This window comes from Tamandua tetradactyla, chromosome 6 (assembly GCF_023851605.1).
Source record: "Tamandua tetradactyla isolate mTamTet1 chromosome 6, mTamTet1.pri, whole genome shotgun sequence".
Classification (NCBI taxonomy): Eukaryota; Metazoa; Chordata; class Mammalia; order Pilosa; family Myrmecophagidae; genus Tamandua; species Tamandua tetradactyla.
Window position 1 is genome coordinate 169,243,656 of NC_135332.1, and position 1,153,433 is coordinate 170,397,088.

Here is a 1,153,433-nt window from a genome sequence, read left to right on the forward strand (position 1 = left end):
AAAATATTAAACATAGAGTTACCCTGTGACCCAGCAGTTCCACTCCTAGGTATAAAGCCAAGGGAGATGAAAACATACATCCACGCAAAAACTTATGCACAAATATTCATAGCTGTTTACTCAACTTAGCAGCTTATTCATCATAGCCCATAAATGCCCATCAGCTGATGAGCGGATAAACAAAATGTGGTAGATCCAAACAATGGAATATTATGCAACAATTAAGAGGAATGAAGTCCTGATCATACTACTACACAGATGAGCCTTGAAAACATACTAATGGAAAGAAGTTAGGCACAAAAGGTTACGTTTTGCATGATTCCATTTATGTGAAATGTCCGCAACAGGAAAACCCAGTGAAACAGAAAGCAGGTGTAGGGTGTGGAGAGGGAGTGACCACTAATGGGTAGGGGTTTCTTTCAGGAGTGATGAAGATATTCTGGAATTAGATAGGGGTGAGGGTTGCATGACTCTGAATATACAAAAACCCAGTGAATGGTACATTTTGAAAGGGTGAATTTTATGGTATGCAATTTATATCATGATAAAGGTGTTATTAATAATAGCCTAATGATATCATTATGTTGTTTTTAATAAATAAAATGCATGATTAATGTTAGAAAAAAGAAAAGAGAACGCTTGCCTGTTGTTAAGAAGTTTATGTCCGGTTCTCTAATAACAGTGACACGGCTCAACTTATTCTGAGAAGAGGGTCCAGGTGGTCACCCAGAGTGGAACAGAGATACAAGCAAATAAAAGGGACCCCGAAATATCATCCCAAGGATTTCAGGACCACAGTGAACTTTTCATCACTCCTGTCAATCCTGAACAGCCATACACGGAAGGCCTGGATTTAGGAATTGAATGACTAAATGATCACTATGAGTGAGCCTGGTCTGAAATTAAGCTTCTACAACAAAGGCTGCTATTTATGGGACATTCGGTCCTCATAACCACCTTATGAGATGGGTTCTATCATTCACTTCAGTTGAGATGGAGAAACTGAGGCTAGGAGAAGACAAGCCATTTGCTCAAGGTCACAAAACGGGTAAGTAGTATTTCTGGGGTTCAAACCCAGCCCATTTGACCATAGGCCATGCCTTTAATCTTGGTGCCATGTTCTCTGCTTGGCCGTGAAACAGCTGATAATGATGTTTGCGGTAGGGTGGGGCACACATGGGCTTTTACACTCTAGTTTGTGGTCCGTAGTCCCACGTGGCTGGGATCTGAGTAGGTCTCCATCAGCTGGGGCAAGGATCAAGATCAGAACCCAGGAGTCCAGGCCCTAGTCCAGCCCTGGCACTGCCTGCATGTCCCCCACCCCTGCTCCCCGGTCTTGGTTTCCTCAGTTGTAAACTCAGGAGCTCTTAAATCTCTGGTAGCTCTGACCTGGGGCTCCATCTACCTCTTAGATAAGGGTTTCCGTAACAGCCAGCAAAGCCCTTCTCTCTCCTAATTCTCAGTGCATTTGTCATTACTTGTTCAGTGCACGACTTCTCAGTCTCATTGGCTTTGCAGTTCTAACCACCACAACAGCTACCACCATAATAAAACTCACCGCCAGGCAGGCTCTCTTTCGCGTGAGTTACATGCATCATGTCACATAAGCCTCACCCTGACTGCATAAGTTAGAGGCAATTAGTCTCCCTGTTTTGCAGATGGGGAAACCGAGGTATGGCAGGGCTAAGAATAATTTGTCCGAGATCACGCAACTGGTGTGAGGAACCAGGCTACTACAAAAGACAACTCAACTCTAGAATCTTGACCTCTCACTGCTATAACTTACCCTCTCCAACATCAATTGTATGTGGGCGGAGGCCATAGCTGCCTGGTCATCACTGAATTTCCAGCACCGAGCTCAATGACTGCACATAGTACACGCCAGCAGGTCTTTGTTGAATGAATGAATAAATGAATGGATGAATGGCTTCTATCACATCTGTAGGTCCTAATGCAGCATCCCATACACATTGAAAGTTAATATTATTCAATTTCTATTGTTGAGTTTATTCCATTTTCTCCCTAGGCTATGGTTACTGTTAACAACCAAAGAGAAAGGCTTTACTGTGCGTAGTCATTGTGTACCCTGCCTCCATCAGGCTTTTGTTTGAATTTACCTGATGTCTAATCACATCTTTTGCTAAGTTTGAATGCCCTGTTGGGTGAAAATAAGCAGTTGTTTCACCAGGTGCTAGAAAAAAGAGGAGCCATTTGCTTCTTTCCCACCCAGATTGATAACTGCAATCTGTTCCTCTTTCCCTTTGGTTGGGTTGTTTTTTATTGATTTCCCCTATAAATGGTCCTGCCGTTAATGCTTCCAAATAGCCATCACCTGTGGGTCTCCTTCACTTACCCTTTCTCTAGAGTTTGGTCCCCTCTTCTCCTTGACACCATTTACAGGAAGCACTGCTCAGTTTACAGCCTCACCATCAGCCACTCTTTGGAGCCCAGTTTGCACACACTGAATGCCGGGGGATCTCATTGGCAGCTTTTTTTGGGTTGTTCATTTCCCCTGCACGACACTAATAACTTTTCTCAGACCTCCTCTGGGATGTGGACTATTTTGCATTTGTAAGCCACCTTTATGGAAAGGGCCTCCAGGTCTGGAGGTGTCCTGGGACCATGTCTTGAATTGTAGGTGACTGACTGTGTCTCCAGAAAATGAAAATGTATGGCCGGTTTAAGTGTGACATTGTGAACTGAATGTCCTATGTCACTGGAAGTTCTTGCAGGATTCCAGGGCGGCTGGTTGCAAGAGACAATGTGCAAAAAAATGGATTTTTACAGATTATAAGGTTTGTTCTGCTAGCGCTTTAAAGTTGGGTGGGGAATTAAAAAAAAAAAAGGGAAGTACAATTGTGTGGGGACAGGCTAAGAAAAGAGGAAAGGAAAGTGTTAAGTTTGAAAGCCTGGAAGATTTTGCTCTACCACAGCAGTGCAGAGGCTCCATCTCAATCCCAGCTTAGCCTCCTGCCCTGCCTCACTCCTGGTTGTCAGGATAGCAGGCAGACAGAAGTTTCCGGAACTATAACTTGAGTCCCTACTCGGTATCAGGCACCCTTACATTACCTAATTCATACAACATCACTGTGAGATAGTTATTTTTGACTGATTTTATGGCTGAGGAAACAGGTGCTGGGGGGATATTATGTGACTTGGCCAATACCACCTTGCGAGGTAAACTTGAGTCCGTCCTCAAATCCAGAGTTGACTGATGCCAAAGTCAGGCTGTTCCCTCTATGCCACGTTTGCTGACAATAAAAGGCAAACAAATCAGGGACCATGACAATAAATCCTGTTGTATTTCCTGAGTCCATTCGATACTGCTCTTTTGGTGATTTGGTGTCTAGTAAGGAAAATCCCTTTCAAACAACAAGGAACAGTGCACTCTTTTGTAGGAAACTGAATTCTCCTGGATGGATCATCTTGATGGAGGACACAGGGTAGCTGATGGGGTCACTATAAAAGGGGAGTCTCCTGTGAGGAGGAGAACAGGGGGCAGAAGGAACTGACCAGAGAATTGAGTCATCCTGGGTGCCCAGCCATGGCAAAGTCTGAGGAGCGTCCTGGCGTCTGTTTGTCTCCACGACTCCTTTCCACCCCAGAAGAATTAATTTCCTTAATTTCTCCTATGCTTTGGATATTCATTTCACCAATCAAGTGTTTGTTGAGTGTTTCCCATGTGCTGGTATAAAATTAAAATTTAGGTTCCTCTGTATATAACAGCACAACACAGGCTTGAATAAGACACAGTGTGTTTCTCTCTCAGGTGAAAGCCTACATGTTGGCCATGCCGACAGGAATGGTGCTTCCTTGGGGTCATCACAGAGTCGGCGTCCTAAACTTCTGTTCCTCCCTCCTTGTGGCTTTTTTCCTCAAAGTTGCCTCACAGTCCAAGATGGCTGCTGGAACACTTTGTAGATCAGAAGAAGGAGTAAAAGCAGAAGGACCAAAAGGAGTCCTTCCCAAGAGAATCGGCCCCTTTTAAATAGCCTTTCCACAGCTCCAAATAACATTTTGCATGCATCTCCCCGGTTAGAATTTAGGGTTAGGGTTAGGGTGAGAAGCTAGAAAAGAGAGAGAAGGGAATTCCAAGTAGAGAGGGGAGCATATTCAAAGACTGGAGGTGTGACGTGTCCATCCTTATGCCCCCTTCCATGTGCGCCATGCTTGCCTAGGGATTTTTTGCATGTCTCTTTTCTTTTCCCCCTTTCAGTTAGATTTTTAATGTGTATTTGCTATACTGTTGACTAAGGACTTAAAATCCCAGTCCGTCTACTTCCTATTTTGCACAAGCTGGATGAGTCACTTAACTTTTCTAAGCCTCCATCTTCTTCATCTATAAAACAGAGATTGCAGCTCTGACATCACAAGCTTTTCCAGGGTTTCTCAATCTCAGCAGTAATGACATTGAGCCTGGATAATTCTTTGTTATGGGGGGGGCTGGGGGGCTGTCCCGTGCATTCTAGGATGCTTAGCAACATCCCTGGACTTTACCAATGGATGCCAATAGCAGGCGCATAATTGTGACAATCAAAAATGTTTCCAGATATTGCCAAATATATCCTGGGAGGCAAAAATCGCCCCTGCTTGAGAACTAACGAGCTAGTGGTAAGAATGCACCGAGATAATGTATGTATTATACATGTAAATGTTTAATAACTATCGCCACTATTGTCATTTATGCTCAGAAAATGTTAGCAGAAAGAACAAATACACCTGTGGAAGAAGAACAAGACTCTCACAGAGATTGCTTCCGGTTTCAGGCTGCCAAAACCAGGGAAGGAATTCTTAGCCATGATGCACAAAATGTTCTATTAAATTCACCTGTTGCAAATCCATAGGACGATGGAATGTCAGCAGAGAGGCGTTCTCAGATGAGCTGTGGTAGACATCTGTCGTCTTGTTTCCCATGTCTACGTTGTCCTGAGTATTAGGTACCCCCCCACGCCCATTTTCAGCCAAGGGCTTTGCATGACGCTGAGCTCTGCGTGGGTTCCCGCAGTGAATCATGGGCATAAGGGGAAGTTGGTTCTCCTGACCGTGCTTAGGGTGGCTCAGGCCAGAGCCCAACAGAAAACCCCAGAGCTTTGTTTGGGCAATTACGAAGATGAGTTTCCCTTCCCTGCTGAACTTGAGCATAAGAATTCCTGAGATCTAGACTGCAACTGGGAAGGGAGGTCCTGTTTGAGAACAAGGCCCATGAGTGGAGGGCAGAGTTAAGCAGAGAAATGCAAATATATGAATTCTGGTGGTCTTATCTGAGTCCCTGTGTCAAGCTGTGCTGAAATACAATTTATTCCCAAACTGTCCATGTTCGTGAGCCAATAAATTCCATTTAGTTTGGGCTAGTTTTTCTGTCTTTTGAAACCTGAAAAGCTCCTCCCCGCCAACTGACACTTGATCCCAAGTATATCAAAAGTAAAACACGTCACACATTTTTCAAAACAGATTTTGGATAACTTAGGATACTTTGGTGACAAATGGTAGAAAACCCAACTCCAAATTGCTAAGGCAATAAAGGGAATTCATTGGCTCATTCTTGAAAACATCCAGAAGCAGTATAGGCTTTGGGCCTGGGCTCTAGCTCCATTTCTCCGCAGGTCTTTTGGCTCAGTCCCCCTTGTTGTGTTGGCTTTGCCTTAGGCTGGCTTCCCTGTTACCAAAAAGGTGGCAGTCGTGCTGAGACTCACCTGTATGTGTCACCAGGAACAGGAGAGGAAGAGGAATCTGTTCATCTCAAAGCCATCCAACAGAAGTTCTGGGCTCCACTGGCCAGACCAACTTAGATCATGTGTTCATTCTTAAACCAAGGCCAGGTGAAGAGATCGCCCTGATTTGTTTCCAGTAGCCAGAGCCCACAGCTGGACCTGAGAGTTGGATGAGGGCCATCAAGGTCTCAGAGATTCTACATGGTGGAAAGGGGACAATCTAGGGAGACACTCACGTTGCCCACTTTAGAACAAGAAAATATCATCAACTAAAATGTCACCCTCCAAATTCTTCCATTCAGTATTAGCATTCCTTCTGGGCTCCTTCAGGACTTGTTTATAGATTGGAAATTATCACTGCTCTTAAAGTTGCTTGTCTAACATCTATTTTCATTACTAGAAAATTTGGGCAGAGACTGTAGTCGATATCTTTTCTTTTCTGCAGTAAAGCCTAGTATTTAGTGGGTGGCTCACTCTCTATATATTTAATCTAGTTAAATGTGTTCCCCTACAAAGGAAGGGCAAAAGAATTTTGAGCCCAATTTACTACAGGTATTTAAATAGAGACTCTGACTTGTACTGCCATGACTGAGGGTTCACTCTTTCCTCCAATCTCATTGGCAGTGTGATCCTGGACAAGTTACCTCACCTCTCTGACCCTCAGTTTCTCCTCTGTAGAATGGGGATAAAAATGTATAACCCACCTTATACTGTTGTTCATAAAAATTCATAAAATAATGTGTGTAAAGATGCTTAGCACAGGCCTGACTCTGGGGAAATGTCCAGGAATGTTAGCTATTGATGTGGCAGCTCTTTTTATCGTTGTCTGCGTGTGTTTGAGCAAAATGGGCAAATGTGCCACAACTGCCATTTCTTCGTTTGTGAAATGAGGACAAGAATTCCTACTTCTCAAGGTTGTTGTGAAGAGCAAATGAGAAACCATTTGGCACGCAGCAGGTGTTGACTAAATGTTAGTCCCAACGCACCTCCACCCACTGCCGTGCCAACGTGGAAGAAGAGGAAGGGTGCCCATGAAAGAGGAATTTGAGAACGTAAAGATTTGTTTTCCAAAGAATTCAAAATCTAGGGCAAAGAAACCCTGCCTAGGCCCAGAGTCGAGATCTGATAGGCGTTGGCCAGGCAATTCCGCCACTGGGGTTTCTCTTTCAACCCCTAATCGACCACACTGGGCTTTCAGACGAATCTGCAAACAGCAAGGTTGAAACTTCAGTTGGAACAGGAGAGGACAACGTACGTGGGAGGCCGCACAACGCTCTGCCTTAGATCTGTGAACCACGATGCTGGCCGAAGCAAGGAAACTGGTTGCGTTTTTGTAAGTCATTGGCATTTTCCTTTTTGGACGCTTCCAGTTCCCCTAATGGATTTGTTTTCCTCAGGCCACTATGTGAGATGTCAGTGCACGTCTGAAAGCTGCTGGTCTAAAAAAGTTCCACAGCCTGAAGTACCCCTTAGTTTAAGCATTAGTGAGTGTGTTCAGAGAATGGAGGCCTAGATTCTGCCTTACAAGGTCCTCAATTTGAGGCCAAAAAATGCATTTTCTTCATTTGTGAATCTCACTCCCCTAGCACAGTGTCTGACCCAAGCTGGGGCTTGGTAGATGTTTGAGGAGTGAGGGACAGAAGAAGGAATCATTAACTAAGCCAGTTAATGTGCACATGGCAAATCCTGACCGCTGATGGTCATAGCCTGTTGATGGCAGGCGGGCTAGAAGCTTACGTGGACATTTACTGACTCACACTTGCAGCAGGACCAAGGGAGCACCGGTTAGGGCCAGCTGGGTGCTGTCAGTTCAGGCCTGATTGAGCATATTCCCGCGCGCTTGTATCTGCTGAGGGTGAGGGCCAGCCAGTCCAGCCTGGAGACCAGAGCACAAAGCCACTGCTGCCAAGTGCTTTTGTAAGATGGTGACATTCAGATTAGGGATCATGACGTTACTGCCTGGCCTCTCTGATACCTCAACACTCAGTAGGAATTCTGTCTGCTCTAGCGCGGTAGAGCTCAGGCTCAGGGAAGGTTGAATCTGGAAGGGACCAATGTTTATCCCAGAAACACCTGGGATACTGGCTCAATCTCAGGGAATGGAGGCCTCTATGCGATCCCAAAAGTTGTTCTCCTGAGGGCAGAGTTCTCTGAATAAAGAGCAAAGGGGACTATTCAAGTAATTCTTTCACACACTAGAATTTGGTTTCCAGTTTCCAGTTCCAGTTTTTCAGGATGCCAAAAAAAAAGATTGATATCCACTGCTGTTATCCAACTCACTCATTTTACCCTTGAGGAAAATGAAACCCAGAGAAGTAAAATGACTTCTCCAAGTTCACACAATTAGTTTGCAATAGAAGATGGATATACTGTAAAATTATTAGAGCTGTAATCTGTTTACACAACCTGAAGTGTTTTCATCTCTCTTCTTCCATTTGGTTTTTGCATCCGCTCTCCACATGAAGAAATAAATGAGGAAATAGAGTTATTTGTCTTATGTTAGGAGGAAGTGCAGTTTTTAATTTATATTTCTGTATCAACAGCCAGAACATGACTTCCTCAAGGAAGGCACAGCTAGCTCATACATTGCCTTTGTGCAAATTAGTAAAATACAGACATTAGTTTGGTTGCTGGAAACACCAACTAGATGAAGTGATGCAGGAAGAGAAGCAGGTCTGAGAGAAGGTGGAAGGCAGAAGTGAGAACATGTGCTTAGTTTCAGACTAGCTTATTTACTTGCTCACTTTCTTCTGGGAGGATGTGGGTGCGGGCCTGTCCCAGGTGATCTGAGTATAGCTTGGTCTTCAGCCCCAATTCTCACTTTTGGCCAAATGGCCTTGGGCAGTTCCCAACCTGTGCAACTGCCCATGCCAGCCCTGCTCTCAAGGGCAAAGAACTTGGCTTGTGCATTGGCTTGTATTCCCCTGCGCGTAGCCCAGAGCTGGGTTCTTAAGTGTTGTTGAAAGGTATTTGAAATGAATTGCTCATGGCTACCTGGTTTATCAGTGGCAGGACTGGAGCCTCTCGCTCTTGGCACCGCCCCAGGCTGCCTGGTACTGGAGACTGTAAACTGGAATGCTGTCCATGTTCCACTCTTGGGGAATTTAGTTAATTCATTTAGTTCTCCAGAAAGGAATCACTTAGAGATGTCTCTGGAGAACCAAGCTCTAGAATCTACCAACCCAAGTTTGCTGGGGCAGCCCCTCCTGGCCTGTGACTAAGGGAGTGGCACTTTGGCATAGTAATAAACACACAAATCTCAGCCTTTTCCTTACACTACCCTTTTGAATTTCCATGTGTAATTAGATGCATTCGGCTTCTTTGTTATTACAGAGAGGGGGCCTGTTTCCCCCGGAACTGTCTATGAGGAGAACCTTTCCACAGCCCAGGGATGAAACATCCTCAGTGTCAGCCATAAGTAATAGCAGTAGCCAACTCCTACAGGCCCCTGGCTCGGCCTTCACTAGGTCAGTTCATTTCATTCCCACAGTTAGCCCTGTGAAGTAGGCTTTACTATCCCATTTTACAGGTGAGGAAACTGAGGTCACATAGTTAGGGAACAAAGTCAGATCTCAAACTCACACCCAGGGTGTCTGACGGTCCTACCTGGGTTGTGCTTCCTTTCAACCTTGCTTGGTGAAGCCCCACACGCTAGGTGCTGGCCCACAAAGATCTGGGAGATATAGCCTGGTCTTTTCATTAGGCTAGTTTGCTTTGCTACATTTATTGAGTGCTTACTGTGTGCATGATACCGTGACAAGCAGTTTTCATGGATTTACATGCATTTTCTGCTTTAATCCTCATAGGAAATCTTTGAGAAAATACTATCCCCCCCACCCCCCATTTTCTGTAGAGGTCAAGTCACTCACTTGAGGATGTGATGGGATTCCTGATTCAGGTCCACATAACTCTGAAGCTCAATCTCAATGAAAAGGCTCGTGTTTCTCAAAGAGTGCTCCAGGGACCACCCTCATTAGAATCTGGAGGTACCTGTAAAAAATGCAGATTCCTGGGCTGCCTGCTAAGCCTACTGAATTAGAATCTCTGGGAAGAGGGCTGGGAAATTTACATTTCTACCAAGTACCCCAGGTGGTGTTTATGTGCATGTACATTTAAAAATCATTTCCATATCTAGGTGCTGGCAACATGTTTGAAATTTTATGGAAGTTATATGCTTATGACAATGGACTTTTCTCTAGATCTGTTATATTTTAATAAAAAGTCTAATTTAAAAATCTCCTCCCATGTAAGCCACAGTCTCTAGTCTGAAAACCTTGCTACCTTTGCTAGTCTGACTCGCACATCATCACATTGTTAAATTTCCGACTTTAATTGGCGTGGGACCCGGCGGTGCACTGGGCCTGAGAAATCAGGCTATGAGAATGTCCCGGAATCACCTTCTTTGTCTGACACTATCACGCAAAGGTTACTGGCAGTTCTCATTTTCTTTACTCTAGATAATTCCTCCAAAATAGATCACCCAAGTGCCTCACTCTGAAAACTTCCATCATGCTCGTTCAACCCCGATAACCCAAATCAGTACGAAATAGTCTCTCCGGGGCCCCCTGATGGCTCATCATCGAAGTTTCCACCATGTCCTGGGGAGGTCTCAGGGACTTCTCCTTTTGGACTTAGTTCTGTTCATGGGTCACTCTTTGACTAACTTGGTCAGCTGTTCTTTTCCCCTTTATACTCGGTGAGGTTATTTCTCCTCACCTGGACTTCCTTTTCTTCTTCTGGTATCTCAGTAGAACCCCAACAAGAACTATCTCCTACCCAGCCTCCATGGATTGATTCATATAGTTTTATTCTTTTATTTACTTACTTATTTACAAATATTTATTAAGCACCAACATGCATCAGGAACTCTGAGAGAGACAAGAATTTAGAAAATAATAGGATATGAGCTCTTTCCATGTGAAGCTTTGGAACTGTGTTTCCAAAGTCACTTTTGGCAAATACTTCTTGAGAGCTACTTATTTTGAAAATAATGTGATCATTGAGGATGATACTACCGATAAGAGGAGGAACTACTGTTTTTTTTTTCTCTATGGCAGGCCCTCCAAAATCATTTTAGATGCCTTATTTCATTCCCTCAACAACCATGAGGTGGGTACTGTTATACTATCTCCATTTTACAGATGAGAAAATATAGGCCCAGAGAAGTTGAGTAATTTTCCCAAGGTCACACAGCTCATAAGGGCTTAATCCTAGAGAAGTTTTGCTGCAGACACAGGCCTTGTTAATTACTATATTTCCTTTAGGTCTTCAAAACCATCAAATGAGAAGTATCAGAAGTGCAAGGAGAATGGATTAAAGAGAGAAGAAGAAACAGAAATGAGAAACAAGGGCCTGGTAAGAAGAGGAGAAATAACCTCACCGAGTATAAAGGGGAAAAGAACAGCTGACCAAGTTAGTCAAAGAGTGACCCATGAACAGAACTTAGTTTACCCTGGTTGGCCCTGGACTAAAGGAATCTGATAGGTACATTGGCCATAGTGATCCCAGCTGTTCTGGAGCTTTCCTCTCTAAAGGACAGTGTTTTCACAGAATCTTAGAACCACAAAATCTCAGGTTTGGGGAGGATCTTGAGGTCGTCCAATTCAAACTCCATAAGATGCTGAATCCCTTCACAACCTGTCACTAATATCTCCAGGAACGGGGACCTCAGTACCTTCTGAGATAGCGTATGCCATTAATGGACATCTTGTTTTTGCCTCCCTTGCATCCTTATCTCCTTCTTTTGGTTTCCTTTGAGGAACTGACTACTCCCATTTCATGTAGGGGTCTGTCAGTCACTAAGGGAGTGGGCACCTGACCCCAAGTTAGGTAGGTCCATTAACCTCCAAGGAATGTGAGTCTGTTGCTAACACAAGAGTAGAATACTGATGGAGCCAAGTCATAGCAAAGAGAGATTGGCCAGGCGGTCCAAGCAGCTTGGGACTCTGGGTTTGCTCAGACTTCCCTTGAACTTTAAAAGTGACTATATCCTTCCACTAAGCTTCCGCCACCCCCCAACTTTTTAGCTTGTTTTGCTTATTAGCCAAAGTTGGATTTTCATGCTTGCAAGGAAAATATCTTCACTGATAAAATATCATTGCGTTTTCTTTCTTTTCTGACACATTTAGAGATGTGTTTCTTCATCACAAATGTAATTGATGCATCAAGTTTGAAAATATTTTCAAAGTGTCCAGAAGTGTAATTTCAGTGGTACATCCCCCAAACCCACTCCCTGGGGGTGACTACTACTGGTTGCTTGTATTCTCTTGGAAACTTCCATTTCATTTATTAGCAGCCCTCATTGTTAGATGGAGTTGAAATCTCTTAACCTGTGGTTTCTCTTAATATATACAAGTTCTGGCTTTTGGGAACCCCAGAACAGATTTGACCTCTTTGCTGACAGCCTTTTGGGGAGTTAGCCATTCTCTTACCACATGCCTAAGTTCTCTTCTAGAACCTGATACCCCTAGTTTCTTTAGCCAGCACCTAAGGGCTCCATAGCGGGCCATCCTGGCCCTTTTCCCCTGAGTACAGTTTAGTTGCTGTATCTTCTTGGAGTGGGGCACCTAGTATTTAGCATGGTATGCCCACAGTGGTCTGAACAGAGAAGGACTCCTGGGTGGGGGTGGGGGAGTGACTGGCCTATCTCCCTCTTCTCTTAAATGCCACCTGTGGTCCCGTAACTTGAATCAGCAGGCTCATTACACCACTGACCTGGCTGTCAACTAAACAGTCAATCTACTAAGACCTTACTGTCTGCTAAGTATCTATATATTAAGTATATATGAGCTATGGCTGAATCACATCTCCTGCATTCTGAATTTCTACAATTTGTTTTTGAACTCAAGTACTAGAATCAATACATATCCATATTAAATTCTCTCTAAATAGTGTCTAGATGTATATTAAAATTTTAGACCTTTACTCAATTAAGTATTACCGATAAGGTCCCTGGGCCCAAAAGCTTCTCTGCTGAAAGCACAGTCTTAACTCCGTGTAAGCTGAACCACTGCATACTGAAATTTGACACCAACATCAATAGGGCTATCAAAATTCTTAGTTTTTTCATACCCCGTGGCTCATCAATTCTTCTCCTAGAATGTTCTTTGAAACATTGTTTAAAATAGCCCCGAACTGCAAAGAACCTAAAAACCCTACAAATAGGGACTTGAGGTATAGCCATAGGATGGACTAGTAAATGATTAGTAAAGACCATGCTGGAAAGAAATAATTAATGATGCAAGAAACCACTGATAACTAAATAGGCTAGGTGAAAAAAGAAGATAAAAAATATTGGGGTCAAAAAAAATATTGGGGGCAATGGAATTCCACTTTTCTATGTATGTAATTGCATAGAACAAAGATAAGAATGTGAACAAAAATCTTAACAGGTTGACTCTAGGAATAGTGATTCCAATAGATTTTTTTTTTTTTTGCATGGGCAGGCGCCAGGAATCGAACCCGGGTCTCTGGCATGGCAGGCAAGAACTCTGCCTCTAAGCCACCGTGGGCCGCCCCCAATTGATTTTTATACTGTATTTTTCGTCTTACCCGTATCTACATAATTTTCTGTAATAAACGTTACTTTATAAAAGTTATTTTTTAAACTTTTTTAATTGTATAATATAACATATATACAAAGCAAAGAAAGAAAAAGGCAATAGTTTTCGAAGCACTCTTCAACAAGTAGTTACAGGACAGATCCCAGAGTTTGTCATGGGCTACCATACCATCATTTCAGATTTTTCCTTCTAGCTGCTCCAGAACATAGGAGCCTAGAAGGAATAAATATTTTTTTTACCATCACAATTGACTTCTTTTTTTCTTTTTTGTGGAAAATAACATATATACCAAAAAGCAATAAATTTCAAAGCACAGCACAACAATTAGTTATAGAGCAGATTTCAGAGTTTCGTATGGATTACAATTCCATGGTTTTAGGTTTTTACTTCTAGCTGCTCTAATATACTGAAAAACTAAAAGAAGTATCAATATAATATATAATTCAGCAATTATATTCGTTTGTTAAACCCAACCTTCTCTGTATAACGCCACCATCATCCTTGATCTTTCTATCCTACTCTTTAGGGGTATTTGGGCTATGACCATTCTGACTTTTTCATGTTGGAAGGGGCTGTCAATAATAAGAGATAGGGCAATGAAACTAGCTGATGTTCTGGAGAGGCTGGCCCCTCTAGGTTTCAGGACTTATCTGGACCAGGGACCCATTTGGAGGTTGTAGGTTTCTGGAAAGTTACCTAGTACATGGAACCTTTGTAGAATCTTATATGTTGCCGTAGGTGTTCTTTAGGATTGGCTGGAATGGTTTTGGTTGGGGTTTGGCAAGTTGATAGGTAGCCATGTTAATTGAAGCTTGCATAAGAGTGACCTCCAGAGTAGCCTCTCAACTCTATTCGAACTCTCTCAGCCATTGATACCTTATTTTATAACAACTTATTTTTAAAAGTTGAGTAGACACACAGCATTGTCATAACAGGATGATCCAGAGTACAATACTGAAATAAAAAGAAGTAAGTTGAAAAACACTCTGCTATCTGAAAGTTCTCACTTGGCCATACCTGAGTCAAACTAATTTGTATTATCAGTTAAATCACAAAATACTACAAACCATGGATGCTTCAGAAATACCAGAAGTGGTAGCTGCTAGCTGCACACATACCAAGGGTTGTGTGCTTCAGCAATATCACACTCAGAAGCCTTGAGGGCCAGAGAAGTTACAAAGCTGAGTGGCAGGTAGGGGAGAACAACTGTGGTGAGCTAACAACTCCAGGCAACGGAGGCCATGTGAGGAGGCAGGCCCTGTCTTGTCAGATCTTCTCATTTTTCAAATGAAGCCAAAAACATAGTTATTGTTTTTTTAATGTGAATTTTTCTACCTTTTAAATATTGAGAATCAATTAGAAATTTAAAATATGGGGTAGGCCAGGCACCATATTGTGGGCCATATTGGATTCTCAGTTGGCCGGTCTGTGACCTTGAGCCACGGTATTTGAGCATTGGCTGACAGGAAGAATTGAAAAGGGACAAGAGAGATAGGCAGACAGAAATGAGATGCTGTTGAAGTGGAGAGCAGGAAGCAGCATCTGGATTGACAGTGGAGCTAGGCTAGGTTTTTGGTATATATGTTATTTTCCACAAAAAAGAAAAAAAGAAGTCAATTGTGATGGTAAAAAAAATATTTATTCCTTCTAGGCTCCTATGTTCTGGAGCAGCTAGAAGGAAAAGCCTAGGTGAAGGAAAGCCAGCAAGAAGGAGATTGCAAGGAACCCTGAGTTACAGAGTTCTCTGCAGTAGGAGACCAGGAAGAGCTTTAGATTTCCCTTCTTGACACCTCTGACAACATAATTATTTTATTATATATATATATACGTATGTATGTGTGTATGTATATGTGTATGATTATATGTATACACACACACACATATATATATATTCAAGTTGCAATCATTACATAAACTTTAAAGCAATATAAAAGGAACTTTATGGAAAATGCCTCTTAGCAACCATTTTCATTTTTTTGTATATCCTAACATTATTGTGTCTACAATTGTCAATCTACATATAATGCTGTAGAAAGGCCGAGGTCTGTTGTCAGTAGGCATGGCTCTGTCATATTCAGGCTGTGTGACCTTGAGAAGGCATTTAACCTTTGTGGGTCTCAGTTCGCATTTCTCATTTGTAAAATGAGAGGATCTTGAAGATTCTATCAGGCGTGAGTATAGAAGTATCTCTTTAAGCCCAAGGCTTTTTTACTCTCTGGGCTGCAGATAAGCTTGGGCTGTTGCCCAAGGGAGTCTTTCTAGCTTGGTTAAGGGCCCAGAGACAGCAGTAAATGTTCTGGACAGGATAATGGCTGCAAAGTGCTCTGAGAAAGCGAACATAAGATAAAGGTATTTTCCCTCAAGCCTGGTTTTCTTTAGATGGAATTTAAACACATGACTTGTCAGACCTTCTAAAGAAACATCTCTCAAATATTGTCTCTTGGATTCCACCACCCTGGCCTCAGCCTTTTTTTCTGTTCTCTTTGCCTTGAGTCACTCTTCTCTCCACAGTTGTCTTCCTAAAAAGCATCAATCACGTGACCATCCCACTGCCCTAATGAAAACACGCTGGGCTGCCTGGCGCTGCGGGATGAGGACAAACCTTCTGGGCCTGGTGCCCAAGGACTTCACGGTGCAGCCTCCACCTCAGGCTCTTCTATTTCCTTGGCCTCCTAATTCCCATAGATCCTGAGCTGCAGCCAAAGTGAACTTCTCACCTTTGTGCAGGCAGCTCACACCCCTTCACGACGCCACACGTTTTCAGATGCTGCTCTGTCTACGTGGATTGTCTGTTCTCATCTTGGCAACACCTTACTTACCTCTGTAGGTACTGGGGATTCAGCAGAATGTGTAACAGAGAATGCTGGTGTATGGTGGTAAGACGGTGCTCAGTAAATGTTTTGATGGACGTATGAATGTCTAGATAGACGAGTCATTGAATAAGTGAAAGAATTGCTGAATGAAGAAATGGACCAAGAAATGGATGATTGGAAGGAAAAACGGAAGAGTGGAAGGACAAATGAAGAAGTGAATGGATCAATAAATGGAACAAATGGAATCTAGATAGTTAATCCATAGGCTTTCAACAAAGCCAGATTCAATGGCCAGGGAGAAAAACAGAAATGGAAGATGAGCCACGAGATAGAGCCAGGGGTTTGTAGTTGCTGCCCCCTTCTCCTTCCCCATAGCTGCCAGCAGAATGCCGAGTGCTGTCCTCTCTTCCTCTGGGTCCCAATCTCTACTTCCCTTTTACCCTAGGTACCCTTCCCCTTGGCAGTCGTGAGGAGAAGCTGCCTTCTTGCTTTGACACATCCTGCTCCCCTTCCACCATCTTCTCAGGGCAGGCTGCTCACTCTGTATAATTATAGAGGGGCATGTGAGGGCCCTTTCACGCTGAGACTTTGGGGGAGGAGGATGGAGGAGGATGCTGGAGAGATGAAATCTGGGGTCTCCCGGTGATAAAAAGGGAAAGGGCAATTGATTTTCTTTCCTGTTATTTTGAGAGTCTTGCAGCAGTCCCAAGGGAGCCACAGAAGCTTGTGGTGTCAGCCTGCTGGGGTTTTTTTCAAGGCTAGCAGTCATTACCGCAGGAGGCCCAAGGCTCCAAGCATTCCCACACCTCCCTACATTTGCATCTCTCCCGACCTGCGATCACAACACTAATAAAAACTGCCATTTATTGAGTTCTTAGCATTTCCTATATATTAACTTATTTAATCTTTACTACAACCAATGCGGTACATAGTCTTATCCTTATTATATAGATGTAGAAATTGTGGCTCAGAACGTTTAAGTAGATGATCCAGGATCACACAGCTTAATAATGAAGCTTTGGGGATTCAAACACAGTTTTGTTTGACTCCAAAGTCCATATTCATAAGTTGTATATTATGCAGCAATAACAAAGGAGTTATTGAGGTGAATTTAAATGGGAGCAGTTCAATGTGCGGACAGGGTAGGGGAAACTGAGGTCTAGGGAAGCCCTGAGGCTACCTAGAGAAGGGACAGTTATCACCCTTAGGCCTGAAGGGGTTAAAAAAGAAAGTCTGCTTCCTGACCTGAAGAGAAGCAGCAGTAATTGTGGCCTTTGGTGGAGGAATCCCGACAATTCCAACCCAAGATCTGGTAGGATGACGAATATTCCAGCCTCTCTCTCCTCTCTGCTCTTGCTGACGTTGACCATTGTCCAAACCCAATCTTAATCTGAGGACCCAGAAACTTCCCACAGCACTGAGCAGAGTGGAGAGGGGTGGAAAGTACTTCTGAAGGGGGAAACAGGTCCTACCTAGCAAAATTGGTGAGCTCAAATTTCATTTTCTTTGGGACATCTTCTTGGGTCTTCCCCAAGTCAGAATAAAATATTTTAAACTCCTGCAATAGAAGTGCCCTGTACCTCTCTATTCATTACACATTTCCTTCTGTTTCCTCTTTCAGGGGGTTGTTTTTCTGTTTGTTTGTTTGTTTGCTTTAACATGGGCAGGCACCAGGAATTGAACCCGGGTCCTCTGGCATGGCAGGCGAGCATTCTTGCCTGCTGAACCACCATGGCCCACCCAGGTGGGTGTTTTGATGTGTGTATGTGTGTCTGTCCCCTCACTGCTGTCCTTTAGGAGCATGCTCACTGCCCTGTCCACCTTAAGGCTACTTTCTTCGCCCCATGCATAGCAGACAGCTGGGTGCTTTGGACTTTAAGAACTACTGATTGAATTTGCTGAGTGCTAGTATGAAGGGAATTTTCTCGGGACATGGGAGATTTGTTCAACTGATATTATTTGTTCTGTGCATATAGGTTTGCATTGCATATGTCCTGCTTTGTAAGTTTTTCTAGCATGGTAAGCCAGAGCTAATAGTTTTTAGTACTTAACTGGAGAGCTCATAGGATGTCAGATAGCGGAGGTAGATTGTCATTCTCATCAAGTGAACATCTAAGTAGTTCCCAATATTTTCTTTGTTGTTATAAGGGCAATTAAATGCTAAATAAATAGAGTTAAAATATTAATAGCCGAAAAAATTAGCATAAGATGTTTCAAAAATAAAATCTAGGCCAGAATTTTGGGAATAAAATTCCATCATCATACACTAGATAAGGGGTAGGCAAACTGTTTCCACAAAGGGCCAGATAGTAAATAAAAAAGCAAATAGGCTTTGTGGACCATACAGTCTCTGTCCTAACTACTCAACTTTGTTTTTGTAACTCAAAAGCAGCCATAGCCAATACATAAATGAATGGGTATGGCCGTGTCCCAATAAAACTTTATTTGGTGGTGGCGGGTGGATTTACTGGTGGCCACAGTTTACCAACCCCTGTTTTTCAATCTTTTATCTCTATATTCAAATTAGATCATTTTATTGCTTTATATTAAAATTAATGGACTCTTGCTTCTTTCATTCCTTTCTGCAACTAAGCCCATCTGTGATTTTTAAATTTCAGATATTGTATGTTTTCAGTTTTAGAATTTCCGTGTGGGTTTTTTTTTTTTTTTTTTTTTTTTTTGCAGTTTGTGTTTCTCTTCTGGGATTCCCTCTTTTCATTAATTACAAGTATATTTACTTACATCCTTCCTCATAACTATAATAGCTTCGTTAAAACCCTTGTCTGCCAATTCCAACATTTGAGTCATCCCCATTTATTTTCTTTTCTCTTTGGACAGGGTCACATTTTGCTGTTTCTTTTTATGTCAGTTAATTTTGGATTGTCTACTAGACATTGTAAACGATACGTTGTAGAAACTCTCGATTCTGTTGTGTTATTCCAAAGAGTTTTAATTTTTTAAAACAGTCAGTTAGCTGGACTGAACTCGAACAACAAATTGTCTTCCCTGTGGCTGGCAGCAGCTCAAATTTCAATTCAGTTCTTTTAGTCTTAGTTGGATTACTTGGAATCTGGGTGGCTCAGGGATAAGGCAGAGATTCAGGCTATTTATAGAATTTGGAACTTTCCTCTCTGGCACTCTCCCATTGGGAACCACTCCTCTCCTTACAGCAGATGTGGTCACCCTGAACTCTTAACTTCTGGTTATTCAATCCAGAAAGCCAGCAGATTACCCACTGGAGCTTTAGTTCTAGGCACAGACTAGGGTTTGCCCTCCAGTAAAATGTCATAAAAAATATGATATTCACTGTGTGATGTTTTCTTCTTCCTAGTTTTATTTCTCTTCCAGCATCTGCCTTTGTTCACTTTCCAGTATCTGCAGATAGAGTATGTGTGCGTGTGATTTATTTTGCCCAAAGATTTTAGCTATCATCTAAAGGAGGATGAACAATAGGAGTTTACTTTGGCATACTGGAAGCAGCACTACCTCCTCTTTTACCATTATGAAATGTCCTTCTCTACCTTTATCTGTTATAAACCCAACTACCTTGTGTTATAATTATTGCTTTAAATAATCTTATGGTTTAAAAAAAAATTGTATACATCCTTTTATATTTACCACATAGCTACCATTTCCCGTGCTTTTCATTTCTTTCTGCAGATCTGAGTTACTCTCTAGTGTCATTTCCTTTCGCCTTGAAGGACTTTCTTTAGAATTTCTCAGTTCTTGTTTATCTGGGAATGTCTTTATTTTGCCTTCACTTTTGGAAGGATAGTTTTGGTGTATAGAATGCTTGGTTGACATTTTGTTTTCTTTCAGCACTTTGAATATGTCATTCCATTGCCTCCTATGTTTCTGATAAGAAACCATCAGCCATTCAAATGTTGTTCCCTTGCATATGATGTGTCATTTTTCTCTGGCTAATTTTCTTTTTATCTTTGTCTTTCAATAGTTTGACTATGATGTGTCTAGTTGTAGCTGTCTTTATATTTATTCAACTTGGAGTTTGATGCATTTGAATCTATAGCTATTGGTTCTCATCAAATTTGAGAAGTTTTTGGCCACTATTTCTTAAAATACTTTTTGTCTTTATTCTGATTACATGGATGTTCCTGCAATTGATTTTGTCTATAGGTGTCTGAGTGTCCGTTCACTATTTGTTTTTCAAGTTTTTTTCTTTCCATTCTTTCCATGGAATAAATATTATTGATATACATCCAAGTTCACTGATTCTTACTTTTACTATTTTAAATCTTCTTTTGAGCCCATCTAGTAAATTTTTATTTGAGTTATTGTGCTTTACAAGTCTAGAATTTTTATTTGGGTCTTTTTATAGTTTCTACTTCTACACTGAGATTCTCTCTTTGCTGACCTACTCTTGGCATATATTCCTTTAATTTTGTGAATAGCATTTGCTTTACTTCTTTGAACATATTTATAATACTTTCTTTGAAGTTTTGACTGCTAGTTCCAACATCTAGTCTCACTTAGAGTCTACTTTTATATATTTTTCCCCACAAATATCAAATATCTAGTGAGTTTTGGTTGCAAACTAGACATTTTAGTCTCTCTCTCTGTCTCTCTGTCTCTCTCTCATGTATATGTATATGTGCATGTATACATACATATATGTATAAACTACCTGGACTGAAATGGCAAAATTTGTTTTTATTTTTTATTTTTTTTTTCAAATCCTGGCTCTATAGGAGTTACACTGTGTCTGCAGAGCTTAGAGGTCAGCAGTAATTTGGGCAGAGCTTATGCTTAAACACTCAAGCCCAGAGGCTTCTGCCCTCTATCGCTCTTCCTAGGTATATGGAAGAATGCATTCAAGATTGCAGCCAAGTCTCAAGTCTCCTTTGGCTTTCACTTTTTTGCCATGCTCGCATGTCTGCACCAGGTGCAGGTAGTTTCCTCATCAGCCAGGGAAATGTGGAGAGATTATCTTTGACACTCTGTAACTCTCTCATTTCCAGAATCACTTCACTAAATCTATTCTGTTGTTTGTCTTGAACCAGGACTGTAAAGCTAGATTTTCCCTCTCCATTCCCAACTGAATCTATCACTTTTCATGGGATTTTGTCCCCACTCCCACCCCAATCAAAGAAGGCCCTTCTCCTATGAAAGTTATCGCCTCATTGCAGTCAACTCTGTGGTGATAAAGCTGTCCTAGCCCCAGCTGAGTTGGTGGTTTACTGGACAGGAGCGACCACAGGAAAGAAGGCCACAGACTCTTGCCATCCATACCTGTAGCTCTGGTGGCATTTCAGGAAAAACATTACTCAATTTTCCTGCCTTTGGTCAACTTACAGTGTGCTGAAATAGTTGTTTGAGTGGCAATTTTGCCCAGGTTTATACATGCTTATTTTTGTGAAGGAGGCTTGCATCCTCTTTATTTTGCTATCATTGGAAATCCTTTCTCTCTTTATTTTTATTAATGCTTTTGTACCTAATGTCTACTTCAAACAATGCCAGATTTCTTTTGGTTAGCCTTTATATGATATAACTTTTCTAATCCATTTCCTTTCAACCTTTGTGACTTATTTATCTCTTGTTAACAGCATAAAGTTAGATTTTGGTTTTCTTTATCCAGTCTGATAGCCTTTGGGTTTTAATTGGAATATATCATCAATTTTCACTTGGTATAGTTACTGATGGTATAACTTTACCATCCTATTATTTGCTTTCTATTTGTTCTATCTGATTTTAGTTTATTTTTCTCTCCATTATTATTTTCCTTTTTATTAGTTAATTTTTCCTCTCTATTAGTTTGCTAGTTATACATTCCTTTATTATTCTTTCAGTAGTTTCCCTGGAGTTTTCAGTATACATCATTGGTTTATTATTGTTAATATATAGTGTACTTTTTTAAGAACACTTTTACTACTTCCCAGAAAATTCAAGGACTTTAGAGCACTTGGAATCCACTTCTTCTTCCTGACTTTTTTGCACTTGATACATTACTCTGTTTATGTGTGTGTGTGTGTGTAAAATCCAGATAGGTATATGTAATAACATTAAATTTATTATCTCTGGATTGTGGAAGTTGGAAGTAATGTCTGTATTATCTATATTATTTATGTGTTTTTCAACAATAAGCATGTGTTTTATCTAAATTTTTATAAGAAGACAAAAGGAAAAGGATTTGCCATGCAGACCCATTAAGTCAGAGCACTTCTTCCTTGCTTCATATAGACAGATTCCTGTCACACTCACCAACAAGGGTGAATCAGAATGCAGGCTGGGCTGTGAATGAGTGGGAAACCCCTCAGGCTTGTGAGGGATACACAGCCACAGTTCAGGCAGAATGAGGAGATGAGAGAGCCAAGCTGAGACTTGCTTGTTAGCTTTTCTGTCCTAAGAACTCATTGCCATGGGTCACTCCACCAGGATGCTTAGCAATATCTGGTTGCGGACATGCTTGGGCCCACAGCACATCACAACAGGATATTGTGCAATGATTGGGTAAATCCAGAGCTTTCCTACCTCAGAGCCAGTGGATGCTGCCAGCAAGGCTAGGCCCACATGAAAGGGGAACTGGACCAAAATCTGCAGTGGCCTCTTCTTCTCCCATGCCACCTTTTCAGCTCTGACTTCAGTCCAAGCCATGGGGCAGGCAAAGTTTTATGCGTCATACCCTCCCTGCCTACCTCTGGCTTCCTGAGTTCAGGCCTATTAAAAACCAGTTGTCCTTAGTCTCTTTATGCAAAGTTCTATCGTCTCTTAAGTGATAAGGGGTTGATTAAGTGAAAATATTGCCATGTATTTCTCTAAAACTTTGTAGATATTTCCATTTAGATTATCTCATTTGAGTACCACAACAAGAGAATATAGAAACCACAACAGAAAATGATCTGAATTTCTTACAACCAAGTCTATACCAGGACCGTGTCTGTATCAATTCTCTCCATTTCCCTCCTGTGACTATAGAGGAAGGATCCCTTTTCCTTTAAGAGGCATATTTGGTCTTATTAGCTAGTGGTTTCTTCCTCAACTACCTTCTCAAGGATTGCTACATTAATATTTCATTATCCTCTCCTCTATCTCCTACCTTTCTTTCTGCTGGATCCTTTATCTCAACATTCAGATACACTATAATATCTCCAATGTTTAAAAGACAAGCCCTAACATCCAATCAAAAGGCTGAGGTTGTTATATTGGATTAAAAAAACAACAAGATCCAACTAGATGCTGTTGATGGGAACACACTTTAAATTCAAAGATACAGAGAGACTGAAGGTAAAATGATAGAAACAGATACCATGCAAGCAACAACTATGAAAGTGCTAGGGTGGCTCTATTAATATCAAATATAATAAACTTTAAAACAGAAAATCATTAGTGATATAGAGGGACATTTCATAATGATAAAAGGATTGGCACTCAATAAATATTTTTTGAGTAAATGAATAAGGATGGCATGGCAGAGTTTTTCATACTCCTTTTACAGATGAGAAAATGGAGGCTCAGAGAAGTATGACTGCTGAAAGTTCAAATGGAAAACTGATGAGCCAAGTTTTGGACTTGAGTTTTCTTTCTTTGATTCTATTGCTTTTTCCTCTTTACCAGGCTATCTCCCTAGCAACAAGAACAACGACAACGACAATCATTACTATATGCCATGTGTTATGTGCTTTTCATATACTAACTCATTTGATTTCATAATCCCCACACATTTATGGGAAGTGCACCAATATTTCCATTTGATGTATGAGAAAACTGAGCCAAGGAGCTGTTGAGAAACTTGCCCAGTATCACCCTACTAATAAGAAGTGGAGTCTAGATTTGAACCCAGAGATGTTGGTTCTGGATTCTGCAGTCTTAACCCACTATGTGATACAGCCTCAATAAATGAATCCTGCTAATACGTGAGCTAAATAATATGTACCAATCTCCTAGAAAGTAATGTCCAATTCAACTCTAAACCGTAAGGGCTATGGGAGTCTTCCCAGGGCAAGTATCATTTAGGCTAAGGAAGGTCAAGGCATGAAAGCATTGAGAACTAGAGGGACAGGAGGTACCATGCATAAAGGCCTTAAAGCACAGGGAACAGAAGGCTTTTGACAGCTGCAAGTTATAAAATCTCCACTCAAACTCACAGGAACAATAAAGAAATGTATGATCTAATTTTACACGAGGTCCAAAGATGGGTGGCTCCAGAGTTGATTGATTAAGTGAGCCAGAGTCTTTGGCTCATTGTTCGGCAAATTTCAATATGTCGCCTGGTTCCCCTAATTGTCATAAAGTGGCTGCCTGCAGTGACTGGGGCAACAGACTCCTCTCTTCCCAACAGACAATGATAATTACCAGGGACTGCTGTCTGCTGGGGGCTTTAGATAATTCAGATTCCCTTAGGAGCTTGGAGTGAAGTGTTTACATCAATAGCTAGAGGTGTGATTGGGAAGGGGAGAATGGATATTAGGTAGACAACCAATGGGTAGTTTCAGACAACCATGATGTCCGCTATATCATTACAGAGTTTGGAATTGTTCCTCAAGTCAATGGAAAGCTACTGAAAGATCGGAGGCAGACATCTGCTTATTGATGGGGTAGTGGAAGGAAAACTGTCTTCCTGATTTGTTTCATTTGTAGGGACAGACCCACCCTTCTTTCCTTCCTCCCTCCCTCCATCCCTTCTTTCCTTCCTTCCTTCTAAATAAATGGTTAAGTTGTGTGGACTATGCTCTTTCATTAAGGATGCAAGGACTAATTTCCATTTTCATTTTAATCAGTACCTGGAAATTGACACAATTGAGTAAGATTTCATTTCTTTCCAATTTGGGAAAGCAATATTAATCTGACAAATCTTGTGATTACTGTTTACACTTTTATCACATAAAAGAAGCAGTCAATTTGAAGCCATTTTTCATCTATTATTCTAGTATTTTGGATATGCTTTAAGTGCATGCTCATAGTAGATAATCAACAAATGAATGAAGTCAATGAAATTGTGCCATGGTCTTGCCATCCTGACTATGAGACATATATGTTCTATGAAATTCAAGATGATGGCATCTGGTCTTCTCATGAAGTCCAGACAACTCATATTAATTAGAACATTTTCATTCCTTGTTCATAAAATATTTCTCTTTTTTTATTAATAAAACCAATCAACATACAATATTCTTCTTTTTAAAAACCTTAAATAAGCAATTTTTTTAAAGTACTACATTTAAAGAACAGTCTTGGGGATTAAAAATATATGAGCTAGTGAGAGACATATATTTCAATTTTTCCTTAATAACTTTAGCTCTTGCAATACTTAATTTTTGCCTTCTTTTATCCCTAAGTGTTTTAGTTTCCTGGCTGCTAAAACAAATACCTTATAGTGGGTTGACTTAATGACAGGAATTTATTGGCTCAAGTTTTCAGAAGCTAGAAGGCTTCCTTCCTCCCAGGGTTGGTACCTTCTGGCTGGTTGACAATCTTTGGGGTTTCTTGGCTTTTCCACCACATGGCAATACACATGGCACAGTCTTATTTCTCTTCTGGATTCCATGGACTTCCAGTTTCTGACTGTACTCTATGGCTTCCTTTTCGGTGTCCAATCTCTTTTGCTTTTGAGGACTTCAACCACACTGGATTAAGGCCCACCCTCATTCTGTTTGTACACACCTTAACTAATAACATCTTCAAAGTCTCTATTTGGTTCACACCCACAGGACCAGAGGCTGGTACCTGAACATGCCTTTTATGGGGGACGTGATTCAATCCCCAACCCTGTCAGGGTAAGATAATGAATATTGACTGGATGCTTACGACCAGTGCTGCTCACTTGCTAGGCATGATATTGTTTACTTTTCCCTAGGCTCTAAGAGGCAGATTCTATTAATATTGCCCTTCATAGACACAGGAACTAAGGCTTTCCCACAAAATAAATGGCTTTCCCAAAGTCTGACAGCCACAGAATAGAAGATCCAGTGTGGGAACCCTAACCCACACTAAATCATTTTTCTTTACTGCCTCTGTTTATTTCAGCATACATTTCTTTCATTTACATATTAATTTTTGATCAAAAGTAAATTCCAATGATTGGCCTTTAATTTTATCCAATTCAACACATAATACATTGACTACCTACGATGTGAAAGGCATGGTGCCGGTGGAGAGGGCCTATGAAAGTGCAAGACCTAGAGTCCTTCCTGCAAAGATTTTATAACCTGTAAATGGGCTGGGGATGGTATTAAAATTACACGCATCAAGTCAAAATAATCTAAGGTGGGAACTGACATTTCTTGAACATTCTATCTGTCAGGATGATGGATATTTCATTTAATTATTTAATTTTCTGATCTTTCAGAGAAGGAATCAGAGGCTTGGATTCTTTAATAATTTGCCCAAAGCACACGTGTAGGAAATGGGAGAACCCAACAAACTGGGGTTTGAACCTTGGGGCCACAGCCTGCTCAGGAACACATCAAAGCGCAGAGAAATGCAATGACCTTTGAATCTCAGGGATGAGCGAAGCCTGCTTGGAATTGTTATTAAAGGAAGGGATGCCTGACCCAGTGTCCAAGGAGGGAGGGCATTGCAGCGTCAGGAATAACGACATGGGCAAAGGAAGGAGACAGAGAGACAATCTCTCTGTGTGTGTTTGAAGAATGGAAGATATAACGTGTGCAGAAGATGCAAGAAACTTACTTGTGAAGCTGCACCTCGATGACCCTGAGGAGGACTTTCCCTGGTCACGTGAGAAGACAGGGCAGGCCCGGGGCAGGTCGGTGATGGAGTCAAGCCTACACTTTGAGAAGGTAAAGTTCAAGAGCTTCAGGCTGGCTCGTAGCTGACGTCACTCCTGCTGTTCTGGTCCCAGAGCTGCTTTTCCTCTCCCAAGCAGTGAGGGGAAGAAACCTCCCAGGATGACGACAAACCTGGTGAATGTGCATCTCTCACTCCCCTCTGTTGAGTTTCTCCTGCCTTACTCCTTCCCTTTAATTCCATGAGGAAACGTCCTTCTCAGGAAATATATAATGAATATATTAAAAATATTTAGATACAGTAGTAATAAAGAAATGCTATATGAGTCAGTGCCAAACTAGTAAAAATTTTAAAAACCAATAGTCCTTAGTATCAGCGAGGATGTGGTGAGACAGACACTAATATATCCTTGGAGGAGTGTAAATTGATGGGCACTGTCCGAGAATTGCACCTGTAGGAATCCATTCAAAAGAAAGAACCTAAGATTAAGACAAAGCCTTACATCTGCAGGGCTTCAACTCAAGTATTTAGAACAATTTAAAATTCGAAACAATTCAGATGTCCAACCTCACAGGAATGGTTAAATTAAATTTGGCATAGTCACATGACATAATATTAAATGAAATTACAAAGTTTAACCCTCGAAATTAATTTCTATTATATATATATGTGATATTTGAAAACTTGAATCTCTCTTTTCAAAGTGAGCACTGCAAGTAAAGCTGAATCTTCTGGCTTTTCTGCCCTAATCTCATTCTTCTCCTCTCATCCACCCAGAGAGTAACACTCTTTGAGTATGAATGAAATCCAGAGCTTTATGAAAATACTTTCCACACACATTATTATTTGGGGCTGGACTCAGACTATATGTAATATTCTGCAACTTGCTTTCTTCACTTATAATGCATTTTAAAATTATTTTGGAAGATAAGTATGGCAAATAAAAAGCAAGAGATAGTAATGTATAAATAGTACGAACTCGAATATGTGAAAGCAAACATACTTTAAAAGAGTCTAAAAGAAAATATGCCAAAATTGGTAATTGATTATCCTGGGTGTGTGTGCGCGTGTGTGTGTGTGTTTGTGTGTGTAGATTTAGAGAGATTACCCTTTTATTCTTTATAGTTTTCTGTTCCCCCCCCCCCAGAATTAGCACATATTACATTTATAGTCAGAAGAAATATGTAAAAATGTGTAAAATGGATCAAAAATGTCCGTTACGTGTATAAAGTCTTCCCCTCTCCTCCACGCCTGGAGAGTATTTTTCCACTTTACCCCAAAGAGAAGAGACCCGCCCTCCTCCCCCATTTCCCTCCATGCATCTCACAGGCGGGGACAGAAACCTCAAGCCTCTCACCCAGAACCACTTTAGCATTTTTGCCACAAAAATTTCAAATGGCCATTTCCCCACGGAGCAAATCAGACAGCCTCTTAAGTAGTTTCAGGAGACAGTTGCTGGTCCCAAGTCCAGGCAGCCAGGGCTTATCGCAAGAGGAAGGTCTGCTCGTGACCACACGTCCCCACCGTGCTTTCTGACGTGGCCCCTGAGAGTTCACTCTTACAGATTTCAGCAGCATCTAGACATGAGCCTGTCTGTATCCCCAGAGTCCTTACAACGTGCAGCCCACCGGAGGCACTCCATGAGTATTTGTGCAACAATGAGCAGAAAAAGACAACTAGAAGGACTGGGAGAGGAGAACGGGAGAAAGACCTGCATGTCTTCACATCCCCAAGAGCTTCCTAGGAACAGGTAAATCCTAAGTCCCACATGCCAGTGGCAAGATGGACAAAAGCAAATCCTGCAGAGGGAAATTGTTTGCAAGGGGATTGGAACAGCACACTGTTTTTTTAGCTGTTTTTCTTCTCTTTAAAAATAATGTAAAAATAACTTTAATTTTTTTCATATTATTAGGGAGTTTATGTTTGTTTTTAAAGAAAGATACAGATAACTGAAAAGACGAAAATTTAAATACCTATAAGCACTCAGATCTTGGTTTCTAAATGTCATTTTCCACTAAAAGGATCCAGAAGAGTCTGGAACATTTTTTTGTGAAAGAAAGTAAGAAAAAAAGGAAGGGGGGGGGAGGAATGAAGGGGACAGGAGAGAAGGAAGGAAAATAAAGGAAGGAAGAGAAAAGAGGGAATGAGGGAAGCAAGGAAGGAAGGAAGGAAAGAAGGAAGAAAGGAAGGGAAAGCTGAAAAAAAAAAAGAGCTGGTAACATGTCAAAATGGCACAGAAGTCAGCTCGAATGATTTCTTACTTTCAAACTTAGAACTTTGTTTTTGTTTGGGTGCATGGTCTAGGAATCGAACCCCAGTCTCCTGCATGGAAGGCGAGCATTCTACCACTGAACCATCTGTGCACTCCGAATTTAGAACTTTTGAGCATCAAAATAAATATTGACAGATTGCATGGCATGTGAATAAAACTGCTTTAAAAAAAATATGGACAGGATGGTGCAACAGTGGCGCAGTGGCAGAATTCTTGCCTGCCATGCTGGATACCCAGGTTTGATTCCTCAAGCCTGTCCATGCCCCCCCCACCCCCCAACAAAAAAAATGGGCAGTAATGGATTGTAACTCATTGAATAAACCAACGAGCTCATTATGATTGACAGATAGCAGATGCTTTATTACAATTAATAAATATAGCAGGGATGATTACATTAAAATAACGATTTTGTAGCTATATTGTAAAAATGGATCCAAGCAAAATTCATCAATAGTTTCTAAATGGGAAAAGAGGGGGATTCTGCTGAGGAGCAGGAAATTTATATGGTCTCAAAGTAGCTTCCCATGAATTATTAGTTACATTAAGAGACATAGCACTACACTACAGAAAAAGCAGAAACATATGAACTAAGTAACAAAAATTGACCTGAGCAAGAAGAGGCAAAGATAACATCACTTACAGAATATTCCGGTGAAAATTGTACAAGCTGAATCCAACTACCACGAAACATCAGGCAACGTAAGTTGAGAGACAGTCTATACAAGAGCAGGCCTGTAATCTTAAAAACTGTCAATGGCATGAAAGACAAAGAGGCTGAGGAACTGTCCCAGATTAAAGAAGACTAAAAAGATGTGACAGCTAAATGCAATGCACTGTGCTGAACTGGAGTCTGGACAAGGAAAAAATAAGTTGCTATTAAGGATGAATGAAATAATGGGTGAAATTGGAATATGGACTCTAGCTTAGGTTCAATATTGAATCCGTATTGTATTTCGGGACTTTTCTAATGGTTCTGTGGTTACATGAGGGACTATCCTTGTACTTAAGAAATTCGTATTGAAATTTTAAAGGGTAAAAGGGCCTGACACATGTAACCTACTCTCAAATGGCTCAGAAAAAGTAATTTCATACGCACAAATATAATAGAGAATAATAACAAAGGAAGTAAAGTCTTAAAAATTTGTGGATCTGGGTACATGATATACAAGGTTCTTTGTACTTTTCTTGCAAATTTTCTTTAAATTAGAAATTTTTTCAAAACAATAAGTTTTAAAAAGGACAAAACCCCGCCCCCCAAAAAACAAATGGCATTGGAAATACCTATTTTTAAAATTTATTTAAAACTCAGCTGTAAAAAAGGAACATCTTAATTTTAATCTCTGATGGTTGTTTATAAACTCCATGGGGTTTATCAATCCTGAATTCTTTTTCAAACAAAAATTTAATCAGATTGAAGCTAAATTTTGGTAAGCAAATATCAAATGGCTTTTCCCTATACACACATATATACTATATAATTTATAGTTAATCCAACTACTACCAGTATGTATCATTATTTAGTATTTTTCCATTCCATAAAAGTGACTTCAAATATTTAACCAATAGCCACAAAATATAGGCTGCTTCCACTTTCTCCCTCTGTTAACAATGCTTCTTGTTAACATGCCTGTAGATAAATCTAAATCTCTGAGCACAAGCATGGATGTCCTTAGGATAAATTCCTAGAACTGGGATTGCTGAGTCAAAAGACAAGCATATTTTGAAGGCTTTTGACACATCACAGAGTTTCAAATTTTCCCCTCAAAGTTTATGCCAAAGTACAGTATCGCCAATTTTATAGGAGAGCCCCTATTTTCTTTCCCCTTGCCCCTGAACACATTGATTTTTTATCTTTGCCAACGCAACAGTTGAAAAGTGGTCCCTCTTTGTGCCTTTAATTTACATTTCTTTGAATACTAGTAATGGTGAACTTTTTTCATCTCCTTCTTGATCCGTTGTGGTTTTCCTTTGTCCAATTATGGCTAATAAATATTTAATCAAATCTAAGGACATATTAGTCATAAGACATACCCCATTCTTGTACGTACCATTAAAGAAAGAAAAATGCATACCAATTTCTGAGATGTTGCAACTGCGCATTGAAAGAAGGTAATTTTTGTTTCGTTCTGTTTTTGTCTTTAATGTCTAGGAGAGCTGTGGCCTTAGGGTTCAAGCTCAGGCCAGGAAGTGACAGTGCCTGGGAACCTGAGTGACTGGGCAAGTAGTTTAACCTCCCAGGATGATTCGCCAAGTCTTTTGAGAATTTTCGGAACCCGGGTCATTATTAAGATGAAGATAATTGCACCCTTCCTGACCAATTTGTTTTTCACTTTTGCTAATGTTGACTGAACGCTCCCTGTCATTCACTGGCGATTATACAGGAGTATCTGCAGTTTAAGGGGAGACAAAGAAACAAATGACTATTCTGTCTGAGGACGTCAGGTAAGCTACAGAAAGAGAGAAGAAAAACGTGATGCTGTGGGATTCATTCATTTGGTGAATATTTATCTTTTGCTATGTGCACAGACTATGCTAGGTGCTGGGGATGAGTGGGTGATCTTGAGATGTGTGTGGAGAGGGGCATGCCAGGCACAGGGGACTGTGGGAACAGAGAGGCAAAGGGATGGGAGCTTAAGTGGTGTGCTTGGGAAGCGAGTGGTCTATAGGATTTGGAGAGCTGCAGAAAATAAGGCAAAGGTGGGGGCATGACCAACCACATTTGGTTGATGGGGAAGCTGAGGCTCAGAGAGGGTATTCAATGTTCTAGAATCCCAAAGCTAATGACTGTCGCATTGAGGTTTGGATTAAATTGTTTGCCTATCTGGCTGTCCACTAACTCTCCCCCATGAGCTCCTTAAGAGAAAGAGGCACCTTCTTTCATCCAAAATGCCTGTTACAATGCGGTCACATTATGAATGCTCAGTAAATGTCGAATGCATAAATGAGCGAACTACACCATGAGTGATGGATAACAGGTCTTTCCTGCAGCCCATGGCCTCCTAAACCTGTTTACATCATTTTTGAACAGAACTAGCTGTCCTCTGGAAGCTGTACTGCCTGTGTCCCCGAGGCCTTGCCTTGCCCAGCTTGTGCAAGAAACTGGTTTCCCTGGTCCAACCACTTGAAATCAGAGCCCCTGAAAAGACAACTTAAGTTGGAAGGACAGGCAGAGCCTCCTAGGACCTCAGGGTAAGCTTAGGCAGGTCTGTTCCTCGGAACCACCCCCTTGTGCCTGAGGCAGCTGCACTTTCCCTGGAGTAGTGACTCAAGGCAGCCTGTCTGGCCATGTAGGCAAATTTTGCTTCCAAGATAATATGCTTAATGAGAAGGGTGAGTAAGGGCTTTATGGATTGTAAAAGGCTATGCAGACTGAGGATCTTATCATTTAGTGCTGCTACTAACCTGGTGAAAAGAGCTCTAATAGGGACCTTGGTAATTTTGTCATCTAGCTCCATTTTACAGATGTGGGCCATGAAGCCCAGAGAGGGGAAGTGACTTGGTCAAAGTCACCCAGGGGACAAGGTGACGCAGGAGAAGTAGCACGCTGGTTAAGAACTCGGGCACCAGGGTAGCCAAGCTGGGTGTAAGCTCAGTTTCACCAGTCATTACCTGGGGCGAGCTAGGGCAAATGACCTAACTTCTCTAAGTATCAGATTTTTAATCTGTAACATAGTGATTGTGACAATTATTTTAAAGTTTGTTGTGGAAATTGAATAACAAAATGAATGGCTGAAAGGAGCTTCATTTGTACCTGGATTGTAGAAGGTGATGAATAAATGTCAGCTATTGTTGTTTATTACTACTATTTATTGGCAGAATTGGGACTAGAATATAAGACTTCCTGAATCCCATTCTCTCTCCAGGAGATCATTGGTCATCTACGCTTACCACGGCTTCATCCCCTCATCACATATTGAATGACACCTTGTTTGTGATAAGTGAAGTCAGGTGATAAGCAGGACATGCAAAAATGAACCAGACATAGTCTCTGCTGTCAGGTGACTATATCCCTATGGGATAAGAGGCAAACTACCTTAGAAGGTGGAATTAGTTCTGGAAGTCATTTAAAGATCTTGGGACTATTTAGAACCCTGGGGAGAGCCAGGCCCTTCTAGGATCTCCTGAGGTCACCCCAAGAACAAAGCTCAACATTCACATACACGGACACACACCAGCTCTGGTGGCAGGAAGCCTCAGCCCAGTCTGTCTCATCCCTTGACACAGGCTGGGGGACTAGAATGGCCCTGTTTGGGGACTCGAGGGAACCCAGCCCCACCCCCTTCCTGGGTCTCACCTGCACATTGCCACCAGCTCTTTTTCCAAACAGAACTGTGTTTTACTTTGTAGAGAGCAGACATCCATGCACGAGTCAGATGGGACAACACCTTATCTCTGCCCTTGTGAGAAGCAAGGCAATGTTTGTGCAAGGACTGGAGATAAGGCTTTAAACAAGGGGTCTGGGGCAGGTGTCCAGCAGCTGCCAACATCAAGGTTGGGACGCTTCAAAGGCAGGGAGGCCTCTGAAAGTGAACATGCAGTGAGTTTCCAAAAGCAGTAAAGAAAAATGACTCAAAACCAAGGTGGGATGGAGGGAAAGACTTTGTACTGAGCCGGGCTGTGACCCAAGCATTTTCACAGGTTCCATCTACTTAGTCTTCACAACTATTATATTTTTTCAGACAGTGACACCAAACTCAGAAAGCACGAGAAACTTGCCCCTTGCATCAACCCCCTCCCAAATAATTGCCGGTGGAACCAAGACTTATATCAACTCCTATAAATTAACATATGTGGGAAAAGAGCAAGGGGTGTCTGGGCTCATCCTTATGACGCAACTAACTGGAATAATAAATGAGGAGCAAGCTTTCCTGGGAATCCTATTTCTCCTTTAAAGCCCAGTTTAAATAGGGCCTCTACCTGCTAGAACACTCAACCACGATGGCCTTCTTCCTATTCTGAAATTATTTTATCCAAGTTTTTTTTTGTTTGTGTTTTAATGTTATTTTTACTATACCATGGCCCTTACATCTTTTTTTTTTTAATTTTTTTTTAAATACCGAAAAATACCTAACAAACACAAACATTCCTATTTTGATCATTCCATTCTACATATATAACCAGTAATTCACAATATCATCACATAGTTGCATATTCATCATCACGATCATTTCTTGGAACATTTACATCTATTCAGAAAAAGAAATAAAAGGAAAACAGAAAAAAAAATTATACATACCATACCCCCCACCCCTACCTTTCATTGATACTAGCATTTCAAACTAAATTTATTTTAACATTTATTCCCCCTATTATTTATTTTTATTCCATATGTTCTGCTCGTCTGTTGACAAGGTAGATAAAAGGAGAGCATACACAAGGTTTTCACAATCGCACACATTGTGAAAGCTATATCATTATACAATCATCTTAAAGAAACATGGCTACTGGAACACAGCTCTACATTTTCAGGCAGTTCCCTCCAGCCTCTCCATTACATCTTGAATAACAAGATGATATCTAGTTGATGCATAAGAATAACCTCCAGGATAACTTCTCAACTCTGTTTGGAATCTCTCAGCCATTGTCACTTTGTCTCATTTCACTCTTCCGCCTTTTGGTCAAGAAGGTTTTCTCAATCCCTTGATACTGAGTCTCAGCCCATTCTAGGGTTTTTCTCAATCCCTTGATGCTGAATCTAAGCTCATTCTAGGATTTCTGTCCCACGTTGCCAGGAAGGTCCACAGCCCTGGGAGTCATGTCCACGGAGACAAGGGGAAGGTGGTGAATTTGCCTGTTGTGTTGGATGGAGAGAGAGGCCACATCTGAGCAACAAAAGAGGTTCTCTTGGGGGTGACTCTTAGGCCTAATTTTAAGTAGGCTTGTCCTATCCTTTGTGGGGTTAAGTTTTATATGAACAAACCCCAAGACTGGGGACTCAGCGTATAGCTTTGGTTGTCCACACTGCTTGCGAGAATATCAAGAATTCAACTTGGGGAAGTTGAATTTTCCCTCTTTCTCACCATTCTGCGAAGGGAACTTTGCAAATACGTTTTTATTCACTGCTCAAATGGCCCTTACATCTTGACCTAACTGCAGGCTTTGTTGGCATTATGCTCACAAACAGGACAGGAGATTCTCAGAAATGGATGGGTTTATAAAGGAAAGTGGAAGTACTGTGGTAGGAAGAGCATGAGGTCTCGATTCAGGAAAAACTGGCTTTGAATCCTATATTCTGTATGACACTGTGCCTGTTATTTAACTTCTCTGGGCCTCTGTTTCCTTGTCTTAAATGGAGATATTCTCCTCCTTATAGGCTCATTGGGTGTAGAGATAAAATGCTCAAACCTGTGAAAGTGCTTGGGTCCCAGCCTGGCTCAATACAAACTCTTTCCCTCCATCCCTCCTTGGTTTGGAGTCATTTTTCTTTACCACTTTTGGAAACTCACTCCATGTTCTTTTTCAGAGATCTCCAATTCTTATAAGAACTTACTTTCCCTGTGCTTTATGTTTCCATGCACAGGGACACCAATGTGTGCAGTACTCCTGGTTTTTTTTCTCCTCTCCTTGGGGGAGCAAATTGCCTGCTTGGTAAATTTGGAATAGGAAATGAGCATACGTACCTCTGTCCTCTACCGCCGTTTCCCTTTGGGATCCAGCTGCCACCAGAAGCATACATTCTCCCTGCTTCTCCATGGTCTGCATTTTTCTGGAAGGCCTATGGGGTCCGGGGGTTGCTTTCCCACCACCGTCTGGGACCACCTGCTAAGTCAGCCCGAGTCCAGGGAGCAGTAGAAGAAAGCTCACTGTTGCCATAAACCCAAGCCGGGCTCTCCAATGCCAGTGCTATCTCTGTGCTCTCCACCTGCCTGACTCCTCTGGCTTTCATTTTAAATGGTTCAGAGCTGGGTGGAAATGCTTCTGTTCTCCTGCTGGCTCCTGCCATGTCCATAATATGATGCCTGGAATTGTGTCAGCTATCTTGCAAACATGAGTAGGGAGGAAAGGCAACCTCTAAGGATCAAGTCAATATTCTGAAGATGATAGAATCAAAGATGGAAAGAACCTGTCTGGGCCTTGGGACACTGAAATAGCCAACTCTTTAAATGCGTTCCTGCATTTCCAAATATGTGCAGTAATACACTTCTCTGGTTTAAGCTCTTTTTAATTGGGTATTCTTTTCTTGATGTCAAAGCACGCCAAGACATGCAGTAACTCTGCACAAGCATGTTTTTTGACTGAATGGATGGTGGTGTACAAGTGTAGACATACTGAGTGTGGGTTGCCCATTGGGTGTGCAAATACAGATGCCCAAAACACAGTAGGGATGTTAGTTGATGTTCAGGAGAGCATTATGATAAGGGTTAAAATTCTCATTGAATTTGATAATTATGCAGCTATTAATGGCCTTTGACAAGATAGCCTCAAGGAAGCAACAGAGGCAGAAGCCAGATGACAGCAGGTTCAGGAGCAAATGGGGAGCAAGGGGGCACAGACAGTAAATCTGAACTAAGATCCAAAACAACTGAGTGATTCCAAAGGTGAGAGCTGGAATGGTAGCTAGAGGGTTCACACAGGGTTCTTTCAAAGAAAAGAATAATAGAAGAGACTTGAGCATGTCAGTGGGCTGAGGGAGGAAATTCAAAAGAGAAGAGGAGGCTGAAGGCTTTAGAGGAAGAGAGGGGATTGATGGAACAGGATCTTGGAGCAGATGGGAGGGGTGTGATCCAGAGCACAGGCCGAGAGCTGGGCAGGAAGGAGGAGGCGAGGATGGGGGTGGATAATGATGCCTTTGGAGGGGATGGCAGGAAGCTGAGAGAATTCGCACCTGGTAGTCTCAATTTTCTTGTTGAAGTGGGAGGTAAAGTTGGCCAACAATGAGCCAGTGGAGGTTGAACCAATAGGGAAATAGCAGGGGCTTTGGAGGCAGGCAGACCTGGACTTGAAGGTTGGATCTGCTGCTCCCACTTCATGGCTCTGAGCCTTGGGTTCTTCATCTGAATTATGAAGGCTCAGAATAGACACTGAGGAGAAGGGGAGAGGAACTGGACAATGGATGAAGAAAAGGCTTGCTGTGTAGCACTGAGAAGACTGAACTGAGAGCCCTCCTTGAGTCCACAACATGGACAGCAAGCCACAGCACCTGCAGACCCAGGCGCCAGGGGAGCAGCTGTTGGCCTTGTAGGCCAGAAGATAAGGAGGCCCTGAATGCCAGGCACAGGAAGTTGGAGTTTACTGTGTAAAGTGATGTGGAGGAATGAAGGCTCTTACCACAGTGGCAAAACCTCCACTCTAACATGAACGGGGATGGAAGGGCAGTTGCAGAAGCTCAGTTTGTCTACCCCTTGTGTCTCCGGGTATGTCCTTTTTTGCATCCCTGCATCCCTGGTGGGGTCTGTTAGAGGCAGGGGCAACCTTCCTGGAAGAACTCTTTCAGGGCCTGGTTGAGGGCAATGACAGTGGTGACCTGGAGACCCAGAAAAGAGACTGCAACAGCCTGATCCTGGGCAGGTTACCTCTCTCCTCTGGGCCTCGGTTTGCTCATTTGTGCAATGGGGAGCTCCTTCCAGGTCCTCGTGATTCTGATGATGAAGATTCTGAAAAACACTCTGGCACTGAATGTCACTCTCTCTTTTGTGCCCTCCTACACTCTGGCACCTCCGCTGCCTCCAGTGGCAATGTGACATTTACCTGTCCTCTGCCTAGTTTCCTCCAGGCCCCCAGTTGGTATAATAAAAGCTTTATTGCACCTCCTAAGTTCCATGTTTAGGTTTACTGCAGTCCTGCTGGAGACACGGCTTCAGGCTGGGGAGCGGCTCCCCTGCTGGGAGTGAGAGCAGCGTGCAGGGCCGGCTGGCCTACCAGGAGCCCCAGACCTGCTTTTGTGTCAAGCCATTGCCTTGATTCCAGCATGAAGGATAACGTCGAGCTGGAGGAGAAAAGAATGAGGATACTAGAGCTTGGAAGACTCCGGCATTACTGTCTACTTTGGTCCCCACGACAGCTCTGCAAGGCAGACCTGGCAGGTCCGGACAGAGATGTGCCCGCGGCGGGTGGGGCAGACAAGAGCAGGATGCAGAAGGCACACGGTGTGGTCTGGAGGCCTGGCCCGGCCCTGGCTGACGGTGGGTCTCAGGCAGGTTTCTTAGCCTCGCCCTGCCTTGTTCTCATCAGTGAGATGAGGATGAGGATGATAGCAATAGCCGACACCTCACTGGGTCATTGTAAGTATTGTAAGGATCAGTACATGTGAAGTACATTCTAGCAACTAGAAAAGTGACCCGTGTGACAATTTTCTAGGCTTGCCCAGTGAGTATCCCCGTGGTCCCACTGGCTGGGATCCCCCCCCTTTCCAGCACGGCTTTCCTTACCCATGGGGGTGCGGCGGCCTGCCCAGCAGCCCTGCGGAACTAGCTGATAGAACCAGGGCAGCTGAATAACCCAATCTGGGCCAACCACATCCTGGCTCCTGGGAACTTGACATTTTCTGGAACATGGTAATTCTAGTCAGTCTGCAGAGGTCCCTAAATCAAGAACACGTAAACTTAGGAACTATGAGACGGAAATGGGCACACACAAGCAGAGAGAGGAAAGCAAAGCAAGCCTAGAGAGAAACATAAATAGGACATCATGTGGTGAGAGAGGCAGAGCAGAGAGGCAGGGTAAGCAGGGGACATGGTACCTCTTTCCCGCCCATCCAGTTCCTACGAGGCTCTAGGGTGGCAGGTGAGGGTATAGTTGCGACAACTAGCTGAATTTAGCTTGAATCTTATCCTTTCTCTTTATTAGCTGCATAACCTTGGGCAGGTAACTTTAGCCCTCCGTGCCTCCTTTCCTTGTGTGCACAAGAGTGCAAAGTCCTGCCCCGCGGTGACTGCCCCAATTGCTCCATGATGCCCCTGGGTGGGTGTGGCCTGGAGTTACATGAGTTATGGTTGCAAGAGGGACTCTAGTTTTTACTAGCCTTTGGGTATAGGGTAGTTATTTATTTCCCCTAAACTTCCCTTGTCTCATCTGTAAAATGATAATAGAGCTGCAGTGGAGTGCTGGTAAATGTTTATCAACCAGCTCTGGAGGTGGGAGCCCCTAATTTGTTGCATTTGCTAATTTCCATGTACAAACACTTTCACCAGGGCTGATTTCAAGGTAGCTATGTGACATCACTGAATGCAGAATTGGAAAGAGATGTGCACCCTTGCACAGTATTCCTGTCATACAGCTACAGTAGGCATAAATAACCCCAGAGCCTACAGAGCCCTGATAACAGTTAAGTGTAGTAAAATAATTAGGGAGTGAAGAGTTTTGGGTTTGTATTACCTTGCTTTTTATATAACATATCGAATTGTAAGTTTATCTAAGTTGATTTTTAATAATGGTTGTGGTTCATAACTGTCTTGCAAAATCATAGAAAATTTAACAATTGGCTCTTGCAAGCTAAAGCCCATGCTCAGCTTTGCAGACACCCCAGCCCGTGTGAAGCACGCAATAAATGGTAGCCTGTGTGATCCTTGTCATTTATCATTTTTTTCTTTTACACAATTTGTGTTCATAAGAAAACTCAGGGGAAAACCACATTTTAAAAATACACTCTATGAATTTCAGGTCACTTTGTTAAATTGAGGAACCGAGGCTTGAGGTTTGTATATGTAATCTGATCTACTCCTGGAATCACTGTGCTTGGCATAAGCTCAGAACGAAACTTGGAAAAGAACTGAAAACTGGGGACTTAAAAAGTTTTTAAAAACCCAGGGTTTTTGCAGCATTGCATATAATAGAGAAAAGAGGAATGCACAATGCAATACTGAGCTGCAACTGGGGCATATTCAGGAATGCAGATTGTAGAGACAGAGTGCTGCGCAAAATAAATAAGAGACAGAATAAGATCTGGAGGACAGTAATATTCTATTCATTAAATACACGCACATACCCAAAAGAACCCAATGTATTTTACCATATGTGCATTTTTGTATCTGTCGGGGCCCAAACAGGGAAAAGTTAGGCGTACTTAACGTTGCATGATTTAAGAAAAGATTAATACAAGGACTATTTGCAAAGGTGTGACAGGGTTGGAAAAAGCAGCCAGTGCAGGTGAGGCGGCCTGGAGCCAGGAACAGCATTGGGTCCTCACGGTGCGCTAGACCCCACAGGGCCGGGTCAGGAGGGGGCGCTGCCTGGACGGGGCCCACACCGGCGCTGCGGGAAGGCAGCCAACACCGGCCCCTGCAGAAGACCTGGCAGCGAGGGGGTAAGGCGGATAAATACCTGACCTCGCTGGCCTGATGGTGTCCCATTGGCCTCCCATTGGCCGCACACAACCAGAGGCCACGCGACAGGTGGATCCGTGGGTGCAGAGCCCACAGTCAGCTGCGGGGACCCGAGCTGGGTTGTAAGAAACAGGGAGTGGATTCGCAAGTGCACATGGAAGACGCCCAGCACAATATTTCAGTAAATTTATTTATTTATTTATTTTTGCACGACAGGCACTGGGAATCGAACCCGGGTCTCCACATGGCAAGCGAGAACTCTGCCACTGAGTCACCGTGGCCCACCCATTCCAGTAAATCGATCCCGTAAATCAGTTACACTGGGATGGAGGCTCACAGGGAAGGGCAAAGGGAGTGGCCCGCGGGTGGGAAGGAGCCTGCTGAAATAAGCAGCTCTTTGCACAGAGACAGGGATAATCGTAGTCACCAGCCGAAGAGTGTGATGAACTCAACCCTCAGCCCCCGAGGTCTAAAACGGAAAACACAAATCTGATATTTGCTGGAAAAGTAGCAGCCACTATACAGAAGTCTTTGGAAACCCACTCCCTGTATGAAGGGGCTGGCTGCAGGAAGAGGACTGGGCAGGACTGGCCAGAGGGAAACAAAGGCAGAAACCTGTGTGTAGGCAACAGAATGGGTCCCAAGGGGATTTTTAACGGTCTGTATTTATTAAGAAAGAGGTAGAGAAGTCACATAGGCAACTAAGAAGTGGTACTTTTCTTGTAAAAAATACATTTTTGTACATGCAAAAGAAATATATTTCCGTGCATGCAAAGACCATAAGTAGTTTTTCTTTATTTGCATTCTTATATTTTCTAATTTTTATAAAGTAAGTCTGATCTATTTATGTTAATAAGAGAGGATTTTTAAGTAATAAAGGTAATATCTTTGCAAGGCATTAATGACTGAAAGGAATTGGGACTGAGGATATTTCTTTGAACCAAAGGTTCTAAAAACTTTTAAAAACCTTCAATTTGTATAGTTTTTTATGCCTTCCAATTTCACCGACTTTTCTGAGGAAGCCTCTAGGTAGATACTTTGTTTCCCATTTCAGATAAAAGATACTGAAACTTCCCACCTTAAGTAATTTTTCCAAAGGATGGAGGGTAATAAAGCAGAAGCTTGTGTATGGACCAGGCCTCAGGCCTCCCTCCCCATCTCCTCCTCCCCTCTCCCCCCTCCCCTCCCCTCGCCACCTCCTGGTCTCCTCTCCTCCTCCCCTCCCCCCCACCTCCTCCTTTCCTCTCCCCCTTCCCTCCCCCTCCCCACCTCCTCCTCTCCTCTCCCCCTCCCCTCCCTCTCCCCACCTCCTCCTCACCACTCTCCTTTCCCTCCCCCTCCCCACCTCCTCCTCTCCTCTCCCCCTCCCTTCCACCTCCCCACCTCCTACCTTCTCTGCCTCCAGGTTCTCCGCATGAGTTTCCCACTCTGCAGGAACCAAGTGACGGAGCCTTCTTCAGTGGTCCAGATGACCTGGACCTGGCTGAAAAAAAAAGAGGATTGTTAAAAGGGTGGATTTATAACTATCGCTTAGGAACATTCTGGACCTCCTGCCAAGAGGTTGGGTGGGGATGAAAAAGTAATCCTTGGAATTTGGAAATACTGGCTAACAATGCAGAATTTTCCTTGACAGAGGAAATTTTATAGTTAGGAATTTATCCTGATGAAACAATCATGAACATTTTAAAACTTCTTTAGTATAAAACTGGAGTGCAAAAATCTTGAGTGTGTGGTTCAGTGAATCTTTGCAGTGACACCCCCTTATAACCAGCACCTAGAGCGACAGGTGGAACCCCACCTTTCCACAGAAGCCCCCCACTCTTCTCCCCTTCCCCAGCCCTCTCTTCCAGCCCCATGGGTATGTTTTGCTTGTTTTTGAACTTTGTACATATGGGGCAATATGGAATGTGCTTTTCTGTGCCTGGTTTCTTTCATGCCACATTATATATGTGAGCTGCATCTAGGTCATGTGTAGTAATAGTTGTTCGGTTGAAATTGCTGCATAGTATTCCGCTATATAACCCTTCCAGCACTTACCAACATTCTACTGCTGACGGATATTTGGGTTGTTTCTGTCCTGGTGTTTTTTTTTGCTATTGTGAACAGGACCACCGCGGATATTTTTGTACATGTCTTTTGGTGGAAATAGGCACATAATTTGCGAGTACCCTGAGGGTGGTGAGGCTATGCTCAGCTGTGACAGATCCTGCCAGAGAGTTTCTCAAAGTATTGGCTCAATTGACATTTTGCCAGCAGCATCCGAACGTCCCACTTGCTCTCTAGCAACACCAGCACTTTTTATTTTAACCCTTTCGATGGGTGTGGATATTTTCTATAAACATTTTTTATAGTATTTATATTTTCTGTATAAAATGTGGATATTTTCTTATTAGTGTGCAACGTGGCACTATTTAAAAGAGCAAATAAAACAAAAGCTGGAAATGCTTTCATGACATGAAAAGAGGCTTTTGATGTAGTAAGTTAAGCTTTAAGTTAAATTGAAGTTATAAAACTCCATGAACCTGTTTTTTTGTTTGTTTGTTTAAAAAAAGAGAAAGAAATCTATCCATCTCCGTCTTTCTCAATTTCTCTCTCTATATGCTTTCAGCATGTTCTGTTCCCTTTAGCTGAAACACATCTCTGACAACTTGTCATAGATGCTCCCTCCCATCCTTCAGGACTCACCTTAATCACCAAGGGCCCTCCCTGGCCACCCAACATAAAGTAAGTATCCCTAATATTATCGCTCTTATAACACACTTCTTTTCCTTCACGTACCTAATACATTTCTAAATATATGTATTTTTGTGTTGTTTGCCTTTCCTATAAATGCCAACACCCTGGGTGTAGAAATGAGTGACTGGGTGGATACATGCTGATGGTTTAGGGAGAGGAAATGATTTTCTTTTACTGGCATCAAAGAGCTCCAGCACCTGCTCTGTCCAGATATGCACAGAACTCAAATTCTATGGGGGATGAGAGAGACAAATAACATAATCTTAGATGGTAATAAATCCTTTAAAGAAGTAAAATAAAGAGCAACTGGGGAGGCCATGTCGAAGAGATGATATTTATGTTGAAACCTGAAAAGCTGATAAGGATCCTGCCCTGCAAAGATATAGGGGATCATTTCAAGTAGAGGCAGGAGCAAGTACTAAGGCTCTGGGGCTGCTTGGCTGAAGGGTAGTGAGGAAGCCAGGTGAGGGATGGAGATGATAAAGTCAGAGGAAGATATGAATGAGATCATGGAGAGACCGATAAGCTTAGCTAAGGAGTTTGGATTTCATTTTAAGAGAAATGGGAGCCAGTGGAGGGTTTTAAGTAGGGGAGTGACGTGATCTGATTTACATATTTTAAAAGATCCATCTGACTGCTCCATGGGTTGTTAGGAAGCAAAGATAACATGGGCTAGGAGGCGATTGCATTGGTCTCAGAGACACACTGGCCTGGACCAGGGTGATAGGAAGAGTGAGCAGCCATAATTTAGAGGTTGAACTGCTAGGAGTTGCTGATAGTTAGATGTGATTTAAGAGGCAAGAGGGGAATCATAGGAATTATGACCTGAATTACTAAGTGAAGTCACTTGGTGCCACTAACCGAGTTGGGGAAGAGTGGAGGAAAAGATATAAGAGAGAAAATGAAGTTTCTTTTTAACCTTGCTAACTTTGAGATGATCATTGGACATCCAAGTGGAGTTGTCAACAGGCTAGATGAATGCACGAGCCTGAGCTCATGGGGGAGGGATCAGGGCTGGAGATAATTACTTGGGAGTTATTGGCTTATGGATAGCATTTAAAGATATGGAACCCAAGAGAACCTAAGGGGGAGCCCACCACCCAGCTCAGGGTCCCACGACATTTACAAATTGATCAAACGAAAAGCAAAGGCTCCAGCAAGGGAAACTGAGAAGGAGTTGAGCTGTCTGTGGAGGGAAAACTCAGAGTATTTGGAAATTCGGTGTTATGAAAGCCCCAAAGAAGAAAGTGCTAGGGGAAGAGGGGAGGATAGTCAAGTATGCCAATCAGCTGCTGTCGAGAATTTGAGTTCAATGGGAAGGAAGAAATGGCCCTTGAATTTGACAACCTGAGGTTGTTGGTATCTTGGTAAGAAGAGTTTTAGGGGTTGGGGATGGGAAGGAAAGACTAAGGAGAGTGGGACTTGTTGGGAGTGTACAGGAGACTCGGAGGTCAGGAGGAAGTGAATAACCTCTTCCGTGGCCATGTTTTATAGTGCATAACACATGATGTGGATAACACAAGGAGCTTGCAATGCCTCCCTCATCTTTGAATCTTCAGCACTTAGTACAGGATACCAGACTTGGTAGATACTCTCTAAGTTGCTGAATTAATTTTTCTTAAATAAAAACCCTTGGTCTACCTCCCAGACCCATGCATCTGTGGTCTTGGGCACATCACTTAAAATCTTAATGTTTCTCTCATCTGTTCTATGAAAAAACTACAAAATGGGGAGAATAATACCAGCCTCGCAGGGGTATTGTGAAGATGGCATAAAATACCAACTGTGAAAATAGAGTACTGCAGAACTGTAGCATGCCATACAAATGTGAGTTAGGGTTGATGGGAGCAGATGACAGAGGATTCAGACTCTAGCTCTCCGAGGCACCTGGCACATTGTCCCGTGAAATTTTACTTGCAAAATCAATTCAAATTGGCTTCAATACAGACACTTCCTCATGAACTGAAAGTCAGCCAAAAGACACAAAACAAAGAGCCGCAGTAATTGTCAGTATCTCAAACAACAAGGCCGTGTTGACAGAGATGCTGGTTTTAGGATCTCGAACGAGGTCTTTATTCTTCGATTGGGAAGCTCTACCAGGCAGAATTTTAATAACATTTCCCAGGGAAATGAAATGGAAGGGGTTTGCCAGCATCCCTGAGAAGCAAGAATGCACAAATGGACTAAAAGGCCGAGTTTGTTCGTCTGATTCCGCCACCCAGCCCCCCGCCACCCTCCCCACCCTCTGCCACCACCCCCCACCCACCACCGCCACCACCCCCATCCACCCCTGCCACCCGCCCTTGCTGTGAGGAGGCTGCACGGCCTGGGGGGGCTGCCCTGGCTCCCGATGGTTGTGGGGGACAAGCCCCTTCCTCATTTCGCTCTGAGCGGGCACCACCTCCTGTTCATCATCGCCCTGCTCACAGTGCGTCAGTGCACCGCACCCAGCCCCCACACCCGCCCCTGGGTAGGTGCTTTCCAGACCTGGGCTCTTCACCACGCCTTCTGTGATCATTCCCTTTTTACAAAAAAAAAAAAAAAAAAAAAAAGGGAAATGGAGGCCCAGAAAGGCAGTCTTGCCTGTATTGCCTCATCTAGGAAGTGCCAGAGTAGTGACTATAGGAATTTAAACTCAGGCTTTGGTGTTCCAAAGCCTGAGTGTGTAATCAGTGTCCATATCTCCTCTCAGGGGAGGTTGTTGGGGCCCCTTGAGGTGGCAATGAGCGTGTGTGCAGGCTGCCTTCAGCTGAGGCAGCTGATGTAAAGATGACCACGAACCTGAGCTCGCAGCTGCTCTCCTCACAGGGATGGCAGTTCTAAGCCCTCTCTCTCTAAACACACACACACACACACACACACACACTAACTCATCATCTAAGACCCCTATGAAGAGTTGACTTCCATGGTTCAACCTCAACTAGGCTTCGTCTTGAACTTGAATGTCCTACCCTCTCCACCAACACCCAACAGTCCTATTTCCCAAAGAAAGGCCCCAAATGGGGGCTCTGTGACCATCCAGTATAGAGCTTTTGATTGGGCAGAGTAGCCCCATCAAGCCGTAGCATCATTTGCAGAACCCTCTTGGGGCCATTTGCTAAGAGGAGGTGTGTGGACGAAGCTGGTACTTTGTACTTTATGGCCCTCTCTCCAGCACAGAATCACGGGACCACCACATTCACTGGAGCCAAACAAACCTGTGTTCAAGTCCTGCTCCTGCCACGCACCAACTGCATGGCCTTGGGTGCTGGTGATAATAATCGTCATCACTGGGCACTTACTGGGTACCAGGCTGTATTCTAAGTGATTTAAATAAATGTACTTTATGATTGTCAACTCTCAGAAGTGGATTTTATCATCATTATCCCCATTTTACAGATGAGGCAATCAAGGCACAGATTGGTTACAGCCAACCAGGCAGTGGAGGAGGCAGCACCTGGGCCCCGGCTGCCTGGGCCTGGAGCTGGAACCTGGGCGCTCAGTCCTGGCCAACTGGCCCCTCCCTCCCGCCTCTTTGGGCCTGGGCTTTCGCATCTATCATAATGAGATGTTCTCTGTAGGGGGAGAGCTGCAGGGCCAGCTCGGAACCTCCTTTGTGAGGAGTGCTCACCCTGCTTCAACTTGCTCACATTTAGCGGAAGTCATCCTTTAAAATGGAAGCTGACAGCACCTGTGTGCCCCAGAGCACAACACGCTTGTGTACATTAGTGTGTCTTCAGGATTGTATTCTTCCTTCACCAAGAGGGGTGTGGAGGAGAGCCCAGGCTAAGAGGGGAAAGGGGCGACAGAGCGAGGGCCGGACGGCGGGGGCTGGCAGGAGGCAAAGGCCTCTTCTCTTCCTCGGGTTCTGCCCGGGCAGCTGGCGGGGCACCTGGGCAGTGTCCAGTGTTGCAGCGTGTCACCTCCTGTTTGTCCGGCTTACCCATGAGATGACAGGACTGATGTCCGTGGTCGCAGCCACCCCTGGGCCTCTCATTTCCCAGGGTGGGGGAGAGAGCAAGCCGATGCACCCACACAGCCCCAGATTGGTGACCTCCCTGTCTGGATGAGTCTGCCGCCCCTCCACATGCAGCCCCTTCAGCACCAGGAAAAAGTTTCCGCAGGAGCAGGCAGAGTCACAAAGACAGGGAGGCTTGGCCTGCAGAGGAGGGGCGAAGCTGCCTGAGGAGGGTGTGGGGCCCGCAGCGGGAGCCGGTTTTGAGCCGGGCACGGGATGCCTGCGGCCTTCTCAGTGGCCTGCTCAGCGGCCTGGTCAGCGGGCGCCACTCGGGCAGGCACGCTCTGTGAGAGCCTTGTGCTGTCTTGTGAATTCTCAAAGCAAGAATTTTTAAGGTAAGTACTATTCATCCCATATAAAATTTGTGAAAACTGGAAGTATAAAGGGGTGTGGCTGCTGTGGAAAACTGTTTAGCAGCTCCTCAAATGGCTAACCATAGAATTACTAGATGACCAGGCAATATCCATCTTCATGCACACTGAAAAGAATTGAAGGCAGGGGTGCAGACGGATACTTGTAAGGCAATGTTCATGGCAGCCTTATTCACAATAGTCACAAGGTGGAAACAACCCAAGTGCCCTTCAGCAGATGGCTGGATAAACAAAATATGACCTATTTACACAATGGAATATTATTCAGCCATAAAAAAGAATTAAATTCTGATACAGGCTATAATGTGGATAAACCTCAAAAACATGATGCTGAATTAAATAAGCCAGACAAAAAAAGGACAAATTATGTATGACTCTATTTATATGAAGTATTTAGAATAGGCAAATTCACGGAGACAGAAAGAAGATGACAGATTACTGGGGGTGGGGGGAAGTGGGGGGGGGGGTTGGGGAGCTATTGCTTTATGGGGACAGGGTTTCTGTTTGGGGTAACAAAATGTTTGGGGAACGGGTGGTGGTGATGGTGGCACAACATTGTGAATGTAATTAATGCCAGTGAATCGTAGACTGAATAATGGTTAAAATTTAATGTATTTGACCTTAATAAAATGTTTTAAAAGCTCAGGTTCAGAGAAGGGCTTGCTTAGGGTCCCCCGTTAGTAAGCAGCTCAGCCAGGGATCTACACACAGGCCAGTCGGACTCTGAGCCCAGGTCAGGGTCAGGGTTAGGGGTGAAGGTTCCCGCGGGGCTGAGGCCTTTGTCCTTTGTCGTTGACTTTGGGTGCGGCTCCTCCCAGCCCCCAGTGCCCACGAGCCTGCGGCCCCCCTGCCTCTCCCCTCTGGACGGTGGGGTGTCTCATCTCCCTTCTCTCCCCTACGCGAGGACAGTCAGCGCTTTGTCCGGGAGCCAAGCGTCGCCTACAAGGGTCAGGACAGATTTCACTTCCTAAGTCAGGAAGTGGCCTGGCTCTGTGGAAACCATCTACGCCAGGGAGACGAATTTCACTGCCCTCCCTAGCTGCAGCGGGCGGGGGATGGGGGGCGGGCAGGGCCTATCAGCCCAGGATGCAGGCCCAGCTCCAAATGGGCTTTGTCTGCGACCGGGCCCCAGGCCAGAGTGACATTCTTTGGTGCAAGCAGCCAGGACACGGCTGAGTGGGGCACCTGTGAGGCAGGGAGGGAGGAGAGGGGAGAGGCCTTCTTTCTTGGAGAGAAGAGAGAATCTGGAGGGTGGAACCTGCTTCCTGGGGGCCCCTGGGGCACTGCAGGCTCTAGAAGAGGTGTCAAAGCCCAGACTCCCACACTGTCCAGAGAGTTGAACTGTTAATTTTTCTGTTGTGTCTGGTTAAAAATCCCAAGACGAAAGAAATCCACTCATTCTTTGGCCGGGTTCTTATAAAAAATCCTAAGATCCCAGACCTTCCAATGGGAAGAGACCTTAGAAACTTCCTATTGTAAACCTCTCAGTGTGCAAGTCCCCATTTTTAGCAGATGTTGTTGGTGTCCAGCCCCCCTCCCCTAACCCTTCTACCCGGGCAGATGCACCCATCCCCCAGAGAGCTGCTAACGCTCACAGCTGCCCCTTTCTCTGGAGAATTGTCCTCAACCCTCGAGGGCCAACGACCTTGGGAGGCTCTGCACACCCATCCAGTCACCTGTAGCCCACAGGTGCCTCCGGTAATTCATAGTCGGGAGGGCCCCCCAGGGATCAGGCTGAAGCTATACTCTGAGTCCACACCTTACTGGGCTCCTTCCCCTGCCAGCGCTGCTTCTCTCTCCCCCTTTCTCCAGAAAGCCCTTCCTTGATGAATCCCTTGCACAAGAACTCCTATATCAAGTTCTACTTCTAGAAGACCTGACTGCAGACGCCCTTCTTTCACAAACCCATTTCAATTGCTTAAGCATTTACCATGTTCCAGGTAGGTTTGTATGTGAGCCACATAGGCATGGCCTTGCCCTCGGTGAGCTTATAGTCCTGTGGGAAGAGACAAACATTAAATGGTCATAAAAGAATGCAATTATGATGATAATTAGTGTTATGCATCAAAAGTACGGACCTAGGAATAAGGAAACCAGATGCTTCCAGCAATTTACCCATTGTCTCTCAGCTCCACATCCATCCTTCTATACCCTGCCCTGTGATTCTGGAGCTGGGGCTCTGCAAACTATATTTCCCAGAGGCTCTGCAAATTATCTTTTTGTTAGCTTCGCTGGCAGGAGGCACTGAAAATACACCGGAAGGCAGAAGGTGGGGAGAAGGAACTCCCTTCCTGTTTTCTCCTGTGTTTGTCAACTTCATCGCAGCTGGGTGGTGCCCCCTCCTCAGATGACTGAGCACCAGCTGTGCAGAGCCCCACCCTCTCTTAGAGCAGATGCTCCAGCCTCCAGCACTAGCCTCATAGTGCTTCTTCAGATGCTCCAAGCTCACAGGGTTTGGTAACCTGACATCTTCCCTTTGCTTCCTAGTCCTTAGGGTGGCAACTGCTTTTGGTTATTATTACTCCTGGATTACCTCAGTGTCTCTTTTATTTTTGTTAGTCCCTTGGTGTCCTAATAACAGTCCCTCTGTATTAAATTTCTTCTGGTAGAACTACATACAGTGGTTTCTGCATTCCTGCCCAAACCTTGCCAGATACACAGAATATTCACCGGGTCCATGAGGGCGTCTCTGAAAAAAGGCATTTTGAGCTCGCGCCTGAAAGATCGGTAGGAGTTAAGTGGGGAAAGGGTGTTTGGAAGAAAGAGAAAATAGAGTAAACAGAAAATGCAAAGTTGCTGAAGCAGAAAACAGACCGAGAAGGCCTATGCGGCAAGAGGGCCGTGGGGTTCCGGAGCAGAGAAGGGAGGCGGGTGAGGGTCACAGCACAGGGGGCCCTGGAAAGGTGGGAAGCCCCTGGAGAATGCTAAGCTTGAGAACGACGTGAATACCTGTATTCGGTAAGGGTAGAGGTGATCACCTTCCCGTTTCTAATAAATTGTTCCAGTGTTGAGCAGCTCCTGCCTTCTGAGGCGAGGCAAGGCAGTCCGTTCCATGGCCGGAATTCTCTTTCCAAAGCAGTGGCCACAGTTAGCTGGTGTGAAAGGTTTGTGTGACCCAGAAAAAGGTATCCCCTCAGGGTAGCTATGACCCTCTGCTTGGCTTGGCTAAAGGAAAGTACCTTCGTATGAAGAATAAAGTACTACTCCTTCCAGCTAAATCAATCCAGATGTCTGTGCAAAAATGCACACTCCTGGATGGCAATCTTGAGGACGGGCCAGTCCTTAAGGGCACAGCTTTTGGAGACAGACCTGAATTCCAATGTCATCTTTACTTCCCATCTTGGGTAAGTGGCCTACTCCTCTGAACCCCTGCTGCCTCATCTGAAACTTGGGAACAGCGCCGTGTGTCTCGAGGGTATTGTGAGGGTCTGAGGCGATCATGTATCCCTCTTCCACATGAGGCTGTTGCTGCCATTTGACGTTTGCTTCTTTCACACCTTTTCTTTGGTATGGTTTATTCTAGGGGCTCTTGTTTGCTGCCTGGGCTAACCTGAGCTGTCTTCCCCATCCTGACCCCCAAGTTACAAAGTCAACCTTTCTCTTGGCTTAGGTCCTCTTTTTGACTCACCGACAACCAAACCAACTAGCTCTCTGGGGTTGTTATTTCCCCTCCACTGACTTCGCATGTTGATATTTATTATTCTGCTCCATGATTGTTTTCCTGAAGTGGTAACTGCCTCAGATGAAGCTCAGTGTGTTTGTCAGGCTTGGAGGAGCACATGTTTCTAAGAATTGGCTTGAACAAGGGCATGGGAAGCAAATTTCCAGGTTGTGTCATCTGTCATCCTGCAATTCACCAGAGCTGCTTCCCTTCTCCACCTCCTCTGGACACAAACAGAGAACAACGGGTGGAGACTTGGACAGTGAGCAGGATTCGCCAGTGCCCAGCTGGACTGGGGAATGGGACTTGGCTGCCAACCATTTTTTCAACCTGGATCCTCTGATATTCAGTTCATTACCCTTTGGCCACTACCCATTTAGGTCATCCTTTTGTTCATCCACTTATTCATTCAACATTTAACCATTTGGGGCCAGTCCTGTGCTAGATACTATACATGGATGGTCTCTTGTGCTCCCAACACCACCACGGGGTAAATGATATTAGTCTCTCTGCTTTTATGAGTAATTAGGGGTATAGATTTTTTAAGTAGCTTGTCTTTTGTCATGCAAGTAGAGTCTGGATTCAAAACCATGTCTTTGACTCCCAAAACCTTTGACCTCTGTAGGATTAGTAGCTCTCAACTATTTGTGTCTTTTTACCACCAGCAACTCTTGTGGTGTTTTGGGGTAGGTAGGAAGGATTGAATGTGAGGTAGAGAGTTGTGTGTGAAAAGGAAGTTCCAATGATAATTATTATCCTTGTGTTGTGATTCCAGCAAGTGGGACACTGGCTGATGAGCCCATTCTCAAGGGCAGAGACTTTGACCTTCACCTCTGGTGTCCCTGCACCTGGCCCTGGGTAGGTGTCAGTGACAATTATGAAGTCATTGTTCTCGGCTACAAAGCTACCCTCCTGTGCTCTGCTCTTGGGTCCTAGAGCTAGGATTCTGCAAACTACATTTCTTCTTATCCATCCGCTCCCTGCTACATTCTGTCAAAAAGGGGCATGAGAGAGTCTGTAATGCAAGAAGGAGAGGAGAAGGGACTGTCCCCTTCCTGCTCACTTCTTCCTGTCATAGTTGCTGCACCCATGGCCCTTTACTGAGGTAGTAACAGGAAGTTCCAGGCACCAGCCTCTTTCATCCCTCCACAAGCCAGCCTCATCCTGACTCCTCAGAGGACTTCCACGTGGGGCTGAGCATGCTGTCCACAGCTTCAGTGGGGCTGTTCACTCAGGAGAAGGTGGGAAGCTTCGGTGGCAGTCTGTTATCTGCCTTACAAAACCACAGAGGCAGGAAGGGTGTGGCTTCGTCAGTCACCCACCCAACAAAATGTGTGTTTTGAGAGCCTGGACTGGGGCTTAGCGCAGCTCACTGTCTCTGCCCTTAAAGACTCTTAGGTCTCATTTGTTAGGGGGAACCAGGCAAAAGAGTGTCACCAACACAGGGTGGCACAGAAGAGCAGACAGATGGGCACATGAGAAAAGGCACTCGCTCAACTTGGAGTTGGAAGATCAGGGTCCCAGACCTGGCCCTGCCACCAGCTGGTCCTGTCTGTTTGGGTTCAAGTCTATCAGCTTCCTGGACTCCCATTATTTGGGCTTCAGGTCCCTGGTCCAAGGTTTGTTGTCTTTTTCCCTTGGCATGAGTTTCAGAATGAACTCCACATAAGTAAGCTTCTCAGTTTTACTTCACAATTTTTTTCTGGGTGGCCCTGTTGGGTCTGGCTCAGGCCTCTTCGCTGACTCTGGTCCTACATAAAGGGTACCTGAAAAATGGGGAACTAAAACCCATCACTCTTAGTGGTGCCCCTGAGATTAAAATGTATCCTGATGGTTTGGTGGTGTGTCCAGGCCCATACTGGGGTGGACAAGCAGAGGTCACCTTGCCTTCAGGGTCTTGTGTCTAGAAAGAACAAGGATTTGTGTGTAAATCGTTCATTAGGGAGTGCTCCCAGGAGAAACAAGTAAGGAAGTGGCAGGAACAGGACAGGGAAGAACCAAGCAAGGTGCAATTTCAGGTAAAGTCTCTGCCTTGGCCTGATTGCACAGGAGCTTGGGACCATTAATTATACTTTTGAGTTTGTCCCAACTTAGGTCAGAGGAACTGTACCTTTGTATCCTCACCCCTGTGAGTATCAGAGGGCAAAGCTGTGAGGGTCAGTGGGGTAATCAGTTAGCAGCAAAGTCCACAGAAGCTGGGGCTGGCCACAGAGAGCTGGGCAAAGGGATTCCGGACTTTCTGTGTGGACACCGATAGTGTCAACCACAGTTTCAACTCTATTAACCTCTTTATTCCAAGAAGTGATCACCAAAAAGTCTTCAAAAAGTAGGAGAGGAAAGAATTTTATTCGCTAATGTTTCCTTGGTCAAATCCAAATCGTTGGCATCCATCTTCTTTCTGAATTCCAAATTTTGACTGGTCCAGATGGCTTCCTCTTCCATTTCAATATCGGCCTAAACAAAACCTGGTTAGCTGGATCTGCCGCACAAACAGACCAACACAAAAACATAGCATGCTGCCCCGAGCCAAATAAAAATGATTTTTGCATAATCTGTTTTTTTTCTGTATATTGACACATCTGCTTCCCTCCAAACATTAATAATCAAGAGTTGATTACATGACAGTCCCATCAATGAGTCTTTGTTGTATATTCTGAAAGGTAAGTCTCATTTCCTTCTTGAAAAGATAGCCTCTCTCCATTTACAGTCAACGGCTGATGTCAGATGTTCTTGGTTTGGATAATAAGGAAGGCAAAGCAATATCAGCATGGGCAAAATTTAAGGGAAAGGTTTTAAAATGCTGTATAGCTAGCCCACACGGATTTAACTTTCAAATATTGGAGTACACTCTACAACTTATACATTAAGCATAAATAAAATAAGCTCACACACACACATACACACACAAAGTCCCAACTTTTATACCAGTGGTTTTGAACAGGGGGACAATTTTGCAACCCCCCCACCTCAGGGGACATTTGGTAATGTCTGAGAATGTTTTTAGTTGTCATTTCTGGGGGTCGGGGATGTGATTGGCATCTAGTGGGTAGAGGGCAGAGATGCTGCTAAAACATCCTGATGCCACGACAAAGAATTAATCATCCCCAAATGTTACCCTGTTACAGACTAAATGTGTTTTGTAAGTGAAGTCTGGTGGAACCACGAAACATCTTTGGGGGCTTGGAGCCTCCTGTCTCCTGCCACCTCCCCACCTCCCTGGAATGGGTCCTCAGCTGCCCTCTTCCACCTTTGTCCAGTGATCGCTATTGCCCTTTGCCCCTGGCAAGGCCTGAGAGTGGGCATGAGGAGGGTGGACTAGGGTACATGCACCCCACACACCAAGTCATGAACTCAGGCCCCAGATGCCTGTGAGGGTCTGCGCTAGGCCCGGAGGCATCCCTGGGCTGAAGGAGTGCCGCAGCAAATGGCAAATAGAAAACACCATGACAGGTTGAGAGAGAAACCATGGACAAAAGGAGCAAGTTTTTTCCTACTTTTTGAATAGGAGGGCCCACATTTTCATTTTGCACTGGGCCCCACCAGTGATGAAATTGGGCCTGTCTAGAATAGATAGCTTCTGCTCATCACAGCTCTTTCTTTCTTAGCAAATCTTCCTTAGAAGAATGTCAAGGCTCCCCTTTATTCTGGAGTTATGAAGTCTTCTCGCAGCTATATCCAATCAGCAGTGTCCAGACAAAACTTTTTTTGGGAGGCAGCTTCAAACCTAGACCACTGAAATTCTTCTAACATACCATTGTACTACTAAATACCAAAAGTATTAAGGAAAAATGAAAAGGTTATGTCCACAGCAGTGACTTGGATTCTCTTCCATATAGTTTCATCAAATAGGCAACACATCTTAAGTTTATTGGGCTTCTTGTTCTCCGTCTTTTATTTCCTTTGGCATCTCTAGACCAGGCCACAGGCGCCTTGGAGAGAACGTTCGGGCAAGGAGCTTGGTGGAATGCCTCAGGCTAGCAGAGCAGGGACTTTCCTGAGGTTATAGGAACAACTGTATTTTCAGCCTATCTGCTAGAGATGTTTCTATATGGCAGAATGTCATTTCAGAGTCCCTTTCATTATAGCATTCCTCCCAGGAAAGAGGTTGTGGGGAAAAAACTAGAGTGTCTACCTGCCTGCAATCGTTGGAGGTTACCAGTGCTTATCCCAAAACCCAGACAATTGGGTGGCTTACGTGGTTTTGATCACTTCTCCTGAACAGGCAATAGTATTATTCCATTTTATAGATGAAATTCCTGAGGCTTGTTCTTAGTCATACCCTCGGAAAACAGCAGAGTTACAACTTGAACTCAGCCCTGACTACTCCAGAACTCTAACTCTGGGCTCCCTCTGATTCTTATTTGAGTGGCCTCTAGAACTCGTCCGTTCAGTACATGCCACTGAATAAGAAGACCCAAAGGATCATCTTGTAACTTCTGTCTCAGCCAAGAGGGATGAAGAGGGGCTGAAATCCACTCTGTGTACTGTCCCCCAAGTTCTGGTCTGCCTTCTCCCCCCAGAAGAATGGACAGTGTAATCCGATTCATCAGCTCACAGGGGGTGACTTTTTCGAATTCACACGAAGGCATGGGATAGGCCAGTAGCTGCCCTGGGTACATGGGGGTTGATTGGTTTGCTTTGCCTGCTTTTGACTTCCTACTGGTTATTGGCAACGTTGGATGCCAGTAGGACACACCTACCAAGAGGGCACACCCTTGACCCAGACAAAGCTGACCCCATTGCAGGATTTCTCAAGTGTGGCCTGAGAATCAACCAGGTCAGAAGGATCCAGGCGGTGGTTAAAATGTAGACTCCGCCCGGATGGCCATGCTCCGCTTTCCGGGGGTAGGGGCTAGAAATCCGCATTTTAACAAGAACCCCAGAGGATCCTGGTGCCCTCTAAAATTGTGGAGAGGTTCCTCAGTGTTTCCTGCTGACCAGTCAGACTTGTTCTGGCTCTGAACCTGTCACTGTCCAACTCCTAGCCGCTCTTGGCTCCTCCGTGCTCCTCCAGCCCTCCAGACGTGGTGCTTGTGTTCTGTCTCGCCAGTGCCTGAAGCCCGGTTTCCCCTCTGGCACTCTTCCCTCAGCTGGCACCTTTGCCACTCTGTTACCTCAGGAAGGACACTGCGTTCAGATGAGTCACAGATTCTGGCACCCATCAGGCCTTCGCGGACTGCTCTGCACCCTCACTACTGCCTGTCAGCCCCTTTGGGTCCTGCTACCACCTCTGGAAATTCATTTCCCAATCTTCTCTGTCCTGACCAAAGTTCTGGCTCAGGGAGACTGAGGCCAACAACACCCACCTCTGTGACCCCCTCAGAGCCTGCCTTAGTTCTAAGCCCAAAAGCCCAGAGACTGAGCCCAGGCGGAGACGCCAACGCAGTGTGGTGTCTGCCCCCTTCTCGGTACGTTTCCTTTGCTGTTTGGCCCACTTCTGCCCACAGCCAGCAGGAAAGGCAACACGTAATGCTTTGGGTTTTTGGTTTACAGATTTTAGGAACTATAGGGAAAACCTCAATTCTCATATGTGAGTCATTCAGAATAAATGAAGATGAAGCCAGCAGTGAAAGTTTGCATATTCTTATTTTAGTGTTAAAAATGTCATTTGGTAGCATCCACAGAAACCTCAGGGTTGGCTCTTCCCCAGGAGAAATGATTCAATTATGATGATAAAAAGTCACCATGATAATAACTAACATGGTATTTTATAGGTTATATATATTGTCTTTCATCTGATCCTTATATAATACTAATGGCTAACAGTCACTGTGTAAAGTCCTGCTCTAAGACTTTTATGTGTATTGATTCCTTATAGGCACAGGGAGGTTAAGTAATTTGCCCAAAGTCAGGTTAAGTAATTTACCTGAAGTCGCACCACCTGTGAGCAGCTTAGCTAGGCTCTACCCGCAGACAGTCTAGATTCAAAGCCTATATATATAACCATAAAGCTTTAAGTGATTCCCATCAACCCTGGATGGTCAGTTTTCATATCCCTATTTTACAAATGTGGGCCCTGAAGCTGAAAGAGGGGAAGTGACTTATCTGGGTGAGCCAAGGGTTAGGCAGCTCACTTGAGTTTCAGTGGCCATGTGCTTAACGCCCATGGGGACGCTCCTAAGGGACTGAGCAATTTGAGGCCTTACCGAAAAGGAAAGGTCCTGGTTCAAATTTAAGAAGCACTACAAAAGGATAAACACAAAGACGTATCACATTTCAGGAAGTCAGGGTAAAAGTATTATGAAACCAAAGACAGAGGGAAAATCTTAAAAGCAGCCAGAGGAGAAGGGCCATATTACTTTCAAAGAAGCAACAATAAAACTGACGACAAATGTCTTTTCAGAAACCGTAGGTGCCATAATGCAATAAAATGACATCATTAAAGAAGTGAAAGAAGAAAATCACTCCCTTTCTGGAATTCTATATCCAGCAAAAGTATACTTCAGAAATTGAAAATTAAACAAATACTTTCTGAAATTCCAAATTAATCACCAGGATATCCACTAATACATATATATATCAAAGGAAGTTCTTTAGGCCAAAAAAGAAACAAGGCAATGCAAGACTAAACAAAAAGCAGCAGAAAAGTAAGTAGGAAAATCTAAATGAAAACGAGGCTATTCAGAGAAATAATAATGATGCTTTACAGGACTTAAAGTATATGTAGAATAAAACAAATGAGAACAATCCTACAAAAGTAAGGAAACTTATAGATGGAGTTAAAGGTTTCTACGTTTCTTGCATTGTCTAGGCAGTGGAAAGGTACAGATTCAGAGTAGACTGTAATAAGTCAGGGATGTATCTTTAATCTCTAGGGGCATCACTGAAAGAATAATTTTTTAAAATCATAATTAACTATTTAATAGAGGAAAAATGGAATAGTAAAAATTCTTGATTAATAAAAAAGAAGGCAAGAAAGGAAGGAAAGTAGAACAACAGAGATACGTAGAAATCAAATAATAATATGGTAGATTAAATTTCAAATGCATCAAAAATCATCTTAAACATAAATGGACTAAATACTCCAATTCAAAGATAAATAGTATCAGATTGGAATACAAACACACACACATGCAACTATATGCTGCTTCCAAAAACATACATTAAATATAATGGCACATAAATTTTGAAAGTGAAAGGATAGAAAAATACATATACCAAACAATATTTACCAAAAGAAAGCTTGAAGTAGACTTTAAGGCAAGAAGCCATATTAGGGATTATGAAGGAAGATGTAACAATTCTAAATTTGTTTGTACATAATAACATAGCCTCAAAATATGCAAAGCAAAAACTGACAGAATCAATGAGAGAAGCAGTCTCAATGGGAAATTTTTAAATCCCTCTTAGTAAGTGGTTATGAAAAGGAGAGATAAAAACATCAAAATTCATATGGGAGATTTGAACATTATTAACAAACAACTATATTTGCATTGCACCCAATCACCCAACAGGTACAGAATATAATTTTCTCAAGTGCAGAAGGGATATTTATCAAAAATATCCATAGAGTAAGTTTCAATAAATATCAAAAGAATGCAACAATCCAAATTTCATGGAATGACCAAAATTGAATAATAACGAAAAGATAGTAAGAAAGCCCAAGTGTTGGAAAATTAAGCAGAACGCCACTTGACAATTCATGGCTTAAGGTGAAATTTCAAAAGAACTTGGAAAATAATTTAAACCAAATGAAAATGAAAATACAATATGAAAACACGTGGGATGTACTAAAGCTGAAAGAAGTTGAAAAATTAGTAACATCAGCGTCCATCTCAAGAGTTAGAAAATAAATAGAAAATGTAATGAACAGAAGTTAGAAGGTAGGAACTAATAAAGAATAGAATTAATAAAATAGAAAACATAAGTAGAATAGTTAAAATTTAAAAAAAACAAAATTAGTTCTATGAAAAGAATGATTAATAAAATTGATTGAACTCTAAGCAAGACCAAGCAAGAAAGATATATAGAGAAGACAAATTACAATATTAGAATAAAAAAGAAGAGCACTGGAACAGACATAAATGTTTGAAAGTTAATGAGAGACTTCCATTTCTGCTCATGAAGAAACAACTCAGTGGGACTAGTCCTTTCTCCATAAAAACCTGCAAAATTGGACAAATTATATAAAACGTTGGCCAACATGTAGTTCAGGACTATACTCCCTGAGAACAAGGAACAGACAAGGAGAACCCTACAGTCATCCTAGCTTTTTCCTTGGGTGAAATTATTGGCCCACAGTGCAGGAAATGTAAACCCAGGGTGAGCCTGGTGATTGCAGCAAGTTGAAGAGATAGAGATACAAGACAGGGAAGGCTGTGGCAGCAACAATCTATGGACTAGAGAACTAGAAATGAATGTGCTATGCAGAGAAAGAACTTCAGAAACCAGCAAAGGGGACCCCTGGAATATTGACAATAATAAAGTGTATGAATATATGTTATATAGTGAAACTCCATGAGGCTGGGCAAAGAATAAATCCTGAAGGGCTATACATTGAACAAATTCTAGAACTTATCCAGAATGGGAGACATTTGAATTCTGACCAGCTAGAGTAGAGAGACCTCCCCAAATACCAGACATTGTGTAGACACACCAGAAGGTTACACCTTAACAGTAGGGCTAAACCAACCTTAGAGTAAAGGATATGTAGACCTGCCCCCAACCATATGCTAGCCACTAACCACATGTGACTACCTAGCTTAATCTGGGTCTCCGAAATGGCAGACGAGAATTCTGACATTGAGCCACCGCTGCACCGCCCTTAACTTTTCCATGGGCAGGCACCAGGAATCGAACCCAGGTCTCCGGCATAGCAGGCGAGGACTCTGCCACTGTGCCACTGTCACCCACCCTGCCACCATTGCCCGCCTGGCCCTTAACTTTTAATTTAAATGAAGAAACATTAAAAATTCAATTAGTCAATCATTACTCACATTTCAAATGTTCAATAGCCACATGTGTATTGGACAGCACTAATATTGAACATTTCCAACATCACAGAAAGTTTTATTGGATAGAACTCCTCTATACCTTCCCCATAAAGTTTTGGAAACAAACTTTGAATGGATTAAGATGAAATGCAAGTAACGTGAATGCTTGCCAAAAGAAATGTCTACATTCTTTAAAGGAAGATAAAATCCAAATATATACAAGAACATAAGTGATCGACATCCAATAAAACCCACTAGGTATGCAAAGAAGCAGCAAAATGCATCTCATAATCAGGAGAAAAGTCAGTCAAAATAAGCAGACCTAGAAATGACAGGAGATCAATGAAACCAGAAGATGAGGATTTTAGGACATATAAATATTCTCAAGAATTTAAAGGAAAACAAACATGATGCAGAAAAAAAGTGAAAGTAACCAAAAAAAAAATGAAATGGAATTAGAGAAAAAAAACAATACTTTCGAGAATGAAAAGCACATTGGCTGGTGTTAAGACCTATTGTGGTTGGGATCTTTTGATTAGGTAGTTTCCATGGAGATGCAACCCATCCATTTGTGGGTGAGGCCTTTTGATTAGATGGAGCTGTGACTGCACCCATTCAAGGTGGGTCTTAATTAGTTTATTGTAGTCCTTAAAAGAACTCACGGTGAGAGAGACAAAGCCGATAGAGAAAGCAGACGCCTAGACACAGACATACAGAAAATTGGAGATGCTTGGAAAGCTGGCATACAAAGTCACTGGAATCAGAAAGCATGCAACCCAGGAGCAAAGGACCAGGAGATGCCAGCCACGTGACTTCCCAGCTGACAGAGAAACCCCAGACGTGATCGGCCTTTTTTGAATGAAGGTATCCTCTTGTTGGTGCCTTAATTTGGATATTTCATGGCCTTAGAATTGTAACTTGTAATTTAATAAACTCCCTTTATAAAAGCCAATCCATTTTTGCTATATTGCATTCTGGCAGCTTTAGCAAACCAAAACAGAGTCTCAATGGCCTGTGGAATAATATCAAGTAATCTAGGACAAGGTTAATTGGAAACTCAGCAGGAGAGTAGAGGAGGAAGGAACAGAAAATATTTATGAAAGATTAACAGGTACAAAGTTCTCTACTTAATGAAAAGCATAAACTCAAAAATCTAAGAACTTAAACTCCAAATAAGGATGGGCATAAAGAAAATGACAGTACATCATAATCAAATTGCTGAAAAGCAGTGATAAAAGGAAGATGAAAAAGCAGTAAAAGACATATTACACACAGGGGAGCAAATGTAAGAATATTCCCAGACTTCTTTCAGAAACAATGCAAGCCAAAAGACAATAGAACTGCATATTTAAATTGATAATTAGTTTTAAATGAACAATGTTTTCTTTTTTAAAAAAAAACAATGCAAAAATCCTTATATACAGCTAAAATATCTTTTAAAAATGAAGGTGACATTATCAGACATAGTTTTGAAATCCAGCAAAATAGCTGAAATTTTAAAAACTGACAATACAAAGTATAAGTGAAAATGTGGAACAACTGGGACATATATTGCCAGTGAGCATATATGACCACTTTGGAAACTGATGATATCTATTAAAACTAAATTTCATACAATCCAGCAAGTCTACTCAATAGAAACACATACATATTCACCAAAAACAAGTATAAGAATGTTCATAGCAGCACTGTTAGTAATAGTTAACAGCTGGAAACCACCCATATTCCATCATCACTAGACTGGATAAACATATTATGGTACACTTATACAGTGGAATATTATACTGTAATAAATATGTGCAAACTACTACCCAAGCAACAATGTGGATGGATCTCACAAAAATAATATTAAATGAAAGAAGCCAGATAAAAGAGGATATATTGTATGATTCCACTGTCAATAAAGTTTAAAATCAGGCAAAACTTATCAAGTTGGAATGAAGTCATAATATAAGTGATTTTTTCAGAGGTGATGTGTGGCAGGGGCCAGGGGAGAGGCTTCTGGAGTGCCAGTAATACTCTATTCTAGTCCTTGATCTGTGTAGTGGTTTCTTGGGTATGCAAATTCTATAAAAATGTATCAAGCTGTACACCTAAGATTTAGGCAATTTGCTATATTCATGTTAAATGTCAATAAAATGTTTCCTTTCAAAAAAAATAGGAGCGAATCACTGTTTCAGGGAGGGGAGCTAGCAAAAGCATGGAGGAGTAAATAATATGGTATATGGTAAACTTACAAGTAGTTTGATATATCTGCAGCAGTAAATGAAGTAGGTTACAGCAGGGCTGAGGGTGCAAAAGCTGCAGCAACCAGATCATGGAGTCCCTTGAGTGCCCTGCTAAACAGCTGGGACTGTTTTCCCATGGTAATTACACAAAACAAAAGGATTCTAAGCGAAGGGTTACATAGTAAGATTTGAAATAAAAAAATATATATATATTTAATTTATATATGTTCTTGTGTCAACTAGTGAAGGGGATAAAAATAAATGCAAGGAGACTACTTAGGATGCTCTTGCACAAATCCAGATGAGAAATTGGTTGAATCAGGGCAGTGGTTGTGGGGATATAAAGAGAATGTGATTTGAGAAATATTTAGGAGACGATATTAGCAAGACATTACTGGATGTGAGAGGTGACGAAAGGCAGGACTGAGGATGAGTCCTAAATTTGTAACGCCAATGACAGTACGGTTGGTGGTTTCTACAAAACGAGGCAGAGAAACTTCGGGCGGAGTTCAGGGACAGGGCAGAAGACAAATTCAGTTTTAGATCATTTAGACAGGTTTCCCAGATAAGCTGCACTCAAGTCAAGGGGGATTCTTTGGGAGTTATTTTAGGGCCCCCTGTTTCCTGGAATTGAGGACCAATTTAAATGCCAGGCCTCTGATGTTCTCTACAATTACTGTTGGCTTTCTTTTTTTTTTTTTGCCTCCTCTGGTTATAGTGTGCATTCAAGACACAAAGCCAGGGTTGTCAGCGGCAGATCCAGCAGCACCGCTGCCCTGGGCACTGAAAGACTTCCTCTCTCTTTCCTCTTCTGCTCTGGACAAAGGCTGTCTTATGCACCATCTATTTCAGTTATTTTTATGAACACCGTGGAATATTTTCAAGCTATCCCTTTTAAGCATTATCTCTTGGCAGTTAAGAAAATAGATCTATTGCAAGCACTGGAGTTTCTAAAAAAGAGGTTTAAAAATAGCTCAGGGCAGTAGACAGCTGCAGCTATTGGGAAATTGAGCCCTTTGCTTGCACTTTTGCTGGTTTCCATTTCAACCTTGCAGCTGGAAAGCCATAGCTTTTCCTCTGCCAGCGAGCAGATGCAAATGGAGGAAGGCACCGGCCAGGACCATGTCTTGACTTGGGGTCACACTTGACAGTCTGAGAGCTGAGAGGCACCTGGGTGAGCAGGACAGGGTAGCGGAGAGTGGGCATATCCACACCCTGGGGCTGAAAAAGCCTATGCAGTGTTACAGTATAACTTTCTATTTGCAAATGGTTTTATCATACCAATTGTAGGAAGCAAATTGGATGAATTCTCTTCACAGTAGGAATAGGCAGATAGCACAGCAACTGATAACAATGCATTAAATGTGTTCCCTGATTCAGCGCCTGTGGTGATGCTGCAGGGCAGCTGTCATTGCCATTCCCATCTCACAGGTATGAAAACTGAGGAAGAGAATTGTTGGGCGGCCCAGGTCACAGCACCAGGGAGTGGGGAAGCTAGGGTTACCCTACACAGTCAGACCCCAAGAGTCCCTACTTTTAGCCACTGCACTATAAAGCCTTTAAACTGGGAGTGCATGGGATTTTAATGTTTATCAAAAGACTTCATAGGTGTTTAAAAGCAGGAAAACTCAGGAGGAGACATGAAGAGCTCTCTATTCTAAGTATACCTGTACCAGGATCTCACTTACTATATGTTTGCTGAGTAAATGAATGACTACATTTTACATAAATGAATGAAGGTCCCTAGCCTTTTTGAGCCTCTATTTCTTCCTCTGTAAAATGGGTATAATGATTCCTTTTGGCAGCCTTCACAAAGTTGCTCTGATCAAATGAGATAATGGACTCTTTGAAGTAAATACTCTGGAAAATCCATCAACTATTAATCTGACCAGTGGTGATTGTGCACCTACTATGTGCCAGGCACTGTCCTAGGTATTCAAGGTGCATCAGTAAACTAAGTAAATGAAGATTCCTGCTTATATTCTATCAGGGGAGGTGGAAAATAAGCAATGAACCTAATAAGTAGGTAAAAATGACCAGGTAAATTATAATATGGTATAACAATGATGATAAGTGCTATGGATAAAAGGAAAAGTTGAGTAGAATAAAGCGTATTAGAAGTAAGGATAGGCTACAGTTAAAACTCAGGCATTCAGACTAGGCCTCACGCAAAAGGTAGCATTTTATAGGTATTTTATTGAAGAAGGGACTTCTGCAGACTTTTTGGTGACGTATGACAAGCACTGAGGCAGAAGTACCAGGTGTGCCCTAGGCCAGTGGGGCTGGCACCCAAGGAGCAAGGGAGCAAAGGGGCCAGGGGAGAGTGGTGGGAGAAGGGGTCAGGGGATTGATGGTGGGCAGATGCTTTAGGGCCTGTAAGCCACTGTACAGACTTAGACTTACACTCTGAAAGAAGTGGGACCATTGAGGGCTTTGGTGCACAGGAATTTACATAACCTGGGATGTTTTAAAGGGACCACACCGGCTGCTGTGTTGAGAATGGATGAGGGTGGAATGGTAGAAGCAGGGACACGAGACTAGTTAGCCTGCTATTTCCGACCCAGAAGTGGGATTGGAAGTGCTGTCCTCTGTATACATTCGGAAGAAATAGCCTACGGAATCCAATGAACTAGGATGAAAAGTGGGCGAGTGTTCATCCCTGAATTCAGGTGAAGAAAGAGAATCAAGGAGGGAGTTTTCAAGTGTATCAAATGCAACTGAAGGTCAAGTTAGATGAAGCTGTAAGTGACCATGAGATTTAGCTTTGTGGAGGTCACCGGTGACCTTGGCAGGAGGAGTTTGGATGGAGTGTGGGGCTGAAATCTGATTGGAGTGGGCTGAAGGAAGAATAGGAGGAGAGAAATTGGAGACAGAGAAAAGTTTTACTGCAAAGGGAACAAAAGAGGAGAGGGGTGTAGCTGGAGAAGAAAGCAAGGTCTTGAAAAGGTGTTTGTCTTTTTCTTAAGATGGAAGAAATAGCATGCTTTTATTTGATGGGACTGATCCAGTAGAGGGAGAGAAATTGAAAATAGGGAAGAGAGGGGGAAGAATTGCTGGAGCAGTTCTCTTGGGTAGGTGAGGTGAGATTGGATCTTGTGTAAAATGGAAGGGCTAGCTTTAGATAGGGCTGTGAATAGTTCATTTTTGGGGGGCCAGGTAGGAAGGCAGTTTGTGGATGCAGATGCTGGTAGGTCAGGAGACGTGGTGTGGGAATTTATGGAAGTTCTCTGATTGCTTTAATGTTCTCAGAAAAGTAAGAAGCAAGGACATCAGCTGAGAGTGACAAGTTCCCATAGCAAGCTTAGGTACCAATTTTGAGAACTGCACCCTGTACTAAGCAGCTTTACCTTCAGGATCTGTAACCCTCACAACTAGTCAGCAAAATGGCTATTCGCTAATCCCTATTTTACAGAGGATGAGGATGGAGACTCAGAGAAGTCAAGAAACTTGCCCAAAGTCACATAGCAAACCAGTCAGCAGAGGAGCTTGTGTTCTATCCTGGTGCGTTTGACTCTGGAGCCCATACCTTTTCTGAATTACAGCATAGCATGTGCTTGTTTCTGTGACATCTGTCTAGTCATGAAACCACAGCATTTGATTTCTAACTCCCCTCCTCAAAGCCTGGGTCTTCTATTTTAACTAAAGACCTGGGCAGGATTAGGTTGTGGGTGTGAGAAGATAATGAAAGGGGAATAAAGAAAAGGGAACAACTCTATTTCCTTAAAATGAAATAATATTAAGGTGAATGCACACACCTTAATAGACGCACAGCTTTCCATTTCTACTCCTGCTATTTAGAACCCGGTCAGAAATGACAGGGTGTTAAACATTGTTGGTCAAACTGCTCCCTCGTTATAATTATGCTTTGAACCTGTGGAGCGGCATCTCTTTCTAGGTCTGCTTTTTCCCATTTCTGAGATCCTCTGGCTGCTATTTTGTTTGCTTGCCCCTTTGCACAAAACATACATAATCATAATAACAAAGGATTTTATGACAATAATAGTGAAAGATTTTGTAACAATTACAAACCTCCAGGCTGCTAGTGAATTTCCCAAGGATGGTGCACCTGAGCTTGTCCTGCACTTCTCTACATTGCCTGGCTTAGAAGATAATCTAATTGGTTCTATGTAAAATTGAAGGTTTTTAATAATGCTATGTCTGGGGTTTATAGTCATGGGCAAGAAAGGTAAATCAGTGACAAAATTACCAAGTCAGGAAAGCTTATCTGCATTTGTCTTCAAGGTCACTTTCATTTGTCTTTATTATCCTCTTCAGATTCTCTCACCTTCCCCAGGTCCTGTGTTAGGATCCCTATATTGCTCCTTTCAAAAGCGTGGGGATTCCTCTCTACAGAAAGGGAAACTTCGCTGATGGAGTGAGCGCCTATGTGCCTGGCATTTCACACACTTTATTCAAAATCCTGGCAACAAGCATGCAAAGTAAGTATTTGAAAGGATCAGACCTCTTTTTGCTAATAATGACAGACATTCAACCTAAGCTGACATAAGTAAAAACCCAGAACATTTTAATCTCACATAACTGAAAAGTTCAGAGCCAAAGGAGACCCAGCATTCAAATAATATCTGTAGGATTTTGTTTCTCTTCATCTTTCAGACCTGCTTCCCTCCTTGGCTCCATTCTCAGACAGATTTTCCCACATCATGTGAAGATGCCTGCCAGGGCTCCAGGCTTACTTACATCCTTGCCTCTCAGCAAAATCGGAAGTAAGTGGGCTTCTCTTTCAAGCTGGTCCATCTCAGTGACTCATTATTTGTGATCCCCAATTATTAGTATCTGCTTGGCCACACCCACTCCATGCCTTTCCCTGTGAAACCAGGACCAGCCCTTTATAAACCTCAGTACTAAGAATGGAGGAAGGGGAGTCCCCCTAGGAAAGTTGGGATTTATTACAGAAGAAGGGAAAATGGATGTGGACAGACAAAAATAGCAGGTGTTCATTAGTTTCTTATCTGTAAGAATGATGAAGAAAGAGGCTCAGAAAGGTCATTTGATTTGCCCAAGGTCACAGGAGTGGTGGAACTAAGTTTTGAATTCAAAGACCATATCTTTTTTTAAACTTGAATTTTGAAATAATGTTACATTCAAGGGAAGTTGCAAAAAAATGTACAGGGAATCCCTACACACCCTTGCCCACTTTGCCTCAGTGGTCACATATCTGTGGCACAATATCAAAACCAGGTCATTGACATTGAACCACGGAGTTTAGTCAAAATTCACTAGTTTTACGTGCATGTGTGTATGTGTGTAGTTCTCTGCAATTTTGTCACGTGTAGATTCATGTAATCTCCACGTCAATCAACATACAAGTGTTCTATCATGACAAGACTCCCTTCTATGACCCCTTTTTATTCATACTCACCCCTCCTCCTTCTTCCATAACTCCTGGCAATCATTCATCTGTTCTTTATCTCTATAACTTTGTTATTTCAAGGATATTATATAAACAGAACCATACAATTGTTAACCTTTTGAATTTGGCTTTTTTCGTTGAGCATAAAATTCCCTTGAGAACCATTCAAGTTGTTGAGTGTATCAACAGGTCACTCCTTTTATTGTTATGTGGTATTCCATGACATGAAGGAATCATACTTTGTTCAATCATTTCATCCATTAAGGAAATTTTAGTTGTTTCCAGTTTTTGGCTATTACACATAGAGCTGATATGAATATCATGTGCAGTGTTTTGTGTGAACATAGCTTTCATTTCAGGATAAATGCCCAAGCTGCAACTGCTGGGTTGTATGGTAGTATATGCTTTCTTTTATAAGAAACTGCCAAGCTATTTTCCAGAGTACCTATACCATTTTACGGTCTCACTAGTGATGTATGAACTATCCCATTTCTTTGCATCCTCATCAGCACTTGGTGTTATCACTACTTTTTTTTTTTTATTTTAGCAATCCTAATACTTGTGTAGTGGCATCTTGTGATTTTAATTTGCATTTCCCTAATGACCAATGATGTTGAACATATTTTTATGTGTTTATTTGCCATCTGTATATTCCCTTCAGCAAAATGTTTGTTCATGTCTTTTGCTCATTTTCTAACTAGATTTGTGTGTGTGTTTAGTATTTTTAATGTTGGGGATTGAAAGTTCTTTATATATTCTAGTCACATATGCTTTCTTGAATATGCACTTTGCAAGTATTTTCTCCCAGTTTTTAACTTTCTCCCAGTTGTTTCGTCCCCCTAACTGGATCGTTCACAGAGCAAAAATATTTCATTCTATGGGCGTCCAATTTATCAATTTTTATTTGTATGAATGTGCTTTTGATATTGTTGGGGATTGATTCATGACCCCACACAAAGCTTGTTTAGGTCCCAAGCTCTGGTCCTTTGAAGATGTTATTAGTTAAGGTGAGCCCAAAATGAATGAGGTGGGCCTTTACCCAATATGTTGAAGTCCTTGTAAGCAAAAGAAATTGGACATGAAAGGGAAGCCACAGGCATGGGGAACAGCCTGGAAGCCAACGGAACCTGGAAGAGAATGGAGAAGACACCACCATGTGCATTGTCATGTGACAAAAAGCCAAGGAATCCCAAAGATTGTCAGCCAGCCCAAAGATAAGAACTGTGGGTGGAAGGAAGCCCTCTAGCCTCTGAAACTGAAACAATTAGTTCCTGTTTTCCAGCCAACCCATTTTATGGTGTTTGTTTTAGCAACTTTGAAATGAAAATAAATGTCTAAACTCTATATCTAGCCTCACAGTCCTAAAGATTTTCTCCTATTTTTTTCCCTAAAAGTGTTAATTTTATGTTTACATTGAAATCTGTGATTCTGTGATCCATTTTTTTTTCTAAATGTGAGGTTTTTTATTTTTGTTTTGTTGATGAAAGTAGGATAAGACAGGGTTTAAATCTTAGTGTAGCCCTCTCTTTGGTTATGATGGAAAATCTTTCTTTTCCAATCTTTCAGGCTTGGATTAAGTGAGATTAATAAAATCATGCTTGGTAAATTGTAAAGGGTAATGCCAGAGGGGGAGATTATTGTAATGAACACAATGGAGTGAAATGGTCAATTTTCCAGCTGTGAAGACAGACAGATTGAAGTTTAAATGTCAGTTATGGCAATTAATAGTGGTATCATTTCGAAACATAAATTAACCCTTCAGAGTCTCCTTTTTCTTAATTATGGAATAGAGACTATAATTCTATCTCATATAGGTAACTGTGGGGTTAAATGAGTGAATAAAATATGGTCAAGAAGGGATTATGGTTCTGTATTAGTTTCAAATAATGCTGGATTGGAAAATTTTTTTAAAAGTCAAAATATACAGAAAAATCATAATTATGGCAAATGGGCCAAAATGACTAAGGATGCATAGAAGTTTGTTAAATTATTCTCATATTGCATAAAATGTTATGTGAAAAAATCATGATGAGAATATTCAATTTTGGCTAAAATTTGGCCTTAGCTAAACATAAATAATGCACAAAAGTAAGAAATGGCCTAATGGTATGAAAGGTATGGTAGTAAGACTCAGATAAAGACTTCTAAGATCAATGTTCCATAGCATCATAAAACATAATACATAGCCAAAGTAATGAGAAGAATGTCAAAAGAATTCTTTAGATGCAGTCTGTCAAAAAAGAATTGTGGGTTATAATTTGATACATAGTGGGTGGGCCACAGTGGCTCAGCAGGCAAGAATGCTTGCCTGCCATGCCAGAGGACCTGGGTTCGATTACCGGTGCCTGCCCATGTAAAAAAAATAAAATAAAATAAAAGCAGAGGATTATAATTTGATACATAGAAAGCCCACATAACTTTAAGAGGTTTATATGAATAAATGAGCCACCAGCGTGAACTGAAAGAGGCTGAGATTACTATGTTCCTAATAGGCCTCCATGCCCCAACTCCTTATAGAAAACAAGCTGAAAAATTTACTAAGGGGACTCTGGGATAAATCTGTACATATCAACAAAAACAACAAAAATTACTAAGCTGTAAACAAGGGCCATTTCTGATTAATTATAAGGGCAAATCAGAGGGTAGAGTCAAGAGCCCAGAAGACATAGTAAGGAACTAAAGAGAATAATGAACTAGGAAACCACTCCCAGGAAGCAGAACCAGGCCCTAATTAGAGAAAATTACTTGTCTCTATAGGTTATCTGGTAACAGTTACTTGCAGTTGTGAATCTTCCCTTTAAATGGGATTACCCTTTAGTAGTTACGTTGGGTCATGGAAGGAAAATTTTGCCTTTCTGGGTTACAGGTGTTGACTAAAGAGAGCACAAGGAAACATACCCAAGAAGCCTCAAACACATCCAGACCTGATTTAGGCAATATCCTGGAATCTGAATCTGATAGCACGGTAGTTTTGAACAGTGGCTCTTTCTAGTAGCTTTGAAAGAAAATAAAGGGAAAAGTCAAATAGTTCTGTGAGGAGATTTTCCTTGGCTTTTCTTTGGTAGTGCTGTGGAAACAGATTTGGGGTCTATTTATGTCTTGCTGTGGTAAAACCTCAGTGTGGGGATCCCTCTGGGAATGTCTTTCCATTTAGGATATGAATGAGGGTCTGCCAGGTTATGTTTCTAAGGGTTATTTCAACCATTTTTAGAGGGCTGCATTTCTAGGACATATCACCTGCTTCCCTGATGCTTGAAATAATGAATTCAGTACAATAATTTGTGTTTTCCCAACATTAAGCCTTGTTCATACTTATTCCTTCTCTTAGAACCCTCAATTCAAAAATACACCCTATCCCAGAAGCTGCAGAAATAAATACCCTTCTTTCATGGAAAATTTCTTGATTCTTTCTCCCTGACTAATTTAATAATAACATAGAATTATCATGATAATAGCTATAATTTATTGAGCAGTTACCATGCACTACTGATACTTTACCTGAATTATATGAGTCATTTTTTCCAACAGTCATATAAGGGTTTTCCTAGTATTTGATCCATATAGATGAGTTAGGAAGCTATAGGATTCAACAAATGAGGAAACTGAGATTCAAAGAGGTTAACTGAAATCCAAAAGCCAAATGGCACCTTGTCTTATATTCCTTGGGCTTCCATAACAAAATTACCACAAACTGGGTGGCTTAGAACAACAGAAAATTATTGGCCTACACTTCTGGAGCCTAAATATGAAATCAAGGCTTCAGCAGAGCCATGCTTCCTCTTAAGTCCATGGAGAAGAATATGTTCCATGCCTTTCTGTGAACTTCTGGTGGTGGCATGCTGGCAATCCATGGCTTTATCTACTTAAGTTGTCACATGGTGCTCTTCCCTCTGTCTCTCTGTCTGGGTCCAAATTTCTATGATCATTTTAAGTTAATTTTTTTTGCAAAGTGTGAGGCTTAGGTTGTGGTTCTTCTTTTTTTTTTAATGTCTACAGATGTCCTATTGCTCCAAAACCAGTTGTTCAAAAAGATATCTATATTCTATCAAATTTCTTTTGCACATTTGTCAAAAATCAGTTGAGCATATTTGTGAGTCTATTTTCGGGTTTTCTATTTTGTTTCCATTCATCTTTGTGTCTATTTCTTCACCAATACCACATAGTCTTGATTACTGCAGCTAGTGAGGCTTAACATAGGGGACATTGATTCCTCTTACTTCATTCTTCTTCAAATTATTTGATCTATTTTAAGTCCTTTGCCTTTCCATATAAATTTTGGGACATGCTTGTCTATGTCTAAAAAAATACTTTTTGGGATTTTGATCAACTTGAGGAAAATTGACATCTTTACTCTGTCAAGTCTTCCAATCTATGAACATGGTATGCCTTCCATTTATTTAGGCCTTCTTTGATTTCTTTCCTCATTATTTTATAATTTTATGCATAAATATCCTGTACATGTTTTGTTATACTTATACCTATGATGCAATTTTTTTAAAGCAATTGTAAATGGTAATGCATTTTTTTAAACATGGGTAATGTGTTTTTAATTTGTTTCCACATAGTCATTATTAGTATACAGAAATGTAATTGATTTTTGTATTTTGATCTTGTATATTATGACCTTGATGAACTCACCTTTAGTTCTAGGAGTTTCTTTTAAAGATCCTTTTAGATTTTCTGCATAGAAAATCATGCCATCTGATTTAATAGGGACAGTTAAATTTCTTTCTTTCTAGTTGGTATGCTTTTTGAATTAAATTAAATTTATTTATACTTGGCATTTTTTTATTGTGAAATATAACATATATACAAAGAAACAATGAATTTCCAAGTACATTTTAACAAATAGTTATAGAGTAGATTTTAAAGTTTGGTAGGGTTACAGTTCCAAGATTTTTTGTTTTATCGTCTAGCTTGTCCAAGACACTGGAGATCAAGAGAAATATCAATATAATGATTCAGTGTCTAATTGAAGCATGCATTAAGAGTGAACACCAGTGTAGCCTCTTTACTCTATTTGAACTCTCTCAGCCACTGATACCTTATTTGTTACACTTTTTCCCCCTTTTTGGTCAGGATGGCATTGTTGATTCCACAGTACCAGAGCCAGGCTCATCCCTGGGGGTCATCTACCATGCCATAGGAAGACTTTCATCCCTGGATATCATATCCCACATAGGGGGAAGGGCAATGGTTTCACTTGCAGAATTGAGCTCAGAGAATTATTCACATTTGAGCAACAAAAGAGGTTGCTCACCTACAGAGGTGACTCTTAGTTGTACATATAGGCTACACACATAAGCTTCACAAGAGCAAGACTCAAGCTCAAGGTAAAGGTAAAATCAGAGACTTATAATACAGAATATAGGGGATGTGGAGATACACAGAAGCTTGGGATGGGTGAAGAGTTTGCTAACAAGGTTGAACTTAAGCATAAGGGAATAGACAGAAGTGAAGGTGGTTCATTAGTGGGTCTATAACTAATATTACCATATTGAAGGTGAACATGATTGAAATGGGTTGTGTAGACTCATGTGTCCCACCAATTACACTACAAATATAAATAAGTTCTTGCATGAACTATTGCAAAAGTATGGATCTTGTACACAAAGAGTACAAGTTATTGCATGCTCTGGGCTATGTTAACAGGAAAACATCAACAGTACCACAGGAATACCTGGGTACATGATGGGGGAAGAGAAAAGAGTTAGGGGAAGTTTGGATTTTCTATTTGGTGAGGGTGTGTTTATTGGCTATCCTTCTCTTGGGGACAATGAAATTATATAAAATTGGGAGCGTTGATGGATGGTTGACTTTGGACATTATATATGAGTTCCAGTAGACAGAGGTGGCTAAAAGATGCACTGACTGAGAAGTAGACTGTCAAAAGATGGTGTAAACATATGATCGAACACAGTGCTGCTACAAAAAGGAACGAAGTTGTGAGGCATCCAGTTGGATGCTTTTATTTGTTTTTCTTGCTTTATTGTGCTGGCTTGAACTTCCTGTACTATATTGAATAAGAGTGGTAAGACTAGACATCAGTGCCTTATTCTGAATCTCAGGGGAAAAGTCTTCAGTCTTTCACCATAAAATACGTTATGTGCAAGACTTTTGTAAATGCTCTTTACCAAGTTGAGAAAGTTCCCTTCTATTCCTAGTTTGCTGAGAGGTTTTTTGTGTGTGTGCGTGTGTGAATGGGTGTTAAAGTTTGTCAAATGCTTTTTCTGTATCAATTGACATTATCATATGATTTTTCTTCTTTAGCTTCTTGATATGATGGATTGCTTGAACAAGTCTTCATATACCTGGAATTAATCCCACTTGGTTGTGGTAGCTAATTCTTTTTAGAAATTGCTGGATTTTATTTGTTAATAGTTTGTTGATGATTTTGCATTTAAGTTCATGAGAAATAATGGCTAGTAGTTTTCTTTTTCCTTTCTTTTTTTTTTCTGTGTTCATCTAATTTTGTATCAGAGTCCAAAAATTAGTTGAGAATAGTTGTCTCTTCTTCTATTTATGGAAGGGATTGTGTAAAATAGGTGTTACTTATTTAAATGCTCAGTAGAATTCTTCAATGAGACCATCCATGCCTGGAGATTTATTTTTCAGGGGCTTTTAAATTATGAATTTCTTTTGTGGTTTTAGGACTACTTAGATTATTTATCTTGGTTGAGTTTTAGTAGTTTGTGGTTTTTGAGGAATTGGACCATTTCTTTTAATTCTCTGAATTCATAAGGGTAAAATTGTTCATAATGTTACCTTATTATCCTTTTAATGGTTGCAGAATCTGTAGTGATGTATCCCCTATTTAATCCTGATATTGGTTATGTATGTCTTCTCTCCTTTTAGCCTCATTAGCCAAACTTATTTTTTTTTATTAAAGATAAATATATACCCCTAAGGACAGCTTTTAGATGAGTCAATTCATTTCAATCATTTATCCAATGCCTCATCTGAGCAAGCACTGAGCTAAGAACTTAGGGGAGGTAAAAACTGGGCAAAACATGTCCCTGGCCATAGAAGGAGAAGTTTGTTTCTAGTAATAACAATAACCACCATGTAATTGATCTCTTATACCAGGTGCTATGCTAAGCCTCTTCATGTATTATCTCATTAAAAATCTGCACAGTAATGATATCTAGCATGTTTTGAGCAATTTCTATATGCTAGGAATTCTTCTGAACATTTTACATGAACTAACTTATTTCATCTTTACTACACCATGTGGCAAATACTATTACCATCTCTATCTTACAGATGAAAAAACTGAGGTCTGGTTTTCCAAGAATATATCTTTGGAAATTCCTAAAGCTGTGATGTGAAGCCAAGTTACTCCATACTCAGAGCTTGTCCCTTTAACCTCTGCTTTATTCTGGTAGTGGGATTATCTCACCAAGCTCCCTGGGTGAGGGTTGTCCCCTCAACCCCATTTCAGACAGGTGAAATGTTCTGGTTCCCAAGCCAGGAGAACGATTCCCTTTCCCTCAGCCAGACTGTGCCCTGCACTTAGGGTTGAGGGCTCTGCAAAAAGAGGGTTGACCTGAGCTAAGGGGACATTCCCAACTGCACTAGTTTGTTAATAGTTTGCTGAAAAGCGATTTTATTCTGAATTTAGTTAATTAATCCTGGATGAAATCATATTTTATAAAATGGGAATCATACTTTGTTTTCACAGGGTTGATGCAATGATTCTAAGTGGAAACACAGTTAAAAATGTATGGCTGCTATAGACTCTCAAAAAAGGTCCAGAAGAAAAACTTCTGGACCTTAAGGTGACCATTTCAACTTAAAGTGAGACCTTCCCTAGACATATTTTTATTTCTAGAGTTCTTCAGCAGAAACATTGACCCATGTCTGAGACTTACATACAAAGAAGTTCATTGCAGTTGTGGCTACAGTAGGAAAAGATGATAGACAGCCTAAATGTCCAAAGATAGAAAAATGGTTAAATATACATTGTGGTACATCCATACCACAATAATATGGTGGACCTATTGACAAAACAGCCAAGGTTCTAGATGGACCAGCATGGAAAGAACACCAAGATACAAGATTAAGTGAACAGAGGCTGTGTCAAAATGGTTAGTATAATTTGATTTATAAATTGGGATGATTTATAAGTTGCGTTTTCAAATATATACCTTGTGCCAATTTGAATCTGGTGGACCCTAGAAAAGCCATGTCCTTTAATCCTTATTCAATATTGCTGGCTGGGAACATTTTGATTATTCGCATGGAGATGTGAACCACCGAATTGTGGGTGGTAACTTTTGATCAGATAGCTTCCATGGAGTTGCAAATCCATCCATTAATCTTTTAAAAGAGGAAACATTTTGGAGAGAGTTCCTTCTTGTAAAGCCACAAGGAAGCCAGCAGATGCCACCATGTTCGCCATGCACCCTTCCAGCTGAGAGAGAAATGTTGAACTTCATCAACCTTCTTGAACCAAGATATCTTTCCTTGGATACCTTAGATTAGACATTTCTATAGACTTGTTTTAATTTGGACATTTTCTTGGTCTTAGAACTGTAAACTAGCAATTTATTAAATTCACCTTTTTAAAAGCCATTCTGTTTCTGGTATGCTGCATTCCGGCAGCTAGCAAACTAGAACATATATATTGAAAATATAGGTATACATTTAAAAACTGATCATATTGTAAATGTATTCCTTACTGCATAGAAAAAGAGCCTGGAAGAATTTGACACCCAGTTGTAACAGTGAGTACACCTGGGGAAGGGAATGGGATGGGAAGAGGACAAGGAGGTGCTAGAAAGAACTTTTAAAAATTTTATAAATATATTTAGTCTTTTAAAAATGTTTTATAATGATGATATATTTGTTTTCTATTGTATACCTAAATAAGGCTAGAACAGTGTGAAAAAATCAGTAACAATACCTAATGGTAAAATTGCAGGCACCAGTAAATAGGTTGTGTTGATTTCACTGGCACCCAGGATCCCTGAGTATTGTGCGCTCTTACTCTAGCTGTATGATTTTTGATGAGTCACTTTCTCTCACTGGGCCTGTTTCCTCTTGGAATGAAGATATTGTACCAGAGTGCCTCTAATTAAGCATTTTGATTATGCACTTTTAAGCAGCAAACCACACTTTGCAAATTTATTTTGCAAATGCCCAATATGAAACGAATGAAAGAGTGTCAACAGCCCAACCAGTTGTGCCCTGGATCCATTTCATGAAAGTACTAATGTTTTCTAACTCGAGTTGAAGGCACTGAACCTAAATTCAACAGAGAGCTGTCTTGCCTCTCAGCTGAATGGAAAATAACTAGGTGAGTTTAAGTGGCCCATAAAAGCTCATGTGTGACAGTTGCTCTTATAAAGTATTTCTCTGAGCATTAGGCCTGGATGCTGGCAGCTGTGTAGTGGCTCAGGGACTGTTTGGACTCCAAGGAAATCATTGCTATTTCTAGAGATTTTTGTGAGAGGGACACCAGCTTTTTGGAACAACCTCCGATAGGTGGTTTTCAGAGAAGGGTAGTTTTGGGTTACTGTGCCTTAATCCCTTAGCCCCAGCCTAAGTCCCAGGCCAATGTATTTACAGCCTTGAGGTTGCAGTGGAAGACAAAGCCACTTGGACAAGGGTAGGCACAAGAGACGAGGTCAGGTGTGACACATAGTGAAACATGAGGAAGGCTCATTGGTGTCCTCTCTCCGCTCTAAAAGGTGCCTCTGGACTTCCATGGAATTGGCTCCAGCCTTCTTTGGCTATAATGAGCAAGATAATTTTGCCTCCTTAGGAGCAGGGCTAGATGACCTGCCATTCTTTGTGTCATCAGAGCCCAGATGACTATAATGTCCATGTCCTGAGTTATAACAAACAGCACAACACCAAGAATAAAACCCAGGCCCTGTGCTCACGGAGTTCCATTTGCATGTGTCCCAGATTGGCAAGATTCACACTCAGAGGAGGTGGAGACAGAGAGAGAGGAGAGCCCAGGAAGGGGAAGATGGATGTGCAGGGACATTAGTTTGGATACCTTTCTGCCCCATGTATTCTCCATGGACAGATGCAGAAGTTTGGCAGTGAGCATTTCACTACTCCAGGCTTTACCCTACCGTTTGTGGGTGAAGAGCTCGGGGCCTGGATGAATGGCCAGCCATAGCCCAAGTCTCCACTTCTAGAAAGGCATACCAGCCTACAGGGCAAGAGTCAGTATGGTCTCACCCCTATTCTTTACTGCTTTGTTGGCCTCTTTGAGGGCAGGACCCAGCTCTGATATGTTTCCTGTTTTACTTCTAACACTTAAGACAGTTCCTGACTTATAAAATGGGCTGAATAAGAATAATAAATCTAGAATGTATTAAAATAAATCTAGCATCTATACTCCAGGAACTGAGTCAAGAACATTTCATATAACCTAATGAGGTAGGTACTAGCATTAACCCCATTTCACAGATGAAGAAACTAGTCTCAGCTGGCAAGAGGCAGAGGTCTGTCTGTCTTCATTGTACCCCACTTTCAAGGCTTTGGTATCTCCCACTGGCAGCTCTCCTTCTACTTCCTCTCTGAGACAGCCTCTTGGCTATCTTTGATCTTGACATTCTAATCATCCAGCGCCCAACTCTCATTGTTGGGGATCCTACACTTGTTGAGGAAGTTCCAGGTCATGCCAGGCACTTTCCCCATTGACATGGACCCTCTGGCAACATGAGAGAAGAGGTAAAAAAAAAAAAGGCATATCTTCTTCAAACCAAAGTATAACTGCAGAAAGAATAATATAAAAATGACTATTTATTGATTGCTTAGTATCTGTTAAGCACTAAGTTAATATTTTACATACATAATCTGTTTATTATGCACAGCAACCTTATGAGATAGATATTACCAGAGAAAGATGAAAACAAAACAAAACAAAATGAGGTTGACAGAGAACCCTGTCCAAAGTCACTGACTTAAGACACACATGCTTAATGAACTTTGTCTGGCATACAACAGTTAAGAAATGTTGGGAATTTATTTGGCTATGTTGCCTCCTTTTCCATGGAGCCATAGGGCTTAAATAGCATCCTTTCCTTCTCCCTTCCCCCACATTACAGTTGACTGTGACCCTGCCTAAGCCTTATTATTTCATAGCCTGGGGCCAGGAATGATGTGCATGAAGCTGGTGAGTTATAAGGGTAGTCAGGGCAGCAGCCACAGGCAGTGTGACCTGGGGACAGAGCTGGACAAGGCCACGGAAGAGACTGCCTATCCCCAAGGGTCGGCCCTGTACAATTTTCCCTGAGCTGTGGGACCTCCACACCCTCTGTAGCCTTTTGTGGGGATTGAAATAAGTCCAAGGTTTATTCTGGAGGTTGCTCTTGACAGTTTCTATAGAAAACACCATTGTTTCCATTGTTCCAGAAAATGGGCTGCAGCAGCCTTTCCCAGGAGCTAGGTCCTTGGGCAGAGACTGGGTGGAGGCTGAGGAGTGGTGGCAGCAGGGCTGGGACCAGTGGGCTCAAGCCAGGGCTTCCCAGCTGCCTCCCGGGCTCTCCTATCAGCCACCCGCTGTCCTAACACTGAATGGCTGTAGCTTTACCGTGGGTCTTTCTGATTGTAAAAGTAATCAATGATTACTTAAAAAATTAATATACAGAGTGTATAAAGTAAAAAACAACAGTTTCTCCAGCCATTTTGGTATGTGGATTTCCATAATTCTTCTATATACATATCAACATTATATGCATTTACATTAAATGACTAGGATCGGATTGAATGTATTGTTTTCATCTGCTTTTACCTCTTAATGATATGGGAGTATAGTGTTCTGTGCTTACAGAAGGGCCTCTTTCATTCTTTTTAATGGCTGCACAGGGTTTGATTGTTTCATTGTGTGGATAAGGCATTATTTATTTAGCTAAACTGCTACAGATAGACTTTTATATTATTTCCTAATTTTCACTCTTACAAACAATGCTGAAATGAAAATTCTTATACATCAATCTTTGTCTTCTTGACCAATTATTTCTTTAGGATAAAATTTTTAATGCAATTTTATTAAGGTATATTCACACACCATATAATCATCCAGTGTTCAATCAACAATTCACATATAGTTGTGCATTCATCACCACAATTTTTGAATATTTTCATTACTCCAAAAAAATACATAGAAGAATAAAAATAAGAATGAAAAAGAACACCCAAAACATCCCATACTCCTTATCCCACTCTATTATTTATTTTTGTCCTTATTATTTTACTCATCTGCCCATGCATTGGACAAAGTGTGAGTCAGCCATAGATTTTCACAATCACATGGTAACACTGTAAAAGCTATACAGTTATGCAGTCATCTTCAAGAATTAGGATAATTCTTATGAGAAATGAGAAGACATGATTTCAGGCAACAAGGAAGATAAGGGGTAAAGTCAAGACCACACTTGAAACTATTGGAGGAGAAGATATGAGCTGTTGAGATGGTCTTGTTTTTCTACTTCAATCTTTGTAACAACTGCAAAGTAATTCCATTTATGGATGCCCCATAATATATTTACCTATTTCTTGCTTGAAGAAAATGTGCAATTTTTTAGTATAAACAATGCCACCATGGAACTCTTTGTGCACTGAATTTTGAGTGTTTGAGAATATTTCCATGGGGCAAAGTCTTGGTGGTGGAAATGTTTGGTGATGGAAGAGTGCATGCATTTTAGATCTTGATAGCTTTTGCTGAATTACCCTCCCCAAAGGATCATCTTTGCTATTTGGTTGTCTAAACTGAAGTTCAAGGAAGTTGTGTCACTTGCTGCCTGCATATTGGCATACTGACCAGAATTTGAGCCTAGGTGGACCTATCTTCAAATCTCTATTCTTGCCATTACTCTGTGCTTTGAATTCCAGAAACTCTTCCCACTGTAACTCTCTGATAGCTATTATTTTTTTGTTCCCCCACCCCATAGCAATTAGCAAAAGAAATCTCACAATGAAAGGGGCTTAAGTGTCAGCTCAGGAGACAACAAAGATAAGGGTAGTGGGAGGTTAGAGTTCCACTCCAGGGTCAACACTGAGAGGGGAACAGGACAACTCCACAAGATCAGAGCCTGTGGTGACAGCTTAAATATGATGAGGACAGCAGGCTGAGTCTCTGCAGTGGGAGGAAGGCAGCCCGGCCTAAGAGGGAGTCCTGGAGGTACCCTGGGAGAAGATCTGGGAGGTTCTCAGACAGCCTGCACCTTAACCCAGCAAATTCTTTGATAAGGTGTTGTCAGCTCTGAATTCCTCCTGTCAATGCTAGATTACCTTCAGTCCTGATGACATCTCTGCTCAAAGGGGTGGTGCTGAGGAAACATGAACACTGGTGCCAAAAGCATTTTTCTTGGGTCTCATGGGATTCAGTTACAGAAGTTGGCTTCTCTCCTTTTCGGTTCTGCTCATCTCTCCAGCTTCCACATGTCATCCCCATAGAGACGGGAAGTGACAATTCATGAAGTTGGGAGCTTTCCACACTGAAATTCATGAACATGCTGGGGTTGGATGTGGGTTAGAGGGCAGACCCTGGAGCCAGACAGCTGAGGCTCAAATCTTGGACCTTTCTCTTTGGGACCATAGCAAGTGACTCAACATCTCATCAGTTGTAAAATGAGAATGCTAATATTACCCACATCATAATGTTGCTATGAAGTTTAAGTGGAATAATTATTGTTTTCCTTTTTTCAGACTCTCCAGGATGCTGAAGTGAGGGCTCTGGATAGAGGTAAGTGAGAATAAAAATAGCATTTAAGGAATGCTGCCCATGAGCCAGACAGTGTCCTAAGTCATTAGATATAATGCATTCATTATTTATTCTGGCATAACAAATTTCCTCTAAATTTAGCAACTTAAAATCACTGATATCTCTTATCCCGTGCAGTTTTTTTTTTAGATCACGTATCCAGGAGCAGGTTAGTTGGGTAGTCCTAGCTTGGGGTCTCTCATGAATTGCAGTCAAGATGTCAGCTGGGGCTGAAGTCACCTTGAAGCTCAACTGGGGCTGGGGGTCCATTTCCAAGATGGCACACACACATGGCTGGCATGTTTGCATTGGTCATTGCCAGGAGGCCTCAGATCCTTGCATGTAGAACCTCCCCATTGTGCTGCTTGAGTGTCTTACAGCATGGCAGCTGGTGGCCACTAGAGTGAGTGCTCCAAGAGAGCAAGATTTCCTACCTAATTGTAGAAGTCACACTCCATTTTGCACTGGTCAGATGACAGCAGGAATTTTGTATCTGGAGTCTAAGTTTTTAGAGGCACAAAGACTGGTTGGAGCATGCCCAGGGGAGCATGCCGAAAGGGCCAGGATGGTGGTGGAACAGAGGGGGTCGTGGGAGCTTTTTTATCTTTATAAAGAGTTCTTTTATGGTATAGTGGTACAGAGGAGTTGAACAGACTCAAGATCAAATCCTGGTCACTTCCTTGGTGTGGCCCCAGAAAACTCCCCTAATTTCTCTGGGTCACTGATAATAACAACTGGTACATAGTAAATGCTTAATAAATATGGACCCCCTTCCTCTCTACCCTCAGCACCAATGAGCATGTAAAAGGCAGATTTTCACTCGGTCTGAAAACAGAATGCAGGTACTGAGCACTTTCTCCTTGGAGGAATTCAAGCACAGGATGACCCCCTGGACTGTCCACCCTCACTGAGCCCTTCTGGATGAATAAATGAGAAAAATGCATGTAGTGTGCTTGATGCACATTTTCTCATTTATTCCTTTCAACAATTTTATGAAAGTGGTGTATTACATCCATTTTATAGATGGGGAAACTGAGGCTAGTAGAGGTTAAATAGCTTACCATTGTAAGTGGCAGCAGCAGAATTTGAAGTCAGCTTTGTGTGACTCCAAAGCCTATGCTTTTAAACATTATAATCTGCTGAAAGGCTGTGAGGATAGGATGGGGCAGTGGGAGGATGAGGGTGGGAGTGGTAAGTATTGGAAGGTGCTGGCGTGGCTGTCCTCTAAGACTTTTTCTAATTCAGAGCATCAAGATCCTTTGCTTTCATTCCTCACTCAGGCTGTGTGCCCCCGCCCAGTTGTCCAGACCCCCATGGAATGTCTGGCACACTGCTCCAACTTCCCCGCTTTGCATGCCTGGAAAGAGGGAGACGGGTGAAGGGGCCTGAATGTCTTCCAAACGAACGCCACGGCAGGCCCTCCCAGCAGGGTCCCAGCAGGAGCCAGCATTGTGCAAATAGGAGAAGCAGGCCTCAGAATCCTTTCTTTTCCCTAGAATTTCCACCCAGGACAAAGGGAGCCATTATCCCTGTGGCTGCCATGGCGGCTGCCCAGGCCTGCAGCCTAGGTGTCACATGCTGTCCCTATCTGTCAGCCTGCTTTCTCCTTTGTCTGCAGGAATACAGAGACTTGGCCCCTGCTCCCTGCTCTGACACCTCCCCAGCCCCTCTGGCCTTGGTTACTGGCCACTGTTTTTCTTAAAAGAACTTGGATCATCGAGAGACTTCAGTAGACCCGAGTCAGCTGTGTGGGTGATGGATGGGCTTGGCTTTGGCAGGCTGCTGCCTCTGGCTCCCTGCTCCAGCTCTGTGTCCATACTGGACCCCAGCCCTGTTGGTGGGGGCCTGGATCCCTGCATAATTTTTACAAGGCTCTTTTAGGACTTTCTATTGCCTACAAAATACATTCTAAACTCTTTGGCCTGGTCTGTTAGGCATTCACCACCCAGTCCCTGCTTCATCTCCTCCTTCATCTCTTGTCATCCCTGCTCTATATTTCTGTGTTCCAGCAAAGTGGAACCAGCTTCCAGAAGCTTCCCGTCACCTAGCACTTAGGTTTCCACCTTGATGCATTCATTCATTCTTGCTCTTCACTCAGAATTCTCTTCCCACCTTTCTTCACTAGCTGAGTCTTCTTCAGTCTTCAAATGAAGTTCAGGTGTCACTTCCAAGAAGGCCTCAGTGCTCCATTAGCAGCTGGGTTGACCCTCTCACTTCAGTTGTTACACACCAGAGATGGTGTGGTGTGCTGGTTATGAGAGGGGCTTCTGAGTCAGATGGCCTGGGTTCAAGTCCCAACTCTGTCCTTGACCAGCCACATGACCTTGAACAATTCTCTTTAATCTCCTCAGGCTTCATTGTGCTTGCCCATGAAATGCGGATTGTTGGATTGTTGTCAGGATAATGTGAGATTGTGCATAAAGTCAGTAACATACCACTCCTGGCATGTAGTGGGCACTTGAGCTGGTTATTACTATTCATTCACCAAACTATTTGTTACTTGTTCTCTATGTGTTAAATTCTAAACAAATCTGGGAAACACAAAGTAGAACAAAATAGATAAGCTCTTTTTTTTTAACTGTGAAAAAAATTTCCAAGTACATTTTAACAAGTAGTTATAGAACAGATATCAAAATTTGGTATGGGCTACAGTTACGTGATTTTTCATTTTTTCTTCTAGCTGCTCCAAGACACTGGAGACCAAGAGAAATATCAATATATTGATTCAGCCGTCATATTCATTTGTTAAATCCTATCTTCTCTATTATACTTTTCCTTCTCTTTTTTTGTGGAAAACAACATATATACAAAAAACCAATAAATTTCAAAGCACATTGCAATAATTACAATTCCACAATTTTAGGTTTTCATTGCTAGCTGCTCTAAGATATTGGAGATTAAAAGAAATACAAATAATGATTCAGCACTCATACTCATTTGTTAAATCCTACCTTCTCTATATAACTCCACCATCATCTTTGATCTTTCTCCCACTCTTTAGGGGTATTTAGGCTATGCCCATTCTAACTTTTTCACGTTGGAAGGGGCTGTTGATAATATGAGATGGGGGATAGACCGATTTGGTGTTCTGGAAAGGCTGGCCCCTCTGCATTTCAGGACTTACAAAATAGGTACGTTCTTACTGCTTAGGGAAACATGCAAACAGAAACCTGAGCCCTCACAGTCCCTGGAATACAGGCTGTGAGAGGATGGGTCTGTATGAAGGTACTACAGATTCGAACTTGGAAAGGGAATGGCCCAGATGAGATTCTTGTGTTCCCGGTGTTTGGGAGAGACCCCTGTATTCCATAAAGGGTTTTGTCGAGGGGTAGAACCTTCTGTAGGTTCTTCGCCTCTGCTCCTGGCTGCAGAGAGCTCAGGGATGGGTGGGGTGCAGTCCTTCCAGTTGGAATGTAGTCTTCCTTTTGCTTCAGCACAATTTTGCCTCTCTCCTAGATTATCCTTATCAACACACAAGTGTGTGGTAAAATTTCCTATCTTGAAAAACAAGAACAACATCTTCCTTGAGCCCACACCTTTCTCTGACTACTGCCCCATTCCTTGACTTTGTTTTCTTGCAAATTTCTTCCAAGAATTGGCTTTATTTCCAGACTTTACTTTCTCCCTTCCCAGATTCTCCCTGGTCTACTCCAAAATTACTTTGATCCCACTACTGTGCATAATGAATATATTATCAAGACCCCCAATTATGTCTTCCCTGTCCAAACCATTGGAGAATTTTCATTCTCATTTTATCCGAATTTGGATTATGATTTGAGCAACTGATCACTTTTTTAATGTATTAGTTTTATATTATTGTTATAACAAATTATTGCCAACACTGTCCAGATAACACAGCTATTTTCTCACAGTTCTATACATGAGAAGTCCAACACAGACAAGGCTGTGTTCCTTCCTGGAAGCCCTAAGATAGAATTCATTTCCTTGCCTTTTTCCAGCTTCTAGAGGCTGGAAACCATAGTCCTTGGTTTCTGGCCCCCTTTCTCCATCTTTGAAGCCAACAATTTTGCATTTCTCTGACCATTTTTCCAGAATCACATCTCCCTTTAAAGTTGTCTGGTTTAAAGGGCCCATGTGAGATGAGATTAGGTCCTCCTGCACAATCCAGGATTATCTCCCCATTTCAAGGTCCTTGATCACATCTGCAAAGTCCCTTTTGCCATACAAGGTAATACATTTTCACAGCTTTGGGGGGTTAGGATGTGTATTATTTTGGAGGGTGGAAATACTTCTACGCACTACTCTGATTCTTAATTAGGTTCTGAAACTTCAGTCTTTCCTGGATTTTCTCTTATTGAACTGACCTCAGCCTTCTTTACTGGATCTGCCTTCTCATGCTAATTTTTAATTGCTAGAAGAACTGGGAGCTCAGTCCCACACCCCATCAGGCCTTTGCCCTATACCTATGCTTAAATTCTTACCTCCCTGAGTTCCAAACTCAAAGACTATCAAAACACCTACTTGACATCAGCTCTTACTTGACTAATAAGCACCTTACACTTAACATCCAAAACTGAATTCTTGATTTCATCCAAGTGTTTTTTTCTTCTTTATTTTTCTAACCCCAGGAAAAGGTACCAACATTTAGTTCAGGTCAAAAATCTTTAGACAGTACATTTTTTTTACACTCCACATTCTTATTAGCACCAAGTCTTGTTGACTACACCTTCAAAATAAGTCTCGAGAACACTCAGTTGTCATCACTGCTGCCACCACCTCCCTGATCCAAGCCACCATCTTATCCCACTTAGACTTCTGCAAGAACTTCTGAAATCCTTGCTTCCACCTCTTTCTCACTCCCCTAATTCTCTATACAATATCCAGAGTGAAACTTTAAAAATGGAATCAGAACTCTAAAGAACACCTAGGGCTGTATATGGGGGTCTGTAAAAGTTTCACATGCTTTCCAGAAGCCTGCAATCTCCAGATGGGTTCCTAGGTCAAATAAGTTCTGAAACCCAGAGGGGCCAGCCTCTCCAAGAACATCAACTAGTTTCATATGCCTATCCCATCTTATTGACACTCCTTTCCAATGTGAGAAAATTAGAAAGGGCAGAGCCCAAATACTTCTAAAGATTGGGAGAAAGATCGAAGTAGAAGGAATTATAACAGAGAAATTAGGATTTAACAAATAAGTATGACTGTTGGATCATTACATCAATATTTCTTTCAGTCTCCAGGGTCTTGCAGTAGCTAGGAGGAGAAACCTAAAATTGTGGAACAATAACCCACACCAAACTCTGAAATCTGTTCTATAACTGCTTGGTACAATGTATTTTGAAATTTATTGCTTTTTTATAATGTTTTATTTCACAATAAAAAACGTTTTTCAAAAAAACAAATGGAATTAGAGCATCCCTTTCCCTTGCTCAAGTCTTCTAATGGCAAAACTTTCCATCCGTTTGAATAAAATGCAGTATCTTGGGTGGTGCAATGGTGACTCAGTGGCAGAATTCTCACCTGCCATACTGGAGACCCAGGTTCATTTCGGGGAGCTTGGCCATGTCAAAAATAAATAAGTAAATAAAAAAATGCAGCATCTTTGACATGTCCTACAAGACCCTATTGTATTTGACTCTTAACATCAATCCAACCTCTCCTCATACCAACAACTACCCCTCCTTTCCTGAACTACAACCATCTACAGGCCGCCTTACTGCCCCTCAAACCTCCCACTGCATTTCCCATGCAAGGTCTTCACACCAGATGTTCCTCTGCGTGGAAGGTATCCATGTGGCTGCTCTTTTCCCCAGGTATCCACACGGATGGCTTCTCATTGTATTTAGGCATCTGCTCAAATGTCACCTCCTTTAAGAGACTTTGCCTGCATTATTTTCTTCATGTCATATATCTTTGTTTATTATTGCTCTCTCCACTGGAATATAATCTCCATGAGTGCAGGACGCCATTGTCCTATGCATAGCTACAGCACCTAAGACAGTGCCTGGCATATAGTAGGCACTCAATATATATCTGTTATCTGAATGCATGAATGAGTGAAAGGAAGAGGCTCTGCTTGGAGAGGAGTAAGCTGCCTATTGGGGAGGAGAGATCTTCCCCAGTAGGAAAAACCTGCAGGAGTCAGAAGATATGAGGAGAGCCTCTGAGGGCACCAAGGCACAGAGGCCCTGTGGGTGCTCTTGGGGGAGGGCCAGAGGAAGCAACTGAGCTGGCAGCGCCTGTGGGGACACCAAGGGAAGCAGAAAGTCAGTGGCTAGGCTGGCATCCAGCTAGACTCCGGGTCTCCTTCCCCTGCTTCTACCCCACTGTTCTGGCCTTGGCAGAGCCAGCAGATGGGCTCTCAGCAGGGACCTGGAACTCAGAGATGCAGAACTCTGTTCATACAGGACAACTCCCCAGCCTTCAGCTTCCAAGCCTTGTAAGAGGCTCCCAGGTCTGTGAAATTGTGGATCGTAAAACTGGAAGGAAGCTCACAAGGTGAAGAGTGACCCTGCAGTAGGGCTGCAGATGAGGCACAACCATCAGGAAGCTCAAATAGTCACAGTAACAGAAGATATTACTAATACTACACATAGTGAAATAAGAGCAGCCATCCTGTCTTATCCTACTTAGTCCTTACAACAGCTTTGTGAGAAGGTGGCCTATTTACCTTTATTTTAAAATTGTGAACTGAAAGTCAGAGAAGATAAGGAGTTTGTCCAGAGTCACACAGTCAAGAAATATTGGAACTAGGACTCAGTAGCCCCTCTTCCTTCTGTTCCGACTCTGTCTAGCACATTATTCCCTACTGGGTAACACGCATAGGGCCCACTTGTACTTCCCCCTTAGGCTGCTTTGTCCCCCATGCATCGTGTTACACTATATGTCTTGTCCTTTCTGTGTTGTTGATTCTGAGCCATTTTGGACTCATATTTTATCCTGCTATTTTGGTAATGAATACACATCCTTAATTCTTTTGACGAATGTCCACGGAGCCCATGCTCTGTGCCAGGTGCTGGGAGGGCATTTATGAATAGTGGCACTTCTGATGCCTCCCGAGGAGCATCTCCTCTGGGCTGGGCTTTGTTTTAAGCGCTTTGCTCCTATGAACTCGGTCAAGTCTCACGACAACCCTTTGGGGTAGGAACTTTGGTTATTCCCAGTTTTTAAGTAAGGAGACTGAGATGCAACCAGCTTAGTGAGCGGCAGAGCTGGGATGGAAACCAAGTGCATCTAACTGCATAATGTTAACTCTCCATCATTGGTCCATATGGAGCACTCAGGTGGAGGGAGAGGAACGGGCCCAGTGTCGCGGGAGCCCCGAGGATAGCTAACACATTTGGTTTGGGTTCTCACATGAGTGGACAAGGCAGAATGTAAGAGATTCCTCCTGGTAGAGAGAGAAGGTCAGGGTATTCCAGACAGGGAGACAAAAGCCTAGACAAAAGTTCAGCAGCCTTAAAGAATTTAGTGGGGTCATCCATATGGTAGTTCCTAAGCCCCCCGGGGGCAAGGACAGAGTCTTGTTCACCTTTGAGTCTACCTACTTTCCAATAAATATTTGTTGGATTAAATGGATTAAGAGATTTCATCTCATTTGGTTCCCACCTTTTGGGTGAGAAAGGAAGATATGCACACCTGCTGACTATCTACTAAGTGCCACTCCCTGTCACGTGTGTATGCCAAGTGACCCAGAGGGCAACTCCACATAGTGTGAGCCGTTCCCATTTTTCAGATAAGAAGACTGAGGCTCAATCAGGAAGCGAGGGGCAGAGGCAGCATTGTGCCTCCCACCCAAGTCTGTCTAACTCCAAAGCGAATTTGCTCTCCCCTTACCACAGCGGGGCCGTGGAGCTCTCACTGCCTCTTAAAGCCATAACTGCGGAGCCAGTGAGGTGGGGTTTGTGACATCACTTCCTCTTGCCCTGCGCACTTCCTCTTTTCCCTCCCCCATGTCCACTGTGGCATCTCCCCTGTCTAGAACAGTATCTTAAACTCAGACATTCCCAGATCCTGCTCCCTGATGCAGCATGCCCTCAGCCCCCCAACCCTGATGCACCCAGGCCCCACTCCTTTGGGAAATGATAGTTTCTTTCTTTCCAGGCTCAAGTAGGTGATAGGACTTTCAAGGGTTTACTTTATTTGTGTGAACTAAAAATTCACCTCTTTATTCCTTTACTCCAGAAGCACTCCATGTTCATTGTTGAAAAAAGCCTGAGGATTTAGAAAAGTTACAAGACAATGGTGTGACTGGACAAATTCATCAGCTCTGAGCCTCAGTTTCCAAAACATGTCAAAAGAGAAAAAATGTGCATCCTTAGCTCACAAAGAGTTTATATGTACACGTCTATTCATTACAGCATTGTCTATGCACTTGAAAAATTAGAAACAACCTGCATGTCTATCAATAGAGGGTGGTTAAATAAATTATGGTACATACATATGAGGTCCACTAAAAATTATGATGTCAATCTATAGTCATCGACTTAGAAACTTCTTGACTTATCATTGAATGATAAAAGCAACATTACAGTGAATATGATGAGTAGTTTCTGCTTACATCTCTGGTCTACTCTATACCCTTCTCCCCTGCGCTCTGAGCCTTGGGAGATTGGCCTCTATGGGCTATTTCAGTGGGATCCCACCTCCTCTAACTCTGGTTGGGTTTGGCCAGTGGAAATCACAGGTAAATGGGGGGGGGGGGGAGAATCAGGTCAGAGTGTTTGTCCCTTTGGCTCCTCTGCTATTTTGTAAGGGCTGGCTGAGTCTCTCTGCTGAAGGAAGGCTACAGGTCCCGACAGATGACCATCGCCACACAACTTGAGTTTGCAGTCATGGCTTTCTCCCCTTGCCCTTCAGTTTTAGCGGTGAAAAGGCTTTGCCCTGTCCCTAGTCCTGCACTACTCCTTGCTAGTTTCCCAAACCTCTCCCCACACCCTTGTAAATAGTCCTTTTATTAATGCTCCTCAATTACCCAGTTAGAGCCCAATGAATATGATAGCTAATCACATTTATGCAAAATTATTTCCACCTAGCTATCCTAAGAGACATCTGGAATAATGTTCATGGAAACATTGTTGTCTCAGTGCAATGGGATTTAGGTGGGAGTCTTTTCTTCTTTATACTTTTCTGAATCTTTAAAATTTTTACTTTTCTATAATGAGGAGGCATTTTCTTTGATTCCAGGAAAACAACACCACCAACAACATACAAAACAGTTGTCCTAAAGGTCAGATGAGACCAGGATATGAAAAGTGCTCAGACTTAATTTAAGGTCTTGATGAGGATATCTGGGATGTTTGCACTGAAACATGCTGCCTGATTTCCTCAAGATAGTGACTGCTTTCCCCCCAGTGTAAAGGAGTCAGATCAGCACTCCCTGGCTTTTCTGTTCCAGAGTACCTCAGCCAACGCACTCAAGTTCAGACCAGCTCTTCTCCCATTCCCTGCCCTATCCTGCCCTCCAGCTCAGCGCCCACCCCCTCTCTGTTAAGGACAGAGTGAGCCAGAGGAAACCCAGGGTGAAGAACTTGCAGGAAACTGCCCCTCTCCTCTCTGGGGTTAGCATGTCTGCGCTAAAAGGAAAAGAAGGGACTTCCAAAGGAAAGCTTCCTTGTTCATAGAATTTAGCAATGAATTCATCATTGTTTAGGGGCTACGTGATTCTTAGTCGTGGTAATGGTGCTAAAAGAGATATCATAGCTCTTTGGGGGTGGGGTTGAGGAGGGGTCCAGGATAGGCATGAAGCCCTGTTCTTCTAACACAAGGAAAAAATATCCTTGTTTTCAAGCAGCTAGGAGTGGATTCTGGGCTATTTATAATCTGCTACGGATTTAAGGCATTTCTGCAGCTGGGCCAAGGAGATGATTGGCACAGTTTTAGAGCCAGGTCTGCAAAGCATACCCCTCTTCTCTGGCAGCCCACTCCACTCTAGTTACCCCAATTCCCCTCGCTGCCTCCCAGCCTGGCCTCCCTTGCTTGGCCTCAGCTTCCAAAAAAGTAAAGGGTACATTTAAAGCAGAAAGGCCAAAATCTCGGTTTAGAGATTCTGAGGCAAGGATCGTGACCTGCCAGCAGGATGGATTTGCCTAGAGCAGCGCTGTGGAATGTCCACAGAATTTGGCACAAAGAGCCTTTCAGAGCTCTGGGGAAGGGGCACATGCCACAGACTCCATTTCCTTCTCCCAGAAGTTGCTCTAGATAGAAAAATGGGGCCCCAGGGAGGGCAAATTCCAAAGTCCTCTCATTGTGCATCTTGGCAGGAGAACAACATAGAGGCAAAACTTTTGGAATTAGGCTCAAAAAACCTGGATTCTAGTCTTGCCTCTACTGTGTCTTGCTCATGATCCAGGACCAGTCCCTCTTGTGTCTGGGCCTTGGTTTTCTCACCTGTAAAAGAGGGTCAGGCTCATTGGTTTGCACACTTTAAAAACTCACGAGGAAAAAAAAATTCTCAAGAGCCCTTTTAAAAAAGCAATTTTGCATAGAAGCAGAATATACCAAACAGATACATAAACAGGGTAACTGGTCGAAGTAGAATGGGAGAAGGTTGAGACCTTGAAGCCCACTACTTATTCTCCTCAGCCTGATCTGTGAGGATCACGGAGTCCCCTAAGAATTTGACCATTGCTGGGCTCAATGGTCTCTGACACTCTAAGCCTTGCAGTTCATTCATTCATTCATTCAACAAATATTTACTGAGATTCTACCATACATCAGGCTGGATGTGGGGTTGGGAATAAAGAGATGAATGAGAAAGTTGTTGTCTTGCTTAATAGAGTTTACAATCAAATAGGGAGACAAACATTAATGAAATAAACACAACAGACAGATAGATAAATGGATAAATACATAGATGGATACATAAATATAGATACATACACAGATATATTCAAATTGTGATAAATGCTATGAGGGAAAAGAACAGTGCTTTTAAAGACAACAGAGAACACTTACTTTAGGTCACTTGGTCATGGAGGCCAGTCAAGTGATGGCATTTAAGCCAAGGACTGGAGGATGGAGAGGAGCCAGAATGGAGGGGAAAGGTCTACCAGCAGCAGGGTCAGCTTGCACGAAGACTCATCACAGGAAAGAGCTTGGAACATTTGTGGGAGGCAGGAGTGCGGTGAGCAGGGTGAAAGGTTTGGGCTGAGAATGGTGGATCAGTCAAGGACCTAAGGTACAGGGCCTGGGAAGACATGACACCAAGTTTGGACTGTATCTGAAGTGCATTGGGAAGCTATTGGAGCTTTTTGAGGAGAAAAGTGACAAGTTCTCTCCATAGCTCCATGGAATTGCCAGACTTGGCTGGCTAATCTGAGAAATAAATTTGTGCAAACCTCAAACACTTCTTTGGATCTAAGCAGAGATATAAATAAATACCAGATAAAATGGCATGGCGGGGAAATACCTCAGTTTGTTCTGCACATCGTGATTTAATTTTTAAATCAGAACTACTAGGAATACAATGCCAGAGATCAAAGGAGTAAATCTTCCATGTTTACTTCCATGTGATTATTTCAGCTTCCCCAGCAGGAAAGAGGAGGGAGATATTTTTAGAAAGAGGGCCTCTCAGTGCCCCCTTGAAACCACACTGGAGACACTGCCCAGCTCAAATGTACAGTTATGCTTGCCTATCAGCTTTCATCATGGTAGTGGCATGGATCAAGGTATTACACGTTGCCAAGAATGTCTGACCTGAAATTGTTCTTGGGTATGTCCTGGAGCTGCCTCCTCCTTCGCTTGACCCCAATGCTGCTGGCCTCCTGGTCCTGTGAAATCTTCTGGAAACAGGAAGGAGTTTGAGCTGTGTTTGGCAGCACAAGTTTGCCATGCACCCTTGAACAAATTGCCTAACCTCTTCATGCTTTACCTCAGTATATCCAACTAACATTAATTACCATCCCTCCTTTCTGCCACCAAACCCTACCAGAAGAAATCATCTGAAGTTATAGACACTTAGAATTCATTAGCAGATTGTGCATTGAAATGGGAAACACTTGTTTGACCATTTTCTCTCCTTTCTTGAAGAGAAAGTTTTGTTTCTAGAAGATTTCACAGTCTCTATCCATCACATGGGAAAAATCACTGCCATCTTGCCTGCTTCACTGGATGGTTGTGAAGAACAAATGAGGCTGTGTGTGTGAAAATGCATCATAAGCTCTTTAAAAAAAGAAGAACTAAAGGACAAGAAATGATTGATCCAGGTGCCACTGGCACATTTCATAGATAGCTGAGCTTTTTTGTGTGTCTTCCCTTTGTACTTTGCATTTATCCCCATCTCACTGTGTTTATCCCCCATCCCAGTGCTTGTCAGCTTCCCGGGGGGGGGGGGGGGTAACTTTTGCAGGTCTCTCTCCCTCACAACCTTGTGGAATTTCAAGGCAGGACTCTGTCTTACCTCTGTCCCCAGTTCACCACCTAGCACAACAACTGGCATCCAGAAGTGGCTTAATCAATTTTTTGCTGTCCTCAACTTAGCTTGGCAGACTTGCAGCAACCCTTATTTGGGAGACTTGTAGATAACTTCAGCCAGAAGGCCTACTTCTGTGGACAGAAGGCTAGAGGTTTAGTCCTGCTTTTTAGAGTGAGGTCCTCTCTTGGGTGCAGTTTCACTCAGTGGGTGTATAATTTTCCAACCCTGGTCAAACACAAACTCTCCTGATTAGCCAGCATCACTCCCTGGGGAAGGAAGGGAAAGGAAGGGCAGGGAAGGGAGGTGTGATCTGGGGAAGGCGGAAGGAACCCTCCTCAGACCTCCCAGGAAGAGGTGACTTCAGGACACGGGCTGCTTAGTTGTTTTCCATGGCTTTCATTACTTGGTTTGAGCTCCCATGGAGTAAATATTTCTCAGGCATATTTTTGGTATCTAATTCTGGAGTGCTTAAGCTCAAAGGAATGTAATAAAATACCTGCCCTGTGGAACTAACTGCTCAGAAGGCTGCCTAGGCTGTTTGTCCACACCCTTGAGGGGATGACCCTGTGAGGTCATAAGGTTAAGTGACTTGCCCAAGTTCTCATGAGGAGAAAGTGTCTGAAGCCAAGACAGCACCTCACAGTTCCTGGCCTGGATGCTTCCTACAACCATCCACCCCCATCCCATCCCACACACACACATCCCCCCAATTGCCCAGAGTGGGATCATTCTTACCTGCCCACCCTGCAGATAAGAACTGAGGTAAATTGAGGAACAAGGGCAGTTTTTATGGGGCAAGCAGGCAGTTTTCATGTTAAACTACCAAGTTTAATCACCCAAGAGTCTCTACCTTTCCTAAGGGTTGGAACAACGAAAGATTTAGACTGAACTTGCCCTCCCAACTCTAGACCAGAAAAATCAGTTATTCGTCATTCTTCCTCCCTTTTGACTCATCATAACTCCTCAGCATGTCCTTCTGAAGGGAGTGTTGGTAATTACACAGAAGAGGAAGAAAATATGATGAGATAGCACGAGGAGCTTACTTACTCACCAAATGTAAGAACAAACTTACTTAGACTCTCTCAATGATTAATAAGGGACTTTCTCTTCAAGAAAGGAGAGAAAATGGTCAAACGAGTGTTTCCCATTTCAGTGCACAATCTGCTAATGAATTCTAAGTGTCTATAACTTCAGATGATTTCTTCTGGTAGGGTTTGGTGGCAGAAAGGAGGGATGGTAATTAATGTTAGTTGGATATACTGAGGTAAAGCATGAAGAGGTTAGGCAATTTGTGCAAGGGTGCATGGCAAATTGTGCTGCCAAACCCAGCTCAGACTCCTTCCTGTTTCCAGAAGATTTCACAGGACCAGGAGGCCAGCAGCATTGGGGTCAAGCGAAGGAGGAGGCAGCTCCAGGAGACAGACTCCCTGGGTTTCCATAGCAGACACACAGCGGGTTCTAAGGGTACCATTCTCGGGGGGCAGGAAGGAGGCTGGAGATCGAGTTCCACCATGTGGGCTTGATCCCATCAGTCACGCCAACATAATAAAACCCCAAGAAAAGCTCTAGACACAGCAGCTAGGCATGCTTCCATGATTGGTAATATATGTAACATACATCGAAGTGCCCAGAGTGGGCTGTGATTTGACTTCACAAGGAGGGGGTTCAAAAGCCTGGGAGACCCTCCCAGACACAGTCCTGTGTGTCTCCTCTCTTAGCTTCTTCTGATTTATATCTGATTTTTGCTAGAATAAACCTGAAATCACAATCCTCAGTTGTGTGAGTCATTCTAGCAAATTATGGAAACTGAGGGGATGGGGAAACTCCCAAATTTGTAGCCGATTCATCAAAAGTACAGGTGGCCTGGGTCCCTGCTGCTGGAGTCTGAAGGACAGCTTGTGGAGGAGGGTCCCTAACTGGTGGGGTCTGTATGTAGTTGATAGTGGAAATTATTGCAGTCAGTCCTTTGCAATTGGCAAATTGTAATGATTGTTATCACTATAATAAATGGTAGCAAGTATGAAGGAGAATGTACCCAGGAGCCCAGATCCTCTGATATGAGGGCTTCAGGCTCTGGTTCTTGCCAGCCTGGTTGTGAGCTGTACCTAGGTTCCTTTGGCTTCTTATCTCACTGCCTTCCAGGCCAGGACTGCGGCCTGGACCTGGCACCTCCCCTCTGTAGAGCCCAAGACCAAGGACACAGCAGGCTCTTGTATGACAGTGAGATGGGGAGAAAAGAGCACTGTCTGGTCCCCACACAGTGAGGTCACTAAACAGGCTCCTTCCCCTCTTTGCCAGGTCTCAATTTCCTTATCCATACGTCAAGGACTTTACATGCAGCAATTGCCAAATTTAGTGTGGTTTGGAGACTTCTAAGCTGCGTCCTCAGTGCCGTGTTGTGAAAGGTTTGTGTATGCAGTGAGACTGGCCGGGTTCAAAATCCAGGATTACTGCCAACATGCTGTGTTACCTTGAGCCAAGGGCTCATTATTTCTCTGGTCATGGGTTTACCCGTTCTTAAATATGGAGGAAAATAGCAGAACTGGTATTATGGGAGGTTTAAGTGAGAGAATGTGCTTGGCAAAATTAAGTGCTCAATAATGTTAGCTGTTTGTCTTCTTATGATTATCAGGATGAATACTTGTTAACTTCTTGTCTTCTAGAGGAAACACCAAAAGTAGTGAGAGGAGGTACAGTGGAGCCAAATGTCATTCACCATCTGTGAATCTCAGGCTTCCCCTCTGACAACAGAAATGATAATGCTGACCTCGAAAGGTGTTTTGTGGGGGGATTAAAAGAGATGCTCAACTAGTGTCACTTTCCAGAAACCTACAACCTCCAGATGGATCTCTGGACCAGATAAGTCCTGAAACCTAGAGGGCCCAGCCTCTCCAGAACATCAGCTAGTTCCAGCTCCTTACCCCATATTATCAACAGCCCCTTTCAACATGAATAAATTAGAATGGCCATAGCCCAAGCACCCCTAAAGAGAGAGATGGAAAGCTCAAAGGTGACGGCAGAGGTATCAGAGAAGGTAGAGTTTAACAAGTAAATATGATCACTGGATATCTTTTTTAGTCTCCAGTATCTTAGAGCAGCTAGAAGTTAAAATCTAAAATTGTGGAATTTTATTTCACATAACATATTCTACAACTAATTGTGGTGCTGTACTTTGAAATTTATTGCTTTTTTGTACACATGCTATTTTTCACATAAAAGAAAGAAAAAAAGTCAGTTGTGGTGATAAAAAAAAGTATTTAAGCCTTCTAGCCTCCTATATCTGGAGCAGCTAGAAGGAAAAATCTTAGAGGATTATATGGTAGCCCATGACAAACTCTGGGTTCTGTCCTGTAACCTCTTGTTGAAGAGTGCTTTGAAAACTATTGCTTTTTTATTTCTTTGCTCTGTTCATATGTTATACTATACAATAAAAAAGTTAAAAAAGAAAAAAAGATGCTCAAGGCAATGTGACTAGCACAGGCACATAGTGGGGACTTCATAAATGAATATTCGTGGTGGTGTTAGTCCTATTTCAAAGGTTTAAAAATGTGTTTCTTCTCTTGCTCCATCTACTGTCGACTAGAGTATAAAATTGATGAGATTCTTAAGACAGGCAATTTGTCAGTAGTGGTCAAAACTATAAATCTGTCTATCCTTTGACTCAGCAACTCCATTTCTAACTACAGATATAAAATTGGGAAATATGTATTCCAGGGTTATCCATGGTTGTAACTATCCATCAGTTTAGGACAGATTAAATAAAATATGGCACTACAGAATGGAAACTATGCAGCTGTGAAAAAATAGAGGAAGCTGCTCAATTTATGAAATGAAAAGATCTCCAAAATATACTGTTACTTGGAAAAACAAGACACAGGACATGGTTGATTACACTCAAAATGTTTACAACTTGTATAAAAAGGAGTGGGGGCATATAATCATATAAGCATGCAATGCTTGGATATGCATTTTTGTAAGTCTCTAGAAGGACACACCACAGGAACTATTGAGAGATAGTCAAGGGAGGGAGACTTTTCACTTTATCTTTTTTGTAATTATTTTTCAAATCTTGAGAATGTATTATCTATTCAAAAATTAAAGAAAATTTTACAAAGGAAGGAAGGTAGGAAGGGATAGGGAAGGTGGGGAGGGAGGGAAGGCAGGAGGGAAGGAGGAAGGAAAGAGGGAGAAAGTGAGACAGGGCCAGCAGATAGGAATGGTCAGATGTGGGTGGAGATCAGGCCTGTCCCAGGTGAGGGGCTGCGGGAGAGACACGGAGCTCCATTGTGTACTGGAACTGGCTGAGCTTGAGTGCTGCTGATAAGGTGATGCTGACTTGCCTGATAGAACCTGACACTAGAAGTCTGGCAGCCCTACCTGGCAGACTGTCTTCTGACAGGTTGTGACAGTGAGAGGCAGCCCTGCCCTTATTTTCATCAGCCGCACCTACGCACAGCCCCCTCGTTGGGTACCTCTCCACTCTAAGAAGGACACAGGTTTAGCCTGTAGTCACTCCCTTTCTCAAAGGAACATAACATAAAAGCAGGAACCTATTGCATATTTTATCTGTCACTGTCTTATTTCTTAGATTAATTCACATGGCAAATGAAAGAGCCAAAGGTATAAAGACTTCTGGAGACTAGAAAGTCTTAAGTGCATGGAAAGCAGAGGTGATGACACTCATTCCCTATGCTAGCAACCTTCTACCTTGATGATAGAGAATTATCATCTTCATGCAAGTTCTAATAATTTCTTGTCATTGATGGCATGAATTAAGAGATGAATGCACAGTTCTATATAGAGATGTGTATTCCCAATTATTTTCTCAGGGTTTCACTTCATCCAATCTTTGCCTAGGCAAATATTACTATAATAATATTATTGATACATGCGTTATATCAGTCTGTATAAAATTTAAAAATATATCCTTGAGTAACCATAATAATAAATGCAATAGCAATTTGCAGTTTTTCACATCCACTCTCTCATTAGATTTTCAGGCTATAATAAGTACACTGGGCATTTATTCAACAAACACTGGCTGAGCACTTTTTCTATCCAAGATACTGTGTTAGGTCCTGGAGTTTCAGAGACAAAACAGCATGAACTTGGTATACAAGGAGCCAATAAATTAGACCAATTCACAAATGGATAATGCAATGGTAGAGATAGATACAAGGAAATGTGGGAGTGCAGAGAGGGGCATCCAACCTAGTCGAGCAGTGGGGAGAAGATAGAAAAGGCTTCCCATGGAACATCTGTCCTGAGTGGAGCCTTGAGGAATGAATACTACGTGGCCAGGCAATATCAGGGAGCAGGTTCTCCTGAGACAGTACAAGAGACTCTTCATCCTTTGGAGGAATGGGGTAGGGAAAGAGTAAGGAGGTGGTGGGGGAGAAATATGAAAATGTAAGGATGTCTTTAAAGGGAGGTCCAAAGTTGAGGAAGAACGCTGAGGGAGGGAGGTCCTATTTCTAGATGCAGAAGCCAGTACTCTTTTTTTTTTTTTTATTGTTAATTAACGGAAAAAAAGAAATTAACCCAACATTTAGAAATCATATCATTCTACATATGCAATCAGTAATTCTTAACATCATCACATAGATGCATGATCATCATTTCTTAGTACATTTGCATCGGTTTAGAAGAACTAGCAACACAACCGAAAAAGATATAGAATGTTAATATAGAGAAAAAATATATAAGTAATAATAGTAAAAAACAAAACAAAAAAACAAAACAAAACAAAAACCTATAGCTCAGATGCAGCTTCATTCAGTGTTTTAACATGATTACTTTACAATTAGGTATTATTGTGCTGTCCATTTTTTAGTTTTTGTTTCTAGTCCTGTTGCACAGCCTGTATCCCTTCAGCTCCAATTACCCATTATCTTACCCTGTTTCTAACTCCTGCTGGGCTCTGTTACCAATGACATATTCCAAGTTTATTCTCGATTGTCGATACACATCATTGGGACCATACAGTATTTGTCTTTTAGTTTTTGGCTAGACTCACTCAGCATAATGTTCTCTAGGTCCATCCATGTTATTACATGCTTCATAATTTTATCCTGTCTTAAAGCTGCATAATATTCCATCGTATGTATATACCACAGTTTGTTTAGCCACTCGTCTGTTGATGGACATTTTGGCTGTTTCCATCTCTTTGCAATTGTAAATAACGCTGCTATAAACATTGGTGTGCAAATGTCCGTTTGAGTTTTTGCCCTTAATTCCTTTGAGTAGATTCCCAGCAATGGTATTGCTGGGTCGTATGGCAATTCTATATTCAGCTTTTTGAGGAACTGCCAAACTGCCTTCCACAGTGGTTGCACCATTTGACATTCCCACCAACAGTGGATAAGTGTGCCTCTTTCTCCGCATCCTCTCCAGCACTTGTCATTTTCTGTTTTGTTGATAATGGCCATTCTGGTGGGTGTGAGATGATATCTCATTGTGGTTTTGATTTGCATTTCTCTAATGGCCAGGGACGTTGAGCATCTCTTCATGTGCCTCTTGGCCATTTGTATTTCCTCTTCTGAGAGGTGTCTGTTCAAGTCTTTTTCCCATTTTGTAATTGGGTTGGCTGTCTTTTTGTTGTTGAGTTGGACAATCTCTTTATAAATTCTGGATACTAGACCTTTATCTGATATGTCATTTCCAAATATTGTCTCCCATTGTGTAGGCTGTCTTTCTACTTTCTTGATGAAGTTCTTTGATGCACAAAAGTGTTTAATTTTGAGGAGTTCCCATTTATTTATTTCCTTCTTCAGTGCTCTTGCTTTAGGTTTAAGGTCCATAAAACCGCCTCCAATTGTAAGATTCATAAGATATTTCCCTACATTTTCCTCTAACTATTTTATGGTCTTAGACCTAATGTTTAGATCTTTGATCCATTTTGAGTGAACTTTTGTATAGGGTGTGAGATATGGGTCTTCTTTCATTCTTTTGCATATGGATATCCAGTTCTCTAGGCAGCATTTATTGAAGAGACTGTTCTGTCCCAGGTGAGTTGGCTTGACTGCCTTATCAAAGATCAAATGTCCATAGATGAGAGGGTCTATATCTGAGCACTCTATTCGATTCCATTGGTCAATATATCTATCTTTATGCCAATACCATGCTGTTTTGACCACTGTGGCTTCATAATATGCCTTAAAGTCAGGCAGCGCAAGACCTCCAGCTTCGTTTTTTTTCCTCAAGATGTTTTTAGCAATTCGGGGCACCCTGCCCTTCCAGATATATTTGCTTATTGGTTTTTCTATTTCTGAAAAATAAGTTGTTGGGATTTTGATTGGTATTGCATTGAATCTGTAAATCAATTTAGGTAGGATTGACATCTTAACTATATTTAGTCTTCCAATCCATGAACACGGTATGCCCTTCCATCTATTTAGGTCTTCTGTGATTTCTTTTAGCAGTTTTTTGTAGTTTTCTTTATATATGTTTTTTGTCTCTTTAGTTAAATTTATTCCTAGGTATTTCATTCTTTTAGTTGCAATTGTAAATGGGATTCGTTTCTTGATTTCCCCCTCAGCTTGTTCATTACTAATGTATAGAAATGCTACAGATTTTTGAATGTTGATCTTGTAACCTGCTACTTTGCTGTACTCATTTATTAGCTCTAGTAGTTTTGTTGTGGATTTTTCCGGGTTTTCGACGTATAGTATCATATCGTCTTTGATCATGTGATTTTTCTGCTTTGATTTGTTGATATGGTGTATTACATTAATTGATTTTTTTATGTTGAACCATCCTTGCATACCTGGGATGAATCCTACTTGGTCATGATGTATAATTCTTTTAATGTGTTGTTGGATTCGATTTGCTAGAATTTTGTTGAGGATTTTTGCATCTATATCCATTAGAGAGATTGGTCTGTAGTTTTCTTTTTTTGTAATATCTTTGCCTGGTTTTGGTATGAGGGTGATGTTGGCTTCACAGAATGAATTAGGTAGCTTTCCCTCCACTTCGATTTTTTTAAAGAGTTTGAGGAGAGTTGGTACTAATTCTTTCTGGAATGTTTGATAGAATTCACATGTGAAGCCATCTGGTCCTGGACTTTTCTTTTTAGGAAGCTTTTGAATGACTGATTCAATTTCTTTCCTTGTGATTGGTTTGTTGAGGTCATCTATTTCTTCTTGAGTCAAAGGTGGTTGTTCATGTCTTTCCAGGAACCCGTCCATTTCATCTAAATTGTTGTATTTATTAGCGTAAAGTTGTTCATAGTATCCTGTTATTACCTCCTTTATTTCTGTGAGGTCAGTGGTTATGTCTCCTCTTCCATTTCTAATCTTATTTATTTGCATCCTCTCTCTTCTTCTTTTTGTCAATCTTGCTAAGGGTCCATCAATCTTATTGATTTTCTCATAGCACCAACTTCTGGTCTTATTGATTTTCTCTATTGTTTCATGTTTTCAATTTCATTTATTTCTGCTCTAATCTTTGTTATTTCTTTCCTTTTGCTTGCTTTGGGGTTAGTTTGCTGTTCTTTCTCCAGTTCTTCCAAGTGGACAGTTAATTCCTGCATTTTTGCCTTTTCTTCTTTTCTGATATAGGCGTTTAGGGCAATAAATTTCCCTCTTAGCACTGCCTTTGCTGCGTCCCATAAGTTTTGATATGTTGTGTTTTCGTTTTCATTTGCCTCGAGGTATTTACTAATTTCTCTTGCAATTTCTTCTTTGACCCACTCGTTGTTTAAGAGTGTGTTGTTGAGCCTCCATGTATTTGTGAATTTTCTGGCACTCCGCCTATTATTGATTTCCAACTTCATTCCTTTATGATCCGAGAAAGTGTTGTGTATGATTTCAATCTTTTTAAATTTGTTAAGACTTGCTTTGTGACCCAGCATATGGTCTATCTTTGAGAATGATCCATGAGCACTTGAGAAAAAGGTGTATCCTGCTGTTGTGGGATGTAATGTCCTATAAATGTCTGTTAAGTCTAGCTCATTTATAGTAATATTCAGATTCTCTATTTCTTTATTGATCCTCTGTCTAGATGTTCTGTCCATTGATGAGAGTGGTGAATTGAAGTCTCCAACTATTATGGTATATGAGTCTATTTCCCTTTTCAGTGTTTGCAGTGTATTCCTCACGTATTTTGGGGCATTCTGGTTCGGTGCATAAACATTTATGATTGTTATGTCTTCTTGTTTAATTGTTCCTTTTATTAGTATATAGTGTCCTTCTTTGTCTCTTTTAACTGTTTTACATTTGAAGTCTAACTTGTTGGATATTAGTATAGCCACTCCTGCTCTTTTCTGGTTGTTATTTGCATGAAATATCTTTTCCCAACCTTTCATTTTCAACCTATGTTTATCTTTGGGTCTAAGATGTGTTTCCTGTAGACAGCATATAGAAGGATCCTGTTTTTTAATCCATTCTGCCAATCTGTGTCTTTTGATTGGGGAATTCAGTCCATTAACATTTAGTGTTATTACTGTTTGGATAATATTTTCCTCTAACATTTTGCCTTTTGTATTATATATATCCTATCTGATTTTCCTTCTTTCTACACTCTTCTCCATACCTCTCTCTTCTGTCTTTTCATATCTGACTCTAGTGCTCCCTTCAGTATTTCTTGCAGAGCTGGTCTCTTGGTCACAAATTCTCTCAGTGACTTCTTGTCTGAGAATGTTTTAATTTCTCCCTCATTTTTGAAGGACAATTTTGCTGGATATAGGAGCCTTGGTTGGCAGTTTTTCTCTTTTAGTAATTTAAATATATCATCCCACTGTCTTCTAGCTTCCATGGTTTCTGCTGAGAAATCTACACATAGTCTTATTGGGTTTCCCTTGTATGTGACAGATTGTTTTTCTCTTGCTGCTTTCAAGATCCTCTCTTTCTCTTTGACCTCTGACATTCTAACTAGTAAGTGTCTTGGAGAATGCCTATTTAGATCTATTCTCTTTGGGGTGCGCTGCACTTTTTGGATCTGTAATTTTAGGTCTTTCATAAGAGTTGGGAAATTTTCAGTGATAATTTCTTCCATTAGTTTTTCTCTTCGTTTTCCCTTCTCTTCTCCTTCTGGGACACCCACAACACGTATATTTGTGCGGTTCATATTGTCCTTGAGTTCCCTGATACCCTGTTCAAATTTTTCCATTCTTTTCCCTATAGTTTCTGTTTCTTTTTGGAATTCAGATGTTCCATCCTCCAAATCACTAAATCTATCTTCTGTCTCTTTAAATCTATCATTGTAGGTATCCATTGTTTTTTCCATCTTTTCTACTTTATCCTTCACTTCCATAAGTTCTGTGATTTGTTTTTTCAGTTTTTCTATTTCTTCTTTTTGTTCAGCCCATGTCTTCTTCATGTCCTCCCTCAATTTATCAATTTCGCTTTTGAAGAGGTTTTCCATTTCTGTTCATATATTCAGCATTAGTTGTCTCAGCTCCTGTATCTCATTTGAACTATTGGTTTGTTCCTTTGACTGGGCCATATTCTCAATCTTCTCAGCATGAACCATTATCTTCTGCTGGCGTCTGGGCATTTAGTCAGATTTCCCTTGGTGTCGGACCCAACAGGTTGTAAGATTTTTCTGTGAAATCTCTGGGTTCTGTTTTTCTTATCCTGCCCAGTAGGTGGCACTTGTGGCACACGTTTGTCTCACGTGTTTGGAAGGGATCCCCCTGGTCACCGTTCTCCGCAGCCTGGGGATTTCCGATCCAATTCTCTCAGTTGGTCCGGCGTCAGCTGCCGCGGCTTCAGGCGACCCTGTGGCTCCTATTATTAATGCCCCTATTGGTGTTTGGTTGGATCCAGTCCCTACCACTGTCGGAAATTCCCTCCTCTCCCTGGAGGGGTGCCGGTCGCCAGCCACCGCGGCCTGGGGAACTCGCCACCGGACCAGGAAGCCACCCACGGGGGAGGGGCACCAGTTGCCGGCCACCCCGGCTTGGGTAGCCCTCTGATCCGAGACTCGTAGCCGGTCCAGGAAGCCGCCCGCAAAAGAGGGGCGCCGGCTGCCGCGGCTTGGGAAACTTGCCTCTCTGAGACTCTCAGCCGGCCCAGGAAGGAGGGAGGGCGGTGCTCCAGCTGCCAGCTGCCGCTGCTCAGGGAATTGCATGCCGCTCTGGGATCTCACCGCAGCAGAGTCTCGCAGTCAGTCTAGCCAGTCCAGACTGGGGTACGCTGTGTGTCCATTCCCTGCCGTGGCCCCGGGAGTTGTTCTGCACTGTTTCTGTTCACCTAGTAGTTGCTCTGGAGGAGGAACTAAGACGCGCGTATCTTACTAAGCCGCCATCTTGGCCCCGCCTCCAGAAGCCAGTACTCTTGATCACCCTTCAATTCCTAGGTCAAATTCCCTTCTCTTGCCCTTCCCTTTTGAGTTGGCAGTTGGCCAGTTGGGAACCCAGATGAGCCTGGTGCAAACAGCGGTCTGGTATGGCCTGGTAATATAGGCCTTTAATCCTGAGTCCATGTGGACCCAAGTAGAGGATACACTGCATCAGGTCTCTACAGGGGACACCGGATTTCCCAGCTTCCTTGTCCATTGAGCCACAGCCAAATGATAGGAGAAGTGAATGCACCTGAGGTGTCTATCCATAACTCCGTGTTCGCATTGCTCAGGAACTTGTTAATGTGAGACCTATTATTTTTCGCAGGGCCTCAATTGGGCTGGCACACAGCCCCGGGTAGCTGTCTGTTTGGTTTCCTCACCCCAGCCACACCAGGGCTGATCCCTCACACATTTGGCTCAGCGCTATCCACAAGTCTAAACAGGGCCCTGAAAAACCACCTCTAACTTTGCAACCCCTTGTCCCACGGTCTGGGAGGCAGGCTGTGTCTGGGCTTGCTCGAGTCTGAGAACCGCAAAATCAGCTCAACCGCTCAGCCCAAACCCTGCTTGGAGTCTCAAATATTGGGCTCCAGCTGGGAATGTGGCCCCAGGAATTTGTAGTGGGGAGCCTTGGGGTGAGACCTGGCAGTAGGAGAAGAGGAGAGAAGGAGCACTTGTCTCTGTTCCCTGGGAGAGTATGGAGCATTTCCTAGTAGGAGAGGGAGGTCAGCAAAAAGAAGGCGCACAGGATAGGGGCATAAGAGCCTATGGGATGGGGCGGGCCACGGTGGTGCAGCAGGCAGAGTTCTCACCTGCCACGCCAGAGACCCAGGTTCAATTCCCAGTGCCTGCCCATGTAAATAAATAAATAAATAAATAAAAGAGCCTATGGGATGTCCTTGGTTGGGATCCCTGGAGCTAAGGATTTGCATGCAGGGGATTCATTAAGGAAGAGCTCCCAGGAGACCCCTGTAAGGGAGTGGGAGCAGGGGGATAGGGGAGGGGAAGAACCAAACAAGAGAGAGGGTGACCTTCAACTGTAAAAAGTCCCCTACATTGTTTGGAGGGATGGAGTCATTTCCTGTAAAGCCCCAGCCTCAGCCTGATCCCACTGGGGAATTTTGGAGTGAAAATTATGCCTTCAGAATTTGTCCCAACTCAAGGTGCTCAGAGTTTGTCCCAACTCTAAGAGTGATGGGTTTTCGTGATCCCAAACCAGTTGAGCAGGAGCTAAGGGCCGACTTGGGGATGTAAAATTCCAAACTCTCCCAAGTTCTCCCAGCTCTCTGTGGGCAAATCAGTCCCAATTGCCCAAGGGCAAGCCTCCAAACAGGGCCTCATTAGCAGCAAAAGCAGACAGAAGCTTGGGGAAGCATGCACAGAAATGGGAAAAGAAATCCGAGTGATCTGGGACAGGTACATCAGGTCCCAGCTCATTTCATTTCTGCCCGTGTGACACAGCAAATTATTTAACTTTACTAACAGTTTTCTCACTTGTAAGGTGGACAGGCTCATGTCCCTTTTACAGGTTAAATGAGATCATTTAATGAAGTTTTTAGTATAGGGCCTGGCATGTTAGGAATTATTTTTGATGTCTGAACATGCCCTTCTGAGTGGGTTTAACTTTGGGAATGCTGTTGCTGGTGATGTTTAGCGCTAACACCTCTGCTTCTACTCCATTTCTCCCTCCGTGCTGGGAGTTTCCTTCTTCCCCTTCTCAGACAGGCAACCTGGCTCGCCCCTCCGCAACACTGGGGCAGGTCTCAGGACCTTGCGCTCCAAGCCCCCTCTTCCACCAGCCAAGCTGCTTGGGCTTACTCCTTGGAAGCACTGCAGAGTGTTTCAGAGCCCAGGCACTGGGTGAGATGATCCACATTCAATTCTTTGGCCTAACACTTGCAGAATGTGTGGCCTTAGTGCTTAGTCTCTCTGTACCTCAGTTTCCTCATCCGCCTAGTGGGGATAGTGATCACTCTATTTGTTAGAGTTGTTGAGAGGTCTTCATGAACTAACATGAGTGAAGGGCTCAGTGAGTGTTGGCTAGGATCATCATCAATATAAAAAGTCCTCACAGGTCAGGACTGCTGTGTTCTGAAGTTTTATGCTTTTTGGATCAGTCCCTGTTATTTCTACCCTTTGTCTCTGTGTTGGGCTCTGCCTTTGACCTCCTTTGGTTTCCCGGAGCTCCAAGGTCAATTCCTTGGTACATTTGTAGTACCTTCTGATTTTCTATGCAGCACACCATCTGGTTTGATCTAGGTCTCCTTTTTACAAATGAGGAAACTGAGGCCCAGCGAGATTAAGCAACTTCCCTAAATTTGCCCACTTCCAAGTGATAGAGTCTGGATTACCACCTAAACACCAAGTTCAGTGCTCCTGGGAACCCCTGGCCTGTGACAAAGGCGGCGTTTACCACTCCCTGCCTGCCTCCATCTCCTTTGTATCTACAGTGGCACCCATGGACCTCTGTGGGTCTCACCCCACATAGTTTATTTCTCATCCCTACTATACCATAAGCCTCTGGATGGTAGGGGCAGTGTCTTATTCATCTCTCTATTCCAAGCTCCTGTCACAGGATCTGGAATATGGTAGATAAAAAATATGAGTTTGGTGAATGAATGAGTGAATGGTCTATCATGGACATATAACCAGGAATGGGAATTGCTGGGCATTAGTTTAACAAGCTAACGCCAGACTATTTCTAAGTGGTTGTACCAATTCCCGCTCCTGCCAGCAGTGCATAAGAGACACTGTTGGTTCCATCCTCTCTAGCACCTGGTACTGTCAGACAGTACATTACAGATGACAAGGTATTTATGTTCAATTCATATTCCTCTTGTCCCTCTTAGTGATGGTGTGGGGTGACCACAGTTTTTACCACCGATTTCCCGAGTAGTATAAGATATGAATCTGACTACATCAACCCTTTCAGTGGCCTCCTCTGTCTTTGACCTGGGCTCTACTTGTCATTCCAGCTTCATTTCTCTCTTTTTTTAAAAATGGTTTTTAAAACTAATTTATTTTGGAACCCATAGATTCCGAACAAGATGTCTGAGCCCTTGTAGAGCTGCTCAGGCGCACAGTCCTCAATTGGAATGCCACTGTCAACAGATCCACATCAAGCAGGTCCACCGAACCCAGCTTACAAGAATCTGCAAGCATTCCTAGAAGGAGTTCCACAAGGAGCTCTGGCCCAGGCATTGTGTCACTAGCCATATCCAAAACAGAGACCAGGCTGGAGGAGACCCCAACAGAGGATTGCGCCCTCCACCTATTGAACCTGAAGAAACGGAAGAGACCAGACAACCCTGATGACAAGAGTGAAGCAACCGATGACATATTTTCAGGTATAAGGGAGGTTCGAGATAAACTTTCTGAGAAGATTAACTCTGTCCTAAGTGCTGTTGAAAAGCTATCAAAATTTGTGGGTGCAAAGTTTAACCATTTAGATGCAAAGATAGATAAGCTGCAAACTGACATCTCTTTCATGCTTTCCAGATCCGTCCAAGGTCTGCCTCTCACTAGAAGATCTATCCAAGCCTGTTGCCTGATGAATGCAGCCCACCTCCAGCTGTTGCTGGCCCTTCCACTCCTCTTGCTTATGCTACATCTGAGTCATCAAAACCAAGGGATGACTGGTAGCTGCAATACCTCCACAACTGCAATCAAGTGCCTTACACGCGGTACCCCTCAGCATCTTACACTAAATTGTACTGTCCCCTGTGATGATCAAGATCAACATTATGAAGTCACATATAATGTAACTATTCAGCACCCCCTACATGTGAAGTATGATGCACAATTAGAGTGACATTATGTTAATATCACAAGACATTAACTGCTGCAAGACAACTTTTGGGTTTGGGGGCATATACAATGACTCAAGATCCAGCAAAAGGATCCTACCTTGACAAGGATGTATTTTTGTCAAAGAAATTCAAGAAGACCCACACTGATGTAATTATTGGTATTGTCACTATAATATCACAACAGAAAAGTGGCTATGTATGACAGAGAATATATCAATAAGTGCCTTACTTAAAGGACACCTGTACTGTTCATTTGAGAACTGCTCAACATTGATGTGAATAAAGCAACACAATACACGTCTATGCACAGCAAAATCCACATCAATAATTATGCCATCTGCCCAATATTATTTGTAAAAAGATGCACAGTACAATAATTAATCATGCAAGTATCATGTTACATGACTTATATAAAGAGTTTGACCACGTCAATGGAAGTATTGTTGGATGCTACATCAGGGACTTGTCTTTGCACCCACCACCACCACAAAAGATCCACAACACATCAATGAATTAATTCATAATAATTTATATCAGGCATATATTGCTTGTCAAATAATGCACATTATTCTTCCAGCACTCACCACTCCTGGAACACACAATACTGTTGTAGCGGTGGCCGAAGAACAAGTCAATCACTGGCATCATAGTTAGTTCCACTGCTATGATAATGGCTCTGTATAAAGATACCATGTAGGTTCTTGGAAATGGCAAATGATAAGGCATACTTTCCAGTGGTCTACAACGACACCAATGCTATCTTAATCCATGGACAAACAGACTATATAACAATGCACCAAAAATAGGGATAGACCAATATATCACACTTCAATTATACAACATGAAAACAATCATAGGAATGACAGGCTCAGGAATTTGTCTTCATATCATAGCACCCCAGCTTGTATCCCTTTTATTATGCTCAATTTGAGTTACCTGATATGCATACAGATTTTAAAGCAAGCTCCCTTCCCATTGATCCTGTATACTATACTATCAAATGATGAGCTGACTTCTCTGGGGCACTGTATGCATTCTCAGACCAATCTGTCCACCTAAATAATGTGCCTTGGAAAATAGGTGTTTTAGTTGTTAAAGCTGCTGGAAATGCAATATTCCAGAAATGGGTTGGATTTTATAAAGGGAATTCATTAAGTTATGAGTTTACAGTTCTAAGGCCCTAAAAATGTCCAAACTAAGGCATCCAGAACACACAGGTGGTTCAGTGGTAGAATGCTCTCTTTCCATGAGGGAGACCCAGTGTCCTAGTTTGCTAGCTGCCAGAATGCAATATGCCAGAATGGAATGGCTCTTAAAAAGGGGAGTTTAATAAGTTAACTAATTTATAGTTCTAAAGCCAAGAAAATGTCCCAATTAAAACAAGTTTATAGAAATGTCCAATCTAAGGCATCCAGAGAAAGATACCTTGGTTCGAGAAGGCCAGTGAAGTTCAGGGTTTCTCTCTGAAGTGGAAAGGCACATGGCGAACACAGTCAGAGTTTCTCTCTCTGGAAAGGCACAATGCAAATATGGTCAGGGTTTCTCTCTTGGCTGGAAGGGCACATGGTGAACACAGCGCCATCCACTAGCTTTCTATTCTGGCTTCCTGTTGCATGAATCTCCCCAGGAGGCATTTTCCTTCTTCATTTCCAACGGTCGCTGGCTGGCGGGCTCTCTGCTTTTTGTGGCTATGTTGTTCTGCTCTGCTCTCCCTGAATCTGTTTCTCTTAAATGTTTCCCCTTTTATAGGATTCCAGTAAATTAATCAAGACCCACCTGGAATGGGTGAAGACATGTCTTCACTAATCCAGCTTAACAACCATCTTGATTGAGTAACATCTCCAGGGAGATGATCTAATTAAAGTTTCAAATATACAGTACTGAATAGGGATTAGAAGAAAGGCAGCTGCCTTTACAAAATAGGATTGGGATTAAAACATGGCTTTTCGAGGGTACATATATCCTTTCAAAGCCACACACCCAGGTTCAATTCCCAGACCATGCACCCCTCCAAAAAAAAAATGTCCAAACTAAGGCATCCAGAGAAAGATACCTCGACTCAAGAGAGGGCTGATGGCTTTCTTGAGTGAAGATTACCTCTTGTTGGTGCCTTAATTTGGACACCTTCTATTCCTTAGAACTGTAAACTTGTAGAACTTATTAAATTCCCTTTTTTGAAAGCGAAAAACAAACAAAAGAGGGCTGATCACGTTCATGTTTGGGGTTTCTCTGTCAGCTGGAAAGGCATAAGGCGACCTCTGCTAGCTTTCTCTCCCAGCTTCTTGTTTCAAAGAGCTTCTAGGGGTGGGGGTGGGGGGCAATTTTTCCCTGTATTTCCAAAGGTTTCTGTGTGGGCTCTGAGGCTTTTTCCAAAATGCTTCCTTTTTAAAGGACTTCAGTAAGTGACCCACCTTGAATGGGGGGAGACACAATTGGGTGGGTCACATCTCCATGGAGACAACTTAATAAAAAAGATCCCACCCAACAATGGTGAATCCGGATTAAAGAACATGGCTCTAACATGGCTCTTCTGGGATACACAACAGTTTCAAATCAGCACAATTGGTTTGCCCTCATTTTCCTCCGTTAACCTTCTTGGATGAATGCGTGACCTGACTTAATGGGCAGCATGACTAGGTGGCATCTTGTATCTTGTAACTCTGTGTATCCTGCTTGCCAAATCAATATTCAGATGCACAGAATATGGTATCTTAAAAAATATTTTTTTATTAGAGAAGTTGTACATTTACAGAATAATCCCATATCCCCGCCTCATATACACACTTTTCCCTACTATTAATTCTTTGCATTCGTGTGGTTCCTTAGCCACAATTGATGAGACAATATTATTATAGTTATATTATTAACTACAGTCCATAGATTACATTAAGTTTCACTGTACTGCACAGTCCTATGTTTTTTTTTTTTTGTAATTTTTACTCTGGTGACAAATATATGACCTAAAGTTTTCCCTTTTAACAACATCCAACTATATAATTCAGTGGTTTTAATACATTCACAATGTTGTGATACTATCACCACCACTATTACCAAAACTTTTCCATTGTACCAACCAGAAACTCTAACCAATTAATCCAATTATCTCTTGACAACACCTCTACCCTTTGCACCTGTCTCCAGTTAGTGGAAATATTATCTACCATTTTTTGAGTGTATATCAAGTACTGGACATTGTGCTGGGCATTTTACATGGATTGTCATATTTAATCCTCTCAACTGCCCTATTTCCAACTACCCTACCCTATCCCTCAGGTGAGGAAATGGAGTCTTGGAGGGTTTAGGTGAGTTCTCAAGGCACACAGCTAGTAAGTGATAGGGACAGGTTTTAAACATAGGCAGTTTAATTCTGGAGTCCATACTTAACTAAAACATATATTCCACTAAATAACTGCATTTTACAAGTCCCTGTATTCTTTCCCCTCTTTGCAGCTGTGCTTTATCTGCTCTGGATAACTGTTTATTCCATGTCTCACCCCGACTGCTTTGTTTTGCTTGGTAAACTTCTTCTCATTCTTTGGGACTCAAGTCAGGTGTCACCTACTCCAGGAAGCCAAGGAAAATCAGGAGCTCTGGCAGCCATCTTGCTACCCCCAAAGGAAATAATTCTGAAGATGAAGTCTAAACTGGCAGGATGAGAAAATTCCAGAGAAATGGAACTGCAGCTCTAATGCCATCATGAGCCTCTGAATCAAAGCCTTGCCAGAAGCGTCCTGCCCCCATTACATTCTCCTTACTGCTTCAGCCATTTTGAGTTGACGTTTCTGTCATAGGAAATGGAAAGCTCAGCACATGATACAGATGCTGTAAATTAGAGCATGTTCATGGAAGGATGAGGGTGAATTGGGAAGAACCAGGTTAAAAGAAAACACTTGGGGGTGGTGGAGGTGACTATCCAAGGTACCTTCATCATAGAAAGAGCTGTCTTGTGGAAAAGGGAGCAACCTATTGTGTGTGGCCCCATTGCCTGCTGGAGAGCATTGTCTGTGGAGAATTAAAAAACAGTGATAAAACTGACAAGAAGTCCATTGGCTTTATTAGCACCACATCTGGGAATTCTAAACATCTTCATTGATAATATACGCCCTTCTGATGGGTCAGACAGCTCCCACTACGCTTCTATTGCCAATGAGGAGAAACAGTAGGAAGCTAAGTTTTCAACTTTGGTAAAGAAAGATCTTTCCAGTAGGCAATAATGGAATGTACTGTCTTAGGAGTTGATTAATTATCCGTCACTGGCGAGATACAAATAGAAGCTGGAAAGTCAGTCTTCTGGGATATTAAGTAGATTATTAAATTCAAAGACCTCTATAGCACCAGCCAACTCCAGGAGTCTATACAAGAAATGACAAGTGAATGATTGAGAGAAGCTCTGTTCAAGTTAAAAGTAGGTCTTTGAGGTAAAGGAAGGGATTTGGGGTCTTCCCCATTAGGATGTGAGTATCACTAAGACAGAAGGAGTCAGGGTCAACTGCTTGAGTGCTAATGCCCACATGGGTATTGGAAATCAAGCCACACTGACAACCTGGAAAGTGAGAATGAAATCTGTGCTTACTAGTGGTCTGAACATGTCAAGGGTTTTGGAGCCAGGGCATGAGCTCAACAAAGTAAGGGCCCAGGATCCAGAGAGTCATGTAGGAGAAAACCCAAATATTAGGAAAGGAACCCCAAAGTATACATGATCCCTTCACAGCAACCTCGGGCAGATTATTTAACCTCTCTTCAGAGCCCCTACCTCAATGGGCTGTATAAGATTACATGAGTTAATAAAGTACTACACAAATGTTTGCCATTATTATATATTTTTAAGGGGCAAATTCTAATGTGCTGACATTGTTACGAACCATCTTTCCCAGAATGAATTTATTTCTCATCCAGCTCCTTAACGGCTACTGAATGGTTTTGCTGAGATTAAAAGTTTTAATTTTTTTCCCAATATAATACTTCAGTGTTCACAATTAGAGTATGTTTAACATTATATATTGTTTATTTGTTCATTCATTTGTTTGTTTATTCATTCAAATACTAACTTGGTGCCTACATAATTCTAGAAACTATACACAGCCCTAGAAATAAATCAGCCAGTAAAAATAAACCAGATTCCTGCTCTCATGAAGCTATGGTCTGACTGGGTCAGGGTGCTAGTAGGGAGAGGGCATAGGACAGTTAATAAAAATCACATGAATGCAGGTAAAAATCACAGCTAGCAAGAGCGATCAAGGAAGATAAGCACCCCTGTGAGATTATGAAATTAGGGAACACTGGTCTGGGAGTGGAGATGTCCCTGAGCACGTAATGCTTGAGCTGGGATCTAAAAGTGCATTAACCAGGGAGTTAGGAAAATTCCCAGCAAAAAGAACAGTGCTTTTGAATGGACTAACATCCATTAACAAACATTTACAAAGTGATGACCTTGTGTCAGGCATTCTGCTAAGAATGTTATGTTTATTATTTCACTTAAACATCATGTCAACTGTTTGAGGTGGAAATTATCAGTCCATTTTATAGACAAGGAAATTGAGACTTAGAAGGATCCAGTAATTGATGCATGGGCACACATTTTATAAGTAAAATTCCAACACAACCCTGTCTACCACCAGTACCTGTGTCTTAGTCTTGAGAGTAGAACTGCCATATTTATCATTGTATCTAGAGCCTGGAACAGTTCTGGCATGGTCAACATTCAATAAAGGCTGTTGAACTGAACTGAATAAAATTGTGTTGAGTGAGAAGAAAGGCCCCCATGAATGATGAGAATGGGGATAGACTGGGTGTGGGTAGAGGGAGGAGCGGGTAGGGTTTCAGGAAGATGAACCTTCATAGCAAAACCTGCAAGTGGAAATAGACAAGGACCGAGTAGGGAGACTGCTTAAAGGTCACTTTTTCCTTTGATAGGTAGTGAGCTCTTCATCATTAAAGGCATTCAAGCAAGATTGAATGGCTACTTTGGCCCAAACGTGGTAGGTCTAAATTATCTTTCAGACATTGTCTAACCTAGGACTGATCTAATACAAAGAGTTTTCACAAACACATGAGAAAACTTCACTAATTCCCAAAGTCTCTTGCCTGTGTGGGAGACTAGGTAGAATGGTGGAGTGAGTGAGCTGGCAGTCACTGAAAGAACTCAGACAGCATGACAGACATGAAGGAAGATGGAGCCACCACCTGGCTACCAGATAACTTTCAAACCACAGCCTTAGACAATAGAGATGAATATGCATCCCAGCACCATACAGAGCAAATAGCGTTCAATGGGCGGTAGTGTTTCTTATGTTAGGTACCCAAATAAAAGAAAAAATTGCCATATCACTACTTTTATTTTATAAAACAAGGCATTTGTTAAAACTGATATCCAAGAGGTTGAGGAATAAATTATTTTCCTTCCCTGCCAAGAGATTGTCCTTGGGCATCTGCAGGGGTTGATTTTGGCAAGAATTGCGATTTCATTCCATCTTCCTCACGCAGGTTAAGAGAATGTTGCCAGAGGTCCAGGTCCCAGGCCTTCTCTGAATTGCAGAATTGGAGTTGTGTGGTTTCTGGAAATGGATGCTTGAGCCCCGATTTCCCTTTTCTGTATTAAGAGGATTATCGACCTACTTAGGGTTTCAAAAGGTAAAAATGAATCTTCAGGTTATATTTGCAAATTCCAGCTCTTCAAAGTACAGAACCATAATTCCTTGTACACTTGGGCAATATATGATTCTATCCCCACAATATTGCATGAGGAGTGTACCCTTATTATCTTCACTTCACATGTGAGTAAACTGGAGGCTAATTTTGCCCTAGGTTATGAGGTAGAAAGTGATAAAGGCTATGGTCTCCTTCCTCTCAAATGGAAACATACTATGGCAATTAAACCCAGCTTTACACGTCATTAAGAAGTGGATGCAAATTCTAGCTCTACCACTTTCAAGTTGTGTGGCTGTGAGCATTTAATCTCTCTAAGGTTCTCCCTCTTTAAAAAGTCTCTTTCTTGGTTCCTGGATGCTGTGGTCTCCATGATCTCCCTCCCAGGCATCTGATTGCTCCTTCTTTTCTTTTGGGTTGACTTGTCTTCTTGCCTCATGCATTAGAAGTTGCCAAACAATTCATTCTCCTTCTTCTTGTCCTCTTTTCCTTGTCAGTCTTGGTCACTGTGTCATGGGAAAAGTGAATGAAGATTTCCATATTGGCTCTTAAATCTTCTACTTGGAAATATGACATATCATTTGTACTCACATTTCATTGACATAGCAAATCACAGGGCTATATCTAACTTCATGATAGGATGTGTCCTTGAAGGAAAAAAATCAATGATGAGGAACATATCAGAGACTTTGAAAATGTCTTGTGGAGCTGCTATATTCACTTCAGAATCCTCAATTATTGCTTCTGTCCAGAAGACTTATAAATCTGTATTTCTCATTCATCATAAATCTTACAGCTGGTCATGTTGCCCTCTTTTCTTTGGCTGCTAGGATGTCAGAGCCAAATCTTCTGTTCAGCCCTAGCAATTTTATAGGACCTTCTGGTGTGAAGATTGTGCATTAACCTTATAGCTTAAATTTAACATTACTTCCCTTATTTTTTTTCATTTAATTTCTCTATCTACTTTTTTTATCCTGTAGTGCATCTTTGTGAGGACTACTCAAATCATTTTCTTAATGAGTGAGAGTGTAGATAAATGCAAGAATATAAATTTACCATACATTGATACTATATTTTCAGTTCTTTTCTCTCTTTAAGTGGTAATTCACCACTGGAATGTCCTACAATCACCTCAGATGCAGTTGAACTTATCATCTTATCCTGTACCCTCCCCTTGAATCTGAGCTGGGTTGTGACTTGCCTTTGTTAATATAATTCAGCAACAGTGACAGTGTGCTAGTTCTGAGCCTGGGCTGCAAGAGGCTTCACAGTATTTTATTCTCTTTCTTGGAACTCTGCCCAGTTGCCATGTGAACAACCTGCTGGAGAATGAGAGATCATGTGGAGTAGAGATAAGTCATGCCAGCTGAAGGCAAGGTAGACCAGCTGGCCCCTAGCTGAGCCAGCAGCTGACTGCAAGCATGTGCATGTATAAGCTGAGAATTAGGTTTAGACCTCCTGAGTTTAGACCAGGTTATCAACCCACAGAATTGTGAAATAAATAAATATCAGTTATTTTAGGGCACTGATTTTAGGGTGGTTTGTTACACAGCAAAGCTAACAGATATATCAAGCTTCCATCTCCTGAGTGGGTTACCTTTGAATCTTTTCCCTGTCCTTTTGATGTTGGCTCTTGAATTTTTTCCTTCTTTATATTTCCACTTTTGTCCCACTCTCCCCCAGTTCTGGCTTCTATTTCTGCAAAAATCTTCTATCTAGACTCCCCACCTCAGGTCTCATTCTCCAATTCATCATATGCATTATTGCTAAATTAATCATTTTATAGAGAAATCCAATCCATCATTTCTCCATTAACATCTTTGATGACTCCCTGTTACCTACCTAATTAAGTACAACTGGCCAAGCCAGCAGCCTATGCTGTTAACAACCTACTAACTTAGCTCCCAAACATCTAAACATGCATCTTAACATCCAGTCAAATGAGTCACTCTGTTGTCCAGATATACCATGTATTTTCCCAATGCAATGTCTTCAATCATGCTATTTATTCTGTCTGAAATGCCCTCCACCAACTCTCTACCTGTAGGGACCCTTCCCATTCTTTAAAACTCATCTCAAATATTTTTTCTTTATGATGCCTAGCCTCATCAACCAACCAAATGAGAGTATCCTTTTCTTCCAATCTCACCACTTAATTTGTCTTGTACTATACATTTTTCATATAGTCCTCTTGACTTTCTAACATTTAGGGAGCTCCTGGGGGACAAGGGTCACGTCTTACTTGGCTTTTTATCTGTAGCACCCAATTCTACCTGCCATGATTTGGGATTGCCTTCATTCTGAAGTTCTTCATACATCAATTTTAATACCTATAAAGCAGGAGCATATGCAGGCCTGGTCTTCTTTACTTCCTCCATCATATCTTCAGGGAGTGTTTATTTTAACCCTCTCTCACAGCATAGCTTCAAAATTCTCACTCTTCACAATCTCCACTACCTTGGTTCAGACCCCATCATCTCTCATGTCAACTATTATAAAAATCCCCATCTATCCTAAAATGTGTATGTTTCAATGGCTTCTCAAGGGCAGAAAATATAGTCCAAGTTTTTTTCAATGACATAAGAGGAATTATATGCTCTAGCTCCTGCCCATCTTTCTTATTTTGATGCCTCTCAAATTCTGTGCTTTCTTCTGGGCATGAATTCCTTCCCAATTGTAACCTAGGAAAATATAACAGGTCACACAGCAGACATCCATTGTTTTTGTCTGCCCGTACTTTATCGCTTCTCTGGCTAACATATCCTACCCTTCTGACAATAGAGATGGCACATGTCCTAGCCTGATAAAGTATTTCACCTCCTTCCCCAGGATGAAGTGGTATAATCAGAGTCTTTCCTGAGATGTTCAAAGTTGAGCTGAATGAGAGGAGTTCCTTTCTTTTCTTATTCTGAAGATAGAAATTGAAAGCTTAAAGCTGCCCCTTTCCACTATGTGAAAGAAGTTGTCAGAAAGAAAAAATCCAACACAGGGAGAGAAGCAGAAACAAGATACTCAAAGCCTGGTCTCCACACAGCCCTGGGCTTCCTGGTTCTTGCTTCTGTGTTAATGTCAGTCTTGTTTGTTCAATTCTTCTTTCTATTCCAGGAACCTTTCCAGGATCCTTTGTTAAATGAAAGCATTTGGTTACTTTCTCTCTTTCCAACTAGATTGTAAACTCTATGAGTACAAGAGCTATGTGAATTTTGTTCGCTATTATTTCTCCAGCATCTTAACTAATATTTATTTATTAACGGAGAGCCAGGTCTATAGGGTAAAGGAGGGAGGAATTAAGACCTCCCGATGGGCTCCCAACAGCCCACATAGATTGATAACAAAATTCAGTAGTAAAAAAAGGGTCCATCTCAGCTTCCTCTGGACTCTATGAGGATAAGTGATCATCTAAGAATAAGATTTTCATTTCTTTAATGGATGTGTCAGTTTGAAGCTGTTATGTACCCCAGAAAAGCCATGTCCTTTAATTCTCATTAAAGGATACTGCTGGGTAGAATCTTTGTTAGTGTTTCTATGGAGATGTGACCTATCCAGTTGTGGGTGGTAACTTTTTATTTATTTATTTTTAACTTTTTAATTGTATAATATAACATATATACAAAGCAAAGAAAGAAAAAAGCAATAGTTTTCAAAGCACTCTTCAATAAATTGTTACGGGACAGATTCCAGAGTTTGTCATGGGCTACCATACTATCATCTCAGATTTTCCGTTCGAGCTACTCTAGGATGCTAGAAGGAATAAATATTTTTTTTTTATCATAATCAACTTTTTTTTTCTTTCTTGTGAAAAATATGTACAAAAAAGCAATATATTTCAAAGCACAGCACAGCAATTAGTTATAGAACAGATTTCAGAGTTTGGTATGGGTTACAATGTCACAGTTTTAAGTTTTAACTTATAGCTGCTCTAAGATACTGAAGACTAAAAGAAATATTAATTTAATGATTCAGCAATTACATTCATTTGTTAAACCCTACCTTCTCTGTATAACTCCATCATCACCTGTAATCTTTCTATCCCATTCTTTAGGGGTATTTGGGCTATGCCTATTTCTAACTTTTTCATGTTGGAAGGGGCTGTCAATAATATGGGGTAGGGAGACGGGACTAGCTGATGATCTGGAGAGCCTGGCCTTGCTAGGTTTCAGGACTTGTCTGGTCCAGGGACCCAGCTGGAGATTGTAGGTTTCTGGAAAGTTACCCTAGTGCATGGAACCTTTGTAGAATCTTATATGTTGCCATAGGTGTTCTTTAGGATTGGCTGGAATGGTTTTGGTTGGGGGTTGGCAAGTTATGATAAGTGGCAATGTCTAACTGAAGCTTGCATAAGAGTGACCTCCAGAGTAGCTTCTCAACTCTATTTGAACTCTCTCTAGAGTTCAAATCAACTAATGAACTGATACTTCATTAGTTACACTTCTTCTCCCCCTTTTGGTCAGGATGGCATTGTTGATCCCATGGTGCTCGGACTTGACTCATCCCTGGGTGTCAACTCCCATGCCGAGATGGTAACTTTTGATTAGAGGGTTTCCATGTGTCTCCACGCATTTAAGGTAGGGTTGCTTACTGGAGCCCTTTAAGAGGGAACCATTTTGGAAAAAGCTTCAGAGCCACCAGAACTACCAAAATGAACAGAATGGACAGAGCCCCAGGAAGCCATTGAAGAAGCCTGGAGAGAAAGCTAGCAGATGTTGCCATGTACCTTTCCAGTTAAGAGAGAAACCTTGAACATCATTGGCCTTCTTGAACCAAGGAATCTTTCCCTGGATGCCTTAATTTGGACATTTTTATAGGCTTGCCTTAATTTGGAATTTTTCACAGGCTTAGAAAGTAAACTTGTAAATTATTAAATTCCCCTTTATAAAAGCCATTCCATTTCTTTTTTATCACATTCTGGCAGTTTACTAACTAAAACAATGGACTAGAATGCAATACTTCCATATAAATGGGAAAAACATTATTTTGCAAATATCATTTTTGAGGGGAAGGATCTCATAATATTTATAAGACCTGAGTTTAGACTCTCAGAATCCTTCTTCCCCTTCTTGGGAAGAACTTAAGGAAGAACTAAAAGAGAATTGAAAACATATGCTCACATCAGACTTGTACACAAATGTTCATAACAGCATTATTTGTAATAGTCCCAAACTGGAAACAATGCAAATCTCCAACTGTGGAAAATAGAATGTTCCATATCCAAGCATGGAATATTATTTAACCTTACAAAGGAATAAAGTACCAATACATGCTACAACATGGATCAACCTTGAAAACCACCTACCACCATGTAATTATGTGAAGTGAAAGAAGCCAGACACAAAAGGCCACATCATTGATGATTTAACTTATATGAAATCTCCAAAATAGGTAAATTCCATTGAGAAACAAAGCAGATTAATGATTGCCAGGAGCTGGGGGTAGAAGGCAATAGGAGTGACTGCCAATGAGTATAGAGTTTCTCATTGGAGTGATGACAATGTTCTGGAATGAGATAGTGGTGATGATTGCACAACCTTGAGGATATACTAAAAACACTGAAATGCACACTTTAAAAGGGTGAATTATGTGCCCCACTGATTAACACTAGAAATATGAATTAGTTCACGCAAGGATTACTTCAAAGATATGATTCTTATATAAAGAATGTTTAAGTCTAGGGTACAGGGGGAAAACTGCTATTGCATGCTATGAGCTATGTCCAAAAGGAAACCATCAGCACTACCACAGTAACAGCAGATGTAAATAATAGGAAGAGGGACAAGAGTTAAGAGGAGGTTTAGATTCCCATCTGGTGAGGGTGTGTTTATTGGTTTTCTTTCTCTTGAGAACAATAAAATTACCTAAAATTGAGAATGTTGAGGACTGTGGACTTTGGTTCATCTACATGATGTCTGATGAATGCAGGTGGATGAAGGATGCACAGATGGAGAAGTAGATTGGTGAACGATGGTATATACTTATGAACAAAGGTTGTGCTGCTATAAAAAGGAACAAAGTCATGAGGCATGCAACAATGTGAATGAACATATGGGATATTTGGTGAGACAAAGTAAGCCAGAAACAAAAGAACAAGAACGGTATGGTTACCTTTAGAAAATGCTTATTAGAAAACAGGAGCCTAGGTCATAAGCTTTTAGAGCAGACACATTAAGTCCGGAGTGGTGATTACTATTTCTGGATTTTGAGAGGCTGTTTTATATATATATAACCTGATATTTAGAGATAAGAACAAAGCCGAACAGGCTGGGGTTAAAGTAATTCAGAACATAGGGGTAAGGAAGACAGTGTCTGTATTTTAGAACCTCACATAGTCTTTAAGACCAATGGAAGAAAGTTTGTTTGGTCTGGAACTGAAATTTTCTGTAGTGCATAATCTAATTCAATCTATCTATATAACTCATTTTGAAAAAGCTGAAACACAGAGAGCACAGAATGAGAAAGAGGTCCTTTAATCCTGTAGAGATTATTGTAATGTCTGGATATATTCTAGAGTATATTAAGCAAATAATCAAAAAGTATTGGCAAAGTCCCCTAAGGGATAGGAGAAAAATATGGAAGTATTGAACCTTACCATCAGGGAATCCCCTGATACTGTGTCAAACTTTAGGGAAACTGAAATCAATAGGCTATGTCCTTGATCAGGAGGCTTACTCTTGTGAAGCTTATGTAGGTAGTGGGGAAGTTTAGACTACCTGTAGCATGCCTAAGAGTACTTCTGGAGCCTCTTTTGTTGCTCAGATGTGGCCTCAGTCTCTCTAAGCCCAGCTCTGCAAGTGAAATCATTGCCCTCTCCACTACATGGGACATGACATCCAGGGATGAAAGTCTCCCTGGCAACATGGGAGATGACTTTCAAGGATGAATCCAGACCTGGCACCTGATGGATCAGCAATTCCATCCTGATCAAAAGGGGGGAAGGAAGTATAATTAATAAAGTGTCAGTGGCAGAGAGAGTTCCAATAGAGTTGAGAGGCTACTCTGGAGGTTGCTCTTATGCAAGCTTCAGGTAGATCTTGCTACCTATCATAACCTGCCAACCCCCAACCAGAACCATTCCAGCCAGTCCTAAAGAACACGCAGGGCAATATATAAGATTCCACAATGGTTCCATGCACTACAGTAACTTTTCAGAAACCTACAACTTTCAGATGGGTCCCTGCTCCAGATACATCCTGAAACCTAGCCCAGCCTCTCCAGAACATCAGATAGTTTCATCTCCCTGTGCCATATTAGTGACAGATCCTTCCAATATGAAAAAATTAGAATTGCCATAGCCTAAACGCCTGTAAAGAGAGGGATGGAAAGATCAAAGGCAATGGTGGAGTTATACAGAGAAGATAGGATTTAACAAATGAACATGAATGCTGAATCATTAAATTGTTATCACCTTTATTCTCCAGTATTAGAGCAGCTAGAAGTAAAAACCTAAAATTCTGTCAAACTCTGAAAACATGTTCTACAACTAATTGTGGTGCTGTGCTTTGAAATTTATTGCTTTTCTGTATATATGTTATTGTTCACAAAAAAAGGAAAAAAAAAGTCGATTGTGATGATACAAAAAAGTATTTAAGTCCTCTAACCTCTTATATTCTGGAGAAGCTAGAAGGAAAAATATAGAGAGCATCGTATGGTGGCCCATGACAAACTCTTTGATATGTCTTGTAACAACTCATTGTAGAGTACTTTGAAAACTATTGCCTTTTTATTCCTTTGCTTTGTATATATGTTATACCATACAATTAAAAAGAATTTTTTAAAAAAGGGCAAATTAAATGGTATGTCATTTGTGTCTTAAATTTAATTATGTTCTTAAGAGCAAAAAGGAGGACTCTTTGTATCTTTTTATCTTTCGTATCCTATACAGACTCTCACATGAGTTTTTATTGTGATCAGAGTTTGATTCTAGAGTTTTGACTATTGGTCAAGCCTTTCTAATGCAGCCTTGCCAACGTGAGGATGTGTTAGGCCTAAAGAAATGATTTGGAGGTGAGAGCTGATACAGTAGTCTCTAAATAAGAATAATTAGAGACCTCCATTGGGAGGAGTGAAAAGGAAGCTTGGAGTCCTCCTCACCCTTCCTGGCAACACTCCCAGTCTCAGCCCCACTATCTGTATTGGGATCATCAGGACTCACCCACCCCATCTCTGATAAGCTCTATAAGAAGACCCCAGGTCATCACCCAGATTCTGTACATTCCTTGATCTGATCCCATCTCCTGTCTTCCCACTTACCAGTACATCTTCCAGAACCCATTGATCACTATTAGCAAAATCCTTTGTACACTAACAGCAAAACTTTCTGTTCCCTTCACCCTCTTGCATTAACCAAGTTATGCCCCCTCCACCAGGGCCACCAACTTTGAAGATCATGTGAAAAGATGATACCACCCACCACCTCTCCTGGTTGCCATCATCATCAGACCCCTGAGTGACTTCCTACTATTTCTTGAAGACTCGGGTTTCTGGACACTGTCATCCTCTCCATCACTACTACTGACCTAATCCTTGGGGCTTCAGTGTTCAGCAAGATAATCCTCCCATCCCTGGCCTCTAAGTTCCTTGATCTCTCCTCCTCCAAGGTTCTTATATTTCAGCTAGCCACTGCCATGGTTATACCCTCAACCTTATCATTGCCAGCATCTTCAGCCCCATCTGTAATCTTAATATCCATCCCTCCCCCTGATCACAACCTCCTATCTTTCCAACTAATGCCTTCTGGTATCTAATGGCAATAATTCTTCAGCTCCATCAAGATCTTCAGTTCATTGAGCTCACCAGCTTTCAGCAATAGGGACCAGTTAAATAAATCATGGTGTGTCCATGAAAGTACAACACCGTCAAGTACTGATTCTGGAATCAGGCAACCTAGGCTCTTGCCCTACTCCTGCCACCTACTGGCTCTGTGACCTTGGGCAAATTATTTAACCTTATCAAGCTTCAGCTTCCTGTAAAACAGTGATGAAATCTCTTAGGTCTGTTTGAGGATTGGATGAACTACTGAATGTGACTGACGTGGTGCCAGACTAACATGGAACTCTCAACAAAGAAGTGTGGCTATTATGGGAAGTGAACATTATAATTTTTGGTCAGCCAAGAAACTACTTTTATTCTTACAGTAATAACATCTCAGTTTTTCTTGAGACACAGGTCTTTCCTAGTGCAGGAAAGGGCTGATTCCTGACCCAGGCTGGCCAGTCAGAGCAATCAACCCACTGACAATAGTGACTTGACCAAGCTAAGCCAATAGGAGACTTATTTGCAGGAATAGTTGTCACAGAGAGGTCCTCTGCTGGAGTGGGGGTTGTAGGTCCTAAGCATGCAGCAAATGGACACCCCCCCGCCCCCTGACCTGAGCACAGCCAATGCAGAGGAACACAGAGGGGAAAGATGGAGGGAGGCTGAGTTCTGAGGAGGTCGTTTGAGTCTTTGGGTTCAGCCATGCTTAAAGTCAACTTCTGGTCTTTTCAGAAACAAGGGCCAACAATTCCCTCAACAATGCTTAAGCCAGGGAATTCACTATTCCTCAGAGTTCAGAGAATTACCGTATTATATACTGAAATACTAGTCTGCCATTGCAAATGGTGCTATAAAGCAACACTGGAATACATAGAGAGAGGCTTATTGTATATTTTTATTTGAGAAAAGCAACTTAGAGAATAATATATTTAATGAGAGTCCTAGTTTATAAAAAATATACAGATATACAGAAAGAAATCTGGAAGACATCTATGACATATGTAAACAAACAATATATATGTTAATTATATTTGCTTAGGTATACACATCTATATTAGATTTTTAAGAGTAAAGGGGCTGTAGGTGATTTGTATTGGGGGGGGCTATATTTTCTAATTTCTTTTCAATGTACATAGATCGTTTACTTTTTTAAACAAAGTTTCCAAAATGAGAAAAAGCAGCTTTCCTTGACATACTATGATCAGAGCATTAAATTCGACCTATCCTGGTGGCCCCGTAAGTGATGACGCAGAGGGCCCGGGGCTGGGCGAGCCTGTTCTCCACTGTTCCACCGTGGGTTTGTGGCTCCAGGTGAGCCAGGCCTTACAACCTGGCACCAGTCGGAATGACGGCATTGCAGCTTACAAGCTTAAATACTCTTAGGACAGTTGAGAGTTTAGAATTAATCGAGTCTACCCTCGTGGGAGAGGGGTAAGCCATGTGTACAGAGCTTTCAAAAAGGATTAATCATGACCTTGGGAATTGTGTGTGGTGGTTGGAGGAGCTACGGGAATATTTACATGTGGTATTATTATCCAGCAGGAAATGGCTGCCTCTTCTTTGCAAAGTTATGTAATCATTTTCATAGCAGAGAAAGGTGGTTTTGCCCACATTTGTGAGAGAAGCCGTGGATCCAGATATAAGTGACTCATTGAGAGGTACACAGCAAGAACTGAGTTGTGATTTAGGGTTCTTGACTCAGTGCCCTGTCCCGGTGCCAATCTTTTTCTATTAGGGCTGCTTCGGACATGTGTAGGCTGTCTCAAACACAGCCAGGCCTCCCTGCCTCCCCTCCTATGGGAGTACTTTAAACATTCATGTCAAAAAGAGTTTTTCCAGATTTTTCCTTTTAGAAATACTCCAAGTTCTTTCCTGCAGTTTATTCCTATCTGTGTCCTCACTCAGGGAACCAGATTCACAGTATGCCTGCTACTGTCTCTGGCTCCAAATTGGGGTTACTGCTTGGAAAAGTCACTATATTGTGTAGTGGGGTGCTTAGCCTTTGGGAGGTTGTCTTAATGTCTTCTCCAGGTGTTTAACCCTCTCCATGTTAGGTGTCCTTCTCAATCCAGCCTCAATGCCCTACTGCCACTCATCCCCCTCTGTGCATGCCGTGCACCAACCAGCTGGACCAGGCACTGCTCATTTGCCACACGTGCCCCCTAACTTTGCAGCTGGAATGCCTTCCTGCACCCTTCTCTTCCTAGTCATGCATCATTTTCTCAATCATTTACAGAGTGCTCACTCCAGGTCAGATTGCTGTTCTAAGGCTTTACAAATCTTAACTCATTTAATCCTCACTGAGACCTTAATGAGCTAGATATCATTACCCCATTTTATAGAAAGTGAGACATGACACTTGCTGAAGAGCCCCAAGTTAGTAGGTCCTGGAAGCAGGGTTTTATACCAGGCAGCTAGCTATAGAGTCCACTCTCCTTTGCTCCTTTCCTCTGCTCCCTTTAGCCTCCTGCCCTGTGAAGTTACCCCAGGACATTTTATAGGCATCATCCTCTTAATGCCCTGTGCTCCCAGGGTGCTTTGCTGGCCTCTCTAGGATCCCTTTGTCTCTGGGTGGGATTTTCATCAGCTGTGGTCTCTCACCAGTGGAAAGCTCCATACGGACTGGGATTTTGGTTGTTCATCTTTGCATCCTCAGCATTTGTGCTTCTGGATCCTTGCCTGATGCTTTCAATTCTGGAGATGTGAAATACGTAGAGGTTAAAATCAACTGAATCTAATGAATTAGAAGTTCTCATAATGAATGACTCTGAAGACGCTTCCGGATAAGGTATAACTTAAGCACTTAGAAAATACAGGCAATTCTCATCTGTCCATGAGCTGATTATCCTCTTTAGGATTTCTCAGGCTCCTGCCTCTCTTTCCATTTCTCCTGAACTTTTGGTCACAGCTTGACAGAATCACTGTAAGTGAACCAAGCAATGAAAAGCAGCCCCATCTCTTACTAGTTCTGTGACTTTGGGAAACCCAGTTGAGCTCCCTGAATCTTGGATTCCTCAGCCATAAAATGGGATCAGACTCACACTTAGGGACCTCGCTGAGTTGTGGTGAAAACTAAATGAGAGACTGTGTGCAAAGCAGCAGTTCCAGGACCTGGCATCACTTCTTTCTTACTAGAATGCTGATCACCCTCAAATCTTCAGGACAGAGTTGTACTGAACAACAAGGGTAGACAAGTTGGGGCCACATCACAGACAATCTTATAAATGTCTTGGTGGGATGCCTAAACCTGCTTCTGCAGATCTTAGCAGCCACAGAAGTTTCTTTGAGAAAATAAGTGTCCTACCTGTGAGAGAAAAGTAGGTGGAGTTGTGTTTCTAACCTGTTTTCTCCATTTGTTCAAACAGGAGCCGTGCTGTAACAATGGCACTGAAGACTACAGAAGCACTTTGGGGGAAGAAAATGAAGCTGCACAATCACTGGAAGACATTTCAAAACATTTTATTGTCCCCATAAGATTGGATTCAGTTTCACAGCCTGCGTTTGATGGCCCCACAGGAGCCCAGAAGCAGAGGCCAGAACTCAGTGTAAGAAATGAGTTTTTGAGATCGAGTTCATGGGGAAGAAAAGCTTTTAAATTGCTTCATTTGCCACTGGGTTTGTGCTTCCTTATTAATAAAAAACTCACTTAAAGAAACCAAAAAAGAGATCAGGCTTCAATTAGAGATAAAAATGAAGCCAATTGGGTCGGGACTAAGGTAAATTAGAATACAGGGATAAGGATGATATTGTATTTTAGAACTTCACCTACTATATGAGACCAAAAGAAGGGAGGTTTGTTTTGTTCAAAACCTAAATTTTCTATAATGTATAATCTAACTCAACCTGTCCTGTTAGAGCATTTAAACAACCGAAACAAATGGAGCCTAGAATGGAATTGAGGGCTTATAATTCTGTACAGCTCAATGTAGTTCCCAGAGTATGTTGGGCAGATAATTAAAAAGTATTGACAAAGTCCCTTGAGGGACTGGAGAAAAAATATGGAAATATTAAACTTTAGCACCAGGGAGAAATCCTAATACTGTCTGAAATATTAGGGACTTCCAAGTCAGTAGGCCAGGACCTTGATCTTGAGTCTTGCTCTTATGAAACCTATTTTTATAGCAGAGAAGTCTTTCTGTAGCCAGTAAAGGCTCAACTTTATCAGCCTTCTTGAACCAAGGTATCTTTCCCCGGATGCCTTTGATTGGACATTTCTATAGACTTGTTTTTAATTGTGACATTTCCTCGGCCTTAGAACTATAAACTAGCAACTTATTAAATTCCCCTTTTTAAAAGCGTTCTGTTTCTGATATATTGCATTCCAGCAGCTAGCAAACTAGAACAAATGCTAAAATAAATAAATAAATAAATAAACAAAACTGAGTCACTGTCCAGGTTTCCCTTGAGACAAAATCAGGTAGTATTTTACCTGCCCAACAACATTTCCTTCTCTTGTGGTAACAGCACCTTAAATTTTTATTTTGAAGAGCCCCTGTACCATGAGATTCTAAGCCTGTGAATTTTTAGAAGGGTCTGATTTTATACTCCGGCTTCTGGAGAAGAGGGGGCTACACATAAGGTAGCTTTAGTCAATCAGAACACTCCACCACCTTCCCTTCCCTGTCTCCACTGTGACTGGCTGAGGAGTGCATGCAGCCCCTAGCAGTACAGAAAGCCAGCTCCCGTGCTCTGCCAGGGCTTTTGGGAAAAAAGACACGGGTCTCATCTGGGATTGCTAACTAGGTGCAAGGCAAAACAGAAGCTGCTCACGACCATCTCAAGTACTTTACTGGAAGACCCTGCCACCCACTAAATAAAGGAAGCACACACAGAGCAACTCGGAGATGAGAAGTGGAATAAGACACTGTTTAAGCCCTGACCCAGGGCTTAAACCCAGACATATCTGACCTAGATTTCCCAGAAACCAAACCAGCTCTGGAGCAAACACATTCTCAGTCTCTCTCTCTCTCTCTCTCTCTCTCTCTCTCTCTCTCTCTCTCTCTCGCTTAGGCCATTTTGAGATGTTTTCTGTTACTTGCAACTAAAAGGATCCTAATTCATAAAATCATTTCTCACAAAAAAGGAGTGGGGGCAGGTGGAGGAGGGAGGCCTGGGCACCAGGTCAGCCCAGGAGGGCTGCCTGCTGGGGGAGGTCAGCTGTTACAGCCACAGGCAGAATCTGGTTCATGTCAGCCCCTCATTCCAGCCCACTTAGACGGGTTTGAACGTGGACTGAGTCTTCTCCTAGCAGGAAGGCTTGGCGTGTCTGATTGCTTTTCTTATAGTATGGTGATGGGTTTAACAGGTTACCTTGCCCTGCCATATTTTTAAAAATAGAGAAATGAATTTTTAACTCGGAATAGAAATTACTAATAGTGAAATTCAGGCCACACTGAACCAGATAGTTTGGGGAATGAGGTCCCTTTCCCAATGCTCCTTCTTCAATTTCTACCATTTGGGGGCCCACCCTTTTCATTTTTCTTCAGGACACAAGTTACAAAGTGGTGTCCCCGGAACCCTATCAGTAGAGATGTGTTCTGTTTGGCTTGCAGAGTACTGCCATTAAAAAAATTGGGACCAAATGTTTAAAAATCAAAAGATTTTATCTATATTTCCAGATTATCTTTTTTTTTTTTTTAAATGGGAAGGCCTGTCCCCACTGGGCCCACTTTCCTACACAGCAACACTAGGCTCAAGCTGAGGAGCAGCTGCCCCTTTACACAGCTGTGAGTGCCCCAGGCTGCCACAGTCCCCACCCAGCTGTGTCAATCATTGAGGTCACTGACTGACACCTATAATGATTTGATTACCTGGAAATGTCTCAAATTTCCCCAGACGCTCTGATTTGACTGAGCACCTGCTTGTGGATTTATGTCACTATTGTTGATAAAAATAACTCCCTGGAATTATGAAATCACAAGTTCAACCCCCCTGGGGGTTAATCCTGTAACACACAGGCTAAGAATCCTCTTTGGGTTGGCAGCAAAGTGTAAGGGTTTTAAGGGGAAGAAGAACAGGGCAATGGTGCCCTTACCCTCTTCTGGTTGGTTTAACATTACAGCAAAAGAGTATAAATCCTGGCGGCAGAGTGCCTTGGTTTGACACCCAGCAAACCACCGTCTATATGCTACCGATCAAGTTAATAATTTTGCTTTGCCTCAGTTTCCCTATTTGTAAAAACATCATATTATACTCGTCTGTAAAATGTAAAAATCCGCATCTCATAGGGTTGTTGTGAGGATTAGATTAGTTAACAGAATGGTGCTTTGCACACAAAACACTGAATAAATGTTAAATTAGCCATATATATGATATATGTATATATTTATAAATAATCATATATACATTTATAAGGCCATATTTAAAGAAATATTTCATCATGCAAATTTCTATGTTGCACAGATGTGTAAAGTACTTTCCTACAAAGCAAATCCTTTTACCAGCTTCCATTATAAAAAATAATTGTGTGTGTTCTTAGGGGATAAACAATTTGGTAGAAAACTTCTACTTAGAAAGCAATTAGATGATGACAAATCTCATTAGGTCTTGACACTGTTATTCTCTATACCTGTAGGTTTTTCTCTTACTAATTACAACCCCATGGTCGCACACATGCTTCTGATGAGAGTGTAAATTGCTAACAGTTTTTTAAAAAAATACAATGTTCTTCTCTAAAATGTCTACTTTAACCAATAGTTCTTGAGCACCACACTGCTGGGAGTCATTGTGGAGTGAGATCAAAGCGCACCTCTCTTTGTAAAGCCAGAGAGTTTGAGAAGTTGAGGGTAGATTTATAGAAATTTTCTTTATTATACAGAATTGATATGCTCCAGCAAACGTGAGTACAAAATTTCTGTAAAGCAAATCTCTTATTCATAGCTTCCAATAAAGATAAGATAGGTGGTCTTTTTTTGGGAGGGAAGATTTTTGCTTGAAAAGGAATTAGACAACTCTTAGTCCCCTGATATTTTGATATTTTCAAGTAGGGAGGCAAGAGAGCATGGTGTTGATGCCCTTAGGCTCAGAAATCAGATGTTTTGGGTTTAAAACCAGTTCCACCGTTTTCTGGTGGTGTGACCTTGGGCAGATGACCTAACTTCACTAAGCTTCAGTATCCTCATCTATTTGCTATATCAAGATATTTTATATTTGCTATATCAAAATAGCAGTGATCATCGTACCCACCTCCAAGAATTATTGTGAACATTAAGTGATATAACATGGGAAAGAACCTTGTCTATGACCTAGCACTTAGTATTAGCTGTTATCCACATAAAGCCTGTGTCATTTTCCTTTGAAGTATTTTTATGGTGCCAGAATCTTCCCTCTCGTATCAGTCATGCATTACCTTTCCCATTTTCTTTTTCTTTTAAATTTTTTATTAATCAAAAAAAGAAAAGAAATTAACACAACATTTAGAAATCATTCCATTCTACACATGCACTCAGTAATTCTTAGTATCATCACATAGATGTATGATCATCATTTCTTAGTACATTTGCATCGATTTAGGAAAAGAACCAGCAAAACAGCAGAAAAAGATATAGAATGTTAATATAGAGAAGAGAATTAAAATAATAATACTAATAAATATATATATATATAAAGGAAAAAGAAAAAAACAAAAACAAAAGATACAAACAAACAAACAAACAAAAAACTATATTTCAGGTGCAGCTTCATTCAGTGTTCCAACATAGTTACATTACACTTAGGTATTATTGTGCTGTCCATTTTTGAGTTTTTGTATCTAGTCCTGTTGCACAGTCTGTATCCCTTCAGCTCCAATTACCCATTATCTTACCCTGTTTCTAACTCCTGCTGGTCTCTGTTACCAATGATATATTCCAAGCTGATTCTCGAATGTCGGTTCACATCAGTGGGACCATACAGTATTTGTCCTTTAGTTTTGGGCTAGACTCACTCAGCATAATGTTCTCTAGGTCCATCCATGTTATTACATGCTTCATAAGTTTAGTCTGTCTTAAAGCTGCATAATATTCCATCGTAGGTATACGCCACAGTTTGTTTAGCCACTCGTCTGTTCATGGACATTTTGGCTGTTTCCATCTCTTTGCAATTGTAGATAATGCTGCTGTAAAAACTGGTGTGCAAATGTCCGTCTGTGTCTTTGCCCTTAAGTCCTTTGAGTAGATACCTAGCAGTGGTATTGCTGGGTCGTAATCCATTCTGCCAGTCTATGTCTTTTGATTGGGAAATTCAGTCCATTAACTTTTAGTGTTATTACTGTTTGGATAATATTTTCCTCTACCATTTTGCCTTTTGTATTATACATATCATATCTGATTTTCCTTCTTTCTACACTCTTCTCCATACCTCTCTCTTCTGTCTTTTCGTATCTGACTCTAGTGCTCCCTTCAGTATTTCTTGCAGAGCTGGTCTCTTGGTCACAAATTCTCTCAGTGACATTTTGTCTATAAATGTTTTAATTTCTCCTTCATTTTTGAAGGACAATTTTGCTGGATATAGAAGTCTTGGTTGGCAGTTTTTCTCTTTTAGTAATTTAAATATATCATCCCACTGTCTTCTAGCTTCCATGGTTTCTGCTGAGAAATCTACACATAGTCTTATTGGGTTTCCCTTGCATGTGACAGATTGTTTTTCTCTTGCTGCTTTCAAGATCCTCTCTTTCTCTTTGACCTCTGACATTCTAACTAGTAAGTGTCTTGGAGAACACCTATTTGGGTCTATTCTCTTTGGGGTGCGCTGCACTTCTTGGATCTGTAATTTTAGGTCTTTCATAAGAGTTGGGAAATTTTCAGTGATAATTTCTTCCATTAGTTTTTCTCCTCCTTTTCCCTTCTCTTTTCCTTCTGGGACACCCACATACACGTATATTTGTGCGCTTCATATTGTCATTCAGTTCCCTGATCCCCTGCTCAAGTTTTTCCATTCTTTTCCCTATAGTTTCTGTTTCTTTTTGGAATTCAGATGTTCCATCCTCCAGTTCACTAATTGTAGCTTCTGTCTCTTTAGATCTACCATTGAAGGTATCCATTGTTTTTTCCATTTTTTCTTCTTTGTCCTTCACTCCCATAAGTTCTGTGATTTGTTTTTTCAGTTTTTCTATTTCTTCTTTTTGTTCAGCCCATGTCTTCTTCATGTCCTCCCTCAATTTATTGATTTGGTTTTTGAAGAGTTTTTCCATTTCTGTTCGTATATTCAGCATTAATTGTCTCAGCTCCTGTATCTCATTTGAACTATTGGTTTGTTCCTTTGACTGGGCCATATCTTCAATTTTCCGAGCGTCATCCATTATTTTCTGCTGGTGTCTGGGCATTTGATCAGATTTCCCTGGGTGTGGGACCCGGCTGGTTGAAAGGTTTTTCTGTGAAATCTCTGGGCTCTGTTTTTCTTTTCCTGCCCAGTAGGTGGAGCTCGTGGCGCTCGTCTGTCTGCGGGTCCCACCAGTAAAAGATGCTGTGGCTCCTTTAACTTGCCAATCTGAATCTCGCAGTCGGCCCGGGAAACCGTGTGTGGAGGGGGGGGGTCGCCGGCCACCGCGGCTTGGGGGAGTGCCGGTCCAAATTGCCCAGCTGGCCCGAGACGCCAAGCGTGGCGGGAGGGCCCCGTTATCCAACATTCCCAGTCAGAACGGGGAGCCACGTGCATGGAGGGGACCCCAGTCGCCAGCCGCCCCGGCCGGGAAAATGCGCGCCCCTCGGGTATCTCACTGCAGCGGATTCTCCCTGCCCGTTCAGCCATTCCAGAATGGGGTACGCGGTCTTTTTGGTCTCTGTCGTGGCTCCGGGAGCTGTTTCGTATTGTTTCTGTTTCGTTAGTTGCTGTTCTGGAGGAGGAACTAAGACCCGCGCGTCTTACTAAGCCGCCATATTCTCCGGAAGTCCCCTTTCCCATTTTCTTGGATGACAGAAATTTCTCCCATGCCTGGAGACTTTTGGAGACAAGTCCCTGTACTTTGTTTCCCTTTTTCTTTGTTCCTTATGCACTAATAATGGTATGTTGTATTACTATGTGATGACATTTAAAGTTTCTCTTTAATTATGATGTTTGGGGTCTTTTTAAAGCTGAAATTTCAGAATCCTCTTTTTGAAAATTTTGAAAACACTTCTTTTCTTAAAAAACCCAAATGTGTGAAGTTGTTATGTATTGCAGGTTGGGAACCATGGGAAGCAGACCCTGACGTGGGGATTTACATGCGGGGTGCTCTTGGGATCAATATATGTGGGAGAAGCAAAGAAGCAGAATTGTTCAAAGGGAGAAATTGGGCTGTGATACAGTTGCAACAAAGGCCTCTCACCTCACCCAGGGAAGCTCTGGCACTGGGATGGCACTGAAGAGTTCTTGTAAATTGGAACCAAAGGGCTGGGCCTTTATAGCCCTGTGTTAACCAGCCATTGGATGTGGGGTCCCCTAGAGTGGATATGACCCTGGATGAGGCAACAGTAATTGTAGCTGACAGTAACTGTAGCATTAGTAGTAGGGAGTGGGGGGGCCTAGATGAGCTGTCAGTTACCAATACTGCCAGCAGCTAGGGAAATCAGTGTTGTAGTCCTGAAGGCGAGGGTCTGGTACACCTCAGTGTCCACTGCAATCTACCCCTTGGATCCACCTGCTTTATATAAAGAAGAGGGTTAAGGGGATGAACTACAGCTCCTGCCACTGCAGCTGGTCCCAAAGCTGCAACTAATACTCATGATCTCCTTCCTCTACTCTCCATCCTAGATTCTCCTGGACCCATAACCTCAGCTGAGTTGTTTGAGCCCTTAAATATCCTGCCTTTCTCAGGCTGTGGCTGAGGCATTTGTCCATTTACAATCAAAACAAGAGAAACTTCATGGATGTGGTGGGCCCTTGAACTTTTACAGGATTTAACCACATTTCGGGCACATGTATCTTACCAAGATTGCCTACATATTTGCCACTTCTTGTTTATTTCATTGAATTAACCTAATATCATTAATACAGCAGGCCAGCTGCCACCTTCAGATGAGAACCACCACTGATCTTCTCAGAAATGCTAACAACCCTTGCACCAGAGTGTCTTCTCAGCCTTCCTGCCCAGCAGGAAGATTTCAGGCTTTAAAAGCATAGCCAGCTCTTGAGCACCCAGACAGAAATGAATGTCCCTGAGAAGGATGTATGTGATTCATCATTTTGCAATGAGATGAAAATAAAAGGTATGGTTGATGCTTTTAACTGAAAGTTCAGATCTTTCATTCGGGGTCTAAGAAATATGATTGACAATAAAAATAAGAGAAAGAAACAGAAGTTGGAAGGGTAATGGATCTCAGCAGTAGCAACAGCTACAATTAGGATCAGTGGTATGGATGGCAATTGGTAGATATTTTCAAAGGGGAGAAGTTAGAAATTTAACAAAAGCAAAAAAAAAAAAAAAAAAAGCCAGAATCTTATCACCACATCTTCCCATCCTCATCCCCCTAAAATGAGAAGATCATTTAAAAGCAATCTACATTTGGGAAGGAGAGGGAAACTATTTGAAGGGTCACAGTTGGCAACAAACACCCAACTAAACAACAAGCCAGTATAAGATCTTTTAGGGTAGCTATTTGGAAAATGTTGAGGTTCCATGTCAACAAGATTTCTATTGGCTAGAATTCAGTACTATACTATCATATGAAAACCTAATAACTAGACAAGAAACAAACTAAAAAACACCTCTAAATGGCAATTATTTTTCATTAACATTGTTACTTATGTACTAAGTGAAGTATATGTCTAACTACTACTCTTAATGATGCTATGAAAAAAAAGGAAGCAGCATCCTGGCCATTTCTAGGACATTTGTGTTTCTTGATAACAAAATTTTGATTTGATGTGATATTTTTTAATAAATGCCCATGGAGTAGATTAAATTCTTTTAAAAAGTATATCCATTCTAACGCACCCACTCCTCTGAGATTTTGATCCCTCTTCCACATCTGCCATGGTGGTTGTAGCATTTCTATTGATTTCTCCAAGCTTTCAAGGGCCATCCTAGCAGCATGGTGGCACCATTTTTTGGTAGTTCTTGTCAGGATATTAAGTCCTCTATTATGAGAGGGTATTCCCATGTTGATAAAATACACCTATCTAACTTGATGTTCTGTCTCCCTGACCTAGCACCCTCAGGATCAAGTCCCATAGGCTCTTACTTCTGTTGGCCCACAGCCAGTTTATTTGGTAGGTAATTCCATTTCTTCCTTAGCAGACCCACAATTTCCCTATCGGGGTTATGTTGTAACTTAATGTTTGTAGTTATGCTATAGACCAGGAGTGGGAGTAGGTGCAGATCCTGAGAAGGACAAGACATCCTAGTCATCTTGAGGGGAGTGGGATTGACACTAATCTTTTGACAGGGAGGGGTGGGTTACTTCTACAGGTCCAAAGCATTCAGGGTCATCTGGGGATTTCGGATTTTTGAATGAATCGATGTGTATATCCCCATCCTCTGTCACATCAGAGCTTGGCCTTGCCATAGCAGACCTGCCCTATGTGGAAGTTTCATCTTTGTGGGAGCTTGGCTACCTTTACATTTAACCTGAGCCTTATTCCCAGTTTTATGCTGTCTCCTGACTACAGGAGATGAGTTACTTATATGCTGGCCAAGAAGCCCTCTAGTTTTTACACTTAGCCTTTAATTGCTGATAAGCCACCTTCAGCCTTTTATCGTTTTCTTTTCCAAAGCATCCATTTTCTCTATCAATGGCCATCCAATTCTATTGTGTCTATACTACTATTTCTGCAGACATCTCAGCCAGACATATTGCCTCTACTTGGTATGCCATCCTAATTCACCACTTGGGACTGTTTTAACAATTGCATTGTTGCACACATATCAGAAGCTGTCATTGTTTCTCCTTCTTCCCATGCTGTGTTCTCAGGGCCTGTTTCCCAAGGCCATTCCTCAGCCTGTCACAGGTTGGTTTCCTTGGGAAGCAGACTCCGAGATACAGACTGACATGTAGGAAACTCACTGGGAAGGGCTCTCAGGGGAAAGAAGAAAGCAGGATGCATCACAGGAAGAGGTTGGTCTGTGTTGCAGTCACAACAAAGGCTTCAGCTGATGTCACAAGCATCTCTCAAGCTGGGCCTTGACCAGTCACTGGATCTAAGCTGCCTTACCCTCTTTCTGGAGGAGAGTGAAGCGTGCTCAACACATCCAGCATCTCTGGGAGCAAGGGTTCATTCTTGATGGGCACCACAGCATTCAGCTTATTGAATGTACTGTGGATGAGGGATGGTACTGAGGATGGTGATATTGAGAAAATCACTGAAATTTAGAACTGGAAGGGGACTTCAGTTCAGCTCACTTGAACATTAATGTTCATTTGACCCCTGGATGTAAAACAGAAAAATATAGATCTCAGCTCCGGAGTATTTCTGGTTTAGTGGGAAAGACTGGCCATAAAAAGATAATGTCAATACAATGCAGAGAATGCTGGCTTACACCTCTCATTTTATAGAAAAAGAAACTGAGTCTCAAAGATGCGACAGGGCAAAGATTGCAAAGTGAGCTGATGGCAGGGACAAACTGGGTCTCGAGTCTCAGAATTTCCAGGTGAGGGATTTCACCTCTGCCCTACATTGTCCCTATTAATTTGCTTTGAAGGTGTTTATAATCAGCTATATTTGCAAAGAGAGCAGAATAATTAAAACCAGAATCGGGATTATTCCTCATTGCAATTGAGGAAAATTCAGTTATGGGCTTAGATTTTCTATTTGGGTTCTCATTATTGATTCAACTGCTATTCTTCATTAGATCTATTTGAAGTTATTTTCTATCGTTTTACTTAAAGTTGAGTAACTCTGTTGGGCTGGTGGATTAAGGGGTTCAATCTGTTGAGTTTCAAAGTTTGTTTCATTCTGCATACTCACAAGGGGGGGAATATAATTCTTGCTAGAACGGGCACTGGAATCACACCTCTCGTTAGAACTGATCAGCAATGTTTCTGCTTTCCCCTTTGTTCTGTGAGCATTACCAGAAGGAGTTTTCCCCAGGAATCTTGGCTGCCTCCTTGGAGCAATGAGATCACTGAACAGTGGGAGTGTGATAGAGTTAGACGCTGTGGGCAATGACAGCTTCACTTCAGAGAATTTTCTTGATTGAAGAAATAAGGTCAGAAAAACACCCCCAAGTAAACACTCTTTCATACATGTGCTGGCAGCATCTCAGAACAGTGCTGGGTGGTCAGATGGAGTTTAGGAAAGCTTCACCTTGCAAAACAGAGGGCTGATGCAATTACAGGGACTCTCCTACCACACCAACCTGCTGTGGAGATATGCGTTGGGGTGAATCATCTGTATGGCTACAAGAGTCAAAGGAAGCCAAATTCACCTAGTAAATGCTCAGTCCTCACCTGCATTTTGTCAGCTCAGACAGAGTCTGTGTCCCCTTTTTTGCATGCTAGAGCTTTCCAGAAGCCAACATTTCTACTTCTAAAAAGGTGTGAAGCAGATGGAACTTAAGGTCTTTGCTTCACACCCAGAAAACTTGATCTCTAATCATAATCAATCAACAGGCATCAAATCCCACAAGAGATTCTCCCTTTCTTCAAATTGTTGAGCTTTTCAGCCCTATTCTTTCTTCGCCCCCACAAACTCTTCTCCTTCTTCACAGGTCTCAACAACATCTTAATAGAATATTATGAAACTAAGAGAGAATGCTTCCCCATTAGGCTTCTATTTTTCACTTATAGTTTCCTACAATCCAAAATTCACCTATTATATGTTACTATAACTTATATTCCTTATTTATATAATATATATGCAAATTTGTTCACCCAGTGCCTGCACTCAGAGGAACTTTCCCATTAAGTCTCACCCAAAATGTCATTTCCTCCTCCATGAAGATACCCCCAACTTCCCTGGATCCAGATATTCTTTCCTCCATACACTTCTTGCACCTGTACACACCTTCGTTGGAATATATGATAACCCATATATTGCTTGGATTATTTCCCTATTTTTTTTTGTCTTCTCCACTGATCTAAACACTTCATATTTGCAATTGCATCATATTCATAAGAATAGCCTTAGTTTCAAGTCCAGTCCCTGGCATTTTAATGGCTCTCACTCAATTACTTGTTGTTGAATGAATGAAAACAGAACAATGCCTGCATCATAGCAACTGTTAAGAACAGGCATTTGAGTGAATGAAGAAGGAATAAACTAGTAAATGAGCACAATCTGGGATACAAAGTAAATCAGTTCCACCCAAACCTTTGCAGGGCTTGGGCAAGAGTACAAATGAAGGCCCCCCATATCATAGTCTAAATAATTAAAGTTACAAAACAAGCTAACAAACAAACTGTTAAATAAAATGTCCTCTCTTCCTACCCTGACAGATATATCTTCAAAACACAAAATTGAAAGATACATGACTGACAGTGGGTAAAATACCAAAAGTGCCTGAATCTAATTAATATTGAAAATGACTGGGTATTTTGTTAATGGGCTGATGATGTTTGGATAAATAGTAAAATAAATACATATACATAAGCCATAAATTATTATATCTCTATTCCATAACATTTATTTGTCTTGCCTTCATTTCAGCAAAAGCACTATTTTTTTGTTATTAGGAAGTTTTTCATAAAATTGTGTTCTGTGGACAATAATACCAGATTGGATAATCACCCTTGAATCATGAAGTTTTTAGATTGTTTTATTCAAAAAATTAATTTCAACTTGGAGAAGCACAAGTATATATAACTCATACATTCAAAAATATTTAGAGCAGCAGTTTGTTATAATTCATGGCTTATAGTGGCAAAAATAGAAATAGATGGGCCCATCACTATGGGAATAGTTGAACAGATTTTGGCATAGCTGTACCATATCATACAGCCACTAAAAGGAATGAATTGGCGCTAGATCAGTTGACTTGGAGAGATTTCCATGAGGTTTTCCTGAGAAAAACAATATGAAAAGAGGTATGCATAATCCATCTCATAAAGTAAACAATGGCAAAAACCTACACATGTATTTTTATATAGTTATATATGATTTATTTGAAAATAGAGAGATATATGGAAGGACTCCATCAGTTGTTAACCAGGATTTCCTGTGGTGGGGCTGGTGTAGGGAGGTGGATATAGGTCAGGTGTAGAAGGGATGCAGATAGGAAAGAAAGAAAAAGAATTTGGTTTAAAACAATACTACATAATTAATTTGGTCTCAACTCTTCACTATTCTATATGTGTTTGTATGGGAAATAGGAAATTAGGACATTTTTCATCCATATGCATTGATATGTAGGTATATCAATAGATATGTTGTGCAAAATATTATGGTATTATATTTCCTTTATAGCAAATAAGCAAGCTTTCAGATGTGTTTACATAGATGAGCAAAGGGAGAAAGGTGGAAAACCACATACCAAGCTGTCAACATTGGTTTCCTCCAGGGAATGGAATAAGAAATGGAGAAAGAGAGAGCTGGTTTTTCTTTATACATCTCTGTTTTACTTGCTACAAAAAGCATGCATACTTAAGATGTTGGTTTTATAATTTGAGAAACAAAAAATGTATTTTTTTAAATGGGAGTCCTTTGGATACCTGGGCTTCCATTCTGACACTACCACTTACTATCTCTCTGTCCTTTGCAAGCTCCTTAATTTCTCTAATCCTCAGTTTTCTCCTCTGTAAAATGGGCAGTAATAGTACCTGACTCACAAAGTAAAGGGGAAGTTAAATTAGATGAGTCCAAGCAAAGAACTTAGCACCATCTCTAACAAATAGGAAGAACTTCATTAAGTGCTAGTTATTATGATCATTGTTACCGTCATTACTCCTCCTCCTACCACTAACATAGGGGATGGAGGCTGAAGCCCAAGAAAGAAGCACTGAAGTGTGAGTTGCTAAAAAGCACAGCTATGAGACATCTGTGACCACACTGATGGGGGGAAGGAATCTGTTAAAAACACCAAGGTGGTTAGATAAAACTGCATTGAAAACTAAAACAAGCAAAAAATACATTTTGTATTTTTTAAGCCATGAAACTATTTTGTATAATTATAAAACTAAATTTAAAATATTCATTTTATATAATTTTATATAACTGCATTTAAAAAATAATCCCCCCACATCAAAAGTAAGAAGAAACAAATGACACTGTGAATATAATGGGGTGAATAATCACTCAGAAAGTGACTATTTCTTTAAAGCTGAATTATTTGATTCTATATCATTGGTGGGATATACCATAAGAACAAAAAGAACTGCAAAAAATGTTTTTAACTGCTCTCAGTCACCATTTTGTGGTGGTAGCATTGGGATTAATATTCTGAGACTGTTCTCTGTGTGTTGTAAGACAGAATGAGGATGGTAGTGTCACTGAGAAATGAGATTTCTGGCATGATTGAAAGGAGATGGAGTTGTAGGATCAACGAAGTTAAATACAAACCCTTTAGTCCTAAACTTGAATTCACGATATATATATATATATATATTTAAATACTTGTTTCCTGGATCTGACCTGAGGTGGGGAAAGGGAAGATAATGGCCAATCCAGTAGCAATGAACACCTTTACCACTAAAATTGTGCAAGTCTCATTAAAAAATCCTGGGACTCCTTGGAGAAATGGCTGTTTCCATATCTGGGTCTGCAAACATATAAGATGGACCTGAAACATTTTATCATATGAAAGCAAGAACTATGAAAGATGACTTTTCAGTCCCAGCAAAAGATCAGAGGACAATTGAAGAAGCTCCCACTGACCAAAGATGGTATCAAGTAAGTATAATAAACTCAATGTATTTAAACACATAATACGTTTAAATCAATGAGTTGATAATGATATTAACAAAAAGCAACTTCCATTGACCATTTACAGAGGATTTAAGAGAACCATTTTGATATTTTGAAAGTTTGAAAATAAAGGGAAAGAATCCAGCAAACTCCCTAATTTCCAATATTATCTGTACCTCAGAGTAACCACATTGTAGGTAAGGGAACTTTTTTTTTATAGAAGGTATTCTAGTTTTGAAAGGAAGAAGTGGTGTAAAAATTAGAATATCACCACTTTTTTTAACAGTTGTATTGACATGTTAAAAATCAATTGACTGAAACATGAGGGTTTATTTCCTGTCTCTCAGTTACATTTCACTAATGTTTACGTCTATCCTTATGCCATTACCACACTGGCTTAATTATTGTTGCTTTGTAGTAAGTTTTGAAATTAGGAAGTGTAAGTCCTCCAATTTTGTTCTTGTTTTTCAAAACTGTTTTTGCTGTCTCGGTCTTTTGAATTTTTGTATGAATTGTAGGAATGGCTTGAACATTTCTGCAGAGAAGCTAACTGAGATTTTTAGAGGGATTGCATTGAATCTCTGGACCATTTGGGCAGTATTGTCACCTTAATAATAATAACTCCTCTGATCCATGAACAAGAGATGTCTTTTCATTTATTTAGTTCTTCTATAATTTCTTTCAACAAAGTTTTGTTGCTTTCAGAGTGTAAATTAGCATTACATTTGTTAAATTCTTAAGTATTTATTTCTTTTCAGGATCCTGTCAATGGAGATGTTTTCTTAATTTCATTTTTCATTGGCTCATTCCTACTTAATAGAAGTTTAATTTTTGTATTTTGATTGGTATACTGCAAACTTGCCAAACTATTTATTAGTTCTAGTAGTTCTTAGTGTACTCCTTAGGATTCCCTATGTACAAAACCATATCATCTGCAAATATAGTTTCACTACTTCCTTTGCAATTTTAAAGTTTTTTATTTCTTTTCTTGGCTACATTCCCTGGTGAGCACCTCCAGTACAATATTAAATAGAAGAGGTAAGAGTGGACATTCCTTTCTTGTACCTCCTCCAGGAGGAAAGCATTTGCTCTTTCACCATTAAATATGATGATAGCTAAGTATTTTTCATAGGTACACTTTACCAGGTTGAGAAGTTCCCTTCTATTCCTAATTTGTTGAGTGATTTTACCATAAAGGGATATTGTATTTTGTTAAGTGCTTTTTTTCAGTGTCTTTTGAGATGATTGTACAGTTTTTGTCCTTTGTTATATTTGTATGATGTATTACCTTGATTGATTTTTGGACATCAAACCAACCTTGCATTCCTGGGATAAATTCCACTTGGCCATGGTGTTTAATCCTTTTTATATATTACTGAATTCAATTTGCTTGTATTTTGTTGAGGATTATGTATCTATATACATACATAAACATTCATCTGTAGTTACCTTTTCTTGTGAGGTCTTTGTCTGGTTCTGGTATCAGGATAATTCTGATTTCACAGAATGAATTGGGAAGTATTCTCTCCTGGGTTATTTTTATTTTCACTTGGAAAAAATCAAATCTTTAAATATTTGTTGGAATTCACCAGTGAAGCTATCTGGTCGAGAACTTTACTTGTGAGGGTGGGGAGGGGGATAGGTAGGGGCAGTGGAGAAGTATTTTTTAATTACTAATTAAATCTATTTATTTGTTACAGGTCTATCAAATTTTCTGTTTATTCTTGAGTCAGTTTTGATAGTTTTGTCTTTCTAAGGCATTTGTTCATTTTATCTAAGTTACATAATTTGATGGCATACCGTTGTTCATAGTATTCTCTTTAAATTCATATTCCTTAAGCTCAATAGTAATGTCCTCTCATTTATTCTTGATTTTAATAAAATATCACCATTTTGCAACTCCTAATGTATTAATGTCTCTAGGCAATAATTATTAATGAGTAATAGGGCATAGCCTATGGGTGATCACCAGTGGCTGATAAATTATAAAAAGAGAGATAACCAACCACATGCCTCCGGATAGAAATACAAAATTCCACCTATTAAGCAGTTTTAAAGACAAAATGTGAATCTGATCAAGCCTTTAGACCTAACTACCAATTTACAGGAAATACCAGGGACAAAGAAACATGTTAAACAACATTCGAGGATCAATCAAATATCAAGAATGTGGGAAATTCCACATGACAGATAACCCAATTTCTTCAACAAAAATTTGCAAGAGGGACAAAAAAAAATGTAGGGGAAACTATAAATTAAAAGGGGTTTAAGAGACAATCTACTAATTGCAAATTTTGGAACTTATTTAGATCCAAATTAGGGAAAAACCTATCAAAGAAAAAGTATATGAAAATCACAAAATGTGAATTGCTGATATTAAGAAATTACATTAAGTTTCTATTGGATAATGGTTTTGTGCACCTTTTTGAGTCCTTATCTTTTGGAGATACATACTTAAATATTTAGAAATATAGCTATATATCAGTATTTGTTTCAAAATAATTGAGGGGATAAGGGAAAATGGAGGGGGAGTAGAGTGAAATAAGATTAATCATGTATTGATAATTGTTGAAGCTAGTTAGTGAATACATTAGATTCATTACATTTTATTTTTTATATAAAATGTATATATTTATACAAACATATGTATCCATAAAAACATTATTTGTAATGGCCCCAAATCAGAAATAACCCAAATGTCTACCAACAATAGAATAGGTAAATAAAGTATGGCATATTCATACAATTGAATATGACATAGCAATGAAAATGAACAAACTATACCTGCATGAACGCATACTCATGAATCTCAAATACAATTTGAGTGTAAGAAACCAGACACACACAAAAATGCATACCATATTTTTCCCTTTATATATAATTCAAAAAACAGGCCCAAATGAACCTCAGCTGTTAGAGATCAGGATAGGGGTTGCCTATGGGGAGGGAGATGGAGATAGTGATGGGGAAGGCACATGAGGGGCTTATGGAGTATCACCAATACTCTAGCTCTTGACTGGAGAGAGAGATCAAAGATTTAGTCACCTTTTCACATTTCACTGAGCTCTTTTACAGTCTTCATTTGTACTCTTTTCTTTATACATGTTATACCTCAATTTAAAAAGTAAAAATTAAAAAGTAAAGGAAAAATAGGCTCTGAAATGAGGGCCTAACGGTCTTTCCTTTTGTAGTATCTCATAGTGTCTTTGAAAATGAAAACTCGAAGGGCCAAGGTCAGGTACCCCACAGGGAGGGTGTGGTGGCTAAGATTGAATATGTGGGAGAATAGCAGTTGGGTGTGTGTGCTAGAAGCAAGAACCTAGTCAACAGAAGGAAATGCCTATTCAAACTAGAGTTGAAGGGACAGCCCGAGGTCAAAGGTTGGTCATAAAGGCAAGGTCGGACCACCAGTAGAGTATGTGGCAGGTTCTGACTAGGCTCCCTGTTGAGGAGACAGAGTGGGATGGACGGGTGTAGGGCAATGAGCAGTGTAGGGGCCTACTGCACAGCTACAGGACTGGACCACGGGCTTCTGCCTAAGGCAGCCAAGGACAGTCTGGAGAAGCAGATATGCTAGCACATTCTCAAAGAGGATCAGGGCTGAAAATGGGGTTCAAAGCCAAAGATTAGAAGATATGGCCTGGATTGAGAGGGAGGTCAGTAGAGTTTAGGAATATTTGGAGGGATGTGGCCAGTGGAGATGCAGTTCACAGAGAAGTGGGGGTGGGGGACAGGGGGTAGGGGCCTGCTTTCTTTAAATATAAGGTCAGAGTGGCAGGGCCATAGGACTTTAACATGGATAAGATTTACTGTAGTGGGGCCTGTGCCCAGTGGTCAAGTCTTAAAGGCAAAGGACTCTGAACTTTACCAATACTTGTAAGGAGGCTCAGGTTCAGAGTCAGAGTTACCTGGATTCAAATCCTTGCTTTCTGACTTAATGGCTAGGGGACTTGAAGCAAATCATTTCATCTTCCGGGGCTTAGTTTCCTCATCTGTAAAATGAGCATAATAATACCTTCTTCACAGGGTTGATGTGAGGAATAAATGAAAAGAAATGCACTCATGGTGCCTGACATAGACTCGCTGCCATAAGTGGTAGCTACAGCCTAGAATAATGACTCTGAGAGCACTAGTGGGTAGACACTGTGAAATCTATTTTGGAAACTCTTGTAATTTGGAATTTTTTTTCTAGATTCTTGGCTGTACACAGCATAGGTGAAATTGCTGGAAGAAGCAACCTCAGCTTAGTGAGGTTGGACTCTGCTCTGTTAGTTGTGTCTCTGTTAGTGATTTTGCAGGTTCTCAGGGATTGCTCCCACGATGCCATTCCTTGAGGATAGGCCTCTTTGTAAAGGGATAGTCCCTGTCTTCCTGCCAGGGAGGGAGTTGCTGACATGTAATGACCCAGACTCTAGGCTTGTCATCCTTTGTGTCCTCCTTTGGCCTTAGTCCTGATGAAAATTCTCTGGAGCCCCAGCGAGGCAAAATCAATGTGCTCTTTCAGGTTTCCTTTCTCCCTTCTGGACTTTCCTGCAGAATCCCCCAGCCAGCACCACAGAACCTGCTGAAGAGATAAGGCAGGACTCTGCCCTGCCAAATAATTCCTTGTTTTGCCTGCTGCTTCCTGCCTTCCCAAAGGCTTCACTATCCTACCTTCTGGCTTGATTCTCTGAACTCCCTCTTGCTCTATCTACAGGCTCCTTCTGGTTGAGCTTCCAAAGACAAAGCAGGAACTTACACTCAGCTACATCTCTTCTCTCCCATGCCTAGTCTTCTTGCATATGTGACAGCTTTCTTAGTTTGGATAACAATCATTCAGCCCTTTATCTAATTCATTTCACCAGGTCATTTGGCAGGCGTTGTCCCCAGAAAATTCAGATCAAGTCTGAGTACAACACAAACACAGTTCTTAATATTCATGGCATAGACCTACAGTGACCACGATTTTGAAATTAGGACTGTTTTGTATATATTTTCTTTCTGGCTGTGTGATGTGGTAAATAATGATTGAAATCTGAGAGTTCACGTATATTTTCCCACCCTCTGTGCATTGGAGGACTCTGGCTTATCCTGTTCCACCCTCCAAGAAGGATCCTGTCTTGCTAGACCAGTTCTTGGGCTTTTGAGATGCATAATTATAAGAAAATGGAGAAGGAAGATAGCCAGATGAACATGGGAGGGAGGACTAGGGGAGTTTTACAGAAGAACCTGCAGTGTGTGCAGATAGCAGATGGCAGGGGGGAAAGGATTCATAGTGTTTGATGAATGCAAGTTATTTTGACATTAACCTTATTTGTATGAACTAAATGTCTTTAACCAGAACTCTCCTTCAGAACTGGACCATGTGGGTTGTGACTTTATAAATGAAAGAGTTGCAATGGCAAGTGGCTCACTCAGTTTTCTCAGAAAAGGGGGCATTTTGAGGATTCAGAATGGCTGAGCTGGAATGGGTGCACAAGTAGAACAGAAACAGCTCCAGAAGACCATGGGCTATGTGGTCTCTCTCATCTGGCATCTCTACTCCTCCGCTGTTCCTTTCCCTCTCACCATTGAATGGCTTCCTCTCCTTACACATGGGGTCTGCTCCCTCACACCCTCCCCTTTCACTTGGCTCATATCACCTTCCTGCTCTTACTACTGAATTGATACTTCACAATTCCCGAAGAAGGAATCTAACTGGCCTAGCTCATCCTGTTTCACGAGGCTGCATTATGGTTACCCAGGTATGGGCTGGCTGCCCTTTGGTCTGGTGCGCAATTCTAATCCAGTCAGGTTGGGTCACAAGTGGCAGGCTCGGTTGGAACAAGAAGTGGCTCTCCCTTGAGCAGGGCTGTGGCAGAACAGTTTCACCTTGTAGGAGTGTTAAGTGTCAGCAAAATGAGATCTTCTGGTTGTGTCCTGGCATCGTGGTCTTGGCTCAGTCTTGTTTGCTGACCTTGAACAAAGTCTTTGAACTATTCTGTACCTCAGCCTTCTCACCAAGATACTTCCGCTCTCTCCTAGTTCAGAGTTATTGGAAGGACTTAATAAAATCATATGTAAAAAGACTTGGAATATTTCTAGGTGCTTCACAAATATAACTGTACTAGTATGCATCCTTAATACAGAGAGAGACAATTTCATTTTAATTTTTTAAAATTAGGATGTCTTTCAGTTGATGACTTATAAATGATGTGACTATTTAATGCTGTAGCATTTTCCTGTTTCCCCAAATGTTTACAATCAGTGGCAGGTCTTACAGCAGATAAAATCTGTACTGATTTTCCATTGCTGCATAACACTTATAATAACTTAGCAGTTTAAAGCAATGCCCATTTATTTTATCTCACAGTTTCTATAGGCCAGAAGTCCGGACATGACCTTCTGGGTTCTCTGCTCAGGGCCTCACAAAGCTGAGATTAAGGTGTTGGCTAGGCTGCTATCTCATCTGAATGCCAGGCTCCTCTTCAGTTCCTTGCAATTGTAGGACTGAGGTCTTGAGCTCCCAGAGACCACCCACAGTTCCCTGCCACATGATTTGCTTCTTTAAGGCCAAACAGGAGAGTATGTCTGCTGCTTCCAATCTCTCTGACTCCTTCCATCTCACATCTCTCCATCTCTGACTTCTAATCCCTCATTCAAAGGGCTTGCCTGATTAGATCCAGGCCACCCAGGATAACTTCAGTCAATTGCAAAACACCTTCACCTTTTCTATATAAGGTAACCTAATCACAGGAGTGAAATTCCATCCTATTCTGCCCACCCTCAAGGGGAAAGGATTATACAGAGTGTGCACCAGGGGGCTGGAATCCCTGGGGCCATTGTAGATTTCTGGCCACCATGGTATCTAAAAATCAAGAACATGTGGCAATATTCTGACGAAAAGGCAGGTGATTCTCAATTTCCCTGTGTGCTCAAACTGACTATCCACCTGCCCTAATAAAATTCGGTGATTTCACTCTCCTTGTAACCAACTTTCTTCCACTTCTCTCAGGTCATCAGGTGGTCCAGGAGAGATGAATAAACTTTTGCTTGCTCATTAAATCTGTAAGGAGAGAGCTGCTGCCTGGTGTTTTCTACAGACAAGGACTGGGACATTGCATTGGGTGTTTCCTAGGACAATCAAGCCCTAATGCTCTAAAGCACTGTGTGCACAGAGAACTGGTATGAGTCATGCAACAGGCTCAGGGATATTGGGAGAATGGTCATTTCCATGTTTTCTGGTTCAAATGAGGAACCCTGGCTGAGATCAGGCAGTCTGATAGTTACTGATACCTTCTGTGATGGTGGCAAGGGGAAGGATAGCATGGGTGCCATACATATGCCATCCCTCGTTCCTACCTTTCAGGCTTCAACACATTCCCACCTAAGCCAACCCCTTTCCTTGAATATTTCCCAAGTAGGTAATTCCAAGACCTCCACTGTTGTACACACAGAACGTGTAGAGAGGGCACTTCTAAGAGATGATGAGCCAACAAGTTTCTCTCCTTGCACTCATTTTCTAACTCCTCTATGCTCTCTTTACTTTTCTCCCTTCCTCCTAGTATTAGTAAAATAAGTTAAACAAACAAAAAATACCCCCAAGAGCTAAAACTGAAGGCACCCCAGTTATCTCTGGACAAATTGTGATTGTCCACTGAAAGTCTTGCTTTGTCTTTAGTAATGAGAATGTTTGGACAACTTCAATCAGATCAAATCAACAGAAATCATCCTTCCCCCTTCTTTAGCCTAAAATCTGATAATGATAGCAGTCAAACTTACTCACTCTGGCCTTTCTTGGAAATATCTGTTCGCATGTGTTTGTTTCTGTCTACATGTCTACTACACATCTACTAGACTGTGAGTTTCTTGAGTGAAAGGGACCATATCTAGTTCCCCATTTAATTCCTATTCTCTGATATACATGGCCTGATACATATATTAGTGATTGAACAAATTAATAAGTTTGTTTAAACTTCTTAAATGTACTCTGAACCAATTAATTTATTTTTCTTTCTTTTTTTCTTTTTTTATTGAAGTCCAAAGATGCCACCTCTCAACTCTCTTCTACCTTATAAGACAGTTTGGTTTGATAGCAAGGGGGGAAAAAACCAACACACACCAAAAATGTGGGAAGAAGGTAAGTGAATTAAACCAGGATCTGAAAGGAAACAGATAATACTAGTGATTGTTCTTGTCAACTTGCAACAGGGGGGATATAAATATATGGCAGAGAAGAGGAAATTCAAAACAGACACAGGGAAGCAGGTTCCAGGCTTTGAAGAATAGCATGTTCAGAGCTGGCTGACTCAGAGGCCTTTAGACTGTGACCTAGGCAAATCGTGATTTGCTTTGTTGCTATTGTTTGGATGAGATGAAATTTCGTTAACCCTGGAGCCCTACCCCTTCCTGACTGTTTCATTGGAGCATAAATTATTTTTCAAAGGGTGAGGTTTGAGTGAAGCATGAGCAGTTAACCCTTGACTGTGAGCCCAAGCTGACCGAGGGGGATGTTGTCTTTCTTCTCGGTGACACCCCCCACCCCAATATTACCCTTATGGCTAAACTTTTAATTTTCAAGGCATTCACGGAAAACAAAACCTCCAATTATAGCTTTTCACTAGACATACCATGGGCTATTTAAATTTATCTTTTTTTTTTTTTAAACATAGTTGCTTTCATCTAAAAAAAGTGAACACACAGATGGCTATTTTGAGTTCAAGGAAATGACTTCCCTTGTCCATGGTAACTTGTAACCAAAGGAACTCAAAGTCCTTTACTGATCATGTGAACTGGAGGGTTGCTACCCTAGATGACAAGACATGGTCTGCAAAATGTGCCTCCAAATGCTCCAGGGATTCTGAGGCCAACACTTGGCATGGGAATCTATGGGCCTGAGGGTGGTGTCCGGCTGAACTCTGGAGCTGAGAGATAGAGTGTACAACAGGAAACCCAGAGTCAAAATCAAGGGCTTAGCTACCGTGGAGCTAGCAAGCTTGGCAAAATGCGGGGAGAACATACAGAGGAATTCTCAGGCCACCTGCTCCCTTGAACCTTGATTCTCAGTGGTCCTTATGGGCTGCCCTGACCTACCTGCTCTGTATAACTCTGGAAAATGCAATTGACTCCTGCTCCAAAAGAAGTCAGGATGGTCAATTCAGTCTTGCTTACCTTGCTTGCAGTGTGCACTAATGGCTATTTCATAAAACAAGGTTCTTGCCCAGTGTTACACTTCCTTTATAGGAGTGAGGTTTGTGTATTTTAGAAATACTTAGTTTCCAAGTCTCTGACATATCTGAAGGGTGATGGGAAAAGGGTTTCAGGAAAGCTTCCTCAACTGGCTTCTGGTGCTCAAAAACGGCTTTTCTAAAATGGAGCCCACATAGAAACAAAAATGCTTTCATTTCAGGGGGCAGGGAAGGAATAAATGAGCGAATAAGTGGGAAAATTATGACAAGTGATAAAATTCATTCCCTGTCTAAAGGCATTCACATTCAGGTTTGTTTTTAAATCATTGATTAACTTGGCAAACAAAACACAGCTGTGGGCCATCTCCCCTACCCCTTCCCAAGAGTTTGCAACACCCTTCCAAAGTGATTACCTGTGCTCCACCCTGTGGCCTTAATCCTGGATTCACCTCCTTCCCCCTCCAGTTCCACCCATTTGGTGACTGCAGACAATTATCTTTCTCTCTCTGAACCTCAGTCTCTTCCTTAATAAAATGGAGATAATGCCCACCTCATTCATGTGGTGTGTGAAGATCAGGAGAGATTCTATATTGAGAGCAAGTCCCTCTGTACCTGGCACCTATTCCAGAGAACCCACAAGACACCATCACTGATCATGCCCCATCACCAGTCAAGACCCCATGAAAAGCAGTTCCAGGCAATGGGCCATTCATGTCTAAACCCTGGGGCCTCAAATTGCATGCCTACCTTGCTCCCTACTTCCTAGTCCATTCTTGGGCATCTCCCTCTCCTGAGCCCCAGCTTTCTCTCCCTTGCTGGCCTGGTAGTTGACTCTAGGACTTGATTCCCTCTCTGGAAAAAGGTTTGCATTTATCCTCCAGATCTCTCTAGAGCTGTCTGACCTGTCCCTTCAGGAGGTACCTGGAAGTAGTTGTTGCTACAAGTCTAGGCTCAGGAGGGCCCAAGCCACAGCACCTGTGGTTAGGGAAGCAGGTTATGAAATTGATGATTGATGGATGATGTGGGACAAGGGGTTTCAGCCATGGCTCCTTCTTGTAGATGACCAAATTCTCTGTGGCCCAGAATCTTCACAAACACTGTTTCCTTGTACTCCTTTAATCCCCACGACTAAATCCTATGCATCCTATTATTCTCAGCTTAAAAGTCCCTTCCTCAGAGAAGCCTACCTTAACTGACAATTATAAATTAAGCCCCCCTCATTTTATTCTGTCAGGAAAAAGTCTATGTACGTTTCTTTCATTGTATTTATCACCACTTGTATTCATATATTTGGCTGCTGGTTTGTTCAATGTTTTGCTCCCCTTCTATTTATTAGGGTATATGTAAGAGAGAAACTTCAAGCAACAAGACAGAAGTTTATTTCTCCTACATATGTAAAACTTGGGGTTGGTATGATATCTCTGCAGCACAGAGTCACTTGTCTTGCCATCCCTGGGATGTGGCCTCATCTATATGGCCCAAGCTGGCTCAGTGCCAGGTTCTCACTCCTGCTAGTGGGAATGATGGAAGGGAAAGGGGAAAGTCACACCCTTCTCCTTTAAGCACAAGAGCCAGAAGTTGCGCAGGTCACTTCTACTCATATCCCATTAGTCACAAACTCATCATGTGACCATATGCAGCTACAGTGTAGACTGGGAAATGTGGTCTTTATACTGGGCTTCTCATCTAAAACCAGGAATTCTATTGCTAAAGCAAAGAGAAAAGTGGATATTGGGAAGACAATTATTCTACCTATTGTCCTCTTACACCATAAGAAACATGACTCCAGGCACCAAAATTTCTTTTTGACAAGACCTTGTACACAATGCCAAGTGTAGTGCCTGGTCTAGGTGAGAAGTGGTGGTGGCTTGCATTGGATGGTAAAGTGGATATTTAGAGGAGGACCTTGGGATACAATTTAGAGGTAGGACCAACACGACTTGCCCATAGAGATAAGCATGGGTGACTATGGGAGAACAGAGGAACAGCTTCTCACCCAGACAAATGTGATGTGATCTATTTTTGTATTATTTACATTTTAAAGCCTTTATTCCATAACTACCCAACTAAATTCTAAACTACTCAAGCTGGAAATTGAGGTAGAATATAGATATGGATTCAAAATTCCTGCCATTTAACTAGCTGTAGAAGCTTGAGCCTTAGTCTTCTTATCTGTAAGTGGAGGTTAAAAACCACATTTGGGGGTTGCAACAGGATGAAATGGGCATATGCAAGTAAATGCTTACTTAGCACGGTGGTACTCAATAAAGAGCAGCTGTCATACTGCTGTGTAGCCGGCATCCACTCTAGGACCTAGCGCAGGGACATCAGTTACTATTTGTTGGTGCATAGTAGGTAAATTGGACATCATCCATGCTCTGATAAATCCATGCAACATTTCCCAAAGAAATGTTCTTTGGGAACTTCTCTACATGGTCCCTCCAGGTTGGGGCCCCTCATCCTGAGCCCCATGGACCCCTTTGACACCTCCCATTCACGGTATCCTGAAGATGATTCCAGTCTGGAGGAAAGAGGGGGAGGCTTTAAACTATCTTATTTTGAAATTTCGAAACCAAGGGTCTCCACGACGCCAGGCCTTTGGCAAGACACTTAAAACCTTTTTCTCTAATTCTTCTGTACTATCCCTTCACTGAGGTACAAATGCAGTACAAATGCAGTTCTTCCCAAAGAAGAACTAGTGCCTGCTAGATATCTCCACCAGCCTTTAGGTTCAGAATGGCGCCTTCCTCACATGTTGCTTTTCCCAGGAAATAGCAACTTCCGGGATTGGACAGGCTGAGTTCAGTGGAGATGACTGGTGGCTGATTTTCAGAGGTCTGGCACCCACACCCAGTTCAAATGTCACCTCTTCTGTGAAGCCTTCCCTGACCCTCTCCCTCCCACTCACTTCCTGCCCAGGAAGGCCTGGAAGAGTGAGTCACTTCCTCTGTGCTCTTGCTGTTCCCCCCTTCCTATTTCTGGTCAAGCATTTATCCTACCAGTAACAGGGGAGATCTTGAGCTGGTTTTGTTTGGTCTCACCCAAGTATAAGCCTATTTGGCTTTTCCTTCTACCCCTTAACCACCCAGGACCTTGGGCCAATAAAAGGAGGTTGATTATATAGGACTAGATTAGAACATGATTAAGTAAAGTCTTGAAGGTTCTTACAGGCATCACTTTTGCTGATTACTTGAGGGCAGAATGTTGTTTCCTGACAAAGAGATAAGATGCCAAGGAGAGGACAACCCATGTGGCTCCCCAGCAAGGGAATATGTGTAGAAATAGCACAGGCTACAGATGCTAATCAAGTTTCCAGGTGATCCCTGGTTCTGTTGTTGGACCACATTTGCTGGAATGGAGGCTGGCTGGGTGTACAAGTACTGCCTCTGCACTTCTCTACATGGTCCCTCCAGGTTGGGGCCCCTCATCCTGAGCCCCATGGACCCCTTTGACACCTCCCATTCATGGTATCCTGAAGATGATTCCAGTCTGGAGGCAAGAGGGGAGGCTTTAAACTATCTTATTTTGAAATTTCGAAACCAAGGGTCTCCACGATGCCAGGCCTTTGGCAAGACACTTAAAACCTTTTTCTCTAATTCTTCTGTACTATCACTTCACTGAGGTAGAAATGCAGCACCATCCAGTTATCTGAATGAGAAAGGGGTTGCCAGGCAGCAAGAAGCATGGAGGCAAACTACAGTTCTGATTTCAAAGATCTTCTATCACACTGTACCATCTTGCAATCATTTGTTTGTGTTCATCTCCCTCATTAGCCCAAGAGTTCCTTGTGGGCCAGAACTATGCCATATTTTTTCTACATTTGAGGCTTGCACTAGGGCATAGTTTTGGCAACTTTTTATTAAACGAATGGTAAGTGTTTGTTAGATGTTTATTAAATAATTCTTTGTAGCAAAGATGTATAATGTAACTATAATGTATACTTACATTATAAGTGTACGTTAAATGAATTTAGTATTCATTTAACGAATTCATTTAAATGAATTTAGTATTCATTTAACGTACATTTATAAGCCCCTTACAGATTGGTCTCCACTATTTTATTTAATCTTCAAAACACTGCTGGTAAAGAAGGACAGGCATTATCATTTCTTACTTTGTGGAGACCAGAGAATTAGGAGACTTGCCTATGGTCCTCTTGCTGGCTAAAACAGGGCTGGGACTGAGACCAAGGTGAGCTTGTTTCAAGCCCATGCTCTTCCCATTAGGAGGGAGAGCAGGAAAGAGAAAGGGAGAGAGTGGGTGCCATTATCACAACTCTAGGACCCTGTCCATTCAGTGAGCCCCTTTTTAGGGGTCATATTGAAGCCTGGGATGCAAGAATAGTTCAAAAAAGGACAGTAATCCTGGATAATGCCTCACTTGGTCATAGCAGCTTAATCACTTTAGTCTAAAACAGTTGTTCTTCAATTTAGTTTTAGGACCCTTTCACATTCTTAAAACTTACTGATAACCCCAGAGAGTACTGGTGTATATAGTTTATATGTATTGATATGTATTTACCATATTAGAAGTTACAACTGAAGAATTTTTATTGCTTATTCATTTATTTTAAAATAAAAATTTAGTGGAATTGTTTTCTATTTTTTACAGTGTTAACACCTGGTTTAATAGAAGATAGCTGGAGTCTCCTATCTGCTTTTCCAATCAGTCTGTTATAATGTGTTCTTTCAGTTGAATTATATGCAGAAAGGTCAAACTCACACAGATAGGTAGTTGGAAAAGTGATGAAGTTGAAAGTGAGGTAGTCAGAAAAATAAAGAATATTTTAATAGCCTCTTTTGACCGCACATTTCCCAAAGAAGAACTGGTACCTGCTGGATCTCTACCAGACATCAGGTTCAGACTGGTACCTCCTTTACATGTTCTTCTTTCATACTACACAAAACTTGTCAAGTGGAAGTTTCCTAAAGCTTAGTTGCAGTATGGAATCTGAAACCAAGACAGTAAAATGTTCATGCTCTGTTACATTAAAGCCCATTGATCTATCTTGCACTTTGAATGGATCTTTATCCTACGTTGACATGTAACATCATGCATTGGTTATTTGAAAATTGCTTTACAAAGTTTTGGAGCTTTTCCAAATATTGGCACACTTCTTAATACAATATCAACAAATCTTATTTGTTAATATCACCACTAAAATCATCACAGTAGTCTCAAAGTACTGGAAAGCTGTCAAGTTCATGATGACAAACACAAGTTTTTTCCAAAGCTCTAATGTTCATTTGAAAGTTTACAGTTTATTATTAGCAACAAATACTGCTGGTTGTTTTCCTTGCTGAGACAGGATCACTTTGTTCACTTCTTAAGGAAATGGCTGCCAAAGACCCAAGTAAGAATAACCACAGTTTGACACTCATGGTCTCAAGTAAAAAAACTGACTTCCTTGGGAGGGGGGGAAGGATCATTCATTTTGCAATTCAAATAATTACAGAAGCACTTTTCCTCATGACAGCCATTGTACATCAGTATCCAGCAGAAATGCTTTATATGTACTAACTGTTTCATCACACAGAATATTGAAGATATACGCTCAAGAGATGAGATTGAATAACGTCAACAGTTTTTACTGTTTTACACAAGGACATTCTTAAGTGGAATTGGGGGTAAAGAATACAATGACTACTAGGAAGGTCTTTAGTGCTACTGCCTTGATTATGCTAAGGTATAAGAAGCTTTACCTATCTTTGCTTTTACACCATTAGTTCAAATGTTAGCACAGTGAAAAGGTGAATGAGATCTTAACATTATTATAAAGTAGCTTTGACCTCTTGGATCGCATAAAAGGGCTTGGGGGGTCCCTGGGGATCCATGGACCATCCTTTGAGAACCATTGGCCTGAAGCAAGAACTAATGGTAGGAATTCAGAGTTAGCTGATAGAGGAGAATAACTACTACTCTTGGTATCATGAGATCTGAATTTAGTCCAAGACCTCCAAGCCTCAGTGATCTCTTCTATAAAATGGGCTAATAATATAATATCTTCTTTATAGGGTTGTTATAAGAAATAAGTCATAGAGAACGTGCATTGTTGTGGATTCACAACTGTTGTAGGAAAATAAAAGGAACTAAACAATTCTTTCAGGACCTGTGAGCATTCTGCGGGAGGGAAAAGTTTAAGCCTCAGGTCATATTGCCAAGATGACCATCTGCTCTGTTCATGTAACCCAAGACTAAAAGAGAAGGAGTCCTGCTTCAAAGCATTCCCATTAGTGAGTAGACAGTGCCTTGGCACCTCTGCTTTCCCTAATTCCATCACTACCCATCTTTGACCCTCAAGTGAGCCAATGAGCCCTCAGTTCTGTCCAGCAGCCCAACATTTATTTAATTTACTATTCCATTTTTGAGAATATCCACAGGGAAAATATATAGGCTCTAGGGCAAGGTAAAGAGTTCTTAGTCTTGACAACAAAAGCATGGTCCAAAAGAGGAAAAAGTAAAACTGGATCTCATCAAAATCCAAAACTTTTGTTCTGCTAAAGATCCTGTTAAGGGGATGAAAAGACAAGTTACAGACAGGGAGAAAATATTTGCAAACCACCTGTCTAACAAAGGACTTGCATCTAGAATACATAAAGAACTCTTAAATTCCATAGTAAAAAAAAAAAAAAATCCAATTACAAAATGGGCAAAATACATGAACAAATATTTTGCCAAAGAGAATATCTGATGGCAAATACACATATTAAAAGATGTTCATCATTAGCCATTAGGGAAAATACAAATTAAAGCCAGAGATATCCTGGGTGTGATATTGTACAAAAATGGCAAGATGTTGCCATTGGTAGAAACTAGGTAAAGGAATACAGGATCTCTATTAATTTCCTACAACTGTATGTGCATCTACAATTATTTGAAATAAGAAGTATAATTTAAAAATTTGAATAAAGCAGACAATATCACATTCCTATTCCCAATCTCCAAAAGTTTCCTATCACCCTTACAATAAATCCAAACAACAGATCATGTTATACAAGTCTGTCAGGGTTGGTCCCTGCCTCTAATTTCATCTCCAACTCCTTACTCACTCCTTTTTAGCAGTGTGATTCCTTGGTCATCCAAGCTTGTTCCTACCATAGGGCTTTTATATATGAAGTTTCTTCTGCCAGGGACCTCTTTCCCCAGATCTTTCATGATTTACCCTCATCATTCAGGTCTTGGTCAAATATGTCCTTTAAAAGGCCTTTCTTGAACACCTTATCCAAAATGGCACCGAAGCTCTCACCCCTGTCACTGTCTCTCACTTTACCCTAATAGTATAAATCATATGTATTTGCTTGTTTGTATAAACTAGATATAGGCTGATGTGTATAGTCATGTTCACACCGCATCTGTGCACTCAAGGCACATAGTAGGTGCTCAATAAATCTTGTTGAATAAATGAATGAACACAAAAATGTCAGGTTGTCTTAGGTAAATTTTTGCTTTGTCACACATTACTCTGAACTGAGTCCTCCTTACATTCCTAACAAAGCAAAGTTGCCTAGGTGTGATGGAAATAATTCCAGAAATTGGAAGATGTAGGTTTGAGTCACACTCCTGAAACTATACTGGTTTTGTGAGTTTGGCCAAGTCACACCACCTTTCTGAATCTACTTCCTCATATAAGGATTATCCTAAGGACCTGGGGAATAATAAAATATCAATGTGGTGGCTTGGAGTTATATATCCCAGAAAAGCATGTTCTTAATCTTAATCCATTCCTGTGAGTATGAACTCATTATAAATAGGACTTTCGATGAGGTTATTTCAGTGAAGGTGTGGCCCAACTGAATCAGAATGGGTCTTAATCCTATTACTGGAGGCCTTTTCATAGAAAAGGTCACAGAGAGAGAAGCCACGGGAAGTAGCCAGAAACTGAAGTCAACAGAGCTTGAAAGAGGAAGGAAAAGATGTTGTCATGTACATTGCCATATGACAGAAAAGCCAAGGAAACTCAAAGATTGCCAGCCAACCTGAAGATACTGGCTATGAGAGGAAGTAAGTCCTCTGGGAGGAAGTAAGTCTTCTGGGAGGAAGCAAGACTTCTAGCCTCTGAAACCATGAACAAATAAATTTCTGCAGTTAAGCCAACACATCGTATGGGATTTGTTTTAGCAGCTAGAAATCTAAAACAATCAATATCTCTCCCCCAAACCTGCTCCTCCTCCTGATTCCCAGCTTAGCACAGGGTGCAACCATACATCCATGCACCCACGCCAGGAATCTGGATGAATCAGCCTCAGCACCCTCCTTCTTCACTGCCCCCACAACAACCAGTTGCCAAGTCTTAACTAGTCTATTCATAAATCTCGCCCACATATCTTTTTCATCTCTCTCCCTAACTTTCCTTCCCCACTCATCTCTTGCCTAAGCTATTGCAATATCCTCCCTAGTTGATCTTTCCCATTCATCTTCGATACCACTGATGGAATAATCTTTCTACTATGCACATCTGATTATATCAGTACCTTGCTTATAACCTTAAATGGTTCCCCATTTCTCTTTCTGGAGAAAGAGCAAATTCCTGACCTTGGCACTGATCTGGCCCCTGCCTCTCTTTTAGTCTTATTGCTTATCCCTCCCCAAAATATCTTGTAAGCTCCATTTATATCATGAAACAAACCATTTTCAGCCACACCTCTCTGACTTTGCATATATTGTTTCATCTGTCTGGATGCCAATGCCCCTCTACTCTCCCTGACACTTAGGAAATTTTCAGGATTTAGCATATCTTCTCCTGATGGACATTCCTGACTTGCCTGTCTGATTTGGGTGAGACAATAAGAATGCTCAACCTGAAGATCTTCGTACAAGCTGTAAGGAGTAGTTAAGAGCTACCTTCCCCTGCTCTTTCTCTAGCACTAATTTAAGAGGTTTAATTGTAATCTGGAGATTATCTGGTTTTGGCCCTGACTAAAGACAAAGGAGTGGACAAGATAACCTCTGAAATCACCCATTTTCAGAGGTCTTCCAGCACAGTGTGTTAATTCAGTGAAGAATGAACCATGGACTCAAAGAGACAAGGGCTTGAGTCCAGCTTTACTACCTAGTGGCTCAACAACCTTGAATATTAACTGCAAAGAGGGAAATAATGAAAACTCCACAAAGTTTTCATGAGGATTCAATGCAATCATGCAGGAAAAAGCACTCAGAATGATGCCGGGCACATAGCAAATATCCAGTAAGTATTAGCATATCTCCATCTAGTGGTCTTGGTACAAGAAAGGAAGTCAAAACCAAGGCAGGGCAAGAGGCAGCCAGGGATGAGGGTGGTTGGGGAGAAACAGTCATCAAGGAGAGCTTGGCCAGAACTGAATGTAGCTCTTTCAATGCAGAGCAAATGAAGTGGATGTAGAAAGGCAGAGAAGGAAGTGAGCAGGTGGGAGCTTGTGGGGAATGGACACTGCATTTATAAACAACTAGGGCAGGCAACCAAGGCTAAGGAATCTGGGGAGGTATTCCCAGCCTGTGGAAGAGTGGGTATGCACCCTGGTATTTTTTGGAGTAAGTGAAAGTGGGGACCCAGCTGCCCCACCAGTCTACGTCATTTCATATCTAAAGGCCATTTCACTGCCTTTATTCCACCAACACATTGCAAGTACCTATTTGGTGCCCGATACAGGCCACACTGAAATGTGAGGGCTACAAGGGAAATTCAAAATGTCAGCCTAATACACAGCAAAGAACACTGGCTTTGTAGTCAGAGAAGCTGAGGTGAAACACTCGGTGAGCCAACCACAAACTGTGTCATTTCTTGTTCTCCTTTTCTGGTCTTCAACTTTCTCTTCTGTAAAATGGAGATAAAATACCTACTTTTAAGGATTTTAGGGTATTAATTAATTGATAAAAAGGTAAAAAGTGTTTAGCACATAATTGGCAATTTAAATAGAAATTCTTTCTCTTTTATCTGACTTATTTTATTTTTAGCACTTATGACCTAAGACTTCATATACTTTACCTGTTTCTTCTCTTTATGTCTCCTCTACTAAGACATAAGCCTCATGTGAGCAGGGATATTGTTTAGTGTCTTGTTTACCAGCATAACCAGTACCCAGCAGTACCCAGTAGGTGTTTAATAAATTGTATTCATTTAAGCTCTTCAACTAGAGTGTAAACTCCATGACAGTAGGTTTGTATTAGTTAACTGTTACTGCATAACAAATCATCCCAAAACTTAGTGGTTAAAACAATAATAATCATAGCTTTGTGGATCAGAATTTGGGAGTTGCTCAGTTGGACAATTCTGGCTCGAGATCTCTGATGAGATTGCACCTTAGTTGTCAGCTGGGACCACAAACTTGACAGGGCCTGAAAGATCCACAGACAAGTAAGGTGGCTGACAGTTGCTGCAGGGTGACTCCTCTCTGCATGGGCCTTTCATGTACCCTCATATCTGTCTTCCTGATATGGAGGCTGGGTTCCCCTAGAGCTAGCAATCCAAGAGATGATGAAAGAGGCTGACAATGTCTATGTTATCTAGTGTTATGCTACATGGCACTAGGGTACACACCATCATTTCTGCCATATTCTACTGGTCATACAGGCCTATTCCAATCCAGATGAGAGCAAACCATACAAAGGCATGAATACCAGGAAGTGAGGATCATTGGGAGCCATATTGGAGGTTGGCCAACTCAAGGATAGTTTATGAATGTCACATCAGTGACTGTCATAAGGCTGTCATTCAGGAAGTATTTGGTGAATCTAGAGAATGAATGCTTATAGTGCAATGCATTATTGCTAGGCCTAGCAAGGAACACAGGCCCTGCTTTCAAGGAGGCATTTATTTATAATGCTGTGTCCTGTAGCAGAAGATGGTCCAAAAATTTTCAGAGAGGGATATTCAGCCCTCTGGGGGAAGTCAGGGAAAAGTCCCTGCAGGGGGTGATACATGGGCAGAGGTCTAAAGGATCAATTGAATTAAGTCAGGTGAGGAGTGGAAAGAAGGAAGTTCCAAGGAAGAGCAAGCAGCATTTGCAAAGTCCAAAAAGAGACAGAAAAGGAGACATGAGCAAAAAGACAGTGAAAAAGACAGAGAGATAGGGAGATATCAGTCAGAGTTATTTCCCTTTTACAGACAATAGACTTTCATTTATGCCTTTGCCTATAGTAATAGTAGTAATAATATTGAGGATGAGGAAGAGGGAAGAATTGAAAATGAATGCCAAGATGACACATTGTTGAGTTTATTATCTCATGATTATTTTTAATCAACCTTTGTAGAACAATAACCAGATACTAGTTTCTCACTAAGTGTTGGAAATATAAAGATTAATAACATATATGGCCTTTGTTCATAAAACCTAAAGGGTATAAGGCAAAAGCCTGTGCACAAATGACCATGACATGAATCAGGGCAATAGAAATTCCTGGAGAGAGAGAGACATGTGCCAAGGACTCAAAGGGCCCAAGGTGGGCCTTATCACAGTCATTGGGAAGAAGAACCGGTTATACATTCAGAGTCTAAGAAAGTCTAGGAGACCAACTTGATCCATACTCAACAAAGTTACAGTTTTTTGTATATACTATTTCAGAATTTCTTTTCAACACTTCCTGCTTGCCTTCATCACCCAACCTGAGGTGCAGAGCTGGTGGCTCACCTGGACCTCACTCAGGGGAGAGGCGGCCTGGGGTGCATGTGAGGAAGATTGTATTAGTTACCTATTGCTGCATAAAAAATCACCCCAAAACCCAGAGGTTTAAAACAGCAATAATCATGGCTTCTGTGGACCAGGCATTTGGGTATGGCACTTCTAGCTATGTAGGGAGCTATGAGGGCATTCCAGAAGCCTCTCAGCCTGCTGGTCTCCCTCAGCAGTGTCAGGCATAAGGTCTTATTTGAGCCACTGCCTGGAGAAGCACAGAAAGAAAAGCACAGAGACCAGCAGGGCTCTCCAAGCCCCAGCCCTAGGTAACTGGGCCTTAAATGATTACTACGTATTAGTTTTCTGCCTTGGGGCTTACCTGGTATCTTTATTTCTAAAGAAATAAAAGTACCTTTTGCCTCTTCTGTCCTGGTATCAACTGCTGAGTTTGTGGAGTGGAAGAGCAGCAGGTTACTGCTCCATTTTTAAATGAAGGGCATGGAGCCCAGGAGGCAGCAGCAGACTTCTCCAAGAGCTAACAAAGGGGAAAGACAGGGTTTCTATTCACCAAGACAGGGTGTGAAAAGGCCTCCAGAGATGGCCAGGGACAGGGGTCCCAAAGAGGAGCCTGAGAAGGGCTTGGGCAGATCAAATCCCACCTCACAAGGCAGAGCAGTGCTGCCCTGGCTGCCAAGTTCTACTCTGGTTCTTTCCACTGCTTCCTGAACTGGCTCTAGACTCCTTTGGGAATTTGAGGAATTTGGGACCCAAAAGAAAGTGGACAGCTTTACCCACCTTTCCCAAAGCCACTCTTCAGGCACCAAAGCCTCCTTGCTCCCTTGCTGGCATGCTCCTGTCTGCTCAGCCCCAGCTGCCACCATGACACTTTTTATGCTGACAGACATCAGCTCACACCTGATCCTTTTTGTCTACACCCCTGAGACAGTGAGAAACAGCCTTCCCGGGTTGGTGTTCATAAGGCCACAAATGCATCAGAGGCATCAGACCTGGTCCCTGCCTGTCACCCCTGATGACAGACAAGGTCATAATGTGTTGCCCTGCCTACAGCAAGGCCGTAAGGGAGGAAGAAGTCAGTTCCCCAAGGGGTGAGGGTAGGAGGCAATCAGGAAAGGCTTCATAGAAAGGGCACCCACTAAGCTGGATCTTGGGAAATGCATCTGCCAGATAGACTGGATGCAGAAGGCATTCTGGGGAGAATGGAGGCAGAGCAGCAGGATGCAGGCTTTGAGGCACTGGGGGTGCTCCGTAGGCTTGAGCCTCAGGGGTCAGGGTGGAGCATGGTGAGAGAAGAATAGCCTGCAGCACAAAGGACCCTTCCTATCAGGCTGAAAATGTGCATCTTGTCCTGCAATTCAAGATTTGGAGTCATTGAGGGGTTCTAAACTAGAAAGTAATATTGGATCAGGCTTCCCCACTCAATGGCAATGTGACACCACACAAGATACTTAGTCTCCCTATGCCTCAGTCTCTATATCTAGGAAATAGGGATAATGAAAATATCTTCCACATAGAGTTTTTAGGGAACTTTTAAAAGACAGTGCACACATGAAGAGCTCAGCCCAATGACTAATGATGGTAAATGTTCCGCAACTCATAGCCATAGGAAAAATAATGAACTATTATTATTGCCACATTTCAGAAAGATCACTTCCAGTTTCTAAGTGGATGTTAAAGTAGAAAGGAACAGGAACAGACCAGGGAGAACTCATCAGAGGTTATGGTAGGTGTGAAGTGGAGATTCTTGGTCTCGGCTAACATGGAGGCCCTGGGAAGGAACCCAGAGGACAGAAACTGGAGATACTGAGGAGACAGAACCTTCTGGAATGAGTGACTATTGGGAAGTCAGGGGTGGCGAGGGAGAGGGAGGAGTATGGCTTTGCTTGCTAGTCACCAAGATAGACAATACAATTTGGGAAACCCAAAAGGTGAATGATAAAGTAGTTATTGACAAGTTGAGTTGGAGAATATTGACTATTCAGGAAGAAGCAGGGAGGTATACATGTCTGGAGAAAGTGAGGTCATCTGGGGAAAGCTGGGAACCAAAGCTATTGGAGGAGACAAGATAGCTTGGGGACTCTGTACCCACAGAGAGGGGAAGGACAATCTTCCCCAAATACTTGAGGGGTTGTCCGAGGTTCCCCCCTTACTCACAACCAGAGCATGTAATTAAGAGATGTTTGAAGTTCTTATCTGTACGGGCCATTAAGAATGCTGGTTATTTGGTAAATTAAACTTCACTTTCCATGCTGTAGGAGCATTTCTATTTAAAGAGTTGAAAATAAAAGTAAATAAAAAATAATGTGAACTGGCCTCTAAATGTAGATCTTGGGTACAGGGCCTTTAACATGTGAAATCTAAAACAGTGCATAATCCCATCCAATGGGCTTTTAAACCTCTTCCCCCTGCAGATATGTCAGGGTCATGGGAAGAGTGCTGCTTCCACTTTGTTGAACCAAAGCTGACCTGTCTTTCCAGACCCAGCACAAATGCCACTTTCTCCTCTACCTACCCTTCCCTACCTACAGCATCTAACATGGAAATAATTCCACAAAATGTTGCATAACAAAAGCAATGAGATGTGATTTTTAGTAAAATGAATCAGTGGCTCTCACTCTGCCTGCACATTAAAATTACCTGGGGACTGTTTCAAAAATCCTCCTTGCCCGGGGTCCTTCCTGGAGATACCAGAATCCCTGAGGTGTTACTCTAAGGCTGGGGTTGAGAACCACCCGGCTGATTAAGGAACCAGGTGTCCTCACCTGCGTAGCCAGGTCATTGGAATGGGAGCTGGGAGGAAATGACGTCACCAGAGCCCTGAATGAAGTGCAGCCCCCAGCCACACGCCCCACCCCCACCCCAGGCCCAAGCCCCATGGAGAAGGCCTTTCTCTGACCTCAGATCCTGGGAACTTCAGCCACCTCTGGCTCAGTTCCCAGGCCCGAGTGAGCTGGCTAGTGTTAGCACTGCTCCTTGTTATCTTCCACTAGGAAAATCTCTCAGGATACAGTTACTGCTAGTTATAGAGTTTTTACTTCAGTAAGCCTCTTTTTTGGATGAGTCTCTGACAATCACCTTGTCACTATTGACATTTTGGATTGGATAATTCTTTGTGGTTGGGGCTGTGCAAACTAAAAGTGTCTCTGGACATCGCCAAGTGCCCCTACCAGGCAAAACTATCACTGATTGAGAATTGCTACTTTAGAGGAAGAACTCTTGAGGATGGATTCCTATCTACTTTGCTTTTAATTCTCTTCCGGTGCTTTCTTTACATAGCACCAGGGATGGGGTAGGCATTCCTTCGGTGAGTGCAAGACGGGCCAGCTCATGGATTCATGGATGTGGGCAACAGCCTTGTGAGCTGTTAATGTATGATTTTCCCCTCTATTTCTGGCTTGGGATTTGTACCCATGGCATGTAAGAACTCCAAATTAATAATAGCTCATATTTATTAGTGCCTACTATGTACCAGACACTGTTCTTTTGACTTTTGGTGTATTGTCTCTTAATCTTTGCAAGAGTCCTATTAGTTGAACCAGTGTAATCGCTAAGTTACAGATGAGGAATTGGAGATAGACTAGTTAGGTGACTTGCTCAAGATCTCACAGTTTCTAAGAGGTGGATGCAGAGTAATAAAAATAGCAAACACACATCAAACTCTGTGTCAGGCTCCACTTCACATTCCTTATACATATTACCTTGTTTAATCCTCACAACAATCTAATGAGGTAGGTACTACCAATACTGCCATTTCAAATATTAACAAATGAAGGAACAGAGATTAAATGATCTTTCAGTCTCCCAGCTCAGCGTTAGCAGACCTGGAATTGAACCTGGGAAGCCTGGCTGCATCTAAACATTAAGTACATCTGAACACAAAGACATGATTGTGGGACTCCAGGCCTCAAGCTCTCAACCCCTCTCTCCTCTCATAGTTGGATGGGGATATTGGATACTGGATATTCACAAATGACTGAGTAATAAAGCGTGATTTTAGTGGAAACCAGAGGATGATTAGGATCAAAATGATCACGTATTGAAAAGAATAATCAGGTAAAGCTGTGAGTTGCTGGCCTACGCCCCTGAGATAGTGAGAAACAGCCTACCCAGGCAGGTGGCATGAATTCATTACTGAGTTTTGACCAAGTCACCCACCCACACAGTTATTAGCTTCTTCATCTCTAAAATAGGGATTGATAAGTGAGGATAATAATTTCTTCTAATAGATCTACTACAGACATTAACCCACTGGAGCATGCCAAGGTGAGCGGGTAGAGCAGGAAGGAGGTGAGCAACCATGTCCTAAGAGAAACAATGGAAGGAATGGAGAATGTCCAGCTTGGAGAAGGAAAGCATGAGGGGGACAGAGAGGCCCTCCACAACCTGTGGATCTGGGGTCAACCCCTCCAGGAGTCAGTATTTCCTTGTGCCTTAGGTCTTGACACTTTGTTCACATTTTGTTGAGCCATGTCTCATAGTAGGCTCCCAGTTACAATGAGTGGTCTTTGTTTAGACCCTGATTTAAATTCATAACAACTTTTAAAAAAAGATAATCAGAGAAATCTAATTGTGGGCTGGATACTGGATGATATTAACAAGCTTTTATTTTTAATAGGCCTGATACTGACATTATAGTTACATAAGAAAATGCTTCCCTCACCCCTGCCTACTTCTTTTTTTTAAGATGTATTTAAGGGTGAAATGACTTATTACCTCAGATTTGCTTTAAAATACTTCAGAAACAAATAGATTAGGATAGATGAAGCAAAGCATGGCAAAATGTTGATGGTTGCTGAAACTGGGTGTTGACTACCATAGTTCATTATATCTCTACTTTTGTGTTTGAAACTTTTATAATAAAAAGCTAACAAATGTATTCATATGTAATTTCTACCCAAAGATATCTTAACAATGAAGGAAAACTGAGGTTGCATGGCTAAATTGGCCTCTGAGGCTTCGTAAAGACTCATTTAATAGGATTTAGTAGTTAATACAAGGGCAGGCAGGGGTCCCTGTCTAGTCACACCACCCACTTTCTACACTTGCTTAGGCCTCACATGAATTGTCTTTATCAACACATCCCTCACAAGTCAGGTAATGATCTCTAAAGGAACTTTCTTTTGGCCCAAACTGCCTCACCCCAGTCATGTCTTTAAGAAGAACTTTCTCATTCTTAGTGTTAATGAAGGATTAAGCATTTATCCCTGGAGAGGAGAACTTCATCCCATTGCAAATTAAGGGCAGCCCCCAATCACAGGACAGAAGTCTGCCAGAGGATTTGAAACCTATGAACCATGGAAATGATCTCCTGTTATCAGACTTTCTTCTCCATTGAAGGCAGACTCAGTAGCAAGCACCAAACTTTGCACATGGTAGTCACTCTGGTACTTCAATGAATAGAAAAATTTTTACTTTTAGGTGCACAACAGTGTTTATAGTGTACTAACTCTTGTACAAAAAAGGGAGCAATATATATACATAAGCCCATATATATTCATATTTGCTTATGTTTTCCAAAAGAAACAATGGAAGGAAAAGCCCAAAACTAATTAAAATAGTTATAGAGGAAGGGAGCGAACAGAGCAGGAGGGTGGAACTGAAATTTTTTAGGCAGTATCTGGCTACAATATCATGTTTTACATGAATAAAAAACAAAATTAAAAATAAAAAGAATCTACCCAGTTACATATTTCGACTTTGGAAAGATGTAAAAGTTTTATATCTGTTAAAAAAAAATTTTTAACAAGTCAAAAAGCAATCTCTAAAAAAGACCCTGAAAATCACTGAAACAAATAAATGTCACTGTATATCAAATTGCTGGCCTAATCACACAGAGAAAAAGACTTTAAAACTCTGTGTTTTGACAGTATGTCCCTAAAACTGATTCTTGACCCTGTGGCAACTTTGCTCCCTGGGGGACATTTAGCAATGACTGGACACATTTTTGGTTGTCACAACTGAGAGGTAGCTACTAGCAGTTCATGGGTAGAGTCAGGACTGCTGCCACACATCCTACAATGACCAGGTCAGCACCCCTCAAAAGAAAATAGTTGTCTGGCTCAATCTATAATGTCAAGGTTGGGAGATCTGGCTCTAAAGGAATATATTATAAAGGCAAAAACAAATGTTATGTTTTCAAGATCAGGATACCAATAATGATGTTATTGTTGCTATTTGAAACATTTATAAAGTATATTGTAAGATAAAGTCAATAGGTGATTATGTTAAAGTCATTTAGGATTTAAGATTTTGAGCATACAAGAAAGAGACATAAATGTAAAATCAGAGAAACTAAGGTTAAAAGCCTATAATTTTAAATTTTCCTATGATTGGTACCTTAATACTCCTAGCCCTTTCCCTCCCTCCATGGGACAGTTCATCCCCCAGGCCACTCCAAGAAGGTTTTTTGGGCTTCTCACAGCCTGGTTGGTCTCAGGAGACAGATGAACTTCTTACATGATGACTGGCTTCCAAGGGGGGAGTAAACAAAGCCACTAGGCCAGTTAAGAGCTATGCTTGAAAGTGACACAGCTTAGCATCCACTCTACTCTATTGGTCAAAGCAGTCCCAGGGCCCGCCCAGATTCGAGGGCTGTGGAAACAGACTCCACCTCTTGATGGAGTCTTGATGAGGAAGGGCAAGGTGATATCACAGAAGAGTGTGAGGGAAGGGAGAAACTATGGGGAACAACTCTGGAAAATACAATCAAGCACAGTGGGTTGGCTGCAAATAGGGATTCTGACTTAAGGAACAGCAGGGAATGGTCAAATCCCAGCCCACTTTCCACCTGAAATTAGCTTATCAACCTTTCAGATTAATCAAGGGTCTTCCAGAAGTAATTTTCAGACACACCTTTATCTCCCCTGAGGGCAGAGTAGTGTGGCCAACTTTGACCTGGGCAGGGCACCTGAAAGAGGAAGACCACAGCTACCTCTGCCTCTGAGGAGACTGAGCTTGGGCATCCCAGCCCTCAGGAGAACCTGGTTTTCATCCTGACATGAGTCCCAATGAGGAGTGCTATCTGATGGCAGCTGCTGAGGGAGAAATGGCCAGATCAGGAGGCTATCTCTCAGAACCACTCAGTGACCGCCTTGTTAGGCTACATTCTGCCTTCTGGCCCACATCTGCCTCTCAGTTACACTCCCAGTAGCAGTGGGAAGATGAGACAAAAAACTGGAAAGTTTTAGCAAGATGGGTACTCGAGGAACTCAGGGAGAGCTGGGGCCCAGGAAGAATGGTGGGATGGAGGGGCCTAATTCCAAAGAACACATGTTGCTGAGGTGCTTCATCACCCTGATAGTGTCTCAGATCTGCTGTGACAAGCAGCTTTGTTGACAAAGTACTCACATTTTGTAAATTCTATGGATGAACATGTGGGTGAAGGGTAGGGGGAGTTGGAGAAAGTGGGATCATTGAGGGAGTAGAGAGATGCGGACAAGGAGGTATGGGATATTGGCAGGGGCACTCTGGAGTGCAGGAGCCTGCCTTCTTGGTTGAGATTTTCCTAGCAGTTTGATATTAACAGGTTCTGTGCAGCACTCTTAGAGGTGATAAGGTGAGAGGAGGCTGGTTGATGGTCTACTCCCTGTTTATGCAGTTGGCTAGCTGGGCTAGTGTGGAGGGTAGGGCCCTCTGCTTCCTCCCACCTCCAGGGTTTAAACCTGGCAGTTTCTTCACAAGTCCAGCACCTGTATTTCTTTTCAGAGCTCTCTACTACCCCAGATTAGTGTAAGGATTCTTTTAGAGAGGAGGGCAAAGAGAGAAGTCAGGGGTGGAGTAGAGCAAGAGATGAACTTCATTATAAGTTGTGGCCAGGGGCAGGACCAGGACCAGGGCCAGGGCAGGAGGACAATGGCCTTCATCATTGGGGTCAGTTTTGAAGAGGAAATGAAGCTTCTTTCTCTGCATGGTTTCCACCCTGGCTTGCTCTGGTGGTCTCAAGTAGCAGTGATCTCTTGGAAAGAGCAGTTGGAGAGATGATCTGGGTTCTACACTTAATAAAACATGTAAAAGTGAGAGTTACTTGGTAGTTCCACTGCATCCTCTCTCAAGCCTCTCAGGTCTGAAGGGCACTGTTTCCCCTGTTGCTAACCAGACGTCATGGGTAACTTTCATCTTACATATTGTCCAGCATACCTTCCTCTTTTGTCTGGTAGCACCACCCTCAATTTCTTTTGAGAAACTTTCTTCCACATTCCTTGTGGTTCTAGTCAGGTCCTCAAGCAAAATGCTCTATACTACAGTGGAAAACTTACTTGGGCTAGCCAAAGAATGCCATTCCCTACGCATAGATCAGGGTGAACAGGTGATGCCAAATGGACCAATTAAGAACTTCAAATAAGACTTTATGTACAGATGCTAGTGAAGAACATATCTGTCCTCTAAAATGAGGCCCTGAAAGACTCTGTAAGTCTAGGGATATTTGGGGGGACTGGCTGAGAGAATAAATCTAGAGCACAGCACAGCTGAAAGATGAAGAGAGAAAGAGAGAGAGGTAACAACTTTTTGAGTACATACAGGAGGCTCTAAAGAGACAGCTTTGGTAAGAGGAAAGACTTTTGTCCCCAAGCATTTCTCAGGTAACTCTTTCAAGAGTTCTCTGTCAGATAGCAGATGGCAGTGAAGATTCAGTTAAGGATGTTGTCTTCCAACCCAAGTCTATTTTTTCAGACGGCCTCAAGACAATTGTGCTTAAATTGAGACATGGGGCTAGGCAGAGCTTGGAGGGTAGTAAATATGTTTTTAGGCTAAAACCAATGCTAGAAGAGACCTTGGCTGTAGTTATTTGCACAAGAAATGAACTGGAAGCAAGTATTTAATGCTTACTCAGATTTCTTAGGGAAATTTATTCCAAGGAAACTACAAGCCTGACCTGTCAAAGTCCTTGACCTAGAAGGAAGTTGTAAGTTCTGAACCCACTCCTGCAGGAAAGGTCTACAAAAGCTCCACAGTCCCGAAGAAGGACATACCCCAGAATGCTTACTTCAGATGGGCCAGGCAGAACTTCCCAGAGGGAAACACCAAAGGCCCCAGACTATGTTGGCCCAGGGAAATTTTCCTGGAGAGCAGAACCAGGGCTGCCAGATGGGCTGACCAAGTGAATCTCCTGCTGACAAGTGTCTTTTCAGATCCTCCCCAGAGGGTTGTGACCATTGCTATAGATTGGTGTGTTTACTCTTTCTTAATGGAAATTTTTATTGCAATTTTCCTGTTCACAGTACACCATTGAGTATTTGGTGTGGAAGGGTTGTGGGGAGATCACTTAATTTTTCATCTCAAGTTGTTCTACCACCAGGAGCTCCACTTGGACCTGATGGCTTATCATTCAGAAGCTCTTGGATTTTTGAGCTGAACTAAGGATGTGGGGGTGGGTCTTCCTTGGGGAGGGGACCGATGTGTCTGTGAGAAGAGGAGTGCCCATAAATATTTGGTGGCTCCCATTGTGAGCCATGGCCGGCACCATTACAGGGCACACAGCGTTAGTCTTCCCTTCTTTCATACAAATAGGATACCTGACTTATCTGGGCACCTGGCCAGCTCATTTCCAACCTCCCTTGCAGCCAGGTGTGGCCATGCAGCTAGTTCCCAATTGGAAAAGCAGAAGCAATATATAAGCAACTTCTGGGTCGCACACTTAACAGGAAGGGGTGAGGCCTTGTCCTCCCATTCTCTTCCCCCCTCCCTGCTGCTGGTGTTCAGATGTGGCTGTGGACCATCCTAGGCCTTGCGGTCAAGGGTAATCCTAGGAATGGCAAGTTGTGTGTCAAAACCCACAAAACCTACAAACTTGGCTGGAAGTCATAGTCTTTTTCTTTTGAGTGTTTTATTAATGCAGCAACTCTGGGAAATAGACAAATCATATCTCATAAAAATACTATAATACTGGGAAGGCAAAGAAATAGTAACCTTGGGAAACTATAAAATTGAGTAAAAATTAGAATGAAGAGAAATAAATAAATTTAATTAGCACTTTTAGGATTTGTTTTGTGCAAATATTTAGAGCTTTTCAGGAGGACTATATATATTGGTGTAAAGAGAGAGAATGAGGCAAGGATACAAAATGTAATCAGAAGTCAGAGGCCCTAAAGAGCTGGGACAGCTGGAGCATACCCATAGCATGGCTTGTGCCCCCCAGAATGCCTCAACTAAGTGTACCCCTCTGGAAATACTGTCCTCAGGTAGGGGACTCATTCCTACTACACCACAGAATGTTTTTGCTATGGGATTGCATCATCATTTTAGGGAGAATTGACGCTGACAACCCATGCATGCAATTGAAAGTACGCTCACAGACCACCTCCTAGTTTTTGAGCCACAAAGAATCAGCAAGACCTCTCCCCATATAGAAGGAGAATAAAAGAGTATGTTCCCTGAAATCCATGAACAGTATCTCCCCTCTGCCTTTCCAGTGTCTCAGAAAGCCATTTCCCTATAGTATAATAATTTCTGAAATCAAATTGCCAGCCTGTGCATACATTGTCTGCTTCTTAAGATCTCTGGAAGCTCATAAAAGAATCTTATTAGATGTGAAGTTTTAATTATTTGTTTATGTAAGAGATTGAAAATTTATGATCAATGTTTAAATGCTCTTGGAAATTTTGTTTGTTAATTTCTTATGCTTTGGCTGATTATTTGTAAATAGTTGATAAATATTTAGAAATGTTGAATTTAAGTATTGAAACATGTTTATTTTTACAGATTAGTAAACAAGAACACTGTTCATTAAATATAAGCTAACAGTGAGTTTTTCTACCTGTATTAGTCACTCAGATACTTACACTTAGCAAAAAGTGATATAGAAGGTATCTTAATTATTAACTTCTATAGGTCTCAGTTTCCTTATCTATAAAGAGAAGGGCTTGGATTTAATCATTGCTAAATTTTCAGCCATCTCTAAGATTTTGAATGTCACTGAAATTCAGAAATTCTTTTACTCATGTTTACAGAAAATTTTAGCACCTTATAACAATCAGCTGCACAGATAAAGGAAGTCGGATGGTCCATAACAACTTAGTCTTCCTGCATGCCTTTCATTCTTCTATAATATCACAGCTGCCTCTGTGTAAATAAACTGTCAGCATTACATCAAGGCACATGTCTGATTGATAGGTCTGCCAGGCACACTTACACACAATCAAAACTCAGCCATCTCGTAGATAATTAGCAGCTTCAGTACATCTCAGCTGCTGTCAAACTTTCTTATTGTGTGCACCAGCTTCACATAGCAATGGGGAAAAAAAACAACTGCCCACTTCTTATGGCATTTTCCACCAAATTTCATACAAAGGCCTAATATTTGAATAGTGCTTCACTTTTTGAGGAGCCATTTTCCATCTTCAGTCATCCTCATTTAATAGATAAGTCAAAATTCGGAGAGGCCAAATGACTCCTCCAATCATACTGTGGCAGAGCAAGATTCAGACCTATGTTTATGTTTGCCTGACTCTAGGTTTTTCCGTAAAAATAACCCCAACTTATAGCAACATCCAAGTACCACAGGAGGTTGTAGTGAATGCTGCTGGCCCCAGTTGTTAAATTTTTAATGTAGCTCTCCATACTACACTAATCCCAATACCTTCTCTTCACTATATAAACTCTGGCAGAGGTTGTTTGGAAGGGTAGAACAGAAAACATTATGTGGATTCGATAAAAAGAAACAAGAGGAGCTTCCAAATTTTGATGCCTGTCTGCCTGCTGTCTGTGCCGAGTGCCTGTACATGGTCAAGCATCTTGTTTCCTCTCAACTGTCAACTGCCCAATGTCAACTGTCAACAACAGTCCAAGAATGCCTAGCTGATGGCAGGCCTGGTCATGTGACTTGCTTTGGCCAATGAAATATGAGCAGAGGTAATTTACTAGAAGAAACTTTAAAGAGCTATTACATACTTCTACTCCCTCTTTTCCCTCTGTCATGAAATCAGCCTATCCTAGATTGAAGTCGTTCCTGTTGGTTTGGTCCTGTAATGCAGAAGATTTAGGGCACAGATGAATCCAACCTATGAAGGTCAAGTACTATGAGAGAGAAATAAACCTTTGTTGTTGTAAGCCACTGAGATGTGGGTGATCATTCGTTATTGCTACATAATTTAGGCTAAGCCAATTGACTTAAGAACTTGTGCTATTATATTGGAAATATTTGTCATATTCACAGGATGGTAGATTCGTTATGAGCATGTTCTGTTCTTTAACTATCTTTCAATCCTGTAACCTGACAGAGTGCTTGGCAGATAAGGAGTAACAAATAGATGGATGTAAGAAAGGATGAATGGCCAGCAGGATCTTAAAATGAAGTCCTTATGAGTGAGCAAGGCAGGTTCAGCAACAGCCCTTGGCTCAAGTATTCACCAAAAAGACACTGTGATATTTCTTTGTCCTTTCACTGTTTTCTGTGTGATTCCATGCTGGCAGACTATCATAGGAGTTCAAAGTGCAATGTCAAGTCAGAAAGACCTTGATCCAATTTTGATTACACTACTCACAGGCTGTGAGACCTTGGGACAAGTTGCCAAATTTCTCATTGGATGAATAATACCTACCTACCCATTGCAAGACTTAAATGAGAGGAAGAACCCTTTATATGCTGTAATGTAGGAACTGCTTAATGAAGGCTAGTTGTTGCTGTTACTGCAAATATTATCATCGTCATTATCCTCTCTTCAGCTCTTGAGATCTGCATTTGACCTCTTATTCCTGTGATCCATTCTGACTCTTTCCCCAGCTTACCAACCTCATCCTTGGTCCTCTCTCCAATTCAATTCTTAATTCTCAGAAGTTTCCCTTGACTATGGCACCACCTAAAACTTAGAGCAAAGGATATTTCCCAACTAGTCCCAGTCCCAGCGCACGAACCTCTGCAGCAGCAGCATGGGTTCCTAGTCCCTTCTTCCCTGCTGAGAGGACATAGATCCGAATATCTTCAAATTATAAATTCATCTATACTCCTGAGCAATAACCTTTCAAACTCCATTCTTGGTCCATGGTGAAGCCAGGTTATGATATACTGGCCATGATCCAGCATCTGCCCTGTTGATTACCACCTTGAAGAGTAACAGTTGCCATGACAGAGTTTGCCAAAGCCCAAGTCACCTGATCTTAGTTTGAGGCACTTTGACCAGATGGAAGGACTAGAATCAAGGACCTCAGAAAACACAGACTCTGTTTCTGACTTTGCCTCTAGCCCACTAAGAGCTGGGCCTTTGTCTTATTTTGTAATCAGCACCCTAACCAGAATGAGGTGAGGAACTCATTCTGAGTATAAAGAATGTATAAAGTTGCTTTAGGCTTTCAGGTTCTTCTTTGGAACCACAGAACAGATGGGAAGATCATAGAGTTAAGGGTCTAGAAGTGACTACAAGAAGAGAGCTCTTACTTCAAGAAAGCAAATATCTAAGGGCATGGAGATGTCAAAATTTGAATAAGGTGAGCCTCGGGATGTACTTTGACTAAAGAAGACATCAGCATCAACTCCAGAAGTCCTACTCAGTACTGTCAAACTTTCTGAGTTTTCAGGGGAAGCCAGAAATATACATTTTAAGTTTTGTGAAATCCCCAGATTTTTAAATGTTGGCAATCAATTCAAATTTTCAAAGACACTATGAAAGCCAAACAAAATGTCAGCAGCCCAAATGTCGCCATAAGTTACCAGCTTACGTCTGGTCTGAACCTACATTGGAAAAGATCTGTCATCTTTTTGGGGACTCCAGGGCTGGAAGCTCCAGTGGATATAATTATAGAAGAATAACAATGCCCGCAGACAGCAAATCTATGATGAGCTTCCTGCCTAACAGTGGGATTGGCACAGAGGGTAGCTAATTGAGTGCCCTATGAGCAATCTCTTGAGAAGGAGTTTTAGATGCAGGATATTTATTAAGGAGTGCCAGTTCTGGGAACCAATACCTGGGGAAGGGAATGGAAGGAAACAGCATCAGGTAGAGGGAAAGATTGAGTTGCTATAGAGGCCCAATGGCAGCCTCATTGATGCTATAAGGAATTTTGGAGCTAGCATGGCCCTTCAGAATTGTCCCGTGTTTAGCCAAGATGAGCAGGCCTTCTCTCTCTAAAACAACTTGGCAGGTAAACTCACTGCCCTCCCCTCTTTGTGGGACATGACTCCCAGAGGTAACTCTCCCTGGCAACATAGGACAGAACTCTCGAGATGAGCCCGGACCCAGCATCATGAAATTGAGAAAGCTTTCTTGACCAAAAGGGGGGAAGAGAGAAATGAGACAAAATAAAGGTTCAGTGGCTAAGGGATTTCAAACAGAATCAAGAGGTTATTCTTATGCATTATATAGATATCCCTTTATAGTTTATGGTATATTGGAGTGACTGGAGGGAAGTAACTGAAACTTCCAGTAGCCTTGATTCTTCAAGATAATTGTATAACTATATAGATTTTACAATGTGACTGTGTTATTGTGAAAACCTTGTGTCTGGTGCTCCTTTTATCCAGGGTATGGACAGACAATTAAAAAATATATGGATAAAAAATAAATAACAGGGTGGAAAGGGATAAAATAAATTGGACAGATTGAAATACTTGTGGTCAATGAGAGGGAGAGGTAAGAAGTATGGGAGTATGAGCTTTTTCTTTTTCTTTCTTTTTCTGGAGTGAAGCAAATGTTCTAAAAATGATTATGATGATGAATGCACAACTATGTGATGATATTGTGAGCCACTGAGTTTACACCATGTATGAACTGTATGTGAAGATTTGTCAGTAAAAATATTTAAAAAAGAAGATGAGCACCTCCATGCCTCCTGATGTCTAGTGCAGAGAGCTTAATTTCTTGAGCCCCTCTGCCCCTCTTCAAGCACCTGGTCATACCTTCAGCCCATCAGCAGAGCAGCCTGTTTGCTCTGACACTGACCTCAAGAAACTGGCTGGATCCTGGCCTAGGAACTGAGATATGCAATTTGGAAGTGTCTATTGTTTGAGTCTCCTTCTGTGGCTCCTCCTTCAGCTCTGACAACAGACAAGTGCATTTGTCCAGAATCTGCAGTGCAAAGCCTTATCTAAAGCTGGCGGGACATGTCAGATGTCACCTGCTATATCATAAAAGTCCCCCAGTGTCATCGGGAACCTTTCATCCCTGGCACCTGCCTTCTCAATCACAGCCCTAACAGCTCTGTCTGCTGCTTTCCAATCAAGCAGAAGCAGCTGTCCACTCCTACCCTCTTCCTTCCTACCCCAAATGTTCAACTCTCAGCATCCATTTCTCCTTTGGATCTTTGTTCCAAGGCACAACCGGCACCTTGGACTCAACTACCCCTGACCTCTGATGTGTGCTGATGACAGAATACACACAAAATTGTGTTCGCCAAGGTTTGGAACCATGACCTAATAACTTGCATTAAGACCCTCAGACTTTGCCTCATGTGAGGGAGCTCTTCCTGGGTGATGCCCTCACAGGCTGTCCCCTTCTAGAACCTGTCTTTCTCTAGCTCTGTTGGGACTCCCTCTTACAGGTCATATATCTTCCACAGATATTCTCCTCTGACTAGTAGTGGGGTGGGGAGATCCTGTCTTACCAGTGAACGTTGTCCTATCTGAGAAGCTGCGAGGGCCTTTGTCACAGGTGGAGTGGGGGGAGGGTTGAGGCTGGAGCTTGGGACAATGAAGAGTGAGAGAGAGCAAAAGCCATGGCAGATGGCCGAACAAGTCCATTCTCATAAAGCTTGTTTGACTTAAATTTCCAGTGACTTCATTGGAAACTTTAATCCTTGGCAGTATTCTTTTCTGAGGAAAGACAAATGCAAACACAAAAGACAGTTCTAAGAAAGGGAACTGAATTTGAATGTTTTCAATTGATTTCATTCTTAGAAACCTGGGGAAGTCCCAATATGTACACTAAGTGCAACTGGGAATCTGGGGACAGAAAGAAGAAAACCTAATTCTCAATAAGGCTTACCGTGTGCCAGACCCTGTCTACCACATATTAACTCCTTTAACCCTCATAAAGCCCTTGTTAAACAACTCCCTGAGACAGGTTCCATTTTGATCACCTACAATGCAGACAAGGAAATGGAGGTACATGGGTGTTTAATTGCTTGCCCAAGCAATTACAAAGCAGCAGAGCTGGGATGCAAACCAGGCAGTCTGGCCCTCTAACCTGTGCTCTTGGCCACGATGCTATATGGAAAGTAACACTGAGTACCTAGGGGTTTTCTATACATTATTATTTCCATATTTTACAGATGAGAATAGTGGGATTCAACAAAATCAAGTGACTTGCCAAAGATCACATGCCCAGTAAGCAAGGATTTGAACACAGATGGAATCCCACTTCTTAAGGGGAACAAGCCACAGAAGAATTTACTTTCACAAGGAGAAAAAGAAGCAGTGGCTGTTTTCAGCACCTTTGTCCTATTACAGGCTCCTGGTGAATAAACTCTGTACAGTGAAAAGTAGAATAAACTCTGGACAGTGAGGTAAGCCCTGTACCACTCCTAACAGAGTCTGCCTTTGGCAGCCCTGCCATCCTCACACCATGACCTATTTTTGCTCACCCATTTAGTTCAGTGGCCTATTTCTTTACTGAAGAATTGTTTCATAGCCTTCACCAAGTAACCATCACATGCTGAGCACAGGATTTGTGGACTCAGAGGCATATGTACAAAATACGGCCCTTCAAAATGTCCAGCGTGATATTTGTAATCCAGATGGAAAGATCAGGAAAAAAATTAAGAGCAGAGTCTTAGATCAGATCTCCCTTGAATTCAGGTTGTTTCCTTTTTACAACTGCTCTAAATTCTCCTCCATGTCCCGGGGCCTGGTATGCTCTACCAATTTTCCAGCTGGTCTCTGCATTCAGAAATTCCTACATTCTATTAGAATAAAATCATTCTCAAACCTGCTTGTTATCAGTGCATCTCAAAACTTAAGTAACTCAAGTTAGTACCCTAATGCCTATAAAATCCACTGTCCATGTGGGGTCCTATTGCCCAAATCAAGGAAAGAGTGAATTAAATGTTCGGAAATGATGTAGAGGTATTAATTAGGCAACATAATTAGGTACTGTTGAAAGAGCTGCACTACAAAATGCGATGTGATAAAGGGGCTGCTTACACAACTAAATGGGCGTAATTAGATGTAAAACCTGTTCTTCCCTCTCCCTTCCTGTCGAACAGGCCTTACTGTTCCTCAAGCCCAAACCTGCTTTTTATTTTTTCCCCCCCAGGGGACTTGGTTGTTTCTCTTCTCCTTGGCCAACTGCCTTCTCCTATTCTATACTTGAAGTTCCTCATCCTTGTTTCTCTACCTTCCTTGCTGCCCCATTCTCCAAAGCAAGTCCAGGAGATAAAAGGGTTTTACATAACAGAATTACAAAGCAGCAAACATAAGGAATTTTAAAAGCTTACAGACTTCTTACCGACAGGGCCCTTTGTCTTTCACTCCTGACTCACTCTCAAATGTTGACTGGAAGCCCCATAGGGTCCCCTAATACCAATTTATAGGGTGCTCACTTCATGCCTAGCTGTGTTCTGAGGGATACAATTAGAAGAAAATTTTATCTTTGCTTTGGATGTGGTTATAATTTGGAAAAAGAGAAAGTAAACATAACACAATTAGGAAAATGGATTAGTTTTACACAGCCTCTACATCATTTGCTAATTGTTTTATGTATATTGGTCTTATCTTCCCAATTAGATGCCAAATTTAAAGTCTTTGTTCTATTTCTTTTTAGTCTAGGTGCCACCAGTTTCTGCAAGGCATTAGTATAGTTACTTTCTAAGCCTCTGTAAATGAGGAAAGACCCAATTTATAAACCTGTCTTGATGAGTAAATGAGCTACTGCATAGGAATCACATAAATAGTGCCTGGTACATAGGAGGCCCTCAGTAAGGGCTGCATCTCCCATACTGCTAGACACAGAAGGATGGAAAGGTGTAACAGTAGTGGTGTAGCATTAACAACAGGATTGGAGAGAGATAAAGGAGGAATGAGGGTATGCACTTTCCATAGGAGCTTTGAAGAAGTTTTATAAGGAAGTGAGCTGTTGGTGAAGAATCAGCAGGAACAAAGGTAAGAAGAGGCAGTTGCAGTGGATCAAGTGGAAGGTGGGGTCAGGCTGGGATAGAGGCTAGGTAGAAGATGCTGTGCAGAAAGAGTCAACAGGTTATTGATTCAGTTGATCTATGGGTTAAAGAATTTGGGGGCAAGTGCCATTGTTTTAGTGGAAAAATATCAACCACTTTACTGCACATTCACTAATTTACCTTCCAACAGATAGCATTTGCCACAAACCAGTATTCCATTTTGGTTACCTAGTTACATCCAATTCCATTAAATTCAGCAGACATCTTATTGAGTGTTTTCTACATGTAACAGGCACAGTTAATTCACAGATGCAAAAAGGAACAGCCTGGAAAGGAGATGATCAAACTCTCAAAGACCTTACATTTCAGTGGTCCATACAGATGACTTGAAATGGTGTGAGAAGTCTATGGTAGAGGTGTGTAGGTGGTGAGAGAGAGGTGTGAGCACTAATCTGCCTTATCCCTTTACCACACTGGCCCTATGCTAATTTCTCAGAAGTACAATTCTGGGCCCCAAATAGAAAAATCTTTTTTAATGAACAAAAACAATAATGAGTAAAAACAATATTAAAAACCCATAGTTATAATGGGTTCAACTTAGATGCCCATCTCTTCAGGGCTTTCTAGATTAAAATGATAACCAAAATCAAAGTTGAGCTTGTGGGCTTAACTTTTTCATGAAAATCACCCTACATATATTGTCAGTACAGGAGAGGAGACAAGTCATCCTTGATGCCATCTGGGACTTAAAATACATATTACTAGATTCTGCCTTAATCATATAAGCCATGTGCAATTTCTCAATGTAGTTTCACCCCAGATAGCCTTGTCTTGGGCTTGCTTCCTTCACAACTATCTCACCCTTTCACAACTGTGGGATCAACTCTAAAGGAAAAGACTCCATTAAGTTGTACTAAGGAAGTTTGTATGTGAGTAAGTGTGGGTACAAGGATGTGACTCAAGTGCCTCTTAGCAAACTGCTTACCCAGTGCTAGGCAATACAGGAAAATTAAAACAGTTGCTCCATAGCCTTGCTAAGATTCAAGGAGAAGTGTAATCTACTTTCCTCCTCCACATTTTTTAATAACACGAAATAGGTATTTTATTTAAAAGGGTACAGGATATCATAGTAGTATCAGAAGGCAAAGTAATCCACAGATGAATGGATATGGCTGTAAACCTTTGTGCCCTTTATATAAGAAATTCTAATGTATAATATTCATAACACTCACTCAAGAAGCAAGGGAAGTTTCCATTTCTGGAATGGCAGGATGAGTAGCTTCATGGATCCACTCCTCCAGAGAAATAAGCATTATTGATTAAAATTATTTTTGTAAAAGCACTACAGCCTCTGGAAATTGTCCTAAGGACATAGACCAAATGGAAAAAACATTTATTAAAAAAAAAAAACTTACTAAAAGTTGGTAAGAACAGTGAGAGCCTATGCAACAGAGGCACAATCTGCTCCTTTCCTTGTTCATTCAGCCCAGTGAGATGAAAACTCCACTTCAGTTGGGTGCAGCTAAAAATACAGGGCTCGCTCTATCCAGTTGAAAGTTTCAGTGTCTTCTCAAAAGAAGCAGACCACCAGCACTTTTTCCCCTGCTACCTGTTGCAGAGGCTGGGAGCTCCTTGCTTCTACCACCCCCCACTCATAGAGGAGATTCTGTCTTAGGTGCAGCATGCTGAGAATACAGGGGTCACAATCACCCTTGTCTCAGCTTGTTTGTAGGGCAAAGGTTCCACACCAGGAGAGGCAAGCCAAGAATAACAAAGGTTGTCAAGTCCTAAAGGAGGGCTATCAGTCAGAGACAAGTATACCATTTTCCCTTACACTAATCCTAGAGCTGTGGCTCAGAGATTTTGCCCAAGAGTGGAGATAGGTTGTCAAAAAGAAAGCTTTAACGTTTTCCCTAAGGAGCTGACTTTATTTGAAACTGAGTATGAAACAGTTTAAGTCTAAGAGTATTCTCAAAATCAAGGGAAGTTCTATTGGAAAGCAATTAAGAGGAGGCTCTAGCTTCATGAGACATACAAGTCAAACCATACGTCAATTAAACTATACCAGAGAGAACCAGGCAAAGAGATAGCTAGGAAGAGCCCACCTAGGGTCAGAACTGACCTCAGTAACGACCCCTGCAAAGGAGTCTAAGTTTAACTGGATGAGATTATAGAGCAATTCATACCCCAGGGCATTGTCAAAAACAACAGAGTTATCAGCCTACAATGATTGGAATCCAACAGCTGCTCATGATCAGGGAAACAAAGAGAGCCCTGGTAAAAGTACTACCATTCCAGGGTAACTGTGCGTGCCAAGACTGTGCCATCTGAGGAACAACATCAGAGGGATCACATGCAGGAGAACTGCACTTCACTAAAATAGTCTGGCCAGTCATTAAACAAATAAGCAAACAATATTAACAAATACCAAATGGGAGGGAGATATGAGAATCCAAAGATGCTACAATATATTATCTAAAATATCCAGTTATCAATAAAAACTTATAAGATATATAAAGAAACAGGAAAGTATGACCCATACACAGGAAAGAAAAGGTAACAGAAATTGTCTGTGAGAGGGACCAGATGTTGGATTTACACAAAGACTTCAAAGTAGTCATTAAAATATGGTCAAAGAACTAAAGGAAACCATTCTTATATAAGTAAAAGAAGATGGCAATGTCACATTATATAGAGTATCAATAAAGAAATAGAAATGATAAAAAGTAACCAAATAGAAATTCTGCAGATGAAAAGTACAATTGAAATTAAAAATCACTTAGTGAACTGGCAGATTTCAATTAGCAAACTCGAAGATAGATCAAGAGATGGATGAAATCTGAATGAAAGGGAAAAAAAGAATGAAGAAAAATTAGCTCAGCCACAGAGAAATGTGGCACACATTAAGCATGCTAACATACAAGTAATGAGGGTGCCAAAAGGGGAGAGAGAGAGAAAGAGCAGAAGAAATTCAAAGAAATAATAGCCAAAACTTTCCAAATTTTATGAAAAACTTTAATGTATACATCCAAGAAGCTCAACAAACTCCAAGCAGGATATATAGAAAGAGATCCACCTATATCATAATGCTGAAAGTAAAAAAGAGAAAATCTTAAAAGCAGCAAGAGAAAAACAATTTGTTACTGGTTTGGTTTGCTAAAGCTGCCATAATGCAATATACCAGAACTGGAATGGTTTTTTAAAAGGGAATTTATTAGGCTGCAAGTGTACAGTTCTGAGGCTATAAAAATGTCCACTGCTCTGTTTACCCAGGGTATGGACAGATGAATTAGAAAATAAAAAAAGGATAATGAATAAATAATGGGGGAGATAGAGGGGAAAAATTGGGTCAATGAGAGGGAGGGGTAAGGGGTACAGGATGTATGAGTTCTTTTTTTTTCTTTTTATTTCTCTTTCTGGAGTGATGCAAATGTTCAAAAGATGGTCCTGGTGAAGAAAACACAACTATGTGACAATATTGTGAGCCATTGATTGTACAATATGATTGGAATATAAATGTGTGGAGATTTCTCAATAAAATATTTTTTTAAATGTCCAAACTAAGGCATCCATAGAAAGATACCTTGATTCAAGAAAGGCCAATAGGTCTGGAACACTCTGTCAGCTGGGAAGACATGTCACTGGTATTTGCTGGGGTCTTTGGCTTCTGGACATCTCTGTCTAGAATGGCAATATCTGCTTGGGTTTTCTATCAGCTTCTTCAAAAGTCTTCCCCAGTGAAGGGGGCTTTCTTTCTACATCTACAAAGGTCTCTGATTTCGTGGGCTCTGAAGCTTTCTCTAAAGTGGTTCCCTCTTAAAGGGCTCCAGTATGTGACCTAACCTTGAATGGGTGGAGACACAGCTCCCTGGAAATCACCTAATAAAAGGGCCCACCCATGATTGGGTGGGTCACATCTCCTTGGAAATAATCAAAACATCCCACCCAAAGAAAGATCAAAGGTGATGGTGGAGTTATACAGAGAAAAGGTAGGGTTTAACAAATGAGTATGATTGCTGAAACATTATATTGATATATTTTTTATTTTCCAGTATCCTAGAACTGCTAGAAGTAAAAACTTAAAATTGTAGAATTGTAATCCATACCGAACTCTGAAATCTGTTCTACAACTAAGTGGTGTGGTGTACTTTGAAATTCGTTGCTTTTTTGTATGTATGTTATTTTTCACAAACAAAAGTCTATTGTGACGATAAATACACAGCTATAAGATGGGGGGGAAAACAAGCCTGAAAAAACAAACAAGCACACAAAAATTCAACAAATGGTGCTGCAGTAATGGGATACTCACATGAAAAAATAATGAAATGTGACCCCGCCATACAGCATACAAAAAAAAAAATTAGTAGTCACAGTAGTTAAAACAGGGTGGTACTGGAATAAGGATAGACTTTTAGGCCAATGGAAAAGAATTGAGAGTCCAGAGATAAACACATATCTATAGCCAGTTGGTTTTTCATAAGGGTCCCATTCAATGGGGAAATAACAGTGTCTTCAACAAATGGTGTTGGGACAACTGGAAATTATGTCAAAGAATGACATACCTCTCACTACAGACAAAAATTAATTCAAAATGGATCAACGACCTAAATATAGGTAAAATTCTTACAAGAAAACATAGGGAAATATCTTCAGGGCCTTGTTGTAGAAAATGGATTTTTATATTTTACACAAAAACAAAAACAACAAAAGAAAAATAAAGTGGGACTTCATCAAATGAAAAATTTTGGACATCAAAGGATATTATCAAGAAAGTAAAGAGACAACCTACAGAATGAAAGAAAATATTAGGAAACCATATATTAGATAAGGATTTAATATCCAGACTATATAAAAAATACAACTCAATAACAAAAACACAACAACCCAATTAAAAAATAGGCCAAGGATTAGAATAGAAATTTCTCCAAAGAAGATTTTCTAATGGCCAATAAGTATATGAAATGATGTTCAATAGCATTAGCCATTAGAGAAATGCAAAATAAACTGCAGTAAGATACTACTTCACACCTACTAGATTGGCTATTATTAAAAAAACAACAACTGAAAACAGCAAGTGTTGGTAAGGATGTGGAGAAATAAGGAAACAATGTGTCCCTATTTGGAGAAATCACAGCCACTAAGAAAAACAGCTTGGCCATACTTAAGATGATTAAACGTGGACATAGTGTATGATCTAGAAATTCTACTTCTAGGTACATACCCCAAAGAACTGAAAGCAGGGACTCGACAGACTTTTTTTTTTTTTTTTTTTATTAACGGAAAAAAAAAAAGAAATTAACACAACATTTAGAAATCATACCATTCTATATATGCACTCAGTAATTCTTAACATCATCACATAGATGCATGATCATCATTTCTTAGTACATTTGCATCGGTTTAGAGGAACAAGCAACACAACAGAAAAAGATATAAAATGTTAATATAGAGAAAAGAAATAAAAGTAGTAATAATAGTAAAAAAAACTAACAAACAAACAAACAAAAAAAAAAAAACAAAAAAAACCCTATAGCTCAGATGCAGCTTCATTCAGTGTTTTAACATGATTAATTTACAATTAGGTATTATTGTGCTGTCCATTTTTGAGTTTTTGTATCTAGTCCTGTTGCACAGTCTGTATCCCTTCAGCTTCAATTACCCATTGTCTTACCCTGTTTCTAACTCCTGCTGGACTCTGTTACCAATGACATATTTCAAGTTTATTCTCGAATGTCCGTTCACATCAGTGGGACCATACAGTATTTGTCCTTTAGTTTTCGGCTAGACTCACTCAGCATAATATTCTCTCGACAGACTTTTGTACACCAATGTTCATCGCAGCATTATTTATAATAGCCAAAAGGTAAAAACAACCCAAGTGTCCCTTCAAAAAAATGAATGGATAAACAAAATGTGGTATGTCCATACAATGGGATATTATTCAGCTGTAAGAAGTGATGGAACATGCAACAATACATATGAATCTTGAAGACATCAGATTGCGTGAAATAAAACAGACAGAAAAAGAAAAATATTGTATGATTTGTCTTATATGACATATTTAGAATGAGAACATTCATAGAAACAGAAAGCAAAAAAACAGTAGTTACCATGGGTGGGAGGAGAGGGGAATGGGGAGTTATTGCTAAATGAGTATGAATTTTTGTTTGGTATTATGAAAATATTTTGAAAAATAGATAGTGTTGAAAGTTACACAGATTGCCAATATACTTAATGTCAAAGAATCGTCCACTTAGAATGGTTAAAATGATTTTTATGGAATGTATAATTAAAAATAAATTAGTTTTAGGTTAAGTGGGACCGTGAGGTGCATGTGAGGGGACGAACACGAGCTGCTGGGCCCGGGGGCAGCCGGTTCTGTATAACCAAGAGTGGAGGGAGGGTCCCAGAGGGAACCAGCCTCCAGGGTCAGGGAGCCATGACCTTTTGAGGTGCCAGGCGGAGATGTGCCGGACAAGGACGCCCGTCACCCCACGCCCCTTATTTCTTAATTTGCAGATGAGACAATTTAGGCTCAGAGAGGTTAAAACACTGGTCCGTGGTCACACCGCAAGTCGGTAGGGAGGCGGGAATTACAAGCCGCGTCGGCCGTTTTCTTCCCAGGGATCCAGAATCCAGAAACGATACAGAACAGCTCCCGGAGCCACGACAGACACCAAGAAGACAGCGTACCCCATTCTGGAACGGCTGACTGGGTGGGAGAACCTGCTCCGGTGAGATTGCTGAGGGGCGCAGGCTTCCCCGGGCCGGGGCGGTAGGCGGCCGGAGTCCATCCCTCCCTCCTTCCCGGGCCGGCTGGGAGAATTGGACAGGCGGTCCCCTCAAGCCACGGCGGCTGGCACCACCCCTCACACGCGGCCCCCCAACCAGCTGGGAGAATTGGATCGGAGATCCCCAAGCTGTGGAGAACGCGAACAGGGTCCCTTTCAAACACGTGGCTTCCCAGTCCGGCTGGGAACGGTGGATAGGCACTCCCCCAAGCCGCGGTGGCTGGCGACACCCCCGCCACCCTTGGCGCACCGGGCCGGCTGGGAAATTTGGACAGGCGCTCCCCCAAGCCGCGGAGGCCGGCGCCCCCCCACCACGCTTGGCGCCCCGGGCCGGCGGGGAGATTCGGATTGGCACTCCCCCAAGCCGCTTCAGCTGACGACCCTCCCCCACAGCGTGAGTTTTCCAAAGTTAAAGGAGCCACAGCATCTTTTACTGGTGGGACCCGCAGACAGATGAGCGCCACTAGAGCCACCTACTGGGCAGGATAAGAAAAACAGAGCCCAGAGATTTCACAGAAAAATCTTTCAACCTGCTGGGTCTCACACCCAGGGAAATCTGATTAAATGCCCAGACGCCAGCAGAAGATAATGGATCACGCTTAGAAAATTGAAGATAGTCAATTTGTTCCTCCAGTCAAAGGAACAAACCAATAGTTCAAATGAGATACAGGAGCTGAGAAAACTAACGCTGAATATACGAACAGAAATGGAAAACCTCTTCAAAAACCAAATTGATAAATTGAGGGAGGACATGAAGAAGACATGGGCTGAACAAAAAAAAGAAATAGAAAAACTGAAAAAACAAATCACAGAACTTATGGGAGTGAAGGACAAAGTAGAAAAGCTGGAAAAAACAATGGATACCAACAATGGTAAATTTAAAGAGACAGAAGCTAGAATTAGTGAATTGGAGGATGGGACATCTGAATTCCAAAAAAAAACAAACTATAGGGAAAAGAATGGAAAAATTTGAACAGGGGATCAGGGAACTGAATGACAATATGAAGCGCACAAATATACGTGTTGTGGGTGTCCCAGAAGGAGAAGAGAAGGGAAAACGAAGAGAAAAACTAATGGAAGAAATTATCACTGAAAATTTCCCAACTCTTATGAAAGACCTAAAATCACATCCAAGAAGTGCAGCGCACCCCAAAGAGAATAGACCCAAATAGGTGTTCTCCAAGACACTTACTAGTTAGAATGTCAGAGGTCAAAGAGAAAGAGAGGATCTTGAAAGCAGCAAGAGAAAAACAATCCATCACATACAAGGGAAACCCAATAAGACTATGTGTAGATTTCTCAGCAGAAACCATGGAAGCTAGAAGACAGTGGGATGATATATTTAAATTACTAAAAGAGAAAAACTGCCAACCAAGACTTCTATATCCAGCAAAATTGTCCTTCAAAAATGAGGGAGAAATTAAAACATTCTCAGACAAAAAGTCACTGAGAGAATTTGTGACCAAGAGACCAGCTCTGCAAGAAATACTAAAGGGAGCACTAGAGTCAGATACAAAAAGACAGAAGAGAGAGGTATGGAGAAGAGTGTAGAAAGAAGGAAAATCAGATAGGATATATATAATACAAAAGGCAAAATGGTAGAGGAAAATATTATCCAAACAGTAATAACACTAAATGTTAATGGACTGAATTCCCCAATCAAAACACATGGACTGGCAGAATGGATTAAAAAACAGGATCCTTCTATATGCTGTCTACGGGAAACACATCTTAGACCCAAAGATAAACATAGGTTGAAAGTGAAAGGTTGGGAAGAGATATTTCATGAAAATAACAACCAGAAAAGAGCAGGAGTGGCTATACTAATATCCAACAAATTAGACTGCAAATGTAAAACAGTTAAAAGAGACAAAGAAGGACACTATCTACTAATAAAAGGAACAATTAAACAAAAGACATAACAATCATAAATATTTATGCACTGAACCAGAATGCCCCAAAATACGTGAGGAATACACTGCAAACACTGAAAAGGGAAATAGCCACATATACCATAATAGTTGGAGACTTTAATTCACCACTCTCATCAATGGACAGAACATCTAGACAGAGGATCAATAAAGAAATAGAGAATCTGAATATTACTATAAATGAGCTAGACTTAACAGACATTTATAGGACATTACATCCCACAACAGCAGGATACACCTTTTTCTCAAGTGCTCATGGATCATTCTCAAAGATAGACCATATGCTGGGTCACAAAGCAAGTCTTAACAAATTTAAAAAGATTGAAATCATACACAACACTTTCTCGGATCATAAAGGAATGAAGTTGGAAATCAATAATAGGCGGAGTGCCAGAAAATTCACAAATACATGGAGGCTCAACAACACACTCTTAAACAACGAGTGGGTCAAAGAAGAAATTGCAAGAGAAATTAGTAAATACCTCGAGGCAAATGAAAACGAAAACACAACATATCAAAACTTATGGGACGCAGCAAAGGCAGTGCTAAGAGGGAAATTTATTGCCCTAAACGCCTATATCAGAAAAGAAGAAAAGGCAAAAATGCAGGAATTAACTGTCCACTTGGAAGAACTGGAGAAAGAACAGCAAACTATTCCCAAAGCAAGCAAAAGGAAAGAAATAACAAAGATTAGAGCAGAAATAAATGAAATTGAAAACATGAAAACAATAGAGAAAATCAATAAGACCAGAAGTTGGTTCTATGAGAAAATCAATAAGATTGATGGGCCCTTAGCAAGATTGACAAAAAGAAGAAGAGAGAGGATGCAAATAAATAAGATTAGAAATGGAAGAGGAGACATAACCACTGACCTCACAGAAATAAAGGAGGTAATAATAGGATACTATGAACAACTTTACGCTAATAAATACAACAATTTAGATGAAATGGACGGGTTCCTGGAAAGACATGAACAACCACCTTTGACTCAAGAAGAAATAGATGACCTCAACAAACCAATCACAAGGAAAGAAATTGAATCAGTCATTCAAAAGCTTCCTAAAAAGAAAAGTCCAGGACCAGATGGCTTCACATGTGAATTCTATCAAACATTCCAGAAAGAATTAGTACCAACTCTCCTCAAACTCTTTAAAAAAATCGAAGTGGAGGGAAAGCTACCTAATTCATTCTGTGAAGCCAACATCACCCTCATACCAAAACCAGGCAAAGATATTACAAAAAAAGAAAACTACAGACCAATCTCTCTAATGGATATAGATGCAAAAATCCTCAACAAAATTCTAGCAAATCGAATCCAACAACACATTAAAAGAATTATACATCATGACCAAGTAGGATTCATCCCAGGTATGCAAGGATGGTTCAACATAAGAAAATCAATTAATGTAATACACCATATCAACAAATCAAAGCAGAAAAATCACATGATCATCTCAATTGATGCAGAGAAGGCATTTGACAAGATTCAACATCCTTTCCTGTTGAAAACACTTCAAAAGATAGGAATACAAGGGAACTTCCTTAAAATGATAGAGGGAATATATGAAAAACCCACAGCTAATATCATCCTCAATGGGGAAAAATTGAAAACTTTCCCCCTAAGATCAGGAACAAGACAAGAATGTCCATTATCACCACTATTATTCAGCATCGTGTTGGAGGTTCTAGCCAGAGCAATTAGACAAGAAAAAGAAATACAAGGCATCAAAATTGGGAAGGAAGAAGTAAAACTATCACTGTTTGCAGACGATATGATACTATACGTCAAAAACCCGGAAAAATCCACAACAAAAGTACTAGAGCTAATAAATGAGTACAGCAAAGTAGCAGGTTACAAGATCAACATTCAAAAATCTGTAGCATTTCTATACACTAGCAATGAACAAGCTGAGGGGGAAATCAAGAAACGAATCCCATTTACAATTGCAACTAAAAGAATAAAATACCTAGGAATAAATTTAACTAAAGAGACAAAAAACCTATACAAAGAAAACTACAAAAAACTGTTAAAAGAAATCACAGAAGACCTAAATAGATGGAAGGGCATACCGTGTTCATGGATTGGAAGACTAAATATAGTTAAGATGTCAATCCTACCTAAATTGATTTAGAGATTCAATGCAATACCAATCAAAATCCCAACAACTTATTTTTCAGAAATAGAAAAACCAATAAGCAAATTTATCTGGAAGGGCAGGGTGCCCCGAATTGCTGAAAGTATCTTGAGGAAAGAAAACGAAGCTGGAGGTCTCACGCTGCCGGACTTTAAGGCATATTATGAAGCCACAGTGGTCAAAACAGCATGGTATTGGCATAAAGATAGATATATCGACCAATGGAATCAAATAGAGTGCTCAGATATAGACCCTATCATCTATGGACATTTTATCTTTGATAAGGCAGTCAAGCCAAGTCACCTGGGACAGAACAGTCTCTTCAATAAATGCTGCCTAGAGAACTGGATATCCATATGCAAAAGAATGAAAGAGGACCCGTATCTCACACCCTATACAAAAGTTAACTCAAAATGGATCAAAGATCTAAACATTAGGTCTAAGACCATAAAACCGTTAGAGGAAAATGTAGGGAGATATCTTATGAAACTTACAATTGGAGGCAGTTTTATGGACCTTAAACCTAAAGCAAGAGCACTGAAGAAAGAAATAAATAAATGGGAGCTCCTCAAAATTAAACACTTTTGTGCATCAAAGAACTTCATCAAGAAAGTAGAAAGACAGCCTACACAATGGGAAACAATATTTGGAAACGACATATCAGATAAAGGTCTAGTATCCAGAATTTATAAAGAGATTGTCCAACTCAACAACAAAAAGACAGCCAACCCAATTACAAAATGGGAAAAAGACTTGAACAGACACCTCTCAGAAGAGGAAATACAAATGGCCAAAAGGCACATGAAGAGATGCTCAATGTCCCTGGCCATTAGAGAAATGCAAATCAAAACCACAATGAGATATCATCTCACACCCACCAGAATGGCCATTATCAACAAAACAGAAAATGACAAGTGCTGGAGAGGATGCGGAGAAAGAGGCACACTTATCCACTGTTGGTGGGAATGTCAAATGGTGCAACCACTGTGGAAGGCAGTTTGGCGGTTCCTCAATAAACTGAATATAGAATTGCCATAGGACCCAGCAATACCATTGCTGGGTATCTACTCAAAGCACCTAAGGGCAAAGACACAAACGGACATTTGCACACCAATGTTTATAGCAGCGTTATTTACAATTGCAAAGAGATGGAAACAGCCAAAATGTCCATCAACAGACGAGTGGCTAAACAAACTGTGGTATATACATACGATGGAATATTATGCAGCTTTAAGACAGGATAAACTTATGAAGCGTGTGATAACATGGATGGACCTAGAGAACATTATGCTGAGTGAGACTAGCCAAAAACTAAAGGACAAATACTGTATGGTCCCACTGATGTGAACGGACATTCGAGAATAAACTTGGAATATGTCATTGGTAACAGAGACCATCAGGAGTTAGAAACAGGGTAAGATAATGGGTAATTGGAGCTGAAGGGATACAGACTGTGCAACAGGACTGGATACAAAAACTCAAAAATGGACAGCACAATAAACCTAATTGTAAAGTAATCATGTTAAAACACTGAATGAAGCTGCATCTGAGCTATAGGATTTTTTGTTTGTTTGTTTGTGTCTTTTTTTTCTTTTTCCTTTTCTTTTTTTTTTACTATTATTATTATTTTTATTTTTTTCTCTATATTAACATTCTATATCTTTTTCTGTTGTTTTGCTAGTTCTTTTCCTAAATTGATGCAAATGTACTAAGAAATGATGATCATGCATCTATGTGATGATGTTAAGAATTACTGATTGCATATGTAGAATGGAATGATTTCTAAATGTTGCGTTAATTTCTTTTTTTCTTTAATTAATAAAAAAATAAATTAGTTTTAAAAAGTTAAGTAGACACATAGAAGATACTAAAAAAAGACCAAATTAAACTTCTGGAGATGAAAACTATAACACATGGGATGAAAAATATTCTGTATGGGATTAAGAGCAGATCAGATTTGGGAGAAGAAATTATTAGTGAACTGGAAGATGTAGCGATAGAAACTATTCAAAATGAAACACAAAAAGAAAAAAGAATTTTAGAAAAAGGAAACAGAACATTAGTAAGCTTTGGAAGAACTTCAAGCAACCTAATAGATATATAATTGCAGTCCATGATGGAGGGAGAAAGATAGGCACCAAAAAAATACTTGAAGACCATGATCAAAAGTTTCCTAAATTGGATGAAAACTAGAAACCTAGCTCCAAGAAGCTCAATAGTTCCAAATACAAGTAATATGAAGAAAACTACACCAAGTCACTTCATATTCAAAATCAGCAATAAAAGAAAATCTTCAAAGCAGCCAGAGAAAAAAAGGCCTACGCACAGAAGAGCAAAGATAAGGGCAACAGTGGATTTCTCATTAGAAACTGTGTAAAAGAGAAGACAGAGGAGTAATATACTTAAAGTACCAGAAGAAGAAAACCATCAACCAAGAATTAAATTCTGATTCAACTTTGCTAGACTAATCTTCTTCTGAGGTAGAAAAATGACAGGCTCCTGGCTCAGTGAAAAAAGCTTTGGGGTTCTAATTTTCTTACTCAGATTTTTTTCCAAAAAGTTTTCCTATTATCAGTCCATTTGGGAGCCACTGTCAACAGAAGCACTGAGTGTTTTCAATTCCTGAGCCTTCAGTCTTTCCAAGGGTCTTGAGCACTAATCTGCTTGTTTCTTGTTAGCCTCCATTACCCCCTCAATTCACACTTCTGAGGACAGGGCCCTCGTATTGGGGTTGTCCATTGTGGTGATGTCCTCATTGCAGAGAACCAGAGAGATGACCACATAAGGACTTGACACCCACCATTGCTGACTGAAGATGGGGGAAGAGGGCCACAAATCAAGGAATTGAGAGACCTCTACAAGCTGGAGAAGGCAAGGAAATGGATCCTTCCTTAGAGCCCCCAGAAAGGAATGCAGCCCTGATGACACCCTAATTTTAGACAGGTGTCAGACTTGTGTCAGACTTCTGACCTATAGAGCTGTCATATAATACATTTGTGTTGTATAACTTGCTAAGTGTGCTAATTTGTTACAGCAGCAATAGAAGACTAATATGATCTCTTTGAATAAAATAGGAAATAGTAAGTCCATACAAATAGAAATAAAGAAATGAATAAATTGAAAACTTAAAAAGGAATGAGACATTTGTTTCACAGTAATTGCCACAAAACTCAAGATCAAAACCGTTATTAATTACCAAGGGTTAAAGAGTAATTTGACAGTAGAAAGCCTAGCTGATACCACATTTAATTAGAATGAATATCAACAGTAGGGCAAATCTAAAAGTGTGCTTCATCTGATAAGAGCAATAAGAACACACCATTTCTGGGATATTTCTGCCAAAGAGGCATTACCTGAATCAAATAATGGGGAAATATCATATGAAACCCAAAATGAGGGCCATTCTATGTAGTAACTGGCTTGTACTCTACAAAAGTGTCAAAGTCATGAAATTCAAGGAAAGAATGAGTAAATTTTCCAGCCTGAAGGAGATTAAAGATGCTTAGTGTGTTAGTTTGTAAAAGCTGGCAGAATAACACCAGAAACAGAGTGACTTTCAAAAAGGGAAATTTATTAAAGCAAAAGTTTACAGTTCTATGGCCATAAAAATGTCCAAATTAAGAAAAGGCTATAAAAATATCCAAAGTAAGGCATCTAAGGAAAGATACCTGGGTTCAAGGGGGCCGATGACTGTCGGAGTTTCTCTCTCAGCTGGAAAGGCATACGGCAAAGTCTGCTAGCTTTCTCTCCAGGCTTCTTCAACAGCTTCGCTGGGGCTGTCCATTCTGTTGGCTCTGTCGGTTCTGGTGGCTCTAAAGCTTTTTCCATAATGTTCTCCCTTAAAGGGCTCCAGTATGCCACCCCAACTTGAATAGGTGGAAACACATATCCACAGAAACCATATAATTAGATGTTACCACCCACAACTGGGTGGGTTATATCTCCAGTGAAAAGAGTAAAAAAGATTACACCCAGCAATATTGAATGAGGATTAAAGGGAGTGGCTTTTCTGGAGTACATAATAGCTTCAAATCAGCACACTTGGCAACTCAGCTCTGCAGGTGAACTCACTCTCCTCTTCACCTTTCTGGACAGGAATCTTGGGAATAAGACTGGACCTGGCATCATGGGATTGAGAAAGACTTCTTGACCAAGAGGGGGAAGAGAAATGAAACAAAATAAAGTTTTAGTGGTTGAGAGATTTCAAATAGAGTCGAGAGGTTATTCTTATGTATTTTTTATAGATATCCCTTTTTGGTTTTTAGTATGACCGTGCGATTGTGAAAACCTTGTGACTGACCCTCTCTTTACCCAGTGTATGGACAGATGAGTAAGAAAGTGAAGACAAAAAATAAATGAATAATGGAGGGGGGGTAAGGGTGTGGGATGTTTTCGGTGTTCTTTTTTATTGTTATTTTTATTCTTTTTTGAAGTAACGAAATATTCAAAAATTGATTGTGCTGGTGAATGCACAACTATATGATGATGTTGTTGAACCAATGATTGTATACTTTGCATAATTATATGTGAATATATCTCAATAAAATTGCATTTAAAAAAAAGATGCTCGGCAGCTAAATGTAATAACGTGCTATTCTGAACTGCATCTTTTGGCCATAGAGGGCATTGTTGGGAGCCACTTGCAAAAATTGAATGAGGTCTGATGATTATATATTAGTAATTATCAATGTTAATTTCCTGATTTCAATGGTTATAATTTAGTTTGTCAAGAAAAATTATCAGAAAGTCAGACTCTCCCAGGATGAAAGTTTATTTATTTATAGACATTTTTCTTAGTCTGGCATCAAACTTTTTCCCAACTTTTTCTATTCTCTCATTAAAGGATCCCTCAAATCCTATCTTAAATATTCAGCCAAAAAGAGAACAAAAAGAAAGGCCATGTTTTAAAGTCATGATTTCTCTATTTCCTAAATCTTTACCTTCTTCCTGTGATTTCCCTATTCTAGCTGTGTAGACATTTTGTACATGCCTAGGCAAAGATAGAGTTTTAAAAAATTACAAATCAATCTTTTTCTTGAACACAAATTAGATGTAATATTAAAGCTCAGAGCAATCACTTTTTAAAACAATAATACCCATGATCAAGTAGGGTTAATCTCAAGACTATAAGGATAATTTAACATTAGGGCTAATATTAATAAATGACATCGCTAGATCAAAGGAGAAAAATGTGGTTATTTTCATAGCTATTGAAGAGGCACTTTATAAAATTCAACTTACATCCTGTTATTAAAAAAAAACTTAGTGAACTAAGTTTTGAGGGATACTTTCTTAGTATGATAAAGAAGATTTATATTAAATGAACACTGATTGAGACATAGCATAAGCAAGGCACTGTGTTAAGTTTTAGGGATTAAAACAAATAAGGCAAATGTCTACTCATAAGAACTTAAAATATGAAATACTGGTCACAGAATACTAGCATTCTCCTTTTTGGCAGTAATTGTACAACTGAGAAGTAATCCTAAGGAAATATTTCAAATAAAAAATTCACACAAAATTCTGCTTTGCAGCACCATTTTCATTAGCAAAACCTTTAACCCTAATGTCCAATAATAGTGGGATATTTACAGAAATATTTTTATATTAACTCAATGAAATAGTATACATTCATTAATAAGTTTTATTGAGTACCCAGACCTAACATATAGACCAAATTAGTTTAAAGGCAATGTAGTAATATTGAACACAGTCCATGAAGAAAAATTCGTTGTAGAAAGTATAATGCAGGGCTTCTTAACTTAAGCATTCCTGACAATTTTAGACCAGATATTCTTTGTTCTGGGGTTTTCCCGTGTGCATTTTAGGGTGTTCAGCAGTGTGCTCATTTGAAAGTGTTGTATACCCCAGAAAAGCCATGTCCTTTAACCCTGATTCAATATTGTAGGGTGGAGACTGACCCACTCAATTATGGGTGTGACCTTTTGATTAGCTGGAGATGTGACTCTGCCTATTCCAGGTTTGTTTGGATTGGCTTACTGGAGTCCTTGAAAAGGGGAAACATTTTGGAGAAACCTCAGATGCAGACACAGACATAGACACAGACAGATTCAGACACAGACATTTGGAAATGCAGAAGCCACAGGAGGTACAGTTGCTTGAGAGCTGACAGAGATGCAGACATTTGGAGATGCTTGGAGTGCCAACAGAGATAGCAGACATCTAGACAGGGATGTTTGGAGATGCAGAGCCCAGCAGACATCACCCTGTGCCTTCCCATAAAATGCTAAGCAAGCCAGAACCCAGAGCTGTGTCGTAGAAGAGCTAAGTAAAGGCCGACAGATGTTTAGTGAGGAAATCACTGGCATCAGAAGCTGGAACAAAGACCAGCAGATGCCAGCCACATGCCTTCCCATGTGGCAGATATCGAACTCCCTTGAGTCAAGGTATCTTTCTCTGGATGCCTTAATTTAGGCATTTTTATGGCCTTTGAACTGTAAACTTGTAACTTAATAAATGTCCTTTTTAAAAGTCATTCCATTTCTGGTACATTGCATTCTGGCAGCTTTAACAAACCAAACAGACAGCATCCCTGGTGCTCTACCCACTAGATGCTGTAACAACTAAAACTGTCTCCAATCATTGCCAAATGTCCCCTGGGGGACAAATTTGCTCTTTGTTGAGGATCACTGGTATATCTCTAGATAAGTTTGACTATATAAAAATCTGCATACAAATGAATAAAATTGGAGGGAACAATGAGAAAATAATACTTGCTCTGGTTGATAGAATTATGGCTGTAATTTTTCTTGGATTTTCAAATTATTTTAGCAGTAAATGCAGCCTGATTTTAAAATGTGCTCTCTAAATAGTCAGATGAAGGAACAGCTTTCAGGCCAGGCATAGCAGCAATGATCTCCGGCAGTTGTCAACTGCCCCTGGCGGGCTTACACATGACCTTAATTTCCTTCATGCCATTCCCGGTTTCTAAAGTGGCCTTGGCTAGCACGTCTCCCTAAATGTTTGTGTCAAACACCGACTTTTTATAGCAGTTCCCAGATGACCTTCTTGGTAATTTCTGATGCACCTTTGATATCAGCAAAGGTTCACCTCGACCCCCAGGGCCTGGGCCTTTCCATAGAAGCCCCTTTCAAGATGTCACCAGCATTGTAAACTCATCAAAATCAAACACTCACCACACTGGTTTCCAGGTCTCAGTCTCAAATGGCTTTGACCTTGGTCTGGGCTTTCTGAATGGGTTAACTCAGAGTGAATGTTCTGGGTAAATCCCTTTTACTCTAAAGATGTGATTTTGGAAAACTGTCTACGAATATCTTGGAACAACTTGGACTTGCTTTTGTGTTGATTTCACAGCTTCAGTAATGGAAGATGATAAAGATTGGCAATGTGACTGAGAAAGGACAATTCTTTCCTAGCCCATTCTGTTATGAGCATTTTTTAGCCACGCAGCAAAAATGTATTCTGACAGATGCCTTTGGGTTCCTTGGTGCCTTTGTAAACACAGCTACATAGAGTCTATTATAGAATGTTGCTTTACTGCACTGGTGATAGAGAGTGAGTTAGACAGGGCAGGACAGAAACTGACACAGCCTATCACCCAGTGGCACTGTAGTTGTAGGATGCCCGTGAGCTTTTTTGGGGGAGGGGGAGGGAGGGATGCAGAGGGGAGGGAAGAAGTGAAAAACTTGCTTCAGAGTGCCAAGAATGCAAGTGTTCCCATAGTGTCAGCTGCTCTTGTGACACAGACCAGGAGGGAGGGTAGACTTACACACTGGAATTATGAGTGAGATCATAGGATCGAAGGTATTATTCTTAGTAGAAAGAATTCTATCAAAGAGATTGGCTGGTTGACAGGGGAAAATAAACACGGCCAATCCAGGCTTCAGTTTTCTTCTCATATCTATTCAGCCTGTTTTGTAGGGCATTTGTGAGACTCAAATGAAAAAAAAAATAAATAAATACAGTGTCTGGCATTATTTGAAGAACTTTACATACATGAACTTATAACAGTGGTAAAACATTAAATTATAAAATATTCTACAAAGGTAATGTGATATTATAAGAAACATATTACTTATCATTGCTATCCTGCACTTCCAATCAGCCACTATACACGGAAGCAAGGGCTTGTCATAACAGAGCAGTCATCACTAAGATATTAATGGTGGCCAAGAAACAAGATCTAGCCAACCAGATGGGGCACTCTACCCCCACTCTAGGAAGCCTCATGGCCCGTCCTGGCAGAGACATGCAGACAGAGAGTTGACACCCAACCTGCCTGATGCCAAGCTGCAGACTCTCAGGAGCCTTGGTGGTCCTCTCTGACTATTCCCATTAGCCTTTTACTCTATCCTGCAAAAGTCATGTTCCCTTTCTCTGCTAGACTTTTTTTTTCTCTGTTGGACTTTTGAGTACACCTTCCAAGCACTAATCATATATTTCCTGAGTGTCGGGGTCCAATCTGGACAGACATGGTGGCACCAAACAAAGAACTGGCTCTTTGTTACTACACTTGACCCAACCAAGTATGTTTATTGAATGGTGTGGTTCAGGACTGAAAACTCACTGTCAGAAAAGGAGATGATGATGATGTATGTCTCCTGTCAAAGGAAAGAGAGGTCTTCCCCTGAACAGATGTAGGTATCTCTCCTCTGCCCTATGATCACGGTAACTATTCACCCCAGGATTCCAGAAACAGTCCTGGTTTCCAGTTTTTGTCTCAGCATAATTATTAATAACCCCCTTTTCACTCTCCAAAGTGTTCTAGTGTGGATGAAGAATCATATAACCCACCAGTGAGTGCTGCACCCAGGTGCAGTTCAAGGCACACTGCAGTGGGGGATGGAAAACCAGGCTCTAGATCTCATACCACTCCACCACTGGCTCCAGAAGCATGGGCAACTCATTTACCCTCTTGGAACCTCAGTTTTCCAGTCGTGCAAAATGAATGTGGTCCCTACTCTGTTTCCTTCATAGACTTGGGGTGAGGAATAAATGGCATATTGGAGTGAAAGCACTGATTCAGCTTTGCGCGACTTAACAGATGGAAATTATTTTTTATGATGGAAATATAAATCAGGAGACAATCATTTCATCATACTATTCAATAACTTGCTAAGAGGTTACTCTTTTATGCAAGTGAAGAGTGTTCATTTTACAAGAGAGACTGTCATATGTAACAGTTTGTTCTTCATGTGAACTTGACATTATTAAGACTATTGCACTGAAAAGTACCGTACCCTGCGCAGATTTCCCCCTTCGCTTTCCCACCTTAATAAAGAGTCGCCATGTAATTCAAGATATAGGATCATGGTTGGCTTTTCAGGATATTCCACAGACAAAGAAGTTGATGGTTTTAATCCTTTATAAAGATGCATGTTCTCAGTCAGTTGGCCTGATGTTTCCTAGGACATTTATTCTTTTGTGGCAAAAGTCCCAGAGCTGATTTCCAGAACTCAATGATTTGAATGTGCAGGATTTTCTGATAGAACTATTCTCTAATGGAGACTCCTGCCTTTACCTTTTAACCCATATGCTCTTCCAACCAGAGATAATGGCCAAGAAGGAGGTATGACTTCCTTCAGTGGCATGGCATACTCCTTCTGGAAGCCCCAGTAAGAAACAGTGCCTATTAGGTTCCACCATTGAGAAAGAGTCACCATTCTTGGAAGCCACCCCCAACTTTGCTTGCCAGAAACAAGCTAGCACCTAGGGCACCAGCTCTATTTTATCTATATACTTTCTTAGCAATCAGTGGCACAGTGCCATTATAGATGTTACCTGTGTCACTATAAATTTTGTACAGGAATTCAAAGAAAAGAAAATGTGGAGTGCAGAACAATAAGCAGTAAGTCAGAGATGCCCTTTAGATCTTTCAGACTGCTATTTTATGAAGCCAGTTCCTAGGATTTCCTCTGCAAGTAGAAGAAATTCAGGGAATGACTACAAAATTTTTAAGACAGCCTCTCCTCCTTAGGACATAGAAAAGAGATAAAGAGAAAAGAAAAGTAACTTACCCACTCATTCATTCAATAAGTATTTTTAGAGCTGCCAGGTAACTGTTGTAGATGTTGGGAATACAGCAATAATTAAATAGGCAAAGAAATACTTCATGGAATCTACATACTAACCAAAAAGAAAGAAAATAAATAAAAAGAAATAAATGTATAAGACAAAGTCAGGAAACCATAATTGAATGGGATGCAATTTTTACACAGAGGGGCCACGGAAGGAAATAGCAGTATTATCTTATTTAAATCTCTTTACCATCAGCCAAAGAGCTTCTCTGTCTCCAATCCACTCACTTTATCTTCTTTCTGAAACTCCCTTAGGAAGAACCCTTTGACTGATTCCCAAATCAGGTCTTTGATAGGCTAAAGAACTTTAGAGAAACCTTTCTCAAGACAACAGCCTGATAAAGAATGAACAGTCAAAAGCTAAATGTTATCCCAGTCCAGCTCTTAGCAGTCCTTCAGGATATCTCCCAAACAGATGGACGGTTCGGGTGAAATGGGACAAAAAGTAAAATGCACAAGCACATGGATAATTTTTAACATTTTAAAACTTTGCACATGACTTAGCCCCTACTGACCGCCAAGCATTATGCTATATATTTGTCAGAACAAAGGTCAATCAGATATGGTGCCTTCCCTCAAAGAGAAGTCTAACAGAACTCAATAGGCTCATCTATACATGGAGAGTTTGGACCAGATTGGTGTTTCTTAAGGGAAAGCTATTTGGGGCAGGACACTTTTCTGGGGTGCAGGATCTGCTATCCTGTCCTTTGCAAGGGAATTGAACCTGGGTCTCCCGCATAGAAGGTGGGCATTCTAACCACTGAACTACCTGTGCAACCCCTGTAATTTGATTTTAATATCATCAAGAGGCAATTAAAATAAAATGATATCTCTATAGGGCTTCACTCTTCCTCAATACTGCCCCTCCCCAACACACACACACACACACACACACACACACACACACACACACACACACACACACAACCATACACACACATACATATCACTTGATCGACCTGGAAGCAGATATACACATAAGAAATGTTGGTGGACTATCTTAGGAAAATGACAGTGGGGCTGCTGAATAGCAGATGTATTTGAGAGTTATTTTGGAGGCAGGATCGACAGAACATGGTGACTAGTTGGTTACAGGATAAGGGAAATGGTATGGTCAAAGATGTTGGCCAAAGATATGGAGTTCCTTGAAGTAGAAAATACAGTAGAAGGGGCAGGTTCTTGAGTTCAGGTAGGATCTATAGGGTTGCCACTGGGCAAGAAACCACTTTGGTGAGGGCCCTTGCTCCTTCTACCTCCTAGAAGTTTGAGATTATTCTCAACTTCTTTGAGTCAATCTCCTCAAAGTACAAAAAATCAGAATACTAATACCTGCTTCATGCAAGATTATTCTGAGGATGAGGGAAGAGAACATATGTGATAGTGTCTGGGCCATGGAAGGCACTAACCAAATACTATTGTTCCTCACCTTCTTTCCTCCTTCCAACTCCAGGTTTATGTTTCCACTGCTACTTTCAACCTGACCCTGAGAATGTCAGCACCTACAAGGATTGATTCAAAGGATAAAATGAGATAATACCTGGTTGGTGTTCACTAAATGGAGGTCAAATTGAAATTGGAGAGCACGTGCAGAGGCGGAGGTTGGGGTTTCTATCAGAAAAAGAGATTGGAAAGAGATGCCCTAGAGAAATTTTCCTGGGCATCCCCGTGTTTCACAATTTTGACAATTTTGACTGGTAACCACCTTGTTTTCCACCATTTTGTGCATCTAGAAATCAATCAAGTGCCCTTAGACTGAGAGCATGCTTCATAATCTGTACTCTAGACTTCAAATTTTCAACAGAAGTCCTCCTCACCCAGGTTCTTGAATAATTTCAGACAACTTGTATAGGTTTCTACAGCTTTTTGGCCCCAAGAACTAGAACTGGCCCCAAGAACTGAAATTCCAAATAGACAGGAATGAGGTCTGCCTAATCATTTATCTTCTGGAGCAATATTGGCTTGCAGTAGGGGAAGTGCCAGGATGAGAACATTTGAAAACAACTAACTTTAGAGAAAATCGTGGCTAAAGAGAAGTGATTGTTAATGTGCTGGAGAGGGATATTTGGTTTCTGGGTCAATAATCTCTCCCTCCCTCTCTAATAGTAATTCCAAATCACTGATGTTAGTGAGTGTCTCTGCTCCTAATCATCTATTACAACCAGATTTGCTCTTGTTAAACTTAATTAGTAAAAATATCACTTTATGTTTGCATCAAAATTCTCTGGGATTATTCTGGGTTGGTTGGCTCTGTGCTTTTCTTTCAGTTTGCTGTAATTCCCATCAAACAGCTGCCTCTGGAGCCACCTGCTGACACAATTTAGAATTTTGCACATTTAATATGATTAAAGAAAATACCATCATAAGCTGACATGGGAGAGGCACAATTTTGACTCCCCTCTAATGGGTTTGACTTTCCAAATCACCTGGGACATTTCTTCCCCTTCCAAACCCCTACAGCCATCCACCTACTCAACCACCTTCAAAAAAGATGTTTCAATCTCTTTTGGTATGTAGTTCAAATCAGACAATCCCCTGCATTGAAACCCAACTATGTTGGTTTTCCAGTCTCTGGTGCGCTATACTGCCTCCCTAACTTATGTCTCTACTCTATTTCACTCCACCCTGGGGAGGTGCTGAGTCATGTGCCAAATAATGCAGAGGCAGTGTAGAGGAAGGGATCTGCTGAAAACACAGAAGGCCCACCTGGAAAATAATCAGAATGATCCTCATAACTGGATGTTAGTGTACCCAAGTTATACAGGCACAGGGAGATTAGGTTTCTTACTCAAGTGTTACACATCTTGTACAGGAGGTATTTTCCTTTCCTAGGCTGCCTAAGCAAATACCAATGTAATGTTTCAGCTCAAACAATGGAAATGCATTTGCTAACAGTTTTGAGGTTGAAGTCCAAATCAAGGTGATCAAGGTGATGCTTTTCCTGTGGTGTTCTGAGGCTGCCAGTGATCCTGTGGTTCTTAGCTTGTCCCATTACAAGGCACATGGTGGGGTCTCCTGGTCTCTCCCCGCCCCCCTTTTTCTTCAGCTTCTTTCCTGCTGTGGCTCTCTCTTCTCTCTCTTACTCTCTCTCTCTCTCTCTCTCTCTCTCTCTCTCTCTCTCTCTCTCTCTGTCTCTCTCTCTCTCTCTCTCTCCCTCCCTCTTTCTCGCTCTGAATTTCACTTGCTTATAAAGGATTCCAGTTACAGGATTAAGACCTATAGTGATTGAGGTGGGCCACACCTTCTTAACTGAAGTAACCTCATCAAAAGGTCCTACTTACAATGGGTTCACACCCACAGAAATGGGTCAGATTTAAGAACATTTTTTTATGGTGTAGATACAGCTTCAAACCACCATAGGAGGCAAATAATGTCCTCTGATTACTCCAGCACACCATCCCTTACCACATGGCAAACTACCTGCCAATTGTCACTCCATCGTTTTAACCACTTCTTTTTCCTGGGAAAGACCAAACCTACTGTTAACTGGCAATGTAGTGTGAGCCATTGTGATTATAAAATTAGATCAATACCAAACCCAAGTTTCAGGGACAGACAGGCTCCTGGGCTTATGGAAAGGAGGAAAGATTATTTGCCCTGGTGGTGATGGTCATGGTAGAGAAGCAGCAGAACTGGGGAACTTAAAAAAAACAACATTTTTCATTGTGAAATACAACTTATGCAGAAAAATGATAAATTTCAAAGCATAGCTTAACAAGTAGTTATACAGCAAATTTCAAAGTAAGGTATGGTTACAGTTCCACAATCTCAGGTATTTCCTTCTAGCTGTTCTAATACACTAGAGACTAAAAAATATCTATATAATCATGTGTTAAATCTTAACTTCTCTATTACAATTCCTCTGTCTCATTTGATCCTTATCTCAATCTTCAGGGATATTTTGGCAATGACCATACTAATTTCTTCAGGTTGAGAAGGGGCATTAACATTATGGGGTATGGGGATGCAACTAGTTGAATGTTGTTGGAGAGACTGGCCTCTCTGGGTTTCAGTGCTTATCTGGCAAAGGAACAATCTGTAGGTTTTAAGTTTCTGAAAAATAAACTTAGTGAGTGAAACCTTTCTACAGTCTCAGATAGAGACCTGGGTATTCTTTAGTGTTTTCAGGAATACTGTTGGTTGAGACTTGGCATACCTTGGCAATTTACAATGTCTAGCGGAAGCTTGAATAAGAGTAACTTCCAGACAGTTGATTCTATTTGAAATCTGTTAGCCACTAAACCTTATTTTGTTGCATTTCTTTTCCCCCTTTTGGTCAAGAGGGTATTGTCAATCCTACAGTGCCAGGGAGAGGCTCATCCCTGGGAGTAATGTCCCATGTTGCCGGGGAGATTTACACCCCCTGGAAGTCATGTTCCACTTAGGAGAAGGGTAATGAGTTTATTTGCAAAGTTGGACTTAGAGAGAGGCCACATCTGAACAATAAAAGAAGCTCTTTGGAAGTAACTCTTAGCATAATTATAGGTAGGCTTAGCTTCCCCATTAAATAAGTTTCATAAGAGCAAACCTCAAGATAAGGGTTTAGCTTATTAACTTGGGAGTCCCTAATACTTGAAGAGAGTATTAGGAATTTCCCAGGTAGAGAAGTTTCATAGTTTTATATTTTCTCTCCAGTCTCTCAAGGGACTTTGGAAGAAATATTTTCATTATCTTTCCAATATATTCTGGAATGCATACGGGTATTACATTAAACTATACAGAATTATAAGATCTCATTTCTTATTCTAGGCTCCATGTTTTTAGGTTGTTTAAATGAACTGGCCAGACAGGTTAAGTTAGATTATGTACTTCAGAAAATTTAAATTTTGGACAAAATAAACATCTCTTTTTTGGCCTCACACAGAAGGTGAAATTTTAAAATAAAGACAATATCATCCTTTACCTTGGCCTGTATTCTGATTTACCTTAGTCCCAACCCGATCAACTTCATCCCTATCTCTAATTGAAGCCTTATCTCTTTTTGAACTTTTTTTTAACAGTTGCTAAATGGGACAATGCTGACTTTCAGAGCTTCAGAACTCTGAGTCTTAGGTATCACATAGTGGCCCAAAGTTCCAGGGAAATATCAGGTTATACACATATATCACAGCATCTCAGAATTTAGAAATAATACTTGCGATTTGGTCCTGATTTATGTGTGCCACATATCCTCTGCGGGCCCAGACCCACCACGCTGTGGAGGTGGGAGGGGTAGGTCTCTTGATATCTCTACAAGGGTTTCTTTGCATTTTGGCAGTCCAGCATTTTGGGGTTTTGCATACGTGTGCCAGTACCTGTCTAATGGGCAGCAAGTGTCCCTTGCCCCCAGCCCCACGGCTGACTCAGTTCCTCCACTGCAGCCCAGCAGTGAGAGGCGCATGCAACAGTTCTGCATGGGATGGAGCAGACAGTGGTGCTACAGCCACAGACCCTGGCCCACCTGATCCGTATCCTATATCCTTCGCCAGCAATGAGGTCAGTGTGGAAGAGGTGCAGGCCGTCATGGAAGCTACCAGAGCGACCCCGCCGAGTGGGCAGTGGATGCCAGGTTGGACCAATACAGGTATACTCGAAATCTTATGGATCAAAGAAATAGAAAATCTAATCTGATGATCGTATTGGGGTGAAGCACATGGCAGTGGTATTCATAATCACACTGCCTCCCACTGCTTTATGAAGATGTGGCAGGGAGATGTAAAGGAGACACTGTTTGCCTGGTCTGATTAAAAATTCAATGAGATATCAAGACATCTGAGAGAATCTTGAGGGAAAACCAGTGTGGCTACACCAATGATTCTACTGACTTTCATCGGGTAGAGAATATCAGCCACAAGGGAACCTGCTGTGAGCCTTCACTTGTACAGTTCACGCTTTGATACATGCCACGCCTCTGATCAAAGAACAGACATAAAAACCAGGCCCCCATGATACTCCACAGCAAATATGGATCAGGACTCCATTTACAAATTCAGGTTCACTAGAGAACAATTAAGGAGCACCAAACCTTCTGAAGCTTTATTTTAAGGTCAGCTGAATGTTTTGTTATGGAGAGTACGGCCTCTCACCATTTGTTGCCCAATAATACATTTAAATAAGCCAATACTTAGATCTACTCTAAGGCAGATGCTAATTGTAAGGCATTAAGTGAGAAAATAGTGACCTGAGCTACTGCGGATGAAAAATCTCATTAAAGAAAAAAGTCTTTGTGATTTTAAAGGTCATATCAAGTGCTTTTTTGGTTCTGTCCTCTAATACCTTTGGAACCATACCGGGAATGTCTAAAGTTTTTAGAATATCTTTGATATCGGAACTATAATTAGCAATAAGTAAAAACAAGAAACTACAGACATCAAAGGCCTGCCTTACTACATGGAGGACTCACTGTACATGTCTTTAATATACTTTGTATGTTCTCAGTGTTTGAAGGGATTTTTTTAGATCTGTGGATTTTATTTTTTACTATCTTATTTTACAAATTCCTTTTCTATGAATAATAGGTTATTGAAGATTGAGAAACTTAAGGCACTTTGCCATTAGATAATGAAATGCAGGGCAGGAGATTTAGAAAGTACATGCACCCAAACCTATAACAGTCTTTGACTGTGGCTACCAAAATTGCCAAATAGTTTTAATAAAACTGAATTTGAACAACAATAACAAAATAAATAATACTTAAAACTCAGGAATAAATGGGACTGCTATAAGAGTGTAAGCATCTAGGCCCTAATTTTCTTATAAGTATTCTCTAAATGAGACCATACAATATTTGTCCTTTTGTTTCTGGCTTGCTTAACATAATATTCTGAAGGCTCATTCTTCTTGTTGCACGCCTCATGGTTTCATTCCTTTCTGTATGAATTGGGAAACTTTTAATCCTTGGGGCAAGGAGGAGGATGCAGAGAAAGAGTGTTGGAACCTTAGGCAGCAGGGCTCCCAAATGGACAACTGTCGACTTTGCTGAAAGCCTCACCGGGTTAGCGACACTGGAAAGACATTGTCCCCAAGGAGAGGGAGGTAGGCCCATTACAGAGAAGTATTGCCTTGGGAGAGGGGCTGCTGACCTCAGCTGTGGTCTTGGGAGAGGGCCAGGGAATCGATACACCAGTCTGTCCTTCCTCTAGACACCTGCTCCCCCTTCTCTAGCCAGTGCCTCTCATTGGCCTAACCAAAATGGAGGGCAAAGGAATCTGGGTAAAGGAGTCTGTACAGATCAGCCTTCTGGGGCACAGAAAAGGTCAGAGATTAGATTTGGGAGGCACAAATGGAAAATAATCAGCATAAAGGTTTATGGCTGTTTTCAAATTCTTGAAGGGGTGCCTGCCAGTAAAATTTTAAGAAGTACTGCCCTTAATCCCAGCCAGAGAGCCTACCTCTTCCATTTCTAGCCATTTAAGTCCAAATTAAATCCATATCCTCCTTATCTTATAATGGTACTTTGAACAAATTTGTTTTTATTAGAACAAGAGAATATTTATTTTTCACTGATGACCAAGACATTCTAATGAAAACCTGTCTCCCTTAATTGCAGAAGGGGCCTGTTTTTCCTGCTGAATAATACCTGGTCTAGAAGCAAAAGACCTGAAATCCCACAGGTGAAATGTTTTTCACAATAGGATTGTCATTCTTTCTAGCAAGCTAAGACATTGGTAAACATTTCTTCCATTCGACTTTAAATGTTTAAAATTTTATTTTTTAAATAGATAATGACATTCACATGCAGACTTGCCTCTATCATCCTTGGGGTCCAGGGCAAGAGTATAAAGGGAGACTCCAGAAGTGTCCCATGGAATGAGGAGCCTTATGCTCATGTGTGTGGGTGCCCCAGCCTCATGTCCAAGCTCTGTTCACATCCCATTACTATCCCCCACTCCTGGGAGCAGTTGTCTCCCTAGTCACCTGTTGGGCTTAAGATTGCACTCACCAGAGGTGTGTGGTCACCTATGTGAGGAGATGATTCCAAGAAAGAGACTCACATAGGTTCTAGAAACTCAAGGTCATTTGGGTAGGGAATTCTGAGACTCCTGATGCCCAGAGCACGGCCTAGAAGAGAAGGGACATATACTCCAGGTAGGCATATTCCCTTCGCCCCATGTAAACCTTGCTTTCTGGGGAGGAGTACTGTATTGCCAATGTTGGGTCCACTGAAGGTCAGTAGCCAAAGTAGGGCTCCCCTATATACATGGTTGAAATAAAAAGAGATATGCAATGAAAAAAATTTCTCCTGCCTACCTACCATCTCTCTGTCTCCTATTCACACCCTGTAAGTACTGCTACTCATTCCTTATGGATCCTTCTAGAGTTTTTTATGTTTCATAAACAAGGAGTATAGATTCATAATTTTCCCTTTTTTTCTACAAAAGAAAATGATCAATTCAAAGTGATCAATGTATTCCTCCTTTCCCTTAATATGTCTTGATACCAAGACTACTCAATAGGGAAATAATAGTCTCCAACAAATGGTGCTGGGTTAACTGGATATCCATATACAGAAGAATGAAATTGGATCTATCTTGCATGATATAAAAATTAACTCAAAATAGATCAACAACCTAACTATAAGAGTTAAAACCATAAAACTCTTATAAAAATCTTCACGACTGTTTTTTTTAGCTATGGATTCATAGATGCAATGCTAAAAGCATAAGTGACAAAAGAAAAAATTGATAAATTGGACTTCACCAAAATTAAAAACTTTTAAACTTCAAAGGACACCATCAAGAGAGTGGGAGAAAATATTTGCAAATAATATATCCAATAAAGGTTTAGTATTCAGAATATATAAAGAGCACTTAAACTCAACAACAATAAGGCAAACCCAATAAAAAAAATGGATGTGACTTGAATAGACATTTCTCCAAAGAAGATATACCGATGACCAGCAAGCACACAAAAAATGTTCAACATCTCTAGTTACTAGAGAAATACAAACCAAAACCATAATGAGACACCACTTTACACCCACTAGGATGACTATAATAATATTTTTAAATGAAAAACAAAAAATTGGGGCAAGGATATGGAGAAATCAGAACACTCATATATTGCTGGTAGGAAGGTAAGATGGTTTGGCCACTGTGGAAAACTGTTTAGTGGTTCCTCAAAACATTAAACATAAAATTACCATATGACCTGGCAATTCCAATCTTAGGTATATACCCCAAAGAATTGAAAATAAGTACTCAAACAAATACATATATACATACATTCATAACAGCAGTATTCACAATAGTCAAAAGGTTGAAACAGCCTAAATGTCCATCTATAGATAACTGGGCAAACAAATTATGGTATATATATATTAAGCTGTAAAAATGAATGAAGCTCTGATACTTGTTATGGTGTGAATGAACCTAAAAAAGTTATGCTAAATGAAAGAAGCCAGACACAAAAGTCACACACACACATACACGCACAGAAACATTTGTATGAAATATCCAGAATAGGTAAATCTGTAGAGGCAGAATGCAGATTGGTGGTTGCAGAGAGATGGAGTCTAAGGGGTGGTGAAGGACTGGAGAGCAATTGCTTAATGGGTATGGGGTTTCCTTTGGGGGTGATCAAACTGTTTTGGAACTAGAAACTGTTTTGACAACATTGTGAATGTACTAAATACTACTGAATTGTTCGCTTTAAAATGGTTATTTTTATGTTACCTTATAAAAATAAAACAATATGTCTTGAGATCTTTCCACTTGTGTACTTGAAATCTACCTTCAACTCCTCATCTTCTCTGCCACTACTTTAGTTCTTAATCTCATCATTTCTTCCCGGACTATTGTAAAACTCTCTTGTTTGGTTTTTCTCCTTACCAATCCATCATTCATTGTTAAAAATACCAATTGAATTGAATTCCTATTGCCTGTATATTTAACTTCAATTCCTTAGCTTGGCCTAAGTGACCCATTAATTTCTGGCCTCTTCCAGTCTGCTCACCCACTGTTCCTTCAGGCTTTTTCCTTCCTCTCCCACCAACATGTATCCTATTTCCCATAAATTCTGACCTTTCAACCATTCCCCAAACAAGTGGCTTTTTCAGAGCTCTATCCTTATGCAGATAGTGTTCCCTCTGCCTGATTGTCTTTTCATACCATAGGACCAGAAAACTCCTATTGATTCTTCAAAAGCCAATTGACAATCTATTCTACAAAGCCGTCTCTTGCTCCCATAGACAGAGAGTTAGTAAAAAAAAACGTATTTTGCTTTTATTTCTGTTGCAGCATTTACCATATTGTTTAGTAATTTTCTATTCATATTACAGTCTTTCCCAACAGCAACAGTCTGTTCATCTCTTTCCAATGTCTAGCACAGTAGGAGTTGAGGGCACCATGATCACAGATAGAAATCTTGTTGTTTTGGAGAAGTGACATGTATCAACTGGTTCCTCTTGTATATCCAACCGTCAATCTCTCTCTTTTTACTGATTTTGTTTCAGAATAATGTGCTCAGCTCCAGAGGATGAATCATGATTATCCCAGGCAAAAGTGGCAATCCTATTCCCACTTGGTAGGAATTGATCTAGTCAGTGGGAATGTGATCCAGTTCTGGCCAATGAGATTGAAGAGAAGGTCTTCTTGATATGTTTCTCCTTGATAAGACAGAGACAATGTGTTAGTTTGGAGGCTGTAGGTACCCCAGAAAAGGCCATGTTCTTTTAATCCATTCCTGTGGCTGCAGACTTGTTGTAGGTAGGACCTTTCGGTTAGGTTATTTCAGTTGAGATGTGATCCACCCCATTCAAGGTGGGCCTTAATCCTTTTACTGGAGTCCTTTATGAGAGGACAAAAGAGAGTAAAAGCCTAGAGAACTCAGAGAGAAACAGCCCCCCAAGGAGCTGAGAGTCAAGGATACATCCCAGAAGCTGAGAGATCCACTAAAGCCAGAAGCTGAAAGCAATGAAACCCGGGAGAAAAGGACTAGCAGACGCCAGCCATGTGCCTTTCCATGTGACAGAGGTATCCCAGATGCTGGCAGCCTTTCTTAAGAGAACGTTTCCTCCTGTTGATGCCTTAATTTGGACAGTTCCATGGCCTTAGAATTGTAACTTGTAAGCTAATAAATCCCCTTTGTTAAAAGCCATTCCATTTCTGGCATACTGCATTTTGGCAGCTTTAGCAAACTGAAATAGACAAGTGAAAATAAAGCTCTTTCTGCCCTTTTTTTCCTTCCTTCTTAATTTGGGTACTGTGGTGTTAGCATGTGATGGGAGGAGTTGCTGCAGCTTTTTCATAGACATGAAGTGATAAGCCTGAAGGGCTGAGGATGGTTAGAGAGGAAGGAAGCATATAATCTAGTCCCTTGGAGACATCACTGAACTATTTAATCAACTGTGGGACTGCCTGCCTTAGACTTTTCTTAAGTGAATAATAAAGTCCTTATGGTTGAAACCACTGTAAGTCAGATAGTCTGTTATCTGAGGCTAAAAACATTCCTAGAGGACCCACATCAACACAGTTCCAATTGTTATTCTGACTAACACTGATGCCTGGAAAGGGCATGGGGTAGGAAAAGACGGAAGCTCACTCTCCTAGCGTCCCACTCAATCAGGCAGGGATCAGGGCAATCTATATGACCTTCCAGTCAGGTTGGTCCTCCTAGGGAGTCAAAAGCAAGAAACAGTAAATATTTGATGAATAAATGAATGAACTAGCAAATAAAACAAAGGAATTGAAAGGAGAAACAAAAGAGATTGATGAATTTTTTATGCTCACTATAGGATATGCCCCCAAATCCTAGGAGTTCATTTATCCATTCAATATTCGGTGCATCTTACTATGGGCCATGTGCTTGGAATGTAAGAATGAGACAGGATTCCTGTGCTCAGAGAACTCATCTGCTAACCTGGGTGACAGATAATCTATATAGCCTACTACACTGTAATACAACACGGTGAACAAATTTATTCATTTATTCATTCTTGAATTCAGTCAGAGATGTTTATTGAATGCCATCCTCAAGAGACTTAAAAATGTAAAGGAAGACCATTCTTTTTTTGCACCCCACATTGCTGCAGTCCCATAAAATAAGAATAACTTCTTTCTTGGAAATATTAGAAGGAGTTCCCATCCTTTCCCTTTCCTTATTTATGGAACCATGAAGAAGAACTTATGTGGTGGGTGAGATGGGGCAGAAAATGTTGAACAGGCGTCATGGGACAATGCCAGTAAGAGTCTTTGGTGCCCCATTGTTTAACAGAAAAAGGTCATCAAGGCATGCCCTTAAAATGTGTAAAAGGCCTTTATCTGTTTGAAGGCATCTGTGAGACACTGAAATCTTCCTGAAGTCTTTACAAAGGATTTGACAGTCAAAGTCTTGGCTTATTTTTAGGCCAGGCATCAGGAAATATTTTCTGAAAGGGCCAGAGAGTAAATATTTTAGACTTTTTAAGTCAGGAGTCATATGGTCTCTGTGACAACTATTCAACTCTGCTGTTGTAATGTGAAAATAGCCATAGACTATACATACTATATAAGTATGGCCATGTTTCAAGAAAACTTTACTTACAAAAAACTGGCTGAGCCAGATTTGGCCTGTGGGCTGTAGTTTGCTGACCATACTTTAGACCATGTTTTCCTAGCAGTGCCCTATAATTGATCTTTTTGCAGAAACAACTTCTTAATTTTAGTAGTATTTGCCATCTGGAGAGGTTAGGATGAGAAAAAACATTGTTTTCAAACACAGCAGGTTCTAGTTCTTTATATTAAAGAGTTGGTTCTTTAGCTTATCCTTCTTAACACTGTACCTTGAAATCTCCTTAGCTGAAAGGGGTTGGCAAACTACAGCTAGTGGCCTGGCTGCCTGTGTTTGAAATTAAAGTTTAATTGGAACCCAGCCTTGCCTATATTTGTGATGTATTGTGTATGGCTGCAAAAGCAGAGCTGAACAGTGGTAATAGAGACTGTATGTCCAGCAAACCTAGAACTATTACTATCTGGCCCTTCATAGAAAACATTTGCCACAACTGGAGGTAGACTGTGTGTTCATTAGGTGTGTTTTTTATTTTTATATTAGCACAGGTGACAGGTTGTCAAATTCCTGTCACTAAATACAAGGATCCCTTTCCTTCATCTCCCAATAACATTTGCCTCACTTTCCTTTAAGGCCTAACTAAAAATCTCTTCAAGACCCTTAGGCTTTCACTAACACTTTCCACAAGGACCCTCCTTTTACTTCCTGCCACCTGTTCCCACAGGCAATAGCACATGTTTTAGGATTTTGTTAAGACAACACTAGACTTCAATGTACCAAATATATACTAACTAATTGTCTCTAGCTGCATAACAAATCCACTCAAAACTCAGTAGCTTAGAACAACAACCATCATTTTATTACGACCTCTCACAGTTCTAAGAGTGGACTGGGTTTGCTAAGACAGTAGCTGGGGATGGATTCCTCACTCACATATCTGATGGTTGATGCTGGCTTTGGCTGGGGGTTCAGCTGGGGCTATTGGCCTGAACAGCTACACATGTGCTTTCTTATAGCCTGGTACTGGGTTTCAAGAGGAAGCATCCCAAGAGAACAAGGAAGAAGTGCATGACATGTTTATTTTCCTATCCTCAGAAGTCACATAGTATCACCTCCTCCTTACTCTCTTGTTTGAGGTTGTTGCAAAAGAGGTTTTAAGGAAGGGAGATGTAGAACCCATCACTGGATGGAAAGTGAATCAACATCACATTGCAAGAGTGACTTGTAGTATGGGATAAATTGGGGTGACCATGTTTGGAAAATTCTTTGTGTTACAATCCCTGACATTCATCTACAAGAAATGTCATATTTCTCTATTTTTCCACATCAAATAAGTCTGTCTTGGCACCCCATTGACAAGGAATGGTGGAAAATTCAATTTCATGCCTGTTTTTGTCCTTCTATGGAGCTAAACAAGGACTCCAAGGCTTTACATTAACCAGAAATCTTGGATAAGTGCTTCTTCTGTCCAATGGCTGGTGTATTTAGTTTGCTTATTGTTCTAGTTTGCTAGTGGCTAGAATGCAATTTACCAGAAACAGAATGGCTTTTAAAAAGGGGAATTAAGGGGTATGGTATATATAATCTTTTTTTTTTTCTGTTATCGTTTTATTTCTTTTTCTGTTGTCTTTTTATTTCTTTTTCTAAATTGATGCAAATGTTCTAAGAAATGATGAATAGGCAACTATGTGATGATATTAAGAATTACTGATTATATATGTAGAATGGAATGATATGTTAATATTTTTGTTTGAAAAAAGGGGGGGGGGAATTAATAAGTTGCTAGTTTACAGTTCTAAGGCCGAGAAAATGTTCCAATTAAAGCAAGTCTACAGAAATGTCCAATCAAACGCATCCAGGGAAAGATAGCTTGGTTCAAGAAGGCTAATGAAATTCAGAGTTTCTCTCTCAAGTGAGAAGACACATGGTGAACACAGTCATGGTTTCTCTCTCAGCTGGAAGGGCACATGGCGAGCACGGCATCATCTGCTAGCTTTCTCTCCTGGCTTCCTGTTTCATGAAGCTCCCTGGGAGGTGTTTTCCTTCTTCATCTCCAAAGAGCTGGCTAGCGAACTCTCTGCTTCGTGGTGCTGCAGCATCCTCTGCTCTCTCTGAATCTCCTTCATTCTCCAAAGAGTTTCCTTTTTTATAGGACTCCAGAAACTTAACGAGACCCACCCAAATGGGTGGAGACACGTCATCACCTAATCCAGTTTAACAACCACTCTTCATTAAATCACATCTCCAGGGAAATGATCTGATTACAGTTTCAAACATACAGTACTGAATAGGGATTATTCTGCCATTATGAAATGGGATTTAGATTAAATCATGGCTTTTCTAGGGTCCATACATCCTTTCAAGCCAGCACACTCATATCTAACATCATGGCCATAGTGAATATGAAGGCAAACAGTACTCTTCATTCAGTCCCAAGCTCAGGAGGTGGTGCTTGTCCCAGCCCCATTATATATACCACTCATCCGTCCTCCCATTGGGAGTTCTGAATGTAAGCCAGCCAATGATCTCTGCCACTCAAGGTAACTCCCTCCATAAACTTCTCCATGTGTCCCTATTCCCAAATCCAGTTCTGTACCTTCCTTAATGACTGAGTCTTTCATATATTTCATATCAGTTCAGTTATGGAAAATGGAAACTACTCAAGCTGGCTAAAGAGTAAATGATTGACTACAAGTATTAAATTGCTTTGGGGATAATTAGGAGAGAGGAAGAAACAGATCCCGGGTTGAGCTTCCAGAATGCCTCTCAAACTTGCAACTATAGCTACTGTCACTACATTTTCAAAGAAATTTGGGAAATGTAGTTTTCAGCTCTCACAACTCTCCTTTTCAGGTAGATATAATCAAAGGTGGCTGGAACTTATGTTGAGCAAATCATTTCACAATATCTATAACAGCTTTTAAAAAAAAGGCTGCAATGTTCAATGTACATGTAGTAGCAAAAGTTTGGAGGCAACAAAAGAGTCTCTGGATGGGGAACTGATAAAATAAATAATGGTATATTCATAAAATGGAATATTGCACTACTGTTAAACAGAATGAGGGAGCTCTATGATTAATATCTGGAATAGAAAACTCCCCAATATTGTTAAATGAAAAAAGTGAAGTTTAAAATACTTTTTTGAGGTGATACTATACTCTTCTTGTTTTCTCCCAACGTTGAGGGACATGCTGGTGAACTCAAAAGAGTAGTGAATAGTTTACTATTCACTGTAAACTGTGTACAAAATCTGTATACTTTTCTATCTCTATCTCTCTATCTATTTATCTTATATATATATACACACACACACACACACACATATATATATATGCACGTGTCTGTGCATATTGGAAACTAGCTAGGTATTTGCTCAAATATGCATAAAACATCTATGGAAGATGCACAAGAAACAGACATTACAGATTGCTGGTAAAGAGAAGAACTGGATGGTTGTGGACAGGAATGGAAGGGGACATTTCATTGTGTTTTTTGTTTGTTTGTTTGTTTGTTTAGGAAGTAGACTAACAGACAAGTTTAGTGCCCAGGGTGTTTATTAGGGAGCACCTTGGGATTCATACCTGTGGAATAGAGGGAAAGGAATCAGGGTTAGACAGAGGGGATGTTGATCTGTGCTGGGGGTCTGACAACAGCTTCCTCCACCAATCCCACAGAGAATTCAGGAGCTGACATGGTCTATAAGAGTTGTCCTGCTTTGAGCCAAAATGGCCAGGTCTTTAAATTTCTGCTTTGATCAGTCATGGGCTACCCTGAGAAGGGTGTGAGCTTGGGGGAGGTTGTTTTCTACAACTGCAACCATCACTATGAAGGCAGGCAGTGGAAAGTTCTTTGCTCACAGCACCCCCAGCAGCTGGGCCTCAAATCCTTCCTTGAAGAGGGTTCTAGGTGGTGCATCTCTGTGTCCATCATGCATGGTCTACATCATGTGGCCCTTTGCTACTTCTCAGATCTTATCTCCAACCTTTCCTTTCTCCCTTGTTCTTCTCCTTACTGTTTGAACATGTCAAATACATTCTTATCTCAAGGTCTTCTCCCTTACTGTTCTTCTGTGTTAATTGCTCCTTCCTTAGATAATTGTTTGACTCACTCCTTCTCTTCCTTCAGATTGCTACTGAAATATCTCCTTACCTGAGAGGACTTTCCTGATGACCTTAACCAAAATGGCACACCTTCTGCAGCATCTTATCACACCTGTTTCTCTTACTTGCTTTACTTCTTTTTCTAACACTCATGACCTCTTAAAACGTATTTTTTTGTTTGTTCATTGATGGTTCCCCCATGCTATTTTGTTCACTGTCTTCTGGGTGCCTAAGATAATTGTGACAGGTACATAGTAGGTTCTCAACAAACACTGGTTAAATGAATGAAAGAAGGAGCCACTGTGCTAATTCTAAGATAGAATGTTGAGCAAAAACCAAGATGGGTCCTGCCCTCAAGGAGCTTGCTATGCAGATGGGGAGACAGAATAACCCATTAATCACACAAACAAATACAAAGTTGCAGTCATGAGATGGGCTATAACCTAGAGGACTATGGGGCTAAAGAGCTCCTACTAAGGATTTGACCCTATCCTGAAGGTCATGGAAAGCTTTTGTTCCATGTGTGATGTGTGAGTTGGAATCTGAAGGATAAATAGGCTTTTACTAGGTAAAGCAAGTTGACAGAATCAGATGTATTTTTGAAAGGATCACTCTGGCTTCAGGGATGGAAATGGATGAGAGAGGGTAAGGATGGCCATCTGTAGGAACATGAGGAGGCTATGGCAATATTTCAGGCGAGAGGTGATGGCTGCCAGAGTTAGGGGTGGCGCTGCTGGTTGGGAGAAGTGTTTGGATTTGAGAATTGTTTACAGACTACACAATAGATGAGACTTAGTTATGAATTGAATGTGGAAGGTAAGGGAAAGGGACTTGCCAAGGGAGACTTCTGGGTTTTTGCATAATTGAGAAACTGGAAGAACAGGCTTGTTTTATTTTATTTTTGTGTTTGTGCATGCATGTATGTGTTTGGGGAGGGCATGTTAGAAGGAAAATTATTTTTATTTTTGACATACTGGATTTGAAGTGCTATGGAGACTCCCGATATGTCAAATCATGGTTGGTTATAAAAGTCAATAACTCATGTGATGATATTGTGAGTTGCTGAGTGTATGTGTTGGGAATGTTTGTGTTTCTTTCTTGTAATTTTTTTTGATTAATAAAAAATTTTTTAAAAAAACAAAAAAAAGTCAATAACTCAAAGCTGTGGAATAGGTTGGTGATATAAATGTGAGTCATCTCTTTAGGTGATATTTGAAAAACGTGGAGTGTATGAGATTGCCTAGGCAGAGAACATTTTGTGATAAGAGGTAAGGGTTTTAAATGGCCTTGAGGAATGTCAACATTTAGTGACGGCTGGGCTTGGAAAAGAGACTAAAGGATTGTCTAGAGATACTGAAAGAAAATGAGGACAGTAAGGTTTCACCTCTGTTTGAAAAGACAGGCTGAAAAAAATGGAGCTGAGAACTGAAAACATGCCAATTGCAGTAACACCATGGATGTCATTGGTGACCTTAGTGATTTTTGTTGTTATTGCAAGAGGAATGGGTTAAAAAGTGAGTGGAAACTGATGAAATGGAAACAATGTAAACACTATACCTGAGAAAAAAAAGTAGAGAGTATTTTGAGGTGGGAGAGTAGAGAGAAAGATAAGTTGATAGTATAAAGCTTCCAGGAAGAGGGGAACAAGAAAGTGAGGACAAGCGAAGGGATTGTTTTAAATGGGGAGGACAAATACTCTGTTGTAATAGGAGGGGTGCAGACCTAAGTAAATCTGTACATTTGGTATGGGGAGGTGAAGGAACTGGCTTCTATTTCCTCTGTAAAGAAAGAGGAGGGATTAACTGCCTCTTCAAGTTTCATGTTTACATGAAACAAATTGTTTCATGTGTGGATGGAAGCCATAGCTCTCCAATTATTTCACAGATAAGTAAATACATATCCATGTTCATAGCGGTGGGAACAGAAACAATAGGTGCTTAATGAATACTTTATTGATTTTGAGTTTAATAATGATGATAAAGATGTCAGTTTACAGCACAAGGTCCATTCAGGTGCCTATCATAAGAGCACCTGACAAATGTGAGAGGGCCTGATAACTGTTGAGCTCTAAACACAAGTCTTGGGATGCTGGCTAAGTCAGCGTATCACAGACAACCCAGGTACGGGAATCCCATCAGACGTGCCTCTTGCCTGGGTTCTTAAGGGTTAAGATCAACGAGAGTGGCCATCGCTGCTTCCAAGAGAGGCTCTGGCAAAGCCCGCCGGGAAGGTAGGGTAACTTCCTGTTTCTGTCCTTCAGGTTTGAGAGTTTAGGACTTTGGGTTGCTGGGGTCAAAAGGAGTGGGAGTTTCTTCCTTCGGGACTGCTGGGCCAGCTGGGGGCGCAGGGTGCCCTGTGTGTAGCCCCCAGAACAGTGAGTTCTTCGTGGGGAGAGGGAGCCGAGGGCTGCGGGCCGGAGGAGCGGGGACGGCACCGCCCAGGTTGCAGTGTGCGTTTCGAAGAGGCATCCGGCAGCAGCGCGGGGCGGAGGCCCAGCATCTCCCGCGGGACTGGCCTCCCGCGCCGGCGGAGTTCCTTAAAAATCTTGTCTTCTGGACATAATGTGGTCTCCTGGAACTTCACCCCACAGTGCACAGCACCCTCTGTCCCTGACAGCGATTCTTAAAGCTGAGCTTCGATCCAAACACTGCCCCATCCCATCACGTGTTTACTCTTAGTGAAAACAGCCTGTCTCTGTGAAATGACATCTTTAAAGACAGCCTTTTAGTACAATTTATGACCTTAAATTTGCTGCTGTTTTGCTGAGCCAGTGTTTCTTAGCGCTCCTCGGCTGCCAAAATTATTAGTTTCCTAGATAGACAGCCAGGAAAATGGTAGCATTTTTCTGTAACCCAGACTGTTGCTTCCTTTATATATATATATATATATATATATATACTAAAACACTGTGGTGGTACTTGTAATTTTGTTTCACCTGTCCCGATAACTAACCCCCAAACCACTTTACTGGCTGTGCACCCTGGGGGAAACTTTCTTAATACCCTTTTTTGCTCATCTATAAAATGCTGATGATTGTTCATACACCTGAAAAAGCTGTTGTGAGAATCAAATGAGAAATAATATGTAAATTATGTAGCTCCCTATCTGAAATATCATAGTCAAGTAATAGGATGAAAGTTTTAAGTGCACCAGTTCTGTTTGTTTTTCATATAGTGCCGTTGTTATCTTTTATGCTGTTTCCCCCAAATGCTGCTATTCTTTATATCCTAAAATGAGTGCCAAGTCTTTCCATAAATGCCTTTCAGTGGTTGATCACGTTTTCTGATCCATTAAAGTAGGACAGTGATTGTAGTTGGCTTTAGAAGATAAAAGTAGACCAAAATGGATGTTGCAATTATGATACTTTTAGGGAGTAAGAAGTAAGGAAGAAAGAGGTCCCTCTATAACCTCTCTTATATTTAATGGTTATTGGTGATAATTATTCTATCCTGCTTTGTCCCATTTTATATTTTGAAACTTTATCCTTAGACTTTTTTTTTTGGCATGGGCAGACACGGGGAATTGAAGCCGGGTCTCTGGCATGGCAGGCGAGAAGTCTCCCACTGAGCCACCGTGGCCCACCCTATCCTTAGACTTTTGATGTAAAAAATTAATTTTTATTGTATTTCCTTAGAAAAAGTAAATTGAGTTAACCTTTAATTCTAAACACTGGGATTTGAGATAAGATTTTCTAAAGGTGTTCCTAAAGACCATGTTTCTTATTTTCAGTATGCGGCCCAGAATATTCTATGCCATAAATTATTAATGTTATAAAAACTGGGAAGGGAAGAGGAGTAAACTTTAGTAAATGCTTCCATACATGATTTGCTTCTTTTCACAGGATTTCCGGTCCCTACCTGGCTGTGATCATTGTGATGGAGCATAAGAAAAAACTGTTAGTCCCAGAATCTAATGACTTCAAGGAGAGGAAGAGCTTGAAAAGCCCTTTTATAGGTGAAGTATCAGGCAGATGATCTGAATCTGTAGGCAGTTCTGCATAAGATGCGTAAACTATGGGGTGTTATAGAAAGAACAGGACATTAAATGAGACAGACCTTAATTTGATTCCCTACTCTGTCACTTACAAGCTTTATTAACTCTTTCAGCCCAAGTTTTCTCATCTTTAAGAAAAAAAAGGTGATAATATCTGTCTAACGTATTTTTTAGGATTAATATTATACCATATGTGTTCTTAATACATAATGGCTGTCACTGTCCCATCCTGGATGGCATCCAACTCAGTTTTACACGTACTCCCTTTTTTAGTCTTCTAGAATAAAGTTTAATGCATTTATTTTTAGATTGATATCTCCCCTGGTAGTTGCTGACAGCTGTCCAAATACTTTCATTAATGTTGATAATAAGTACAAAAAAATTCACCATAAAAATATTTTAAGTGGTAAGCACATAGAATACAAGTAAAACTAGCATAGAAAACTTTAATGTATAAAATAATTTATTTGTTTAAATTTGCTGTTCTTTTCCAAGTAGCTCAGAATTTTCTTTCCCCTGGCAGAGATTAGGGAATATGTTTAGAATATTTGTTTGTTCTTTCAGGAGATGAGAGTAAGAATAATTTGGAAGCTGTCCAACACAGTAACGCTAAGGCAAATAAACTTAAAGACAGAGGCTCAAAATGGTCTAAAAGAGATGGCCCACAAAATTCTAAGCATAAGGATACAAAAGAAACGCCACTGGCATGGTGCAAAGGAGTTAAGATTTGGTGTCATGATTCCTATGAAAAAAATGGCAAATTAAAGAATCAGTGGGGAAATTCTACAGGAAAAGAAGAGGAAAGCCCCAATCACTGGGAATGGAACCTAGGAGAACATGCCAATGCTTCCATTCAGCATCATGCATCCTCTGCAGACAAATCTTACAAGTGTTCTGAATGTTGGAAAAGCTTCAGTAATAGTTCTCATTTGCGTACGCACCAGAGGACTCACTCAGGAGAAAAGCCTTATAAATGCTCTGAGTGTGGGAAATGCTTTGGTAACAGCTCTCATCTGATTCAGCATCTGAGAACACACACAGGAGAGAAGCCCTACCAGTGTGGGGAATGTGGGAAACGCTTCAGTAATACCTCCCATCTTATTATCCATGAGAGAACTCATACAGGAGAGAAACCTTATAAATGTCCCGAGTGTGGGAAGTGTTTCAGTAGCAGCTCTCACCTTATTCAGCATCACAGATCGCATACAGGTGAAAAGCCATATGAATGTCCTATATGTGGGAAATGCTTTAGCCACAGCTATGTCCTAATAGAACATCAAAGAACTCACACGGGAGAAAAACCTTATAAGTGCCCTGACTGTGGGAAGAGTTTTAGTCAGAGTTCCAGCCTGATTCGTCATCAGCGAACACACACAGGTGAGAAGCCCTACAAATGTCTAGAATGTTCAAAAAGCTTTGGTTGTAATTCTACTCTAATAAAGCATCAGAGAACACATACAGGAGAAAAGCCCTATCAGTGCCCAGAATGTGGGAAGAATTTCAGTCGAAGTTCAAACCTTATTACACACCAGAAAACACACACAGGAGAGAAATCCTATGAAAATTCTGGATGTGAAGAGAGTTTGGATCAAAATTGCAGCAGGCTAGAAGAATGCAGAATCCAGCCAGGAGAAAAACCGTATAAATGTTGTGAATGTGGAAAGAGTTTTGGTCTTAGCTCTCATCTCATTAGACATCAGAGAACACACACAGGAGAAAAACCTTTCAGGTGTTCTGAATGTTGGAAAACTTTTAGTCAGAGTTCCACCCTGGTGATTCACCAAAGGACACATACAGGAGAGAAACCTTATAAATGTCCTGATTGCGGTGAATGCTTCAGTCAAAGCTTTAACCTTATCAGGCACCGGAGGACCCATATGGGAGAAAAGCCTTACAAATGTAGTGACTGTGAGAAGTGCTTCAGTAGAAGTGCCTACCTCAGTCAGCATCGAAAAACTCACTTAGAAAGGTCTTGTGAATCTCCTGATGTTGAGGGTTTTTCCCATGAATGGACTTGGAAAAACTGTTCAGGGGTAATAGCCCTCACCCCTTCATTTTCAATTCCAAATTAATTTTATTCCTGAGTCTCAAAGCCTGTTTTTGTTTGTTTGTTTTCTTAATTGGGACATTACAATTAAGGTATTCTATGATCATCGTGCTACAGAGTTTCTTTGGTATATATACCAAAATGTCTGGAAAAGAGCCCACCAGTTTAGAGGATAGGAAGACCCAGATCACCAGGTCAATGATCTGCCTAGTGGGAGATCACCCAGGATAGAGAAAAAAAGAAGACTGTTTTGAAGGTAAGACAGGAATAGGTTTAAAAGAAAATCTTAAGAATAATCCTGGGAATAAGCAAAGGACACCTTGCATTTCCGCTGAACTATCTTATTTTATCTCTTCCTTATTCCCAAGAGGTAACCTAGAGAAAGATTCCTTTTGAACCATGTAGATTCCTGCTGTTTTTGTTGGAAGAAAAGATTAATTTTATTTTTCCAAATGCATTTTTATTCACTGAAAATTAACTTTTGTAGCATCTACAACTGTACCATCCAATACAGTAGCCACTAGTCATATGTAACTATTTAAATTCATAGTAATCAAATAAAATTTAAAATTCAGTTCCTTAGTTGCACTAGTCCCTTACCAAGTGCTCCATAGCCACAAGTGTGGCTTTTGAATTGGATATCATCACAGAAAGTTCTTTCTTTCAAGATCGTTATTCTCAACAGACTCATAAATATTTCCTAAAAGACAGTAGTAAATATGCTCTGGGGTTTCTGCAATATAGAGTAGACATGGAATAAAGTTTCAAAGGCACAACTAATAGACCTTAACCTTTCTTATTTGGGGAATGATGCTGTGAAAGTATTAAATATTTCATTTCCTTCCCCCTGCTATTACAAAAGGTGAATGTACAGGAAGGTCAAGAATCCGGAGATGCCAAAGATTCCATCTAATTTTTGGATTCAAAATACATTTTATGAAGACTATGATAGAAATGCATGTTAGGAATGTGGAGGTAGAAAGGGCCAATTGCACCTGCTGCAAAAGACTGCATACAGCTGGTGGGTAACTTGAATTTCATGGGGTTTATATCTTCTTTCATGACTATGGTGCACCTGACACTGGGGAGAAAATTGTGTCTTTTTATATTATGTGATTAAAAGTACAGCAAAAGCTAACAAATAAAGGCATTTAAGAAGTATTTGGGGTGATTTTCTTCTTTGTAAAGGGGGAAAACATGACAAGACATTGTTGTCTTTTATATGATCCCAGCTTTAGCATCTTTATACCATTGTATGTTTTATACTATTGCCCAAATTAGCTTACGCTGTAATATCCGAGGACAAATTCTTACAGTATTCTTTACCACAGGCACCTAAGAGTTTAATTAATGTTTGATAATTAAATTTGGAGTTTTGCTATGAGACTTAAGTTCAGTTGCAAGGCAGCAGTTGTGGGGGTGATGCAAAAAGATAGATAGGGTGATCTCTAGCAAGTCCCCTAACCACTCTGAACTTCAGTTTTCTCATCTTTAAAATAGAGATAATACCTACCTTGCAGGGTTGCTCTGTAAGGATTAAATACATGTTTGCAAAGCTTCTAGCACAGTACTTAAAATATGATAGGGTTCCAATATATGGTAGTTGATTATTATTATTAATTGAAGCAAAGTGAGAAAGTATGTGAAAAGAAATAAAAACAAAATAGAGTTACTTTGGCTAAGAAATTTAAAAGGGAGGCCAAAGGCCTTTCAGAACATTAGTCTTATATAAATCTTAACCAGATATCATAAATTGCCAAAGTATGCAAAGCCACAAGAACAAGCATTTCTCAAAACCCTAAGGACAATTTGAAAACCACATATAAGATAAAGGCTTCAATTCCTGTGTACATAAAGAAATTATACAGCTCAACAACAAAAGAACAAAGAACCCAATTATAAAATGGGCAGAGGATATGAATAGACACTTTTCTGAAGAGCAAATACAGATGGTTAAAAAACATGAAGAGAAGCTCATTTTTAGTTATTAATTATATAACAAGAATGGAATGATCATATGGTAAGAATGTTTGTGTTTGTGTGTGGTTATGTATCATTAAAAAAAAAAAACCAAAAAAAGCCTCCAAATACAACCATAACAACAACAAAAAAAGAGATGCTCATTTTCATTAGCTATAAGGGAAATGCAAATTAAGGCAACAATGAGATATCACCTCACACCTCTAAGAATGGCTGCTCTTAAACAAAGAGAAAACTACAAATGTTGGCGAGGATGTGGAGAAATTGGAACACTTACTGTTGGTGGGAATATATAATAGTGCAGCTGCTGTGGAAGACAGTTTGCAATTCCTCAGAAACTAAATACTGAGTTGCCCTATGACTCAGCAATACCAGTACTTGGTGTATGCCCAGAAGAGCTGAGGGCAGTGACACAATCAACATTTGCACGCCAATGTTGATAGCACTATTCACAATTGTCAAAAGATGGAAACAGTCCAAAAAGTGCCCATCAACAGGCAAGTGGATAAACAAAATGTGGTATATAGATATGATGGAATATTATGCAGCAGTAAGATGAAGTAAGGTCCCAAAGCATATGACAATGTGGATGAACCTTGAGGATATAATGCTGAATGAAATAAGACAGACGCTAAAGGACAGATACTGTATCATTTTGCTATTATGACTCTGGCAAAGGTAATTTCAGAGGTTACACTGTAGAATATAGCAGACCTAGAGGTACACAAAAGCAAGAGATGGAGGAAGGGGTACCCATAAATGTTGAATCTAAATGAAAGTAAACAGAAGTGATGGTAACTAATTAGTGGGTTTATAAATAACATTGCCATACTGAAGGTGAATATGATTGAAAGGGGATGTATAGTGCCTTGTATCCCACTGATTAAATCTACAATTATAAATAAGTTCTCACATGGACTATTTTAATGGTTCGATAATAGACAAAGAGTTAATAGTAGAGGGATATAGGGGGAAAACTAAAACTGCATGCTATGGCCAATAGTTAACAGGAAGACATCAATGGTTCTTTAGCACTACCAGGGGCAACTAATGGGGGGGGACAATAAGAGGTAGTTTTGATGTGACAGTTGGTGATTGTTCTAGTTTGCTAGCTGCCAGAATGCAATATACCAGAAACAGAATGACTTTTAAAAAGGGGAATTTAATCATTTAGTAGTTTACAGTTGTAAGGCCAAGAAAATGTCCCAATAAAAACAAGTCTATAGAAATGTTCAATTTAAGGCATCTGGGGAAAGATACATTGGTTCAAGAAGACCGAAGAAGTTCAACGTTTCTCTCTCAGCTGGAAGGGCACATGGCGAGCATAGCGGCATCTGCTGGCTTTCTCGTGGCTCTACCAAAAAGGGACTCTCTCCAAAATGTTTCCTCTTTTAAAGGATTCCAGCAAGCTACTCCACCTTCAGTGAGTGGAGACACACCCCCATGGAAATCATCTAATCAAAGGTTACCACCTGCAATTGGGTGGGTCACATCTTCAAGGAAACAATCAAAATGCTCCCACCCAGCAATACTGAATGAGGATCAAAGGGCATGGCTTATCTGGGGCCCACCACAGATTCAGACCAGCACAGTGATGTTATGTTTTTTGGTTCTTTGTCATTATGGACCAATGAAAATGGCCTAAAATTAAGAGTGCTGCTGATTATACAACCAAGTGAGGATACTCTAAGACATGGTTTATTTATTTGGGACATTATCCACAATGCCTAATAGGTAGAGGGAGCCAAAGGATACAATGACTGAGAAACACAATAAAGAACAGTGAAAGTCTCCCTGACAACATAGGGTATGACTCCCAGGATGAGGCTGGCCCTGGCACTGTGGGATTGACAACACCTTCTGCACCAAAAGGGGAAAAAGATGTGTAATAAAATAAGGCATCAGTGGTTAAAACAGATCAAATAGAATCAAGAGGCTATTCTAGAGGCTATTTTTATGCAGGCTTCAGTTAGATAGGGCTAACTGCCATGGTTTGCAAACCCCCAACCAACATCACTCTCTTTGACTCTTAAGAACACCTAGGCCTTGAACTGAGACTCTATAAAGTTTTCATCCATTAGATTTGCCTTCCTTGAGTATATAATTCTCAGGGTTCCTAGATCAGATAAATCCTGAAACTCAGAGGAATCAGCTTCTCCAAGACAATCAATTAATTTAATCCCCCTATCCTTTAGTGTGGACACACCTTGTCAACATGAAAAAGAATGGGCACTGCCTAAAGATCCCTGTAGACTGGGAGAAGGATGAAAGGAGAAGGAGGAGGTATAACAGAGAAAATGGAATTTAATAAGAGTGTGACTGCTCAATCACTATATTAATATTCCTTTGAGCCTCCAGTGTTTTGTAGTAGTAAGAAGGAAAAATCTGAGATGATGGAATGGTAGCCCATGACAAATTCTAGGATCTCTTCTGTAACTACTTGTTGAAGTGTTCTTTGAAAATTATTGCTTTTTTTCTTTGCTTTGTATATAACGTTATATTTTACAATTTAAAAAATGTATAAAAAGAAAAAAAAAAACCGTAAGGGGCAGGCCACGGTAGCTCAGCAGGCAGACTTCTTGCCTGCCATACTGGAGACCCGGGTTCAATTCCTGGTGCCTGCCCATGCGAAAACAAACAAACAAACAACCCACCCCCCCGCCCCCCAAAAAAAACAACCCTAAGGACATCTGGATATCATAAAGCACAAGATAAAGAAATCAGTAAACTATCTAACCTGAAGTATATTTGGAGCACCCCGAATAGCCACCAAGCACATCCAACATAAGTAATCTTCATTTTCTTTAAAATCCTTTCCTGGAAGTGCCAAGACAAGACATGATTTGGGTTGCTACCTAAAAGTATGCTCCCAAAATTACAATCCTAAGATCCCACATAAACATCTTCGTTGCTTTGCAACTCAGTTTGTTATTTCTCAGATGACATTACATGGTGTCAGAAATAGGATCCAAAGGGACCACTGATGTGACTCGAGGTGCCGTAGGATTCGAGCACGGTACCTGCAAGAGCTCCTTGTGCTCTGTTGTCTCCTTGACAATTCCAGGTTCCTGTTGGTGAGTCCTCTCAGCTCCAAACCTCCCTCTTTTGGGTTGAGGTTCTGACCTTTCTTTGGGTGTCTTCTGCTAAAGGGCATTTGAACTTTTCTTCTTTTGTGGTAGCAGCCCATTATAAAAAAACAAAAAACAAAAAACAAAACAAAACCCTTTTTGACATATAAGAAACCTTTGGTGAGTACTTTTAAAACTCCCACTTTCATATTGAGCTCTTTTCAGTGGAGGGATGACTCCCTAACAATCTTTTTGACTTGTGTTCTGTGAGCAATCAAATAATTATTTTGATGGGCATGGGTTGGGCACTTAAATTTGTTGGTAGAGTGCCCACCACCTTTTGATGAGAAGCCTCGTCTTCCAAGACCAGGACTCCCCTCGAAGGAAAAAGTGGTCACAGAGGAGCTAGATTGGGCACTTAAATTTGTTGGTAGAGTGCCCACCACCTTTTGATGAGAAGCCTCGTCTTCCAAGACCAGGACTCCCCTCGAAGGAAAAAGTGGTCACAGAGGAGCTAGATTCACACAAGGTTGTCTGCCACCCTGAAGACAATTTCCATGCAACTAGAGGCCCCTGGTCATGGGTTGGACGGCTAGAGTATATCCATGTAAACAAGTATCCTGTGAAAAGCACATTGTGAAACATCCCTGTCCAAAACCCAGATAATTCCTCTCAGGTTTAGGATTTAGGATTGTTCATCAACAGAACAACTTTAAAAGAATGGGTTCCAATTCATCTGAGAATTCTAATGCTGTACTGTCATCTAGTACATCAGCTGATTTCATGTTCAAAGATTTTGCTCCTGCCTCATGTAGAATCTTATCCCATTGGACCTGGCACACTAGAGAAAAATCTTGAATTATAATGGTTACAATGGGGATCCCTTGTTATGCCTAATTGGTATATTTGTATGCTCAACTAGAAAGTAGAGCCTATAAAACTAAGCAACACGAATGGGATGCTTATTTTAATTGGTATTTGGAAGCTTCCAAACATATAACTAATTCTAAAATTGCCTGTCTTCCACAAACACATACTAAATTAACAAAGACTAACAAAGACACATCTAAGTGCATTACCAACCTTGAAAAATTATCCAGAGCTCCTGACTCTGACTGTTCTAACCCTCCTTTAAATACTTCCTGTCCTCCTCCTCTATATCCTAGCTTAACCGAATCACTCTTATCTGTAACCCCCTCATCTTGCTCCCTTCAAAACTAAGCCAAATGAATGAGGATCAGAGATTTCATGTTACATATACATCCTGGACAAAGCCAAACTGAGGGCAATTATTAAAGATTTCACAAATACTACCAAAAAAAAACCCCAGCAGGTTTTACAAAAGAATTCAATCTTATCATTCAGACTCATGAGCCTGGATACTTAGAACTTTACCAATTAATTCACATCTCTGCTGGTGAAGGTCATGCCAAAATCCAGACAGACATAACTAATTGGAAAGATCCCTTAAATGACTTTTCAAAACAAAGAGCTACTGACAAAACCGAAGTGTTTCAGCTAGCTAAGGAACTTCATAAGGTCACACCTGAAGTTTTTCCCTAAATTATTAATTACAGAAAAATATTCATCAATGTACCTAGAAACCCAATGAGCCCATATATATTATATCAGTATCAAAAAAAACCTTTAAACAACTTTTAGGTCTTGACAATATTAACTATGAAATCCCTTCATATTTAATACTACTTTTGTTAAGATGTCTAGCTGAAGCATGCATAAGTGTGACCTCCATTGTAGCCTCTTGACTCTATATGAGCTCTCTCAGCCACTGATACCTTATTTGTTACACTTCTTTCCCCCTTTTTGGTCAGGATGGCATTGTTGATGCCATGGTGCCAGGGCCAGGCTCATCTCTAGGAGTCATCTCCCATGCCACCAGGGAGACTTGCATCTCTGAATGTCATGTCCCATGTAGCAGGGGGAGGACAGTAATTTCACTTGCAGAGTTGGACTTAAGAGAGGGAAAGGCCATATATATGAGCAACATAAGAGGTCCTCTGGAGGTGACTCTTAGGCATACCTATAGGTAGGCCAAGTTTCTCTGCTATATACATGGGCTTCACAAGAGCAAGCCTCAAGATCAAGGGTGTCCTTGATTTGGGTGTCCCTAACGTTTGACATAGTATCTGGAGTTTTCCCGGTGGTAAAGTTTAAAAGTTCCATAGTTTTTCTCCCATTCCTAAAGGGACTTAACCAATATTTTTGACCATCTGCTTAATATACTCTAGGATGTATCCAGGCATTACATTAAAGGCCCTCATTCTTATTTTGGGCGCCCTGTGTTTGGGATTGTTTAAATGATCTATCCAGATCATTTATGTGCTACAGAAAACGTGGGTTCTAAACATAATAAAACTTTCTTTCTTTGGTCTCAAAGAGTAGGTGAAATTCTAAAATACATTCAATGTCTTCCTTACCCCTGTATTCTGAATTACCTCAATCCTGACCTGATTAGCTTCATTCTTATCTCCAAATACTGGGTTACACATATACAAAAGAGCCCCTCAAAATCCAGAAATAACAATTACCACTCTTAGGCATACCTATAGGTAGGCTAAGTTTCTCTGCTATATACATGGGCTTCACAAGAGCAAGCCTCAAGATCAAGGGTGTCCTTGATTTGGGTATCCCTAATGTTTGACATAGTATCTGGAGTTACAATGGGGATCCCTGGTTATGCCTAATTGGTATATTTGTATGCTCAACTAGAAAGTAGAGCCTCTAAAACTAAGCAACACGAATGGGATGCTTATTTTAATTGGTATTTGGAAGCTTCCAAACATATAGATAATTCTAAAATTGCCTGTCTTCCACAAACACATACTAAATTGTGTGTGTTTACAAAGACTGTGTGTGTTAACTCTGGACTAAATGTGACTGCTATAAGAGCTTACAGTCTAGGCCCCAGTTTTCTTATAAATATTTTCTAAATGAGATCATACAATATTTGCTCTTTTGTTTCTGGCTTATTTTGACTTACCAAATGTCCCACAGGTTCATTCACATCATGGCATGCCTCACAACTCCATTCCTTTTTGTAGCAGCACCGTGTTTAATCATAGGTTTACACCATTGTTCACCAATCTACTTCTCAGTTAGTGCATCTTTCAGCCACCTCCATCTACTGGGCCTCATGTATAATGTACATAGTCAACAGTCCATCGATACTCTCAGTTTTCGATAATGTCATTGTTCCCAAGAGAAAGATAGCCAATAAACACACCCTCACCAAACAGAAAATCCAAACCTCCCCCTAATTCTTGTCCCTCTCCCCACTGTGTACCCATGGTATTGCTGTGGTACTGTTGATGTTTTCCTGTTAAACACAGCCCATAGAATGCAATATCATTTCCCCCCATTCCCTGAAATATACCCTCTTCGTACACGATTTATACCTTTGCAGTAGCTCATGCAAGAACTTATTTATATTTGTAGTGTTAATTGGTGGGCACATGAGTCTATGTAACCCCTTTCAATCATGTTCACCTTCAATATGGTCATATTACTTACAGATCCACTAGTAAACTGTCTTCATTACATTCTGTCTCTTCCATTACAATTAAATTCAGTCTCGTTAGCAAACTGTTCACCCATCTCAAGATTCTGTGAATCTCTAGGCCCCCTATATTCTGTATTATTAAGCCTCTGGTTTTACCTTTACCATGTTCATAAAAGTGGAATCATACAGTATCTGTCCTTTTGTGTCTGGCTTATTTCACTCAGCATTATGTCTTCAGGGCTCATCCATCTTGTCATGTGGTTCACAATGTTATTTTGTCTTACTGCTGCATACTGTTCCATTGTGTGTATATATATATATATATACACACAATGTGGTATATATATATACCACATTTTGTTAATACACTCGACTGTTGATGGGCACTTGGATTGTTTCCATCTTTTAGCAATTGCGAATAGTGCTGCTATGAACATTGGTGTGCAAATCTCTGTTTGTGTCACTGCTTTCAGCTCTTCTGGGTATATGCTGAGTAGTGGTATTGCTGGGTCATAGAGCAACTCAATATTTAGTTTTCTGAGGAACCGTCAGACTGTCTTCCATGGCAACTGTACCATTATACATTCCCACCAGCAGTGTATAAGTGTCCCAATTTCTCCACATCCTCTCCAACATTTGTAGTTTCCTGTTTGTTTAATAGCAGCCATTCTTATAGGTACTATCTTGCAGTTTTTTTCTGCATTTCCCTTCTAGCTAGGGAGAATGAGGGTCTCTTCACGTGCTTTTTAGCCATCTGTATTTACTGCTCAGTAAAATGTCTACTCACATCTTTAGCCCACTCTATAATTGGGTTGCTTTTTCTTTTGTTGTTGAGTTGTATGATTTCTTTATGTATACAGGATACCAAACCCTGTGTGATCTCCAAATGTTTTCTTCCATTGAATTGGCTGCCTCTTCACCTTTTTGACAGTCTTTTGAGATGCAAAAGCATTTGATTTTGAGGAGTTCACATTTATCTATCTTTTCTTTTGTTCCTTGTGCTTTGAGTATAAAGTTTAGGAAGCTACCTCCTATTACTAGGTGTTGAAGATGTTTCTCTACATTTTCTTTTAGAAGCTTTATGGTACTGGTTCTTATGTTTAGGTGCTTAATTCAATTTGAGTTAATTTTTGTATAGGGTGTAAGGTAAGGGTCCTCTTTCATTCTTCTGGTTTTGATATCCAGTTCACTCATGCCCATTTATTGAAAAGGTTATTTTGTCCCAGTTCAGTGAATTTGTGGGCCTTGTTGAAGATCAGTTTACCATAGATTTGGTGGTCCATTTCTGCATTCTTGATTGGATTCCATTGGTGAATACTTCTATCTGTGCCAGTACTATTCTGTTTTGACCATGTGGCTTTATAAGTTTTAAAATTGGGGAGTGTTAATCATCCCACTTCATTCTTCTGTTTTTAGGATGCTTTTAGCTATTTAGGGTCTTTTTCCCTTCCAGATGAACTGATAACTATCTTTTCCAAGTCTGCAAAGTAGGTTGGTGGAATTTTGATTGGTACTGCATTGAATATGTAGATCAATTTGGGTAGAATTGACGTTTTAACTACTTTAATCTTCCTATCCATGAGCATGGAATTCTTTCCACCGATTTAGATCTTTGATTTCTTTTAACAATGTTATGTAGTTCTCTGTGTACATCCTTTACCTCCCTAGTTAAGTTCATTCCTAGATACTTGATTCTTTTAGTTGCCATTTTGAATGGAATTTTTTCCTTAATTGACTCTTCAGTTAGGTCATTGCTTGTATATAGAAACATAACTGATTTTTGCACATTAATTTTATAACCCACCACCTTGCTGAATTTGTTTATTAGCTCAAATAATTTTGTTATAGATTTCTCAGGATTTTCCAAGTATCACCTGCAATTAATAATAGTTTTACTTCTTCCTTTCCAATTTGGATGTTTTTTATTTCTTTTTCCTGCCTGCTTGCTCTAGTTAGAACTTCTAGTAAAATGTTGAAAATAGTGGTATCAGAGGGCATCTTTGTCTCATTCCTAATCTTAGGGGGAAAGCTTGCAGCCTTTCATCATTGACTATAATGCTGGTTATGGATTTTTCATATATGCCTTTTATCATGCTGAGAATGTTACCTTTGATTCCTACCTTTTGAAGTGTTTTTGTCAGAAAAAGATGAACGCTTTTTCAGCATCAATTGAGATGACCATATGATTCTTCCCTTTCGACTTGTTAATGTGCTGTGTTACATTAACTGATTTTCTTGTGTTGAACCATCCTTGCATTCCTGGTATAAGCCCCACTTGGTTGTGGTGTATAATCCTTTTATTGTGCTGTTGGATTTGATTTGCTAATATTTTGTTGAGAATTTTTGTATCTGTGTTAATTAGGGAGATCGGTCTGTAGTTTTCCTTTCTTGTAGTATCTTTACCCGGTTTGGTATTAAAGTGATGTTGGCTTCATAAAATGAGTTAGGGTGTGTTCCTTTTTCCTCAGTTTTTTGGAAAAGTTTGAGCAGGATTGGTGTTAGTCTTTTTGGAATGTTGATAAAATTCCCTTGTGAAGCCATCAGGCCCTGGGCTTTTCTTTATTGGAAGATTTTTGATGACCATTTGAATCTCTTTACTTGTGATTGGTTTGTTGAGATCTTCTATATCTTCTTGAGTGAGTGTAGCTTCTTTGTGTGTTTCCAGGAATTTGTCCATTTCATCTAATTTGTCTAGTTTGTTGGCATATAGTTGTTCATAGTATCCTCTTATGATTTTTTTTTCAGGGTCTGTGGTAATGACTCCCCTCTCATTTCTGATTTTGTTTATTTACATCCTCTTTTTTTCTTTGTCAACCTTGCTAGTGGGTCATTGATTTTATTGATATTCTCGAAGAACAAACTTTTGGTTTTTATTTATCCTTTCTATTCTTTTGTTCTACCATTCATTTAACTGTACTTTAATCTTTGTTATTTATCTTCTTCTATTTGCTTTGGGGTAAGTTTGCTGTTCTTTCTCAAGTTCCTCCAGGTGAGCAGTTAAGTCTCAATTTTTGCTCTTTCTTCTTTTTTAATAGAGGCATTTAGGGCAATACATTTCCCTCTTAGCCCAGCCTTTGCTGCATCCTATGAGTTCTGATATGTTGTATTCTCATTTTCACTCATCTCCAGGTAGCTACTGATTTCTCTAGCAATTTCTTCTTTGACCCACTCATTGTTTAAGAGTGTGTCATTTAATCTCCATATATTTGTGAAAGTTCTTGTTCTTTGGTGGTTATTGATTTCCAGCTTCATTCCATTGTGATCAGTGATGTTTGAATAACTTCAGTGTTTTTAAATTTATAAAGACCTGTTTTGTGCTCCAGCATATGATCTATCCTGGACAATGTTCCATGAACACTAAAGAAGAATGTATGTACTGGTATTTTGGGATGTAATGACCTATATATGTCTGTTAGGCCTAATTCATTTATCAAATTGTTCTCTGTTTCCTTATTGATTCTCTGTCTGGTTGTTCTGTCTATAGAGGAGAGTGGTGTATCGAAGCCTCCTCCTATTATTGTTGAAACATCTATTGCTCCCTTCAGTTTTGGCCAATGTTGTGTGTCTCATGTATTGATTGGGAGCTGCTTGATTGGGAGCACAGACATTTGTGATTGTTATTTCTTCTTGGTTAATTGTCCCTTTCATTAATATATAGTGTCCTTCTTTGTCTCTTATGATATCTCTATATTTAAAGTCTATTTTTTCTGATGATAGTATAGCTACTCCTGCTTTCTTTTGGTTATATCTTACGTGGAACATCTTTTTGCATCCTTTCACTTTTACTCTATTTGTATCCTTGTGTCTTAGATGAGTCTCTTGTAAACCGCATATAGCTGGATTATATTTCTTAATCCATTCTGCCAATCTGTTTCTTTTAATTGGTAAGTTTAGTCTGTTAACATTCAAAGTTATTACTATAAAGGCATTTGTTGACTCCACCATCTTATCCTTTGGATTTTATTTGTCAGATCTATACGTTCTTTTCCTTCTTTCTCTTTTTATCCGTTAGGTTACTGTTACTGGTCTGAATTCTTCTGCTTTTTCAACCAGGGCCTCCCTATGTGGTGTAGAAAACCCTCCCAGATAACCTACACCCTGAAATCACTTTCCTAGTTTTTTTTTTTTGTCCTTCTGTAGTGCTCTCTGGGGCAAGGGTAAACTCGATCCATCCTATTTTGCCATCTTCCCAGAAGTCTCATTTTTACACAATTCTTGATGTCAATAGGAATAGAGATTTTCATACTTTTAGACCTGTTAAAATAGGCTCCGTTAGTAAAACAATTTGGCAAAACTTTTTGTCTCTGGATTGAAAATTAGGAAAACATAAGAGATTTGTCACTTATAATGGAGAACGACATCATAAAATTTAATCATATTTGATGCCTTTGTCTCAATTTATTAAATCAGTGTTCTAGTTTGCTAGCAGCTGGAATGCAATATACCAGATACTGAATGGTTTTTAAAAATGGGAATTTCATAGGTTTCAAGTTTACAGTTCTAAGACTGTGGAAATATCCAAATTAAAGCAAGTCTATAGAAATGTCCAAATTAAGGCACCAACTTCACTCAAGAAAGGTTGGTGAAGTTCAGGGTTTCTCTTTCAATTGAAAAGGGACATGGCAACATGGAGATGTCTGCCAGCTGTCTCTCCAGGGCTCTTGCTTCATGAAACTCCCTTAGGAGTGTTTTCCTTCTTCATTTCCAAAGGTCTCTGGCTGCATGGACTCTTATCATTCTAAAGCTTTCTCCAAAAGCTTCCTTTTTAAAAGGATGCCACTAAACTAATCAAGATCCATTGGGAATGGTGGAGTCACATTTCCTTCTAGTGAAAGGTTAATACTCACAATTGGGTGGGTCACATCTCCGTGGAGATAACCTAATCAAGTTTCCAACCTAAAGCACTGAATAGGGATTAAAAGAAATTGCTCCCACAAGATTGGATCAGAATTAAAACATGGTCTTTCTAGGGCACATAATCCTTTCAAACCAGCACAATCAGCAAATAGGTTCTTTGTTTAGCTCCATGAGAATATTTGTATTCTTTTTTTCCTTTTTTGCTAGCACAAAGAATTCAGCACCTGAATAAATAGAACATTCTTATTTATGAGTGATTTGTTTCATAGTTTCTTTTTAATTAAAGAGAGACTTCTATTTTCATATTTTTCCAAGTTGTCCAGTTGAGTCTACCAAATGAGCCTTTTCCTTAGTGCTACAGAAGTTTCCTACTGATGATTAGAGGTAGTGTAGTACTGTTCTATGATTATTGCCCTTTATACATTAATCTGACATATTCCTCTCAGCTACTCTCTCCTTTTAAAATTATGGTAGTGCCCTGTGCTGGTTTGAAAGGATGTATGTCCCCTAGAAAAGCCATGTTTTAATCTAAATCCCATTTCATAGAGGCAGAATAATCCCTATTCAATACTGTATGTTTGAAACTGTAATCAGATCATTTCTCTGGAATTGTGATTTAATCAACAGTGGTTGTTAAGCTGGACTAGGTGATGACATGTCTCCACCCATTTGGGTGAGTCTTGATAAGTTTCTGGAGTCCTATAAAAGAGGAAACATTTTGGAGAATGAAGGAGATTCAGAGAGAGCAGAGGATGCTGCAGCACCACGAAGCAGAGAGTTCGCTAGCCAGCTCTTTGGAGATGAAGAAGGAAAACGCCTCCCAGGGAGCTTCATGAAACAGGAAGCCAGGAGAGAAAGCTAGCAGATGACGCCGTGCTCGCCATGTGCCCTTCCAGCTGAGAGAGAAACCATGACTGTGTTCACCATGTGCCTTCTCACTTGAGAGAGAGACCCTGAACTTCATTGGCCTTCTTGAACCAAGCTATCTTTCCCTGGATGCCTTTGATTGGACATTTCTGTAGACTTGCTTTAATTGGAACATTTTCTCGGCCTTAGAGCTGTCAACTAGCAACTTATTAAATTCCCCTTTTTAAAAGCCATTCAGTTTCTGGTATATATCATTCTGGCAGCTAGCAAACTAGAACAATGCCCCAACTGGTATTCTTTATTCTGTATTTGAGTTTATATAGTTCATTTCAAGTAGTGCAACCATTCATTCATTCAACAGAAATTTACCTGGTGCCCCACATGTGCAAGGCATTCTTTAGCAAAGGTCAGGTAACAACCGGAGGGGCTGATGGATAAGTAATGGGAAAACATGCAGCCATTCAGATGACTACTTTATCCTTACCTACTTTGGAACAATTCTTATTCTGTTGATGCCCCCAACTTCATACTTAATAATTTGATAACCTGATAATTTAGAGCTAACCATAGATTAGTGGGTGAGGTTTGTGCTATGAAAATGCACACTTTACAATGTCTAATGTAGTGCTTTGCACATAGTGTGCTCAATAATTACTGAGTGGCTGTGATATGTGTATGTTTTATGCTAATGTACAAAAGTATACCCTTTCAGTATATTCTCCCCTACTAGAATATCAGCTCCTTGAGTGCAGGGAATAGATTTCATTTTTGCAACCCTAATGCCCAGCACAGAGCCTGACATATGAAATGTTCATTGATTTTGGGTGAATTAACGAATGAATGAATGAAGTCTACTGAATTAGGCTACACAGTTTCAGCATCTCCTCAGGCCTTTAAAACTATTACTTGATCCAGCTCTTAGAGGCTGGGCTGCCTTGAAAGTGAAAATAGCTGCCCTGGGACTCTAGGTGTATCCTTACACAGCCCTAGAAAACCCTTAAAATGTCTTGGTTATTCATAATCATATGGAGTAAGACCCTAGGCTTTGGTCTCAAACTAAGACAGGTTCAAAAATTGGTTTCAAATGCAGGTTTCAGTTACTTACTAGCTTTATTTTCTGTACTTCCCTAGTAAAGTTTTGGTAAACATTGAATGATTGAGGTACCTGGTATAACATACATATTAAAGAAGTATTGATTTCCTTCCCTATCCAGCTGCATTCAGTCATAATTTTGCTAAAGATAGGGTTTAGGCACAGAAATAATCATTTCTTGGATTGGTTATTACTGGATTTCTAAACTAGAGATATTAGTAACAAGTATGTATTTGATTTATTAAATCAGTGAGATAATGTATGTAATGTGCTTAGCATTGTTGATGTCTAATATTCACTTAGTGTTAACTATTATTATCATCCTAAAGTGGCTCTAGTGGGTCTCTGGACCATCTTTGAAGATAACCTTGGAGATGTGGTGTCCTCTGGGGCTACTGAAATGGCACAGTCCTTTTGTTACTGATCACCCCCATGAACATGAAGAGGCACAAATAGGAGTGTGTAGCAAATTGTTTGGGAGGCTAATAATAATAATCATTATGCTAATATAGCAGATATTTAGCAACTGCTGATTTTTACCATTTAAAAATTACCCTATTTTTCACACCTCTATCTCTTTCACTTCTCTCAGGCCATAATATCTTCTTCTGCTGTACCCATTCATTCATATTCTAACCCAACTTAAGCTTTTTCCCTCAATTCTTTCATTTTGTCTCCTTTCCTTCCTACCTCCCCTCCTCCCAGTGAAGTTGGAATCAAGCCAACTGAAGACAATTCAAATGATGGGGCTCAGTTATGAAGAAGCATTTGGGAACAGAATGCCTGGCAATCATGTCTGCTTTCAAGGAGATAGCTAATGGGTGATAGGATGTCAGGTTGCAGATGTAACATTGCTCGACTCTGGTAAAATCAATAGATATTCTAGGTTGTGACAGATTTGAGGGATAGGGTAAAAGTTTGGGTTAATTTGGGGCCAATTACAGTTCTAAGTCATGGATAAATGGTCAGGATTAAAATGTGTATTAGTTAATTAGATGGGCAAAACACAGGTGAAAGGATTTGCCCCCTAGATATTATATTAGCTTGTTAATTGCTGCAGAATGCAATATACCAGAAATTGAATGGATTTTAAAAAGGGAATTTGCTAAGTTACAAGTTTACAGTTCTAAGGCCATAAAAATGTTCAAACGAAGGCATCCAAAGAAAGATAGCTTGATTCAAGAAAGGCTGATGTCTGTTACATGGGAAGGCACATGGCTGGTGTCTGCTGGTCCTTGTTCCTGGTTCCATTGCTTCTAGCTTCTGATGCCAGTGATTTCCTCTCCAACCATCTGTGGGTCTTCACTTAGCTCCTCTGGAACACAACTCTGGGTACTGGCCTGCTTAGCATCTAACGGGAAGGCACGTGGTGACACCTGCTCCGTGTCTAGGTGTCTACTCTCTTTTGTCGGCACTCCAAGCATGTCTGAATGTCTGCATCTCTGTCGGCTCTCAAGCAACTCTTCTCACAGTGTCTGCACTTTCTTCAAAATGTTTCTCCTTTTTGAAGGACTCCAGTAAACTAATCAACACCCACCTTAAATGGGCGGAGTCACATCTCCACCTAATCAAAAGGTCACATCCACACTTGGTATGTCAATCTCCATGGAAACAATCTAATTAAAGGTTTCTACCCCACAATATTGAGTCAAGATTAAAGGACATGGCTTTTCTGGGGTACACAACACTTTCAAACCAGCACAGATATCTTACTTTCTGGTAATTAAAGTAATACCTGCTAACTGCAAACTATACAGAGAAGTGTAGAGCAGGAAATGCATAAAAGTATGAAGACCAAAATAAAAATGACCCATAGTCACTCTCTTTGGAGATCACTCACCATAAAAGTTCAGAGGTCTTTCCCAAGAACTTGTTTTCTAAGCACATATATGAAAATTAAAAAAAATTGTATCACATGGTATTTATATAGTATCATGCTTTGATTTTCTTTCTTTAGCTTACATCATGTGTCATTTTACTTATTTTAAGATCATTTTAATCACGACATTTTTAACAGCTTTATATTAAACTGAATGGATGTGCTTTGACAATTTAATTGTTCTAATATTGGACCTTTAGATTGTTACTAGTGGTTTGCTATTAAGAGTAACACTGGGGTATCTACTCAAAGGACTTAAGGGCAAAGACACAAACGGACATTTGCACACCAATGTTTATAGCAGCGTTATTTACAATTGCAAAGAGATGGAAACAGCCAAAATATCCATCAACAGAAGAATGGCTAAACAAACTGTGGTATATACGTATGATGGAATATTATGCAGCTTTAAGACAAGATAAACTTATGAAACATGTAATAACATGGATGGACCTAGAGAACATTATGCTGAGTGAGTCCAGCCAAAAACTAAAGGATAAATACTGTATGGTCCCACTGATGTGAACGGACGTTCGAGAATAAACTTGAAATATGTCATTGGTAACAGAGTCCAGCAGGAGTTAGAAACAGGGTAAGACAATGGGTAATTGAAGCTGAAGGGATACAGACTGTGCAACAGGACTAGATACAAAAACTCAAAAATGGACAGCACAATAATACCTAATTGTAAATTAATCATGTTAAAACACTGAATGAAGCTGCATCTGAGCTATAGGGTTTTTTTTGTTTTTTTTTTTTGTTTGTTTGTTTGTTAGTTTTTTTTACTATTATTACTACTTTTATTTCTTTTCTCTATATTAACATTTTATATCTTTTTCTGTTGTGTTGCTAGTTCCTCTAAACCGATGCAAATGTACTAAGAAACGATGATCATGCATCTATGTGATGATGTTAAGAATTACTGAGTGCATATGTAGAATGGTATGATTTCTAAATGTTGTGTTAATTTCTTTTTTTTTCTTTCCGTTAATAAAAAAAAAAAAAAAAGAGTAACACTGTGGGGTGCACGGGTAGTTGAGTGGTAGAATGCTAGCTTTTTATGTGGGAGACCCAGGTTTGATTCCTGGACCATATACCCACCCCACCCCCCCAAAAAAGTAGCATTGTAAACAGTGTTTTGTGGGGGTTGGGGGAGAGTGTTTGTGGTTGTGATGATTTGTTTGAATTTTACTTTTTTTTTTTTTAACAAATCTTAATTTACATCTCTATTTCCTTAAAATTAGTTATTGAGTCAAAGAACATAAATGTTTTTAAAGGCATATTGCTTAATTGTTTTCCAAAAATGTTTACCAGTTATTAAGGCCAATCTATTAAAATGAAAACCTTTCATGGCTGTGTGTTTGGATAATCTTTTTCATTTTTTTTTTATCCTTTTCTTGGCTTTGGATCACTTTGGACTGAATAATTTTTTTTCCATACAAACACGGGCAACTGACTTTTTTTTGCTATATAGCTATACAATCATTATCAAAGTTCAGGGCTACTGGATTATAGCTCAGTAATTTCTGGTATTTCCTTCTAGCTATTCTAATACACTAGAAACTAAAAAGAAATATCTATAAGAGTCAGTAGTCATAATCATCTGTTAAATCCAAATTTACACATCCTCCCTCTCATTTAGTCATTCTCTCAATTTTCAGGGATATCTGGGTAATGACCATTTTAACTTCTTCATGCTGGGAAGGGATGTTGACCTTTTTGGGTAGAGCTATGAAACTGGTTGATGTTCTTACAGAGATTGGTACCTCTGGGTTTCAGGGCTTATCTAGTATAGGAACAATCTGCAGGCCTTAAATCTCTGAAAAAATAAACTTATTAGGTAAAACATTTATAAAGACTTAGAGCCCAGTGTATTCTTTGGGATTTTCAAGAATACTGTTGGGGCTTGGGAATCTGGCTGAATACCTGGCTGAAGCCTGCATAAGAGTAACCTCCAGAATTACCTCTCCATTCTATTTGAAATATCTTAGCCATTGAAACATAATTTCTTTTCCCCCTTTCCGTCAAAAAGGCTTTGTCAGTGCCATGATGCCAGGGCCAGGCTCATTCCTGGAAGTCATGTCTCATGAAGCCAGGGAAACTTACATCCCTAGGAGTCATGTCCCATGTAGGGGGTGGGGTAGTGTTTTTATTTTCAGAATTGGCTTAGAGAGATTTATCTGAGCAACAAAGGGGTTCTCTGGGGGTAGTTCTGAGGCATGGCTATAAGTAGGCTTAACTTCACCATTAGAGAGAGAGGTTCCGTTAGGGCAAGACTCAAGAGCAAGGGCTAAGCCTATTAAATTGGGCATCAAGTCTCTAATGCTTGAGAGAATATCAGGGATTCCTCAGGTGGGGCCATTCCATATCCCCCACCCCCCCCACCCCCCCACCCCCGTCTCTCAAGGGGACTTAGCAAATACCTTTTAATTGGGGTATAACTCAACTTATACAAAATAACAAGATCCCTAGGGTCTGTGTAATTAGGTTGTTTAGATAAAATGACCTGACAAAATAGTGTGCTACAGAAAATTTAGATTTTGGACAAAATAAACATCTCTTTCTTTGGTTTCACACAGAAGTTAAAGTTCTGAAATACAGACAATATCATCTTTGCCTTGTATTCTGCTTTACCTTAGTCTTAGCAAGATCCACTTCACTCATATCAGTAATTGAAGTCTGATCTCTTTTTGAACTTAACAGTTGCTATATGGCGTAATGCTGACTTTCAGAGCTACAAAACTCTAACTCTGAGCCTCAGGTACCACACCTAAATTTCCACTCTACCAGGTTATACACAAAAAGCAAAACATCTCAGATTTTAGAAATAATAATTAAAACTCAGGAATAGTGTGACTGCTATAAGAGCTTACATTCTAGGTTGTAAGCATTACACTGAGCATTCTGTACTCCCTTATCATTGATTTGGGCTGAATAATTTTAAGAACTACTTAGATTTTCCTTTAGCTATCTAGATATAATTTAGTGAGTTGACAGCAGCTCTTATGAACTAGGAAATAAGATAAAGCCCAAAGCCTGGTAGTGTACTAAGAGGAAGAATGGTTGAGGAAAGTCTAGCTAGATTGATTAAATACATGTATACTTTGCTTTTCATTGGCTTTTGGACTAAATTGCCACTTTATCCAAAAATAAAGCCTGAATCTAGAAGGCTAAGTTAAATTCAGGTTCGGCAAATGGATGAGCATTTTTAGTTCTTACCATTGATATTGAGGAAATAGCACAATGGAGGCTTATGAAAAGATGCCAAGTTAGCCTACTCAGAAAAACAGAACTGTTCCTTCCTCATCTCATTGCCATCAATAATTAAGTAAAGAACATTTATTTTTGGCTGCATGCATTAGTGCTTTATTAATGAAATAAAAAACTAACCCACTGTGGGAAAGGGGAAAATCAATGTATGGTGTAGTCAGTGGCCCCAACAGTTCGACATCAGACCTGGTTACTCCTACTAATTCTTCTAACCTCAGTTTTAATGTAACTTCCTCCGGTAGGCCTTCCTTGACCCTGAGCTTAGTTTATATCACTTTCTCCCTCCAGAATAACACGTACTTGCTCTTTTTTTTTTTAGTTTTTATTGACAGAACATACCAACATACAAACATGAACATTCTTAACATATGAACATTCCATGCTTGGTAGCTTGGTATATAATCAATGGCTCACAATATCATCACATAATTGTATATTCATCATTATAATTTCTTATAACATTTGCATCACTCTAGAAAAAGAAATAAAAAGAAAAAAATGCATACATACCATAACCCTTACCCCTCTCTCTCATTGATCACTAGTATTTCCATACTTGCTCTTTTTTGATTTGCATTTAAATTATGATTTGACATCATAATTGCTTATTTACTGGTTGCCTTCTCCATAAACTCTAAACTCCAGTCTGATAGGGACTGTATCTGCTTTGTTCACTGCCTTATTTCCAGTTCAAGCACCATGCCTGACATAGAATAGACATGATATACATATTCCCCATCCAATTAAGGCCTTATGAGCAATAGTCAAAGAGGAAAAAAGAAAGTCATAACAAAGTTACAAATGAATATAATTGGTGCCATCGTGAACAACTAGAATTTACAAAAGATAACATTAAGTGCTGAGGGTATGCTGAACAATTAAGTGACTGGGGTTAAAAGGCTTTTTGGATGAAGTTAATGTTTTGAGAATTTTCACCTAATGTATAATAAATAAAAATATTAGTGAAGACTGGTACAATAAATAGGATAAAGAGAAGAAAGGAAAGTTTATATTCAATATATTTGAAAAATGCTTTCCATATGTCAAATGCTGAGTGTCCAGTTATGATTAAGCTGTGGTCCCTGTCTTAAGGAGTTGAATCTTCCAGATAGGGTAGACGTAAAAAGATAATTATAGTACCAATTGGTGACTCTAATGACAAAGAGATGGAGTTAAGGAAACTTTAAAAGAAAGGTGATGATTAATCTGATTCTTAAAGAAAGTGGTCAAGCTTGGAGTTTTGATGCTTTGAGAATGGTACTTAATGTATAAGTCAATGCCTGGCATGTCAAACTTTATCAAAGAATCATAAGAGGCATTTAAGTAATGGAATGAAAAGATCAAATATGCTTTTTGTGTGTTTTAAGGTAAAGAAAAAACAAAAAATATCTTCTAGTTAAACAGTCCTAGCTTCCTGAGCCAGATTTCCTGGGTTTGGATTCTGGCTCTGCTCCTCTCTAATCCTGTGACTGCTGCTCTTTGCCTCAGTTTCTTTATACAATGGGGCTAAATAATACCACATACCTCAGTTTTGTTATGAGGACAACATAAGTGAATATGAAAAGCAATTAGAATACTGCCTACCCCATGTGTTAACTCGTCATGATTTAAAGTATTTCTCATGGCCCTACTCTGTAGTTTTTATTACTTTCTGTCAGTAAGTGCTGATTTAGTGTCAAGTTCACTGTCTTTGTTTCAGGCTTTCATGATGGAATTTTGTTTTTGAATATATGAGCCCTGCCAAGATTCAAACATACCTAAGCAATGCTATATCACATTTAATTCAGTTCAGAAAATATAAGGACTCAGAATGTGCCCCATGCTAGGTTGTACAAATGCCCTGTCCTTTTCTCCAAATTTGGGAGTGGATCTTGAACTGTCCAAACGGTTAACTGAGGACCTGACATTGTAAGAATAACTCAGTGTTATTCTTATAAACACATGAAGAAATTTAGAAATGGACAATTTAAGAAAATTTCTTTTATGACCCTCTCATGTGGAAGATAAGCAAGTACAATCATCCTGATCATGCTTACATTCTCATCTGTAAGTCAGCTGCTCAAGTATTTTATCATTTTAGCAACAGGGGAACTCAGAGATACCAATATGTAGTTCACTAAATTATCTTCAGGAAAATGATTTCCCACAGTTTCAACTGATTTTTATTTACCTTGAGTCTTTTAAAATTTGATTTATATTTCAAATAGCCAAATTTGTTGATATCAGTGAGGAATATTATGGTGGCAAGTCAGATTCTCGGTTTCATAACAGAGGAAAGTTAAATCAGTTATTCATAATTAAGAATACTGGGAAACTCAAGATCAGGAGACCAGAGGTTTAACTTTTGGTTTCATCGCTTAAAACTGCAATTTGATCAAGCTATTTATTTAACCCCTTTTAGTTTACTTTTTCTCATTTTTAATATCAAGCTTCTTCTGAGGTTCAAAATGATGGACTGTGAAAGTGTTGTTGACAATTATTTTCTTTAACAGGTAAAACAAAATTATTTGGGGTGAAAATTGACAAGGCAGGTGCCATACTTGCTTAAATTCTGCAGTGTCCTGGTACAGAACTAGAAAGGACTTTAGACTTCATGAAGAAATCGTACCCCCCCAACCCCTCAGGTAGAATGACTTATGACTTATCCAAGGTCACCAAGTGACCAGTGGTTAGTGGCAGTCAGACTCTAGGTCTATAATCTGATTCTGATCACCTGTTCTTCCCACCACACCACTGTCTTTCATCAATCAAATCACTGTCATTCATTTAATCAATTTTTATGGAGGATAAATCTAAGTCCAAAGCTTTGTGCTAGGTGCCATGGGTGATTGTGATTTATCAGACACACAGCGTTCCCTCAAGGAACCCAAATTAGCAGAATGCTAAGACTCAACCACAAATAGAGTCAGAGAAGGGGTCACGAAAAGTATGAATAAACTATTATGAGAGATGGCGAGGCTCAAGGAAGACTTGGTGGAGGAGGGGACAATTCAGCCACGCTTTAAGACAGAGAGGATTTGAACAGAAGAGTCAAAGGGGTTTAAAGTGGACGAAGCCCAGGGGCCTTGCCTGCAGGCAGAGGGGCCTGCCAGTTTCTATGGTGCCCCGCCCGCCCCTCTCTCAGGGCACTTATGACACAGCCCTATTTATTTACTTCGCTGCACCCGCCACCCCCGCCCCTTCCTGCTCTCCTTGAGAAAATAGAAGCTACGCTCACCAGTGCATCTTTGGTCTGGGAACAGCCCCGGACGCGCAGTTGCTTAACTACCTTGAGTGAAGGAAGGTAACACCTGGCCTACCCAATATTTCCTTCTTCTGGGAAACGCCTACTTTTACAGGCTCCAGCTTGAACTTCACGTTCTTCACGCACGCACGGTTCCTTCCACCGATCTCCCTACAGTACAGCAAGGCTGTGCCTGACTCATTTCTGTGACCCCGGGCCTGGCACGTAGTAAGCGTTCAATAAGTGCTCGCAAATGACTGGAAACATGGAGACTTTGGGCGGACATGCCGGCACGGTTTTCCTCAGAACTAATTCCATCTCTCCTCGAGCAGGGCCCCAGCGCCAGCAGGGCCCCCGCGCCAGCAGGCCCTCAGCCCCAGCAGGCCCTCAGCCCACGCCCCCCAGGGCCGGCAGGCCGGCGCCCCATCCCCACGCCCCCAGCCCACACCACGCAACATCGCCCTAGCGCCTTACCGGGCGTCGCCGCGTGGGCTCCGTCGCCTGCGATTGGGTAAACGCGGCATAGCGCCATCTCGGCCTACCGCGCCACGCGAACTCCCATTGGCCGGCGGCGGCGGCGCTCGCATCGCTCCGGGCGGGGCGGGTCCGCCCCCCGAAGCCTCGCCCCCTGGTCCTCGCCAGGCTGGATCCTACTCCTGCTGCCGAAGCGCGTGGGATTCAGCGGCGGGCGGAGGGTGGACGCGCGCCGGTTACTCTGGTAACCGCGGAAGCTCGGCGCGGAGGGTTGACGCCGCCGCGGGCGAGGGATGCTAGTGAGGAGGACCCCGGGAGCTAACGCCTCCGCCCTGTGAGGGAAGGTCTCCAGGCGTCGCCGTTCACCTGCGGATTGGAAGGTTCGGGGGCTGGGGAATCGGGAGCCGCTGCTGAGGAGAAGGGCTCGAGAGTTTAGCCGGGCTTTCCTGTCCTGAAGCCGAAACCGTGAACCTGAGGCCATCTTTTGTTTGAGAAGGAAGCCCAGGACTTTTCCCCTTGAGGGTGGGCCGTGCAGTTTCGCCGTCCCGTTTGCCCCTCGTCCGCGGCGGCAGCAGCGCTCGCGCCTTCTGGATGGTGCCGGGCCGGAGGCGAGGGCACATTTTATATTTCGCGTCGCGGAGATACTTCTTTGAATTTTCCCCCTTTTCCTTCTGAAAGAGAACCTGCTGCTATCGATAGAGAAAAATTTTACAGCACAACGAGCGAACCTCAGAATAAAAAACCATCACCAGCAACCACCCCGAGGAAAGCCATCCAGAAAGGAAAAATATGGGTTTCCTGAAAGAGGAAAGGGTCTACTTGGGAGCCGTTGGAACAGGCGTGTTTTAAATTAACAGGTTTGAAGACCTGTACCAACCAGCCCCTTCCCCCCTCCTTCCTGGGTATTTTTATACTAACTTTCTGTGATTTTAAAAATTGGGCTGATTTGAATTGTAACCGTGTGACATTGTTTGCAAGAGTTTCCCAGCTCTCCACCCTCCTTTTGGGAGCACATTTGGGGGAGAACGTGTTATGCTCAAAAACCCTACAAGGGAAAAAACAAAAAACGAAGCTCAGCGTTGACCAGTAGCCCCCAACGAAGCCTTGGAACCATGTGGACTTTCCTTGGCATTGCCACTTTTACCTATTTTTATAAGAAATGCGGGGACTTTATCACTTTGGCCAACAAGGAGCTCCTGTTGTGCGTGCTCGTGTTCCTTTCGCTGGGCCTGGTGCTCTCCTACCGCTGTCGCTACCGAAACGGGGGCCTCCTGGGGCGGGGACACAGCGGGTCCCAGTTCGCGGTGTTCTCGGATATTCTGTCGGCCTTGCCTCTCGTGGGATTCTTCTGGGCCAAGTCACCACCTGGATCAGAAAATAAAGAGCAGCTTGCGTCGAGGAGGGTAGGTTGAAATCAGAGTGAGCAAATGAATGAGTCCTTTATTTTTAAATCAGCATTGGGGGCCCTGAAAATGTTATCTTCTTCTAAAGGGAAAAAGGTGGCAACTTTGAGATTCTGGTAAAAATTCTTACGTATTTTTTTTTTGAAAGCTCTTGACGGTTCCATGTCTACTTCCTTGACCTTAGGAAAGATTGAAAAATTACTGTTGGTTGAGCCTCAGCTGGAGGTTGGATATTGATTTGATTTTGAAAAGTGAAAGGAGATGTTAGAATTTCTCTTTGAAGGACAGAAACACTTTCTGTGATTTGAAAAAAATAGTCACTTTATTTAAATATTTTAGGTAAGGATTGTATTTATACCTGGGAAGAAAGTAATCTGCCACAGGTAAGTCCACTGCTTATAGGAAGTGACAGCTGGCTGGGAAAACTGATAGAACAGTTTGAAAAGCAGGCAAGGTAAAAATGCCCAGCATTTTAAAGCCATAGGTAAAAAGCCCAGTGGGGTACCCCACAATAGTGTTCCTAAGTCAAAGGCTTGGTCTTCAAATACATGTGCATAGTTATGATCCTTGCAAAGAGCAGAGGAGAATGGTAGGAGGTGAGGATAGAGTCTTGGAAGCCAGATCATTTAGTTTGAATGTTTTCCCAAGAACACTGGAGGACTTTAAGCATGGGGATAACAATATTTGTTTTTATTTTATTTATTTTTTTGAAAAGACTTTCCTGTTGTGTGGAGAATGAATTGTAGGGATTCAAGAATGGAGACGAGATCAGGCAAAGAGTACAGCACTAGGCCAGGCTGGGGGTGATGGTGGCTTGGAGTTAGGGCAAGTGGCTTATAAAGTAATTTGCCTTTTGAGGGTTCTGGATCTACATTATTTTACTATATCCACACTGCAAATTAGCATGGCTTAGAGAAGAGAGGGACTTGGTTTAGAATTGTCACCCCTCCACTTCTGGCTGTGAGACTTTAGCAAATTGCTGTATTTCTCTAAGAATTAGTTACCTCATAGAAGGGGACATTACCAATCTTATAGGTGGTTAGGGAATTAAATGATTTAATGTTTGCGAAATGCCAGGTCCATAACAGTTAATAAAGAGTAAGTTTTTAACAGTTTAAAGTAGTGTACATCTGTTAGTAGCCTTTTGATCGGTGCACGATGAGTTCAGCAGCATGGTGGATGTGAAGGGGAGGAATGGCATGAGGCTGAGAGGAAATCCTTAATTCTCAGTTTCAAAACTTTTGTATTGTTGTCTGAGGAAACGCCCTTGGGGTCATTGGGCACTAGTCCAGCTGGGGAATGCTCTAGTATGGTATGTAGAGAAATTTTTACGTAGGAAAATTAGTTTACCAGCCATCAGTAAAAATCACAAAGATATTCTATTTCATGAGTGTCTCAGTTTTCTGCCTATTTCCTAACCAGGGAGTTCTTCAATTGTTACCTATTGAGTACTAAGTTCTAATTAGTGCTTCTTCTACTAACCAGGCTCGGAAAGACTTGTCTTCCTCCAGAGCGCCCCTTCCAAAATTGTGTTTATGTGTGAAAATTTAAGAAGAAAAATTTAATTAAAAATGACCAAGATGACAAAAGGGGCTAGCTGTGCTCCTAGAACAATAAATATAGCCAGTTTTGGTCATTAAGAAATAATTTGGGAAAAATAGACTTTACTGTCTTCTCCCCTTGGTAAAAGACAAAAACATATTTGTATAAGAGAAATTGTATAATAAATGGAATGGACAAAGCCCCAGTGTATTAAGGAGGTAAAAGAAGCCTGGATGAATATTAGAATCACAGAGCATTAAAGTTCTTAAGGATCTTAGGATTCATTTCCTTCCTTTATTTCTGAGTTGTTTTTTTTAATTATTAAAACCCTATCAAATGGCATTTAATCTTATCTTTTTTTTTCTCAGCACTTGTATCTTTCTGCTTATTTTTTAAACAGTTTTATCCACACATCAGGCAATCCATCCTAAGTAAACAATCAGTGGCTCCAAGTAAAAATCACAGTTACGCATTCACTACCACAATCTATATGAGAACATTTGAGAAACAAAAACAAACAAAACAAAAAACAAACAAAAAGGAGAAACAACAACAGTAACACCCTCCCATTTATCCCCCTCTTATTGACATTAAGCTTTGGTATACTGCCTTTGTTATATTAACAAAAGCATATTACAGTGTTATTGTTAACTGTAGACCCTAATTTGCATTGGTTGTATGTTTTCCCATATATCATTCCTTTTTTTTTTTGAAACACAACAACAAACACCGTTATCATACAATCGTTCCATTCTTGGTATATAATCAGTAACTCACAATATCATTACATAGTTGTATATTCATCACCATGATCCCCTCTCAGAACATTTGCATCAATCCAGAAAAAGAAATAAAAAGAGAAAAAAAAAATTCGTGCATACCATACCCCCATCCCTCCGCCTCACCAATCACCAGCATTTCAGTCTACTGAATTTATTTTAACATTTGTTCCGCCTATTATTTATTTATTTTTAATCCATACGTTTTACTCATCTGTTGATAAGGTAGATAAAAGGAGCATCAGACACAAGATTTTCACAATGACACAGTCACATTGTGAAAGCTATATCATTATACAATCATCTTCAAGAAACATGGCTACTGGAACACAGCTCTACATTTTCAGGCACTTCCCTCCAGCCTCTCCATTACACCTTAAGTAGAAGCTTGATATCTATATAATGCATAAGAATAACCTCCAGGACAACCTCTTGACTCTTTGGAATCTCTCAGCCATTGACACTTTATTTTGTCTCATTTTGCTCTTCCCCCTTTTGGTTGAGAAGGTTTTCTCAATCCTTCTGAGGATGCTGAGTCCCAGCTCATTCTAGGATTTCTGTCCCATATTGCCAGAAAGGTCCACACCCCTGGGAGTCATGTCCCACAGAGAGGGCGAGGGCAGCGAGTTTGCTTGTATTGGCTGAGAGAGAGGCCACATCTGAGCAACAAAAGAGGTTCTCTGGGGGTGACTCTTAGGCCTAATTTTAAGTAGGCTTAGCCTATCCTTTGCAGGGTTAAGTTTCGAATGAACAAACCCCAAGATTGAGGCCTTAGCCTATTACTTTGGTTGTCCCCACTGCTTGTGAGACTATCAGGAATTCTCCACTTGGGGAAGTTGAATTTTCCCCCTTTCTTGCCATTCCTCCGAGGGGACTTTGCAAATACATTTAGTCTTATCTTAATCATTAAGGCCAGAGAACTCACAATATGGTTTTTTATAATTCTGTATCTGAAATGTATTCAAATTTCTGAATTCATCTACCAATCTTATTACAAGATTGAATTGTTCATTTAAAAAATGACAGGCACTGTTATTCCTGATGTTATAAATTTCTTAGAACAGGTCTTTCTTTTGTATCCTCTTATTACCAAATTTAAAGTTTTTGCTGTCAGCCCAGTGAGAATGTTTAATATTTGTCTTCTTAAATTTGGGCACCAACTGACTATGCTCTCTTGGAGTATCAGGATAGGAAAAAAATGAAGAGATAAATTAAGTACATACTTATATATTAAAGTCTAAAATTATAAACAAGTCAAAACCCAAGGGGCAGTATGAGTTTTGTTCTTTTGGAATTTTGCTGAATTGAGTAATCTCAGTTAATAGATCAGTAGCCAGGGTTTGATCATCTTTTTGTTATGTAAAAGTGATTTTAGGTTAAGATAGATTTTTTTTTTGCATGAGCAGGCACCGTTAAAAAATTTTGAAGTGAAAATCGAGAAGGAGAAAATGAAGGTGAATAGTAGAACCTATCTAAAAGGTGCTAAGTAGTTTGCAATATGAAGGCAAATCAGAAGTTGTATGTAATTTGCATCTGGTTAGATGCTCAGTATATAGTTAAAGAATTGAGTAATTAATGATAGAATTTACCCTATTTAAGTCTTTGAAGCCTCTTCTAAACATTTATTATATTTGGCCTGGTGTGAATTTCTAAACGTGTCTGTATGACAGATTTTTCTAAATAGGTTTGGAGAAAGGGAGTATATAATTAATTTTATTGGGATATTATAATTTTTTAATTTAGCCAGTATTTTTATATCATTGAGTTTTATATATGATCTGAATTTAAAAGCTGAAAGTTCATTTGGTTTAGCAAGGTTTTAAGTTCTAGCTTTTTCCCAAGAATCAAAAGTCTATTGAATCTGTAATAGTAGTAGTATGATTTAAGGGTGACAAATGTGGAAACATGATTCTTTTTTTTTTTTTTTAAATAGTGCAAAAAAGGAACCAATATTTCAGAAACAACCTTAACAGGAGCAGCTGCCACTGCATCAGTATCTTCTCAAAATGATCCTGAAGTTATCATTGTGGGATCTGGCGTACTTGGCTCTGCTTTGGCTGCAGTGCTTTCCAGAGATGGAAGAAAGGTGACAGTAATTGAGAGAGATTTAAAAGAACCTGACAGGATAGTTGGAGAATTTCTGCAGCCAGGTGGCTATCATGTTCTTAAAGACCTTGGTCTTGAAGGTAGGTTCATATTGATTTTTCAGGAGAGTTTGTGGTATAAGCAAACACTTCATTTAGGCTATCCCAGGACTAGTAAAAAAGCATTCCATTTTATTTTCATTTATAAATGTTAAATTACTCATTTACCAAAATTTGCATGAAAATGTGAGTGAAGGGGAAGATAAGCATTTAGTAGTATGTTGTATAAGGAGATACAGACTTCATGAGAGAGATAATGAAGTGGCTGAAAGATACTAAGAGCCAAAATAAAGGACCTGGAAATCTTCTAGAATGAGAACATGAATTTTAGTGAAGGGAGAAGGAAGCTCTCATTTATAGAGTGCCTGTTATATCTCTGTTACACTGTTATTGCCTCTAACTGTTCATTTAAGGATCATTCATTCATTCAAGCATTGTTTTTTTTTAAGCACCAGCTATTCATTCAGAAAATATGTATTCATTGCCTACTTTTATGAGGTATCGACGATATAGTGGTAAACAGGACAGATCACCTTTCTGCTCTTGAGTTGCAGGGTGAAAAATATGCCCAAGTTATAAGGTGAGAAAGAAGCTTCATCTCTGTCCTTTTCTAAGTACCACCTTGCATGAGGTTCACTTGAGGCAGATGTGACAACATCCAGGGACAGGATTTTGTTAGCCTCAAGGCCGAACATCAGGTAACACAAAATGCTCCTGAACTAATGGCTGGACACAGAATCATGGATTTAGCTTTAGGGGACATCTCCAAAGTTGTGTCTACAGGCCTTAGTTGTTTCTTACATGGAGTCCAGGCATAAGAGGACCCCCTAAAGTATTTTAACCAGCCCACATATCTTAGAGACCTTTAATTTCACCAATAAGAACCCAGTTTTAATATTCATTGTGCTATTAATTTCCCCTCAGGTGTGCTGAGATAAGAATAACGTGAGCACTTGGGATAGTCACTTTCAGGGTATGGATTTTTTTGTTACAAGGCTGACTGCCCTGCCCTGGGGTATGGACTTTTATTTAGGGAACTGGTTACCCTATGGTTCATTCAAGCTTATTATCCTAAACTCTTAAAATTAATATTCTAATTTAAGTACTATAACTTACTATACATCTCAATTATCTTGTGGGAAAAGACTCCCTCCCCCACCTTTTTTATTTTCTTTAGGATTATCTTGGCTTCCCTTAGTCTACTGATTTGCAATATATATATATAAATCAGTATTTTAAGTTCTTTGAAAAAAAATTCAGGATTTTGATGGAATTGTATTGACTCAGTAGCTCAGTTTGGAAAAAATTGACATCATTATGATTGGGATTTCCTGTCAGTGAATGTCATATACTTGCCATTCAGTTGATCATTAATGTATTTAAGTAAAGTTTCATAAATCTTATGTGTGCTTTTTTTAATATATGCTTAGACTCTCGTTTAAACTTTTAGATTTTTATAAATGATATCTATTTTGTTTTGCACAGTTCACTCAGCTTGAGGTTCAACTCTATTCCAGTTCATGGCACTAACTTATGTTGGCATTTCTTATAGGTGATTCCACCTATAGCTTATGGTAGATGGCTTACTTCCAGGCCATGTCTCAGGGCAGTTAGTTGAGTTTTCTGGTCTCTGTTTCACTGACAAGAAATTTATATATGGTACTAAGTTCCAGCATCCCTACACATGGGGCCTCCTTCACCCTGTTTATGAGTGGTCCTTAAAATTCCAACCCTTTTAAGCTTATGTTTCTGATACCCATTTGCTATTATTGCCTTTAATTCTTGCTCACTGGTTTGAGTTTAATGTTGCCCTTCATTTATAGTATGCAAACTGTTGCCCTTGGATTTTTTTTCTTTTAGCTTTTGCACTTGCCTATACCTTAGAAAACTTGCACTTTTTTTTTTAATGTGAAAGAGGGCTCTTCTTATCAGTTTATCTGCTGTGTTGACCAGTAGTCTAACATCACAAATATTATGGAGCTTTATGATTATTGGATAGTGATAGTTGTATGTTATGTCACTGATTTCAAAGTTATTACTATGTAGTATCCATGAAACAAGAACTTTATTTAGAGTATGCTTTTCTTGCCTGCTTAAAAAAGTAAGTTTCCAAACTCTGTCACATTTGATTTTATCAGTAAAGTTGATAAAGGGACATATGGTTCAAGACATTTTAAATTAGGCCTTGTTTATATACTTGTCTTTAAATAGTCTATCCAAAGAAAAATTTTGCTAAGTATAGTAATAACTATACTTTTTAGATTTTTCTGGTGTGCCCTTAATGGGCCAGCTTTAGAATTTAAAGTACTCCTGTAATACAGTTATGGATAATGAAAACAAACTGCCTTATAAATATGGAAATACTAGGTGAGTTCCAGACATTTAGATATGCTGACATCCAAATTGAATTCTACACTGCTATTTTGGGTCTTTTAGGATATCTGTCTACTTGTCTGTGACTAATTATAGATCATATCAGAAATCTAATTTATTCTGATCATAGGACAGATGTGTCCCTGACTAGATTTTTTTTAAACTTTTTTCATTGTGAAATATAACAAATATACAGTGAAAATAAAGAAAAAGCAATAATTTTCAAAGTACACTTGAACAAGTAGTTACAGAACAAATTTCAGAATTTGTTGTAGGTTATTATTTCAGATTTTCCTTCTAGCTGCTTCAGAACACTGGTGGCTAAAAGAAATATCAATATACTGATTCACCATCATCCTCATTTGTTAAATCCTATTTTCTCTGTTATAGCCCCTCCTTCTTTGATCCTTCTCCTAATATATAGGGATATTTGAGCAATGCTCATTCTGATTTTTTATGTTGAGAAGGAGTATTGACAATAAAGGATAGGGGGTATAGTTAGTTGATAATCTTGGAAAGGCTAGTTCTTCTGGGTTTCAAGATTTATCTGGCCTAGGAACCCTCTGGAAGTTACAGGTTGTAGAAAAGTAAACTAAGTGCATGAAACTTTTTATAGTTTCAGAGCCATAGGTATTCTTAAGAGTTAATGGGGAAAAAAAAAAAAGAGTTAACAGGAGTGATGTTGGTTAGGGTTTGGCAAACGATGGCAAGTAGCAATAAATAGTTGAAGCTAGAATAAGAGTATCCTCCAGAATAGCCTCTTGACTCTATTTGATCTCTCTTGGCCATTGATGCCCTATTTTATCTTTTCCCCCTTTTGGTCTGGAAGGTGTTGATTCCAAGGTACCAGGGCTAGACTCATCCTATGGAGTCATGTCCCATGTTGTCAGGGAGACTTTCACTCCTGAATGTCTTGTCCCATGTAGCCGGGAGGGTAATGATTTTCCTTACAGAGTTGGGCTTAGAGAGAGCAAAAGGCCAGATCTGAGCAACAAAGAGGTTTCCTGGCAGCAGTTCTTAGGCCTCATTATAGGTATTCTTACCTTTTCCTCTACAGAAATAAGTTCCATAAGAACGAACCTCAAGATCAAGGTCTTGTCTTATTTTCTTGGGAGTCCCCAGTGTTTGAGAAGGCACCCATGGTTTCCCACATGGGAAAGTTTAATAGTTCCATATTGTTTTCTTTGATCCTTTAAGGGACTCTACCAATACTTTTTAGTTATCAGTCCAACATAGTCTAGGATATATCTGGGTATTATATTAAGTTATACAGAATTACAAAGCCTTGCTCCCATTCTGAGCTCCATGAGTTTGGGTTGTTTAAATGAGTTATCCAGACAGGTTGATTTGGATAATGTGTTACAGAAAATTAGATTCTAGACACATAAACCTCTGTGCTTTGGTCTCATATAGTAGATGAAGGTCTAGAGTACATATACTATTGCTTTTTACCCTGTGTTCTGATTTACTTTAAATCTAGTCAGATTGGCTTCATTTTTATCTCTAATTGGAGCCTGATCTCCTTTTCAGCTACTTAAACTGTTATTTTATGTAGCAGTGCTGACTTTCAGAGTTACAGAACTCTAGCTCTAAAGTTTAGGTGTCACAGCCACTCAAAGTTCCAGGGAAATTCCAGCTTTTATACACATATAGTTCAGTGTCTCAAAATCTAGAAATACACTTAAAATTTGAGACTAATTATGGCTGCTATAGGAGCTTATGATTTAGGCTCCACATTTTATTAAAAGTATTTTCTGAAAGAGACCATAGCACATTTTTTCTTTCGTTTCTGGCTTATTTTGCACAACATATTTTCCTCATGGGTCATTTAGTTCTTTGCATGCCTCATGATGCCATTCCTTTTCGTAGCTGCACGACATTCCATCATATATTTTATATATATATATATATATATATATATATATATTATGATTTTAACTGTAAGAATTTTAAAACCATATCAGAAAACTATTTTGATCCTAGCACAAAGGTGGCAAAATGGTTTATTAGAGTTTTTCTTTCATAAGAAATGAAATTATTTAAATATACTTCATCTTGATAGATTGTATTTCAATGTATTTAAACCTATTTGTATATTTAAATCTATTTTAATATACATCCTATAGTCTCCTTTTTTACTTGATGTCATAAACATATTTCCTATACTGTTGACCATTCTTTATCTTCATAATTTTAGGCTTATGCATAGAATTTTCTCAGTTGATAGTTTATAATACACTTTACCTTTTACCCTTAGATGAATATTTAGGTTATTTTCAATTATTCTTTGATATAGATAACACTATGAGTGAACCAATTTCTTGCATATAACTTTAAAAATAAGAAATTATGTAGTAGGATACATTTCTTAGATGAAATTCCAAGACTAAAATTTTTACATTAAAGGATGCTGACCTCTTTGTTCTTGCTAATTGTTGCTATGAATACTTTCTAAATGTTGTTACAATACCATGAGTAATACATAAATTTATTTATCAGTATCAATTTGGGTAGATTTAGTATATTTCAATTTTTATTTTATTGATTATTTTTAAATTAAGTTTTGCATATTTTCCTACATTCAATATTTCTATATTGCTTTATGTGAATTATCCATACACTTTAGCCCATTATTATTGGTTTTAATATTTTTCCTATGGATTTGATGAGTAACTTTTATATCATAAATACCAGTGTTTTGTTCTAATTGAAATAAATATTTCTCTAAGATTGTTTCTCCATTTTCGTTTCAGAAATTAGTTTTGCATCTCTTAATTTTCAGTTGGCACTTGTAAAATGCTGTCCTTTGTACTGCAATTTTGAATATTTTTCTATTGCAACATCTTTTACTTTGTAATTCAAACTTAGGTTGTTTTTACAACAGATCTGATCAGTTTAATAGTTAGTATGCTTCCTTGTGTTCCTACTATTTGAACTACAAAAAAAATATTCTGCATTCTATGCTGAGTCACAGTTATAGTATGATATTACCAGTATTTGGGAAATAATCGTTACTTTTTTCTTTGGCTTGGGAAACTTACCTTTTCTTATATTCAGCCTTTACATATAAACTGGATCTTTTTTTGGAGTTTTTATTTTATCTGTTTTATTCCTTTTTCTGTTTTTGTGCCAATACTACATATCCATACTTCACAAAAAGTGATTAAAAGAACTGAATTTATATTATGTCTTCATAGACAGAACAGTTTCCTTTAGAAGAGGATTGTGCTTATTTCATTTCACATTGCATTTTCTTGCTTATCTTTCTGAGGTAAAGTGGAATTTCAAATCTGAAATAATTTTAAGTGTGGTTATCTTTAAGTGATATTACAGATTTGCTAAGACTGCCAATATCCTCCAGAAGAATTGAGATATTGAGATTTCTGAAACAGTTATATTAATGGTCCTGTCTCGAAATAGTATTACAACTTTATGAAGACTCATTTTTGATGTTTCAGCATCCTCTTGCTTAGTGCCTAGTATACTCTGGGCATATAAACAAAATTGATTTTTTTGAACTGAATTGTTTTGCAGATACAGTGGAAGGCTTTGATGCCCAGGTTGTAAATGGCTATATAATTCATGATCAAGAAAACAAACCAGAGGTTCAAATTCCTTTCCCTCTGGCAGAAAACAATCAAGTGCAGAGTGGAAGAGCTTTCCATCATGGAAAATTCATCATGAGTCTCCGGAAAGCAGCTATGGCAGAGCCCAAGTAAGGTTACTGTTTCAAATATATATTGTTAAGGAATTAACATTTAAATTTAGTCCTTGCACAAATACTATTTTATAGATTTTCCTTACATGTTTTTGACATGGACTAGAACATAGCTATTATATTAAGATCACCATAAATTAGAACAGTGTTTGATCTGAGTATCAGAGAATTTTACTTTGAATGACATAGAAAGTAATTTTACTTTGACTAAATGAATTGATTTTTATGTGTTAGAATTTGGAGAATTCAGTTTTACCTATGGAGTAAGTCCATGTATACTGTTTTAGTTTGCAAGCTGCTGGAATGTGATATACCAGAAACAGAATAGCTTTTAAAAAAGGGAATTTATTAAGTTGCAGGTTTACTGGTTTAAGGCCATGAAAATGTCCAAATTATGAAAGGGCTATGAAAATGTTCAAATTAAGGCACCACAAGAGGTTACCTTCACTCAAGAATGGCCGATGAACTTCAGGGTTTCTTTCTCAGCAGGAAGGGCACACAGCTAAGTCTGCTAGCTTTCTCTTCCAGCTTCTTGCTTCATGAAGCTCCCCTGGGGGCTTTTTCCTTCTTCATCTCCAAAAATCTTTGCCTACTTGGGCTCTAAAGCTTTTTCCAAAATGGTTCCCTCTTAAAGGGCTTCAGTAAACAACCCCACTTTGAATGGGGTGGAGACACATATCCATGGAAACCATCTACTCAAAAGTTAACACCCACAGTTGGGTCACATCTCCATGGGAACTATCAAAGAACTCCCACCCAGAATATGATTGAAAGTGGTTGTATAGACCTATGTGTCCCACTGATTAACTCTAGAAATATAAATAAGTTCTTGCAAGAAGTACTTAAAAAAAATTAAAAATTAAAAAATGAAAAGCTCCCGCTCAGCAATATTGAATGAGGATTAAAGGACATGGCTTTTCTCGGGTACACAAGAGATTCAAACCAGCACATTTACCCACTGGACATCTGGGTTTGTTGTTATGATGCCCTCTGTTAAGTCAGGACAGGGATTACAAGAGAAAATCCCTGTTCCATTTTTTTCTAAGAACCTAGTTTGATAGTGTTCTAGTTTGCTAGCTGCTGGAATGCAGTATACCAGAAATGGAATGACTTTTAAAAAGGGGAATTTAATAAGTTGCAAGTTAACAGTTTTTAGGCCATGGAAATGTCCCATTTAAAAGCCAGTCTATAGAAATGTCCAATCTAAGGCATCTAGGGAATGATACCTTGATTCAAGAAGGCTGATGAAAGTTCAGGGTTTCTCTCTTAAGTGGAAAGGCACATGGTGAACACAGTCAGGGTTTCTCTCTCTTCTGGAAAGGCACATGGTGAACATGGTCAGGGTTTCTTTCTCATCTGGAAAGACACATGGTGAACATGGCATCATCTGCTAGCTTCCTTTCCAGCTCCCTGGGAGGTGTTTTCCTTCTTTATCTCCATAAATCACTGGCTGGTGGACTCTGCTTCGTGGTTCTGCGGCATTCTGAAGCTTTCTCCAAAATACCTCTTTTATAGGATTCTAGTAAACTAATCAAGACCCATGTAGAATTGGTGGAGACATGTCTCCATCTAATCAAGTTTAATACCCACACTTGATGGAGTCACATCTCAGTGGAGATAACCTAATCAAGTTTCCAACCTGTAGTACTGAATAGGGATTAGAAGAAACCATTGCTCTCTCATAAAAAAATGTTTAATTATGTTTAATGTTTAGGATTAAAACATTATTTTTTTAATGTACATAAATCCTTTCTAGCACAGATAGGATTATCTTGTCTTAATTATTAACTTATATTTGCCTCTAGCCTTTAAATGCTATAATTGAGGTTTTAAACATGAAATCACAAGTAACATTAAAACATGAGTTTTAAACATAGAATTGGCAGTCTTATGTGTTGACTAGGCAAGTGACAATAATAAGTGGACTTATTTTTAGGACTGAAAGGACTTTTGATGTCTGTGGGAATAAAACATATTAAGTGTAGAAAATTTGAAAAATACCTAGAAATATAAAAATTATCCATGATTGATTCTTTTTTCTAGATATAACTACAGTTAATAATTTGGTGAATAAACCCCAATTCTTTTTTTCCCCTCTATGTATGAATGTAGGAGGGGGGTATGTGAAGTTTCTCTGAACGTGTATTATTTGAGATAAAAATCTGGTGTTTATTTTTTTAAAATACTTTTTAAAATCATTATATGCACTTGTTGATATATTATAAAATAAAAACCACACATAATTCTAAAATCTGTTAGTGAAGTTTTCTTTTTTGTGATTCCAGGTCTTTTTCTATGCACATGTGCATGGAAACACACAACTATATGAATATGTAGTATTTTTTGAAACATGATTTTTATAGATTTATGGCATTCCCTGTATGGATGACATGCAATTTATTTATCGATTTAGAATTTATTTGTTGGACATTTACATCATTTCCATTTTTGACTATTAATAAAATGATGTTTTGCTGAACATCCTCATATGCCAAAGTTGATACAGTCCCTTCATGTAGATTGTTGGGTAGAAGTTGGATAGCATCTACCCAGTAGGGTTGTTGTGAGAATTACATGAGTTAAAATAAGTGAAGAACTGTGTGTATTGTTAGGCACCTAAAAAGCAGGCATTAAATAGTACTATTAGTTGTCATCAGCAGAATTTTACTAGTTGCTCCATGTGTTGATTGAAAGATACTGCTTTCTTTCCTCTAACTCTTGCCAATACTGAGTTTGATTTTGTTTTTAAATTTGATAATTTGCTAGGTATAAGTAGTAGTTTGGGTTCTAATACTCATTTTTATCATTAGTGAAGTTTTCTTTTTCCAAATATTTTATGAACATTTGTATGTTTTCTTTTGTAAATGGCTTTTGTCCAGTTTTTAAATAATTAATTTTAATTACAATTATGCTGGAGTAGAATATAACAAGGATAATTTGATTTTAATTTAAAACCATATAAGTGGTTTTATTTGTTAATTTTGGTAAGCAGTATTTGTAAAATTCTGTGATACGGGGTAAGCTAGATATAAGGAATAAGGAATTTATCATACTTAAATTGCATAAGTGTACTACTACAGAAATTTATTCCTGTTTATTTTTCTTTTAGTACAAAGTTTATTGAAGGTATTGTGCTACAGTTACTAGAGGAAGATGATGCTGTGCTGGGAGTTCAGTATAAGGATAAAGAAACTGGAGACATCAAGGTGAGATTTATCAAATGTTGTGAAGAGATTTTTTTCTTCTCTTTATTGACTCTTTTTAAAAAAATTAGAATCACCAATTGATTATGTAGCAGATGGAATGATGAATTTTGGAGGGCAACACATGGTTCTTTAGAACACCTCAAAATGCTATTCAAATAACTTAAGCAAACACCAGTATATTGACAGTATTAAAAACTGAAATAAGATACGTACACTAGCAGAGAATTAGAAGAGGAAAAAAAGGAAGAATTCGGGATAAAAGAAATTAGGATAAAATAATAGTTGTTTAAATAAAAAAGACAAAAAGGTAGGAGAATCTTTGGGGATATAGCAGAAATAATAGCTTCCAGTGTGTGCTTATGTTGGCCTCACAGAAGAAAACAGTTTAGAGGCTAAACTGTTGATTCTTTCAGAATGCTCCTTAGAGTCACCACCTCTTAAAAATTGTACTCCAGAGAAGGAGATGTCTAGGGTTCTCTGCTCAGAGTGTAATAACATAAATACATGTATCCATGTATATAAAAATTCTTCTAAGCTCCAGCAACTGACTGTCTATATCAAGTTCAAAAGATTCTAGAATAAAATTATTTTTGTTGGGTCCTTAGAAATTGCAGTGATATTCAGTCTTCTATGGTCCGGTTTGGATGATAGACCAGTGAAGGAAAGTGATCCTGAGGGACTCAGAGGAAGTGTATTTCTGAAGATTGGTTATTAATTAAGCTCACATAACTGCTTCAAATACCTTCCAAATGATATTTGATAATATATGTACATCTTTTCATGCACATTTTAAAAGAATAGTCCTTTGCCATTATTTCTAACCATTTAGCTGAATATTCTTTATCTCTGTTATAGGAACTCCATGCTCCATTGACTGTTGTTGCAGACGGGCTTTTCTCCAAGTTCAGGAAAAACCTAGCCTCCAATAAAATTTCTGTTTCATCTCATTTTATTGGCTTTCTTATGAAGGTATGGTAGGAGTGTAATTATAGGAAAATAAAAGCAACTTGAATTTTTAAAGTTATTAAAATATTTTCTTTTTTTCCAGAATGCACCACAGTTTAAAGCAAATCATGCTGAACTTATTTTAGCTAATCCGAATCCAATTCTCATCTACCAAATTTCTTCCAATGAGACTCGAGTACTTGTTGACATTCGAGGAGAAATGCCAAGGAATTTAAGAGAATACATGACTGAAAAAATTTATCCCCAATTACCTGGTAAGAAATAGGGTTTCACTCCCATTGTAATCTAGAGTCTGAAAGTTCATTCTCACAGAAAGTTCTCCATCTCCAGAACTCAATAAAGCTGTGTCTAAAATGTAACAGAAATAAAGGGTGGCAGATGAAAAATGCATCAGTCAATCACATACACTGGAGCTGAACTATTTAAACTAGGACAAAAAAGTTAAAAATATTTTCAATATAGTTTCATCATATTAAAAAAGTATAGTTTTCAGAATAATTATTAACATAGGCATTTGTAATATTTAAGGTCTCTATAGCAATGTAAGGTCTCTGAATTATTTAAAAAACTTAAACTTATCGATTTTTGTGTTTGGATTTCATATTAATGATAGCTACATTTATTGAATGTCTACAATATAAGAAGTGTTTTACAAATATAATTTCATTTAAAATCTACATAACCGACTTCCGGAGAAGATGGCGGCTTAGTAAGACGCACGGATCTTAGTTTCTTCTCCAGGACAGCTACTAGGGGAGTAGAAATGACACAGAACAGCTTCCAAAGCCACAACAGAGATAAAAAAGACAGCGTACCCCATCCTGGAACGGCTGGCTGGCTGAGAGAAGCTGCTCGGGTGAGATCGCCGAGGCGCGCGGGCTTCACCGGGCGGGGCGGCAAGCGGCCGGAGTCACTCCCTTCCCCCTTCCCGGGCCGGCTGGGAGAATTGGAGAGGCGGTCCCCTGAAACCGCAGCGGCTGGCGCCCACACCACACGCAGCCCCCCGGACCAACTGAGAGAATTGGATCGGAAATCCCCAGGCCGCGGAGAACGGTGATGGGTGGGGGAGGCCCCTCCCAAACCCGTGACTCCCCGGGAACGTGCACTCTCCCGGGCGGGCCGCTGCTGCTGGCGTCCTCCCGCCACACTTGGTGCCCCGGGTCGACTAGGAAATTCAGACAGGCGCTTTCCCGGGCTGCGGCGGCCAGCAACCCTCCCCGCGTTCGGACCCCGGGCCGGCTCAAGCCGCTTCGGCTAGCGAACCTCCCGGAAGGCGAGAGTTTTCCAAAGTTAAAGGTCCCACAGCACCTTTTACTGGTGGGACCCGCAGACAAACGTGTGCCACGAGCAAGAAAAACAGAACCCAGAGATTTCACAGAAAAATCTTCCAAACTTTTGGATCCAATACCCAGGGAAATCTGTCTAAATGCGCAGACGCCAACAGAAGATAACGGATCACGCTCAAATAATTGAAAATATGGCCCAGTCAAAGGAACAAACCAATAGTTCAAATGAGATACAGGAGCTGAGACAACTAATGCTGAATATACGAACAGAAATGGAAAACCTCTTCAAAAACGAAATCGATAAATTGAGGGAGGACATGAAGAAGACATGGGCTGAACATAAAGAAGAAATAAAATCTACATAACCACCCTACCAAGTAGATAGACATTATCATTATTCCCAATTTTACAGACGAGAGGACTGACATTCAGAGAAATTCTTTAGCTTTTCCAAGGATAAACTATTAATTAGTGGCAGAGGCAAGCTTGACCCCACGTCTCTCTGGCTCATACATACCTGCTGCAACATGCCTGGCTCAGAAAATGTGTATTCTAAGGGATCTCTTGAGATCATTTAAGATTTGAGTTGACTACAGTAAGGCTTCATGAGATTTCAGACATGTTTGTAAAAACGCTCATAAAAATTTATGTTTTCGGTAAGATATTGGGTAATTGGAGCTGAAGGGATACAGATTGTGTAACGGGACTGAATATAAAAACTCAGAAATGGACAGCACAATATTACCTAACTGTAATACAATTATATTAAAACACTGAATGAAGCTGCATATGAGAATGATAGAAGGAGGAGGGCTGGGGCATAAATGAAATCACAAAGAAAGATAGACGATAAAAATTGAGATGGTATAATGGTGAGAACGGGGGAAAACTCTATTTCCCCAAGTTGAATTCTTGATATTCTCACAAGCAGTGGGGACAACCAAAGCTATAGGCTGAGCTCCCAGTCTTGGGGTTTGTTCATATGAAACTTAACCCCATAGGGAATAGGTCAAGCCTACTTAAAATTAGGCCTAAGAGTCACCCCCAAGAGAAACCTTTTTGTTGCTCAGATGTGGCCTCTCTCTCTAGCCAACACAGCAAGCAATGTCACCACCTTCCCCCTCTCTACGTGGGACATGACTCTCAGGGGTGTGGATCTTCCTGGTTAACGTGGGACAGAAATCCCAGAATGAGCTGCGATTCAGCATCAAGGGATTGAGAAAAACTCTAGAATGAGCTGAGATCCAGCATCAAGGGATTGAGAAAACCTTCTCCACCAAAGGGGGGAAGAGTGAAATGAGACAAAGTGTCAATGGCTGACAGATTCCAAACAGAGTTGAGAAGTTATCCTGGAGGTTATTCTTAACGCATGAAGTAGTTATCACCTTGTTAACCAAGATGTAATGGAGAGGCTGGAGGGAAGTGCCTGAAAATGTAGAGCTGTGTTCCAGTAGCCATGTTTCTTGATGATGATTGTATAATGAATGATACAGCCTTCACAATGTGACTGTGTGATTGTGAAAACCTTGTGTCTGATGCTCCTTTTATCTACGTTGTCAACAGATGAGAGGAACATATGGAATAAAAATAAATAATAGGGGGAACAAATGTTAAAATAGATTTAGTTTGAAATGCTAGTGATCAGTAAAAGGGAGGGGTAAGGGGTATGGTATGTAAAATTTTTTTTTTCTGTTTTTGTTTTATTTTTCTGTTGTCTTTTTATTTCTTTTCCTGAATTGATGCAAATGTTCTGGGAAATGATCATGATGATGAATGTGCAACTATGTGATGATATTGTGAATTGCTGAGTGTGTATGTATTGGGAATGTTTTCACAGTAGCCATGTGAAATGTTTTCACAAATCCAAAGTTTTCATGCTTGGTAGTAGTTTCTTCTGATAATGGTAAGTTATAAAAAAGAAATATAAGAAAATTTAGTCAAGAATTTTGATAAAATTGAAGGGAAACCCTGCTTTCCCTTATGACATGGTTATAATAATAGGAATCTATAATAATAGGAATTAAAAAAAATGAATGCATTTTGTTTAAACATTCTTGTTTCTTTTCAAGTTAGTTTGTAAACTGAGTGAAACCACTTTGTTTAGCAATAAATTATTAAACAGCAATGAAGTGAAATGAAGGTATACAGGGTCCAACTTAGATTTTTAATGACAGTTTCAATATAAGTATATTGAAATATTTTAATAAATTTTCACTCAATTAAGCCACTTTTGAAGTTTTCAGGTGGAAAACTAGAAGTTATGCATATTTAGGAAAAGGATTGTTAATTACCTGCTGTTTTTAGCATTTTTTTTCTTTATCCTGTAGATTTGGTGGTTTTTCCAATCCAGTATTAATTGGAGCAGACTGCCCTAAAATCATGGAGGGAAATCATTTGTACGTGTATATTAGTATTATCTAGGTCACAGATTCTACTCCTTAGATGAGTGGAAATGTTTGACACTGGCATTCTGCTGCTGCATTCCCATCACTGGATACTATCTGAAAAGAAAGTTCATTTTTTGTACAGAACTTTAACACTGGGAAGTATCTCACAGATAAACTAATCCAACATCTTCATTTTAAAGGTGGAGAATCTGAAGATCAGATAGGTATTGTCCATACTAGTGTACATACTATCCTGCTGTTTGTGAATAGTTAGTAAATTTCCTCTCATAACATGGTGACAATAAATTAAATATTTAAATATGAAAGCTGTCAGAGTTAACTTTTGGAAAAAGAAGGTGGTAGTTTACTCCTTGGCTTATCCCATCTGAATTTGTCTCAGTCTGCCTGTTTCTTGGTTCATTCAGCTGTATGTCTGTCTGCATTAATTTACCCTTAGTCATTAGCATGAATAATTAGGTGTTAATAAAATAATTAGTTACTGATTTATCACAAAATATATATGTAATAACAGATATATGTAGGTATTTGTTTATACTTGATGGGAAAATATGTGACAATTTGAAATTGGAATGTTTTAACTGTTTATTTGGGGAATGGGATTTATTGCAGATCACCTGAAAGAGCCATTCCTAGATGCTATTCAGAATTCTCGTTTGAGGTCGATGCCAGCAAGCTTCCTACCTCCTTCACCAGTAAACAAACGAGGTATCATTTTATTGGACTGATTTTTTTAAGTAGCCAAGATTCCAAATTACATATACTGGTTAAATTTATACCTGCTATTATCTATTAGACTAATTTCTAATAGTCCATTGAAAAGTTTTAAACAAGGAGAGTGGGCATAATTAGATTCGTATTTTAGAAATATTAATCTGACATTGGGGAGGAGGGTTTGGAGGAAAGTTAAGTTGTACGTACATTAGGGAGGCCATTTTATTATTCCATGTGAATAATGGTAAAACCTTCAACTAGGGTTGTGGCTGTAAAAATGGAAGGTATGGAATGGATTTGGGTAACGTTTAGGCATGAAACTCATTGATTAGTTGGATATTGTAGTCAGGAGTGAGGCCTCTTAAATTGATTCCAAGTTTCAGGTCACATGAATGGTATTGGATAGTTTACCAGTCATTTGCTGACATTGCAAATCAAGTAAAAGAATAAGTTTACAGAAGTGTAGAGAGAGATGATGAGTTCGCTTTTGACAAACTGTGAAATGCAGGTCAGCTATTTGATTGGATGTGTGTAGTTCCTTTGAATATGAGTAGAGCTCTTAAGAGAGGTCACAATGGCAACAGTGGATACAGTCTGGTTTCTGACTATAAAGAGATCGCAGGCTGCTCTAGAAACACATGTAAAAACCATCACCTAAATAAATAAAACTATAATGCAAAGCAGAATGAAGCAAATGCCAGATCATTTGCTGTGTGAACAGTCTATTAGGTGGAATTGGAAATGTTCTATGGAGAATAAAAGTAGGACACAGTTTGTGGCTTTTTAAATGAAGGTAATACATGTAGAAGGTAAGTTATTATAAAGAAATATGAATTGATTATAAATATTTTTTATAATTATACATGTATGTGACATTACAGAAAAATAGGCATAATTTTACCTTCTTAACACTATGATTATGGTTGGTTGATTTCTCTCACAGGTAAAATTAAATAAAAGCTCTGTTTATTAATTATTCTAAGTCAGAGGTCACTAAGCAAACTAAACTGATAAAGGATTGTGAATCTTAGAGTAAGGCAGCTCAGTCAGGAGATGTGCCTTGGGCCAAAATGTGCTTCTGTAGTTTTGATTCAAGGGGGCTAATTTTCAGATAAGAATCAACTGAGATTTATTCCCCTAAAAACATCTAAACATTTTGAGAATATCTGCCTGTTGCCTTCTTACTTGAACTTCAACACGGCCGAGTACAATCTTCCTAGGGCTACTTCCTGTCCTTTAGAACTATATGTTGGTAGCAGATGTTGCTGTGAAATGTCAAACATCTTGATTTTTTTCCCCTTGTAGAATACTTGCTTCTTATGCTGGGATGTCTGTAGATTCTTTTCTTTTTCCCTACTGTATGTTAAAAGACACCTTGTTAGAGTTGAAAGGTTATCCTGGAGGTTATTCTTAAGCATTAAGTAGGTATCACCTTGTTATTCAAGATGTAATGGAGAGACTGGAGGGAACTGCCTGAAAATGTAGAGCTTTATTCCAGTAGCCATGTTTCTTGCTGATGATTGAATAATGATATAGCTTTCACAATGTGACTGTGTGATCGTGAAAATCTTGTGCCTGATGCTCCTTTTATCTATCTTGTCAACAGATGAGTAGAACATATGGAATAAAAATAAATAATAGGGGGAACAAATGTTAAAAAAGAAAGACACCTTGTTAAATGTATTGACATTGTTTGGCTTAGCATTAGATTTACATGTGAGTTTCATGAGGGCAGGGATCATACTCTTGTTTTCACATATTAGGTGCCCAATAAATATTTTTTAAAAACATTTTTTATTGTGAAATATAACATGCAGAGAAATGATAGATTTCAAAGTACATTTTAACAAGTTAGTTTGTTCAGAACAAACTTCAAAAGTATGGTATGGGTTACAGTTTCAAAATTTCAGTTATTTCCTTCCAGCTCCTCTAATACACTAGAGACTAAAAAAGAAATATCAGTATATTGATTCAGTAATCATACTCATTTGCTAAATCCTATCTCCTCTGTTAAAACTCCCCCCTCTCATTTGATCATTTTCCAAGTCTTGAGGGATATTTGGGTAATGACCATTCTAATTTCTTCATGTTGAGAAGGGTTGTTGACATTATGGGGTAGGAGGATACAATTGGTTGATGTTCTTGGAGAGATTGGGACCTCTGGGTTTCAGGGCTTATCTAGCATAGGAACAATCTGGAGGTTTTAGGTTTCTGAAAAATAAACTGAGTGAAACTATTATAGAATATTAGATAGAGCCCTGGGTGTTCTTTAGGGTTTTCAGGAATACCAATAATCCGGGCTTGGGATACTGTGGCAATCTGCACTATCTGGCTGAAGCTTGCATAAGAGTAACCTCCAGAAAAGCCTTTTGACTATTTGAAATCTCTCAGCCAGCCACTGAAACTTTATTATGTTGCATTTCTTTCCCCCTTTTTGGTCAAGAAGGCATCAGTCCCCCAATGCCAGGGCCAAGCTCATCCCTGGGAGTCATGTTTCATGTTGCCAGGGAGACTTAACACCCCTGGAACTTATATCCCACATAGGGGGAGGGTAATAAGTTCATTTGTAGAGTTGGAGTTAGAGGCCATGTCTGAGCAACAAAAGAGATTCTCTGAAAGTGACTTGTAGGCATAATTATAGGTAGGCTTAGCTTCCATGTTATGAATTTCATGATAGCAAGCCTCAAGATTGAGAATTGAGGCCTACTAACTTAAGAATCCTTCATGGTTGAGAGTATCAGGAATCCCCAGGTGGGGAAGTTAAATTGATCCATTTCTTTTTTCTCCATTCCTCAAGGGACTTTGCAATACTCATACTGCCCAACATATTCATCATCCAATAAATATTTGTTGATTAGATCAACTCTAGAATTTTTGCCTCTGCAAATTTTAAGTCATGATTTTCCCCCATATATTTTCACATTCTTTTTATCTGCTAGCACATGTCAATAATTTTTTAACTTTTATAAATTAACAGAGTAGTACATTTTTAAAATTTTTTATTTCCAAGATGCTTCTGGACATCATTTTAATTTTTTCTCCTCATAGGTGTTCTTCTTTTGGGAGATGCATATAATATGAGGCATCCTCTTACTGGTGGAGGGATGACTGTTGTTTTTAAAGATATAAAACTATGGAGAAAACTGCTAAGGGACATCCCTGACCTTTATGATGATGTAGCTGTTTTTCAGGTAAGATAATAAATTACACTTAACAAAAATATCTCAAAATATAATTCTTTCTGTTGGTGGGGACAAGAGGAAGAGAGGATGTAGTGGCGAAAGAATGGAGCTTTGATGAGAAGCTCTGTACCTGAGAGCTTGCGGCATAGTAATGGTTCATAGGCAGTCCTGTTCAGATTTAAAGAACTTGACTTCACAACCTGTGAGTCTTAGAGTTTCTAAATTTCTGTACTTGAATATTCTTTAACACTGGATTGCATAGGTCACTTTGCTCATGCTGATTGTAAACTTAGCTTCAAAGTCACTTAACCCGTTGTTCTAAGATGATATATTTATTTATTTTCTGTAAATGATGACATATCATTTACCTGTAAAAAGGCCCCAGCATAAATTATCATTTTGAAGGGATTATAAACATCAATTTGTCTTTTTTATTGTTCTCTTACCATATTATAAGCAATCTTTTGTCTTTTTAGGCCAAAAAGTCATTTTATTGGACAAGAAAAAAGTCTCATTCCTTTGTTGTGAATATCCTTGCTCAGGCTCTTTATGAATTATTTTCTGCAACAGATGGTAAGTGTACAAATTTTTAATGAACGTTACTGAATTTCAGATTTTTAGCACAGGAAGAAAGTATAATTACAAGTTAATGTAATTAAGCCAGATATAGTACCTGAGTTTGCTGACTCCTAAGTTGGTAGTCCTTTTTAACTATTCTTGAACAAGACATTTAGCTTCTAATCATGTTTGGAAAGGCTGTTGTCTTTCCTTAGATGACATTAATAGTAATACTTCAGTATTATATCCACTATTTTTAATTTCACTGATCCAACCCAGATCATGTATATCCCTAAATGCACCAGATTGTGATGGAGGATCTTTCCAGCCATGTATCAGGGGGCCACACAATTTTCCTTTTAATTTCAGTCTCTCTTTCAAAGTAGTATTTTATAAAATGAATGTGATCTTCCAATTAATTGTAGAGTTTCTAATATGTGAAAATGCACAAGTGGCAGTATGTATCCTCCCTACTCATTTGAAATATTCCTTTTGTTTTTGTTTCCATAGTGTAGAGACATAATGTTCAAACTAATAAGAACATGACTTAGCAGAAACAGTGTTAGAAGGAAAAGGCAACTGTGTCACCTTCCCACCACAGTGGTATACAGATCAGTTCATGGTAGGCTAATGCAGGTAGACTTAGGTTTCCAAGAATAAATAAATATAACTCAAATCCCTTTACTTCAGTATATGTGCAACAAAGCTATTTCTCTGACCCTGCCTCGGCCATAGGGATTAGTGATTTGTTGATCTGATTAGAAAGGATGATAATACACATGCTTTCTGGAGCTAAACCATCACTATTGCTGAAAGAAAAACACCTCTGTGATTTGCCGAACAATTTTGGCATGGAAGTTAAAATGGCTAGTTGGGCAAGTAAGAAAGTATAAACTAAGCTCTGAGTTTTTCAAAGCTCTTCAAGAGTTTTTACATTATGAATTTGAATCTGCCCACAAAACATTTTCAAAAAGTTACATAAGATTGGAGGTGGAAGGAATTCATTGGAATATAAGTTTACCTATTATATCTTTTTCATCTGTTATAAAGAAAATCTAGGCATGTCTGAAAAGAACATTGATTATAAACTATTAAAACAGTTATTGATTGATTATACCATGTTGTAAGGATGTAATGAGTTACTTTGCCAAGTATTTATAAACTGTACAGATATCAGACATGGTTATTGCTAATTAACTATTTGCAGCTTTTCTTACTTGATAATTTATTGCTCATTGGAGATACAGGTTGGACATCTTCGAGAATGGGAATATGGTTTCTGAATTGGGTTTTCATAACAGAAGTATTTTGCCTCATTTAATGAATTTACACATAATCAAGGAAATAGCTTTTAAACAATTCTAAGCTCCAGTACCTAAATGTTCGGTATTAATGATTTACTAACAGAAGAAAGTTTATTCATACTTAATATCCATAATGTTGATAATGGAATTTAACTTAAAAGATTCTGGGTTTCTGAAATTTCAGGATTATATTTTGTTAAATAACTTACAAGGTTCAATACTTGTCATATCTTCATTAATTCTTGGACATATAATTATTGCCCTTTCATGATGACTATATGACTATTTTGATTGAGAGAACTTTTAAATTTTATTTTAGATTCCCTGTATCAACTAAGAAAAGCCTGTTTTCTTTACTTCAGACTTGGTGGAGAATGTGTTACTGGTCCAGTTGGGCTTCTTTCTGTGTAAGTTGTTTTGAATGCTCAGAGGAAACAAATATTTCATATTTTCTTAGGGCTTGCTCATTTATAAATTATTGCAAATCTTTCTTCCATATACATTTTGTCATTTTAGTATCCATTAGCATTCTAATTAGAAGGTAGCCCAGAGAAATGAAATAAAGGCAACATTTATTTCTGTATTTTACTTCTGGGAAACAATACTGATTAGGAGGTAGAAAAGGCTAAAAAAAAAAAAGTTTGATTAAAATAGAAGCTTCATTTTTGCCTGTGGATTTTTTCACATGATCTTTGATCTCTGGGAGCCATGAATAATTGAGTAACATGTTATTTAAAATTAATTTGATTTAAGTACAAGGGCTCAAGAAACGCAGTAATAGGTTTGATAGTGCAGGTAATTTGTGGAATATTCTTCTAAGTAGTCTGCAAATTGAAGTTTCTTGTCTTTTATAATTCATTTATTATCTGAATATGGATACTATTACCTTTTGAAAAGTCTGTACTCCCAGTAGGCCAGACTATCCAGGTGCTTCAAACTGGCACCTCAAAATTAGTCAAAGAAAATAATTTAAAACATAAGACTTATGTAAACTAGAGTAAGAGGAGATGCTGTTTTTTCAGAGTAGTTCTCTAGGGAGTTTCTTGTCAAAAAAAAAAAAAAAAAAAAAAAAGTTCTGTTTCTGCTTTAAATCAGCAGGCAGACCCAAGCTTGGAAAGTCCTCCAAAATGCAGAATGGGGTCTTAGCTTTATAGATACATCATTGGTATCTTTTTTAGGAATAAATGTTAATTTTTGGGGTCTTACTATATATATATTTTTTCATTACAGGTTGTCTCCTAACCCTCTAATTTTAATTGGACACTTCTTTGCTGTTGCACTCTATGCCATGTATTTTTGCTTTAAATCGGAACCTTGGATTACAAAACCTCGAGCCTTTTTCAGTAGTGGTGCTGTTCTGTACAAAGCGTGTTCTGTAATAATTCCTCTTATTTACTCAGAAATGAAGTACCTGGTTCATTAAGCTTAAAGGAAAACCATTTGTGAATGAATATTTGGAACTCACCAAGTTCTAAGAGACTTTTGGCAAGGGGATGTATATAGCATATATTATACTGCTTCTAAAGTGTAAACTCTTGGATCAAGATTAGGATTAATTTGTTTTAAAGTGTTTGTATATAGACATGTAAATATGTGCTTTAATTTGCAATTTAAAATGAAGGGTAAAATAAGTTAGGTCTTTAAAAGGAATTACTGTTACCATAAATTAGTGCTAATACAGAGTAAATGCAGTTTTTCTTTTGAATTCAGTATTTGGGATGAGTCATTGTGGGACATGAAAATAAAATGAAGAATGAACTCTCATGTCCTTCCTTGTTTCTTGTGACCTTCTTTATACAGCTTTGTAATAACTGAAAAGAAACGCAGAGTGCCTTAGAGAGTCCAGTGGGGAACCTGCTCTGTTAAATAACTTCAAATTTGGGGAAGTTCCCTTAATGTCTCTGGACCTTATTTTCTTCATGTGTCCAGTAAGGCAATTTGGATAAGACTCTTTTTTTTTGAGTTCTCTGAAAACATCCTATTCACATAGGAAAAGCAATCAAGGGATTTAACAGTTTCACTATATAACATTTTAGTAAGTCAGCTAGGATTTAAAGAAATCGGTGAATGATCAAGTCCTTCTGACTTAAAGCTTAAGATCAATTAGAATTTACTGAGTTTATCTGCAGTAGTTTTGAAGAGATTATTGACTTCAGAAAAGTATCATGAGGCTACAGTAAATCTGCAAATATCACTAAAGCAAATTGTTGCCCCTAAAAGCATTAAAATAAACCTGAAAAATTAAGTAACTGTTTCAGATTCTAATAATTAGGGCCAAAATGACTTATAGTTTTCTTTTTCAAGCTTCAAATTCTTTTCCCAGTTGAGAAAACTTTGCCACTGGCCAAATTACAGCAGAATCAGTTTCATACGGTGCTTTCTCTTATTTTAGCAGAGTGTATGGTGGTGGACTCTTTTTTTTTTTTTTCCATGAGATTACCTACTAAATAAATCCCAAGCTTTTATTTCCTGACATTTTATTAGAGGAAGCCTGTGGGGACTTTAGAAAGGTATCTTCACATTTGGCTTTTAGATTACATAAAGTGAACCACTTCCTTGCTATTCTCATTCAGTAAGGTCTAGGGTAAAGCCTGGAGTTCTGTTAGCAGCTATATTTCACTTTAAAACTCCCCCAACAAATAAACTTGAAATTCAAAGTAACACATTTGATGTAGTTTCAATTTTGGAGCTATAATATTAACTGAACATTCTACATAGGAAAATAAACTACTGTCTGTAGTGGAAGCCACTTTCAGAGTGTGCATCCCTGAAATCATGGAATTCATTGGTAAAATAGGATTCTATACCCTGAATTAACTTAAAAATTTTCAGGAAAAAGGGGAAAGTATTGGTAACATTGTCTTTATACTTTGGAACTTTTTGAATGCATAAATTATATTGTTTCACTGAACATATTCTTGTTGAGATTTTAACTTTCAAACAGGATTTCCATAGTGCTACATGCTTAATAAAGACTTGTACAGTGATGGATTTTAGAGATGTTTTTGGATTGGTGTTGATAATACGGTTTGTCATGTTTATCTATAGATTTTAGAGTATTACTTATTATTATTTTAGACACCTTTAAAGTAGTTCATAGTATTGCCTCATCAAGACAGCCTTTAGCATTAGTAACATGGACTTATCTCCAAATCTTGTTATGCCTCAAATGCTCTAAACCAAAACTGACTCAGCCCTTTGCCCATGCTTTTATGTTTTTTTAATCAATAACTTAAATCAATGTGTATGACAAATGATGAGAAATTATTCCTCTTGTTTACTTAGGAAAAACAGATGCAAATTCAGTATCTGTTGAACTAAGGTACTGCGAAATCCTTTTAAGTCCTCTAGAATTTTTAAAAATCTTGTTATGGGCTTGAGGGGGGACTGTGGGAAGATGATGGAGTAGGAAGCTTCAGGACTCAGTCCCTCCACCAGAACAACTATTAAACAACCATTTTGAAACTCCAGAGTCTACTGCAGCATCCAGGAACGAATGGGAGGAAGAGGCTGGTAAACGACTGTAAATACCGGTGAATTACTCTCTCTCTCTCTGCAGTATTTATCACCCATTCCCCAGCCTTGCAGCAGGCAGCAGTGAGATTTTCACCCCTGGTGCAGCAGCTTGCTGGTGCCAGGATGGGATATAAAGACCTACTTTCCCTACCACAATATCCAGGGGTATGCAGGTGGATAGTCCACCACTGTTCTTGATCAATAAATTGAGACCGCTGGGGGCCCAGCTCTAAGGGCGGTCATAATTCCAAACTTGCCCCCAGCAAAAGCCACAGAGGAGTCCTAAAGACAGTACCTTTCCTCAAAACTAGGGAAAATAGTTAAAGGCCTGCATTTTTGGGCGAGGGCTGAAAATGCAGCTTCGAAGAGCCATAGGAGCTTTTGATACCCTTGCTGGTTCCTTCTACACCCCCTCCCCAAGGCTGTATGGAGCTTTCTTTGTGGCCTAGCCTCCTTCTGCTGGGAAAGACTGACCTGGGAAAATCCTCTGGCTTGCCCCTCTCCCAGAATTTGCCCTCCAGGCAACAGCAGCTTAGAACAGTAAAAGCAGTATAAGAAACAAAAAATTAGGTTGGGCAGCTTGGAGCAAAGGCTTACCTGCTTTAAGTCCTGAGGAGGAGCACCTGGAAGGAGATTGACCTCCTGGGAAGTAGAGGGGCATTCAAATTCCTATAAACAGCAGAACTACGGCCATTAGCAAGCACAAGCACAGGACAAGACAGGCCCAGAAAAGACGTGGAGGACCCTGCACCTTGCATTCACCTTGGGCTGACCTTGGTAGAAGGGCTGAACTCTGAAGAGTTAAAGGGAAATTTTGAAGGGGTTAAAAGGGATAATTTTAGGTTATATACATGTTACTAGAATAAAAATTCTAAAAAAATCTACAGGACTATACAACAAACTGAACCCTAAAGTAAACCATGGACTATAGTTCACAGTACAATTAGAAAAATGTTCTTTGGTCAGTTGCAACAAATGTACCACACTAACGTAAGGTGTTAATAGACTGGTATGTGAGAACTGTTTTTTTATGCATGATTTTTTTCTGTAATCTTATAACATCTCTAAAAAGGGGGTGAAATCTTGGTATGTAAAGTTGTAAGTAATCTGAGAATGATACCTCATGAGGAATAGTTTTAAAATATTTCAGGGACATCACAGAGGGGCATCAAATATGTAAGCCTCTATTCTCACACTAAAATGGGTATGGACTGTTAACTTTTTGGTCTCAGTACTTAGAAAAAGTTCTGGGTACATCTAGACATTAAGTTTTCCTTGAATGAGAGAAACAAGGGAATGGATTCTTTTGCCATGAAAATCAAAGGCAGAAGAAAATCAAAGACAACTCTTTGCGGTTTTGTTGCTGGTTCTCTCTGGTTTGGCAGCTTCTGCCTTCTGGATATATGGAGAAAAGTCTATATTCTATCCCTTTCCTCTTGTGGGGCTTTCCCATAAAACTATGCCCCTGACAGGCCCTAGAAGGGTTCACACAAGCTGTTGAGTGCCTTCAGAGGTCATGGAGACAAGATTCCTGCATGATGGCTTTTAAAATCCTTTCCATTATGATGTCACTATTTTAAAAGTTCTCCCCAAACTGATAACATGACCAAAACCTACAAAGTATTTTCTCAAAGTCTATAGTTTTTTTTTATCCCCCTTTCAGCATCTTAGGATTTGAGGCATTCTGACAAAAATAACTTATAATAAAATAAAAAACTGAAGGAACCCAAAAAATCATTGAGCCCTGGTTTTATGGATCAAGTCAGTAAACTTGTGACAATGTTTAACTACTGGCAGAACCAGGATTCAAATCTTGTCTCCTGACTACTCATCAATGCTGCTTCTCCTTGCAACTTGCTAAATGATTTGTCAAGCACTTTTCTGCCTCTGTTTTGCTTTGTTTTGTTTAACCTGCCCCCTCTCCTCTCCAGAGGAGGTCACAGTTAGCTGTAGGGTCAGGACCAAAACATCTTTCTTGTTTTTATCCAAGTTGTCACAGTAGGATGGCCACTCCTTTTCAGGGTAATTTTCACACAGATATGACTTAGGATTTCAAGGGAGTTAAAAGATTATGGCTAAACTGTTTATAAGAGGCAAAAAAAAGCTTATGGTTGTTGGTAGTTGGGCATAGGGTATAGATCCTGACTGCAGGGAAAGGAAGGTAGGGGCTGGAAAGGGCAGCTGAAGTTACGGAATCCTACAGAAGGGATGCTGGGAGCACCCCAGGGTATATGGGATTAGAAGTGCCTCAGTCACCAAGAAACTTCCATGGTATGTAGTCCCCAGGTTGGGTGGTCACTCCATGTGCTACTAGCATGTGCTAGACCCATCCTGTCATGTTGGGTCTGTCATACCTAACAGAACTGATTCTTACTCTCCAAATAAGATTTTGTTTTTTTTTAACAGGATAAATACACAGTGTTTTAATTATAAGCAGGACAACTTTGGGTACCAGTAGTACTATTTTACTGAAAATTTGGAGTTGCACAAATCGTTCTTTAGAACATAAAACTAAATGGATTTATACATAACAGTTACATTCAGCATTTATCAGAGGCAGTACAAAAATGTGTTCTGCATCTACATGATATAAATTGCAATATAATACCATGATTTAAATAATATTAATTATATTAACTAGTGCTGTGAGATACATTTTACTCAGAATGTCGATGTTTCCCACCTAAGAAATGCAGTTATATGAGCAGTGGAGTCTCTTTTCACTTTCAAATTCATTTTAGTGATGGTAGGAAGATTTAAAGACAATCCTTTCACTGAAGAAATAAAAGAAAAAAACTACATGACTGTTCTGAATTCATCAAAAATGAAATTAGGCACATGTGCTTCAGCGACCTAAAAAGTTAAACAGAAGAGGTAAATTATTCAGTGTTACAATGAAGAACAAATTCACATTTTTTTATATCAATCTCCCCTGTTTATGAAAACAAAAAATTAAAGAAATTAAGATATCCTTTGGAAGAAGGGGATGAATCTCACGGAAGTGCTGGACTCATGGGTGGGCCACTTGTAGGAACAGTGGCCTTCTGTAACTGACTGGTATCCTCTGTACTGGGGTGTTGAGGACTGACTCAGGCCCCCCACAAGGATATATTCAAGTCCCAAAGCCTGGTCCTGTGGCTATGAACTTATCTGTAAATGGGGTCTAGAAGACCCTATTAGGATGAAGCCAAACTAAATCAGAAGAATATCAAGAAGAAAATATCAACCTTAATCCAATATGACTGGAGTCCTCATAAGCAGAGGAAATTTGGACATAGGAGTTGGAGTGAGGAGGAGACAGATGGCCATGTGACAGAGGCAGACATTGCATCATGTCGGCAAGTGACCACCAGAACGCTACCGACTTCGGAGGAAGTACGGCCTATAGACACCTAGATTGTGAACTTCTAGCCTCCAAGACTGAGAATGAATTCCTGCTGTTTAAGCAAACCAGTCACTGGTATTTGTTAAAGCAGCCCTGGCAAACCAGGACATGATACATCTTCTGGTACTACCAACATCAGAGGGGATGCTGTGCAGTTCTCCCTGCCTCCACATGTGAGTGCATTCTTGGCTTTTACAGGCACTTCGATCTGCTAGGCATGTTCATGTCTCTGGGAAGTACCAAGATGTAATAATCTCAGGTCAGGTTACTACCTGATGATCAACCAAGCAAAGATAGGATGACTGGCAAGTGACTGGGGGGATAATGGGAAACCAAGCCCAGAGAATGAAAACGAAGGTCTTCCAAGGTATAATTTTTAACTGTTTTTAGGGGAAGCCCTGAGAAAGGGGTGGAATGAGGTCAATGGGTACAATATAGAACTAGGTGATCTCCATATGCTGAAGATAAAAGAAGTTTCTCTTTTCTGAATATAATAGAATCATATGCTAATTAGAAGAAATTTAGCAAATAAAGAAGAGTATAGAAAAGAAATAAACCCTAATCCCAATCCCTTTCAGAAAAATCAAACTGATAACTATTTTTGTGTTTTGACTTCTTCCAATTTATACACACACTTGAAATTAGAGTCACTTAATCTTGTGTCCACCTCTGCTAAACCTCATAACATTCTTGCACAGATATCTTGAATTTTTGCATATATTTCCCATCAGGTAAATTCTTAGCAGTGGAATTGCTGGGATCAGGGTAAATATACTTAAATATATTTATTTAAGTATAAATAATTATTTAAATACTTAAATATATGCCTACTTAAATAGATAAATTCCAAACTGTCCTACCCAAACACTTTGCCAATCTCCACTCTCATTTACAGCACTGAGAAGTCCTATTTCCTTCTATCTGTCTAAGTACTGGGGACCCCACATTTTAACTTTTCACCAATTTGATGGGTAGAAATAGTAATTTTACTGTTGTTTTTACTTTTGTTTCTTGAGTATGAGTAAGGTTGAGTATACTTCCAGATGTTTATTGTCAATTTGTATTTATTTTCCTGAAAGCTGCCTATTAATCCTCAACCCATTTTTTTCCCCATTAGATTTGTCATCTTTTCCTTTTGGATTTGTAAGAGCAAACTATAAACCAAGGAAGTTGGTCCTTTGTTAATTTTTCTCCAATTTGTCATTTTTTTCTTTTTAACTAAGAGACATTTGACAGAGAATTATTTAGTTATATGCAGCATTCATAAAGGCCATATATCAGTCTTTTCTTTTATGGTATCTTTCTTTGGTGTTATACTTTGGAAATTCTGAGAACTGCTAAACATTTGTCTAATATGTCTAACTTATTCGTTTTATTTTTCTCACTCTGTCATTTATTTTGATACATGGAAGATATAAAGGGAAAATTTGTTATCTTTAAACCACATGGTGAACTAATTGTCTCAACACTTCTGAGTGATTAATATTCCTGTTCTTCCTTAATCTGAGGTGCTACCTTTCCCTTAAATACAGCTGTTGGTTTCTACAGGCTTGTTTCTAGGCTTCACATGCTAATGCACTGATCTTTCTGTTGAGTTTCATACTGGTACCATACTACTTTGATTTTTGCAGCTTTACAATGTCTTAATATCTTCTTTTAAAAAAAGATACAATTATATACCATTAAGTCCTATGATTAAAAAAAATTGGCTAGGATTTTTATTGTAACAGTAGTTAACCAATAAACTAATTATAAAGAACTGACATCTTTATAATATTTGAGTCTCCTTATCCAGAAACATGGACTTCAAATTTTCTATTTCAAAGTTTTATCATTAAAAAAAAATTCTTTTAAAGGTTATTCCTAATTATATTATTTCTTCATTATTTCTGTGAAAGGAATCTTCTTTCACATTATATTCTTGAATTGGTTAATATATTCATTTTTTGTACATTTATTCTGTAACCTGTTTTCTTAATGCTTTTTTAAGTTTCCACATGATTCTACTGCATACGCAAAGAAAACAAATACATCTTCAATAAAAAATATAAGTTTTGTCTTTTCAATATATATTTTGAGTTTTATTTCTTGTTTGTTTTCCACTTCTACAACAAAAATAGCTGTGGAAGTTAGTACTGTCATATCACAGTTCTAGCCTGACTAATGAGGATGCCACTAGCATTTCAATATTAATATGATGTTAATAATTAATTTTTAAAAGCTCACCTTTGGCTTTTATTATAAAAAAAGCATCTTCAATTTTTAACCTACTAATTTTTAAAAATCAGAAATGACTTTTCAATTTCTATTGAAAGCCTTCTATATTTTACTGTCAAGCCTTTTGCTTTGAGCCAAAACGTACCAGCGTGGCTTTAGTAGTAAGAAAGGAAAAGGAAAGAATTTCTTAGAAAGTAAAAAGTAGTCTTTCATTTTTGGCAATAATAGTCATATATAACTTCAGCCTTGGCATTAACTTAACCAAACTTGCTGTGGAAACAAAGCACACAGAAATTATGGTTATTTTTTACCTTGGCCACTTAAGGAATTTCCTCCAGCTTGCTTCCTTACTCAACTCCTGAGTGAGGGGCCAGCAAGAGGTGGGTGTGGAAAGAAGAGGAGGGAAGTTTTGTTAAACTCTGCTCTAGCAAAGCACTTACAATAATGGAGAAAGGAGAAACATTTTAGAGCTGTGAGGAGGAGCCATGGCGAGGGGCTCAGAAGTGTCCACTATGAATGAGCTACTGGACTTCACCCTTTATGAGTACAGGGTTACTCTTATTACTATCCTTTCTACAAAAAGCTCATCACTATGGTTCTTTCCTGTCTGTTACTTACCCTCCTGGGCAGCTTTGTGTACCGAACATAATCCTCCAGGAACAGAAGGGCACCTACAACATCTGCAGGCATTTCCGGTATCTTCTGGCTGTAACAGAGAACAGTCCCAATCACTTAACTACTTTGCACATAGTAGGCCCTTGTTCAAAATACTGAAGGACTAAGTAGATGACAGATTACTAAATGATGTCAAAGAAGAAACAAATATAGGGAACATCCTCCTGATTCATATCGAGTCTTTGTCCTGCTTGCATATCTCCAGGAACTTAACCTATAGGATAAAACTGGAACTCTCTCGTCTAGTTTGCATGGCCCTTCACCTTAAGACCTCTGCTGTCTATCTAGACTCACCATCTGCAGCTCTCCTGTAGCACTTTGTGGTATAACAAGTCAATGCCTGGCAGGTCTCTGAACAAGCCATTCTCTCGCATCCCTCCAGTCCTTTGCAGCTACAGTGCATGCTTATTTGAAAGTAAACGACATCTTTCAAGTCCCAGTTTGGGTACTTTCTCTTCTGTTAAGTCCTCTTTGACTCCCCTTGGCAGATATTTTTTCTCCTATGCTCTCATTATATTCAGTATATTCCTCTAGGCTCTTAATTTTTCAGTTGTTTGTGTACCTGTTTGCCATCTAGAGTACAAACTCCCTGAGGGCCTGTCATCTTTGTACCTCCAGCAGCAGAGATTGTGCCTGGCACATTATTTTGGGTGTTTCTGAGGTTATCAAATAAGTATGGCATCTAATAATTTTCCACGTTGGATTCTACTCATGTGTTCATTTAACAATAATATTGCCAAGCAATGTTCTAGGAGCTGGGAATATAGCAAAGTACAAGGTAGTTTCCTTGTGGAGTTTACATTCCTTCTCATTTATATCAAAACGTGTCTTTAGGTATTAAAACTATTTCCAATGTATGGACAAATTACCGTTTTCTAATTAGAAAATAATTTCATGGTACTAGGTTATCGATCTATTTTGCTTTTAAAAGGAAGGTTTAAGAGTGACTACCTGGGAACGTTCCCACAGCTCTCAATCATTCTCTATTCGACCAGGGCTATATTCTGCTTGGGGCAAGGGAAAGGAAAGATACCCATGCATCTCAGATTCCTTATGTTATTTCGTGTCCCCTCAGAGATGCTAAGCTACAGCTTGACTCCTGTATCCTGATGACTACATTTGTAGTTGCCTGTAACATGCTGGACAGAAGCAATCCTTAATCCTGCATAGTTATTAATGAAAAAGAAACAGAGGGAGAAGAACCTGCCATCTCTTGGAGGATGGAGAACTAAGGTTGGGGATGGCCAGGTGTGAAGGTTCCTCCCTAACTGCCCCTAGAGTGGGCAGAGCTCAGGACTCATACCCTGTATCTTATCCGCACTCCTTCCTTAACTACAGCTGGGGTTAAAAATATTTTTAACTCTAATTTCTTTTGGCTTATGAAAAGATTCAAAGGGAAAAGACTAAAACATATACTGAGGGCCTACTCTAAGACAATGTGCTCTTTGCATTAAAAGCATGATTTCATAATGCTCTAAAGTAGGTATTGTTCTCATTTTATGTAAGAAGAAATCAAGCTCAGAGATATTAGCTTCCTTGGAAAAGGCCACATGGTTAGTAAGAGGTAAAGCTAGACCTTGAAACTATGTCTGCAGGTCTTAAAGTTGAGGCTCTCACCATTGTGCCTCTGGCAGAGCCCAGGTTATCATCGATTTCTGCTACTGCCCAGCAAGATAATCAGCTAATGCTACAGGAAGAAGGCTCCCCAAAAGTCTACATTTGGTTCAGGAGCTAACAGCTTTATATCAATATCTACTCCAAAAAACAAAGGGCTATTATTTGGGGATGGGAAAAAAAAGTCAATGGATCAAACAACAAAAACTCGTATATTTTTTCTAGAACTTATAGCCAGACTTATTCAAAGAACAGAATTTTTTAACAATTGAGAAAACAAATGAGAGCTCAGAAGGATGCGATGTCTCAAAAATGAAATTCTCACAATCACGGAATAAGACCAATTGGAAAGGAAAGCAGCAGACACCTAAAAAGCCCAGTGTATCTGACCTAGGTCCAAGGAGAGGAGGCCAAGGCATCCAGTCCAGATGGAGGGAACCATGGACGGCTCAGAAGAAACAGTAGAACTGCATGGAGGTTTTAGACTAAAATATGATCAGGAGAGGTTTCGCCAAAAGGAAAATAAAAGGAGCGTGTCTAAGATAACTTTGTTGTTTTTGAAAATGACAACAGTGCAGAGGGTAGGCCGCCTGCATCTGGTGGAATATTAAATGTTAAGAGGAAACACAGGTGGTCCTCAAGTTGGATTCTGCTCTCCTGCCTCTTTTTTTTTTTTAATTAAGGATGCACAAACTTTAAACTAGAAAGATCAGGGTGACTATACATAGGTCTGTCTCATTCGATATTTTAACCAGCAATTTAACTGAAGACATAGAGCAGATTTGTCCAAATAAGCTGGAGGGGTAGCTAATACTTATTATGATACTAATAGAATTCATGTATCTTTCACATTTCAAAATAAACAAGATCGACTTTTCCCCAATACCTTTCCCACACTAGGGTATGATTTTTCTGAATTATTATCAAGGTGACAATCATATTAAAAAAGGTTTTGTAAAGTAAGAAAGAGGAAAAAAATCCCACCCATTATGCCACTGCCATCTTAACACAACATTGCTGTTTGCATTTAGTATATGTCCACCCACAGTCTTTCATCCAAAGCCTTTTTAAAGCTTAACTGTAATAATGTTATAAATAAAATCGTCTTTTTGTCCAGATAAGTACTATGCTAGTGATGCTACAGTTTTCATTAAAATTTAATACCGATGTAATTTTTTTAGCCTTTTTTACCTCAGATAAAATAAATCGATCAAACATATGTTGGGAAGAATTGGCCTGTGAAAAGGTCTCAGCATTTAAACAGAATGTAAAATCAAAATGAGCCACTGGTACATAATGGATATGAAGGACCTACTACTGCAATTTTAGCTGCTCTGAGGAAAACACAAGGTCCAGAAAATGGGAGTGCCAGAATCCTTCCACTCTGAGGGGAAGGCAATGTATGGAATCTCAACACAAGTTGGGGGGAGTCACATTTGAAGATGGCCAATAACAATCTGGAATGCACAAAAGAGGAGCCCTGACCTGGTGAATGAACAGCCTCTAAATCACAGCATGCGAGGAATATGGGGAAGGGGCTTCTCGAAAGAAAGACCTGAGGTAACAGCTGGTCTCAAATGTGTGAAGTGAAATTGTGCAAAAGGAGACTGCATCTATTATCTAACTTCCAAGAGTGGGGAAACGGCCAGTAAGTGAAATGTTCAGAGGGACGGCTTTCTGTTCCATCCAACCAGGAGCTTTCTAACAATGACAACTCTCTACCAATGCATGGCACTGCCTTGAGAGGTAACTGGTGCCTCCTTGAAGGGAACATTTCAGCAAAGACCCTGTCAGGGATTCTGGTCCCTGTGCTTGGTGGGAGGCTAATTAAGTGGCCTCTGAAGTCACTTTCAATTTTAGGAGACAGAAGTGCTTTGTGAGGACTTGGGAAAACTGGCAAAGTGATAATCTTCCATGTTTTGAATGTGTGACATGACAAGGAAATTATTTAGCCAAGCTAACCTTCAGGAGGGCGGAGGAGAAGGATCAGGACCCAGCAACTAATGCAAGTAACTTATATTTCTCTCCCTAAAATACTCCATTTGGAGTTATCTGAAGGAATGAAAAGAATTAGCAGGAATAAAATGTTTACAAGTTTTGTATCAAATAGCAGCTTCTGTGTTATTTCTGTTTTCTTATGTATCAGGAACTCAGACTTTGCCCCGCATTTGACACTGGCAAGTTCTCTAAGTTCCACTGAAGTGCGTGGAGCCACCTCTGGGCAGTGGCCCAGCCGGGGGGCATGGTGTCAGTAAGGGCTGAGAGCTGGGCCCCAAAGAACAGAGGAACAAGACTGCGCCTTCTTCCCCATGGTGTTCACTAATCATGGGCACAGCTACAGGTTCATTCTTGGAAAATCACTGCAAGGAGCTTCCCCATCAGGGTCACTTAGGATAGGCACTCTAAGTGCCCTAAACAAGGAGCTGTGCCCTGGCTTGCTTTAGAGACTGGGTAACCAGCCATTTCCCATCTCAACTAGGGAGATAATAAGAGGGATTTGGCATGCAAGGTTTAACTCACAATTTGTAACAATAAGTTCCATTATTTATTCCTGGTTGGTCTTTGGTACCTTGTACACTGCTCCACTGTGGAGCGGATAAACTGGCCAATCAGTGCCAGGAACTGTTCGGTGTACCGGGAATGAAACTGCTTCAGCAGAGTGAGCAGTCCCAGGACAAGAGGTGGCCAATCGACAGGGTCGGCAGGTTTTCGGCAGACCATGCCTATAAGGGAACAAAATACAATGAGTGAAGTGCTTGCCTTTGGCAACATTCATTCAGTAGTAACTCGTGAATGCTAAAATTTGTGGTGTCCACATTATCACCGGCAGATGATTATTTGGAGGGAATGACAATTCTGGATTACATTTGAATTAGCCACAGGATTGGTGGCGCCTCTAGTGGCTTGAAGGATCCAAAACAAGTAAATGGTTAGCAGTTTTTCTAGTCACCATTGCTATTTTCTTTGGATTTTAAAACTAACACATTATTATAAAAATTTTAGAGATAAAAACAAATGTAAATGAGAACATAAAGAGCACCCATCACCTTCTGTGAATGGCAGTATAGCAAATGAGATTTCTTATACTATTCTCTTTAATAAAAAACAACTAAAATACTGCATAAAATATTTCAAAAGTATCACAAAGCACCGTGCAGAGCAGTTATGCAACGAAAGAATATGTAGAAGTCAAAAATGTAGAAGAAGGAAAATTGTAAAGTGAGTGCCAAAGTTAGCTTTTCACCAGGGGTTTCTGCCAAACCTGGAGGAGACCTTGAACTTCTGCCAAGATGGCTTCAAGGGGATAGGAGACAGAAGGTCTTTCCCAGGTGGGGAACTGGACAGGGGAGTCCCACATAAAAGCAAAACCAACCACAAAGGTCTATAATGTCAGTGAAGTATCAAGAAGAAATAAACCTTAGAAAGGAACAGCAAGGAAAGATGTCTGTCTTGACCACGGTGTTGGGTAGGAGGAAAAATATCCCTGAGAACATGTAAACACCATTTAAGCTTCACACAGAAATATAATATGGATTCAAATGAACTGTGTAATCAGAAAAAACACAAGTGGAAAACTTAGTTAAAAATCGTCTTGGTTGGAAATGTTCTAAAAACAATCATGGTGATGAACATACAACTATGTGATGATATTGTGAGCCACTGATTCTACACCATGTATGGACTGTATGTGTGTGAAGATGTCTCAATAAAAATATTAATTGGGCGGGCCGCGGTGGCTCAGCGGGCAAGAGTGCTTGCCTGCCGTGCCGGAGGACCCCGGTTCGATTCCCGGCCCCAGCCCATGTAAAAAAACAAACAAAAAAAAACAAACAAAATATAATAAAACAAGAAAATGTTTAAAAATGTTTCCCTTTCTTCCTCCCTTCCTTCCTTCCATCCTTCCTTCCTTCTCTGTCTTTCCTTCCTTTCCTCCCTAAAAAAAAAAAAAAAAAAAAAAAAAAAATATATTAATTAAAAAAAATAAGGCGATCTTCCTGGCAGCATGGGACAGAAATCCCAGAATGAGCTGAGATTCACCATCAAGGGATTGAGAAAAAACTCTAGAATGAGCTGAGACCCAGCATCAAGGGATTGAGAAAACCTTCTCCACCAAAAGGGGGAACAGTGAAATGAGACAAAGTGTCAATGGCTGAGAGATTCCAAATAGAGTCGAGAGGTTTTCCTGGAGGTTATTCTTATGCATTAAGTAGATATCACCTTGTTATCCAAGATGTAATGGAGAGGCTGGAGGGAACTGCCTGAAAATGTAGAGCTGTGTTCCAGTAGCCATGTTTCTTGATGATGATTGTATAATGATATAGCTTTCACAATGTGACTGTGTGATTATGAAAACCTCGTGTCTGATGCTCCTTTTATCTACCTTGTCAACAGATGAGAGGAACATATGGAATAAAAATAAATAACAGGGGGAACAAATGCTAAAATAGATTTAGTTTGAAATGCTCGTGATCAATGAAAGGGATCAGCAGTAAGAGGTATGGCCTGTAAAATTTTTTTTTTCTGTTTGTTATATTTTTGTTGTCTTTTTATTTCTTTTTCTGAATTGATGCTAATGTTCTGGGAAATGATCATGATGATGAATATGCAACTATGTGAAGATATTGTGAATTGCTGAGTGTATGTGTTGGGAATGTTTGTGTTTCTTGTAGTTTTTTTTAATTAATAAAAAATTAAAAAATTAAAAAAATTAAAAAAAAAGAATTAAAAAAAAAATAGGGCGGGCCATGGTGGCTCAGCAGGCAGATCTCTCGCCTGCCATGCGAGAGACCCAGGTTTGATTCCTGGTGCCTGCCCATGCAAAAAAAAAGGTCCTGGTTTGATAGCACTCCATAAGAGAAACAATTTCAACCCAGGTCTCAATAATTTTTACAAATAAAGTTTTTCGGAAAACGAGCAGCTCATAGCTAAAAATCATGAGGTACGAGGAAAGCAAGAACCCATGGAAAAAAGCAGCTGAGTAAGACCCAAAACAAACAAGCAGTTATGAAAGAGAAAGAAATAATAACTCTGAAAATGAAAATTATATTAATAAAAATCAAAAGTTAAATGGATAGAATAAATAGCTGATTCATCACAACTTAAAATTACTGAACCGGATGTTAAAAATTATTCAGATTGTAGCCTAAAGAGACAAGATGAAAAAAGAAGATATGCTACATAGTAAATACAGTAAGAACATTTAACATAAGTGTAACTGGAGTTCCAGAAGGAGTCTTTAGAGAATGGGGAAGCGGTACTACTCAAAAAAATAATGGCTGATAATCCTTCAGAATTGTTGAAAGATAACAATCCTCCACTTTAGGGATCACAAGTAGGATAAATAAAAGAAATCCATATCTAAGAACATCATTGTAAATTTATGGAACTCAAAGATGAAGGCTCCTGAAAAGCTGCCAGAGAAAACAGATAATTTAAAAAGGAAAAACAATTAGACCAATGGCTAACTTCTCAACAGCAGCAATGGAGGGCTAAGGCTTTCAAAGTGTTGAGAAAAAGTAACAGAATTCTATATCCAGCAAAAAAGTCTCCCCAGAATAAGGATGAATGAAACATATTTTCAGACAAAAGATGTGAAAGACATCTACATTGAAAACTACAAAAATCTACCAAGAAAAAGTAAAGACAACCTTAACACTTGAAGAGATACACTATACTTATGGATGGCAAGACTCAGTGTTGTTAAGATGTCAGTGTCCCCATACTGATCTAGAGAATCAAGGCCGTCTCAAACAAAATCTCTGCAAGTTATTTTGAAGAAATTGATATGCTGATTCTAAAATGTATATTAAAATGCAAAAGACTGGGATACAAGTGTAGTTCAGTGGTAGAATTCTCACCCACCATGTGGGAGACCCAGGTTTGATTTCTGGCCAGTGCACTTCCTCCCTCCCACCCCCTCTACCCCAAATTCAAAAAATGGTGCTTAGTAACAGGATACTCACATGGAAAAAGAATGAAATGTGACCCCTATCACACAAAAGGCAAAATATATATATATTTTTTGCTAAGAAACAAAATTGAGGGATGTATTGCCCAAATTAAAGACTTACTATGAGTAACAGTAATCAGAACATATGGGCATAAGGCAGACAAATGGATAAATGGAATAGAACAGAAAATCCAAAAACAGTCCCATCTTTATATGGTCAATTGAATTTCCACAACTATAACAGAATATTTCAATGATGCTGAAACATCTGGATATCCTCATAGGATTAAAAATGAACCTCAATCCCTTCCTTAAATCATATGCAAAAAATAATTTGAGATGGACCATAGACCATAAACCTCAATGCAAAAGCTAAAGCTAAAAAACAGAATATCCTTGTGACCTTGGGATAGGCAGAGATTTTTTAGACCGAGCACGGAAAGCACTAATTACAAAGAAAAAAATAAATAAACTGGATCATCAAACACTTCTGCTCATTAAAGTTATCAGTAAGAAAATGAACAGGCAAGCCTGTTCTGTCTGTGAGTTAATATCCACAATGTAAATATCTGAAAAAGGACTTGTGTCCAGAATACATAAAGAACTCCTACAACTTCAATGATGATAAAGCAAACAATCCAATTTAAAAATGGACAAAAGACTTGGACACTTCACCAAGAAAGACAGAAGGAATGGCCAATAAGCACATGAACGTGTAAACTCAGCATCATTAGTCATTGGGGAAAGGCAAAAAAAAAAAACTACAATGAGATACTATTACACATCCATCAGAATAGTTAAAATAAAAAAGACTGGTGGTTCAGTGGTAGAATGCTCACCTTTCATGCGGGAGACCCGGGTTTGATTCCCAAACCATGCACGTACCTCCCCCCCAAAAAATGTCACCAAATAGTGGTAAGATATGGAGCAATTGGAACTCCCATACACTGCTGATGTGAGTATAAAATGGCACAACCACTTTGGAAAAAAGACTGGCAGTTTCTGATAACACTTACACTGTGTTAGGTTCTTACTAGGTATTTCAAAAATCTAATTTAAACCTCATACAGATTGATGACCTGAGAGGTTAAGGAACTTGGTCAAAGTCACATAGGTAATAAGAGGTGATGTCAGAATTTAAACATGCATTTGTCCCCACCTTCCTAGAGCAAGTATTTATTGAGTGGCCACCATGTTCACCATTCTGTGATGGTGACAGGTATTGTCATAGAGGAAACGTGCAGACGTTTTTTTGAATGCGATTATTAAAAACATGAAAGAGACTCTACATCCTTACCCTCAAAAAGCTTATGAAATAGGTAGGGAAATACTTCAAAGAAGATATACATTTTGGAATATGGTTAAAAGAAATAATTTGGTTAAATTTGTAAAAGTGTTCTTTTAAGGCTTTAAAATAAAATCAATTCTAGAGTGGATTTAAAAATTTTTACTTAGCTGAATGCCAAGTTTGAAGACAAAGAAAGTACTTTGGAATCTATTAGCAAAGTAATTTTTAAAGTGTCCCAAGTAAACTGATCAATGTCAGAAAAATCTATATTTTGGGGCAGTGCAAATTTATATTGAGCATTTTGGGATCCACTGTTTATTACTGAATATTTTGGCATGCAATCAATCATACTTAGCTTGAAGAATTAAATACCCAGGAATTAGTTTTATCTCTTTAAATATATTGTTACTCTTCATACCACAGATCCAGATACGCAGAGGCATATAACTGAAAGAACAGAATGTTAAAATTTCTTTCACACCACGATCAGCTTCCTAAACATTACAGAGAAAAGTAAAGTTTCTGCATATTCCACAAGTTGGATTATTAACCCTTGGAAATTAAAGGTGGATTATGCTTGGTTGTTATTATACCTGCTATCTACATTTCATGAAGGGGCACCGCATTTCAGAGGTACAAAGACATATTTTATACACATGCACTGATCCAGGAAAAGATCTCCTATGTGACATAGCTTTCTATACAAAGAGCTGTTTGGTTACATATTATTCTATTGTTACTTATTACAAAGAATAAATATCATACAGTACCTAGGTTTTTGTTGTACTGAAGTTTTGGCAACTGGGCGATCAAAAATAGAAAGTTGACAATTGGGAAATAGGGTAAGCGCTTTGTTGTTATGTATATCTAGGAAGAGACAGGTAAGAAAAATTGATGATTTCTTCACATTGCAGAAAACCACAGAACACGTTTTCAAATGTAAAGCTTCCATTTTATTTCAATTTGTTCTTCAGGCAACTTAAGACTAGTTGGTTACATTAATTTGTACTTTCAGATTTTATTTAACACTAGTGACCCCCAAACTGAAATACATATATAACAATTAGCCAATGTGCCTAGAGGTTAGCAGCTGTTTTTTCCCTGAATTTCCTTCATGTCATTCACAAAGGGGGAAAGAAGTAAAGGCTGATGAGCAAGAATGGGAGGGGAAAAAGAAAGAGTAATTAAGGCAAAGCCGGAGGGAAGGGCAAAGGGAGGGAGGGAGGTTAAGAGAAAGGGAGGAGGGAGAGCTAGAATGAGAGAAGGAAAAGGACACACGTAGCAGGGAGTGGTACTATGTAAGTAGAAAGCAAGCACTCTCCTTTCCATTTGCTTTCCCCTACGCAATGTCACAGTGCAGTCTCCCTTTCAGTCAATAAGACAGGGTGCACACAGCCATTTCCATCATCCCAGCTGGCCCCTGACTCTGTGGGAGCAGGGGAGCATTCTACTTAGGGGCACAGGCTCTGGGTCAGAAGCTGGCTCTATCACTTTCTAGCGTGGAGCCTTAGGTAAGTGATTAACCTATGTGAGTCTTGGGTTCCCACATAATGGCTTATTTCACAGGGCTGTTGTGAGATTGTTGGCCTGTAGCAGGTGCTCAAATAAGCTAGCTGTTATTCAGGTTTACAATCTCTTAATCAAAACCCACAGGGATCACATGTATTTCAGAATTTGAACTGCTACAGATTTTAGAATGATAATATAGGGTCTAGGATAACGCCCTATAATCAAAGTTGCCAATATTTCTGCAGCAACACATGGATTTTGAAGACCAGAAGTGTGGAGAAGAGTTTGTAAATCCATATTATGATTATGATTAGTGTCACCCATGAAAGAAGTACCTTAGTACAATCAATCCTGATCAAGACTACCACTTAGTGACAGTTCTAATTTCAAACCCAACAGAAACCTGAAACTATTTCTCTTCCACTGATATGAACTTTTCACTTTTTAACAGGCTTTGACAAACATTTCACTTGATTCCCTGACAGCTCCAAGTCAGATGGGACAGATCTGATCATCCTCATATTACACATGGGAAATGGAGCTCAAAAAGGGCAGGGACTTGGTAGAATGAAAGCTCTGGGACCCAAACCCAAATTTTGCCAAGATTTTTGCTCAGATATCAGTTTCCTCTGGCTCCACACTGTCCCCCAGTACGTCATTATATAAGTCAATGACTAACCTTGTTCAGTGGGTTGTGAATGCCAGCTGCCTCCAGATAGGCTGTGATTTCATACAAGAGTGTGTTATCTTCCTTGGGATAAGGAAGTGAAGGGTCCTGATAGTGGGCTTCGATATCTGCTAGAATAGCCCTAGATGAAGACAAGTAAAAAAGAGCGATAAACATTAGGGAGGAACTGAATTTAGACAAGAGTGAATCCTGGCTAGTGATGTCCTTTCCTGGGGCCTCAGTCCCTTATCTGGAAAATGAGGGCCTGCTCCTTCTAATCATCAATTTCCAAGACTGAGATTGGGGATGAGTGGGAAATTTGACCTAGAATTAACTACTTTATCATTTAAAGTTAACCCAAATCAAATGCTATCACCAAATTTTTACGAACTGAAAAAATTTTTCAGTGCCCTAATTTGTCAAAAGCATTGACTCAGTGACCTAGAAGTACAGATTATTTATCTTTAAATATAAGACTCAAGATGAGATTAAGCTGCTGGTGAGGTGTAGGATGTGACTGCCTTCCAGAAAGTGCATGCATCAGCACTCCTGGCAACTTACACACTTATTATTATTTTTTCAGTCAAGTATAGTTTATTTGAAAAAGTCACATTTTCAAACTCTGGCAAATGTTGGTTAAAAAATGAGAAACACAGGCCAGTGCACTGGTGGCTCAGTGGTAGAATTCTCGCTTGCTGTGTTGTAGACCCGGGTTCAATTCCCAGAGCCTACACATTCCAAAAAAATAAGAAACAAACATTTTAAGTTGAGAAAGTTGTCCTAAAAATTGAGTGTTTTATATATAAATTTTATATGAATACATTAAAGTATAAATATACAGTGGCCAATTTGAGATAAAATGTGCATTATCAAAACTGATTCAAGAACTAAAAAGTTGACTTCTTTCAATAACCATATTTTAACAATGAAATAGATACAAAAAAAATGAAAGGCAAATAAGCAAATAATAGCACATTCACTATAACTGTTTAATGAGCAAATTTAGAGCTACACAGAATAATCTGATACAAAAGTGATGAGACAAAAATTTGAAGGCATTTTAACTTTTAGGGCATGTAGACCTTACTGTAAGCAATATATTTGAACAACGGATGGTGGGTGTTATATGTTTAAATTAAATTTATATGACCATTTTGCTTTTTCCGGGTAGTCTAAAATGGCAACTTTATATCCTTGAATTTAGAGCTAGTTCTGCTATCAAGCAGTACCTAGTATACAGTTTTCATGAGAAATCTTCCTGGAAGCCCACACATAGAGAAACATATTGATTTCTTAGGTTTAATAGGTAGTAAAAGAAGCAATGTTATTTATTTATGAAACTCCTGGAGGGATTCTGAAGCCTAGGCCTAAACAAGATTCAATGCTGTTAACGAAGGTAAACAGAGAATCCTCATATGTTTAGAAAATAACTGATCATGCAGCCAAAAGGAAAACATGCCCTGAGGGTGAGGGAAAGTGGTGGGAGCCAGACTGGAAGAGTTTATTGAAGAAACTGTATACTTTAACTTGACTTTCTAGGAACATCAAAAATATTGACACTAGTTAATTACTTGCTAAAAGTTTCTTTCTCCTTAAGAATAAGGACAAAGATTAAAATTAGCTTTGAAGTTTTATAACATAATTGCTTTATAACAAAATGCCTGTTCTTTTTTTCATGCACTTTTTAGGAAAAAAATGCTAAGGAAATAAGTATATTTTTTTATCCTGATGAATATTAAGTCCCTATTGAATATTATAACTGTAATCAAATTTTTCTGTCATGAACTTTTTTTCCCTAGGTGTTGTCTTTTTTCTTTTTTTATATATTTTTATATATAATATATTATATAATAAAAATAAAAATATATTATATAATATAAATATATAAATATATATATTTATATATAATATATATATATTTTTTATATTTTTATTGAGAAATCTTCACACACATACATTCTACACATGGTGTACAATCAATGGTTCACAATATTATCACATAGTTGCATATTCACCATGATCATTTTTTAGAACATTTGCATCACTCCAGAAAAAGAAATAAAAAGCTCATATAGCCCATACCCCTCCTCTCTCCCTCATTGACCACTAGCATTTCCCCCTATTATTTATTTATTTATTTAATCCTTATTTTTTCACTCATCTGTCCATACCTTGGATAAAAGGAGCATCAGACACAAGGATTTCACAATCCCAGAGTCACACTGTCTTCAACAATTAAGGCTACTGGAACACAGCTCAGTAGTTTCAGGTACTTCCCTCCACCCACTCCAGTACACCGTAAACTCAAAAGGGATATCTATACCTGCATATGAATAACCTCTAGGATAACTTCTCAACTCCGTTTGAAATCTCTCAGCCACTGACATTTTATTTTGTCTCATTTCTCTTTTCTCCCTTTTGGTTAAGAGGCTTTCTCAATCCCTTAATGCCAGGTCCCCGCTCATCCCTGGGATTTCTGACCACGTTGGCAACTTACACACTTTTGAGTGCCTTCTGGATAATTATTGACAGGGAATTCTTGGAGAAAGCCAGTTGGGGATTTTAACAATATATCTGTGAAGTACCTAGCACAACACTCATTATGTGATCAATATATGTTGGATGACTAAATGAATCCATCAAAAATAAATAAATAAATAAAATGTGGTCACAAGATATACTGAGGAATGAGGCATTTAAAGATGAATTTGATTATCCACAGGAAGGAAGACTAGTAACTTTGAGTCTACATTTTTCCCCAAAAGGGACTTATAAGAATATATACTGAAGAAACTGGGTGCTAGTTGATAATGAACAATCCTGGCCCACAGTTGGCTGTTTTAAACACTGCTTACTTATTGAGATTCTCCAGAGCAGCTGCCAGGTGTTTGGAGTCAAACCGACAAGAATAATTTAATTCATTGGCAATCTGTTGTCTTAGAATCTGCATCTGCCCAACCTGTGAATAAGCAAGAGAAAGAATAGCTAGTAAACATAAGTATTTAAAGTGACAGTAAGGAGGCAAACATTAAGATGACAATTTTTGCAATAAAAGGGTCTACACAAAAAATTTCTACACAAAAAATTAAGCTTTTCCTGGACCTGCTCCATTAGTCACTGAGACCTGCATCATCCCACATGGAGCTCAAGAGATCTTTCCAGGAGTGTCTGGATAGCCTCCTGTATGCAAATCTCAAATCACCCCCAAAGTCTAATATTTTACAAAGTGGTCCATTCATGTTCATTCACCCATCTATTAAAGTGATCTTTTTGAAGATATTTTTTACAATCTTTTGGAATAAACTCTCGAGGCTTAGCAGCTGGTATGAGAAGCTCTACTTCTTTGTGTATGGGCATTTTCATGTCCTAAGTGTCATTTCACTCTAGGATTCTAAAATTTGGTTAATATAAATCTGTCCACATCACTCAAGATTATAGATTATGTAATAATCCGGTCTGCATAAGAATTATGTAAGAACCCCAATCTCATACCATATACAAAAATTCACTCAGAATGGATCAAAGACCTAAATAGAAGAACTAAAACTATATATAAAGCTTCTAGATGCAAACACAGGGAAATATCTTTAGGACCTTCTGTTAAGTGGTGGTTTCTTAGACTTTACACCCAAATCATAAGCAACAAAAGAAAAAAAAATAGATAAATGGGACTACATCAAAATTAAAAAATTTGTGCATCAAAAGTAAAAAGACAGATTGAGAAAAACCCCAGAATGAGCTGAGACTTAGCATCAAGGAATTGAGAAAACCTTCTCGACCAAAAGGGGGATAGAGTGAAATGAGACAAAGTGTCAATGGCTGAGAGATTCCAAACAGAGTTGAGAGGTTATCCTGGAGGTTATTCTTTCGCATTAAGTAGTTATCACCTTGTTAACCAAGATGTAATGGAGAGGCTGGAGGGAACTGCCTGAAAATGTAGAGCTGTGTTCCAGTAGCCATGTTTCTTGATGATGATTGTATAATGATATAGCTTTCACAATGTGACTGTGTGATTGTGAAAACCTTGTGTCTGATGCTCCTTTTATCTACCTTGTCAACAGATGAGTAGAACATATGGAATAAAAATAAATAATAGGGGGAACAAATGTTAAAATAAATTTAGTCTGAAATGCTAGTGATCAATGAAAGGGAGGGGAAAGGGGTAGGTATGGTATCCTACAACTATTGTTGTAGGATATTGTTGTATAAGCTATTTTTAGTCAGCTTCAGATAGTAGTTGGCTCTCTCAAACTTGTCAGCATCATAAAGTCATCTGCACCATTAATTACCAAAACTTTTCCATCACCCCAAACAGAAACTACATACCAATTAAATATTAACACACCATTTCGCTCCCCCACTTGGCCCCTGGTAACCTGTATCTTAGTTTCTGACTCCGTGACTTTGCTTATTCTAATTATTTCATATCAGTAAGACTATACAGTATCTGTCCTTTTGTGTCTGGCTTATCTCACTCCACATGATGTCTTTGAGGTGGTGGGGATGGAGGCACAACTTTGAGTAATTAACATCAATGAACTGTATATTCAAAAAGGGGAAAAAGATAAATTTTAGGCTGTATATAAGTTACCACACCTTCACACAAACCCACAAAACTATACAACACAATGTAAACTATGCATTAAAGTTAATAGCACAATTACAATAATATTATTTCATGAATTATGGCAAAGGAGCCATACTAACAGAAAATGTTAATAATAGGGAAAACCATGTATGTGATGGAGGGTTTACAGAAACTTTTTACTTCCTGCAAGATGAACCTATAGCTGCTCTAATAAAAAATAAAATAACAGTTATAAGAAAATAATAATTTGCAAAATTATAATGTGTTGATTATTATACTCATAAGCTGTTACCCTCTCGCCCATGGCATACCTTCATTATAGCTTCAAGATAAGCTGTCCAAATCTTCTGTGTTTTCGCAATGGCGGAAAAATAAATTTTATTCGAATTTGCTGAAATGTTAAAATATAATTTCCTATTTAGTAAATTCATAAAGGCTACAGTTATCTCTATTTCAGGATAGTTTCAAAACACTTACCTACAATACTTTTTAGGGGGCTGACAGCATTCATCAGGGTTTTTAAAGTATCTTGAACAGTTCTGTCTCTCAAGATAATTTTCTGAAACATACTGAGGAAATTCTAAAAACAAGAAGGAATGAACAAAGAACCAAACATCATGAATAAAATAAATAAATAAAAAAGCTACAGAAGGCAGAGATTGCTAAGTTGCATAGGCCTACAGACAGGAGGACAGAGAAAAGCAGCAACTTGAGGCTCCTCTTTGCAACATCCTCTGTAAGGATCATTGGCTTCAATAGTAAAAATCTTACCTTCCCAAGATGAAACTCACAAAAGCAGTTTACCCAGAAAGAAAAGCAGTTTATTACACCGGCCAAAGAAATTCTAGTTCACTCTCAGTTCTTATCTACCTAATAGGAATCATGCATGTTTGGGTGTCAGTATGGGAAAGCATGCAAGAAGAATTAAATGAGTTTGAACTGCCCAGCAAGAGCCACCCTTATCTCTTCCTGGGGAAAGAGGAAACATGCATGAAAGTCAAAGGCTTACCTGTAACTCTTTGACAATCATAAAGCACAGAAGCCTGTCTAACCCATTCAGACCAAAAGTCCCCAAGGTGGTCTGGATTTCTGAGAAGAGGCGGCTGCTGGTCACTTCTTGATGAGTTTTCATATCATACCAAGTGTTCAGTTGATCAATATGACATGTCATTCTAGAAGAAAGCCAAAATAAACAAACAAACAAAAAAACCCACCAAAGCAGTTCAGAATTCCTCCTGAACAGATATGGGACATAATAGGACTTGGGGCTTTTAATAGAAAAATAACAGCTGCATGCTCTGTGAAAGCTTTTCTATCTACCTACCCGTTATATCTTTACAGTGACTACCCAGTTACAGCCAGTGAGTTTACAATCCAATTAAACTACTACTTTCTACTCCATGCTATGTATAAGTTTGAGCGATTTATTTTCACTGAGCTGGGCTGTTATTTTGGAGTCATGTTGACAGGACAAGTTAAGGTTCAGCTGTCAGGCCGGAAGGCTTTAGAATCCACTCTCTCCCCACACACTCTTTAATTAAATTTCTAGTGACTGAGGACAGAGCCTTGGGGTCATTTCCATTATCATAAGAGACGTAGAATCCTTTTGCCCTGACATTTGAGACCATGACAACAAAGCCATGTTCTCTTCCTCTCAGTTCCTTAAACTATTCTTGTAGATCCCACCTTTTAGACTTGGTAGTGCAATGATGACAATGATAATAACGAGAATGTGCTGGACACTTATTATGTGCCAGGTACTGGGTGAAGATCTTTCTTTGTGTTATCTCATTCTAGCCTCAAAACAGCTCTGTGATGTATCAGCCATTTCATCCTCATGTTCAAGTTGAGATAACTGAGGCAGCCACTGTGAAGCTATCCCAAGGGGGAGGAGCCTCAGAATCACTGGTAGAGGTAGGTAAAAACATAGCTGCCCAGATCCCATTCCTAAGAGTCTGACTCAGTAGGTCTTGGGTGGAATGCAGATTCTGAATTTTCAACAAGCTCCTCAGATGATATACTCCAAACTATAATAACAAGCAAAACCCACCACAAAACTTTACTGGCTTGAGAGGGAGCTAAAAGAGCTCCAGAAGCTATGGAGGTTAAATTTGGAAGTAAATGGGAAGAACAAAACAAGATTTTCATACAGCTTCTAATTTCAGGCTTCAAAGTATCCTTTCTCTGTCACTCACTACTGGTCCTTTGAATGTGTTATTGAGAGACCTCCAATTCTGATGGCAAAATCAATATATGATACGGAAATACTAATCATGCTTAAACCTTTCTGCAAGATTCAATATGGCACTGGATGAATAGTTTTCCAAAAAGACTTCAATGAAAGGAAGAGCTACTGAACTTTTAGGATTGTCACTCTTTTTGGCCCATGAGTCATGAAGGCAAAAATTCTTACTTTTGTTGGCTTTGGGGAAGAAGTTTAGATATAGTTTATAAGTTGAATAAGATTTGAGACAAAATAAAGCTGGATTAGAAGGTGGTAAGAAGAAGTCAAATCATAAGCACATTTAATTTATATAAATTCAACCATGCATATATAGCTGGAGTGGAAGGAAATCATTTTTCTCCAGATAATTCCACCACCATTCCACTCAGTAAGCATATATCTAGAAGTAAATATGAAATAGAACACATGAACTTGATTCTTCCTTTGGCTGATTTAGTACCAATCTTTGCTACATCTGAGGTTCAGCTGGAAGAATAACTGGCTCTGTGGGACTGACTAAGAGGAAGCAGAATGTCCGTCACTAACATGGTGCCCATTTAAAACAGTCTCAAGAGCAGTTTTAATTATATGAGATTTTCCCCAGTTCCTGTGGAATTTAGAATCTGTGCAACCTGTATATAAACAGTGATTCATTGTATGTCAAAGCCATGCTGTCTGCCCTTGAAGCCCATAGCATTTAAGAGTCAGAGGGCTCAGTGTATATTCTGTGCCTATCATTTATTAACTGTGATATCTTGGGTAAGGAGTATAGCTTTCCTGTGCCTGAATTACTTCAACTTTCAGATGAGACTAACAGTACCTACAACCTAAGACTGTTGGAATGAGTAAATTAATGTAAATGTATAATGTGCTAAAGTCAATGCATAAGGTAAGTGTTCAAGATAGGTTCTGAGTATTCAAAAGTGCTTGCTGTTGGGCTAAGAAACAAAAAGGTAATCCTAAGAGATCAGGACCTGAGCTGACAAGGGCAAGATTCAGTCACTGCTATGGGGAAGTGTGCAATAGTCACACAGGTACAGTGACCACTCTGCATTTAGCAATTTTTAATATACTGGGGAGTCCACAGGGCCAAGTGAGTAGAATGTTAGTTGGAAGGCAAGAGCAGCATAGACTGAACAGGGCTAAGCAGATCTTCAACTTGCTTCAATTTATATGTCTTTGGACTGGGGTTTCCTCAGTCACACTGGGGGAAAAATGCAGTCTTAGAAAACATGATTTTGGGTAACACTGGAAGGGATTCAACTGTGGCAGGGACAAGGGCATCACATGAGCATCTGTAACATGTGTTAGAGAGGTGATCAAGGTCCAGAGGGATTCAGATGCACCTACTTTGGGTCTGTGATGCGCAGGATTTCTCTGCAGAGCCGACCAATAAACGTTACAGACTCGTCCACAGGGGTGAACTTTGGTATTGGAATATGAGTGGACTGGTACATACTTTGCCAGTCTTGAATCTAGAAAACAAAACCATAAAAATTTAGTATATCCTTGATGAGATAACCTATTTATCCTTCTTCACATAAATTAACAAAGATCAAATTGCATGAAGAATGATAATAAAGGGTCTTGTTTGCAAAGGAGAACCTTTTACATTTGCATAATAAGCCTCCCAGATAACATTTATAAAGAACGAAATATTTGTGAAAAAGGGAAGTAACTGAAGAGAAGTGAGAAGAAGAGACAAGGGTATTTCCTATTTTTTGTCTTATGAGTTGACCTGTGTGAGTATAATATGAAAATCTAAAATATCACAAGGCAGGAAGAGACTTCATCTTTCTAAAATATCACCTGTATCATGTCAGTTCCTACTTTAAAACTTGCAGGGTGGTTCCCTGTTAACCGGCAACTAGAAGCAAACTTTTTAGCCTTGGCACTTAAGAATTTGGCACTAATCCGGCCTCTACGATTTTCATTTTTGTGACTATTTTCTATTCTGGTCAGCAGTGCTTGCCAGTCCCTGAAAAATGTTCGTATTTTCCCAGCATACTTCTGGCATGCCATTTCTTCATCTTCACCCACAACTGAAACTCTTGAAGGCCCAGTTTGGGTGCTACCTCCTTATAAAGCTTTGTCCAATTAAGCCCACCCAAAGAAGTATTGTGATTTCTGAATCTTGATCACTTGGATTGTAAGTGACAATAAACGGCTTCATTTTGTAGCCAATTGATTACATCTGCTTTCTCCAAAGGGCAGTAAGCTCCCAAAGGTCAGGTGCCTGGTCAATCTTTCTATATTAGCCATAGCTCCTGAAGGTACTTAGAAGGTACTGGTGACTATCTACCACTGACTGATCTTAAGTAACTATTTAACTATATTTTCTTGGTATTTCTGAGGTTTGGGGGTTATAGTCGAAACGTAAGAAACAACTAATATAGTTAAGAATTTCAATTATTTAGATACCTTTGTTCTTAAGAAGTTATTACACTCTTGCTCCACATTGTAATTTATAATACGAGATACTTCTTCCTGCCAAATCTTCAGACCATAAATGTTGACATAGTCCTGTATGTATTCAAAAGAGCGATGGAATCCGTCCATGGTAGCCCCCAACTCTTTCAGCCTGGGCATCAGTTCACTTGGCTGTGCAAAAGGGGAAAAGTAGTTAAGTTAAATACCTACATTAGACTGTAAATGATACACCAAATAAGAGACCACAGTCATAGTTTAAGACAGCTTTGGAAATACTTTTTCTACTTTACATAGGATGAGTGACAACTGATGTCAGATATTCAGGAAAAATAAATTTCAATCATTTGGGAAGAAAGTCTCATACAGAGGAGTTGAAAACTTGATGTGAATTATTTTGTGTCATTTCATGAACAGATCTAATCTTAAATACTTAAAAGATCTAAAATTGAATCTGCTGAGTTGAAAGGTACCTTACACATAAATTTCAGGCCTATTTTTTTCTCTAGAAAAAAATCATCATACTTCCTAACAGAGAAAGCAAAGTAAAAAATTACTGCTTTTAAAGCTTCTATCTGCTTAGTGTTAAACTTTTTTAACTGTAAGGAGTAACTCTAAATCAAAAATATCGGTTCAAACCTTAAGCTAGTAGGTCAACAGAGGAAGGAAAGAAGAACTGGCTTCAGAAAGGATTTTCTTATAATGTAAAAAGATTATGATACAGAAATAAAAAGCACTTCAGTTCTTCAGTTGTTTGTACTGAAAGTCACATACATTGATTATAGAAGAGGAGGAAAGGTTTTTGCTCACGATAGGCTAAAATTTTGTTCTAGTCCATTTTGCAAGTTGAGTAGAAAGAAAGGAGAGACCCATTTTGGCATCTGGCACCTTGGCTCGAGGGTTGAAGATCAATCCCCTATGAAGTGCAAAAGCAACACGTTTAACCAATTCCTTCCTTATCCCATCTTCCAGCAACTGCTTCGGATCCACCTAAGTACAGATCAAAAGGTAATAAATGTTAGGAAAAGAACAGTCCAAATCTTGAAGGAAATATGGTTTCCAGAGTTCGTACTGGAGTACTTTCCTACCTCATTTCTAAATTATTAAGATTTCTTTTTCCTTTCCTGTTCCTCTTTACTCTTATCCAGCCTGGGCAGAATTATTAAACCTCTCATCTCTTTAGGATTGGTCAGTCTTGGTAAAACTCATGATGATAACATTTCAATGGAATGTTTCAAAGACGGTGGGTATGGTATGTTTTAAATTGCCTCAAATTTTATCAACAAGTGCTTTTTCTAATTGTCAGGAAGAGGAAGTGGAATAAAAAGTCTGAATTTGAATTCAGATATATGTCTTTCCTTCAAATTTTACCTCAGGGCATCTATATCCATATGAGAAAATTAAAGTTTTGTGTGGACCACTCTGTATATTAAACAATTGTCTTTCCTTGCAGCATTGTTGGAATGTTCTTTTTAATTAGGAAAATACAATAGGAAAGTAAATCTATTTCTTAATTGTATAAGCCTATTTTACTGATGGTTTTTACTATAATGAGAATGGTTTTATTATTCCTACAAGTCAGTCTCTCATCAGATTTAGAAAATATCAGACAGTTTCACCACACTCTGAATTCCCTGATACTTGTTTCTTTCACTTTTAATGTGTAAAGAACCATTAGTTTTAAAAGACACAAAGAAGACAACTGATGGGTTTTATCTGTTTTTAATTATATTTAAACTTTAAGGCAGAAAACTACAGCAAGAGTAGCAGAAAATACAAAAGAGAAACATGCTGAACTATTTCATGACCATGCAATCAGCAAAATTCTGATTGTGAAGAAAACCAAGGTCAGATGCCCTGTGCTCTTCAACAGATAATTTATAAGGAAAGAAAGGAATACAGGAGAAACCTATGGATTAAAAAAGACTTTAAAGACATATAGTTTTTTAAGTGGGCAAGTCTACACTACAGGGTCTAGAGATTCACACTTGAATGACAAAGGTATAAAGAGAATGAGATTTAAGTTAAGGCAAATGAGGGCCCCCCAGGGCAGGGGGGCTAAATTGTTTTTCTTGACCTGAAGGGTAGTTAGCATAGCATTTACCTTATATAATTTTTCTGTAGCTTTCAGTTTCTATGCTCTATTTTATGACAGAAAGGTAGAATGTAAATTATGAATAAATATAGCCAGTGAGAACCAAACCAAAGAAATAATATGAAGCTTTAAATGAAATTTCTCTTGAGAACACATTAAATGAAAAGAATTAAATGCTTTCATGAATCTGAAGGTCTCACATGGCTCTTCCAATTCTTCCTGGATTTTAACTAAATCTATGGAAGTGTTCACTGCTAAAAGAGAATGCCCTCTTTACACAGCCCCTCCCTCACCCTTCTACTTTCCTACTCTGGGGTTAACAACAGTTAACAGTTTTCATGTGTATCCTCCAGACCTTTCTCCCTTCATTCATATACATAAGTATTTGTCCTTAAATAGATGTTTAGTTTCAAAAATCTAAATCGAGTAATAAAATTTATACACTGTTCTGTAATGTGCTTTATTAGTTTTGTCTTGGAAATCTACCAGTGGCAGATTCCTTTTGAATGGCTGCAGGGCAATCCACAGCATGAATGTGCTATGATATATTTAGCCATTCCCCTCCCAACAGATGCTTAGGTTAGTTCTATTTTTCTTGACTATCTGTTTCAATGAACATGCTTATACGCATATCTTTGTGCATATCTCTCGTTTTAAGTGAGATCAACCAAAGCGAATCTATAACTTTGATAAGTGTTTGAAATATATCCTTTATATTTTGAAGTTAAAGGTTAGGGTGGGCTCTAACAGGATTCCTTACAAAAATCCCCGAGTTGCTAAGACTGGCACTGACAAGTCTACTGGATTAAATGGAATTGGTATATTTCCCCTATTCATATTATCTGAAAGATCATGGCAAATGATTTATATTTTTCTTAAGCAGGCTTTCCTTTGATAATTATTGCTAATGATTAGGTTTTATTACATCCTTCCTATATTGGGCACTTTGCAAGTGAGACTCTTAACACAGTCCTAAGAGTAATCATCATTTTGGAATCAGTCCAATATGAAAACCTGCACATGGACCCTCTGCATGTCAACTGAATTAATGGGCACAGGGCTGAAGCATGTTTAGTGGAATCTATTTATATTCCCGGGGCTACAAGGGTATTTTTTTTAGTGCATTTCCAGAAAACTCAAACCAAAATTCGCCTCCTATTTGGATTCATTCCTTATATTTTCTTAACATAAGTGTTAATTTGGCAATTCAACAGTTATAAATATAAAAATAAATCAGAAATGGTCAGATTCCTCCTATGTCAGACAAGTGGAATCATAAATCAAAGCACCATGAGCTACGTGAATGGACACATCGTTGCAATCACAGAATTACAAATTAAAACAACAATGAGATGCTACTTGCTACTCCTTGGGATGGCAAAATATGTGGATAGACTCACAGGATACAGTCATTGCAGAAGGAATCTGGCATAATGAGACAAATCAAGTATGTATATGCCCTAAGACCCAATGACCCACTCCTGGGTACACAGCTTTAAGAGACACGTGTACACTGTTGAGAGTGAGGATATGTGTGGAGATGTTCAACCTGACTTGGAAGCAACATCTTAGAACAATGGTTAAGTAAAAGGAGGAATGCTATGCAGCAGTAAGAAATAACCAACTATCTGACCACAGCAACAGAGAGTTCAAAAACGATGACCAGTGAGAAAAGTTGGATAAAAGAAGGAGTTAGAGAACAATATGACTTAGATAAATTAAAAACAAATACACACCATGCTAAAAATAAGGACATTTGCATATTTAGGAAATCCATTAAACATATCAGAGTGGATGCTATATGGGATGGGAATGGGAGTGGGAATCTAGGAGAAGAGGAACAAAAAAATAAAAAAAGAGATAGCGCATGCTCAGTGATGACAACGGTCTGTGAGCAGAGGAGCATGACTATCTCAGTTCTCCACAGGCGGGGAACAGTACAGATGTACTAAAAAGGAAGAAAGAGGGGAACTGGACCATTTTATTTGCTTTGCTATAACAGAAATTCAATAAAATGGAGTTTTCTTAGATTTATATAATTTTTGGGTAAAACAGTTACTAGTACAGCACATTTTCTCCAGAAATACAGGATAAAAAAATTCTATGGCTGTACCATGAGATTGCCTGTAAGTATTATGAAAAATAAAGATGATAATGCTCTCTCCTTCTCTGTCAATAAATTATTAAAGTTAAAATCAAAATGTGAAACCAAGGGCACAAGATGGTCACATCACTCCCTGTTCTAGGGAAACCACACAGACTAGCATGGAAACCAGTACCTTGATAATGCCAACCAACGTCGTTTTCATCATGAAGATGCCCTCAGTAAAAATGGAAATAGCATGAGTAAGCTTGGCAACCTTTAACAAAGAAAAAGAGGTATGATGAAGCACTTCAGATGAAAGACCCATCATGTCCTGGCGCAGTCACCGACCACAGAGATGAGCACGCAGCTTCAGGAAACCTGAGCACACGATGCCCAGGCAGCAAGGAGTCCTGCGCCGCCGCTGGACATTCCAGGTACTGGAGCCAGAAGGCACTAATCAGTCCTTTTTCCTTGGTCAAATTATTTCCCCTTCTTAGGGCTTCCATTTTTCTCATCCATAAAAAGAAAGAACAGGATTCAATGATGGTCTCTCCCAGCTAGAAAAGGACAGTCAAGACTTGGAGATGGTAATTTCCCTTTCACTGCCCTCCACATTCTTTCTGAGAAATGCCAGAAATCATTGATAGAGAACATACATGCTGTATTTTTAAGTCAGAATAAATATGGATACTGAGCTTGGTAATCTAATTTCTAATGTATTTTTTGGAGTTCTGCCTGAGAATGTGAAGCTGACAATGGATATCACATTTTCAATTTTCACTCGCTTTTACTTTTCATATCTTCAGTTTTAAGTTTAGGGAGAAAAAAAAAGCAGAGGTGTTTGGAGAATAACCAATGATTAATACAATATAGATTACTTTGGATCACTTGTATGGCATAAAAATCAAGAACTTGGACGTGAAAAATCTAGATAATCTAGCTTAAAGAGAAGAAGGGCTGCTTTACAAAGTGTTATGGGTTGAATCATGTCCCCCAGCAGCCCCATGGACATGAACTCATTTGTAAACAGGATCTTTGAAGATTTTATTAACATGAGGCCAAACTGAATCAGAGTGGGCCTTAATCCAAAATGACTGCAGTTCTTAAACACACAGGAACTTTGGCCATAAGAGAAGTCAGGAGGAGACAGTGGCCATGTGATGAGGCAGAGACTGCATTACAGATGGCCAACTAGTCACCAGTGGAATGCTTCAGACTTCAGAGGACACCTGAGTTTGGACTTCTGACCTCCAAGATTGTGAGACAGTAAATTCCTGCTGTTTAAGCCGATCAGTCTTTAGTGTTTGCCATAGCAGCCCTGGCAAACTAGACACTAAGTCTGTTCAAGAGGAAAGTGATGAGTGAGCTCCACTTCCACTGAGAACATTCAGACAAACAAGGCCTGTTCATAATAAAATGGCAAACTGTGTTTATCGCTAAGAATGTGAAAAAATGAATCAGAATTGGTCTGGCAGTCCTAGGGATATGGCAGATGATGTGGAAGATAGTTCTTCTGTAACTGTGATATTTCATGGTTTTTAGTTTTAAATACCATAAGGCAAAAGTCAAAGAAACAGGGCACCTCGTATCGCGGGCCAAGTTGGGCATAGTCCCTCAGCTTGTCTTTGTCCAGTCGGGTAGGCACTTCAATGATATCATGAGTCTGAAGCTTTATGATCTTTAAAAGAGACGTAAACATACTTTCTGGAATGATCTGCAAGACCTGTAGTGAAAGGGAAAGGAAGAAAAATATTGACCATCATTTTTATTTTTGTTAGCCATAAATGACAGTAAGAAGGGTGCCAGTGTTTACAAACAGCAATATGTCTATAGGAAGGGATGCAGAGAAATGTAAAAGAGCCATTGAATAGCTGCTAACATGCACAGGGCTGTGTTCCTTCAAATGCTGATCACTCACAGAATATAAAGCCAAGCTTTTCAAAGCTGTTGCAGAGAGATGTACCAGTCTGCATTACAGAGTTTAAAAAGACTGAGGTTCAGAGATGTGACATAAAATCATCTTAGATCACTTAGTAAGAGACACAGCTAGATCTCGAATCCAGGTCTGTCTGACACTATTATTTTAAACCAGCTGTTAGTCAATAAAAGCAAATATTGCCTGGATACATTTCTTACCTTTCTTACATAGGACACCAATTCGCCAGAATAATACTGAGACACACTGAGAAGGTCAGGGCTATTTGCTTGATTAATTCGAAGAAGGGGTAGATCAAGGGCAGAGGCAAGCTGAAAGAAAAGTAAAGTATTTGTTTTTCTGTTTAAAAAAGTCCTAAAAATCTCTCCAGCAACAATTTCATTCAACAAAACCCTCAAGGCTCTACCTGACAGGGAGCAACAGTCAGCAAAGTGCATCAATATCACTAACAGTTTCTGACAACTTCACATGAGAGGACAGTGACATAATTTTAAAAAAAAGTTAACTTTTATGGCAATGAGTCTCAAGGCGTGATCCCTGGAGTAGCATCAGCATCACCTGGGAAGCTGTTAGGAATGCAAACTATTGGGCCTCCCCCAGACTGACTGAATCAGAATCTCTGGGGGGTGGGGGGAGACGAGCAATCTACACCTTAACAAGCCCTCCAGGTATTCACACTCAAGTTTGAGAACCACTGTCCTATACTGTGTTTCTACTCTAAGGAAACCAGAAATTCTTCTTGGTGGACTACTGTCCTTAATCCAATGCCACTGAGTGAAAGACATGCCATTATTTATGTACCACTAGGGAAGGAAAAGAAAATGAAATTTTAAAACTCATCTCTACATTATACATGAAGCCTAATGGATGGAGGTGGCTGAACAATACATATACTGAGAAGCAGAATAGCAAACTGTGGTGTATCCATACGATGGAATACCGTGCAGCACAGAGAGGAACGAAGTTGTGATGCATGCAACAAGGTGAGTGAAACTTGGGGACATTATGTGGTACAAAATAAATCAGAAACAAATGAACAAATATTGTATGGTCTTTTTCAGAAAATACCTATAAGAGAATTGGGGCCTGGATTATAAGCTCTAATAGCAGTCACTATTAGTCCAGAGCTATAAATTTATTTCTAAATTTTGAGATATCAGGTTTTATGTATAGCCTGGTATCACCCTGGAACTCTGGGTACCTGTGTGACACCGAAGACTCAGAGATGGAGTTATGAAGCTCTGAAAGTCAGCACTGCTACATACAAAAACTGTTAGAGACACCAAAACAGAGTTCAGGCTTCAATTAGAGATAAGAATGAAACTAACTTGGTTGGGAATAAGGTAAATCAGAATACAGGGGTAAGGGTGACATTATCAGTATTTTAGAACTTCATTTATTGTATGAAACCAATAGAAGAGAGGTTTATTTTGTCCAAAACCTAAATTTTCTGTAGCATGTAATCTAACTCAACCTGTCTGAATAATTCATTTTAAAACCCAAACACATGGAGCCCAGAATGGGAATGAGGGCTTGTAATTCTGTATAGCTTAAGGCAATACATGGATACATTCCAGAGCCTGTTGGGTAGATAATTAAAAAGCATTAGCAAAATCCCCTGAGGGAAGGAAGAAAAAATATGGAACTACTAAGCTTTACCTGATACCATCTCAAGTATTAGGGACTATCAAGTCAATATGCCAAGCCCTTGATCTTGAGGCTTGCTCTTGTGATGCTTATTTCTGTATTGGTGAACCTAAGCCTGCCTATCATTATGCCTAAGAGTTACTTCCAGAAAACCTCTTTTGTGCTTAGATATGACCTCTCTCTCTCTAAGCCCAACTCTGCAAGGAGGATGACAACCAGGGGTGAAAGTCTCCCTAGCAATGTGGGACATGACTCCCTGGGATGAGCCGGCACCACGGGGTTGACAATGCTTTCCTGATTAGAAGGGGGAAAAGAAATATAACAAAATAAGGGGGCTAAAAGAGTCCAAGTAGAGTTGAAAGGCTATTCTGGAGGCTATTCTCATACAAACTCCAGATAGATATTGCTACTTACCATGGCTTGCCAAACCCCAACCAAAACTATTCCTACTAATCCTAAAGAACACTTAGGGCTCTATCTGAGATTCTATAAAAGTTTCATGTACTAAGATTACTTTCCAGAAACCTACAACTCTAGATGTGTTCCTAGGCCAGATAAGTCTAGAAACCTAGAGGGGCCAGCCTCTCCAAAGACATCAGCTACGTCCATCCCCCATCCCTTGTCACTGACACCCCTTTCCAACATGAAAGGTTAGAAGTGACAGAGCCCAAATACCCCTAAAAATTGAGAGAAAGATAAAGGAGAAGGAGGAGTTATAACAGAGAAGATAGGATTTAACAAATGAATATGATTGCTGAATCATTATATTGATATTTTCTTTTAGTCTCCAGTGTCTTAGAGTAGCTAGAGGGAAAAACCTAAAATTTGGAATAGTAACCCATAACAAAATCTGATATCTGTTCTACAACTATTTGTCACAGTGTACTTTGAAATTTATTGCTTTCTGTTTATATGTTATATTTCACAATGAAATATTTTTTAACTTTTTTTATTAATTAAAAAAATTAAACAAAACATTAAGATATCATTCCATTCTACATATACAATCAGTAATTCTTAATATCATCACATAGTTGCATATTCATCATTTCTTAGAACATTTGCATCGATTTAGAAAAAGAAATAAAAAGACAACAGAAAAAGAAATAAAACGATAACAGAGAAAAAAAAAGATTATACATACCATACCCCTTACCCCTCGCTTTCATTTACCACTAGCATTTCAAACTAAATTTATTTTAACATTTCACAATGAAATATTTTTAAAAACTCAGTTCTAATTACAAAGTTGTTAAAATACAGAAAAAAGTACATCTTGGAATCGATATATATGGGAATTTCTTCATAAGACAATGAGTAAATTATTTGTTCACTTATCATAATCTGAAATTATCTTAAAGCAAAGGCCATGTCTGTTTTGCTCACTAATGTTCCCTAACCTCTGAAGTAGACCTGAGATTGTGGTAGGGTCAAAAAAATCCATAAGAATGTTTTGAATGAACAAGAAAAGAACTTAGTTCACATCTAGGGAATAAAGGACATTGACTCCATTTTTGATGGAGTGCAATGATAAAACTTTTTAAAACAGCTTTTCTTCATATAAAACCACTTTTTTTTTGTAAGAAATTCCAACTTTAATAATTCAAACTTCAAATCTCTCTGGCATCTTTTGAAACTATTCTCTCATGAAACAATTGCTAATGATTTTCAGTCCACGAGAAATACTTAAAAATATTATCTAACTTTCTAAAGGAGAAACTCTCCCCTGGTATTTGAGAATGTGAACTCACTGTTCTTTGCTCACCTTTAGGAATGTGGCTCTGAGTTTAGTCACCATGGATGGGTTTACCCTTATGCTCTCTTGCATGATGGATGTGAAACTGTCAAAAGAGACAAACGGTGAGATGCTGGTGCTGGTGTACTTCATCAAGGGTAAAGGGCAGGCTGTCTTGACTCGATGTAGAAATAACTAAGTAGATGCCGCAATGCCCATGTTACCTGTCAATTAATTGCCAAGCAAACGAAAGGTCCCCAACGATCTGCATTGTGATCAGGACCTCCTCTTTAACATTAATGGTTCGGATCATTTGATGGAGAAACTTGCGAGTATCAGCAAGAAACTGACATACTTGCAGATTTGATTCCAACTGGTGAAATTCTTGAACCTGTGTTGCATAAATGCATTTAATTTAAAAATTCTGAAGGCCTCTTTGGTGCTCATATTTCCTTGAAAACACTTCAAGTTAAGCATACTACCCAGTATCAATTTCTTGACAAAATTTGTATCTCAAATTTCAATTTAAAAAATATATTAAGACAAGTCATAAAACAATGCACACGTTTCTAAGGTTAGAAAATGTCCACTACTATTATCTTGTACATGTATGACATAATAAGTGAGTATGCCCATTTTAACCTCAATAAACATATATTAGAAAATCCTCTTAATTCTGAAGATAGGCAGGATTTCTGAAAAACAAAACAAGTCATCTCATAACCAAAGTGCTGGCACTTGTGTATCATCAAGTTATTTTGACATATTCTTTAAAACAAAAATGATGATTCCATAGTGTCCTGAAATTTTAATGTACATAATTTAAGAAGCCTGGGCTATATGCCAAAATAAATGACTGAAAAGATAAAAAGCATCCAAGTTTTAAAGTTCTGTATAGCTATACCATGGACTAGAAAATCCAAAAAACAACCAAAATTGAAATAGTACAAATGTGCAATTGTTCTGGAATGTCTAGGCAAACTCTGGTAAGCCAACAATGGAGTATTATTTGTATACTAGTAATAGTGACCATCCTAAAAACCTTGCAGAAATAAGAAAAAAGCCTATTTTCAAAATGGAAAATGCACTAATTATTCCTCTGAAAAAATGTACAGTTGACCCCAACTGGATAGGGTGACAGATTAAGAGTTCAAGTGATGTTTTAAGTAATAGAGTTTATGATTATCTGATTGATGCTTTTGTTTATATTCCATTCTAATCCTAGTTAAAAATAAAGTTTAAAATTTAAGAGTGGTGAGGTAAATCATTTTGGGGTAAAGAAAAACTTTTTTCAGAAAAGAAAACGTATCACTTATGAGCAAATGATCTTTGCACAACCATTTTCATTTTTGAATATATATTTTGAATATATATTTTGATACTGCTTTCTAGTCTTTTCTCCCCAAGGCACACACTTTTACAAACCTAAAAACAGTATATACATATAATATTGTTTCCTGCTTTTTCATCTTCATCACAATTTTCCCAGTATTTTTATACTGTTTTTGTAACTATTTTTCCAAGACTATATTATTTCTTCAGGTTGAAATGTCATAATTTTTGCTACCATTCTCTTCATGCTGGTTCTTTGATTATCTTCCCAATTTTAGAAGACTGTTTATAACATTACAAAAAGCACAGTAATGTGTATTGTTTTTCACCTCTGATGAAATATTTTCTTAGATACAGTGACAGGAATAATTGTTCATGGCTCAATAGTATGATTCATGATCCCAAAACTATCATTTAAAAAGCTTTCCTTACCTCCTCCAAAGCTTGTATTAGTTGCACAGTTTTTCTCCCTGCAGCAGTAGAGTCATCATAATTTAAAGAGAGTATTTGTTTCGAGATCTCTCTGAACCAAGCTTGAAGATTTTCTGTTAATATAGAAAAAGGAAAGTACTGAAATTCCAAAAATCCTATAGTTGAAGCTTTCAATTTAATTGAATAATCTTTTATAAATCCAGTTTTTACTCTTGGAGCTTTTTCTTTGTGTCTAACACTGCTCTCAGGAATTTTCCAAAAAAATGACAACGACAATGACGATGGCAAAAAGGCCTAAAACACGTGACCTAGTAGAAAAGATGCAACTTTCTACAAAAATAACTTCATCTACGATATTTGGAAGAAAATGATTAGAGGTCCAAGTATGTGTTATAAGCCATATGTACAAGGCGGTAGTGGTGTGAGAGGAGTCAGGGAGGAATTGAAGGACATGACAACGAGCTACCGGGAAGAGTTTCCTGGAGAAGTGAGGATAGGTAGAGACATGGACAGGCAGAGAGACACAGAAGGGTGCTCTGTCTAGATGAAGAGACAAGCATGGGCGGAGGCCGCAGGGCAGAAATGACCATGGCATGTCTTGGAGGGCAGAGAGGGGATCAACATGTCAGAAGAGTGAGACATGAGCTATGAGCAATGGGAAAAGTCAGAGCAGGTGAGATGGTGCCACCTGCATTCCACAAACCAGCTGACATTTCACAGAGCAGGATGGGGGAGGGGCACATCATGCTCTGAGTAGCTTCAATGTGTCGGGCAAAGGTCTAAGCTTTGTCTCATTTAACTGTCATAACAATGTACTGAGGATACTCTGGAGTTATCCATTTCAGAGAGAGGGATGCTGATGCTCAGAGATATTAAGAATTCTATACAGGTGACACAGTTGCCAAACAATAGAGGATTTTCACAATTGTCTGTCCAGGTTCAAAGTCTGGGCTTTTGTCATGTCACCAATTTGATTCCTTGAAGTTTGTTTGCTTTATTTTATCAATGGGATGATTTCACTTTATTAAAGGACCTAATGACTTACAAGTTATTTCAAGAATTAGTATGAGGGTCACTAGTTATAATTCTCAAGTTTTAAAAAAATTAAAAAATTTTTTTTGGAAGGACTGAGAGACAGCAATGTAGTGGTAAAAGGAGCACGAGACTTGGAGTCTGAGGTGCTGATGAGAATTTGGGCTCTTGACCTTTGTTATCTTCAGTGAAATGATTACATTTTAAGCTTCAGTTTCCTTATACGTAAAATAGGGATAAAGACGTTTATCTCACTGGGTTGTGAGGGTTAAATAAGAAATATTTGTGAAAGTACTTCCTAACTGAAATATGCTACATAGACGGAAAAAGTATGACGGTAATTTTAAATAACCTCAGAAATACTGCTGGTATTCATACGGGCCTAAAAGAGACTAGAAACAGCAACTAACGAGCTGGATTCTAGACAACTAATCTGTTCAGACTCTTACAGGCTGACGATCTTTTGTTTTTGTTTTTTAGTCACCATATTTAGTCGCCAAATTTGTGACCTGCAAATTTGTTTCCAATTTATTTCACATCACTATAAGCTCAATGACTTTCTAACAGGAACAATAATTTGGAATGACTTGGATATATATTATAGATCAACCACTCAGCATCAAATAAATCAACAGGATGATTAAAATGTACAAAAAGCCAAATACAGTGATAAGCTCATATTGATTAAAAAAGGTACAGTTCTCTTCAATAAAAAGCTATATGATTAAACAATTCTAATATATAATTAATTTCACTGGAAATGATTCTGATAGTTAAACATTAAGCATTAAAAATATGGCTTAATTTGTCTTATAATTCAGAATCGTTTTTCAGAGGGGAATTTGAAAGTTTCCTGTTTATACAAAAATTTAAAGAGATACCACAATTTTCCCACAGATAAACTTTCCTAAAAGAGGCACGATCAAAATCCTAATAGTCAAACTTGAGCTGTTTGAAGTTAAAAACAGTCTGCAGGTCCCGGATTTTGCCACTAGATGGCAGGCGCACTGCTGAACTGTGAACAAGAACCGAACAAATTCTTAGAAGAAAAGAATCTTAGGTTATCAACTATGTTAGTAGTTATTAATATTCTCGGATGTTGTAACCTTCTGAGGAGATCATGAAAGATATAAACTTTTTTCCCCTAGCCCTCAAATGCATACAAGGTGACACATAGCATTGTGCATTTATTTTACTGGGGGGGAAGATGAGTTATGACTCTATACAGCCCGTCTGTGAACAATTTTTGTGTAAGAAGCCCTGGTTTAGCCTAACTCCATATTTTAAGGATAAGAAAAGTGAATACAGAAAGGAAAAGAACATTGCCCAAAGGAGCGTAAAGCCAGAGGCAGCAAAAACTAAACTTCAGATCTGTATTAGCAATGCTATGGGAGGAAAATGACAGCACAAAATGAGGAAAACATTTTTTATCTGTCAGTTTCTAAGGTTTCAAATAATCTGTATATATATTTCAAACACATCAATATTTCCTCTTCAGCAATTACCATTTTTCTCCACTCTGGTTAGAGGTTTCACTCCCGAAAAGACATCAGCAAGCTCAGTCATCCTCTCGGAGCCCTCCTTCTTATAATGCTCCCACTTGGCCTGCTTTTCTGAAAGCATTTGCTTGAACATCTGTTGAAGAGACAGAAAAGACATATTCATTATGAGAAAATCCAGATTAGAAAGTTTACTGAGAAAGCCTGAGTGAAACTCAATCTATTATAAAAAATATATACATACCTAAAGAGTAACATTTACCCTGAAGCCATCACTTTATATAACAGATTTATAAAAGTAACAACTTTATACAAACTGGGAGCAGTGGGGCAAAGCTAGACAAGCTCTAAAACAGTAGTTCTCAGACCAACTGAACATAAACAGCACCTGGAGGGCTTTACAATTTTTAGATTCCTGAGCCCTACCCCTGAAAATTCTGATTTTGAAGGTAGATCTTAGGTGGGTCCCAGAATCAGTATTTTTTAGTGTGCAGTTACAGTTGGTCTCTTCTAGTTAACAATTTCTGTGATTCTAATTTAATCTGTCAAGGAAGGTTTGAGTTTTACCTGGTCTGATGACTGGGGAATGAACTAAATCGCTTACAAGGTTCTTTTGTTGTTCTATTATACAGTAATTCTATTTATTAATTTATGCTTCATAAAATTTAAATCTTACAAACACTTGGACAGAACTGAAAATGGTAATAACTCAAAGAACTTTTCTCTTTTCGTGAAACAACTTGGAAAAAACATTTAATTCTCACTAAAGGGACTTGTCATCTCAGACAAAGGCACAGGGCTTATTTCACTGGGCTCTTAAGAGGTAAATATGCGTGAATACTGATTTTCCTCATAAAGAATTCTTCATTCATTAGGATCATAATCTATATTAAAGAGATGAACAATGGGAAAAGGAACTCTATCTGCAGATGAGAGACTCAAGGCTGGGAGGAATTTTGTGGGCAGTGGAGGCAGAATCTTAGTCATCTGGCAGGAAGATTAAAAACAGCTAGAAAAAAAGATAAATAAGATGATAAGGAACAGTGAGAATTATTTAGAGAATCTACTCTATCTTTCTGAGTGGCTGGGTTCCATCAGTGCTATCTGACAACTCAGCAACGAAAAAAAATCATTCTTAGGCCTTCATTACAGACCACGCTGCTTCAAGCCCTTTAGATACTCATTTACATGAACTCAGAGGCTTCAAATCTTATTATAGGTTTAGGGAGGAGGGCAGTCCTTGAATTTAGAGACACACCTCCATTTCAAGATCAGAAGAAACAAAAGCCCAATTACTGTGCTCATAGGAGAATCAGTATGTGATTCTAGAGAAGGCATGGGGTGAGAGTAGGAGAAAAGAAAAGTTAAAGAGCCAAGCTGAAATGTCAGAAATTCAAATATATCATTTCCTTGCTCAATGTGTATTTATTAGGTTTTTTTTTCTTTCCTGCCAGATCTTTCTCTTCTTACAGACCTTTACCAATGTACTGATATTTCTTTAGGCTGTTTCTATTTCCTTTCCACTTAAACAGATAGGATGAAACTACTCATTTTATTTCAACAGGCTGAAGAACAGATTTATGATTAGAAACATAGGCCTCATCAGTCAGCTAGCTCAGCTGTGGATGTTGATTCAACATTGAGCTGTAGAACTCTTGGGTCCCTGACACCCTGGTTTATGATCCCAACTGGTGATGGACAAGTCTTCCTTGTGGGGGGGGGTCCCACTTGCCTCTGAAAGACTAGTTTCTCTTGACCTAACTGATGTGATTCCTGGTTCCTCTTCTTGGATCTTTCCTGAATTCCTGTCTTGGTTTAATTTCCCCCACTTTACTTGGAGCTCCTTGATGCTAGGGACATATCTTGCTCATCTTTGAATTCCTAGACCTAACTAGGAGTAGAGCAGTTATTTAAGAATTATTTGCTTACCCAGTGTCAGTAAGAAGTAAACACTTGTTAAATGTCTAATACTGCCTTTTCTCTACAAGAACTATCTCAGATAGCTAGAGTTTGGAGCTTGAATCACAGAGATGCAGCCAACTAAATCCTACTCTTTCTTACATTTTAATCATAAAAAAAACTTGATGATTACTAACTCACTACTTTTACCTCTTTGAGTATGAACTCGAATTGTGCAGTGTCCAACAACAACTGGAAGAGGATCTTGGGGTTGTATTTAGAGTCAGTTAGGATCTGGTCTTTGATCTGACGAAGGCGTTTGTTGTTTGGGTCACAGGCTAGAAGTAGGAAGAAAATAGTTATCAATTCAAGAAACATGTAGAAAACAGCTATGAATATAAGATAAATACTTAAATACTGTTTCTTTCATTTCAAGCATTTTAAAAGTAATAAGCAAATGTATAACAAAAGGCAAAATAAATTATGGTGCACACTTGCTATGATTGAACTGTTAAATATGACAAGATAGATCTAACATGGAATGTCATCTCTGATATAATGTTGAGTGAAAAAAGAAAGCTACAGAACACTGTTCCCAAAATTTTTAAGAATTATGGAGAAAATATGTAACTATATTTTATATACATATTAAACATATGTATATATGCATATGTGTGTGTGATTGCATATACACTTAAAAAGTCAAGAAAACACTACAGACTGATAATAGATGTGAGGCTAAGAGTGAGCGTGGTGAGGAAAGGAAAGGACAGGGTTGGGGGGCTTTAACTCTGTAATGTCTTTACTATTTGAGTTTTGCATCAGCATGTATTATCTTAAAACCTAACAACCTAAATTTTACTAGCCTCCTTGAATGTATGTAAGGCTGACTGTGAGGTATTTTAAAGAAGCAAAAAGATCATCAAGATGACAATGAATAGATAAATTTAAAGTCATACATGCTATCCTCTTTCAAGATGGCCAGCAAGAGTCTCATTTGCCAATTCTGAAAACTATAACTAGCCCCTATTTCCGACATATTTAGGAAAAACGATGCCAAATTACAAATGTAGCATTTGAATACCTAAATTATACAAGCACGAGATCACTACAACTTCTCCTCATGGGGGGGTGGCTTGGGTCTCTGCCCTCTCCAGGGACAGATCATTTCACATAGAGCTGCTGTCAGAATTCCATCCATCACTCAAAACAGAGGCACTGGGGGCTACACAAATTGTGTGGGATGTGAAGATTCGTATTCATTTAACTCTTTTCTCAAAATAAGTTCTTCTTCTCAGCAGCACCCTATTCCCTGAAGTGATATATTTTTTTTTATTAATTAAAAAAAGAATTAACAAAACAATTAGAAATCATTCCAATCTACATGTACCATCAGTAATTCTTAATAACATCACATAGTTGCATATTCATCATTTCTTAGTACATTTGCATCGATTTAGAAAAAAATAAAAAGACAACAGAATAAGAATTAAAACAATAATAGAAAGAAAAAGAAAAACAAACAAACAAACAAACAAACAAACAAAAAACCTATACCTCACATGCAGCTTCATTCAGTGTTTTAACATAATTGCATTACAATTGGGTAGTATTGTGCTGTCCATTTCTGAGTTTTTATATCCAGTCCCGTTGTACAGTCTGTATCCCTTCAGCTCCAATTATCCCTTCTCTTTTTTTTTTTTTTTTTAATTAACGGAAAAAAAGAAATTAACCCAACATTTAGAGATCATACCATTCTACATATGCAATCCTTAATTCTTAACATCATCACATAGATGCATCATCATCATTTCTTTGTACATATGCATTGGTTTAGAAGAACTAGCAACATAACCGAAAAAGATACAGAATGTTAATATAGAGAAAAAAATAAAAGTAATAATAGTAAAATCAAAACAAAACAAAACAAAAACCTATAGCTCAGATGCAGCTTCATTCAGGGTTTTAACATGATTACTTTACAATTAGGTATTATTGTGCTGTCCATTTTTGAGTTTTTGTATCTAGTCCTGTTACACCGTCTGTATCCCTTCAACTCCAATTGGCCATTTTCTTACCCTGTTTCTACCTCCTGCTGGACTCTGTTATCAAGGACATATTCCAAATTTATTCTCGAATGTCTGTTCACATCAGTGGGACCATACAGTATTTGTCCTTTAGTTTTTGACTAGACTCGCTCAGCATAATGTTCTCTAGGTCCATCCATGTTATTACATGCTTCATAAGTTTATCCTGTCTTAAAGCTGCATAGTATTCCATCGTATGTATATACCACAGTTTGTTTAGCCACTCTTCTGTTGATGGAGATTTCGGCTGTTTCCATCTCTTTGCAATTGTAAATAACGTTGCTATAAACATTGGTGTGCAAATGTCCGTTTGTGTCTTTGCCCTTAAGTCCTTTGAGTATATTCCTAGCAATGGTATTGCTGGGTCGTATGGCAATTCTATATTCAGCTTTTTGAGGAACCGCCAAACTGCCTTCCACAGTGGTTGCACCCTTTGACATTCCCACCAACAGTGGACAAGTGTGCCTCTTTCTCCGCATCCTCTCCAGCACTTGTCATTTTCTGTTTTGTTGATAATAGCCATTCTGGTGGGTGTGAGATGATATCTCATTGTGGTTTTGATTTGCATTTCTCTAATGGCCAGGGACATTGAGCATCTCTTCATGTGCCTTTTGGCCATTTGTATTTCCTCTTCTGATAGGAAATACAGATTCTGTATTTCTGTTCAAGTCTTTTTCCCATTTTGTAATTGGGTTGGCTGTCTTTTTGTTGTTGAGATGAACAATCTCTTTATAAATTCTGGATACTAGACCTTTCTCTGATATATCATTTCCAAATATTGTCTCCCATTGTGAAGGCTGTCTTTCTACTTTCTTGATGAAGTTCTTTGATGCACAAAAGTGTTTAATTTTGAGGAGTTCCCATTTATTTATTTCCTTCTTCAGTGCTCTTGCTTTAGGTTTAAGGCCCATAAAACCGCCTCCAGTTGTAAGATCCATAAGATATCTCCCAACATTTTCCTCTAACTGTTTTATGGTCTTAGACCTAATGTTTAGATCTTTGATCCATTTTGAGTTAACTTTTGTATAGGGTGTGAGAGATGGGTCTTCTTTCATTCTTTTGCATATGTATATCCAGTTCTCTAGGCACCATTTATTGAAGAGACTGCTCTGTCCCAGGTGAGTTGGCTTGACTGCCTTATCAAAGATCAAATGTCCATAGATGAGAGGGTCTATATCTGAGCACTCTATTCGATTCCATTGGTCGATATATCTATCTTTATGCCAATACCATGCTGTTTTGACCACTGTGGCTTCATAATATGCCTTAAAGTCAGGCAGCGCGAGACCTCCAGCTTCGTTTTTTTTCCTCAAGATGTTTTTAGCAATTCGGGGCACCCTGCCCTTCCAGATAAATTTGCTTATTGGTTTTTCTATTTCTGAAAAATAAGTTGTTGGGATTTTGATTGGTATTGCATTGAATCTGTAAATCAATTTAGGTAGGATTGACATCTTAACTATATTTAGTCTTCCAATCCATGAATACGGTATGCCCTTCCATCTATTTAGGTCTTCAGTGATTTCTTTTAGCAGTTTTTTGTAGTTTTCTTTGTATAGGTTTTTTGTCTCTTTAGTTAAATTTATTCCTAGGTATTTTATTCTTTTAGTTGCAATTGTAAATGGGATTCGTTTCTTGATTTCCCCCTCTGCTTGTTCATTGCAAGTGTATAGAAATGCTACAGATTTTTGAATGTTGATCTTGTAACCTGCTACTTTGCTGTACTCATTTATTAGCTCTAGTAGTTTTGTTGTGGATTTTTCCGGGTTTTCGACGTATAGTATCATATCGTCTGGAAACAGTGATAGTTTTACTTCTTCCTTTCCAATTTTGATGCCTTGTATTTCTTTTTTTTGTCTAATTGCTCTGGCTAGAACCTCCAACACGATGTTGAATAATAGTGGTGATAATGGACATCCTTGTCTTGTTCCTGATCTTAGGGGGAAGTTTTCAATGTTTCCCCATTGAGGATGATATTAGCTGTGGGTTTTTCATATATTCCCTCGATCATTTTAAGGAAGTTCCCTTGTATTCCGTCTTTTGAAGTGTTTTCAACAGGAAAGGATGTTGAATCTTGTCGAATGCCTTCTCTGCATCAATTGAGATGATCATGTGATTTTTCTGCTTTGATTTGTTGATATGGTGTATTACATTAATTGATTTTCTTATGTTGAACCATCCTTGCATACCTGGGATGAATCCTACTTGGTCATGATGTATAATTCTTTTAATGTGTTGTTGGATACGATTTGCTAGAATTTTATTGAGGATTTTTGCATCTGTATTCATTAGAGAGATTGGTCTGTAGTTTTCTTTTTTTGTAATATCTTTGTCTGGTTTTGGTATGAGGGTGATGTTGGCTTCATAGAATGAATTAGGCAGTTTTCCCTCCACTTCGATTTTTTTGAAGAGTTTGAGGAGAATTGGTACTAATTCTTTCTGGAACGTTTGGTAGAATTCACATGTGAAGCCATCTGGTCCTGGACTTTTCTTTTTAGGAAGCTTTTGAATGACTAATTCAATTTCTTTACTTGTGATTGGTTTGTTGAGGTCATCTATGTCTTCTTGAGTCAAAGTTGGTTGTTCATGTCTTTCCAGGAACCCGTCCATTTCCTCTAAATTGTTGTATTTATTAGCGTAAAGTTGTTCATAGTATCCTGTTATTACCTCCTTTATTTCTGTGAGGTCAGTAGTTATGTTTCCTCTTCCATTTCTGATCTTATTTATTTGCATCCTCTCTCTTCTTCTTTTTGTCAATATTGATAGGGGCCCATCAATCTTATTTTCTCATAGAACCAACTTCTGGTCTTATTGATTTTCTCTACTGTTTTCATGTTTTCAATTTCATTTATTTCTGCTCTGATCTTTGTTATTTCTTTCCTTTTGCTTGCTTTGGGATTAGTTTGCTGTTCTTTCTCCAGTTCTTCCAAGTGGACAGTTAATTCCTGCATTTTTGCCTTTTCTTCTTTTTTGATATAGGGATTTAGGGCAATAAATTTCCCTCTTAGCACTGCCTTTGCTGCATCCCATAAGTTTTGATATGTTGTGTTTTCATTTTCATTTGCCTTGAGGTATTTACTAATTTCTCTTGCAATTTCTTCTTTGACCCACTCGTTGTTTAAGAGTGTGTTATTGAGCCTCGCGTATTTGTGAATTTTCTGGCATTCCGCCTATTATTGATTTCCAACTTCATTCCTTTATGATCCGAGAAAGTGTTGTGTATGATTTCAATCTTTTAAATTTGTTAAGACTTGCTTTGTGACCCAGCATATGGTCTATCTTTGAGAATGATCCATGAGCACTTGAGAAAAAGGTGTATCCTGCTGTTGTGGGATGTAATGTCCTATAAATGTCTGTTAAGTCTAGCTCCTTTATAGTAATATTCAGATTCTCTATTTCTTTATTGATCCTCTGTCTAGATGGTCTGTCCATTGATGAGAGTGGGGAATTGAAGTCTCCAGCTATTATGGTATTTGTGTCTATTTCCCTTTTCAGTGTTTGCAGTGTATTCCTCACGTATTTTGGGGCATTCTGGTTCGGTGCGTAAATATTTATGATTGTTATGTCTTCTTGTTTAATTGTTCCTTTTATTTGTATATAGTGTCCTTCTTTGTCTCTTTTAACTGTTTTACATTTGAAGTCTAACTTGTTGGATATTAGTATAGCCACTCCTGCTATTTTCTGGTTGTTATTTGCATGAAATATCTTTTCCCAACCTTTCACTTTCAACCTATGTTTATCTTTGGGTCTAAGATGTGTTTCCTGTAGACAGCATATAGAAGGATCCTGTTTTTTAATCCATTCTGCCAATCTATGTCTTTTGATTGGGGAATTCAGTCCATTAACATTTAGTGTTATTACTGTTTGGAGAATATTTTCCTCTGCCATTTTGCCTTTTGTATTATATATATCATATCTGACTTTCCTTCTTTCTACACTCTTCTCCATACCTCTCTCTTCTGTCTTTTCGGTTCTGACTCTAGTGCTCCCTTTAGTATTTCTTGCAGAGCTGGTCTCTTGGTCCCAAATTCTCTCAGTGACTTTTTGTCTGAGAATGTTTTAATTTCTCCCTCATTTTTGAAGGACAATTTTGCTGGATATAGGAGTCTTGGTTGGCAGTTTTTCTCTTTTAGTAATTTAAATATATCATCCCACTGTCTTCTAGCCTCCATGGTTTCTGCTGAGAAATCTACACATAGTCTTATTGGGTTTCCCTTGTATGTGATGGATTGTTTTTCTCTTGCTGCTTTCAAGATCCTCTCTTTCTCTTTGACCTCTGACATTCTAACTAGTAAGTGTCTTGGAGAACGCCTATTTGGGTCTAATCTCTTTGGGGTGCGCTGCACTTCTTGGATCTGTAATTTTAGGTCTTTCATAAGAGTTGGGAAATTTTCAGTGACAATTTCTTCCATTAGTTTTTCTCCTCCTTTTCCCTTCTCTTCTCCTTCTGGGAAACCCACAACACGTATATTTGTGCGGTTCATATTGTCCTTGAGTTCCCTGATACCCTGTTCAAATTTTTCCATTCTTTTCCTGATAGTTTCTGTTTCTTTTTGGAATTCAGATGTTCCATCCTCCAAATCACTAATTCTATCTTCTGTCTCTTTGAATCTATCATTGTAGGTATCCATTGTTTTTTCTATCTTTTCTACTTTGTCCTTCACTTCCATAAGTTCTGTGATTTGCTTTTTCAGTTTTTCTATTTCTTCTTTATGTTCAGCCCATGTCTTCTTCATGCCCTCCCTCAATTTATCGATTTCATTTTTGAAGAGGTTTTCCATATCTGTTCATATATTCAGCATTAGTTGTCTCAGCTCCTGTATCTCATTTGAACTATTGGTTTGTTCCTTTGACTGGGCCATATTTTCAATTATTTGAGCGTGATCCGTTATCTTCTGTTGGTGTCTGCGCATTTAGACAGATTTCCCTGGGTATTGGATCCAAAAGTTTGGAAGATTTTTCTGTGAAACCTCTGGGTTCTGTTTCTCTTATCCTGCCCAGCAGGTGGTGCTCGTGGCACACGTCTGTCTGCGGGTCCCACCAGCAAAAGGTGCTGTGGGACCCTAAACTTTGGAAAACTCCCGCCGTCCGGGGGGTTCGCAGCCGAAGCGGCTTGAGCCAGCCCGGGGTCCGAACGCAGGGAGGGTTGCTGGTCGCCGCAGCCCGGGAAAGAGCCCGTCCGAATTTCCTAGTCGGCCCTGGGCGACAAGCGTGGCGGGAGGGCACCAGCGGCAGTGGCCCGCCCGAGAGAGTGCACGTTCCCCGGGAGTCACGGGTTTGGAAGGGGCCTCCCCCACCCGTCACCGTTCTCCGCAGCCTGGGGATTTCCGATCCAATTCTCTCAGTTGGTCCGGGGGGCTGTGCGTGGTGTGGGCACCAGCCGCCGCGGTTTCAGGGGACCGCCTCTCCAATTCTACCAGCCGGCCCGGGAAGGGGGAAGGGAGTAACTCTGGCCGCTTGCCGCCCCGCCCGGTGAGGCCCGCGCGCCTTGGCGATCTCACCCGAGCTGCTTCTCTCAGCCAGCCAGCCGTTCCAGGATGGGGTACGCTGTCTTTTCTATCTCTGTTGTGGCTTTGGGCGCTTTCTGTATCGTTTCTACTCCCCTAGTAGCTGTCCTGGAGAAGAAACTAAGATCCGCGCGTCTTACTAAGCCGCCATCTTCCAGGAAGTCCCCCTGAAGTGATATTAATTTCTCTCCCCATTATCACAAGCTGCTTCTAAGAAAGGAGTTGATTGTTCATTCCCTAAAAAAAAATGTTTATTTAGTGCTCGTGTGGCAGGGAATATGCTAAACAAGAAATTTATAATAGGAATAAGACCCAATCCTGCCTTCAAAGAGCTTATTTTCCAATATTATGAGAGAGTCAAGTAAGTAGAAAAACACAATAAATTGGGGCATGTACCATGACATACAAAAGTACAGAGTTCTATGAAAGCACAGAAGAGAAGAACTTAACCCAGATCAAGAGCCAAGGAAGGCTTGCCCTCAGTTTCATTTTAAGGGGAAAAAATCATGTGTGCTGATGGGTAAAACACATATTTTAACACATTCTCTGCCTTGGGTATGTGCATTTTAACAAGGGATGATGGCCTGCTTTCAAATACTGCTTCAAAATGTTATTATGAAATATTTCTTACATAAAAGAAAGCAGCAAACATGTTTGTACACACCATGCAGCTGGAATGACATTTTAAATGTGGACTTGCGGGAGGCAGGCAGTCAGGGAGGGAAAGCCCTTTGGCACTGCTCCCCCGAAATCATCCCTCTCAGCACCATCTATGTTGTGAGATGGCCTTGCTTGAGGGAGCAGGAGGGAGTGTGTGGATAACAACACATAATTTTCTTCCTTTAAGGACAACAGGTGAACGTTCAAACGGCCTATGTACCAGGTGCTGATGGGGAGCCAGGACAAAGGAGGCCCTTGCCTTGGGCAGCTGGCAGGCAATGGAAGGGGATCGGCAGTTACACGAGGTGTACAGTTCCATGCAGACAGGTGAGACTGAAAGTGATGTGGGAGTTGGAATATCAAGCATCTTGCTGCTCACACCAGAGTCTGGCTGTTTCCAAGGCTATGCCAGAACGTGCAAACTTTTTAAGCAGGACAGTGACATGACCAGATTTGTGTTTAGAAAAGAAAATTCTGGATGCAATAAAAAGGATGGACCAGAGCAGGATGTCTCTGATGAAGGCAGAGGAATCCGTAATGAAATCAAGCTTAGAGTCCACACTCCTTGGGTGGAGAGGTCTAAACAAGGGTTATGATGATGGAATTCGGGGTCTCCCAATAGACACTGGGGACCTGTGACATGTAAGCGGTGGGGGACAGTGGAAAAGATAAGCCAAAGAGGTGTCTGAAGCATGGTGTTAGCAGACAAAACCACCAACAATCAGTAGCATGATACTTCCTCCTTCCCAAGGGGAAGATTCTGAATTCCACAAATTGTTTTCCGTAATTGCCTTCTTTTCGACAAGAACTCCCCCCTTTTCAATGTTATTCTGATAGAAAGAAACAATGACCCAATTGTATCTAACTGTGGCTTTAACATTTTTAAAATATCTACTCATATTCCATTCCTAGCAATCCTGTTGTATGACCTGGACAAGTCATCAGCCAAGCTGTTTTCTCTTTAAATTTACAGTGTAGATTGGACATGATATACTCAAGGTCCTGTTCAGCTCTGTAACTGTCACTCTGAGGTACATTCTAAGTGTCATCCTTGCCATTACAAATACTGTAGAACTATCTATCCAGAGAAAGGAGCAGGTCTCAGAACTAGAGGCCTCCCAAGTTTAGCCAGTAGAAACCTGTGTGGGGAGAGGGGTGGGAACAGAAGCTGAAGGTGTAAACATTGACCTTTTGGGACCTAACTTTCTGCTTTCACAAGCCTTTGAAAACCTTTGCCATCTTTTTAAGCTGCTGGGCCATATCATGATTCTACCCTTCCAAGGCAGAACATAGCAGATGCTTTTGCAATGTTCCCTCTTCTAAGCCTTGATTTCCTTTAGGCTCTTCTCCAGGGTTTAAGTCACTTCATGCCATCATTTCTAGGGCCAGACTGCACCCAAGGCCTCATGGACTACTGGAATACAAAATATAATTACTGATCTAGGTATTCTGAATTCCTTTTGGGTGCCTTGCTTTGTCTTTGTTTTTATCCCCTATTCATACATTTTTTTTTGACCTAAAACAAATCTTTAATTGTTAAGAAAATCAGCAGTTTAAAATCTACTCACAACAAAACGAAACATAAAATTAAGAAAAACCAACCACAAGCCCTGATGATTTTACAGGTAAGTTCTACTAAATAATCAAAGAACAGGTAATGCCAGAATCATGATGGTTCTTTCATTTGGGGATGACAGGTCAAAGGGAATGCATACTTTTAATATTAATATCTGTTGCCACATTGCTTTCTCTAAAGGTTGTAGGTAAATCACACTGCCACTCCCTAGGTATGAGCAGGCCCATTTGCTGGCCTTCTCATCAGCACTTGGAGATATTCAAACAGAGTTGAGCACTGAGCATCAGACTGCCTGGGTTTGAATCTCAGCTTTCCATTTGCTAGCTGTGTTCATGCCATCTTATTTCCTTAATTTTTAAAAAACCTACTGAGTATTATTGTGAATATTAAAGAGATAATCCATATAAAGCACTTAGTATATACTAATCGCTTAATAAATATGATCTACTACCATTGTTATCAGTACTACATGTATTACATTTAGTCAACCTGATGGATGAAAGATTGTATCTCAATATTTGAACTGGTATGATTCTTATTGCCAGGGAGTTTTTTTTTTTTTTTTTTTTCAATTAACGGAAAAAAAGAAATTAACCCAACATTTAGAAATCATACCATTCTACATATGCAATCAGTAATTCTTAACATCATCACATAGATGCATGATCATCGTTTCTTAGTACATTTGCATCCGTTTAGAAGAACTAGCAACACAACCGAAAAAAGATACAGAATGTTAATATAGAGAAAAAAATAAAAGTAATAGTAGTAAAAACAAAACAATACAAAACAAAACAAAACAAAAACCTATAGCTCGGATGCAGCTTCATTCAGTGTTTTAACATGATTACTTTACAATTAGGTATTATTGTGCTGTCCATTTTTGAGTTTTTGTATCTAGTCCTGTTGCACAGTCTGTATCCCTTCAGCTCCAATTACCCATTATCTTACCCTGTTTCTAACTCCTGCTGGACTCTGTTACCAATGACATATTCCAAGTTTATTCTCGAATGTCGATTCACATCATTGGGACCATACAGTATTTGTCTTTTAGTTTTTGGCTAGACTCACTCAGCATAATGTTCTCTAGGTCCATCCATGTTATTACATGCTTCCTAAGTTTATCCTGTCTTAAAGCTGCATAATATTCCATCGTATGTATATACCACAGTTTGTTTAGCCACTCGTCTGTTGATGGACATTTTGGCTGTTTCCATCTCTTTGCAATTGTAAATAACGCTGCTATAAACATTGGTATACAAATGTCCGTTTGAGTTTTTGCCCTTAATTCCTTTGAGTAGATTCCCAGCAATGGTATTGCTGGGTCGTATGGCAATTCTATATTCAGCTTTTGGAGGAATCGCCAAACTGCCTTCCACAGTGGTTGCACCATTTGACATTCCCACCAACAGTGGATAAGTGTGCCTCTTTCTCCGCATCCTCTCCAGCACTTGTCATTTTCTGTTTTGTTGATAATGGCCATTCTGGTGGGTGTGGGATGATATCTCATTGTGGTTTTGATTTGCATTTCTCTAATGGTCAGGGACATTGAGCATCTCTTCATGTGCCTTTTGGCCATTTGTATTTCCTCTTCTGAGAGGTGTCTGTTCAAGTCTTTTTCCCATTTTGTAATTGGGTTGGCTGTCTTTTTGTTGTTGAGATGAACAATCTCTTTACGAATTCTGGATACTAGACCTTTATCTGATATGTCATTTCCAAATATTGTCTCCCATTGTGTAGGCTGTCTTTCTACTTTCTTGATGAAGTTCTTTGATGCACAAAAGTGTTTAATTTTGAGGAGTTCCCATTTATTTATTTCCTTCTTCAGTGCTCTTGCTTTAGGTTTAAGGTCCATAAAACTGCCTCCAACTGTAAGATTCATAAGATATCTCCCAACATTTTCCTCTAACTGTTTTATGGTCTTAGACCTAATGTTTAGATCTTTGATCCATTTTGAGTTAACTTTTGTATAGGGTGTGAGATATGGGTCTTCTTTCATTCTTTTGCATATGGATATCCAGTTCTCTAGGCACCATTTATTGAAGAGACTGTTCTGTCCCAGGTGAGTTGACTTGACTGCCTTATCAAAGATCAAATGTCCATAGATGAGAGGGTCTATATCTGAGCACTCTATTCGATTCCATTGGTCGATATATCTATCTTTATGCCAATACCATGCTGTTTTGACCACTGTGGCTTCATAATATGCCTAAAAGTCAGGGCGAGACCTCCAGCTTCGTTTTTTTTCCTCAAGATGTTTTTAGCAATTCGGGGCACCCTGCCCTTCCAGATAAATTTGCTTATTGGTTTTTCTATTTCTGAAAAATAAGTTGTTGGGATTTTGATTGGTATTGCATTGAATCTGTAAATCAATTTAGGTAGGATTGACATCTTAACTATATTTAGTCTTCCAATCCATGAATACGGTATGCCCTTCCATCTATTTAGGTCTTCTGTGATTTCTTTTAACAGTTTTTTGTAGTTTTCTTTATATATGTTTTTTGTCTCTTTAGTTAAATTTATTCCTAGGTATTTCATTCTTTTAGTTGCAATTGTAATTGGGATTTGTTACTTGATTTCCCCCTCAGCTTGTTCATTACTAGTGTATAGAAATGCAACAGATTTTTGAATGTTGATCTTGTAACCTGCTACTTTGCTGTACTCATTTATTAGCTCTAGTAGTTTTGTTGTGGATTTTTCCGGGTTTTCGACGTATAGTATCATATCGTCTGGAAACAGTGATAGTTTTACTTCTTCCTTTCCAATTTTGATGCCTTGTATTTCTTTATCTTGTCTAATTGCTCTGGCTAGAACCTCCAACACAATGTTGAATAATAGTGGTGATAGTGGACATCCTTGTCTTGTTCCTGATCTTAGGGGGAAAGTTTTCAATGTTTCCCCATTGAGGATGATATTAGCTGTGGGTTTTTCATATATTCCCTCAATCATTTTAAGGAAGTTCCCTTGTATTCCGTCTTTTGAAGTGTTTTCAACAGGAAAGGATGTTGAATCTTGTCGAATGCCTTCTCTGCATCAATTGAGATGATCATGTGATTTTTCTGCTTTGATTTGTTGATATGGTGTATTACATTAATTGATTTTCTTATGTTGAACCATCCTTGCATACCTGGGATGAATCCTACTTGGTCATGATGTATAATTCTTTTAATGTGTTGTTGGATACGATTTGCTAGAATTTTATTGAGGATTTTTGCATCTATATTCATTAGAGAGATTGGCCTGTAGTTTTCTTTTTTTGTAATATTTTTGCCTGGTTTTGGTATGAGGGTGATGTTGGCTTCATAGAATGAATTAGGTAGTTTTCCCTCCACTTCGACTTTTTTGAAGAGTTAGAGGAGAGTTGGTACTAATTCTTTCTGGAATGTTTGGTAAAATTCACATGTGAAGCCATCTGGTCCTGGACCTTTCTTTTTAGGAAGCTTTTGAATGACTAATTCAATTTCTTTACTTGTGATTGGTTTGTTGAGGTCATCTATGTCTTCTTGAGTCAAAGTTGGTTGTTCATGTCTTTCCAGGAACCCGTCCATTTCCTCTAAATTGTTTTGTTTATTAGCTTAAAGTTGTTCATAGTATCCTGTTATTACGTCCTTTATTTCTGTGAGGTCAGTAGTTATGTCTCCTCTTCCATTTCTGATCTTATTTATTTGCATCCTCTCTCTTCTTCTTTTTGTCAATCTTGCTAAGGGCCCATCAATCTTATTGATTTTCTCATAGAACCAACTTCTGGTCTTATTGATTTTCTCTGTTGTTTTCATGTTTTCAATTTCATTTATTTCTGCTCTAATCTTTGTTATTTCTTTCCTTTTGCTTGCTTTGGGATTAGTTTGCTGTTCTTTTCCAGTTCTTCCAATTGGACAGTTAATTCCTGAAATTTTGCCTTTTCTTCTTTTCTGATATAGGCGTTTAGGGCAATAAATTTCCCTCTTAGCGCTGCCTTTGCTGCGTCCCATAGGTTTTGATATGTTGTGTTTTCATTTTCATTTGCCTCGAGGTATGTACTAATTTCTCTTGCAATTTCTTCTTTGACCACACTCATTGTTTAAGAGTGTGTTGTTGAGCCTCCACGTATTTGTGAATTTTCTGCCACTCCGCCTATTATTGATTTCCAACTTCATTCCTTTATGATCCGAGAAAGTGTTGTGTATGATTTCAATCTTTTTAAATTTGTTAAGACTTGCTTTGTGACCCAGCATATGGTCTATCTTTGAGAATGATCCATGAGCACTTGAGAAAAAGGTGTATCCTGCTGTTGTGGGATGTAATGTCCTATAAATGTCTGTTAAGTCTAGCTCCTTTATAGTAATATTCAGATTCTCTATTTCTTTATTGATCCTCTGTCTAGATGTTCTGTCCATTGATGAGAGTGGTGTATTGAAGTCTCCAACTATTATGGTATATGTGTCTATTTCCCTTTTCAGTGTTTGCAGTGTATTCCTCACGTATTTTGGGGCATTCTGGTTCGGTGCATAAATATTTATGATTGTTATTTCTTCTTGTTTAATTGTTCCTTTTATTAGTAGATAGTGTCCTTCTTTGTCTCTTTTAACTGTTTTACATTTGAAGTCTAATTTGTTGGATATTAGTATAGCTACTCCTGCTCTTTTCTGGTTGTTATTTGCATGAAATATCTTTTCCCAACCTTTCGCTTTCAACCTATGTTTATCTTTGGGTCTAAGATGTGTTTCCTGTAGACAGCATATAGAAGGATCCTGTTTTTTAATCCATTCTGCCAGTTTATGTCTTTTGATTGGGGAATTCAGTCCATTAACATTTAGTGTTATTACTGTTTGGAGAATATTTTCCTCTACCATGTTGTCTTTTGCATTATATATATCCTATCTGATTTTCCTTCTTTCTACACTCTTCTCCATACCTCTCTCTTCTGTCTTTTCGTATCTCACTCTAGTGCTCCCTTTAGTATTTCTTGCAGAGCTGGTCTCTTGGTGACAAATTCTCTCAGTGACTTTTTGTCTGAGAATGTTTTAATTTCTCCCTCATTTTTGAAGGACAATTTTGCTGGATATAGGAGTCTTGGTTGGCAGTTTTTCTCTTTTAGTAATTTAAATATATCATCCCACTGTCTTCTAGCTTCCATGGTTTCTGCTGAGAAATCTACACATAGTCTTTTTGGGTTTCCCTTGTATGTGATGGATTGTTTTTCTCTTGCTGCTTTCAAGATCCTCTCTTTCTCTTTGACCTCTGACATTCTAACTAGTAAGTGTCTTGGAGAACGCCTATTTGGGTCTAATGTCTTTGGGGTGCGCTGCACTTCTTGGATCTGTAATTTTAGGTCTTTCATAAGAGTTGGGAAATTTTCAGTGAAAATTTCTTCCATTAGTTTTTCTCCTCCTTTTCCCTTCTCTTCTCCTTCTGGGACACCCACAACACGTATATTTGTGCGGTTCATATTGTCCTTGAGTTCCCTGATACTCTGTTCAAATTTTTCCATTCTTTTCCCGATAGTTTCTTTTTCTTTCTGGAATTCAGATGTTCCATCCTCCAAATCACTAATTCTATCTTCTGTCTCTTTAAATCTATCATTGTAGGTATCCATTGTTTTTTCCATCTTTTCTACTTCATCCTTCACTTCCATAAGTTCTGTGATTTGTTTTTTCAGTTTTTCTATTTCTTCTTTATGTTCAGCCCATGTCTTCTTCATGTCCTCCCTCAATTTATCGATTTCATTTTTGAAGAGGTTTTCCATTTCTGTTCGTATATTCAGCATTAGTTGTCTCAGCTCCTGTATCTCATTTGAACTATTGGTTTGTTCCTTTGACTGGGCCATATTCTCAATCTTCTGAGCGTGGACCGTTATCTTCTGCTGGCATCTGGGCATTTAGTCAGATTTCCCTGGGTGTCGGACCCAACAAGGTTGTAAGATTTTTCTGTGAAATCTCTGGGTTCTGTTTTTCTTATCCTGCCCAGTAGGTGGTGCTCGTGGCACACGTTTGTGTCACGTGTTTGGAAGGGATCCCCCCTGGTCACCGTTCTCCGCGGCCTGGGGGATTTCCGATCCAATTCTCTCAGTTGGTCCGGGGGGCTGTGCGTGGTGGGGGCATCAGCCGCCGCGGCTTGAGGGGACCCTGTGGCTCCTTTATTAATTCCCCTATTGGTGTTTGGTTGGGCCCAGTCCCTGCCACTGTTGGAAATTCCCTCCTCTCCCTGGAGGGGTGTCGGTCGCTGGCCGCAGCGGCCCGGGAAATTCGCCATTGGACCAGGAAGCCGCCCGCGGGGGCGGGGCACCGGTCGCCGGCCACCGCGGCTTGGGTAGCCCTCTGATCCGAGACTCGTAGCCGGTCCAGGAAGTCGCCCGCAAAAGAGGGGCGCCGGCCGCCGCGGCTTGGGTAGCCCTCTGATCCGAGACTCGTAGCCGGTCCAGGAAGCCGCCTGCAAAAGAGGTGCGCCGGCCGCCGCGGCTTGGGAAACTTGCCTCTCCGAGACTCTCAGCTGGCCCGGGAAGGAGGGAGGGAGGAGCTCCGGCTGCCACAGCTGTCGTGGCTCGGGGAATCGCACGCCGCTTGGGGATCTCACCGCAGCAGAGTCTTGCAGTCAGACTAGCCAGTCCAGACTGGGGTACGCTGTGTGTCCATTCCCTGCTGTGGCCCCAGGAGCTGTTCTGCACTGTTTCTGTTCACCTAGTAGTTGCTCTGGAGGAGGAACTAAGACGCACGTACCTTACTAAGCCGCCATCTTGGCCCCTCTCTCTTCATACACTTTTGAGAGAGCGGCTTTGATGGGTTGGTTTATTACCAATATGGAACAATATTCTGGCACCCATCAGGTGGTAGCCTCCTTATGCCCTGTCTCTTTGTAGTTGCCTCTAGTTTAAGCACTACTCCCTGCCATTCAGTCATGGACAGGTGTGCAGAGAAGAGTTAACAGAGCTGGCCTGAGATGGGTTTTTTTAAAGAGGCCTATTTGCAAGGTTGGTCCTTGGCAAGTGTCTGGGAACTCACCAGGCAAACAACTCCCTATACCAATATGAAAATTCCCCATAGCGTGGCTCCCTGTGCCTAAACTGTCTGTACAAATAATGTGGTTTATGCTGAATACTTGCTTTCCTTTTAGGAGTTTAGAATTTGGGGACATGCCAGGCAGAGGCTGCCCACTGGACCAACACTGAGTAAAAACTCTGGGTGCTGGGTCTGTTAACGGGTTTTCCTGGTTGGCAACATTTCACATGTGTTGTCATAACTCACTGCTGGGGGGAATTAAGCTCATCCTGTGAGCCTCTACTGGGAGAGGACCCTTGGAGGTTTATGCCTGGTTTCCTCTGGACTTAGCCCCATGTGCCTCTTCCCTTTACTGATTTTCTTCTGTATCCTTTCGCTGTGATAAATCATGACTACAACTATATGCTGCATCTTGTAAGTCCTCTTAGTGGAATCACAGTGCCTGGGGATGGTCTTGGGGACCCTGACACAACTGGGAAGCAGGGTTATGTGCCAAAAACATGGCACCTGCAAACAGGAAGAACCAGACCTGTGGCCATTCTGTTCCTTGTAAAGTCCCATGGGTAGGTGTGGCAAGCACTCAGGACTTTCTGAACTATCTACTACCTAGGCAGAGAGAGCTTAAGACAAATTGTCTAAGGGCACAAAGTTAGGCAGTGATTGACCCAGGAAAGAATACCAGATGTCCTGATTCCTAGTTCAGCCTATCAACTGTCAAGGTAAACTATTTTAAAGAAAATAAGCAATATGCTAAAAGAATAGAATAAAAAATATTGATTTTGTTGTGACTGCTTTATAGGGCCAATTATTTATCTCAGAAAGGCTAGAAAAGAAGGATAAGGCAAGGATACTCACAAGCAAAAGCTATCTAGACTAGACTGTAAATATGGCCAACATAAAAAATTTAACACAAGAGCAGAAATTACCATTAATTGGCCACAAAGTTCACAGCTGCACAATGTACAAGGTTCTAGGTAGTTGTACCTCTATTGAACACGCACACCCCTGCTTTCTTAGCTCCAGTCCTAGGAGCCAGCCCCATCTATCAATAATCAGGGGATGGCTGCACATACAGAATGACTGTAGTTTATGAGCACATCTGGGCTTTGGTTACAGTGAAGCATGTGGAAGACCATGTTATAGGCCGATTTCTATGAGGCTTTACCAAGAGGAGATTTGTGAGAACCCAGAGAAAGGTCCAGTTTTCATTGGCAACCATAGAGTTCTGACTTTTCATGCATTTTCCAGAACTATTTGGGAAGAAATACAGTAGAACTGGTGACTTTGTTTCCCAAAGAGGAGAAATTTTTTAAGGTTTACATTTGCCTAACTAAAAACAGAAACAAATAAAACAAACAAAACACTTTTAAGGCATTCTACTTGCCTTTATATTAATTATAAATCAACCAGAAACATTCTAATATTAATTTGCTTTCATTTTTTGATAGGGAATTTAATATTCTCTATTGAGTTGATGGAAAAATATTCTCTATTCTTCAATGTATCTTAACAATTAGCTCCAAGGTCCAAGCAAGGTTTGGTTCCAGAGTTCCTAAGGCCTGACTATCTCTCTAAGATCCTACCATCAACACTTCCGACCAGAAAACAGAGAGAACAGATCCTAGAACCATGGTCACTGTGATCAGTCTTCATAACCAGCCAGCCTTGCCTATCCACAGTTGCCTCAGAATGTTTCTTCAACAGCTGCAAGAGCACTTCCAGAAGTATCCTAAGCCTAGGTAAAATGCCCCCAGTGGGTTAACAGTACCCGACAAACTTCCCTCCTGCACACCATCACCAAATCACCACAAATGCTAAATAAGCAGTATTTTTCTATCAATGACTCATAACCAGATAGGCAAATCATTTGTTCCTGGCAAATTATGACCTTGTACAATCAGGCCAGACAATTGCGAGGCACAAAAATGGAAAACAGATGTGGATGAAGATAGAAGCAGAGACCTGTGGTAGGCTGAAGTAGTCCCTGGCACGGGTGCAAATCCAGGAGCCTCCTGGCTAGAAGAACACAGGCACGGCTGTCAGGCCCAGTTGTACAGAAGATGAATAGGAGGCTGAGTCACTGGAAAACCACTGTCAGTTTTATGATAGGGTAAAGCGAGGGCTTGAATTGTTTATATGCTTGTGGATTTAAGACTTTTGGTAAAGATTATAAACTGAGTCAATGTAGTAACATTCTCAGATTAGGACTGGAGTTTATGCAGCAGATAAACTCAACTAATTAAAAACAGATCAATTAGATGATTAAAAACATCAACCATGGTATTCATGCTGTGGTTAAGTTGTAAATTAGAGATGGAGCTAGGCCATCAAGAAAAATGTGGACAAAAACTGGAAAGCAGCACTTGTGAGAAAATGTTTGAGAAGCTGGAGATGTCCAGGCTGAAGCGAGAAGGCTGAGGAGTTTTTTAATTCTACGCATTTCAAAGACATGAAGGACGAGGAAGTACAACTGCTGTGTTCACTGCTGGCCACTCACAGGAAGTGGAAACAGATGGCAGCTAGAGGGGCTAGATGAAGGCAGATGGAAGAACACCTTGGCTGGGAGAGTTGTGAAACAAGGGGCTGCCATATCACCAAGGGAGGCTGCAGAATCACTTGTGTAGGCCGTTTTCTTAGAGAGAAAGGCTTATCTGAAAGAACAAGGAAATGTGGAAAGCAGTGCTTGTCTGTTTCTTGAGGTAGGTCCTCAAGAAAATTCTGTTGAATAAAAAACAAAAAGCAGAGGGTTTTAAAGGGCTGTTATATTACAGAATTCTGAAGGAGTATGATGCTCTGAATGAGTGAATTAATTAATTAATTAATATTGAGCAAGGATTTACAAAGTATAAGGAACCATGCCAGCTCTGAACAAGCTTAGAGGCGTGACGTACTAATGTATTCATTTTTCTACTATTAAACCCAGGGTTTTAGACTCATGCACATTGGACCTTTGGAGGCATTTTCCACAATCTGTAAACTGACAGTCAAACTTTGCGTGGATAGAGAGTCTCTTAGGGTACCAGAACCCAGAAAAGGTTATGATCTAATTTACCTTAAAGAAACACTCTGGTCCAGTCATATTCATCAACTCAGTGGGCCCATATGTTTTATGTACCTCCCAATCATACCTTTTCTTTTCATCATTTCTCGAGTCTAAAAAGTCTTCAGCTTATCATTTCAAAAGCGTATCCATCTTTCAAGGGCCTGGTCAGCCACTGTCTCCTGTGTGAAGCCTTCTCTGACCAGCTCTGCCCCTATACCCCAAGTGATGGTTCTTTTCCTCTTCTGGACTCAGATCACACCAACTGTCTGTCTAACATATTTGGTTCTTATTTACTGGTTTGGACCATGTATTCATTTCCTGTTGCTGTTATAATAAATAATCACAAATTTAGGGGCTTAAAACAACACAAGACTTAGGGAGCCAGGATGGAGGCTTAGTGAGGTGTGGAATTTAGTTTGTCCTCCAGAGCAGCTAGTAAATAGCCAGGAACAGTACAGAACAACTGCTGGGGCCACATCAGTGACTGGTCACACAGCGTACCCCAGTCTGGACCAGCTGGACCAGTTGTAAGACCCTGGAGAACCGTGAGTTCCCCAAGCCACAGCAGCCAGTTGCCCCTCCCCCACAGGCTGCTTCCCAAAGGGGAAAGGGAAGAGAGTTTACCAGCAGCAGGGGCTGAGTACAACCAAATGCCAATTGTGGAATTAATTAACAAATTCTGACTACTAAAAATTCTGCAGCTGAAAAGCAGAGGTTGCTGGGTTTTGTCCTGGTGCAGAGGGGACGGGGCTGACAGAAAAAGAAAAAAGAAAAAAAAACAGGTTTTTTTTGGATCTGAAAAGGTCTGGGCCCTGCAGGAAAGGAGGGGACACATAAGACCTGGAGATACACAGAGCAACGTACCAACTTAAGCTCTTGATTGGCAAACCCAATGGGGTTCTGCTCTGAAAAGGAATTTTCTTTTTCTCTTTCATGGCTGTGTTTCTATGGATAGATTATCCTTTGGATACAGCTGCAAGGCTTCTCGGGCTCCACTACCCCAGGCAGATACAGGCTTGTTTGAGAGCTTCCCTGCAGCCTGTGCCTTCCCCAGGAGAGGGGTGGGGCCCAGCTAAGGTGGAATCCCTCTCTCAAGGAATTCAGACCCCAGGGTCTGGAAAAGGGAAGTGACTAAAGCCAGCCTACAACCTCTCCTCTTTCTCCACCACACCCCCGGCAGGGAGAGTCTGCTGAAGTTAAAGGTATTGCATCACTTTATGCTGGTGGGACCCACAGGCAGAAAAGCACCACAAACCGGGCAGGATAGGAAAAACGCAGAGTCCAGAGACTTCATAGGAAAACTTTCTAATCTACTGGTTCTCATCTCAGGGAAAACTGATGCAGATGACTCTTTCTTCCTGAGAGATCACCAGTTTGGTCTGGGAAAATCTGACCGGGGTCTATAATACCTAAGTAGACCCTCCAAGGGGTGGGGGACATACAGGTAGGGCAAGAAACAAAAAAACAAGAACTGAAAAATTGTGATCTATTAAACAAAACCTAAGCTAGAGGACTAAAATAAGCTGAACTGAATGTCAAAGAACAGATAGACAACAAAGTCATCCAGCAAGAAAATCCTAGGGGGGAAAACCAATCTCCAGAATAAACTAATTAAGGTAATTAAATGCCTAGATGCCAGCAAAAAATAACAAATCATACTACAAAAATTGAAGAAATGGCCCAAAGGAACAAACCAGCAATTCAAATGAGATACAGGAGTTGAAACAATTAATTCAGAATGTTCAAACAGACATGGAAAACCTCATCAAAAATCAAATCAGTGAATTGAAGGAGGATATAAAGAAGGCAAGGGATGAACAAAAAGAAGAACTCAAAAGTCTGAAAAAAAAAATCACAGAACATATGGAAATGAAAGGCACAGTAGAAGAGATGAAAAAAGCAATAGAAACCTACAATGTCAGATTTCAAGAGGCAGAAGATAGGATTAGTGAACTGGAGGACGGGATATCTGAAATCCGACAAGCAAAAGAAAATATAGGGAAAAGAATGGAAAAATATGAGTAGGGACACAGGGAATTGAATGATACCATGAAGTGCATGAATATACGTGTTGTGGGTGTCCCAGAAGGAGAACAGAAGACAAAAGGAGGAGAAAAACTAATGGAGGAAATTATCACTGAAAATTTCCCAACTCTTATGAAAGACTTAAAATTACAGATCCAAGAAGTGCAGCGTAACCCAAAGAGAACAGATCCAAATAGATGTACTCCAAGACATTTACTAATCAGAATGTCAGATGTCAAAGAGAAAGAGAGAATTTTGAAAGCAACAAGAGAAAAACAATCCATCACATACAAGGGAAGCCCAATAAGACTATCCATAGATTTCTCAGCAGAAACCATGAAGGCAAGAAGACAGTGGGATGATATATTTAACATACTAAAAGAGAAAAACTGCCAACCAAGAATTCTATATCCAGCAAAACTTCCTCCAAAAATGAGGGGGAAATTAAAACATTTGCAGACCAAAATTCACTGAGAGAATTTATGACCAAGAGACCAGCTCTGCAAAAAACACTAAAGGGTACACCAGAGGCAGATAAGAAAAGACAGGAGAGACAGGTGTGGAGAAGAGTATAGAAATGAAGACTATCAGTAAAGGTAAAAAGAAGAAAAATTAGATATGACATATAAAATCCAAAAGGCAAAATGGGAGAAGAAAGCACTGCCCATACAGTAATAACACTAAATGTTAATGGATTAAACTCCCCAAACAAAGGACATAGACTGGCAAAATGGATTAAAAAACAGGACCCATCTATATGCTGTCTACAGGAAACACATCTTACACCCAAGGATAAACATAGGTTGAAAGTGAAAGGAGGGAAAAAGATATTTCATGCAAATAACAATCAGAAAAAAGCAGGAGTAGCTATACTAATATCCAACAAATTAGACTTCAAATGTAAAACAGTTAAAAGAGATAAAGAAGGACACTAGGTATTAATAAAAGGTACAATTCAACAAGAAGGCATAACAATCATAATATTTATGCACAGAGCCAGAATGATCCAAAATACATGAGGCAAACACTGAAAACACTGAAAAGAGAAATAGACACATCTACCATAATAGTTGGAGACCTCAGTTCCCCACTCTCATCAATGGACAGAACATTTAGACAGAGGATCAATAAAGAAACAGAGAATTTGGATAATACCAATAAATGAGCTAGACTTAACAGACATATACAGAACATTACACCCCACAACAGCAGGATACACTTTCTTCTCAAGTGCTCATGGATCATTCTCAAGGATAGACCATATGCGGGTCACAAAGTAAATCTCAATAAATTTATAAAGATTGAAATCATACAAAACACTTTCTCAGATCATAAAGGAATGAAGCTGGAAATCAGTAATAGGCATAGTGCCAGAAAATTCACAAATATATGGAGGCTAAACAACACACTCTTAAACAACCAGTGCGCCAAGGAAGAAACTACAAGAGAAATCAGTAAATATCTCAAGGCAAATGAAAATGAAAACACAACATATCAACATTTATGGGATGCAGCAAAGGCAGTGCTAAGAGGGAAATTTATTGCCCTAAATGCCTATATCAAAAAAGAAGAAAGACCAAAAATCAAGGAATTAACTGTCACCTGGAAGAACTAAAGAACAGCAAATTAACCCCAAAGCAAGCAAAAGGAAAGAAATAATGAAGATTAGAGCAGAAATAAATGAAATTGAGAACATGAAAACAATCGAGAAAATCCACAAAACCAGGAGTTGGTTCTATGAGAAAATCAATAAGATTGATGGATCCTCAGTGAGGTTGACAAAAAGAAGAGAGAGGATACAAATAAATAAAATCAGAAATGGAAGCGGAGACATAATCACTGACCCCACAGAAATAAAGGAAGTAATGATAGGATACTATGAACAACTTTATGCCAATAAACTCGACAATGTAGATGAAATGGACAACTTCCTAGAAAGGCATGAACAACCAACATTGACTGGAGAAGAAATAGACAACTTCAATAAACCAATCACAAGTAAAGAAACTGAATCAGTCATTAAGAAGATCCCCAAAAAGAAAAGTCCAGGACCAGATGGCTTCACATGTGAATTCTAACAAACAGTCAAGAAAAAATTAGTACCAATCCTGCTCAAACTCTTCAAAAAAAATTGAAGAGGAGCGAAAGCTACCTAACTCATTCTACGAAGCCAACATCAGCCTCATACCAAAGCCAGATAAAGATATTACAAGAAAAGAAAACTATAGACCAATCTCTCTAATGAATATAGATGTAAAAATCCTCAACAAAATTCTTGCAAATCGAATCCAGCAGCATATTAAAAAAATTATACACCATGACCAAGTAAGATTCATCCCAGGTATGCAAGGATGGTTCAACGTAAGAAAATCAATTAATATAATACACCATACCAACAAATCAAAGAAGAAAACCCACATGATCATCTCAATTGATACAGAAAAGGCATTTGACAAAATTCAACATCCTTTCCTGTTGAAAACACTTCAAAGGATAGGAATAGAAGGAACTTCCTGAACATAAAAAAGGGAATATATGAAAAACCCATAGCTAACATCCTCAAGGGGGAAAAACTGAAAACTTTCCCCCTAAGATCAGAAAGAAGACAAGGATGCCCATTATCACCATTCCAACATTGTACTGGAAGTTCTAGCTGGAGCAATTAGAAAAGAAAAAGAAATACAAGGCATCAAATCGGAAAGAAGTAAAACTCTCACTGTTTGCAGATGATGTGATACTATTATGTCAAAAATCCTGAAAAATCCACAGCAAAACTACTAGAGCTAACAAATGAGTGCAGCAAAGTGGCAGGTTACAAGATGAACACTCAAAAATCTGTAGTGTTTCTATCCACTAGTAATGAACAATCTGAGGGAGAAATCAAGAAAAAAAATCCCATTTACAATTGCAACCAAAAGAATAAAATATTTAGGAATAAACAACTAAAGATACAAAAGACCTACACAAAGAAAACTATAAGAAATTGTCAAAAGAAATCACAGAAGATCTAAATAAATGGAAGGGCATACCGTGTTCATGGATTAGAAGACTAAATATAATTAAGATGTCAATTCTACCTAAATTGATTTACAGATTCAATGCAATACCAATTAAAATCCCAAAAACTTACTTTTCAGAAATAGAAAAATCAATAACCAAATTTATCTGGAGGGGCAGGGTGCCCCGAATAGCTAAAAATGTTCTGAGAAAGAAAAATGAAGTTGAAGGCCTTATGCTACCTGACTTCAAGGCACATTGCAAAGCTACAGTGGTCAAAACAGCATGGTACTGGCATAAAGAAAGATATACTGACCAATGGAATTGAATAGAGCGTTCAGATATAGACTCTCTCATCTACGGACAATTGATCTTTGTCAAGTCAACTCACCTGGGACAGAACAGTCTAACAATAAACGGTGTCTAGAGAACTGGATATCCACATGCAAAAGAATGAAAGAGGATCCATATTTCACACCCTATATAAAAATTAACTCAAAATGGATCAAAGACCTAAACATTAGATCTAAGACCATAAAACTTTTGAAAGAAAATGCAGGAAAATATCTTATCAATCTTATAATAGGAGGCAGTTTCCTAGACTTTACACCCAAAGCACGAGCATTGAAGAAAGATATAAATAAATGGGAACAATATAAATCAAAATTAAACACTTTTGTGCATCAAAGATCTTTGTCAAGAAAGTAAAAAGACAGCCTATACAACAGGAGGCAATATTTGGAAATGATGTATCAGATAAAGATTTAGTATTCAGAATATATAAAGAAATTGCTCAACTCAACAACAAAAAGACAGACAACTCAATTACAAAATGGGCAAAAGATATGAATAGACACTTCTCAGAAGAGGAAATACAAATGGCCAAAAGGCATATGAAAAGATACTCTACTTCCCTGGCTACTAGGGAAATGCAAATCAAAACCACAATGGAATATCATCTCACACGTACCAGAATGGCCATTATCAATAAAACAGAAAACGACAAGTGCTGGAGAGGACATGGAGAAAGAGGCAGTTATCCACTATTGGTGGGAATATTAGATGGTACAACATCTGTGGAAGACAGTGTGGCAGTTCCTCAGGAAGCTGAGTATAGAATTGTCATATGATCCAGCAATACCATTGCTAGGTATCTACTCAGAGGACATGAGGGCAAGAACACAAATGGACATTTGCACACCAATGCTTATAGCAGCATTATTTACAATTGCAAAGAGATGGAAACAGCCAAATGTCCATCAACAAATGAGTGGCTAAGCAAGCTGTGGAATATACACACAATGGAATATTATGCAGCTGTAAGACAGAATAAAGTCATTAAGCATGTAACAACATGGATGGACTTTAAGGACATTATGCTGAGTGAGATTAGCCAGAAACAAAAGGACAAATACTGTATAGTTTCACTGATATGAACTGACATTAGTGAATGAACTTGGAGAATTTCAGTTGGTAACAGAGACCATCAAGAGATAGAAATATGGTAAGATATTGGGTAATTGGAGCTGAAGGGATATAGATTGTGCAACAGGACTGATTGTAAAAATTCAGAAATGGATAGATAGCACAATACTAACAAACTATAATATAATAATGTTAGAACACTGAATGAAGCTGAATATGAGGATGATAGAGGGAGGAGGCCTGGGGGCACAAATAAAATCAGAAACAAAGATAGACAATAAAGACTGAGATGGTATAATCTAGGAATGCGTACGGTGTATAATGATAGTGACTAAATATGCAAATTAAAAAATGTTTCTGCATGAGGAAGAACAAAGGAATGTCAATAACGCAGGGTGTTGAAAATAGACAGTAATCAATATTTTAAAACTTCAACCTATAGGTGAGACAAGCAAAAAATCTTTATTTGGTACAAAATTTATATTTTGACTATTGCATTTCCTAATATAACTTATGTGGACAGTTTAATTGAACACCATAGTACTTGGAACCTTGCATAGGGCATGAGATTTTGTAGGTTTGTCCAGAGTGATACCCAGATAAATCCCAGAGTGATTTGAACAGTGAATAGGGAAGTATTTGCAGAGTCTCCTAGGGGGAATGGTGAGAAAAGGGGAAAATTCAACTTCCCCAAGTGGAGAATTCTTGATATTCTCACAGGCAGTGGGGAAAGCCAAAGCAATAGGCTGAGTCTACAATCTTGCGGTTTGTTCATATGAAACTTAATCCCGCAAATGACAGGCTAAACCTACTTAAAATTAGGCCTAAAAGTCACCCACAAGAGAACCTCCTCTGTTGCTCAGATGTGGCCTCTCTCTCTCGGCCAAAACAGCAAGGAAACTCACTGCCCTCCCCCTCTCTATGTGTGACATGACTCCCAGGGGTGGGAACCTTCCTGGCAACGTGGGACAGAAATCCTAGAATGAGCTGGAACTCAGAATCAAGGGATTGAGAAAATCTTCTCGACCAAAAGGGGGAAAAGTGAAATGAGACAAAATAAAGTATCAGTGGCTGAGAGATTCCAAACAGAGTTAAGAGGTTATCCTGGAGGTTATTCTTATGCATTAAACAGATATCACCTTATTAGTCAAGATGTAATGGAGAGGCTGGAGGGAACTGTCTGAAAATATGGAGCTGTGCTCTGGTGGCCATGTTTCTTGAAGATAATTGTATGATGATATGGCTGTCGCAGTGTGACTGTGTGGTTGTGAGAACCTTGTGTCTGATGCTCCTTTTGTCTAGCTTATTGATAGGCAAGTAAAGCATATGGATTAAAAATAAATAAATAATAGGGGGAACAAATGTTAAAATAAATTTAGTAGATTGAAACGCTGGTGATCGGTGAAGGGGAGGGGGAAGGGGTATGGTATGTATGAATTTTTTCCTGTCTTCTTTTTATTGCTTTTTCTGAATTGATGCAGATGTTCTAAGAAATGATCATGATGACAAATGTACAACTATGTGATGATAGTGTGAGTTATTGGTTATATAACAAGAACGGAATGATCATATGATAATATCTGCATTTATATGTAGTTATCATAAATAAAAATGAATAAATTAAAAAAAGAAAGGGAGGGGTAAGGGGTATGGTATGTATGAATTTTTTTTCTGTTGTCTTTTCATTTCTTTTTCTGAATTGATGCATATGTTCTAAGAAATGATCATGATGAATATGCAACTATGTGATGATATTGTGAATTACTGATTATATGTAGAATGGAATGATCATATGTTAATGTTTGTGTTTCTTTGTTGTCATATTTAAAAAAAATTTTAATTAATAAAAAAATTAAAAAACAAAACAAAAATTCATGATTCTATAACTCTGGGGTTCAGAAGTCCAAAATGGGCCTCACTGAGTCAAAATCAAGATGTTGGCAAGGTCAAGTTTCTTCTGGAGGCTCTAGGGGAGAATCGGATTTATCTTTTAGAGCTTCTGCATTCCTTGGATCATGTCCCCCCTTGCATCTTCAAAGGCAGCAACAGCTGGTCAAGTCTTTTTCATGCCATCTTTCTGCTGCTGATACTTCTGGCTCCTTCTTCTCCATTTAAGGACCATTAGATTTCCCACCCAGATAATCCAGGATAATCTCTCATTCTAAAGGTCAGTTGATTAGCAACCTTAATTTCACATGCAACTTTACCTCCCCTAATCCCACAGGTCCTGGGGATTAGGATGAGGAGGTCTTTAGAAGGACCATTACTCTGCCCACCACACACCTGCAGTAAGACTTTTTCTTATGTATATATCTGACATCCCCTCTTGGACCAGTGACAAGCTCCTTGAGCATGAGAGCTAAACCTCCTCATATTTCTCAGCACTGAACAGAATCTGACTTGTCCAAGTTGACACAAAAATGACTGACCTAAAAAAGCAACTTGATTTTCATGGGCCTTCTCCTTATTAAACTGGTTTGCATCATGAAGGAGATGTTAATTCTGAAAGCCTTTGTACTGAGTGATATAAAAGGCCACCGCTTTTGTACGTTACCGGAGTCTGCCGTATGAAGCATTAGCCATCGAATGGCAACGTTGCAGTCTCTCAGGCAGTTCAGAAGCCTTGGGATGTTGTCCAGAACCATCTCCTCCCTTAAACAACCTTCCTTCAGAAACTGCTGCACTTGAGCATGAACTCGTTCACTAACAGTAGCATATCTGCTCGCCTTTGAAAATGAAAAACTTGAATTACAATCAAAGAATTATTCATCTGGAGAATGAATCACAACAAATAACATTTCTATATGAGGTAAAATGACATCTGGACTATAGTTTATAAGGCTCAATGGGAACTGGTTTATCACACATTTTCGAGCAGAATACTTAGAATTAAGAGACTAAATCCTAGTTTGGGTTCGGATGAAACACTGGTATGACTTTGGGCTTAACCTCTGTGAACTGGTCTCTTCAAGTATACAATGGAGAACTGGATTATGTCATCCCTTAGATCCCTTCCATCCTCAGTCTGGATGAAAAGGAAACATAAAGACAGAAGCTAAATTGTCTGTTCTTCCTATTACTACTGATGAGAGGGAGCAGAATAGAGCAGAAATATTTAAAAGATAAGGCTTCAACAGATACATGAAAGCTTACCAAAAATATAGACCTCAGTATATCAAAACTGAATTTTCAAACCAGCTTTTTGAGAATGTGATCCTTCGGCTTTATTAAAGCAATAGTTAAATGTTAACATCATTAACCTAGTCAAATTAGCTTAAAACTATCCCAAAGTATTTCATCAGAAGACTGAAGAAACTTTTGAAAATGTCATAAGACATAAATGCAAATTTGGAAAGGCATTTTAGTAATGAAAAATTAATGCTCTGATGCCAGTAAGTGCTAAAGTACTGCTTTCTCTAATATATTTCTAGGAGATATGCCAAAATTGTAATTATTTTCTAAATTATTTATGGAACTCAACTTACAATAAAAAAGTGCTGAAGTTTTTGGAGACACTATTGTTCTACCCACATTGGAAACCGAAAACCTAGATAGTGAGGCTGGAGAACACAATGCTTTAGATGTAGCAAGTATAGCTCCAACAAAAAGACTTCATTTCTACTTCTCTGTTTACTCAGGCATTTACTTCTGCTTTCTGTTCTTACCAAGAAGATGAATGTCTTCAGTCTTGTTACTTACTGAACATACCAGAGACAATGAAATTTTTTTTATTTAATTAAAAAAAATTTTTTAAACATAACAACATACAAAAACAAGCATTCTTACCATATGATCATTCCATTCTTGGTACATAATAACTCACAATATCATCACATAGTTGCATATTCATCAACATGATCATTTCTTAGAACATTTACATCAATTCAGAAAAAGAAAAAAACCTCATACATACCATACTCCTTACCCCTCCCTCTCATTGATCGCTAGTATTTCCATCTACCCAATGTATTTTAGCCTTTGTTTCCCCTATTTTTTTCTATACTCCTTAACACTCCCTTTCATTAATCACTAGCATTTCAATCTACTAAATTTATTTTAACATTTGTTCCCCCTATTCTTTATTCATTTTTAATCCCTATGTTTTACTCATTTGTCCATACCACAGATAAAAGGAGCATCAGACACAAGGTTTTCACAATCACACAGAGAGACAATGAATCTAAATGATGGTGATGGGACATTGTCTACATTCGGATCCCATCCTTAGCATTCAGCCCACTGATGAAAACATGAATTCCACCTACTGGTGAAACCAACTCTATCCATAAGGACCTGGTCTTTGCGCAGGGTAAATCAGTCGAAGAGGGCTGCAGGTCTCACTGATTCAGCTCAGAAAACTGAATCTTCCTTGAGACTCATCTCCCATTTAAATATACCATGTAATCAACAAATCTATATGTATCTATCGTATTCTAATGCGCAAAATTCGCCTCTCATTAATATCACTGAACTAAAATATCCATGTGGACCTCTTGCAAATTCCAAGGGAAATCTACTTAGCCCATTTCCTAACTCACAGATAAAACTTGTAGTTATTAGAGACCCTCCCTGATAAACTAGAACCTACCTGTTCTCTGACATTTGAAAGGTCCAGGGTATTGTTTAAAGCAGTTTTTGCAGCTTTGTAAGGCTCCCAAGCATCCGCTAGATTAACTGTGATCCCCATGTAAATACTAATCACCTGAAAGAGGAGACATTCATTCAGTATTTCGTAAGTACCCACTCCAAGGAAAAGGGCTGGGAGAATACAAAGCTTATAGCAGACACTGCCCATGGCTTCAAGTTGAAAGTCTCCTGCAATGAAAAACAAGATTTCCCCAGTATAGAGTATGGTATCTTCTTTATTGGCACACTGGAACAAAAGGATGAGAATGTTGCTATTCATGGGAAAATAACCAAAGCAAGGATTTCCTTTCAAATTGTGTATATCCAAGATCCTAGATATCAGAGTCCTAGAGGAAGAAAATAAAAGAGGAAAAAGAAGCGGAGTTTTTGACTACAGCAAAAGTTCTCAGAAGTTCTTCTCTCAGCTTTTACTCTCCTAAAAGTTACTAAGAACCATAAAGAGCTTTTTCTTTTTTCTAAATATGGATTATATCCATTGATCTTCATTATATTACATATTAAACCTAAGATTTTAAAGACTATTTATTAATTTATTAAAAAATAATAATGAACCCATTACATGCCAACATATCTTTTAATTTTAAAAAAAATCTAAACTTTTCCTACAAAAATTGTGAGATTTTTATATTTTTATATTTTATATTTTTTCAAATTTCATCTGTGATATCTGGCTTTATAGAAGACAGCTAGATTTTCCTATCTACTTCTGTATTCAGTCTGTTGTGATATCACTTGTCAGGCAGCCTCTGCAAAAGCATGGTATACTTGAGAGAAAATGAGTAAAAAAGGCAAAGAAGTATTAGTATTACTGTGAAAAAGAGTTTTGACCTCACTGACCCCCGGAAAAGGTCTTGATAGCCCGCAGAGCTCCCTAGTCCATACTTTTGAGTGTGAACTCTTTCATGGCCCTGGGCTGAAGGAAACAAAGTGTCACTTTTGCAGTTCTCTACCTACCCACTTCAGATTGTATTAGATTGGGATTATTCTTGAAGAGTACTTTGAAAACTATTACTTTTTCTTTCTTTGCTTTGCATATGTTATATCGTACAATAAAAAAAGTTTTTAAAAAATTGGGATTACTCATCACTTGAACGTTTAAAACTTGCCTATCACAAAATACGAAAACTCTTCCTGGATGCAAAACCTATGAGTCTATTTATTGTGAGAAACCTTTCAGTGACTCTTCTTTGTTGCACATGTGAGGACTCAAACTGAAGGGAAATCTTTTAGGAAGGGTATTATTGCTCGGAGGACGCCTGTCTCAGCTTTTCTCTGGGTAGCCACAAAATAATCTATTCCAGGAACGATATGAGTGTGGGATTATCCTTTATCTGTGTCTCATGCTGAGGTTGGACCACTAACCAATTTTCAGTCTTTTTGTTTCAATGTAAACATTTATGACTATTAACAGTCCCCTCAAATAAATCGTAGATTATATAATTTTGAATGCAATCTTTTAAAATATCAGTACACTGCATGCTCAAAAATTTATTTCTGAATAGCTCCTGAGTGGGTTAGTGTGTCATAATCAGACATCTACCATATCATACTTTTTTCTAATTTAACATCATTTTTGTCAGAGTACATGGTTTTTATGATATCAATTCTTTTTTATCTTTCCTTTCTAGTATAGCAAATACTTCTAGTTTCTTCCCCAATGCTCATTCTCTTCTACCTATTTACTAAAATAAAATAAAATATTTTATTCAAGTTGTCAATTAACAACATTGAAAATATTCTATCTACTAGACTTTAAGAGGCTTTGTCCCATTGTATAGGCCATAAGAAATAGGTAGCAGTCATTGGGGGAACACCATCTGGCTTGTCTCACCTATGTTCCATTCTTGAAGGATGTGATGATTAATGGCCATGTTATAGTATCTAGTTGTTTGGTCAAGCCTGCTTGTTACTCTAAGGGTATTCCGTAGATGGCATTTGCATCTATTATCAGCTGATTGTCTATAGTCAACAAAAAGACTGTCCTCAGTAATGGGGATGTGGTGCCTTGGAACTGTAAACCCCAGAAGAACATGTTCTTAAAGTTGGTCCATTCCTGTGGGTGTGGGCCCACTGAACACAGGACCTTCTGATGAGGTTGCTTCAGTTAAGGTGTGGTCCAGCTGAATCAGGATGGGTCTGTATCCTAGTACTAAAGGCCCTTTAGGGAAGATCAGAGAGAGAAAGCTGGAGGGAGCAGCCAGAAACTGAAAGTTAACAGAAAGCAAAAGAGAAGAAAAAGCTAGGAGAGACTACCATGTGTATTGCTATGTGACAGAAAAGCCAAAAACCAAGGACTACTGGCAGCCAGCCCTGATTGCCACAGTCTCCTGACAGAAATCATTTATCTGATGATTCCTTGATTTTGGATGCAAGAAGCTGACAACAAGAAATTCAGAAGTGAAGGAGAGACTAGCAGACACCACCATGCGCATTGTGACGTGGCAGAGGAGCCAAGGACCGCCGGGACACAGCCTTCAGGAAGAAAGCACTGCCTTGATGATACCTGGATTTGGACATTTTCACAGCTTCAAACTGTAAGCTAATAAATTCCCACTGTTTAAGTAAAAAATGAAAAAACAAACAAACAATACAACAAAAACTTTTGTCTATTAAATCCTGTGGTCCTGGAGGTTTTTTTTTTGGTGGTGGTGGGAGTAGATTTGTAACAAGATTTGATTAACAATTGTATTTCATTAACGGTTTTTCTTTTATTCATGTTTCTTTTTTCTTTTTGAGTCGAATTTGGTTAATTAATACTTTTAAGAAAAGCAATCATTTCTTCTGCGTTTTCAAATATACAGATGTAAAGATGTTCACAGGTTTTCTTCTAACTTTAAAATTTAATTATATTTTAGGTCCTTCTTTTTCAATGCTAACACATTTAACTTTTGCCTTCTCTCTTTGACCAGTTTCAGTAAATATCTATTTAATATCTTTTTTCTAAAAAATTAGTTTTTGGTTTTGGTTGTACTGATCTCTCTTACTACCTTTATATTTAATTCAATATATTTCTGCTCTGATATTTGTTACTGACTTCATTTCACTCTACTTTTTCTAATTTTTTGAGCTTAATGATTAACTAACTCATTTGTTTTAAACCTTTGCTTTTTATAGAAATATATTTAATGTTATACATTTATGTTTAAGAACAGTTTTGGCCATTTTCCACAAGCTTCGCTGTGTAGCATTTTGACAATGTACAGTTCTAAATATTTTTTCATTCACATTGTGACTTCCTTAACACAAAAGCTATTTAGGAATGCTTTTTTGTTGCTGTTAGTTTCAAAACGTTTAAAAACATCCTTTAAATGTTATTTCTAATTTAATTGCACTGTAATAAGAGAATGTAGTCTGTAGGCTTTCATTTATTTATTTATTTTTACTTTGTTGACTTCCTTTGTGAGCCTATATATAGTCAATTCTCATATGTATTCTTTTCAAATACATGTGGAACATCTATTCTGTGTTTTTGGCAGTCCCGGATTATATAGATAGAGAGAGGTATAATACAATTTCCTACCACAATTATGGTTTTGTCAAATTTTCTCTATGATTGTATGAGCTTTTGCTTTATGAATTTTGAGTATTTCATGAAACACATATAACTTCATGACTGTTACTTTTATTACTATATATTACCTTTCTTATATATATTATCCCTATTTGTTTTTCTTTGAAATTCTCTATTGTGTAATATTTCTGTTTTCTCACAGCTTTTTATAGGCTGGTATTTGCCTGGCATATCTTTTCTTTCATTTCTATGTTCAGTCTGCTAGGATATTTGTTAAGGCATGCATCTCAAAAGCAGTATATAACTGCATTCTGACCTTTTTTAATACTAAAAATGCTTCTGATTATAGCATTATGGTCAAAATTTCTTTACTAAGCTTAGGCACATAAAGCCACACCATCAGTTTTTTCTCTTGGTTGTTCAACTCCTCCACTCATGAGTATGATTCATTAGTGGATAAGAACCATAATCTCTTACTCATAGGCTGTTCTCATATTGCTAGTAAAATTCCTCATCAAGGCCCCTCTTCACAGATAACTGATGTGTGATTCAATAGTGGGTAAGAAGTGGGACAAAATTTGCTATCTGAGAATATGAGCCCAAATGCATGCACTTTGTTCAACCCTCCATGTGGAAGAAAACATTTCGTATATATTAAGTGTGTTCTCCACTTTGGGAATTAATATTTTTCAATGGAAAAACAATTTTCAAATTGTAAGAATATCCCATAGCAACTTAAAACTTAAGAGCACCATCACAGTTTGCGTACAGATAAAACTTGCAATAAAAGCGTAATTCTCATTCACAAAAGGACAAATCAGACAAATTTTGATGAAGAGAAAGAAAAAAATACTTATGTAACTTAGTTGCAATCTCAGTAACTATAATAAGATACATTTTAATAGATGGTTTTAACTTGAGAGTATCATTTAAGAAGAAAGACACACAGGTTCTTCCGGAAATTTTACAGATATTACTTCATGTTATGATTTACAATATTCTCAACACAAAGTAATTTTATCTAGATGATTTTAAGTTTCATTAAAATCATTAAAATTCTGAGTAAACTGAAAATCATTACTTCAACTTATTACAGAGAAAAGACTAATCGTAACACTTGCCCAATTATCTGGAAAGTATTTATCCACTATTTCTCTCATTTTTGCTTGATGGGTGTGAAGAATGGAAGGTTCAAAGAGGAGGATCACGTACAGCATGGCAGCTTGATTTGCCAGGGCTGTGCTGCGATGCTCTGGCAAAGGATAGGCTGAGACCTGCAGTACAGAAAAGGATTAGAGATCGGTAACATTTGAACATATACCTGCTCCAAACAATCCAGCTCTAGGGTACATCAGTCCCTCAAAAGCCCACCTTCTTCCAGTGAGGAACCTGGACACTGGAAGGAATTCTCAGATCATGGCATCAGTAAGTAAACTATGGACTTTCTTCTTACCCTTAACCACTCAATATTCTTTTTCTTCCAGCCCAGACTCTACTGTAATTCTAACAGTCTTTTCTTTAATGAAAGAAAAAAAGCCCAAACCCTGTATCTCCCACTATTTTTCCTATTTCTGTGTCTTTTTCCATCACAAACTCTTATGACTGACAGACTCCACTCACTCATTCTATTTTCTTATTTCTCATTTATTCTTCAACTCACTGAAATTTGACCTCTACTATCTCTCCACAGGAATTTTTAAGGTCACATATGATTTCACAATCACCCAATTCAATGGCCTCTACTTAGCTCTCTTTGTTTAAATTCTTTGAGGAATGAAATCGTTTCCTCTGGTTTTCCAGACACTGTTCTCTCTTATCAATCTGCTTTGCTAGATTCTCTGCTTCCACATGCCCTTTTCCCAGGGCTCCATCCCTCCACCTTTGGTTGTACATAGCACATGTCACTTTAAGCTACCATAAGCAGAAAGGAGGAAATTATTACAAGGATAGGCATAGCAATGTTGCAGGGAATCTGCAGGCAGGAATGTGGTCAGGTTTTAGGAAGGGTCTGGAGTTGTGAGCCAGAAAATCTTTTATCGTTTATTCTCCTGATTTGTTGGCCCAACTTTTCTTGCTTTCTCCAGACTATTCTTAGCATACATGATAGAAGAAGCCTACTCTAAAACTCCAAGTTCTACATATTGTGGGTAAACCCACATAAGAAACTCACAGACCCAATTCCTAAAGACCTGGAGAAGAGAATCTGATCCATATCTAGGGACAAGGGACTTCTCCTGACCCAGTCAGACATGATGAGAGATGGGGCAGAAGAAGGATAAGGAATGGGGTGGGCATGCAGCAGAACCACAGCTCAATCCCTGTGTTAACAAAGGTTAAGAGGCAAGGAGAAACTTGAAATACACTGCCTTAGCATATGGACCAAACAGACCATATATGACACAGAATGCTGAACTGAAAAGCTGTGAGATAGGGAGGCAATGAGGAAACAGCATGGGCTTTGAAGCCATGCAGCCTTGGATTCAAATTATACTTCTGCTACCTTCGTCATGTGACCTTGTGAATATTATTTAAACTTATTTTTCTCAACAGCAATATGGAGATGATAATACCATCTACTGTTATGAGGAATAAAGAGAGAAGACGGTATATGAAAATCCCCCTGTGATGCATATTCATATGGAGGTCTAAACAAATGGCAACAATTATGGTGACTTGGTATCTCCAGCAGATCCCAAATTTGAGTTTTAAAAAAAAAAAACAAAAAACTCTTTTATTTGTACTTAATACATGCACACACACAAAACTAATGGGCTGCCAAAAGAACTGCACAGAGCAGGTGTATGCTATGATAAATGATACCCATAGTTCATAGTTAAAACAGGTCCAACTCTACTCTTTTATAGAAAGAAAAAACATATAATATGTATAACAGTGAAACCTACTGTAAACAATGGACTACAGTTAATAGTACAAGTATAAAAATGTTCTTTCATGAATTATAACAAATACACCACACTAATACAAGGTATTAATAACAGAGTTATGTATGGGGAAAAAATATACCTAATGTAAACTATGGACTACAGTTAACAGCAAATTTTAATATACTTCTACCAATTGTATATGACACTAATGCAAAGTGTCAATAATAAGGGAATATATGGGAATGTTATATTTTTTTACATGAATTTTCTGTAAACCTACAACTTCTCTAATTAGAAAAAATTTAAAAAACTGATAAGGAAAAAAGGGACAGTGCATGTATTTTTCTTCCTATTTAATTATTCATACAGTAATACTTTAAAACAATCTTCTCAAATTGTCTGTTCTAATGGCTTCGAAATTTATAATTTATTCTTTTATTCCCTTTTAATGGTCATTATATATTTATTCCACAATTCTTTATCCCTCTAAGAAAAATGTGCCTTGAAAATTCCTATGCATGTATACTAAATATTTAAATAGCTTTACTGAGGTACAAATGGCACAGAATTGTGCATATTTAAAGTGTATAATCTGATAAGTTCTGACGTGTATATCGATGAAACCATTAACATGATCAAGACAGTGAACACAGGCATTGCCACCAAAAGTTTTCCCCTGCTCCTTGGTAAAGCTTTTCTCCATACTCCCTCTTCTCCTCACATAATTATTAATCTGCCTTCTGTCACTACAGAATTCTCAAATTTTCTAGTTTAAAATAAATATAATCAGGGTGGTGTGATGGTGGCTCAGCAGCAAATTCTCGCCTGCTATGCCAGAGACCTGGGTTCGGTTCCCGGTGCCTGCCTACATATAAAAAATAAATAAAATAAAATAAATGTAATCATAAACAAACAAAACAAAAACACATAGTATGTAAAATTGTGCAACCTTCAGAATCGTGAAGTTAAATGGTAATATTCTTTGGAACCCTTGGAAGTAAGTGAATGATAGGTGTGCTAAAGAGAAAGTGAGGCAACTTTTAAATGCTTTAGGATCTTTACAGCCCTGCTCACACTCTCTTCTGTCTGGACTGTCCTTACATCCCTCTTTGTCATCAGTTACAATCCTGCTGCCCCTATCATATGCTCCAATAGCACAACACTGTGCTTTCTCTAACATTACACCCATCTTGCATTACTATAATTGCTATCTGTCTTCTTTCCTTAGTACAAGTATGGGTAGGGACCATGGCCTGCCCTGTCCACTGATGTATTTGTGGTACCTAGCACACAGACAAGTACTTAACACACACTCAATAACTATTTACTAAATGAATGACTAAAGGAGTACATCTTCTTTGCAAATGTAGCTTAAATCCCATCTCCTCCTTAAAATCTCTGATTCCATCAAATTTAATATCACTTTCTTCTACTTTCCTACTCATAACTCAAAAGGACTTATACAGTTTCTAGCTGCTATCACTCTTCTGAGGAAAAAAAGAAGGGAAGGAGTAATTGAGGAGAAGAGTAAAATCAGTCTTTCAAACTAGTAAGCTCTTAATAGGTTTAATTCCTACCTGGTTATAAATATCATCAGATCTTAGTCGACCAATGACCATACTAATGAAGGATTCACTGATAGGCACTCTCTGGAAATAGCTCTCTGGATAATTGGGAGGTCTTTTTGCTCCTGGTTGGCTGGAATAACCTGTACTTCGAAGCAGCTTGCAAATATCATCCATATTTGAATCCGCAGAAGATCGAGCAGCACTGAGTCACATTCACAGTGGGAAATAAAGGACCAAATAAACTATACATATTATCAATGCAAAAATCCAACATAGCAGAAAAATTCTGTTATACCTTGACTTTACATAGTTTAAGTTATGACCAAGGGTCAATTTATATCCTTAAGATACAAAATATATTTTGTATTTTAAATACACAGCAAACTTATAAGGAGGGTATTAGTGCTACATAAAATCTATAATCCCATTTCCAAAATCCTTGGGTATGGATTTGTTTGCGAATATAGCAATTTCCAAACAGAAGAAAGTAATATGGTATATAGATCATGTATGATATAATACTCCAGCAGGGACCTATATAGATCATGTATGATATAATGGTCCCCAGCAGGGACCAAGTTTATATCCATAATCAACACATGCTGATAATTACGTAGCAAAACACACGAATAGTCACACAGTGAGATAAATAAAGACAATGTATAGCTTCATGTCTGTTCTGATAGGTTTTGACACCAAATGATTTCAATTTAGATTAGGTTTTCCTGTCAAAAGAGAGTTACTATGTGTGTGTATGTGTGTGTTTTCAGAGCTCTATGGATTTTAGAATTGCAGATAAAGAATATGAAACTGAACCAATATTCCACAAATTAAAAAGTAATTAAAAAATTGTGTCACTTTAAAGTAGGATATATATATACTAACTGGCTTTTCTTGGCAAGATGCTCCTCGTACAGAGGTCTAATAAAAATATTTGTACTGGGTGGGCAATAGTGGCTTGGTGGCAGAGTTCTGTCTGCCATGCTGGACACCTGGGTTTGATTCCTGGTGCTTGCCCATTTAAAATAAAAAAAAGAAAAACATCTGTCCTTTTCAGAGTGGTCTGAAATAGAAATCCCTGAAAAAAAAAAGGTACTAGATTCAAAGAATCTTAGACTTGAAGATAATCTCCTATTTGATGCAAGAATCCTCTTTACCAAAATTCCGATTTGCAAGTGTTCAGTCACTTCAATAACAGATGCTCACATACTAATGAATTAGCTGTTGCACTCAAAAGGTCAAAGCCCAACTTTCAAAGCTGGTCTTAATAAACAAATGTGTTTTTACTGCTTCTTTACATTATTTCGTTGTTGCTGCTTTTCCAGATACTTTCAGAAATATAGGCCAGGCTAACCAAATCTCATTTTAAGAACCATGGATGTAAAACAGCTTGTGGTCAAACTGAGGTGAATGAATTATATACACTGGTAGCCACTCCCCTCAAATATGATAAAGCTGAAAGGGAACAGGCTTCATTGCAATCAAAACTAATTTACTGCTGAGGCAACAGCACCACATTTTATGAAAATATCATGGTTCCAAACAATCCCCTCTCTGTTGAGAATCTGTCCCTCTCACTGTAATTTATTTTATTCTAATCCACGAATTTGAAAATGTTAATTCTAGTCCTCACACTTTAGTCCAGGTTCCTAACTGGTTCCTACTTACAGACTGTTTCTTCCCTGAATCATGACTATTTCTGACTTTGACCCTGTGTCAAGATTTTGATTCATTCATTTAACAAACTGAAAAGCTATGGACTAAGTACTGGAATTAAGTAGTTGGTAACGATGGCTCCTATTTTTAAAAACTTCCTCTCGAATAGTCACAGTTCTGTTCAGACACACAGAGCACATGATTGTGGAAGTATGCTTTTGCTTTGTTTTTGTTTCTAAATATATATGAGAAATGACTTTCAACCTGACCCTGACAGATAGCTTTCAAAGTCATCAACCTGAAAATGACAACAGAAAACTCATTAATTTCCTTATGTCCTGTCATGAAGTAATATTAGAAAACTTAAAAAAACAGTAAGAACTTTTGTTAGACTTGCAAAATTCTTTTAAAAATCTATCCTCAAAGTTAAGAAAATTCAAATTCCTTTTTATAAAAAAAATGAGAAATCATGAAGGAAAGGATACTCTATGTATCTATAACAATCAATAAAATGTAGATTATTATTATACATAATCTAGAAAATTGTTATATTCCTACAGTGTATTCAGAGGAAATAAAAATCTTATGTTTGTACATCCTAAATTATATTGCTGCTGTTCACAATAAAAGCCTCAAGGAAACATTTCCTGCATTTAACCAAAAATAGTACTTTGGGAGTGTGCAGTCCTAGCCCAGCAATACCTGTATCGATAGTAAGAAACCAGCATTCTTTCTCTGACTTCTCCTTCTATCTTCTGGTCGATGACCAGTAGCATAACTCCATACAAGTACAGTGCTTCACACTATGAAGAGAAAAAGACAATGGCTAAATGCACACACACACACAAAAACATTCTTATGAAGTTGAGGATGGTTGAAAAATAAAAAAGAAATCATTTTGCTCATATTCCTCTTAAAAACTTTATATTACATGGAAAATGCAGAGTTCCCCAAAGGGTTCTCACCTGCTCTGCAGAATAGGCTTTGAAAAGCTTATGCAAAACACACTGTAATTCACAGTGACCATTTTTCAATTGTTCTAATTCTGTTATTTTTGCTTAGGATATCAAAACGGAATCCTAACATTATGAGTATCTCTTCATCCATGAAGTCACTTATTTATTTAACAAACATTTCTTAAGTGGGTCACTAAGTATGAGGTACTAGGTTAGATGTAAGGGATGCAAAACAGAAAAAAGATAGGATTTTTACACTGAGGAGGCTTATGACATCTTCATGAAAGAAGATAGGTTTTTACACTGAGGATGCTCTATGTAATCTTTTATCCACTCATAATTTTCTTTAAAGTCTACTACATTCTAAACTAAGAAGTGGACCTGCCTGTTAGAAGAGAATTAGCAGCTTATTTTGCTTCTCTTTACATTCTCCTTAAAGAATGGTACTCTGATGTATCTGTGACTTAAAGAAAGGAAGGAAAGTGGTGCCAAGGTTGATTTCCCCAAATTTCTATTTTAAATGATCACTCTTACTTACTAGAAGCTGTTTTCCATCTTCATTGAGAAGCACAGTTTCTAAGGTTTGCTGAATATAAATCCCTTCATTGAGATCATCTAGATATCTAGAAATGAAACCCAGAGCAAGTCATTCACTGATAATGGAAATGTTAACATCTTTGAAATAGAATAAAGATTTAAAAAATATAAAGCAGGACACCAGGTGTTCTGGCCTTTAACTAGTTCATGGACCTTGAGAATTCAGCAATTCAGGGTCGATACTTATGCCTACTCCAAGTAAATGGGATTTTCCCTAGTTCTGATTTATGAATTACAAATATCTTAAGAATAATCACATAAGAATAACTAGTTTAAAGGTTAAACTTCATTATTAGTAAATGCATTACCAGTCATTAGTAATGGATTCCTAAGAACTGTAGAAGGGAGAAGTTAACTGCAAAAGCAAGGGCCATTTTTTTTTCACTTCCCATACATCACAAACTAGAATATGATCATCAACTACAGGACTGAAAGCCACATGGCTTAATATAAATCAAGATTATTATGATATCTCAGAGGAGAAAATTATAATAAAATTGTGAAATATTAAAAATGACTTGTACCAAAGGAAGGAAAAGACAATTATGTATAAGTTAGTAAATTTTACATAACTTGCACTGATGTACATGCTCAAGTTTGTTTCTTCCCCCTTTCCACTATTGCTATCCAAATAAGCTATGACTAAATTAATTGATACCTGTTTAAGTCTACAATATATTTATGCACACTTTGAAATGCTAAATAAAATCTGGTCACAATTTCTATGTTGTTTTCACGAAATTCTTCATCTAAATCCTGTAGCTCTGGCTTAGCTTCCAGTTTGCTTTCCCATAACTCTGGACCCTAAGAAGAAAAACACATTAATGTGAAATCAATGAAAGAATACTTGTTGGCAACAATTTCTCAACAGTTATTTTAAAATTCATTCCTATGTCTTAAAAGGGATATCAAAAATTTAAAGCAGAGCAACAGAAAGTAATGAAGATAAGAGAAGATTAGATTTAAAATCCTTTTGAAAGAAATGGATTTGAATTGCAACCAAGATTAACATGCATTTAAGTGTGGGGTACTTCAATGTGAAACTCAATATACCAAAGTCATCTTTTTAAATTTGATTATATTGTGTTAAGGCTTTCACATAACACCTGTATCTTATTTTCAAATTAGTAGCTGATATGAAATTTCATTCAAATGCTTTCTTCTAACTCTCCATAATTACTTAACCCTGCCAGAGCCTCATGGATCCTACTTTAGTAGGAAAGGTAGTAGTAAAAATTGCTAAAGAGAAAGACTACCTTAAAATAGCTGAAATCAAATATGATATCTCCATATTTCTGTTGATCAGCTCGGTCTTTTAACCTAAACACAGCAGGAATGAACTCAGAGAGTCGCAAAAGTTCAGCAATGATGGCATTGCCACAGGAAACAATTCTCAGGATTGCTTGGCCACACAGGTTGTTCTCAGCAAGAAAATCCAACATAGTGATGATGAATAACTACTCCACGTCTGGCCAGTGGGAATGTTTAGATGCCTTCAGAGATGGAGACTGTAGGTCGTTAGGGGAAACCAGGCCTGCTGATATATTGACTGCTCCATTAAAAAATCTGTATCTAAAAAATGAAAAGAAAAGTACAAAAATCACCATATTTATGGAAGTGTGTGTATACACAAATGAAACACAATATATTTCTCTCAAACTCAAGAAAAAATAGTAACAAATAATAAAAATGAAAAGGAGGGGTAGAAGGGAATATTTATACTCCACTCGTCCTGATTTCTTTGCTAGATTAACACTGGTGGCCTCTTTCTCTACCAGCGTTAATGTACTTACTTCTCTCATGAGAAAAGACTAGATATAGCTGGTCTCTGAGCTTAGGAGATAGAACCTTTGGGGCATGTGTGAGTCTAACATTCCTAAACTGTACAGCTATCACCTTCTGTCTGATGAATTAGCAAATAATTGCAAACACTACAAAGAGAGCTGGGAGACATATCCTTGGGCACTATTTATGGCATTTGTCCAATCATTTCCCAGAAATAGCACTGCAGAGTATTGAGTACTGAATCGTGTCCCCTATAAAATGCACGCTCAGGTCCCAACCCCTGGTCTTGGGGTGTGAACCCTTTGTAAGCAGGATCTGTGAAGACGTTATTAGTTAACATGTGTGTAAACTGAATGAGGCAGTTAATCCAATATGGCTGAAGTCATTATAAAGACTTATAAGCAAAGGAATTTGGACATAGAAAGAGAAGCCATGGGGAGGAGCTGTAAGTCAATGGAATCCAGAAGAGAAAGGAGAAGACAACATCACATGCATTGCCATGTGATGGAAGAGCCACGGAACCCCAAAGATTGCCAGATAGCCAGAAGGTACAGACTCTGGGAGGAAGTAATCCTTCTAGACTCTGAAACTGTGAGCCAATAAATTCTTGTTGTTAAGCCAGCCTATTGTATGGTATTGTCATGGTCAGGTTCACGTGTCAACTTGGCCAAGTTGTGGTACCTATCTGTTTGGTTGGGCAAGTACTGGCCTATCTGTTGCAATGAGGACATTTCATGGAATTAGATCATGATCACATCAGCTGCATCCACAGCTGATTCCATCTGTAATCAGCCAAAGGGGAGTGTCCTCTGCAATGAATGATGCTTAATCTAATCACCGGAAGCCTTTTAAGGAGGATTCAAAAGAGACAGAATCTATTCCTGCTTTGGCTGGTGAGCCTCTCCTGTGGAGTTCATCCAGACCCTCCATCCGAGTCATCAGCTTCACAGCCAGCCCTGAAGATTTTGGACTCTGCGTTCCCACGGTCATGTGAGATACTTTCATAAATTTTATATTTGCAAGTGTTCCCTGTTGATTCTGTTTCTCTAGAGAACCCTAACTAATGTAGGTATTATTTTAGAAGCTGGGAAACAAAACAGTTTTTGGTACCGAAAAGTGGGGTGTTGCTATTATAAATAATTAAAAATGTGGAAACGGCTTTGGAATTGGGTAATGGTTAGAGGCTGTAGGTAAAGGAAATATTGTCTTAGAGAATACATATTCATCATGAACAGAACGTTGGTTTAAAGGTGGATGTTAAAGGTATTTCTGAAGAGGTCTTAAAAGGAAATGATGAATGTGCTACTGGAGATTAGAAGAAAGGTGATATAGTGTTACAAAGTGGCAGAGAACCAGGCAAAATTGTATTCTGATGTCAGACTGAAAGTAGAACTTATAAGTGAAAACATGAACATTTAGCTGAGGAGATTTCCAAGCTAAATGTGGAAGATACAACTGGGCTTCTACTTACAGTTTATAATAAAAAGCGAGAGGAAAGGGATAAGCTAAGAACTGAACTCTGAAGCCCAACGAAACAATAAATTGATGGTTTGGAAAACACTGAGGCTGTCCAGATAGTGTCTTCTAAACGAGGGCCAGAAGTGGCACTATCAGAAACCTCCATGAGTTTCCAGAAAGTAAGCCTTCAGGGCCCTTGTAAAAGTTTAAATGAACAACCCTTTGCTAATGAAGGTATGGTTGAACACAGATTCAGTAAGCCATTTTAATGGAAGTCAAGACTGGAAATGGCAGTTATCCTTGAATTATCTTTGGAAAGTTCTATTTTGCCTGATGGTTTGAAGCCCATATAGCTGCATATTAAGCCAACAAATTTTTTTGCAAAATCTGTATGAGGAGAACGATTGCCAGCTGGACTGAAAGGGAACGAGAAGGCACAAATTGAAAGAAGAATGACTTCCAGGATTGAACAATGGAAGCAAAGGTCTGGAACAAACAGATCTCCTTGAAACAACAAGCAGGCCCACCCATTCATGAGCAAAAAGGGTGAACCCACCTCTGCCCTTGGAGGAGGCACACCATCTGCCCCCAGTCTTGGAGAAGGCATGCTTGGAGCTTCAACATTCAGGGAGAGTGCTCCCACCCCAATACTTAGAGCTGGTGGAGCCTGTGCTGCAGAGTTTGCAGAAAGCCTGACTGCCATCCAATGTTCAGAGTACCAATTACGAAGAATGACTAGTGAAGACAAAGACTGACCCTGATAGAAACTGTTGGCCAAAAATATTTGAGTGAGAACAGAATAAGGGATAAATTACTTCTGAGATTAGATTACAAAAAGACTATGGCTTCTGGCTTGCTTGCCCTGGGGTAAGCATGTTGCCATGTTGTGACTGAGCCCTGTAGGGTGGTACAGGTGACTAGAAGCTGAGCCTGTCAGCAACCAAGAGTGAGAGAGCTTGGAAGTGGATCTCTTTAGCCCTAGTTGAGCCTCTCCTCAGAGACTGACAGCAACCTTAGGAGAGACCCTGAGCCAGGCAGCTAGCTAAGCACATCCTAGATGTCTGACCATAGAAATTGGCAGACAAGAAATGTTTGCCATAAGCCACTATATCTTGGTATTACATGTTATGCAGCAATATATAACTATCAGGAGAAGGGCATTCCAAGCAGACATTACAAGTAAGTACAAAGCCCCAGGACAGGAATGTGCTAAATGTGCTTAAGGAAGAGAAAGGTGTTGATATGGCTGGAGCCCAGTAAGCAAGGACAGAAGCAGAGATCAGGGGAGGTGTATGGGGTTGGAATGAGAGCAAGGAGCAATGAGAAGCCACAACAGTTGTCTAGAGTTTCCTCTTGTGAGGGCATCCTATAATACATATAAAGATATAAACTATTAACAAATCCTTTTAGTTTTCTCTGTACTTGCCTGTTAAACCACATTGATCTCTAACAGGCTGAAGTTCAGATCACTTTGAAAATGAACACTTAATTTTCTGCAAAAATAAGGTCTTGCTTGGGAAATGAGAGAAGAAGTGGGGAAGAAATAAAGGACAATAAGTGAAATAGCTATATACTGAGGCTCTCTGAAGACCACCAAACTAACACTGCTGTCTCAACAGGATTAAACTCTAGACTCTCCAGAGCAGGGCAAGCTATGGTTAACAGGTCCAACTGCTCTAAATTTTGAATACTAAGATAGAGCAGAAAATGGTGCCCTGGATAAAACCACTTAAAGCACAGCAACATTACCTGCCTTCTTTCCTACTCCTTCCCAACAAAAACAGATAAACACACGAGGCATCTTCAAGCACAACTTCAGGAAAGATTAGGCATGGAATAATGACATAAAACAATTAATCTCTTATTTAATCCTTATGCCTTTGCCCCAAAATTGCACTGTAGACAACTTCCAAAAGGAATTAGAAAGAGAATAGGAAAAAAATTAAACATGACTGGCAATAGCGAAAAAAATGTTATGGATTTTAAATACCTAGGATAATTTCTTTCTCTAATGTTTAATTTAAAAAGTAAGTTTTAATTTAAAACTAAGTTTTAAGTTGAATTTTTTAATGTAAAAGCAAGATACACCTTACATTTCAGGCACTTGTAGTGAAATGAACCCACTGACAGCAATCCATTTCAACTCAGGAAGAGCACTTGCATCTTTCTATTTCCTTCTCTCTTGCTAAATTTTTAAGGATGTAACAAGTGAAAACCAACATTAACTGAAAGAAGTAAACTCCTTAGTTACTTTATTATGTACTAAACCTCCTAACCTGGATTGATTACCTGGTTAATTTGCAAGAATATTAGGTTAAGATATTTGGTAAATAGTCCTATTTTGGCTGAAAACTGGACTTGAAGAACAAAACCTGAGTCATCAATAAAGTTGCCTCATCACCTTGCAGTGATTTCAGAGGTAGGAGGCTTTACAGAAAGTGTAAGACTTCGTTAATCTTTTTTAAAAAAAATCACTACAGGGATGTGCAAATAAATATTGTAGAAAAAGCTATCCTGAACTGTCCTTTGAGAGATTCTCACGGTGCTAGGGACAAAGAAAACTCATAGATCAGTTTTCTCAATTAGATCATAACACTATTAGCATAAAAGAGAACCAAAAATTCCTCTTGTTTTCCTCTTTCCTTTTACAAGTCACCCCCCCCCCCCAAAAAGGGGGTGTAACTTTATTTTAGGAAACTGGCATGGAGCAATGATTATCAGTTTGGAAAGTAACCCTAGAAAGACAGCATGCTTTCAAAAGTGAAGTTTGTCATCATCACAGCTATAATCTAATGAATACAGAGTCAAATTTCTGAAGGAAATTAAGTTGTCCTGGGAAAAACCACTGCTTAACCTATTCAGAGGACAAAGGAAGATAGGTCTATTTTTGTCATTTCATAAAACCTCAGCTTCAAAAGGAGGAAGCACAGATCCATTATCAGGAACACAATAAAATGGTTGTTGACCAGATAAAAGCAAATAGCGCATTATCTCTTCCAGAAAAGTTGTGAAGTGAGCCTGATCATTCTAGTCCAATTCACGAATCCTGGGAAAGACAGGTGAAAGAAAACTGGGAAAGGTGTCCCTGTGGCCAGAGGCAGTGAAACTTCTTCCTCCTTTCTACTTGCCCATCACCAAAGCTGGAGAACACAACGCGCTTGGAATCAGGAGATCTATTTCCATTACTGGGTCTGTCACTTTTTATTTTTACTATGTTCCATAGGAGAATCAGGACTCGCGGAATTTTTTTTTCCCCCAAATGCAAAGGGGCTTTGGTACCACCATGTCACAGGGGAGGAAATTAAGGTGCAGAGAGGAACAAAGACTTGCCCAAACTGAGTCCACAGCAGAACTAGAATTCAAACCCCGTCTATCACACTGTAAAAGCCTACCCCAACCACCGTTTCTCGACAGTAAATACAGGAATAACGATGTGCACAGCAGCGCTCCCAGAAAGTCGGGAAGATCTGATGCGGGCCAAGCAGGTGAACATCGCTTCCTCAAGCGCCAAAAGGGTGTGCAAAATTGTTTCCATCTAAGTGTAGAAGTAGAGCCTGGAATACCCAGTCCCAGGAAGCCACTAAATCCTCGGACCCAGCGCCCTCACTCCAGACAGACCCCACCGGATGCCGCAGATCTCCCTTTGACCTGCGAGGCCCAATTCGGGGGCAAAGGCAGGAAAAGGGGAAACATGCAGGGAGGAGGCGCCGGCACCGGGCCCGACTTACCTGTCACCGGGGCCACGCCAGTAGCGCACGAGCGGGGTAAGTGGTCGGACGAGGAGCCGGCACCCCTGTCCCCTGCCTATCTGTCCCGCGGGTCCCCCTCAATCCCCAAACCCGTCTGTAAGCCGTTGGGCCCAGGCTTCCGCCCCATGACCGTCACATGACCAAAAGGACGGAGAGCCGGGAGGAATGTCATGTGATCCCTTGTTGGCGACTGTTGATGACGTAGAAACCCGCGCTCGCCGTTTCAACGACAGTAGAAGGGAGTTAGCAGGGCATTGGGGTCCAGGAGTGGAAAGTTAGGGTGCAGCCAGACGAAGACCGATCTGGCAGGCAGGTAAGACGTGGGGGGTTGCGATGGAGAGGGTGGCGGGAGTTGTCGCCTTCTGTAGTGCGCGCGCTTCGAGCTGGGGGTCTGGCGACCGTGGATGTGGTGCTGGTTCTTTTCACGTCACAGCGTCGGGGGCGGGGGGGGGGGGGAGGTCAGTTTACCTTCTTGTCCGAGAAGTCATCTCTCTATCCTTCAGCCCTATGTGTTTGGAGAAAAGATCGCGAACTTTTTATTCAAACAGATTTTGTTTGAACTGTGTTTGAAAGTAGGACCTTGGGCAAGTCGTTTAAATAAATAAACTCTCCGGGCCTCAGTGTCCTTTTCTCTTATGTGAATTGTGAGGACTAGCGATGATGAGAGTGAAGTCCTCCGCATCAGTTTATGACAAACTGTAAGCGACCAAGAAATGGTGATGGTTGTTGTTGTTGCCATTATTTGATGTATTGCTCGCCTATTTTGTGTGAGGGCCTATTTTATGTGCTCTAGAATGTGTTAGGGTTCTAGTATAAGGAGTTCCCAGGGCGAAGAAGTGGCAGACGTGAGCAAATAGTTGCGATAAGTTTTATAATAGATGAGTGTGTGATAATATAGTGCTAGCTTCGGGGAGGAAACAAGCAGTTGCTTTGTATGGATAAGAGAAGGATGCATCCTTGCATCTTGATAAAGGATACGATCTTTAACTGAATTTTTACGAAGCTCCCATGTATTTAGAGGTCAACAGAATGTCTACGAAGTGTTTATTCTGTGCCTAGCAGTGTGTTGTATGGAAAAATAAGGGGAAGAAGCAATAGAGAAGTATTTTTATGTTTGCATTGGCTTATAATTGGCACTGTCTACAGAGCATCTTACAGGCTTGTTAGGGGACGCAAAATAACATGCTAGGGAAGAGCACAGGAAATGCATATCCTTGATCTAAGTTTTCTTGGAGACCGTACTACAGGGAATAAGGAGGGAAGGCTACAAAAGGAGGTTGGTTTAAACCAGGATTTCTCAGTGTTGACTCAAAGATACTAAGGACTCTGTTTCCCATAGTCAGAATGACACTGCCAATCCATGGGGCTTGTTGGCAAAAGAGATAGTCAAAATATCACCACTGGATTCTTCTAATGCTTCGTTTGTGTGAAGCCAGGCTGTGAGGGATGTTTTTGACACCTTTATGGAGTTTTGTGGAAACAGAAGGTGTAGAAATCTTGGCTGGTTGTATACATTAATGAGGGAAAGGGATGAGCTTCAAATGAGAAGCTTACGTGCTATATGACAGATATAAATGTTTCTATGAGTGCTTTGAAGAAAACTTTTATTTCCTGTAGCCACAAACATGAACTCTCCAAAAATTAGACTCAGAATCTTATTCTTAGAGAAGCAACTTTACAATTTAAACGGAAATCCCAATCTTGCATGCTGTCTGTCATTAAAATGAGGGCATTGATTGGAAAGGGGTGGGACCCTGAAAAATGGAATGGCAACATATGGATTGATTTTGATGTCAGTAGACAGGTTGAAACCCCAGATTGTGCTGATCTTTTCTACATAACCCTATAATAGTCTGCCTTGAGGACTTAGCTGCCCCACCTCCAGCCTTCCCTGAGGAGTTGGCCACTCAGCCTCCACCTGGAGGTATTAACCCTAGAGTGATTAATCATGTTTCACCAGATGAAACTGCAAATGAATGCCCTGAAGCAATTGTCTTGGAAGATATTTCTAATTCTTTTCAATGACCCCCACCCCCAACGCCGTCATTTCTTCCAAACCTAAATCTAAAGTCCCAACAGGCCCCAAAGGGTGAGGTACAAAGTGTCACCCATAAGGAAGTACGTTATACTCCAAAAGAACTCTGTGAGTTTCCCAATTTATATAAACAGAACCAGAGGAATATGTGTGGCAATGGATTTTAAGGGTGTGGGATAATGGTAGGAGGAATATAAAACTGGATCAGGCTGAATTTATTGAAATGAGCCCACTAAGCATTCAGTGTTACAGTTCTAGGGGTTAGAAAAGGCATTAACAGTTTGTCTGGATGGTTGACTGAAACATGGATCAAAAGGTGGCCAATATTACCTGAAGTTGAAATGCCAGAACTGCCCTGGTATAATGTAGATGAGGGAATCCAACGGCTTAGAGAGATTGGAATATTAGAGTAGATTTATCATGGAAAGCCTGCTTATACAACCCCAGGAATGTCCAGAGGTTGCACCTTTTATCAAAACTGTGAGAAATAAATTTATGAGACTAGCTCCATCATCCCTGAAGAGCTCTGTAGTTGTCCTTCTCTATAGGTCAGATATTACTGTGGAAAATGCTGTCACTGAGCTGGAATCCTTAAACACAGTGGGGATGATCGGATCCCAAGTTGGCAGAAGCCAGATGGCAGCACTTAATCGTCAAAGACAAGGTGGACCTGGCTATCATAATGGACAGCAGACTCAAAGCAGGAGTCAAAATAATCTGATTTGCAGACTTGTGGCGTTGGCTAGTAGATCATGGGGTACCTAGAAGTACAATAGATGTCAGTCTACTAAATTCGTGTTTGAGCTATATAAGCAAAAGAGTTCTAGGTCAAGTGAACAAAAGCCCACCTTAAATCACAAAAACAGAGAGTCATGGCCCCTTAATTGAGACAGTTTACGACCCAGAGCCCCTTGAATGAAGGGGAAGCCAGGTCCCTTTGGGGGAGGAGAGGACCCTGTTACATTGCCACAAATTTATACTGTTAATCTTCCTCCAAGCCTTCCCCAAGGAGACCAATGGTCTTTTGCCAGGGTAACTGTACATTGGGGAAAAGGAAATGATCAGATATTTTGGGGATTATTAGACACTGGTTCAGGAGTGACATTAATTCCAGGGGGCCCAAAACATCACTCTGGTCCACCAGTCAGAGTAGGGGCTTATGGAGATCAGGTAATCGATGGAGTTTCAGCTCAGGTTTGTCTCACAGTGCATCCACTGGCTCCCCCGGACTCATTCTGTAGTTATTTCCCCAGTTCCAGAAAGCATAATTGGTATAGACATACTGAGCACCTGGCAGAATCCCCGCATTGGCTCTCTAACTTTTGGAGTGAGGGCTATTATGGTAGGAAAGGCCAAGTGGAAGCCACTAGAACTGCTCCTATCTAGCAAAATAGTAAATCGAAAGTGATACCGGATTCCTGGAGGGATTGCAGAGATTACTGCCACTCTTAAGGACTTGAAGATTGCAGGGGTGGTGACTCTCACCACATCCCCATTCAACTCTCCTATTTGGCCTGTGCAGAAAACAGATGGGTCTTGGAGAATGACAGTGGATCATCGTAAGCTCAACCAGGTGGTAACTCTAATTGCAGCTGCTGTTCCGGATGTGGTGTGATTGCTTGAGCAAATCAATACATCCCCTTGTACCTGGTATGCAGCTATTGATCTGACAAATGCTTTTTTCTCAATAGCTGTTAGTAAGGACCACCAGAAACAGTTTACTAACTGTTCTAACTCAGGGGTATGTCAACTCTCCAGCCCTGTGTCATAATCTTGTCTGCAGAGACCTTGATCATTTCTCCCTCCCATAAGACATCACACTGATTCATTACATTGATAATATGTTGATTGGACCTAGTGACCAAGAAATAGCAACTACTCTAGACTTATTGGTAAGATATTTGCATGTCAGAGAATGGGAGATAAATCCAACAAAAATACAGGGGCCTTCCACCTCAGTCAAATTTCTAGGTGTCCAGTGGTGTGGGGCGTGTCGAGATATCCCTTCTAAGGTGAAGGATAAGTTGCTGCATCTGGCCTCTCCTACAACCAAAAAAGAGGGACAATGCCTAGTTGGTCTCTTTGGATTTTGGCGACAACATATTCCTCATTTGGGTTTGCTACTCCAGCCTATTTATTGAGTGATCAGAAAAGCAGATAATTTTGAGTGGGGACCTGAACAGGAGGAGGTTCTACGACAGGTCCAGACTGCTATACAAGGTGCTCTGCTATTTGGACCGTACCATCCAGCACATCCAGTGGTGCAGGAAGTATCAGTGGCAAATAGCAGTGCTGTCTGGAGCCTTTGGCATACCCCTTTGAAGAATCACAATGTAGACCCTTAGGATTTTGGAGCAAAGCCTTATCATCTGCTGTAGATGACTCTTTTTGAGAAACAGCATTTGGCCTGCTACTGGGCCTTAGTAGAGACTGAAGGCTTAACGGTGGGCCACCAAGTTGCCATGAGACCTGAGTTGCCTATCATGAGTTGGGTGTTGTCTGACCCACCAAGCCATAAAGTTGGGCATGCACAGCAGAACTCCACCATAAAATGGAAATGGTGTATATGAGATAGGGCCAGAGCAGGTCCTGAAGACTCAAGTAAGCTACATGAGGAAGTAGACCAAATGTCCATGGTCTTCATTCCTGCCCTGTTACCTTCTCTTTCCCAGACCAGAATTATGGCCTGTTGGGGAGTTCCTTACAGTGAATTGACTGAGGAAGAGAAAACTTGGGCCTGGTTTACAGATGGTTCTGCACAATATGCAGGTACCAACCAAAAGTGGACAGCTACAGCACTACAGCCCCTTTCCAGGATGTCCCTAAAGGACAGTGGTGAGGGGAAATCCTCCCAGTGGACAGAACTTTGAGCAGTGCACCTGGTTGTTCATTTTGCTCGGAAGGAGAACTGGCCATAAGTGTGTTTGTACACTGACTCTTGGACTGTTGCTAATGATTTGGCTAGATGGTCAGGGATTTGGAAGGAGCATGATTGGAAAATTTGTGACAAAGAGGTCTGGGGAAGAGGTATGTGGATAGACCTTTATGAGTGGGCTAAAAACAAAGATCTTTGTGTCCTATGTGAATGTGCACCAGAGGATGACTTCAGCAGGGGAATATTTTAATAATCAAGTGGATAAGATGACTCATTCTGTGGTTACCAGTCAGCCTCTTTCCCCAGCAACTCCCGTCATTGCCCAATGGGTTCGTGACCAAAGTGGTCATGGTGATTATGTATTGGCTCAACGACAGGGACCTCCACTCGCCAAGGCTGACCTGGTTACAGCCACTGTTGAGTGCCCAGTCTGCCAACAGCAGAGATCCACACTCAGCTCCCGATATGGGACCATTCCCCGAGTTGATCAGCCAGCTGCATAGTGGCAAGTTGGTTACATTGGACCACTTCCATCATGGAAGGGGCAGTTATTTGTTCTAACTGGAACAGACACATACTCTGGACATGGGTTTGCTTTCCCTGCATGCAATGCTTCTGCCAAAGCTACCAACCGTGGACTTACAGAATGCCTTATTCATCGTCGTGGTACTCTACATAGCATTGCTTTTGATCATGGAATCCACTTCACAGCAAATGAAGTGTGGGAATGGGCACATGCTCATGGAATTCTCTGGTCTCACCGTGTTCCCCATCATCCAGAGGCAGCTGGATTGATAGAATGTTGAAGTAGCCTTTTGAAAACTCACTTACAGTGCCAACTACGTGACAGTACTTTGCAAGGATGGGGTGATGTTCTCCAGGAGGCTGTGAATGCACTGAATCAGCATCCACCATACAGTGTTTCTCTCTCCCATAGCCAGGATCCATGGGTCCAGGAACCAAGGGATGGAAATGGAAGTGGCACCACTCACTATTACCCCTAGTGATCCACTAGGAAAATTTTTGCTTCCTGTCCCTGTGACCTTGAGCTCTGCTATTCTATAGGTTTTAGTTCCAGAAAGGGGAGTGCTTCCACCAGGAGAAACAACAGTGATTTCATTTCATTGGAAGACTGAAATCTTCCAGTCTGCTACCTGGTTACTTTGGGCTACTCATGCCCCCAGATCAACAAGCGAAGAAGGGGATTACTTTACTGGCTGGGGTGATTGACTCTGACTATCAGAGGGAGATCCCCTAGGGCATCTTTTTCTTTCTTTCTTTTTTTTTTTTTTTGGCAGGGGCAGAAACTGGGAATCAAACCCGGGTCTCCGGCATGTCACGTGAAATCTCTGTCTGCTGAGTCATGATGTCCCACCCCCTAAGGCATCTTTTAATACTACCATGCCATGTGATTAAAATCAGTGGGAAAAAAAGAAAGAAAAATCAATGGAAAACTACAGCCACTCAATTCAGGCATGACTACTGATGGCTTTCAAACTTCAGGAATGAAGGTTTATGTCACCCTACCAGGCAAAGAATCATGGCCAGCTGAAGTGCTTGCTGAGAGTTAAGCAAATGGGTCATGGAAGAAGGTAATGATAAATATGAACTACGATTACATGATTGGTTACAGAAACAAGTACTGTAATGCTATTTTGTTCATGTTATAATATTTAAGTTGTAAGATATCAAGTTTAATAGTGACTATTACCCAAGGACTTGCATCCTATTCTGGGGAGATTTAATGCATTTCTGGTTATATGTGGGGCAGTTGAGTGTTGTTAGGCGAGAAAAAAATGTGTGTGTTATTGTTTTCTCTTTAGAGAGTAAGTATGGCTTAAGACGATGTGTAAAGCTGCCAAGTTGACAAGGGGTGGACTCTCATGGTCAGGTTCATGTGTCAGCCAGACCAAGTGGTGCCTGGTCATCTGGTTGGGCAAGTGCTGGCCTGTCTGTTTCTATGAGGACATTTCATGGACTTAAATCATGATAACGCTGGCTACATCTACAGCTGATTGCATTTGTAATCAGCTAAGGGGAGTATCTCCTGCAATGAGTGATGTTTAATCTAATCAATGACGGCTTTTAAGGAGAATTGGGAAGAGACAGTCACTCTTCCTGCTTCAACCAGCAAGCTTCTCCTCTAGAGTTCGTCCAGACCCTTCATTGGACTTGCCAGTTTCACAGAGTGCCCTATTCCTATAGTTGCTCAGCCAGCCTCTCCTGAAAGTTCGTTGAAGACCTTCATTGGGGTTACCAGTTTGTGGCCTGGCCTACAGACCTTAGATTCTACATTCCCATGGTTACGTGAGACACTTTTATAAATTCTATATCTATGGATATCTCCTGCTAATTCTGTTTCTCTAGAGAACCCTAGCTAATACACCTTCCTATCCATGAGCAGGAAATGTCTTTCCACCTATTTAGATTTTCTTTGATTTCTTTTAGCAGGGTTTCTAGTTTTCTGTGTACAAGTCCTTTAGGTCTCTAGTTAAGTTCATTCCTAAGTACTTGACTCTTTTAGTTGCTGTTTTGAATGGAATTTTTTCCTTAACTGACCCCTCAGATCATTGCTTGTGTATAGAAACATTACTGATTTTTGCACATTAATTTTATATCCTGCCACCTTGCTTTATTTATTAGCTCAAGTAATTTTGCTGTAGATTTCTCAGGATCTTCCAAGTGTAGTAGTGTGTCACCTGCAAATAATGAAAGTTTTACTTCTTCCTTTCCAATATGATTGCCTTTTATTTCTTTATCATGCTTGATTGCTCTAGCTAGAACTTCTTACACAGCGCTGCATAATTGAGGTAACAGTAGCATCCATGTCTCATTCCTGATCTTAGGGGAAAAGGTTTCAGTCTCTCACCATTGAGTACAATGCTGGTATTTCATATATTCCCTTTATCATATTGAGGTACTTACCTTTGATTCCTATTGTTTGGAGTATTTTTATCAGAAAAGGATGTTGAATTTTGTTGAATATTTTTTCAGCATCAATAGAGATTATCATGTGATTTTTTTTCCCTTTCAGTTTGTTAATGTGCTGTATTACATTAGTTGATTTTCTTCTGTTGAACCATCCTTGCATTCCTGGTATAAATCCCACTTGATCATGGTGTATAATTCTTTTAATGTGTTGTTGAATTCGATGTACTAATATTTTGTTGAGAGAATTTTTGTCCAAATTAAAATAAGTGTATAGAAATGTCCAATCTAAGGCATCCAGAGAAAAGTACCTTGGTTCAAGAAGGCCAGTGAAGTTCAGGGTTTGTCCCTCAGCTGGAAGGGCACATGGCAAACATGGCGGTGTCTCCTAGCTTTCTGTCAAGGCCTCTTGCTTCAGGAAGCTCTCTGGTAAGCATTTTCCTTCTTCACCTTCAAAGGTCGCTGGCTGGTGGACTCTTTGGTTCTCTCATTCTTCTGTTGTGGTTCTGCGGCTCTCTCCTCATTCTCAAAAATTACTCTCTCCAAATGTCTCCTCTTTTATACTGATTAGTCTACTGGAATCAGACTAAACCCATGTAGAATGGGGGAAGAACCATCTAATCAAGTTTAATACCCATAATTGATTGATTCACATCTTTGTGGAGATGACCTAATCCAGTTTCCAACCTATTGTGCTGAAAAAGGATTAGAAGAAACCATTGCTCCCCCAAGATTGATTAGGATTAAAACATGGCTTTTCTAGGGTACATAAATCTTTTCAAACCAGCACAGACATGTTGATTACTTTCAATTTTTGGCAGTCATGAACAAATCTCCTGTAAACATTCATGTACAGGTTTTTGTGTGGATGTAAGTTTTCAGCTCATTTAGGTAAATATTTAAGAATACAATTCCTGGATAATATGGTACCTACGTTTAGTTTGTAGGAAACTTCCGTTTAGTCTTCCAAAGTGGCTGTACCATTTTGCATTTCCATCACCAATGAATGGCTGTTCCTGTTGGTCCACATTCTGAACAGCATCTGGTGTTATCAATTTTTGGGTTTTAGTCATTTTAATTAGGGTGTAGTAGTATCTTGTTGTTTTAATATGCTATTCCCTAATCACATAGAATGTTGATCATCTTTTCATATGTTTAATTGCCATTTGTATATCTTCTTTGGTGAGTTGTCTGTTCAGATCTTTTGTCCATTTTATAATTGGGTTGTTTGTTTTCTTATTGTTGAGTTTTAAGATTTCTTTATATATTTGGATACAGGTTATTTGTCAGATAGGTGTTTTATGAATATATTCTCCTAATCTATAGCTTGTCTTCTCATTTTCTGAACAGTGTCTTTTGAGAACAGAACATTTTAATTTTAATGATGTCCATTCGGCTTATCAATATTATTTGTTTCATGGAGCATGCTTTGGGTGTTGTATTTAAAAAGCCATTGCCAGACCCAAGGTTACCTAGGTTTCCTCCAGTTTGATGTTGTAGAAGTTGTATAGTCTTGCATTTTATTTGAGGCCTGTGATCCATTTTGAAGTATTTTTTTGTGAAAGGCATACAGTCTGTATCTAGATTCATTTTTTTTTTTGCATGTGGATGTTCAGTTGTTTCAGCACCATTTATTAAAAGACTGTTCTTTTGCCATTGAATATTTGTGTGGGCCTATTTGTGGGCTGTCTGTTCTGTTTTATTGATCTATTTGTTTATTCTTCTGCCAGTACCATACTGTTTTGATCACTGCAGTTTTATAGTAAGCCTTGAGTTTGGGTAGTGTCAGTCCTCTGACTTTATTCTTCTTCAGTATTATCTCTACTGTTCTGAGTTTTCTGCATCTGCATATAAACTTTAGAATCAATTTGTTTATATCCACAAAATAACTTGTTGAACTCTTGATTGGGATTGTATTGAATCTATAAGTCAAATTGGAAAGAATTGACATCTTCTTAGTAATATTAAGTCTCCTATCCGTAAACATGGAGTGTCTTTCCATTTATTTAGCTCTTCTTTGATTTCTTACGTCAGAGCTTTGCAGTTTTCCTCAAATGGATGTACATATTTTCTTATGTTTATACCTAAGTATTTCATAGTTTTGGTGTCTAATGTAAATGGCATGTTTTTATTTTCAAATTGCAAGTTTTCATTAGTGGCATACAGGATTGACTTTTGTGTCCTGCAGCCTTGCCATAATTGCATACTAGTTCCAAGAAGTTTTTTTGTTGTTGTTGACTCTTTGCGATTTTCTATATAGGCAGTCATATTATTTGCAAACAGAATAGTTTTGTTTCTTTCCAATCATATATCTTTTATTTCTTCTTCTTTTTTTTATTTCATTGCATTAGCTAGGACTTTCAGTATGATGTTTTCTAGTAGTGTTGAGAGGGGGTATCTCTGTCTTGTACCTGATCTTAGGGAAAAAACATCTAGTTTCTCTTTAAGTATGATGTTAGCTATAAGTTTTTCTGTAATGTTCTTTATCAAGTTGAAGAAGTTCCCCTCTAATCCTAATTGATGGAAATTTTCATCATGAATGGATGCTGAATTTTGTCAAATACTTTTCCTGTATATTGATATGATCATATGATATTTCTTCTTTATCCTGATGATGCGGTGGATTGCAATAATTGATTTAAAATTTTTTTTTAATAATTGAGTTTTTTCTTTAATAATTGACTTTTAAATGTTGAATCAGCCTTACATACATGGATAATATGCCATTTGGTCATGGTGTATAGTTCTTTTTATACACTTTTGGATTTGATTTTCTGATATTTTGCTGATGATTTTTGCATCCATGTTTGTGAGGGATGTTGGTCTGTAATTTTCCTTTTAACTAGTACCTTTGTCTGGTTTTGATATCAGCTCTACTTGTGTTTTCTGAGAGATTATAGAAAATTGATATCATTTTTTCTTTTAATGTTTGTTAGAATTCACTAGGGAAACTATTTGGATTTGGTGCTTTCTGTTTGGAAATTGATAAATTGTTAATTCAATTTCTTTATAGATATGGGTCTGTTCACATGATCTATTTCTCCTTATGTAATTCTTTTTTTTAAACTTTTTTTATTAATTAAAAAAATTAACAAACAAAACATTAAGAGATCATTCCATTCTACATATACAATCGGTAATTCTTAATATCATCACATAGTTGCATATTCATCATTTCTTAGAACATTTGCATCAATTTAGAAAAAGAAATAAAAAGACAACAGAAAAAGAAATAAAATGATAACAGAGAAAAAAAAGATTATACATATCATACCCCTTACCCCTCGCTTTCATTTACCACTAGCATTTCAAACTAAATTTATTTTAACATTTGTTCCCCCTATTATTTATTTTTATTCCATATGTTCTACTCTTCTGCTGATATAGTAGCTAAAAGGAGCATCAGACACCAGGTTTTCACATTCGCAGAGTCTCATTGTGAAAGCTATATCATTGTTCAATCATCATCAAGAAACATGGCTACTGGAACACAGCTCTACATTTTCAGGCAGTTCCCTCCAGCCTCTCCACTACATCTTCAACAACAAGGTGGTATCTACTTAATGCATAAGAATAACCTCCAGGATAACCTCTCACCTCTGTTTGGAATTTCTCAGCCATTGACACTTAGTCTTATTTCACTCTTCCCCCTTTGGTCGAGAAGGTTCTCTCAATCCCTTGATGTTAATTCTCAGCTCATTCTAGGGTTTTTTTCTCAGTCCCTTGATGCTGAGTCTCAGCTCATTCCAGGATCTCTGTCCCACGTTGCCAGGAAGATCCACACCCCTGGGAGTCATGTCCCATGCAGAGAGGGGAAGGGTGGTGAGACTGCTCGTTGTGTTGGCTAGAGAGAGAGGCCACCTGAGCAACAAAAGAGGCTCTCTTGGGGGTGACTCTTAGGCCTAAATTTTAAGTAGACTTGACCTATCCTTTGTGGGGTTAAGTTTCATGTGAACAAACCCCAAGCCTGGGGGCTCAGCCTATAGCTTTGGTTGTCCACACTGCTTGTGAGAATATCAAGAATTCAACTTGGGGAAGTTGAATTTCTCCCCACTCTCACCATTCCCCGAAGGGGGCTTGCAAATACTTTTCCAGTCACTGATCAAATCACTCTGGGATTCATCGGGGCATCACTCTGGACAAACCAACAAAATCTCATATGCTACCTGAGATTCCAACTACTTATGACATTCAATCAAACTATCTACATGAGTTATATTAGGAAATGCTCTAGTCAAAATATAAATTTTGTAACAAATAAACATTTTTTGCTTTAGTCTCACACATAGGTGATATTTTAAAGTATTAATTATCATCTATTTTCAACACCCTGCAATAATGACATTCCTTTGTTCTTCCTCAGGCAAAAACATTTCTTAAATTTGTACATTGTATATTTCACTATTATTATACACTCTAGGCATTCCTAGATTATACCCTCTTGATCTTTACCATCTATCTTTCTTTCTGATTTCATTTATGTCCCCAGTCCTCCTCCCTCTATCATTCTCACATGCAGGTTCATTCAGTGTTTTAACATAATTACATTACTGTTAGGTAGTATTGTGCTGTCCATATCTGAGATTTTATATTCAGTCCTGTTGCACAATTTGTGTATCCCTTCAGCTCCGATCACCCGATATCTCACCCTATTTCTATCTCCTGATGGTCTCTGTTACCAAGGAAATATTCTAAGTTTATTCACTAACGTCAGTTCATGTCAGTGAGACCATACAGTATTTGTCCTTTTGTTTCTGGCTAATCACACTCAGCATAATGTCCTTAAGATCCATTCATGTTGTTACATACTTCATAACTTTATTCTGTCTTACAGCTGCATAATATTCCCTCTTATGTAAATGTCACAGTTTGTTTAGTCAACTGTCTGTTGATGGACATTTTGGCTGTTTCTATCACTTGGTAATTGTTAATAATGCTGTGATAAACATGTAAATGTCCATTTGTGTCCTTGGCCTCGTGACCTTTGAGTAGAGACAGTATATACATGGGTCCTGTTTTTTAAAACCATTCTGCCAGACTTTTGATTGGAGAGTTTAATCCATTAACATTCAGTGTTATTACTGTATGGGTAGTACTTTCTTCTACTGTTTTGCCTTCTGGATTTTATATATCATATCTAATTTTCCTTCCTTTTACCTTTACTCATAGTCTTCCTTTCTACACTCTTCTCCACACCTCTCTCTTTTGTCTTCGTATCTGTCTCTAGTGTTCCCTTTAGTATTTCTTGCAGAGCTGGTCTCTTGGTCAGAAATTCTCTCAGTGATTTTTTGTCTGAAAATGTTTTAATTTCTCCCTCATTTTTGAAGGACAGTTTTGCTGGATATAGAATTCTTGGTTGGCAGTTTTTCTCTTTTAATAATTTAAATATATTATCCCACTGTCTTCTCGCCTCCGTGGTTTCTGCTGAGAGATCTGTGCATAGTCTTATTGGGCTTCCCTTGTATGTGATGGATTGCTTTTCTCTTGCTGCTTTCAAGATCCTCTCTTTCTCTTTGACCTTGGACATTCTGATTATTAAATGTCTTGGAGTATGTCTATTTGGATCTGTTCTCTTTGGGGTATGCTGCACTTCTTGGATCTGTAATTTTAAGTCTTTCATAAGAGTTGGGAAATTTTCAGTGATAATTTCCTCCATTAGTTTTTCTCCTCCTTTTCCATTCTCTTCTCCTTCTGGGACACCCACCACACGTATATTCATGTGCTTCATATTGTCTTTCAATTCCCTGAGTCCCTGCTCATATTTTCCCATTTTTTTCCTATAGTTTCTGTTTCTTATTGGATTTCAGATGTTCTGTCCTCCAGTTCATTAATCCTATGTTCTGCCTCTCGAAATCTACCATTGTAGGTTTCCATTGTTTTTTTCATCTCTTCTACTGTGTCTTTCATTCCCATAAGTTCTGTGATTTGTTTTTTCAGACTTTCAGTTTCTTCTTTTTGTTCCTTCCTTGCCTTTTTTATATCCTCCCTCAATTCATTGATTTGGTTTTTGATGAGGTTTTCCATGTCTGTTCGTATATTCTGAATTAGTTGTTTCAGCTCCTGTATGTCATTTGAATTGTTGGTTTGTTCCTTTGACTGGGCCATATCTTCAATTTTCCTGGTGTGATTTGTTATTTTTTGCTGGCGTCTAGACATTTAATTATCTTAATTAGTTTATTCTGGAGATTGCTTTCACTTCTTTTATGTAGGGTTTTCTTGCTGGCTGAATTTGTTGTCTATCTGTTCTTTGACATTCTGTTCAGCTTTATCTGAACCTTTAGCTTAGGTTTTGTTTAACAGAGGAGAATTTTTCAGTTCTTGTTTTCTTGTTTCTTGCCCTGCTTGTGTGGTACCTTTCCCCCACACACACTTAGGAGGGTCTGCTTAGATATTATAGACCCCAGCCAGATTTTCCCAGACCAAACTGGCCTCCTATCAGGAGGAAAGAGTCACCTGTGTCAGTTTTCCCTGAGCATGAGACCCAGCAGGTTGAAAGACTTTCCTGTGAAGTTTCTGGACTCTGTTTTTCTTATCCTGCCTAGTATGTGGTGCTTGTCTGACTGCAGGTCCCACCAGCATAAGATGATGCGGTACCTTTAACTTTGGCTGGGCATTTGTTGGAGACAGAGGAGAGGTTGTAGGCTGGTTTTAATGGCTTCAAATTACCAAGCACTGGTGTCTGAATTCCTTGATGGAGGGATTCCACCTGGGTGGGCCTTCACCCCTCCCCTGGGGAAGGCACAGGCTCCAGATAAGCCCCCCAAAGAGCTCACTTCTGCCTATGCCTGGGGCAGTTGCAGCCTGAAAAGTCCTGCCGCTGTATCCAGAGGCAGTCAAGCCTTTGTAGATACACAGCCACAAAAACCTGTTTCCTTCTTTTTTTTCCCCCCTTTTTCTGTCAGTCCTGCTCCCTTGGTGCTGGGGCAAAAATGAGCAACCTCCGCTTTGATCAGGTTCACCTAAGCTGGGGGCCTATTTTTAGTAGTCAGAATTTGTTAATTAGTTCCACAATTGGCGTTTGATTGTGCCCAGTCACTGCTGCTGGTAAAGTCCTTTCCTTTCCCCTCTGGGAAGCGGCCTGTGGGGGGGGGGGCGCTGGCCGCCTCAGCTTTGGGAACTCACGGTTTTGGGGGGTGCTCGCAGCCGGTCTAGCTGGTCCAGACTGGGGTACGCTGTGTGTCTGGTCACTGACGTGGCCCCAGGAGCTGTTCTGTAACTGTTTCTGGTTATTTAGCAGTTGTTCTGGAGGACGAATTAAAACGTGCACGTTGTTAAGCCGCCATCTTGACCCGGAAGTCTCCTTATGTAATTCTTGATAGATTGTGTCTTCCAAGGAATTGATCCATTTCATCTAAGTTATCAGGTTCATAATTCGTCCTTTATTATCCTTCTGATGTCCATGGAATCAGTTGGAATGGCACTAGTTCAATTTCTGATATTAATAATTTCTGTCTTCTGGAGAGAGCAGCTTAGAAAGGGTGGGAGCCTAGGTATTTACTAATGGGATTGGGACTTCAGTGACATTTGGTTGGAATACAGAGAAAGATATCTTAAGTTTTGCCTTACTAGGCTGCCCATTTCCTGGTCCTTTGGGTGAAAGAAAGCAAGCTTTCCTTGGTAGCTTTGTTTTTGTCTGTATCTGTTGTCATTTCCTGGTTGCTGGCTACTCTGGCCATCTGTTCGGAATGTATGAGGTATTAAAAAAAAACCCAAGAAGCTCATCATAGTGTTGTTCCTCCGGTGTTGTGATCCCTAGCTGGTCCGATCTGTTTTCTTTCCACTTCTCAAAGTTTTCTTTTTTTTATTAAAAAACATTTTTTATTGTAAAGTGTAACATATATTCAAAGCAAAGAAAGAAAAGGGCAGTACTTTTCAAAGCGAACTTCCAACAAGCAGTTGCAGAACAGATCCCAGAGTTTGTCCTGGGCTACTATTCCATAATCTCAGATTTTTCCTTCTAGCTGCTCCAACACACTGGAGGCTAGAAGGAATTTTAACTTAGAGATTCAGCAGTCATACTTCTTTGCTAACTCTTATTCTCTTTGTTTTACCTCCCCCATCTCCCCTGATCCCTCTCCTATAGGGATCCCTGGACAATGCCCATTCTGACTTTTTCATGTTGAGAAGGAGTGTCATACTAAAGGATAGAAAGCAAACTTATTACATGAAACCTTTATAGAGTCTTAATTTGAGCCTTGTGTGTTCTCAAGAGTCAACAGGAGTGATGCTGGGTGGGGTTTAACAAACTATGGCAATCAGCACTATCTCATTGAAGTTTGCATAAGAGTTGCCTCCAGAATAGCCTCTTGACTCCACTTGATCTCTTTTGGCCACTGATGTCTTATTTTATTCGACGTCTTTTAATGCCTCTTTTCCTGCCCTTGGTCTGGAAGACATTGTTGATCCCACGGTGCCAGGACCAGACTTATCCCCACGCATGACATTCAGAGAGACTGTCACCCCTGAATGTCATGTCCCATGCAGGGGGAGATGGCAGTGGCTTTCCTTGCAGAATTGGGCCTAGAGAAAGAGGCCACATCTGGGCAACAAAGAGGCTACCTAGAAGGAACTCCCAGACCTCACCATGGCCTGCTTAGCTTTTCCCCCTCAAAAGCAAGTTTCATAAGGGCAACCCTCAAAATCCAGGGCTTGGCCCATTTATCTGGGAGTCCCCAGTGGTTGGAAGGGTACTTGGGACATCCCAGATGGGAAAGTTCAATAGTTTTCTTTTTTCCCCTTTAGATCGTCAAGGTTTACCACCAACACCTCCCAGTTATCAGCCCACCAAAGTCTGAAATGTGTCCTGGCATTACACCAAGCTACACAGAACTGCAAGTCCTCATTCTCACTCTGGACCCTAGGAGTCTGGGTTGTTCAAATGTTAAGATTTTTGACATAATAAACCTTTCTGCCTTTGGTCCCATACAGTAGGTGAAGGTCTAGAGTACATACTCTATCATCTTTTATGCTGTATTCTGATCTACCTTAGATCCAGCCAGATTGGCTTTGTTTTTAACTGTAATTGAGGCCTGATCTCCCCTTTGGTTATTTTAACTGTTATTATATATATAGCTCTGCTAGCCTTCAGAGCTGCAGCATTCCATCTCTGGGTCCCAGGTGTCATAGAGTTACTCAGAGTCCCAGGGAACTACTAGCTGGTGCACATACAGCTCAGTGTCTCAGCATCCAGAAATACATATACAACTTCAGACTAAGTGTGGCTGCTATCAGGGCTTTAAGGGCTTACAATCTAGGCTCCAATTTTCTTATAAATATTGTCTGAAAGAGACTACTCTAGTTTGCTAGCTGCCAGAATGCAATATACCAGAAATGCAATGGCTTTTAAAGGGGAAATTTAATGAGTTGGTAGTTTACAGTTCTAAGGCTGAGAAAATGTCCCAATTAAATCAAGTCTATAGAAATATCCAATCTAAGGCATCCAGGGAAAGATACCTTGGTTCAAGAAGGCTGATGAAGTTCACGGTTTCTCTTTCAAGTGGAAGGGCATATGGCAAACACAGAGTTTCTCTGTCATCTGGAAAGGCACATGGTGAACATGGTCTGGTTTCCTCTCTCATCTGGAAGGGCACATGGCGAACACAGCATCATCTACTAGCTTCTTCTCCTGGCTTCCTGTTCCATGAAGTTCCCTGGGAGGCATTTTCCTTCTTCATCTCCAAATGTTGCTGGCTGGTGGAATCTGCTTCTTGTGGCTGTTTTGTTCTGCTCTGCTCTCTCTGAATTGTTTTCATTCTCTAAAATATTCTTTCTTTTATAGGACTCCAGAAACTTATCAAGACCCACCCAAATGTGTGGAGACATGTCATCACCTAATCCAGTTTAACAACCACTCTTGACTAAATCACATCACCAGGGAGATGATCTGATTACAGTTTCAAACATGCAATATTGAATAAGGATTATTCTGCCTTTATGAAATGGGATTTTGATTAAAAAATGGCTTTTCTAGGGGACATACATCCTTTCAAACCAGCACAGAGACCTTAGAATATTTGTTCTTTTGTTTCTGGGCTGTTTTGCACAACACATTGTCCCCAAGGTTTATTCAATTCATGGCATGCCTCTTGACAGCCTTCCTTTTTGTAGCCACACCATGTTCCATCATATAAATCTATCACAGTTCGCCAGTCATTGTATCCTTTGGCTCCCTCTATCTATTGGACATTGTGGATAATGTCCAAAATAAACAAACCATGTCTTATAGTGTCCTCATTTGGTGTACAGTCAGCAGTGCTTTCAATTTTAGATAATTTTCATTGGTTTTTACCAGACTCATAATAGCAGAATCATGCAGTATCTGTCCATTTGTGTCTGATTTATTTCACCCAGCATCATCCTCAAGGTCCATCCACATTGTCATATGCTTCAGGACCTCATTTTGTCTTACTGCTGCATAATATTCCATCATATGTATATACCACATTTTGTGTATCCATTCATCTGTTGATGGACATTTGGATTGTTTTCAGCTTTTGGCAATTGTGAATAGTGCCACTATGAACATCAGTGTACAAATGTCTGTTCATATCACTGCCCTCAGCTCTTCTGGGTATAAACCGAGTATTGGTATTTCTGGGTCATAGGGCCACTCAATATCTAGTTTTCTGAGGAATCACCAAACTCTTCCACAGCAGCTATGCTATGTTACATTCCCACCAACAGTGAATAAGTGTTCCAATTTCTCCACATCTATGCAACATTTGCAGTTGTTTCTTTGTTTAATAGCAGCCATTCTTATAGGTGTGAGGTGATGTCTCCTTGTCATCTTAATTTGCTTTTCCCTTATGGCTAGTGAAAATAAGCATCCCTTCATGCGCTTTTTTAGCCACCTGTATTTGCTCTTCAGAAAGGTGTATGTTCATATCCTCTGCCCATTTTATAATTGGGTTGTTTGCTCTTTTGTTGAGTTGTATAATTTCTTTATGAATACATAAATGTGGAACACTTAATGAATTTGCATGTCTTCCTTGCACAGGGGCCATACTAATCTACATTATTCCAGTTTGAGGATATGTGTTGCCAGAGTGAACACTACTTCAGTAACACTGCAGAGTACAGTCTCACAAAATCAGTCACAGGTGTGATCTGTTCTGGGGCATAATTCCCTTCCAGCTTGGACCTGTGAAACAGAACAAGTTATCTGCTTCCAGTATACAGGGGAGGAACAGTCATAGGATAAATGTTAAAGCAAACAAGGATCACTGATTGTGCAGTTTTGAGGCTGTTGTGTACCCCAGAAAAGCCATGTTCTTTTTCCTAGTCCAGTCTTGTGGGGGCAGACTTATTGTTTGGGCATGATCTTTTTTATTAAGTTGTTTCTGTGGAGATGTGACCCACCAAATAGTGGGTAGCACCTTTGATTAGGTGGTTTGGATGGAAATGTATCTCCACCCATTCAAGCTGGTTCTTAATCTGCTTACTGGAGTCCTTTAAGAGCTAACTGTTTTGTAAAAAGCTCAGAGCTGACACAGACAAAGACTTTTGGAGCCGCAGAAAGAAAAAAACACCCCCTTTGGAAACTATTTATAACAGCTAGAGTTTGAAACAGCTAGAGTCGCTAGAGGAAAGTACCTGAAAGTACCTGAAACTGTTGAACTGTGTTCCAGTAGCCTTGATTCTTAAAGATGATAGTATAACTGTATAGCTTTTACAATGAGACTGTGTGATCATGAAAACCTTGTGTCTGTTGCACCTTTTATCCAGGATATGAACAGATGAGTAAAAAATAAGGTTAAATAAATAATAGGAGGGGATGAGGGGTAAAAAAAAAATTGGGTGGATTGAAATACTTGTGATCAGTGAGAAGAAGGGGTAAGGGATAGAGATGTATGAGTTTTTTTCTTTTTCTTTTTATTTTTTTTTCTAGAGTGATGCTAAAAATGATCATGGTGATGAATACAGAACTAAATGTTGATATTGTGAACCATTGATTGTGTACTATGGATGGACTGTATGTGTGTGAAGATTTCTTAATAAAAATATTTTTTTAAAAATCAGACAAATTTGAGAAAACTGAAATTTAATTTCTCCTTACAATAACACTGTGAAGATAGATATGATTATCTCCTTTTTACACAAGAGCATACTGAAAATAGAGAATTTAAATGGTTTAACCAAGGCTATACAGTTTTCAGTGGCATGGATAGGATTGAATTTCCAGGCATCTGTGGTGAGTATCCATTCTCTCAAGCATTACTCTGTATCGCCACTCACTATTATAATGATGAAGTTGATGCATTTGCTCTCATTTTTAAAGTTTAATGTGCTGATATGTATATTTCACACGTTATATCATTTAGTACTCACAGTAATCCTTGATGTAAGCACTGGACCATTCCCATTTTACAGAAGGGAAAGGTGAAGCATTGAGGGGTTAAATAATTTGCCTAAAGTCATCCACCTGCTAAGTGTCAAAATTAGGCTTTGAACTTAAGTAGTCTGGTTCCAGAAGTTGCATATTTTACTATATTGTTTCCATATTTTACTCCATAATTTATGAAATGTTTATTTTAATGTAAACATATTTCATATTATCTTTCAAGTAAAATCGACATTTCAGGAAGATATGCCATGCTTAGACTATGATTTCCCCCCTCTGTTATTTACCTCCTGCTTCACAGCTTGATAATCTTGCCTCTACATCTGTGCTGTACAGTATGGTACTCATTTAGACACGTGCGGCCATTTAACTTTAAATTAATTGGAGGGTCAGTTAAAACACAGATTGCTGGGCTTCACCCCCAGAATTTCTGAGTTAGTAGGTCTGAGACAGGACCTGAGAATCTGCATTTCTAACTAATTTCTAGATAATGCTGATGCTGTTAATCCAGGAATAACACTTTGAAAACCACTGTTCTGCATCAGTTGGCCCTTGCTAGTTCCTAATGATCCAGACAGGCTTTTATCTTTGGGTTTTGGCATTTGCTCTCTAGGTGGACAAGGATATGAGTTAACAAGATAGACAATAAAAGGAAGGAAGGGTTAGTCTAAACTTCCTGTTGGCTTATATAATAAGATACATTTTGAGCAAGCTCTCAGAAACTTTCTACAATACAATGCAAATGTGCTTTTTCAGATCAGAGCATTTAACTTTCCCCAAAACAAAATATATATGTATATATCCCATGAAACTTTCAGTACTCAATATTCCAGAATAAATACAACCCATTTCTGCCATAGTCCCTACGTGATTGGGAGTGGTTGAAGAGAATAAATCAAAGTGTTGAGATCTGAACATGCCAACATTTCAGAAAGGTGTGCTGTTTAAGGTACTGGGGATACACATACAGCATTTCATTTATTCTTTTTGTTTTTGTTTTTAATGTTTTCTATTGTGAACTATAACATATATTTAAAAGCAATAAATTTCTAAGTACACTGTAACAACTAGTTACAGAGCACAATTCAGAGTTTGGTATGGGTTACTGTTTCACAATTTTAGGTTTTTACTTCTAGCTGCTTCAAGACGCTGGAGACTAAAAGAAATATCAGTATGATTCAGCAGTCATATTTATTTGATAAATCCAACTTCACCATCATAATTCTACCTTCTCTGTTGATCCTTCTTCCAGTCTTTAGGGGTATTTGAGCTATGCCCATTCTAACTTTTTCATGTTGGAAATGTCTGTCGTTAATATTGGATATGGGAATGGAACTAGTTGATATTCTTGGAGAGGCTGGTTCCTCTGGGTTTTAGGACTTATCTAGCCTAGGAACCCCTTTGGAGGTTGTAGGTTTTTGGAAAGTAATCTTAGTGTGTGAAACTTTTGTAGAATCGCAAATAGAGCCTTAGGTGTTCTTTAGGATTGACAGCAATGGTTTTTGGTTGGGAATTGGCAAACCTTGGTAATTAGCAATATCTAGCAGAAGCTTGCGTAAGAGTAGTCTCCAGAATAGCCTCTTGACTCTATCTGAACTCTCTTAGCCACTGATACCTTATTTTGTACATTTCTTTTCACCCTTTTGGTCAGGAAGCATTGTCAGTCCCACAGTGCCAGGGCCAGGCTCATCCCTGGGATTCATATCCCAGGCTACCAGGGAGACTTTCATCCCTGGACATCATGTCACGGGAGAGTATTGCTTTTCCTTGCAGAATTGGGGTTAGAGAGAGAGGCCGCATGTGGACAACAAAAGAGGTTTTCTGGAAGTAACTCTTAGGCATAACTATAAGAAGGGTTAGCTTCTCTGCTACAGAAATAAGCTTCACAAGAGCAAGCCTCAAGATCAAGGGCTTGGCCTGTTGACTTGGGAGTCCCTCATGTTTGAGGCAGTATCAGGGGTTTCCCTGGTATAAAACTTAATAGTTGCATATTTTTCTTCCAGCCCTCAAGGGACTTTGCCAATACTTTTTTTTTCCCCAATGCTTTTTAATTATCTGTCCAACATACTCTGGGATTTACTCATTTTTTTCTTTTAACAAACCTTTATGGAATGATGACTGTGCACCAGGCGTTGTTGTAAGGTGCTCTGAATATAGCAGTGAGCAAAACAGAAAAAGTTTTTGCCTTTAAGTAGCTTAGCAACAGAGACAATATAAAAATAATAAATGAAAGAATGTAATACCTGCTATGAAGAAAGATATAGCAGAGGAGGGAATGTAGTGAATGCCTGGTTGCCTGGAGCTGGGAATGTTGGGGAGGGCTTGCTACTTTGTAGAGGGTGGTGAGGGCAGGCATATGGAGAGAGAATATAATGGAGTGGTTTGGCCATGTAGGTATCTAGGGATCAGTTATCTTGGCAGAAGGTAGACAGGTGTAAGCCCTGAGGCATGGCTTCTATTTGGTTTGGATATAGATGGAGAACAGAAAGAGGCCCAAATCTGTACCTTGGAGCACTCCAACATATGGAGCTCATGTAAATAGAGAAGAAACAGTGAAAAGAAATGGCCAGTGTGGTAGGAAGAAAAACAAGGAAGGTATCTACCAGAAGTATTCAGAGGAGGAAGAGATTAACATTGTCAAATGCTTTTTGCTGATAAGTCAAGAAAGGTAAGAGCTGAGTATTGGTTACTGGATTTAGCAGCAGTGAGTGAGTGACCTTGACAAAAGCAACTGCATTGAAGTGAATGGGGTGAAAGCCTGATAGGACTGGGCCTAAGAGAGAGTGGGAAGAGGGCATTTGGAGACACGTATAGATAAGTCTTTTAAGAATTGTGTGCCAAAAGTGTGAGCAGAGAAAGGGATGGAAAGTGAGGCTATTTTTCTTTAAAATGGGAGAGCTAACAGTATATATGTTTGTTGAAGGGAGTGATTCAATAGGGAGGAAAAATTTAATAATGCAGGAAAGAAGGGAGAGTTGCTGGATGAATGCCCTGGAGTAGGGAAGGAGGGATATGATCTAGTGGGTATGTGGTTAGGGTTGGGGTTGGCTCCTTACCTAAAAGTTTGCAGTTTGTGCTGGTTTGAAAGGATTATGTGCCCTAGAAAAACCCATGCTTTAATCTTGATCAATCTTATGGAAGAAGCCTTTTCTTTTAATCCCTATTCATCACTATAGGTTGGAAGCTTGATTAGATTGTCTCTGCAGAGCTGTGACTCACCCAGTTGTGGGTATTAACCTTTGATTAGAGGGAGATGTGACTCCACCAGCTCCAGGTGGGGCTTTATTAGTTTACTGAAATCCTTTAAAAGAGGAAGAATTTTGGAAAAATCTTCAGGGCCACAAGAGAGCCATGAGAACCACAAGAGCCCACACAGTTAAGAGACCTTTGAAAATGAAGGAAGACGCCCCTGTGGGAGCATCATGAAACAAGAAGCCTGGAGAGAAAGCTAGCAGATGTCACCATGTTTACCATGTACCTTTCTAGTTGAGAGAGAAACCCTGAACTTCATCGGCCTTCTTGAACCAAGGTATCTTTCCCTGGATGCCTTAGATTGGACATTTCTGTAGGCTTGCTTTAATTTGGACATTATCTCGAGCTTAGAACTGCAAACTAGCAACTTAATAAACTCCCCTTTTAAAAAAAACCATTCCGTTTCTGGCATATTGCATTCCAGCAGGTAGCAAACTAGAACAAGTAGGGAAGGAGGGATAAGATCTAGTGGGTATGTGGAAGGGTTGGCCTTATCTAGGAGCTCGCACAGTTTATTCATTTTAACAAGAAGGAAGTCAGAGAATACGGGAACTGATAGGAGTACATGAGCAGTGGGGCTTGGAAAAGGTCTTTGGCTGAGAGAGGGGGTAGAAGAAGCAGCAGTGTTGGAAGTTTGAAGATTAAAGAATAAAAGAACCTAACATAGGATAATTCAAGTAGTTGTCTAGAGAGTTGTACACACTTGACAACCACTTATGTGCTTTATTCTGCAAGACTTTTCCTCCGCCTAAATGTCCTTCCCCTTCAACCCTCTATCTAAACTGTAAAACTCCTTCCCTCGTTATCCTTTAAGGTGAATTCTATGTTGCCTCTTTGATCTTGTACCTGCATTTCACAGTAACTCCCATATTGCTTTAATAATTTATTTATATGATGTCTCCTTTACTCAATAGCAAGCCCCCAGAGAACAGAGACTGGGTATCCCTGTTGCTTTGGGTAATGCCTGGTACATAGTAAGTTTTTCAACAAATTAGAATGAGTGAATAAAATAGCTCTTTAAACTAATCAAAATACTGTTTTAAAATCAAATTCTTGAGTTCAGATAGAGTCAAGAGGCTACTCTGGAGGTCGCTCTTACGCAAGCTTCCTTTAGACATTGCTGCTTATCATAGCTTGCCAAACCCCAACCAAAGCCATTCCTGCGAATCATAAAGAACACCTAGGGTGTGATATAAGATTCTACAAAGTAGTTCCAATGCACAAGGGTAACTTTCCAGGAACCTACAACCTCCAGATGGGTCCCTGAACCAGATAAGTCCTGAAATGCAGAGGGATCAGCCTTTCTGGAACATCAGTTAGTTCCATTCCCTTATCCCATATTATCGACAGCCTCTTCTAACATGAAAAAGTTAGAATGGCCATAGCTCATAGAGTGGGAGAAAGAGCAAAAGTGATAGTGGGGTTAAATGGAGAAAGTAGGGTTTAACAAATGCATATGAGTGCTGAATCGTTATATTGATATTTCTTTTAGTCTCCATTATCTTAGAGCAGCTACAAGTAAAACCCTAAAATTGTGGAATTGTAACCCATACTAAACTCTGAAATGTGTTCTACAACTAATTGTTGTGATATGCCTTGAAATCTACTGCTTTTTTTGTATATATGTTATTTTTCAGGAAAAAAAAGTCTATTGTGATTATAAAAAAAAATATATATATATATATATATATATATATATATATATTCCTTTTAGCCTACAGTGTTCTTGACCAGCTAGAAGGAAAAATCTGAGGTGATGGAATGGTAGCCCATCACAGACTCTGGGATCTGTTCTGTAACTACTTGTTGAAGTGTGCTTTAAAAATTATTGCTTTTTTCTTTCTTTGCTTTGTATATATATTACACAATAAAAAAAGTTTTTAAAAATGAAACTCTTGCCTCTTTTTCTCCGCCGGCCCGCCGCGCGGCGCCCACGCCCTGAAGCAGCCGACCCGCCCGCCCTCCTTCTCCCCTCTCTTTCTCCGCCGGCCCGCCGCGCGGCGCCCACGCCCCGCAGCAGCCGACCCGCCCGCCCTCCTTCTCCCCTCTCTTTCTCCGGCGGCTCCAGCGGCTCTCCAACCACCACGGTGCCCTCTTCCCCCGCCTTCACCGGCTCCTCCGCCACCAGCCTCAACAGCCTTGCCGCCCTCACCTTTCCTCCTCCGGAACAGCTACTGGGGGAGTGGAGACACTACAGAGCAGCTCCCGGAGCCACGACGGAGATCAAAGGGACAGCGTACCCCATCCTGTAACGGCTGACTGTCTGGGAGAACCAGCTCTGGTGAGAACACCGAGGGACGCGGGCTTTCCTGGGCGGGACGGCAAGCGGCTGGAGTCCCTCCCTTCCTCCTTCCCAGGCAGAATTGGGCAGGCGGTCCCCTCAGGCCGCGGCGGCTGGCGTCCCCACCACGCGAGGCCCCCCGGACCAACTGAAAGAGTTGGGTCAGAAATCTCCAGACTGCGGAGAACGGTGACCAGGGGTTCCCTTCCAAACACGTGACTCCCCGCTCCGCCTGGGAACAGTGCACTCTCCCGGGCTGCGACAGCTGGCGCCCTTCCGCCACGCTTGGCGCCCCGGGCCGACTAGGAAATTTGGTCGGGCGCTCTCACGTTCTGCGGCGGCCGGCGACCCTCCCCGTGTTCAGACCTCCGGGCCAGCTGGCACTCCTCCAACATGCTTCGGCTGCCAAACCTCCCCTACGGCGAGAGTTTTCCAGAGTTAAAGGACCCACAGCAACTTTTACTGGTGGATCCTGTAGACAAACGTGTGCCACGAGCGCCACCTACTGGGAAGGATAAGAAAAACAGAACCCAGAGATTTCACAGAAAAATCTTACAACCTGTGGGGTCCAACACTCAGGGAAATCTGACTAAATGCCCAGACGCCAGCAGAAGATAACGGATCACGCTCAGAAAATTGAAAATATGGCCCAGTCAAAGGAACAAACCAATACTTCAAATGAGATACAGGAGCTGAAACAACTAATGCTAAATATACGAACAGAAATGGAAAACCTCTTCAAAAACGAAATCGATAAATTGAGGGAGGACATGAAGAAGACATGGGCTGAACATAAAGAAGAAATAGAAAAACTGAAAAAACAAATCACAGAGCTTATGGAAGTGAAGGATAAAGTAGAAAAGATGGAAAAAACAATGGATACCTACAATGATAGATTTAAAGAGAAAGAAGATAGAATTAGTGATTTGGAGGATACAACATCTGAATTCCAAAAAGAAACAGAAACTATCCGGAAAAGAATGGAAAAATTTGAACAGGGTATCAGGGAACTCAAGGACAATATGAACCGCACAAATATACGTGTTGTGGGTGTCCCAGAAGAAGAAGAGAAGGGAAAAGGAGGAGAAAAACTAATGGAAGAAATTTTCACTGAAAATTTCCCAACTCTTATGAAAGACCTAAAATTACAGATCCAAGAAGTGCAGCACACCCCAAAGACATTAGACCCAAATAAGTGTTCTCCAAGACACTTACTAGTTAGAATGTCAGAGGTCAAAGAGAAAGAGAGGATCTTGAAAGCAGGAAGAGAAAAACAATCCATCACATACAAGGGAAACCCAATAAGACTATGTGTAGATTTCTCAGCAGAAACCATGGAAGCTAGAAGACAGTGGGATGATATATTTAAGTTACTAAAAAGAGAAAAACTGCCAACCAAGACTCCTATATCCAGCAAAATTATCCTTCAAAAATGAGGGAGAAATTAAAACATTCTTAGACAAAAAGTCACTGAGAGAATTTGTGACCAAGGGACCAGCTCTGCAAGAAATACTAAAGGGAGCACTAGAGTCAGATGCAAAAAGACAGAAGAGAGAGATATGGAGAAGAGTGTAGAAAGAAGGAAAATCAGATATGATATATATAATACAAAAGGCAAAATGGTAGAGGAAAATATTATCCAAACAGTAATAACTCTAAATGTTAATGGACTGAATTCCCCAATCAAAAGACATAGACTGGCAGAATGGATTAAAAAACAGGATCCTTCTATATGTTGTCTACAGGAAACGCATCTTAGACCCAAAGATAAATATAGGTTGAAAGTGAGAGGTTGGGAAAAGATATTTCATGCAAATAACAACTAGAAAAGAGCAGGAGTGGCTATACTAATATCCAACAAATTAGACTTCAAATGTAAAACAGTTAAAAGAGACAAAGAAGGACACTATATACTAATAAAAGGAACAATTAAACAAGAAGACATAACAATCATAAATATTTATGCACCGAACCAGAATGCCCCAAAATACGTGAGGAATACACTGCAAACACTGAAAAGGGAAATAGACACATATACCATAATAGTTGGAGACTTCAATTCACCACTCTCATCAATGGACAGAACATCTAGACAGAGGATCAATAAAGAAATAGAGAATCTGAATATTACTCTAAATGAGCTAGACTTAACAGACATCTATAGGACATTACATCCCACAACAGCAGGATACACCTTTTTTTCAAGTGCTCATGGATCATTCTCAAAGATAGACCATATGCTGGGTCACAAAGCAAGTCTTAACAAATTTAAAAAGATTGAAATCATACACAACACTTTCTCGGATCATAAAGGAATGAAGTTGGAAATCAATAATAGGCGGAGTGCCAGAAAATTCACAAATACATGGAGGCTCAACAACACACTCTTAAACAATGAGTGGGTCAAAGAAGAAATTGCAAGAGAAATTAGTAAATACCTAGAGGTGAATGAAAATGAAAACACAACATATCAAAACTTATGGGACGCAGCAAAGGCAGTGCTAAGAGGGAAATTTATTGCCCTAAATGCCTTTATCAGAAAAGAAGCAAAGGCAAAAATGCAGGAATTAACTGTCCACTTGGAAGAACTGGAGAAAGAACAGCAAACTAATCCCAAAGCAAGCAAAAGGAAAGAAATAACAAAGATTAGAGCAGAAATAAATGAAATTGAAAACATGACAACAATAGAGAAAATCAATAAGACCAGAAGTTGGTTCTATGAGAAAATCAATAAGATTGATGGGCCCTTAGCAAGATTGACAAAAAGAAGAAGAGAGAGGATGCAAATAAATAAGATCAGAAATGGAAGAGGAGACATAACTATTGACCTCACAGAAATAAAGGAGGTAATAACAGGATACTATGAACAACTTTACGCTAATAAATACAACAATTTAGAGGAAATGGACGGGTTCCTGGAAAGACATGAACAACCAACTTTGACTCAAGAAGACATAGATGACCTCAACAAACCAATCACAAGTAAAGAGCTTGAATTAGTCATTCAAAAGCTCCCTAAAAAGAAAAGTCCAGGACCAGACGGCTTCACATGTGAATTCTATCAAACATTCCAGAAGGAATTAGTACCAACTCTCCTCAAACTCTTCAAAATAATCAAAGTGGAGGGAAAACTACCTAATTCATTCTATGAAGCCAACATCACCCTCATACCAAAACCAGGCAAAGATATTACAAAAAAAGAAAACTACAGACCAATCTCTCTAATGAATATAGATGCAAAAATCCTCAATAAAATTCTAGCAAATCGTATCCAACAACACATTAAAAGAATTATACATCATGACCAAGTAGGATTCATCCCAGGTATGCAAGGATGGTTCAACATAAGAAAATCAAATAATGTAATACACCACATCAACAAATCAAAGCAGAAAAATCACATGATCATCTCAATTGTTGCAGAGAAGGCATTTGACAAGATTCAACATCCTTTCCTGTTGAAAACACTTCAAAAGATAGGAATACAAGAGAACTTCCTTAAAATGATAGAGGGAATATATGAAAAACCCACAGCTAATATCATCCTCAATGGGGAAACATTGAAAACTTTCCCCCTAAGATCAGGAACAAGACAAGGATGTCCACTATCACCACTATTATTCAACATTGTGTTAGAAGTTCTAGCCAAAGCAATTAGACAAGAAAAAGAAATACAAGGCATCAAAATTGGAAAGGAAGATGTAAAACTATCACTGTTTGTAGACAATATGATACTATACTTCGAAAATCCGGAAAAATCCACAACAAAACTACTAAAGCTAATAAATGTAGCCTGCAGCAAAGTAGCAGGCTACAAGATCAACATTCAAAAATCTGTAGCTTTTCTATACACTAGTAATGAACAAGCTGAGGGGGAAATCAAGAAACAAATCCCATTTACAATCGCAACTAAAACAAGAAAATACCTAGGAATAAATTTAACCAAAGAGACAAAAAACCTATATAAAGAAAACTACAAAAAACTGCTAAAAGAAATCACGGAAGACCTAAATAGATGGAAGGGCATACCGTGTTCATGGATTGGAAGACTAAATATAATTAAGATGTCAATCCTACCTAAACTGATCTACAGATTCAATGCAATACCAATCAAAATCTCAACAACTTATTTTTCAGAATTAGAAAAACCAATAAGAAAATTTATCTGGAAGGGCAGGGTGCCCCGAATTGCTAAAAACATCTTGAGGAAAAAAAACGAAGCTGGAGGTCTCGCGCTGCCTGACTTTAAGGCATATTATGAAGCCACAGTGGTCAAAACAGCATGGTATTGGCATAAAGATAGATATATCGACCAATGGAATCGAATAGAGTGCTCAGATATAGACCCTCTCATCTATGGACATTTGATCTTTGATAAGGCAGTCAAGCCAACTCACCTGGGACAGAGCAGTCTCTTCAATAAATGGTGCCTAGAGAACTGGATATCCATATGCAAAAGAATGAAAGAAGACCCGCATCTCACTCCTTATACAAAAGTTAACTCAAAATGGATCAAAGATCTAAACATTAGGTCTAAGACCATAAAACAGTTAGAGAAAAATATAGGGAGATATCTTATGAATCTTACAACTGGAGGTGGTTTTATGGACCTTAAACCTAAAGCAAGAGCACTGAAGAAAGAAATGAATAAATGGGAGCTCCTCAGAATTAAACACTTTTGTGCATCAAAGAACTTCATCAAGAAAGTAGAAAGACAGCCTACACAATGGGAGATAATATTTGGAAATGACATATCAGATAAAGGTCTAGTATCCAGAATTTATAAAGAGATTGTTCAACTCACCAACAAAAAGACAGCCAACCCAATTACAAAATGGGAAAAAGACTTGAATAGACACCTACCAGAAGAGGAAATATGGATGGCCAAGAGGCACATGAAGAGATGCTCAATGTCCCTGGCCATTAGAGAAATGCAAATCAAAACCACAATGAGATATCATCTCACACCCACCAGAATGGCCATTATCAACAAAACAGAAAATGACAAGTGCTGGAGAGGATGTGGAGAAAGAGGCACACTTATCCACTGTTGGTGGGAATGTCAAATGGTGCAACCACTGTGGAAGGCAGTTTGGCGGTTCCTCAAAAAGCTGAATATAGAATTGCCATACGACCCAGCAATACCATTGCTAGGTATCTACTCAAAGGACTTAAGGGCAAAGACACAAACAGACATTTGCACACCAATGTTTATAGCAGCGTTATTTACAATTGCAAAGAGATGAAAACAGCCAAAATGTCCATCAACAGAAGAATGGCTAAATAAACTGTGGTATATACGTACGATGGAATATTATGCAGCTTTAAGACAAGATAAACTTATGAGGCATGTAATAACATGGATGGACCTAGAGAATATTATGCTGAGTGAGTCCAGCCAAAAACTAAAGGACAAATACTGTATGGTCCCACTGATGTGAACGGACATTCGAGAATAAACTTGAAATATGTCATTGGTAACAGAGTCCAGCAGGAGTTAGAAACAGGGTAAGATAATGGGTAATTGGAGCGGAAGGGATACAGACGGTGTAACAGGACTAGATACAAAAACTCAAAAATGGACAGCACAATAATACTTAATTGTAAAGTAATCATGTTAAAAACACTGAATGAAGCTGCATCTGAGCTATAGGGTTTTTTTGTTGTTGTTTTTTACTATCATTACTACTTTTATTTCTTTTCTCTATATTAACATTTTATCTCTTTTTCTGTTGTGTTGCTAGTTCCTCTAAACCGATGCAAATGTACTAAGAAACGATGATCATGCATCTATGTGATGATGTTAAGAATTACTGAGTGCATATGTAGAACGGTATGATTTCTAAATGTTGTGTTAATTTCTTTTTTTTTATTTTCATTTTTTTTTCTTTTTTCTTTCTTTCCGTTAATAAAAAAAAAATAAAAAATAAAAAAAAAATGAAACTCTTAAGAGTGTGTGCTTGTTCTGAAAACTGTATATCTATGCTTAAAGAAGTGCCTAGTGCTTAAGGGAGTACTTACTAAATATTTGCTAATGTAATGGTTTGAGTTGATGAATCGTAGTGTGAATATTTACCTGTGTGTAGTAGACTAATCACTTCAGAAATAAAAATCAGTGTTTTTCATCTCTGTGTCCTTCTCTTTTTATACCTTGTGTGTTTTTGAATAAGTCTAATGAATGACATGGTAAGGTATTCAATACCTGTTTGTTGAATGAATGAATGTAATAAACAAGGACCGATAATTGAGAGCAACTATAGTTGCCCAGGTGTGAAATAAAATTGTAATAGTGATAGAAAGGATGAAAATGACAGATATGTTATACATGTTTCCCACTTAAGAAAGCAAGAGCAGAAGGGAAGCTTCTAAATGCTAATGAATTGTGTATTGTGTGCTAGACCACATTGTGATATCCATTCCCATTTTAAAGTTGGTAAAACAGGTTCAGAGACGTTAAGAGTCTTCCCATGGCCATTCAGGACTAAAGTGGCAGAACCTGAATCATACTGTATCTGATTCCCAGGAAATACCCTCCTTTCCTTTATCTGCATTAGAAACAGCCCTCCCTTCCCTTTACGCCTGTGTGAATTCTGTCCACTTTTCTAATTGTTTTTTCATCTATTGAATTTCAGATAGTTTCTGAATTAAGCACAGATATCTTTTCATAAACTGTTCTACGTAAGTGTCCCAAACTTTAAAGAATTCGTGGTTGAAGATATAGATTATAAATTAGGGAGTTTGTAATATCAAAGTAGTAACTGGAATTCTTATAGTAGATAAGCCCCTGAAGATAAGAGTTTGTAAAGAAATTCTGCTTTTACTGAAACATACTCTGGGATCTTCTGTAAATCTGTCATAGCCCAGAGGAGTTATCAGGAACATATATTTTTTACGGTTCTCAGAATTTAAGATGCATATATGTCAAATAAGTCCTTAATTATATGTTTTCATAATTCTGCCTTATTAAACTATTCAATTACTTTTTATTTTTTAGGAAAATACTTTTATTGCATCATATTTTTCTAGTTTTTCTATCTCATTTATGTTTTAGGGTTTTAAGGAATCTGCTGTTCCTGAATTCTTCAGAGAAGCAGGATTCTTTTGAAAGAAAGTATTCTGTTTCCTTTAAAAAAATAAAGACTTCTCATTTCTCTGAGAAAAAATTGAAAGAACACAGTTACATTCCCCTTGTTTGAGTGCATCCATGTTTGGCAGTCTAAGTGATGGTACAATGTTTTAAGATCCTCTCAATGGATAAAAATAGAACGTAGATAATAGTGTGGCAGTTATGGGATATAAGACATTTATATAAATGTTTATGGCAGTTTTATTTTTCTTTGCAGTTATTCTGGCTTACCAATCTTATTTCATTGTGTTTGAAATTTAGGTCATAATTTCAAGATGCCAGGACGTTCAACTTCAAGTTCAGGTTCAGCTGGTTTCATGTCCTTCAGCGGTATAGAGTCTGCTCTCACCTCCTTAAAAAACTTTCAATCTTCTATCATCTCTGGAATGGATACAGCTTCTAGTGTTGCTTTGGATCTTGTGGAAACACAGAGTAAGTAAAACTTAAAACATTTCTTTTTGTCTATTTTGAGGTAACACTGTATGGTATAGCCTTAGCCTAGGAAGGCTAGATACCACTCACCATTTAAGTATCCTTGGAACAATCATTTAATCCCTGTGGGCATCTATTTTCTCATCTTGTTCTAAATGCATTTTATCATTGTATTGAGGATGAGGTGAGATTAATTAATTTAATTCTTTGATGTGTGTTCACGCTGTTATGTTCCACTAGAAACTTTCAGGCCAAGACATGACGGTCTCTGACCTCAGGGAGCATACAGTCTAATGTATATGACAGTTTTGAGCTGGAGGTTATACAAATGCATATGAATGAGTTGTTTTTCAGTAGTTCAACTTTATTTTGATTACCCAATAGGCAGACTAAGCTTATACTGGGTTCTACTGGCAAAGCAAGGCTTCAAAAAAATGAGAAAAGTTTAGCTTTGATGAATTTTACCTAAAGTTGTCAATCAGAAGGTCTAGAAAAGAATTGTCTCCTTTCTTTGGATTAGAATTTATTTTATTTTATATATAGAGGCAGGGGAACAACATAAATGGTATTGTCTATGGTTTTCAGCAATTTGACTCTGATGTACCTTAAGGAGGTTTTCTTTGTATATCTTGGTACGATTTGTGGGTCTATACTTTTGATCTAATTTGAAAATTTTCTGCTAATATTTCTTTAAATACTTTTCCTTTCCCTCCTTTCTTGCCTTCTGGGATTTCGATTATGTGTATGTTAAACTGTTTAGTATTGTCTGATGAATCCCGTAGGCTTAGTTTATTTCTCCCCCAGTCTTTTTTCTCTCTCTTTTTTGCTTTAAATAGTTTCTATTGCTGGGTTTTCAAGTTATTAATCTTGTCTTCTATAGTATTTAATATGCTACCAATTCGATCCAGTGAATTTTTAATTTGAGATATTGTATTTTTCAGCTTTAGAAGATATAAAAAGTTAAATGGAATATTTTTCTAACTGCCATTTCTCTTCCCATCATGCTCATGGTTTCCTCTACACTCTTTAGCATAGGAAACATATTTATGATAACTGTTTTAACATTATTATCTGACAATTTCATCGTCTCTGTCCATTGCTGCTTCTTCACATGGACTTTGTTGAGTATTTCTATTTTGTTGTTTTCCTTTAAAGAGTGTTAAAGTTTGTTTTGGCAGGTAGCTTGAGAACTTTGGATTAAATTGATCCTTTTCCAGGCTTAATTTTTTTTTTCTTTGACAGACCACGAAATAAATCAAGGTTTAATTTTAATTTTTCCATTAAAAAATTTTTATGTCCTTTCCATACATTTCTTTTACTCTACCTGTTGCCTTTTATTCCTTTTTCTTACAATTTATCTACAGAAGAAGCCATGCTGTTTGATTAGCAGAGTTTCCTACCTCCTGCATTTGGCTAATTGCACACTTGCAGGCAGTTCAACATGTACTTCTGTCCTGTTTTTCCTGCAAATTGGCAGTTGGAGCCAGAAGACTCATGTTTAACTTTTTGTGCCTCCGTTTCTTAATTTGAAAAATGGAAACCATATATGGAATTACTACACTTCATTGTATAAGAAGCCATGGCAAGAGTGTAATCAGAGAATTCAAATCCTGCAATCTTCTGGCTTCAGTCTGGGTTCCAGAGATGCTACATGTGATATGCATGATCCCAGGCAAATCTCGAGCTCAGTTTCCTCACAAACCAAACACAAATACTGCCTACCTCACAAGCTTACTATGAGGGTTAGATGTGATGAGGCACTTAAACAAGATTTTTAAACTGTGATGAGCTATAGAAGTGTACATGTTAGTGATAACAGTACTCATTACACCAGGGCGTAAATACCTTTTTTTTTTTTATAATCGTAAATCATTGGGGTACACAGCACTATGTATCCTCTTTCAGTCAAATTCACTTTCAGTATGGCAGTGTTACTTATAAACCCGCTAATTAGTTATCATCACCTCTATCTGTTCCCTTGCATTTAGATTCATCCTCTTTTGGTAGCCTTTCCTCCATTTCTAGCTTTTTGTACCTCTAGTTCTACTATATTCTGCAGTGTAATCTCTGATATTATCTTTAACAGAGTCATAATAGCAAAATCTTACAGTATCTGTCCTTTTGTGACTGACTTATTTTATACAGCATTTTGTCTTCGAGGTTGATCCACATTGTCATATATTTCAGGACATCATTTCATCTTACTGCTGTATAATATTGCATTGTATGTTTATACCACTTTTTTTTAACCACTTGTCTGTTGATAGGCACATGGATTGTTGCCATCTCTTGGCAATTGTGAATAATTCTGCCATGAACATTGGTGTGCAAATGTCTGTTTGTGTCACTGCCATCAGCTCTTCCGGGTATATACCAAATACTGGTATTGCCAGGTCATAGGGCAACTCAATATTTAGTTTTCTGAGGAATCGCCAAACTGTCTTTCACACTGGCTGTACCATTATACATTCTCACCAACAGTGAATAAGTGCTCCAGATCTTCCTGGCAACGTGGGACAGAAATCCTAGAATGAGCTGAGACTCAGCATCAAGGGATTGAGAAAAACCCTAGAATGAGCTGAGTCTCAGCATCAAGGGATTGAGAAAACCTTCTCGACCAAAAGGGGGAAGAGAGAAATGAGACAAAGTGGCAATGGCTGAGAGATTCCAAACAGAGTCAAGAGGTTATCCTGGAGGTTATTCTTACACATTAAGTAGCTATCACTTTGTTATTCAAAATGTAATGGAGAGGCTGGAGGAAACTGCCTGAAAATGTAGAGCTGTGTTCCAGTAGCCATGTTTCTTGAGCATGATTGAATAATGATATAGCTTTCACAGTGTGACTGTGTGATTGTGAAAACCTTGTGTCTGATGCTCCTTTTATCTACCTTGTCAACAAACGAGTAGAACATATGGAATAAAAAGAAATAGTAGGGGGAACAAATGTTAAAACATATTTAGTTTGAAATTCTAATGAAAGCGAGGGGTTAGGGGTATGGTATGTATAATCTTTTTTTTCCTGTTTTCGTTTTATCTCATTTTCTGTTGTCTTTTTATTTCTGTTTCTGAATTGATGCAGATGTTCTAAGAAATAATGAATATGCAACTAAGTGATGATATTGTGAATTACTGATTATATATGTTAACGTTTTAGTTCATTTGTTAAATTTTTTTATTAATAAATAAATTAAAAAATAATAATAATTAGGGGTAGGAAGATGGAACTAACTGATGTTCTGGAAAGTCTGGCCTTTCTAGGTTTCAGAACTTATCTTGTCCAGGGACACATGGATAATTTCAATCTTATTAAATTTATAAAGATTCAGTTTGTGTCCCCAGCATATGCTCTGTCTTGGATAATGTTCCATGTATGCTAGAGAAGAAGGTATATGCTGGTGTTTCAGGGTTTAATGATTTAAATATGTCTGTTAGGTCTAATTCATTTATCCCATCATGTAAGTTCTCTGTTTCCTTCTTGATCCTCTGTCTGATTGCTCTATCTATAGTAGAAAGTGGTACATTGAAGTCTCCCACTTTAACTGTTGTAATGTCTGTAGTTCCCTTCAGTTTTGCCAATATTTGCCTCATGTACTTTGGAGCTCCTTGATTGGGAGCATAAACATTTTTGATTGTTATGTCCTCCTGGTGAATTATCCCTTTTATTAATATATAGTGTCTTCCTTTTTCTCGTATGATATCTTTACATTTAAAGTGTATTTTGTCTGATATTATATACTACTTCTGCTTTCTTTTGGTTACAGCTTGCATAAAAGATTTTTTCCATCCTTTACTTTCAATCTAATTGTGTCCTTGAGTCTAAGATTTGTCTCTGTAAACAGCATATAGATGGATTATGTTTTTAATCCATGCTGCCAATTTGTATCTTTTAATTGGTGAATTTCGTGTGTGAATGTTCAAAGTAATTACTGTAAGAATAGTACGTGACTCTACCACCTTATCCTTTAATTTTTATTTGTCAGATCTATATATTCTTTTCCTTCTCTTTCTTTTTATCCTTTAAATTACCACTAATCTTTTTCTTCAATTCTGTGATCTCTTCCAGATCTACCTCTGTCTTTTTTTAGCTGTAGGACTCCCGTTAGTATTTCTTGTAGAGCCAGTCTCTTGTCAGCTAGTTCTTGCAATCTTTGCTTGCACTGAAGATTTTAATCTCTCCCTCAATTTTGAAGGATAACTAGGCTGGAAAAGAATTCTTGACTGGAAGCCTTTCTCATCCAAGATCTTAAATATATTGTACCACTGCCTCCTTACTTCCATAGTGCCTGTTGAGTAGTCCAAAGTCGGTCTTACATGTTTTTCCTTTTTATGTAGTAGATTGCTTTTCTTGTGCAGCTTTCAAGATTTTCTGTTTCTCTTCAACTTTTGACGGTTTGATTAGTATGTATCTTGGAGTATGCCTGTTCAGATTTATTCTATTTGGAGTTTGTTGGGTCAATTTGATTTGTGCATTTATGATTTTATAAAGGTTGGGACGTTTTTCCTGAATACACCTTCAACTAACTTTCCCTGGCCTTTACTCTTTTCTCCTCCTTCTGGAACACCAGTAATTCTTATATTTGTATGCCTTTTGTTGTTTATCATTTCCCTAAAATCCTGTTGCATTTTTCCCATCTTTCTTGCTGTTTGTTCTTTTGTGCACTGTAATTCAGTTCTTCTGTCTTCTATCTCATTTTTTTCTCCCTTATCCCTCTGATTTGGTCTACTGTATCTTTCATTTCTGTGAGATCTGCCATTTTTCTATTTAATCTTCCAGATTCTCCTTTATGTTCTTCTAGTGTCTTCCTGATGTTCTTCATTTTTTCATAAATATCCTCAAGCAGTTATTCAGTATTCTGTATCCACTCTGGAATCTTGATTTGGTCATTTGACTGGGCCATTTCTGCTTGGATCTTCATGTGCTTTGTGATTTTCTGTTGTGTTCAGGGCATTTCATTATCTTAATATGGTTTTGCAAGTTGGTTTCCATCACTTATCTAAAGCTTTGTATTTACTTACTTTTGCATTTAAGGTATCCTTTTGCACTTTGTTAATTATTTCCTGGATCTCATGTAGGGAGTATAATTCAATTTGAGGATCTATTAGAAGCTAGGTCAGGATGCATGGTACTTCAGTGGTACGGTGGCCACTGATCATGCTGAAGACCCAGGTTTAACTGCCAGGCCATGCACTCCAAAACAGAAAAATGTAATAATAATAAAAAAAAGAATATAATAAAATATAAAAACAACAACAACAAGAGCAACAGCAAAACAAACCTCAATAGTAGAGGGTCCCAAAGTCAGAAGGAGACACCTCAAGATATATTGGAAGTGAACTCAGACTGGTGTCTACAAAGGGAGAGAAAATTGTAGTAAAAGAAATATTAACAATAAAAATATGTGAAATAAAATAGAATAAGAAAAATAACATAAAATAAGAAATAATCATTAATATATATGTAAATATAAAATATCTTTATATAAGATAAAATGTAATGAGAAAACAGTTAAACTACTGAAAAAATATATAGAGAAACTGTATTTAAAAAAGGAGGGGCAGGCAATGGAGGCACAGTGGCAGAGTTCTCACCTGCCATACTGGAGACCTGGGTTTAATTCCAGTGCCTGCCCGTGTAAAAAAAAAAGAAAAAGGAAAAAAAAAGAAAAAGTGAAGGGGTGGGAAAGAATAAAGAATATTAGGAAAAAAAGAAAAGTCATAAAAACCTAGGCAGATATGGGATTTACATCTTCTGCACTTACATCTTCTCCCCAGCAGGTGGTGATCCTGAGGCACCTCCTCCCTTCCTCACCCCTTCTGCAGAAACCAGCTTGCACTTACTGCTTATTACCAGGAGGTTGCAGACCTGAGGCTCCTCCTCCTTCAGGCACACCCCCTCCTGGCAGGCAGTGTTCAAAGATGAAATGCACAGTGGGGATGGGGCGGCAACTCCCAGCCCACAGTGGCCAGTCCAGGCCCTCAGGACTAGAGAACTGACCTGTGGCCTGGTGGGTCAGCACCTGGCATCCTCCAGACACTGTGCCTGTGTGACTGGCTACTCCTGACACTCGGTGGGGAGATTGTCCAGTATCCTGACCTCGCATAGTAGATGGTTGGGTCCACTTAAGGGTTCCCTGTGGGCACATTCAACATAGATCCAAACAGGGAGGTTTCACCAGCCCGCAGCTGAGGCAGGCTGGAGCAGAGATGATGGGTTTGCTTTGATCACACCTCACCTCACGTAGCAGCTTGACCAATTGACCCATCCCACTCTCCGTTTCCATTCCTCCTCTGTCCCTCTCTTCCCCCAAATACCCGAGAGACCCTGTTTGTTTACACAGATCCTGAGTCAGCAGTCCAGTCATTTTCTTCCTGTCCCCTATTTTGTTACAAGGTGCAAGAGTGAACTCAGTCCACTCCATTCTGCCATTTTCCTGAAAGTCTCCTCCAGGTTGGTTATCTTTCTTTTTTTTTTTTTTATTTTTTTATTAATTAACGGAAAAAAAGAAATTAACCCAACATTTAGAAATCATACCATTCTACATATGCAATCAGTAATTCTTAACGTCATCACATAGATGCATGATCATCGTTTCTTAGTACATTTGCATCGGTTTAGAAGAACTAGCAACACAACCGAAAAAGATATAGAATGTTAATATAGAGAAAAAAAATAAAAGTAATAATAGTAAGAACAAAACAAAACAAAACAAAAACCTATAACTCGGATGCAGCTTCATTCAGTGTTTTAACATGATTACTTTACAATTAGGTATTATTGTGCTGTCCATTTTTGAGTTTTTGTATCTAGTCCTGTTGCACAGTCTGTATCCCATCAGCTCCAATTACCCACTATCTTACCCTGTTTCTAACTCCTGCTGAACTCTGTTACCAATGACATATTCCAAGTTTATTCTCGAATGTCGATTCACATCATTGGGACCATACAGTATTTGTCTTTTAGTTTTTGGCTAGACTCACTCAGCATAATGTTCTCTAGGTCCATCCATGTTATTACATGCTTCATAATTTTATCCTGTCTTAAAGCTGCATAATATTCCATCGTATATATATACCACAGTTTGTTTAGCCACTCGTCTGTTGATGGACATTTTGGCTGTTTCCATCTCTTTGCAATTGTAAATAACGCTGCTATAAACATTGGTGTGCAAATGTCCGTTTGAGTTTTTGCCCTTAATTCCTTTGAGTAGATTCCCAGCAATGGTATTGCTGGGTCGTATGGCAATTCTATGTTCAGCTTTTTGAGGAACCGCCAAACTGCCTTCCACAGTGGTTGTACCATTTGACATTCCCACCAACAGTGGATAAGTGTGCCTCTTTCACCGCATCCTCTCCAGCACTTGTCATTTTCTGTTTTGTTGATAATGGCCATTCTGGTGGGTGTGAGATGATATCTCATTGTGGTTTTGATTTGCATTTCTCTAATGGCCAGGGACATTGAGCATCCCTTCATGTGCCTTTTGGCCATTTGTATTTCCTCTTCTGGTAGGTGTCTGTTCAAGTCTTTTTCCCATTTTGTAATTGGGTTGGCTGTCTTTTTGTTGTTGAGTTGAACAATCTCTTTATAAATTCTGGACACTAGACCTTTATCTGATATGTCATTTCCAAATATTGTTTCCCATTGTGTAGGCTGTCTTTCTACTTTCTTGATGAAGTTCTTTGATGCACAAAAGTGTTTAATTTTGAGGAGCTCCCATTTATTTATTTCCTTCTTCAGTGCTCTTGCTTTAGGTTTAAGGTCCATAAAACTGCCTCCAATTGTAAGATTCATAAGATATCTCCCTACATTTTCCTCTGTTTTAGGGTCTTAGACCTAATGTTTAGATCTTTGATCCATTTTGAGTTAACTTTTGTGTAGGGTGTGAGATATGGGTCTTCTTTCATTCTTTTGCATATGGATATCCAGTTCTCTAGGCACCATTTATTGAAGAGACTGCTCTGTCCCAGGTGAGTTGGCTTGACTGCCTTATCAAAGATCAAATGTCCATAGATGAGAGGGTCTATATCTGAGCACTCTATTCGATTCCATTGGTCGATATATCTATCTTTATGCCAATACCATGCTGTTTTGACCACTGTGGCTTCATAATATGCCTTAAAGTCAGGCAGTGCGAGACCTCCAGCTTCATTTTTTTTCCTCAAGATGTTTTTAGCAATTTGGGGCACCCTACCCTTCCAGATAAATTTGCTTATTGGTTTTTCTATTTCTGAAAAATAAGTTGTTGGGATTTTGATTGGTATTGCATTGAATCTGTAAATCAATTTAGGTAGGATTGACATCTTAATTATATTTAGTCTTCCAATCCATGAACACGGTATGCCCTTCCATCTATTTAGGTCTTCTGTGATTTCTTTTAGCAGTTTTTTGTAGTTTTCTTTGTATAGGTTTTTTGTCTCTTTAGTTAAATTTATTCCTAGGTATTTTATTCTTTTAGTTGCAATTGTAAATGGGATTCGTTTCTTGATTTCCCCCTCCGCTTGTTCATTGCTAGTGTATAGAAATGCTACAGATTTTTGAATGTTGATCTTGTAACCTGCTACTTTGAGGTACTCATTTATTAGCTCTAGTAGTTTTATTGTGGATTTTTCCGGGTTTTCGACGTATAGTATCATATCGTCTGCAAACAGTGATAGTTTTACTTCTTCCTTTCCAATTTTGATGCCTTGTATTTCTTTTTCTTGTCTAATTGCTCTGGCTAGAACTTCCAACACAATGTTGAATAATAGTGGTGATAGTGGACATCCTTGTCTTGTTCCTGATCTTAGGGGGAAGGTTTTCAATTTTTCCCCATTGAGGATGATATTAGCTGTGGGTTTTTCATATATTCCCTCTATCATTTTAAGGAAGTTCCCTTGTATTCCATCTTTTGAAGTATTTTCAACAGGAAAGGATGTTGAATCTTGTCAAATGCCTTCTCTGCATCAATTGAGATGATCATGTGATTTTCTGCTTTGATTTGTTGATATGGTGTATTACATTAATTGATTTTCTTATGTTGAACCATCCTTGCATACCTGGGATGAATCCTACTTGGTCATGATGTATAATTCTTTTAATGTGTTGTTGGATACGATTTCCTAGAATTTTATTGAGGATTTTTGCATCTATATTCATTAGAGAGATTGGCCTGTAGTTTTCTTTTTTTGTAATATATTTGCCTGGTTTTGGTATGAGGGTGATGTTGGCTTCATAGAATGAATTAGGTAGTTTTCCCTCCACTTCAATTTTTTTGAAGAGTTTGAGGAAAGTTGGTACTAATTCCTTCTGGAATGTTTGATAGAATTCACATGTGAAGCCGTCTGGTCCTGGACTTTTCTTTTTAGGAAGCTTTTGAATGACTAATTCAATTTCTTTACTTGTGATTGGTTTGTTGAGGTCATCTATGTCTTCTTGAGTCAAAGTTGGTTGTTCATGTCTTTCCAGGAACCCGTCCATTTCCTCTAAATTGTTGTATTTATTAGCGTAAAGTTGTTCATAGTATCCTGTTATTACCTCCTTTATTTCTGTGAGGTCAGTAGTTATGTCTCCTCTTCCATTTCTAATCTTATTTATTTGCATCCTCTCTCTTCTTCTTTTTGTCAGTCTTGATAGGGGCCCATCAATCTTATTGATTTTCTCATAGAACCAACTTCTGGCCTTATTGATTTTCTCTATTGTTTTCATGTTTTCAATTTCATTTATTTCTGCTCTAATCTTTGTTATTTCTTTCCTTTTGCTTGCTTTGGGATTAGTTTGCTGTTCTTTCTCCAGTTCTTCCAGGTGGACAGTTAATTCCTGCATTTTTGCCTTTTCTTCTTTTCTGATAAAGGCATTTAGGGCAATAAATTTCCCTTTTAGCACTGCCTTTGCTGCGTCCCATAAGTTTTGATATGTTGTGTTTTCATTTTCATTCACCTCGAGGTATTTGCTAATTTCTCTTGCAATTTCTTCTTTGACCCACTCGTTGTTTAGGAGTGTGTTGTTGAGACTCCACGTATTTGTGAATTTTCTGGCACTCCGCCTATTATTGATTTCCAACTTCATTCCTTTATGATCCGAGAAAGTGTTGTGTATGATTTCAATCTTTTTAAATTTGTTAAGACTTGCTTTGTGACCCAGCATATGGTCTATCTTTGAGAATGATCCATGAGCACTTGAGAAAAAGGTGTATCCTGCTGTTGTGGGATGTAATGTCCTATAAATGTCTGTTAAGTCTAGCTCATTTATAGTAATATTCAGATTCTCTATTTCTTTATTGATCCTCTGTCTAGATGTTCTGTCCAGTGATGAGAGTGGTGAATTAAAGTCTCCAACTATTATGGTATATGTGTCTATTTCCCTTTTCAGTGTTTGCAGTGTAGTCCTCACGTATTTTGGAGCATTCTGATTCGGTGCGTAAATATTTATGATTGTTATGTCTTCTTGTTTAATTGTTCCTTTTATTAGTATATAGTGTCCTTCTTTGTCTCTTTTAACTGTTTTACATTTGAAGTCTAATTTGTTGGATATTAGTATAGCCACTCCTGCTCTTTTCTGGTTGTTATTTGCATGAAATATCTTTTCCCAACCTTTCACTTTCAACCTATGTTTATCTTTGGGTCTAAGATTGTTTCCTGTAGACAACATATAGAAGGATCCTGATTTTTAATCCATTCTGCCAGTCTATGTCTTTTGATTGGGGAATTCAGTCCATTAACATTTAGTGTTATTACTGTTTGGATAATATTTTCCTCTACCATTTTGCCTTTTGTATTATATATATCATATCTGATTTTCCTTCTTTCTACACTCTTCTCCATACCTCTCTCTTCTGTCTTTTTGTATCTGATTCTAGTGCTCCCTTTAGTATTTCTTGCAGATCTGGTCTTTTGGTCACAAATTCTCTCAGTGACTTGTTGTCTGAGAGTATTTTAATTTCTCCCTCATTTTTGAAGGATAATTTTGCTGGATATAGGAGTCTTGGTTGGCAGTTTTTCTCTTTTAGTAATTTAAATATATCATCCCACTGTCTTCTAGCTTCCATGGTCTGCTGAGAAATCTACACATAGTCTTATTGGGTTTCCCTTGTATGTGATGGATTGTTTTTCTCTTGCTGCTTTCCAGATCTTCTCTTTCTCTTTGACCTCTGACATTCTAACTAGTAAGTGTCTAGTAAGTGCCTATTTGGGTCTAATGTCTTTGGGGTGTGCTGCACTTCTTGGATCTGTAATTTTAGGTCTTTCATAAGAGTTGGGAAATTTTCAGTGAAAATTTCTTCCATTAGTTTTTCTCCTCCTTTTCCCTTCTCTTCTCCTTCTGGGACACCTACAACACGTATATTTGTGTGGTTCATATTGTCCTTGAGTTCCCTGATACCCTGTTCAAATTTTTCCATTCTTTTCCCGATAGTTTCTGTTTCTTTTTGAAATTCAGATGTTCCATCCTCCAAATCACTAATTCTATCTTCTGTCTCTTTAAATCTATCATTGTAGGTATGCATTGTTTTTTCCATCTTTTCTACTTTATCCTTCACTTCCATAAGTTCTGTGATTTGTTTTTTCAGTTTTTCTATTTCTTCTTTATGTTCAGCCCATGCCTTCTTCATGTCCTCCCTCAATTTATCGATTTCCTTTTTGAAGAGGTTTTCCATTTCTGTTCGTATATTCAGCATTAGTTGTCTCAGCTCTTGTGTCTCATTTGAACTATTGGTTTGTTCCTTTGACTGGGCCATATTCTCAATCTTCTGAGCGTGGACCGTTATCTTCTACTGCTGGCATCTGGGCATTTAGTCAGATTTCCCTGGGTGTCGGACCCAACAAGGTTGAAAGATTTTTCTGTGAAATCTCTGGGTTCTGTTTTTCTTATCCTTCCCAGTAGGTGCGCTCGTGGCTCATGCTTGTCTCACGTGTTTGGAAGGGATCCCCCCGGTCACCGATCTCCGTGTCCTGGGGATTTCTGATCCAATTCTCTCCGTTGGTTCGGGGGCCCTTGCGTGGTGGGGGCGTCAGCCACCGCGGCTTGAGGGGACCCTGTGGCTGGTCACCGGCCGCTGCGGGCCCGGGGAATTCGCCACCTGACCAGGAAGTCGCCCGCGGGGTAGGGGCGTCGGTCACCAGCCACCGCGGCCTGTGGAATTCCCCACCGGATCAGGAAGCCGCCCGCGGGGGAGGGTCACTGCGGCTTGGGTACCTCTCTGATCCGAGACTCGTAGCCGGACCAGGAAGCATCCCGCAAAGGAGGGGCGCCGGCCGCCTCAGCTTGGGAAACTTGCCTCTCCGAGACTCTCAGCCAGCCTGGGAAGGAGGGTGGGAGGAGCTCCGGCCACCACAGCTGCCACTGCTCGGGAAATTGCACGCCGCTCGGGGATCTCACCGCAGCCGAGTCTCGCAGTCAGACTAGCCAGTCCAGACTGGGGTACACTGTGTGTCCATTCCCTGTCGTGGCCCCGGGAGCTGTTTTGCACTGTTTCAGTTCACCTAGTAGTTGCTTTGGAGGAGGAACTAAGACGCACGTACCTTACTAAGCCGCCATCTTGGCCGCGCCCCCTCTTCCTTTTTTTTTTAAAAATATTTTTATGGAAAAATCTTTACACACATATTCATACATGATGTACAATCAGTGACTCACAATATTATCACATAGTTGTGTATTCAACACCATGATCATTTTTTTAAAGCATTTGCATAACTCCAGAAAAAGAAATAAAATGAAAAAGAAAAAACTCCTACATATCATACCCCTTACCCCTCCCTCTCATTGACCACTAGTATTTTCATCTCCCCAATTTATTTTACCTTTTGTCCCCCTAGTATTTATTTACGTTTTATCCATATTTTTTTTACCTATCTGTACATACCCTGGATAACGGGAATAGCAGACACAAGGTTTTCACAATTGTGTAGTTGTAAAGTTACATCTTTATACAGTCATCTTCCAGAATCAAGGCTCCTGGAACACAGCTCAACAGTTTCAGGTACTTCCCTCCAGCTGCTCCAATACACCATGAACTAAAAAGCGATCTCTATACAATGCATAAGAATAACCTCCAAGATAACCTCTCTAATCTATTTGAAATCTCTCAGCCACCAAAACTTTATTTTGTCTCATTTCTCCCTTCCCCATTTTGGTCAAGAAGGCTTTCTCAACCCTTGATGCCGGGTCTCAGATCATCCTGGGAGCTCTGTCCCATGTTGCCAGGGAGCTTTGTATCCCTGGGAGTCATGTCCTATGTGGTGAGGGGCGGGGAGGAGAGGGGTGAGTTCACCTGCCAAGTTGACTTAGTGAGAGAGGTCACATCTGAACAACAAAAGTTGTTCTCTGGGGGTGACTTTTAGGCCTAATTTAAGTAGGCTTAGTCTGTCCTTTGCAGAAATAAGTTTCATAGTGGCGAACCCCAAGTTCGAGGGCTTGGCCAGTTGATTTGGTTGTTCCCACTGCTTGCAAAAATATCAGAAATTCTCCAAACATGGAAGATGAATATTTCCTCCTTTCCCCCAGCCTCCCAAGGGGACTTTGCAAATCTTCACTGCCCAAATTACACTGGGATATATCAGGGCATCACACTAACCTGGGCAAATGAACAAAATCTCACACCCTATTCAAGATTCCAGATACTTATGGTTTTCAACTAAATTGACCATACAAGTTTAAATTAGGTAACACATTACCCAAAATATAAATTTTGCACCAAATGAACATCTCTCCATTTGGTCTCACACAGAAGTTGAAGTTTTGAAATTTTGACGATAGCATCCTTTACTCCACGCTTGTTTTTAAACTTTATTAATTTGGGTCTAGTGGAGCCCTTAGTTTAGGGTTTATTTAGCCCTGCTATATATAAAGCATTGCCTTTTTAGAATCTCTGAAGGGTCAGTGAGATAACTGTACTTTGGTTCGGTGGGATTTAAATGTCTCCCAGCCCTATGTGAGTTCTGGAAATTGTTCGTACATTTTTCCAATATTTTCCAGCAATTATCCTTTGCCCAGCAATTTAGCTTTCAGCATCAGATTCCTGGAGCTCTTTCTCTAAATAGCTTCCTCCCTGTTCTCTGTCTTGTAGACTCTTGCTGTCTCAACTTCCCCAGTTTCTTTATCCTCAATTCTTTAAGACTGCTATCCTCTATTTGGGTTCCTCCTTCCTTGTACATGAGACCAAAAACTGCCTATAGCCAGAAAGCCAGGGTAATTGTAGAATTTATCTTACTAGTTTCCCTTTCTCCAGGGATTGCAATCCTATTCCTGTTTTCCCAGTGTATGAAAATAGTTTTTTCATATATTTGTTAATCTTTCTACTTGTTTGTGGTAGGAGGGCAAGGTACATATCAGTTATCAGCACAACTGACAGCAGTAATCACTATCATCTTTTTAGTTTGTTATTGTCATGACTTATCAATTGTTCACTTCGTTTCCTAGAACTATCATGGCAAATTACCATGAACTGAGTGCTTATAACAACAGAAACTTATTCTCTTACTGTTCTGAAAGCTAGAAATCTGAAATCAGATTCTACCTCTGAATGCTCCAGCGAAGAATTTTTCCTTGCCTCTTTCTAGCTTTTGATGGCTATCCTTGGCTTGTAACTGTATCACTCCAATTCCTGCCTCTGTCACACATGGTATTATTCTTGTGTGCCTCTCTGTGTCTTCACATGGTCTTTATTAGGACACCAGTTATTGAATTTAGGGTCCACCCTAATCCAGTATGATTTCCTCTTAACTAATCTACATCTGCAGAAACTGTTTCTGGATAAGGCCACATTCTGAGGTTTTAGTTAGATATGAATTTTGGGGAGACGCTATTCATCCTAATAGAGCCAGTAAAGCTCTGACTCCAGCCCAGCCTGATTTGTAGTTTATTTTTGATGATAGTAGATGTCTGGCCTTACCAGCTTTCTTAGGTTACATTGTATAAAAATTATAATAAAATCTTAAGCTATAGGATGAAAAGGCTAGAACACAAATCCCATAGGGAATTACACCAACTTTTTTTTAGTATTCGCTTTTAAAGCTCCTGGGTGTCTACCCACAATAGTTTCTTTTCTTTTATCTTTTTAAAATATGTTTATTCGATATTTTCACACATGCACAGTCCATCCAAAGTATACAATCAGTGATTCACAGTATCATCACATAGTTATGTATGCAACACAATGATCATTTTTAGAACATTTGTATCACTCAAGAAAAAGAAATAAAAAACTTATATATCCCATATTCCTTACCCCTCCCTCTCATTGACTACTAGTATTTCAATCTACCAGTTTTTTTTACTCCCTATCATCCCCCATTATTAATTTATTTTTTATCCTTATTTTTTTATTCATCTGCCCATACCCTGAATAAAAGGAGCATCAGACACAAGGTTTTCACAACCACATAATCACATTTAAAAGTTGTGTACTTGGGGTCTGTATGCACAATGCAATTTCCAATCAATCCCCAATATAAAAAAAAAAAAAGTTGTGTACTTATACAATCGTCTTCAAGATTCAAGGCTACCAAATACTGTAGTTCAACACTTTCTAGTACTTCCCTCTAGCCATTCCAATACACCATAAACTAAAAGGGATGTCTGTGTAATGCATAAGAATAATCCTAGGATAACTACTTGATTCTGTTTGAAATCTCTTAGCCACTGAAAGTTTATTTTGTCTCATTTCTCTCTTCTCCCTTTTGGTTAAGAAGGCTTTCTCAATCCCATGATGCTAGCTAGGTTCCAGGTTATCCTGAGAGTCCTGTCCCACATTGCCAGGGAGGTTTACTTCCCTGGGAGTCATGTCCCCTGCCCATCGCAGTGAGTTCACCTGCCAAGTTTGCTTAGTGAGAGAGGCCACATCTGAGCAACAAAGTGGTTCTCTCAAGGCGACTCTTATGCATAATTATAAGTACGCTTAGCTTTTCCTTTGTAGGAATAAGTTTCATGGGGTTGAACCCCAAGATTGAGGACTCAGCCTATTGAATTGGTTGTCCCATTGTTTGCCAGAATATCAGAAAGTCCACACATGGGGAAGTTTAATATTTCCTCTTTTCTCCCCAGTCCTTCAAGGAGACTTTGCAAATATTTTTTTACCGTCTGCCCAAGTTACTCTAGTATGTATCCAAACATCACACTAATTTATATAAGCCAATAAGATCTTACACCCTATTCAAATTGCATGTAATTATGGTGTTCAAATAAACTGACCATACAAATCAAATTAGATAATTTGCTACCCAAAATATAAATTTTGTCTCTGTTTTTTTAATAATTTAAGAAAACAAACAATATACTTAGAACCACCAAAATGGATATCTTAGTTAGCTTAACTGTAGGCATATTTAAATAAAGTATTCATATAATCATTGTAAAGCCTGTGTTTGCACGGTAAGTTTCATAAACCAATTGGAAATTAAGGCAACAAGGAAAAAATCCACAAATTCAGATAGCACAGTTCTTAAATTCTAAGTATGAAATACTAAGATACCATTTGATTAGCTGTCAGAACTGAATGTTCTCAAAATATCAAGTAGAAAGTTATTACAAATATCTGCATTGCTGTAGTAATGACCTATGTTACTAAATATTTTCCTGATTTCAGGAAAATATGAATATATAAATATTTTTACAATCAACATATGGAAATCTTAACCACCTAAAATGGATACCTTAGTTAACTTATGCATAGGCATGTTAAAAATATATATCTTAAGTAATCATTGTAAAGCCTCTTTGTACAATAAGTTCCATAAACCAATTTAAAATTAAAGCAAAGAAGGGAAAAAAATCTATAGATACAGATATCAGAGTTTCTTAAATTCTAAATATTATACACTATCTTAAATACCATTTGATTGATTATTAGAACTGTGGGTGTTCTCAAAATATCAAGTAAAAATTATTACAGTTATCGACTTTGCTATAGTATTGAGCTATGTTACTAAATATTTTCAATTTTTTTATTTCAGGAATTTATTCTATCTAATATTACTATAATTGCCTATAGTTTTTTCTTTTTATTTTTTTGTTGTAAAGTGTGACATATATATACATATATATACAAAGAAAAGAAATAAAAAAAGCAGTAATTTTCAAAGCACACTTTAACATGCAGCTACAGAACAATTCCCAGAGTTTGTCATGGGCTACCATGCCCTTATCTCAGATTTTTTCTTCTAGATGCTCGAAAATACAGGTGGCTTTATTAGAGTCATAATAATAGAATTATACAGTATCTGTCCTTTTGCGTCTGACTTATTTCACTCAGCATTATGTCCTCACCTTTCACACATTTCATCCACATTGTCTTATGTTTCAGGACAACGTTTTGTCAAAATGCTGCATAATATTCCATTGTATCTATATACCACATTTTATTTGTTCACTTGTCTGTTGATGAGCACCTGGATTGTTTCCACCTCGGCAATTGTGAATAGTGCCGCTATGAACATTGGTGTGAAAATGTTTGTTCATGTCACTACCCTCAGCTTTTCTGGTTATATACCAGTAGATACCAGTTCATAGGGCAATTCAATATTTAGTTTTCTGAGGAATTACAAAAGCAGCTGAACCATTTTTCATTCCTACCAACAATGAATAAGTGTTCCAATTTCAGTGCATCCTCTCCATTTATGGTTTCCTGTTTTGTTTTTTTTTTTAACAGCAGCCATTCTTCAGGTGTGAGGTGATATCTCATTGTCATCTTAATTTGCATCCTTATAGCCAGTGAAGATGAGTGGCTCTTCATGTGCTTTTTAGCCACCTATGTTTGCTCTTTAGAAAGTGCCTATTCATTTCCCCTACCCATTTTGTAATTGGGTTGTTTGTTCTTTTGTGGTTGAGCTGTATAATTTCTTTATGTACATAGGATATTGAGCCTTTATCCGATATGTGGTTTCCAAATATTTTCTCCCATTGACTTGTCTGCCTCTTCGCCTTTTTAACAAAGTCCTTTGAGGCATGGAAGCTCTTCATTGTAAGGAGTTCCCATTTGTCTATTTTTCTTTCAGTTTGTCCTTTGGGTGTAAAGTTTAAGAAGCTACCTCCTGTTATTAGATCTTAAAGATGTTTCCCTGCATTTTTTCCTAGAAGTTTTATGATACTGACTGTTACATTTAGGTCTTTGATTCATTTTGCATTAATTTTTGTATAGGGTGTAAGGTAGGGGTCCTCTTTCATTCCTTTGACTTTTGAAATCCCATTCTCCCATGCCCATTTATTGAAAAGACTATTCTGTCCCCTTTCAGTGAATTTGGGGCCCTTACCAAAGATCAAATATCCGTAAATTTGGTGGTCAATCTCTGAACTCTTGAGTCTATTCCACTGGTCAGTCCTCCTGTCTTTGTTCCAGTACCATGCTGTTTTGACCACTGTGGCTTTATAGTAAGCTTTAAAGTCAGGAAGTGATGGACCTCCCAGTTTGCTCTTCTTTTTAAAGATATCTTTAACTACTCAGGGTCTCTTTCCCTTCCATATTAATTTGATAACCAGTTTTTCCAAGTCTTCAAAGTAGGTTCTTAGAATTTTTATTGGTATGGCATTGAATCTCCTAGATCAGTTTGGGTAGAATTGTCATCTTGATGATATTCAGCCTTCCAATCTGTGGGCCTGGAATATTTTCCCATTTATTTAGGTCATTTTTTATTTCTTTTAGCAATTTTTTGTAATTTTCTATGTAAGTCTTTGACATCCCTGGTTAGGCTTATTCCTACATATCTAATTCTTCTGGTCACTGTTGTGAATGGATTTTTTCCTTAGTTTTCGCCTCAGGTAGGTCTTTGCTTGTGTATAGAAACTTTACTGATTTTTATACATTAATTTTGTATCCTGCTACTTTGCTGAATTTGTTTATCAGCTCAAGTAGTTTTGCTGTAGATTTCTCAGGGTTTTCTAAGTATAAGGATCATATCATCTACAGGTAATGTAAGTTTTACTTCTTCCTTTCCTATTCAGATACTTTTATTTCTTTCACCTGTCTAATTGCTCCAGCTAGGACTTCTAATACAATGTTGAATAGTAGTGGTGACAGTGGGCCTCCTTGTCTTGTCCCTGATCTCAAGGGGAATGCTTTCAATTTCTCACCATTAAGTATGATGCTGACTGAGTTTTTCATATATGCCCTTTATGATATTGAGAAAGTTTCCTTCAATACCTAACTTTTGAAGTGTTTTTATCAGAAAAGGATACTGGATTTTGTCGTATGCTTTTTCAGCATCAATCAATATGAGCATGTGATTTTTCACTTTTGATTTGTTAATGTGGTGTATTACATTGACTGATTTTCTTATGTTGAACCACCCTTGCATTCCTGGTATGAATCCCACTTGATTATGATGTGTAATTCTTTTAATGTAGCATTGGATATGATTTGCTAGTATTTTGTGTAGAATTTTTGCATCTATGTTCATTAGAGAGATTGGTCTGCAGTTTTCTTTTCTTATATCATCTTTATCCAGTTTTGGTATTAAAGTGATATTAGCTTCATAATATGAGTTAAGTAGCATTCCTTTTTCTTCACTATTTTGGAGGAGTTTGAGCAGGATTGGTGTTAGTTCTTTTTGAAATGTTTGATAAAATTCTCCTATGAAGCCGTCTGGTCCTGGGCTTTTTTGTGTGGGAAAATTTTTTATGACTGATGGAATCTCTTTACTTGTGATTTGTTTGTTGAGATCTTCTGTTTCTTCTTGAGTGGGCATAGGTAATTTGTGTGTTTCTAGGATTTTTTCCATTTCATCTAAGTTATCTAGTTTGTTGGCATATAATTGTTCATAATATTTTTTATGATGTTTTTAATTTCTTCATGATCTGTGGTAACAACCACCCTCTCATTTCTGATTTTGTGTATTTGTGTTCTCTTTCTTTTGGTTTTTATTAGTCTAGGTAGGGGACCATCAATTTTATTAATTTTCTCAAAGAACCAACTTTAACTTTGTTGATTCTTTCTTATTGTTTTATTGTTCTCCGGTTTGTTTATTTCTGCTTTAGTCTGTTTTATTTCTCTTATTTGCTTTGGGATTATTTTGCTGTTCTTTCTCTAAATTTTCCAGGTGAACAGTTAAATCCTCAAGTTATGCTTGCTCTTGTTTTTTAATATAGGCATTTAGGGCAATAAATTTCCCTCTTAGCACTGCCTTTTCCATATCCCATAAGTTTTGATATGTTGTGTTCTCATTATCATTCATCTTCAGATGCTTACCGATTTCTCTGAGAATTTCTTCCTTGACCTACTCTACTGATTATTTAACAGTGTGTTGTTTAATCTCCATATATTTATGGAAGCTCTGGTTCTTTGGTCATTATTAATAGCCAACTTTATTCCATTGTGATCAGAGAAAGTCCTTTGGATAATTTTAATCTTGTTAAATTTATAGAAATTCAGTTTGTCCCAGTACATGGTCTATCCTGGAGAAGATTTCACGGGCACCTGAGAAGAATGTGGATGTAATGATCTATATATGTCTATTAGATCTAACTCATTCATCTTTTTGTTTAGTTGCTCTATTTCCTTGTTGATCCTCTGTTTGGTTGTCCTGTCTATAACAGAATGTGGTGTACTGAAGTCTCCCACTATTACCGTTAATATGTCTATAGCTCCCTTCAGTTTTTCTAATATGTGCCTCATGTATTTTGGAGCTCTTGATTGGGGGCATACACCTTTGTGATTGTAATTTTTTCCTGGTAAATTATCCCTTTTATTGATATGTAGCATCCTTCTTTGTCTCTTATGACATCTTTACATTTAAAGTCTATTTTGTCTGCTGTTAGTATAGCTACTCCTGCAACTTGCATAGATCTTTTTCCATCCTTTCAGTTTCAGTCTAACTGCGTGTTTGAGTCTGAGATACATCTCTTGTAAATAGCATACAGATGAATTATGGTTTTATATCTTTTAATTGGTGAGTTTAGTCCATTAACATTCAAAGTAATTACTGTAAAAGCAGTTCTTGACTGCCATTTTGTCTTTCAGTTTTTATTTTTCAGGTCTGTATATTATTTCCTTCTCTCTCTTTTCCTTTAAATTACCTTTATCCATATTCTTCAATTCTTTGCCCTCTTCCAGACCTCCCTCTCCTGTCCTTTTTTTATTGTCTGAAAGGGCTCCTTTTAGTATTTCTTATAGGGCTGGTTTCTTGTTGACTAGTTCTCTCAATCTTTTTTTTGTTTTTGAAGATTTTAATCTTTCCCTCAATTTTCAAGGATAACTTGGTTAGATAGAGAATTCTTGGTTGAAAGCCTTTCTCATTAAGGATCTTAAAAATATCATACCACTGCCTTCTTGCTTCCGTGTTGCCTGTTGAGTAGTCTGAAGTCAGTCTTATGTGTTTTCTCTTGTATGTAGTAGATTGCTTTTATTGTACTACTTTCAGGACTTTCTGTTTCTCTTCAACACCTGACAGTCTGATTAGTATGTGTGTTGGAGTGGACCTGTTCAGATTTATTCTATTTGGAATTCACTGGGTCTCTTTGATTTGTATATTTGTGTCTTTTATGAGGGTTGGGAAGTTTTCTTCAATTATACTGTCAACTAACTTTTCCACCCTTTATTCTTCTCTTCTTCTTCTTTGACGCCAGTATTCTTGTATTTGTGCACCTCTTGTTGTCCATCATGTCCCTAAGATCCAGTTGCATTTTTTCCATCTTTCTTGCCATTTGTTCTTTTGTGCACGCTAGTTCTATTGTTGTCTTCTAACTCACTTATTCTTCCTTCTACTTCTTTGAATCTGCTATCGTGTATCTCCAATATATTTTTAATTTGGTCTACTTTATCTTTCATTTCTGTGAGATCTGCATTTTTTCTATTTGAACTCCCAAGCTCATCTTTATGGTCTTCTAGTGTCTTCCTAATATCCTTATTTCTTTATAAATATCCTTGAGTAGTTGTTCCGTATTGTGTCGCCTGTGGAATTTTGATTTATTCATTTGGCTGGGCCCTTTCTGCTTGGATGTTCATGTGCTTTGTGATTTGCTGTTGTGTTCAGGGCATGTGATTGTCTTGATATGGTATTTTGCAAGTTGGTTTCCTTCACTGTTCTAAAGTCTTGTACTTAGTTTTTGCTGAATGTTTCCTATTGCACTTTGTTTGTCAGTTATTCTCCACCAAATCAAGGTTTGGATCTCATGTAGGGGATATAATTCAACTTAAGGGTCTATTAGAAGTTAGGCTGGGGTGCACTGATACTCCAGTGGCAGAACAGCTGCGCACCACATACGAGACCCCGGCCTGACTCCCAGCCTGTACATACACATAAAAAAAAAAAAGTACAAGAAAATAAAAAAGTAAAATAATAATATAATAAAAATATGAAACATAGAAATAACAACCACAGCAAAATATTCCTGAGTAGTAGTAGGCACCAGATTAAAAAAGAGACACCCTAGGATATACTGGGAGTGAAGTCAGGCTGGTGCCCACCAGAGGGAGAGAAAATTTAAGAGAAAAAAATAATAGTAATAGTAACAAAAATAAATGAAGTGGAATAATAAAACAAATTGTGAAAAACATAGAAAATAAAGAATACAAATGTAAAAATTTCTATAAAACATTAAAAAAATAAAAATAATGAAAAGGACGATTAGAGTACTAATAAAAATATATTGGAAGAATATGTTTTAATTGGGGGAAATTTAAAACAATATTAAGAAGAAAAATAAGTAAAATAAAAATAAAGACCCCCCCCTTCTCTCCAGCAGGCAACAACCATGATGCTCCTCCTCCCTGAAGCTCTCCCCTCCCTGTCTGGTGCAGATAACCTGCACTTACTGTGGATGGCCGCAGATAGTGCTCTCGAGTCTCCTCCTCCCTCATCCCTGCCCCTCCTGTCCAGAGCTGCTTGAGGTCAGCGTGCTCAGCAGGGGTCTGCTCCACCAGGGGTAACTGGCTGGCAGGTCTCTGACAGGGGACTAGCATGTGGGGATCAGCTGGTTAGCTGATCAGCTGTCTGGTGGGCCTGCTGGACCCTGACTCTGTGACTGCAGCCAGCTATTCCCACACCTGACCTGGTAATCACTCCTCCCACCCTGAGGCCCACCCCGCGGTGGATGCTTGCCTGCCTCTGGGCTCCCCCACATGCATTATCCACTGCAACTACATGGGGAGGTTTCTACAACCGGCAGCTGTGCAAGCTGGAGCTGACAAGGGTCAGTTTCATCCTTTCACACATCCCTGGTTCACTACAGACCGCCCGATGGGGATCCTGGACACCTGACCCACACACTCTCTCCTGATCTGCTGATGCTCTCCTCCCCAAAACTACATCCTAGTTTACTCACTCCCTGTGACTTGCAGTCCTGGGCATTTTCTCCCTGTCTCCTATCTTGTTTCACGGAGCAGTAGTGAACTTGTTCACTCCATTCCACCATCTTCCTGGAAGAGCCCCCAAAATATAAATTTTACACCAAATAAACATCTCTCCATTTAGTCTCACACTGAAGTTTAAGTTTTAAAATATGGACCATATCATTCTTTAATCTTTATTCTGATTTACCTCAGTCCTATCCAGATCAGCTTCATTCATATCTTTAGTTTAAGCCTGATCACTTTTTTAACTTTTTAAACAGTTGCTGTATGGAATAATGTCGACTTTCATAACTTCAGTTTTCAGAGTCTCAAGTGTCACATAAATGCCTGAAGTTTCAGGGGACGACCAAGTTATACATAAAAATCTCAATATGTCAGAATTTAGAAATTATAGTTACAACTCCTGAATATATGTGACTAATATAAAAGCTTATGTAAAATGTATGGCATTTTACAACAGGCCCCAATCTGATAACCCATGTTCTCCACTTAAATTCTCCAAGTTTGCCTATTTTGGTTAGACCCTATGAGTGAGGCATGATAATTTTGTCTTTTTGTTTCTGACGTTACATTCAGCATACTGTCTTCAGTGTTCATTCACCTACTTACATGCCTCACAACTTTATTCCTTCTTGAAGCCTCTCAGAAGTCCACTGTATGTGTACACTGTAGTTTTCCTTTCCATTCCTCAATCATTGTACCCTTAAGCCACCTCCATTCATTGGGAATCACAAACACTGCCAGCATAAATACCAGTGCGTGTACAAATGTCCATTTGTGCCCCTACTCTCAGTTCTTCCAGGTATATACCTAGCAGTGGGGTTGCAGGATCAATTCCATCTTGACTAATAAGTATCCATGGCAGAGAGAGTTCAAATAGAGTCGAGAGTATATTCTAGATGTCACTCTTATGCCAGCTTCATTTAGATACTGCTAACTATCATAACCTGCTAAACCCCAGCCAGGACCATTCCAGCCAATCCTAAAGAACACCTAGCATAATATATAAGATTCCACAAGGGGTCCATGTGCTAGCATAACTTTCCAGAAACTTATAACCTCCAGATGGGTTCCTGGACTAGTAAGTCCTGAAACCTAGAGGGCCAAGCTTCTCCAGAACATCAGATAATTCCATCTCCCTACCCCATATTAGTGACAGACCCTTCCAACATGAAAAATTTAGGATGGCCATAGCCCAAACACCCCAAAAGAGAGGGATAGAAAGTTCAAGGTGATGGTGGAGTTATACAGAGAAGATAGGACTTAACAAATGAATATGATTGCTGAAGCATTAAATTGATATTTCTTTTAGTCTCCAGTATCTTAGAGCAGCTAGAAGTAAAAACCTAAAATTGTGGAATTTTAACTCATGTCAAACTCTGAAATCTGTTCTACAACTAATTGTGGTGCTATGCTTTGAAATTTATTGGTTTTATATATATATATATGCTATTTTTCACAAAAAATTAAAGAAAGGAAAGAAGTCAATTGTTATGATTAAAAAAAGTATTTATGCCTTCCAGCCTCCTATATTCTGGAGCAGCTAAAAGGAAAACTCTGAGAGATTATGTGGTAGCCCATGACAAACTCTGGGATTTGTCCTGTAACTACTTGTGGAAGAGTGCTTTGAAAACTTTTGCTTTTTTATTTCTTTGCTTTGTATTATATGTTTAACTATACAATAAGAAAGTTCAAAACAAAACAAAAAAGATCACTTGTTCATAGATGAGAGGGTCTATTTCTGAACACTGAGTTTGATTCTATTTGTCAGTATATTTTCCTTATGCCAATACCATGCTGTTTTGGCCACTACTGCTTTTTAATATGCTTTAAAGTCAGGCAGTGTGAGACCTCCCACTTCATTTTTCTTTCTCAAGATATTTTTTGCCATTTGGGGAATCCTGCACTTCTAAATAAATTTGGTTATTGGTTTTTCTATTTCTGCAAATAAATTGTTGGGATGTTCATTGGTATTGCACTGAATTTGTGAATCATTTTGGGTAGAATTGATATCTTAACTATATTTAATCTTCCAGTCTATGAACATGGTATGCCCTTCCATTTATTTAAGTCTTCCATGATTTCTTTTATCAACTTCTTGTTTTCTGTGTACAAGTCTGTTGTGTCCTTTGTTAAATTTATTCCTAAATATTTTATTGTTTTGGTTGCTATTGTAAATGGAATTTTTCTCTTGATTTCCTGCTCAAATTGCTCCTTACTAGTGTATAGACACTACTGATTTTTGGGTGTTGATCTTGTACCCTACCACTTTGCTGTACTCATTTATTAGTTCCTAAGTAACTTTCAACATACAGTATCATGTCAGCTGCAAACAGTGAACATTTTACTTCTTCCTTTCCAATTTGGATGCCTTTTATTTCTTTTTCTTGTCTAATTGCTCTGGCTAGAACTTCTAGCGCAATGTTGAATAACAGTGGTCACGTTGGCATCTTTTCTTGTTCCTGATCTTATAGGGTAAGCTTTCAGTCTTTCCCCATTGAGGATGATGTTAGCTGTGGGTTGTTCACATATTCCCTTTATCATGTTGAGGAGGTTCCCTGGTATTCTTTTCCTTTGAAGTGTTTTCATCAAGAAAAGGATTTTGAATTTTGTCACGTGCCTTTTCTGCATCAATCAAGATGATCATTTGGTTTTTCCGTTTTGACTTACTTTGTATGTTGTATTGCATTAATTGATTTTCTTGTGTTGAACCAGCCATGCACACCTGGAATAAATGCCACTTAGTCATAGTGTTTAATTCTTTTAATGTGCTTCTGGATTCGATTTGCAAGTATTTTGTTGAGGATTTTTGCCTCTACGTTCATTAAAGAGATTGATCTGTTATTTTCTTTTCTTATAGAAACTCAACTGGCTTTGGTACTAGGGTGATGTTAACTTCATAGAATGAGTTAGGTAGCTTTCCCTCTGCTTTGGTTTTTTTTTTGAGTTTGAGTAGGATTAGTACTAATTCTTGAATGCTTGGCAGAATTCACATGTGATGCTATCTGGTCCTGGACTCTTATTCTTTGCGAGCTTCGTGATAACTGATTCAGTCTCTTTACTTGTGATTGGTTTGTTGAATTCATCTATTTCTTCTCTAGTCAGTGTTGGTTGTTCGTATCTTTCTAGGAAGTTGTCTATTTCATCTGCTTCATCTAGCTTATTAACATATAGTTGCTCATAGTATGCCTCTCATTACCTCCATTATTTCTGCGGGGTCAGTGGTTTTATCCCCTCTTCCATTTTATTTATTTGCATCCTCTCTCTCTTTTTTTTATTTTTTTATTTTTGTCAGTCTAGCTAAGGGTCCATCGATTTTATTGATTTTCTCTAAGAACCAATTCCTAGATTTGTTGATTTTCTCAGTTGTTTTCGTATTCTCAGTTTCATTTATTTCTGCTCTAGTCTTTGTTATTTCTTTCCTTTTGTTTGCTTTGGGGTTAATTTGCTGTCCTTTCTCTAGTTCTTTCAAGTGAACAGTTAATTCCTTGATATTTGCTCTTTCTTCCTTTTTAATATAACTATTTAAAGCAATGAATTTCTGTCTCAGCACTGCCTTTGCTGCATCCCATGAATTTTTATGTTTTTCTTTCATTTTTGTTTTCCTCAAGGTATTTACTGATTTGTCTCATAATTTCTTCCTTGATCCATTGGTTGTTTACGAGTGTATGCTTTAGCCTCCATATATTTGTGAATTTTCTGGCCCTCTGCCTGGTTATTGATTAATAACTTAATTATCTTATGATTCAAGTGTTTTATATAATTTCATTCTTTTGAAATTTATTGAGAATTGCTTTGTGACACTGCATGTGGCCCAACCTTCAGAATGATTCATGAACACTTGAGAAAAATGTGTATCTTGCTGTTATGAGGTATAATGTCTGTTTAAAAGTCTGTTAAGTCTCCTTTGTTTATCATATTATTCAAAGTCTCTTTTTCCTTATTGAGCCTCTGTCTAGATGTTCTATCCATTGATGAGAGCAGAGAATTGAGGTCTACAACTAATATGGTAGAGATGTCTACTTCTCCCTTCAGTGTTCTCAGTGTTCACCTTGTGCATTTTGGAGCATTTTGGCACAGTGAATAAAATATTTATGGTTGGGGGGGCGCGCTTGGGGGGTGGGGAAGTGAGCCGGGTCTGCTTCATGACAAATCGGCGGGAGACGGCTGGAGTCCGGCCCCGGGAGGAGGCGACGGGTGGGGCGGGGCGGGCCTGAGGGCGGCGGGCCGGGTGCGGACGGGCGAGGCGGCGCGGGACGTTCCCAGTTTCTTCTCCAGGACACCTACTAGGGGAGTAGAAACGATACAGAAAGCGCCCAAAGCCACAACAGAGATAAAAAAGACAGCGTACCCCATCCTGGAACGGCTGGCTGGCTGAGAGAAGCAGCTCGGGTGAGATCGCCGAGGCGCGCGGGCCTTACCGGGCGGGCTGGCAAGCGGCCAGAGTTACTCCCTTCCCCCTTCCCGGGCCGGCTGGGAGAATTGGAGAGGTGGTCCCCTGAAACCAAGGCGACTGGCGCCCACACCACGCGCAGCCCCTGGACCAACTGAGAGAATTGGATCGGAAACCCCCAGGCCGCGGAGAACGGTGACCCCGTGACTCCTGGGGAACGTGCACTCTCTCGGGCGGGCCGCTGCCGCTGGCGCCCTCCCGCCACGCTTGTTGCCCAGGGCCGACTAGGAAATTCGGACGGGCTCTTTCCCTGGCTGCGGCGACCAGCAACCCTCCCTGCGTTCGGACCCCGGGCCGGCTCAAGCCGCTTCGGCTAGCGAACCCCCAGGACGGCGAGAGTTTTCCAAACTTTAAGGTCCCACAGCACCTTTTACTGGTGGGACCCGCAGACAAAGGTGTGCCACGAGCGCCACCTACTGGGCAGGATAAGAAAAACAGAACCCAGAGATTTCACAGAAAAATATTACAACCTTGCTGGGTCCAACACCAAGAGAAATCTGAATAAATGCCCAGACGCCAGCAGCAGAAGATAACTGTCCACGCTCAAAAGATTGAGAATATGGCTCAGTCAAAGGAACAAACCAATAGCTCAAATGAGACACAAGAGCTGAGACAACTAATGCTGAATATACGAACAGAAATGGAAAACCTCTTCAAAAATGAAATCGATAAATTGAGGGAGGACATGAAGAGGACATGGGCTGAACATAAAGAAGAAATAGAAAAACTGAAAAAACAAATCGCAGAACTTATGGAAGTGAAGGATAAAGTAGCAAACATAGAAAAAATAATGGATAGCTACAATGATGGATTTAAAGAGACAGAAGATAGAATTAGTGATTTGGAGGATGGAACATCTGAATTCCAAAAAGAAACAGAAACTATAGGGAAAAGAATGGAAAAATTTGAACAGGGTATCAGGGAACTCAAGGACAATATGAACCGCACAAATATACGTGTTGTGGGTGTCCCAGAAGGAGAAGAGAAGGGAAAAGGAGGAGAAAAACTAATGGAAGAAATTATCGCTGAAAATTTCCCAACTCTTATGAAAGACCTAAAATTACAGATCCAAGAAGTGCAGCGCACCCCAAAGAGATTAGACCCAAATAGGCGTTCTCCAAGACACTTACTAGTTAGAATGTCAGAGGTCAAAGAGAAAGAGAAGATCTTGAAAGCAGCAAGAGAAAAACAATCCATTACATACAAGGGAAACCCAATAAGACTTTGTGTAGATTTCTCAGCAGAAACCATGGAAGCTAGAAGACAGTGGGATGATATATTTAAAATACTAAAAGAGAAAAACTGCCAACCAAGACTCCTATATCCAGCAAAATTATCCTTCAAAAATGAGGGAGAAATTAAAACATTCTCAGACAAAAAGTCACTGAAAGAATTTGTGACCAAGAGACCAGCTCTGCAAGAAATACTAAAGGGAGCACTAGAGTAAGATACAAAAAGACAGAAGAGAGAGATATGGAAAAGAGTGTAGAAAGAAGGAAAATCAGATATGATATATATAATACAAAAGGCAAAATGGTAGAGGAAAATATTCTCCAAACAGTAATAACACTAAATGTCAATGGACTGAATTCCCCAATCAAAAGACATAGATTGGCAGAATGGATTAAAAAACAGGATCCTTCTATATGCTGTCTACAGGAAACACATCTTAGACCCAAAGATAAACATAGGTTGAAAGTGAAAGGTTGGGAAAAGATATTTCATGCAAATAACAACCAGAAAAGAGCAGGAGTAGCTATACTAATATCCAACAAATTAGACTTCAAATGTAAAACAGTTAAAAGAGACAAAGAAGGACACTATATACTAATAAAAGGAACAATTAAACAAGAAGACATAACAATCATAAATATTTACGCACCGAATCAGAATGCCCCAAAATACGTGAGGAATATACTGCAAACACTGAAAAGGGAAATAGACTCATATACCATAATAGTTGGAGACTTCAACTCACCACTCTCATCAAGGGACAGAACATCTAGACAGAGGATCAACAAAGAAATAGAGAATCTGAGTATTACTATAAATGAACTAGACTTAATAGACATTTATAGGACATTACATCCCACAACAGCAGGATACACCTTTTTCTCAAGTGCTCATGGATCATTCTCAAAGATAGACCATATGCTGGGTCACAAAGCAAGTCTTAACAAATTTAAAAAGATTGAAATCTTACACAACACTTTCTCGGACCATAAAGGAATGATGTTGGAAATCAATAATAGGCAGAGTGCCAGAAAATTCACAAACACGTGGAGGCTCAACAACACACTCCTAAACAACGACTGGGTCAAAGAAGAAATTGCAAGGGAAATTAGCAAATACCTCGAGGCGAATGAAAATGAAAACACAACATATCAAAACTTATGGGACGCAGCAAAGGCAGTGCTAAGAGGGAAATTTATTGCTCTAAATGCCTATATCAGAAAAGAAGAAAAGGCAAAAATTCAGGAATTAACTATCCATTTGGAAGAACTGGAGAAAGAACAGCAAGCTAACCCCAAAGCAAGCAAAAGGAAAGAAATAACAAAGTTTAGAGCACAAATAAATGAAATTGAAAACATGAAAACAATAGAGAAAATCAATAGGGCCAGAAGTTGGTTCTATGAGAAAATCAATAAGATTGATGGGCCCTTAGCAAGATTGACAAAAAGAAGAAGAGAGAGGATGCAAATAAATAAGATCAGAAATGGAAGAGGAGACATAACTACTGACCTCACAGAAATAAAGGAGGTAATAACAGGATACTATGAACAACTTTACGCTAATAAATACAACAATTTAGAGGAAATGGACGGGTTCCTGGAAAGACATGAACAACCAACTTTGACTCAAGAAGACATAGATGACCTCAACAAACCAATCACAAGTAAAGAAATTGAATTAGTCATTCAAAAGCTTCCTAAAAAGAAAAGTCCAGGACCAGATGGCTTCACATGTGAATTCTACCAAACGTTCCAGAAAGAATTAGTACCAATTCTCTTCAAACTCTTCCAAAAAATCGAAGTGGAGGGAAAATACCTAATTCATTCTATGAAGCCAACATCACCCTCATACCAAAACCAGGCAAAGATATTACAAAAAAAGAAAACTACAGACCAATCTCTCTAATGAATACAGATGCAAAAATCCTCAATAAAATTCTAGCAAATCGTATCCAACAACACATTAAAAGAATTATACATCATGACCAAGTAGGATTCATCCCAGGTATGCAAGGATGGTTCAACATAAGAAAATCAATTAATGTAATACACCATATCAACAAATCAAAGCAGAAAAATCACATGATCATCTCAATTGATGCAGAGAAGGCATTCGACAAGATTCAACATCCTTTCCTGTTGAAAACACTTCAAAAGATAGGAATACAAGGGAACTTCCTTAAAATGATAGAGGGAATATATGAAAAACCTACAGCTAATATCATCCTCATGGGGAAAAATTGAAAACTTTCCCCCTAAGATCAGGAACAAGACAAGGATGTCCACTATCACCACTATTATTCAACATTGTGTTGGAGGTTCTAGCCAGAGCAATTAGACAAGAAAAAGAAATACAAGGCATCAAAATTGGAAAGGAAGAAGTAAAACTATCACTGTTTGCAGACGATATGATACTATACGTCGAAAACCCGGAAAAATCCACAACAAAACTACTAGAGCTAATAAATGAGTACAGCAAAGTAGCAGGTTACAAGATCAACATTCAAAAATCTGTAGCATTTCTATACACTAGCAATGAACAAGCGGAGGGGGAAATCAAGAAACGAATCCCATTTACAATTGCAACTAAAAGAATAAAATACCTAGGAATAAATTTAACTAAAGAGACAAAAAACCTATATAAAGAAAACTACAAAAAACTGCTAAAAGAAATCACAGAAGACCTAAATAGGTGGAAGGGCATACCGTGTTCATGGATTGGAAGACTAAATATAGTTAAGATGTCAATCCTACCTAAATTGATTTACAGATTCAATGCAATACCAATCAAAATCCCAACAACTTATTTTTCAGAAATAGAAAAACCAATAAGCAAATTTATCTGGAAGGGCAGGGTGCCCCGAATTGCTAAAAACATCTTGAGGAAAAAAAACGAAGCTGGAGGTCTCGCGCTGCCTGACTTTAAGGCATATTATGAAGCCACAGTGGTCAAAACAGCATGGTATTGGCATAAAGATAGATATATCGACCAATGGAATCGAATAGAGTGCTCAGATATAGACCCTCTCATCTATGGACATTTGATCTTTGATAAGGCAGTCAAGCCAACTCACCTGGGACAGAGCCGTCTCTTCAATAAATGGTGCCTAGAGAACTGGATATCCATATGCAAAAGAATGAAAGAAGACCCATCTCTCACACCCTATACAAAAGTTAACTCAAAATGGATCAAAGATCTAAACATTAGGTCTAAGACCATAAAACAGTTAGAGGAAAATGTTGGGAGATATCTTATGGATCTTACAACTGGAGGCGGTTTTATGGACCTTAAACCTAAAGTAAGAGCACTGAAGAAGGAAATAAATAAATGGGAGCTCCTCAAAATTAAACACTTTTGTGCATCAAAGAACTTCATCAAGAAAGTAGAAAGACAGCCTACACAATGGGAGACAATATTTGGAAATGACATATCAGATACAGGTCTAGTATCCAGAATTTATAAAGAGATTGTTCAACTCAACAACAAAAAGACAGCCAACCCAATTACAAAATGGGAAAAAGACTTGAACAGACACCTCTCAGAAGAGGAAATACGGATGGCCAAGAGGCACATGAAGAGATGCTCAATGTCCCTGGCCATTAGAGAAATGCAAATCAAAACCACAATGAGATATCATCTCACACCCACCAGAATGGCCATTATCAACAAAACAGAAAATGACAAGTGCTGGAGAGGATGCGGAGAAAGAGGCACACTTATCCATTGTTGGTGGGAATGTCAAAGGGTGCAACCACTGTGGAAGGCAGTTTGGCGGTTCCTCAAAAAGCTGAATATAGAATTGCCATACGACCCAGCAATACCATTGCTAGGTATCTACTCAAAGGACTTAAGGGCAAAGACACAAACGGACATTTGCACACCAATGTTTATAGCAGCATTATTTACAATTGCAAAGAGATGGAAACAGCCAAAATCTCCATCAACAGAAGAGTGGCTAAACAAACTGTGGTATATACATACGATGGAATATTATGCAGCTTTAAGACAAGATAAACTTATGAACCATGTAATAACATGGATGGACCTAGAGAATATTATGCTGAGTGAATCCAGCCAAAAACTAAAGGACAAATACTGTATGGTCCCACTGATGTGAACGGACATTCGAGAATAAAGTTGAAATATGTCATTGGTAACAGAGTTCAGCAGGAGTTAGAAACAGGGTAAGACAATGGGTAATTGAAGCTGAAGGGATACAGACTGTGCAACAGGACTAGATACAAAAACTCAAAAATGGACAGCACAATAATACCTAATTGTAAAGTAATCATGTTAAAACACTGAATGAAGCTGCATCTGAGCTATAGGTTTTTGTTTTGTTTTGTTTTGTTTTGTTTTGATTTTACTATTATTACTTTTATTTTTTTCTCTATATTAACATTCTATATCTTTTTCGGTTATGTTGCTAGTTCTTCTAAACCAATGCAAATGTACTAAGAAATGATGATCATGCATCTATGTGATGATGTTAAGAATTAATGATTGCATGTGTAGAATGGTATGATCTCTAAATGTTGGGTTAATTTCTTTTTTTCCGTTAATTAAAAAAAAAAAAAAAAGAGAAGGGATAATTGGAGATGAAGGGATACAGACTGTACAACGGGACTGGATATAAAAACTCAGAAATGGACAGCACAATACTACCCAATTGTAATGCAATTATGTTAAAACACTGAATGAAGCTGCATGTGAGGTATAGGTTTTTTGTTTTTGTTTTTTTTGTTTTTTTTTTCTTTCTATTATTGTTTTAATTCTTATTCTGTTGTCTTTTTATTTCTTTTTCTAAATCGATGCAAATGTACTAAGAAATGATGAATATGCAACTATGTGATGTTATTAAGAATTACTGATTGTACATGTAGATTGGAATGATTTCTAATTGTTTTGTTAATTCTTTTTTTAATTAATAAAAAAAAAAGAAAAAAGAAAAAATATATTTATGGTTGTTATGTCTTCATGTTGGATTGTTCCTTTTATTAATATATAGTGTCATTCTTTGTCTCTTTTAATGGTTTTACCTTTGAAGTCTAATTTATTGAATATTGGTATTGCTTCCCCTGCCCTTTTCTTGTTGTTTGCATGAAGTATCTTTTTACAGTCTTTCACTTTCAACCTGTTTTTGTCACTGTGTCTAAAGTGAGTCTCCTGTAAATAGCATAGAGGGTGGTCCTCTTTTTTAGTCCATTCTGCCTGGCTATTTATTTTGATTGAGTAGTTTAATCCATTAGCATTAATCTTATTATTGTAAAGGCAGTAGTTTCTTCTACCTTTTTGTCTTTAGGAGTTTTTATGTCATAGCTAATTTTTTTTCTCTTTTTACCTTTGCTGATAGTCTTCATTTCTATGCACTCTTCTAGACCTCTCTCTCCTTTCTTTTCTTATTTGCCTCTATTGCTCCCTTTAGTATTTTTTTGTAGAACTGGTACCTTCTCTGTGACTTATTGTCTGAAAATATTTTAATCTCCTCCTTGTTTTCAAAGGACAGTTTTACTGAGTATAGAATTCTTGCTTGGCAATTTTTCTCGTTTTAGCATCTTAAATGTATCATACCACTGCCTTCTCACCTCCAGGGTTTCTGCCAAGAAATCCACATATAGTGGATTTATCAAGTATCCCTTGTATGTGATGGGTGGCTTTTCTCTTGCTGTTTTCAAAATTCTGTCTTTGTCCTTGACATTTGACAATCTGATTAGTAAGTGTCTTGGAATAGGTCTGTTTGGAGTGTGCTGTGCTTATTGAATCTGTAATTTTACGTCTTTCATATGAGATGGGAAATTTTCAGTGATTATTTCCTCCATTAGTTTTTCTGCTCCTTTTCTCTTCTTCTGGGATGTCTGTAACACGTATCTTTATCCACTTTATGTTGTCATTCAAATCCCTGAGACCCTGCTTCTATTTTTTCCATTCTTTTACTTATATTTTCTTTTATGTGTCAGATTTCAGATGTGCAGTCCTCTAGTTCACTAATCATTCCTTCTGCCTCTTCAAATCTATTGTTATAGGTCTCTATTGTTTTTTTCTATCTCTTCTATTGTGCCTTTCATTCCTATATGTTCTGTGATTTGTTTTTTCACACTATGATTGCCTGATGTCTTCTTTGTATCCTCCCTCAATTTGTTGATTTGATTTTTGATGAGATTTTGCATGTCTGAATATCCTGATTTAGTTGTTTCAACTCCTGTATCTCATTTGAAATGTCCATTTGTTTCTTTGACTGTTCCATACCTGCGATTCTCCTAGTGTGACCCATTATTTTTTACTGACATTTAGGTATTTCATTTCCTTCATTAGTTTATTCTGGGGATTGTTTTCGTTCTTTTACTTAGGGCTTTCTTGTTAGATGGCTTTGTTTGCTATCTGTTCTTTGACATTCACTTCTACTTATTCTAGACTTCTAGCATAGGTTCTGTTTAACTGATCAGAATTTTTCAGCTCTTGTTTTTCTATTTTTTGCCCTGCCTCTCTGGAGCCTTTTTTTTCTTTTCTTTTTGAGTTGGGTCTCCTCAAATATAGTCGGCCCATCAGAGTTTCCCAGACCAAATAGGCCCAAGTCTCAGGAGCAGAGAGTAGCCAGTATCACGTTTCAGTGAGGGTGAGACCCAGTAGGTTGTCAGACTTTCTATGAAACTTCTAGACCCTGCTTTTCCTATCCTGCTCAGCATGTGGTGCTTGTCTGCCTACATAGCTTCCTACCAGTGTAAAGTGATGCAGTGCCTTCAGTTCCATCAGCCTCTTCCTGCCAGTGTTGTGGTTCAGACATGGGCCAGGTAAAGGCAGTATTGTGTTGCTTCTGTTTTCCATCCCCTGGGGCCTGAATTTCCTGAAGGACATCCTCCACTTGAGCTGAGCCCTCCCTCCCTTTTTTTTTGTGGAAGATACATCCTTTAGGGAATTGTCCTTATCTACTTAACTATTTACTTTGTCTCTCAAACATGTTGTGATTCCACTCTTGCCTGGGGCAGTGCTAAGCCTGAGAGTGCTATCTGATGAGTTGGTAAAAAGTCAAAAAAGAAAGAAAGAAAGCCTTTTCAAGAGCCTAGCCTCTGCTCCCTGGGTTTGCCAGTCAAGAGCTGAAGTAGGTGCATGGCTGTATGTCTCCACAGGCTCCAAAAGACCCTTTTCATGGGGTCCATCCTTTTACCAGTATTTTGTGCTGTCCAACTCAAAAAGCCTCTGTTGTTGTTTTTTTTCCCCTTCCTGTCAGCCCCACCCCTTCTCTGCAGGGGTGAAAACTCCTGGTTCCTTTAGTGCTTACTCCAGGTTTATCTGTGCTGATGGCCTGTTTTTAGTAGTCAGAATTTGTTAAGTAATTCTGCAGTTGGAGTTTGGTTGAGCTAATTCCTTTCCATTAGTAAAGTCTGTTTCCTTTCCCCTTGGGGAAGAAATCTGCTGTTTCAATGGGAGAGGGGCAGTGGCCTCCATGGCTTGTGGAACTTACAGTTCTGTGTGGGATCTCAACCATCCCATCCATTCCAGACTGGTGTCCAGTGTGTGTCTGGTCACTTTTGTCCCCCCAGCAGTTGTTCCATATAGTTCCTGGCTATTTGTGAGCTGCTTTGAAGAATGAACTAAATTCCACACCTCACCATGCTGCCATCTTGCCCTCTGATGTCTATCCACAGTAGTTTTTTGATTCAAATAAAAATATTTTTGTTTCTGTGGACAATTAATCATTAGAAGCATGTCTCAAAGTAAGTTTTTAATTTGTCCTATGCTGCTTGCACAGGCATCAAAATAGTTAATAGTTAACATTGCCAGCTCTGTCATCAGACTCCCTTGGTTTAAATCCTGGCTTTGTAACTTCTTATTATAAGCCTCAGTCTTGATCCTAATCTTCCTGTGCCTTATTTAGTACATATAAGGCACACACAAAATCCTCATAAAGTTTTAGTTTCCTGGATGTCATGTCCCATGTAATAGGGAAGGTAATGATTTTCCTTGCAGAGTTGGGCTTAGAGAGAGAGAGAGAGAGAAAGAGAGAGAGAGAGGCCACATCTGAGCAACGAAAGAGGTTTTCTAGAAGTAACTCTTAGCCATAGCTATAGGTATATGTGCTGGTTTGCAAGAATTTATGTACCCTAGAAAAGCTGTGTTTTAATCCTAATCAACCTTGTGGGAGCAACGGTTTCTTCTAATCCCTGTTCAGTATTGTAGGTTGGAAACTACAGGTTATCTCTACAGAGATTTGATGCAATTATTAAACTTGATTAGAAGGAAACGTGTCCCCACCCATTCTGTGTGGGTGTTTATTAGTTTACTGGAATCCTATAAAAGAGGGGAACAGCGGGAGAACAAGGAGAATGATGGGAGAATGAGAAGATTTTGAGAGAGCAGAGAACACTGCAGAACCGCAAAGCTGAGAGTCTGCCAGCTAGCGACTTTTGGGGATGAAGAGGGAAAACGCCTCCCAAGGAGCTTCATGAAACAAGAGGCCTGGAGAGAAAGCCAGCAGATGCCCATGGTATTCACCATGTGCCCTTCCACTTGAGAGAGAAATGCTGAATACCATTGACCTTCTTGAAACAAGGTATCCTTCCCTGGATGCCTTAGATTGGACATTTCTGTAGACTTGAGACATTTTCTCGGCCTTAGAACTGTAAAATAGCAACTTAATTACATTCCCCTTTTAAAAAGCCATTCCATTTCTGGTATATTGCATTCTGGCAGCTGGCAAACTAGAACAATATGCTAAGCTTCTGCACTCCATAAATAAGCCAGACAAGAGCAAGGCTCAAGATGAAGGGCTTGGCCTATTGGCTTGGGAGTTCCTAATGTTTTAGACAGTATCCGGGATTTCCCTGGTGGTAAAGCTTAATAGTTCCACATTTTTCCTCCCATCCCCCAAGGGACTTTGCCAATACTTTTTGATTATCAGCTCAACATACTCTGGGATGTATCTGGACATTATGTTAAACTGTACAGAATTATAAGCCCTCATTCCCATTCAGACAGGTTGAGTTAGATTATGTGCTACAGAAAGTTTAGGTTTTGGACAAATAAACCTCTCCTCATTTGATTTCATAGAGTAGGTGAAGTTCTTAAATATATTCAGTGTCTTCCCTACCCCTGTATTCTGATTTACCTTAGTCCTGATCTGATTGACTTCATTCTTATTTCTGATTGAAGCCTGTTTTTTTTTCAATTTCTTTGGTGATAGTAGTATGTGGCCATGCTGCCTTTCAGAGCTGCAGAACTCCTTCTCTGAGTCTTAGGTGTCGCACAGGTACCAAAAGTTCCAGGGAAATACCAGATTATACTTTTATATAGCAGAGCCTCTCAAAATCTAGAAATAACAAGTATAGCTCTGGACTAAATGTGACTGCTATAAGAACTTACATTGTAGGCCCCAATTTTCTTATAAGTATTTTCTAAATACAACCATCCAATATTTGCTGTTTTATTTCTGCTTTCTTGTATCACATAATGTCCCCATGTTCATTTATCATGGCATTCCTCACAACTTCATTCTTTTCTGTAGCAACACAATATTTGATCAAATGTGCACATCACAGTTTGCCATTTTACTTCTCAGTCAGTGTGCTCTTCAGCCATCTCCATCCATTGGGCATTATACATAATGTCCAAAGTCAACAGTCATGTCTCAGATTATCCTCACTTAGTTATATAATCATCAGCAATCTCAATTTTAGACAATTTTCATTGCTCCCAAGAGAGAAATAACCAGTAAACCCACCCTCACCAAATGAAAATCCAGACATTTCCTTAACGCTCATCTTCACCCGTCTTCCCTGAATTATTTACCCCTGGTATTGCTGTGGTACTGTTGCTGCCAGTCCCTAATATAAAGCAATATGTAGTCCGTTAAATATTTGTTAAAAGAAAGAAATGTTTATTTTGATTATTTGAATTCATTTAGCAGCCAATAACCTGGTTTCAAATATATCAAAGATAGCTAATTTAGGAAAACATTTGAGCAAGTTGAATGAATGAAAAAATGAACAAAAGAACTTGAGCAGATACAGAGTCACCAGGAGCCTGGAATACTTATAAACTCAATTTAATATACACATGCATGCATACATATGCACAAACAAGTATTAAGTAGCTCCTCCCTTCACAGAGCTTAGTATTTTAATGGAAAGAGAAAACACCAAAAGTACTCAAACAAGAGGAAAACAGAAAAGATGTTACAAGCTGTAAATAATATCATCACTGATCTCATCAGAAAAGGAAACTCTCAGATTTGTAATTGGTAGCCACAGATTTTCCAAAATTCTCATTTTTCCTTTAAAGTTTTAATTTTATCATTGGCAACAAATGCTTTTAGTTGTTTTTTTTTAAGTGATAGGCTCGCTTTTAATTTTTAAGAAAATATCTGCAGATAACCATAGTTTGTTGGTTAGTCGTTCTTTCAGTTAAAGGCACCCAGGTATAGCTGTCACTCAAACACTTGCACAAGGCTTTTCCTTGAGGGGACTGTCATTCTTGTATATGTAGAAGTGTTTTATGCATTCTTACCATTTCATTGCACAGAATATTAAAATACATGTATTGAGTGAGATTTAATCAAAATAGTAAATTGTACTGCTTCATCAAGGATACTGGCTTACTATGCATGCATGGTGGAAAAGAATATAACTTAGATTAGTCATTGCTTTGATTTGTGCTAAGTCAGCAGCATTTTTCCCCACAATTGTTTTTGTATCACCAGTCCAAAACTTCAGCACAGTGAACAAAAATAATTACTTGAAACTATGATGAAAATGGTTTTGACCCCATGTTCCCCTAAAAAGGTCTTGAGTACCATACTCTTAGAACCACTGGATTATGAAACTGAGTTTGAGTGCTTGTGAGCAAGAGGTAGATGACATGAAATTCCCTGCAGAGAAAGCCTAGGGCCACTTCCACTGGAGTAATTCAGCAAGAAGTTATTAGGAGAACATTTTTAATATAACATCAGAGTGAGGGATTGTGCAAGGACCCAGAGAGTAGAAAAACACCTGTTATTTAAGAAAGTTTGAAGAGGATTCAGTCTCTAGCAGTAGTTGAAAGACTTGTAGAAGACAGCTAGTATCACTGACTAAAGTATAGGGACTTTCAATCAGCCTGATGTGGGCTCCAGCACGGCTCCATTTTTAGTTCCGTGACTTTAACCAGGTTATCTAACTTCTTGAAAAGACTAATTCCATATCAGTGAAATAGAGATAATAATACCCACTTCATTAGATTGTTGAATTTGGATTTAAATTATATAATTTAAATTCAAATTTAAATTTAATTTAATAATCACCATGCTAAAAGTACTATGCATTATATATATACTGTGTGTGTGTGTATATATATAGATATATATTCAAATTTAAATTTAAATATGTATCTATATATATACACACACACACATAATATATATATAATGCATAGTACTTTTGGCATGGTGATTATTCAGTAGCTATCATAAGTGATAGCCAGCAATTAATAAATTTTAGGGCCAGAGCTTAGAAGAAGGGTCTGTGAACTGCTGTGGGGTCAGAGACAGATACATTTGGAATTCTGTTTAAGGCTTTAAGTTTGAGCCTGGTTAAGTCATTATTACATCAAACACTGTAGCCAGAACTACAAAGATGAGTAAAAGTCACTTCCTTCAAGTTGTTTCCAATCTAACTGGAAAGTAAAGCACATATAATTTATTTGATCTTTAAGTGAACATTGAATACTGTGCTAGTTTGAAAAGATTTATGTACCCTAGAAAATCAATGTTTTAATCCTAATCAGTCTTGTGGGAGCAACCATTTCTTTTAATCCTCATTCAATAATGTAGGTTGGAAACTTGATTAGGTTATCTCCACAGAGATGTTGCTCACCCACTTCTGGGTATTAAACTTTCATTAGAGGAAATGTGACTCCACCCATTTGAGGTGGGTGTTGATTAGTTTACTGGAATCCTTTAAAAGAGAAGGCATTTTGGAGAAAACTTGAGAATGACAGGAGAACACCAGAGTAGAGTCACGAGAATGACGAGAGCCAGATGCAACCAGAGACCTTTGGAGATGAAGAAGGAATACACCCCTGGGAGAGCTTCATGAAACCAGAAGCCTGGAGAGAAAGCTAGCAGACATCTCCATGTTCACCAGATGCTTTCCCATTGAGATAGAAACCCTGAACCTCATTGGCCTTCTTGAACCAAGGTATCTTTTTCTGGATGCTTTAGATTGGACGTTTCTATAGACTTGCTTTAATTTGGACAGTTCCATGGCCTTAGAACTAACAATTTATTTAATTCCCCTTTTTGAAAGCTGTTCCATTTCTGGTATATTGAATTCCAGCAGCTAGCAAACTAGAACAAATACCTATATGTGATTCTTTGTTGGGATTTGAACCTTATCTTTGGAAATTTTAAAGTAGAGGAGGAATGTCGAAAGATCCTAGCACTACTGAGGATGTTATGGAGGAAGGCAAGACCTCAAGCAATGAATTAGAAGATTATTAGAATAGCCTAGAGGAAGGAAGAAATGGCTTCAACTATGATATTATAGTTGTTCTAGTTTGCTAACTGCTGGAATGCAATGAACCAGAAATGGAATGGCTTTTAAAAAGGGGAATTTAAGTTGCAAGTTAACAGTTTTTAAGCTGTGGAAATGTCCCAATTAAAGCAAGTCTCCAGAAATGTCCAATCTAAGGCATCCAGAGAAAGATACTTTGATTTAAGAAGGTCGATGAAGTTCAGGGTTTATCTCTCATCTGAAAAGGCACATGGCAACCACGGCGTCATCTGCTGGCTTTCTCTCCTGGCTTCCTTTCATGAAGTTTCCTGGGATGCATTTTCCTTCTTCATTTCCAAAGGTCACTGGCTTGGTGGACTCTGTTTCTCATGGCTATGTCATTCTCTGCTCTATCAGAATCTCTCTCTTATAGGAGTCCATTATATAATTAAGACCCACCTAGAATGGGTGGAGACACGTCTCCACCTAATCCAGTTTAATGACCACTCTTGATTGAGTTAACATCTCCAGGGAGATAATCTAATTACAGTTTCAAACATATAGTACTGAATAAGGATTAGAAGAAATGGCTGCCTTTACAAAATGGAATTAGGAGTAAAGCATGGCTCTTCTAGAGTCCATAAACCTTTTTAAACTGACACATTTGAGATGAAGGGGATTTGATTTGGGTGTTTTATATTTTATATTGTACACATATTGTAATATAGTCTGGATAGTGGGATGGTAAGAGAGCAGGACTCTGTTTACAGAATGCCTGGGTTCATATCCTGGCCCATCATTTATTATCTTAATGACCTTAAATAAGTTCTTCAACCTCTATTGTTCTTAGATTTTTTTCATCTATAAAAGCCATTATTGTAGGGATTAAATGAGATAATACTTACAAAGTACTTAGAGCAGTATAGGGCACTTAGTAAGTGCTCACAAATGTTAGCTGCTGTTTTAGTAATTTTGTATGCATCTGAGTTGACTATTTGTATTGGACAAAAGTGACTGGATTAGGAGAAGTTAAGGTACAGAAGAGCAAATAAGAAATTTCATGAATGATCTTCAGAGCAGAAATATTCCCTTTTTGTCCTCTTTATGGACTGGACAGAATTTTTGTTGACCTTTTTGTTGCCCAAGTTCGTTACAAGTTAGATGAGCTTTGATAAAGTGAATGGTAGTGAGTGATTAGATACCATTTTCTCACTTTGCACAGCAGTTCTCTTGTCACAATATTATGAAATTATTGCTAAAGGAGATTCTTGCCCCCAAGAATTTGAGGAGTAATAATGTGTTTCAATTGGTTGCATATTCTTATACCTAATAGTTGCCCATATTCTGCTTTCTAGCATATTTGAAATCATCCCTTTGCCTGTGTGATGTTAGAGCACCTGGTATCTAGGCAATTAGACTTTCATTGCCACTATGTTTTTTAGTTTTTCTCTAAATTTGTTGGTATTGTAGTTATACTGTCTTTATTTGGCCTAATTTGGAAATGAAGTTTGTCATATTAAGACATTTTTCAGATTTTAAATTTGTTATGTATTTCTCTGCTTTCTTAAGTGGAATGTACTGATCTAATTTAAGTTAAATTAAATTCTGGAAGCAATCAATTGCATTTTAGTAAGACCTTTAATTTTATTTAAGGAAATTTGGAGGAATAGCCTTTCTCTAAAATGTAAATGCATTTCAGGGTTGTGTCCTCTCTTTTCTCACTCTGTGCCAGGACATGTCTATGATGGACTTCAGAGATTTGGGTTAATGCTCTGCAATCCTACGGAAAATACACTTTCATATGCATAAGGGGTGAAGGTTGGAAGTTTTCATCAGATTTTGTCTAAATATTTGTGAGTAATGGTTGGAAGAAAAGAACAAGAGCATGCATTTTAAGTTGCCCAAGAGACCAATAGACAAGAACGTCTTCTTGGAGGGCTTCTCAGTTTTTTCTGTGTAAATTGCTTTTCTTTCTATGACTCTGGAATTAAACGACAGAAAGGTTTCATTTATTATAGTTGGGCAGTTTAATTGGATGTTCATTAATTGATACCAAGATATGATGATCATCATCATCATAAAGATAATGACAGCTGAATGTATCACCCACTTACTGTGTGACTGGCTCTGTGCGGTTTTTATGTGTAATATCTCATTTCATCTTCACAGTAGTCCTCTGAAGTAAGGACAGTTGTTATACTCATTTTTTACATGAGAAAACGGAGGCTTAGTGAAGTTAAGTATTTTTCTTAAGGTCAGAAAGTTAGTAAGTAGGCATTTCAGTATAAGCAATCTAACTCCATAGTTCTGTCCTTCACCATTATTATGCTTTATCAAAAATTGATTCTGCCAGCATACTGGCATTTGCAGTCAAATAACATTGAAATACTGTTTAGTAATATTTGTTTCTGAAAATTTTAGTTATTTTATTGAGGGTAACATCTGAGTTTTCACTGTTTTGGGAATGCTAAAATGAGGTGGCATGTGTATTCCTTTTCCTTGTCATCCTCTGCTTTCTCAGAACATTGTGTTGATCTCCTTTAGTATCTTGATGCTGAAAGGAACCTTAGCGCTCAGATCATCCTTAATGCTTTGGCCCATTAGTTCTTGCTTCTGGGAACTGGGAGCTTTTCACCATCATTGAGGTTCATCTGACTGCTGGGTTATGGAGAGGAGGGAGGGAAAGCCAGGGTAGTGTGACAGAGCCCTCCTCAGAATTTGATAGAACTCTCCTTCTTTACTGGTTGTGAGCCACAGTGAGTGAAATTCCCTGTGATTAGGATTAAATTAATCCAATTTAGACTGGTTTTCAGATTGTATGCTTATTAAGTTATCTACACACAAATGACCTTTCAAAAATCTGAGGGTAAGTATTCTGTCTGCCATATTTAGGATCTTGGAATTTAGAATTGCATACCTCTCTCATTCCGCTCATCATAGCACTCTCTTACCTCCTTCCCTGCATATGTTTCTCCCTATTATTTACACTATCTCACCTTCTAACGTACTATATAATTAGTTTATTTTTTTGTTGATTGTCTGTCTCTGCCCTAAATATAAACTCTGTTATAGCAGAGATTTTGGTCAAGGGTCACCACTGCCTCCCCTCTCCACACACACACCCAGCCCCATTGTCTACATTAGTACCTGATATGTATAGTAAGAGCTCAGTAAATAAATTGATGTGTTTAAAACCTAACAGGGAAATTACTATAAAACATTTCCTCTAATTGGTTGTCTTAAATCATGCATTCATATATGTATACATATACACACACACACACTTACACCATCTGTATTAATGTCTGTGATGTTACATCACACTAGAGGCTGAGTTTGCAAGGCTTGCCTTTCAGAGTTGATTTCTTTTCTCCTTAGTGATATATTTGCACTTTGAGTCATGGAGAGAGGGATGGTACTTAGTTATGGCTGTGTGCACCAGTGGCCAAACAGGGGATATGGAAGAGAATATATTCTTTGATGCAAGTCTTTTGTTTGCTTGTTTTTTTATTTCAAGCATGTAGCTCTTTAATTATAAATATACAGAAATGTATTAAAAGTCAGAATTCTTTTTCCGCCAAAGGAGGACATAATATCAAGTTGAATGAAAATGTCTAAATACATTATGAAATTTCTCTTATTGAATCTCGGTTTTAAATACATTGCTCTGTAAAATAACGAACGTCTCCTCTAACCGAGTAGAAAATAAACTATTTAGGAAGACTAACAGACTTGCTTTTTTGCTTTCTTCATGATCACTTTCCAGTAGTTGCACAGGTGAATGCAAACCGTGGCTCTTGATTGTGTCTGTTGCCATTGAAATCACCAGTAGTCTACCTCTTGGCTTTTCATGTGTTCCTACTTAAGTCTTCCTCCCCCTTCAGGTACAGGTAATACTCCACATCCTGATGTTCTGATCCCTGTTACTGCTTTTTCTTTGTTTCATGCAGCTTTTTGAATTTACACTTTATTTCAATTTGTTAATGTGTCTGATTTTCCCCATGGATTGGGTTTCCTGAGGGCAAGACTTCAGGGTGCTTATCTGAAATCTTCAGAGACTGGAATTTATCTATGCTCTATAAATGCGTTAGTGGATAGCTTTTTTTTTTTTTTTTTCACATGGGCAGGCACCGGGAAGCAAACCCAGGTCCTCTGGCATGGCAGGCAAGCATTCTTGCCTGCTGAGCCACCGTGGCCCGCCCAGTGGATAGCTTTTATCACTGTTCGCTAAATTCAGATATTGGATTCAAAAAGTAGAGAAATACATTCGCTTTTCAAAATAAGAAATTGAGCATGTCTATTCATTTATGAACCTAATATTTTAGACTTTGCACTTCATTTTTTGATTTTATCTGGTGGTTCTCAAACTTGAACATGTGTCAGAATCACTTGGAGGGCTTGTTAAAACACACAGAGTTGGGTCTCACTACTATAGTTTTTGTAAGTCTGGGATGAGTCCAAGAATTTGCAATTCTAACAAGTTCCCAAGTGATGATGATAATGATCCAGGGACCACCCTTTTCTAACAAATTCCTAAGTGATGCACATGTTGCTGGTTCAGAGACCACACTTGGATAATGTTGGTCGTCGTTAGTTATTTCCCATTTCATAGAAAACATGGGACACTAGGTGGCACCAAAACACTTCTTCTGAGGTTGCCATTGGCCTTATTTTATTCACCAGTGTTTGTTGATTGCAGGATTTAGGATTGTGTCAATAAGGTACATCACTAAATTATTGGAATTTAATAGCTTGGAGCCTGACTTATTCCCTAAAAATATAGACATATTTTTATATATGTTTATATGTATGTATGTTTATATATATAAAAACATGTTGACCCTATCAGACCAGAGATACTACAGGACTGTTAAGATGACAATACTTTAAGATCAACTCTTCTGGGAATGAGGAATATACCTCTCACTTCCCTTGGCTTCATTTTCAGTTATCCAGATTACATTCCTTTACCTGTGGTAGATGCAGGCCCTGCAGCAAACTAGAAATATACATTTCTTATGACCCATAAGTAAAACTAATCTTTATTATTCTAAGTTAATGAATCTGATTTCGTTGTTGGGCCAATTGTGTTTGTCCAGACATCTTTGGAATGTCAAAAAGTACGATTCTCCTTTCCTTTCTTATTGGCTTCCTTAGTCAAAGAGTTGAGTTTTTTCTCAGAGCTATTGACAGGCGAGTTTTGGCTGCTTATTGCCTCACCTCACCTCGTGTTACCGTGGAATCTCACTCCATAAATTTCCAACCATTCCAACACCTCCAGATTTTCTTTCTTCCACTGACTGCAGCAACCTGAAAGTTGGCGTGTTTTCTCTACTTGATGATATGTGTGGAAATAATTGCTTGCTGTGCTCTCCTGTTAGTTAAGTGCTCCCATTCACATTAGAATGTCAGTTTATGAAATAGTAAATCAGCCATATTTTAGTTTTTAAAACAGACTATGGATATTATCTGAGTACTATCTGGACTTTTCTAGACTTTTGAGAATAAACTTTCTGTTGATTCTGCTTTTTTTTTAGTCTTTGGAGCAGAAGCATGGGTTAGGTTTTGATGACCTACAGGTTGTGAAAATTACTACTGTAGAAAAAACTTGGAATGAACTCATTAAAAAAATTGACTAGCACTTTCCTGTATATCTTTAATCATTAGAACGAATTAAGGCCAGTTTGATGATGAGCAATGGCAAAAGTAGAAAAGCCTTCAGGTGAAACATCAAATTCCTCTCTAAAAGACATAACATTTCATGTCTTGCATTAGGCAGAAAGGAGATTTTATTAGGTTCTTGATTAACATAGTTGAAGCCAATTTGATTATTCTAGAGCAGATTATTTAATTATCCAGACCTATGCTTTCCCCCTCTTCTTTCTGTACGACACAAATGAAATTATGTATTTGAGTTATATAAATGCAAGGTAATATTTATATATAGCAGTAAAATCCAATAAAAATATAATGTGAACTATGTTATTTAAAATTTTCTAATATCCTCATTACAAGAAGAAGAAATAGGTGAAATTAATTTTAGTAATGTTTTATTTAATCCAATATACCTAAAACATTATATCAACATGTAATTAATGTTAAATAATTAATGAGATATTTTACCTTTTTTGCTACTAAATTCGAGCAATGCATTTCTGTTTGGACTACGCACATTTTGTATCTTTACTAATCACGTGTGGCAAATGGCTACTCTCTCAGACAGCAGCAGATGTACAGGGTAGTTCACTTTTTAGTGACTATCAGAGAAGGGCAAGAAATTGTGAGGTTGTTAAATTAATTTGTTTTGCAACGTTTTAGCAATTTTGGTGTTAATCCACATTGAACCAGTTGATAAGACAAGATGATACTATCAACTGATTTCTTTTGTACTTGTCACTCCTCTACCATTGCTGTGCTTAGTATTTTAGTTTTTTGTGTTTTTTTTTCAGACTTGTTTAACTAGTTTAAAATTACTCTGGGATTGTATTAATATTTGTTTCTATTTAAAAGTTAATATGCTAATTTAAACCCACACCTAAAATGCTTCCACGTTTTGTAGATGATATGGTAAATTATGATGTTGGACATCCCAGAGTGGTTTAGCCTCTTAACTTCAGAAACCATCATACACGAATTGCTGTGAACAATTTTTCCTGTCAGCAGTTGATCTTGAAAATGCTAATGTGCTTGTCCCTGGGTGCTGCTTCAGACACTTGTTTTCTCTCTGTGGGTGGGAGTTAAGAACCCAGTTTGGAGAACCTATATCAGAGAACAGGTACTTGAGGTAACCTCCAAATAGATGTGCTTCTTGCATCACATTAGTTTGTTTCTTTGAAGACCTTGGAGAATCAGATGCTTATACCCAAACCAAAGTTGAGAGGGACCTTCTTTTACCTTTGGGCCTATCCTCCTCTATATTCATAGTAGCACTCACCTGCCATAATGATATTTGACTGAAAAACCATAGCCCTTGGTCATTTTCATCTCTCTTTCATTTTATTTCTTAAGCTAATGGGAAGAAAACATGGAAGGTCTATTTTATCCCCTTTGGTTTTGTATCTTTCATTACTATTGTCATGTCAGATCCAGAAGAAGAAAATAGCTGAATAAGTGAGACAGAAATGTTGTTAGTTGGGAAAATTATACAAGGGGAGAAGTTACAGGCAGTATTTAGAGATGGAGGCGGGGGGAGAATATTTATGAAATCTCTCTCAAAATTGGTGATGGCGGCAATGGTGGCTTTACTCCAAGATAATGATTTAGGGTCTTTTCTTCTTTGGGGTGATGTTTAGATAGGGTGCTTTTCTCTCATTACTGTTGCAATACTGATTCAAAAAACATGTTTGAGTTGGGTTATTTTTCACTGTTCTTAGCTAATTTTAGCACCATATTTTGATCGATCATCAATTATTGGTCCATGCTTCAAAGAATTAATAATTTAGTTAGCAGATAAGGCAAAAAAAATACATATATATATATGTATATATATATATATGTGTGTGTGTATATATATATATACACACACACAAAGATAAGGATAACCGCATGGTAGTAATTGATATGTTCCAATGAGATTGTGAACCTGTCTCATTCAAGAATTAAGCGAATGACTTTTTTTCACCTAATAGCCTGATTTGATATACAATGGGCACACATATTTTGAAGACTGTAGGCTCCCTAAAAAGACCAAACACACAGTGTTTGCAATGTACCTGCCATGTTCTAAATGTGTTATATGTATCTATTCATTTAATTCTTACAGTAAAGTTAATAATTATTACTATTTTACATATGAGTAAACTAAGTGTTGTTAATGAAGGACCATAAGCCATATATCTGAAGGAGTTATTTTACCATGGTAATGTATTTCAGATTGGAAATGCATGTTTTAATTACTAGTTCCTTGTATATTCTCCACTCATCCTCCTTGTAAGTGGGATTTACCCTTCTCAAGTGCAGTAAATTCTGAGATAAATTCTCTTTAATCTACTTGGTTGACCTAGGCCTGTGCTCATTTTAGATACCTTTTATAGAGATCTGTCACCATTATGCCTGAAGATGAGAGTACTCATAAAACTATGCTAATTCTCATTGTTGACTTAAAGGTTCTCCTTCCTGGGTTGGAAAAAAAAAGCTTTTACTAGATTTTATTTATAAATATTGATTACTGTGATGATTAGGGTCTCATGTCATCTTGTCCAGGTGATGATGCCCAGTTGTCTGGTCAGGCAAGCACTGGCCTAATCATTGCTGTAAGGATGTTTTATGGCTGGTTGAGAAACCAGAAGCCAGGTTTATTAAATCATCAGTCAATTGATTATAGCTGTGGCAGATTACATCTGCATCAACTAAGGGTGTGTCTCCCACAAATAATACAATCCAATCAGGTGGTTTGATCCAATCAGTTGAAGACTTTTAAGGAAGAAGAGAGAATATTCCCTGCTGTCTCTCCCATAGCCAGGATTCATGGGTCCAGGAATCAACGGGTGGAAATGAAAGTGGTACCACTCACTATCACCCTTAGTGATCATCTAAAAAAATTTTTGTTTCTTGTCCCTGAAACCTTAAGCTCTGCTGGCCTACAAATCTTAGTGCCTAAAGGAATGCTCCTACCAGAAGATACAACAATGATTCCATTGAACTGTAAGTTAAGACTGCCACCTGACCACTTGGGCATCTCATGCCTCTGAATCAAAAGTCAAGGAAGGGGATTACTGTACTATCTGGGGTGATTGATCCTAACTATCAAGGGGAAATAGGACTGCAAATGGAGGTAAAGAAGAGTTTTCCTGGTATACAGGAGTCTCTTTTACTGCTATGCCATGTGAGTAAAGTCAAAGGAAAACTGCAACAGCCCAATCTGGGCAGTTCTACCAATGGCTCAGAAACTTCAGGAATAAAGGTTTGGGTCACCCCACCAAGCAAAGAACCACAGCCAACTCTTGCTGAGGGTAAAGGGAACATAAAATGGATAGTAGAAGAAGATAGTAATAAATATGAACTACTACCATGTGACCAGTTACAGAAATGATGACTGTGATGATATGAATATTCCCTCCCTATTTTGTTTTGAGTGTATTTGTATTTGTACATAAAACAAATATATTGTTTTCCTCTGGTCATATGATCATAAGTTGTATTGTTCATGTTATAGTATTTAATTTATAGGATATTAAGTTTAAGAGTGATTTTTACCTTAAAAACTTGCACCCTATTCTGGAGAGATGTAGTATGTTTCCAGTTGTATGCAGAACAGTTGAATATTGTTAGGCAAAGCATATGTCTGTTATTCTGTGCTATTTATAAATTAAGCATGTTTCAAGGTGATGTGTATAGCTGCCAAGTTGGCAAGAGGTGGACTGTGATGGTTAGGTTCTGGTGTCAACTTGGCCAGGCGATTATGCCCAGTTTTCTGGTCAGGCAAGCACCAGCCTAACCGTTGCTGCAAGAATATTTTGTGGTTGGTTGACAAACTGGAAGGCTGGTTTCTTAAATCATCAGTCAATCAATTGCAGCTGTGGCTGATTATATTTATCATCAACTCTGGCACATCTCTGCAAATGAGATAATCCAGTCAGTTGGATTTGATCCAATTAGTTGAAAACTTTTTAGGAAGAAGAGAATTTTCACTGCTTCTTCAGCCAGCAAGCCTTTCCTGTGGAGTTCTTTGAGACCCTTCATTGGAGTTGCCAGCCTCACAGCCTGCCGTATGGATTTTGGACTCTTTACATTTCCACGGTTGTGTGACACACCTTTATAATTCTCATATTTACAGATATCTCCTGTTGGTTCTACTTCTCTAGAGAACTCTGGCTATACAGTTACCATGAATTGTAATCATGTTTGATAATTCCTATAGCCATGACCTTAGAACTGTTATCAAAAGCATCTGGCATTGGGTGGTACGACAGTGGCTCAGTGGCAGAATTCTTGCTTGCCATTCCAGAGACCTGGGTTCATTTCCCAGTGCCTGCCCGTGCAAAAAAAAAAAAAAAAAAAAAAAAGCATCTGGCATTTGTTCTCTAAAAAATGGTACCTATTCATTTCTATGCCCATTTTAAACCATTGAGCTTAGTTTATACGAATGCTCATGCTATCACCAGCCACATTCCTCTAAGCTCCACAAATAATATGCTCTGTCAAGCCTCCTTGGCTTTGTTCACATGACTTCTCCCTGGAATACTCTGGTCCCTTCTGACTGCCTATTCAACTTTGAAGGCCGGGCTTAAGTGTCAGCTTTTTTCTGCAGACATTCTTTGTCCCAAACTGATTTTTTCTTTGTTTCCTCTGTGTTTGCTATACTTTATCCATCAAAACAGTAAAGCAGTTGATTACATTTAGTTGTTAGAAGTCTACTTTGCTACCACTAGATACAAGGGTTTGAAAAGACCAATTTAATAATAGCCTCTTTCCCAACCAAGTTTTGGCTTTGTATTCCATATGATCTCTGTGGCTACTCATCTCTGCTGTTATAGCTCAAACATAGCCATAAACAGTACTTAAATGAATTGGTGTGATTTGACCAGCAGTGGGCTGCTCTGAACCCTAGCCTAGAAAAAAGCCCTCATAGCCTAGTTATTCTGTGATAATCTCTTTTCATTAAAAAAAAAAAAAGGCTAAGAATGGATTGAAATTTTACAAATAAAATATAAAGTGATAGCTGAAAATAAATTATAGAAAAGATACCAGAAAAGGTTCTTGCAAATAACCTTTTTTTAAAACTAGCCAATTTATTAATTACTGGTAGAAAATAATTGAAAAAAGACCACACATGAACCTTGACAGATTCTATATCAAAGATAAATGAAAAATCTTATTTGTAAAGTTTTTCTGACATCAGGTATGTCCGTACTGAAGTTTGTGTGCTTAAATATTTTATAATTTCCCCTTTCCAAAAGCCCCTTATATTTTCTGAAGTTATTTATTCAGTTGCATAAATATTAAGTATCCATTACCTGACAAGCTCTATTATAAAGGTAGTCTCAACAAATTCATAGATACTTTTACAGATATTTTCTCTTAACAATCCTGTGAAAATGAAGTAGACATTTAACAGATGAAAGAAATGCTTCAAGGAGTTAAGTGATTTGCCTAAAGTCACAAAAATTTGTTTTTGACTTAAGTCCTGGATTCTTAAGTCCTGATAGTTTCTTCTGTGTGAAACTACACATGTGTGCAAGTGTGCACACACACACACACACACACACACATACCAAATGTTAATGTCATTAACATTTCTTCTTCCACTTCTCCTTGCTTTTATATGCATAGCTATTAAGTTTGGTGCATTGACTGAAGAATCCCTCATTGTGGGATAAAATTTTGCTATAATAAAATATATTTTAGCAGAGAATTAATTTCATGCTTATCAACTTAAATTTACCTTTATGGAGTTTTTTTCCCGTAAAGAAACCTACTCTTCTTTGTGATACCTCCCAATTTTTTGCACCCTCTGAACTCCATTACCTCTTTTATTCTTTGATGAAATCCAGTTTATTTTTTTCTTTGGGTACTTGTGCTTTGTGGCATATTTAAGAAACCACTGCCAAATCTGAGGCCATACTGATTTACCCTTATGTTTTCTTCTAAAAGTTTTGTAGTTTTAGCTCTTACATTTAGGTCTTTGATTCATTTTGAGTTCTTTTTGTATATGGTTTGAGATAAGTATCCAGCTTCTTTTGCATGAAGCTAACCTGTTGTCCCACAACCATTTGTTGAAAATTCTGTTCTTTCCCTACTGAATGAACTAGGCAGCCTTGTCAAAAATCAGTTAACTTCCCGGTGTCTACCCATGTGAAAAAAAAAATTAGTTGACTATAAATACATGGGTTTGTTTCTAGATTGTCAGTTCTATTCCCTTGATCCATATCTGTTCTTATGCCTGTACCACACTGTTTCATTACTATTGCTTTGTATCAAGGTTTGAAATTGAAAATTGTGAGTTCTCTAACTTTGTTCTTCCTTTTCAAGATTGTTTTCTTTTTTCCGATCCCGTGCAGTTCTGTATGAATTGGGGATCAGCTTGTCAATTCTCACAAATAAACCACTTCGCTTCAGACAGAGATTGCACTGAAATCTGTAGATTGTTTTGGGAGTATTGTATTTTTGCAGTATTAAGTCTTCTAGTTTTTTCTGTTTAAGTTATTTAGACCTTCATTAATTTCTTTTGTCTTACTTTTTTGGATTATAAGTTTTACACTTCTTTTGTTAAATTATTCCTAAATATTTTATGCTATTTTAAATGGATTTTTTTCTTAATTTCATTTTGGATGCTCATTGCAGGGGTATAGAAATACACTTGTTTTTGTATATTGATCTTATATTCTGCTGAATTATTTAATTAGTTCTAATAGTTTTTACTGTATTCCTTGGGTTTTTTATATACAAGATCATGTCATCTGTGAATAGTTATCATTATTTCCTTTCTACTACATATTATAGCTATTTTTACATATTTTATACCTCCGATAGCAGGATTCCAGTCTGCTTTATCTTTGTCCAGATGCATAGTTATGTATAGATAGATGGATGGATGGATGGACAGAAGGAAGGCAGGCAGGGTGGAATGAATATATATATATATATATATATATATATATATATATATATGCTTATATATATGACTTCAGCACTTAGAATAGTAGGGGATATAGTAAGGCCATGGATGCTGCTGGGTTCCTTTCTTTATTACCTTTTTGGCAAATAGGATCACATAATACTTTGGTTGGCTTGGCAGAATAAGATTAAGAACCTTGAATCTTGAATCAAGTAACTTGGTTTCAAAATTCAACTCTGCCAACTATTAACATTGTGACTTTAAGCAAATCTTGTTACCTCACCTGTAACATGGTAATAATTTTGTGAAACAGCCACTAATATCTAATGAATATTTAACTGTGTGCCCACATGCATCTTCCTTATTTCTACTTTATATAGATGTGAAAATTAAATAACACAACACATGTAAAATGCTTTCTATTATATGTAACACACACCACTCAGATTTTAGTGGTTGATTATTTTGTTTTTGTTATAATTATTTAGAACTTTACATTGATCCTTTGGAACTCATGGCTCAGAATTGGTATTGTAAAGTCTAGACAGCCATGAATTAAAATGCCAGGTCTCTTACTTACTAGCTGTGTGAGTATGAACCAATTACTTAAAATTTGTTTGAGCTTCAGTTTCCATGCATGTAACATATGGACAATATCTTCTTTTCCTTACTGTTCTTGTTTTGAAATAGTTTACATTCTTCATCATGAAGGATTTACTTCTCACCTTGGCTAATCAGCCTGTAAATGCTTGCTTTGGTTATAAAGGTTATTCTAGGGAAAGCAGTTTAAATTGTTCACTTTACTTTGGGGATTGGGAATGACATTGAAAATGTATATTGAGGTCAGATGGGGTACATTGAAGTTGGCAATGTATTTGTGTGTGTGTGTGTGTGTGTGTGTGTGTGTGTGTGTGTGTGTGTTGGAAGGAGTGGAGCATTTTCTCCTTACTAGGACAAAATGGCATTTAAGAGATGGTATAAGAAGCAGACATGTGTTCTAGTTTCAGAAAAATTAGTATGGGATTGAATTTTCAGACAAAAAGGATTAGAACTCCTGTGGGATAGACTAAAATAGATGTTTAAACCAGTTAACAAGAAAGGTTATGTAATGTGTTTCATTGAAGGTGCGGTTTTTGTTAGTGATCTTGTCTCTTGGAAAGATGCCTTCCAGGGCTCTTACGTTGTTTTGGAGTTTGTTAAGTTTGACAGAATTACCCTGTATCTGCCTTGTCTTTGTGCTCTTAGTGCTAAGCTCGTAAGAGCATTTAGATCTTGACTGTCACTTAATAGTGTTGAAATGGGTAGTGTTCTTATTTACAAATTGTTTATTTCACAATTTCAATTGCACAATGTGCCTTTATTTAAGTACTTATTAATTTGGAAGCAAAATGCAAATAATCGTTCCCATAATAAACCCTACCAAGTTTTTTTCTTTTTCCTATCAAATTTATGCATCAAATTGCAGCAATACCTAGAAAACTTTTCTTAGCCCCAATTGGGTGTCAAAGATGACTGTATAAGGTCTGATAGGTATGTCAGATGCTAGCAGTTTCTTCCCTTTCCTCTTTTATTTTTTGGTTAACTGTATGCTCAAGGAATTTACTTTTCCTTTTCTTAGCCCCAATTGGGTGTCAAAGATGACTGTATAAGGTCTGATAGGTATGTCAGATGCTAGCAGTTTCTTCCCTTTCCTCTTTTATTTTTTGGTTAACTGTATGCTCAAGGAATTTACTTTTCATTCATGTTTAACGCGTATTTACATCTTCAGCTCAGTGAATTGTTTTTTTGCTTCTTATCTTTACCCCTCTTTGCTTTATAACCAGTTGGGGAATTTCTCAAAGTGTAAATAAATTCCTTCATATAATTCTGTGCATTTTAATAATCTCACATTTTCATATGATTATAACATAAGCAAAGCAAATGACTTCCATTTCAACAGTAACTTTAATATACATTTGTTCTATGTTGATTTAATAGATAATGATTAGTCCTAATTGAACACCATTGGAATAAATTTCTCATAAGAACCTTGCCAAATTTGATTTTTTCTTTTGGGGTTTAACAGGAGACTGAACTACCTTCTCTTTTTCATTAAAGACACATTGTAAATCTAGATCTGAAAAAGGAATAAGGTTTAAGAAATAGGACAGTCCTGAAGCACATGACAAGATGGATGAACCTTGAGGACATAATGCTGAGTGAAATAAGCCAGACACCAAAGGATAGATACTATATGACTAGACTTTTATGACGATGGTAAAGGTAAAATCGGAGGCTTATAATACAGAATCTAGGGGACTTAGAGATACTTAGAAGCTGGAGATGGGTGAATGGTTAGCTAATGAGGTTGAACTCAAATGTCAGGTAATAGATAAAAGAGAAGGTGGTTCTCTAGTGAGCCTGTAAGTAATATTACCATATTGATAGTGAGCATGATTAAAAGGGATTGTATAGACCTATGTGTCCCACTGATTAACACTAGAAATATAAATAAGTTCTTACAAGAACTACTGCAAAGATATAATTCGTGTACACTGTTTAAGTCAGGGTACAGGGGGAAAACTGTTGTTACATGCTATGAGCTGTGTTTAACAGGATAACATCATCAGTACCACAACAACAGCAGGGGTAAAAAATGGGGGAAGGGGGTGGTGGCAAGAGTTAAGGGGAGGTTTAGAGTTCCTGTTTGGTGAGGGTGTGTTTATTGATTATCTTTCTCTCGGGAGCAATGAAATTTTCTACAATTTAGAGTATTGCTGGACTGTGGACTTTGGACATTATATATGATGCCTAATGAATATAGATGACAGAAGGATGCACTGACTGAGAAGTAGATTGGCCAATGATGGTGTATACATATATTGAATATCGTGCTGCTACAAAAAGGAATGAAGTTGTGAGATACGCAGCAATGTGAATGAACCTGTGGTACATTTGGTGAGGCAAAATAAGCCAGAAACAGACAATTATTGTATGGTCTCCTTTAGAAAATGTTTATAAGAAAACAGGGGCCTAGATTGTAAGCTCTTACAGCAGTCACATTTAATCTGGAGTGCTAATTATTTCTAGATGTTGAGAGGCTGTTTCATATATGTATAACCTGGTATTTAGAGATAAGAATGAGGCCAATCAAGTCGGAATAAGGTAATTCAGAACACATGGGTAAGGAAGACTGTCTATATTTCAGAACTGTGCCTACTCTTTGAGACCAACGGGAGAAAGGTTTATTCTGTCTGGAACCTAAATTTTCTGTAGCACACAATTTAACTCAACCTATCTGAATAGCTCATTTGAACAATTGAAACATAGGGAGCCCAGAGTAAAAATGAGGGCCTTTAATCCCGTATAGCTTAACGTAATCCCTAGATACATCCTAGGATTTATTAAGCAGTTAATCAAAAAATATTGGCAAAGTCCCATGGGGGATGGGAGAAAAAAATGGAACTATTAAACTTTTGCCACCAGGGAAACCCCAGATACTGTGTTAAATGATAGGGACACCTATTGTGATGATAAATATTTATTCCTTCTACCCTCCTATGTTCTGGAGCAGCTGGAAGGAAAAATCTGAGAGGATGGTATGGTAGCCTCTGGGATCTGTCCTGTACCTGCTTGTTGAAGAGTGCTTTGAAAGCTATTGCTTTTTTCTTTCTTTGCTTTGTATATGTGTTATGGAATAAAAAAAAAAAGTTTAAAAAAAAAATAGTACAGGTACCCAGTCATTAATTAGAGATATTTGTTGAGTATTTACCATGAGCTGTCATAGTTAAGTCTCCAAAGATGGGCACCAGCAGTTCCTCCCATTGTTGTACTTGCATACTGTTCTTTACATCAAAAAATGGAGTTTATTTAGGTAATTTGCTTAGCAGAATAGATAAAATTGGTACCAGGCGTAGTGTTTGAACTCACATTGGCATATCCCAGTTTGGTGTGTAGCAAACTACTCTAAAACCTAATGGTTTAAAAATCACAACTTTTTTCTTTTTCTCCTTAAACACATCGGTAAATCATCAGCTGCATTCTGTCACCACTGTTGTTAGGTTGGGACTGGGAGAAAGGGATAAAAGGTAAACGCTTACTGATAAGCAAAACAAAGGAAAATAAAACTGATGAAAAGGAAAATATGAAGAGCTGGAAAATACAAAACTAAGATCCCCAAGCCCAGTAGAGCTCAAAGAAAAGCAGAAGAGCTGATAGGAAGTAGAGGGAAGACAACAGAAAGGCACAGAAATTAAAGCCAACTTGTTCCTAAGAGAGATGCTGGGGGGAGGGTGAGGAGAAAAGAGGAAAACAGGAAAGTGGTTTCCCAACCCTTTGGCAATGAAACATCTTCACTCCTGCCCCATCATGGGGAAAGCTACACAGAGAAAGAACTTCAGCATCATTTCTAGGAGACTTAAGAGAGCCATTATAATTCTTCCACTTACAAAAAAAAGTTTCATGATTTGGTGATTGACTGAACTCACCTGGGAGATTCTTTCACTTCACATAATATCAACTAAGACAACAGACTGAGTTGGATCTCCCAAAGTAGCTCACTTATATGGCTTGCAGTTGGTGCTCACTGTTGCAGTTGGTGCTCACAACAGGAGGCTCAGCTGGAGGTTTCTCCTTCACAGAGCCTCTCCATGTGGTTTGGTTTCTTTATAGCATGGTAGCTGGATTCTAAGAAGAGGAAGCAGAAGCTTCCAGACCCATTGAGTACTGGGTTTGAAAATCCCAGAACATCATTTCCACTGCCTCCAATTATTCAAAGCGATCACAGGGCTGGCCTCAATTTATGGATTGTAAAAACATTAGTCCCTACCTCTCATTGAGAGGGTAACATTCAGATAGGGACAGAAGGCATTAGTGGTGTAAACGTTTGACGATCATTTGCTACCTGTGTTAGGTACTGGAAATATAATCGTGAGTCGAACAGACTTGGCCATTGTGCTCTGAACAAAGAGGCTGGAGAGAATAGCAAAGAGACAAAATAGAGGTGATAGGTTCCCAAAGTTAAATTTAGGAGTTTGAATTTTATCTTGAGGCAGTGAGAAGCTATTAAACAATTTTTAAAAGAAGAATAAGATGATTTATATTTTGCACTAATTCTTCTGTCTGTAATGTGGGAATGGCTTTTGTAAGAGTGAGTATAGAGCCAAGTAGACCAGGTTGCAGGTTCTTGCAGTAGTCCCCAAGCATTAGATGATAGACTTGGACTACGAAAGTGATATAGTGGGTTGGTGAGAAATAGATTCATAGGAGACAAAGGAGGAATCATTGACAAAACTTGATAATTTATTGAATATGGAAATTAAGAGAAAAGGAGAAGTTGATGGTGAGTTCTGATTTAGGCACCCAGTTGGTAGAAATCCTATTTTCTAAGAAGATGTATTATTTTACTGTAGTTGCTTTAACAAATCACCATAAACTTAAGTGGCTTAAAACAACATTAATTTATTATCTTACAATTCTTGAGGTCAGTAATTTAACATGGGTCTCACTGGTGAAAATCCAGATGGCAGGGTCTGTTCCTTTTTGGAGATTGTGGACAACCCATTTTCTTGTCTCTTTCAGCTTCTCGAGGCCTGCTCACATTCCTCAGCTCATGGATTTCTTATGACTTCAAAGCCAGCACTGGCCAGCTGAGTCTTTCTCAACCTGCAACCCTCTGACACTGACCATACTTCCTCCCTCTTTAATTTATAAGGAACCTTGAAGTTATATTAGACACACCTGGATAATCCAGAATGATCTCCCCATTTGAAGGTCGGCTGATTAGCAGCCTAAATTCCCTCTTGCTATATAACATAATATATTCTCAGGTTCCAGGAATTAGAGACTTGGGCATCTTTGTGGGGGCATTATTCTGCTCACTACAGGTGGGAACCTGGAAACAGAAAAGAACTTTGGGGGGAGGGAGGAATGAGTTTGGATTTAGTTATTTCTCCAAGTGGAGACGGCCAATAAGTAGTTTTTTTAACTTATAAGTGTATAGATCTGGTTTCAAGTGACTACATGATTTTTAGGGAGGGAATGTGAAACGAAAAGGCCTGGGCCAGCGTCTTGAGGGGATGGGTCAAGAAACAGACCTATCAGACTGAGGAGGAGCTAGCTACCAGAGGGTAGAAGGAAACCTAAAAGAATTTAGTTTCAAGGAGGTTGGCAGCCACTTTTGTGATCACTTTTGTAACTTATCTTTGCTCTGAAAAGATCCTTAAACATCTTCTTTTAAGCCTACTCTTATGACAGATTAGGAAACTAAGACCCAAAGAGATGAAGTAGCTTGCCTAAGATTGTATAATTAATCAATAGAAGTGTTTCTTGATTCCTACTTCAATGAATTTGCCACGCTCCAACCTGAATTGGTTTAATCTTTTTTTAGATTTTGAATGTGGTGATGGGCAAGTAATTTTGCCCGTGTGTGTGTATGTGTGTTTCATTGATATTCTGACTACTGAGGGAAAGTTACTGGAATAGTATTGTCTAACCAGTGCTTTAGTAACATGAAAGTAAAATTCTTTATACTAAATAACAATAGAATTAAGAATTTTTTTTTGTCATGTAGACTTTTCCAAAAAATAGAAAAGGATCTTTACCTCCTTTTGACAGAGGTAGCCTCTGTCTCCTTTTTTTTAAAAAAATAAAGCTTTTATTTTGGAATAAGTTTAGATTTAGAAAAAGGTTGCAGATAGTACAAATTCCCATGTAACCTTACCCAATTTTTCCAGTTATTAAGATCTTGTATTACTGTGGTACATTTGTCAAAACTAAGAAACCAACACTGTTACATTTCTATTAACTAAACTAACTCCATATTTCTTATGGAGTTCACTAATGTTATTTTCCAGGATATTGTCTAGGATCCAATTGAGGATCCCCCATTGCATTTAGTCACCTCATCTCCTTAGTCTCTTCTTCATCTTTGAAAAATTTTTTTGTCTTTTATTGTCTATCATAATCTTGATAGTTTTAAAGAATACTGATCATGTTTTTTGTAAGATGCCCCTCCATTTGAGTTTGTCTGATGTTTTTCTCATGATTAGACTAGGGTTTTGGGTTATTGGAAAGAATACTACTCAAGTGCCCTTCACATCACCTCATAATCATGACTTACGACTGGTGATGTTAAGTAGTATTTTTCAAGTTTCTGTACTCTAAAGGTATTTTTTAAAAACTCTTCTACATACTCTGTTTTTTGGATACAAGTACTCACACTGAGAGGGTGGGAGAATTAGGCTCTACCTCCTGGAGGGATAAATATCTAAATAAATTATTGGAATTCTTCTTTAAAGAAGAATTGCATTTTCCCTGCCCCAGCCAGCTCCACATTCAACCATTTCTCCAAGGAGCTCTGGTCCCTATTATTGAAAAAAATGTTATTTAGAAACTAAGGTCTGTGCTCTAGATGTACTTGTTGTTACTGGGGTGTTGTTTCCAGGCCCTTTCAGTGGACAGAGCTAGGAAATATAATTTTGATTGCTAAACCATTTATTTACATATACATATCTGTAATTATTTCTTTATCTATCCATCTGTAGCTATATTAAGCTAACCATGTGTTTATATTGATAACTCTGACTCTAATCCTGATACCACATATTCATAATTAACTTCCCCTCTTGCTTATCTGTAACTTCCCTCTCTGACATTAAAAGAAGAGGCTCCCACACTATCCATCATCCATTTACTTGTTTGACCCCAGTATACATGTAAAGCAGCTTCAGAATTAATTAACCTGTACCTCCACAACAAACAATCTTTTAAACTAGTAGACAGTGTTTGTGTGCATTTATTTATCTTTAGTCTTACAGTTTCCAGTCAAAACACCATTTTCCAAGATTACTTAGGTTGGTTATTTCCCCACACCCCAAATCCCTTTAGTGAGGTTATGTCATACATTTGTAGCACAGTTAGATTCTTTTGTCACAGTCTGCATTCTATCCTGAAATCCTCTGATATCTTGATTGTTGCTTTTTGTTGTTGTTTTGTTTAATAAAAAAAATGTATATACACACACACACATACATACATACACCCACATACATACATACACACACACACATACATACACACATACATACACACACATACATACATACACACATACATACATACACACACATACACACACACACACATACATACATACACACACATACATACATACATACACACATACACACACATACATACACACACATACATACATACACACACATACATACATACATACACATTAATGTTCTTTGTGATGTACATTTCTGTGGGTTTTTATATGTTGTAATCTTTTCGAAAATATCTACTACACTGAAAACATATTGGGCTGTTTGCTAGCAGCATTGTTGAAAGTGTAAGACTGAGACCAGGAACATGAACGAGGCCAGGATCAGCACTCAGAGTTGAAACAGTTTTCTGTTTTCAGAGGTTAGGAATACCTCGTAGATCTGGAACTGCCAATAGTCAGAGTTTGGGTCAATTTGGGTTTAGAGGATTAAGCAAAGCTCAAGTGTAAGTTACGTCATCATATCAGAATATAAATATGGGAACCTAGTGGCAAGTAGAAATTAATGAAAGAACTATATAGGTATGCGTGGTACACAGTCAACAGGTGCAACACTGTGGTAGCTGCAATGAATTCTGAAATGAAAAGTTGGTTATTTAGTGTACGTTTTTGAAAGGAGAAATTATCACTTTGAAATCCTTATATGAATGTTTTTTAGACTGTGGGCCTCATGGCCTTTCTTAGAACCACCTGGGATGCCTATTAAAAATTGTACGATCAGAATTTATGGAAGTAAAGCCCAGGAATCTGCATTTTTAACAAGCATCTCAAGTAATTATATGCATCCTGAAGTTTGATAACCCCTAGCCCAACAGTGAATGCACAAAAAAGTATCTCACGTGTATATACTAAACTGAGTTCAGATTGCAGTTCTTACACCTTCTGATTAGAGAGAGTGAAAGAGTTGACTTGGTAAGTATTAATTTATTAATATTAATATTAATAAAATTTCTCGTTCTTATTCTATACTGGTCTCTGTGCTAAATTCTGCCTGGATTATCTCATTGAATTTATATGAAGTAGATACTTTTATTGTTTTCTAAACTAAGGTTTAGAAAATTTAAATAACTTGCCCAAGATCATAAAAAAATCATGATTGATGGATCCAGATTTCCAATCCAGATTGTTTTCCTATAGAATCTGTATTGTTACCCACATTCTGAAAGCATTGCTCTTGGGGATTCATGCAAACTCATAGCCTGATATGAAAGTCTCTAGGAAGATGTTCTTGAATCCTAAGAAGCGGTCTGTATCAAAAAGTAATTTAAAATGGAAAAAAGAAAGATAAAATTCTTAATGTAATTAGGCAACTTCATGTTTAATATAGAAGTACAGTGCCATATAGCATAATAGTAAGGTCATAAGTATATGAACTTTTAGACTTTAAATGGGCTTTCCATGTTATCTACTCCAACTCCCTTACAAACAAGAAAAGTGAGCACCAGAAAAATTGTTATATTGCTCTCTGAGGACATTATTGCCTGCTCCCAGATGTCTTGATTCAGTCAAATACCATTGCCACTTTTATTTTGCTTCTATCTTAATTATCTTTAGAAAGGAAGTTAAATTTTTAATTTAAATTTAAACAATTAAAAAAAACTAGAATTGTTGTTTTTAAATCCATTCCATTCTGATGAACCTAATTAAAAATTCAAATAAAAAATTAAAATTAAAAAAATAAATCACTGAAGAATAACAATTTGTAGCTACAATTAGAAGCAAGTCAAGTAAATTTGGAAAGAATGTTGGATGCAGTTTCAAAAATAGATGTGAGTAAATGACTAGGATATTTAAGTAGAGAAATTTGTTTTAAAACAAAGGCTTTTGTATAATTCATTATTTAAGGAACTTTACGCTCAGTTTGAGGTTTCTAATTAAAGCCCTAAAATAATTCCAGGGTATAAAAATAGGAAAACAACTGGTTGAATTCTAAATGTGTTGAAAACAGTGATTTGAAGTTTCTTTTCATCTTAAAATTCCATGAATTTAGAAAGAAACTCAGAGAAAGGGAGTTTACTTTTATAACTTTATTCATTAGAACAATGATTTTCAAATTTTAACATGCATCAGAACCACTTGGAGGGCTTATTAAAAACCCAGACTGGTGGGTCGTGTCCCACAATTTCATATTCAGTAGGTCTGGGGAAAGACTGGAGAATTTGTATTTCTAACAGGTTCCTGGGTAATCCTGTTGCTACAGATCTAGAGACCACTCTTAGAGAGCCGTTGGATTAGTGAACACAATTTATAATAAAAAATATTCATATTCTGGCATGGTAATTATAGACTAAAAGCCAATTTCTTTATCATCACATAAAAAAAGTCTGTCAGTGGTGTCTCCTTAATTTACTAGTAAAAGCATAATGATGACACAGACATTGTAATATGAATTTCCTTCTAAATCATTATGTTAAGATTAAATTATGTTAAATGAGGTTGAATGTATTTTTTTCATAATATAGTTGTCTGAAAATCAGTGATCTGTTTGTGGAGTATGTTAAGAGAACATTCTAGAGGATTGGGGAAGGATGGTGGAATAGAAAGCTCCAAGAATCAGTCACTCTACCAGAACAACTATTAGGCATGGAGGAAGAAACTGGTAAATTATGGTACATACCAGTAAATTGCTGTATCCCTAGAGCAGTTCCCATCAATCACCCCCCACTCTTCGCAGCAGCATCAGTTGGGTCCAGTCCCTGCTATAGTTTGCTGTTGCCAGAAGAGGATATAAAAATCCACTTTCCCAAGATATGGAATGGGCATAGGCCTATCGCTGATTATAGCTTTTTATTAGCTACTTCAGATCATTTGGACCTAGTTCTGAGGTCTGCCATTGTTCCAACTGACCCCACAGATAGATGGTAGGGGAAACTTAGAGATGGCACACTTCCTCTGAGTTGCGGAGGACAGCTGAAAGACTGTGTTTGCTATTTGCTAAGCAGGTTAAAAAAGCTTAGCTTTGGCAAGCCATAGAAGAGGCTCCTAGCCCTCTAACTGGTTCCCTGCTCATCCTCTCTCCAGGGCAGTTTGGATCTGGGCAGTTTGGATCTGGCCAGTGCTCCCTTTGTGGGTCCCTGGCCTTGTTCTGGCTGGAAAAGACACAATAAACTTGAAGAAAAATGCACCCCCTCACATATTGATCAAACTCAAATGCAGAGGACAAAGAGAGTTCTGAAAGCTGCAAGAGAGAAGCTTGTGTAATATGCAAGGGAGTCCTGATTACATTGAGTGCTAATTTCTCATCAAAACCTTAGAGGCAAAAAGATAGTGGGTTGAAATACCTTAAGTGCTGAAGGAAAATAACTGCCAGTGAAGAATTTTATATTTGGGGGGACTTTTTTTAAAAATAAGGGAGAAATTAAGACATTCCCAGATAAACAAAATTTGAGGGAGATCATCACTACTAGCCCTGCCGTACAAGCAGTGCTGAAGGGAGTTCTTCAGACTGAATGGAAAGGACACTAGACAGGTTCAAACAACATAAAAAAAGATCTCTGATAAAAGTACCCATTTGGATAATTATAAATGCCAATACTATTGTGTCATGGCTTTTGAAATATGATTCCACTTCTTATTTCCTATGGGTGCTGAATATAAACTCAAAGATGTTATGATAAAGCTATGATTTAGGGCATACAATGTACAAAGATTTAATTTGTAACAAGTACAAAAAGGGTAGAGGGATGGAGTGATATGGAAACAGTGTATCTGTATGCTGTTGAAGTCAAGTTGGTATCAAATCAAATATGATTTCTATATATTTAGGTAAGCACAAGGAAATATATATCCAGATAGAGATGAGAAGGGACTCAGTATGGCACAATACAGAAAAAACAAATAAATATGAAAGTAAGTATTAATGGAAGAATTGAGGGACAAGAAAGTTATGGCTTACAAAAATCTAAATAGCGAAATGGCAGAAGAAAGTCCTGTGTTGTCAGTAGTGACTTTAAATGTAAATGGGTTAAACTGTCCAGTCAAAAGTCAGAGATTGGTTGAGTAGGTGAAAAAGCATTACCCAACTATATGCAGCCTACAAGAGACTCACCTTAAATGCAAAGACATAAGTAGGTTGAAAGTTAAAAGATAAAATATACCATGCCATAACCACAAGAGAGCTGGGGGTAGCTATATTAATATCAGATAAAATAGACCGTCAAAAAATAGTTATGAGAGACAGATACAATCATTATATAATGATCTAAGGGAATCAGTTCAACAAAAGATGTAGCAGTTATAAATATATATGCACCTGTGCTGGTTTGAAAGGATGTATGTTGCCCAGAAAAGTCATATTTTAATGTAAATCTGATTTCATAAAGGCAGAAATAATCCCTATTCAATACTGTATGTTAGAAACTGTAAGCAGATCATCTCCCTGGAGATGTAACCCAATCAAGAGTGGTTGTTAAGCTGGATTGGGGGAAATGTGTCTCCACCCATCTGGGTGGGTCTTGATTACTTTCTGGAGTCCTATAAATGAGGGAACATTTTGGAGAATGAAGGAGATTCAGAGAGAGCAGAGAATGCTGTAGCACCATGAAGCAGAGAGTCCACAAGCCAGCAACCTTTGGAGATGAAGAAGGAAGACACCTTCCGGGGAGGTTCATGAAACCGGAAGCCAGGAGAAAAAGCTAGCAAATGACACCATGTTTGCCGTGTGCCCTTCCAGCTGAAGGAGAAGCCCTGACTGTATTCACCATGTGCCTTCTCACTTGAGAGAGAAACCCTGAACTTCATCGGCCTTCTTGAACCAAGGTATCTTTCTCTTAGTGGATGCCTTAGATTGGACATTTCTACAGACTTGTTTTAATTGGGACATTTTCTCAGCCCTAGAACTGTAAACTAGCAACTTATTAAATTCCCTTTTTAAAAAGTCATTCCTGTTTCTGGTATATTGCATTCTGGCAGCTAGCAAACTAGAACAGCACCTAAAAGCAGAATTCACAAAATATGTGAAACAGATACTGACAGACTTGAAGGGAAAAATTGATGATTTCTACATTAAACGTATGAGACTTTAATGGACCATTTTCAATAATGGATAGAGCATCCTCTACACCATCCTCTAATAGGCATATATAGAACACTTCACCCAACAACAACAGAATATATATTCTTTTCAGGTACACACAGACCTTTCTCAAGGATAGACCATATCTTAGGATATCTTAGGCAACCAAACAAGTCTCAATAAATTCAGTTATTGAAAATATATGATGTATCTTCTCCAACCACAACAGAGTGAAGCTAGAAATAAATAACAGGAGAATGGAAAAATCACAAATATGTGGAAATCAAACAGTGTACTCTTAAACAACTAATGGATTAAAAAGGAATTTAGGAATTACCATGAAGTGAATGAAAATGAAAATAGAACATATTAAAACTTATAGGATGCTGGAAAGGCAGTGCTGAGAGGGAACTGTAAATACTCACATTAAGAATGAAGAGGGTGGGCCACAGTGGCTCAGCAGGCAGAGCACTTGCCTGCCATGCTGGAGACCCAGGTTCGATTCCTGGTGCCTGCCCAAGCAATTAAAAAAAAAAAAAAAAAGGATGAAGAATGATTTCTAGTCAAAGACCTAATCTCAAAACTGGAAGAACTTGAAAAAGAAGAGCTAATGAAATCCACGAGGAGCAGAAGAAGGAAATAACAAAGATTTGAGCAGAGATAAATAGGATAAAAAAGAGAGAGTCAATAAAACCAAAAGTTGATTCCTTGGAAAGGTCAATAAAATTGACAAACCTTTAGCTAAACAGATGAAGAAAGAAGGAGGACACAAATGATTAGAATCAGAAGTGAAAGAGGGGACATTGCTAACAACCACATTGAAATAAAAAGAACTATAAGAGGATACTATTAACATCTGTGTGCCAACAAATTGGATAAGCTAAATGAAATGGGCAAATTCCTAGAAACACAACCTACCTACACTTGACTCTAGAACAAACAGAAGATCTCAACAAATGAATGACAACTAAAGAGACTGAATTAGTCATCAAAACTTTCCAACAAAAAAAGCCCTAGTCCAGATAGCTTCACAGGGAAATTTTGCCAACCATTCCAAGAAGAAATAACACCAGTCCTGCTCAAACTCTGCCAAAAAATTGAAAAAGAGGTAACATTCCCCAATTCATTCTAAAAGGCCAACATCATCCTTATACCAAAGCCAGATAAAGATACAGCAGGAAAAGGAAATTACAGGCTAATATCTCTTCTAAATGCTAACAAACTGAATCCAACAGTATATTAAAATAATTATTATACTGTGATCAAATGGACTTTATCCCGGGTATGCAAGGGTGGTTCAACAAAATAAAATCAATTAATATAATGAACCACGTTAACAGAATGAAGAGAAAAAAATAAAACACATGATCATCTCAATGGAGAAAAGGCATTTGGCGAAATTTAGCATCCTTCTTGATAAAAGCATTTAGAAAAGTAAGAATAGAAGGGTACTTCCTCAACACGATAAAAGGCATGTATGAAAAACCCATAGCTAACATCCTACCTTATGCTGGGTTATGGAAAGTTTTGCCTCTAAGATTAGGAACAAGACAAGGATACCCACTGTCACCACTTTTATTCAATATTTTACTGAAAGTTCTTGCCAGAGCAGTTAGCAAGAAAAAGAAATAAAAGTTATCCAATTTGGAACCCTATTTGTGGTTGAGGCTATCTTATATATATATAAACTCGTGAAAAAGTTCACAAAAAAAGCTCCTAGAGCTATTAAATAAATTCAGTGAAGTGATGGGGTACAAGATCAACACCCAAAAATCTGTGTTATTTCTGTACACTAGTAATAAAAAATCAGAAGTTATCAATAGTGACTAAAAGAATCAAAGGGAAGGGATACAGATTGTACAACAGGACTGATTGTAAAAATTCAGAAATAGATAGCAGAATACTACCTAACTGTAATGCAATAATGTTAGAACACTGAATGAAGCTGAATGTGAGAATGATAGAAGGAGGAAGCTTGGGGGCACAAATGAAATCAGAAGGAAAGATATATGATACAGAATGAGATGGTATAATCTAGGAATGCCTAGAGTGTATAATGATAGTGACTAAATGTATAAATTTAAAAATTTGCATGAAGAAGAACAAAGGAATGTCAATAATGCAGGGTGTTGAAAATAGATGGTAAATAATATTTTAAAACTTTAACTTATATGTGAGACTAAAACAAAAAATGTTTATTTGGTACAAAACTTATATTTTGACTCATGCATTTCCTAGTGTAACTTATATGGACAGCTTAATTGAACACTGTAAGTACATGGAACCTTGAATAGGGCATGAGATTTTTGTAGGTTTGTCCAGAGTGATGTCTCAGTAAAGCCCAGAAGGATGTGAACAGTGAATAAAAAAGTATTTGCAAAGTCACCTTCGGGGAATGGTGAGAAAGGGGGAAAATTCAGCTTCCCCAAGTGGAGAATTCTTGATATTCTCACAGGCAGTGAGGACAACCAAAGCAATAGGCTGAGCCCCCAATCTTGGGGTTTGTTCATATGAACTTAATCCTGCAAAGGATAGGCTAAGCCTACTTAAAATTAGGCCTAAGAGTCACCCCCAAGAAAACCTCTTTTGCTGTTCAGATATGACCTGTCTCTCTCAGCCAACACAACAAGCAAACTCACTGCCCTCCCCTTCTCTACATGGGACATGACTCCCAGGGGTATGGACCTTCCTGGCAACATGGGACAGAAATCCTAGAATGAGCTGGGACTCAGCACCAAGGGATTGAGAAAACCTTCTCAACTGAAAGGGGGAAGAGAGAAATGAGACAAAATAAAGTGTCAATGGCTGAGAGATTCCAGAGTCGAGAGGTTGTGCTGGAGGTTATTCTTACGCATTGGAGGGAACTGCCTGAAAATGTGAGCTATGTTCCAGTAGCCATGTTTCTTGAAGGTGAATTATATAATGATATAGCTTTCGCAGTGTGACTGTGTGATTGTGAAAACATTGTGTCGGATGCTTCTTTTACCTACCTTATGGACAGACAAGTCAAACATATGGATTAAAAATAAATAAATACTAGGGAGAACAAATGTTAAAATAGATTTAGTAGATTGAAATGCTAGTGATCAAAGAAAGGGAGGGGTAAGGGGTATGGCATATATGAATTTTTTTCTGTTTTCTATTTATTTCTTTTTCTGAGTAGATGCACATGTTCTAAGAAATGAGCATAATGATGAATATACAACTATGTGATGAAAAAAAAGAATGTTCAAAAAAATAAATAAAGTAAAAAAGAAAAGAATCAGGATTTGTACACAGAAAACTACAAAATATTGTTAAAAGTAATCAAAGAGGGCAACCTAAATAAATGGAAAGACATTGTGTTCATAGATTGGAAGACTAAATATTATGATGTCAGTGCTACCCAAAGTGATTTATAGATTCAACATAATCCCAAATCCAACAGCTTTCTTTGCAGAAATGGAAAAGCCAATCATCAAATTTATATGGAAGAGTAAGTAGCCCCAAATAGCCAGTCACCTAGAAAATGTTTCATGACGTTGAAGCACTCACACTTCCTGACATTAAAACTTACTACACACACACAATACTCAGAACGGCTTGATACTGGCACAAGGACAGACATATACACCAATCGAACGGAATTGAGTGTCCAGAAATCAACCCTCACATTTATGGCCAATTGATTTTTTTAGTTTTAGTTTTTAGTTTTTGGCCAACTGAGTTTTGACAAGCAGGCAAAGACCACTCAATTGGGAAACAGTAGTCTCTTTAACAAATGGTGCTAGGAAAACTGGAACTCCATATACAAAAGAATGATGATAGACCCTACCTCATACCATGTACAAAAATCAACTCAAAATAGATAAAAGATCTAAATGTAAGACCCAGAACTATCAAGTTCCTAGAAGAAAATTTAGGGAAGCATTATCAGGATCTTGTGTTAGGCAACATTTTTTAGACTTTACACCCAAACCACAAGCAACAGAAGAAAAAGTAGATAAATGGGACTTCATCATATTTAAAGCTTTTGTGCCTCAGCTTGTAATTCTGTATAGCTTAATGCAATACCCAGATACACCCCAGAGTATGTTGGGCAGATAGTTAAAAAGTATAGGCAAAGTTCTTTGAGGAACTTGAGAGAAAATATGGAACTATTAAACTTTCCTACCTGGGAACCCTCTTATACTCTCTCAAACACTAGGGACTAGTGGTCTTGAGGCTTGCTCTTATGAAATTTATTTCTGTAGAAAAGAAGCTAAGCCTACCTATAATTATGCCTCTGAGTTACTTCCAGAGAACCTTGTTTGTTGCTCGAATGTGGCCTCTCTCTCTATAAACCCAACTCTGCAAGTACAATCATTACCCTCCCCACTAGGTGGGGCATGATTGTCCAGGGGTGTGAGTCTTCCTGACAATGTAGAACATGCCTCCCAAAGATGATCCTGGTCCTGCCACCATGGATCAACTATGCCTTCCTGACCAAAACGGTGAAAAGAAATGTAACAAAATAAGCTGTCAGTGGCTAAGAGAGTTAGAGAGGCTATTCTAGTGCATTTTCTTATGCAAGCTTCAGCTAGCTATTGCCAATTGCTACAGTTTTCCAAACCCTACCCAATATCATTCCTGTTAACCCTAAAGAATACCCAGGGCGCATCTGAGATCCTTTTGCATGCACTAAGCTTACTTTTCAGAAACTTAGTTCACATGAATCCCAGGCCAAAAAAGTCCTGAAACCCAGAACTGCTAGTATCTCCAAGAACATCAACCAGTGCCATTCCCCTATCCCATATTGTTGACATCTCTTTCCGTCATGAAAAATGTTAGAATGCATATAACCCAAATACCCCTAAAGATTATGAGAAGGCTCAGAGGAGGAGGAGTTATAACAGAAAAGTTAGGATTTAGCAAATGAGTATGACTACTGAATCACTATAATGATGTTTATTTTTAGTCTCCAGTGTCTTGGAACAACTAGAAGAAAAAACCTAAAATTGTGGAACTGTAACCCATACCAAACTTTGAAATCAGTTCTATAATTACCTATTAGAATATACTTGGAAATTTATTGCTTTTTTGTGTATGTGTTAGATTTCACAATTAAAAAAATAAAACAAAAACAAAAAAAAACTTATGTGCCTCAAAGAACTTCATTATGAAAGTAAATCAATACCTATACAATGGGAGAAAGTATTTGGAAACAACATATTTAGTAAGGGTTTAATATCCAGAAAAATAAAGAAAATTTTCAACTGAACAACTCAAAAGAATAGCAATTCTATTTAAAAATGAGGTCAAAGACTTGAATAGATATTTCTCCAAAGAGAATGCACAGATGGCCAAAAAACACATGAAAAGATGCTCAGCATCACTAGCCATTTAGACATATGCAAACAAAATCATGAGATACTATTTCGAAACAATAGCTATCATTAAAAAAAATGGAAAATTACAAGTGTTAGAGGGCATGCTGAGAAATAGGAATACTCATTCATTTCTGGTAGCAATATAAAATGGTGCAGCCAGTGTTGATGATAGTTTCTCAGTTCCTCAGAAGGTTATTATAGTTTTACCATATGACCCAGCAATCCCACTTCTAGATTCATACCCCAAAGTATTGAGAACAGGGACTCAGATAATTGTACACCAGTGTTCATAGTGGCATTATTCACAAAGAGCCAAAGAATGGAACTAACCCAAGTTCCCATCAACCAATTAATGGATAAATAAAAGTAGTGTATACATACAATGGAATATAATTCAGCCATATAAAGAAATGAAGTTCTGATTCATGTGACAACATGAACTCTGAAGACATTATGTTGAGTGAAATAAGCCAGACACAAAAGAACAAATATTATATGATATCACTGATGTGAAACAATTAGAATAAGCAAACTCATAGAGTCAGAATCTAGAATATAGTTTACTAGGGAACCGAATAGGGGAATGGAAAGGGGAGTTAATGCACAATTTGGGCAGAGTTTCTGTTTGTGGTGATGGAACTCTTTTGTAATGAGTGGAGGTGATGGTAGCACAATGTTGTGACTGATTAACAGCACCGAATTTTATACTTGAATTTAATTAAGAGGGAAAATTTTAGACTATATATATGTTACTAGAATAAAAATTTTAAAAATATCCATTGAACCATACAACACAGTGAAGTAAGTTAAACTATACATTGTAGTTAATCGTACAATTAAAATATGCTTTCATCAGTTGTAATAAATGTACCATACCAATGCAAGTGTTAATAATAGGATGGTGTATGGGAAACCTGTATTGTATGATTGTTATATATACTAACACATTCTCTAATTTAAAAGAAAACCACTCTAATTGCTCCACATCCTTACCCACACTTGGTGTGGGCAATCTTCTTAATTTTAGCTGTTTGAGCAGATGTGGTGGTATTTTGTGTTGGTTTTAATTCGCATTTCTCTAATGATGTAGAACCTTGTGTATCCTTTCGTGTGCTTATTTGGCATCTATTTGTCTCCTTCAGTAAAGTGTCCATTCAAATCTTTTTGCTCACTTTTAAGTAGGTTGTTATTTTTTCATTGAATTTTTTATTTGTTATTTAGTTATTTATCGAGAGAAATTATTCTGTAGCCCACATATTCAAGTTTCATAATTCAGGAGCATAAATACATTAGTGGCAAACATCCAGGGAGCTCAATCTGAAGAAATTCTTCATATTCCAAAATCACTTTGCACTCTGAAAGATACCAGCCTTCCTCATCTCCTCAAAAAATTTTCATGGAATCCTAGTTTCTCTAGAAATCTGCATATGCCTTCTTTCTTGGTTCAGCCACAGCAGACTTACAGAGAGCTGCAACCAAGGGATGAAACAGATTCTCCAACAATATGAAATCACAAACATTTGGCCAAAGACCTCGCATCTGAGGTTTCACCAAAGTACTGGAAAGCATGGTAGTTATTCTCCTTAACACAAACATCCTTCACTACAGATAGAGAAATGGACGGAGCTTAATTGAGTCTTGAGAGTTCTTTACATATTTTGGATATAAGTCCTTCATCAGGTATATGATTTGTGAATGTTTCCTTCCTGTCTGTGCTTTTTAGAGTCTTTGAAAGAGTAGAAATTTAAAATTTTGATGGCATCCATTTATCAATTGTTCTTTTACGGATTGTGCTTTTGATGTTGTGTCTAAGAAATTGTTGTCTAATCCAAGTTCGCAAAGATTTTCTCCTATAATTTCTTCTAGAAGTGTTATAGTTTTAGGCTTTATTTTAAGGTCTGTAATACATCGTGTGTAACGCGAGTTATGGCTCCAAGTTCCTTTTTTATTGTATCTGGATGGCCAACTACCAAACAGCATTTGTTGAAAAAACTGTCCTTTTTCCATTAAATTGCCTTTGCACCTTTGTCAGATCAATGGATCTATTTTTGGACTCTCTATTTTTACTCCAATATCACACTAGCTTGTTTACTGTAGCTTTATAATAAATCATGAAATCTGATTATGTTATTCTTCCAACTTTATCTTTTTTCAGAATTGTTTCAATTATCCTAGGTCTTTTGCATTTATATATGAATTTTAGAATCAGCTTATCAATTTCTATAAAAATGTCTGCTAGCATTTATACTGAGATTATGTGCTTCTTAGTCTGGAAAATTCCCTAGAGAAAGTAAGGTGAAGCAATTATAGGTCTTGCCCCATTAGTTTCTCATCTCTCAGGAATAATTCTCTTCCTTCTTTCTTGCATGATTTCCACTGTCTTGCAAACCATTTATACTGGTTTGACTCTGTGGAGGATTTCAGAAAAGCCATTCCTTTAATCTTCATTCAGTATTGCTGGCTGGGAGCTTTTTGATTGTTCCCATGGAGATGTGACTCACCCAATTGCGGTATTAGCTTTTGATTAGTTGACTTCCATGGAGTTGTGTCTCTACCTTTTCAAGGTGGGTTGTTTACTGGAGCCCTTTAAGAGGGAACCATTTTGGAAAGAGCTGCAGACCCCAGGTAGCCTTTGGAGATGAAGAAGGAAGCTACCCCCAGGGAAGCTTCATGAAATAAAAAGCCTGGAAAGAAAGCTAGCAAAAGTCTCCATGTGCCTTTCCAGTTGACAGAGAAACCCTGAACTTCATTGGCCTTTCTTGAGTGAAGGTAACATCTTATTCATGCCTCAATTTGGACATTTTTATAGACTTGCTTTAATTGGGACATTTTCATGGCCTTAGAGTTATAAAGTAACAGTTTATTGAATTCCCCCTTTTAAAAGCTGCTCTGTTTCTAGTATATCACATTCTGGCAGCTAGCAAACTATAACACCATTGTTTCTTTTTTTTATTTTTTGGTGTTTTTTTTGTTTGTTTGTTTATTCCATCTTGGCCAGAATTGGAATGCTGTGATAGGTTCTTTTATTTTTTTATTTTTAAAAACATTTTTATTGATTCATCTTCATACATACACATTCCATACATGTTGTACAATCAGTGACTCACAATATCATCACATAGTTGTGTATTCATCACCATGATCATTTTTTAGACTGTTTGCATCACTCCAGAAAAAGAAATAAAAAGAAAAAAAAATTCATACATACCATACCCCTTACCCGTCCCTCTCATTGACCATTAGTATTTCTATCTACCCAATTTGTTTTACTCTTTGGCCCCCCTATTATTTATTTATTTTTTTATCAATATTTTTTTACTCATCTGTCCATACCCTGGATAAAAGGAGCAACAGACACAAGGTATTCACAATCCCACAGTCAGATTGTAAAAGTTATATGTTCATGCAGTCATCTTCAAGAATCAAGGCTACTGGAACACAGCTCAACAGTTTCAGGTACTTCCCTCCAGCTACTCCAATGCACTATAAACTTAAAAGGGATATCTATAGAATGCATAAGAATAACCTCCAGGTTAACCTCTCAACTCTGAAATCTCTCAGCTACTGAAACTTTATTTTGTCTCGTTTCTGTTTTCCCCCTTTTGGTCAAGAAGGCTTTCTCAGTCCCTTGATGCTGGGTCCTGGCTCATCCCAGGATTTCTGTCCCATGTTACCAGGGAGATTTACACTCCTGGGAGTCATGTCCCTGTAGGAGGAAGGGCAGTGAGTTCACCTGCTGAGTTGGCTTAGAGAGGCCACATCTAAGCAACAAGAGGTTCTCTGGGATGACTCTTAGGCATAATTATAAGTAGGCTTAGCTTGTCTTTTGCAGGAATAAGTTTCATAGGGGCAAACCCCAAAATCAAGAGCTCGGTCTATTGATTTGATTGTCCCCACTGCTTGCACGAATATCAGAAATTCTCCAAATGGAGAAGTTGAATATTTCTTCCTTTCTCTCCAGTCCCCCAAGGGACTTTGCAAATACTTCTTTATTCACTCCCTAAATTACTCTGGGATATATTGGGGCACGTGATAGGTTAGGAAACAAGAGAGTATCATCAGACTTGTACTTGAGATAGAGAATATGGTAGCAACATAGAAGAAGTATTGGAGGGGAAAGAGATTGGAAGAGGAAATCCTTAAAGAAGCAAATCAGCATTTTGAGCAGAAGATAGTAGAGGTTCGAATTAAGGCAGCTGGAGTTGGAAAGGTGGAATGGAGATACTAGTTGAAACTTTAGTAGGCAGAATTGATAGAAGTTGGTAACTCTTTCAATGTGGGGGATGGAGGAAGAGTCTGAAATGACTTCAGGGTTTTAGGGTTTGCCTATGTTTAGTTCTTTTAGTTTGGAGAGATGGGGTGCCCTTATGTGGGATGTGATTGATTGGAAACTCCCGTTTTATAAATAGTACTGCAGGGTTGTAATTGATACCTTGGAGTTTAGAACCAGTTGCTCAGTGAATATTGTAGTTCTCTACTTCTTATTTTGCAACTCATTATAATTGTTATCCATAAACAGATATAGTGGGTGCTTATTCCCATTATGTAAGTATTTTACTTTACCCAGCAAGAGTTTTCTGAGAGGTTTCTAGTAGATTTAAGTTTTTATGGATCATTACTTCTTTGATAAAGAGATTTTTAAAGAAGGGAACACAGAAACAATATTGGGAGTCACTGCCAATTTAAGTCAATTAAATAAAAATAAAACATCTCAGAAGTGATCATGTAAATAATGAGAAAGTAAAAATTGCCATCAGGAACTTGTACTATGTGTTAGTACAGATATAAGGAGATATGCTATATCAGGACATTTTTTATATTTGTAATAAATTATGATAGTCTTATTTTCTGGAACTTCAGAATTAAATTTAAAGAGATTTATTTGCCACTGTTGACCTGAAATCAAATTATTTCACTTTCCAAAAATAATAAACATCAAAATTATCCTCTAGGAAATGCAAAGCAAAGCCACAATGAGGTAACATCTCACACCCACCAGAATGGCCATTATCAATAAAACAGAAAATGAGAAGTGCTGGAGAGGATGTGGAGAAAGAGGCACACTTATCCACTGTTGGTGGGAATGTCAAATGGTGCAACCACTGTGGAAGGCAGTTTGATGGTTCCTCAAAAAACTGAATATAGAATTACCATATGACCCGACAATACCATTGCTAGGTATCTACTCAAAGGACATAAGGGCAATGACACAAATGGACATTTGCGCACCAATGTTTATAGCAGCATTATTTACAATTGCAAAGAGATAGAAACAGCCAGAATGTCCATCAACAGACGAGTGGCTAAACAAACTGTGGTATATACATACGATGGAATATTATGCAGCTGTAAGACAGAATAAAGTTATGAAGTATGTACCAACATGGATGGACCTTGAGGACATTATGCTGAGTGAAATTAGGCAAAAACAAAAAGACAAATACTGTATGGTCTCACTGATATGAACTGACATTAGTGAATTAACTTGGAATATTTCGTTGCTAACAGAGACCATCAAGAGATAGAAATAGGGTAAGATATTGGGTAATTGGAGCTGAAGGGATACAGATTGTGCAACAGGACTGAATATAAAAACTCAGAAATGGACAGCACAATACTACCTAACTGTAATACAATTATGTTAAAACACTGAATGAAGCTGAATGTGAGAATGATAGAGGGAGGAGGGCTGGGGGCATAAATGAAATCACAAAGAAAGACGATAAAGATTGAGATGGTATAATCTAGGAATGCCTAGAGTGTATATTCAAATTAAAAAAATGTTTTTGCGTGAGGAAGAACAAAGGAATGTCATTACTGCAGGGTGCTGAAAGTAGATGGTAATTAATAGTTTAAAATTTCAATTTATGTGTGAGACTAAAGCAAAAAATGTTTATTTGGTACAAAATTCATGTTTTGACTAGTGCATTTCCTAATATAACTTATGTAGGTAGCTTGATTGAACAACATAAGTACTTGGAATCTTGGGTAGGACATGAAATTTTGTTGGTTTGTCCAGAGTGTTGCCCCAATGAATCCCAGAGTGATTTGATCAGCGAGTGGAAAAGTATTTGCAAAGTCCCCTTTGGGGAATGGTGAGAACAGGGACAAATTCAGCTTCCCCAAGTTGAATTCTTGATACTCTCACAAAAGTGTGGACAACCAAAGCTATAGTCTGAGCTCCCAGTCTTGGGGTTTGTTCATATGAAACTTAGCCCCACAAAGAATAGGTCAAGCCTACTAAAATTAGGCCTAAGAGTCACCTCCAGGAGAACCTCTTTTGTTGCTCAGATGTGGCCTCTCACCAGCCAACACAACAAGCAAACTTACCACCCTCCCCCTGTCTACGTGGGACATGACTCCCAGGGGTGTGGACCTTTCTGGCAATGTGGGACAGAATTCCTAGAATGAGCTGAGACTCAGCATCAAGGGATTGAGAAAAACTCTAGAATGAGCTGAGACCCAGCATCAAGGGATTGAGAAAACCTTCTTGACCAAAAGAGGGAAGAGTGAAATGAGACAAAGTGTCAATGGCTGAGAGATTCCAAACAGAGTGGAGAGGTTGTCCTGGAGGTTATTCTTATGCATTAAGTAGATATCACCTTGTTATCCAAGATGTAATGGAGAGATTGGAGGGAACTACCTAAAAATGTAGAGCTGTGTTCTAGTAGCCATGTTTCTTGATGATGATTGTATAATGATATAGCTTTCAGAATGTGCCTGTGTGATTGTGAAAACCTTGTGTCTGATGCTTCTTTTATCTACCTTGTCAACAAGTAGAGCATATTGAATAAAAATAAATAATAGGGGGAATGAGTGTTAAAATAAATTTAGTTCGAAATGCTAGTGATCAATGAAAGGAAGGGATGGTATTTATAATTTTTTTTTCTGTTGTCTTTTTGTTTCTTTTTCTGAATTGATAAAAATGTTCTAAGAAATGATCATGATGATGAATATGCAAAAAAAGCCAAATATAAATGGATTTTGTATTATGATGGCTTTTGGATAACCTGTGGTATTGTTCTTCATAGTAGACAAGAAATATTGACATTGGTCTGATCTAAGGTATGCGAGTTGAGAGTCTTTGAGTATGTATATTCTTGAATGTGATTTAAGTAAGTCAACTTTACTTTCTTTTCATCCATTTTTTTTAATGTTAAAATTTGTATAATCCTGACTCCCAGGGGTGTAAACCCTCCTGGCAACGTGGGGCAGAAATCCTAGATGAGCTGAGACTCAGCATCAAGGGATTGAGAAAACCTTCTCAATTGAAAGGGGGAAAAGAGAAATGAGACAAAATAAAGTGTCAATGGCTGACAACACGACAAGCAAACTCACTGCCCTCCCCATCTCTTCATGGGACATGACTCCCAGGGCTGTAAATCTTCCTGGCAACGTGGGACAGAAATCCTAGAATGAGCTGAGACTCACATCAATGGATTGAGAAAACCTTCTCAACCAGAAGGGGAAAGAGAGAAATGAGACAAAATAAAGTGTCAGTTACTGAGAGATTTCAAACAGAGTCAAGAGGGCATCCTGGAGATTATTCTTACACATTATATAGATACCATTTTTTTAGTTAAGGTACAATGGAGAGGCCGGATGGAAGGCCTGAAAATGTAGAGCTGTGTTCCAGAAGCCATGTTTCTTGAAGATAATTATGTAATGATAGCTTTCACAATGTGACTGTGTGATGGTGAAAATCTTATGTCTGATGCTCCTTATATCTACCTTATGGAGAGATGAGTAAAACATATGGATTAAAAATAAATACATAATAGGGGGAACAAATGTTAAAATAAATTTAGTATGTTGAAATGCTAGTGATCAATGAAAGGGAGGGGTAAGGGGTATGATATGTATATGAGTTTTTTTTCTTTTTATTTCTTTTTCTGAATTGATGCAAATGTTCTAAGAAATAAGCATGATGATGAATATACAACAATTTGATGATATTGTGAGTTATTGATTATATACCGAGAATGGAATGATCATATGGTAAGAATGTTCATGTTTGAGTGTTGTTATGTTTTTAAAAAATTTTTTAAAAATGTGTCAATGGCTGAGAGATTTCAAATAGAATCAAGAGATTATCCTGGAGGTTATTCTTATGCATTTCATAGGTATCAAATTTTAGTTAAAGTATATTGGAGAAGCTGGAGGGAAGTGCCTGAAAATGTAGAGCTGTGTTCTAGTAACATGTTTCTTGAAGATGATTGTATAATGATATAGCTTTTGCAGTGTGACTGTGTGATTGTGAAAACCTTATGTCTGATGCTCCTTTTATCTATAGTGTGGATAGATAAGTAAAAGGATGGCTTGAAAGGATGTATGTCCCCTAGAAAAGCCATGTTTTAATCTAAAACCCATTTCATTAAGGCAGAATAATCCCTATTCAATACTGTATGTTTGAACCTGTAATCAGATCATTTCCCTGGAGATGTGTTTTAATCATGCATGGTTTTTAAGCTGGATTAGGTGACAACATGTCTCCACCCATTCAGGTGGGTCTTGATAAGTTTCTGGGGTCTTATAAAAGAGGAAACATTTTAGAGAATGAAGGAGATTCAGAGAGAGCAGAGAATGCTGCAGGACCACGAAACAAGGAGTCCACAAGCCAGCAACCTTTGGAGATGAAGAAGGAAAACGCTTCCTGGGGAGCTTCATGAAACTGGAAACCAGGAGAGAAAGCTCGCAGATGATGCCGTGTTCACCATGTATCCTTCCAGCTGAGAGAGAAGCCCTGACTGTGTTTGCCATGTGCCTTCTCACTTGAGAGAGAAACCCTGAACTTCACTGGCCTTGAACCAAGGTATCATTCCCTGGATGGATGCCTTAGATTGGACATTGGTATAGACTTGTTTTAATTGGAACAATTTCTCGGCCTCAGAAGTGTAAACTAGCAACTTATTAAATTCCCCTTTTTAAAAGCCATTCCGTTTCTGCTATATTGCATTCCGGCAGCTAGCAAACTAGAACACATATGAATTAAAAATAAATAATAGGGGGAAAATGTTAAAATAAATTTAGTAGATTGAAATACTAGTGATCAATGAAAGGAAATGGTAAGATGTATAGAAAAAAATAGGGGAACAAAGGCTAAAATAAATTGGGTAAATGGTAGCAGTCAGTGAGAGGGAGGGGTAACTGGTATGGTATGTATGAGTGTTTTTCTTTTTATTTCTTTTTCTGAATTGATGCAAATGTTCAAAGAAATGATCATGGTTATGAATATACCAAAAAAAAGCCCTTGTTTTTGAGAGTTAGATTCTGAGGTATTTACTACTAAAATACTATGATAAAGGGGAGAGGATACACGGGTGGGGTGAAGATGCCACATGACTGGCATCAAATTAATGATTGCTGCAGCAGGATGATAGGTTTGTCATCCTCATTAATTATTCTATCTATTCTGCATATTTTTGGATGTATTTGTATGCATTTTAAAAGCTTGTTTTAAAAAAAAGAAAGACCCACTGCAATGTATGGACTTTATTCAGACCCTGATTTGTACACAAGCAATATTAAAAAGAACTAATAAAAAGGCATTGATGGGAATCGAACCCAGGCCTCCCACATGACAGGCAAGAATTCTACCACTGAACTACCCATGAACTTCTCTTATTTCCATTTTGATATAACTATTGTATGTACACATCACGATTGTACCATAGGAAAATGTTGAGTAACTCAGTGGAAACATACCTTGCCATTATTTTGATGTAGAACTGACAATGGATTCTTTTAGATGCGTTATACTTTTTGTACTCTTGCTTTATGTCTAATTTTAAATTGAGCATTAAGGGAATGCAGTATTTGTAACTGCCAATATCTATAGAGGCCTATTCCCATTTTTTGTCTTTCATGAAATTTTTGTTCTCAAGAGAGACAGGAATACCTGATTGAGTTGGTGTCATGTATTCTTGTTTGTCCCAATACTCAAGGCTTTGGGACTTTGAATTGGTAAATATTCATGAAAAAGCATGATACTTTCTGTGTGATCTCAACCACATAAAAATGTTTGCACATAATGGACCTAGAAGGATATGTCAAACTATGAACTGCTTGTGATTCTGAAAAAAAAGAAAAATTTTGCATGATCCTCTATCTCTACCTTTTCCTGATCTATTAAATTGTATGTGTAGAGCTTGAAAACAAATTTTTAAAGCACTTTCAAGTACATTACCCTCCTGTGATCTTTTCCAGTCTGCAATTCTCTTGTTCTCTGCAGGTATTTTATTTTTTTATTTTATTTTTTTTTACATGGGCGGGCACCAGGAATCGAACCCGGGTCCTCTGGCATGGCAGGCGAGCATTCTTGCCTGCTGAGCCACTGTGGCCCTGCAGGTATTTTATTTTTAAAAACATAGTCAGCATGCTGTTTCTTCTCTGACAGGTAATTTCAATTCCTGAAATATTTGTGCCTCTATTTCTGCTGGTTTTTATTCTTGGTGCCTTGTTTTTTGGGTTTGTGGGATTTTGTTTGTTTGTTTTATAATTTTCCTCTGTGATCTGCTAATTATCCTTAAAAATTATTTGTAGGGGTTATATGAGAACCAGGAGAAAGTGCCTTTTCCATAGAGGATTTATGTTTGCTTTTGCATTGTGCCTGTCAGTCTGAGAGCACTTCACATCAAGATTAGAGCTTAGGTTCTCTAGTCCTCTCAGGCTAGGGGAACCCAGGCTGCAAATTCACAGTTTTTCAGAAATGGGTTTATTTTCTGTCTCCTTTTCCCCCTTTTCTGCTGAGTGACCCAAGCCAATTTCTCAGCAGAGTAGGGTGAGATACTGAGTAGTAGGGATCCCAGCTTAATATGAGAGTAAATGCAAATTTGGTGTTCTGTTGCTCCATTTATCTTTTGGGGTTTTCCCTAGATTTTGTTCTGGTTATTTCTTACTATCTGTGGCTTTTGTTTTTAAAGATTTTTTTTTTCTCTTTTATCCAGTATCTTTAGTTATTTTCAATAGGAGGATTGGTCCAAATAACTACTCTACCATTACTAGAAGTGGAAATCTTCCTTATTTGATCTTTAATAATCCCATGAGGTTTGTGTGGCAGATGTATGATTGGGTTTCTTTAATGGATGAGGGGAACTGAGGCCGAGAAAGGTGTAGTGATTGATCTATGATCATACAAATAAGTGGCAAAACCTAAAACTCGTGAGAATGAATCTACCTTTCTTTCCATCCCAACACTGTCTTTGAGCCTTGTTCTACTGAGATTATTCTTAGAATTTTGAATGAAGCAAGCATATGTTGAGGAGCTTTTTTAAAAATGTGTAAAATTTTTACACAGTAATTTAGACTATTGGCTGATAAAGATTATAATGGTATATATCCTTTCCCAGATAATGGCATTTTAAGTGGAAAATAATAGTTGCTGTCTCTCTCTTTATTTTTTTCCTTTCAGCTGAAGTGAGTAGTGAATATAGTATGGACAAAGCAATGATTGAGTTTGCCATAATGGATCGAGAACTAAACCATTATGTAAAGGCTGTTCAATATGCGATAAATCAAGTAAGTTTAATATTTGTTTATTCACACTCACTCACCTTTATCTATGGTTACAATTACTGACCTAGAAATAGGAACACAAAGTCAAAATTCTTCTCTAACTTTTACTATTTCCTTTCCTTACTATAGCAGCTATTCATTTCCTTTTAATCAGGAAGTCTCATAGAATAGGAATCTTAAGCATTTTCCCAGCTAGGCCAGCCTCATTAATTAGGATATCAAATCTATTTTAGATTTTCTTGCCTTTTTTTTGTCCTTGAAATTTTTTTGTCTAAGCCTCCTTCAAATGTGAGTAGGTTTTTTAATGCTGAATATTGTATACAATTTGTTTTCGTTATTTATCTGCTTAAGCAAATAATTTAGACTAGGTTCTATTATTCATTCTCCAGTTGTAACTAATACTGAAAAATTCATGGAATCAGATAATATAGAAGAATTTTAAAGCAAGTTTAAAAATAAAGAAGGTTGGTATTTAAGTTTTTTCCAGAAGCCAAACTTATCTTTGTTGACTCCTGCTGTCACAGGAACAACACAAGGCAGTTAAGGTGGGAACATAGCTACATCCTTTTCAGTACTGTGTTGAGTAAGAAGTGAGCAATATGATTGCAGTAATGTTTCTGAGAAGTCCTTTGTCCTATGAGCAATGGAAACTCCCTGGTGAACTGATTTCAGTACACCTGTGTAATAGAGTATCTTGTGTTTCTGGTTTTTTTGTTTGTCTTTTCTTGTAGCTATGGGAAAATTCCAAAAATCAAATATTTTCCAAGTTGGCTACTATTCAGTGGAAGATAAATTTTTAGATATTATTTAATCCTTAAACCAATTGAATATGCATTTCTTGATTACATAATTGTTTCTGGTTTTTTATGGTTAACTATGGTTAGTATTTAATAAATTTTGTGACTAACTTTAAGAGTATCTGCTCATACCAAAATAAACTCGATCAGCTTATAAAATTCTGATGTTTCTAGCCATTGTGATGATTAGTACTGGTATTTCCACAGGAAAATGTGTAAATGACATCATGTTGGTGCAGATGAAACTGGTAACAAAACACTTTCGAACAGAGGTTCTCAACCCCAGATGAAGCCTAGAATTAACCAGTTTGTACCCTCAGAGATTCTCATTTCATTAATCTGGAGTAAGGTTGGAACATTAATATCTTTAAAAAACAGCCTATTCTAATATGTACCCAGGGTTGAAAACCGCTGACTTAAAATAGCATGATTGTCTCTATGGTGTGTGTCCTGTGTATTCTACCAAAGACCACAGTGAAGTCTGTTATATGGATCAAGGTTGCTTTGACCCTTTTGTTCTAGAAGATAATTTGATTGTCTTTTCTATCCTTAACTTTCCTGTTGTGCAAATATAACAGCATAGTATATATTACAGGTAAGAAAACCAGGTTTTAGAATCAAAGAAATGTTAATATTTTTCCTATTAAACTCTAGGATTCACAGAACTTTAAGATATTTTTACAGCAAGAATGGAACGCTTCACCTTTTAAGAAACTGAGTCACTTGAAAAAAAGGCAAACAAAGAATACCCCTACTCCATATTTAGTAGTTAATAATATTCCTTTTATCTCCAGGCCTCATCCCGTTACTTTGACCCTACTAAACAGGGCCAATTATGCTTCAGGTTTTATCCTTCTTTTCAGCCCTAAGCTCACTCTAAAGGGGAGATTGGATTTAGTGATTTTAATACATGGAAAGGAAGGTCCCTGGCTTTCAAAAGAGAAGAAAACATGTTTATTTGCCTCTTCTAATGTGAAGTTATACTTTCTATGCAAGCTTGATACAAGACCAATAGTAATAAATTATATAATTTTATAAGATTTCTAAGATGTGAAACCGTATAGAAATGTAGTGGGGTACAATTAATTTGAGGGAAATGTTTTACATACTTGCAGTTATGGGCATTGCTACTTTGTTGCTTGTGTTCATGAGGGATGAAGAACAAACAGCAGTTTGGAAAGGGCTAGTAGGGTGGGATAGTTCTTCAGACAGACCACTAATGTAAGGATCAGAGACCTTTCCAGCCTTAGTTCTTCCACTTTCTGAGTTATGATCCTTAGCAAGAAACTGAATCTCTCAGAGCCTCACTTTCTTCATCTGTGAAATTCTTGACCTCCCTATTTTACGAGATTATTATGTCAGTCAGATTAGATACTGTATATCACAGCACTTTGAAATTCATAGAATTCATAACAAGATGATATTATTATAGCCTCTGCTCAGATTTCCAAACATGCTCCTTAGAGAGGTGGATCAGGGTCTTTCTTAAAAGTAAGTACTTGGCTCACTTTATCAAAGTACTTCTTAATGACATTGACCTGTCCTGTTCTGGAATGCAAGAACCATTTAGGATTTAGATATAAGGAGTTAAATTCACAGTATAAAGTGTCCATAGCCTCAAAAGAGAAGAACTTGCCTTAAGTCAAATTATTAAGGAAGAAATTAGATGATGGAAACCCCTATCAATCTCATTCAACTTTCCACTCTGTCATACACTTTTTGAGAGCTGCAGTATTTCTGTTACTTAATCATTTTCCCAGATTCTGAGCCGCTGTCCTAAAATTAATTTCAAAATATTTGTGGGTTTTTTTTGTTTATGAATTTTCACATGGTCATAGAAAGTTGCGGGCTTTAAAAAAAAATTAATTGCAAAAAGTTTTAGGGTTCATTTTTTAAAATAAATGTCTCCCTCCCACTCCTCCCTTCACAGAATTCTGAAGGTTGTGCACCTCTGAAAAGGCTTTAGAAGTTTACTTTGCAACCTTAGAGGTATAGATCGATTTACCAACAATCTCTGGGAAGTCCCTTTGGCATTCAGCAGAAGCTCTCAGTTTGCCTTTCTTTGTCGTTTGAGAATATAGAGCTATCTTGTTCTCTAATACTTGGAGATTTTATCAGGGCTCTGGAACTTAAAAAAATTAGGACTTTGTCTTAGCTATTTTGTGGGGGAATATTGTGCAGTGAGCACTAAAAGACTCCCAGGAAAAAGTTATCTGTAAAAACTTTCAGGATAAATGTGTTGTATACCTGACATAACTCTTAAAAACAATTCATATATAACCACAAAGAGTTCCAGTCTGATACAGCCAGGGGGACTTTTAGTCAAGAGACCACACATGCAACGAAAATGTTTTGAAAGCTCTTAAATGGTATACAGATAGGCTTTGATACAGTTACTTCTTTCATCACTATTACTGCCAGGGAAATACTGTTTTCTCAATTTCATCTTGAGAACAGGGTGATGTTCTGAACATTAGACTTCTGATGATCTAATGTTCCTTCACATGATTTCTAAACTTTCGCTATTTGAGAACATTGAAGGGATGTGTTGGCTAACTTTTTGTTCTCAAATGTTCATTGAATAAACATTTACTAAATATCCATGTGCCAGGAACACTTCAGTTCAAGAAATAGGAAGAAAAGAGGAATGTCTGTCAGCAAGGCCCACATGCCCTTACCTTCAGGATGGCTGCACTCTGAAGGGTAGACAAACGTTTTACAAAGAACGCTGCAACCGTAATTGGTGTGGTGTGTGTGTGTGCTACAAAGGTAGAATGAAGTGTTTGGAAAGACTAAATAAGGGCACAGAACATGCTGGGTGGTTGGCGGCACTGCTTCCTGAGGAAGTGAGCTTTATTCTGAAGTGAAAGTCACATGAGCCTCAATATGGGGAATAAGACTGGTAACTTCTTTATCAATGTGACTTTGGCATGAAGTGGAAACATCTTATTTCTGATGGTTTCAAAGTCAGAATTTCGGAATGCCTGCATCAGTCCAAAGATTTAATTTTGAGAAAATAAGGCCAGCAAAGAGTCTCATAAAGTGCTTTTAAATATAGAAAGTTAAAACATATAGAATAGTTGAGTAATCTGCCTAATGTTGGTCAATGATTCATTCATGAACAGATACTTGAATGCCTACTATGTGCCAGAAATCACACTCTAACTGTAAATCATGGCAGTAGTTGATTGAAGAACAGATCTTGTCTTTTCTTGTCTTTCCTCTAAAGAATAGTACTTTCTTGTCTTTCCTCTAATACTCTCTTTTGTGCTACTTGCATCTTATAGATTATGTAAGATTTTAAATTATTTAAATTGCAGCTACATATTTGTTTTTGGTTTTTAAGTCAATATCTTAGAACCATTCCTACCAAAAGCTGGATGGGAGAATGTTCTAGTTTGCTAGCTGCCAGAATGCAATATACCAGAAATGGAATGGCTTTTAAAAGGGGGAATTTAATAAATTGCTAGTTTACAGTTCTAAGGCTGAGCAAATGTCCCAATTAGAACAAGTCTATAGAAACGTCCAATCAAAGGCATCCATCCAGGGAAAGATACCTTGGTTCAAGAAGGCCAATGAAGTTCAGGGTTTCTCTCTCAAGTGAGAAGGTACATGGCGAACACCGTCAGGGTTTCTCTCTCAGCTGGAAGGGCACATGGCGAACATGGCGTCATCTGCTAGCTTTCTCTCCTGGCTTCTGGTTTCATGAACCTCCCTGGGAGGCGTTTTCCTTCTTCATCTCCAAAGGTCGCTGGCTCGTGGACTCTCTGCTTCGAGGTGCTGCAGCATTCTCTGCTATCTCTGAATCTCTTTCATTCTCTAAAATGTTTCCTCTTTTTAGGACTCCAGAAACTTATAAAGACCCACCCGAATGGGTGGAGACATGTCAGCATCTAATCCATCTTAACAACCACTCTTGATTAAATCACATCACCCAGGGAGATGGTCTGATTACAGTTTCAAACATGCAGTATTGATTAGGGATTATTCTGCATTTATGAAATGGATTTAAATTAAAACATGGTTTTTCTAGGGGACATACATCCTTTCAAACCAACACAGAGAATATTTTTATTTTTAAACATACAGGTGCAATTAGTTGTTCAATTGGTCCACTTGTGTTGTTTCTTATAAATCTGTTCATGGATGTGCCCTATGTACTATGGTTTTTACTTGATAAGCTAACCTGAACATTTTATCTGCCATTTAAAACTAGTATGTTGTAATATAGAAGAGTGGAAATATACTTCACATAAGCTATTAAAACCAGCACAATCTTAGATATAATAAAAGAATGAGGTGGGTCAAAGGTATAGTTTACTTCAGCCTTGTCATTATGCAACTAGTTTAGTATGTTTTTGACATATCACTTCCCTATGCCTCCCTACCCTTTATTGACTGGTAAGCTTTACCTTTTGTAAATCTTACTTTAAAGTTACCTTAATATCCATTCTTTAACATGAAAGCTTATGGGGTATCTTGCAAGTTGAGAGTTACCATTTTCGTTAAAGAGGTTTGGGGAGAATTTCTCACTTAGAAAACTAATAATTTATTTTACAGTATATAGAGGAAGTTTCTGGTCAGAAGGTGTAATTTATTAGAGATGCGCTCCTACCAACCAGATGTAAGAATGCATTCCACCTAATGGACGTTGTAAATTGTTGGTAAAAGAGAAAGGAGAGAAAAGTTAGTTTGGGAGTTACAAATTTAAGGAGAGAAGATTCCTGAGCATGAGAGAAATTACTTTTGTCAGGATGTGAATAAGTATAAAAGGAGAAAAGGATTTTGTGTCAAACAGGTTTGGGAATGCTTGATTAAATGAGTTTCCTGAAAGACTCTAAAGCCTTTAATATGCTCTTATACAACGTGATTCTCCAACAGAAGGATATTCAGTAACTTCCTAACCTTATTTGACTATGAAACCTGGTAGGGAGAGGGACTCATATTCTTCAGAACACACTTTGGGAAATGCTGCTATAGTCTCAGCCTCTTTATTCTACAAAGGAGAATAAGAAATGGCTCTAGCAGTTGGTTTGGGTGGAATTTCTGCGGCATACCAAGGACTTAGGGTAGGGGTGTGTCAAAAAAAAAAGGTGCAAGATGAGCCTTAGAGATGTCTATCAGGGTCTCTGATTGGAGTAAACGAAAAAACCCTGTGGAGCCTTGATTCAGAAAGTAGAGAAGAGAGGGAAATGTTTTTAGAGGAAAGGGAGAAGGGGGGCCACAGAAAAGGCAGTGGTGTGGACAGAAAAAACATGCAGACTTCAAAAGGCCTGGTTTACCACAACACTCCAGGCAGGAAAGCAGGGGTATGCCCAGAAGGATGATTGAAAATCATAGCCACAGTGGCGCCAGGCAATCCCCGTAGCTAATTACTTGGATTATTTAAATAATATGAATGTTCTTTAATATAGCAAACTCCTGGTTATCTCTGGCATTGGGCATAGTCCATATATAGCATTAATCTCTTAGTTTAGATAGTCACTTTAGCCTCCTTCCACATCAATCTTTTTACCATAATTGGTAAGTATTAAAGAGTTTGAGATTTAGGTCTTTCCTTTACTTTCTCACAGGGGTGCAAATGGGCAGAGAAAGGATATACGTCAACTGTTGAAAAGAGGTGGGGAAATAGATTCACCTGGGGAATGGATCCCCAAATATTAAGGTTTACTGTAAAACTAATGCCTTTCCAGGTGTACAGTTGAAAGCAGTTACTTTTTTTTATTAATCTCATAATTAAGTTGTTCAAATAGTACCAATAGTCTGCTTAGTCCAGTGAAAGTACAACAATCTCTCAAGAAACGTACACAAAGTAGCTACTGGATAATTTTAACTGCTAAATAGTTTGTTAGAGACAATAAAGCCATGTTTTAAAGATACAGAGTAAGAGAAAAGATCCTTTGCTTCAATTCTAGCTTTTCTACCTCCTAGCTTGGAGCCTTAGTGGTTTTGAAGTGGAATTATGTGGAAGAAAAGCAATAGCATGAAAACCTCACAGCTCCATCATTTAATAAACAATGGCTTCTACTGTTGTTACTAATTTATAAAGTTGCTGAGAAAGTTCTGTAAAGAAGAAATCATTTTCCTTTACTAAATTCAAATTGTATCTGAAGGGGAGACGGTGTGACAGTGGCTCAGTGGCAGAGTTCTTGCCTGCCATGCCGGAGACCTGGGTTTGATTCCCGGTGCCTGCCCATGCTAAAAAAAAAAATTGTATCTGAAGGAGAATTTTTGAGTTTAAAAATATGGAGAATAAATGAGCCCCAGGAAGCCATAGGGAAAGGCCAGAGATTGTTCCTTAAGAAGTAGTAGTAAGGAATTCTTTCCTTGGAAAGAGGTCCTCTGGGACAGGATGGGGCAGGGAGTGGGCAGCTTAGCGCTCCTAGTCATTGTTGTAACCAGAAAGGATCTGGGTGACATGGCTAGTGCACAGGCAAGTGAGCAGCGTGGCATTGGCCAATTTGGGTCGGTTTCCCCTAATCATAGTCTATGTCTATAACAAGTGGCTAGATAAATAAGTAAAGACTTTGGTAATTCAGGAAGAACTTTCAGTGTTTTCTTAGATATTTTATGTAAGTGAAGATTTTGAGGAAATGCAGCTCTAAAAAATGTGTTTCTGTGCGCATGAATAAATAATTATACTGTTTATTAAACTATCTTGCTGCCATCTTTAGAGGTAATTATTCTTTATTAGTAACGCCCATTTAAAAAATACTAGAGAAAATGTAGAGATATGCAAATTGTCAGCAATATTTCGAAGATGCAATCTCTAGAAATTGACAACAGAGAGAGCAAAAAGAATATAAATGGAAAAATTTAAATGAATTTTGTGTTTCAAACCCTTGTGTGAGTTTGCAATTGATTGGTGAGGAAAAGCTCTTTCATTCTGAAGTAGAGCCAATTCCCTGTTAAATGTCATTGAAATAATGGAGAAAATACATGCCCTCTTAAAGCATCAAGCTTCCGACAATAGTGGCACTTTATCTTTCATCCCTTTGTTTCTGGGCCAATCTGATTATTAACAACCAGAGCTTTTTGAATTTCATTGCTTTCTGGCCTCCCTGTTTTGTTTTAAGGAAAAATTAATGAAAATTTATGTCGCAAAATACAGCATTCTTTAAAATACTCAGTGAAAATCCTTATGTTCCATTTTAATGGATAGAGCAATAGAATAATTTATCATGAGCCGTTTTTAATTATTAATGTTATCCTTGTTTTCGTCTTAAAATGATCATTTGTATGTCTTCAAATAGAAGGTGATGTTTGAAAAGTTCAAGTCAGTGTTACTTAAGAATAACAATAACCAGAAACAATTTTAAATGATTGCACCACATGATTGTTGCCAAATTAATCTGACTTGCCTGCTTTGACATTTCCCTTGGCCGACACCTGCAGGGTCTCAGGTGCTCCTGTGCCTGCCTGCCTTCCAGTTGTCTCAGCTGTTTGCGGTTCTTAATGTGTTATTGGTACCAAGAAGCAAACCCTCTCTTCTCATTAGATTACTCCTTGTCACCCTGAGGTTTAATTCCACCCCCAATATGAAAATAAAGCCAGAAAAATGCTTCATGAAATACTGAATAGGAAATCTAAATGGAGTAAATCCTGGACAAGCTCAGAGCATCCCAAATTAAATTTGACACATAAGGTCTAGGTAAACTGTGTTTTTAAAAAGCTGCAGCAAAAACACAGTGTGCTCAGTTTTTTTCTTAGAGGAAATTCTTAAGATACTACTAAAAGCAGCTGTAATATAGATGGAAATTAAAATACGTCATACCACATTTTCTGTAATGGTAATAGAATTGTTATACCAGGATATGGACTTAAAGACTTTTGCCTTTATCATGGTAAAATTTTAAGCGTGATCTCATTATTGTAGTAAATTGCTTGGTGTTAATGTTCAATTTAATCATTGGGTTTTCTTCTGTTGCTAACTTTAAGCAAGTTTCCTGTGCTTATTTGCAAAGTGAGCTTAGCACTATCTGCACCTACCTATCTCAGAGTGATTTCTTTGATTTAAAAATAAGATAACATATGTGAAAGCACTTTCGAGGTAAAAGTGCTATGTAAATGCAAGGTCTCAGAGTTCTGTCCTGTTAACTTTTAACTTCTTTCTTTTACCACAAAAATGTCAACCACATGCTGATTTAAATTAGCGAATTCTTCTAAACCCCCTAAGCTCCGAATAAAGAGATAAGTAGTTTGTGTCCTGTTTCCTCACATTTATTTTCCTAAGCCATAGCTTACACTGGACGGAAAAATGTGCAAGTTTTGCATTTCACTTTTTGCCTCTAATTTGGTAATCTTTTTGGTAAATGTTCATTCCTGTCTCCTTCCATCCCTTCCCACCCCTTTCCCCAGAGTTTTACATAAATCTCATGTAATAGTTCCCAACAAGTGACTAATGTAGATTGGGTTTAGTCAGTGAGTCACTTTATTATGAAACAATTAAAGTTGAAACATCTATATATAACAATGAGGAAATAATTTAAAACAATTTAAACTTTCTGATCTGATGGTTTTAGGAACCGACTCATCAGGCAATAATGAAGAGTGAAATTAATGTAAATTCACAAAACCAGACTAAATTAGTCTAAAACTAAAATCTCTATAAGCCACAATGACTTCTATTTCCCATCCCCCCTTTTATAAGCATTTGATGCTTGAGAAGAGGGTTGGACTGGAAAATAAAGATTTAACTTTTCATCCTACTTATGCCAGGCTGTGACCTGGCAAATCATGTAACTTCTCTGTACTTCATGCAGTTTCCTCATTTCTAAAACAGGGGAAGTAATAGTATTTGTCTTACATCCTCACTGTGCAATTGTAGACATGGATGTGTTTTAGCCAAAAAAAAAAAAAAAAGGTGAAAGGTGGTTATATGAGTTATTACATACTGGCAGTTCTCATCTGACATCTCATATCTCAATGGCCACAGGACTGAATAGTGAGAAAGACTTCCTGATTCTGCCACAGACTATGACAAGGGAGTCTGTTAGCTCTTGGAACTGGGAAGAGAAAAGTGGTTGGACTTCTGAATTGTATCAAGAAACACAGTTTCCCATAGAAATAACGTTTGGTGGCTAAGTCTCCAGGCTAATCCGTTAAAAAAAAAAAACCTTGAGTAGTTAATTGTGATCCAATTTCTATAAAACTGTAACAAAGCCCGTTTGTAGTATGGCTATCAGTTTGATGTTTTAGATGGCTTGGAGGATTTAGCTAGGTCTGGAAAAGGGAAAGTAAATTCACTTCTTTTCCGGCTTCCCCAGTTATTTAATATTTGTCCAGACTGTTGGTGGTTGGGTTTAATCAGATTTGGAGTTAACATCAGTTGATAATCCAGTCTCCTGGTCCTTTGACTAAAAGAGTCGGAAATCAACTTTCTTTACCCCTGGTAAGGCATAAGAAGCCTTTTCAGATCCCTGAGCTCTTTAATGATCACACTAACCTCACAAGTTAGGAAGATAAGGTATTACTAACTCTGAGTCTCAGATAGGTTAAGGGACTTAGTTAGTAAATTGCAAAAGCTGGGATTAGAAATCTCCATTTTTTGACAGGTAATTCAAAACTTCTTTCATGTTATCTCCATGCCTCAAGACAGACAGAGTTCATTGAATTCACTTTGAGTTGTAGTTTTCAGTTGTGATTAAGAATGCTTTTATCTAGTTTCAGTTATAAAATATGTTTATGACTCTACACGTATCTTAGTGTAAATTTCCCAGTGGTAAAGGTTTGGGAAATGTAGTCTAAATGAAAAGTTAATCACCACACTGATTTGACTAATCACATGTCTAAGGGTGAAGATTCTATCAGTATGAAAGGAATACTTGAGAAAAAGAAAATTATTATATGGAAACGTTATATTAAGGAGAAAAACGTTAGAGTAGCCAGTATTATTGACTCTTTAAAGAATTTGTGGTATATTTTTTAAGTGACAGTGGTATGAATATGGAGGAATTTTAGAAACTGAAATTAAAGTAAAAGTGAAATAAACCTTTTTGTTTTGTTTTAATGAGGTACTTTCTGTTTATATTTATTAAAATATTCTGTCCTTTTCTGGGCAGGTCACTGTGGCTTAGCAGGCAGAGTTCTTGCCTGCCATGCCAGAGACCCAGGTTCAATTCCTGGTGCCTGTCCATGCAAAAGATACATATATATGTTCTTTCCTTTTCATGATAGTAATCACAGGTAACATTTCTAAGTTCTGTTTGGTTGACTCAGGTCAGATAACATTTTTCTTCTTGTTGGGTTAGCCTACAGATTTGTGCATGATCAGTTTTTAGAAGTAAAAGAGGGAGAAATCTCTCTATACAAGAAGGCAGTGATGTGGTCAGTGTGTAGAATTGCATGGGGTGAGATGTGTAACATGTTTCACTTGGAAAGTGGAAAGAACACTGTGATTGGAGTCAGAAGACCCCGCCCCATCCCTGCTCCTCCACTGCTTAACTGTGTAACAGTAGACTAGTGATTTACTCTTAAATTTCCAGTTTCCTAATTTGTAAAAAGTGGGTAATAAAGATGACTCCCAGGGATGAATCCAGACCTGGCACCATGGGATCAACAATTACATCCTGACCAAAAGGGGGAAAAGAAGGGTAATTAATAAAGTATCAGTGGCAGAGAGAGTTTGAACAGTCGAGAGGCTACTCTGGATGTTGCTCTTCCACAAGCTTCTGGTAGACCTTGCTACCTATCATAACCCGCCAACCCCCAACCAGGATCATGCCACCCAATCCTATAGGACAATATATAAGATTCCACAAGGGTTCCATGCACTAGAGTAACTTTCCAGAAACTTACAACCTCCAGATGGGTCCCTGGTCCAGATAAGTCCTGAAACCTAGAGGGCCCAGCCTCTCCAGGACATACACTAATTCCACCCCTCTATCCCATGTTAGTGACAGACCCTTCCAGTGTGAGAAATTTAAAATTGCCATAGCCCAAATACCCCTAAAGAGAGGGATGGAAAGATCAAAGGTGATGATTGAGTTATGCATGGAAGATAGGATTTAACAAATGAATATGAATGCTGAATGATCAGACTGATATCTCTTTTAGTCTCCAGTATTTTAGAGCAGCTAGAAGTAAAAACCTAAAACTGTGATATTGTAACCCATGTCAAACTCCGAAAAATGTTCTACAACTAATTGTGGTGCTGTGCTTTGAAATTTATTGCTTTTCTGTATATATGCTATTTTTCACAAAAAAAAAAAAAAAAAGAAAAAAAAGTCGATTGTGATGATAAAAAAAATATTCCTTCTAGCCTCCTATGTTTTGGAGCAGCTAGAAGGAAAAATGTGAGAGGCTGGAATGGTATCCCATGACAAACTCTGGGATCTGTCTTGTAACTATTTGTTGAAGAGTGCTTTGAAAACTATTGCTTTTTCTTTCTTTGCTTTGTATATATGTTATATTATATAATAAAAAAAGTTTTGTTTTTTTTTTTTTAAAAGATATCATCCCAATCCCAGTATAAGATGGTAATTTTCATTGACTGCTCCTTCAGGTGTGGACAACAAAAGACCATAGGTTATGGCCAGAAGGCCTGGATTTAACAGAGTGGTCACCAAATCTGGAAACATGGGTGAATAAACAATAAATGATTTAGTGATATTATATTGCAATGCATGATAAAACAGTATGATCTACATTTCCAGACTTGATGGCTAGCCTGTATTCCCAAGTCTGTCCCTATTAGGTATTTGGTCTAGAAAAGTTATTTAATGTCTCTGAGCAATCAGGATCATTATATATTTTAAAAAGTGCTCTATAAACTATGAAGCATTTAACCTTGGTTTCTATTTTCTTTATGGTTTTAATTTTCCAGTAATACATTGACTTTTCGATTAGTTTAGCAATGGATGGAATTCATTCTCATTTAGTCAGTAAACCTTCCTTATAGGAGAATTGCAAGGCAAAAAGGCAATATGGTAGCTCCATTACTGGGAAGTAAGTCAGAAATCAGGAGGTCATGTTATTTGTAGAGAAGTCAGCATCAGAGGATTTGCTAGGCTTCTAGACCAGAGTGAATGGAGCAGGTAAAAAAAGATAAGGAGCATTTATAAATTGCTGGAGTTTCAGTGATCCAAAGTCGTTGAGATGTGATAACTGAGGAAAAAGACCCAGCTTCATATCCTTGGATCACTCTCATTCTGAGCTGTAGATATATGATACAATATAAAGAACAAGGGGTTTGAATCAGACTTACTGCTCGCTAAAGACCTCATGGCATTTTAGAGCTTGATTTATGGAGAAAACTATACTATCCCGAAATAGATATTCTGTTTATTTTTTCATGTCCTGTAATCATGTTTGATAGGTTTTATGATGGCTACTTAAAAAGATAAGAAAGAAAAAAAACAATTAGCATTTCTCTTTTTGTTTTGTTACAACAGAAAAGATGAATTCCTTCTTTTCAATATGAAGATTATCTGTTTCATAGAGGGTGTAACTGGAGGACCCAAGGAAGAAAGGATGGGAGAGAAGTACTTACAGCTGGGTTACTCCCCAATGGCACCATGTGGGGAAGGCTGTTGTTCTAGTTTGCTGACTGCCAGAATGCAATGTACCAGAAACGGAATGGCTTTTTAAAAGGGGAATTTAATAAGTTGCTAGTTTGTAGTTCTAAGGCCAAGAAAATGTCCCAATTAAACCAAGTCTATAGAAATGTCCAATCTGAGGCATCCAGGGAAAGGTACCTTGGTTCAAGAAGGCCAATGAAGTTCAGAGTTTCTCTCTCAAGTGGAAGGGCACATAGCAAACACCCAGAGTTCCTCTCTCATCTGAAAGGGCACATGGCGAACATGGCATCATCTGCTAGCTTCTTCTCCTGGCTTCCTGTTTCATGAAGCTCGTAGGGAGGCATTTTCCTTCTTCATCTCCAGAGATCACTCACTGGCTGGTGAACTTCTGCTTCTGTGTCATTCTGCTGTGTCATTCTGCTCTGCTCTCTCTGAATCTCTCTCATTCTCCAAAATGTTTCATCCTTTATGGGACTCCAGAACCTAAACAAGACCCACTCAAATGGGTGGAGGCGTACCTCCACCTAATCCAGCTCGACAACCACTCTTGATTAAATCACACCTCCAGGGGGATGATTTAATTACAGTTTCAAACATACAATACTGAATAGGAATTAGAAGAAACGGCTGCCTTTACAAATGGGTTTAGGATTAAAACATGGTTTTTCTAGGGTACATACATCATTTCAAACCAGCACAGCTGTCCTGGTTCAGAATGCTGAAAAATAAAAGTCTTCCCTTCAATTTAGCACCGTCCCATTGTCCTCTCTCATCTTTGCTTTCCTCAGGATAGATAGTCCCTGGTATTTATATCTCTTCTCCCACTACCTCCTATCCCATCCCCCCTCTACACACACTCTCACACAAAGATAGAAACAAAAAATACTTCTTTCACCATGCCTGAACTATTTCATTGTTCAGATTCTATAGCAAGTCACTTCTTTACCACAAGATAAGCTTCAGAATCACCAATTACTACTGAGTTGTATAGAAAAGATATTTATCTAAGTGTGTATAAACAAATTATGGTCCTCCTTATTTAGGACTTGGGCTGCTTGGAATTTTGAATTTCATATAACATGGAATAAGCAGGCAGGGAATGGAATATAATATAGACATTATATATTGAGAGTTGTTTTAAAAGAATTTCAGTTAGTCCCACAGCAAAGAAGCTATGGCAGATTAAACTAAACAGTTGGGAATAGTTTAGATGAGATAGCACAATCAAAAATCATTGAAATTTATTTTTGAAAACACAATGTTTTCTACGTAAGAAACTCTCCCAAATGTCTTTGAGACTGTGAGAGCCAAAAAGGGTAGGACTTTATCCTTGAAAGGAAAATATATATTGAATGTCCTGAAAGTCGGTTTGATTGTTCAAAGGTCTCTTTAATCATGTGGTTAGAATATTTCATGTGATAAGCATTGCCTGACTCCTGATTTATCATTTCAAAATCTGTTGTCTGGTCCTCTCACTAATGAGTTGAATAAATATGTACATGTTCATTCATTAAAAAAGAAAACCTGTAGAAGAATTTTGGAAACTACTAACTGTCAGTTTTAATTTTATGAAATATTTTTATTTATTTGTATATTTTTGCAGAATGTCCATGAGTTTAAGCAGCTTCTGCTGAAGAAATAATGACTATCTCACAAGCTTAAGCTCATAATGATTGTGGTGAATGCAGCAAAACACAGCAAAAACAAACAAACAAAAAAATGTTTTGCTTAAATTGCTACATTTGACAGACTTGAACATTTCTGTTATAAGCTATGTTCAATAGGAGGGAGAAAGGAAAGATTGAGAGGAGGGCAGTATATACACCCCTACTTACTTTTTGTTTTATTTTTTGTAATGTGCAATGCTTCACAAATTTATGTATCTTCCTTGCTCAGGGGCCATCTAATCTTCTCTCTATCGTTCCAATTTTTAGTGTATGTGCTGCTGAAGCAAGCACCCTGCTTACCTTTTTAGGCTCATTTTTTAACCATTCTTTTTGCAAGCTCCTGGTAAAAAGTCATGTTCACCTGCCTCTCACCTAACTGCATACATACTCTTCTTTCTACTGGAAGTACTCTTCCCTCACTTTCAAATAGTTAACTCTCTCCTTCCCTTCCTAAATTTAGCTTAGCTCTTTCTTAGCAGCCCTCCCTGGCATCACCTGATCTCTACCCTCCCCACCCTCGCCACACAGGGAATTGCTCTTCTGTGTTCTCAAAACACCATGCAGACATCTATAGGACATTACATCCCACAACAGCAGGATACACCTTTTTTTCAAGTGCTTATGGATCACTCTCAAAGATAGACCATATGCTGGGTCACAAAGCAAGTCTTAACAAATTTAAAAAGATTGAAATCATACACAACACTTTCTCAGATCATAAAGGAATGAAGTTGGAAATCAATAATAGGTCGAGTGCCAGAAAATTCACAAATACATGGAGGCTCAACAACACACTCTTAAACAACAAGTGGGTCAAAGAAGAAATTGCAAGAGAAATTAGTAAATACCTAGAGGCAAATGAAAATGAAAACACAGCATATCAAAACTTATGGGACGCAGCAAAGGCAGTGCTAAGAGGGAAATTTATTGCCCTAAATGCCTTTATCAGAAAAGAAGCAAAGGCAAAAATGCAGGAATTAACTGTCCACTTGGAAGAACTGGAGAAAGAACAGCAAACTAATCCCAAAGCAAGCAAAAGGAAAGAAATAACAAAGATTAGAGCAGAAATAAATGAAATTGAAAACATGAAAACAATAGAGAAAATCAATAAGACCAGAAGTTGGTTCTATGAGAAAATCAATAAGATTGATGGGCCCTTAGCAAGATTGACAAAAAGAAGAAGAGAGAGGATGCAAATAAATAAGATCAGAAATGGAAGAGGAGACATAACTACTGACGTCACAGAAATAAAGGAAGTAATAACAGGATACTATGAACAACTTTATGCTAATAAATATAACAATTTAGATGAAATGGACGGGTTCCTGGAAAGACATGAACAACCAACTTTGACTCAAGAAGACATAGATGACCTCAACAAACCAATCACAAGTAAAGAGCTTGAATTAGTCATTCAAAAGCTCCCTAAAAAGAAAAGTCCAGGACCAGACGGCTTCACATGTGAATTCTATCAAACATTCCAGAAGGAATTAGTACCAGCTCTCCTCAAACTCTTCAAAATAATCAAAGTGGAGGGAAAACTACCTAATTCATTCTATGAAGCCAACATCACCCTCATAGCAAAACCAGGCAAAGATATTAGAAAAAAAAGAAAACTACAGACCAATCTCTCTAATGAATATAGATGCAAAAATCCTCAATAAAATTCTAGCAAATCGTATCCAACAACACATTAAAAGAATTATACATCATGACCAAGTACGATTCATCCCAGGTATGCAGGGATGGTTCAGCATAAGAAAATCAATTAATGTAATACACCACATCAACAAATCAAAGCAGAAAAATCACATGATCATCTCAATTGATGCAGAGAAGGCATTTGACAAGATTCAACATCCTTTCCTGTTGAAAACACTTCAAAAGATAGGAATACAAGGGAACTTCCTTAAAATGATAGAGGGAATATATGAAAAACCCACAGCTAATATCATCCTCAATGGGGAAAAATTGAAAACTTTCCCCCTAAGATCAGGAACAAGACAAGGATGTCCACTATCACCACTATTATTCAACATTGTGTTAGAAGTTCTAGCCACAGCAATTGGACAAGAAAAAGAAATACAAGGCATCAAAATTGGAAAGGAAGAAGTAAAACTATCACTGTTTGCAGACGATATGATACTATACATCGAAAATCCGGAAAAATCCACAACAAAACTACTAGAGCTAATAAATGAGTACAGCAAAGTAGCAGGCTACAAGATCAACATTCAAAAATCTGTAGCTTTTCTATACACTAGTAATGAACAAGCTGAGGGGGAAATCAAGAAACGAATCCCATTTACAATCGCAACTAAAAGAATAAAATACCTAGGAATAAATTTAACCAAAGAGACAAAAAACCTATATAAAGAAAACTACAAAAAAACTGTTAAAAGAAATCACAGAAGACCTAAATAGATGGAAGGGCATACCGTGTTCATGGATTGGAAGACTAAATATAATTAAGATGTCAATCCTACCTAAACTGATCTACAGATTCAATGCAATACCAATCAAAATCCCAACAACTTATTTTTCAGAATTAGAAAAACCAAAAGCAAATTTATCTGGAAGGGCAGGGTGCCCCGAATTGCTAAAAACATCTTGAGGGGGCGGGCCGCGGTGGCTCAGCGGGCAAAGTGCTTGCCTGCTGTGCCGGAGGACCTCGGTTCGATTCCCGGCCCCAGCCCATGTAACAAAAACGGAGAAACAGAATACAATAAAACAAGAGAATGTTTAAAAATGTTTCCCTTCCTTCCTTCCTTCCTTCCTTCTATCCTTCCTTCCTTCTCTCTGTCTTTCCTTTAAAAAAAAAAAAAAAAAAAAAAAAAAAAAAAAAAAAAAACATCTTGAGGAAAAAAAACGAAGCTGGAGGTCTCGCGATGCCGGACTTTAAGGCATATAATGAAGCCACAGTGGTCAAAACAGCATGGTATTGGCATAAAGATAGATATATCGACCAATGGAATCGAATAGAGTGCTCAGATGTAGACCCTCTCATCTATGGACATTTGATCTTTGATAAGGCAGTCAAGCCAACTCACCTGGGACAGAACAGTCTCTTCAATAAATGGTGCCTAGAGAACTGGATATCCATATGTAAAAGAATGAAAGAAGACCCACATCTCACACCTTATACAAAAGTTCACTCAAAATGGATCAAAGATCTAAACATTAGGTCTAAGACCATAAAACAGTTAGAGGAAAATGTAGGGAGATATCTTATGAATCTTACAACTGGAGGTGGTTTTATGGACCTTAAACCTAAAGCAAGAGCACTGAAGAAAGAAATGAATAAATGGGAGCTCCTCAAAATTAAACACTTTTGTGCATCAAAGAATTTCATCAAGAAAGTAGAAAGACAGCCTACACAATGGGAGATAATATTTGGAAATGACATATCAGATAAAGGTCTAGTATCCAGAATATATAAAGAGATTGTTCAACTCAACAACAAAAAGACAGCCAACCCAATTAGAAAATGGGAAAAAGACTTGAACAGACACCTACCAGAAGAGGAAATACGGATGGCCAAGAGGCACATGAAGAGATGCTCAGTGTCCCTGGCCATTAGAGAAATGCAAATCAAAACCACAATGAGATATCATCTCACACCCACCAGAATGGCCATTATCAACAAAACAGAAAATGACAAGTGCTGGAGAGGATGCGGATAAAGGGGCACACTTATCCACTGTTGGTGGGAATGTCAAATGGTGCAACCACTGTGGGAGGCAGTTTGGCGGTTCCGCAAAAAGCTGAATATAGAATTGCCATACGACCCAGCAATACCATTGCTGGGAATCTACTCAAAGGACTTAAGGGCAAAGACACAAACGGACATTTGCACACCAATGTTTATAGCAGCGTTATTTACAATTGCAAAGAGATGGAAACAGCCAAAATGTCCATCAACAGACAAGTGGCTAAATAAACTGTGGTATATACATACGATGGAATATTATGCAGCTTTAAGACAAGATAAACTTATGAAGCATGTAATAACATGGATGGACCTAGAGAATATTATGCTGAGTGAGTCTAGCCAAAAACTAAAGGACAAATACTGTATGGTCCCACTGATGTGAACGGACATTCGAGAATAAACTTGAAATATGTCATTGGTAACAGAGTCCAGCAGGAGTTAGAAACAGGGTAAGATAATGGGTAATTGGAGCGGAAGGGATACAGACTGTGCAACAGGACTAGATACAAAAACTCAAAAATGGACAGCACAATAATACCTAATTGTAAAGTAATCATGTTAAAACACTGAATGAAGCTGCATCTGAGGTATAGGGTTTTTTTTGTTGTTGTTTTTTACTATTATTACTACTTTTATTTCTTTTCTCTATATTAACATTTTATATCTTTTTCTGTTGTGTTGCTAGTTCCTCTAAACCGATGCAAATGTACTAAGAAACGATGATCATGCATCTATGTGATGATGTTAAGAATTACTGAGTGCATATGTAGAACGGTATGATTTCTAAATGTTGTGTTAATTTCTTTTTTTTTCTTCTTCTTTCTTTCCGTTAATAAAAAAATAAATAAAAAAATAAAAAACAACACCATGCACATAATCATTTTACAGCACTTGTAGCTGTAACCTTGTACTCTCTCCAGAACCATAGTCTCAGGCGTATAGCTGACTTCTTTTCATTTCCACTTCATTTTTTCAAAAAAGCTTTTTATTGTACAATGTAACGTATATACAAAAAAAATAATTTTCAAAGTTTGTTTTAGTAAGCAATTACAGAAGAGATTTCAAAGTTTTCTTTGAAATGAGATACCATTGCACATTTTCAAATTATCCTTATAGCTGCTCCAAACACTGGAAGCTAAAATAAATATTATTATGGTGATTCAGCAGTCATACTCTTTTGTTGAATCCTATCTTCTCTGTTACAACTTTTCCTTCACCTTTGGCCCTACTCTCAATCTATAGGGGTCTTTGGGCTGTGCCCATTCTGAATTTGTCATGTTGAAAAGAGGTATCGACAATATAGGATAGGGGGATAGAATTAGTTGATATTCTTGGAGAGTCTGGGTTTCAGGACTTAACTATCCTAGGAACCCTCTGGAGGTTACAGGTTTCAGGAAAGTAAACTTTTTTTTTTTTATTATTAATTAACAGAAAAATAGAAATTAACCCAACATTTAGAAATCATACCATTCTACATATGCAATCAGTAATTCTTAACATCATCACATAGATGCATGATCATCGTTTCTTAGTACATTTGCATCGGTTTAGAAGAACTAGCAACACAACCGAAAAAGATATAGAATGTTAATATAGAGAAAAATAATAAAAGTAATAATAATAGTAAAAAATAAAAAATAATAAATAAACAAAAACCTATAGCTCACATGCAGCTTCATTCAGTGTTTTAACATGATTACTTTACAATTAGGTATTATTGTGCTGTCCATTTTTGAGTTTTTGTATCTAGTCCTGTTGCACAGTCTGTATCCCTTCAGCTCCAATTACCCATTATCTTACCCTGTTTCTAACTCCTGCTGGACTCTGTTACCAATGACATATTCCAAGTTTATTCTCGAATGTCCGTTCACATCAGTGGGACCAAACAGTATTTGTCTTTTAGTTTTTGGCTAGATTCACTCAGCATAATGTTCTCTAGGTCCATCCATGTTATTACATGCTTCATAAGTTTATCCTGTCTTAAAGCTGCATAATATTCCATCATATGTATATACCACAGTTTGTTTAGCCACTTGTCTGTTGATGGACATTTTGGCTGTTTCCATCTCTTTGCAATTGTAAATAACGCTGCTATAAACATTGGTGTGCAAATGTCCGTTTGTGTCTTTGCCCTTAAGTCCTTTGAGTAGATTCCCAGCAATGGTATTGCTGGGTCGTATGGCAATTCTATATTCAGCTTTTTGCGGAACCGCCAAACTGCCTCCCACAGTGGTTGCACCATTTGACATTCCCACCAACAGTGGATAAGTGTGCCCCTTTCTCCACATCCTCTCCAGCACTTGTCATTTTCTGTTTTGTTGATAATGGCCATTCTGGTGGGTGTGAGATGATATCTCATTGTGGTTTTGATTTGCATTTCTCTAATGGCCAGGGGCATTGAGCATCTGTTCATGTGCCTTTTGGCCATTTGTATTTCCTCTTCTGAGAGGTGTCTGTTCAAGTCTTTTTCCCATTTCGTAATTGGGTTGGCTGTCTTTTTGTTGTTGAGTTGAACAATCTCTTTATATATTCTGGATACTAGACCTTTATCTGATATGTCATTTCCAAATATTGTCTCCCATTGTGTAGGGTGTCTTTCTACTTTCTTGATGAAGTTCTTTGATGCACAAAAGTGTTTAATTTTGAGGAGTTCCCATTTATTTATTTCCTTTTTCAGTGCTCTTGCTTTAGGTTTAAGGTCATAAAACTGCCTCCAATTGTAAGATTCATAAGATATCTCCCTACATTTTCCTCTAACTGTTTTATGGTCTTAGACCTAATGTTTAGATCTTTGATCCATTTTGAGTTAACTTTTGTATAGGGTGTGAGATATGGGTCTTCTTTCATTCTTTTGCATATGGATATCCAGTTCTCTAGGCACCGTTTACTGAAGAGACTGTTCTGTCCCAGGTGAGTTGGCTTGACTGCCTTATCAAAGATAAAATGTCCATAGATGAGAGGGTCTACATCTGAGCACTCTATTTGATTCCATTGGTCGATATATCTATCTTTATGCCAATACCATGCTGTTTTGACCACTGTGGCTTCATAATATGCCTTAAAGTCAGGCAGCACGAGACCTCCAGCTTCGTTTTTTTTTTCCTCAAGATGTTTTTAGCAATTCGGGGCACCCTGCCCTTCCAGATAAATTTGCTTTTGGTTTTTCTAATTCTGAAAAATAAGTTGTTGGGATTTTGATTGGTATTGCATTGAATCTGTAAATCAATTTAGGTAGGATTGACATCTTAACTATATTTAGTCTTCCAATCCATGAACACGGTATGCCCTTCCATCTATTTAGGTCTTCTGTGATTTCTTTTAACAGTTTTTTTGTAGTTTTCTTTATATAGGTTTCTTGTCTCTTTAGTTAAATTTATTCCTAGGTATTTTATTCTTTTAGTTGCGATTGTAAATGGGATTCGTTTCTTGATTTCCCCCTCAGCTTGTTCATTGCTAGTGTATAGAAAAGCTACAGATTTTTGAATGTTGATCTTGTAGCCTGCTACTTTGCTGTACTCATTTATTAGCTCTAGTAGTTTTGTTGTGGATTTTTCCGGGTTTTCGACGTATAGTATCATATCGTCTGCAAACAGTGATAGTTTTACTTCTTCCTTTCCAATTTTGATGCCTTGTATTTCTTTTTCTTGTCTAATTGCTCTGGCTAGAACCTCCAACACGATGTTGAATAATAGTGGTGATAGTGGACATCCGTGTCTTGTTCCTTATCTTAGGGGGAAAGTTTTCAATTTTTCCCCATTGAGGATGATATTAGCTGTGGGTTTTTCATATATTCCCTCTATCATTTTAAGGAAGTTCCCTTGTATTCCTATCTTTTGAAGTGTTTTCAACAGGAAAGGATGTTGAATCTTGTCAAATGCCTTCTCTGCATCAATTGAGATGATCATGTGATTTTTCTGCTTTGATTTGTTGATGTGGTGTATTACATTAATTGATTTTCTTATGCTGAACCATCCCTGCATACCTGGGATGAATCGTACTTGGTCATGATGTATAATTCTTTTAATGTGTTGTTGGATACGATTTGCTAGAATTTTATTGAGGATTTTTGCATCTATATTCATTAGAGAGATTGGTCTGTAGTTTTCTTTTTTTTCTAATATCTTTGCCTGGTTTTGGTATGAGGGTGATGTTGGCTTCATAGAATGAATTAGGTAGTTTTCCCTCCATTTCGATTTTTTTGAAGAGTTTGAGGAGAATTGGTACTAATTCTTTCTGGAATGTTTGATAGAATTCACATGTGAAGCCGTCTGGTCCTGGACTTTTCTTTTTAGGAAGCTTTTGAATGACTAATTCAATTTCTTTACTTGTGATTGGTTTGTTGAGGTCATCTATGTCTTCTTGAGTCAAAGTTGGTTGTTCATGTCTTTCCAGGAACCCATCCATTTCATCTACATTGTTGTCTTCATTAGCATAAAGTTGTTCATAGTATTCAGTTATTATCTCCTTTATTTCTGTGAGATCAGTGGTTATGTCTCCTCTTCCATTTCTGATCTTATTTATTTGCATCCTCTCTCTTCTTCCTTTTATCAATCTTGCTAAGGGCCCATCAATCTTATTGATTTTCTCATAGCACCAACTTCTGGTCTTATTGATTTTCTCTATTGTTTTCATGTTTTCAATTTCATTTATTTCTGCTCTAATCTTTGTTATTTCTTTCCTTTTGCTTGCTTTGGGATTAGTTTGCTGTTCTTTCTCCAGTTCTTTCAAGTGGACAGTTAATTCCTGCATTTTTGCCTTTTCCTCTTTTCTGATATAGGCATTTAGGGCAATAAATTTCCCTCTTAGCACTGCCTTTGCTGCGTCCCATAAGTTTTGATATGTTGTGTATTCATTTTCATTCGCCTCGAGGTATTTGCTAATTTCTCTTGCAATTTCTTCTTTGACCCACTCATTGTTTAAGAGTGTGTTGTTGAGCCTCCACGTATTTGTGAATTTTCTGGCACTCCGCCTATTATTGATTTCCAACTTCATTCCTTTATGATCCGAGAAAGTGTTGTGTATGATTTCAATCTTTTTAAATTTGTTAAGACTTGCTTTGTGACCCAGCATATGGTCTATCTTTGAGAATGATCCATGAGCACTTGAGAAAAAGTGTATCCTGCTGTTGTGGGATGTAATGTCCTATAAATGTCTGTTAAGTCTAGCTCATTTATAGTAATATTCAGATTCTCTATTTCTTTATTGATCCTCTGTCTAGATCTTCTGTCCATTGATGAGAGTGGTGAATTGAAGTCTCCAACTATTATGGTATATGAGTCTATTTCCCTTTTCAGTGTTTGCAGTGTATTCCTCACGTATTTTGGGGCATTCTTGTTCAGTGTGTAAATATTTATGATTGTTATGTCTTCTTGTTTAATTGTTCCTTTTATTAGTATATAGTGTCCTTCTTTGTCTCTTTTAACTGTTTTACATTTGAAGTCTAATTTGTTGGATATTAGTATAGCCACTCCTGCTCTTTTCTGGTTGTTATTTGCATGAAATATCTTTTCCCAACCTTTCACTTTCAACCTATGTTTATCTTTGGGTCTAAGATGTGTTTCCTGTAGACAGCATATAGAAGGATCCTGTTTTTTAATCCATTCTGCCAGTCTATGTCTTTTGATTGGGGAATTCAGTCCATTAACATTTAGTGTTATTACTGTTTGGATAATATTTTCCTCTACCATTTTGCCTTTTGTATTATATATATCGTATCTGACTTTCCTTCTTTCTACTCTCTTCTCCATACCTCTCTCTTCTGTCTTTTCATATCTGACTCTAGTTCTCCCTTTAGTATTTCTTGCAGAGCTGGTCTCTTGGTCACAAATTCTCTCAGTGACTTTTTGTGTGAGAATGTTTTCATTTCTTCCTCATTTTTGAAGGACAATTTTGCTGGATATAGGAGTCTTGGTTGGCAGTTTTTCTCTTTTAGTAATTTAAATATATCATCCCACTGTCTTCTAGCTTCCATGGTTTCTGCTGTGAAATCTACACATAGCCTTATTGGGTTTTCCTTGTATGTGATGGATTGTTTTTCTCTTGCTGCTTTCCAGATCCTCTCTTTCTCTTTGACCTCTGACATTCTAACTAGTAAGTGTCTTGGGGAACACCTATTTGAGTCTAATGTCTTTGGGGTGTGCTGCACTTCTTGGATCTGTAATTTTAGGTCTTTCATAAGAGTTGGGAAATTTTCAGTGATAATTTCTTCCATTAGTTTTTCTCCTCCTTTTCCCTTCTCTTCTCCTTCTGGGACACCCACAACACGTATATTTGTGTGGTTCATATTGTCCTTGAGTTCCCTGATACCCTGTTCAAATTTTTCCATTCTTTTCCCGATAGTTTCTGTTTCTTTTTGGAATTCAGATGTTCCATCCTCCAAATCACTAATTCTATCTTCTGTCTCTTTAAATCTATCATTGTAGGTATCCATTGTTTTTTTCCATCTTTTCTACTTTATCCTTCACTTCCATAAGTTCTGTGATTTGTTTTTTCAGTTTTTCTATTTCTTCTTTTTGTTCAGCCCATGTCTTCTTCATGTCCTCCCTCAATTTATCGATTTGGTTTTTGAAGAGGTTTTCCATTTCTGTTCGTATATTCAGCATTAGTTGTCTCAGCTCCTGTATCTCATTTGAACTATTGGTTTGTTCCTTTGACTGGGCCATATTTTCAATTTTCTGAGTGTGGTCCGTTATCTTCTGCTGGCGTCTGGGCATTTAGTCAGATTTCCCTGGGTGTTGGACCCAACAGGTTGGAAGATTTTTCTGTGAAATCTCTGGGTTCCGTTTTTCTTATCCTGCCCAGTAGGTGGCGCTCGTGGCACACATTTTTCTCACGTGTTTGGAAGGGATCCCCCCAGTCACCATTCTCCGCGGCCTTGGAATTTCCGATTCAATTCTCTCAGTTGGTCCGGGGGGCCATGCGTGGTGGCGGCGCCAGCCACCACGGCTTGAGGGGACCCTGTTGCTCCTTTATTAATGCCCCTATTGGTGTTTGGTAGGACCCAGTCCCTGCCACTGTCGGAAATTCCTTCCTCTCCCTGGAGGGGTGCTGGTCGCCAGCCGCCGCGTCCTGGGGAACTCGCCACCGGACCAGGAAGCCACCCGCGGGGGAGGGACGCCGGTTGCCGGCCACTGCGGCTTGGGTAGCCCTCTGATCCGAGACTCGTATCCGGTCCAGGAAGCCGCCCGCAAAAGAGGGGCGCCGGCCACCACGGCTTGGGAAACTTGCCTCTCCGAGACTCTCAACCGGCCTGGGAAGGAGGGAGGGAGGAGCTCCGGCCGCCAGCTGCCGCGGCTCGGGCAAGCGCGCACCGCTCGGGAATCTCACCGCAGCAGAGTCTCACGGTCAGTCTAGCCAGTCCAGACTGGGGTACGCTGTGTCGAAAGTAAACTTTGTACATAAAACTTGTATCGAGTCTCAGTTAGAGTCCCAGATGTCCTTAAAGGTTAACAGGAATGATGTTAGTTGGAGTTTGGTAAACCATGGCAATTAGTACTATTTAGCTGAAGTTTACATAACAGTAGCTTCCAGAATAACCTTTCAGCTCCATTTGTACTCTCTTAGCCTCTGATACCTTATTTTGTTACATCTCCTTTTCCCCTTTTAGCTCAGAAGGAATTGTCGATCACTTGGTGCCTGGTCAGGCTCAACCCTGGTGTCATGTCCCCAGTTATCAGGCAGACTTTTACCCTTGAATGTCCTGTCCCACCTACAGGAGAGGGTAATAATTTTCCTTGTAGAGTTGGACTTAGAGAGAAAGAGACCACATCTGAGCAACCAAAGAGGTTTCCTGGAAATAATCTTAGGACTCATTATAAGTTGTCTTAGCTTTTCTGCCATAGAAATAAGTTTCATAAGGGCAAGCCTTAAAGTCAAAAGCTTGGCCTATTTTCTTTGGAGTCTTTAGTTTTTGAGAGCGTACTAGGGGTTTCCCAGATGGGAAAATTTAATATTTCCATATTTTTTCTCCAGTCCCTCAAGGGACTGTACCAATACTTTTTAATTATCAGTCTGCAATAGTCTTGGATGTCTCTGGATATTACATTAAGCTATACAGAATTACAAGGCCTTGTTCTTGTTCTGGGTTCCATATATTTGGGTTGTTTAAATGAGGTATCCAGACAGATTGATTAGATTGTGTGTTACAGAAAATTTAGGTTTTAGACATAATAAACCTCTCTGCCTTTGGTCTCATACAGTAGGTGAAGCTCTAGAGTACTTACACTATAGTCTTTTACCCTATGTTCTGATTTACCTTAGTCCAAACCCGATTAGCTTCGTTTTTCTCTCTAATTGAAGCCTGATCTCTTTTTTGGTTACTTTAACTGTTGTTTGTATATAGCAATACTGACTTTCAGAGCTGCAGAACTCCGGTTCTGAATCTTAAGTGTCACAGAGTTATTCAAAGTTTCTGGAAAATACCAGCTCATACACATATAACTCAGTATCAAATTGTAGATCTGTTTGGATAAACTGATATCTTAACAACATTCAGTGTTCCTATCCATGAGCACAGAATATCTTTGCATCTGTTTAGGTCAATTTTTCTTTCTTTTAGCAATTAGGAAAGGAAGAAGTAAAACTTCTGTTATTTGCAGATGACATATCCTATGCTTGGAAAACCCTGAGAAATCTAGGACAAAGCTATTTGAGCTAATAAACAAATTCAGGAAAGTGGTGGGTTACAAGAGTAATGTACAAAAATAAGTAATATTTCCATACACAAGCAATGACCTAACTGAGGAGATAAAGACACAATTCCATTCAAAATAACAATCAGAAGAATCAGATATCTAAGAATAAGCTTAACCAGGGATGTGAAGGGCCTCTATGCAGAAACCTGCACAAAATTACTAGAAGAAATCAGAGAAGATCTAAATAGGTGGAAAGACATTCCTTGCTCATGGATAGGAAGGCTAGATGTAGTTAAGGTGTCAAATTACCCAAAGTGATCTACAGATTCAACACAGTATCAATCAAAATTCCACAACCTACTTTATAGACTTGGAAATGCTAGTTAGCAAATTCATTTGGAAGAGAAAGAGACCTCAAATAGCCAAAAATACCACTCATAGTGTGGGAAATTCTCCAGACATAGGAAAGTTACTTAAATATTTCTAGACAGCCACTGTAGATCAGTGAGCTTGGCTGCTCAACCTCTGTATACACTTAAATTTGCAAATGGTGGTGTGTTAGTTTGCGTGCAGCTGGAATGTAATGTACCAGAACTGGAACCACTTTTAAAAAGTGGAATTTAATAAGTTGCAGTTTACAATTCTAAGCCTATGAAAATGTCCAAATTAAGGCATCAATATGAGGTGAACTTTACTCAAGAAAGGCTGATTGGTCTGAAACGCCTCTGTCAGCTGGGAAGGCACACGTGTTGGTCCCTTGCTCCTTGACTCTTTTGCTTTCAGCCTCTCTTCCTGTGGGAGTTCCTCACTTTGTTTCTCCAGGGCTGGCTTTCATCTCTAGGCTTTCCTTGGCCAGTTTCTGACTTGCTTAGCATCGTGTGTCAACATCTGCTGGGCTCCAAACATCTCCAAACGTCTGTGTCTCTGTTTTCCAACTATTGGCATCTATGTCAGCTCTGCTCTAAAGTTTCTGTTGATGCTCTCGTTTTTGGCTCTCTTGAAAATGTATCTCTTTTAAAGGATTCCGGTAAACTAATCAAGACCTCCCTGGAATGGGTGGAGTCACATCTCCATCTAATCAAAGGTCACACTACAATTGGGCAAGCCACATCCCTGATGCGATAATCTAATCATAAGATCCCAACCTACAGCATTGAATCAGAATTGAACGAAATGGTTGCTCCCACAGGATTGGATTAGAGATAAAACATGGCTTTTCTGGGGTACGTAATACTTTCAAACTGTTACAGGTGGCATCAACACTAAAATGTTCCCTCTGAACATATTATATCTCTCGCTCATGAAAATGAAAAAATGTTCTTCCTCTCCCCAAAAGGGGGAATAGCCCAACATCTTATCAGTTGCTGTTTCCTAATTAGTTCATGTAACTAATGAACTAAATTATGAAATTAATTGCCACCACCTTACTTTTTATAAAATATTAGGAGAAAGAGAGAGGGAAAAAATAGTTAAAAACATAAATATATAAATTTCAAAAAGAAAAAACAAAAACATAAATATGTAATTTCAAACCAAGGAAGAAATGACTAGATATTTCAGTCTTCATTTTAATATTGGTTCTAAACCCTTAATTTGTACTTTTAACTCCCCTTCTCTGCTACCTAATCTATATTCTCTTTGCCCTCAGATGGGTCTCAGCTAATTGTTGGTTTTTATCTAGTGGAGACACTTGGGCTTTCATTGCTGGGAGACCGAGTTCTTGATGGCTCTGCAATGTGCAGTTGTTTCTGTCTTCCATTATCTTTTACCACTAGAAATGGCAAAACCAGGAAGTGTTCCAAGTACCAGACATGTACCTCCCTTTACTCACTCTATAGCAACATCCTATTTACCCTTGATAATCAAGATTCATTACCCCAGCCAATTCTGTAACCTCCCTTTTTGTCTGACTGCTCAGTATTGTGAGGAGCTCACAATTGCCCAGTTGCATCTTCAGCTTCCAAATCAGTGGAGGCATTGTGGAGTCCTTCAGTGAAATCATTCTTAAGCTTCCAAGACTGTAAAACCAGCAGAACCAGAGTTGCAGCAATAGAAAAAAAAAAAAGAAAGAAATTGCAAGTTGGTCATTAGGAATAATGGGATGGGGAAGGCGGAGAGTGTAACATTTTACTTTTGTTCCTTGGCTCCTGCCTGAGTCTATGTGTTCTGGCCACAGGAGAAACATTTTAAGTTACTCAGTGGTTCAGAGCATCCTGGGAACATCACCCTAGCTCAAACATGTTGTCTTCAAGGTAGCGCTGGAACTGGATCTTCAATAGATGACTTGAACATTCTGAAAGATCGTCTTTCTAGATGATAGGATACATGATAAAACCAGTATTTTATGTTTTCATAAAATTAAGATGGTTTAAAAGTTCATTCTGAGTTGTTGTTTGGAGGCATATACAAAGCAAAACATTAAGCTGCAATGGGGTTTGAATGAGCTGAAACTGACTCAACATGACTTTGAGCAAGATGCTTAACTATTGTGAGCTGCCCAATCCCCACATCTATAATGATACTTATGTATGAACGGCTTTGAACCACTGGATCAAAGGTGCTATGCAAATGTAAAGTATTTTTAATAACAACAATAATAATCATCATCTCACCCGCCCCTCAATATGACCTGAACTTGAGCAGTGCTTAAGAAGATTGCCTAGGAAATGGTGTCCTCAATATTTGGTTATCTGCTCTCCTAGCATCTGGTACTTTTCCTTCATAGCACTTATCACAGCTTGTGATAATGTATTTGTTTGACTATTTGAATACTACTACTTTCCCCCACTGCATCCAGAATCCCTTGTAAACAATGGTCACATTTGTTTGTTTACTATTGTATCCCCAATTCCCAATACATTGCCTGTGTGTAATAGGGATTCAGTAACTATATTGAATGGATGAATAAATGAATAAACAAATAATACCTATTTCTTTGAATTCTTTCAAAAATAAAAACCAAGAAGATCAGTAGTTTGGGGTTTTCCCCCCAGTTTGGAATCGTAATGCTGTAATCTGGTAAGTGATTCCTGTTAGTCATAATCTTATAGAGGGCATGGTGCTATGAGAAATTTATTGGAATAATTTTCAGCAACATGAATGTTTAGTAACAGATGTACTTAGATGGCAGTTTGCCTCATTCAACTGCCATTTATTGGACAAGTGTCTATGCTAACACTGCTGATCTGTTAGAATGAGACCAGTAGCACTCTCACACATGTTAAATTTTATTCATTTTCAAAATGTTTCTGAAAGATTTAAAGGTAGAAAGGTGTTCCCGTCTAGATGACTGCTGCTTAATAATGGCACTTCACAACACCTTGGCAAACTATGAAGTTCATTGGATATATCGCAATGCTCAACAAGGAAGTGTAATCTCTTAAGTGTTTTGTCAGAAGTCAAACCTATGCTGCATAATAGCCCTAGGAAACCCAGTCAACTACAAAGAGTTCAGTGCAAATTGTGCAATTGACAACAGAAACTGGCATTAGATGATGGATTATAATCCACTGGTGTGTATGATTTTTTTTTAAAGCAGTTTTATTGAGCTGTATTCACATACTATACAATCTATCCAAAGTGTACAATCAATGGCTTTTAGTATATTCACAGAGTTGTATTTTTATCACCACTGTCTACCTTAGAACTTTTTTATTATTCCAAAGAGAAAAACCCCATACCCCTTAGCAATCACCTCTCAGTTCCTCTGTCCTTCTTCATCCCTATATAACTATTAATCTATTTCTGTCTTTGTAGAGTTCTTTATATTTACATTTTATATAAATTGAATCATACAATATGTAGTACTTTGTGTCTGGTTTCTTTCACTTAGCATAGTGGGGTTTTTGTGTATAATTATTTTTTAATTAAAGAAGTTATAGGTTTTCAGAAAAGTCATGTAAAAAATACAACGTTCCCATATACTTTCCTATCATTGACACTGTCATTGGTGGTACCTTTGTTATAAATGATGAAAGAGTATTAAAATAGTACTGTTACCTATAATTCATAGTTTACATATATCTTCCCATATACCCCCATTATGAACACCTTGTATTATTGTTGTACATTTGTTATAATTCATGAATACTTGTACTATTGACCCAAGTCAGTCATCCACAACAGGGTTCACTGTGTTACACAGTCCCAGGTTTTATCTTCTAACTTGCATTCTAAAATATATATAACCCAAAACTTCCCCTTTCAACCACATTCACATACATAGTTCAGTGCTGTTAGCTGTACTCCCAATAATATGCTACCATCATCACCATCCCTTTCCAAACCTTTACAATCAACCCAAATAGACATTCTATGCAAATTCGGCATCAACTCCCTGTTACCCCAATCAATCCCCTGGTAACCTGTATTCTGGATTCTGTTTCTATGAGTTTGCTTACTATAGTTAATTCATATTGACGAGATCATACAACATTTGTCCTTTTGTACCTGGCTTATTTCAGTCAGCATAATGTCCTCAAGATTCATCCATAGTGTTGCATGCATTTTTACAGTTGGAATACAGTCTTCTATTGTATGTATATACCACATTTTGTTTATCCATTCATCGGTTGATGGATACTTGGGTTGCTTTTGGCTATTGTGGATAATGTCACTAAGAACTTTGGTGTGGAATACCTGTTTGAGACATTTATGTAAGTTGGCCCACATTTATGATGCATCAGTTGTTTTCAATTCTTCTGGGAATATATACCTAGCAATGGGATTGCCAAGTCATATGGTAATTCTATATTTAGCTTTCTGGGGAACTGTTGAACTGTCTTCCATAGCAGCTGCACCATTTTATATTCCTACCAGCAATGAATGAGTGTTTCTATTTTTCCACATCCTCTCCAATATGATATTTTTAAAAAATAGGACAAAAGCAGTATAATAAACTCTATATCTCCATATATATATATATATATGTAATTTGACTATAGTCAGTTAAATCCTCATAATTCTCAGCCTGGACATGCCTTTTAATAAAACCTTTACCAGGAGTTTTTGCTATAAAAGGTAGAAACAGTGTTGGCCTATATAAGTTTACCCTGTGTATAAGTTGGATTGGTGTTGCATCATAAGTATGGACCAACTTACATATAAATGTCTCAGTGCTTAGCATAATGCCACATACGCAATAGAGATTCAGTAAATATTTGTTGAGTGAATGCTCTCAGACCTAATGAAACAATACCCTCTAGATTCCCAGCATGAAAATAGGTCCTGTAACCTTGTGCCAAACTAACTATTAATTGGAGCATGGAATATTTAGTGTACTTAGCAGAACACAAAGCAGATAGCTTATCAGTAGTATGTCCCTGTATAAACTTCAAAAGGCTGCATGGTTTCCAAATGTAAATCTTTGGATATTTGTTATTTCGGGAGCCAAACATTTAACAATGATTGTTTTGGAGAAAGTAAATGCATCTGAATCTTGGTTCAGTTACAGGAATGACATATTTTACACTACATTCTTATATGAGTCAAAAAGCATGAATGTCCTAGCCCATTGGTATCCTTGGCTCCTGTGATCTCCCCTCCCAGTGATATGATGGCTATAAGGCAGTAGTGATAATTGGAGGAAGAGACCTTGACTTTGCCCTGTGGTGATAAAATGACACACTGAGTAATTGCAAATGTATACAATATTGTATGGAAGAAAGGTATGTTATCACATATATTTTAAAAAATTGGACGTGTTGAAAGTAACACGTAGTTTCAGTATGGTCAAGGCCTTTTGCTTTTACCATTATCTTTTCCCCTAAAACTACTAGCTTCTGTTAACAGGGACAGAGCCAGTTAACTTAGTTGACAGTCAGCTCATTGATTGCCTTCCCTTTGCTAAGATGAGAGAAATGCTGCAGTCACAGTGTTAGGTTTTAATTAAATGTACCAGATAGTCACAAGTGGTTTTGAATAGTTCATTGGAGTATTTCTACAAATTTTGGGGATTGGTGTGTTTACTCCTATCACTGTTCATTTTGTAACCATTCATAAAACAAAAAATCTGTACCTTTGTGTCAGCACTTTGTGCCTATCTCTTTGCTCTTAATGAATTTACCAGTGACCAGTCTACCAATCCCAATGTCTTAATCCTGATTTAGCTTGACTTCTCTGCAACATTCAACAGATCTTGAAATTCCTTAGTCTTTCTAAATAATAGTCTTTGAGTTTTCTTCTTAACTATAATACCATTTTTTTAGACTCTTCTAACTGTCCCTTAAATATGATATTCTCTAGATTTCTTTCTGCCTGTGGTCCCTTTTTTTCTTTATTCATTTTCCTTGGTGATCCCATTCATTTCCATGGTTTCCATTAAATCCATACATTAACCTCTCCACATCAGTAGTTCCACATCAGTCTGTCTGAGCTCCTGACCTGTGTATCCAACCATTGTGTGTGTGTTTATTTTGATAATAATAATAATAACAATAACAACCACTCATTTTTTAATGTTCCCTGGCAGACAGCTGAGGCTTTATTCATTTATTCCTCACAGCAGCACTGAAGTAAATACTGTTCTTATTTATAACTGAAGAAACTAAAAGAAAAAGAAAAGCAAACTAGGGTTAGAGTCATTTAGTAACTTTTCCAGCTGAGAATGCCTGACTAAAGGTTATTTAGTCAGTAGTAGAGCTTCATTTTTAATTCTAGACTAGAGCCCAGGTTTTTAGTTAAAAGCACATTAGATTAGTGTGTCAAAATGGAATTCATTACTTAACCCTGTACCCCCACCCTCATCTCTAACTCCCTCACACGTCCATCTGTCTTCTTCTATTCTTCTCTGACCTGCTTGGAAAAACCATATTTCATCTCCAAGGTGGAATCCAGAATTGTACTAGATACCCACAAATTATAGGTCTACTTTATTTCTATATCCAAAATACCTCTTTTGCATAAACTAGAAGTATCAATTTCTAGCCTTCTGGCTAATTTGTTGTTTGGCTTATACAATGTTTTTATTTTTATTTATTTATTTTTTGCATGGGCAGGCACTGGGAACCAAATCCAGGTCTCTGGCATGGCAGGCCAGAACTCTGCCTGCTGAGCCAACTGTGGCCCACCCTGGATTATACAATGTTTTTAAAACCAGAAAATATCTCATAAAAATTTAGATTTCTAACTTTTCTTTAAAAACCTGGGCTCACATTCTCACATGGCATTCTCACTTGGAACATAGTGGCAGCTTCCCCCTTACCTGGGGCAGGCACCAACTACTTCACCACAGTCCCTTCTGCTTTTTGTTGTCCTATAGTTATCGTGGGTTTTACCCTGTCCTATCCTATCTCCATAGGCCTGTAGGCATTTGTGACACCTGATTAAAGACTATTGTTTTGTTTTCCCGGCTGGTCTTCTTACCTCTTTTCCGCCTGAGTACTTGAATGATTTTTCTGAAATGAAATGTCACTTTCCCTTAGTGTTTTTCATTTATGTTTCCTTATTGGCTTCTTCACATAATCTACAAACATCTTGAAGTCTCTATGCTAAATGTGGAAGAAAAAGAATAGCATTTTTAAATATCTATATTTAGATATTTAAATAAATAATATATTTTATTTAATTTAGATATTTAAATAAATTAAATTTTATTTAATTTAACAAATAACACATATATTATTTCATTAAGTCATTACAACAAAGTGAGTGTTTTTAATTCCTAATTTAGAGGTGAGAGAAATCTAAGCCCCAGAAGATTGTCCCAAAATCCATTACCCAACTTGAACTCAGACCTGTCTGAAGTCCACATTCTTTCTTCTCCAACACATCAGCCTCATTCTACTATTATTCTCTTTGCAAATAAAAGTCTTTTTAACTCTGTTTTCCCTTTGCTCTGCTTTTCAGCTCTCTCTCTTCTTCCTTTACCACCAAACTTTATTCATTTTCTCACTCAGAACTCCCTTAATCCCTTTTCTCATTTCAGCCCAGTATAATTTGGCCTCTCTCTAATTCACTCATTCATCAACATCATTTGAGCATCTACTGTGCACCAGGCAATTGCAGACACCAGGGAAATAATCCTTGCTGGAGAGAAGCTGTACAGGCTAGTAGGTTGAGACACATACAGTTCCACTATACTGAGTGCTATGATTTCACCAGTGACATTCTGGTAATTAAATCCAAGGACTCTTTTTCATACCTTGTCTTCTTAGGCTTTCTTGCTGCATCATTTTCTCAAAGGACAACTATCTCTCTTAGGCCGTTTTCCCTTTTCCTATGTCTTCAGTATTCCTCATTCCTGGTTTATTCTTTATTTTTCTAGAGTTCCTTTCATCTCTCTCTTTTTTTTTCTTCCCATGCCCTCATTTTAAATATCTTTCCAACTGCCTACCAGATATCCCCACTTAAATGTTATGTAAGACATCCAGGCATTCAACTTGACCTAAGTGAAATTTATTACTGCCTTGTTCCCTTTTTTTCTCAAGAGAATGCCATATAATTAGTTTCCCATATTAGATATCTCACAATCATTTTCAATTTCATGTCTTCTTCCCATACCAAGTCTTAGTGCTTCTTCTTCAAAAATAGCGTTACAGTCTGACCAATTTGCTACCTCCTCTGCTATTGCTTATCCTAAGGCGCTAACTGACTTCTCCTATTTTTGGTGCATCCTCTAGGTCTTAACTGTATAAATATTTTTTTAATTGGTTCATATGGGATTATTACTCCTTATTGCCTATCAGATTAGGTCCCAATTCCACAGCCTGACTCTAAGCCTTCCCGGTTTGCCACCAACCAATAATTCTGGCCTTCTCTCTTGTTTAGCTATAATGTTTAGTACAAAGAGGACATTGACTAAATACTGGCTAGCTAAGTGGCTGGTGCATAAAAACCTGACTTTTTCCCTCCTGAGTACGGTTTTAAATTTTCACTAGACAGTTTTAAATTTTCATCAGATATGTATGTATGGTATCTGACTGCTAGGTTCTACTATACTTAAATCATAATGGTATAAAGATAATAATCTGTAAAGCAGGTTTTAAAATTTTGTTTTTCATTAGCCCAGTGTTTTCAAATTCACTGGGCTTTTGAGTCTTGTATGTAGGGACTTTATAAAAGATGGACTTAGTGATCTAATAGATCTTCTTCTCCCAAATTTCTTCTGGGTATTTTAAATTTATCCTAGAAAAAGAAGGCTATCTTTAACCTTTTTTCATACCATGTAACATATATGATTGGCTACTAAGAAAATGGCTTTTTCTTTGAAAAATGTATCCATTTCTTTGAAAATACAAGCAGAATAAGAAACTATTAAAAAATTAGCTGCCATTTATTGCACTGATTTAAACAGATACTGAATGTTTTCTAGGCTCTCCTTTTGATAGCTAGAGTACAGTAAGTTCTTTTTGCAATGGGTAGCTATGCCACCTGCAGCATCAGAGTTTCTGGAAGATATTTAGAGCAATTCTCTTGAAGGTCAGACTGTGAAAAGAAAACAAACAAACAAAAAAAAACCAAAAAACTTTGAATGGCTAAATTTGGCAGGTTTCTCCTAGTCTATTTTATGTTGCCATGTTGGCAACCTCAGAATGCCTAACCTATTCCCTCCCTACCAATCTTCTATCCAACTCTTCCTTGGTGGTTGTAGTTGAAATAGGGAAATTAAGTACATTGAGTGGGTTAGAGACATTGTTAGAAAAGAAAATTTGCATTTTACTTACTGTCTGCTCAGATCTTTTCTCATCATCCCAGTTTAGATTATAATTTCCAATTTATCAAAGACCTTGAGAAATTTCATCCCTTTGCCTTTCTGTAATATTACTATTAACATCTTAGGTGGATGCAAATTATTTTTATTTTATCAATCCAGAAAAGGACTGTCGTTTCTTGTGGTTATCCTCTTCTGACAACCAGAATTTATTTTCTGTATCTAATCTAAGCTTAAAAGAGCTCAGATTTTGAACTATGAGCTATGATTCTAAACTCGTTTCCTCTTCTGTTCACAGTAGAGGTAGAGGATAGATAGTCACAACGTATAACAGCTCTAATTATTGAGGCATAAAGCATAATATTAAATTGCCTTCCTTCCTTCTCTTTTCCAAACTGAACTTTAATGGCTGTAGTCTTAGAAGACTTATTTTAAATCTTTTATTACATGTAAGACGTGTTATTAAAGCCTGTCTTCAGTTTTTCAGAACTCTCTTTGATGGTAGATCTAGCACTGGTTGAGTATCATCAAGAATACAGTCAGTTCCTACATTATGTACTGTAAATATAAATTTAAGTGTTTTGGTTTCATGCTTAATTTTTGTTTTAGGTATAACTAATCAAAATTTATAGCAATTATACAAAAGAAAATTATATAATTCTTTCCTTCATGACAAAGGAAGCAGACAAATTACAGCTATTTTGCAGATTGTGCACCATAATTTGCATGATAATTTAGGGATGATTGATTTATACGTATTGATACTCAGATACAGTAAAATTAGAAATATGTCCCACTGACTAGAACCAAAGCCAAGATTTTAGTTTTAGCTTTGCCTCTATGGCAAATAGTAGACAAGTCATTTGATTTCTGATAGTAGACAAGTCATTTGATTTCTTTCTACATTATTTCATGTATCTGTAAAACCGGAGAAGGAGACCAAGATCAGATTATTTTGTTGTCTTCCGGCTCACACCTTGCACTGTATACTTTATTACTACTAATAGTAATAATTAGTAAATTATGTATACTTAGAACTAATATGATTAATTCATTCAAACACACATCTTGAGTACTATCTACTGTATTCTGGGCACTGATATTATGGTGATAAATCACTTGTGCTTTCAAAAGGTTTACATTTTGTTAGGGGAAAGGGACGTATCAAAATAAATGTGATTGAATATTGGGGCTGTGATAGAAATCTGTCGAAGGTGTAAGGGGTTACAATGAAGAGTTTGGTGAATTCTGCTTAATGGTAGGAATATCAGAAAAGGGTCAGTGATCCCAGCACTCATTTATGAAGGCCTGAAGAAGAGCAATTTCAGTGAAGAAGATCAGTTTCAGTGGCTTGATTTTAGTGGCTAAGTTTGAGGATGAAGGGTGGGGGAACACTGGGTACAGATGATGTTTTTCCAAGGAGCTGGAATATGAAGAAAAAATCATTGGGTTGGGGGCCACAGGATTATTAGGGGTAGGGGTTGTTTGTTTTTAAATATGGTAGTGACAAACCAATTTAAAGGTTTTTGGGGAAAAGAGCCTGTAGAAAAGAAAAGATTTTTCTGAGGGAGAATGAAGAAGATAGATTTAAGAAGAAGGTTGAGGATGGATAGAGGGAGAGGGAGATGGATGATAGAATGTGATGAAACAAACATGAGCAAAATATCAATATGGCATCCAGGAGATAGATGAATGGGCTTTCATAATACAATTCTTCCTTTTTTTTCTGGCTGTTTGAAAATTTTATAATAAACTGTTAGGAAAAAAAAAAGCAGGATATGGGTTGAGAATTCATCCTTGAACAGCACGGGGTAATGGGATGGAAGTGGAGCAGCACTTATTCCTAGCTATGGCAGGCAATTGTGGAAGCTCAAGATTAAAGCCTCAACTGCCTTCCTAAAGTAATAGTCCCTCTTATCTGCTGGAGCAGAAGGCCAGGAGAAGAGGGGCTTTGAGGAGAATGATGATGGAATAATCACTATTGGGAGTGGGAGAAGTGGGTGGGCAGACCTGGATAAAAGGAATAAGTGGGATGCTCAGGTTCTGGTAAAGTTAGCACTTACAGAGTTGCACTGTTTTGTGATTTTCCCCAGTAGTTATCAGGACACAGCAAATTAGTACGAGTTTAAGATGGAATGAGATGATTGAGTTCTTTTGTTTACCAGCTGTGTGTTCTAGAACAACTCCTAACCCTCCCTGATTCTCTGTTGGGGGGGATTATGTTTTCTGCTTCATTGTGTTTTTGTTAGAATAAAATGCAATAAAAATAATATTACAAAACTTTAATACTATTGTTAACATTTAACTACGATCATTTTGTTGTCTCCCTCAGGTAAAAGAAGAGCGTCCAGAAAGAATACCAGATTTAAAATTATTAGTAGAGAAAAAATTTTTGGCTTTACAGACTAAGAATTCTGATGCAGACTTCCAAAACAATGAAAAATTTGTACAATATAAGCAACAGCTTAAAGACCTAAAGAAGCAATGTAAGTCAGCATGTTTTTACTTTGTTTTGGCTTTTAAAAATTACAAAACTGCCTTGATAAACAGTTCCGGAAAACAGATTTACAAAGTTTGCTTATCTGCTTGGCTTGATCTTTTTTTCTAAATTGCTTTTTATTGTTGTAATTCTGCATTTTATCTAACTTTTGGTTCAAATCAGCCTGTCCATTTCTGAACACCAACAGTTTCCACAAAGTGCTAAGAAAATCCTCTACCACCAGAGAAAGTTACATTGTATTATCCCCACTGCTGAGGTGGGGAACAGGGAAAGCAAAACAAAGCTGAAGACTTTCTCAATCTTCTTGGTTCCGTTTATTAAAATAACAAGGGCATTTTTCAGTTGTTAAACTGCTGTGCCAAGCTTTAAAATAACCATTCTTTGATTCTAGTTTTGCTGTTTTATAGTAGTATTGTCAATATTTTATAGAAGATTATTTTTTTCTTCTCAAACATGGACCATAATCCCCCTGATTTCTTCTGTCTTTGTGGTAGGATGAATTCCATGAAAGTTTTTATTTTGTTGCCTTCTTAATAATTGTATTATGCTCATGTTTTTAAAAAGAAGATAATTTTGATTTAAAATGAGAGTAGCTAGAATGATTTATTATACAGAATGTTTTTGTAAATGCTATTTGCCAGGTCCAATACATCTCTGCGCAAGGATGTACATATGGCCTTTCTTTTCCCCTTTTCCATGTGAGCCACATAACAATTTTATGTAAATTGTTTTTATATTAGCATCTATTTAGTTCTGTTGCCTTTCCTTCTTTTGGGATTAAGACTTTTATTCCTTAAAGATTTAAATAGTAATGCAAATAACTTGTTCTTTTAAACTTTAGTCTCATCTCACCTTCATTTGTATACACATAGGACAGAAATGTTGAATGATGTGCGGTACAAATTTACTTCATGCCCTTATTTGTACTTAGTATACGGATTTATACTTTGAAATAGGCTTTCTTTTAAATATAAGCATTTTCTTTAAATTGATGCTGAGATCTCCAAAAATGACAGAGGAAGCTGCTTTGCTTTTGTCTATTTTAAAAATTACTTAAATTTCACAATTTGGAATGTTTTGCAACCATGAGGCTTTTGCCTTTACTGTAGATTTAAATAGTAAGCATTTCTTAAGTCTACTTTCTGAACATCACAGCTACCAAAAATCTTTCTAATGTAATCTGCAATAGTCTTCATCACTGATTATCACCCGTTTTGAAGAATAATATGTTAGTGGTTTCCTGATCTTAGAGATTTTAGTGGATTTCTGTTTTGATATTGATCAAAATAACCAAGTATATTTTATTTTACTTCTTGGCACCAGTAATCACAAATTATGGCAGATTTAGCATTTAATCATAATACCTTATTTTTTAGGTATTTTACAATATAGATTGAGGGATAAATATTAAAAAATAGAAACCTCTCCCTTCCTTGTTATTGCTTACAAAGTCATTATTCCATGAAAGAAAACTATAGACTTCTGGAGTGATATACTCAGGGGGAAACACTTTTCTTATTAAGAACATAAAATTCAACAAAATGATAAATGTTGGAATTATGGTTGTTGTTTCTGTGATTCACTGTAAAATGAAAAAAAGAAAACAGGGAAATTCAAATAGAAAGAAATGCTTTCTTATATAAAGTTTCCCTATATTTAATAACACTGTAATAGAGACAACCTTTCCTTTCCCTTAAAATATTATTTTGAAAAGTTCTTTAATTCTCAAATGGCAGAACAGCAAAATAGTAATATTCTTTTAAAATGCTCTGTAAGATGTGTATACCTTACTTACAAAATGGAATTAAACTTGAATAACATATAGTGGATTTTTTTTCTTTAGATTTAATGCTGTTCTGAGAGTCCTGATTAAAATTGGGCTCCCATAATATTTGTGGAGCCAGGTCAAAGGACTATGATTTATAAATGAGCCAGTGAATCTGTTTATTTTTAGATATGTTCTGGAGGCAAGGAATTACAATAATAATTGAAAAAAAGCCTGATGAATAGAAGCCAGGGATAGATGCTCACTTCAATTTTCCTATCTTGGCAAAGTAAAGGCTGAAACATTTTCCAGTCTCCAAGTATCTGAAGGATTCTTTCATGAAAATAACAACTATATTTTCACCAGCTTTATAATGGAAGAGTACTACTTCATGGTGTTAAATTTTACCAAATCCCAATCTAATCAAAGAAATGCCAGGGAGCTCTTAAGTAGTGAATAATCTGTTCGGCCTTTCAGGTCATTGAGTTGCATTGATGTACTCCAATAGCACTTCTTCATCTAGTTGAAAAATTATCTCTTTCTCAGTCACTTCCATTTAGAGATTAGGGAGTAGGAATGCTATCTGTTATATAGCAGTTTATTTGGATGTGCTTCGTACTCCCTTCAAAATGGCCCCTGGAGATAAGTAGTCATAACCCCATTTTATAGGTAAAAATATGAGACCCATAAAGGGTAAGTTGTTTGTCCAGGCCACAAAGTAAGTTACAGAGTGAGACTTAAGACTGGGACTTCCTTTTCCAGACCCTGGGTTTTGTCAATACATTCAGTAATACCTAAGAATGATGTTTCCTCTATGAATAGTTGTGGTGTGAAGGCAGAGAGGAGTAGGATATTTATTGCACTAACAAGTTTAGAACAGATTCCATGAAAGCTATTTCAAACATAACCACAGTAATTTCTTACATATACATCATCTCACTTAATCTTCACAACAACCACATGTGGCAGAGGAATGCATGAAAAATGCAGGTTCTATTTTTAGCAGACAAAATACCATATGATAAGAATCCTTGAGGTGACATATTTACTTGGTGTCTCACAGTCAGGAGTCCACAAGGATAGCAAGTCCGTTCATGAGGAAAGGGGAAGTTTTAGAATGAGAGATGGCTATAATTAAAGTTATTAGTAAAGAAAGGCTCAGTTATCAAGGGACAAATGAGTCAGCAGCAAGTTTAAACACAAGCTGTGAACCATGGGTATTGCTCTCATTGAGGCTTATTTTGAGGGAGAGTGTGATGCCATCCATGCTGAGAAGGCAGTCTGAATCCAGAGTTATACTTAAGGAAATAATTACCTTGTTAAGTTATAATCGTTGAGGTTGAAATGATTTAAGTTTTGTAGCTGTTAGATATCATGGGAATGTCAGGTCATTAATAAACATTTCTAGGTATTTCTGTTTTATTTTTTAAAGACATATATGCGTTTGACGGTCTTTAAAAGAACTTTTGAATAGAATTTTAGCCCCTTAGCATGTGGTTTGTTACTATCTTTTTGTATAACAAGTGGCACAGTTTATAAAACATATCAAGTTGATGTCATTGACTTTTTGAAGCTGCTATAATTGAATATTATTGTATGTGTGTGACAGCAATGATATGAGGACAAAACTGTAGCTCCTGCATATAGAAATTCAGTGCTACTCATATAGAAATGCATTAAGAATGAACATTATTTGTAATCAAGCAAAGTGTTATAATTTTACACATTCAAAGAATACTACTGGTGACTTGCTACTTTTAATTTCAAGTTAAAATTTCAGAAGCAGTAGTGTAGGGTAATAGAAAGGGTAAGATGTTCCAAGTCAAAAGACCTGGTTTTGTCACTAATAAATGAGCTCTGTCCCTCTGGCAACTCAGTTTCAGTCTTTGGGTCTCAGTGTTCTCACATGTGGGGAGAAAAGACTTCTTATCTAAGGCCTCCTTCCAGACAATGATTAATCTTCACCATGTTCTTTATGGCTAACGTAAGCTAACTTTTCATTATCATTCTAGTATGTTTTCTTTGGAATTCCACATCTAGGAATCTCTGAAGGAGATGTTCTGAGATAATGGAGTAACATTTATGTACAAGGTATCCCTTACTATAATATTTATAATTAACATATATTAATTATAACAAATTCTGTAGTAGAGGGCTAGTTAAATAAAATATGGTACATCAATATAGTGGAATATTTTGCATCCATTAAAAATGATGCCAGTTGCAAATCAAAACCACAATGAGATATCATCTCACACCCACCAGAATGGCCATTATCAACAAAACAGAAAATGACAAGTGCTGGAGAGGATGCAGAGAAAGAGGCACACTTATCCACTGTTGGTGGGAATGTCAAATGGTGCAACCACTGTGGAAGGCAGTTTGGCGGTTCCTCAAAAAGCTGAATATAGAATTGCCATATGACCCAGCAATACCAGTGCTAGGTATCTACTCAAAGGACTTAAGGGCAAAGACACAAACGGACATTTGCACACCAATGTTTATAGCAGCGTTATTTACAATTGCAAAGAGATGGAAACAGCCAAAATGTCCATCAACAGAAGAATGGCTAAACAAACTGTGGTATATACATACGATGGAATATTATGCAGCTTTAAGACAAGATAAACTTATGAAGCATGTAATAACATGGATGGACCTAGAGAATATTATGCTGAGTGAGTCCAGCCAAAAACTAAAGGACAAATACTGTCTGGTCCCACTGATGTGAACGGACATTCGAGAATAAACTTGAAATATGTCATTGGTAACAGAGTCCAGCAGGAGTTAGAAACAGGGTAAGATAATGGGTAATTGAAACTGAAGGGATACAGACTGTGCAACAGGACTAGACACAAAAACTCAAAAATGGACAGCACAATAATACCTAATTGTAAAGTAATCATGTTAAAACACTGAATGAAGCTGCATCTGAGCCATAGGGTTTTGTTTTTTTTTTACTATTATTACTACTTTTATTTCTTTTCTCTATATTAACATTCTATATCTTTTTCTGTTGTGTTGCTAATTCCTCTAAACCGATGCAAATGTACTAAGAAACGATGATCATGCATCTATGTGATGATGTTAAGAATTACTGAGTGCATATGTAGAATGGTATGATTTCTAAATGTTGTGTTAATTTCTTTTTTTTTTTCCGTTAATAAAAAAATAAAAAATAAAAAAAAAAATGATGCCAGAGATGGTTATCTGGCAGCTCAAGTACTTACTTAAGGCACTCAGGGTGGCTAAGGAGCTAAGGGAGACCAAATTGCAGATGAGAGTCGTGAATCGCGTTCAACTCATACACTTCCTGTGCTCCACTTCTCCAGCTTCAGCCCCCAGTAAGATAACAAATAACATAATCATATAATTAAAAAATAATCAGTGGTCGTCATAAATTAAAAAAAAAACACCAAGAAAGTTTTGATAACCTCAGAAAATAAATTCTTATGCTATTGAATTGTTTTTTAAAAAAGCAATATACAAAAATTAAGCATTCAGTATGATTACAGAGAATTTTAATTTGTGTGCATGTGAAGTAGACATCATCAAAATTTTTAAACTTCAACTCATTAAGAAAATGAATAAGCAGGCTACAAACTGTTAACAAACTATTCACAAAACTTGTATTGCAAATAGCGTTTAACAAACTAATATGATTGCTGAATCATTAGATTGCTATTTCCTTTAGTCTCCAATATCTTAGAGCAGCTAGAAGTAAAAACCTAAAATTGTGGAATTGTAACCCATAACAAACTCTGAAATGTGTTCTACAACTAATTGTTGTGCTTTGAAATTTATTGTTTTTTTGCAAACTACTTGTTGAAGAGTGCTTTGAAAACAATTGCTTTTTTTCTCTTTGCTTTGTATATATGTTATATTATACAATACAAAAAAAAAACCATATTGGATGAAGGATATGGTATATCCAGACTATATAAAGAACTGCAGCTAATAATAAAAAAGTGAACAACCCAATTTAAAAATTGGCAAAGATTTGAGCAGGCATTTCACAATGGAAGATATACACTTGGCCAATAAACATATGAAAAAGATACTTTAAAAATTGCATTCATAAAATAAACACTTCTTGGTAATAGCATTAATGCTTCTTCTACCCCTACTCTACCCTCATGTTTTTTAAACATGTGGTCATGTGCATTCTGTAATGAACCTATATAGTTTTACAATCAGAAAAACAAAATCCCTCAATTTACTCAGAAACAGCTACTAACTAGGATTGACAAGCATGCTTGAAAGATATTTTCTTAGAAAAGAAATAAGTATACAATAAACAAAAAGCATTTTTTTCTCCTAAGGTTTCAAAATAATTGGAAGCAGAAAGGTTCCTGGATGCTTTAGTCCTGGTCTTGTCACCTGGCAGTCCCTGCCTGTCACTAAGTCGTTGTGATATACATATGTAAGAAGCAGCATAAAGTTCATCATGGGTTAACTTCTGTTAGCTTTCATCATCCCCATTAACTGAATGTTGTTGCTGGTTTATTTGCCAGTGCCTTGTCATTCTGCCCTTGAAATATCAAAAAAGTGTTAATGGTTCTTATAAAGAAGGGTTGCCCTTTTATTTATTAAATCTGCCTTGAACATATTGAAAGTAGAAGAGGAATGTGTGCTGATTGCAGGTATACTTATGTGTAAAGCATTTAATAGTTTACAAACTACCCTCCTATATATTATTTCATTTAATCCTTACAACAACTTAGGTGGTAGAACAATATTATTAGTCCTATTTTACAGATGAGGTTCTGCAAGACTGAGTGTTTTCGAAAAAAATACATCTCATCCAAAGGAATTTAATGCTTTCCTCCCAAGATTTGAATTTTTTTAAGTTGTGTTTATTGAGGTATAATTTATGTACAGATATTTTTGACAGATGCATGCAATCAGGCAAGCCATCACCATAAACAAGGAATAGAACAGTTCAATCACCTCCCAGAATTCTCTTTTGCCTGTCTGTCCTCAGTGCCTCCCCCCACTCCCAGCCCCTGGCAACCACTATTTAGTTTTTTTCTCCCTCTAATTTGAATTTTTCCAGAATGTTACATATATGGATTCATATAGTATGTAGCCTTTTGAGTGGCTTCTTTCACTTAGCAGAATGCATTTGAGGTTCATCTAAGGGTTTACTAGTATAAGCAGTTAGTTGCATCTTGTAATTAAGTAGTATTCTTTTGTACAGATGTGCCATAGTTTGTTTATCCATTTACCAGTGGAAGGACATTTGCATTGTTTCCAGTTTGGGGGGATTGGGACTATAGTTGCTATAAGCATTCATGTATAGGTTTTTGTGTAAGCATAAGTTTTTATCAAATATCCAAATGTGTTATTGCTGGGTTTTATTTATTACTTTATTTTTTAAAGTACATATTTAACTTATGAGGACCTAACAGACAGTTTTCCAGTATGGTCAACCATCTTGCATTCCCATCAGTAGTGCACGAGCGTTGTGGTTGCTCTGGATCCTCACCAGCATTTGGTAGTTTTTGTTTTGTTTTAATTTTAGCCATTCCAGCAGGTGCATAGTGATATCTCATTGTGGTTTTTAAAATTTGCATTTTTCTAATGACTGATGTTGAGTATGAGGTACCCTTTTCATATTTAAATTTTTCATATGATCATGTTCCTCTGTGTATCTTCTCAATTTATTATTTAATTCATTCAAGAAACATTATAGATGGTTCCTGCAGTGGTTATCAAAGTGGGCTTCCCAGACCAGTAGCAAGAGTATCAATTGGAAACTTATTAAAAATGTACATTTTCAGACCCCACCCCAACCTACAGAATCAGAAACTGATCTTTAACAAGCCTTCCAGGTGATTCCCCTGCACACCCGGGTTTGAGAACTACTGCTCTACAGCTAGTGGTGGTCACCCATCTTTGAGCTTCAGAATTGACAGACCATTAAAAAAAAACACAGAGCTTAAGCCCCACCCCCAGTTGGTGCCCTGATAGGGCATGTTTTAGTTTGCTAGCTGCCAGAGTGCGGTATACCAGAAACAGAATGTCTTTTGAAAAGGAGAATTTAATAAGTTCTAAGGCCAAGAAAATGTCCCAATTAAAACAAGTCCATAGAAACATCCAATCAAAGGAATCCATCTGGGGAAAGATACCTGGGTTCAAGAAGGCCAGTGAAGTTCAGGGTTTCTTTCTCAAGTGGAAGGGCACATGGTGAACACAGTTAGGGTTCCTCTCTCATCTGGAAGGGCACATGGTGAGCACGGCGTCATCTGCTAGCTTTTTCTCCTGGCTTCCTGCTTCATGAAGCTCCCCAGGAGGCTGTTCCTTCTTCATCTCCAAAGATCACTGGCTGTTGGACTCTGCTTCTTGTGGCTATGTCGTTCTGCTCTACTCTCTCTGAATCTCTTTCTTTCTCCAAAATGTTTTCTCTTTTGTAGGACTCCAGAAACTAATCAAAACCCCCACAAATGGGTGGAGACACACCTCTACCTAATCCAATTTAACAAGTACTCTTGATTAAATCTCATCTCCAGGGAGATGATCCAATTACAGTTTCAAACATACATTACTAAATAGGGATCAGAAGAAACAGCTGCCTTTACAAAATGGGATTAGGATTAAAACATGGCTTTTCTAGGGTACATACATCATTTCAAAAGCACAGGGCACTAGGCATTGTTTTTTTTTCTTTTACTGTTCTTTTTAAATACCCCAGGTAATGCTAATATGCAAAGAGTGCTGAAAATTACTAATTTACCACAAGTTGTTTACCTTGGCACTCTAGAGAATACAAATCTGAAACTAATTCCAACTCTTATAAAGCTTACTATCTAAAAGAGGAGATCCATAAGTGCATAGCTTAGCATAGTATAAGGATATATAAGTTACTCAGTAAAAATGAATTGAATTGGGCTTGGTACTTGGGATTGAAGGTAAACTTACTTTTTTTTCTTCTGTGTCTGAGTCTCATGTTTTTACTCCATGTCATATTTCACATTCATTCATCCATCTTTATTGAGTATGCTGGGAATATAGCTGTGAGCAAAACAGACAAGTCTCTACTGTTACAGAGCTTACATTCTGGTCTTTGGTATCTGGTTAATATCTACTCATTTTAGAATATTTTTTGTGGAAATATGATACATTTATTTATAGCTCTAAAACGAAACTGTGTATTCAGAAGCATCATTGATAAGCTCATATTTATGTATTCCCTATGTTTGAGTACAGTCTTTCTGAGTTATTTGCCTTGTACTTGTTAAAATGTTAGCCATTAAATCCTTTTATTTTGATAAAGTTTTGTCATTCATTTACTGAACCACTGAGATATACTGATAACTGATAGAGATTGTCCAAGACATGAAAAGATCCAGGAATGTGGAGTTTAGATTCTGGCTCACCAAGTAATAGCTTGTGTTCTTTGATCAAATCAATGAAATTTTACATTTCTATAAAATGTGGGTTATAATAGTAAATGCCGACTAGCCCACAGAGTAGTATAAGGATTAAGTCAGATATTGCATGTGCAAGTATTCTATAAACCATAAAGTACTTCCCAGATATTAGTTACCTGATCTTCATTAGCTTGTTAAAGGCATTTACTTTAATAATTTTAATTCAGAGTTTGTACATTTTAAACATTGGTAGTTGGTCTGAATTCTTACATGCACGGAAACATGCTCAGAGTATTTTAGTCATTTTGTTAGCACATTAAGATTTTAATGATAAAATAATGCCCTTCTGTCAAGTACTTAAGGAATGTTCTGTAATTGTCAAGGGTGTGAACAAAAAATAGTGATCAGGTAACAAATCATTTTCAATACATTATTGCTTTTGGCAACCTTTTCTTGATAGAGAAACAGAGACTGAAATGTCAGGAGATGACTAGCTCTGTTCACATAAGGAACCACCCTGTTTTCTGGTGAAAACTTATTCATTATATTAGGGTGGAGCAAATGTAAAGTAGCTGCCACTATCACTGCATGCTATATGAACCTTTAATACATCAGGGATTCTCTTGCAGCTTAGATCTAATTGGAGAGGATTGAGTCTTCTGTTTGAGCTTGACTATAGTCTTTTTTGTTGTTGTTATCCCTGATAACTTATCTCAAATCATATTTTTTTAGTGAACAGGCACCTACTATGTGCAGAACACTGTGGTAAACACAGTATTAGCAAATAATGTCTTGGGACTGAGAGAAAAAGGAGACTGAGCACTTGAAATCACAGGGTCCTAAAATTTTACGTCCAACAATTTTTGAAGAGAAAAGAGTGAGTGGGGGTTTACAAAGGCTCTGAGTAGAGTTTTCCAAAATAAATGTAGCTAGATAATTTTTTTTTAAGTAATAAGAAAAATAAATAAATAAAGTAATAAGGATTTCAAGGTCAGATAAATTAATCAGTTTTCTTTACTGCACTAATTTGTATTTAGTTAAAGGTCAGTTCAGGGAGCAGGGACTTGTCTGCCTTCATCAGTACTGTATCCCCAGTGCCCAGAACAGGATCAGGCATGGAACTGGTGCCTAATAAATAATTGTACAATAAATGAAGGGCTATAAAAGGGGACTATAATATAAAGGATTTCTCAAACTTAGTTGACCATGGAAACTTTTTTTCCCATGGGACAAATATTCCATGGAAAATACTTTGACTCTCACCAGTCCAGGGAATGAGAGGATAGGGCAAGGCATTGTATCCCTATCCACCAAAGTCACCTTGGCAAACATTAGCAAATTTGTGCTCTAAGTACAAAGGCATAGCTGCCAGTTGGCTGATGGCATTCCCAGACTTTCTGGCAACCTTGCCCATTTTGACCCTTGGGTGCTTCCTGAGGGAAGACACTTTCGTCCTCTTTCTCTAGAGGGCAGTATTCTTTGACCTCATTTCCATTGCATAATGCAGGAAACTTACAAGTTAGAGTCAAGAATTTTTAAGTCCTTTCTGCCATTTCCCTTAACAACCTCCATCTCTCCTGTTAGGTGGTAGCATTGATACCCCCACCACTGCACACACACAGAATATTAAGTTGGCCATGTGACAATATTATAGAGTCAAGAAAATAGAGTCGAGGGAGGGGCCAAGGTGGCAGCTTAGCAATGTGTGCGTTTTAGTTCGTTCTCCAGAACAACTACTAAATAACCAGAAACAGTACAGAACAGCTCCCGGAGCCACGTCAGTGACCAGACACACAGCGTACCCCAGTCTGGACCAGCTGGACCGGCTGTGAGTCTCCAGAACCGTGAGTTCCCCAAGCTGCGGCGGCCGGCACCCGGCGCCCCTCCCCCACAGGCAGCTTCCCGGACGGAGAGAAAAAAGACTCTAAAAGTAGCAGAGACTGAGTCCAACCAAACACCAATTGTGGCATTAATAAACAAATTCTGACTACTAAAAATAGGACCCCAGCTCAGGCAAAACTGGTCAAGATGGAGGTCGCTTATTGGGCTAACTGAAAAAGGGGAAAGGGGACGAAATAGGTTTTTGTGGCTGTTTCTATGGAGGCTTGGCTGCCTCTGGATTCAGTGGTGGGACTACTCGGGTTGCAACTGCCCCAGGAATAGGCAGAAACAGACTGCTTTCAGGACTATCTCCCACATATGCCTTCCCCAGGGGAGTGGTGAAGCCCAACTTAGGCAGAATCCCTCTCTCAAGGAATTCAGATCCCAGGGCTTGGCAATTTGAAGCCATTAAAACCAGCCTACAACCTCTCCTCTGTCTCCACCACACCTGCAGCAAGGAGAGCCTTCCAAAGTTAAAGGAGCCACAACATCTTTTACTGGTGGGACCCACAGACAGACAAGCGCCACATACTGGGCAGAATAAGAAAAACAGAGCCCAGAGACTTCACAGGAAAGTCTTTCAACCTGCTGGGTCTCACCCTCAGGGAAAACTGACGCAGGTGACTCCTTCCCCCTGATAGGAGGACAGTTCAGTCCGAGAAAACCCAGCTGGGGTCTGTAATACCTATGCAGACCCTCCTAAGGGTGGGGAGGGAAAAGGCACCTTATAAGCAGGACAAGAAACAAGAAAACAAAAACTGAAAAATTACCCTCTGTTAAACAAAACTTAAGCTAGAGGCCCAGAAAAAGCTGAACTGAAGGTCAAAGAACAGATAGACAACAAACTCATCTAGCAAGAAAACCCTAGGTAAGGTAGGTGAAAGCAATCTCCAGAATAATCTAATTAAGGTAATTAAATGTCTAGACTCCAGCAAAAAATAACAAATCACACCAGGAAAATTGAAGATATGGCCTAGTCAAAGGAACAAACCAACAATTCAAATGACATACAGGAGCTGAAACAACTAATTCAGAATATACGAACAGAAATGGAAAACCTCATCAAAAACCATATCAATGAATTGAGGGAGGACATGAAGAAGGCAAGGAATGAACAAAAAGAAGAAATGGAAAGTCTGAAAAAACAAATCATAGAACTTATGGGAATGAAAGATACAGTAGAAGAGATGAAAAAACAATGGAAACCTACAATGGTAGATTTCAAGAGACAGAGGTTAGGATTAGTGAACTGGAAGATGGAACATCTGAAATCCAAAAAGAAACAGAAACTATAGGGAAAAGAATGGAAAAATATGAGCAGGGACTCAGGGAATTGAATGATAATATGAAGCGCACAAATATACATGTTCTGGGTGTCCCAGAAGGAAAAGAGAAGGGAAAAGGAGGAGAAAAACTAATGGAAGAAATTATCACTGAAAATTTCCCAACTCTTATGAAAGACCTAAAATTGCAGATCCAAGAAGTGCAGCACACCCCAAAGAGAACAGATCGAAGTAGACGTTCTCCAAGACACTTACTAGTCAGAATGTCAGAGGTCAAAGAGAAAGAAAGGATCTTGAAAGCAGCAAGAGAAAAGCAATCCATCCCATACAAGGGAAACCCAATAAGACTATGTGTAGATTTCTCAGCAGAAACCATGGAGGCGAGAAGACAGTGGGATGACATATTTAAATTACTAAAAGAGAAAAACTGCCAACCAAGAATTCTATATCCAGCAAAATTGTCCTTCAAAAATGAGGGAGAAATTAAAACATTTTCAGACAAAAAGTCACTGAGAGAATTTGTGACCAAGAGATCAGCTCTGCAAGAAATACTAAAGGGAGCACTAGAGACAGATACGAAAAGACAGAAGAGAGAGGTATGGAGAAGAGTGTAGAAAGAAGGAAAATTAGATATGACATATAAAATACAAAAGGCAAAATGGTAGAGGAAAATATTATCCAAACAGTAATAACACTAAATGTTAATGGACTGAATTCCCCAATCAAAAGACATAGACTGGCAGAATGGATTAAAAAACAGGATCCTTCTATATGCTGTCTACAGGAAACACATCTTAGACCCAAAGATAAACATAGGTTGAAAGTGAAAGGTTGGGAAAAGATATTTCATGCAAATAACAACCAGAAAAGAGCAGGAGTAGCTATACTAATATCCAACAAATTAGACTTCAAATGTAAAACAGTTAAAAGAGACAAAGAAGGATACTATCTACTAATAAAGGAACAATTAAACAAGAAGACGTAACAATCATAAATATTTATGCACTGAACCAGAATGCCCCAAAATACGTGAGGCAAACACTGCAAATACTGAAAAGGGAAATAGACACATCTACCATAATACTTGGAGACTTCAATTCCCCACTCTCATCAATGAACAGAACATCTAGACAGAGGATCAATAAAGAAACAGAGAATTTGAATATTACAATAAATGAGCTAGACTTAACAGACATTTATAGGACACTACACCCCACAACAGCAGGATACACTTTTTTCTCAAGTGCTCATGGATCGTTCTCAAAGATAGACCATATGCTGGGTCACAAAGCAAGTCTCAACAAATTTAAAAAGATTGAAATCATACACAACACTTTCTCGGATCATAAAGGAATGAAGTTGGAAATCAATAATAGGCAGAGTGCCAGAAAATTCACAAATACGTGGAGGCTCAACAACACACTCTTAAACAACCAGTGGGTCAAGGAAGAAATTACAAGAGAAATCAGTAAATATCTCAAGGTGAATGAAAATGAAAACCCAACATATCTAAACTTATGGGACGCAGCAAAGGCCGTGCTAAGAGGGAAATTTATTGCCCTAAATGCCTATATCAAAAAAGAAGAAAGGGCAAAAATTCGGGAATTAACTGTCCACTTGGAAGAAGTAGAGAAAGAACAGCAAACTAACCCCAAAGCAAGCAAAAGGAAAGAAATAACAAAATTAGAGCAGAAATAAATGAAATTGAGAACATGAAAACAATAGAGAAAATCAATAAGACCAGAAGTTGGTTCTATGAGAAAATCAAGAAGATTGATGGGCCCTTAGCAAGATTGATAAAAGGAAGAAGAGAGAGGATGCAAATAAATAAGATCAGAAATGGAAGAGGAGACATAACCACTGATCTCACAGAAATAAAGGAGTTAATAACTGAATACTATGAACAACTTTATGCTAATAAATACAACAATGTAGATGAAATGGACAAGTTCCTAGAAAGGCATGAACAACCAACTTTGACTCAAGAAGAAATAGATGACCTCAACAAACCAATCACAAGTAAAGAAATTGAATCAGTCATTTAAAAGCTTCCTAAAAAGAAAAGTCCAGGACCAGACGGCTTCACATGTGAATTCTACCAAACATTCCAGAAAGAGTTAGTACCAGCCTTGCTCAAACTCTTCAAAAAAATTGAAGTGGAGGGAAAGCTACCTAATTCATTCTACGAAGCCAGCATCACCCTCATACCAAAACCAAGTAAAGATATTACAAAAAAAGAAAACGACAGACCAATATCTCTAATGAATATAGATGCAAAAATCCTCAATAAAATTCTAGCAAATCGTATCCAACAACACATTAAAAGAATTATACATCATGACCAAGTAGGATTCATTCCAGGTATGCAAGGATGGTTCAACATAAGAAAATCGATTAATGTAATACACCATATCAACAAATCAAAGCAGAAAAATCACATGATCATCTCAATTGATGCAGAGAAGGCATTTGACAAGATTCAACATCCTTTCCTGTTGAAAACACTTCAAAGGATAGGAATACAAGGGAACTTCCTTAAAATGATAGAGGGAATATATGAAAAACCCACAGCTAATATCATCCTCAATGGGGAAAAATTGAAAACTTTCCCCCTAAGATCAGGAACAAGACAAGGATGTCCACTATCACCACTGTTATTCAACATCGTGTTGGAAGTTCTAGCCAGAGCAATTAGGTAAGAAAAAGAAATACAAGGCATCAGAATTGGAAAGGAAGAAGTAAAACTATCACTGTTTGCAGATGATATGATACTATACGTCGAAAACCCTGAAAAATCCACAGCAAAACTACTAGAGCTAATAAAGGAGTACGGCAAAGTGGCAGGTTACAAGATCAACATTCAAAAATCTGTACTGTTTTTATGCACTAGTAATGAACAAGCTGAGGGGGAAATCAAGAAATGAATTCCATTTACAGTTGCAATTAAAAGAATAAAATACTTAGGAATAAATTTAACTTAAGAGACAAAAGACCTATACAAAGAAAACTACAAGAAACTGTTAAAAGAAATCACAGAAGACCTAAATAGATGGAAGGGCATGCCATGTTCATGGATTGGAAGACTAAATATAGTTAAGATGTCAATTCTACCTAAATTGATTTACAGATTCAATGCAATACCAATCAAAATCCCAGCAACTTATTTTTCAGAAATAGAAAAACCAATAAGCAAATTTATCTGGGAGGGCAGGGTGCCCCGAATTGTTAAAAGTATCGTGAGGAAAAAAAATGAAGCTGGAGGTCTCACGCTGCCTGACTTTAAGTCATATTAGGAAGCCACAGTGGTCAAAACAGCATGGTATTGGCATAAAGTTAGATATATTGACCAATGAAATCGAATAGAGTGCTCAGATATAGACCCTCTCATCTATGGACATTTGATCTTTGATAATGCAGTCAAGCCAAGTCACCTGGGACAGAACAGTCTCTTCAATAAATGGTGCCTAGAGAACTGGATATCCATATGCAAAAGAATGAAAGAGGACCCGTATTTCACACCCTATACAAAAGTTAACTCAAAATGGATCAAAGATCTAAACATTAGGTCTAAGACCATAAAACAGTTAGAGGAAAATGTAGGGAGATATCTTATGAATCTTATAATTGGAGGCAGTTTTATGGACCTTACACCTAAAGCAAGAGCACTGAAGAAATAAATAAATAAATGGGAGCTCCTCAAAATTAAATGCTTTTGTGCATCAAAGAACTTCATCAAGAAAGTAAAAAGACAGCCTACACAATGGAAGACAATATTTGAAAATGACATATCAGATAAAGGTCTAGTATCCAGAATTTATAAAGAGATTGTTCAACTCAACAACAAAAAGACAGCCAATCCAATTACAAAATGGGAAAAAGACTTGAACAGACACTTCTCAGAAGAGGAAATACAAATGGCCAAAAGGCACATGAAGAGATGCTCAATGTCCCTGGCCATTAGAGAAATGCAAATCAAAACCACAATGAGATATCATCTCACACCCACCAGAATGGCCATTATCAACAAAACAGAAAATGACAAGTGCTGGAGAGGATGTGGAGACAGATGCACACTTATCCACTATTGGTGGGAATGTCAAATGGTGCAACCACTGTGGAAGGCAGTTTGGTGGTTCCTCAAAAAGCTGAATATAGAATTGCCATATGACCCAGCAATACCATTGCTAGGTATCTACTCAAAGGACTTAAGGGCAAAGACACAAACGGACATTTGCACACCAATGTTTATAGCAGCATTATTTACAATTGCAAAGAAATGGAAAAAGCCAAAATGTCTATCAACAGATGAGTGGCTAAACAAACTGTGGTATATACATACGATGGAATATTGTGCAGCTCTAAGACAGAATAAACTTATGAAGTATGTAACAACATGGATGGGCCTTGAGAACATTATGCTAGTGAGACTAGCCAAAAACTAAAGGACAAATACTGTATGGTCTCACTGATATGAACTGACATTAGTGAATAAACTTGGAATATGTCGTTGGTAACAGAGACCATCAGGAGATAGAAATAGGGTAAGATATTGGGTAATTGGAGCTGAAGGGATACAGACTGTGCAACAGGACTGGATACAAAAACTCAGAAATGGACAGCACAATACTACCTAACTGTAATGTAATTATGTTAAAACACTGAATGAAGCTGCATGTGAGAATGATAGAGGGAGGAGGGCTGGGGACATAAATGAAATCAGAAAGAAAGATCGATGGTAAAGATCGAGATGGTATAATCTAGGAAAACCTAGAGTGTATAATAATAGTGAAATGTACAATGTACAAATTTTAAAAATGTTTTTGCATGAGGAAAAACAAAGGAATGTCATTATTGCAGGGTGCTGAAAATAGATGATAATTAATACTTTAAAATGTCACCTTATGTGTGAGACTAAAGCAAAAAATGTTTATTTGTCACAAAATTTAGATTTTGACTAGAGCATTTCCTAATATAACTCATGTAGATAGTTTGATTGAATGTCATAAGTACTTGAAATCTCAGGTAGCACATGAGATTTTGTTGGTTTGTCCAGAGCGGAATCCCAGAATGATTTGATCAGTGACTGGAAAAGTATTTGCAAGCCCCCTTCGGGAATGGTGAGAGTGGGGAGAAATTCAACTTCCCCAAGTTGAATTCTTGATATTCTCACAAGCAGTGTGGACAACCAAAGCTATAGGCTGAGACCCCAGTCTTGGGGTTTGTTCACATGAAACTTAACCCCACAAAGGATAGGTTAAGTCTACTTAAAATTTAGGCCTAAGAGTCACCCCCAAGAGAGCCTCTTTTGTTGCTCAGATGTGGCGCCTCTCTCCAGCCAACACGACAAGCAGTCTCACCACGCTCCCCCTCTCTGCATGGGACATGACTCCCAGGGGTGTGGACCTACCTGACAACGTCGGACAGAGATCCTGGAATGAGCTGAGACTCAGCATCAAGGGACTGAGAAAACCCCTAGAATGAGCTGAGAATTAACATCAAGGGATTGAGAGAAACTTCTGGACCAAATGGGGAAGAGTAAAATGAGACAAAGTGTCAATGGCTGAGAGATTCCAAACAGAGTCAAGAGGTTATCCTGGAGGTTATTCTTACGCATTAAGTAGATATCACCTTGTTGTTCAAGATGTAGTGGAGAGACTGGAGGGAATTGCCTGAAAACGTAGTGCTGTGTTCCAGTAGCCATGTTTCTTGATGATGATTGAACAGTGATATAGCTTTCACAGTGAGACTCTGTGAATGTGAAAACTGTGTCTGATGCTCCTTTTAGCTATTATATCAACAGAAGAGTAGAACATATGGAATAAAAATAAATAATAGGGGGAACAAATGTTAAAATAAATTCAGTTTGAAATGGTATTGGTAAATGAAAGCGAGGGGTAAGGGGTATGGTATGTATAGTCTTTTTTTTCTCTATTATCATTTTATTTCTTTTTCTGTTGTCTTTTTATGTCTTTTTCTAAATCGATGCAAATGTACTAAGAAATGATGAATATGCAACTATGTGATGATATTAAGAATTACTGATTGTATATGTAGAATGGAATGATACCTTAATGTTTTGTTTGTTAATTTTTTTATTAGTAAAAAACAAAACAAAAAAAAAGAAGAAAATAGAGTAGTAGCTCTATTTCTTTACTTCAGAGCATGGAAGTTGAATTTTATATTTTTTGACTGTTGATCCTTTCTTTCATATAACCAAAAGCAAAAGTACTTCTGCAGAGAACTGACTAAAAATATTAACTGGTTAATGAATATATGCTGTCTAGTCCCATTTCTGAAAACCTCTGCCAATATCTTCACCATTTCTTTCTGTCCTCACTGCTATTACCTTCTTTCAGATCTCACCCTCACCCTCCTTAGTGGCCCTGCTCCGGATGGCTCCCACATTCTACAGTATAGTTTTGATCCTGGTTGTCTGCCACATGGTCTTTCAGCAGCTCCCCGAAGACTTTGGGATGAAGGCCCTTCTGGCAACAAGCTCTTATTTTATTTTCTCAACACTCTCCCCTCTAGCCCTTAATCCAGCCACAATAAATTACTTGTGATTTCTGGAAAATACTATGTTTTCTCTTACTTCCAGACTTTTACACTTATCAGTCCTTTCAAGGAATATCCTTCCCTCTCTCTTCACTTGGTTAAGTCCAGCACATCCTTCTGCCTTAACCCAGACATCAGTGACTTCAGGGAGTCTTCCCAAATCTCCTAAATGGTTCTGTAACACTCTGTCCTTATCGCTCTATGTTGAAAAATTCTATTAACTTGTGTGTCTTTCTCTTAAGGGCAGGGACTGTCCTTTTACATCTCTGTATCCCTTGCACCTAACACAGTACCTACCACACAGTAGGCATACAGCTTATTTTACTGGATTCCTGTTGAATGATGGTTTAATTGTGAGCTGGCATGAATGCCTTGCTTCTGGTTTCGTTCTGAACCCCTCTCCCACATGAGCTATACTGGTTTGGATTCTTATCTGCCTTTTGCAGATCTGAACTATGAATCACCCATGGTTGTTCTAATAAAACAACCCAGGATGCAAATGTTTTATGTACAAAGATATTACTCAATATGCACTCCTTGGTGTAGAATCTTATGATTGAGAAGATTTGATGCTGGAGAAAGAAAGGATGCTACTCCTCTGACTTTGTGGACAATAGCTATGGCACCAGTAGAGAAGACAGTTGGCAAACTCAGCTCTTTAACTGCTGTTTTGCTTGGTTTTGGTTTTGTTTTTGGTCTAGCTATTATCTGCCTAGCAAGATACTAAGCCCTACAAATAATAACAACAAAAGCAATTTACATGGTTCTTACTGAGTGGGAGGTGCTGTTCTATGCACTTTCTGTTTCAAACTCATTTAATGCTTTCATCAACCCTATAAGATAGGTGCTTTTATTATCCCTGTTTTACAGATGAAGAAACTGTGACATGGAGAGATTATATAACTTGCTCCAGGACACAGCTGGTAGATCGCAGAGCCAGGATTCAAATTAGGCCATCTAACTATAAAATAAGTACTGTTAATCATAATGCCACTTTTTTCACTGATATATTGTGTTTATGATTCAAAACAGTCTGATTTGATTGTCATCACTAGAGAGGTTAAATGAATTGTCTAAAGCCGCATAGATAGTATCAGAGTTAAGATTCAAACCTGAGTCCTTACATTAACTACTGCTATGCTGTCCCCCTCTGATTCATCCATCCTTTATTTGGTTAGTTCCACTGGGCTAAAGCTAGAGGAAGACTCTTATAATTAGGAGCTCACTCACCAACACTGGAAGAAAAGGAAAACTTAGTATCTGGGCTTGAGGAGTGACCCATGAGGCTTTAGTAAGTTATAATTTGACAAAGAATTTGATTAGATACTAGTCAGTTCCTTAATCTTGTGTGAAATTATTCCATACTGAAGAATCCCTTTGTTTTCATTGAAGACAGCTGATTTTTGCTGCCTAGGAAAGATCAGAGCTAGAGATAGAGGCTCCATCAAGACTGGGGCTACCATCAGGCCCTCGTGTATTGCTGTATTGATTGGATGTTTGCTAGATATTTGTTTTCCTTACATCTGTTTTCTTCCAGATATAAGCCCCTTGAGAGCAGAGGCCTTCCTTACTTGATCAAAGAGTAAAGTTGAGAGAAATGCTACAGTTTGAAGGAAGTTAAGATTTGTTGGCGTTAGATTTCTGCCATATAGCCCCTTGTGATCTGGAGACAAAGGGAATAACTAGGAGGTCATTAGGGGGTTGGAAGAGAGGAGAGGGGACAGTTTCCAGAGTTCAGAAAATATTGTTTAGGTAGGTTGGCTAAAGTTAAAGCTGTCTGCAGAAGAATAGAAGGAAATAACTCTGGAGAGGTGTTTAAGGGCCAGATTTTTAAAGTCCTTGACTAACAGGTTAAGGAGTTTGAACGTGAGCACATCTATTATATGGGACCCTTAAAGAAGTTTTACTGTGATGTAGGATATCTAATAACAAAGATTAGGGAAATTAACATGTGAAATTGTTTGGCAGGGAGAGGAGTTTTTGGCAGAGATTATGGTATCTTTGAAATATACTAGTTATTTTGTTTAGATAATGTGCAAGTAAGAAACCAGTATTGGACTATGCAATTTATAATCTAATATTTGAATGTGTAGCGTTCTTTCCTTTAACCATATAGTAAAATATTCTGTAGCCACTGCTTTGGGTGATGGTGTGTACCAGTACAGAGCTACTGACTGAAATATATTAATTTTCTCATCTTGACCGATTCCATTTGACTTGACTAGCAAGTTCCCCCATGACCCCACCTCTAAAAATAGAAAGAGTATTATTATGTTTTCAGAATAACAATCTTTGAGAAGCAGTGTACTATTAATTCTTTTTGCTCTGATGACCATTGTCTATAGCTGAAACCTGATCATCACATGGACTGGAGGTCATCGTAGTGGGAGGAGGAAAGTTGGAGGAGAGGTTTGGGAGAGAGTGTTAGAATTATAGGTTACAGATTCCTGTACTGTAGCTAGTGAAATACAGCAGCGATATCTGATGATTGAGCATAAGTTTTGATAATACAGTGATAATTTAAGTTAACCATTAAGCATCTGAATATTAAAGGTACAGAATGTGTTCCTAGACTCTTTAAAATGTCTTCCTGGTAATATTTTTGGGAATCGATTCTAATAAAACAACCCAGAATGCAAATGTTTTATGTACAAAGATATTACTCAGTATATTCAATAGAAAATTTTAGAAACAATAAATATTTGTGAAAAATATTCATCTATAAAACGAAATGTTCAGAAAATACTCTGTCACATAATATTACATTTTAAGGCGGGATAAATATTATATATACATTCTCATCACCATTTCTGGATGGTAAGCCATGAACAGAAGTAGAAAAAGGAATAGGACATGACCAAGGACTAGCAGGTAGTCCAGCTGGACCAGATCATAAGTATATGGGATTAAGATTAGAAAGATAAATGGAGACTGATTTTTGAAGTTACTTGTTGCCTTGAATAGGACAGTTTAATTAGTAAGCAAGGGGAGCATTTAACATTTTTCATTTAGGTGAGCCATCTGATCAAATTTTAAGAAGATAAATCTCATTGTGATATAAACAGGATAAATTTGAGTGGAAAAGAGGTCTTGTTATGGTAGTCCAGGCAAGTACTGATGAATTGGAAAGGAAAGAACAAATGGAAAAGATGTGGTGGAGGTGCAGTTTGTAGGACTTGTCAACTAATTTGAAATAATATTAGATGAAAAAGAATAAGGAGTTAAAGATGGCTCTGAGATTTCTGGGTAATTGGGAAAATGATGATACCTGAAAAGTAGTAGGCTATCTCATGAAAGAGCTAGTCTTTAGATGGAGAGGATGACTTTGGTCTCAAGCATATAGAATTTAAGGTGCTGAATCTTGGTACAGATCTTCAACGAATGGGAGGAAATGAAAAAAGCTTTGGTGTAAGACCATGGCTAAAGAGAGGGAGAAATGCTCTTCACCTGCTTCCGAGTACTAGTTGGAGCTGTGGGAATAGATGATCCATGCAAGGAAAAGAGTGCCAAGAGCACATAAGGAGAAGAAGAAGAAGAAGAGGAGGAGGAGCCAGCAGGAAGGCTTAGGGGGCAAAACCACCATTTTGCTTTTTCTCCCTGTCATTTTTAACTTTTCCATAATGTTGCATTGCTAGAATCATACAGTATATAGTCTGTTGCCTTCTTGGTGTCACTTTATTATTTTAGTTGAATTTCCTATTATCAGAGATGCACAGAATTCTCAGTCCTAAACTTAATCCTAAGTACTGAACGAAATTCTATAACCAGTTAAGATTGGGGGGAAAGAGCCTTTTCTCAGTTATCTATGCTGCAATTTCCTGATGGTAGGATTGATTAAGAATCTACTTCTTTGCTTCTTTTTTCCCTCCCAGATATGAATGAAGAATAAAGGTCACATCTGACTCCTTTTACCCAATTTCATAAGCAAGAAACACATCATGTGGTTTTTAAAAAATTCTCCCAGCAAATAAGGAGACAGAGATGAGGTATATTCATTTATTAGATAATAGGGTTTTTTAGTTAATTAACCAAAAAACAAGCCTTTTCATTTAGAAGTTATACTTTTATTGTAATTAGAACTTTATTTTTAGGATTATATAAAAATACTAAACATATAGAAATGATTTTTATTAAGTATAGACTCAAGTTCAGAACTGTTGTGGAATAGAAATTAGTATTGTGACACCATTTAAGTGTGTAGTCTTCAATTAAATGGCAGTGGGTTTTCAGCTCTTTCAGTTAGTGACAAACATTTATTTGACCGTTTAACCTGGATTTAGGTGGATGATTCTTGCATCTGTTCAGCAATTTACTTACATGTCTGTGGGCAGCAGCCATGTTAGCTGGGTCCTTCGTGGCCTAGGGCACCCTTAGATACTTGTCACATGCTTGACACTAAAGTAATCCTTTCCAAAGAAAGACTAGCCTTCCCTGAGATATCCTACTACTTTTTAATAGTATCACCATTTTCTCAATCACCAAACTAGAAACCTCAGAGCTATCTTACTCCACGTGGTCTCATCCTCCAGCAGAGTACTTCAGGTTTGTTCACATGGTTGCATAATGCAGATGAGAGCCTCAAGAACAGAAGCTGAAGATCTTTTGAGGCCTTGGCTTGGAAGTTGCACAGTGTGGCATTTGCCATACTTTATTGGTCAGGGCAATCACAAGGCCAGCCCAGATCCAAAACGTGGGAAAATAGACTGCCTCCCCACAACACGTGTTCTTCTAGCACCCCTTGCCTCTTGTTTCTCCAGCTGTAAAATGATGATGAGTATCTCAGCTCTTTACATATTTGATTCAATTCAATTCAATAATGTATTGTTTTGCACATAATATGGGCTGTAAACTACTTGAGAAGCAGAATAAGCACAAACGAGTTCTTATCTAATTTTCCAGGGAACGGCTGAGAAATAAAGTCAGTTGAAAACTCTACTCTGAAGGAAATAAAATATCAGACTCAGCTGCTTCTAGGAATAGAGAAGGAAAGAGATAGTTTGATATTCCAAGAGGAAAAGAGCAAGCCTAATCCCATCCTTAGACTCTGCCTCTTGAGAGGAGAGAGAAAGTATTGTGGCCATTTTTTCAATCTGCCACACCACTTCATATTTGCTTGTTTGTTTTGAATACTCAGACACTAATTTTTAACAGCAAAAACATCATTGACTGTGTGTACATGTGTGTACAACATGCATGTGACACCTCACTAACCTCAATGTGCTATTCCTGAAAAGCAAGGAATATTTGAACAAATCTCACTCATCTGTTTCAGCCATTTGATCAGGGCATAGTTATTCAGATCAAAACAACTCAAGGAGATCATTGAACATCATGTACAACTAAACTACAATTGGTTTACTTATATTTGTTGATTATCTTTGAGTAGCTAATTTTGTTCCTAGCATTAGACTAGGTGTTCAGAAATTGAGGAGTGGGAGGGGAACATATGTTATATTCCTTTCTTTCAAAAAGTTTATATTCTTATAGGGTGGACAAAATTTATATCCATTCTATTCAACAAGTATTTATTATTTGTGTGCCGAGGACTGGAATTTAATCAAATATAGTACATAGATGGATATGACATTGTCCTTTTAATGGTGCAGAAAAAAATAGATATTTAAGGAAACTATAATTCGGAGGAAAATAATAAAATGCCATGATAGAAATACAAACTGTGGGCTATTGAATTTGGGAAAAGAATGGGCGGCAAATACCAGGAGATGAGTGATTCACATGTTTAACACCTGAGAAGGGAGAAATCTTAGAAACTACAGGTGACGGCTTCATAGAGAAAATGACTTTTGAACAAGACTTTGAAGAAGGGATAGAATTTGAATTTAGGATTGAGTTCAGTGTTTTTCCAAGATGGTAATTACTGAAGTAAGAGAGAGTCTTTTAAAGTGACAAATTTTTTAAATGGCGTGAGATAATATGAACACAGAAAAGCTCTGTGGAAAGCATTTATTCTGGGATATGACTGACAATTTTTTTCCCCTCCAAAGTTACCAAGACTTAATTTTCTGTCATCAGGTATTGCTATACTTTGGATGAAAATTTGAGTTAGGAAAAATTGTTTTATTTTATAAGGGTAGTGCAGGTTTCATTTCATTGAGGAGTGTTCCCTTTAGTCATATATTGATTTTTTAAAAAGGAAATGCATAATGTGTATCCCTGCTGACAAGGAAATCCAAAATTAACAGAAGTAAGGAAACTCCCACTGAATAATGTCAACTGGTACTTTCTACAAATATATTCTGAATCTATTTAAAGGCTAGCTTGATAGAAATAAATTAGGGGATTACCTTTCCCAAATTTGACAGGTTAATTGGCTTTTGAAGGTTTATATTCTGGTTGCTCCTATTAAATAGTTTAAATTAACTTTGAGAAGGACTTATTAAAATATATTTTATTTAAATTTAGTAGATTGAAATGCTTATGATCAATGAAAGGGAGGGCTAAGGGGTATGGTATGTACGAATTTTTTTCTGTTTTCTTTTTTTGAATTGATGCAAATGTTCTAAGAAATGATCATGATGATGAATATACAACTATGTGATGATATTGTAAGTTATTGATTATATATCAAGAATGGAATGATCATATAGTATGAATGTTTGTATTTGTATATTGTTATGTTTAATAAATAAATAAAATTTAAAATATGTGTATATTTTATTTAATGCTAATTGAATAGCATATAAATATCCACCAAATGCCTAAATGCCCAGCATAACAATATAACTTGCAATAGAAATAAGAATTATAATTTTTATTTGAGTAAAGCAAGTAAGTATTTCATTGTTAAAATGGCAATTTTTGTAAAAAAGTCAGGAAATCCTGTGATGTGGTTTATCTTTGCCTTACCCACAGTGATGCTTGGCTAATACTGCTTAATTTTTTTGACATTTTTTATTGTGAAATATAACATATATGTATAGCAAAGTGATATATTCCAAATTCCAAAGTTCAGTTTAGCAAGTAGTTATAGAGCAAATGTCAAATTGTGGTATGGGTTGCAGTTCCACAATTTCAGGTATTTCCTTCTAGCTGTCTAATACACTAGAAACTTAACAAAAATATCAATATAGTGATTCAGTACTCAGAAACATTTGTTAGAGCCTATCTTCTCTGTTACAACATATACATTTTTAAGCATTTTTTGTTATGAAATAATAACGTACATACAAAAAAGCAATAAATTTCAAAGTGCATTGTAACAAGTAGTTATAGAACAGATTTCAGAGTTTAATGTGGGTTACTGATCCACAATTTTAGGTTTTTCCTTCTAGCTGCTCCAAGACACTGGAGACTAAAAGAAATATGAATATAATGATTCAACAGTCACACTCATTTGTTTAATTCCAATGTCTGTGTTATAACTCCTCCTTCTTTGATCCTTCTCCCTGTCGTTAGGAGTATTTGGGCTCTGCCCTGTCTAGCTTTTTCATGTTGGAAAGGATGTCGATAATATGAGATAGGGGAATGGGGTAGAGGAATGGAATAGTTGATGTTCTTGGAGAGGCTGGCCCCTCTGGGTTTTTGGACTTATCTGGCCATCTGGAGGCTTTAGGTTTCTGGAAAGTAATCTTAGAATGTGAAACTTTTGTAGAATCTCAGATAGAGCCTTAGGTGTTCTTTAGGGTTAACAAAATACTGCCTGATTTAAATGCTCCCATGGCTGAATTTCCACAGAATGTGTTGAGAGAAACTAACACAGTGATAGGAATTCTGAGAATTTATTAAAAACTTTTATTATTTCATTTATTGTAAAAACTAGAAACTATGTTCATTTCAAGGAGAATGTATCATAGTGCTATTACAAATTGAAAATGAGATAACATATTAAAATATTTGCAAACTGCATAGTCATATACAAATAAATATAAGATGGTATCATTTTGAGATTAGCATTTGTTTTTTCAGGGTCTCTTGAGTAGTAGTAGTATATAGCTTGAACTAGAAAGCCAGGCTAGCTGACTTTAAGTATGGGTTCACTATTCAAACCCAGCCTTCTTGCTACTGACTTTTATCTTGTTAGAAGCTAACTCAGATTAAAGATACCAGTAAGATTTTATGATTTGTTTCCTAGGAGCCCTAGATAGTGTCTTTCTGGGTCTACTTTTGCAGAACTGGGTGAGGTAGGTGGGAAAAATCTCACAACTAATGCCATCCTGGGGTAGTGAGGGATTCTCAGGAACTTAGTTGAGATACTTTTTCAGGCATCTCTGCAGATCTGAGGCAGTGAAAGCTAGGTGAGTGCAGAGAGGTCAGGCATCTCTGCAGATCTGAGGCAGTGAAAGCTAGGTGAGTGCAGAGAGGCCCAGCTTATAACCTGGCTATTACGCATACTTCTTCAAACAGCAAGGTGAGAAGAGTAGAGTGGGCAGTGATACTGTTAGTTAGGCTGGATTTTGAACAAAGGATTTCCGCTGAAAGTAGTTGCCAGAGTATTAGATAGTTTGTAGCTTAGGGATGGTTCATCAGGTAAAGACACACCATGGGCTAGAAAGTACTGACTCACAGAATCCAAATAATCCTTTATGAAAATAACATATTTCTAAACATAGAATAGGCTAGGCTATGGATAGGTGTATAGTTCGTAATGCACTGCCCCAAAACACCTCGCTAAGGAGTCGAGGGATGACTAAATGTTAGCCCTTGTTCTAATTACCATGCCATATAACTGGTGTATCTAGTATGCCTGGAGGAAAGTGTAGCTATTTCTAATTCATCTGCTATTTCACATGCTCAGAATAGGCAAGCACAAGCCTTGTTCCATTTACCTCATGCCATATACTTGGTGAGATGAACGTTTTCTAATCTGTCTGTTAAAATATCTGGGCATCAAGGTGGAATAACATTTTTCTGACCCAAAAATTGCATTTAGCAAAAAAATGGTAACAACTGACCATAGTTTAATTCCCTATTATAAAATAAGAATTAGGAAAAAAAAGGAAGGAGTCTGGCTTTGAAAAAAGTAGGCCCCTTTCTGAAAAGGGGATCTTGAACATTTGTGCCTTTTTTGTGTGTTTAAGCTTTTATTCTCAGCTATATGAGTTCCCCTTTGAGTGCACTAAAAGCAAAGTGAATCATGCCATAGAAGAATGACCTTTCAATCTTCAAAGGTTTATCTACATCTAAGCAATGTACATGAAACTAGTAATGCTATTTAACCACATTCTCACTTGGCCAAAGGGTGAGCAGTTCTGAAATGCAGTTTAACTGCCCGTATCCTCCACAGACCTAAGCTTCTGTCTGGCATTTTAGTAGATATGTATTTTTATAGAGTGACTTAGCTCAAATTTAGTTTCATAAATAATAGAGTCTACATAAGGTCCTTATCCTTCCCCTGTTAGTAACAGGGGTTTCAAATTGTACAGAGGTCTAGAGGTCTGCAGACCACATCTATACTGAAATTGAGTTTTGTGTAACCCACACAGATGGGCCAAACTTGTGCTTATTATTTTTAAATACATCTTCATAACAGTTGTACTTCTCAATTAGGTCTGAGAAGTACGTTTCCTTTGTCTTACATCAGGTCTGCTTTAGACACATATATACTAGTTATTTGCCTGCTAGGCATTCAGGTTTGCAATTCTTGCGTTATATCTGGAGTACCTTGTGAACATAGAATTAGGGCAGAAAATTAGAAGGTAGAAAAAAATTTGCCACCAAAGAGCTTTATAGAGAAGCATTTTACAGTGGAATAAAGAATTATTTTATTTATAGTATTGTGAAATGTTTTTGAATTTTAGACTTTTGTACCAATAGAATCCCTTCTAGTACTCTTGATATTTAATTGCTGTTAGGCTAGGCTGTGCCTCACAGCAAGATAAGTATAAAGTTGGTAGACAGATATAGGGAACTGCAGCAAGGATCAGTAGTAGAACAGTCACTTAAGCCAGAAAAATACTAACAGTGAGGTAAAGACAAGTCATAGGTCAGAGCAAGGTATAGTCATAGTGTCCAGGGCCCAGAGGATCAGGAGAATCCAGAATCCAGGCCTCTGATAGGAGGAAATACATGAACTTTAAAGGGATGAGATAGGAATCAGCAGGAAAGAGGGCTGGAACCAGGCAAGAAAACTGAATGGTGGGGACTCAGGGTCCCAGACAATGAAATAAGCCTCAAGGAAGTTAATATAGGGCACTACATGAAAGACAGGAATTTGCTACAGAGCAATACTCTTTGCCTCTGCTTAGTGTTTTTTTTGTTTTGTTTTTGATTAAAAGACTATTTTTTAGAGCAGGTATATATTTTGATTTACAGAAGAATGAAGCAGTTAGTGTGGTTTTTCCACATCTTCTCTCCCACCCCCCATTTTTAACATATTGCACTCAAGTGGTACATTTGTTATCATTGACAAACCAGTACTGATGTATTATTATTAACTAAAGTTCATAGTTTACTTTAGGGTTCACTGTGTTGTACAGTTCTGTGGGTTTTGACAAATGAATAATGTCATGTATTCTCTGTTACGGTATCATAGAGTTTCACCGCCCTAAAAATCCCCTGTATCCCCACCCCCATTTGACTTTGTTCAGATTTTCATATGTTCCTCTGTGGAGATTTAACTGCTCTTTATACTCCAGTTATCTGAGCCTTCTAGATAAAACTGAGTAGGACTGAACTATTAGTAATCAGTGAAATCAGTTATCAAGGGAGTCAGAAAGTAAGATACTCTGATAAATTACTTATAGTCATTTAGGCTTTCAGATTCTGAAGTTACTTATTCAGTTAACGCATATATAGGCTACACAGAGTTTTAGAAAGCATAGCTGTCAAGTAAGATATTTTGTGGGCATGCAGTTATACATTCCCATCTGTTTATTCAACAAATGTTTATTATGACCTATTACTATATGGCAAGCCCTGCACTAGACACTTTCCATGGGAATTAGAGATTCCATTCAAATAAGCTAGAGACTGTTTTAGGAGTTTCCAGCTTTTTCACTACCAAGGTACCCCTTTCATAGTTGGTCCTCAGGAGCCATGTCCTTTCAAAGACTTTAATTAAATAATTGCACTTGTGCTAGGCTTTTACAGAATTAAAAAAAAAAAAAGAAAAAAAAAGCTTTTGAACCTCCATTATAATTTTCAGAAGAGCCCTAGTGGTCTAGGGATCTTAATATGAGAACAGATCAGTTTTTTAAAATTCAGAATATGGGTCTTGGATTAGGCTGGTCTGTGTGACTGTCCATGTGCCCAGTCCTGTTCTTCCCACTATGTGGCTGTTTCCCAGATTTTCCTTTAAGCATCTTAGTTCCCTGTGGTTGCTCTCTGAGAGTTCTGTGATTAGTTATGCTCAATACAGAGCCAAACAAAATCCATGAACAACAGTCCTCCTAAAGATCCTTCAATGGTACAAATTTTTAAATTTAATTGTTCTAATTTTTAGAATAATTAATAGTATATTCTCTACATATTTGCTCTGTGTGGTTGGGAGAGAGAGGTATTTAGGCAGAAATACCCAGATTTCATTTTACTGTTTCCAGTGCTTCAAAGCTGGGTTATAAATGAAAGATGAGCATTTCTACTTAATTTATTTGGCTGGATTCCTGTGCCTAATGGCTGCATATATACCATAAATACTGGGAAGAAGCAACCATGGAAACACTTGTTTTCTTGTTGGGCTAAATTTACTCTGGGTTGAATATTAACACAGTGCCTGGCAGTACTTTAAAAGCAAAAATAGCTTAAGTGTGACTCACTCTGAGTCATTTACTGCTGGTGCTGCTATACTGCCTAGAGCTTGACATTGAACAAGTTGGCAGCCTGTATTGCTACATTTTTTCTAGGAACTCTGAACACATTTCATTCTTGTGAATTCGCTTGTGCAACGATATTAAACAGAGTAATATGTTTATTTTTCTTTCAAAGTCAAATGAATTTGAGAATGGTGAAACTGAAGTATTTTTCTTGGACTTTCTGGAAAAGCTAGATTCTCAGAATTCTCCTGTGGTTAAAAAACTTACTTTATTTTATAAAGAATTAATAAAATTTCATGGCATTTTGTTTTAGATGCTTTGGACTTTTCTGATTGAAAACATTACACTATATAAAATCATTGTAAAAATGAGCTTAGAAGTATTATCAAGTAGGATTTGCAAATCTTGCGACATTGACAGGATGGATCATGCCATTCAGAAAACTTTTTCTTTTTCTTTTTCTTCTTTTTTTTTTTTGAAATACGTGCAACATTTGTGAGACATGCAATGTACCCTGCCTTATAGTTGGGTTGGGTATATGACTTGTAAATTTCTCTCTTGTTATTGAAGATTATATAATGGGAAGTTCATTGGTTTTAAAGGCAGACCACACTTACCCGCAAGATTTCTATTGGCTGTTTAAATGTGTTGCATGCTTTTCCCTGAGTAACCCACATGGCTGAGGAGTGACTGAGTAGCTTCTTGGCTGACTGTGGGAAAACCTGTGAAGTATCACTTGATCTCATCTGAGCAGGGGTCAGGAATGGCTGAGAATCTAAAACTGTATATATGAGGATGGTTTTTCCTTGATGTTGCAATCTTTATTTTAACATGTTTTTGTATTTAGTATTTGGAATTGCCTAACGGTGTAATTTCGATTGAGGTTTAGTTTCAGCTCTTTTACTATAAACTGTAGGGGAGATTTTTTAAGGCATTATCATTTTGCCTTAGGATTTTAATGATCTGTATAGAAAGTTTTCCTGTGACAGCTTTAAACTGATATGAGCCTAACCTAGTGTTTGACATTATTTTGAAATTGTTTTACCCTAAAAACCTTATATTAGAAGATGTAACTCTGTCAAAGAGTTTCAACATAGTTGCATAAAGTGTGTTTCATATTACAACTTGTTCTCTACTTGACTTCATTGAAATTAATAAAAGGACTCTTTCAGAAGGCTCTGGTGAGTTAGCATCATTATTAAAAAAAAAAAAAGCAAAGAACTTACTCATAATGTATCCTGTGTTGCTTAGTTTTCAAAGTTAGCTATCTCAACCACACCCAGAGCCCTTTCAGAAGACTGAAACCCATTTATGCATTTACACTGGCGTAGGCATTTGTTCTAAAAAATGGTAAAAAGTAAAGCAGCTCAGATCAATATGAATTTTCACTGAAATATATGATGGTTGCATAAAAAACTAACATTTGGAAATTGAGTTGTTGCCAAATCTTGACTATAAATTACAGTTCTTTACTCTGTGGTTAAAGAGATTGTTAAAGGCAGGGTTTTCTGACTGGGTCTTGTAGCCCAGGTGGCTGCTAAAAATACCCCCAAGGTGATTTTTGTATCCCAGTACCCTGGCCTAGAAAGAGAGAAGAGAATAGCCATCCAGCTATAGCATTTCCCTGTGTAGTAGTCATGCAGACCCTCTGCTGCTACATTTTGGAGGTATATGAATGAGTTGTTTGTTTGGCTTGAAAATTAATGCAACAAAGATTTAGTAATCAGCCCTTTCCAATTTATAAACTGAGGGGACTAGTCTAATGCGCTAGCCTAGTAGCCACTCTCTTATTATTGCAGTTACATAGGTGTGTCTGGCCCATAGAAATGCATTAAATGAGATGACATGTTTGAAACTCTTCACACAGGACCTAGCATAAAGCAGGCACTCAATACACTCTGAATTGCTTTATACTGCAACTGCTACAACTGTTTACCTTGTTTGGTCTGCAAATCTTTGTCTCTCATTCATTCATCACTCAGTTATTTATTGAGCCCTTACTATATTCCAGAGACAAATATTTGAGGCAAAGAAATTGATAAGCCCACAAGAAATTCATCCTTAACTTGGAAAGAAAGACATATAAATAAATTGTTACAATAAATCTAAATACTAGCTAAAGGATATCATTACCTTGTAGTAGTAATGATCTTTTTTTTTTAATTTTTTAATAACAACTACTGACCTTCTTTGAGAATTTACCAGGTACCTGACTCTGTTCAAGGTGCTGTGAGGTAGGTGGTAGTATTATCCTCATTTTATAGAGGAGGACATTGCGGCTTATAGGAGTTGATTAATTTGCCCTACTTCATATACAGGATTCAGACTCAGGAAATCTGACTGCAGTACCCTTGCCCTTAACCATTATGTAAACTGCATCTGGTTGATTGACTTAGTTGAGGAAAAAGAAAGAACTCTTAGGAGTATGAGAAAATGGAAAGTCGATTCACCAGTGATAATGTGATCTCTTTTGTGGGACATAAGATTTTTTTGTTAAGTGATTATTTTGGATTACTTGTACTAAAGACTGTGTTGCTAAACAAAGTGGCTGCATTGTATCGACTAAAATGAGAGCAATTTACCACGTATCCAGCATATCTTTCTTAGGCTATATGTGCTAATCCCTAGAATGAGTTGAGGTTTAGGCATTACCTCAGAGACTAAACCACTCTTAAACCACGGTGGGGTTCTGCCATTCAAAGAGGCCCAGTGGGGCAGTGCCTGGAAGCAAATTAGTTAAAAGTAAAGCTCTCCTTAAATTTATGGCAGGGCTCTTCTTTCATCTCACTGCTCTTTCAAGTACTCTAACAACCTCTCTCTGTCCTTTTGACTCCATTCACCTCAAACCTGACAATTTTTTTTTATGGTCAATACTACTAGTCATTCTCTGCAGCTCTTGTTTGTTTCTTGGCTTTGAAAGAAAGGTGGGAAAAGAAAATCATCAGCTCGCCCTATTCCCATTTCCTGGAGTCTGCCAGCAACCTCCTGGGGAGCTGGAGCCTAAAGGAACAGTGAGCAAATTAACTTCTTCAGGGAACCCCCCAATAGCTTATTTATTTTATATTGTGCTGTGGGATATATATATATATTTTTTAAATAAGGTTCTCCCTTATATTTCTTGGTATGCCTTTACAAGAAATGTTTTTCTTTTAACATGGGAGTTAATTAGACTTCTTTGCTGAACAGAGCTATAGGCATTTTATTGTTCACTTCAGGCAGTATAGCTTTGACAATTGCAGACAAATTATCATGCTGTTTGGTGAGGTATGTGGTAGTTAGATTCAGTTGTCAACTTGGCCAGGTGAAAGCACCTAGTTCTGTTGCTGTGGACATGAGCCAATGGTAGGTGAATCTCATCTGTTGCTAATTACATCTGCAGTTGGCTAGGAGGCGTGTCTGCTGCAATGAGTGACGTTTAACTTAATTGGCTTGTGCTTAAATGAGAGAACGCAATGTAGCACAGTCTAGCAGCTCAGCATTCCTCATCTCAGCACTTGCAGCTCAGCCCAGGCCTTTGGAGAAGTCACCCCGGGGAAAGTTGTTGGAACCCAGGGGCCTGGAGAGAAGACCAGCAGAGAACATCCTGTGCCTTCCACGTAAGAAAAGAGCCTCAGTGGAAAGTTAGCTGCCTTTCCTCTGAAGAACCAACAGAATAAATCCCCTTTTATTAAAAGCCAATCCGTCTCTGGTGTGTTGCATTCCAGCAGCTAGCAAACCAGAACAGTGAGGTATGAAATAATTTACTTTAACCAGAGAATGAAGACATTTCCAGGTACAATATTAATTTTGTCTTACTTTTCAAGTAATGGTTTCTAAAAGATGAGTTTTTAATAGGCTTATTACAATTTAATCAAAATGTATCCTTGAATCTTTGAAGTTGCCCCCACTTGGCTCCCACATGTGACACTTAACATTTTTTTAGTACTTTTGCTTGAATACATCTTTTATTTCTATAGTAAGAAAAAAATACATACAACTTCCTTCAAGAAAGCCAGAATCAGGCATTTTGTCTTGAATTTTTTCTTGGTACATTCAACTGACATATTGGGAATCAAGGTGATACACTATAGAAATAAGTGCATTCCTACTTTGAAGCATTAATTTTGACTGAATACTCTCATGGCCTAGTTGTTGAATGCGCTAAACTTTTAAATATGTCCATGTCCAGTCCTGACATTTTAAAATAACATTTTTTAAATTTACCAGAAAACCTGTGAACATACAGATATCAATTGAGAAATTCTAATCATGGGACATTCTCATGGGTCATTTGTAATTCAAGACAGAGCATCCTTTGTAATTGAAGATAGTGCACATGAGGGCATGGGATGGCAAGAAGCAGAAAGTAGCTAGGTGAGCAGCTGCTCTCTGCACTGAGGCCCCTCATAACTCTAGTCAGGATCACTTCTAGATCTCATTCCTAATGCATGGAGCTCTTGGGTGTTTGGGAAGCCTGTTTGGGCATTGTGGTCACTCTAGATTAATATTTTCCTGGATTTTTACTTTCTGACTCCTGCAGGAAGAGATGCCACTCAGAAAGGGAATGGGAGTGACTCTTAAAAATATAAAGATGATTTAGGTGATGAAGAAGGGAGAGATGGTAGGTGGTAGGGAGAGAAGTAGAGAGGGAGAGGCCAGGGAATAAGTATGAATAGGGAAGTGAATTAGGGAGGGAGAATGGGGAGGAAGGCAGAGGAGAGGAAACAGACAACTTTCTTCCCCTATTCCTTCCTATAACAATCTGGTTATTTCTGCTTTCTCCTTTAGTTTCTTTTTTTTTTCTCTGTCCCTTGGATGGTATTATCCTCCAAAACTTGTCCTTTCCTACTCCTCTCTTATCTTTTTATGTTCTCCCCAACCCACTGTCTTTACCTTTCCCCTCACAGTCCTCCCTGCTTCCCATCAACTTCATTTACTGGTCACATGCCACACTGGAGAGGAGACCAGTGAGCAACATATTCACAGACAAGTCTGATATAGCCTGAAGTGCCTAAGATCATTCAAGCTCTGTTTTAGAATCAGCCTTTACTGCCCAAGGAGCTTAACCAGTCTTCCCAGGCTCCCTTCAGGTCCAAATGAACCCCTGCACTTATCCTCATCCATCCTCAAATTTGATGGACAGTCTCCAGGTCTGTGAGACACAAGAAGCAGGAGAGGGCCTGTTATATCCTTGGCATTGTAGTAGAAATATTTTAAACAGTATCTGCATCAGTTCTTCGGACAGCAGTAAGAAAACGGGTATTTTCGTGATTTGTGGGTACAGTTATTGAGGCCTAGAGAGACCAAGTCATCCAGCTAGAGGCTAAGCTAGAATGCTGTTTAGGTCTGGTGCTTGCTGCCTACATTAACTAGTCAAATGTTTGTTTACTCTTCTTTCTGTTTGAAATTAAGGGAAAACTTTTACTTATCATTTTTCTAAGCTGTAGCATCACCTCTCAGTTTTTAATTACAATATGAATGTGTTACAATGAGTATTAAAAATGAAGAAGCCTTTTACTTTGCTAATAAACTCGAAGTTTAAACTTTAATTAGAAATTCTTTCATCTTTTTTATTACTTTTTATGACTATACAAGTATGCATACTGTAGAAAATTCAGATAGCATAATATAAAGGACAAAATAAAAATCACCTGTAATCTCCTCACACAGAGATAACCCCTATGAATGTCTTGTGTATTTTCTTCATTTTTTTCCTTTAGAATATGTATTCGCAAAATTGAAATCAGAATTTGTATGCAGTTTTGTGTCCTAATTATTTTGTTCAGTATAGTGTGAGCTCATTAAATATTTTAAAACATTAAAGTGATAGCTAATATTCCATTACACGGGTGTACCCTATGATTTATTTTATCCTTTTTGAATTATTGCCCTGTATAAAAATTGCATTCACTGGTAGTATATCAGTGAATAACAATTGATGTTGTTAATTTTTCAAGTCGGTTTAATAGATTTAAAACACTGTTTTATTCTATGCATTGGACAGATTTCATTGCACAAGTTTTAGATCATTTCTTCTTATTTTTTATTTATACATTGTGAAGATTAAGTAAAATTATGCTTTTTTCATGTAGAAATTATTTTCTAAAAATCATTTCAGAAGTTAGAATAACTTTTTATTATTGGATTATTTATTATTATTTATTATTGGATTGGTATTTGGGTTTACCTTGTTTCAGTAAAAATTTTACTTCTTTTGAGAGTGTTTTGTTACATTTATTTATTCAATCATCAGGCATTTATTAAATTCCTTCCAGTACAAGGTGTTAATTACTGCCAATAAAAAGAAGAAAAGCATGTTTTCTACCTTTGAGAAGCTTGCAGGTAACTTATATGTAAATAACTATTATTATAGCACAAAGAAAGAAATAGGTACTGAAGTAACACTGTTAGCCAGGTTTACTGAAGTAAAACTGTTAGCAAGCTGGGAGAATACAAAGAAAAAGCAAGTAATCCTGGCCAGTGGAATAAGAGAAGACTTCCTGGAAGGGTTGGCATTTAAGCTGTCCTTGAAGCATGGGTAGCATTTTACTTGGAGAAGGAGTAAAGGACATTTGAGGCTAAAGGTATACTATAAGCAAAGCCAGAGAGGAATGAAAATGCATGTCGTATTTGAGGAAAGCAAATGTCCCGGAGTGGCTGGAGTGTAATGTGTGGGATCATGAAAACAGCTATAAAGGGAAGTAGTACTAGGTAAACCTAGAGAAGGAAGGGTTCAAACAACTGTTGATCAGTTAGTATATGTCTGGCTCTCTGCTAAGTACCTTCTTGTGTATATTATCTCATTTGATCCACCTTACAGTCTTATGAGATAGTAGTATTACCATTTACAATTGAAAATATAAGCTCAGAAAGCCTAAATGATTCTCCCAAAGTCACAAAGCTTATAAAAGGCAGGACCAAAACCCAGGCCTGAAGACCATGCTTTTCTTTCAGTACTACACTGGATTGGAATAAGATAATAGATAGCCCTGAAAACTTTGTTAAGGTGTTCAGACTATTTTCTAGGTATTGCTGTTTTTTTTTGATAATGAATGCTATTATCCGACCAGTGAAGATACTTTTAGTTGCAGAATGAAAGATGAGTTAGAAAAGGGAGCTACTGCAAAAAGCAAGATGACATAGAAGACTACCACAGAAGACATGGAGAATCTGAACTACTACAGTGGCAGTGGAAATGCAAAGAAAAGAGAGATGGAAGAGACACTAAGAAAGAATTGCAGCCCTTAGTAGATTGATGGTCTGACGATAGATAGAAAAGCCTGTATAAGATTAAATTGGTAGCTTTGACATTTTTTAAAAATTTTTTATTAATTAAAAAAAAAATGACAAGAAACATAAACATTCCCAACACATACACTCAGCAATTCACAATATCATCACATAGTTGCACATTCATCATCATGATCATTTCCCAGAACATTAGCATCAATTCAGAAAAAGAAATAAAAAGACAACAGAAAAATATAACAAAGAAAAAAAATTTTACATGCCATACCCCTTACTGATCCCTTTCATTGATCACGAGCATTTCAAACTAAATCTATTTTAACATTTGTTCCCCCTATTATTTATTTTTATTCCATATGTTCCTCTCATCTGTTGACAAGGTAGATAAAAGGAGCATCAGACACAAGGTTTTCACAATCACACAGTCACATTGTGAGAGCTATATCATTATACAATCATCATCAAGAAACATGGCTGCTGGAACACAGCTGTACATTTTCAGGCAGTTCCCTCCAGTCTCTCCATTACATCTTGGATAACAAGGTGATATCTACTTAATGCATAAGAATAACCTCCAGGATAACCTCCCGACTCTGTTTGGAATCTCTCAGCCATTGACACTTTGTCTCATTTCACTCTTCCCCCTTTTGGTGGAGAAGGTTTTCTCAATCCCTTGATGCTGGGTCTCAGCTCATTCTAGAGTTTTTCTCAATCCCTTGATGCTGAATCTCAGCTCGTTCTGGGATTTTTGTCCCACGCTGCCAGGAAGATCCACACCGCTGGTAGTCATGTCCCACGTAGACGGGGAAGGTGGTGAGTCTGCTTGCTGTGTTGGCTGGAGAGAGAGGCCACATCTGAGCAACAAAAGAGATTCTCTTGGGGGTGACTCTTAGGCTTAATTTTAAGTAGGCTTGACCTATCCCCTGTGTGGTTAAGTTTCTATGAACAAACCCCAAGACTGGGGGCTCAGCCTACAGCTTTGGTTGTCCACACTGCTTGTGAGAATATCAAGAATTCAGCTTGGGGAAGTTGAGTTTTACCCCGTTCTCGCCATTCCCCGAAGGGGACTTTGCAAATACTTTTCCACTCACTGATCAAATTGCTCTGGGATTCATCATGGCATCATCTGGACAAACCAACAAAATCTCATGTCCTATACAAAGTTCCATGTACTTAAGGTGTTCAATCAACTATCTACATAAGTTTTATTAGGAGATGCACTATTCAAAGTATAGATTTGTACCAAATAAACATTTTTTGCTTTAGTCTCACACATTAGTTGAAATTTTTAAATATTAAGTACCATCTGTTTTCAGCACACTGCAGTAATGACATTCTTTTGTTCTTTCTCATACAAAAACATTTTTTAAAATTGTACATTTAGTCACTATCATTATACACTCTAGGCATTCCCAGATTATACCATCTCAATCTTTATCGTCTATCTTTCTTTGTGATTTCATTTATGCCCCAGCCCTCCTCCCTCTATCATTCTCATATGCAGCTTCATTCAGTGTTTTAACATAATTGTATTACAGTTAGGTAATATTGTGCTGTCCATTTCTCAGTTTTTATATTCAGCCCTGTTGCACAATCTGTATCCCTTCAGCTCCAATTACCCAATATCTTACCCTATTTCTATCTCCTGATGGTCTCTGTTACCAAGGAAATATTCTAAGTTTATTCACTAATGTCAGTTCATATCAGTGAGACCATACAGTATTTGTCCTTTTGTTTCTGGCTAATCACACTCAGCATAATGTCCTTAAGGTCCATTCATGTTGTTACATACTTCATAACTTTATTCTGTCTTACAGCTGCATAATATTCCATCTTATGTAAATGTCACAGTTTGTTTAGCCAACTGTCTGTTGATGGACATTTTGGCTGTTTCCATCTCTTGGTAATTGTTAATAATGCTGCTATAAACATTGGTGTGTAAATGTCCATTTGTGTCCTTGGCCCCGTGTCCTTTGAGTAGAGACAGCATATAGATGGGTCCTGTTTTTTAATCCATTCTGCCAGACTATGTCTTTTGATTGGAGAGTTTAATCCATTAACATTCAGTGTTATTACTGTATGGGTAGTACTTTCTTCTACTATTTTGCCTTCTGGATTTTATATGTCATATCTAATTTTCCTTCTTTTTACCTTTACTCATAGTCTTCTTCTCTACACTATTCTCCACACCTGTCTCTTCTGTCTTCATATCTGTCTCTAGTGTTCCCTTTAGTATTTCTTGCAGAGCTGGTCTCTTGGTCACAAATTCTCTCAGTGATTTTTTGTCTGAAAATGTTTTAATTTCTCCCTCATTTTTGAAGGACAGTTTTGCTGGATATAGAATTCTTGGTTGGCAGTTTTTCTCTTTTAATAATTTAAATATATTATCCCACTGTCTTCTCGCCTCCATGGTTTCTGCTGAGATTGCTTTTCTCTTGCTGCTTTCAAGATCCTCTCTTTCTCTTTGACCTCTGACATTCTGATTATTAAATGTCTTGAAGTATGTCTATTTGGATCTGTTCTCTGTGGGGTACGCTGCACTTCTTGGATCTGTAATTTTAAGTCTTTCATAAGAGTTGGGAAATTTTCAGTGATAATTTCCTCCATTAGTTTTTCTCCTCCTTTTCCCTTCTCTTCTCCTTCTGGGATAGCCACAACACGTATATTCGTGCACTTCATATTGTCATTCAATTCCCTGAGTCTCTGCTCATATTTTTCCATTTTTTTCCTATAGTTTCTGTTTCTTGTCGGATTTCAGATGTTCCGTCCTCCAGTTTAGAAATCCTATGTTCTGTCTCTCGAAATCTACCATTGTAGGTTTCCATTGTTTTTTTCATCTCTTCTCCTGTGTCTTTCATTCCCATAAGTTCTGTGATTTGTTTTTTCAGACTTTCAGTTTCTTCTTTTTGTTCTTTCCTTGCCTTCTTTATATCCTCCCTCAATTCATTGATTTGGTTTTTGATGAGGTTTTCCATGTCTGTTTGTATATTCTGAATTAATTGTTTCAGCTCCTTTATGTCATTTGAATTGTTGGTTTGTTCCTTTGACTGGGCCATATCTTCAATTTTCTTAGTGTGATTTGTTATTTTTTGCTGGCGTCTAGGCATTTAATTACCTTAATTAGTTTATTCTGGAGATTGCTCTCACTTCATTTATCTAGGGTTTTCTTGCTGGATGAATTTGTTGTCTGTCTATTCTTTGACATTCCATTGAGCTTTATCTGGACCTTTAGCTTAAGTTTTATTTAACAGAGGAGAATTTTTCAGTTCTTGTTTTCTTGTTTCTTGCCCTGCTTGTGTGGTGCCTTCCCCCCACACATACTTAGGAGGGTCTACTTAGATATTATAGACCCCAGCCAGATTTTCCCAAACCAAACTGGCCTCCTATCAGGAGGAAAGTGTTACCTGCATCGGTTTTCCCTGAGGGTGAGACCCAGCAGGTTGAAAGACTTTCCTGTGAAGTCTCTGGACTATGTTTTTCTTATCCTGCCCAGTATGTGGCGCTTGTCTGACTGCAGGTCCCACCAGCATAAGATGATGCGGTACCTTTAACTTTGGCAGACTCTCCCTGATGGGGACATGGTGGAGACAGAGGAGAGGTTCTAGGCTGGTTTTAATGGCTTCAAATTACCAAGCCCTGGTGTCTGAATTCCTTGATGGAGGGATTCCACCTGGGTGGGGCTTCACCCCTCCCCTGGGGAAGGCACAGGCTCCAGATAAGCCCCCAAAGGGGGCTCACTTCTGCCTATGCCTGGGGCAGTTGCAGCCTGAAAAGTCCTGCTGCTGTATCCAGAGGCAGTCAAGCCTTTGTAGATACACAGCCACAAAAACCTCTGTTTCCTTCTTTTTTTTCCCCCTTTTTTCTGTCAGTCCTGCCCCCTTTGTGCCAGGGCAAAAATGAGCAACCTCCACTTTGATCAGGTTCACCTAAGCTGGGGGCCTGTTTTTACTAGTCAGAATTTGTTAATTAGTTCCATAATTGGCGTTTGATTGTGCCCAGTCCCTGCTGCTGGTAAACTCCTTTCCTTTCCCCTCTGGGAAGTGGCCTGTGGGGGAGGGGTGCTGGCCACCGCAGCTTTGGGAACTCACAGTTCTGGGGGGTGCTCTCAGCCGGTCCAGCTGGTCCAGACTGGGGTACGCTGTGTGTCTGGTCACTATCGTGGCTCCGGGAGCTGTTCTGTACTGTTTCTGGTTATTTAGTAGTTGTTCTGGAGGACGAACTAAAATGCGCACGCTGTTAAGCCACCATCTTGACCTGGAACTAGCTTTGACATTTTTTCAGTCATGCACCATTAATAGTAAAATATTTTTGAGCATGTGGCCAAATTATTTTTACAAAAGGTTTCATTTTAATCCCCCATTCCAGTGGATTTTCTTGAGCATACTCATTTTAGAAATTGTTGGAATAGATAGTCATCAATTAAAAAAACTGGGGAAGGGGGTGGGCAGGAGAAAAGAGTAGAAGAGAAATTAATTGAGTTTGGTTTTAGACATACTATGTTTGAAATACCTCAAGGTGGACATTTATTTGAAGAGGTTTCATACAAAGTTAGAAGTGAATATTAAAAATTTTAAGAAGTAAAATGACAGTGCGCTCATGTCATAGGTAGAATTTGGGTTTATACTGAAAATAGAATCCAGTGATTTTTTTTTTCCTAGTTCTTCTTTATGTTTAAGGACACTATAGGTTTAAAAATTCAAGAATTTATTTTACATTATTTTTAGCTATATATCGTTAGTTGATTGTTTTAGTACTTTTCATATGACTCTCAACCAAATATTTACAGATTTTTGAAAATGTTACCCTTAGTAGTCTAAATTAATGAGTGCCTATTCTTAAAATAAATCTTGAGTTGTCTAAAATGTGAAGATCTTTTTAAGGCCTTGTACATCCTAGAATATTTACCTTTTGAGATATCTTTAGGACATTCAAAGTTATCAAGCCTAAACACATCCTCCTGATCAAGAGATTCATGAAAATATCAGAATATCTTTACAAATGGCTTATGCTTTTCAGTTACTTTTCCAAAAGTATAATTCTCATTTTCTCCGGCCAATCCTCCATCACTGAGTTAATACCTTATAAAGCCTAGTCCAGAATCCTTTCAAATTAATAAAGTTCTATCTTATGTGAGTTAAGACACAAATGCTGGTTGGTGGTTTTGGTTTGGTCCAGTTTGGTTTGATTTTAATTAAGAATACTGCTTTTTAAACTTTCAGTCAGCAAAATCTTTTATCGATAATCTTCAAAGTATGTTAATACCTCCCTTTGGAGAAGTGGGGATGAGAAACAGCTGTAGTTCCTGTATATCTCATGAAATCCAGTTAGCCTTCTTCCTTTTGCCTATTTTCTGCTCATTGTCAATATCAGTATCCTCAGTGCTTTATTCAGAGCTCAATGAGTAGCAATACTGTAGTAAGCTGATTGATTGCACTCTCATGTAGGAAAACACCCATTCTCTTCTATTACTGCGTTCTGCACATGGTAGGTTTAACTGCCCTGAATAGCAAATTACTGAGATTGAGAAGATTGCAACATTGTACAAAATTACATTATAGATTGGTAGTTGATAAAAATGACAGTATCTGATTTTTTTTTCTTTGCATGGGCAGGCACCGGGAATGGAACCCAGGTCTCCGGCATGGCAGGCAAGAATTCTGCCACTGAGCCACTGTCACACTGCCCCAGTATCTGATTTTATGTCTAAAGCGTATTATCCAGACCTCTTGCTTTGTTTTGTGTTTTTCTGTTTGTTTGTTTCTCTTTGCATGGACAGGCACCAGGAAACGAACCTGGGTCTTCAGGACGGCAGGCAAGAATTCTGCCACTGAGCCACAGTTGCGCTGCCCTTAGGCCTCTTGCTTTTTAAGCCTTTCTTCTAGGTCATTTTTTTTTAAGAACAAGTATTTAAGACTGTTGACCGTAGAATAAACCTTTTATTCTCAGAATTACTTATGTGATATATTAGTGAAAGATGCTTATAGTTGTTTTTACAGGTAATAGAAGTATGATCTAATATACAGGAAATGTTGTGCCACATAAAAAAGATTTAGTAACTGAATGTCTGCTGACATCCCTTAAAGACAATGAATTCTTTACATAGCATATCAGTAACTTCCCTGTCTATTGCTGCTTTGTCTTTGGCCAGTGTAAAATACCATATTGATTGTATATGAACAATATCATTAAGGTGCCTAAAACCTCTGCTCTAGTTCTGCAACTTCAGTATTGATAAGTGCTCAGAGACCAACCTCTTTAAAACCTTTCCCTGTTCCCTAGAACAGGGGTTTTGCTTCCTCTTGTGATACTACAGAACTCTGGTCATGCTCATCATAGCATTTTTGTACATTGTGGGTCACAACGTGTTAGGAAATAGTGAAATCAGAATAAAATATTGTGGTCAGCATTTTATTTAAAAAGAAAAAATATTAAAAAAAAGAAAAGAAAAAATATTGGATAGAATAGCTTACTTACTGCCAGTATGTTTCAAGCATAGGAAGAGTAAATATTGTTTCATAAAACTTTTTTTCTCTTAAACTTCTTTTAGCATATTCTGGGTTGTAATATAAAGTATATTTCTTAGTGCACATCATGTTTTAAAATTTTTTCAAAAGTAATGATAAAGGTATGGTTTTGGATATGTAGTATATAAAGATAATGTGTAACAAGTACAACAAAATAGGAGGATGGAGAAGAATAGAAACAGTGTATGTGTTTGCTATTGAAGTTAAGTTGGTATCAAATCAAACATGATTGTTCTAGAGTTAGGATGTTAAATTTAAGCTCCGTGGTATCCACAAAGAAAATACATGAAACATATATACAGAAAGCAGTGAGAAGAAACTCAGAATGGTACAATGAGTGTAGTCATTGATGGAAGGATTAGGGGATAAAAAAGATACAAGACTTACAAAGTCCAAATAGCAAAATGGCAGAAGAAAGTCTTGCATTAACCACGATTATTTTACATATAAATGGATTAAACTCTCTAGTCAAAAGACAGAAATTGGCAAAAAGGATTTTTTTAAAAGTATGACCTACTATATTGCTATATACAAAAGACACACCTTAAATCCAAAAACACGAGTAGGTTGAAACTGAAAGGACGGAAAAAATATATCACGCAAATAGTAACCAAAAGAGAGCTGGAGTAGCATACTAATATCAGATAAAATAGACTTGAAATAGGAAATTGTTGCAGGGGACAAAGAAGGTCACTATAAACTGATAAAAGGGTCAGTTCAACAGAAGACATGGTTATAAACCTATTTGCACCTATTCATATGTCTCAGAATATATGAAGCAAATTATTATCAGATTTGAAGGGAGAAATAGATGGTTCTATATTAATGGTAGGAGACTTCAGTGGCCCATTTTCAATAATATATAGAAAATCTAGACAGAAGATCAATAAAGAAATAGAAAATGTGAGCAATAGTATGAACCAACAAGACCTAACAGACATATATATAGCACACTTTACCCAATAGCAACAGAATGCACACTGTTCTCTAGTGCATATGGGTCATTTTCCAGGATAGACCATATGTTATGTCACAAAACAAGCCTGAATAAATTCAAAAGTATTGAAATCATGTAGTGTATTTTCTCTGACCACAATGGAATGGCTCTAAAAATTAATAACAGAGGAAGAACTGGAAAATTCACAAGAGTGTGGAAATTAATCAGCACACTGTAAACAACCAGTGGGTCAAAGAAGAAATCAAAAGTACATTAGAAAATATGCCAATTTGAAGCATTATGTACCCCAGAAATCACTCATTATTGCTGGATAGGACCTTTTTTATTGTTTCCATGGTGATATGTCTCCACCCGTTCAAGGTGGGGTTGCTTACTGGAATCTTTTAAGAGAGAGCCGTTTTGTAAAGAGCTTTAGAACCGTCAGAACCGACAGAGCCCACACAGCCAGAGAGCGTTAGAAATGAAGAAAAAAAAATGCCCCTGGGGAAACTGCTGAAGAAACCTGGAGACAAAGCTAACAGGTATTGCCATGTGCCCTTCCAGCTGAGAGAGAAACCCCAAAATTCATTGGCCCTTTCTTTGAAGTTAAAATATATTTTCCTTGATGCCTTAATGTGGACCTTTTCGTGGTCTTACAACTGTAAACTTGCAACTTAAATTCCCTTTTTAAAAGCTGTTCCATGTCTGGTGTATTGCATTCTGGCAGCTTATGAACTAAAATAAGAATTATCTTGGGGTGAATGAAAATGAAAACACAACATTACAAAACTTATGACGTACAGCAAAAGCAATGCTAACAGTGAAATTTACAGTCTAAAGGCTTGCATTAAAGAAGTAGAAATACCTCAAACCAGAAACCTAACCTCAAAACTGATGAATCTAGAAAACAAAGAGAAAACAAAAACAAAAATAGAGCAAAGAGAAGGAAAGAAACAACAAAGATTACAGAAGAGATAAATGAAATAGAGAATAAAAATTAGAACCAATGAAACCAGAAGTTGTTTCCTTGAAAATGTCAATAACATTGACTAACCGTTAGCTAGACTGACAAAAAAAAAGCGAGGACACAAATGACTAAAATCAGAAATGAAAGGGGAGGTATTACTAACAACACTCTAGAAATAAAAAGAGATATAAGAGGATACTATGAACAACTGTATGCCAAAAAATTAGGTAACCTAGGTGAAATGGACAGATTCCTAGAAACACATAAACTGCGTGCACTGACTCAGGAAAAAATAGGAGATCTCAACAGAGCAATAACAGTAAAGAAGTTGAATCAGTCATCAGAAACTCCCAACAAAGAAAAGCCTAGGACCAGATGACTTTACTGGTGAATTTTACCGAACATTCCAAGAGAAGTCAATACGAATCCTGTCCCAAAGAAAAGCCTAGGACCAGATGACTTTACTGGTGAATTTTACCAAACATTCCAAGAGGAGTCAATACGAATCCTGTCCAAATTCTTCCAAAAAATTGAAGAGGAGGGGATATTCTGTAACCCCTTCTATGAGGCCAACATTAATCTAATATCAAAGCTATATCCCTTATGGATATAAATGTAAAAATCCTCGGTAAAATATTAGTAAACAAAAACCAACAACCCATAAAAGGAATTATACGCCATGATCAGTGGATCAGTGGTGTTTATCTCAGGTACGCAAGGGTGGTTCAACATAAGGAAAACAAATAATGAAATACACCATATTAACAGAGTGAAGGAAAGGATAAAACAACACGTGATCATCTCAGTTGACACAAATAGGCATTTGATGAAATCCAGATACCCTGCTGATAAAAACACTCAGAAAATTAGAAATTGAAGGGAACTTCCTCAAGAAGATAAATTTGAGACCAGCAAGTATTATGTGACCATCACTGATGCCCCAAGATACAGAGACCCTCTTTAAAACATGATTACAGGCACGTATCAGGCTGACTATGCCATTGTTGTTGCTGGTGTTAGTGAATTTGAAGCTGATGTCTCCAAGAATGAGCAGACCCGTGAACATGCCCTTTTGGCTTACACATTGATTGTGAAACAACCAATAGTTGATGTTAACAAAATGGATTCCACTGGAGATATGAGGAAATGATTAGAGAAATCAACACCTACATTAAGAAAATTGGCTACAACCCTGACACAGTAGCCTTTGGGCCAATTTCTGGTTGGAATGGTGTCAAGGGATGGAAGGTCACCTGTAAGGATGGCAGTGCCAGTGGAACCATACAACCTGTCAACTGCTGTCCAACTGACGAGCCCTTGTGTCTGCCTCTTCAGGATGTCTACAAAATTGGTGTATGGGTATTATGCCTTTGGGCTGAGTGGAGACTGGAGTTCTCAAACCCAGCATGGTGGTCATCTTAACTCCAGTCAGCGCTACAACTAAAATAAAGTCTGTTGAAATGAAGTTTTGAGTGAAGTTCTTCCTAGGGACAATTTGGGCTTCAGTGTCAAAATGTGTCTAAAGAGGTCTGCCAAATAGTATGTGTTATTGATTCCATTTGTGTTTCTGCCAGATGAAGCACATTTTATATTATAAAATATAAAGAAACACTTGCTTTCAAATGCAAATACCATTTCTAGGGAAATGTATAATAATTCACAGCAATTCCCTCTGAAGGGGCAATCTTGGGAATGGGTTAGAATATTCTGACTTTTCATCTTTTTTTTTTACATGGATTTTTTTATATTATATATCCTTTATGGTTTAGTGTTCAGTAAAGAAATAAAACTGTCTTTTTTAAAACTAAAAAAAGAAGAAAAGAAAAGAATGTGCCTGTCCAAAGGACAATATTTTTGTTGAGATATATTTACAAACATAACAGTTCACCCAAAGTATAGTTAGTGGCTCACAATATCATCACATAGTTGTGTATTCACCACCATGATCATTTTTAGAACATTTGCATCACTCAAGAAAAAAAATAAAAAGAAAAAACTCATCCATCTAATATGCTCTATCTCCCCCATTGACCACTAGTATCACAATCTACCTAATTATTTTTACCCATTATCCCCGCATTTATTTATTTATTTATTTATTATCCTCATTTTTTTTATTCATCTGTCCAGATCCTGGATGAAAGGAGCATCAGACACAAGGTTTTCACAATCACTCAGGCACATTGTAAAATCTGTATAGTTATACAATCATCTTCAAGGTTCAAGGCTACTGGAATACAGTTCAGCAGTTTCAGGTACTTCCCTCTAGCCACTCCAACGTACCATAAACTTAAAAGGGATCTCTGTATAATGCATAAGAATAACCTCTAGGATAACCTCTTGACTCTGTTTGAAATTTCTCAGCCACTGACAGTTTATTTTATCTCATTTCTCTCTTCCCCCTTTGGTCAAGAAGGCTTTCTCAGTCCCATGTCAGGTCCCATCTTATCCTGGGAGCCCTGTCCCACATTGCCCAAGAGATACACAACTCTGAGAGTCATATCCCACATAGTGAGGGAGGGCAGTGAGTTCACCTGCTGAGTTGGCTTAGAGAGAGAGGCCACATCTGAGCAACAAAAGAGATTCTCTGGGGTGACTGTTAGGCATAATTATAAGTAGGCTTAGCTTCTCCTTTGTAGGAATAAGTATCATAGGGGTGAACCCCAAAATCAAGGGCTCAGCCTATTGAATTGGTTGTCCCCACTGCTTGCAAGAATATCAGCAATTCCCCAGATGGGGAAGTTTAATATTTTCTCCTTTCTCTCCAGTCCCCCAAGGAGAATTTGCAAATGCTTTTTTATTGTCTGCCCAAGTTACTCTGTGATGTGTCAGGGCATCACACTAACCCGTACAAACCAACAAGATCACACATCCTATTCAAAATTCCATTATGGTGTTGGAATAAACTGACCATAAAAGTTCAATTAGAAAATGCACTACCCAAAATATAAATTTTGCACCAAATAAACATCACTACCTTTGGTCTCAAATGGAAGTTGAAGTTTTAAAGTATAGACCATATCATCCTTTCCACTTACTCTGATTTACCTCAGTCCCATCCAGATCAGCTTCATTCATGTCTCTTGTTGAAGTCTGATCAATTTTCAGTTTATTAACTATTGCTGTATGGGGTAATGCTAATATTCATAGCTTCAGAGCTCTAATTCTGAGTCTCAGGTGTCACATAAATACCAGAAGTTTCAGGGAATGACCAGGCTATACACAAATAGCTCAGTATCTCAGAAGTTTGAAATAATAATTACAACTCCAGAACAAATGTGATTCTGTAAGAATATACAATCTGGGACCCTTTACATTAGGCCCCAGCCTAATACCCATGCTCTCAACTTCAATTCTCCGAGTTTGTATATTATAGTTAACCCATATGAGTGAAGCATGGTAATGTTTGTCATTTCGTTTCTGACATTTCATTCAACATACTCATCTCAAGGTTCATTTGCCTAGTTGCATGCCTCACAACTCCATTCCTTCTTGCAGTCACTCAGTAGGCCATTGTACGTATACACCACAGTTCCCCCTTTCATTCCTCAGTTGTTGTCCTCTTAAGCCCCCTCCATCCACTGTGAATCGTGAACACTACCACCGTAAACACCAGCATGCAAATGTTCATTAGTGTCCTCAGCCTTGACTCTTGAAGACAATTGTATAACTATATAGCTTTTACAGTGTGACTAAGTTATTATAAAAACCTATTGGCTGATGCTCCCTTTATCCAGGGTATGGGCAGATGAATAAAAAAATAAGGACAAAAAAACTAAATAAATAATAGGGGGGGCAGGGATAAAGGTTAAAAAGAAAATGGGTAGTTTGTAATACTAGTGCCCAGGGAGGGGTAAGGGATATGGGATATATGTTTTTTTCTTTTTTCTTGTTATTTCTTTCTCTGGAGTGATACAAGTGCTCTAAAAATGACCATGGTGATGAATACACAACTATGTGATGATATTGTGAGTCCTTGGTGGTATCCTTTGAATGGACTGTATGTGCATGAAGAGATCTCAATAAACATTAAAAAACTAAAGAACATGTCTATAAAAGATGTTCGTCATGCCAGTGTAGCTGGTAACAGCAAAAATGACCCACCAATGAAAGCAGTTGGCTTCACTGCTTAGGTTATTATCCTGAACCACCAGGCCAAATCAGTGCTGGTTATGTACCTGTGCTTGATTGTCATCTAGCTCACATTGCTTGCAAGTTTGCTGAGCTGAAGGGGAAGATTGATCACCATTCTAGCAAGAAGCTGAAAGATGGCCCCAAATTCCTGAAATCTGGTGATACTGCCATCATTGATATGGTTCCTGGCAAGCCCATGTGTATTGAGAGCATCTTTGGCTATCCTCCTCTGGGTCATTTTATTGTTTGTTTCCATGGGTATCATCATGGCAGTAGACAAGAAGGCTCCTGGAGCTGTCCGGGTCACCCAGACTGCCCAGAAAGCTCAGAGGCTAAATGAATATTACCCATAACACCTGCTTACCCCAGTCTTAATCAGTGGTGGAAGAGTAGTCTCAGAACTTTTCTTCCATTTAAATTTAATGGTAAAAGACTGGTTAATGATAACAATGCATCATAAAACCTTCAGAAGGAAAGGAATGTTTTGTGGACTTTTTTTAAAAAAAAGAAAAGCTTTTTTTAATTGTAAAATATAATATATAAACAAAGCAAAGAGAGAAATAAAAGCAATGATTTTCAAAGCACATGTCAAGTAATTACAGAAGAGCTCCCAGAGTTTGTCATAGGCTACCATTCCATCATCTCCAATTTTTCCTTCTAGCTGCTCCAAAACACTGAAGCCTAGAAGGAATATTAATATAGTAATTCGCTTGCCATACTAATTTGTTAAATCCCATTTTCTCTGGTTTACCTCCTCCTTCTCCTTTGATCCTTCTCTCAATCTATAGACATCTTTGGGCAATGCCTGTTCTGACTTTTTCATGTTGAGAAGGGGAGTCCACACTAAAGGACAGGGGGATGTAATTAATTGATAATCCTGGAGAGGCTGGTCCCCTTGTGTTTCAGGATTCATCTGACCTAGGAACCCTCTGGGGATTATAGGTTCCAGGGAGGCAAACCTAGTGCCTGAAACCTTTATAGAGTCTCAGTTCAAGCCGTAGGTGTTCTTAAGAGTCAACAGGAGTGATTGAGATTTAGCAAACCGTGGCAATTAGGACTAGCTGACTACAGCTTACATAAAAGCAGCCTCCAAAATAGCTTCTTGACTTCATTTGATCTCTTTTGGCCACTGATGCCATATGTTATTACGCTGCCCTTTGGTCAGGAAGGCGTTGTCAATCCCATGGTGCCAGGGTCAGACTCATCCCCAGAAGTCACACCCCATGTTGTCAGAGAGATCTTCACCCCTGAATGGTTTATACCCACATGGCAGGGAGGGCAGCTATTTTCTTTGTAGAGTTGGGTTTAGAGAGAGAGAGACTACATCTGAGCAACAAAGAGACTTCCTGGAAGCAACTCTTAGGCATTATTATGGGTAGTCTTAGCTTCTCCCCTAGAAGAATAAGTTTCATAAGGGTAAGCCTCAAAACCTAGGGCTTGGCCTATTTTCTTGGGAATCCCCAGTGGTTGAGAGGACACCTGGGTTTTCCTAGATGGGAGAGTTTAATAGTTCCATATATATATTTATCTCCCCTTCAGATCCTCAAGGGACTCTACCAATACTTTTTAATTATCAACCTGCCATAGTCTGAGATGCAGCCTGGTATTATATTAAGCTATAGAGAATTGCAAGGCCTCATTCCCATTCTGGACTCCACAACTTTGGGTTGTTTAAATGAGCTATCCAGAGAGATTGATTTAGATTATGTGTTATGGAAAAATTAAGTTCTAGACATAATAAACCTATCTGCCTTTGATCTTATATAGTCAGTAAAGGTCTAGAGGACTTACACTATCAGTCTTTTACCCTGAATTCTAATTTACCTTAGACCCAGCCAGATTGGCTTTGTTTTAAACTCTAATTGAGACCTAATCTCTTTTTAGGTTACTTTAACAGTTATTATATACAGCTATGCTAACTTGCAGGGCTACAGCACTCCATTTGTGGGTCCTAGGTGTCTGTCACAGAACTTCTCAAAGTTCCAGGGAAACACCAGCTGATATATATATAGCCCAGTGTCTCTGAATCCAGAAATAAATCTACAACTTCAGACCAAATGTGGCTGCTATAAGAGCCCATAATCTAGGCTCCCATCTAGGCTCCCATTTTCTCATAAGTATTTTCTGATAGAGACCTTAGCATATTTTTTCTTTTGTTTCTGGCTTATTTTGCATAATATATTGTCCCCAAGGTTTATTCAATTGGTTGTGTGCCTCTCAATGTCCCTCATTTTTACAGCTGCACCGAATTCCATCATATGAGTGGATCACTGTTCACCATTGTGTTCCTCAGTAATTATATCCTTGGCCTCCCCTATGTATTGAGCATCATGGATAATGTCCAAAATAAACCAACCATGTCTTACAATGTCTTCATTTCATTGTACAATCAGCAGCACTCTCAATTTCAGACAGTTTTAATTAGTCCATGATGACAAAGAACTGGCAAATTTAACGTCACCAACTATCAAATCAAAACTACCCCTTATCACTTGTCCTTCTCCCACAGTTAGTTGCCCCTGATAGTGCAGTGTTACTGTTGATGTCTTCCTGTTAACTATTGGCCATAGCATAGATTCTTTGTCCACTATAGAACCATTGAAATAGTTCAAAGAGGACTTATTTATAATTGTAAATTTAATCCGTGGTATATGTAGCATTATACATCCCCTTTTAATCATATTCACCTTCAATATGGCAATGTTATTTATAAACCCACTTATTAGTTACCATCACTTCTATCCATCCTCTTGCATTTAGATTCAACCTCTTTACCCTTTTCTCCATCTCTAGCTTTTGTGTACCTCTAGGTCTATTATATTCTACAATGTAACCTCTGAGATTACCTTTTCCAAATTCACAATAGCGAAATCATACGGTATCTATCCTGTTGAGTCTGACTTATTTCACTCAGCATTATGTCCTCAAGGTTCATCCATCTTGTGTGTTCCAGGACCTCATTTCATCTTACTGCTGTATTTATTCCATCGTGTGTGTGTATATATATATACATACACCACATTTTGTTCATCTGTTTGTCCACTGATGGGCACTTGAATTGTTTTCATCTTTTGGCAATTGTGAATAGTGCTGCTATGAATATTGGTGTGCAAATGTCTGTTCTTGTCACTACCCTCAGCTTTTCTGGGTGTATACCGAGTATTGGTATTGCCGGGTCATAGGATAACTCAATACTTAGTTGTCTGAGGAATTACCAACTGTCTTCCACAGCAGCCGCTCTATTATACATTCATGCTGACAGCGAATAAGTGTCCCAATTTCTCTGCATCCTCTTCAACATTTATAGTTATCTATTTGTTTATAATAGCAGCCATTCTTATAGGTGTGAGGTGATATCTCATTGTCATCTTGATTTGCATTTCCCTTATAACTAATGAAAATGAGCATCTCTTCATGTGCTTTTTAGCCATCTGTATTGCTCTTCAGAAATGTCTGTTCATATCCCCTGTCCATTTTATAATTGGATTGTTTGTTCTTTTGTTGTTGAACTGTATAATTTATTTATCCAGGATATCAAGCCTTTATCCGATATATGATTTCCAAATATTTTCTCCCATTGAATTGACTGCCTCTTCACCTTTTAATAAAGTACTTGAGTGCAGAAAAGCTCTTGATCTTAATGAGTTCCCATTTGTCTATTTTTTCTTTAGCTGCTTTTGCTTTAGGTATGAAATTTTAGAAGCTACCTCTATTACCAGATCTTGAAGATGTTTCCCTGCATTTTCTTCTAGAGGGTTTATGGTACTGGCTTTTACATTTAGGTCTTTAATCCATTTTGAATCAATTTTTGTATAGGGTGTAAGGTAGGTCCTCTTTCATTCTTTTGGCTATTGAAAAGACTATTCTGTCCCAGTTCAGTGGATTTGGGGGCCTTATTGAAGATCAAATATCCATAAATGGCTATTCTGTACCAGTTCAGTTGATTTGGGGGTCTTATCGAAGATCAAATGTTCATCAATTTTAGTGGTCTATCTCTGCACTCTCATTTCTCTTCCATTGGTCAATACTTCTGTCTTTGTGTCAGTTTCATGCTGTTTTGACCACTATGGCTTTATAGAAAGCTTTAAAGTCAGGAAGTGATAGTGCTTCCACTTCACTCTTCTTTTTTAGGATATCTTTAGATATTCAGGGGTTTTTTCCCTTCTAAATAAATTTGATAACAAGCTTTTCCAAGTCTTCAAAGGAGGTTTTTGGGATTTTTGATTGGTATTGCATTAGATCTGTAAATCAATTTGGGTAGAATTGACATTTTAACAACATTCAACCTTCCTATCCATGAGCGTAGAACGTCTTTCCATCATTTAGGTAATTTTTTATTTCTTCTAGTAATATTTTATACTTTTCTGTGTACAATTCCTTGACATCCCTGTTTAGGCTTATTCCTAGATACCTGAATCTTTTGGTCATTATTTTGAATGGGATTTTTTTTCCTTAATTGTCTCCTTAGATGGTTATGCTTATATATAGAAACATAACTGATATTTGCACACTGATCTTGTATCCCGCCACTTTGCTGAATTTGTTTATTAGCTCAGGTAGCTTTGCCATAGATTTCTCAGGGTTTTCTAAATATAGGACCATTTCATCTGCAAATAGTGAAAGTTTTACTTCTTCCTATCCTATTTGGATGCCTGTTGTTTCTTTTTCCTATCTCATCGCTCCTGTACTAGAAGTACTAGACTCCTTTGAAGACTTGGAAAAGCTTGTTATCAAATTTATTTAGAAGGGAAAAAAAACCTGACTATCTAAAGATATCCTAAAAAAGAAGAGTGAAGTGGAAGGACTATCACTTCCTGACTTTAAAGCTTTCTATAAAGCCATAGTGGTCAAAACAGCATGAAACTAAAGTACTGGACTTCTAGTACAATGTTGAATAATAGTAGTGACAGTGGGCATCCTTTCTCGTTCCTAATCTTAGGGGGAATGCTTTCAGTCTCTCATCATTAAGTATCATGCTGGCTGTGGGTTTTTTCATATACACCCTTTATCATATTGAGGAAGTTTCCTTTGATTCCTACCTTTTGAAGTGTTTTTATCAGGAAAGGATGCTGGATTTTGTCAAATATTTTTTCAGTATCACTGAATATGATCGAGATTTTTCATTTCAATTTGATACTGTGCTCTATTACATTGATTGATTTTATTGTTTTGAACCACCCTTGCATTCTTGATATAAATCCTACTTGGTCATAATGTGTAATTCTTTTGATGTGTCATTGGATTCAATTTGGTAGTATTTTGTTAAGCATTTTTGCACCTATGTTCCTAAGTGAGATTGGTCTGTAGTTTTTTTTTTCTTGTAGTGTCTTTATCTGGTTTTGATGTTAAAGTTATGGTAGCTTCATAAAATGAGTTAAGTAGAGTTTCTTTTTCCTCAATTTTTTTGAAGAGTTTGAGCAGCATTTATATTAGTCCTTTTTGGAATGTTTGGTAAAACTCACATATGAAGCTGTCTGTGGACGATTTTTATTGTTGTTGTTGTTTGGTTTATATAAAAGAGATTTATTAAGCTACAAATTTACAGTTCTAAGGACATAAATATGTCCACATTAAGGCATCAAAAGAGAATGCCTTCTCTCAAGGAAGGCCGATTTTGTCAGTGTCATTTTGTCTTTTCACATGAGAAGAAACATGGCAATGTCTGCTATACTTCTCTCTCAGCTTCTGGTTTTAAACACCTGTCTCAGCTCCAGTTTCCAGTGGTTTTTACTCTAAGCATCTGTGTTTCCTTACTTAGCTTCTCCTCTGTGTTTCTGCTCTTAGCTTAGCAGCCCCAAACATCTGTGTCTTGGTTTCATCTCTCTGCTCTCTGTATCCACTCTTATAAGGACTCTAGTAAACTAATTAAGGACCACCTTGAATGAGTGAGATCATATCTCCATGAAAACAATCTAATCGAAAGGTACCACCCACAATTGGGTGGGTCACATCTCCATGAAAACACCCAATCTTAAGTCCCACCCAACAATAGTTGTACCCTAAGAGACTGGATTAAAAGAACATGGCTTTTCTGGGGTATATAACAGTTTCAAACCAGCGCAGTTGACACATACAAAAAGCCGTTATTTCATGGTGTTGGCAGCATGCTAAACTCTCAGTAAATGCAGTTATTATTTACTTCTTTGTATTCGCAGTGGTAGCAGAATACGTAGTAAATAATAAACGTATGATGAAACAAGTGAAAAAAAACTTCTATTTGTTTTTCCAAGACTAATCTCCCAATGATGAGCTGTTCCTAAGTGAATATACTAGTACTGATTAAACACTAGAGTCTCACATACAACAGAGCCACATTCTGTATGATTTCAGAAAAGCTTGGTTAAAATTGGTTGCAGGCAGAGTGAAGTACACATCGGTATAATTAACAGAGAGAATCCACTGTGTAATCTGATCTGGAGATTCAGCCTCAATATTCTGCTTTGAATGGATAATCCTCCAAATGAGAGATATGCTCTGTGGCACAGGCCCCCCAGCTTCTGTTGACGCTTAGTATAATTCCTATCTCCTCATCACTCAATTTAAAGTCAAAGACCTGAAAATTCTCAGTAATGCATTAAGGTGTCACAGACTTGGGGATCATGACCACATTCCTCTGAATATGGAACTGGATCCAAACCTGGACTGTGGTTTTTTTGTGCTTTGCAGCAATCTCCTTAATTTGGGATCCTCCAGTAGTGAAGGTCCCCCAGCTTGACCCAGGGTCTGTCTGGAGAGCTCAGGAGGCTGTAGACAGTGACTGTGATGCCCTTGGAGTGACAGTACTGGATCCGTTTCTCCTGAGTGAGGTAAGGGTGACATTCCATCTGGCTAGGCACTGGTTTATGTTTCAGTCCAGGTTTGTTCAAAAGTCTTTCAATCTGGAAGTGGTTGAAGTTGGAGATCCCAGTGGCTTTCACCAGCCCCTCATCCACCAGTTCTTCCATTACCTCCCAGGCATCCAAGTATGTTGTTTTCCTGGGGAGAATATTACTTTTATCATCTTCACAGAACTAGAACTTCCCAGGCTGTAATCCCTGTGGAAAGTGAACAAGACAGAGGTGTGGATAGTCCAGTTTTGGATCCTTTAAAGTCTTCTGGAAGACTTCCCTTACAAGGGGACTCTTGAAGAAGGTGTACCATACTTATTAACAATGATGAGGTTCTCCTGCTTATAGCTACTCTTGAATCTACTCTTGTAGGGCTTCACCAGCTTCATCCTCATTTAGGTAGACATAGGCACAGTCAGTGTGATGATGTCTTTTGTCAGTTGCTGCCTTCATAGCTTCTTTGACTTCATCTGGAGAAGATATCCAGGTGCTGAGTCCCACAGTGGGCATCTTGGTTTTGGTACTGGGTTCCAGGAAAGTGGTTATGGTTGGTGCAGAAACAATACTGAGTGAGGACCATTTGTTTTTGTGTGGTAGTTTTTTTTTTGTTGTTTTTTTTTTTAACATTTCTTCCCCCTATTATTTATTTTTATTCCATATGTTCTACTCATCTGTCGACAAGGTAGATAAAAGGAGCATCAGACACAAAGTTTTCACAATCACAGTCACATTGTGAATGCTATATCATTATACAATCATCTTCAAGAAACATGGCTATTGGAACACAGCTCTACATTTTCAGGCAGTTCCCTCCAGCCTCTCCATTACATCTTGAATAACAAGGTGATATCTACTTAATGCGTAAGAATAACCTCCAGGATAACCTCTCGACTCTGTTTGGAATCTCTCAGCCATTGGCACTTTGTCTCATTTCACTCTTCTCCCTTTTGGTAGAGAAGGTTTTCTCAATCCCTTGATGCTGAGTCTCAGCTCATTCTAGGATTTCTGTCCCACATTGCCAGGAAGGTCCATACCCCTGGAAGTCATGTCCCCCGTAGACAGGGGGAGGGTGGTGAGTTTGTTTGTTGTGTTGGCTGGAAAGAGAGGCCACATCTGAGCAACAAAAGAGGTTCTCTTGGGGGTGATTCTTAGGCCTAGTTTAAGTAGGCTTGACCTATCCTTTGTGGGGTTAAGATTCATATGAATGAACCCCAAGACTGGGGGCTCAGTCTATAGCTTTGGTTGTCCACACTGCTTGTGAGAATATCAAGAATTCAACTTGGGAAGTTGAATTTTCCCCCGTTCTCACCATTCCTCAAAGGGGACTTTACAACTACTTTTTTATTTACTGATCAAATCACTCTGGGATTTATTGGGGCATCACTATGGACAAACCAACAAAATCTCACGTCCTACTCATGGTTCCATGTACTTATGATGTTCAATTAAGCTGTCTACATAAGTTATATTAGGAAATGCACTAGTCAAAATATAAATTTTGTGCCAGATAAATATTTTTTGCTTTAGTCTCACACATAAGTTGAAATTTTAAAATATTAATTACCATCTATTTTCAGCACCCTGCAGTAATGACATTCCTTTGTTCTTCCTCATGCAAAAACATTTTTAAGATTTGTACATTTAGTCACTATCATTATACACTCTAGACATTCCTAGATTATACCATTTCAATCTTTATTGTCTATCTTTCTTTCTGATTTCATTTGTGCCCCCAGCCCTCCTCCCTCTATCATTCTCACATTCGGCTTCATTCAGTGTTTTAACATAATTGTATTACAGTTAGGTAGTATTGTGCTGTCCATCTCTGAGTTTTTACATTCAGTCCTGTTGCACAATCTGTATCCCTTCAGCTCCAATTACCCAATATCTTACCCTATTTCTACCTCTTGATGGTCTCTGTTACCAACGAAATTCTCCAAGTTTATCCACTAATGTCAGCTCATATCAGTGAGACCATACAGTATGTGTCCTTTTGTTTCTGGCTAATCTCACTCAGCATAATGTCCTTAAAGTCCATCCATGTTGTTACATACTTCATAACTTTATTCTGTCTTACAGCTGCATAATATTCCATCGTATGTATATACCACAGTTTGTTTAGCCACTCCTCTGTTGATGGACATTTTGGCTGTTTCCATCTCTTTGCAGTTGTAAATAATGCTGCTATAAACATTGGTGTGCAAATGTCCATTTGTGTCCTTGCCCTCATGTCCTCTGAGGAGATACCTAACAATGGTATTGCCGGATCATATGGTAATTCTATATTCAGTTTTTTGAGGAACTACCAAACTGCCTTCCAGTGTGGTTGCACCATTTGACATTCCCACCAACAGTAGATAAGTGTGCCTCTTTCTCCATATTCTCTCCAGCACTTGTCATTTTCTCTTTTATTGATAATAGCCATTCTGGTGGGTGTGAAATGATATCTCATTGTGGTTTTGATTTGCATTTCTCTAATAGCCAGGGAAGTTGAGCATCTCTTCATGTGCCTTTTGGCCATTTGTATTTCCCCTTCTGAGAAGTGTATGTTCAAGTTTTTTGCCCATTTTGTAATTGGGTTGGCTGTCTTTTGTTGTTGAGTTGAACAAGCTCTTTATAAATTCTGGATACTAGTCCTTTGTCTAATATGTTGTTTCCAAATATTGTCTCCCATTGTGTAGGCTATCTTTTTACTTTCTTTATGAAGTTCTTTGATGCGCAAAAGTGTTTAATTTTGAGGAGTTCTCATTTTTTTAATTACTTTCATCAATGCTCTTGCTTTGGGTGTAACGTCTAAGAAACCGCCTCCTATTATAAGATTGATAAGATATTTCACTACCTTTTCTTCTAACAGTTTTATGGTCTTAGATCTAATGTTTAAGTGTTTGATCCATTTTGAGTTAACTTTTGTATAGGCTGTGAGATATGGGTCCTCTTTCTTTCTTTTGCATGTGGATATCCAATTCTCTAGGCACCATTTATTGAAGAGACTGTTCTGTCCCGGATGAGTTGGCTTGACTGCCTTATCAAAGGTCAATTGTTCATAGATGAGAGGGTCTATATCTGAACACTCTATTTGATTCCATTAGTCAGTATATCTTTATGCCAGTACCATGCTGTTTTGATCACTGTAGCTTCATAATATGCCTTAAAGTCAGGTAGCATGAGACCTCCAACTTCATTTTTTTTTCCTTAGGGTACTTTTAGCTATTTGGGGCACCCTGCCCTTCCACATAAATTTGGTTATTGGTTTTTCTGTTTCTGAAAAGTAAGTTTTGGGGATTTTAATTGGTATTGCATTGAATCTGTAAACCAATTTATGTAGAATTGACATGTTAACTATATTTAATCTTCCAATCCATGAACATAGTATGCCCTTCCATTTGTTTAGCTCTTCTGTGATTTCTTTTAACAATTTCTTATCGTTTTCTCTGTATAGGTCTCTTGTCTCTTCAGTTAAATTTATTCCTAAATTTTTTTTTTTTTTTTTTTTTTTTTTTAGAAGGAAGGAAGAGAGGAAGAAAGGGAAACATCTTTTAAACATTTTCTTGTTTTATTGTATTTTGTTTCTCCGTTTTCGTTACATGGGCTGGGGCCGGGAATCGAACCGAGGTCCTCCGGCGTAGCAGGCAAGCACTTTGCCCGCTGAGCCACCGCGGCCCGCCCCTATTCCTAAATATTTTATTCTTTTGGTTGCAATTGTAAATGGAATTGAATTCTTTCCTTGATTTCCCCTTCAGAATGTTCATTACTAGTGTATAGGAACACTACAGATTTTTGAGTGTTGATCTTGTAACCTACTTTGCTGTACTCATTTATTAGCTCTAGTAGTTTTGCTGTGGATTTTTCAGGGTTTTCGACATACAGTATCATATCATCTGCAAACAGCGAGAGTTTTACTTCTTCCTTTCCAATTTTGATGCCTTGATTTCTTTTTCTTGTCTAATTGCTCTGGCTAGAACTTCCAACACAATGTTGAATAACAATGATTATAGTGGACATCCTTGTCTTGTTCCTGATCTTAGGGGGAAAGTTTTCAGTTTTTCCCCATTGAGGATGATGTTAGCTGTGGGTTTTTCATATATTCCCTTTATCATGTTGAGGAAGTTCCCTTCTATTCCTATCCTTTGAAGTGTTTTCAACAGGAAAGGATGTTGAATTTTGTCAAATGCCTTTTCTGCATCAATTAAAATGATCATGTGGTTTTTTTGCTTTGGATTGTTGATATTGTGTATTACATTAATTGATTTTCTTATGTTGAACCATCCTTATATACCTGGGATGAATCCTACTTGGTCATGATGTATAATTCTTTTAATGTGTTGCTGGATTCAATTTGCTAGAATTTTGTTGAGGATTTTTGCATCTATATTCATTAGAGAGATTGGCCTTTAGTTTTCTTTTTTTGTAATATCTTTTTCTGGCTTTGGTATGAGGGTGATGTTGGCTTCATAGAATGAGTTAGGCAGCTTTCCCTCCTCTTCAATTTTTTTGAAGATTTTGAGCAAGATTGGTACTAATTCTTTCTGGAATGTTTGATAGAATTCACATGTGAAGCCATCTGGTCATGGGCTTTTCTTTTTGGGGAGCTTCTTAATGACTGATTCAGTTTCTTTTCTTTTATTGTGATTAGTTTGTTGAGGTCGTCTATTTCTTCTCAAGTCAGTGTGGTTGTTCATGACTTTTAGAAAGTTGTACGTTTCATCTACATTGTTGTATTTATTAGCATTAAGTTGTTCATAGTATCCTGTCATTACTTCCTTTATTTCTTTGGGGTCAGTGGTTATGTCTCCTCTTTCATTTCTGATCTTATTTATTTGCATCCTCTCTCTTCTTCTTTTTGTCAACCTCACTAAGGGCCCATGAATATTATTGATTTTCTCACAAAAGCAGCTTTTGGTTTTGTTAATTTTCTCAATTGTTTTCATGTTCTCAATTTCCTTTATTTCTGCTCTAATCAGCATTATTTCTTTCCTTTTGCTTTCTTTGAGGTTAGTTTGCTGTTCTTTCTCTACTTCTTCCAAGTGGACAGTTAATTCCTTTATTTTTGACCTTTCTTCTTTTTTGATGTAGACATGTAGGGCAAAAAAAAATTCCCTCTTAGCACTGCCTTTGCTGCGTCCCATAAGTTTAGATATGTTGGGTTTTCATTTTCATTCACCTTGAGATATTTACTGATTTCTCTTGTAATTTCTTCCTTGACCCACTGGTTGTTTAAGAGTGTGTTGTTGAGCCTCCATGTATTTGTGAATTTTCTGGCACTCTGCCTATTATTGATTTCCAATTTCATTCCTTTATCATCTGAGAAAGTGTTTTGTATGATTTCAGTCTTTTTAAATTTATTGAGACTTGCTCTGTGCCTCAGCATATGGTCTCTCCTTGAGAATGATCCATGAGCACTTGAGGAAAAGATGTATCCTGCTGTTGTGGGGTGTAATGTTCTTTAAATGTCTGTTAAGTTTAGCTCTTATATTGGATTATTCAAATTCTCTGTTTTTTTATTGATCCTCTGTCTAGATGTTCTGTCCATTGATGATAGTGTCGAATTGAAGTCTCCAGCTATTATGGTAGATGTGTCTATTTCTTTTCAGTGTTTTCCTGTTTGCCTCATGTATTTTGGAGCATTCTAGTTCAGTGCAAAAATATTTATGATTGTTATGTCTTCTTGTTGAACTGTTCCTTTTATTAATACATAGTATCCTTCTTTGTCTCTTTTAACTGTTTTACATTTGAAATCTAATTTGTTGGATATTGGTATAGCTACTTTTGTGCTTTTCTGTGTGTTATTTGCATGAAATATCTTTTCCCAATCTTTCACTTTCAACCTATGTTTATCCTTGGGTATAAGATGTGTTTCCTGTAGACAGCATATAGATGGGTCCTGTTTTTTAATCCATTCTGCCAGTCTATGTCTTTTGATTGGGGAGTTTAATCCATTAACATTTAGTGTTATTACTGTACAGGTAGTACTTTCTTCTACCATTTTGCCTTTTGGATTTTATATGTCATATCTAATTTTATTCTTTTTACCTTTACTCATAGTCTTCCTTTCTACACTCTTCTCCACACCTCTGTCTTCTGTCTTTTTGTAGCTGTTTCTAGTGCTCCCTTTAGTATTTCTTGCAGAGCTGGTCTCTTGGTTACAAATTCTCTCGGTGATTTTTTGTCTGCAAATGTTTTAATTTCTCCCTCATTTTTGAAGGACAATTTTGCTGGATGTAGAATTCTTGGTTGGCAGTTTTTCTCTTTTAGTAATTTAAATGTATCATCCCACTGTCTTCTCGCCTCCATCCTTTCTGCTGAGAAACCTACTCATAGTCTTATTGGGCTTTCCTTGTATGTGATGTATTGCTTTTCTCTTACTGCTTTCAAGATTCTCTCTTTCTCTTTGACCTCTCACATTCTGATTAGTAAGTATCTTGGAGTACATCTATTTCAGTCTGTTCTCTTTGGGGTATACTGCACTTCTTGGATCTGTATTTTTAAGTCTTTCATAAGAGTTGGGAAATTTTCAGTGGTAATTTCCTCCATTAGTTTTTCTCCTCCTTTCCCCTTCTCTTCTCCTTCTGGGACACCCAGAACACATATATTCGTGTGCTTCATATTGTCATTCAGTTCCCTGCGTCCCTACTCATATTTTTCCACTTTTTTCCCTATATTTTCTTTCGCTTGTCAGATTTCAGATGTTCCGTCCTCCAGTTCACTAATCCTATCTTCTGCCTCTCATAATCTAACATTGTAGGTTTCCATTGTTTTTTTTTCATCTCTTCTACTGTGCCTTTCATTCCCATAAATTCTGTGATTTGTATTTTCAGACTTTCAATTTCTTCTTTTTGTTCAATCCTTGCCTTCTTTATATCCACCCTCAATTTATTGATTTGGTTTTTGATGAGGTTTTCCATGTCTGTTCCTATATTCTGAACTAATTGTTTCAGCACCTGTGTGTCATTTGAATTGTTGGTTTGATCCTTTGATTGGCCATATCTTCAGTTTTCCTAGTATGATTTGTTATTTTTTGCTGGCATCTAGACATTTAATTACCTTAATTAGTTTTTCTGGAAATTGTTTTCACTTATTTTACCTGGCGTTTTCTTGCTGGATGAATTTGTTGTCTGTCTGTTCTTTCACATTCAGTTCAGCTTTTTCTGGACCGCTAGCTTAGGTTTTGTTTAACAGAGGAAGATTTTTCAGTTCTTGTTTTCTTGTTTCTTGCCCTGCCTGTATTGTGCCTTTTTCCTCCCACCCTTAGGAGGGTCTACCCAGCCGGATTTTCTCAGACCAAACTGGCCTCCTATCAGGAGGAAAGAGTCACCTACGTCAGTTTTCCCTGAGAGTGAGACCCAGTAGGTTGAAAGACTTTCCTATGAAGTTCTGGACTCTGTTTTTCTTATCCTGTCCAGTATAAGGCACTTGTCTGCCTGCAGGTCCCACCAGCATAAGATGATATGGTTCCTTTAACTTTGGTAGACTCTCCCTGCTGGAGGCATGGTGGAGACAGAGGAGAGGCTGTAGGCTGGTTTTAATGGCTTCAAATTACCAACCTCTGGTGTCTGAATTCCTTCAGGGAGCGATTCCACCTGAGCTGGACTTCACCCCTCCCCTGGGGAAAGCACAGGCTCCAGACAAGCCTTCAAACAAGCTTGTTTCTGCCTATGTCTGGGGCAGTTGCAGCCTGAGAAGCCCTGCCACTGTGTCCAAAGGCAGTCAAGACTTTATAAAACACAGCCACAGAAACCTCTGTTTCTTTTTTTGTTTGTTTTTCCGTCAGCCCTGTCCCCTAGGTGCCGGGGCAAAAATGAGCAACCTCCACTTTGACCAGGTTCACCTGAGCTGGAGGCCTATTTTTAGTTGTCAGAATTTGTTGATTAATTCTATAATTGGCGTTTGGTTGCACTCAGTCCCTGCTGCTGGTAAAGTCTCTTTCCTTCCCCCTCTGGGAAGCAGCCTGTGGGGGAGGGATGTCAGCCACCACGACTTGGGGAACTCACGGTTCTGGGGGGGTCTCACAGCCGATCCAGCTGGTCCAGACTAGGGTACACTGTGTGTCGGGTCACTGACATGGCCCCAGGAGCTGTTCTGTACTGTTCCTGGTTATTTAGTAGCTGTTCTGGAGGACGAGCTAAATCGCACACCTTGCTAAGCCGCCATCTTGGCCTCTCCCCTTGTGTAGTAATTTTACGTTATTAGTTTTTTAAAATATTACTTTTTAAATGGAAACAATGACCAAAAATTTGTCACTGAATTTTGGGATCCATTAAAACAAAGTTTTATGAGGGTAAAAAAAAAACAGAACAAAACTATGAGATACCATTTCACACCCACTATAAAGGCTTCTGTTAATAGTATGGCTGCACTAGCCATATGTAGAGAGTGACAGCTACTGCATCTGGAGACCGTGCTGCTCAAAACAGGAAACCAGACACTGTGACTACTCAAAACCTCTCTGCTTTTGGGGTCAGCCTATAGACATCACACCATTCCTCTTTCCATGTCTCCCAAAGCAGACAGTTCAGAATTCCCCTCTTTTGTGTAAGCCTCAGGGCCATACCCTGGTCTAAGACCCTTTGCTCTAGTTTAGCTACCCACCAGCCTTCTTAGGACTTCCAGGCTGGACCATTTCCAGAGCTCCACGTGACCTGTCTTCTCATGCATACTGCGCACCTCCTGTTACTGCGAGCTGTCCACCACCTGGTGCTACCTGTTGCTCAGCGCCCACCACCACCAGCAGCACTCAGGTGTCACCTGCATCTACTCTAAATCCGTCACCCATGAGTGCTACCTAGTGAAATAAATGAGTTCCTGAACAGAAAGATGGATCTGGCTTTTGTAATTAAGTGTATTTTATGTATTACGTTTGCAAACACACGAAAACCTGGGTTTAGTATTTTTACTTTTTATGTATCTGTATTGTTTAAATATGAGACTATGTCAGTATTATAATTACAACTAATTTTTAAGGTACTGTAAAGTTAATTGAGTAAAAAGATTGTTATCACAGAAATGAAAACTGCCCCCCCCCCATTGCCTCTGTTCACATATTGAAGATGTGCAGGCCAACAAAGCAGCTCCATGTCATTATTCTGACACAAATCCCAGAGTCTACATATTTTTGCAACCACTTCCAAGGTAACATAGTTTATTAGAATAAGAGAGATGTTAACAGCTTTGAAACAGAGACTGAAAGGGCTGGCCAAATTTTAGGGTGTGGAGAAAATACTGAACAAAAGTCTACTTTAAACTGTTATTTTTCTTTTTCATTGCTTTTTACATGGTTTCTTCATCTATTTGCCTTTTTAATAAATTCTCTGATCCCAAACTGTTTATTTCTGTGGGGCTGTGTATATAGTGACATTTAATAATAGATGGGTTAAAAAAAAAAACAGTATGTGCATAAGAAAGATTATATTCTGGCATCGTTTTTGTTATTTTTGTTGGGCAAATAAGCCACACAAACTCTTGAAATCTTAACTCAGTGTTCTAAAGATGGCACATTTTTTGCAGTCCTCTTGATAATACTTTGATATCCCTTTTTAATGTAAAGCTAAGAGGCAATCTTGTAAAATTATGTATATACCTTTTTATAACTTTTTATAATGGAACATTTCAAACATACACAAAAAGTAGGAAAAATAGGATATAAATCTCTTGTGTACTCATCCCTGGCTCCAACAGGTCGCACCTCATAGCCAGTTTTGTTTAATCTCCCTCATCACCTACCCATATTATTGTGAAGCAACTGTATTTTTCCTTTTTGTTTTTTTTTAACTTTTCAAGTATGTACAAATAGTAACATTACTTTTTAAATCTAGTTATAAGTTCTAAGAAATGTATGTTGGTAATTTAGCATAAAGTTGTGTACATGAGTTGTTCTGACAGAAACTAGCAGGTAAACAAAATGTTTCATTTCCCAAGATTTTCATATGATGGTGACAAATTACATTGCAAAACAATTGTCACATTGCAGAGTTGTAACTAGTTCTAGAGGCTTGATTACACAATTGCCAACTCGGTCATCTTCTATAGAAATGGAACCTTTCAGAAAAGTAAGGAGTCAGAGCATGTCAAACCACTTGCAAGCTTTCCCAACTTTTGTTTTCTGTCATATAACAATCTTCAAACTTTTTACCTTTAGCCAGGCAACATTGGATGTCCAAGTAAGATTTTTCAAATATGGTAAAACCATAATAAGCCTGGATGCAAGGCAACAGCTCATTGTTATAGCACGTAGCTTCTACTTAGAAGAAGTACCTACTTCTACTTAGAAGTCAAAATCTACTTAGAAGAAAAGTACAGTAAATAATCATTTACTTGATTAATTTTTGTTGATCTTTTTTGGTTTTCATAATGTAGTTCTGGGCTTGATATCATAAAAATACGATTAATTTAAAACTATGGACATTTAATTCTGTCAAATATTTTACTGAAACAGATTTTTTTCCCCATAAAGTTAAATGTGGAGTTTCCCTTGATTTTGACAAGCTAAATTTTGCCTATTATAATAATTGAATGCTTAGTAACTTTGCATATCTCAATTATTTTAGTTTTTATGCATTCTTGAAATTTTTTCCAAAACGAGATAGATATAAATCAATTTTTATTTTAAAAATTATGTCAAGCCATTTTTTAGTAATAAAAGGAGGTTGCCCCATACTCAAGGGGACAAGGTTGAGGTTATGGGTGGAGGTAACAGAGAGATGACACAGGTGAAAGTCACATGAGAAAAGTGTCATGATTCCAAAAGTGATTCATAGATCTAAGTCATTTTCTCTTGAAAACATATTACAATTCTCATAGATTCCTCTGCTGGAAACCCAGAACTCTTCACCTTTTCCTCTTTTATTCCTTAGATCCAATAAATAAATCCATTTCAATTATCTGTTTTTGAAAAATCTCTTGGTCTTATCTTTTCTATTCCCATGGCCAGAACATCAGTTCTAATCATTTTTTACATACATCTAGATTTTAATAACACTTGAGAAGTGCTATTTATGAATTGACCATGCTATTTTATATGCATTCAATCCTTTAAACAGTTCTATGTAGTTGGACAGTTATCTGCATTTTTCATATTGAGGAGATTCCAAGTATATCATAGTGCTAAGGGATCTCCTTGCTCTGAGTCTTTCTTCCCTTGTATTGTGTTCCATCAAGAATGGGAAGATAATCTAAAAAATATAACTTTTGATGTAACTTAATAAAACCTATCATCGATCTAGCACTTTACAAATTACCAGAAACTTTCACATGCATTATCTTATTTTATGCAAACTACTCTCTAAGGCTCATAGTATCTCAAGATTACTACCCTACAAAATAACCTGTGATGACTCCTATTTCCCATCAAACAAATGATAAACTCTTAGCATTGTTGGCACTGCATATTTTACACTATGGCTCTGTTATATAGGATAACAGATTTTAGTTTAATCCTATCTCCAGTGTAAACTGAGTTCCCTTCAGCCAGGTTAACTTCTTTATAGTCCTCTCATTTGTTCCCTAATATCTACTCAAAACAGAGCTCTCATCAACCTCATCCCTTCCTCCACCACTGTCCTCTAAGTTAAACTCTTCCACTCCTAACTTTTCCAGTTACTTCTATCTTCATTTCTATTTTTCCTTCTTGATTTCCATTGTCATCATATATGTTTGCACTCAAGAGTATATATATATTTATTTATTTATTTATTTATTTATTTATTTATTTAACGCCCTTTTATTGAGATATATTCTCACACCAAACAATCCATCTGCAGTATACAATCAGTGGCTCACAGTATCATCACATAGTTGTGCATTCATCACCATGATCGATTTTAGAACATTTTCATTACTCCAGAAAAATAAATAATAAGAAAAAAGAAAACCCAAAATACCTCATCCCCCTTATTCCCACCTCACCGCCATTATTGACCCTTAGTATTGGTGTCGTACATGTGTTGATGAAAGAATATTAAGATATTTGAGTATATCTTTAAATTTTTTTTCCCTAACTTTGAAAGTAATTTATGCTTCTTATCAAAATGTTATACAGAATATTTTTGAGTGAATAGATAACTCCTCTGGCTTCCTGTTCTAGTTTGCTAGAATGCAATATACCAGAAACAGAATGGCTTTTTAAAAGGGGAATTTAATAAGTTACTAGTTTACAGTTCTAAGGCTGTGAAATTGTCCAAATTAAAAGAAGTCTATAGAAATGTCCAATCTAAGGTATCCAGGGACAGATACCTTGGTTCAGAAAGGCCAATGACATTCAGCAGTTCTCTCTCAGCTGGAAGGGTGCATGGCAAACATGGCAGCATCTGCTAGCTTTCTATCCAGGCCTCTTGTTTCATGAAGCTCCCCAGGAGGTGTTTTCCTTCTTCATCTCCAAAAGTCGCTGGCTGGTGGACTCTGCTTTGTGGTTCTGTGGCATTCTGAAGCTCTCTCATAGCTGTCATCATTCTCCAGCTTTTTCCACAGTACTTCTTCTTTTGAAGGATTCCAGTAAAACCAGTCAAGACCCACATGGAATGGGTGGAAACATGCCTCCACCTAATCAAGCTTAATACCCACACTTAATAATTGAGTCACATCTCCATGGAGATAATCTAATTAAGGTTTCCAACATACAATGCTGAATAGGGATTAGTAAAAACCTGTGGTTACAAAATGGGATTGCGATTAGAACATGACTTTTCTAGGGTACATAAATCCTTTCACACCAGCACACTTCCCAATCCCAGTTCATAAAAGTAACCACTGTGATGTATCCTCACCGATATTTTTCTGTGGCTAAAGAACACAGCTGGGCATACACACACACATACCTATTAACACGCAGCAGATCATAATCTGTGCTATATGTTCTATATAGACACACATTAACACACTCTGTTCTTCAACTTTCTTTTTTCATTTGACCTTATATCTTAGAAATCTTTCCATGTCAGTGAATGTAATTGGTTGCATTTAAATATTTATCTTTATAATATATTGCCTCAAATTGTTTAATGCCAAATTGTTATATACATATACACCTTTCATTCCTTCACCAAAAGAAAATGGAGATTCTTCAAGGGCAGGAATAATTGCGTTTTCATTCTCTTTTTCTATTCCTATTCTCTTTAATCCTAGTATAGTTATTGCATATTTTATTAATTTTGCTGAAAATAAAAAATATTTGGCTCATATAACCCTTAACAAGCTTACAAACTAGTAGATAAGATTTCACATTTATACATATAACTGCAGTGCAAGGAAGAAATTAAAAACTGACAAGTGACACAGATTTCCATTCCTGTAAATATAGCCAGTTAGATTATATGGACCAAAACAGTTGAAACTGTTGAAGAGGTATATGTAAATATCCTCAGAGCAGCAGAGAGCTGACAAGATAAGGAGTTAAAGGCCAAAATCTAAGACAAAAATGAGAGTCCTGAGAGACTTAGAGAACTAAAGCTACTTTTACCCCACAGGCATTTGCCATTCCTGGCAAATTTGAACTTTGCCTGCCTCTTAGGTAGTAAAAACTATAAAATTTTTGCGTGCCTTTTAGGTAGTAAAACTATAAAGAAACCCAGGAAATGATTACCATAAAACTCAGCATAATGATTTGGGGGTTGTGGGCTCAGGGAGTTTTTGGGGTACTTGTGGTTTTCTATCTATTGATCTGGCTGGTGTTTACATGGGTTACTTTCTAAACTGAATATACGTATTTTGGCCACTTTTCTATATACATGTGATAATGTACAACAGAGGATTAAATGTAAAAGAACAGGTTAGAAAACAATATATCAACAGGATCCCACACATGTATATACACATATACAAATATATACATGTGTTAGGGGTGAAAAAGTACATGTATATGTTTCTTATGCATCGAAAAAGATCTGGAAGAGTACTCTTCCAAAATACTAACTGAGGGCAACCTTCAGAAGTAGAATGGGAGTGGGGAAGGAATAAGGAATTTAAACTGTTTGCTTTATACGACTGTAGTTTCAAATTCCAAATAATGATCATTATTTTGTATTTTTTAAAAGATGATTTTTGCCTCCCCCCCATAGATACCTTCAAAAAAAAAATGTTTCTTCTTCACTAGACAATAAGTTCCTAAAAGGACTGAACCAGTGTCATGTTTATCTTTCAATTTCTTATACTTTTTAGGTCCTTGGTGCATAGTAGGGAGTCTGCAAATATTAGTGAAAAATGAATGAAAAAGAACTTTTGTTCTTTTTTTGGAAAGAACAAAATGCTGTGGTCGTTCGGTAAATATAACGTTTTTTAGAGGCTGTTGTTATACATTTAAATATTATTTTGTACCTGGCTCAGCAGTGGGCATAACATTGGCACAGTGAATAAAAGTTTATTTTAATTTAACCAACACTTTGTAGAACTTGTAGGCAAATATGAATCCACCATTTGATTCACCATCTTTATCCCAGAAAGCAGGAAAATGAAAACCCTCTGACAAACTGTAAAATGAACACCTAATAGATTAGAGCTGAGAGAAGCAATATGATCTTAAGAGACGTAGTCTCCCCAGGCAGTAAAATTTGACTGTAACCTAAATGAGGATATTGACATCTTTAAACAAAGATCTTTAAACATATATACATATAAAATCTCCAAAAAGCTACTAATATAATTGTTATGATGCCTATTAAAACCACTCTCTGACTTGCAGTACCTTCCAGGTTGGGGCAAGCCTCCAAATTGGCCTGGCAGATAGATGTCCCTGTTAAAGAGAGCTGCAGAGCCTAGTGCCGTTTTGTACTAGGATCCTGTGCAGTTAACGCCACTTGCTGTGCTTCCATGAGCATCAAGCTTCCCTCTGTAATTTGCCTTCCTAAGGAGATAACTCACTACCAGGCTGATACAGACATTCATTATGCCTGATTCTTCTATTTTCCACTGTCAATTAATAAAGTTGCCTTTATATATACACACACATACATACATTTATACATCACTGTCTTGTGAGTTTGTTAGGTCGTCTGTTTTCTGGGTCTAGTCAATGAGATGAGGCGTCTGAGTCTGCAAGGCTCGTTAGGGTAAACACTACCTTGTGAGCATATGTTGGAGCTGACATCCCAGGTGATGCCATATCGTCATTCATCATGTTTCCTTTTCATTACATACTTTACCAGAATAATTCTTCCCAGGTGGGTTACTTTAAAAGCATCTTATTCGTGTGCATATGTCAGTTAGAAAGTGCTAAATAATGTTATCTTAGTGACAGCAAATCCTTTTCTTCTGTATTATTTTGCATTATTTGTTTGGTTTTGCAAATTTCACATCTGTGTGGATGAAGAGGATGTATATTACTGATGCCGCATCATGAGGCCCTCCAACAATTCACTTCTGGTTCTGGCTTCACAGCCTCTTCTGGCTCTCAGCTCACTCTCAGCATTGATCCTGGTGTCACTTCAGTCACTTCCTAACCTGGGTCTCTCTTGCATCAGTGAATCCTAAAGAAGGTGGAGGACGAAGTTCAACAAGAGTAAGGATAAGGCAATGAATGAGATTACAGAATTTTTTTCTTCCATTCTCATCTTTCTCTCCTTTCTCAAAACAGGCTCAGTACCATTTGAAGTCCATGGCACTTTTAAGGAAAAAAATAAAGTTCTCTGTAACATGTTCAACTTACCTATGAATATAATATGAATATTAAACCAGATTTTAATAAATCATTAATAGCAATATCTTACCAAAAAAGGTATCAGTGTAGATAACAGGGCAAAACCCATTACAACTCTTAAGTGAATCTTGGAATTTTAAAAATTAAGTGTTGTATCAGATAATACCAAAATAGCCGATCAATAATTTCACCATAATTTATCAAGGATTTACCCAAAGCAATTCTGCCATGCTTTTAAATAATAGTATTTTTAATGGTAGATTAACATCCCAACCAAAAAATCAAATAGGGTAAGTAAATATAGAATCTTGAAAAACCTTATTTTCTACAAACTTGCTTGTTAAAAACTCTTAGTGTTTTAACAATTAAATTGTTTTAATAATAATCTTGCTTATTTATACAATCTGAATTCTACAGCAAGCTAACAGACTGTTAGAATAGTAATATGTGTAATACTTCATAAGGAGGCTGTCTTATCCCTGAGTATTACTACAGAGCTGTTTTTGTGTGTCGAAGCTTAGCTTTTATGATACGGATCTTAATTGCTATACAAGTAATTACGGTCCGTTCCTGATTATTTAGATGCCGATTACCCACTCAGGTATCAGAGACATCTTGGATGTAAGATCAGGAACTACACTGTAGGCCCTTGATAACAGAAATTAACCTGGGAAGCATTGAAACACTCAAAGTCAAGCCCATCACCACTTCTGAGAAGAAAACTCAAAGTACTTGTTCCTACTTTAATGGGTTAGAAACAGCATCTTATGATATAAAAATTAGCATTTTTTAAACCAACTAGGCAGAGTGGTATATTATGTGGCAGTCAGAGAAATTACAAAAAAAAAAAAAGGAAAAGTCATATTCCCTTTGTTCAATAAGTGTTTAATGGGCAGATGACAACCTTGGTTAACATTTATAAAAGTCACCTGGAACCCTCAAAACTACCCGTGATTCTGAACTTACTTACATACATTTTCTCAACTTAAAGTGCATTGTATATTGTAAAGATTCCTACAAATAAAAAGTACTTAAACTGTACCAAAAATAAAAACAAAGTAATAGAGTGAGCCAGAAAAATATGGTCACCTTAGAAGTAATGAGTATTTGACCTACTTCTCCCCTTGCCCCCACTTCTCATAGGCCCAGGCTTCTGCCTGCCTTTTTCTTTTTCCTCTATTCAGGGATTCAGTGGACTGAACAGTATTGAAAGACAAACAGACTGGTGAACCAGAACTATCCTAAAGTCGGTCAGCATTATGGGAAGTGAAGTTTGCAATTTTCAAAATTATACTGGTATCTTACTTCAGACACTGATATTTACTTCAGACTAAATATCAGTGTCTGAAGTAAGTTTGTAACAAAGCCAACTTTGTGCACAAAGACCCCATGTAAAATTGCAGCGTAGACAGAGATTACTTTTCTTTCTCTCTGTTCTGCCTCTCTAAATTCTCTTTCTGGCATCATCTTTTTTTTTTTTTTTTTCAGTCCTCTTGCAGCCCTCTGACTCCTCTGATTCTCATTATCCATTTTGGTAAAAGGTTTTCCATTAAAGTTTGATATCATTAGGTAAATCCCTGTGTGTGTCTACATAAGGGCATTTTGTTTTTGTTAGTTTGTAATATACTTTAGGATATTTCTTTCTAATGAAATGTACCTCAGCAGTACTGCTTCTTAAATTTTTAGGATTGTTGACTCCTTTGGTGGTCTGAAAATTATCCTCAAAAAATGTACATACATATGAAAAGTTGGGTACTTCGTAGTATTCATGCATCCTCTAGTTAACTATTCATGGATCCTATCTGGGATTGAGAATCCCTGTCCCCTGATGAAATTCCAATGTTGTATCTACTTCCATGGTCACTGTTGATATTTGAAAATACATTCATTCGCCAGATACTCATTGAATCTGTGCCAGGAAATGTGTAGGGTACTACTAAGATACAGTGAAAAAGACACTGGCCCACCCATCAAAATTTACAGTGTGGTAGGACATACAAGTAAACAAGCAGTTAAAACACAGAATAGATGCAGTAGTAAGGAAGGCAAAGGATGCTTCATATAAGGTAACTGTTTACCTCTGGGGCATCAAGAAATCCTCCTTGTGGTGATATCAAAGTTGTTTCCCCAAGTAAAAGGAATGCTGTGTACTAAGTCAAGGGTTGTAGACATGTATGTTATGTTGACAACAGCACTGAAATTTATATCTGAATGTGATTAAAAGGGGAAATGTTAGATTGTATATGTGGTAACAATAAAAAGTTTTTAAAAATCCGTGGAACAACACACAAAAAGTGAACCCTAAGTTAAATCATGGACTATAGTTAATAGTATAATTATTAAAATGTGCTATCATCAATTGTAACACATTACATACTAATGCAAGGTGTTAATAATGGGGTATTGTATGGGAATCCTGTATTTTATGCATGATACTTCTATATACCCACAACTTCTCTAATAAAGAAAAAAAATATTAATCACTTGTAATTTAAAAAATGCTTACCTATAACTCAAGCCCAAGAGGATAGCAAAACTGTAGTTAAAAAATTTCAGAGATTAATGACAAGAACATACATGACTTATCAAAATATGTACGTGGAAGGTGGTGTCCCCCACATACACAAAAAAAGTTTGTTATTAATCTGGGAAGCATAAACATAAGTGAAATAAGCAATGCAAGAAAAAAATCATTAAAAACAACAAAATTAACTAAGCTTGGGAAAATGAAAGAATAATGGCAGGATTAATCATTTAGTTAGAAAAACCATAGAAATGTATAAATCTAAGAGCTAGTTTACTGAAAATGGTACAGAACAATCAAGGTAAAATGAAAATACATTAGAAATAAAAAGTTATATATTCATAGATGAAGAAGGAACTTTTAAAATATATATTTGAAAAGAATACTATTTTTCAACTCTTTGACAACCAATTCAACCTACAAAATAAATGACCAAAAATAATTTTAAAAAAAGACCAAAATTGGTTCAGAATGACTAATAGCTGTGAATGACATTGACATAAATAAGATTTAAAAAGTAAATTCAATACACATTTATAGGTAAATTCTGTTAAACCTTAAAGGAACAGATGGTTCCTATGCTATCTAATCCATTCCAAAACATGGAAAAATCTGAAAAATTTCCCAGTTTATTTTTTGAAGTTAGGATGATATAGGAAATGTAAATTAAATGTCAGCAAATAGAATCCAGTAGTATATTGAAAGAATCATAAATATAATCAGTTAGGATTTATCTAAACAGAAATCAGTAATATGTAATCACATTAAGAGATCAAAAGGAAAAAGCCGTTTTCATTTAATTGTTACTGTGAACTAAAGTGACAAAGTCTCTTTCTTTGTGAAACAGGTCTCACTGAAATTAAGAAAATAGATGACTACTGTAATAAGCCTCAATGATATTTTGTGATAATACATTTTGAAGTCAATGGGGCTTTATAATGGCTTATTCAATAGAATTTTGGAAAGTATTGGCTAAGATGCTAAATCCATAACTTATTCTTTTTTTCTTTGAGCTTTTTATTCTGAAATAATTTTAGAACTCACAGGGCAGTTACAAAATTAATTTTTTTAAAAAAGCCATACATAGAACTCCTAACTCCACCCCACCTTGATACCAGTTACACCTGTTTTAATATTTGGCCACATTCACCATATCATTCTGTCAGGCCATCTGTCTGTCTGTCTGTCTGTTTTCTGAACATTTGAGAGGATGTTGTATACATCATGGTACTTGAACACAAAATACTTCTGTGTAACTTTCCTAAAGAATAAGAATATTACTTATGTAACCACCTTGAGTACAGTTATCAAGTTCAAGAACTTGTGTTGATTTAAAGCTTACAATCTACATTATAATTTTTTCTAAGTCCCGGTGATACCGTTTTTGGGCCTTTTCTCCTCCATTATTCAGTCCAGTCAAGGATCATACATTGCATGTAATTGTCATCATCTCTTTAGTTCCTAATTTTTTTTTTTAATAAAGGGGATTTATTTATTAGTTCTTCAGAGGAAAGACAGCTAACTTTCAACTGAGGTTCTTTCTTTTTTTTTATTATTAATTAAAAAAATTAACACAACATTTAGAAATCATTCCATTCTACATATACAATCAGTAATTCTTAATATCATCACATAGATGCATATTCATCATTTCTTAGTACATTTGCATCGATTTAGAAAAAGAAATAGAAAGACAATAGAAAAAGAAATAAAACGATAATAGAGAAAAAAAATTAAAAAAAAAAACTATACCTCAGATGCAGCTTCATTCAGTGTTTTAACATAATTACATTACAATTAGGTAGTATTGTGCTGTCCATTTCTGAGTTCTTGTATCCAGTCTTGTTGCACAGTCTGTATCCCTTCAGCTCCAATTACCCATTATCTTACCCTATTTCTATCTCCTGATGGTCTCTGTTACCAATGACATATTCCAAGTTTATTCTTGAATGTCGGTTCACATCAGTGGGACCATACAGTATTTGTCCTTTAGTTTTTGGCTAGTCTCACTCAGCATAATGTTCTCTAGGTCCATCCATGTTATTACATGCTTCATAAGTTTATTCTGTCTTAAAGCTGCATAATATTCCATCGTATGTATATACCACAGTTTGTTTAGCCACTCGTCTGTTGATGGACATTTTGGCTGTTTCCATCTCTTTGCAATTGTAAATAATGCTGCTATAAACATTGGTGTGCAAATGTCCGTTTGTGTCTTTGCCCTTAAGTCCTCAGAGTAGATACCTAGCAATGGTATTGCTGGGTCGTATGGCAATTCTGTATTCAGCTTTTTGAGGAACCGCCAAACTGCCTTCCACAGTGGTTGCAACATTTGACATTCCCACCAACAGTGGATAAGTGTGCCTCTTTCTCCACATCCTCTCCAGCACTTGTCATTTTCTGTTTTGTTGATAATGGCCATTCTGGTGGGTGTGAGATGATATCTCATTGTGGTTTTGATTTGCATTTCTCTAATGGCCAGGGACATTGAGCATCTCTTCATGTGCCTTTTGGCCATTTGTATTTCCTCTTCTGAGAGGTGTCTGTTCAAGTCTTTTTCCCATTTTGTAATTGGATTGGCTGTCTTTTTGTTGTTGAGTTGAACAATCTCTTTATGAATTCTGGATACTAGACCTTTATCTGATATGTCGTTTCCAAATATTGTCTCCCATTGTGTAGGCTATCTTTCTACTTTCTTGATGAAGTTCTTTGATGCACAAAAGTGTTTAATTTTGAGGAGCTCCCATTTATTTATTTCTTCCTTCAGTGCTCTTGCTTTAGGTTTAAGGTCCATAAAACCGCCTCCAATTGTAAGATTCATAAGATATCTCCCTACATTTTCCTCTAACTGTTTTATGGTCTTAGACCTAATGTTTAGATCTTTGATCCATTTTGAGTTAACTTTTGTATAGGGTGTGAGATACGGGTCCTCTTTCATTCTTTTGCATATGAATATCCAGTTCTCTAGGCACCATTTATTGAAGAGACTGTTCTGTCCCAGGTGAGTTGGCTTGACTGCCTTATCAAAGATCAAATGTCCATAGATGAGAGGGTCTATATCTGAGCACTCTATTTGATTCCATTGGTCGATATATCTATCTTTATGCCAGTTCCTAATTTTTTTATTTGTGGAATTGTACACAACAGAAACTTTCCCATCTCAGTCACTTCCAAGCATACCATTCAGAGGGATTATTCACATTCTCAGTGTTTTGCTAACCTCACCACCATCATTACCAGAACTTTGCTACACCCCATTATGCACTAATAGAAACCCTGCATCCATTATCCATTAACACCTCATTCCCCCACCATCATTACTACCCCTGGTAACCTCTACTCTGCATTTGTCTCTATATTTGGATATTCTAGGTATTTCATATAAGTAGATTAATACAATATCTCTCCCTTTGTGTCTTGATCTATTTCACTCAACGTGATGTCAGTGTTCATGCATGTAATGGCATGCATTTTAAGGCTAAATAGTATTCCATTGCATGTGTATTCCACATTTTGTTTACCATTCATCTACTGATGGACATTTAGGTTGCTTCCACCTTTTGACTATTGTGAATATATGCAGCTGTAAATATAAGTGGAAAAATATCTGTCCTAATCCTGCTTTCAGTTCTTCTGGGTACATACCTAGAAGTGGGATTGCCAGGTCATAAGGTATTTCTATGTTTACTTTTTGAGGAATTATCAAACTGTTTTTTCACAGCAGCTGCACCATTTTACATTCCCACCAACAGTGTACGAAGATTCCTATTTCTCTTTATCCTCATCAGCACTTACTATTTTCCACCTTTTTAGTGGTGGCTTTTCAGTGGGTGTGAGGTGATATCATTCTGGTTTTAATTTGCATTTCTGTAATGACTAATGGTTTTGAGCATCCTTTCATGTGCTTATTGGTCATTTGTTTATCTTCTTTGGAAAAATGTCTATTCAATTCCTTTGCCCATTTTTTATTTGGGTTGTTTGTCTTTTTGCTGTTGAGTTGTAGTAGTTCTTTATATATCCTGGCTATTAAACCCTTATCAGGCATATGGTTTCTAAACATTTTCTCCTGTTCTGTTGGCTGTCTTTTCACTTTCTTGATAATGTCCTTTAATGCACAGAAGTTTTTAATTTTGATGAAATCCAGTTTATCTGTATTTTCTTTTGTTGCTCATGCTTTTGGTGAAAAGTCTAAGAATCCATTGCCTAATACAATGTCCTGAAGATAATTCTCTATGTTTTCCTCTAAAGTTCAGTTCTTAAATTTAGGTCATTGATCTATTTTGAGTTAACTTTTATACTTGGTATGAGGTAGAAACCTACTTTCATTCTTTTGCATGTGAAAATCCAATTTTCCCAGCACAGTTTGTTCAAGAAACTACTCTTTCCTCATTGAGTGGACTTGGCATCCTTGTTAAAAATCACCTGGCCAGGGATGTGTGGGTTTATTTTTGCTCTGTCAGTTCTATTCATGTGCCAGCACCTTTCATTATTTATTTTTTACATTTGAATATATTCCAGATGAATTAAAGATTGTGATGTTAGAAATTAAAGCCAAACTATGAGAAGAAGCAGTCAGTGAATACTTACAGTTCTTTATGTTCTGGTCCTTTTCAATCATTTAGGAAGGGACTGTGGTTGAGAAGATCAATGAGCTAAAACACAATGTTGCCCTTTTTGTGAAACAATAAGGACAGAAGCATCTGCCTCAAATTGCAGACATTCAGCAAAACATAGCATGTTTGGAAGTTGTTTTAGAAGGTTCTGTATACAAAGAACTAAAATATCAGGGAGTAAAACCCAACATCATTACTTGTTTCATTTTGCGGCCAAAGTCCAGCTGTAATCTTAAAACTCACCAATAATTTTCAAGTGTTCACTGAGTGCTAGATATTGTTCTGTGTATAATTTCATGTAATACTCCAAACAATTATATGAAGTAGTTACAGGTAGTATTTTACATATTTTACAGGTAACAATACAAAGGCAAAGAAAGATCACATTAGTTTGCCCTAAGGCACCCAGATAATTAATTGGCCGATCCAAGATTCAAACCCATTCTGGTGCCAGTCTGTTTCTTAAACATTATGCTATACCAAATATGTCTTAATAATTTTCCGATTTATTAAAGTTCTCAAAACACAAGTTCATTAAGATGAATTCAGGGAGAGGGGATTTAACTTAATCTGTCTGAAGAATAAATTTGGATGCTAACTTCCTGTTGTAACTAGAAATCCATTTGAAAGCCAGTGAGGAGTTCTTTTCTCACCTACGTGCGGTCATTGCCAGAAGAGCTTCAGGAAGAGTGTTTGGAATTCAAGTTTCATTCAGTTGCCAAAATAATTTCCAGAAAATCACTTTGAAGAATTTTTGAGTAAAATATTTCCCTGTTTACTACAAACCAAAGAGTGGACTTTGAATGTCATTTACTCATTTCATCAACATACATTTGCAAGGCTGTTTTTTCTCCATTCGTCATTATGAAAGCAAAGCAGGGTGGGGTCAGCTTGGCCCATATTGAGTTCTTTTCCCATATGTTTAGGTTGAAGGGCAGAAAGATTCTGTCAAGCAGAACTGCTCAGTGCTTGTGTTGATGTCACGTAATCAGAGTTTTTAAACAGAAAATAAATCTCCTCACAATATGCCATTTTTTAAAAATTTAAGATAAACATTAAAAGCAGGTCTGAGATTTTTAAGCTTATTTAATAGTGGCATAGACTTTTTAAAACATTGAGAAATGTTGTTTTATTTTTACGCTTATTGGCTTGGAAATGTAACATAGTTCACAATGTATATTTTAAAACGAGCATGCCCTTCTCTACCCAACCAGATCTTACATTTATTTAAATTAAACTGAAAAGGATTAAGATGCTGTTACACTCTCATGATACTATTGATTTTTATATTTTTCCTTGTATTTTTCAAAATAAATGTAGTGGGTCTATGATATATTACTATTGAAACTTACAGCCTAATATAAAGCCTATTATTTCCTTATTGTCAGTGGACACTTATTAATGTAAAGTAACACTCTTTTACTTGAATTTTATCATGAATTCATATTTGTCTGAAATTAAAGCTATACTTTCTTCTGATCCTCCTTTATTTTGTCATATGTCTCTTCTAACAATTTTCAGTAAGTAAAAACCTTTTAGTAAGTTTTTATATTTTAAGTCAATCTGAATCCTGATCTTTATATCATTAAGCTTTTGTAAAATGTTTACCAGGTGTTTTGTTTTGTTAAAGCTGCTGGAATGTAATATACCAGAAATGGGTTGGTTTTTTCAAAGGAGATTTATAAAGTTACAAATTTACTGTTCTAAGGCCATGAAAATGTCCCAGTTGAGGCATCAACAGGATGATACCTGGACTCTGAAGAAAGACCACCGGCATCTGGGACACCTCTGCCAACTAGGAAGGCACATGGCAGATGTCTAATGGCCCTTGCTCCCAGTACCATTGCTTTCAGCTTCTGATTCAAGTGGCTTTCCCTCTGTGCTGCTGTTCTTCTCTTACTGTCTCCAGGGCATTTCTGTCTGTGTGCATCTGTGGGTCCTGTCTTAGCTTCTGCAGGCCAAACTCTGGATTTCATTTCTTAGCTTCCTTTGGCTCTCTCCAGCTTCTGGCTCTTTCAGTTTCTGTGTGTCCCTTGCTTAACAATCTCCTGGGACATTCCTGTCTCTAAGGGTCTGTGCTTTCTCCAGAAATTCTCCCCTAAAGAACTCCAGTAAGCAGATTAAGACCCACTTTCACATCTCTGTGGAAACACCCTAATCAAAAGGTCCCACCCAACAAGACTGTATTAAAAGTACATGGCTTCATGCCAGAGACCCGGATTCGATTCCTGGTGCCTGCCCATGTAAAAAAAAAAGAACATGGCTTTTAGGGGTACATAACTGTTTCAAACCAGCACAGTAGGTGACAAAAAACAGCATGCACAATATGATCTCATTTTCAGAAAATATATTTTAATCTATGGTATACTATGTGGAAAGGTTCTAGAAGGATATATACCCAGCTATTAAAAGTGGTTATCTTTTATTGGGGGGGGCTATAAAAAAAGAGTTTAATCACACTGAGTTATACACAGTGGAAGAAATGATATTTCTCCAAGTATAATCAATAAGATTTGGTACCTGAGTAGATATGGAACTTGAGTAAGAGGTAGGAGATAGTGATGTTTCCAGATTTCCAACTTAAATGTCTGGGCAGTAGAGGATACCATTAACTAATAGTAGAAATAATAGTAACCATTTTATTGAGTAATTATATCAGGCACTGTAATAGTTTTCATAAATAAATCTTTAATCTTTACCACTATCTGCAAGTTATCTTTATTAATCTCACTTTTTAAATAAAGAAATTGATTCATATTCTGTAAAATTAAATCAGTTTTCCAAGATTTGACAGAAACTAAACATCAGAGCTGGGATTTGAACTTAGACCTGTATAACTCCGAAATCTTTTTTCCCTACAATATACTTCACTATACTCCACCACAAGACAGAGATTCCAGAAGGGGAAGCAGGTTTATGGTTAGGACAGAGTCTAGCTTTTTTTCTAATAATGGAGCAGTTTATAACTGGAGTATTTTAATCTGGTGATTAACAGTTTAAAATCACCTGTTTGTCCATTATTAAATCATTTTATAATGAAAGCATACATTATAGTATACGGAAACAATGTATAAATAGATTAAATGGATTGTTAAATGTTGGGTGGACAGTACAGTAGTTAAAGCCGCTAGCTCTGCAATAGAACAGCGTCATTCAGAGCTCCCTCACCTACAAACTGTGCCACTTGGGTGAATTACTTTACCTCCTTTAGCATAAATTTCCTTATCTTTAAGACAGGGATTAACAGTATTTCTTAAGAGTGTTGTGAAGATTAAATAAACTAGTATATATAAAGAATTTAGCACTGTGCCTGGCATATGGTAAACTGTCAATCAACGATAGCTATTGTTTTTTTATGTTGCTATTTCAGACTGGAAAGAAATGTGCCCTCCTTCCCACCCTAGTATACTACAGTGTCTCTTCAGGTAGAGCTAGTTACATCTAAAATAGGCAGAGAGGAAGGGAGCTTGCATATAGTTGTGTGAGCTGCATATTACCTTGCCTTAAATGATGTTGAACTGTGTTATATGCTAGAGAATTTGAATTAGCACATGTACACAGATTCTAAACTTTTTGCATCCAACCCAAAGCCTTTTAGAAAATGCTTAACAAAGTACTGTTTGATAGATGTCCAATCCTGAGGAGCAGCCTTTCATTTTATTTTGGGTAAAAAAGATGCAATCTTTGTGGAGGGTGTTTGGGGAATTCCTGTAATATGTCTCAGATGGTTTGTGCGGTTTGTTTGTTTGTTTTAACTCTTCATTTTTAACTGTGATCTGTTCCAGGGGATTTTGTAGTTTTTCAGATGTCAGACTGGGTGAAAAGTAGTAGCTGGATGAAGATTGGGTAGGGGGTGCAAGTGATGTTATGACCATTAATCTTAAATTGTCTCTAAAGCCAGCATCTCATGTGACTTATCTTTATTATGGAATTAGTAAATTATTCTTGTGCCTTTCCTCCAGAAAGCTTAAGATGAAGTCATATGGGCAATCTTATTTATAAAGTAATTACTATTATTTTTATTTCGGGTAAAGAAATACTATTCTACTTCCTAAATCATCTACCATGTGAGAAGAATTCTGAGAAAAAAGTTCATTCCTTTGAGGAAAATTGATTTTAACTTTCTTGGTAAAATACTACTGCACATTGAATGGGCAATTCCCACAGACTATTGTTGCTGTAGTAAGAGTCATTATAACTTTTTCCATAAGATTATTTTGTGCTTAATCTTGTACTTAATCTTATTTAGTACTTAGTGATTATTTAGAAGCTCCTCAGAAGACCTTGAATATTTTCAAAACCATGTAAGTTTAGAGAGACTATAAGTAAGCATCTCTTGATTCATTAAACCAATTTAATTTTTTAAGTCAAAATTTACCTTTTAAAATTTGGCTTCTAATTTGATCCTTATTGCTGTCAAATTATTTCGTTTCCTTTAACTTTATATTTAATAATTCAGACTCTGATACCTCTGTTTTTCACATCTGTGTTTCAAGCAATCATGTTTAAAGAAGTCTAAAAACAAAGGTTTTATCTGTTTTTCATATTCTGTTTAATGGCCAGATGCATGTCAGTGCATAGTATTTGAGTCATTAGTGTGCCACGGAACATTTTACCAAGACATGTAGTGCGTCATCAAATAATTGAATTACAAAGATAGCTGTAAATGGAACCAGTTTACAAAAGTAAATAGTGTCCCCTTTTAAAAGAAAGAAAAGTAACAATGCTCATTCAGATTCTGAGGTTTTATTCGCTCTGACTTGCTAAAAGAAAGAAATGGAACAAGTAAATAGCATGTTACTTCCCCATATATAGCAAGTCCTGAATCGTTGCCATTGTTTTATATAACTGACCCACTTTGGTTCTTTCCTGTATTCTTTTTAATCTGTGCGCCTCAGATTTGTGTGTGTGTGTGTGTGTGTGTGAAATGAAGGACTATAATTTAATTAGCTCATAAATCCCTCCCGTTTCTAAAATTCTATAAGGCTTTAAGCCTTATTTCCTTTTGCGCCTTAATCCTCTTGTTGATTGATGTGGCTGAGTTGTCTGTAATCCAATTTCTTGGTGCAAGAGACTGACTGGGTCTGTGAAGTTCTAAGAAGGCAGTTTGATCAAGGGATGAATCCATTCATTCAGCAGATACAAACTATGCCAGGTAGGTCCTAAATGAACTCACAGTCTAATAGAGGAGTGGTAGTTTTCAAACATGGCCCTCCAAATTCTTTCACACTCCTCCCATCTTTTGTAAGTTAGGGCTATACCCTCTTCCCTTAAATCTGGGCTCTGAGACTGCCCAATTAGTAGAATATGGCAGAAATGACACATTATCTGAGTTCTGCGCCCAGGCCTTAGGAAACCAGAAATTTCTACTTCCTGTCTCTTGGGACACTTACTCTTAGAACCCAGCTGCCATGCTGTCAAGAGGCCTAAACTGCCTTATGGAGAGACCCGGGCGGAGAGGAACCAGCAGCCAGCACCCATGTGTCAACTATATGAATGAGCTGTCTTGGAACTGGAATCTCTTGCTCCAGTAGAGCTACTCCAGCTAAGCTACATAGAGCAGAGATGAGCTATCCCCACTGACCCCTGCCCAAATTGCAGGTTCATGAGCAAAATAAATTATTATTGTTCCTTTAAGTCACTAGGTTTTGCAGTAATCTGTTGCCATAACAAGGAGACAGACATTTAAGGAAGTAATTTAAAGCAATATATACTTACAATGGCAGAGATATGTGCAGGATATCATGGAATCACTTAGGAGAAATACCTACCTAATCCTGCCTTCATTATCAAGGAAGATTTCCTCAATGAGATGAAAACTGAACTGTGTATGGAAAGAGTAAGGGTTAGCCAGGTAGGAAGAAAGGGTGAGGTGTTCTGCGCAGAGGGGACAACAGTGTGATCAGAAGTAGAGAGGCAGGAAGCAGCATGGTGTGTGAGGACTTATGAGCAGTTAGGTGTTGCTGGGGCATAAAGCTGGAACAGGAAGTGCTGAATGGTATATAGCAGAGTGGTTGGCAAAGGTTGAATCACAGAGGATCCTATATGCCACGTGAAAGCATATTGGGTATAAACAATTTGGTATTTTTATTATTGTATTTTATGTAGCATTGAGGAATCTCTTCGTATTGCTGTTTTAGACAGATCCTTCAATCAGCTGTGGTAAAAGTAGATATGAGTGTTTTCATACTGAAAGGTGGTCATTTTAGTACTTGAGGCAAGGACATTGAGGGCCTGATTAAGACTAATAGTGGGAATAGGGAGGAGAAAGTAGGTTCAAGAATGATTTAGAAAAAAATAAACATTTAGGAGGTAAAAAGGACAATATTTAGTAATTAATTGTGAGAAGAAAGGACAAAGTGAAGGAAGACTCCAGATTTCTAAGGTAGATTACTGGCTGGAAGCCTTGTGCCACTGAAATGGAACAAGACAGAATAGTGGGGAAGCTGTCATTCAGGAGACAAAGCTGAAGAGTTCAGATTTTGGTTTTGTGTGTGTTTTACTGTGGTAAAATATATATAGCATAAAATTTGCCATTTTAACCATTTTTGAGGATAAAATTCAGAGGTGCATTAATTACGTTTACAGTTGTGCTACCATCACCACCACCCACTACCAAAAGTTTTTTATTACCTGAAACAGAAACTTTATACCCATTAAAAAAAATTCCCTTTTAGTTTAGGGTGTATTTGAAGGGCTAAAGGGAAGTACCTGGAACTTTAGAGCTGTGTTCCAGTAGCCTTATTTCTTGAAGATGATTGCATGGAGATATAATGTTTACAGTGTGACTATGTAATTGTGAAAATCTTGTCTGATGCTCCCTTTATCTAGGTTATGGACAGATGAGTAAAAAAATATGGTTTAAAAAATAAACAAATAATAGGGAAACAAAGATTTGGGTAGATGGAAATACTAGTTGTCAATGAGAGAAAGGCGTAAGGGGTATGGTATGTATGAATTTTCTCTTTTTTGTTTTTATTTCTTTTTTCTGGAGTGATGAAAATGTTCTAAGAAATGATCATGGTGATGAATATACAACTATGTGATGATATTATGAGCCATTGATTGTACACCATGTATGGAATGTTTGTATATTAAGAATGTTTTGTGTTTGTATGTTATCAATAAAAATATTTTAAAACAACAACAAAAGCAATTCCCTCTTTTTCTTCCCACCATTCCCTGATAAACTCTAAGCTACTTTCTGTCTCTTTGAATTTGTTTATTGTAGATATTTCATTTAACTGGAATCAGTTGTATTTGTCCTTTTGTGTCTGGCTTATTTCACTTACCGTAGTCTTTTCAAAGTTCATCTATGTTGTAACCATCAGCTCATCATTCCTTTTTATGACTGAGTAGCATTCCATTATATGTATGTATCACATTTTATTTATCCATACATCTGTTGATGGACATTTGAGTTGTTTCCACCTTATGGGTATTGTGAATAATGCTGTTATGAACACTGGTATACAAGGATCTGTTTGGTTCCCTAATTTCAGTTATTTTGGTTATATACTTAGAGGTGGAATTGCCCAATCATATTATAATTCTGTTTACCTTTTTGAGGAACCACCAAACTGTCTTCCACAGTGGCTAGAATGTATGAAGGTTCTAATTACTTCACATCCATGTCAACCATTATTTTCCATTTTTTAAACGCGTCCTAGTGGGTTTGAAATGGTACCTCCTTCTGGTTTTTATTTGCGTTTCCCTAATGAGTAATGAAGAAAGTATATCTCTTCATGTGCTTGTTGGTCATTTGAATATCTTCTTTGAAGAAATATGTATTCAAGTTCCTTACCCATTTTTCAATTGGGTTGTTTGTTGTTTTTGTTATTGAATTGTAGTTTTTTATATATCATATATTTTAAACCCTTGTCAGATATGGTTTCCAGATATTTTCTCCCATTCTGCTGGTTGTCTTTTCACTTTCTTTATAATGTCCTTTGCTGCAACAGGTTTTAATTTTGATAAAGTCCAGTTTATCTGTTTTTTATTTGTTGCTTGTGCTTTTGGTGTCATATCTAAGAATCCACTACCAAATAAGTTCCCTGGAAATTTCACCCATGTTTTCTTCTAAGAGTTTATGGTTTTAGCTCTTGTATTTAGATCACTGTCCCATTCTGAGTTAACTTTTGTATATGGTGTGAAATAGGGGTCCACCTTCATTCTTTTGCATATGTATGTATTGTTTTCCCAGTATCATTCATTGAAGAGACTGTTCTTACCCCATTGAATGAACTTGGCACCCTTGTCAGAATTCATTTGGCCACAGATTCATTTGACATCTTAACAATATTAAGTCTTCCCATCCATAAACATGGGCAGCTATTCAATTTATTTAGGTCTCCTTTAATTTTTTTCAGCAATTTTTTGTAGTTTTAATGTACTAATCTCTCATATGTGGGTAAATTTATTCCTAAGTATTTTTATTCATTTAGATGCTAGTGTAAATGTATTTGTTTTCTTGATTTCCTTTTCTGATTTTTCATTGCTGGTGTATGGAAACACAACTGATTTGGGGGTGTTGATCATATGCTCTGTAACATTGCCAAATTCATTTATTAGCTCTAAAATTTTCTATGTCTAGGATCATGTCAACTGCAAATAGAGATCATTTTTCTTCTTCCTTTACAATTTGGATGCCTTTTATTTCTCTTTCTTGCCTAATTGCTCTGGCTAGCACTTCTAAAACAATATTGAATAGCAGTGTCACATGAAAGCTGGCATCATTGTGTTGTTCCTCATCTTATGAGGGAAGCATTCAGTCTTTCACCATTAAGTATGATGTTTGCTGTGGGTTTTCATATATGCCCTTTTTAATATTGAAGAAGTTCCCTTCTATTTCTCGTTTTCTGAATGTCCTTATCAAGAAAGGATGCTGGGCATTTTCAAACGCCTTTTCAGTATTGAGTTCAGTTTTACCATGTTGGAATTGAGGATTCTGTTACATTCATTTAGAGATGTCCATTGAGGCTGGTGGAAATACAAGTAAAAAATTAAAGCAGATTTAAAATGGAAATAAAGATTTGACATTCATGGTCACAAAGGTAGTAGGTTAAATTATTCATGGATAAACTCATCCAGGGGAAGACTGTTCAGTGGACAAAAGAAGAGAGTTGAGGATGAAACTCTTGTCTCACTCTGACATTTGAAAGATGTTCAAAATAAAATGAGTCCACAAAAGAGATGGGGTAAAGAAGTCCTAGGAAAATCAAAAGAAATTGCCATAGAAACCAATGAAATAGAGTTTCAAGAAGAAGATAATTTCCTGTGTCAAATGTAAACAACAATCCAGTAAGATGAGGATAGATGAGAGGTCATTGATGACTTTGGTCAGACTGGGTAAAGCCTGATATCAGTAGATTAAGAAATGTATAGAAAGTAAGAAATTAGATACCAGTGATATAGTCAAGGAAATGAAGAATAGCTAAAGAAGAACATAAGGACGTGACAATTTTACTCCTATGGTTTTTATGCCATATATGAAGTGTTGTGATGGCTGCTGTTTGGGACAGAGGAAATTGAAAGGATTTCAATGCTTTTATTACTCAATGAACTCATGTCAGTAAAGGGGAAAAAGTGAAAGAGAGAAGAATAAGGTGTAATTCATACAGAAAGATCCCAATGGAGATAGAAGGAAATAGGGTCAAGGACAATCCTTTGAGATTGGAGGAATACAATAAAAGTGGGTATATATGTATATAATTTTGTAGGAATAGGGCAGGAAGTTGAATATCATAGCTAATGGACTTAAATTGTTTTCTGTGAATTAGGAGAAAAGCTTATGTACTGAAAAAAGGGGCTAACACAGGATTAATAGCTGGATTGAAAAGAGTGGTGAGTTTTGGAATGATCTTTTAGGAAATTGGAAGCAGAGGCTCACCCACAATAGAGAACAGGAATTGATAGGTGACCCTGAGACCCAGTTGATGTTGGAGACCATAGCTTTGTACTAGTAAGTATCTGCATAGTTATGTGATTTTATCCAAGGGTAGATGCCAAAGGATGCCACCCTTCTCCCTACCCCACTCATCTCCCGTTCCTAGCCCATTGACCCAAGAGATGGGAAAAATAGGTAGGTTCCGCAGGGAAAAAAGCAAGGCCTCAGGGAAGAACACAGTTTTGTTTAAGGCAAGGAGATAGTGTATTCTGTGTAAAACTGGAGAATGTTTTGTTGTGTTTGTTTTATGATGACATGCGAGTTCCAGAAGAGAAAATAGAAAACAATTTGGAAGGAACTCAAAAATGAGAAAAGCTACAGGTGAGAAATGCAGAGCAGTAAGTGGGTGAGGCTCAGGAAGAGAAGTTGGATGTTCTCCCACAGGATATTGATTTGGCAGTGGGTGAGGGGAGCAATGTGACTTGCTTTTAGTTCAGTGGCCAGAAGTGACGCATCTAAGAGACTTTAATTGGTGCAAAGCATTTATTTCAGTGATACAACTGACAAACAGCCCCAAGCAGAATTGTATAAAGAGGAAGTAACAATCCTAAACCAGTCAAGGACAGACTCATGATGTTCAGGTCAATATTTTTCTCTTTTGGGGGGGTGGGGGTGGGGGTGGTGCATGGTCCAGGAATCAAACCCGGGTCTCCCGCGTGAAAGGCGGGCATTCTAACCACTGAACTACCTGTGCACCCCAGAGCAACATTTTGGATTGTGGTTGAGATGAGGCTCCCTTAGGGTTTGCATTGGGGTTCCAAGGGCCCCTACAGGTCTCCCTAGAGAATTGTGGAATAACAACATTTTACTCCTTGCTGGCCCACTCCTGTTATTGCAGCCTCCACAAACTTAACAATAGTGATCATCGTAGAATAATTGCTTATATTTATATTGGTTTTGTAGTTTATAGATTTATGCTCTCAACAACTCTGAGGGAAGGACGAGGCAGATAATGTTATCTCTGATTTACAGACTAGAAAACATGAGTCTCAGGGATTAAGGTCAAGCAGCTAATAAATGGATCTGATAAAAATAGAAATTAGATCTTCTGACTCCTGTGTTTTGTTTTGTTTTGTTTTTCTAGCAGTGCCTTTCCGGGAAGCAGACTCTGAGGTGCAGATTGGCATGCAGAAGCTTTGTTAGGAAGTACTCTTGGAGTCGACATCTGTGGGAGGGAAGGGAAGGAAGCAGGAGTGGGTAGAAGGAAGAGTCAAACTAGGGTAGACACAGTCTCAGCAGAAGCCTCATCTGACCCCACAAGGAGTTCTGAAGATGGAGTGACCCTTCAGAGCTATCCTGAGTTTGGAAAACGAGGTCAGGCCTTCCTGCCCCATCAACTAATCATTGGATGATGGTCACTCCAGGAAGGAGGCATGACTTTGGCAAGGAGGCTGTCTTTGACTGAAGCAGTCCCTAATTCATAGGGCTTTCTGCCAGCAGCACTCTCAGCAACTCCATTCCTAAGAGCTCCCTAACCCTCAGTGTCCACTTTGGACCTGGGTGTTAGGTAGTCATAGGTTTAAATGCTAGCAGTGCCATGTCCTAGCTGCTAAATAAGCTAATTATGTTTGGCAGATCCTGGGTAAGCTTGTTTGAGCTTCAGGATCCTCTACTATAAAATAGGAAAAATAATCTGAGAACTAACCAAGCCTCATTTTCCATGTTTGTGAAATAGGAAGAATAATCATACTGTCCTTTTGAGAAGTTTGTTAAGAGTATGTAGTGAGATAATAGTTACCACAGTGCCTGTCACTTTAAAAAACTAGTTGGTTATTATACTGTATATAAAGTGTCTAGTTCAGAGACAGACGCATAATATTTGCCACAAAAGTTGCTCAATAAGTATTTCACTTAAAATATTAAAAAGTGTTCCACAAAAGTTCTGTCATTTTCTGGAGGTGTAAGTCAGTGCCAGAGCTGGAATGCATCCTACTACTCTACCCTTGGATTTGGGTTTCAAATCCAGAAATATGGGGTGCAAGTGTGGTTCAGTGGTAGAATTCTCACCTGCTATGCAGGAGACCTGAGTTTGATTCCTGGCCCATGCACCAAAAAAAAAAGTTGTGAACAAAATTTCCTATGATATACGTATCACGTATCTTCTCTATGTGTCTGTGTATGTATAAAAATATAGCAATATGTGTATGTAGGAAGACATATAAAAAAGAAATATGGGAGGAGCTGTCTCTCTGGTGAGTCAGAGTGTAGTGGGAGGGAGTGGTCTCCTGAAAGTGACTTGATGTGGGAGTGTCCAGTTCCTTAGGCTGTTACAGGTGTTTGTCCAACGTGAAAATGTGTTTTTCGGAATGGAACCAAGAGAATAAAATTACAGATGAAGTCATCTGGAATACAGTACTCCAGGAAAGACAGCACTGTAGTGAAAGGATGGTTAAATATAGATGCCTGTACTTCTGTGTATGATGGCTGCTTTCCCCACGAGATCCAGATTTTACTGGCTCACTCACTTATTGGCAGTGATATCAGGGATTATTAACTCTCCCTCTCTGGCTTTGAGTTTCCTTTATAAAATAAGGGTTTGGGTCTAGGTGAGCTTTAAGAGCCCTTCATATTCTACCATGGTTTAATTCTTTCATTCCGAATATACCCTATAGCACAGCTATTTTAAGACATATATGTTTGTATTATGTCATAGGATAAATGCTCTTATTCACTGTTTGTGTACAGGGAACACAGTGTGTTGAATGAAGCCTACAGAGAAAGTGTTCAATAGCTATGACAAAGAAATTCATATTTACATTTCAGTGAAGAGAAAATTCACTGTTTTGTGAGTCAACCAAAGTATTCCATAGCCACCACAGAATCAAGTACTTACCTGCATTTTTGGGTGGAATTATCCAAAGTTCTTTGTTTAACGTTTATTGACAATCACTGTTGTGCTGGATACTGCGTAGAACAAGTTTATGCAAGCTGCACCCCAGCCTTGTTAATAATCTAGGGATAGAATGGAAAGGTGATCAAATTCGAGAGGTTAGAAATGTTAAACTTCTTGTTTTTTATCAGAAAACTACACTGAGATGTTCAAATTTAGTCTGGATCCAATATCATAAAGCCTTTGCTGTTTATGGAAAGCATCTGTTGGTTAATTTTCAATTTGACTGCTGTACTCTACTCTTACTATTTTATAATGTAATTGGGTTTATGACTTGAGTAGCTTTAGAAATACCCATGACTGCACTCTCTCATTGGAAATTCGTTACGTATAAGGCATTTTAATATAACTCTTTCATTAGTATCTTGAATTCTGGAAATTTAATTTAACCACTGTACTTAACCACTTTAAGATTTTTTCTTGCCTAAACCATTATAAATTTTCATAGAATGAATATTTAATCATTAAGATTTTGTAACCAAGGGATTTAAAGATTAGCTTTGAAAATAGGTCAGGGGAAAATATATACTTTGGTTGAAAGCTAATCAGGTAAGGAAATAAGGGAAACAGTTTAGAAGCTTTTTTTTTTTTTTTTTTTTTTTTTTTTTTTTTTTTTTTTTAAAGGAAAGACAGAGAGAGAAGGAAGGAAGGATAGAAGGAAGGAAGGAAGGAAGAAAGGGAAACATTTTTAAACATTTTCTTGTTTTATTGTATTCTGTTTCTCCGTTTTTGTTACATGGGCTGGGGCCGGGAATCGAACCGAGGTCCTCCGGCATAGCAGGCAAGCACTTTGCCCGCTGAGCCACCGCGGCCCGCCCAGTTTAGAAGCTTTTGAAAAGCATTTGTGAAATCAATTTTGTGTAATGTTTTTAAAGCTGCTCTCTGAATAACGAAAATGTATGAGTCAAACCTTCCTTTAGTTTTGCCACTCATTCATCCCTCCATCCATTCATTCATTCACCAATTACTGCACCAGACACAAGGATAGCAGAGATAAATAAGATAGCTAGAGCTTGCTATATGCCAGTTCTGTGCCAAGCACTTTGAAACTTGGGGATTCGATGTTTATAGTCCACAACCTGGAATAATAGGGATAAAGATTACCTTGAGAGTCCTGCTGTTTTCCTAAACTGTCACTGAGAATATATGTGACTTTAGGTGAGCACTTCCCTGTATCCATTTCCCTATCTCCAAAATGATATTTCTCACCCTGTTAACCTCATAGCATTGAAGTAAGAATGAAATGAAATGGTGGTTTCCAAGGAGCTTTGGAAAGTAGCAAACATTATATAAAAGCAAGTAGTAATCTATGCTAGTGATTTTGACTATTTAGTGTCTCTGTAGGAAGAATTGAAGATGAGTATGTTTCTGTTGTTCCCTGGAACTAGATCTGTATGTTGATGAGAGTCAGCCTTTTATTTCCTTCATACAACAACACCATTTCCTATCCATGGAGCAGGGATATTATAATGAAGTAGCTGGGAGAATGATAACTACAACTGGTAAGACTCATTAAGAAAGTATTATTCTCCCTGGCTGTTAGAGAAATGCAAATCAAAACCACAATGAGATATCATCTCACACCCACTATAATGGCCATTATCAATAAAACAGAATATGACAAGTGCTGGAGAGGATGTGGAGAAAGAGGCACACTTATCCACTGTTGGTGGGAATGTCAAATGGTGCAACCGCACTGGAAGGCAGTTTGGCGGTTCCTCAAAAAGCTGAATATAGAATTGCAATATGACCCGGCAATACCATTGCTAGGTATCTACTCAAAGGACATAAGGGCAAGGGCACAAACGGACATTTACACACCCAATGTTTATAGCAGCATTATTTACAATTGCAAAGAGATGGAAACAGTCAAAATGTCCATCAACAGACGAATGGCTAAACAAACTGTGGTATATACATACGATGGAATATTATGCAGCTGTAAGACAGAATAAAGTTATGAAGTATGTAGCAACATGGATAGACCCTAAGGACATTATGCTGAATGAGATTAACCAAAAACAAAAGGACAAATACTGTATGGTCTCACTGATATGAACTGACATTAGTGGATTAACTTGGAGAATTTCATTGGTAACAGAGACCATCAGGAGGTAGAAATAGGGTAAGATTGGGTAATTGGAGCTGAAGGGATACAGATTGTACAACAGGACTGAATATAAAAACTCAGAAATGGACAGCACAATACTCCCTAACTGTAATGCAATTATATTAAAACACTGAATGAAGCTGAATGTGAGAATGATAGAGGGACGAGGGCTGGGGGCACAAATGAAATCAGAAAGAAAGATAGACGATAAAGATTGAGATGGTATAATCTAGGAATACCTAGAGTGTATAGTGATAATGACTAAATGCACAAATTTTAAAAATGTTTTTGCATGAGGAAGAACAAAGGAATGTCATTACTGCAGGGTGCTGAAAATAGATGGTAATTAATATTTTAAAATTTCAACTTATGTGTGAGACTAAAGCAAAAAATATTTATTTGGTACAAAATTCATATTTTGACTAGTGCATTTTCTAATATAACTTATGTAGACAGCTTAATTGAACACCATAAGTACATGGAACCTTGGGTAGGACGTGAGATTTTGTTGGTTTGTCCAGAGTGAGGTCCCGATGAAACCCAGAGTGATTTGATCAGTGAGTGGAAAAGTATTTGCAAAGTCCCCTTCAGGGAATGGTGAGAACTGGGGAAAATCCAACTTCCCCAAGTTGAATTCTTGAAATTCTCACAAGCATTATGCACAACCAAAGCTATAGGCTGAGCCTCCAATCTTGGGGTTTGTTCATATGAAACTTAACCCCCAAAGGATAGGTCAAGCCTACTTAAAATTAAGCCTAAGAGTAACCCCCAAGAGAGCCTCTTTGTTGCTCAGATGTGGCCTCTCTCTCCAGCCAACACAACAAGCAAACTCACCACCCTCCCCCGTCTATGTGGGACATGACTCCCAGGGTGTGGACTATCCTAGCAATGTGGGACAGAAATCCTAGAATGAGCTGAGACTCAGCATCAAAATATTGAGAAAACCCCTAGAATGAGCTGAGACTCAGCATCAAGGGATTGAGAAAACCTTCTTGACCAAAAGGGGGAAGAGTGAAATGAGACAAAGTGTCAATGGCTGAGAGAGTCCAAACAGAGTTGAGAAGTTATCCTGGAGGTTATTCTTATGTATTAAGTAGACATCACCTTGTTATTCAAGATGTAATGGAGAGGCTAATCTGCACCCCTGCCTGAAAGTAGAGCTGTGTTCCAATAGCCATGTTTCTTGAAGATGATTGAATAATGATATAGCTTTCACAATGTGACTATGTGAATGTGAAAACCTTGTGTCTGATGCTTCTTTTATCTACCTTGTCAACAGACAAATAGAACATATGGAATAAAAATAAGTAACGGGGGAACAAATGTTAAAATAAATTTAGTTTGAAATGCTAGTGATCAATGAAAAAGGGAGGGGTAAGGGATATGGTATGTATACTTTTTTTTTTCTGTTTTTGTTTTATTTCTTTCTCTGAATTATAGATGCAAATGTTCCAAGAAATGATCATGATGATGAATATGCAACTATGTGATGATATTGTGAATTACTAATTATATATGTAGAATGGAATGATCAAAATAGGAATATTTGCGTTTGTTATATGTTTTTTGGTATTTAAAAAAATAAAATAAAATTTATTAAAAAAAAAAGGTGCTGGGACACTGGATACCCACATGCAAAAGAATGAAGTTGAGCCCCTACCATTTGCTAAAATTAACTCCATATGGATCAGAGGCCAAAAGGTAAGAGCTAAAACTACAAAACTCAAAAGAAAACAGAGGTGTACATCTTTGTAACCTTTTACTTGACAATGGATTCTTAATACGACACCCAAAAGGATGAGCAACCAAAAAGAAAACAGAGAAAATGGACTTTGCCAAAATTTAAAACTTTCTATATCAAAAGAAACTATCAAGAAAGTGAAAAGACAACCTACAGTATGGGAGGAAGTATTTACAAAACATGTCTGATAAGGGACTTACACCTAGAATATAGAAAGAACTCATGCAAGTCAATAATGGAGACAATAACCTGATTTAAAAATGGGAAAAGAATCTGAACAGATATTTCTCCAAAAAAGATCCACCAATGGCCAACAAGCACATGAAAAAAATGTTCAACATTATTAGCCATCAGGGAAACACAAATCCAATCCATGAGACACCACCTCACTCAAAACGTGGGCAGCCACACTCAAAACTATAGACAAGAGCAAATGTTGGAAGAGATGTGGAGAAGCTGGTACCTTGGACATTGGGGGGGGAAGGCAAAATGGTAGAGCCACTTTGGAAAGGAGTCTGATAGCTCCTTAAACAGAGAATTACCTCATGATCCAGCAATTCCATTCCTAGGTATTTACCAAGAAAATGAAACATCTGCATAAAAACTTGTACACAGATGTTTAGTGCAGCATGATTCATAATCACCAAGATATGGGAACAACTCAGTGTCCACCAACTGATGCATGGATAAACTACGATCCATTCATACAACAAAATAACATTAAGCCATAAAAGGAAACGAAGTTGTGGCCCACATGACAACATGGATAAGCCTTGAAGGCATGATGCTCAGTGAAGGAATCCAGATGCAAAAGGCCACATGTTGTCTGATTCCACTGATGTCCAGAAGAGGCAAATCTAGAGACAGAAATAGGGGTCACCAGGAGCTGGGGACGGAGGGCTGGGGGGTGACTGTTGATGGGTGCAGAGGTTTCTTTTGGGGGTGATGGAAATGTTCCAAAATGAATCGTGGAGATGGTTCCAAAGCTTTGAGAATAAACTCAAAATCCCCAAACTGTGCACTGTAATTGGGTGAATATATGGCATGTGAATTATGTCTCAAAAAATCAGTTATTAAAAAAGTGCTTGTAGGAGGCAAAAACAAAACAAAACATAAAAAAGAAGAAAGTATTCTTCAATCCATAAATTAAATTAGATCAACAAATATTAAGTACCCCAACTAAAAGAGCAGAAGAGAATAAGATATGTGATGGCATCTGTCTTCAAAAACCCTAGGCTTGGATTTGAAAGCTCAAAGTGGCCAAATAAGAATCATTATCTTAGTTGTGGTTTCCTAAGGACCTATACAGAGATGTCCATTTGGCCCTCTAATGTTTCTGGGAGCCCTCTCTTAGAGATTGGAATGCCAGTTATACTTGTGAAATCATGGAACAGAGCACAGCTTCTTATAAAAAAACTAAATATTACTTGTAGCTCATATTTGATTTACTGCTGGGTTCCAGATGTACCATGCTTATGCTCTGGAATGAGATAAGAAGACTGATTTGCCTTAGAAAAACTAGTTTTAGACTAACTCAAGAATCCCTGTCAGATATCACCCCTATGGCACAGAGAGCTGTGTGTGTTGCATTCGCTGCTGTCTTCCTAGTGCCTAACACCCGGCACTCACTAAACGTGTTCTGAATTAATGAAAAGCCACAGTCTGAAACATGGAGTCATTCTGATATCCCCAGATAGGTAGGGGCTTCTTGAGATTCATCTCTGAATTTCCAGTGTTTGGCACATAACTGACACTCTGGGTGTTTGTCAAATGAATGGATACCCCAAGATCAGGACTTCTCAGTCCTTCCACAGAGAAGGCCTAAAAGGCTTATTTCCAAAAAGTGAGGTATAACCCAGAGTGGCCTGCCGTAATATGAGATTTCAGTGAAATTTATTTTTTAATCTTAGCATTTCAGCTTTTCTTCTTCATTCATGTTTGTTTTCAAAGATAATCCTCAAAAAAGTGAAACTGATATTCCAAGAAGACATCTTGCCAGGAATATTTTTTAAACACCTTCAAATTGTAGAATGAAATAATGGTTAAAAGAGCAAATAAGCACTCCGCAATATGTCTTATAAAGTCAAAATTTTGACTGACTTTGTTCTTACTAAAATTTCTTGAATAATGAAAATATTCGATGGTGACAGGGACAATTAACACTATTGTTCACCTTGTATGGGGGAAGCTGCATAGGACTTTCTGGAGATATAAATTGTCTTTTTTTTAGGAAACATTAATTTTTATTGTGAAAAATAACAGATACACAAATAAGGCAGTACATTTCAAAGCACACTGTAACAATTAGTTATAGAACAGATTTCAGAGTTTGATTTGGGTTACAGTTCTGCAATTACAGGTTTTTCCTTCTAGCTGTACCAAGATACTGGAGACTAAAAAAAAAATATCAAAATAATGATTCAGCAGTCATAATCTTTTGTTATACCCTGTTTTCTCTGTTATAACTCTACCTTCTCCTTGGATCTTTCTCCCAGTCCTTAGGGGTATTTAGACTAGGCCCATTCTAACTTTTTCATGTTCAAAAGGGCTGTTGACAATATTGGATGGGGAATGGAGCTAGTTGATCCTCTGGAGAGGGTTCAGGACTTATCTGGAGGTTGTAGGTTTCTGTAAAGTAATCTTAGTGCATGGAACCTTTGTAGAATCTCAGATAGAGCCCTAGGTATTCTTTAGGGTTGGCAGGAAAGTTTTGGTTGAGGGTTGGCAAACCAAGATAAATAGCAATATTGAGCTGAAGTTTGCGTAAGAGTAAGCCTCCAGAGACCCATCTCAACTCTATTTGAACTTTCTCAGCCACTGATACCTTATTTGTTGCAAATCTTTTCTCCTTTTGTTCAGGAAGGCCTTGTCGATCCCATGGTGCCAGGGTCAAGCTCATTTCTGAGAATCATCCCACATTGCCAGGAAATTTTCACCCCTTGATATCATGTCCCACATAGTGGGGAGGGTAATGATTTTACTTGCAGAGTTGGGCTTAGAGAGAAAGAGGCCACATCTGAGCAACAAAATAGGTCCTTTGAAAGTAACATGTAGATATAACTGTAGGTTAGGCTTAGCTTCTCTGCTACATAAATAAGCTTCACAAGACCAAGCCTCACGATTGACCTATTGATTTGGGAGTCCCTAATGTTTGAGACAGTATCAGTGGTTTTCCCAGTGGTAAAGTTTAATAGTTCCATATTTGTTCTCTCTTACTGCAAGGGGCTTTGCCAATACTTTTTAATTATCTGCTCAACATACTCTGGGATGTATCCAGGTATTTCATTAAGCTATACAGAATTACAAGCCCTCATTCCCATTCTGGGCTCTTTTGTTTGGGTTGTTTAAATGATCTGTTCAGACAGGCTGAGTTCGATTATGTGTTACAAAAAATTTAGTTTGGGGACAAAATAAACCTTTTCTTCCTTTGGTCTCTTAGATTAGGGGACATTCTAAAATACAGACAATGTTCTCCTTACCCCTGTATTCTGGTTTACCTTAGTCCTGACCTGATCGACTATGTTCCTGATCTCTTTTTCAATTTCTTTAACAGTTGTTGTCTGTGGCAATGCTGACCTTTAGAATTGCAGAAGTCCTACTCTTAGGTGTCACACAGGTACCCAAAATTCCAGGGCAAAAAACAGGTTATACATGTATAGCACAGCCTCTCAGAATCTAGAAATAACAGTTACAGCTCCAGACTAGGTGTGATTGCCATAAGAACTTACACAATATTTCCTCTTTTATTTCTGGCTTATTTTATATCACGTAATGTCCTACAGGTTCATTCACAGCATTACATGCCTCATGACTTTGCTCCTTTTTGAAGCAGCACAATATTTGATCATATGTATACACTGCAGTTCACCATTCTACTTCTCAGTGTTATCCTTCAGCCACCTCCATCCATTAGGCATCATGTATAATATCCAAAATCAACAGTCCATGTCTCACATTATCCTCACTTCGTGGTATAATCATCAACATTCTCAGCTTTAGACAATTTTCATTGCTCCCAAGAGAAAAATAATTGGTAAATCCACCCTCCCCAAATAGAAAATCCAAACCTACCCTTAACTCTTGTCCCTCTCTTCCCCCACCCCCATTATTTACTGCTGGTATTTACCCTGCTGTGGTAATGTTGTTGTCTTCCTGTTAAACATAGCCCATAGACGCAATAGTAGTTTTCCTCCTATACCCCAATATTATAAACTCTTTGTGCTAGATTCATGCTAAATTATCTTTTTTTGTTAAGATTTTTTTCTGAAGTGTATATTAATTCGTCCTGCTATATATAGTTGGGAAGAATAGAAGACTCTCTTCAACTTATCATTTTCCTTATACCTGTTCTTCTGAATAATATTTAGGCATCCGAGAGATTTCTGTTCTAGCATACCTGGTAGGGATGTACAGAAAAAGAAAGTGCTGAGTCTTTGGGATTAAAAATATAAGGTATGCTACATACTACCTTGATTGACTGCTACAATCTCCTCGATCCTGCAATTTCTGGCCCTTCCAGAAGAGCTGAGACTGCAGACAAGTCTCTTGCTGTCAGATCGAGAGCCTGAGCTTTTGTTCTGAACATTCAGTTACTGGGACCTTGGGGAGCACCACACTGGCTGTCCCTGGTGCCAGGACTCCTCATTGACCTTGGCTGCTGACCTCCCTGTCTGGGAGCTGCCTGCACTGGGGCCCTCAGCAGTTCTGCCATGTACAGTTGTGCAGGTTGTAGACTGATCCGAGGGACAGGATGCACATAGGGAACTTCTTCAATGCATTCCTGTGATGCTGCCATTTTCCTGCTTGTTACCGTCTATCTCCCCCCAGCCCTAAGTCCATGAAAGCCAAGACCCTGTCACCTTCCACAGTGGGGGCCTGGCTGGGGTCTGGCTGTCAGCACTGCCAACCAGCACTGCTCCATGAGCCACGTTTTTCAGATTTTCTTGTAGCCACACTGGAGAAGTAAATTGAGTCAGATGAAATTAATTTTAGTAATATATTTTATTTAACCCATTATATCCCAGGCATTTATCATTCCAACATGGAGTCAATATAAACGTTATTCACGAAATATTTGACCATTTTGGGAACTAAATCTTGGAGGTCTAGTGTGCGTTTTACACTTACTGTCTACCTAAATTCAGACCCTGAATTTTCATCAGGAATACTTGACCTGCCTTTAGATTTCACAACATTTACCATCGGAAAAGCAGGCTCAAGTACCCAAGTTGTTCCAAACGGTCTTAAAAGTCTCCCAATAGGCAACCGTTTTAAAATTTAAATCAGTTAAAATCAAATAAAAAATTTTGAGCAAGCAACTGAGGTCTTCAGTCACACTAGCCATATTCCAAATGTCAGACGGCCCCATGCAGCTCATACTCATTGAATTGGGTGATGCAGAGAAGTAACATTTGCATCGTTGCAGAAAGTTCCACTGGACAGGACAAATCCAGACTTCGCACCCTCGGGCCGGCAGGACTCATTGCCAATGTAAGACCTGTTTGGACACCCCACACACACATTCAGACCTTCACCTGCCCACAGAGGGTCCCACACACACCCCTGAAATCTGGAGCACTTTACTTTTGCAAAAGTCAAACATATTCTGTACTCACTGTGTGCAAGGAAACTGATTCTTTCCCAGTTCCGAATAAGACAGAACATTCCAAATTCAACTTTTTTCTGGTCGACAACTGGTATTAGTTACATGGGACCTCTGTCTCAAAGTATCTCAAATCAGGTAGCTTCAAACATCTGTCACCACTCTCTGGAGGCCAGAAATCTGAAATCAAAGTATTGGCAGGGTCAATTCCATATGAAGTCTCCAGGGCAGGTGCCTCCCTGGCCTCACCCAAGTGTTCCTTGGCTGGTGGCACATCTTTCCCAGCCCTGCCTCCCTGTTCAGTACCCACCTGGATCTCTCTCCTCATCTAAGTTCCCGCATTGGATTTCGGGTCCACACTATCCCAAGTGTGACCTCGTCTTAACTAGCTGCACGTGCAAAGAACCTTATTTCTAAGTAAGGGCAGGTTCATAGGACCCAGTGTTCGGGATGTAAACGGATCTTTTTAGGGAAAACAATTCAACCACCACAAGAATCAACACAGAAGAAATTCAAGATGCTTCAGCACGACATGCTTTCAAGGGCACGTGGAAAAGCAAAGCTGAGATAGGCAGGATGTTAGGCATTTCCAGGACCGGCCCTCCACCACACCCCACCTCCCACTCAGTTTGGGGAAGCCCCAGGCATGTGAGCCAGGTTGTCAGCTCTCTGAGCTGGAGACAGACCAGTGGGCATCAGCCTTGAACTTTCATTTGCTGCTATTCCTAGGCTTGTGTTCTCCTTTTAGTCCCAAATAAATAATTCATCCCCCAAAGTAGCACATTTGCTGATAATGCTTAGATTAAAATTCCTAAAATATGTATTTCATTTGGATTTTGGTGAGGCTGTTATCAGCCTTGGATATCACTGGAATTAAAATAAAATTTGGAGCTTTTATTTGACAACTCAACTCTGGACTTTCTCTAACACAAGAATCTTCTCACTCAGGCCTTTCCCACACCCAGGGAGAAGTTTGGAAGTGAGGAATGGCGATATTTTTTACAGATCAGGCCGGTCTCTGGCCGAGTCCGTCACTTACTTTGTCAAATGTGCAGCACCTGCTTCCTTGGCTGATGGAAGAGGGGAAATGTGCTATGTAATATTTATAGTGTCCATGAAATTCACAAAATAATTTGTGGGGCTTGGCATTTGCTGCGTTTTCGGTGGATGCTCCTTGCCTTGGCAGAAATGTCTCCTGCCCTCAGCCCCTGCAGGCCCCCCCAGGAAGACTCCGTTAACCCCTTAGATCAGGTCAGTCCCCTCTGAAACTGGGCCTGGGAATGCCAATTAATGATAGGATTAAAACTCCATTTAAAGATGCTCCAAAATGTATTAATCATTCACTCATTCATTCAGCATCTTCAAATTCCTCCCATGCTGAGTTTTGTTATGTGCTAAGCAGAAAGCCAGCAGAATCTGGGGTGGAGGGGAAGAAGGGGGAAGATTTGGAGGGGGGGTTGGGGGGGGCGTTGGAGGAATGGGAGCAGAGCTGGAAAAACCCTTGAAGTTTTGCTTGCATTTCTCTCTGTCCTTTTTCCCTCCCTCCCTCTCTTACTCCCTTCCTTCTATAATGTTTAAGAAGCAAAATCTATTCACACAAGCCTCCGAAATATTCAACTGATGGATAAATACAGTGTCTCTCCATGCAATGAAATATCATTCGCCAGTAAAAAGAATGAGGTTCTGAGACATATGACAACATGGATGAACCTTGAAAACATTAGGCTGAGTGATAGAAGCTAAACACAAAAGGCTACATATTGTACGATCTGGAAAAAAAAAATAGAGGGTAAAATAAAAAAACAGTAGTTGACTTTTGTGTTTGTAATTCAGCCTTACTAGAGGTAATGAAAGGCAAGGCCTGCGTATCTAGACTACTGAATAATCACAAGAGTATTCCTGAGTTTAGAAAATAAAAATTGAGATTCAGGAGGAGGAAGAATGTCAAAAAGCAGGAAACTAAAATAACAGGTAGAGAAGTTGGTTTGGGTATGGCTGATTTGGTTTTATGTGTCCAATAATATTCTAGAGCAAAGATGTAAAATGCTGTTTTTCTTAAACTTTTCTCTATATCTATGGAGCAAACAAAACCATATCACTTTAAAATAAAACTCCTCTGTTTTCCACTCACTGCTTGATTAATTTATTTCCTGTGCCTGTCTTGCTTTGATGAAGTTTTTTGCAGACATGTTCTGATTGATAGGTGCAAACAGTCAATGACCCAGATTTCTACAAGATCACTTATTCTTGTTTTATGCTTTTAGTGTTTGCTTCTTGGTAGTAGTTCATGGAATCTGTCTAAATATAAAAGCTTAAAAGGAAAACTTGAGTGTTAAGATCTATAGTGCAGAAAATAACTAGGTTCACTTGAGTCTCAGTAATATGAAACCCTGAATCAGTCATTGTCATCATCAATCAGATTACTCAAGAGCCTTTTACCAAGCTGAGAGTATAACAAAATAAGTTAACAAACTAGTTAACTTGTCCCCTGAAAGCCTTTGTTTCATTCACTTAATATTTACTGAGTATGTATATACTTTATGCCAAATCAAAATAAAGAATGTCACTACTCTCAGGGTTCTTCAAGGCTAGTATCTTTTCAAGTAAAGAGATTTCAAATATGGTTTAGTATATGTTGCAGTTAGCAGTAAGCATAGGCAGCTACCAAAAGAGAGAGAGTGACTAGAGTGTGATAAGGAGAAATGTAAAAAATGAAGTTGTAAACAGTGTACAGTATATAGCAAACAGGAGATGGTTTATAAAAATCCCTATATGACTTGCTAACAAATCTGAATTTATCTCAAAGGCAGTGGTATGCACTGAATTGTTTTTAAGCAGAGGCAAGATAGCATTGTTACTTTCTGGAAGGTTAAGAGGAGATTAAAGAGGGGGGACACCCCAGGCAGGGAAAGCATTATGACACTATTGTGATGATTAAGATAAGTGAGGAGGCTCTGCTTTAAGGCACTAAGGAGATGGGAATAGAAAGGAGGAATTGGATTAGAGAAGTATTTGGGAGGTCTTGGAAACTGGTTGGGAAAGAGGGAGATAGAGTCAAAGGCAAGTTTCCAGCTACGTGGGCAAGGGTGTTAAGATAGTGGTGCCAGCCTTTGACTGTCTCCGACATGAAAGACATTACAATAGCAGAAACATCAAAAGCTGATTGAGTCCCTGACGTGAATCTTACCTGTTCTTCTTTGAAACCAACAATGAAATACCTTCTGGCCTCTTAGAACTGAGACCTTGGGAACAGTACTGAATAAATGTGAATCAGGTTTCATAAGTAGCAACTCACTGACTTTATTAAGATTCTGGAATATGCATGCTTGCTTTATTGCAGTGGGTTACCCTTTTGATATTGGTTTTCAGTCTTGCTTTCTAATAACTCTCTAATCATATATGTTTTACATCTCACCTAATAATGATTACTATATTTAACACTTTATATCTTCAAAGAATTCAATAACATTAATAAATGAATCTGCATAATATCCCTATGAGTTTGAAGGTGGGAATTATTGCCCCATTTTCCAGTTGAGAAAGCCCAGACAGAGGTACTAGTGACTTGCCCAAGGCTGTATAGCTCACAGTGACAGGACTGAATTTTAAATCTTCACTTTCCTTATCTTATCACACTCATACTAGAAGTTTATTGTCCGTCTTAACTTATATCATGTTTACCATTTCACTTATGTGTAAGTGAAATGGTAATTTAGATCTAGAAATGGCATTTAGACCTAGAAAAGGACAAGCAGGATACAAGAAAGAGTGAAGATGGCAAATGATGAAACTTTGGGGGTGGGGGGGCCTCGGGAGGGGGATTGTTGGAAAGGTGGGGATAGAGTATTAATATCACCAGGTCTAAACTCCTGGAGTATCCAGGGAATGAATGTCCATTTTCTGGTGAAGCTGTGACATCATTTCAGCTGTCAGACCAGCCAATCATTGTGTCAAGGAGTTGCCTGTGATATTCTAGTGTAACTTTAGCATTATATACAGCAACAATAAAACAATTATAAAAAAACATTAAAAAAACAATTTATTATAGAAATTGTCTTATCACTATTATTTTTATTTTACATAAGCCGTATGTATGGTACAAAAAGAATTGACTGTGAAGCTAGACGACCTGGGTTGAAATGCCCCTCAAGAGGGAGCGAGGTGACATTGGGATGGGATCCTCATCCTACAGTAGTGTGGTGAGGATTACATGAGGATGTATGCAAACTGCCCAGCATAAAACCTGATAATTATTTCTTCATAAATGGTAGCTACTGTTTTTATCCTCATTTAAAGTCAAGTATAATACCAAAAGGGCCATTAAATGACAGGACCACCTAATTCAACTTTTGAAGAATTATAGTCTATTAAAGAAACCATTGAAACATTTTGATATTGAATCATCCAGATACTGGTATCATCCCTTGTTCACTGACAAATATGGGAAGGTAATTTCAGTAGGTCAGTCATCAGTGTGTGCTTTCCAAAACATTATAGTCATGTTACAGTAAACTTTTTATATCTGTTGCATCACAAAGATTTATTGAAGTGATAAAAGTTATTATGGAAAACAGTGTACAGTAACTATGGTAACAGTTATTTGATCTCACAGTAATTAGCTAAGCATTTAGTTGCACAATACTTTCACAATGCCTTCCTGGTTAGTTCATTAAACAAAATTAGCTTTTGTTTGAACTACCTTCTTACAATTTCCTAAACTTGATTTTAGTTCGGAATAATTCAAAAGTATATTTTTAAATTACCTTTCCAACTTGCAATTCGTTTATGGACATATTTGAGGTTAAGTGGGTTTTTGTTTAATTATTTATTTGTTACGTCATGATCGTGATTCATTGGATTATCCTATGAAGTATTTCTTTTGGTTTAGTAGAATAGACTAAGAAATGAGTGTGAAGTTGGAGACCAATTTCTTAATTCTGGCCTGGTGCCCTGTTCTTGACTCAAATTACAGACCGATGTCAGCTAGTGTCCTTCCTATGACTTGGTTTCTTTACCTGTGTAATTAAGTTGTTGCACTGTCCTGATATCCCACAAATGTGGTCATTTCTAGATAATAGGCTTGTCTCCAGACCAAAAGACCTGGAGGTAATGGTGCCCAGGCTTTTCTAAAGCTGCCCCTCCCTCCTCTAGGTGCCTGTTCTGCCCTGTTCAGCATAACTGGTGCTGTGTTCTGGTACTTCTCTTTTTGCAAGGTGGAATTTATTGCCTATGATTCAGCTAAGTGATGATGTCATTCTTAAGGGAATATTTAGAGCGCTAAAGACAACAGCTTCTCAAACTTTATTCAAGAAAGGCATGTCAGCTCCCCTACATCTCCCTTCTTGTTTAACCCCAATATACAATTGAATCTCAACCCATACTGTTAAGCAGATTGGAGACCCTAAGCATGTAGATAAGCTTCAAACACTGAGTATTTCAAAACAGAAAAATAATGAAAATTAGACAAAAATCATTTTAGCTTATTTGCTAAAAAATGAGAGTGTTCCAAAGTAAATTAGCCAAATAGGATTTTCTTTTAAATCAGTGAACATTCCTTGTATTAATTTCATTTTAAATCCTGTCAGGTCTTGATATTTTTTTTAGTTCCCTTTTGTTTTTTTGAAGACAGTATAGCTTTTGAAACCTAATAACTTTGAGTTGTAAGTCAAGTTTGTTTCTTGATTAAATAGATGTCACCTGCCAGTTTTCAGTTGGGCAAGTTTTCATATGGGCTGTAATATTTACGGTTTTATGTATATTTATTTGCCTAATTCGGTTATTCTTTCCTATACAGAATAAATGCATCTTCAGTTTCACTAACTATTGGTGGAATGCTAATAATAATAACCCATTATTGATTGGTCTTGAAAATTTTTTTGCACATCTGAAATAATAGAATAAGCTGTCCTACATGTATTCATCGCCTGAATCATGCTTATCTTCCCCATCCCTGCTTTCATCCTGTACAATTTTTACATCTCTGCACCTAAAATATTTCACACATTCCTTCTCTTCCACATATTCTTCTCTTTCCAAAGAATAATGTCTTTCTCCTCCTCCTCCATTTAGAAAAACTTTGATATTCTTCAAAACTGAGCTAAAGCCTCATCTACTCTCATAGCAGCTTCTGTGAAACTATCCCTAATTTCCTTCTTACCCTTCCCCTGCCCAGTAACTCTTCCATGGCATTTGTATCTAATTCTCAGCCACACTTATCACTATACATTATAACTTTTGCTTAAAAACTGTCTTTCCCACTGGGCTGTGAACTCTGTCAGAGAATTACAATTTCTTATTCTTCTGTGTCCTCCCACGGTATCCAATACATAAAACCATCCCCAATGGGCACCTAACCAAACCATTGAATTATCTTCATTTCACTGGCCCCTGAATTCTAATCATTTGCATTTTGTTTTTAGCTGCCATCCCTGCCACATTGAATATTTACCCTCTGTTTTCATTTGTTAAATGCTGCTGTAATGCAATATACCAGAAATGGGTTGTCTTTTATGTAGGGAATTTATTAAGTTACAAGTTTACAGTTCTAAGGCCATAAAATGCCCAAACCAAGGCATCCAGGGAAAGATACCTTGACTCAAGGAAGGCCGATGGGTGTGGAACACCGGCATCTGTTGGTCCTTTGGCTTCTGGTTTCAAACAACTTCCCCAGGAGCATTTTTTTTTCCTCTATCTCCAAATGTCTGGATCTCTGCTGGCTCTGAAGCACCTGTTCTCCAAGAGTATGTGATTCCTCCAAAATGTTTCCCCTTTTAACGGACTCCAATAAACGAATCAAGACCCACCTTGAATGGGTGGAATCACATCTCCATTTAATCAAAAGGTCACACACACAGGTGGGTATGTCACATCCCCATGGAAACAATCCAGTCAAAAAGTCACTTCTGCAACTGGGTGTGTCACATCTCTATGGAAACAATCCAATCAAAGTTTCTACCCTAAACAATATGTCTGCCCCCACGAGATTGGATTAGAAAAGAAACCATGACTTTTAGAACAATTTCAGATCAGCATACCCACCAACTCCTCCTCTCTATTTTTTTTATGTAGACCTACAAAATTTTCTATGTGTGGATCTCTGGTCACTTCAGCAAAAGAGGAAGGAAGTATAATTAATTGAGTACCTAATGCATTTCAGGCACTGTACAGGGCATTTTGGTCATTCTCACAATCCTATTAATTAGATACTCAACTTTTTATAATGAGAATCTATGTTTCAAAAATATTAGTTGAGGTTATATTAAAATTAATTATAACAATGAACAAATAATTGGAAGAGCTAGAATTTGAACCCAGGACTCTCTGCCTCCCAAACCCAAGCGATTTCACTTTTCCCAATCTATTAACTCTGGTTTGGTGACTCAGCCCAACCTGAATTCAGTTCTTGGCCAGTTCATTAGGGCAGTAACCATCACTCTGTAAGTCTTTGATCTCTCGACCTGCTGTGCCATCAGTCAGTCAGTGGTTTACCTCCCACTCCAAGTCTTCTGTGCTGCTTCTGGTGCTCTTAAGTCTTTGCCTGAGTAATGACACAGATTCTTCCCAATTAGGCCTTTTACAAAGACAGGCTGTCGAATATCATTTAGGGTAAGAATGCCAAACCCACCATTCACATATCACTCCTGGGCCCTGCAATGCTTAAAGCTGACATTGACAAACAACCATGAATTCATTCTAAATAGGCTTTCCAGGAAACCATTATCAATTGGTCCCTAGAATTGAGGTAGCAGATAAAATCTTATATGCCATCCTGATCTACTTCCTCACTTGCTTCTGCTAGCAGACTTCCTACACCTCTCTGTTGATCTTAACCACACATTCCCCAAACCTTGACCTCCCCTATCCACCTCCCCTTCCTTATTCCTGACAAACTAGATAACTGATTGTTTTCTGAACACACCTTTTACTTTGATTTTGCTCACATTGTTTCTCCTACTTGACCTGCCTTCTGCCTTCTATTATTCTACAAGTCTGTGGAATAATAAGTAATAGTATATTCTCATTTTATTTTAAGCTTCATGAAGGCAGACTTGTGTATATTGTCCCTTATGATATATAGAGAACTTGGTAGAGTGCCTGACACACTGTAGAAGCTCAAAAAAAAAGCTTATTTGAATAAAGAAGGAAGGAAAGAGTGAGGAAAGAACAAGAAAAGGATGGATTTGCACAGAGAGCATAGTACATAAATTTTTTTGTTTCATCCTAATGAAACATTGAAGTCAGTAGCCCTATTACAGATTAACAAACAAAAGAAGTCACTCAGCTAGTAAGTGAAAGAGCTTCCTGTTTTTTACAGACCTACCCAAAAGATGCCCTGTGAGGTAGTTAGGTTCAGTTGTCAACTTGGCCAGGTGAAGGTGCCTAGTTCTATTGCTGTGGACATGAGCCAATGGCATGTGAATCTCATCTGTTGCTGATTACATCTGCAGTCAGATAGGAGGCATGCCTACTGCAATGAATGATGTTTGCTTTAATCGGCTGGTGCTTAAATGAGAGAGCTCAGCTTAGTACAGCCCAGGCAGCTCAACATACCTCATCTGAGCACTCGCAGCTCTGCCCAGGCCTTTGGAGATGCAGGAAGGAATCACCCCGGAGAAAGTTGGAACCCACAAGCCTGGAGAGAAGGCCAGCAGAGATCGCCCTGTGCCTTCCCACGTAAAAAAGAACTTAAGTTGAAAGTTAGCTGCCCTTCCTCTAAAGAACTAAAATCCTCTTTTATTGAAAGCTGATCCATCTGTGGTGTGCTGCATTCCATCAGCTAGCAAATTAGAACACCCTGTCTTCTTGAAAACCTTTTATATCCCCTAGCCTTGACTGCTGTGCTGCACAACTGTGAAGGCCATTATTCACGTAGGCTTCAGTGTGATTGGTGCCCCGTGGAGTTGTCCAATTTGGTGGCCCTGGTGATAACTACCTCCTCCATGTTTTATACTCTGGGTCTTTCTTATAGATATTTCTACCTCTGTCTCAAACCTTATATACAAGTCCTGTTTTCCCTACAAGGCTTTGAATTCCTTGGGGATGGGGAAAATGCTTCATTCAACTTTGTGTCCCCTCCTAAATATGCTCAAAATGATTGTTGAATGGTCAGATAGCCTGTATGCTGAGTTTGAGGATCTTTGACATGGGTTCTTTAACCATTTTTTTCCTCACCTAGGGTTCCCTCCCTTTTACTTCAGTCTGTCATCTTTTCTGCCAGTTCCTGAGGGATGCAGCTCCTCTTTACATTGCCTCTTTCTAGCTCCTGCAATCAAAGCCATGATATTCATTAGGCACTATGGATGCAATGACTGGACAATAACACTGTTTTCAAGGACCTTGCAAATGTTGAGGGTATTTTTAAAAGATACTTATTGTCTCTAAAACGCAAAAAGAAAAGTAACAGAGTCAAGAAGAAATATCTATTCAATTCCCAGAGGCTGCCTGTGCCAAAAAAGAATTGTTTAAGCAAATATAAAATCAAGTATTTTGTCATCTTCATTACATGTTGATTCTAGCAATGAGTGCTGAGAAATCATAGTAAACCATAAATTAAACAAGTAATAGCCAAAAATTTCAAAACCAAAAAAACATTTCTTTCAAAAATGTTTTGCCAGGAAGTTATTTTTAATGAAGGATATGATTGTAAGTTTCACTATGGTATACCAAGGGGGCTCCAAAATATAAATGCACTTGGGATATTAAAAAAAAAAAAAAATGCCTGGGTCCTCAGTGCTAGGTATATAGCCTAAGAAGTATTTGCCAAATTTTAATTGATGTGGCCTTTGTCATACTGGAGGGGAGAAGATATGCATATTTTATCGTATTGTATTGGTAGTGTATGTATTTATAAAAAAAAAGTTAAGGGAATTCTACTGGATTAATTGGGATAAGTGCCACATTCTGTCAGAGATGTTGTGCAATCTTTGGGGCCCTTGTATTGTACAGTCAGGGCCTCCTGAGCTCTCTGTCCTGCTTGCCACTCTGTCCGGTTCCTTCAGAGTACAGGAAGTTGGGGGTGGCACAAAAGCCTTGAGGGCAGAATGCTATAGCAGATGAAGCAATGGAATGCCATTGCCAGGTCCTGTGAGCAGTGCAGAACCAAAGTGCTAACGCTGTTTGCTTTTGCGTAGCACATCAGAACTGACCTTTCTACTTGCCCATCACACTCGGCATGACTCAAAGTGCTGACCCATTGTTTTAGGTACTGATATGCAGTGAGCATATTGAAAATATGGTAGGGGTATTTCTGTGCCATTGCTGCTGAAGGTTCTCCTCTAACCATCTTGCAAGGATTCGACTCAAGTGGAACCAGGATGGAATTGGAATTTGGCACATTCAGCTGTTAGAGTCATAATCAAATGAGAGAAAATGTAAAGCATGTTGAATATATCATGTATTTTTATAGTCATTAGAATATATCAACTATACACATTAAAATACTTGTGCAGTTGTTTTTTTTGAATACACAGATTCATGTGATCTACCCTCTCCAAAAGTTTAGAATTACCAGTTAAATACCTAGGTATTTTTTAAAGGAAATCTTCAAAAAGATATTCCATGCTTATTACAAAGCTATTTGGGGATAAATATTTTTATATATGTGATTCAGGGCACCTATGTGTTAAGACATGGCTGAGTTCAACGTAGTTAATACATATGGAGCACTGAGATAGCTCAAGGATGTTTGTGTGTGTGTGTTTTCATATATATTGCAAATGGTCACATTGTGGCAACTTGAGCATTAAAGTTTTTTATGCCACTGTCAGAAATGTGGCTTCCTTGCGAAAAATTATTTTAAGAATAATAATGACCATGTGAAGACTCTTTGCACAAATTGATTTATATTTGGGTATGTTAATATTATACATATTTTGTTCAATAGGAGTACTATAATTAAGTCAGTTGACAGACATAAATAAAATCTGCTGAAATTTGATTCAGATACACTGTAAGTGTTTAGGGTTAGTACAGTTACTGGTCATAAGGCAGATGATACATTTCAAATGGAAAGATTGCTTCTGGATGACCAAGATGGTAATGTAAGATGCTCTAAGGTGCCATCCCCCAGCAGAATAACTAGAAAAAACTGGCAGAGCCATCTTCTTCAAAACTCTGGAAGACAGTTAAAAGTTTGCAATAACTGGACGGAATCCCAGAACACAGCTTTAAAACTTTAGAAGTATCCTCTGGCCCTTGCTGGCCCTTTCACTAAACACTCCCAGGCTCTAGCCTATGATTCTAGCCCATGCTCCCATTGTGGCTCTCTAGCCCTGTTCCAGAGGGAGCAGAGTAACTTCTATAAATAATCCAGAAAGAAAAGTGATTTACAATTGCAACTACAAGAATCAAGTATCTGGGAATAAATTTAACCAAGAATATAAAGGACTTACACATGAAAACTATAAAATATTACCAGAAAAAATACAATAAATGGAAGGGCAGTCTGTATTCATGGATTAGAAGACTAAATATTGTAAGATGTGAATTCTACCCAAAGCAATTTACAAATTCAATGCAGTCTCAATCAACATTCCAACAACCTTTTTTGCAGAAATGTAAAAGCCAGTCATCAAATTTATATGGAAAGGAACCCCAAATAGCCAAAACCATCTTTAAAAAGAAATAGATGAAGGACTAATACTTTCCAATTTTAAAGCTTTTTACAAAGCTACAGGAATCAAAACAGCATGGTACTGGCACAAGAACAAACATAAAGACCATATGGAATCTAATTGAGAGTTCAGAATTAAACCCATACATCTATGGTCCATTGACTTTTGACAGGGGTATCAAATCCACTCAATGGGAAAGAATAGTTTCTTCAACAAATAGTGCTGGGAAAACCGTATCTCCATATACAAAAGAATGAAAGCAGACCCTTACCTCATACCATACACAAAAGTAAACTCAAAGTGGATCAGAGACCTAAATATATGAACTCAAACTGTATTGGTATGGTAGCCGTGACAAACTTTGGGACCTGTCCTGTAACAAGTTGTTGAAGAGAGCTTTGAAAACTATTGCTTTTTTCTTTCTCGGCTTTGTATATAGGTTAGGTTACACAATAATAAAGAAAAGTTTAAAAACAAAACTGGTAAAACTCCTAGAAGAAAGCATAGGGAAACATCTTTAGAACCTTGGATTAAGCAATGGATTTTTAGACTTTATATCCAAAGCACAAGGAACAATAGGGAAAAATTGGTAAGTTGTACCTCATCAAAACTTAAATTTTTGTACATCAGAGGACTTCATCGTGAAAGTAAAAAGACATCTCACAGAATGGAAGGAAATATTTGGAAACCGCATATCCAATAAGGATTTAATATAAAGAAGTCCTACAACTCAACAATAAAGAGACAAGCAGCACTATTTTTAAAATGGACAAAAGTTTCAAATAGACATTTCTCCAAAGAAGATACATAAATGGCCAGAAAGCATAGGAAAAGATGCTCAACATCATCAAAACCATAGTGAGATACCATTTCACACCCACTAGAATAGCTACTATTTTTAAAAATGGAAAATTTTAAGTGTTAAAAAGCATGTGGAGAAATAGGAACACTTATTCATTGTTGGTTGGAATATAAAATGGTGAAGCCATTGTGGAATACAGTTCAGCTGTTCCCCTAAAGTGAAGGTTGTTTGGCCGTATGACCTGGCAATCCCACCTCTAGGTATGTACCCAAGAGAATTGAAAGCACGGACTCATACAGATATTTGCAAACTGTTGTTCATAACAGCATATTCACAATTGCCAAAAAATGGAAACAACCCAAGTGTCCTTAACCATTGTTGAATTGATAAAATGTAGTATATAAAGCAATGAAATATTATTGGCCAAAAAGAAGGAATGAAGTTCTGATAACATGCGATAACATGAATGATCCTTGAAGACCTCATGTTGAGTGAAATAAGCCAGAATGGAAAAGAACAAATATTGTATGATCTCACTGATATGAAGGAATTAAAATGAGCAAATTCATGGAGTCAGAAACCAGCATATAGGTTACCAGGGGTCAGGGTGGGGATAGGGAATGGGAGTTAATGCTTCATTGCATCCGAATTTCTCTTTGGGATGATGAAAAAGTTTTGATAATGAATGGTGATGATGGTAGTATAGCATTGTGGATGTTAAGTATCACCACTGATATATATTTGAATGTACAGGGAAATTTTAGATTGTATATATATATTGCTAGGATAAAAATTAAAAAATGGAAAGCATAGGATTCCACAACACAAATAATGAACCCGAAGTTAAACCAGGAATACAGTTAATAGTACAATTTCAAAAATGTACTTCATCAATTCTAACAAAAGAACCACACTAATGCACAGTGTTAAAGGGGATTGGGGATGTAGTATGGGAACTCTGTATTTTCTTTATAATTTTTCTGTAAACCTACAACTTCCATAATTTTTAAAGAATAAAATGGGAAGATTGTTAATTGATTTTTCTTTCATTTTTTTTCCTGAAAGCCATTGTGGAATACAGTTCAGCTTAAGTCCACTTAAATCATAACTTATAATTTCTTAAAATAGTGAATTACATTATCCGTCTTTGTCAGGAAATGAGCATATGCATTTAAAATGTTGGCTGTTTTGCATACTTGTCTATCTTCTTGTTGTTAGGTTGCTTGTTAAATACAATTTTAAATTTATGACACTTGTTTTTCCTTTGCGCTAAAGTCCTGTCTTTCATCAGCCTTAACAAAGTTTGTCCTTATGAGGGTGGTATTGTTGTATTGTTTTCATTCTTACTTGATCAATGCTGAATAAACACAGCGCAGTCATTTGTCCTCTTCATTAGTAACAAGGATTGGCTTGAACTGTATAACAATGAGCGTGTACTGTATTTATCATTTTCATTTTTCTGTTGTACAATAAGTTCCTTGAGGGCAGGAACTGTCTTTATGTCTTCCATTAGTGGATGTTGTATAAATGTTGAAAGACCCATTCATTGCTAAGGAAGCGGTAATTTTCTTTAACATCCCAAAAACTGTCAGCAAGCAAATGGTAAAGATGATTTTTGAAGAGATCATCTAAGGTGTCTTTATAAACAACACAAGCAGGAACATGGATAGATAGGAGTTAGTTAAATAAGTTATACAATAACTTAGAGTTATTATCCCTTTCCTGGAAATTGATTCATAGTGAACTGTAGTCTTGTATTTCTAACTAGGGTGAAATAGGCCCAAATATCCCTCATAGGTAGCCTTCATAAATGCAGCAACTAAATTCAGTTTTCCAAAGAGTGTTTCTAAAATGATGAAATGTCCTTTTAAAACAATTACCGGGTGGGCCATGGTGGCTCAGCAGGCAGAGTTCTCACCTGCCATGCCAGAGACCTGGGTTCGATTCCCGGTGCCTGCCCATGCAAAAACAAAACAAACACTAAAATGTTCTCATTGCAACATCTGCTAAGCCTATTTTGTTCTTTTGTTAAATAGTTTTATTGTACCGCGTGTGTAAGATATTTATTTGAGGCAGTAAAGCTGAGCTGACTGCAGGCTTTCTAACAAGCAGGAATTTTTTTTTAACAGTGGGTGAAACTGTGTATTCCCTATCATCACACAAAATATTAAAGCAAAAAATCCTGTTCAGAAATTCTTTTAACCTCTCTTAAAAAGAAAGTCTCTTTTTGAAGATAAGCTATCACAATATAAGATAAAATGATACTAAATGTGTAATTCTAGCAAGGCTTTTGACCCGCCCAGGATTCAATAGCAGTTGACTGCCTAATTGAGGAGATATTTTTATTACATTGTAAAATCCAAAGTTTGGTGTTTTGGTTTGCTAAAGCTGCCAGAATGTAAAATACCAGAAAAGGATTTTCTTTTACAAAGGAGATTATTAAGTTACAAATTTACAGTTCTAAGGTCGTGAAAATGTCCAAAATGAGGCACCAACAAGAGCATACCTTCTCAGAGGAAAGGCCGCATCCGGGTTCCTCTGTCACATGGGAAGACGTGGCAACATCTGCTGGCCCTCCTGGGTTGGTTTCAAATGGCTCTCTCAGCTTCTGTGAGTCTTCTGCAGCAGGCTTTCCTTTGGCATCTCCAAATGTCTGTCTGCTCTCTCCAAAGTGTCTCCCTCTTAAAGGACTCCAGTAAGTGGATTCAGACCCACCTTGAATAGGTGGGGTCATATTTCTATGTAATTAAAAGGTCCCACCCACAATGGTGGGTCACATCTCCATGGAAACAACTTAATCAGAGGTCCCACTCAACAATGGATCTGCCACTACAAGATTTAGTTAAAAGAATGTGGCTTTTCAGAGGTACATAACAGCTCCAAATCAGCGCATTTGATTTGAATCTGGTTATAAACCAGTATAGTTTATCTGTAACTATATTTGGATTGAATAAGTATGTTTAATGATTTAAGACTTTCTCAAATGGATATTTGCCTCCCTTGCTGCTACTCACAAACTTTTCTGTCTTCCTGGATAGTAACACAGTTGTAGAGACCACAGGAAGAAAACCCTACTAACCTACCCATAAGGGATCAATTAAGTATAAATGTCAACTTTTTTTTTTTGCCTTCAAGCCATGTGATAATTATAAGCAGATTAAGATGGCTTTAGATAATTCATTGTCCTTGCTAATGACAGCTCTTCTTCCTTCAAACACATGGGTTATATCATTAGCTATTTGCCAAGACTGTACAGAGCACTGCCCAACACAGCATAGGTCATTTGACCTGTTACAATGAAACAGTCCTGGCCATTTTTGTAATTTTTGTAGTAGTGCTTTAATACTGAAGGCATTCTAAGTTTTGAAGACAACTGAACTAAGTTGAGATCAAGTTGTCAGTTTATCATTGAGACAAAGATGAAAGCTCAGTCACTAAATAACTAAAATTTCAGTGTCATAAAGCATGGCTAGCAGTATAGACCACTGGATGTATTGAAAGAGCAATTCAAGAATCCTCCAGCTGAACAAAGGAAGAGATGTTTATTTGGTGCAAAATTTATATTTTGGGTAGTGCACTATCTAATTGAACTTGAATAATCACTTTATTCGAATACCGTAATTACATGGAATGTTGAATAGTGCATGAGATTTTATTGGTTTATACAGGTTAGTGTGATGCCCCAATACATCCCAGAGTAATTTGGGCAGAGAATAAAAACATATTTGCAAAGTCTCCTTGGGGGACTGTGGAGAAAGGAGGAAATAGTAAACTTCCCCATCTGAGGAATTCCTGATACTCTCACAAGCAATGGGGACAACCAATTCAGTAGGCTGAGCCCTTGCCCCTATGAAACTTATTCCTAATAAGGAGAAGCAAAGCCTACCTATAATAATTCCGAAGAGTCACCCCAGAGAACCTTTTGTTGCTCAGATGTGACATCTCTCTCTAAGCGAACTTGGCAGGTGAACTCACTGCCTTCCCCCAACCCCCTCGTGTCACATGACTCCCAGGGATGTAAATCTCCCTGGCAGTGTGGGACAGGACTCCTGGGACTAGCCAGGAACCAGCATCATGGGATTGAGAAAACCTTCTTGAAAAAAAGGGGAAGAGAAAAATGAGACAAAGTTTCAGTGGCTGAGGGATTTCAAACAGAGTCAAGAGGTTATCCTGGAGGTTATTCTTATGCATTATATAGATATCCCTTTTTAGTTTATGCTGTATTGAAGTGGCTGGAGGGAAGTATCTGAAACTGTTGAACTGTGTTCCAATAGCTTTGATTCTTGAAAATGATTATAAAAGATATAACTTTTACAAAGTGACTATGAGATTGTGAAAACCTTACATCTGAAGCTCCTTTTATCCAGGGTATTGACAGATGAGTAAAAAAAAAAAATGGGTAAAAAATTAATAACGGGGGATAAAGGGTAAAATGAATTGGGTAGATAGAAATATTAGTGGTCAATGAGAGGAAGGGGTAAGGGGTATGGTATGTATGAGTTCTTTCTTTTTATTTCTTTTTCTGGTGTGATGCAAATGTTCTAAAAAATGAGCGTGGTGATGAATACACAAATATGTAATGATATTGTGAGCCATTGATTGTATACTTTGGATGGACTGTATTGCGTGAAGATATCTCAATAAAAATGTTTGTTTAAATAGAGGAATGGGGGATGCAATGGCAGTTCAGTGGTAGAATTCTTGCCTGCCATGTGGGAAACCTGGGTTCAGTTCCTGGTCCATGAACCTCCCAATAAACAAACAAGCAAAACAAACAAATGAACAAACAAAAATTCAATAAATGGTACTGCAATAATGAGATAGTTACATGGAAAAATAATGAAATGTGACCCCGCCATACAGCATACAAATGAAGTTCTGATAAATGCTACAACAGTGATGAACGTTGAAGATGTGTTGAGTGATTAAAGAGACAGATAAATATGATTCTACTTACATGAAATATCTAGAGTACAGAATATGTGAATTCATAGGCAGAAAGTAGAAGTTACAAGAGTGGGGGCAGGGAGATTAGGGAGTGAATACATAATGGTTGCAGGTTTTCTGTTTGGGGTGGTGAGAAGATTCTGTTTGGAGTGGTAAGGAATGGTGGTGAGGGTAGCACAACATCATGAATGTAATTAATCCCACTGATTTGTATGCTTGGGAGTAGTTGAGATGGGAAATTTTATATTTCTGTGTTTATTTTTCCAAATTAAAAAATAAATAAATAACCAGAACCACCATCAATTTAAAAAAAAAAAAAAGAATCCTCCAACTCCTTCTCTGTGCTCTGTCTAGCTCATAGTTTGCAAACTCAAAATCCTACAGGCACCAGGGAGGAAATATAAGTGGATAAAGCTGGTCCCATGGAAACTGGTGAGCTAGGGAACAGACACTGTCTAATGTTCATCACATCTTCCAATCTTTCTAGAGAAACTGGAAATGTGATTTTTCTTAATTTTTAAATATTGGCTGTTGATTCAGATTTTTAAAGCAATTGTGTAGCTGAAAAAAACCTGTCTGCAGGACGCCTATGGTTGGTGGGTCATATGTTTACCTCTGCTTGGTTCAAGAGTTAGAACTTGTCTTTTGATATCAGGATTTTGGCTGTTAATTTTAAAACACATATCCCTAAGAAAGTCAGTACTTCAATCAGTGTCAGTGAAGACTTGGTCATTTCCATTAAGTTCACTTTGGTGCATATTTACTGCACATTGTCTGTGTGTCGAGCACTGTGTTTGGGCACTGAGAATATTGCTAGACATCCTAGGCCTTTGAAGTGTCTGTCAACTGTGGAAGAGCAGGATGCTCTGACACCAGAGACCCGTATTACCCATGCATGGAGCCCTCTTATTCATGCAAATATTTTTTACCTACATTATAGATGGAAACTATGGGAACAGATTTGATGAGGCCAGCTATACTGTTGTAGTAAGGCACTGTAGCATAACAGTCAAAAGACGAAGTCATAACACCAGACTGCCTGAATTAGAAACCTGATTCTGCTCCCTGACAGCTGTGTGGTGTTGGACATGTTTGGCACCCTCCCTGTGGTCTTACTTTCTTCATCTTTAGGCGGGTGTGGTAAAAATATCTACGTTATAAGTTTGTTATGATGACTAAAGTAAGACTACTAAATATGTAAAGCCCTTCACACATGTCTGACACATAGTAAATGCATAGTAATTAACAAGTGTTGCTGCTGCTGTTCTTTTTAATTAAGGAAGAATTGAACTTAGATTCAAGGAACCTGGGTTTTCAGAAATCCATTCTGCTTCTTTGTAGCTGTAACCAACTAGAAACTGCTTAACTAACCTTTGTCAATATCTATAAAGTTAGAATAACCTGAAGATTAAGTTTGCTTCTGCAACATAATACATAAAGAGATAGACATGTGAAAGGAATTATTTGGTGGTGGGGAAGGACTGTTAGCACAGCAGCACAGGGAGGGCCACTGCCTCACCCACATAGCACAGTCCACATGTAGACTACAGGGGAACCCAAGTTCCATATTGCCAATCTCACAGTTTTAATTCAGGCCAGTCCCACAGTGCAGCACTGGAATATTGTTGGCTTTTGAATGCCTAAAATAAAAGTTCAGAGAACAGAAATTACATTTTTGGCACCCCTGCTTTGTTTAAAAAAAAAAATACCTTCTAATGGGAGAATATACCCTTGAGTCTCAAACTTCTTTATTAACTTGCTTTAGAAGAATTGCAAATAGTGGCTAAAAATTGGCTGACATGCAGAGACAGAGCGAAGACTACTGTACTTCAGAGAATGAGAGATTCCAGGAGAGTTGCCTGGGATCTGGAGACCAACCGATCCAATAATCCTCATTTTAGAAATGAAGAGACAGGACCAGAAAGATTGCATCCTTTATATCTTTCCATTACCCCAAGATATTTAGACTCAGTTGTATTCAGGATTTTCATCTGTTTCTCTGCCTTTCCCCACCTTTTTGAAGAAATATCACTTAAATTTATTTTAGTATCTTTAAAGAGCTTGGAAATAAATGATATAGTGGATACGAAAGCACTTACCATTTCTGTGCTATGCTCAATAAATGTTACTTGAAACTGAATGTAAAGAAAAGACATTGGATAACTTAATCCTGTGATAATTTAGAAAAACATTCTAAAAACAACAAAAAAGGATAGTACCACAGTCCAGGGAGAATTTTTTGTTTTTGTTTTGTGAAAAAAAAATAACATGAAAAATAAATTGATCAGACAGTGAAAACCTTATTCTCCTCTTCAAACCTTGCAGAAAGAGCCTAACTTGTACAAATTCTTTTTATAGCTAATGTGCTCACTGACCCAGTGATAACACCTGTGTAAAGTTATTTTTAAAACTCTGACTAAAATCTACATTTCAGTGAGATTCTAGGAAAGAATAGCAACAGCTGGCCCTACATCTGTTTGAATGATGCAGTGTGAAAAGGATTCTAAATATAGTTGAAATTTGGCTCCTCTATACTTCCATGCTGTGGTACAAAGTGTCAACTGATTTATATCTGAAGATTTTTATCAGTTAAAATAACTTAAAACGAAAATGGTATGGTTTCCTCTCAAAAGCAACAAATATTTACCGTATGCAGTCTTTGTTAGCAAACTTCAAATCTAACTGGTCCATTCTCACTTGCCAGCTGGAAAGAAAGATTATACCAGAGTGTAGAGGAGTAAAAGTAAATCACATCAGTATAAGAAAGTTGCCTTTTACAAGTTTTGTCATATCTAATATCTTAGGAATGATTTGTATCTCTGTTTCTCAGTCCTGAGTCTCATAAGTCCTGAGTTTCTCAGTCCTGAGTCAAAACCCGGCCCACCTTTCCTCCCTTTTTCCCTTCCTTCCTTCAACAAATATTTCTTAAATGGTTACTCTGTACCAAGAACTTCTTTAGATTCTGAGGAATCAGAGAATAGGATAGATATTTTTCATAGGTTTGTTTGTTGTTGTTTTTTAATTGTGGTAAAATATATGTAACATGAAATTAGTCATTTTAGCCATTTTTAAATATAAAAAAGGTAGTAGTGTTAATTACATTCACAATGTTGTGTGACCAAATACCATTATCTATTTCCAAAACTTTTTTGTCACCCAATAGAGAAGCTTTGTGACCCTTGAGTAACAATTTCCATTCCCCTCTCTCCTCAACCCTGGTAACAGCTAATATACTTTCTGTCTTTGTAAATTTCCCTTAGCTAAATATCTCATGTAAGCAGAATCATATAATATTTGTCCTGTTGTGTTTGGCTTATTTCATTCAATATGATGTCTTCGAGGTTCATCCATGTTGTAGCATTCCTTTCTGTCACTGAATAATATTCCAGTGTGTGGAATATTATATACCATTATATAACATATATATACACATTTTGTTTATCCATTCATCGGTTGATGAACACTTGGATTGTGCGATAGTGAGTAATACTGCTATAAGCGCCAGTATACAAATATCCCTTGGAGTCACTGTTTTGAGTTCTTTGGGGTATATACTTAGGCGTGGAATTGCCAAGTCATGTGATAAATGTCTGCTTATTTTTTTCAGAAACTGCATTTATTTTCCTCAGTGACTGCACCATTGTACGTTCCCACAGACAATGCACAGGAATTCCAATTTCTCATCATTCCCAACACCTTATTTTCTTCTTCTTTTTTTTAATAGCCATTCTTGTGGGAATGAAATGGTAGCTCATTATGGTTTTTATTTCCATTTCCCTCAACTAGTAATGTTGAGCATCTTTTCATGTGCCTATTGACCATTTGAATATCTTTAGAGAAATGTCTAAGTCCTTGGCCCATTTTTTAATTAGGCTGTTCATATTTTTGTTCATAGATTTATAAAATCTAAGTGATATAACAGATAGTGATTTAAATATGTACATTTAGATAATATTGTGCCTATAAAGCCCTTAATAGTGCCTGGAACGTAGTAGTATGTGTTCAGTAAATATCAGCTATATAGAGTACGTGGTAGGTCAATGGTAGAATGCTTGCCTTCTATGCAGGAGACCCAGGTTCGATTCCTGGACCATGCACCTGAAAAAAAAAAAAAATCAGCTATATGTGCCCTTAGTTTCCATAAGAGAAAATACAAGGTGCTGCAAAGCCTGTACCACCAGACCCAGTGTTACAGTTACCCTTTATTGAGAATTTATGATATTCCAAGAATTCTTTTTCTATATTTATATTATCATATTCAATCATTGTAACGTTCCAAGGGTAAGTATCATCCCAGTTGACAGATGAGGAAACTTAAGCTCAGTGAAGTTAAGTTATCCCAGGTTACATGGCTAATAAATTACTTGACCTTGTGTTCTAACTCAAGTTGTCTTAACTAAAACTTGAGCCCTCAGCCATTAGGATATACCTTGGAGTCTTATTTGTACAGTCTCCATTGCCAATTGCCACACTCCACCTCCAGGGAACTAGCAGCACTTGTTTCCCCACCGTCTGGTGCCTGGGATAACTAATTTGTACTCCCCCTTTTAAAGCCTAATCCTTTTGCCCCCTCTCAAGATCCCAAGACTACCTGAAAATCAAAAGAAATTAATTATCAGGAAAGGCTGAAGGTCTTTTCTTAACACCTATTTCCCTTTGTATTGATATCTCTTTACTGTGGTAGCAACTACAAGAAAAATTATTCAATGAGTGATAATATTTTCCAGATCTGCTCAATTTTCAGAGACTCCAAATAACCTCTTTATATGCATGTCATACACCTTATATTTGTATAGAGCATTATATTTCACAAAGCACTTCCATGTTCATGAATTTGCTTAAGCCTCATAATCCCTCCATTTTGTAGATGAAGAAACTGTGCCCTGGAGCAAAGAAATTGCCCAGAGCCAACAGTTAATTTCTAGCAAAGGTGAGTCTCAAACTTAGGTCCAATTCCTTTGCTTCTTAAGAAAATAATTATTATGCTGTGATTGTAATCCCCTGGACTGAGAAGCCATGTTTCCTTGTTTATCCCAGAATTTAAGGAGCTGCTGATGAGGGGGTAAGGTTTCTGTAATCCCATTCCCAAATTGCATTCCCTGTAGGGTTTTACTGAGCATATAAGAATACATAAGATACAGAATTTGCCTCCTTCAGTCTGGTGTTGCTCCAAGCCCATTGTTACTGTTTCATGCCTGCTGCTACTACTTTTCACAGATGCCTCATCTTGCAATGTATATTGCTTGAACAACTCTCTTGACCAGAGACAAATAGAGAAGGTAAAACTTTTTAAAATAGGGTACCTAATTAGGACAGCTTTCTCCTCCAGGACGTTTTTCATTAACCATGTCTTCTATCCAATTTCATTAGTCTCTCTATTTCTACTAGCTTTGCTGTCAGCCTAGTAACCCACTCAGATCTTTCCCTTTAAAATGCATGGATGGATGGATGAATGGATTGGATAGATAGATAGATAGATAGATAGATAGATAGATAGATAGATAGATAGAGAGAGAGAGAGAGAGATAGATAGATGATAGATAGATAGATAGATAGATAGATAGATAGATAGATAGATAGATAGATGGATGGATGGATGGATGGATGGATGGATGATTGATAGATAGATAGATAGATGATAGATATAGATAGATTAGATATTGACCTGCATTTAGCTGATGCCCCATCTCCCCATTTCACTTCTCAGGCAGTCACTTGCTCACTTCCATTCACTCCTCAGTCACAGCAGCCTGATCTCCTTTTCCATCTCTCCACTAAAATCCCATGCAAAATATCTCCAGTGACTTGCAGATTGCCAAATTTTTCAGTCTGTAGCTTCCTGAGTCTCTTTGCTTCATGTAAAATTTTGACTACTTAATGCTCCTATAAGCTTTTTATTCCCTTTTCATCCTCTTTGAGAGTTCCTTCTCAAATCCTGTGCCCACAACTAAATTACTGTTTCTTAAGATTCTTTTTCTGACCAGTTTATCTTCTTTATATTGACTTTCCTTGAATCATTTGAATTATTATCATGGCTTCAACTTCCCACCTTGATGCTTAGCAGGATGCCCAGCCATAACCCTATCCTTATGGCTCCTCTCTACTTGGATATCTCTGGATATCTTCAATTTGGTCTTTTATATTCCCTGATCATCACCTCCTGCAATCCCTACCTCAATTAATGGATCATCCACTCAATGAAAAAACCTGAAGTTCTTTGCTCCCACCCCCATTAACATCATTTCAATGATTTTCTCTCCTAGATCTTTCTCAAATCTGTTCCCTCCCTGTGCCATAGTTCAGTCTCTCTACTCCTTTTTTCTAGACAATTGTCTTTACTTGTATTCTTCTCTGTGCCTTGAACACTTCTCTTACTTTTTGTTGTTGTTATATGCCTAGTGCATTCTTATTCATTCTTGAAAATTCATTTCAGACTCATTTGCCCCTTTACTTCGATGCCTTCCCCAGTAGGCTGAGTTCCTTTAAGACCAGTATTATTCCCTTGTCTTGCTTATCTTTGTGCCTTGGGTAGGGCCTATAACACTACCAAAGCATATTACTAAGTCCTCAAAAACTGTTTGTTGAACGGAATCTAACTTCTAGGATAATCAGCATACATGAAAAACATTGAATACAGGGTTGCACTGAAGGAAAATACAAGCAGTTAGAGCATCTTTTTTTTTTCCACGAACACAATCACATTGTAAAAGCAATATAATTATACAGTCTTCTTCAGGAATCAAGACTACTGGTACACAGTTCAGCAGTTTCAGGTACTTCCCTCTAGCCACTCCAATGCACCATAAACTAAAAAGGGATATCTGTATAATTAATGCATAAGGATAACCTCCAGGGTAACCTGTCAACTCTGTTTGAAATCTCTCAGCCACTGAAACTTTATTTTTGTCTCATTTCTCTCTTCCCCTTTTTGTTCAGAAAGGCTTTCTCAGTCCCATGATGTCGGGTCCCAGCTCATCCTGGGTCCCATGTTGCCAGGGAGATTTACATCCCTGAGAGTCATGTCCCACATAGTGGGGATGGCAGTACTCACAGTATCTTGATTCTGCAGCTACTACAGGACTGTTAGATCCTCTTCCGCCTCACATCTAGGTCTCTGTACATGCAGCATTATGTACCCCCTTCTCTTAGCAAATTTTACCCTGTCTCTTATTCTTAGGCTAAGCCAACTCCTGTTTATTTTGTTGTACTCACCTCAAAGACCCACCTCAGAATGAATCAGATGCTTCTCAAGCATGTTGGTATCTCTAGCGAGGCGCTTAGATGGTAATATGGTTTTCTGTTGCTTGTCTCCTTGTCTCTCATCCCCAGTAAACTGTGAGCTCATTTAGGATAGAGGCCTAGTCTTACTCTTCTTGTGTTCACAGTGTTTGACACATCTCTCCTTACTAAATATTTGATGGATGATGGAGAAATAGACTAAAAACATCACAGATGCTTGTGGGTACTTTGTTATTGGTCTCTCTGGAGTATGTTCCCCAACTCCCAGAATATAAAGCTCAAGTAGGACCTTGAAGCCATGTATTTTAGGTGCGTTCACATTCTGGGTCTCCAGTTAACAGTTGTTAATCAGACTGGCTCTGATCTACTACTGAGCTTAAATCAAAATGTTCATCATCAAAGCCTTTTTTGTTTATGAGTACAAATGTATCATTGATTTGTGTGAGAAGACTTATTTTCTCCTCTGAATGTTAACTAGCTACAAAAGCTGGTGAACACATGTGATAGTGTTTTCCATTGGCGTGTAAAGCATGTTGCCTTGGATGTTCTGCCCTTGATTGAAAATGAGTCTGCATTGAGAAGTCACCAGTGAGGAAAATGGAAAACTTTTAGGCAGGCACCTGAGAAGCATTGTTAGAATTCCTAAGCATTAAAATCCAACAGATGGTGGTACACGGGTAGTTCAGTGGTTAGAATGCCCACCTTCCATGTGGGAGGCCTGGGTTCGATTCCCGGGCCATGCACCTGATGCCAACCCCCCCCCCAAAAAAAAAATCCAACAGATGGAAAAATAAAAACATAAATCCAACAGGTATATTTTTGTAACAGAAAAAAGTTATATTTTCTTGTAGTTGTAATGTGCCAGTTTGAAAGGATGTATGTACCCTAGAAAAGCCATGTTTTAATCCTAATTCCATTTTATAAAGGCAGCCATTTCTTCTAATTCCTATTCAGTGTTGTATGTTTGAAACTTTGATTAGATCATTTCCTTGGAGTTGTGACTCCAATCTAGAGTGGTTGTTAAACTGGATTAGGTGGAGATATGTCTCCACCCTTTCCCGGTGGGTCTTGATTAGTTTACTGGAATCCTGTAAAAGAGGGAACATTTTGGAGAAAAGGTGACATGCAGAGAAAGCAGAGAAGAATGACAGAGCCATGAGAAAGCCACAACAGAGAATGCCGCAGAACCATGAAGCATCTCTAAAAGTCCACCAGCCAGCAACTTTTAGAGATGAAGGAAAATGCCTCCCAGGGAGCTTCATGAAACAGAAAGCCAGGAGAGAAAGCTAGTAGATGATGCTGTGCTCACCATGTGCCCTTCCAGCTGACAGAGAAACCCTGACCATGTTCACCATGTGCCTTTCCTCTTGAGAGAGAAACCCTGAACTTCACTGGCCTTCTTGAATCAAGGTATCTTTCCCTGGATGCCCTAGATTGGACATTTCTATAGACTTGCTTTAATTGGGACAGTTCCACGGCCTAAAAACGGTTAACTTGCAACATACTAAATTTCCCTTTTTAAAAGCCATTCTGTTTCTGGTATATTGCATTCTAGCAGCTAGCAAACTAGAACAAGTACATATGTCTTATCCTGAGAAAATGAATTGAGATGTCATATTAAATAGAAATGACGTAGTTAAGATGTGTTTGAAAGTAAAAGACAATAACACAAGTTACTTAAGAAAAAAAAAATTTTTAATGGAGGTGCCTCGTGGAACCCAAGGGAAAAGGGACTAGAATCAGGATCTGAAACGGTGCTCCTTGGATCTTTTTCTGCCCGTTAAAGCTCTCATCTTCATTTTTGGGGGGGATGGCGTGGGGTGTGAGGGTTTGCATGGGCCAGGAATCAAACCCAGGCCTCCAGCATGGCAGGCGAGCATTCTCCCACTGAACCACCCGTGCACCTTCGTCTTTACCATGACTTTCTTTCTTCCCACTCTATAGACCCGCTAGCTGAAGACAGCCAGCCCCCACAGCACTCTAGCTTTTGTATACTCTTTCAAATTAAATTCAACAGCCCTGATTGAATCAGAATCTCTTGGTTACAATTCAGACCTCTCAGAAGAAAGAAGTTGGTTGGTGCAGTATAGATCAAAAGTCCACTCTGGTCCAGGCAACTCTGACCAAGCGGACAGAGACAGGTGATACAAATATGTTTGGTTACCTTGGCACCTGTATGAATGCAAAAGTGGCATTTTTCAGGCAAGGTGGGTCATCGTGTATATTTCTCTCTATGTAAAATTCAGTGCAGCTAAGAGACTGGGGAGGACTCTGTGCCATAAAGTTATTCAGGGACCCAGGCTTCTTCTATTTTGTGGCTCCATTCTCCTGAGAGCCCCCTCCATTCGGGCTGGTCCATGGGGAAAGAGTTTGGGCCAAGCCTAGACATGGTGCAGATCACTTCTACTTGTTATTTCACTGGCTACAGCTGAGTCACAAATACCACACTTAACTACAAGGGAGGCTGGAAAATGTATAGTTGGGGTCCCAGGAGGAAGAGGAGAATGGGGATATTGGTGAATAATCTCCATGTCTGCCACACTAATGATGTATAGATTTGAAAAACTATGGAAAAGATGGAGAAAGGAAAATATTATGAAAAACCCCTTTGTATCTTCAAAAAATTTTTTGATAAAATTTGAGATTATTTCAAACATCTTATCTTTTAAAAATAAAAAAGGTAGTTAAAATTTAGGAAATGTTACTCAGAATATCACTCTTCATCTTGGTCATATTGTTGGCTTCTACCAACATGAAATCTCCCCTAAGAGATTCCTACAACTTGAAAAAAGAGTTTACTTGCTAAACACCCCCTTTAGTCTGGAGCAGCTTTTTTCCGATGAGGAATTTAGGGAAGAAAATAATTCATACTTTTATTTTGACCTATCCTATAGCAAGCATATGGTATTGAACATAAGGCCTAGCTTATGTTTAATACCATATGCTCACTATATGATGACAATAGCTATGCCTCAGCTCTGTTTCAAGGATTCTGCACATTTAAATTCCACTACAATAATCATTTCCCACCTATTGAGCACTTACCACATTCCAGATACCTTTCTTAGTACTTAATATCCTCACAGAAATTCATGTGGCATGTATTATTTTATTATCTTCGTTTTACAAATGATGAAACAGGTACAGAGATACTAACTTGCCCAACGTTAATCAACTAGGACGAGGCAGAGCTCGAATTTAAATCCAGGGTTGTCCTCTTAACTTTCAAGCTATAGTATTGGGAGGGTGGGAAGGGGGACAATAACCAAAGGCCACCTGGAGATTTCCTGACATTAAATGTCGAGGAAATAGGGTGCCATCCCACCTTGACTCAGGGATCTTGTCTATTAAGTCACATTGAAAGTGACCCCTACCCAGCAAGTTTCAGATTTTATTAAGGGAGATTTAAAACAAACCAAAAAAAAAAAACCCTACGGGGACACATTTCATTATTTTTCCATGTGAGTATCCCGTTACTGCAGCACCATTTGTTGAATTTTGTTTGTTTGTTTGATTTTTGGGAAGTGCATGGACTGGGGTCTCCCCGCATGGCAGGTACATACTTGCCTTTTTTTTTTTTCACATGGGCAGGCGCCAGGAATCGAACCTGGGTCTCTGGCATGGCAGTTGAGAACTCTGCCTGCAGAGCCACCGTGGCCCACCACATAATTGCATTTTAATTGCCCAAAATTTAGTTTGGTAAATAGCTGCAGTGGTGCTTACTAGCTTTCCCCAAATAGGGCAGAGTATTCTTGGTTTGATTTTTATTTACTGACCTTGACTGGTTAGTTTTGAAATATATTTGAATTTACTTCAATAAATGATATAATTCATCATCTAATATTTGAAAAGTTTCATGCTAATTACTTTGGATTTGTAGAGAATAAGAAGAGGAAGAAAGTTTAGTCATGGAAAATATGATTAGCAAAATAGAATAACCTAAACATTAGTGAGGCCATTGAAACTTTTGAAAATCCTTATTTAGATCTTGAGCCTTTAGCTGATGGGTTAAATACTGAATTTTATGAAAGAGAATGGCATTGGGATCCCAAGAAGTGGTCCTCGATGTACATAAAATCGTATTTCCTCATACCTTATCCTGATCTCCTGATATTTTTTTCTGAAACCACTTTATTGAGATAGCATTCACATTCCTTACATTTCATACATTTAAAGTATACAATGCAATAGTTTTTATTTATTTATTTATTTTTGTATGCTGTGCAGTTGGGGACTCGCATTTCATTCTTTTTCCGTGTGAATATCCTTTATTGCAGCACCATTTGTTGAATAGGATTTTTTGTGGAGTTTTTTTGGGTTTTGTTTTTTTTGAGTGCATTGGCTGGAATCTCCTGCATGGCAGGCATGAATTGTATCACTGAACCACCTGTGCATCCCTATGGTTTTTAGTATTTTCCCAAAGTTGTAAGACCATCTCTACAACCAGTTTTAAAAAGAGACCCTGTATGCATTAGCATTCACATTTTCCCCCAAGCCTCCCAGCTCTAGACAACCACTAATCTGCTTTCTGTCTCTATGGATTTTCCTATTCTTGCCATGTCATGTAAATGGAATCATACCATTTGTGACTGGCTTCTTACCCTTAGCACAATGCATTTCAAGATTTATCCATGTTGTAGCATGTATTGGTACTTCATTCCTTTTTATTGTTCAATAAAATTCCATTATGTGTATTTACCACATTTTATGTATCCATTCAGCTGTTGATTTTTCTTTGAATTGTTTCTTCTTTTTGGCTGTTATGAACTATGCTGCTGTGAACATCCCTGTACCAGTGGACATATGATTTCATTTTCATTTCTCTTGAAATGAAATATATATGTGAGAGTAGATTTGTTCAGTCATATGGTAACTCTATGTTTATCCTTTTTAGAAACAGCCAGACTGTTTTCCAAAGCGACTGCACAATTTTACATTCCTACCAACAGTGTATGAGGGTTCCAATTGTTCCACATCCTCGTCAACTCTTGTTATTATCTGCCTTTTTTATTGTAACCATTGTAGTGATTGTGAAATTGTGTCACAATGTTGTTTTGATTTGCATTTCCCTGATGGATTGATACTTTGATATTTATTTTACTGATCTAAGGCAAAAGCGTCAGTCTTATGCCTTCAAATTATGCACATAAGGAAAACTATCTTACCTTGCCAGGTTGACTTCCCAAAACAAAAAATAAAATTCTATTCAAGGCAAATATCATTTGTGTAGTTAGAATTATACCTAAAGGAATATAAGAATATGAAATGGAATGCCATGAAGTTTAGATTATGTGTTCATCTGAGAAATTTGCTTGGCTGTTTGAATACGTTCAGGGTATTCCAAGGCCTTTTTTTAAGCTACTCAGGTACTATTATCCTGACATTTGCAGGATAATCCAGACAGCACTTCAGTTAAATCCACAGTGTGATGTCATTCAGTAAACACTTTGAAGTGGAGATGTGTCTCCCTTCTGGTTTTATCAGTGGAGATTAGCAGTGGTTCACACAATGATCTTTTTCTCCTCTGTGAGCCATCATTCTGTGTCTCGTTGTGAGCCAATAATCTGTCACCTGGAACTACTTAAAATAGGTTGGACTTTCTTGAATGCTGTGTTGCTGTGATGTCATCAGGGTTTGGCTGTGGAAGAAGGGTGAAAGCACCTTTTTATGACTTTCGGGTGCCTCCTTATCCTTTGTTTCCTTGTTTTTTGGTTGCCTCTGTATCCCATAGGGATAGTAAAACACTGTCCTTTTTAGCCCTTATGTACTTAACTATATTCTATATCAATTGTATTTTTCATCTCTTTACCTTCGGAGACTCTTAGTGGTGCTTATCTCTGTTTTTCTGAAATTAAAGACAAAGATACAGGGCTTAGGAGGTGTCAGAGTTTCACCATCTAGATTTCACCATCAAACACATATAAAAAGTACATCCACAAAAGCCATTTGATAAGAAAAGAAAAAAATTAAAACTTGACCAGAATTCAAAGGATGCTTCTTTATATAGAAGGTCTCATATCTCAGACAATACCTCCAAAAAAGAGACTCTAACTAGACTGGATCTTCCTCCTTGGCCCAGAGAATACACCCAGATTTGGATTCTCCCAGCTACTGTCTGTCTCCAGCCTGCACAGCTCTGAGATCGGTCCAAGAGGGGCAAAGGAAGAAAAGAGAAAAAAACTGAGGGTGGATAATTAATTCTTTCATAATATAATATCATATTTCTGCCTCATTTTTTCCTTAACTTTTAATATGGATTTGTTCGGCTTAGTCGGGGTGGAGGTGGGGCAGGCAGAAAGTATTGGCTAGGTTTATGGGCAGAGCGTCGAGTCTGTCTTACCCAAAATAAAGAGAAGTCATACATTTACACATTTATAGAGCTGTTTTATTAAAGCTCTAGTGAGTTCTGTTTTGAACATTCTATTAATCAAAATACTTTTTTTCAAAATACTACTTTTGCTATAAAACTTAGTAAAATTGTAACCCAGTAATAATTGTTGCCTCTATTGAAGAGCTAAGCTATTACATAAACCTGAACGATATGCCTTCAGAACTATCAAAGAAGAATTAAATATTTATGAAAGTATTAGTAGGAATTATAGTTTAGATTCTGATATTTATAAATGTATATCCCTCAAGTAGTAGTAAAAAATAGCTAGCACTTATTGAGCATTTACTATGTGCTAGGTTTTATACTAATATCTTTACACAGGTTGTCTCATTTAATTCTTTCTGTTACCCTCTGAAATAGGTACAATTATGATCCCCCTTTTACAAACATGTTTAATGAAATTTAGTGTTTGCCTTATCCAGAGTTTATGTTCTTAGCTTCCCCATATACTATAGCCCCTTTCCTCTATCATACAACATACTAGAAGTTAGCTTCCCCATATACTATAGCCCCTTTCCTCTATCATACAACATACTAGAAGTGTTTCTGTGTGGGTGTGTGTCTAAGAAAGAGAAAAATGAATGAATGAATGAATCAGTGAGAGATAGCATGCCTCAAATAGAGAAGCAAACTGATGTTTTTTACTGTGGTAGTTCTTATAAAAAAACCTTCTAAGATTTCCTTTCCCTCCTTCAGATTCTTACACACAAATACAAATCAGGAACTACTGAGAAGCAAATTCAAGGCTATAATATCCCTGTAGAGAAACTACAGAAATGTGTCTTTCCTGGGACAAAAAAAAAAAAGGGATCCAAGATTTTGCTTGCTGTTTTCTGTTAAGAAACTAGGATGAGAAAGAACTTCACTTATTCTAGTTTTCCTTTAGGAAATCAAGCACTTCTGACTACTTATTTTGCATAGAAAATTCTGATTATTTAGAAATTCAGTAAGTATTTTCTTTCTTATGTAAGCATATAATTATCCACAGTCACTTATACAATTAAATTATAATCACTTCACTGGGTTATTTTACTATAAAATATCCAAAAATCAATGAATTAATTAAAATCCCACTCACATTCACTCATTCACTCACACATTTTTAGCAGTCTCTATTTCAAACCTTTCATGCTGTTTAGTTAAGGTAAGTGTCTGAATATAATGTAACTAAAATACAGCCCTATAAAAATTCCAAAGGCAGCTATTCAGACCATGAAGTAGTGGTCCGTGGTCAAGGCACCACCTTGAACAGGCAGTTCATCCCATTTTCAAGGGGTTCTAAATGGTGGAAATTTCCTTTGTTGAGCCAAATTTTGTATCCTTTACTGCCGACTTCTCAACGCTAACTTTTTCTTTTTGAATGAGACAGAGTGAAAATTAGGGTGGAATCTCTTACCATGCTAACAAACATTTATTGACCTACAATATGCAAAGCGATTCTGAAATATTTCAGAATATTATTATGTATACTTTATGTCAACCCTTGATGTGGACAAAAAATCATGAGCTTTGAAATTAAATAATAGCAAAGATAGTGCTGTCTGCTAAGCACTGTTGTGAACAATTTACATAAATTAATTCATTGATCCTGACCACAGCCCTCTGAGGAAGGTACTGTTAATATCCCCATTTTACAGATGAGAAAACTTAGGATTTTTAAACTTGCTCAAAGTTACCCAGCCAAGATAGTGTGAGAGTCAGCCTTTGAAATCAGGTTGCCTGGCTACAGAGACCTAAGTTCTAACCACTGACTCTGCTGACTGTCAACCACAGCTTGGAATCCTACCTAGTGCTGAACCTTATTAGCCAGGTATGCAGGAAATTTACTTAAACTGACTTTGTTTTAATTTCCTCATCTGTAAAAACAGGCAAGTTTATAGTAAGGTATACCATTGAACATAACCAGTGGTTCGTAATGGGGATAGCACATCAGATTCATTTGCACATTTTTTTTCTAAAGTTTAGCCCCACCCAGAACTTCTGATTCATTGCAACACTCTGAGGTATGTGGTTTGTTGTCAGCGATTTGAGTCTCATATCAACATTGCTTCAGAATAAGCATGGTGGTTTTTTAATTAATCTTCTTGATAAGCACAAAATTCAATATAGTTGTTAGTCAGCATTGATAGAATTAAGTTTTGGGTGATATTAAAGAGTCTGACTTCATAATCCCATAGGGATACTTCATATACTTAAAATGCACCTCCTCACCCCATTTGTTGAAATATTTATCTGCATGCATACCCAAGGTAGCATATTTCATGAATAGCCAATGTTAGTAAAAAAAGAGTGTGTTGTTAGTTTTTCCTGTATTTGATAGCTCCTACACTGTAACCCAATGAACCATTCTGAAGATAAACCTTTAAAATATTAACAGCATTATCTACAAACATTTTGCATTTTTAATTGTGTACACACTGGTACTTAAGGGGTTATAAATATGCTGGTTGATAAAAATTTTTCATCATCAAGTACACTGGAAGAATCAAGAAGAGATAATCTATCAATGTGCTGTCTTTTAAAAGGGTAGAATTCTTAAGGAAAACATGACTTTAATATATTTATTGAGTGAGAAATTGAGATACTTAATTTCATTGAGAATAGTTGGAGAACTTTTGAGTATTCTCAAAAGGATGCCATGTAGTTTGAAGACTAACTCTGACCATATGATTTTGATTTTCTCGAACTGTAACTAGGTTATTTAGATCTTGGTCTAAGCCAGATCAGAGATGATAAGGCATCTTTGCCAAGAGGTTGTGGAATCTCAATAGGACAGCACTGCTCTGTTAGTCATTTATGAAGCACCTCCTGTGCACTAGGTGCTGGGATATAAATATTCAAAGGATATTATTATCCCTGCACTCCAGTTTACAGTATTGAGGGAGGCAGTCAGGTCTCAGTGTAGGTCAAAATAGTTTAGCAAACGTTAAAGTGGATGAGGGTACAGAGTGCTTTAAGAGTAGAGACAAGGCTCACCTAATCTGGCCTGGGAGAAGAAGGCTGAAGGGTGAAGATGTGGCTGATCGAAGAAGGCTTCCTGGAAGAAGAGGTGCTGAGAAGATGAGTCATAAAGAACAGATCAGACTAGCAACACGAGGAAGTATTAGAAGGAGATTCCAACTGGGCCCTTCAGCCTCTGGAGCAGTCCGTATTCACTCTGCTAATCATCTCACTCTGTTATTTAATATGCTGCCTGACCCACTGACTTCAAATCCTGTATTATTTGACTGTTAAAAAAATTCATTTCTGCCACGTAGTGGCTGGTTTTGTGAAGAATGTGTTCTAAGAGGGAAAAACAACTTGGGACTGTGACTTTTTGTCCCTGAAGTGAACAGCCTGCATGACCTGTTTAGCCAGGCCTTCTACATCATAACTTGATTTGGTTTGCATAGGGAATGTACTAGGACCCCAGCTGCACAGTCTAGTGGGAAATGGGGTCCTCTAGGGCTGCCATCCAGAGAAGAATGTAACGTCACTCAAAGTCTAATGGTAAGCAGTGTCCAAAGTCTCATCAAACTAGAGGGTTGTTTCCTTACCCAAAGAGTGATACTAGGAAATGATATTCACAGTTTGTTCACGTTCAGAAAAGGACTACAGCCTACAACTGAGAATTTGAGGTGGGATGGATATGGGGATGCAGAGGCAGCCAATTAAACACAGTGGATAAGGTCACAAGCTCTGGAGCTAAACAGCTGACATCACTTACTTGCGTGGTGGCCTTCAGAAAATTAATGAACCTCTCAATGCTTGGTTTTCTCCTCTGTACTCACTCCATAGGGTGGTTGTGAGGATTTAAGGAACTAATTGACAGAAAGCACTTAGAACAGTTTCTCATGAGCAGTTAAGGGCACAGGATCCCTCTTCCCTCAGTAAGGGGAGCTAAGCATGACGTTAGGACCTCTGAAGTTAGTGAGGCATTAAGTACATAATTTCAGTTACCTGCAAGATACTAGTTTACCATGCAAGGCAGTTTAACCATTCAACACATGTTTGTTAAATCTCTTTTCTGGGCCGGGCACTGTTCTAAGCACCATGGATAAATTGGGGGAAACAGGTGTTGCAGATTCACTGAAGTGGGAGGAGACCTGGAATATACAAGGAGTAGCAAGGAGGCCAAAATGGAATGAATGAGGGTCAAAAAGTAAGAGCTGAGGTCAGAGAGTTAACAAGGAGCAGATCACGTAGGGCCTTAGAGACTATTCTAAATACTTTTGTTTTTACTTTAATGGTAGGGCGATATAGAATGAGGATTGAGAGAATAATAAAAACTGTGTTTATTACATTTATAGAATCTAGCAGGCATTGCACCAAGTGCCTGACCTGTGTTATCTGATTTAATCCTTAGAACAATGATGCAAGGTAGGTGATACTGCCCCTAGGGAGAAAACTGAAACCCAGAAGGTTTAGGTGGCTTACTTGGAGCAGCATTTGAACCCAGATCTGTGTGGCTTCATGATGTTACACTATAATTTAGTGAGTGTGGGAATGTGTTTGCCACCAGATTGGGTATAGCCAGACTAATTTTAGACTTCACCTGACCTAGTCCAGAAACTGGGTATGGCCTCAGTGCCTTTGTTTCCAAAGGACTCTGAAAATCAGGGACAGCAATTCAACAAACAAGTGCTTTTCCTGGGGCACTAACAGATGAACACAGTGTCCAAACTGCTGCCTCATGTTTCACACATCTTCTATTTTTTCAATGGGACACTTTAAATGTTCTCACTCTTTCCACATCTAAAGACCCCAGTGTTGGTGTCTGCTTTTTTAGGACAGGGTGGAATCAAAGCCAGAAATAGCAAAGGTTCAATTTTTCTTGTTCCTGACCACACTAGACCAGAAAGTGAGACAGCTTTCAGAGCCTTCACCTATGAGCCTGTAGTTCAACTTTGAGTCAGAGAATTCTGTAGGAATGGCAGACTCTTATTCTGCAAGATGTTGTTCTGAACTGAATGGACATCCTCAAAGTCAGGTTGAGTGTTCAAGACCAATTATAATACACAGCATGAAGGACATGTAGAAATCTTGCTGAACCTATGCTGAAAACACCTGACTTTCCCCATCAAGGTCTTAAGGTGGAGTGCAGGGACAGTGTCCTTTGCATATTTATATACCAGCACCTAGTACTTAGGAGGTGCTCCATAAATGAGTAGCAGAGCAGTGCTGTCCTACTGAGATACCACAACCTCTTGGCAAAGATGCCTCATCATCTCTGATCTGGCTTGGACTGAGATCTAAATCTTTTCAATTTGTACTCAACTAATTTGAAACTTATAACTAGTGAAGGAACTGAAATGTAGGCAAAAAAAAGTTTTAGTTTTTTTCAAGAAGTATATGTATTAGGTACCTATTATATGCACAGTTCAAAGCCAGGTGCCAAGAATGCAAAGATAATGGCCTCTGCCTACACCTAGCTGTTGGGGAGAGACTGCTCACATAAATATTTAGTGTGCTACAAGTGCTCTGTTAGTGGTGTATTCCAATTGCCATTCACAAATTCAGCTGTACCTATTCAGCAAAAGCGGAGAAACAGAAAAAACTATAAATAGTGCAGGTAATTCTGTCCACCATTCCCAGACTGAGCAGAAGAAAAGACATGTGGATCTGTTTTTCCCTCAGTTGGTTCAGTTTCTGTACATCTCTCACAGTGTAAAATTTCATTGCCCAAGTATGATTAGTGTTTAAAGCTACAAATTGTTCGTGTAAGTTGGCCCTGAAATGCATGTCAGTGACTTCATCTTGTACCCAAAGAAACAGTATTCTTTCCAACACTAAAAGAAGTATTGGCTGCTTTGGTTGGTGTTGACTTAAATGAGATTTTCACCTTACGTTTTGATGTTAGACTCTCACATAGGTTGACACGTCACTGGAGTGACAAATGTATAGGCTGGAGCCAAATCTGGTTGTGAATTCCAGTCCCTGACTGATATAGTCCATGGTCAAGTTATTTTGCTTCCATTAGTGGCTTCATTTTTTTAAATCTAGTAATCAAGGATAATTATATTTCTTTTAGTGGTGTTGCTGTGATGATTAAGTGAATAATATATGTAAAGATACTGGCAACATATTTACCATACTCGATAGTTTCTGTCCCATTCCTTATGAATGTGGGCTTTACTTTGGGGAGCCAGTGAAGATTTTTAGGCAGAGGAATGACATGATTGGTGTGAGTTTTAAGGAAGGTGACTTTGTTGTCACTGTGATTTGTGAATTAAAGAGTAGAGACATCCGAGGTAAGGGAATGAATTAGCATGTAGTTACACGGTGGTTTCTACAAGAGACCAGAGTATGGAATGAAGGCAATGGCAACGAAGATGGAGAGGAGAAACTCAAAAAGTAGAATTGACAGAACTTGAGGATTGTTGGATTAAGAAGGGGCATAATGATTATCAAAAGTGACAAATGGCTGAGTTTTCCAGATTTGGTGGTTGAGTAGATGGAGATACTGTATTAACTGGTATAGAGAATAATAGTAGGCTGAAATTATATATCTGGCATTGAGCTATGAAATTCAGTATATTAATTTCATTTAGTCATCATGGCAAACCTATGGAGAAAGTATCATGATAGCCATTTTACTATTGTAGAAATCTAAGTTCAGAGAAGCCCAGTGTCATACAACTAATGATTGTCTATCAAGGATTTGAACATGGATTTGTCTGACCCCAAAGCCTCACTTTTTTTTTTTTTTACATGGGCGAGCACCAGGAAATGAACCCAGGTCTCTGGGATGGCAGGCAAGAACTCTGCCACTGCACCACCTTTGCCTGCCCCCAAAGTCTCGGTTTAAATGACAGCAAAAGATAAGCCCTCACTCACAAGCTGGGGAAATGAAAGGGTTGGGTGGGTGAAGATAAACTTGGTTTTAGAAACATTGAGTTTGAGTTGCCTATGTCAGGCAGGGTATCTTGAGGGCAGTCAGAAGATCATATCTGTAGCTCAGGGGAGGGGTTTGGATGAGATCTGAAGATTTGGAAGTTGTTGGCAAATGCTTGATGCCATGAGGAGTGAATGAGATCATTCCATAAAGTATACAATTAAAGAGAGATGGACCCTAATAAACGAAGGTTGGAAAGAGGAATACTCACCTAGTTTAGGAATTAAGAAGCATTCCTGCACCTGTAGGAAATGAAATGTCTTCTGACTAGATTGTTGTATTGTGCTTTGGTGTGTAACTTTGTACAGTAGTTATTTTGTTATCAACTTCATATTGTATGTTTTAACAATGTCAGTCATTGTTAAAGCTTGGTCCCTGCTTGCACAGAGCTTACAGTCTCATGGAGAGTCATAAATTAAAACAATTAAACAACAATAACAAGTCATAAGCAATTGCAATAGTTAGTGTTATCATAGGGAGCTCTTATAGGGTCATATATAAGATTAATTCCAAAACCAGACTTGAGAGCCAGTAAGCCAGAGAAATTAGGATTGCAGATCATAATATGGAATAAGTTTAGATTTTAAAAAATGATTGATGGACCTAAAAATAGCCATTGACTATCTCTTTAGAGAAATGCTTGATAATTATTAAAATGAAAATTGAGATAATGTGTACTGAAATTAATTTGATTACCAAATTAAATTAATTTGGTTTAGGCAGGAAGCCGGGTTTTTTAAGTGTGTAAGGCAAAAATAACCTTCGAAGTCCTTTCAGGAGGTGCTGCACTGAAGACTGGCACACCATTTCTTTCTAGCATTACTACTTTTGTTCAGTAGTTGACGTAGTTGGCTTGCATTAAGAAGTCACATTGCATTAAAAAGCACTTAGTGTTTAATACCAGACATGCATTCTGTACGACAAGACATCCATGATAAGAGAGAGGCCTGCAGGAAGTTAGAACCACTGAGAAACAATCAATTTCTGCCTCCCATCCCACTCCCCTTCTTGGACACCCACCCAGTTTAAGTTATCTCTTTCTCAGTCTTTAACCCCAATGAGCATGCTTGAATACATATTGTATGTCGATAAAGTGATCTAGTGCAGCTCCATTCTAACAAATGTTTGAGTCAAATGTGCAAGCTGCTATTTCTTAGATATTTTTCCTCCTGAATTGCATGATTTCTTTAAAGAACCTTCATAAAATGTAAAAGTATCAAATATCTTTTTCACTGACAATCAGAACAGAAAATTCCCAAGCCTCCATGCTGTACAGTTAGTAGCTGTGGTAGTTAGATTCAGTTGTCAACTTGGCCGGGTGAAGGTACCTAGTTCTGTTGCTGTGGACATGAGCCAATGGTACGTGAACCTCATCTGTTGCTCGTTACCTCTGCAGTCGACTAAGAGGCGTACCTGCTGTAATGAATGATGTTTGATTTAATTGGCTGGTGCTTAAATGGGATAGCTCAACGTAGCACAGCCAAGCAGCTCAGCATACCTCATCTGAGCACTCACAGCTCAGCCAGGCCTTTGGAGATGCAGAAAGGAATCACCCTGGGAAAAGATGTTGGAACCCAGAGGCCTGGAGAGAAGGCCAGCAGAGATCACCCAGTGCCTTCCCAAGTAAGAAAGAACCTCAGTTGAAAGTTAGCTGTCTTTCCTCTGAAGAACGAACAAAATAAATTCCCTTTTTTTAAAACGCCAATCCATCTCTGGTGAGTTGCATTCCAGCAGCTAGCAAACTAGAACAGTAACATACTCTCAAATTATGGACTTTACCTTGTTATCTAGTCTTCATTTTGAGAGGTTGTTTAGCATAATTGTTAAGAGGATAAGCTCTGGAGCCAGACTGTTTAGGTTTGAATTCCTATTCCACCAATCACTAACTGTGTGACCTTAGACAAAATATTTAACCTCTCTGTCCTTCAGTTTTCACATCTGTAAAATAGGGATTATAATAGTATCTACATCCTTAGGGTCATGTGAGGAATAAATAAGTTAAGACATATAAAGCATTTAGAACTTCTACCTGCCATATATAAAGTAAGCTATAAAGATTAGATTTTATGTATTTACTGTATTATGCCAGATTAAAAAAGCATGTTAAGATGGTAGCCACTGGCCAGTGACAGATTTTCCCAACCTGTTGGAAATCTCTCCCAGATCAGCTCTCCTTTCATTTAACATGGAAGAAAGAGTGCAACATTTTTCTTCTCTTCCTCTCATTTGACAATGAGGGTCACTCCGGTCCATGATAGAGCTCAGTGTGTAGTCAATTTCAAGCCTCATAGCCAGAGACAAGGAACTTTATTTTCTTTAAAATAGAAGCCCCTTCTTTCAATCACATGTGTAATGGTTATGTTTAGAAATCTTTCAAGAGCAGTATGGGAAGATAGCTGAAAGCATGGTGTATGCTGTGATGCCTTGTGTTTAATAAGGAAAATAGACAGCCAGTCATTGTGTTGCCTCTGTTCTATAATGTTTCATCAAATCGGAAGGGGAATGTGATTCTTTTCTCTCTAGTTGAACTTTTCCATCTGTCTGTTGAGCCACCAACTGTAAGAACTCTGGTTGGTAAGCCTCTTGAGCTCATTTATCCTAGTGACAGCAAAAAACAAACCTTAGATTTTTAAATAAATGATAGGAGCTCCAATTCAGAGTTGGACGACACACCTCATATTGGGATGCCACATCTCCCTCTATAAGCACCTCCCTAACTTCCCCTAGAGATCATGCAATACCTACCTCCAGTAGGAATCTGCAAAGTTGTGGACTTGGTATTATTGTTAGAGGAATAAACTCATCAACCTCTTGGGCTTTCAAAAATCCCACAAAGTAGAATTATAAAGGGCCTTCTGACCAAGCAACAGTGTAATTTGGCCCAGAAGCATGTGTCAAATCTTGTTCATTTTAATTGCTTAAAAGTTAGAAACCATTACTGTGATCACAGAGGTTGGACATCAGTGGTACAATAGCTGGATTCAGCCCACAGATGTGTTTAGCTTTGTCCATGTAGTTGTATATTCCTATATCAATGTATTGCAATAAATAAAATTGAGAGGTTTTGTATGAAAATCTGCATTTCCAATTTATTTTTAAAGAGATACCAGCTATGACAGCACTGGGTCTTCCCTCCTTCCAATTTGGAAATTGTCTAGGTGGCGTGATAGCGCCTCCTTGAACCCCACAGTTAACCTAGGTCCCTCATCCACCCTCTTCACCTATGGCATTGGAGTTTATAAATCCTCTCTTAGAGTCTGGTACTGTTTGCTTTACAATATAATCCCAAATGAAAAGGGAAATTCTTCTCAGTGCACTCCATTTAACAAGATGATAAATACTGAAACTCGGGCCTTTGCTCTTGTATTTAGGATGAAAGAAAATCCCAAGTAAAACATTCTTCTTGTCATTTATTTTAAAATTACGCAGTTGGAAATTATCCTCATCTGATCTTTTTCGTGAGTCAGACACCAGTTTTGATTTTTCCTTTGACCTTTTTCATGGTAGAATGTGATGCTGTTTTTGTTACTACCGGCAATACAGGCTAAACAATAAGCCAAAGTTTAACCCTCTGGCCTTGTCCTTAGTCATTTGCTTTTGGCTGCAGTTAAATTTGACTTTAAAGGCAATATCTGAGGAGGGGACCATGGAAATCTAGAAGGGTAATAAGATACCCGTTTTACTTCCTGAGAATTGAAAACTGAGTCATGCAACCAGGCCATTCAAAGGTAATGTGTGCAAGAAGTATTTGTAAATTGCTTTTATTGGCCTCCCACTTTCTTCTTGAGCTACAAGACCAGGTCCCTCTACTCAACTTCTCCAGGCCCCCATTCGGATGAATACATCTTGGCTAATGAAATCTACCCCAGCTCAAGTTCTTCCTCCTTTGTACCATTTCTTTATTCTGGAAACAGAAAGAGAAGTGTATTTTTCTTACCACCGGCCAGCTACCTGAGGGCAATTGGAGCGTGATAACATGAGGCAAGTGTGCAGCAGTCCGTGACAAGATTATGTCATGGAAGCACACGGTATAATGCTGTGTAGAAGTTTAATTAGTTTACCAAAATTCATTAAGTATGTTGGGGGCATTGGATAAAAATATCATATGTATCAGTCATTCATTGCATTGTCGTCGTTGTTTCACTTTACCACAGAAATATTTTATTAGTTTGTTCAAATTCCCGTGAGAAGTCATGGACTTTTCAGTTGAAAAGTTTTTAGTGGCTTCAGTAGGTCTGAAATTTCAGAGTGATTGAGCAAGTCCTACATTGAGCTAGAACATGATCTAATAAGATTGGACTGTCAAAACAAGAAGCACCAGTCTGTGGTTAAAAGGTTTTTAAGAAGGAAATGTTAAAGCTCTGCTGTGAGAAACTCAAAAAGATAATAAAACATGTAGGTTGAAAGTCTGTTTCTCTTTAATTTCCTCTTTGATAGGTGGCACACTCTTAAACAGAAAAACTGAAGCAGAATGAGGTATGATTAAACAGAAACAATAGATGGTATCTTTCTATTGGAAAACTCTAATCCTTTGTATAATTAGTAGGATGAAGCTTCAGAAAATACTTGAAATATTTTGCTAGGCCCTGAAAAGTACTTGGGGAGACTAGCTCCAAAATGCTGAAATAGAGAAGATACATCATCGGTTAAGAACTAAGACACTGGAATCAGACAGAAGTAAGTTCCGTTCCCAGCCCACCTGACCTGTGAGATTTGGGTCAAGTTATTTAACCTTTTTATCCTTCAATTTTTTCTTCCCTAAAATGGCAATTTGTTCATTATAGGATCAACATGGTGATTAAAAGAGATAATGTCTGGAGAGTGCTTGGAGCAGTGCCTTGCATAAAATGAGTGCCCAATAAATTGCAGCAATTACTATTAGGTAAAATGGAAATGTTAATTGCTTTTGGCTTCAGATAGTCAATATTGTATTCAAAATAAAGACCAATATGATAGATAATTGTACTTCTAAGTTTTCTACAATTCCATTTAAATTCTTCATCATTTAAACCCCTTCCCTTAAGCTTCTCATTTATTCTCCAGTAATTTTTCACCCTCTCAGCCAAAACCATTCTCATGAATAAATGCTTACGAGTCTGAACTAAGGTTTAAGCCAACTTTGGAATTGAGTCACTGTGATCTCTTTCAGCTTCCTAGGGCCTTTTAACTTTACTTTTCTTTCTCATTTTTTTCTCTTCATTTACTTAATATTATCATTACTTGCACCATACCTACTGCTGAATTTCAGTGTAATAATTAGTGAGATATGCTTATGAAATGCCTTATGTTTTGTAATAAATCCATCACATAATGAGAAGACATTAATAAAGAATAAATATAGTTTGTTGGTGAATTTATATAGATAAGAAAAAAAGATAATCCCACTACTAATGGTGATCTCATTTTTAATATGTTAGATGATTGCGACAACTGAAACTAATTGGTTTTATCTGATTAGTTGAGGGTCGAAGTTACACTCTGGTAGCTACTGCTTTCGGTCTGTGTTTTTTTATGTGTAGCTTGGGGGAAGAGGTTGTTTGGGGTACTCTACTAAGGCATCTTCCCTTGCCCACCAGCAGAGGACTTCAGTCTGTGTACCTGCAGCTAGAGGCAGAAGCAGATAATTCCTTTCCTTTACCAAAAAAATACAAAATAAAATAAAAACCATAATGAAAAGGGCTCTCTCCAATTTTGGATGGACTTAGATACCAAATAAGAATTTTAACCCTTTCTTAGGTCTTTGCTTCATTTAAACACTGAATCTTTGTAGAAATCTGAAAAAAGCAAAATGAGTACAACCTATTTGATGTTTCATTTTCCCCTTGAAGGAAATCTGTTTTCACCTTAGACTTTCAGAAATATGGACAAAATAAAAGTTAATTTGCTCAAACACAGTTTATGATATCACTAGAAATTGTTGATAAAATTATCAATATTAGTCTGATATTAATAAACCATGCTTTATTCATGGTATATTGTGCAATGTGTCAGCATTTCCCCTTTCTTTCCTGTAAATTGTAACTTTTCTGGTGATTAACATTTGAAGTCTTTTCCTGATTAAGGAATTGTCAGCTGAAATCATCAGGGATTTCCCCTTAACTGTTTTGGAAGAAATCTGAAGAATTTAATGTGTTGCTTATAAATTAAGAAATTTGGAATAATTTGTTTGCATCTAAATAGTGAAATGAATCAAGAGATGAGTGATTTTCTTGAAAATAAAATAATGATAAGGCCACAGAAGAAATAATAAAAACTTTAGTGATAAACTCTTTATAACACTTAATAAACTTTCATATCTCTGGTCTATGCTTTTCAAAAATTTTTGTTATATTTTAGGAGGTAAACTGAAGAAGCAACATTAGAATTTCAGGTGCTTAGAGTTTTTTTCTTCTCTCTCTTTCTTGTTTTGTTTTAGTATCTTACCCCCACTCTTTTTTTTTTTAATTAGAGAAGTTATAAGTACACAGAAAAATCATGTAAAAAATATAGAGTTTGGTACAGGGGGTATAGTAATGATCTTTCTGCCCCGTGGCAGGCCAGGCAGGTCAGGGTGGGACGAGGAAGAGACAGCTGAGTTGGTGTTTCAGAAGAGTAGTCAGAGGAGGCCTCTCAGATAAAATGACCTTTGAACTGAACCAGAAGGAACCAGCATGGACAGAGCCCAGGGAAGAGCTCTATAAATATGAAGAAAGGGAAACAGCATGTTCAAAGGTGCTGGAGCAGAAACGATTTTGGTATTCCAGAAACAATAAAAAAAGAAGGTATAGCTGGAGCATAAGGGGAGAGTAATGGGGATAAGATCGGAAAAGGTAGGAAGGCCGCAGATCTGATCAAAGTGAATGATAGGAAGAAAACAATAGCAGGTGGATTCATTTTATCAAAGTTTCTTATTACTGTGTTTCACAGTTATCCCAATTCTAGAAGTGGCATTTGAAAAACACTTAATCAAAAAGGGCTGGTATGCCAGGTTTGAACCAAATTTGTATTTGATGGCTGATGAACCTTACTCTTAGTGGAAAGAAAGGACTTCATGAACTGGTAACCACACCTCTCCTGTTGTCAACCTGCATATGAAAAAGACTGAAACAGAGGAAAGGTGTCCTTAAAACCAATCATCCTATGACTTCTCCATCCACCCTTAGCCCAACATGTGTTACATTGCCCCCCACCCTTCCCAATAATTGAATTACTCCATGTACTCCTCTTTCTCCATGGATAGAGTGTTACTACTCAATGTGGTGACAAGGAAAAAAAAAACCCACAACTTCACTACCTGAGATTCAGGGGATACCCACCTATTACAATGAAATAGTAGCAGAACACTACTGATGCTTTCTTATTCTGTTCTTCCAAACGACTTAAAATCTCTTGGGCAGCCCAGTTTAAGTAACTTCAAGCCATATAGCATTTCTAGGATTGTTATTTAAAATAGTGGAAAGTGAAAAAGATTGACATGTAGTACTAAAAAAAACAGTAATCATATAGGGTAGCAAACATGCAGAGATTTGAGTTGGATGGTTGTTGTATATGATTTGTTCAAGATAATTTAGCAACTAGAAGCAAAGTCTTCAAAGCCTAGGTGGATATGAAAGCAGCAGGTCAATTCCTCCCTGCCATTAGAAGCTTATACAGGAAAATTAGCATCTCTCATTACACCAAAGGCCCAGATTTCTTACATCAAAGAACAGGAAGCCCTTGAAGTCTTCACCCAGACCCGTGCCTCTTCTCTGGCTTCTCAAACCAGCAATGATTTAAAGGTTTGTTGAGGTAAGGGAATAGAAGAGAAAACAAGCAGTTTGTGCCATCTTGAAGTCAGTAGCTTCATCTGTGCACTCCATTAATATCTATTTAGTACCTACTATGGGCAAAGCATTCTACCTACTTCAGTTTGCCCTGACTGTCAGAAAACACTCTTGCTCATGTGAGGCTTCACTGTGTTGTTGGCAAACATATAAATAAACCAGTAGGAAAAGCTTATACAGGATGCACGTGTAGTTTACTGGGAGAATTCTCACCTGCCATGTGGGAAACCAGTGTTTGATTTCCAGCCCATGTGCTCCAAAAAAAAAATTCAAAATAAGGGTGCTGGGAAAATGGGGTATTCATATGAAAAAGAATGAAATGTGACCCCCGCCACAAAGCATACAAAATAAAAAAGCTCATACAAATCCCATAAATCAGTAATGTGCTCTTTAGGTTTGCAGTTTCCTTTCAAGCAGCCTTGCATTTTTAGTCACTTGACCACACCCTGACAATAACCAAGCCTAGGTGGTTCTTGTCTGCCAATTATCTTTTTTACACCCCTAGAAGTAGGGCTGTGATCCTGGCAATAGCTTCCTTTCTCGATAGTAACTTCTGGGTAAGGACCTACAGGCTTGCATTAAATCTGTTGAGGTCATTTACTGCACACCCTTCCTGAGCCATGTGCTAGCTGTTGGTGATAGCAGCAATTGAATAAGATGATAGATGAGATCTACTTGGGAAATTGTGCATAGTGTGAGAAGTTCTGTAGCAGCAGAGGTATAAACAAAGTGTTATATAAAAGGCAGAATGAAAGCAACTGATTTCAGCCAGAGAGGTGGGAATCAAGAAGCACCTCAAGTAACTAGGATTCACTTTGAAAGGTTTAGAGGAAGAATATATTAGGCATAGACAATCACATGAGCCAAGACAGGCACAAAAGAGTATACATAGAACCTTTTTTCTTTTTCTCTTTTTCTTTGTATGTGAATGTGTATATGTTAGGACCCATTGCAAGGAGAGTAGAAGGATAGAGTGAAAGGAACAAGGGGAATAGAGGCTTTAAGTAGCAAAACAGTAGTGTGGGCTTTAGAGTCAGAAAGACCTGGATGGGCCTTTAGACAGTTCCTTTACCCTGAAGTTCCAGGGTGGGAAAGTTTCTATTTGGTAGGGCTGCTATGAGGATGAAATGGGGTACACTGTAGCTTAGTTAAGAGCTAGACTTGGAGTCAGATAGACTTGCTCACAAATTATGCAACCTTCTTGTGTTAGCTAAGTAGTTGTGCATGTCTGCTCCTCAGTTTCGTTATCTATAAAATGGGAGAAATAGTGTCTCCCTCCCTTGGGAAGATTCAATTAGCTAATGCACGAAGAGTGCTTACAGCACAGTGCTGGGTGTTTGGCAAGCACTCACTAAGTGGTAGCTGTCCTCCTCCATCATCACATATAACAGGCTGACACTAAAGGTTAGTTCCTTTCCCCTAAGGAAATATGATAATTTACAATTTTAAGTCCCTTGAAAATGTATTCACTGTATCTGTGCTAAGAGACTAGCTGGACCTTTATAGTGGTTATCCTTCACACGGGTCTTCCACTCACACTCAGACTTCACGGCATTCATCTTCCTTTGTTGGGCAATAGACTCATTCCTATCAAATGCCTGATGATGACAAATGCCATCACAGGCAAGCAAATAAATAGCATATCCTCCTGGATTTGGTTCTCCTAATTTGAGGTTCTCTCCATACAGTGTTCTTATCTTCAGTAGCACACCCTTAAGCTCAGTTCAATTCATTTCTATCTCATACACATACACACACACACACACGCATGCATGCACGCACCTTGGTGTACCTTAGCATTGTGGGACACATATGGCCCAAGGCCCTGTTCTCAAGTAGCTCCCTACCTTCTTGGAAAAACATAACTTACAGAAAACTATTAGGCAACAATATGAAGAAAGTATATAACAAAGTGCAAAGTCTAAGTATGTTTATGACTCTGGCTATAAATGCATTGGTCATCCGGGAAAAGGAGGGGAGCTAGGGTTTTCAGGGAAGGCTCCAGGCTTTAGAACTATATTGTGACCAACCAGCATGTGTTAGAATAACCATTTTTTATTTCAAATCATCCTTCCACCTTCTCTGCAAACCTTAAACATGAGTCCATCCTGAGCAAAATAAAACTATGATGTAAAACAGTGCTTTCTAAAGATCCCTTTTTTACACCTCTACTCTCCTCTGCCATGCTTTGAAATTCTTCCCTACTGAACTACATTCACAAGTAATAATTTATGTCTTACATGATTTATTCATCAAAGACAGTTGCTTGTCAGAGATCTTGATCAGCTTAAGTTACTTCAGCTCAATGTAGCATCATGTTATCTAATTCCTGTTTAAAGAAAAAGAAGAAACTCAGTTTTGCTTATTAATTATGAATCTACGATATAAGCTCTGTTAATACCATGTAGATACGTGCATTCCAAAGAAATGCAAAATCCAGAAACCATACAAGGAAAGATTGATAAATTGTACTTTTAAAATTTTTTTATACTACATGGCAAAAACATAACCTGAGCAAAGTCAAAAGACAAACCATCAACTGAAGAAAAAATTATAGTTCATGTAAAGATGGAGAGTTAATTTCCTGTGCAAAGAATTCTTATAGATCGATAGGAAAATTATATACAAGTCTATTTAAAAAAAAATCAAAGGACATTTGCAGGCAATTCCAAAAAAAGAAATAACCAGTCATCAATAAGCATATTAGAAGTTGATTAACCTTACAAAAATATATGAAAATAAAATAATTTTTTTACCTATCAAATTGGTAAAGACAGACATATTTGATAATATTCAATATTGAAAACATTTGGGGGAATAGTCATTCTCAAAAACTGTTAGTAGGCATATTGATTGGTACAACCTTTTCAGAGAACAATTGGCAAAATCGTTTTAGTTTAAAATGCACCTACCCTTTAATCTAACAATGTCCCTTTAAGTAATTTATTCAATAGATAGATCCACACATCGAAACAAGAGAATTTATACAGTGATGTTTATTATAGCATCTATTTATCAGCTAAAATCTAGAAGCGAAGCTTGAGTTTATGATCAAGATAAAGTAAAAGGGACCAGATTTAATCTCCCACCTGAGACAACTTAAAAAAACAAAATGAGCAAAATATATCATACAACAGCACATAAGACATTGGACTTCAGGCACTGAGATCAGTGATCCCAGAAGGTAGGAAACAAACAAAAAAAATGAACCCATGATTGCCCCAGTTAACTACCTGTAGAAAGTTTCTAGGTTTCAACACAGGAACCCAGCAGGAATCTAGGAAGATCCCTCTGGTATCCCTGAGTGGAAGAAGTAAAGCTAGGAATTCAGGGAAGCCAAGATAGCTAAAGTAGATTAGAGAGTTATACATATATACAAAATCTGTAGATCTGAGGGGGTCTCCCTTGAGTGTCATTTGAGTGCTGATGAGCACATGCATATGAGGAAATTACCCAAGGCCAGGAAAGAACCTCTGAAGAATTAGAATAGGGACTGGAACTTACATAGGGCTAGAAATAGTGTCTGTTCTCAACAACCAGGAAAAAAAATTCTTAATTCAAGGGGAATTAAAGTCTTCCCTCAGTTTTGGAGAAAAATTAACCATAGACTAAACACAGCTCTGCTTGCCCTGAACAAAGCTTAAAAGCAAGACCCAAAAGGATCAAACTATTTCTAGTTAATTTAACTGTGCCCCAGAACAAAACTCAAGAATGTTTATAAGAAGGCAAAAATAAACACCACCCCATAATGTCTGACACCCAGTCAAAAATTATGAGGCAAAAAAATAAAAGGACAAATACTGTATGGTCTCACTGATATGAACTGACATTGTGAATAAACTTGGAGAATTTCATTGGTAACAGAGACCATCAGGAGGTAGAAATAGGGTAAGATATTGGGTAATTGGAGCTGAAGGGATACAGATTGTACAACAGGACTGAATGTAAAAACTCAGAAATGGACAGCACAATACTACCTAACTGTAATACAGTTATGTTAAAACACTGAGTGAAGCTGAATGGGAGAATGATAGAGGGAGGAGGGCTGGGGGCACAAATCAAATCAGAAAGAAAGACAGACGATAAAGACAGATGATATAATCTAGGAATGCCTAGAGTATATAATGATAGTGACTAAATGTACAAATTTTAAAAATGTTTTCAATGAGGAAGAACAAAGGAATGTCATTACTGCAGGGTGCTGAAAATAGATGGTAATTAATATTTTAAAATTTCAACTTATGTGTGAGACTAAAGCAAAAAATGTTTATTTGGTACAAAATTTATATTTTGACTAGTGCATTTCCTAATATAACTTATGTAGACAGCTTAATTGAACACCATAAGTACATGGAGCCTTGAGTTGACATGAGATTTTGTTGACTGGCCCAGAGTGATTTGAACAGTGAATAAAAAAGTATTTGTAGGGCGGGCCGCGGTGGCTCAGCGGGCAAGGTGCTTGCCTGCTATGCCGGAGGGCCTCGGTTCGATTCCCGGCCCCAGCCCATGTAACAAAGACGGAGAAACAGAATACAATAAAAACAAGAAAATGTTTAAAGATGTTTCCCTTTCTTCCTTCCTTCCTTCCTTCTCTCTGTCTTTCCTTTAAAAAAAAAAAAAAAAAAAAAAAAAGTATTTGTAAAGTCCCCTTTGGGGAATGATGAGAATGGGGGAAAATTCAACTTCCCCAAGTTGGATTCTTGATATTCTCACAAGCAGTGCAGACAATTAAAGCTACAGGCTGAGCCCCCAATCTTGGGGTTTGTTCATATGGAACTTAACCCCACAAAGGATAGGTCAAGCCTACTTAACATTAGGCCTAAGAGTCACCCCCAAGAGAACCTCTTTTGTTGCTCAGATGTGGCCTCTCTTTCCAGCCAACACAGCAAGCAAACTCACCACCCTCCCCGTGTCTACGGGGGACATGACTTCCAGGGGTATGGACCTTCCTGGCAATGTGGGACAGAAATCCTAGAATGAGCTGAGACTCAGCATCAAGGGATTGAGAAAACCTTCTCTACCAAAAGGGAGAAGAGTGAAATGAGACAAAGTGCCAATGGCTGAGAGATTCCAAACAGAGTCAAGAGGTTATCCTGGAGGTTATTCTTACGCATTAAGTAGATATCACCTTGTTATTCAAGATGTAATGGAGAGGCTGGAGGGAACTGCCTGAAAATGTAGAGCTGTGTTCCAGTAGCCATGGTTCTTGAAGATAATTGTATAATGATATAGCATTCACAATGTGACTGTTGGTTTGTCCAGAGTGTTGCCCCGATGAATCCCAGAGTGATTTGATCAGTGAGTGGAAAAGTATTTGCAAAGTCCCCTTTGGGGAATGGTGAGAACAGGGACAAATTCAGCTTCCCCAAGTTGAATTCTTGATACTCTCACAAGCAGTGTGGACAACCAAGGCTATAGTCTGAGCTCTTAGTCTTGGGGGTTGTTCATATGAAACTTAACCCCACAAAGAATAGGTCAAGCCTACTAAAATTAGGCCTAAGAGTCACCTCCAAGAGAACCTCTTTTGTTGCTCAGATGTGGCCTCTCTTTCCAGCCAACACAACAAGCAAACTCACCACCCTCCCCCTGTCTATATGGGACATAACTCCCAGAGGTGTAGACCTTCCTGGCAATGTGGGACAGAAATCCTGGAATGAGCTGAGACTCAGCATCAAGGGATTGAGAAAAACCCTCAAGTGAGCTGAGACTCAGCATCAAGGAATTAAGAAAACCTCTTGACCAATAGGGGGAAGAGTGAAATGAGACAAAATAAAGTGTCAATGGCTGAGAGATTCCAAACAGAGTCAAGAGGTTATCCTAGAAGTTATTCTTACACATTAAATAGGTATCACCTTGTTAGGTGAGATGAAGTGGAGAGGCTGAGGGAACTGCCTGAAAAGGTGGAGCTGTGTTCCAGTAGCCATGTTTCTTGAATATGATTGTATAATGATATAGCTTTCACAATGTGACTGTGTGATTGTGAAAACCTTGTGTCTGGTGCTCCTTTTATCTACCTTATCAACAGACAAGAAATACATACGGAATAAAGATGAATAATAGGGGGAACAAATGTTAAAATAAATTTAGAATGAAATGCTGGTGATCGGTGAGGGGGAGGGGTGAGGGTAATGGTATGTATGAATTTTTTTCTATTTTCTTTTTATTTCTTTCTCTGAATAGATGCAAATGTTCCAAGAAATGATCATGATGGTGAATATGCAACTATGTGATGATATTGTGAATTACTGATTATATATGTAGAACAGAATGATCAAAAGTTACGAATATTTGCATTTGTTTGGTGTTTCTTGGTATTTTGAAAAAAAATAAAATAATTAATTTTTAAAAATTTTTAAAATAATTTAAAAATTACAAGGCAAGATAGTAGAAGGAATATACCACCCATAAAGAAGAGGAAAATAATCCATCTAAGCTAACCCGGAAGTGATGCAGATATAATAATTAGTTGAGAAGGACTGTTGAACTGTATCCCAGTAACCTAGATTCTTGAAGACAACTGTATAGCTAAATAGCTTTTACAGTGTAACTGTGTAATTGTGAAAACCTTGTGGCTGGTGCTCCCTTTATCCAGGGTGGGACAGATGAGTTAAAAAGAAAAAAAGGGGGAAGCAAGCAGTAATTAAATAATAGAGTGTGTGCTGGTTTGAAAGGATGTATGTCCCGTAGAAAAGCCATGTTTTAATCAAAATCCCGTTTCATAAAGGCAGAATAATCCCTATTCAATACTGTATGCTTGAAACTATAATTAGATCATCTCCCTAGAAATGTGATTTAATCAAGAGTGGTTGTTAAGCTGGATTAGCTGGAGGTGTGTGTCCCTTTGGGTGGGTCTTGATTAGTTTCTGAAGTCCTATAAAAGAGGAAACATTTTGGAGAATGAGAGATTCAGAGAGAGCAGAGAATGCTGTAGCATTACGAAGCAGAGTCCACTAGCCAGCGATCTTTGGAGATGAAGAAGGAAAATGCCTCCCGGGGAGCTTCATGAAACAGGAAGCCAGGAGAGAAAGCTACCAGATGATGCCATGTTCGCCATGTGCCTTTCCAGCTGGGAGAGAAACCCTGACTATGTTCACCATGTGCCTTCTCATTTGAAAGAGAGAGACCCTGAACGTCATCATCCTTCTTGAACCAAGGTATCTTTCCCTGGATGCCTTTGATGGGACATTTCTATAGACTTGCTTTAGTTAGGACATTTTCTCAGCCTTAGAACTGTAAACTAGCAACTTATTAAGTTCCCATTTTTAAAAGCCATTCCATTTCTGGTATATTGCATTCTGGGAGCTAGCAAACTAGAATAGGGTGGGAGGGATAAAGGGGTAAAAAAAAAAAATGGGTAGATTGCAATACTAGTGGTCAATGAGAGGGAGGGATAAGGGGTATGGAATATGAGGGTTTTTCCTTTTTTTCTTTTGTTTTTTCTGGAGTGATGCAAATGTTCTAATTATCATGGTGATGAATACACAGTATGTGATATTATGAGCTATCAATTGTATACTTTGGACTGTATGGTGCATGATGATATCTCAATAAAAATATTTTTAAAAAAATAATTAGTTGACAAGGATATTAAAAGTAATTATCACTATATTTTATGTTCAGAAAGCTGAGGAAAGATTGTACATAGTAAGTAGAGACAGGGAATATATATATATTTTTAAAGACCCAAATTAAACTTCTAGAGATGAAAATTACAATGCCTGAGATTTTTTTTTTAAATACGCTAGATGAGATCAACAGTGATTTAGACATTGCAGAAGAAAAGACTTATGAACTGAATGATACAGCAATAGAAACTATCCAGGACTCAAAATGAGAAAAGACTTTAAAAAGATGAACAGGGAACAGTGAACTTTGGGACAGCTTTAAGGGATGTGATATGCATGTAATTTCAGTCTCCAAAGGAGAAGAGAAAGGAGGGAGACTGAAAAAATATTTGAAGAAAAAGATGGCTGAATTTTTTCCAAATTGGATGAAAAATCATGAACCCACATATCCAAAATGCTATAAAACAAACAAACAAAAAAAACCCAAGCAAAATAACCATGAAGAAATGAATAGTATATTCAAATCTGTTTAAAACTGGTGATAAAGAAAAAATATCTTAAAAGTGATCAAAGAGGAAAGAAGACATGTTACATGCACACTAACAAATAGAAAGATAACAGATTCCTCATCAAAAATAATGCAAGTTATAAGACAGTGGCGTAAAACCTTTAAAGTACTGAAAGAAAAAAACTGTCAATCAAGAATTCCATACCCAGCAAAAATATCTTTGATAAAAAACAAGTGAGATAAAAACTTTTCAGGAATGCAAAATGTGGAAGTATTAATCACCAGTAAAACTGCATTTCAAGAAATATTAAAGAAAATCCTTCAAGAAGAAAGAAAATTATCCCAAATGGAAACCTAGATATACTAAAGATGTGAAGAGCACCAAAAATGACTACTACATGAGTCTATATAATTTTTTTCCTTATTATTTTAATATCTTTAAGTGATAATCAAGTTTTAAAACAAAAATAATAACATTGGTTGTGAGATTTATAACATATGTAGAAGTGAAATATAGGATGATAATTGCACAAAGTCCAGGTGGGAATACATGGAAGTATAATGTGTAAGGTTCTTATACTATACATGAAGTAGTATAATGTCACTTGAAGGTAGACTATGATAAGTTAAAGATATGTATTATAAACTAGAGTGACCACCAAAATATCACAATGAAGGTTTATACTAATGAGCCAACAAAGAGATAAAATGGAATTATAAGAAACCTCAATCCAAAAGATGCCAGGGAAAAAGGAATAAAGAGCAGATAGGACAGATAGAAGACAAATACAGAGATGGTAGATGTGAACCCAGTCATTTTGTGATCATATTAAATGTAAATGGTCAAAGCATAGAAGTTAAAAGAGATTATGATGTTGGGTATAAAAGCAGGATGCCAATTATACCTACAAGATACCCACCTTAAATATAAAAACACAAGTGGATTAAAAGTAACCATAGAAGGACATGATGACACTAATCAAAAGAAGTCTGAAGTGACTGTATTAATCAGACAAAATGTATTTCAGAACAAAGAAGAGTACTAAGGTTAAAGAAGTTCATTTGATAATGTAAAGAGGTCAGTTTGTCCAGAAGATATATGTTGATGTACCTAAACAGTTTAAAAATTCATGAAACAAAAACTGACATAAATTAGGAGATATAGACAAATCCACAGTTATATACAGAGATTTCAACAATTGATTGAAAAAGTACTTAGAAAATAATAAGGATATAGAAGACTTGAATAATACTAACACCCAACTTAACCTAATTGACATTTATAGAACTGTCTGCCTAATAATAGCAGAATGCACATTCTCTTCAAGTATACATGGAACATTAACCAAAAGACATCATTCTGGGTTAAAAAAAAAAGTATGTCTAAAAGGATTAAAATTATATAAAGTATGTTCTCTGACCACAGTGGAATTAAATTAGAAATCAGTAACAGATATATGGAAAATTTCCAGCTATTTGGACACAATGCATAATTCTAAATAATCTGTGGTCAAAGAGAAATCAAAGAGGAAATTAAAAAGTATTTTGAATTAAGTGAAAATGAACACACAGCATATCAAAATTTTTGGAGTGCAACCAAAAACAATAAGAGAAATTTACAGCATTAAATACCTTCTCGTATGAGAAAAGAAGTAAGGTCTCAAATCAATCATCTCAGCTTCTGTATTAGGAAATTGAAAAAAGAAGAGCCGAGAAAACGAAAATTCAAAATCAGAGTGGCAAGTAGTGAAATGGAAATTAGAAAATCAATTAAAAAAAAGATCAGTGCAACCAAAAGCAGTTTGTTTGAGAAGGTCAATACAATTGATAAACCTCTAGCCAGACCGAGGAGAGAAAATAAAGTTTAAAGAAATTACCAGTATCAGGAACAAGAGAAGTGACATCAATGTAGATACATTATATTAACAACTTTATGCCAATAATTTCAACAGCATAGATGAAATGAACAATTTCCCTGAAAAACTCAACCTGCCAAAGCTCACTTAACCTGAACGGTTTTATATCTATTAAAGGAATCAAATTTGTAGTTATACTACCAACACCAGACAAATAAACTATAACAAAAGAATGTTACAGACAGATCTCTCTCATGAACATAGATGCAAAAAATCTAAACAAAATTTTAGCAGATTGAATCCTGTATATTTGGGATAATGCACCATGACCAAATGGGATGTATTTTAGGAATGCAAATTTGGTTTAACATTTTAAAATGGATAGGTGTAAAAAAAATGGATAGATATAATTGGCTATATCTACAGTCCAAGGAAAGAATAGGTATCGTTGACTATATTTACAGTCCAAGAAAAAGAAAAATCATATATCTCAGTAGATGCAGAAAAAGCGTTTGACCAAATCCAATATTAATTCTTAATGAAAAAAAAAATGAAAAGTATCAGCAAACTAAAAATAGAAGGAGACTTCTTAAACCTGATAAAGGACATTTTTGCCAAACCTATAGCTAACACCATACTAAATGGTAAAAAATAAAGCTTTTCCTCTAAGGAAACAAAAAAGAAAGTTTACTCTCACCACTTCAACAGTGTACAGGAGATTCTAACCAAGGCAATAAGTCAAGAAAGCAATGAAAGCATCCAGACTGAAAAGGAAGTAATATTACCTTTCTTTGCAGATGACATGATCACCTAGGCAGAAAATCCCATTGAAATCTAAAGAAACAAACAAAGGAAAACTACTAGAACTAAAATTTAAGTTTGGCAAATTTGCAAAATACAAGATCAATAAACAAAAACCAATTGTATTTCTATATACTAGCGACAAACCATCAGAAATTGAAATTTTTAAAATTTTTTTTATTAGATCAAAAGATATGAAATACCTATTATTTTAGTTTGTAAGCTGTCAAATGCAATATATCACAAATAGAATGGCTTTTAAAAAGGAGAATTTATTAAGTTGCAAGTTTATGGTTCTAAGGCCATGAAAATGTCCAGTCTAAAGCGTACAAAGAAAGACACTTTGATTCAAGAAAGGCCAATAGGTCTAGAACACATGGTCACATCTGCTAGTTTTCTCTAGCTGTCAGCTGGGAAGGCACATGGTCACATCTGCTAGTTTTCTCTTCTCATTTCATAAGGCTTCCCAGGGGGCATTTTCCCTCTGCATCTCCAAAGGTGTCTGGCTGTGTGGGCTCTGAAGCTTTTTCCAAAATGGTTCCCTCTTAAAGGACTTCATAAACATCCCCACCTTGAGTGGGTGGAACACATCTCCATGGAAACATAAATATTTAATGAGAATTTAAGAATATCGTCTTTCTGGGGTATATAACAGATTCAAGCCAGCACACCTATAGATATATCTGATGCAAAAATGTGCAAGAACTGTACATTGAATACTATAAACATTGCTGAGAAAAATTAAGGAAGATCTAAAGAATTGAGAGAGACACTGTGTTCATGAGTTGAAAGACTCAGTACCTGAGATGCCAGTTCTCACCAAATTGATCTGTTGATTCGGAGCAACCCTAATCCAGATCCCAGCAGGATTTTTTTTATAGATGTTGGCATGCTTATTGGGAGAATCATGTGGAAATACAAAGGACCTAGAACATCCAAAATAACTTTGATTAAAAAAAAGGATAAAGTTTAAGGATTCATTCTACCTGATTTCAAGACTTATAAAATGACAAGAATCATGATAGTATGTTAAATAGACAGCAGTTAAACAGATCAGTGAAACAGAAAGAGTCCAGAAATAGACCCACACATAGGCAATCAATTGATTTTCCACAAACACAAAAACAATTCAGTGGAGAAAGCATAGTCTTTTCAATAAATGGTCCTGTAACAATTGAGTATCCATAAATTTATAAAATAAACTTTGATCCATATCTCACACCATATAGAACAATTACCTCAAAGTGGGTCATAGATCTAAATGTAAAACCTAAATCCATAAAAGTTCTGGAAGAAAACATAGGAGAAACTATGACCTTGGTGGGTCTCAAAGATTTCTTAATTATAATTTGACATCAGTAACTTGGACTTTATCAAAATAAGAACTTCTGCTCTCTGAAACATACTCTTAGGGGAATGTAAAGAAAAGTGATAGACTGGGAAATATTATTTGCAGATCACATATCTAACAAAGAATATGAAAAGAATTCTCAAACCTCAATAATAAGAAAATAATCCAATAAAAGTAGAAAAATGACTTTGAAAATATGCAGAAGTAGAATAAAGGTATTAAAGTGAACATATACTTAAAGAAGACATCAGGTTGGCAAATAAGCACATGTAAAGATGCTCAACCTCATTAGTCATTAGGGAAAGGCAGATTAAAACCGTAATGAGATGCCAGTACACACCTATTAAGATGACTAAAATTTTAAAAAGATTAGCCATACCAAGTGTTAGCAAGGATATGGAGCAACTGACTTTTAACTGCTGATAAGAAGGTAAAATACTAAAACCACTATAGAAAACAAATTGAGCAGTTTCTTAAAAAGTTAAACATATACCTACCATATGACCCAGCCATTCCACTCCTAGATATTTACTCAAAAGCATAGAAAATGTATTTCCCTACAAAGATTTCTCTATAAATGTTCATGACATTTTATTTGTAATAACTCAAAAATTGAAGCAATCCAAATGTCCATCATCTGATGAATGAATGTGCATTCTGTTGTGTAGCCACAGAATGTAATGCTACTGGTCAGGAAGACAGGAACAAACTATTGACACATGCAGAAACTTGAATAAATCTGAAAATAATTATGACAAATGAAAGAAACCAGACATAAAAGAATATGTACCATATGATTCCATTTATATAAAATTCTGTGAATTGTAAATTGATCCAAAGTAGCAGAAAATGGATTGGTTGTTGCCTGGGGATAACGATTTCTAACAAGAAGGTTAGAAGGGAGGGATTTCAAAGAGGCAAAAGGAAGCTTTGGGGGTGACTGGTATGTTCACTGTCTTGATTGTGGTGAATATTTCATGGATATATATATATATGTCAAGTTTACCAAATTATACACATTAAACACATGTAGTTCATTGTATATCAATTATACCTTGTTGAAGGGGGGGCAGGGACTTATATGTTCATTATGAGGGGATTAAGTAAATAAATTCTGGATACCTATAAAATAATATACTAAGCAGCTGTGTTTTTTTTAATGAAGTCTGTCTGTTGTGTCAATATGGAATGAACCTAGAAATGTATTATTAAATTTTAAAAGCAAAGTTCAAAGCAATATTTAACATACCTCTTTTTAAGTGAAAAATAAGCATTGTATACATATGTAAATGTATGTGTGTGTGTTTATATATATAGTGTGTGTGTGTGTGTGTGTGTGTGTGTGTGTGTGTGTCATAATGGATTTCCTGAAAGATCCACAAGAAATGTTTGATTATTTCTGAAGATTGAGACTGAGTTTGTGGAAAAGAACGGGAGGCTTTTACTTCTCCCTTTTATTCCGTTTTGTTGAATTTTTCTTAAACCATCTGCATGCATGGTTATTCTATATAAATATGCATGGTTAAAAAAGAGAAAAAGAAAAGAAGAGGGAAAGGGAAAAATCAAAACTAGGGAATATAATGTAATTACCCCTTCAAAAATATAATTGAAAAATACAATACAATTTAAATATAATCCAATTTTGTTCTTTGTTGTTGTTCTCTTGAATAATATTATAGAATGTCAAGAGACTTTGAAGATCATTTTGGGTTAAGAAATTGATTTTATGGATTTGTTCCAAATAACTAAACTCTTATTTCTTGATCAAATTGAAGAAAGTACTATTTTTAAAAATACTTTAAAAGATTTTTAAAATATTTTTATAAACACCTTTTAACTAAGCTAAAACATCTACAGCTAAATGTAAGACAACAGGGACAGAACTAAGGAGGTTTGAAGTGTTATCCGTGCAGATGTTGGGCACAGAGTGTTGGGATATAAAAGGCATCAAAAGTAAAATATCTTTCGGGAATTATAGGACTTGAACATTTGACCTGAAGGATCCTATTTTTCCAATATGGTATAAGTAATCACAAAATATATGTATATAACTATCCAAGGATTTAGATTTGAAACTGTATTAGGTAACTAATTATCACAGGGATTATCATGAATCAGTTTACAAAGATTCTTGACATCTATAAATGGGTCTGAGTGAATAAATAAGTAATCTGGGAACTCTCCCTTTGAGTCTTTAAGATTAGTATGGATTAAAGAACTCCTCCTCAATAAAAGAATGCCATATTCAAGAACTGTTGTAATAATGGGTGAGGTTTTCCGGCACAAGGAAATACATTTTTTAAAACTGTTTGCTTTAGTGACAATAACTTTTGAGGAAAAAGCATTGACCATTTTTCCAGGTAGGATAGTCACTTTTTAAGAATCAAACATCATCCAGAGATTCCTTGCTGGCCCTTTTCTACAGACTATTTTCTTAATGTGTTATCACATTGAAAGTGACAGATAGAATCTTGTCCACAAGAAGCAATGTTCTAAATCTGATTGTGTGAACCTTTATGGTGCAGCTGGCTTTATAAGAGTTTCCTAAATTATTTATAAGATTATGCCATTAGTGCAGAGTGAGTGGGGCTAAGTATAATAACTGTATTCCCCATTTAAGGATCAATTTCATGTCTGTCATCAGATCCTAGTGAAGAAAGAATAAAATAAAAGTGCATAGGAGCATGTGGAGAGCCAGATATGGGTGAATGACTGAGCACCTGAGGGCTAGGTTAGGCCAGGCACAAGGAGTAAATTCAATATGTGTTTTCATTGGAAAAAATCTGGATGCTTAGTCTTGCTGGTTTGGGAGCTTGATTAGCTGCCAAGCCAGAAGTGGGTGATGAGTAGTTCTCTCGTGAGAGCAACTCAGGGATTTTTAAAATGTGGTTTTGAGGATTCTCAGTGTGATTCATATGCTGGTACACACACTCTCAATATTTAGTGTTTGATTTCTGGCATGAATCAGTGATTTGATAAGCCATCATTGGTGTTTCCATCAGAAACAGTATCCTTTCCATTAATTCCATTCAACTAGCTTTCCATATTGTTTTATTTTGGTGCTTTTTATTGGTTGTTGTTTTTTTTTTCTTTTTAGTGGCAGGGAATTATAATCTTAACATGTTACAGCTGGAAATAATATCTGAGGTCATCTAGTTCTAAACCTGTTATAGATGAAGAAACTTCAAGTTACTGATTCAGTGGGAACCAAGTTGAAGTCAGGTCTCCTAATTCCCAACTCACTGCCTTTCTGCTGTTTACCGTGTACCTGCCCCATCAGTCTGTAGACCAAATACACATTAGAAGCGTTGTCCAAACTCACCCAAGAATGAGCTGTGACCAAGACAGCCATTTTATTAGTTTAGATGAAGAAAAAAACACTCTTGAATCATGTTGCAGCAGCATCAAGGTAAGACCTCATCTCATTAAAATCCTCATCTTGGGCGGGCCGCGGTGGCTCAGCGGGCAAAGTGCTTGCCTGCTATGCCGGAGGACCTCGGTTCGATTCCCGGCCCCAGCCCATGTAACAAAAACGGAGAAACAGAATACAATAAAAACAAGAAAATGTTTAAAAATGTTTCCCTTTCTTCCTTCCTTCCTTCCTTCTATCCTTCCTTCCTTCTCTCTGTCTTTCCTTTAAAAAAAAAAAAAAAATCCTCATCTTGGAAGCCAAGTCGAAATGATAGTAAGATCAGCCTGACCTCAGCTAACAGCAGGGTATCCTTTCTTAATAGGTTGTCTTGGTGAGACAATAATTAAGATGTTCATGGAAGTATTTCAAAACCTAATGTAGCCTTGCTGTTCTACCCCAGGTTCATTCAGTCTGGGAGATGGAAGCAGCTCACCACTGCCTATGCCCTTGGCTGTGAGCAGCACGGCTAGTGCTGTCAGCTTGGCTCTCCCTTCAAAACTGCCACACAAACCTTTGACTTGCCATTGTTTCTTGATAACTCGTTTCCTTTCTTTTAGTTACAAGAACATTTCCTTTTGAACAAATATGATCCTTTGCTTACATTCAAGGTTGGGTATTTATGGTGATTTCCAGTAGGAATCCACATCTGCTTTTGGTTAGAGACAACCCTATTTCCAGATAATCTTATTTCCCAGCAACACACCTGTCCAGCTTGTTCCAATATCCAGTGAAAATGTTAACTTTGATATCTGGGTCCATTCTATACTTGAAGGAATAATTCTCCAGTCATCATCTCACCTGGATTTAAAGCAAAACTACTGGGTAAATTCTTTATCTTTTGGTTCCATTACAGTAGAGAGGCTGGTAAAGAGTGTGGCCTCTGGAACCCAACTTATTAGCTGGATAACATCAAGCAAATTTACCTCTCTGCTTCCGTTTCCTTATCTGTACAATGGAGATAATATTAGTAACCTGCCCCCATAGAGTTGCTGTGAGAACACATTGTAAATTGAGTTAATTCACTCATAGTGTTACTTAGCACAGGACCTGGCACATGGCCAGCACTCAGAAAAATGATGGTTGGTAGTGGTAGTCATGCTAGTAGTAGTAAGAGTGCTTGTTATTGTTTCTGTTTTTGTCAGGTTTCCTCCAAGCCCCTCCAAAAGAACCACCACTACATAGAACTATTGACCCTTGGACCACTGAGGATGAGTGGATATGCTGAATGGGGAAGGATGATATCCTGGGAATGAAAGGAAATGAGTAGCTTTAAGTATTAGGGGCATGTGGCTCTCCAAGGAATGGGAATAAAGCTGCTCTTTTGCGAGGAGAACACAGAAGTAGCTTTCCCACCCACCATTAAAGAAATGTGCTAATCAACTTCCCTACTCTTTTGACAATCCCAAACCTCAGGGAGGAAGGCTAGCCTCTGAAGAAACATGTTATCTACTCTAAAGGTTTTAGGAATTAATAGACCAAATGACAAGTTGGCATCTGGAAGAGACTAAATTTAATTCCATATCTACAGCTATTCATTTCTTAAGCTTTGAATGTCTACTAGGTGTTAAAGAAAACAGACCTTAGATCTTAGCCCTGTAGGGGTTTTATAACCCAATAAGAAGCAACAGTTGTTGACATGGGAAACCTGCCAGTTGAAGATCTGGAGAAACCATGGTCCATCCTGACACTGCCTCTAACAAGTATGTGGCCTTGAACACGCTCCTCTTTCCCTCTGCTTCCTCTGTAAAATGAATGGTTTGGATTAGATGACTAAAAAGCTTCTTTCAGCTTTAATGTAACACTGAATCTGCTAAAACAGAAACCCAAACTTTGATCCCTTCATGCATTAGGTTTTTGTGTTTGAACACACACACACACTGAAAGTAGAGGTAAAAACGTCATGTAGTAAGAAAGAAAGTTTTCTCATAATGTTGAACAAGTCACTGGACTTCTATGACTGGTTCCTCATCTGTAAAATAGTTATCAGTACCCCGGGCCCTACCTTTTAGGGTGCTTGTGAGCATTAGATAATAAAAAGATTGTAAAACACTGTGTAAATGTCAAGTGCTGTGTAATGGGAAAGAGTAACCTCAAGTCGGGTAGGAAAACTTAGTATGCAAAAGATGAAAACTAAACATTTTCTTCTCCTGAAGTTTAAAGAGTATGTATTTTCTTTATTTTTTAACAAACCGAGTGAGTTCATTTTACATACTTTTAAAGTAATACTTTATAATAGCAGTTTGGGGGACTACCTACAAAGACAGACCATGTTGTGAGAAGGTACTTCACTGCTTCAGAACCCAAATCCCCTTGCAAGAAATTTAATACAAGCTTACTTATTTCAAATTCCAATCAACAGTAATGTTACAGTATATAGCACAGGCCACTTCTTGCAATGATAAATTTATTTGCTGGGGTAAAATGAGGAAAGTTCGGAAGCAAACTGAAAGAAATCTGGCCCCCAGGGTACTTTTTATAAGCTTCAGTCAGTTACGGCCTTTGCAAGGATAAGTAATAGGGACATATTTCATTTATTTGGCAACTTTCTTTAAGGAGATCAAAGCTGCTTTGTGGACTTAGTCTATTTAATTCTCACAACATCCCTGCCATGTAAATAGCTGCTATCATCCTCACTCTGATATGAAAACTGGCTTTTCAAGGACACCAACATCAAGAAGGGAGTTGGGGCCAAACTTTCTAAGTTGTAGTTTTCCTCTTTCCATTTAACCACATTCACTGAAGTAAAGCCAGTTTGAGAATTCTATAAAGGACGTACAGAATTGTCTCCAGTTCACAGACTCTCAGAAAACTGTCAGATTTGCTGAATCTTCCTAGTCAATGTCAGCGTGGAGAAATTTTGACCTTAGGTACATTAGATATTAAGATCAAATGTGTAGGTATCACATGGTTTATGTGTAAAGTTATATATACCTAGATTTGGCTAGCTCTGTGTCTTAAAAAAAAAAAAAAAAAAAAAAAAAAAAAAACCCTACCTCTGTGAACTTCAGTTCTCAATAAAATGTGAATAATAGTAGTTGCATCAGACTTGTGTCAATTATATAAAATGGGCCAGTATATATAAAATGCTTAGCACAGGGCCTGGCCTATAATAAGCCTTCAATAAATAATAGCTCTCAGATTACAAAGCAAACAGGTTCTTAGGTTAGTTCTTCCCCTGTTAAGACTTTCACTTAATGTTTAAGCTCTATTCAAGCAAATCCAGATATATTACAGGTTTTCTTCTTACAAGAACCTTAGTATTTTGCTCTAGCAAGCCTCCTGCCTTTTCTTTTCCCCTTCAGTGTTCCATTTTGAATGCAAGAATCTTTCTCAAGGAGGAGTTTTCTACTCTTAAACTTGGATTTCTGTCAAAACAAGATTACCTCTTTACTTGACCCTGTGAGAAGCTTTTTAGTCTTATGAACCAACCTTTGATTTCAAAATTCTTTGTTTTCTTATGAGTGTGGTAAGCTAACATGCAATATGTTTGGAAATAGTCCAGTCGTGGGTTCTCTGAGAATGAGAGATTGAGAAGGAGAGAGAGGAATAAGATGATCCAATGGATTTTGGAAATTGGAAGAGACAACACTCTGCATGGAACACTAAGCTGTGGGTCCAGTGTCAGAGGCATTTGTTGTTGCCAGCGGCTTTGTTCCCAAACGTCCTACAGAATCCGAATCTCCAAGAATGGGACCTGGGAATCTAGATTATTTCTAGCATAATTCTCCCTATGGTTCTGTTACTACAGCCAGGTTTGGGAACACTGCTCAATGCCAGATTCCCATTTTTCAGATAAGGAAAATAAGGTCCAAGAAGAAAAGTATCTCCTCCAATATCATATACAAGGCTGGTTAATGACAGAAGCCCTGCCTGGAACTCAGTGTCCCTCCCAAATCAGCCCAGGGTTTTTCTGCTACTTCCCCAGGCTCCTGGGTCCCCTGTTGACTCAGGAGAAACAGATGAAGCTGTCTGTGTCTGTAGTTTCTCATCTCTATTACAGATATAATAACTCTTGACCTTAAAGCACCATTGTGAGGTTAAATTAGTTAAAGGGTATTTGTTCGGTTCACTTCGTTCTTTACTCAGCCTCTGTTCTTTAGACAACTGAAAGGGTGCTAAATTAAGCCATTTTGCAGAGAGGTCTGAGTCATCTAGTGGCAGCTGTCTGTGCCTCACTGGAGGTGCTTTGATCATTGTCATCTAAATGCATGCGTTAAGTATTATCTGTAGCACAGCGCTCCTGGCTGTGCTAAGTGAGTTACTCAGATAATGGTCCCTGCCCTTGAGAACAGTGCTGAGGCAAAGGGCCCCAGTGTTTATTCACACAAGCAAAAGAACACCACCAATAGGCAGTAGAGACTAGAATTCGATCTATTGAATTCAAAGAATCATGTCTTCCAACCAGAAAAGGAGCTTGGAGATATCTAGTCTGACTCCCTGGCTTAGAGAAGTGAAATGATTTAGTTTAGGTCACATAGCAAGTTGGGAACAGGTTGGCTGGCCTGACCAGACAGAGTTCTTCCCATCTCACCATGCTGGAGCGGATTGCTTTTCTCTAGAATCAGAGCATAGCAGTGTCCTTTATATTTGACCCGAAAAGGCTTTGGGAGGGAGTTGGCATTTCAAGGACATCTCAAGATAAGTTCTTTAGAGCTCAGGATTTGACATAAGGGATGGTGGGGCAGAGAATGAGGTGAATTGGGCCAAAAAGCATTATGAAGTTTCTAGAAGCAAAGTAATCTTGAAGCAGCAAATAAGGTTGTTCAGTGTGTTTTGTACCACAGAGGGGAGTCATGGTAGGACCCTAAAAGAGAGAATGAAGGGTCAAAACTACTATCCTTAAAAGGACTGCAGTGGGGCCGTGTGGAGTGATTGAATAGTGGGAAGCATCTCTGGAGAGTTGAGAGAAATCGTTGCCACTATTTCTTGACAGCTATTTTATTCCTTAACAGCTATTTTATTTTACATAAAATATATTTAAGCCTCAGAGCAGCCTAACCAGACAGGTGCTGTTGTCCCATCTATAAATGAGAAAATAGGCTCAGGGAGCACGGATACCTCACTCAGAAACACAGAGGTACTGAAGCAGATTTAAGCCTGTGTTGTCTCCTACCAAATTTTTCTGCTCTACCAGGAGATCTCTCTCAGAATATCGGGAAGAAAATCATGGATAACCATCCAGGAGGTAAATAAAAATGTCCACTTTTGTTTATAAACAAAGAAAGGATCAAATTGGAGGGGGGGGTAGGGGGAGTATATTGCTTGGGGTGAGGGCAAAAAAAGCCCACAAGCTCTTGCTGGAGTTTGAATTATACTGAAGAAAGGATAAGTGGAAAATGTCTAAGGTGGCTTATTTGGCAGGTCATTTACATGGTTACATGACCCTCAGAGATAGAGTGGAGGAAAGACCACAGAAGAAAGATATCATATTTCATATGAATTGAGTTACTGATGATTTAGTACATTTAAGATTAAGGACTAGGTATTACTTGACCAAAGGAGAAAGTTCAAAGTGGGTAGGTAGATTGATTTGTCAGGTAAACAGATAATATAGAGGCTTCGAGTGAAGGAGATCCTCAGAAAACATCACTTAAGGACCAGTTTGCAAAGTGCCTGGTACTAAGGCACTGCAGTAATACACTATAACAAGGAAGTGAATGGACAGGACTAGGAAAATTACAGACTAGATGAGGTCATAATTTTATCCACAGCATCTTGTAATGAAGGTAATAGAATAGAGAAAGTTAAGCCTGGCAGGACCCTACTGCCAGTAGGAAATGGGCCATTCAGATGATTTTAAAAGCAAACACATCCAGTATCCTGGAATCCAAGGAAGAAGAAGAAAGGGAGAGAAGACCTGATGAGCATTATTATGTGCTGAACATAATTACTCAATTAAATAATCAATTAAATTAAATACTCAATAAATACTCATGCAATCCTTACAACAATCCTACCAAATTAATATTATTGCCCCATTTTACAGTTAAGAAAATGAAGGCTGGAAGAGGTAGTGACTTGACTAAGATCAGACAGCTACGGCAGACAGGATTCACTTGTGTCTGACTTGGAACCACCTATTCCTTCCATACTGCCCCACTGTTTCAGCCAGAAGGTAGAGGGGGAATTGTTATGTGCAAAATCAGAAGCTATGAAAGATCATGTTGAAGAGAAAGGATGCAGAGTGGTGATGAGGATAGTGGTGGCCTTATTGAGTGGACCTTCTGCAGAGTTGAAATGGGAGAAGTTGCAACAAGGGAATATAGTCATGTTCACTATTTAATTTGCCATGTGTGGCATTTTACTTCCTAGCACGTCAAAGACTTATTTAAGATGTATTAGTTACATTCGGTGCTCTCTTTTTGCAAATGTGAGTTCACTGAAAATTCTTTACAAGCTATTAGCCTGCATGCTGATAGAGTCAGGCTTCCAGACTGGTGCATCTACAAATCATAGTTCCAAGTAAAATACTGGGTCCAGTGTGTTATTTTTCACATTTTTAAACCAATGGACCCATTGACAACATAGACATTCATGCACAGCAAGTCATCTGTGAGTTATGGAAAGCCTTTCCCCCAACTAATACTGTACTTTTCCCATCTGTGTTTAGAAATATCCGCAAGTATGATTTTCTTGCCCTTTAGCAAGAATAGCTAATTGATGGACACCTATTGTTCGTGGGATTATGTGCTTATATGGATTGCAAATAACTTGTAAAAGTCTTTAAAAAAAGAATTCTACTTTAGAAAAAGAGAGTCGATCTGAGGTTTTTGTAATCTTGAGGTATGAAAATAAGAATAGGCAAATGTTTTGCTTTAAAAGTAGTTAAGTCCAGCCTATGGCACCCACCAAAAAATATGTTGTGAACAAAATTCCCTATGATGTACGTATCACATATCTGCCTTTGTGTGTGCATATCTATAGATATAAAAATACGTATATATAGGGAGATGTATTTTAAAAAAAGTAGTGAAGGGTTCATGGCACAGTAAGAAGCCTGTTTCATATCAGTGGGAAAATATATTACAGCCATGGATTAAATTCCTATTATTGTTGCTAACTTGCAACCCTATTCCCCCTCTAAGTATATGACAGGTCTGAACATAATTCTTCTTTGTAGCTCATTGACTTGTAAAATAATGCTGTGATTATAAGGTTTCCCCAATGTAATTTTCAAAATGTTAGTAATAACCCCATTGCACCTACTTGCTATACTTGGGTAACCATCTCGATTGCTCAATTTATACTTTACATTGGTCATAGTGAAACATGTCTTCCTCACTTGAAATCCAAATTTTATTTGCTAGGTTACTAATGGCCATTTACTTCTGTAACATAAATTAGGGTGTTTTACAAGTTTGGCTTGCAAATAGGTTGACTCTTTGAAGGCAACAAGATGCTGTGAGATCAGTATAAGGAATCATTTGAATTGACTACCTAAAATATTCATGAAAATATTCATTTTTTTAAGACAGTTTGATTCCTCTCAGGGTAATTTTTTTTTGTCTAATTTATTTTGTATTATCAAACCAAAACAACATACAAACATGAACATTCTTAACATACAAACATTCCGTGTATGGTGTACAATCGATGGCTCACAATATCATCATATAGTAGTATATTCATCACCATGATCATTTTTTAGAACATCTGCATCACTCCAGAAAAAGAAATAAAAAGAGAAAAGGAAAAACTCACACATACCATACCCCCTCACCTCTCCCTCTCATTGACCACTGGTATTTCCATCTACTCAATAGATTTTAACCTTTGTTCCCCCTATTTTTTTTCTATACTCCTTACCATTCCCTTTCATTGTTCACCAGTATCTCAATCTATTTATTTTAACATTTGTTTCCTCAGGGTAGATTTTGATAAGCATTGTATATGTTAAAATAAAAGACTTAAGACCAGAGTGGAGTTTTGACAATATAGAGTCTACCCTCCTCCCTCCTCACATCTCCTTCTTTTTCAGGTTGTTGAAAGAACAAGGTCAAAAAGGTAGCATGGGGGGTGCGAGGGTAGTTCAGTGGTAGAATTCTCGCCTGCCATGTGGGAGACCTGGGTTTGACTCCGGGCCCATGCACTTCCCCCAAAAAAATCAAACAAACAAGCAAAAATTCAACAAATGGTGCTGCAATAACAGGATACTCACGTGGAAAAAGAATGAAATGTCACTCCACTATACAGCAAACAAACAAACCAACAAAAAGGCAGCATAGGTGGCGTGACACCAGGCCCCATAGCTGGTTAGTGGCAAAGCCCGGAACTTTCAGTCATTCTAATCCGCTTTCCACCGAAGTATTGATTTCTTCCCATTGGCAAACAGTTGACTTGAAGGCACTGTGTTTTTCTATCCTAGATATTACTTGAAAAAAACTGATTTTTACATATAAATTCCTGGAAATATTTCTCATACAATCAAGTCAACAGAACACAAAAGTTTCTTCCTGCGGTACTTCCCAAAGTCCCTTTTGCTTGAATTTTCTTCTTGCTTTTCTTTTGAAAAGTCATATGCCTTTTTCACATAGGAATTAAGAGGCATTTTTGCTCTGACAGCTGATGTGCAAACATCGGTTACATCAAAATTTCCTAGTGGGGTAAAAACCAATGGTCGTTTTCTGAATTTCATCAGCAATGGTAGCAAACGTTCCAACAGCAATTCCAAGAAGAAAGGAAAAATCAAGCTGGCAACTATATAGTTAACATTATCCGATATGAAATTCTGCATTATAGAATTCAGCATATTGTAAATGCTACTTCTTTTTTTACTTGGGCAGGCACCGGGAATCGAACCCGGGTCCTCTGGCATCACAAGCAAGCATTCTTGCCTGCTGAGCCACCGTGGCCTGCTCTGTAAACTCTACTTCTGAATCTGCCTGCAGGCTTTTGAGCCTTTTAAAATATAGTGTCTGCTGTCAGTGTTTGAAAAAAGTGCTATGATTTGAGACTATCACATTTTTTAACGAAATTTATAAATTTAGTACATATGATGAGAGTGAATGTTTTTGGAGAAGGTTTATTGAAAGGGATTGAATCGTCCCTCACGGTGCTGCAGACATCTTAAGATCTGAATTCAGCCTAGAAGTTTTTAAAGAATTCCCTGAAAACTCCATTCGCCCCTAACCCTGAATTTACAGTTGACACAAAGGGCAAGCCTCAGCAGACAAGCTGGGGAGAGCACTGAGTATCCCATCACGAGACATGACTCACCCTGAAAAATGTTGTCAGAAGGTTATATGTCTGTGGATTTATTCACATGAGAAGATGACAGATTTTAAAAAAGTGCTCTGACACCTCATGCTGTGGCAGAATTCACTGCTTATGGGTCCCCAGTGCCATCCAGGTCTCCCTTGTTTCCCATCCTTTCCCTCAGCTTCCTCTCCCCCAACCTTACTGAGCTGAGTACGCAGAGTTTGCCAGATGCCCCACATTCTCTCTTGCCTCTTGGAATATGGCCTTGTTCCTCAGGAAGCCACCACTGAAGCTTAGTGAACTTACCACGCCATCTTTTAATGATGCTTTCTTTCCAACATAGACAATGGGTTCTTTAGATCAGGGACTCTGTCTTGTGTATTTTTTTGCCTGCAGGGATCACCAAGCATGATAGGCACTCAGGTAATTGCGGTGTCTGGTGGGTGGGAGAGGAAGCAAGCAGGCAAGCTTTTATATTTTAGGAGGCATTTGAAAAATAACAATACTGGAAATAATATCAAGTAATATCAGAAAACCTAACTTTAAAATGCTGTTATTGCTTGTAGGTAATCTACGTAATAGAGAATTTCTGTTTATTATTGGAGTTACTATTCTAAACTCCTTGGCTGAGAAGGGCAGAGTGGCCGGCATTCTTTTTCTCACATCCTTATCTGTGCTCATGCTTTTCCTTCAAGGTTCCTCCCAGCATCCCTGCCCTTCTGACCCCCACAATCATTTTTAAACATGTTCCTATGTGCTCCCACGTCCCCTAAGCTCACCTCTTCAGGGGTGCTCACACTTTGCTATGGCCCTGGTGTTTTCCTGTCTGTTTCAACCCCCAGACTTTGCATCCTCTGTGCCTAGGAAATACCAGGTGGTCAGCAGACACTTACTAAATGAAAGTTGCCTGAATCATACTTTGAGCTCCTAAATGAAGAAGAGAAAATAAATGCGCGTTAGATTTTCCTCCTGATCCTAGGAAATCACCATCCTCCAACCCTGTAGTCCTTTAATAAAACGCAAAACTTAAACATATTTGGACTACAGATTTCGTTATCTAGCCAGTGTGAGAATGCTAGCTGACTTGTCATTGTGAAACTAGGTTAAAATTTGAAAGCTACTGCTCTTTACCATTTTTTGACAGTGATTAATTAAATTTAATTGTCATCTTTGTATTAATCCTGAAAAATAAAGTACATTATAAGAGAACTCCTATTTTTAGGATTCTTATTTAGTTAGCTCTCATTTGTTAACCTAATGTGGATTGAAACATGTTTGATTATATTTTATCCTTTCTATTTGTTCTTGCTGTATCATTTTGATCTCTTTAGATGTTGAATCATACTTATGGAATGAAATAGTCATAGGCTTTTTTATCATTAGCTATTTCACTATTTAATTTAGAATAAAGATAGAATGATAAAATTAGATGTAAGAGTCCTCTGTGTATCATCCAGTAATCTAGTCTACTTTTGGTAACAAAAATAAAACTTTCTTTAAAGAATTTTTTTTGAACCCACTGTGTTAAGATGAATGGTCTTAAATCGGTTAAGGGTGTGAAGAGCTCGCCTCACCCTTACAAGGGGCCCAGCAAAGTTTTTTCTCACGACAAAATGTTTCCTTTTCTTAATTTCATTCTATTGCTCCTAATTATGCCCCTTATGATCCATGTGCTAATTACATCCACTGCCTAATTTCTCTGCCTCCTTGATGTTCCCCCTTCATTTATCTTTAGAAGGCCTCCTTCATTCACTCCTGAATTCCCCAGATACCTGTTCCTTATCTGGCTCCTGGCCAAAGGTCTTGAAGGGAAAGAGAGGCTTCCCCAGCATGGTTCTGCCCCAACAATCATGTGGTCAGATGTTGTTTCCTTCGTGTTAAGAGAACTTTTGGCTAAAGAAGAGAATTGTAAGCAGAGAAATTGGAGCACTATAATATAGCCTGATCTTCTACAGTGTTGGGGAAAGTGTGCTAATTATTTGGTGTTGTCTTTCTATTAACTGCATGATCTAGTAAATCAGATATATGCTCTAAGTTGAGATTGTTCCTATAACCCAACAGCATCATCTTCATTATATGCTCAGGAAGATGGTTAATTTAGATCTTCTTATTTTCCTATTGAGTCCATAAAGCAATTCTGGGAGCCTTTTTCTTGTCTTTTTTTTTTTTTTTTTGCTGCCATCCTTCCCCGCCTGTGCTTTTGCTTACAGTGATGCTGCCTTCTGGGGTTTACGAATGTCTGTTGACAATCCACCATGATGCTAGGACTTGCATTCCCCAGAGCTTCTGAAAATGAAAAACAAGATCAACCAGTCATCCTGCTTTACCCTTTCAGAGACTGTTTCAGAGTTCTCCTCACTCACCATGTTTTTGTAACTACCTTGATCCATTTATTAGGTGTTTTCCTCTAAGGAGGACAAAACATGTTAACTCATCTTCACAGTATCCTAATGAGCTGGAAGAGAATTAAGAGTGATGGTCTGCCAGAAATTTAATGCCTCTCACCAGTTTATGGTAGAGCGAAATAGTTTCTCAGTCTAGGCTTTACCCACCTCCCCTGAAGTACATGCCTGCATGAAACTACAGGATTCTGCGCTCTGGGTCTTGCACAGAACCCATCTGCTCTACAGAAGAACTGGGAGCAAAGAGAACAATTTTTAACATTGAATTCCACATACTGACACTGAGCCCTTACTACATGCCATGCAGTGGGAATCTAGAGGTGAGAAAAATGGTCCTGGCCTGGAGGAATTTATGGATTAGTGGGGGACGTGGTGACATAAACAGATAATTTCAAACAGTGAGGTAAGTGCAGCCTTCGTAAAATGCTCACCTGGGTGGCTGCCGGGTTCTTTCTGTGTGGCACAGTCCAGGCTCAGAGATATCACAGTCACTGCCATTCCCCTTGTCCCTCCTTGCCATGCTCACTCTTGTCACCTTCATGAGAGCCCTTCTTGACATCTTTGGGTGTGGTGAAGGAACAGAATAAATGCTAAATCAAGGACTGTGAATGTCATGAAGGAGGAAGTTTTAAAAGTGTGATTTCTTCATGTTTACAAAATGAACAAATGACTCAGATCTATTGTACACATTTACAAGAGCTGTGTCCTAAACTGATCCCAATTTTGAAGTCATGTGTCTTCCTTTGCATGTGAGAAAGTTTTAAAAGGGGTGGAAAGTGAAGGAAGGAGATGAGGGGAGAGGAAGGAAGGCTTATAGACGAGGACTTTCTTCTAGGGCATTTTAATCAGTGGTGTCTTTTGCTGGACCCTGCAGATATAAAAAAATTATTAAAGATTGCCTCTCATCCTTTGTCCCCTTCCTCCTTCCTTTCTCTCTTCTTCTCTCCCTGTCTCCCCCCCACCCCACCTTCACCTCTTCTTCCAGTTGGCAGGATTTATTTTTTGTATGTATTCTATTTGGCTAATTTCAGACAAGACATTGAAAACTTAAAACAGATGTCAAGGAAAAACAGAGCATCTTTGGATTCATTACTCTTGGAAGTTTGAATAGCCCTGCCCTTAGTTGGCTCTGACTACTTCGCCAAGATGTGGAGCTGAGTTACATTTTGGGTGGCTTTGCTGACAATGATGTTGACAGGATTGTTGAGCCTCATTAGATTTGGATCCTTGGGCTTTGACCTTTTAAAATTTCTTCCATATTAAGTATACTTTAGGGGTTTGTTCTCTTGGCTTTCTTTTCCTTTTTTTTTTTCTTTTTAATTTGAGTGCATTGTACCACCTTAAAGAAGAAATTTTTTCAAGAAGAATTTTTAAATGGCTCAAAAATAAATCTTGATATTCTTTACCAAATTGCATATAATAAAAAGGAAAAATACACATATTTGCTTAAAACAAAGATTCTGTACCATTTTGTAATTACCATTTGATTAAATTGGGGGCTGTGGGAGGGAAAGCAGGCCAGGCATTTCAGTTGCAAAACAGCATTGAGTATTGACAAATGTTGTCACTAGCCCTACTGCCACCTGAGCTCAGTGACACAGCCACTTTCTCCTTCATTGCACTTTTTCCCAAAATAGAATGTCATCAGTGATTCTTTACCTTTTACCCTTTGAGGATTAAAATTTCTAATTTACTTTGTGAGGCTTTACAAATCAAACAATAATATTAGGACTAGCGTTATTGTTATTAAAGTCTCATGGTCTATTCAAGCATTTCATTATTGTTTTGCCTAGAACTCTGAAACTAAAGAACACAAAAGGAAAGATTTTGTCTAAATGAAATTGTGATTTATTACTTTATATGGAAGCAGATACATTTGAGATATTACAGCTTTTATTAGAATAATGCATCTAGAAAATCCCAGAGCTTGAAATGGTGTCATAGCCCCTGCCTTTCCCAAAACTGAAACGTTGCAATTTTAAAGTTGAGCAAGTATGAAGTTTAAAGTTTCTTTTTCTTATATTATGATCTCTGGACTTTATTTCATAATTCGTTTCAGTTTGACAAATTGAATAAACAAGTCCTTCCATCTATCCCCATTGCCATCAATCCCATTTACCTCATAATTATAACATGGCGCCATAAAGAGTACTGGATCTAAAAGGTGCAAACTAAATAATTATTCTCCTTAAATCTCAGAAATTTTTCTTGAGTCCTCTACCACAAGCTCACACATACAGTCATTATATTTTCTACATACCATAAACTACAGAATTTTGTCATATTTTCTTTCCACCTTTTTTCTGTGTCATTTTTTAAGATTAATAAATCATACTACAAGTACAAGGGGTTTTTTTTGCCTTTTTTAAATTAGAGAAGTTGTAGGTTTATAGAAAAATCATGCATAGAGTTCTCATATATCACCCTATTATTAACACCTTTAAATTAGAGAAGTTGTAGGTTTATAGAAAAATCATGCATAGAGTTCCAATATATCACCCTATTATTAACACCTTGAATTCATTACACATACAGTTTTAATTTCATTTTTTACCATATGTTATGAAATAAGCATTTCCCAAAAATTGTTAAAAATTGTTTTTAATAATCATATTTTGTGAATATTGGTACCACAGTTCTCTTAGATTTTCAACCTGTCAGATATCCAGATTTCCCCAGTGTGTTTCTTTCTTATAAAAACTGTTGTAATGGACTATCACCACTTGACACACTGCCCTACCTTGGTAAATGCAACAAACTTAAATTAGACATTTTTGATAACTCATTATTATACTTTGCTATGGACATACATGGTTTGGGGCAAGGAAGTAGAATCAGAAATAAAATCTTAGGACATAATGTGGAGTAATTTAATTACTTTGAATTTTTTGTGTTTTGGGGTAATTTGCTTTTGTTACAGAAATGGAAGATAAAAGGTAGAGTGGTGTGACAGTATAATATTTCTCCCTTTCTGGAAAATTACTAATTAGATCAAGGACCAAAGTTGTCTTACTCTAAAATATTTACCCTGAGAATAGTCTTCTTCACTGTCATCGACTTGTTTTTGTGGTCATTGTATTTATAATAGTATTCAAAGCATTCTCTTGCTCCAGAAACCATTCGTTCAGTGAACATCTCTTAAGTTCCTTCACCTTGCCTGGCTCACTGAGAATATGAAGATGAATAAGACAGAGTTCCTTCTCTTAAGGAATTCATAGTCTGGTAGGAAAGATAAGAGAAGTAAACTAATGATTATAGCATGTACAAGAGAGGTTCTGGAGACTGAAGGAAGAATTAAGTCTGTTTCTGTACTTCACTTAGGAAATACTTGAACTGAGACTTGAAGGATGGTCAGAGATTGCTAGGTGAGGGGATACCAGGGGCCCAGAACAGCATGGCAAGTTTGGGCAAACTGTAATTAGTTTGGGGTAGATTTAGGGGATGGGATTGAGGTAGGTAGCAGTAGGAGATAAAGATACTATGGACCAACTAATGAGAGTTTTGTTGTAATGCATAGAAGTCATGCTTGGAGGCCACAGATTCTAGTAAGAGGACAGGCCAGAGTAGAAAGAATAGACTGGGGAAAGACTGAGGCACAGAGTTGAATAAAGAACTTTTTGCAGTAATCTAAATAAGAAATGCTAAGAACTTGAATTAGGAGAGCAGCAGTGTCAGGTATTTTAAAGATAGAGAGTGCATGCATTGTCTTGGCTATCTAGGTGGGTGATATGTACAACTCTCTAAAATAAGAAAACATAAGAAGAGGAGCCCAAGTGGGATTTCTCATTTTCTGATCTGTGCCGACTTCAGACTCCAATGTGGAGCTAAATAGTTGGGAGTTTTAGACCTTCTCAGTGTGGCTAATCAGAGTTTTTCTCTCCTAATTTTTCTAGTCCTGGTTTTAAGTGTCCAGAATAGAATGTATGCATTAGGCTTCCCGCTTTTACTTAGCAAATCTCTTATCAAAATGCAAGTACTGAGTTTGGGGATATTTTCCATATCTATTAGCTTGAAATGAATTTTGTCTGACCAGTTCTCGACTGACTTTTGTCCCCCCAGCTGAATGTACTAGGTTTTGATTATTTTAAAACCCTCATATTTTGACAGTCCTTAAATAAATTGAGGCAAAATGAATGCATGATGTCAGCTGAGGACAATGGGCATGCCTAAAATAACAGTAGATAAATTAACAAGTGTGTGATAATGTGAAAGAGTTGTCTTATTAAAATGTCAGCTCATTTGGAGGAAATAATCTGAAACGCTTCCGTTAATTTTCAAGATCTTGACAGTGTGTCATAAGAGCCGTGGAAGTGAAAGCGGACAGCAAGCTGAAGATAGGGATAGTGCTGTGTCAGTGAAGACTATGCTAATTTAGGCTTCATTGTGCCCTGGAGCATGGAAGAGCTCATCACATTTCAAATTCTGGGTCTAGCTATCTTGTGGTTTTTCTTCAGGGGAATTCCATGGCACATCATTACTATTTACTTGAACAATATAGCGGGTATATTGCAGGTACCCACTATATGTTAGCCTATGGGGATTCTGAGTAATATTAATAATCATAATAGCAATGTTTATTGATTGCATGCTATTTGCCAGGCACTATTCTAAGAACTGCTCATACATTAACTCACTTAATCCTCATCGGGCTCTTCAAAGGTTACTTTTATGAAGTCTATTTTATAGCCAAAGAGATTGAAGCAAGAAAGGTAAAGCAACTTGCCCAAGAGCATCTATCTAATGAAATGATCAAACCAGGATTCAAACCCATGCAGCCTGTTTCCAGAGCCCTTAATGTCATAATCCATGCTGTCAGAATACCCTTCTCTCTCCATATCATACCTCCCTGGAGAGCTTGGCTTAGTCATCACCAGCTCTGAGGGTTCACTTTGATTCCTTATCCCACCTTCAGAGATCCTCTAGGGTACTTTTGTACTGTGTACAAAACCCATACATTTCTTTACACGTCACACAGGATGTAAGCATTTGTATCTCTCTCCTACCACCCATCTTGGTCCTCTCTATATCTACACTTGGCATTTGGGGCAGTGCTTGGCATAGAGCGGATGTTCAGTAAATGTAAATTGAGTTGACTCGACTTGTCCTCCAGGATCTTTCAGTCTATTTGGAAAGTATAATCCAACCATGTGGAACAATTGAATAATGGGGAAGTTTAAGCTGAAAGAGTATAGTATAAACAATAGGATTACAGGATTTCAAAGATGGGTGATTGGCCCTGGGAAATGGACTTGATTCCATTAGATAGAGATAGCTTCTCCAAGTAAATAGAATCTGAGAAGAGGAGAAAAATTGATCAAAACATTGACCTAAGGTGGCTATGAATGAAATGTCCACATTAAGGGCAGAATTGTCTTGGAAAATGTAGGCCTGTAAGATCCTCCTCAACGAGCCAGATCAGACATTAGCTCCCCAGACAGACTCTGTTCCCCCCTAGAAACTTTTTTCCACGGTATCTTAATACGCATAGCCCTCACAGGACCACCACCTAGCATTGTTCCTCTCTGCCTTAAATGACTAAGCTCCTTAGGGCAAAGATTGTTTTTTCGCCTGTGCCACGCATAGTGTCTAACACATACAGTGGTTAAACATAATGATGATAACAGTGATAATTTTTAGTTATATGAATATATAACATTAATTACGACAGGTAGACATTGATCAGATCCTTATTACATTCCAGCCTTGCTCCACTTGCATTCATGTATTAGCTCAATTTATCTTTGTTGAATATTTTTGTTGAAAAATGTTGTCATCCTTTGAGGGTTGTGACAACTAGGAAATCTTTCATCCTTTAGGCCTTATCTGGACATGATCTGCATCTTAATTCTGGAAAAGCTGTTCACACTCAGCAGTCTTAGCCAGGGCCAGGGAGCTATTGGAAACTAGGATTCACTTCCCTCAAGAAGGGAAGTGGTGGTGTGCCCTAACTAAACAGCTGGCATTCAGGACAGACTACCCAGGAATAATCTGAGATACCCATCATTACAAAAAGTGGCATCAAGGCAAAATACTACACATAAACACACACACAGCTCTTAATTCCAAGCCAGAGGGACTGCACTTTCTGACCTACTTTTTTTTTCTACTCAGTGTCTAAGATGTGTCTGAGTCCATAGGTGGGTCCACTGATAGGTTACAGGCAGGAAGAACAAGTCAGGAGTTGGCACAGACACAAATGCACACACTGGAAGTATTGAATTTCAAACTTGGCATCAGTGTTCTTTTGCAGAATGAGGTGGCCCCCAAGTCTTCAGTGCAGCAGATCAGCCTCTTCAATATGTCTTCATAGAAGAGTGCAAGTAAAATAATCTGGGCAATCCAATAGGCATTTCAGGCAGGCAAAAATATTTGTGGTGTTTTCTTCATATGCTATTAACTTTCAAGAGAATAGTATTCTTAGAAAAATGTTCAGGCTTAATTGAAAAAGTGCATAGCAATCAACTTTTATTCCTGGCTTACATGCAGCTATCTAACTGGTAGCCAAATTTGAGATGTCTGAAGGCAGACAAGTGACTAATACTAGGGCCGTGTGTGGCCGGGACCAGATGTATTTTCTGACCACAAGACCATGTCTGGATTCTCCTTTGTAATTACCGCACAGCCCACTGTAATTGTAAAACTTATATGTACTTCCTGCCTTTGACTGTAATTCAATTCAGGGTCCAAGGCTGTACCCTGATCTAGAGTGAAGTTCTCTCTGTTATTTGTCTAAACAAAATCATCACGTGTGAGGGAGTGTGCTTGTGTTTGTGTTGCCACAGCTGTTAAATATGTTAAGTATATCCTTGTGAAAAAATATGCCGACTCTTACCTTGCTGGATGAAGGACTCTACTCATCAAATGTTTATTGAACATCTACAACTATAAGCTATTTTAGACTCCAGAAAACAGTGAAAAAGACAGCAAAGTCATGCTTTCCTGGAAGAAGGAGAGAAGGAAAGGGAAAGAGGTAGGCAAGAAAATAACGTATAGAGATATATGCTGTGCAGTACATCGGAGTAATGAGATAAGAGAATGCCTGGGTGCTTCCTTGGTTTGGGACATCAGAGAAGGCCTCTCCAAAGAGATGATATTTAAGCTGATATTTTAAAATGACAAGAAGGAATAGGATCCGCAAAGATCAGAGTGAAGAACATTCCAGGCAGGTTAGTATAAAGGCCTAAAGATGGGACGGAGCTTGGCATGTCCCAGAAATAGAAAAATGTCACCAGTGTAACTCGTGGTGGGTGAGAGGGAGACAGGTCAGAGAAGTTGGCAGGCAGGTTCACACAGGGCTGTGTGGGCCACCATAAGACGTGTGCACGAGTCGGCTGTGGCCCTTGTCACAGCCATTTAGGAGATGACTGCAGAGGTTTCAGCAGAAGGCCAAAGTGATTTGGACTAAGGTATAGTAGATAAGAGAAGAAGCTGGATTTAGAATATGAGTTAGAACCAGAATCAACAGAACTCATGGATGGATTGGATATAAGGAATGAGGGCAAGGAATAATCTAGAATGATTCCTAGAGTTTTGGCTTGAACAACTAGATGAGGAACTATGATAAAGAAGAGGGAGAACAAGGCTATTTAACTCTTCACTCCAGTTACAACTGATTGACCACGAAATCAGACTTGTGGGTCCAATAAATGCCCTCACTGTCCCCTAAATTTATATCACTGGGGCATTTCATAGGGTTTGGGAAATCCTTGATTGTTCAGTTTATTACCGTGTCAAGCATTTTCATGCTTTCTCCTTCCTTCTTTTGTTGTTCGTTCTAGGAGTTAGTTACCCAGCTCATATCCTGATACTTCCCTCATGGGCTCTTGAGTAAATGTTAGTTCCCACCCAGGTTTCCCTTCCTTAGCACAGTGTCAGCAGGCTGCTAGAAAACAGAATTTTAAACAAATTCTTCTCCCAACCCAAAAACCTCTCCACAAAGGTAGAAGAGAAAGAAAAACAGTTTTAATATTGAATAAACATTAAACCAGAATGTAACACAGCATATACAATCCTCAAAGAGATTGCAGAGACAGAAAGAAAGCTCTCCCTGTTCATGTGGCTAAGCAATAAAGCCCCTTCTAAGCACCTTACTACACATTCAAGATATTTCGGAGGTAGGTTTACAATTTGGGGGCCAGGAACCCCTTGGAAGTTATGCTAATCTCTTCCCAGCAAACTGGGAAATAGGGGCAATGGCTTCCTTGGTTACATTGCAAAGAAATGGCTTCTTTCCTTGAGCAGACATTCTTGAGTGATGAAATTTGCAAGAAGCTTGCAAATATGTAAAGATTTACATATATTGCCAGAGGCGACAGAGAAAAAAATTTACTGGTTTTCTGAAGTAAATAAAAAGAGATGGGAGGGAGGAGGACCTCTCTTCCCTTAGATTCATCAAGGAGAATGAAGCCCTTTATTATTTTATTAAATTTGCATTTGTCCTTACAAATCCCCTGTGATCTAGTAGAAATTGACAGATAGCATATGCCTCTAACACCATGCCTTGTATGTGTGTATAGAAAGCAATATGAGTAGTAGTCTTGCTTTCCTCCTTATAATCAGGAAAAACTTTGTGATTCCTTCAATAGAGACTAAACTGATTTAATCAGATTATTACTTTCTTATAAAGTTGTTATTATCTACGTTTGCCTTAAATATATTGTGGGAGGTTAAGTTTTCTCTGTATAATGGAAATAACAGTATATTCATTCTTTGTAAGTATTTTGTGAGAATTAAGTGAAATAATGTACATAAAGTGCTTGGCAGTGACTGTATCTGCTGATGTAAAGCATTCAGTACAATTGAAGTTCATTAATGAAGTAATCTAGCGGGAAGGGATCCCCAAACCAATACAACTGGTTTTAGTATTCGAACCAGCCAGGCCAAGAAAATAAAGGGCTACTCTTCATTATGAAATCCCATCCATGATCTTGGATCTGTGTCCTCAGGTCAATGAGAGGCTTAGGATAGAGGACCTTGTTTTTCAAACTTCTGTGATGCCAAGTTTATCAGAAAGTTTTACTGATTTCTTTATATCTCTTTGGGTCAACTAAATTAATGTGATATTTATTACCAGATACAACTTTTGTTCGCACATTGTAGAATCCCGATGGTGTGTCACTTTCTGTAAGTATAAGTTAGGGTGCGGAAATGTCCTGTCTCTAGAGAAGTTTAGCTCCTGAGAAGCGTTCTCTTTTGAGACTTGGCCTGCGGGCTGTCACTCCCCGCTGCCTTCCTCCTCCGGCTCACTGGTGGGACCTCCTTATTCCATGATCACTGGTCCTGGGAGCCACCTACAGTCTCGAAGTTCCCACCCAGCTCCTCTGAGTGGTCACATTACATTTGAGTTGTGCCTTCATGCTTCTTCTACCTTTTGAAATTTAAAAATAGAAAACAAAAGGCAGACCCATGGCCTTTTTTACCTAGGCTGACCTGTGTTATTCCTCTAACAGATTTTCCAGTGAGCTCCACAGTCTAATACATGCAGTCAGAAACTGCCCTCAGTTCACTGGTTGTTCTACAATAAACCCCATAAGAAATGTACAAAGAGATATTTTTACTTTAAATATTAAACACGCAATCAGAAAGAAATGGGCTGCTGCAGGCCCCCGGAGGAGGCTTTGAAAAGAGAATCAAAGAGGCAGGAGGGGGCCCAGCTCTGCTCCTTGGCTTCTCTCTTCTCTTACTCAGCAGTCCTGAGCCATTGTTGACAAATTGTTGAGCTGATAAAAGGATCCAGGGAGCAGCTGACTGGGAAACAGGAAAGCCCTTTTAGGTCTCTAGACTACTGTCAGAGCTCTCCTCCCCACCCCCTGCCCCCACATCATGACAGCCCCCCCATTAAATATAATTTTCTTACTAACAAAATTTTTTGAAAATATTTTTAGAATTTTGCTTTCAGATAGGTTGACTGAGAGTAACTGATTTCACATATAATTGGCTAATAATTTCTCAGCCATTAGTATACTTGGGAATTCTTATTCCATTAAAAAAACATAATCCAGCCTACATATCGTTTTCAAATGAAATATTTTTATTACCAAATCAACAATTTATGAAACTAATGTTACATTTTGTAGACTTTTAGCATTTATTAATTTGTTTTGTCATTCCTATTTGTAGCCAGTGAATGGTTTTCAAGGTTTCAGACATTTTTATAGGCACCTCAAGATCTGGTAGGTCCGTGGTACTGTACCTTAATGTTCAGTGGTTATAACTGCCCTGCCTGGGCAATCCTAAATTCTGAGGTCTTCATTCTTGCCTTCAAGGAATGAGAGCTGGATTGGAGGACATTTCCCTAACAAGTGACAGCAAGGTGGCATATAAATAGCGAGAGAGGGTAAAACCCTAACAAAAAAACTAATAGTAATTGGAGGAAAAATGACCTGAGTTCTGGCCATCAATTCACTGAACCTGAGCCCTGAGGCCCTCAGTTTCCCCATTCTTCTCTTCAGGCCATGAAGTCAATATAGTGACCTTTTTCCTGCTTCCAGGATTGCCTTTCCAGACGGACATTCCATCTGGCCAACTAGCAGTCCAAGGCCATCAAGTCTATGAGCTGAAAGATGCACAAAACTATCTGAACCAGGCAAAAGGATTTCCCTCTCATACATTAAAAGCAAAGCAATTTTCAAACGTCTATATTATTTTACCAGAATAAAAGAAGGAAGAGAAGGAAAGGGAAGGAAGAAGAAAGGAAGGAGGAAGAGGGAAGAAGGAAGAAGGACATCATTAACACTGGTTTTTTTAAAAGCTATCTGTTTTCTGTACAAAATGGCAAGCGTTTCTTGTCTTGGTAGAAAGGCCTTCGGATGAGATACTTCACTATCCCATCCCAAAGTCTCCCATCATCTGTTTTCTCTCAGTGAGGGGCAAGTATGATGCCACAGAAAGACATGGATTTCGGAATCAGTTGGTACTATGTGCAAAGCCAGTCTTGCTCTCCATTTGCTCAGCAGTTCTCCAAGTGTGGGCCAGGGACCCGTAGGTTTCTCTGAGAGCTTTCAGGGTGTCCATGAGATCAAAAATGTTTTCATGATAATACAAAGATATTACCTGTCTTTTTTCACTTTCATTCTTTTTGTGAGTGAATTTTTCCTGAGGCTTCATGCATATGATTTGCAACAGATTGAATACATACCCAGATATCAAAATCTAACTGTCCTGTGTTAAGCCAAACCTTAAAGATACTTGCAAACATGTAAAACTGGGCAGGCCACAGTGGCTTAGCAGGCAGAGTTCTCACCTGCCATGCTGTAGACCCTGGTTCAATTCCCAGTGCCTGCCTATGCAAAAAAAAAAAAAAAAAAAGTAAAACAGTGCAACTTTCCTCACTAACCTTTTGTTTTGCTTTGAAAAATATAATTGCTCTTAATTCTTAAAATATTTTTATGTAAAATTAATGGGTTTGTTATTTTTAATTGAATGAATAAATACACACTTTTAAAATTCTTCAGTCTTAATTTTCACCTTGTCAAATATGGAAAAATATAACCCACATAAAACTGCTATTTGGGGTTCTCAATAATATCTAAAAATGTAAAGACAAGAAAAGAGTTTGAGAATTCCTGCACTACCTAATAGTAATTACCATTTATCAAATGCTTCCTTATGCCAAGAGCTATGCTTAAGCATGCTACATTCTTCATCTCTTTTAATATTTGCAACAAATCTCTAAAGTAGAGGCCTAAAAATGGGCACCCTGGGAGTGAAAAAGGCACCCAGTCCTCTGACTCCGAAGCCACACCCTTGGTTTCTGTACAGTGCTCCCTCACAAATTCATTCTCTGTCACTTTGAAACGGTCACCTTATCAAAAATGGGCAGAATCATACCTACCCTGCAGTGCCTAGCATAGGGACTGACTCCAAATAGATCCTGAGAAACACAGTCCCCTCTCTTCCATTCCTTCCCAGCCAAGGAGTCTCAATGACTTGCCTTTCCTTTTTGTCCCTAGATGGTCTTCAGGCAGACAGAGATGCTGATGGAACAGAAGGAGTTGATGAAGATATGATTGTGACCCAAAGTCAGACCAACTTCATATGCCCCATTACACAGGTACTGTTTCCTCCTTCTTTACCTGAAAGAAAAAGTAATAGCTTCACAGAGGTAAAAAGATTCCTTTTGCTTTCTTATTTGATTCCACATTTGAAGTTAAGGAGGGAGGGGAGAAAAGTAATGTGTAGGTTAAAGAGTAGACATGGGCTGGAAAGAATTTTCAATCAATCATGCCCTCGAGGTTCTAGGAATAAATTCATGGTCCTCAAGCCAGGTGACATTGGTGCCACTAGTTTCCCTGTGTTTTCTTATGTGGTCCTCTGCTCTAATAATTATCTAAAGCCATCATAATGGGAAATTAATCACAGAAAGCCCAAGGCTAGGAAAAAGCTGCTCCAGTTAATTGGCAACTTGGAGAGGTTACTGGAAGTTGATCATTATCGTTCCTGAAGACCTTCTCCTCCTTGATTACAGTTGGAAATGAAGAAGCCGGTGAAAAATAAAGTGTGTGGCCACACCTATGAAGAGGAAGCCATTGTTCGCATGATTGAGTCTAAGCACAGGCGGAAGAAAAAGGCCTGGTGAGTTGGTACAGGAAGGAAAGTGGGCCCTTCCCTAGTGGTAGTCAACCAGAAGTGGTTTTTCAAGCTAGAGGAAAAGATAGTTAAATGTCTCCCCTAAATCACACTCACCTCCATAGTGTAAACATGGAAGCTGGCTTTCATGAAAACAATACGTAAGGGAAAAATTAGTAACCCGTTCAGGAAGAAGCTGAAAGAGCAACTATTCTACCACACCTTCAAATCAGAAGAAAAAAGAACTGGGCTGAGTTTTAAATTGTTAAATAACAGGAATTTTTATGAATTCATGCTATGAAAAAAGTGCCTGGGTGAAATAAAGGAGAATCGTGACTAAGACATTCTCCTTCCTCTCTATATATATATTTACCAAAACAGAAGGGAATGGTAAATTTTTACATTTCCTACAACAACATTAATTTATTTTATAAATATTATTATGTATATATATATATATATATTTTTTTTTTTTTTTAAAGAAGGATGGAAGGAAGGAAGTGAGGAAGAAAGGGAAACATTTTTAAACATTTTCTTGTTTTATTATATTTTGTTTGTTTGTTTGTTTTTTACATGGGCTGGGGCCGGGAATCGAACCGGGGTCCTCCGGCACGGCAGGCAAGCACTCTTGCCCGCTGAGCCACCGCGGCCCGCCCTATGTATATATTTTAAGATTACACTTAAGACTTTACTTCCATGGTCTTGACGATCAAGATTTAATTGTCAGGGCAGGCCAGGGTGGCTCAGCAGGCAGAGTCTCAGCCTGCCAAATACCGGGTTCGATTTCCGGTGCCTGCCCATGCAAAAAAAAAAAGATTTAATTGTCAGAGAAAATCTTCCATGTCTTTAATCCCTGAAATAACGCTTCCCAAAATGTTTAAATAAATTCTTGGATAGCTGATCAGTGTATTTTGTTTTTTTAATTGGAACGTTCAGAGAGAATCTGAATTCAGAGAGAATATATAATTATATATATGTAATGTTTTTGGAGGACCTTGGCTCTGTTTGCTATAATATGGCTTGTCAGACAGAAACCTGAGCTAACTAGGTTATGACTTTGACATAGTTTGGCATTTCTTATGCGCTTATCATAAATTTGTTGCAAGAATGGAATTGCAGGTGTGACCAAGTCTCAATATACTTCTGATAACAGTTCCTTTGATGTGTGGTTTACTTCTCTAGGGCCCAGAAATTTGCTGGTCCAGACCTGGAACTGGAATTCCCCACCACTCCTCATCTGGGTGTGGACTTAGAGCCTAGGGTATTTGAGACTGCAGATACCTTGATGGTCATTCAGTCAAGTAATCTAAAGTCTAGTTGTTGCAAAATGTAAACTGTTGTTAGAGTACATTTTTATGTGTTTTCAGTTTCCCACTCATATTTGAAATGTCCTTAGTGAACATACCATTTTACCTCATGAATAGAATTTTCTTAGTTTCTAGATTTCAAAGCATTTCAAAGCATTCCCTTTCTTACTTTTTTAAATGTTCATTCCCTGAAAAGCAAATTTTGAATTTCTTGACATAATTGCTAAGAATAGGTCTTCCCAGAGAGTTCTATTTCACAGCTCTTCTTTCTTAAAGTTTGTGATATTCTCCTAGAGTCAGATTTGAAAAGGGCAGGCACTGATACAAAGCACATTTCTCTCCACAAGTCCCAGGATGTGTGGGAGCCATTTCCACAACAGGAGTTGCATTTAAATGGATCTTCTTAATTACATACTTTGCCTTTCTAATGTATATTGCCTCTTTGAACTATACATATTTAGAAGCACTTGAGCAATATTAGTCAACCAGAGAACTTTTTTTGTCATACTTCCATAACTTGAGTATCTGAAACTCTGCAAGTTCCCATAGCTTAATAATAATGAAGTTTAAGTGGAAAAAGTCTGATTGGTTTGTAGAGAAGGTAGTATTTTTAATGGGTCTTGAAGAATGAGAAAGATTTCAAAGACTGGTGAAAAAGAGTCTTCTAGCCAAGAGGGTCACCCCATTCAGTCCCTGTTCTACTTGGTGAATAGTGGGTACAGTTGAAGTAATTGTATATTACTTCATGAAAGGATGAAAGGATGCTTTGAGTAATAAGAATAGGAAAGTAGTTTAGAGATTCATCATAGAGGCCCTAAACTGTCATGATTCATTAGTTTCCTCCTCTCTAAATTGAAGATGACAGTTATATTTGCCTCATTGGTATGTTTGAAGTTTAAATAAGATAGATGTAAAGTAATAAGCAGTTTGTGGCACACAGTAAGACCCAGTAAATAGTATGCCATCATCATCATGATTGAACTTTAGCCGTAATCACCCTCATTATCATCATCATCTATATCACCATTATTCTGTAGGCATGGGAGAGAGTAAAGTGAGCCAACCTAGAGTTTAGGAAATTGCTCCAATAGCAATTCAAGGGATGGATTAAAAAGGCATGAGATGAAAATACCAGTTTGGGTGCTGGTGCAGTAGATTCAGTTACTGTTAATGAGAGCCTGGGCTGGGGCAACCGTGATAGGAAAAAAAGAATGAGAATGAGAGTGACTGTGGAGGTACCATTAACAGTATTTGGTAACTGACGAGTCTTGGAGTGAGGAAAAAGACATGAGTGATGACTGACATGTCTAATCTGTATGTCTAGAAGGGTGGCCGTATCATTCACCAACAGAGGGGACGTAAGAGGAGAGCCCACTCAGGAGGGATGGTGAGAGGCTCAGCTTGGGTTACACTTAGTTTGAAGCCTTAACAATACAGCTATTTTGAAGTGCCCAGAAGGCACAGAAAATGTGTGTGTTTTTTTTAATTAGGTAGAGAGCTCTGAGCTAAAGATGCTGATTGACAGGTTATCAGTGTAGAGGAGTCAGACTCCTACAACTGCCATCACAGACACAGCTCTCTACTGGAAACAGTCACTAAGGGAGAGCCAGCAAGGACAGAACCTTAGTCTGGCCTAGAGCCCCACAGGGCCAGGAGCCAGCTCTGCACTGCTCACCATGTCACACTCAGCACCTGACACAGGGCTCAATGTAGAACCTTAAATAAGCCTTCTGTTCATTAATTAGAGTGATAATCAGAGAAAGAAGACTCCTACAAAGCAGTCTAAGACATAGCCAGGAGAGATAAGAGAGTTGAATCTTAGGGGAGCCAGTCAGGAGTGGGCAGGGTCTTAAAGACAAGGTACATTTGGCAACAAATCAAAACCTGGAACCTCTTCAAAAATGACTCTAGAGGTTCCTGGTGAAGCATGAAGTAGTGTCATTTCCCATGATGTGTGTTAGGATGATGAGCAGTTTTAGGTTCCTTTTGTTTAAAAATGTCTGTGACACATACAGTTTGAGAAATCTCAATTCTTCCTCCTAGGTAGTTCTAAGTATGTTTTGTTAGATTAGTGTTCCAGGTACATTGTGTTACTGGGCGCTGACTGAGATTTCCTGTGCATGTTTCAGTCCCTGAGAAGACCTGTCTTCTCTGGCTTGAGTCAGAATAAAATCATTGAGACTTCAGCCCTAACTAAATCCGGTACTTAGAATAATTTCCTAAAATACATCTCTTAATAATGAACTATTTAATATCTCACTAATAAAACTGTCTTATGATTTTCCTATTACTAAAGAGATTTCCAATTTTACCACAGTCATTTCTTTCTTTTTTTGGTTAAGAACTGGAACTATATTTTGAGAACAATTGTATTTCAGAGTCTCTAAAGTAAAATTAAGTTGAATATAACATGGACCAGCAGAACTCCAGCATCCAGCTTGTGGTCCCCGTTTTACCATTTACCAAGTCATTTAACCTCTCAGAGCTTTAACATCTTCATCTATTCAATGGAGATCTTAGCGGCATCTCACAGAATTTCAGGGATCAAAGAAGTGGTGGGGGATTCCAGTATAGGTATGGATGGACTAGGAAATTTCTGGGCAATGGAGAAGCAAACCATATTTGAGAAAGCTCTTTTTCACCCGCAGAACATTATACAAATAGCAGGAGGGTTCTTAACTGAGAACCCTAAACTCTCACTAAACTGAGAGTGTTAGTGTTTCCTCACTGCTAAGTTGTACATTATTTTAGACTCAGAGGGTGTAAGATAGGATTATGCTCTGAGTTTAAGTATAATGGGATCCTCTTTCTAGAGCCTCTCGATTGAACCTTGAAATTCTTGGGATCCAGATTTGGGAACTCATAATACCATGACTCTTAGACGTTGATCTGACGCTGAGGCCAGGGGACTCGCAGCCTTCTTCATCCCTGCAGTTTGGGCCACCCTTGTGCCGCAGGCACTTTCCTGCTGGCTCTCTGCTGCTGTGGAGTGCTCTGCCCTGTCTGTGACCCAAGTTCCAGACCCAGCTTTTCCTTCCAGTCCCATAGGTCTGACTTCTGAGCAGTGGTGACAGGAGAGCTTAAGATTGGTCTTGCCACACCTAACTTGCTCACCAGGATATCCTGGGGATTAGTGCTCTAATGCTCGGATAGTGTTGTTTCTCCCCAGGAGGAGTGCCCTGATTCAGCATGGTGTCACTACGGCCTTTTCTTATTCTTTTTAGTTGGAAAAAAAATTTTTTTAACTTCTGTTTGTTTATTTGAGATGGGCTGAGAAACAGAGGTTCTCCCACAGCTCCTGAATTGAAGTCTCCTCCAGGAAGCCTCCCATGAACCCTCCTTCATGCTCCTATGGCACCCTGCATATTGTCAAGCATCCCTTATGGCACCCCAGTGTTATCCCTAGGCTTCTTGGGGGCAGAGACCATGGACCAACGCTGGGACTGGATCTCTGTCACACCCAAGCTGAGTTCCTGGACCCTTGAGACATAATGTCCTAATTATTCTCACTCAGCCCTATCCTCTACCTTCATTTTGGTTTGTTTTTTATAATATTTATTGTGGTAACATATATACAATATAAAAGGTCCTATTTGATCACTTTCAAGTACACAGTTCAGTGGTGTTACTTACAATTAAAATATGGTGCTACCATCACCACTATCCATTACCAAAATGTACCCTCATTTTTATAGAGGAAGAAGATGAAACAGAATTAAATTGCTGGCCCAGAGTGCCATAGCCAGTGGGGTTGAACCCAGGTCTTTTTCACTCTTCCTCTCTGTTTTTGTCATTAGGCATCTGATACCCACCCCTGTTCCCCTTGGGGGAACTATTTGGGTTAATGCCCCTGTCCCCAGAGTTTATCCCACAAGTGAGCTCAGACTTCTTTATGTGACAGGGATCACACCCTTGGCTCCATCTCATTGAAATGTGTGTTCAGGCCTGCTCTGCTGCTAAGCGGCGTGGTTAATTCCATCAGACGTTCTCGACTGTGCTCATTTACTGACTAAAACCAGCTAATGTCATCAGGAAGTCCTCCCTTCCTCACTCTCCACTTCCCTGTCCGCAGTTTATTCACTGTCTGCTCTGTAGGGTAGGGAAGAACCTAGGCTAGGCCTGGAGTCAGAAGTGGACGGTCCCTGGGCTGACACACTAAGCTAGCATCATCCCAGCACATATCGTCCCAGCAAATGACATGGCATCGTACTTCCATTGCGTGGAAGTTTAAGCAATGAAAATTGCCCTTTTTTGAAGTCACAAAAGTGTCCACAATCTCAGCTATTTATTTTCATCCTTACAGAAATAATTCACTTTGAGATTTTGAGGCAAGGTACAGGATAGGAAAAATTATAGATATTTAAACTGATGAAAAACATTTCTCAAGCACCTCCCAGCTTTACCCTAATACAAAGCCAAATCAAATCACTGAACTAAACCTCCTGAATCCTCTTTCATATAATTACCTTTCTCTGTTTTAACACATGTACCCAACCATATAGGGAACATTTCAGCATTTTAAAAATAAATGTTGTTATCAAGCATAATATTTATTACATTGCTTGATGCTCCTCTAACATAAAGACTCCTTGATCCAGAGATCACGCCAAGACTAAGACTAGCCTTCCCCTGTCGAACCGTGATCAACCATCTTCCCCTTTTTGGTTGCATCTTTTGTCCTGTATTTGTTGCTTTGGGTCTTAATATACCAGTGCTTTTTTTGAAAAGCTGTCTCAGATCACTGGACCCTGAGCTCTGTGTGGGCAGGAACCATCTATTTGTATTTCGCAGATGTATACTTAGACCCTAGCAGCTGGCCAATCACAATGAAGGGTCAAATGAACGTATGCATGTGTGCTTTTGTGTTGGATATATGCACAATATAGATGGATTTGCAACTATAAAACGTATTGGAAGAATGATGATCTGGGAGCAAATGATGGACACAGGAGGTAATGAAGGGAACACCCATTATGGAGACACATGCTGCCTGGAACTCTGTGAAACAGGACTTCTCTCCCTGTCTTAACTTTGAAGAAGCGAAGGTTCAGAAGGGTAAAATAAGTTGTCCATGGTTCATAACTAACAAGTAGGTGGTAGAGATGGAATTCTTTCCCAGGTCAGCTTGACTCAAAACTTGGTCACCCCGCTAGACCAAAATCTGGTTGACACTGAGAAGAAATCAGGTGACTTCATCTGCCCCACTGCCTTCAGACCAGACTGCATCTACACTGAACCGTGGCTTTAAGCTCCACCTCTGTCTGGATGACTCATGCTCATTTCTCCACCACAACCCTTCCTCTGAGTTCCCTGGGTCTCGGTCTCTCCACCGGAAGGTCTCGTTGGCATTTCAGGCCGGACATCTACAAAGCAGGATTCCTGATTCCATCCCCCTTCCCACACACACACACCTATTTCTCCCCCATTGTTCCCCATCATGATAAAGGACAAATGATTGCCCCTTTGCTCAGGCCAGACCCTTTTGAATTAAGTTTGACTCCTCCCTTTCCTGAACATTCCATATCCAGTCCATCAGCTTGTCCTTTAGGTTCTACTTTCCAGTACATCCTGAATCTCATCACTGTCACTGCTCTCGTCCAAGCTGCCGTCACCTCTCTCCCGGGCCTCTGCAGGATCCTCTTTTCCCTGCTTCCTCTCCTGCTCTCCTACCTTGTGTTTCTCTTTAAGCAACCAGAGTTATGGTTTCTAAATGTAAACCGGATCACTCCCTCTGCTATCTCAACACCCTCCAGTGTTTTCTCATCGTATTTAAAATAGAATACAAAGCCGCTCTCACCCTCTGACCCCATGCTCAAATGCCATCCCTTTTGCTCTGGTTTCTACCACACTGACCTTGCCCTTCTCCTCCTGCTGCTGACTCCGCCTGGCTCACACGCAGTGCTTGTTGCCTCACTCCAGTCACCTCTGGCTCAAGATAAGACCTCCCCAGAGAGGCTTGCTCTGACCCTCAGCTAGGACTGCCGCAGCCCAGACATGCTCTCTCTTGACCCTGCTGCGTTGCACTCACAGCACTTGATGCAGAGGTTGCGGCACGAATGTGTTTGGTTAGTTAGTGAGCGTGTGTTTCCCCCATTAGAAAGTAAGCTCCCCAAGGTGGGTCCTGCTCAGTGAATAAATGATGAGCGCACATGGATCCTGATTTTTAAAACGTATACTTTTTTTTTTAATAAAATGTTCCCATTTAAATACGTGAATGTGAAAGAACTTTATAAGGCATTAAAGTGAAGTAGACTGACTTAATTTTCTATCCCCGTCACAGTTGCCCTAAAATTGGCTGTAGCCACACAGACGTGAGAATGTCGGACCTCATCCAGGATGAAGCACTTAGAAGGGCGATTGAGAGCCATAACAAGAAAAGAAATCGTCACTCAGAATAGGAAACAGCCACCCGTCCACAGGGAAGCCAGCAGCCTACGTCCTAGCCCAGCCATCTGTCGAGAGCAATGCTGATGAAAGCAGTTAGTGACTGGCTGCAAAACATACTTTGTTTGAGATACACCTGACAGTTTTAAGGATGACTGAAAACATTTTTCTAAGTTACACAACAAAATTTCAAGCATATTATAGTGTTTATTGTTACCCAACAAAATTTCAAGCATATTATAGTGTTTATTTTTAAGTGTTTTGTCATTTTAAATAAAACTTCGATTATCTACGATATCTTTCTCATTCTCCTTTTGATGTATATATTGTTCCAAAGGTACAGGTGTGGCCCTGCCAGGCTTTTCTATTTCTAATAATTTAGGTTGCTTTTTTATTATATTTTTAACTAAACAGCATCTTCCAAGTGATATTTGAAATGAAAGCGTGTAGAATCACCCCAATTATAAGCATTTTCTATCAGTATAATGAAGAACAGCCTTAAGGTTTTAAAACAAAACCAGTTTACTTACCTATATTTACTTTGTGTACTGACCCTTCCAAACCTGTGAATACTTTTTTTGTCCTCCTGCATTGCACAGAGAGCTCCAGGAGCAGGCTTATCAGTGCAATGATAATTGATGCCCATAATGGAAACTTGGCTGCCACCCTCCTGAGAATCTAAAGTATCATCTGAAGTAACCACATCCGGCTGTTTGTCCTCTGCCTTGCTCAGTGATCTGCAAATGGCTTCTCTCTGGGCCTCTCTGTCTCTAGTCCTAAAATAAGGGCATTGCACAAGACATTTCTAATGTCCTTTCAGCCCAAAAGGCTGGGACTAATGACAAGCAGGATCTTTAAATTGGGTGTCTTTGATTATATTCTGATTGTGTAGAGAGTGCCAATCTATTAATAATCACCATAGTAACTTTTTTATCTAACTAGACTATTTAATTCAATGAATGAAGCCCACCCTAACTACACTGGGAAACTAAGAATAATGAAGAAAGCTAACATGTCATGTGCACAGGTGCTACACTCTAAAAGCTTTATATATCTGTTAACTCCTGTAGACATCATATTTCTATATGGGAGGTACAGTTAAGACTCCTACCTTACACATAAAACGAGACTCAGGGGAGTGAAGTAACCCCTTGAAAGTCATGCGCTGGGGCTGGAATTTGGGTAGTCTCATATCTCAATGCCATATGTCCCCCTCCCTATTGATTTATTTTGCATCTAAAATTATATTCACAGCCCACATTTTAAAAAGCATACCTTTTGTAAATAAACAAGCATATACATGCATACATATGCAAAAAAGTCAAATCAAAATGCAGAAAATAACCAGATTCACATCTCATAGACAGTTGAGCCCATGAAATAACATTTATTTGAGTTTCAAAGCACAGAGAGAAATGATAAGAATTAAGAGGAACACTCAGGCTCAGGTTGAAGTGTCTTGAGTGTAGAGCAACAATTAATTTTGAAAACACTGTCAAGGAATTCAGATGGTAGTATGATGTGCAGTGGTCTACAAACTAAATGATTCCGAATTTCTTAAAATACTTTGATCTGAAGCACACTTTCCTTAGGAAAGGATTATGTTTAAACCAGAGCAAGTATACTTTTCATGGAATGTGGTTCTTTTGTGAACTACTTTTGTTTCCTAAACAAAAGAAATGATGAGGGTTAAGAGGAGCTTTCAGGCTCAGGTCTAAGGGCCTTGAATGTATCAGGTAACTTAATCCTCTAGCCCTAGGAGGCAGTTGTTACTATGCGTTTACCAATGCAAAACAGGCTTGCCCAAGCTTCCATTTGCATTTTCTCCAACAGTTTCTAAAGAGAATTCTGGAATATTCGTGTGGATACTAGTTAGAAAACTTCAAATTAACACCATTCCTCTGTGGATAAGGTTTAATATTTGTATTCGATGACAGGTTTTCCTTCTTGAGCCTTCATAAATTATATTTTGTGTTTGTCTAGCCAATTTTAAAATGTGAGATTTTATATCAAATTTTATTTTCATTTTTGAAGGTTTTTTGGTAGGTTGTCATCATCAATCTGGCTTATTTTAGGAAATATCAATAGCAGGAGTTTTAAAAAAACATGGGAACTCTCTTTCAAATAATATCATATTTATCTTATGAAGAAGTCCAAGCTATAGACTGTTAGTGAAAGAGGAGGTAGGAGTTCCATGGCCCTCCCTACAGCTTCTTCCCACAGCAGCCTTCTCCTATCCAAGTTTCCCCCAAGGCCCCAATGAGTGGCATTTGAAAACTCTGCTAGACCTTGTAGCTGACTAGTTTACTTGGACAATACTAAATAAATTACTGATTTAAGACTTGGACAATTGTATGGACATGGGCTTTTTAAACAAACTGAAAAAGCAAGTTCCTCTATGAAACTTTGCAGTTAGGAAGTTGAAAACATTATCACAAACCCTAAAAGATAATATAATTTATCTCTCACTTTGCAAAAGAACGTCAAGCGGGGAGTGTTCACCTTGAAGAAGCTCCTGCAATGAGTGCTGCGTGGAGTTCAGCACTGCTGGCTGGAGTTCTATGCAGACAAGGAGAGAGAAAGGATGAGGGTTAAGAGAAGCATTCAGGCTCAGGTCAAAGCGCCTTGAATGTATCAGGTAACTTAATTCTCCCTACAACCCTAGGAGGCAGTTGTTACTATCCCAGTTTCCCAATGAGGAAACTGAGGCTCAGAGTCATCAAAGTATTTGCCTGACCTGATGTGTGGCAGACCCCCTGTGGGCACAGGGCAGTGGGTACAAGGCAGCAGCTCTCACCACTAAGCTCTGTGCCTGGGGCTGACCGGGACTTAAATGTTCAGCAGACCTGCCCTCCTCTGCCTTCTTCCTTATCTCTGTTACTGAAACCACCATTTTCCCAAACTGGCAGACACCAGTCATGCATGCATTTGGCAGGGCCCATCGAGTCTCCCAGCATCTTACCCCCTGTAAATAACTGCCAGTCACTCCCTTCTCACTCTCTGCATCGAGACTGACTGGCCAGCAGCCTTCCAGCTGGCTCCCTAATCTTCCCCTCCACAGTAATCCACTAAAACACCAGTACTGTGCTTTCACCTCTTACCTGACAACCTTCCTTAACTATGGCTTGAAGTTTGGGTCTGGCATTAGGATTACCTGATGGTGGGGTATCCTGGGGAGGGGAGCTGCCCATCGCAGCTTCTGGACAATGCATACTGTGATCGTGGGAAAGTTGTTTCACTGCTCCCAGGCCTCAGATTTATTCATAGAAACTGAAAGGTTTGGATTTCTCCCTGAAGTTTTTTGAAGCTTTAAGTTTCTGTGTCATATTTTTAATGAGTAGACCCTGTGGGAAGGATCTGGCCCCTTTGAAGGAAAGCAGGTTGACCTCAAAATTAACTTGTTGTCACGGTCAGGTTCATGTGTCAATTTGGTCAAGTGGTGGTACCTGTTTGTCTGGTTGGGCAAGTGTTGGCCTGTCTGTTGCAATGAGGACATTTCATAGAATTAAATCATGATCACGTTGGCTGCATCCACAGTTGATTCCATTTGTAATCAGCCAAGGGGAGTGTTTTCTGCAATGAGTGACATTTAATCTAATCAATGGAAGGCTTTTAAGGAGGATTCAGAAGAGACAGGCTCTCTTCCTGCTTCAGCCGGTAAGCCTCTCCTGTGGAGTTCGTGCAGACCCTCCATCGTAGTCATCAGCTTCACGGCCTGCCCTATGGATTTTGGACTTTGCGTTCCCACAGTTATATGAGACACTTTTATAAATTTTATATTTACGGATATTTCCTGTTGATTCTGTTCTTCTAGAGAACCCTAACTAATACGCATATATTCCTGCTAAATGTGTGCATCGTACTTATTCAACAAGTAGATTTAAGGCTCACTTTATGCCATGTTTGGAGCTAATCGCTTTCAGATACAAAAATTCTCCCTTTCACGGCCTTTACTGTCTAGTTGGGGCAGACACAATCATGTAAAAAACTAAATTACCTAAAGGGTTACATGAGTGCCATGTATAGGGGACAGGAGCACAAAGGAAATAGAGGAAAATTATTATGTGTAAACAAAAACTGTGTGTTAGCAAATTAGGTAACACGTTTTGAAATAAGTTAATAAAATGCCTGTGCAACCTTCTGATTGGGAGAGTTGGGGTAAAGAGTAAATGTGACGGTGGGGCCAGCCCCACTGGAAACCTGTCCTGTTTGGGAGATCTACCCTCTTGCTGGTGTCAGACTTGGTGGGATTAAGTGTTCTGAAAAGAGGGCAGTTAAACTGGCACAGAGCAGGGCACACGCACCTGGCTGGTGAGAATGAGAACTGGTGCAGTTTGAAAACACTTTGGCTTTTTAAAAAAGTTAAACTTACCACCAGCCCCAACAATTCCATATCTACCCAAGAGAAGTAATCTTAGAGATCAGAGTGAGATAAGAATAATTCTACTTAAGTCTCAGTACATTCAGGATTAAGAGACGCAATTACTGAAGAACTTTAAGGGTTAATGAGAGGATAACGTTAAATAATGCTTGGTAACAACAAGGGACTTAATTTTATCTGTTTCCGTTTCTTTATCTCTCAATTGTATATTCTTTTTGGGGTTTTTTTCTCAGTGATCAGATGAGAGCAATAGCTACTTTCATTTCTACAGAGCATAGCTGAGTGAAAACCTTGGCTACATCCTCCCTCTTCTCATCACGCCCCTGGGAAAGCTTGGGGGTCAGCCCCCAAAGACTTGATGGGGCAGTTAGCCAGTGAGTGGCAGGATAATCCAAACCTATAACAAGAGCACAAACATTTGTGAACAAAGACAGGAACTTTCAGTGGGGATTTTTTTGATGAACAAACGGAGAGTTGGTTTGAAAACAAAACAAAAAGGAAGATACAATGTTGAAAGAAAGCAATCCAGGGATTGTCTCTCATAACCAGAATATGGACCAGAAGTTCAACCCTGGAATGCAAAGTCCCCGCACTACTGGAATGTACTGGAAAGGCTGCCATGCCATGGGGGGACTCCTGTTACCTGGCTGAAGCCCTGAGCTGAGGGTTCAGGCTACTTACAGTCATCACAGCTCACAAAGAATGTCCAGAGGGCAGCGGAAACAAGGCCCAGGCGCAGGCGACATGAGGCCATGCGGCCTGAAGGAGAAACAGAGGCCTCTGTCTGACACAAAGATGGGACTACGTAAGGAATATGCTACGAGGCAGTTTAATAATCACCATGTGAGCAGTAACTAAAAGGTCTGTGATACTCAGAAGAGGAAAACATTACCTTTAGCTCCTTAACACACGGGCTCTTTCCCTGGGGTCCATGGTCCAGCCCCCACCTCACCCCAGGGGGCTATGGATAAAATTCAGGAGTTTCAGGAATTGGCATGAGAAAAGGTTTCATCCTTACTTTTTTACTTACCTCTAGTAGGAACTGCGTTCTTTGGCCTAAGAGTCACCCCCAGAGAACCTCTTTTGTTGCTCAGACGTGGCCTCTCTTTTTAAGCCAACTTGGCATAATTCCCTACAATTATGAAGGTGGGCAATGAGTGCCTTAAGAATCAGCAGTGCCTGCAACTTTATCACCAACAACAATCACAAGTATTTTCATATTGCATCACTGTTGTTGTAGAGATAAATTTACACTTATCTCTTCTTTTAAAATACAGTAGTCAGTTTGCTTCTGATAATGATGGACTAACAGTAATCAGATTTACCCTTCCACCTTAAACAACGAAAAATCTGGACAACATATAAGAAATAACAGTTTTCAGACACTGGACAACAGGCAGTGCAGGACACCCGTCCCTGAGGGAAGGAGGTAGACAAGCTGAGCTCAGTATTTGCCCTCCCTTATTGGTTGAGGGTCTCTAGGCCATCAGGGAGGCAGGGAGACCCCAGGCAGCACCCATGGGTGGGCCTGAATCCAGGAGAGTGGTGAGGACTCAGGGATGCCAAGCCAGCCAGAATCCACAGGGCAGAGCAGAGAAAGCTGCTCAGAGTGCAAGCTCTGGGGACCAGCAGAGCCTTGCCTGGGGTCTCCAGCTGAGGAATCACCAGCACATGCGTGTGAGGAAACCCCCTAAGGGGGGCGCACAATGACCAGGAAGATCAGAAGGAACAAAACTGGAGCTCACACAGCCCCAAGAAAGGCTGCTGTTTGCACCAGCCCATGTGAAAAACCAATCTCTTCCAGGGCATCAAGTGCTCAGGAGGAGTCTATGGCCCCAGGCTGAAGCATGGCCTGGTCCTGGCTCAACAGTGCGTAAAATCTGCCACAGGCTGAGCCCTCAGTCTTGGGGGTTGCCCCTATGAAACTTATTCCTGCAAAGGCTAGGCTAAGCCTACTTATAATTATGCCTAAGAGTCACCCCCAGAGAACCTCTTTTGTTGCTCAGACATGGCCTCACTTTTTAAGTCAACTTGGCAGGTGAACTCACTGCCCTTCCCTGCTGCGTGGAACAGGACTCCCAGGGGTGTAAATCATCTCCCTGGCAATGTGAGACAGAAACTCCCAGTATGAGCCAGGACCTGACATCACGGGATTGAGAAAGCCTTCTTTACCAAAAGGGAGAAGAGAGAAATGAGGCAAAATAAAGTCTCAGTGGCTGAGAGATTTCAGAGCCGAGAGGTTATCCTGGAGGTTATTCTTATGCATTATATAGATATTCCTTTTTAGTTTATGGTGTATTGGAATGGCTGGAGGGAAGTACCTGAAACTGTTGAGCTGTGTTCCTGTAGCCTTGATTCTTGAAGACAATTGTATAATAATATAACTTTTACAATGTGACTGTGTGATTGTGAAAACCTTGTTCTGATGCTCCTTTTATCTGGACTGTGGACAGATGAGTAAAAAATATATGGATAATAAATAAATAAATAATGGGGGGATAAGGAGTAAAATAAATTGCGTAGACTGAAATACTAGTAGTCAGTGAGAGGGAGGGGTAAGGAGTACGGGATATATGAGTTCTTTCTTTTTGTTTCTTTTTCTGAAGTGATGCAATTGTTCTAAAAATGATTATGGTGATGAATACACAACTATGAGATGATATTGTGAGCCACTGACTGTACACCATGTATGGACTGTATGTGTGTGAAGATTTCTCAATAAAAAATATTTTTTTAAAAAAGCAAGCTTCAAAAGAGGGATAGGCAGAAAGGGAAGGAAGATGTTAAAACATGGAATTAGATAACACAGTGAACCTTGTGGCGAATGATACTGATGATGAATACTACAAATATAAAAAGTTCTTTCTTGAACTAGTACAAATGTACAACACTTGTACAAAGAGTTAATAATAGAGGGGAATATGGAGGAAAAGTATCTATTGCCAACTGTGGACTCTAGTTAACAGTAATATCTTAATATTCTTTCATCAGCAGTAACAAGCGTGCCTTACCAGGACTAGGGGCCAGTAATGGAGATGAGAGGTATGGGGTGCGTTGGTTGTTTTATTTGTTATTTTTCTTTGGGGAGTAATGGAAATGTTCTAAAATTGATTGTGAAGGTGATTGCATAACTAGATGATGATACTGGGAGACACTGAGTCTACACTTTGGATGGATTCAATGGTACATAACTATATCTCAATCAAATTTGCAGTTCAAAAAAGATTAAAGAGGGGTAGGCCACTTTTTCTGTGAAAGGCCAAATGGTGATGATTTTTAGCTTGGCGTGCCAGCGCTGCTGCAGTAGGGCCCGAGCAGGCAGACACAGCACCGAGGTGAACAAAAGGATCTGTGCCAATACGATTTTATTTATAGAAGTGAGATTTGCATGTCATTTAATTTTCATATGCCACCAATATTCTTCTTCTTAGGAAATTTTTTCAATTATTAAAAAAAATGTAAAAATAATATAAAATCCATTTTTAGCTCATGAGCCATCAAAAATGGGGGGGGGGGGGGGGTTTGCTAGATTGGGCCTCAGGCTTTGCTCAAAAAAGATCAACTAAATCCCAGAACCACACTCAGAAATATTTAAAGGGATTTTGTAAAAAAAGAAGCAGAATTCAGCTCCCGACGTCATAAATGTCACAGTGTCTGATAAACCAATAAAAAGTGCCAGGTGTGAAACGAGGCAAGGAAATAAGATCCACAATGCGGAGAAAAATCAATCAGCAGGCCTGGAAATGACACAGGTGATCGGCATGGCAGAGGAGAACACTGAAACAGCTACTGTAAATACACCCCCTCTGTCCACGCAGGTAGAGAAAACAACAAGGATGCTACGGAGGAACACGGACCATATGAAAAAGACACAAACAAACAAAAAATTTTCAAGAGGGAAGGGCTGAGTCACTAGTAGAATTCTTGTCTGCCATGAGGGAGACCCTGGTTCAATTCCCAGCCCATGCACCCCCTCACCCCCACCCCGCAAAAACAAAAAAGACCCAAATCAAATTTCTAGAAATAAAAATTGTAGCATCTGCAATGAAATATATGTTAGATACAGTAGAAAATGAGGAGTAAACTTGAAAATACAGCAATAGAAGCTATTCAAATGGAAACACAAGGAGAAAAACGTCAGAGGATAAAAAATCACAGAAAAAACATAGAGCATCAGTGAGCTGTGGGATGACACTGAGCAGCCGACTATCCCTACATTTGGAGTCCCAGAAGGGAAGGAGAGAGAAAAGGGAATATTAGTTGAAGAAATAAAATACAGCAGTTATCAAACTTGCAGTTAGATCCTACTGTGCTCATAAAGAAGTACCTCCACTACTAAATCACAAATGCATTTTTTAAAATATTTTGATAACTCTGTATTCAATCTAATTGGTCTCCTTTGCATGCGTGTGATTTTCAAAGCATCCTGCAAAGGGCCCAGAGCTTTCCCAGCCTGCTCGGGTGTCAGGGCGGCCTGGCCCCCCACCGGCTGCCTTCACCCTGGGGCCTCCTTGGTGACTCCAGGACGTTCTCTGGCTCAGTCTGCGGGGAGTCGTGCACCCCCAGCCCGCAGCCCAGAGCCTGGCACCCTGCAGTTGCCCCCTGAACACCTAGTAAAGAAGGCCTGAGAAAACAGATGCTCTCTGGGCCTGTAAAAGCCTGGCCCAGGAGAAATGCACAGAACTTCAGGCCGAGGAAGTTCCTCCCCCAGCAGTGGTGCTTCTTGGGACACATTTCATTGTGTCCAACTTTATCCCAGTTGGTCCTCCCAACAGCCCTGAGTGCAGGCAGGGAGAGTGAGGGCCACCCCACCCCCATCCCACTGGGCATCTTTCTGGATTCTGGGACCAGCAACAAGGTGCAGGGCCTTAGGGGACGGGGGGGGGTGGGGGGGGGCGGCTCTAGGCAGCCCCTCACGAACAGCCTCAGGCTCCAAGGATCACCAGTTCTTGCTGCCAACACCAGATTCCCAATTTCAAGGACAAGTAAGGGGGATTTTTTCCCACTGCCCTGCCCATAAGTAAAAGATGAGTCCTTGAGATGATTCTTCTGCTAGATGTGGGAGCGATGCCATGCATTCAAGGTCAGTCAGAATGCAATAAAGCAAAACCCTGGAATCTTCCAGAAGCAGAGGGTCAAGCTGCAGCACTCCAGGGTGGGGGGAGAGGGTTGGAGAAGGACAGGGAACACCAGGAAAGTCTAGTAAGCCCTTGTCCTTCCCACCTCGCCCACCTCAAAGTAAGCAAAACAAAACCCTTCGCACACTCAGATTTGTAGGGTCACAAATGCCTTTCACAAAGCGGACACCACGCAGAACTGGACAGCGCAAAGGGCGGCCCCCAAGGTAAACTGTGGACTTTAGTTAATGACATAATCACAGCAATACTGCGTTGTCCATTTAACCTGGGCACCGCCCTTAATGCAAAATATTAACAACAGAGAAAACCATGGGGCGGGGGGTGTAGAGAATTCCGTGCTTTCTGCATGAGTTTTCTGTAAACTTACAACTGCTCTCAAAAATGTCATCAAACAAAAAAGCAGAAGCCATCTCTTAAAAGGCTTCATCCTGGCTGCGGTCCTGGGTGTCAGCGCCCCCGTGGCCAAGCCCCCGGCCGCCTGGGGGACCTGTCGCTGGTCAGGAACCACAAAACCCAAAATAGGGAGGCCAAGCGCTAATTTCAGGCCCTCCTTCTCCTGCCCGGGAAAATCTCTGCCTCGTGCCTTTTGTGACTTACTGGAGGCGTCGCAGCTCCTGGTCCCCAAGCCTGGAATCCGTGTCCCAGTCCCAGGGGCACCTGCAGCAGAGGAGCAGCAGAGCTTGTCAAAAGGACGAGACACCCTGTCCCACCTCTGCTTCGGAGTCCTTGGGGCAGGCCCAGGAATCTGCATTCCGATAAGTTTCCCAGTGGATTCTGAATCGCTTGGACTTGAGGACTGAGCCTGACATCCGGGCCTACAAGGAAAAGCCCAAAGGCACTAACATTTGCTCACAAAGCCAAACAGAACAAAAGACACCCCTGCTGCCCAAACACCATGTTCTTAGGTAAAAAGCTCCAAAAGGCCATAGGTAAATACAAACAATTGTGAATCTTGTTCTTTCTCTTCTTTTTCCTTTTTCTAATATCCTGATATTGCAACACTGGTGATCTATTTCATTGTCACTGCCTGCTGATCCCGCCACCCCCTCCCCCGCCATTTCTGGGGTTCACTGCACAGATAATTTTGGGGACTTTGGCTGCACTTGGAGGCGTCCTCTCATCTCACAGAAAAGTCTCCATTAAAACAAAACAAAACCTCTTGCTCTGCTTTTCCATTCTAATCGAAGTTTCTGACATGTCTGTCAAAAGCTTGGAAATATTTTCGTGGTTCCAGAGCAAAATCTCTATCTGTCCCCTCTGCTGGGTAGAGGCTTGGACGGCATTTTTGGCAGGAGTATGGGATTCTCCAAGAAGATATTGTCCCCCAAATTCCATTAATTCAGGTTTCCCCAAGAGAGTTCTGCCATCTCCTTTTTTGTTTGATTTTGTTTTTGTTTTTTGCATGAGCAGGCACCGGGAATCCAACCCGGGTCTCCGGCATGGCAGGAAAGAACTCTGCCACTGAGCCACCATGATCGGCCCTGTCACCTCCTCTTATGGCCAGATTTATTATTTGCTTACATTTTTTAAGTGACTTTAACCAACCCACTTAAAAAATTTAATTATATTCTGGATGGTGCAATGGTGGGTCAGTGGCAGAATTCTCACCTGCCATGCCAGAGACCTGGGTTCATTTCCTGAGCCTGCCCATGCGAAAAAAAAGAAGAAAGAAAGAAAGAAAATTTAATTATATTCTAAAATGCATTAAATGTGTTCAAATTTTAAAAGCAGCTGTTCTTGAAGCACCTACAAGCACCCCACGTGGCCCTTTAAGGGAGTACTTGCCCTGGGGCAGGACTGGAGGCTCCAGCCAGCACCCAGAGCCTTGCCACACTCGCCCGGGGTCTCCTAAGGGCCCTCTCCGGCCCTGCCCGGCGCTGAAATAGAGAAGTCGCCTGAGCGTGCGTTGACACCAGCATGAAGCTTTGGCTATTAATCATCAAGGCAGAGCCCCGCCTGCCCGCTGCGGTTGCGATTTCAGCAGCGATTAACAGGACAGGCCTGGGGTGGGGGTTGCGGTGTTGTGTGACCAACGGGTGGGCAGTTTCACACGCGAGGTGCCGGCAGCCCACGCTCCCGGCTCGGCCAGGCCTTCTGGCTCTTCCCCCAGCCGGTGCCCGGGACCTCGCCAGCGTGTCCCCGTCTGATTCCTTGAAGCAGGCGACATGCCCTGCCGGCCGTGGCAGCTGTGCGGGGAGAAGCCAGGCCCTGGCCCCCCGGCGCCCAGCGCTCTTCAGCGCCCTCCTTCCCGCCGGGCGGCGTGGGCCCCCGAGGCACACACGCGTCACAGGGGATCCCTGCTCGGCTCCCACGCCTGCGGGACGCCGGCCACAGGCAGGGAGCCCCCGCCTCACCGAGCTGCAGGTGGGGCGACGGCTGTCGGGTCACTACGATGCGCCGAGTGGACGCTGAGCCCGAGCGTGAGTGGGTGCCGCGGGCAGCGGCCCGGAGGAGAAGCCGGGGTGGGCGGCCCGGGAGCCGGGGGCGGGGGTGGGGGTTGCGACATGTCCGCAGCTCTGCAGATTCCGGCGACCCGGGGTTTAGGGAAGTCAAGCGTTTTCCCCAGGACAGCTGGGCACGTCAGGAGACACAAGTTCCAATTTCATTCTCTTTCTGACTGGCCCCAGAGGTCTGCGCCACCAGCTCCAGTGGAGAGGAGGCGGTTTGGGCCGGGCCCGGCTGCCCTGCGCGCCGTCGGGGTGAAGGGGGCGCTCCCGCCGAGGGGCCCGGAAAGGCCCTGCCTGAGCCCGGGGCTGGGCGCGCAGCACAGAGGCGCGGAGGCTCGGCCCGGCCCGGCCGGAGCGCAGGACGCCGCAGCCCCTGTCCCTGCTTGCAGGGGGAGTTGCAGCTTGTTTGAATTCATGAAAAATGAAATAACTCAAAATGCAAACCAAACTGACAGTGCACTCACTTGCGGGGAGGGGGCGGGGTCCCGGGAGGGAGGGTGCAGGCGTTCATTTTTCAACATATGTGTATGTATTCTCGATCAATTCTTCATTTTAATCCTAAAAATTATGATTTTCGAAATAATGAGAGGTTCAAATCACAAACCTCCAGGTTGGCAAGACAGACAGTTGTCTTACAAGAGGTAGGAGGCGTAAGAAAGCAGCAAAGGTTGGAAGAGATCCCATGGGCAAGGGGGATATACCTCGGGCAATGAAGGAGTCAATTTAGATGGGTGAGAGGAGAGCAGAGGCATTCTCCGGGCGTCCGCCTGAGCAGACACCCCGAGGCTGGACTGCTGGGAGCGGGTAAGACGTGGATTTGCAAAGGGGAGGGAGACAAAGAAATGAGAACCCAGGGTCTACGCGGGGGGCTCGAGGGGAAAGAGGGAGCCACTGGGGAGCCCATGGCTGGATATTAACCCCCCACCCCCACCCCACTGTGCAGGGCCTGCAGGGAACACTAGAAATGGTAGCACGTGGTCTCCTTAAGAAACAAAGGAGAAAGAGAATTCTTAGATTTAGAGAGAGAGAGAAAGCCAAAACCATAAGAAAAAAGACCCAGGGAGAGTAAAACTACAGAAAATGTAGAAAGAAGCGGTGCTGGGGATTTAACAAAATTTCCAAATCTTAAAAGTACACCTGGGAAGTGAAAGACTGAAGGATCTGTAATCATCTTTTTCTCTGCGGAGGAAATCAATGAACAGCCTTGGCTGTTGAGAAGAGGTGGGGGTGGGGGAGGCCTACCCATGGCTGTGATAAAACCTGACTTCTCCTTCAGGTGGGCACCCTGCAAACCACAGCTGCATGAGCACTTTGCAAATGACACCCTTGGAGCAACGTGGCCGGACCTTCTCTGGACACCTGTCTCTCCCAAACTTCTGGGGGACAGGACAGGGCCTCCTGTCTGCACAAGAGGCTGGGCAGCGAGATGGAAGTACAAGGACCCCCACCTTGCCTCCCCCGGGGGACGTGGGGAGATGCAGGTGACAGCGGGCCTTCCTCAGCGCACCCAGCTCCGGTTGTTCATTCGCTCTACAAAGAAGACATTTGGAAATGGCAACGGTCGTGAGGATGGGTTCCTGGGGAGAAAGAACGCATTCTCGGTCAGTCTCCGAGCAAGAAATCCCCTGCCCGCCTACCCCTAGAGGCTCTCCAGGGCCCCAGCACGGAGCACCGGGGCGGGGCATTACACTCAGGGCTATGGGACCCCGTGGGCCAGCTTGGGAACCGCTGCATGTGGCCGCGGGAAGGTGTGTCCCCAGGTCCAGAGGCTCCCCCACAGACTCTTACCCCATGTCCGTACATCGGAGGCTTGTGCCAATAACCTAGCCAGTGTCCTCACTTAGGATTTGCAAATCTGTCCTCTGAATAGTCGCTGGAATTTGCTTTTGGAAGTCTGCGCGTATGCACGCGGGGGTGGGGAGGGGTGTGAAGATGCGAACCCATGGAGCTGCCTGCCCCGCAAGGGTCTGTGCTGGGGGGTACAAGGCAGCTTTCCCCGGGGAGCGCGCTGTCACTGTCCACGTGCGTCCTCGCAGCCAGCGTCCTTACGCTCTCTCTCTACTCTCTCCCGGGACTTCTGTTCTTCCGGGGTGGGCTGAGGGTCTAGCTGTTGGCTGTGTCCCTTCTCAGACCCTGCCCACCTGCCAGCCTCTCACCTTCCCCGTCACTCTGTCGCTGGGCCTGGTAGAATGTTCTGCCGTCATAGTCCCCGGCCTGCCTGCTGGCCTTCGCAGGTACTGTTCCTGGGCTGGATTACTCTTCCACCCGCCCTCAGCCTATCCCCCAACCCCACCCCCTTGCACCGGTTAATGCCTCCTTCCCCTTCAGATCTTGACTTCTCCATCCTTTCCTCCAGTAAGCCTTCTCTGACCCCAGCCCTTGGGGGATGTGGACCTCGGGATTTCTAGGCTGGAAAAGTTCTCACTTCTTTTGGCATTTAGGTTGGGTGCTTGGCAGCCTTCATCACGTGGACGTTCTTCCTTACTTCAAACCGGAATCCCTCCCTCTGTGATGCATCCCCATTTCCTCTCCCTTTTCCTCCAAGGAGCTGTGTTCTTGCCAAGAGAGAAAGTTAAAAGGGAACAAAGACCATATGGTTTTCCTTTTAAGACTGTCACCCACGTCTGATGAAAGCCAGAGAAAAGTGTTCAAATATGGGGAGCGGAAATACATTTGCATGACATAAACATTTGAGATCGATTTTTAAGGAGGCAAACCAAAGCAGCGGTGCTCCTTTTTGTCCAGTTTATTAAAATAGTGGAACATTAAGAACAGATTGGAGACCCCTGCTCAGAAGCAGCACAGCACAGGAGAGCTTCAGGTTTGGGGTCTGACAACATGTAAACAAAACTTGTCCTGCCAGTTCACTACCAACACAAGCATACAGAAACCTTTGCATCTTCTGGAGCCTCAGTTTCTTTATTGTACAACGGGAGACACAGGGACACCATGTAGACTTGCTGAAAGAATTAAGTTGAGGGTATGGAAAAGCCTAGTAAACAGTAAACTGCCATACTGATGTCAGTAACCAGAACAATTTTCTGAGCAACTATTGGGTACAAAATCCCACTGCACTTTTTTTTGTAGAAATTGACAAACTGATGCTAATACATAAGGAAAGAGCCAAACATCTTTAGAAGAGAAGAACAAATTTGGAGGACTAACACTATCTGATTTCAAGTCTTTATAGAGCTATAGTAGTCAAGATGGTGTCATATTGGCATAAAGATAGATAAATAGATCAATGGAAGAAAATAGAGTCCAGAAACAGACCTTCATATACTTGGGTAACTGATTTTTTTCACAAAGGTGCAAAGACAGTTCTAGGAAGAAAGCAGCTTTACAACAAATGGAGCTGGGACAAATGGATAGCCACATGCAAAACAACCAAACTTGCATCCATACTTCATGCGATGTAAAAAATTAGCGCAAAATGGATATGTCTCAATATGAAACCTAAAACTGTTAAACTTCTAAAATAAAACATAGAGTAACAAAGTATCAGTGAGAGAGAGTTCAAATAGAGTCGAAAGGCTACTCTGGAGGTTGCTCTTAACACAAGCTTCAGAAAGACCTTGCTACCTATCATAACCTGCCAACCCCCAACCAGGACCATTCCAGCCAATCCTAAAGAACACCTAGGGCAAGATATAAGATTACACAAGGGTTCCATGCACTAGAGTCACTTTCCAGAAACCTACAACCTCCAGATGGGTCCCTGATCCAGATAAGTCCTGAAACCAAGAGGGCCCAGCCTCTCCAGAACTTCAGATAGTTCCATCTCCCTACCCTATATCAGTGACAGCCCCTTCCAATATGAAAAAGTTAGAATGGCCATAGCCCAAACACCCCTACAGAGAGGGATGGTAAGATCAGAGGTGATGGTGGAGTTATACAGTGAACATAGGATTTAACAAATGAATATGAATGCTGAATCATTAAATTGAAATCTCTTTTAGTCTCTAATATCTTAGAGCAGCTAGAAGTAAAAACCTAAAATTGTGGAATTGTAACCCATGTCAAACTCTGAAATCTGTTCCACAACTCATTGTGGTGCTGTGCTTTGAAATTTATTGCCTTTTTGTAGATATATTATTTTTCACAAAAAAAGAAGCAAAAAAGTCTATTGTGATGATAAAAAAAATTTAAGCCTTCTAGCTTCCTGTGTTCTGGAGCAGCTAGAAGGAAAAATCTGAGAAGATGGTATGGTAGCCCATGACAAACTCTGGGATCTGTCCTGTGATTACTCGTTGAAGAGTGCTTTGAAAACTATTGCTTTTTTCTTTCTTTGTTTTGTATATATGTTATACTATACAATAAAAAAGTTTAAAAAAAATAAAACATACAGAAAACCTTTGTGACCTTGGATTAGGAGAGGATTTCCTAGTGTGACACCAAAAGCATAATCCATAAAATAAATTAATAAATTGAACATCATCAAAATTTAAAATTTTGCTCTTTTAAAGATACTATTAAGTGGATGAAAAGATAAGTCACTCACTAGAGAAAATATTTGCAAATGATGTATCTGATAAAGGACTTGTACCCAGGATATATAAAGAGCTCCCAAAACACAATAATAAGAAAACAAGCAACCCAATATTTTTAAATGGGCAAAAGATTTGAACAGATGCTTCACCAAAGAAGATAAATGGATGCCAAATAAACACATTCAAAGATGCTCAACATCATTCATCAAAATCACAGTGAGGTACACCACTCATTTATTAGACTGGCTAAAATAAAAAAGACTGACTATAACAAGTGTTGTCAGGGAAGGGGACTCTCTTCCCTAGTTCCCTAGGGAACTAGGACTCTCAAGCATTAATAGACTATATTATGGAACCACAACTTTGAAAACAGTTTAGCAATTTCTTACTAAGTTAAATATGAATCTCCCATATGATGCAGCCATTCCTATCCTAAGAATTTACTATATGATGCGGCCATTCCTCTCCTAGGAATTTACCCAAGGGAAATGAAAACATATGCCCCTACAAAGACTTGTTTACAAGGGTTTATAGCAGCTTTATTTTTTTTTTTTTAAATATTTTTATTGTGAATAACAAACTGATAAGCAAATATTCTTGGCATACAAACATTCTTGACATGGTTACAATCAGGGGCTCTCAATATCATCTCATAGTTGTGTTTTCATCACCATGATCATTTTTTTGAATATTTGCATCTCTCCAGCAAAAGAAAGAAAAAAGAAAAAACTCATACATGCCATACTCCTTTCCCCTCCTTTTCATTGACCACTAGTATTTCAATCTACTCAATTAGTTTTAATATTTGTTCCTCCTATTCTTTGTTTATTTCTTATCCATATTTTTCACTCATCTGTCTATACTGTAGATAAAAAGGAGCATCAGACACAAAGTTTTCACAATCACACAGTCACAATCATCTTCAAGAAACATGGCTACTGGAACACAGCTCTACAGTTTCAGGAATTTCCTCTAGCCACTCCAGTACACCATAAACTAAAAAGGGGTATCTATATAATGCATAAGAATAACCTCCAGGACAACCTCTTGACTCTGTTTGAAATCCTTCAGCCACTGACACTTTATTTTGTCTCATTTTTCTCTTCCGCCTTTTGGTCAAGAAGGTTTTCTCAATCCCTGATGCCAATCACAGCTCATTCTAGGATTTCTGTCCCACGTTGCTAGGGAGGTTTACACCCCTGGGAGTCATGTCCCACGTAGAGAGGGGGAGGGCAGGGAGTTCACTTGCTGTGGTGGCTGAGAGAGGTCACATCTGAGTAACAAAAGAGGTTCTCTGGGGGTGACTCTTAGGCCTAATTTTAAGTAGGCTTAGCCTCTCCTTTGTGGGGATAAGTTTCATACGGACAAACCCCAAGACTGAGGACTTGGCCTGTCATGGCAGCTTCATTTGTAAAAGTTTCAAACTGGCAACAACCCACATATCCATCAGCAGGTGAATGAATGAACAAACTGAGGTGTGTCCATTGAATGGATTATAGGTCCTGACCAAGACTGGGGCCCCTGGAGAGTGGGCTGGGATGCCCAGCACCCAGGGTGGAGGCCTGGGAGCTTCCGGCCCATGATGTCTGGGGAGAACCAGTTACAGGTGGGCTGACCCTCTGGCCCAGTCCAGTCCACTGTCCCCTCTGTGACTGGCTGGGTTCTGGAGCAGAGAAGGTAGTTGGGTGGGGTCCAAAGTCTGTGTTTGACTCTTGACCTTGCTGACCTTGCCACCGCTTGCTGTGTGACTGTGAGCTGATCTCAGAACCCCTTTGGCACAAAGGCATATGATCTCAATTTCAACACCATTTCCTCTGGGGTCCTGCTTGACCCTCACCTTCCCACCCTGGGCTGGGCCTGGTTATCTGGCTGTTCCACGAGGGCAGCGACCTGCGGGCTCGCCAGCATCTCCAGCGTCTGGCACACAGTAGGTGTGCAATATGTGCTTGCAACTGAGGGAAACACTTACTAGGTACTGCACACATGGCATATGATGGCTCATTCAATTCTCCAAGCATCCCTACAGCTGGGTATAGCCATCCCCATTTTAGAGATGAGTAGACTGAGTCCGAGTGAAACGAATTAATTTGCCCAGAGCCACATGGCTTTTAAGAGGTGGAGCTGGAACTGGAACCCTGGCTCTTTAGGCTCCAAAGTCCATTAGCTGGTGCCTCACTAGGCTCCACCAGCTCTGATGTGGGGACAGCGTCTCCTGCCCTGCCCTTCTTGCAGACCCCATGGAACAGAAAGTGCTCTGCCAGGCTCGCCTCTCCCCAGCAGGGCTGCTCCAGGGGGTGGCTTGCAGTGGCCAGGAGGGAGGAGGCTCAGCAGTGGAGCAGGGAGGAGGGGGCCGGTCCCCAGTTCCCCCACTGGCCTCCTGTTTGGGGTGTGCCACTTGAGGAGCCTGATTGGGTTTCTTCTCACGGTTCACACGGGGATCGGCCTTTTCCGGGAGCTGTTTTGATGCTGGCTCTCCCCGCTGACCCGGCGACAATTCCACTCACCCCTCTGCGGCCTCGGGCCCCAGCTGCCAGCCGGCTGAGTTACTCAGGGGAAGTCAGAGCTCATAATGATTTGACTAATCCTCATGTGGCAACACACCGGTGGTTGTTATTTTAGCACGAGGCAGGGCCCAAGTGAGAGCTTTTCCCGCTGCAGCCTGGCCCTGTCTGGGCCTTCTTCCTGGGAGCGCAGGGACCTTGAAATCTGGATCAACCCCCTGGGAACCTGTCTTAACCGGAAAGCTGCCTGTGTCAGAGCCAATGAATGGCACAGACCCTTCCCTCCCTGCTAGATGCTTCTCTCATTTGCCCTGTCCTCTCTGGCTGGGACTAGCACAGTACTCTCCTAACTGGACTCCCTGCCCCCCGTATCCCCTCTTCCTGCTCCAGCATGATTTTCCTAACCGTCCAATCAGGCTGCATCATTCCTGCTCCAGACACATCAAAGGAGTGAGTCCCATCTCCTTGGAGAGTGTTCGAGGCCCGGCCCAGCTGCTCAGCCTCCTGCCCAGGTCTCCGCCCACACCCTCCGCTGAGCTGCCAACACTGGACGGCCTGCAGCCCCTGGACAGGCTGTCTGCCCCCCGGGGGCCCTCTCGCTGTGCTCGCTGTTGGGTGCCCAGCGCCCCGGCCGGGGGCCTTCTCCAGCCCCGTGTGTCCTGACCCCTCCTGGGCACGTCACCCGCCGCCCTCAGCATTTCACACCCACAACCTTCTTCAGCACCGTGACTCCTTGCCTCTGTGGGCACCTTCTGCCAGCACTACGCTCACACCCAGTCGGTGCCCAGTAAGGTTTGCTGAGCCAGTGGGTGAGCGAACGGCAACTCGCTCAGAGGCAGAGACCCTGCCCGATTCATTGCTTGAATTCTGACAGCATTTTTTGTTGGCACACATCTCCCCCGATGCCCACTGGAGAGCAGCTGACACAGCTTGACCTTTGAAATCAGACATAACTAGAGGCAAATCCTTCTTGGCCACCAATTGATTCTCTGTACAACATGGTGGGTCACAGGATTTCTTTGGAGTCTCTATTTCCTCATCTGAAAACAGGACTGATTTTACCTGCCTCAAAACAATGGCAACATCAACACAGAATTCCCACTTGACCCGGCAATCCTATTCCCAGGCATGTACCCTAGAGAAATGAACTCACAGGTCCATGCAAAAAATTGCACACAGATGTCCTTAGCAGCATTTTCCACAATTGTCAAAAAGGGGAAACAACTCAAATGTCCATCAGCTGATGAACGGATAAACAAAATATGAGATAGCTTATAATGAAATAGTATTCACTCATAAGAAGAATGAAATTCTGACACATGCTACAACACAAATGAAACTTGAAAACATTATTATGCTAACTGAAAGAAGCCAGGCCCCAAAGATCACATATTGTGTGAGTCATCTATATGAAATGCCTAGAGTCACCAAATCTGTAGAGACAGAAAATAGATTAGGAGTTGCCTAGAGCTGGTGACAAGGGGGTGGAGAGATGAGGAGATGCTCGCCAAAGGACACAGGGCTTCTTTTTAGGGTGATGAAAATGTTCTCAAGTTGACTATGGTGATGGTCACACAACTATAATGCTAAAAACCAACATACACTTTAGATGTGTGCATTGTATGATTTCTACCTCAATAAAGCTGTTGAGAACCCTACAACAAACAGCAGGAGTGTAGTAGAATGGGCCACAACTGGACTCTGCTTTCTGGCTGATCTGAGTTTCAACCCTGCCTGTACCATGAGCTTGGGGATGATTCGTGAATTTTCCGGAGCTTTTGTCCTTTCATCTGTAAAATGGAGATCATCAAAACACCTGCCTTAAAATGGTAGAAGAAAGTACTGCCTGTACACTAATAACACTAAATGTTAATGGATTAAACTCCCCAATCAAAAGACATAGACTGGCAGAGTGGATTAAAAAACAGGACCCATCTATATGCTGTCTACAGGAAATGCATCTTAGACCCAAGGATAAACATAGGTTGAAAGTGAAAGGTTGGGAAAAGTTATTTCAGGCAAATAACAATCAGAAAAAAGCAGGAGTAGCTGTACTAATATCCAACAAATTAGACTTCAAATGTAAAACAATTAAAAGAGACAAAGAAGGACACTATGTATTAATAAAAGGAACAATTCAGCAAGAAGAAATAACAATCACAAATATTTATGCAACGAGCCAGAATGCTCCAAAATAAATGTGGCAAACACTGAAAAGAGAAATAGACACATCTACCATAATAGTTGGAGACTTCAATTTCCCACTCTCATCAATGCATAGAACATCTAGACAGAGGATCAATAAAGAAACAGAGAATTTGAATAATATAGTAAATAAGCTAGACTTAACAGACATTTGTAGACCATTACACCCCACAACAACAGGATCTACCTTTTTCTCAATTGCTCATGCCTCATTCCCAAGGATAGACTATATGCTAGGTCACAAAGCAAGTCTCAATAAATTTAAAAGATTGAAATCATACAAAACACTTTCTCAGATCATAAAGGAATGAAGCTGGAAATCAATAATAGGCAGAAGGCCAGAAAATTCACAAATATATGGAGGCTCCACAACACACTCTTAAACAACCTGTGGGTCAAGGAAGAAATTACAAGATAATCAGTAAATGTCTTGAGGCAAATGAAAATGAAAACACAACATATCAACATTTATGGGACACAGCAAAGGCAGTGTTAAGAGGGAAATTTATTGCCTGAAATACCTATATCAAAAAAGAGGAAAGAGCAAAAATCAAGAAATTAACTACTTGGAAGAAGTAGAGAAAGAACAGCAAACTAACCCCAAAGCAAGCAAAAGGAAAGAAATAATGAGGATTAGAGCAGAAATAAATGAAATTGAGAAAATGAAAACAATCAAGAAAATCAACAAAACCAGAAGGTGGTTCTATGAGAAAATCAATAAGATTGATGGACCCTTGGTGAGGTTGACAAAAAGAAGAAGAAAGAGGATGCAAATAAAGAAAATCAGAAATGGAAAAAGAGACATAACCACTGACCCCACAGTAATAAAGGAAGTAATGAGAGGATACTATGAACAACTTTATGCCAATAAACTTGGAATGTAGGTGAAATGGACAACTTCCTAAGATAGGCATGAACAACCAATATTGAATGAGAAGAAATAGACTATCTTAACAAACCAATCACAAGTAAAGAAACTGAATCAGTATTAAGAAGTTCCCCAAAATGAAAAGTCCAGGACCAGATGGCCTCACATGTGAATTCTACCAAACAGTCAAGAAAGAATTAGTACCAACCCTGCTTAAACTCTTCAAAAAAATTGAAGAGGAGGGAAAGCTACCTAACTCATTCTACGATGCCAACATCACCCTCATACTAAAGCCAGACAAAGATATTACAAAAAAAGAAAACTACAGACCAATCTCTCTTATGAATATAGATGCAAAAATCCTCAACACAATTCTTGTAAATTGAATCCAACAGCATTTTAAAAGACCATGACCAAGTAGGATTCATCCCAGGTATGCAAGGATGGTTCAACATAAGAAAATCAATTAATGTAATACACCATATTAACAAATCAAAGCAGACAAAACCACAAGATCATCTCAATTGATGCAGAAAAGGCGCCTGACAAGATTCAACATCCTTTCCTGTTGAAAACACTTCAAAGGATAGGAATAGAAGGGGACTTCCTCAACATGATAAAAGGAATATATGAAAAACCCACAGCTAACATCATCCTTAATGGGGAAAACTGAAAACTTTCCCCCTAAGATCAGAAATAAGACAAGGATGTCCACTACCACCACTGTTATTCAACATTGTGTTGGAAGTTCCAGCCAGAGCAATTAGACAAGAAAAAGAAATAAAAGGCATCAAAATTGGAAAGGAAGAAGTAAAACTCTCACTGTTTGCAGATGATAAATACTATATGTCAAAAACCCTGAAAAATCCACAGCAAAACTACTAGAGTTAATAAATGAGTACAGCAAAGTGGCAGGTTGCAAGATCAACACTCAAAAATCTGTAGTGTTTCTATACACTAGTAATGAACAATCTGAGGGGGAAATCATGAAAAAAACTCATTTACAATTGCAACTAAAGAATAAAATATTTAGGAATAAATTTAACTAAAGAGACAAAAGACCTATACAGAGAAAACAATAAGAAATTGTTAAAAGAAATCACAGAAGAACTAAATAAATGGAAGGGCATACTATGTTCATGGACTGGAAGATTAAATATAGTTAACATGTCAATTCTACCTAAACTGGTTTACAGATTCAATGCAATACCAATTAAAATCCCAAAAACTTACTTTTCAGAAACAGAAAAACCAATAACTAAATTTATCTGGAAGGGCAGGGTGCCCCAAATAGCTGAAAGTATCCTGAGAAAGAAAAATGAAGTCGGAGATCTCACGCTACCTGACTTTAAGGCATATTACAAAGCTACAGTGGTCAAAATAGCATGGTACTGACATACAGATAGATACACTGACCAATGAAATCGAATAGAGTGTTCAGATATAGATCCTCTCATCTATGCACAATTGATCTTTGATACAGCAGTCAAGCCAACTCACCTGGGACAGAACAGTCTCTTCAATAAATGGTGCTTAGAAAATTGGATATCCACATGCAAAAGAATGAAAGAGGATCCATATCTCACACCCTATGTAAAAATTAACTCAAAATGAATCAAAGACCTAAACATTAGATCACAGGCCATAAAACTGTTAAAAGAAAATGCAGGGAAATATCTTATAAATCTTACAATAGGAGGTGGTTTCCTAGACCTTACACACAAAACATGAGCATTAAAGAAAGAAAGAAAGAAATGGGAACACCTCGAAATTAAACACTTTTGTGCATCAAAAAACTTTATCAAGGAGGTAGAAAGACAGCCTACACAATGGGAGACAATATTTGGAAATGATATATCACATAAAGGTCTAGTATCCAGAATATATAAAGAGATAGTTTAACTCAACAACAAAAAGCCAGACAACCCAATTGCAAAATGGGCAAAAGACTTGAACAGACACTTCTCAGAAGAGGAAATACAAATGGCCAAAAGGCACATGAAAATATGCTCAGATTCACTGGCTGTTAGGGAAATGCAAATAAAAACCACAATGAGATATCATCTCACATCCACCAGAATGGCCATTATCAATAAAACAGAAAATGACAAGTGCTGGAGAGGATGTGGAGAAAGAGGCACACTTATCCACTGTTGGTGGGAGTGTCAAATGGTACAACTGCTGTGGAAGGCAATTTGGCGTTTCCTCAGGAGGCTAAGTATAAAATTGCCATATGATCCAGCAATATCATTGCTAGGTATCTACTCAGAGGACATGAGGGCAAAGACACAAACAGACATTTGCACACCAATGTTTATAGCAGTATTATTTACGATTGCCAAGAGATGGAAACAGCCCAAATGTCCATCAACAGACGAGTGGCTAAGCAAGCTGTGGTATATACATACGATAGAATATTATGCAGCTGTAAGACAGAATAAAGTTACGAAGTATGTAACAACATGGATAGAACTTAAGGACATTAGGCTGACTGAGATTAGCAAAAACAAAAGGACAAATGTGGTCTGTATGGTCTCACTGATATGAACTAACGTTAATGAATGAACTTGGATAATTGCAGTTACGAACATTGGTCATCAGGAGATAGAAATAGATAGATATTGGGTAATTGGAACTGAAGGGATACAGATTGCGCAAGAAGACTGAATGTAAAAACTCAGAAATGGACAGTACAATACTACCTAACTGTAATACAATTATGTTAAAACACTGAATGAAGCTGAATGTGAGAATGATAGAAGGAGGAGGGCTGGAGTCACAAATGAAATCACAAAGAAAGCCGATAAAGACTGAGATGGTATAATCTAGAAATGCCTAGAGTGTATAATGATAGTGACTAAATGTATAAATTTAAAAATGTTTTGCATGAGGAAGAACAAAGGAATGTCAATAATGCAGGGTGCTGAAAATAGATAGTAATTAATATTTTAAGATATCACCTTATGTGTGAGACTAAAGCAAAAAATGTTTATTTGGTACAAAAATTAAATTTCAACTAGTGCGTTTCCTAATATAACTTATGTGGACAGCTTAATTGAATACCATAAGTATATGGAACCTTGAGTAGGGCATGAGATTTTGTAGGTTTGTCCAGAGTGATGTCTCGATAAATCCCAGAAGGATTTGAACAGTGAATAAAAAAATATTTGCAAAGTCCCCTTGGGGGGATGGTGAGAAAGGGGGAAAATTCAATTTCCCCAAGTGGAGAATTCTTGATATTCTCATAAGCAGTGGGGACAATCAAAACAATAGGCTGAGCCCCTGATCTTGGAATTTGTTTATATGAAACTTAACCCGCAAAGAATAGGCTAAGGCTACTTAAAATTAGGTCTAAGAGTAACCCCCGGAGAACCTTTTTTGTTGCTCAGATGTGGCTTCTCTCTCTCAGCCAACACAACAAGCAAACTCACTGGCCTCCCCTTCTCTACGCGGGACATGACTCCCAGGAGTGTAAACCTTCCTGCCAACATGGGACAGAAATCCTAGAATGAGCTGGGGCTCAGCCCCAAGAGATTGAGGAAACCTTCTTGACCCAAAGTGGGAAGAGAGAAATGCGACAAAGTGTCAATGGCTGAGGGATTCCAAACAGAATCGAGAGGATATCCTGGAGGCTATTCTTATGCATTAAATAGATATCACCTTTTTAGTTAAGGCGTAACAGAGAGACTGGAAGGAACTGCCTGAAAAGGTGGAGCTGTGTTCCGGTAGCCATGTTTCTTGAAGATGACTGTATAATGATATAGCTTCCGCAATGTGACTGTGTGATTGTGAAAACCTTGTGTCTGATGCTCCTTTTATCTGCTTTATGGACAGATGAGTAAAAACATATGGATTAAAAATAAATAAATAATAGGGGGAACAAATGTTAAAATAAACTTAGTAGATTGAAACGCTAGAGATTAAAGAAAGGGAGGAGTAAGGGGCATGGTATGTATGAATTTTTTTCTGTTTTCTTTTTCTAAATTGATGCAAATGTTCTAAGAAATGATCATGATGATGAATATACAATGATGTGATGAAAAAGAACAGAATGTTCATGTTGTATGTTGATTTGTTTTATTAATAAAGATTAAAAAAACAAACAAACCTGCTTTTTTCCAAATAAACTCTGTGAGGCCAGTAAAGCCCTTAACACAGCAAGGCAGTGCCCAAGCGTGGGCTTCTAGTTTCTCTGCCGTGAGTGGGTGGTATATGGACGGAGGGGTCTGGAGAGTGTCCTCAGTGAGGGGATCTCCTCTCATGTTCGAGGAGCTCTGGGCAGCGGGCCGCACCCTTTAGGAAGCAGGGGAGCAGTTTGCAAATCCGAGTTTTCAGGCTCTGTCTGTTCTCCAGCTAGGCTGCCAAGCCATGGAGGGGGCAGGGAGGTGCCCCGCTGTCCTCCTCCCCTCCTTAACTTTTTTCTTTCTTTCTTTCTTTATTTTTTTTACATGGGCAGGCACCGGGAATCGAACCCAGGTCCTCTGGCATTGCAGACAAGCATTTCTGCCTGCTGAGCCACCGTGGTCTGCCCCCTCCTTGACTTTTTAATTTTGGGGGCATCACCCAGGGGTGGCCACCCCAGGCACTGGAGGACCATTAGGACGCAGTGACCATCCACACCCCATTCTAGGCCCCAGGCTGCCCCTCTGTTCTAGTTTGCTAGCTGCTGGAATGCAATATACCAGAAACGGAATGGCTTTTAACAAGGGGAATTTAATGAGTTGCTAGTTTACAGATCTAAGGCCGAGAAAATGTCCCAATTAAAACAAGTCTATAGAAATGTCCAATCAAAGGCATCCAGGGAAAGATACCTTGGTTCAAGAAGGCCGATGAAGTTCAGGGTTTCTCTCTCATCTGGAAAGGCACATGGTGAACGCAGTCAGGGCTCCTCTCTCGGCTGGAAGGGCACATGGCGAATACGGTATCATCTGCTAGCTTTGTCTCCTGGCTTCCTGTTTCATGAAGCTCCCCGGGAGGCGTTTTCCTTCTTCATCTCCAAAGGTCGCTGGCTGGTGGACTCTCTGCTTCGTGGTGCTGCAGCATTCTCTGCTCTCTCTGAGTCTCTCTGAGTCTCCAAAATATTTCCTCTTTTATAGGACTCCAGTAAACCAATCAAGACCCACTCAAATGGGTGGAGACATATCATCCCCTAATCCAGTTTAACAACCGTTCTTAACTAAATCTCATCAACCAGGGAGATGATCCCATCACAGTCCCAAATACACAGCATTGAATAGAGACTATTCTACCTTTAAGAAATGGGATCCATATTAAAACATGGCTTTTCTTAGGGGGCATACTTCCCTTCAAACCAGCACACCCTCCCAGTCCTGTGCAACCCAGCTGGCTCCCTTCTCACCGGCTGACCCAGCCCCGTGCAGACCCCAAGGCTCAGAGCACAGAGAGGGGCCGTGAAAAGCTGTGGGTCAGGCCAGCCCTCTGCGGCTGTAATCCACCAGCAGGAGGGCCCAGGCTGGCGCCTGTACGGCCGGAAGGGAGGGGCTGCGCGACCCTGGGCGGGTCACCTCTCCTCTTTGGCCATCCATTTCCTCCTTTGCAAAATAGGAGAGTGTTTCGGTTTGCTAAAGCTGTCGGGATGCAATGTCCAAGAGATGGACTGGCTTTTGCAGAGGGGATTTCTTAGGTTACAAATGTACAGTTCTAAGATCATGTAAATGTCCCAGTGAAGGCCTCAACAGGAGGACACCTTCACTCAAGAAAGGCCGATCGTGGCAGGTTCCTCTGTCTCATGGGAAGGTACATGGTGACGCCTGCTGTGCCTTTGCTCCTGGGCTCTGTTGTTCCCAGCCTGTTTCCAGTGGCTTCCCACTGAGCATGTGTGGGTCCCTGCTCGCTTCTCCGTGGACACTGAGCTCCCCGTGTCCTGTGGGTCTCCTCTCAGCACCTCAGGTCGTCTCTCTCCTTCTATGTTCTTCACTTGGTTTTGTCTCTGCTCTGTGTCGGCTCTGAGCTCTCTCTGTTTTCTGTCTTTTATTTTCTCCATACAGGGCTAACGGATTAAGACCCACCTTGAGTTGGGTGGGTCACATCTCCATGGAAACAACCTCATCAAAAGGTCCCATACAACAACAGGTCTGCACCCACAAGATTGGATTAGAAGAACATGGACTTTCTGGGGTACGTAACAGTTTCAGACCAGCCCAGGGGGCTCCCCTGACTCTCAGGGGGACAAGCGGATGGGAGGTGCTGAAGGGACCTCTGCAGAGATATCTGAGAATGGGAGACGATAGACAAGGTGATAGAGGGGGAGCTCGGCAAGTTCAGTGCGCTCTCACCTCCATCTCAGCGGGGCCCTGCCTGGCAGAGCGCTGTTCACCTTCCGCCTCCCTCTCGGGATGGCCCCCACCCCCCAGCCTGCCCCCAGTGGCACTGTGCCTGCCTCTGCATTCTTTCCAGCTCTTCCTTGGGCACCTGCCACGCGGCGAGCCCTGTGTGCAGCACACTGGTGTCGGCACCAGCTGATGCTGCCAAGTGTGTCCCAAAATGGTTGTGCCCATTTCCCCTCCCACAGCGATGGGCGAGAGTCTGCCTAGCCCCTCGTCCCTGCTGGCCCTGGGTGGCACTCACCCACCTTTTCATTTTACTTTTGCAGTTTTAAAGGGTGCTTTTAGAAAGGCAAGGTGTCCTCTGTACATTTTTTTTTTTTTTTTTTTTTTTTTCTCCAAGCCCTTTAATTCACTTAAACAACTGAGGCACAAGCAATAACAAAAACTGCATTTTTTACTTTACAAGGAAAATCAATTTGTGTGATAGCTACACGATACGCTAATTTTCTCAAAATCTCTTCTGCAATAACATTTCATCAATACTCTGGTCCACAGGTTGAATCAGTGAGGTCACAAAGATAGGCAGGAAGGGATTAGAAGAATGAAATATTTACTGCACACTATACTAGGTTTTACACTTAAATGTGAACATAAATTCTAGTTATCAATAGAAAAACAATGCTGTCAGGTAAGCTCGTTTTAAATGCTTTTACTTTAAATATAAATTATGAACCTTTGTATTTAACAAAGATTTTTGACCAAAGAAGCATGTCAACATACAACAATATGTTTTCCATTTCTAGAGATTTTACACAAGGGTGCAACATTAGCACATGGGAACATTCAATCTGTTTCATTTAACTTAAATCTTGAGTTGTTTTATTCCCACCTACTGGGTACCATTTGGTCAGCACCACGGTTCCCTGGTTTATCACCACTACTAAAACCTTAGGTAGGAAACTCTTCAGTGGGGATAAAATAGCAGGTTTTTTTTTTTTTTTTTTTTTTTAATATAGCACACCTAAAGCTTTCAAAAGTAGGAGCTAATTTTAAAGTATCAAAGCTGTCATTTAAATAAGAAAATGTACTTGGCTTAATCGGCTCTAAAGTGAGGCCATCATTGCCTTTTCAACAAGGCTTAAATCAAAGAGGATTATTTTCCAGAAAGCTGATTCCCAGCTTGTAGTGCACAATTTTCAAGGGCATATATAGTTAGCTTTCTACCTTCCCAAAATCTAGATGACCACTCACTCCTCCAACCAATCCTTAGTTTTTCCAGGCCCATTATTTTCTTGCTAAGCTCTCTGCTCTTTTTCCCACCTATATTCTCCCTCTACCTCCCTCAATCTATACCTAGAGAAAAGACTGTTTCTCTGCTGCCTGATCAATTACTGACCAATCACCACTACCGTGCTTTGAATTTCAGATCTTGTTAGTCAGGTTTCTACTGTTCATTCCCCACAAAAGCACACAAAGTGTCATGATGATAATAATAAAATACACCAAGAATTCTCACAAACCTAGAAGGTATCTGGAGGAAGAGCCCTTACATGTTTGACCCATCTATCCCAATGTCTAATTCATCGGTGAGACACTAGAGGTGGATACATGACATGCTCAAGGCTATACAGAAAGCTAATTAGAGGCAGAAGCTAGCCTTGTATTTCAAACTCTTTCCACTATACCACAACTACCACACACACACACAACCGCCTAGGTTAAGGTAAGAAAAGTTAATAAGTAAATCAAGATAAAAAGCCTAGTACAAAGGAAAAATCTCTGGGATCTCTCCTCAGACTCTTATATGGCACAAAGCCAATCTGAACGAGAAATACTGCTCAGTTCAGCACATGCAGCACGATACCAAAGATCCCTATTCTCAGTTCTGAAATGCGATCTGTGACTGCTTGTCAGTATTTGAGAAAAGGTCCCACTCCATTTTCTTCAATCTTCAGCCACAAGCTTATGCCTTACTCTTAGTGTTCAACAAGATAAATGAATCAAGTTGAATTAGGATTAAAGAAATACATCAAAGTTAAACACAAAGTGGAACTTTTTTTTTACAAGTAGGTCATCCCAGTTATCTTAAATCATACACTTCAGATTAATTTACAGTGTTGCGACAGAACCGTATGATTTCAGTGAAAATCAACACAATAATCAGACATTAATAAAAGATCAATTTGGAAATACTAAGTTAGGCAAGCATGCAAAATTCAGAGTATAAAACAATACAAGGCCTGGTGGCCAAAGAAAAGACACTCTTCAGGAGAAGGTGGATTTGAAGATGCTGAACACAACCATATAAAAAAAGGGATGCCTCAGAGATCAGTTCCCTTTATTTTATAAATGAGGAAAATAAGCAGACATGATTTGGTGAAGCTCACACGCAGCTAGTGCTATTATATGCAACTGCTACACATATCTAAAGTACAGGGTGATAAATACCTAGGACATATTAAGCCCACCATTTAAATAAAACATTTTACTAAGCCTACTGATTTAAACAGTATTATCAAGATTGACATAAGGGGTAGGGATAAAGTTAATATAGCACAGCAGCACATTTCACATATGTATTTATATTTGAAAGATTAAATGGGAAAAATCATCTCAAAGATTAATGCTCAGTTTTGATAAACAATCAAGTTTTCATACAATTTTCTGATATACAGCAAAAGGTATTAGCCTTTAAAAAATGCACGTTCTTCAGCTTTCTCCTATACTTTTTTATGCCTTATCTTTAAAAACTGAGCACTGGGGCAGGCCATGGTGGCTCAGCAGGTACAGTTCTCACCTGCCATGCCAAAGACTTGGGTTTGATTCCTTGCGCCTGCTCATGCGAAAAAAAGAAAACAAAAGAAAAAAAAACAACTGAGCACTGGGTACTTTCAAACTAAGTATTGTTACATGTATGTACATTTTAGGAAGAAACAAAATCCATATTTTAGTTAACTCATAGTGTATTTATAAAATGAAAAATACTTATCAAAATACACTTTTCACTGGGAAAAATAAATAAAACAGACAAATGGATCTACACAAAGTAAAAATTAACTTTGGCAGATTTCAGTGTGGTACAGTCCATCTCAAAGCATATTTGCTCCTATAACTCCAGAGCTGTTCATCTTCCAAGTTAAGAATCTTAAAAATATTTTAAATTGAGATTTTATTATGCTGATATTTGTTTTTCATTCCACATCATCTTCAGCCAAGCTCTGAGCACTTACAATTCTCTGACTAATTGTTGGGAGCTTAGTCAGAAGCATCTGGAACACTGGTGGTGGAAGAGTTTGCTGTAATACTTGCAGTAACTGCTGTGGCTGTCCACACACAGCAATTGCATTTGTCAAATGGTCCACACCCTTCTCATATTCACCTTGGGCTAGTAACTCTTCACCAAGCTGTATTTCTTCAAGGAAAAATTTCTGAACAGCTTCAGCATCTTTAAGGTCAGGCAACTTGGAAAGCCCAGCTCTCTCCTTGGCAAGTTTCTGTTTCTTTCTTCCATTTTCTCTCGACCGTGGAGTGAGGAGGGCGGCGGCGGCGGCGGCAGCCCGCGAAGCAGCCTTCGGCCGCCAAACCTCGAGCGGGACGGCGCCGCTCAAATCTGACCACTTCAGGTGAGGGATGCGGAAGGCCCCCGCGCGCGCCACTTCCGGTTCCGTAGTCTCTGTACATTTTTCTAAAGCTCAGGCAGACAAATGCATAAATGTTAAAATGAAAAATATCCATCCAAGCACCACTTTGACGGATGGAGCAGACCTAAGTGGACACCGGCGCCATCTCTGTGGGGATCTGGCTCCCCCAGGCTGTCCCCGTTCCTCTTGTCCCCCCACCCCAAGAGCTCTCACCCACCCCTATGACCACAGCCCCTACCCACCATTATGCCACCATGCAGTGAGCACCTACTGTTTCCCAGCACTCTGCCAGGTTCCAGGTGTGTGCATGCATGGCGTGCACACACACGCATGCGCACGCACACACACCTGGGCTCTCAGCCCAACTCTGTCTCTCCTGAGCTCAGGGTCCCAACAATAGACATGCAGGAGATTTGGGCACAGCAGGTCCCACAAGTAAGTTTGGAAGCACCTGCCCCCCTGCTAGCTAGACAAGTCTCTCAACCCAGCAAGCTGGGAGGTGCCCCCACCACCCCGCTCCCACTTGCCATCCCCTCCCCCTGCCCCCGCACCCAGAGCTGTTGCTCCAGCCCCTTGTGAATCTTTTTGTTAGGGTCCGCGCCTCTTCTCCTGCCCCACTCCCATTGCCTGGCCTTCGTTGACCCCCACCCACCCATCCCTGGCCTCTCGCAACAGCTCTAAGCGGAGCTCCCTGCCTCTGAGAGTCCTGCCCTTTCCTGTCCATCCTGCATGGCATCCAGAATTAGTCCTGGAATTGCAGATCCAGCCACTGACCAGACCATTGCCCACCCCTTCCCCGCCTGCCCCCAGAGCCTGTGGGACACGATAGGCCCACCTTACTCTGACATTCAAGCAGCTCCAGGCTGTCCCTGCCCACCACCCCATCTCCTTCTATTTCCCTGCCACCCTGAGTTCCTTGAAAGTGCCTCTGTGACCTTGCTCAGACTGAGCCCTTTGCCTGTAATGCCCTTCCTGGCCTCTGTCCGGAATCCGGCATACAAGTCAGGTATCACCTTCTCCAGGAAGGCTTCCCTGATTTCACCCTACTTCCATGTTTCTCAGCCTCACCCTCCTCAGCGTGGGTGTGAGGCTCAAATGCAGAGGCATGTGGCAAAGCCCTTGTAGACTGTAAAGTGATCTCAGAAGGGAAGGGACATTTATATTATTAACCCCATTTGAAGCACTGAATGTGCTTCCCAGATCCACCTGGCTTTTGCCAATTAAGCCATAACCCATCACTTAATAAAGGACAACATGGTGATACGCCATCTTGGGGGGTGGCGGGGAAGGAAGTCAGGGAGGTGGCGCCTTGTAGGGTGTTTGGACACAGTTCACTGCGGGAATTATGTAACTCACCTGGAGGGTTCCGCCCCACCCTCCATCACCCTGACTAGCCCCCAGGGGGATGAGCAATTGCTGAGTCTCTGAGCCCCTCTGAGCTGGAGTGCCCATGTGTACTCAGCCACAGAGAGCAGGGCTGGCTTTCCCACTCCGCACAATTGGCCCAGGACCTGTGATACTTATGAGGGCCCACGAAAATGTGTTAACTTCGGTATCTTTTAAAATCAGAAGGAAGAAAATGATTATAATAATGACTGTATCACAATGAATCCAGCGTAGATTGTATTTATCTTCATTCTGATGCAATTGTAAAAAATAATGTTCAATATATATATTTTATATGTAATTTTTAAATATATATATAAATTTTATGGAGGAAGGGGCCCATGGTGGCGAAACTGCCTAGGGCACACAAAAGTCATAATGAGTCTCCTTTCTGGCTCTTCTTGAAGGAGACGGAGATGTTTGGGGTTACTCAGCTGCTGCAAGGAGATTGCAAAATTGGCCACAGTTCTCTGCAGCCCTTCTCACTGGGCAGGCGGGCTCTATTTACCTAGCCCTTGAATCTGGACTGGCCCTGTGCCTTGCTGTGGCCAATAGGACATGATAGTTGGTTTCAAGATGTCTTGCAGCTCTGATTCTTCCATTTTTAGAAACCTGAGGCCACCGTGCATATAAGCCCAGGTTAACGTACTGGGTGATGAGGACCTTGGCCCTTCATCCTGGTTGTTTCCTGGAGAAGAGCTACCCAGTGACTGCAGTCACTAAGTCCAGCTGAGATCAGCAGAAGAGCCACCCCGCTGAGCCCAGCCAAGCCCAGCCCAAAAGGCCGATTCACAGGAGTGGGAGTGAAATAAATGCTTCTCATTTCAAGTCACGAAGTTTTGGGGTGGTTTGTTACACAGCAAAAGCCTAATTAATGCAGCTGCTTTCTGTCCCAAGGAAGGACTTGTGGCTTAGGAGGGACAGGCTGTCATCTTTGACTCCAAGCCAGTTTGTCCAGGAGAAATGTCATGTGAACCACAAATGCAAGCACATGTGAATTGCCACATTTTAAAACATAAAAAGAAACAGGGGAGATTAATTTTGATGATGTATTTTATTTAACTTGGTTTACCCACAATATTAATATTTCAACATGTAATCAATATAAAATTAATTACTGGGATTTTTTCATTTTTTTTTCATACTAAGTCTTCAAAATCTGGTGTGTATTTTACACTTATAGCACACCTCAATTTGGACTCGCCACATTTTAAGTATTCAATAGCCTTTTGTGGCTTATTGCCACTACTAGACAACACAGATCTAGGCTTTGCTTTCCAGATGTTTGGATTTTACCAACCAGTAATCATTTTCCCTCAAAATTTTGGAGACCGATATTGCCAAATTTTTATTTGGTGAGGAACTACTTAAAAAAAAGAAAACCACCAACCATCATTACCACTTGATATAAAAAGTGTGTTTTCATGCGCCCAAACATAAATAGGATATTATTCCAATAAAGGATATTTTTAAATTAAACACAATTAGTGCTAAGGAAAACTTCCTGCACTCTTATTATTTTTTTCATTTTGCCACAGATGAGAGACAATCTTACCCTATTCTTTCAAGCACAGTCTTGTCCAGGGACTCTTAGAATCACCTGGGGAAGCTCTAAAGGTCTCCATGTCCTCTTCTAGGTCAGATAATCAGATTCCCTGGTGGCAGATAGCAAAGGTACTTTTTAAAACCCCAGTTTGGGATGGGCAAAGGAGACCCAGAGAAAGGAAGTGAGCAGTGCCAGAGCTGGGAGTTGGATGGTGTCTTAGTTTACTAAAGTTGCTGAAATGCAATATACCAGAAATGGGCTGGCTTTTAATAATGATAATTTATTAATTTACAAGCTTACAGTTCTGAAGCTGCGGAAAATGTCCAAGTCAAGCCATCATCAAGATGATACCTTCTTCCTGAAGACCAGCTGCTGGCGATCCTGGAGTCCTCTGGCACGTGGCAAGGCACATGGCGGTGTCTCCTGGTCTCTCCCAGGTTTTGTTGCCTCCAGCTCCTGGCTTCTGTGGCTTGCTGACCATTTCTGTGGCATTCCCTCTCAACTTCTGGGTCTTCCTGTACTCATCCCATTTATAAAGGACTGCAGTAAGAGGTTTAAGACCCACCCTGAATGAGGTGGGTCACATCTTAAGCAACTCCTTACTAGAAGATCCTATTCCCGATGGGTCCACAGATGCAGAAACGGATCAACTTTAAGAACGTGATTTCGGGGGGTACATGCAGCTCCAAACCATCACACGGGGGGCTTCCTGGCAGCATGCTCCTACCCTTACTCACGCACTGAGGAAACAGCAAGGGGCCCAAGGGCTGTACTGGGCTTGCAGAACCACCGCCCTATCGGAGCCCTTGGGAGATCAAGGTCAGCGGTGTGACACAGAGAAGAGAGGACACAGAGGAGAGGGGACAGTGACACAGAGGAGAGAGGACAGTGCTTACAGAGTCAATGGATCAGATTCTATGAGGAGAAATAAAATCCTGAAGCAGCACATCCTCACCACAAACCCCCACCTTGGAAGCCTAAACCACTCGGTTGCTGGCTTTCGACTGGTGCACAGGGTTGGCTAGCTTTCCCTTACAGGACTCCTGAATACAGCTAGGAAGAGAAGAGACACCAACGGACTCCGCTTGCACCTGTGACCCAGGCTTTGGCACCTGCTGGCAGTGTGACCTTGAGCAAGCAACTTAACCTCTCTGGACAAGTTCCTATGTCATAAGGTTCCTGTGAGGTGCATACGAAGTGCCAGAGCCAGGCAAGTGACAAATTGTCAATAAGTGATAGCTCTCTTTATCATGTTAATTACTTTATAAATATGATTATGTGTGCCAGGTGCTGCTTTAAGACCTCTACAAACTCATTTAATCCTCATGGCAACCCAGTGAGAGCAGCACTATTAATATCTCCATTTTGTGGATGAGGAAACTGAAGCACAGAGTAGGCCAGTAACTTGTCAAAGATCACACAGCTTTTAGTTAGTGGCAGTCATGATTGACTCTCACAGGACTCCAGACTCCTTACGCTTAACTGCTCCCTGAAGCTCTGTTCTTTCCTTCCGTTGTTTTCTCTCTCTGGGGCTCCACCTTGGCCTGTGGGAGGTGACAGCTGTGGGGAGGACTGAGAAGTGATGCAGAGAGGGCAGAAGTGGCAGGATCTGGGAAGGGCAAACATTCCTGAACACGTGGTCTGTGCCAGGTATGAAACGAATGCTTTCGGGCTGTTGTCTCTTTCCGTCCCCTGGTGCTGGGCCTGTGCAGATGAGCGCAGCGAGTCTCCAGGAGGTTGCGGGACGTGCCCTAAACACTGAGCTGAAATGGGGCAGGACTAGGAAGCCCCTCTGAAGGGGCTATGTGTATGGCCCAGGGTCCTGCATGGAGGTGAGCTCTAGCCTGCCCTTCTCTGCCTCCTCCTTCCTACCAAGGAACCTCCATCAGCTATGGCTGAGCTCTGGGGGGGAGCGGGGAAGAGCGAGGTAGAGGTGGGAGAGCAGATGGGGGTGGGACCATGGGTGGGAGAGGGCTCTGTGGACGGCCTGCACCATCGCACTCTCCCTCCTTCCTTCCTTCCATCCATCCATCCATCCACCCATCCATCCGTCCATCCATCCATTCATTCATACATCCTCCCTTCCCTCCCCTTCTCCCTTCCTTCCAAGAACGAAGGATGGTTGGGAGACACTGGTAAATGGCATAGATGTGGTGACTGGTCTGATGGCACTTGTAGTCTAGTGGGGGGCCAGATATTAAACAAATAATTGCACAAATAATTTTTCTATGATGGTCAATGATATAAAGGAACTGTGATCACCAGATGCTGGGAGCAGGAGTAATGAAGTGACCAGGTATTTTAGTTCGGGAGTTCAGATGAGGATTTCTCTGGGGGAAGTGACAATAAAGCTAAAACCTAAAGGATAAGTGGGACTTGGCAGGGAGAAGTGATGGGATGGGTAATGAGAAGGAGTCTCCTGGAAGAACTCAGCATGTGCAAAGGCCCCGGGGCCAAAAGTGTCTGCTTTTTTTATGTAGGGAAGAGGGTGCGGCTGAAGCATGAAGAGATGAAACTAGTCAGCAGGGGCTGAGCCAAACAGCCGTAGAAGGGTTTGGGTTTTATTACACTTGAGAAGGATTTTGCATGTTACGGTAAATCTGAGACATAGCATTTAGTGGGCTCACCAAGTCAGCCCATTCGCTGGTGCTCCACTCTGAACTGTTGGCAATTGGGGCTGTTGGGGACCAACCAGGCGTGGCACCCCGATGCCTGTGTTTTCTGTGCACCCAGTGGGTGTACTGAAGTCCACCTCCCACCTCCTAGATGAGGTGAACCCAGGTCACCTCATTTAATCTCACACGTGTGTCCTGCCTTGTAGGGGCCTGATGGCAGGGTGTTGAGAACATCTGTCCATCTGGAATCATTCCTTCCCTTCACAGATGTGGTCCCATCACCTACCCCTTGGCGGAGAGCCCTGGCCCCACACGTCTGTGTTCCTTCTTGCACCTGATTCTCAAGCCTGCCCAGCCACCTCCTTGATCTCCTGCAGCCCCACTCCCTCCCACTGTGCACAGAAGTGATGTCAAGCCTTCTCCATGGCCCGGAGTCACCGGCCCCTGCTCCCTCTCCTGCACCCTCTCCCCCACTCTGGCACGTGGAATGTGAGCTGCAGAGCAGCCCTGCGTGCTGGACAGGGTCCTCCTCGCTCTGCACCCAGACAAGGCGGGGCTTGGCCCTCCTGGCTCCAGAGAGGGACACTTCAGGATTCCAAGAATCCCACCCCCATCTTCCGCTGTCCGTGCCTTCTGCCCAAGGACTGCCCCTGTCCTGAGCCTTTATGCGCCACAGCCACTCACACTTATTCATGTGCAGAGAGGGAAACAATGGGCCACAATCAACCCAGTGTTTCCTGAGAGCAGCCCGGCAAAGGGCCCGGCTCTGAGTCACCTCAGGGACGCTCCAGAGAAGGCTCGGCCCCCTTTCCGGTCCCTCCCGGAAAGTGTGCTCGACCCGCACCCTGGCTCTCTGAGGGGAGAAGAGGCCACAGAGTAGGGATTAGAAGGGTTCAAAGCTCAGGATTTGCAGTAAGGTAGACTGGGGGCGAGTCTCAGCTCTGTCACTCACCTGCTGAGTGACCTTGGCCACCTGAGGCCCCGGCTCCTCGGAATGGAAAGTGCAATGGGTCCTGCCTACAGGGTCAGGAGGTCCGAGCACGGCCACGCCTGCCAAGGCCCCACCGCATGGGGGACTCACGGCAGGAAGGCCACGATGAAGGTGATGTGACGGTGGCAATTACAGTGATGGCGGCCGCGATGCAGACAGTGAAGGTGGCGGTGGCGATGAGGAGGTGGAGAGGATGAAGATGGCGTTTCGGTTTGCTCAAATTGTCAGAGATGGGTTGGCTTTCTCAAAGGGGATTTATTAGGTTACAAACTATAGTTCTAAGACCATGAAAATGTCTGAACTAAGGCATCCACAAGAGGATACCCTCACTGAAGAAAGGCCGATGGCATCCGGGTGTTCTCTGTGACACGGGAAGGCACATGGCGATGCCGGCTGGGCCTTCTCTCTTGAGCTGGTTTCAAATGGCTCTTCTGGCTCTTGTAGGTCCTGCTGGCTTCTCCTGGGGCATTTTCTTTCTCTGCCTCCAAACATCTCTGAGCTCCGAGTTCTCCGTGCTCTCTCATAAAGGACTCCGGTAAAGAATTAAGACCCACCTTGAATTGGGTGGGTCACATCTCCATGGAAACAACTTAACCGAAGGCCCCCCCATGATAGGCCTGTACCCACGAGAGAGATTAGAAGGACGTGGCTTTTGTAGGGTACAGAGCAGCTTCAAACCAGCACCACACAGAGAACGACGACAGCAACGATGACAACCGCACACAGATTCACAGAAACTGGCTCATCAAAGGCGGCCTTCAAAGCAGAGAGGAGACGCTTCAGACAAACCAGCCCCAATTCCCAGTTCACCTAGAGGGAAGCTCACGTTCCCCCTGGGCTGTGGGGCCTCCACGCCCTGCCCAGGGAGGGAGGAAGGCTGAGCGTTTTATGCCCTCTTCAGGTGAGGAAACCTGCAGGGGGCTGTCATGGGTTGAGCTGAGTCCCCCCAAAAGAGTGTTCAAGTCCAAACCTCTGGTCCTGGGAACCTGACCTTTTTGGAAAACAGAAACTTTGAAGTGTGATTAGTTAAGACACGGCCAACCTGGGGTAGGTGGCCCTAATCCAATGTGACTGTGTCCTTATAAGAAGGGGAAAGGAGATTCAGACAGACCAAGTGAGAAGGCCATGTGACAGCTGGGGCAGAAGCCTGTGACAACTTCTGCCCTACAGACTCGAGAGGCAGCACGGCCCTGCCGACACCTTCACTTCCCACTTCGGCCTCCAGAGCTGTGAGACAGTAAATTTCTGTTGTTTTGAGCGCCCCTCTCTCCGCCCCGGTCTGTGTTCCTTTGCTGGGAAACTCAGACAGGGATAAAATGGCGCTGCGTCTTACCCACAGAGCAACCCCAAACCCCGCCCCGAACCATTGATTCCAAGCACCGATCCTTTCACCCTCGGGAACTGCTGCAGCCCAGAGACAAAGCCCCTTGTTCGGGAGGCACCCCTGGCCCTCATCTCCCTCTGTCCTGTCAGGGTAGGGCAGCCACTGGCCTCCCCTTTTTCTGTTCTCCTGGGGGCAGCTGAGTGTCCCCCCTTCCCATCCTATCCCACGCTCCAGGCCCTGGCTCCGGGCTGACCCACGATCTGCTGAATCCTTCCTCGTTACATCTGGGGCAGCCAGAGCTGGATGTGCCGCACAGCAGGCTCACCCTGCAGGCTGATGTTTCACTTACCCCCTGATTGTTTCATGTTTCATGGTCACAGCTCCTTAGCTAGCTGCACACCCTTTCTAAAATTGTTTGTTGATATCTGGGACTAATTCACACACGCACATATGCAGGGAATACCATAACCCATGTTTGGCAGGTAAATATTTGCATCTAATCTGTTCTTTAAAAGACAAAATATTAGAGCTTCAGCTACATTCCCATCCCTCCCTCCCCCTCCCGTGTTTATATGCAGTCACCCCACAGTATTTATCCATAAGCAATTGAGAGCATGGCTTTGTGTGTTTTATCATTTACACCGATGATATTATATGCCATGCATTATTTTGCATAACAAGATGTCATGAATTATTCAGGTCAATGTGTGAGGACTTGGTTCATTCATTTCAACTTCCACAAAACTCCCATCACATAACTAAATAGCGCTCATCTATTCCCTGGTGGAGGCTTACTCCTTTTTTAAAATAGGGCTGCTGTAAAAAAAAAAAGAAAGAAAGAAAAGAAAATAGGGCTGCAGTGAGCATCCTAGGGCAAGTCTTCCCTGGTGGAAGAGTTTCTTTGGAGGGTTGTAGACCCTCTGAGGACAGGGATTTTAGCAGCCCCCCTTCGGGATGGGGCACAAGCCCTGTTGAATGATTGAACACAGTGAATACAATGAATTCAGGAAGACCCAGGGAACAGAAGTGGTTGGCGGTAGGGCAAAGCTTGCTGGCTCCTACCCAAGAAACATTCGCCTTTCCGCGCTAGGGGATCATGCCCAACCCCAGCAATGGATCACTGCTGTGATCACGATAATCCTTTCCCTGCTTCCCCTGGGAGTGAGCAGTGGCTACGTGACCCAGATGTGTCCAATGAGAGCTACGGCTCTCTGCTGGGGAGCGCCCAGGAACTCTGTTAGACTGTCCCCAAAGATGGTCACGACAATACCTCCCGCCCCTCTAAAACACCCCTGGACTATGCGACCTTGCCACACCTCCATCAAGAGGGGCAGTTTGTATTTTTCATCCTCAGAGCTGGGCTGGCCTTGTGATTTGCTTTGACCCATAGGATGTGGCGGAGGTGACCCTGCGGGACTTCCTGGCCTAGGTCTCCAGAGACCTGGCAGCTTCTGCTCCTGCTCTCATGATGCCCGAGGCCGCCGTGCACCAAAGCCTCGGCTGCTCTCCCAGACCTGAGCTTGGCAAACTTATTCGTAAATGGCCAGATAGTAAACATTTTAGACTCAGCGGATCATAAGGTCTCTGTCACAACTACTCAACTCTGCTGTTGTAGCACAAAAACAGCCGTAGATAATATGGAAATGAACAGACATGGCTATGTTCCAGTAAAACTTTATTTACAAAATCAGTCAAGATGAGATAGACAAAATCTGCTAACTTCTCTCTTAGAGGATGAGAAACAAGCGGAGGGAGAGGCTGCACCAACAGCCAACATCAAATGCCAGGTATGTAGGTGAGATTCTCTTAACCAGTACAACCTCCACCAAGGTACAGCTGAGTTGAGCCCACGTGAGACCAGTATGGAAGAACCACCAACGGCTCTCAGCCCCAACTGCTGACCCTCAGAATCACAGCCTATTGATGGATGTTTGTTTCCCAACACTAAGCTTTTTGGTGCATTTTTATGTAACACTAAATAACTGATACCAGTATTTTTGTGCCCTTCTTGCCCTATTCTGCCTTGAAAGTGGGATGTGATATCTGGAGCTGCAGCAGCCATTTGGTAACCTTGAGGGAAAGGCCAACAGTGTCAGGGTGTGGTTGGCTTTGCTGTCATCGTGCTGCCAAAATAATAGCAGTTCTTGCTCAGGTTTGAATTTCTTTTTAGGTGAGAAAACAAATCCATCTTTATTATAATACTATTAGCAGGATTTCCAATTTCTTAAAATTAAAGAAATTCTAACTAATATACAGAAAGTTGCCAGCCTGCTGAGACAGCTGAGAGAGGATCTGGGGTAGCCAAGGATTGGGGAGATATAAATGATGCTTGATGGGAAACATATCAAACCCGGATCCAGGCCTTAGTCTACTTCTCCTTCTGGACCTTGACATGTCATCAGCGCAAACATCCGGTGCAGGCCATTCTGCTTGGGGAGAGCTTGGGAAGGACACGGAAGGACCTCACTTGGCAAGTGAGGAATGTGCTCCTGTTTCCTGAGCAGCAGCCGCAAAGGCAGACAGGGCCACAGCCCGCATTCCTTGTGCTCTGACTTCAGTAAGGAGAAATGACTCAAATCAGTTAGGAATTTCTGCAGCAGGTGTGTATTTACATTTTTGCCCTCTCACTGCTCTGGCCAGGTGACTTCTAACTTGGGGTCATCTTCCCTAAGGAATCCTTGCTGAGACTGAGGAATGGCTGGAGTTGGGAAGGCTCACAGGGAAAAGTCAATCGAGCACATAAGGAGTTGTGTTTGGTAGTTGATTCCGAGGCAAACACTCCAAATGAGGCCGAGGGTCAGTCTGGACCCCCTTTTCCTGCTTCTTCCTTCCTACCTGGAAGCTCTCAATTCATTCTGAGAGCATCCCCCTCACCTCCTCCCAGTCACACACACACACCACACACACACACACACACCATGCACGTGCTATCTCCATTAATCCACAAATGCTCTTTTTCTTCTCCATTTTGCAAATAATTCTAATAATGGATGATGTTTATTGACTGTTTTACCACAAGCCAGGCCTGCGCTAAGAGCCTTACTGGTCTTCACAGAGAAAATCCTCACAGTAATTCTATAGGTGGGTTCCAAAATGCTCATTTGACAGATAAGGAAACTGAGAACATAGAGAGGTTAAGTGACTTGCCCAAGGTCACGCAGCCTATAAGGAGTGAGCCAGGATTAAAATGCAGGCATTCTGACTCCCAAGTGCAGACCCTTAACCACAGCCCAGTTCCACCTTTAGAGTATGAAAGTGACGCTTAGAGGGGTCAAGTGCTTTGCCTGATGTCACTGAGCCAAGATTTGCACGTGGATCAGTCTGGCTACAGGTCTCATTTTCTTTTTTCTCCCTGACACCCCAGCCCGTGGCAGCCTTCTGCTTGTCTTGGACCCTCTAATTGTCCCCAGTGGAGAAAGGAGCACTGGCCTACATTTGAGACTTATTTCTGTCGCTTACTCCTTCAATAACCTTGGATAAATCAGTGTTCTCATCTGTAAACCGAGACTCAGGTTTGCCCCTCCCACCTGGCAGGGCCTAGTTGATTAAATGTGATTGGGGGTGGGGGGGTGGAAGGGTCAGATCAGCTAACCTGATGGTGGTGGGTCTCCTGCTGTTTCCCTAATGCCCCAGCCCTGGGGTGACTGTTCTGGACCAGCGTTGACCTACAGGGTCTGGCTCTGGCAGCTGAGGTTGGGTTTTCATGCTGCTATGCAAAATCACACCCTCCATAAAACGCTCAGGGATGCAAGGGTTTTGCAATCAATTATTGCATCAGGAAAACTCTCTGAATAGCCTCATTCTACCCTCTCCCCGCCCAGGTGCCGGCTCAGCCAACGGGAGGTGGGGCAGTGAGGGGAAGGAGAGCTATTTTCCCTCCAACCACCCAGCTGGCCCTGTTGGGTGAACCGTGGGCCTTGGATCCACCCCAAACGCCCCCAGGAAAGTGCTAGCCCACAGGGCTAGAGAAAAGCAAGAAGCCAAAGCCGGCCTGGGGGGCTGAGGTGGGGGGTGGGGGTGGGAATGGGTCAGGCCGCCCCTCTCACCCCACCCCGAGGAGCCCAGAGGTTTGGCCCCGCTAATGAGCTGTGGCACGGGCAGCTTTGCACACTTTCTCTGAGGCCTTGGGTTGCTGGTCTGCAGGAGGAGAACCAAAACCGATCCTTCTCTCACAGGCGAGTTAGGAAGATGAGATAAGATACTGTGCCCCACAATCCTCACTCTTTAAAGTAAGTCCGAGGTAAATACCAGCCAGGATCCTCAGCACTGTTATTCTGTGACTCTGTGGGGCCCATTCAATCCCGCGGGCCCTTGGGAGGGTCACCCTGCAAAGCTCACGGCTTCACTCACCCTGGCCCAGCTGCTGTGACCTTGAACTCATTTATCTGACCTTCTGGAACCTTGTCTCTGGGACAGAACTACGCCCCCCATGTCCGCGGGGTGGTAGATTTAATGAGAAAGTGGGTCTGCAGGAGCCAGCCCAGTGCCTGGCACAGAGGAAGTGCCTGTCAATGGTGGCCTTTATCAGGCCTGGATGGCACGCGGGGGGAAAGCCGAGCTCGGGAACAGAGGAGGTGATTGTAGAGAGGTGAGTGGGGGAGGGGAGACAGGCAGTGAGAGTCCTCGCAGCCAGGCCCTGGCTTAGCGCTACTTCCACTTTATTATCTCCGGTGGCATTCATCCCCACAGCCTGGGAACAAGCGGAGGAGGGGGCCCTTCCAGGATGCGGCCCCCTTGGGATTTTCCCATGGCCTTTGTTTGTGGGCAGGTTCCCACTCCCAGGCTCATAAAGCATGGTTAACCCTCTCCACATATCATTTGGGACTTTGACTCTTAATAAGCAGGCAACCCGTTGTCATCTCTAAGGGCAGTGGGGAGGCCCTCCCAAGCAGCAGTGTGTTGGCGTTGGTAGAGTACAGCTTTACCCAATTCTGCATTTGGTGACCTTGTGTTGGTAGCTGAAGGTGGTAGGAGGATTTACACCATGGGAATCAGAAAACGCTACAACCCCGAACAGATTGTTGAACATTTACCAGCACACTGCTGCCCCCAAGAACTTGGAAATGAGGCTGTGGTCAGAGTTAAACTAGGAAAATCCAATACCCTGGGGATGCAATTAGCCTTCAATGGGTATAGCCCCCTGTGAGAGAAGGGTTGCAAGGAGAGCTGGAGTAAATTCTGGAGAAAGCACTGGAAAGGGATGGTAATTTGGAAAACTGAAATCCATTTGGTGGTACTGATGTCTGTTTAGGGAAAGACAGAAAGGAGGCGGACAGAGGAAATGGGGCATGGTCAAGGAACATCAGTGGGTGAACATGGCCAATGCCCATCTGTTATGAACACAGTCATCTGCCTCTCCTGCATCCATCCTTCCAGAGCCCTTCTCTACGTAGCAGGGTGCACCAAGACAGACTGAATGTTGTGTTACAGTGTGACACCTGAGCCTGCTGCAGCCAAACTGAGGCCACCCTTAGGGTGGAGCCAACATGGAGGATGGAGCAAGAGATGTTGAGTTGGTGGGTCAACCAGCCTAGGAGGCTGTCTAAAGTTAAACTTTCGGTTTAAACTGGTGAAGTTGGGGTTTCAGTTAGACTTGAAAATGTCCTAACTGCCATTCGAAGCAGAGCTACTTGGTGGCCCACCTACATCTGCTTTCTCGTTCTCCCCAGCCACCCTGGGAATTAGGTGTGGCCACATGGCTGAGTTCTCACCAATGGATGTGAGTGGAGGCTGAGGTGGATGCGTCTCCTTCAAGCTTCTCCACCTTCCAGCCAGCTGGAGCCTGGAGGGAGCGCTGACCTGGTCTTCACCAGCAGATGAGGTGCTGGAGCCACAACCTGGAGGGAACCTTTGTCCCTAAATTCTGCCAACCGGGAATGATGAGCTCAGAAAGTGACAGGGGAGAGAAACCAACTTCTGTATTCTCTAAACCGCTTTCTTTGGCTGTCTTTGTTATAGCAGCAGAGCTTTAACTTAACAAATCCACTGTCCATGGAGCAGACTTGATCACAAATGTTTCTTATAGAAGACTTTCCCTGCTTAATGGCAGGGGTGGCTGAAAAACCCTTCTTGACATCTGCCTAGCCCCCCTTTGCAGATTCCGCATGCACAAATAACTTTCTGATAATGTGGCTTCCTGTGGGTGACTCATCCGGGAAAAGCGAATGTTTTCATTGATCTGCTGATGCATACATCCTGCTCTGCCAGACAGCTGCCTTTATCAATGTCATCCTCTCTCCCATCCTACATGATCCCACTAATCTCCCATGAACCTAATCCATGTGAATCTGCCTCTGACATGGAACCAGCTTTGGGGTCAGATCCTGGTCCACGTGAAGCTTCTGGCAGAGCTGACCTCTCCTTCCTGTGTGTCTCTATCCTAATACCTACTTCATCTGCTCCCCCTACAGTTCTCTGTGCTCGCTCCTTTTCTCTCCCGTGACACTGTGAGCTCTCTGAGGACAGGGGCCGCTTCTTTCTTAGCTCTGTATCACGAGCATCTAACATGGTGCCTGGCACACAGTAGGAGCCCGATAAATGTAGGCTGAATGACAAATGACTCTGACCAAAGATGAGGATCCCTCCTGAGTCCAGGTTCATCACAATATAAAAAACAGAGATGTTTCCAAAAAGGTCTTAAAATAAGCTTTGGTAAAAGTGCTTCAAATTGCAGGTGAGACCAACTGCAATTTCAGCCCATAGTTTAAGCAGAGGCACTTACTCTATAGTTTCTTAAAGAGAAAGCATAAAGGAAGGAGGACAGAACCTGGGAAAGAAGTAGAGAGAGAAGACTAGAGAGGCACAAGCACTTTGAGTGGCCCACCCTGAGTTTGAATCCTGACTCCTTGTCTTTCTAGATGTGCGACCTTGGGCAAGTTACTTAACCTCTCTGATCCTCCCACAGACACAATAATATTCATCTGCAGGGCTGTCATGAGGATAAATGAGAAGATATAGGCCAAGCAGTTGGCAGAATCACTGACATAGAGTTCGATCACAGCATAGGTAAATTCTCTGCCCTAGCAAAAGCAAATAATCTGTGCTCAGACATTTGCCTCAGGAAAGTAATTGCCAGAACCCACAGTTGTGCCTCTGCAATCTTCATGGAAAGCTAGATTTCTGCCTACCAGGTTTGCTTAAACTGAGTTACAGTGTCCGTGCAAAACCCTTGAGAGCTACTTGTTCTGAGTTTGCAGCTGCCTATTACTTGAACCAGAGGAGAAAATACAGCCATGCTGAGAGCTTGGCTTCCTTTGAGAATGAAGAGTGATGTGCTTGGCTTAGCAGGCTGCCACCGAGGCCTAGTTCAGGCTGAGAGTGAAGATGGTGTGTCTGAAAGGGCAAGATGAATTATTCCAAATCACCAGCAGACCTCAGATCAGATCATGTGGGGTGGGGACTCACCGTAGGCTGTGTGTGTGTGTGTGTGTGATGAGTGCTTTATGGGCCGAGATGACTCACTGGCAAGGCAGTGCTGATAAGGCCTGAGCACAGGGGCCTCCCTAAATCCCCCGAGATGTGGAAGAAGATTGCAGGAGAGTTATCTGTGTGTTTAGAGCGTGCCTTCCTTCCTGCCAGCTCAGCTCACATGGATCCCTGCAGCAGGTGTTTCTGCTCAGACGGGCCCCCCTTGTGCATGGTTGCATGGGGCTGAGATCCAGCCCGAGACCTCTGCCCTGGCATGGGCCTGTGTCCGTCCAGAGGTAGGGCATCTTTTCCTCATGAGCATCTAAAGGTGTCCTGCGTCCTGGTGAGGTCTTGCCTGAGCGTACCCTAATCCATCCGGAACAATTCCAGAATGTTTTGGTTATCTGTTGCTGTGTAACCACCCACCCCCAAACTTAAGGGTGAAACAACAACGCCCGTGAATTCTGTGGGTCAGGAATTCCTAAAGGGCACAGCAGGGGCTGATCTTTTCTGCACCTTGGTGGCTAGGGCGTCTGTTGGGAAGACTTGGGTAGCTGGGGCTGGAGGGTTCAGTTCCCAGGTGGCTTCCTCACTCACCTGCCAGGTGCCGCACTGGGATGGCTGCTGGACAGGCTCAGCTGGACGGTTCTCTGAACTCCCTGCAAGGGGCCTCTCTAGCAGGATTTTCTCAGGGCAGTTGGAATTCTTTTTTTTTTTTTTTTTTTTTGTGGGGGGTACATGGTCCGGGAATTGAACTCGGGTCTCCTGCATGGAAGGCGAGCATTCTACCACTGAACCACCCGTGCGCCCTGGTTGGAATTCTTAGCTGGCTGTTCAGGGCAGGTTCTGATTGCCAGTGTCCCAGTGAACATGGCAGAAACTGCGTGGCCTCTTATGACCCAGCCTTGCAATTCTCCTGGTGTCACTTTCATTGTACTCAGTTGGTCAAAGTGGTCATAAGTCTGCCCAGAATCAACGGATTCTACCTCTCGATGGTGAAAGTGTCAGAGAATCAGTGTACACACATGCACATACACACACTTTAATCTTATTGAGGTAACATTTATGAAACATGACATTATCCACTGTAACTATTTTTAAGTGTACAATTCAGTGGCATTAACTACTTTTATAATGTTTTATAACCATCATCACCATTCATTATCCAATCTTTTTCATCACCCCAAACTGCAGCTATATTGTAAAAACGGCCACAATGGTCTTCGAGGCCAGACAGACAGGAGGAAAGAGGGAGCAGCCCTTGTACGGAGACCACCCTGTTCCCTATTTGTCCTTGGTCTGGATTGGGGGACATCTATTTCCAACCTCTGGACCCCCCTCTCTTTTCTGCCATCTGGAAGGCCTCATAGAAGAGAAGATCTCAGGGGACCATTTGGGAGGAATTAAACTCAAAGATCTCCCAGGGCCAGGCTGCTAACACAGATTGTGAGGAGGCAGAGGTGAGACAATAAGGAGCAGCGGGACTGTGGCTAACTGGACAGTGCATACCTCACCCCCAGGGGGCTGCTAACACTGTGCTGGCCAAACAAAACATGGCTACAGAGCAGTTTTGGCTTGTGTGCTTCTGGTCTGTGACTTCCTGACATTGAAAAGAGAAACACCACCAGAGGTGGTCAGAACCTCAGAGATCATAAAGGCCTGGGCTTTTCAAACTCCAAGTTGCAGAACACTTGATGAAAACTGGAACGGACAGCTCAGAATCCCACCTTGGCCTCCTGTTCATGTCCAGTGTGCCACCAAGAAGTCCAAGGAACCGTTTGAAAACCACCAGTTTAACCCCTTCATTGAAAACGGAGAAAAGTGAGGCCCATAAGGAGAAGTGGTCTGTTCAAATTCACACTGTGAGGTAATGGCAGAGCCAGGACTTGAACCCAGGTCTTTTGCTGCAAAGGCCTGTGCCCTATTGTGCCAGCAAGAGGACATTTTACATGTGTACAAAGCTTTACACTTGACGAGGGGTTTTTCACCTGTGTTCATCACCCTACCCTACCTTCCAGTCCTCCAACCCCTCCCAGCCCACAGGTGATTATAGAGAGCATCCAGGAGCTGAGGGCTGAGTGGGGTGGGAATGGGGCGGCATGGATTTCTAAGCCAAGTAGTGGGGAAGTTGGTCTTTGAGCAGATGCTAGAAGAGAAATAACAGAAGTTGTGGCAAATAATGCAAAAGAAAGTGAGGGGGTGGGAAGGGAGAGAGTGAGGCACATCATCATTTGATCCAAAGCAGGCATGGAGCTGTGCCTGTCGCTGGGTTCAGGAAGCCCATCACACTGTCCCTGGCCTCAGTCCAGCCACCCTGACAAGTGCATGTGGACACCGGACAGGCCACCCAGGTGACAAGTAACCTTCCTTCCTCTCCCTGCCAAGTTATTCTCTCCCTTTTCTAGGCACTGGGCTGTAGTTGTTTATATTTCTGTTCGCTCAGCTTCCCTGAAGAGGGTTCATTCCTGGAAGGGCAGTGACTGTGCTAATTACAGATCAGGTCAAGATGGAAAACATTTTAAAGAGGCAGCAGTGGGCACGAGGGGAGGTGAGAGGTCTTGGTTCAGTGACCAGGAATCTTTCATGGGGGATCAGCCCCTTAGACCTGGGAAGTTGGGGGGTCAGCCTGACTCTCCTCTGACTGCATCTTCCATTGCAGGGTAAGGAGTTGCAGGGGCACGGGGCTATGCCTATAGAGAACCTGCACCTGCCCTTCTCGACCAAATCCCAGCTGTCCTGGGCCCTGGAATCCCCTGCCCTAAAGGCCTGGAATCTGCTTCCAGGATCAGGGGTCTCTTCCCTGGTCCATTTTCCCAAGGTGACCAGCTGCCACCGCTGTCTGCATCTCTGGGACGTGGCTGCTCCAGGAAGGCCCAGGAGCAGTGACTGTTGGGACGCAGTGGTTGTAGATGGAGCTTGAATATGTCAGCCGGGATGTCGTGAATATGCCTGGAGGTCACATGTGGCCAAAGCTGGAAGAGAAGGGGAATCAAGTCACATCCACAAGACTCCGTCTCGCTCAGGTCCCCACACCTGTAGGTGTCTAATGCTTCCCATTCCCTTAAAATAAAAGAAGAGAATTTTTTTTGAATGGAATTTCTCTTCATTGGGAGATTGAGGTGGAGCATAAAGTAGAAAGAGCGAGGCTTGGAGACAGTAACCAGGGTTCAAATCCTAATTTTGCCATCTCGTAGCTGTGTGACCTTAGATAAGCCAGTCAACCTCTCTGAGCCCATTTGTGCAGCTGCACAAATGTTGATAATAACAACTATTTTGTAAAATTGCTTTGAATATTAAATTACAGAATTTGAAAGGGGTCTGGTATATACCAGGAACTCATATACCAGAAATGTTTATTTCATTTCCTAGTTTTTGAGACATTGTCTTTTATATGCTAATACTGTCTTTCCTAGATGTAACCTGACTTTTTTTTGTTTTTGTTTGTTTAAAATTTAGGGTCAGGAAGCATCAAGTACCCGACAAATACCCATTTTTGTATGGCTGCAAAACCTCATGTACTGTGAAGCGGGGAGATGGAAACAGGTAGTTATGAGAACTTTCCCTGCATTTTAGAGTTTGTAGAACGCATGTGTTGTTTCCAGGTATCTACCTTGACATGAATGAAAGTGAATCAAACTTCTCCAAAAAGATGAATACAGGTTTCTCCACATTATGCAATATGTGAGTTCCTGAAAAGTCAGCTATTAATCAAATTTATTTTCCAGTTCAACATGTATTAAGCATTCAGTGTCAGCTCAGCATAGTGCTGAGGCCATGCAGGGTACCCACACACAGACACACACACACACACACACACACACACAATGAGGTGTGATGGGGATTCTGGATTTCCAAGATCTTATTTACCAGGCTACATTCTAAATGTGCCAAAGGGTCTTTCTAATGAAATCACCTGGCAGACCATTTATAAAGCAAGGAACCCGTGCCATGGGAAGAATTACTTCCCAATTAATATCCTATTTCCATATATATTTGTATTTGTAAATGTAGATTTTCATAGTAAAGGCCCCTTACAATCCTGGCACGTGGCAATCCTTTAATAAATCATTTGTCGACTAAATGAATATAGTTCAAAATCAAGGCATACCTATATCTGATAATGTCTCCATTTTGTGCATGGGTGTATAAATCAAAAGTACTTTTCACTTATTTTTACCCACTTGTTTTCATAAGAGCTTTGTAGGGGAGGGAAAGTGGGTCTTTTAGTATGCCCACTTCAAAGGTGAAGCAACCGAGGCACATAAAGGGCAACTGGCTTCCTCTTGTCAGTATCTGAAAAGTCCGACGGAGTTCAATCCAGACTTTGCCAGCAGGGAAAGCCCCAGCGATAAAATTGAGACCATTTTGGTTGGTTCACTCATCCCTTGGCTGACCTGATCTCAGAGCCCCACGAGTCCATGTTCCACTCTCCCGCAGCCCCAAGGCTTAAGCCCCGCTTTCCCCAAAGATCCACACCCCGCTGTTTCCCGGGGATGAACATCAGCCTCTGAAGCCTGAGCCCTACTCTCCAGCTGCCTGTCTTTGCCTGAATACCTGTCCCCCTCCCTGTCTCTTGTCGCCGGCTTTCCTTCTGCTTGACCCTCTGCCCTTGAGCACACTCATTCTGAGTTCTTTTACCAGTGGCACTTACTGAGTTCTTCCTTTGTACCAGGCATGGTGCTGGGGGCTGGAGATACACAGCCATATAAGATACGGCCCCTGCCCTTGGGGAGAGCTGGACGGAGGACCCAGCAGGGCCTGGGAGGGCATTTAAACCTGACTGGGGGGTTGCGGGAGAGCCTCTGCCGGAGGTAACAGCGCTTTTGAGGGATGAGTGGGTTCAGCCCTTGGTGGGGGAGGGGAGGGAAGGGCAGTCCAGAGGGAGAGAGGCGCACCAGTAGAAGTGCACAGGTGTACATTGGTGTGACTTTGGGCCCCTTTTAGGAGCTGGCAGAGGTAGGGTGGAGGCGAGGCGAGGAGAAAGTTGGGAGTGGGAAGGGAAGGGGGGTGCCAAGGAAGAAGGGCTTACTTTTCCCCTGAGTGATTTTTAGGTCAGTGGCCTGAAATGATCACATATGAATTTTAGGAAAATTGCTCTGACAGTTGCATGAGGAATGGATTGAGGGGAGAAGAGACACTTTGTTTCATTCCCCACTCCATCTCCAGCACCTGGTAGGTGCACTAGCACAGAGCAGGTGCTCAGTGTTTGTTAAGGGAATGAATGAGTGAGTTAGAGAAGTCTACTGCAGAAATCCAGGTGAAGACCTTGAACAAAAATTATGAGAGAGGAGAGGAAGGGAGAGGTTCAGAATTTGCATCATTCAGGGTTCTGTAAGAAAAAGGAGCAGAGGCCAGAAAGTTCAATAAAACTCTTGAATGTGGGGGACTAGTTACAAAAGTATTGAAAGAACAGAAACAAGACAAAACCCTGTGGTTCAGGGAGGGGGCCTGTGAGGAGGGCAACCCAGGAGTGAGCAATATCGGGAAGCTGCTACCACCTGGGGGCAGGAGGCAAGAAGTGGTGTTATCACCTGGTTCCAGGAACCAGAAACCCTGCGAGGAGCTGGGTGTGTGAAGAGAGGGCATTCTGGATCAGTTTTCCCACGGAACAACAGCCTTTGCGACGGAGACTAGCGTGCAGGGGCTTCATGATTCATTACGAAACTCTTGGAAGGGAAGGAAAGGAGCAGGATTGGGCAGAAGGAAAAAACAGGCTGTGATGCAATCTCAACAAAGGCCTCGGGTGACCCCAGAGGGAGCTCAGAAGCTGGGGTGCCCTTCGGAGCTGTCCCAAGTGTGAGCAAGGAGGCAGGACCTTTATACTCCCGGGATGACCAGCCATTAAATGTGGACCCTCTGGACAGGGGGCAGGACCCTGGGCAAGGCAGTCTTCTCAGTCAAGGCAGTTTCCAAAAAGGGATCAGATACGCACTCCCAGCAGCTGAGGAAATAAAGTCTTCTGCCTGAAGGGGTGCCTGGGCAGCACATCACAGCAGCCCAGGGGCAGAGCGGTTGCTGGCAGGGGCTGGAGCCACAGAGGAGGTGGAGCCGGGGCCCAACACAGAGAGAAGGGGAGGGGGGCCTGGCTACTCTCCTCCCACCTTCCAGTGTCTCTCCAGAGCTTCCCATTGGGCAAACAGGGCCGGGAGCCAGGGAAGCAGAGTCTGCAAGGCGCAGCCCCAGGTGAGCAGGGGAGGGCAGGCCATGGCTCCGAAAGAGCAAACAGGTGTAGGATGGTCACCCAGTGACCAGTGGACGTGAGAGCTGAGGAAGAAGGAGGAGTCAAGGAGAATTCATTGCCAGGGATTCTGGCCCCAAGGGTGGGTGGGGTACTTGGGTGGTGGTGACCTTTTCACTGAGGAGGGGCAGGGCAGGAGGTGCATGCCCTGGAGTAGGATACATACAATTACAGAGCTTAGTTCTGGCACAAAGGACCTCTGTGGACTCAGCTCCCTGCCACCACTGCAGTCACCCCGATCTGACACTCTCCTTGGACCAACCCTGCCCTCCTCCACATCTCTGCCAGGGCTGGCTACCCACCATTCATACAACCCCCCTGCCCAACTCGGTGACAGTTCCACACACCCTGCAAGGCCCTGGTCAAATACCTTCTAGATAGAGCCCTCCCCCACCCAGTTTTCCTCCCTTTAAATTGCAATCTCTCCTCCTTTGTGTCCCCAGTAGCCCTCCATCACTTAATGGGTTATGTGACCACAGCAAGCAATTTATCCTTTCTATGCTTTAGATTCTTCCTTAGTAAAATGGCAGTAATAGAGTTGTAGGAAAAGTAGTTAGAATAGTGTCAGCACATATTAGGCCTCCATTAATGTTAGCTATTATTATTTGAATTTTCATCTTCTAACCCCCAGAGACTAGCCTTTAGTAGATGCTTAATTAGTATTTGTTGAATGAATGGAGCATTAATTCAGCAAAGGATTTATACATAGGGCTCGACCTGATTTGAGAAAATGCCATATTTAGCAGGAGAACAAGGACTCTCTGATGATAGTTATCTAAGGTGGATGTCCAGGGAAACTGCCTGCTGACCTGATTCTCAAAAAAAAGAAAGAACATAAGATGCCAAACTGTTCCCATAGGGTTTTTTGCAGGGTCCGGCCCACATTTGGTGCTCAATGGAACCAGGCTGCACGAATGCACGCGCACGGGTGGCGGGCGTACCCGGCGGCGGGCAGTCTCGCCGGCTGTGACTTCCACCACCCTACCCACCCACCCTGGGACCGCGGCTGGCCCCGGGGCCCCAGATCCTGCGGCGCGTGTGGAGGCCGGGGAGGGGCAGGAATCCGGCAGCCACGTGGGCCCCTTCCGCCCGCTCCCCACATCCTTTGTTTCCCTGGCTCAGGAAGCTCTTTCAGCGAGTCACCGCGAAGGGGCGGCCCGGGAGCCTGGAGAAGCTATTTCCGTGCAATCCCGGCGGGCGGCAGGCGCGGGAGGGGCGTGGAGGTGGAGGCAGCGCAGAAGGCCCAGTGTTTGCTTTTATTTCATCCAACAGAAGGTTCTATTTGTGGAAGCGAACAGACGCTGGGGATTAGTGCTGGGAGGAGGCAGGAAAAGGGAAAAAAAAAAAAAGCCACATCCACTACCACGCACAGGTCTTCCCCGGAACTACCGCGTAGGAGTGAATGACTGATTCTGGATTTCATCACCTTCCCTATCCTCCCTTCCTCCGGCTACAGCCCACGGCTCGAGCTGGGGCTCCCAAGGCGCGGGACGGTGGGGGATCCCCGGGGCGAAAAGCGTGACCGCAGGGCTGCGGAGAGCGGCGGGTGCAGAAAACCGTGGTGCACGCGCCCTCCCGCCGGGGCCCAGGAGAACTCGCGCGCCCGCCGCGCGGCCGCAGCCCATTGTGCTCGGTGTGAATGGGGAACGCGCACCAATCAGGGGCCGCTTCACCCGTGGCCCCGCCCCTCCCGCCCACTTCCCCGGGACCCTGACGTCACGGGAACTTTTCCTCCGCCCCCTCCTCCTGCTGCTGCTAGCTCCGAGCCGGGGGCCTGCGGGAGGGCGCGCACCGCCTCCTGCCCAGCCCAGCCTAGCCCGGGGGGCGTGTGCGCGCGCCCAAGCCGGCCCCGGATGCACCACCTGCGCCCCAGCGCGCGGTGCGCGCAGCATCCCAAGCCCTCCGGCCCAGTTCCAACCCCCCCTCTATCAGCCAACCCCCCTCCGCCCCGGTGACTGCTCGTAGGGCGGCAGGGCCGGAGCCGTCGCAGCCACCTCATTGCACAACCCGGCTTCCCAACTGTTTACACAGCCCGGCCTGTGAGTGTGTGTGTATACAGCGTGAGTCATCGGGAGGCGGAGGAGGTGGAGGAAAAGGAGAAGGAGTGCACTGGCCGGGATCGGTGCGGCGAACACACTCACTCACACTCAGTCACTCTCTCCGAGCGCGTCTTGCTCGCTCATACACACGCCGGGAGCTCAGGAGCGCGTAGGACCCGAAGCGCCATCGAAAAGTTGCTTCGACTTCTGCTGCGAGACTTCTTGTTCTGGGAAGTGCATTTGCTCCGGGGCTCCGCCAAGCCTGCGAATCCTGTCCTCACCGCTCGGGATCCCGAGAGCGCCGGCGGTCACCGCCGCCCCTTCTCCCTCCGGGACTACCCGCAGCTGCGGCGACAATAGCGGCGGCTGTCCCCAGCGAGGCGCCGGGAGCCGGTGCCCGCCCCCGGGGCAAGCGCCCAGCGTGGTCCCCGCGTGCAACGCGAGCGCCGGGCAGCGGCTCCTGGTCTGCCCTCCGAGGGGACCGAGCCCAACCGGAGCTGCAGACTCCGTCCCGCCGGCTGGAAGAACTCGCGGCGCCGGCGCCCAGCCCGCAGCGCCCTGCGGCGCGGACCCCGGGACATACAAAACCAGCGCCGCCCCGGCCCGGGACGGGATGCGGGCCGGCCCGGTGCGCTCTGCCATGAGTGGCGCCTCGCAGCCCCGCAGCCCGGCCCTGCTACTCCCCGCCGCCCGGGGCGCCCCGGTCAAGCGCCTGCTGGACGCAGACGACGCGGCGGCCGTGGTGGTGGCCAAGTGCCCACGCCTCTCCGAATGCTCGAGCCCCCCGGACTACCTCAGCCCCCCGGGCTCGCCCTGCAGCCCGCAGCCCCCGCCGGTCCCTCCGGGAGCCGGTGGCTCCGGAAGCGCGCCGGGGCCCAGCCGCATCGCCGACTACCTGCTGCTGCCCCTGGCCGAGCGCGAGCATGTGTCCCGGGCGCTGTGCATCCACACCGGCCGCGAGCTGCATTGCAAGGTAGGCGTCCGGGAGGCGGCAGGGATCCGGGGAGACCACGGGGAGGGTGAAGGTGCTTGGGGTTGGGTCCGCGGGCGTTTGGTGCCTCAGGTTTGTTTGGGGTAGGGCGGACACCTGGGGTGAGTCCCTGTAAGACTGATCTGACCCGGCTCGCCCTATTGGGAATCGAGGGGTTTCCGATTGAGTGATAATAAGGGGGGCTCGGGGCGAAGAGGAAGTGGTCGTTAATTGCTTTATTTCTATATTCCTTTACTTAGCGCGCAGCTTAGCGCGTGGCGTTCCATATAAGTTGTGGAATTGAAATGGATTCCAGGGCCATGCCATTCCCCTTCCCTCATTTCCCCCACCCTCCCCGCCTCCCACTGGTCCTGGAAAGAGGCCCTGCCGTGGGTGCCTCCTTGGAGCAGCTGGCAGCACTCTGGCCGGGGTTTCAAGGCATCCGGACTCAGCTGTGGGTGGTAAAGGGGTGGGACGACTGTGTCGGTGTCCTGTCTCGGGGATTCCTGCTGGAACCCGCGCTGGGACGAGTATACCGCTGAGACCCTCCCCGCCCTTCCAGGGGAGCTGTTGGAGGTGGGGGCGGGGTGGTCTTCCGGCCGGGAAGGGTGGTTGGCTCGGAGTAGACAATCTTGGGAAGCCCGCAGCGGCCAGGAGGAACCCTCGCTACCATTCCCGGCTTTATTTTCCGGCCAGCGCTTTTCGCTTGAATAGAAGGGATTCCATCCAGGAGGAGGAGATAGAACTCCTAGAAACAGGATCCGCCGCTTCCTCCTCCAGTGCCCATAGAAGCAGAACATTCCCGCAAGCCACCCATTGTGAACCCGCACCCCACCCCCTGGCACCCCCCGAGAACCCTCCGGGCTGATCCTTTCACGAAAAAGACCTGGTCACCACCCTCACCACCCCCCAGTTAAACTTGCTCCTGGGTTTTTCTCAACTCACCTGACGCCCCCAGCCCCCAGGCTTGCTGCTGCCACCTACTGCCCGCCAGGAATGACCTTTCAAATGCCTGATCAGCCCAGTTTAAAGGGCAAAAAAATTTTTTTCTGGGTAGCTGGGTTAAGGGCTGTTTTGGGAAGAGTATGTGTGCGTTTAGGGGTGGGTGGGTGCGAGGAGGGGGCAGCAGAGGGATTCATCCACTTGGTGCCAGAGCAGCCAGGCCCCAGAGGGGGTGGGGGGTGAGTCTAGCCATTGTGCAACCCCTTCCAGTTCCTCTGAGCAGATAATAGCTGAATCCAGATGGTGACAGCCCGTGTGTCACCGTTTCCAGTTGAGTCTAGGATATGAGTAACCGGATCAAACAAAAGGCCTTAAAGAGACCAGCCGACTTCTTAGAGGAGATACTACCCATTTCCTGGGGGATGGGGTGGGGAGAGCAGGGCAGAAACAGATGGGGGGGAAAAAAAAGCCATTCAGAGGATCCCATACCCTGTGAGAATTTTAACTCCAGCCTGCTGATACCTGAGTCAGGATGCAGGCGGTTGGCTTAAGGCTGCGTTGTCACAGTCTCTGCCCAAGTCATCTGTTCCTCCTGACTAATGACAGCTCTGCATGTTCTCCGGCCCCTGCTTCCGCTGGGAGGCTGCAGAGTCACCACTTTTGTGCCCTCTGGGCTGACCCTTTGGTCTGCAGGAGGCACACAGATTCTCAGTGGTGGCATTGCCTGCAAACAAGGAAGGAACACATAAGATGGGGGCTCTGGTGCTGTATGCTCAGGAGCTGAGTTCTGATGGAAGACAGGCACCTGTCTGTGACGGGGTAACCCTTTGAATATTTGCTAGCCCAGAGCCCTAGATGCTAGGGGTACTAGGGGTGCACAGGGTGAGGTGGCAGAGAAAGGGAATAAATGAATCGAATACTACTATTATCAACCAAAGCAGGCAGGCTGTGAATTTCAGCCCAGCCATGAATTTGGGAGGTGGCCTCTGTTTTTCTAGCCTCCTAAATAGCAGCCTTCTCTCTGCAGGTGTTTCCCATTAAACACTACCAGGACAAAATCAGGCCTTACATCCAGCTGCCGTCACACAGGAACATCACTGGCATCGTAGAAGTGATCCTTGGGGAAACGAAGGCCTATGTCTTCTTTGAGAAGGACTTTGGGGACATGCACTCCTATGTGCGAAGCCGGAAGAGGCTGCGGGAAGAGGAGGCCGCCCGACTTTTCAAGCAGATTGTCTCTGCCGTTGCTCACTGCCACCAGTCGGCCATCGTCCTGGGGGACCTGAAGCTTAGGAAATTCGTCTTCTCCACGGAGGAGAGGTGAGCGGCTGCCACAGCTCCTCCTGTGGCCTTTTGGAACGATAAGGAAGGTGCAGGCTGAGCCAGTTAGGGTCAGTTGTGTTGGTTGAAAACAAAAGCCACGGGCTCAGTTGTCCCAGATTTAGTATTTAGAAGTTCTGCTCCTGAGGAACCACAGCAAAGGTTGGTTTATTTTGCGCTCTCTCTAATGTGGCCTTGGCAATACCTTGGTGCTTCTGTGGGATGTCGTGTGATGCCAGCATACCCCGCCCCCAGCCCCCAACTCCTACCTCATTGTCAGGCTTATTCCTCATTGTTCTCAGAAAGGTCACCTCTTCTGGGGAGCAAATGTCAACCTGGCCTTCACAATGTTGATTCCTAGAGGAAGTTTTCAAATCTTGGCTTCTCCCAGTGTTTCTTTGTACCTAGAAGGTATGGCAGAGCTAGTTGTACTCTTGTATCGGCAGAACTCTGCTGCCCTTCTACACACTGCATTCCTGTTCCATCTCAGGCTTGGTCCCTGATACTTTCTTCACATCCTTTGGTGCCTTTTTTTGAGACAGCTTGTTTGGACACATCTTTAGAAAATAGCCACATTTAATAATAAATGGAAATTGGCTGGAATTCACTGCTAAATATAGATCATGGCTTATATCATAAAGGACAAGATGAACTTGATAAGACAACCATGAGCCATTAAGATTCAGAGTTGAGGTTGCAGACAAGAGAGTTCAGGAAGCCACAGCAGACAGCCCTTAGCTGATTTTAAGAGGTGGCCCACATCCCTTGTGGGAAGATGGAGAACAGTAACATTATAGAATTATAGAGGTAGATGCGAGTTTTTTGTTTTGGGGGATCACATGGGGCCCACCCCATCTGTGTATTTTTACCTTAAACTCCAGATCATTTGAAAAAAGTACAGGGTTGAGTTGACAAAGTACAGCCTGATTTTGTACCTGACCTTGCAATAATTATTGGAACATACCGATTAGCAAAGAAAAGCAAACTGTTTGCAATAAAGAAGTTTCCAATTCCTGGCACATGCGCCTTCGATATGGTGATGCAGTTTCTGAAACATGCCTTACACACCTCTTTACCAGCTTTTGAAATCTGTGTTGCACAGGCAAATGTCATGGGCATGAAGTTTGGCAACCCGAGGGTTAAGCAATAGCAGGCTGACGCTGGTAGTGTAAGAAGCACAGGTGCAGAGTTTTAGTACTACAGCAGCCAATCAGGGGCACACAGTGTGGGTTGAGTCATATTTTCCGTTTACAGAACCAATGGGTATTTTACATAACGACGGGGAGGTCATGCTGAGGACATACCAAAGTTAGCACATGTATACTACACTCCAGGGAACAGGAAGGCAGGAAGGAAAAAAAAAAAAAAACCACCCCAGATCTTTGAGAGGAAAAGGAATTGACCCATCAGCCTGTACTAAATGTTCGTGTTTAACTTCACAAGTGGATTTACTGAAACAGGGCTATTTCAAACACCAATGAGAGGCAGGTTGCCACCAGACAGTTGAGGTTCCCCACATGGCTTTGGGTTTGGGGGGACCCTGGAGACCTAGGTGGCTGGATCTGAATAAGAGGGGCTTTGACTAAAGGTTTTGCAGTCTTTGGTTGTTCCCTGAACAGATAGGACCTCATCCCCAAACCGTGTAGATTAAATACACTCATGTGTTGATGTGCCATCCTATGCAGGCATGTGCAAGTATTTTAGGGGTCCTGCATGCCTCAAGTCCCACCAGCTATTTGAGCCTGTTCACATTACCTCTCCATCCAATTGAAGTGCTCTTTGCAATTAAACACTCCGATAAATGTAATTAACATTCCTTGCAACTTTCCCATGATAGTTATCACTGCCTGGGCTCAGGTGGACAAAGTTTCCTCTGTGTGTGTGTCTATTGATGGGAGCGGCAGTGCTGACAACCTGTGTGTAATGGGGACTTTGGGCTCTGTGTTCTCTGGTGCAGAGTGAGGGTCCGAGTGGCCATGGCAGCCAGTGACATGGTAAGAGATGAGAGCAGGTTATAGGATGTTCAGGCCTTCCCATAAAGGAGTAGGATCTACTTCTCTTCCCTGATAGCTTTTGAGACAGTGTCAGCATTCCCCTGAGACAAGGTCCCGGTTCTGCAATGTGAACTTTGTAAGTTGTGCAACCCCAATGAGGATGTTTCTTTTGAGCTCCGGCATTGTGAGCAGTACTTGGTGCTTTGCATCAGACCCTCCACCCCAGGCTCTCTCTTCATACTTTGCAAACGTTTATTGCAGTTTGCATTGGCTTGTGAAATCCTGAGTTCAGGGTGGGGGTGGTGGGGCACGGCTTTCCCCTTTACTGGACGAAAGGATAAAGGCATTCCTGGGGCATTTGCTGGGTACCCTTCTTGGGAAGGCCTTGTTTTTCATAGCAGCTGGTCTGGAAATAATGGCTTGTTGCCTCTGTCCCGCAGAACCCAGCTCCGACTGGAAAGTCTAGAAGACACGCACATAATCAAGGGGGAAGATGATGCCCTGTCCGACAAGCACGGGTGCCCAGCCTACGTGAGTCCCGAGATCCTGAACACGACAGGGACCTACTCCGGAAAGGCAGCGGATGTTTGGAGCCTCGGGGTGATGCTCTATACCCTTCTGGTGGGACGATACCCCTTCCATGACTCAGATCCCAGTGCCCTTTTCTCCAAAATCCGACGTGGACAGTTCTGCATTCCAGACCACATTTCCCCCAAAGCCAGGTGCCTCATCCGCAGCCTCCTGAGACGGGAGCCTTCAGAGAGACTTGCCGCCCCCGAGATCTTACTCCATCCCTGGTTCAGGTCTGTCTTGGAACCTGGGTACATCGACCCAGAAATAGGAACTTCAGACCAGATTGTTCCAGAGTACCAGGAGGACAGTGACATTAGTTCCTTCTTCTGCTAATCCCCAAACCTCAGAAACCTCATAATTCTCACACATGGCATTTCCATTTCTAAAGATGGACAGACTTCGGCATGGTGCCAACCAGATACACGACTGCATCAAGATCGCTGCTGAATTCAACGTGGCATCTCCTCCTCTTTATCGTGCTGGTGACCTTACTGATTTGAGCAGCAAGAACTCAGATTGGCTGCCATGCAGAGTTGCTTCCTTTCTTAAAATGAGTCCTTGCCAACTGGCTCTTTGTCAGATGCGGGTGTTCCTTATCTTTTATAAGTGGCAAGGAGTATGGACATGTGCACTGTGTGGTCAAGGAAAATGAACTTGAACTCCCTAAAGGGAGAGGAAGTGAATCGCACAATGCATTTGGGGTAATAACTATATCTTAACAGGGTGACAAACTGTTTGGGCCAATTAACCTGCTGCCTAGAAACTCCTCTTTGGTAGCTAGACTTTTGCTACCCCAGCTTCTCAGAAGTCTTTTTGTTTAACACTCATCCTCTCTTCACACTCACATTTACCAATGATTCTGCTCCGTTTTGGGAGCAGACCATTTTAAGAGTGTAGGGGCCTGCTGAGACCTCATGTGCATTAATGCCTTCTCCCTGACCTTGAAATTTCCCCCCTTTACCAGCTAACCTTGAAATAGTATCACAAAAGATTCAAACTCTTTGCTATTCCAGGACTCTGAGCTCAGACAGAGAGACTGCAGATTGTTAAATAATTCGATCACTTGGAAAGTTAGATTTTTTTTGGTTCTCCCCAAATATGTTAGCACTTCCCTTGTATTTTTTTCCCCAGACCATCTCAGGGTGGAGCATTTTATCTGATAAGAGAAAAATAAGGAGACTCCCCACCCTCTCTCCCAGCATAAATGTAAAACATCTTTGTGCTTCAGAGAAAGTACATTTAAGATAGTCTTAGAAGATTTTCAGACCAACTTCCAAAATTATAGTTTAACCCTTCACAGATCTGGTCTGTCTCTGGCATTGTATGTGTGTCTGCAGTTTTACATGGTGGGTGGTTAATATTTCAAATGTGGTGTGGTTTATGGATACATCTGCATAATTAGTACTTCTGGAATAAATAGTAAGCCCGCATCTTTAAAATCAGAAGGGACTTTAAACATCACCTAGTCTAACCTCCTTCCTCCACCACCTCCCAATGCAGAAATCCCCACTTTCCAGTCTTTAGCAGGTGGGAATCCTGCCTTTGTTGGAATGCTTCCAGAGATGGGAACTCTTGAGTTTAATGGGAAACCGCAACTTGTATTAAAAAACAAATATGGATGAAATGTCAGTAAATGTCTTGAACAGTCCCAAAGTCAGGTGGTTAAGTGAGTAAACAAAACATATTGCATTTTGAGAAATGGCGCAAGAGCAGGCAGTCATTTTTAAGGGCTTCGCCGAGGCAAACTACTAACATGCATTGTGAGAATGCCGTGTATACCTCACGTACTGTGTACTTTGTACATATATTTTACCTTTTATACTCATGTCTGATTTTTGTTGTTGTTGTTTTGGCTCTGAGGTTTGTTTTGTTGTCGTCTGTGTCTGTCCAAATAACCTGCGTGTCTAAAACCACGTGAAATGTGAATGATCATTGGCAATTTTACCTTGATGGAATCATGGGACTCGGAGAGGAGGGAGCGCAGAGGCCTCTGTTGCACGAACGCTCTTGTGGTTGCTCGACTGCTGTATCTGTGATACGTTATCCAGCTGAGGACTCCGGGTTGGCAGGCACTTCTGCTGGGAAAGCTAGAAACACTAGATCCTTTCTGTATGTGTGTATAGATGTGAACACAGGGACAGCCGTCTGACTTGTAGAGAAATTTTAATAAATCTGGTTTCGTAAATAGGCGTGGTAAATTTCTTTCAAGTCCAATCTGCCTTTTACAATTTTGTGCTTGTGTTGAGGGCTGGGGATGCAAAGTCTTTGGGGGATAGACATATCCTCGGGGGCTGGAGTCTCTCGGGGGAGACAGAAGTGAACAGATGACTATTATATTCGGCCTTTGGCTTTTTTCATTCAACTAGGTACAGTCATTTAAATTTTTTTTTTTTACTTTATTTTTTCCTTGAAAGGATATCCTTTATTTTATTTGTTTTAATTTTACAAACATTTTTCCATACAAGCACTCCACCCTCCCCACCTCCCCTTTTAACCTCTAATCTACTTCTTTCTGCAAATTTGCTACTTCTTGTCATCTAAGTGATACTCATACAACATTTGCCCTTATGTGGCTTGCTTATTTTATAGAACATAAGACACTTTGCAGCATGTCTCATAAAGGGCAAAATCATTTTGATGGGTGTAGCCACTTGGATGATACTGGGTTGGGAGGTGCCATAAACCGAATTTAGAATTGGGAAAAATTGGGTGAGAAACATGCATGAATAGGCTGTGAGCTGTAAGACTCCCTCTAGCTTTTAATCTTTTTAGGGACTCTTGAAAATTTGATAAAAGCTATGGACATGCCTCAGAAGGATATGGACGTGTATCCAACAGAATTTTGCATCCACTTCAAGGATTCACATATAATCCCTGAAAGCCACTCCTACAATGCTCCAGGCATCTTTGGGCTTCAGGTTGAGAATCAACCCTAACACCCTCCCCCAACAGAAGACCTAATTAAGATGGCTAATTGAAACATTTGCTCCCCTCACCCAGCTTAAGGGTAAAAATGGAAATCAGGAAAGAAAAAAGAAAACCTACAGTAATTTGAATCACAAAGGTAGATAAAGAAGAAAGAACTTTGGTTCAGTTAGGTTTATAGCTCCACTATTACTGAAGTAACGCAGCATGGGGAAAAATAATTTTAATTTAAACATAACAAATACACAGCAAAATGCACATCTAAGTGTACAGTTGGCGAATTTTCACCAACTGAGCACACTCATAACCAGCAGTTAGATCAAGAAAACAAAACATTTCCAGCACCCTACTACCCACCTCCTGCCCCTTCCCAAGCCCTACCCACTGCCCCCTCTAGAGGAACCACCGGGGACGTAATTTTCACTGTAAATGTGTATATAAACAGAATGAGGACAAACTAATCAACTCCAGGCTGAAATGGAGAGGCAAACGGAAATACCAGATAACACAGCTGCCCTTTTCTAGGGTTCAGGCGGAGATCACCCGGGAAATGAGACCTGTGACACCAAACACAGCACAACTCAAGCCTTGTGACCCAGGAACTTAAGAAAAGTAATGGGAAAAGCACATGACAAACAACATGGGAAGCAGCCAAATGCCTAGAGTAGGAAGCTGGGAGAGTCTGTCTAAATCATCCCAGGAGTAGGATCCTTAAGTCCCTAAATTCCTGGTCTAGGTCTCAGAGATCTCACTGCAGTATCTTCCTGTTCTAGTGGACACAGATGAGGTGTAGCCTAACTCCTGCGGCAAACAGAATGCTAATGCTAAGGACTGAGCTTTTTAATTTAAGGATTTCAAAACACTTCGCAAGCAATTAAGGTTGCAACATCCTTTGCGATACTATTGCATGCACCAAGTAGAGAGAAATATGGGTCAGGATTGGCTGAGATGGCATTCAATGCCACAAATCCATAAATTTAATCTCTACTAAGGTTGGAACAAATCTTAGGCATCGCAGCATCGTAGAAGATTGGAATGACAGTGCAGGGAGCACTGGCTAGAAAGCTAATTACCACTTTACTTTTATTTTCTTCTTGTATCCTCAACATATTTGCCATTTCAGTAAATCATTCTAGTTACATCTCAAATAACTTCTTTTACTCAAATGATATTTTCTAGAACTTTCATTCTCTTCTCTCATTTTTATATTCTCAGGAGTAGAGTGAAACAGATAAATATTTTATCATAAAAATCAATAACATTTGATTTTTTCCAATCATGCAAAGTGTGAAAAAAATAGTTTTAGCTCACAGACCATAAAAAATTAGGCAGCAGGCTGAATTCGGCCCATAGGTCATAGTTTGCTGACTGCTGATGTTCAGCAGTACCATCAAACAGAACTTTCTGCAATGATGAAAATGTTCTCCATCTACATGGTCTGATAAGGTAATCACTTTCGCAGTCTTCTTCTGAGATTTCCATCACTCTAGGTTGGCACCAATGCCAGAACTTGGAGGATGTTGTAACCACAGCTATATGTGCTAACTTGAAATAATGGTTATGGAATAGAGTATAATTTTTAATTTAATTTAATGAAGATAGCCACTCTAGAGTTTCTGTGAATTTACAGAACAGATATGGGGGAGTAGTTGAACTAGCAAAGTGGAAAAAGAAGATAGTAATGGGAGTAAGGTGTATGAATCAATAATTTGGGGGAAAGACACAACCTAGGTGATAAAAAGGATCTGGGGTGTGAGTGATGTGGAGAACGATATGGAAATGTAATTAAGAAAACTTGAGGTCAGGATTAGAAGGGACTCCAATAAAATAAAAACTTGTTGATAATGTAACTGGAGATTCCACAATAAAAAGTTTGGACGAAAGAAGATAAGTGTTAGGTTGAAAATGTGAAGAGGAAGCTTAGTGTTTCATGGCAATGACTATAGAGAGTAAAAGGAAAACAAAAATAGAAATGACCAAGAAAGGACGAGAATAATGGAGTCCAGAAAGATGAGCAGATATTCTATCTTTGTATTTAAAGACCAGAAAAGAAAAAACAACACAAGTGCAATCTTATACAAAACTTGATTTACTCTTTAAAAATGGACAAAACTACAGTACTTTAAAAGTTTAAAGAGATACATATTACTATAGGTTTCAAACTTTGGACTAATTTCCTCATGGATTGATAAAAAAAACTTAATATAGAGCAAATACAAAAAGGCCTCAGCATTCACACACTCAGCACTTGAGATTTTTCACTATATAGGAGCTATCCTGAAAGTCTACAATGTAATTATCTGTCATTTCCTGAGGCATCACTTTGAACAATGTGCCCTTAGAGTTTTGGGTTCAGGGCTTGTCACTTGCCTAGTCTCGGAGCCTAAGCATGGCCCATAAGTATTTCATCTGAAAAATTAAATACAACTGCGGTACAGGAATCCCCAAACAACTTAGGATTGACCCTATTGCGAATGTCAAGGATTTACTTTACTCAAACGTTATAATGAGGAGTTTCAAAAAGTCCTCAGCCTGTCTTCAAAAATCATCCACTCTAGCATCCCCTACTTAAGGGGAAAAGAAAGATGCCAAAAACTTATAAGTAAAGCACGTTAATTTGAAGAACCATTATTAATTTTCAAACTTTGGGTAAAAATTCACATTTTTGACTGAAATGAGGGGTTTAAGAGATCTAAACTATTATAATGCTTAAGTCCAGCTATTTATATTCAAAAGAAAAAATAAACACAAACGTATGAAAGGTTTAAGATCAACCATCTCACTTTAAGTATAATTTTGTAGAAATGTTCATGATCTATACAGCCCTGTCAAGAGAACATTCTATGGCAATAATTAGACCCACTCGTGTACTATCTTAAAAACTCTTCTTTGAGCATAAGATGGTGTGTAGTATAGAATGAATTTCAATGGCATCCAATGGAAACTTCACTGTATTTGCTTAATAGATAACTTTTTTTAGAACTGCATCTGGAATCCTTTTTGGCTCAAAAACAGAAGAATTCAAGAAACACAAATCTGTAAAATCTCTTCTCAATTTTGAAGCAAATGTGGGTTCCTTATAGTTTATACTGGCTGTGCACCTCTTTATGCAGAGACATTGCTGGGCTTTCTGCATTCTTTTTTGGAGAATAAGAAAGTTTTCTGATTTTTGCTACAGGAGATGAGGAGACGTGATATCCTTCAGATGAACACGATTTGACTGGTAAGTTTCAGGTGGTGCCCTGGTAGGACTCTTTACTGGTAGGAGTTTTTATTGGCGTGGAACCCTGGGTCTCTTTTCATCTGTGTATTTTAGTAGTCTTTTAGATAGAGCCCTGGTGATTGGGCTATCTGATTTGCTGATGAGATCTTGAATGTACTTGCAACTGTTTTTAAAGGCAAATAGAGGTCATCAGAATCATTTCCTGACTTGCTTATATCACAGATGCTCTTGTACAAGTCATCTTGGCTTTCTTCTCTATTAGAATTACTGCTCTTTTTATTTTGTTGGAAAAGGAGTGAGATGAACACACTCTTCCAAGTAAAAATTTCAAGCATCACTGAAACTGACAGATTCATCCCATTTTCTTTTGGAAACTTTTTTAAAACTGCAATTTTATTGAGATATATTGTCTCACCATTCTATCCTCCAAAGAATACAATCACTGGCTCACAGTACCATCATATAACTGTGCATTCATCACCATGGTCAATTTTAGAACACTTTAATTACTCAAACAAAACAAAACCCCCAAAACCCAAACATCTATATCCCTTAACCCCCCTATTACTGACCCCTAGTTTACTTTCACCCTTCCTCCCTTTATACCTTGATATAAACTTTTTCTTCTGTTAACTTCTCTTGTCTCTTTTTCTTCTTTGTGCAACTCTACGTTTAGTTTTAGTTTGCTCAAATTTAGTCTCTAAAGTGACTTCTTTTGTTTTACTAAGCCTTGCTGAGTGAATCAGCTTTGGTGGTAAGGGAATTTGGTCCTTGTTCCACTGCAAACTGTTGCTCCAAATGTAGAACTGTTTTGTTCTACATTTTCAGGTATGTACACATTTATTAGTGGGTCTGCAAATCAAAATTTTCCAATTCAAAAGATTCCCCTGTCAAATGACTGGTTTATAAATTATTCACAGTACTGAATTGATATGGATTAAAATGTTTCATTAAATTGTGATAAACAGATACAGTTCTAGGTAACACATTATCAGTAGACTTATCTTTATTTGATCAAAATCAAATCTGTCTTGAACTGTAGGTGTTTGCTATTCTATTTGAAATGACTCTCCTTGTCTTCGAAGGTCAGCTTCCTGAAGAGGAATTTTCAGTAAATCCTTCACAAACAATTTCCTGGAGTTGTCAGCACCATCGGAGTCCATTCCAGAGGGACCTACTTCCTGGTTCTGAGCAGGTTCTTCTGTTTGTTGTGAAGTATGTTTTTCTTTCAACTCACAGCTGACATGTGCAGTAGTAACATTCTTTTCTCAGCTGTAGGGTATTTTGGGCTGCTCTCACTTTGGCTTTTTCATTTTCCTAAGCTAAAACTACCATTCCATCGTCCTGGCAAATTTTCGGCAGGGTAGAAGTGCTGTTGATTATCTGTCAAGGTGCAGCTGCAGAAAGTCTTGTGTTTGCCAATTTCTGCTAAGTTTTTCCTTTTCTCCTTCACCCTCTTCTTTGTGTCTTCAACACTATCCTGAAAGGACTTTTAAAGGTACCTTTCCTGGGCTATTTTCTGCCTCGGCCAACGATTCTGCCGCCGCCCTGCCCTCCTCACATTCCAAGGTTCGGCTGGGCCGGCAGGTCGCGGGGACCCCGAGCCGCGGGCCCACGCTGCACAGCCGCCGCGCCCGTTCGCGTCGCTTTCTTCTTCCGCGAGTGCATTCAAAAGTCTCCTCTGCGCTCGCTCATTGGTTGGCCGGGCGGCGGTCACGTGACGCTCGGCGTCCCCGGCGGCTCCCGAGCCGGCGGCGCCCCGCCTCCTCAGGAACTTCACCTGGCGCGGCACGTGGTGTCGTGAAAAATCCATTCACAGGCCTGATTTTTGGAACACTTATTGGAGGAGTGTTTTCCCGGGTTTCCTCGTCTGGTCTTCCCTGGCGTCAGCTACAGCCGCCTTGAGCCCGTCAGTCATGAATTTTAATCCCATGCCTCAGCCAGAAGGCAGCCGCAGCAAGTCAGGAAAAATGTCCGTGTGAGGAGGCCCAGGCCTCAGTTTGAAGAGGCAGGGATTTCGGGTTGAGAACTCAAGGACGCTCCAAACATATATATATAATTTGCCTAGCGGGATGTTTTTGCCTCTGTTTGTGGTGTAGACGCCACAGAGCCGCTTCCTGCGTTCTCCAAGAGGGCTCCGTAGTCTATTTTCTGTGCTGGGGCAGAGACCGCGGAACTAAGCCTGTGAGCCATACCCTCCCCCCTCCCCCGCCATTTTATAGATGGGAAAAGCAAGGCCGAGAGAGGGAAAAGAATTTTCTTTCTGCATAGCTGGAGTTTCACTTGGTGTCTGAGTTCCTGCCAGTTGCCATCTTTTCTTCTTCTGCATGGGGATGTAATTTTGTGGATGACGTTCGTGGCCAGAAACGTCAATAAAGCTTAGACACGCTCCTCGACAGAAAATTAATAATTAGAGTAATAATAATAATGGCAGGAACCCATATGTATTGAGTGCCTACTGTTTGCCCAACAGTGCCTTAGCACTTTGAAGCACTGCCCCGTTTAGTTCTTACAAGGCGCAGTGAGGAAGGTACACACTCTCATTTGCCCCATTTTACAGATGAGTAAAAGGAGGCCCAGAGAGGTTAAGAAACTTGCTCAAGGTCACATAGCTAGTGGAGAATGGGATCTGAACAGTCTCAGCATGTGACATGCAGTCCCGTGTCGGCAGGCTTTCACCTTCTACAGTTCATTCCCACGACTGAAGTCCTGCCATGTCAGCCTATCTGCATGGAGATCCTGATCTTTCCTAGGGAAAAAACAGGAGAGCTGGTAGTAGAGAGAAAAGAGCTTGAACTTTAGGAATAGAGACCTGGCATCAAATTCCAGCTTTATCACTATCTGGCTGTGCGATTCAGACAAGTCGCACAACCCTTCTCTGCCTCCACTTATTCCATCTGTGAAATGGCATAACTTCTCCTCTTACAGCTGTGGCTGAGGATTACTTAAAGCAATGCCTGTTGAGTGCCTGGTTCAATGGGACCACATAGCAGTCTCCATAATCAGGCAAATCCTTGTGCACAGGAAGAACATAGCCTGGGATCCTGGTTCAGCTCCATATTTGCTCTGTGACCTTATGCAAGTTGCAAATCCTCTCTCATCCCTAATGTTCTCATTCATAAAATGGGGGCATAATAATAAGTGCAGGATGGCAGGCAGACTAGTAATTCGCAAAGGGCCTGGGTTGCGGCGAGCTCAGTCAGGGACTTGAGTCAGGAATCAGATATCCTAATGTTACTATCCCTCTTTCCCTTCTTTTGTCCTCCCTGTTCTTTCCCCTCTGCTTGCAGGCCTATGGAAACCAAACTGTTGAGCTGAGGGGACGCTTGGAGGGGCAGGCCAGTGTGAAAGCAGGGCAGTTGGCAGGGGGTAAGGAGTGGGGTAGGGAGTGGGTGACCCAGCTTTGTGTCACCTGCTGCCCAGGGCTGAGCTCCGTTGGGTCAGGTGAGCAGCAAGCAGTCTGGCTTCTCTGTTTCCAGCTGGTCATCTCTTCCAAGATCTCAGAAACTACCTCTACCCCTGCATTTCCACCCCCCATCCCCAGGGACTCGTGGCTTGAAATCACCATCTCTCAGATGCCACCTTTATTCCTAAGGTAGAGGCCTCACTGGACTCCCACAAAAGCTGGTATTGACAAAATCACCACATGGCCAGTTTCTTCGGGAGCAGAGCTAGCTTAGTTACAGTGGACAGGGTGGCAGAATGGTTAGGTATGAGGGCCCTGGAGCTACAGGGACCAAGGTTTGAAGCATGGTCTAGCACTTCCTGCCGAGGGAGACTGGGCAAGTTTCCTAACCCTCTTCAGCCTCTGATGCTTTCTCTGTGAAATGACTTTTTTTAGTAAGAACTCCTACCTCCCCAGATGGTCATGCAGTTTGAATATCATACCTGTGAATTATTTCCCACATTACCTGGCTGATAAAAAATGTTCAACAAATGTGGCTATCAGTAACAGGGGGAAAAGAAAATAAAAATTTACAAATCAGTCCATGAAAGGTGCTTCTCATGGAGGTCGGGGAGGGATTGGGAAAATCTTGCTAAAAGCAAATTCTATTCATTAGAGCTGGGGAGAGGCCCGAGACAGCATTTCCACCAGTTCCAGGTAATGTTAGTGTTGGCCCTAAAAGGATGGGGATCCCACCCATTTCCAAGCAGAGACTTGTTAAGTCTCAGTGAAGATGACCTAATTCCTGAAAATGGGTATGTTTGGGTAAACCTGGGAGGAGGAAAGTGGAGAGGAGCCATCATTGTTGAGTAGCTGCTTGGCATTGGATTTGCTGAATGAGTTGTCTCTTGGAATCCTTACAGCATCATGGAGAGGTGTTATCAGCTCTACTGTACAGATAGGGAACCAAGACCCAGATGTTAATTGACTTGTTCAAGTCATGCAGCTAGGAAAGGGCAAGACCTGATTGATTTCTGCCTCCAATCCCATCACCTTCCTCTGTGTCTCAGAGGCAAAGGCAGGAGGAACCATAGAACACTGAGACAGACAAGCCACCTTTCTCATTCTCTGAACTCGATTCCCTCATTGGCACCATGACTGGGTGCATAAATGATCTCTAAGCTTCCTCCTTGTTTTCACGTTGGGAGAGTTTTTGGTCTGGTCTGTGTGCTCTCCACTCTTACTCAGCCTTCATTTGGCTGTATCCCCATGCTGCTTCCTAATTTGGCCCTGAGGTTCTGCTTGGAGACATATCAGTTTCACCCTGTCAAGTTAGAAACACCAGCAGAACTGCTGGATGTGGTCATCTTCCCAACAGCAGACTAAGCAGTGGAGTGATGACCAGAATAAACCCAGCACCAGGGCCAGAGGGAACATTCTTCTATCCCCCAGAGATGGCCTTTCAGTGTTCCTGCTGGTAGAGAAGGCCACTTATGTCAGTCTGACATATGTGTGATCCAGTTTCACCTGAAGCACGGTCTTCAAGGCTCAACCCCACAGGACCTGAGTGCTAGAGAAAGGATTTGTTTGTATCCACAGATGGAGAGGCAGGGCCTATATGTTCTGCAGGTGGGTTCACAGGTACTTCTTAGACTCATGGAAACCAGAGATGGTTTAAAAAGCATGTTTAGAAAAGCATGTAGGCTAGGAGCATGAGCTCTGGGCATGCTCCAGAGCTGAAATCTCTGGGTTGGAAGCCTGTCTCTGCTACTTCCTAATATATGATTTGGGGCAGGTTAGTTGATCTCCCTGGGGCTAAGGGAGCTAAGGGTAGTAGTTGTCTTACAGGGTTGTGGTGAGAATTAAATTAACTGACACGTGAAAAGCCCGTAGAACATTGTCTGGCACATGGTAAGCCCTCAATGCATGCAAGCCATCCCTGTGAATGTGAAGTTCATCAGAGCAGGGACTCACCTGTTTTGCATATTATTGAACACCATACATCTGGAACAATGCCTGGCATGTGATACATAACTTGTGAATATTTGTACAATATCTGAACTAGGGAATGTCTGGAGTGGTGGTTTTCAGATTGTGCTCCAGGGAACCCTAGGGTGCCTGAGGCCACTGTATGGTGGGGAGGAGAGAGTGTGAGGAGAAACACTTGAGTAGGGGTCAGCATTGTTTTACTCTTTTCCTCTGTGAGAGCTTCTCTGATTCATATGCTTTGTATCTGGTTCTGGGTAAAATTTTTTTGGAGAAAGATTTTTGCAGCTGAAAAAAGTTAGAAAACCATTGATATCCCAAATTTGGTCCCAGACTTATCTGGATGCAGGTCAAGAATGCAGATACCCTGGTCCCACCCATGTTCTACTGAATCAGACTGTTTGGGGAAGGGACAAGCATCTTAAAAATCAGTTTTCCAAAGGATTCTGGTTCATACTAACGTTTGAATAACCACCTGGCTAATCATTTTACAAATGGGAAATTGAGGCTGGTGATGTGAAGTGCCTCACTCTGGGTCTCCTGGGGAATGTTGGAAGGGTTGGGGCTAAAAGTTTCTGAATTTCTAGACTGGTGCTCCTTCTACACTGCAACTTCTGTGACTCTCAAACTGCTGAGCCCTTGCCACAACCCCTTCCAGGTTATGAGAGAGGGTCCTGGTAGGGAGACAGGAACCTGACCATTATGACATCTGCCTGGTGGCACCTTTCTGCCTCTGAGTGCTTTCCCTTTGCCCACACACACTGATAATGGGCACTTATTGGGATTTGGGTGAATGAAACAAAGAATGAATGAATGACATTCTTGTGGCAAGTGACAAGTATTTAATGGCAGGTAGTACCAAGTGCTATGAAACAAAATAAAGTCAGGTGAGAGAGAGAGAGAGTAAAGGGGTGGGGAGACTACTTTAGATAAAAGGAGGAGAGAAGACTTCTTCTGAGGTGGTGATGACTGAGCAGAGACTTGAAAGCTGTGAGAAAAGAATTCAGCTAGGGGGATAGCATTCTAGCAGAGGGAACAGTACTAAGCGGGTCATTGAGAAACTGTAAGAATTGCTTGAGGCTTAAATGGAGACAATGTGTGTGAGGCTCTTAGGATAGCGCTGGATCCATGTTGGCTGCTATGGATGTCATTTTGTTCCCATGCTGAGAAGGACAGGCCTCATTAGACACACTTATTTTTATTTTATTCTCATTTATGTTATTTAGAAAGTCATGCTTAGGGTGCATGGGTTGTTCAGTGGTAGAATGCTCACCTTTCATGTGGGAGACCCAGGTTCATTCCCCGACCATGCACACCCCCCCCCCAAAAAAAAGTTATGCTTATTGAGGTATATTTTCCTTAAAATAAAATTCACTCTTGTTCAATGTTCAGGTTGATGACATTTGACAAGATATAGCACATTTCCACTGCTGTCAAGAACATTTCCATCACTACAAAAAGCTCCCTATGTGGTTAATCTCCCTCATCCAGGGCCCTACCGCTACTGATCTGATTTCTGTCTCTAGGATTATGGAATTACACTCTGGAATGACGCTTTTGGAATGGCAAAAGTATATACTCTTCTCTTCGTTGTCTGGCTTCTTCCACTAAGCAGACTGCTGTCATGTGAATTGTCAACTTGTTCTTTTTTATTGCTGAATAGTATTCCATCGTATGGATGTACTTGTTGATGGGCATTTTGGTTGTTTCCAACTTGGCGTTATTATGAACAAAACATTCGTGTGTATGTGTATGTCTTTGTGTGGACATATATTTACATTTTTCTTTGAGTAAATACCTAGGAGTGGGATAGCTGGACTATATGTTTGACTTAATAAGAAATCATTAGCTGTTTTCCAGAGTGGTTGTACAATTTTGCATTCCCACCAGCAATGTATGAGAGTTCTAGCGACTCTACATTCTCATTAACACTTAGTCTTGTCAGTTATCTATCTTTCTATCTATCCGTCTATCTATCTATCATCTGTTTAGATTTTAGTTATTCTACTACACATGTAATACTATCTCATTTGTGGCTTTCATTTTCATTTCCCTAATGACTAATGAGGTTGAACATCTTTTAAAGTAGGTATTTGCCATTCACATCTCTTTGGTGACATCTCTTTAAAAGTATTTTCTCCATTTTTAAATTGGGATCTTTATCTTATTAAGTTGTAGGAGTTTTTTTTAAAAATATATGTAATCTAGGGCGGGCCGCGGTGGCTCAGCGGGCAAAGTGCTTGCCTGCTATGCCGGAGGACCTCGGTTCGATTCCCGGCCCCAGCCCATGTAACAAAAAACGGAAAAACAAAATACAATAAAACAAGAAAATGTTTAAAGATGTTTCCCTTTCTTCCTTCCTTCCTTCCTTCTATCCTTCCTTCCTTCTCTCTGTCTTTCCTTTAAAAAAAAAAAAAAAAAAAAAAAAAAAAATATATGTAATCTAGATACAAGTTCTGTAACTAATATGTTCTTTGTAGATAGTTCCTCCCAGTCTATGACTTGTTTTTCATGTTCTTAACAGTGTCTTTGCTAGAGCAGAAGTTTGAAATTTTGATGAAAGCCAATTTATTAATTTTTTTATGGTTCTTGTGTTTCTGTTCCAAAATCTCTTTACTTTATTCAACTTTACAAAGATTTTATCCTATATTTTATTCTAAAAGTTTTCTAGTTGTAAGTTTTACATTTAGGTTGACGTTCCATTTTGAATTAACTTTTGTATGTGATGTGAGGTAAGGGTTGAAATTTATTTGTTTTTTTCACATTGATTGTCCAATTGTTTCAGCATCATTTATTGAAGGGTTTATTTTACAGACAGCAAAACAGAAGAAAGGATGTAAGGCTTTGCCAAATGTTCCACATAGTGTAGAATTTCTAGTCCAGGTTGGGGGATAGCAGAGTGGGGAGAAATGGGGCTCCGGGTGACCTAACAGGTATCCTTGACGGGAATGAATAATCAGCTCCTCCATGATGAAACTGTCATCTCAAAAGCAGGATGCAGGCTGGCCATGAGGTGCCTGGCAGGGTGTCTCTCTTGGTGTTCTCAGAGATTTGGACTGACTTGCGTAAACTGCAGATTAGGAAGCATTAGGTAATGAGAGGGTGGCCGGAGCTGATTATACACTGGCCTGGCGTGGGGCCACGGAATGCAGCCTGTGGGGATGGCCTTGCCCAGCAAGTCAAATATAGCTCCAACTGGGATGGATTGGCTTCCTCTCTGCCCCCTGCAGCCAGGACAGAGACTCTGCTGGATTGGACTGGTCTCTAGCTCCAGAACTCAGTGTCTGGAGCCTCCTTAGTATCTTACAACCTCTGGAGGTGGCAGTGGGAAAGGAAGCTGGGAGCCCTTTGAACCAAATAATTTATTCCACTTTTAGAAAGAGACAAGCTATAGAGCTTTGCCCAAAGAAAAAGTTAGAAACAGAAATTCATGTTTATCCTGCTGGCTCCCTTCTTCCTGTAGGACCCCTTAGATGCTTGACCACCACCCTGGAGGTCCTGCAGATGAAAGGAGGAAGCTGTGGAGGGAGGAGTGTGCTCAGAGGATAGGAGGTGGGAGGTGGGGTTTTCCTCAGAGGAGGATTATAGACAGTAGAGGGTCCCCTGCTTCTGCAGGTTGAAAAGGAAGTTTGGCCAGAAGGCAAAGCCCACTCAGCTGCTCCCAGAGGAGAGGATTCTTATCCCTGTGCACACCCTGTTGGGCTCATGACTTTCAAATCTTGCTCCCCAACTCTAGATATGCAATTCAGTCTTACCTGAGTGTATGCAGCCATTTCATTGCAAAACCAAAAGCATCATAATCAAACCTAACATTTCACCTGCTTCCTTGTTTCCTCTAATGATGAGACAGAGGATCAATCTAGTTGGTGGCTCAACACAAAAATCTGGGAGTTATTTTAGATTCTTCTTTTTCCATTATCCTTCATATTCCATGTCCATTAAATCCCGTTTTTCTACTTCTTAGTTATCATTGGTATTGGCCATTCAACAAACTTTTATTGGTCATTCAATAAATAGTTATGAGAAGAACCCACTGTGTGCCAGGTAATGAGCATGTAAGAGTGAACAAAACAGACCAAAATTCCTGTCCTTATTTAGCTGACATTCTGGTAGTTCCCTGCTCTCCATCCCACATGCCATCCCCTGGGTCAGGTGTTTCTCACCTCTTGCCTGGATTTGGCAATATTCTTGTCTTTGAACTCCCTGCCTCTGGCCTTGCCTCTCCATTAGCTGTTGTTTCACCTGCACTCAGAGGTTTCTTTCAAACAAGTAAACCTGATCATACCACTCCCCTCCTTAATCCTTTCATGGTTTCTCGTTGCCCATAAGAAGAAAGTCACATTCTTTCACCTGATGTATGGTACCCCCATGCCCTGCAAACTTCTTAAATTCCCATGTGTCTGACCTCTTCTCAATGACTTAGGATTCTTGACCATCTGTTCTTTTTATCTCCATAGCTTTGTTGCATTGCTCTCTCTATATGGTATATTCTTCCTGGATAACTCTTACTCATGGTTTCAAGGCTCAAATCAGATGTCCTCTCTGCCCAGAAGCCCTCCCTGATATCTCCAGGCAGAGTTGAAGGCCTCTTCTTCTCTGATCCTGTAGCTTGTTGTTCATATGTAGTTCCCAGTGCTTTGCACACTGGCATTCCTGCTAGTCTGGGAGTCCTTGGAGAGCAGGGACTGGGCTCTGTTCATGACTAGCACATAGAGTATAGGGAGGTGCCTGACACATGGTGGGTATTCCAATAATGTTTGTTGGTTGAATGAATACTTGAATGAATGGCATTGAGCACTATGTTTTAACCAATAAGGATTAGGGCTGGGGAAGGGAGGTATCCCGTGCTCAAGTGGTGGGCGAACTGTTGGTCAAGAAGATATTGTGGGCAAGTTTATACAGAGATGGAGCCATAATATTGAGAGACCACGAAGTGCTGGAGAAAAAGCACTGAACTCAGAGTCACAAGCCCTGACCCTACCTTTTTCTAGCTGAGTGCCCTTGAGCAAGTCACTTTTCTCTGTGCCTTGATAGCCTTATCTGCCCCTGGGAATGTATGCCTGGAAGCCTTATAGGTTCACAGGGTTGTTTTGAGGACCAGATGAAACAATGTTTGTAAAGTGCCTACAGAATTACTGTTCTGTGCCTGTGGGGAGCAGCTGTCATCTGTGGGAGTATCTCCACCTGCCATCAGCCACACTGCCTTCTGGTGACTTGGAAGGATTGCATGCTTTGCCCTCTGATGACAGCAGGCTCATTCCTCAGTCTTTAGGAGAGGTGAATGGAGGAGGAGTTGGGGCATAGTAAAACTAGGTGCACCAGGCTAGCTGAAGGAATCTCATCAGACCTCAAGGGCACTGTGCCAGGCATGGGAGTGTGGCTGTATATAGTGTCCAGTCCCTGACCTCCAGAAGCTCACAGTTTAGTGGCAGATGCAACCTCCTTTTGTGGGAGTTCACCAAAGGTCACTGTTCCAGCCTTCTGGAGGATTTTACATTGCTACTTTGTCCAACACAGGTATGGACATATAACTTGTGTTTGACAATGAAATGTGAGCAGAATTGATGTGTATTCCATCTGGGTGGCAGCCTTAATATGTTTGACATATCCTCTCTTCTCTTTTTCCTGTCAAGCAGCAGTGTCCCCAGAGAGAGGCTGCTCTGTCCAACTCCACTCCAGAGTGACGATGGTGTGGAACAGAGTGGCAGCCAACCTGTCATACATTTGTAGGGTGAGTGAGAAAGATATCTTTGTTGTTGTAAGCCACTGAGATTTGGGGGATGTTTGCTTCTGCAGAAAAACCTAGTTCATTCTAATACACCAATAAAACAGTTTACCCTGGCAGTGAGGGAGCTGCTGGAAAAGAAATAAATAGTATTTTGTGGGAACACAGATGAAGGGGCAGAGATTAACCCTGTGGGGAGAGGTCACTGATGGTTTCTACTTTTAATCTTGTACTCATTTACTCCTCCCAATAATTTTGTGAGGTTAGAATTTTTGTCCTACTTTTTAGGACATTTTTAGGAATTTTCAGCTCAGTGTCATTCAACTTGTCATGAATAGAGCTGACATTCAAATTTCCCTACCTCTTGGCTTTTAAAAGGCTATTATTATATTAGTAATATTTAATATAACACTTATTCCTAAGTACAGGAATAAACTCATTTAATCCTCACGACAATCCTGTCAGGTACCTAGTATTATTATCCCCATTTTACAGGTAAGGAAACAGAAACCAATTGGTTGCCTCATGTCACACAGCCAGTATTTGAAGAGTGGAAATTTGGCTCCAGAACACATTCTCTTAACCGTCGCAAAAATCCATGGCCTGACTTTCCCATGCTCATGGGGGTGACAGATAAGTGCCCAAATAACTGTTCACTCTATGTGCTTAGGCTAGGTGATATTCCAACACCCATAGCTTCAACCATTATGTCCCACAAGTTCAGCCCAGATCTCCTTCTAGTGCCCATTAAAATCCTTCCTGGATGTCTGGTGGACATCACAAACAAGTTCTAGTCTCCGTACATCATTGTCAGACCCTAGCTTGCAAACTGGACTAAGCCACCCTCTTGCTGAGAATCTTTCCATGTCTTCCTGTCACCTCCCTTAAGCATTGGTGCCCTTGCTGCTGCTTCTACTATTTCTCCAGCCTTATTTTCCAACCCTCTCCTTTGCTGGTCTCTCTTGAACATTCCTCACATCCTTCTCTGATGGACTGTCCTTTAAGATTTAGGTCAATAGCAGCTTTATTTATAATAGTCCCCAACTTCAAACAACCCAAATGTCCATTGACTGGTAAATGGATAAACTAACTGTGGTACATCCATAAAATGGAATACCACTTAGTAACAAACAGGAACACACCAATATACATACAAGCATATAGGATAAATGGAAAAAAAAAAAGCCTGAAACAGAAGGCTACATACTGTATGAGTCCAGAAAGTTCTAGGAAAGGTAAAACTTTAATAATAGGAAACAGACTGATGGTTTTCGGAGATTGGGATGGGGGCAGACACTGATGGCAAAATGTACAAAGGAAATTCTGGAAGTGGTGGAAAAGTCTTTATCGTGATTGGGGTGGTAGTTACACAGGTGCATAGATTTGTCAAACTCATTGAGCTGTACACTTAAAATGATTTATTTATTTATTTATTTATTTATTTATTTATTTATTTATTTATTAATGCAGTTTTATTGAGATATAGTCACACACCAAACAAACCATCTGAGCTATACAATCACTGGCTCACAGCATCATCATAGTTGTGCATACATTCCTTTGATCAACTTTAGAACACCGTTACTGCAGAAAAGAAAGAAAGATGAAAAAGTAAATCCAAATCCTCTCATGCCTCTTATCTCTCCCTACTCTTGACCCATAGTGTTAGTGGTATATTGTTGATGAAAGAATATTAAAATATTACTGTTAACTATAGTCTGTAATTTGTAATAGGTATTGTTTTCCCCATCTACCAGTCTATTATTAATTCCTTATAATAGATCATACATTTGTTCTAGTTCATGAAATAACTTTTTATATTTGTATAGTTAATCACAGACATTCTCCACCACAAGATTCACTGTGTTACACATTCCCAAGCTTTACTTTCTGGTGATTACATGACTCTAAACTTCCCCTTTCTCTACCACATTCACACATCATCAGTACAGTTAATTATTCTCTCAATAATGTGCTACCATCACCTCTATCCATTTAAGGATTAAATGGATTAAATCATTTAAATTCAACCTGGTTAAACATTCTCTACATATTAAGCAAGTTCTTTAGTCTCATTCTGTATCTTGGTAACCTATGTTCTATACTTTATGTTTATGAGTTTACATATTATAATTAGTTCAAATCAGTGAGATAATACAATATTTGTCCTTTTGTGCCTGATTTATTTCACTTAGCATAATGTCTTCAAGGTTCATCCATGTTGTTGCATGTTTCAGGACTTCATTGTTTCTCTCTGTTGAATAATATTTCATCATATGTATGTACCACATTTTGTTTATCCATTCATTGTTGATGGACACTTGGGTTGTTTCCATCTTTTGGCAGTTGTGAATGATGCCGTGATGAACATTGGTGTGTACATGTCTGTTTGCATCTCTCTTTTCAGATCTTCTGGGTATTCCCTGAGTAGTAAGATTGCTGTCTTATGTGACAACTCTATACTTAGCTTCCTGAGGAACTGCTAAACTGTTTTCCACAGTGGCTGTACCATTTTACCTTCCCACCCTCAGTGAATAAGTGTTCCAATTTCTCCACATCCTCTCCTGTCTGTTTAATAGCTGCCATTCTAGTAGGTGTGAGATTGCTTTATTTATTTTAATGATACCTCATACAGTTGATTTTTTAAAAAGCCTCTGCCCATGGGTTCTGGCTCTAGGAAGCACTTTGGGCCCCTTATCTCTACCTCAGCACTTCCTATACTATATTTTTCTTGTCTGTTTTCTCGTGTTTAACACTGGACTTGGAGCTCCTGAGCCTGGGCCTGTGTCTTTCCTTACTGTTATCAGTGGGATCTAGCATAGTAGTTGATCTTCAGTGGATGCTCAGGGAGTATTTGTCTAACAAAGAGTGATTAAATGACTGCCAAAGTAATGGGACTGCCTTACGAAATCTTTTCACACCTTCGGTACAAAATTCAAGCCCGCAGTTACGTGGGCTGGAAAAATTTCTGACCAAAATGCCATGGTCTGTTTAGAACTTTAGTTAACTATCTCTAGGTCCAAAGATAGGTCAAGCCAGAGAGTGTGTGGTTCCTTGCCACCCATCACTGCTCCTAGAGTGTTCTCCAAGCATAGGTTCTCTTGGACCCTGATATGCCTGTGTTCTCTTACTGTACTATTATCTGTCTTGCATCCTAGTCCATAACCATACATTTGATTTGAGCGGGGATGAGAACATGTCTGTTTTCCCTCATTGTTTTTCTGGTGCCTAGCAATATGTGCTTGTCCTACAAGAAATAAATGTGCTTGACCTACAATAAAATCACAGTAATATTTTAAATGAAGAAAGCATCAAGTTTGGACACTTGGAGTAAACAAATTGTTAGTTTGTAGCTGAACATGTTAAAGTCATTCTTAGTTTTGAAATAATGAAATGGAGGGCAGCCCAAGCCTGAATCACTTTCTCACTCCCACCCCAGTGTTTTAAACCTTAAATGGTAGTCTAGTGCTTTTTGGGTGAAGAAACACAAGAGTTGTGAATTCTCTGATGTTTTCAAAGTGTTGATGAGTGGGTACTTTTTTGGGCAGTGAAGCAGGGAAGGATTATAGATGTTTTTGAGAATGTTCTGTGCACTTATCTATTTTAAAAATTAACTTAAATTTTAGCTTTACAGAAAAATTGCATAGAGAATACAGAGAGTTTCCATATCCCTTGCACCCAGCTTTCCCTATTAACATCTTACATTAGTATGGTAGATTTTTTTTACAATTAATGAACCAGTATTGATACATTATCATTAACTAAAGTCCATTCTTTATTCAGATTTCCTTGTAGTGTACCTATTGTCCTTCTGTTCCGGGATCCCATCCAGGATACCCTTTTACATTTAGTCAACATGTTTCCGTAGCCTCCTCTTAGCTGTGACAGTTTCTCAGCTCTTGAGATGGTGACAGTTTTGAGGAGTATTCAGGGATTTCATAGGATGGCTCACAACTGAGATCTGTCTGATGCTTTTCTCATTATTAGACTGGAGTTACAGGTTTTTAGAAGGAAGACCACAGAGGTGAAGAACTACATTTATTTTTTAAGATCTAAATTAAGTTTGCTATTTTAGATTAAAATGTGTTGTAGTTGACATTATATGCTTGCGCAAATGCTATGCTGAAAAGGGATAAAAGGACCCGAATCCAAAATGGAAAACAAAAGCATTTATACTAACGTGTTTTCTGTACTCCACTTCATTGCTTTCCCACCCAAACCGATAATCTTGCTATTCCTAGGTCTTGGTAGTTCTTTAAAAAATGGATTGAAATAACCCAGAAAGAGACAGGAAGCTATTGTGTTTCTGCTTCAGTGTTTTCTTCCTGAACAAATCTTATTAAGGTCAGAAGCTAGGGACATGATTCTCTTCTCAAGGATCTACCCAACCATGGCGCCCCCTCCCCCTCCTTCCTCCCCTCCTGACATATTTATTAAGTTCCTGCTAGGTTCCAGGAGTTGTACTTGGTCTAAAAAGATGATTGAGACATGGTCCCAGCAAGGAGCTGGAGTTTGGAAGGAGTGATGCAATGCGTGAGAGCTGTTTCCCATCACAGGTCTCAAAGAGGTAGGTATATACAGGGAATGTGTTGCCCAGTGGAGAGATCATTTTTTTGGAGTTTCATGAAGCTTGTCAATAAACATAGTTGGGAGCATATTGATAAATGGACTGGATGCTGCCTGTAAGGGGACAACAAAAGCAAGACTCAGCAAGGCCTGTCTTTTTTCAGATTCCAGATCCCACAGCCTTTGAGCAAGTGAAAGGTGGCTTTTCTCTTCCAAGTTCTGCTTGTGTGTGTGTCCCAGTCAGGAGACTCCAGGTAACTGTGATGGCAAACAGTTTGCTTTGTATCCAGGCTCACCAACAGGCAGAAACCCAGCTTCTCCAGAGGCAATGCTCTGTTGTACCAATCACTAATCCTGAAATCCCTGGCTCTTTTCCACAAAGTTCATGTCAAACCAATGCCTCAGAGTAAGCAGGATAGTAATTTGCAGTGAACTCTACACCTCAAGCTAGAAGGCCTGGGTTTTATTTAGTATTAATGAAAATTGCCTGTATTTGGAGAATATATATGAAGTTCCAGTTCCTGTACTGCATTGTCTCATGTAATCCTCAAAATACTGCCTGAGATAATGACCATACTAATGGGAGCCACAAATTATTAAGCATGTATTATGTGCAAGGACTACTTAAAGAGCTTAAAATAGATTACCTTATTTAATTTTCACGACCCTGTAAGTGCATGTGGCAGGTTAATTTATCCCAACAAACACACGTCCTTAATCTTAATCTCTCTGTGGGTGTAAACCCATTGTAAATAGGACCTCTTGAAGATGTTATTTTTAGTCAAGGTGTGGGTAATTGAATGAAGGTAAGTCTTAATCCAGATTTCTGGAAGCCTAATGAAGAGAAAGCCGCAGGAGCCAGATGCAGGAAGTCAGTGAAAATTGGAAGAATGATCTTGGAAAGGAGAGTACGTTGCCATGTGATGGGAGACAAAGTAAAAGCCAAGGAACCCCCAGGATTGCTGGCAGCCAGGTCCAGAACGCTACAGATTTGGGGAAGAAAGAATGGCTTTATCAACACTTTGATTTTAGATTACTTCTAGCCTGAAAACCATGAGCCAATAAATTCCTGTTGTTTAAGCCAACCCATTGCATGGTATTTGTCATAGCTGCTCAGGCGAACTAAGTCAGTGCATAAATCTTAAGGGTAGAGCTTGGTGAATTGTTACATATGTGCATGCCCATGTAACTGCCACCTAGATCTAAATCCAGCATGCCCCTTCCCTGTGAGTATTCCCACCGCCCTGCCCCAAGGTAATCACTATTCTGACTTAGCATTGTAGATGAGTTTGGCTTGTTTTTGAAAATCAAATAAATCATGCAATGTGAGCTCTTCTGGATCTGGTTTCTTTCTCTCATTGTTAGGTATGTGAGTTTCACCCATGTTGTGTCTGTGGTGGGTACTGGTAGTATTGCCATTTTATAGATGAGGAGATGAAGGCGCAGAGAGGTTAAATAAAGCCTATGATCACTCAGCTAATTGATGATGGGGCAGGGCCATGACCCAGGCCATGTGACTTGGAAACCTCTGTTCTCGGTCTGTGTGATGTACTGCAGAGGAGGAAACCAAGACTTCCAAGAGAAGGAAATAAGTAAAAGGTAGCCAGCCAGGGGTTCCAGCCCAGGCTCCTCTGAATCCAGAACCCATGCTGCTGACCATGACACTAATTTCCCTTGACCAACTGTGTGACTTGGGACCTCTTTCCAGTCCTCAATTTCCCCATCTCAGTAAAGCCTTCTGAACCTTTCTTGTTGGTCTGTGGGGGGCTTTGGTGAGAGTTTTGTAAACCATGGGTGCCATGCCAACACAGTAGTTAAGATTTATTTGACTCTGGGGAATCGTGGATGTTTTGAAAACTGTGCAGGGGCTGGGTGGGCTTTCATGGAGAGCTGGCTCTGTGTGGAGAGGTGGTAGGTACCCAGCCCTTTCTGTTCTCTCTGAGCATTTGTAGGTTTGTAGAGCTTTAGTAGCCTTGTCCTTTGTCCACATCCCCAGGCCATTGTGTCACACATTTAAAATCCAGGCCTTTGCATCGAAGGACATGTACCTTCTGTGATGGTTAGTTACATGCATCAACTTGGCTATGTTATGATGCCCAGTTGTTTGGTGAAGCAAGCACTGGCCTGATTGTTAATGGCTGATTAACAATCTACAATCTGATTGTTAATGGCTGATGCAATCTATGGCTGATTGCATCTACAATCAAGAAAGGAGATTACTCTCAGCAATGAAAAGACTCTCCTCATCCAAACTGTTGGAGGCTTTAAAGTGGGAACTGTAGATTTCAACAGTCAGAAAGAAGAATTTCTATCTTTATTTCAGCCAGCCCACTTGTTCTGGGGAATTCAGTGTTACCTCCACCAAGTTTCCAACTTCCGCCTGTTCCATGGAATTTGAAATTGCCAGTTTTCACAGTTGCATAAGCCGATTCCTTCAATAAATCTCTTCAGATTATATATATCTCCCCTCAGTTCTGTTGTATGGACAATCCTGATTAATAAAATTTCTGAAACATCCCACCCAGGCTTGATGGCCTGGAATATGCATCCTCCGAACCAGCCCTGCTGGAGTTCCATAGAATGGTTTTGTTATCACACAAATTAGTCATCTGCTGATCCAGAAGTCAGATTTGGAGAAAAAAAAATGTCTAGTGACAAGCAATGGAAGAGGGGTGCTTTATGAGGGGATAGGACTTAGTAGAAATGAGCTGCTATTATTTATCTGGTGCCAGAAAGCTAGCATGTTATCATTTTCTGCAAAGTTGGCCTTTAAGTTTCAGTCCTATGAATGAATGTGAAACTGTGTCATGTCTTGAAATGCCATTGTTATTTTCATCATTATCAGGCACTGAGATTCCTGTGAAAGCCTCGAGGATGCATCTTGATCCTACAGCTGTTCTGTGTACACTGGGAAAAATGAACTTGGGATGATCTGGGAGTGTGGTTCCCCCATGGTTCTTTATGATTCCCTCAGGCATGAAGTCTTCCCCTCCAACCTTGTTTAAATACCACTCCTCTCTTTCCAAATGGTTTCTAAGAGAAAAAATAAAAGGAATGTTCCAGAATGCTGTGCTGGCCCAGGGGTGATTTCCAGAGCAGTTTCCTGGATTACAGCCCCTTCCCCCATCAGCAAATCATGTGAAACTACTCCTGTCGACTATAAACCCTGAATGTGGGAAAAAGCTGACACACAGGACCTGTTTTAGTAAAGCTGACATGTCTCATGAATAGCAAATTCCTGAGTATGGGGAGTTGACCAAGACTGGGAATTCTCATTAGCTGGTGATACCCAGGTGTGGCTCAGACTGAAGAAGGCAACTGTGGGGAGCTGTCATTGGTGTGGGCAAGGATGGCCCACAGCTGATAATTGGGCATGATTTAGCCAGGGTGGTGCTAAAATACTAAAATGCTTCTTATGGGTTAGTAATTCTCATCTCCCCAACCCTTCGACTCTTCCTGGGGACCGTCACCTCCCTGCAGTCCAACAACTAAAGAGTTATTATTGTGACACAGCAAAGGCTTCCAGACAAGCTCCAGGTGTGGTGACCCTTCATTGGATGGATTCGTGGCAAACTGGTGGGTACTATGTTAAATGCCTCCTCTAGGTCTCGGTCAGCTGTCCCTTTCTGAGGCCCTGGAGAAACAGGCTATTTCTAGTCCTCAGACCCCAGCCTCTCTTCTTCCCACTTCCTGAGATCATGTCCTCTGATCTCACCTCTTTAGAGTTGAAGGACATCTAGGAAATGAATTCAGCCTATCATTTCCCATCCAGAAGCCCAACCCCACCCCTTTCATATCCACGCCTCCCAAACAATGAATATTAGCTGTTTTCCTCCACCTTCGTCTTTGTTGTGTTTTCTGTTTTTCCCAAACAGAATTAATCATTTCCTTCTCTATGTTCCCATAATACTTAGAAACCATATTATCTCTGTGATACAATTTTGTCTTATGAGCACTGTGATTTTCTCTTATGGTGAATATTTTTGTGAATATTTCTTTTCTTCTTTTTTGCTTTAGCTGCTGGGATTCTTAGAGCCCAATTTTTTACTTCCCTTGATCAAGTGATTGATATGTATTTTCTGAAATAACTTTCTCTATGACTTCGTCTTATGCCCATTTTTTTCTTTTCCTCATTCCTTCATTTATATATATTTTTATTATATTCATCTTTGTGTACCGCCTTGTTTTTAGTTTGCTAAATGCTGCTGGAATGCAATATTCCAAAAATAGAATGGCTTTTTAAAAAGGAATCTATTTAAATTTACAAGTTTACAGTTCTAAGGCCATAAAAATGTCCAAACTAAGGCATCCAGAGAAAGATACCTTGACTCAAGAAAGGTCAGTGTCTGTCACATGGGAAGGCATGTGGCTGGCATCTTCTGGTCCTTGTTCCAGGTTCTGTTGCTTCCAGCTTCTGATGCCAGTGGTTTCTTTTCTAAACGTCTGTGGCCTTCCCTTAGCTTCTCCAGGACACAACTCTGGGTTCTGGCTTGCTTAGCGTTTCGTGGATGTCTGCTGGGCTCTGCATCTCCAAACACCTGTGTCTAGTCCTCTGCTCTCTCTGTTGGCGCTACAAGCATCTCCAAATATCTGTGTCTCTATTGGCTCTGGTTCCTGTCTAGCTTCTGTTGCCTCTCTCAGCTCCCAGCATTTCCTGGGGCTTCTGTGTTTCTGATGTCCGTTCTCTCTAGGCTCTGAAGCAACTCCAAAATGTTTCCCCTTTTAAAGGACTCTGGTGAACTAATCAAACCCTTCTTAAATGGGTGGAGTTACATCTCCAACTAAACAAAGACTATGCGACGACTGGGTGTATCACATCTCCATGGAAGTAATCTGATAAAAATGTTGCGCCCACAATTGAGCAGGTCAGCCATGATGGAAACAGTCTAATCAAAGGTCCCACCCTAAACCACAGGTCTGCTCCTACAGATTGGATCAGGATTAGAGCAGATTTATACTTTTCTGGAGTACAAAATAGTTTCAAACTGGCACATGCCTCAAATTAAAAAAAGAATTTTTTTCAAATTTTTAACTTTAATGAGCTGAAATTTACATAATTAAAATAGATTCATATTAAATATATGGTTTGATGAATTTTGAAAAATGCATATAACCCAGTAACCACTACCATAATGTCGATACAGAAGACATTTCTATCACTCCAGAATTTCCCTTGGCTCCTTTCCCAGTCAGTTTATTACCCTCACTATGATCCCAGGTAGCCACTGATCTTCTTTCAGCCATTGTAAATTAGATTCATCTTTTCCTAAGCTTTCATATAAATGGAATCCTGTGGCATGTAGTCTTTTGTCTCTGGTGTCATTCGCTTGGCATAGTGCTGTTGAGATGCAAACATGTTGTTGTGTAGTGGTTCCTTCTTACTACTGAGTCCTGGTCCTTTGTATGTATGTACCATACTGAGTTTCTTCATTTGCCTGTTGATGGACATTTGGGCTATTTCCAGTTTTGGGCTATTGTGAATAAAGCTGTTCTGACCAGCCATATATAAATCTATGTGTGGAAATATTTTTCTATTTTTGTAAAATAGACACTGTGTAACAGTAAATGAACAAATAAATAGATAATCTAATTGAATGATTGTTTTGCCCTCCCTACTTTACCATTTAGGAATGGGTTCATCCACGCGTAGTAGAAAGCCCAATACTAATTGCTAGAGCAGAATAGATGCTTTTTTTTCCTCGCATATTAAGAAGTCTAGAGGTAATTGGATGTTGATGGTGGTCCAGCTGCTTGATGGTGCAATCAGGGATGTGGACTTTTCCTTTTTTTCTTCTTCAATAGCCTTCTGCTGTGGCCTTATGATTGTGGGATGCACGATTGCTATCTCTAGGCATCGTGTCCACATGTGAGGTGTGTTAGTCAGCTTTCTCTAGAGGAACAGAACCAACAGGAGAGATCTGTAAATATGAGATTTATAAAAGTGCTTCACTCACCCGTGGGAACTCTTAAATATCTCCAACTGATTGGATTATCTTATTGTGGGAGACACACCTTATTTGATTGCAGGTGTAATTAGCCACAGATGTAATCAACTGACTGATGACTTAATACACCACCAGCCTTCCAATTTATCAACCAGCCATGAAATATGCCTGCAGCAATGGTCAGGCCAGTGCTTGCCTGATCAGACGACTGGGCGTAACCATTTGGTCTAGTTGACACCAGAACAAAACCATCACATGAAGGAAGTGGAAAGGATGGAGAAGGTTGTCGAGTTTGACCCTTTTTATCAGGAAAGCAGATTATTTCCCAGAAACCCTGGCAGGTTTCTTCATTGACCAGAACTGGCTCGTTTTTTGTGCCTAAATTGTAAGAATACCACAGTGTGCAGGATTGTCATGTCCGGCTTAGTCCAGTCATGTGCACGTTAGTACATCTAGTAAAAAACAGCATTCTGTAGCAATAGAGATGAGCAGAGTAGGTGTTGGGAAAACAACTAACAAAATTCATTGTTGTGACCTTATTATGGTGCCTAGCACACAAGGGTGCTTAAAAATGCATGTTCAGTTGGGTTGATTTCAGCATCTCCTTGGGTGGTGTGTTGTGGAGGACACAGAGTTGGACCTTGAACCACAGAAATGTGGGTTTCAGTCCCCACTCTATCACTCCTAGCTATATGATCTTGAACAAGCCACTGCACGTTTCTGAACCCCATTTCCCTGATTCTTTAAAACAGATCTGATTATTCCTAAATGAAGGTAATGCAAACAAAAGCACTTTGTAAAAGATCAGATAGATATTAGTCAAAACTGCTATTATGGAAGACCAAAAGATTGGGTTTTCTCCTCAAATTCACTGCCCTTCATCCTGAGCTGCATTCCCTAGTGACTAATCAGATTTTACAGTTTTCAGAGAGAATGGAGATACTGTCCGTGCTCCTGCCTGGACTTCATTCTCACCTCCCTCTGAGCATTGCGGAAAAGGTGTTTAACTTACTTCAGGCCTGTAGCTAAATGCAGTGATTCCCTAACACCCCCTCCCCCATTCCCTAGGCATGTTGGAAAGCACTGGATTTTGGGGTGGGATCCACATTTATCACACTGCTGCTCGCTTGGCTGTCACCCAGCTTGGCTGTCACAATGTGTGTTGCCAGGGCTATTTACTTCTCTGGCCTGGTTGTCTGATCACTCATGTGTCAAAGTTGTCCAAGTTCATCCCACTATGGTGGCACCATGAGGGTGTTCCCCAAAGACCACTATAGCCTGGACATTGGATTCCGATAAAACTCTCAGCTCCTAACTTCTCTCTGTCCCTTTCTGGCCTAATCTTTTCCCTCTCATTCCTATAACTCTTAAATGTACCAAGATCTTCCCTGTCTTGACATTATTGCTTGACCCCCTTGGCTTTTCAACTGTAGTTCCTCCTCTTTTCCTATGGCAAACCCTCATTTCCAACTCACTCATCCTCCTACCTTGCTGTGGCTTCTGTTCCTATCACTTCCCTGAAGTAAATGACCTCCCAAAGGCCAAACACCATAAGCATGTATGAAGCCTTCTCTTCCTTGTGGTTTTTGGGGCTTCCATATTCTCCCTGGTACTCCTTCTTACTTGGTGACACCTTTCTCTCCTTTCTTCCTTTAGTCATTCTTTCTTGTCTTCATCATCTTTCACCATCATCCTCCAGCTAACCCTTGAATGCTGTATGCTCATGGTTCTGACCTCTCCCATTTTTCTTCTTGATACTCATTCTACCTAATTGATTTCTTCTACTTCCAGTGTTTAATCTTGCCCGACTCATTATTTCCAGCTCAGATCTCTCTCTCCAGAGACTTACTTTAGGTGGAAGCTAAAATACACAGAGGTTAAGTAACATGTTCATGTTTACATAACTATCAAGGATAATAAATGTTAACTCCAGAGTTTAATAATCTGACTTGTCCTTTAGGGAAACAGGGAGAAAAGTTGCAGGAAAGAAACTAACATTTGTTGAGAGCATACTTTGTGCCAGGAACTGGGCTGGGCCCTTTGTGTCACTTTATTTAATCATTTGTAATCTTGGTAATACCTTCTTTATAGATCAGAAAGCTGAGGCCCAGAAAGGTGGAACAAATTGCCCTTGGTCATACAACTAGTAAGGGTGCAGTTGGATTTTAAGTTAAGGCTTTCTGACACCAAAGTTAGTACACTTTCTTTTTCATTAACACTGAGGATCTCTTTCTTTAAAAATCCAGATTCAAACAGATGACCTTTTAAATCCAACTAATCCAGACCATATAAATTTTGATGCCAAATTTTGTGGCAGGGCCCTGATGAGAACAGCCGTAGCAAGAGCCCATAAAGCATCAGTAGGCATGGACACTGTCTCGAATTAGGCTGGGTCAGCAGTTGCAGGCTTGGGTGTCAACAGCAGTGTAACACCGTGCAATGTCAACCCTGGAATACCTTGGACTGGTGCCAGTGAGATCCAGGGCCATCAGGACATAGAGAAAGCCACAGGAAATCTGTTTCCACTGCTGTCCTTTCCTGGTAGGCTAGGACATGCATTTTTTCCCAAACCACCCAGGTAGTTGAATAATGGCAGGGGAAGGAAGGAGTTAACTCTCCTGGCTGGTCCTGTTTGCAGGAAGCCATGTGCTTCTGCAATGTGGGAGAGGATAAATTGGCCTTTCCAGGAGCCTTGGTATGCAGTGGAAATAGCTGCTCTTGGTTGAGCACAGGTTGGGGTTTGAAGGATTGACCACAAGGTTAGAGTGTGGTCCATGTCAGGCCCAGGGTCTTCCCTGCTCATTTAGTAAGGCTCCCTCCTCTGTTGGGCCCAGCACCTTTGCATAAAAAAGACACCATAATGGATGTTTGACATTCAAAGAGCGTTTATCCCTAAAAGCTTCTCTGTTTATTTTTACACATGCATCACCAAAGAATATATATGAATGGCTCATAAGTATGTGAAAAGATGTTCAATACTATTAGTCATCAGGGAAATGTAAATTAAGATCACAATGAAATACCTGTGTATAGCCACTAGAATGACTAAATTTAGACGGACAATGCAGTAGCTAGTAAGGATTGGAGCAGTGGGAATTCTCATACATTGCTAGTGGGAATATGAATGAGATAACCACTTTGTTTTTTAAGTGGGTAAACTTTTTTTTATATATTTAGAATTAACTAACTCTACTAGGTTTAGATGATTCCAATTTTGTTGGCAATATCTGAATTGTCATGGTCAAGGATGGAAAATATGCACCTTTTCATCATCAGGCCTGTTCAGGGCATTGACCTTAGCCAGGCAAGGTCATAGAGCTTCTTCACAGCCTGTTCAATCTGGCCTTGATGTCCAAAATGACCACCAGAGTGACCAGCATATTGTTGCCCTATTTTATGAGCTCATGCTACAGCTATTCTCCTCTGGGCTCTGCAAACACCAGGAGGAAGAATAAAGCATGCAATGACTAGCTATTAGGCATCACATATTAAACTTATTTAATTCTCACAGTAAACCTTTGAGGTAGGTACCAGGGCTACCCCCCATTTTACAGAAGAGGGAGCTAAGGTGACCAGCTTTGTCAAGGTCACAGAGCTCATAAGTGGGAGGGTGTGGATTGGAACCCAGAGGCATTGCACCATGCTGCTTTTCAGGGTGGACTTAGGCCAGAGGTAGCATTGGGGTTGCCCTTGAAAGAGAAAAGGCCAGAGGGAGATGGGTGCAGGCGGAAGGTGCCCAATGAGAGGGTACTCCGTGACCCTCACTAGCAAAAACTGAATTCACTTGGTAGTCCACGACCATGTCTGTTATCATCTCTGGGAACAGACTTGGAAAACCTATGAGAAAAAGGGCACAATAGTTGAGTAATGCAGCCTCGTGTCTTAAGAAATGGATAATTCTGAAATGGAAGGCTCTGGGAATTTGGAGAAGTAGAGTCATAGGTCTGCGAGTCCCTTCTGATATCTTACACTCCCTTGAATCCACCTTGCCTGGGTCTCCACTGTTGCCTAGACCTGAAAAACCAAATCTCCCCACTTTGATCCCCGTCTTTGTCTGTCCTTCAATCTCTTCCATTAACTGTGATAGTTTAGTATTCTCCTGCCTTTATCAGCATTACTCTTGAAGGGCAGGCAAAGCCTGGGTGATGTCTGGATTCTGCAGGCATCCCAACCTGGGTGAAGCTGGTAGAATAACTATGATGGTGATTGACCTAGTCCCAGGATTTTACGAGGCTTGGGGAGGTGAAGTAACTTTCCCTAGGTCACATGGAGTATTATTCGAACATTCCTGTCCTGGCTCTATTTAGCCAACCGAACCTTTAAAGTGGGGACAATGATACCTGTCAGGACCAGGTGAGATGATGCTTACTAAAGGTGGAACAGGGTGGTGTTCAGTCAGTGTAGACACGAGCCCTCCTTTCTACTCTGTCTTTTCAGATATGTCTCTTTCTACAATTAAACTGTAGGTAATTGGTCAGAGTGATTTAATGCCTTGCTGACAAAAAAAAAAAAGACTTAAAAGATGTAGGTTAACAAAACAGGCTTTCAGAAAATGTTCAGAGCTCACGGGAAGGTCCGCAGACATTTGTCAAGTGGTATCCTAGGGCTCACAAGGGTCAGCATTCTGGAAAACCCTGTCCAGGAGACAGAGCCCAGCCCAGGGGAACAGGGCACTAGGGAGTTGTCCCAGAGCAAGACCCCATTTCTCTCAGTTCAGCTGGTTGGAAGGGAGCTGAATAATCATTTAGGCACTTGTTGCAACAGGTTCCCTGGCCCCTGGGCCCTGGGCTGAAGCAGGTGGCCTTAGACGGCCCAGGTATTAAAGTAGCTAATGACTCAGATTGCTTCACTGGGAGGCGAGAGATATGATTGGCCAGGAGTCGCTGTGGGAAGGCATTCAGGGGCCCACCCCTAGGTGTGCCCATCACTGTGCTATCCTTGAGAACCAAGGTGCCCTGGCTGGAGTTCCTGAGGTGAGGGCCCCTCCCAACTGCTCCCTGCCATGGTCCGCATCTCCTAGATGATCTTGGTGTGGCTCAGGAGGGAGAGATGGGCCCTCAGGGAAGGGGAAACCCAGGGCCAGATAGAGTGGAGCTGACAGATGGCTTGATAATGATCAAAGGGAGCACCTCCCAGGAAGAGGGAAATGCTGCCCCTTGGAATTGTAGAAAAGAAAAGAAAACTGCCAGGGACATGTCTTTGCAGGGTATTTGATCCTAGAGGAGGGCAACCTTGACTTGACCTTGTTTTTAGCTCTGCAGGTCATAAAAACAAGTTCTATTTCCTAGTCCCTATGCTGGAATGGGCTACACCTGTAAAGTACTAGGAAGACTAGTGGCATACTATTTTATGTTGGGATTTTTAAAAATGAGAAACAATAACAACAGCAACAAAAAGCCAAAAAACCTAAATCAATGCCATTTACAAAGCTGTTGAAACCACTTTACAGTGGGGCAGCAACCACAAAGTATTATTTTTTTTTAGCAAAGTTGTTGCACATTGGGACATGTATTTCCTGATGTCAGCAAAGTTAGAATTTGAAAACAAAAAGGACGTTTTAGAATGGAGGACTTCGATAGTTTATTTGAATGAACACAGGAACAACAATGCTCATAAAAAGAAGCCCAGGTATGGGGACTGAGCAGCATTTGGGAAGCTGATCGTGGCTGTCTGCTTGAAACATTTTCTTCCTGTCGCTTACTGAACACACTACTGTCCTATCATCTCCTACCTTTTGGCCTATGCTGTCTTCTCTTTCCTTTGCCAGGTTACCCTCCCCTTTTGGCCCTCATACTAGATTGCCCCAAGGCTTAACCCATTAGATCCTCTTTCTTCTCTCTTTGCCTGCTTTCTTTAGATGATGTGATCTGGTGCCTTTAAATATCACTTATAAAGGGACAAAGCCCAGTATTTTTTTAAATCTCTAGCCAAGATGTCTTCCCATAACCCCATATTTGACAACTTCACTTGAGCACCTTATACACATCTCAAACATAACATATTCAAAACCAGACTTTGGATTTGCCTCCTCAAACCTGTTTCTTGTCTCTTGTCTAGTGTTTCTCATCTGTCAATGAGACAGACAACCTAATTGCCTGGTGTTTAAATCTCGACCCAAGAACCATTTCTAACTTGTCTTCTCCTACATTTAAACATTTGAACCAGCCAATTCCACCTTCAAAATTTATCCTTCCATCTTCAGCATCCTTAACTCTCCCTGGACTGCTGCTGTACTTGCTAACAGCAGCCCCAGCTTCTACTCTCAGAGTCCCCACAGCAGCCAGAGGGTCTTTTTTGGGGGGAGGGGTGCATGGTCCGGGAATCAAACCAGGGTCTCCTGAATATAAGGTGAGCATTCTACCACTGAACCGCCTGAGCCAGAGGCTTCTTTAAGAACATAAACCAGATCATGTTACCCCTTGATTCAAAGTCCTATACCTTAAAGGATTGTGAACTGGCCTACAGAGAGAAGAAAATTATATTTTATACTTTATAAATGTTTTAGTATTAATTTAGTATTATTTAGCATTAGTTTATATTGATAAATATCTGCTCATTTGGACCAAAGACTCCTAGATACCTAGTACAGTGCGTGGTACACATAGTAGGTGTGTGATTAATGTTTGTTGAGTGAGTACATGCTTAATCTTGATTTAGATGCTAATGCGCTCTGTAACTTTGGGTGTCCTTTTTGCTCTCTGGGCCTCAGTTTTCTGCTTTCAGCAACTTATGGCTGGAATCCTGTGGTGTATTTCACTTGGACAACTTACAAGCATCCGAAACATAACATATTCAATTCCCTTCTAAATTGCTAATCATAAACTAATAACACAAATGATTGTATGATTTGCTAATGGGTTGAGACCTGCTATTTGAAACACACTGTTTGGCAGTGTCAGAACTGCAAGGCTCAGCTGATTGCTGAATGTAGGACCCCTATTTTACAGATGAAGAAAGCGGTACCCTGTAGCAACCCTGGAGCCAGAATCTTCTCTCACATGCTGTGTGATCTTGGGCAAGTCACATATCTTCGCTGACCCCCGGTTTCCTTATCTGCAAGGTGGGTAGTCTAATATCTCTTCTTTGCTGGGATGATGGGAGGATACAGCTGATGTGTATACGTAGCTAGCATTGTGCCTAGAATAATGACTCACCTTTCTTTTGTGCTCACTTTGTGAAGTTACTGTGCTGTGTACTTTCTGGTATTAGTTCAGCAGTTCTCAGCCCTGGTTGCGTATTTAAACTATGTAGGAAAACATAAAAAATATGAATGCCCTGGCTCTATCCACCCAGATCAATTCAGTCAAATCTCTGAGGTTGGGAGCTGGACATTGGAATTATTTAAAAACTCCCCAGGTGATTGGCTATATTAACTCATTAAATTCTCCACCAACACTGTTTGGTAGGTACTAATATTTTGCCCATTTTTCAGGTAAGTAAAGTGAGGTGCAGGGAGGTAAGTTGCCCTGGCAGAGATTTGAACCCTGACAATCTGGCTTGGTGGCATGTGCTGATCACGATGCACAGTGTCTGGGATGAGGTGTCAATATTCCATTTCAGTGGTGAGAATGAAGCAGATTTGAGAGATTGAGGGACTGGCCTGAGGTCACCCAGTTGAGGTTTGGGTAGGGCTGGGACTAGAACTCGGAAGTCTTGGTTCCTGTCTGGGCATACTGCTGCTAGAGTGAGCTACTGTATTTCATCAAATATAAGACCCCTTGACTGTGAGATACATCTTGGTTGCAGAGCTATTTAAGTGTGGTGGAGAAGGCATTCCATAAAGAATATTGATGGACCATCACTGCCCAATCTGGGCTGGGGGATGTGCTTGGAGGGCCTGTGTGCAAGGAGAAGCAGGGAGGCAGGTGCAAGGAGAAGCAGGACCCCTCTGGGACACACACAGCCATTCCTGCATTCCTGGTGCCTTTGTAGGGCGATGGTGTTGTGTGGTGCTTTCTCTTTCTTTAACTTTTCACTTTATTTGCCGATTAGAATTTTATAACAACAAATTATTGTTTTTCTTAAAACAACAAATTATTGTATTTCTTCTGTTATACTAGTGATAGCACTTTTTGAAAGTTCCACCAACCTTGGAGTTTAAGGAACATAAGTAATGAAATAAATATGTAAGCCCCTAATACCTCGTTGTGGTAGTCAGATTCAGTTGTCAACTTGGCCAGGTGAAGGTGCCTAGTTCTATTGCTGTGAACATGAGCCAATGGTACGTGAACCTCATCTGTTGCTCGTTACATCTGCAGTTGGCTAGGAGGTGTGCCTGCTGCAGTGAATGATGTTTGATTTAATTGGCTGATACTTAAATGAGAGAGCTCAACATAGCACAGCCCAACCAGCTCAGCATTTCTCTTCTCAGCACTTGCAGCTCAGCCCAGGCCTTTGGAGAAGCAAAAAGAAATCACTCCAGGGAAAGTTGTGAACCCAGGGGACTGGAGAGAAGGCCAGCAGAGATCACCCTGTGCCTTCCCCCGTAAGAAGGAACCTCAGTTGAAAGTTAGCTGCCTTTCCTCTGAAGAACTAATGAAATAAATCCCCTTTTACTAAAAGTCAATCCATCTCTGGTGTGTTGCATTCTGGCCTCTAGCAAACTAGAACACAGGTATATGGAAAATTTGAGATCAATATAAAGAAATTCTAGATATTTCTAGAATAAGCAAATTTATAGAGACAGAAAGTAGATTAGAGATTATTAGGGACTGGGCAAGGGGCATTTATTACTTAGTGGGTACAGAGTTTCTGTTTGGGGAGATGAAAAAGTTTGGGTGATGGATGGTGGTGATAGTTACACAACATTGTAGATGTGCTTAATGCCACTAACTGTACACTTAAAAATGGCAAATTTGGTGTTATATATATATATGTTATTATTAAAAAATGAAATTCTAGATATCTCTCTGTCCTCACAGCTAAGGAAGGGGGTCGATATGGCACCAGGCAGACAGCCATTAACGAAGTGCCCCTACATGATCTCACCTACTTGCCTTGACTCAGGCCATGTCCCCTGCATTTTCAAGACAGTCCACCCCTCCAGGAAGTGGAGACTGGAGGGCCTTGGGGAGGGGGCTCCACTCATATGGGCCCTGGCTTTCCTACCTCCATACCTTGTTGACTCAGTTCCTTCCTGCACTTCCTCTTACTGCAATTCATTCATTCATTCATGTGACAAGTATTTATTAAGCATCTATGAAGTGCCAAATGACAGCTCTTGGGTCCCACAGATGAATAATCATATACGTTACGGTCCTTCCATCAAGTTGCTCATAAACCCAGAAAATGACAACTGGTATTTTAACCAGTAAGTGTGTTAAAGCTGAACAAGTGCTTTGATAGATGTGGAGAAGGCATCATGGGCCCCACGGGAAGGATGGGTTGGCAGGTCTTTCTTTCTCTTTGACCAAGCGGACTGGAAGGCAGTAGCTTTAGAAGTTGGATCTGCTGTCAGTTTTTTTCTTTGTTGGTGCCTCAGGCAAGTTATTTATTCTATTTCTGGGCTTCCCCAAAGTCTCCCATACCCTACATGGTACTTATTAAGTGTTTGAGGGAGGGAATAAACCTTTCTATGCCTCAGTTTCCTCATTTGCTAAGTGAGAATGATACAGTATGCCCAACAAACTTTATGGAGCTCTTAGGAGAATAAAATGAGAGAAAAGATGACCCCTTGATGAGAGAAAAGGTTCACATGACTACTTGTAAAGTATCATTAATTCTATGAAGCACTGAGGGGGCTAGGACTATCTACTATTTTACTGAAGAGACAACCAACTCAGAGATGTTTAGTGATTTACCTAAGGTTACACAGCAAGCTCAAGACAGAAATATTTATTTGAACTTTGACCTGAAATCTCTCCTCCCCTCCACACCCAAATCAATCAAAACCCAGAAACCTATGGATAACAAGTCTGCTTTCCAGCCTCCTTTCCAATGATCTTCTCTTCCCTGAGTCTAGGACTGGTTAGGAAGCTTTGGTAACGGGCCAGTGTTCAAGTGTCCTGGTCAGGACTTGGCAGCCTTCTTCTGCCCCCCACCCCTATTTGATTGCTGAGGCTGCCCCTACCCCCCACATGCCCTTGGGAATTTTTCTTTTTTTTGAGACACATAGAGAAGGGTCAGGAAGATGAGTTCTCCTTGGGGCCACAGATGTTTGCTGGGTCAGGCTTACTGATTGCAAAATGAAGATTGGGAAAGGGTGCAGGAGGGCAGGGCCCAGGATCTCAGGGCTGCTGGTTGGATCCCCACAGACCGTCCAGCCTCAGCCAAGTACTTTGCCAGCCTCGGTGGCAGGTGGTCCTCAGACGCTACCAGCTCTTAGGACCTAAAACCTCTAAGTGTCCTGTAGAACCCACAAGTTCAAGCTTGTGAGACTTGAGCGAGTCGATGCTGAGTACTTATAACCTTACCTGGTACATAGTTAATGCTCAGCTCCCTCATCATCCACCCAGGAGGACAGAACTGGCCTTGGGCCCATCCCAAGAAAGGCTGGAGGGCTATCAGATTCTAAAATAGCTAATGGTAGGACCTGACTCCTTCCCTGTAGGGCAGAGTGTTCACTGGGTCATTTGGAGGCTCTGGACTCTGTACAGAGTGTGTTTCAGGAGGTTAAAATGTGCTTCTTTACTCCAGGAACCCAGATGCTGAAATAGCTTCCAAATGATGGAAGCAGGAGGCAGAAAGGGAAGCGGGAGGCCTGGAACCTCACGCTGATCATATGACTTTGGGAATATATGATTTTCTTATATATAAAATGGTGGTCACAATTCCTGCCAAAGGGAAGAACCCAATGAAGTGATGGGCATTAGCTGAAGGTTTATCACTAAGCTTTGTCATTTATTAGCTTTGTGGCCTTCAGTAAGTCACTTATGACCTCGGATAACCTCAGCTTTCTCACCTGTACAAAGGGGGATTATGATGGCAACTGCCAAGCTTGGTGTAGGCTCTGGAAAGCCACCATTCATAGCAGTGAATGAGAGAAGGAAGATGGAAGGTGGTGGCTTGGTCCTAAAATAGGCATCAGCGTGGACTTGCATGTGCAGCATCACCCCCAGAAAATATTTACTTTTTGTAGGGCCTCTGTCTAGATTTAAGAGCCAGTGGGGTGTATGGCTTGCTTTATAATGTGCTTAGAATCTTCCTGGGGAGAATGGCCTGATATCAGAAATTCTGACAAACATTGCATGGTAAGCCATAGTGGTCAAGGACATTGATTCTGGAGCTGGGCTGCTTGGATTCAAATCTTGGCTCTGCCTCTTCCTGGTTGTGTGAACTTGAGCAAGTCAGTTGTCCTCTCTGTACTGTATTTCCTTGGCTCCAAAATGGGCTGTTGTTATTGTGAGGACTGAAATGAGTTAATTCTTTAAAGCAAGTGTTATATCAGTGCTTGATAAATAAAATAAATTGCTAACCATCCTATATGCCCTATTCCTTCAGTTTGGCCACCATCAGGATGTGTGGACAGAAAGTAGGTCTTTAATCTTCATCATCCTCAAATGATTTAGATGGGAAGAAGGGAGGATGGGAGAAATTGACTGCTTAGTTTAGGCATGACCAATAGGAAGAAGTGAGGTTTATTTACGGCATCTACCATTTTGGGGAATTTCTGTCTTTGGGCAACAAGTCACCAGTAGCCAGAACTGGTCAAACTGGGCACCTGTCCCCATTTTCATCCATTCTGGTTATAAACTCTGGTTATCAGTCATGTCCAGGCAGGTGGGAAACCTTCCATAAGCAGGCTGGACAGTTCCCAGTCTGGTCCCTGGTGGTTGGACTGGGGTGGAGTGAACACTGGACTCAGACCTGGTCCTGGTTCCAGAACTAGTTCTGATCCCTGAGACTAAGTCCTGACAGCACTCTGAACTGGAAGAATGGTGATTGCCATTAATACACTGTCAGAGATGATAGACACAAATGTGTTTTTCATACAGCAAAAGTTGGTGTGTTCAGAGCAGTGGATGGAGGATGATCGTTGAGCAGAATTTCCAGTACACTGGGAAAGTGTCCACTGTGGAATTACTGCACAGCCCCTCCCATATCCTCTAGAGGTGTCCAAACATATAGTTGTAGGGTCAAGGCTCAGGAAAACCTAGCATGCTGGAACTGAGCATGCATATGGTCAGCCTTGGGCATCTGGGGATGAAGCCATATCCCTGAACTGCAGTCAGGAGTCCTCAGTTCTTGTTCAACCATAGCATCTGTGTGGGTTTGGGCAGGTCACTTTCCTTCTTTGGGCCCCAGTTTCATCTTCTGTGAAATGAGAGGATGGTGGCAGGAAACAACAGTGTGGCAAATTATCAGCCAAGTAGCTAACGTGAAATCCTTTTGCAAACCATAGGGGGTTACAGCATTAAAACAGCAGTGACCAGGAACTTTGGGCTCTATCCTGCCTCCTGAGGAAGCATGTTTTGTGACCTTGGGCAATTTACTTCTTTCTGGCCCTCATTTTCTTCATCTGTAAACTGAGAGTCTTGGACTGAATCAGTGGTTCCTGAAATCAAGTGTACATTGAAATCAACTGGGGAGGTTTAAGAATCAATTGGGGAGGTTTAAGAGCTATCCCCCATGCAATCCAATCAAAATCAATGCAATCTGGGTATCAGAATCTTTTCCAAGCTACCCAGTTGTTGCCAGTGTGCAGCCTGGGTTGATAACCTTTCGTCCAGTTGATCCAGAAGATTCCTCTTGGCCTGAGCTTCTTTGATTTCTAAGGAAGTTCATGGGATAGGGTGTCACAGGTGCCCCCACGCTGTTGTCACCATCCTCCCTGATAAGAATGGAGAATTCCTGCCTAGCTCCAAAGTCCCTATTCTCAATTCTGTCTGTGTGCTGCAATTACCTGGGGAGATTTTAAAAAACATCGATGATTGTGCCCCAAGCCAGAGCAAGTGGCTGTGATATTTGGAGGTGGGACTTCAGCACCCCTAGTTTTAAAAAGCTCCCCAGGTGATTCTATGTCCCTGAGTTGAAAGCCACTGTTTAAGAAGTGCCAGTAAGCCAGGGAAAGCAAGGCTGTGCTTTCCCTGCCCTGTTAGATGTTCACAATGGCCCGTGTGGTAGGCGGTGGCCTCCTCACCCTTGATGTCCTCTGAGTGAAGCATGCTTAGTGATTAGGAGCAGGGACTCTGAAGCCAGGCGGGGAGCTTGGATTTGAATTCCAATTCTACTCCCTTATTGGCTGTGACTTAAGACAAACGATGCAATCTCTCTAAGCCTTCAGTTTCCCTATTTGTAAAATGGGGCTCATAATAGTACTGACCTCATGGAACTGTGAGCATTGAATGAGTGAATGAATGGTAAGTATATAGAATGGGACGTGGAACATTGTAAATGTCAGCTATAATTTGAGACCAGGGGCTGCTTCTGGCTCACTTTCAAACTCCAGTGTTGGGCTCTGGTAACCCCAACAATGATCTGATAGATTGGATTGATGAGAAGCCTGTCTAGAGGAGATGGGTACATGTCATCTATTTCTAGATATCTTGCCTTGATCTTATTTTCCATAAAGCTTGTTTGATTATTCAGCTATTCTTAACTCTGGTTGTGCATCAGAATCATTGAGAAAGTTTCTAAAAATGCACATTCCCAGCCCCAGTATCCTTCCCCACCTCCATCCACTGCCCCAATCCCCACCCCAGTTCTTATTCAGCAAGTTTTGCATGGAGCCCAGAGACTCCAGATTTAGAAATGCTCACCAAGTGATTTTATGGCCATGGCTGAGAAACCCTGCATTCAATATATAACTTGATGTGATTCCATTGGTTTGTACATACGACTCATAGAAACGTCTTTTGTCAGTCTGGTAGTCTGAATTTTTGATACAGAAGATATAATTCTACTGACTATTTTTCTAGGAGTGGGGCAAACTTTTCATACATCTATTTATTCCCTTTCACCTGGTGGTAGATGGAAAAAGTTACTTTAAATCTCGTCTCATCAAGATGTGGAGTCTACAGAGTTAGAGCTCTGAAGCTATGAAAGTCAGCAGTACCCCATATAGGAACTGTTTAAAAAGTTGAAAAAGTGATCAGACTTCAAGTAGAGATGAAAATGAAGTTGATCTGGATAAGACTAAGGTATATCAGAATATATACCTTATATTCTGTAAATGATAACAAAGAATGGTAAAGAATGATATCATCCAAATTTTAAAACTTCAGCTTCTGTGTGAGACTAAAGGGAAAGATGTTTATTGGGTGCAAAATTTATATTTTGGGTAGTACATTTCCTAATTTAACTTGTATGGCCAGTTTAGCCGAACACCATAAGTACATGGAATCTTGACTAGGGTGTGAAATTTTGTTGGTTTGTCCATGTTAGTGTGATGCCTTGATAAATCCCAGAGTAATTTGGGCAGTGAATAAAGAAGTATTTGCAAAGTCCCCTTGTGTTCCAGTAGCCTTAATTCTTGAACATGATTGTATAAAGATATAATGTTTGTAATGTGACTGTGTGATTGTGAAAACCTTGTTGTCTGATGCTCCTTTTATCCAGGGTATGACAGATGAGTTAAAAAATAAAGATAAAAAATAAGTAAATAATAGGTGGGATAAAGGGTAAAATAAATTGGATAGATGGAAATACTAGTGGTCAATGAGAGGGAGGAATAAGATTTATGGTATGTTTGAGTTTTTTCTTTTTATTTCTTTTTCTGGAGTGATGCAAATGTTTTAGAAAATGATCATGGTGATGAATACACAAATACACACCTATATGAGCCATTGATTGTACACCATGTTTGGAATGTATGTGTGTGAAGATTTCTCAATAAGAATATTAAAAAAAAAAAAGATTTGGAGTCTGTTTCCCTACCCCTTAAATCTGGGATGGTCTTGTGAGTCACTTTGGATGACTTTCAATCAGCAGAACATCATGGAGGTGACAAGTGTGAGTTCTGGAGCCCAGGTCTCCAGAGGCTTGTGGCTTTCACCTTCATCCCTTGGAATACTTTCCTGAGACCCCCATGTAAGGAAGCCTTTTAATTGACTAGAGGATGTTGTTGAGGACATTGGCCAACATCAATGCCAGACTCTTGAGTGAGGCCATCTCAGACCTTCTGCTCCAACTGACTGTCCAGTGAATGCAGCTGCCTGAGTGAGTTCAGGCCAATCCAGCAGAGAAACTGTTTAGCCAATCAAGAAAATTGTAAGAAAAAATAGGTCATTATTGGTTTAAGCTAGTTTAGAACTGGTTTGTTATATAGCAAAAGATGCTTTAAATATACCTCATCCAGCTATTTCGACTCAGCGTGAATATCATCAGGAAAGGCAGCCAGAATTTGAGGTGAACTTGAAGGAATGGAACAGCAGTAATGTCCCCCAGCCTTTGGGGATTGAGCCTGTGTCCCAGGCATCTGTGGCTTATTCTTGCCCCAGAGACCTACAGGGTGGCTGGCTATAGAAGCCAAGGGGATGCAGACCCCATCTGGCCTGTTAGCCTTCAGAAGGCTCATCTTGTAGGTGATCTGAGGTTCCAACTGTCCCCAACATCCTCTGCCTGCATTTGTGGCAATAGCCATTGAGTGGCCTTGGAGCCTTTGGAAAACTTGGCACAATCTTGAATGAGTTAAATGCTATCTGATCATATGCCAGAGGGCCTGTTTTCATTTTCAAAACTCTGTGTGTCAGTGGCTCTAATGCAATGTCCAGCAGTGTCTTGAGCAAGTGACCGGCAGGGGACATAGGATGCTGTTTACTCAAGATAGCCCCATCACGCAAAAGCAGCTTGCCCAATCCGGTTTGTAAGCAAGTGTTACGAGACCACCATTGCAAAAGGGATTGCCTTGGGTGATGGTCCCAGGATGGAGCTGGTCCCCCCAGTTAAGTTTGGGGCCATCTCCTTCTTTCGGGTGCCCTGGGCACCCCGAGTCCCTGGCAAAGAGCAGAGAGAAGTCATGGTTGGAAAAGCTCATGCAGATGTGGAGTGGCCCTTTTAAGGTTGGGTGCCTGGGGGAAGACAGCTTCACACTTCCCTGGAAGGAGATACTCCTTTATCAGAGGAGGCTGTAGACCCATAGACGACGGCACTGGAGACCTGAAGAGGGAGGAGATGTGGTCTGGTTCACAGGCATGTTTCTGAGCAAGAATGCTTTTTTGCTTTTGAAAGGGTTGGTCTAGGGGATAGGTCTGTTGGGTTGGGAGGGGGTCAATATTTTTCCTGCACTATAGCCAGATACCCTGTTTACTCTCAGGGCTGGCTCTTCTATTTGCCTGAAGGTCAAACTATTGAATGTTTCAGTTTTTCTATCCAGTTTTTCTTGGCCAGATTCTGACTTATAACCCACCCACCCCCACCCCTCTTCTGAACAGCTCTTTATGATTTAAAAATACTTCCACATGCTCTCTCAATTAGTTTTCATAACAACCCCAAGAGATATTACCACACCCATTTTATAGCCAGGGAAACTGAGACTCAGAGAAGTTAAATGTGTGGCATAAGATTCTAAGTCAGTTCTTTATAAATATGAGAACAAGAAGTGGGGAAGGACTTAAAATGAAAAAAATAATAAGTTAAAAAACAGTGAGCCACAAATGTGAGCCATGTACCTAATTTAAAATTTTATCACAGTTACATTAAGAGATTGAAAAGTAAAATTAATTTTAATAATATATTTTAACCCATTATGCCAAAATGTTATCATTTCAACATGAAGCAATATAAATACATTACTGAGATATTTTATAATCTGTTTTTCCTATTAAGTCTTTGAAACTTGGGCTGTCTTTTATACAGCACATGTCAATTTGGACTGGCCACTTTTCAAGTGCTCAACAGCTACATGTAACCAGCAGCTCCTGTATTGGAGAGCTCAGACTGAGGCCTTCCAACTCCCTGTTCTCCTTCTCCACAACTTCTCTGCCCTCCTGTAAGATTACATTTATTTCCCCCATTTCTAAAAGGAGGTGCTTGGGCCAAAGTATTTCCAAGGTTTCTTCCAGCTCTGAGGTTTTCTGATTCCAGAAGGAAGGCAGAATTCTGCCCAGGCCTCCCAGTGACACAGAATGTCCAGGAAACATGGAAAAGAGCCCTGAAAACCTCTATACAGTGAATTTGTATTTCTTCCTCCATGGCCTACCAGGGTAAACAACAACACACCACAGACACAGTGACATATGGACACACAGATATGGCAAATACAGACACAGAAGCATGGACACAAGGACCCAGGACTCCCACACTGCTGCATACCAATCATGGTGCACAGGCATCCAGAGAGACAGACACAGAGACTCACAGCACCTGAGAGGACCACTGGGGGAGAGTGGGAGGCAGGCGCTTTTGAGTGTGTTCTTTGTGCTCTTGCACATGTAACCCTGGTACTTCTGGAAGCCATTGTGCCCCTTAAAATCTAGATGAAATCGCACAGCATCCCAAACTCCAAATCAGTTCCTCTGTTTCTTTCCATATGTGTTATATATATCCATATATATAAATGGATATATGTGTGTATATGTGGATACCGTGTCACTGCATAAAAAAATATTCCTTGCTATGGCCAAGAAAGCTTGACAATTACAGCTTGAGAAGGTATATCGTTGACTTGACCCAGACTCCTCTGTTGTTGCCTTCTCAGTGGCTTTGTATTCTCCTCCATTTCTCCAACATTCAGATGCTGTTTTCTTTGCTCAGAACTCCTTTGTTTCTTAGTCTTCCATGTTACAGATCCTCTATTTTGTTTGCTCTTAGGGGAATATAAAGCTCTTCCAAGATTTTTACTACTCCAAGTGAGGCCTCTAAACTGCATGGCCTTGTCCTCAGTTGGTCTTTTCTTTGGTCTCTGCATCCCCCCAGTCCCCAAGAATTGAACCTCTAGGAGATGTCTCTGAAGATTTTCTTGGGGTTTCAGGAAGAAGCCCTATCTTCTCCCTCCTCCTCTTATCGGTGCTTCTCATCCCCACCTTGAGCTGGATGCACCCAGTTCTTCTCCCTTTCCTACACAGAGCCTGTCCCAGCCTCCTGATAGACATTCTCAAGTCCTTCTCAGTCTTCCCTGGTCTCCCAAGTACTCATCAAGATATTTCTAATCCCCACCTCCCCACACACCCTCAACAGAAGCAGTTCCCTTCTTCAGAGGAATCCTGGTAACAGCACTTAAATTTTTGTCTTAGCTGAGTGCGTTAAGATGGTAATTGGGTAAGAGTTTTTAACCTGGAGTCTTCAACTCACCAGCTGTTTGTCAAGTTCAGCTTTCAGGATAGTGAAGGTAGATCCTCCTGAGGAAGTAAGATCTTTCTACCACTGAATACCTGTCCCTTGTCACCATTCCTATATGCCTGTGTGCCCCAGGCACTCTTCATATGATCTTGTTGAATTTTAAAAATAGTTTTGTGTGGTAAGTAGTGTTATCATTCCAGTTTTAGACTGAGACCCAGGGAGTTTAGTAACTTGCTCAATATCAGGCAACCTGCCTGCAGTGTCACTGGAATTTGGCCTGGTTCTAGGTTGGTTTCCTTGACCCTTGTCAAGTCTTCTTGGCATGATTACATGGCTCAAGGGTATTAAACAATGGTGTTGGAGTGGTGATTGGGATGTGTATGTGCTTTGGTTGGGGGCTAGAATTAGGATTCAATAGTGTGTTCAGTGTGACTTCAGTAGCAGTTAAGAGAAAACACAACTAATAGTAGCTTAAATAATTAGGGGATTATTTTTCTCACAAAACAAGAAGTCTGGAGGTGTATAGGCAAGGACTATTGCAGAAAATCAACAATGTCATTAAAAGACACAAGTTTTTTTTGATCTTTTTGTTCTACCATCTTGATGTGTTGTCTCATCTTCTGGTTGAAAAATGGCTGCTGTACCACCACACATCATGTCCGTATTCTAGGTAGGAGGAAGGAGCAAGATAACTCATCAGCTGGGGCGGTTTGACTTTTTATTGGGAAAGTCAGAAACTTTCCCAGATGTTCTGCCCCTGCCTCCACCCTGCAGAAGACTTCTGCATGTATTTCCCTAGTCAGAACTGTGCCACATTGTGACCCCAAGCTTCAAGGCTAATGAGGAAGTTGATTAGTCTTCCAGCCTTTCAACCTGAAAAGGACAGGGGAGAAGGAGGTTGAAAGTGGGTGTGGAGGGGCCAAACTCCAGTAAGCTTAAATGGGAGAATGAAATGTGTAAGTGGATCTGCAGGGCAGCAGGTACTGAAGGTTGGTAGGAAGGTGGTTAAGAAGCTGGACTAGCAGAAAGAACATGGGTCTGTTTATCCAGACATCACAGAGTTGAGCCCTGTTAGTTGTAAAGTCCTTGGCAAGTTACTTAACTTTTCTGAGCTTTGGTTTCCATCTGTTTGAGTCTTCCCTGCAGGACATGCACTGGGGTGTATAAATACTCAGCACAAGGTCTGGTACTTGTGAGGGCCCAGAAAAGGGCATTTTTATTATTTGTGTGAATGCATGGGGAGTAGAAGGCATAGCAAGGATGGGGGAACATTCAAAGCCCCGTCCCTTTTCCCCATCTTGCTCAAAGGCTTGATTTTACACAGACTTCAAGGCCCTGGGCCCCTCTCTCTTTGTGTTTAAGGCAGGGTTTCCTGAAAGTGCTTGCAGAGAGTCAGCTGTTTGGCTTCCTCAGGGCAACTCTGGGTGCTGGGGCATAGTGGAAGCGGCTTCGAGATTCAGCGTGGGACGGAGGAACCAAACACGTCCTTTCCTTGAGATGGAGTAGGTGACAAGCAGGATGTCCCTTGTTTTCATTAATCCAGAAGGTAACACTGGTCATCACCCCCATTCTACAAATTAGGAAGCTGAGGCTCAGAGAGGGGAAGTAGGTTGCCCTCACGAGAGGCACATTAGAGGACAGGGGAGAGCTCAGGGGATACCGGAAAATCAGCCGGGGTTGGGACCTCCTGGCATGGGCTGGAGGTGGGAGAGTGTGCGTGTGAAGAGGAGGGCTTCTTGGCTTCACAGCAGTGAAGAGACTGAGGATACAGAGGTGAGCTTTCCTTCCCCTCCATCGAAGGATGTGTGGTGCTTAAACCTGTGTGACTGACTTCTATTCGACCTACTGACTTTTCCACCCAGAGTGTTCTAGAGCCCTGAGCAGTCAGGGGCCTTGCTTAGAGTCTGTCTTCCTAGGCCTCTTCAAGACTGATCTCTTTGGGGCTATTGTCCCTGAGCCTTTGCATGTGCCATTTTGGCCTTCCAGGTGGCCTCCTTTCCTTTCCACTGACCCAGCCTTCAAGATGTGGCATAACTCTTACCTTCAGAAGCCTCCCTGCTTGCCATCACCGCACCATACACACCTACCACCTGTAAGCTTCTGGAGGGCATTTGTATCCTCCATGTGGGCCCTGCTCTACAAAATTAATGCTCAGACCACATGAATAAAGGGGGTCATTTTTCCCTTTCCAAAAGATCTGGTACCTGCTTTTGTTAAACACCAACTAAGCACTAGGAAATGCCTTGATATACAAAAATTCGATTTATGCCTGGACCACAGCTGCAGGCACTTGTTTCCCAGTCAATTATTTACATATTATTTTTAAAAACAAGTTGAATTTGCTTCCCCCTTCTCCTTTTGATGGGAAAAAAAAAAAAACCAAAATAAAAATAACATGAAAGATTTCTTGTTTTGGAAAAAAGAGAAAAAAATATTTCCACCCACAAATCCTCTTATTTTTGAACATTCCAGTCTCTGTTCACATGCATGTGTACTTAAATAGCTACAATCATGGAACTTCTATTTGGATGCTGAGCTGGGAGTTTCCTTAAAGGAAGCAGAGACCAGTGTCTTTCATCCAGCAGCAAGTACCATGTTGGCCAATGGCAGACACTGGACACAAAGAGTTATTGTTATTATTACTATTAATACTAGCTTGACCAGCACCTTCATTCAGCAAGTGGTTAGTCAGGCAACCTCATACATAACTACCACCACCACCATCCATATTATCTCATGGCATCTTCATAGCAAACTTGCAGGGTAGTTATTATTCCCGGATGAGGAAGCAAATTAGGTGACCATCTTATATTTAAAAGATTTAGAAAGCAAAAGAGCTTGGATTTGAACTCAGTACTTCTGAGGATAAAGCCCATGTTCTTTCTGTTATGCCAGGGTTCCTCAGCCTTGGCACTGTTCATATTTTGGGCTGGATAATTCTTTGCCATATGGGGCTATTTTATGAATTGCAATATGTTTAGCAGCATCCCTTGCCTCTGCCCACCATATGCCCATAGCTTCAAAATCCTGTGCTCCTCTGCCACCACCTCCTCCAGTTGTGACAACCCAAATGTCTCCAGACATTGCCACATATTCCCTGAGAGACACAATATCCTCTGGTTGAGAGCCACTGCACAATGCCAAAGAATAGCAGGCTGCATTGCCTGTTTCCTTGGATTCTTTTCCAATGCCTAGATTTCTTTGGTATCTCTACCCAGTGTCTGGGACTGCATACATGGTGGGGCTAACAGATAGCCTGGCCTACCAAGACCCCTTACTCTCTAGCATCCTTCCAATAGGCCACAGGTCATAGGCCATAGGTTTTTAAGTGGCCCAAAGGTCAGTAAAGGCTGCATAAGAGGAGTTAAAATGAGAATTCATGTTCAGTGCCCACAACTCTCCCTGCCTGGCTCAGCTCGGAGGCGGCTGCGGCATTTCCTAGCACCTTCTAGAGCTTGGGATTGCTTCTTCCTTATCACTCCCAGATATGTTTGGTGGATTTATACCTATGGGTAAGGCCTTAGCTACTGCTGGCACAGAGAGCAACTCTGTGCAAATTAGAAAATGGTACCCCCTTTGGTGAGAAAATCTGGGCTGGATTCCTGCCTCCATTCACCCCTCCCTTCTCCACCAGCTGGATGTTTTGCTAAATCTTCAACCTGCACAACAATTCACAGCAGCCCTGACTTAAAAATAGCCAGTGTTCCTGACTCTTCTTCTCTCCCTCTATTATCCCCTGACCAGGAACGGTCTGGATAATTGAAGACTACAGATAAAGTCCAGACTTGCTTTTAAAGCTAAGACTCAATTTCTTTTTCCTTACCCAGCTTTACCTTAGGTTTACTCATTTATCCATTCACCAGATATATTAAGTATCTTCTTTTGTGCAAGAACATCTTAGGCATTTGGGTTTGGGGCATCAGAATTGAGGTAGTATGTCATAGTAAAGTGATTCTCAAAGTCTGGCTCAGGGATACTTTCAGGGGGTCTGTGAGGTCCTAGGAATTTTTTCAAATACTTTAACCTAAATAGCATGTTGCAATATATTGCATGTGGAAGCAGATATGAAAATCCAGCTGTCTTAAGTCCAATGAAAAAGAGGTTTGCAAAATGTAAAACAATTCCACTCTCTCACTAATGTTGTTTTTGTTTTGGAAGAAAGGGTTATTTTTCATGAAAACCTATCATTTATGTTAACATATAAGGTTTTTTTTTATTGTTATTGTAAATGAATTAATTAATAAAGATTTAAACATTCTTAACTTTAATTTCTAATACAGTAAATATCAGTAGCCATAATCCATATAAAGAAAAGCTCTGGAGGCTGCAATAAATTTTAAGTGTGTAAAGAGGTCCTAAGACCAAAAGTTTGAGAATCACTAATGTGATAGAGTATTGGGTTGGAGGCCAGCTAGACTGTGCTCTGGGACCAGTTCCACTCCTTATTAACTGGCTCTGAACCTTGGGCAAGTTCCTTAACTTTTCTGAGCCTCAGTTTTCTTATCTGTAAAATGGGAGCCTAATGGCCACCTCAGAGGGTAATCATGAGACTCAGGCTCCCTCACTGGAACCTGTATTGTTGTCACAGTGTTGCTGATTCTGGTGAGAGTTGGGGTGGCTTCAAGGGGTATGTGTTGAATGCAGCGCTGCCACAGTGGGTGGGGCCCTGAAAATGCTACCAGCCTCCCCCGCAAGGTAAGTATGTAAGGATTGGGAAAGTTGGTCAAAGGAAAGGAATTTAGTTTGTGAAATAGCTTTAAGGGGCATTGAGGCAACGTGTTTTGCTCTTGATTATTTTGATTGTAATGTCTTTAGAAATGTTGTAAAACCCTGCTTGCTTATTCTCTCTATCCCTTGCTTTATAATGAACAAAGAGGCCTTCTCAGGGTGCATATGAGCCATCCCTGGCTGGGGTCCTGCAAGGGAGAGGGCAGCTATGTCTGCTGGGCATGCAACCTTGGGAGGGGCTTTGGAGAGGTCCAAAGGCTCAGCAGATGCTCTCATTGCCAAGGAGGTCTCATCAGGGCAGCTGAGTTGAGGCAGCAAAACGGCTCTTTATCAGCCTCCCATGGTTTCTGTATTTGCACCATGTGAGATTTATTCTCCTTCCTGGGACCTTCCCATAAGCTGTTTCCTGTGCCTGGGCCATTCTCCTGAGCATACCTCACATCTCAGATCCCATGTGACTTCCTCTGAGAAGCCTTCCCTGACACCCCCAAATTCAGACCAGGCTCTGAGTTATGTAATCCTCTCACACACTTTCTGCTTGATGCAGATTTCAGTGTGGACCTGGAAAATGAATGATGGGTTGTGTCTCATGAAAGTTCTGAAGCCTGGGAGGTGAAATGAAGACAGGTTCTGTGTTCCAGAGGTACCACGTGGAATGCGCCAGTCTGAGTGACAATGCATACCTAGGAACCCTTGTTGCCCTTTGTGCCTCCCAGGAAAGACATAGCTAACTTTTGATACCACAGTATACAGAAGAGCGCTAGGGGTCTGTATAGAGTTGAGGCGGGAATCTCTTATCAAAATAGATCTCTTTTTACATCAAGGTGGAGCAGTGGTAGAGTGGGAGCATACTGGTTTGGTACCAAACAGACCTGGATTCAAACCCTTGTTCTGCTGACTTCCAGCTGCTTGGCCTTGTGCTTCACCTCTCTGAGCCTCATTTACATCATCTATAAAATGGGCATAATGAGACCTATTTGGCAGGGTGGCAATTCAGTTAATGATACTGTATATAAAAAGCCTGGCACTTAATCAGTGTTCAATAAATGAATAAGTGGAAGCTGTTATTGGTACTTTATGCACTGGGTGTGGGGGTGTGGTGGGTAGCTAGGGCAGCATACTTCCTTCCTCTGCCATGGGGTGGGGTGCAGTTTGAAGGGAAAGGCTACAGTGACAGTGAGCTCTTATCTCTGGGGTAGTAAGGGCCCATCCTGATAGCTCTGCTCTGTAGCCATGCCTGTCTAGATTCAAAGGCGTCTCACCCCAGGTGGTCAGAGGCAGCTGGTTGGAAGTGGTTTGGGTTTTTCACAATGACAGGTTCCTGAAAGTCACCCCAAGCTCTGGGCTGGGAATGGCTGGGTATAGGCCAAGGGGGAAAACATAGAAAGAGGAAGGAACTTCCTATTAGAAAGCAAAGGGCTGGAAAGTGGGGCTGAGGGGGAGAGTGCCATCATGAGTCCAGAAGCGAAGGGGCTATGGAGGGGCCTCAGCAGCTCCCCCCAACCCCCTACCCTGTATTCCCATAGGCAGAGGGACTGGAAAGGCCCTGCTGAGGACAGCCTGCCAGGTCTTTCTGCTCTTCATTGCCTGCCTATCCAGCTTTGGCCATGGCCTCCCTCTACCTTGGCTGGAGTTGCTGCCTCTCTCAGCAGCAACCCCTAGTCCTCAGACCCCAGATTGGCTGCTTTTGAGCATGCTTAGAAAAAAAAGGAAGGTAGGAAGCCAAGGGCTTCCCTCTTAGATCATTGTCCAGGGAGGCCAAACCACATGCAAAGGCTCCTTCTGGTTCCTTCTAGCTCCTGCTATGCAAGATCTGCTCCCCTGTCTCAAGGAACCCTCTGCTCTCTTGGGCTGCCCATGGCTCCCTTTCTGTAGGGGTTATATTAAAATGATTCAGTAGCTGTTTTGTCTTGGGTGCCACCCAATCACAGTGACACCACCAGCCATACCTCCTTCCCTAGGTAGAAATTGACTATTTGTCCTGTTTCTTTCTTTCTTCCATCAGGACCTGGGTTCTAGCCACTCATTCTTAGCTTTGGGATCTTGAGCAGGTTTTATTACCTCCCTGAGCCTCAGTTACTGTATCTGTCAGTCTCCTTCTTAGCGTTGGTGTGATGATTCGTTGAGATGGGAAGCTCTTCTTGGTGTCTGGCCTGTCACAGTCTTCTGGTTTGGGTGTCCAGTGTCCTGATTTGCCTAGGACAGCCTGCTTTAGGCCTCTGTCCTGGTGATATTATCAATAATGGTCCCTTTGTTTTAAAAGAGTACCCTGGTTAGGACAATAAGTTCTGCAGTCCCTGTTTATGCCACTGTGTGTTACTTGAGTTCCTCTTCTCCTGGCCAACAGTGCCCTTGTGTAGAAGATTGGCTCTGGGTTCTTATCACAGTTCTGCCACTGAGCACAATGAGACCTTGGACAGGTCACCTCTCTGGACTACCACATGTGGACTGTTTCATCTGCCTCACCTGAAGAACATGGCTTAAGTCTTGTTGTCTTCTGTGTCCCAGGCCTGGCCCACAGGAGGCTTCCAGCTGGGTGGATGACTCATTCTCACAGCACTGGTTGTGACTGAAGAAGCCATTGCCACCCCCCACTTGACATTTCTAGGTATTCTGCTGCTCTTGGGTTCCTGAGTCAGGAGGCCAGATTGGGCCTGTGATTAGTGGCACCAAGGACCCACCTGTTTCTCCCCCAAGCCATCCTAGCAGGGTGTACAAGGAGGCCTAGGGAGCAGGCCCTGGCTTGATTTCAGCTGCTCCAAACTCTTCACCTCACATCCTTGAGCACCAGTTTCTTCCACCTTCAGCTGAGACATGGGGCAAGATGGTCTCTCAAGTTACTGCCAACTCTAGCCCAGTTTCTGGCCACAGGGGCTATACGTTGTAATGAATTTTGAGGTCACCAAGACCTCTATTTGAATCCTGGTCCTGCCACCCACTTAACCTCTCTGGGCCACCATTTCCTCAAGGGAATAGAGGAAGAATCTACCAGTATGTTCAGGTGAAGTCAGTGAGAGGATGTGTGAAGCCTCTGTATATTGTCTGGGGCCTGGGCAGGTGCTTCATGAGGTCAGCTGTCCAGCCAGGCTTTGCTTGAGATGGGAGGGCTGCTCTCCCTCCCCTCCCTACTTCCTCCTGACATCTTCCCATGGTGCAGGAATGGCAGGTCCAGGTCTCCCTAGAAGGATACTGAGAACCTCATCACCCATAACCACCCCATTTTCTGAATCCTGAATTCTGTAACATGTGGCACAACAAAGGTGCAACATGCAGTTACTTAGAGGAAAAGATTCAACCAGCCAGTTTCACTGACATGAACTCAGGGTGGTTCCTCCTGCCCATCTTGCTTGGAGGAAGGAGGAGGCTCCAGGGCTTATGTTAACTGATCTCCTCCCAGGGGCCAGCATCTGCGCTAACATGATTTCATTTCATTTTCACCATGACTTCTAGAAGGGGGTGCTGTTGTTCTCACTGGAGGATGAAACTTGGAGAGATTGGTTTGTCCAAGACCTTCCAACTTACCCATGGCATTTGCCCAAGACCCTCTAACTTACCCGTGGCAGAGGGGAGATTTGAACATTGGTGTGTCTGTAGCCCAAAGACGGGTCATACCTTCCATGACCCGTCCCCAGTTGGGGGTCACCAGGCATTCATTTCTATCCCTCTGTCTGCCACAAAGGCATTTGCCTCTTGTGACTGCCTTAGTTTCCTCCCTCCCAGAAACCTGAAACATACCTCCCACCTACTTCCCAGGGGTGCTTTGAAGATAAATAAGAATGTATTTTCCCAAAGCTCCCAGGCCCTCTGGGCCTCACCAGGGCAGCATATTATTAGCTAAGCACAATGACAGCAGTAACAGCAGTCGTAATGAATGTTCTCCAGACATCCTGTTGCCCAGGACAGTGGCAGGGATCATTAGCCCCATTCTAGAGATAGGAAAACTTAAGCCTACGATCATTTGTGACCTACTCACAGGGCCGTAATGAGTCAGTGGAGGCCCACTACAACCTCCTTCTCCATTTGTTCTCCTCCTTCTCTCCCCAGAAAAGGATGGTGAAAAAAGAATTGCAATCCCTGGGAAGCTTGGACATTCCTTGGAGAGGGAACAGGCATAGCCAGATTTGGTGATTCTAGCCTGACAAAGCCTGCCCTGGAATGGGGGTGGAGACAAATGAGAATGGAGCAGGCAGGGGTCCTGGGACCTCTTCCTCACTGCACATCGACCTCAGGTAGCAATACTGGGACATCATTCCCCAACATTCTCCAGCTGTTACTTACACCAGGCCAAGGTGGTGGTGGTGGTGGTAGGGGTGAGTGGAGAGGGAAGCAGAGAGAGGAGGGATGGGTTCTTCAAGCTTAAATGGGAAGACACTGATATGGAGGAAGAAGGTAGGGTAGGGGATGAAGAACTCATATGTGCTCAGCACCTTTCTGTTGCCAAGTAATATACATGTAGTTTGCCATTTCATGCCCATTTTACATGTTAACTGAGGCCAACAGAGGTTAACAAGTCATATCAGAGTTACATAGCAACTAAGATACAAAGTTGAGATACCAGCCTAGTTTCATTTGGCTCAAAAGCTGTTGCTTTTGAAGTAGTCCACTCCTCCTCTTTGGACGCTTTTTGGGAGAGGTACAGTCTTTATGAGCTCTGAGCTCTGCACTCAGGAGGGACCTGCATCTGATTTAATACGCTGTTGTCATCTTGAAATTCTTAATAGGTTCTTTTTTCTTTTTATTATGGTAACATATATACAACAGAACATTTCCCATTTAACCACTTTCAAGTATACAGCTTGGTGGCGTTAATTTCTTTCATGATGCTGTGCTTCCATCTTAATAGTTTCTGAATGTGGGGACTGCAATTTCATTTTGCATGGGGCTTACAAATTACATGGCCAGTTTTGGGTCTCGACTAAAGAGATTACAGTACCTGGTGTCCATCACTTTGGAAGGCTTTTATCTAGTTACACCCCCTTGTTCTCATCCTCATCTGTAAAATAAGGAGCAGGGGTGGAAGGAGAGGGCCTGACAATGAGGGCTGATGAGGACCCACTGTGGAAAGAAGAATCCTAAGGGAGATAGAGCCTGGGGCTCCCTCAGGGATGAACAGGGACATATTGGAGCTTCAGAATGAATCCGAGATTCTGTAAACCAAAGAAAGGGGTCAAACAAACCCTCTGGGCTGTTGTGGGTGGTGGGCCTCTCACTACAGCTATTAGTCACAGGAAGTTGCTGAGAAATTGTTGACATATAAAATCATGGCTCTTTGATTGTCATAACTGGATAGGAGTTACAACCGGATTTCTCTTTTTAAACAAACACAATTGAACTAGTTTCAAAGTCTTCACCAGGGAAGACTGTATGCTTATTTCAATGATGCTGCTGTAGGAGACATTTTTGGGGCCCCTTGAACCATCCTGGTTTTAACTGTACCTGTAGTGGCAGGTGGTTCCGCGTGCACGTACAGATTCCTGCTCACAGCTTCCCGCCTCAGGCGCCGATTTTTTGCTTCAGGATCAGTTGCTGGAACCCATTTAGATTGTGCAAGGGCAGCCTGGAAGTCAAGAGGTTCCTGAAGAATCTAGCTCCTGTGCCTACAAGGGACATTTGAAAGCACACCCTGATGCTGACTTTTCTTCTTCATCCAATTCGCTCTCCCAAATCTCTCACCACTATGTTGTGGGGTCACTTCCAAAATAATTTGCTTGGATGCTAGTCCTGGTTACAGGCTCTGTATCTTTGGGAACCTGAATGAAATTAGTGGTATTGCTTAAAGCATTTCAAGTGCCCAGGCTCGAGACTCTTAGAAGCTGAGGTTCAATCTCTTCTCTCTCCTCAAACACAGTCAACTTTCTGTCTTCCAGGAGGGGTGCAATTTCTGGTACCAAAACAGCCAAAGGTGATCCTGAGCAAAGCCTGGCATTGAGATAGGTGATGAATCACCCTCAGATTGAGGCAGTAGTTGGGGTGGGGACCAGAGAGGACTGGCCTTTGCCACGTTGGCTTTAAGTCTGATCTTGGTCATTTCCTTAACTGTACAATCTTCAGCAAGTGATTTGACTTTTATGGGCCTCACCTCAGGGGCTTCATATGTAAAGTGAAGGGGCTACAAGAACCAACTGTCAAATTTCCTGTGAGGATCAAGTGTATCTGTGAAATTGTTTGGTGAATGACAGCTATACACATAAGAGTTATGGTGGATTGAAAACAAGATGGTGGCTGCAAAGCAATGGGTCAGCCAACTGAAAAAGTTCCCCTCAAGAGTTTGAACACATTTGATGAGGTGTGGCATCATCAGCAGGGCCACTACAAGAGATCTTAGAGCCTAGGAAGCTGTTTTCTGGCTGTGTTCTCCCTACTGTGATTGCTACAAAGCAGTTCCCTGTCCTCTACGGCCATGCCTTAGAGATATTGTTTGCACAGAGGAAGGATCTGGTCTCTGGGCACTCAAGAGCTGGTCTTAAGAGAAATATACGACACTGAGGATTCAGGCAACAGTTGGTACACTGATCTGGTGACTTGGGGGGTTGTGGTGTCATCTGTCCACTTGACAAGTATCTATTGAGCAATTGCTATGAGCCAAGCACTGTGCTAGGTCTGGGAATGCAGCAGAAAACAAAGCCACAACCTTCTAGAATTCATGTCTTGATGGGGAAACAGGGAATAAACAAATTAAATATAATATTAGGTCAGATCATGCTATTGAAGTTGAATAAAGCCAGGTGAGGGAATGGAGGGTTGAGAGAGAGCCACTGATTTAGAAGAATAGGCAAGGAAGGTGGTTTGAGGAGTGGACATTAGAATGGAGAAAGGAATGATGGGAGGATGTGAGTCACGAGGTAACTTGGGGTCAAAGCAGAGATAATGGTCAGAGCAAATGCTCTGAGGTGGGAGAGTGATTGGTGTGTTTGAGCATGGTGCCTAGTAGGGTTGGAAAGGGAGAGGGAAAGGGAGAGAAGGAGCATGAAGGCATGAGAGAGAGAGAGAAAGAGAAAGTGGGGTTGGGTGAAGAGAAATCAGAGAGGTGATGAGGTAATGTGAAGGCCAGATCATGTTCATATAAGGCTTCGTAGGCCAAAGTAAAGTTCAAATCTGATTTTTGCCACTGGCTGCTGTAAGTTTGGGTATGTCCCTTCTGCTCTCTGAATCTGGTTCTTCATTTGCAAAATGAGGGCCTGAACTAAACAAACTGGACTCTAAAATGTCTGCTTTTTAAAATACCAATTCCGAGGTCCCATCCCAGTGAACTGAATCAAAATCTCTGGAGATAGGACCTGCACATCTGTGTTTATTAAAAGCCACCCTAGGCCTCTGTGAGCAGCCAGCATTAAAAACACTGGACCAGTTGGTCTGAAGAGCCAGAAGGGGAGGAACCCAAGAGGAGTATCACCATCATCTCTGCCCATCTCTGAGGCCTGCAGTCTGCCTCACCATCAAATACCCAAACCCAATGGAAAGAGCACATCAGCTTCTGAGACCAAAGGGCATGGAGGAAGCAGCCATCCTTGGCCCTGGGAGATTTTGTTTACGGGGCATATTTCACTTCTACAGGATCTGCACAGCTGTGATCTTGCCTCATCACAGTTGCCAACAATGAGGGGCGGCCTTCACCCCATTTGCTAATTTCCCAAGTTCCTCTTTTGGGCATGTGCCTGTCCCTCCATGTTCCTGTGGCCGCGTGGAAGTGGACTGAGGCCCAGAGGGTGACTAAGAGGGGAAACCCCTAAGTGGAGAGGCTCCCAGCGATTCCTGGATTGTGTAAGGGCTATTTTTAAGGTGATTGCAGACAATCTGATGAATCATAGCAAACACACATGGCTTTGGCTGGGGACTGTCCTTCCTCATGCTGCTGTGGAAAACAGAGTTTCTCCAAATGAATCAGCAACACCTAAGGCTGGGCTCTGTGGGAGGAGAATGAAGGTACAAATTACACATTTCCAAAGTATTGGGGTGTAGCTGGTGGGACCTGGGTGTGGGGTTGTAGGGACCCAGGTTAGAGGGCCTCTCTTACCCATTTGAGCCCCCCACTGCCCACTGCCAGCCATCAGGAACCTAGAGAGTTGATCACAAAACAGTCACTTACAGTTCCCAGGGAACTGAGGACTGGGGGGAAGAAAGTCTGAGAAGGGGTGGCCCAGTGTAGTTGCTTTGTGGTGACACATGGGGTCTGAATTCAGAAGCCCCAGAGGCCTACCCTTGATTGGGTGGCCTATGAGAGAGATTCCTACCCATGAGGAGAAGGCTGAAACCACCTCTGTGAGGGGGAGGAGGGGCCTGCCCTGCTCCCCCAAGCTCAGAAGCATGATCACTGAGGGGATGCAGAGCTACATGGTGGTTGGTAGCTTTGGAATTGGATGGTACTGGGTTTGAAGTCTAAATCCAACATGGTGACTTGGAGCAAGTCCCTGGACATGGCTGAACCTCCGCTTTCTCCTGTGTAAAATCAAGACATCATTAAGAGTAGTGAGGATTGCCTGAGGTAATTAATTTGGGCAATTAACAATGCATTACCATTTGTTCCCTAAGAAGCCTGTTGTGTGCCTTTGGGCAGGTTACTTAGCTGTTCTGTGCCCCCATTTCCTCACCTGTAAATCTCATCTTCTTCATAAAGTTGATAAATTAGCCAGTGAGTATAAAACTGAAAGAAGGAAATCTTCCTTCAGTTCTCATGCTTGGTCCATGAGAGCTCAACAAGTGTTAGCTATTGTTGTGTAAAGTGAATATCATAGCAAACTATCATACCATGGATTAATCACAGCAAGAACTCAGGAAAGGGTGGTGTCATCATCATTATCATGGTCATTTTTTTTCTGGAGAGCTGAAGTTGATTTGGATAAAAGGAGGAGGCAGAGGAAAATCTGAAGTCAGGGAGAAGAAGGTGGACATCAGATTTTGGCCTTCTATATAATTTTGGTTGACTTGCTACAAAGCTGAGAGAGACTTTGTGATTAGCTGGAGAACGGGAGAAAGACAAGGGGATCATTCTGGCTTGTAGAGGATTGGAGTACCAGGGTGACTCCATTTATCTCTCTGCAAGATGAGATGACTTTGCATTTTGTCCAATCTGAACTGGGCAGAAAAGACTCTGGAGATATCCCAGTGGACAGCCTGGCCTGGCAGCAGAATCAGGTCATAGAGGGGTTGAGGGTCCGTCATATTGACAGATCAGAGTTTCTACTCATGTATTTGGCAGATGAATGTACTGTTTTAGGCGATAGCTGGATATTCAAGAGATTTTCTGTGGTTGCTGTCGATGGCAAATATGTTCTTTTAGAAGCATGCAGTTAATAGTGATCTAGGTTCTGCTGACATCTGTTGTATGCATAAGCCTTAAAACTGGGCATGAGGTTAATCTGATCTCTGTAATCAGAATATTCTAATATAGTGGTTCTGATCCCTGGATGCACATTTGAATTGCATGGAAAGCTTTTATACAATATTGGTGTTTGGGCCCCACCCCAGACCAACTGAATTAGAAAGTCCTTGGATGGGTCTGGATATCTGTACTGCTTAAAAGCCCCCAGATGATTCTAATGAGCATCCAGTGTTCAAAAGTCACTGCTCCAGTCCATCCCTCTGCTCTGAATTGAGTCCCCCCCTACTTCATTCCTTCTTGATCTACCTCCTCCATCCCACCCCACCCACCCTATTTCATTCTGTTTTCCCTTTTTTGTTCCACTCCACCCATTCTGTTTTACTGGGATCCATTCCATTTGCGTACATTCTAATGAGATTGCTTGATTGGATAATTGAATCATTGAAAAAAAGTGTCTATTGAAGGCCTACTGTATACCAGATACTGGTCTGGGAGTGGGAATGGGGGGCAGATACAGCAGGAAGTAGGAAAAGACAAAGTTTCTCCTCTCAAAGATTTTATATTTTCATGTTGGGAAACAGGAAATAAGCAAATAAATAGAGAATGTTTGCAGGTGGAGATTAGAAAAATATATCCAGGAAGGGGATTTGAGTACTATAGATGGTCAGGGCTGGCTTCTATGAGGAGGAGACATTTGAGTAGATACCTGCATGAATGAGAGAGGAGTCATACAGGTATCTGGGAGAAGAATGTTCCAGGAAGAAAGAGAAAGTATGAAGGCCTTGAGAAGTGAGTGTGCTGGGAACATTCCCTTCTAGTCCATTCCACACCTTTCACTCTACCTCTTACATCTCATCCTTTTATTTACCCTCTATCCCATTCTAAAGCTTTAAATGTTCTGCCACACTATTATTTCCTTTTAACTTGGCTTGCTAGTAGTTTAATATCAGGTAACGGGTAGGTATATCATAAATGCTAATGCTTTGTCCTACTGATGGAGGAGATGCTGTCATCTGGTTAGGCTCAGCTCAAATCTGGATAGATGTTCTCCCTGAAAACCATGTCTTTAAACCATGTGCATGTTTAGAGAGAAATTATAAATCACTTGTGAGAGACATATTTTCCCATGATCTTGTGGATTGTTGGTTTGATTATAGATAAATATAGATCTTCAGCGGATACCAAGAACCCATCTTAACTCAGAGTATGGACCCTTATCTCCTTTTCTAACCTGCCACAGTGTCTCCAGTTGCCTTATTTGAGTCCCTTAATGAGAAGCCTTCTAGAGATGAGCATGGGGGTTCCAATTGTCCAGTTAACTATTTGGGATCTTGCTTAGGTTAGAGCAGGGTCTTGAGGGAATAGGACATAGGATAGGAAAGATTTGATTGGCAGAGAGGAGAGGGAACTGACAGGGAAAGATCTGGTAAAGTAGGGACACCAAGAGAAGTGTGCATATCCTAGGGTAGGGGCCATGGAAGAGGAATGAGCAGGGAAGGCCTAGGCCACACACATCAGTGTTCTGCCAAGGGCCAGGCTGCACCTTGGGTGGCAGTTTTAAGACAAGTCTGCAAATTCTTTGACACACCTCCCATTGAGAGATGAGGTTTATGTCCTCTCCCTTTGATTTTAAATTGGTCTTAGTGCCTCTTTTGTGACCAATAGAAGACAGCAGAAGTTTTTCTGTGTGACTTCTAAGGATGGGTCTTAAATAGCCCATGGGTCTGCTGCCCCATTGTCTTGGACAGTTGCCTTGGGGGAAGTCAGCTTCCATGTAAGAATTCTACTCTGAGACACCAGGCTGGAGAGGCACATCTGAGCTCACAGCCGCGAGCCAGCTCAACCAGAAGGCATCTTGTATGTCCAGCCCAGTTGAGCTAGATGGTTGTAGCCCCAGGCTGTACCATTGGCAGCCACTTGAGAGACCCCAAGCCAGAACTGCCCAGTCAAGCCCTTTCTGAATTTCCACCCACAAGATCTTGGGCACAGTAAAACAGTGGTTGCATTACACCACGGCACCATACATAATGCAATAATTGCTTTCACAACAGCAATAACCAGAACACTTTGGACCAGCCAGTTCTTTGCAGCCCATGCTTATGGCCCAAATATCCAGAAAAACAATAACAGCAGTTTAGATTGGACTGCCCCTGGGTAGTTGGAGGGGAAAGAGGGGGAAAAACAGGAGCCTATAGAACCATAAATGTTAGACTTGGGAATGATTTTAGAGATCATCTTGTCCAATATCCTTCCTTTGAGAGATTGAAGGGCAGTGACTTGCCCACGGTCACCAGACTCACATGTAAGCGATCCAGGACTGCGACCCCAGTTTCCACACCTGAACTCCCATTTTTCCTTCTCTCCTTTTTCTGGGCCAATACAGGACTATGGGGATAAAGGTGTGGTAAGGTGGTATGTTCTGGTTTTCTTGGGAAGGATTTGGATTTCAGTAAAATTAAACACCAACTTGGATCTCCCTGGGAAGTGATACCTTATGAAATTCTTTATGTAAAATATCCTCTTTCTGTCCATCCTTGCATGTTTGTATCCTCCCCAGGAGGATATATCTTTTTGATGCATTCAATGATTTAATCCACCAATATTCATAAAGTACTTAGTATAGTCTGAAAGCTGTGCTGGGGTCTGGGGCTCCCTTGTTGAGCAAGATTAACATGAACCCTATTCTCAGGAGCCTCCTTTATTACCCCACTTGGAAGAAACATCTCTCATCTCTGAACTCCAGGCCTGTTGTCTCTACTTGCACAGGACACCATCTCTTTGTGTAATAGTTGGGGATTTGTGACTCCACTCTGGAATCTAAGCTCCTCCAGGGTAGGATTAGGGCTGACCTGTAGATGTCTCTCCTAAAGCATGTGGCCCAGCACCTGACCAGCTGCCCTGGCTGCTTTATAAGGTATTGAGTTCCTGTCTTTGTGGGCCGCTGACGGAAGAATGTGTGTGTAATGGGTTGGGGGCAGGGAGGAGTAAGGTATCAGAAATTAGTCAGGGGATCTCATTCTTCCCAGCTGAGATTCTCAGTTCCTCCTGTGACGTTTATTGACAGCTACAGTTTATGGGGTGCTCACTGTCGCTGGTGTGATACTTCAGGCTTTATATATAGTTAATTCTTTTTTTTGCAAGACAACAAAGGCATTTATTTGGGGTAAAACTATGGGACACTTCACGAATTTGCATGTGATCATTGCACAGGTGCTATGCTAATCTTCTCTGTATTGTTCCAATTTTAGTATATGCACTGTGGAAGTGAGTGCGACAGTTACATTTTTTTTTTTTAATTAAAGAAGTTGTAGGTTTACAGAAAAATCATGCCTAAAATATAGAGTTCCCATATACCACCCTATTATTAACACCTTGCATTAGTGTGGTACATTTCTTACAATTCATGTAAGAACATTTTTATACATGTACTATTAGCCATACTCAATTGTTTACAGTAGGGTTCACTGTGTTGTTAAATCCTATGTCTTTTTTTTTTTTTTTTAACTTTTTTAAATTGCGAAATATAACATATATACAAAAAAGCAATAAATTTTCAAGTACATTTTAATAGGTAGCTATAGAACAGATTTTAGAGTTTGGTATAGTTTATAGTTGCATGTTTTTTCGTTTTTTCTTCTAGCTACTCTAAGACACTGGAGAGCAACAGAAATATGAATATAATGATTCAGCAGTCATACTCACTTGTTAAATCCTATCTTCCTTGTTATACTCCTCTTTCTCTTTAGATAACATATGTACATAAAAGCAATAAATTTCAAAGTACATTGTAACAATTTGTTGTAGAACAGATTTCAGAGTTTGGTATGGGTTACAATTCCACAATGTTAGGTTTTTATTTTTAGCTACTCTAAGGTACTGGAGGCTAAAAGAAATATCAATATAATGATTCCGCACTCAAACTCATCCATTAAACCCAACCTTCTCTGTATAACTCTACCATCATCTTTGATCTTTCTCCCACTCTCTAGGGGCATCTTGGGCCATGCCCATTCTAATTGTTTCATGCTGGAAGGGGCTGACAATAATATGGGATAGGGGGATGGAACTAGTTGATATTCTGGAAAGGTTGGCCCCTCTGCATTTCAGGTCTTATATGGTCCCTTGACCCATCTGGAGGTGGTAAGTTTTGGAAAGTCACCCCAGTGTATGGAACTTTTGTAGAATCTTATAGAATGCCCTAGGTATTCTTTAGTATTGGCAAGAATGGTTTTTGTTGGGGTTTGGCAAGTTACATTTTGTTGGGGTTCAGCAATGGCTAACTGAAGCATGCGTTAAGAATGACTCCAGTGTAGCCTCTTGACTCTATTTGAACTCTCTCAGCCATTGATACCTTGTTACACATCTTTCCCCTCTTTTTGTCAGGATGGCATTGTTTATCCCACCATGCCAGGGCCAGGCTCATCCCTGGAAGTCATCTCCCATGCTGCCAGGGAGACTTTTGTCCCTGGAGGTCATGTCCCACATAGGGGGGAGGACAATGGTTTCACTTGCAGAGTTGGGCTTAGAGAGAGAGGCCACAACTGAGCAACAAAAAGAGGTCATCCGGAGGTGACTCTTAGGCATATCGGTAGGTAGGCTAAGGCTGTCTGCTACATACATAAGCTTCACAAGAGTAAGCCTCAAGTTCAAGAGCTTGGCCTATTGATTTGCGTATCCCTAATGTTTGGTGCAGTATCCTGGGTTTCCCTGGTAGTAAATTTTAATAGTTCTATAATTTTTCTCCCAACCCTTAAGGGACTTTGCGAATACTTACTATCTGCTTAATATACTCTGGGATGTATCCAGGCATGAAATTAATCTATACAGAATTAAAGGACCTCTTTCTTATTCTGGGCTCCCTGGATTTGGATTATTTAAATGATCTAACCAGACAGGTTGAGTTAGGTTATGTGCTACTGAAAATTTAGTTTCTGGACATAATAAAACTTTATTCTTTTGGTCTCAAAGAATAGGTGAAGTTCTAAAATACAGGCAATGTCTTCATTACCTCTGTATTCTGAATTGCCTTAATCCGGACCCAATTGGCTTCATTCTTTTCTCTAAATACCAGGTTATACATATGTAAAACAGCCCCTCAATATCCAGAAATAACAATTACCACTCTGGGCTAAATGTGACTGCTATAAGAGCTTACAGTCTAGGCCTCAGTTTTCTTATAAGTATTTTCTAAATATCAATATTCACTTTTTTGTTTCTGGCTTATTTTGCCTCACCAAATGTCCCACAGGTTCATTACATTGTTGCATGCCTCACAACTTCACTGTTTGTGTTTTAAAGTCCTATGTTTTTTCTCTTTAAATATTTATTCTAGAAACATATATATATATTTTACATATATTATATATATCTATATATAAAACCTAAAATTTCCCCCTTTTAACCACATCTGCATATATAATTCAGTGCTGTTAATTGCATTCACCATATTGTATTATCATCACCATCATCCATTATCAAGACTTTATGAGACTCTCGTAGAGACTCTCCACAGTTTAAACATTATACAGTTAATTCTTATATCTACCTTCTTTGGCAGGTTATATTAAAGCCTCCAGGGTACAGATGAGGAATCAGAGGCTGAGAGACATTAGTACTTTGCTAGCTACCAGGGCCCTTCTGGGTTTTGAGGCCTTCAGGGCTACCATGGACTTGGCCCTGCCACACTTCTTTCAGCCCTAATGCCTGGTACCCTGACTTTTCTGGTTCCTCTGTGCACCTAGGCCTTGCTTTGCTCTTCCACTCCATCTGGAATTAGAGTCCTATTTAAATATTAAATGGCATATTTGGCCCAGATAGTGAACAATCAGAACAGACAGTGGATGAGTCCTAGAGGCCCCCTACTGGGGTAGGCATTGACCCCTCACATTCTGAATGTGGTTGGACTGGGGGTCTTGGAACAAGGACCAGGGTGGCTGGGTAGGAGGTACACTTGCCAGACTGGAGATAGTGGCAGTTACTTCACTGGCTTGAGAGTATTTCATTATTGTAACACCCAATAAGTGCCAACTGGCTGAATGTTAGCCTTAATGCTCTCCTTGAGCCTACTTGGGCTGCTGAAGCCTGGATATTGCAGAAGACCTTCCTGATGCCACCTGCCATTGTAGATTTCTAATGTTTATCCCCATCAAATTCTCTTCTGTCTGCTTTGCCTGGGAGAGTGTTGAAAGAAGGGGCCCATATTTGTTTTATTTTTCAGTGTCAGGCTTTAGGATGGAGGTGAGAGCAGGGGAGACTTTACTTGCATCATTTCATTGCAAACTCTGAGTGTGAGAGAATTTTATCATTTCAGTATGATCTCTTTGGATGGAGGATTGTAGTTTTGCAGTCTGTGTTTTCCTCCTTTCTTTCTTTCTCTTGAATCTGCTCTCCTTTTTTCAGCTCCGAGCAGAGACTGGGTTATCTACTGCTTGTGTATCGTCCATACCCTAGATAAAAGGAGCATCAGACACAAGGCCACCCTTTTATTAATACGTTGACTTTCTTTCTTTTTTTCAACCCATTTTGTTCAGATGATGCATTGCATGGAAGCCCAATGGGTTAAGCACGTGAAGGCAGATCTGCCCTCGTTGAAAGGGGTGGGAACCCCCTAAGTTACCACGAAACACAGGGAGTAACTGAGTAAGATCTCTCAAAGCCTTCTCCAGCTCAGCTCTTTTGTGGATAGTTCTCACTCAGGTCTGAATGATCTTGTTTCTTTTGGAGCCAGTTCTGCCTGAGACTTGCTCATAAGCCTTGCCAACAGCTGCCCAGGAAAAGGTTTCGCTTCTAAGGTTCTGGCTCAAAATAGGCCATTTGAGAGTGCCAGTTAGAGGCATTGCCATAGTGTTTCCAGTCAGGTAAGGACCGTGAATCTTTTCTATGACTCTGCCCTTTGCTTTGGCTCTAGAAGCCTGACTTGTACTGGTTTGGAAAACCCAGCATTGTTCCTTCTTGGTGTGTGTGAATCCCAAGCTGAAACTTTGTTGCCTTGTCCAAACCTTGCCTCCTCTGAAGGTGAGGCTGAGGGAGAGGACTCCATCTTGGTCACTCCTGGTGCTGTGGAGGAACCTGGTGTAATGGGCATCTTGGGTTAACAACTGAACAGCTGTTCCCCTTTCTGCTTGCCAGTAGTCCAGGTGAAGGATAGTGACTGTATGAGCCTATCATGGCTTTCCTCTTCTCCTTGTCTATGAACTTGATTTCCCATCTTCCCTAGCAGTTGGGGAGGTTATGTCTGAGACTAGATTATAAATGATGGTGGTTTCCATCTCACTAACACTCCCCTTCTTGCTGATGCCCTCTCTTGCTCTTCCCTTCTTTTGCTCTGATGTAACTAGCTGCCATGCTGTGAGCTGCCTTTTGGAGAGACTCTTATGGCAAAGAACTAAGGGAGGTCTCTGGCCAACAGCTCAGGAGGAATTAAATTCTGTTATTAAACACTGAGTAAGCTTGGAAGCGTATCCTGCCCTTGAACCTTGGAGATGACTGTAGCCCCAGCTGACATCTTGAGTGCAGCCTGTGAAAGACTCTAAGTCAGAGCACCTAGATAATCCATGTTTGGATTCCTGATCTACAGAATCTGTGAGATTAAAAATATATTTTTATTCACTAAGTTTAGAGTAATTTGTTAAGCAGCAACAGATAACGAAAACAGAGAGCTTCTGCTTTCCTGTTAAAAGAGATAGAGGAAGCTGTCACCTCTGCTTTCCCCCAGATACAGTGGCCTTCTTGGGTCCCAAAGGTAGAGGGCATGAGGACCATCCAGATTAAATATGGCAGAGCAGACAGATAGACTAACCCAGGGTCCCTGATAGCATCTACAAGCAGCCACCACCTCTGTCTAGACTTCTTACCTGAGAAAAACATATTCTTACTTGCTTAAGTCTCTGTCGATTAGTTTCTTTTACTTGCAGTCCCTAACCTTCCTAAAAGTAAGTCATTTTCCCCCTTCTGCCTCAGATGCCTGATCTATCATCTGAGGAGGTTGGAACAGATGATCCCGACTGGTCCAGTCTGTTGGTGGCCTGTTCTCATGGACTTCAGCCCACAGAGTTTGTGATTCTAAAAGAAAGAGACAGAGCTTTCCCCAAGGTTGTGATGGTCTTCTATTCTGTCCAGAAATTTAAGCATATGTGGATTTTGTTTTTCCTATTGCAATTGTCAAAAATTTCTTAGTGTCCTGGCATGGAAAAATATGATAGCAAAAATAATTTGTTTAGTGCTAATTATGAGCCAGAGATTGTGACAAGCATTTCCATGCAGTGTCCCAAATGGTCTTCACAACAATTTTAAGAACTATGCTTGGCCACTATTCTCACTTTACAAATGAGGAAACTGAGGCACAGTTAATCAACTTTCCCAGTGGTGATGTCATAATTTGAGCTTAGATTGCCTGGCTTGAGATCCTGCACTCATAATTGCATCTCTTTACCCTGAAAAATCATAACTGAGCCCCTAGAAGTTTTTTCACAGAGATTTAATGAGGATTCTTTGCTCTTGACTTCAGGGTGCTCACTTTGGCCAAATGCATTGGTTATCTGAAGCTTTGGGCTATCTTGAAGACACTTGAAAATAATGGGAGAAAAGGGAATACTACATGTAGAGGAAAATCAATCTAACTTTAGACTTCCCACAAGGAAGATAATCACAGACTGACTGAATTTTCTACTTTTCAGCTGCTTTTTTTGGGGGACCTCAGAATGTAGTCTTAGCTTCCTTTAGAAAAATAGTCTAATTTGAATCTCTGATGCTTTTGGCCTGGCTTGACAGGTGAATTGATGATGTCCAGTTGCATGTGTGTGTGTGTGGTGTAAGTATATGTGTGAGGGAGCATGTACCCCTGTTAACTAGACCATGAGATCCTCACTGAGAGGCACCATGCCTTATGCATCTTGTTAGGATTTATTTATTGATGAGTGTTGGGGATGGACCAGTGGGCAGTGAATGGAGATTATAAGTACCCAGATACAATGGATAGAGGCACAGAATGTGAGCTGTACAGGCTACTATCAAGTTTAGGTACAAAGAGCACAGGGAGAAGATACAATGAATATACAAATGCAGATGTAGCTCCTAGTTGAATATACAGTAAATGAACACAGAGGAACAATGAAAGAGGGCTGTGAGTTCAGCTGTCAAAGGCTCTTAAAACAACTAGTGCAAGATACTTGTAGTAAAATTACTATAGCTATTAGTTGTAAGTGCAAAGAGTCCAAGCTGTAGTGGAGGTTGAAATTACAGCTACTGGACAAGGAAGGTTCCCCAGGTTCTAGGTTAGAGAGAGGGCTGGTTATATTTAAGATGGGTGCAATAGGAGGGACATTGTTATGGACTAGAAAGGCTGTTCCAAGAGTACTGGAACACAGGTGAGTTAGTCTGACCTGTAGTAGGGTGGGCGTCTGCCATAAGCTGAGGAGTGTGTGTGTGTGTGTGTGTGTAGGTAAATACATGTGTGTGTGTATGTGTGTATGGCTGTGCATGTGTGTGTGCATGTGTTTGTATGTGCATACACATATGCTAGGAGTGGTTTGGGATGCCTAGATTTTCATCAAGATACCCTTGCCAGAAGACAGTGTTTCTGGTCGACCAAGATGGCAGTGTAAAACTCTCCAGAGTGCCATCCCCCCAGAGAATCTTTGAACAACTAGTAAAAATGGGCAAAGCCATCCTCCTCAAAAGTCTGGAAAACAGCTAATAGATTGCAGTATCTGAGTAAGGACTGAATCAAGAAAATGCAACTTTAAAAAATGGTGGGAGAAGCTTGTGGCATGATTGTTAACCCCTCTCTACTCCTTCTCCAGCACGGTATGGAGCCAGCCTATGCATGCATTTGTTGGTCTCTGGCTCTGTTCTGGAGGGAACAGAGTAGCTCCCATGCACAAACTGGGGTGCCTGCATGTAGGTGTCAGTCTATTGGATGGCAGCATGAAATACTGAAACAGGAAACTCTTCTCAGGCTCGCCTTTCCAGAACTTGTCCTGCAAGCAGAGACAATTTTCATACTGCTAAAGCAGTGTAAGAAGCAATTAAGTCAAAGTGACCTGGGGCAAGGGATTACCTGCTTGTAGTTCTATAAGAGAGCACCCTGAGGAGGAGAAAGTCTGTTTCCTAGGGAGTAGAAAGGAATTAGAATTCCTGTAAACTGGGGAATTCCTAAACCCATGAGTAAGCACAAGCCCAGGACAAGACACAGACTCAGAAATCACAGCAAGACCTTGCATTCTGAAGTTGCCTCAGGCTGATCTTCTTGATAGGAGGGCTAAATTCTGAAGGCAGTCACCAGCCAATGCAGGGCCAATTTGGTAAGCCTGTGAAAGATGCTTTTTATTTTTGTTAGCTATCAGCAATCAAGGATATCTCTATCATAACACTGGCTAGATAAAAACTTAAGAAGTAGACAGCTCAGGAACTAAATCCCAGAGTTAACATATTAAAAGATTAAGATAGGGTGGTGCAGCAGTGGCTTAGTGGTAGAATTCTTGCCTGTCATGCCCAAGACCCAGGTTCGATTCTCAGAGCCTGCCCATGCAAAAAAAAAAAAAAAAATAAGATGTACTGTGTCACAAAAGGTTACAAGACAAGCAATGAACCAGGAAATGATGGCCTATCAAGAGGAACAAAGTCCAGAAACCATCCATGAAGATCAGACTTTGGATATACAGGACAAAAATTTTGGAAAAAAAAAAGAAATTGACTCTCAGTATGCTCAAAGAGAGAAAGGAAAACACAGAGAATGCACTCAAGCATATTAGGAAAACAATGAATGAACAATATGAGAATCTTAAGAAAGTGATATATTTTAAAAAGAGACCAAACAGAAATGCTAGAATTGAAGACCACAAAACTTACATGAAAAAATGCCCATTCGAACTGGTTGTATTAATTTGCTAAAGCTGCTGGAATGCAATATACCAGAAATGGAATGGCTATTTTATAAAGGGAATTTATTATGTTATGAGTTTACAGTTCTAAGGCAGTGAAAATGTCCAAATTAAGGCACCAACAGGAGTTTACCTTCACTCAAGAAAGGCTGATGCTGTCTGGAACACATCTGTTAGCTGGAAAGGCACCTGTCTGGCATTTGTTGGTCCCTTGCTCCTGGGCTTCATTGTTTTCAGCCTCCTTCGCTTTCCTGTAGTTTCCTGTCTAAGTGTCTGTGGGCCTTCGCTTAGTTCATTCAGGATGCAATTCTGGGTTCTGGCTTGCTTAGCATTTCATGGGAAGGCATGTGACAACATCTACTGGGCTCTGCCTGTGTCTAGGCATCTGTTCTCTTTGTCAGCACTCCATATATATCCAAATATCTGTGTCTCTGTTGGCTTTGAAGCAACTGTTCTCCAAGTGTCTGCCTCTGAGGCTTCCCCAAAATGTTTCACCTTTTAAAGGACTCTAGTAAACTAATCAGGATTCACCTTGAAAAGGTGGAATCATGTGTCCATTTAATCAAAAGGTCACATCCACAATTGGCCATGCCGCATCTTTGTGGAGATAATCTAATCAAAGTTACTACCCTACAATACTGAATCAGGATGAAAAGAAATGGCTGCCCCCATAAGACTGGATCAGGATTAAGATATGGTTTATGGCTTTTCTGGGGTGCATAATAGTTTTAAACCAGCACACTGGTGGAAGAAAGAATTAATGAATTTGAAGATAAAACAATTGAAATTATTCAAGTGTACATCAAATGTATCAGGATATGCATTATGGGGTTCCCAGAAGAAGAAGAGAGAAAGGAATAGAAGGGACATTTAAAGAAATAATGGCAGAAAATGACTCCAGTTTAATGAAAATCATGAATATGCACACATTCAAGAAGCCCAATGCACCCCACACAGGATAAATTTGAAGAAAATTATGACAAGAAATATAGTAGTCAAATAGTAAAATGCCAAGGACAAGGAGCGAGTTCTAAAGTTATAAGAGAAAAGCAACATATTATGTACAAGGGATTCCAATAAGATTAAGTGCACATACCTCATCAGAAACTATGGGGATAAGAACGTAGTGGGTTCAAATATTTAAAGGGTTGAGAGAAAACAACTGACAGTCAAGAATTTCATATCCAGTGAGACTGTCATTCAAAAATGAGATAGAGATGAACACATTCCCAGGTAAACAAAAGCTGAGGGAGTTTTTCATACTATATCTACTCTACAAGAAATGCGAAATGGAGTTCTTCAGACTGAAAGGAAAGAACACTAGATAGTGGATCAAAGTGGCATAAAGAAATAAAGATGTCTGTTAAAGGTAACAATATAGATGATTATAAATGCCAGTGCTATTATACTGTATTTTTTGGTATGTAACTCCACTTTTGTTACTTCATACAAATTCTAACATGCAAATGTATAAAAAGTAATGACAAATCTATGGTTTTGGACAAACAATGTATAATGATATTTGTAACAAGTGCAATAAAAAGGTGGTAGGGAAAAATATGGGGGTTCTACCAACTATCACATATGTCCATTCCAGGTATATACTTAAGGACTGAAGAATGACCACTGGGTGAGTCTGTGGGTCTACTGTGAGCTGGACCTGAGCTTCGATTCCATTTGTTACCTGGTCTTGATACATTTTCATTCCAATAGGGGTCAAGAAAATGTTTTTGTTTCCCGAGTATCAACTCAGATTCTATGTCCGACAGTCCTCAAAATGTAAGGATATTTACCTTTTCTTAGTTTAATTACCTTAGTAAAAGGCTGTAGATCACTTTGATATGTGGTGCAGGGTCTTTTTTCCTGGTGTGTGTTGGGGGAGATGTTGGTCTTTCATTCAATGAGTTCCATGTCAGACAGTGGGAAATTTGGCAAGAAATCCTGTTACTTGATTTATTTTGATTGCATAGATTTGAGCAATTCACTTTGCTGTCCATCTAACTTGTCCTCAGAAATGTAATGTTCTATTAATCATCTCCATAACTCTCTGTGGTTCAGGCTCCCAGCAGCCTCTGCAACTTTGCTGCTCAATATAATATTTGCATGCATCTTGCTTTTGATAGTTAAGTGTCTCCTGGCATCTATTATTTTAGGATTCTGTCATCCTCATTTCTACCAGGGAATCCTAGCAGATCCAGCATTTTGCAGCTGAGTAATGTTATAATTTGGCCTAAGTTATGCATCTGGCAGTCAGGAGGGGAAGTAGACATCTAAACTGAGGGGAACAAGTGTTTTCTTGCAACCTCTACATACATCATCTTTAAGCTGTTGGTAGGGGTGGTGCTAACATTTACAAGATGTCATGGGCTACCTCTGCAGACTCCAAGAATTCTGGAGAGTCTGGAGGCTCAAGTTTCATGAGTACATCTGCCCTAATATCCCTATCTCAAGTCTCAGAGCTCTACTCCTTTCTTATCAAAGCCCTGACCTTGGTGTAACAGAATTGCTAGAGTTGAGGATTCTCAGGTGCTCTGTTATCTTTATAATTAAGACTTGGGCCTAATTATCAGCCTTTTCTGTCCTCTGGCTGTCATCTGGCAGAGATTAGAGCTCTTTATATGTTGCCAAAGAGACCCCCTGACTTTCATACTTTGTCTTAAATTGGTGGTTTTCACTGTCTTTCCAGTACATTGATAGCACTCAGTAAGAGCTTTTTGTTTCTGTTTTCATTATAATTGCTACTTTATTTAAACTTCTCAAAAGCCTGAGATGTTGCACCCACCAGTGCATTTCCTTCCACAGATATCCAATCCAGTTCTCCACCAGAATGATTTCATGTTTTCACAACTAAACTATGCCAGGAGCTATGCATACTCCAACTACCACCCCAGTATTGAAATGCTCATGGCCTGCTGGCCAGTGGGTGAGTGATCCAGTCCAAGACCCCATTTGAGTCTGTTTTCTCTGACCACCCCACTTCTGGTACTAATTCTCTAAGTCAGATAACCTAGGAAACAAACTCTGAGACTTTGAATTCAGGATGTTTATTGGGGAGTCCTTTGGGGAACAACATCAATAAGGAAATGAAAACTCTAGGACCGGGCAGCAGGAGGGTTTAACTTGGTTTCAGTTGCAACACAGGCCTTAGCTAATCCCATGGGGAGCTCTGAAATTGAGATGATCCTCCAGAGGGATCAACCCCCTAGATCTCTAGATAGACTAGTGGTGGGTTGCTCCCAGAGAGGGGGACTTGCTTTGGGTGAAGCAGTACCCTTCAGTTAAGAGTAATTCCTGAGGAGGCCTTGGTTCTGAGCTGTCAGCAGCCAACACTTTTGGCAACTAGGAGAATGAGTGGCTCAGTCCTAGAGGATGACAGCATCCACTACAGCAATGGCTCTCCAAGGATGATCCCCAAACCACCAGAATTAGCATCACCTGGGAACTCATCAGAAATGCACAATCTCTGGCCCCACCCTAGTGAATCAGAAACTCTGGGCCTGAAATCCACCCACCCATGTTTTCACAAACCCTCCCATTTATTTTGTTGCAGTGAAGTTTGAGATCCATAGCACAGAGAGCCAGATCTAGTGGATAATTTACAATGAAAAATGATTCTGCTTAAGGTAAGTTTCTACATAGATTCACAGAGACATTTGATCATGGGAAGTTTATGTAGAGTGATGTCTACTTACAGAGGTTTTCCTTGATCTATTTTTTTTTTTTTAAATATGTTCATTTGCTTCTCAAAGGACTGATGCCTAAAGGCAAATAGCTCATTTGTTTCACGTATTTGGGCCCTGAGGTATTTCTAGAAGACAGTGTGAGCAGCTTTCAGGAAGTGACTGGGTCCTGGACAACTTGGGTCTCCAGGAATATCTATATAAATCCAGAAGCACCCAGTGAAAAGGGTATGAGTGTTGGCCTCAGTGGTCCCAAATCCTGCGGCTGTGGAGCACCAGGAGTCACTTTCCTTCTCTGAACCTCTGTTTCTCATCTTTTAAGAAATGGGGTTGAGGTGCAGATTCAAAGGAAATCACACATAATAATTGCTGAACACTCTGAGCTCTACTTTTCCTTCCAGCGTCCTGGGATTTAATTCCTGCCCTGCCGCAGACACTGTGTGATCTGGGGCACATCTCTTCCCATCTCTGTGGAAGTTACATTTCTTTGTGTAAGGGCTTTGATCTTGTCAGATTCTGGGGTTCCCTCCATTCCATGCTCTGAGTGCCTATATAGGGAAGTAATGTTGCTCACATTTGTCTCCCAGGACCCATCTTTGATATTTGGGACTTGGGGCCTCAGGAAAGGAAGAGTCCTCCTGAGCATTTAAAATCCTCCCTGGCTTTCCACCTCTTGTCAATTGGTGTCTAACTCCTTCCATGACTTCTGAGTATTCTCAGACCTCAGCCTCCTCCTCCATCCTCCGTACTCAGCCAGGCTGGTCCCTTCCTTGCCTTGAAGAAAGCCAGCCTCTTTCCCTACCTTTCGACCTTTACGTTTGTGATCCCCTTTCCTGGAGCATTCTACCCCTTCTCTTTGCATGCCTGACTCCTTCTCATCTTCTGGGTCTTGGATCATTGTCTCTCACTCAGAGAAGCCTTTTCTAAGTACCTGACCACATTAGTGCCCACTCCCCTGCCTCAGTTACTACCCCAGCTGTCCATTTGTTTCCTTCAAAGCACTCTTCCTAGTTGAAAGTTCTCAGGTTCCCTTGGTTATTGTCTGTGCTGTCCACTGGAATCGGCAGCTCTGTGAGGCTGGAACCTCTGATCTGGCTTCATCATGACAGTTGTTGGGGAAATATAATTAAAGACAAAATCTTCTCCCAGCCCAGAAAATCTCTCCACAAAATTAGAACGAAAGAAAAATGATTTTATTATTGAATAAGCATTAAATCAGCCTGTGATACATCCCAAGCAATCTGCTGAAGAGATTGCAAGCACAGAAATAAATCTCACTCTTTTTATGTAGCAAAGTGGACACAACGCTTACACTTGTATTCTCAAGTTATTTCTCATATCTTCTGGATCCAAAGGTAGATATACAGTTTGGAGCCAGTAGTACCCCCTGATGTTATGCTCATCTTGTCACAGGAAACTGGGAAATGGGTGCGATATCTTCCTAGATTACATTTCAAAGAAATAGCTTCCTTCCTTGAGGAAATTCTTGAGTGATGAAATGTGCAAGGGGCTTATTTAACCTTTAAAGAAAAGAGTTATACATTTCAAAGAGGAGAGAAAGAACTTGCAATTACAAATTTCTAAAGAAAATGCTGAAAGAAAAAGGAGAGAAGCTCTCTCTTTCCCATTTTGCACCAGGGAGAATTATTATTATTATTATTGCAATTATCTTCATACAGTGTCCCCAGCCAGTGATCCTTAGCAGGAAGCTGGTGCTCACAAAAGATGTCTAAATGGGTGAGTGAGTGGAGTCAACTCCTGGGACTTCTGACTCCGGTTGTCTAGGAGGCACTCATCACTGAGAAATGGGTTTCAACAGGCAGGCTGTTCCTTCAGGCCATCCCAGGAACTGACCGGGTGGGCTGGGACTGACTGTTTCTGTGGATTCTCACTCCCGGCTCCCAGCAACCCACTCCGACCCCCACCAGACCTCTGAGGCCTGGAGAGAGGGAGAGCAAGAAAAGGAGGCTGGACTTGACTTTGCCCCCCCTCATACACACCAGCCAACAAACAAACACGGATCATCTGGTTTTGAATTTCAGCAAGGATGTGTCAGCAGATCTGGGTTACACCAACCATCCTGGGGTGGGGATTGGGGTTATGTCCTGGTGAGGCGTGGTGATGTAAAGTAGGTTCGGAAGTGTGTCAGCGACACCAGCCTGGCCAGACCTGGGCAGGCTGGGCTGCTGGCTGGGGGCATGGAAGATAGGGTGACCCCTCAGGGAAGGGAAGAAAAACTCATTTCCTGAGCAGAGTGTCTGTCAGGTGCTGTCAGACGAGGCCCCTGTTATTGATTCACTTTTACAGGTGAGGAAATTGAGTCTAAGAGTTGAAGTAACTTGCCCAAAAACATGTGGCCTAGGTGTAGAGGGGGGATTCAGGCTCTGTTCCCTCAGGACCCAAACCCAATTTTGTTCCCCTCTTCTTAGACTCTGGATTTGTGATGTGGTGCAGCTACTTCCTTGTTTTGTGAGTTCAGTCAAGTTTTTCAACCTCTCTCTATCTTAGTTTCCTCAGCTACTCTGCTTTTACTCATCCGACTCTCAATCTCTTAGTAATTTCTCATCACCCTTGGTATAAAACACAAAGTCCTTAGATATGTCCCACAAGGCCTACCATCCTCTGGCTGCTGACCACTGCTCCACCTCACCTCGTCCACTTTACACCTTGCTCACTCTCTTCTAGCCACATTAGGCTCCTTGAACTTGCCAAATGTGTTTCTGACTAGGGGTCTTGTCCCAGACCTTCAGTCTGCCTTGAATATGCTTTCCTCTGGCACTTGCTGGGCCCCATTGCTTTATCCAGGTTCCAGCTCCAACCACAGTGCCCTTTTCTGACCACCTGTGTTAGTTAGATTCAGTTGTCAACTTGGCCAGGTGAGCATACCTAATCTTGTTGCTGCGGACATAAGCCAACGGTACGTGAACCTCATCTGTTGCCAATTACATCCGCAGTCGGCTAGGAGGCGTGTCTGCTGCAATGAGTGACGTCTGACTTAATTGGCTGGTGCTTAAATGAGAGATAGCAACATAGCACAGCCTAGCAGCTCGGCATTCCTCATCTCAGCACTTGCAGCTCAGTCCAGGCCTTTGGAGAAGTCACCCCGGGGAAAGTTGTTGGAACCCAGGGGCCTGGAGAGAAGACCAGCAGAGACCATCCTGTGCCTTCCACGTAAGAAAGAACCTCAGTGGAAAGTTAGCTGCCTTTCCTCTGAAGAACCAACAAAATAAATCCCCTTTTATTAAAAGCCAATCCGTCTCTGGTGTGTTGCATTCCGGCAGCTAGCAAACTAGAACACCACCCTATACAAAATGCCCCTCCCTCCCTTCCTCAAGTCCTGCTCCCCTGGCCCAGCTTAATTTTTCATCCTAGCACTTACCACTGCCTGACATAAAGTTATTTGTTTATTTGGTTTATTATTATAAAGTACTAGAGAGCAAGGACTTTTCTCCATCTTTTCTTCCCCATGGTTTCCTCAGTCCTTAGAACAGTTCTTGGCATAGAGTAGAGGCTCGAAAAATATTTGTTGAATGAACAACTGAATGCCTGACTTTGTTTTCCTCCATCAGTAATTCTGGGATTTGGACCAAGTGATCACAAACTCTCTTCTAGAATAATTACCTCTGTGAATGATAATTTTGTAACAGACACTGAAAAGGTAAAAGGAGCAACTCACATATTTAACTGAGTTTTCCTGACTAGCCCTTCCCTTCTGCTAAGACTCTATATCCTTCTCATTATAAGCATTCCCACTTATTCGGACCCTGCACCCATTTGAATAAATGAATGGCTTTGGCTTATATCTTTTCTCTGGAATGTTCTTCATGCTTAGCCTTTTGAATTAGTCTTCATTACTAAAGGCCCACATCAAATGCCATTTCTTCCCATAAAGCCAGGAATAAAAAAATTGAATTTTTAAACCCAGTTTAGCTGTTCACACCGCTGTGAGGATTCTCCATAGTACTATATGTTTGGAACATGGTGTGAGTTCTCTTTCCTTCTTTCTTTGGGTAAGTAGCTGATTTGAGTTTTTCTCTTCTTTTCGTCTACCTGATGTTTCAGGCTCTATCTTCTTGCTGGGACTAGGGGCTTTGGAATGAATGGAGACACCCTCCCCTACTCTGAGTATGTCAGAGTTGGAAGGGACCTTTGACTTGCTCTTCAGCTCTTCCAAGAAAGAGCTCAGCTTTGATTTCTTTGTATCTCTTGTCCTAAACCCTGGCACTAAGCCTCGAGTTTCAGGGGCTTGGGATTTTGAGGCTCAAAGAGGAAGAAGCTGGCCCAAGGCCACCCAGCAAGCGAGCTTGGGTTGGGGAGAGCATCAGATTCTACCTACCCAGCTGGCATAACTAAGGGGTCATTCATCTGTTTGTCTCGTTTCCCTTTAATTTTTTGGTTTAGGTCAAGGACTGAGGTGCCCCCATATCCTGATTGACTCCAGGATAGTGGGAGCTGCCCTTGGAACCTCAGGACCTTTCCTCCCAGGGCCTGCTCAGTAGAAGACTCTGTCCTTACTGTATGGTGAAGCCCAGGCCTGTCTGCCTTCTTCCTTCCTACTCTGTTGGCAATGAGCGTGAAGTGAGGTTGCAGGGAGAGCAGTGCTTGAGAGTCCAGAGGCCAGGCTCTGGAGAAAGAGGATAAGGGGAGGGCATCCTATGGGCCAGGCCCTTTTGTTGACGTTTGAGATGCCCAATCTCATCAATCCTTCACCAAGACCTTGGTGAATGAGGTAATGTTCTCCCCTCTCTCCATTTACAGATAAGCAAACTGAAGGTCAAAGAGGTGAGGTCAATCAAGAAGTCACATAGCAAGTCAGTGTCAAAGCTGGATTTGCACTCATGACCATCCATTAAAACTTGCATGGCTCCTGGCTCCATTGTGGACTGATGGGCTCTGTGGCCCAGTGCTTCTCTTCTTTGGGACCGGAGCCTTTGAGGTTCAAGGAGATTCTTAAGCATAGATTAAGGAGTGTGTACATTAGGTCCTATGGCTTGAGTAGTACAACATAACTTTATTGTCATATCCGTGAAGTTCTCTTTTACAAAGTTTCTCACAGTCTCTGCTCCTTAGCTCTTGGGAGCAGAAGCATAGCTGGTGTTATGAAAAGTACATTGGGCTGCAGGTCTGGAGACCTGCTTTCTGATTTTGGCACTGCCTCTGACTATATGATCTTGAGTAAGTAGCATGACCTCTGCTAGCCTCAGAGAGTCAAGTGGGGAAAAGACATTCTCATCTGTCAAGTGGGAGAAGGATTACAAACTCTTCCAAGGCTGTGAGGACCAAATGAGATACTTTTTCAAATAAAAGGGAAAATAGATTCTAACTATATGGCTAACCTACTGCTTTCTCCTCAGGAAAGATGCTCTGAGGAAGGTGGGGTGGGAACCTCTGACTTCTATAGTCAGAGAACTGTGGGAAGCTCCAAAGCCCATAGCTTCTGGAAATGACTCAGGGGGAGATATCCCAAAGGTCAGAGCTAGTTGTTAACCTTAGTTTATTTGCACTTTCCTCATGGGCCTGGGATTTGCCAATTCTAGGCAACATTTTTGTATGCTTTTGAGATAGTGGGTGCCTCACTGGACCATGATATTCACAAGTCCGTTGGGGACAGTGAGAAGAGTTCTATATTATGTCAAACATAAAGCTTAGGAAAATGGAGTTGGGTATTATCATTTATAGTATTTCTTAGGTAAACCCTTCTTAATCAAGGATGTAAGTTACAGGGAGGCTGTCTATTCCTTTTCCTCATGTATAAAATTGGTATGTATTGTGATCTACTTCTGATAACAAATTACCCTAAAACTTAGTTTGTTAAAACAGCAAACATTTATTTCAATTTCCGTGGATCGAGTATCTGGGTACAGCTTAGCTGTGTCCTCCGACTCAGCCATAATCACGTTATAGCCATCTGAAGACTCAGCTGAGGGGAAGATCTGCTTCCAAGCTCACCCATGTGGTGGTTAGAAGAATTTAATTCTTTGTAGGTTGTTGGACTAAAGACTCTCTGTTGGATGGAGATCCTTTACCTCCTACCTCCACCCCCACTCCCAGAGGGTACTCACAATATGACAGCTAGCTCCGTTAGAGTGAGCAAGAAAAAGGGCAAGAGAGGAAATGTGCTTAAGATAGAAGTCACAATCTTTTATAATCTAACCTTAGAAGTGACTTCCCGTCGCTCTTGCCATGTTTTTATTTTTTAGAAGCAAATCTCTAAATCCAGTTTGCTCTCAAAGGAGTAGGATTACAGAAAGGCCTGAACACCAGGAGGTGGGGATCGTTGAAGGCTGCTGCCCACAGGGAATGACAGTAGCACCTATCTCAAAGGACTGTTGGGTGAGGTTCCAACATGACAGTGAGAAAACAATTGCTTTGACTGTGTCACAGCACTAATAAAATGCTAGTTATTTTGTATTATGAATAATCGATTATGCATTATAGTAATTATACCTAATATTTCAGTAATGGTGACACTGTTTGGGGAGAAGAAACATCCTAGACCCCAAAAGCTAGAAAGAATATCAGGAACCAACTATTCTGACCTCCTCATTTGCAAATGGTGAATGGCACACCTATAATCACTCTGGGAGTTAAGTGCCAAAGCTGTAAGCAGAAGGCAAATGGCCAGACTTCTCACCCAGTGTGCTTTTCATTTTACCATATTGCCTTTAGGCAGGATATGCGAAAAGAAAATTGGACACATAATTTTTATGTGAAAGGAAACTTTAGGGTAATGTCCAGCACTTAGGGGATGATATAAGTTCAGACTACTAGAGATTGCCTGTTAAATTAGTAAATACTGCAAGGGCTGGAGTACCCCAAGCTGGGAAGGGCAAGAGAATCCAGTGCTTCTTAAGCTTTGCTGCACATCCAAAACACTTGTGAAGCTTCAAAAATGAAACAAAACAAAACAAAACAGATGCTTGGGGCCCATTCTCTGAGATTCTCACTTAGTTGGTATGCTGGTTTGAAAGGATGTATGGATCCTAGAAAAGCCATGTTTTAATCAAAATCCCATTTGGTAATGGCAGAATAATCCCTATGCAATACTGTATGTTTGAATCTGTAATTAGATAATCTCTCTGGAGATGTGATTTAATCAAGAGTGGTTGTTAGATTAGGTGATGACATGTCTCTACCAATTTGGATGGGTTTTGATAAGTTTCTGGAGTCCTGTAAAAGTGGGAACATTTTGGAGAATAAAAAGAGATTTGGAGAGTGCAGACAGTGCTGCAGCACCACGAAGCAGAGTCCACAAGCCAGCGACCTTTGGAGATGAAGAAGGAAAACGCCTCCCGGGGAGCTTCATGAAACCGGAAGCCAGGAGAGAAAGCTAGCAGATGATACCGTGTTCACCATGTGCCCTTCCAGATGAGAGAGCAGCCTTGACTGTGTTTGCCATGTGCCTTCTCACTTGAGAGAGAAACCCTGAACTTCATCAGCCTTCTTGAACCAAGGTATTGTTCCCTGGAGCCTTTAATTGGACATTTCTATAGGCTTATTGTAATTGGGACATTTTCTTGGCCTTAGAACTGTAAGCTAGCAACTTATTAAATTCCCCTCTTTAAAAGCCATTCCGTTTCTGGTATATTGCATTCCAGCAGCTAGCAAACTAGAACAGTTGGTTTAGGGCACAGTCTAGGCATCAGAAGTTTTATAAATTCCCCAGGTGATTCCAATGTGCAGACAAGTTTGGGGACCACTGGTATAATTTTTAATCAAATGTCAGTACGTATTTAATAGACCAGCTAGGTCTCTTTTGGATGTGGAAGTAGAACAGGTCAAATGTGGCCCACTGCTTGGTTTTGTAAATAATGTTTTATTGAACACAGTCATGCTCATTCACATACTAGTACCTATGCCCTTTTTTTGTTGTTGAGAAGTTGCAATTGAGACTGCATGGACTGAAAGCCTAAAAATGTACTCTCTGGCTCTTTAGAGAAAAAGTCTACTGATTCCTGAGTCAGATGATATAATGGTTGGTGGTGTGTAAGTTGCAGCACTTAGGAATGCAGATTTGGAGCTCATGAGAATGGTCTGGCCTGGAATAAAAATTTGGAAACCATATCCATAGAAATGGCAGTAGAAACCAAGTGAAGCCACTCTGCAAGATATTTGAGACTCAAATAAGAAAGAGAGCCAAATGTGATGGCACAAGCACAGACAGTATTGGAGGAGATGGGAGGAAGGTGAAGACATGAACCTGGGGGAACAAAGACATTTAAGGTGAGGGTAGGAAAGATACTCAAGAAGAGAGAAAAGATGGTCAGAGAGGTAGCAGAAGACTCCAGAGAGAGTGTTGTCAGGAAGCCATGGAAAGAGAGGGTTTCAGGAAGCCAAGGAAAGAGAGAGCTGGAGTGGTGGTGGTGGGAGTCTCTCTTTTCATGGCTTCCTGATGACACTCTCTCTAAGATCTTCTGCTACTTCTCTGACCACTCAGTAGGGCCCGATATGGTGGAGAGGCCAAGGAGGTAAAAGCTGGAAAGGAACTGCTGGATTTGGCCATTGAGAGGTGTTCATTGGACTTTTGGAAAACAATATCCTGGTAATGGTGGTGGAAGCATGACCTCAATTTTCAAATAACTGATCTGCCATTCTCACATTTTTGGGGAGGGATGTTGTTATTTATATTTTCTGATGCAATTCAGCCAAATGGAAACTTTATCTATTCTCTTCTTGCTCTTCATCTTTTTCCCATCTCTAGCATCTTTGTCTGGGTCCATAGATACACTTGTGTGTACCTATGCATCTTACACCTGTAGACTTAAAAATAAAATTTTTTTTTTGGCATGGGCAGGCTCAGGGAATCAAACCCAGATCTCTGCCATGGGAGGTGAGAATTCTGCCACTGAGCCACCATTGCACTGCTCCCTGCAGACTTTTTAAAGGTGATTTCATAGTTTCAATTTGTTTCTCACTGAAATAGGTCTCTGCATGATTCATCTGATTGTGCAGAAATCACTTGCTACAAAGGTAATTGAGCAAATGCTGGTTGATTTAGGTACCATCTCTTCCACTCTTTCTCCATTTATCCCTCCTCCTCTTGATAGTTCTAAATCTTGTTCCAAGGCTGACTTGTGAATGACCTTGGATGAATAACCTCCTTTTTCCATGGGCCAGTATGATACCAGAAGTTGGGTAGCAGTGTCCTGATCCATAGGGCAGAGGGCTTGTGAAGAAGAAGGAAAAGTGACTGATTCCAGTGTGGCCATGGGCGAGCACTTTACTGAATGGGAGTTCAGATAGCCAAAGCTTTAAAAGGGTCACAGGGATGGACAGACTTTGTGGAAAGATGGAAAAGAGCATTTATAATAGAGATTGCTTGGAAAATCCAGAATGTTTGGCCATAATGATGTTGATGGAGAGGGCCAATGTGTTAAAGAAAGTCTGATTTCCCTTCATGTAGAAATGTCTGTTTTCTTTGAGATATTTCATTAGCTACTACTAGTATTGCCTTTGATTGAGCAAATTATGCACTATGCACTGTTTTGGAGTTTTACATTTCTGATATCATTTAATACTCATAATTAATCCTCATGATAACCCTGTGATACTGGAAACTGAGGCAAAGAGAAGATAAATCACTTGCTGGAGTCATTGGCTGGGAAGTGGTAGAGTTTGGATTTGAAGCCAGTTTTGCCTATATTGTTTTTGATCATTATACCATTGTGTCCCAAAATAGGACAGAGTTGTCTACAGTCACTGTCGTATTCACAGTGTCTTGTATGGTACTTGTATTTCATAGATGCTCAATAAAACTTGGATGAATAAAGGAATGAATACCTGTTGCATTCATCACCTATAACTACAACGATACTGCAGAGAAAACAACCCCCCAATTTAAGTATATACACAATGTATGTTCACGGTTCTGTGGGTTGATTGTGGTTCAGCTCATCAAGTTTGGTCTTGGCCAGGTTGGGTAGGATTCTAGGCCCAAATATCTTTCAGCTCTACATATCTTTATCCTAAGCTTCGACTAAAGGATTAGCATCCTCTTGGGCCATTCTCCTCTCATGTCAGATCACAGATGCCAAGTAAAACCAAGCAAACACATTAGAGGCTCTGGTTAAGTCCATGTGCTATAATTTCTTTTGTCATAGCTAGTCACATGGCCAAGTCTACCATCAAGAAGCCAGGGAGACATACTCCACCTACTCTATTGGGAGGTACTTCAAGTCACATGGCAGAGGTTGGTATGTATAGTTCTAAGAATTGGCAACCATAATCCAATCCACCGTGCTCATGCTAAGGGTAATGGTAAAACCCCAGTGGCAGTGGCTTAAGTAAGCTAGGGTTTTTTCTCTCATACTAATCTGGATATAGGTAGTTCAGGCCAGAAAGGGGATCTCTGATCCATGGAATCCTTGGGGGCCCAGGTTCTTTCTATCTTGCTGTTCTGACATGCATGCCTAGGTCCCTTTCTTGTCCAAGATAGCACTCCAGCTATCCCCTCAGTTTATCATGCAGTAACATGGAGGAACGGGCACAGGACTTAAGGCTTGTAGAAGGTCCCTGAAATTTGCCATATGACACCTCTGCTAATATCCCTCTGACCAAAATTTAGTTTCCAGGCTACACCCAGCTATAAGGGAAGTGTAATCTTTATTCTGAGTAACCATGTCGCCAGCTAAAATTTCTATTTTCATAAAAGAAGAAAAGAATGGATACTGGGTATACCAGCAGCTTCTACCACACCCACTCTCTTGGGTATGCAAATATAGGAAAGGGTAGAATAGGGTGGCATAAGCATGGACTTTAGGGTCAAACAGATCTGGCCCAAACCTAGGATAAGCCACCAACCATTTTGGTATCCTTTATTGCCATATATCCTTTATTGTTGGAGCTAGTACATGCCAGATTATTCTCTATTCCTCAAATAGATCTTGTGTTTTGAGACCTCATTGTCCTCCCAACTGGAATTTGCTACTTTTTACCCATTATGGTAACATTTTGCATGTCATTTAAAATTTGGGGACTGCTCAGCATCTAAATGCCCTTGTTACGTTCGGGGAATATTTATACTTCAGGATGCTTGGCAGAAAGCAGAGTCCCATCCCTCCAAAGAAGCTAAAAAGGCCAGCTATTCATGTACCCAGCCTCATTGCTGACTCATGACTTACCCTTGACCAATTGATGCACCTGCCGTAGTCTATATTTGGAGTCAGTGTCACCAGGAAGCAAGGAGTCGCAGCAATGGCTGCCGTCTTCCAAATCCATGATGGCAGAGATAGTAGTGACTGCAGGGGCAGTCAGGGCCCAAGTTGGCAGTGTCTTCAGTGACATCAAAGGGTCTAGTCACTGACCTTATCTGTGATGCGACTTCACCTCTGACTGTATGACCTGGCTTGTCCTCTTCTGTGTTTCTGAGCACGGTTCTTCAGCCTCTAAGCAGGTCATAGTGCCTTCAGGGTCCTTCCAAGAAATACTTTTATTGCTTAAAATAGTCAGAGTGAGTTTCATTTGCTTGTCACTAAGTTCTCAATTGACAGAGTCACACATCCAAATTCCACCATTTTTTTTCCAGTTCTTTTTGACCTTCCTTAGGATGTATCCTTTTGTCTTCTTTTTTGTGCTCCCACAGTGCATTACTTCTATTCCAGCAACTATAGCTAAATCATGTGAGGTTGATGTTTTTTTTAGGTCAAAAAAGAACAAACTGTTACATGTTCATATAGTCTAGCCTAGTGTTTTCATTACTCTACTTTCTAGCAGAGTTCTTTCCACCTACATCTGTCCCTCTAAAAGACTATGAGTTCAGAGAAGACAGGGCTTCAATGGACATTGAAGCTGGGTGGGCTTTGGATGAATAGAGAGAAGAATTTGCAATTAGGAGAAAAAAAAAAAAGGAAATATTCTTTTTTCAGGTGTCTTCCATGTACCAGGAACTTGCTGAGTGCTTTCATACACATTCTTCTTTAATCCCTACTATACAACTATAATGTAGGTATGATTGTCTCCATTTTATAAAGGTGAAAACTGAAGTTCTTGGAGTCTAAGTGCCAATCAGACCCATCTAACTTGAGTTTAAGTTCTTTTCATAGGAAGAACTTCAATAGTTGAAGTTCTCCATGAAGTGAAGATTTTAATGCCATGTCTTATGAGCAGGAGGTCTATTTATCCATCTATTTATTCACTCAACAACTACCTATCAGAATTCTTACTATGTGTAGGGCACTCTACTAGGGACTGGGGATAGTGTAAGAACTAGGACAGACCTGGTTCTTGGCCTCATAGAGTTCATAGCCTAGCTCACTATTCTTCCTCTAAGAAGTTGTGAATTTGTTTATCACTCATTCATTCACTCAGTCATCCATGCATCATCCACATACTCATTCACTTTACCCATTCACACATCCATGCGTTAATTTTTTCACACATTCCTTTTATCATTTAATAAATTTAGTAACTATTACTCTCATTTATTCATTCAATCACTTAGAAGTTTTTTCTTTTATTCACGCATTCATTTTATTCATTCTGATTTATTTTTCTATTCACTCACTCACTGCATCTACCCATTTGGTTACCTGCTAATTCATTTGCTTACTCATTTATTTTCTTTCATTTTTTCAATCATTTAGTCATTAAACATTTATTAAGCCTGTGCTGTGTTCCACAGCACTCAAACACAGTCATCTACGAGTTCCAATGATAAGTCATTGAAGAATCCTCTGTAATATTCATTTAGGGGGAGCCCTCAGTACGGGGACAAGGGCAGGAACTGCGACCTGTCAGTACTGTTTTCCTTATCTGAGGAGCCTCTCAGGTGAGGCAACATATCATCCTATAAAATGTCACCTGCTGCCACCTCCCAAGAAGTGATCAGCTGAGAGAAGCTGCCACATTCAGGTTTTTATATCTTTCCTCCTTTCCCTCAGAGAAGATTCCCCCAAAGCTACTGGTCTTCCCCAACTCTGGGTAGGGACTGAGGAGTGACATGCAGGGTGGAGGCAACACCCAGGAAGATATGAAGCCTGTTCAATCGGGCTTATCTTGGGCCTGTGAGGCAACTGAATACAGAACCCACAAGAGGAGGAGGAACTTGGTGATCTTATCAGCAACTGTTGTTTTTATACTTATCTGGGGATGGGAGGGGGAAATAGGGGTGGGAAAGAGTTTGAGTTGCAGCAGAAGAAATTTAGGTTAGACACCAGGAAGAACTTCTCAACTTTCAGTACTCTAAGGCCCGTGGGAGATAGTGTAGTCATCTTTTATCCTAATTTCGTGGTGCTCTGTATGTACAGAAGGTTAATAAATGCTTATTGCACATGCAAGACTAGGGGTCTGGAGATCTGGGTCAAAAACCACTCTGTCTTGTTTCCCCTGAGACCATTTCTTCTATTTCACTCCTCTGAGCCTCAGAGCCTTATCAGCAGGAATATCAGCCTTTTAGTGTCCTGGTGTTTATTAAATGCATTGATACGTGAAAGTGACAAGTTCAGTTAATGCCTGGTACCTAGTATGTTCTCATCAAATGTCTATGGCATCAGAATTCTGGAAGCTCTAGGTCCCATGGTAGTCTAGTAAAAGTAGATCCAATAAATAATTAATTTGTTAATGGCACATGTTGGTTAAGAGCCAATAGGTTTTAGAATAAAATAGAACCTGTGAAATTTAGGGCTGGGTGTGGGGTGTGGGTGGGGATATTAGAGAGGAGAAAGGGAGAGTGGACTGGCTGAGTCAATGAGGAGGCCAGGAGGACACCTAACTCACTTCTCGGCCCGGTGATGGGAGAGGTTAAGGAGGGGAAAGAGCCACTGAAATGTTTTTTTTTTTTTTTTTTTTTTATTAATTAAAGAAAAAAAAGAAATTAACACAACATTTAGAAATCATTCCATTCTACATATGCAATCAGTAATTCTTAACATCATCACATAGATGCATGATCATCATCACTGAAATGTTTTAAGCTGAGGAAATACATGTTTAGATTTTGCTCTTTGAACAGACCATCTTGGCTGCTAATGGAGGATGCTTTTGAGAGGTCAGGAGTGCATGCAGTGAGTCTGGCCTGGATGCTTTTGCAGAGGTCCAGGGGGAGATGGCTAAAGCAAGTTACCATGATCAAGTGTCAGCTCATAGGGAGCTGGGCCTTAGCTGCCTTTACTCTTTGTGGAGGGCAAGTAGAAATGGTATTATCAAGAGAATTAAAAATTGTACCAGGAACTCTCCTACAATGCTCTGACCAAAAAACACCGTGCCGTCCTTTTGAAGACGGTTTTGGTACTATGTACCTGAGGCTTTACTTATCTTCACTCTCTTCAATCCAGTCATTTCAATGGAAACAGTGCATGGAAATGATCTAAACTAAGGAGAAAGTTTTTTTTTGCCAGTTTAGTGATTTTTTATTGAGCACTTACTATATGCTGGGCCTGAGGACAGTAGGGAATATTAAGGGGAAACGTACCTGGAAGAGATTCAAAGGGTTGCTGGGGTCATCCATATATTTATTCATTCGAAATATATTTACTTAGCAACAATGGCCAGCCAAGACTGGTATGTTGTCAGTCTTGGAGCTCAGAAATGGAATTGAGTTGGGTGATCAAGACAGCAAAGTTTGAATGTTTGTGCTAAAGTAGCAGCCTTCTCTGACTCCTGAAATTAATTGTGGTTTTTCTATTTTATGCTTTTGTTCCCCACAGAAAAAGTTCCAGTCCAGTTCAGTTGTAAATAGCATTTCCCCCTGGTTGCACTTGTAATCACTTATACAAAGTATGTTATTCCTGCTGCACTATAAGCTTCCTGAAGCACCTGGTTTAGGGCCTATCCCATAGTGGACATTTCAAAAATCGCTATTTATTGGGTAAGCTGATGAATGAATGAGACCTCCTTCAGATCGCTAAAAGAAAATTGTGCTATTGCATCTTTGAGAGAAAGAAAGCAAGTTTAACTTTTCAAATTGATGCCAGATGGGATTCCAATTTCCAGACAAAACCTAAATACCTGGATTTTATATCTGCCTGTTGTCATCCTTTGGCAAGGTATTTATCTTTTTGAGGACTCAGTTCCCTTTTGGCTGTAACGGGTATGTAAATAGAACCATACATAGAGCAGTAGTTAGCAAAGACTCTAGAACTGAACTTCTGAATGCAAATCCCAGCACTACCATTTACCATCTGTATAATCCTGTACAGGTGACCTATTTTCTCACCTTTATCTGAAAAACGGGGATAATAATATGTACCTAATAGAATGGTTGGGAGGATTACATGAGTTAAAACACATAAAGGTATTAAGCAATATCTGGCATGTGGTAAGCACTTTGTAAATTTAACTCACATGTATTATTACCTACTTCATAGAGAATATGGGATAAGATTATACCTATAAGATATATGCTTAGCACAGTGCCTGGGTTGTTCTAGTCCTTTAATACTGTTAGCTATCATTCTTACTCCATATTTTATCAGTTTAAATGCACATTCCTTTTCTTTTTGTCATCTCTGAAAATGGGATGCATCTAACAGTCACTCTTGGGAAGGAGGTATTCATGATATGGTTTTCATTGCTTGCACATCAAACCTTGCAGAATAATGTTGGGAGCTTGGAAGAAAATCCCAGAAACAACAGAGGAGCGCTCTGTGAAGAAGTGCTGAATCTTTCTGTGATTATCCTTGTGTTCCCATGGCACAGAGGATGATGTGGGGAAAGCCATGCACAAAGATAACTCAGAGTTGAAAAGTGATTCTGCAGACTTGGTTTCTGAATTTGATTGAATCTTAGGAATACTTTAAGCAATTTGTTTTATTTCTATTTTCCTTTTACGATATACTTGAGATTGATGTATAGTAAAAACCTATTCTAAGTAAATGTTAAAAAAACTTTCAGTAAGTAGGAAATATATATTCTAAGTAATAAAAATCCATGTGTGATAGTTTGATAGGTAGCTTTTTTTGTTCTTAGAGGTTGGTAAAATGATGGTGCCTCTTACAATCGACAGCATCTTAGATGGGTGAAATATGGCACTGTGCATACTTAACTAGTGTTGTGCAAATGACCAGCCCACTGCTTGTGCTGTGGGATGAGAGGGAGAAGTGGGAAGAAGAGAAGTAGATGCTGAGGTCCCTGTCTGTAGCTAGCCACAGCTTGTTCCTGTGGATTGGGGCATTGCCCGTGGCAGCCCAGGCTTTTCATGTTCTCCCCATGGCATTCTGCTGCCAAACTGACCTGCTTTGAGCTTTCCTGGGTGGCCTGGTCTTGGCTCACCTTCAGCTTTCAGGCAAGTCAGTTTGCTTCACCTGAGCAAGTTGCAACTTCCTGGGTTGATCCTCACTTGTGACTGTACAAGGGACAGGTCTGGGTCGGGCAGGCAAGTAGGTCTGATAAGGAGGATGGGGCAATTTCTCGCTGGCACCACCTTGTAGGGAATTGGGTTTACCCTCCTGGACTCAGGGCATGGGCAAGGGATAGAAGGGTGGGGATTTGTACCCAGTGAAAGTGATAGACTTCTCTGTGAACATTCTTCAGAGAGAGCAGGCCAGGATCTTAAAAGGAGGCATGTGCTTCTCCTGTCATGTGCTCAGGGCTTTTAATAATGCTGGCAGTGACCTCTGTCCCTCTTCTCTGTAACATGGTTTCTGGAGGATTCCTTGGGGAGAGGAGTTTTGGTTAGTTAAGAACAGTAGGCAGCGATTACTTAGTTGGGTGACATTGGGTGCAGGTGGTGACATGTGGCTGTCAGGGAAGGAAGGGCCCAGGATGGGATAAGAGGATGAATGAAGTGGTTGATTGTAGCTGGAGGAGCCAATGCCCACGTTCTACGTGGGGGTAGAATTTATGAGCACCTACTCCTTTCTGAAAATTACTCCCAAGGTGTGAGTATATATATGTGTGTATTTGTACACTCAAGTCCAAGTTCTCCAGCTAATAAATGAAATTTTGAATACAATATGATTTTACTTCCCAGGGAAGATAAAAAAGGAAATAGTTGATTTGAGCTTAGGTTTGGCCATTTCTAGTTAAAAACATTTAAAAAAAAAAAAAAAAAAAGAAGGAAGAAAATTCCACAAAGACTATCCCAGTTTTCCTTTATAGACTACAAGTGCAGGATACTGCTATCATTATTTACTTATTTGTTTATTATTTTTTTGATTGACCAATCCATTCAGCACACATTTACTAAATGCCTACATTGTGTCAGGGACATATAGTAAAGACCCAGAGAGGATCCTGGCCTCTAGAAACTTCCAGGGTAGTAAATAAGCAAATGTTTGTGATATGAGGCATTCACTTGGGTCATTTCATCATCACAATCTCCTTTTGAAGTAGGCATTGCTATCTATTTTACAGATAATGAAACTGAGACTCCAAGAGGTAAAGAAACTGGGAAGATAAAGTAATATGGGAGTACAGAGTGAAGAAATGATTTTATTTGGGAGTAGTCTGAAAAGGCTTTCTGAAACAGGTGGCCTTTGAGCCCTGAGATGAAGGCAGGGCTGACTACTGAAGGTAGAAAACAGGGCAGCCAGCTCTGGATCATGGAGCAAAGTCAGGGCCAATGATGAGGAGAGTTTTAGTTGCTCAGAGAGGATCCAGTGAGTCTGCCAGCTAAGCCTGAGCTCTTCGGACCCAACAGAGAAGTTCTGATCCAGGCAAACAGGTCAACACCCCAGTTCAGCCAAGGAGTAGTCCCTACAGAGTTGCATCACGTGGTTTGCACAATTCCTTTGGGATGAACAATTTGATTTGGAGGGACAGCTCAGCTGGGCATAGCACAGACAAGTCTCTTCTGCCTCAAGAGTATTTCCTCTGAGCAACTGGCTCCACCACATTAGGTCCTGAGCCTGTAGGACCTAAGGTGGGCACTAGAAAAGGCAGTCTGTAAATAGAGGTTCAAGAGAGACTTGTGGCCTCTATTGCTTATTCATTTGTTCTACAAATATTTACTGAGTACCTACTATGTGCTGCATGCTATTTTAGAAGGTAATTAAGACATCCCTCTTCTCCTTAAACTATGTTTACTTTCCAGAAACCTACAACCTCTAGGTGGGTTCCTAGACCAGATAAGTCCTAAAACCCAGAGGGGCCAAACTCTTCAGAACATCAACTATTTCCATCTCCCTATCCCATATTATTGACAGCCCTTTCCAACATGAAAAAATTAGAATGGGCATAGCCCAAATACCCCTAAAGATTGGGAGAGAAATCAAAGTTAAGGTAGAGTTATCAAAGGGAGCATGGGATTTAACAAAGGCAAGTGACTGCTGAATCATTATATTGATATTTCTTTTGGTCTCCAGTGTCTCGGAGCAGCTAGAAGGAAAAACCTAAAATTGTGGAACCATAACCTATACCAAACTCTGTGATCTGTTCTATAACTAATTGTTGTGATGTGGTTTGAAATTTATTGCTTTTTTGTTTATATGTTATTTTTCACAATAAAAAAAATCAAGATAAAAAAAGAACTAAGTCTCATTCAGACCAGAAAACACTTGATTACCATAATAATAAAGCTATGTGCCAGGCATCATTTTAAGTGCTTTGCATGTATTAGCTCTTGGAATCTTCATAACGAGTTGATCCTATTATTTGTCCTCATTTTACAGAGACGGAGATAGGACTGAGAGAGATTAAAAAACTTGCTGAAGGTCCCAGAGCTAGCTAGGAACTGAGCGAGATTTAAAACCAAACAGATAGGCTCTAGGGCCCAAGCCTTTAACCATTGTTATCTAATGGCCTCTTGTTCATATGACCAAATAAATTATTCAGTGCAGTATGACTGGAGGCATTGCAGTGCAACTGGAGCACAGAGAAGGGGCCCCCAGGCCAGTTGGGGAGTTGGGGCAGGAAGGTGTTCCTGAAGAATGAGTGGTGGTCACCTAGGCTGGGGAAGGGAGTGGGATTCGTGGGCCACTAGAATGTACTGGAAAGAGCACAGCTTATTTCAGGAACTGTGAGTCATTCGCATCACCTGGAAGGGAGGTGGTGTTGAGGGAAAGGCGAGGACGCAATAGGCAAGTGTAGTGGTGTGGGGGAGCCTGGAGCAGCTCCCTCTGGTCACCATGTGAAAATGCAGCCTGTTCTTCCCCTGGGTTCCCAAGAACTGCAGGGCCTGTAGACCTGTCAGCCATACTCGGGCCCACTCAGAGGACTGATTGCCTCTGTGTAAATCAACAACCGCTTGCATAATTCCTACACATCCAGTGACAAAGAGACTTACTGAGGCCATTCCCTTAGGAGGACTTGGGAAACTGGGATGCAGTGACTTAGCCTTTCTAAACAGCAGTTTCATCATCTATAAAATGGGGGTTTTGTAATCATCCCTTGTACACAGCAAAGGTGGAGCCTGAATTGGTTATCTGTGGGGGCCCACATTCCCTGGTCTTGTTGTTGGTAGATTTCCATGTGAGGGGACTTTGACTAAGCAAGTAAGGTATTTTATGAGATTCTAGGCCAATAGCTTTCAAGTGGGGTTTTCAAAATCCTTAATAAGCAGGGATATTAGTACAAGTAATGAAAACATGATGATTTATTATGTTACTATGCTCTCCCAGGATTATTGTCAGGGTAGCATGCCTTAAAACTTAGAGTTCAAATTTGGAATGTGGGTAATTCTGATAAATGAGATTGGATCGATAAAACACTATCTGACAGACAGACAGATAGATGAATAGAAACATAGAGTGATACAGCAAATGTTGATAAATATTGAAATTGGTGGATCTGGGTACCTGGGGAGATAAGGATATGTTAGAATTATGTGTTTGTATTATTTTTGTAACTGTCTTGTAAGTTTGAATGTATTTCAAAATAAAAAGTTTAAAATTAAAAAACAACAAGACACTATCTACTTCTTATTTTGCATGGTCAGCTTCTCCAAAAGCCATTGTTTTTCTTCCTTCAGGGTCCATCAGTTTGGTTATCAAGTCCTTCTTAATAGCCATCAAAGGCAAAAGCACGGCATAGGACGTTTTTAGGTGTTGCAGGATAGGAACAAGCATTCTAGTGATTGGTGGCACTGAAGCAAACTCTAACGGCTAAGAACGCCAGCAGTACTCTTCTGAAGACAGGCAGAATAACCCAAAATTGGGTACATTAATGTGATAGTAATTGCTACTAAACTGTGTACCATTCTTAGGAAAATGAAGTTTTGGGACCTCCGTGCATCATGTATACATCTATATTCTTGAAAAATTTGACTGTTGCTTCATCTAAAGGTTTGTTCCATATATACATATCCATTTATCTTCATATTCAAAATCTCAAAATTGGAATTTGGTTTTTTTGTACTCATGTCCTTAAAGTGTAGATTTAAATTTAGTAAATGAAAATCCAATCCTTAGTAATAAACATTCTTATAATATTGGTTTTCTGGAAATAGCTCCCAAGAGCTTTCTTTTAGGATTTTTTTGAGGGAATGATTTCTTAACTATAAGACCTTCAGTGATTATCTTTTTGCATGATTTTTCTACTCCATCTTAACTAGTTTTGATATGTTTATCATTTTATTCAGATGATAAATAAGAAAGGAAAAAAGGAAGCGACTATAGATAACTTCATTTTGAAGTTGTTTGGAAAGCATTCTTGAAATACTTAATATGTGATCCATTTTAAACAAATGATAAATTCAAACTTGGAAATTAGAATCAGTACCTTCCTGGATTTATGAGACTCTTGATCTTTTAAGTGTCATTTCATACAATTTCCTGTGTTCCTTTATCTCTGGAAACACTTTTCCCAGGTGAATAACGTACCATAATATACAGTCCAAAGCATTTTCATAAATGGCCCAGCTGCCTGTCTCCTGCGCCTCAGTCTGTATGGAAACGCTTAGGAAAATGTCAGTCTTTCCTCAGATGCATGGATTGATAGTATTGAGAGCCTTTTTTGGAGTTCTTTTACTTCTATGCTCACAAATCAAAATATATTAGCACTGATCCCCAAATCCGTGTATAACCATGTGTTATGAAATGCTTAGCTCTCTTTCCTTCAGTTTTGCTGCAAAGTCATTCAATTTTCTGCCCCTGTTGGCAACTCTATGATATGTCTGGCCAAGAATTTTATTCAAATCAACTCCATGCAGCAGATACATTTTTGCAACCCTGTGCAAATTGGTTCCAGTCTTCCCTTCAATCTTGATGAAAACTAACAGACTTTCTTTGTTTATACTGGTTTTCGAGGTCTCCTTGGGTTTCTTCCTCAAGTTGACAAGTGTTCTTTCGTTGCCCCGTCAGCTGGCTCATCATGCATTATTGAATAAGCCGAGGAAACACTGATCTCATTCTTAATGCCTTGAAACATTTCATTCTTCATTACTCCTTTGAAGATTTCATTTTAAAAATAGGTGTCCTTTTATAGTGATCAACTATAAAATAAAATCCTTAGTCCAAATAAGTTCTGCAAGGGCAGGAACTTTATTTTGCCCTATTTTTTTTTAACCCACTGTTCCCAGTACCTAGACAGTCCCTTCACATAGTACTCATTAAATATTTGTGGAATGAACAAATGAAGTTTTCTTTTCTTTCATTATTTACTCTGATTTCAAAATATACTCTTTAAATATTGTTTTGTTTTTTAGATAGCATAGATCCACATTTTAAGCCAGGGGTTGGCAAAGTTTTTGTAAAAGGACAGAAAATAAATATTTTAGGCTTTGTGGGTCATGAAGTTTCTGCCATAAGTACTCACCTCTGGCATTGGAGTGCAAAAGGGGACATAGATAATATTTAAATGAATGGGCCTGGCTATGTTCCAGTAAAATGTTATTTACAAAAACAGGTAACCAGCTGGATTTGACCATAATTTTTGACCTCTGTTTTAGAATATGAATTAGAAAAATTTCCCATTAGGGAGATGCAGATCAAAACCATAATCAGATATTATTTCATACCCATTAGAATGGCTACTATTAAGAAAACGGAAAAGTATAAGTGTTGGAGAGGTTATGGCAAAATAGGAACACTCATTCACTGCTGGTGGCTTTGTAAAATGGTCCAGTCACTATAGAAGGCAATTGGCAGTTCCTCAGAAAATTAAGTATAGAATTACTGTATAACTCAGCAACCCCACAACAAGGTATATTTACTCAAAAGAATTGAAAGCAGGCTTTCAAACAGACATTCGCACAATGATGTTCATGGTGGCATTATTCTCAATTGCCAAAAGTTGGAAACAACCCTAGTATCTATGAACTGATGAATGAATAAACAATGTGGAATATGCATACAGTGAAACATTATTCAGTTGTAAGAAGTAATGAAGTCCTGATACATGAGACGATATGGATGAATTTTGAAGACATCATGTTGAGTAAAATAAGCCAGATACAAAAGGACAAATATTGTTTGATCTCAGTGATAGAAAATAATTGGAATAAGCATATTCATAGAGTCAGAAACTGAAATATAGTTTACCAGGGACTGGGGTGGGATAGGGAATGGTGAGTTCATGTTTAAATTATTGAGTTTCTCATTTTTCAAAAATGGAAAATTTTTGGTAATGGATGGTGGTAGTGAAAACACAACATTGTGAACAAAATTAACAGCACTGAAGCATATATTTGAATGTGGTTAAAAGGGGAAATTTTAGGTATATATATTTTACCTGAATAAATTTTTTTTTTAAAAAAGAACACATAAGACTGTGCAACACAAACACTGAACACTAAAATTCGCTGTGTGGTATCATGGACTATAGTTAATAGTACAATGATAAAAGCATCCATCAGCTGTAAGAAATGTACCATACTTAGGAGGATGTTAATAATAGGATGGTATCTGGGTGCTTTGAACTTTATACACGATTTTTCTGTAATCCTATGAGCTCTTTAATGGAAAAAAAAAAAGGAAAAAAAATATGTTCCTTTTCTTTCAACTTATTTTGTCTGAGCAGGTGATATTTTTTTTCCCATTGGGTTTACCACAAATCAGTACCAACCCAGTAACTGCAATTTTCTTTCTTTCATGTTTTCTGAAAATTTTCAGAGTATTTTTTCCCCTAATAAAAATAGAAATTCCTCTTTCCCACTGCTAATTTTTTTTCTGGCACACAATCAATCCAAGAAACAGAATGCTATTGAACTCCAGCCTTCAAAACTCTATTATCCAGAAGCTTTATGCTTTGTAATTCATCCTGAACTTTCTGTATTTTGAAGGCACATTGATACAATGTAGCCACTTCTTGTGTTATGAATTTTGAATCATGTGTGGATCTCCACCTGACCCAGCAACACATTCTGCCTCCATATTTGTACCTGACCTCCAGTGATGAGCTATCTGTGGTGATGAAGTAGTCTCTTATTCAATACTACCATTATCTGCCCTACCGTGTAACTTGCCTGGTAAGCTCTTAGAAATTTTTGTGAAGAATGATCACACAAGCTTTCAAATAATTATACATATAAGGGAAGAAATTTATTAATTTTTAAAAATTTTGCCCGTAATGCAAAGTGCCGACAGGAAGGAAAAAGAAGCATGATGGGAAAACTACAGAACAGCTCCTGGGTACAGGTACCTATTGAAATGCCATTGTCAGAAGACATATCAATGTGCACACAGGTGATGAAAATTAGATTAATACTGTCATGGATCAATAAAACTACGGTGCTCATCTCACTATTTGGAAGTAATTTCAAATAACAACTAGTTACATTTATTGAGTGTTTGCCTTGTATCAGGAACTGTATGAGGCTCTATGCGTGGATTTTCTCAGTTAATTCTCACCATGGCCACATCAGATAGCCACTTTGTCCCCAGTTGGCTGTGCATTGAGAGAGATTATGTACTGTAATATACTGGGACTGAATTGTGTCCCCCCAAATAAATGTTGAAGTCCTATTCCCCAGTGTCTCAGAGTGTGACCTTATTTGTAAATAAGACCATTGCAGATGCAGTTACTTAAGATGAGGTCATGTTGGTGTCCTTATAAGGAGAGAAGAGACACAGAGAGAAGAAGGACACATGAAGGTGGAGGCAAAGTTTGAAGTTAAGCTACTACAAACCAAGGAATGCCTAGTGCTGCCAGAAATTAGGAATTGGCAAGGAAGAATTCTTCCCTAGAACCTCTGACAGAGTGTGGCTCTGCTGAAACCTTGATATCAAAAGTCTAGCCTCTGAAACAGTAAAAGAATAAATTTCTAATGTTTTAGGCCACCGAGTTTGTGGTACTTTGTTACAGCAACCCTAGGAAACTAATAGATGGACCTTGCCCAAGGTCAAAGAGTTAGCATGTGGGAGCTGGGATGTATGTTTCTGATGGGTACAATTTTTTTTCTTTTGAGGAGTGTGGTTGGGGTGCAGCTGGATGGGGAACAAGGAGCCTTCCACTGGAATGGACTCTCTACCCTATCCTGTGACCTAGCCCCTCTTGAGGCCCTGGATCTACCCCTTCTTCTGCAAGATTCAAAAGCCAGAAGAGGAAGTTCCAGATTGATTGTGGGGGTACAGGAGAAGTGGGGACAGCAGTGGAGTCTAAAGGCCACCAGTTATACCCAGGGACAGACCAACCAGTCTGATGGGAAGGGGAGGCCAAAGGGAAGAAGACAGTGGAATAGTGGGAATGTTGGATGTTCACCAAGATTTGGGCAACCTGAGAGAATTTTAAAGATGATTTAGCAGGTTGGTTTATTTAGGACTTATTAGTAAATACCCACCCATATTTCCAGGAAGGTAGTGTACCTTCAGTGGGAAAAGTACAGCCAGAGAAGTTGCTCAGGGGGCAAGATGCTGGTCAGGAGATTGCTTTTTAGAGGGACCCTTTTATATATGAGGGTTTTTCTAAAAATCATACCTATTGTCACTTCATGATTAACTTGCTAGGCACCCTACCACTACTTTGCAATACAACTGTCATTGTCAACCCCACTGTGTGGATGCAAACCCAAGACTCCAAGAGAGTAAGTGATTTGCCCAAAGTCACACAACTAAGAAGTGGTAGAATCAGGATTTGAAGACTAACAGGATGCCTCTTCATTCTTGTCTTCACTGACCAGTGGCTGACCCGGGTGGGCCTTGGGATAGACTGAAAAGAAGGGAGTGAGGAGTAATGTCCTTTGTTTCCTTAGCATTGGCTTTAACAAGCCTTAGTTTCATCATTAGTAGAAATAACTGCTTAGACCTGCAGATTGTTAAGAAGCACTTTGACCTCTATTATGTTTAATCCAGGAAACTTTGTGATGTGAATCCATTTATTGCTACCATTTTACAGGTGAAGAAACTGAGAAGAGAGTTCCTTCAAAGTCCCTGTTTCAGTGAGTTGAGGCATCCAAGTGAGCAAACTGGGCCCAAACAAGAGAGGAGATGAATCAAATATAGTGAGGAGCACAGAAGCTGAAGCCCGATTGCCTGGGTTGGCATACTGGCTCTACTCCTTCTGTGCTGTATGATGGAGGAGACTGGGTTTAGAGAGACGAGAGAGAGCTTTACAGAGGGAGAAGAAGGGCCTGCCTGAGACACAGAGGGCCTGTGGTTAAGAACAAGGGTCTTGGAATCCTTTATTCACAGTTGCCTCTTAATCTGTGCACTTGGGAGTCTCAGATAATGAAAATGGAGGCAGTAAATCCTCTCTCACAGGGCAGTGGTAAAGAGCATCAAATGAAGTACAAGTGCTTGGCGCTGCACTCTGCCTGCTGTACAAGCTTAACCACATGGAGGCATCATCAGTGTGATGATGGAGATGCTGGAGCGTGAGCTGGCAGAAGAGGGAGGGCTCAAAGGAGATGCAGTCTGGGGCATCCAGGGGCAGCCTCAGACGCAGCTCTCAAGATTGGAGTTGGGGAGGAGTGGAGGGATCCAAATGTCCTTTATGGAGCTGCTGAGATGCGGGTGCACCATGTTTGCCAACTAAGACTTCACTCCTGGAGGCCAAGGACATGGCACCCCTGCAGTCCTTTCCCTTTCCTCCAGAAGCCATCTTTCCAGGCTTCTAATCACTTTCAGCAGGATTAGATTACATAATTTGTGGGGCCTAGTATAAAATCAAAATGGGGGACTCCTTGTTGGAAAAATTCTAAGAATTTCAAGATGGTGACAGCAGCATATTAAACGCAGCACGGAGTCCTTCTGAGTCCAGGCCCTGGGCCTCAGCACAGGCTGCATGTCCCTGAAGCTGGCCTTGCATCTTGACTTTGCCTGTCTCTTTCTGGACTTCTGAGTAAACACTCCCAACCTTGGTCAGCTGTCCAGGTACACTGGCTAACACACCAAAGACCTGGGCACTGGGAAACATCCATTCTTTAATTTTTTCTCTCTCAAAGCACTTATTAAGTATATTAAGAGGGATGGGAAGTACTGGAGAGAAATTCAAGAGATCTTCAAGAAATTCGAATCTTGTGGCAGATACAAGCATATACACAAACATGAACTAATAAATTAATCTTTTTATTCATTTAGACAGCAAACAGTTATTAGTACACAGTGTGTACCAGACACTGTGTTTCATGTCAGAAATACAGAAACACGCAAAACAAAAAAGGAAAAACAGTTAAGAACATAGAATACAAAGCTGGGCTGGTGGGGTTGGAATCCTGGTTCTACCACTTACCAGCTGTGTGTTCTGGGCCTCCAGTTCCTTGTCTGTAAAATGGGGATAATCATACTACTTTCCTTGCAGGTTGTCAGAAAGATTCAATGAGTTAATCCTCCCATAACAAATGAGTTAATATGGGACATGTTTTGGCACATAGAGCATGCTGCATTAGTTATTGTTTTCCTAAGGAATTAGAAGTCTACTGGCAGAGAAAGAAACAAAAAATACCCACTGTGATGAATTTATTTAACAAATAGTAAATCACATCTACCTCCTCCCAGGCTTTGTGTGTGGCACTGGGGGATACAAAAGAGAGCAAGATGTGGTCTCTGCCCACCTTGCTGTTTGCTGTCCCCCCTACCCACCATCACCACCCCTGCTCCTGTAGGTGCATAATAATGTAGCTGGACCCTATTATGACAGAATTCCCATTTTGAAATATACTATTATTACTTCTCTATTTTCTCCTATAGATAATCATGTGGGAGCAAGTAGGTGTGCAGGAGACGTGTTTCCAAGGTATGCAGAGAGTGGAAAGCAAAGTGTCGCCCACTGGCAGGCAGTGGTGGGTGGGTGGGGGTGGGGTAGTTTACCCTCTTCATCAGGAACCTTGCTGTCATGTGGAGCCGACACAGCCTTCGGTCTCTGGCCGCGTGAATGGCAAGACCGAGCAGAGCTGAGTCCCATATTTGGCCAAGGGAGAATATCGCTTCACTACACACCCTCTGACTCACTCTCCTAGCCCAGCAGCCCTGGGACTGAGCTCAAAGGCCCTCTGACTCAGACACCTTGGGCTGTCTCCATCCTGGGGTCAGGGGAGGGGCCTGCTCTTGTGCCCCTCAGCTCAGCTCTTCCATGAGCCTCCACTCTCTGTGGACTGAGCTGGATGCTTTCTTTGCTGTTTCTCCTGACGTGCCCCAGTCCCCTTTCCACAGAGGCTGGCCACCCACCCGTGTCCAGAAGCAGATTCTACAAGGGCTGACTTCTCCATGGGGAATCTCTGTTTGGTCTCTTCTCACAAGGCGAGTTTGTAGGTGATATCATTCGGATGCATAGGTGAAGTTGCCTGTCAGGGGAGGCAGTGCCATGCTGTGGAAGAAAGCCAAGATCTGGGGCTCCTCCTGGTTCTGTGCAACCTTGGGCCACTCATAGTCCCTTTCTGGGCCTTGGCAGCTGTATGAGTTGATGCGTCTCTGAGGAGTATCTGGGATACTCAGCTCATCGGGGAAGAGCACAGGTGAATGAGGAGCTGTCTTTGAGCCCCTTGCCTCTTAATGCATGGTCCCTGGAAATGCAGCCTCAGCATCAACCTAGAGCTTGTTAGAAATGCAGAATCTCCATCTCCACCCAGACCCACTGATTCAGAATCTGCATTTCAACAAGATCTCCAGATGACTCATGCACACACTGAAGTTTGAGAAGCCCTGCAAACTTGGCTGCAGAGTGGAATCCAGGGAGTTTTAAAACATTTTGATGTCTGAGACCTACCCTAGAGATTGCAATTTAATTGGGCTGAGTTATATCCTGGGCATCTAAAGAGCTCCCCAGTGATTCAAAGGTCTAAGAAAGGTGAAGAAGTCCTGCTAGAGTGAATCAGGATGATGCTATTCAGCCAGATCCCACTCTCAAATGTGCACAAAGTCTATAGAAATGAGGCAAACAGACTAGGTCAGTGTATGTGAACATGTGGGGTGTGGTGGGGATCTATCTCGGGGTATGCAGAAGGGCTGTTGCAGGCTTACAAGGCTCAGAGGCTACAGAGCTGCAGCCTATTTTCACCTTGCCTGAAAACATATCCCATGGGGCCAGGACGCCCAAATTTTTTAGAAATACCCCAGATGCATACTTGAAAGTGATACCTTTTGATTTTTAAAATATTAACTCAATTTTATTCCAAAACACTGTGTAGTCCAAACAGCTTGGGTTGGAGGTAGTCTAAGACCTACTAGTTTACAGCCTTTACTCAAGGTAGGGTGACAAACTGTCCCAGTTTACCTGGGACTGTCCTAGCTTTAGTACTGCAAGTCCTGCTCCTGGGAAACCTCTCAGTTTCAGGCAAAGCAGGATGGTTAACTACCGAGTGTGAGCTTTGGTCTTGGTATAGTGTAGCTTTCTGGTTCAGGAGTATCAATTCTGGAGAGCTACCTTGCCCAGGTTTGCATCCTGACTCTGTCACTAACTTGCTGTGTAATCTTAGTCAAGACACTTCATTTTTATATGCCTTTGTTCCTTCATTAGTAAAATGGGGAGATTAAGAGCATTTACTTCATAGGCTTGTTGTGAGGTGTAAATGAATTCATAGACATAAGTTACTCGAAATAGTGCCTGGCATGCGGCAAACACTGTAGGAATTGCAGCTATTATTATCTGGTCTTAAAATATGAAGGATAGAGCTGGAGAGACTGGATGCTCAGCATATACCTGTTTAACTACACTGATGTTAAAAGAGCATTTCCTGTGAAGTGACAAAAGTGGGAGATTTAAATTCAGAAGACCTGGCCTTGAGGCCCAGTTTGGCTGCCTATGAGCTGTGTGACCTTGGGCAGGACACTTAACTTCTCTGTGCCCCAGTGGCCTTCCTGGTATGTTGTAATAATACCATCTCTTCTCAGGACTGCCATGAAGACAAATGAGGTGGTATGTGTGAATGTGAGACACACCTGGGAGAGATGTTGTTAGTTAGTGGGTTGATGCAGCCTCTTCACGCCTCAGGAATGTTCAAAAAGAAACTCTTGGGTGGTGCAACAGTGGCTCAGTGGCAGAATTCTCACCTGCCATGCCGGAGACCGGGTTTGATTCCTGGAGTCTGCCCATGGCAAAAAAACCCCACAAAAACCTCTTACGGTGACATTTAAGAAATGCCTTCATTGTAGAGAAATGGAAATGTCTCAAGGAATTCAATCAGTCACTTACCGCTGTGTGTTGGCCTCATCTCATCAGGAAGTTAGATGTACTGTGCCAGGGTGAGCTGTGGCTTTTCTTGTGGTAGAAAGCTAGAGCCCTTATAATATTTTGGAAGGGTTTATTGTCTTTTTCAAAAGTCAATCCTCAATTTTTTTTTTTTTTTGGGTGCATGGTCCAGGAATCGAACTTGGGTCTCCTGCATGGAGGGTGGGCATTCTAATCACTAAGAATTCTCAAATTGGATGTGCCTTTCTTCTTTTTTAAAAAATACCTCTTTGCAAATAATTGGTGGAGTCTTTTGCTGCAGTTTCTTTTTTCTTTTACTTCATTTGAAAAATAGTATCACACTTGAGCACTTTGCTTCAGAGCCATGTGACTAAAATAATTTGTATCAGTTATCTATTGTTGCATAACAAACCACAAACCACCCGAAAAATCAGTAGCCTAAAATAACAACGATCTCTTTAGCTTGTGATTCCTTTGGGCGGATCTCTGGTCTAGGTCAGGCTTGGCTTATCTTGACTGGTTCATTTGTGCATCCCTGTACACCTGCGGCTATCTGCTCCCAGATGGCCTCCCTTGCTTGTCTTGGGGGCGGGGCAACTAGTTGTTGTCTGGTGACAGAAGTGGGCCCCGTCATTTAGCAGGCGGCCCAGGACGGGTTCATATGCAACCGGGTTCTGAGACTCCCAGTGTAAACCTCTGATTTTGTCCTGTTTACTACTTTTCCACTGACCAAAGCAAGTCACAGGACCAAGCCTAGAGCATTGTTGGGAGGCCATTATCAAAAGTGTGGCAAAGAGTGGTGAACAAACTGGGGCAGTTACTAAAATCTATCTACCACGTAACTTTTAATTAAGAACAAATTACGTAGACAGTGACTATATTTCCTCAACCAGAAGTCTGGATGGAGACAAATTCTGAAAAAACATCCATGTACTCACTGTGAAAATTTGCTACAGTGAACATTCTTGTGAGTTTATTTTTGCTTTCATGTTTGAGTGCATCTGTAGGATAAATCCCTAGAAATGCACTAAATGTTTTTTTAAAGTAACACTAATTCAGTGTTCACGGCGACTTTATAGGACACAGCTGCCACGAAAATTGAAAATCAACTGCATGTGCTTACAGACTGTGAGCCTCTGGAAAAAGGACGAGGACAACTGCCATGGCCCTGCCATTTTGGTCTGCCTGCTCGTGGAAATGCTGAGCCCTGGATGGCTCTGGACATCAGGGAGAGGAGGACCATGGTCTGCTACTCTGGACTGAAGAACCAGACCTGACCCATTCAGGGTCTTAGTAGAACAAGGTAGAGTATAAAAAACAAGCACACAGGATAAATCCATCATATAAATTCAGGGATGCATTTCCAGAAACCTCCTTCTCAGCTCCAATCTAGGAATTTCATGAGCTCTAAGGTGACTGTGCAGTTTCAGTTTGGCTCATAATTAATGATTCCATATAGGAGACAGATTTGAGAATTTGTACTAGGCCTGGGTATAAGCAAGGGGGCTGGAATATTAGCACTGACAGGAAGGGAGGGTGGGAAAGAGCAGAGAGAATTGTGGAGGTGGAAAAGGAAGCTGATGTTAGTCAGAGAGGCTATGTGAATTAATTAAACATTTATCCAGGGCTTTTTCGTACCAGGCACTGGGTAAGGCTCTGTCCAGAGAGGAGTAAAAGAGAGTTCTGTCTTCTAGGACTTCCACTTTAGTGGCATATGCAGTGAGTACTTTGTACTTGGCAATGGGAGATCCTACCCAGATGTTTGACCTTTGCCTTTCTGATGCTTGCAACTGCCAAGTTCAGAGACCTGTTTCCTTTTCTTCTGATCTGACAGCCTAACCTTCGAGCTAAAAATCATGCTTATCATATTAATTTGCAGATTTTGTTTCTCATGGGTAATTATTGAGCAATTTTCTGGCATTTGGCTGGGAAATGTGGACACAGAGCAGGGTCCTTGTCCTTGAGAAAACGCCTACTCTTATGGAGGGACAGACCAGTCCCCCAACACTGTCTGTGGTGGAGAAGTAGGAGAAAGGGGCAGGGAGAAGTGGCAAGTGCCACATGTTAATGGAACACAGGGATGGCTCAATGTGTTAGAACTTTAAAAGGTACCTTAGAGGTAGTGTAAGACCTGAACAATGGAGACATCTAAAATCCTAAATAATGCTGTGGTTCTGGGAATGTTTTTCAATAATCTCTCATAAAATTGTTAATTTACCCCATGATTAGACAACTGAGGTTAACTGAATTGTTTGTTTCTTTGCTTTTGCTGGAATTAAATCATCAGTGCAGGGTGTCAGGTGCTAGTCTGAAGTTTAAATTGGCTGTTGGTGACACACCCAAGGTAGTTACAGTGCCCAAAGTAAGCATGTCCAGGTATATGTAACTACTTATACACACGTACATGCGTGTGCACGCGCTCACACATGCTCGATCTTGATTAATAGGAAGTGGGGAAATATATTTGTTATTACTCAATAAGTGTAGTTTGTTCATTGGACAAAATCTTTCAAAACATGAGGTCCAAAGGGAGAAATTATGAAAGGGGCCCTTGAGGGTGAAAAGTATGGGAATTGGTGATATAGCCCAGCCTTCTGATGGAAAACTTGATTGATTCCTAATGTGTCTACCAAGTGGTCAGCCTGTTTGCCTTCTTCCAGGAACAGGGAGCTCACGACTGGGTTCAAGGCCCTCTGCAGTTTTATCCCCTTCCCTCCTACTGCGCATGTACTGTTTGGTTTCTATGAGGCCCAACTCTCTTCCCAGCTCTGTGTTTTGAGCAACTTAGTTACACTCTTTAGGCCTTGAAATCATCACTTCAATGAGGAGGGGCTGGTTCATGTTGGGATATGGTAAGGAATGTAAAGCTTACCAGTAACTGGTTTTCTCATCTCTGGGCACTCCATTTGCTGCATTTTCCACCTCTGTGCTTCCATGTGACCTAATATGCCAAAGAGAATGGGTGGGGGTGACTTGTGACACTTCCAGGCCTGGCCGTACACACCATCCAGCATCTCCACATGGCCTTCCAGGCTTTCCTCAGCCACTTTCTAATAGTTAGATGATTCCAGGGTGACCTTGGAGCCGTATCATGGTGGAACCACAATTCAAAAGCAAAAAGAATCCTTGAGCCACCTTTTATGGCAGAGTTACTGGACCAGGAACACCATTATAGGACTTTGTGAGAGTGAGGAATTAACCTTTTATAGTGCTAAGCTGCTGGAATTTGGGGGTTGTTTGCAATAGCTGTCAATATTAATTGTCTTGAGAAGCCCCCCAAACCACTCATACCCCTACCCTTACCCCTGAGTTCAGAACCAACAGATAAATGGAGAAAAAATAGCAACCTTTTGCTGGTTGGTAAAAGTGGGTTGGAGGGTGTAGTACAGGTGTGACCATAACTGATGGACTTGATAATGCGGTTCCCAGACCTAGACAGATTTGCTTGGCATCACTGGCATCTCTGGACCTCCCTAGTGTACTCTACCATGGATATGAATCTACCTCACTGGACAGGCAGATCCGAAAGAGAGAGGATTATTTGGCAGGGCTTATCTGTTTCTTCTCTTGATCTCACTGTTCAGGTTAAGTGTCTCCACCTGCCATGAGGGATGGAGGGGAAAGGGACTGGAAGTGATACCCTGGATAATATTCCTCCGCATGGAAATATGGGGCTGGGAAATAGGTTCCAATCCAAGGTTTTTCCCAGACATAGGAGGTGGTGAGTAACTGTAAGCTCCCTGAAGACAGGAGTAACGTCTTCTTCTTGTGCCTTCCTCCAGCACCTAACTCCAGGCATAAAGACGGTGCTGATTTAGTGCTTGCTGGTTGACTGGTGCCATCTTGTGAACACTTGTAACATTTCCCCCACTGATTCTCTCCAGAAGGTGTTGTTGACCCCTCACGTTAACAGTCCTTGCCCAACCTAACAATCTGTGAATGTGAAAGGCCACTCTGATTACCCAATCCTTCCTTGGGAAGATGCCAGTGCTCTCCTGCCCATCCCATCCCATGCTGGGCAAGACACTTGGGCAAGACAAGTTCCTGACCAGGCCATTGCTCTGGGGGTCAGTAGGTATGTCTGAATCCTAAGTGCCTGAGTAAGAGCAGAATCTTACTCATTGTACCAGTTGAGAAATACCTGCAGTAGGTAGTGCTGATCAAAGATAAGGGTTTATTTTTCTCTCATGTAAAAGAAGTATGGGGTAAGAACACAGGCCTGGAATGACAGCTGTGCAGTATCATCAATGTCCTAGGCGCCTTTGGTCTGGATGCTTTGTCATTCTTAGCTCATGGCTTCCATCCTCAAGTCTGACTTAATGGTTGCAAGATGGCCATTGCAGTTCCAACTCTTAAGTCCGTATTCCAGATAGCAAGAAAGAGGAAGCAGGGAGAGCAATAAGCTTGCTAACTAAGTCTATGCCCCCCTCCTTTTTAGGGTTTTTATTGGAAAACCCTATAGTAAAATAACGCCTTTACTATATTGGTTAGAATATAATCAAATGGTCACATATCTCTACAAGGCTGCCTGGGAAATACAGGTTTTAGCTGGTCCTACTGCTTCTCTATAAAATCAGGATTGCATTATTAAGGGAAAGTAGATAATGGCAGGCACTCTACTATCTCTGCTTTACCCATCTGTATTCTCTGCACCACTGAACACACAGGAGATGCATACATGTTTCATTCATAAATTAATCCTTTCAAAAATATTTACTGAGCATCTGCCCGAGTCAGGGCATACGTCTACACATCGCAGGGGGGAAATTACAAAATAAATAAAAGTATAATATAATGTTAGGTAATGACACAGGCTTTGAAACAAAATAAAGCAGGGCAAGGGTGGGGGTGTGGCAGTTTTAAATCAGGTGGTCAGGCATGGCATTCTGGAATAGACGCCTTTGAAGCAGGTACCTGAATCAAGCAAGGGAGAGAGAGAGGTAGGATTCTGGGGGAAAAGTGTTCCTGCAGAGGTTCTGGTATAGGAGTGTACTTGGCATTCCAGGAACAGAAGACCCGCATCGCTGGAGAGCAGTGAGAGTGAGAGTAATGGAAACTGGAGAAATGGTTAGGAGCCAGATCATCTTTGACCTTGTTGGCCATGAAAAGGGCTTTCAATTTTCCTCCAAGTATGAGGGAAACTACTGGAGAGAATGTGCAGGGGATTGATGTGTTCAAATTCAGCCCTTTCCCTATTCTCTCTAGTTTCTTCTTCTGACCATCCAATCAGACATGTTAGGCTCTTTGATTCTATGCTCTGTGTTTATTTCTCCCCGTAGCACGGTCCGGGTACACACCAGACTCACTGTTTGCTCACTTCTATGAAGTCAGAAATTTCTTGTTGTTTCTGGCCTTGAAGGGATTCTTTTTTTTTTTTTTTTTGCCAGTAGAAACCATTTATGAAGGAATATTTGTATTAGTGAGATAGCTTTGTTTCACTTGTTGAAACACTATTATTATAATTATACTATTAACTATGTCCGTAGTTTACATTAGGGTTCACTGTTAGTGTTGTATAGTTCTGTGTTTTTAAAGATATTTTTATTCTAGTAACATATATATAACCTAAAATTTCCCCTTTTAACCACATTCAAATATATAGTTTAGTGCCATTGATTACATTTACAACATTATGCTACCATCACCACCATTCATTACTGAAGCTTTTCCGTCACCCCAAGCAGAAACTTTGTACCAAATAAGCTTTAACTCCCCATTCCTTACCCCCATCCTGGACCCTGGCAATATGTATTATAGTTTCTGACTCTATGAATTTGTTCATTTTAATTATTTCATATCAGTGAGATCATATAATATTTGTCCTTTTCTGCCTGGCTTATTATGCTTAGCATTATGTCTTCAAGGTTCATCCATGTTGTAGCAGATATCAGAACTTCATTCATTTTCATGGCTGAATAATATTCCATTGCATATATGTACTGCATTTTGTTTGTCCATTTATCTGTTGATGGATGCTTGGATTGCTTTCATTTTTTGGCAATTGTGAATAATACCACTGTGACCATCAGTGTGCAAATGTTTGAGTTCCTGCTTTCAGCTCTTTTGATTGAACAAAGATCTAGTAGTGGGATGGCTGGGTCATATGGTAGTTCTATGTTTAACTTTTTGAGGAATAGCCAAACCGTTTTCTACAGTGGCTGCATCATTTTACATTATCTTTTTTTTGGGAGGGGGGTTCATGGTCCAGGAATCAAACCCGGGTCTCCTGCATGGAAGGCGAGCATTCTACCATTGAACCACTCATGCACCCAACATATTGATTCTTTTTTTTTTTTTGCATGTGCAGGCACCGGAAATTGAACCCAGGTCTCCAGCATGGCAGGCAAGAATTCTGCCACTGAGCCGCTATCACACCACCTGACTGCATCATTTTATGTTCCCACCAACCATGTACAAGTGTTCCTATGTCTCCACATTTCTACTCCAACACTTATTTTCTGATTTTTAAATAGTTGCCATTCTGGTGGGTGTGAAATGGTATCTCATTGTGGATCGATTCACATTTCCCTAAAGGCTAATGATGTTGAAGATCTTTTGATGTGTGTATTGGCTATTGGTATATCTTCTTTGGAGAAATGTCTATTCAAGTCTTTTGCCATTTTAAAAATGGGGTTGTTTGTCTTTGTTGCTGTGGGATTTCTTTATGTGTCTGGATATTAAACCCTTAATGGATATATGGTTTCCATTCTGTAGGTTGTCTTTTCACTTTCTTGAAAATGTCCTTTGATACACAAAACTTTTAATTTTGATGAAGTCCAATTTATCTATATTTTCTTATTGCTCATGTTTTTAAAGTAAAGTCTAAGAACCATTGCTTAACACAAGGTCCTGAAGATACTTCTCTATTCTTCTTCTACGAATTTTATAGTTTTCGATTCTTATATTTAGGTCTTTGATCCATTTTGAGTTAATTTTTGTGTATATTGTGATGTAGGGTCCACCTTTGCTATTTTGTATATGAATATTCAGTTTTCCTAGTACTATTTGTTAGAGACTATTCTTTCCACACTGAGTGGATTTGGTACCTTTGTCAAAAATCAGTTGGCCATAGATATAGGGGTTTATTCTGAACTCTCAATTTGATTCCAATACCGCACTAATTTAATTACTATACTTTGCAGTAAGTTTTGAAATTAGGAATTGTGAATTCTCCAACTTTGTTATTTTTCCGGATGGTTTTGGCTGTTTGCAGCCCTTTGTCCTTCCATATGAATTTTAGTCTTCTATTTCCTTATAGATCTCCTATATAAATATTCTGTATGTTATTGAAAGTAATGTATTAGTGTTTTCTACTATTAATGCAGAACTTTTTCTCCCTACAAATCAGTCAATACTTGCTTCATATATTTTTGGGCTCTGCCATAATATATAATGTTTTCTGTTATTTATTTTGTTTTTGGGGGGTGCAAATATATTTATGATTATGTCTTCTTGTTGAATTGATCCCTTTATAGGTATATAGTGACTTTCTATATCCCTTGTAACAGTTTTTGACTTCAAGTCTATTTTATCTGATATTAGTGTAGATACTCTAGCCTTCTTTTGGTTAGTATTTGAATGATGTACTTTTTCCATCCTTTCACTTTCAATCTATTGGTGTTCTTGGATTTAAGATGAATCTTTTGTAAACAGCATATAGTTGGCTCATTCTTTTTTGTCCATTCTGTCAATCTCTGCCTTTTGACTTGAGAGTTTAATACATTTACATTTAAAGTGACTACTGATAATGCAGAGCTTTCTTTTGCCATTTGGCTATTTGATCGTTTTATGTCCTATACAGTTTTTTGTTCCTCAGTTCTTCCATTAATGCCTACTTTCATATTTATTTGATTTTTTATCATTTTGAATCCCTTCCCATTTTCTTCTGTATATAATTTTTCAAGTATTTTCTTTGTGGTTACCATGGGGCTTAAATTTAACATTCTAAATCTATAAGGACCATATTTGATTTGATACCACTTAACTTCAATAGTATATACACTGTTCCTATACCCCTCCTTCTCCCTACCTTTTTCTTTTTTTACTTTTTATATATAACTTTATACATTTTGCATGTCCAAAACTATCCATATATCATTATCATTACCCTTTTATGCATTTACATTTTAAAGCCTGAAAGGAGTAAAAAATGGAGTTAAATACAACAGCATTGTATTTATAATGTCCCATATGGAGGTCTTTATTTCTTCATACTGCTTCATTATACTGTCTAGTGTCCTTTCCTTTCCGTCTGAAAAATTCCTTTGCATTGTTTGTAGGGCAAGTCTAGTGGTGACAGGCTCCTTCAGCTTTGCTTATCTGGGAATGTCTTCCTCTCTCCCTCATTTTTTTTTTTTTTGAGTTATTAAATCATCATGTCTTTTATTCTACATAATGGACAAATCAAGTTTTTTTTTTTTAAAAATAACCAACCTTTTACATAGTTTAGCTTGTTTTCTGGTGCTGTTGACCTGCAAAAGAATCTACTTTTTTTTTTAGTTTTGTGTTCTGAAAATTTTTTAATAACTATTTTATTGTATAATATAACATATATACAAAGCAAAGATACAAAAAAGCAGTAGTTTTCAAAGCACTCTTCAACAAGTAGTTACAGGACAGATCCCACAGTTTGTCATGGGCTACCGTATGATCCGTTCAGATTTTTCCTTCTAAGCAGCTCCAGAACATAGGAGGTTAGAAGGCATAAATATTTTTATCATTACAATTGACTTTTTTTCCTGAAAAATAACATATCTACAAAAAAGCAATAAATTTCAAAGCACAGCACAACAATTAGTTGAAGAACATATTTCAGAGTTTGGTATGGATTACAATTTCACAATTTTAGGTTTTTACTTGTAGCTGTTCTAAGATACTGGAGACTAAAATAGATATCAATTTAATGATTCAGCAATTATATTAATTTGTTAAATCCTATATCTCTGTATAACTCCACCATCAGCTTTGATTCTTCTATCCCTCTTTTTAGAGGTGTTTGGGCTATAGCCATTGTAAAATTTTCATATTGGAAGGGTCTGTCAATAATATGGGGTAGGGATATGGAACTATCTGATGTTCTGGAGAGGCTGGACACTCTAGGTTTCAGGACTTATCTGGTCTAGGGACCCATCTGGAGATTGTAGGTTTCTGGAAAGTTACACTAGTGCATGGAACCCTTGAGGAATCTGATATATTGCCCTAGGTGTTCTTTAGGATTGACTGGAATGGTCCTGGTTGGGGTTTGGCAGGTTATGATAGGTAGTAATGTCCAACTGAAGCTTATGTAAGAGCAACCTACAGAGTAGCCTCTCGACTCTATTTGAATTCTCACTGCCACTGATACTTTATTAGTTACATTTCTTTTCCCTCTTTTGGTCCGTATGGAATTGTTGATCCCATGGTGCCAGGGTTGGATTCATCCCTGGGAGTCATCTCCTACACCACCAGGGAGACTTTCACCCCTGTATGTCATGTCCCATGTAGCAGGGAGGGCAATAATTTCACTTGCAGAATTGGGCTTACAGAGAGTGAGGCCACATCTGAGCAACAAAAGAGATTCTCCAGAAGTAACTCTTAGGCATCTCTATAGGTAGGCTAAGCTTCTCCGCCACCTATATGAGCTTCACAAGAATAAGCCTCAAGATCAAGGGCATGGCCTATTGAGTTGGGTGTTCCTAAAGTTTGACACAGTATTAGGTTATTCCCTGATGGTAAAATTTTATAGTTCCATAAATTTTTCTCCCATCCCGTATGGTACTTTGCCAATACTCTTGGATTATCTGCTTAATATACTCTGGGATTAATCTATATTAATCCCAGGCATCATTAATCTATACAGAATTAAAGGACCTCTTTCTTATTCTGGGCTCCCTGTGTTTCATTTGTTCAAATGAGCTATAGAGATAAGTTGAGTTAGATTATGTGCTACAGATAATTTCAGTTTCAGACCAAATAAACCTTTCTTCCTTTGGTCTCAAAGAGTATGGATGGTTCTAAAATATAGACAATGTCTTTCTTACCTCTGTATTCTGAATTACTTTGACCCCAACCTTATCAGCTTCATTCTTATCTCTAAATATCAGGTTTTTATATATATATATATAAAACAGCCACTCAAAATACAGAAATAATAATTACCACTCTGGACTTAATATGTCTGCTATAAAAGCTTACACACTAGGCCCCTGTTCCCTTATAAGCATTTTCTAAAGGTAATGATACCATTGTTGTTCTTTTGTTTCTGGCTTATTTTGCCTCCCCAAACGTCTCACACATTCATTCACATCGTTGCATGCCTCATGACTTCATTCCTATTTGTAGCAGCACAACCTTCGTTCTGAGTATACACCACCGTTTGCTAATCTACTCTGTCAGTGCATTCTTCAGCCACCTGCATTCATTGGGCATCATGTATAATGCCCGAAGTCCACAGTCCATCAACACTCTCAATTTTAGATAATTTCATTGTTTCCAAGAGAAAGAAAACCAATAAACCACCCTCACCAAATAGGAAATCTAAACCTCCTCTTAACTCTTGTCGTTCCCTCCATTATTTACCTCAGCTGTTGCTGTGGTGGTGCTGATGTTTTCATTTTAAATGTGGCACATAGCATTCAATAACAGTTTTCCCCCTGTACCCTGGACTTAAACACTCTTTGTACATGAATCATACCTCTTTTTTTTCCTAGTTCATGAAAGAATTTTCTATATTTGTAGAGTTAAATACAGACATCGTCCACCACAAAATTCACTGTTATACATTCCCATGTTTTTTAAAATTTATTTTATTTATTAAACGTACCAACATACAAACACAAACATTCTTACCATATGATCATTCCATTCTACATCTATAATCAATAATTCACATCATCACATAGTTTTACATTCATCATCGTGATAATTTCTTAGAACATTTGCATCAAATGAATCATAACTTTGAAGTAGTTTTGGCAAGAACTAATTTATATTTCTATTGTTATCCAGTAGGACATGGGGGGTTACTTTGCTGTCTCCACAACGAGAGTGTAGGCCACACCACACCACACTGGGAGGGGCCAATGGGCCAATGAGGATGCTGTAAGCTTCTCCAACCATTTTTTTACACAAATAATGTATTTTTAATGAGATACATCATTCTATTAACATGAGCTAAACAATCAAAGCCTATTAGATATTAGGTAGTGCTGTTAAGGGGCAGTGCTTGACTTAATAAAATGTGTTAATGAAAACCATATATTTAATCTAAACTTCCATAATGAACAATCATGAGTCTGGATTTACCATACTTCATAAGACTAACATTTAAACAAGATCTACCTAGAGGAAACAAAAACCTTCCAAACTCAGGAAAAATCTTAATTTTAAAATTTGTAAAATTTATACAGTTTAGAAAAACACTTGGTTCCATATATGTTAGTTCATTTAACTAAACTTTTGAAGTTGTTTCTTAATTATCTTACTATAAAATTATTACATAAGGAGACAAAATGTGGAAAAGCGTACATAAAGAGTGTTTATAGTAAAAATTATTGTATATAATTTATTGATTACTTTCCTTTTACCTTGCATCATATTGAAATATAATCACTCAATGTCTATATTTTCTCTCATATTTCTTTGATATATTTCTTGCATTTTTCTTTTATATATTAATTATACAAGTAATACATGTTCATGGTAAAATTTTTTATAATGTGTAAGTAAAACACACAAGTATAGTCTGCTCATACCCCAAATTACACTCTCCTCTAAAGGTAGTCACTTTAAGCATTTTATTATATATCTTTCTCTAAAAAGTTATACGCATTTTTGAGCAAGATCTGTGATGTGATTGGAAAATAATTTTTTTAGTTGTTCATTATATTCTCATGCCTGAGCATGATTTTCAATTGCTCAAAAACATGTTGATGTGCTAGATTTTGTCTGCAAATAGATATAACTTTTCAAATATGTAGACAATTCCCCAACTTTTATGACATTCTTCAAAAGAATCAACCGTTTCAAGACAATGAATATTGCATTTTGTGCCTAAAAGCCTTTTCTTTTTACATACCGTGCAGGCACCAGGAAGCAAACCCGGGACTCCAGCATGGAGGGCGAGAACTCTGCCTGCTGAGCCACCATGGCCTGCCCTCCTAACAGCTTTTTAATTTCACTTTCTGGAATGTAAAGTGGTGGGCCTCCATGTTTAGTGGGATCACAAGAAATAACAGATGCAAGGTACTGGAACCCTTTTCTTGTTAGGGATACGTTATATCAACATAACATTCTCGATATCCTGGATTAACAGCGACTAAAGCTCTTCTATGGCAAATCCTGTCAAATTCACCAATATTTACTCTGGAAATATAAAGAACATAAAAAAATGCTGCAACAGTACACCAAAATGTTCTCTGAAGGACTCTTAAATAGTCCAGGAATTGGTTCTACTGAGTAAGAAAGATTCTACTCTGTAAAAAATTCTTGAACCTCAAGTTCACAGATCTCCACATCAAATACACTGTGTCCCTGATCTGCAAACCAGCTCATCTCAATTGCTTTTCCACAAAGAGGAAAAAATATCCTGTGTCCCCTCTTGCCATTGAGAAAAGTATTCAAATGCTTCTTTAATAGCTGCTGTCCTTGTTCTTGATGAAATGAAATGTTGCAGCTCAACCACTTTTCTTGCCATTCTTCCAGAATTAGTACTTGTTTTTTTCTGTACTTCGATATTGGGGTAAATTTTGAGTAAAATTCTTGTATCATTCATAGTTTTGTAGACACCTTTGCCTCATAAGCAGATATTTTCAAGCTGCTTTTTGATCAGTAGCAGAAACCCAGAGGTCATTATTTTTATTTTCTTTGTGCTGATCATACTTTCCATAGAAGGCTTTTCCAATTCCTTTGTTAAGGATTACATCCTTGGGGCCACTGACCTCTCCAGCTGCCTGCTGCCTACTGTCTGCTGCCTGCCTTACCATTTTTAAAGCTACATTTTCCTGAATCAGCATTTGCTCATTTACTTAAATCCTTTAACTGTTATCCTGAATTTTGAGGAAGATGGTACTGACAGTTTTTACTAATTGTTCAAAGTTTCTTTGAGGGAATGACACTGTGTCTTATGCTGCCATCTTGGTCGACCAGAAGTCTTGTCTATCCATCATTTTTGTTATGCTAAGCTGGGGGAGTTTTTTTGCAATATATTAGGAAAATCACCTGACTACATTTAACTTTTCTATATACACTTTGGCTGTTGCATGGAGAGCTGATTGTAAGGAGCATAATCTGACAGTCAGAGACCACTGAGGACACTGCTACTAAAGTTCAGGCACAAGCTATGGTGGCTTGCACTAGAGAGACGGCATGGTGGTGGAGCGAAAAAGGTTTGAATTTGGGTCATGAGAAAAAGAGAAGAGTTGAAGATGAGTCCTGAATTTTTTTGTGAAGATGTGAATTAAGGGTACATCTAAGCAAATGAGAAAATGATTTGCATTTAATAAGATTCCATCACAAGGCGGCTGTGGATGTGGATGGCTGAAGTCCATTTTTCTAGGGTTTGACCATTCCTGGGTAAGCTGAACAATGAACTTCCAGACCAACAGAGGTGGGGACCAAATCTTACAGTACAGAGTGGCTGCTGAAGCCTGAAAGTCATTCTCCACCAGCCTACCAACCCTTCCCCTCTTCACTTATGCCTACTTCCCTTGTCCTCTAGGCTTAAATATAAACCATAAGAGAAAGGCCTGGGTGGGATGGGGAGCAAGTGTCCACCATTTAACAAATAGGCACAGACTGGATCAGTGGTTCCCAGACTTTTGGATTATGGTGACCTGTAAAATTAACCTAAGCAAATAACCATCATAGAATTGCCAATGTTTTATTTTGTGCACTGAAGACAACAAAACCCACACTACAACCTAACACCATCACATCATCAAAGAAAGGATATATATATATATTTATATATATATATTTTTTGCATGGGCAGGCACCAGGAATCGAACCTGGGTCTCTGGCATGGCAGACAAGAACTCTGCCACTAAGCCACCATGGCCCACCCAAGAAAGGATATTTTTAACATCAAGAAAGTAAGAAAGACATGCTCTCAATGCATAGGACAGTCCTTTGAATGGGGCAATTTTAGCTTTATAAAAAAGCAAAAAAATAATATAATACATTGCTACCATTTCTTTTTCATTCCATAATGGACTTGCACCTGCAGAGAGGGTTAGGGAAGCCTTAGGCTGGCTGACTGGTCCCTAGTTGGGGAGAGTGAAGAGGGACTGAAGAATCATATGGAGGGTTAGATTCAAGCCTCTTCCAACATCTTTGCCCAGGGGGATGGACGGGTGGTTGGATAGTAGGCTATAATCAGGTGATTATGCAGGACAGCAACATTGGTACCTACACTCAGCATAGTTATTAATAATGCCCATGGTGACTCTCAAACCCACATTGGTTTGGATGCGAGATGGTATGGCCATTCTATCACCTCCTTTGCTGGAGAAGCAGCTGAGCAAGGGCGGTTCTGCCAGGAGACTCTGTTCTGGGAGGGCCAATTTGATACTATATTTGTAAAGAGCCTTTCCAGGACTTGGCAAGTAGCAGGTTCTTGATAAATGGCAGTTGTATTTATCCAGACTGTCAAGAAAAAGCACAGGCTTGCAAGTCCTCAGATTTTGGATTGAATCCCTGTTTACTAGGGTTGTGAACTTTAGCAAGTTACTTAAATTCCTGAAGCCTCAGTTTCTTATCTGTAAAGTAGAGAAAATGAAACCTCTTTCATAGGGTTGTTTATAAACAGAAGTGAAATATAACAATATTTAATAACGCATGTAAAGTACATAGTTCAGTGCCAAGCACATAATAGGTCCTCAAAAAATAAGCATCTTTCCCTTATTCCTTCTCTTTGTCCCTCCCTTCCTCCTTCCCTCTGTTTCTCCCTTCCTCCTTCTCTTCCTCACCCCACTTCTTTCTTTCTGCAGACAGATAGCAGCATAGATTCCAATCCCTTAAGTGCCTACCTAGGCCCTACTCGAAAGACCCTTCTAGACTAGTGAAGTGAGATTCAGATCCATCAAGGTGTTTACTTTACTATTCACAGTGGCTTTAATTGAGTGCATTCTGCACTAAGACAACTGTCCCTGATAAGGTTTAAGTTTGAGGGCAGGGAAGGACGGAGATTGATTCTGAGACACAGAAAACACAAACCTCCATTCTCAATGGGTTTGCAGCTTCCCTGAGTTGAATACCTGTTCCATACCTGAAACGGTCCAAGAACCTTTTCAACTGGTGCTTTCAAGGAGGGCACCTGCTCTCTTCATCTCTAATACTCTATGAGCTTCTAACTATGAACATTTAGTTTGGTCATAGTTAGAATATTTAGTTTGAACCTCTTTAGTGTTTTTTCTTCCCACAAGCCAACTGTTCACCTCTTGAGGACGGGGATACTGATTCTCTTCATGGAGCCAAACCCAAACTGGGGAGAATATAGGGGGTCTGTAAATGTCAGAAGAAGCTGGACTGAGTTCATGGGTTGAGAGGAGATCTAGAGTTAGGATTGGTGGAAATCAGAAAGTGATTCATGCCGGGAAGATACTTAACTGGCATTTGGTAGGAGGGCTGGGGAGGGTCATGGGGAGGGAGGGAGAGGAGCTCTGTTAGAATCCTCCCTCTGTCAGCCTCTCCATCCCCAGCCAGTCTGGGCTTTCTGTTTGCCTGGTACCCAGGAGGTACTTTGCAGATGCTAATTGCTCAGAGCCCACCATTCAAGGCCTGGCTCACATTTCATCTGAATCCTCCTGGGATTGCCCAGACAGGACTAGGCCTCCTCCCTCTGGGTTCTTGGAACTGGCACACATTGTGGCATCCGGCACATTGCATTGTAATGATCTGTGGACCTCAGATGGAGGAGCCCTCCAGGACACAGGCCACTTTGTTGCACAGAGGAGCTTCCCCCACCACAGAAGAGTTTGTCTGGCTCTAGGGGGAGTCCTGGGGAATTAGGGCTGGCCGAATATCAGTGGCCACGAAACCCAGGCTCCAGGGCTATGATCTGCTTGGCAAGAACTCCGTTCCCCATTTCCCAGAGATTGTTCTGTTAATACACTGGCAGCATGCCCAAGCCAGGCTCTGACTAGTTCCTCAAACAAGTTAAAGCTTTCCCTTTGGGACAATTCCATCAGCAGGGGCAGATGAGCATGTTTCTCTGATGACTGTGGTTTTCCCAGTCCCGTTGGGCCTTTTCCCACTTGTTTCCTCGCGGGCCCAGCAGCAGGCCTGTTATGCTTGGCTGGGCTTCCAGCTGGTAAGGAGTTGGGCTCTCTCTTCCCACATGTTGGGGTGGAAGAGCGTTACATCCACACCCCCACCCACAGCTGCTGTGCGTGGCTGTGATGGAAACTGGCTTCCTTAGCTAAATGAGATGGAGATTAGAGAATGCTTCACGGAGGTGGGAGTTGTTGGTTACACGGATAGAAGCCAGGCTGCAAATGAGATACAGCCTTCCCAGCATCTTTGCCTTCCACCCTCATGGAAGGTCAATGCCAGCTGCAGAGAGCCTGGATGCCCTTGAGTGAACCGAATTTCATCAGAAGAGGGTCCAGGAAGTGGATGCTCATTTGGCCAGACAATAGAAAGTGGTAATGTCTGTGTAGAATTCCCCGTCCTGGGTGGTCCCTGACTGCAGGATTGTGATTTTAACCCTTTGGGTCCTGCTCAACACAACTGGAGTGTAAGCATGAGTAAGGCACTGGTAAAGTAGCATCAACCCGAGTAATCCTGACAATCTCCCCTGCATGTGATCCACAAGGAGCCTGAGATTCAAAACTCTGGAGTCCTTTTCTGCTGGACCTTTTGATCAGGGAAGAGCAAGTATGTGAGGTAAGTATCTGAGATAAGTATGTTCTGAAGGGAATATACAGGTGATTTAAAGTTTTCATTGCAGATATAAATTGTTGAGAAGCAGAATAAAAGGGAGTGGGAAGAGCCCTGTATGAGGAATCAGTTCCGACTTGGACGCCCATTCAAGTCTGTGATCCTGGGCTAACATGTCATTTAACAAAATTGTGGTAACATTTATACAGCATATAATTTCCCATTATTTGGGAAATTTCTCCCATATAATTTCTCCATCACTCCTAAGCTTACAATTCAGGGGCATTAATCACATTCATAATGTGCTACCATCACCAGCATCTATTTCCAAAACTTTTCCTTCACCTCAAATAGACACTCTGTCCCCTTTATGCATTAACTGCTCATTCCCCCACCCCATAACATGTATTCTACTGTCTCTGTGAATATGCATATTCAAGTTATTCTATATAGTGGTATCATACAGTATCTGTCCTCCTGAGTGGAAGTTCTTTATTTATTCTTGATTTTAAACTTTTAAAAGATAGAGGGTTTCCAAATATTTTCTACTATTTTGTTGGTTGTCTTTTCACGTCCTTGATAATGCCCTTTGATGTAAAAAGTTTTTGATTTTGATGAAGCCCAATTTATCTCTTTTCTTTTATTGCCCGGGCTTTTGGTGTAAAGTCTAAGAATCTGTTGCCTAACACAAAGTCCTAAAAATATTTCCCTATGCTTTCTGTTAAGAGTTTAAGTAAGAGTTTTATAGTTGTGGTTCTTCTATTTAAGTCTTTGATCCATTTTGAATTAATTTCTGCATATGTTGTGAGGTAGGGTTTCTTTTCTTTTTTCTTTTTTGCATGTGTATATCCAGTTTTCCCAGCATCATTTGTTGAAGGGGCTATTCTTTTTCCATTGAGTGGATTTGGCATTCTTGTCAAAATTCGATTGGCCAAAGATAGAAGGATTTATTTCTGAACTCTCAATTCAATTCTATTGATCTGTCCTTGTTTTGATAAGTGTAGTTTTGTAATAACGTTTATTTTTTTAACTTTTTTTATTGTGAAATATAACATATATACAAAAAAGTAATACATTTCCAAGTACATTTTAACGAGTAGTTATAGAACAGATTTTAAAGTTTGGTGTGGGTTACAGTTCCACAGTTTTTCATTTTTCTTCTAACTGCTCCAAGACATTGGAGACCAACATAAATATTAATATAATAATTCAGCAGCCATACTCATTTGTTAAATCCTATCTTCTCTGCTACATTCCTCCTTTTTTTGTGTGTAAAATAACATATTAAAAAAAGCAATAAATTTTGAAATATATTACAACAATTAGTTGTAGAACAGATTGCAGAGTTTGATATGGGTTACAATTCCACAATTTTAGGTTTTTCCTTCTAGCTGCTTTAAGGTACTGGAGACTAAAAGAAATATAAATATAATGATTCAGCACTCGTACTCATTTGTTAAAATTCTACCTTCTCGGTGTAACTCCACCTTCACCTTTGATCTTTCTCCACTCTTTAAGGGTATTTGAGCTAGGCCCATTCTAACTTTTTCATGCTGGAAGGGGCTGTTGATAATATGGGATAGGGGGATGGAGCTAGTTGATGTTCTGGAGAGACTGGCTCCTCTGTATTTCAGGACTTATCTGGTCCAGGGACCCATTTGTAGGTTGTAGGTTTCTGAAAAGTTACCCTAGTGCATGGAATCTTTGCAGAATCTTATATAACGACTTAGGTTCTTTAGAATTGGCAGGAATGGTTTTGATTGGGGGTTGGCAGGTTATGATATGTAGTAATGTCTAACTGAATCTTGTGTAAGAATGACCTCCAGAGTAGCCTCCTGACTCTACTTTAACGCTCTCAGCCACTGATACCTTATTTTTTACACTTCTTTGTAATAAGTTTTGAAATTAGGAAGTGTGAATCCTCCAACTTTGTTCTTCTTTTTCAAGATGGTTTTGGCTATTTGAGGCTCCTTACCCTTCCATGATAATGATTGGGACTTCGACAAAGATTATGTTGAATCTGTAAATCACCTTGGATAACACTGACATCATAACAATATTAAAGCTTCCAGTCCATGACATGGGTTAACTTTCCTTTAAATCTTCTTCAATTTCTTTTAGTAACGGTTTGCAGTTTTCTATGTATAAGTCTTTTAATCCTTGATTAAATTTATTCCTACATATTTCATTCTTTTAGTTTCTGTTGTAAGTGGAATTATTATTTTTTTTTGTTTTCCTTTTTGTGTTGTTTATTGCTGGTGCATAGAAACACTACTGAGTTTTGCAAATTGATCTTGTACTATGCCGCTTTGATGAATTCATTTATTAGCTCTAGTAATTTTCTTATAGATTTTTTTAGATTTTCTGTCTAGGTTCATGTCATCAGTAATAGGGATAGTTTTACCTCTGCCTTTCCAATTTGCAGGACTTTAATTTTTTCTTGCCTAATTGCTCTTTCTAACTTCTAGTACAACGTTGAATAGCTGCGGTAAAAGCCAACATCCTTATCTTGTTCCTGATCTTAGGGGGAAGCTTTCAGTCTTTCGTCAATCAATTTTACATTAACTTTAGGTTTTCATATAGTCCTTTACCATTTTCAGGAAGTTCCCTTCTGTTCCGATGTTTTCTGGGTGTTTTTTGTTTGTTTTATCAAGAAGGGGTGCTGAATTTTCTGCAGCAATTGAGATGAACATATGGTGGTTTTTTTCCCTTTTTCTTGTTCTATTAACATGGTGTATTACATGAATTGAATTTTTTGTGTGTGTTGAACTTTTACTGGCATAAATCTTACTCTGTCATGATGTATAATCCTTCCAATGTACTGTTGCATTCCATTTGCTGGCATTTTATTGAGAATTTTTGAGCCTATATTCATAAGGGGTACTGGCCTGTAATTTTCTTTATTTGTGACATTTGTCTCTTGCTTTCATATTGGGATGGTGTTCATAGAATGAGTAATGAAGTGTTACTTCCTCTTTATTTTTTTTTTGGAAGAGTTTGAGCAGAATTTGTGTTAATTCTTTGAATATTTGGTAAAATTCACCAGTGAAGCCATCTGGTCTTGGGTGTTTCTTTGTTGGGAGTTTTTGATTACTGATTCTGTCTCTTTACTTCTAGAAAGCAAATGGCTTCCCTTTCAGATGATACTCTGGGCTGCTCAAACTCCCCACAGTGTCCTGGAAGGTCTGAGCTGAATAAACCCCTGGAACCTATCAAATTCTAGCCTCCTTTCCCAGGTGGCATAGAGAGAAGCCATGTGCACAGCACACACAAGCCAATGGTAGAATGTGGGCTGCTGCCGCCAAGTGGTTAAGAACATGAGTGGTGGGTTCAAATGCTGGTTTTGCTACCAAAATGATTGGACAATTCATATAATCTTTCTGGACCTTGAGCTCCTCATTTATTTAATGTGGATAATGACTACTTTATAGAGCAGAATAGTATGAATTGCATGAGTTCTAGAGCGAGACTGCCTGAGTTCAAATCCTGGCCCATTCATTTTCTACCTATGTATCCCTGGGAAAGATATTAATTAGCTTGTGACTCAGTTTCCTCTTCTGTAATGTGGGAAAATAATACCTATTGTATAGAGTTTTTGTAAGGACCCAATGAGTTTATATTTATAGAAATATCTGGAATAATGCCTAGCACATGATTCACAATCAATGAATGTTCTTTATAATCATTAATTGAGATAATACTTGCAAAGGCCTAGTCCATTCCTTACTCACAATTGGTGATAGCTATTGTTGTTGGGGAAATAGGCGTGTTAGTCCAGTTCTCTTGCCGTGTTCACATGGGAGAACCATGAAACAAATAATCCAATTTCTCACTTTAACTCCTGCTTGCTCTTCTGCAGGCTTTGAATGTCATATTTAATTGGTTAGAGTTTGCTATGCAACATGCTGCTATTTTCTAGTGAGCAGGGAGTCTGTGCCTCTATAGCAGGAATAGGCTTTACCCTTCCTCCCCTCCCTGGATATGCTCACTTCTTGCCTTTAGGTGGGAAGTCCACTGGAGTGGAATCCTCCCATTGGCAGAGAGGCATACCTCTTTTGCTCTGTCTCTCTATCCCATGATTACCTCCAACTAGATAGATAAGTTCTAGATACACCTGGAATTGAATCCCTGCTTTGACAATTACTGGTTGGTCATGTTACTGAATCTTTCTGTATCTCAGCATCTTCGTCTGTAAAATGGGGCTAACATTACCTACCTCATAGATTTTTTGGGAAGAATTATATGAGTTGATCTATGAGAAGTGCTTATATAACAGCTGATACATAAGAAATGCTCACCCTAGCAGGTGGATTATGGTACCTATTGTTCTGTGCATTCCAAGTCCATGATAAAACGCTACCTGCTCTGGGAAGCTTTCCTGATTTCCAGTTGGAAGTTGGCATTTCCTTCCCCTGGGCTTTCATTCCTTCTCTTATGGATAGCATGTTTCTCTTTTAATGTTGAATTAGAATAATTGAGAAGTGAGTCTTCTCCTTCATGGCAAGTTCAGAGATGAGAGATTGTGCAGGACACAGCCCTCTGTGCCCCACTGGCCTACCCCAGGTGTGGCACATAGCAGATGCTTAAGCAGGGAAAGGATGCATTAAGTAATTTATGAGCATTAATAGAGGACACATTCTGTGCTAGGCTCAGTTCTGGGGGCTAAAAATGAACCCATTCTTTCCCCACCCTCCACTCTTTCTTTGCCTCACACAGCACTTAGGGCTGCCCTTTTGTGATTCTTTTATCTCTTGAAGGCTGCTTAGGATGTTCATTTTAAGTTGCTATCACTTGTATTAAACTTCTAGGGTTGAGGGGAGAAAACTCTGATTCTCTCCAGAGCAGAAGGAAGAAGTTGAGCATCTTGGAGTTGGGAGACTTGGGCCTCTCAGCATCCTGAACCAGTTTCTTCATCAGTGAAATGAAGTTCACACCACTCACCTCTCGATATTGTTGGGGCTAAAGAGGATCCTGTCTGCCAAAGTGCCTGGCAGAAAGCAGGCCCTTCCCAAAGGATTGTTACTATCCTCTGGATATGCCTGGGTACAGTTTTGTGGCCCCAAAATTTACTGCAATGGTCCAAGGTGCTCTAATAGGAAGTACACAGCTGGGGATTTAACTTGTACTTTTGTTCTCTCCTATAGTGAGGAAGTGGCCAGTTACCTTGGGGTCTGGAGAAGAAAAGCACCAAGGCCAGCTTCCCAGAGAAGGGTGGGTGCAGTGCAAGTAGTGCCTTTGTCTTGAAGAAGGTTATAAAAAGATGTTTCCTGTTCTGGAGATCTGAAAAAGAAGGTGTTTTCACAGTGATCAAGGGACAGGAAAATGGAATTTGTGAGGGTGGAAAGTAGAATCAGTCCTGATGTCCTCTTGTACCCTAGGAAATAGCTGAGCATGAGAAAATGAATTTAGAGAATTATTCTTTCAGCTTAATATGGGACCTTCAACTGCTGGCCAGGGACTTGGCTTTGGCATTTGTATGTATCCAAGAAATTGTGTAGGCATGAGCTCCAGCAATGACATTATGTGGCAGAGAGAATCTGTGGTATGAAAATCCATGGAGATGAGACTCCATGGCACGGAGAGTCTGTAGTGTGAGAATCTGTGGAAGAAGAGTGAATTTGTGGCAGGGAGAATCCATGGCAGGTGTAAATGGAACACATTCCAGCTCCTCTATGCCTGGTGTCTGAAGAGAACTCATTTTTGTTTCTCCTTGGTCAGCAACCAGAGCTTTGGGGCAATTTCTTGGGAAGGGTGGAAATCTCCAGAGGAGGAGGCTGAACTTCCTGCTGTTACTGTTCTTAAGAGATTAATTGAAAAAATAAATGAAATGTGACTCTATTTCAGCTCTGACTTCATGGAGCAGTTCATACCAGTTTTACTAATTATCCTAGAGGATATTGTGAAATACTAAGAGAGATTTGGTCTTAATTAACTTTTTTTTTTAAGGATTACGGGATAAATAGTTCTTTCGGGGGGATGGGGGAGTCAGCCTCCTGGGTCTGGAGATGGTGAAAAAAAAAAGATGTGTTCGGGATCCAGTCCAGTTAGCCTGGGCCATGGAGACCTTCATGGGGAGTGGTAGGAAAAGAGGCTGGAGGTACAGTATAATTCAGGACTATGGAGGGCCTCAGATGCCTTGTTGAGGGATTTGAGTATAGCCCCTGGTACTCTGGGAAAAGTCAGTCTATCTGGCTATAACTTGCAATTCGGGGGGCCTTGGGGGCTGTGATTGCTGAGCGTGGAAACCTCTGGAGGCCCTCCAGAGGGCTGGCAGGCTCCAAGATGGCTGTCTGACTTGGCATCCCAGGGCTGTCAGCCCTTAGACTCCTTATCCACAGTCCGCTTTCAGAAAACAGCCAACGTGGCAGCTCCGGGTGGCCAGGATTGCAACACCCAATGTGTTTGTTCCCTATGTTTGTGAAATACCTCCGAGGCACTGTTCCAGTCCCACCTGACTAGTTTTCTGATTGCCACATGGCCCTACCTCTATCTGCCAATACTCAATCCAGGGCTGACTGGTCAGATTTTGAGATGTCTGTGGGTTCAGAATTTAGAGACACCATTTCCTTCTGCCCAAATGAGGAGATTTTACCTTTCTTAGGCTTCTGAATATTACTTGTTGGGCTTGGAGGCAGATCTGGGTCCCTTGGATGAGCTGCGTGACCTCGGATCAGTCACTCAACCTCTCTGAGCTCTAGTTCCTTCAACTGCATGAGGGGGATAATAATTTTCACTTTACAAGATTGTGACTTATAAGTAGACCACACAGATGGAAGGTCAGGGGACCAGCTTATTCACCAGGCTTCCAGCCCTTAACGGCTACTAAGACAAAGTTGACTTCAATTTTCTGAGTCATTAAAATTCAATTTTGCATTTAATTCTTGCACATGAATTATTGTCAACCTTTGACTGAGAACAGGAAAAAGAGGCCTGGCTAATATATAACATAATGGGAGCTCCCAAGTCCTTGGAAATTGGCTCAAGTATGTAGTCAGTGTTACTTGTTCAGCCCAAGGAAAGGGCTGCAAGAGACACGTGGCCTCATGCATCATTTCCTTTATTGCCCTCTTTCCACCAAGGGGGAAAACTGAAGTTGGGGAAAAGAGGGAGAAACAATTATTGGGTTTCTCTCGTGTGCTAAGCACTGAAGTAATTGTTTTGCACATATTATTTCATTTGTCATCTCTTCAGTCCTAAGAATTGGGTGGCATTTCAACCCCCATAACAATCACTCATTTAATACATATTTATTGAGTGATTATTATGTGCTCGACACTGTTCTATAAACTAGAACAAATGAGAAAATTGAGACCCAGAGTGGCAACCTGACTTGTCTAAGGTCACATGGCTGGTAGGTAACCAAACAGGATAAAATCCCACTGTTCCTGAGTAACCTTAGTCCAAGGTTGCTGCTCACACACAGACACACGTCTATACACACATACATACATACACACAAATATACCTATATTCACATGCACACACCTATATATGCAAACATTCACATGTACACATATGCGTGCACACACACTCTCTCACTCATACTCATATGCCATGCAAACACATTTTTCACTCATGTAGTCTCACACAGACATATACTCACAAGCATAAGTACACTCACACGTGTGCACACACATGCCATTATAATACACACACACCATTCCATTAATTGGGGAAAGTTTTTCCAAACTTGGACTCTCTGAATATTTCAGAACAATGATATCACAGCCATAATTTCAAAGATTTTTGTTTTATTCTTTCTTCCTCCTTCCCTCCCTCTTTGCCTCACTCCCTCTCTTCTCCTTCCTTCCCTTGCTTCTCTTTTCTCTCCCCTCCTTCCTTTTTCTCCTCTGATTCTCCATTCTGAAGCCCAGACTTGACTTTCTTCCTGCTTTATTTTTAGCCACAGAGTCTTAGGGAATTATTAGAACTACCTGGCCCATGTTGGAATGTTCAGCTAAAAAGCAAAGACTCTCTCTAGGGCCACTAAAAATTCTATCTTTTCGCCAAATTCTATCTCACCCAGGCTTTCCCCCAAGCACTCTATTAATCACCAGAAGCCCCCTTCTCACCCCACCCTCTCCTGTATTCTTTCAGGTGTGTCACGTTCAGTGCAAGTCAAGACCTTGCAGCTGGCCCACCCTCAGCCCCAGCACTCACCTCCCTTGCTGTCTCAGGAACGTTCCAAGTGGCTGTGGAGGCCTCTTTCCAGGTGTTTCATCATGCCTCGGGGTGGGGATGCATCCATTTCTGCGTTTCAACACTTTGCTTCACCTGGCATTGCATTTGCCAGTGAATAGGTGAAGTAACATCCTGATGCTGGTAGTACTGAAGGAGGGGGCCATGCTCTCTGGTCTGCATAGCAAGTCTATTTGCTATGGGGGGGTCTTCAGTGGTCACCAGGGAGGTGGGCTGGGGTGGGGTGCTAAGCCTTAGAGTGCAGTTCACCAGTGTGGGCAATTCAAACTCTTCAGACTATTTCATCATCTAGGCAGCTCAAGGTGGGGGTGGTGGAATTTGAGAAACTTTGACCACTCCCACGTCTCAATCCCTGGAGAATGCCAAGAGCATCACCTTTCCCAACTCATCTATTTTCCTATGGTATTTGGGATATATCTCTCTCTATCTAAAACACCTTTTGCTTTCACCCCTAAAAGATCTTGGAAATGTGCACAGGGACTCTGAGTACTCATTGGAACCCTTGAACTCTAGTATCTACCCTTTACACTCTCACTGGCTATTTGGTTGCATTGCCCAATTGGATGAGCTTCTTAGGGGCAGGCCATTGAGTTCGGGTGCTCATAAACAATTCCTAGGCAAATCGGGACAGCATATTCTGCCAACTGCCAGGAATGGTTTTAGCAACACATGCTGTGTCTGAGGCAAGCTCACTGTAACACATGCGTACACACACATGTGCACACCCCACTATAGAAGGCAAAACAGGAAGATGGAAATAAGAGATCAAATGGGGATGATGTTGTGAAAGAGAGCATGGCTCAGTGAGAGAGAGCAAACTGAGCACCCAGGTGCCTCGTTGGCATGGGGTCAGACTTTGGGATTGCCCAATGATAAAGAACTGGAATCCCAGAGGTGGGGTTCTCTTGGGCTCTTGCTGATAGTCTTACATGGTGATTATTTGTGATTAAGTCTTATGTGTTAACTTGACTATAAACTCTTCTGATGCAGGGATCAGGGCTTATTCCTATTTTCCTTCTTCTGTACCATCTAACGCAACATCTTTCACATAGGGGGCACTTAGCAAATGCAGGGAAAGAGAAGAAGCTGGACTACATTTATATGGCACTATGCCATTTTTATAATCTTTTGCCCCCCAAACTTCTTTGTAATTTTATGAAAACCTGTGATAGCAGGGGTATTATCCTCCCTTTACAGTTGAGGAAGCTGAGCTGAGTATTCCTGGCTTGTCTAATATTATACAGCAAATAAGATAAAGTTGTGACTAGAATTCAAAAGTTCTAATATCTAGTTCAGTTAACTTTCCTGAGTTCATTTCTCAAGTTTCTGGGTAGAAAGGCCAGTATTCTTAATATCCAGTAGAAGAGGTTGGTCATCTGTATGAGAGGACCTGACAGCAGCGAGCCAATTCAGTACAGTTTAATGAATATTTATTGAACACATACAGAAAATTAGTGGGTGTATATTAATTTGACTGCTAGGTACCCTAAGGCCATTGTTCAGAGGCCCAAGATGTGGCCTCTGGTCATATGAACTTCTGGTCATATCAGGAAATCTATAGCTTCTCAAACTTACCATGCCATAGCATTTACCTGAAATAGTTTCAATTTTTTTCCCCCAAAAGAAATCTTAGGGAGGACTTCAGTATATAAAGCAGCTAAAAATGAAGGTGCTGTACGCAAAATGGGGAAGATGAGCCCAAAGGGCAGCCCTTTGTCTTTCCCCTGATGCCCCTTGAACATGGCCTTTGAGGTCACTGCCCTAGAGTCTTAGGTCATCCCATCCTCCAAATATTTTCTGTAGGATAACCAGATGAAGTGGTGTTCCTTAGCATGACTGTCCTTCTGGATTGTGATTAGCCTGGACACCATAATAAACAGGGTGTTGCTTGGAAGACTAAGGCCTAGCATTGCCTGCCTCTGCCTGGAAAGCTGCATAGTGCTCCTTAGGAGATGTGAAGTCTCAGGAAGGTGAATAGAAACTCCTTGGGAAATAGCTGACCACTCTAGTTTTGGGGCCTGTTTGCTCTGCCCTAAAGTAGGAGAGCCTTGGTAGCCAGTGAAGGACAAAGTCATTAACTCTGAGTCACTAACCTTCTGGTTGCCGAGCTCACATGGTAGGATGTGCAAAAGTAGCCGATAAGAAGAGCCAAGAAATACATGTATGGCTTTTCTCATTGCTTTTCAGAAGCAGAAACTGAGGCCCAGAGAAGTTAGGAAACTTCTCTAAGTTCACACAGTAATCTAGAGGCAGAGGCGGGGCTGGAACTTAGGTTCTGAGTCCCAGGCTGCCACACCTGCCAGTGCTGTATCGAGGTTCCCAGCAGGACCCATCTTTTCATGTGAGACCATTATAGACAGGGGCAGCTCCAGAGTCAGACGGGTCTGGATTCAAATTCTGACACTGGCATGTGTGAGCTTAGGCAAATTATCAACCTCCTCAAGCCTCCATTCCTTCATTTCTAAACTATAGCCCATAACAGTATCCATAACATAGGCAGGTATTGAGTAAAGCATTACCTCCTCACCACTTCTTACTGCCTGCACTGCTTAAAGCCTGTATCTTTTGCCTGATTGATGGTAATGGTTTGTTGGCTAATTTGTACTGCTTTCAGCTTAGCCTCAGAAGGGCATTTGTGTGCAATTTGAGTTACTGAGGGAGGGGTCTCAGGAGCAAGTGAGAGAAGTGACAGAAGCTGGTGAAGGCAGGGGAAGAAGCTCAGCAAAGATGATTTCAACTGAAGATCGGTCTCAGCCTGATCCCATGGGCAAGCTCCAGAGCCCAGATAGCGCCAATGAGTGTGGCCCTGCTTAAGTGGAAGAGGCTGGGTTTTGTTACTAATTGGGGGTGGGGTGGGGATAGGGCCCTGCCAGATAGTTCCTAACTCCCCACAAAGGCAATTCTCCAGACAAAGGTGCGCTGTGAGCTGTCAGCAGCCAAGGCTCACAGTAGTTGGAACATGGGTGTACTGGCTTGCTAAGAGGCTCCAGGTGAGGCCCATCAACCATCTTTAGCATTACACATCTTCCCTTTTAACAGGGAGAGTGAGTCTTTCAGGCACTGGACTCTAACCTTCATTTAATTAACAGTGCAGGTATTTTTATTGCATGCATTTTTATGGCAGATGATACTGCAGTTCCAAATAAATTGTGACATAAAATTTTATTTAAAAATAAATGCATTCATATTAAAAAAAACTGAATTAAACTCTGCAAGTGAAATCATTGCTCTCCCTGCTACATGGAACATGATATCCACAGGCAAAAGTCTCCTTGGCGGTGTGGGAGATGACTCCTGGGGATGAGTCTGGCCCTGGCACCGTGGGATCAACAATTCCATCCTGACCAAAAAGGGGAAAAGAAATATAACTAATAAAATATCAGTGGCAGAGAGAGTTCATATAGAATTGAGAAGCCACTCTGGAGGTGTTGTTATGCAAGCTTCAGTTAGACGTTGCTACCTATCATAACCTGCCAACCCCCAACCAGGACCATTCCAGCCAATCCTAAAGAACACTTAAGGCAATATATAAGATTCCTCAAGGGTTCCATGCACTAGTGTAACTTTCCAGAAACCTATAATCTCCAGATGGGTCCCTGGACCAGATAAGTCCTGAAACCTAGAGGGCCCAGCCTCTCCAGGGCATCAGATAGTTCCATCTCCCTACCCCATATCAGTGACAGCCCCTTCCAACATGAAAAAGTTAGAATGGCCATAGCCCAAACACCCTTAAAGAAAGCGATGGAAAGATCAAGGTGATGATGGAGTTATACAGAGAAGGTAGGGTTTAACAAGTGAATATGAATGCTGAATCATTAAATTGATATCTCTTTTAGTCTCCAGTATTTTAGAGCAGCTAGAGGTAAAAACCTAAAATTGTGGAATTGTAACACATGCCAAACTCTGAAATATGTTCCACAACTAATTTTCATGCTGTGCTTCAAAATTTATTGCTTTTTTGTATGTATTTTATTTTTCACAAAAAAGAAGGAAAAAAAGTCGATTGTGGTGATAAAAAAATATATTTAAGCCTTCTAGCCTCCTATATTCTGGAGCAGCTAGATGGAAAAATCTGAGAGGATGGCATGGTAGCCCATGATAAACTCTGGGATCTGTCCTATGACCAATTGTTGAAGAGTGCTTTGAAAACTATTGCTTTTTTCTTTCTTTGCTGTTTATATATGTTATACTATACAATAAAAGAAGTTAAAAAAAAAAGAGTTAATTTGAAGACAAAAATCAAGCAATTATTGATGGTAGGTAGATAAGGGAAATAGTGTACAGTGTTTCCCCATGTACCCCTGAGGAACTAGAGGTGGAGGGATGTGTCTTTGGAGACAAATGGTGTGGGAGAAAGGACCAGACTGGTGCAGGAATCTTATCTCTCACCCTGGATGACTCATGGGGCTTGTGAGGAAGGCCCTGCAGCAAGAGGACCACCTGCTGTGTAGTTTAGCAAATCATTCACGTTCTGGATTCCAGTCACCCGTGTGGTAAATTAAGCCTTTGGACCAAGATGAGTCAGGATTATTTTGGTTGCAAGTGTCAGAAACTCAAATTGGCTTATTTATAAAAAGGAGCCTATCGGTCCTTGTAACCGTGAAGTTGAGAGATAGGGTGGATTCCATTCCAATGGGATCCAGGGGGTTAACTAGTGTCCTCCATCGCTTAGCTTTGTTTTCTTCTGAGTTAGCTGTATTTTGAGGCTGGCTTTCCGATCCTGTCCCTGGGAGCCCTGGGCTTACAGTGCTAGCATTCTGACTAAGGCCCCAGCCTTGAGGCAGACTGGCCCCAGGTGGATAGAGGGCTTCGGTTGGCCAGACCTTTCATAGGTGTCCACAGAGACAGTGGAGGGTGGAGGATGGAGGTGGGTTTGTGTGTGTGTGGATCCAGCCTCACCCATACCCTATGAATGAAGAATGGGAGCTGGGGGACTCCTCAGGGGACAACCATTTTGCTTTTATCAGAGGTAGGGGAATGGATGGTCAAGGAAGAGGTGGCTGCTCCAGGTAAGGTGATTTTCTGTAAGGGCTTCTCCAGCTCTGTTCTCCTGTGACACTGCTCAGTGCTGAACCCAGGTACTTGCTGAGAATGTTAAGGCTCTTCCCAGGAGCCTTCCCTCTCCTTGTATTTTCCCTCTTACCAGTTGCCCCTCTTTTTCCCACAGTTGGCTTCAAGATGTCCTGCAATCTGCCTCATCTCCTTCATTCCCCCATTGTGGTACCTGAAGAAACTGCTGCTCATCCCCTCTGCCTAAAATGCCCCACTCCCATCCTAAGACCAGCCCCATGCTTTGGCAGGGTGATTAAGAGCCAGGGCCCTCCATGACTGCTAGCTGGGTGACCTTGACCTTAGTGTCTTTGCCTGTAAAATGAGGATAATAACAGTGCCTGCCTCCTGGGCTGGTTATGGGGATCAAAGAAGTTACTGCAAGGAAGGCGCTCATGGTCAGCTCTGTAATTGCCATTTGGCAGGAGGTTGGTGGCACCAGAGGCCCTTGGCCACCTGCCCTTTGCTTTGCTCTCCAGCCTGGTTTTCTAGCCCTTCTCCTCCCAGTTCCCTACCTACCCAGCAGCCCCACACTCCATACCTCAGGAACACCTACTTCCTTCTTCCTGCCACATTTGCTCTCTTGTTTCCCTCTGACTGCAGTGCCTTTCCTCCCTTTGCCCTGGAAGAAACCAAGCTCACCCTAAGGCCTGGCTAGGAATGTAGTTATTCCTTCCATTGAGTCGCCCAGTCTTGGGGGATTCGGGAAGGATTACTTTATTGTATTATGTATTAACATGCCATTCTGAAGCTGTTTTTTGGAGGAGATGGGGTGGGGGTGGGTAGCAGTCTCCTCTCACAACTGTGAGTTCCCTGTGGGCTGGGCATATGCTTTTAGCCCAGTCTTCTGAGTAGGTGGCACAGAGCTGTGGGGTGAAAGTCTCAAGCTGGTGGGGGAATGAACTAAAGGCCCTGTAAGCTGCTGTCCTTGAGGGAAAGGCTATCTAACTGACCCTGGCTTTCCCAATGCCTGGCACCCAGGGGGAGCTCCCTAATTTCTCCTTGCTCCTAACTAATAAGGAAGGGTGGATGGACATATGAGGCAAAGGAGGCTAAAGGGAAGGAGAATTGGGACAGTGAAGTCAGGTGCCAAGACTTGGTTCCAAACCTTGGTGGGGAACTTGGGGGACCAGGGTCTGGGGAGGGACAGGGAGGTGCAGCCCCCTTCCCTGGGCTGGACCCTTTCCTTGCCTGAGGGAGAATGGGGACCCCACCCAGCCTAAAGAGGGCTATTAGCATGTAGGGACGACTCCCCATGAGCAATCACAGGCTTATCTGTGAATAATAAAAATGAAATTATATTAAAAATACAACAACATGTGGGTTGCAGGACAAGTTTAATGGTTCCTCATGTAGTCAGCTGCATGTGCCTTTAATTGAAGTGGGTAATGAAGTGGTAATAATACCCTGGATATGTTTACTGCTTCTTTGGCTCCTTTCTTCTGAGGATCTCAAAGCACTTTCTCTTCTTATCTCATCTTTCTCCCTGACTTCCCAGGGAAGCAAGTGTTATTATCCTGTTTCTCAGGTGTCCCTGGGTCTTGACTCACTCTGGGGCTCTGAGGCTCCATCCTCCCCCAGCTGGGCGGGACCTACCCCCCTCTATTCCCTGAACTCTGTGCCTGGAACACCCCCATTTCCTGGGTAGCAGATGGAGAAATAAGGCCTGGTTCATTGTACTGCATGGGCAGGCAGTTCTCTGCCCAGACACTCATCTCAGGTAGCTGACCTCCCTCTCCAGGTGGGGAGGAAGGGAGAGGAGGGAGAAGCTTAAGAGAAAATCGGAGGCCCAGAGAAGGTGGAACACTAGGCTCTGTGCATTTAGAGGGTAGGGCCATATCTGGTTTGTCTTTCTATCCCTAGGACCAAGCACAGCTTGGGATGTGTTATTTATGTTGGGTGACAGATGGAAGTACCCATTTTATCATTCAAAGCCCAGCTCAAACATCAGCTCTTCCAAGAGACTTTCACTGTCCTTGGTCATTCCCCAGTGGTCCTTCCATACCATCGCCACCCCTCGGGCATGTGTCTACCTCATTCCATATCCTTAGGGTCTGTTCTCCCAGGGCCTATGGCATTGTGGGGCTGGGTATCATGGGGTTCAGTAAAGGCTGGGCTTTGGGGTCAGAGAAACCCAGGCCCATACCCTGGGTCTGTCTCTTACCTATTGGATAGCACGAGAAGCACTTTAACCTCTTTGAGCCTTAGTGAGCACATTCTAGTTCCTCATCCGTAACACAGGGCTGAGAAAACCCACTTCACTGGGTTGTAGTGAGGTCACCCACAATGATGCTGCTTGGCATGTAGTAGGTACTTGCTATGCACTTCCTATGGTTAATTTTAGATTTGGTGGTTCCCAGTCCTGGTTCCTCATCAGAGCCACCCTTCTCAGGAACAGACCTGCTTGGAACCTCCCTGGGAAATTCTGAGCCTCTGGGCCCAGGTGGGGCCAGGACATCTGCTTTTTGAGAGAACTCTTCTGGTTATTCTGATGTTGGAGGTTCTTAATATTTGTCAAGCAGAATATATGACTGAGTATATAATAGTATGAAAGGCTCTGATTTCTCTAGGTTTCTAGGGTCCAGTGAAGGTAAAGGGTCCAGTTTTCTGCCACGTAATAAACACTTATGGGTAAAATAGTCAATGGGCATTTTTGAAGAAAAGCTTGGGATTATACTACAGGTTGGTTGTCTGTGGGGGCAGAGAGTGGAGCAGAGAAAGAAGTTCAGGTTCTGTGACTTGAGCAAGCCAAAACTTCTCTGCAACATTATCTCACTGCCTTCTTTGGGGTAGAGTCCTGTAGAAGTGCTGATTTCTTTAGGAAGGTTCTCTATGTTTTTACAGTTGAGAAATGCAGACTCCATGGCCATTAGTGAAGAGCTCATAGGTACCACTTGGCCTTGGTGAATATCTCCTAAGTCTACACTGAATTAGAGGTAGAAATAAAAGTTTATAACCATTCTCAGTCCCAGCCGATGTCTGAGAAATGCTTGAGGGACATTTGTGCATGGCTAGGGTGCTAGCCACAACTTCTTTGTGAATTATGGGGCCAGGAATCTCCAGCCCCATGAGGCGAGGACTGTTGTGTGGTGGGTCCGGTTGGCAGTGCAAAATGAGCCTGGGCTGTGGGCCCTGGGTTCTGGTCCAGTTCTGGCACCCACTTGCTATATGAATTTGTATGGACTAAGAGCTTCCCAGGCTTTACTGTCTTGAGATGTGAACTCAAAGTGAAAATGCTTTCTCCAAAAGCCATAATACCGAGAAGAAATTTGACGTTATGAAGAAAAGAATTTGTCCAGGGGTGATAGCAGTAAATGTTCAACAATGTAAGACCAGAAAAAAACATGCCCACATCCTGAGGTTGGGTGTTGTGGGCCTTGGGGTGCTGAGCCAGCCTGGGGGCTTGGGGAGGCCCTAGGACCACATAGGGTTCTAGGAGGAGGCAGTAATGAATGGGGTAATGAGGAATGAATGAGGACTCGGTACTTTCCCACCTACTATTTTCTTTAGTTTTTACTCGGCCCAAAGAACCATCACAACCATCATCCTTCAATCATTCTAATAGCCAATTCCATTTTACAGATGAGAAAACAGACTTAGAGAGGTGAGGGTCCCCAGTTAGGGTTTGTTATCCCAAGGTCTGTGGGATGGTGATAGGATTTGATCCCATCTCCCTTTGACTTCTGTTAGGCCTCTCCTCCCTGCACTCCTACTAGAATGGCTCCCCAGAAATATTTGGGTTTATTTCAGTTCTTTTGGTAGTGGTTCTCCAGATGTTTCCCTCAGGTGGAGCTGATCCCTCCCTTCCCTGGGAAGAGGTCACTCTGAGTATGTGGGAAGGTGCAGGAAAGGGTCAAAGGCATTACAGGTGGGAGATGGGGCTCGTTCTGCAGGGTCCTGAGTAGGAGTTGGAAGCCTCACTGCAGGGAGGATATGGAGGGATGGCCCTGAATGAGGGGTGATTGTTGTCACAACTAACCATGGAGAAGGGACATGTCATGTCTTGAAGTCTCAAAGGCACAAGTTTCTGGCATCACCCAGGGAGATTCAAAGGGTAGGATTGCTGAAGGCAACCTACTTGGGCCTGGAAGGAGAAGAATCAGCAGCTTCTCTGGGTTTTGTGAATGAATTATCTTCCCAAGAAGTTGAGCCATTTCCTGGCTCTTTCTGTGTGCTTGGAGCAGTGACTTTGCTGGCAGTGTGCCAGAATGGAGCTGGAAGGGTGAGGAGCTGGTGATCATAGTGCCATGTCCTATCCTCCCTTCTCTCCCAGCAGAGAGCACAGAGTTCAGAGGGTGAGACTGGTTTGCTCAGTCTTCCCACCCCTGACTTTTCCAAGTGTGTCTCTCAACTTGGTCACAGCTGGGGACCATAGGCTGGCATGGGGGGGTGGGGATGGGAAATCACTGCATCCACGATGCGTGGGTGGGGGCAGTGTAAAAACCACAGCAACTGGGCACAATCCTAGGGTTAGGATTTTCATCCCCAATCTTGTCTTCCCTGCAGAAGTGGTTGGGAAGCAAAGTCTTCAAAGTTGGAGATCTGGAGTCAAATCCCCCTCTGTCCCCTAGGCCTCCTCTTGCCCCCTCTACTGTCCGCCCTCGGGTCTTATGCTTACAGAGCAACCTTGGGCAAAACATTCTAGACTATCTGACTTGGTTTTCTTATCCATGTAATGCAGATAGCGTCACCTGCCTCTTGGAGCTGTGAATGTCTAAACAGATTAAAAAGAAGAGGGGTGGGGTGCACATGTAGTTCAGTGGTAGAATTCTTGCCTGCCATGTGGGAAACCCAGGTTTTATTCCTGGCATGTGTACCAAAAAGAAAAAAAAAAGCAGAGGGCCAAGAGGGCCCTCTCTGTCACCAGGAAGCCTGGATTTAAAGCATCACTAACTCACCATGTAATCGCCACCCAATCTGAACTAGTGTTCAGTCTTAGTCTTATCATCCATAAAAACACCTACCTCATGGCCTTGCTCTAAGAACCTTGCTTGATTCCTCTTGACATAAACAAGATGCCCAGTAAAATTAATTGCCTTCTCCTTTCATGTTCCTTATCTAATGGCTTTGCCAAGAAAAGAAATTTGGTTCCAAATCTCTGTGGATGTCAAGTTACTCCACAGAATGATCTTTTCTAGGTTCCCTAGTCTATAAAATGGGATAACGACAGTACAGATCCCATCAGCTTGTTGTGAGGACTGAGTTGATGTGAGTACCATGATAGAACAGGGCCTTCCATGGTGACCGTCCCATAAATGTCAGCCTCCTGGCTGGCTGTAGATGGTTCTTCATTCTGCTGGTGCTGCAGCCCTGGTCTGTACCTTGGGCCAAGTGTCAGGGCTCATGAACTCACCCTGGAGCGACTGGTCTTGTTAATGACAGCCAGGGGTGGCTGGGCAGCAGCAGCAGGGCTCCTTAGTGGGCCCCCAGAAACAGCTTGGGTATTATCTTGTAACAGAGAATGCCTTTGGCCTTGGCTAGTCACAGAGATGGTGGGAAGGATGGGGCCCTATGACCATTAATCAGGGGGAAATGGAGCACTCCTACATTTCCTCGTGTCTAAGGATGCAGGTGAGGGTGGTGGTGGGACTGGCTGTCGTGCTTTGAGGATGCTGTTCAGTGAGGAGACCGTGGTCTAGCTAAGGAATCACCTGTCTATGGTGGAAGGTTCTGGGCAGGGGACCTGGTGTTTGCTACTGGCGAAGTCAGACAAGGTGCATTTCCTTTTCAGAAACTTGAAAGGAGTGGGTCAGGTGACCTTAAGGGTTTGAGCCTGTGTTTCTAGACTCCAGGTCCCGTGCTTTTTCCATGACACTGTGTATATCCAGAGTCAGGGACCCCTGCCCTGGGAGCTCAACCATCAGTTTGTGGCAGATGGCCAACTGGATGCTCAGGGAGCACAGAGGAAGTTTGTGGAGATGACTGTGAGCCAGACTTTTGAGATGGCGATAAGAGAGAAAGCAATTGGCCCACTTCCTCATTTCCCACTCATCTTAATGCTTTCTGCAATTTGTCTTCTCCTGCAATATGGAACTGCTGTCATCGAGGTCATCAGTGACCTTCTTGTGGCCAACTGAATGAGTGAGTGCATCATAGCCCTCCTTTTAACTGGTGTGAAGGTCACTTTTTTTAAAAAAAAACATTTTTATTGCAAAATATCCATATACATACAGTCCAACCATATTATACAACCAGTGGCTCACAATATCATCACATGTTGTGTATCTTTCACCATGATCATTTTTAGAACATTACATCACTCCAGAAAAAGTAATCAAAAGAAAAAAAAAAGAACTCATACATCCTATACCCCTTAACCCACAATATTTCAATCTATCCAATGTTTATCCTTTATCTCCCCACATTATTTATGTATTTTTTTTTACTTATCTGTCCATACCCTGGATTAAAGGAACAACAGACACAAGGTTTTCACAGTCACACACTCACATTGTAAAAGCTATATAGTTATACGGTTTTCTTCAAGAATCAAGGCTATTGGAACACAGTTAACAGTTTCAGGTACTTCCCTCTAGCCACTCCAATACACTATAAACTAAAAAGGGATATCTATATAATGCATAGGAATAACTTCTAGGATAACTTCTCGACTCTGAAATCTCTCAGCCACTGAGACTTTATTTTGTCTCATTTCTCCCTTTCCCCTTTTGGTTGAGAAGGCTTTCTCAATCCCATGATGCCAGGTCCTGGCTCATCCTTGAGGGTCAGGTCCCACTTTGCCAGGGAGGTCTATGCCCCCTGGGAAGCATGTCCCACTTAGGGGGTAGGGCAACGAGTTCACCTGCCAAGTTGGCTTAGAGAGAGAAGTCAAGGCCACTCTTGACACCACAACTACTCTTGACTCCTGGGCCTTCTCCTGCCTCTCTGTTAGCTCCTTCTCAATTTCCCTGCAACCTCATCTTCCCCTGCTAACTGCCTATCTTTTTTTTTCTTTATTGCACCTTACTTAATTGTGTTTTGTAAATATTGCATTTTTGCAGGGTTTTTTTAGACTTTTTATTGTACACAGCAAAGAAATAAAAAAGCAATAGTTTTCAAAGCACTTTTCAACAAGTAGTTACAGGACAGATCCCAGAATTTGTCATGGGCTACCATACCGTCCTCTCAGATTTTTCCTTTTAGCTGCTCCAGAATGTAGGGGTCTAGAAGGAATTCTAGCTGCTCCAGAATGTAGGAGGCTAGAAGGAATAAATATTTTTTTATCATCACAATGGACTTTTTGTGAAAAATAACATATATGCAAAAAAGCAATAAATTTCAAAGCATAGCACAACAATTAGTTATAGAACATATTTCAGAGTTTGGTGTGGGTTACAATTTCACAATTTTAGGTTTTTATTTCTAGCTGTTGTAGGATACTGGAAACTAAAAGAAATAATTTAATGATTCAGCAATCATATTCATTTGTAAAACCCTACCTTCTCTGTATAAAGCCACCATCACCTTTGATCTTTCTATCCCAAAGATAGAAAATGGGCTATGGCCATTTAAATTTTTTCGTGTTGGAAGGGACTGTCAATGATATGGGGTAGGGAGATAGAACTGATGTTCTGGAGAGTCTGGGTCCTCTAGGTTTCAGAACTTATCTGGTCCAGGGACTCATCTGGAGGTATGGGTTTCTGGAAAGTTACCTGAGTGCATGGAACCTTTGTAGAATCTTATATATTGCCCTAGGTGTTCTTTAGGATTGGCTGGAATGATCCTGGTTGGGGTTTGGCAAGTCATGATAGGTACCAATATCTAACTGAAGCTCGTAGAACAGTAACCTCCAGAGTAGCCTCTGGACTCTATTTGAACTCTCTCAGCTACTGATACTTTATTAGTTATACTTCTTTTCCCCCTTTTGGTCAGCTGCCTATCTATTTTTCATTCATCAAGCATCCATCCTACCCTTATCAACTGCTAATCTATCATCTATCATCTAATCTATCTATCTATCTATCTATCTATCTATCTATCTATCTATCTATCTATCTATCATCTACCTATCTTTAAAATTACAGAGTTTAATGAGGGGGCTATTTCCAAGGTGTGAAAGGATCAAAGGAGCCCAACAGGAACTTGTGTAGACTAACATTATTAGGATTACCAGATACTAAGCCTGAAGACTGAGTGATTACCAGAACCCAACAAGAGGAGCTGTGAGAGAAGACTTCCTGTCAGGAGTGACACCTTCAGAAGAGCCAACCCAGGGATAAATACCCAATAGGACTCTAATCTCATCCTCTGATGAGGGTGGTCCATAGAGTCAGCTTCCTGTTTCCCTCACACTCTGCTGTTGGCTTCCTGCGCTGTTCTTAGTCTTTTTCATCCTTATTTTGCATTTTCATCCTGAGAACACTTCTCTACTCCAAGGCTGATGGCCCCACACTGTTCTCTCTGGCCAAGACTTCTGACAACCTGAACATCCAATTATCTACTGCTGGACATCTTCCCTGGCTGCTCCTTGGGAATCGCAATCTCAATGTACCCAATGTGGAACTCCTAACCCCTCCGCCAAACTACTTACCATCTTGTTTTTCCTGTTTTTGTAAATGTCCCTTCTACTCATTCTGTCATCCAAGTCAGGGGCTAGGACTTGTTCCTGACTTATTCCTCTCCTCTGCTTTCCACATCTGACACCAAGTCCTAAAACCATGTTCAGACATTTGGCAGGTGCTACCCTTTCTCTCCACTCCATTCCTGCTTCCTTTGCTTAGGAGTGCCGTCTTTCCCTTGGAGTACTACAATTGCTTCACAATTAGCCTCCTGATTCCCAACTTGCATCCTTGTGGTAAGGGCTGCCATATCTATTCTCTCTTCATTCCGTAGTTACAGAATCCAAGTTTTAGTTAGGTATGTGACCAGTGATCTGGAAAACATTTCCCAGGCTCTCTTGCTGCAGTTAGGAAAGGCCATGTGATTAAGTTCTGCCCAGAAAGATATAAGTGGAAGTGTCATTTGGAAGTGTTGGGAAGTTACCTTAAAACGGAGTAGGCATACGTTTCTTTCCCCTGGTTCTGTTCTGCTGTCTGGAACATGGATATGATGGCTGGAGCTCTAGCAACTCTCTTGAACCAAGTGGCTAACGGCCTTTTATAGCTGAAGGATGACCTACAACCACTATCTCTGGACTTCTTCCATTAGAGAGTGAAATAAACATCTAACTTACTTAAGCCACTGTTATTTTTTGTTTCTCTTTTATTTACAGCTGAAACTAATTCTAACTGATATGCACTGTCCCCAGGGAGATTGTTGCAGATGTTTTTGTGCTCTGGTATCCCCCTGGACCATCTGATTTCAGAACAGCTGTGAACACAGGTTCATGCATACTGTGAGTTTCCTATTTCAAATATGCAAGGCTTGTTCAAAGCCCTGAAGGCCAACCACTCCCTGCTCAGGTACCATCTGGAAGAGCAATGCAGGGTAGGGGAAATTAATGTCCCCAGGGGATAACCCTCAGGTAATGGGGAATGAAAGTTGTTGACAATTGGAGATTCATTAATGGTTACTTAGCGGGTCCCCAGCAGGGTTGAGTCCCAACTGCCTGCAGAGTAACTGACTCCATGATGCATACTTTATTATCTTTTCCATCTTCCCTGTTCCTCACTTTCTTCACTCTGCCACTGCACCTCTGAAATGAACTACCACCCCCATGTTCTTATCTCAGGCTCTGCTGTGGGGACAACAAAAATTAAGATAGGGTTAGCTCTAAAGTGTAGCTCTCATCATGCCCTTCCCTTCCCAAAGTCCTTCCTTTGAGCGTCTTCACTCCTGGATGATGGCAACATTCCTTGACCTGCTCCACAAGGCCCTGCCAGCTTCTGCCCGCTGCCTGTCCTGTAGCCATCCTTTGCCTATTGGTCCTCCATGTGCCTTTTGCTCCATCTGTGCCAGGCCATAAGCAGTTCTCTGAAGGTGCCCTGCAGTGTCACACTTCCGTACTTTCTCACAGACTGGAAACATCCTACCTTTATCTTCCCCCATTGCGAAAAGCCCTGATACCCGTCACCATTCTGCTCATGTGTTGCATGTTCTAAAAAGTTCAGCTGGAGTTACCTCTCCTTTAGGACCTCATATTTCTTTCTCACTGTACTGTAATAGTCCAATTATTGCTCTCTCCCTCTCTTCTTTAATTTTGTGCTCTTTTTTTGGAGGGGGTAGGGAATACCATAAAATAGGAACAAAATGCCTCCTATTTGGCTTTGTATGCTTGGGGCTGAGCCCTGAGCCTGCACAGAGTCAAAATTCAGGAGGTGTTAGTTAACAGCAGAGTGAATGGGGAAGGATCAGGGTGAGCAAAAGCCCAGAGAGGAGCTTGCACAGATGAGTTCCTGGGTCGATAAATGATCCACATTCCCAAGGCCCTTAGCATAGCATCTGGGTCTCCGTGGTCTGGCCTTCCTTGTTCTTCTAGCCTCTGCGCCTACAACCTTTCCCATCATTTGCCATGACCCACACGTGTATGTGCTTTTAAGCCACCATGAGACTGCTCAGCCTTGCCTAGATTGCCCCAGGGCCCCTTCTCCACTGGTGAATTTTTCCATGCGCTTCAGAGCCATGCACTTCAGAAGCTTCCACACCGCCAAACTCTCATGTACCAGAAACTATATCTTGTGCATTGTGGGTTTTTAGAAAAACTTGCCATTATTGTGTTGTGTGTGTTGAGTGGAAGGTAGGTATATATTTACTTAATAAATATTTATGTAGCACTTAATATATTCTAGGCACTATTCCATGTGCTTTATATATATCCACTAATTTAATACGCAAAATAATCCTATTGGAAAGGTATTGTGATTAACCCCATTTTACAGATGAGACACAGAATAGAGGCAGAGACATTAAATAATATTGCCTAAATAATATACAGCTGGAAAGTAGCAGAGACAGGATTTAAACCCAAGCAAACTGGCTCCAAGGTCCATGCTCTTAATTGGGAGTGGAGACAGGGAAATGGACAGAGGCTTTGCTGTCAGGCAGAGGAGAATGGACTTTCTTGTGCAGGTATGAGGAGCTATAGAAGGTCTTTGAGTTTTCACAGACTGTCCAAGGTGGGTCTGGAGAAGGCTGACTCTACAGAAGTGAGCTGTTCTTCCTTGGGCTGTGTGGGCTGGAAAAGGCTATGGGATTGGGACATGGTGCTGGTCCTCAGGTCCTCAGGGGGGTAGCTCTAGTTTCTAGGATGTCTTTGACTTTTCGAAGCACAGACCATGGGAGTAACTAGAGGCTCCTTTTTGATTGACACTTTGGGAAGGAAAAATCAAATCCTTCATATTTCAAGCCATTTTCCCTTCTGGAAGCTCTGAGGCCAAGCCCAGGTGATGAGAGCTCTGAGGCCAAGCCCAGGTGAGTATCTTCAGGGGACTGGACTTTGGTTGAGGCCTGAGTACTTTGGGCTCGGCCTTCATCAGGCGGGGCAAAAGAGGGGGATTTCTGGCAGGAATTCTGCTTCCTAACTCCCACCAGCTTCCTTCTACTCTGCCTTGGAAAGTGGGGTGGGGGTTCTGAATAGCAAAGGTGGTGTTTACAAATGGGGTCACACATACAACCCCTGGACCAACAGTCAGGAACTTTGCTTTAATTCACTGAGTGATTTTGGTGGCAAGTCACTTCCCATCGATGGGCCTTAGTTTGCCCCTGTATAAAATGCAAAGGTTGGGCTGGATGTTCACTAAGAGCTTGCCTAGGCTGAGCTTTAATGATTCTAACTGCGTATGGGTTACCTTGGGGAACAGAAGGAAGGGGGAAATTGGGTGACACCAGATTCACAGAATCCTTGCAGTGTCCCCCAGGCATGGTACCTCCGTCTCCGTGGGTTCAGGTTACAGTGAACATGAGGGCATGCATGCAGGACACAGGGAGGGTTCAGGATAGCTCATCTTGACTGACATGTGTGGACCCTGCTGCACAGTCAGGGCTAGACAGGCAAGTCCGAGCCCCACCTTCAAGGAGTTCCTAATTCCAGAAGTAGACAAACTGATAATGAGGCACTGCTCATTGTGGAAGATTGAATTATGTACCTCAATTTAGACATGTTCTTAATCTTAATCTACATTCCTGTGGGCCAGAGTCTGTAGTAAATAGGACCTCTTGAAGATGATATTTTTACTTAAGGTGTGGTCAATTGCATGAGGGTGGGTCTTAGTCTGGATTACTGGAGGCTTTACAAAGAGAAAGCCACAGCAAAAATTAAGTGGGAACCCAGAAGAGAAAGGAGAGGTCCTTGCCCTATGATGGGAAGCCAAGGTACCCCAAGGATTGCTGACCAGCCAGCAATGCCACAGTCTTTAAGCAGAATGCAAACATTGCCAATATCTAGATTTTGAACTTCCTCTAGCCTCAAAACCATGTGTCAATAAATTCCTGTTGTTTAAGCCAACCCATTGTGCGATATTTGTCATAGAAGTTTAGGCAAACTAAGATACTCACATATGCTTTGAAGGGTCAGAGGTGATGCTTGCCTATCAAAGACTGCAGGGAAGGGCATCCCAGGCAAAGGGCTCAGCATGTGCAAAGGCACAGAGGCACATAGGATTCCAAGAGGGGAAGCTGGAGAGCAAGGCGGGTCCGGGTCAGACGGGTCCACCTCAAAGGCTGGATCACATCCTGGGATGCTGGAGAGACTGTGAAGGGTTAAATAGGGGGTTGGCTACACATTTCAGCATCAGAGGGAATATGATTTATCAGCATGTAGACTCTGGAGCCAGAGAAGTTGGGTCTCAGGGTGACTGCTTATTAGCTGTGTGACCCTGGTCAGGTTATTAACCTCTTAGAACCTCTGTGTTCTCACTTATGAAATGAAAACTTTATGTAGAGCTGTTATGAGAAGTAAATAGGTAAATACCTGTGACATGCTTTGAACAGTGCCTGGGATGTGGAAGGCACTTGAGCAATGCTTCCGTCAGTTAGGTGTCTGCTTTTTGCACCTGCTCTCCCACAGAGTGGCTGAAATGATTATTTCGTCAACCCTTTCCACTTGGCACTGTGGGGAGTGAAGTCACTGTAGAAAGTCAATCGTCACAAACTGGAACTGGGAACTGAGAGGTGTGGAAGCTCCTGGAAATGCAAGGAGAACTGGCCAGAAAGCTTTTCTGCAGGGTTCTGGGAGGCCAGGCCCTGAAAAGGGCACCCTCTGAGGTCTCGTAGGTTTGTGACGCACAAAAGAGAAGGAACTGAAAAGGGGACCTGAAAGATTTGTTTTCTCGGTAACAGACAAAGGAGGCAGTAAGAATGGAGGGGCAGGGTCTTGGAGGCTCCAAGGAGCTGAATCACTGCCCAACAGCCTGGGCCAGGAGGCCCTCAGAGGTCATCTGGCCCCCACATACCAAAATGGTGGCCACTAGACTTGACGTGACTCGAAGATCTGTTTTAACTTTACAGCATTTAATAAGATTAAAAGATGAAAATAGTTACAATCTTTTTATAATTTGGAGATTTTTTTTAGAAAAAATGTCAGATGTCCAGCTTCTTATGAAAATCAGAATATCTGTGAATAGCAGGCTGATGAAATTCCTATGTGGCAACGATCAGTGGGAATTGAACAGTAGTTGTCCCTACATAAGCTCCACTTAACTCATTTTTGTTTCCTTCCCTGTCCCTGTAAGCAGTTGCATGTAGGATTTGCCATGTCTCACCCAATACTCATTTTACAGATGAGGAAACTGAGACCCGGGTCAGAGTTGTGACCCATCCAATTGTACGCAAGTCAGTGATCAAGTTTAGAAGAAAGCCCAGGTCTCCTAACACACTCAGCCACACGTTCACACCTCTGGTTTTCTTCCTTTGCCTTAGTCCCTGAGGCCAGGGACCCCTCCTGTATCCCCTTTGCCTAGCATAGAGCTTGGCTCACAATAGGCACAATGAGTAAATGTTTCTGGAATGAATGAATGAATGAATATATGATGAGGGAATCATTTCTTCTCTCCAGAGTCAGACTGATGGGATTTGAATATTGGCTCTACTCTTACCCAGTGACTAGGACACATTATTTAACCTCTCTGGGCCTCAGCTTCTATATCTGTAAAGTGGACATGATAACTGTGCTCATGTCATTAAGCTGATTGTTAAAATTAATATAACTTCATGTATAAAGTCCTTAGCACAATATCTAGCACAGTACTGTCCAATAAAGTAACTGCTAGCCATATGTTGCTATTTAAATGTAAATTTAAATGTAAATTTAAATGAACAAAACCTAAAAATTCAATTCATCAATTGCAGTAGGCACATTTCAAGTGCTCAATAGCTAGTGGCTAGTGGTAGATATAGAACATTTTCATCATTACATAAAGTTCCATTGGGCAGAGGTCTAGAGCATAGTAAGGGCTCTACCTATGTTAGCCATTCCTACAGTTACTATTATTCTTATAGTTATTGTTGCCGTCTCAGCTCCAGGTGGTGCATGAACCCTGGGCTTTGTTCTGCTCCTACGAGGAAAACTTGCACTCATGGCTGGCTAAGCTAAAACTATACCTGACACATACCCTCCCCTTGCAATGCCTTCCCTCTCACCTCCGCCCCACGGATGGCCATGCCAGCAGCTTAGGCTATAAGACGCTGCCAAATGGTAGAGCTCATCAACCTAAGAGCCCTCTCTGCCTCCGTGCCTCCATGAATCTGGGCTCTCTTCTAGGGCCAGGACTGAGTTTTATTTGTTTCCTTGTCCTTAGTGCCTGGCCTCAAAATAAGTTTGTTGGGGATCAAAGGAGCTGGACCTAGGGGTTTTCAAGGTTCTAAGTCAGGAAGTTTGCCCAGTTTTGTGGTCAGAGCGAAGATTCTAATACCAGATGAGGAGCTGGCTGGAGTCAGGGGCCTGTCCAGACTGGCTTCCTGGGGAAATACTGGCAGAATGAGCAGCTTCATGAACGAAGGCAGCTGCCTGGGAAGTCACTGGAAACAGGCCAAGTGGCCAAGGGAGGTAAATGGACATCATGATGTCAAACAGGGACTGAATCTGAAAAGAACTGAAGTTTCAGCATGTCACAGTGGTTAAAAACCACTTGGCTCCTCCCCTCAGCCAACTCCAGTGTAAACCCCAATGTCAACCCAATCTCTGCTCAGGGCTCACAACACCCTTTGGAGCCGGGTCTTCCTGTCTGCCTAACTTCAGCTTTCTGCATGAACATTCTCATACCCTTTCCACCAGCCTCACTCAGCTCTCCACATTCCTCCTGGTACAAGCTTTCCGTGCCCATGCTATTTTCACTTCCTGCTTCACTCTGCCCCAGCCTTGTCATCTGGTGGAGTCCGACTCCTATGCAGGCCTTAGCTTGGATATCACTTCTCCAAATCTCCCCCACCCCACCCTGGGACTAAGTTAGGTGAGCATCGCTCCCCGTCATGAGTTGATGTACACATATGAGGCATCTGCTGCCTGGATTGCTGAGGCTCTGGCTGCTCTCAGGACTGTACCCACTGAGTGGGCAGGACTGGGACTGCCTTATTAACCATTGTATGCACGTGCCTGAGCCATAGAGGGTACTCAGTAATACTTGTTGGATGAGCCAAAACGTGAATTAACGAATGGCATCATCATATTCTTAAGCCAGTCTCAGATAGCTAGCTCTAACAATTTTGATAATATTTTTTTAAATTAAATACTGAAAATGACTTACTCTCAGAAGAGTTTATTTATTTACTTGTCCATAAGAGTAAAATCATACAATCAGCTGTGTATTCTTTGGCTATGATAGTGTAGAGGTTGAGAGCAAGGACTTTGGTGCCAGACTGGCTGGGTTTGAGTTGCAGCTGCGCCACTCAGAAGTTGAGTGATCTTGGGCAAATTACTTAACTTCATTGTCTTAGTTTCCTCATCTGTAAGATGGGGATACTAATAATACTTATCTAATGTTATGAGGATTAAGTTAGTTAGAATTTGTAAAGAGCTTAGAATAGCATCTAATATATGGAAGCACTATATAAAATTTGTTAAATAAAGCAAGTAAAGAATAAATATTAGAAGCAGGATGAGGATCTTTCAGATGACAGTCCCTTCAAGGGTAAAGCTTTGGCCCAGTCCTAGCATAAGGCAAATTCATGACAGAGGTGAAGCTCATTTTTAGCATATGCCCACCCTCTGTCTTCACCCCTTCTTTGTCCTCTGTGGTGTCTCATCCTGCTTCTAACTCTAAGAATTATCATATCCATCTAACACAAATGCTTTCAGATCTGCTAAATATCAATTCATACTCTAGTGAAATTACTATTGGGGTTTAATGTGACCCTCTCTGAAATTACCGTCATGACAGGAGATCTCCCAATTAGTATGGGGAACCCAGGAAAGCAGAAACGGCACCTTTTATTGTGTTGGTGTTCTCATTGGCCCTGCTTCTCCATGCTACTGAGTGCAGCAGAGCTTGGCCAGCCTTATTTATCAAGTCTCCTAGGATGTGGATTCAGGAGTGGGGGGCCCCCTTTAGCTTAATGTAGAGAACCATGGAAATGCATTTGGAGATGAGGGAAAGCTACACCCTGTACATTTAATAGCACAGTTGGGTTTAAAATAAAATTCAGGATCCCGGCCAGCCCTCACTGCCATGCTGAGGTTATGAAGCTTTCAGATGTCACCCATGTGACCTGAACTTAAAGGGGAGCTGTGGTTTCAGATTCAGGGTGGTAGTAACCAAAGATTTAGAAGCAAAGCTCAGCAAGGGACTCGTGACAGGAGGCTGCCTGAAGCCTGTAAATGATGCCATTGTTTGAAGTTACATGCAATCCAAAAAAAAAAAAAAGTGAAAAAGAAAGTAAGAGAGAAAGGAAAAAAAACCCAAACCACTTAAAAATTTTAGGGACAACATCTCTTGCCAAAACTTTTTTTTTTTTTTTTTGAGGAAAAACATACCAAACCTGAAACCAATGAAGCAAACAGGAAAGCAGCGTCTGGGCCTGCTTCCAGGGCAGATGGGAGCCTCTTGGGTTTCAGAATGAGTTGATCATTGCATAAACAAGGTGGCCTCTGGGTGGGGCAGCCCTGACCGGGACTTGGGCCCCTTAATGTCCACATTCTTCAAGCCTGGCAGAGGCCTTCCTGTAGCCCCTGCAATTTGGACCTTGCTTGACCACCTAGAATGTGCTATCACCTTGGCTGTCTCAGCTCTTCCCCAGGTTGACCCTGAGTGGGTGGCCAGATTATTAAGCCCATTTTAAGGAAGAGGAAACACTGAGTTTCAGAAAGGCAACCCTGCCTACTCAAAGGCAGGTGGTAGGAAAAATGCCATGGGCCAGCCAAGGACACGGGACTCTCTCATGCTTTGGCCAGGTAAGCACAGACAGGTAAGAAGGAAAAAGGCACGCCTGACCTTGGGGAAGGCAGAGAGGTGTAACAATGATGTTACCTGAGTTTGTTGAGAGTTTATTGAATGATAACAAGTTCAAACTCCAGAATAAAAGGGCCTGAATTCAAATTCCAGATCCAGGAGGACCTTGGGAAACATACTTAACATTTCTGAGTCTTCTTTTCCTCCTGTGTAAAATGAGGATATACCTACCTTTTAAGGTCATGGCAGAGATTAAATGAGCTGTAGTTTGTACAGTGTAAACTGTACATATGAGTGTAAACTCTTATTACAATGCCCTTTAACATACGTTCTTTGGGGTTTTAAATTTTTTTCTGTTTTTATGTGCATTTTACAGATAATGAAACCAGGCAGTGAGAGATTAAATCATCTAATCCAGTCCTCCCTAATGCAATCATCCCTAATTCAGTAATGAAGCAGAGCTGGGGGCTGACCCAAGGCTTTCGAGGACAAACCTGGATTGCTCCTTGGCCATGCCATATGGGTTCCCTGTACCAGACTTCTTGGACTTTTCCACCATCGTTAACCTTAGGAGTGTCTTGTTAGGTCCTGCACCAGGCCAGCCCTGAGCAGAATCATAACATGGGCATCCAATTCCCCAGGATCCTCTTTCTACTCCATTTTCCCTTTTTGGGGGAAGCCTCCAACTTTCTCTTCCAGGTGCTCAGTGTACTACACTTGCCTTGTTCTTCTGGTTCAACTGACATGAACTCATTCCCAATGTCTACTTAATACCAACCATCATCCCTCAGCAGTTTGGCTCTGAGAGGCTGACGAAGCAATGCCATGAACTTGCCATTGGAACCTCCATATGATCCTGTAACATAGGTGAGATCTATATCCTTATTTTTAGATTCATTCTGGACTCCATATGAATTTGTTGAGTACTTGTTCTGAGTAATCCAGTGAGCTGCTGGGAATGCACTGGTGAGTTCAGACATAGCCCCAGTGCTCCTGGAATTTGGAGTCTAGTGGGAAAGACCCGTGTTAACCAAAAAATCATAGTAATGAATATTTAGCTACAAATTGAAATAAGTTATCAAAGCAAATGTATCAAGTTTTGCTAAAACAGGTGACAGAGAAAACTAACCTTGACTTGGGAGTCAGGGAAGGCTTCCTTCAGGCAATGATGCTTTAGTTGAGATCTGAAAGACTAAGTAAGCATTAACTACTAGAGAGGGACTGGAAGATCTTTCCAGGTGGTGGGATCAGCAAATGCAAAGGCCTGGTGGCATAAGAGGCATTTTGGTGTGGCAGGAAGGCAGAGGACAAGGGGGAAAGTTGTGAGATGGGGCTTGAAAGGCAGGCAGCTGTTATAATAGAGGAACTAGGAAGCTATTTCAGGGGTATGGAGTTCAATGATAGAAGAAATAGGAATCCATCAAAGAGTTTTAATCTGGTGGGGTAATTGGGTTTATAGTTTTAAAAGATCCTCTGGCTGTTGAGTAGAGGCTTGATTGGAGAGAGACTAGAATGGTTGCGGGGAGCCAAGTCAGGAGGCTATGGCAGGGGGCCAGGGGAGAGCTGACAATGCCTTGGACCAGAATTATAGAGGTGGTAGAGACAGATGGGTTTGTGGGCTCCTTAGGAGCTAAAATAGACTGTTCTAGACACAGATGATATAAAAATGAATACAGCATTGAAATCCCTATTTTCAAGGGGATTATAGTCTAAAAAGAAGGGGGCCTCTTTTACATATGTAACACATATACTTGTGCAAGCATCACACATTGGTGAAATGACTGTTAAGATGGTCACAAAGCTTTAACCCTTGCCATATCCATTCCCTTTGCAACATGACTTCCCCATTCATCCCATCAAAATGTTGAGACTATTTGCCTTCCCCTTCCATCTGGGATGATCTTATTATATGCTTTTGTTAATAAAGTGTGGCAGAAAGGGTTGTGTGCTAGTTTTGAGCCCAAACCCCGACCGTGCTTCTGTTATCTCTTGGAACCTCGCACAGCTTCCAGGAGAACCAACCCAAGGTAGCCTCCTTGATGATGCGATACATGGCCCAGTCACCTCTGTCACCTCCTCCAATAGCCAGCCAACTACCAGCATGAGAGCAAACATCTTAGACCAGCCAACTACCAGCAACTGGCCAGCTGACCACAAATGCATGAGTAAGTTTAGCCAAGATCCACTGAGCCTGGCCCAGAGCATCACACACATAGACTCATGAGCAATAATAAATGCTTGTTGTTCAAAGCAGAGGTTGGCAAACTATGACCTGCAGGCTGAGTAACCACCTGTTTATTTATAAACAGTTCCATAAGAATACAATCATGCTTATTTATTAATGTATTGTCTTTCACTTCTTTTGAGCTACAACAATAGAGCTGAGTATTTGCAACAAAGATCTCTGAAGCCTAAAATATCTACTATCTGACCCCTTAAAAAATGCTTGCCTACCCTAGGTTTAAAGTCACTAAGTTTTGGAATAGTTTGTTACACAGCAGTAGCTGACAGGTATATAGGTGCCAGGATAAAGGGACAAGTGAGGGCACAAAGAAAGGATTGGTTAGCTTTCCATTAACTATGGCACAGAGTGGTTGGGAGATGCTCTGTAGAGGAACTGATGTTGAATGTATCTTGATCCAAGTGTTGGTTTTGTCTCAGAAGAAAATGATGAGGAAATTAAGGGCTGGAAAGATTGTGATCAGGCCAAGGTCACATGGTAGATCTCCTGCTTCAGGGACCTTCCCCCTACCCCCAATAGGCAACTTCACCTTTTGGGTAAGAGAATGGACCACGTGGCCAGTTTGAATGGGTTTGAATCCCAGTTCTACCACTTCTGAGATGTGTGTGTTTGGGCAACTGACTTAGCTTCTCTATGTCTTAGTTTCCTCATACATAAAATGGGGAAAATAATACTGATTGCATAGAGTTATTACGAAATTAAATGAGATGATGGGCACACGTTCCAGTATACAATTTTATAATTATAAAGAAATCTGTAGTGATATAAAGACAGTTTAGAATTACTTGTCATGGGGCTTTGCATTTTAACCAGAGTAAGAGATTTCAGTTAAAGAAGAGTTGCTTTGTTCCTGGGATTTTTGCTGGGATGGATGGTTTAGGTCATTGACTACATGCACCCATGAAACCTATACCAGTCAGGGGCCACCTGCTTCACTGCTAGGACCATCTCACTCTGGAGACTCCCACCTCCTGCAGCTTTTGGGGGCCTCTACTCTGGGCTGCATGCTCTTTGTTTCACAACCCACCACAAATAGTGGGTGAGCCTGTGGGCTGAGGAGATTCAGTCACTTTATACTTACCTTTAAAGTTCCCATTTCTCTGGGTTGGGGCTGAGCAAATGCACAAGCTCATTTAGGCGATGAAGGTGACGGAAGAATGTTGTGCCTGATTCAAGAACTGTTCCTCTGAGTACACACCATGTGCCAGGTCCTGTGCTAGGCTCGGGGAGTCAGGGATGTGCCCAGCATAGTTCTTCTGTCTTCCTGGAACTTGGTGGACCAGCGAGCAGATGTTTCCAGTACTAACTAGTGACAGAGGGGAACTCAGGGCCTCAAGGGAGACAGCATAGTTGGGGCTCAGGAAATGATGCTCAGGTGAGTCTCAGCTGAATCTTCAGGGTAAGCAGAAGCTCACAGATAAAGAGTGAGGGGAAAGGCTTCCAGGCAGAGGAGACAACATGAGCAAAAGTACAGTGATGAAACTGCACAACCAGTGCAAGGCCTGGCTAGAGCTTGGTGCTACCAAGCATGGAGTCTGGGTTGAGGAAAAGTAAGGCTAGTGGAGTAAGTAAAGCTTAGACCAGTAGTCATCAAAAGGATTAAAGCAGCAAAGGGGCTGGAAGATAGATAATGGGGTAAATATATAGTGTAACAGATTTGAGTGATTGTCATGGGTCACTGTGATGGGTGATCATTGTTAATTCCTTGGTCCCCAGGAAGAACAGGGAGCAAGGAATATTCTAACATCATCATGGACCCATTCAGCACTGAAGCCCACTATGGTTTTGCCATCTGGTTGCATTCTATTTCTTACCAAACAAGAGATTTTATCATGTTGCCTCATATCGTGTGGTGGGACATGGAGGGGGCTGATAAGCTGTATTGAGTGCCTGTGTAGGGGAGGGGGGAGAAGAGGAGGGGACAAAGACATCCCATCCTGTGCTACATGTCTCCTGATGGGCAGGTCTTTAGCTCTCAGAGAGGACTTTGGTAAGAGTTTGGAAATCCTTTCTGCTCTTCCAGATGAATGAAGAAGTGAATCCAAACCTGGAAGTGGAAATTAAAAAAAAAAGTCCCATCATCACTTTGGAAGCTGAGATGTCAAAGTGTCACAAAAGAGAATTTCTCAATGAGGAACTGGCCAGCAAGGGGAAAAAGTACCCTTTAAAAATACTTCCTGCTAGAAGTCAAATGGTAGGCAAACAAGAGTTGCACCATCAAGGCAATGTTCTTTCTGGGTTCATTTTCTGAGTTTTGAATAGGTTGGTTTCTGTTAAGTGGGTGTCCTGCTCCCATCACCAACTCCCCCAAGAGTTTGAAACTTCCAGGTGATGAGTTTGAACACATCTGGACTGGCCTTGAAGAGGTCCTTGATGTTGAATCTGTAGGGAATAAGAAGAGGGGTGTGGCTTCCCCAGTTGTCCTAGAGTCAGAGTGACCCAGAGCTAGGATGGACATACCCCAAGTCATGCTGTTCATTGACTTGTTCTCATCCAGGTTTATGGGTGCCATTTCTAACTAGCTGGTAGTGATTCCATTCTGCTGCCAGTTATTTGTGCTTCATCTGACCATAATGATTGGAGACAGCTGATATTCTGCTCCAGGTTCATAATTTCAACCCACATGGAAGTTGTAGGAAGATTTCACTTTGGCCAATATTTGTTAACTTCTGACTGCATGGTGGGCCCTGTGCTGGGCTCCAAGATGGAGACCATGGTTGTGGAGGGCTGGGGGGCCTGGAAGCTCTGTTCAACTGGAATGGAACCCTGGCTCTGCCCCTCACTAATTGTGTTGTCTTGGGAGAGCTAATGAACCTCCTGAGCCTGTTTCCATATTTGAAAAGTAAGAGCATTCTTACTCACCACAGAGGAATTAAACACGTGTAAAGTGCTTAAAACATGTAAGTAAGAGCTCAATAAGGGAGAAGTAGACAAGACAAAGATTACTTATGGGGTATTTGCAGGACACAGAGAGAGGTTCCTAACTCATTTTCAGGTGTTTGTGTGAGTGTGTGTGTTTGTGAGAGTGTGTATGTGTTGAATGTGAGTCTATGAGTGAGCATGTATGTATGTATATGAATGTATATGAGGGGTATATGTGTGTGAGTATAAGTCTGTGTATGCCTGTGAGTGTGTGTAGGGAAGTTTGTGTGTAAGAATTGGGTATTAGTGGTGTATATGTATGTGTGTCCATGTGGAGTAACAGTGTATACATGTATGTTGAGAGTTGAATATGTGTAATATGTGTGTGAGGGTTGTGGGTGAGTGTATGTGTGCATGTATGAGATAGTTGCATATGACTACAGGTGTGTATATGCGTGTGAGAGAGAGTTACATGTGAGTATTTGTTGTGTGTGAGTGTGCATGCGTATGAGAATTATATGTGTGTGGTGTGTTGTATTGAGCATGTGGTGTATGTGTATGAAAGTTGCATGTGAATATGTGGGGTGTGCATGAGTTGCATGTGAGTGTGTGTATGTGATGTGTGTGTGTATGTGTTCCTTTAAGGGCAGTGATGTTTGCGCTGAGGACAATCAGCTTGTCAAGAAGGCTGGGAGTCAGGGCTGGTCAGGGAGCCTGGCAAGCGTGTATTCATTTATTCATTCATCAAATGCAGCAAGCATGTATTCAGGGTCTCTTCTGGGCCAGCCTTGTGCTGGGTGGTGGGAAAGCCCTGAATTTTTATTAAACAGTAACCTTCTTTGCTGCCTCCCCCACCACCACCACTGTGGCTCTCTAGAGCCATTCCCAGCCCTATCTGTGCCCTGGAGGCTGACCCTTCAACTAGGGTGATAGGCTTCCTTGTCCCCTGTCTTCTGGCTGAGTTTGGCCCGCTGAGGGGAGCTGGCAGGAGATCAGAGGGCAGAGAGGAAGGTGGGAAGGCTCTCACGGCTGGTTCCCATCAGGTGGTCCCTCTTTCAAGACTCCTGTGATGCCATTTCCTCCCCTAGCCCCTCTGGCTGTGGGGTGGAACAGCCTCTTCTGGTGCGGGGCCCAGGAAGCCTCAACAATCCACTGCTCTGCACAGGGCCCCTTCATTAACTGCTCTTCATCTGCACCATCTGGGGCGAAGTCTGTTTCCTGCCGGACCCTGACAGGTACAGTTCTTATTATTGTCAGTACTCTTAGCTCTTAGTCCTGAGTTTTCTTTTATTTGGTTGAATTCCCAATTCCCTCCTTTTTTCCACCTTTTTGTTGGAAACAAAGCAACAAATCTGCAGGCTGGAGACTCCCTAATGTTTGCTTCAACTCTAAAAATTCCAGCTTTGGCTTTCTGTTCTTTTACCCGCTCTGGAGTGGGGGCTTAGCTCTGGGTGGTTCCAGGGCTACTCCCCCTTTGGAGGAGAAGGGGGAAGATCAGCAGCTGTGCACAACTCTGTCCTGCCAGGGGACCCGCGGGCAGCTGTCAGCAGCCCCAGCAGTTCCTCCTTCAGAAGTGCTCCACTTTCCCCCACTTCTCCTCTTCCCACTTGAAGCAGCCTCCTGCCTTTCTGCGCTCTCTCTCCTTCTGCCCTGGATGCCCAAAGGAGCCGAATGGCCTTCTGAACTGTCTTATGCAACCGGTATGCATTGAGCAACTACTCCGTGTCTGCCTCTTTTCTAAGCAATGAGAACATAGCAGAGGACAAGGCGGGCAATGTACCTGCCCTCATGGAACTGATATTCTAGTGGAAAGATGCACAAAGACACACACAATCCTAATTCATCAGGTGGCATTATATATTAAGATGAAAAATGAAACAGGATAACTAGATAAAAAGTGATGGGGTGGGTATGTGAGGTATTTTATGTAAGGTGGTCGTGGAGGGCATCCCTAAGGAGGTGACCTTTGGGCAGAGGCTAGGAGGCAGTGAGGGAGAGACCCCTGCAGAGGGAGGCATGAGTGCCCTGGGCAGAGGAGGCAGCCAGTGGGGAAGCCTGGAAGTGGGGGCATGTTGGTGTGCTCCAGGAGAAATGGCTGGAGTGGAGCGAGTGAGTGGGGAGGGCTGGAGGTGAGATCAGAGAGGCAGTGAGAACAGCTCTTGTACAGCCTCAAAGGCCATGGTGATGCTTTTGGATTTTATCGCGGGTGAAATGGGACGCTTCCAGGGGATCAAAACGAAGGAGTGTGAGCCGATTAAGTGTTTAAGGATCACTCTGGCTGCAGTGTGGAGAAAAGACAGTGGAGGCAACAGAGGAAGCAGGTAAACCAGGAAGGGACTATTAACAGTGACAATAAAACCCACTACCCCCACCCCTACCACCATATCCACTGCTGTCATCATCAGCAGTGTCATCATCCCACTAGATGTGTGATCTTAGGCAAGTTCCTTTTTCTCTCTGAGATTCAGTTTCCTCATCCATCAAATGGGCATAATAGTAACTACTTTTTCAGGGTTGTTATGAGGATTTCTGTAGCTCATGTATATAGTCTTTAGAGTAAGTGAATGAAATAAATGTTCTTCTCATTTTAGGGATAAGGAAATGGAGATTCAGATACTTAACTGAGGTTATAACTTGCCCACCTGCTTCTAAACATGCCAACCCATCAAAAGGGAACAGCCTCAAGACCTGAGTCCAACACAGAGATGGTTTAGGTTTCTTTGGAGATACAGGACCCCATGAGATTGTCTTCCTAGTCCAGTGGACTCCTAAGATCCTGCCCTCTTTGACCAATGGAAGTCCGAAGTCCTACTCTCCTTGACCACTACAAGTTCTTTCTTGTTGCCTCTGGAACAATTTATCACATCAAGAGGGGCAAATCTATCTTACATGTGCTCTGTTCCTCACCTGCACATCCTCTATAAGAGTAGCTTCTACAAATAATATTTATTCTATAATACCTTGGCCTCCTTAATAATAGCTGCTATTGGTCCCATATTTTCTAAGTGCCAGGCCCTATGCAAAGCATCATATGTACCTCATTTACTCTCCATGGAAATCCTATAAGATTAATATTATTCTCATTTGCATGTGAGGAAATGGGGGTTTAGAAAGGTTAAGTGTTTCATTCAATATCCCACCTCTGATGAGCAGCAGAAACAGAATCTAGGACTTGATAACTTCAAGGTCTGTGCTCTTTTTAGTAATCTTCTCTGCTTTTTATTCCATTGCACATCTGGCTTAGTCAGAATATTCATGTCTGGATTAATTAAATAAACAGTATGATGGGATGAATAAATGGTACAACCTTGGAACTGTGGGGGAGGGTAATGTAGAGTGGAGGAAGAATGGCTGATTGGAATGAGATAGGTTTGGAGGAACCCGCGACTCATGTGTTTGTTAACGGTGTGGTCCTAGGCAAAGTGGAAGTCCCCCAACGATGCCCACGCCCAAATTCCTGGAACCTGCATCCATTACCTTATCCTTACCTGCATAGGGACCTTAAACATGTGCTGAATGCAGTGAACCTTGAGATTGACAGAGTGTCCTGGATTATCCAGGTGAGCCCAAAGTAATCACAAGCATCCTTAAAAGTGTAGGACCCATCCTCTTACTCCCAGCTCTGAGCAAGTACGGAATTTTAGAGTGCAGGGACATCAGACTGAACTGCACATACATGCTGAATTCTCCATGTTTGCCAACTCCATCTTGAACTGTCATTACATCTCCCTTTAGTGGGGCCGTCCAGCTCAAGAAGTATCAGACTGTAAATTTGACAAGCTGGATATTAATGGACTGAAACAGTGCAGATCCCATCTAGCCTCTTCTCCCTTAGAGCTAATTGAAGTAATCAGAAAGCACTAGCTATTGTTTTTAGGATTTAGCACCTGGCTCATTCTCATCACCCAAACTGAACATTTGTATCTCAAACAAATAAAAAGGTGTGTCCTTTGAATAAAAAAATTTGGAGGACCTTTCCCAGGAGTAGTCCAGGACAGAGCCATGTGACGAAAGTAGGGGCAGAAAGATGCTATGTGAGGTCTCAACCTACAGAGGCTGGGGACGCAGGCAGCCGCTGTAACCTGGAAGATGCAAGTTCTCCCATTGAACCTCAAGAAAAGAATGCAGCCTTGCCAACACCTTGATTCTAGCCCAGTGGGACTGGGTGTTGGACTTCTGACTTACACAGAACCCTAGGATAATACATTTGTGTTGTGAAAGCTGCTGTGTTTGTGGTAATTTGTTATGGCAGCCATGGGAAACAGATATAGCAAGTTACTTCAGGCCTTGGCACCTTACTTTTCTCATCAGAAAAATAGAAACCACAAACCTTCTCTCACTGGATTGTTGGAAGAATCAGAAGTTATCTGGCACAGAGCCTGGCACACTGTAGGTGCTTAACTAAACTGGACTGATAGTTAAATTAGAATGTGAATGACTGTTTCTCCAAAACCCAGGCTGTGATTGACAGGTGTCCATCAGGGGCATGGCCAGCAAGTATTGGAAGCTGTTTAGGGCATCAGGCAAGTACAATGGACCATGCAGGTCAGCAAAGGCCTGTCAGAGGAGGTGGGACAGGAGACGTGAGTTGCTGGGACATCACAAGAGAATCAGTTTGTGGCTTGTAAGAAACTAAAGGGTATCTCAAATCCAAGTATTGGAGTTGCCATCCCATGCACGATGGGGTGGATGGCTTCAGGTCCTGCATGGTTCCCTACGGCAGAGGCTCGGGATTAAGAAACACGGGCTTATGTTTCTTGAAGATGATTGAATGATATAGCTTTCGCAGTGTGACTGTGTGATTGTAAAAACCTTGTGTCTGATTCTCCTTTTATCTATGGTATGCTCAGATGAGTAAAAAATATGGATAAAAAATAAATAATAGGAGGAACAAAGGTTAAAATAAATTGAGTAGATTGAAATGCTAGTAATCAATGAAAGGGAGTGGTAAGGAGTGTGGCATGTATGAGTTTTTTTCTTTTTTCTCTCTTTTGTTGGAGAGATGCAAATGTTCAAAAAATGATCATAGTGATGAATACACAACTATGTGATGATATTGTGAGTCCACTGATTGTAACCAGGTCAAGAATGTTCATGTGTCAAGAATGATTGTATGTCAAGAATGTTGGTATGTCAGTTCATTGTTCATAATAAAAATATTTAAAAAAATGGCAATTCAAAAAAAGAAACACGGGCTTCGGCTCCTCGCTGAGCTGAGAACCAGCGGCTGGGCCAGAGCAATTCCCTCAGCTCTCTGAATACCGATTTCCTCATCTTCAAAAATAGAAATAACTCCATCCACCATATGAGTTTGATAGGAAGAAAGAAATTGAGATTTGATTGTAAAAGTTCTTTCAAGGCTGCAGAGGGGGGTACAAATGCGAGTCACAGGTACTGTGCCCACTGCCCAGTGAGGCAGTCTTGCACTGTGGCAATGAAAACCAGCAGAGCTCTATGTTGGAAATAGTCCAACAGAACGCAAGTGACTTGAGGACCATGTTTTTCAACAGTGGGCAAACAAGACTTCTGTCCCCTGCACTCCTAGAAATCAGGTCTGTTCTCAAATCTCCCTAAAAACCCACTTCCTCTCCAGGAACCGGCATAGGCAGGGCAAGGTTACCCACTTTTTCTGGATCTCTGAAGGAAGGTGGCCCCTTCCCTTCCTTTCTCACTTGCCCTGTGACCAGAGGGAAATGACTTTCTCTTTCTGGGCCTTGTTTTCTTTTCAGCGAAATAAAGATGTTGCTCTGGATTAACTCTCCATAAAAGCAAAGAGTGAAAGGATTGATGCCACCACTTCATGGCTAAGCTTTACTTACTAGAAGTCAGACACTCTTCATTTACTGGCTCATTTAATCCTCACAAGAACATTAAAGAAGTAAGGCCTTTTCTTATTCTCAAGCACAGAGAGGCTTTTCTTATTCCCAAGAACTTCCTGCCTGGGATCACACAGCGTGTCCATGGGATGGTTGGGAGTTAAGCTCCACGGGCCATGCTAGTAACCAAGAGCTTCTTACCAGTTCCACCTTCTGTCCTCCTTCAAGGGAGAATCAGAGACCATATTTTGAGAGTTCCCATGAGATGCCACCAACGACTATCTATGTTTTCCTTAGACCCCTTCTTGCCTTGGCTTTAATTCCACTTTCCTGGTATTGTCAAATTACAATTTAACATTTCCTGGAAATTTGGGACTGAGCTGGAATATTCTGAGACATTGCATGCCTTTGTCTTTGTGTTGTTGAATGATCTGTGAGTCCTACATTTTAAATAATTAAAAGAATAGCTCATATTTATCCAGCACTTCCAATATACCATTCTAAATACCTTGCATGTGTTAAATCATAACTCACACCCACCCTGTCTGATGAGGCAGATCTTCTTATCATCTCCATTCTACAGATTAGGAAATGAAAACACAGAACATTGGTGGAGTGTTTTGCCTGTGCCACGCAGAGAAGGGGAGGCATTGCTGGGATGCGGACCTAGACCATCTGGCTGCAGGCACTGGGCTGTTACCACTTCATATGACTCTTTTTCAAGATAGTCTCCTCTGGAAAGTAATTCCATGGGGTGTTCTTAGAAATTCTGTGCAGAAAGGGTTCTGTGGTTAAACAAGTTTATGAAATTATAAATAAAGCTAAGCAAGTTGCTTTATGCCAGGATTCCTCTGTTGAATAACCAAACAGTTGTCAGGAATCTTCAACAGCACAACAGGGCATGCAGACTTTTTAAACTCATTTGATTGTAGGATACTTTCCTTATGTGGATCAGGTCAAGGAACATACTTTGTGAAAATCAGCTCCAGCAGCATTTCAGGTGGGAAGGTGCTGGGTGGGGGTGGGGGGAAGTCATATCTTCAGGGTCTTTCCAGCCCTTTCCCAGTTACACGCCATCACCCCCCACTGTCCCACCCCCACAAAAAAAACTCACCTCCCTCCTCCCCTCTACTGACCCTGTGACACTGCTGTGCACTTAGCATCTGTTCAGGGAAAGAAAAGCTCATGTGCTGAGTTTCCAAAACCCTTGGTGCTCTTTCAGTACACCAGGGTGGTACTTTGTCATTTAAAGAATCTTTTCTAAAGTAAATGATTTCTGGTAAAGCAAATCAGCACTCCTAATTGACTTATGCTATTGATTAGTTGAGATTTTCATGAAATAGGCCCTTAAAGTGAGGCGCATTTGGATTTCCTCCTGTGAACAGAGGGAAATGTTGGATGGCAGAACAGGGTGTGGGTTTTTTCCAAAAGTTGCACAAAATAATAATTTTATTTTGCTTTTCCTCTACTCTTGTTGACAACTGGGGAATCCAGCAGCTTGCTTGAGAGTTTAGAGTTGATTAAATACGGGGTGGGGTGAGGGTGGGGCATGAGGTCTAAGAGTTAAATCTTAGAAAGCCTTGGTTGTCTAACCTGTTGGCCTTTCTTGCTCACAGAGCCTGTGGCTAGCTCTGAGCCTGCTTATCTCTAGGAGGCAAGACTTTCTCCTGGCTGAGTCTCATTTTTCACATTTAAAATTCAACACTCTACATGTTTACCAAGCACCCACGATGGACTTTTAAGCCAGACACTGTTGGTTTAGTCACTCGTTTAATCCACACAAGAACTTCAGGCCCTGGAGACATAGAGATGACTAAAGGATACTGTCTGCCTTGGAGGAGAACTCCATTTGGTAGAGATGTGTGTGTCAAATACCCAGCCAACAGAACTTATGATAGAATGTAAGGGTCAACAGAAATGGTCAAGCACAGATGTTGAAAAGTCCTAATAGGGTGCGGGTGTGGAGGAGGGCAGAGTCTGGAAAGTTTTCTTTGTAGCGGTGGCAATTGAGTTGGGCTTTGAAATATGAATAAGGTGCAGCAATGCAGAGAAGCAAGTGGGAAAAGCCTCCTGGGGAGGAAACAGCTTGAGTGAGGGCAAGACTTGAGAAAGTTCAGTGGATGTTATTAGTTTGTCATTGACAAAGTGGCATTAGAGCTGAGTTCTTTGCTGTTTCTATGGCAACTGATGACCTCTTATATGTCTACTCCCCCCAACTCCTGGCAATGATTGAAAGCCTTCTATAGAGAGAAATTCTAAAAATCCAGGGAAGTTATTTAACCTCTTGGCAGCCCACTTTTCTCCTCAGTAGAATAGGAATGAAGTGCCTACCTCATGAGGTTAAGATAAAGATTAAGAGTGAATGATGTAGGGTGGTGCAATGGTCTCAGTGGCAAAAATTTGCCTTCCATGCTAGAGACCTGGGTTCAATTCTTGCAGCCTGCCCACCATGCCCTCCCACCCCCCAAAAAAGAGTGAATGATATATGGAAAGCTTTGAAACTGCAGATGGCATCTGATAAATGTTCAACAAAAATTATTATTATTATTATTGTGGTATGCTTGAAAATCTCAACAAGGCAGGCACACTTGGTCATTTCTGCATCTTCTGCATTTACCAGTGTCTGAGCTGGATAACTTGAATGGCTGAATGCGTACATATGAGAAACTATCCTTCCTCCCTAAGAAGCATAAGGTGGTAATTGCCTCTCCTTGAGGTTCCAGACCCCAGACCTCAGCCTGGGTAGACTCACCACCACTGAGCCAGCCCTATATCTTCGTGTGCATCTTCCACAAGTTACTCTTGGGTAAAGAAGAACATTTGACCACTCTTTAGAAAGATTGCCTTTCACAATCTCCCAGTTCCCTAGATGTGACTTGCTGAGCTGACAGAAAGGACAGAGAAGAGCTAACTATTTTTAGGACAAATGAGAAATATTAGACTTCTCTCTCTCCTCAAATATCAAACCTGCAATCTTTAGGAATTCAAATAGAAATTATTGGACAATTGGAGATAGGGGGTTTTTACTGAACTCTTATGGCTTAAAATTCCCATATAAAAACAGTAATAGATGATCAAGTGCTTACTAAGTGCCAAAACCACATAGAGAGGATACAATGGACCCAGAATTCCAACCTGGTGTATCTGACTTCAAAACTCATGTACTCTATGAAGATGAAGATAACAGTGAAGCAAATAAAACAAGGGGGTGGTGGTGGTGGATAGCACAACGTAAGGTTCATTCAAATGGATGAAGAATGAAATCATTCAGTTCTCAATGGATTTGTGGAACACGTCATTTTTTGGGGGGGGAGGGGGCGTTTACAGTGGCAGATTCACAGATGAAAAAGTCAGAGGTTTGAGGAGCTTGCATCCTACTGAGGGAGATAGAGGGTTTTCCTTGTTTTGATCTACCCAGCTCCTTCATTTTCTTTTAGGAATCTCCTCTTTTTCCATTGCATCCAAAGTGCTGGGAAGTTTCCTGGTCAAGTATCCCTGAACTCTCCTAGTCAAAAGGTGGCCACATGTTCCAAATTGGGAAATCAGACTATGGGAAAGTAAATCATGACCCAAGAACTGAAAAATTTAGAGGTGATTCATCCAGATTACAGCACCCTAAAGGTAATTGCCCATTAGTTCCTGCCATCTGGATATTCAATATTTCTATCTTGCCTGAGAACTTCCTTGTGGCAGATATTATAAGTTGGTTCACACATTCCAACTCCTTCAAGCTCGGCTTTCTCTACTCTGGAGTGGAAAGCTCAAAGTTCACTTTCCCAGACTCTCTTGCTACCAGAATGGTCATGTGACTCAGATGCAAATATAAGTCTGCTGGGAATATCTCTCCCCTTTCTCCTTCCTACTAAAATGTGGACATGATAGTTGGAGCTATGGCAGATACCTTACAAACATGAGGAAAATTTGGGATTCTTGCTGGATAATTCCTTACTGGTTAAAATACTGGGTTTGGGGTTTCTGTTACTTGCAGCCAAATGCGACTGCTGAATGATACATAATTTGTACACTCCCAATTAATTCCTTTGTCCTCCTATTTAATGGGGGTGTACTGAAGGTAAGCAGAGTTTCTTTATGCAACCCTCAAACCTTCATCGACATACGGAAAGGAAGAAAGTACACAACAAACCACAACATCAGTTAGAATGAAATAGGCTTTACTGGGGGGAAGAGTTGTCATAATGCAAATTCATGTTGACACTGTCTGTTACATTTTCCTGAGTCTTCTCACACAGTTTGACTCTCCTAGCCATTCTGTAAGTTAAGAATTATTATCCTTATCTTATAGATGAAAAAACAATCCTAAGGGTACTGTGCAAGTGAAGAAAAGACAGTTGGAGATACTGTGGAAGCTTCATGAAAGAAGTGGCTTTGAACTGGGTTTTGAAGGGTGATCAGATTGTTAATAAATGGAGGAGGCGAAAAGGTATTACCACCCAAAGCAAGAATTGTACAGAGCTTGGTGGCATCAGAGGACTGGGTGACCCTGGGAAATGCAGCTCGTGTTCAGAGTTGAGGCCTAGGGAATTTGAGAAGCATGTAAAGGAAGCAGGGTGGGAAAAGTAGGCAGGGGTCAGATCATGAAGGGCCAGTGGGCTGGCAGCCTATTTAGGTTGCAGAGAACCAAGGCATTCAGCTAATCTTACGCAATAGGATAACTGTGAGGATTCATATCAGAATAAGGGAGAACCTGGCATTAGGGTTGGGCTTCCTGAGGAAATAGAACTTCACTACAAGCAGCATCACAGAATGAACAAGAACCTCAGGACATCCAGGCTCCATGGAGGGTGGGATGTACTTTGGCAAAATAAATTTGTTAGGCTCAAACTCACTTCTAGCAACTGACTTATCTCATGTTCCTCTCAGTTGTAAAACTTCATTGTTTCCTACCCTAGAGCTTTGAAATTACTATGAAATCTTTTTTGCATCCTATCCTTTGTGTGTAGCTTCAACTCAAATTGTTGAGAGTATGTATTAGTTAAGATAGGACGGGCTCTGCTGTGATAACAGATAAAACTTGAAAACTTCTTGGCTTTACATAGTTGTACAAAGTGTCTGGAACGCATGGCCTTCAAAGTCCCCTGTGGCAGAAGAAGAGAGGGACAGAGGAGCCACAGTTACTTGAAACTCCTTGGTTTTTATTTGTACAGTCTATTGGTCATAAATAGCCACATGGCTCTACCTAATGCAAGCAAGTGTGGGAAAGGAGGAGAAGCACGTGGACTATTTGGTGGACATGAACTATCCTTGCCATGAGACTCTGATGGATCTGACTGGTTTCCCTCATCTCTACTGTGCAAAGCTCTCAGGCCAGGGTCACTCCATAGGCCCCTTTCCAGCTAATGGATAGGCTGCCCTTTTGTCAGCCCCCTCCTCTGGTCCACTGAGCTGTAGCCTGGGAAGTAATGGTAGCAGTTTCTCCAGTGTAGGCAGGATAATGTCCATTTGAGGACATAATATAGCCACTTCAGTACATTTTGCTAAGGCTAGGAGTTTTTTTTTTGAGGCAGTAGGGAGCTATTGAGGGTGTTCAGCAGGGTAATGGGAGACATGGTTGGATTTGCATTTTGCACAGGTCACTCGGTGTGCAGTGAGGAGACAGTGAGATACTGCTGGTGAGTGCTTAGCCCAGACTGAGTATCTGTTATTATTCCCAATTCCAAATGTCAACAGAGGGCCATTTGGCCTCTGCTGGAATATTCCAGGGGCAGGAAGCTCACCACTTTCTGAGCCATTTTGTACCATTATGGGATATGGTTAGTATTTTGAAAGTGCTTTCTTAGATTAATCTGAATTCTTTCCTTCCTCCTTCCCTCCATCACTTTCTCTCTTTTCCCCCTTTCCTCCATCCATCCTTCCTTCCTCTGTGGATTACTTCCTGATGTATAGTAGAGTCCTCTTGGCTCTCTGGAGTCTCCTAGTCAAGATCCCTCCTTAGCTCTTTGCTTCGGTTTGCTAAAGCTACCAGAGTGCAATATACCAGAAATGGGTTGGCTTTTACAGTGGGAATTTATTAGTTTACAAATTTATAGTTCTAAGACCATGAAAATGTCCCAATTAAAGCATCAATAGGAAGATGTCTTCTCTGAAGACAGGCTGTTGGCATCTGGGGCTTCCTCTGTCAGCAAGGCACATTGCTGGTGTCTGCTGGTCTTTTAACTACTTTTGGCTCCTAGCTCCAGTGGCCTTCTCTCTGAGCTTCTGTGGGTCTCTTAGCATCTCTGGGGCTTTTCTCTCTAAACTCTGTTGGACTTTTTTTGGTCCTTTATCCTCTCATAAAGGACTTCAGTAAAAGGATTAAGACCCACCTTGAATGGGGTGGGTAACATCTCAATTAAATGAACCTAACCAAAAGGTTTGCACCAACAGGAATGGGTTAAAAGAACATGTCCTTTTCTGGGGTATATAATAGCTTCAAATCAGCACACTCTTCCTCTGGGGATACCTCTTTACCGGACAAGTAAATCCCAGGGTCTTCCTGGGAGTTGAGGCTGGACCTCTGAGAAGGCATCTGCCATGGAGTCAATAGCACCTGTGGGCCATTACAGTGCTTGCCATGGTTATTCTATGATAGGAAAAAATGACTCTGAGGTCATGGGAAATTCATTAAGAAGGAGGTAAGAGAGTCCTGGGGGGACAACAGATATGGTTTTCAACTCTACCTGATGCTGATGGTTCTAGGCCTCAGGGCATCCCCAGAGTCCAAATGTTCTTGACTACAGTTTAAACTCAGGCACCTTAAATTAGTGTCCATGATATAATCTGAATATAAAGCCCAGCTTCATTTTACCTTGCAGGCTGCAGCCCTGGAACTGGGGTTAGACTCAGCTTTCCCATCATCTCATCAGTGCGGAGACCGGGCGGCATCTGCAGCAGCCTCTCTGTGTCTTTCCTGATCATCTCCTACATCTTCTCACTCTCTGTGCCTGTTGTAATGATAAGGAAAGTTAATTGGGCCTTGGGTTGGAACTGCAAAAGCCTGGCCTCTGTTCTGTTAAAAAAAGGACCCTAAAGAATTGTTTTTTGTGGGCACCGTCTCCACTGAGCCTCTGTGTGGCCCCTGGGGGACCAAGGCTGAAGCTTCTCCTCATAGACACAGACTGCCAACTAGAAGGGCCTTAAAGATCACATTGTCTGGTGTGGAAACTGAGGCTCAGAGAGGCGAATCCCCCGTCCTGGGCCACAGAATCACAGAGCCCAATCTCTAACAATATTGTCATTTCCTAAACTAAATACTGAAGTGCAATGTGCACATGTACACATACACACACACACACACACACGTGCACACACACACGTATCCCATCCCTGATAGGAATTTCACCTTTCTGAGACTTAATTTCCTTCTCTGTAAAATGAAGCCTTTTCTTTGACTCTGGATTCTATGGTGAAGAACGTGTGAGTTGGCTTGAGAACATGTCCAAAATACACACACCCTCCACTGTACCCTGGAGGAAAGCGTGGAAGGCACGTGCATTTTGAACTAGTCTCCCAGATAAAGTTCAGTGCCCCACCTCCCCTCCACACCCTGCCTTTGAGGCCATCATGCTATCCCCAGACCTTTGAATTTAGCCTTGGCCTGTGGGCTCTGGAACAGAGAGAAAGGGAAAGGCAACAGATGCCATAGGGGAAAACCTGCCTCTCCTGACCCTCTCACAGAGGGAAGATAAGGGACCTCAGAGGGCCAGGCGAATGCTTGCAAGCCCACTCCTGTCTGGGCCTCGCGGTCCCCATGCCCTGGGCAGTGCAGGCGTGCACTCGGCCCGCACGCCTGCCAGGGCTCTTTGACCAGAGAACTCTGAGAGGCAGGGGCACTGTACCCTCCCTTCCTGTAGTGCCCTTGCAGGGCTCAGGTTCCTGCGTGTTTCTAGAAGGAAAGGGCTTTAGAAGGAGCACAGCACTTGGAGTCAAGACCTCCAGATTTTAATCCAGGGATGACTTCTATGGGCTGTGCAACCCCCAGGAACTGGTGCCTGTTGCCTCCTCTGCCCAGGAGACTTAATGGTCCCTGCCCAGTGTCGACTTCCCTAAGACACAAGGATGTAAAGACAGTGAAGCAACGCAAGCCGAAGGACTTGGTCCATAATGCACATGTTGGAGGACTATTAACGCTAACAAAATAGATGGTTCGAAGTTGGAATCCAGAGACTCTGTAGATTTCAGCCGCTGCCGGCAAGCTGCCCACCTTGCAGATTGAAACCCAGATGTAAGAGGCAGCAAGGAAAAGCCGCCCCTGGAGGCTTCTTTCCTGGGGCCTCTTCATCTCTCTCACTTTTTTTTTTTTTTACCTACTGGGCTGCAGGGAATCTGGGAGGCTCCCAATTTATCCAGTGCTACCTGATAGAATAATTTATTTGTATTGCCAGGGTGCCTGTCATCATCTCCAGAGAGAAAGCCAGCTGGAGGTGGAAAATAAGCTGCACACAGGGGTGGCTCTCTGCCTGGCCCCCTCCCACCTGGGCTCCTCCTCTCCCTTTCACACTCGGATGCTTGGCATTTCCCGCCCCCAATCCTCCAGACATTCCCTTGGGATGTGGTTCACACCTGTTTCCCATCTGTAACATTACTTACTTGACATTTGAAATGACAGTAACTCATCTTCCTGCTTGAATGAAGATATTTAACAGAAGATCTCTATCCTAAATATAAATACATGTAAATATAAATATATAATTAATAAAATAAAAAAGTTGGGCATGCGAACAAAAGTGATGTGCTGTCCTGCCAGTGGTTTATGTACTGCACTTTGGATAGCTTCTGAAGAGCAGATGCAGCCAGGGCTCTGAGCACACCTATTGGTGGTGGGGTCCAGGCACGGTGGGGTCCCGGCATGGAGGGGTCCATGCACAGTGGGGTCTAGACACGACGGGGTCTAGGCATGGTGGGGTCTGGCAAAATGGGGTCCAGGTACAGTGGGGTCCAGCACAGGGTGGTCCAGGCATAGTGGGGTCCAGGCATGGCTGGCCCAGGCATGGGGGGTGTCCAGGCATAGTAGGGTCCAGCATGGTGGGTCCAGGCCTGGGGGGGTCCAGCATGATGGGGTCCAGGCATGCTGGGGCCCAGGCATGGTGGGGTTCAGGCATGGCGGGTTCAGGCACAGCAGGGCCCTATATGGTGGGGTCCAGGCATGGGGGATCCAGCACAGTGGCGCCCAGCACAACAGGGTCCAGGCACAGCGCAGTCCTGCACAGTGTTCACACGCGTGGGGCATTCACTCTGATCGAATCTAAGCCTTGAGACCGTTTTGCAGATGAATCAGTCAAGGCTCAGAGAAAGGACTTTCCCAAGGTGCCCAAGCCTGGAAATGGTGAGTTGGAAATCAAAGGGGCTCCTTAGACTACAGGCCCAGGACATGCGGCTCCTTGTGGCCTGGGATTTATAACGCTCAACAGCCTTTAGCAGAGTATTTGATGCATAAGAGTGGCCAAGAGAGAGGTTTTGAATGAGGAGGGCAACTTGAGGGAAGTGGATGCTTCATTTGAAGGAATGTGGTATTAGAATACAAACATCTGAGTTCTAGAATCTTAATCTTTTTCATCTGGTGGCCGGGTACAGGCACCGCCCCCTCCTCCTGAGGATAGACCAATGAGGCTGAACTGATGAATCTTTAGTTTTTCTCCTTTCCTTTCATCAAGAGCAGCACCCCCCCACCCCTCCATACCTGTTTATATTTTGGTCCCCAGTAAGATTTTAGTGGGGAAAGAAGAAGAGGAAAAAAGCTTCCTTCACAACAAACAAGTGGAGAGCTCTGTTTTAGATATGTGCCTCGGTCTCCTCTGGTCTCCCCAGATCTCCTTGCCTGTATTTTATAACTCATTGTGGCCAGCACCCTCCTGGCTGGTTGGTGTTGAATGTCTGGCTGTGGTCTCATTTCCTCGTCTTTAAACACTACTGACTTCTTGACTTATCACGAGGAGGTGTGTGTGAACACACTCCCAGAACAGCGAAGGATCCTGTAAGCATGCACACTTTATCAATTCATGCAACTATCACCCATGTCTTGAGTGGCAGCTCTGGGCTGCACACTGGCTAAAATGCTGGAGCTAGAGAGAGGCCCAGGCCACATGCCTTCCTGGAAAATAGATAAATAAGCAGGCAGTTTCGATGCAAAAGTGAAGTGTGCCCAGAGGGGCTAGTAGTGGTGGCAGCTGGGAATCAGGCGAGGGTGAGGGGAAGGAAAGGGACGCCAAAGTGACATCTGGCATAAGTCATAAAGCAATAGCTAAGGCAATAATGATACCAGGTGTAAGTCATAAAGTGGTAGTCAAGGCGATAATGGGACTGGGTGTATATGGATAGATTTCATTTACACAGGATATTATTCATACAGAATTAAGACCCTGAGGTTTTAGATTTTGCTTCACCTTTTGAGACACAGTAAATGCAAAGTTACTACTAGGTCAATGTTGGGAGCTCTGGTAGGTGTTTTGCTCCATCCTTTTTGTCAGCAAATATGTTCAGTTGACCCACGTTCTAGGCACTGTTCTCTTGAGAAGACTCAACACCCTTCCAGAACCTTTGACTGTTAGAGCCCACAGAGCCCTCCGAGTGTCTCCTGCTCAACTACATCTTTGCACAGATGAGAAAAGCTACCAAGGCCACAGCCAGGGAGTTGGGGTTCAGCTGGAAACTGGGGTTCTAGAATAGGAGTGGGCGAGTACACAGAGATCGGGCCCAGGGTTTGCAGTCTGAGAGCCAGAGTTTGAGACTAGCCCTTATTGCATTCATCAGTGAGCAATTGCGTATCTATCAGTTAGTAAGCCATGAAGATACAGAGACGAATAAACTACTCTCCTTGCTTTCAGGAGCTTATAGGCAAAAGTTGCATAAAGTGTTAACTAAAACCCATGAGGCAAAGTGCCAGGGGAGTACTGTGCAAAGGGCTTTGGGAGCATCAGAAAAGGCACAAGCTGTGAGGCCTGTACACCTGGGTTTTGGTTCCGGCTCATCCACCAGCGGTGTGACCTTGGGCAAAATACTTAACCTCTCTGAGTTTCAGTTTCCCTATGTAGACAACGAAATGGGGAGAATAACATCTACCTCTCGGCATTGTCGAATGGAAAATAAAAGAGATGCCATTTGGAAAGTGCCTGAGAACACAAGGGGACAATTGTAAGAGCTTAGGCACAACCCTGAACCTCCCCTAGTCTCCAAGACCTTCAAATTTTCTCATCTGGGCAATGAGATGATGGAAGTGAACTGTGCTTTGTAAAACTGTGACATGTTAAGCAACTGTTAGTTATCACTCAGGATTATTAGCCAAGCCTAATTAGGATGGGGAAGGCAATGTAGCTAGCAGGGTGGTTTGTCAAAGTCCAGTGGGTAACTGTGGGTCAAAAGCCAAGCCAGCCTCTTCGATCTTCTTCCCCGCTGCCCTCCACGTCTTCTAAGTGTTTCTCTCTCATTGCCTAAAACCTCGCCTCGCAGCATTGGAGACCCTGGGCTGCCTGTCCTGGGTTTGGTTTCTTTGTCCGTCAGTGAAGCCCTTCTGCTGGGAGGGAGACTTGCCAGCAGGCCTGAGAAAGACTTCGGGCGTGCTTGGAATGCAATTGCAAAAGAGGTTTCAAGAGCCCAGCGAGAATGCTGAAATCGAGTGATGTCGAGAGGTTTTGTTATTTTTGAAAAAATGACTCATTCTGAGAAACCCTAACGGCCTCACAGAACGTTCACCTAGTTGCCTGGGTATATTACCCCCAGCCCACTGTAGAGAAAAACAAGCCTGTGGTCACGGCTGAGGGGTGGGTAGGGGTGGGCTGGCTGTGGGAGTAGGGGCAACAATTGATGGAGAAAGGGTATGAAAATAACTCTTGTCCTCCACGTGGCCTGCTTTAATTTCCTAGGAGCTTTTCTCCAAATTGCCCCATTCAAGCCCTCCCAACACTGTCTCCCTTGGAGTTAAAACTTGTTCTTTGAATTAACTCGAGCTGGCCAGGGGAGGTAAGCTCATTCCCATTTGACATGCTCAGAGAGCTTATGCTGTTCCCAAGCAGGCATCAGGCAGCCTCCTCTTTGTGGGCGCTCACAAGGGCGCAGGCTGGGGAGTTAGGAGATGAGCTCGAGCGCCGCTGCCTCTGCCTTCAGCTGCCTACCTGACTTTGGGGAAACAGGTCCCTTCACTGAATCTCAATTTTTTCCCATCTGTAAAAGTATGAGGCTAGCAGGAACAGACTAGACTCAGGGTTTCTAAAATTTTGGTGAATGTAAGACTCGCCAAGAAAACTTCTTGCAACCCAGATTCCTGGGCCTGACCCCGGAAATCCTGATTCAGGAGGTCTAGGGGAGGGGGCCAGGGAATCTGCATTTCTAACAGGCTCCCAGGCAAGGCTGATGGTATCCCCATCTCTGATGTTCTGGTCCTGCTGTTAAAAGATTTGAAAAATGCAACAATCCCCGGAAATTCAGAGCTATGCTGGGTGCTGGAAATACAACAGAGAACGAGATGTGCTTTTGGCCTTTAGGGTCTAGCAGTCTTGACGTTGGGGCATCCGGTCCAGTGAGAACATGAATGGCATTGTCACACAAGGTGCACTGGGAAGATGCCAGGGTGGGAGTGGGCAGCTGCTTGGGTGGGAGTCAGGTTGGGCTTCAAGGGGGAGGGTGCTGGGGCAAGCCTCCCGACTGCTAGGGGATGTTCTTCTGGGCATAGGGCAGTGGAGGTAGGTCCATGGTCCTCAAGAAAGCACAGGCTCAGTGCTCACAGACTGTGTGGCCTTAGCACTGCCGAGAGCTCTGCCCTGTAGGCGCTGCCTAGCACAGCTGCAGCTGTACCCCATTTTCCTAGAGGGCCCAGGGAAACAGGGAAGGGAGTTCCTGTTGGGCCAGCACCTCTGGGCACTATGATCAGGTGCACTAAATATATACATACATGCGTACATGCATACATAGGCACATACATATATGTATACATCTGCACATAGCCACACACATTCATATGTATGAATGCGCACATACATATTCATACACACATACACATCTTATATATAAAATCTTGTATATTATAATTCTTGCTGTATAATATATTGCATAATTCTTATTATATATATGTGCATAATCTTCTTACTAAGCTACTACCTATTTTATCTGTTGCTCACAATTGCACATTGGTATGTTTAACAAGATAACTCACACTTGCAGCAAGAGTTTAGTGAAATCCAAACATCTGCTTAGGTAAGCTTTGGAACCTTTCTTACTAATCCTAACCGGTAGCAATCCCTGTCTAGTTTAGCCATTCCCTGTTCTGCCTTGCTTTGAGCCAAACGCTTCTTTCCACCCCATCCTGAACTTTTCCTTAGCTTCCACACCCGCATGCAGTCACAAAACCTCACCAATTGGGTTTAAATATGAACTTATAACCAACAGGGCTTAGTGTTACAATTTAGCTGGAAGTGATTTCAGTCTCTATTACAGAACATAGGGTGATTTTAAATGGGAGGTTATTCTGGTTTTACCTCATTTGTACTAATTAATTCTTGCATTTAGAAGGTTGGTTTATTTTTTCAGGATATAGGGAGAGATAGTATGCAGGTTTGAGGAGATTTCCTTAGGGAACCACATTTGTGCAAAAAGAAACTGAGGTGCAATAATCGCCCAGGGTGAGACAGTCAACAAGTGGCCAAGAGAGGCCTTGGACCCCTGCAGCCTAAGGTGGCAAGTCCCCGTCCCCTCCCTGCTCCCCACTCTGCTCCCTATCTTTGGGCCTTGCCGTCTAGGACACATCAAAACCTTCTGGCTTGTTTCTGAGAAATGTGCTGAGAACGAGCAAGGCCCCCTTTGTGTTCTCAGCACATTTCACGCAGGGTTGGAGGCAGACGTGCTGTCCCCGGGCGCCCGGGCTGAGGGGCTCCATGGCCTTCCTGGGTTGTGAGATCCCTGCCTTCCTCTGTCACTGCAGATTCCTCCCCTGTACAACCCGGGGCCCAGGGTGACCGGTGGAGCGAGAGGCATCACCAAGGCTGGAGAAGCGAGGCGGTCCTGGCCACCATCCCACATAAACACGCTCTGTTGCTGTAAATTATTTACACACCAGATATGATGGCTGGACAGGCTCCTTGATGAGCCTGTTAATCAGAAGCCCCTGGATCCTGCCTCGGCCCAGATATTCCCTGGAGCGGTGGGGGCGTAGGGTGTGTGGTGGAGAGGGGTTGGTGGTAAGAAATGGAGGGAAAGCTGTTTCTGTTTTGCTCATCATTCCCTGTGCAGTGGGAGAAGCAGTGATTCCCTGCTTCTCCAGGAAGAAATCCAGACTCCTTAGTTTGGACTCAGGGCCTCCTGTCTCAGCCCTTTAACCTGTGCTGAAGCCACAACTTTCCATTGTTCTCTGAAAATGCCATGCCTGTGCCTGTGCGCTTTCCTCTGCTTGGAATCCCTTCTTTTTTCAAGCCTAGTGGGTTCCTAAGCATCCTTACGCTCAAATACCACCTCTGTGCAGCCCCCCTGATTGTCCCTGGGAGGGGCAGGTGGCTCCTTCCTGGTCCTCCTGTAGCTATGTATTTCCTGGTAGAGGCAAGGTCTTTGGTCTGAATTTAAATCCCAGCTGCAGCCCCTTGCGGAGGGACTGCATGTTTCCTTACACAGAACATAAGGACAATGAGAGTGTCTCCCTTAAGTCTTTGCAGTGAGGAAGAAATGAAATACTATGTGTAGCCAGCTGAATTCCTGGTACTCACTAATTATACCACAGATGCTAGCGATTATTAGTATTGCTATTATCATGAATATAGCACTTATTTCGCTCTGTTGCAATCACTTCTTTTATAAGCCTGACTCTTGCTAGACTTTGACCTACTAGAGTGGAAGGGCCATGCCCTTACACATCTCTGAGCCGCTAGCCCAATGGCCAGCACTGAGCAAGCTGTAGTAGAGTGCCCGTGCAATAGGAGTACATGCACATACCATCTACCATTTATGACAGTGCCAGGTTGTGTTCTTAGCATTATATGAGTTGGCTTATTGCACACAATAGTCCTATGAGATAGCTATTATCAGCACCCTCTGAGTTTACAGATAAGGAAACTGAGGCTAGGAGGGGCAAAATAATTGGTATAAGGTTACACAGCTAGTGAGTAATGGAGTCGAGATTCAAACCCAGTTTGTTCCACTGCCTTACACAGTTGGACAGTAGTGCCCAGAGTGGCTGTTCAGTGGCCAGCGCCTGGCACGTATGTTGTAGGTGTTGAATAGATGTTGAACGAGTGTTTTGGGGCTTTGCACGTTTTGATCACACAGACTTACAGTAGGTAAGTTGTATAGATCAGCTACTAACAAGGCTGAAAGTCTCTATTTGTAAATGTCTCTAGAAAGTGTTCCCGGATACTTCTCTAGACCTGAGTATCTGCTCCCCAACTGGCCTGACTTAGAGCCAGTACTTGACCTTGCAGAGGCGAGGCACAGCCTGCTTCTCCCAGGCAAGCCCTTGTGCCCAGGTTTTGTGTCACCACATCCCCCTGCAGGCTGCTTGACTTCCCTCTGCCTAGAATGTTCCTTCCCCTCTCTCTTGCACCCTCCCCATTTCCACTGGGATCCTAAATGTAAAATTCCACCCTGTCCTTCAGGTTCAACTCATACTGACCCTCCTCTGGGAAATCTTTCCCAACTTTCCTTAGATCTCCCACACTGAACATATGTAAGATCTAAGCTTCTTACATGCATGTATGTTTGTGACAAAGTGGTGAGTGGCAATGATTTTAGTGCCAGAGACCTGGCTTTCAGTCAGGCTCTGGCACTTACTAGTGGTGGGATCTTGAGCAAGGATCCCCACCTGAGCCTCAGTTTCTCCATCTGCAAAGTGGGGCCAATCCTGGTACCTATTGCACAGGAGTTTTGGGAGGATTAAGTGGAAGAATACATGGAGAGACTTAATCATGACACAGGGACACAGCAAGTGTGGTATAAATGCTACCGTTACTTTTATTCTCCTGGAGTGGAAACACTTCAGACCCCAGGTTACCTCCTATTCATCTTTGTGTCTCCAGTGCTTAGTTCAGTGTCTGGCACACAGCAGGTCCTCAATAAATGCAAATTCAGTTGAAATTCAATAATGTAAGCATTTATTGAGCACCTACTGTGTACCAGGTTCTGGACATGCCAAGATAGGTGACAGCTAAAAGGTCAGGCTGCATCCCTGTAAGATAGCCAATGAGAGATTGAATGAATGCCAGCATGACATGTTCACTGATTTGTTTATTCATTAAGTCATTTGGGCAGCAGGACCTGGGTAGACAGAGAAATAAAAAGCACTCCTGATCCTCAGGGAATCATTGAGGAGACATGACCACGTGCATAAAAAGATGACAGGGTCAATGATTGCTGTCATAGAAGGACAAACAAGGTGGCCTATGGGGGCTGAGAGAACAGAGCCACTGCATTGGTGGATCCCTTTGTAAGGGAAGGGGGAAGGGGGCTGGATGAGATGGGCGGGGCCTCTACACCTGCTCTCCATTCTGCCGGGGATACCTTTCCTTCTCCTCCTGGTCTCAGCTGACAAGCCCCCTCCTCAGTGAGCCCTCCTGTGCAAGCTCACCTCCTCCTCACTCTACCACTGCACCCTCTCCATTTCTTTTCCACCACTAACCGAGGTCCACAGTGAGCATTTTGGGGGCGGGGGGAGGATGGAAAGGGAATGAGCATTTATTGAACACCTACTAGACAACAGGCATTGTGCGCTTTGATTTATGTACACTCTTCCTAACGCTCCTGGGGCGTCAGTATTATTTTCCTCACTTTGCAGACGAGAAAATAGGCCCAAAGAGGAGCAGTGCCTTTGTCCAAGGTCACCAGCTGGGAAGCGGTAGAACTGGACCTGGCGTCTGGAACCAGCTGCTTCCCCACACCCATGATGCTTTCTTGGCACCAGAAGAGGCCAGGTAGGCAAGAAAGGAAATGGAAAGGCTGGGTCACTGCCCCAGGCATTTTCAGCAACAAGTAAGTGATTTCCTTAATTTCTGTCTGTTATTAATCCAGAGATTTAGCTGCTGGGAGCAAAGTCATTAAAAAGCAGGGTTTCTTCTTAACTCTGCAGCGCCACCTGCAGGATCTGAAGGAACACAGCAAAAATTCATCAGGAGTGGAAGCCCTCGTCTCTGCTGGAGCCACTAGAGGGGACTCTGAGAAAGGGACCTGAAACATCATCCAGTGACCTTTGAGCCTAAAGAGGGCCAAAATGAGAAGGCACGTGACATAATCAAAGTCATGAAATTAGGGATGGCAGAGCTGAAGCTGTATCTCTCTTCTGACTCCCAGTTCAGTATCCCTCCCTCCCTTTGTCTCTCCTTCCCTTTCAACTTTCCTCTCTCTCTCTCTCTTTCTCACTCATTCATACAATAAACATTAGCTGAGCAACTAATATGTTCTTGGGCATAGCCTTCTATGTGGGATACAAATATTGCTGAATGTTGCTTTTCAGGATTATGGTTTCATTGATTAACTGACATCAACAGTGTCCTTCATTATTACAGTGAAGAGCGCTGAGTGTTGCTACGGGGCAGGCACCAGTTCAGGCATTATGCCAGTTCGGACTCACAGATGAGAAAACTAAGACTTACCTTTCTAACCCCAGAGCCAGAGAGCTTACCCATTATGTTATAATTACTTTTTAAAGCCATCAGTCCAAAGAGTATCCATACCCAAATTAGGATTTGGCTCTTATTTTAAATATTTATGTATTTCCTGTTTGGAGTGGTGCTGACTCTCTCCTCCCAAATTCGTTACTTCCTAAATCACTAGGAGTTTACTGAGGTTCGACCACATGCCAGGCATTGTGCTAGGTGCCGGGGACTCAGATAGTGCCCGCCACTCAGCCAGGAGCTCACAGCCTTGTCAGCAGCAGCTGTGACACAGGGCAGTGGGCGAGACATATTCGACTAGAAGCGCTGCACAACTCCAGGGGGTGCTGTTCACACCGCACCCGGCGGAAATGGCCCCTCCTGAGGTAGGCAGTGCAGTGCCTGAGTGCTGGTGCATAGGGACCTGGTGGGGGCAGGGGACAGCTGGGAGGGGCGGGGCCTCCTACCTCTGCTTTCACATCAGAGGGCGCTGGAGCTCGAATGCTGCCAAAGCTGTAAAAACTTTGATTTCCTGTTCTCTCCAACGGGAAGGTAGTGGTCAAGGTTTGAGGAAATGTTTCTGTATTTCATCCGGCAGAACAGGCGACATATTACAGTTTCCATTTCTGCCTTAGCTCTACTTACTAAGTTGCATTTCTTTTGAGTTCCCAGGAATCTGCCTTGTTCTCACTTTTGGGCCGATGGGTAGTTTTTCTTTCTTGGGGTGACTGGTTCCTGAAATGAGAGCTCGCTAACTATAGGTTGCATGTCTCGCACCGGAAGATCATGTGCGGGCGATCCCGCAGCTGTTTAAGGAATTCTCTGCTAAAGCTAGAGGGAAATTCCACTGCAGCCCCAAAGCATCCACCTGGCAGATGCCACTCAGGTAGAAGGGATAGCTGGGGTGGATAGGTGTATTCCCAGCACCACTCTCCCAGTTTCTGCTGAAATATACTTACCAGACGAGAGCACGCTTTGTTGTTGCAAATTTTATTTTGTTAAAATTTGCAATGGTATGAAAACAAGAGGACTTTTTTTTTTCATTTTCCACGTATAAAATTATTCTGTGACGATGACTGTATTTTTCCCATCGCCCATGCTGATGATATTAATTCAGACCCCCCTAGGGAGAAGTTTGTCCTGGGTGACAATCTCAGGATTGGGTTGTGTCAAAAGGATGTAAAGGGCAAAAAAGACCTGCCCCCCTCCCTTGAGGAGTTCCTGTAGACACCCCTTTAGGAACAGCCCCTGTGGGAAAAGGGTGGCAAGTGACAAGGGAATATCTCCTCACCAGAGGGTCATATCTCCCACCACCTTAATGGCAGAATGAAGAGAAACTTCACCTGGAATGGCAGAGGGAAGAGACGGAGTGAGAATCCTCTCTTCTGGTCTGCCTGGGAAGAAAACTGCTTCTCTGCCTCTGGATACCTTGTTTGGAAGTGGGACCACAAAGCTTCCTTTCTTTCCCATGGTGGGGGCCAAGTAGGCATTTGATGGCCCAGTCTGAACATAGTTGGCCAAGACAACTTTGTTTCTGTGGGAAAATGAGTCCTAAGATTCAAACAATTACCTTAGATATCAACTTTGGAACATATCCATTTGTTGAAGAGCTCCTGCTGCCTATCATTGTAAAGTTAATCTTGTGGCCCAAACCAGGAGCTGGGAACCCAAAAGCCTGGGCCCTCAGCTGCCCCTAGCCAGCTGGGCCACCGTCTTGGGTAAGTCATATTATTTTCCTCCTTGGAGCTTTGTCTATAAAGTGAGAGTTTGGACCTGATGAACTCCTTTGCTCCTTTGAACTCTGAGTCTTTGGGACTTTGGGTTTGTTCATTGTGCTATTTTTCTCTGGCATATTATTTGCACTTCTGGCTAAATAGAGGGCTTCTTTGGTACAGGACCTGTTGGTCCCAGATCTATTCATTGCTGCTGTCACAGTTGTTTTCAGGCTTGGTCTAGACAATGGGAGGCGCTGGTGGAAAGGAGGGGTGGCAGGAAAGGAAGAACTTCTATATTCTCCTGCCCTCTATCTTTGGGGTGTCTCTGGCAGTGGTTGCATTTCTTCCTTGGCTCCAGCTCCTGACCTGGTTTCTGTTTCTGAAAGGTGACCCCAGGCCCTGGGTTCTTGTGACTCTACCTCCCCCATGTCCCTCCAGCTTGGGGCTGGTTAGGGCTTCGACAATTACTCATCTCTGGGTTGCCTCTCTGATTTCTGGTTGGCTTCCCAGCCCAACCAGAATAGGGTAACCCATTCCCCACGGCTAGTTTCCCCCTGTTTCAAATACTTAGAGTGGTTTCTGTTTACCTGATTGGACTTTGACTGATACATTTAAACCTTTATTGTTGCTTTATAACAGCCAGCAGTAAAGATGAGGATGGTAATGTGCATGATTATAACCCTTACTTGGTATATAACCTTACATATTACAAAGCTTTCACTCGCGTTCTGTAATTTGAGTCTCATAATAACAGTATGACGTAAGGAAGGCATTTATCACTCAGTCCACGTTACAGAAGAGGAAATGACTTCAGCGAGTACACACACACAGCTGGTGGGTCTTGATAGAGTTGGAGCCAGAACCTAAGGCATTTGACTCCTCATCTGGTTTTCTTCCCATCCATTATTTTGGAAATGGTCCATGGAGGCATTGATACTTTATCCCAATCTCATGTTTTTCAGGCTGATTGCTCATCCAAAACGTGAGGAAGGGGTTCCGCTTGGGAGATATTTGAAGTTGAACTTTAGAACAGCTCTTCACAATGGGCCTGGCTGTGGTGTAATGAGGAGGAAGGCAGCTGACTGGTGTCTGTGATGTGGAGCTTTGGACATTACAAAGCCAACAAAAAGGAAGCGTCACGCCAAAGGTTAAGACCAAGAGGATGAAGTACAGCCTTACTTGTGTGACATCTCTAAATAAGCAAGACCACCACACTGGGCCTTTCTCCCCACCCACATTCTTCACTGGGTGTCTAGTGTATTTTATCACACTTGAAGGCAGGATGGATCCCTGTCCTGGAGCACCTACCATACTGTTAGGGAGGGGAATGCTTTATATTCCTAAATCCCCAGGAAGTTTAGGGTCGTGCTATCCATCACACCCTCCACTTTGCCAATCGTCAATGAAAATATTCTCTTTTACTCACCTTGTGTCAATCTCTTATCCACTGTCTAGGATCCCCTGTCAAGGATCTCACCCCACTTGTTTCTGAAAGGTGGGGTGGCTCTTGTATACATGTGAATGCAGTCCGCCGGGCTGCCATGCGGTGTTTCTTCTCCTCCCAGCTCCAGCTTTCTGCTCTGATGTCTATAGTCAGGCCTTGGAGACCCGGACCGAGGCTGGTGCAGTGGGTGTCTGTGTTGGGGCTACAGTCCCCGGGTCCCATGCTGATCCAGAGAGAATGGCCCTCCATCTTTTGTCTGGTTACACATGCACCAAGGCAGGGCCACCTTGCCTCTCAGTGTCTCACAGAGATAGTCATGAAATACTTATTTTTGGTTTGGTTTTGCTTTCTCCTGCTTCAGCTTCTACCCTCACAGGTTCTGGTACAAACACCAAGGTATGAAAAGACATATCAGGGAAACGCTGAGTCATTATACTTAAGTTGTCCCTCTGCTTTTCATCATGAGCCCACCATTCCTGGAATACGGTCTTAATATTATTCCTGTAGGATGAGGTTTTTAAAGCATGGGACACAATCCATCAGTGGGGAGTCTATCAGTTATCTGTTGCTGTGTAACAAATGGCCCCACCACTTAGTGGCTTAAAACAGCATCATTTATTATCTCCCATTTTCTCTGGGTCAGGAGGAATCAGGGGTGGTTTAGTTGGGGCCTCTGGCTCTGGCTCTTTCAAAAGGCTTGACTGGGAAGGATCTTCTTTGTAGCTCACTTATGGGGTTGTTGGCAGGGTTCATTTTCTTGCTGGGTGTTGTACTAGGGCCTCAGTCCATCACGAGATGTTGGCAGGAGGCCTTCTTTGGCCCCTTGCCTTGTGGGCTTCTCCATTGCTTATCTCACAGCATGGCACTAGCTTTGTCTGAAAGAGCAGGCAAGATGGCAAGAAAGAATGCAAACAGGACAGAAGCCACAGCCTTTCATAACCTAATCTTGGAAGTAACATCCCATCACTTTTGCCAGATTCTACTAATTAGAAACTCAGAAGGGGATTACAAAGGATGTGAATACCAGGGAGTGGGACTCATTGGGACTCTCTTAGAGGCTGCCTACCACAGCGGTTGAGATGAGTTTTGATGTTAAGCAAATTATGATGAAAAATATTTTATCATCAGCCATTTATTTCAAAATGTATTAGGAAAAATATAACGGAATAGTATTGTTAAAAAAGAGGCAAAGTGAAAATAAAAGGGATCAATTTAAAGAAAAATATTAAGTACAGGTGGCTTTCAAATGGCAGATTTTTCATGAACATGGGGCAAAGATGACCAAAGTTTGGGCAACTTCTCCTTAGAATAAATTCCTTCCCAGGAGGCTCATTAATGGCTTAAGAAAATAGTTTCTTGGTGGGTCCACCCAATAGACCCTCCAGGGTAACTTTGTGGGGTCTGAGAACTAAGTTGAGTATAGTCTAAACTGTCCTTCTTAAACACAGTTGCACACTTCTGTGTGAAAATCATGGCATGTGATATTTTCATTTGAAGGTGTTGGAGGAAACGTTAAAATATCTAATGAGCAATTACTTTAAAACAATTTATTCTTATGTAGGCATAAACTTGGACATCTAATGGAATTGAGTGTAAATGTCACAAGAATTTCCAAGGTTAAAAAAATGGCTTCCAAGAAATTATATGCTTGGAGGTGGTGAGGTGTGACTGTCCTTGGGGCTACATCCCCCATCCTCGGGTGTGAGAAGGGAGGGTATGAGATTAACTTGAGCCTCTGGTGAAGGTATTCTAATGGAAGCGTGGGAGACTTAGTTGCTTAAGTTCAAAAGAGCCCCCCTTTGTGGAAGACCAACTTTAAGGGAGGGCCCATCATCCACACCTCCTGGTGTCCATACCTGTGTCCTGGGTGTGGGCAGGACCCGCAACTGACTTCTGACCAACAAAATATGGCAAAGGTGATGGGATGTCACTGCCATGATTTGGCTATGACATATAGGACTCTCCTGTGGGCTTGATAAAGTAAGCAGCCTTGTAGAAGAGTCCACCTGGTAAACAAGGAACAGCAAGTGGTCCCCAGGCATGGAAGTCAGCCTCCAGCCAACATTCAGCAAAAAACCCAGGACCCTCAGTTAGACAGCCAGAAGGAAATGGATTCCACCAACAACCTGATTAATCTTGTAAGTTGATTCTTCCCCAGTCAAGCCTCCAGATGAGAATGCAGCCCAATCAACATCTGGATTATAGACTGGTGAGACCCTAAGCAGAGGGCCCTGGTAAGAGTCTGGTCCTTAGCTGTGCCTGGTCTCCTGATGCTGACTTTGGGATAATTTGTTATAAAGCAATGGAAAGCTAATACACTCACTATAAGAAACATGAAATCTTAAAAAAAAAATAATTACAGGACACAGCAAGTTTGACTATTGTTTAAGAATTTTTTATTAGGCTCCAAATTTTTATAAAATACACAGATGCAAAAAAACTCTCAAGACCAAATTTAACAAGTCTTCATGGAAAACAGGCATGCCAGAGACCTCTTAGCAGCAGTTTGAACTATGTGATATCTGCAGAGCTAAGTAAAAGGCACCCTTTTGGTTGGGGATGGGGCATACAACAAGGAGATATTAATTGAATCAATTGTGGAGATGATACTTTTCCTCAACTAAGTGAAGACATTGTGAAGGCTGTGAGAAAAGGACTAGAGAGTACCTTAATTCTTCTTTTTCCTTTAAACATTTTGCCCTGGATGGAAAAGGATCAAAGGGCATGGTGGGAAGTCAACACGGAATAGGCCAATAGCAGCTCCCTCTTTGGCCCTTGAGTGTTAATGAACTGTCTTCTGAGAGCTTAGCACTGGCTGGCCCCAGGCTCTTGAAGGAGTCACATCACATTGAAGCCCGGAACTAGCATGCGGCAAGTGAGGCTTTGCTTAGGGTGCACAATTTAAGGTGGTGCCACAAAATTCAGTAATCAAGATAAATGAAAGTTTAATGTAATACTAAAAAGTCAAAATTAATGCTAAAAAATCCATGATGAACAAAAATATCAAAAATTTAAAATAAAGACAGGGTCCAACCCTGCCCTTGCATGACTGGAATTCATGCCCTTGGCCCCCTTCACCCTCCTCCTGGCTCTGATCACCTGCTGGGGGGGTGGGCAGCTAGGGCAGTGTTTGCACCCGATCTGCAAATAATGCACCAGAAAGCCATGGGCAAACCTAGGAATTGGGCTGGGGTCTTTAAAGCCAGAAGCATTATGGGTGAATAGAAGTTTTTACTGTGATTGGAAAAACTCAAAAAAGGATTCAAAAAAGGTGGTTGGTACTAGGGAAGGCTGTGGAGAAAGATCATTGCATTTAATCCAGGGTTTTCTATTTCTCAGACTTTGTCCATATCATGTTTTAGTGCCTTGTAAGTCCACCTAATGTAATATTGTCTTTAAATATAAAGGCAATTCTTCATGGAAGAATTTGTCTTAGTTTGGGCTCCCCCAAATGCAGACCCCAACGAACCCAAGCACAGATGCTGCGCCTTGGCTGCCTGTAATTCGTAGGATACTGGACCCATGGATGGCAAAGCCGCAAAGACCAGCTCAGGGAGTAAGGCGGGATCCCAGTGAGAATTCCAAAGCCATCACAAGCCCGTCTCGGGGACTCCTAACGTGCATTTCTGCTGTACCGACTGTCCTCTGGGTTCAGAGTAATAAATCACTTCTAGTTGAAAGCATGACCGGTGGTCGAGATTAGTAAGGGTGAGATTGCACTTCCTTGGCCTGGAAAGGAGGGAATTAGTCAAACACTGAGATTTGGACTTAATTCTTGAATAGCCCGACCATGAACAGATAGAAAACCTAAGGTTACTTTTCAAACTCAGATCATTGTTGAGTGACAGCTAAATGCTGGGCCCTTTGCTGTTCCTGGCATGCTGCAGACCTCATTGAATTCTCACAACTACCCACTTAGAGAGAGGTATTCTCTCTTTTTTTTAAAAAAAAATTTTTATTATGAAGTATAAATATATACATAAAGCAATAATTTTCAAAGTATATTGTAACACGAGTTATAAAACAGATTTCAGAGTTTGGTATGGGTTACAGATCCTCAATTTCAGGCCTTTCCTCCTAGCTGCTTCAAGACCCTAGACCAAAAAAATATCAACATAATGATTCAGCACTCATATTCATTTGTTAAATTCTACCTTTGTTAAAATTCCTCCTTCTCCCAATCTTTAGGGGTATTTGGGCTATGCACATTTTGACTTTTTCATGTTGGAAAGGAATGTTGATAATACGGGATAGGGGGATGGAACTAGTTGATGTTCTGGAGAGGCTGGCCCCTCTGGGTTTCAGGACTTATCTGGCCCAGGAACTCCTCTGGAGGCTGTTGGTTTCTGGAAATAATCTCAGTGCTGAAACTTCTGTAGAATCTCAGATAGAGCCATAGGTGTTCTTAAGGGTTGACAGGAATGGTTTTGGTTGGGGTTTGCATGGGGTTCACCACGGTAAATAGCAATATCTAGTTACAGAGGTATTAACATCTGCAATTCATATATGCAGGACCTGAGACTTGGAGAGATTAAGGGACTTGCCCAGTTTCCAGGGCTAGTGAACGGCTGAACTGGGATTCAAAGTCAGACACCATTCTACGAATGTGGGCCTCAGCAACCTGATCCGTAAAGGGAGAAAGCATGAACTCAGTGGTTGTGAGGGCCCCGTGAACCGCTCCATGCCCTGACCTCCCAAACGTGGGCCTGACTTCTCAGAAACTGTCCATCTTCCCTGCAGTGGGAGGCTCTGTAAAGACTGTGTCCTGGGAGTTGGGTGACTGATGCACTTATTTTGGGTCCCACCCTTTGCTGGCGGTTTGACTTCAGGCAAAAACCTTAGTCACCAGGGAACCTACTTTTCACATCTGTAAAATGAGGATAATGAGAACTGACTCCTGCCTTCTTTGCAAGGAGGGCAGGAAGCTCCCTGAGATCACCTCCCCAGAGCCTTTTGATCTGCTTGAAAGAATCCTCCCTAATTGCCCAGCCAGCCACTCCAGCAGCTGGGTGAAAGTTTTATGGCCTGAGATTCCCACAGCCCATAATCCACACACTCCCAGAAGCACTTGGAGGTTTTCAACGATAGATTGGGCTGGTGAACGTTCTGCCAGGCCATTGGCAGAGATTTCTCAGAGCCTTAGTCATGTAATAGGCGGTTTCCCAGGGGAGTTCTTGTCAATGCCTCCACTTATTTATGCAGAATTTCTTAAGAGTCCCTACGCACACATGCAGGTTCTCACCCCTCCCCAGGTTTGTCCACAGCAGTCATTTCTGGCATCACGGACAGCTCCCGGCTGCTTTAGCCACAGCTGGGATGAGCTCTTGGCCCCTTGGTTCCAGGTTTTAAAAAGGTCCTTTTAAGTGAGCAATGCATGTACCTTCTCATTTCTGGTCTGGATCCTCACCAAAGCTTCGTAAAGCATCACCTTTTGTCCTGAAATACACTGAAACCTGATCCACAGGACCGACTGCTTCCCTCCTCAGTGCTGATCACAGCCTCCCCATTGTCCACAGAACAAAATCTGAAGAAATTAACTTGGCATCAAAGCGCTGCCCGCCCCCCATGCCCCTACGCCCGCCTCGGAACCTGCCCCCAAATTTCTTTTCTTCCCTCATGTTTCATGTCTTCCCCCTTGTTGCTTCTTTCATTGGGTCAGAATTCCACCTTTGTGTCTCACCTCTATATGCCAAGCCCTGCTCTCATGGAGCTCACAGCCTCCAGGGAAATGCAGGCGCAGAGACTGGCAAGCACGGTGCAGTTTCGTTAAGTGCCGTGATAGGGGAAACGGAGAGGCGGCAGGAGCCCGTTAGAGCCGAAACCTGCGTGGTGTGAGCGGGGAGGTCAGGGAAAGCATCCCAGGGAAAGCAGCTCCGGGCCCTCAGGGCCGAGTAGGATGCAGGTGGACAGGGGGCAGGGGAGCGGAGGACGTGGTCGCAGTGTCGGGGCAGGGAGGACTCGGATGCGCGAGAGCACAACGGGAGTTCGGAGCCCGCCGTGCTCACGGCGTTTATGGCGGGGGAGAAGCCCGTTCCGGAGGGCCCTGCATTTCAGAGGCCTGGGCTGCGTCCTGAAAGAAAAGGGAAGTCACTGGGGGATCGCAGGCAGGGAGCTGCCGTGCTCACCGTCCTCCCAGAACTGCCACGGCTCAGTGCTCCCACTCGCGGGGCCTGGGCCCCGACTGCTCTTTCTTCCCGCACTCGCCCTCCGCTCCCAGTTCTCCTCCTGCTGCGCTTCCACCCATCCTTCGTAGTCCCTTTCTACGGCCATCTGTTCCTTGAAGACTTCCTGTCTCCCTAGTCAGAATGGACTGTTCCTTCCTCTGGGCGCCGGGAGTCCAGGACTTGTGCGTTGTCGTGTCCTACCCTGCATTTCGTGTCAGCCGCATCTGTTCCTTTCCCTCACTGCACTGAGAGCTCGGCAAAGCCAGGCCCGCTGGGGTATTCGCATGGAATGCTTTGAGCCAGGCCTCCCTGCAAGCCCCAGTCCCTCTCTCTGTCAGCTCCGTGAGCTCCGACAGCCCGCTTTATGTCTGAGACCCTTAGCTGCTTCATCTGTAGAGTGGGGCACTCATTTTTATTGCAGAAGATGATTGTGAGTAATGAGTAAAGTACATAGCTAGCTCTCGGTAAACATGAGCTCCCTTCTTCCTTCCTCTGATGTCTGGTTCCAAAGTATTACTTGCAACATCTTGGGAGAGCATCCCGGAGGGAGGGAGGGCGCCCTTTTCCCATGAGGCCAGAGGAAAGGTTGGGAACACGTGCAAGGTCCTGCCTGCACTGGCTCGCTGGGCGCCCCAGCCCAGGGAAGGAACATAAACATCTGCCTGGAGCCTTGGTTATCAGCGGCAGCCGTCAGCCCATCCTAATCTGATCAGCTCTGTGACACCTTCCATGCAACACTCATCTTTAATGTAAACAAAAAGAAAATGTTGAAAAATGACCTGCCAGCAAAAAAAATTAAATAACGTGAACCTCCTTGTCTAGGATGATGCCTAAAACCAAGCTCTACTCCTTGGAGAGAGAAGGAAACAGAGCGATCTGCGGGTGAAGCTTTCCCTTTCTCTACTGCCCAGTCCATGTTCAGAATCTGAACCGTTGTCATTGTCCTGTGACGTCCTTGTCGTTTCCCTCAGCAGCCTCCTCCTCCTCCTTGTCACCATTTGAGTCGGGTACAGGCCATATCTCCACCTCCTCCTGTCCAGGCCATTTTATACAAATCCATTCTCCAAGCAGTCCCAGTACTGCTTGTCCACAAACTTGATTCTTCCGGCAATTTGGTGAGGCCGTCACCTGAATCAATAGGGAAAGCGAGGCACAGAGACACGGGGTGTCCCACTCGAGGTCGCAGCGCCGGCTGGGAGTTGGGAGGTGTCTGTGCAGGGTTGAGACCCAGGTTGTTTGAGATTCTTGTTCTCAGCAGCCACCCAATTATCTGCCGATGTGTTACCCTGCCCAAGGGATTTAAGCACCTGTGGAAGCCAATTCTTTTTCTACCTCCTTGGAGCGCTTGGAGGGTGCCTGGGGCATAGCGAGGCCCCAGTAAATGTTGGTTGCTTCAATAAAGACTGAAGGAGCACTTGAAGACCCATAGGAAGAGGGGAGTTTGTGCTTGAGTGTGGGGCTGGGGTGATTTCTGGAATATTCCCTTCCCACCTTCCTGCCTGTGCTCAGAGATGGGAAATTGCGTCAACATGTTTGCCTTCTCTGAAAAGTGCCGGGGAAAGAGTCTCTCTCTCTTTACAGCTTTATTCACACGTCTTCCTAAGAAGAGAGGCAACGTGGCGGCACTGGGGGTCCCGGAGGGGCTGGTTCATTGGGTCGTGTTGGGCTATCGAGCAGGATTAGTATGTTCAGCCTTTACGTCCCTTTCTTCCTTCTAAACCGGCCTGGATTCTGACTTGGTTCCTTGCACTCTTGCTTTTCATGTTTTAAACCATCCTTCCTCCCCCTGTAGGTACTTGAGGAGAATTTTTTGGCCAAAGAACTGAGGTGATTCCTCTTTTGACAGTGTCTTAACTAATTAAAAAATAGCTTTAGTAGGGCAGGGTAAAAGGTTTAAAATTCCAAGAGTTATATATCAGCAAATGGATTTTTCAACAAGATCCTTTCCATTTTTCATTCAAGGTAATATTGAGATACAGGCAGGTGTTACTTGCATTGGTTTGTCAGCCCTCTGCTGGAGAAATTTCTTTCGTGGGATTGTTTCAAAAAGTTCTAGGGCAAGGTGACCTGCCTCCCTCTTTTATACTTGAAATAGTTGCTGTTTCTTCTTTTTCATTTGGGGCCTGAGGAACTCAGTTTCCTCTAACCTCTAGTAGATTTATTACGAAGTAGCAGACATGGAAAGAGTCTCATGATTTAGAGCAAGATATAAAGGCTTTGAAGAACACCTCATCTTTCATTGCCTTCTCTTTGTTGTAACATCCGTAATCCAGCTCTTGGGAAAGGAGGGGCCCTGGGCTTGGGTGAACGTGTTCTCTAGACAGAAATTTGTCAAATCCGTATTTTTTTGCAAGTAAAAGATGGAATGTCATGTGGCAGGTGGCCAAGGTGTTTGCCCTCATGGCAGGGACTTCCAAGTCTGGAAGTGTGGGGATGGGGAGGCAGATCAATCTCTAGCCCCCATCCCCCTCTGTGAGTGCTGGGTGGGTAGGTGGGTGGGTGGGCTCTCTTTGGCAGAGGAATGGAGGTGCTGGGGCCGAGGCTGCCGAGTCCAGCTACACATTATAATCATCCAGGCCACTTGAATGAAAATGCCTGGGTGGAGGTAGGCATTGCTTCCCCAGTGATTCTAGTGTACAACGTAAAACCTTGCTCCAAGGTTGTCTCCAAATCTAAACATTATTACAAATCAGTTTTAAATAATTAATATTGTTATCTCTACTGACAGTTCTTTCTGTCTGTTGTCTAATGGTCAGTGCCCAGTGGAAGAAGGAGGGGTGAATGATCACACTCCCAGCCCCAGCAGCATCATGAAGATGCTACATTCTTTCACCATGCAGTCCTCACTCCAGTCCTTCATGGTTGGTGCCACCATTCTACTCAACCTATGAAGAGGCCATAGCTCTGGGATGTGGCGGGCCATACCTGAGCTTTCCACGTAGGTAAATGGTGGAGCCAGGAGGCAAATGCAGGTTGGCCCCAAAGCCTAATTTCTTTACCCTCCATCTGTGATTAGCACCCACTGGGGTGTTCAGCCCTCTTTCAGTCCCGAATGTTAGCAGTTTAGAGCCCCTCCATCACTGATGGTTTCAGGCTACAAGACCTGCTCTAATCATATCCTCCAGATTGTCCTGGAAACACTAGTGTCCACATGTCCTTTCCTCTTGTCCCAAAGGAGTACTCAATACCTGTAAAATTCCACAATGTCAGCATTGAACCTATCCCCTAGCCTGACCCTAATGGATGTGGCACAACATTTTTGTCTGATCTGTATTCTGATTTGCAGCCTTGGAAAAATAGTGCCTATCCCATAGCTCACCCTGAGCCTACATTTCTCAGAATCCCTCCAAAAACTGGGGACTGTCATGTGCAAGAAACGTGGCACTCAGGACACTCTGCAATGCTTTCTTATTGCTCCTTTTACTTTGTCCAGCTCTACTTCAGCTGGGGCACTAGCTGGCAAGAGGCTGGCAAGGGAGTCTAGGAGGAAATGTTATAAGCCCTCTTGGTCACCATTAAAAAACACAATTACACAAAAACTTTACAAGATGGGCTTAGCAGAGGCACCTCAGGGGTTTTGTTGACAGGTAATGCTGTATGTGTCAGCAATATGACCTGAATTCCCTCCCTCATGCACATTTGTTGCAGTCTTGGACTGCGTTACTGTAAGTGGGATCTTAGATGAAGGGAGGAAGTTGGTCCTGTTCTATTGCCATCAGGCTCATCTGGAGGAGCCTGGTTACTTCTGGGTGTTGAGCATAACAAATTGGAACTTGTGAGGAGAAAAAAAAAACAACTAAGGAATTTTGTATAACTTGGAGCTGAAATTGGAAAGAGAGGTACATTTATTCTTTTTAGCCTAAGGGTTACAAATTATGTATGAGTTAGGCTAGGCTAGGCTGTGCTGCAATAACAAAATAAACCAAAAACCAAAACCAAAACCAACCAAACAAAAAAAACAACTAAGGAATATTGCATAACTTGGAGCTGAAATGGGAAAGAGAGGTACATTTATTCTTTTAGCCTAACTGTTACTGATTATGTATGAGTTAGACTAGGCTAGGCTGTGCTGCAATAACAAAATAAACCAAAAAAATAAAAACCTCAATGGTTTAACTCAGTGACAGTTTCTTTCTCATTCTACTAAAATCCAATGCAGATTGTGAGTGCTCTTTAATTTTGTAGTAACACTACTGGGAACACATAGCTTTTGGGGTTGCTGTAGCAGCGCAAGAGAGAGATAGAAGAGGCATCTCAGCTTCAAATTGTTTCAGCCTGGTCATCATTTGGCCAGAACTAGTCACACAGCCCTGATATGACTTTAAGGTTGGATGGGAAGGCTGGGAGAGTGCATGGATATTGGTGAGCAGTATCTCAGTCACAAAATGGGATTGTCACTAGGAATGAGGCTCAGATTAATTCTCCTGTGTCTCCAGGATCTCTCCCTTCCCCTCTGCTTTAATCTTACCTCTCACTCCTCCTCCCCTCACTTTACCTGAGAGTAATACTCCATGCCTCTAGTTGAGCACTCTGCCCTTGCTCATGCTTTCCCCACTACTGGGTATGTTCCCCCCTTCTGTGATGCTTAGTTTCTGGTGTCAACTTAGCCAAGTGATGATGCCCAGGTGTCTGGTCAGGCAATCACTGGCCTGCGCACAGCTGCAAGGATATTTCGTGGCAGGTTGATAAACCAGAAGGCTGGTGTATTAAATAATCAGTTAGTTGATTGCATCTGTGCCTGATCACATCTAAGTGCATGTGATCAACTGTGCATGATCAACTAAGACTTGTCTCCCACAATGAGATAATCCAATCAGTAGGAGGCTAAGTCTTTTAAGGAAGAAGAGAGACTCCTTCACTGCTTCTTCAGCCAGTGAGTCTCTCCTGTGCAGTTCATCCAGACCCTTCATTGGAGCCGCCAGCTTCACAGCCTGCCCTGTGGAGAGTGGACTCTTGCATTCCCATGGTTGCATGAGACACCTTTATTAATCTCATGTTTACAGAGTTCTCCTGTTGGTTCTGTTTCTCTAGAGAACCCTAACTAACACATCATGTCACCTGCCCTTTCCCTCACCTGGCTAATGCCTAAGCATTCTCCAGAACTCAATTCAGTTGAGAATGCATTTGTCTTGCCCAAGGAAAACCCAGCATTCAGGTTGGAGTCTTGGTTCTAAAGTCAGATTGTCTGGTATCATGTCCCAGAATTACCACTTATTAGCTGTGTGACCTTGGGCAAGTTCCTTTACCTCTCTGGGCCTGATGCTAGTCTATACAATAGTACCTACATCCGAGGGTTCTCGCGAGGGCTAAAAGACAATACATTTAGAGCACTTTTGGCATATCGTTAGGCTCTTTGAATGCACTCAGTAAATAACAGCACTTATAATGAAATGGAATTAACAGTAATAGTACTTAGAGTTGCAGTGAGCCTCAACGGAGATGCTGAGTATGAAAAGGCTTTGTATAGGACAGTCTCGTTCCTTTCTACCCTATCGCAGAGCAGGATCAACAAACTATAGCCCTCAAGCCAAATCCAGCTGGCCACCTGTTTTAATAAATAAAGTTTTATCAGAACCCAGGCATTTGGTTATATACAGTCCATTTGGCTCTCACACTAAAACAGCAGAGTTGAGCAGTTGTGTAGAGACCCTGTGGCCACAAAGTAAAAAAGATTTACTCTCTGGCCCTTTAGAGAAAAAACTTTGCTGACCCCTGTCATAGAGAATCAACCGACCCTGCCTGTGGCTATGCCTCCCCTCCGATGTCTTTCTCTTTTGAAACATTTAATCTTGCTTCTTTAGTGTCATGTCCCAAGTCCTGTTTTAAATATTTTACAAATATTATATCATTTAATACTTGTGTATAACAACTCCATGAGGTGACTGTAATTATTATTCCATTCTTCAGATGAGGCACAGAGAGGTTCAATGAGTTGCCCGAGGGCATACAGTGGCAGAGCCAGGATTCAAATGCAGGGCCCCTGCTCTTAACCTCTGCTCTGTGCATGTGTTCTGAGCCTGTTGGAGAAACATGGACTTGGGGTGTGTGGGGGCATGAGAAGTTGGAACTGAGAGCACAGCAAACCAAAGAGATGCTGAGCTGGAAAGGGGCACAGGGAGCATTGAGATCAATGTCCTCTTTTCCCAGGGGTTGGCCAGGCTTTTGGGGAAACAATGGCCCATTACGATTAAGCTTTCCCAGCAAGGCCTGGGCGCGCAGGAGGTTAAAGGCTGCTTAAAAATAACAAAGCTCTTAAAAATAACAACAATGAAAATGTTTCATTATGGAAACTAAAAGTCAAAACAGAACATCAAAGAAGAGAGAAGGTTATAATGAGTCTCCTGGACCCTTCACCCATCATGAACAGTTGCCAACATTTGGCCAATCTTAATTTCATCTATCATCTCCCGATAATTTTAGGGCGTCAACCAAAGGTTTTAAAACTAAATCCCGAACATCCAGCTATTTTACATATAAATATCTTTGCGTCCAAATTCATCACAAAGGAGGATTTTGGGGGAGAAAATGCAACATAACCCAGTCCTTGGGGATGGAGCTAGCAGACCCTGAAATGGGGACGGGCACTGCCGGCCAGCAAAGGAAGGTTTGCACACATCCATCTCTCCCTGGGCCCTTGTCCCAGGTGAAGCCTCGTTTTGCCTGTGAGTAATGCCAGCGCCGGCCAGGCCAAGGCAGCTCCCAGTGGGAAAAAAAACCACTGTGTGAAATGCTGTGTGCAAACCAGGGCAAGGAAAAAAATGAAACACCTGAGTGGATCACTTATTCACAATCATCCTCTTCCAAACACAGCCTCCAGCCTGCTGTGGGGCCTCTGAGCCCTGCTGGGTGGGTGCTAATGTCAGCTGAGTCACCCATGTCATTCCTATTAGCTTATGACCGCGTGTGTCATTTTCTAGCTGCGTGACTCATCGGGCTGAGAGGGAACCAGGCAGCTAGGGGAAAGGAGTGTTTTATCAAACCTCACAGCCCCTCCTTTGGAAGTGCTATCTGTTGACTTCGGACTCTCATCTGAGCACCCAAGAGAAGGGGCGGGGAAGGTCTAGGGTGAGAGTTTGGGGGCTGTGTCTATGCAGCCTTGAGGAATTGTGGAAAATCTTTGCTCCTGCTCTCTGACCTGGTGTGTGATTCTCCACTGCACTCAACTGGGCCCTTCAGCGGCCAGGGGGGAGGGAGCCGTCTGCTAAGCACCCAGAGAAAGGTCCAGTGATGAGGAGGCTCCTTGGCTCAGCCCCTCATGGTGCCCACTCTTTCCCACTCCCGGGCTTGACAATAACAACAAAATCCCCTATAGATCGTTGGGCAGCTGTGCGCTGTGCTTGCCCGACATCCCGCACAGCTTTCTGCTCGGAAGAGAGCCTGGAGGGCTTTTGTGTTGTTTCTGAACCCGGGCAGAGAGGAGCTCCTTCATTCCCTTCCGCCAGCCCCCTTCCTGCGTGTCCCGCTGCAGGCCTTTCTCCGGCTCCTTCTCCATGGTAGAACAGAACCCAACGCTCCCCTGCTTTGAAACTCTCCAGTGGCTTCCTTTGGCACTCAACACATAATCCAACCCATCGCCGTGACCCTTCGCCTCACTCCTCACAGTGTGGTCCTTCCACCAGCAGCACCAGCCTGGGAGGGGGTGCGGGCTTGCTAGAAATGTAGACTCTTGGGCCCACCCCAGGCCTATGGAAGCGGGGGCTGCACTCCCACAAGATCCTGGGTGGTCCATACACGTGTCCAGGAGCAGCAGGGCCTGATGGCTGGCGCCCACCCTGGCTGCGCATTAGAACCCCCTGGGAGCTGTGCACTCTAACACCTGGGCCCGGCCCCCAGGGGGCCTGATCCAGTCGTCCCTCACTGTCACCTGGAAAGGGAGGTATCCTTCTCCCCATGTCCGCAGTCCAGGAAGTGGAACCTCAGAGAGCGAAGCCCTTTGTGCCTGAGCACGCAGGAGGCCGGGGCTGCTGGTGAGACTGGGCCTCTGGCTGTGAATGCGGAGGGAGTTGAATGTGTGGAGCTGTGGATTCAGACTTGTCTGGGTTTGAATTCCTGCTGCGCCACATACAAATTGGGCAAATTATTTATCACCTGAGCTTCATTTTCTGTTTTTGTAAGACACAAATTAAAAACACCAAACCTATGCCACAGTGCTAAGAGGATTAAGGAGGGTAATTGGTTTAGTATGGTACTTGCAACACGCCGAGAGCTTGGTAAGCATTAGCTGTCATTACCGTCACTGGCATTATTTATTTTTCCTCACCTTCCATTTCTGGCCCCTGAATGATCTGGTCTTCAGGGTTTTTCTCTCCCAGTTCCATGGCCAATGTGGTGAAAAAAAGCCTGAGGGGCGGGCCACAGTGACTCAGCAGGCAAGAATGCTTGCCTGCCATGCCAGAGGACCTGGGTTTGCTTTCCGGTGCCTGCCCATGTAAAAAAAAAAAAAAAGCCTGAGATCCAGAGTTCTCTTGTTTGTTGTGTGATTTCCAGATCTCCGTTGTCCTGATCTCTGAAAAGGGGACACTAGCACCCACCTCCAGAGCTGGGCTGAAATGGACTGATCTTGTGCAAATGTGGCTCCCGACTCATCCGTTGACATTTTCCCCTTCATTGTGCGATAGCCCTAGGCAAAGAGTCCTGAGAGGGTAAGATTAGTCCCTCTTTCCTGGCAGGAGCATATTCTTTATGGACCTCACTCTTCTCTAGCATGGAGGGGTGGAGGATCCCAGGGGAACATGTGATGGGTCACCACTGACCAGTGACATCATAGCTGCATCCGCAAAGCCGTGAGATGGGGAGAGAGCATGGGTTCTGGAGCCCAACGTCTGGGCACACATTGATTTAGCCCCCTGCAAGCTGTGTGACTTTGGGTAAAAGTAATTTTATCTCTGTTTTTTGGTTGCTTCATCTGAAAATTGGGGATATACGATTTACCTCACAGAGTGATTGCAGGGTTGAGTGAATTAAGAGTGGAAATGCTTGGAGTCAAGTTTAGTACACGGCAAGTGTTCAGTGATGGTTTGATACTCACGCTCCCCAGCTGAGCTGAATTGTCTCCACTGGGTTCCCACTGAGCAGGGCTTGTGATGTGGTATTTGTTAATCTCTTTCCATGAGCTCATTTCTGTATTCCTAGTGCTGAGCAGCAGAAAACCTGACCCTCACTTGGTACGAAGGGTTCTATTTCATTTTATTTTACTTTATGCAGAAGGAATGAGAGAATTCAGAGGCCAGCTCTGGAATTAGACCCAAGGCAGAAAGTGACTATAGGTGAGGGATGCCTGGTCCCAGGCTCGGAATTTCCCGAGTCCCTGGATGGTTGACCTGGATCCCTTGAGGGAGAAGATGGGGAAATGGGAAGGGATTTACAGAACACCTTATGCCAGGGGCTTGACTTATGCACACCCCTCATTTAGGTCCATGATGCTAGGAAGACAGATAGGTAATTATTCATCACTAGGAAGAAAATGTTCTCGCGGAAAATGTTCTTGCCGTCAGCCAATCGTGAAAACCCTCTGGGTTTTACTTTTCTCATTCAGTTTTCTTTCTGTCCACACTGCATCAGGCAGGGGTGAGGCTTCCCAACTCAGAATCTTCAGAAGGGAGGATATATCAGAAAAACAAACTTTTCTCTTTGTTCTCTGAAATTCTTTTTACCAAATTCTGAATCAGGTAGGGGTCCCTTCGTGTGAAGGGTCAAGAAAAATTCTCTTCTCCCACAGGTACATTTTAAAATCAATTTTTAATTTAACAAAAAAGATGCTCGGATGGCACTAACCTGCCAGGCACTGTTCTAAGTACTTTACAAATGTCAACTCATTCTAACCCTCAAGACATCCCTTTGAGGTAGGTAGCATGATTCCCATCTTAGAAATGAGGAAACTGAGACCCAGAGAAGTGAAATAAATTGCCCAAATTCCACAGCACATATGTCATCGAGGAAGGTGTCAACTGCCTTGACTTCAGAATCCTGGCTCATAATTCTCAGCTTGTGCCACCTCATCTAAGCCTCATAACATTCACTTAAGTATTACAAAAGTTATGGGCTGAATTGTATCTACCCAGAAATATATGTTGAATTTTTAACTCCCAGTACCTCTGAATGTGACTTTATTGGAAGTAGGGTCATTGTCAGTGGAACTGGTTAAAATGAGGTCAGACTAACAACAAATGTTGGAAAGGATGTGGAGAAATTGGGACACTTATGCACTGCTGGTGGAAATGTAAAATGGTACAGCTGCCATGGAAGGCAGATTGGTGGTTCCTTAGAACCTAAATATTGAGTTGCCCTGTGTTCTAGTTTGCCAAAGCTGCCAGCATGCAACACACTAAAGAAGGACTGGCTTTTAAGAAAAGGGGATTTATTTAGTTAAAAATGTATAGTTCTTCAGAGGAAAGGCAACTAACTTTCAACTGAGGTTCTTTCTTACACGGGAAGGCACAGGGCGATCTCTGCTGGCCTTCTCTCCAGGTCTCTGGGTTCCAACAACTTTCCCCGGGGTGATTCCTTTCTGTATCTCCAAAGGCCTGGGCTGAGCTGCAAGTGCTGAGATGAGGTATACAGAGCTGCTTGGGCTGTGCTACATTAAGCTCTCTCATTTAAGCACCAGCCATTTAAATCAAACATCATTCATTGCAGCAGGCACGCCTCCTAACTGACTGCAGATGTAATCAGCAACAGATGAGGTTCACATGCCATTGGCTCCTGTCCACAGTAGTAGAATTAAGCACCTCCCCCTGGCCAAGTTGACACCTGAACCTAACTACCACACCCTGTGACCTGGCAATACTACTCCTCGGTATGTACCCAGAAGAGCTGAAAGCAGTGACACAAACAGAGATTTTCTCACTGATGTTCATAGCTGCACTATTCACAATCACCAAAAGATGGAAACAGTCCAAGTGCCCATCAACAGAAGAGTGGATTACCAAAATGTGGTATGTACATATGATGCAATAATACGCAGCAGTAAGACGAAATGATGTCCTGAAGCACATGACAAGATGGATGAGCTTTTAGGACATAATGCGCAGTAAAATAAGCCAGACACAAAAGGATAGATACTGTGTAATTGCACTTTTATGACCATGGTAAAGGTAAAGTCAGAGGCTTATAATACAGGATATAGGAAGCCTAGAGATACACGGACACTAGAGATGGGTGGATGGTTAGCTAATAAAATTGATCTTAAATGTAAGAGAATAGACAGAAATGAAGGCAGTTCACTAGCGGGTCTATAAATAATATTACCATACCAAAGGTGAACATGATTGAGAGTGATTGTATAGACCCATGTATCCCACTGATTAACACTACAAATATAAATAAGTTCTTGCATAAACTATTGTAAAGGTATGGATCTTGTACAAAGAGTGCATAAGTTTGGAGTGTAGGGGAAAACCACTATTGCATGCGATGGGCTATGTTTAACAGGAAAATATCAACATACCATAGCAACACTAGGGGTAAATAATGGGGGAAGGGACAAGAGTTAAGGGGACGTTTAGATTTTCTGTTTGGTGAGGGTATGTTTATTGGTTTTCTTTCTCTTGGGAACAATGAAATTATCTAAAATTGAGAGTGTTGATGGACTGATGACTTTGGATATTATACATGATGCCTAATGGATGGAAGTGGCTGAAGGATGCAGTGATTGAGAAGTAGATTGCCAATGATGGTATATGCACATGATCAAATATTGTGCTGCTAGGAAGAAGAATGAAGTTGTGAGGCATGCAACATTGTGAATAAACCTGTGGGATATTTGGTGAGGCAAAATAAGCCAGAAAAGAACAGTTATTGTATGATCTCATTTAGAAAGTACTTATAAGAAAACAGGAGCCTAGATTGTAAGCTCTTACAGCTGTCACATTTAATCCTGAGTGTTTGTTATTTTTGGATTTTGAATGGCTGTTTTATATATGTATAACCTTGTGTTTAGAGTTAAGAATGTAGCTGATCAAGTTGGGATTAAAGTAATTCAGAATACAGTGGTAAGGAAAAGATTATCTATATTTTAGAGCCTCATCTACTCTTTGAGATCAAAGAAAGATTATTTTGTCCAGAACCTAAATTTTCTGTAGCACATAATCTAACTCAACCTGTCTGGGTAGATCATTTAAATAGTCCAAACAAAAGGAGCCCAGAATAAAAATGAGGGCCTTTGATCCATAGTTTAATGTAATGCCTGGATAAATCCCAGAGTATACTAAGCAGATAATAGAAAAGGATTGGCAAAGACCCTTGAGGAGTGGGAGAAAAAATATGAAACTGTTAAACTTTAGTACTAGGGAACCGTTGATACTGTGTCAAACATTAGGGACCCCGAAATCAATGGGCCAAGCCCTTGATCTTGAGGCTTGCTCTTGTGAAGCTTATGATATATGTAGTGGAGAAGCTTAGACTACCTGTAGGTATGCCCAAGAGTTACTTCCAGAGGACCTCTTTTGTTGCTCAGATGTGGTCTCTCTCTCTAAGCCCAACTCTGCAAGTGGATTCATTGCTTTCTCCCTATGTAGGACATGACATACAGGGGTGAAAGTCTCCCTGGCAATGTGGGATAAGTCTGGCCCTGGCACCAGGGGATTAATAATGCCATCCTGACTAAAAGATGGAAAAAAGTGTAACAAATAAGGTATCAGTGGCTAAGAGAGTTCAAATAGAGTCGAGAGGCTACTCTGGAGGTTACTCTTACGCAAGCTTCAGTTAGACGTTGCTACCTATTATAGTTTGCCAAACTGAAACCAAAACCATTCCTGCCAATCCTAAAGAACACCTAGGTCATTATATAAGATTCTACAAAGGTTCCACACACTAGGGTGGCTCTCCAGAAACCTACAACCTCCAAATGGGTCCCTGGACCACGTAAGTCCTGAAATGCAGAGTGGCCAGCCTCTCTATTACATCAACTAGTTCCATCCCCCTATCCCATATTATTGACAGCCCCTTCCAGCATGAAAAAGTTAGAATGGGCATGGCCCAGATGCCCCTAGAGAGTTGGAGAAAGATCAAAGATTATGGTGGAGTTATACAGAGAAGATAGGGTTTAACAAATGAGTATGATTGCTGAATCATTATATTGATATTTCTTTTAGTCTCCAGTATCATAGAGCAGCTAGAAGTCAAAACCTAAAGTTGTGGAATTGTAACACATTCCAAACTCTGAAATCTCTTCTACAACCAAATGTTGTGATGTGCTTTGAAATTTATCGCATTTTTGTATATATGTTATTTTTCACAAAAAACAAAAAAAGTCGATTGAGATGATAAAAAAATATAGAATAGAAATAACATCTAGGACTGAAACCATATTTTCTTTAGGCATTTTTTCTACTTTATGTTTGATAATCTCTGAAAAAATAAGCCAACTTTTAACATTGAAAAATTTAATGTATAGTTTTATCTTTAGGAAGTTTGCTCTCAATAGAACTGATTATTTCCACTGAATAAAAAAAAAAAAAAAAAGATGAGGTCAGACTGAATTAGGGAGAGTCTTTATAAGAAGAGGAGAAAAGACACAGACAGACACACCAGGGAGAGCGCCATGAGAGGGGAGGCAGAGGTTGCTCCACAAACCAAGGAATACTAAGGATTGCTAGAAATTAGGAGAGGCAAGGAAGGATCCTGTCCTACAGCCTTCAGAGAGACTGTGGCCCTACTGACACCTTGATTTCAAATTCTGGACTCCAGAACTGTGAGGTCATAAATTTCTGTTTTTAAAATTTATTTATTTATTTTTTATTGTAAAATATAACATATGTACAAAAAATCAATAAATTTCAAAGCATTCCACAATCAGTTATAGAACAGATTTCAGAGTTTGGTATGGGTTACAGATTCACAATTTTGGGTTTGTCCTTCTAGCTGTTCCAAGACTCTGAAGACTAAAAGAAATATTAATATAATGATTCAGCAGTCGTACCCCTTTGTTAAATCCTGCCTTCTCTGTTTTAACTCCACCTTCTCCTTTGATTGTTCTCCCACTCATTAGGAGTATCCGGGCTCTGCCAATACTAATTTTTTCATGTTGGAAGGGGCTATTGATAATATGAGATAGGGGGATGGAAATAATTGATGTTCTGGAGAGGCTGGCCTCTCTGCATTTCCGGACTTATCTGGACCAGAGATCCATCTGGAAGTTATAGAGTTACCCTAGTGCATGGAACCTTTGTAGACTCTTATATAGTAACCTAGGTATCCTTTAGGATTGGCAGGCATGGTTTTGGTTGCAGTTTTGGCAAACCATGATAAAAAGTAATATCTAGCTGAAGCTTGCTTAAGAATAGCCTCCAGAACGGCCTCACAAGTCTATTTGAACTCTCTTAGCCATTGATACCTTATTTGTTACACTTCTTTTCCTCTTTTTGGTCAGGAAGGCATTGTCAGTCCCATGGTGCCAAGGCCAGGCTTATCCCTGGAAGTCATCTCCCATGCTGCCAGGTAATCTTTCACCCCTGGATGTCACGTCCCACATAGTGGGGAGGGTAATAATTTCACTTGCAGAGTTGGGCTTAGAAAGAGAGAGAGACCACATCTGAGCAACAAAAGAGGTCCTCCAGAAGTAACTCTTTGGCATAGGTGTAGGTAGGTTTAGCTTCTCTGCTATATAAATAAACTTCAGAAGAGGAAGCCTCAAGATCAAGGGCTTGGCCTTTTAACTTGGGATCCCCAATGTTTGAGACAGTATGAGAGGTTTTCCCAGTGGTAAAGTTTAATAGTTCCATATTTTTTCTCCCATCATTCAAGAGGCTTTGCCAATACTTTTTCATTATCTGCTCAACATACTCTGGGATGTATCTGGGCATTATATTAAGCTATACAGAATTACAAGCCCTCATTCCCATCCTGGGTTCCCTTTGTTTGGGTTGTTTAAATCATCTACCCAGAGAGTTTGGGTTAGATTATGTGCTACAGGAAATTTAGGGTTTGAACAAAATAAACCTCTCTTCCTTTGTGCTCATAGAGTAAGTGAAGTTCTACAATACATAAAATGTCCTCCTTACTCCCATGTTCTGTTTTACCTTAGTCCCAACCCAAGTGGCTTCATTCTTATCTATAATTGAAGCCTGATCTCTTTTTCAACTTCTGTAACACTTGTTGTATGTGGCAATGCTGACCTTTGGAACTGCAGAACTCCAACTCTAAGTCTTAGGTGATTTCTGTTATTTTTAATTCACACAATTTGTGGTACTTTATTATAGCAGCCCCAGGAAACTAATATAATAACCCCACTAGGTAGCTACTATTTGTATTTACTCAAAGGATACAGAGGCTCAGAGAAGTTAAGAAGTTTGCTCAAGGTCACACAGGAATAAGTGATTATAGTTGGTCTTCACTTTTGCCTGGCTCCCAAGTGCCACCAGAATGAGGTACCTAGTCATTCTCAGAGGAAGGATGTTCTGCCTTTATGCATATAGATTCCATGGGAGATTTGCCAGACTCTGGTACACCATCAGGAACCAGCCTCCTTGAATCTTCCTCCCTTTCTCTCTTTCTACTGTCTGTCTTTATCTTTCCTTATCATGGTGGCAGGACTTCTAGCTGAATGGTGGATGACAGTGTTGATAAAGGGCATCTTTGTCTTGTCTTTAATTGTAATGTGAATGTTGTTGATGTTTTCCTTTCTCTTCCAGAAACTTCTATTTACTGGAGGCTCTTGATGTTTAGGAAAAAGCCTGCAAAGGGAATAAGGAGGCTGGGACACTGGCTGTGACCTGCCTGTTGCTTGCTAAGAGAACTTGGGCAAGGTACATAACTTCTCTTAAATGTTAACATTTATATTTGGATGTGATCAGTGAGTTTTTAAATTAGAACTTTTAATTGAGTTTCTTTTTTTTTTTTTTTTTTTACTCAGGAGTGTGTAAATTTGGAAATCACTGGATTAGATTGATCTGAGTTGTGTGATTATGCAAAGTCAACAGTTTTAATGTCTTAGATTTGGGGGCTGTCTTAACAAACTACCACACACTTGGTTGCTTAAAAAACAACAGAAGTTTATTTTCTCATAGTTCTGGAGGCCAGAAGCCTGAAATCAAGGTGTCAGCAGGGATATGCCCTCTCCAGAGGCTCCAGGGGAGACATTCTTCCTTGCCTCTCCCAGATTCTAGCAGCTCCCTGGTGTCCTAGGTTTGTGGCTGCATAGACCAATCTCTGCCTGTGTTTGCGATCTTCTGCTCTGTGTGTCTTCTCCTATTCTGTCTCTTATAAGGATGCCTGCCTTTGGAATTGGGGCCACTCCTGGCCCACCCCAAGATGATCTCATTTCTAGATCCTTAGCTTCATTACATCTGCAAAGATCCTTTCCGGATAAGGCCACGTTCACAGATTTCAGGGATTTGGATGTGGATATATCTTTTTTGGGGGTCACCATTCAACCAGTAATAATGAGCAATGCCTTTAAAACTCCTGTTGTGTGCCCGGCACTGTCCTAAGCATGTTATGGGTGCAGGGGTGCTCAAAACTAAGGCAACACCTCCAGGAGCCTCCAAGCTCACTTGGGAGTCTCTACTTAATTGGGAACTTAGCTTTGGGTCTCCCACCATTCCTTTCTTTAAACAGGCTTATTGAGGCATAATTTACATACAATAAAATTCACCCTGTTTAGATGTATAGCAGAAGAAACTGAAATTTACCAAATTATATGAGTTTGGACCATCTTGCTTTGGAGAGTCCAGGATTGGAACCTGTGCCCTCCATTGTCAGAGCCCCAAACTAAACTATCAGTATACATGGTCCCGCTGTCCTGGGGGGGCAGGGGGAGGGAGGCTCCAAGTCCTCATCTGTGGAATGAAGGGGCTGGACCAGAAGCTCCCCAGAAACCCATACGTAGGGTGTGGAGTTCAGCCCCCTGTGGTGGGGTTCAGGGGAGCACTCCTAACTCAAAGGAACCCCTTTGTGTGAGGAGACTCTTTCTGAAATGGAAATCTGCATTTCTCCTTTAAGCATTTGTCTGTTTGGGGTGAACTGCATGTCTCTGAGTTGGGTTAAGTGGATTTACAGCTCAGGATGTCTCATTTCCATTGAACTAATCCTCACAGAATGGACATGCTGTTTAAGTGATTCCTGGGAAGACACTGTGGGCTGGAGATAATATTAGTGGCACAGGCCCAAGGGAACAGAGGATGTAGGCTGCCGTGACATTTCCGCAACTCCTGGTGCCGGGTGCTTTGCAGCTTAGCCACGGGACAGGAATCACGGTGGTCTAGTTGCATCAACCCCAACACTGGCCAAAAGAATTGACCAGTTATCTTATCTGGAAGAAACACTGAAATATGGTCTCACCTCCGTGGTCCTTAACGAGGACTCTGTCCTTGCTGAGTATTGTCTTGATATAGCTGATGAGCGTGGGAGCTGTTGCAATTAGCCCGATGTTTAAAAACTAAGATTTGCCAACTATTTAAAGATGAGCAATCCAGCCCCTTACAAAATTTCATTAAACTTAGAAATTTTGAAGTTTATTACTTAATAGTGAAAGTGAAAGAAAGTGAGAGGTCATTGTCCAATGGCCAAACATGTGCTCCTCCTGCTGGGGTTAAAATGACTGGCTGAAGCAATACTCTGAAAACAACAAGGAGCCAAATTAAAATGGACCCCTGAGTCACTAAATATTGTTGAAGATGCATAGAACTCATATTGAAGAGTCAAAGAAGCAAAACAAACATTGCGAGAAGTTTTGATACAATTCTTTGAAAATACAGATTTTCCCAAATATTTCAGCTTATGATATTGCTAGATTCTTTGTTTCAATAATGAAATACATCAGGAAACCCTTTCCTTATGATCCCTTAAAGCAAAGATGTATCAGGAAAAAAAAAATTCTTATGGTCAATGAGTTTTTAAATAAAAGCAGTGGTTTTGGTATTTGCTTTGACTAGAATGAAAAAATAAATTTCCCGAGCCAGTATCTCATGTGAGACATACACTTAAACTGTCCTTTCAGGGTCAATGTCATGATTTAATAATGAGAGAGACAGTAACTGCTTTTCAAAAGAAACTTGTAAACCACAATCACGCACATACACCATCAAAAACACTCCATAATGGCAAAAACGAAAATGACAGATCATACCAAGGTGTTGGTGAGAATGTGGAGCACCAGAGCTTGCACACACAATGGTGGAGTGTGAAATCATAGAAACACTTCAGATCACTGTTTGGCATATTTCCAAAAGCAGAAATGTGTATATCCAGTGACTCAGCAAATCCGTCCTAGGTATTCACCCAACAGAAATGCATAGGTTTGTTCTCTGAAAGACAAGCATTGAGATGTTTATAGCAGCATGTGGAGGTTTGGAACTATGTACTCCAGAAACACATGTTCTAAACTTGTGAACCCATTTTAGGTAGGACCTACTGATGCGGTTACTTCGGTTAAGGTATGGCCCAGCCCAATCAGGATGGGTCTTAATTTTATTATTGGAGTTCTTTAATGAAACTCAGATAGAGGGAGAGAAAGCCACAGGAAGCAAGAAGCCGAAGGTCAGCCAAACCCGGAAGAGAAAAGAGAGACCATGAGCAGGGACTCCCAGCACCAAGGCCCCCTGCAGCCAGGCCCCGAACACCCCATCTTCAGGAAGGAAGCACCACCTTGACGACGCCTTGATTTGGACTTTTTCCTAACCTCAAAACTGTGAGCAAATAAATTCCCATTGTTTATGGTGACCCACTGCATGGTATTTGCTTGAGCAGCCAAGGAAAACTAAAACATGCACTATACCTAATATTCTAATACTGGAAATCACCCAAATGCCCATCAAAAGTAGAATGCATAAATTTATTGTTGTATATTCACGCTAGGGAATCAATGAGAATGAGATGATCCATGACAATGCACAGTGATGTGGATGAATCGCACAAGGGAAATTCTGGGGAAAAGGAACCAGAGACACAACAATGTGACTTTTGTAGAATTCCATTATATGATGCTAAACCCTCGCGCCCCCCCGCCCCCAATCCAGACAAAACTAACTTGTGCTAATTGCTAGTTAGGATAGCAATTACCCTTGGGGGATGGGTAGTAACCTGCAGGGGGCACAAGGGTGCTTCTGGGCTACAGGTAATGTTATGTTTCTTGATGTGAGTGCTAGTCACATATTGTGTCTTCACTTTGTGAAAATACATTGATCTGAACTCTTATGATGTGTTCACTTTTCTGTATGTGTATTGTTCTTGAGCAAAAAGAAAAAGACTCCTTCTATGAAGAGAGTGTTTGAACACAGATGATTTGAAACGTTTCCAATGTTAACATTACTAAAAAATTACAGTATCACCTATATTTCTATTCCTGAAAGAGGCTGAAATGGAATATTGCAGCTTGTTTTAAATTTCCAAATAAAATGTTTCAGTGAATATCAAATTTATTTGTTTTTTTTAAAAGCTCCCAATAAATTGTGGGAAAAAAGATTATCATCAGGGAAGTTGGAAATTTACTAGCTAAAGCTCATCGAAAAATGTTGCATAATCAGTAGATGGAAATGAAGAACAAGTATTATGATTGAGTAAGGCAACAATGCAGTGTTTCTTTCATTTGAATCGACATATCTTTCCCAGCTAAGGCAGCTATTAAAACCAAATGTTTGGACAAACTGAATTTAGGACCAAATTGTCAATCATTATGTCATAAGGATTAAGCCAAGAATGAGAAAAATTAGGAAAGCTTATCCAGTCACATTGCTCTCACTAAAATAATTTTTTGTTATTGATATATTTTTAAGAAAGCCAAAAAAGTTTTTAGGTGCTGCTAAATGAAATGAAAATTTTTAAAAATTGTTTAATTCATCTTGATTTCAACTTTAAAATTATAAATTTCTAAATTTAAAATGACTATTTTTATGTATACTTTATAACATTCATAGATTTGAGCAATAACATGTGCATGTAGGTTAAAAATGTGGATACATATGTTTCAGGTGCATGCTCAAATTTTTGTTATTGATGTGGTGCTAAGTCCCAAGAGGCTTAGACACTACTTGTCTATACTCTTTAGAATTTAGCCTTTGGTTATTTTAGTTTGTATGGAGATGAAGTCAGGGAGATGAGGATTTGAATCCTGGCTCTGCCACTTATTAAATGTATTTTTAAGCAATTAGTCAATGTATCTGGACCTCATTTTTTTCAGTGCCTTCCTGGAAATTTTTGTTGGAATAATTAAATGAGTCAATATAGGTAAATCTCTCAGTACTGTGACTGGTTTCTGGAAGTTTAATCAATGCCTACTACTGCTCTCATATAGTTGTTTCCTAGTGTTTTCCAATCTTGCCTCATGATTAGGATTTCCTAGGGGGCTTGTTAAAAACATTTGGGTCCCACTTTAGATTTTCTGAATTAGAATCCTCATGGGTAGAGCTTTGAAACCTGTATCTTTAGAAGGTCCCAAGTGATTCCAGTGATCGAGAAAGTATGAGAGACCCTGATTTAGAAGGTACCAGAGCTCCCCTTCCTTAATGATTTTCCTCCATGTATGCATCTTATCTCAAAAGTACCATGAACTCCCAGAGGTCTATCTCTGTACCCCATAGTGTCTAGACAGAGTTAGGTAAGCCACAGTGTGGTGAGAAGCAATGAGTGACACCAATGCAGCGGCTCCAGGTCTGGGGTAACCAGCAGAAGGAATGGGGTAGGTCCCAGCTGGCAGAGGCAGCAGGGTGAGATCTGGGCTGGAGACGGGTAGCATGGGGTAGGGCTCTTGGAAACCGATCATGACATGCAGGCTGGGAGACTTTGGCATGTGGGGCAGGCTCTGAGTCATGGGGGCCTAGAAAATGGAGACATCAAATCAGATCAGTCCAACAGCAGGGCTGATTTTGTGCTTTGTCATTTGATCTTCTTGAGCAGGCTGTATACAGTCCACTCCCTTTTACTTAGGAGAGATCCCCAGTTAGGGACTTGTTCTGTGCATGAGGGTCAAGCAGGCTGGAAGCCCTGGAGGGGTCTGCTTACACAGGTTCACCCATACTAGATGGGAAATCAGACAATCTTTTTTTGTCCTTTTGTCTTCCAGGCAGGGACTTACTCTGTCCCCCCACCGCCATCCCAATTCCTCCCCTTGCTTCCCAGGGGAAGACCACTTGGCTGAGCAGCACAGAGCAGGCGTTTTTCTCCAGTGCAGATGCCCGGCTGTGTCCTGACAGCCCTGAGTTGCCCTCAATCAGAAGGTGTGGATAATTAAGCTAACGAACACTTTTCCACTAGCTGCTGAGAGCCTCATTAATCTGCACACATGTTGCCACAGGCGAATTATGGCGTCAAGGGTGGGAGGAAGTCATTAATCAGACTTAGTTGAGCACGCTGTCCAGAACGGAGCGTTCTTCTCCTGCAGTGGCCAGGAGATTAGGTGTATTTTTTCAGTGACATGAAAAAGACATCTTAGGCAATATTTGGGAACATCTAGGTTATTGTACTGGCATTTATGACTCCAGAGGTTGGTGTTAATGGAATTTATCCAGTGTGGAATATTTCATACCTGCCAGTCCTGCTAGGGTAGTTGATCAAGAGGGAGGTTTCTATGTACTGAAGAGGGGGAAATGATCATGAGATTGCACACAGACAATTACCCAGCTATGGCAGAGATGGTTGGAGCCATTTGGATTTTCACAGGTGCCCCTGGAGTCGGGTAGGAGCCAGGGGACTAATCTGGCTAATGAATGGTGAGCAGCAGTAGGAGCAGATAGATCTTTTCTGTCTTTCTCGTTCTCTGCCGTGGCCAACCTTGGAGGCCACTGTCTTGCATGGCAAAATATCAAGGTGGAAAATTTTTTGACCCACACTGGGCTCTATGTGCATTAAAAATAAAGTTGTACAATGTTAAGGCAATGAGATTTCCTGACTTTTAGTTACTGCAGCATAGCCTATCCCGTCCTGACCAATATGTTGGCCACTTAAGGCCAAGCACATGTTCTTTTTAAATATGGTCATTAGGCTAGTTGTCTCATGGTAGCCCATGAGCAGTGTCTGGATTTTTCAGCAAGGCCTTCAACCAGATTTTTGATGGCAGGTTTTTGGATGAGCTGGAGTCATGGGTGCCAGTTGATAAAACAACCACGTGGATTCTCAGCTACTTGAATAACTGTATACCCTACAAATATGCTGACAAAGTAACATGAACCTTAGAAGAGGACATTAAGGGCACAATTCCTACTCTGTCTGGTTCAACATTTTAATCTATAACTTGGGTGAAGATATTGATATCCTGCCTTTTAAGTTTGTGTGTACTGCAGAGATGGGAGAGGCAGTGAATATCTTGATTCAGAATACAAACAAACTTTGGGAGAGCAGAACAATGGCCATACTATGACAAGAAAGGGAGAATAGAAGCAAATGCCCATATGTATAACTCACAAAAAAATCGAACTAAAGAATTACAGGAGAAGAACGATGAGGTTTAAGAGCATTTTGCAAATTGCTAAGTAGTTGTAAGTATGAGTAGAGAATAGAGTGAAAGGATAAATATATAGTCATGGGAAATAAGGCTGGAAGGTGGTCTGGGGCTCAAATATGGAGAGCCCTGAATGCCTATGAATGTGAACTGCAGGTAATAGGGAGCTATGGACAATATTTGAGAGAGGGAGTGACATGATATGCTCTACCTATGTTTTATTCTTCTTTCCATTACCAATGTCCAGTTTCTCCTTTATTCTAGCTGGTTGGAGGATACTTGTGAAAGATATGGCCATTTTTTAGGTTTTAGGCACTAATGCACTCACTGACTCATTTAATCATCACAACAATTTTGGAAGGTTTCTTCATTTTACAGATGAAGAAATTGATGCTCAAGGAAGTTATAAAATTTGTCCACAGACATCAACCTATTTCTTTCCAAACATGGTTTGTACATGCAAACCTCAAAGTCCTATAACCATTGTGCCATCACAAAGTAAGCCAATCTGAAGATGAACATACCACATAGAGGAAGATAGATCTGGGACAATTATAGGGAAGGGGAGTCAGAGCCCTGATCATGCCTTACCTGAAGCCCTTCCCACTACTGGTCTTTTTAGTTGTGTGTGCCACTAAGCTCCCTTTCCTGTTGAAGCTAGTTTGAGCTGGAATTTCTAGACAAACACACCAGCTGATGCAAGTGCTTAACATATCTGCATTATTGTATGCCATTGATCATTCTCTTTTGAAGAAACTCTCTTCCTTCTTGACTTCTGTAACACCACACAACTCCCCCTGTCTTTGCTCTCTCAAAGTTTCCTTTTCTAGGATTCTTCTTTTTCACACCTTTAAACTCTGGTGTCCTTCAAGGTCATGGCCTTGGCTTTCTTTCCACTCATTCCACACAGTACATTGGATCCACTCTTTCTGTGTGGTTTCAGCCGCTCTGATGGCTTTAAGACCACTGAATTCCCGTGAACCCAAATCTATAGTTCAGGTTCACAATCCTCTACCGAGTGCCTAGCATGCCCATATTTTCGCTTGTTGGTTTATCTCCTTCTACATATGCCGCAGGCAGCTAAAGAGTGATGCACTGAGGCCTGACTTCATCACCGCTCTCTGACTTACATGGGTCAACTCTGTGAGTGGGGCTAACATCTAAGAGAATCTCCATTTTTAAAACCTGGCTTGTACTTCTCCTGCTCCCTAAGTCATCTGCCAACTGCCCTGAGTCTTCCTGATTATTTATCTTTCTTATTTATGCTTTGAAACTTTTTCTTGCTCTCCTCCCCATGGCCGCTCTCAGTCCCGGTCCCCATCCCTGTATTCTGGATTGCTCTAACGGCCTTCTGACCATCTCTCTGCCTGCAGTCTTGCACCTTCACATTCTCTCTCCTTACTACGGCTACAACTGAAATCCTAACACTTCCCTCCATTGCTTTATTTTCTTCTCAGACTTCTCATTGCTACAGAGTAAATCCAGGCTGCTTAGCACTTGATGGCAAAGGAGGCCTTTGTATGTCCCTGTTCAAGTCTCCTACATCTTCAGAATCATCTCTTCCTCCTCCCACATTGCCTTTAAGCTTTCGTTATGCTCTGTTATTGCCTGAATGTACTATGCCTTCTCTCAACAACTTCCCTTTGTATAGACTGTCCTACCTGCTCTGCTGACTCCAGTTTCTTTATCAACTCTTAGTTGGGTGCCTCTTCCCCCAGGAAGCATTTTTAACCTTCTTGTCTGAGTTTGATGCCTGTTATATGCTCCTATAATACCCTATGCTTATTCCCATCGTAGTTGTTATTACATGCTACTGTTAGTTGGTTACTTGCCTGTCCTTTCTGCTAAATGACTTGGTCTGTGATTGAAGGGACTGGGCCTTAGTCTTTATAGTTCCCATGCCCAACACATGGTGGATATTTACTAAGTATGAAGCAATAAAATGCATTGCTTAAGAGTGCATGCTAGAGCCGACCACCTGGATTCAGTCCCGGGGCTAACACTACCCACATGACTTCGGGAATGTTAGTAACTTCACCGTGTGTATTGGTTTCTTTATTTGTAAAAAAAAATGTGAATAACAGGAGCAATTACCTCATGAATTTTTGGAGAAAGAAATGAGTCACCCTATGTAAAGTGTACAGAATCATGCATTTTGCATAGATTTCTAATGGGCACCGTTAGAAATCATAGGACTTCCAAGCTGTATTGCCAAAATGTGTTCCCTGGATCAATTGTCCTACATGGTCCCATGGTTATCACAGTGATCTTTAGGAGATTTACAGTTATATGTTGCCCATTAAAGTTGTATTTCCCAATGCTGTTTGAAGACGATCCTCATTTTACGTGTAATCATAGTTCCTTGGAGCTAGTATTCTGTTGTTCATTCTTTAGAAAATGTTAGTCTTGAGCATAGCGGTGTGGACTATCAAGGAACACATTGGTGTGGATTCTATCACGTCAGAAATACACTGGCCGCTTTATCAGAAGAAGCCATTTAATATAAAAGGCTAAGGAAAGTGAATCTTTTCTAAGGAAGGGCTCCACAGGAAGGTAAAGGTCCTGATTGCATGGATGTGTGTTAACTTTGGGTCTGGGTAATATTCTTCAAAGTAACCAATATGCTCCACTGCCTGCTACCAATGGCTCTCTTATCAATCTAGTTGAGCCTGGGAATGGGATGGTTCAGCTAATTAAAACATCCTGACTCTCTGAGAGTCACCATGGCAAACATGGATACTTATACATTTCCAAGCATCCTACTCCTAACATCATTGAGTCTTTCTTGGATGATGTAGAAGGTCCTCCAGGAGCTGGACATGAGTCTTGGGTCACAGCTGTGAACATTAATTCTTATTAGATGGCAGAGGGAAAGGGTTCACATGGATAGGCAGATTCTACCAAGGGCCCTGAAATCGTTCTTTGGATCATGATTTGGACAAGCAGTCCCTACCGAGGGAAGGTTCTAAAGTTTTTCTCTAAGTTAAGTTCTAGGATGCTATGTATCCCCTCCTTATTGAGATAACAACCCACCACTTGAACGCCTCTTTTTTTTTTTTCAGTCTATGCCACTGTGAAGTTGTCAGGCATGTGCTTTATTGCCATTTTAGAGGAGGGGCCTGAGGCCAGACAGGTGAAATGCATTGTTCAAGGTCATCGAGTGGGTAAGTGGCTGATTAGAGATACAAATGGGTCCTATAAGAGGACAGAGACTCATTCTTATGCCCTGTGATAGCTTTTACAGATGCATAGTGCAGGAAGCACCTTGGCCTTTTGGGTCCCAAGAAGTTGCAAGGTCACAGGCATAACCCTGCTTCTTTTAGCCCATGGATCTGTTTTGGAACCCTATAGCCATCACTTATGGAGAGAGAGTCCCTAACTAAAGCCCAGCAATATTCACAAAAAAGTTAAAAACACATGTTTATTGTTGAAATTTTAGAAAATACAGAAACATTTATAGAGAATTCTATAGGATTACCTACATATTTTGGGTATCTCCTTCTCCTTTTTTTTTTCTTTTTCCATATTTTAATTACCATTATTGGACCAATACAGCATACACTTTATATATGTATATTTTAAACTTCATTTTCAATTTTTCAGCAATTCAACTACACAATATATTATCATCTTGAAAATACAAAGAACACAATAGGGAAGAAGATTGAGGAAATACGTTGCCAGTAGTTAGTGACTAGTGATTCTGTAGATTTTCTTTATAATGTTTTCCACTAAAATTTAAAACATCCTACCATGGCTCTGCAAAAATAGAGCTGCCTGGAATGGGAGGCAATGAAAGAAAATGGACACAAGAGTTAAGAAGAGGTAAGACCTTTCAGGTAAGAGAATATAATTTGAAGCTAGATATGAGACCACCCTTCAACCAGAATATACACATCCAAATAGGTAATAAGGGAAGAAATTCTATCTTCTGCCATTTCATTATAATTGTCGAGTAACAAAGATAGGTAGTGCCCATTCATCTGGGAGGAGGGACTCTGTTCACAGCATTGTTTAAGGAATGGAGGGACAGAGAGAAAGAAAAATGTTGGGAGGGCAACTTGCTTTTGAGATATCCTGGGTGATGGGAATCAACCTTGGGCAAGCCTTTTACTACCAAAGCTGTGACTCTCTAACTTCTTTCATAAATGATGAGAGATGCAGTAGCAGCATGCTATTGAAGAGCCAGATGAATTGGAAAAGAAATGTCTATGGAAAGGGGTGAGATGCCCAGGCAGCAAGGCAATGTGGGAATTGAGCATGAGTTAAGTGCTCTTAACCTCTCTGCTCTTTAAATCAGTCTAAACACTCAAAACCCTTCAACTTTAGGTCAAATAATAGTCCTATAAAAAGAAAAGCCATATTTCAAATGCAACAAATAGCTGAAGTTGCAAGAAAATAAACACTTCTCTAGAATTTAACTTGGAGAGTACAGCCCCTTACTTCATCTAAGAGACACCCACTAGCCAAAATATTGCATTAGCCAACAAGCAGAACAAAATAGTGGAGGTGCTACCAACACAACCCTCTTATTATAGAAAGAGACATGTAAACACTCAAGACATGTAAACACTCAAGAGCTGCATGCAACACTGGATGTTCACCAAATAGGGTAAGCCTGAAGGATATAGAGCCAAGATCCAGGAAATAGATATTTTTCCATATCTACTTCTATCAAATTTATGAATTCGTAAAAACTGAAGTCAGTTGGTCCATTTTTGGAATCTTGGGTTGGTGAGGAAGGGAGTTTCAAAGTTTTTGTCTCCCCTGAAGTTGCTTAAAAAAGACTTCACAAAGAGGCATGCACAGTCATGAGATGATTCTGAAATAAGATGAAAAAAGATGGAGAAGAATTTCATAGATGTTAGAGTTCATTTTCCCCTCAGATAGACCCTGGCCTTTTGAGTCCTGCATGGTCAGCCACAATATGATAAGATTCATTATTCTCCCTTGATAGTGAGCATGAGAGGGCAGATACTCTTCTGCTTTACAGCAAATAACAAAGAGGGGTATGATGAAACCAGCTTGTATGCAACAGAGAAGCTATGAAAAAGATTGTCCAGTAATTTGGTTCTAAGGGAGGGAAGGGGTTTCTAACTTCCCTCACAGATTGGTACTTTTGGGGTCATTTTTATCCTTCAAGTCTGTCCTTAACTTCCTGCCAGTGCTCTTCAGAACTAGGCCCAGTTTGATGGCTTTGCTGCCTGGTTTGAAACAGAGCTGGATGCAGTGCTAAAGTCTCCCAAGTCACTGCCTGCAGAAACGAGCTGGTGCTGGTGTTGTGACAGGGGTGGGAGAACCCAAATCTAAAAGGATATCTGCATCACTGCCTCCATGATTAGATTTTGGAATGGGTGGTGGGGTGACATGATTACTGATGGCAGCTGAGGATGATGGTGAGGGGATAGTAACTTTGCCTCCAAGTGTGGGTGGGAGTAAGCTTAATCCCTCAGCTCCTGAGGTCCTGGGCTTAGAAGCACCTCCTCTCTTGCTTGTGATGCTTCCAATTCTCAACTTGATGGTCTGTCCTTCCTTGAAGCCCAGATCTAACTTAGGATGAGTGTCCATTTCCTGAGATTCTTTGGAAAGCTCAGATTCCTTCTCTATCCACTTGAAATGATCTTGCAAGGAGACATTAAAATTCGAAGGCACCACTCTGATCTTTGAAACCAATGCTAATGAACGCACTGTGCCCAGTGCCATCCTGGATGTGAATTACAAAGAAGCAGCTGGAATCTGACACTATTCAGCAATGGCGGGGCATTGATCTGCTGGTGCTTGAGCAAAGAACTCCCCTGAAATCTTATCCTTGAGTTTGATAAAGGCAATCTTCCCTTTTGAAGTGCTTTTGAGGTCACCAGTCCAATCATGTTGGTCTAATTTCCAGTCAGATGCCCTGTAGCTGTGGTTGGAGACCCAAGGCGAACATGGTAGGTGCTGACGTCTGGCTTCACACAGGTCAGGCTCCTGCTCTGACCAGGCTACCATCTTGCTCTGCTTTCTCTCCACCACTAATTCTCTTTTAAGTATCAACTCTGTATCCTTTGATATCTTTATGATTATGTTTATAATTTTGTATCCTGAATTTTCATTTAATTTATGATGATCATTTCTTCATATAATTCAATCTTCTTAAAACTAATTTTAATGACTGAGTTGTATAGGTGTGCCATAATCTCATTAGGTCAATCCCCATTATTGAATGTTGATATTATTCATAGTTATTGTAAATATAAGTTACTTTGTGGTAAACAATGCCATTGTAGATATCTTTATATAATTTTCCTATTACTTGGTTTGGACAAGCTCCTGAAAGTCAATTTGTTGGGTTAAAAGATGTGAACATTTTAAAGACCCTTCCTCACTGTCGGCAGCTACTGAGCTGTTGTGATTTCTGGTTTTGCCCTTTGGTGCTTGCTGTGTTCTTGGCCTCCTTTTCCATCATTATCGACACAACTCTCATCAGTTTGGGTCATAAAACTCCCACCCAGATCTGGCCTGTCTTCTGGGTCCTGCCGAGATTCCCTTCACTGCTCTGGTGGGGGACTGGACGGGAAGAACTTGGGCTCCTTTTGGAAAACCCCCAATTCCCTTGAATCTAATAAAAACTTATGAAACACCCTATGCATGGCAGACTCTTGTGATGCCCTTCCTGTCTTTTCCCGCCCTGTCGTGAGAACAATTAAGGGAACAAGGCGGCCTTCTCCCCTGTGTGTGCCTTTGTCCCAGGGTAGACGCCTGACTTGTGAGGTAAACCTGCAGGCCGGGATCTCCCAGAGTCATCACTTTCCTCCTTACCATAACTCCTTGTTTGCCCAACAGCCACTTAATGGAGCAGTCACTTAAGCGTGCAATCACTTAATAGCCCCTTCTATCAATTTTCTCATCTGCGAAATGGGGATTGTGATTCTGAGCCGACAGGGTGGTGTGAGCACTAATGACTGTTTTGAGGCACGTTGAGATCTGTAGATAAATGAGCCTCAAGAAGTACAAAGTGCTAATGAGCCCGCTGTTGAGCAACCTGCTTTGTTTCCCACAGAGGAGGGATCAGTTCCTAATCCCTGGCCAGGATGGGAGTCTTCTGGCTGCTTCCAAATGAATCAAAACATGTACTCCCAAGGGAGTTTTTCCTAGACATGTTCAGCTCTCAGGTTAACTGGAACATTAAAATGATGTCTACAGCAACACCAAAATAACTCCCAAGTCAGCCTTTCCGGTGCCAGCACCACTTGAAACAGTCTGGGCACTTTTTGGGAACAATGTTTGCCTAAGCATGGAATGTGTACTGCTGATGGGACACAGATAATTTTAGGAGGTTTTCATGGATGAACTTTTAATAACTTGTCATAGCTATGCATGCATTTTTGGTGGTTATTATCTATTTGTAGCAAATGATGCCCATTTTTCCATTTATCATAACAGTAACTAGCACTTACTGAGTGCTTACTGTGTGTGGCCCTGTTTGAAGTGCTTTATAGTAAAGGATTTAGGCATCACCACAGCCTTAGGATGTAAATACTCGTATTATCCCTTTGTACACATGGGAATATCGAGACATAAAGACTCCAAGCTGCCTGCTAAGTTTATGGTTGGTACATGGCAGATGGGATTTCAACCTGGTAATTCTGGGAGTTGTGCTCCCATTAACTGGTATGTCATATTTACTTTAAATGTATTTGCATTTATGGTACTGAATTAGAGTATCTTTTGAAAATTGATTGAAGTTACAAAAGCATGTGAGTTGGAATAAAATACTGAAAAAACTTAAATATATTGAGCTGTTATGAGCACATGGTGAGCCCTGAATGGTGGAGGGCCATGTTTCTTAGGGGGTGCGCTGTTGAGCCCCCTGTGTCAACCTTCCCTTTGAGCTGCTTAAAAATGCAGTTCTACTGAGTCAGAATCTTTAGGGGTGGATTCTAAGAATCTTCATTTATGACAAACTCTCCAGGGCATTCCTATGTGAAAAGCTGTGGCGTACCTCCCCACACCCCAACCCCTATTCCAGGTCTAGTTAAAACAACTGCTGCTGATTGGCTGAGTGCTCTTCTGTGCTGTTGCTCTTTTAGCCTAAGGAAGGGGAAGATAGAAGAGAAGGGAAGGAAGCTAGGATTTCATGAGCATCAACTGCAGCTAGGCCTGTGCTGGGTTTTGTACCCAAGCTCTCCTATGTAATCCCCACTGTGAGGTAGGTATGATTGTGCCCATTTTACAGATAAGGAAGTTGAGGCTGAAAGAGGTTAAGGGACTTGGTAATGGGTGGAACCAGGATTCAGGCCTAGGGATGTGAGGTTCTTTAGCTGTACCCTTGACATGGCACCTGCAGGGCCAGGGCACCCACAGAATAGCGAGAAGGTGCCCAAGACATTTGGGTAACTGCACTAACTGAAAGAGCCCACATTTAACACTGGGATTTAATGTAAAAAGAGGGAACAATCAGGTCAAAGAAATGTGCCTATTCCTAAGTGGGCCCCAGGGCTGAATGAGAGGTGCATGGGGAGGGTGTATAGGAAAGATGGGAGTTGTTGTTACTTATTAGCAGTTGATTTTGAACAAATTACTTAAAATGTCTAAATTTCATTGTCTTTGTCTGTCAAATGGGATTATCAAGTTCAGAGGCCTTCCTTCACTCTGGGTGCCCCCTATGCAAGGCAGGGTGGCAGGGGTGGGTGGGGGTATAGAATAGATTAGGGCAGTGGGCAGTCACGGGCTATGGGTCCTGATCTTCTGTCTCCTAGCAAGGTGATATTGGTCTGGAGTCACTTCACTTCTGAGCCTTAGTCTTTGCGTCTATAAAATATGGATAATAATGCTCACTTCCTCATGAAGTGATGATTAATGGACAACAGATCTGAAGAGCAAAAGTACCCTTGTGAATGTTAGACACAGTAGATACTCAATGGATGGTAGCTACAAAAACAGAAGGATGAAAGAGGTGCTACCTTTAAGGAACTTTGCTCCTGATCTGCAAGGAATGGGGTGGGGAGAGTTGAATTTACCTGCGTATGAAAGAGAAAAAATAAGAGCAAATCCTTATGGGCTTGGTTGTTAATCCAATCAGGATCAGAGAAGAGAGAGCAGAGGGTGGGCAGGAGTCAAAGGCTTCGGGGAGGGGTTGGGGAGGTGGGCCTCAGTGGCTCCACGGCCACGCTCCATGGGTCTTCCCTCCCCCTTCTTAGCTCTGGTTCTTGGCCAGGGCAAATTATTTACTTACATTAAGCCTCAGTTCCTTCTTCTGTGAAATGGGAATAATAGTAGGACCTCTTCATTGGGTAGTTCTGATAATTGAGTGAACTAATCCACATGAAGTACTTAGGTCAAGAAGTGGGTTGTTGAACTGAGCCCTGAACGGTGAGTATATAAAACCTGCCCCATTGTATTTGAAATGAGGATTAAATTTGATAATTTATGTCAGGCATCTGGCACAATGGCTGGTATACAGTAGGCATTCCTTTAATGCCCTTGCCCTCCAGAGTCCATGTTCACATTTCATTTTATCTCTTCTGGCACCTAGCACCTTCTTGCCTAAGTTTAGTTTGACTGGGAAGATGTCAGCTGCAGGGCTGATAACAGGCTAATGCTACAGGAGGGTAGCATTCCAACTAGTGGAAATAGCGTGAGTGAAAACAATGCAGTGAGAAATTGTCCAAATCATCAAGGAGCTGAAAGTTAAGAATACCTTTCAATCTTTAAAAGGGCTGTTAAGTCCCGTTTGTCTCCCCCTGGTGGCTGTCCAAATAAAACCTAGCTTACTTCTTGGGGAAAGGAGTGGACAGCTTCAACAAGAACTAGGCATCTTAGCCCTCACCTGAAGATCCTGATGATCTTGTGTATTGGCTGCAAGTCAGCCTGCAGGATGATTCACGACTCACTTCCTGTTACTTGCTCTTGGTGACATTTCCTGAGGAACAACAAACATTGACATAAGCATCAGTCTGGAGACTAAGAAGGAGCTGTTGTTTAATCTCTCCTCTCCCCATCCATTCAAATCCTTTAGCACGCTGCCCTTTGATCTCCAGAGTTAACAGCCATCATGTTTGCCCTGAGTCTCCAGGAGGTGATACCTGCTCAAAGAATCACAATTCCTCCTGCTCAAGTCTCACAATTAGGCCATCATGACCACAGACTCCAACTGAGGTCTCCAGGTTCACGTTCAGAGGCTTTTCTATCACTGTGGGTGCAGATCTACACAAGGCGGAGGTGGCCATGGGAGCTGAGGGCAGTGGGAAGGTCATGGGCTTGGGCTCTTGCATCCTCTACTTCCTGGCCAGGTGACATTGTTCTGAGTCATTAAACTTCTGACCCTTAATCTTCTTTTGCCTGTGTCATTCTGGACATTTAATCATATAACAACAACAACAGTAGCAGCATTTCGGAAGTTTACTCTGCAGCAGGTCCTACTTCTACATATTTAACTCACTCCTCCAAACTATCCTATAGGTATGTACTGTTTTTTAAAGTATTTTTTTATTTGAGAAATTGTGGGTTTGCACAACAATCATGCATAAAATTCAGGCTTGCCTTATACCATCCTATTATTAACACTTTGCTTTGCTATGATACAGTTGATACAATTGATGAAAGCACATTTCAATAGTTGTACTATTAACTATAGCCCACCGTTTACCTTAGAGTTCATTAATTGTGTAGTGCAATTTCATGGGGTTAAAATTTTTTTTTTATTCTATTACCATATATACAATCTACCATTTCCCCTTTTAACCACATTCAGGTATATATTTCAGTACTATTAACTCATTCACAATATAGTGCTACCATCACTGCAATTTATTACCAAAAACATTTCCATCATTCTAAAAGGGAACCTTGGTACATTTAAACCTTAGCTCCCTATTCCCTTCTCCCACCTCATCCCCAGGTAAACTGTACTCTAACTGTAATTCTAACTCTAGGAGTTTGCTTATTCTAATTATTCTGTATCAACGAGATCTTGCACTACTTGTCCTTTTCAGGACAATTTTGCCCTATTTTACTCAACATAATGTCTTCAAGATTCATTCATGTTGTTGCACGTATCAGAATTTCATTCCTTTCTATGACTCAATAATATTCCATTGTATGTATATGCCACATTTTGTTTATTCATCCATTAGTTGATGGACACTTGGGTTACTTCCATCTTTTTGGCAATTGTGAATAATGCCTCTGTGAACATTGGTGTGCAAGTGTCTGTTTGTGTCCCTGCTTTCAGTTCTTCCGTGTATATGCCTAGTAATAAGATTGCTGGATCACACAACAATTCTATACAGCTTCCCGAGGAACCATCAAACTGTCTTCCACAGCAGCTGAACCATTTTACACTCCCACCAGTAGTGAATGAGTGTTCCTCACTTGTATTTTTCTGTGTGTGTGTGTTTAATAACAGCCATTCTAGTAGATGTGCGCTATCTCATTGTGGTTTGATTTACATTTCCCTAATAGCCCATTTAAAAAATTGGATTGTCTTTTTGTTCTTAAGTTGAAAGATTTCTTTATATATTCTAGATATTAAACCCTTATCAAATATGTAGTTTCCAAGTATTTTCTCCCAGTGTGTAGGTTGTCATTTTACTTTCATGACAAAGCTTTGAAGCACAGAAGTTTTAAATTTTGAGGAAGCCCCATTTGTCTGTTTTTTCTTTTGTTGCTTGTACTTTGGAAATAAAGTGTAAGAAACGATTGCTTAACACAAATGAAGGTGCTTTCCTGCATTTTCTTCTAGGACTTTGATAGTTATGGATCTTATATGTAGGTCTTGATACATTTTTAGTTGATTTTTACCAGCTCCATTTGTGGAAGAGACTACTCTTTCCCAATTGAGTGGTCTTTGGCACCTTGTCAAAAATCACTTGGCTATAAACGTGAGGGTTGATTTTTGACCTCTCAATTCAATTCCATTGGTCTATATGCCTGTCGTTGTGCCAGTACCATGCTGTTTTGATTCCTGGGGTTTGTGATAAGTTTGGAAGTGTGAGTCCTCTAACTGCAGTTTTCTTTTTCAAAATGTTTTTGGCTATTTGGGGCCCCTTACCCTTCCATGCTAAATTTGAGGATTGGCTTTTCCATTTCTGCAAAGAAGATTGTTGGAATTTTGATTGGAAATGCATTGAATCTATAAATTGCTTTGGATGGACCTAACATCTTAATGATATTTAGTCTTCAGTCTGTGAACACAGAATGACCTTCCATTTATTATTATTAGGTCTTCTTTGATTTCTTTTAGCAATGTTTTGTAGTTTTCTGTGTGTAAGTGCTTTACATCATAGGTTAGATTTATTCCTAGATATCTGATTCTTTTAGTTTTTATTGTAAATAGAATTTTTTTCTTGATTTCTTCTTCCAATTGTTCATTGCTTATATATAGAAACACTCCTGATTTGTGGGTATTGATCTTGTATCCCACCACTTTGCTGAATCCATTTATTAGCTCTAGAAGTTTTGTTGTGGATTTTTCAGGATGTTTTGTATACAGGATCATGTCATCTGCAAATTTAAGGAAAATTTTACTTCTTCTTTTCCAATTTGGATTCTTTTAATGTTTTTTTCTTGCTTAATTGCACTGGCAAGAACTTCTAGTACAATGTTGAATGGCAGTGGTGACAGTGGACATCCTTGTCTTGTTCCTGATCTTAGAGGGAAGATTTCAGTTTCTTATCATTAAGTAAGACGTTAGCTGTGGATTTATCACATATGCCCTTTACATGTAGAGGAAGTTTCCTTCTATTTCTAGTTTTCTAAGTGTTTTTAGCAACAAGGAGTGCTCGTTTTTTCAAATGCCTTTTCTCCATCAATTGATCATGTAGTTTTCCCCCTTCATTCTGATAATATTAAGTATTAATTAATCAATTAATTAATTGATTTTCTTATGTTGAATCCCCTTAATAGACCTCACAGATCCTGGTGTATAATTCTTTTAATGTGTTGCTGGATTCAGTTTGCTGATATTTTGTTGAGGATTTTTGCATCCATATTCATAAAAGATATTGCTCTGAAATTTCTTACTTGTGTTATTTTTATCTGCCTTTGGTATAAGGGTGATGTTGGCCACACAGGATGAATTAAGGAGTGCTCTCTCCTCTTTATTTTTTGGAAGAGTTTAAGCAGGATTGCTGCTAAGTTTTCTTGGAAGATTTGGTAAAATTCCCATGTGAAGCCATCTGGTCCTTGGCTTTTCATTGTTGAGAGGATTTTGATTACTGATTTAATCTTTTTGCTAATTATTAGTGTATTGAGATCTATTTCTTCTTGAGTCAGTATAGGTATATTGTTCTTTCCACTTTTAATCAATTTTTTAAAAAAGTTTTAATTAGAGAGGTTGTAGATTTATGGCAAAATTATATAAAGAATACAGTGTTCCCAAACTCCCCCCTTCCCCATTTATTAACACTGCCTTAGTGTGGCACCTATGTTACATATGATGAAGGAATATTATAATTGCACTACTAACTATACTACATAGTTTACACTAGGGTGTATTCTTTCTTCATGTACCACTTGTTTTGGTTTGCTAAAGCTACCAGAATGCAATATATCAGAAATGGAACGGCTTTTAAAGAGGGAATTTATTAAATTGCAAGTTTACAGTTCTAAGGCAATGAAAATATCCAAATTAAGGCAACAACAAGAGGTTACCTTCACTCAAAAAAGGCTGATGCTGTCTGGAACACCTCTGTCAGTTGGACAGGCACATGGCGACATCTGCTAGCTTTCTCTCCTAGCTTCTTTTTTTTTTTTTCCTAGTTAAACAATGGTAATTTATTTGCTCACTGTTTGAGCCTGGGGAAAAGTCCAAATCAATGCATTATCCAGGTAATGCTTTCTCCACAAAGACTACGGCATTCTGGAACTGGCTGCTGGTGATCTTTGGTCCTTAGTTTGTCACAGGGCAAGGCACATAGCAGCATCTCCTGTTCTCTTCCAGGTTCTGTTGAAGTTCAGCTGCTGGCTTCTCCCACTGGCTTTTTTTTTTCTGTCTGAATTTCTTCTGCTTACAAAGGACTCAGTAATAGGATTAAGACCTATCCTGACTTAGGTGGGCCGTGCCTTAACTGAAGCAACCTCATCAAAGGGTCCTATTTATAATGGGTTCACACCCACAGGAATGGATTAAGATTAAGAGCATGTTTTTGGAAACATGCAGGTTCAAACCACTGCAGCGCCTAATGGCAGAGCCCAAAAATTTATGAGGAAGAATCTGAGGGAATTGAAGGAAAAAATGAGAAATTCAACAATGTTTGGAGACGTCTATATCTCACCTTCAATAATAGATAGGACAACCGACAGAATATCAGCAAGAATAGAAGACTGGAATAACAGTATAGACCAACCAGAACTGAGGTACATAGAACGCTTCATTCCCAGCAGCAGAATGCACACAATTCTTATGTGTACCTGGAACACTTTCCAGAATAGACCTTATGTTAGACCACAAAACACGCCTCTACATTCAAAAGGCTTGAATGAAAACAAAGTGTGTTTCTAACCACAATGGAAGGAAATTAGAAATTGATAACAAAAGGAAATTAGCTTACAGTGAAAAAAAAAAAGGAAATTAGCAAGGAAATCCATATATATGTGGAAATAAAACAACAATACACCATTAAATTACCAAGGGATCAAAGAGGAAATCACAAGTGAAGTTAGAAAATACTGTGAGAGTAACGGAGGCAAAAATATAACATACTAAAATTTAGGAGGTGGAGAGTAAGTAGTCCTTTTTGAAAAATTATACCTGTAAATATCTATAATGAAAAAGAGGATCTCAAATCAATGAACGAACACTTCTCCTTAAGAAATTAGAAAAAAAGAGCAAACTAAACTGAAAGCAAGGAGAAAGAAGGAAACAGTAAAGACCAGAGCATAAATATAAAATAGAAAAACAATAGAGATAATCAGCAAAACCATAAATTGGGTCCCCGAAAAATAAATCAACAAGATTGACAGGATCCTAGCCAGACTGACCAACAAAAACAGATTAAACTAAAATTAGAAATGAAAGAGGGAGCAAGACCACTGACCTTATAGAAATAAAAAGGATTATAAGGAAAACTGTGAATGCCAAATAATTACACAACCTAGTTGAAATGAACAAATTTCTAGAAAGATATAAACCACCAAAACTGACTCAAAAAGAAATAGAAAATCAAAATATATCTATAAAAACTAAAGAGATTAATTTAGTAATTAAAGAGAGATTAATTTAGTAATTAAAGAACTTCCCACCAAGAGAAGTCCAAGACCAGATGACCTCATTAGTGAACTCCACCAAACATTTAAAGAACACTGAAACATTCTATCACGTGTTTAAAGAACACCAGTTCTTCATAAGCTTCGGCAAAATAAAACATAGAGGAGGGAATACTTCGCTTCATAACTCATCCAATGAGGCCAGCACCACCCTGACACCCAAACCAGAAGACACCACACACGCAAAAAGAAAACTTCAGATTAGCATCCTTTATAAATATAAATGCAGAAATCCTCAACAAAATACTATCAAACTGAATCCAGCAGCTTATAAACAGGATTATATAGCATGACCCAAGTGTGGTTCATTCCAGGAATTCACTTTTGGTTCAACATATGAAAATCAATTAGCGCAACACATCAAACCAGTAGAATAAAGGGGGTGGGGTGGGGGCAGGGAGCCCATGGTCATTTCAATGGATGCAGAGAAATCATTTACAAAATTCAACACACTCTCATAATAAAACTCAACAAACTAGAATTAGAAGAGAACTTTCTCCACTTGATGAGAAATATCCGTAGAAAAGTCTCCCAGCTTCTTGTTCCATGAGGCCTCCCCAAGGGCAGTTTCCTTCTTTATCCCAAAGGTCTCTGGCTGTGTGGGCGCCAAAGCTTTTTTCCAAGATGGTTCCCTCTTAAAGGATTCCAGTAAGCAACTCCACTTTGAATGGGTGGAGATGCATCTCCACGGAAACCACCTAATCAAAAAGTCCCACCCACAACGGGTTGGGTCACATCTCCACGGAAACAACTTAATCTAAAGATCCCACCTACCAATACTGAATTGGTGAGCTAGTCCAGGGCTGAACTCTGCCGCAGGCCAGGAGAGGGGGAATGGACACTGGTAGCTGCCTTGCCGAGAGAGCGGTTTACTGTTCTTTGCTGTAATTTACCAGCCTCTTCCCCCATTTCTTCCCTGCATGCTGTACAATGTTCTACTGGACTCCAGAGTTTTAAAATAGTTGCTACAGATAGTTCCTGCCTGTTTAATAGTTGTTCTGGTAAGGACTGAATCCTGTGGCTCCCCACTGCAACATCTTCCCACCATCTTCCCACAATCGGTGTGCACTATTTTGACTCCAACTTTTCAGACGAGGTAGCTGAGGCCCAGTGAGGCTATGTGACACATTCAAGGCCACACAGCTGGTATGTGGCAGAGTCAGTCTTCAAATTCAAGCAGCCGGGCTCCAGAGGCCTTTTAATCCCCAGGACTTTGGCCTCCCGTGCCACGTGGGCTCCTGTGGCAGCCTCTGGTCGTTGCCTAGTATTATCGGACTTTGGGACATAAAGGTCTTAATTCCCAATTAGCGGCCACCTGATAAAGAGCAGCGCTTTCAAACTTTACCAATCCCAGTAATCACAGGGGAAATGGGAATGGGTGCTTAAAAGCACACCGCTGGGCCTGCCCTCAGATTCTGACCCAGTTGGTCTGGGCTGGGGCCCAGGATGCTGCCGTATCCACGATGGTGGTCTCTGGGGTAGTGGAAAATTTTGGGGTGGAACCCTCTTATTGCCAGCTCTGGGATCTTTGATATATATCTAATAGTATCGACACCATCAGAGCTGTGAGGATTAAATGTGATGAATCATGTCAGGCGTCTGGCACATGTACAGTGCCTGGTATACAGCAGGAATGTATGCCTTCAACGCCCTTGTCATCCAGGGTCACAGCCATGCCTCACGTTTTACTCTATCTCCCCTGGCCCCTAGCACAGGACAGCTAGGGGGCTGAAGGGACATGTCCTCATGCTAAAATGGGAGGTCTTGGGTCAGGAGTGGATGCCTCCTCCTCAGAGCAACGCCTCTGTAAAGGGGTTGTTTCTGTTCTGGTGTAGACGAAGGGGCATGGACATCTGGGGAGGCTCTATGAACTCCACCCGGTCCCTGGAGTTCACGTAGATGTGGGGCTGTGTGTCTCGCTTCATTGAGGTGGGTAGGCAAGAAGGTAGCAGGCGTGGCCCTTGCTTTGTCTCCAAACGTGGAATCAGTGGTGCTTGCTTCTCTTTTGCTTGACCCCATCTCCCTCTTCCTGCTTTGATATTTTTTTATGTTCCTTCCATTAAGCCCATACTGTTTCGTTAATCATCAGCAATGACATGAAATACAGACACGGCCCCTGTTAAAAACCACTGGGCCACCTGCAACCATTACCCTGGAAAGTGAAACTGGGGGTGCTGAAGATTGGAAGATTCACCTGGGAGGGTCATCGTCTCCAGGAGTTCCTCAGTGGTCTGGACAGGTAGGCCCCTGCTGGATCCCTGGTCTGGGTTTCCAGCACTATTGACTTGCTTTTCTTTACCCTTTGTGCTTTCCTCACCCCTTACTGCCTGGATAACCCCCAGTTATCCATTAAGACCCAGCTCAAATGCCTCCTCTAAGAAACCTTCCCCAAATCTGCCCTGCTGTCCCTTACCAGAATGTGTGCCCTTTTCCACTCTTAGGTTCCTGTAGCTCTTTAAACATCTCAGTTATTCACAGACCCAAGGTGTTGCCTTTGTCTGTCTCCTCTCAGACCGGGAGCTACCTGAGGGCAGGGCTATCCCTTATCTCCTTTGTAGCCCAAGTACTTGGCACATAGTAGGTGCTTTGAGAATATTTTTTGCAGGAAGTATTCATGATATCCCACTCCACTCTCCCTATCCCTAAGGCTGCAGCCGCTATCCTTATGGCCCAGGATGGAGCTTCAGCAGACACCTCCACGTTCCAGATGCAGCATGGAGGAAGGTGAGAAGAAGGGGCAGAGTAGATGGGCTAGCCATCTGTAAGGAAGATTCCAGAACCTACTAGAATCCACCCAGAATCTACTAGAATCCATCCGCTGACACCTTTGCTTACGTCCTCACTGAGGAGAGCCGCAGGGAGGAAGGTGAGAAAGGAAGTGCGTGGGTAGAAGGGGAGAAGGGCCGTCACTGCAGGGGCCAGGTCCAGTTTGTCGGATCCTCTCCCTGAGGACCTTCATAAAGCAAAGAGTTTTCATATCTGTCTTCTGAGACCGAGTATGGGTCTCCTGGACTCTGGGGAGCAGAGGATGGAAGTCTGATGCAGATGTCTTCTTTATCACCTGTGAGGGCTCGTTAGGGCAGTACCGCATGGTGGCTATAACCTGGAATGAGAGTCAGCAGACGCAGGCTCAAGCCCTGTTGCTTCTCTGTGTATTTCTTGGCTAGGCCTCTTAGCCTCTTGCAGTTCAGTTGCTCACCTGTAACGTGGGGTGATGACGTAGCATCCAGGGCAGTTGAGGGACTGCCCCAGGTGATGTGCCTCTGTGTGCTTCGCAGTGACATTTTCTATGCACTTTAGATACGTCTCCCTCTCTGTCTCCTTCTGCTAAGCTTATTGTATGACACTTGTGCTATGTAGAAGGCCAATGAAAGTGAACTCCCGGGAGTTCAAACCCCAGCTGTGCCACCTACTTCCAGGGCAGGTCACACTGCTCTTGTGCCTCATTTTCCCTGATTTGTAAAGTGCACATAGCAGAACCCCCAAAATAGGATTGTGGTGAGGATTTAATGAGATAACGCCTATAACAAGTTCTCACCAAGTGTTAGCTGTGATGCTGATTGATAATCAATGTTCTTAGATTAATTATGCTATGAGGATTAAAACATCTGGCAGAGGAATGAAGTAGGTACTTAAATTCTATTTTTAACTTTTAAATATTTTAAAACATTATCACTTGGGCGGGCCACAGTGGCTCAGCAGGCAAGCATTCTTGCCAGAGGACCCGGTTCGATTCCCGGTGCCTGCCCATGTTAAAAAACAAAAAACATTATCACTACTTTATTATTTTTATTGCTCAATGTTGTTAGTAGTGACATATTCAAAGAAAGTTGAGACTGTAGGAATCAATGCAGATTATTTTCATTTTAAGCAGCAGGTGGCGCCCAAGTTCTGTTTAAATTCTGAAAAAGTCTTGAAAACACATACATATTCATATCTTCTATTTTAAAAGAAAGACTCAGGGAAAAAAATGTTTAAAAAGGCCATTGTCTCTGCCATGGGGAGATAATTAGGCTATGTAAAACAGCTGATACAGTAATTAATGAGAGCAGCGACTCCAGAGTTCTGAAACGCTTTACTGCAAAACTGCGGGAGTGTAATTGACCTCGCTGACACGAGAAAAGAAATCAGGAGCACACACAGCAGGGGAGGGTGCGCTTTACCCCCGCGGACTCAGAACCAAGCCAGGAAATCCTGGAGCCGCATTTCTGAGCCTCTACTGGGAAGGCTTTGAAGAAGCCCGTTCCATGAGGGAGGGCTCTCGGGGCTCCTGGCTCGCATCCTTATTCCCAGCGAGCTCAATGGTGGGCGCGTGGCGGATGCCCACCAGCGCTTGTTGGGTGGATGGAAGAACCCACGGCACAAGCAGCATCTGGAGATGTCGGTTTCCTACTGTAGCTCTGGACAGACGTGGACATCTGGGGTCTCGTTCCCACTCCATTGTGTGGCCCTGAGGGTGGGGACATTTTTCTTCTCTGCGAAATGAGGGGGGAGTAGATGATTCTGCCCTCACCTCTGTGGCTTTGTGACCCTATGTGGACTCTAGATGGATACCTCCTCAAGAGGGTGCTCGTGTGTGGGCAGGAGTGGTCAAGTTCAGGCCTTTTTTTTGAAGAAGTGTATATGTCTCCTGGGAAGATAGTGTGAGGCTGTGCTGGAATTACGTGATCACTCAATCTTGAGTGAGTGGCTTGACTCACCACTCCTTCTCTTTGAAGGAGCAACAGTCTCTCTTTTTTTTTTTTTTTAACTTTTTTTATTATACTGTATAACATGTATACAAAGCAAAGAAATAAAAAAGCAATACTTTTCAAAGCACTCTTCAACAAGGGGTTACAGGACAGATCCCAGAGTTTGTCATCGGCTACCATACAATCCTCTCCTATTTTTCCTTCTAGCTGTTTCAGAATATAGTAAGCTAGAGGGCTTAAATACTTTTTTATCATCACAATTGACTTTTTTCCTTCTTTTTTTGGTAAACAATAACATACATACAAAAAAGCTATAAATTTCAAGGCACAGCACCACAATTAGTTGTGAAAACATATGTGAAACCTATTTCAGACTTTGACATGGGTTACAATTTCACTATTTTAAGTTTTTACTTTTAGCTGCTCTAAAATACTGTAGACTAAAAGAGATATCAATTTAATGATTCAGCATTCATATTCATTTGTTAAGTCCTATCTTCTATGTATAACTCCTCCATCACCTTCGATCTTTCCATACAGTCTTTCGGGCTGTTTGGGCTATGGCAATTCTAAATTTTTCATATTGGAAGGGTCTGTCACTAATACAGGTTAGGCAGATGGAACCAGCTGACGCTGGAGGGGCTGGGCTAGGTTTCAGGACTTATCTGGACCAGGGACCCATCTAGAGATTGTAGGTTTCTGGAAAGTTACTCTAGTGCCTGGGACCCTTGTGGAACCTTACGAATTGCCCTAGGTGTTCTTTAGGATTGGCTGGAATGGTGCTGGCGGGGGATTGGCAGGTTATGATAGGTAGCAAGGTCTACCTGAAGCTTGCATAAGAGCAACCTCCAGAGTAGCCTCTCGACTCTATTTGAACTCTCTCAGCCACTGATACTTTATTAGTTATACTTCTTTTTCCCCTTTTGGTCAGGATGGAATTGTTGATCCCATGGTGCCAGGTCTGGATTCATCCCTGGGAGTCATCGCCCACGTTGTCAGGAAGACTTTCATTCCTGGATGTCATGTCCCACGTAGGGCGGAGGGCAATAATTTCACTTGCAGAATTGGGCTTAGAGGGACTGAGGACACATCTGAGTGACAACAGAGGTCCTCCAGAAGTAACACTTGGGCAAGCCTATAAGTCATCTAAGCTTCTCCACTACCTACATAAGCTTCACAAAAATAAGCCTCATGATCGAGGGCCTGGCCTATTGATTTGGGTGTCCCTAAAGTTTGACACAGTATCAGGGGATTCCCTGATGGTAAGGTTTAATAGTTACATATTCTTTCTCCCTCCCTCAGGGGACTTTGCCAATACTTTTTGATTATCTGCTTAATATACTCTAGGATGTTTCCAGGCACTACAATAATCTATACAGGATTAAAGGAAATCTTTCTTATTCTCTGCTTCCTGTGTTTCAATTGTTTAAAGGAGCTATACAGATAGGTTGAATTAGATCATGCACTACAGAAAATTTCAGTTCCAGATCAAATAAACCTTTCTTCTATTGGTCTCAAAGAGTATGTGTAATTCTAAAATATAGACACTGTCTTCCTTACCCCTATGTTCTGAATTACTTTAATCCCAATCTGTTTGGCTTCATTCTTATCTCTAAATATCAGGTTATATATATATAACAGTCTCTCAAAATCCAGAAATAACAATCATTCTGGACTTAATGTGTCTGCTCTAAAAGCTTACAATGTAGGTGCCTATTTTTTTATACGCATTTTCTAAAGATGACGATACCATTGTTGTTTTTTTTTGTTTCTGGCTTATTTTGTCTCACCAAATGCCCCACATGTTCATTCACATAGTTGCATGCCTCACGACATTGTTCCTTTTTGTAGCAGCACAATCTTCATTCATAAGTATACACCATCGTTCACCAATCTACTTCTCCACCAGTGCATCCTTCAGCCACCTGCATTCATCGGGCATCATGTAGAGGGCCCAAAGTACACAGTCCATTAACATTCTCAATTTTAGATCATTCCATTGTTCCCAAGAAATAGAAAACCAATAAACACACTTTCTTCAAATAGGAAATCTAAACCTCCTCTTAACTCTTGTCCCTCCCCCCATTATTTACCTCTGCTGTTGCTGTGGTAGTGCTGATGGTTTCCTTTTGAACCTAGCTCATAGCAGTTTTCCCCCTGTACCCTGGACTTAAATACTCTTTCTACAAGAATCATATCTTTGAAGTACTTCTTATGAGAACTCATTAATATTTCTAGTGTTAATCAGTGGGACACATAGGTGTATACATACCCTTTCATTCTTGTTCATCGTCAATATGGTAGTATTACTTCTAGACCTACTAGAGAATCACCTTCACTCCTATCTATTCCCTTACATTGGAATTCAACCTCATTAGCTAATGGTTCACCCATCTCTAGCTTCAACGACAGTCTCTCTCTCTCTTTTTTTTTTTTGCATGGGCAGGCACCAGGAATCGAACACGGGTCTCCGGCATGGCAGGCGAGAACTCTGCCACTGAGCCACCATGGCCCATCCTCGACAACAGTCTGTTAATAATTGTTTGTACGTATAATGGAATCATGTGGACCTCAAGTATTTTATAGAAATAGACATATACTTTGGTTGTTGAGAGTCGATCACGTGTTAAAGGGGGAAGGTCATGCCATTTGGTTTTATCTCTAATATATCCCTCATCTGATCCGTTGTTTTGTATCTGTTCAGGTCTCCTAGAGTGGTCTTTACTGTACAGCACAGACCTCCTCTTCTAGCTCATGCCAGGTGTGGCAGTCACAGAAATTCACCACTAGGAGTTCCTTCAAGAGAAACTGGCAGGGAGCATAGGTGACCCCCAGCCTCCAGCTGCTGCCACATTCGTGCTACTTCAAGCTGCTCCCAGCCAATCTCAATGCGAAATTCTTCTGGCAAACAGCTTTCCCTTTCGATCTCTCCATTGTCTTGGTGGAAACTGTTTCCGAACTGAGCTGTGGCCTCCTCCCAATCCTTCATCCCCTTTCTCCTTTCACAGGTGTCGAACTTGCAGCACAGACTGAAGCCTCTTCCAGGCCACTCCTGCTCCTTCCTCCTTTATCCTTCACTGGAAAGGAATCTCCTGTGCACCTAATCCCTTCTTGGTACCTGCTTCTTGGAAGGCCTGGACTGGCAAACCAGGCCACTGAGGGATTAAGTTCTGGCTTCTGTTTTTGACCCGTTCTCTGTCCACCAGATCATGTGGGTTGACTTCTTCTTGTTGGGTTTGCTTCAAGCAAAAGTAAAGTTCCAACCATCCACCAAGGACCATTTAAACAACTGGGGATATATTACCTTTGGCCAAAAGGACACCGGTTACAGCCACACTGTCTGCTCATCACATTGGGGGTCTATTTAGTCCAACTGTGCTTGTTATATTTCAGTTACAAACCTCAAAATCCCAATCACAATGACTTACAACCCTAAAGGCCTATTTCTCACTTACATTACATGTCGGCTCTGATCCGTGTGTTGTCTTCGTTCTTCAGCCAGGATCCAGGCGGAAGGAGCAGCTCTGTTTGTGGTGTGCTCTTCTCAGAGCAGAGCAGAAAGTGCAAGAAAGCTGCTGTAACCATGAGGTTCAAGTTTCTACCGAGGTTGGCATGTGTCATGTCAATACTATTTGCGTATTGTTGGCTTATGCAAGTGCCACAGCCAAACCTGGTGACAATGCACAGGGAAGTATTGTCACTTCCCAGGCAGACCCCACAAGTTACACGGAAGTGATCAGAGATGTATAATCCTTTTACAGTGAAAGCAATAAATAACTAGGAGCGAGGATAGAATATTATCTCAGCCTCACTGGGAGGGCCAGTAAAAAGCACCTCTAGTCTCTGGCAGGTTATGAACCAACTGAGAAATCACACAAATGACTAAGATATGGAGACCAAGATGCCAACTTCCTTAGTAATGAGGATGGGTGGAGATGGTAGTACAGAGTGAGAGCCACAGTGGCTTGCTCCCGATCCACAGCCTAGTCTACCCAAGATAAATGCTGTGTGTGCAGAGCACCTACACTTTCTTAGAGCACTGCTGCCCAGAGATCTGGGTGGAGAAGGAAGGAGAAAGGGATCAACTGATCCTCACTTAGCCCCTCCCTATCAAGAAATATGCTCCCGTGGCTATTGTCCACTAACCAGCAAACTCACTGAGCCTCTATGGGGAGGAGTCTGGGGCAAGGGACTAGAAATGTCTGGGGAAGACAGCTGGAATAGGAAAGGGACATTCCCTTTTACCAATCCAAGGGAGATAAAGACCCCACTGTGGCCTTGATGGATGAGTTCTGCCTTCCCTACTATCACTGCTGGTGTTGACTGCCGTACTAGACTCTGATCTGGGGAGGTGGAGGGTGGACACCCTCACCCTAGAGACTTTGACTAGTTTGTTTTTCTCATGTGCATGAAATCTGCATTCCTAGGACTACATGCAAAAATTGTCCTTGCCCACTATTTCCCTGGTCAGTTTGGACCTGTGATAGAATTGTTCCCCTAGCGGCTTGCAACAAGGAGGAGGGAAAGTTTGCTGTTGGGTGGACATCGGGTAACAGGGAGAATTGGGTGGGCTGGTGTCAAGAAACCGTGGTTGGCACTACATGTAGACAGGGAGCTGGGGGTGTTAAGATTGACAGGTACCCTCCAAGGCAACTCAAGAGGAACAATTTGTCTTTGTTCTTAAACTTTTGCTGAGAGATCTCCCTGGTACTTTTTTAAGGCTAAGAACTAGGGATGTTTCCTTGGTTACAAAAGCTTTCTTACTAGGGCAAAGGTGGGTGCGTGTGCCACCTGTAGGTATTCAAAGTGGCAGACTGCAACTGCTAGTGTATGTGTGCACATGGATTGCATCTGATGCAAGCTTTGCACACTTGCATTACTCTCCACCTTCCTTTAGTCCAGATCCCATGAATTCTTCAGGGCTTTTAGAGTTTATAAAACCCTTTCATGGCCTTTATTTCATCTGATCCTATTAACACTCAAAAATATATTATTTTTACCATTGTCATGCTGGGCTTTGGGAATGGAGTAGTGAACGAAAGAGAGATTCTGGGATCATGGGGTCTAGAGTCTGTTAGTGAAGGAGAACAGATATGCAAACAAACAGATAAATAGATACTCTCAAACTGTGACGATTACTGGGAGAGAAAATGCCAAAGGCCCAAGGAGCCCTGAAGAAGTGACATTGGACTGGGGGTCTGAAGCATGAGTAGGATTTAGCCAGGTGAAGAGGAGGTACAGAACATTCCAGGCAGGGCAAACCGCAAAGTTCGGAGAATCTCATGGAGGAAATACGGGGAAGCAGGTGTAGCCGGCAGGGCAAGAAGGGATTTTGGAGGAAGACAGGTTAGGAGGCAATTTCAGGAGTATGGCTGAGACAGAATGGGGCTTAGCTTTGGGCTGGGGAGATGGAAAGAAGGGGTGGCGTGAGAGAGACTTTGGGGACTGAACCAAAAGGATGGGAATAGGTCTCAGCTCTGCGCACGGGTGTCTGAGTTTCCAACCCGCTGTAGTGAATTCCCTCCACTGACAGCTTTCTAGCTCATGTTCACATTTCCCAGCGGAGAAATGACAGCTGGCACCGGGGCTTTGGGGACTTGTTGGTAGCCGCACAGCTCCGCTGCCGTGTGCTCGCTGAGGTCACTGTCCATCTTGGCCATCAGCCCTCATGGGACTGCTGTCAGATGAAACCAGTCAGAGCTGCAGCCTCTAAGCCCGGCAGCCCTAGCCACGCTCCCCAGTGATTTCTAAAGATAAGCAGATTTTAGTTAACGGATGCTATTCAGCTTGGAAAGTTCCTGAGTCCGGGTGAAACAAGGAAAGTGCCTGGAGGTGAAGCCACCCATATCCAGGCCAGGGACACCAGGCACAGGTCGCTTTCCCCTCGAGTCTGGGCCCTGAGCACCTTCTGATTGGTGCAGTCCAAGCCTTCACAGATGGGTCATTATGGGTACCAGGACATTTTAGTAAGGAGAGAAAATGACAAGAACATCTTTAAGTTTAATATCTAGTTTCCAAAGCCGTCTTAATCTGAGAAGCTGCCATAGGCAGTGTGCATACGTATAAGTGTGTATATGTGGGTTTCTGTGTGTGTGCATGTGAGGTGGGAAAGGGAGGCAGGGTGTGAGATGCTGCTATTTTTGGCCCTTACCTGGAATATCCCTGCTGAGAACTGGGTCCTGAGTCAGGTAACATTTATTGAGTCCCTACTATGCGCCAGGCACTGGATGGGGCCATCTATCTCCATTATTTGTTGGCTCCTTAAGAAACTCAGGGAAGGAGGAAACATGATGCCCATTTTACAGTTGAGGAAACTGAGGCTCAAAGAGCTACAGTGACTTGCACTCTGCTGACCTCTGCCGCTGCTCTTGTCCCTGGTAATGTCTGTTAGACCTCAGATCTGCTCTCCGTGCTCCCTTGCGACACTAGCAGATACGGCTCCGATTAGGGGGAGACTTTCTATTGAAATGAGACATATATAGAAAAATGCACAAGTCCTCGGTGTGCAGCTTGATGAATTTTCACAAAGGGAACACACCCTGCACCCAGCACCCGGCTTCAGAAGCAGAAGCAGAACGATTCTAGAAGCCTCCACTGTGCTCGTCTGAGTCACCAACCCTGCCCGCCGTTCCCACCAATGGTGACCCCATGGCTGACACCACGGCTTCGTTTTGCTGGGGGATGGGATCTTATATTACGTGTGCTTGTTTATTTCCACTTCTGTTGAGTATTCTATCCTGCAAATATACCACAATTTATTCATCCACTCTACAACATATGAGTTGTTTCTAGGTTGGGTCATTACATATAGGGCTGACATAAATATTCTTCAGGTTTTTAGGTGAAAATGCTCAATCAGTATTTGATGAAAGAAGAAATGACTTCCACATGCAGAAATCACTCATGAAGGTTTTTATAATGCTTCTCCCCCCAGATCCCTTTAGATAGAGGGAAGTTTGTGGGAGTGGGGAGAGGAGTTGGCCATATAGGAGGATTCACAGGAGGGGAGTCCATAAGAGCAAAGGAGGAGGTGCTGAAAGGAGTGAGTTGGTTCAGAAGGGAAGGGAAGGGAAGGTGTAGGCATGGGAAAGGAAGTGGGGGTGGGAAGGGAAGGCCACGGAGGGGGAAGGGAAGGCCACAGAGGGGGAAGGGAAGGTGGGGGTGGGAGTGGGAAGGGAAGGCCACGGAGGGGGAAGGGAAGGTGGGGGTGGGGTGGGAAGGGAAGGCCACGGAGGGGGAAGGGAAGGTGGGGGTGGGGTGGGAAGGGAAGGCCACGGAGGGGGAAGGGAAGGCGGGGTGGGGTGGGGGCAGCCACCAGCTTGGGAAGCTGAGGGCTTGGAATGGGGGTAACATGACTGCTGGGTTTTCACCTGATAGGCAGGGGGAGCTGTGCATGGTTTTAGAGCATGACTGATGGTTCTGTTTGTTTGTTAAGGAAATTGAATTGCCCTTGGCTGCTGTGGTGATCTGGGAGGAAGGACAGGATTGGGGAGGGGGGAAAGGGGCAGCTGTACACTTCAGTTGTGAGTCAGTGAGGTTGCTGAGGGTACAGAAGAGCAGCTGGGAGAAACGCTGGAAGAAATAACTTCACACAGTAGTTATGGGGAGAAGGCGGCCAGGAAGAGGTGTGTTCAAAATTGGGTACAGGGCAGGTGGGTTAGTGAATTCAGGGGAGTGAAGGGACTGCCACCTAACACTTTCTACTTCCGTGCACTGAGGTTGTCAGCTGAGAGGGCGGGCAGTGCGAGGGGAGAATCTAGGAGAACCAGGGACAAGGTAGTGGATTTGGAATAAAATACGGAGAATTATAGGTTTTAGGTAAGAGATTGAGAACCTCCAGAATAAATCCTAATGGCTTTCAATTCTTAGTTAACAAAACTTTACCAATTCCCTTCTAATGTGTCATTTGCAGCATTTTTATTATGAAATGTCTAGGTCCCTTGCCATCTTCACAGTCTGAAGTGTAGGTGTTAGTTGCTGTTGCTATTGTGTCTATTTTATTGTTCTTTTAAAAGAGCTTTTGGCTTTCCTTTTTCTGTTTTTAATTTTTGTTTTCTATTTTATTAACTTCACCTCATTTTTGTTATTTATTTTCTTCTACCTTCTTTGGATTTATTCTGTTTTCATTTCCTAAATTTTTGCAAGTTTAGCACCTTAATTTTTCTTTAATCTTTCTTCTTTTTCTATTATAGTTTTTAAGTCTATAATTTATCTCTAAGTACCCATTAGTTGAAATTCATACGTTAAAGGCATAGTGTTTTTATTATTAGTTCATTCCAAATATTTTCTAATTTCCATTTTATTTCTAGGTGCATGGTCAGGGAATCGAACTCAGATCTCCAGCATGGAAGGTGAGCATCTCCCACTCTAATTTCCATTTTGATTCTTTCTCTGATCATTGAGATTTTTAGAGGTGTATTTTACATTTTCTAAGTATGATTTTCTTTTCTGAGCGCTTTTCAATTGGTTGCATTGTGGTCAAGAACACAGAATGGTTGTCTCCCTTTAGGATGTTAGCAAATATTATCACTCACTACTTAGATCAGGGATCAGTCAGTTCCCGAAGTCAGTGAGCCACACCCCACCTGCTGCCCATTTCTGTAAATAAAGTTTTACTGGGAGGTAGCAGAACCTATTCATTGATATTCACTCTAAGGCTGCTTTTGAACTTCAACAGCAGTCAAGGGGTTAAATAAAAACCATATGACACATGAAGTCTAAAATACTTTCTGACCTTTTAAGAAAAAGTTTGTCAATCCTGGACTAGACCCATTATTTTAATAGAGTTGCAAAATGGTGATTCTATACTTCTATATTTCTAGCTCTTCTTTATTTAATAGCTGGGGTCCTTCTATAAGTAGAAACTTTTCCTAATCAGTGATTTGTTTACTCAGAGGTACTGCTTGTACAGAAAAGGCAGGGTAGATGCTTGCTCTTAATTTTATTTTATTTACTGTTTTTTTAAGAAAGTGAGTTGATTTTCTTTAAAAATAATGGTTTAAATTTTACCATTATATTTGACATTTCACCCTATTTGCTAATACATTTTATGTTTTGATATTGCAAATACGTTTTCTGTTTCCATTCATTGCAACTGTAATTCCTACTGATGCTCAAAATGTTCCATCTCTGGACAATGGGAGCCTCTTCAAGTGGACCCTGAATCCTTTTAAGGCAACCCTGTAATCTTTGGTAACCTTCTTGCTTTCTGGTATAACAGGATATCCTAAGCTCATCATCAGCACATCCAGACCTGACAGGCATTTTACTTTTAACTGAGGGCTTAGTCTACATTTATTTTGGTTCATGATATATTTAGACTTGGTCCAATCACCTTGTGTCTTTTCTATTTGCCATTTTTTCGTGCTTCTTCCCTACATCCTCTCTCCTGCTTTTTGGTTTGATTGAGGTGTCTTTATTTCCCCGATCCTCCTCTCATAGTATGGGAGTTATTTTTTTATGTTTCTAATTTTTCAGTGCTGACCTTTGATTTTAACACACATCTCAATAAATAAAGTCTAAAGTTAAATTATATTTCTAAACTCCTGGAAAATGCAAGGACTTGGGCTGTTTTACCCCTGGCATGCCCTTATTATTGTCCATTATTTGCATTCTACATTGTTTCTAGTCTAAACTAAAGAGCAGGATTTAATTGATTAATTGGTTTATTAATGATTTTTAAGTGCTTGTTTAGATTTGCCCACACTTTTTTAAAAGGCTACTTTCCTTGTTTACTTTTCTTCCTAAAACCTCACTCCTTTGGGTTTCAATTTCCTTCTGGAGGAAAAACATACATGAGTAACTTTTCCATTGAAGGTCTGCTAGTGATAAATTCTTTCAGATCCCACCCCACCTCCCTTTATCTACAAAGTCTTTAGCGGGCTCTCAGGCTCTGCCTCTCTCAGCTCTACTCTTTCTCCATAGCCTGGTTCCCAGGTGGACCCTGCACAGCTGGGGATGCAGATGTCTCCAGCGTGGCAGTGTCTTTATAGCCAGACACCCCAGAGACCCCCAGGACTCCTATTTCCTCCTGGTTTTAACCAGGGCCTTGATTTACTTGGCGAAGGTCCCAGCTTCTCTCTCAGCCCGTCTTACCTGGGCCTGAAGTGTCCTGCTTGGCCCGGTGTGGGCCCCACCCCGCCGCCGGTGGGGGAAGAGCCCCCACAGCAGCAGGCTGAGGGTCTCGGAGAGGACACCCCTCAGGGAGCTTGGAGGAACCCCAGGGTCTGTCCTTCACGATGATGGGACCACAGACAGTGAGTGTGACGTGTTCATTGCTTTGTTAGGTGTGCCTTTGAAGAAAGTAAATAGTTTTTTTGGTCGGGTCAGGCTAGCTTTTGGACTCAAAACAAGGGAGAAACAAAGTGCGGATTCAGTGTCCGTTCCCCGCCTGCCTTCCCCACCGTCCACCAAACAGAGGACCGCTGCGACGGCTGAAGTGGCCGGGCGGGTGGCCGCGCAGTGTCCCTGCAGGGAGGCCCTGCAGGTTCAGGCGGCAGCCGTGACTGCGCACGGAGGTGACACCCGGCCATCACTGCTGCCTCTTCCAGGACCTTCCAGGACCCTCCGGGCCACCTCTGTGCGCAGCTCCCCACCAGGCTGGCCCGAGGTCCCCACGGCTGCTCTGCCACCTCCCGCTCTTCCCGCCCACTGTTGTTTCTGTTTCTCCCTCCCTTTGCAGATGTCAGACCTGCCTTGCAGGATGAAGCCTTTCCCTGCCTGCTCCTGCTCTGCCCCCGCTTTACCTTTCACAACCCCCCTCTTCCCCCGCAAAGAAATCGGTCGCACTGCTCGCTCCGCTTGGATGTCTGCTTCCTGGAGAGCCTGAACCCACGTCGGGCCCTTCCCGGCGGCCGGATGCGTTCCTCTTTCCCTTTATCTTCTTTTCTCCTCGTGTAAATCCTTCCATCTCCATAGGTTCTTACCCTCTGTCCTCACACCTCTCCCACCTCTAACCACACAAGATGGAAAAGCTGACTTTGTGAGAGGCGGAGAGGTGCCTCAACCCAGGCTCACAGCTTTCCTCCTGGGGCCGCGGAGGCCGCAGGCTTGGCTTCGCCCGGAGCCGCGGGGCTCCACGGGGCTCGGCTGGGCGACGGCGGCGGACGGGCGGGCTGGGCGGAGCGGGGGCGACGGCTGCGGACGGACGGGCTGGGCGGGGCGACGGCCGCGGACGGGCGGGCTGGGCTGGGCTGGGCGGGGCGACGGCGGCGGACGGGCGGGCTGGGCTGGGCTGGGCTGGGCTGGGCGGGGCGACGGCGGCGGACGGGCGGGCTGGGCTGGGCTGGGCGTGGCGACGGCGGCGGACGGGCGGGCTGGGCTGGGCTGGGCGTGGCGACGGCGGCGGTCGGGCGGGCTGGGCTGGGCTGGGCGTGGCGACGGCGGCGGACGGGCGGGCTGGGCTGGGCTGGGCGTGGCGACGGCGGCGGACGGGCGGGCTGGGCGGGGCGACGGCGGCGGACGGGCGGGCTGGGCTGGGCTGGGCTGGGCGGGGCGACGGCGGCGGACGGGCGGGCTGGGCGGGGCTCACCGGCCTCTCCGGGGCCGGGCGGGCGGCTGTGCAGAGGGGAAGCTCTGCCGCTCTCGTTAGACTTCCACTTCCTCCTGACGTCAGCGTGACTCCAGCCTCACCCTTCCTCGTGGCAGTGGGGAGGGCAGCAGCGTGGACGGGCACGGACAAGGCCTCTGGGGCCCGAGCACGGCAATGTCGACTCCACAGTCATTTTTTTTTTTTTTTCATCTTCTCAACACCTTTGGGCTTCTCTGTTGAGAACAGGGTGGGGAAGGCCAGTAAGTTGCAGGAAGAGCAGAACCTCCAAAAACATGTTTCTGCACCCGGATCTTGTTGATCGGAATGGCTTCCCCTCTTCTCGGCCAGTCTCTGTCCAGCCCCATGTTGGCCCTGCTCAGAGTCACTTCTTCCAAGAAGCTTTCCTTGATTCAGCACTGCTGTGGGTTGAATTGTGTCCCCTCGAAAGCCATGTTCAAGTCTTAGTACCCAATCTTGTGAACTTGGCCTTATTTAGAAATAGGATCTTTGGTTGTATTGGTTAAAATGGGTGAGAATGGGCCCTAGTCCAACATGACCGGTGTCCACATAAGAAAGGCAGAGCCGGATGCCAACAAGACACTGCTGAGGACACGACGCAGAGAGAGGGGGGGGGGGGGCCACGTGCCAGGCCACGGGGCAGAGACTGAGCTGGCTACACAGCACGGAGCGCCAAGGATTGTTAGGCACCACCAGAAGCAGAGGAGAGGCACGGGACAGATTCTTTCCTACAGACTTCAGAGGAAGTACGGCTCTCCCCACACCTTAATATTGGACTTCTGGCCTCCCAAGCTGTGAGACAATACATTTCTGTTGCTTTGAGCCATGCAGTTTGTGGTATTCTGTTAGGGAAGCCCTAGACACTATGACACACATCTTTTGGGAGATCCTTTCTTTGCTTAGGCCCAGACCTGCTCTGTTTCCTTTCCTCTCCCGTGTCCTAAGACTTGAGGATTCCGCCTCATTTTCTCTGCTCCATAGCTGCCATATCCTAGTAGTCCTTTGGGTTCTTCTTGCCTGAAGGATGGAAGGAGGTTTAGGGTACAGGGTGTTTCCCTGCACATGGAAAGGGGCTGGGGTGGGCACCTAATGGTAGCTTGGAGGCTACACAACAAGGGGGGTCTCCATCCCACCCCCCGAGAGGCATGGCTTCGCCTGCACCTGGGGACTGGCCCGTGGCCCGAGTCTTCCAACCTTGACAATGATGCCCATCAGGGGAACCACACAGAGGAGGGACCCAAGGGGCTCCCTGGGATGCTGGCCACCCGAAAGTCTGGCTGCAGCCTCACGTGACCTGAGGCCAGGGGTGTGGGAAGGGAGTGCCTCTGGGCACTGAGATGGAATTTCCTGCCTTCTCAGCGAGAGGCTTAAAGCAGATTAAAATGTGATTTAGAAATGTGGCGTTTCTTATACCCCATCGTTAACAGTGCCCGTAATTTACTTGTAAATTCTTCAGCCTTGCAGTGATTTCATATGTGTGCCAATTAGTTTGAACCATACCCAGGTGTAGTCAGTTACCATATATCAGGAATTTGCCTCCAGAGTGGCCAGCAAGTGAGCTCACCAGAAAGCTCACGGTCCAGACATGGCCAGGACAATCTGTTTTGCTACCTTTTTCCTTTGACAGTGCCAGGGACTTTGCTAATTAGCAGAATGAATTTAGAAATGGGGTTTCAAGGGTAACATTTGTGGGTTATTAATTAGCATAATGGATGCTAGAAAGGGACTCTTACTGACAAAATCAGTGGAATCACAAAATGTGCATTGGTTAAATGCCTTTAAAATCCCCACTCTTTAGAGCCTGTATCTTTAAGGTCAGTGCCCAAGGCTTGATCTCTAAATGATCTGTGTCTGATCATTTAGCACTGGGTCAGAGGATTCTGGTTGCCTGATGTCAATTACAAGGGTAACTGAAATAGAATATTGTCTTGTCATGTAAAATGTGGCTGGATCACATAATGGACAGTCAGTGGGGTCATCACTGAGCTTACAGAACAAGTCACATGAACTATTTTTGCCTTCTTACTATGTATGCTTGTCTAATAAGTGACCATATGTAAGGCAGTATCAGACCTGAGTCCTGCTTTCATTATAACCTGGTAGTGAGTCTGTGTGAGAATGGCTTAATCCACCCTGACTTTTAAACATGGGTATCTTTGAGCTGCTATCATCTACCAAAAAAGCACCTAACAGTTGTACGTTTCCAAATTGGCTTAGGTCAATTTATAGCATCTGGGTGGTGGAGCAAAATGCATGCCTGAATGCAATCACAATCTCATGGAATCACCACCATAGATTTGCGTGTATTGTTGTCTCGGTTTTCAGGTTGAAAACCTAAGGCTCAGGTACTTGTACTTGTCCAGGGTTATGCAGCTCTTACTTAACTGAGCTAAGACTCAAACCTGTGTCTGAGGAATCCCCCCCCCCTTCATTGTGCTAGGTGGCCTCCCCAGCTAGGTTCACACTTTGTACCACATTTACTGTCTGGAGGAGAGGACTCAGATACTTGTTTTCAAGGATACAAATAGTCAGGAGAGAAAAGAATTGCCCAGTGGTGCTGTGTTGGCTCACTCCAGGAATCACCAGGTTTACCCAAGAATCTGCTGACGGCTGGTCATGGCCAACTGTAGACCATCCACTTTGTGTAGCATTAAAAAAATACTGATTTCTGGGTTCTGCTTTGAACCTATTGGATCAGAATCTGTGGGATGGGGCTCTGAGATTTTTAGCAACACAGCTGGTGGTTCTCCATGTGCAGCTGGGGCTGAGAACCACTCCTGTATTCCAGGGGTCAGCAAGCTTTTTCTGTAAAAGGCTAAATAGTAACTGTTTTGGGCCTTACAGGCCATGCAGTCTCTGTCACAACTACTCACTGGGTTCGAAAGTAGCTGTAGACTATTTGTAAACACACGAGTGTGGCTGTATTCCAATAAAACTTAATAGAAATGGATATTTGAATTTTGTATAATTTTCATGTGTTATGAAATGATACTCTTCTTTTGTTCCCCCATCTCCCAACCATTAAAAACAGTTAAAACCATTCTTAGCTTGTAGGTTGTACGAAAACAGCTGCTAGGTTGGTTTTGGACCGTGTGGGCCATAGTTTCCTGACGCCTGGTCCATATCATTGCTGAATCCATCAAAATTTACTTGTCCTATCCTCCATTCGCTCAACTTCTTGCTTATATTCAGGTGTTGATTAGAGTACTTGATAAAGTAAGACTACAGCTTCCTCTGAGAATTTGCATGTTAACTGAAGCTTCTAATAAGAATACTTTCTTCAAAGAATGCTTTGGGCTAGATTGTTCTTTGGGCTTTGGGACATTCTTTTGTCTGGAACGGGGTTATCCTAACCCACCGTAGAATCACAGGCACATAGAGTAGCAGATCAAGAGGATGCCTTAGATAGTCTCTTTTTGTTTAAATCATTTATTTGCTAATCCATTCAAAATATACTTATTAAACAATCCTGGTGCTGCACACATCTCTGTTCATAATAGAGAAAAAAATAAAGTAAATGACAGTCTTGTCTTTGGTGTTTTCCAAAACAATTCTGCTTTGGAACAGCCTTCCCAACTCTTCTGAAGCTGGGAAAGACTCTATTCATCCTTCTAAGCCCAGAGCGGGTGTCAATCCCTTCAGAAACTTCTCACTCCGTCCTCCTCCCCAGTCCAAGAGAATGAGCTAGTTCTTCCCCTGTGTTGCCCTGATCCCACTATCCTTCCATTTTTACCCCTGTTTAGTTGTTAACTTACTCCCTTATTTGTCTCTCTGCTAGACACCTAGCATCTTGAGGGGCTCCTTATTCATTTCTGTACCCCTTAGTATGACACATAGTAGGTGCTCAATAAATCTGTGTTAAATTCATTCACTCAACAGTACTTCTAGGCCTCTACCTTATGCCAGGCACTATTCTTTTTTTTTTTAAAGGAAAGACAGAGAGAAGGAAGGAAGGATAGAAGGAAGGAAGGAAGGAAGAAAGGGAAACATTTTCTTGTTTTATTGTATTCTGTTTCTCCGTATTTTGTTACATGGGCTGGGGCCGGGAATCGAACCGAGGTCCTCCGGCATAGCAGGCAAGCACTTTGCCCGCTGAGCCACCGCGGCCCGCCCCCAGGCACTATTCTTAACAATAAGCAAAACAAACCTAAATCTCAGCCTGCCCAGAGCTCTCGTGGTAGGGTGGTGTGGAGACAAAATAAATGAAATAACTGAGCAAATGGCATAGTTTATTAAACAGGAGAAAAATAGAGAAGAGAGGGGAGTGGTAGGGAATGGGGATGGAGTTGTAATTTTAAATAGTATGTTCAGGCAGTTAGGAGCCAACTATATTGCTATCCGGAGAAGAGCTTTCAGAGCAAGGGATAGTTAATGTTCCAGAGGCAGGAATGTGCCTGGAATGTCCTAGAAATGGCATGAAGGCCAGTGTGGCTGGCTGAGTGAGCAAGGGGAAGACATGAAGTTTACTGCCTTGATTTGAAAGGTGAAAAGAATATAGTCCCTGCCCTCTGTAGATTTAGAGATTAAAAGGGAAACCAAGGCTCAGAGAGGCCAATGATTTTCTCATGATGTTACAGTATAGCTGGTTGGTGTCAGAGCTGGGTCAGCCTCAGAAGACATTGCACACCCCCTCCTGGTAGGTGCAGGTCCGCTGGTGGCCAGCACCTGGCCACAGAGACAGAAAGGATTTTTGTCTTGCAGGAAACATGTCCTTGGAGGAGAATGTTCAATCTGAATGTTCTGAGTCTGGGGAGATAGTGTGAGTCAAAGCCTTCAGACTGCCAGCAATTTTGAAGTTGCCCATATTTCTGCTCGGCCTGGATGCTTCCTTGCTCTGAAACCTTTTAGCAGATGACAAGGTATTGCCCTGGGTGTTTAGAAGAACAAGCCTTTGCTAAAGCGGTTAGACGGCCACTTCCCTTCAAAGTCACGGAACGCCCCAGGGGACAGAACCATCTGGAGAGCGTTTTACGTTTGCAAAACGCTGCTTTGACATGCTATCATTTATTTGTTTCAGCTGCTCAGTGAGACTGGCGTGCTCTCTGGAATGCCCTTTCCATCCAGGGGTGCGGGGCAGGGAAGATGAGGGGCACGGAGATCTGGTGACTTAGTGCTGGTCTTTTCCATCGTCAATGAAGTTGTTGTTGTCATCATTTTTGTTCGTGGCAAGATGTGGGAGAAGGTGAGGTGTGGTTGTTGACTTTAAAATTTATAATCTATTTGGGGGAAGAGTTCATTTATTCATTCATTCTCAAATTCATTCAATAATCCTTTCCTCCTGCAAGCTTTTATTGGGATTCTGTTATATTCCAGATGATTCCTGGGGATCCAAAGGTATAGGCCCTGCCCTCGGGGCACATGTTAGGAGAAGGTTTCACAGAGGAAACTTTGCTTTGTCTTAAAGGATGAACAGGACTCCATGCAGCATGCTGCAGAAAGGGGATGAGCATTTCGTCTAGGCTGAAGGAGCAGAGGTGTAAAAGAAGGAGGCCAGAAAGGGCAAGTCCTGTTGAGGGAGGCTGGGCCACATGGCCTGAGGGTGGGAGTGGCAGTGGTGAGGAGGGTGGGGCCAGCCTGGGGTCAGATCTCTAGTCTATGTAGGCTGCAAGGCACAGGTTTCTCTGGGCAGAGAAGAGGCCTGATTGGATAAGGAGTTTCAGGAAGGCCATTCATTTTGCAAATCAGGGGATGAAGGAGAGGGACGGAGCAAGCTGGAGTGGACCCGCCATAAACAACTTGAAGCAAGATCCATGGAGAATGGAGGGTAATGGGGAGGGAGACCTGGAAAAAAACTTCTAGAATGTTGTGTGGGAGCTAGAGTTATGCATGGGGGAGGGGATGCTTCATCCCCCGACTGATGTCTCCTTCACTATGGAGGGAGCCACAGCAGAGAAACACTCCTGGCACATGCCCTGTTCTCCTCTACAGAGAGGGGGTGGGTGGGTTGGGCATGTGACCTGGTTTCTGCAGAGATGGGGTGGGGTGAAACCCACCTCAGGTCCATGAAGCTGGGTGGATAAGCCTGTCTGATTCAGGATTAGGAATTCCATTTGCTCAGTTTTTATCCCTAAGTTAATTCTTTTGTTGTATTTCTCAGACCTGGGCAGGGAAGACAGTATTATGACTGGGTCTCCTCAAAGACCGTGGCACTGGAACTATGTGAGCACAGAGGAGCATGTGAAGCAAGGAAAGCTTCCTGGAACAGCTGTTGTCTAAGCCATCCTGAAGGGCAAAAAGCATAGGATGAAGGACTAGAGCAAGAGAGAGTGGGGTCTGGTGGCACTAGGATGGGGTTGGGTAGGGCTGTGGTCAGGGTAGAAGGGTGGTGAGTGTCTAGGAATAAAGCCAAGAACCACATGTGTGCATGTGCATGTGCAAGTGTGTGTGTGTATCAGTGCATGTGTGCACCTGTGCATGAGTATGCATGTGTGAATATGTGTGCCTGTGCATGTGTGTGTATATGAGTAGCTGTTTCAGTAAAGGCAAAAGAGGGTAGTGAGATGGACAGGGGCCAAATAATACAGGGACTCTTCAATATTATTAAAATAATCCAATGAGGAATGATAAATACTTGAACTATGACCCCCAACAGAGGACAAAGAAAGAAGAGAATTGATGTGAGGGGAAACTAATCGATGACGGGGTTGAAGGTGAGACTGTAGTCTCAGGCAGTTCATTTCAGAGGAGAGCCGGAATGGCAGGCATCTTCAACAACTGACACGAGATCCAGCCCCACATCTTTCCAACCAGGAGAACGTCGATGGTGTGTGGTGCAACTTGCAGTGAGGGGTGGCTCCATAGTTGGGTTATGAATCCACCAGGTGTGCTGGAAAGTATTATGCACTTCCTAATTAAATGGAAATACATAGCAGACAATGTCTCTTCCCCTTTTCTTATTGCCTTACATAGCAGCTTCATGAAACTTAAAAGCCGTAAGTAGCAGGAAAAGTCAAGAGAGCAGCCGTGATGTTGCCTTTGACATTAGTAAGGATTGAACTAATGCCAGCAACCATTAACCTCCAGACTACTTGATATGTGAGCAGGATAAGGCCTGTTTGTTTAATCCAGGGCTGATAAATTGAGCTGAATGAATTCCTAACTGGTACAGGAAGGATATGACACCATTAAATCTAGACCATGGAAAGCACAAGGCTGAAGATTGGAGTCTGGAAGCCATCGGTGTCGGGTTGGAAGTGGTGGTTCCTGGTGGGGAGGAGTGCAGGTGATGAGTGAAGGGAATCTGGAAATCACTCACCTTTCAGGAGTCAGAAAATTGGGGAAAATGAGCCAAAGAGGCCAAGTGTGACATGTATTTCAGGTAACAGAATGGAAACCATTATGGACATTTAAATTAATTCAAATCATTCATTCATTCAACACTTATTTATTGAGCAACAACCCTTTGCAAGGCACAGCTCTTACCTAAGGCCATAGGCTCATAGCAATTTAGAGCCCAGTCCTGAAAGGACTGTGGGTCTGGGGACCCACACCAAGCATTTCCATGCATGGGGGTGAGGACCTGCCCCATTTATAAAGGAACCACTGGGCATTCAATGCGGAGGGTGTTTGCAAAGTCCTGCCTTGGCACAGTGTGGAAAAAATTAAATGCTGTTTGGCCTTACATGGACTAGAATTTCAACTGTGTGGTATTTAGGAGTCTTGGAAAATCTGCGGAACATCAAAAATAAGTTATATACTTGCCTTTGGGAGTGCCATGAGTGTTCTCTGAACGTGAGCAGATTACAGTGGCACCAATGTTCTTTCTTTATGGAGCACCCCTAACCTCCTTCCCTTTTTGATATAGAACAGGAGTTTGATGACATGCCTGGCAGGGAAACAGCTCCAGGAGAAAACTCCTGGGTATCAGTTTTTATACTGATCCCAAGTCCTGCAGGAGGTGCTATGGCATGGGTGGTCAGAGAGCACTACCTGTGGCAGGCACCAAAAAATTGAATATGGGTTCTGAGAATGGAGCCCAATTAGAGAACCTCCTTTGTAAAGTGGGCATCTACATTAGCTTGGTACTTGGCACAGGGGACCAAGGGGCATTGAGTTCCATTCTCTATTTATTTGTAACTAAAAATACAGGTACCTGCCTGAGGAAAACCTTCAATGACAAGTTGGGGGTCTCACATTCAAGCTTCAGCCCTGTCACCAACAATCTGTTTTATCTTGGGCAAGCCTCCTGTCTTCCCAGGGCCTCAGTTTCTGCCTTGGTAAAATGAGGGATCTGAACTAGATGACAGTTTCTAAAGGTCCTTCTCATGTTGAACTACTTGATGCTTTTAGGCGTGTTGGTTTCAAATTCTGCTGCTTGTGGTTTTTCTTTTTGCCAGAAGGTGGTGCCATTGACTCCTCCATACCAGGGCTCTAGGTTTATACCAAATCTGCCTTCCTGAAATGCCTGAAATGTGGACTTCTGCTTGAGGAGATCTCTTTGTGGGTCCTGGCAATGCTCTACCATCCTCCCCCTCCTGCTAGCCCAGCTCTTTTCAAGTCTCAGCACTGGTCTGTGCTGTCCCCAGATCTATTGGCCTGACTTCAGGGCCATGGAGGGAGGCTGGGCACCCCACAGCTTGGGGATGACTGGGGTCTGTGGATTAGACCTCCAAGCTGTGGTCATGCAGGCCACACCCAAGACATGGTTACATTCTTGAACTGGTTACCACTGTGGGCAACTGGGCCTTGGTCTTACTGAGCCCATCTTGCCATCCGGAATGGCCTCAGAATTGTTCATCACGTGTAAGGAAAATGGTGTTTTGGTCTTCCATTGGTCATATCACGTCCCTAGGGTGTTAACTCCCTTGCAATTATGGTTTGCACAGATTGACTCAGCAGACCCCAGCATGCGACCCGTAGTGAGGAGCTCCCGACAGAAAGTGAGACATGCCTGGTGCAGCAGGAGCAAGATGTTATAGCTGGTTGCCTGTGCCAATGGCCAGGGCAAAGTGGTGGCTGAGAGGATGAGAGATGAGGGATTGAAGACATGTGACATGACTGCCTTGCTAGTACTCAGCCAAAGAAGGCTGTAGGGTAGATTTCCAAGGTGAGAGCTGAGTGTGAGTATGGGGGAACTAGAAGAACTTATTCCAGGGAGCATCTCCCATATCGGGAAACCACAGTGAACAACACCTGTAGGGCCTCCCCACATGTGTCCAAGTCAGCCAGCATGTGGATGCCACCACTCAGAGCTCACAGGTGGTCTAAAAGACCTGGTCAAGTAAAAATACATTTACCTCTTTCCCTCTAATTCGTCTTCTCCCCACCCCTCCCCTGGAAGAGCCAGAAATGGGGACAGATAAGATGGGGGACAGGAAGGACGGATGTGTCCTTCCTTCTCCACCAAATCCTTTAGACCAAGGTCTGTTTGGTGCCAAGAGGAAGGGGGAAGTGGACACCAAATTAGGTATGGCAGGCACTGTGTGTGAAACTGAAGTGGATTGGATTCTTAATATCTAAAAGTGATTGAAAAGCTATGGGAAGCCATTAAAGGAGAGAAAGGGAGATTTGACACAGCCACACTGAAGGCAGTGATGGGAGAAAAAAAAGGTTTCATGTCTGTGCTCACAAGGTTTAGGATGTTTAAATACTGGCTACAATGATTATTTAGCTGTTTATCTCATAAAACAATTAAATTAGAAATATTTCTTTTCTTTAACAGCAGACTCCTTGGTTTAGGTAATGTTCTGTATATTTGCTACATGTAATGTTAAAGATGAAGTATATTTTATGATGGTAGTTTCAGCCTTCAGTGTCTGCAGGAGTCAGACAGGTAGCGTAAGTGAGGGAAGCAGGCATGGTTGGGACTGACAGATCAGAGAGAATGTGCACATTTAAAGGGGGAAGGGAAGGCCAGGCGTTGTTCTTCAGGGTAAGGAGTTTGGATTATTGGTCAAGGGTGTGAAACAGCCAACTTTCCTGCCACCATGACCCCTCTGTCCTATGGTCAATTGCATCTCTCTGCAGCTTTCCTTAAAATAAAACTTTTCTGCATCCTTCCACTGTGGTTTGGGACATATCTATACTTGTTGCTTCTGGGATCATCTCATTCTTCTGACTTGTTTTGGCTAATAGTATGTGAGCAGATATGATGCAAATGGAGATTTCAAATGCATTTGAGTAGTTGTGCCCTCTGGCACTTCTGCCTTTGCCACGAGGAGAACATGCTTAAGTAAGCTGCTAACCCCAGCAGGGGGATGAGATATGTGGTAGGTTGAATTCTGTATCCCAGAAAAACATACTCTTATTCTTAGCCCAATCCCTTGGGTGTGAACTCATGGTAAATAGGACCTTTCAAATATATATTTTTTTAGTTAAGGTGAGGCCAACTGAATCAGGATGGGACTTAATCCTATGGCTAGAGGCCTTATAGAGACGGCCACCCAAGAAAGCCACTAGGGGAAGCAAGAAGCTGGAAGTCAAAGGAAAAGAAAGGATAAAATGACATCATGTGCATTGCCATGTGACAAAAAAGCCAGAGATCTAAGGATTGCTGGCAGCCGGCCACAGAATGGCACAGTCTTCAGGGAAAGAAGGTGCCTTGCCGACACCTTAAATTTAGACTTCTCCTAGCCCTTAAACCATGAGCCAATTAAGTCCTGTTATTTAGCTGATCCCATTCTGTGGTACTTGTGATCATAGCTGGGAAACTAAGACAAGAGACGTGAGCAATGCTGAACCACACCGACTAACTCCATCTTAGTTAGCTGACCCTCAGCTGACATGCAGATTGTAAAACTAAATAATGACTGTTGCAAGCCCCTAGGTTTGGGGGTAGCTGGGAACACAGCAATTTCATAGCACTAGTTAAACCAATACAACACCTGCTGCAGACATTGATAATGTGACTCTCTTTCCTGCTGGTTTTCTAGATGGCCTCAGATTCTTCTCCTATGTAACCATTAGGCAGATATTCCACAGGAATGGACAGACCACATGTCCTATTTTTTCCAGTAGGTGAAAGGGAGCCAATAGAGGCTGGCTGGGGTGCTTTGAGTGTGTTCATGGTACACCTTCTTCCTATCTGTTGTTCTACCTGCACTTGTTCCCAGTGGGTGGGGGCCAAGCCAGCATGAGCTATTCAGAGGCTCACAGGATATCTGATTTAGTCTATTTGGTCCCTTTCCTAGCATTTGTACTCTGGGCTTTTTACAACTTCAAAGAGCTTCTCACCCACATTCACTAATTAATTCATTACTCCTGTGAGTAAAACCTGAAGCAGTGAGGAGAATGTTATTAGCAAGAATACCAGAGACTCATTATTTAAGCAAGAATACCAGAGACTCATTATTTAAAAGAGATTGCCCACAGACAGGCTTCTGCCCCCAGTACTGTTAGTCCTTCACTGTTGCTAGATGCTCTGCAGAAAAGGGGGTGCCAGGGTTGGAACCCACTAAGTGCTCAGTAGCCACCAAGAGCCTACTGTGTGTTCAGCTAGGCTAGGTGCTGTGGGAATGTAAGAAATTGTAAAATACGACTTCTAATGTCAAGGACCTTCAGCTTTGTGAGAGCACAGCTGCTGGAGCCATTTAGACCCAAGTTCTAATCCTGGCAGTTTATAAACTGTGTGACTATGAGCTAAGTGCCCTTCTAAGCCTCAGTGTCTTCATCTCTAAAGTGGGGATATTAATACCTCCGTATGGTCTAGGTGAGGATAACTGACACTGTAAACTAATGGTTTGGCCAGAGGCCTTACACAGTGAGTGCTCTAGAATGATAGCTCTAAGTGGTATTGCCTGCCTACTGCCTTCTTGCACAGCTCTTCTCCCAAGCCTGGCACAGGCCAGGCACTGGATAGTGTGGGAGAAGAAAGTTATGTGGGAGAGGATAGATGTTCTGGGGTCATCTTTCAAGGGTGAGATGAGGAAGAGGGAACAGAGAAAGAATCAGAAGGGCAAAAGATGCAGAAGGAAGCAGGAGAATGCAAGCATTCAGAAGCCAAGGGAGGGTTTCAGAATGGCAAGGGAAGGAAGGTGGGAGTTGGCAATCTACTGTGCTGAGGAGGGCTGGAGTAGGATGTAGACCAAGAACATTCATCCATTGTCACCAATAGTTACTGAGATGGCCATGAAAACATGCTGCTTGGATCTCCTCCTAAGGGGAGCACAATGTCTGGCAGCCCATGCTGCCCTTCTGGACCTGCCATACATTGGAACCATGGGCATGTTTCTCCTGTACTGTTTCCAGCCAATGGTTAAAAACGGTGGTCTATTCCTGTGGACGAAGGCCTTTTCTGATGGGCTCCCATCAGCCTGGCTGAAACTTTCCTAGAACTGTGCTGTTGTCTGAGACTCTTCCTACCCAATCCTCCTTCCTTCCCTCTCTCCATTCACCAGTGTCCCACTGCATTACAGTACCAAGGATCTCCATGCCCCCTGTCTTCTTTCACAGTTGGTATCCCCAGTCAATCTCTTGTACTTCTAATTCCACCTTACCATTGGCTTTCTGGAGGACCCAACCTAACACAGTGCCTAATATGTGCCAAACACTGCTTTGTTCACTGGGGCATAGAGTGGAGACCAAGATAAAGGCTCTAATACCAGGGAATTGGTAGAGGTGGAGGTTGTGGGTTGATGAAGACAAGAAGGAATGCATAGGTAAACAAATAAATATGATGATTTTAGCCAGTGATGCTTGCTATGAAGACGCTAAAACAGGGAGGCTACTTTAGGTTCAGGGGTCAAGGAGGTTATATTTGACCTGAGACCAGAATTTTGAAAAGTCAGTTAAATAAGTAATGGAGTTGGAGGGAAAGAATATTCTGGTCAGAGAGAACAGCAAAATCCATGAGATAGGAGCTGAGTGTTTGAACCAGTGTAAGAAGATAGGTGTGGCTGGGGCCGAATTTGGGGCAGAGGGTGTGTGGGGAGAGATGAAAAATGGGAAGGAGGGTCCAATCATTTGGACCTCATAATAAGCCCAAGTTGTCCAGGTGGGAATGTACAACTGGAAAAGTGTTGGCGACCATGAGAGGACTAGCACTGAGCAGTGAGGGCAGAAGCTAGATGCCAAGGGATTAAGAAGCAAGTTTTGGGGGTAAGGAAGTTGGTGCAAGAAGTTTGGTGTTTCCAGAGTGGATAGAAGACAGCAGGAGGGGGATTTTTAAGAAAGAGAATCTTGTTCATGGGTATGGCCAGGGGGAAAGGGGATAACTGGAAAAAGGAAGTTCTGGCCATGGTAGAAGTTTAGGGCATTGCAGTGGGTTGAATGTGTCCATGTCCTAATACTTTGACTGTGTGAATGTGACCTTAGTTGGAAAAGGGTTTTTGCCTTGTAATTAAGTTCAGGATCTTGAAATGAGATCATCCTGGATTACTTGGGTGGGCCCTAAATCCAATGACAAATATCTTTATAAGAGAGCAGAGGAGAAGACACAGAGGCACACAAAGATGAGGAGGCCATGTGTTGGTAAAGGTGAAGATTGGAGTGATAAAGTCAAGTAAGCCAAGCAACTCCTGGAGCCACTAGATGCTGGAAGAGGTAAGGAATGGGATCTCCCTTAGAGTCCTCAGAGAAAGCATGGCCCTACTGAATCCTTGATTTTGGACTTCTGGACTCCTGAACTGAGAGAGAATACATTTCTGTTTGTGTAGACAACCAAGTTTGTGGTCATTTGTTACAGCAATCCTAGGAAACGAGGACAGGCATAATCAGCCCAAAGAGACATCTCTTCCTCCTAAGAGATTGGGACTCTCACCCGTCCTGTGAGCATGTACTGCTTTGGAATACCTCCTGTACTGTGAGTTCCTGTTTCCCATGGCTTTTGAACATTTTAGATGTTCCCATCTTAGGAGGCCAGGTGAGACAGGGAAAAAGACATGGCCTTTGGCGACAGACTTACCTGGCTTTGAAACACAGCTTCTTTGCTCGCTGGCTGTGTGCTCTCTGACCCTTAGTTTACTACAGGTGGCTGTGAGGGCTGAATGTTCCAATTTACCTAGAATACTTAGCACAGACTTGGGATCTGGTATGTGTTCAACAAATACCCCTTCACGTATTTCGACTTGAGAGTTTGTTGAAGTTAGGAACTGGGTCTTATATGCCTTTGTACCCCTTGAAAAGTTCCTGGATATAGTAAGTTCATAATGAAGATTTGTTGATTTTGTTGTTGTTCAATGGATGATAAAACTATCTATCAGGTACCTGCTATGTGCCAGGCACTTATCTGAGCATTAAACTATTTATTTAATTATCATGACAATCCAAAGGCATACGTATTATTATCTTTATTTTATAGGTGGGAAAATGGGCGTAAAGCCATGATTGGAACCTAGATCTGATACCTAGATCTGTTATACCATCCTGATCAAGAGGTCTTTTGGCAAAGAAAGTTGAGTCCGTCTACATTCTTACGATCAGCTTCCTTAAAGCTAGCCTAAATCCTGCTAGCTGCAGTATGTCTGCTTCCTGCTGCTAAGTCCCAGAACCAAGCTGGCCCTAAACACCATTCCAGACTTCTTGTCCAGTGTTTGTCTTTCTTTTCTTTCACCATACTGGATGTAGGGCTAAAGTGTGTTGCTAAAACTGTATTTCTTCATGGATCTTTTTGCATAGCGTTTAATTGCTGGTAATAACTGTGACCCTAGTGGCACTCATCTAGTGAACTTCAAGTTGGCATTTCAATTAGCTGTACTGATTGCTCGGTTTGGGCATTTCATAGGTTTGTGAAGAAGCTTAGCCTAAGAGAACAGTCAGCTAAGGGACTTATTACCACAGTGCTTCTTGGGGGGAATAAATAACCTCATTATAGCTTCCTTTGCTCTGGTTGAGGGAAAGGAAGAAAAATAGAATCTCTCAGGCAAAGTTATCTGTACAGGTTGAGGACCTGTACCTACAGCTACGAGTGACAAGCAGGAGAACCTCCCTGATTTCTCTCTTCCCCTTCCTTCCCCTTCTCTCCTCCTCCTTTCTTCTTTCTTCTCCTCTACTTCCTTCTCCCTTTTTCTTCCCTTCTCTCCCCCTCCCTCTCCTTTCCTAACTTCTTCTTTTCTTCCATTCTTCATTTCTTGCCTTTGTTAAAGTCTTTGGTGCAAATAATAGTAACATAATGTCCCCAGGATGCACCAGCCCATGGCTAAAGCCCCAGCCACAGTTAAGTCTAGAGTCACTCACCGGCACACACGCTACCTGCCTCATGCAATGCCTGGTGAAGTCCGAGACTTCTCCTTCTTCAGGCCTCCCTGGGAGACCCCAGGTGTCTCATGTGTGCTCACAAGCCAGTTGTCCCGTGGTGTCTGCATGTCCTTCCTTTCCTGCTGGGGCGTCCATCCATGTAGTCCTCTTTTCCAGAGGCTTCCTGAGGGTGCCCCATGTCCTTGGTGGGAGGCAATGTCTCCTGCTGCTCTGCACAGTTGTCTTGGGGTGGGGTCACTGAGCTGTTAGGATGTCAAAGCATCACACAGGGTGGGGCCTGGCCTCTGGGGATGGCTGGCATTTGATTCCATCTTACCCTCCATTCCTGCCTCTCTCTCCCCTCCCCTCTTCACTCTTCTGGTTACCCATGCTTCAGCCCCACCCCTTGCACCTCTCCTGACCCATTCAGCCAAATAAACAACCCCCATACAGTAAAATTGGACATACACCCAGGCCCCATGTTGGTTTAGCTGGGACACATTGCCACTTCGCAAAGAAGCGTTAAAAATGTATCACAAAGAAGTGTTAAAAATGTGAGGTTGTTTTTAATTTTGATGCACCTGACTCCAGACTATTTCCTCTTAATTGGGCTTGATGATTTCTCTTCCTAGATGGACAGGTGTGTAGTTCCTGGGAAGAGACTTGGGCTTGGTGGAGTCAGAGACCCTGATTCCCTTCCCTCTACCATTTTAAATGGTACGATCTGGGCACTTTAATACATTTGTCCCTCAATTTCTTCTATGAAGTCAGTAGGGTTAAAAGACATAATTTGAGTTAAGTATTTTCCTGGGACATAATAGGGATGTGATAATTTTTTCATCAACTCTATAACTTAAAACATATAATTGCTTGTGGCAATAGACAGAAATTTCTCCGCCTGGAGTCTGCCATGCTGGATTCCATGATCCTCATACCTGCTCAAGATTTTCTTCTCCACCATCCTGCCCTGGGTCCTTTATCTTCCACAGCATAGGAATTGGGCCCAAGGACCTAGGGTTTATTTCAATATCACTATTTATTGACCACATAAACTTGTGCAGGTTACTTGGGCTCTCTGAACCTATTTCCTTATCTGCAAATGAGGATTAAATGAGATGATGACTTAAGCTTTTCCCACGTACTAGGAACTCAATGCTTGTTTGATGCCTTCCTCTCCACCATGGGAGGGTCCTTTCACCAACGAGGTACTTCGAAGTCTAGTTCAGATCATCACATTCAGAATCTGGGCTTTTAGGGCAGGAATCTAAAAAGTGAGGGGTCCCTGGCACTTTTGTGGGATGAGCTCCAATACCATGCCAAAAAGGTCTTTCTAGACAATCTGAAAAAAGTGCAGCACCAGGGACAAGGCCACATACAGTAAATGAAGGGATGAAATAATGATGACAGCTAGCACCTGCTGAGTGGTGACCATCAGCCATGTGCTTATGACAGCCTTTGGAGTCTCCCACAGTTATTGTTCCCATGTGAAAAATAAAGAAATTGAAGGACAAAGCTCCATATGAGCCAGATAGTAGGTGGTTGAACCTAGACTTCAAATCCAAAAAGACTGACTCCCGATTCCAGAATTTCAGACATTATTCTGAAATGGTGGACTAAAGATGTCATGATGTCAGAGGCCGGAAGTGAAGATGGGCTGGGACTGTGGGGAGTGTCAAAATGGTGGGTCAGCACAGAGCATGCAGACAGAGTGGGTGTGGCATGGACCAGGGAGTTTGGGTTGTATGTGGCCTACCCTCTTATAAGTAGCCTATTGAACAGGAATCCATCCCTCTGTCCCTTCAACCTCACTTTCTGGATTATTTCTTTTCCCTTCCTGGATTAAATTTCAAGTAGATTTCATGTTTTTTTTTTTCCCCAATCACTATTAGAAAATAAATGAATAGTCCTTTTGTTCTGACAGTAAAAATTTACAGCAGTAAAAATCACATAACTGCAGTGCAGTCTAAGGTAATGATTGATCCATGTTCTTATCCAATTTAAAGCTCCCCCCATCCCTCCTGTGTCAGTGGGCTGCTCCCGTGCAGGGCTAGCACACTGCGAGAGAGTAAGGGATGGAAGTTGGCTTCTTTTTTGGTCTCTCGTTTCCTTCTTCTATGCCAGCTGCTGTTTCTAACCCCTGTAGGGTTAGGTCAGAGGTGGGAGTGGTTACGGACAGTGAGGCCCTCTGGATTACTGCTGCACAATTGCTAGCTCTTCCTCTCATAAGGAGATTTGCAGATTCTTCTTGGGCCAGTGACCTCCTGTAGGAATTCTTTGATGCAGGTACTAGATCTCCACTTTATCCTCCTAGTCCTTGAACCACGGGTAGTTTACCCCACTCATGGGCTCACGCTGCCCCATCAGGCCATCGTTTTTATTGAATATCTTTTATCATGACAGTCCTGGTCCCCTTTTTAAAAAAACATTTTTTTATTGAGAAATCTTCACACACACACATTCCATACATAGTGTACAATCAATGCCTCATAATATTGTCACATAGTTGTATATTCATCACCATGATCATTTTTAGAATATTTCCGTCACTCCAGAAAAAGAAATAAAAAGATAAAAAGAAAAACTCATGTATCCATTTCATACCCTTTATTCCTCCCTCTCATTGACCACCAGCATTTCAATCTATCCATTTTTTTAATCCTTTATCCCCCCACTGATATTTATTTATTTTTTAATCCTTATTGTTTTACTCATCTGTCCATACCCTGGATAAAAGGAACATCAGACACAAATTTTTCACAATCACATAGTCACATTGTGAAGCAATGTTGTTATACAATCATCTTCAAGAATTCTTTGAGAATCAAGTCTCCTGGAATACAGCTCAACAGCTGAGGAAGTGCTCAACAGCTGAGGAAGTACTCAACAGGTACTTCCCTCCAGCCACTCCAATACATCATAAACTAAAAAGAGATATCTCTATAATGCATAAGAATAACCCCCAAGATAACTTCTTGACTCTGTTTAAAATCTCTTAGCCACTGAGACTCTATTTTGTCTCATATCTCTCTTCCCTGTTTTGGTCAAGTAGGCTTTCTCAATCACATGATGCCAGGTCCCGGTTCATCCCAGGAGCTCTCTCCCATGTCGCCATGGAGATTTATCCCCCTAGGAGTCATGTCCTATATGAGGCGATGGGGGAGCTCAGTGAGTTCATCTGCTTGACCCCCTTTTGCAGAAGCAATATCTGATGTCTGGAAGATGCTCACACCTTTATTACACTGTTGGTGAAAGTGTAGCTTACTGTCAATGCATCTCTTTCTGTACTCTATTGCCAAGAAGAAGGAATTCTAGGTCCTTGCTTTTGAACATCTCCTGGTGAGTGTGCCAAGTCCAGAACCTATACTTTTCAAATTCTAAGTGACACTCATGTTTTGCTTTCTGGGGAAGTGTTGAAAACTCCCCTCTGGTTTTTTTTTTTTTTTTTTTTTTTAACATGGGCATGCACCGGGAATCGAACCCGGGTCCTTGGGCATGGCAGGCAAGCATTCTTACCTGCTGAGCCACCGTGGCCTGCCCTCCCCTCTGGTTTTGACATGAGAAAAAATTCTATCCCTCAGTGGCAGGACATGGGTAATACACAAAACCTTGTCATTAGCTCCAAGATATCTTCCTTCTTATTTTTTCATTCTCAGCCTCTCGTGTAGACTAGAAACAGGGTGGTTGGAAAGTACTGAGGCCACTCTGCCTGCAGGTCCCCATAGATAGTCAAATACCTCTCTTTAGGATGTGGTAGTACTTGGCAGTTAATGTTTTGCTCTCAATATTTGGTAACTTTGTCAAAAATCCAAAGTAACAGAGAAAATCCCATGGCTTGGTAAACCCAAGGAATTGGGTTACAAAGCATCCCAACCTGGACAGATCTTGTCCCTGGAGATTTTCCTGGCTATTCCAGTCTACAGGGACCCTCCAGTTGCCACATCCAGCTGCAGTCCAAAAGTCTGTTTTATTCCTAGTCTCTAGTTCCCAGTCCCTGGCATAAGTAGATAATCAAGAAATATTTTCATAGTGACTGACTTAATTCTTGGTCTAAAATCTTTCTGTATGCAGTAGTGGCTCTCCACTGAGTTTGGGAGCAGAGTCTACACCGTCTGTATTTTCAGAAATCAGAAATCTCCATAACTTGGTCAGAGCTGATCCCTCATATACATCCAACCAGTGCTAATGGATTAACTGATTGGTTTGTTCATTCATTCAGCAAACATTTGTTGAGTTCCTTCTTTGTGTTAGGCACTAGCACAAATCCCCTAAAACAAGCTCTCATTATTGAGTGAGGACATGCAAAAGAGAACATTTTTTTTAACCATTTCCAATGCTTTTAATTAAAATAGAATTCCAGAACACCTAACATGGGTTTGAACAATAAATGGGTTATTGCTTCAGATAAAAAACTGAAGGCGGGGTGATTTTAGGATGGATAATATTTTGATGATGCTTATCTTCATGATAACATTTTTACCCGCCTATGTTCAGAGGCAGAAAGATTCTGTCTCACCTCATTTAAAGAGTGAGAAAAGCTTGCCCAGGAGCCCTCAAGCTAAATTCTCCTTTGTGTTATTGGCCAGGCCTGTGTCACGTGGCTTTGCCCAGTCATTGGTGGGGAGGATGGAATTAACCCAATTGGCTTAGACCAATCAACATTCATTCCTGGGACTGGGGAGGATGACATGGCTCCTAATACCTGAAGCAAAACTGGGAATCTCTGAACAGTGGAGAAAGTGGGGTAGGGAATGACTGTGGGGTGGGGAGCCAACAATATCATCTGAATGACTCTTTGAGGTTATCAAGGGCTGAGGTGAGTCATCCATGTGTGATCTACCCCACAGGGTAGGTTTTGTTTTTTCTAGTCTATAGTTTAATGGATCATGATTTTCCTTCCATGCTAACTTCAGCTTTTTGGAATGTTGATTTTCCAAATGCATATGCTTGAATAGCAAAGGGGGAAGAATATGGGCATTAGAGTTAAACAGACCTGAGTTCAAATCCCTGCTTCAGCTTTTATGAGCTCTGTGATCCAGGGCAAGTGTGAAAGCCTCTTTGACTCTCAGTTTTGTCATCTATAAAGTGGGAATGATAAATTGCCTATCATTGAGTTGTTAGAAGGACAAGAGAGTTCATCTGCAGAGAGCTTAGCAGAGGGTAAGAGCTCAATAATTGATAGGCATCGACAGCATTCTTATTATAAATAATGTGAGGTTATTTATCTTCAGCGATATCCAGCAGTCTACCTGTCTCTCCATCCATGTTTCTTCCTGCCTCTTTCTTTCCTTCCTCCTTCCCACCCTCTTGCCTTTTTTTTTAATTCCACAAATTTGAATCGATACCTTAAGTTATTGACTCTCAGAGTGAAACCCGCCCTTTTGCACTCAGCTTTGTGATGCTGGGGCTGGGACTCTGTAAACCACATTTCAAGGCTAGAGGGACAAAAGAGACTTATTCTTGCCTGTTTGTTTCTTGGGGCTTCTCACTGTCTTGCAGTTCCTGGGAGCCTCACCCTGGAGATGCTTGTTCTCCCTGGAAGCAGAAGTTCCCTCCTGTAGGAGCTGCTGAATTTAGTTTGTGTTTTTTCCAGTACTTTCAGCAGCTGCCTCATCACACCCCGTGGGATCTTCCTCTGAGCTCAGAGAAACCAGCCTCAGCACAGCGGTGTCCCCTCCTCAGAAGCCTCAGTGTCAGCTCCATGGGGCCCTGTCAGCTAGTTTCCAAGTTTTACTCATTTCAGCCTCTTCTCTTAGTTTACCCAGTCTACTAAGTAACTGGGCAGTTACTTTAGAGTTCTCTTTTCACCCTTACAGTTATTTAGTTAATAGTTTATATCTAGTTTTAAAAAATTGCTTATTTTAACTCTCTCAATAAATAGCTGGCGTGGTTTCTGTCTCCAGCCTGAACCCTGAAGGCCCAGGTGCCTACCACATACCAGCTACTCTTCTGGGCGCGATGAGGAGAGCAGTAAACCAAAAAGGGAAAATACCCCCATCCTGGAGCCTACATTTTGTTCAAGCAAAGTAAAAAATAAACAAACATGTAAGTAAACTATATGGTATGTCATGGGGTGGCATGAGCTATAAGAAAAAATATACCAGGGCTGCAGTGTAAGCTGTAATGTTTACATGGCGCCGCCCATCATATATATGGGTCATAGACTTTGTTGCCCAGTATTTGGAATTGTTTTGTTGGTTACATCCGCAGCAGAGCATTTTTTTTTGTGGATTCATGTGTAAAGCAAAGCAAAGTATAGAATTAATAAAACCAAACAAATGTCATACTTTGAAAGAATTGTCATATTGTAATTGGGTGGCTGATGAGTGTGTGTGTGTGTGCTTTAGAACAGAGTCTCAGGCTCATTTCTCACCATACATTTTTGCAGCTCAAGAGAAGCCTCCACTTTTCAAATAAAAGCTCTTTAACTGTTCTCCCTTGTTTTACAATTCTTAAAGGCAACCAGTCATACCCGTCTGCACATATTCCTTGTTTCCTTCTTTGAGCACCAACAAGGTCTTTTGGTTTGGAGAATCCAGCAGCTGGAGGTGTTCACTGGGACCATTTACCTGGGATAGCAGTTTTGTGCTTCCAGGTTTCACAAGAGTTCCCCGGGGGGGGGGGGGGGGGGGATCTGAGCAGAGGCTTCTGACAGAAGGGTGCAGTCATGTGTTGCAATGAATTCTGTAGTGCAGGAGAGGTGACAGGAACCGCATCTCAATGACCAGCCTCATTTCTTGCTGGCAGGTGCCCTAAGAACTTTTACATAGTGCTTTTACTCCAGGCCTGGAAAAATCTGGATATAAACAATTGGTACTTGTTGATATCTTGCAGAACGATCTTTTGTGTTGGTTGGAACACTACATGGTTAAGCCAAAAAAATAAAAAAACATGAAAGGACGGATGTGGGTTACTCAGAGAGATGGCCCAGGTTTCCACAGGGAGTTTATGCAGCAGAGGGTTCTTCATGTCCTGACTTCAGAGGATGTCCAAAGATTTTCTTCTTTGACTTTCCAAAAATGTCTCCGGGCTGCAAGGAATTGCCTGGATTATTACTGAGGAATAGAAATGGATGTGTCTTATCCTTCCTAGTTACAGACCCTTTGGGACGATTAAAAGTTAGAGAAAGTTTATTTTATTCCTCTTGTGAAGGGCCCATCAGAGTCTACATTATCCCTACTGCTGAGATTCAGAGACATCTCACAAGTGGGAGGGGTAGGCGTTGGCCAGAGATAAAAAGGATATTGAGTGTTTGCTGTGCACCCATCACTGTGCTATCATTATGCACATTTATCTTATTTAATGTGTGTGTTCACTTTATGGGATAGATGTATTATTATTATCATTATTTTACATAGGAGGAAATAGAGATTTAGAGATATTAAGTAACTTACTGAAGTTCGTGCAGTTAGTAAGGGTTAACATGGGGCTGCAAAGTAGGTCTGTTTGACAAGAGATGCTTTGATATTTGCAGGCAGTGGGTGGGTGGGAAGGAGGGTTTCTGAGACAAAAGCACTTGATGTCCACTTTGATTACTCAGTATTGAAGGACCAGCTGAGGGAATGTTCATCTTTGCTCTGTATTCTTCAGGTAAACCAAGTCAAATCCAACCAAAAGTTATTTATTGACAATCTGTACCAGGCCAGTGGTGCAGATTTTTTTCTGCTTTTATTTAAATGGCTCAGGATATTGTAATATAGAGATTAATATTCCCATTTTACAGGTGTGGTCACTGAGGTTAAGGCTGAATTAACCTGTACTGTCTACGTAGTTCCAATATTTTAGAGACCAGGTCCGAGATGTCTAAGGGTCAGTCTTTTCTATGAGATGGCTACTGTTCTGGTTTTCTATTGCTGGGTAACAAGTCACTCCAAAACGTAGTGACATAAAACAATTATCACTTGATTATGCTCGCACTGTTGTAGTCCTGACCTCAGGCAGCGCACAGCCGGAGTGCTCTGTGATGATGGGGCTTCAGATCGGGTGGCTCTACTTGCTGGAGGTGTCTAGTTGCTCGGTTGGAATTACATATCTCGGGCTGTCCATTGAGCTTTGGTTGTTCATATCTTGTCTGCTGGGGCTGGGATAGTCAAGTTGGAGTCTTTACTCATAGGGTGGGTATCCACGCCAGAATAGCTGGAACAGTCGGGGCTCTCTGGCTACTTTCTCTCCTCATGGCCTGGGCAGATCTTTGGCTTCGGTGTCCGCAGAACGTGGTGATTTCAGGGTAGACAGGGTCCTCACTTGGCAGCTGGTTTTCCTCAGTCAGGGTTTACCAGACTCGGCGCTATGGACGTTTGGAATGGATAATTCTTTGTCGTTGGGGGCTGACCTGCGCGTTACAGAATGTTCAGCAGCATCCCTGGCTTCTAACCACTAGATGTCAGTAGCATCTCTCTGCTCCCCAGTTTGACGATCAAAAATGTCTCCAGAATCCCCCAGATCAGGGGTTCCCTGAGGCCCCTGCAGAAACTGCAAAGCTTCTTACTCCCTAACCTTGGAAGTCCCAGAACTTCACCTCTGCCGATTAGTCAGGCAAATCGTCAAGGCCAGCCCAATTCCAAGGGGGAGGGGAACAAGACTCCACATCTTAATGGGAGGAGCCACAGCCATCTTTAATCTACCACAGCTACGCAATTCAGATTTTCATTCGTTTCCAAATAGTGGAAACCCACCATTCTAGTTAATTTGGGGTTTTTCCTCAGAAGCGTTTTCCCAGACCTAAAGTTCTGATTTGTGGTAAATCAGCCATGGGCAGACAGGCCCTACTGATCTTATTTAATAATGCTCGGAATCCTGAGTTAGTCCTATTATATGCTGGTGATGAAATCTAAAATCAGATTGTTCTAGAACAAAGTGTTCTGGGAAAAAGTGTGCTTTACACATTTGAAATATCATTATTATTATGTGAACAACATATTTTATTTTGTTTGTTATATTTCACATATTATTAAGTGAACAAAAGGCATAAAATGAGGTCATAAAATGTCAGAGCTCAAAGTGGCCTTGGATGTTATTTACTCCCATTGATTGATTTTACTGACAATAATTACCTTTCATTTAGTAGCTTTTCAGCATTTTCCAATGCTTTCATGCCTGCTCCATTATTTGATTTTGATGCTAACTCCACAACCCCATGTAGGCTATGACATCTCTAGTTTGAAGATGAGGAAATGTAGTCACATAGAGATTGTAGGGACATGACAGGGTAAAAAGAACTAGTGAATGGCTAAGCGAGAACCAGAGTCCAGGAGTCCTAACCTCCATGCCTTCCACTTCACTGAGCTGCACTCAAATTTGAATGATTCACTATTGAAATCATGGGCTCAGTCTTACAGGGCACTCCATCTTGACCTTCTCTCCAGTCCTCCCTAAAGAAACCAAGTGCCTGTTGTGCTAGATGTGATAACATTGAACAGTGCTATAGAGGAGAAAGGTAAAGGAACCCTTATTTGTATGGTAACAGTGCTGTGCATTATTCTTTGCTCTTTATATATGTAATCACTTTAACCTCTAAACAAGTGGTAGATAATATTCCTATTCTACAGTTAGGGGCACTGAGGCTCATATACTTCAGGTGACTGCCCTCTTGGAGAAGGTAGCCATCTTAGAGAAATTTGGGCCCTAAACATTTTGATAAATGTTAAAGCATGAAGCAACTTCTGAATTGTGCTCTCTTTCCCACTTATGCCATCGTATCCAATTAACTCTGCCTCTTTGAAAGTCAAGCTCTGTACAACTTTAGCCTCTCTCCCCATCCTGTATAATAAGGTTTGGGAGCTGGAAAGGCTTTTTTTCTAATATCTACATGCCCATCGAAATCCCCAGGCCATCTGTCATGGTTAGGGACAGGTGTCAACTTGGCCAAGTTGTGGTACCTGTTCATCTGATTGGGCAAGCGCTGGTCTGTCTGTTGCAATGAGGACATTTCATAGGATTAGGTCATGATCACGTCAGCTACATCCACAGCTGATTCCATTTGTAATCAGCCAAAGGGGAGTGTCTTCTGCAATTAGTGATGCTAAATGCAATCATGGGAAGCTTTTTAAGGAGGACTCAGAGGAGACAGGTTGCATTCCTGCTTTGGCTGGTGAGCCTCTCCTGTGGAGTTCATCCAGGCCATCCATTGGAGTCATCGGCTTTGCAGCCTGCCCTGTGGATTTTGGACTCTGCGTTCCTACGGTCACGTGAGACACTTTCATAAATTTTATATTTGCAAGTGTTCCCTGTTGATTCTGTTTCTCTAGAGAACCCTAACTAATACACCATCACAGAGGGCCTTTTTGCAGAGGTTAAGCTAGGCTGACAATTCAGGGAAGCCTGATGCAATATTTTTAGGACCCTTGTTTCTGTGAACTTCTTGTTTCTCAGTGTGACTCTTTACTGTTTGCAAATGGACAGAGGTATGGATGAGGTGGCTGCTGGTGTTTGGGATGTGCAGTACTCAAGTCACTGAGTGATGGGTGGTACTTGTTTATGGGCATCTAGCAAGGCTTCAGGTATAGGCATCATGATAGCCTGTCACTATAGTTTCAGCTTAAGGATGCTTTTATAAGAAAGGGGAGGATCCCCAGGAGAAGGAGTTTGAGGCATAAATAATAAAAAATTGATGTCTTGCTATATCAACTGCTTAAATAGCCCTCACACTTTCTCAAGATATCCAAAGTCTTTATTTGAAAACAGCAATGTCAATATTATAATACGAATCATTGGCATTGACTTTTTGGGTACCTCTGTGAGTATTCCAGAATGTTCTAGTATTTTTACCTTTGGGGATTATGCTTCAATAGGTTCCAGATAGGAGTCTAAGAGATATTGGTTAAATGTCTGAAAGAGCTATGATTTCATCCAAGGCCAGAAATTGTGCACTACAGGTGTTGATAATAGAGAAAACAGTATGTTCTTCTCACTTGCAACCTTAATTATTCCAGGAACTCATTGGTCCAGTCTCAGAAAGGGTTCATATTAAAGGACACATCACCCCAATATATGGAAAGCCAAAATCATGAAAAAGTAATTCATTGTCACTCTTTACCTGACTTCCTCAGAGAGCATTGGAGAAGGGGTCCATCTCATTCACTGAAACATCATCTCAAACTTCGTGGCTGCTTTTGAGTCTTTCTCTATGTACCACCTCCAAGAATTACTTCCTTGGAGCCCAATTACTAAGCAGTATTTTTGTCTCTTCCTATGTCCCCCGTCTTTTTGGTGTGATCTTCTAGGTCTCTTTCTTTTCAAGCAGGAATCCTGCTTTTCTAGAGGAGAAGTAGAAGCGTGGGAAAACGAAATGGACAAATGCAGAACTTTTCTTTGTGTAGCAAGGGAGGGGCTAAGACCATGAAGACCTGTGTGATAATTTTTATTCTGTATTTTCCTCCTTCATTCATTTGTTCATTGAATAAATATTAAGTAGCTACTATATGCCTGACATTTTTTTAAACATATTCATGTTCATAAATATCTCGCCATTATTCAGAGAGTCCTCATCTGTTATATTATTAGGGTAAGATCCATTAGGTATGCAGAATCTGAGTGTCATCACAAATGGGGAAATTGAAGTTTGGAGAAGATAAATGATATTCTTAAGCTTTCTTCAGAAGTTAGTGTCAGAGATAGGGCTGGCACATTGGCCTGAAACCTCTTCTGATCCTTTCTCTTATTATTTCTTGCATATACTAATTGAGTGCCTCCTACTAATTCTCCCTGATATCTTTTTTTTTCTGTGTTCAATTCATCCTTCACATTCAACTCTGACCAATTGCCAGCTTTGTCACTTTAACAGCATCCTACTTATTGTCTGTGTTGCAGAGACTGGCATAGAATTCCCTTTACAAACAGACTCCAGTCCATCACCTCTTCTTTTTCATTACATGCAAAGTGTGCTCTGAGAAAACAGCATACCAAACATGCCATGTACTTGTACATTTCTGCTATCTTGCATGTGCCATTTTCTTTGTGTTGGTTTGCCTATTTTCCATTTTCATTTTCATTTAATATTGCCAGATTAATTTTCTTGAAAAAATTGTAGCAAAAAGCATTCATATAATTAACTTTCAAAAGTGATTGTTTCTCTGCATCTTCATTAGCTCTGGATTCTCTCTCTTTTTTTTTTGTATGCTGTATGGCGGGGGTCACACTTCATTCTTTTTCCATGTGAGTATCGCCTTATTGCAGCACCAGTTTTTGCTGAATTTTTGTTTTTTGTTTATTTGCTTGTTTGGGAAGTGCATGGGCTGGAAATCGAACCTATGTCTCCCATATGGCAGGTGAGAATTCTACCACTGAACTACTCTTGCATTCTCTGGATTCTCTCCTCTTTTAACTTGTTGTCAATCTGATGAGAAATAACTGTATCTTTCTTCTGTTTTGATTTGCATTTCCCTATTAGTGAAATGAGCCGAGGATATTTTTCTATTTATTACCCACTTGGATTTTCTTGCTAATGAATTGACTATTTTATAATTTGTTCAGTTTTCTATGACTTTTATTCTTTTTGATGATCCATTTGTAGGTGTTCTTTATGTATTATTAGGAATATAATCCTTTGATTATGAAATTTGTTGAATTAGTTAGGATAATACTACCTTCTATAACAAATAAGCCTCCAAAGTTCAGTGTCCGAATATAATTAAAGATCATTTCTTGCTCACCTAAAAATGGGTGTTTGTGGTTTGTTGGTGGACAGCTTTCATCCGCTTGATGATTCTTGATATCTTATTTCTCTACCATCCTGTAGGACCGTGGGGTTCTCTGTATCCAACTCTCAAAAGGGAAAAGTAGAGTGGAGAATCCCTATCCACTTCTTAGAACTTTTGTTCTAGAAGCACACATCTCATCCAACATTGAGAACTCATCATATAGTCACTCCTGGATGCAGGGGGATCTGGGAAATGTTGTTCTTGACTGGGCAGCTATCTCCCAGAAAGAATTTTTGGTGAGAATGGCTAGCCATCTCTATTACATGTGTTGCAAATATTTTTTCCAGTCTGTGATATTTGTCCTCTGATTTTGTTTATATTTCCATAAAATAATAAAAAATTACAGACAGATATCTTTCTATCTGTCTCTATATAGCTATCTTTTCTTTTGTGACTTCTAGGATCCCCAGCTTGTTCAGGACAGTCTCTACCATCCCAAGGTTATATAACTTTTCTCCTAAAATTTTCAATGCATATATGATTTATATTTCAATATGATGTGACGGATTTTTTTGAACCAGTTTTTCCAGTGAATTAAACTGCCCTTTTTGGATCATATATTGGTTCCTTATATATTGATCTCTATTCAATTTCACAGATCTGTTTGTCTAGTGTTGTGCTAATACTAGTCTATTTTTTATTTTATTTTTTTATTAATTAAAAAAATTACAAGAAAGAAAACACAAACATTCTTAACATATCATTCCATTCTGCATATATAATCAGTAATTCACAATATCATCACATAGTTGCATATTCATCATCATGATCATTTCTTGGAACATTTGCATCTATTCAGAAAAGGAAATAAAATGAAAACAGAAAAAATAAATTCATACTTACCATACCCCTTACCCTTCCCTTTCATTGATCACTAGCACTTCAAAGTAAATTAATTTTAATGTTTGTTCCCCCTATTATTTATTTTTATTCCATATGTTCTACTCATCTGTTGATAAGGTAGATAAAAGGAGCATCAGACACAAGGTTTTCACAATCACACAGTCACATTGTGAAAGCTATATCATTATTCAATCATCATCAAGAAACACGGCTACTGGAACACAGCTCTACTCTTTCAGGCAATCCCCTCCAGCCTCTCCATTACATCTTGAATAACAAGGTGATATCTACTTAATGCATAAGAATAACCTCCAGGATAACCTCTCGACTGTGTTTGGAATCTCTCAGCCATTGACACTTTGTCTCATTTCACTCTTCCCCCTTTTGGTCGAGAAGGTTTTCTCAATCCCTTTATGCTAAGTCTCAGCTCATTCCAGGATTTCTGTTTCACATTGCCAGGAAGGTCCACACCCCTGGGAGTCATGTCCCATGTAGACAGGGGAGGGTGGTGAGTTTGGCTAGAGAGAGAGGCCAAATCTGAGCAACAAAAGAGGCACTCTTGGGGGTGACTCTTAGGCCTAATTTTAAGTAGGCTTGACCTATCCTTTGTGGGGCTAAGTTTCATATGAACAAACCCCAAGACTGGGGGCTTAGCGTATAGCTTTGTTTGTCCACACTGCTTGTGAGAATTTCAGGAATTCAACTCGGGACAGTTGAATTTTCCCCTGTTCTCACCAAATACTTTTCCACTCACTGTTCAAATCACTCTGGGTTTCATCAGAGCATCACTCTGGACAAACCAACAAAATCTCATGTCCTACCCAAGGTTCCATGTACTTATGGAGTTCAGTTAATCTGTCTACATAAGTTATATTAGGAAATGTACTAGTCAAAATATAAATTTTGTGCCAAATAAACAATTTTCGCTTTTAATACTAGTCTATTTTTATTACAATGGCTTTATAATAAGTTTAAGATTGACTTTATCAAGTCTCCCATTACTGTCATTTTAACTAGTAATTTTATGGTCTTCTTCCTTAAGTAAATTACTCCATCTTTCTTAGTCTCAGTTTCCTTCTTTTAGAAACAGGTATAATAATGTTTGCAGAATTACTGTGAAAATTTCTGTGGTGGAAAAGCCATAAGTTCTTTGACCTTCCTCCAATTCAGAAGTGGTATCTGTGTCCTTTTACTTTGAACCTAGGGAGATACTGTGATTGCTCTGACCAATAAAAATACAGAAGTGATGCTGTGCCATTTGCTAGGCCCAGGCATTAAAAGATTGGCAGCTTACATTTATTAACCTTTTTTCATGAACAAGGCAATTTATATGTAATGTAATATATCTCCAGTTTGGAGCTATTATGGTTTCTCCTGCATGAGATCACAAGCTAAGGCAGGACAGGTACTTTGTTTTATTCCTTTTCCTTTTCAAAGTGTCAACTTCAATGCTGGCACCAGCAGGTGCTCAATACAAGCGTGTTGAATTGACCATCATCTCTGCCTCCAGAATATACAGAAATGTTGGGGGTAGCACATGGCCTGTTTGGGAATCTTGAGCCCTCCTTGGGCTGTCCCCAACTGCTTCCCTGTCCTGACCTTGCTCTGCTTCCAAATGTGGTCCTTTCCTCTGCTTTGGATGAGATCACAAGCTGCTGGAGGACAGAACATCCCAGGTGGATGCTTATGTGTCTTTGGAATGTTATTTTTCTTGCCGCCTTTCTGCCATCTTTCTTCCCACCGTGCCAATCCATGCAAAGCCTAGAAAGGCTTTTCCACTCTCTCCCCATGTAGCCAAGTCTCAACCTGTGTCCCTCCCACCCTTTTGAGCCTTTTCCTAAGTGCTCCAGCCCATGATCCTCTCTTGGACTCCTGAGTTCATCCAGCTCTTTTGTTTCTAATTACTATGTGACTAATGCTGGCTGATTGTTCTTTGCTTTACGAAGTCATTTGATGTCATCTATTTACCCATTCAACAAATATTTTTTGAGCCCCTACCCTGTGCTAAGTACTATTCTAGTTCCTGGGGATATGGCCATGTAGAAAAAAAAATCCTATTTTAATGGAGTTTCTCTGATGTGGAATGACAGATGATAAACAAGTTATATACTATAGTTGATAATGACAAGTACAATGGAAAATTAAGCAGAGAAAGTAGTTAGAGGGCCAGATAGAAAGAGTTTGCAACTTCAAATAAGGTAGTCAGGAAAGACTTCAATGAGATGGTGACATTAGAGTAAAAACTTGAAGGAGGTAAGGGAAGAATTCATGTGACTATCTGGGACAAGAATATTCCAGGCAGGGGAAACATCAATTGTAAAAACCCCGAGGTGGAGATCAGCCACAAGTAGGAAGAAACAGCCAGGCCAATCCTCTATCAGATGCTGGAGGGCTAGAATAATGTGATATATTTCTTTATGTCCCTCCCTTTAGCACTTAAGTTAGTGGACACCTTGCTCAGTTGTTCATACTGCTATAGTTTCTGCTCCCATGGCTGCCACTGTCACATTACTTTTATACTGTCCATTTTTCACTATTGTTATTCAAATCCCAGAATCCCAAATCATTCCTCTTTGGTATACTGCTGCATTAGGAGAAACTCAGCCCAACAAGGAAAAGTATTTATGAAGCAATGAGCAACTGCCTCTATCTGCTGAAGAATATGAATGGGGCATCCACCCCAAAACACAGAGCCATGCTCTCCTTCCCTTTCCCTGATTCTCATCTTCTCATTTCCCAAAGCTGTCCCTGAACATTTCCACCTTCTATCTTTCTCCCCAGGTCAGTTGACTTTTGACTTTCTTCCTCTTCATCTGAATTCACTGGTTCCTCTTTTCTATCTTCCTCCCTATTCTATATTTGAAAAAAGCCCAGAGGCAGGCAGGGAAAGGTATAACAGGGAAGGCAATAGGGAGAGCCCACATGGCCAATGCAAAAGTTCTCTTTAGATGTCAGGGGGAGAAGGAAAGGCTGGAAACTATCCTGTTACTAATATTTGTCAAACTGCTATTATTTTTTATTTATATTGGTGCCAAAGACAATCATGATCACTTGTATTCCATTTCTTATTTTATAAAGATCTTTCATATCTAACATTTAATTAGAGTCAGAACTAGAAGCCACATTTCATGAAGGCCAAGGCTCCATGCCTTCTGCTGGTTGAATGATAGAGTGAGTAGATTAATGAAAATGGGTGTCCATGTCCAGTTTATTGAGGACCTCACCATTAAAAACAAAGAGGAAACAGAACAATTTTCTTTCTCATTCACTTACACTCCTACTTGTAATGACATGTTTCAATTGTTTGCCCATGCGAAGGAATGTTTATACCAAGAAGCACAGTAAGAGAGCAAATGATTTCCATTGAGAACCTTTCTAAGTGTGCATGCACATGTATGGAAAACTAATGAATGGTAATGATAGTATGTGGACTCTAAATAGAGCAAAGCTGGCTTCAAATCCTGGCCCTGCCAACTGCTAGCTGTGTGATCTCAGGCAAGTTACTTAACTTCCCCAGACCTCACCTTTCTTTTCTTCTATGTGTATATTAAATATCCAACTCATAACTGTTGATAGCTATGCAACATCCATCTTCCCTTTGATCCTCTCTAACCAAACCCCTTATTTTTCAGATAATTCATCCTCTACACTGCTATGTGCTTCTATAAGCCGATTGCTAGAAATTGGTCTAGGAGAGAGCATAGAATGCAGTTCTGGTCAAGGAGGCATGATAATTTTTGTTTGCCATGACCCTCTGTGAAAGCCTTTTTCATTGTTAAAAAGAGATAAACAGGAAGAGTCAGCCCTCTTTATTTTCAGTAGGATAGTTGTGTTTGGATGTGAGGCTTGGAGCTGTGGTGGCCACCTCGTAACCACAAAGGATCAGGCAGCCTGAGGATGGCTGAGGGGATGGTGGGGCACACCTGAATCCTTTCTTAATGGCACCACTGGATTTGTCAATCATGGACATACCCACCTCTGGAGTTCTTGTTATTATAACTGTCCTCCTGGTATAAGCCAGTTGGGCTGGAGTGTTCTGTTTTGGGATTGTAGACTCCCAAGTGCTGCACTCATTGTGTTGTAGTGAATATTATATGAGTTAGAAAGCTCTTTCACACACTGCTTGGCATTTAGTAAAGAATCAATAAACGCTAGCTATAATAAAAATATGACTAAATCCATTATATCTATCACTGGGCGTAGTCTCATGTGTAATTTATGTTTTACTTGATTTTCCAGAAATTCTTACAAGAGAGAAAAATAAAGAAGATGGTGACCAGCTGCTATGTAGAGAAAAGTTGACAGCTTTTTCTATATTTATGATAATTTCCTTAGGCCAGATTCCCAGAAGTGATAAAAGTGGGCACAAGCATTTTAAATTCTCTTCACACATATTACTAAAACGCTGTCCTCAAGCATTGTACCATTTTACACTGCAACCGGCAGTATTTGCTAGTGCTTCTTTCATCTTCTCTTGGTCAGTATTTGGAATTACTATCTATAACAGCTTTTCTGGTAAGCAAAATATGGACTCATCATTTCCATTTTCATTTCTTTGACGAGTAGTAACTCCATAATTTCTCCTGGGGCTGATTGAGGCTTGGAAGAGCGCACCAATAAGGGCTGGAGGAGTCTGGGAGGCAGACCGTTCCTCCTGAGCTTGCTGAGTGCTCTTCCAGCATGAGAAACAGAAAAACCATGGCCACAGCTACAGCCATGGATTGCAGCCTATTATCAGGGCTTCCCCTAAGGGGTGCAGTGAGGAGGGGTGGTGGAAGATACTTTACAGGGTTCCTCTCTATGTATTATGAGTCACTCAAAATCAACATGCCACCGTCATTCTGATGACCCAATCTTGTGTGATTCCTGCAAAAGAAACACCACGTTGGCCAGCAAAATCTCTCCCCTTGTCAGACCATTCTATTGGAACTGAGGCCCACCTAGGATAACCCAAAAGGCAGAAGGTCCAGAGCTTCATGGGCTATCATGTCAATCTGCATCTAGTGGGGGTGGGGATGGAGGATTAGGAGAGCTGTCTGAAAGGGGGAAATGGAGCCTGGAGTCTACTGCCATCTAGTCTTGGGGCATACCGGCCAAAGACCCATCCCAGACACAAAAAGTGTCTTTAGAAAATTGAAAGGAAGGCACTTCAGATAATGAGAGTCCGCTTGTCTGCATCTAAGGGGATGCTCATTGCTATCAGTGCACCAATAGCTTAATTACAATTGTGCTTTTCCCATGTAGCAGGCCCTCTGCTAAATGCTTTACAGTGTGCTAGATACTACTGTTATCCCACTTTATAGATACAGAAAGTAGTTGCTAGAAGATGGGCTTAGTAATCTGCCTTAGAGCCTGCATGCTAACCAGCTCTGCTACATAGCCTCGGAGTCAGAGTGAAGCCCCTCCAGGTTGTTTGTCTCTCCAGGAGTTTCTCCTTCCATTCCCTGTTTAAACTTCTTTTAGTTCCAGAGGTTCTCACTCCTGTTCTTCCCCTCAGTTGTTTGATTTACATCTGTATCCAGTGCCACCTAATTCGCCAATGGCCCCCATGCCACAGCCCCTTTCTTTGAGAGCGTTTCTTATTACAAATCTTTTCTCACATTCAAAAAGACTTTTCAACTGGATTCATTTCCTGGACCATGCACTGCACTCCCCACCCCTCCCATCCCATGAAAAAATACTTTTCAAGCAATGTTTAAATATGGTTATAGAATATGTTTCATTCCAGTGGGCAGACTTTGAAAATGGTGCAAAAGCTGGGTCACCCTCAGCCACAAAGAACTGCTGTCCCTATGTGCAGACCTGCACAGCACTTTGGTTTTTGAAGAGCTGTCCCAGTGGTTTCTGAAAAAGTTATTTTTTCCTTCTTTTTTTTCCAAGAAAAATGTCAAATGTACATAGAATGTTCAAAGAAGATTTTCTAAATTAAAATACAATATAATTGGCAATGCTGGATCTCTTTCATGCCTCCCAACCTTATTATAAGATATTCATATGCTCCTTTACCTGCTGCGATATACAACAGTGGCAGTTAAATGGCAAAATGAAAAATGCTGAAGTCTGCAGTCATTTCCAAATTGCTACATTTCCCCCTATGTTTTTATAAATGATGTTAAGTTGTGTTACCTGACTCCTCTCCTCCACACCCCCATAAAATATCTTTGGGAACCCTAGCCAAAAATTGAAATTTGACTCTCTCTCTCTCCCTTTCTTTCATATAGTATAGCATATTGCTTTGGTGTGTAATTTGCAAATGCATTCAAATAATTGGACTTTTAGTCTACCGCTGGTCAGAGGAGTTTGTATGATATAGGGGTCAGTAAGAAATCTGTCATTCTGTTATGAAAGAGACCTCATTTTATTTGCTTTGTATTGCTAAAGATGGTGTATGAGAGAGCTAAAAGCTTGGCGTTCAGCCACAGAGCCTGAAGTTTGAATATTTTACATCTGTCAATGGGATTCCTTTTGGCATCTTATCAGAGCACAATGAATTTGATTTTGGAGATGCGAGAGATCCCAGACACCATTTTTCTTGCAAAAGAAACATCTATTGTATGACCAAATGAGCTGGTTTGAATTCCTTTAGCTCATGGTTCTATCTTCAATTCTCAAACAGTTATACTTTCTCCAACTTTTGACATTTCCATTTTATGTGATTCTATTGAAAGGGAATTGTGGCACCTAAGATTTAATTTAAAGCCTGCATATTGTAATAAGCAGACATCAGGAGGGCCCCTAGGCTGACTCTCTGAGGGCTGAGATGGTTGAATGTGAAAAATACAAAATTTAGCAAGTTTTCCATAAGCCAGAGGAATTATCTGTTGTGGGGAGAGGGCAGCTATGGAGGAAGGGCATTCTTATATTATCATTCTATTCTGCGGTACTGTTAGGTTGGGGAATGAAAAGTCTTCTTCTCTCTCTTTTTCTCTCTTTCCTTTCCCTGTATAGAGAGCAAAAACAGGATCAATGCACACAAAATGCACAGGAAGCAGTGTTGAGCTTAATTAAAAAATGGGCTTCCTTTTTACTTTAATCCAATGATGAGCTTCTTATCAAACATCAATAGGATAGATGCCTCGAGGCATAAAAGCAAGAACTTGGCGTGGTATGTAATGTGAGGACATTTAACTGGCAAGAAATCTGAGGCTCAGAGGGCTTGAGTGGCTAGTCTGTAGTCACATAGCTAAGTAAGTGTTGGATTTTGAACCCTTTGATTTTACTGCTATGCCCAGCTGCCACCTTAGGATCCCAGGGAGATCCTCTTCATGGAAGGTGCCCAGGCAGAGACAGGGTGGCAGAGGAAATTTATATTCCAGGTAAAAGTTTTGACTGGATGATTTTTTAGGTCACTTCCACATCCAATAATTAATAATTCGGTGATCTAGCGATTAATAGCGTCCTTGGTGAGAAAAGGTGGAAAAGGAGAAGTCAGATATTTTAATACCAGCATAGAGACTTTTGCCATTTTTAATTACTCCCCTGAGTTAGTTCCTCTTTCCCCAGGACCTCCAAACACCATGGACTAGATCATCTTTAGCACTTAACATACTGGGCCCTATTTTATTTGTATTCATGTCTGCCTATCTTGTTAGACTCTCTAGGTAGTTAGAAGCCATCTTTGGGTATCTCTTTCCCCTTCTGCAGTTCCCTCCCCTAGCTAAGGACCTAACTTGGTGCTTGGAACATTGTTCTTGGAATAAATGCATGGATGTGGTGATGTATTTTGTTAAAGTGCTTTTCATCATCAAGCTAGGGGATGTTGTAAAAAATTCAGAAAAATGAAGTTATATCCCTGACCAATGACTTCAGATCAGGAGACGGTGCCATGGTTTGGCAGGTATGATAAATGACTGTTGAATGTCTAATGTAGCAAACCAAGGAGACAATTTTAGAAATGAACATGTCAAAATCAGAAAGAGTAAGCCTAGTCTTTGTGAACGTGTCAAGAAAATGGAAAGATGATTTGCCCATATTTAGAGTAGGAAAGATAACAAAGGATATGTATTCCTATGGGATTGAGTGATGCGTAGGAACATTTCAGAGGGAACACAAATGCAATAATGCCTGACTTGCTTGTACCTTTTTTGGGGTTAACTTCTGAGCTTTTGTGCCCCCCCCCAAAAAAAGATGTATACATCTTTGACCAAAAGATTTATATGGGAGCTGCCATAATGGCATAACTTGACTTAGTCCTTTTTTCAGTTGACTGGTGCAGGATGGACTCCTTGCTCAGGCTGGGCTAATGAAATCCTTTCTTTGGGAAGTTTGGAATAGGAAGCAACAGATATCTTGAGGACTGTCAATTTTAAATGGACAAATCCATAAGATACAATACATGAGAGCATTCAATGGCCATTATCCATTCATAGGAGAGCCCACATTGTAGAAGACGAACACACCGTATGGAGAGGAACAGAGATTGAAATCAGCGTGGGAGTCAAGGCAGTTTCCTGTCTGTGGTCCAGTCACTACTCAGACCCCATCACACCCCTGTCTTTCTACCCTTGGCTCATTAGCCTCCTTGTCTCCTTGGCAGAAGCAAGTGGGAGTTGGGCCTCTGTTACCACCCAAAGAGTTCTAACAAATATGCTTTTCCATTATGATGAATGAAAATCAACTGGAAATGTTGGGGACTCCTCTCCCCATCATGGGATTAAGGGAAATTGAAATCTCAGTAGACTAAGGAAAGCCAAAGAAAGGACTGAAAGTGTTCAAGTGTCTCAGCCTAGGAAACTTCCATTCAAAGGGCATGAGAAATGCTTGTTGACAAGATGTTTATCTCTCTGTTGACAACCTTTCAGGAATCTCTGAAGATGTAGGAAGGGTCAGATAATGGGAAATATGAATATAGTTCTTAAGAGGAGACTGAGGTGAGTTTCCTTACTTTCTTTGTATCCCAAATCACAATCTCTTTCTGACTTTTGGTTCCTTTCTCTCTAAAATAGAGATGGCGTAACACCTCACTACCTTCTTCATATGCCATGGAATGTTGTGAGATGTCAGAAACTGCTTTGTACACCTTATATTCTATGGAAAGCCAAAGATTGTTATCATTACTAAACTGGATGGAGTATTAAACAGGAAGTAGTTGATAGGCTTGTATATTACAAAGTTAGATTCAGCTGATCTTTGTAAATGAAAACCTGTTTGCCATTAGACTAAACCAAACAGCCATTAATTGTCAACTGTAAATTCCAAATTAGTTTTTTCTCTTGGATTAAGGAAATCTCCTATACAATAGTAATTTAACCAGGGAGGGATAGTGCCCTGGTAAAATTAAACTTTTCTGTTTACAAGAAAATCTTGTAAAATTCCTTTTCCTAAGGGTTGCAAATGCTAGTGTAGCCCTGAAGTAAGATGGCCCATTTTTCCCTGTAAAAACATTTTTAGCCATCTAGTCCATTAAAAATAAACTAATTCTAGCCTGACAGAATGAGGTTTCAGAGAGAAGGCAGAGTGACCACATAGTATGAGGTCACAGAAGTCAGATGAGAGAATCTCAAGAAAATGATATCATGAATAACAAATACAGTGGACAATAATGACTAAAAAATCCCATTATAAATCAGAGGAAGATATCCAATTAGTCATCAAGTCTTGGTGATTCTACCTCCTTTAATATTTGTGAATTCTCTCTCTCTAAATCCTTAATGGCATGTACAAAAGTCCAAATCTCTATTACTTCTCCTAAATTCCTGCAATTAACTCCTAATTTCTCCCAGCATCCTCTTTACCTTAGGGAACAGCCCTTCCCCACTCTGGAATTTTCACTTGGAGAGGGATGAGCCTTTTCTGATCATCTACTTCCTTTATTTGTACCTTCCACCTTTTCTCCATTTTTTAATGGCATGGGAAGGGATAGCTTCCTCCAATTCTGTTTGTCTTATTGGACTGGAACCTCCTTTGTGTAATTTCAATATCAGTTATGCCTAGACAACTTCTTATATATTAAGGAGGCAGATAAAGGAATCTAGAAAAATCTTTCTTTACAAAACCTGCATTTCAATACTATTGGTTGGTTGAAAATTCCTATTTTGTGTATCTACTGGGTAATAGTAGTTCTTCCCTTTCTCCTTAGAGTCCTATTGCAACTTTCCTAATTCTCTCCCAGGCAAGACTTACAATTTAGGTTGATTACACAGATTATGTACACAGAAGTACAAAAGAAAAAAGTCTATTAATTGCTTTAAAATATTACCCCATGATTATTCTTGTTTTATGGAAGAGGACTCTGAGGCTCAGAGAAGCTAAGTGAATGTCTCAAATCATTGCACTAGTAAATGGCAGAAGCAAGATTGAAATCCCAGGAATATGCCACTTTTAAGGAGGCCCTAGAGAATGCTGAATGCCTCTGCACAATGGAGAAAGAAAAATGTGGACTTCCACAGAAAAGAAGCTGTAATGATTTGAGAGAAGAGAGAAAAGACAGATGGAGACAGAGTGTAGGTGGATGAAAGGCAATGAATGCCCATCCTTCCTGCCCACCCCCCACTATGGTTGATGGCTTCTGCTCTATTACGTTTTCTAGCATCACTTCCTTGTCTCCCTTCCCTGCCCCATAAATTCCACAGTGAATTTTATTATGTGTGCAAATTCTTGGTACTGAGCAACTCTTTATTTGGGGGGATTGTAGGGGACCCATAAATTGGCCAACTTTCCCATCTGGGTGGTCTCCTTTGATCCAGGCCCAGAGACAGCCTGGGGAGAAGCAGGAGGAGGGTGGAGGAGGTTGTGAAATTGGAGTGAAGTTTCCGGAGTCCTTTGTAGAAATTTTGGTGGAAGAATTTTAACCTAGGAGCTGATAGATTTGAGGAATTTGAGCTCATTTTTTTCTCTCCTAAAGGGGCAGATGAGCCCAACTAATTGCTGGTTATATAGGTTTTCTTCCCTGCACCATATACTCCAGGTGTCTGAGGACCACTACTGTCTTATTCCTCCACTACCTCACATGGTTCCCACTTCAAAGCACAACTGGATGGTTTGTTTGGTGGAGATATTTGAGAGGATTCCAGTAAGGTCATGTGTTGTAGAGCCAGTTCCACAAGAAATGGTTTAACAGTAAGTTGAGCAATGACTATACAATTGGTAGAAGTATATCACCTGTGAGGATGACTCTTTTGAATAAAGACACTAATTTGGATATTTTTTAAACACCTCAGTAGGGTCACATGGGCAGAAGCTTGATTGAAGTAGATGTAGGAGAAAGTCCATGATGGGAGAGTAGAAATAGCAGACATGGACCACACATCCAAGAAACTAAGCAGTGGTAGCTAAAGTACACAGCCCAGTTGATAAATATATTATTATTATTTTTAACATAGAGGATAGATGGGTTAAGAATGTTAGTAGGCAAAGAGGAAGGAATTGACTTTCTTTTTGGGATAAATGATTTTTTTCCTCTTTGATTACACATTCACTCTGTTAAACAATTCATGGTAAAAAGCCACCGAAACATTAGTAGCTCATCACCTTATCTGCGGTACTTGTCATCATATCACTTTTCTTCTTCAAGTCTTTTCAGCACTTTCCAGCACCTCCAGTAGTTCACAGTTCACAACATGGCCTGTCAAACCCTTCCTGACTTGGCTTCTATTAACTGCTTCAGCTGCATCTGCCTTCCAGGATGCCACCGTCCAGCTGTATGGAAGGACCTACAGTTTCTGGAAACCACCACACCTGTTATACAATTTTCCCCCCTTTGCAGTACTGCAATGTCTGCCAGAAGTTTCTGTTCCCATTCCTTCTCTACTCGAATAAATACTCCTTTTAGATCAGGTGGCGCCTTCTCCTAAAAGCTTTCCCAGTTCCAGCTGTCTTGGTTTCGCTGTGTAATCTGTGCTTTCCTTGTTGCTAGTAATTTTCTTTTGGTAGCTGCCTGGATTCTGAGCTTCGTGACGGCAGGGACCACTGTCTTTTGTCTCTGTGTTGCTATTCCTTAGCCTGCCACCTCACAATAATGACGGAAATAATGATAATTAATGACGTAAATAAGTTTCTCCAGGCTGAATGAAATAAGCATGAAGAACACGTAGCCTTTCTCTTTTTCGCATGGGCAGGCACCGAGAATCGAACCCGGGTCTCCAGCATGACAGGTGAGAATTCTGCCACGGAGCCACCATCCCAACTCCCAGAACATATAGCCTTTTGTAGCACTAATTGTTCAAACTTTCTACATCCATTTTATGGATTTAAAACATCCTTTTTTTTTTTTAAACTGCTTGCTATTTTTATAGCTGCATGATTCCAAATTTTATTGTTTTCTTGCATCATTCTGTGGTCCATTTGAGATTGCTATGGAGTCCTTAGATGCAGCTGTGGTAGCAATGGGTGCATCATATTTTGTTCTGTCATAACTGCAAAGTAGAGTAGCCTGTATATAATATCCGAGCAGGTGAGTCAGTTACCCAGGGCTGGTGACTTGATGGTTCCTAGTTTTCACTGATACTACATAGGGCAGGTAGAAACTTCTTTGCAGAAATCAATATTTTTCTTTAGAAATAATTTCTTGGGATAAATTCTTCAAATTGATATTCCTGGTTTAAAGGGCACAAGCATTGTGACTCTTGCTACCACTTGTCAAATTGCTTTTTGCAAAGACTGTGCCACTTTACACTGCCACCAGCCAACACAGACCTATTTCTCTGCAGCTTTCCTGATGACATTTTGCCATTTGAAAGAAAGAGAGAATAGATTTGTTTTCATTATTTTGGCAAACGTTAAAGAGATATTCAGATGTTATTTTAATGTCTATTTTTTTAGTTATTAGTAAGAAAGAGAATGTTCCTGTGTGTTTCCTAATTGTATTTTTCTCTTATGGGAATTATCTGTGAGTGTGAAGGGAAAGAATGTGATGGCAGAAGGAGAAGAGTAGTGTTAATGCTAAAAAGTACTGGGGTAATTGATGAAGAACAGTAAAAATATTTTACCTGAGAATACGTAGTGAGTTTATCCTTGCAATGATGGAAAGACATTCTTTTTTTTTTTTATTAATTAACGGAAAAAAAGAAATTAACCCAACATTTAGAAATCATACCATTCTACATATGCAATCAGTAATTCTTAACATCATCACATAGATGCATGATCATCATTTCTTAGTACATTTGCATTGGTTTAGAAGAACTAGCAACACAACAGAAAAAGATATAGAATGTTAATATAGAGAAAAGAAAAAAAAGTAATAATAATAGTAAAAAAAAAAAAAAAAACCTATAGCTCAGATGCAGCTTCATTCAGTGTTTTAACATGATTACTTTACAATTAGGTATTATTGTGCTGTCCATTTTTGAGTTTTTGTATCTAGTCCTGTTGCACAGTCTGTATCCCTTCAGCTCCAATTACCCATTATCTTACCCTGTTTCTAACTCCTGCTGGACTCTGTTACCAATGACATATTCCAAGTTTATTCTCGAATGTCCATTCACATCAGTGGGACCATACAGTATTTGTCCTTTAGTTTTTGGCTAGACTCACTCAGCATAATGTTCTCTAGGTCCATCCATGTTATTACATGCTTCATAAGTTTATCTTGTCTTAAAGCTGCATAATATTCCATCGTATATATATACCACAGTTTGTTTAGCCACTCTTCTGTTGATGGAGATTTCGGCTGTTTGCATCTCTTTGCAATTGTAAATAATGCTGCTATAAACATTGGTGTGCAAATGTCCGTTTGTGTCTTTGCCCTTAAGTCCTTTGAATAGATACCCAGCAATGGTATTGCTGAGTCGTATGGCAATTCTATATTCAGCTTTTTGAGGAACCGCCAAACTGCCTTCCACAGTGGTTGCACCATTTGACATTCCCACCAACAGTGGATAAGTGTGCCTCTTTCTCCGCATCCTCTCCAGCACTTGTCATTTTCTGTTTTGTTGATAATGGCCATTCTGGTGGGTGTGAGATGATATCTCATTGTGGTTTTGATTTGCATTTCTCTAATGGCCAGGGACATTGAACATCTCTTCATGTGCCTTTTGGCCATTTGTATTTCCTCTTCTGATAGGTGTCTGTTCAAGTCTTTTTCCCATTTTGTAATTGGGTTGGCTGTCTTTTTGTTGTTGAGTTGAACAATCTCTTTATAAATTCTGGATACTAGACCTTTATCTGATATGTCATTTCCAAATATTGTCTCCCATTGTGTAGGCTGTCTTTCTACTTTCTTGATGAAGTTCTTTGATGCACAAAAGTGTTTAATTTTGAGGAGCTCCCATTTATTTATTTCCTTCTTCAGTGCTCTTGCTTTAGGTTTAAGGTCCATAAAACCGCCTCCAATTGTAAGTTTCATAAGATATCTCCCTACATTTTCCTCTAACTGTTTTATGGTCTTAGACCTAATGTTTAGATCTTTGATCCATTTTGAGTTAACTTTTGTATAGGGTGTGAGATATGAGTCTTCTTTCTTTCTTTTGCGTATGGATATCCAGTTCTCTAGGCACCATTTATTCAAGAGACTGTTCTGTCCCAGGTGAGTTGGCTTGACTGCCTTATCAAAGATCAAATGTCCATAGATGAGAGGGTCTATATCTGAGCACTCTATTCGATTCCATTGGTTGAGATATCTATCTTTATGCCAATATCATGCTGTTTTGACCACTGTGGCTTCATAATATGCCTTAAAGTCAGGCAGTGCGAGACCTCCAGCTTCGTTTTTTTTCCTCAAGATGTTTTTAGCAATTCGGGGCACCCTGCCCTTCCAGATAAATTTGCTTATTGGTTTTTCTAATTCTGAAAAATAAGTTGTTGGGATTTTGATTGGTATTGCATTGAATCTGTAAATCAATTTAGGTAGGATTGACATCTTAACTATATTTAGTCTTCCAATCCATGAACACGGTATGCTCTTCCATCTATTTAGGTCTTCTGTGATTTCTTTTAGCAGTTTTTTGTAGTTTTCTTTATATAGGTTTTTTGTCTCTTTAGTTAAATTTATTCCTAGGTATTTTATTCTTTTAGTTGCAATTGTAAATGGGATTCGTTTCTTGATTTCCCCCTCAGCTTGTTCATTACTACTGTATAGAAATGCTACAGATTTTTGAATGTTGATCTTATAACCTGCTACTTTGCTGTACTCATTTATTAGCTCTAGTAGTTTTGTTGTGGATTTTTCCGGGTTTTCGACGTATAGTATCATATCGTCTGCAAACAGTGATAGTTTTACTTCTTCCTTTCCTATTTTGATGCCTTGTATTTCTTTTTCTTGTCTAATTGCTCTGGCTAGAACCTCCAACACAATGTTGAATAATAGCGGTGGTAGTGGACATCCTTGTCTTGTTCCTGATCTTAGGGGGAAAGTTTTCAATTTTTCCCCATTGAGGATGATATTAGCTGTGGGTTTTTCATATATTCCCTCTATCATTTTAAAGAAGTTCCCTTGTATTCCTGTCTTTTGAAGTGTTTTCAACAGGAAAGGATGTTGAATCTTGTCAGATGCCTTCTCTGCATCAATTGAGATGATCATGTGATTTTTCTGCTTTGATTTGTTGATATGGTGTATTACATTAATTGATTTTCTTATGTTGAACCATCCTTGCATACCTGGGATGAATCCTACTTGGTCATGATGTATAATTCTTTTAATGTGTTGTTGGATACGATTTGCTAGAATTTTATTGAGGATTTTTGCATCTATATTCATTAGAGAGATTGGCCTGTAATTTTCTTTTTTTGTACTATCTTTGCCTGGTTTTGGTATGAGGGTGATGTTAGCTTCATAGAATGAATTAGGTAGTTTTCCCTCCACTTCGATTTTTTTGAAGAGTTTGAGGAGAGTTGGTACTAATTCTTTCTGGAATGTTTGATAGAATTCACATGTGAAGCCGTCTGGTCCTGGACTTTTCTTTTTAGGAAGCTTTTGAATGACTAATTCAATTTCTTTACTTGTGATTGGTTTGTTGAGGTCATCTATGTCTTCTTGAGTCAAAGTTGGCTGTTCATGTCTTTCCAGGAACCTGTCCATTTCATCTAAATTGTTGTATTTATTAGCGTAAAGTTGTTCATAGTATCCTGTTGTTACCTTCTTTATTTCTGTGAGGTCAGTAGTTATGTCTCCTCTTCCATTTCTGATCTTATTGATTTGCATCCTCTCTCTTCTTCTTCTTTTTTTTTTTTTTAATTTTTTTATTAATCAAAAAAAAGAAAAGAAATTAACACAACATTTAGAAATCATTCCATTCTACAAATGCACTCAGTAATTCTTAGTATCATCACATAGATGTATGATCATCATTTCTTAGTACATTTGCATCGATTTAGGAAAAGAACTAGCAAAACAGCAGAAAAAGATATAGAATGTTAATATAGAGAAGAGAATTAAAATAATAATACTAATAAAATATATATATATATAAAAAGGAAAAAGAAAAAAAACAAAAACAAAAGATACAAACACACAAACAAACAAACAAAAAACCATATTTCAGGTGCAGCTTCATTCAGTGTTCCAACCTAGTTACATTACACTTAGGTATTATTGTGCTGTCCATTTTTGAGTTTTTGTATCTAGTCCTGTTGCTTAGTCTGTATCCCTTCAGCTCCAATTACCCATTATCTTACCCTGTTTCTAACTCCTGCTGGTCTCTGTTACCAATGATATATTCCAAGCTGATTCTCGAATGTCGGTTCACATCAGTGGGACCTTACAGTATTTGTCCTTTAGTTTTGGGCTAGACTCACTCAGCATAATGTTCTCTAGGTCCATCCATGTTATTACATGCTTCATAAGTTTAGTCTGTCTTAAAGCTGCATAATATTCCATCGTAGGTATACGCCACAGTTTGTTTAGCCACTCGTCTGTTGATGAGCATTTTGGCTGTTTCCATCTCTTTGCAATTGTAGATAATGCTGCTATAAACACTGGTGTGCAAATGTCCGTCTGTGTCTTTGCCCTTAAGTCCCTTGAGTAGATACCTAGCAGTGGTATTGCTGGGTCGTAATCCATTCTGCCATTCTATGTCTTTTGATTGGGAAATTCAGTCCATTAACTTTTAGTATTATTACTGTTTGGATAATATTTTCCTCTACCATTTTGGCTTTTGTATTATATATATCATATCTGATTTTCCTTCTTTCTACACTTTACTCCATACCTCTCTCTTCTGTCTTTTCGTATCTGACTCTAGTGCTCCCTTTAGTATTTCTTGCAGAGCTGGTCTCTTGGTCACAAATTCTCTCAGTGACTTTTTGTCTATAAATGTTTTAATTTCTCCTTCATTTTTGAAGGACAATTTTGCTGGATATAGGAGTCTTGGTTGGCAGTTTTTCTCTTTTAGTAATTTAAATATATCATCCCACTGTCTTCTAGCTTCCGTGGTTTCTGCTGAGAAATCTACACATAGTCTTATTGGGTTTCCCTTGTATGTGACAGATTGTTTTTCTCTTGCTGCTTTCAAGATCCTCTCTTTCTCTTTGACCTCTGACATTCTAACTAGTAAGTGTCTTGGAGAACGCCTATTTGGGTCTATTCTCTTTGGGGTGCGCTGCACTTCTTGGATCTGCAAATTTAGGTCTTTCATAAGAGTTGGGAAATTTTCAGTGATAATTTCTTCCATTAGTTTTTCTCCTCCTTTTCCCTTCTCTTCTCCTTCTGGGACACCCACAACATGTATATTTGTGCGCTTCATATTGTCATTCAGTTCCCTGATCCCCTGCTCAAGTTTTTCCATTCTTTTCCCTATAGTTTCTGTTTCTTTTTGGAATTCAGATGTTCCATCCTCCAGTTCACTAATTGTAGCTTCTGTCTCTTTAGATCTACCATTGTAGGTATCCATTGTTTTTTCCATTTTTTCTTCTTTGTCCTTCACTCCCATAAGTTCTGTGATTTGTTTTTTCAGATTTTCTATTTCTTCTTTTTGTTCAGCCCATGTCTTCTTCATGTCCTCCCTCAATTTATTGATTTGGTTTTTGAAGAGTTTTTCCATTTCTGTTCGTATATTCAGCATTAGTTGTCTCAGCTCCTGTATCTCATTTGAACTATTGGTTTGTTCCTTTGACTGGGCCATATCTTCAATTTTTCGAGCGTCATCCATTATTTTCTGCTGGTGTCTGGGCATTTGATCAGATTTCCCTGGGTGTGGGACCCGGCTGGTTGAAACGTTTTTCTGTGAAATCTCTGGGCTCTGTTTTTCTTTTCCTGCCCAGTAGGTGGCGCTCGTGGCGCTCGTCTGTCTGCACGGCAGTCGGCCCGGGAAACCGCGCGTGGAGGCGGGGGTCGCTGGCCGCCGCGGCTTGGGAGAGTGCCGGTCCTAATTGCCCAGCTGGCCCGAAACGCCAAGCGTGACGGGAGGGCCCTGCTATCCAACGTTCCCAGTCAGACCGGGGAGCCACGTGCGTGGAGGGGACCCCAGTCGCCAGCCGCCCCGGCCGGGAAAACGCGCGCCCCTCGGGTATCTCACCGCAGCAGATTCTCCCTGCCCGTTCAGCTGTTCCAGAATGGGGTACGCTGTCTTTTTGGTCTCTATCGTGACTCCGGGAGCTGTTTCATATTGTTTCTGTTTCTTTAGTTGCTTTTCTGGAGGAGGAACTAAGACCCGCGCATCTTACTAAGCCGCCATCTTCTCCGGAAGTCCTCTCTCTTCTTCTTTTTGTCAATCTTGCTAAGGGCCCATCAATCTTATTGATTTTCTCATAGAACCAACTTCTGGCCTTATTGATTTTCTCTATTGTTTTCATGTTTTCAATTTCATTTATTTCTGCTCTAATCTTTGTTATTTCTTTCCTTTTGCTTGCTTTGGGATTAGTTTGCTGTTCTTTCTCCAGTTCTTCCAAGTGGACAGTTAATTCCTGCATTTTTGCCTTTTCTTCTTTTCTGATATAGGCATTTAGGGCAATAAATTTCCCTCTTAACACTGCCTTTGCTGCATCCCATAAGTTTTGATATGTTGTGTTTTCATTTTCATTCGCCTCGAGGTATTTGCTAATTTCTCTTGCAATTTCTTCTTTGAACCACTTGTTGTTTAAGAGTGTGTTGTTGAGCCTCCACGTATTTGTGAATTTTCTGGCACTCCGCCTATTATTGATTTCCAACTTCATTCCTTTATGATCCAAGAAAGTGTTGTGTATGATTTCAATCTTTTAAAATTTGTTAAGACTTGTTTTGTGACCCAGCATATGGTCTATCTTTGAGAATGATCCATGAGCACTTGAGAAAAAGGTGTATCCTGCTGTTGTGGGATGTAATGTCCTATAAATGTCTGTTAAGTCTAGCTCATTTATAGTAATATTCAGATTCTCTATTTCTTTGTTGATCCTCTGTCTAGATGTTCTGTCCATTGATGAGAGTGGCGAATTGAAGTCTCCAACTATTATGATATATGTGTCTATTTCCCTTTTCAGTGTTTGCAGTGTATTCCTCACATATTTTGGGGCATTCTGGTTTGGTGTGTAAATATTTATGATTGTTATGTCTTCTTGTTTAATTGTTCCTTTTACTAGTATATAGTGTCCTTCTTTGTCTGTTTTAACTGTTTTACATTTGAAGTCTAATTTGTTGGATATTAGTATAGCTACTCCTGCTCTTTTCTGGTTGTTATTTGCCTGAAATATCTTTTCCCAACCTTTCACTTTCAACCTATCTTTATCTTTGGGTCTAAGATGTGTTTCCTGTAGACAGCATATAGAAGGATCCTGTTTTTTAATCCATTCTGCCAGTCTGTGTCTTTTGATTGGGGAATTCAGTCCATTAACATTTAGTGTTATTACTGTTTGGATAATATTTTCCTCTAACATTTTGACTTTTGTATTATATATATCATATCTGACTTTCCTTCTTTCTACACTCTTCTCCATACCTCTCTCTTCTGTCTTTTCGTATCTGACTCTAGTGCTCCCTTTAGTATTTCTTGCAGAGCTGGTCTCTTGGTCACAAATTCTCTCAGTGACTTTTTGTCTATAAATGTTTTAATTTCTCCCTCATTTTTGAAGGACAATTTTGCTGGATATAGGAGTCTTGGCTGGCAGTTTTTCTCTTTTAGTAACTTAAATATATCATCCCACTGTCTTCTAGCTTCGATGGTTTCTGCTGAGAAATCTACACATAGTCTTATTGGGTTTCCCTTGTATGTGACAGATTGTTTTTCTCTTGCTGCTTTCAAGATCCTCTCTTTCTCTTTGACCTCTGACATTCTAACTAGTAAGTGTCTTGGAGAACGCTTATTTGGGTGTAATCTCTTTGGGGTGCGCTGCACTTCTTGGATCTGTAATTTTAGGTCTTTCATAAGAGTTGGGAAATTTTCAGTGATAATTTCTTCCATTAGTTTTTCTCCTCCTTTTCACTTCTCTTCTCCTTCTGGGACACCCACAACACGTATATTTGTGCGGTTCATATTGTCCTTGAGTTCCTTGATACCGTGTTCAAATTTTTCCATTCTTTTCCGGATAGTTTCTGTTTCTTTTTGGAATTCAGATGTTCCATCCTCCAAATCACTAATTCTATCTTCTGTCTCTTTAGATCTACCATTGTAGGTATCCATTGTTTTTTCCATCTTTTCTACTTTATCCTTCACTTCCATAAGCTCTGTGATTTGTTTTTTCAGTTTTTCTATTTCTTCTTTTTGTTCAGCCCATGTCTTCTTCATGTCCTCCCTCAATTTATCGATTTCGTTTTTGAAGAGGTTTTCCATTTCTGTTCGTATATTCAGCATTAGTTGTTTCAGCTCCCGTATCTCATTTGAACTATTGGTTTGTTCCTTTGACTGGGCCATATTTTCAATTTTCTGAGTGTGATCCGTTATCTTCTGCTGGCATCTGGGCATTTAGTCAGATTTCCCTGGGTGTTGGACCCAACAGGTTGAAAGATTTTTCTGTGAAATCTCTGGGTTCTGTTTTTCTTTTCCTGCCCAGTAGGTGGTGCTCGTGGCACACGTTTGTCTGCGGGTCCCACCAGTAAAAGGTGCTGTGGGTCCTTTAACTTTGGAAAACTCTCGCCGTGGGGGAGGTTTGCCAGCTGTAGCGGCTTGGAAGAGTGCCAGCCGGCCTGGGGGTTCGAACGTGGGGAGGGTCGCTGGCCGCCGCAGCCCGGGAGAGCACCCATCCGAATTTCCTAGTCGGCCCGGGGCGCCAAGCATGGCGGGAGGGCGCCAGCCGCCGCAGCCCGGGAGAGTGCACCGTTCCCAGCCAGACCGAGGAGTCACGTGTTTGGAAGGGACCCCACCCCGGTCACCGTTCTCCGTGGTCTGGGGATTTCTGATCCAATTTTCTCAGTTGTTCCGGGGGGCCTTGCGTGGTGGGGGCGCCAGCTGCCGCGGCTTGAGGGGACCGCCTGCCCAATTCTGCCAGCTGGCCCGGGAAGGAGGAACGAAGGGACTCCGACCGCTTGCCGCCCTGCTCGGGAAAGCCCGCGCCCCTCGGCGATCTCACCGGAGCTGGTTCTCCCAGACAGTCAGCCATTCCAGGATGGGGTACACTGTCTTTTTGGTCTCTGTCGTGGCTCTGGGAGCTGTTCTGTATCGTTTCTACTCCCCTAGTAGCTTAAAACCAGTGAAACGTGGCGGTTCTCTCCTCATTTTTCTCACCTTGACAGTTTAGGGAGAAGACCTTTTGAGGCTGAGTATATTCCCACAGCCCGGTAAAGGGTCAGTGGCATGGAGCGAGCGTGAGTGAGAGCTCAGGTAGCATTTTAAAGGTGATGCATATCCAGTGCTATGACCACCGTCCCCATCTTCAGTCCATCGCGGCCGCCTCGCGAACTCAAGACACATTCTTTTTTAAGAGAGGTAGAGACAGTAATTGAAAGTAACAACTAACATTGTGCTGTGTTAGAATTATGGTGCTAATTGCTTTCCATAGAGCCTTGCTTTTAAATCTTCAAAACCACCCATTTTACAGATCCGGTTTAGCAAGATGAGTCGATCTTTTAATGGCCATATAGGAAGTCCTTGAAGGGCCAGACTTTGGACCCACTTCCATTCTGTGGCCTTCCCTACTCCCCTGCACCTCTTAGCTGGGATGGAGAGGGACAATGAGAAACTTGATTCTCTCAGTAAAAGAGAAAGGAGAATGATTTTCTGAGTGGGGACTTTCGGGTGGAGGGTGTTGGAGGAAACACAAGATGATGGAAACTGCTGCCGGCAGTGTCCTAGTGTGAGCCTAGCTGGCCTGGTTTCACGACACTTTGTAGCAATACTCTGGGCTTTGGCAAGAAGAGCAGAAACACTGAGAGAGAGGAATGCTCAAGGTTTATGTGTCATCAGGTTGCAGCTGGAGCCAAGGAAGGGAGCCCTACTGTCTGGAATCGGAGGACAGCATTAAAGTGCTTGACAAGGTTGCCCAGGTGAGACAGGGACCCACACATGGGGCCACCTGCTTGGAGGGGCTACTCCTGCCACCACTGCAACTATTAGGGATGACCACCACTTACTACCACCCGTAAGGTGCAAGTCCCCACAAGGCCTTGTGGGGTTCTTCTTCTTTAGCCCCACTGACTGCCTGTGCCTGTTTGTCTAGGGTATATTCCTGCCTTTCCCTTCCCTGGACCTCTGTAAATTGCAATCCCCAGGCTCTCTGGTTAGATCAAAGGGGACATCACCAGCAGTGGCTGAGTGGTCTCTTCATAGTTCCCGCTCCCACCTCTAGCCACCACTCCACCCCGCAATGGTTCAAGGCTCATCAGGGTATCCCCCTGTGGCTCCACATCCTCCCTTTGATTGATTGTCCTCCTTTGACATGTGAGAGTTACTATGATGACCCGCAGTTGGCATATGAGAGCACCAAGGCACATGGAGAAGTGACTTTCCCAAGGTCACCCAGTTCACGGGCGGTGGAGCTAAGAAGCTAACCTGGGTAGTCAGAAGAGGAAACTGGTTTAGAGAGTCAAGAATCAAGTCCAAAGTCACACAGCTTGTAGGTGGGGGACCCAAAATTCAAACACCATCTGGAAATGGGGCAAGTGGAGGAACAATCCAGATGCAGAAAACTCATTTGTCCCTGATTTTGTGGCTTGAAAGCTGAGCCAACACTGGCTGAGGAGGAGGAAAAAAAGGGAAAGAAGAGAAGGAGGAGGAGGGGGAGGAGGGGAACAAGGAGGAGGGGGAGGAGGAGGATGAGAGGGAGGAGAAGGGAGAGGGAGACCCAGAGCTTTGGCTTTGACTTATTTCTGAATGGCCAAATCTGCACAGCGTCCATCAGAGGCTGGGCTTTCTTGCCCCTGGGAGCCCTGACTGCCTCTGGGCATCAGCACCTCTCCAAAGCTGCTGCCCACCAGGGGCTAGAGCTCTTGCCCTTTGCCCAGGCTTTTGATCAGAGGGTACTGGGCACTAAAGGCGCAGCTTGGAAGCTCTTCCTTGGGGCTTCCTGGGATGACTTCAAAGGTCGGAAAGCAATTTGCAGCTTTTGTGTGGAAGGCTATGGGGTTGGGGGGGGGCGGCTACTGTTGGTAGGGGAGCTAATTAGTCCCAGTGACTGTCTGGCCACCTTGTTCTCACTGGAAAGCCCTCTGGGGATGATGGGATGGGGAAAAGGAGACCGACTACTTTGTGCTCAGTTTGGAGTTTGCTGCCACTGAGGAAGTAGCACATTTGGGAATGGAGGTCTGGGGAGACCTGTACTTAATAATCCTCCGGGGATTTGCCAAAGGACTTGCCATGAGCAATTTTCTTCTGTTTACACCCTGCAATAGGTTATGCTAATGCCAATCCTATAATGCTACACATTTTTTTTTCTGGAATGTCTTTCTTTGCAGAGCTACTAATTATGGGTCATGCACACTGTTGTATCCTTATTAATAAAAGATCTCCACTCTTATCAATGAATTAACCGTTTCCATGGTGACTAATGCACTTGGCAAGACTGAAATTGGAATATTCTAAAAGCAGATCCCCTAAGGACATGCCAAAACAGTAAGAAAGACATTAGGGTTATTTATAAATACTGTCTCTTGTCATGAATTTGTGTGTGTGTGTGTGTGTGTGTGTGTGTGTGTGTGTGTAGATAAATAATTAGAACACTGACTTGGGGGCAAAGGATATACTTAATTAGGCCACTCATTTGGGATAGGACATATAACTAGAGCTACAGCTAAGGGCTGGGTCTCTAAGGTTGAATGAACCCAGCTTTAATTTTTAATTATTACTTACTAGCTATGTAATTCTGGGCAGATAACTCCCACTCTCAGTTTCAGTTTCCTCTTCTGTTAATTGGATAATTTTCGGATCCCATCAGATCGTTTGTTAGTAGAAATAAGAAACCCAGGTAAGTGTACAATGAACATTAGTTGTTATTATTATATAAACTAACCACCCCAGTTCACCACCAGCTATGTAATTCCTCGATCTTTTTTCAGTCTTGTAGGGGTGATGCTGGACAGCCCAGGGAGTTCGTGGAGAAATGGAGACCTCAACCAAGGACTGGCACTGTGGGTGCTCTTGACTCAGTCGCAGGAAAGAATTCAAGGAATAGTCAGTGTGTACAGCCAAATAATTTAATAAGCTCGACGCTGGAGAGCTCTGCTGGATCTCAGAAAGCCCTGGGAATTCTCAGAGAAGTCGAGACCTTGACCAGGGGCTGACACTGTAAAGGATCTTGACTCAGCCACAGGAAAGAACTTGAGGACTAGCCAGAGCGTACAGCCCAAAACTTAAATGTGTAGAGAAAGTACATGCTCAAAGAAACATGAGCGCTGGCATTCTCTAAAGGAGGATAAGCAGTCTGAGGTCAGGATCCTTACATTATAAGGAGGTGGAGGGCCCCTCCTCCCTCTCGCAATGCTAATAAGGGATCGATGAGCTGCGCTTTTCATTGGTTCTTTTCAGGGGCAGACCTGGGTAAGGGTTAGGTGTGCGGGACCTAAGTAGGTGTGTGTTTGTCAAAAGTAACTTTAGTTATGGGTCTTAGGGTCACTGCCCCTACCCACCTCCCCTATCTAATCTGCCTCAGATGGGTGTGAAGATACACACAATTCATTGCTGTGCTTCTACCAGCAGATCATGCAGTGATTTCTGTTGCTAGCTCAATTAGAGCCTGTTTGGTCTTTAATTGGGACTTTATGGAAACATGAGTGATTGGATAAATGTATAAAGATCTGCTTAAGAGTTGGGCTAAATACTACAACTAAATTTTACCAGGGGTTCTTAGCTATTCTATAGGTCAGGGATTTCTTTCATTGTGCCCATTGTGTTTTGATCCTCTTTCCACTTCTGTTCTTTTATGTTCATTACAGTGAGCTCACTGGATCCTCTGCAGTGCACCCAAGGTCCAAATATTCTATTGAAAGAGCTCTGTTGTTCTGGCTGAAAAATTCTCATAAGCAAGCGTCCTTTTTACCCTGGTAGCTTCCCTGTCCTGTGCTCAAAATTACACGTAATGAACAGCGTGGTGTAGCCACGGATGGCTTGGCCTCCTTTAGTTCCATGTATTGGAGTCTTGAGCAAATGGCGTAAGTGCACTTTGATGCTTAAGGAGAGCACTTGTGATGTTATCAGGCACTCTGGTGGGTATTAACATTTTGAATTAACACAAAAATATGGGAGAGTCAGTAGAGTTAGGTGCGCTTAACTTATATTCTAGTTCTATTGCTAGCTTTGTGGCCTTGCACAAATAATTCACAGGCCTCTGTTTCTTATCTGTAAAATGGCAATCATTAAAACAGCCTTGGAAGGCTATTGGGAGGATAATGAGATATCATATGTAAAGTGCAAGCCAGGCAAAATAAATATGAATTCTTTAAATTCTGCTGAATAAAATCTGCAGGTGTGTTACTTTAAAAAACTGCCCTACATTTGGCTGTTTTTTGGCTACTCTTACCTCTCTTTTTACCCTAAATACATTCCATGTTTCCCCTCCTCCACTCTGCCATGAAGCTCATTTTTTTTTAGACAGCTAAATCTGCACTAACATCCACATGTCTTGCTTGGTTTTGCTTTACAGCAGTTTCGCCCTGAGCCCTGGAAAAGAAAGGTCTGTTTCCTCTAGGAAAACTCCTATAGTGTGGGTGAAAAAATGATTAACTTCCTGACCAATTGTTCCCAGGAAGACTCAGTCCCAGGAAGTTTAACAATCTTAGCACTTATGTTTGAGTCTACCGTCCATTATATAAAGTAATTTCTGCTTATGATATGAGGTCTTTTATTCTTTTAGTTCTTATGATATCTAATTATCCCAAGCACCATTTGTTGAAGACTATCTTTCACCACTGGATTGCATTGGAAACTTGTTGAAAATAAATTGACAATGAATGGACTCTCTTTTCTGTTCCTTGGTCTTTGTCTCAGTTTGCCAGAGCTGCTATAACAAATGCTGCAGGCTGGTTGGCCTAAACAATAAGAATTTATTGACTCACAGTTTTGGAGACTAGAAGTCAAAAATCAAGGTGTCAGTAGGATCATTTTGTTCTCTGATGTCTATAGCATTTGGGTGGTGACTTGCTGGCAATCTATAATTCAATCTCTCCCTCTGCAAGATGGTCATCTATCTACTTCTCCCTCCTCCTCCTCCTCCTCCTACTTGTGCTAAATTTCCTTTTTATAAGGACTCCACTTATATTGAATAAAGGTCCACCCTGATTCAGTTTGGCCTCATATTAATTGGATCTTCAAAGATCCTATTTATAAATGCGTTCACATCCATAGGACTAGGGAGTTAGGACTTAAACAGGTCTTTGTTGGAGATATGAGTCAATCCATAACATTGCCTAAGTGTATTTTTGTGTCAATGCCACTTGTTTGATTACAAAGATCCTATTTATAAATAAGTTCACATCCATAGGACTAGGGGGTTAGGCTTGAACAGGTCTTTGGGAGATATGATTCAATCCATAACATATTTTTGTTTATATGTTTTTATGTATATGTATATTTTTGTGTCAAGTGCCACTTGCTTGATTACTGTAGCTTTATTATGAATGTTGAAATTGGGTAGTATGGTAGGCTGAAAAATGCTCCCCCCTCCCCCAAATATATCCATATCCTAATCCCTGGAACCTGTCATATAAGAGACAAAAAAAAGAGGTGATTAAGTTAAGGATCTTGAGGCAGAGAGATTATTCTGGATTGTCTGGGTGGGCTCTTCATGTGTTCACAATTATCCTTTTATGAGAGACTAAGAGAGAGTTGAGACACAGAGAAGTAGGTGCTGTGAAAATGGAACAGAGATCGAAGGGGTTGGCTTTGAAGATAGAGTGATGCAGTCTCAAGTCAAAGAATGTCAGCACCCACCAGAAGCTTAAAGAGGCAGTTATGGGAACCTCCAGAGTTCCCATAACTTTTGACACTGTAATTTTGGTACAGTAATATTGATTTCAGACTTCTGGTCTCCAGAACTGTGAAAGGATAAATATCTGTAGTTTTACACTATAAAGTTTATGGTAATTTGTCATAGCAGCTACAGGAAAGTAATACAGGCAAAGTAGACAGTCACAATTTTCGGTTTAATTTTCAGCAGTTTGACTACAGGGTATTCAGATGTGGATCTCTGTATGTTTATTATACTTGTAGTTTGTTGAATTTCTTGGACCCATGGTAAATATTTTCATACAATTTTGGAAGGTTTAGGATATTATTCTTTTCAAAATATTTTTCAAACCCTTGCTCTCTCTCCTTCCCTTTTGCGATTCCCATTGCATGGATTTTGGTATGCTTGATGCTGTCTCACAGTTCTCTGAGGCTCATCATTTTTTTCAAAATTTTTTCTCTGAAGATTCAATTTCTACTAATTTATATTCAAATTCACTGATTCTTCTGCTGTTGAGCTCATCTAGTGAATTTTTCATTTTGTTTTTTGTACTTTTCAACTCCAGGATTTTCATTTGACCCCTTTAAAAATAGCTATTTCTTTGTTGATTCTTTATTTTTAGTCATTGTCATCATATATTTTAAAAATTATTTAAACAAAAATTCCTTTAATTACTTGAGCATATTTATAATAGCCTTGTCTGCTAAATGCAACATCTGGGCCCCCTCTCAGAGTCTGTTTTTATTGACTTCTTTTTCACACTTTTCTGTACCTTTTCATATGTTGCATTTTTTTTAGTATATTGCATATTTTAGATAATATATTATAGCATGTCTAGATTCTTATTTTTTTCTTTTGTACTCTTAAACTAGGAAATCTGTTTTCCTTGTGGTGTTGGCCACTGATGTTTCTGCTCAGTTTTTTAAAAAATATTTTTATTGTGAAATATCCAGATACATACAGTCCTACCATATTATACAATCAGCAACTCACAATTTTATTACATAGTTGTGTATTCTTCACTGTGACTGTTTTTAGAACATTTGCATTAGTCCAGGAAACAAAAAACTCATACATTCCATAGCTCTCACCCCTCCTTCTCATTGACCCACAGTATTTCATATTTCAATCTAACCAGTTTTTACCCTTTATCTCCCCCTAATATTTATTTACTTTTTATCTTTACTTTTTTTACTCATCTGTCCATACCCTGGATAAAAGGAGCATCAGACACAAGGTTTTCACAATCACACAGTCACATTGTAAAAACTATTGAGTTATACAGTCTTCTTCAATAATCAAGGCTACTGGAACACAGTCCAATGCTTCAGGTACTTCCCTCTAGCCACTCCACCACCATAAACTAAAAAAGTATATCTATGTAATGTGTAAGAATAGCCTCTAGAATAACCTCTCAAGTCTTTTGGAAATTTCTCAGCCACTGAGACTTTGTCTCATTTCTCTCTTCCCCATTTTGGTCAAGAAGGCTTTCTCAATTCCATGATGCCAGGTCCTGGCTCATCCCTGGGAGTCAGGTCCCATGATGCCAAGGAGATCTACACCCCTGGGAGTCATGTCCCACATAGTGGGGAGGTCAGTGAGTGCACCTGCCAAGTTGGCTTAGAGAGAGAGGCCACATCTGAACAACAAAAGAGGTTCTCTCGAGGTGACTCTTAGGCATAATTATCAGTGGGCTTAGCTTTTCCTTTGCAGGAATAAGCTTCATAGGGGTGAGTCCCAAGAGTGAGGGCTCAGCCTATTGAATTGGTTGTCCCCAGTGCTTGTGAGAATATCAGGAATTTCCCAGATGGGGAAATTGAATATTTCCTCCTTTTTCTCCAGTCCCCCAAGAGGACTTTGCAAATACTTTTTAATTCTCTGTCCAAATTACTCTGGGATATGTTGGAGCATTACACTAACCTGTACAAACCAGCAATCTTGAATCACGCCCTATTCAAGATTCCATGTGATTATTGTGTTTGAGTAAACTGACCATATAAGTTAAATTAAAAATGTGCTTTCCAAAATATAAATCTTGCACCAAATAAACATCTCTCCCTTTGTTCTCGTACAGAGGTTGAAGTTTGAAAATATGGGCCATATCGCCCATTTCCCTGTATTCTAATTTACCTTAGTCCTGTCCAGATCAGCTTCATTCATATCTCTAGATGAAGTATGATCACTTTTTCAGCTTTTTTTTAACAGTTGCTTAATAGGGTAATGTTGTCTTTCATAGCTTCAGTGCTCTAACTTTGAGTCTCAGGTGTTACATAAATACTCGAAGTTTCAGGGAACCACCAGGTTATATACAAATTCTTCCCATGTTGCCAAGGAGATCTACACCCCGGGGAGTCATGTCCCACATAATGGGGAGGTCAGTGAGTGCACCTGCCAAGCTGGCTTAGAGAGAGAGGCCACATCTGAGCATTAGTGCATTAAATTATTATTAAAATCTGAGCATTTTAATAATAATTAAAATTCTTATTTTAATATTTTGCCTGGCTTCCTAGGCACACCCCTTTGTCTGCATTGCAATGGTAGACCATTGCAGTGGTCTACCAATGATCTGGGCAGAGGTTTTGCTTAAATGCCTTGAGCCTCTGAGGCTTCCTGCCTTTGCTAATGAGTGTGTGTCAGTCATGGAGACCACTTTTAAAGTTGAGCCGGTTTTCAAGTTTGCCTTGACTTTTACTTTATATCAGATTCTCTTGGGTCTATCTTATGCATGCTCATAGTTTCCTCATCGGCCAGGGATGTGATGAGAGCGCTAGGCTTTCTAGGACTTCTGCAGGTCTCATATCTACCTGTTAAATTTCTAGCTTGTCTGCAACCTCAGGTTATCAGAACTGAGGGTTTCTCCATCATTTCCTGCTGAGTTTGCCACTTTACTGCTAATGCCACCTGTGTGAGTTTTACCCAATCAAATCTACCTGCTTTGACAGAAGGACTCCTGATTTTAAGGTTTTCCCCTGCCCCGGTATAGCTGGGAAGAAATGGGAACGTCCTCTCTCCAATCTCCCTACTTCCCACTTAAGAAAGTCATAAACACCTGCTATTTTTACTCACATTTCTAGCAGTTTTCCATGAATACATGCTTTTCAATTTGTTGCTTGTTTTGTTCACATTCCAGAACCTTGCAATGATTGTTTTTGATAATTTTTTTCCAATTTTACATCTTTTTTTGGGGGGGGGGAGATTTGATTTGCTGACCTCTTCATAGTACCATAGCTGGAAATACTCAGAATTTTAGAGAAGTGATATGGTCTGAATGTGTTTAAAAAGAACATTTTGACTGTAGTAGATTAAAGAAGAACCTGAATTAACTATCAAGAGTTCACTTAGGAGAAGGGATTGATGCTGGGTATATGGAGGAAACTTTTGGTAAGCCAATTCTAGTTTGCTAGCTGCCAGAATGCAATATATCAGAAATGGAATGGCTTTTAAAAAGGGGCAATTTAATAAGTTGCAAGTTAACAGTTTTCTAGGCCATGGGAAAGCAAGTCTATAGAAATGTCCAATCTAAGGCATCCAAGGAAATATACCTTGATTCAAGAAGGCTGATAAAGTTTAGGGTTTCTCTCTCATATGGAAAGGCACATGGTGAACATGGTCAGGGTTCCTCTCTCGGCTGGAAGGGCACATGGCAAACACAGCATCATCTGCTAGCTTCCCCTCAGCTCCTTAGGAGGCACTTTCCTTCTTCATCCCCAAAAGCTGCTGCTTGGTGATCTCTCTGCTTCGTGGCTCTGTGGCGTTCTCTGTTGTAGCTTTCTTATGGCTCTTTCATTCTCTGCTCTCTCTGAATCTCCCACTTTCTCCAAAATGTTTATAGGATTCCAGGAAACTAATCAAGACCCACCTGGAATGGGTGGAGACATGTCTCCACCTAATCCAATTTAACACCCATTCTTGAGTGAGTCACATCTCCATGGAGATAATCTAATGTTTGCAACATCCAGTGCTGAATAAGGATTAGAAGAAACAGCTGCCTTTACAAAATGGGATTACGATTAAAACATGACTTTCCTTGAGTACATGCATCCTTTCAAACCAGTACAGCAGCTGAGGCCAGAGAAGGGCTGGAGTCCTGCAGGGCCTGAGACCACTGAGGAGTAAACATGCATATCAGAGGCAGAATCAGTAGACATAAGGGATGTTCATTTTATGACTTCCAAAGAGCTTAGTGCTTGATAATCGTCCTGTCTTATATTGTTCTCCAGTTGTTTGTCTTCAAGTTTTGTCTTCCCCGGTTTATAACTGTGTCAAGGAGAGGAGACTATTTTATTGTTCTTAAATGAATTTGTCAATGTCTACCATCTTGTTAGCTGTGTGGGAGAGTTTAAAAATGCATTTATCAACTTGATTTTAACAGAATGATAATTCTGAGCCTTGAAATTCCAATTTTGCTTCTAACTTGCTTTGTAGCTTTAGGTAGAGGCTTCTCTGGCCTTGACTCTTCTGATACTATCAATGGAAGTTATAATAGTAGGGAAATAATGTTGGTAGGAATACTGTCTCATTTTATCTGAGGAAGGTGATAAACAATAAAGGATAAATCTGAAGCAAATATAATTGGCAAGCCTTCAATGCTTGCAGAATGAGAAATCATAAATTTCTCCAGAGATGGGCTTACAAAGGGCATTCAGCACCGATTATTTTCCATCTTCGCATCACTGGGATGGCATGAACAGATGCCTGACCTCATCAAGTTTTCAAAAATGCCTAATGGTTTTCAAAAAGCCGTTTGCTCTGTTTGGAGAAAAACTGTTTCAAAGAGAGGTAACACACCACAAGCCGGTTTTTAAAAAGAGCCGGCAAACCTTAGGTTACCACAAAGTTAACACATCCATTGTCTTTCACAGCCAGACCTGAGGGAGCTTTATTCTGTTTTTCTTTGTAGATGTGTTCTTAATGCACTGGGAGAACCTTTCTTAGAAGCTTCTGGAAGAAGTCTATGATGGAATTCAAATGTTTAGAAGTTTTACATCAAGTGAACCTTTTTTCCTCCTGTGGTCAGAACTTCACAAAACAATCTAGGAGGTATTCTCAGACATAAATGAAAGACAAAGTTCTGTAGGCATTTGGAGTAAGCTCTGGAGGAGCTAAGACTCAGATCTGGACTTAATTCCAGACTCTTCCTGGCAAACTGTACAATTTCCTCTCTCAAAAGGGGGCAAGTCTGTCAGCCATTATGATCATTGTCATTAAATTGTTGTCTTAGTGTCCTAGGGCTTCTGTAACAAAGTACCGCAAACTCCTTGTACATATTGTCTCAGTTCTGGGAGCTAGAAGTCTGAAATCAAGGTGGCTGGAGGGCCATGCTCCTTCTGAAACTTGTAGGAAAGAGCCCTTCCTTGCCTCTTCCAGCTTCTGCCGGTTGCTGGCTGCAGCACTTCATTCTCTGCCTCTGTAGTCTCTGGCCATCTTCTCTCCTGTGTTTGTCCGTGTGTTCATATTTCTCTCTTCTAAGGACGGAAGTCTTACTGGATTACGGGCCCACCTAAACCATTCTAGCCTCTTCTTAACCAATAATATCTGTGAAGCCCCTGCTTCCAAATCAGGGCACATACACTGCGGTACTAAGAATTCAACATATCATTTTTGGGGACACAATTCAACCCTTAACAATGGTACACCTGCTTTTAACATTGGTTTTATATTTGGTGGTGGTGGGGGACTCAAGAAAATGGAATAAAATAAATAAGATAAATACTAAATAAATAAAATAAATTTACTTCTCTTAGCCCAAATTCAAAGAAGTACTGAATCATAAGGAGGTAAAGTGAGCTCTAGATCTGAAAGAGACCGGTCAGGCCAGCCATCCTGGCCCCCTGTAGAAATATTTTAAAGTATGAGCAACCTCTGTCCGCCTGAGCTATAGGTAGGAACCCGAAAAGGGAAACAAGCCAAGTCATTCCAGTCCTCCCCTGGCAGTCTGTAACTATTGTTGCCAAGCACCTCAAAGGCTCAGTGCTGGCTCCAGCTGGAGCTGAGATGTTGCCATCTGCACAACTGCAGGTGGTTATATAATTAGCCACACACATTTGTAGCTCTGTAAAGAGAAGTCTAGTAACAAATCCATTCTTGCTGTACATCTGTTGGATGTTACAATGGACTGTAAAAGGGTCTGTTCTTAAAATAAATAGATAAAAATGCTTTGGTTTTTAAATCCTTCTGGAGTTGCTTTTTAAGGCTAAGTCACTACAGAAGTCTAAATGATCGAAATGGCAGCTTGAAGTAAGTACATCTACATGCTCTGCTATTCACCCAGCTTGAGACTTTTCTGCATTCTTTAGAAGCCTGCTGTTGCATTTGTGCCTTCCGCAGAGGTCACTTTTTAATAGAACCTGCTGAAATTCCCATCTTCTGCCTTTTATTAAGGAATTTGGTCTTGTCATAAGGTCTGACTTGTTTTTTAGCTTTCTAGACTGTGTGGATACACATTTCCATCTCACACGCTTATGAAAAGTAGCAATGACTATCACTTGTGACTCAGATGAAAGATGATTTATTACTTTTAACTAAAAATGTACCTGTTTCAAAGGAGTACCCACCACATTTTGGAAGACAGTTTCCCAGTTTAGTAGACAATGAAGTTTCTATCAAGCCCTTCTCTTCTTTCTGAGCATGTGTTGATTTGCAGATACACCCAAGAATGAAAACCTGGAGTCTACTACCCTATTAATGAGGTTGCATCTGTGTTAGGATGGAAAAGGTGACATTTTATAGCCCACCTGCTACTTCTTATCTTACTTTTTAATTTGTTCAGAAGTGGGTGGAAAAGAGAGATCTTGGGTGGTGCCTCAAAATTCTCAAGATAATGGTCTAATTTCCTTGATGCCAAGGACAGCCAGTGTTTCAGTGTAGGTCATGTTTACAGTTTCTGCTAAACCGGAAAAGTGCCATTCACAATGACCCTTAGCCTTTATTTGATGGTCACTCCCCTCATGGGATAAATCGCCCTTCCAGTCACTAGCTAGCAACAGGCTGACTTGACATCAGTATGAAAGGGTGACATCAGCTGCTGATCATTGCCCTATTGATTGGCATCCAATGGCTATGGGATTTAAAATTAGAATTCCATTCAAAGCCTAGAAAGACTTCAAGTAACAGCACAGTGCTGTTCTTTAACATTTGCTGAGATGTCTTTTTAATGGCTCTTAGGTTTATGAACAAAACCCCTTATTTGGATAAAGGGCAGGATGTGTCATCCTGAGCATTGACAGCAGCCTTTGTGTGCACTGCTATGTGTGCTAAGCCACTGAAACATGCTTGTGGACCACTATCCCTGAGGAGGTTTTGTGACCCATCTGGCAAGATGAGGGAATGATTTCCACCTTTAGCATCTACTTTGGCTTACTAGGAACCAGAACTTTTTAGCTCTGACTTCAAGGATTATCACAGAGAGGAAAACAAACAAACACAAAGCAATCCTTTCTGATAGTAAGGAAGAAAAACATCTAAAACATTGCTTAGGACCCAGAGTGATGAGTGAAACATAAGAGAAATGGCTAGATTTTTATACCTCTCAAAGCCAGGAGAAGGAATTTTCTGAGTGCATTTTGAGAACAGCAAGTATGTGAAAATAAGCTTAAGATTTGAGTACAGCAAGTTAGCTTGCCCCTAATTTAGGATAGAAAAGGGAAAAATGAATCAGTAAAAACTTAAATTCCTGGGGTCCCAAGGGAAATTTCTGAAAGCTCCTTATTTTTTTGTCACTGTGTTCCCAGTTCCAGTCTTCTCTTTTATAATCCATTTGGTTCATTGCTGCCAGGTTAATCTTCCTGAAATACCACTTTGTGTATGACATTTTCCCTGCTCAGAAATCTGTGAGAGTGGCTTACTGTCCCCAGAAGAGACACCAGAGTTGACAGCTTAGCCTTTAAAGGCCTCCATGGACTTTCCTCCGCCCACCTGCTAGACTCTTCCTCCCTAGTTACAATCAAAGGATGCTCCCTATTTTTGCTGGGCATCCAACAAAATAGGGATGTGTTCATTCTCACGTCTCGGTTTTTGCATGTGAAAGTAGTCCTCAGACTCTGGTATATTTGAGAATTGTGTAAGAAACTTGTTAAAAATACAAACGCCTTGGTCTGATTCTTCCATGTGGGATTGTTACTGGACAAAGGTGGTTGATTCCTGCCCATGCGCTCAAATGACCAATTCCTGAGTCACAGTGGTTTCAAAGAGAGACAGTTTATTTTGCTAGGTGTGAAGCAGGGGATCAGATGGCCTACTGACCTCAAAATCTGTCTCCCTGAGCTTTAAGGGTTCAAGGGTTTTATGGATTCTAGCAAGTGGAGAGGAAGTCATTACAATCTCAAATAATCAAGTCTTAACAGAAGGGAAGACAGTTATCATTTCAAAAGTGCAAGCCAAAAGGAAGGGAGGCAGGATTATCATTTCAATAGTAAAAATGTAAGCTGAAAGGAAGGGAGGCAGAGTTATTATTTCAATGGCAGAGTCTAGCCAATAGCATTTACAAATATGAAGGGCTGGAACTATTAATGGTTGACTTAAATTCTTCATTAGCATCAGGACCTTTGCCCTACAAGCTACTTTAAGAGAAAGACTAGATAAAGGAAGTAACAGCTGTTGCAATCACAAAGAAATGATAAGGGCTTTTACAATCATTTCAGATATCAGGGCAGCTGAACTATAGTTCAGGGATTTCAGGTATTTCCCTCTGTCTTTCCCAATATACCAGAAAGCAAAAAGTAATATCTATATAATGATTCAGTAATTATAACCATCCCTTCAGTCTTAGCTTCTCAATTACAGGCTGGCCTCTTTAAGCCCAGCTGTGCTCGTCCACATCCTCGTTTTCTTTGAATCCACCAGCAGCCTGACCTAGGGAAGCAGATTTGAATGGGAAGAGGCATACTCTGATGGGAAAAACAAGGCAAAAGCTGGGAATATGTGGAAACCATCAGTCAAAATTTGGGTCTGATGATTGTGTCTAAACAATGTAGCATTATTCTATTCCCGATGTGGCCACACAGAGGGATTCTATTGTTCTTTATTGGAAAGGTGCTGGCTTAGAAGTTAGACAGAATTGAGTAAGTCCTCACCTATTTACTGGAGCTGGATAACTTGGGTAAGTCACTTAGTTCTCTGGTACCTCGTTCTTTCACTTAGAAAATGAGGCTCTCCCGTTGTTGGAAGGATTTTATGGTAAGATACATGTAAGGTGTTTGCCATGTAGTGGGTGCTTAATGAATGTTGGTGCCCTTACCTTCTGTCCATTTGGATGGCAGAGACAGGATGAGGAGTCACCTGGCGATGTGATGGCAGATACCACCAGTGTTCACCCTTATTCCCCTTTTCCAACTGCAGACTCCTCCATCCTGTGCTTGAGGACTTTCTGAGTCTTGTTTTCTTGCCCATTTGGTGAGTTGGAAGTGCCAGGGAATGGATGTAGTTCAGAACTAGCTCTTATCTGATGATTAATGTTTATTATTTCATAAACATCCCAGATTCTCATCCCATGGGGGAGATGGTGAATCCATGGAATTAAACTCCAGAAACCCTAGTGATAGCAGGCTTCATAACATACCCTTAATTGGTTGCCTTCCCTCTCTTGTCTCATCTACCCCCCTACTGGTATTTTCTTCCCTTCCCAAATAAGCTACTTGCCTTTGAATATCTGCCTCAGGAACTACTTCCCCAAGAATCCAAACTAAAACTGACTCCTAGTCTACATTTCTCTTTACAATTCCTCCCAGATGGGCTGGTTTAGCTGCTCCCAATTGTTTTATGGATATGGATGGCAGAATAGCTATATCATATCAGTCCTCATAAGCCACGCTGTCATCGGGTACCATAAGAAATGTGACAGTGGCAATAACATGCTACATCTTAGTCACTCTAATGTGTGAACTAATACAACAGCTGGGCACATTCCATGTCTCTGATATTAAATGATGACTGAATTATTGATAACCAGTCCCACATTCTCTTGAATCAAATATTAATTCAGCCATATCTTGCATGTGGTGACTGGAGTTCTTTTGAACGATTTCATTGTTCAGAAATCCAACCATGTCTTTCACCTCACATTAGATGAATTGGGGGCATTCCTAAAAGACAACTTGGGGAGATGGAATGTTTAAACATTGGCTGTTGTATTTTATCAGAGTTGATACATAGCACTCTGGCCCTGGAACAAGTGTCAAATACCGAAGAAGGATTTCAATTGTCTGAGACTTTCATTAGGTCTATTAAATAATTTGTTCTTGCTGACCAATTTTGATACCAGACAAAAGCGGTGGATTCTTGCCCATGCTCTCAAATGAACAATTTCTGAGACATTGGGGTTTCAAAGAGAAAAAAATGTTTATTACTAGGCATATAGCAGGAGATCAGGTGGCCTATTGGCCTCAAAAATCTGTCTTCCCAAACTGCAGTAATTTTGATAGTTATATAGCATTAAAAGATGAGCAAGTTTCAGGATAATGAGCATGATGGCCCCAGATGATATAATTAGAGGTGATTTAATTATTGAGCATGCACAGATTGATTACATGCTTAGTCACAGAATGTAGGTAAAAAAAATAGCCTTATTATGATGATGATGGGAGTGATTTTTAGTATTGTAATAAGGTATAGGTGATATATAGGTTAAAGTCTATGTTACTGTACTTGTCAGGTGGGCCTATTTTGGTTATCTAGCTTTGGTTATCAAGATAACTTTGGACTTGGGGTGGGTTAGTTCTGGGCTGACCTAGGACCCTTCATGAATAAATGTTATGCTATACTTTACATTAATAAAGGTTGACTTTAGTGATCACAAACTCTAAAGTTGAAAAACTGGATAAATGGGTACAAGTAAAGGTTAGATGCAAGGTTTTTACAATCATAAAGGCACAAGAGAAAGTCTATATAATCATTATCAGCAGTCAAGGCAGCTGGATTACAATTCAAAGATTTCAGGTATTTTCCTCTGCCTACTCTAATTTACCAGCAAATAAAAAGCAACATCTGCACAATAATTAATTAATCAAAATCATCCCTTAAATCCAAATTTATCAGTTACAACTACTCCCTCTCATTTGATGATTATCTGTCAATCTTGAGAGATATCTAGGCCATGACTCTTCTAACTTCTTCAAGGCTGAAAAGGGGCACTGTCATTAGGGGCAGAGGGATGAAGCTGATTGTTGTTCCTGGAGAGTCAATATTTCTAGGTTTCAGAGTTTATCTGGCATTGGAACAATCTGGAGGTTTTAAGTCTTGGGAAAACAAACTTAAGTAAAATTTTTACAGAGCCCATGATATTTTTCAGGGTTTTTAGGAATACTGCTGGTTGGGGTTTGCCATACTGTGGTAGTTTGCAATATCTGCTTGAAACTTGCATAACAGTAGCATCCAGAATGACCTCTCAACTCACTTTGAAATCTCTTAGCCATTGAAATTCTATTTCTTTCCCTGCTTTGGTCAACTAATCCCACAATACTAGGGCCAGGTCCATCCCTAGTAGTCATGTCCCATGTTGCCAGGGCTAGGCTTATCCCTGAGATTCATGTCCCGTGATGCCAGGGACAGACTTCTACCCCTGGAAATCATGTCTGCCATAGTAGGGAGGTCAGAGTTTGGCTTAGAGAGAAACCACATTTTAATAACAAAAGAGGTTCTCTGGGGATAAATTTTAGGCATTAATTATAAGTAGATTTAACTTTGTCATTTTAGAAATAGATTTTACAAGGACAAGTGTTATGATTGAGGCCTTGGCTTATTACATTGGGAGCCCCCATTGCTTAAGAAAATGTCAGGAATTCCTCAGGTGGGGAAGTTTAATAGTTCTACTTTTTCTCTTTTCTTCAAGGGACTTTGCAAATACTTTCTTACTTTATGCCTAAAATACTCTGAAATGTATCAGGGTATAATGTTAACTTGTACAGAATATTAAGATTTTATTGCTTATTCTAGGTTCCCTATCAAATAAAGTTGAATTAGGCTGTTTAAATAAACTGACCAGACAGTTAAATTAGATGGTATGATAAAAATCATTTAAATTTTGGACAAAATAAACATTTTTTTCTTTTGGTCTCATACAAAAGTTAAAGTTTTAAAATACAGACGTATTAATTTTTTGTGTGTGTGCTGGATGGCAGGGTCACATTTCATTATTTTTCCATATGAGTATCCTGTTATTGCAGCACCATTTGTTGACGTTTTGTTTGTTTGTTTGTTTGTTTTTGAGGGGGGCAGTGCGTGGACTGGAAATCAAACCTGGGTCTCTATGCGGCAGGCAAAAATTCTACCACTGAACTATCCTTGCTCCCCACAACATATTAATTTTTTTTACCTTATTTTGATTTACTTTAGTTTTAACCAGATCAGTTTCAATCACATCTCTAACTGAAGTGTAATTTTATTTATTTATTTATTTTCATTTTTTAAACATCTGCTGTATGGAGTAGTTCTGACTTTCAGAGCTGGAGCGCTAACGCTTAGTCTCAGGTGTCACACAGCTACTTAAAGTTCCAGGGAACTACCAGGATAAAGAGCAAAGCGTCTCGGTATTTAAAGTTAACAGTTAAAGCTTTCAATTTAAGCTCTAATTTTTATAAGCATTTTAAAATGAAGCTACTTTCAGAAATAAAAACATTAGGCAGTTGTTTTATATTGACAAACCAAAGCAGAGGTTTTGTTCCGATTTACCTTTACACATTTACCAGAGTTATGTTAAATAATGGATAAAATATAATTTATTTATTTGTCCTACCTCACTTTTAAAGTTTCTTCTTGTTGCAGATGAAGTTTTGACTTATAGCTGACCACATGTACTTTTTAGAGATGTATTAGAGCAAAGCAGTGCGACTGACATATAAATTTGGCTGTTTCTGAGATCTGTAGCCTTTTTCTAAGAATAACTAAAACTATGACTAGCAATATAATACCATCCTTTCATATTATACTGATTAGTATTAGAACATAACATAGACAGTGAGAACATTGTCAAGTCTTTGGGACTTTTATACAATCTCTGAATATGTGAATAACATTTTATTCATACAAAATTACCTAACACCAAGATAGAAAATCCCTTTTAACTACTGTAATACCTGTAATATTTCCCAAGCACCTCTTATGCAATATGTTAAAGTATTTTAGCATCTTACTTTTACAAGGTGAAAGAACAAATTTTTGTAACAGTTTTTCCCTTAGCAGTGAGAAGACTTGGCTTCTGAATTAAAGGATGATAAAGCTAACATAAACATTAACAAAGATATTATTCTCATGTAAAAATCTTTGTTTTCTAGACATACTACTCAGATGATTAAGAAAAACTTTTAAGACTTTACATTAAGAGCAGACTAACAATCCACATTTTTTTTGGGGGGGGTGCATGATTCAATCCACGTTTTTTGGAGGGAGAAGTTTTGTATGAATACCTGGCATGCCACAAAATCTGTGTTTTCTGAATATGATAAGCAGGTGTCTTAAATTTTTGGTCCGTATTGACTATAATAAGACAGAATTCACTTTTACAAATCTTTGACTTTCTATATTCATTCAGGACTTGTGCTCAGTGTACAAACAAAATTCACTTAAAAAAATCTATGTTTGCATTTATTATATGATCCAATTTTCTATGTCTTTATGTAATTTCTGTGTACTTGGATCTGTAATTGACTGACAGTGGTAAATCACATTCTCTCACACAAATATGCTTTTGTTTTATTTCTCATATATTTCCACTATTTTTGCTTTATGCGCGCGCATATTTAAAATTTTTACTTTTAAACACTGCTGCCCAGAATTAATCCTGCTGTTCCTTAGTCTGACTCAGATGTTCTCACCCAAGAACTTATTTTTAAACTTTTAGTGTCTTTTCTCACGGCAGATGTTTGCAACCGATGTTCATGGGAGCATTATTTGCAATTGCCAAAAGATGGAAACAATCCAACTGCCCATCAACAGATGAGTGGATTAACAAAATGTGGTATATACATATGATGTAATATTATGCAGCAGTAAGATGAAATGATGTCCTAAAGCACATGACAAGATGGATGAGCTTTTAGGACATAATGCTGAGTGAAATAAGCCAGACACAAAAGGATAAATACTGTATGATTCCACTTTTATGACCCTGGTAAAGGCAAAATCAAAAGCTTATAATACAGAATATAGGGGACCTAGAGCGATACACGGAAGCTAGAGATGGGTGACGGGTTAGCTAATGAGGGTGAACTTAAAGTGAAGGCAGTTCACTATGGATCAGTTATATTTATCATATTGAAGGCGAACATGATCGAAAGAGGTTGTATAGACCCATGTGTACCACCAATTAACACTACAAATATAAATAAGTTCTTGCATGAACTATTGCAAAAGTATGAATCTTGTACAAAGAGTGTATAAGTTTGTGGTATAGGGAAAAACTGCTATTGCATGCTGTGGGTTATGTTTAATAGGAAAGCATCAACAGTATCACAGCAACACCAGGGGTAAATAATGGGGGGAGGGACAAGAGTTAAGGGGAGGTTTAGATTTTCTGTTTGGTGAGGGTGTGTTTATTGGTTATCTTTCTCTTGGAAACAATGAAATTATCTAAAATTGAGAGTGTTGATGGACTGTTGACTTTGGGCACTATTCGTTATACATATCATGATGCCCTATGAATGGCGGTGGCTGAAGAATGCACTGACTGAGAAATAGATTGGCAGATGATAGTGTATACATATGATCAAATATTGTGCTGCTACATAAAAGAACGAAGTTGTAAGGCATACAGCGATTTGAATGAAACTGTGGGACATTTGGTGAAGCAAAATAAGCCAGAAACAAAAGAGTAATTATTATATGATCTCATTCAGAGGCACTTATAAGAAAATGGGGGCCTAGATTGTAAACTCTTATAGCAGTCACATTTAGTCTGGAGTGGTAATTGTTATTTCTGGATTTTGAGAGGCTGTTTTATTAATGTATAATCTGGTATTTAGAAATAAGAATGAAGCCAATAAGGTCAGGATTAATTCAGAATACAGGGGTAAGGAAGACATTCTATATTTTAGAACCTTATCTACTCTTTGAGACCAAAGGAAGAAAAGTTTATTTTGTCCAGAATCTAAATTTTCTGTAGTATTACTCGAACTCAACCTGTCTGGATAGCTCATTTAAATAATTCAAACACAGGAAGCCCAGAATAAAAATGAGGGCCATCCTGTGTAGCTTAATGTAGTGCCTGGATAAATCCAGAATATATTATGCAGATAATCAAAAAGCATTGGCAAAGTCCCTTGAGGGATGGAAGAAAAAATATGAAACTATTAAACTTTACACTGGGGGAACCCCTGATACTGTGTCAAACTTTAGGGGCACCCAAATCAATAGGCCAAGCCCTTGAACTTGAGGCTTGCTCTTGTGAAGCTTATGTATGTAGCGGAGAAGCTTAGCCTACCTACAGATATGCCTGAGAGTTACTTCTGGAGGACCTCTTTTGTTACTCAGATGTGGTCTTTGGTTCTCTAAGCCAACTCTGCAAGTGAAATCATTGCTTTTCCCCCTCTGTGGGACCTGACATCCAGAGGTGAAAATCTCTCAGGGGTGAATCTGGCCCTGGCACTGTGGGATCAGTGATGCCATCCTGACCAAAAGGAGGGGGGAGAAGTGTAACATATAAGGTATCAGTGGCTGAGAGTGTTCAAACAGAGTTGAGAGGCTACTCTGGAGGTCACTCTTAAGCAAGTTTCAGTTAAACATTGCTATTTGCCATAATTTGCCAACCCGCAACCAAAACCATTCCTGCCAATCCTAAAGAACACCGAGGTCATAATACAAGATTCTACAAAGGTTCCATGCACTAGGGTAGCTTTCCAGAAACCTGTAACCTCCAAATGGGTTCCTGGATGAGGTCTGTCCTGAAAGGCAGAGGGCCCAGTCTCTCCAGAACATCACCTAATTCCATCCCCCTATCTTATATTATCAACAGCCCCTTCCAACATGAAAAATTAGAATGGGCATAGTTCAAATACCCCTAAAGAATGGGTGAAAGATCAAAGGTCGTGGTGGAGTTGTATAGAGAAGGTAGGGTTTAAGAAATGAGTATGAGTGCAAAAGCATTGTATTGATATTTCTTTTAGTCTCCAGTATCTTAGAAAAGCTAGAACAAAAAACCTAAACTTGTGGAACTGTACCCCGTACCAAACTCTGAAATTTGTTTTCCAACTAATTGTTGCAATGTGCTTTGAAATTTATTGCTTTTTTGTACACATTATCTTTTACAAAAAAAGAAAAAAATTTCTTCTAGCCTCCAGTGTTTTGGAGCAACTAGAAGGAAAAATATGAAGTAGTGCAATGGCAACCCAAAACAAACTCTGAAATTTGTTCTGTAACTACTTGTTGAAGTGTAATTTGAAAATCATTGCCTTTTCTTTCTGTTCTTTGTATATATGTTATATTTAACAATAAAAAAGTTTTAAAAAATCTTTTAGTGTCTTTTCTTTTACCAAAACATAGCTATGTACAACTTAATGCTAACTTTTAAAAAATATAATTTTTAAATAGCTTGAGATATATTCATTTTTATACTCCTCATACTGGAATTATAATCTGTCATTACATTTTATGCCTCTTTTCTGATTTTTGATGTATGTTTTGGTAATTATTATATTATGCTTCATTTCCTATCTTAAAGTGATTTAAAAGGTAATGATATAAAATGTTTATGGTCAGTTCATGAGCCAGTCAACTAACATTCATAAATCTACAATCATCATTTTTAAACTTCCTGAATAACACAGTTTTAACTCCCTTTTATAGCTAGCAAAAGTTTTTACACTTTTTGTTTCTTTTTTTCCTTCTCTATATTTTCTCATTCTTTTTTCGATTGGTGAATTCTAGGTTTTGAAGTCACTTTATCTTTTCTCACCCCTTTTTAGTTTTGGTTATTTGTGGCTTGCTTTTTTTTCTTTAATGAGTTTTTATTGAGATATAATCATTCAAAGTGTACAATCAGTGATTCACAGTATCCTCAAAAAGCTGTGCATTGACCATTACAATAGTTTTTTTTAGCATTTCCATTATACCAAAAACAATCAAAAAAGAATAAAAGTAAAAGTAAAAGTAAAAAAGAACACCCATGGTGCAACCACTGTGGAAGGCAGTTTGGTGGTTCCTCAAAAAGCTGAATATAGAATTGCCATATGACCCAGAAATACCATTGCTAGGTATCTACTCAGAGGACATAAGGGCAAAGACACAAACAGACATTTGCACATCAATGTTTATAGCAGCATTATTTACAATTGCAAGGAGATGGAAACAGCCAAAATGTCCATCAACAGACGAGTGGCTAAACAAACTGTGGCGTATACCTACGATGGAATATTATGCAGCTTTAAGACAGAATAAACTTATGAAGTATGTAATAACATGGATGAACCTAGAGAACATTATGCTGAGTGAAACTAGCCAAAAACTAAAGGACAAATACTGTATGGTCTCATTGATATGAACTGACATAAGTGAATAAACTTGGAATATTTTGTTCATAACAGAGACCATCAGGAGATAGAAATAGGGTAAGATATTGGGTAATTGGAGCTGAAGGGATACAGACTGTGCAACAGGACTGGATACAAAAACTCAGAAATGGACAGCACAATAATACCTAACTGTAATATAATTATGTTAAAACACTGAGCTGCATGTGAGAATGATAGAGGGAGGAGGGCTGGGGACATAAATGAAATCAGAAAGAAAGATAGATGTTAAAGATTGAGATGGTATAATCTAGGAATGCCTAGAGTGTATAATAATAGTGAAATGTACAAGGTACAATTTTAAAAATGTTTTTGCATGAGGAAGAACAAAGGAATGTCATTATTGCAGGGTATTGAAAATAGATGGTAATTAATATTTTAAAATGTCACCTTCTATGTGAGACTAAAGCAAAAAATGTTTATTTGTTACAAAATTTATATTTTGACTAGTGCATTTCTTAATATAACTTATGTAGATAGTTTGATTGAATGCCATAAGTACTTGGAATCTCAGGTAGGACATGAGATTTTGTTGGTTTGTCCAGAGTGATGCCCCGATGAATCCCAGAGTGATTCGATCAGTGAGCAGAAAAGTATCTGCAAAGCCCCCTTTGGGGAGTGGTGAGAACGGGGAGAAATTCAACTTCCCCAAGTTGAATTTTTGATATTCTCACAAACAGTGTGGACAACCAAAGCTATAGGCAGAGCCCCCAGTCTTGGGGTTTGTTCATATGAAACTTAACCCCACAAAGGATAGGTCAAGTCTACTTAAAATTTAGGCCTAAGAGTCACCCCCAAGAGAGCCTCTTTTGTTGCTCAGATGTGGCCCCTCTCTCCAGCCAACACAACAAGCAGTCTCACCACCCTACCCCTCTCTACCTGGGACATGACTCCCAGGGGTGTGGACCTTCCTGGCAACGTGGGACAGAGATCTTGGAATGAGCAGAGATTCAGCATCAAGGGATTGAGAAAAACCCTAGAATGAGCTGAGACTTAGCATCAACAGGATTGAGAAAACCTTCTCGACCAAAAGGGGGAAGAGGGAAATGAGACAAAGTGTCAATAGTTGAGAGATTCCAAACAGAGTTGAGAGGTTATCCTGGAGGTTATTCTTATGCATCAAGTAGATATCATCTTGTTATTCAAGATGTAATGGAGAGGCTGGAGGGAACTGCCTGAAAATGTAGAGCTGTGTTCCAGTAGCCATGTTTCTTGAGGATGATTGAATAATGATACAGCTGTCACAATGTGACTGTGTGATTGTGAAAACCTTGTGTCTGATGCTCCTTTTATCTATCTTGTCAACAGATGAATAGAACATATAGAATAAAAATAAATAACAGGGGGAACAAATGTTAAAAAAAAGAACACCCAAGGGTGGTGCAACAGTGGTTCAGTGGCAGAATTCTCATCTGCCATGCCGGAGACCCGAGTTCGATTTCTGGAGCCTGCCCATGCCAAAAACAAACAAACAAACAAAAAACACCCAAAACTTCACATCCACCACCCCACTGTTTATTTATTTATTTGTCTTTTTTTTCTTACTCATCTGTCTATACATTGGAGTGTCAATCACAAGGTATTCACCCTCAAATGTTCACACCTTAAAAGCTCTACAGTTATTCAATCATCTTCAAGAATCAAGGCTACTGGATTACAGTTCACCAGTTTTAGCTATTTCCCCCTAGCTATTCCAAGACACCAAAAACCGAAAAGGAATATCAATATACTACATAAGAATAACCTCCAGAAAGACCTCTTGACTCTATTTGAAATCTCTAAGCTTGAAACTTTACTCTAACTAGGATATAAACTCTTTGAAGCTAAGAATTAGTTCTTCCCTATTCATGACAGCACTTACTAACAAAAATACTGATTGACATTAACAAAGCCACTACAAATTCATATTCTTCCATGTACTGAAGTAACAAATGACAAGGTAACCAAAAGGCAGGTTCTTTGAAGTCCAAGTAATTAAGCTTATAAAAAATGCCATTTATATTTCTTACTAAACTTAACGGATTTCTTAAATAGAATATATTGGAAGCATGAGCATATTCTTATTTTATTCTATTTTATATAAAAATAAAATATACCAGTCATCATTGCCAGGTATATTTCTTAGTAGGCTTGCTTACCAATTAATTGTTGGATTACTAATTTTCCAGGAGTATACTCAACAGACAAATTTAGATCAGGGGTTCAAACTCCATACAGCATGGCACCCAGCAAATAGAAAGGTGTAGAGGTCAGAATAAGGGAGATCATTCTGGAAGCAGGACAAGCCAGGTCCAAGGGGATGGAGACTGTCATATAAACTCCCTGGTTCACGTTTACCTTGATGGTGGCTTATGCAGTCAGATATCTGGGCATGGAACTGGAAATGGTTTCTTTGAAATTTCTTAAGATGCCAAAGGGTGTGGAATGTTGGCAGAACAGAGAAACTCTGGTTGCCTCTTGACTAAGGAACCTCTAGCATGGCAAAAGGCTTGGTTTCTGTGCTTACTTACCTGTTCTACCAGGGCCCGGGAACCTTGGACACATGACCTCTTTGCTTCTTAGGAACTTTCTCATCCTACCTGGGGTACCAACCGATATTGGACAATGGCATCGGATTCTTACCAGTGCACTCAAATGATCAATTCCTGAGACACTGGGGTTTCACAGAGAAAAAGTTCGCAAAAGATATGTAGCAGGAGATCAGATGGCCTGTTGGTTCAAAAATCTGTCTCTCCAAACTGCAGTAATTCTGGTAATTTTATAGCATCAAAAGATGGACAGGGTTTAGGATATTGAGCACAATGACCCCAGATAATGTATTAGAGGGGATCTAATTATTGAACACGTGCAGATTGCAAGATATGTAAGAAAATGGCAGCCTTAATATGATGATGGGTATGTTTTTTAGTATTGTAATGAGGTCTAGGTGACTTAAAGGTTAAAATCTAAGCTACTGCACATGTCAGGCAGGCTCATTTTGGTTAGATCTAATTTTGGTTATCAGGATAACTCTGGACTTAGGAAAATTAGTTCTGGGCTGACCCAGGACCCTTCATTAATAAATGTTAGGGTTGTCTTTAGTGATCACAAACTCTAAAGTTGAAAAACTGCATAAATGGGCACAAGTAAAGGTTAGTCACAAGGTTTTTACAATCACAAGGGTGCAAGAGAAAGGCTATACAATCATTATCAGTGATCAAGCCAGCTGGATTACAATTCAAAGATTTCAGGTATCTTCTTTTGTCTACCCTCATATACCAGAGAGTAAAAAGGAATATCTAACACAATAATTTAGTAAACAAAATCATCCCTTAAAGTCCAATTTCTTGGTTACAATTTTGTGGTTGCCTTGAAATGGGAAACACAAAACACAGTCTTGGAAGAACTAGAGTGAGCTTTCCACCTGCACATTTATGTTTAATAGTCAGCTTCAGGAGTTATTGCTTATGTGTACTTGCCTTCTCCTGGATTTCTGTAGCACTTTCGATCTTTGTTCTTCCTTTTTTTAAAAAAACAGTTTTATTGAGATATATTCACATACCATACAATCTATCCAAAAATATACAATCAATGTATTTTATATTTGCAACAATTTACAGAGTTGTGTTTTCATCACCACAGTCAATTTTAGAACATTTTTGTTACTTCAAATAGAAAAACCCCATATCCCTTAGCATATCCCTCTAGCCTTCCCCAACCCTATATGACCACAAATCTATTTCTACTTTTACAGATTTCTCTATATTTACATTTGTTCCTGGTCTTAGGGGGAAAGTTTTCAGTTTTTCCCCATTGAAGATGATGTTAGCTGTGGCTTTTTCATATATTCCCTTTATCGTATTGAGAAAGTTCCCTTCTATTCCTATCCTTTGAAGTGTTCTCAACAAGAAAGGATGTTGAATTTTTTTAAATGTCTTTTTTGCATCAATTGAGATGATCATGTGGTTTTTCTGCTTTGATTTGTTGATATGGTGCATTACATTAATTGATTTTCTTATGTTGAACCATCCTTGCATATCTGGGATGAATCCTACTTGGTCATGGTGTATAATTCTTTTAATGTGCTGCTGGATTTGAGTTGCAAGAATTTTGTTGAGAATTTTTGCATCTATATTCATTAGAGAGATTGGTCTGTAGTTTTCTTTTCTTGTAATATCTTTGTCTGGCTTTGGTATGAGGGTGATGTTGGCTTCATAGAATGAATTACGTAGCCTTCCCTCCTCTTCAGTTTTTTTGAAGAGTTTGAGCAGGATTGGTACTAATTCTTTCTTGAATGTTTAGTTGAGTTCACATGTAAATCCATCTGGTCCTGGACTTTTCTTTTTGGGGAGCTTCTTAATGACTAATTCAATTTCTTTACTTGCGATTGGTTTGTTGAGGTCGTCTATTTCTTCTCAAGTCAATGTTGGTTGTTCATGCCTTCCTGGGAAGTTGTTCACTTCATCTACTTTGTCTAGTTTATTAGCATAAAGTTGTTCATAGTATCCTCTCATTACTTCCTTTACTTCTGTGGGGTCAGTGGTTATGTCTCCTCTTCCATTTCCGATTTTATGTATTTGCATCCTCTCTCTTTTTCTTTTTGCCCACCTTGCTAAGGGCCCATCAATCTTATTGACTTTCTCATAGAACCAACTTCTGGTTTTATTGATTTTCTCAATTGCTTACTTTGGGGTTAGTTTGCTGTTCTTTCTGTAGTTCTTCCATGTGGGAAGTTAATCTCTTGAATTTTGCTCTTTCTTCTTTTTTGATATAGGCAGTTAGGGCAATAAATTTCCCTCTTAGCACTGACTTTGCTGCATCCTATAAATTTTGATATGTTGTGTTTTCATTTTAATTTGCCTTGAGATATTTACTGATTTCTCTTGTAATTTCTTTCTTGATCTACTGGTTGTTTAAGAGTCTGTTGTTGAGTCTCCATATATTTGTGAATTTTCTGACACTTTGCCTATTATTGATTTCCAACTTCATTTCTTTATGATCTGAGAAAGTGTTTTGTGTGATTTCAATGTTTTTAAATTTATTGAGACTTGATTTGTGACCCAGCATATGGTCTATCCTTGGGAATGAGCCAAGAGCACTTGAGAAAAAGGTGTATCCTGCTGTTATGGGGTGTAATGTCCTATAAATGTCTGTTAAGTCTAGCTCATTTATTGGTATTATTCAAATTCTTTGTTTCTTTATTGATCCTCTGTCTAGATGTTCTGTCCATTGATAAGAGTGGGCAATTGAAGTCTCCAACTATTATGGTAGATGTGTCTATTTCTCTTTTCAATGTTTTCAATGTTTGCCTCATATTTTGGAGCATTCTGGCTCGGTGTGTAAATAATTATGATTGTTATGTCTTCTTGTTGAATTGTTCCTTTTATCAATACATAAAACTCTTTGTCTCTTTTAACTGTTTTACATTTGAAGTCTAATTTGTTAGTTATTAGTATAGCTACTCCTGCTCTTTTCTGATTGTTATTTGCATGAAGTATCTTTTCCCAACCTTTCACTTTCAACTTATGTTTATCCTTGGGTCTAAGATGAGTTTTCTGTAGACAGCATATAGATGGGTCCTGTTTTTAAATCCATTCTGCCAGTCTATGACTTTTGATTGGGGAGTTTAATTCATTGATATTTAGTGTTATTACTATACAGGCAGTATTTTCTTCTAACATTTTGCCTTTTGGATTTTATATGTCATATCTAATTTTTCTTCTTTTTACCTTTACTGATAGTCTTCATTTCTACACTCTTCTCCATACCTCTCTCTTCTGTCTTTTCCTATCTGACTCTAGTGCTCTCTTTAATATTTCTTGCAGAGCTGGTCTCTTGATCACAAATTCTCTCAGTGATTTTTTGTCTGCAAATGTTTTAATTTTCCCCTCATTTGAAGGACAATTTTGCTGGCTATCGAATTCTTGGTTGGCAGTTTTTCTCTTTTAGTAACTTAATTATATCATTCCACTGTCTTCTCACCTCCATGGTTTCTGCTGAGAAATCTATGCACCATCTTAATGGGCTTTCCTTGTATGTTATGGTTTGCTTTTCTCTTGCTGCTTTCAAGATTCTCACTTTCTCTTTGACATCTGACATTCTGATTAGTAAGTGTTTTGGAGTACATCTATTTGGATCTGTTCTGTTTGGGGTATGCTGCACTACTTGGATCTGTAATTTTAAGTCTTTCATAAGAGTTGGGAAATTTTCAGTGATAATTTCCTCCATTAGCTTTTCTCCTCCTTTCCCATCTCTTCTTCTTCTGGGACACCCACAACATGTATATTCATGTGCTTCATGTTGTCATTCAATTCCCTGAGTCTCTGCTCGTATTTTTCCATTCTTTCCCCTACATTTTCTTTAGCTTGTCAGATTTCAGATATTCCATCTTCCAGTTCACTAATCCTATCTTCTGCCTCTTGAAATCTAACATTGTAGGTTTCCATTGTTTTTTTCATCTCTTCTACTGTCCCAGAAGTTCTGTGATTTGTTTTTTGAGACTTTTGATTCTTCTTTTTGTTCATTCCTTGCCTTCTTTATATCCCTCCCTGAATTCATTGATTTGATTTATATGAGATTTTTCATGACTGTTCAAACATTCTGAATTAATTGTTTCAAATCCTGCATCTCATTTGAATTGTTGGTTTGTTCTTTTGACTGGGCCATATCTTCAATTTTCCTAGCATGATTTGTAATTTTTTGCTGGTGTCTAGGCATTTAACTACCTTAATTAGTTTATTCTGGAGATTGTTTTTGCTTTTTTTACCTATAATTTTCTTGCTGGATGACTTTGTTGTCTATCTGTTTTTTGACATTCAATTCAGCTTATTCTAGACCTCTAGCTTAGGTTTTATTAACAGATCAGATTTTTTCAGTTCTTGTTTTTTGTTTCTTGCCCTGCTTGTATGGTGCCCAACTTAGCAGGGTCTACTTAGGTGTTATAGACCCCAGCCAGATTTTCCCATACCAAACTGGCCTTCTGTCAGGAGGAAAGAGTCACCTGTGTCAGTTTTCCCTGAGGGTGAGACCCAGCAGGTTGAAAAGCTTTCCTATGAAGCCTCTGGACTCTGTGTTTTTCCTATCCTGCCTGGCATGTGGTGCTTTTCTGCCTGTGGTCCCACAAGAATAAGGTGATGTGGTACCTTTAACTTCAGCAGTCTCCCTGCTGGGGGCATGGTTGAGACACAGGAGAGGTTGTAGGCTGGCTTTAATGCTTCACTTTTCCAGACCCTGGGGTCTGAATTCCTTGAGGGAGGGAATTCACCTGAGCTTGGCCCTACCCGTCTCCTGGGGAAGGCAGAGACTCCAGACAAACACTCAAACAAGCTTAATTCTTCCCATGCCTGGGCAGCTGGAGCCTGAGAAGCCCTGCAGTTGTGTCCAAAGAGTAGTCAAGCTATAGAAACAGAGGGACAAAAAAGAAAAAGAGAAATCCTTTTCAGAGCAGGCCCCCCATTCCTCAGGTTTGCCAATCAAGAGCTTAAGTTGGTAAGTTGCTCTGTGTATCTCCAGGTCCTATGTGCCCTCTCCTTTCCTTCAGGGCCCAGACCCTTTCAAGTATTATCGGCTATCTGATCCAAAAAACCTCTGTTTCATTTTTTCTTTTTTCTTTTTCCATCAGCTCTACCCCCTTTGTGCTGGGGCAAAAACCAGCAACCTCAGCTTTTACTCGAGATTCAGCTGGGGGCCTATTTTTAGTAATCAGAATTTATTAATTAACTCCACAATTGGAGCTTGGTTGTGCTCAGCCCCTGCTGATAGTAAAGTCCCTTTCTTTTCCCCTCTGGGAAGTGCTGGTTCCACGGTTTGGGGGACTGATGGTTTTGGCAGGCTCACAGCTGGTCCAGCTGGTCCAGACTGGGGTGCACTGTATGTGTGTCCAGACTGGGGTATGCTGTGTGTCTAGTCACTGATGTGGCCCCAGCAGTTGTTTGGTCTTGTTCCTGGCTATTTACTAGCTGCTCTGGAGGATGAACTAAATCCCACACCTCACTGAGCCACCATCTTGGCCCCATATTTACATTTTATATAAATGGAATCATAGAATATATAGTAGTTTGTGTCTGATTTCTTTCATTTAACATAATGTGTTTTAAAAAAACTTATTATACTTTAAATTAGAAAGGTTACAGAAAAGTCATGTAAGAGATATAGCATTCTCTATTGTTGACACTTTGCATTAGAATGGTACCATTGTTACAATTAATGAAAAAATGTTAAAATAATACTATTAACTATAGTCCATAGTTTATGTTAGGTGTATTACCATCCTCTTACTAACCCTTTGTGTTAGTGTCATAGTTTGCTCTGATTCATGAAAGAACATTCTTATCCTTGCACTATTAACCTCAGTCCATCATCCACAGCAGGGTTCACTGTGTTAAACAGTCCCATGTTTCACCTTCTTCCATTCCAGTAACATTCATGATGCAAAAGTTCCCCTTTCACCCACACTCACATACATTATTCTGTGGTGTTAATTATACTCATAATGATGTGCTCCATCACCACATCCATTTCCAAACCTTTACAATCAACCTAAATAGAAATTCGGCACAAATTAAACATCAGCTCCCCATTCTCTATCCCTAATCTAGTCACTGATAACCTGTATTCCAGATTCTAAGTCTATGAGTTTGGTTATTATAATTAGTTCATATCGGTGAGATCATATAATATTTGTTATTTTGTATCTGGCTCATGTAACTCAGCATAATGTCCTCAAGGTTCTTCTGCATTGCCGCATGCATCGGGACTTCATTGCTTTCTGCAGCTGAATAATATCCCATTGTATGTCTATATACCACATTCTGTTTATCCATTCATCAGCTCATGGACACTTGAGGTGCTTCAATCTTTTGGCAATTGTGAATCATGCTGCTATGAACATCAGTGTGAAAATACCTGCTTGAGTTCCTGCTTTCAATTCTTCTGGGTATATATCTAGTAGCAGGATTGCTGGGTCATCTGGGAACTCTATATTTAGCTTCCTGAAGTAACTGCCAAACTGTCTTTTCACAGCGATTGCTCCATTTTACATTATGACCAGCAATGAATGAGTGTTCCATTTCTCTCTATCCTTTCTAACACTTGCAGTTTTCTGATAATGGCTGTACCTGTTTGAAAGGATTATATTCATAGAAAAGTCATGTTTTAATCCTAATCCATCTTGTGAAGGCAACTGTTTCTTTAAATTCCAATTCAGTTCTGTAGCATGGAAAAATGATTAGACTATCTCCACAGAGATCTGACTTGCCCAATTGTGGGTATTAACCTTTGATTAGAGGGAGATGTGACTCCACCCATTCCAGGTGGGTCTTGATTAGTTTAGTGGAATTCTTTCAGAGCAAACTGTTTTGGAGAGAGCCAGGAGAGAGCTAAAAGACCCATGACAGCCTGCGTAGCCAGAGATTTTTGGCCATGAAGAAGGAAAATATCCCTGGGGGAGCTTTGTGAACCAAGAAGTCTGAAGAGAAAGTCAGCAGAAGTTGCCATGCTTGCTATGTGCCTTTCCAGTTGAGAGAGAAACCATAAACTTTATTGACCTTTTTTGAGTGAATGTAACATCTTATTGGTGCCTTAATTTGGACATTTTTATAGATTTACTTTAATTGAGACATTTTCAAGACCTTAGAACTGTAAACTTGCAACTTATTAAATCCCCTTTTTAAAAAGCCATTCCATTTCTGGTATATTACACTCTGGAAGCTAGCAAACTAGAACAATGGCCATTCTAGTTTGTGTGACGTATCTCATTGTGGTTTTGATTTGCCTTTCCCTAATGGCTAATGATGTTGAGCATATTTTCATGGGCTTTTTAGCTATTTGTATATCCTCTTTGGAGAAATTTCTATTTCAGTATTTTTGACCATTTTAAAATTGGATTGTTTGTCTTTTTGTTTTTGAGTTATAGGATTTCTTTATATATTCTGGGTATTAAGCCCTTATTGGATATGTAGTTTCCAAATATTTTCTCTCATAAGTAGGTTGTCTTTTCATTTTCATGACAAAGTCCTTTGATACACAGAAGATTTTAATTTTGATGAGGCCCCATTTATTTTGTGTTTTGTTGCTTGTGGTTTGGGTGTAAAATCTAAAAAAACATTGCCCAACACAAGATTCTGAGGATGCTTCTCTACATTTTCTTCTAGGAGTTTTATAGTTTTGGCTATTATATTTAAGTATTTGATCCATTTGAGTTAATTTTTGTATATTGTGTGAGATAGGAATCCTTTAATTCTTTTCTTATGGATATCTAGTTCTCCAGCACCATTTATTGAAGAGACTGTTCTTTCCCAATTGAATGGACTTGGCAACCTTGCCAAAAATTAATTGGCCATAGGTGTGAGTGTCTATTTCTGAACTCTCAATTTGATTCCATTGTTCAATATATCTATCCTTGTGCTAGGACCATGCTATTTTGACCACTGTAGCTTTGTAATTTGCTTTAAAGTTAGGAAATGTGAGTCCTCCAACTTTATCCTTCTTTTTCAAGATATGTTTGACCATTCAGGGCCATTTACTCTTCCAGATAAATTTGATACTTGGATCTTCCATTTCTGCAAAGTTGGCATTTTTTTTTTGCTTTTTTTTTTTTTAATGCCAGTGATTTTTTTCAGAGAGAAGATATAGATTTATAGAGAGGTCATACACAAAACAGAGTTCCCTCACCTCCCTTTTTTACATTTTGCATTAGTGTGATATCTTTCTTACAACAGAAGAAAAATATTATTCTAATATAGTCCATAGTTTACATTAGGGTTAACTGTTTGTGATATACAGCAAAGGTGCTCTATGTATACAGGCCTATGGCTAGTATTATGTGTGTGTGTTTTTGTTTTCTTAAATTGTAATACTTTTAAAACACTTCTTAATGTTATACGTTAAACTGTTTTAGCACTTCATTTTTACAAGGTGAGGTATTATTTGTAGCAGTTTTCCTTTAAGAGTGAGATGGCTTCTGAAATAAAGAATTATAAGGTCAACATAAACATTAATAAGGATATTATCCTGATTTGATATAAAATTTCAGACAGAGTATTCAGATGGTTAAGAATAGCATTACAACCTTTCATTAATTAGGCTAACAATTTATATTATTTTAACAGAGAAAACTAAATTTCAGTTTTGTATGCATACAGTTTTATACAGACTTCTTTTTTTTATTAATTTTTAATTTTTTAAAAAATACCAAAAAACACCAAATAAATGCAAACATTCTTAACTTTTGATCATTCCATTCTACATATATAACCAGTAATTCACAATATCATCACATAGTTGCATATTCATTATCATGATCATTTCTTGGAACATTTGCATCTATTCAGAAAAAGAAATAAAAAGAAAACAGAAAAAAATTCATACATACCATACTCCCCACCCCTCTCCCTCACCAATCACCAGCATTTCAATCTAAATTTATTTTAACATTTGTTCCCCCTATTATTCATCTTTATTCCATATGTTTTACTCGTCTGTTGATAAAGTAGATAAAAGGAGCATCAGACACAAAGTTTTCACAATCACACAGTCACATGGTGAAAACTATATCATTATACAATCATCTTCAAAAAACATGGCTACTGGAACACAGCTCTACATTTTCAGGCAGTTTCCTCTAGCCTCCCCACTACATCTTGACTAACAAGGTGATATCTATTTAATGCATAAGAATAACCTCCAGGATAACCTCTCGACTGTTTGGAATCTCTCAGCCATTGACACTTTATTTTGTCTCATCCCCCTTTTGGTCGAGAAGTTTTTCTCAATCCCCTGATGCTGAGTCTCAGCTCATTCTAGGAGTTTTCTCAATCCCTTGATGCTGAGTCTCAGCTCATTCCAGGATTTCTGTCCCACATTGCCAGGAAGATCCACACCCCTGGGAGTCATGTCCCACATAGACAGGGGGAGGGTGGTGAGTTTGCGTGTTGTATTGGCTGGAGAGAAAGGCCACATCTGAGCAACAAAAGAGGTTCTCTTGGGGGTGACTCTTAGGCCTAATTTTAAGTAGGCTTGACCTATCCTTTGTGGGGTTAGGTTTCATATGAACAAACCCCAAGATTGGGAACTCGGCCTATAGCTTTGGTTGTCTGCACTGCTTGTGAGAATATCAAGAATTAAACTTAGGGAAGTTGAATTTTCCCCCTTTCTCACCATTCATTCACTCATACTTTGCAAATACTTTTTTATTCACTGTTCAAATCACTCTGGGATTTATCGGGGCATCACTCTGGACAAACCAACAAAATCTCATGTCCTACACAAGGTTCCATCTACTTATGGTGTTCAATTAAGCTGTCTACATAGGTTATATTAGGAAATGCACTAGTCAAAATATAAATTTTGTACCAAATAAACATTTTTGCTTTATTCTCACACATAAGGTAAAATTTTAAATTTTAATTACCATCTATTTTCAGCACCCTGCAGTAATGACATTCCTTTGTTCTTCCTCATGCAAAAACATTTTTAAAATTTGTACATTTAGTCACTACCATTATACACTCTAGGCATTCTTAGATTATACCATCTCAGTCTTTATCGTCTTTCTTTCCGATTTCATTTGTGCCCCCAGCCCTCCTCCCTCTATCGTTCTCACATTCAGCTTCATTCAGTGTTTTAACATAATTGTATTACAGTTAAGAAGTATTGTGTCGCCTATTTCTGAGTTTTTACATTCAGTCCTGTTGCACCAAAGTTGGAATTTTGATTGGGAGCACAGAAATCATTTTGAGTAGAAGTAACAACTTAATTATATTTAGTCTTCTAATCCATGAAAACGGAATGTCCTTCCATATATATTTAGTTCTTTTAAAATTTATTTTTCCAATGTTTTGTAGTTTTCTGTGTACATGTCCTTTATGCTAAATTTATTCTTAGATATTTGTTTCTTTTTTTTTTTTTAAAGGAAGGAAAGACAGAGAAGGAAGGAAGGATGGGAGGAAGAAAGGGAAACATTTTTAAACATTTTCTTGTTTTATTATATTTTGTTTGTTTGTTTGTTTTTTACATGGGCTGGGGCCGGGAATCGAACCGGGGTCCTCCGGCACGGCAGGCAAGCACTCTTGCCCGCTGAGCCACCGCGGCCCGCCCCAGATATTTGTTTCTTTTAGTTGCTATTGTAAATGGATTTTCCCCCTGGTTTCCTCTCAGATTGTTCGTTACTAGCATATAGAAGCACTACTGATTTTTGCATGTTAAGCTTGTATCCTGCCACTTAGCTATATTGATTAGCTCCAGTAGCTTTCTGTAGATTTTTCTTGGGATTTTCTGCATATAGGATCATGCCATCTGCAAACAGTGAAAGTTTTACTTCTTCCTTTCCCATTTGGATTGCTTTTATTTCTTTTTCTTTCCTAATTGCTCTGGCTAAAGCTTCCAGTAAAATGTGGAATAGCGGTAGTGATTGTATGCATTCTTGTCTTGTTCCTGACCTTAGAGGGAAAACTTTCAGTATTTCACCTTTGAGAATGATATTAGCTATGCGTTTTTCATGTATGCCCTTTATCATGTTGAGGAAATTTCCTTTTATTCATAGTTTTCTACGTAGTTTTATCAAGCAAGTATGCTGAATTTTGTCAAATGTCTTTTCTGCATCAATTTAAGATGATCATATCATTTTCTCTCCTCATTTTGATGATGTGGTGTACTATATTAATTGGTTTTCTTGTGTTTAACCACCTTACATACATGGGATAAAACCCACATGATCATGGTTTATAATTCTTTTGATGTGCTGTTGGAATTAATTTGCAAGTACTTTGTTGAGGATTTTTGCACCTATATTCATAAGAGAAATTGGTGTGTAATTTTCTTTTCTTGTGTTAGCTTTATCTGGCTTTGATCTGAGGGTGATGTTGGCCTCATAGAATATGTTAGGTAGTGTTCCCTCCTCTTCAACTTTTTGGAAGAGTTTGAGCAGGATTGGTATTAATTCTTCTCTGAATGATTGGCATAATTCCCCTGTGAAGCTATCTGGTCCTGGACTTTCCTTGGTTGTGAGATGTTTGATACTGATTCAACCTCTTTACTTATAATTGGTCTGTTGAAATCTTCTATTTCCTATAGAGTTAGTATACATTGTTCACTTGTTTGTAGGAATTTGTCCATTTCATCATTTGTTGGCATACAGTTTTTTCATTGTATCCTCATAATTATTTTTATTTATGTGGGGTCAGTAATAATTCCCCCCTCTTATTTCTGATTTTAGTTATTTGTGTCTTCTTTCTTTTTTCTTCATCAGTTTAGCTAAGTGTTAAATTTATTGTTGTTTTCAAAGAACTAGCTTTTGGTTTGTTAATTTTCTCTGTTGTGTTTTTATTCTCCATTTCAGTTCTTTCTGCTTTAATTTTTTATATTTCTTTCCTTCTGCTTGTTTTGAGCTTAGTTTGCTGTTCTTTTTCTAGTTCCTTTAGGTGTGCAGTTTGGTCATTGATTTTAGCACTTTTTTTTTTTTTTTTTTTTTTTTTAACATGGGCAGGCACCGGGAATTAAACCCGGGTCCTCTGGCATGGCAGGCAAGCATTCTTGCCTGTTGAGCCACTGTGGCCCGCCCAGCTCTTATTTTTTAATGGAAGTGTTTAGAACTATGAATTTCCCTTTCAGCATCGTCTCCACTGCATCCCATAAATTATAATATGTTATGCTTTTATTTTCATTTGTCTTAAGTTATTTACTGACTTCCCTTTCAATTTCTTCTTTGACCCATTGATTGTTTAAGAGAGTGTTATTTAACTTTCATATACTTATGGATTTTCTAGTCCTCCATCTGTTATTAATTTAACTTCATTCCATTATGGTCAGAGAACATGCTTTGCATATTTTGATCTTTCTTAATATATTGAGACTTGTTTTATGATCCAACATATGGTCTAGCCTAGAGAATGATCCATGCATATGTACTTGAAAAGAATGTATGTCCTCCTATTCAGGGTGCAATGTTCTCTACATGACTATTAGGTCTAGTTCATTATCATATTGTTCAAGTTCTACGTTTCTTATTGATCTTCCATTGAGATGTTCTTTCTGTTGATGAGAATGGTGTCTCAAAGTCTTGAACTATTATTGTACAGGTGTCTAGTTCTCCATTCAGTTTTGCCAATGTTTGCATGATATTTTGACCCACTGTGGTTAGGTGCAAAATATTTTTGGTTGTTATTTCTTCTTGGTGGATTGCCCATTTTATTTATATATAGTTTCCTTCTTTATCTCTTAAAACAGCTTTTGACCTACAGTCTAGTTTGTCCCATATTAGTATAGCTACTCCAGCTCTTCTTTGGTTACTGTTTGCATGGAATATCTTTCTCCATCCCTTCCACTTTCAACCTATATGTGTTTTTGGGTCTAAGGTGAGTCTTTTGTAAATAATACACAGTTAGATGATGCTTTAAAAATATCCGTTCTGCCAACCTATGTCTTTTGATTGGGGAATTTAATCCATTAACATTCAAATGTGTGATTACTGTAAAGGCAGTACTTATTTCAGCCATGTTGCCCTGTGGTTTTTTTGTTTGTTTGTTTTAGGTGCATGGTCTGGGAATCGAACCCAGGTCTCCTGTGTGGAAGATGAGCATTCTACCACTGAATCACCTGTGCACCCATACTCTTTGGTTTTTATATGTCATATATATATTTTTGTCTCTCTTTTCCTTATTGCAGCATCCTTTCTTTTGTGATGTATCTGACTGATCCCCTTCTCATTTCTGTTCCTATATATTAAAAAATCTACTTTATTTGTACCCTGTGGTTTATACTACACAACCTATATCTATAACCTACTAATTTGAAAATATACCAAATTAGCGTCAATAGCATACATATTCTTTGCTCTCTTATCTCTCTGCTCCCCTCTTTCTGTTGTTTTTGTCTTACTTTATATTTTGCACATCCCTTATCAGGAAATATACCTTTTTCTTGTTTAACTGTACTCTGATTTTTAGTGGAATTAAATATTGAGGATACAGTACTAATGGGTTTTGCATTTAACATTTTAGTTACCCTTATGAATAATCTTCATTTCTTTACACTGCTCCAAGTTGCTGTCTCCTGTCCTTTTCTTTCAACCTGCAAAGTGCCTGATAGCAATTCATGTAGGGCAGATCTTTTGTTGATGAACTCTCTCACTTTCTGCTTATCTGTGAATATTTAAAATGCTCCATTTTTGAAGAACAGTTTTGCCAGATGAATTATTTTTGGCTGGCATTTTTTTCCTGTGTCAGTACCTTAAATATGTAGTACCACTCCCTTCTTGCCTCCATGGTTTCTGATGAGAAATTGGCACTTAGTCTTATTGCAGATCCTTTGTATGTGGTAAATTGCTTTTCTCTTGCTTCTTTCAGAATTCTCTCTTTATCTTTGGTATTTGGCATTCTGATTAGTATGTGTCTCAGAGTAGGTCTATTAGGATTTATTCTGTTTGGAGTATGTTGCATTTCTTGGACTTGTATATTTATGTGCTTCATAAGAGTTATTATTTCCTCAAATATTCTTTCTATCCTTTCCCCTTCTCTTCTTCCAGAACACCCAGACATGTATGTTTGTGCACTTCATGGCCGTCACTCAAATCCCTGAGACACCGCTCAATTTTTTTCTATACTTATCACTATTTGTTCTTCTGACTCCATGATTAAAATTGTTCTGTCTTTTAGCTTGTTGATTCTTTCTTCTGCCTATTCAAATTTACTATCATATGCCTCCAGTGTATTTTTAAACTTTACTATTGTGCCTTTCATCTCCATAATATCTGTTATATTACTTTTCCTTTTTCTTTTTTTTTTTTGAATGGGCAGGCACTGGGAATCGAACCCAGATCTCCGGCACGGCAGGCAAGAACTCTGCCACTGAGCCACTGTTGCCCTGTTATATTACTTTTTATACATTCAAACTCTTCTTTATGCACACAGATTGTTATCTTAATATCCTGTATCTCTTTATGTATATTTTCCTTCATCTTATTGAATTATTTAGGTGATTTATTTGAACATCTTTGATTAGTTGTTTACAACTTCTGAGTGTCCTCTGAAGTTTCAATATGTTTCTTTAACTGAGTCATATCTTTCTGTTTCTTTTTATGGCATGATTTTTTGCTGATACCTGGACACCTGATTATTTTGAGGAGTTAACTCTGAAGGTCTGTCTCGTCTAGGGTTTTAATGTTGATTGGTTTTGTATTAAGCCTCTTCTTTGGTGCTTGGTCTAATTTATTGTGTACCTTTAAAATAACCAGTATTTAACTGTTCAGATTTTCTCAGCTGTTCATCTGATTCTTGACCTGAACATATCATGCAACTTTTAAGATTGTACTTTTTGCAGAAATGTTTCACCTCCAGGAGAGAGCTTCCTTTACTCTGCTCCATCTCCAGGAATGTTCATCTGTTCCATTTGTTTTTGTGCAGACTTCTCTCCCCAGTTCCTGTGATTTGTTTAAATACTCTCACTCATTGCTCTATTTTCCTTACACTTTTAAGTTCTGGGGCCCATCCTGTTTTACAGAAGTTCAGTTTACTCTCCCTGCCCCTGTTGTGTGAGTCTTTTCTGCCTTTGGTTTCTTCACCCTTAGGGTATCCCACCTGGGGTGCTAGGTGGGATCAATTCAGAAATGTAGGCGTCTTCAGAAAGGACTGTTTTGGTTTTATGTGGTCCATCTAACTGAAATTTGTTTGAGCAAGGGCAAACAGTTCCTTACAGCATTTCTATCTCCCCATGGTGGGGAGGGTCCTTTTGAATGCAGCATTCCTCAGTGGATTGTGCTGTGCCCTGGGTCTCTGTGTACTTAGGTCTCTGTGCTTGGACATTCATGGAGTTCTAACTAGCTGCTGTGAGTTGTTCTACAGTCTCTGTCTGCAGTGGGAGAGAGCCGAGCTGTGCTGCTTCGGTGCAATTCTCAAGCTGTGCAGCAGGAGAGGAATGGGAATGAATGAGCAGTCTGTGATGGAGTTTTCTTTCATGATATTTTTGTTTCTTCGATTCATTCAGCATTTATGAAGTCCTCTAGTCTCTACCATCCTTCTGAGTTCTAAGCATGTGAGATTCCCCTTTGATTTGCTAAATCTCTGGGGAAACTTTTTGAGGGGCTGTTTTATATCACCATATTGCTGAATGTCACCCATAAATAAAGTCAGCACTTTTTACTTTACTACTCGTCTTGCGTTTAAATCACATAGGTCTTATTTTACACATTTATTGGTTTATATGCCTGTCTCTTCTACTGGATCATATACTCCTTGGAGTCATGGTACTCAATGTTCTTGACACTGAAATAGTCTCTCTCTGAGGGAGGGAACCTTTATTTGCCCATCTTTGCATCTGCCGCCTTGGTGCAGAACCTGGACATTGTAGGTGCTCGATGATTGCTTCCAGAATGACAATATTTGACACTGAATTCATACAATATTGGATTCTGAGAAACAAAAGACTGGATCTCAGTAAACTCTTAGAAATAAAGGGTGATTATTTCATATCTCCATTATCTCTCGTCTGGATCAGGAATATTCTCTTAAACTGGAGGCCACATAAGGAAAGAAAAAAAATGCTAAGAGATTTGACAAAACCCTTTGGGTTATGTTAAAAGAATGCAAAAGATTTTACCATTATTTTACTATTTCTGGCACTCAGTGCCGTATCTTATCATTCGATAAGGGTCCTGTGTTGGGTTCTTGGGATTTTTAGTTTACTAAGCACGTTGTCACTCACTGCTATGTGCTTCTGGGCAAGCATGAGACATTAATAAAACTAAAAAGGCCTTATGCAGTTCTAAGTGATTTTAGTATATTGTTAAAAGAGGAATAATCTGGAGTTATGCTTTTATTTTATGCAAAGTGTAAAACTTTAAGAAATCAAACACTAACCACTTTCCAGATACTTGACACTATTCTGTATATATATTAATTAAAAAAAGCAATTATAAACTTATATAAATACTTACAGCAATCTTATAAACTATTAACTGTTATTTCCTTTTCTAAATGAGAAAACCAACCTGAGGTCACACAGTCAGTAAGAGATGGATTTGGGGTCTGAACCTAGGCATTCTGACTCAAAAACCTGTTTTCTATGCATTACTGTTTCTTTTAAGTGATTATTTCCCTTTTTATTTTGGCTGTCAGGAAGCTTAGAGATAAATTTATCTTTAAATTATACTACTTGTGTAGCACTTAGACTTGAATTTATTTTTCGTTTGATCTCATCTTATTATTCTGTTGCCTTGATTTTTAAAAATCAGTATTTTCTCTATCTTATTGTTTTATATGTGTTCTTATATACTATCTTAGCTTTTTTGGGCCAGGCATTGTATAAATTATGAAATAGCTAAAAAACAGTTAAAACGTTACTGTTGTCATATCCTTTTAGAGTAATAGTATCAAGACAACAAGAGACCATTGTAACAACTGTTCTCTGACTTCTAGGCAGTAATTCCTAAACACTGGTGTACTGCAAAATAACTTGGCACTTAAAACACTACAAACTTCCCTCCAAAGATCCTGATTTATTATATCTGGAGCAGAATCCTAGAATCTAGATTATTGAAAAGTCTCCTGGCAATTCTGATGCACAAAGATATCCAGATACGGGTATCATGATCTTTATCACTACTCATATTTTAAAACATATTTTTGTTTTTATTACCCATTTTAGATTGTCAACACCTTGAGGGTAGGGGCCTTTTTTGTATGTCCTATGGGGCACCTAAATAGCCCAAGCTATTTACATGAGGTGTTGAGCATCTATCTCACTGATGCCCATAAGATTGAGTGCTTGAGCAGGGATGCCTCCATGAACTCGGTTTCCAGGAAAGGGGTGGCAGCATTTCCAATTTATAGTTAGATATTTTCATAGCTTTGTTTTCAATTCAGGGAGATTGATGAATGATCTGCCTTCCTTTTTTTCTGGAATAATCAGTAGCAATTATACAATGGCCAAAAGCTCTATTTCCTCTATGTTTCCTTTATTATGCTCTTTTCCTCCTCCTTATCCTGTCTATAGTGCTTGCTAAAACTCCACATACTCTCTCTTGGCAAACTCATTTGGTCTTTTGACTTTGGCTACCACATTATGTGGCTGATTCCTAGCATATTTTGCTCACTTTTTTATTCTTAGAGGTCCCCAAATCAGGTTCCTCATATCTCTGACTACACAGGTCATCAGTGCCTCAGACAGAGCTGTTTAAAGGAAAACACTCCCTTGAGCTCTCTCTTTGTGTGGATATCTTTATCACAGACTGAAAACCTCATTCAACTTTATTTCCTTGTACATAATTTCATATATAACTCTTTCCTGTCACTTAAACTCTCTCTATATTAAGTTAATAAATAATGCCAACTTTCATTTCCTAACAGATCTTGAGTTAGTCCCTTCTTTAACATTTCCATAGCAACTGTCAAAGTTCAAGCTTTTATCACCTCTCTCATCTCTTCCTCCTTCCCTCTCTCCACCATCTTTTTTCTAAACTTTTGATTACCTACATTGTGTCAGTCATTTTGATATGTTCTGAGGTAAATATCAAAGTGAAGACGATGAAGTTAGCATTACCAATGAAGTTAGTGAAAAAGTTCACAATTCAATGTTAAATGTGCTGTATTAACTGGTTTCATGGAGTTCTATAGGAACACACACGCACACACACACACACACACACACACACACACAGAAGTAAGCTTATAAGTAGTCTTATTTCTAAATTTATTCTAATGAATTATATTGGATTTATCTTCCTAAAATTCATGAATTGGTAGGGATTCTCCCCATGGCAGATCCCAGGACAAGGATTTGGGAGCGAGTAGTTTAGTTTGATCCCTGGAAGCATGGTGAGGGTGAGAGGTAAGGGGGAAAGCCAATAGAGTGAGATGACCATTTGTTAACACTGTGGGAAACTAAGGTATAGTCCCTTCAGAGAGATGGAAAACATGCCTCAGGACTGTCCCACTAGGAGTTGAGGTATTTATTCATCAACGCCTGAGTGCTGACTTCCTGTGAATTTTGGCCTGCCCCATGCGATGGATGGTAAACCCTCCCAAAGCTGTGCACTGGCTTGAAGTGGGAAACCTTCTCACTATACAGGACTCCCTGATGAAGCTTCAAGTGGCCTCCAGGGAGGCTGAGGGAAGCAGGCAGAGTGACAGTGGCATGGACTACAACGCCACTCCCGTCAATCACAGTTCAGTTGGAAGCCATCTGGAAATCTACTAGTCAGGTGTTTTATTTGGAGATGATGATCCGGATAGGAAAAGTGCTTGCTCAAGTTCACATGGCAAGTGAGCGACCACCCTGTGTTAAGGATCTTGGCTCCCTTGGTTTCTGGGCTGGTACGTTATCTATAGTACTGTCTAATGAAATACTTATTTTTCATCTCTAGAAGTTCAATTTGATTATTCCTTATACCTTCTCTATTTTCCTCTTCATTATGTTTTTATTTTCCTTTATAACCTTGAGCTTATAGAATATATTGACAATAGCTGTTTTAATGTTCTTGTCTGCTAATTCTATCATTGCTTACATTTATGCATTGTTTCTGTTGACTGGTATTTTTCCAGATTTGGGTTACAATTTCCTGCTTTTTTTGGTATGTCTATTAGTTTTGGAATGAATGGTAGACATTGTAAATTTATGCTATTGGTGCTTGGATTTTGTTATATTCCTTTAAAGAATATTGGATTTTCTTCTATCAGAAAGTTAAGTTACATGCGGATCAGTTTTATCCTTTCCAAAATTTCTTTAAAGGCATTTTGGATTATTTCATCCCACTTGTGAAGTGTGGGCCTTCTGTGGCCTCCACAGAATGCCTCATGTATTTACGGAGGTCTCTGCATGGTTAAGTGGGAATTCAAATGATTTCTGGCCCGAAGGAAGCTCTGGGCATTTTTTTGGTTTACAGTTAGTTCAGTAACTGTTCTTTCCTTGGAAGTTGTTCCTTTCTCATTCCAGGGAAGTTTCACCTTCCACATGTGTGGATTGTTATTCAACCAAGACTCAAGGGGACTCCAAGTAGACTTCTGAACCATTTCTATGTGTAAATCCTTCCTTTTGGTTTTTCTGTCCCACCATTTCTTTCTACCTTGCCCTTCCTAAAACATAAATCTCTCTCTTCACTTAAGCAAGATTGCTGTGATCTAAATGAATTTTCCTTTTTTGTGCTACATTTCAGAAATTACCTGCAAGTAGAAAGCCTGGGTAATTATGGGACTCATTTTGTTTGTTTCCATTTTTCCCCCCAGGAATCACAGTCCTGTTATGCTTATTGTTCAATGTTTCAAATAGATATTTCCTATATTCCAGTTTTCTAGGCATTTGCAGTAGGTGACTAATGCCAGACCTTCTTAATCCCATAAGGATAGAAGCAAAAGTCATGATGTACATTTAATTCTTACTGGGTATATGTTTCATGACTTATTGGCCACTTTATGATATGTTTACCTGGTTTATTTGCATTATTAAACATGTATGTTACTAATATATGTTTCATTTTGTTTAATTAGTCATCCAGAGATTTGATCTCCTTGGAGAGAAGATGACGATTTTGTATAGTTGACTTTCTTCTTTTTGAACATGGGCCTTAGAATTTTTGGAATATTTTAAAGCCATCTTTCTACTTGGTTATTATATATAATCTCTAGAAGCATTTGGTTCATTTGCTGTTCTTTGTATTTACTTTTCCCCACTAAATAAGACAGAGCTAAGCACACATTTAAACTTTATAAATAGGTATGTACTGAATAAAAGAAAAAAATACCCATATATATCTATGCTCCAAAATTCCTAAAAGTAAATAAAAATCAAGCATACTTTATTGTATCATCCTTCTTCTGTTTTACAATTGTCTTTTTTTTTTAACACTTTATGTTTAATTTCCTTTTTAGAGTATCATTATGAACTAAGGGGCTTTCACAGGTATAATTTGTTTCAATTAACCATAAAATTATAATAATTATTTTTGATGCTCAAGTTTTCACAGTGAGATTGTGCTAGATGCTTTAATTAGAATGCTTTTTCCTTTAAGCAGTTCTCCATAGCTACTCAAATTCTACCCATAATTTCTTCTCCAGCCTTATCAAAATTAGACTTATAAAATGAACAAGGCCACTTTCATTTTTTTTTTCTTTTGGGACTCTTTGAATATAATTTAAGAGTTGATTTAACTCCCATTACTGTAGTAGTAAGTCATGGTAACTAATATTTCCTTCCTGCATTTTTAAAAAAAATTATTGTGCTGTTGTTTTCCATTTTATGCCTGTCCTGGATAATCCATTTTCCCTTTCTACCCTGCTGTGTGTGTTCTGGAGGTTGACCTGTTTAGGCTATATTAAAAGCACCTTTGTCTTCTGGTGTTTTCACTTGCTAAAGCTGCTGAAATGCAGTACGCCAGAAATGGTCTGGTTTTTAACAATGGGAATTTATTTGTTTGCAAGCTTATAGTTCTGAGGCCATGAAAATATCCAATCAAGGCATCATCAGGGAATGCTTTCTCTTTGCAGACTGGCTGTGGGCAATCCCAGACTCCTTTGTCAGATGTCAAGGCACATGGTAACATCTGCTGGTCTCTTCCCTTCTCTTTCAGGCTCCACTGCTTTCAGCTTCTGGCTTCCATGGATTTCTCTCTCAGCTTCTGGCTTTCTCAGTGTATTTTTTTTTGTTTATATATATATTTAAATTAAAAAAATCATATAATATAACATATATACAAAGCAGAGAAAAAAAAAAGCAATAGTTTTCAAAGCACTCTTCAACAAGTAGTTACAGGACAGATCCCAGAGTTTGTCATGGGCTACCATACCATAATTTCAGATTTTTCCTTCTTCTTGCTCCAGAATATAGGAGGCTAGAAGCAATAAATATTTTTTATCATCACAATCGACCTTTTTTTTGTGTGAAAAATAACATATATATGCAAAAAAGCAATAAATTTCAAAGCACAGCCCAACAATTAATTGTAGAATAGACTTCTGAGTTTGGTATGGGTTACAATTCCACAATTTTGGGTTTTTACATCTAGCTGCTCTGAGATACCGGAGACAACTAGAAATAACAATTTAATGATTCAGCAATCATATTCATTTGTTAAACCCTACCTTCTCTGTATAACTCCATCAAGACCTTTGATCTTTTCCCCACTCTTTAGGGGTATTTGGGCTATGACCGTTCTAACTTTTTCATATCAGAAGGGCTGTCACTAATATGAGGTAAGGAGATGGAACTATCTGGTGTCCTAGAGAGGCTGGCCCCTCTAGGTTTCAGGACTTATCTTGTCCAAGGACCCATCTGGAGATTGTAGGTTTCAGGAAAGTTACCCTAGTGCATGGAACCCTTGTAGAATCTTAAATACTTCCCTAGATGTTCTTTAGGATTGGCTGGAATTGTCCTGGTTAGGTTTGGCAGGTAGCAATGTCTAACTGAAGCTTGCAGAAGGGTGACCTCCAGAGTAACCTCTCTACTCTATTTGAGTTCTCTCAGCCAGTGTTACTTTATTATTATACTTCTTTTCCCTGTTTTGGTCAGGATAGAATTGTTGATCCCATTGTGTAAGGGCTGGGCTCATCCCTGGGAGTCATTTCTCACACTGCCAGGGAGACTTTCATCCCTGGATGTCATTTCCCACGTAGAGGGGAGGGCAATGGTTTCACTTACAGAGTTGTGCTTAGAGAGAGTGAGTCCATATCTGAAGAACACAAGAGATCCTCTAGAAGTAATTCTTTGGCATACCTATAGGTAGGCTAAGCTTCCCCATTACCTACATAAGCTTCACAAGAATAAGCCTCAAAATCAAGGGCTTGATCTATTGATTTGTGTGTCCCTAAAGTTTGACACAGTATCAGAGGTTTCCTGATGGTAAAGTTTAAAAGTTCCGTATTTTTTTCCCCATCCCTCAAGGGACTTTGCCAATACTTTTTGATTATCTGCTTAATATATTCTAGGTTGTTTCCAGGCATTACATTAAGGTATACAGGATTAACGACCCTCATTCTTATTCTGGGCTCCCTCTGTTTCAATTGTTCAAATAATCTATCCAGACAGGTTAAATTAGATTATGCACTACAGAAAATTTAGGCTCCAGACAAAATAAACCTTTCTTCCTTTGGTCTCAAAAAGTAGGTAAGGTTCTAAAATAGAGACAATGTCTTCTTTACCTTTGTGCTCTGAATTACCTTAATCCTGACCTGATCAGCTTCATTCTCATCTCTAAATATCAGGTTATAGATATATGAAACAGCCTCTCAAAATCCAGAAATAATAATTACCACTTCAGACTAAATGTCTCTGCTATAAGAGCTTACAATCTAGGCCCCTGTTTTCTTAGAAGCATTTTCTAAAGGAGACCACACAATAATTGTTCTATCTTTTCTGGCTTATTTTGCCTCACCAGATGTCCCACAGGTTCATCCACATAACTGGATGCCTCACGACTTCATTCCTTTTTGTAACAGCACGATATTCGATAATATGTATACACCATCATTTGTCAATCTGCTTCTGTCAGTGCATCCTTCAGCCACCTGCATTCATTAGGCATCATGTATAATGTCCAAAGTCCACAGTTCATCAACGCTCTCAATTTTAGATAATTTCATTATTCCCAAGAGAAAGATAACCAATGAACACAGCCTCACCAAATAGAAAAATCTAAACCTCCCCTTAACTGTTGTCCCTTCCCCCATTATTTACCCCTGCTGTTGCTGTAGTAGTGCTCATGGTTTCCTGTTAAACATAGCCCATAGGATACAATAGTAGTTTTCTCCCTGTACCCTGGTTTTAAATACTCTTTGTACATGAATCATACCTTTGAAGTAGTTCTTGCAAGAACTTATTTATATTTCTAGTGTTAATCAGTGGGACACATAGGTCTATATAACCCCTTTCACTGTTGTTTATCTTCAATTTGGTAATATTACTTATAGACCCACTAGTGAACTGCCTTCACTTCTATTAATTCCCTTACATTGGAGTTCAATCTCATTAGCTAACGGTTCATCCACCTCTAGTTTCTATGTATCTCTAAGTCCCTTATATTCTGTATTATAAGCCTCTGAGTTTACCTTTACCATGGTCATAAAACTGGAGTCACACAATATCATTTCGTGCCTGGCTTATTTCACTCAACATTATGTCCTCAAGGCTCATTCATCTTGTCGTGTGCTTCAGGACTTCATTTTGTCTTACTGCTGCATAATATTCCATCATATATATATACCACATTTTGTTAATCCACTCATCTGTTGATGGGCATTTGTATTGTTTCCATCTTTTGGCAACTGTGAATAATTCTGCTATGAACATTGGTGTGCACGTGTCTGTTTGTGTCACTGCTTTCAGCTCTTCTGAGTATATACCAAGTAGTGCTATTGCTGGGTCATAGGCAAATATTTAGTTTTCTAAGGAACCACCAAACTATCTTCCATAGCAGCTGTACCATTTTACATTCCTACCAGCCCTGCATAAGTGTCCCAATTTCTCCACATCCTTTCCAACACTTGTAGTTTCCTGTTTGTTTGATAGCAGCCATTCTTATATTTCTGTCTGTATTTTATCCTCTTATAAAGGGCTTTGGTAAGAGGATTAAGACTTACCCTGAATGAGGTGGGTCACATCTTAACTTAAGATCCTATTCACCACAAGTTCCTACTTACAAGGGGTCCACACCCACAGGAATGGATTCACTTTAAAAACATGATATTCTGGGGTGAATATGTCCATTTTCTGGGGTTCAGCCATCACAACTGTCTTTGGTTCAGCCAATGAAAGCCACTGTCAGGAGACTGGAGAGTTAAAAGGATTTGAGGAGAGAGGTTGAGGTATTTACATCCCTGGCTTCTTCCAGGTTTCAGTGTTGCAGTTCAGATACTCACTGCATCCTGTTACCTTGGAATTCCTGCAGGTAGTTTCTTCTCAATGGCTCCAGCACTCACCAGATTGTAACACTATCTTTTCACTGTCCTACAGCCATAGGACTAGTGATGATTCCTGCTATTACTAGTTTCTAAGGACCGCAACATCATTAGTTAATTCCCTCAACTCTATCAAGGGTCATAAATTGTCTTCTGTCAAACCTTTTGGAATGCAAACATATTTCCTGCTGGAATGCTCTGACTCAACAATTAATATAAAATCCTTGCATTTCTGTTGACAGAACCTGAGCTCTCAACTTAGAGCAGAGATGTTATCTGGTGAGGCGCTGATAAATGCTGTGGCATGAATAAATGTTCTTCTTTCTACTCTTGGAAGCTAGTGGTTGCAGTTGGAGTTTGCTGAACAAATGGGGTGAGGAAACACTGTGGGTGGTTGTGAGATTGGGAGGGTTGGGAGGGGCAGTGCTAGCTTATTACTTTTGGCCGGGGAGAACTGTTCATTGTTGATTTCAGTACCTAGTCATCTGTTGGGTTTGTCTTAGCCAAGGATGGCTCTACTCAAGATGCTAATTGGAGAAGAATGCGTTATTTTTTGGGGGCCAAATTCAATGTGGACCTTTTAGACATATGTCTACGACTTTCAGACTAGGAACTGGTTCCAAATTATCCCCTAAACCTCACAGCCTGTCTTTTTCTCTCCTATTTTGCCTCTTACCTTTCTTCATGTTGTGGGTGTGCTAGGTTTGACCTCAGCTCTTGTACAAACAGGCAAACTTTCCTAACCACAGGAATTTCTGAACGATACATAAGAAAATTCCCAGAGAATTTATTTCTTATTCCTTTCTATTCCCTGTCTCTTTATGGGTACTTTCTTTAGCATTAAAAAAAAAATTAAACCTCATGAGTTAATTGTTTATGCATTTATCTACCTTACTAGATTCCTTGACTTATCCTCATCATATCTTTTAGGACAGCATATATATATATATGTTTGCATGTGTGTATACATGCATACAAACATATGCATAATGTATAATATGGATATTCTTATACAGCACTTACCATGTGCTAGAAATTCTTCTAAACACTTTATATACGTTAATTTTTTAATCCTCATACCAATCCTATCAGATAAACACTATTTTCATTCCCATGATCTAGATGAGGACACAGGGACACCTAGAAATAAAGTGAATTGGACAAGTTCCCAAAGCTAGTAAGTGGAAGATCTGTGATTCCAATCCAAGAAATCGATCTTCAGAGTCCCTGTTCTTTACCTCTGTTATATTGCTTCTCCAGATTATACTAATGGAAGGGGAGAGAAGTTAATAGCAAATTGACCAAGCAGTTTTTTTGAATTTTGTAATACTACCTGCTATAGGAACTTACCCACACATGCATAAACAGAGTTTCATCCGTTCATTCCTTTATTCATTCATTTGTTTGTCATTCAGTGAATATTCATTGAGTACTTACTAATGTTTTGTATAATGTTATCCAGTTATGATGGAGAGGTGTGTATGTGTGCTATGTGAGTTCGTGTATGTATAAAGGGGAAGCAGATTCTTCCTCTCTGTCTGTGAGTCATGAACTTCTTGTCTATTTAGTGAACTCCCAAATCCTGCTTTGTGCCTATCCTTGATTCTTTTGTGCTCTAGTATTTTAGGAAAGGGAGAAATAGAGGAAAGAGTGGAGGAGGGAACTGTGAATGACCAGTCTCAGTAAACCCACTTACATAGTTGAATATTGCCCTGAAGGTGGCAATCATTTTACCATATGATGCTTGCTTTCTAACTTAATTTTTAAGTACTTGGCTTTTAGAAGTAGTTGCCCTAAGTGCCTCATAACCCTGCCCCCAGCCGTTGCTGACTGGACCAGAGAAAGACACATGATCAAGGAGAACCATTTTATAAGTTAAGCTGTATGTGAAAGTTGCTCTGCTGAGAAATCACAGAGTTGACCTTTGGAAATTGATTTGGGCCCTGACCAGAGGAGATGGCTGAGAGGGAATGGAGCTGATGCTTGACAGCAACAGAGATGAGAAAGACCACATGGCCTCTGAGTGACAGAAAAACTAGCTGGAATTTCCATATTCACAGCTCTACTAACTGTGTGTTTTTGAGTCTTGGGTTTTCTCTGAGGCTTCCTGTTAGATCTTCCCAACAAAAACGCCATTTTTTTTTGTTATGCTGTGTGGTAGGGGTTATATTTTTTCATGTGAGTTTCCTGTTATTGCAGCACCATTTGCTGATTTATTTATTTATTTTTTGGAAATGTATGGTCCAAGAATAGAACCCAGGTCTCCCACATGGCAGAGGAGAATTCTGCCACGGAACTATCCTGATACCCCCTCAACCCCATTTCTGTTGAACTAGATGCTGTAAATTTCTTTTCCCTGATACCGTATGACCTTGTCTTGAACAGGCACTGACTCCTCTCTCCTTCAATGTGGAAACTTGTGGCAAACAAGACTGTCTAGTCCGAGAATTATGAGGTTGTTTCTATGTTGTCACTGGCTCTATGGAACATCAGGTCGCGACTTTACCCCTCAGCCCTGCATAGTGATATTTGATAATAACCCTGAAGAGTGGAAAGTAGGTTGGGAATGGCCAATCCTTTGAGGATTATGGTTTCAACCATGAAGCAACACATACCAAATTTGATCACCAATTTCTAGAGTGCCGCTGTGGGCTGGATGTATCTGAATTCTACTCAGGGCCAACATGTTAAGTGGTCCTAAAATTCAATGCAAATGGAGTAAATCAATATAAACAATTATCACTGAGGTTAAAATAGAAGTTCTGGAAAAATGAGACAGCGTCACCTCTCCTTGGTGAATGGGGTTTTGTAATTAATTTACCCCTTAAAGTTCCTGAAGCACAGAAAAGTAGAAAGGTTAAGTAGGCTGCCTATAACCCAGATTGCTCTCAGTTTTCTCATCTCTAATGTGGTAGAATGGGTATTGGGCTAGTTGAGCTCTAAGGCCTCTTCACCTTTATGGCTGACTACAAGCAGAGTCAGAGCCATCACTGCAGAATTAACTGCTGAATATCCACAAAGATGTGCTACAACAGATGTTCCTAGGTATATTTTCATGACACCTGCCCAAGGGTGCCAGAAAATCACAGTGTATAAAGCTTTGTGGTTATTATGGGGAAGTTCAGTATGTGGTGTTAAAAAAAATCACTCTGTCATTTTTTGAATGAATTTTCCAGTAAAACAAAATCTACCACTATAAGTACAGTAAAAGTGTGGGTCTGTGAGGAGAGATTTAGATTAAATCTTGGGAAGTGAAGAATGATTTTGGTGAGGATTAAATGAGGCAATGAGATTAAAGTTCTTAGTCTAGTGCTTGTTGTGTAGAAGGTGCTAGACATAGTCAGCTTCTTTTCTTTTTACTTCCCCTTCTCTTCCATCTCAAAATTTTCAAGATTCTTTGCTCCCTGAGATCCACAGTATGACCACATACTGAATGGCTAACCCACCTCCCTAGAAAACCAGTTAAACTTACTTCTAATGCTGATAAACAACACTGGAAGAGGATGAAGGGAATTCTTTAGTGAATGATCTAATCACTCAGAAGCACAAGCTGGCAGCTCCAGTGAAGGTCCTCAATGAACTCTCAGGAGAGGCTGGCTGGCTGAAGCAGGAAGAGTGACTGTCTTTTCTGAATCCTCCTTGAAATCCTTCCAATGATTAGATTAAGTGTTACTCATTGCAGAAGACTCTCCCCTTAGCTGAATGCAAATGCAGTCAGCTGTGGATGCAGCCAACGTAATCATGATTTAAGTCCATGAAATGTCCTCCTTGCAACAGACAGGCCAGAGCTTTGCCAGATCAGACAACTGGGCACCACTACCTGACCAAGATGACACATGAACCTGACCATGAGAGGAAGTGAATGCCAGTCCAGGATAGGATGAAGTAATGATAGTCCTCATTTAATTGATGGGGGTTCTAAAAGTAGAATCAATCTCGCTGGATTATATATTTAGAAGTGTAGTAAAACTATGATAATTCTCCAGGGGAAGATAATTTGAAAAAAATGTCATGGGAGTGATGTCTTATCATATCGTTCAGGAAATACATAAAGGCAACTTTTCTTTTTGCAAAATAATCTGATTTTTTTTTTTTTTTTTTTTTGCCGGAGAGGGTCCCAGCTTTGGAGCCAAAAGGAGAAAATACAATGGCAATACTGAGGAATGAAGAATGCAAGTTTGTGGTGGCTCTTGCCTGCTTCTGGGCCCTGGCAGCAGCCATCCATCTTCTGCAACAAAATTGAATAAAGAGCCTGACTCTGAGAGCGTTAAGAACTTAACTTGCTAAGACCTGATGGTCATGGACTTGATCTTGACATTTGCTCTTAGCTGATGTCCTATTAGTGGTGATGCATGTGAATGGGAACCTACAAAAACATACATGGAAACAAAAGGACATAGATTTTCTATGCATAGAGCCTTTCCTTCTTCCAAGTTCCTCTCTTCGAATCCTATTTAATGCTGAAAATAATCTTGCAAGGCAGAAATTGGTTTCACCATATTTAGTTGAGGAAACTGAGGTTCAGCATTAGTGGCTTTCCCAAATGATTTGGAAATTAGGAACTTAAAATTTTCCAGAGCTAAATTAAATTTTCTTTCCCACAGCACTTGTCTCTATTGATTAGAACTCCTCAAAGGGCTCCAACGCTTACATTTACTGTGAAAACCTTTATATTAAGAAAACTTAGTTTGTCCTGCATTCAGCTGCTATTTTCATTTTCTGCTCTCAGGCTAATAAACAGTTTTGCAATGGTCTATTTCAGTGGCTTTCTAACCTTCAGGTTCAAAAAAATCACTGAACATCTTTTTAAAATGCAAATTCCTGGGTGCCATCTCCAGAGATTTGGAGTCAGTAGGTCTAGGAAAGGGCAGGAAATTTGCGTTTTAACAAGCAGGTGATTCTGCTTCTGCTGCTGGACCACATTTTGTAAATACAGTTCTTTTTCTTCTTAATGATGAAATATCAAATGAAGATTTAGCTAATTTGTTTGTCACTCATTTTTGTAACTGAATTCATAATATTCTATCATCTATTCATCCTCCCACAGGTTCTTCCTGGAATTATGACTCTGCCTCTGCATTTTTCAGCTTTGTTGTGGCTAGATGTGATCAGAAGTTTTATTTAGATTCATTTGCTCTGGACAATTGTATAAGGTATGGTTCATATTTCATATGTTGTGGAGACATGGATCTATGAAATCTTTAATCACTTATGATTCTTCTAGCTTGATCAGCTTTGTGCCTGGTATAATAAGTGTCCAAAATTTAGAGTTAGAAGATATGTTTTTTTTTTTAACTTTTTTTTTTTATTAATTAACGGAAAAAAAGAAATTAACCCAACATTTAGAAATCATACCATTCTACATATGCAATCAGTAATTCTTAACATCATCACATAGATGCATGATCATCGTTTCTTAGTACATTTGCATCGGTTTAGAAGAACTAGCAACACAACCGAAAAAGATATAGAATGTTAATATAGAGAAAAAAATAAAAGTAATAATAGTAAAAAAAAAACAACAAAAAAAACAAAACAAAAACCTATAGCTCAGATGCAGCTTCATTCAGTGTTTTAACATGATTACTTTACAATTAGGTATTATTGTGCTGTCCATTTTTGAGTTTTTGTATCTAGTCCTGTTGCACAGTCTGTATCCCTTCAGCTCCAATTACCCATTATCTTACCCTGTTTCTAACTCCTGCTGGACTCTGTTACCAATGACATATTCCAAGTTTATTCTCGAATGTCGATTCACATCATTGGGACCATACAGTATTTGTCTTTTAGTTTTTGGCTAGACTCACTCAGCATAATGTTCTCTAGGTCCATCCATGTTATTACATGCTTCATAAGTTTATCCTGTCTTAAAGCTGCATAATATTCCATTGTATGTATATACCACAGTTTGTTTAGCCACTCGTCTGTTGATGGACATTTTGGCTGTTTCCATCTCTTTGCAATTGTAAATAATGCTGCTATAAACATTGGTGTGCAAATGTCTGAGAAGATATGGTTTTAAATCACTATTTACCAACCATTAGCTGTGTGATTCTAGTAATTAACTCAACCTCTCTGAGCCTTGGTTTCCTCACCTATCTTACCAAAACATGGCATCTACCTCAAGATTGTTCTACAAATTAAACAAGATAATGTATGTTGATTTCATAATATGCAAACAGTATACAAATACCTGCTGATTTTATCAGTATTGGCTCCAGACCAGAGTATTATCACTGAATTTTTATAAAAAGTTGTGTGGCAGAAGAAAAACAGGGTTGCAGAGACTGATTTTGTCCAATGAACTGGTGGGCAGCCCTCACCTATCCAAGGTTTCTATGTGTACAAATCCTATGGGATATTTACATTTTAGGACAGTTGAGAGAAGAGACACCAGAGATGAGCATGACATCCCTTCCCCAAGTCTTCTGTATGGTCAATCTGATCCTAAAGCAGAGAGCAGGCAATGTGTTTGAGATGAAGAGCATTTGAGGAGGGGCACTGTTTCAGTTTGTAAGCTGTCAGAATGAGATATACCAGAAATGGAATGGCTTTTTTTTTTTTTTTTTTTTTTTTTTTGCATGGGAAGGCACTGGGAATTGAACCTGGATCTCCAGCATGGCAGGCGAGAACTCTACCACTGTGCCAGCATTGCCTGCCCACAGAATGGCTTTTAAATAGGGGAATTTATTAAGTTGCAAGTTTACAGCTCTGAGGCCATCAAAATGTCCAAATTAAGGCACCCAGGAAAAGATACCTTGGTTCAAGAAGGCCCATGGTGTTCGGGATTTCTCTCTTAGGTGGAAACACACATGGTGACGTCTGCTAGCTTTCTCTCCTGGCTTCTTCAGTGGCTTCCCAGCTCTGTCTGTTCTGGTGGCTCTGTCTGTTTTAGTGGCTCTAAAGCTTTTTCCAAAATGGTTCCCTCTAAAAGGGCTCCAATAAGCAACCCCACCTTGGATGGGTAGAGACACATTTCCATGGAAACCATCCAATCAAAGGTTACAACCCACAAATGGGTGAGTCACATCTCCACGGAGACAATAAAAAATCTCCTACCTAGCAATATTGAATGAGAATTGTAGGTCTTGGCTTTTCTGGGGTACGTAATAGCTTCAAACCAGCACTGGCACATTCTCATTTTGCATTAAGGTTAGCATGTGCATGTAAACAAAGTGAAGACTGAGGACAACACCCCACTATTGGTTACCTCAGGGGTCTGCAGCCTTTAGAAGAAAGGACCCTAGGAAGAAAAGCAGCATTTCATTCTGATAAGGGCTACCACTGTAGTGATAGCAGAGAGCTGCCTTCCTGAAAAGGCTTGTAGGCAGTGGACTGTCACTGATGAGGATGGAAGATGTTCTAGTTTGCTAGCTGCTGGAATGTGATATGCCAGAAACAGAATGGCTTTTAAGAGGGGGAATTTATTAAGTTGCAAGTGTACAGTTCTAAGGCTACAAAAATGTCCATATTAAAGCAAGTTTATAAAAAATGTCCAAATTAAGGCACCAATAAGAGGTTACCTTCACTCAAGAAAGGCTGATGACGTTCAGGGTTTCTCTCTTAACTGGAAAGGCACATGGTGAGCATGGCTATGTCTGCTAGCTTCCTCTCCAAGCTTCTTGTTTCATGAAGCCCCCCCAGGGGTGTATTCCTTCTTCATCTCCAAGGGTCTCTCTGACTGTGTGGGCTCTTGCGGCTCTAAAGATTTTTCCAAAATTTTTCCTCATTTAAAGGATTCCGGTAAACTAATCAAAACCCATCTGGAATGGGTGAAGTCACATCTCCATCTCCTTCCAGTCAAAGGCTTTTGAGTCACATCTCCGCGGAGATAATCTAATCAAGTCTCCAACCTACAGTGCCGAATAGGGATTGAAAGAAACAACTGCCTTCACAAAATGGATCAGGATTAAAACATGGCTTTTCTAGAGTGCATAATCCTTTCAAACCAGTACAGAGGGAACGAATTGTCAGCACATATAAATTGCCATTATGGATCTTGAGAAAACCCGGGTTTTACTGGGGAGGGTAGTGGAGTGCTTAGTTGTTAGAATTGTATAGGTGAGGCTCAGTTCTACATTAGATTTTCTCCTCACACTAACCTCTCTCAAGTTGAACTCCTTCTATATGTTAGAGACAAAATATATATTCCTAAGTGAGGTTTATAGTCCAAGAATACATACATGGGTATGTATTCTGCCTGCTTGACAGCTCCCCTTGATATCTTGTAGACACCTCAACATCAATATGTCCCGAAATGCACCTCCAGCCAGCTCTGCAATCTGATCCTTCTCTTGTATTCCTTAGATCTGTCTATGATTCCACCGTCTTTCACTTGACACCAGCCAGTTCCTTTCTCTTTCTGTCACCATTTTTATTCAACCCATTATCAAGCCCTGCTTATTTTACTCCTAAATATAGTGATTCAGTCCTTGTTTCTCCATCCCTATGGTCTTTCAGCAGCACTCCCTTCATTACCATGCTAGCTGGCTTCTCCATATCCTTCTTGATCTACTGTCATTTAATCTCAAACAACTGCTGGAAGGATCTTTTTAAAAAGGCAAGTTTTACTGTGTTATTCCCTAGCTTGGAACCCTTGAATGGTATGGTAGTTTTCTAAATATAAGGACCACACACTCGTCAATATGGCTTGTATGGCCATGTGTGAGCTGGCCTCTACTCTTTCCCTATGCTACCCTATGAATAAGCCTCCAACTTATTCCCAGCTTAAGGGCTTTTCACCTGTGTTTTTATTGGTCCAGAGACTTTTTCTTCATCTTTATCTAGTTACTCCTGCTTACCCTTTAGGTTTGGGTTTATATGTTAAATAGAGAAACCTGTCATGACTCCCCTCAGAGAACTCTTCAGAGTGTAAATTTATATTTAATTTTAAAATGGAGAACTGATTTAATTACTTGTTCAGTGCTTCTCTCCCCTACTATAGTATGAGCCCTATGAGGGACACGGCTTGTATGTTTTGTTCACTTGTGGGCCCTCAATGCCCGGCACAAGGCCTGGCACCATTAGGTACTCTCTATTTATTTGTTGAATGAATGAATGAATGAATGAATGGATGAATGACAAGAGGCAAGAGTCTGCAAAACCTGGGTAATAAAGTTAATATCCCCGCATTTAATTCCACATGCCTGGGTCTGGGGGAATTTAAATTTTCAAGAGAAAAATAGGGTGAATATAATCTCTTCTCTCAAAAATCTGCATCTAATTGGAGAAATAGGACCAACTTCTGAAGAAGTGGAGAACAACATATAGTGACATGAGTTTGAATTTCCTATTGCTGTTGTAACACATTTCTACAAACCTAGTCACTCAAAACCAACAAATTATTCTCATAATTTTAGAGGTGAGAAGTTTGAAATGAATGCGAAGGGGCTAAAATCAGGGATCAGCAGGGTGGTTCCTTCTGGGGGGTCCAGGGGAGAATCTGTTCCTTGCATCTTCCAACTTCTGGGGGCTGCAGGTATTCCTTGGCTCATAACTTCACTTCTGCCTCTTGCTTCTGATATCATATTTCCTACCCAAAACTCCTTTTATAAGGACACTTATGATTACATTGGATTTGCCCAGATAATCCAAGATAATCTACCATATCAATCCTTAACTTAATCCCATCTGTACAGTCTCTTTTGCCACTAAGTAATATTCCCAGGTTCTAGGGATTAGGACGTGGACATCTTTGGGGAGCATTGTTTATTCTACCAGACATGTCATCAAGGTCAGGTCAAAAGGACACAGTTACCAAGACACATTATTTGAACCTGCAAATCCAAAAGATTCACATGTGCAGGGCATCATCAAGGCCATAGAATCCAGTCTTCCACAGTACAATCCTCTGAGAAGGCCATACAGCCTTAGCTTGGTCACTTCCAATATCTGGGAGCTTGTTATTTCACAGAAAGCCCAGTTGCTACCCTATGAAATAAAAGACAGAAATACATTTCTCTGGAAATCTTGTTGCATGACTATTAGCTCCAGGAATATGTGGGTCACACTTCACAGCAGGGCTTCACACCATCACCGACAGCCACCATGTCCTGTCCTGTTCATTCCTACCTTCTTCCAGGTTAACTTGTGGCTAGGTAAAATATCCCTGCAGAGGCTTTTTCCCCTTTCTGGAAATCACCTCCTCTCATTTCTACTATTTTCCCATCTCTCTAATATCAGCTTCTGCATTAGTTCCTTTGAGTACCCTGGTTGAGTGCTGGTCATTAATCTAATTTTTTCACACTATTAAAGGCGTGATTATTTTCCTCCTTGTTTCAAATAGCAAAAGAAATAATGGTTTAGCTCTTATGCAATCAAAACAAAACAAAAAACTCCTAACTATGTTCCCTTAGAACCCTGTACTTCCCCATCACACTACTTGCTATGTTTGTCTTTATCTTCCTCTAAGTTGTGCCCTATTTTGGGGGGGAGGAAGGGGGGAACTGCATCTATCTCCTCAACCCTTATGTCAGTGCTGAGCAAAGATGACATAATACTTACTAGATCCTCAATAGATATTCACTGAATGACTGTATAAATCATTATCCTGAGACAATTCCTTTCTAAGTATGTCCCAGAATTCTCATTTTCGGCAGGATTCCATGCAGTGGTTTGTCAAACCTCCGTGTTAATGGGCCAGACTGACACATGTGCCAGGCACCTAGAATTTTTAACGAAATGGCCACATTTCTTTCCTCTAAAAGTAATTATTGGCTGCTAAATATGCAAACATGCATTGAAAAAACAGCTCATTACATTATGTTAAGAAATAAATTACTATTCCTAATTGCTTCTAGTAGTTAATTACTTCTAATTATTAGTCTGAGTAATGGATTACAGCTTCTGATTATGTTGTGGGCACAGTTGGAGCATTCAAAAATGCAATTTTCATAGCTGTTTACATCAGAATATGTTTACAGAATTATAGAGCCATAATTACACTGAATGATTGGTACCAAAGCATAATAAACATTTGATAAATTCCATCAAAATATAACATTTCTTTGTCAGCTTATTTAAAGAGATCAACCATTAAAATGAAACAGCCATGCTTGACTTTTCCTGTCTTATCAGAGGGCAACAGTATATTAAAATTGGGCTTTGTTTTGTTTTGTTTTGTTTTGGATGAATAAGAACTAAATTAGGATTTCGCTTGTTATTTAAAACAACAAGGAAAATAATCAGGCCTCTAATAGTGTTAAAATTAGGTTACACACTCAGCATACAACTCATAGGAAGAAATAAATTATGGCTACTTAAAAGGAAATTGCAAGAAACAGTAAAAACTCCAGAACTGTTTTACTGAGTTATAACATATTTAAATGCACAAACCTTCAGAATAGAGCTTGATGACTTTTCATATATTTATACATTCTTGTAGCTAACACCCAAATGAAAATGTAGAATATTTCCAGCCCCTCAGAAGGCTGTGTTTTTTTCCCCACTTCCTGTCTGCTGTCAATTACTCCCCAGGTAACCTCTATTCTATCTTCTATGACAATAGCTTAGTTTTGCCCATTCTTGATCTGTGTGGACCCATGCCATTGCAGATTCTTTTGGGTCTGGCTTCTTCTGTTCTGTATCATTTTTGCAGGAAACATTTATATTGTGAAAAGCACTACTTAGTTTTGTTCTTTTTGTTGTCTTGTGTCTGTTTAGTGTTTCATTATATGGCACCACAACGTACGTATTCATCCTACTGTTGATGGCTATTTGATTGTTTATAGATTTTAACTATTATGAATAAAGCTGCCATGAACATTCTTATAAACAGCTTTTGAGGACATATATACTGAGGAATTTCTGGGTCACAAGGAATATATATGTTTGGCTTTCATAGATATTGCCAAACAGTTTTCCAGGGTGGTTATACCAATTTATATACCTACCTAAATAGTTAATATTTTGAGGATAATTAACGTGAATTGTGCTTTCCCATATCTTAGCACATTTAATTTTCAATATAACCCAGTAAGATAGGAATGATAAATACTATCTTTATTAATGATCATTTTTATACTTATTTTCACATGAGAAAATAGCTTACATGGATTCAGCAATTGCTTTTGATGAGTAACATAATCACAGACCTCATTGTCATATGCTTAGAGCTGAAAGGGTAGTATAGCCATGGGGAGAATAGGCATGCCAGACAGGCATATGTGACTCTGTGCTGCTGCGACACATCTTTGGAAAAGAAAGAACTAAGGATTTATACTTTATAATGGTCTTAATGGTTTCTTTTTAAGAATGGTTTTCTCAAAGTGCTTGGTCTGGCTTTGTTTATGGTGCCCAAGAGAAAATAAAGTTACATACTAGATGGTCAAGGGACCAATTAGATCAGGGAAGGCAGAAGACATATGTTTGGTGAAACCCAGTCAAAGGCTGAAGAAAAGTCTTGTTTTAAAACCTCCAACTCCCTGGCTTGAGTCTAGCACGTGACTTACCAGTTTATCAAGTGGACTGATTTTTTTATGCTTGGGAAGACACTGGGAATCTAACCCAGGTCTCCAGTGGGCTGATTTTTTAATACCTCCTATTAATTGTTAAAGTTATATATCATCAGTAATGTTTTTTCCAAGGAATTCTGTCACCATCCCCTGTGTGCTGGAGAGACTCTTAAGATGTCCCCGTGTTCTCTGTCTCCTGGTGCTGTCCTGTGTGATCCCCTCCTCTTCAGTGTGGGCAGGAACTGTGACTTGCTTCTAGCCAATAGCCTGTGGTGAAGGTGATGGGAATTACATGATTCCATGGCTGTGATTATGTGATTACATAATACGAGACTGTAGCACACCTGTCCTGCTAGAGTCTCTCTCTCCCTTGCCAGCTTTGAAGAAGCAAGGTGGAATGGTGAGAAATACTATGTGACAAGAAACTACGGGCAGTGTCCAGGAGCTGAGAGTGGCCTCTAGCCAACAGTCAGCAAGTGAATAAAGCTCTCAGTTCTACAATCACGCCTGAGTGAGTGTGGAAGCAAGCCTTTGCTAGTCTAGCTTCAGATGAGATAGCTGTCTGGCTGACACCTTAATTGCATCCTCGTGAGACTCTATGCAGAGGACCCAGCAAAACCAGGCCAGGTCCCCTGAGCCACAGTTTTAAGCAGCTATGTTTGTGATAGTGTTGAGATTTAGAAGTGTCCACATCCTCTCTTCCTACTGACACTGGCAATTAGAGAACCTTGCAAGAAGACATGTCTCCATGCCAAGATTATTAAAAGCTGCCAACAACACTACAGCTCTCCTATGCGCATCTATGGTTCAGTAAATAGAACACAGAACTTGGGACAGAAGATGTGTCTTTCGCCATGTGAAATTGCCATTTGAGTAGATCCAGAATGGTGGCATATCAGCAGTTTCACAAACTTAACTTAAGCTCTTCTTGTCTCTTCTACTAATAGCAATTTAGCTTTGAGTAAGTCACTTCATCTCATCGCTCCTTGTTCTTCACCTGGAAACCCAGAAATAGTAATAACTAAGATGTGTTAGATTTTATCACTTTATCTCTCTCCACCTTCATAACTCTTTATGGCACATATTAATTGCCCCATTTTTAGATGAGGAAATTAAGGCTTGGAGAGACTCCATAACCTGTATAAAGTTACCCTGTGTCATGGTTAGGTTCATGTGTCAACTTGGCCAGGTGGTGGTGCCTGTTTGTCTGGTTGGGCAAGTGCTGGCCTGTCTGTTGCTATGAAGACATTTCATAGAATTAAATCATGATCACATCAGCAGCATCCACAGCTGATTCCATTTGTAATCAGCCAATACAGAGTGTCTTCTGCAATGAGTGATGCTTAATCTAATCACTGGAAGCCTTTTAAGGAGAATTCAGAAGAGACAGGCTCTCTTCCTGCTTTGGCTGTTGAGACTGTCCTGTGTAGTTCATCCAGACCCTCCATCAGAGTCGTCACCTTCACGGCCTGCACTACAGATTTTGGACTGTGCGTTTCCACAGTTACATGAGGCACTTTTATAGATTTTATATCTATAGGTATTTACTGCTGATTCTGTTTCTCTAGGGAACCTTGACTAATACATCCAGTAGTATAGCCAAGTTTCAGAAAGGTGACTGCTGAATTCATACTTTTGAACATACTGTGCTACAATTCTTCTCTCACAGAAACATTATAGCAAGGTCAAACAGAGCCTGGCTTTACAGCCAGACAGATCCGGCCCTGATTTCCAGGTTTACTTCTTTCTGCCTTTGGGAAAGTCACTTTACCTCTCTTAGCCTTAATTTTCCTGTCTAAAATATGTGAATAATCATAGCTATCTCAAAAAGGTCTTTTGAGATTACATTGCAAGCAAAAGCGTAACAAGCAGTTTAAAACTGCTCTCTATTTTTATGAATATTGAGAGGTCAAAAATGAGTTAAATGAATGAAAGCGTTTTTGAACTAGAAAGTTTGGTATATTAGCTAACATTTACTGCAAGAGGGTGGTCCTTAATTATTTTAACAGTAAAGAGCAACTTCTTAAAAAATTTGTTTGAACCATTTTAATGACCAGCCAATTAAGAAGTAAGTTCAAGAAGAATTAGCCAAAGAAAGAAGGGCAATAGTCGACTGCCATTAGAGCAGATGGATATTTTGTAAGAAAAATGAACTCGTTTTTGATCTGGTTAAGCCTCAGATCAGAATGAACCTCCTGGGACTTTCTAATGATCATGGACTACCAGGGTCTGCCACCTGCCCCTACCCCTTTTAGCGTGTGGCTGGTTGTACAGGCAAAGCTTATGGGACAAATAATCTGGAGAAGGAGGATTTTTGAGCAGAGGAGTGATGTCATCTGATTTGTATTTTAAAAATAACACTCTCTATGCTGGTTTGACAGCGGGGACAATGTTTGATCTGCAGGGAGGCAGAAAGGTACTGTAACCCTCCAAAAGAATGGTGGACTGATATGGCAGTGGTAGAGGTGTTTGAGTTTGGACTCACTATAAAGGTGGAGGCAATAGGATTGGCTGATGGATTGGATATGCTAGGAGGGAGAGATAGAAACAGAGAAAGAGAGAGGGAGAGAGAGAGAGTAATTAAGGATGATTCTAGATTGTAGCCTGAAGCCCTAGAAGGATAAGGCTACCATTTACTGAAATAGGTAAGGCTCCTGGAGGAACTGGGTTGGAGAGGAACATGTGTGCATATTTGTGCATGTTAACTTTTCTATGCCATTAACATTAACGCAGTGATGATGAATAGGGAGTGGAAAAGATGAGTCTGGAGCTCATGGAGAGCTTCCAGGCTGCAGACCAGCATTTGGAAGTTGACATGGATAGATAGATGGTATTTAACGTCAGGAGACTTGAAATTTCCATGAAATGGGAGATTCAGGGAGAGGTGATGATGATTTGGAGTTGGGTGGCAGATAGAGGCAGAGGTGGCAAAAGGGCTTGAATTTCAATCAAATTTAATGAATTGGTGAAAGATTGTATGAGGGGTGAGAGAGAAAGAAGTGTCAGAGATGACTCCATGGTTTTTTGACTTGAGGAAAGGAAGGCTGGAATTGACAGTTATGAGATGGGAAGAGCCAGAGAAGGAGCTGGTGTGGAAGAGTTAATTCAGAGGGGCGGAGGCAGCAGTTCTGAATGAGCAAGTCTGAATGATAGGGGCATCACCAGGATTCATAAACAGAAGAATCTGTTTTCTCAAAGGGAAAATTTAAGAGGCAGGGATTGCGGCATAGCTGAGGGCCTGTACGGTAACATGTTAGCTCTGTGTGGTGAGTGGCAAAGGCAATCATTCTCAGTTTACCTGGGGTACCAGCCAGCTAGCCTTCAATCTTCCAAGTTGAGACTCAAACAAGTGATGCCTAAAGAAAGACAGCAGAGCCCTTTCCTGTTGATTTCATGTCAACTTCCCAGTTACACTTTACTTGGTAAAATTTACTTTCCCTGCTGGGAATCTCTACCTATGCCTGATCTAATTCAGGGGTGAAGGGATGTGGCCTCTATGGCTTAAATCAGTGGCCAGCAAACTACGGTTCTTGGATCACAGTTTTGTAAATAAAGTTGTTATGATAAATGAAGTTTACTTGAACAGTTACATCCATTCATTTACATATGTTCTATGGTTGCTTTCATGCTAAACCAGCAGAATTCAGTGCTTGCAACAGACCATTTGGGTCACAAAGCCTAAAATATTTAGAATCTGGCTTTTTACAGGAAAAGTTTGCCAACCTCTGGCCTAAATGTCACTAGTACAAGTGAATTCAAAATGAGTTACCCTAATTTTTTTCTATGAGATACACACACACATACAGAAACAAAAGTATCATTTGATTTCATGATCAAACCCCAAACTTACAGGGCGACAGAAGAGAAAATGCGCAGAAGTTAGGATTCACCGGGGTACAAACCAAATATGTTTGAGCAGAGAAAAAGTGCCACCGTTGCTTTCTGGGAACAAAATTTGTTTGTTCTGGTGCCTCTTTTGAAACCCTGGGCCCTGCCTTAAAGTGATCACCTGTATTCCAACAAAAGTCTCTGTTCTTTGTATAGTTTTGTTGACATTATCAAACATACCCTGTTGGAGAGATCTGTCTTCAAGGAATGGTGTGCTTGTGCTAGGTATTGGACGTTTTATTGTGTTTTAGCAAAATAAAAGGTTGAAAAAGTCTTCATTGATTAAAAATAGTACACTGATCTCTCTCTCTCTCTCTCTCTCTCTCTCTCTCTCTCTCTCTCTCTGTGTGTGTGTGTCTGTGTGTAGCAGAGTACTGAGAAAAACTGTGGAACAGTTGGATAAAGGCAAAACCCAGCTGGCTTAAGTATTTTGGGATTTGGAAACATCTAATACATCCAAACTTTGGAAAACACTAGATTTGTTGGAACATGAAAAAAAAGAGAAGCAGGGTATTATGTACATAACAGGGAATTACTGTCATCACCATCATTAGCACTGGTCACCCATCAGCAGCTGTGGCCTGGGCGTCATCCTTGGTCTTCAGTCCATCACTTGGAACTGCTTGATATGTGCATTATGAATAATAATTGGTAGAAGCTCTGCAAATATGGGAGTTTCTTTCTTTGGGCCAGCGAGCTTCCTTGCTTAGGAAGTGGTCAAGCAGAGGTTGGGCAGTTTCTCATAAAAGATGGTATAGATATCACTTGAGCATTGCCTGGCATATAGTTGGTGCTAAAATTATTCACTGAATGGAAAAATGAAATTTGATAACTTTTAAAATCTGTAGAAGCCAATTCTATGATCCAAGATCCAAAGAACTCTTTTATAGCAAGTTTAATGTGAAAAAACCCATATAGATGTTCACCAATCGCATTTCCCTTTCCTGGGCACATAGGAGACATTGCTCAGCCTTCCCTGTACCCTGAGAGATCTTTGTTTCCTCTTCTCCTTCCATGGACTCGAGGAGGCCAGTGTTGAAAATCTTGGTGTCCCCAGATGGGAGGAGCCTGGATCCCTGAGTGACCTTTTGGAGGAGAGCAGCCCAACAGAGCTGCCCGCTCGCAATGAGTTGCACTGTGAGCACAAAATAAACCTTTATTTTGTTATACCACTTAGATTGGGGTTGTTCGTTGCAGCACTGTTATTTCAACGCATATGAATTAGATGGCATAAAAGTAACTTTGATCACATAAAAGTACATGATAAAAGTAACTAACTTTAGGAAAGCACCACCTTGAGTTAAAAATTCCTTTCTCTAGAACAAAACAGAATGAACTGCAACCACATGCATATTTTCACAAATATAATGGTGAACACAAAAAAAGGAAAACATACAAGAATGCATACAGTATGATATCAAGTATATATAGCTCAAAAGACAAAGAAGACTAAACACTAAATTGGGGAGGAATATAAACACATTTGGCCAAATGGAAAATAAAGTGAAATGCAGGATAGTGTTAATCTAGTGGGTGGCGGTAGACAGGAAGCCTAGCAGGAAGTCTGGCACGGGCACTGAAAACTTTTGCAATGTTCTGTCTCTTCAAACTGATGGGTGGCACACTGGCTTCAATTTATTTATTCTTCATAACCTAAATATTTAGTATATATTCTTTTGTATATTTGAAAAATATTACAGTGTAGTTACATCATATGCATATCTAATTTACCAATTCGATCATATATATGTGCCAGATATTCAATTATACATAATCACATCAAATATACTTGATTATGTGCTACATATTAGTGCAGTGCTACAGATTTTTAGATACTTATTACTGTAGAAATTCTGATTAAACAAAACTTAGGGTCTGGGTGATTTAAGAATTTTCAAAGGTAATTTTGATCCAATGTGTTTCCTTAATTGCTGAGATTGGAACCCAAGCCTCCCATAAAATACCACTCTGTTGTATGACATGGATCACAGTAGGAAAGTGGTTCCCAATCCAGGATCTCTAGATCCCTCTAAATTCATAACTTAGTTCTGGAATTTTGAAATCTTCAGGGTAATTTACCATTTGCTTACAGTAAGTACATCTAAGCCAATAGGTCATTGTATCTATTATGACCTAGAATTGAACAACTCAAGCTGATTAGAATGATTACGTATTTCATGTAGCTTAGAAGTACAGGTTAGCAATTTATTTGTCTTTGATTAATTAAACATAGAGAAACCCATATGTTATTAGTCTCAGCTTGGAAGACAAATTTATCAAAGCATGGAGGCCCACGGGAGGAAATTAATAAAAGGAATCCCTGCTGGTGAAAAGATTTGGAAACAACATACTCTATTAATTCAAGTTCATTTTGTGTTCATTCACTTGTTAGATCATTTGTTCATTCATTTATTCAATTAATTTTAACTGAGTGCTAACTTTATGCCAGACACAGTTTTAAGTACTGGGGATTGAATGGCAAATAAATCTAATATCCTTGTCCTCGTGGAACTAATAGTTTAGGAGTGGGCCTTAGAATAAGTAGTTAATACTGCTGATGAAGGAAAGAAAACTAGCATGTATATGGGGAGGCATAAAACAAAATAGACAAAAACACTGCTTGTGGGGTCAGGAAGATTTGGGTTTGAGTCTCTTTTCTGCCATCTAAAAACTGTATAACTTTGGCAAAGAGACTTAACTTCTTGAAGCCTCAGTTTCCCTTTCTGTAAAAGAGGAATGATAGCAGTATCTACCTGATAGGGTTATCACAAGGATTAAATGGGCTTGCAAAACACCTAAAATAGCACCTGCAGGTTGAAAAGCCTTACTCTGTAAGCTATCTCATTTATCAGTTCACACATCTCATCTAAGCCGCACAAGACACCTGTGAGATGGATGTTTCCTACGGTCCACATTTTAGAATCTGAAAACTGGGTTCAGAGAGGTTGGACTGCCTTCCTTGGGTGACAAAAGCCTGCAAAAGCACAGAGGGGTCAGACTGGGACTCAGGGCTGTGTACCCCCAAAGCCTCAGCTCTCTCCATGGCCTCACAGCTCCTCTGTGGCATCCGTAACTGAGAAAGCTAAATTGGTAGAGGGCTCATCTTTTTTATGCTGACAGGTCCTGATAGGGCCTTTTCTTTCTGATCAGGTATTCTCAACAATGCCTGGGTAGGGGTTATGAAGTTACCCTGGGGAGGTGGGGAAGCCAAGTTTGAAAACACATATAATTTCTTTGACTTGATTTTATGAAAAAATATATATATATACTATCTTATCATTGGTTTCATTTATTTGATTAATTTGAAATGTCAGATAAGGAAGGAAAATAGATGTTTACATTTATGCAAATAGGGCAGGACAAGTAGAAAGGTAGAGACTCTGCTCAGCTTGGGTCTTATTGAGGATAGGTTCATGTCTTAGGCCTCTTTGTGGCTGCTGGGCCAACCCTGGCGTGGGGAAGACTCTGGAACGAAAGTGTGCTTTTAGCAGAGCTTATACAACCTGCACGCTAATAAAGATGTCTGGTGGGCTTCCCTGTGTGTGGCATTGGGTAGGAGTAGCTCTTTATAATATTCTAGTCTACTCCCGAGTGAGCAATAGAGAGTTACATTTCTGCTAATTATCGTAACCAATTAGTTGAATTCGGAGTGAAAAATCTTCAGGGCGAAATCCTTGGCTCCCACTGTACACAAGGAATTTTGAATTATAATACATGTGATGGTTGGCTTCATGGCCCACAGGGAAGAGACTGGGGAAAGTTCTGGCAGCAGGGCATATCTCCACTCAAAGAACCACTTCCCTCAGGGGAACTGAGGACAGTAGACGGGGAGTGAGTGGGTGCACAGGGGCAGCGGCCTCTGCTCTGGGTGGAAAGAGAATGAGAAGGGCAACCCTGCTTTGGTCGTGGAGAATGCAGGAGCCGCTGGCACAACTGCCTTCCTGCTTCCTTGTAGGTAGGGGAGGAAGGGGTGAGTATCCCAGAGAGAGGCTAATGTGGCAGTGTAGGTCTTGCTTGCTCGGGTGCTGTGATGCCTGTAATGCAGACCCAGGACTGGAAGTTCAGGCCTCATAGGGCTACAAGTGTCCATGTGTCCATTTTCTAGATGAGGAAAGTGAGACCTAGAGGGGAGAAAAGATATATCCAGTGAGGCTCAGGAACTTCAACCCAGCCTCCAGATTCTCAGCCTGGTGCTCTGTGTCCTTTGTTGTTGGTTCTTCAGTTTCCAGGAAAAACTGTCAAATTCCAGAAGCTACCTATCCCACAATGATCATTTCCATCAGTCTGTAACCAGGCAGGGGAACCAGGCCAAGGACTTTGTGGGAACTAGTTAGAAAGATGTGAGGGGAGTGGGAAATGAGAGAGTCAGGCATCTTGTAGATCAAACATTGGAGGAAGTTGTCATCATCCTTAGAGTTGAGATGAAAGGTGGAAGAGAAAACCAGAACTCTAGAGCTGATGCCACCCGGTGGGAACCGTAATTCTGGAGGATGGACCAGCCAGAGAGAACTGGAGCCAGAGTGGGAAGAAAGGTGGACTGCCTGGATGAAGCTGACTATCGAGGAATTGCAGCCCTGCTGGAGTCACATCATGAAGAGGCGATGAGGAGAAATACTCAGGCTTCTTACCTCCTCTAGTCTCCAGATTTCTTCCCAGTGCTTTCAACTGACTCAACCTATGAAGAAGCTACTGGGCAAGTGAGCCCAGGAAGTGTAGGTTGTAAGGGTCAGAGCAGGGGAAGGAAAGGGAAGGAATGGATCTGAGAAAACAGGCAAAGGAGCAGCACAATCTCCCAACAACCCATTTACCCTTATCCTGAAGTTTTCTTTTTTTTAAGAGTTAATTCTCAAATAGCTGTGCAAATTGGGACATTTGTAAAATTTGGAGGGATAGTTCTAGAAAGACTGAATCATAGAGTCATGGGTTGGGATAATAATAATAGTGATTAACATGGGTATGATGTAGCACAGAGCAGAACAGCATATTACAATCAGCAGATTTTGGTACCAGTCAGACCTGGGTTCAAGTTCAGGCTCACTTACCAACAGCCTGACTATGGGAAAGTAAGCTAACTATTGTGTATTCTGGTTTACTGATCTCTAAAATGCAGATGACAGAATCTAACCTGCAGAGCATTTGCAATCTATCAGTAGTAAACTGAGAACTATGCCTGGCATGTGCAATAAATATGTGTTTGGCATAAGCAATTAATATTCAACAAATAGTGGCTCTCAGACTTCAGGCAAGGTCAATTCCTCATAAACTTGAAGAGAACATCCTTTTACATAAGTTGTTGTATTTCTTATTATTTTATCAGCCAAACTCTGAGAAGAAGCAATTTCTCCATCAACGTTTATTAGCAATGTTTAAATAATGACCATTTCTATATATTTACCCTACTTGTGTGGATTGTCATTTTAAAATACCTCTGCATTGACTGCTTTTTGGGGTCATGCTTATGACCACTGACATGACTTGCTGAGATGAGCCCCGAAGGAAAAGTAGAGTGGGAAATTAGTTTGACTATTGGTAATCACCAAAAGAAAGGATAAAGATAGTGTCTGGAGTGATACATAGGCCATTCACTCATTGATTTGTTATTTCACTTATTGCAATATCTCTCCCATGTGTGAAGTTCTTGCCTTAATATCACCCTCAGTGGGATAAGAATAACCATCACTTCTCTGGTGTTTATTATGTTCCTGGCACTGTTCTAAGTGGTTTAAAAAATATTAACTGATCAACTTTCACAACCATCCAATGAGATAGTTTCTATTCCTACCTTCATTTTACCAACAAGGAAATGAGATCTGGAGAGGTCAAATAACTTGGCCAAAGTTTCTTAGCTAGTAAGAGGTGGAGTGGCACATTCAAACACAGGCACTGTGCCTAGAGGACCTGTGTCTTTGTCCTCTAAGCCTCATTGCTCTTCAGATACTTATTTTAGGAATATTCCATGTCCTATTCCCCACCCACTGTGTATTTCATATTCGTTGTGCTAAATTGAATCATGTACCTCAACTAAGGCATTTTCCTAATCTCAACCAGCATTCAGGTGGGTTTGAGTTCATTTGTAAATAGGACCCTTTGAAAATGATATTATTAAAGGTATGGTGACTGAATTAGGGTGGGTCAATATGTATTTCTGGAGAACTTATAAGGGGAAAGAAGAACCTGGAAGTCAGTGGAAACCAGAAGAGCAGACTAAAGGAGGGAGAGAAAGATCATCATGCAACAAGAAATAGAGATACAAGTCAAGGAATCCCAAAGAGCGTGGCAAGCCAGCTCAAGGCACTGCAGACTTTGTGGAGAAAACATGACCTTGCCAACACTTTGAGCATGGCCTTCTAGCCTTCCTAACTGAGCACCAACAAATTCCTGTTGTTAAGCCAACTCACTGTGTGGCATTTGCAATGGCAGCTCTGGCTAACTAAGACATCTTCTGACACCATCTTGCAGGTGCTTCTTGTAAAGTTGTAGAAATAAGTTGAGTCAATAGGGATGGTTTGCCACATAAATGAAATCTGAGAATTCCACATAGAATAAAAGTCCCATCTCATCAGGTTTTTGCATATCTTACTGAAACCAAGTCAGTGGAATGGAATAGGGGAGTAGGGACAGGAGTTTCTCCATTCCATGCTGAGTTATGGTTTTGTTCTTGGGTCATTGTTCATCTGTCAACTATGGGGAATTTTTTTAGCAGTGTTTGCAATGTCATCATAATCGCTGTCACTGCTGAGCTCATGCTAACATGTATCCAACACCATTTCCACAATTTCCCATCACTCCAGGAATATACAACAGGTGTTCTGTTGTCAGTAGTCAGCACTTCTTCTATGTCAGTTTCTTCTAACTTATTTACATGTTTGGCAGATGAAGTTTGGTGACACATGAAGTGTGACATGATCCTATTCTCATTATTGATGAACCCCTCAAAATATTTATCCACAGGCCAAGCATTTGTCCATGTTGACATATCAACACCATTCCCAGCACTACCTACTGCAGAAGTCACCTCCTTAAGACATCTCTTTTAGCAAGTCTGGGATTCCTAGGCCTATGTTAACCACAGCAAGCATTCGATTCAAAGAAAGAAAAAAAATAAAAGAGGGGCTATTGATACTTGTCCTCTATGGAGTGTAGAATTTCTTTCCCAACTGGGCTGTATTGCAGATGGAATGTTCAGGAGGAAAGTAAATGCTAAAAGCATTATTTTCCCTAAGAAGTTCCAAAGGGAGATGTGTGTGGTGTCCAGCAACAATAAAACCCGGCAGCTTTTCCCTGCCCAGGTGGTCTGCAAGGACTCAAGCCATGGGCACAAAGTAGGCATTGATTCAGTCAGAAAATGCACATCTGCCTACCCCCACTTTCATGTGCGCATAGCAATGGCAGGTAAGTTGTATACATTGTTTAAACATCTTAGAGGTTGGATTTTTCTGATTACTGTCAACTTAATCTTTCTTGTAGAATTGGTACATCTAAAAACAGTCTTCCTGGACTTTGTGTTCTTAAAATCTGCTGCTGTTCTTTCATCAGCCATTCTAAGGGGTGCCTAGAAACATGGCACCAGGATAGAGCTGCTTTGTCAGCATTTGCAAATTTGTTCAAGATTAAGGTTTTCAACAGATATGATCTTGGCAAATTTATACTTGTAATTATCGTCTGCTTCATGATCAACAGAAGCTTTTTTGCCATCAATTCTCAGATATTTTACACCATGGCACTTGTTAAATCCCTGTAGCCAACTTTCTGAATGTTTGCTCTCATGTTCAATGTTCACTTCTTCCTAGAAGAGCTTAGCTGGTTTCATGAAAACAAACCAATCAGGGTATATATTTACTTCATTGTGTTCAAATCCAATGAACACCAAAGTTGTCATGTTTTACTCACTTCTTCTTTGGTTCTTGGTTGTCATTGTCACTTTAACAATAAACAACTGTTTTTTCCTTTTCACTAAGTTGCATATACTGTTGGTTTCCACATTATATCTTTTGGTAAGACGCTTTACAGACATACTATTATGTAGTTCTAGGATAACTTGCATTTGTCTTCGATAAAATTAATACTTCTTTTTCTTCTGTCCATTTCTCTTTGGAGAATCCTTAACCCTTTCTTCTCTTACATTTCATTTTCAGAATGTAAGTAAAAGACACACAATCCAGAATGCAATAGAAATAGCAGCTTTCAGCAGAGGCACATGTGATTTGTGAAGCATGGAGGCACAAAACTGGCATCAAATATCATTTTGTCAGCAAATGAGTTTTGGTACCAAACTTGCAAACAACAAAAATGCCAACAACACTTTTAATTGTCAGAACATTTTGGATTATGGATGAGGGCCTATGGACCATATCTTCATTTGAAAAATGAGGAAATTGGAGGTTTGGACATTTGTAGGAAATGTTTGACCCAGTTCAGTTTGATGTTAGCTACCATTGTGAAGTTAGACCAAGTTTTGAATATATAATCTGACAATTCATTAAGCTGTACAATTCGGGCAAGTTATTCAAACTTTGTATATCTATTTCTTCAGTAAGAATTACTAAGAAGGTTAAATCACACAATGTCTTTCAGTGTATAATGTTCTGATTATTAATGGATGTAATGCTCCCTCTTCCACCATTTAGGAGTCAGTGAGAACTTTCTGAATGCCCTGACTAGAATGATGAATCTAGTTAGATGAGTAGCTGGAGGTACTCTGAAACCAAATCACAGCAAGTATAAAAGTCTTAAAAGCCAAGGCTTTCAGTTGCAGGAGCCAGACTATTCTTGAAAGAACAGTGATTTTTTTCTAGGCTAATATCCTGACTTTGAATATCAAAAGCCAAAGAAACTTGAGGACTCATGAAGCATGGATTTTATTCATTAGATAATAGTGTTATGAATGTGGGATGATGCATAAGAAAAGTCTCTCTCCAGCCATAATAAAATCCCAAAGGTTGTGGAAGGGGAGAATTGAGAGGCAAACAGGAGCATCGGGCAATGGTGGGTATTCCTAAGGACTCCCTGAGCCCCATCACTGGGCTGAGTTGGTTTGAGTTTGGTGGTGTGGGAGAGAATTGAACCATGCATAAGTTCTGGGCAATCTGAGAACACCTGGGATCCCCAGGTGAAGTCTAGGGATACTACCAGTTTTTCAGAGCAGCCCTGAGTCATGAAGATGCTGGAGAGGAAGGTCAGTGATGGAGGGAGGCAGCCTACCAGTCCCTACAGGGCTGAGAAACTGTCAGCACTCTTAAAGGCAGGCCTGGGACTGGGGCAGGACAGAGGCTGAGCACACTGGCCTGAGGACTATGGGCTGTGCTGGGACTGTGGACATGGGCAAAGGACCAGAAGGGACATCTTAGCAGAAACCAGAGTGAAGAACCACTATGACCATGGGCTGGATGCCTGCACCTGGTGCTAAGGAAGACTCCTGGAACTCACACTCCCCTGGGGTGATGGATAGGAAAAGGGAGATGAGGGGAGGAGGGGAAGCAGGAGGAGGAGGGAAGTGAAGGAGGAGGGGGAAGAGGAGGCAAGAGAGGAGGGGGAGAAGGAGGAGCAGGAGGAGGAGAATGAGGAGTAGGAGGAGGGAGAAGAGGAGGAGGGGAAGGAGGAAAGGGAGGGGGAGGAGCAGAGGGAGGAGGGCGTAGAGGGGAAAGAGGATGGGGAGAAGGAGGAGGAGTAGGAGGAAGAGGAGTGGAAGGAGGATGGGGAGGGGGGAGGAGGAGGAGGAGGAGGTGGATCTTAAATTGATGAGTGTTTACCAAAAGGGTCACAGATGAACACACAGAAGTGACAGATTTCCTTGAATTGTTATTGAAAATTCCTGCCATTAATGAAAAAGAGTTTTGAGAGCTATTGCAAAGACATTAAGTTTCAGTTTCACGTATCTGAATTTGTAATTTTAAAATCCATACCCCATCCATATGCATGACACCCAGCTCAGTAGCTGACGGGTAATTGTTACTCAATGCATTTCTCCCCAGAATGCTGAGCCAATGTCCCTCTACTGTTTCCCTGAGGGATCCCTCCTTGCCCATCACTGTCCCATCAGGAAGCATATCAAATCCCTTGATAAGGTGAGGTGAGCAAACGGTAGGCAAACACCTCTTAATCCTCAGAATCTGTGAATACATTATTGACATGGCAGGGGGACTTGAAGAGTTGGGTAGGGTAAAGGACCTTGAAATGGGGAGACCACCCTGAGTTTTATAGAGGAGACCCAATCTAATCACATGAGTCCTTAAAAGCTGGCAGCCTTTTCCAATTGTAGACAGAAAGAGATGTGACGACGGAAGCAGGGTCAGGGAGAGGCCATGCTATTGGCTTTGAAAATGGAGGAAGAGGCCATGAGCCAAAGAATGCAGGCAGCTTCTAGAAGCTAGAGAAATTGAGGAAATAGAATCTCCTCTAGAGCCTCCAGGAAGGAAGGACGTGCTGATTTCAGCCCAAGGAGATCCATGTCAGACTTCTGGCCTCCAGAGGAGTAAGGTAATAAATCTGTTGCTTTAAGCCACGAGTTTCTGGTGATTTGTCATGGCAGCAAGAAAAAACCAATACAGAGCATACCAAAGGTTTTCTCATGTGGTCTTGCCCTTTAGAAGAGAAGGGAAGGCCATCAGTAGGTTTGTTTGAAACGAGGAGAGATTCCAGTTCATGGAATAAGTAGCATTTGAGCTGGGTAGCAGCTATAAAGGACAAAGGGAACTTTCTGGTATAATCAAGACACAGTGGTCTGTATGGATGTCGGGGGCTTCAATGGCAGCTTGGAGTGTTCATCTATTAGAAGAGCAGGACATTTTCTGCTTATTGCATTGAGGCTATTTTAGTTACTGTGCTTTTTTGGGAGTAGAAATCTCAAAATATGCTACAGTCAGAGTTCCTAAATCACACTGTTCATGACCACTGCCCTTGGGAGGCTCAGTAATTTTTACACACACAGCAGAGAACTGCATGAACTATTACTTCCTGAGATGTCAGTTTTGGTCTTAGTTGCTTTGCCAACTTCCTGGGTGTCCTTGGGCAAGGCATTTACATTCTCTTGGGTTTCTTTTCCTTCTTCAAGGCAATAACAGCATCTTAGCCTCCTTTCCTTATTTTCTTTGCCACTCTGGAACCTCTTTCACTTTCCACTATGTAGCTGCCAGAAAAGTAGAAAGATGAATTGGAAACTGTGATGGGCTCTGAACTTTTCCCTAGAGTGATTCTTGAACTTATTTAGTGGGTGTAGCCTCTGGAAGGTATGACACTCATTGAGGAACACCTTGAAATACTAATGTATTTAATTCTGGGATGTGCAGCAGGAACAATTTTACTTCCACACAATATGACAATCTGTGCACAATTTAAAAACCAAAACTTTGAGTACACATGTCCACGAAAAGAACAAGCTGTTGGTCTAAACAGGATCAAATGTTTCTGAGTTTTTCTGGTATTTTTTATCTGCTGCTTGTTCATTTATTATTTTTTATCTGCCAGTACTTTAGGTAGCAGATGTCTGGAGTTTGAGAAAAATAGAGCTGGGCAGAAAACTTGAAATTGAAAACAAAATTGAGATCTTAAACTAATTTTTTCCCCCTAAAATTGAAAAATGATTACCATTATTGGTTTCGTGGCAGAACACCTCTGTTAAGCTTTCAGGGACCTTTCATTCAGTAAGGGCATGTTCCAGGACTTCTGTTACAGTAAGTACATCTGAGATTCCAGAGGGGAGAGGTCAACAATTTATTTCTCTGTTTTTCTGAATATATTAAAATTAATACTGTTTTCCTTCACTTTTTAATACTAATAGCTAATACTTACTGAATACTCAAATTTTTCTCAGATGCCATAGTAAGGTGTGAAAACAAATTGTCATACAAATTAATAACGTTATCCCAGTTTTACATATGGGATACTGAATCTTAGAGAGATGAAGTTATCTGCTCCAGTTCGGAAAGCTGGTTAAGCAGCAGATTACGGAGCCTGATTCCAGAGT

The 1,153,433-nt window shown here is 40.2% G+C and overlaps 6 protein-coding genes, 6 long non-coding RNA genes, 3 other non-coding genes and 5 pseudogenes across 23 annotated transcripts; 8 read left to right on the forward strand and 12 right to left on the reverse strand.

Annotated features, from left to right (window-relative positions):
- Positions 1 to 195,247: 195,247 nt before the first annotated feature.
- Positions 195,248 to 248,679, reverse strand: LOC143689038 (uncharacterized). 2 transcript variants are annotated; one of them, XM_077167643.1, is made up of 3 exons: positions 248,471 to 248,679; positions 229,240 to 229,386; positions 195,248 to 195,724 (listed from the first exon to the last, which is right to left on the reverse strand). In XM_077167643.1, the coding sequence occupies exons 1-3, from the start codon at positions 248,581 to 248,583 to the stop codon at positions 195,607 to 195,609; spliced, it is 378 nt and encodes a 125-aa protein (XP_077023758.1). In that variant the 5' UTR covers positions 248,584 to 248,679; the 3' UTR covers positions 195,248 to 195,606. The 2 variants fall into 2 exon arrangements, 1 of the variants encoding a protein (XP_077023758.1); XR_013178480.1 differs by lacking the exon at positions 195,248 to 195,724 and adding an exon at positions 228,956 to 229,036.
- On the forward strand, positions 206,805 to 207,702 carry LOC143686496 (cysteine dioxygenase type 1 pseudogene; annotated as a pseudogene).
- Positions 220,444 to 225,745, forward strand: ZNF572 (zinc finger protein 572). The gene is made up of 3 exons (XM_077167636.1): positions 220,444 to 220,573; positions 222,041 to 222,153; positions 222,757 to 225,745. Exons 2-3 carry the CDS (start codon positions 222,075 to 222,077, stop codon positions 224,262 to 224,264), a joined length of 1,587 nt encoding a protein of 528 aa, XP_077023751.1. The 5' UTR covers positions 220,444 to 220,573; positions 222,041 to 222,074; the 3' UTR covers positions 224,265 to 225,745.
- SQLE (squalene epoxidase) lies at positions 248,588 to 275,818 on the forward strand. Of its 2 annotated transcripts, none has more exons than XM_077167640.1 (11): positions 248,588 to 249,873; positions 254,128 to 254,380; positions 260,246 to 260,426; positions 263,539 to 263,635; positions 264,491 to 264,604; positions 264,684 to 264,855; positions 268,905 to 269,000; positions 272,055 to 272,197; positions 272,665 to 272,761; positions 274,413 to 274,457; positions 275,281 to 275,473. In XM_077167640.1, exons 1-11 carry the CDS (start codon positions 249,583 to 249,585, stop codon positions 275,298 to 275,300), a joined length of 1,509 nt encoding a protein of 502 aa, XP_077023755.1. In that variant the 5' UTR covers positions 248,588 to 249,582; the 3' UTR covers positions 275,301 to 275,473. The 2 variants fall into 2 exon arrangements, with proteins under 2 accessions (XP_077023755.1, XP_077023753.1); XM_077167638.1 differs by having other exon boundaries at positions 248,589 to 249,873; positions 274,370 to 274,457; positions 275,281 to 275,818.
- On the reverse strand, positions 275,101 to 369,085 carry WASHC5 (WASH complex subunit 5). 2 transcript variants are annotated; one of them, XR_013178479.1, is made up of 30 exons: positions 368,886 to 369,085; positions 363,171 to 363,486; positions 362,573 to 362,718; positions 361,856 to 361,940; positions 361,064 to 361,164; positions 358,715 to 358,907; positions 355,374 to 355,526; positions 350,683 to 350,796; positions 348,649 to 348,820; positions 320,014 to 320,141; positions 317,911 to 318,040; positions 315,374 to 315,486; positions 313,834 to 314,000; positions 313,640 to 313,715; positions 310,428 to 310,538; positions 309,874 to 310,014; positions 308,485 to 308,565; positions 304,999 to 305,100; positions 304,105 to 304,284; positions 303,034 to 303,158; positions 300,469 to 300,631; positions 299,937 to 300,039; positions 299,771 to 299,850; positions 297,727 to 297,830; positions 294,884 to 295,013; positions 293,466 to 293,562; positions 288,027 to 288,180; positions 283,787 to 283,874; positions 278,687 to 280,419; positions 275,101 to 278,359 (listed from the first exon to the last, which is right to left on the reverse strand). XR_013178479.1 is itself a non-coding variant. In XM_077167637.1 (29 exons), exons 2-29 carry the CDS (start codon positions 363,354 to 363,356, stop codon positions 280,363 to 280,365), a joined length of 3,480 nt encoding a protein of 1,159 aa, XP_077023752.1. In that variant the 5' UTR covers positions 363,357 to 363,486; positions 368,886 to 369,085; the 3' UTR covers positions 275,101 to 280,362. The 2 variants fall into 2 exon arrangements, 1 of the variants encoding a protein (XP_077023752.1); XM_077167637.1 differs by having other exon boundaries at positions 275,101 to 280,419.
- A 1-nt stretch (position 369,086) lies between these two features.
- Positions 369,087 to 721,068, forward strand: NSMCE2 (NSE2 SUMO ligase component of SMC5/6 complex). 2 transcript variants are annotated; one of them, XM_077167641.1, is made up of 7 exons: positions 369,087 to 369,219; positions 402,005 to 402,175; positions 485,914 to 486,053; positions 525,359 to 525,512; positions 712,467 to 712,567; positions 712,982 to 713,088; positions 720,670 to 721,068. In XM_077167641.1, exons 2-7 carry the CDS (start codon positions 402,019 to 402,021, stop codon positions 720,785 to 720,787), a joined length of 777 nt encoding a protein of 258 aa, XP_077023756.1. In that variant the 5' UTR covers positions 369,087 to 369,219; positions 402,005 to 402,018; the 3' UTR covers positions 720,788 to 721,068. The 2 variants fall into 2 exon arrangements, with proteins under 2 accessions (XP_077023756.1, XP_077023757.1); XM_077167642.1 differs by having other exon boundaries at positions 369,089 to 369,219; positions 485,947 to 486,053.
- On the reverse strand, positions 387,696 to 387,797 carry LOC143689241 (U6 spliceosomal RNA). Its single transcript, XR_013178698.1, has one exon. It is a non-coding gene; the product is annotated as a U6 spliceosomal RNA (small nuclear RNA).
- LOC143689227 (U6 spliceosomal RNA) lies at positions 501,217 to 501,323 on the reverse strand. Its single transcript, XR_013178685.1, has one exon. It is a non-coding gene; the product is annotated as a U6 spliceosomal RNA (small nuclear RNA).
- LOC143685752 (aldo-keto reductase family 1 member B10 pseudogene) lies at positions 582,311 to 626,948 on the reverse strand (annotated as a pseudogene).
- On the reverse strand, positions 684,923 to 721,410 carry LOC143689039 (uncharacterized). Its single transcript, XR_013178481.1, has 7 exons — positions 721,304 to 721,410; positions 712,349 to 712,589; positions 700,947 to 701,383; positions 700,322 to 700,399; positions 698,893 to 699,040; positions 698,420 to 698,549; positions 684,923 to 685,078 (listed from the first exon to the last, which is right to left on the reverse strand). It is a non-coding gene; the product is annotated as an uncharacterized LOC143689039 (long non-coding RNA).
- Positions 721,411 to 732,274: 10,864 nt separating this feature from the next.
- LOC143686497 (uncharacterized) lies at positions 732,275 to 737,053 on the forward strand. Its single transcript, XR_013177198.1, has 2 exons — positions 732,275 to 732,712; positions 734,016 to 737,053. It is a non-coding gene; the product is annotated as an uncharacterized LOC143686497 (long non-coding RNA).
- A 39,255-nt stretch (positions 737,054 to 776,308) lies between these two features.
- TRIB1 (tribbles pseudokinase 1) lies at positions 776,309 to 785,354 on the forward strand. 2 transcript variants are annotated; one of them, XM_077167644.1, is made up of 3 exons: positions 776,309 to 777,250; positions 779,217 to 779,509; positions 781,944 to 785,354. In XM_077167644.1, the coding sequence occupies exons 1-3, from the start codon at positions 776,891 to 776,893 to the stop codon at positions 782,407 to 782,409; spliced, it is 1,119 nt and encodes a 372-aa protein (XP_077023759.1). In that variant the 5' UTR covers positions 776,309 to 776,890; the 3' UTR covers positions 782,410 to 785,354. The 2 variants fall into 2 exon arrangements, with proteins under 2 accessions (XP_077023759.1, XP_077023760.1); XM_077167645.1 differs by lacking the exon at positions 776,309 to 777,250 and adding an exon at positions 777,790 to 777,823 and having other exon boundaries at positions 781,944 to 785,351.
- Positions 785,355 to 787,925: 2,571 nt separating this feature from the next.
- Positions 787,926 to 790,037, reverse strand: LOC143686882 (shugoshin 1 pseudogene; annotated as a pseudogene).
- A 55,162-nt stretch (positions 790,038 to 845,199) lies between these two features.
- Positions 845,200 to 845,306, reverse strand: LOC143689189 (U6 spliceosomal RNA). Its single transcript, XR_013178651.1, has one exon. It is a non-coding gene; the product is annotated as a U6 spliceosomal RNA (small nuclear RNA).
- A 52,482-nt stretch (positions 845,307 to 897,788) lies between these two features.
- On the reverse strand, positions 897,789 to 898,718 carry LOC143686498 (thiopurine S-methyltransferase-like; annotated as a pseudogene).
- Positions 898,719 to 933,006: 34,288 nt separating this feature from the next.
- Positions 933,007 to 961,588, forward strand: LOC143686500 (uncharacterized). Its single transcript, XR_013177200.1, has 6 exons — positions 933,007 to 934,197; positions 935,336 to 935,495; positions 937,596 to 937,766; positions 939,523 to 939,669; positions 960,992 to 961,185; positions 961,283 to 961,588. It is a non-coding gene; the product is annotated as an uncharacterized LOC143686500 (long non-coding RNA).
- On the reverse strand, positions 948,424 to 954,423 carry LOC143686499 (uncharacterized). Its single transcript, XR_013177199.1, has 4 exons — positions 953,927 to 954,423; positions 952,837 to 952,904; positions 951,056 to 951,191; positions 948,424 to 949,346 (listed from the first exon to the last, which is right to left on the reverse strand). It is a non-coding gene; the product is annotated as an uncharacterized LOC143686499 (long non-coding RNA).
- A 6,841-nt stretch (positions 961,589 to 968,429) lies between the features above and the next one.
- On the reverse strand, positions 968,430 to 1,024,503 carry LOC143689042 (uncharacterized). Of its 3 annotated transcripts, none has more exons than XR_013178486.1 (3): positions 1,023,530 to 1,024,503; positions 1,003,306 to 1,003,398; positions 968,430 to 968,693 (listed from the first exon to the last, which is right to left on the reverse strand). It is a non-coding gene; the product is annotated as an uncharacterized LOC143689042 (long non-coding RNA). The 3 variants fall into 3 exon arrangements; XR_013178484.1 differs by lacking the exon at positions 968,430 to 968,693 and adding an exon at positions 989,905 to 989,988; XR_013178485.1 differs by lacking the exon at positions 968,430 to 968,693 and adding an exon at positions 1,001,488 to 1,001,567.
- On the reverse strand, positions 998,675 to 999,942 carry LOC143685753 (adaptin ear-binding coat-associated protein 1 pseudogene; annotated as a pseudogene).
- Positions 1,001,454 to 1,079,672, forward strand: LOC143689041 (uncharacterized). 2 transcript variants are annotated; one of them, XR_013178483.1, is made up of 7 exons: positions 1,001,454 to 1,001,685; positions 1,010,808 to 1,010,982; positions 1,011,391 to 1,011,609; positions 1,021,744 to 1,021,785; positions 1,029,684 to 1,029,841; positions 1,030,000 to 1,030,164; positions 1,077,903 to 1,079,672. It is a non-coding gene; the product is annotated as an uncharacterized LOC143689041 (long non-coding RNA). The 2 variants fall into 2 exon arrangements; XR_013178482.1 differs by lacking the exon at positions 1,077,903 to 1,079,672 and adding an exon at positions 1,030,387 to 1,030,496.
- Positions 1,079,673 to 1,153,433: the final 73,761 nt, after the last annotated feature.

What these genes read in the sequence shown, in the direction of transcription:
- WASHC5 (XM_077167637.1), bottom strand. Translation starts at nt 363,356, where the DNA reads ATGTTGGATTTTCTTGCTGAGAACAACCTGTGTGGCCAAGCAATCCTG. An exon ending in GCTTCATACGGCAGACTCCG is followed by an intron (nt 320,142 to 348,648) that starts GTAACGTACAAA and finishes TCCTACTTCTAG; the next exon opens with CCTGTGACCCAAACAACAAA. An exon ending in GCTCTGGAGAATCTCAATAA is followed by an intron (nt 295,014 to 297,726) that starts GTAAGCAGTGTT and finishes GTCTTCATCTAG; the next exon opens with GGCTATTCTAGCAGATATCG.
- LOC143689038 (XM_077167643.1), bottom strand. Translation starts at nt 248,583, where the DNA reads ATGCGAGCGCCGCCGCCGCCGGCCAATGGGAGTTCGCGTGGCGCGGTA. An exon ending in AGCCCACGCGGCGACGCCCG is followed by an intron (nt 229,387 to 248,470) that starts GTAAGGCGCTAG and finishes CTACCACAAAAG; the next exon opens with AAGAAAAGTTCAAATGCCCT. An exon ending in AGCACAAGGAGCTCTTGCAG is followed by an intron (nt 195,725 to 229,239) that starts GTACCGTGCTCG and finishes CTCTTGGTCAAG; the next exon opens with AAGTCTTTCTCAATCCCATG.
- SQLE (XM_077167638.1), top strand. Translation starts at nt 249,583, where the DNA reads ATGTGGACTTTCCTTGGCATTGCCACTTTTACCTATTTTTATAAGAAA. An exon ending in TAAAGACCTTGGTCTTGAAG is followed by an intron (nt 254,381 to 260,245) that starts GTAGGTTCATAT and finishes ATTGTTTTGCAG; the next exon opens with ATACAGTGGAAGGCTTTGAT. An exon ending in TTCACCAGTAAACAAACGAG is followed by an intron (nt 269,001 to 272,054) that starts GTATCATTTTAT and finishes TTCTCCTCATAG; the next exon opens with GTGTTCTTCTTTTGGGAGAT.
- ZNF572 (XM_077167636.1), top strand. Translation starts at nt 222,075, where the DNA reads ATGGAGCATAAGAAAAAACTGTTAGTCCCAGAATCTAATGACTTCAAG. An exon ending in CTTGAAAAGCCCTTTTATAG is followed by an intron (nt 222,154 to 222,756) that starts GTGAAGTATCAG and finishes TTGTTCTTTCAG; the next exon opens with GAGATGAGAGTAAGAATAAT.
- TRIB1 (XM_077167644.1), top strand. Translation starts at nt 776,891, where the DNA reads ATGCGGGCCGGCCCGGTGCGCTCTGCCATGAGTGGCGCCTCGCAGCCC. An exon ending in GCCGCGAGCTGCATTGCAAG is followed by an intron (nt 777,251 to 779,216) that starts GTAGGCGTCCGG and finishes TTCTCTCTGCAG; the next exon opens with GTGTTTCCCATTAAACACTA. An exon ending in GTCTTCTCCACGGAGGAGAG is followed by an intron (nt 779,510 to 781,943) that starts GTGAGCGGCTGC and finishes TCTGTCCCGCAG; the next exon opens with AACCCAGCTCCGACTGGAAA.
- NSMCE2 (XM_077167641.1), top strand. Translation starts at nt 402,019, where the DNA reads ATGCCAGGACGTTCAACTTCAAGTTCAGGTTCAGCTGGTTTCATGTCC. An exon ending in GGATCTTGTGGAAACACAGA is followed by an intron (nt 402,176 to 485,913) that starts GTAAGTAAAACT and finishes GGAAAATAATAG; the next exon opens with TTGCTGTCTCTCTCTTTATT. An exon ending in AGGCGGAAGAAAAAGGCCTG is followed by an intron (nt 713,089 to 720,669) that starts GTGAGTTGGTAC and finishes TCCCCGTCACAG; the next exon opens with TTGCCCTAAAATTGGCTGTA.